The sequence below is a fragment of the Typopeltis vanoorti genome, chromosome 21 (genome assembly GCF_054136105.1).
Source record: "Typopeltis vanoorti isolate ZY-2024b chromosome 21, IOZ_Tvanoo_1.0, whole genome shotgun sequence".
In the NCBI taxonomy this organism is placed as follows: domain Eukaryota; kingdom Metazoa; phylum Arthropoda; class Arachnida; order Uropygi; family Thelyphonidae; genus Typopeltis; species Typopeltis vanoorti.
The window spans coordinates 89,904,254-90,974,742 of NC_143569.1; the positions used below are offsets into that span (position 1 = coordinate 89,904,254).

Here is a 1,070,489-nt window from a genome sequence, read left to right on the forward strand (position 1 = left end):
ATATGAACACAATCTATGTTTATAGCTTTTTGTGGGAGGTTTTTCACATAAAAAGAAATTGTAGTACCTATGACAGAAATAGAATTCAATGTTGGGTAATGAATGATAGCGATATTCGCTATATAATGATGTTATTGAGAAACTTTTTGTTCATTAGGAAATATATATGTCTAAAACAGAATGGAATTCTATCAAATAAACTGTCTCTTTCTTTTTATGCATGCCTGGCATTTATAAAGGATTAAGTTGTGTGTATAGAGGTATATGATCAGATATCTACGACATTGGAATAATGTTTTCGTGGTTATGCACTTGTGATGTTTACGAGTCCTAATGGCTGTTTACAAACTATAAGGTACTTAACCTCTGTTGTTGTCATTTTTACATTAATTATGATGTTAACAAGAGTAGAGTATGAACAGTTGGTGAAACAGTATTGTTCCTAAGTCTTGACTAGTCAACACAGCCTAGCTGAATGCATCTTTTTTTTTTTTTTTCAATAAAGGGGCTGCATAGTGATCATAATTTATAGGGAAACCCTCCTCTCCAAAGAAGCACACCTCAACAATATGAAAAGTGAAGAAGAGAACAGTAATTAGAGAGGCAGCAAATTTCTCTTTTCAGATGTCTATATTTGTTGTCATAGTTGTAAGCATTCGCATGTAAATGCTTCATCCTATTCATATGATTCTTTTCTCTGGTGTACAACAGTAATGCTGGTACGTTTTTAATAGCCATATTAATTTAATTATGAAAATTATTTCGTGATCTACTAATTTTTAATGTATTAAACATAAACCATAATACACAAAGAAGTAGAGTTTATTTATTTACTTATTTATTAAAAAAATCAGCTAATGCCTTTTATTACTGTATAGGGAATAGGCGAGGCCGTTTTGGTCCTATCTAACTTTTGGAGAATGAATGGATAGGTTAATCTCCGCTGATAGCCAATCAGAGATAGATGACCGAAGATTATCACTAATTTTAAGGAGCAACCAGTGAAGAGACTGAAAAACAAGTGCTTCCATCTTCTGGTTCCAAACACGATATATCATTGTCAGTTTTGTATCATGTGGGTTTTAGGGTCGATTTTCTTTAGTTTCTGGGAAGGAAAAACCCGTCTGCCTATGTCAGAGATCGACTAACCCGGTAAACAGAAAATAATAATAATAATAATAATAATAATAATAATAATAATAATAATAATAATAATATTTAACACCTTTTATTCCCTTATAGGGAATAAAAGGTGTTAAATACTCCTGTATTTAACACCTCAGTCTCCAAAAGCTATATAGCTTTTGGAGACTGATCTCCTCATATCTAATCCTAACAGGATATGTTACTGTCTGAAATAAAATGGATTGCACTGTCGATTTTCTTAAGAATTTATGGGACAAAAACCCGAGACTTAGAAAAAGTTCCTTGAGCCACTGACTAGACTTGAACTTAAGTCTATCTTTGGGAGGTCTAGCGCATAAGAGTCAAGTGCCCCTTCCACTGAACTACACAGGCCTCTTATTTATTTATTTTTAAATATCAACCTGGTCCACCAAAGGGGTTAAACATATAATGTGCATACAGTGAGTTAGGTCAAGAATAATATAAAACAAAAACCCTTGTGGTGAGAAAAAAAATTCCACTTAATTCCTGCAATAAGTAAACGTAACATCTGATTAATGTAATGAAAATCATCTCTCCACAGAGATAATTATATAATGCATTTATTATTAACAATTTCCGAAATAATTGATAAAACCTAACATTTTCCCAATAGATGGAAATAAATTAGAATTAAAAAAATAAAAAAAACTTAAAATGCTCACTCACTCTGCAGTTCACTTTACATTTTCTAAAGAACCAACACCTACGAAGTGTATTCTGTCTGCATTAGCCAGAAAAAAACTGTCAGAACGTAATTAAAAATAAAATAAAATATATATACCATAATTATTTAGTTTACTTTTTATTTTATTTATCCGCTTATTATGAAGTCGAAAAGACTTCCATCTTTTGGACTTTTCAGAAATCGACTGAAAGTAGTGAACAATTTCTGGATGTCTACTAGAATCAAACCTTATAGAAATACAGGAGTATTAATATTTGCCTCAATTGGTCACAGCTATTACGAGCTCATGTCCATAATAAATAGCATTAAGAAATTGAAACATCTGTATCCATAAAGCAGGGTTTTGAATAACTGAAATAAACCATTAGACTTAGAATGCAGAAAGCGTTTTTTAATAATTAATTTTTTGTTGTTTGAAAAGTGAGCACTAGATCGAAATATCGTACAAATTAGGGACTCTGGTTAATTCGTGATGAATTAACCCTGCAAGATCTCAGCAAGCTGAAATCTTCCAAGGCTAATTTATCACGAAATTCAGGAATATACCTACGCAGTTACTCACACTGCGAGAGTAGGTGGCGTGGCAGTTAGAATGTTTATCAGTTGATAGCACTGCATGCGGAAATGAAAGTCGTTTATATCTTCTGCTCGTCGTACATTCGTAACTAACTTGTTTTTTTGGACAGTTTTTTTTGTTACCTAAGGGGGAAAAACAGCATTTTTAAATATAGTGCATTACTATATTAAAATTAAAAATTTACTCTTGTAGAGTAAATTTTTATATATAAAACAATAATCAATATGCGAATAGAATTAAAGTATGAAGTTTTAGTAGAACTTTTATTGACATATGTACAATATACTGAAAGCATATGAAACATACTTAAGAGAGTCAAAGTATCATGATACAATCAACTAAATAGTTTCTAAAAAGTGTCCAAGAAGGAGAATGAAGAATATATGCAATCGTAATTTTTGTGGAGGCCTACGAAATCTTTCGCAAGCCTATAACTACCGTATACCATAACATGTTTACACGTTACGTGGGTGCAAGTATTCATTGCAATAACGAATGCGAAGCATAAATCATTTAATATATTTCATCCATAAGGCCTATTGTATTGGTATGCATTTACAGGAATAGCTTTCCAGTTCCAACTATTAATGTACTTTCCAAGGTAAGTAATTTAATACTTTAGTTACTTACTTTAAAAAAAGCATGTTTAAACTGATTCGTCCAAGTATGATAGGAATGGTTAGATGATTAAAGTCAGTTTTTTTTCTTCCATTTTAAAGAAAAGAAAGAGGGAAGAACATTACTTCTTTAGGATACGATGATAATAGAACGGTCGTGAGGTCCATACGGATGAATGATACCGGAGAGAAAAAAATAAAAAAAGGGCTCGTCCGGGATTTGAACCCGGGACTTCTCGCACCCTAAGCGAGAATCATACCCCTACACCCCCTCCATATGGGACACCTGTTCGTGGTGGAGGGAACCTCCCAGTGATGGTACTGTCCCTTTTCATTCTTCCTCTTTTTCTTTGCTTTTCTTCCCGTATTCTTTGCTCTACTTCTCCTGAGTCTGTTTCACTGTCCTTTTTTCCAAACCACCATTACTAGGATCCAACGCCCTGCCACCGTGTTTGCCGTGCGGTGCGACCCGTGAACATCCGGAAAGGGGGATCCTGGTAGTCTTGCACTACTTTGGCCCTTGCTTCGGCAAGACGGGTGGTCCTGGATAGCTCAGCCAGGATCAATCGGCTAGTGGGCTTGCCTGCAAGGGTCAACGGTGTTGCAGTTATCTTTCACCCCATGGTCCGGGGTCGAGATCCTAGACCTACTGCAGTGCCAGTATAGCGTCCAGAGTAGCCCTGGTGTTCCACTCCTGAGCGCAATCTTTGCTTGCCGGGTAGTGGGCGTCCATGTGTGACTCCGTGGTGGGTGGGGAGCTCTGGGGCCGAATTAAAAATTCCTTAAATATGAATTCTTCATCCTCAAATGTTTCAGGGACCCTAACAAAGTCCCAACCAAGTACTGATAATATAGACACAGCAATGGAAACGGAAGTAAGAAACAAAAGATATCGGATACTAACATAAACGTACCAACCTTTTTAATCATTCATGCAACAGGTGAAAAACCAATTGGGAAAATGTCACCTTTCTTTATTCAAAATGGTTTAAAAGGACTGGCAGGACCTCCCAAAACTGTCAATAAATTGCGTTCTGGTGATATCCTTGTGGAAACAATGTGGAAACGACATTTCGAGAAACTACCGAGAGCAACGACAATGGGTGGAATACAAATTGCAATAACACCTCACAGAACATTCAATTCCAGTAGAGGAGTGATATTAGAATGGGATCTCCTTGATGTTCCTGATGAGGCAATATGTTCAGAGACGGGTGTGAGGCGCATCCTGATACGCAGGGATGGTCGCCTGGTCTCAACCAAGAACATCATCCTTACGTTTGATACACCTAGGCCTCCGACATCTGTAAAAGCAAGATATCGTAGCTGTCCTGTTAGAATATACATCCCTAACCCACTGAGATGCTTTACATCTCAAAGATATGGACATGCCCAAACTGCCTGTCGTGGTTCTACTACCTGTGCCCGATGTGGTAGTAAAGAACATGAAAATAAATCTTGCTGTGAAAAAAAAGCTAAATGTGTCAACTGTCAGGGAGATCATCCAGCATACTCTCGTGCATGTCAGAAATGGAAAGATGAAAAAGAGATACAGAAAATTAAAACATAACAAAACATAACATATCAGGATGCAAAAAGAAAGCTAGCCACCATTACACCTATTCTACAACCCACTTATGATGAAAAAGTAACAATTAAAAAAGTGCCAACAGCAACTCAAACATGTATGTCTATTCCACCATTTGATAATTTCACCATATCTGAATTTATGATCACAAGTGCTTCTCTGTTGAGCGCATTAATCACAAGACCTATGGCCTTACTCCAGAGACAACTTCAAAAATGGTCCCATTCAATGAAAACTCATCTGTCAAAAAAATTATGGTGGAGACTTCACTCAAAGATAAACCACCAGACACTCGCACAGAAAAAATGGATACCTCGATACCCACTGAAAGCAAACTAAGTATACCAGCTGACCATAACACATTTGATGTTCTGAACACTCTACCAGAGGAAGAGATGGACACTGGCCGTCCATACTTCCCTAAAACAGTGGATAAATATAAATCTGACAAAGGTAAGCCCTCAACCTCTCGAAAACCAGACAAGTCAATAAAATGAAAACAATTGGAAAATTTTTGCGATGGAACTGTCGTGGGATCCGCCAGAATATTAATGATATCAATATGTTGTTGCAGAAACACAAACCTTTCTGTTTCTGTCTACAGGAAACTTACTTAAGACCCAATGAGGACTATACCTTTAGGAATTTCTGTTGTACGTAAGGATAGAATTGGAGATAGTCCTGCTCAAGGAGGAGTAGCTATCCTAGTGGGCAGTCATACTCCTTTCCATCAGGTCCAACGTAATACTTCTCTGGAAGCGGTAGCGATTCGACCTCGTCTATTACTTTATTACAGTAATTTCAATTTATTTACCACCAAATGCTGAGTTAAATGAAATTGATCTTGATAACCTTATCTCGCAACTGTCTGAACCCATACTTTTGATGGGTGACTTTAATGGTCACAATACTATGGGTTAGTGCCAATAGACTAATAGACGAGGTCGAATCATTGAAAGAGTCCTTGATAATAATAACCTTTCCCTTCTAAATAATAAACTCAATACTTTCTTCCATATGTCCACCCGCTCATATTCTGCAATTGATCTTACAATCTGTTCCCCTTCCATTCTTCCACTGCTCATGTGGGACATCGAAGAGAACATATATGGAAGTAATCACTTTCCTGTTCTTTGTACAATGCCTTCACAGGAAGCATGTTCACCCATACGTATACCTATATAGAAAATGGACCAGACTGACTGGAACACTTTCTCTCATCTTGCAAAATGTAATGCTGATGCAATCAGTCAAACACCTATCAATGAAGATGTAAAATATATAACAGAATGCATTGTCCAGGCAACGACAACCTCTGTCCCAAAAACATCATCTCGATTTCCAGTCTATCCAAAGCCTTGGTGGAACCCAGAATGTCAGGCAGCCAAAAAAGATCAACACAGAGCATGGAGCATATTTCGTAAATACCCACCACATCAAATTTAATAACTTTCAAGCGTGCTCGAGCCAAAGCACGCTTTGTATGACGTCAGAGTCAAAAACAATCATGGATCCAATTTACTACATCTATTAATCAAATGACCAGTCCAAAAATTGTATGGGATAAAATCCGGAAAATGAAAGGCAGATATAGTACACATTGTTTGTCCACCTTAGACTATAATGGAAGTGTTCTTGCTGATCCCAAAGCTATTGCAGATACTTTGGGAGAAACGTTTGCTAAAATCTCAGCAACAGCTTCATATTCTCGGGAATTTTTAATACTGAAAGAGCAGCAAGAGAAACAAAGGTTTAATGTTTCTTCCAACATTTGTCAAAGAGGAACTAAAAAGAGCTCTCCTACAATCTCACCCTAGTGCAGTAGGACCTGATGGCATCCATTATGAAATGATAAAACATCTACCATCTATGGATCTTCTTCTCTTATTATACAATAGAATACTTGCAGAGGAAGAGTTTCCAAATTCTTGCCATAAGTCAATTGTCATTGCTATCCCAAAACAGGAAAAGATCCAACAGAAGCAAATAATTATCGACCCCATTGCTCTGACCAGTTGTTTTTGTAAGATACTAGAGAAAATGTTTAATGCCAGACTTCTCTGGTATTTAGAAAGCAACAGTCTTCTTTCCAACACACAATGTGGTTTCCGTAGACATCGATCAACTTTAGACCATTTAGTTCGGTTAGAAACTTGTATAAGAGATGCATTTCTGAAGCAAGAACATCTTGTTTCGTTTTTTTTTTTGACATGAAAAAAGCTTATGACACAACCTGGAGATATTGACATATTAAAATACCTCTATAACCTAGGTCTCAAAGGACACCTCCCTATATTTATTAAAAACTTTCTGTCCAGGCGAACTTTCCAAATCAAAGTGGGAAGTACGCTATCTCGACTATATCTTCAAGAACAAGGTGTTCCCCAAGGCTGTGTCTTAAGTGTAACCCTTTTTGCTATTAAAATCAACTCAATCATTGAACAACTTTCTCCCACTGTAGACAATGTTTTATATGTTGATGACTTCACAATTTACTGTCACTTACGTAACATGAGGGTAATTGAAAGACAACTTCAGCAAGCAACTGATCATGTCTCTCTTGTGGGCTCTTAATAATGGGTTTATTTTTTCAACAGAAAAATGTGTCTGTGTACACTTCTGTCGAAAACGCAATCATCACCCAGATCCTGAACTAAGAATAGGACCTACTGTTATTCCAGTTACTGCAGAAACCAAAACGAGTCCCAAGTTCTTGGGACTCATTTTTGACAGAAAACTCACATTTCTAGCACACATTCTTCAACTAAGGGAAAAGTGCAAAAGAACTTTGAACCTCCTTCGCACTCTATCCTCTACTGGGTGGGGTGCTGATCGAGCTTCATTGCTCCATCTTTATCGTGCACTTATACCTTCAAAGCTGGATTATGGGTCCCAAGTCTATGGTTCTGCAAGACAGAGCAACCTACGATGATTAGATTCCATCCATCATCAGGGTATACGGATAGCTACTGGTGCCTTTCGCACCTCACCCACTCCAAGTCTCTATGTAGAAGCAAATGAACCGGCTCTATCACTTCGACGGAAACAGTTGTCTTTTAATTACGCCCTGAAAATAAAATCTCTCCCAGATCACCTACATGGAATAGTATCTTTTCTCTGCATTGGGAAGCTCAATATCAAACACACATCAAACTGCTATACATCCTTTTGGTATGCGTATTAAAGAAACTGTGCAAGCTGTTAGTATAATTGTTGACAACATTAGCTACACTAAGCATAACAACATTCCTCCATGGCAGGTTTGCACACCATCCTGCAACTTCTCACTTTGTCAGCTACAGAAATCTTATACCCCATCATCCATTTACCTGTAATTGTTTAATGCACACAGAGCAGCACACGCTGATTTCTTACCCATCTATATTGATGGTTCAAGAACTAACACCCCTATTGGCTGTGCTGCTGTGTTTCCTGACATTATTATCTCAAATCAGATCCCCCCCGACTGAAGTAATTATACTGCAGAGTTACATGTCATTCAGCTTGCACTTATGCATATAAAAGAAAACTGCTACCAAAAGTTTATAATTTATACAGACTCATTGAGCTCTTTACAGGCTATCTCCTCTCCTATGCATAATCCTCATCCAGTACTTTATGAAGTTCTACACCTGCTTCACAAAATGAAAATCCTTAATTTCGATGTTCAGTTCTGCTGGATTCCCAGCCACATCGGAATCAAAGGAAATGAAGCTGCAGACAAAGCTGCTAAATCAGCCCATACCTTCTCCACATACTATTTGACAGTTCCATATACAGACTACAGACAACTTATAAGATCAAAGATAATTTCTCAGTGGGAGTTAACATGGCAAGAAACATCAACAAACAAATTATATAACATTAAACCTGAAATTAAACACTTGCATTCTAGTCGATGTACAAATAGAAGGGAGGAGTTTGTCCTTACTAGGCTCCGCATAGATCACAGTCACCTTACGCATTCTCATTTACTGAGAGCTGATGACCCTCCCATATGTGAAAAATGCAACACACATCTCACTATTCATCATATTCTGGTAGATTATCAAAAATTTACACGAGAGAGGAATAAAAATTTCACCTATCTAACCAAGTCATATACACTCAGGGAAATGCTAGCAGACCTAGGCAAATTGCACGAGATTTTTAATTTTTTAGAAAGAATTAATTTGTACAAACACATTTGACCATAAATTTGTTTATATGTAAATACTTTTTTTTTTTTTGCTTAACTTAACTTTTATACCTATGTATTATTCATTAGGTTAAATCTGACCGATTATGTATTACCATCGGCCTTGATCTTGTATATTTCTATCACCCTGCTGTAATTTTGTTAATATATAAATACCATAATGCTAAACTTAAATTTCATGCATCATTGCTGTATAATAATTCCTTTCTGACTCTTTAAGTATTAGTATAATAATTTTTTTTGTAATCTTACTAGATGTAGACACTGCTTTCCTTGACTTGTTTTGTATATACATATGTTAACCTATAGTTATCTATTTATGTACTGTTGAAACCTCTGCAGTAATTTTATTTTTATGTAGATACTGCATCACTTAACATACATTTTGTGTATGCATCTTATTTACTACTTTATCTTTCGAATAAGCATGTAGTGCTGCAGGACATCTTACCTATTTGTGTACTTTCTAGTAATTCTATTTATATGTATTCTAAATTCTGTTTCTACTGCATTGCTAAATTTAAATTCCATCCATGCATATTGTATAATAATCCCTTTTTGCCTTTTTTTGTACTGCTATAAAGGCATCTATTATAATTTTACATATATGTAGATACTTCATTCCTTGGCTTAGTGTTTCATATATTATGTATTAACTTATATTGTTACCTATTTTTGCACTACTGTAATAACCTCTGACCTTGTGTGTTGCTGTGCCCTCTGCACCAGTTTTGTTTTCCTAGAGATGTTGCTTTGTGAAACTAGATTCTTGTACAGACATATTGTTTTTAAATTTTCTGTAAATGCTAATGTTGTAACCTTTAGTATGGTACAGTATGCCCTATGTAGTTTTTGTGCCAAATAAACTATAAACCAACCAACCAACCAACCAACCAACCAACCAACCAACCAACCAACCAACCAACCAACCAACCAACCCCTAGACCAACGAGCCATGTCTCAAACGTTACATCAAAGTCCTTATACCTATAGTCATAAACAACACATTCGTCATTGAATAATTCTATATTATAATTATATGTTAATATAAAATGTTTAATATATATAATAAATAGATTATTCTATGCAAGCACAATTTAAGTTATTGTCCGCGCGGTTAGCCTAGTGGCTTTGCGCTTCGTGACCATGTGCCTGGGGAAGGAGTGTCCTAGGTTCGATTCCCGTCAACGACGTGAGGAGTTCAAGGATCTTCCATAGCCAAGTTAGCCGGTCTTGGGCGTGGACAGCAGGTTTTTTTCCGCCAGTTTATCTGGTGTTTTTCATCCCGCAAACCGGTCTGAGGACACACGGATTACAGTCAGGAATACTAACCCAGCCATAGGTCTGATTCGTCAGCCTGTGCCGGTTCAGAGCCCGGATAAAATTTGGGGGGACTAGATGGTACTGTAAGCTCCCGTAAAAAGGGGGAATGCAGTATCATCACACGAAATTTATTTGTTTATTAAGTTATTTAGGTAATCCCAATTTGTCACGAGTTTGAACGTCTTATTCAAATTTATTCCTTTTTTTTTTTTTTTTTTTTTTTAAGATTATTGAAGCTGGGTTGAGTAGTCTGGAATTATGGCCGAACAATTGTAAAGCAAATGTGTATGCTTATTAATTGTGCATGTTCTGTTTTTTGGGATGAAAATCCGAGATTCTGAGAGAAAAACTCTGCCACTTCACAAGATCAGTTAACTTCCCTTCAGTGACAAGGCCATATAAAGCTTCTTGGAGCCGTGGACAGGATCCGATTCCTGATGTTTCCACTGGATCAGCAGATATATATTTAATAAGAAGTATTATGCTATTAGAAGGATAATAATGCTGATGCCCAGAAGTAGATTTGTTATGTTCAAGTACAGGAACAGTACAAAGCAAATGATAAGATGAAATGGTTCCCCTTCCATTACTCTTTTCGAAGTTAGTTTAGGCTTTCCCCTTTTCGCTCTCTTTCACAATCGATGTCAAGGCTTCACTTGGAATCTCTCCTCTCCATTTCTTGGTACATGCCCAATTCATTTCCATCTGCTCTTTATATTTCACCAATAATAACTTTTTATTAATCTGTTTACATAACTCATATTTGTTATAAGTTGCAGCCCAAAATGTTCAATATTTAAATTAACGATACCAAGAAATTATATACTTGGTTTAATCCTTTATTCAAGTGTAAGCAAACAAAGTTTGTGCCCGAAGAATTTTCAGGACTGGGGAAACTCGTATAAGGAAGCTAAGACTTCATATCACTTGCCTTAATAAAATGTTTAATATTTTACACAAAAAAAACTTCTTTTTTTTTAATTAATTTGGGCTTCCCATTCCTTTGTCATTTTTCACGTCTCTGATTATATTTGGATGATTGTCATATGTTATTCAATCTCATGAAAGCCGCATTTGCTTTTGTGTTATACCCTTGATATATCTTCGTTTCCATCTTTATGACTTTCATTATTCTCAATATTTATAAAAAAAAGTCCTTAATTTCTAGTAATTATCTATAATCTTTCTCTATAAATACAGTCAAAAGCTTTGAAAAAATCTATTAAACTTAGGTATAAGGAGGTTTTCTAAATTTTATTCTTCGTTTCAACGATATTCGTTAACGTGATGTATAGTATACAGTACTTTTCGAAGTTAGTTTAGGCTTTCCCCTTTTCCTAGCTTTCAGCTGTACTATGGCGTGAGAATTTCAAGGGGAGAGATGTTCATGGTGCGTGGGAGATTGTCAAGGAGTATTTGAAGAAAGCTGTATCAGACCGTATTCCCAGAGTCAGAAGGAGAAATCAAGTAGGAGTAAAATGGATGGATAATACTATTAAACAGGAGTTGCAGATAAAGAAAAGGTTGTGGAGGACGTATAAAGAAAAAGGTGATGAGCGATCCAATGAGCAATACAAGGTACAGGCAAAGAGAGGAACCTGTATGGTAAGGAAAGCCAAAGCTAATTATGAGAGGAAGCTAGCTGATGAATCCAAAAGAAACCCTAAAGAGTTCTTTGCTGTGTGGCTAGTAAAAGGAAGAATATCCATGTAAAGATTACTTTAAAAAGTATTGATGGTAGGGAAATTACTGAAGCTAATCAAATAGTTGAGTTGCTTAGTGATCATTTCGCAAAAGTGTACCATATTGGTAGTGATAGTGCAATGTCAAATGTGCCATTGACTGATGAGAGTCTATAGATAGACGAAATTGAGGTGCTTAAAGAACCTTAATGCAGAGTGTATTTTCCTCGTCACCTCATGAAATTTTTCAATAAGTTCTAACACCGAAGTCTTCTGTACTTCTTTTGCCACTACCCACATAATTTCTTCCATTTTTTCTCTTGACGATTGTTTAAGTAACTGCTTTTTCTTTTTGTAATTTCTCACATTAATTACTTTAATTCTCTGAGACTTGACATTTTCAAAGAGAAATTTAATTACATTCTCTGAATTTTCAAGTCTTCTTTGATAACCAGCCAATAATATTTTTCTTTCCATTCTTACTTATAAGTACTTAATAAAGTATCTTAGTGTCTCATTATATACTGTTCTGAATTATCAAAGGAAGAGCCATACTGTTCTAAAAATTTCCCATCTCCATTCTATTTTCTGGACTTCCTTCTTTCTTGGTTTCTAGTTTCTCATTCGTCAAAATTTGGAAACTGTTTCTTTATCGCAACGGAAAATTTTTTCTTCATTTCATTCTTAACAGAAACTACTGATATGAATTTAAGCGCTAAGTGCCAAGATAGAGCTTCTGAAATTTCTAGAAGTGGCATTCTTTATACTACACGATTTGTTTGGAACTATCCAGGCAGTCAAGTTCACGAAGCGAATGTATTATGTCTGTTAACTACTTATCTTCAATGGCCTAAGCGCTTTCGTAGTGCAAAGTAGAACAACGGTACATTACGTCCTTCGATGGGAAAACAGCTGAGTTTCGATTTTGATCATGACAAATGGAATCTTTATATGAGATTTTTCAATTGAATTTGTACACGATCTCACTTGCGTAGACGTAGCGGAGTTTTTCTCCCAGAAACTCCGAATTTTCATCCCGCCTACAGAAAAATCCGCCATGAAATATACGCAATTAACAGACAAAAATACTGTTATTAGCATAGTGGCATAAATGAGTCCTTGAACCTCTTCGAAGTCATCATCATCATCATCATGCGTATCAAGGATTTAGGCCTAGCGTGGCCTGTTCCGGCTTTAGACGTCATCGTTGAATCGTTTAAAAGGACGTCCTGGTTTTCTTTTTCCTAATGGCTTGTACTTTAAGGATTTGCGTCGCACTTCCGTATTATTATTGCGTCGTAATAATAATAAATAAATGTCATCCTAACCTAAGCCCTTATACACTGCTGGATGTTTTTAAAGTTTTTATTCGAAATTCTAAGTTGCTGATATGAATTTCATATCAGTAATTCAGAAGCCAATACTCAATAATTTTATTTTATTGAACTTGGTATTCTTTATACGATACGCTTTAGTTTATTTGTTTATATCTTAATTGGTTTGGTTTGTTTGATATCTGCATAACATGTCGTTTGTATTTTTGAATGCCCGATTTCGCAACTTAAAAGGAAAGATTGCCTCTATAGCGCAATATGTAAGAATGCCTGGGTTAAGATGTGAAATTTTGAGTACGAAATATAGTCTTGCTTTGTTTGTACTGTTTTAAATTCGATTTGTAGTATCACTGTATTATACGTTTCCAAAGTATGCCCCTCCCCGCTTTTTTTTTTAAATGCTTAATAGTTTGCAGTATGTATTTTGTCATCAAATGCCTACAAGGTCAGTGGCCCTCATAGACTCGACCTGCACGAATCAGCCAACCAATGAAAAGGTTGTAAAAGATTACGTGCACTATACAAGCATTTAATGATAGTATTACCTAGTCAGGACCTTGGAACTTAATCTTCATAGATAGCTGTCTTCGGAGACTACAAAATTGACCAAAACCGGTTGCAATTATGTGCATATTCTACAGGTATATCAAAGTGTATAATTTATTCCATATATTTAAATTCCTCGGCTTCGAAGATTTCTTGGAAGTAAACGTGTGGAAATCATTAAGGAAGCTGCACACTTATTTATAATCATTTAAAGCTTTCAAAAGTTTGTTGAATTTTGTTGTCTTCTGTCCTGGTATTTCTTCAGCCTGTGGAAGACGAAGACGTTCTCGGAGCAGAAGTGTAGCTAGAGCCACGCCTTTGTCTCGGAGTGGGGTGAAAAATCAGGACTCTGATGAGTAAAGCGGGTGTAAAATACGATGATTGCAGGTTAAGCTAAAATTTCGCGGATACTCAGAGTCGCATGGTATGATGTAACATATTAGTCGCAAGATAGAAACCGTTTATTTGTGATGCTTTTTATGAAGTCATTGACAAATGAAGTCATCTCAGAGGTATTGAAAAATTGTAGTCTAATTCATTGTCTGGCTTTGCCGAAGGAACCTCGATACCGCTAGTATTTTTCAAATTTTTATGAACAGAGGAAACGATAACAACAGATATTTTTCTGTTTCTTCAATTACTGTTAATTGTAATTGAAGAAACAGATTATCTACTAGTACAAACAATTTTTCTCTCTACTTTCCATGGTCTTGCAGTTAAATTATTTTCTAAAAGGACATTTAGAGTTTGATTTTATCCTTTTTTTGGCCCAATAAATTAATGATCACCCCATGACTAAGACTGATTATGGCAAAAGGAATAAATAACGTTGATCTCCTTTAAAAAAATGTCATATGTAATAGAAGTGAGCCAAATATTGAAAATTGAGATTCGCTGAAGTTTTGAAGCGGGTACTCAAGTACCAAAGTGATTTTAATCTAATTAATTGTATTGTTGTCGCTGGCGTTGTGCTATAGAAATTTAAGGAAAATTTACATTGTCAACGATTAAAACATTAGTGCTAGCAAAGTAGCAGCTTCTAAATTTGTTTTGAATTTTTTAAATATATATGGCCTGTTTTTAGAAGATATTATTTGTTTTTAAAGGAAAGGGGTAAATCCTCGATGAACGGCTCGAAATCGGTCTGCGGTATGACATAATTTAAACGGGAATGCTTCTTTTCAAATTTAAAGAATTGCCTTTAACTTGCTGATCCTAGAGATAAGGTCCTAACAAAGATTTGAAGCAAACTTATTTGGCCTTAGTACATTAGCAGGTCTAATAACTTTTCAGTCGAACTTGTGGAAGGAGTTGCTCTTGGAGTTGAACTAGACAATAATATAAAGAAAATTAGACACACTTTTGGAGAACTTTTGTGAGGAATCGTTCCTAACATCAGGTGGTATGTTGCTAAAAACAGTGTGGAAATGCCAATCATGAAAGCAGTTTTCATCCTTCTGAAGAAATCGCAGAGAAAAGAAAATGGAAATTTTCAGTTATAAAAAAAATAAAAAATATAAAGCTTCAGGAACTAAGAGATGGCGGCACTTGTTAGCCATTTCTTCACTGGATGCCGTTTAAAATTATTGATAATGTTGGACAAGCTATCACTGATTGGCTACCAGTGGAGATTGAACAGCTCAATCGGTTTCCAAAATTTAGATAGGCTAAAACGGCTTTACCTACTCCCTATAAGGAAATAAAAGGCATTAACTAATTTTTTTAAAGGGGTGGAAGGGGGTGGTGAAGCGCAATACATAGCCTCTCCCACTCAAATGTCATTCTCACCTTCCCGTGGTCCATCCTGTTCTAAATGTACAAAAGGCACTGGCGACCGAGTATGGGCGGTATAACCTTAACACCCTAACAGAGTAAATGCTGTTAGATCTGCCTGTCCAGAGGCGTTAGGTAACAGCCCTACCATTGGACTTATCCAGCGACAGGTTAGTAACCTGCCCTGGGGAAATTCAAAATACTTTCAAGTTTCATGCAAAGAAAAGCCGGACGGACTGTCAGGGAAAAGACCACAACCTAGGAAACAGTAAACGAAATTGGAAAAAGGAACACATAATGAAGACTGCAACATGTTATGTGAGAAGCATTGCACACAAAGAAGAAGAACTTGATTAACAACTAAACCAAGCTAACATAAAGATATGCATAGTAACAGAAACAAAGAAAAAACAAAAAGGTACAAAAGAAACAAACAACTATATACAAATCTACAGTGGGGTAAAAAAAAAGAAGAAAGAGCAAAAGCAGGTATAATGATTATGGTACATAAATCCCTAAAGAACAATATAGTATATTACAACTATTTGAATGAAAGACTAATAGAAATTAGACTCAAGACATTAAGAGGCCACATAACAATAATTAGAGCATATGCACCAGAAGAGGGAAAAGAAGAAAACAGTAATATATTTTATAAAGAATTACAGATTGCCATAGATAAAACAAACAAAACTGACTATTTACAGCTAGCAGGAGATTTAAATGCCAGAACAGGAAACAAAAAATACAAAACAAACATAGGCAAATTTGGCGAAGATACATGTAATCAAAATGGTCGCAGATTGCGCGATTTTGTCATTTATAATAATATGAGAATAATGAATTCAATGTTTAAACGCAAGGAAATACATAAATATACTTGGTCAGCCAGAAGATACAAATCAGTAATTGACTACGTTATCACAAATTTTAAATTAGCGGAGTTAATTTTAGACGTAAGAGCATATCGAGGCTTTGAATTAAACTCTGATCATCATATGGTATCAGCAAAAATCCGCTTTAAACCAAAGTGGTTAAAAACACATAGAATTGAAAATTCTTACCAGTCAAGCTACAAAATTTCTTCATTACACGATCCTCAAGTTAGACAACAATATCAAAAATGCACAAACTTAAAAACAGAAACCACACATGAATCAAGTGACATAAAAGATGAATGGGAAAGTTTGAAACAAATTCTCACAAAAGCAGCAACAGAAACCTTAGGAATAAAGCACAAATGGATTAGAAAAAGAGGACTACGAGACTGGAACAAAGAAATAGAAAATATAATAAAAACCAAAAAGGACAGTTACCAGAAATGGCTAAGTGACAAAAGTTAATGTTAGTTTCTCATAGAGTTGTTAAGAAGTTCAATTCTTTCCAAAATAACAGTCGAATAAAATCTACGACTTTCATTACTGGAAAAGGCGTATTATCCCCTAAAATCTCAATCCATTAGGACAGTTTTGCTTTTTTTAATAATGTAGTTTGAGAAATAATTATTAGATTTCTTTTATTAACGTTTTAATTTATTATTTTTATTTAAAAAAATATATTGTTTAATTTAATTTAATTATTTAATTTAATTTTTAATTTATGAGAAATGCATGTGTTCTCATAACGCAGATACGCAGATAGCAGTCTAAAATTTTTCTTCCAGTAACTCGGATTTTGCAACTGCCAGTAGAAACTCAAATTTTTCATTGGCAAAACTTGCCAGAGAACACACTTAACAGATAAAAGTACTAAAATTAAGAACTTTTATTGCTAAAAGACCATACAATTTAATGATAAAAAATACAAAGAGGCAACAAGTTTCACTGGCCACTGTCTAGCGTTTTCAAGGCTGTACTGGTGTGAAAACAAATGCATCAAGTTACATGAAAAACATACACTTTAGTAACTGCTAGGCCGTTACATTTGATCATTCGTATTTGATGGCGTGCATGCGTTCGAATGCTTCAGTCAGAATCAGGTACATGACCGTGTTGTGTAGTTTTTCGCACATTGTAGTTCTGTTAAACTGAGAAAATTGAGATTTTTCCATATGTCTTTAAGAATAGCACCTTGATTTCTATTTAAATTATTGCCTGTGCGTAGCACCACAGCTGCTTCTTTGAAAGTTCTGTGTCTGTAGTCATTCTCCATGTAAGGCATAGAACTCTTTTTCCAATCTATAACGTGATTTGACGTTGTGAAATGATGAGCTAAACCAGATGTGATGATTCTATTGTGATTGATATCCCCCACATGTTCCTTCTGTCTTATTTCAAAACTTCTAGAGGTCTGTCTAATGTAAGAAAGGCCACACGTGCATGGAATTTCATATACTCCAGGAAATTTGAAGAGTTGTTAAGACGTTCACGTGTGGACTTTCTTACATTAGACAGACCTCTAGAAGTTTTGAAATAAGACACAAGGAACATTTGGGGGATGTCAATCACAATAGAATCATCACATCTGGTTTAGCTCATCATTTCGCAACATCAAATCAAGTTATAGATTGGAAAAACAGTTCTATGCCTTACATGGAGAATGACTACAGACACAGAATTTTCAAAGAAGCAGCTGTGGTGCTACGCACAGGCAATAATTTAAATAGAAATCAAGGTGCTATTCTTAAAGACATATGGAAAAATCTCAGTTCTCTCAGTTTAACAGAACTACAATGTGCGAAAAACTACACAACACGTGGTCGTGTACCGGATTTTGACTGAAGCATTCGAACGCATGCACGCCATCAAACACGAATGATCAAATGTAACGGCCCAGCAGTTACTAAAGTGCATGTTTCTCATGTAACTTGATGCATTTGTTTTCACACCAGTATAACCTTGAAAATGCTAGACAATGGCTGGTGAAACTTGTTGGCTCTTTGTATTTTTTATCATTAAATCATAAGCTCTTTTAGCAATAAAAGTTCTTAATTTTAATACATTAGACCAAATATGAATAATTTAAGACAAAAGTACTGTATATGTCTGGTGGTGTAATGTAGACAGGGGATTATATCGTGTGAATTGGTGTAGGTAGTTTATATAATGACGGCAGTGGATCATGTAACGTTGTGTGTGGAGTGGCTTCTCACTCTACACACAATAATAATTTTTGAATAAGTTTTTTGTGATTAAAATATTTGTACATTTCTGTGAATAGACTGCTTTTAACTTCGGAACTTCGGAACAAAATTAAATATGGCGACTGCCATCTTCATCTGGCTCCTCCATCGATTTTCGAAGAAGTAGTGCAAATTCTATATTACCAGTGTGGTCTATCAAACACAATGACAATTTTAATGTCGAATAAATCCAGTATGATTACAAATAAGTAAAAATAATGATTTATTCTTCTAGTTTTTACCCTCTATGACGAAATAAATCAAGAATATAATTATTCATAAATTAAAAACATATATATTAATTTGATTTAAATCTATTTTTTTTTATTTAAAAAATATTTCATTCTACACAGGAATTTTCCGATTTCAAAAAAATTCCAAAAATTATATTTTTCAAAAATATTAAAATTATGATAAGGAGGCCCGATTTTACAAGCCACTGACCTATACAAGTTAATAATTTTGCAATTTTTATAAAGAATTTTGATTATTTAATAATTATTTCATATACATAATGTTTATAAATAACATAAAACTCAAAGTTATAAATTAAAGTAAAAATATTATAATTGTATTATAGAAAGACACTCACCTAATTCGATGCGTCGAATTACCTCCATTTTCCCCTCGATGTAAGACAAAATAAACAGTGGATTATATCGTGTGGATTGGTGAGGTTTAGATGACGTTTTTAATTTATTATTTAAATACTAATATTACTAAATCTTGCATTTTTAGCAGACGAAAACGTAACTTTTCTGTAATGTCTACCGACGTATAATACAAAAAAAAAAAAAAAAAAAAGAGAACGTTGCCCACATACTGCGTTTTTATGCTTATTTTGTTTGTTGTTTACATTTTTATTTATTTATTTATTTATTTATTTATTTATTTATTGTTGTTGACTTTAAAATGGCCGTTAATTGAATCTTTGTAAAATGAAGCCTTCCATGGTCTTTTAACCATGTATTTTATGGAATTCTCCGACAGCGTTTAGAAAGAGAAAAATTTTTGCGATATAACAACAACAATAATAATAAACCATATACCACTACTTATCAGATAATCAGATTTATCCGATTGAACAAAAAGGCAATTTTCAAAAATCCTGAGAAACAAAAAACCAGATCCTTATTAATAGATTCTCAGAAACTCAAAAAGACGAAAAACTAATTTAAACATGGCACGGATAGACTACAAGACAAGCATTCGATTCCCTCCTACACTCCTGGATCCAAAAATCACTAAAAATATTTGGCAAAACATATGTTCGTTTCTGGCTACTGCTATGAAATCGTGGAAAACACCATTACTAGTGAATAATGAACGATTTGGAGATATCAGTATTAAACGTGGAAATTTCCAAGGTGATTCCTTGTCACCATTGCTCTTCAACAAGAAAGCAAAACTTGGATATGAAATTCCTAAATGTAATATTAAAATTGCCCATCTGTTGTATATGGATGACTTGAAGCTATATGAAAAATCGGCCCAGCAAATAGATTCTTTATTGAATACAGTTCGTATTTTCAGTCAGGACATCAAAATGGAATTTGATTTAGATAAATGCGCAATTTTATCTATTAAACGAGGAAAAATTAATGACACTAGCAATTTTAATTTTGATCAAGAGAAATATATAAAAGCAATTTCAGCTGACGAACACTATAAATATCTAGGAATATTAGCCAATGGTATTCTGCACTCGACAGTTAAACACCAAGCAACATTAGAATACATTAAAAGAGTTGGAAATATTTTGAAAACAAAACTAAATGGATTAAACACACTTAGAGCAATGAATTCTTGGGCTATACCAGTGATCGGATACACAGCTGGCATAATAAAGTGGACAAAAGAAGACCTGGACAAACTAGACCGCAAAACTAGAAAACTAATGACTAAGCATCATGCATCACATCCACGAAATGATGTTGACCGGTTGTACCTACCGAGGAGAATAGGTGGAAGGGGTCTGCTGCAAGTGAGATAGACTGTGGAAGAAGAAGAAGAAATTGGTTTAAGAAATTACATCGAATTGCTTGAAGCTCTGAGCCAGTGCTTCAAGCAATTACACAAGAGAGCCTTCTAAAAGCAACAGGAAACAAATCCGATTACAAAAAGGAACAATAAAATATCCGATATGTGCGCTGGAAAAATAAACCCTTGCATGGCCAATTTCTTCGAAATACTGAGGACAAAATTGACGTGAACAAGACATGGCAATGGCTTCAACACGGATACATTAAAAAAGAAACAGAAGGATTTATCCTAGCAACTCAAGAACAGGCATTACAAACTAATGCAATCAAAGGAAAAATTTTGAACATCAATAATAACAGCAAATGCAGATTATGCGATCAGAAAGATGAGACTGTAGAACATCTAATCAGTGCCTGCAGCAAAATAGCTCAAACTAATTATAAAAACCGCCATGATCAAAATAGTTCATTGGCATGTATGCAAAAAATATGGCTTTCCTACTTCTGATAACTGGTGGCAGCATAAAATAGAAAAGCACAAACTGATCGGCATTTGGAACACAATAGACCTGTTATCGAACATCAACAGGTTTGGATTATTGATATCGCAGCACCCAGTGATAACAACATTAACAGCAAAGAACTGGAAAAAATGACCTAAATATCGAGATCTGGCAATCAAAGTTGGCCGACTGTGGCTTAAATACACCAAAGTCATCCCAAGTTATCGGTGCACTTGGTGCAACTTCAAAGAAGCTATCCAACTATCTACAGCAATTAAACATCACGAAGTGACCCCATATGACCTACAAAAAACAGCATTACTTGGAACAGTCCATATTTTACGACGCTACCTGACGGACTATTCTTAGATTCTTGGGTAGAATCTGAATTGTTCTGAATCACCAGTCATATTTTTATTTATATGATATCTTGTTTTGACTGTGTATCAATTATGTGAATAAAATAATCATCATCATCATAATAATAATAATAATTGTACTTCTTTTAGACACCCATTCATCAAGTGCATGTCTTTTAACCTATGGTTAAAATATAATTATGAAACACCAACAGTTCTTTTTATATAATGAAACCTGTGGTGAATTCATCACTAAAAATATTTACGTATTAAAACTAATTATATTCTTGCATTATCAGTAATCCTATTGTGCCTTCCTATACTTTCCATGTTGAAAGTATAGTTGAATGTTTACTGAAAGATTAATGACTTCAGGAAATTACTTTGGTCAAGAGGGCTCACTTCCTGCTGGCAGTGCATTTAAAGCAACTCGCTAGATCAGTGTTTCTCAAAGTGTGGTACGTGTACCCCTGGGGGTACGCGAAAGGTCGTTAGGGGTTACGTGTCAATTTTCGGCTATGCATAATTAAAGGTGTCATTATATTTTTCAATCAACATAGAGACAACCAGGATAAAACAGCACTAACTAATGAATCACATCCCCTCTCCAACAGAAAATGCTATATAGACCAAGCAAAACCATATGTTGTCGGTGGAACATATGGTTTTGCTTGACACCACCCACGTCGTTAACGTGTTAAAACTAAGAAATATATATGGTGAATGTATTTCAGATATTATGGAATTCGGTTGAAGGGAATTAGAATTTCCACTCAAATGTTGAAATGCTAATTTGTCTTTGGTTCGCGCGATCTTTTGTTAATACCGCACCAATCATATGCAGTTCTTCGCTGCTCAACGTATCTCAAGTCTTGTAAATTACTGGTAATTTTTGCTTGAAATAATGGGAAAGAAGATGACGCTATTTGGATAGATGACTTTGACGATGCACACAAAGAAACTGTTCTCGATGCCAAAAGTAGTGATAGCGAGTAGGAGCTTTTTGGTAAGTCGCACCATTTTCAGTTTTTTTCTGAAAACTTTAGTTTCCGAAAATTCCAGCACGTATCACGCAACACGATTTTTTAGCTTTAATTTTGCGAAAAAAGTTAGAGTTATATTCGAGTAAATACAGTATTTTTTTTTTTTTTTTAGCTTTCAAATTCTTACGTATGTATCATTAGTTAAAGATTGGATTTATAAAACGCACAAAAGAGAGCAATATAGCAAATACAAGTAGCTGTAAGCAACAAGAAAACGTTGATATTGCATCTGGATCAAATGAAATTGATAAGAGTGTGTCGTCTGACATCTCTAGAGAACCAAAATTTAAAAATAAATCATATTTTTTGTTTACATGAACATATAAATTCAAATAAAATAGATATTTAATTTTAATTCATATTTTAAATTAATTTATTAATTTTAATTAATTAAATTGTTTATTTATTTCTAATTAATTAGTGAATTTTTTTTAAATTAATTAATTAGGGGGTACTTGGTAATAATGAAAATTTATGAAAGCGTACAGGGATATCTGAAGTTAGAGAAACACTGCTCTAGATGAATGCCATAACATCAAAAACATGTTTGACAAACAACTAACATGTCCCGCCATCTAACGAAGACTGTTGTAACTACAAAATTATAATACAGTATAGTATGAACAATACAAAGCAATTAAACTAAAACATTTTAATTTTTATTTATTTCATTTATTTTTTATTATTTTTCTAATATTGATCCCCCCGCCAAAAAAAAAAAGCTCACGCTAAAAAGGTTCTAAAAGTAAAAAATATATCAACATATACTTGATATATGGCTAATGCTGATGTTCCACTAACAAAATATTTTATCAACATTGTTAATACGATGAAGATACAGAAAATAATTTCACATATGAAAATTCTTGGTTAACCCAGATTATTAGACAATCATCATCATCATCATGCGTATCAAGGATTCGGGCCTAGCATGGCCTGTTCCGGCCTCAGAAGTCATCGATGAATCGTTTGAGAGAACGTCCTGGTTTTCTTTTTCCTAATGGCTTGTACTTTAAGGCTTGTTTTGGTAATCTTTCTGTTTTCATTCTTTGAACGTGTTTATATTTTTTTTATTTTTTTTATTACTGGTTCTTGGTTTAATTCTTTCATAATTTCTTCGTTTCTTTTGTGATTGAATAGGGAATACTTTGCAGATTTTCTCATAAACTTCATTTCTGCCGGGGGCCTGTGTAGCTCAGTGGATGTGGCGTTTGCATACCACGGCGCTTTGCATACCACGGCGCTTTGCCGCACAAAGGAAGACTTGGTTTCGAGTCTAGTCGGCGACTAGAGGAAATTTTTCTAAGCCTTTTTTCGACCGGTTCCCGAGTTAGTCGATCTCTGGCATGGGCAAGCGGGTTTTTCCTCCCGGAAACTCGGGTTTTTCGTCCTGTAAACTCAAGAAAATCAACCGTAGAACCTACATTATTTCGGACATTAAATATATTGTGTTAGGGACCACGAGATGGCGGCATATTTGAGCCGTCTTTCTTCACTGTGTACCGCTTAATTAGTGATAGCCTTGGGCCATCTATCTCTGATTGGTACCAGTGGAGATTGACTGCCCACTCAGTCTCCAAAGTTAGATAGGGCTAAATGGCCTCGCCTACTCCCCGTATACGGGAATAAAAGGCGTTAGCTGATTTTTTTTTTTTTTTCATTTCTGCCGTTATTAATCTTTGTCTTTTTGTTTTATTGTCCAGATTTCGCTTCCATACATTAAGACCGGTAGGGCTAATGTATTGTATACTTTTAGTCTGGTTTGTTTTTGAACTAGGTTTGGTTTAAATATAGAGTTAATTACACCTGTTATTTTTAAATATTTTGCAATTTTTACGTTTATATCTTTTTAATTTTCATATGTGATCATACATCCTAGGTAGTTAAATGAATTCACCTGTTCTAAGATCATTTATCTATTACTATTTTAGTTCTTACTGGATCTTGTCCTTTAAAGGCCATAGTTTTTGATTTTTCCGTTGATATTATCATACCATAATCTTTGGCTATCTCATTTAGATCTAAAATAGCTTTCTGTAAGTTATCTTCAGAATTTGTAATTATTATTTGGTCGTCGGCAAAAAGGAGAGTGTTTAAGTACGCTGTAGGAGAAAGTTTAATTCCTTGATGTAAATTTTTATTCCATTTTATTATTATTTCATTTAAGTAAATATTAAATAGAGTTGCTGAGAGGGGACATCGCTGTTGGACTCCTTGGTTTATCTCTCTCGTATATGATAGCTCGTGATTTAATCTTATTTGTATTTGATTATTTTCATATATACTTGTGATAGCTTTTAGGATATTATTTGGTATTTGTCTTTCTTTTAATTTGTTAAATAGTATGTTTCTTTTAATTTTGTCGAATGCTTTTTCAAAGTCAATAAATGCAATTTGTGTTTCTATTACACAATTGACGCGGAAATTAGAAGTTGAGAAATGCCTAGAAAATCTCGGGATAAGAAAAATGAAGCGAAAAATAAGAGATCGAAAATCACGGAAGTTAGCAATATTTCATTGAATAATAATATTATTATCTCTTTATTACTTTTCCCTTATCGTACTTGCAAGCAGTTGAGATCTCTTGGTAGCAATGTGCACCTTATAACCAGTGCTTGCATTGCATGGTTAGCCGCGTACTATTTGGTAGTTGTTTCATGTGGGTTATGGCTAATGTAAAACTATGAGGAAGGAATATTATACTATGACCATTATTAAACGTGTGTTCTTTTGGCCATTTTTCCGTTTTGCACTATGAACAACCCCATATAAGACTGGCTAATTCGCCATTATTTGTAAGTCCTTGTAGAGGTGCTTTAATTCGCGCTGAAATCTTTCTGCCACATGTAATGGCTTGTTTCAGAGTTTAGACATATGTCGGTGTTTTGCAATGGAGGGAAAGGTAATGTTTCTGAACTGGATGATGTACACTTTTATTATGGACTTGCCAACGTAAATGCATATGAAACAGGTAGGTTGGTCAGAAGGCTTTCTCCTGTCGACGAATTCAATACTCTAGAACATTTACTTATCTTTATCCCATCTTTTTTAACGTGACTGTTTTTCTGCACCACAAAAAGGAGGGTGACGAAATGTGAGGGTACCTGATGATACTGAGGAAAAGATATCACGTCTAACGATACAAAACAAAATTCACCCAGTTACCTTACCGTTTCCAACAGTTTCAAGCACTTCTACCAGTCGGTCATCATCGGCGATTGATATTTTGTTATGGTGAGTTTTTCCAGATCCTGTTGACTTCATTCCAGATGGAAGTTTCAGTTATCACAACAATCACACGTAGTCCAATCAAAATCAAATCAGCACGCAACTATTTAGCAACACATCATTGGCAACTTTCGATAAGTGTATGAACTCTATTTAGCAACACATCATCGGCAACGATAAGTGTATGAACTAGTATCTTTGTGGTTGGATTAATAGGATTAAATATGTTGCCGGACAAACTTACAAGACCTTAGTTACGTGACTTCTAAAACCTGAGAAAAAATGAAGTTATTTTCAGAAGTTAACTTCACGGATACTGATTTTTTTTTTACTTAAAAAAGATCAGGAGATTGCCATGTGCTGAATGCACCACAAGTTTTTGTCCGTTGCAAATTAGTCACATCTTTTTATGGCATTAAATTCTCCATGGCAGCATTAGCTTATTAATAAGAACTGCTGATGTAACTGACACGAAAAAGGTTAACTTGGTTTACGAGAGCTAGTGATGTGTCTAGCTTCGATCAAGCCCCACCCCCACAAAGACTATTGTTTTAATTAGAAAGTACTTTATGATAACTGCACCTACAACGTGATAGATGATTTTGCTACAGGTATTTTCTTTTCTATCAATTTTAATTTTGTTTTACTGTTTCTATAATCTCAATAAGGGACGTGTAAGCATTTTGTTATACTTTTCGGTTCGAATGTCATTCCATCTCACCAAAATATTCTGGAATTCTGCTGATTGTCGTTCATATATAAATCATTCTTCATTGATATTTTCCTTCTTTAAGAGGCTTATTAATGATAAAGAATTTCATAGTTAATTTTAATTACATTAAATATGTTAACAATTTATAATAATTTATGCTAAAATAAATATAATCAAAATAAATGACTAAATCTTCTGACTCCTTTTGTTTCCCAAAGGGAATTAGCGAGACCATTTAGGCATGAATTTTAAGATAATAATAATAATAATAAGAATCGACAGTCTAGCTGGCTGAATGGTTTCTCCCAAAAACAAAATGATAAAACAGAAACACAAAATTTATTAAAAACCTTACCGAGATTATCAAAGTCCGCTAAAAAAAAAAAAAAAAAAAAAAAAAAAAAAAAAAAAAACCTTTTTATTCCCGTATATACGGGAGTAGGCGAGGCCATTTAGCCCTATCTAACTTTTGGAGACTGAGTGGGCAGTTCAATCTCCACTGGTACCCAATCAGAGACAAATGGCCCAAGGCTATCACTAATTAAGCGGTACGCAGTGAAGAGAGACGGCTCAAATGTGCCGCCATCTCGTGGTCTCTAACCCTAACACAATATATTTAATGTCTGAAATAATGTGGGTTCTACGGTCGATTTTCTTGAGTTTACAGGACGAAAAACCCGAGTTTCCGGGAGGAAAAACCTGCTTGCCCGTGCCAGAGATCGCTGAAAAGAGATTATCAAAGTCAGAAGCTGAAATTATAGATTCCCCCATTACAAAAACTGAATGCAAAAATACTATAAAGTCCCTGTCACTACACAAATCTCCAGGACCTGACGGTCTCACGGCGGAATTTTATAAAGCTTACTACCCCCTGTTTGAGACACTATTTGTGAAAATGCTGAACGAAATACAGAATTCCGAAAGCATCCCAGAATATTTCAACCTCGGTTACATAACACTCATACCAAAAAATAAAGACACCACAAACAACGCAAACTCACAATGGAGAGGCATTACACTCCTGAATACAGACTATAAAATCTTATCCAAAATCATATCACAACGAATTCAAATACACATACAAAAAATAATATCAGGATTCCAAACCTGCGGCGTTAAAAACAGAAAAATAGAAGATAATATTCTGACAGTTAGATGTATATATGAACACTACCAGGCAACACAACAACCATGCCTGTTGGTAAGTCTGGACATAGAAAAGGCCTTCGATTCGGTTAGTCAGCAGTACCTGAAAGAAGTCATTAAAGCTGCAGGTTTCGGGAAGAAATTTCAAAACTTAATGTCAAACATATATAACACTGCACAGTCACGACTCATAATCAACAAGAAACTGTCGGCACCTGTTAAAATTGACTGCTCGGTCAGACAGGGAGACAGCCTATCTATGATCCTATTTGCTCTTGCTTTAGACCCGGTGATACGAGCGATATCGGGACATCCCGGCATAGCGGGTACTCATATAGGAGAAGAAGGTAAAACAAAAGTACTAGCCTATGCCGACGATGTTACGTTAACGCTAACCACAGCCGAGTCCTTCACGATTGCTTGTAATGTATTTAAATCTTTTGAAAAGGCATCCGCATTAAAACTCAACTTTCATAAATGCCACGCGATGTTCGTCGGCAGGTGGGCAAATAAGCCAACCGTGCCAAACGAAATTAAAATTAATGAACACCTCCCTCTTTTAGGAATCACCATAGGGGACCAAACCCATCATAACAAGCAATGGGAAGTAGCTCATAACAAAATTACTAAAAAAATTTCACAAATGAGACCCAGACAACTATCAATTAGAAGCAGGGCAAAAATATGTAACCAGCTCTTACTATCAAAAATATGGTACCTTGTAGCCAACATTAATTACAATGGCAACGAAGTTGACAAAATTCACAGAGAATGTGCAAAATTTATTTGGGATTCGAAATACGAACCCATACGAAGGTGTACAATATTTCATGATATAGAAGCTGGAGGACTTGGTTTAATAAATGTACATTTAAAAACTATAAGTGCAAGAGCAAAAATCATAGAGAGAGCTTACTCGGAACACAAAGCATGGAGTGCATATATCATACACTACATGCAAAGAATAATGCCCCACCAAATAATTTGTTCTCTTCCACAATCGAATGGCAAAATACCAAAAATGTTCATTGAAGTTGCGGAGGGATACAAATTCATTAATAATCATATAGCAATAAAAGATTTCCTCAAAATGAAACCAAAAATTGCACTTATCACTCTCACGCGAGCAGTTATACCACCACCACAACACCGAGAGTTTGAAAAAGGTAAAATTAAATTATCCAATGTACTCAAAAAGGCATTCAGATTATCCGAAACTAAAAACATTTTATTACAAGGTTCACCACGCTTTCCTACCCACCAGAATGTGGTGCGCATTCAAAGGTATTCCACTTCAAGCCGCAGCCAAATGCTACTTCTGCCCTGAACCAGAAACACTATATCACATAATGTTATACTGCCCCCACACCTCTCCAATATGGGACACTGTTCAGAAATTTATAAAACACAAAGAACCGGTCACAGAACACACACTATTCTGGCTAAAGGACGGAAACATAACAATAACCGAAGCAACTGTAATTATAACAACAACGTACTCTATCTGGACATACAGATGTGACAGAATTTATGGAAGAGATACAGGCCCAGATATAATGCAAAAACTTAACAAACAACTAAATGAAATCATAACAGACACAATAAACAGAAAAAAGATAACCAAACACCAATGGCGGAAGACAGGCCTTATCTCTGATGAATATGAAGAAAACATACAAATAATAGAAATAAAAGACCCACCATAAAGAAAAAATGAAAACAAGCCAATACAATTCACTCTGAAAGAAAAAATAATGGAATAGAAAACTAAACATATAATGTAAATATGTATATATAAGCGTAGAAATATTGTATAGTAATGAACAGATCTATTTGCATAAGAGGAAGTATATGTCTTATAATTTTCAGATGGTAAAAATATGTTAATATTTCAATGGATGTTAAATAACAAAATAACTGCCCAAAAGATTGCACAGGACTCTAGGTGAAAATAGATATTGGGCATGTTATCATGTTGTAAAAAAAAAAAAAAAAAAAAAAATGTAAATAATAATAAATAAATAAATACATAAATCAAAAATGTTAACTGAAATAAGCATGCCATGTACTTATTGCACATATGTTATTGTATATTGTATTATTTTATTGTATTCATTATCATGCTGTAAATGAAAATTGTTAACTGAAATAAGCATGCGATGTACTTATTGTATATATGTAAATAGTTCATCCGAATGTACATAGATGCTTTTAAGAAAAAAAAAAAAAAAAACTAGTGGTTAGCGCATCCGATATCTAGCTAAATAACTGCAGGTTCGATTCTCGCCTGCAGAGAAAAAAAAACGAAATTGGTAAAGAAAAATAAAAAAAAATTACAACGCAGTTGAACAAAAATTTGAAAACCTTTGGAAGGGTTAACGTAAAATTACCTCAATATTTTTCTTGCAATTTGATATGTTAAACTTTTAAGAATCTCATAGTCGGATCTAAGTCATATATTTTTGAAGGACTAGTTATAATTTTTTCTGGTATCATTTACAAAAGGGAATTTATTACAAATAGCGCATTTCGTATATAAGCGAAATGCGCCATTTGTAATAAATTCGGAATATAGTGGCGCCATCTATCGACTGATTTAGGAAAACTACATTTGGATAACAACGAAGATATCACATTTATTATGCTTTGCCCGTTGAGATAATTTTCTTTTTAATAATACACTACTAAACAGCCTGCGAATCACAGAAGAAAGGAAACAATGTTAGGTAAGCAAAATAAAAAAAAATCACATCAAGGTAAATCTAATGACAATTGGAAGATTATGAATGAACACTGCTATTAATTTCTAATATTAAAAACAAACCATTAAAGCCTATTAATCACCGAGGGTTGTAGGCTTGGTCATTTTAACTGTAAATGTTTTGAAGATTGAAAGCTAGTCAATCTTCCCTTAGCCATTACTGATAGTTAGTCCATGACTATTCATGATTCAGATGATCGGGAAGATGATTACAATATTAAAATAAAATCAGTTCAAATAATTTAAATTGCATTAATGCAGTACCGCATAAATAGCCATTGGATGAATGCTTGACGTCTTTAAGTTATCATGTAATAACAGAAACAACAACAACAATAATAATAATAATAATTTTTTTTCACAAAGTTTATTATCCTCTTCATATATACAAAATAATTACAAATATACAATTGAAGTATTACTGTTACATTTTTGTGCAAATATTCAGTATTTAATGTAAAGCGGATATCTTATTTAAATACATAAATAATAATAACTAACAATATATTTTCCATTTTTCCATACATATTTACAATTATTCATTTCATGTGTTGAGAGGGAGATATTTTTCATATTAACGATATTGGTTGTGGAATAATTTTTTAGATAAATATACATAATTTTTTCCGCATTTTGTCATTAACAATTATATTTTCATCTGCAGTTCAATTAATTCTCAAATTATATTCATAGTTTCTTTTTTGGTATCAGCAGGGAATGCTGAATGGATTCATTTCACTTTTTCACAATGCTATTTTTACATTTAAAATAATATTAATAATAACACTGTATTTTACGTTTTTTCACATACATATTTACAATGATTAGTATAATATGCTAAGAGTAATCTCTTCAAAAAAAAAAAAAATCAGCTAACACCTTTTTATTCCCGTATATATAGGGAGCATGCGAGGCCGATTTTTAGCCCTGTCTAACTTTTGGAGACTAAGTGGGCAGTTCAATCTCCATTGGTACCTAATCAGAGGTAGCTGGCCCAAGGCTATCGCTAATTAAGCGGCACACAGTGAAGAGTGATGACTCAACAAGTGTCTCCATCTCGTGGTCCCTAATCCTAACACTCGTATTTAATGTGTGAAATAATGTGGGTTCTACGGTCGATTTTCTTGAGTTCATGGGACGAAAAACCCGGGTTTCCGGGAGAAAAAACCCACTTGCCCGTGCAAGAGATCGACTAACTCGGGAACTGGTCGAAAAAAGGCTTAGGAAAATTTCCTCTAGTCGCCGACTAGACTCGAAATCAAGTCTTCCTTCGTGCGGCGAAGCGCCATGGTGTGCAAACGTCACATCCACTGAGCTACATCTCTTCCATTTTCATAATGTTGGTTATGGATTAAATTTGTATGAATATACTAGTTTTTTTTCTACATTTTTTCTATTACACTTTTATTTCAAAATTAACAACAACAAATAATAATAATAATAATAATAATAATAATAATAATAATAATAATAATAATAATTTTTTTAACATTTTTTAAATTTTTATTATTACCTTACATACATTTGTTAGTTATTACATACATTACTTACATTTGTTAACATATGAGACTTACATTATGTACATTTGTTTACATATAAAACATACATTACATACATTGGTTTTCTTGTGATACATACTTTACATGCATTTGGTTACATATGATGCATACTTTTTTTTTGGATGAGATGTAATTTCTCAGATTTCATCCTCGAAGCTTATTTGTTAAGCTTATCTGAGGATGACACCAGTTGGTTATTATTTACTGGTTTGTTTACTGTGTTGGGAAGCTGCGAAATCTATGATTGAGAAATTCGCACGCACGCACGCACACACACACACACACTCACACACACGCACGATAGCTTGGAATGTATTGATGCTTCATTGAACTGGAAGCCTGAATGAATATATTGTGTTTCATTAAGTTTTCATGGTATTTTGGGTGCGTGTTTCTTGTTCATAGTGTCCCTAGAGCACCTTTCAGACTATTGTAGTTTGTAAGGTTTCTCTTCAAAAGGTAATTTGTTTATCATGTCTGGGATGTAGAAGTTTCGTGTGACCTTTCCGTACTGATTATTGTATATATATGTGATATAATTAGTTGTCTGATTATAGGTTATAGGGTATGTATTTCTTGTTATAGGGTATGTATTTCTGACTGTCCTGTAGTTGGCATCGAAATAATGTTTTAGCAAAACTGCATAGTGACATATATAAATGTTTTGCTGTCAGTATTTTGTGTTCTAACATTGCAGTGTATATAAAGTCGAGATCAGTTTTATCATTTTATACTGTAACGACATTAATCTATTTAGTTTGCAGGGTGCACAGAAAGCATATGTTGTTATAGCGTATCTTAGTATATTTTGGTATAGTGCTTTGTATATTAGTGTTTTTAGGCGTGTGGGAACTATGTCTTTTAACCTGTAGAGTTTGACAGTTATTATTCGGAGTTTGTTGTGTAGATGGTTTATGTGGCTATTGCAGTTCATATCTGCATCGCAGTAAATTCCAAGGTATCGTATGGTTTCAATCTGAGTGATTGTAGTAGTTTTCTGTGTGTTTTTTATGTTGGAGAGTGGATGTTGGATGGTTATATATTTGTTATCAATTGGTTGAGTCAGTAGATTTCTAAATATCATTAATTTTGTCTTATCTGAGTTTAGGTGTATGGAGTTTTTTGTGAGCCAGTCTGTGATCAGATTTATGTCATGTTGCATATCTGTTTGGGCTAAGATTGCGTTATTATGGATGAATATTATAGCTGTATCATCTGTGTGTTGGAGTATCTTACATTTGAGGGGTAGTTGATTAATATCGTGTGTGTAAATGTTGTATAGAGTTGGGGAGAGTACAGCTCCCTGTGGTACTCCACAGGTTACTGGTAGCTCTCTACTTCGGTTTGACCCGATACGTGTGATATGCTTTCTATTTTGGAGGTAGTTTTTAAACCACCTGTGCAGAGGCTAGTGTATTCCAAAATGCCTCAGCTTTTCTAACAACGTTTGATGTGTGAGTGTATCAAATGCTTTAGTTAGATCAATAAAGACTACCATATCAATTTTGTTTTTGCTAAAGGCGCTATTAATTACGTCTGTAAAGTCTTCCAAGAGAGAGATGTTGTTCCCTTATTTTTCTGAAAACCATATTGTGTTTTGGAGATAATATGAAAGGTCTCTGTATATGCTGTGAATTTCTTCAGTACGATCCTCTCTATAATTTGATTGATAATTGGTAATGGTGCTATGGGTCTGTAATTTCTGATTAAATTTCTTTTCCACGTTTGTATATGGGTGTGATTATGGCAGTCTTTAGCATACTTGGTATCTGTCCTGTTTTAAATGTTTTATTTATTAATTTTAGAATGATAGGACCTAAACTAGTTGCATGTTGCTTGATATCCTTAGGACTTATACCATCAATTCCTAGGCCTTTTTTTGGTTTGATTTGATGTATTACAGAGAGAAGTTCTGCTTCTTTTATGGTTGGGAACCATAATGTCTGTTTGATCGTGGTCCAAGTGGAGGATCATGTTTTTTGATTGGGGGAATATTTCTGTGTAGTTCTTGTATGGAGTCTGCAAAGTATTGGTTAAAGTCATTTGCTAGTTGTTGGGTAGGTTTTGCGTCTTTTTTGTGTTTCATGGTTTCGGAGGCGGTGATGTTGGGAGCACAATCTAGCATCTAGTTGATCAGATGCTAGGTTTGTTCTTGTTGTTTTGTGCAGAGGTTAATTTGTCTCTGTAGTAGTTTCTTTACGCATTTCTTATTTGTGTTGTAAGACGATCCTTGTTATCTTATATTCAGTTTTTAAAGCTATGTTATTTGGATATCCCTTTAATTCTTTCCATAGAGTGTCCTTTCTGTGTATTTCTAGGATTAAGTTTTGTGTTATCCATAGATTTTGGGTTGTTTTTGAGCAAATTCTGATTTTTTTTGCAGCTTTCTTATATATTTCCTCAACTATGAGTTTAATGTTGTTGCATAAGATATCTGCTGAATCTGATGCCATGTGTTCCCAGTTGGTTTTTCTTATTTCGTGGTTGACTACTTCTTCGTCTATTATCGTTTTGTGCTGCTTTTCTTCTGTGGGACATTGCATGGATATTGTCTTAGTGTGCAGGTTTAGAGCCGTGAAGTAATGATCTTCTACTTTGCATTTTATGATTGATGCAGTGTAATTGTTTGGCGGTGCTCGGACGTTTATATGATCTAGGCAGGAAGCAGTGATAGTATTTCCGAATATTTCTTCTCTAGTACATGATGTTATTGTTGGCATTAGATGATTCATGGATAGCGTATCTAGGTATTGTACAGTGTTGTTCTGGTTTTCGTTTGCAATATTTATGTTTATGTCGCCGATTATCATTAAGTATTCGGTTGATTATCATTAGGTATTCATTAGGTATTTCATGGTGTGAAAGCCAGCAATTGTTCATGCAAGAATTTTATCATGTTTAAGTTTGGTGGCCTGTAAATTGTATATAGTATTATGGGATGCTGTCTATTTGTGGTATTAGTGATTTGGAGGCAAATGGTTTCAGCATGCTCAAATTGATAGGCAGTTTCTTTTGCTATTAATTTATGTTCGATAAATACTAATATTCCCCCCCCTCCCTTTTTGTTTGGCGGCATGATTTAGGTTGTTGGAAGCCTGGAATTTGGTGGAAAGCAGTCGCTTCGTGATTAGTTATGGATACTTCTGTTAGGACCAGTATATCAATAATGCCGGTGCAATTCCTCAGATAAGCCTGTAACTGTGACCAGTGTTTTCAAATACTTCTGATGTTAATATGCAAGATTGAGAGTCCTCTCGCTTGTACTGTGTGTTGTTTTGATGCATCAAGCTATTCGAAAGTACAATTGCTGATGTATTCTGATGTAATTACATCTATCTGATGGTTCACATTTATTTTTGTTGTGTTGAGGTCGTCTTTGTGAACTAAATTGGAGACTTTTGTATCATTCTGACAGCCTATCTATGTCTTCCGAGCTTTTTATTTGTATAGACTTTGAAGTTTGTGACTTTCTCAAGAGTATCTTGCCGTCTTTGATCCACAAAAATTGATAATTTTTATCTGTTTTTGCTTTTATTGCTTGGTACGACAGATTCTGACTGAAAAGTGTTAAATACTCAGATAGAAGGGGTGGTGTATTATCTTGCGTAGCGTTTAAGTCCTTGACAACTGGTTGTTTCAGTCTGCTGGCTTTTATGAGCTTGTCTCTTGTAGCCTTGCTTGTCAGACGAACTATGACTGGTGCGAGCCTTGTTTTTTGTTCTTCCGATTTATGGTCTGAATATCATTATGCTGTAGGGAGATAATAATAATAATAATAATAATAATAATAATAATAATAATAATAATAATAATAATAATATTAGTCCAAGTGGCTGTAGCCTTCGATATCTGACTGTATAGTCTAGATGAGCTTTCATTAGAGTTTTATGTTTTTGCGCCACCAAAATCTGTTTTAGAGACAACACATGGATCCCTGATTGGAACAAAAAATTGTGAAGTCATTAAAATAAATTAAAAATCATTTTATTCATTAACAGAAATAATCGTACAGACAGAAGAGTATTAAAATATACAAAAACTAATATGAAACATGACACGAACTCATGGCTTCTCAAATTGTGGGTGAGTCTTTGCGAGAGCACCCAAATGTTGAGGTACTTTGATGTTATGTAAAGAGCGCAAATGGATACATCAGCCTTTCTGTGTGTGTGAGCGTGTGTGTGTGTGTATATACATTCGACGTATCGCACCAAGGTTCTACAAATTGTTGAAGACGTCTTTGGCTTCTTGTATTTCATCGAAAGTGGAATCCTCGGAACTGAATTTGCAAGAAAGTGGATTTATCACGAAATCCATTGTTACCTCTTAATATCACGGAATTATCTATGATATTCTTTATCAAAACATATCAGATATTCTATTATTTCTTCTTCCTGTTTGCTGAAAAGTTTATCAACATTTGGAAACATACAGACCATTAATCGAACCACAGATTTTTTTATAATGAATTGTAGAGAACACTTCTAATATAGTCTGCGACTTTAAGTACGTTAGCGTCTTTTCAATGTATCTACGATTTAGATCATTCAAGACCACATAAATACCAGATATTCTAATCGCATTTCAATATTTTCTGTCACCATTGTTGCTTAAAATTTATCTCCATTTTGTGGTTTTCACGTTTTTTTTTTTTAACATTAATAGAGCTGTTAGAAATTTTCCTCATGATAACCACCTTACTGATGTGTAAATTCACTCAAATGAAAAAAAACTATTAAAAATCTCTCAAATCACCCCAAATCATTCTCATCATTCGAAGTCATTAAGACAGATATCCAGCTCTGTGCAATCGAATGAAAGCTTTTCTGTTCACTCGCTCCACGCCATAATTATTGAAGTAGGTAATCAGAGCCTCCTACATAAGAAGGTAAAACAAGTTGCATGCAGGTTGCTAGATAGTGCACAGGAGCTGACCTGTAGATAAGTATTCGGGAGGCTTCTAGATCAACTGGGAAATAATTCTGCTGTTGCTTTCTTTGCCAAGTTCTGCCTGGAGGAAATCCAAGGCTACATTTGGACTGGAGTCTGGGCACTCACTGTGTGGAGTAGTGACTACAAGTTAATCTCGGTTGAATGTCCTAGTTTTTTAAATTTTCCTGTCATTTTATTTTCAACTCTGATAGACAGTATTAAATTTTTCACTCACTGTGGTTAAAACAAAAACGCTATTAAAAATTCCAAAAAATCTCTGAAAATATCCAAATACTCCAAAAATTGTAAAAAAAATCTTTCATAACTTTACTAACATGTGAGGTCTTTTCTTCTCCAACTTCATAGAAAACTGGAAGAGAAGCTGAACTGTTTTCTATCAGTAATAATTAAACAGAAATGTTCACCAACACTAGAATTCCAGATAAGCCTCACTATTCTCCCAACACCACGGACATTTTTGTAACCAGCACCCCCACCAAGTGCACTGCTGATGTTAGCTCTCCTCTTGGCAAGTATGATTATAAACTTGTCCATGTCTGTTTTCTGTGAATTGTTCTTCTCCCAGTAATTCTCAGCCCCATATCATGTGGCACTACAACGGTGCCAAATGGGATAACCTTTGAAGCCTCTGTGCATAGTTTAGATAGCCGGATTATGACTTTCGCTCTTTTAATTCTAGAATCTGCTTTGATCGTGTAACATAAATTATTCGTGCTCGGACGATTGCTTTAATTCTCCATTCTATGTAATCCGTCTTGACTCTTATCCAAACTAGGGTTCTACAACAAGTTTGTCAAAAATTCGTCATATACTCAGTGGCTTAAGTCAGAAATTTCAGCCTCTCACTCAGTTTACAGTACACATCGTCACAAATAAAAAACAAATCAACAAATCCAAAGCAGACTTTGTAAGGGCTAAATATACTAAACTTATCTACTGGACTAATTGCAGTCAAACCTTCTGGTCCCTTCCCAATGTTATGGGACTCAACTTCCGTTTCCACCTCAGTCATATTCCGATGGTATGATAGTAACATCTAAAGATAATGCAGTCCTTTGGGCATCAGTTATTTTCCTCCAACTTTTGCACTGACGACCAAAGCATATCTTTTCTACAGACTATCTATACTATGTCTTCCTGAAAATTTGCAAGGAGACATCAAAAAAAAACTTCATATTTTTGATACGTCTCCTGGCTATAATGCTACGAAAGCTTGTGTTCCAGACTAACGCCCATCTTGTATTGTCTTTGCAAATTCTCATACTCATCTGTCATCTATCCAACAGCTTGGAAGGAAGTTGTTATATCCATGTTACACCTTGTACTTTAAAAGGAATAAAAAAGTCAGCCATTAAACTATTGCAAATTACTCATCTGAAATCGTCATTAACTGCTGATTGTTTCACTATCTGGAGATCCATGAATTACCTAGTGATGACCAGTATTGATTCTGCTATTATCATTTCACAGCAGATCTCTTAGTCAACCTCACTCACCTTTGGAAGTAAACTATGGGAAAGTTCGATGAAACTGAAACAGTTGGTCTTGATATTTCTTCATATTCACGTTTGACAATGTGGTCTTCGTATCCTTGGTATTTCTCCTATCTTCTTTGAATGGATTGTCAGTTTTCTCTCTCATCACCCATCATGATAAATGATTTCCTTTCATCAGAATTTTCAATCACTGCTGATATATGTCCCCAGGACTTTCACCTACGCTCTTCTTTGTATAGATCATTAATATTTTCTCTCTGTCTGTCTGTCTGTCAAATTCAATCCTGTTCATAGCTCTGCTGATGAGAGTACTCTATATTCTTCTTTTTACTTCAAAAAACCTTATAGTGCTCAGGTAGTTCACTTTTAAATATCTTTGACCAATGCCTTAAACACTGATCTCTTTACCATTCTCAAGTGGGGTGATTATAACCTGCTGAATTTTAATGCACCAAAACACAATTTAGTGCGATTTCAAGGAAATAAACTATATATCGTTCACTCTTGTTTTTGAAAATATTTGGTTCTCTAACCAGGATCAGTTTCTCTTTTCGAGTTAACTCTCCAACCTAACCTATCTTGACATAACCATATCAGGTCAATAGCCTTGCCAACCTCCACAAAAGATTGATGATCTTTTTCGTTCCAAATCGTACTTCTCTATTGCTCTACTCCTGACACTATATAAAGTTTAAATCCGCTCGACTTTAGAATAATAAACTCACACACGAATCATTTGGGGATGGTGTGCCAAAGACATGGTTGATTGTATTCAGAAGACAGAGGTTTGCTTAATTAATGATCCTCTCTCACTGGCTCCCTCCAGTCACTTTCTGATAGGTGTTCTGTCGTTGAATTGCCTATTCCATAAGTATTTCCATGGGCACTGCTTCACTGAACTGGCTACTGCCATCCTTATTCTGTTCTAACAAAAACGAGAGCAGCTGGCGCTGAACACCAATAAACAATTTAATAATAAACTCATCTAACCAAGTTCTCATCCTTGTCCTTCATTCCGCAAGCCACTGTTCTTTGGAAATCTTCCTTCACACTCTTTTCCTCACCAATACAACTCTCATGTCTTCAAGAAACACACTAGGGGCGAATTCGTCGTGCTTAATTGAGAAAGAAGTAATATTTATTTGTTAATAAATTCATGCATTTATAAGCATTCCATTTAGGTTTTTATTTTTATAGACAGAAGACGTCTTAAGCTTGCGTGGCAATAATTGAGTTTTGCGTTGTATATCGAAGGCCGATGCTTGCTCGTCTAGTCAAAGCTACCTTGTCTTGCTCGGTTGTTGGAGCTTCCAGGTCCTCGCTGAAGCACTGTGATTTCATGCAGTCGCATAGTCATTTCTGTTCCCTTCACGCCGTCTTAAACACAAGGCCATACGCAGTCAAACTAGCTCTAGCCTGTGAGCGTCAGCAGCCTTTACAAGTGTGCGAGTTGCTTGGGAAAATTAAGTTACAACCAACTTTTTATGACTCTGTTATTGATCAGTTCATAAAGAAGAACTGTAGGGTAAAATTGTATTCAAATAGCTAAATTGAAAAAGATAGAAATATCATTTGTAAAATAATGTATTTGTATGATTAAATGTACATAAATTTCTAAATATATAGTTTTAAATGATCAGTAATTCGTTATTCCGCTAATCAGACTTCAATCACACCTCTCACTCCCTGAATGATAACGAGAGCAAGTGTGAATTTCAAGACCAGCATTCACCCCTGAAAACAGACCAACAAATACCTTTCTTCTTTCTAATCACTTGATAACATACAGCACGTGTCATCGTTCTTGGGGCCTATCGTGTGCAGAATTGATAAAAAGGAAATGCATAATCCATGTATTATCTTATGCTCACATCTTATCACTCGACGTTTCAAGCAAGGCATACTTGCTTGAAACGTCGAGTGATAAGATGTGAGCATTTCGCATAATTAACAATTTTAAAATAGAGATTCCAACATTCGTAGAACGTTGGGATTTATTACGTAAAAGTAATAAAAAAAGAGCCTGTTCAGTTCAGTTCATGTGGTATGTGCATGCATGGCAAGCTGTTTTTTTTTTTTTTTTTTTTTTTTTTTGAAATGGATATTTCATCCCATAAACTCAAGAACATTAAACCTAGAATCCACACTATTTGAGATTGCAAAATAAAGTGTTAGTTTAGGGTACTAGATGGCGGTGCTTTTCAACGTCTTTCTTTATTGGATGCCGTGTATAATTAGTGATGGTATTGGGCCAGCTATCTCTGATTGGCTACTGGTGCAGAATGACTTCATGCTCAGTCTCCAAAAGTTAGAGAGAGCTAAACGGCTTTGTCTACTCCACATGGAATATCAGGTTAGCCGATTATTTTCATTTATTATATTATTTATAAAAATAAATAAATAAAAATCTTGCTGTAACGAACAGAATAGAATTGTCTCATGGTAGGCATAGTTGTTTTGGCTAATCCCAAACAAGTCAATTCCAGTCAACATATAGTATATTCAGTATAGTTCTACATTTCTCTTTAGTTTGTTTCTGGAATCTGTGATAATTATTCTTATTTAAACTCAGATCTTAAACAAATGGATATTCAGTACAAAAAGATAGAGCAAGTAGGTAATCTTACAATTATATCATTGTTTGAAAAATCATATGGAATATATTGACTTTAGAATTGCAGGAGACCTTAATTAGTGATATGTATATAATTCTCATTTTGAATTATCTTGTAGTGTGTGTATTAGTTTCATTGACATTTAACCAACGAATAGAAAGGTCATGTGTCTTTTGATTTTAGAGATGTTCTTGAGTACCTCTCTAGGATCTTATAATTATGTCCTTGGCCTTATCATTGAGTAAGCGATGGTCTTTCCGACCTAAACTTGATATCACAAAGGTTTTCAGAACTTTAATGGATCCATCCTTTTTCCCTTTTTCATGGTGAACGCAAATGTGAGGATGCTGGTCGTCGAGTTGATCAAAAATTGTAATATTTTTATAACTATGTGTTCTAAATAAGAAATGCATTGACAGATTCACCCATTAATATTTGGAAAGTGTTGATGGGTGAATCTTTGATGGATTAAACATCAACTCTTTCCCCCACCCCACATGTTTGCTTTGCATAGAGCAGTGATTGGTTATGAATTTATCACTAAATGCTTCTGTATAAAGATTTACACCAACTGGACTTCCGTTTGTAAATCTCATTCATGTAAATAATGTATGCTATGTTGGAATAATGTCTGTACTTTTTATTTTTTGGGAATTTTCTCCTTGAGGAGATTATCCATTAATTTGGGGTGATTTTTTCTATTAAACATCCAGTGTCATTAAACGTCTGCGATCCTATATAACTTAGTTAATATCGAATGATCTTCCGTTAGAATGACCTGGGTGTTTGAATCTTCTTTATCACTCAAAGAACCTTAATAGTTTTTTTTTAATAAAGTACAAACTGATATTGAAGGCCTCTGGATCTCATACAGAGTGAAAGGTTTTCTTCCCTGAAAATCAATTGATATCAAGGCCTATGTAGGGCTGTGAAAATAGTGTTTCCATTCATAGCACTAATCTTACCGTGCCAAGAAAAACCGTTCTAGGTTTGATACTAGTCCGTTACTACACGAACTTTTACAAAGTCATACGTCGACCAGTTTCTGCGTGAATATACGCTAAAATAATTCAAAAATCTACATGCAGATATTCTCCTCTGAAAGCCTTAGTTGTTTCTTTCTAAATTCCTAAGCAGTAACAAGAACATCCTCTCAGCGCAGAGAACATTCCAAAAGAGCCTTCCTTTGTATCTTTATGGTGCATATGTAGTTTTAAAAAAATAAATCCACTAATGCCTTTCATTGCCATAAAGGGAGTGCTCAAGATCATTTTGGATATATTATATCTTATGTTGGAGAATGAGGGGCAGTCAAACTCCACCGTTAATCCATCAGAGATTGGTTGGCTCAAACTATCAATTATTTTAAACTGCATTAGATGAAGAGTATGGCAGACGATCTCCACCGCCTCATGATTCTTAACACTAACGCAATATATTATTTCTGAAATAGTGTGACTTCTACAGTGCAGAGTTTCCGGGAGCAAAATCCCTACTTACCGTTTCAGAGATCGACTAACGCAGAAACTGGTCGACGTATGACTTTGTAAAAGTTCGTGTAGTAACGGACTAGTATCAAACCTAGAACGGTTTTTCTTGGCACGGTAAGATTAGTGCTATGAATGGAAACACTATTTTCACAGCCCTACATAGGCCTTGATGCAAAGTTTTCATTTTTAATTTCTGTAGGTATCAATTTCAATTCTGTTAGGAATTATGTGAATTTCTTGTGCGGTCAACACTGTAAGGTGATGTAATTGACAAATGTAATGGTACGATCAAAGCAATGCTGTAACAACGAGTTTTCTCTAAACTGCCATAAACCTTCAGTTGCCTCTTTAAAGTTTTTAATAGACCCTTTAATTTATTATTACAGGTATGCCACTAGATCGAATGTAATAAATAAATAAATTAGCTAACGCCTTTTATTCCCTTATAGGGAGTAGGCGAGGCCTTTTAAGTCTATCTAGCTTTTGGAGACTGAATGGGTAGTTCAATCTCCACCGGTAGCCAATCAACAATAGCTGGGCCAAGACTATCACTAATTATAAGTGGCAACCGATAAACAGACTGAAAAACATGTGCTGCCATCTCTTGGTACCAAACAGGATATGTTGTCGTTGTCTAAGTGAGGTTCTACGGTCGATTTTCTTCAGTTTAGGAGACGAAAAACCCTAGTTTCCGATGGAAGAACCCTTGGGCCTGCCAGAGAAAGTTTTTTATAAGATAGTCTTAGAAAAAAGCTCCTCCAGTCGCCGACTAGACTTGCACTTGAATCTATCTTCCGGCAGCCTAACGCAGAAGATGTAATCAGTACTTCCAATGAACTGCACAGGCCTCCAGATCGAATATTCATGTCGTAATTATCATATGCAGCAACTGAAGTGGCAGGAAAAAGTTTAGTGCACTTAATAAAGCGCTAGGGTATATATGAAACCTTTCAAAGAACTCGGAAGCGTTTTGAGAAGTAAAAATAAAAAAAAATCAGCTAACGCCTTTTTATTCCCGTATACGGGAGTAGGCGAGGCCTTTTAGCCCTATCTAACTTTTGGAGACTGATTGGGCAGTTCAGTCTTCACTGGTACCAATCAGAGATAGATGGCCCAAGGCTAACACTAATTAAGCGGTACACAGTGAAGAGAGACGGCTCAAATGTGCCGCCATCTCGTGGTCCTTAACCCTAACACAATATATTTAATGTCTGAAATAATCTGGGTTTTACGGTCGATTTTCTTGAGTTTACGGGACGAAAAACCCGCATGCCTGTGCCAGAAATCGACTAACTCGGGAAACGGTCGAAAAAAGGCTTAGAAAAATTTCCTCTAGTCGTAGACTAGACTCGAAACCAAGTCTTCCTTCGTGTTGACAAGCGCTGTGGTGTGTAAACGCCACATCCACTGAGTTACACAGGCTTATATAATAATAATAAATCATAGTTAACTAAATTACTGATCATTGTATTTCTTTTAGCTTCCCTGCTGAAACTTATAATGCCTTGTTTCAATTAACATTCAGTGGGGGGGGGGGGGACGAAGAAATCATTGAACGTGTTTTCTGTTTCCATATGACTCTTTAAACGCCAAGTGTCTTTGTTGTCGTCCTATAGGGGGCCAGAGGAATGAAAGTTTTCGTCTTTTATTGGCTTCATGTTATCGGTTTATGTTTGTTTATATTAATATTAACATGTTGCTAATTTTATAACAGAATCAGAAAGTTATGTTTGTACCGGCTGGAAAATGGAATTACCTTTTTTTAGTGATGTTTGTCTGACATACTATAGAATTAATGTGTAAATAAGCTCGTACAATCTTATCGACCTACTCAGTTTTCCATTCCTATTTTATCTATTAGCCCGTTTGACGTTTGATTCTGGTAAGTGCCCCAAAATTTGTGTTGTTCGTCATTTTCAGTTTAATTCTTTGTAATTTATTCTGCCTTCCTTATTCGTGTCATCGGGGAAGAGGGTTTGTACGGGACTCTGGGGATCTTAAAATAGTGTAACATGTCTACGTATTCCCTCCGGCTTTAATAACCTGACCTAGGTTAAATGTAACGAGAACATCCGCAAGACTTCATAATAATTCAGTTTCTAGAGCATCTTATAACAGTTGTGTAGATGCAGAACGCTTAAATTTGATTAAATTTTTTTTTTTTTTTTTTAGGGTACTTATTTCTCTCTCCATTCTCAGGGTGCTCCTTTTATAAGTTGCTGATAGAATATTTGAGAAGGTTTATTTATAAATTAACATTATAAATTAACAAGCATTTTGCAGACTTGCAGACGATTTTCTCCAAGTATATGTGTAAACAAACAAACACACGCACACAATCAGTAGGTTCTAGTTGTTTTGCAGCAACTCAATTTAAAATTATGTGCTTCCATAGATTAACTATTTTAATACGGTTATTATTTTTCTCTTTTATTTTTTCCCATTTTTGCATGGAATTACTTTAAATTAATGAAAATATTCACTTTACTAAACATTATTAAGCATAACTTTTAAGAAGTTCCTTAAAAGAGGTGCTAAGAGTGTTTTTAAAATACACACAGTGCATTTTTTAAAGAACCATAGCTCCTAGTAATAAATTATTTGTTAATATAGTTGTTTATTTTCACCATTACTGTCATATGTAAACTGCCTAAACAGGCCACTTTTTTCCCCCTTGAAGTGCATATTCCAGATTACTGTGGGTCACTTAAGTAATATGTATTATAAAAACTTTTGACGATATCTACTTAAAAGGGAATGTTATTTATATTTCCATTAAACACTTTAATTTTTTTTTTTTAAATCGATAGCTTAGCTTTGATCCTCAAGTGAGGCTTTTATTTTTAATGGTGTCATTATATAATATTTTAATCATATATATATATATATATATATATATATATATATATATTTTTTTTTTTTTTTTTGCTGATGCAAAATTATGAAGAGCAATAGTCAATTCAGATTATGTAGATATCTTGCAGGATGACTTAAATAAGCTGATGGTATGGGCTAAGGTAAATGGCTGTCAGTTTAATGTGGCTAAGTGTAAGGTGATGCATTTCGTGAGGATGAGATCACATGCTGTTTACTATATTAATGGAACTGAACTGCAAGAAGTTGACTAGGCGAGACTTGGGAGTTATTGTGGACAGAGAATTTAAGTTTCAAGGGCATATTGCAAAGGTTGCCAAAACATCACATCACATCACATCAAATTACATGGTTGTTGACACTGACAAGCAGGGATAAGGAAGTTATTGTTCCACCTTATAAGTCATTAATAAGACCATATTTGGACTATTGCACACAGATCTGGTCACCTGGATTTATTGGTGAAGAAGAAATGGTGGAGAGGATTCAGAGGCGAGTTACAAAGATTGTTGCAGGTCTGTGGGATGTTCCCTACGAGGATAGATTGAGGATCTGTTGGCTCCAAAAATTGGCTGATAGACGTAGGAGAGGAGATATGATAGAGTCATATAAATTATTAAAGGGATTTTATTGGATTGATACTGATGACTTTTTTAAGACCAATGCAGGAAGGGAGAGAACAAGGGGTCATTGCTGGAGATTGTGTAAGAGTGTGGTTAACAAGGTTAATGAATTTAAGGAGAAGTATGATAGGTATTGTGTGAATAATGGTTAGTGTGTCGTAGGGTCTCCTGCTATGAGTCTTTGGACTCCATGAGACACCGGTATAATAATAATAATATATGCTTAAAATAATGACATCTTGTGCAAACCGCTTCAGAAAGTTTCTGATTAGAATGCAAGAATTGTTATTTGTTTAAGTTCATAATTTCCCTCCAATTATTCTGTATCTTGCTGAAAATGATAATATAAACGTAAACTAATAATAATAAAAAACTTAATTATGTAGTACTATCATAATATTCTGTACCAAATTTAGAGATAGATGTTGAAGGTTTTTTCACTTGGTTATACTATAAATTAAAGATGCCAAGAAATTATATTCTTGGTTTCATCCTTTATTCAAGTGTAAACAAAGTTTGCACGTGAAGTCACATCATAACTGGGCTACTTGTATATAGAAGCCAATGATGTCACCTCAATTGCCTTAGTATTCCATAATGCAATGCACATATCTTAAACAGACATATATACCCAGACCGGTTTCTCTTTATAAGTGAATGGAAGTCTCTAAACACTTGGGCGATCCCCAGATCACTCTAAACTCAGCAAGTGAGAGTGACCCAAAGGATCAATTTACTCAGCAGTAGTTCCACTCAGTGACAAGCTCACTGCCATGGAGAAGAACCATTGGCAGTGGCTCTGCCCAATGGCAGGGTCACCCCCCCACCACACAGCAGAGCCATGAGCTCAGTGGTGGTCCCACTCAGAGACAGACAAAGACCTCCCCTCCGAGCAGAGCCACTCATATCTCAACACAGCAACTACTTTTGCACAAAAGCACATCAATGGGAGCTCCCCAGATTGGTTTTGACCTTTTTTTTGAGTTCTCATTAGTGGGAGCCCGAGCCAGAAGTGATGCCAAGGTTGAAGTAATGTATAAGTCATATTTCCATATACAACTAGTCAAAAGGTGTCTACCTTATTACTAAAATACTCTGGATTAGAGATAGATGTTGAAACTTTTTTCACTTGGTTATACTATAAATTAAAGATTCCAAGAAATTGTATTCTTGGTTTCATCCTTTATCCCGGTTGTAAGCACTTGAATAAAGAACTACATTCTTGGCATCATAGTATAAGCATCTTTTCTGTTTAATACACTAGTCACCCTATTATAAAATCATCAATCCAGGTTTGAATTCTGTCTCTAACCAGCCTTCACCATTACACTTGATATATATACTGGCCTATAGTTTGACACTAGTGACATGGATCTCCCTTATGCAAAGGCTTTATTTTTTCTTCTTTCCACTACTCTGGAACTGTTTTTTTAATGTTGAGCCCATACACAGGAGGTTGGTTGGTCAACCTATAGTACCATGTATGGGTGGTGGGTTGGGAAAGGAGGAATTTGTTTACATTTGATTTGAATGACTTTAAATTGTATTCCTTGGGAAATGCAGCAGGTGGAAGACTGTTCCACAGTGCAGCAGTTGCAGGGATGAAGGAAGAGGAAAAGCAACTTGTTCTGTTTTGAACTGTGAACGGATGTTGTGCAGCAGCTGTACGTGTTCCAATGAATTTAGTACTAAGCGGAGGAATTATTGATGATATTTCAGATGAGCATTTCCAATGGAAATATTTGTAGAATATACATACCACAGAGACCATATGTCTGTATGAAAGAGGGGAGAGGGAGTTGGTAAGGGATGGATCATTGATAAGTCTAATTGCTTTCCTCTGTATTGAGTTGAGCATTTTGAGAGAGAGAGCTTTTTGGGGCCCCACCCCATATGTGAAAGCAGTATTCAATAGTTGGGCGGATTTGTGACTTGTATAATGTTAATAGCTGTTCACGGGTGAAGTAACATCTTGAGTGAAAGAGAAATCCTTGTTTTTTTGAGGCTGAGGATGCAATGTTTGAGATATGTTTATTCCAGGAGAGGTTTGATGTGAGGGTGATTCCAAGGAGTGAGATCTCAAACTGTCTGGAGATTTGGGTATCATTAAAAAGGATATTGGGAAAAAATGGTTCTTTTTTATGGGAAATAGTACAGAACTGGGTTTTATTGGCATTGAAATTTATGAGGTTATCTGAACCCCATTGGAGGATGGCTTTGAGATGGGAGTTGAGGGTTGCAGTGGCTGATGTTCTGTAGGTTGAGGTGAGTTGTGTAGGGTAAGGCTTATCAAATGCAAGCGAAGAGTGTACTGTTGTCTGCGAAACTGTGTATTGGGTTGGAGGTCAATTGCAGTAGGTCGTTGATATATAGCAGGAAGAAGGTTGATGAGAGGACAGGCCCTTGTGGGATCCTGGCATTAATTGAATGGTGAGAGGATAGGGAGCTTCCCACCCTCACACAGTGTGTGTGTCCAGACAGAAAACTGGCGATCCACCTAAAGAAGCCCTGGGTCAGACCGAATGATGGTAGTTTGCCTAGTAGGCCTTTGTGCCAGGCCCAGTCAAAGGCTTTGGGGATATCTAGTGCAACCATTTGAGATTCGCCAAACCTCTCCATAGCCTTCATCCAGAGATGGGTGATGTATGTGAATAGATCTCCTGTTGATCGGCAGTGGCAAAATCCATACTGGCTGTTATTTATTTGGTGAGTATCTTCAAGGTAGTGTAGGAGTTGGGAATTGATGATTTTTTCCATTACCTCTGACAGGACTGAGGTAAACGAGATGGCAGTGATTTGTCACCCTTCTTGGGGATGGGCTGAATATAGGCAAATTTCCAGTTTGTGGGATAGATTCCAGTGGAGTAGGAGAGTATATATAGGTGACATAGGATAGGGGTCAGTTCAGGAGCACAAACTTTCAGAACAATTGGAGGAATGCCATCGGGGCCAGGAGACTTTTTTGTGTCTAATTTGGACAGTATTTTTTGGATCTCATCCTGGCAAAAGGATATGGGGTGCATTGTATGTTGGGTGTCTGGAATGGTTGGGGGACATTTACCATTGTCTGTTATGCATGCATTTGAAGCAAAGTATGAGGCCATAACATTGGCTTTTTCTTCTCCTGTTGCCATACTTTTGTTGATCAACTAAGTCCAGGCCACTGCCAGCTCTTTTGCACATTCCCGTAACATATGTGGGCATATTCAACGAATAAATTCAATGAGTACAAGAAAAAAGCAGAAATTCCTGTGAAACAAAAGAAAAGAGAACAACCCTCACCTCAAACTATAGAACTACTGAAAAAGAGAAAAGAACTGAAGAAATCTGAAGAAATTTTCCTGAATACAAAATTATCTGTAAGTTACTGGAAAAGAATTCCAGAAGACTGCAAAGCTTTCAAGATACAAAAACTAAGAGAAGCAATGCAGGCAAAAACCAGCCTGGGAAAAAATAGAGAAAGACTTCAATTTTAAACAGTCAATTCCACCTGCTTTACAGGATCAAAATGGAGAAAAACATACTAATAGAAAAAGGACAGAAGAAATTGTGCCAAATTTTTATAATGATCTTTATACAACTAAGTGCCAAATCTCAGAACCTATCATTCCAAAATCAAGCAATATATCTGATGTACTTCCAGTAGAAATAGAACATGCCCTTAAGAAAATGAGTAAAGGGGTAAAGTCTCAGGACTTGATCATGTTAAGGCTGAAGAAATCCAACAAGGTGGACCAATTATTTTCAAAGCCTTGGCTGCCAGATTCACGTAGCACTTCAAAGGAAAAAAGATTCCAGAGAAATGGAAGACCTCAAAAACCATACTTCTATTCAAAAAAGGGAACAAGGAAGACATAAAAACTATTGTCCAATCTGTCTACTCTCTCACATATATAAAATCATGAACAGAGTAATACAGAATCCAAAACACTCTCGAAGACAACTCCAGTATAGAGCAGGCAGGATCAGGGGTGGCTTCTCCCAACTAACAGAAAATGCAGAGAATACTGAATCCCTGTTTCCTCTTTATTGATTTTAAAAAAGTGTTTGATACCATAGAACACAATGCAGTCATCAGTGTCTTACTGGAAATAATTGTGGACCCTACTTTCATCCACATGATAAAAGAAATTAACAAAAATCAGACCACACAGAAACCCTATTTGATCGACCTATAAATATAGATATAAATAAAGAGAGGGGTCCGCCAAGGCGATGTGATTTCTCCCAATCTATTTACCAGCACTTTAGAATACATTCTGAAAAAAATAGACCTAAATGGAGGAATAAACATAGATGGTGAAAATCTACAAATTCTTATGTTTACCGATGATCTAGTACTGATATCCCGCAACTCAAAAGACCTAGAAGAAATGGGTGAAAAAAATATACACAAACAGCAGTAAGATAAGCTTGAAATGAATCTAGAAAAAACAAAATGGAACAAAAACATCTTCACAAGTGACAGTCACCTATGTATTAATAACATCCTTATAGAACAAGTTGACTCCTACAATTACTTAGGACAAACAATAAAAATGAATAACGATTTATCTGAAGAACTAGCAAAATGAAAGCTGCATGACTGTCATTCAACAGACTAAAAGAAACACTTACTGATCCAGATTTTGACATCTCTGCGAAGGCAAAACTATTTAATAGTGACATTCTTCCATCACTCGCATATGGATCAGAAATATGGAACACAACAAGAAAAGAAGAGACTCTCAGAATAACTCAGCATGCAATAGAACGTAGAATTTATAATAACATCAGCAAAATGGAACATGTTTGAAACACGGAACTAAGCAAGAGATCAGGCATAAAAGATGTGGTAACTGCAGTATATGAAAGCAAGATGAAATGGGCAGGTCACATAGCCAGATAGAATATTCAACTGGCAACCAAGAATAAAGAGAAAACCAGGAAGACAACCTACAAGATGGGAAGATCCGCTAGTGAAATCTCTGGGTATAACATGGAAGAGAGAGGCTCAAGATCGAGATCTTGAGCCTCTCTCTTGATGGACCTGTGAAACACAGGTCCATCAAGGTAATGCGGGCATATTCCATCCAATCCCACACTCACATTAACATCTAGGTTATTTAATATTTTAAACACTTCTAATTTTTGAACTGCCAGTCTTCTATTGTTCCTATTGCTATTCAGCACTGGTCTTTAGCCCTTATATATATATATGGGGCTAAAGATATTATATTATGAATACATTTTTTAAGAAAGCCCTCAAAAGAAAATGGACATGGAGAAATAAAAAATGAAATAGATTATATACTGTGTAATAATAAAGAAATAGTACAAGATACCGCAGTACTAATCAAGTAAAAACAGGAAGTGACCACAGACTGGTCAGAGCCAAAATTAAAATAAACCCCAAATTGGAAAAAATAAAATCGCTAAACAACAAAAAATCAAGAAGTTTTGACTTAAAACCTATCGAAAAAAAGAAGGATTATGAAGAAAAACTCGATCAAAAAAACTAGACTTAATAAATATATTTGAAGAAGAAGACATAAATAAAATAAGCAAAAACCTAACAGAAGTAATAATCTCAACAGCCAGTGAATTCAAAAGTAACAAACAACAAAAAGACTATATAACTTTCAGAGGAAACCTTACAACTACTAAAAAAAGAAACAAAATATGAAACAAGACAAAAACTTAATTTCTAAAATAGAATATGTAGAACTATGCAAAATAATAAGGAAAAAGATGAGAAATGAAATAAGATCTTATAACACTAAAAAAATAAAAGAAACAATTGAAAACAATAAAAATATGAAAATACTAAAAAATGGTTACAGCAAAACACTATTAACAAAATTCTCTAGAAAACTTCAATAAAAAACAAAGATAAACCAGATGACAATAAAAGTATAACTATTCCTTACATTAAAGGGACATCAGACAAAATAAACAGAATACTACAGAAATACAACCTTAAAGCCACCTTTAAACACTCCTGCAAAATTAAAAAGCTTACGCAACTCATCCAAAGACTCACTCCCTCCGCTGGTCCACCCTGGAGTATACCGTATTTATTGCACCTGTAATCTACCATATATAGGGGAAACAGGATTCACAATTCCTATCAGACAAAAGGAACATAAACGACACATTAAATATAATAACTATGGTGAAGCTGTCCTTTCTGATCATGCTCTGAACACTTTATGTAGAATTGACTGGAAAAGCACCAGTTGTTTACATCACACCAAAACATGGTATGAATGCAAATTTAAGGAAGCCTGTGACATTCTTATCAACCACCCTAATCTGAACAATAATGATGGCCTAAAAATCCCACGCATATGGAAGGTACATATTCTACCCATGGAACCTTTCTCCCCAAGAGTTAACTATAAACAAGACTGAAATCTAATATAACAATTATAATGTTAAAAATAAGACATCATTGTTACTGTAAGAAAACTATCTGTAATAAAGAATGTTTCTCTCATGTTATCTTAAATAGAATTTAGCTTTGATGTAGTTTCTAAATAATTAATTAATTTGTAATTTTATCTGTATTTTTTATTTTTTTTCATTAGAGGTCATGCCAATAGAATAACCGGTGATCAAATTATTATTTCTTTAGCTTACTGTGTGAAATGTAACTCAGCTTGTCCTTGTATATTTGTATATACTCCAGATGATGACCTTAATATGAAGGTCGAAACGTCGGGAAATTAAAATAGTTATTTATAACACGGTTGTAAAGTCCATAATTTCTAAAATGAATGCTGATCACTGTGCAACATTAAAAGAAAGGATGAAAATACTCAGAAAACATTTATCAGTTGGCAAAAGGCAAATAACTGCAATAAAAGATAAGAATGGAACTACAATAAGGAACCAAGAACAAATCCTAAGCAGGCTAGAAGAATTTTATAAAGAACTCTATAGTGATCCTTCAATAGATAAATCAAATATAAATAACTCTTCTCCATCGCATATGGAATTCATCTCCCCATTCATTTCAGATGAAATAAAACAAGCATTAAAACAAAGGAAAATGTCCTAGTGAAGACCTAATTCACATAGAATTAATTAAATCAATATAATTCACCATGTCACAAATTTACTAAATGTATGCCTAGAAGAGAGGAAGATACCAGAAAATTGGAAAAATGTTACTCTGATACTGTTATTTAAAAAAGGGAACAAAGAGGAAGTAAAGAATTATAGACCAATTAGTATTCTCTCTAATCTGTATACCAAGTTCTCACAAAAGTAATAACAAACAGGTTAACATAGAATTAATTAAATGGGGGAGGAAACAATATAATTCACCATGTCACAAATTTACTAAATCTATGCCTAGAAGAGGGGAAGATACCAGAAAATTGGAAAAATGTTACTCTGATACTGTTATTTAAAAAATTTAAATAACCACTGTTATTTAAAAAAGGGGACAAAGAAGAAGTAAAAAACTATAGACCAATTAGTATTCTCTCTAATCTGTACAAAGTTCTCACAAAAGTAATAACAAACAGGTTAACCCCTCTTCTAGACTCAAATCAACCAGTAGAACAAGCAGGATTCTGTAAAGGCTTTAACACAATTGATCATATTCATGAAGTAAAACAAATAATAGAAAAAGCAGAAGAAAACCAATTGCCTCTCTGTTTAGTCTTCGTTGATTATGAAAAAGCAATCGATTCCATCAAAACTAATGCAATAATCAAAGCACTCCAGAATCAGGGAGTTCCTGGAGAATTTATGGACCTCCTCCAGGCAATATACCATACTGCAACAGCAACAATCCAACTTCACACGAGTAGCAATAAAATATCAATTGAAAAAGGTGTCCAACAAGGAGACTCTCTGTCACCTAAAATCTTTACAGCAGTCTTTCAAGAAATACTTAATAATATAAACTGGACAAACCTTAGTGTAAAAATTAATAACAGAAACTTAACACACCTAAGATATGCAGATAATATCATAATTTTTGCAAACACTCCAGAAGATCTTAACATAATGATAGAAGACCTATCATGAAAGCAGAAAAGTCGGTCTAAAAATAAACAGAGAAAAAACTAAAATCATGTTTAATCATTTTGTAACACCAAAAAACATAATAGAAAACAATTTCTTGGAAGGATCTCTTCATATACATACTTAGGTCATCTCATTGATATAAACTGTGGACTCCAAAAAGAAATAAATAGGAGAGTTCAACTTGCCTTTCAGAAGCATTCAAAAATGCTTTTGAAAAAAGCATTTTTCAAAACAATGATGCCCCACTGTTTATAAAGGAAGACATTTAACCAGTGTATACTTCCAGTCATCTCATATGGTTGTGAAACTTGGTCGCTAACAAAAGCACTGGCAAATAAATTAACAACAACTCAAAGAAAAATGGAGAGGTTGATGCTAGGCATCACATTAAAGGATAAGAAGCGAAACACCTGAATAAGAAGCCAGACTCACATCACTGACATCATTCTTCACCATTTTAATCAAATGGGCCGGACATCTCTCCAGAAGAGTGATGTACCACCATACTTATGAACTGGATTCCAAAAGAAGGGAAACGAGGCTGAGGACGTCCTAAAAGAAGGTGGAGCGATGAATTGTCAATTTTTGTTGGGGAAAATTGGCCAACCATTGCCAAGGACAGAGAAAGGTGGAAAGAACTGGAGGAGGCCTTCATCCAGCAGTGGACAGAAAATGGCTGAAAAGAAGAAGACACACACACTCTCTCTCTCTCTCTCTCTAACAAAATACTCATTTAACACTTATTATTTTTAATATCTGATCTCCATGGAGACTTATCTTGGGGGGGGGGTATACACTATCACACACAACTGTGCCTTAAACCGATTCAATGTGTCTACATTCACAACACGCTCAGGCAATGCATTCTACTCACCAACCACTCTCCATTTTATTTTTATTTATTTTTTTTTTATGTTGTGCTTATACACAAGTGGTTGGTTGATCAACCTATAGTACATTAGTACCATGTATGGGTAGTGGGTTGGGAAAGGAGGAACTTGTTTACATTTGATTTACCTTACCTATCCTCTTCACTCCCTGCAGAGATAGGGCCTCAACCATCGACTTCCATCTGACTCTATTCAATGCTTCTTTTTTTGATCTCTTTCCAGGATCATCCCAGCCATCTTGCCTCTTTTAGGCAAGACGGCTGGGATGTTCCTGCTGTCTCTAAGAATTGTTATTTGTTTAACAATGCCAGAGAATACATTTGATTTAAATGACTGTAAATTGTATTCCTTGGGAAACACACAGGATGCGGGGACTGTTCCACAGTGCAGCAGTTGCAGGGATGAAGGAGGAGGAAAAGAAACTCGTTCGGTTTGTTTCTAGGTGTACTGTTAAGAGATGTTGAGCAGCAGCTGCACGTGTTCCAACGAGCTTAGTACTGAGTGGAGGAATTATTGATGTTATTTCAGATGAACATTTCCCATGGAAATATTTGTAGAATATACATATTGCAGAAACCAAATGTCTGTGTGAAAGTGCGGGAGGGGGAGTGAGTTGGTAAGAGATGGGTCATGGTCATTAATAAGTAATTGCTCTCCTCTGTATTGAGTCAGGCATTTTGAGGGAGCTTTTAGGGTGTCCCCACTCCATTTGTGGAAGCAGTATTCAGTAGCTGGGTGGATTTGTGATTTGTATAATGTTAACAGCTGTTCAGGGGTGAAGTAACATCTTGAGCAAAAGAGAAATCCTAGTTTTTTTGAAGCTGAGGATGCAATGGTTGTGATGTATTTATGCCAGGAGAGGTTTGATGTGAGGGTAATTGATCAACCTATAGTAGTACATTAGTACCATGTATGGATAGTGGGTTGGGAAAGGGGGAACTTGTTTTCAGACAGTCTGAGAAGAGAAATTTCAGACTGTCTGGAAATTTGGGTATTGTCAAAAAAGAATACTGGGAAAAAATGTTTCTTTTTTTTATGGGAAATAGGACAGAACTGGGTTTTATTAGCATTGAAATTAATGAGGTTATCTGAACCCCATTGGAGGATGGCTTAGAGATCAGAATTGAGGGTGGTGGTGGTGGATGTTCTGTAGGATGAGGTGAGTTATGTAGAGTAAGGTTTATTAAATGAAAGGGAGGAATGTAATGTGCTGTTGTCTGCAAAGCTGTGTATTGGGTTTAGAGGTCAACTGAAGTAGGTCATTGATATATAGCAAGAAGAGGGTTGGTGAGAGGACAGAACCTTGTGGAACCCCAGCATTAGTTGAATGTGAGAGGATAGGGAACCATCCACCATCACACACAGTGTGTATCCAGACAGAAAGCTTACAATCCAACTACAGAAGTCCTGGGACAGACCTAGTCAAAGGCTTTGGAGATATCAGGTGCAACCACTTGAGATTTGCCAAATTTCTCCATTGCATTTGTCCAGAGATGGGTAACATATGTGAGCAGATCTCCTGTTGATCGACATTGACAGAATCCATACTGGTAGTTGTTTATTAAGTGGGTGTTTTCAAGATAGTGTAGGAGTTGGGAATTGTTTTCTTGGGAATGGGGTTGAATATAGGCCAATTTCCAGTTTGTGGGATAGATTCCAGTGGAGTAAGAGAGTATACAGGGTGTTCGGGATAAATTTGACATATTTATAATTAATTATATTTTTCCGTAAGTTACATGTATTAACACACACTTCTCTTCATTTAAAAGTTTGGACCCTTCTTCATTCATATACAAGATGTCAGAAAGGATGGATAGCTGGAACCCACCTGAATCATGGAAGAGAATAACTTGTATCATGATGATTCGTGCCCGCCATCAAAATAAGGATATTACGACTGCTGCCCAATGCTCCCTGAATACAGTAAAAACAATCAGGCATGAACTAGAGACTTGCAATGGTGACTACGAGGATGTAGCAAGAAGAAAGATCCCTAGCAGACGATCTGATTGCGTTCGTACAGCAGAATTCCTCGCAAATCTGCAGGAACAGGTGTTGAAGAACCCTGGCATTGGAATTCGGGCTTTGTTCGTGGAGTTGCTAACTGTAGTCAAGCCCTGGATAACAAGGGTAGCCAATGGTAGGCCGTATGTATGGCAGCAGGATTCGGCCCCTTGCCACACCTCTGGGAAAAGTCAAAAATGGTTGTCTGAAAATTTCTACGACTTCACCAGTCCAAATGTTTGGCCTCCAAACTCCCCAGACCTTAACCCCATGGATTATTTTGTATGGGGCGCAGTTGAAAAAGACACCAATCGCACTTCCAGTAATACAAAAGCCCAGTTAATGGATAAAATTAAAACAGTTTTTGCGGCCCTTCCCAGGGAGACTGTAGCATCAGCTTGTTCGAGGTTCCGAAGCAGAATTGAAGCTGTGATCGATGCTAATGGTGGTTATTTTGAGTAAATCTTGTTGATAGTATTGTAATTAACTCTGCCTGTAATGTTTTTTTGTCAATTCATTAAATTTAATAGATACAAAGAAGATTTTCTTTTTCCTTACGAAACTGTCAAATTTATCCCGAACACCCTGTATATATAGGCGACATAGGATAGAAGTCAGTTCTGATGCACAAACTTTCAGGACAATTGGGGGCATGCCATCAGGGCCAGGAAACTTTTTTTGTGTCTAATTTGGACAGTATTTTTCTAATCTCATCCTGGCAAAAGGATATAGGGACATTGTGTGTTGGGCATCTGGAATGGTTGGGGGACATTTACCATCATCAGTTATTCATGCATTGGAAGCAAAGTGCGAAGCCAGAAGATTGGCTTTTTTGTGGATGATGATGCAATAGAGCCATCTGGGTATGATAAGGGTGGGAATAGTTTTGGGCAGAAGTTACAGCCATTTGCTCTGCCGAGAGACCAAAAGTTCTTCATTCAAAGAACCTACTCCTCTGCTCACACCCTCGTTATACAGGTGCCAGCAATGGCCTCTTGTTCTATCCCCTCTCCCATTCTATGACAGATCTCTTCCATGTCAATCTGATAACAACCTCTGATTAGTTATATGTCTCAATCATATCTCCCCTCCTCCTCTTAATGAGGCTTGCAATTTACATTCTCTCAATCTATCCTTTTACTTTTCATTCCAAAGACCACTGACCACCTTTGTGAATCTCCTCTGGACCTTTTCTAACATATCCTCATCACCATGAAAACCTGGTGATCAAATCTGTGCACAGTAATCCATATGAGGCCTGATCAAGATCCTCCATATCATTGCCATTATCTGTTGTGACATCTTCACAATTTGTGCAATGTGGCCTCTGAATTTAAGGTGCTTGGCTACCACCACTCCCAGATCTCACATCTCCTGTACCTCCTTTTAAGTTTCTCCAAGTGCATACTTTGCATTCCATTGTTGTTTACCAAATTTCAGAACCTTATGTTTTGCAACATTGAACTGACAATTCCCCTTACATGCCCATTCATGCAAGCTATTCAAGTCCTCCTGTAAGGACATTACATTTGTTTGAGTCTGCATTGCTCTCCCCAAAATTGCATCATCCGGAAACAGCTGCATATTACTAGTTAAACTCATCCCAATATCATTAATATACATATTGAACCAATAGCCACTCAGGATTTCATCTTGGGGGGGCCCGAGTTGAGTAGACAATTTGAGAATACACACTGCAAATCCATACGACCTATGACAGCATCTGCAATGATTGCTAATTCATAAGTAGTATAGAAATAGAAGACACGACACAACATAGATAACAAAAAAAATGAATTGTAATTAGGAAAAGATTTTTGGAAAATTTTCTAGTGTTTTTTTTTTCCCTTTTTCTTTGGGGGTGCCAGGTCCCCTCGGTCCCCCCCCCGGGTGCACTGTTGAATTGAACAACAGTGGTCCCGTGCAGCACACCACTAGTGACCTTCCTCTTTTGGGATACTTCACCTCCACATACAACTTTCTGATATCTATATGGCAGCCAGTCACTGATCCAACTCAGAAGTCTGTTATCCAATCCCATCTCTTTCATTTTATTTAATAGCTTGTTGTGTGGTAGTCTATCAAAAGCTTTTGCAAAATCCAAGTACTGTACACCACTGTATATGCATCTGCCTGGTCCAAGGTATTTGTCACCTTGTTATAGTACATAAGTAAGTTGGTAAAACATCATCTCCCTTTAACAAACTAACACTCATAACTACAGAGAATACTGCTGTTATCAACCCATTTCTGTATCCTACTTCTCACCAATCTCTCTAGTACCTTCACCACAACTCCAGATATACAGATTGGCCTATAATTTGTAGCCACAACCTTATCACCACCTTTATGCATTGGAACAATGTTATCTTCTTTCCACTCCCTTGGAACCTGTGCTGTTGTAAGACTCTTATTCAAGGCATGCCAATGCTACTGCCATTTGTCTGGAACATTCCCTTAAGACACATGGTAATATCTCATCAAGTCCTGTTGCCTTATTGAGATCAAGATTATGTCCTCGAATACCTTCTCCTCACTTACAATTAAGAGATCCTCTCCAATGTCCTCTACACTTAAGTTCCTCATGATTCCACCCTAATGATGATGAAACACCCTTATAAATTGATCACTGAATACTTCAGCAATGTCTTCTGCAGCAGTCATTATTCTACCATTTTCATCCATTAACGTCATGTTACCACAATAATTATTTTTCCTTCTGCTTGCCACATATAAGGGAAAAAAACCTCTAGATTTTTTCTTTGCCTGATTTACCAATTTCTGCTCATACTGCACTTTTGTTTTCCTTACTGAGTTACTTTCCTGGCTTGTTCTTTATACTTTTCATGTAACTGATTATAACCATTATTCACCTTGTACTGCCTCCAAAGTACCTTCTTCTTCCAGATTTCATGCTTAAGTCCCTCATTCATCCCATTTTCACCTACCTTATTCAACTTTGGCCTTCGGAATACATTCACACATTGATGCTGTTATGTATTTCTTTCTCAGTTCTCAAGCAACATCTATTTCCTTACTGCTCAATTCCTGATTTGATTCTATAGCTTCAAGCTGTTTCCTAAGCTTGCAGCCTTGTGCTTTCACATATATCCTTTCCTCACAGAATTCTGCATATGACTAGCCACAACCCAAATGATCACGATCATTCTGACCAACAGCAGGAAAATGCAAAATCCCATTCACAATTACATCCTCTGATGAAGTGATCAGATCTGAAACTCTTGATCCTTGCTTGCCCTCCTTGACAGGCTGTCTGGGCTAGTTATCTCTCAAGAACTTAAAAGTTCCATTTCCAGCAACCACATTCAGTCTTCTGTATTCATGCTTTCTTCTACTAGCAACATAACTGTAGAATTTTACTTTACTGCTTCAGCTAATCTCTTTTCATATTATTATTATTATTATTATTCAGGCCTCCATGGAGTCAAAAGACTCATCGTGGGAGGTCCTTCCTAAGAACATAACGTCTGTCAAGACTCATCGAGGGGGAGGTCCCCCCCCCTAAGAAACACAAAGTCTATCATACCACTCCTTAAACTCACTGACCGTTCTCGCTCTCACCACTCCATCAGGCAATGCATTCCACGGTTCAACCACCCTCCATGCAAAGAAACCACTCCTCACCCTCTTGCTCACAGTTTCCTTTCGTAACTTCCAGGGATGGCCTCTTGTCATCACTCCTTCCCGCTGTTCAACCAAGCGAAAGAACTCCCCAGTGTCAACCCTGTAACCACCTCTCAACAGTTTAAAAGTCTCAATCATATCACCTCCCCTTCTTCTATCCACCAAACTCTGCAGTCCACATTCCCTCAGCCGATCCTCATAACTAACATTGTACAGTCCTGAAACCATCTTTGTCATCCGTCTTTATACCCTTTCCACAGTTAATTTATCCCCTTCAAATCCCGGGGACCAAATCTGAGAACAGTAGTCTAAGTGTGGTCTGATCAGAGACTTATACAACGGAATGATAACCCTTTTATCTCTGCAAGTCAGTATCTTTCTCATAATTGCAGCAATCCTCTGTGTTACCTTCACCACCTTTGCAATATATCTCCTAAATTTCAGGTTTCTATCAAGCCAATTTCTCTTTTCTCACTGCACTTGTCACCTTCCTAGTATGCACCTCTTACTTCTCATGCTGCTGAGTGTAACTTGTTCCTAATGTCTCTTCAGTATCTTTCTCATAATCTCCTGCATAATTCCATGATTCATTCTTAATAATACCATCTGGCATTGCCATGAGTAATTGATTCCAATCAAGTCAATGCTGATTTTTCTATGCTTCAATTGATTAAATCACTGCACATTACCAATCTGTTTCTTTAATTTATCATAGTCTCTTGCTCTGTAATTTCACACCTCTCTTACTCCATGAAGCTTGTACCTGCCTAGTCACTCCCTAGGTCAGTACTGTATGATTGTGCTCCCCAATTGGTGGCATTGTGGTGACATCTTCTATTATCACTGTGTGAGACAATATTATTACATCTAACACTTGAATCCCAAGTGTTGCTTGAACTTTGAGCAGGCCTAGTTGGCCAAGTGATTAGCATATTTGCTCTCCAACCAGCATGTTGCAGGTTCAAATCCCACTGTGGGCATGAATTTTTGTGATTATCTTTAGGTGGAAGATGAATTTCATCACTCAGTGTGAGACCACTGCCTAATTGCTTATTGGAGGACTGAAGTGGCTTGAAAAAGTTCCATCTTTAGATTCTACTGCAGAGTTTCTGGACTGTAAAAAAAAAAAAAAAAAAAAATATATATATATATATATATATATATATATATATATATATATAAAATCAACAAAAAAAAAAACAAGAAGGAAATCCTTGTCCTGTCCATAATAAATGTACTAGGATTACAAATAAACCTTTAATGTGTGGAAGCCACAGGGAAAAACCCAAACAAAACTACATGGTGCATAAGGTAGTTGTTTCTAAGTAGCTCAGGGAATTAAGGCTCCCTTATTCACAAGTGATATTTCATGTTTCTATAGTCCAGGTTGCTCACTAGTTTCATTTGTCTGAGCATATCAGAATCATCTCCCTCTGCATTCTCTAGCACGTAGCAACATTCTACTGAATACATAAAATTTGTGCTAACCTCAGCCTTACACCAGATGGCCTCAAAGGCATTATCGTTATTGCTTTCTTGAAGTTCCACATTGAGAGGACACTACTCTTCTAAAACCATCAATAATATCCTACCTTTTATTTTTTATCCTTTCTGTTTTTTGACAGATGCTATAACCATTGCATTCTATTCCAGTGTACATCATCCTTAGTTAACCACCTCTCACTGATGCCACTGATTTGTGGACTAACTGTATCAAGGTCACAAACTCTGCATCTTTAGTCTTAATATTCCTTGCATTAGTGTATAAGCACAGTAGCTTTCTCCTGTTTCCCATTTCCTTTCCACAATTCCTTACAGCATCATTCCAGTCCTTTGATTCTGTTACATCCATCGAGGTCATGCCTGCATTCCTGTCTTGCCTTCCTTTGTCCATTATCTCACACCAGTTCTGATATCTTTCATTCATAGTCCTACCATCTAGTTTTCATTTCCCTGACTGGCTACACACCCCTTTTCTCATCAACAATTTATCCAGCTTCACACTACCATAGGATAGTACTGCAGATGGTCTGCACTCCAGTATAGGCCATCTGCAGCAAACAGCTCTCTCCTACCTTTAAATTTATCCCATATATCTTACAAACTCAAGCCTTCTCTTTCTAAGTTTTAGCTATTATGTCATTGATAATCATTGCTGTTCTCAGCTTTCTACTATCATATCTTGGCAACACACTTGCAATTCTCTCTCTCACACTCTTCCACTTCACTGTCTCTAGCAACACTCATAAATCTCGTGCTGCCTCATTCCCACACTTTCTTGCAAATCATTTGTTCCAACCAGCACAGTCAGCTCCTCTAGAGCCTCAGGCACTCTTCTTATTGTTGCTCCTCACAGACATACTTTCTGCTATTCTGCTGCAGTCGTTCATCTTTGATTAATCTGCCACTGGCACCTTCCTTCTTACACCTCTAGCTATCAGTTTCTTCTTTGCATGTCTTATATCACAGATAGGAGAATTATTGAGACTTAAGCTGGTGAAAGGAGTTTATGAATGTAGGGAGAGTTTTTTGAGCAGTTAGTAAATGGAAAAGAAGGCATTCTGGAGCCATAAGGAAGGAGAGGATGAGTAGATTCTCAGTATGTAGTGTGGTGTATAAGTGGAATGTATTGTCATGGTGAGAATGGGTAGTGAATATGCTTATATTGAGCACTGTTGTGTGTGTGTGTGTGTGTGTGTGTGTGTGTGGAATGAAATGACCATTAGAAATAAGTTTAATGACCTCATGGAAGCTGGAAATAACAATTGCACACTGTATACTATGGTAACATGGATTGAAAAGAGGAATTCATGTTAATAAGGAATATGAATTTCAGGAATTCTTGACAGTTATTTTCAGTAGTGCATAGTGAGAGATTATCAGAATTAAAAGTTTTGAATTTAGTCAGCAAAGATATGACCAGGGCTGGCAGAAGCAGGCATGCAGAGCATGAGGGCGCTGCTACGAAGGGGGCGCCAGGGCACGGGTCATAAGTTCATTTTTAAGAAACAAAATTTTTATCATAAAAACAAAAAAATTCTTAGAATGATCAATATTAAAATAAATAAGGTCAGATACACCAAATAAAAATTTTTAAAAAATTGTATATTGTGGCTGTTTACAATTTTGCAGCAAGAGCAGGCTAAATGCTTGCCTCCAGAATCTAAAGTGAAATGGTGAACGGTTTTTATGCGCAGAAATGAATTTTCGTACAAAACATTTGTTGCTACGTAACCAGTCATATGGTACTGTAAAAACTCGATTGTAGCATAAATATTCCAAAGCACATTACATTCGATTGTTTACTTAGGTTAAGTCCCATGTGAATATTGTAAAAATAAACTTTGTTTGTCTCTGTATAGTTTGTTTTAGATGTTATTGTAAATAACACTCTGGAAGTTAACTGTATATACTGCTTTAATAAGAATATGTTACAGTGTTAAAAACAAATTCAAATATCGCTGAAGCTGCATGTAATAGATCTACATGGTGGCATTAGAAAGATTGTTATTAAAATTTGTTTGTATGAGAAAGGCTTGCAGGCTCTAAGTGTAAGCATCTGCTAAGTCAGTCAGAAAGGTTCAAACAACTTTCCGATGGCCGGCAACTTACAATTAAAAGCAAGCGGAGGAGAACAAAAGGCATGCCGAACTTGAAACTTAAGATGAAAGAATCATACTGATTCTTTGGGGATTGCCAAACTTCATACAAGGTCTCAGAGGAGGTATAATAAAAAGGGACTGAAGCAAACAGAAGGGGCTGCATGGATCCAGAGATTGCTGCAGAAGTAGGGGGGGGGGCTTGGTTCCAGAGACGTCCACAGAGAGACAGGAGAGGCTGCCCAGTTCCAGACGCTGTCAAAGAGGATGCAACTTGGTTCCAGACATTGCTAAAGCTGCCCGGTCCCAGACGTTGCCGAAGAGAGACAGAGTTGCTCGGTTCCAGACATTGTCAGAGAGCATCCCAGATCCAGACGTTGGTTGAGAGAGGAGTTTTCCCTTCCAGAAAGGAGCTTCTCGGTTCGAGACGTCGCTAGAGTCTCGAACCAACTTCTAGGCCACAGACAGGGCTTTCAAATTGCCGAAAGGAGAAGTCCCAAATGCCGTAGAAGAGAAAAGTTTCCAGTCCAGAGGGATCCTGATTGACAGTTGACAACAGTTTCATTTTTCTTGGAGGTGGCAATTCAAGCTACTTGAGACGCCAGTCGTCCAGGCATTTTCGGCGAGCCCAAGTAGAGAAGAAACAACGAGGCAAATTTCCCGAAGTACCTTTGCTCGTAAGTTTTTCTTTTCGCCGTGGGAGAATAACATTTTTCCAGAACTGTACGAGTCCCGCTACATTCCCAATTGATATAGCCGAAGCCAAAATTCCAGATGAAGATCTGAGATGAAAGAATTGCCATAGAACTTTTGGTGAAAGACTTTTGACTAATTGTGAGATACAGAGCCTTTGTAAGTTCAAAACTTTTATATAATTCCTCTTATAGTTGTATTAGAAAGACTTTTAAGATATATGTTTAATGTTTAATAAGGTTAAGAAGTGTCCTTAAGAGAATCAATTGGCATGTTAGAAGTTGATATCAAATTTGTAAAGATAACAGAGAGATTTAGGTAACCTCTTTGCGAGTAAGCTTGGAGTTTAATAAGTAAAATTTGTAAACTGAGAGTAGATAACGTTTTGTGTTAAAGAAAGTATTTTAAAGTTGAAGAAAAAAGTTCTAAATTTTGCTAAGAGTTTTTATAGAAGGATAGAAAAAGCAATCTCCCTAATGTTTAAATTCGTGTACATTTCATAGTAATGTAAATAAATGTTATTTGACTTTCTTGTAAAAATAGCACGTAATAATATAAACAAGAGAAATTCTGAGAGAGAGAAAGCGTGCACGGCTACATTAGAATAATGGAGAATAAAGTATAAAGTAAAGAAAAAAGACATCACAAGTAATTAATAGAAATTACAAGTATACAAAGTTAAAATAATAATAAAATTTTACAATGTCGCAGTAATGACAGGATAGCAACAGTAGATTTATAACAGTACGCATCTCAGTGCGGACTATTGTTTCGTCTCTGTGTCGTGTTGTGTAATAATTTCTTGTGGGTATAAAATAGAAATGGAATCAAAAATTAAAAAAAAGTTATGTGGTGCACAAAATCGCAAGCATCATGCTGCGAAAGAAGCAGATATTAAACAAACTGGGGCTCTTAATAAATTTGTTAAAATATTCTGATGCAGATTATAACCAACTCAATACATCAGAAATCAGAGTTGACGAACCGTGCACATCATCCAGTTTGAATGAAAGTATTATTACAACTGTTGAACAAGATAACAAGATGCAGGATTTAAGTGAAAAACAGTTAGGAGAAGATTTAGTTGTAGTTGACCACGAAACTAACACATTGTTAGTCTTTGTAAATTTAGAAGATCCAGGTGAATGGGGAAATATTGATGAAAAATTTCGAGTTGTTTTAATTGAAATGGGGCCTGTTCAAAAGAAAAATATAATATATCCCAGAGATACATATGGTTGTTAATTTGGCGACACGTATTATAATAGAAAAATGGAAAACAGGGAGCTCGTGCCAAGAACATGGCTCATTTATTCCGAAACTTTAAATTCTGTTTTTTGCTTTTGTTGCAAACTTTTCGCACCTACTGAATCAAGTAGTCTTGTAGAAGGTTATAACGATTGGAAAAATGTAAGTACAACTTTGCATAGACATAAGACAAGTTTAGCTCACATGAAAAATTTCTTAAAATGGAAGGAACTTGATAAAAATTTAAAAAACAAAACTACTATCGATTGCCAGACTCAAAGCATGTATGAAATGGAAAAGAAACATTGGACGAGTGTTTTAGAACGCTTGATTGAAATTATAAAATTCCTTGGTAGCCAAAATTTAGCTTTTCACGGATCATCTGATAAATTATATGAAAGGAATAATGGCAATTTTTTAAAATTAGTCGACTGTTTGCTATGTTTGATCCCGTTATGGAAAATTATGTTGAAAGGGCCCTACAAGGAAACAATAGAGTACACTATTTGAGTAAAGACAGTCAAAATGAAATATTGGAAACTTTAAGTAATGCAATCAGGGATACAATTTTATTATAAATTCGAAAATCTAAATATTATTCCAGACTGCATACCTGATGCAAGTAAAACAGAACAAATGACCATTATTATTTGATTTGTTTCCTGTGACAACGGAATTGTCAAGATCAGGGAAAACGTTTTAGGTTTTGCAGATATATCAGATTCCACAGGACGTGGTTTATGTGCAACAATAGTGGAACAACTGGAAAAATGGAATATTCCCATTGAAGACATGCGAGGTCAAGGGTATGACAATGGGGCAAATATGAAAGGGAAAATATATGGGCTCCAAAATTTGCTTTTGAACAAGAATCCTCGAGCTTTTTACATGCCGTGTGCTGCTCATACTCTAAATTTAATCATTAACAATGCAGCCAAAGTGAATGCAGATACAATTAGTTTCTTTGCAATTATTCAAGAAATATATAATTTCTTTTCATTCTCTTACAAACGTTGGGCAATCCTTTTAAAGTTCGTAAAAAATTTCACATTGAAACAGCCATCAGAAACGCGATGGGAAAGTAAAATTAATGCAATTTGCCCTCTACGATATCAGTTAGGAGAAATTTACGATGCACTTTTTGAAATTTTAAATAATGAAAATTTTAATAAAGAAACTCAGCATGAAGCACAAACATTATGTTCTAAAATGAAGGACTACAAATTTATTTGTTCTCTTATAATTTGGCATGATTTACTTAACAGAATAAAGCCTGTGAGTAAAATGCTTCAAGACAAAAATATGAACGTTACACTTGCTTTAGAATCTATCAAAAACTTAAAAATATTCTTACCAGAGTATCGATCACATACAAATTTTAAAGACGTTCTAAAAACCGCAAAAGAACTGAGTGAAGAGGTGGATGGAGAACAAGAATTTAAAACTGGTACGGAAGTTCGACAATGAAAGAAGACATGACAATTTGACTAGGAGCATCATGACGAAACGCCACAATCGCCAGAAGATAAATTTAGAGTGAATGTGTTTTATACACTTCTAGACATTGCAATGTGTTCGTTAATAGAACGTTTTGAACAACTTAAAACATATTATGATAATGTCAATTTATTGTATAGATTGCTACAAATTAATAACGAAGATTTACGAAAAAGTTGTGACGATTTAGAGATTCTCTTGATGGACGGCGACAATAAAGACGTAAATGCAATAGAACTATATGACAAATTATGCGGGATATTTTTCGAAAGGATAATTTAAATATTCAAAACCCTTTTGATATTCTTAATTTTATTGTGTCCAATAATTTATCTTTCCCTAACTTTTCAATTGCTTTAAGAATACTATTAACCTTACCTGTTAGTGTAGCGAGCGGTGAACGTTCCTTTTCCAAGTTGAAATTGATTAAAACCTACTTAAGAACAAGTATGTCACAAAAAAAGCTTGTTAGTTTGGTGTTAATAGCTATTAAAAATGATGTATGTGCGAATTAGATGTTAAGACCATTATTTCTAATTTGGTGAATATGAAATCAAGCACCCTAAAATTTTAATAAAAAAATTTCAAGTATATTTATGTAATTTAATTTATTTTATGTTATTCTGTAAAGATTTTATTTTTTGAATACTTTTATTAATACTAATAAAATCTTCTAATTATTATTTCTGAATTCTTTTCTTATTTTCTCATCTATCTTGAGTTTCTTTTATTTTCCTAAAAGATAGTTCCACTTATAAAAATTATTAAAAATTTTTTACAACTTACTAAGAATTTAGTAAAATGCAAGAATTTTTAAACTTTAGTTTAAATAAATTTTAACTTTAATTAAAATTTATTTTAATTTTGTTAGCGATTCAGGTCGGTGAGAAGGCTATAATCCCTGTATCATTATATTCAATGATCAAAGTGAAGTGGCTTTATCAAAATTTGCTTTAACTTTTGAGAATAACTTTTGAGAATTTTTTGAATATTCGGGTTTTTAATGATTATCCTGCCTAGTCAACACCCCCGGTTCATTACGTTTAGCGAACCAACGTGTGGCTGTTCTGTCAAAATTTATTTAAGAAATTTCAAATAATTTAAATTTTTATTATCATAAAAGAACCACACATGCCTGGATCGTTACAGGGGTGCTTAAATAGACATTGCATGTGGGCGGCAAAGACCCTAGCACCGGCTCTGGATATGACTGTGAATTTACATCCAGTTAGGGTGATTATTTGGTCTTGACTTGATGGAGGGAGTCGATTATAATCACTTGCCTTAAGGAATTACAAAGCAAGTGATTATGATAGACTTAGGAGCAAGCTTGCACTAACCACAGATGGAAAAACTTGAAGAGAGATCACTTAATCAAAAAGCCGAGATTCATTTTCCTAAAAGGTACTAAAATATAACTTTTTATAATCAAGTGACAATGGAGTGGATAAGGGAAATGGTTACTCAGCGATACTGCTGGACTTTGCAAAAGCATTTGACAAGATTCCATATAGAACTCTATTGTAAATTGGAGTAAATGGGGATAAATATAAATCTGGTGGTTTGGATTGAAGGGTGGCTGATGGACAGATATCAAAGAGTAGATTATGGAGGAGTTGAGTCTAGGAGAAGGCAGGTGACTGGTGGTGTACCACAGAAGTGAAAGAAAGTGGGGAGAGAGAGAAAGCATGAAAATAAGGATCGGATTTTGTATATGGCAATTCATTGATACGAGAAGCCCTTGAGGAGAGTGTGATGAAATTGTGTTTTCCTGGAGCTAAGATTAAGGTGAAAGATGTATATTTTGGCTGGTACAAATGATTTATCAGGTGACAACTGTGGTATGCAAGAAGACATGAAAGAGTTTGCCAGTGCATGCGAAAAAGAAGGATGAGAATGTAAAAGTTGTGAGTCTGTTTCCACGGAATGATAGAGGCAAGCTAAGATGGAGCTATGATTGCGAATGAGTGTGCAGATTGTGCAGAAGGAATAGTGTAAAGTTTGACAGAAGGATTTATGTGAGGTAGATTGCTTGCATCTAAATTGATTTGGTGTCAGCAGTCTTGAGGAAGTGTTGTTCAATGAGTGTTTGGAAGTAAAAAGTCAGGAAATCTAGAATGTTTAGGAGGGGAGGGGATGCAGGTGAGCATAGATTCAGGCAACCTAGAGGTTAGTAAGCAGGATCACATGATGCAAAATGTAGCTCTCCAGGTTAACTTTAGTCGGCTTAGTAACACAAGGTGTAAGGGAGGTTGTGGGATGAAGGGGGAGGGTATTGCAATTTATGTATACTAATGCTAGAAGTATTCGAAATCAGGTTGAGGAGTTTTTGGCATTGATTAGCACAATGTGGCCTAACGTTAGGCATTAGTAAGATGTGATTGACCGAGGATGATATGGTCAAAGGAATAGAATGTAAGGGATATGGTATCTTCAGAGCAGAGAGGACAGAAGGAAGAGGATTAGGGGTGGGGGCGGGTGTTTTGCTAATGATAGCTGAGGAATTAAAGCCAAAAAGAGTAGCAGTACATGAGGAGGGCAGGCAGGGATTCAGAGGGCAGTTCATTTGAGGCTATCTGGTGATAGAGGACAACATGGGTAAATATGTAATTGGCTGCTGTTATAATCTAGAGGGGTATATGGGAGAATGTAGATAACATACACTCTCAAATTAGCATGAGTACAGGTCAAGTAATTATTATGGAGGGTTTCAATTATAGGGACATAGATTGGGAGAAGGAATGGTCACAGGCATGGAAGGAAATGGAATTTATACAGCTGCTGAGAGATAATTACCTGGGGCAACCTGTAATGGAGGGGATACAAGGTTTAAGAGTGCTGGATCAGATCATTACATCAAAAAACTTAACACTAGCCAATCTAGCTACACTTCCTCTGCTTGGAGAAAGGGATCATGTACTCTGCACCTGGGAGATTGCCAGACATGCAGAATTTTCTATTAAGAAGGAATATATGCAGAATTACAAAGCAGGTGATTATGACAAGCTGAGGAGACTGCTTTCAGCAGAACAATTGCATAAGAATTTGGAAGAAAGAGATGCTTTGGAGGTGGTCAAGGGGCATTTCAAGAAAGCAGTATCTGAATGTACCTAGAGTCAGAAAGATAAATCAGATAGGAGTTAGATGGATGAATAGCTTCATTAAGCAGGAGTTGCACACAAAGAAAATGTGGAGGGATTATAAAGAAAAAGGTGATCAACATGCTCATTAGTAGTATAAGGTGCAGGCAAGAAGGGTGACTGGTATGGTAAAGAAGGCTCAAGCCAATTCTACGAGAAAGTTAGCTGATGAGGCCAAAAGAAACCCTAAAGAGTTTGTTTGTTATGTGGCAAGTGACAGGAGGAATGACTATGGGAGGATGACTTTAAAAAGTGCTGACAGTGGGGAGGTAACAGAACCAAACTAGATAGTTGAATTACTGAGTGAGTATTTCACAAGAGTTGTGAAATACTCACTCTCCTATCAGTCAATGTCACCACCATTTAGGTGGTGACATTGGCTGATAGGAGAATAGAGGTTAAGAAACGGAGGTGTTTAAAAACTGTGGAACCTCAATACAGACACAGCCACGGGATTACATGGCATATTGGCCTGTATGTCATGAGAATGTGTAAAGGAATTATCAGCTCCTCTGACCAAGCCTCAGTAGTGGAAGATGCCACTGGAGTGAATGAGAGCAAAATAGTCCCATTGCATAAAGGAGGCTTCAAGACAGAAGTAGCAATAGGCCAATCAAGATCTCAGATGTGGGTTAAGATATTGGAGAAATTGGTGAAAGACGAAATTTGCTTACTTTTTATAATCAAGTGACAAAGGACTTGGATAAGGGAAATGACTACTCAGTAATATTGCTGGACTTTGCAAAGGCATTTGATGGGATTTCACATAGATCTATGTTGCATACATTTCAGCAAATGGGGGATGGATATAAATCTCGTGACTTGGATTAGATGGTGGCTGATAGTCAGATGTCAAAGAGTGGTTTATGGAGGAGTGGAGTCCAGGTGAAGGCAGGTGACTAGTAGTGTACCACAGGGCACAATACTTGGTCCTGTGTTGTTTAATTTGTATATCCTTTGACAGGAAATATTCAGTTATTTGCTGATGATGCTAAACTGGGAAGAGCAATGGTAAATGAAGGTGATGCAGAGATTCTGCAAGAAGAATTAAAGGGACTAGCAGTATGTGAAAAGGTAAATGGCTTCCAGTTTAAGGGCTAAGTGTAAAGGAATGCACTTTGGGAAGATATCAGAAGCGGTGTACTATATTGATGGAACTGAACTACAGGAAACTGCTGAGGCCAGGGACATGGGTGTGATTGTGGACAGGGAGTTGAAGTTTAGAGGGCATATTGTAAAGGTAACCAAAACAGCACATCAGATTACATGATTGTTGAAGAACACACTAAGAATCATGGATAAAGAGGGTATATAAAGCTTTAATATGGCCACATCTGGACTCCTGGATTCTGTGGTGATGAAGTTGTGGAGAGGATCTACAACTTCATCTGTGGAATGCTCCCTATGAGAATAGGTTGACAGTCTGTAGGTTTCAAAAATTAACTAATAGATGAAAAAGAGGAGACATGATAGAAGTATTTAAGTTATTAAAGGGGGTTTTATAGGATTGACACTGAAGACTTTTCAGTACATGGCAGGAAGGAAGAAAACAAGTCACCAGTGGAAGTTGTATAAGATTGTGGTTAGCCAAGGGTGTTGGACTAGGTTTTTTGCTTAGAGAGTGGTGAATGGGTTGCCAGAGGTGGTTATGGGTGCTTCATCAGTGAATGAGTTTAAGGAGAAGTATGATAGGTATTGTGTAAATGATGGCTCATGTGTGAATAAATGGATGCCCCATGATGAGACTTCTGACTCCATGTAGATACCTGTATAATAATATATGAGGACTAGCATTGTTATCAAAGCATTTCATTATGGTAAAACAGGATTTATTCGTAGATAGAAGAGATGTTGTGAAATTGAATGAAATGGAGGTACTTTTTATTCCTCGATTATCCAGGCACTCGTGTCAAATCATTTAATGCTCATCCGACTCTTGGGTAGGCTTACAGATACAACAATAAAATATTTGTTTTAAAGCATAGTGCTATCAAGCCAGTCTCTCTCTCTCTCTCTCTCTCTCTCTCTCTCTCTCAGGGCTTAATATTGAGCAGCTAATTGGGATTAGCTGCTCAGTAACTGTATTTGGAATATTAAGTACTCAGGATTCAGTATGGCTGTGTTGGGTTTTAAGTTGTAAGTGAATGTCTACAGAATTGAAATTTTCATTATTCTAGTTCAGGGATGCACAAACTTGTTAAGGCCGAGGGCCGCATAGTTCCACTGTTACTTATGGGAGGGCCACAAAAAAAAAAAAAAACTTGAAAATTATCTAGCATATAAGACTATTACACTTTTTTTATATAATGTTCGTCAAGTAGCTTTATTTTATTATCCTACATGTTTCGCCAATTTTTTTCTGTCGGCATCTTCAGGGAATACAAACTAGTAAGCTATATGAAGGTAACCGACTAGGTTATAACTGATGGTTCTAATTCATACAAAAAATTAGTATTGAACGAGGCAATGCGCATGTCTCGGGAACATGATTTATTCGTTATGGCTCATGAGTAATTGTCATGAAAGTTCATTTCTTTGATGTTTATTGATCTGATTAAAGCTTTCCAAATTTCTGGTAAGGTTAGACCTTGATTCTTGTTTAGGTTTTCAGTTTATGTAGCTGCTTCCTTGAAGGTTCTTGAATGGTAGTTATCTTCTATATAGGGCATAAGGCTCTTATCCCACTCAATGTGATCGTTAGTAGAGGCAAAGTTGCAAGAAAGGCCTGAAATGTCTTGTCTGTTGTTTCTGACATATCCTATGTGTTCTTTCTTTCTCGTTTCAAATTTTTTGTATGAATTAGAACCATCAGTTATAACCTAGTCTGTTACCTTCATATAGCTTACTAGTTTGTATTCCCTGAAGATGCCGATAGAAAAAAATTGGCGAAATATGTAGGATAATGAAATAAAGCTACTTGACAAACATTATATAAAAAAAAAGTGTAATAGTCTTATAAATAATAGTCAAGAAAAAATTCAACATTATATACTATATATTGTTTATTTTATTTATACCTATCATAATTGTTACAAAAAAGGTAATAAAAAGTAAGTGAAGTTAATTTGGTGCGTGACATTGCATTGATTTGACAATTGTTTTGATATTTGGTTCGGGTTTTGTAGTAGCCAACTGCAAAATTGATTCTCAGTTTTCATCAGTCAAGTGGTTCCAATTTTTCGATTTGTTAATATTCATGACAGAAAAGTTTGTTCACAAATATATGTTGAGCCAAAGAGGCTTGCACATTTTAATGCATTATCTAGCAATCGTTTATAATTGTTTTTATCGACACAACGATAGAAGTTTAATAAATCGCCTTCATTAAATTTATTTCACAGGCTTTCATAGTTTTGAATGTTGATGAGTTCAAGCTGTGCTGATTCAGGTGCATTTTCGGGCAAGATGGCAAAAGGATTGCTAAATGAATCTAGCAATGGTTTCACTTTTTTAAAATCAGAAAACCGATCCTTAAAGGCTGATTATAATTCCTAATTATAAGAAAGTATCAAGTTATCAATCTTTTCAACATACACAATTTTGAAGTTGACATTGAACTTTTCAGAAACTTTCTTATAATTAGGAAAATGGATGTAATTCCCTGACTTCAGTTGGATTTGAAATAGATTTAACTTGCACTGAAAAGACAAAATGTGGCCGTAAAGTTGAGTAACAATTGCTTTTGCCCTGAAGTCGCGTATTTAACATATTTAAATGATTAGTAATGTCAACCAGAAAGGCTAAGTCACATAACCAATCCAGATTTTTTATGTCAGGGACGTTTTTGTTTTTTTTGTCATGAAGATTTCAATTTCATCAATTAAATTTAGGAACTGCTCCAATGTTTGTCCACAACTTAGCCACCTCACTTCTGTGTAAAAAATTAAGTCACCATATTCACTTTCAATGTCTTCAAGAAACTTTTTAAATTGTTGGTGATTAAGGCCACAGGATTTTATAAAATTAATTGTTTAAACCACAACTTTCATGACATGTTCAAATCCAAGTTTCTTAGGGCAAAAGTTCTCCTGGTGGATTATACAGTGGAATTGTATCAACTCATCATCGTACCATCCCAAATGCTGTTTCAATAATGTTACCAATCCAGAATTAGCTCCTATCATGGAAGGAGCTACATCAGTCGTGATACCTGATAATTTTGTCAGATCTAAATCAATTTTGAAACACTGTTCCAAAAGCCCAGTGATCATGTCATTACCTTTCGTTTGATCTGACAATGAACTCATTCCAATCAACTCCTCACTTACCTCAAACTCTTGCGTTATTCCATGTGCAGATATTAACAACTGGGCTGTGGAAGTAATGTCAGTTGATTCATCAATAGCTAATGAAAAATAGACAAATTTCTTTGAATAAGATGTTAATTGGCCTTTACATTTTCCGACATTGCAGTAATTCTTTGCACAGTCATCCTGTTTAACTGAATTTTCTCAACATTTTTGGCTGATTCAGGACAAATTTTTTTAGCAGCTATCTCAAGGCAATCTTTCACGAACTCTCCGTCTGTAAATGGTCGGCACTTTTTTGGTATAAGGCAAGTTATTTCAAAACTTATTTCTGTTGCGATTTCCGAATCTTGAATAGGTTTTGTAAACATCACTTGCTGACCTGTCAATTCTTGTTTCAAAAATGAAATCTTTTGTTTACGTAGTTCTTCGGATAGATTTGAAAATGTAGAATGCAGACTTTCATAGTGTCTCCTTATATTGTATTCTTTTGGTATGGCTACAGCACTTTTGCAAATCAAGCACACGATATTATTAAACAACCACAAAACCATATTTTTCTGTCCAGCTATCCTGAAACTGCCGTTTTTCATCCTGTAGTTTGCGTTTCCTACTTGGCCCTGCTTTATCCATTGTAGAATTTATTTTTTACCGTTTCCTAGGGGTGATAATTAATTATAGCAACCGCACCTACGAAAACAAAATACTCATATGACAAATAGACGAATTATAAAATTTGTTAACATTATTACTAACTGATTATCGTAAGTAGACAGGCAATCATGACGTCACAGCTACTTTGCTTTGTGCATGTACCCTTTTTAAAAATTACCTATCATGTAACTTGTTAAAGTTAAAATAATACACGGTGAGGCGGGCCACCAGCAAATCAATGGAGGGCCGCATGCGGGCTGTGGTCTGTGCATCCCTATTCTAGTTGTTTGAGACTTGCAACTGATAGTCCCTGAGGAGTAGAACAAGGGTAATTTCATTGGGATGTCAAAATAGAAGAACAATCAAATACTACTATTTGCATTTCATTTTGGTTAAATTAATAGAGCTCACATATGGAATTGGGAAAATGAGCATTTAATTCTTTATAGAGGCTTATGCTAATTTATTAAGTTGTGCTTAACCATATTTTTTTCTCTGCTGGTCAACAGCCTTCTATATCAACTTGTCACGTGACAGTGCCTGTCAAATGCTTTTGCCAAATTCAGAATACACACTGTTGATATAGAAGGCTATTGATGGGTCCATGTTAGATTATGATGAGACCACATATGAACTGTTATGCACAGGTCTGGTCACACCAGGATTTTGAGAAGATGAAGGAACATTAGAAAAGACATCAAGGAAGATAACAAATATCAAGACAGTAATGTTTCCTATGAAAACAGATTGAAAGATTGTAAATTTTTTTTAATCCCTCCTATATGCCAAAACACTGTAGAGAGAAGGAGAAGGCATGATATGATTGAGATAAGTTATTTCAAAGCACTTACTGAATGGACACTGGGGAGATTGTTAAAATGATAAACAAGAACCATCCCTAGAAATATAAGGAAGTGAGCAGATTTTTTGTTTGCAGAGTCATGAAAGCATATGGTAAAAGAATTTAAGGTGCATTATGATGAATTTTATGTCACCTAGAACATTGCTTCCCAAACTTCTGGATGTCAGGGTCCCCCTTTGCAAAAATTAAAATATTTCACGGCCCCCTTCGAAAAAAAATTGTAATAGAGAGATATATTATTATAATATTTATTGTATTTATATTCGATACAAAACATACACAGCGAATATTGCAAAAATCAAATGCATATATTACATTTTTTGCCTCTTACCGTTTGGTTCTGAAGACGATGTGGGCTGTTCTGGTAAAATATGAAATACTGTCCTTTTTTATGAGTCTGTTTCTGCTTCTTCTGATTGTTTGCAGGATTTTTTAAAAATTTTTTATCAGCCACTTATCCATCTCAGGGTTAAATTTTTTAACGTAGAATAGATCAAATAACATCACCACTTACCGATACTGGCACACCACAGACTGATAACATGAAATTAGTGAATATTACCTCAATAAGGGAATCCCCGGACCAGGAACATTTTTCTCTTTTGTGACTTTTCTCCCTTTACGGTAATTAAGCCTAACGCGAAACAGACAGCAAAGGCAGGTTATTAAAACGTGCATATGATTGGTGCGGTATTAACAAAAGATCGTACAGCCGAAAGATAAAAGCATAGCTGACAATTGAGTTGAAATGCTAACTCTCTTCAACCGAATTCCATATGTGAAATTGCCATAACATTCATTATATATATAATGTGATTCATTAATTAGTGTGTTTTTATCCCAGTTGTCTCTAATTGCACTATTTGTTGAGAAATATATTACACAGACTCCTCATACCTTATTCACTGGCATAATAAAAGTACTTGTTTTTATTGCCTCTGCAGTATAGTGGCTGTTAGGGAGGGCGTGTTGTTTACCACTGCAAGCAGTTACTATCTCCCCACATGAACTTGTTTAAGCTTTTTTCATGTGTGAAGTATATGCGAAACTTTTATTGGTAACAGAAAACTAGCTCGGATGACAGTGATAATATAAAACGAGTTTTGATATGTATATAAAGTCAATATCAACAGTCCCTGATTACGAACACGTGATGAAAGGGACAGGAAGATTTGGAGCTTCCCTGGAGAGCATTCGAAGTAAATACAATTAACCACTGCTTTGAAATGAAACATATGAATAAGCAATGTTTACTAATATTCATTAAGCGCCGAAATACGCAGGAAGCAAAGTTTGTGAACCAACACCAATGTGCGAATTTTTCCATTAAAATATAAAAAATAACAAAAAAGAAATAATAAATAATAAAAGTTAAATACGTTTCTTTTAAAATAAAAAAAATTTACTTAGTCTTAAAACATTTTAAATTTGTTTTCATTATTTCACGTCCCCCCCCCCCTCTACAAAACCTACAGCCCTAAGGGGGCCACGGCCCACAGTTTGGGAAGCGCTGACGTAGAACATCCTTAAATTCTCGACTCTTAATAATATGGCGTTCTCTAATAATATGTATTAGCTAGCCTAGTTGGCTGAGTGGTTAGTGTATCCACTCCCAACTGACTGTGTGTTTGAATTCTGCTGATAGGCATGGATTATTTTTGGGTAAATATCCTCAGGTGGTAGGTAGATGAATAATGTTGTCAGCATGAGACAATGATCCTGCTTATTTGAAACCTGAAAAAGCTCTGAAAATTGCTTGAAGTTCCGTGTTGGGTCTCTAACACAGGGTTTCCAGATCATCTTAGCCAGTGGTGAGCTATGGAAATTTTAACAAAGGGCTCGCATCGTCGAGGAAAAAAAAAAAAAAAAAAAAGAGCCATATTTCACACAAAAACTTTTATTAATACAGCTTGTGTACAAATTCCAATCAAAAGGTATGAGAGGACAATCAATGTCTAAAGGCTATCATTTTTAAACAAATATTTCATGATCTAAACATGAAATATTTGCACACAATCAACTGTGTTAATTTCTCTTACATAAGAAAAACATTTTTTAACTATAAAAATATAATAAGAATGAAATCTTTTATAATCTTTATAAAACATTTGATTGGCTACTGTTTTTACCATATGATTGGCTACTAGAAGAGAGAAAGGTAAAGATAGCGCATGTGCTTATTTTATTTTCAAACGTGGGCGCATTCGTTATAGAGGAGTTGAAACAATAATTCCAAATAATCTATACACTGCTAAATAAACTAATTTTTGTTAGGTTACCTTATGAGTTTGTCACTTAATATGTTTGGAAAAATAAAAAAGTAAACAAGAAGAACAAGGGGTTCACAAATTTCAGAAAAATTTAACAAGGGGCTCGCGTGAGCCCTTTATAGCTCACCACTACCCTTAGTTTATTCACAGTACTAATTCAAATACACTATAGGTATAATAGCATTTTGTTTGTAAGATTCACATAATGTAATAAATTAATATTGTATCTTTTGCTATACTTGCAGCATAGCGAAAGACTTTTTGGATTTCCTTTGGCCTTCTTGACTAGTTTCTTCTTGTAATCTGATTTTGCCTACCTTTACCATGCTGATCACCTTTCTTGCCTGACCCTTGTACTGTTCATGAGCTTGCTTGTCTCTATATTTTCTTTTCTTGCACCTGATGCTTAATGATACTACTCATCCATCTAACTCCTACCTGATTAACCCTCCTGACCTTGGGTATACAATTTGATATTGCTTCCTCCAGATGCCCTTTAAGTATCTTTGATGCACTACTAACATCCTTCCCTTGCCAATTTTTATGTTATGACACTGCTTCGAGCTTCCTCCTAAGCTTGTCATGATCACCTGCTTTGTAATTTTATGTATACCTCTTCTTGCTAGACTATTCTTCATGTTTTACAATCTTCCAAGTCAAGACTACATGGTCAATCTCTCCATTTGGAGGCAATGTTGGCCACCTTGGTTATGGATAGCTTTTCTGATCCTACCAGATCCAGTGTTCTTTCTCCCTGAGTCCTCTTCATCACATGCTGCCTTCAGTAATTATCTCTTAGTAGGTGTATAAATTCCATTTCCTTCCTGCCATGTGATCTTTCTTCTTTCCAGTCTAGCTCCATAATTGAAGTTCTCCATAATAATTACTCGGTCTGCATTCATTGTATTAATTTGCTGATGCATTTCTTTCAGATCATTCCTGAAACCTCACCTATAGCTGCAATCAACCAGCAGTACCCCCCCCACCCCAATCTCATTTTCTCTATCATCCCTGAAAATACTAAACCCTTCACATTCTATCCTTGTAATTACATCATCTACTGTTAGCCAAGTCTCACTAATGCCTATAACTTTTGGTGAGGTTGCACTACCCAATGCCAAAAACTCCACCCTCTTGTTCATTATACTTCTGACATTAGTATATAGAAATAGTAGCATGTCTTTAGACTGCCAACCACCTTTACATCCTCAGTATTTTTGCTAGAGAGACTAGAGGAGTCTGCACTTTGTCATTATCACACTCAGTCGCCTCATGGGTGCCTTTACTCCTTACATCAGGGTACATTATGCTAATAATATACCCTGACATTATCAGATCTTATATTTCTATCTTCTGAGGCACTTTTTACTGTATCAATCCACTTATCTTATCTTCCTTTGGTTTTTTTTCCTACCAACCTGGCAGAGAGAACACTTGTTTTGCTAATCTTTCCTCTCCCATTCTGTTTAAGTGACCATACCACAAGAATGCATAACATTATACATATCTGCAAGGAGATGTGTTTTGCATTATGGGCGATACTGAGATAAGAGTGATGTAAGCTTGCTCCACCTTTGCAACGAGTTGCCTGGTGTTGTACTACCTGTTGTACTACCCAATATCCTCATTTTTAATATGATATTGCCATTAGAGTTGCTGGAGAACGTGGTGGAGAATTTGAGCTGTGCTGAAAAAAGTGCTTTTTTAATTGGTGAATAGTTTGTTTTTCTACGTTTTTGTAGTGCTACGTTGTTTTCTGGAATATGAGTGTCCTTCACTGGTTATTTCTGAAGTTGTCGCTATATTGTGTATTTTGGTTACCAAGAAGACTGGGTCGGAATCGGATGCATAATGGTGGAAGACAAGACGAGGATAGCATAAGTTTTCATTATTTTGTTTTATTTTATTTATATTTAGTATACTTAAATGTTTTGTTTGTAATTGTTTGTACTTTTACTTATATAGTTATACCCCCCTTATACTTAATTAGTGTTTAGTTGTGACACTATTTTTGACACTAATTAGCAATACTATTTTGAATAATGACGGCAGCAGCAGTTGAAATTGCAAATGGTCTATCACCAAGTCCTCCTCCATTTAAGGACTCCATTTTGTGGGATATCATATGGGATTTTGTAGCATGCGGGACTTGCAGAATGTATGCGTCCGGCAGTTGTATATGTGGCAGGTGAGAGAATGGGGAATAAGTATATGTGCAAAATGCAGGCAATGGGAGGAACTTGGTGAGTTAGAAATGACTACAACTGACCTTGTTGAGTCAGAGATGGGAGATTCTCCACATAGAGAGATGAGTGGTATGATAGAGGGCGAGAGAAATATGAATAAAATAATAAGAGTGGGGAGTATGGAAAGGTTGAATGATCTCAATTGGGAGGATGAATGACAAATAAGAGTGGCTGACTTGCAGAGAGAAATAGATGAGCTGAAAGAGTAGGGTGGAATGTCTAGGGCAGTGTTTCTCAAACTTCAGATATCTGTGTATCCCTTCTTAAATTTTCATTATTACCAAGTACCCCCTAATTAATTAATTAAAAGAAATAAATTAATTTGAAATAAATTCATTCATTAAAATAAATAAATTAATTAAAAAATGAATTAAAAAATTAATTAAAAATTAATTAATTAAAAGAAATGAATTAATTTAAAATATTAATTAAAACTAAATATCTATTTTACTTGAATTTATATGTTCATGTAAACAAAAAATGATTTATTTTTAAATTTTAGTTCTCTAGAGATGTCAGGCGACACACTCTTATCAATTTCGTTTGATCCAGATGCAATATCAACATTTTCTTGTTGCTTACAGCTACTTGTACTTGCTCTCTTTTGGGGGTTTTATAAATAATCCAATCTTTAACCAATGATCCATACATAAGAATTTGAAAGCTAAAAAAAAATACTGTATTTACTCGAATATAACTCTAACTTTTTTTACCAAAATTAAAGCTAAAAAAATTGTGTTGCGAGATACGTGCGGGAATTTTCGGAAACTAAAGTTTTCAGAAAAAAACTGAAAATGGTGCGACTTACCAAGAAGCTCCTACTCGCTATCACTACTTTTGGCATCGAGAACAGTTTCTTTGTGGGCATCGTCAAAGTCATCTACCCAAATAGTGTCATCTTCTTTCCCATTATTTCAAGCAAAAATTACTAGTCATTTACAAGACTTGAGATACGTAGAGCAGCGAAGAACTGCATATTATTGGTGCGGGTATTAACAGAAGATCACGCGAACCAAAGACAAATTAGCATTTCAACAGTTGAGTTGAAATGCTAATTCCCTTCAACTGAATTCCATAATATCTGAAACACATTCACTATGTATTTCTTAGTTTTAATACGTTAACAACTGGGGTGGTGTCAAGTAAAACCATATGTTCCAACGGCAACATATGGTTTTGCTTGGCAGTTTCTGTTGGAGAGGGGATGTGATTCATTAGTTAGTGCCATTTTATCTCGGTTGTCTCTAATTGCACTGTTTGTTGAAAAATATAATAACTCCTTTAATTATGCATAGCCGAAAACTTCCACTACCCCCCCCCCCCCCCCCAATGACCTTTTGCATACCCCCGGGAGTAAGCGTACCACACTTTGAGAAACACTGGTCTAGAGAATAAGATGAGAAGTGTGAAAGATGAGATTAGGCAGATGGAAGAGACAAATCAGAGTAGGAGTGAGAGAGAGTTGTGGGAATGATAGAAGAGGAGAGAATAGGAACAGTAGAAGAGTGGGAATGAGAGAGAGTTATGAGAATGTTAGAAGAGGAGAGAATAGGAACAGTAGAAGAGAGGGAATGAGAGAGAGTTATGGGAATGATAGAAGAGGAGAGAATAGGAACAGCAGAAGAGAGGGAATAAGAGAGAGTTATGTGAATGATAGAAGAAGAGAGAATAGGATAAATGGAAGAGAGGGAATGAGAGAAAGGGAGATGTCAATGATAGAGGAGAAGAGAAGGGAAACAGTAGGAGAGAGGGATTGTGAGGAATGCAAGGGAGCACAGGAACCAGGGATAGAGTGATGTCGGGGGAAGGCAGGTAAGTAGGGGAGCACAGAGAGAAAGTGTTAGATGAGAGAGAGTGAAGGATGCATGTGAGCAATCGAGGAACAGGGTGGTAAGAGGTGTAATGTATGAGCACTCAATGATACTTGGTGTTCAAGATAGGATGCGTGAGAAGCATTTGCCTGGAGGAATGATAGAAAGTGTGGCTGTGGCAATTAAGAGGGATGAAAGGGTGGATGAGATGATTGTGATAGTAGGAACAAATGACTTGTGAGGTAATGTAAATTGGGCAGCGAGAGATACGAAATTCTTGCTTGAGGTTGTATGAAAGAAGATGCATAGGAACAAATGACTTGTGAGGTAATGTAAATTGGGCAGCGAGAGATACGAAATTCTTGCTTGAGGTTGTATGAAAGAAGATGCAGAGAGGAAAGATAGTGTGCATGTTGCATAGGTATGATTGTGACGAGCTGAGCAGAAGAACAGTAATATCGAATAACAAGAATGTGTCAGAAGAGAGGATTGGAATATGTGGATGCTTGGAGGGCGTTTGAAGACAGAGAGAAATTGTATATGAGTGACCACTTGCATTTGAATGAGGAACGACGTAGGCATCTGGCAAGATTGCTGTTCTGAACAAGTCAGCGTGTTCCAGGGTGGATGGTAGCAGGGGTTGCCTCTTGTGGGAATGGGTACTTGGGAGAAAGGGGACAACATCAGGTAACACTAAGCCCAGTGGAGTTTAGAGGGAATAATGCTAGGTATAGAAATAGTGGCATTTTATGCTTTATACTAATGCCAGGAGTATCCAGAATAAAGGAGAGGAATTGGTGGTGCTGATACCATTAGCCTGGCCAAAGATTATTGGGATCAGTAAGATGTGGTTGACAGAAGAGGATATAATAACAGGAATAGAAGTAGCAGGGTACAGCATTTTTTGTCAGGATAGGAGGGGAAAGAGTGGTGGTGGAGTACTGCTTATGATAAGTGACGACTTATGTCCTGTAATAGTGGAGGCTTTGGAAGGCAGTCACACTAATGATTTTGTAAGCATATGCTGTGCGGTGGAGGTGGGCAAGGCCGGATATTTAGTGGGGTGTTGCTACAGACCAAGAAGCACAGAGAATGGGGGACCAGGAGATGTTTAGACAGTTGAGCTTGGCAAGTGCAAGAAGAATGATTATTATGGGAGATTTTAACTACAGCAGTATAAATTGGGTAGAGGAAGATGCATGTAGCAATAAGGGAATGGAATTTCTAGAATTCTTGAGGGACAAATGTCATAGGCAACATTTGTAATAGAGGGAACAAGAGGTTCAAGAGTTTTGGATTTGGTCATAGCATCAGAAAAGTTGATAATAACTGAGATGACATCTCTCCCACCAGTCGGAGAGAGTGACCATATGGTTTTGACTTGGAAGATGAATAGACATGCAGGAGTATCAAAGAGATGGGAACGTATGTGGAATTATGAGGTAGGTGATTATAATAGTCTTAGACATCAACTTCGGGAAGTTTCATGGAGGGAGGAATTGGAAGGACAGGATATCATTAGTGTTGGGAAATTGTGAAGGAATATTTGTTAGCAGCAATAGTATCTGTATTCCACAAGTGAAGAAGAGGACACAATTTGGAGTAAAATGGATGAAGAACAATATTAAATAGGAACTGCATGCGAAAAGAGGCTATGGAAGAGATATAAAGAGACAGGTGAAGAGAAGATGCATGAAGAATATAAGACACAGGCTAGGAGAGAGTGACTAGTATGGTAAGGAATGGGAAACTGGAATATGAGAAGAGATTGGCCCTAAGATCCATAGAAAATCCTAGAGAATTTTTTATCTGTGTGGCAGGAATAAAAACGATTGTGGAAGAATGACATTGTGGGATAAAAATGGGAATAGAGTGACTGATGCAGAGGACATAGTGGAATTGTTCAATGAACACTTTATTGGAGTATTTCATCCTGGAGGAGAAAATTTTAAAACTAGAGGCATAGGGAAGGTTCAAGGTTTAGAGGTGCAGGAGGAGAGTGTGTTCCAAATACTGAGTATTCTGGATGTCAGTAAAGCTGTGAGACCGGATGGTATTTCACCATGAGTTTTGAGAGAATGTGCTAAAGAACTGAGAGCTCCTTTGACCTGGCTTTTCAATGAAAGTCTGACAACGGGAAAGGTGGCCAGGGAATGGAAGGAAGGTAAGATAGTGCTATTACATAAGAGCAGTAGCAGACAGGATGTCTAATTGTAGGCCAGTTTGTGTGTCATCAGTAATTCTCAAGATCTTGGAGAAATTAGTGAGGGACCACCGTATACAGCATTGGGCAGATGAGGGTAATGTTATCTGTGAGATTCAACATGGATTTGTGAAGGGGCATTCTTGTTTTAGTAATATTCTAGCCTTTTATAATAAAGTTACAAGAGCAGTAGATGAGGGAAAAGCATATACTGCCATTTTCTTGGATTTAGCAAAGGCAATTGACAGGGTGCCACATGATAAGCTGATATTTAAGTTGCAGCACATGGGTCTGGATGTAAGGTTGGTCAACTGGATTCAGGATTGGCTGTCCGATAGGTATCAGAGAGTTGTGTATGGTGGGCCAGTTTCAAGGAGGCAGAGGGTGACAAGTGGGGTCCCACAAGGCTCAGTACTGGAACCTATACTGTTTAACCTTTATATCAATGACATTGTCAGTGGATTGCAAAAGGATAGTCTGTTGTTTGCGGATGATGTGAAGCTGGGAAGGGTTATTAGTAATAGTGCAGATGTGGTAGCCCTGCAAGAGGATTTGAATAAGCTAGACAAATGGACAAATGAATGGGGTGACGATTTAATGCAACAAAATGTAAGGTCTTGAGGTTTGGGACACATCGATGGGACTCTGCATACTCTGCTGGAGGAGCTATACTGGAGGAAGTAGGGCAGACAAGAGATCTGGGGTTGATATGATTGATAGAAACCTGAATTTTAGGGGACATATTGCAAAGGTGGTGAAGGTAACACAGAGGATTGCTGCAATAATGAAAAGGACACTGACCAGCAGAGATAAGAGAGTTATCATTCCGTTGTATAAGACTGATCAGACCACACTTAGACTATTGTTCTCAGATTTGGTCCCCAGGATTTGAAGGGGATAAATTAACTGTGGAAAGGGTACAAAGCAGATAACAAAGATGGTTTCAGGACTGTACAATGTTAGTTATGAGGATCGGCTGAGGAAATGTGGACTGCAGAGTTTAGTGGATAGAAGAAGGAGAGGTAATATGATTGAGACTTTTAACTTGTTGAGAGGTGGTTACAGGGTTGACACTGGGGAGTTCTTTCGCTTGGTTGAACAGCGGGAAGGAGTGATGACAAGAGGCCATCCCTGGAAGTTACGAAAGGAAACTGTGAGCAAGAGGGTGAGGAGTGGTTTCTTTGCGTGGAGGGTGGTTGAACCATGGAATGCATTGGCTGATAGTGTGGTGAGAGCGAGAACGGTCAATGAGTTTAAGGAGTGGTATGATAGACATTGTGTTTCCTAGGAGGGACCTCCCACAATGAGTCTTGAATGACTTTGTGTTTCTTAGGAAGGACATCCCACAATAAGTCTTTTGACTCCATGGAGGCCTGAATAATAATAATAATAATTGATGCCATGAGTTCATGCCCCCACTCTTTCTCAGGACTCTCATATCTGTGATCTCTAGTCGTGGGTCAAGTGTTTTACTTAAGTTAAAATTGGCTTGAATACTGTCTTGTATACAGCTAATTTAGTGTTTTAGCTAATTTCTCTCTTATTCCATATAAATTTATTCAATTGACTTCCTATCATACAACTTTGTTGAATCTGTTGTCTATTTCCATTTTTAATTTACCATTTTCATTAAAAATCGTGCCTAAGTAGTTGGAATGTTTTACTTGTTCTATAAGTTCTACATTCACAATGCAGTTGATATTTTCAATGTTTCTGACTATTTACATCATCTTTGTCTTTTTAATGCTGACCTTCTTACCATATCTACTACAACAGTTATTCAGTTTAGTCAGGGAATCTTTTGCAGACTTGTAGCGGATTTATTTAGAAGTATAACATCGTCCACATAAAGCAAAGAACTGAGATTAACAATTTTGATATCAGGTTTAATACCACTTTCCTTCATAATCTGATACATATAGATAATGAATAACCGAGGGAATAATGTATATCCTTGTCTGACACTAGATTTAACATTAAACCATCTTCCTGTACGTCAATTCCAACTGCTGACTTACAACTCAAATGAAGACTAAGTATGGCATGATATAATGCTCCCATTGACATCATATAAGGGGTGCTTAAGGATCAAGCTATATAACTGAGAGAAGACTTCCACGTAGCCTTAAAAGGAATGCAGAGAACTGACCTGGGCTTCTGACCTAATGTCCATTCCTCACCTTCTCGTGGTACACCATGTTGGGTATCTTCGTGGATACTGAACGAACGAGGATGGGCTGGCAATTTGGGATTTTTCCGACCAAATTGTATTCTTATTGGCTTAAACCAATATACAAAATGATGGTACAACATGACAAAATTTCATGCCTGCTGGGGCGTTGCCTGGATAAACAAGGCTCCCGTAGTTTTTGTCAGGGAACCAGGGCGAACAGCGAAAAGTCAGCTACTAGAACAAATCTGAAAGCTCACCCCAACTCAACATCACCAGAGTTAAAGATTGGTACTATCAACATAAGAAGCCTGAATGGCAAAGAAATGGAGCTAGCTGAGGAATTAGATAAGTACCAGATCGACATAAAAGGAATGACTGAAACAAAAAAGACAAAAACTGGTGAAATCTTTCTGAGCCATAAATACAAAATGTTATATTCAGGCAATGACAATCAAGGAAAAGAAGGAGTAGCCATAGTATTCAACACAAAATACGAGGGTAATCTTCTTGAATGGCAGGCAGTTTCAAGTAAAGTGATGTGGGCTAATATCAGAATGGGGAATTGGACAATGAGACTTATTTGTGCCTAAGATCCCACAGAAGGTTCTACTAAGGTAGAAGTGGAGGATATTTTTGATGCTTTAGAAAAAGCAACTGACACAATGAAAAAGGAAAAGTTGGTTGTTGTTGGGGATCTAACTAGCAGAGTAGGAAATGATTGTCAGACATACAAAAATATTTTGGGAAAATTTGGAGAAAAGAGCAAAGCTAATAATAATGGCAAATACCTCTTGGATTTCTGCTCACGACATGGACTGGTTAATACTAACACCATGTTCCAACATAAAAATGTGCACAAATTCACATGGAGAGAAGAGGCAAGAAATAAGAAAAGTATCATTGACTATGTTATTGTTGAGTGATATTTTCTCCTTGGTACAGGACACCAGAGTGTACAGATGATTTGAAATTGGAAGTGATCACTATTTAGTCTTAAGCAGGATAAAATTATATTTCATATTGAAAAGAATAACATGTAAGAAAGTTTTAAAGCGAATAAAAGTTGAGCAGCTCTCAGATGTGAACTGTAGACTAAAATACACAAAGATTATTGAAGGAAAAATGAAAGAATTTGAGAACAGGAACCAAACCTTGGAGATTCAGTGGAAAGCCTTGAAGAAAACCTTGATTGATTCAGCCAGAGAGGCATGTGGTGAGGTTGTCTGTATGGAGAGAAAAATCAGAACTCCATGGTGGAGACAAGAAGTTAGAGGCAGTGAAGGAAAAGAAGAAAGCATATCAAAAGTTCCTGGGAAATAAGTCAGCTTGTGCTCTTAGAGAATACAGAGACAAATGTAAGAAAGCTAAACACTGTGTGAAACTAGCTAAACAAAAGTCATGGGAGGACTTTGGGAAGAATATAGAAAATAAATATCAAGAAGGTGGCAAAATATTCTGGAGGTTGTTGAAGAAGCTTAGAAATGCAGGAAAGAGTGCTGTAAAAGGAGTTAGAGATGATAAAGGTGACATGAAAACAGGAGAAAAAGATATCCTTGAAGTATGGAGTAATTACTTCGAAAAATTGCTAAATGAAACAAGCAGTGATAGCTCAGTGGTAAAAAAACACTCAACTATAGAATTATAAGAGCTGATAATGTTGGAGTTTTGACAAGTAACAGACTAATTTGGAGGAAAATTGTAGATAGGAAGTTAGTAATAAATGTTAATTTTTGATGTAGTACTATCATATCCTGTACACCCCTTGAGGGTACATGTCAGGAATTTGATGATGATGACATCATATAACTGTAGCATTTCGAATAGCTTCTCTCTTGGCACCTTGTCATATGCCTTTTCCAGATCTACAAAACTTAAATACAGATCTTTGTTATATTCCCATGATTTCTCAACTATCTGTCGTAAAGTGAAAATCTGATCCTGACAACCTCTATTTGTCCTGAATCCAGCTTCTTCTTCACCAAGCTTCTCTCCCACAATCCTTCTCAGCCATTTCTCAAATATACTGGCATATATCTTTCCAGGAACACTCAGTAGAAAAATAACTCTGTAATTCTCACATTCAGTTTTATTTCCCTTTTTATATATGGGTACTATGAGAGTTCTACTCCTTTCTATCTGGTAATCATCCCTCTGTCCAGGCCTTCTGAACTATGCAGTGCAGCCACTGTAAGACTTTTATACCTCCATGCTTGAGCATTTCTGGTTGAATATCATCTACTCCTGCTACCTTTTCATAGTTAGGCTTTTGATGGCTTTTTCTACTTCAAGTATGGATATGTATTCCTGACTACATGCCTGGTCCGTGTTTTTTACCACTGCTGTCTTCACTGTTTGTGCCATTTAGCAATTTTTTGAAGGAATCATTTCATATATCAAGGATATCTTTTTCTCCAGTTTTCATGTCACCTTTATCATCTCTAATTCCTTTTACAGCACTCTTTCCTTCATTTCTGAGCTCAACAGCCTCCAGAATATCTTGGCACCTTTCTTTTATTTATTTCAATATTCTTACCAAAGTCCTCCCATGACTTTTGTTTAGCTAGTTTTACACCAGTGTTTTGCTTTCTTACATTTTGTGTCTATATTCTCTCTGAGAACATGCCGACTTATTTGCCAGGAACTTTTGATATGCTTTCTTCATTTCTTTCACTGCCTTTTTAACTTCCTGTGTCCACCATGGAGTTCTGATTTTGATATCCTTACAGACAAATGCCTTTCTGCCTGAATCAATCAATATTTTCTTCAGGGAATGCCACTGAATCTCCAAGGGTTGATTCCTGTTCTCAAACTCTTTCATTTTTCCTTCAATAATCTTTGTGTATTTTAGTCTACAGTTCACATCTGAGAGCTGCTCAACTTTTATTAGCTTTAAAACTTTCAATATGAAATTCAATTTTATCCTGCTCAAGAATAAATGGTGATCACTTCGAATTTCAGATCTTCTGTACACTCTGGTGTCGTGCACCAGGGAGAAAACATCACTATCAACAATAACATAGTCAGTGAGACTTTTCTTATTCCTTGCCTCTTCTCTCCATCTGAATTTGTGCACATTTTTATGTTGGAACATTGTGTTAATAATAACCAGTCCATGTCCTGAGCAGAAATCCAACAGGTATTTGCTGTTATTAATAGCTTTGCTCTTTTCTCCAAATTTTCCCAATATTTTTTTGTATGTCTGACAATCTTTTCCTACTCTGCTAGTTAGATTCCCAACAAGACCAACTTTGCCTTTTTCGTTGTGTTAGTTACTTTCTCTAAAACCTCAAAAAATTCCTCCACTTCTACTGTAGTAGAACTTCTGTGGGATCTTAGGCACAAATAAGTCTCATTGTACAGTTCCCCATTCTGATATTTGCTCACATCACTCTACTTGAAACTGCCTGCCATTCAAGAAGATTAGCCTTGTATTTAGTGTTGAATACTATGGCTACTCCTTCTTTTCCTTGATTGTCATTGCCTGAATATAACATTTTGTATTTATTGCTCAGAAAGATCTACCAGTTTTTGTCTTTTTTGTTTCAGTCACCTCTGTTATGTCGATCTAGTAGTTATGCAATACCTCAGCTAGTTCCATTTCTTTGCCATTCAGGCTTCTTATGCTGTTCGTACTGATCTTGAACTCCTGTGTTGGGGTTGGTTTTTAGATTTGTTCCATTTGCTGACTTTTTGCTGTTTGCCCTGGTTCCCTGACAAAAATGACAAAGGCCTTGTTTAAACCGTCGAAGCCCCAGCCTGCGTGATATTCTGTCATGTTGTACCATCATTTTTTATTTTTGTTTAAGCCAAGAAGAATATAATTTGGTTGGCTAAATCCCAAATTGCCAGCCCATCCTCATCCATTCAGTATCTAGGTAGATACCTAACAGGGTACACGACGAGAAGATGAGGATTGGATATTAGGTCAGAAGCCGTGATTGGTTCTCTGCATTCCTTTAAAGGCTATGTGGAGGTCTCCTCTCAGTTATATAGCGTTGATCTTAAGCACCCCGAGATGGGATACTAAGGTATTTAATATGAAGTCATTAGCTTCTATGTTCAAGTAGCCGAGTCATGAAGATACTTCACATGCAAACTTTGTTTGCTTACACTTCTTTGCAAGTTTAATTTATTTTATAACCAAGTGAAATAACTTTCTGCAAATAGTAATCCTTATTTATGATTGGGAATCTTGTACTCTCTTTGAACTTGTTTTCTTCCTTGAATTTGATGTAATTCACTAAATTTATTTTACCCTTTAATTCATTCAAAGTGGTAAGTATAATTGAACGCTATTTAGAGGACAGTATCAATGTTATATACAGATATAATGGATGAGACTTCTCTTTATTTTTAGTTAATTAATCAGTAATTTGTTCCACTATGACATTAGTTACATTTATATTACATTAATTTTATAAGCTAGAAAATTATTCTGTGTAGTAAAAAGAAGGGGGGGGGTCATTTTAAAATTTTTGAATAACTACTGTATTGAAATAAAATGTTGTGTCTAATAAAATAAAGCATGTTGCAGTGGGGAAGAACATGTGTTAGGAAAGACATGCTTGGTTAAGTGGATGATGCACTTCAGTAACTATGTGGCTCTTTCAACAACACATATGGTGTACATTAAGTGAATGGGTGCTTATACATGATTTGTATTTTTGAAAGCCAGGCATTGCTACATACTTTTTTGAAGCTTTATTTATTTTGTTAATCTTTATCTCTGAAACTTAATTGCATTAAGAAATAAATCAAAACTTAATATTACACGATATTTATATTTCAAATATACATAATTTGTGTATAATTTCAGGTTCTCAAGAGTTTTATCTTTAGAAAGCTACTTTCTTTCTTCTTTTTAAAAATTATTTTTGTATGTCACAGCTTAATTATATACAGTAATTGATCAAATAAGTTGCATTATTTTTACTCCAGTATTTTTCTGTCCCTTCCTCTTTCAAAGCAATGTATATTTAAGTTATACCACTAAGCAAAGGAAGAATGGTTTTAGAAACATTCTTCTATAAACCCTGAGCAGCTGAAGTCAAACATGTAATCATTAGGTTTGTTGGTATCCAGTTTCCATGTAAATGAAATCCTGCATATAGCCATTCATCTTACTATTTGTAACACTCCTGTTTTTTTTCAAATTATCCCCTTCTTTTTCTTAAGAGGTTTTTTGATTAGTGCAATTTTTATAATATTCAATGTTTTTTGAAGTTTAAAATGCAGTGTTCTGATTTAGGTGTTAACAGAATAAAGGAAAAGAAATTATTTCAGGTTTCTAATTAAAATAACTAATTCCCAAAATAAAAAGAAATTGCAAACCCTTAGAAAGAGATGAATATATTTCACAGTAGTGTATTTTATAGTTGATATTATTATTATAATACTGATATCTCCATGGAGTTAGAAGACTCATTGTGGGAGATCCATCATTCACACAATACCTCTCGTACCTCTCCTTAAACACATTCACTGATGAAGCACCCACAACCATCTCTGGTAATCCATTCCCCACCCTAAAAGCAAAAAGTCTAGTCCTAACACACACTTATTATTATTATTATTATTAAACAAGACCTCATGGAGTCAAAGACTCATCTAGGAGGTCCTTTTATCTTACACACACATCTCATCATACCGTGTCTTAAACACATTCAAACTACTTGCAGACACCACGCTCTCAGGCAAGGCATTCCAATCACTCACAACTCTGCACGAAAAAAACCTGCCTCTCACTCCCTTACTCACATCCTCCTTATACAGTTTCCAGGGATGACCTCTGGTTCTCCCCTGATCTCCCACTATTCTCTGTAGAACTTCTCCACCATTGATCCTATAACAACCCCTTACCAACTTGTAGGTCTCTATCATATCTCCCCTCTTCCTTCTCTCCACGAGACTCTGCAAATTACATCTTTTCAATCTTTCCTCATACTCAACATTCCAGAGGTCAGAAACTACCTTAGTCAGTCGCCTTTGGACCCTTTCCAACATCTCTTCATCCTTCTGAAAACCCGGTGACCAAATCTGGGCACAATAGTCCAAGTGTGGCCTAATCAAAGCCTTATACATTGGAACAAGTATCTCCCTACTTCTACATGTCAGTGTCCTCCGCATCATTCCCAGAAGTCTTTGTGTTGTCTTCACAATTTTGGCGATGTGTCCCCTAAATTTTAGATCCTTATCCACTATCACCCCCAGATCTCTTATTTCCTCTACTTCCAACAATATATTCTCACCAAGCATAAATTCTGCATCCCATCTTTGTTTTCCAAATTTTAAAACTTTGCATTTTGCAACATTGAACTCACATCCCCATTTGCTTGCCCAATCACTCAATTTATTCAAGTCTTCTTGCAAGGCCACAACATCTTCACTACTCTTTATGGTTCGTCCCAACTTTGCATCATCTGCAAACAACTGAATATCTCCATCCAAATCTTCACCAATATCATTAATATATTAGTTAAATAGTAATGGCCCTAAAACAGACCCCTGAGGCACTCCACTAGTGACTTTCCTTTTCCTGGATATTGCACCCCCATACACAACTTGTTGATACCTATCAGATAGCCAGTCTCCAATCCAATGCACTAATCTAATATCCAACCCCATCTGCTCTAGTTTGACTGTCAACTTATCATGAGGTACTCTATCAAAAGCCTTTGCGAAATCCAAGTATATTACTGTGTATCCTTCTCCTCTGTCCAAGGAAGCAGTCACTTTATTGTAATAAGTAAGTAGATTACTAAAACATGACCTCCCTTTAGCAAATCCATGCTGTCCATCAAAGATTATACCATTGTTGTCAACCCAACTCTGGATCCTAGTTCTCACAAGCTTCTCCAACAACTTAACCACAACACCTGACACACAGATAGGCCTATAGTTTGATGCTTGAGTTCGATCACCTCCTTTATGAAGTGGCACAATCTTGCCCTCCTTCCACTCTTTAGGAACTTGACCAAGTGCAAGACTCGTATTAAAAAAATATGTCAAGGCAGGTGTCAACTCTCTGGCACACTCCTTCAGAATACGTGGTGATATATTATCAAGTCCCACAGCCTTATTTACATCTAGTTTACTCAACTCCCCAAACACCTCTTGCTCACTTACAGTCAGTCTCTCCTCCCCATCATCAACTGCTCTTAATCTCTCCATGAAGTCACATTCACAAGATTGAAAGATCTTTATGAATTGCTCATTAAGTATCTCCACAACACATTCTGCAACAGCTGTCTTTATACCATTTCCTCCAATCAATGTCATCCTTCCATAATCATTCTTTCTTTTGCTGGCTACATATCGAAAGAACTCCCTAGGATTCTTTTTGGCTTCATTAGCTAACTGCTGTTCATACCTCTCTTTAGCTACTCTCACCAACCAAGTCACCCTCCTTGCCTGGTCTTTGTAGACCTCATGAAATTGGTTACTTCCACTTCTCTTATGCTGTCTCCACAATGCCTTTTTTTTCTGTATTGCATGCTTAATCTCTTGCTGCCCACACTCTTCCACAACTTCTACTAGTGACTCCTTGTTATTTGTCTTCTTGCCATGTACTCAAAAGTCTTCAGTGTTAATCTTATAAAACCCCTTTAATAACTTAAATGCTTCTATTATGTCTCCTCTTTTTTGCCTATCAGCTAATATTTGAGGCCTACAGACCATTGATATGTTCTCATAGGATCATTCCACCCACCTGCCACAATCTTTGTCCCTTGTCTCTTGATCCTCTCTGCAACTTCTTCCCCACGGAATCCAGGAGTCCAGATCTGTGCGCAGTAATCTAGATGTAACCTTATACCACTTTATTCCTATCTCTATTCTATTCTCATTGTCAGATGATGTTAATGGATGAAAGTGTGAGATTGGTAACTGCTACAGCAGTTATAGTCAAGGTATTCAAGTTCTCAAGCAGCATCAGAGTGTTTCATCCTCAATGTGAAATCAGAAGCTCAAGTGTAAAGAATGTAATGAGAGAAGACTTAATGGGGAGCGAGCAAGAGGTATATGAGGAGTTAAGTAAGCTAGATGTCAATAAAGTAATAGAGCTTGATTTCCTTAAGACACCATTTGTCTTAAGGAAATGTTCCAAGTGATTAGCATCAGCCTTAGACATGAGTTTTGCGACAGCACAAGTCCCAAAGGAGTGGAAGAAAGTTAAAATTGTTCAACTTCACTAAGATAGCTCTAAGGTTACAAATTATAGATCAAACTTGTATATAGAGTTGTCATTAAGGTATTGGAGAGATTGGTGAGAGCGGGGATACAAAAGTGGGTTAGTAACGTGGTATTTTTTGTGCTTGTCAGCATGGATTTGTTAAAGGAAGATTGTGATTTACCAACTTGCTTATTTACTATAACAAGGTGAAAAATGTATTGGACAAGAGGGGATGCATATATAGTGGTATACTTTAATTTTGCAAGGGCTTGATAGATTTTCACACCACAAGTTGGAAAGTAAACTGAAGCAGATGGAATTGGATGATAGATTAGCAAGTTGGATAGGCAACTGGCTATCAGATAATTATCGGCAAGTTGTGTATGGAGGTGCAGTATCCCAGAAGAAGTAAGTCACTAGTGGTGTGCCACAGGGATCTGTTATGGGACTATTGTTATTTCATTTGTGTATTAATGATATTGGGATGAGTTTAACTGGTGATATACAACTATTTACAGATGATGCAGAGTGATGAGGAATCAAGCAGATGTAACTTTACAGGAGGACTTGAATAGATTGTATGAGTGTGCAACAGTATGGAACTGTCGGTTCAATGTCGCAAAGTGTAAGGTCCTGAAATTTGATAGGCAGCAATGGGATGCAAAGTATACACTTAAATTGGATCTCTAGTTGAATAAGTGTGTTGAGCATGCCTAGTAAGGCCATCACCTACACTGCATGTGGGATCTTACTCAGGAGATGAAACATGACAGAAGTTACTTCCCACCTCCAAAAAGCAGGGTAGTGGTGTTTCACCAGGTAATCAAAGGCATCTACTGCCTAGAGGTCTAGTTTGCATTTCCTCATCCTTCCAGAGTCCCCATTTGTGGAAATAGGTGATGATTTGACTAGGAGAGGTTTTATATTGTGCAATCACCAGCCCATAATGGCCAGTGGATTACTACATAATATATTACTAATTATTAAATGTTCATAATTTTTTATATTTTATTTTTATTTTATAAATCTGTGCAAACATTTTATAATTGTTCCTTTGAACTCTCATAGTGTAATCCTGTTAAACTAAGACCAAGACACCAGCTAGTAAGCATATGCTACATGACTCATTCTTATGATTCATGTTTTCAATGTATAAGTTTTTAATAACACTTGTGGCATAATAAAGTTTATTAGACATATGTATTCACAAAATATAATTTTTTATTACTGCAAATATTTTGACCTGAAACTAACTGGTCATCAGTGCATCAGCTCACAAGGTGAAGCTAGAACAAAGAATTTTTAATTTTTAGCTTTTAAGTTAATAAGTAGTTATTTTCTTATCAATCTGTGTTCACATCAATACCGTTTAAATCCAATTCAACATAGAACAAAGAATGTTAGAACAAAGTCACATGAATAGGATTAACATGCTAAATTTTGTGGTCATCGTCTGTGCCATTGTAATATTTTATTTATTTATTCCTGTATCTTAAGTTCAACTGCACCTTTGTTAACGTTATACGTGCTGCTCTCCCAGCACACCTTATGTCCTAACTAACTCTATGCTGCTTTACTCTTAAATTAACTTTAATCTGCTTAACATATATCTCACTGTTAATCCCACTTAATTTTGATTCCTGTTCCCACTGCTAGTAAACAGACTTTAAGCAAATCTCCATACATCAGCCTATCTACGATGTGCAGGTTACCAATTCTCACACCAATCAATCAGAAAAATTTATTTTTTTAATGACTATGCCATTCTAATTGAACTAATGTAGTTTGAGGATTAAGGTAAGGAACACAGGCAAGATCTTAGTTAATGCATATACCTTCCTATAGCAAGTCATGGCAATTCTTAATCAATAGAGCACACAAGTTTGTTAGTTTTTTAGAGATAGTACATTGGCAATAGATCAGGCAAGGTTATTAAACAAATCATTTTATTTAAACCTAGAAAGAATGTACAATATACACGTCAAAGAGAAAATGATATCTCTCTCTCTCAGCCTATCAAAATACAATAGGGGCAACATACAACTGACTATGTTAACTAATCTAAATTAAACATGTAGCTATTCCCTAAGTTATATCTTAGCTTAATTTTTTCCATTATACGTAAAAAGTTACAATCAATCTACTCCTTTGTAGCCAAAACTCATTACTTAACACTTTTCTAACAAATATCTGTAAGCACACTCATTTATAATAATAATTCCAGTTTCACCTTTACAAAGCATTAACAAAATTTGTGCCTACTTACAATAGCCCTTTACATACATTTCGGTCAATTGCACAATACTTCAGTCTGTCTTCACCATACAGGGTGTTCGGGATAAATTTGACAGTTTCGTAAGGAAAAAGAAAATCTTCTTTGTATCTATTAAATTTAATGAATTGACAAAAAAACATTACAGGCAGAGTTAATTACAATACTATCAACAAGATTTACTCAAAATAACCACCATTAGCATCGATCACAGCTTCAATTCTGCTTCGGAACCTCGAACAAGCTGATGCTACAGTCTCCCTGGGAAGGGCCGCAAAAACTGTTTTAATTTTATCCATTAACTGGGCTTTTGTATTACTGGAAGTGCGATTGGTGTCTTTTTCAACTGCGCCCCATACAAAATAATCCATGGGGTTAAGGTCTGGGGAGTTTGGAGGCCAAACATTTGGACTGGTGAAGTCGTAGAAATTTTCAGACAACCATTTTTGACTTTTCCCAGAGGTGTGGCAAGGGGCCGAATCCTGCTGCCATACATACGGCCTACCATTGGCTACCCTTGTTATCCAGGGCTTGACTACAGTTAGCAACTCCACGAACAAAGCCCGAATTCCAATGCCAGGGTTCTTCAACACCTGTTCCTGCAGATTTGCGAGGAATTCTGCTGTACGAACGCAATCAGATCGTCTGCTAGGGATCTTTCTTCTTGCTACATCCTCGTAGTCACCATTGCAAGTCTCTAGTTCATGCCTGATTGTTTTTACTGTATTCAGGGAGCATTGGGCAGCAGTCGTAATATCCTTATTTTGATGGCGGGCACGAATCATCATGATACAAGTTATTCTCTTCCATGATTCAGGTGGGTTCCAGCTATCCATCCTTTCTGACATCTTGTATATGAATGAAGAAGGGTCCAAACTTTTAAATGAAGAGAAGTGTGTGTTAATACATGTAACTTACGGAAAAATATAATTAATTATAAATATGTCAAATTTATCCCGAACACCCTGTAGGTTATGATTGTTGCTTGGACAATGTAGCTGTTCTTGCTCTTGGAATTGCCGGTCACTGCGATTCTTCCATTGGTAACTGGAAAAGAACTGCCGAACTCTGTTACGACTGTGGGTGGTAGCACTCTCCTAGCATATCCATACATTCAAACAGGAGCTCCATCGAAAACGGCCTCACCTCCATGCATCTGGAACTCCGTTCTCCGAGAAAGGGCAAAACTTTGAATCTAAAAATGGAGAACCTTGCTGGTTCGTCTCAGTCCTCTTTTATATCATCACTAATCCTTTGTTACTACGATTTTAGTTTCCAGGATTACCCACCAGCATGATGACATCACTTCAGCCCCCCCCCCTCCATTTGTGAGCACATATTTTTATGTTTGCAAGACCTTGCGAACTTTTGTATTTTCTTAGTTATCGTTCTAATCTGGGTTAAACCCCCTCTTTCTGTTTTACATACAATTCAATGGGCATTAAATAAATGCATTTTTTTACAGCAAAATTATTACATTATTTTATCACAACAAAATTTCTATTTTATAGCCTCTGTAAAATCGAACTCGAAAAATTAATTAACTTTATTTATCGTGAGAGATTTTACAAACACATTCCTAGTTTGTTAATCCTATTCATATTTACAAATTCGTATTTTGTTAATCCTGTTTATGTGACTGCTCTAGCTTTTGTGATTATGCTGATGCAATGATGACCAGTTAGTTTAGGATCAAAATATTTGCAGTAATAAACTATAATTTTGTGAAAATGTTTGAATGTAGTTACCAGTTTTTCTTCCTGATGATGTCCATGTTACACTGGATGAAATATATTGGACCTTTTAAATAAAATATTTTTTCTGCATGAGTAAACCATATATACTGCTTGGAAAGAAGTCACCTTACACTATGGTGTCTGTTGGACAAACACGTAGGACTTCTTTTCACTGCGATGACTTCAGCAATATAAAAGGCATACTTTCCATAAGTGTACAATAGTACCAGTGAAAATTTTCGCCCATTCTTCCTGTAGGCATATAATGAGGTTCTGGACTGTTGTGGGACAGACTCGATGCTCCAGTTTGTCTCACAGATGTTCAGTAGGGTTGGGATCAGGGTTCTGTAGAGGCCAGTCAAGTATGGTGATGTTTGTGTCTACAAACTACGCAGTTACAGCAATAGCCTTATGACATTGTCTTGCTGAAAGAGACTAGAGTAATTCCCATAGAAACACCATAAAGTAGGAAGCATTGCATTGTCTAGAATGTTCAGATACTTCTCAGAGTTCAATGTTTGTGGCACTACAAACAGAGGTCCAAGGCCAAACCAGGAACATACCATCACACTACCACCTCTAAATTTCATAGTTGGGATTACGCACTCTGGTGGAGACGATCATCAGGCATCCACTACACCCACACCTGTCCATCTGCTCGGTAGTGGGTATAGCATGATTTGTTTATAACAGCTTTCCAACCTTCCACATTCCATTGTACACACTCTTTCACTGAAGACAACACTGCATGTTGGTTCAGATAATGTAGGGCTTGCATATTGCAGTCCTACCATGGAAACCCATGTGAGCCTTTGTTTTAATATTTTTGTGCAGATTCATGTTTCCGTTGATGTCCAGAACTCCATATTCAACATGTTGGCTGATGAATGGCAGTTTTTACATGCTCTCCTTCATAGCACTTGGTCACATTAGGTGAGTCGTCTACTGCAGGTAGCACTCACAGTTGATTCCCTGCACTTCCATCTCAGTATGGTATCACCGATTGTTGACCTGGGATGGCCAAATCTGTCATCAAATATGGCATCCTCTCACAATGCCTCTTTCAAACTCAGTCAGTTCCCTTCTCAGACACAGTTGCACTGACTTGGGAGCATCATATTCTTCCGATTTATACTGGCTACAAACACGTGACTCATTACATGGCACGATGCACTCTGCCCATGGTGGTGTCCATTGACTTCTTTTGCAGTAGTGTATGTATAAAAGTAGTTCAACTCCAAATTGACAGAACAGAATTTTTCTTTGTTCCAGCCCTTTACTGCTCTCCTTTTTTATGTATTCCTTAAGAGGATTACAAAAAAAAAAAAAAAAAATCTTGGAGTGATGTTGGATGGACTGAGGTTAAATGAACTAGGCATCTGTTTTATAGACAACGTGTGCTTTTCTGTGTCATGCTGCCAGAGCCTTCGCCAGATAGATTGTGCCCTGAGGCAAACAATTAAATACCACCCCTGATTGATTATAAGACAGAAATATAAGAAAATCTCCAATTGCTATTTTGTTTTTATTACAAGAGAAACATTAATACAAAACGATTACATAATAATATTAATTAAATGTTTGCTCTACGGGAATATTGCACAATAAAACTTTATAAGCTCTTCTAAATTTAAATTATAAGCTATATCCGCCTCTATTGATATTGCTAGACCAGCCAATCTTTCTTGGGTCATTACTGTTCGCAAATAATTTTTAATCAGTTTATGCTTGAAAATACTTCTTTCCACACTTGCTACGCTAACAGTAATTGTTAGCATAACGACGGCACCTACCGCAATATGGCTGAATGAGTGCCCTTATTAAACTGCACCATGAGGCAGGCTGCCTGTATGCTATACCCTGTCGATGGTACTGCATACTGCTTAAGTTTCATTAAGCTGGAGAGTGTTGCACTCTGATTAAATTCAAGGCCAGCAAGACAAACTACTAAATTTTGATTTAGTAGTAATTTGTCAGGCATACATTATTTTATAGTATTACTTGGTTTTTGCAACATCGTGCCATGTTTTAAGTAATCAGTTTTTGGTGTGCCACTTGACTCTGATTTGACAAATGTGGAATAGCTATTATCTGATCCTACTAGGAACAGATCTAGGTCTTTTCTGTAACTGATCTGCTTTGAATTTTCTGACTCAGTGTTAACATGCCATTTTATATTTCCACCCTTGTGCTGTAATTTGCCAGCTTTACCGTTATTTAATACATGAGTATACTATTACAGTGGACAGTTTTAATAGGATTTTACATGATGAATATCAAAACAATTTTTCAGTTCCATTTATTAAGAGTTATTGTTTTTTTAATGTTTGCAATTCTTTTCAATTTTTATAGTCTGTCTTCAAAATGATGGAACTTTCCCATAGTCTCACTTTGAATGAAGAAGCTCTTGCACAGATTCCAGAACCCAAAAGACCAGTTTTTGTTTTTGAGTGGTTGAGATTTCTAGACAAAGTGCTAATAGCTGCTCAAAAGGTATTATAATAGTTTTTAAATTGTTATAGTTACTCAGTATTTCTTTAAGTTATTATAAACTACTGTTGCCTGGAAATTGATAAGACAGGATGAAGAATAGTTATTTCATGTACATTTCTTGTGCTTTTTTTTTTGAAGCTTGCCATATTTAACATAATGATGTATAAAAGAGGTTACTTCTTTTCTTTCACTTTACTCTAGAATATAAAATGATAAGCCTTTTTTTGTAACGTTTTTGTGTCATGTTTTTTGTCAAGTTATTTGAAACGTTTTGTAACTCAGGGCTACCCTGAGTGTCGAGTCTTCAAAATTCAAGGAGAACAGACCTACCAGTCCAGAACTCAGGGGTTGGGTGGCGTATGTGCTGGGGGGGGGGGAACCCCCTTCGAGTCATCTGAATTCAAGGAGAACTGGCCTACCAGTCCGGAACTTGGGGGGGGGGGTGCTGTAGGCACCAGGTAAATAAATAAATAAATAAAAATAAAAAACATCATGACATTAAATGGTGTTTGGTTTGTACTTACTTGCATTTACGTGCTTGTACTTTGCATTTTGAAATTGATTTATACTGTGTATTACTGAGATAGGAAAAGGTAATGCCTTTTAAAGAAGATTGTATTAAATATAAAAAATGATCTAATCTAAGAGAATCATATAAAGCTACTTTATTATAACAATTCATGTATAAAGACATTGCTTATTATTATAGTAGTTGAACTCAGTTGTTTCTGGCATACATAAATACAGTTTGTCATTTGTAACATATACATTTCATTGTTTTGAATGTTTTCTGAATTTGGTACTAAAATTACTCAACTTAAACTGAAATTAAGAAGACTTGACAAATTGTAGTAAATATCCAAAATAATAGAATTTTGTTAAAATCCAACTAGTGCAACTTTATTATGTATATGGATGGAAGAAATTAATTTAAGGTGCTTGTTCATTGTTGCAAAATGCATCTAAAATAGTTATTAATATAAGTTTTTATAATGTTTTATGAAAATTTTTTAAAATTATTTCTGTATGTATAAATATTTCCCAATTTCAGGAAACCATACTTCTAAAACAGCTGTTACATGCTTATTTATTATTATTATTATTATACACACCTCCAGGGAGTCCATAGAATCATCGAGGGAGGGCACCTGCTCTACAACTCTGTCTCCACCACTCAATCCACCAACTGACCGCAACTACACCAATGCCATCTGCCGCCGACCACCACCACCACCACCACCACTAGTTTTTCCACAGACAAACACAAACATCCATGCCCATGGCGGGAACAAAGACTGATTTAAGTTCACGTATAAAAATTATTTTCTGTGAAGGCACCTTTTTATGTTCATTTTAAAGGTCAAAGCCAGATAACTAGGATGAGATCACTAAGCAGGATGAAATAATGCAGGGAGCTGACCAGTGTTTCTAATGTGATGATTCTTCACCTTTTCATGGTGCCTCCAAATTTTGCAAAATATATTCTGCATTGGATTAAACCAAAAATAAAAATGATAGTATAATATGATGAAATAGTATACTCAGTTTGGTGCGACCAAGTTAAACGAGGTCAATGCAGTTTTTATTAAGAAACTAAAACAAAAAAAGCAGTTACTTTTTTTAATGTTACTCTCATCCATGAAAACTATAAACCTGTAGTCCATTAGTACTATGGTTGTCTGTCTATTTTTTTAATTTATTTATTTTCTTTTGTTGTATAAATTGGAAACTGCTCTTTAGACCAAAAATAGAGATTTTCAAAAAGTCAGTCTATAATTCTTATAAGCAAGACACTGGTCTCACATACAAGATGATAAAACCCACTTCTAACCTAAAAAGGAAAAAAATAATAATATTCAGATGACATTATGCTCACAAGAGGATTTGAACCTTCAGCAAATATGGAGATCAAACCTACTAAGACAGGCTGGCAGGTTTAAACTCTTTGTTCTTCTTCCCATAGTCTACACAAGATTGTAAAGTAGATATTAGGAATCACAAAAATCTTAAACTCAGTCCTTGATTGATACTTTCCTTTCAGCTTTGTAAGTGAAGAACCTATCCAATTTTTTATATTGTCTATCCAGTTTATCAGGGCCATTTCTACATTTTGTGGGGCCCTGGGCGAAATGGAAAAACAGGCCCCTGAAAGTTAGTAACATTTATGGAAATTTTAAATGGAAGAATATCTTGTTAATTAAATCAAATATGAAAAACATTTATCCAATAAACAAGTATGCTCTTTAGCATCAATTTAAGTAAAGGGAAAAAATTAATTAAAAAATAAATGTGTTTGTATGTACATGATATATTATTTTATTATGTAAGTACACATTATCATATAAATACGCCAGAACAATGATTTATTTAATAATATAAATAATAATATAAAAATATTAAAAAAAATCCATTTTTACTATAAAGAATGAAATACATATATTTCATTCTTTATAGTAAAAATAAGATTTAAAAGAAATCTTAATATATTAAATTTTATTTAACCTAATGCACTTATCAATAAAATCATTTATAACACTATCAAAATTCAAATTTTTTGCAATTTCATGCTCTATAGATATTATTGCCAGGGACGACAAACGTTCTTGAGAAATAGAAGATCGCAAATAGGTTTTTATGAATTTTAATTTTGAAAATGACCTTTCTGCTGATGTGACCGTAACTGGACTGGTCAATAATATTTTAAATGTCGTATTAATATTTGGGATAAATATCCAACAAATTATTTGCAATTATGAATTTTAAAATATTAATGGGTGCATCTTCTGGAACAATATTTCTAAAAATAATTAATTCATTGAAAAATTCAGATTATCAATATCTGTATTTAATTTTTGATACAGCTGTTTGCAGCAGAATTTTAATTCATTTTCTCTCATTTTTCTTATTAATTTCATATCATAAAGAAATCCAAATGATTTTTTGTGAATTTCATACAATTGAAATCTTTTTTTTACAGATTGTAGAGCAGTATCTAAAATTATCTTTCTTATTTTTTGATGAAAAGCCTGATGAATCAAAAAAATTCTGGAATTTTTTTGATTCATCAGGCTTTTCATAATCAAAAAATACTTTTCTTCGACGTACTCGACTTTCTTTAAATTTAATTTCTATTTCTAATAGATTTGACAGTTCTTTAGCAATCTCAAAACAGCTATCAAATCCTGATATTCTCTACTCTTCAAAGTACTGCACTAACTCTTTAATATGCTTAGTTGCTACTTCTATGGGAATTTTTGCATTTTCAACTCAAATGAATCTATTTGTTCATATATTGAAACCACTTCTACCTTGATAGTATTATCTGATGCAGTTTTAGATAATTCTTTTAGTGCATTTAAAAATTCTGGAATTTGAAAACGTACAGCTCTAACTGATTCTATTGTATATTCCCATCTTGTATCACATAACAGTTTTGGAGTTAATTGTTTAACAAATTTCTTTAATATGTCCCAATGTTGAAGTTGAGCCAACAAATAATGTATATATTTTTTGTATAACATAAAAAAATTTATTGCTATAATTGATTTTGCGACATCCCCTAAAATCAAAATTAAATTATGACAGGCACAAGGAGTATAAAATGTCTTTTTGTTTTAATTTAAAATGTAAGCATGGACCCCCTTATATACTCCTTTCATATTCTCTCCGTTATCATACCCTTGCCCTCTACAATCTGACAATTTAAGATTTAATTTATTCAAAAGTGATTTTATATTTTCATATATACCTTTACCAGTAGTGTCATAAGTTGTTAAAAATGTCAAAAAGTGTTCACAAATTTCAATATCTGCTTCAAATATATGTAAAATCTAAATATTAATAAAATTTGCCGTGATGACTAACATCAGGAGTACAATCGAGAATTATTGAATAGTACTTTGCCTATCGTATCATATTTACGATATCTTGTCCAATTTTGGTTACCATATCAACAATTAGTTCATTTTGCACAATGGGTGATAGATACAAATTTTGTTTCTTACTTTTTTTCCCGAACACTGCATTAAATTATCTTTTAAAAGTTGATCAAATTCTGCAATTAATTCTATGATTCCTAAAAAAATTACCATTATGGGCTGTGTACAAAGTAACAAAATTACCTCTAAAAGCTAAATTATGTTCAGATAAATAAAGAATTGTTGCTACTATTCGTCTTAAAACATTTCTTAACCCTTCTGCTTCAAATTTTATGACATTTTGATTTGCCTGATCAATTGTATTGTGATTTTTTAAATTACATTCCATTTGTTTCCATGAATACGTGCATTTCATGTGCACTGGATTTCATTCATGTGACTTTAATCTTTCACTTACATGTCGCCAGTCAGAAAAGCCATTATTAGATAAAAAAGTATCATCAGAAGAAAATAATTTGCAACAAAACAAAAAATAGAGTTGGAAGAGTTTGAATATACAAGCCATCTTCTGTTTTATTTCTCTCCATTTGCAATTGTCCTAACATAGTGAGCTGCGGAAAAACACCTCTAGTTGTCATCTTTTGGAAAATCATTTTCAGTGGACCATGTTGTACAATTTGTGTTAGTGTTGCGTTGTATTTTGGGCTATGTTGCTGGATCGTCATTAGTAAATAGTTCACCTTCCTCTGGTGTCTCAGTTTTAGGCTCTTCAATACTCATTGTTTGACCAAACGCGTCATGTTCTCCGCTTCCTTTGAGTATTTCAGAACTCATTAATTAATGTTGAAGCCGAAGAACTCTTTGTAGTTATTTCAGAACTCTCATTATCAACTGATATATCTGAACAAATATATGAGTTCAACTTCATAAATTTAAATAGTGAATTTTTTTAACGTTCCTCAGCCGCTTCTTTTTCTTGTTTACGCTTTCGTTTTTCATGCCTACTTGGGTATTTTCTTCCATAACATTCTCTTTCACGATCATACTCTAGAATTAAATATGATAGATTTAATATAAAATAAGTTAATAAATTAAAACAAAATTACTTACCTGATAAATAAAATATATCTAACATAGATAATATTAGAAAATAAATAAATCTAATATAGATTGAAAACTGCTATTGAAGAAAAATTCTGATGTCAGATAACCTAAAATCAGTTTACAAAATATATTTTTTAAGATGATTATTGAAATTAAGGGGATATTAAATCCCACATTGTTTTAAAACCGAATAAGAAACTCAAAGATCGTAATCAAAGAGTTTCATGCCGAATATAGTAATTATAAAAGTATCTGCAATTACTATCTTTGAATTTCTTATTCAGTTTTAAAACAATGTGGGATTTAATATCCCCTTAATTTAAATAATGTTTACATTGCCGAAATGAAGTCTATTGGCTCTTTATTTTAAATGATTTTTTAAGATGTTTTGCGAGTAATGTCACATAAAAAAATTGCCATGACAGTACGTGTATATACTTGTTCATAAAATCATAAACTAATTCATTAAACTCCTTAAAATTGTTAAAAACACCTGTTTTAAAATGCACTTTTCCCTATTTTAACACTATATTGTATGATATTGTTATATATCTTAGAGAAGTTTCAAATACTACCGCTACTATCTTAAAATTTATTCCCTATACCAATTACTGTTTATCCTAATGTTATTTCATCGAACAATAGAGCCAGACTGCCAGTCTGGCTCCAGCCATGAGATACTGGGCGAGCAGTAACACAGTGCCAATGAAAGAATGACGTTCTGTTATCAGTATAATTTTAATGTGTTTTCATGAAAAATTCGGTTTATTTTACCTAAAAAATACATAAAAACTGTGCGGTGGCGTGGGACCCTGTGCCACCGCACAGTTCGCACACGCATAAATACGGCTCTGCAGTTTATTCTAGGTTTGCCTCTTTTTCAAGTTCCTGGAATGAATCCTTCAAGAACTTGCATTGGTAAACCATTTACTGTACTGATATGACTAAGCCACATTAGTTGTTTTCTTTGAATCTTAGTTATGATGTACTGAATTAACTAGTGCTAGTAAGCCGTAATCTCTTTGGAATTGTAAGCTTGTTATCTATCCATAGTGGTTTTAGTTTTAGGAGTGCTGTTGTTGCTTTTGCAATTTTTGTTATAATATTCTGCTTGATCTGCCATCTTTATTAAAGATTTTGCCTAGATTAGGGTGACCAGATTTTCAAAAAAAAAAAAAAAACGGGAGACTTCTGGTACGCTCTACATAAAAATGGAATAACATACGATTATAATTACAGTACACAGGACTGACATGTGCATTATAATTATGGGGTATCAGCATTATTATTATATTTATATGAAGACATTATTTCTTCCAAAAGTGTTGGTTCTTTCAAGATGCACTCATAAAATTCATTACATGAAATGTCAAAGTGTGTCTTGATCACAATTATTGCTTTCACAGTCTTGGTGTTGAAGCGGCTCTTTTCATCAGACCACAAAGAACTCATGAGAGAAAAAAATTCTCTCTACAGGTGTTTTTGTTCCTGAGATTGTGAAAACAAATGCGACAGCTGGCACAATGTTTTTGTAGTGGATGTTTTTTTCTTAAACACATCACACCACTTTTTGTCCACTTCAGCATTTGTGTCCTTCCATTCTTCCATCTTGGAGTTCACAACATTATTTATATGGCTGACTTCATCAAATAATCCATCTTCATCAACAATATTGAATATTTTGCTGTCAACATCACTGTTGCGTTTAGGCTGCTTGCAACTTCAGCCCAAGTTAGTGGAGTTTGCAACTTAATCCAATGAAATGATTTCAATGGCTGGAAATGATTAGTCCATTTGCTTACATATTTAAGGAAAGTATCATAAAATAAAATTGCAGTGTCTAAAAATTCTTTTTCATCAAAGATGCCCTCATCTTTGAACTTGGAAATAATTGATGACATTTTAAATGTTTGAAAGTTCTCAGCTTTCCTATTTGTAATTTTTGGTCTGAGCAATTCCAATTCTTCTACCACTTCAATTGCTGAAATATTTTCCCTTTCTATTTTTGTTATTGTTGCTGAGAATGTTTTCAGCTGACTATGCATGAAATGGAGCCAAGTATTGATTGTTGGTTACTGAAAAATGATTTCAACAATGTAGGGCATTTATCTTGTGATAAAAAGTAAGATCTGAGTCCAAGATACATGTCAATAATACTATTCACAGCTGGTAGTAATGATAACCATCTTGCTTGTATGCTACCTAGAACACACTTGTATTCAATTTCTGTAAATGCGCAGAAATTCTTCATTTCCTCTACTCACGGTGTAAATACTGAAATATTTTATTTACAGTTGTTTCGATATCAATAGGCAAAATATCAGCACTTGTCTGTAAACCATTATGAACAACATGAGCAGCACAGCCAATAGCATGAATGTTCATTTTTAACCCTTTGTTGAGTCTTGAAAATACATTGTTGGAACCTGGTGAATGCAATAATTTTCTAAGTAAGCTGCTGTTTCTACAAAATATCCAATATATAATTTGCAAGTAGTTCTCCTGTTTTTCCTATTATGTTCTGAAAATCCATTAGTTTAACTTGAATAACTTTATTCGGGATGAAGTACCTAACAAGGACAGGCACCAACTTCAAATCTCTGTGGTTTGATGTGTCTACCATAACTGATTTTTCTATCCTTGCAGACAACCTCACCACATGCCTCTCTGCCTGAATCAATCAAGGTTTTCTTCAAGGCTTTCCACTGAATCTCCAAGGTTTGGTTCCTGTTCTCAAATTCTTTCATTTTTCCTTCAATAATCTTTGTGTATTTTAGTCTACAGTTCACATCTGAGAGCTGCTAAACTTTTATTCGCTTTAAAACTTTCTTACATGTTATTCTTTTCAATATGAAATATAATTTTATCCTGCTTAAGACTAAATAGTGATCACTTCCAATTTCAAATCATCTGTACACTCTGGTGTCCTGTACCAAGGAGAAAATATCACTCAACAATAACATAGTCAATGATACTTTTCTTATTTCTTGCCTCTTCTCTCCATCTGAATTTGTGCACATTTTTATGTTGGAACATGGTGTTAGTATTAACCAGTCCATGTCGTGAGCAGAAATCCAAGAGGTATTTGCCATTATTATTAGCTTTGCTCTTTTCTCCAAATTTTCCCAATATATTTTTGTATGTCTGACAGTCATTTCCTACTCTGCTAGTTAGATCCCCAACAAGACCAACTTTTCCTTTTTCATTGTGTTAGTTACTTTCTCTAAAGCCTCAAAAAATTCCTCCACTTCTACTGTAGTAGAACCTTCTGTGGGATCTTAGGCACAAATAAGTCTCATTGTACAGTTCCCCATTCTGATATTTGCCCACATCACTCTACTTGAAACTGCCTGCCACTCAACAAGATTAGCCTCGTATTTAGTGTTGAATACAATGGCTACCCCTTCTTTCCCTTGATTGTCATTGCCTGAATATAACATTTTGTATTTATTACTCAGAAAGATCTCACCAATTTTTGACTTTTTTGTTTCAGTCATTCCTTTTATGTCGATCTGGTACTTATCTAATTCCTCAGCTAGCTCCATTTCTTTGCCATTCAGGCTTCTTATGTTGATAGTACCGATCTTTAACTCTGGTGATGTTGAGTTGAGGTGTTTTTTCAGATTTGTTCCAGTAGCTGACTTTTCGCTGTTCACCCTGGTTTCCTAGTGAAAACAACGGGTGGCCTTGTTTAACTGGGTATCCCCAACCGGCTTGAAATTTTGTCATGTTGTACCATCATTTTGTATTTTGGTTTAAGCCAATAAGAATACAATTTGGTCAGCTAAATCCCAAATTGCCAGCCCATCCTTGTTCGTTCAGTATCCAGTTAGATACCCAACAGGGTGCACCACGAGAAGGTGAGGATTGGTCATTAGGTCAGAAGCCCTGGTCAGTTCTCTGCATTCCTTTAAAGGCTATGTGGAGGTCTCCTCTCAGTTATACAGTTGAACATTTAAGAATGAAGTCATGCCACGAATTCAAAAAAGGGATAAAAATTGACAATTAGCATCCCATTAAGGTTTTGTTTGGATAATGGGACTAGAGTCTAAAAAAAAGGACGTCTGGTTACCCTAGCCTAGGTATTAAAACTGATCAAATTCTTCTATGGATGCATCCTTGTAAGGTTTTTTCAGTTTCTACCACAGCACGTCCTTCTTGGTCAGAAGGTCACAAGTTTGCTGATGATATTGATCTTTTAGTAGAAAATAAATCAGATCTTCAGAAAATTGCCACAAAATTATCCTATACTCCAAAAATATATGGCTTAACCATAAGTACTTCCAAATAAAAAATGAGGACAAATATCTATGAGTGTAGGATAATTTTGTGGCAATTTTCTGAAGATCTGATTTGTTTTCTTCTAAAAGCAAATATCATCAGCAAATTTTATATGGTGTATTATTTTTCCTCCTACCATCACTCCAATATCACAGTTCTCCAAGGCTTTTTTTACAATATGTTTGAGGAAGCAGTTAAATAACACTGGTGATAATTGCACCTGTCTCACTCCACACTCCATTGGAAAGGAAGTGCTATAATTCCCCATGATTTTAACCATCATTTCAGATAATGAGTAAAATGAGTCAATCAGTCATATTATTTTGCTGTCTATTCTGTAATGTTGCAGAATTTTCCAAAGGGCACCATGCCAAATAGAATAAAAAGCTTTCTGTAAGTCAATAAAATTATGGCACATTACTTTATTATATTCTACATATTTTTCTTCAGTAATATATGGAGAGTAGATATTGTTATTAGTAGTAGTAAGAGAGACCTCCAGAGAGTCAGGGTCTCATCAAGCAAGGCCACATACTACAAACACCAGCTATCATACCTTCTTGAATTCATTCACTCGGCTTGCACACAACATCCAATGACAATCCATTAACCATGCACCATCCAAAGAAAAAAAAATCTAGACCCCATCCCCTTTTTAGCAACATTCATTTTCAGCTTCCAAGGATATCCCCCTTGTCTTTTCCCTGCCCTTCATAAAAAGAAAAATTCCATCAACTGAAATCCTGTATGATTTTCAGAAGTTTGTAAATCTCAATCATATCACCTCTCTTTCTCTGGTTTGCTAGTGCCTGCAGTCTACAAATTCTCAATCTGTCTTCATAATCAGTATCTCACAATCCTGATATCATTTTTAACACTCCCCTTTTCACTCTCTCCACTGTATCAAAGTCACAACAGAAACCAGGATGCCAGACCTGTGCACAGTAATCCAAGTGAGGACTTATCAAGACCTTGTAAAGAGGCAAAATGACCTCTATCTTTAGATATGAAAGTTTGTTTCATCATTGCAATTATCTTTTGAGTGGTATTTGCAATCTTTGCTACATGGCACCTGAAACCATAACTTCAGCTTGCTGTCTACAAACACTCCAAGATTCCTAGCATAATTTCACCAATATAATATGACATTGGTTATCTAATCAAGCCAAAGTGTGACTTTGCATTTATTGACATCTATTTTCCCATGCCCACAATTCCAGCCTATTCAAATCATTCTGCAAATATTGCATATCAGCATCATTCCTGATTACCCTACCTATCTTTGTATCATCATCATGCAAATAGCAGTATGTTGCCTGTCAAATCCTTCCTGATATCATTAATGTATAGATTGAATAACAGTGGACCACGGACTGATCCTTGTGGTACACCATTAGTTACCTTAAATCTTTATACCACTTTTTTGATTTGTCAGTCAGCCTCTTAACCATGCTAATATTTTATAATTCAAACCTATATTCTCCAATTCATGCAACAGTCTTTGATGCTGTATTCTGTCAAAGCCTTAGCAAAATCCAAAAGTATCATGGTGTATCCATTTCCCTTGTCTAGTTCAATGGTAACATTATTATAGAATGTGAGCAAGTTGCTAAAACATGACCTTCCCTTAGTACACCCATGTTGCTCATTGCAAAGTAGAGATTCACTGTCAACCCATTTCTGAATGCAAGCCCTGACCAGTTTTTCCAAAAACTTCACCACCACTCTTGAGATACATTGGTCTTTGCACCACCTTTGTGCAATGGAATTACCATACATTCTTATCATTCCTGCAGAATCTTCCCTGTTCTGAGGCTCGTATTATATAGCCTGGTCAAAGGAATAGTCAGTTCATCTGAACACTCTTTCGGTACCCATGCTGATATCCTATCAGTCTTTATTGCTGAATTCTTATTCAGTTTATGCAACAGCTCTAATACGTCATCCTCATACAACTGAATTTCTTAATCCAGTGAAGAGGTAGAAGTGAGTTGAATGTCACGTACACCAGATTGATAGCTTTTAACAAAATAGTACTCGTTTGTTGAACAACCTCTTCTGCATCTGTAACCCTCATGCCATCTGCATTTAGAAGAGTTATTCTTTCATATTCATTCTTTCTTGTACTTGCAGCATATCAACAGAATTCTTTTCATACTCAGACTTTGCTTTCCATACAACAGATGTGACTATTCTAGCCTGCTGCTTATAATTTTCATAACTGATATCATCCTTATGCACACGGTATTCCTTCCACATCATCTGTTTTTTAGGAATCTCTTGCTTAATAAGATTACACATCCATTTGACTCTTAACCTCTTTATTCTGTTCTGTTATATTCTTCCAATCCAGCAACTGATACCATTCTGCTGAACTCGGTATTCTCCTCAGTTGGTCATAATTTCCTGCTCTGTAGTTCAGCATGAAACCTATTCTGAATGGAACATTCATAAACTTAGTCACTTTCGAAATGACTACTGCATGATCATTGTTACCAACCAGAGGCAGAATAGTTACATCTTTAACTGAAACACCATCTGACACTATAATCAAATCGAACACTCTTTGACCTCGAGTTCCTTCTGTCCCATGCTGTTGGAGGAAGTTGTCTTGCAATAGCTCAATAAATTCAGTTTCATTCTTCTCATTAGATTTTACTGCTACCTACCCAATCAATATTTGGATAATTAAAGTCTCCCATTATGATTACTCTTTTCACACCCTTTGTGCCTATTTGGTGATGCATTTCTTTATCATTATCAACTGATCCACCAGGTTTGTAACAACACCCCATTATGTGATTGATCTTGTTAGATTCCACCTCACACCAGATGGCTTCAAATTCACAACTACATGAAATACTGTTCTAGTATGAAAATTATAGGTTTCAACACTAACTGGATTCAAGTCATCTGATATCATTAGCATCATGCCCACTTCTCTCCTATCCTGCTATCCTTCCTAAAAATACTGTATCCTTTGCACCTAATACGTTAGTATGTCTGATCTGATAGCCAGGTCTCAGTAATACATACTATCTGAATTCCTAACATATTAACCAAGGCAACAAACTACTCCTTTCTTTCTGATACTCCTAGCATTCCTGTATAGACAAAATAATCAACCTGTATTTAAATATAAAGAGCTAATAAGCTTCATTTCGGCGATATAAACAATATTTTAAATTAAGGGGATATAAAATCCACATTGTTTTAAAACTGAATTAGAAACTCAAGGATTGGAATCAGAGAGTTTCATGCCAAATATAGTAAACTATAAAGTATCGGTGACCACTAGCGTGAGCTAATGCAAGTGACCCTAGTACGTTGTACAATACTGGACAACTCATTGCAAAGGTGGGGAAAGTTCAGATTGCTATTCTTAGGTATTTTCCATAATGTAAAAACACATTTCCTAGGGAATGTATGCTGTTATTACATTATGGAGGGAGGTCACTACCCAGACCGGTTTCAGCCTTTTTTGAGGCTTCATCAGTGAGTAGCTAGACCATAATACCAAAGTGTATAGCGAAAAGAACTTTTATACTCTGCTATACGAATTTCCAAAGAGGTGCAACCATTAAGTTACTTAAATATAAAGAGCTAATAAGCTTCATTTTGGCGATATAACCAATATTTTAAATTAAGGGGATATAAAATCCACATTGTTTTAAAACAGAATTAGAAACTCAAAGATTGGAATCGGAGAGTTTCACGCCGAATATAGTAAACTATAAAGTATCAGCAACCACTAGTGTGAGCTAATGCAAGTGACCCTAGTACGTAGTTGTAACTTAATGGTTGCACCTCTTTGGAAACTCATATAGGAGTATAAAAGTTCTTTTCGCTATACACTTTGGTATTATGGTCTAGCTACTCACTGATGAAGCCTCAAAAAAGGCTGAAACCGGTCTGGGTAGTGACCTCCCTCCATAATGTAATAACAGCATACATTTCCTAGGAAATGTGTTTTTACATTATGGAAAATACCTAAGAATAGTGATCTGAACTTTCCCCACCTTTGCAACGAGTTGTCCGGTATTGTACTACGTACTAGGGTCACTTGCATTAGCTCACGCTAGTGGTCGCCGATACTTTATAGTTTACTATATACTATATAGTATACTATATTCTTTCTTGTACTTGCAGCATATCAACAGAATTCTTTTCATACTCAGAATTAGAAACTCAAAGATTGGAATCAGAGAAACTCTCTGATTCCAATCTTTGAGTTTCTAATTCGGTTTTAAAACAATGTGGATTTTATATCCCCTTAATTTGAAGACTCCTGGTACCAAATGCATTCAGGTGTAGGTATGTTCTTTTGTATAGTCTTGTCTGCAGTCTGCATGACACAGTTGGACAGCTTGCAGATCTCTATTCTCTAGCTTATACATGTAGACATCTTTTCACATGCTTGATAAGTCTGAACCAGATGAACACTAAGTCAAAATTGTTCTCTCCTTGTAATCATTTTCATGATAATGCTCATTCCTGCCATTAGCACAATTATATAATATTGTCGCTCTTACACTCATATTCTCACCATTCGTCATATGATAATTTAGTTTCCCTGACTCTATGTGTTAGGTTTCATACTAGTAATTAGTTTTTGAAGACTCCTGGTACCAAATGCATTCAGGTGTAGGTCGTCCTTCTGATACAAATCTAATCTTCCCTCAAACTCGCTCCACATCCCAAAACTTGCATCCATTCCTTCTACACAGCCTATGCATTGAATCTTTTCCTATCATAGCCCTTCTTTTTAATTCATTTTTATCATATCTAGAAAGCATACTTACTATTTTCACTTTCTCACTCTTCACTCTCACCTCTTCCAACAACCCTTTCATGTCCTCTCTCATCTCAATGAACTTATCACTAGTTAAGTCGATAGTATCTACTAAAATTACGATCTCATTTTCTTTTCTCTTTCGAATTTGAACTGCTTTCGTTATATTTTTAATTTTTGCTCCTGGAAAACCTGAAGTTATAACCCGCTAATCGGCATCATATTTTATGATTGCTACCATACCAAATAACATCCTTCTTTTTACAAACAACATTACTTACCTGATTTTCGTCACTTACTAACTTACCTGATTCCATGCTTTGTTGTTTCTTATTTTATTACTTAATTTTCTTTTCCTCCCTATGTTCATTCAAAATCCTCTTGAGTTTCTGTAATTCCCCCATCATCTCTCTGATAATCTGCTTTAAATATATGGTAATTGTACTCTTGTTTTTTCTAAATCCAGCCTAGAAGTCTGAAAAATTGAATTCCATTTTTGCTTCAATACATGAGAGTAAAAGTCCAGAAATATTTTGCTTGGGTGGCTCATGAGGCTAATTGTACTAAAATTATTGCACTTTTTGCTGTTTCATTTCATTAAGTAGTTCTGTTAGAATATTGTCAATTCCTGCTATTTTTCCTGATTTTGATTTTAAGATTGTTCTTTCTACTTCGTCTGTACAGAATAATCACTGTTATCATTGGGACGTTTCCCTCTGAATTTTGTTGGTCGAAGCTATCCTCACATTTGAGTAGTTTACTTGAATAATCATACTATTGTAAAAATAATCATAATTTAAAATTCTGAATAGTTTTATGTATTGTTTATGATAGTAGTATGTTTATTAGTTTTAGTTTCATAACACGCATTGTCAGCACTTGCGCTGTGCCTGTTACTGAAATTGTTTTGTCAAAGTGATATGTAAAGCATTTAAAAAATTTATGTATTTACCGGATTTGGATATTTCTATTACTTACAGAAATTTTATTGTAATTTAAAATATTAAGTTTTGTGTTTTATGAAGACATTATTTTGTCGCTAACGGAGACAACGTGTCAGCCATTATACCTAGTTTCTCGCTTGCCACTTTCATGGAGTGCGCATGGAGTTGATGTGTGACACTGACAGCTGACAAGTTCAGTATCAAAGCAACGGGAGAGTAAACAAGAAGAGCGTTTGGAAGGAAATTAGAACACAGGCCAGCAGACATTTAGATTTCGAAGAATTTGAGTTTTTTTAAGTGACAGTCGGAGGAAAATCAATAGCATATTCTGAAAAAGGAATCGTCGAACTATGAAGTTTCAAAGTGGAATAAGTATTGATAATTAAAATAAAATATTGCTATAGTTGTTTTAAAAGGAATATTCGAGGAAACGCTAATTGGAAAATTAGTAGTAGATTCCGAAAAGGGAATCATAGAACTGTGAGTTTGTAAAGTGGAAGAGTGTTAAGACTGTCAATAAACATTAGTGAATAAAAGAAGTTGCCATTTATGTTCTAAAGGAATGTTCAAGAAAGCTCTGATTAGAAAGTTTCATCTGTATTAAGGACGCCAAATCTAACTGTTATTTCTACTAAAAAGAAGACAGAATTGAGTCAGGAAGAATTATTGTGTGCTACATGAGTATGAGAAAAGATCCTATGAAAATGAAGAATAAAGTCATATATCTTTGGAAAAGGGGCCTTTACAGAGAAAGAAACTGGCTATGAACATTTTGTCATTGTGCAAACAAAGTGTTTAGGATAGTCTTAAGTGTAAGTTTATTTTTAAAAGGCCTTGGATCCAATTAGATGTGTAGTTAGTTATGTAATATTGTTTGAAGTGTATATATATTGTTTTTATTATATTAAATGTATTTATTTTGTATTTTGGTCTTGAGTCAGTGATTTTTGGATTATGATTCATTGCACCAATCGGAGTGAACCCTTGCGCATATAATATATAGGTACACTCGAAAATAAAAAAAAAAATTGTTGAACACAGATCACCTCTATAGACATAATAATATTAAATTAATAAAAATTCTATATTTAAATAATGGCGCAGCTGGTAGGATTAATATTATGATAATATCATCTATATAAATAATATAATCTCTTTTTCTAACAATGACGTAGTCGATTGACAGAATTGGTTGTGACTTAACTTATTTTTAGAATCCAGAAAGTAAATCTTGACTCAAGTAAAATGGCTACAGGAGATAGCAATTTTGGTAGTGAAGTTTCTTTAATTAAAGATGAGGAATTTTTTAGGTTAATTAATCCAACTTTAGTAATACCTTCTTTCTCAGGAGATAGTAGTGAAAGCATAGAAACATTTTTTAAATATGCAGAAAAAATTAGAGATTTGGGAAAATGGTCAGATTTCCATTTATTAATTATACTTCGTAGTAAATTATTGGGCAAAGCCAAAACATTCTTAAACACATCTCCTTTACTGAGAGACACTGACAGCTATGCAACTTTTAAAAGTTTACTAACATCAGAATTTTCAAGTGTAAGAGAATTAGGGCCTAACATTTGGAAAATTCATCAGTGCATTCAAGGTAGTAGGAAGTCTGTTTCAGAGTATTACCATAGACTTTGGAGCATTGCTCATAAATTTAATGTTTCATCTGAAGAGAGATCCTCTTTTTTTATTATTATTATTATTATTGTTGTTGTTCCGGGCAACTCCAAGGAGTCAACAGACTCATCGAGGGAGGCCCTAACATCATGTCAAGAACAACTATTCGACATTCACACAGTATCTATCATACCTTGCCTTGAACTCATTCACGGTCGTAGCACCCACAACAGACTCTGGAAGCTTATTCCACTCATTCACTACTCTCCGAGTAAAAAACCTAGCTCTAACACCCTTGTCAACCACGCTCTTGCCCAGCTTCCATTCATGGCCCCTAGTCCTCCCACCACCAATCATATTTTCAAAAATATCTTCTGAATCAATCTTATAGAAACCCTTCAGTAATTTGAATGTCTCAATCATATCACCCCTCCTTCGCCTATCGACCAATTTCTGCAACCCACAAATCTTCAACCTATTCTCATAAGGTTCATTCCACAGACCTGCTATCATCTTGGTCACTTATCTCTGGATCCTCTCCACTTTCTCCTCATCACGAAGAAACCCTGGTGCCCATAACTGGGCACAGTAGTCCAGATGGGATCTTATCAAGGCTCGATACAGAGGAACAACAACTTGTTTGTCTCTGCATGTTAAAGTATTTTTCAGAAGCCAAGTGATTTGGTGAGCTGTTTTAGTCACTTTTGCAATGTGCCCCCTAAACTTCAATTCCCTATCCACCAACACTCCCAAATCCCTGGCCTCATCAATCTCCTGGAGTACGGTTCCACCAATGCGATATACTGCTGCTATTCTTTTCACCCCAAAGTGCATAACCTTACACTTTGGCACATTAAATTGACATCCATTTTTCCTAGTTCAGCCCTTCAAACTATCCAAATCATCCTGTAAAATTTTGACATCCTGCGCACTCATAATTGCTCTACCCAACTTTGCATCATCAGCAAACAAGTGAACACCTCCTCTCAAATTCTTTCCTATATCATTGATGAACAAATTGAAAAGCAGTGGTCCAAGAACAGAGCCCTGTGGCACTCCACTAGTCACAAGCCATCTTTTAGACTCCACTCCTGAATAAACCACTCTCTGGTATCTCTCCTTCAACCACCCTCCTATCCATCTCACCAATCCTATATCTATCCCCATCTGCTCCAGTTTACTGATTAGGGTTCTATGTGGTATCCTATCAAAAGCCTTGGCAAGGTCCAGTAGTATTACTGTAAACCCATTACCCCTGTCCAGTTCAGCCGTCACTGTGTTATAAAACGTGAGCAAGTTACTGAGGCATGATCTACCCTTCACAAAACCATGTTTTCCCCCATACAATATCCCATTTTCATCTATCCAATCCTGTATTCTTTTCTTGACTAATTTCTCTAAGACCTTGACAATGATTCCTGATATGCTAATTGGTCAGTACAACAGCAGTCTTGGAACCACCTTTATGCAGTGGAACTATTTTCCCCTCTTTCCACCCACTCAGGACTAACCCAGACCCGAGACTCAAATTAAACAAAACGGTCAAGGGTACTGACAATTCTTTAGCTGCTTCTCGTACAACATGAGCTGGTATACCATCCAATCCCACAGATGTATTGACATTGAGATTATGCAATAGACTACTCACCTCCACTTCATTCACCACAATTCCCGTATAATCTACTGGTACATTCGTTTCTGCAATGTCACCACCTGGATGATATATTCTTGCAAAGTGCTCACTCAGTAACTCAACTATATCAACTGATTCAGTTACCTCCCTACCATTGGCATTCTTTAAAATCATTCTGCCATGTACATTTTTCCTTTTACTTGCTACATATCTAAAAAACTGCTTAGGATTCTCTTTAGCCTGCATGGGCCAATGTTCTTTTGTAATCCTTTTTTGCTTTTCTTACCACACTCGTTACCCTTCTGGCCTGTGCTTTATACTGATCATGTGCCTGCCGGTCATCTTTCTCCTTAAATTCCCTCCATAGTCGTTTCTTTTTTTGCAGCTCAAGCTTAATGGTGTTATTCATCTTTTAACCCCTAGTTGATTAATTATTCGGACTCTAGGTATACAGTCAGCCATTGCTTCATGCAAACACTTAACTACCTCCCATGCACTATCGACTTCTAGTCCTTGCAGTTGTACATGCCATGGCACTGAACCAATCAAACTCCTAAGCTTGTCATACTTTCCAGCCCGATAATTCCACATGTACCCTGTCTTAATTCAAAATTCTACACCTTTAGCCACCTCTCAAGTCAAGACCCTATGATCACTCTCACCGATTGGTGGCAATGTGGTCATATTTGTTACAGCCAAATCCTCAGATGTAATTACTAGGTCAAGCACTCTCTGACCCCTAGTATTTTCCATTACATGCTGTCGCAGATAGTTATCCCTTAATAACCGCATAAAATCCAGTTCCTTCCTCCTGTGTGTCCTGTCCTCACTCCAATCAATGTTACCATAGTTGAAATCTCCCATAATAATAATCACCCTCCTTCCACTCATTTCTTCTATTTGCTTGTGCATACTGTCACCACCATCTTTTCCATCACCTGGTATATAGCAGCACCCAATTGTATGTTTCGTTCTGCTAGCCACAATCTTACACCAAATGGCCTCAAATGTGCTCTTTTCTCTATCCTACAATTCAACTTCTATTCTCCTTGGCTGCAGCTCATCAGCTATCATCAACAATACTCCTCCCCCCATTTTATTCTCCCTATCATTCCTGAACACACTATACCCATCACATTCAATTCCACTAGCTATATCATCTACAGTCAGCCATGTTTCACTAATACCAATAACCATGGCCAAAAACTCTTCCTTCTTGTTCCTAATACTCCTAGCATTAGTGTACATGAATTTAAGACCCCCATTAGCCCCAACCCTACCTTGATGCCTTATATTAACTATCCCACTCTGATTTGTTGTCCTTATTTGCTCAGGCATATTATATTCATTCTTACATTCAACTGCCTCCCTAAGGACTGTATATCTACTCCCCCCCCCCCTTAATAAATCTAGTTTCCCTGAATTTGCACATCCACCACATTCAGCAACACTTTCTCAAGTCTTCTTACACCGTAATTCAAATGCAAGCCATCCATCTTATATAGATCCTTTTGCCCATCGAACTCACTCCAAACGTCCACAAATTCCACACCACTCATCATGCATAACCCACGCATAAAGTCATTCGCAATTATGGCCCTCCTTTTAAACATTTCACTGTCATACCGTGGCAAAAGACTAATCATTCTAACTCTCTCACTCTTTTCTTTTGCTACCTCAAACAATTCATTCAGGTCTTCTATCATTTCCATTTTGTCTCCTTTCAAATCATTCGTACCTGCCACAACAATCATTGCTTTCACCCTTTCCTTTTGCTCTCTAATAGACTAAGTCACATCCTTTATGGTCGCACCAGGTCTGTACGATTTTGTCAAATCCTCTACTATCACACCTCGTACTAACGAGTCTCCATACAGCACTCTATCCTTCATTTTGTTCATGTTCACACTCATACGTCTATTTTTCCTGTCATACTTTTTATTATTGGCTGGTTCATTCAGTCGACGCTCTAGCTGCTGTTTTGCTCTTTGTATCGCACCATTCAACAACGCGATCTCACTCATTGCGTCTATCTCATCTTTCTTATTCTTAGTAAAACCATTAATACTATCATTCACACTTTCTACATTCACACTCTCACAATTCTCTGGTACAACCTCGCCGTTTCTTGTCATATCCCTATTTTCTTCATTCTGAAGTTTGACAAAAATATCGCACTCACGATCCGAAATACTCTTCAATTTCTCATTCTCCCTACATTTTCTACACACATTCTCTCCTTTATTATCATCTAACCACATTCTGACCGCACTCCGCAAAGCGTACATTTCGCAGCTAGTACACTGACTCATCTCTTTTATACTACCGTTCTTTGATAAAGATGGCGAACCATCATTACTGGCCGCCATTTTCCTTCGTACTGGAGCCATACTTACTTGCAACGTATTTTATCAAATTATAAATTATAACACACCAAAAACACACAAAAAGATGCACTAAGAGATGCATGGCAAACAAAATTACGCAATATTAAATAAATTTATCAACGATAACTGAAAATAATACTTATCTTATCCAGAGCTTTCACGAACACTACACACTACGAATCCCTCTAGTGGTGACAGCCCCAATAAAATATGTTATAAAGACACACAAAATACTCTAAAAACACGAAAATCATTCTAATATACTATAAAACCAATTTTCTAAGGAAAAACACACAAAAAACACCAAAAAATCACCAATTTTACACGAGCGCTAAATTACCGACCACTCACCATATAACCCCTAATCTCTTTGGAATAGTTGCTGTTTAATCAATTTAGGCATGGCCTTAAAGATAATTTGAAAGAAACAGCATACAAGAAAAAGGTTAAAAATCTTGAACAGTGTTTTGAAATTGTTAAGGAAAAGGAAGAGAGACTTAGAGATATATTTCATTCCTCAAATAATAAACAGGTGAACTTTTTTTCAGTATAATGAAACTCATTCTCTTAGCATTGTGGCTACAGATAAAGTAAGAGAAGGAAATAATGAAGGTTTATTTTCTTGATCCTGATAATTAGTAATAATATTTTTGGTTTACAGATCAAGTGTCGATTAATTTTATTAACTTAACCAACTAGTTTTGCCAAACTTTAACTGTTGGCGTCTTCAGGGCACTTACATATAGGCTGAAACAATCTCACAATTATGTGTAACAATAAAACTCACAAGAATAACTGTAAAAAACTGACTGGAATAATTACAAATAAGATAGTATCGAACGTCCGTGCAACACGTATCGCGTGTACAAGATTAGCTAGCCGTTGCTAAGGAACTTTCTGTAGTTTGTATTAAAGTTCATTTCTTTTGTTTTTAAAGATTTGATTAGGGTTTTCAATATCTCTGGGAGTATTAGGCCTTGATTTCTGTTAAGGTTGACAGTAGAACGGGCGACTGTGGCTGCTGCTTTGAAAATTCTTTTTATTCATTTCTTTAAAAACAAAAGAAATGAATTTTAATACAAACTACAGAAAGTTCCTTAGCAACAGCTAGCTAATCTTGTACACACAATACGTGTTCCCCTTACTTAGAGGAAGATTACCATTCAAGAATTTTCAAAGAAGCAGCCACAGTCGCCCGTTCTACTGTCAACCTTAACAGAAATCAAGGCCTAATACTCCCAGAGATATGGAAAACCCTAATCAAATCTTTAAAAACAAAAGAAATGAACTTTAATACAAACTACAGAAAGTTTCTTAGCAACAGCTAGCTAATCTTGTACACGTGATACGTGTTTCACGCACGTTCGATACTATTTTATTTGTAATTATTCTAGTCAGTTTTTTACAGTTATTTTTGTCAGTTTTATAGTTACACATAATTGTGAGATTGTTTCAGCCTATATGTAAGTGCCCTGATGATGCCAACAGTTAAAGTTTGGCAAAACTAGTTGGTTAAGTTAATAAAATTGATCAACACTTGATCTGTAAACCAAAAATATTATTACTGAGAGAAGGAAAGTTTCAAAAATTAAAAGGTACTAAGAAAAAGAAACAGGCTAAAGATATTTCTGTGAATTTCACTGATGCAGATCCAGAATCTGATTCCAGGGTACAATCTCATGATTTGGTAAAATTAGAGTATCTGAAAACATTTCTTAGTGAAGAAATAGAAAGACAACAAAGACCAATAGTTAAAGGACAGGAACTTCTATTTAAGATGATATCTGATTTAACAATATCCAAGAATCTTACAGATAATCAATCTTTCTCTTGTAAATCTAATGGTATTGACAGGAATAAAAGACCTCAAAGGAGATATATTCCAAAATGCTTTAGATGCAATAAACCTGGTCATTTTGCTAAAGACTGTTATGTTAGAGAAAAATCTTGTTTTCAACATGAGAAATCAAAAAATAAAGAAAAATCTGGGAATAATTATTATTCTAATGTCATACTGGCAAGGGCAGAAATGTCAAACTACTCATTGGACATGGGTAAAGCTAAAGACAGCTCCAACCGTAAAAGAGAGTTTGATGTAGCATTAGCTCCTTATGCTAATGGAGATAATACTTTGAACAGTTCTACAAGGATTTATTGAAGATGTGCCTTGTGAAATCTTACTTGACACTGGTGCACATATTTCACTCATTTCTTAGAGTGAACACTGTTTAACAAAATTAAATCTCTAATCCCAAATGATATTTCAGTTTTAAGTTGTCCAATTAAATTAAAGGGTATATTTGAATCAGAAATTTCTGCTGATAAGCAAATCAATGTTTTTATTTCAATTCCTTGTTTTTCCATTGAAAGTTTGTCATCCATTAATAGTTCTTCCAGAATCATCTAATCCAAATGTACAAGTAATATTCGAAATTGATTTTCTGAAACATCATGGTTTTGCATGTAATTTTGTTGATAATACAGTGTCCTTGTGTGGACTAGAATGCCATTTAGACAGGAAATCAGGTGACAATGGAAAATTAGAGCAATCTCTTGAAGTTTTTAAACGCCTTGATGATAATGATCAAGTGTTTAATATTGTGACTCTAAAGAAAGATGAGAGGGAAAATATTGAGGAATTAAAAGAGAATTTGGTGCAGAATTCAATGAAATCAGCAAATACCAGTGGAGAAGGGAATAGAATTCTGAAATTCTTTAAATCTGCCTTTGAATTTTTCTCTGGTGTTTTCACAGAGAATATTGTTTCAATGTCTTGCACTAATGCAGTAGAACACTCAGTGCAGATTTGTACTCAATCTCCTATTTATATTAGGCAATATCAGACTCCACTGAAATATATGGAGCATGGTCAGAAACTACTGCAGGAATATGAAAGGGCAGGAATAATTGAGAAGTCAAATTCTCAGTGGAACAGTCCATTCATCTTAATTGAAAAGCCAAATGGAAGCCTGAGGTTTGTTTTAGACTTAGAGCTATCAATAAGGTTACAAAGCCTATTGATTTCCCTCTGTGTAAAATTGAGGAATTATTGATCTGTTTGGACAGAGCACAATATTTTACAAAACTGGATTTCAATTCTGGCTACTTTCAGATTCCTTTGAGGAAGGAAGACAGAAAATACTTTGCATTTATTACTCTAGATGGCTGAAATATCAACTATGTCGATTACCACAAGGTGCAAGAAATTCTGCTATGTCATTCCAGTCTTTAATGAATTCTGTCTTATCAGATATGTTTGGAAATGGAGTCATCTGTTTTCAGGATGATCTATTAATCTATTCAAGGGATATAGATAGCCATTGTAAAATCCTATGGAATGTCTTAAAGAGATTAGATGAAGCAAATCTATCTTTAAAGTGCTCTAAATGCCAATTTTTCTTAAAAGCAGTTGAGTTTAGGTCATAAAATCAGTAGTAAGGGAATTATGCCAACTCAGTCAAATGTAGAAGGCATATTATCAGCTAAACCTCCTAAAACAGTTAGGCAAGTTCGCATATTTATTGGCATGTTAAATTTCTATAGGAAATGTATTCCTAATTGTTCACAGCTATTGAGACCCATAGTGTGCTTGACAAGGAAAGGTGTTAAATTCAATTGGGATGAAGCTCAACAAGAAGCATTTGACAAACTAAAACTGGCATTGACTAAAGCTCCGGTTCTCATTTATCCTAAGTCTGGTGAAGTATTTTATTTTTCTGCTGATGCTTCAAATGATTGCATTGCTGCTGTATTGGAATAAAAAAAGAAGATTTTAAGCCAGTAGCTTTTATTAGGAGAAATTATCAGGTCCAGAATTGAATTACTCAACCATAGAGAAGGAAGTACTACCGATAATTTTTCCATTGAGAAAATTTAGATACTTATTGTTAGGACAACCTATTAAAATAAGATCTGATCACCAACCTCTGTCATTCCTAAGTACTATGAAGGATAAAAATTAACATATAATTAGGTGGCCACTGGAACTGCAGGAATATGATATTGATGTGGCTTATATTCCAGGAAAAAGAAGTATAGTAGCTGATTACTTATCTAGATCTCTAGGATCTGATGAGGATGAATCGTCTAGGAATAACCATTTTAATCAAGATGAAGAAAAATCTAAAATTCATGTTATTCACAAGATGAATAAAGAATCTAGTTCTCAGAAAACTAGGCAGTATATAAATCATTTCAGGAAGTATAAGTCATTTGCATTAGGAGATTTAGTATTGTCAGATGATAAATCTAGTATAAAAAGAGTTGGAAAATTAGGAAGGAAAACTTTAGGTCCATATAGAATTTTAGAGAAATTTTCTCCTGTGAATTTTAGGATTCAAGATGTCAAAAATCCTAGTAAAATTATAAATGTACACTCTGATAGGTTAAAAAAATACTTTTTGGGAAGTAAAAATTTAGTTATATTAGGAGACAATATGAATAGAATATTGAAAGATGAGCGTTGTTTTCCTAGTACTAATTGTGCATCTCATTCACAATCAATTAGTAGGAATGGGAATAGTTTTAAAGCTCGTAATTCAAATACACAGCAAAGGAGAAAATTAAATTTAGTTGAAACGAAACCTAATCCAGGAAAGTTTAGAAATCCCAAGATAAATAATTCAGATAATGTACAATGTAAGAGTGAAGATAATCAAACTGACTCTAACATGAATGAAATAGTAGCAGAATATCATAGGTTAGTTAACTTAGAGCTTAATAAACCAGAAAAATGTGAAAATACCTCTAAGTTAGTTAGTAATGATAAAGAATCTCAACCTCTAGAATTTGATTCTGATAGTGATGATTCTGTACATTTAGAAAATAATTCAAATAGCTTAAATGAATTATTTCAAAAGTATATAGAAATGAAATTTGTAAGTATAGTAAATTAGAAGATGTAAATTCTGAATCATCTCTAGCATCAGATGATTCTGAAACCAGTGATTCCGAGAGTGTAAATAATGATCAGCAAGAATCACGTTATTTTTTAAGATCTAGGAATAAGCATTAACAGTTTTATTAGATATAGGTTAAATATTTAAAAAAATTTTTTGCAGAGAAAGATAAAACTGATGTAAAAATAATCATAATTTAAAATTCTGAATAGTTTTATGTGTTGTTTATGTTAGTATGTTTATTAGTTTTAGTTTCATAACACTCATTGTCGGCACTTGTGATGTGCCCGTTATTGAAATTGTTTTGTCAAAGTGATATGTAAACCATTTAAAAAATTTATGTACTTACCGGATTTGGATATTTGTATTACTTACAGAAATTTTATTGTAATTTAAAATATTAAGTTTTGTGTTTTATGAAGACATTCTCTTGTCACTAACGGAGACAATGTGTCAGCCATTATACCTAGTTTCTCTTTTGCCACTTTCACGGAGTGCGCATGGAGAAGTTTGATGTGTGATTGACAGCTGACAAGTTCGGTATCAAAGCAACAGCAGAGTAAACAAGAAGAGTGTTCGGAAGGAAATTAGAACACAGGCTGGCAGACATTTAGATTTGGAGAAATTTGAGTTTTTTTATGTGACAGTCGGAGGAAAATCAATAGTACAGGTAGCCCTCATGTAACGTGGTACTTACACAATGCGGTTTTGATATAACGCTATCTACAAATTGTAGTAACCCTTATTCAACGCGGTTTCAATATAACGAGGTCTACATTTCTAGTAATCTTTTATTTATTTTTTTCATATATTTTTCACTGCGCCACTTAAAAATCAAAATTTATCTTCGTTAAATTGGTGTCTGCCAATATAGCAAGTAGTTATAAGTATCGAATTTAGTTTTATTGTATCTCTGAATAAGACACTGTACAGAGGCTTTTGCAATCTGTGTAATTCTCAACAAATAGTGCAATTCTAGACAGCTGAAATAAAAACGTCGCTAACTAATGAATCACGTTCTCTCTCACAGAAACTATGCTGTATACACTCAAGCAAAACCATATGTTGCACTGAAACACAGTATCTAACTAAAAACTCCTGTCCAATTTTTCAATTATAAAATAAGTGTTTGTTGCATTTGAAATTCTTGATGTTATTATGACAGATCACAAAGGCTAACTTCAAATAAAATTCTACCAAGAATTGAAACATGCCATATAATGAGTGTGTAAGTTCGTCTGCCACCTCAAACGCAAACAAGCAGCCATAATATTCAACCAAGGGTTGAAACTTTGTGAGAGTTGAGCCAGCCGGTAATGAGAAGTTACGTCGGAATGATAAATGACACCCTGTTGTGAATGTGTTGAAACTAATAGTGAATGTTGTTATGACAGTTTCAGATGTTATGGAATTCGACTGAAGAGAATTAGCATTTCAACTCGACACTTGTTGGGTTGCCTTTGTCTTGCGCGATCTTTTGTTAATACCGCACATCTTCATAGCTGCCCTCTCGTGTAAAACAAAATTCAACTTGTACGTATTGTAATAATTAAAAAAAAGTTGAGTACTTTATAAGCATATAAAGGATTTCACCTGTAAATCGTTGACATGCCACTAAAATTCGCAGATGCGCCACCCCCTGACACGAGTGTCATAGGTTCGCCATCTAGGGTTTACTCTATAAAGTGTTTATTGTTGTTTATTGTTGAAACAACAATATACAATTTTTCAACAATTGTTTATTGTTGAAACAACAATATACAATTTTTCAACAATTGTTTATTGTTGAAAACAGGAAAGCGCATCAAAAATCATAAGTGTGTTATTCTCAAGCTGAACAGTTTATTTTCTGGTGTGTTACATACAATATGTAGTGCTTCTTTTTATCTAAAAGTTTATTTTTATTGTAATGGCTACTAAAACTGCAACGAAAGGGAAAAAACCAACATTGAAGAGGAAATTCATTTCTCGCAAAGAAAAAATTAAAATCTAGGATTGGTTGAAAATTTGAGAAAAACCAGGACTCTGCAAGGACTCTGAATTTAAATGAATCAACAATTCGAACAATCAAACAAAATGAACATATAATCCGAGAAAGTGTTTTTGCTGGGTCAATGGTAAGTGCAAAGCGCATTGCTCGTTTATGCGATATTCTAATAGAAAAAAGTGCAATCTTCTATCCAAATCATTAGAGAAATCTCTAATGATTTGAATAGAAGATTGCACTCAAAAGAAAATTCCTTTGGATGGACATCTTATTAGGCAAAAGTTTACAAACATTTAAAAGAACTTGATCAAGATTCTTCAGAAGAAATCTCTCAGCATGGATTTTGTGCCAGTAAGGGTTGGTTCGAAAACTTCAAAAAAGCAGTTTTCTTTGTATAATCTTAGAATCAGGGAGAATCAGCATCAGCATACGTTGAAGCTGCCCGGAAATACCCAGCAGAACTTTTAAAAATTATTGAAGAAGGTGGTTATAGTGCAGGTTCGATGCAGATGAATCTGGGTTATATTGGAAAAAAATGCCAAAATGCACCTATATTTCGAAAAATGAAAGATCAGCTCCTGGATTCAAAGTTACCAAAGAGAGAATTACTCTACTATTTTGTAGTAATACATCAGATGATTACATGACAAAACCAATGTTTATTAACCGATCCGCAAATCCCGTGTGATGAAAGAGCTCGACAAGTCCACCCAACTGTTTATTGGCTGGCCAACAAAAAGGCATGGGTTACAGCTAGCATGTTTGAAAATTTGTTTTTCAAGTGTTTTGTACCCGATGCAGAAAGTTACACAAAGAAAAAGAATATGGACTTCAAAATTCTACTAATTTTAGATAACGCACCAGGCCACCCAACAAATCTAAGCTGTTCGAATATTAAAATAACTTTTTTGCCGCCTAATACTACTTCACTTATTCAACCACTCGACCAAGGAATAATATCAACATTTAAGTCATATTATATTCGTTGAACATTCCAATTAATTTTGGAAAAAATGGAATCTAATCCAAACATGACACTGCCTCAAGCATGGAAAGAGTTTTCAATATTGAATTGTGTGACAATTATTTTTCTGTCCATTTAGGAATTACAACCCTCTACGCTGAATGCTTGCTGGAAAAAAATATGGTTTGAAGCCGTTCTGGAACAAAATTTCGTACTTCCAGTGGATGCCAAGCTAAGTCGTATAATAAATGCACACCTTTTTGGTGGAGAGGGCTTTTGTGATATGGCTGAAAATGAAATTAGTGAATTAATTGATGGGGAAACAGATTTAAATGAGGAGGAACTGGTACAATTAATAGATGACGTTGAACGAGATTGGTGGGGAAAGTTCTGCCGAAGATTCTGATTGTGATGAATCCATTAAAGAATTCAGTTTAAAGAAATTAGCAGAAGGATTGGACTTGGCAGGAAGGTTAGGAAGTTATTTTACGGATCCCTCAAATTATCTAGTGAATTATCCAGATTGCACTAAACAAATATCCTGTTGTCTAGTGAATTATCCAGAGTGCTCGTTTGAGGGATCAAACGAGACTAGACAATTGGATATTTGTTTAGTGCAATATTATGAACTTAATAAAAAATTGCAGCATAGTGGTAAGCAAGGTCTTATTACTGCCTTCTTGATAACTAAACCAGCTGAAGTATGTAATGAGAATTATACAAATGATGTCCAAGAGATTTCAAGTGTTGACGACGTCCGGCCACTTGTAAATAAAGAACATCTACGAAATGTTATTTCTGAAGACAGTAATGAGGATTAAAATATACACTTTATTTTTTTGTGTCTAAAACATTTGTGCATTGTGCAATGAAGTTAATGTAGAATTTGTAATTTTTATAATTTTACACTGTATTTGTCTCATAGTTTATGTTTTCTTAACTTACATGAATTACCTGAATTAAATAAAAATATTGTTTTTGTTGGATATGTCATTGTTGTTTATATAATAAAAAAATAACGATTTCGGAACCTAACCCTACTTTTTCTATGTTATCTAAGTCTCGCATAACGCGATTTATATAATGTGGCATTTCTATGGAACCTAACATTTGCGTTATATGAGGGTTACCTATATATTCCGAAAAAGGAATCGTCAAACTATGAAGTTTCAAAGTGGAATAAGTATTGATAATTAAAATAAATTTTGCTATAGATGTTTTAAAAGGAATATTCGAGGAAACGCTAATTGGAAAATTAGTAGTAGATTCAGAAAAGGGAATCGTAAAACTGCGAGTTTGTAAAGTGGAAGAGTTAAGACTGTCAATAAACATTAGTGAATAAAAGAAGAAGTTGCCATTTATGTTCTAAAGGAATGTTCGAGAAAACTCTGATTGGGAAGTTTCATCTGTATTAAGGACGCCGAATCTAACTGTTATTTCTACTAAAAAGAAGACAAAATTGAGTCAGGAAGAATTATTGTGCTACATGAGTGATGAGAAAAGATCCTATGAAAATGAAGAATAAAGTCATATATCTTCGGAAAAGGGCCTTGACAGAGAAAGAAACTGGCTATGAACATTTTGTCATTGTGCAAACAAAGTGTTTAGTCTAGTCTTAAGTGTAAGTTTATTTTTAAAAGGCCTTGGATCCAATTAGATGTGTAGTTAGTTATGTAATATTGTTTGAAGTGTATATGTATTGTTTTTATTATATTAAATGTATTTATTTTGTAATTTTGCCTTGAGTCAGTGATTTTTGGATTATGATTCATTGCACCAATCGGAGTGAACCCTTGTGCATATAATATATAGGTACACTCGAAAATAAAAAAAAAAATTGTTGAACAGAGATCATCTCTATAGACAGGATAATATTAAATTAATAAAATTTCTATATTTAAATAATGGCGCAGCCAGTAGGATTAATATTATGATAATATCATCTATATAAATAAAAGTAAATCTCTTCAATTAACACTATCTTTTCAATCTTTTTTCATGATCAGTAATAATTGTTCCATCCTCCTCAATCGAGCTCTTACAAATGAAAGGCTTTGTTAATTTTTTAATTATTTGGTATGCTGTTATATGGTTATTCTTATGAAGATTATCCTCAATTTCTTTGCATTCTTTGGATAACCATTTATTTTTTGCAAACTTTGCCTCCTTTTTAATCTGTTTGTTCAGATAATTATACTGTTCATTGTTGTTCCCATTGTACCAAATTGGTCATAATCTACAAACTACCAATAGGTAAAAATTGTCTCATCAGGATTAGAAATAAACACCACCAACCCAGGAAGTATCAGTGGAAAAAAAAGTGGAACTAGCAAAAGAATTAGAGAAGTACCATGTCAAAACGAGTAGCGTTACTCAGACGAAGAAGACAGACGAGATACTGCACTCTCAACATCAGAGGTATCAATTGGAAAGAAGCAGAACTAGAGAAGAATTATAGATGTCCACATAATTGGTCAGAGGAAGAAGACCGAAACAAATGAGATACTGCTAAATAATAGAATTATAAGTTGCTATATTTGGACAATAGTAATTTGGAAAAAGGAAGGGAAAGAGTAGTTGTATATATATATATAAAAAGGGAAATAAAACTGAATGTGAGAATTACAGAGGTATTTCCCTACTGAGTGTTCCTGGCAAGATCTATGCAAGTATACTTGAGAAACGGTTGAGAAGAATTGTGGAAGAAAAGCTTGGTGAAGAACAAGCTGGATTCAGGCCAAATAGAGGCTGTCAGGATCAGATCTTCACTTTACGACAAATAGTCGAGAAAGCATGGGAATATAACAAAGATCTGTATTTAAGTTTTGTTGATCTGGAAAAGGCATATGACAAGGTGCCAACAGAGAAGCTATTCAATACGCTACAGTTATATGGTGTCAATGGGGCATTATATCAAGCAATACTTAGTCTTTATTTGAGTTCTAAGTCAGCAGTTAGAATTGAAAGAAGTACAGGAAGATGGTTTAATGTTAAATCTGGTGTGAGACAAGGATGTACATTATCCCCTCTGTTATTCATTATCTATATGGATCACATTATGAAGGAAAGTGGTATTAAACATGATATCAAAATTGGAGATGTTAATGTCAGCTCTTTGCTTTATGTGGATGATGTTATACTTCTAAATAAATCCGCTACAAGTCTGCAAGATTCTCTGACTAAATTGAATAGCTGTTGTAATAGATATGGTATGAAGGTCAGCAATAAAAAGACAAAGACAATGAAAATAGGCAGAATCATTGAAAATGTCAACTGTGTTGTGAATGGAGAACCTGTGGAACAAGTAAAACATTTCAGCTATTTAGGCACGATTTTTAGTGAAGATGGTAAATTAAATATAGAAATAGACAACAGAATCAGCAAAGCTGGTATGGTGGGAAGTCAATTGAATAAATTCATATGGAATAAGAGAGAAATTAGTCGGAACACGAAATTAGCTGTATACAAGACAGTGTTCAAACCAGTTTTAACTTATGGATCCGAGAGCTGGGTCAGAAGTAAAACACTTGACCAAAGACTAGAGACCACAGATATGAGAGTCCTGAGAAAGATTATAGGCGTGAACAGATGGCATCAATGGCAGTATCATATTAAAAACGAGGATATTAGGAAAGAACTTGGCATTGTCAGCATCCAGGAATGCGTTAGCAGAGCTAATCTCAGGTGGTATGGTCACTTAAACAGAATGAGCGAGGAAAGATTAGCAAAACAAGTGTTCTCTGCCAGGTTTGCAGCAAAACGACCCAGAGGAAGACCAAGATATAGGTGGATTGATACGGTACAAAGTGCCTTAGACGATAGAAATATAAGATCTGATAATGTTGGAGTGATGACAAGTAACAGGCTGATTTGGAGGAAAATTGTAGATAGGAAATTAATAATGATGTAATTTTTTTTTTTTCCTGTAGTACTATCATATCCTGTACACCCCTTGAGGGTACATGGCAGGAATTTGATGATGATGATGAGAATTTCTGTATAGGACATGGAATAGTTAGTTTATATCTTCCAGTATAAAAATATGTATAAATTCACATAGATAAATAAAACAGTTCTTAACTATGGAGCAGCTTTCACAAATAAACTAAATACTTGGAAAGATTGTTAAATCAGATAAGCAATAAACAAAAGAGGTCACAAAACCTATAATAGAGCATTGCTGTGGGTGGACATAACAGTATTTGAGATAGAAAAGCTATCAGAAACTAGAAATCTGGAAAGCAGTTTGAGATAGATGATATTTGACCAAAAATGTTTTTGGTCAAAACATATGATAATATTTAACCAAAAATAAAATTTATTAGTGGTTACACTGCATTATTCAGAATTTGTGCCTAATTAGCAAGTTGAATTAGAGATGATTGGAGTAGAGTTTTCTCTTATTTACCGATCTATAAAAACTGAAGTAGAACATTGTCAGAATTATAGAGGAATATTCCCTGCTGGGTATTCCAGGTAACTTTTATGCAACATACTTGAGGCTTAAAATAATTGCAGGAGAGCATTTTAGGAAAGAATGAGCTGAATTCAGGTAAGAGTTTCAGGATCAGATTTTTATTTTAAGACAAATAGTCAAGAAATCATGGGAATATAAGGATTTAAGCTTTATACTTCTTAAAAGTATATCATGAGGTATCCAGAGTAAAGCTACTCAAAATGAAATGTGGCATAAATGGGACATACAGAGCAATATATAGCCAGTATGTATTGTTCTGTATGTCCAGAGCAATATATAGCAATATTTGATTTATAAGTCAGCAATTACAGTCTTGCCATAAATACCATTACAACTTCTGCACACCCCAATGCTACCTACAGAATTGTTCAAGCCCAGTTCCCTTTGTGGTACTGTGCACAATCAACATTTGCATATTTATCAGTAGAGAGAGAAAGAAAGTTGTCTAGCTGTATGGGTTAACATGCAGTGGAGAGATTATGAGAACTGTAATAGCACTTCACTAGGTTGGAATGCACCCACCTGTTATTTTCAATACACTAAAAACACTCAGGATCAGTAGGATGGTTGTGTATTGGACTGGTAACTGTTATAATGATACAGAAGAAAGATCTGTTCTCCAAAGAACAGATTGACTACACTATGTTAGGATGTGGAAGCTTGTGAAGGCTGTAAAGGCATGCATCTGCTGCATTCCTGTGAAAATGCAGAAAGTGATGTCACAGGAGGTGAAAGTTTTGCAGAGAACGATGTCACATGTACTAACTGATGACCTAAGATGAGAGCCTATCATCATTCTACAACTTATGTGGCACAGGGTGATAAAATCAAAAAGACACAGAGATATCCTCTTCACAGATGAGAAGATTTCCACTGTTGAAGAAATGATCGGGTATATTCCTTGGATTGTCATACAGCACATGCCATAGCACCTAGGATTCATTGAGTTCATCATCCCGCTTCAGTAATGGTTTGGTGGGGGATGACATATCAGGGGTATCCAATTCTGTGAAAAAGGGGTAAAAACTTCTGCCAGAGTGTATCAAGACACTATGCTGGAACCTGTGGTACAGCGCCTCTGAACAACACCTTGTTTAACAATAGGCAGTGGACTCAGTCCCTGCACACATGGTGAGGACCACACAGCAGTGGTTGGAGGTGGATGACTGGCATCCAGTCAGACTGGCAAAGTGTCATTTCTCTCTCAAGCTTCGACCACAATTTGAAGGTGAATTTGGAGCAAGCAGTGGTAGCATTTCTGTTAGATGTTGTGTGTGTGTGTGTGTGCTGCAATTGATATGTTGTCTCACAGACTTCAGGTGCATGTCTGAAGGCAAAAGGGGAACATTTCGACATCGAGTGCTGAAAGCTGTAAATGATTTACTGATAGATTAAAGGTTTATACAAGAGATTTTAAATTCCTCTTGTAAATTTTTCTTGTGAGTTCTATTCCTCTTGTTCAGGTTATGAGTTTATATCTACCAATGTTGTTCTATCAAAATTGTCCCAAAATTTTAAAATCAACAAGTCAAGAGCACAAAGATCTTCATTAAGGTATGTCTAAAAAACATCTTTCATGTTATCACTTTTTAATATATGGCTGAATATGTATCATTTATGTTTCAGTATTTAATCACAGGAATAACCAGTGATTCTATGCCAGGCTTACTCCTTTAGAATGTAGGCAAATTTGCTATATTGTATTGATTTGTAATTTCTATGCATTTCATTATTTTAAATGTTCAGCCTGTTTTCATTCAGCAAAATTAGAATAGCCTGAATTAAGTTACTTACAAAAAGCAGTTTTTTTTTAAAAAAAATCTGTTCTAATTTTAATGTTTGTTTTAGTCTGATATTAAGGGATGCCAAAAAAAACTAGTGGAACAGCTTATCAAGCAAATTCATGAATCTCCTGGTCCTCCAACTAGAAAATTGATTGGCCGTTGTCTTTCCACATTGTTTAATATCGGTGATACTTCTCTCTTGTTTGATACAATCAATAAATGTAATGATATTCTTAAAAATAAAGATGATTCTCCTAGCTATTTACCAACAAAGCTGTAAGTATATATCCTAAATATCTTTGGATTTTCTACGCTTTGATATTTGGAATTGCCATTTTTTATATTAAAAGAAGGTGAATTTTAAATTGTTTCATAGTAAAGAATTTAAGGAGACACAACACACACAGACACATGCGTGTGCACACACACATGTACATGTTAGAATAATTACTTATAATTAAGAAAATAATATTCCATTAGGAAAACATGTGTATGTACAAGACACATGACACTACACAAAAGTAAGATGAATCTAAATGCTTTGTTAATCATTTACCCTGGCCTATAATAAACATATTACTAAATAAAATATATACAAAATTAAAAGTTAATTCACAAAATAAAATAAACTTTTCATGCATATCATCAGTATAATAATATATAGATGATAAATTTTATTTATCATCTGTATATTTCTAGTCTGGCCACGTGATCACTGATGTGATTAATTCTGTTATTTTCTTTTTGATGCAGTTTGTAGGGTTTGTAGTTAACGATTTGGTACATATTGTGGTCAAATACTGATTGGTTCATTTTTTTCCTGGTATACTGTACTGTTGTGCTTGATTGGATAGATTACCTGGAAAAAATGAACCAATTGGTATCTGACACATACCAAATGGTTAACTACAACTCTACAAACCGCTTCCAAAAGAAAACAGAATTAATCAAATCAGTGATTATGTAGCCAGAGGAAACAATTAAAAAACTAAAACTGCATTATGCCCTTGCTCCCAGAAAATATTTATGGCCTGCGAAAATACACAAAACAAACACACCACTATGACCAATAGTTGAAGGAATCAACAGTCCCAATTATCACTTACCCAGGAAACTAGCGGCCATACTCAAGGAGTTGGTAGTTCATTCCCCTTCCTACATAAAAAATGCATAACACTTTATAAACTAAATTAGAAACATCATACTTAATGATGAAGATTTATCAGTCAACTTTGGATAAAGGATTAAACTAAATTTATTATAGTCAGCTTTAATATAACCCCATTTCACTAATGTCTCGATCAATGATACTATACTTCTCATACAGAACATATTTCCACCCGATATCACGGTCCTCTTTGCCCACATATTTTGCTCTGGGTATTTCGTGTGGCAAAATAATTTTTACATATGAAAAGAAGGTACAGCCATGCCCCCCCCCCCTCCAGCTAACTTTTACATGGAAGACTTCAAGCAATGAGCTCTAGATTCAGCAAGCCCAAAGTCTGGCTCAGATATGTTGATGATAATTTCACCAGTTGGCCCCACTATCATGAAACATTAAATACATTCCTAAGCTATATCTGAACAAACAACACAAATGTATTTAATTCTCCATCGAGATTGCAAAACTAACTCTCTTCCTTCGTGGTCTACTGCAAACCTACACACGAGCTAATACATACATAAAAATCCAACTCAAAAACTAAGTCATCAGCACTCTACACAGAATCCTCACAATTTACTCCAATGAGCAAGCTCTGAACAAAGAATATGAAATTATTAGCTAAAGGTTTATAAAAAAAAATGGCTACAATAAAAATACAGTTCACAAGATTCTGCATAAAAATATCATTGAAAGCAAAAAAGATTACAAGAATGCCATAGCCATACCATGCATTAGGGCATATCAGAAAAAATAGGTAGAACACTACTCATAAATACAATATTAAGACAACCTTCACAACCTCCTACAAAATTAAGAAATTTACCAGCTCATCCAAAGATCCTCTTCCATACTTTGCCCACCTAGGAGTTTACAAAATTCGCTGCACCTGCAACCTACCTTGCATAGGAGGAAACAGGGAGAACCATCCCAATAAGAAAAGATAAACACAAACGGTACATTAAATTCCTCCACTATGGTAAAACAGACCTGTCAGGCCATGCACTTCAAGCAAGTCATAGAATTGACTGGAAAGGCACTAAATTCTCACACTGCACAAAACCTGGTTTGAAATATGTTTCAGCCATTTTTTCACAGTCTTCTTTGAACTATCATCCATATCTAAACAAGAATGATGGATTAATAACTCCAAGAATTTGGAGGACCCATCTTCAACCCATATAGCATCCAGAAACCCCAAACAGAAGAAAACTCCAATATGAGAGGACTATAGAAATTTTTTCATGTAGTTCCACTGTAAAACGTTTTATTTATCATCTGTATATTATTATACTGATATATATCAAAACTTTATTTTATTTTATGAATTAATTTTTAATTTTGTATATATTTTATTTAGTAATAGTTTTATTTATTTCTTTTTTCTTTTTATTTTCCACCAAAGATCTGGCTAGGGTAAATGATTAAAAAAAGCATTTAGATTAATCTTACTTTTGTGTAGTGTCCTGTACATATGTATGTTTTCCTGATGATGACCTCAATACAGAGGTCTAAATGTTGAATATTATTTTCTTAATCATAAGTAAATTAATTATTCTAACAAGTGTGTTGTGTCTCCTTAAATTTTTCACTATAAATGCTGACCACCCTGTAACCTTAAAAGAAAGAATTAAATTGTTTCAGTTATTTTAGAAGCATTTTTTAAAGTTTATAGAAAATGCTTCATTTTTGTCTTTTATTTAATTTTTTTCCCATCTAAAATGTTTCAATAAGAGACAATGCAAAATGCTGTCTTATATTGTCTGATTTGCTTAGTTCTCTTAGTTATTAGAGATAATTGAAACTACTTTGTGCATCATGGCTTTTTTGTTTGTGTGTGTGTATGGTGTTTTAAGAAACTGTATAGTAAAATCTGGTTAATCTGGTATTGGTATTAGTTATTAATTTGAATACAAAATGCTGCCTTATTTAACTGCTTACTTCAGATTAATTCAAAAATGTATCATTCTGGATTGTTAGTGTTTGATGCTGTGCTAGTAAATACATTTAGACATAATCATATATTCATTTATACAAGTTAGTATAAAAAAAGTAAATATAATTTAGTGAGTACAACCAGACTTTTTTTTTTTTTTCTTGAATGTGTTCAAGTATACCAGCACCTTCTTTCTTAAAATTGGATTTAACATAAAAATATTGAAAATATTTCTACTTAAATGTGTAGCAAATCTGTATACCAGTGACAAAAATTATACCAGCTCCTGAGTTGTAGCAAGGTTTTTTTAACTCTAGGTCAGAAATACATTATACTTGACAAGAAATTATATTCTTGTTTTCATCTTTTATCCAAATGTGAGCAAATAAAAGTTTTCATATGAAACATCTTAATGACTAGTCTAGAGGCAGTTGCTTTCATCCCACCGGCCCCATACTACCCAACACAACTTCCTTTCAGACACGTATGGTGTCTGTAGAGGTGAGATTAGTGTATTATGGGAAGGAGTACTACCTAGATCAGATTTGACCTTAATTGAAATCATATGTTAGCTACATCCATTGGAGATACCAAGAGTAAATCTGCGTAAATCATTTCCATACACAGCTAGCAAAATGATTTATCACCATATTATTATATCACCATACAGTACTCTGGATGATAGTTGTAGCAAGTTTTCAGAAAGAAAACATAATTACAAGAAATTATATTCTTGTTTTCATCCTTTAACTCAAGCACGAGCAAACAAAAGGTTGTAGTATGAAGATATTTCAAACTTTTGCTCGTTCTTGGATAAAGGATGTAAACAAGACTATAATTTTTTGTCAAGTGTAAGACATTGAGTGTTTCGCAGATCATTTTTCGCAAATCTCAAACATCTTTAGTTGTGATTTGACATCACTGCACTTGAGTGGAGATCTTTTGTTAAATGTTGATAAATGACAGATATTTTTTGCCAATTCCTCTATCAGAATGTCAGTCATTTGTAGTGAAGTTGGATATATTCTTCTTGTCCTTAACTGATACTCCTGAGTCTTTCCAAAGGTGCTTTGTAGAGGTGAGATTAGGATTCTGTGCTTAATCGTAATCTCACCATGTACACAGAATCCTGAGAACACAAAGGTTACACTATATCATGCTGGTAAGGAATCCTTTCTAGTGTGATATTAACTGACTAACATTTATCTTCTTGATACACACTTGGGTCATTTCCATAGAACTACCATAGCAGCAGCAACAGAATTTCACCAAAAACTTTTGACGTTCATTTTGGTAAAGCTTTTGGGAACACTATAACAAGGAGACCTATTCCAAATCTAGAAAATTGAATTCTGATCTAACAATACAAAGTTTAACAATTAGACAGTTTGTTTTTTAATTGAAATATAAGTTGTCATGTTACAAATTAATAATCATGAATTGCTTATGTAAAATAACCTTTATTATTATTACATGATGCCTCCATCGAAGGAGGGTACCTACTCTACAACTCTCTGTCTGCACCACTCAATCCAACTACAATGAACTGCAACTACACCAACGGCATCTACTGCCAACCACCAGCACTAGTATTTTTACAGACAATCACAAACATCCATGCCCACGGAGGGATTCAAACCTGCAGCCTTTTGGCTGGAGAGCAGATATGCCAGCCACTCAACCAACCAGACATTTTTTATTTGTAAAATTTTTCCCCAGTGTATTGTGGGCATTTTCAATATGAAAAAATGGAGCAGAAGTATACAAGCATGTTACAAAAGGATTAATTAACATACATATATGAAATTGAGTTGCATTAGTTGAATTATTGCTTATCATGCCATTTAATATTTGGTAAAAGGTATTAAAACAATCATTCAACTAATGCAACTCAATTTGTTATTCCATAACACAGCTTTTGGATAGGTTGATGCTAGGCATCACATTAAAAGATAAGAAGCAAAACACCTGGATAAGAAGCCAGACTCACATCACTGACATCATTCTTCACCATAAGTGACTAAAATGGTGGGCCAGACATCTATCCAGGAGAGAAGATGAGCGATGGACCACTATACTAATGAACTGGATTCCAAAAGAAGGGAAATGAGGCCGAGGATGTCCTAAAAGAAGGTGGAGTGATGAACTGTCAAAATTTGTTGGGAAAAATTGGTCAACCATTGCCAAGAACAGAGAAAGTTGGAAAGACCTGGAGGAAGAGGCCTTCATCCAGCAGTGGACAGAAAATGGCTGAAAAGAAGAAGAACAATAACAAATTAGTGTTCTCTTCAAAGGATTGACATGTTTGAGCTTTTTCAGTATCTACCTGGATACTGAACGAATGAAGATGGGCTGGCAGTTTGGGATTTAGCTGATCAAATTGTATTCTTATTTGCTTAAACCATAATGCAAATGATGGTACAACAAAGCAATTTCATGCTAGCTGGAGCATTGCTCAGTTAAACAAGTCACCACCCACCAAATTATTTTTGTCAGAGAACCAAGACGAACAGCAAAAAGTCTGCCACTGGAACAAATCTACACTCAACAACAGCAGAGCTGAAGACTAGCACATTCAATATAAGAAGTATCAATGGAAAAGAAATGGAACTAGCAGTACCAGATCGACATATTTGTTACCAGAACAAAGAAGACAAAAAGAGGTAACATCTTTCTAAGCAACAAATACAAGATGTTATATTCAGGCAATAACAATCAGGAAAAGGAATAACCATAGTATTCAACATTAAATATCAAGGTAATCTTTTTAAATGGCAGGGGATATCAAGTAGAGTGATGTGTGCAAATATCAGAATGAGGAACTGGACAATGAGACTTATTTGTGCCTGTGGTCCCACAGAAAGTTCTACTAATGAAGAAGTTGAGAAATTTTTTGAGGCATTGGAGAAGGTAGCAGACACAATGAAAAAGGAAAAGTTAGTTCTTGTTAGAGATCAGAGTAGGAAATGATTAACGGACATATAGAATTCAGGAAAATTTTTGAGAAAAGAGCAAAAGCTAATAATGGTGGCAGATACCTAGTGGATTTTTGTTCAGGACATGGATTACTTTTTACTAACAACATGAAAATGTGCACAAATTTACATGGATCGAAGATGCAAGAAATAAGAAAAGTCTTATTGACTGTGTGATGTTTTCCTGCTGGTTCAGTAGGACACAACAGCATGCAGAGGATTTGAAACCAGATGACCCCCATTTAGTGTTGAGCAGTATAAAGTTGAATTTCAAATTGAAAAGAAGAGTGTGTAAGAAAGATTTAAATTGAATCAAAGTTGAGCAGCTTTCAGAGATGAACTGTAGACTCAAATACATAAACATTATTCAAGAAAAAAGTGAAAGAGACTGAAAACAAGAACCACACTGTTGAGATTCCTGAAGAAAATATTGATTAATTCAGCCAGAGAAGCATGTGGTGAAGTTTTCTGCAAGGATTGAAAAATCAGAAGCTGTTGTCATGAACATTTTTTATTTATCACTAGGTTAGACTATAATAGATTTAGTTTAATCCTTTATCCCAGTGAGAGCAAACAAAGTTTGCGCCTGAAAATATCTTCAGGACTAAATATAGTGTTGTACTATCTTATCCAGTAAGTAGTGCAACTTTGTTTGCTCTCACTGGGATAAAGGATTAAACTAAATCTATTATAGTCTAACCTAGTGATAAATAAATTTTCAACATCTTTCTCTAAATCCAGAGTAATTTTTAAAAAAGGTGATAAACCTTTTGGCAACTCCCATAGGCACAGATGACTTGCTACTGCTTCTGCCTGGTATCTCCAGCTCTGGGCCTGGCTCCCACTGAAGAGACCTCAATAAAGGTCGAAACTAGTCTGGGTAGATGGCCAATCCCTTTAATGCATAACAGTATACATATCCACATAGGAAATGTGTTTTGCATTATGGGAGATACTGGGTTAGAAGTGCCTGGTAGCTTGCTCCACCTTTGCCACGAGTTGCCTTGGTGTTGCACTACTTACTGGATAAGATAGTACAACACTATATTTAGTCCTGAAGATATTTTCAGGCGCAAACTTTGTTTGCTCTCACTGGGATAAAGGATTAAACTAAATCTATTATTGTTGTCATGAACATTGACAACATTGCCTGTACCAAACGTAACGCACTCTTCTTTTCAATTCGAAATTCAATTTTACGGTGATGTATGTGTATTTGAATCTAAGTTCACCCATGAAAGTTGCGAACCTTTTAATTAATTTTAAAACTTTCTTACACACTTTTCTTTTCAGTATGAAATTCAATTTTATCCTGCTCAAAAACTAAATAGTGATCACTTCATATTTCATATCCTCTGTATATATTGTATCCTAAACGAGTGATAAAACATTGCTATTAACTATAACATAGTTAATGAGACTTTTTTATTTCTGCACTATTTGGGCATTTTTATGTTGGAACATGCTGTTAGTAATAACTAATCCATGTTCTGAACAGAAATCCAGCAGGCATTTACCATTATTTATTAGCTTTGTACTTTTCTCCAAATTTTACCCAAACTTTTCTATATTTCCTACTCTGCTATTTAGATCTCCAACAAGGATCAATTTTTCCTTTTTCATTCTGCCAGCTGCCTTCTCTAATGCCTCAAAAAATTCCTGCATGTCTCACAAATTCACAAATAAGTCTTATTGTCCAGTTTTCCATTCTGATATTTGCCCACATCACTCCATTTGATATTGCCTGCTATTCAAGAAGATTATCGTCATATTTAGTATTGAATACTATAGCTGCTCTCTCTTTTCCCTGATTGTTATTGCCCAAATATAACATTTTGGATTTGTTGCTTAGAAAGAGATCACCTGTTTTTGTCTTTTGTTTTAGTCATGCCTATTATGTCGATCTGGTACTTATCCAATTCTTTTGCTATTTCCATTTCTTTTCCATTGATGCTTCTTATGTTGATAGTACCACTCTTGAACTCTGCTGATATTGAGTGGGGAAGTGTTCTGGAATTTGTTCAAATCACTGACTTTGCAATATTTGTCCTGGTTCTGTGATGAAAACAACAGGGGGGGCCCTTGTGTAACCGAGTGATGCTCCAGCCAGCATGAGATTCTGTAATGTTGTACCATCATTTTACATTGTTGTTTAAGTCAATAAGAATACAAGTTTGTCAGGTAATTCCTCAACTTCCAGCTTTTCCTCATTCGTTTGGTAACTAGATAGATACCTAACAGGGTGAACCACGAGAAGGTAAGGATTGGGCATTAGGTCAGAAGCCCTGGTCGGTTCTCCGTATTCCTTAAAAAAGGCTATCTAAGATCTCCTCCCAATTATACAGCTTTGATCTTTAAGCACCCTGTGTGTGTGTGTGTGTGTGTGTGTGTGTGTGTGTGTGTGTGTGTGAAAAATAGAAAAAAAATACATGATTAAATAAATTTAATGACTAGAATTTATTTTTCACTTGGTTAGACTATAATAAGTTTAGTTTAATCCTTTATCTAAGTGTGAGCAAACAAAGTTTGCTCCTCAAAGTATCTTTAGGACTGAGCTAAGATGGTGCAACACCAAGGCAACTTGTGGCAAAGGTGGAGAACGCTATCATCTATCTCAGTATCTCCCATAATGCAAAGCACATCTCCTTGCGGATATGTGTAATGCTATGCATTAAGGCAAGGGCCACTACCCAGACCAGTTTCGACCTTTATTAAGGTCTCGTCAGTGGGAGCCAGGTGCAGTAGTGGAGACACCATGGCAGAAGCTATGAGAGGTCATTCCCACCTATAGGTAGCTCAGTCCAGAAGATACTTTCAGATGCAAACTTTGTTTGCTCACACTTAGATAAAGGATTAAACTAAACTTATTATAGTCTAACCAAGTGAAAAATAAATTCTAGTCATTAAATTTATTTAATCATGTATTTTTTTTCTATTTCTAAACTCGCAACATCTTCCTCTGAATCTGGAGTAATTTAATAATAAGGTTGTACACCTTTTGGCAACTCCTATAGGTGGGGATGACCTCTCATTGCTTCTGCCTTGGTGTCTCCACTACTGGGCCTGGCTCCCACTGACGAGACCTCAATAAAGGTCGAAACTGGTGCGGATGAGACTTGGATTCTGAGAGGCTCTGCTTGGGAATAGGTTTTTATAATAAATAAATTCGCAACATCTTCCTCTGAATCTGGAGTAATTTAATAATAAGTTTGTACACCTTTTGGCAACTCCTATAGGTGGGGATGACCTCTCATTGCTTCTGCCTTGGTGTCTCCACTACTGGGCCTGGCTCCCACTGACGAGACCTCAATAAAGGTCGAAACCAGGGCGGGTGAGAATTGGGTTCTGAGAGGCTCTGCTTGGGAACAGGTTTTTGCCTGTCTCTGAGTGGGGCCACCGCTGAGATTATAGCTCTGCTTGATGGTGGGGTGAGCCCGCCACTGAGTAGAGCCAATGCTGAGAAGTTCTTCTCAGTAATGGGGTGAGCCTGTCATTAAGTGGAACAACGCGGAGTTGGGTGATCTCTCGAGATTGTCTTATTTTTAGAGCCCGTTTCACTTATTCATAAAGTCGAAACCGGTCTGGGTAGTGGCCCTTGCCTTAATGCATAGCATTACACATATCTGCAAGGAGATGCACTTTGCATTATGGGAGATACTGAGATAGGACTGATGATAGCTTTCTCCACCTTTGCTACGAGTTGCCTTGGTGTTGCACCACCTTAGCTCAGTCCTGAAGATACTTTCAGGCGCAAACTTTGTTTGCTCACACTTGGATAAAGGATTAAACTAAACTTATTAATGACTAGAAGCTGAGAGATACCAAAATAGAAAAAATACTATTTATTATTTATTTATATATATTTAAGTATAAAGAGCTAATAAGCTTCATTTCGGCAATGAAAATTTAAGTTTTAAATTTTTAATTTTTAAATTCGGCAATGAAAAGTAATGTTTTCATTGCCGAAATAAAGCTTATTAGCTCTTTATACTTAAGTAACTTAATGGTTGCACCTGTTTGGAAAACTCGTTCGCAGAGTACATAAGTTCTTTTCGCTATACACTTTGGTATTAGGTCTAGCTACTCACTGATGAAGCCTCAAAAATGGCTGAAACCGGTCTGGGTAGTGACCTCCCTCCATAATGTAATAACAGCATACATTTCCTAGGAAATGTGTTTTTACATTATGGAAAATACCTAAGAATAGCGATCTGAACTTCCCCACCTTTGCAACGAGCTGCCCTGGTATTGAACTACGTACTAGGATCACTTGCATTGGCTAACGCTAGTGTCGCCGATACTTTATAGTTTACTATATTCGGCAAGAAACTCTCTGATTCCAATCTTTGAGTTTCTTATTCGGTTTTAAAACTATGTGGGATTTAATATCCCCTTAATTTAAGTATATATATATATATATATATATATAAAATGCTATTTATTAACTTGCAAGCATATTTCTGACATTGAAGCTATTCTGGATGACAGAATGGCTTCAAATGTCAGCAATACATTTGCAAGTTAATTTATAGCTGCCTCTTATAATGTATATTTTTGTATTTCTCTTTTTATATTATGCACCCATGATGAAGTTTTCAGAGAAAAGGAAACTAGTTGTGCACTCAACTAATAAATATTATATTTTCTATTTTGATATCTCTCTCAGCTTCTAGTCATTAAATTTATTTAATCATGCCATTTAACTGAGTAAATCTGTTGTAGCAAATATATATATATATATATATATATATATATATATGTGTGTGTATATATATGTAGAAAGTTTTTTACCTTGCGTATGTATTATGTTAAAGATATACCAAGCAATTTTATAGCTAGGTTTTTAATCCTTTTTCCCAAGTAAGCAAACAGATAAGTAAGTCAAGTTTGCAGCTGCACGTAGTGCAACTCGTAAAGGTGGCGTAAGCTCTGATCACTTTCCTTAGAATTTCCCCCTAATGCAAAGCACATTTCCTTGTGGAGATGTATGATGCTATGCATTAAGGTAAATAGTCACTACCCCATACCGGTTTCGACCTTTATTGAGGTCTCATCAGTGGAAGCCAGACCTAAAAAATGCCAAGGGTGAAGTAATACAGAGCTTATAAATATTTTCCTAAAAAAGTTGCCATAAGGTGCTTTTACTTGGGAAAAAGGATTAAAAACCAAGCTTATAAAATTGCTTGGTATCTTTAACATAATACATACCCAAGGTAAAAAACTTCTACATCTTACTCTCATCCTGAGATTTTTATTTAATGAGGTCAAAGTACCTTATGGCAACTTGTTCAGGGAAAATATTTATAAGCTCTGTATTACTTCACCCTTGGCATTTTTTAGGTCTGGCTCTCATTGACGTGACCTCAATAAAGGTCGAAACCGGTATGGGTAGTGACCATTACCTTAATGAATAGCATCATACATCTCCACAAGGAAATGTGCTTTGTATTAGGGGAAAATTGTAAGGAAAGTGATCAGAGCTTACTCCACCTTTACAACGAGTTGCCTAGTGTTGCACTACGTGCAGCCGCAAGCTTGACTTACTTGTCTGTTTGCTTACTTGGGAAAAAGGATTAAAACCTAGCTTATAAAATTGCTTGGTATCTTTAACATATATATAAAAGTGAAAGCTGATAATAGTTAAGCTTATTTGTCAATGGAGTTACCCCTATATTCCTGCCTAAGGCTAAATTTAGTTCATATTAAAATGAAATCTTTTACAAATTATATTAAAAGTGTTTAAATAACATACCTGAGTATGTACTTTTAGGAAGGTAGGAATGATACAATGTTCGTTACTGATCTTAATTGAGCGAAAAAACATTTGGTAAGAAAAAGAATTAAGAATGCAGAACAAATATGTCAATGGAGAGAGAGAGTTATATGTGCACGCATGCACACACATACTCACTCACTTGACAGCCGGGGGGGGGGCATGAATGGAGTTAATGGTGGAGAGATGAATATTGTGAGTTTGAATGAATTTATAATTTTATACAAATACCACAGCTGTCCCCTTATCAAAGTTATCTTACAGTTTCTAAAACATTTAAAATTTATAATAAAAAATACTGATGAATTTTTTAAGCACATTAAACAAACCACCATGTCACTTTATTCCTTTGACACTTCTTCTCTATACACCTGTGTCGAGGTACCCAGAACTCTGCACATCATTCATGCACTTCTTATAAATGAGCATAGCATAGTAGAACATCCCCTTCAGATATCATTTTACTGATTAAAGTAATAATCTCAGCAAATTTCTTTAAATATAACAGCAATATTTATGAAACAGATTTTTTGTCTTCCCATGGGCCAAAATGTTAGTCACTCGCTAAACTTTTCCTCGCCCATATGAAAACACGATTCTTATTCCTTTCCCCACTCTCAGACATCTTTAACAATGGTAGATATGTGGATGATTTTTTATGTATCAATAATGAAATGCCATACATAAACTAGTTGTTTCTCTGAATGTTAGCCATAGGTTAAAATTCTGTATTGAATATGAAGAAGATTTAATCTGTGAACTTCTTAAATTTGATCCTAACCAGATCAGGCCATCATATCAGTACTAAGGTATACCACAAACCCACTATCATTTAGAATAACTTACATTTCTCCTCCTATTACCCTTACTGTATCAAGAGATCAATTATATTAACACTGTTCATTAATTCTTACAAATCTCATCCTCAATTATCTTAAACTGAGAAATCCTGTGCCTAAAGATATCCTTTGTTCTCACCAATACCCTTAACAAGTAATAGATAATGCTATTCCCCCTCCTCCCAAAATCGTGTGCCTTCTTCCTTGAGGAACTTTTCTAAATCCTACACCATCTTAAAATTCTCATACATTCATATCTACAGAGCCATCAAATGCATCTTTAAGTATTATAATTACTAGTTGTCATTGCTGCCAACACCAACAAAACTACAAAATGTACTAAAACTTAAAACAGAATATCTCGCACCAGTGTATCACTATGGCATAATGTTGTTTAATCATCAGTCAGGGTGAAGTACCTGGTATGTTGGATCTACTATCCATCTTTAAAATTACTTGTAATTGAACATTATTGAGATTGTAATATTCCCATACCAGACTACTTATGTACTATAACAAAGAAAAAATGCAAACAAAAACATACTACCACTATCAACAAAATTCTCACCACCAAAATATCATTATATGCAATACAGTCCAAACACATTCCTGAAATTGAGAAGGTTATCATTATTGATTTCCAAGAAAACAAAACTATGTTGTTCTAAATCTCTAGTGATAACCAACTGGTATGCAGTAAATACAAAAAACACTATATATATTCTCACCCTCTTGGCAGTTAAAACAAAATAAATTACTCCCAATTACTCTTAAACCAACCAGACTCCTCTTAATAGATAATTTTGTACTACCACATGGTAAGCATTTTTGTTTTAGCAACTGGAGAAAATTTCCATGAAATAGCCAGCACTTCATCATGCTGCTAACTTTGTATATATTTTATTTATATGTATTGTTCCTTTTTATTCCTTTTTAATCTTTTAATTTATTTATTACTACCTTTTAGGTTCCAAATTTTTAAAATTCTTAATTTTTCAAAACCCATTGTTGAATTTATTCATTATCTCTTCACTGTTTGTTTCATGCATGTTTTTTGACTGTTGACTATACATTCTCTATGTTCACATATTTGCTCTTCATTCTCAACTTTTTTCTTACCATATGTTTTTTGGGACTGAACATCATATCATCCGTACTGTCTTAAAAGTACATGCTGAGGTATGTGATTTAAATACTTTAAGATAATTTGTAACGATTGTCATTTCAATTAGAATTAAATTTAGCCCTTAAGTAATATAGAGGCAACTCCGTTAACAAATAAGCTTGACTATTTTCCACTTTCTCATTTTGTAGTTCAAATATACAAAATATTTAAAACTGTTAAGCTAACTTTAATAATATTAATGATATCATTTTAATCCAAATATAAGGTTTGTATAAAGAGAGATTTGTGAGAATTTTAACCCCTCCTCCCATAGGTAATCATGAAAGGTTGGAAATGTACAGCATGTTTAGTTCCATGAGTGGGCTAAGGGTTATCTTATTTGCAAACTTTTCCAGAGACCAAACAATTTCATAACTTCATCAGGGAAGGTGGTGGTCTCATAGGTGACAAACTCAAAAAAAAAAAAAAAATTATGAATGAAAAATGAAGAGGAAAAAAAACAAACTCTGACACCTAAAATACGAACTTTTGTAAGCATCCATGCCACAGTGGAATTAATATCTGCAGTTGCAATACTGAGATCATGTCCTGCAGATGACATCATAGTTAAGGAGTAAAATCACTAATGATTTTGAAAGCATATGGTGTGAGGTGGAGGTGGGCAAGACTGGATATTTAGTGGAGTGTTGCTACAGACCAAGAAGCACAGAGAGTGGGGACCAGGAGATGTTTAGACAGTTGAGCTTGGCAAGTGCAAGAAGAATGATTATTATGGGAGATTTTAACTACAGCAGTATAAATTGGGTAGAGGAAGATGCATGTAGCAATAAGGGAATGGAATTTCTAGAATTCTTGAGGGACAAATGTCATAGGCAGCATTTATAATAGAAGGAACAAGAGGTTCAAGAGTTTTGGATTTGGTCATAGCATCAGAAAAGTTGATAATAACTGAGATGACATCTCTCCCACCAGTCGGAGAGAGTGACCATATGGTTTTGACTTGGAAGATGAATAGACATGCAGGAGTATCAAAGAGATGGGAACATATGTGGAATTATGAGGTAGGTGATTATAATAGTCTTAGACGTCAACTTGGGGAAGTTTCATGGAGGGAGGAATTGGAAGGCCGGGATATCATTAGTGCTTGGGAAATTGTGAAGGTATATTTGTTAGCAGCAATGGTAAGCTGTATTCTTCAAGTGAAGAAGAGGACACAATTTGGAGTAAAGTGGATGACGAACAATATTAAACAGGAACTGCATGTGAAAAGAGGCTATGGAAGAGATATAAGGAGACAGGTGAAGAGAAGATGCATGAAGAATATAAGACACAGGCTAGAAGAGTGACTAGTATGGTAAGGTAGGCGAAACTGGAATATGAGAAAAGATTGGCCCTTAGATCCAAAGAAAATCCTAGGGACTTTTTTAGCTATGTGGCCAGTAGGAGGAGAAATGACTGTGGAAGAATGATATTGTGGGATAAAAATGGGAATAGAGTGACTGATGCAGAGGACATAGTGGAATTGTTCAATGAACACTTTATTGGAGTATTTCATCCTGGAGGAGTCAATTTGAATACTAGAGGGATAAGCAGGTTCGAGGTTTAGAGGTGCAGGAGGAGAGTGTATTCCACATACTGAGTACTCTGGATGTTAGTAAAGCGGTGGGACTGGATGGTATTTCATCGTGAGTTTTGAGAGAATGTGCTAAAGAACTGACAGTGCCCTTGACCTGGCTTTTCAGTGAAAGTCTGGCTGTGGGAAAGGTGCCCATGGAATGGAAGGAAGGTAAGATAGTACCATTGCATAAGGGCGGTAGCAGACTGGAAGTGTCTAATTATAGGCCAGTTTGTGTGTCATCAGTAGTTAGTAAGATCTTGGAGAAAGTAGTGAGGGACCATATATAGCATTGGGCAGATGACGGTAATGTTATCAATGAGAGTCAGTATGGATTTGTGAAAGGGCGCTCTTGTTTTAGCAATATGCTAGCCTTTTATGATAACGTTACAAGAGCATTAGATGAGGAAAAGGCATATACTGCCATTTTCTTGGATTTAGCAAAGGCAATTGACAGGGTGCCACATGATAAGCTGATATTCAAGTTGCAGCACATGGGTCTGGATGTCAGATTGGTCAGCTGGATTCAGGATTGGCTGTCCGATAGGTATCGAAGAGTTGTGTATGGTGGAGCAATATCAAAGAGGCAGAAGGTTACAAGTGGAGTTCCACAGGGCTCAGTATACTGGGACCTATATTGTTTAACCTTTACATCAATGACATTGTCAGTGGATTGCATGGAAATATTTGGTTGTTTGCAGATGATGCGAAGCTGGGAAGGGTTATTAGAAATAGTGCAGATGTGGTAGCCCTGCAAGAGGATTTGAATGAGCTAGATAGATGGGCAAATGAATCGGGGTGTCAGTTTAATGCAGCAAAATGTAAGGTCTTGAGGTTTGGGACAGATCAATGGGAGGAGTTAAACCGGAGGAAGTAGGAGAGACGAGAGATCTGGGTTTGAAGATTGATAGAAACCTGAAATTTAAGGGACATATTGCAAAGGTAGTGAAGATAACGCAGAGGATTACTGCAATAATGAGATGGACACTGACCTGCAGAGATAAAATGGTTATCATTCCATTGTATAAGACTCTGATCAGATCACATTTAGACTATTGTTCTCAGATCTGGTCCCTAGGATTTGAAGGGGATAAATTAACTGTGGAAAGGGTACAAAGATGGTGTCGGGACTGTACAATGTTAGTTATGAGGATTGGCTGAGGGAGTGTAGACTGCAGAGTTTGGTGGATAGAAGAATAAGGGTGATATGATTGAGACTTTTAAACTGTTGAGAGGTAGTTACAGGGTTGACACTGGGGAGTTCTTTCACTTAGTTGAACAGCGGGTGGGAGTCATGACAAGGAGCCATCCCTGGAAGTTACGAAAGGAAACTGTGAGAAAGAGGGTGAGGAGTGGTTTCTTTGCATGGAGGGTGGTTGAACCATGGAATTTATTGCCTGATGGAGTGGTGGGCACGAGAACAGTCAATGCATTTAAGGAGTGGTATGATATACTTTGTGTTTCCTAGGGGGGACCTCCCTTGGTGAGTCTTGATAGACTTGTGTTTCTTAGATAGGACCGCCCACGATGAGTCTTATGACTCCATAGAGGCCTGAATAATAATTGTATTAATAATTTTACACATTTTACATCTTACACATTTTAAATCAATCTTCTGTCCACTCCACTTCCCAGTAAAGTGGTCTTATACCAACCTACCATAGTGTGAGAGATTTCTCTTCCCACTTTTGAAGAGTTCTGATATCACATCATATCATTGATGAAGCTATCAATGTGTGTGTGTGTGTGTGTGTGTGTGTGTGTGTGTGTGTGTGTGTGTGTGTGTGTGTGTGTGTGTGTGTGTGCACGCGTGCATGTTGTACACTGTCTACTTGGTTTTATAGCATATATACTGCATGAGTTTCAATTTTAATTTTTATACTATAAAAGATCCATAACACAGTTACCTTGAAGTCATTAAAAGTTGTGAAAAAATGATTCCTGTGTATGTTTGTTTTGCACACTTAGCTTATCAAGTATTTTCATTAGCTTTTTTTTTTTTTTAGCCACACAGAAAGAAATTTAACTTTTATAATTATTCTACCAAGCAAAAATAAAAATAAAGACACTTCTGAAAAAATATAATTATTATCTTTAAGGTCATTAATGATTATTATGAATGTAATTGTAAATAACTTAATTTTTCTCTCAGGGCAGCTATCAGTTGCATTGGAACGATGTATGAACAACTTGGCAGAATGACTGGGAGATCATATGAAGAAACAGTACACATCCTATTAAAATCGTTAAAAAATGCAGAGGTATATATTTTGAAATCTTAGGTTTTTTATCAGGAGCAGAGTACAGCAATGCCTTGTATAGCTTGGTTTTGAATAGCATAGGTTTTGCTATAGCACAGTTCATAATTTGTAATAAATTTTACTACTGTTAAAATTTTTTTTAACAGTAGTACAGTACTGTATTGTGTTACCGCAATGCAGTACTGTACTAAAATTCTGACTATACTAAAATGTAGTGATTTAGCATACCATAATGACAGCTGTATCAATGCATACTTGAGAGCTTTATTTCAGCTGAAGTATGCATTGTGTGCAGCAAAGTCGTGGTCACTCTACAATTTTTTAAATATTTTTTATTACATATGAATATCCTTTTATATACAATTATGAATGAAAAAGAGGAAATGCAATGAAGCGTGTGAACTTAATAGACATAAATGGTTAACACTATAACAAAAACTTGAAATTATAAAGTATCATAAAGAAGAAGAGATCATCATGTGCTAAACAGCATGTGACAAAGGAATGAAAGAGTCATTAGTACAAATGCTAATTAAGAAGAAAGATCAAATAAAAAAACACAGCATAGCCACAGCATCTTATGACAAAAGTGATTGTTAAATATAGAAACTCTGCAGCAGATAATATGGAATGTCTTTTAATGATATGGATTGACGACTGCAATCAGAAAAAAAAAAATGCTGCTAAGTCAGATGATAATTCAAGCTAAAGCAACAAGTCTCTATAAAGCAGTAAAAGAAAATGGAGATGCAGTGGAAACTATTTCAGCAAATTGTGGCTGGTTTTATAACTTTAAAAAACACATGGGGCTCCATAACATTTGAATTATAGGTGCAAGTGCTAGTGCTGATAATGATGCAGCTGCAAAATTTCCCACCAAGTTAAAAGAAGTGATTGAAAAAGGAGGCTACAAGGATTAACACATTTTTAATGTCAATTAATTTATTTCAGAAGAGGATGCCTCACACTTATTAAGCAGAAAAGGAAAATTCGCAATCAGGATGTAAAATTTCAAATGACTGACACTTTCATGAAAGTTTTTTCCACGTGGTTAGAATATAATAAATTTAGTTTAATCCTTTATCCAAGTGTAAGCAAACAAAGTTATCGCCTGAAGTATCTTCAGGACTGAGGCAACTCGTGGTAAAGGTGGACCAAACTCTCATCACTCCACGTCATATTTACCTATACGAGTTGCCAAATGTTGGAAGTTTTTTCCCACTTGGTAGTGGCCCTTCCCTTAATGCATAGCATTATACATGTCTGCAAGGAAATGTGCTTTGCATTATGGGAGATACTAAGCCAAGTGATGAGAGCTTAGTCCACCTTTACCACAAGTTGCCTCAGTCCTGAAGATGCTTCAGGTGCAAACTTTGTTTGCTTACACTTGGATAAAGGATTAAACTAAATTTATTATAGAATGATATAATCACGTAATCACAAGAAAGATATTTATTTAACCAAATATTTCGGTCTGGAAATAGCAGACCATCGTCGGTGGTATTACAAGAACAGTTTAAAAAAAAAAAAATATATACAAGCTAGAATACTAACAATAGATCGTTGAAATTAGAACATGCCGCGTGATGTTATATCACTAAGTATGAAACGAAATATTTTGAAGTAGAAACATGATTGAATTTGCTATAAAAAAAAAAAAAAAAAAAAAAAAAAAAAAAAAAAAAAAAAAAAATTAATGAGTAATCTTGATTAGGCTTTCCCAGATTTTTGATATAGATATGCAGTCATTACGATTCAGGTTGGGATGATGGAGCAAGGCCTCCACGCTTTCCTTGAACAAACGTTCGAACCTATAACGGGATCTATGTAAGAGGCGCGTTTTGGACCAAAGGATGCTGTGGTCAGTTTCAATCCCGTGTTGAGCTAAACCAGACTTTTCAGGTTTATTGTGAAGAATGGATGATTGATGTTCTTGGATTCTTTTTTCAAGAGAACGTCCAGTCTGTCCAAAGTAAGAGAGATCACAGTTGCAAGGAATTTGATAAACTCCAGGAAGAGATAAAGTTGAGCGTTTGTCTTTAGGAGAAGGAAAATGAGAAGACAATTTGTTAATAGGAGAATACGTAGCTGTTAAATCATATTTCTTCAAAATTCTTGCGATAGGTTCTGAAATACCGGAGATATAAGGAATAGGTACTCGACGTATTGAATCTTTGTTGTTTTGTGGAGGATTATAAGATGTAAGAAGACGTTGAATACTTTTTTCAGAAAAGCCATTGAGTTTCATGTGTTGCTGGATAGTAGAAAGTTCTTTCTGTAGATAATCAAAAGTAGAACAATTAGTTTTGGCTCTTTTGATGAGACATTTTATAATTCCTGTTTTTTGACATGGATGATGGGCTGATTCTTTCAGAATATAACGACCTGTGAATGTTGGTTTCCTGTATACTGTAGTTGTAAGAATATTTGAAGATGATCGGATGAGGAGAACGTCTAAAAAAGATAACTGGTTGTTTTCTTCTAATTCCATAGTAAACTTTATGCGATGATGTAAGGAATTAATACTGTTTAAAAAGGAAGATAAAGTGTTTTTACTGTGAGGCCAAATAGCAAATATGTCATCTATATATCTTACCCAAAAAGATGGTAGAGGGAAACTAGATGTGAAGAGGACTTTTTCTAAATGTTCTAAATAAAAGTTGGCTAAAGCTGGAGAAAGAGGACTTCCCATGGCTGTTCCTTCTACTTGGCTATAAAATTTGTTTTGACATATGAAATAACCAGAATGTATAACGAAATCGAATAGTTTTATAATATCTTGAGGAAAGATGTCAGCAAGTAGTTTTAAAGTTTCCTTTAAAAATAGTCAATCTTATGGATTTTAAAAAATCCATAAGATTGACTATCCTCTTCGTCCAATAGTAGATTGCATTGATTCTCCTACTTACCGTATAGCCAAATATCTAGCTAAATTACTGAAATCTTACATTGGCAACTCGAGTTCTTTTTTAAAAAACTCCTCAGATTTCTTAGAAAAATTAAAAGTTGTCTCATTACAACCTACAGATCTTATGGTTAGTTTTGATATAGAATCTTTATACACCAATGTACCTCTTAAGGAAACTTTAAAACTACTTGCTGACATCTTTCCTCAAGATATTATAAAACTATTCGATTTCGTTATACATTCTGGTTATTTCATATGTCAAAACAAATTTTATAGCCAAGTAGAAGGAACAGCCATGGGAAGTCCTCTTTCTCCAGCTTTAGCCAACTTTTATTTAGAACATTTAGAAAAAGTCCTCTTCACATCTAGTTTCCCTCTACCATCTTTTTGGGTAAGATATATAGATGACATATTTGCTATTTGGCCTCACAGTAAAAACACTTTATCTTCCTTTTTAAACAGTATTAATTCCTTACATCATCGCATAAAGTTTACTATGGAATTAGAAGAAAACAACCAGTTATCTTTTTTAGACGTTCTCCTCATCCGATCATCTTCAAATATTCTTACAACTACAGTATACAGGAAACCAACATTCACAGGTCGTTATATTCTGAAAGAATCAGCCCATCATCCATGTCAAAAAACAGGAATTATAAAATGTCTCATCAAAAGAGCCAAAACTAATTGTTCTACTTTTGATTATCTACAGAAAGAACTTTCTACTATCCAGCAACACATGAAACTCAATGGCTTTTCTGAAAAAAGTATTCAACGTCTTCTTACATCTTATAATCCTCCACAAAACAACAAAGATTCAATACGTCGAGTACCTATTCCTTATATCTCCGGTATTTCAGAACCTATCGCAAGAATTTTGAAGAAATATGATTTAACAGCTACGTATTCTCCTATTAACAAATTGTCTTCTCATTTTCCTTCTCCTAAAGACAAACGCTCAACTTTATCTCTTCCTGGAGTTTATCAAATTCCTTGCAACTGTGATCTCTCTTACTTTGGACAGACTGGACGTTCTCTTGAAAAAAGAATCCAAGAACATCAATCATCCATTCTTCACAATAAACCTGAAAAGTCTGGTTTAGCTCAACACGGGATTGAAACTGACCACAGCATCCTTTGGTCCAAAACGCGCCTCTTACATAGATCCCGTTATAGGTTCGAACGTTTGTTCAAGGAAAGCGTGGAGGCCTTGCTCCATCATCCCAACCTGAATCGTAATGACTGCATATCTATATCAAAAATCTGGGAAAGCCTAATCAAGATTACTCATTAATTTTTTTTTTTTTTTTTTTTTTTTTTTTTTTTTTTTTTATAGCAAATTCAATCATGTTTCTACTTCAAAATATTTCGTTTCATACTTAGTGATATAACATCACGCGGCATGTTCTAATTTCAACGATCTATTGTTAGTATTCTAGCTTGTATATATATATATTTTTTTAAACTGTTCTTGTAATACCACCGACGATGGTCTGCTATTTCCAGACCGAAATATTTGGTTAAATAAATATCTTTCTTGTGATTACGTGATTATATCATTCAGTCTTATGTCGCAAGTATCCTTAAAACAATAAATTTATTATAGTCTAATCAAGTGGAAAAAACTTCCAACATCTTTCTCTAAATCCAGAGTAATTTAATAATAAGGTAAGACACCTTTTGGCAACTCGTATAGGTAAATATGACTTCTCCATTACTTCCACCTTAGTATTACCACCTCTGGGTCTGGCTCCTACTGACGAGACCTCAATAAAGATTGAAACCGGTCTGGGTAGTGGCCCTTCCCTTAATGCATAGTATTATACATGTCTGCAAGGAGATGTGCTTTGCATTATGAGAACTTAGTCCACCTTTACCATGAGTTGCTTCAGTCCTGAAAATACTTCAGGCACAGACTTTGTTTGCTTACACTTGTATAAAGGATTAAACTAAATTTATGACTGACACTTTATTAGGTGGAAATGCAGCTGGTGTCTTTAAATTAAAGCCTTTGCTTGTTTACTGAGTTAAAAATCCACAGGCTATACTAAAAGTGTCTTCCTGTAATACAGTGATCAAATAAACAGTGAGTGAGACAACAAATGTTTGAAGAATGGTTTACAACTTCATTTATTTCCTGTATTCAGGTGTTACTGCACAGATAATGATATTTACTGCACAGATAATGATATGGATTTTAAAATTCTATTGTTAATAAATTAGCATCCTACTGTTATTTCTGACTTGCAGAAAATCTGTTGTCTGTCACCCAATACATCATTCTTGCAGCCAGTAGATCAGGGTATCATTTCTCAAGCAATAAAAAATAACAATGAGAGGGGGGGGACATAACCTTGACAGATTTTTGGAAATTTTTTTAATATCAGAAATGCTGTTAAAAACATTGGTGAATCATGGCTTAAAGTAACTGATAGCAACATGACAACTTGACGATGTGTTACTACATTGCAGGAATGATTTCACTAGTTTTGAATCATAAATTAAAATGTTCTGAAGACGTGAAGATTGAGAAAGATCCCAGATTCGAAACTTTGGATTCTGACAGTATGCAAGAATGCACTGACTTGATGACGATGAAACTTTTCTCTTGGAGATGGATCGACAACGTTTATATGAAGAAGAGGAAGGTGAATTAGATAAAACTGTCACTGAAGTGCCTGCAAAACAGTTCTAAGTAAATAAGCTTTTCAAAAAAATAGACAATGCTTCTGAGTTTCTTATGGATGCCAATCATAACATTGAATGAAGTATTATAGTTCAGCAAGCACCGCAACATGCTACTATTCGATGCTACATATAAATTGTGTGCAGTGAAAATGAAGAAAAAAAACTTATGCAAATTATATTGTTTAAATACAGTTTTTCCAAATAAAAACTCTTGTTCAGTTATCAATAATAAAAGCTTTATTATTTTGTTTTATTTTAATTCTTTTTAATTTTTCTGTGCGCATTAATTAGTATTTCTAGTGTGTTTGCTGTAAACAACAAATGATGCATAACTATTTTTTTTACCAATACTGTAATTAACTGTTTTGAATGCATTATGCTATAACACAATAATGTTTTAGGCAGTGCTGTTTTGTATTCTGCACTGAACGTTTTGTGCACCTATTAACCACACTATGCAAGGTATTACTCTATATTATAATAATAATTTTGTAAAAATTTATCTGTTACTGTTATGTAAATCATGTACAGCAGTGTTGCATTCTTGAGTAACATTTCTTTATTTAAAAAAAAAAAACAAACAAAAAAAATTTGAAGACTTACGAATTTAAATTCTCTAGTCTGCAAATTTAAAGACAATAAGACTTCCAGCCTTTCACTGTGCTGTCTCCAAGAGCTAAATCATAGAAATATTAATTTGCCTTTATCAAGTCTCCCTATGAATTTTAACATTATCGTAGAGCACCACTGTTCTTTTTCCTCGTATTCTAATGTATAAATTTACACACCAGTAATCAGTCAGTGATGTAGCAGATAAATCAAAGGCTCTCCATCTGCAAGTATTGATGGGATCCACCTACAAGAATGTGTTGGTGGGGATGGTTCTAAATATACTATGATTGAAAGAAGATGAAAGGATTTTTTTATTGTTATAATTATTAATTAAAACTGTAAAAGGTACACTTTGATAGGTGGATCTAATCTGCCATCAAGCTATCAGAATTGCAACTGGAGCATTTTAAACATCACCTATTCCTAGTTTTTTGTCAAGAAAATGAACTACCTCTGTCACTTTGATGTCAACATTACATGCAACCAAAATAAAATCTCTTCCAGACCTTCTGACATGGCCAATTATTTTTAGTCCATGGTGGAAAATTTGTTCAGTTGTCACTGTCATACGTCCTTTTGGTCTTTGAATAAAAGCATTACTGCTGCAAGCTCTAGTAGTACATTGGTCTAGCCAATGCTGCATGGACATCGCTAAATTTGTTTCCATCATGGCATAATTGCATTCAGTCATGAAGTTTCTCCTTGTGTAGATTAGTGAAACATTCCATCCCTCCCTCTGTCTACCAGCAGCTCTTTCTAACACACAGAGCAGAGTACTGTTTTGTACCAGTCTACACAGATGGTTCAAAACTAGTATTTGCAGCTATCTTCCCATATATAGCCATATATAGTATAGTATCTAATCAGATCCCACCAAAATGAATACTAACTATACTGTCAAGTTGCATGCAGTAGATCTTGTATTAAATTATATGAAACTTAAATTTTACCAAAGGTGCAGTATTTATATTTATTCAGTGGAATAAATATAAATATAAATATTGATCAGTGGAACTGGAGAAGGGAAGCTAACTTGAGTTGCAGACCTTGAAGCCCCAAAGAAGAAGAAGAATGAACTCACAATTAGGATATTTGATTGTAGAACATCAGGCTTTAGAGATATTTGAAGAGGTCAGAGTTGTTATTGGAGTTTGGAGAGCAATAGAGACAGCAAATAATGTGACAAGATGGTTTGGTAAAGAAATTTTGAGCTAAAATAGATGGGGGGGGGGGAATTCAAGGTTTTATAATCTCTGACATGGGGCATTAGTTCTGATGAATACACAAGTGCCACCCTTGGGACAGAAGGGACTGTGTAATGTATAGTTTGGACAGTAGTTGTTGAGGCTGCCAGTGGTTCTGTTAGGAATAATAATTCCAATTTAGATGACTGGGTGGTTATGCACATCATTTATATTGCTGTTTAGGCCATGAATATTGGTGAAGTAGATATAGAAAAGTTTTTTTTTTTGGTGTGTGTGTGGGGGGAGGGGTAAAATTAACGTTTGTGGTTTTTGTTACTTATTTTTGATTGGATTTTTGTTGTATTTTTGTGCTCTTTTTGGAATTGTTTTTGTGGGGAGTTTTTTATGATTTGCTGTAAAAACAGTCTCATTAAATTCATTATATGTGGGAAGGAAGAGATAAGGAATACGGACGTGCAACAGGAGATGGGACTTATGTGGCTTCCATCGCCGAAAGGTTTATTTGCAAACCTGTAGTATATTTGTGCTATGGGTGGGCTAAGGATTTGATTTCCTATTTATATTGACACTTTATATATATTTTTTGTATTTTTTGCACATGTGAAATGTCTTTGAGCTACTTGTATAATGACAGCAGTTTATCAGCATATCATTCAACTTTTCACTTACTTGATTATTCATTGACTAAATCACATTTCTGTATCTCATTTTTAGGAATGAGTTTCCAGTTATGTTGCAGAGATTTATAGTATTACTGTTTTGAAAACTTACAAAGATGTTGTGTTTACTGTATTTACTCAAATATAACTCGCACTTTTTTCCTCAAAATTAAAGTTAAAAAATAGTGCTGCAAGATATATGTGGAAATTTTCAGAAAGTAAAGTTTTTCAGGAAAAAACTAAATTGTTGTTAATAATTAAATCCTCAATATTCATGATAATTTATAATTGCTCGCATTATTTATAAAATGAATTCATTTAAATTTTAATTATCAACATTATTTATGTGATCGCTGACTCACCTTCATCACCCGATATATTTGAATCATTGGCAACAATGCTTCCGTAATTAAATTAAAACAAACAGTTTCATTATTGCTTGTCCTTTTATCATTTTGGAATCATATGATCTTTGAATTTATCATAACTTTGAGTTTAAAACCAGCACTGTCACCTGAACGTTTCTCCATATTTCAAGCAAAAATTACCAGTAATTTACAAGACTTGAGATACGTTATGAACAATCCTTCACGAATGATTAATGAGAAGTGAAAGTGGAGTGCAAAATGGACAGCAAAAGTAGGCCGGTAGAAATAGTGCAGCTATGAAGATGTGCATATGATTGATGTGATATTAATAAAATCTCGCACGACTCAATGACAAAGGCAAGCTGATGATTGTTGAGTTGAAATGCTGATTCTCTTTAACCAAATTCCAAAATATCTGAAACTGTTTTAATATTCACTATATATTTCTTAAAATTAAAAAAATTTTTTTTGTGTACAAGGTATATGCAAAACTTTTTATTTTTTTGTAAAGTAAAATCATTCGAGTTATGCACAAGGGTGAGTTATATTCGAGTAAATACAGTAATTTATATTGGATAGCAATAAAAAATATAATTGAAGGGAGTGAATAATGAAAAGGTTAGTAAATCAGTAATAATGTGAGTTCATTGATAACCAGGGCTTGGCAATTATGCTTGTCCACTCACCGGTGTTGAATAGATTTAGAAAGCTGCCAAGTAACTGCAGACTGGACAAAATAGTATATATTTTTTTTATTTAATAATAATATAAAAAACACTTTCTAATGCATTTTTGTAATGTTAAGAAAATGCAGAATAATATGCATAATATGGCGATTCTAGTAACAAAAATTAATGTAACAAATTATATATTTCACCCCCCCCCCAAACAATGTTGTTTTTGCTGTTGTTATTTATTGACTTCTTGGAATGATTTTCATACATTGGAAATGTTTAAAAACCATTCCAAGAAGGTTTCAACCATTCCAAACAACAATACAACATCATTAATCACTTGGAACTCTTGTCTTACTAAGTCATATTATTAAAAATGGGGGGAGAGGGGAATCTTGGGTAAATACATTTTTTTTTCTTTTTTTTCCTGGCAAGTAGGTTTTTGCATAATTTTCCAATTATGCAAAAATATATACTGAAATGCAATTAAAGTTTCATTGCGTTTCAGTGATTTTGTCTGTAATTAAAAATAATTGAGAAATGTGCTAAAGATGTAAAATGGCAAAATGTAAAATTAGAGATGCTTTGAAAAAGTACCAGATTTAGTGCAATTAACTTTGTCATTATTTGAGTAGAGTCATGTAGACAACTAACCATTTGAGTTGCTTGTATTGCTTATCTGTAGGAGAGTTTTCCCAAGTTTTGGAAAATGTCTCTACCCACAGGCAGAGACATTTTCCAAAACATTTTCCTTTATTCTATCAGTAATTTTCAAATCAATTATAAACAAACCTCTGGTAAGGAATAAGAACTTTTAACTATTCACATTATTTAATAATAATTATAATCTCAACCTTTGCACTTTATTTAACTTTTGCAGTCACAGACAAGATGTGAAGTGATGCTGTCCATGGAGAAGATTGTAGCAGGAATGGGAGCAGCAGCTACAGCAGTACATAAAGATATCTTCAAGGCCATTCGCCATTGTTTAACTGATAGGGTCATGACTGTTAGATGTGCAGCTGCTAAAGTAAGTTTAATCTCAGCTATTAAGATTTTTGTCATTTACTGTATGTAGATTTTTTCCATACTCAAAATGCGTCAGTAGTTCACAGTCAGAACAGCATGCACACTTTTGTTGCAGTCAATAAATTGAAGAGATAATAGATGAAGATCAGTAAACTTTTTTTGTTTACTGCTTCATTTTATTTATATGCCCACACCTTTAAAAAAAAAAAATGACATATAGGATATTTCCAGGTTAGGTTCATACCACAAGTATCATTTAAGTATTTCAGGTTTTTTTCCCAGTATATTCATCAATCTTGAAAACAATTCTAGTTTTCCCCAAACTGTCGAAACTTATACATTATATTCACTTATCTCTACCTCTAAAATAAGACAAGAGAAATTGTAATAGAAAAGAAACAATGTTGAATTAAATAACTATAAAAACATACTTATTTATTATTTAAATTAAGGGGATATTAAATCCCACATTGTTTTAAATAATGTTTATATCGCCGAAATGAAGCTTATTAGCTCTTTATATTTAAGATACTTATTTATGTTAAGAAAATTGTAAGAGAATACTTTTTCTCTCAGACTCAACTGCTTTAAATTTAAATTCAGTCATTAAAAAAATTTCCACAACAAACAAAACAAAGGAAACAAGTTCCTTTAATAATCCTCTTTAGTTTCAATAACAAATAATTTCACTCTAGTTCAAAGTTAACACTCAGTACAAAATAAGGAACACATTTTACCTCTGTAATTTGAGTAGAAAATATTCTCAGGAATTCACAGTCAGAACACTTTTGTTCCAGTTAATAAATTGAAGAGATAATAGATGAAGATCAGTAAACTTTTGTGACAGTGTCTGTAATACACAGTCACGAAGAACACTGCTTAGAAGAAACACACAAACTTTCTGCTTGAGATAAAATGTTCTGTCTTCATTCCATTCATTGTCAGGAACAAATGCAGGATTTATAATAAACAGTAGATATACCTCCTGCTGAAACTTGCTTTCTCTAAATTTGAGCTACTGTTTGAGCTACTATATTTGAGACTCCTTCTTTATCTTCTGGTGGTTGCACACCAGTTGAAAGAAATGACTACTTTCAGATAAATGCATAGGTCTCCAAATATGTTACTGTAACTCTTTCTTCTGTCAATATGGCATCCTGTAACCGCGTTATCTTACCATGTTTCTCTCCCCCTCCCAATCTCTCTTCTCGATCTCCATATGCATGTGCCAGCTTCTAACTCGCTGGTATTGGTTGAAAAAAACAGTGCAGCACTTGGACTATGTATATTTTCGAGTTCATGTGTTTGTCTTTGCCACCATTACATAATGTTGCCAAAGTTGGTAGTACATTATAACATAAATTAAAGTTACAGTCCATTTTAACAACATTATTTTAGCACAACTAAGAAAAATGAATTATATAATTTTAATTCTCTATGTGGTCACAAGTGATTTAATTACAATGCTAAATAAAATTTCACCACAGTATTAAAGGAACTATTACATATGCAAATGGGTTCTAAAGGGTGACAATTGTGTAATATTATGAAGTCCTTGACTTCATGGTATATAACATATAGCCTCCCCCACTCAAATACCTCCCTTACCTTCTCGTGGTAGAACCTGTTATCACAAAACGAGGCTCTGGTGACCGGGTATCGGCGGTATAACTGAAACATCTACGTGAGAGTAAATGCTTGTGTATAAAATGCATGTCGGGATGCTGAGTTAGCCCTACCATCAGAATAGGAACTTTGTGGGCTAACAACCTGCAAGTCTGAAAATTTAAATATTGTTTTCAAGTCAGATAAATGCAGAAATCAGACAGACTCCTTGGTATCAACTAAAGCTTGGAAAATTAGGACACGAATTAGCCAGTGGAATGTTAAAATGCTCTATCAAAAAGGAAAACTAGCACAACTAAGAAAGGAGATGGAAAAATATAAAACCGAGTTATTGGGTGTTAGCAAAATAAGATGGAATGGTATTGGTAGAATAAATTTTCCCAGTGGGAATGTGGTTCTTTATTCAGGGATGCCTAATATAACTGATATACATCAATATAGATTTGGAATCGTCATGAGCAAAAGATTTAGTCAAGCAATGATTAGGTGGGAACCAGTTTCAGAACGAATAATAACAGTAAATCTTAAATTTGGAAGAAAAAGTAAAAAACTAAATTTGGAAGATTAAGAACTGTTCATTGCTATGCCCCAACTGAGAATGCATCCTTTGAAGAAAAAGAAAGGTTTTACAGTCTGATTGATAAGACTTGATGATGACACATGGTAATGAGAGCATACTTCTCATAGGTGACTTCATCTATGAGAAGTATAGTTTGGTATGGTTTGGGGGAGAGAAATGTAAATGGTGAACTGTTGGTGGATCTGTGTGGCAAATATAACTTAGTAATAAGTGGCACAATCTTCCAGCATAAGAAAATACTTAAAGTAACCTGGGTATAACCAGATAGCAAATCACAGAATCAAATAGATCATATCACCATCAGCCAAAGGTGCAGAAAAATGTTACTAGATGTCTGAAATAAAAGAAGTGCTGATGTTGGCTTAGATCATCACCTGATAATAGGATCTATACAAGTATATATTCAAAAAAATCATCAGGGAGAAGACACATAATAGATGGAAATTTGATATTGCTAAATTACAAAATGAAGTCTGCAATGAGTTTAAAATAAAGTTAGGGGAAAATATGGATATTAATTTTGAAGGAGGAGAAGATATAAGGAATGATGATATAGAGGTTAAATGGAAAATGGTAAAATAAAAGTCCTTGATGATACAGCAGAACATGTTTTAGGATATGCTAAAAGAAAGAAAGAAAGAAGAAGAATGGCTATCGATGGTAACTTGGAGACTAGTGGATGAAAGGAAAAAAATAAAGCTGAAATTATGTGCAAGAAATACTCTCCAAAAGGATGATCCTCTCATATATTGAATATTCATATATCTCATATATTGAATATCTCATATCGAATACTCTCCAAAAGGAGATCCAAAAAGATCTCCAAATGAACTTAAAGACAAATATACGACTTATATATATATTTAAAGTTAAAAGAAGTGCTAGAAAAGATAAATGGCAATGGTTTGAAAAACTGGCATCGAGGGCACTACAAGCTGCAGACAAGTATAACAGTAGCGAGTTACACAGTATTATAAGAAGACTTTCTGGAGAAGCCATGCGAAAGAATGTCCCAGTGAAGGATTTCAGTGGAAAAATTCTAGTGCCAACAGAAGAACAATTGGAAAGGTGGAGACAACATTTTAGTCAAATCTTGTACAATAGCAGTGATAGAATACAAACAGAAATAAAAAAAGGAGTAGATAATTAAAAATTGATACCAGCCCACTATCTAAATTGGAGATTAAAAAAAAAAAAGCTATTAAAGAAATGAAAATGGGAAAGTGGCAGAACATGATGATATCATGGTCTAGGTTCTAAAATCTGACACAACAACAATCACAGATATGCTCTACCCACTATTCCAAGATATCTGGGAAAAAGAGACATTCCCTAGGATTGGAATACAGGAATAATAATAAAAATACCAAAGAAAGGAGATTTGGGAAACTGTAATAATTGGAGGGGCATAAACCTGCTATGTGTCATTAGCAAAATTTTCTGAAAAATTATTCTTTCCAGAATCTTTAATATTTTAGATGAGGGCATGAGAAGAGAGCAGTCTGGTTTTAGGCCAAATAGATCATGTATAGATCACATTAACACCTTAAGAATAATAATCGAACATTCAGGTGAATTTAACTCTCCTTTATATCTGCTGTTTGTGGATTATGAAAGCCTTCGATTCCATTTCTAGAAATTGTGTGTGTGATGTACTTCAAAACAAAGGAATGCCACAGAAGATAATCATCCTCATACAGGATGGATATAACAAATTCCAATGCCAGGTGCTGCATGATGGCACAACCCTTTCAAACATCTGGAGTGTGACAAGGATGTCTGCTATCTCCCTTATTATTTATACTGGCACTAGATCAAGTTGTAGAACAGAGAGCAATAAAATATGCCAAAGGAATATCATGGAAAATAAACAAAACTTTGGGTGATCTAAACTATGCAGATATCCAAAACAAACTAACCACATTACAAGAAGAATCACTGAAAGTCGGTTTGAAAATAAATACAAACAAAAGAAATGAGAATCAATGTGAACAACAAGGCACCAAGTGTGATTGAAAATGGAAAAATCGAAACCATTTTGCATTTAACATACCTCGGCAGTATTTTATCTGCAGATGGAGGAGCAACTAGAGATGTTGACATAAGGATTCAAAAGGCAAGAAGTGCATATGCTAAACTCAGTAGAGTGTGGAAAATAAAAATATTCACACAGATACAAAATTAAAAATATTTAATGCATGTATTAAATCAGTTCTTTTATATGAGTGCGAAATGTGGCTGGTTTCAAAGGAAATACAAAAAAAACTACATACATTCATAAACTGATGTCTGTGGAGCATACTTCGAATTTGGTCGGCTCAAATTATTACAAACTATTACTACTATTTAACCTCTGGAAAAGAACAAATCAGCAAAAAGTCGACCTTGAAATCAGAAAACGAAAATTTAGATGGATTGGACATACACTTAGAAAGAAATCTGTCATGATCATGAAGGAATCTGTCATGCAGCCCTGGAGTGGAATCCACAAGGAAAGAGAAAGCATGGCCATCCTAAAAATACATGGAGGAGATCAAGTTTAGTAGAATGCAAGAAGAAGAGTTTTGCTGAACTAAGACCAATAGCAAGGATTAGAAACCGATGGCAAGCATTTACAGACTCCTGATGTTTCTGATGGAATCTGGGAAAGAAAAAGATAACACATATGGTAAATGGGAGGGGGGGGGCATACATTTAATTACCCCCAGTTCTTTTATTAAGGTTACTTAATACATAAGTCACTTAATACAAAGAAAAAAAAAAGTGTATCTGAATGAAACTCATCAGATACTCCACACAGTGACCAGATGTCCGTACCCTGTCCGAGATGTGAGGAAGCTTTAGAAGAATTTTTCAAATTATCAAGGTAGAGAGTCCTTCTGTAAATTCTAGTTCTACCCTTACAAAATTCTTGTTTTTTTTTTTTTTTTTTTTTTACCTTCACCTACTTTATGTACTAGCATGCATTTCTGATATGAGTTTTAGGCTACTTGTACCTGGCTTAATTTCTTTTTTGCCCCATAATACATTTCTTTGATGGTTTTGAACAATAAAGTGCACTGATAATTGAAAAATAATGCAGTGTTAAACAGGATTGCTGTTTACTGTGTAAACTAGGACATTTAAAAGCACACCAACTTTCTATTTAAGACTATAAATAAATAACACTGATGTCTTATTATTTCTAGTGCTTAAAAGAGATGCTAAAACATTCAGCTTTTTTGTATACAACTGATTTGGAAACAGTAGCTTCTCTTTGTTTTCGGGCCTTTGAAGGATCTAATTATGAAGTCCGATGTGCTGTTGCTAATCTCTTAGGTATATTAATAGCTATCACTCAGCAAGCTTCTCAGCCAGCAGGTAAGTGCCAACAACTGTTTTAAGATTTTAGCATGCAAAAAACAAAATGATCATAATTGAGAAATCAGATGCTTATCCACTTCAAATAAAAACAAGTTTCTGATCCAATACATTAATTAAATGATATATAATACCTTCTCTCTACTAAATTATTCCATTGGTTAGCATTTATTGTAGTTTTCACTGCTGAATATAGAGGAAGTCACAACAAAAAAAGTAGAATTACTTTTATTTTACAAAATAGTGCAGTCATTGGAGGAACCAGCCAACAAGTCTGAAACAAATTCTCTCTCTCAAATTTGGATTTTGTAAAGCTAATTCGAATACTTTAATTTCAAATGAATTTTAAAAGTAAATGTTTAAATATAATCTCTAGTAAATAAAGAGGCATCTCCCTTAACCAGTGAACTTAAACTCAAATTAACCTTAACCTGTTAGTCTGAGACGCTTCTTACTCTGCTCCCCAGTTGGTGCAGACCATGGAGTGTTGGGATAAGAAGAAGATAAAGAATCATCATAATAATAATTCTGATGTATTTTTGGTTTGAATTGAAACATTATGGAACTTGATTCTTGCCATGTGATATTAAGCATCTCTTGAAGTACACTGTTCATACGGACGTTATACCCCTGATGGAAGGTTTCTTTGGTTGTATTCATGGCGTTTATGTTAGATTTTTTCTTTTTTTTATTAAGATGTTGGAAATAAATTTCCAACATCTTACTAAGACAAGGGAGATACTAAGACAACGAGTGATGAGAGCTTGGTCCACCTTTACCATGAGTTGCCTCAGTCCTGAAGATACTTCAGGCACGAACTTTTTTTTTTTTTTTTTTTTTTTGCTTACACTTGGATAAAGGATTAAACTAAATTTATTATATTTTTATTAAGATACATTATATATAAATATATATATATATATATATTTATATAGTATTTTATTCCTGGATAATTCATAATGAGTTTTAGCTTTAAGATCAGTTGTTTATTAACTTACATGAACTATGATTATGCAAAATTAATGTTAACAGCATAAAACTAGCAGCTGCAAACAGAATCCTTCTTTTTCTCATCAAGGATAAGGCATTTGCCTGGTCTTATCTTGTCAGATGTCATCTCCTTCCAGGAGGTTGACTGCTATGAGCTTCCACCATGTACGGTTTTGTGCTTCTCTTTTGCATTCTTCATAGGACAAAAAGGTCCAGTTGTAAAATTCAATGCAGTAGGCGCGGTTAGCCTAGTGGCTGTGCACTTCGCAACCATATGCCTGGGGAAGGAGTATCCTAGGGTCGATTCCTGTCGGAGACGTGAGGAGCTGAAGGATCTTCCTCAGCAATAGCCAAGTTAGCCGGTCTTGGGTGTGGACAGTAGGGTTTTTCTCCCCAGTTATCTGGGGTTTTTCATCATGCCTTTCATGCTGGTTTGCTGCAAAGCAGGCAAACCGGCCTTGAGAACTCAACACCACTGCAGACATAGGATACACCTGGGCATAGGGCTGACCACCTTATCCTGTGAACAGTTGAGATCCGATGATTAATAAACCCTCGACACTGCAAGGTAAAAGAGGGGATGAGGAAAATGAGAATGAGAGGATTTTTCCTCTTCTTTGCTAGACTTTTACAGAGGTCACAACTTGTAAACAAGGTAAATAATTCTGTATTAACATTGTAAATTTTGTGAAAACCCATGTAGCTAACTCTAAGAAAATTAACATGCAAGTCTGTGCAGAAACTGTAAATATCAGATAAATGATTAAGTTGTATGATTCAAGGACAAATCCATAGAACTTGGCACAGTATTGATGTAGTTCAGTTTTGAAAGAAACAGCATAGGAATTGTATATACAAAGTAAGTGCTTTTAATTGTGATCCAGCCAGATGCAAGCTTCAAGGACAGTATCATAAAAGGCAGTTTAGATCATAAGCAGTTTTGCTTTTTGTAAACAAGATTATGTGTGTGTTCTGTGAGAATAGAAGTGAACGTTAATGTTGAAGGTCAAGACCGTTTTTTTGTGGGGAATATTCGGGGGCCTCGATCCTTAGTCCAGGGACCGGAGGAGCCATATATAGGAGGTTCTCTAAGTTACAATGTAAGGTAGAGAACTCTGTATCCAGTCCTTTCGCTGTGCATCGTGTTCTTCGGCCCGTTTGAAGTCGGGAGAACATGGTCATGGGTGCTGTGAAGCCATCGAAGGAGCAAGAAAGACTGGTCAGCATGCCTTGCCAGTGAGAGAGCCTGCAACGTGCATCAGATATTGGACGCCTTTGGCCTACCCAGAAACATCGGTAAAAGGTGCTTCGAGTCCTGGGAGTCATCTACATGAGACGACGATAAAGACAATCCCTGTGTGGAAGTCAAAACCTGAAATGGATAGGCAACCAACGGAACCTGCGAAGGAACTAGGAACTGGTATAGTGAATTGTGTGTTAACAAAGATCTGTGAGTACATATTGTTGTGTCTATCTAAGATATGGAATATTGACTGCAAGTCCACAGGACATTTTTTTTTGTCTAAACATAGTTCATTGTTCCGGACTGAGAAGTAAAACTAAGGATTAATTGTAAAAAAAAAATTTCACATTTGACGTCCGTAGATGCCGTATACCTCACATAGTTTTGGCAATGATGCCTTCTGCTAGAATAAGTGGTAGGGTCACAGATTCCCTTTCCACACAAAGTTTGTCGGCAATCACAAACATCCATGCCCATGGCAGGATTCGAACCCGCAACCTCTTGGCTGGAGAGCGGACATGCTAACCACTCAGCCAACCAGACTGGCGATTAATTGTACACACACACAAAAAAAATAGAATTGGAGATAGTTTACCATAGAATTTATTGAGCATGATAATCTTAGTATTGAGAAGGGCTGACAGTTTTTTTTATGTGTCATAATGATGTTGCATGACTCAGTGTATATACAAATGTTAAATTGCTAAAATTATATGCTTAGAGTAGAGTTAAGAGGGAGCCCTTTAATAGTGTATGATCTTGTAGATTTGCCTTTTAATTTGAAATAAACATGTCTGTTTTGTTAAAGAAGTATACCTCCTGATCTTTATGCAATGCACTGTTTCCAAAAAAAAAATACAGACCTGTGAATGAAAGTATTAAAGATTAGCCATGACTGATAAATAAGCCTTTTTAAATTAAAAGTTTTAAATTTAAATAAGCTTTTTTTTTTTTTTGGAAAATCTCAGAATAAACTCTACAGGAAGTTTTGAATATATCTGATACCACAAAGAGAATCCTGGTGGCGCAGGCGTTAACTCTAAATAAATTCCCCAGCGTTCTCCTGGTAACAGAAATAGCTGACCTGTAGAGATGATCAAAGAAAAAATTAAACACATAAGGGGGAATATTACACGGTCCTTAATATTTCTCATCCAATCTCTTCTTTGTCTTCCTCTTCTTCTTTTTCCTTCTAGAAGTGTTTTTTGTAGGGATTCATGCCTTAGTATGTATGTGACCAAGGTAGGTGGTTTTCCTTTTCTTAATGGTTTTCAACAGATTCCTATCTTCTCCAATCATCTCTAATATTTCTAAATTAGTTTTTTTGGCAGTCCATGGGACTCTAAGAATTCTTCTGAGGACCCACATCTCAAAGGCTTTTAGTTTATTTTTGCAATATTTTGATATTATCTAGGTTTCTGCTTCATATAGCAGTGTTGACCATACATAGCATTTGGACTGCCTAATTCTCATTTTTGTGTGAATTTCCCTTGAGATTAGAATGTTTTTCATGCTAATGAAGGTTGATCTAGCAATTTCTATTCTTCTTAATATTTCCTTGTCACACTTTCCATTCTCTGTAATTAGTTGACCCAAATATATATAACTCTCTATTTGATCTAAAGTATTTCCTCTGATCTTAATATTTATATCAGATATTTTCCCTTTTTCTCTTGTTACCAGCATGGCTTTAGTTTTTTTGAAGTTGAAATTATTTCCATATTTTTCACTTAGCTTCAGCATCTCTTCTAGTAGGTTTGAAGATCTTTTTGATTTTCAGCTAGCAGTAGTGTATCATCTGCATATCTTAAGTTGTTTTATATTCCTGCCTCCTATGCTGACTCTTTTAAATTCTTCTAATTGCTGGAAGATATTTTCAGTATAGAGGGTAAACAATATAGGAGAAAAAAATAGCCTTCTCTGACACCCTTCTTTACTTGGAATTCCTCCGATATTTCTCCTGATATTTTTATTGAGGCAGGTTGCTCCCAACATAGATTTGTCAGTAATCTGGTATCTTTACCATCTACTCCTGAATTAGTTGTTCATGTTGTATATTGTCAAAGACCTTTGACAATATACAACATTTGCCTGGTACAACTTCATTATACTCTCCATCTTGCTTTAGTTCTTCTTTTCTCTCTTTTCTTCTTTTCCCGATATTTACTTTGTATTTCCTTTGTCAATATCTTTCTATCCTGTATAATCCTGTATAATTATTCCTTCCATTTTTCCCTGATTATATTATTTAAACTATAAATTATGTATGATATCCTCATTTCTTTAAAATCCTAGACTTCTGTTACTGAGCTTCTGTGTAATATACTTTATGAAATAAAATTTTTTAAAGTTTTTGAAATTTTAAAGTTTTTTAAACTTAAAAAAAATTTGAAATTTTTAAGAAATATGATGATTTGCCACAATGACATGGAAAACCATCATATTTCTTAAAACAGTGGCTTAAATGCTTATCATATCATTATTTGAAAACATTCACTAAACATGCAATCAAAACCTTGTTACATCTTTACCTTTAAAACTAAGAGCTCTGAAAAGAATGTTGATTTAGTATGGAGGCATGTGGTGATGTTGACTGCAAAAAAAAAAAAAAAAAAAAAAAATCAGAATTCCATTGTGAACTCAGGAAGTTCATGAAAAAGAAGAAAGCATATTATTATTAACTTATTCCGCTCATTCACTACTCTCCAAGCAAAAAACCTAGTTCTAACTACTCTTGCTAACTACACTCTTACTCAGTTTCCATGGATGCCCTCTAGTTCTCCCACCACCAGACTTGTTCTGAAAAATTTCTCTGAATTAATCTTGTAAAAACTCTTCAGTAATTGGTATGTCTCAATCATATCACCCCTTTTCTGCCTATCAACCAGTTTCTGTAACCTACAAATCTTCAACCTGTTCTCATAAGGTTCATTCCATAGACCTGCTACCATCTTGATCACTCGCCTTTGGATCATCTCCACCTCTTCCTCATCACCAAGAAACCCTGACAACCAGATCTGCGTACAGAAGTCAAGATGGGGTTTTATCAAGGCTCGATAAAGAGGAACAACAATCTGCTTGTCTCTGCTCGTCAAAGCGTTCTTCAGTAACCAGTTGATCTGATGAGCTACTTTAGCCACTTTTGCTATGTGTCCCCTAAACTTTAATGTTATCCCTATCCAGTAACACTTCCAAGTCTTTGGCTTTGTCAGTTTCCTAGAGTACAGTTCCACTAATGTGGTATACAGTTGGTGATCTTTTCACCCCAAAATGCATAACTTTACACTTTGCCACATTAAACTGACATCCATTCTCCTTTGCCCAGTCTGCTAAATCATCCTGCAAAATTTTGACGTCTGTATTAACTATTGCTCTACCCAACCTTGTATTATCAGAAACAACTGAACAGTTCCTCTCAGATCCCTTCTTATCATTGATGTAAAAATTGAACAGTAGCAACCCAAGAACAGAGCCCTGTGGCATGCCACTAGTCACTGGCTTTCTTCTGGATTCTACTCCTAAATAAACTACTCTCTGATATCTCTCCATCAACCACCCTCTTATCCTACTCACCAAACCCTATATCCATCCCCATGTGTTGCAGTTTACTGATTAGAATTCCATGTGGTATCCTCTCAAAGGCTTTTGCAAAGTCCAGCAGTATCACTGTAAACCATTACCTTTATCCAGCTCAAATGTCACTATATTATAAAACAGGAGAAGTTACTGAGGCAGGACCTATCCTTCACAAAACCATGTTGCTTTCTATACAGTATTCCATTTCTGTCTATCCATGCCTATATTTTCCTGTTGACCAACTTCTTCAGTACCTCGACAACAACAACTCTTGATATACTGATCAGTTGGTAATTTGCTAAACCTCCTTTATGCAATGGAACTATTTTCCCCTCTTTCCACCCCCTTAGGCCAACCCAGAGCTGAGACTTAGATTAAACAATGTGGTCAAAGGCACCTACAATTTCCTAGCACCTTTACTTAAAACTTGAGTGCCAGTATGCCATCTAATCCCATATCTGTATTCACATCAAGGTTCTATAATATTATGCACTTCCATTTCAATTACCTCAGTTCCCATATAAGTCTTGCTTCTCTCGTTACTGCAATATCCTCACCTGGATGATATGCTCTTGCAAAGTGTTCACTTAGTAATTCTATTATTTCAACTGATTCAGTTATCTCCCTACCATAGGCATTCATTAAAATCATTCTTATAAATATTCTTCCTTTTACTTGCAACACGTTGAAAGAACTGTTTGGGATTATCTTTTGCCTGCACTTCTAATTTCATTTCATTCTCTGCTTTTACCTTTCTTACCACACTTGATTACCCTTCTGACCTGTACTTTGTACTGCTCATGTGCTTGCTGGTCACCTTTCTCTTTGAATTCCTTCCATAACTTCTTTTTTTGTAGCTCCAGCTTAATGGTGATATTCATCCATTTAACTCCCACTTGATTTACTCTCCCGACTCTAGGTATAACTGAAAATTCCACACATTTAGCTACCTCTGCATAACTGCATATAATTCCATTTCCTTCCTTCCATGTGTCATCTCCTCCTCCCAAATTTGTGTTCCCATAGTTGAAATCACCTATAATAATTACCTGTCCTCCACTCATTGAATCTATTTACCGATGTACGTGGGCTGTTCAATAAGTAATAAGACTAATTTTACTGTGGCGAAATCACTCATCACAATATTAATTTCTGTGGAATAAAGAAATGTTGCTATATGTATTAACAAAAAAGGTTGATAGATGTTGTATACGGGCTGATGTGCCAGAGTGTCATGTGACTAAACGCAAGCTTGTTTTGGAGCGCCTACAACGCACGACCAGTCTTTGAAATTGAAGTGTCCTTGGAACAGCGTTATGCGATTAAATTTTGTGTGCGTTTGCAAAAATCGGCATCGGACGCTTTTAACATGATACGCAAAGCTTTCCACGATGAAGCAGTGTCGAGAGCAAGTGTTTTTCGCTGGCATAAAACTTTTAAGGAAGGAAGGCAAAATGCGGAAGACCTTCAACGTCCATCACAGAGACAATGATCAACACAGCAGCGATTATCATCAAGCACGTCAAAAGGAAGCGTCCATTGCTGAAAAATGCTTCTTATTGCACCACGATAATGCAAGGCGACATATTGCTGGTTGTGTAGTGGACGTTTTGCAGAAGAACAACACAGATATTCTACCACACCCTCCATACACTCCTGATCTTGCACCGTGCGATTTCTGGCTGTTTGCTCAGCTCAAGAAACCACTAAGAAGCCTTCATTTCGAAAGCAACAAAAGCATGTATAAAAGCTGCGGAGGCAGTTTTGAAAGAACTCTCAAAAAATGGACTTTCACATGTGTTTAAGAAGTGGACGCAACGTTGGGACAAATGCATAGCGTCTCATGGTAGTTGCTTCGAAAAAGACCATGTAAATTATGACGATTAAAGGTAATCTGTTTTCTGTATAAATATAGTCTTATTACTTATTGAACAGTCTACATATATTATCTCCATCATCTTTTCCATTTCCTGGTCTATAGCAGCATCCAACTGTATATTTTGTTCTGCTGGCCTCAATCTCACATCAGATAGCATCAAATGTGCTATTTTCTCTAGCCTACAGTTAAACATCTACTCTCTTTGGTTGTAGTTCATCAGCTGTTCATTCAGGACTGAGGCAACTCGTGGTAAAGGCGGACCAAGCTCTCATTACTTCCATCTTAGTATCACCACTTCTGGATCTGGCTCCCACTGACGAAACCTCAATAAAGGTCGAAACTGGTCTGTGTAGTGACCCTTCCCTTAATGTATAGCATTATACATCTCCGCAAGGAGTTGTGCTTTGCATTATGGGAGATACTAAGACAAGGAGTGATGAGAGCTTGGTCCACCTTTACCATGAGTTGCCTCAGTCCTGAAGATACTTCAGGCACAAACTTTGTTTGCTTACACTTGGATAAAGGATTAAACTAAATTTATTATTGTTTAACCAAATGGAAGAAAACTTCCAACATTTTTCTCTAAATCCAGAGTAATTTTAATAATAAGGTGAGACACCTTTTGGCAACTCATATAGGTATCTATACGAGTTGCCAAAAGGTCTGGGACATGGAGTATTATTCTTCTCTCCATGTGCACAAATTCACATGGAGAGAAGAGCCTAGGAATAAGAAAAGTCTCATTGACTATGTTATTGTTGATAGTGATGTTTTCTCCCTGGTGCAGGACACCAGAGTGTACAGAGGATTTGAAATTGGAAGTGATCACTATTTAGTCTTGAGCAGGATAAAATTGAATTTCATATTGAAAAGAATAACATGTAAGAAAGTTTTAAAGCGAATAAAACTTGAACAGCTCTCAGATGTGAACTGTAGACTAAAATACACAAAGATTATTGAAGAAAAAATGGAATGAGTTTGAGAACAGGAACCGAACCTTGGAGATTCAGTGGCAAGCCTTGAAGAAAACACTGATTGATTCAGCCAGAGAGGCATGTGGTGAGGTTGTCTGCAGGGATAGAAAAATCAGAACTCCCTGGTGGACACAGGAAGTTAAAGAGGCAGTGAAAGAAAAGAAGAAAGCATATCAAAAGTTCCTGTCAAATAAGTCGGCTTGTGCTCTTAGAGAATATAGAGACAAATGCAAGAATGCTAAATACTGTATAAAACTAGCTAAACAAAAGTCATAAGAGGACTTTGGCAAGAATATAGAAAATAAATATCAAGAAGGTGCAAAATATTCTGGAGGTTGTTGAAGAAGATTAGGAATGGAGGAAAGAGTGCTGTAAAAGGAGTTAGAGATGATAAAGGTGACATGAAAACTGGAATAAAAGATATCCTTGAAGTATGGAGTAAATACTTTGAAAAACTGCTAAATGAAACAAGCAGTGATGACAGCACAGTGGTAAAAAACACTGACCAGGCATGCAGGCAGGAATACATATCCATACTTGAAGTAGAAAAAGCCATCAAAGGCTTGAAATGTGGAAAGGCAGCTGGAGTAGATGATATTCGACCAGAAATGCTGAAGTATGGTGGTATAAAAGTCTTACAGTGGCTGCACTGCATAGTTCAGAAAGCCTGGATAGAGGAACAAATTCCAGATGTTTGGAGTTGAGCTCTCCTAGTACCCATATATAAAAAGGGAAATAAAACTGAATGTGAGAATTACAGAGGCATTTCATTACTGAGTGTTCCTGGTAAGATATATGCAAGTATACTTGAGAAACGGTTGGGAAGGATTGTGGAGGAGAAGCTTTGTGAAGAACAAGCTGGATTCAGTACAAATAGAGGTTGTCAGGATCAGATTTTCACTTTATGACAAATAGTCGAGAAAGCATGGGAATATAACAAAGATCTGTATTTAAGTTTTGCCGATTTGGAAAAGGCATATGATAAGGTGCCAAGAGAGAAGCTATTCAATACGCTGCAGTTATATGGTGTGTCAATGGGACATTATATCAAGCAATACTTAGTCTTTATTTGAGTTGCAAGTCAGCAGTTAGAATTGAAGGAAGTACAGGAAGATGGTTTAATGTTAAATCTTGTGTGAGACAAGGATGTACATTATCCCCGCTGTTATTCATTATCTATATGGATCACATTATGAAGGAAAGTGGTATTAAACATGATATCAAAATTGGAGATGTTAATGTCAGCTCTTTGCTTTATGTGGATGATGTTATACTTCTAAATAAATCCGCTACAAGTCTGCAAGATTCTCTGACTAAATTGAATAGCTGTTGTAATAGATATGGTATGAAGGTCAGCAATAAAAAGACAACGACAATGAAAATAGGCAGAATCGTTGAAAATGTCAATTGTGTTGTGAATGGAGAACCTGTGGAACAAGTAAAACATTTCAGCTACTTAGGCATAATTTTTAGTGAAGATGGTAAATTAAATATAGAAATAGACAACAGAATCAGCAAAGCTGGTATGGTGGGAAGTCCATTGAATAAATTCATATGGAATAAGAGAGAAATTAGTCGCAACACTAAATTAGCTGTATACAAGACAGTGTTCAAACCAGTTTTAACTTATAGGTCTGAGAGCTGGGTCAGAAATAAAACACTTGACCAAAGATTAGAGACTGCAGATATGAGACTCCTGAGAAAGATTATAGGTGTGAACAGATGGCATCAATGGCAATATCATATTAAAAACGAGGATATTAGGAAAGAACTTGACATTGTCTGCATCCAGGAATGCGTTAGCAGAGCTAATCTCAGGTGGTATGGTCACCTAAACAGAATGGGTGAGTAAAGATTAGCAAAACAAGTGTTCGCTGCCAGGTTGGCAGCAAAATGACCCAGAAGAAGACCAAGATATAGGTGGATTGATACGGTACAAAGTACCTTAGACGATAGAAATATAAGATCTGATAATGTTGGAGTCTTGACAAGTAACAGACTGATTTGGAGGAAAATTGTAGATAGGAAGTTGGTAATGATGTAATTTTTTCATGTAGTACTATCATATCCTGTACACCCCTTGTGGGTACATGGCAGCAATTTGATGATGATGATGACCTTTTGGCAACTCATATAGGTATCTATATGAGTTGCCAAAAGGTCTGGGACATGGGGTATTATGAAAGGAATGAGATGATAATGGTAATATAAAAACTGAAAATATAGATATTTTGGATGTTAGAGTATGTTGAAAGAATGTTAAATGAAAGGGTGATGATGGAATAGTTTTTGCTGATGTTCAAGTGGAATGTACTATTTGATGTACATATGAGTACTACTTGAGACAAAAAGGCTTTAAGCTTTTCCACATTCTGGCTGATGGCAGAATATGGAAAAGCACCTAGAGGAGGTGATATTCACCCAGAAATGCTTAAATATGGAGGTATTAAAATTTTGCTGTGGCTACATTGCACAATTCACAAGGCTCTGAAGGAAAGTTGAATTCTGGATGATAGAAGCAGTGCTCTTGTGGTACACATCTGTGAAAAGGAAAATAAAACTGAATGTAAGAATTGTAGAGGAGTTTTCCTATCTATTGTTTGAAGTAAAATTTATGCATATACACTCAAGAAAAGGATAAGAAACTTTGGGAAAGAACAAGCTTGGTTTTGGCCAAACAAGCAATACCAAGATCAGATTTTGACTTTAAGACAGATAGTTGAGAAATTGTGAATATAACAAGAATCTGTATTTATGTTGTGTACATCTGTAAAAGGTGTATGAAAAAAGTGCTAGGAGAAAAGCTTTTCAAATCACTACAATTATATGAGGTAAATGGAACATTGTACAGACCAATACATAATCTATATTTAAGTTTGTAAGTCAGTTGTTTGAATTGAAGGAGATACAACAAGATGGTTTGATGAAAATTAGGTGTAAGACAAGGATGCACCCTATCTTTGCTTTTATTCATCATCTGTATGGACCACATTATGAAGGAATGTGGTATCAAATCCAGTGCAAGCATTCTGGATTCCTTGACTAAGTTACTGCTGCAACAAATTTGGCATGAAAATCTGCAATAAAAAGATTATGAATATAGGTAGGAACATGGAAAGCATTTGCTGCATCCTCATTGGAGAACCTATAGTAATAGCAAAATGTTTCAGCTATAAAAAAAAATTAAAAAATCAGCTAAACGACTTTTCTTCCTGTATAGGAAATAGGCATGGCCATTTTAGCCCTATCTAACTTTTGGAGACTGAGTGGGCAGTTCAATCTCCACTGGTAGCCAATTAGAGCTGGTCCAAGGCTATCACTAATTTAAGCAGCCTGCAGTAAAGAGACGGCTCAATAAGTGCTGCCATTTCATCATCCCTAACAGAATATTTTTAATGTCTGAAATAGTATGGGTTCAGTCACTTTTCTTGAGTTTAAGAGACAAAAAAAACCCAAGTTTCCAGGAGAAAAAACCTGCTTGTCCATTCCAGAGATCGATAACTCAGGAACTGGTCAAAAAAAGACTTAGAAAAAGTTCCTCTAGTCAGTGACTAGACTTAAACTTAATTCTATCTTTGGGCACTTTAGTGCAGAGGAGTGCAAACACCACTTCCACTGAGCTACACAGGCTCATGCCAACTGAACAGCAGAGATTGTTTAGATTGACACCATCAACATAAGAAGCATTAGCTTCTTATGCTGATGGTGAAAAGAAATGGTGTTCTTTGTGCGAAAAGAAATGGTGTTTGATGTTTGATCACATGTGGGACATGGATGCATATTATCTCCATGGCTATTCATCATCTGTGTGGATCACATTATGCAGAAAAATGGCATTTAAACCTGATATCAAGATTAGACATTTCAGCTCTTTACCTTATGCTGATGATGTTATCCTCCTAAATAAATCCCATACAAATCTTTGAGTTTCTTGAACTAAATTGAAGAACTGCTGTAATAAATTTGGTATGAAAATTAGCAATAAAAAGACAAGCTGTGCAAGGCAGAAATGGGTAAACATCAGCTGCATCTTGAATGGGGAACCTATAGCACAAGCAAAACATTTCAGCTATTTAGGAACAATTTTTAGTGAAGACTGCATATTAAATATGGAAATAAATGACATAATTAGCAAAGCAGGTATGATATGAAGTCAGTCAAATAAATTTATATGGAATAAGAGAGAAATTAGTCAAAACAGTATACTATCTGTATGTGAGGAATTGATTTGATGATACATGGTGGTTGGTCGGTAAATTTGGTGCTTGTGTGAAATTGGTGATTTTTTTGTCTGTTTTTATTGTGTTTTTCCCTTAGAAAATTAATGTTTTATAGTATATTAGTGTTTTCAGTGTATTTAGCATTTTATAAGATATTTATATTAAGCTGTTTCAGTAATAAGTTTAAATGGTGCCAAAAATTCACAAGAAAAGTAGTGCTAAAAAGAGCACAGCAGGCGAGAACAGGAAGGCTAGCCCCGCTAACATGGTTATTGGAGATATGGAGGAGGTTAATGAAAATGATTTTCAGTAAGGAAATACCATGAGTAGACATATTACTAACTATTATAATAACAGAATTAACTCACATAAATTATTCTTTATTCGTAGAATTTTCTTTATTTGTAGAACCTGAGTATCACAGGCATCATCAGTACAGGTACAAGGCTAATTAAACAATAACTGTTATATTCACAAAGCGCCACCTAAGTAGCTAAGGTTAAATTTCCTAAATTTATTTAATTATTATTATTATTTATTTATTTATTTTATTTATTTTTAATAATTTAAATTTAATTATTAAATAATAATTATTTAATTATTCAATTATAATAATTAAAAAATAAATATAAAATAAAAATTAAAAAAATGTTTTTAAAATTTTTTATTATTTTTTTTATAAATATATATGTGTATATGTTTATTATATGTTAGGAAAGATTTGCTGCTTTATAAAGTACTATCTCCCACAAGGGGTAAAGACATAGACCATTGGATCTGTTTAGATTAGGGGAGTGAAGTAATGTTTCACATGTTTCTTTGTATAGCCATTCCATTAGGAACCGACTTTTGTGAATGACTTTTGTCTTGTTCCACTTAACTCTATGTCTGGTGTTGATTGCATGTTCTGCAATTCCAGATTGTTCGGGTTCAAGGTGCTGGATGTACGACTGGTGTTCTTCTAACCGGACCTGAGCAGATCTTCCTGTTTGTCCGAAATATGATAATCCACACGAGCAGGGAATCTGGTAGACACTTGGATAGCTGAGATGTGGGAGCTTGTCCTTTGGAGACATTAGGAATGTGGAGGTTATGGTGTCAATGGGGCATTATATCAAGCAATACTTAGTCTTTATTTGAGTTGTAAGTCAGCAGTTAGAATTGAAGGAAGTACAGGAAGATGGTTTAATGTTAAATCTGGTGTGAGACAAGGATGTACATTATCCCCTATGTTATTCATTATCTATATGGATCACATTATGAAGAAAAGTGGTATTAAACCTGATATCAAAATTGGAGATGTTAATGTCAGCTCTTTGCTTTATGCAGATGATGTTATACTTCTAAATAAATCCGCTACAAGTCTGCAAGATTCTCTGACTAAATTGAATAGCTGTTGTAATAGATATGGTATGAAGGTCAGCAATAAAAAGACAAAGACAATGAAAATAGGCAGAATCATTGAAAATGTCAACTGTGTTGTGAATTGAGAACCTGTGGAATAAGTAAAACATTTCAGCTACTTAGGCACGATTTTTACTGAAGATGGTAAATTAAATATAGAAATAGACAACAGAATCAGCAAAGCTGGTATGGTGGGAAGTCAATTGAATAAATTCATATGGAATAAGAGAGAAATTAGTCGGAACACTAAATTAGCTGTATACAAGACAGTATTCAAACCAGTTTTAACTTATGGATCTGAGAGCTGGGTCAGAAGTAAAACACTTGATCAAAGACTAGAGACCGCAGATATGAGAGTCCTGAGAAAGTTATAGGTGTGAACAGATGGCATCAATGGCAATATCATATTAAAAACGAGGATATTAGGAAAGAACTTGACATTGTCAGCATCCAGGAATGCCTTAGCAGAGCTAATCTCAGGTGGTATGGTCACTTAAATAGAATGGGAGACAAAAGATTAGCAAAACAAGTGTTCTCTGCCAGGTTGGCAGGAAAACGACCCAGAGGAAGACCAAGATATAGGTGGATTGATATGGTACAAAGTGCCTTATACGATAGAAATATAAGATCTGATAATGTTGGAGTCTTGACAAGTATCAGACTGATTTGGAGGAAAATTGTAGATAGGAAGTTAGTAATGATGTAAATTTTTCATGTAGTACTGTCATATCCTGCACACCCCTTGAGGGTACATGGCAGGAATTTGATGATGATGATGAGCTATGTGTTCACTAACCCTGTGTACGGATAGATATACACGTAGGTTCTTCTGTACTTGAAGAGGATGCTGGAGTATGACTACTTAAAGCTCTTTTTATAAAGGACTTCTTATAGCTATTGGATATGATGGAGGAATTAATATACTGTAATTCTTTTTGTAAAAGTTCTTCTGAAGAACAAAAGGAGTTGTCTAATTAGTCCCTTTTACTGTCACAATCTAACTTTCTTTGTATATCATCTGGTCCCTTTTCGACGAGGTTACTTGGCTGATACGTTCCTTCGGTTTTTGCTTCTGGAAGGTAGATATGCGAATACAATCACGATTCATTACCTACGATATTCACGACGCACTGCTGCTGATGTTGGTCCACGAGGTTCCGCATTTCCTTCTTGGCCTATGCTGACCTTCTGCTATGCCGAAACCTATACTCACGTTGGCATTCTACTTGGCCGCATAGCCACTCTCATTGATCTCACCCTGACCTCACTGGAACTTCCTTTCTTTGGGAACGACTGGAACAGATCTGAGGCAATACCAAAAGGCAAAAGCCTCGTTTTTGTGTCGCTAAAAACTATATACTCCCTCGATGACCTTCACACGGCACCTCAATTTCTCTGCACTTCATTCCAACGCTTCTCGATCTCATCCACGGGAGACCCCCACACGCAACGTAGACCTTTGCGTATGTGATGGCCTCAGGTCATGATTTAATCTTCTTATCTTGTCTGGGATTTTAGCCTAATGTTCGCATACTAACATAATTCACCCATTCCTAAATTACTTTCCCCCCTTTTTTCTTTTTCATAAGACGTTTGACAATACAATATTCAGCAAATTTCAAATCAAGGGTGTTATTATCATTTCATTTACATTCAATTTCTTTGTATTAATATACAAGTATTACATCGAGAATTTAGATACTTGTTAAATCTGAATGAAAGGTAATACATTATAAATTCTCTTTCATTCAAGATTTAACAGTAGGTTGAATAAATTCATAATTGCTTATGGATATATTGATTATTTTTTAAGCATGGAAAATAACTACAGTATAGAAGCTAACAGATACATTTATTGTTGAGTATAATGTAATTTAAATTTATCTATAATTCATTTATATTTGTAGTAGGAAAGAATAGGTTGGCTTCACTAGAAGAGGTACTTACTTTAATGGCTTCAGGTTTTCTTAGAGGAGGCATTGGCTTTTTGAAGAGTGGTGCTGGAGAAATGATTAAAGGAGGATCAACTGTCAGTAGAGAGATACGTGTGGGAGTCACTCATGTATGTAAATATTGTATTTAATAACCTTATTGTGTTATAAAGTCAAACCTTGTTATTTTGGTATTGGAAAACTCTGTGTATCTTATAATCCCAAGTAGTCCGATTTCTCTGTTTATAATGATATAATTCAACAGTTTATAATGATGTAGTCATTTAGAGAAAAAAAATACTATTGTCACCTAACATTAAGCTTCTGCAGTTGGAATCTATGGTATTATTACTTCTGGTTTGAACTAACAAGTTTTCTACACTGTACTTCATTAGTAATAAAATATTTTAATTTGAAAAACTTATATTAACAGATTGAGTCATAAAACATAAACTGTCATAGAGTTGCTGTTAAATTGATGATGTGCATCATGCTGAGATGTTTTACATCTTTTGCAATATGTTACATTGGGCAGACGACATTAATGATTCATATGAAAGTGCATATTAAAAATTTGGAAAAAGGCATGTGCACAAACCTGGCTTAGCTTTTCATACTATCAACGAAAAGCATCAAATGCATCGACAACTCACAAGAATACTATGTTAAAGATACCAAAAAATTATATACTTGGTTTTAATCCTTTTTCCCAAGGAAGCAAAACAAATTCACATCTGAGTTATTTGTATATAGAGGCTGATGATTTCATATCACTTGCCTTAGTATGTATCCCATAATGCAAAACACACTCCCTTTCAGGCATGTATAATGCTATGCATAATGAGAAGGGCCACCACCCAGACTGGTTTCAATCTTTATTGAGGTCTCTTCAGTGGGAGCTAGACCTGGGAGAGATACCAAGGTTGAAGTAATGCAGAAGTCATGTATATCTCATATACACGTAGCCAAAAGGTGCTCAATATGACTTCTGCATTACTTCAACCTTGGTATCTCTCCCAGATCTAGCTCCCACTGATGAGACCTCAATAAAGATTGAAACCAGTCTGGGTGGTGGCCCTTCCCATTATGCATAGCATTATACACGCCTGAAAGGGAGTGTGCTTTGCATTATGGGATACATACTAAGGCAAGTGATATGAAATCATCAGCCTCTATATACAAGTAACCCAGATGTGAATATATTTTAAGCACAAAACATTGTTTTGCTTCCTTAGGAAAAAGGATTAAAACCAAGTGTATAATTTTTTGGTATCTTTAATGTATAATAAGCCCAAGGTAAAAAACTTTCAACATGAGAATACTACATATTGAATCCAACAGTTATATTCCCAAATTCAAAGAAGCGCTAAAATAAGATGTTTAACACAGTGTAGCACAACCTATGACTTTATTTTAATTGGCTATAGTCAAGCATATACAAAAGACCAAAGAGGCTGGGAACTAAGTTATTATAAATTCCATGGTGCAGCTCAATAATAGGCCACATATCTGAAATCTCAGCATGGTGCATACCATGCTAAGATTTCAGATATGTATTTCTTCTTCTTCTTCTTCAACCGTTTTGTTCTGTCCACTGCTGGACGAAGGTCTCCCCCATGGTTTTCCAGACCACTTCATTTTCTGCCTCTCCCATCCATCTCACTCCTGCAATTTGTTCCATTTCATTTCTCCACCTTCTTCTCAGTCTTCCTCTTTGTCTTGCTCCATCCGTTGAGCTCCACTCTGTTGTTTTTCTAGTCCATCTCCCGTCACTGCATCTGGCAATATGGCCAGCCCATCTCCACTTAGCCTGTTTAATGTATTTTACAATATCCATCACACCTGTTTGAGATCTTATCCAGGTATTTGTCTTCCTATCTCTTAATTTTATTTTTTGCATACTTCTCTCCATGCGATGTTGTGTTGTTCTCAGTTTTTTGTTTAGGGCTTCTGTTAAAGTCCATGTTTCTCCTCCGTATGATAGGACAGGAAGTATGCACTGGTTGAAAGCTTTCCTTTTTTAGGACTCATAGGGATCTAACTTCTGAATATGTCTCTCATTTTCCCATAAACCATCCATCCAAGTTGACTTCTTCATTCAATCTCTTTTCTTTGGCACTTCTCAAAGGATAACAATTGGCCCAAGTATACATATGAAGTAACTTGTTCTATTTCATGGTTTTCGACTTTGACAGTTCTTTGGTTTATGTATTTATTCATCATTGTTTTTGTTTTTTCTCTATTTATTTTTAATCCGATTACTCTGGTGGCTTCATTTAGCTGATTTAGCCTTTCTTCCAGATCTTCAAGATTATCTGCTATTAGGACATCATCTGCAAATTTCAGATGATGCAGCCTTTCTCCATTTATGTTTATTCCTTTTGTTTCTCAATCAAGGCTTCTAAAGACTTCCTCTAGTGCAACTGTACATATGTCAATGACATATTAATAACAAATCTACATATGGTAGTTCATGTTTTAGGGATCAATTTGTTAAGGTGATCAAATTAAAGTATTTTATTCCTGATGGTATGCCATAGAGTGTAGGAAACAATTCAATAATTTCTAATTTTTTGTGTTCTCATTGTGGTACTGAAAGCAGTGCTATTGCTACCTGTTCCGTTTTGCTCTCTAACACTTCAAACTTTTAAAATTCTTGGACTGGTACTTTTTAATATGCAGGTTTATTTCAATGTGTTTTTCAGTATACTAATCAAACAAACATTGCAACTGGACAGGTTTATGTCATTGCTTAAACAATTTGATTCCTTAAGAGCCACCAAAAAGAATTCGTACCTTGGAATTAATTTTGTGGGTTTTAAATATTTAATGTTTATAGAGCTAAAAAGAAAAATAATTAGTTTAGCTAAAATATTTTGTGCATTTTGCTTTTACAGTTATATTCTTTGAGCGTAATAAAGTCTTATGTATATCACTTGCTGTAACATTACTAAGGTGCAGTACATTCACAGTGATAGTGAGCAAATGTCATCACTTGCATTAACTAGTAGTGATTCTTATAAAAGAATATCTGGTATGAAGGAGACTTCAGCCTTGAGTATGATAAAATTTAGATTTAAGCAGAGCATCGTCTTACTAGGTGAACTTTGTCTGTGGTTTTAAAGCAACCATATGCCTGTTTTTCTGATATCAAGGCTGCTGTTACTTTTGGTGTGGTATTGTCGTTTAGTTTTTTTTTTTTAGCTTGTGAATATTTAATCTTCTGCAGCTATTCATTAAGCTTATTTCAGTGGACAAAATGTAAAAGCTGCTACTGTTCATCAGACTAAAGCAGTTTTGACATACTACAATGACAAGAGTGCTACCATGTCTATGGGAGGTGACAAGTAGACATATGAAGATGCTCACCTATACTGTTTCACAGATCTGAAAGTGGTTAACAGTTATGATAAGAGTAAGTTATGTAATAACAGTTCCTCAAGGGTAGGAAGTCTTATAATATAATTTACTCTTATCACATAACTTACTTTGAAATATGTACTTAACTTCTGAAATAATGAGATTTGAAAGGCTTTTGTGAGTGAAAAAAAATTTTTTTAACTGATTTTTGCAGCATTTAGCTCCAACAAACTTACACTCTGTATTTTCACAAACTTCAATATACCTTTGACTGCACTTAGGGTTGTGACTTTCCTGAATACTGTTATCTGTCAATATTCCAATATTATCAGATCTAATATTTCTGTCTTCTAAGGTTTTTTTTACTATATCGATCCACCTACATCTTAATGTCTTCTTCTGTCAACTTGACAAAGAACACTTGTTTGCTAAATCTTTCCTCGCCCATTCTGTTTAAGGGACATTAGTTCAACTAACACATTCCTGAATATTAACAATGGCAAGTTCTTTTATAATTTTTAATGTGATACTGCCATCTGTTTACTAATCTTTCTCAGAACTCTCTTATCTGAGTTCTCCAGTCTTTGATCAGGTGTTTTATTTCTCACCCAGCTCTCAAATCTATAAGTTAAAATTGGTTTAAATATGGTCTTGTATACAGCTAATTTAGTTTTTTGAGTAATTTTTTTTTTCATTTGATTTTCATTTGACTTCCTACCATACAGCTTTAAAAATTCTGTTGTCTATATTTAATTTGCCATCTTCACTAATAATTGTGCCTAAATAGCTGAAAGGTTTTACTTGTTATATGGGATTGCCAATCAGTTGATTTCAATATTTCTGCCATTTTCTTTGTCTTTGCCCTTTTGTTGCTGATTTTCACATCAAATTTATTACGACAGTTCAATTTAGACAGAGAATCTTGCATACTTGTACTGGATCGTGAAAATTTGATCCTGAGAACCTCTGGCCCAAATAAAGCTTGTTTTTCACCAAGCTTCTCTTTCACAATTTTTCTTCACTGTTTCTCAAGCATACTTGCATAAATCTATCAGGAACACTCAGTAAGGAAATAATTCTGTAATTCTCATTCAGTTTTATTTCCCTTTTTATCGATGGTACTATGAGCGCTGTACTCCATCTGGAATTCAACCTTCTGACAGGGCTTCTGAATTATGCAGTGCAGCTACTGTAAAATTTTTATATTTCCACATTGGAGTTTTGGTTGAATTTCATCTACTTAAGCTGCCTTTTCACATTTCAGTTTTTTTATTGCTTTTCTACTTGAAGTATGAATATGTATTTCTTGCTGTATTCCAGTTGGGAAATTTCTACAACAGTAGTGATACTGCTTGTTTCATTTAGCAATCTTTCAAAGTAATTACTCCAGATAACTAGCATATCTTCAGTTTTCATGACAAAAAAATAAGTATAAAGAATACTCGGCATGCTGCCATGTTGTTTTTTAAGCAGATATGTTTATAGACATAGCATGATAAAACAACCCAAAATCATTGTGTCTCCTTGTCTCCTCAGTGACCCTGCAGTTCTTTGATGAATGAACACAAGCTTTTTGAGTGTTCTGGCATCAGGAATTAATGAATAATGCATGTGCATAGTTTTACATTAAACTTGGGAGGGAAAAACCTTATCTAATTCTTAAAACATTAAGAATTAGATTTGTGGTTTAAAGGCATTACCACTTTTAGGGGTAATGCCTTTAAACCACTCAGTCATCTGAGTGGTTAAAAGGTTTAAAGATTGTCAGACTTTGATTGAAGATGATCCTTATGCTGGACAACCATTGACATCTCAAACTCACAATTTGGTGGTCTGTGTTTGCAAAAACATCACCAAGAAATTGGCAAATTACTCTTCAAGAGCTAGTTTGTGAAACAAGAATCTTAGTTGGAGCTTGCCACCAAATTCTGACAGAAGATGTGGAAATGAGGAGAATCACTGCAAAGTTTGTGCTGAGATTTCAGCTCATTCATTCTTTTATCTTGTAAGTTTCTGATTCAAAAGAACATTACAGTTATACCTCACCCACCCTGTTCACAAGATTTTGTCTCCTGTGACTTTTTTTTTTGTATTCCCTAAGCTAAAATTTGTATGTAAAGAATGAAGGTTTCAAGATGTACTCGTAAATGAAATTAAACAGAATGCAATGGAGCAACTCAAAGCTGTTTGTTTAGAACAGTTCCAGAAATACTTCCATAAGTGGGGGAAAATGCTGGGAATGTTGTATTGCATAGAATATTTCAAAGAGGATATTACTATAGTTCATAAGCTTTTGTATGTATTTGAAATAAATTAAGTCCTGTAACTTTTCGAACAGACCTGATATAATACTTAGCTCACCTACTTACTGTACTGATTGCGCAACAGGGCTGTTGCCTTTCATAAATAGAATTCATTCAGAAATAACCCAAAAATCATTATCTCAATTCTTGAAAAAACATAATTAGATATTTAAAAAAATGAATTTGATTTGTTTATAGAAACTGTTACAGTAGTGGTAATGTAAAACAAAGTATATGAAATTTTACAAGATATATTGTAAAATTTTGGCTAGTTGATCAGAAGATAAAGAGGAAGAGTTCATATATATATATATATATATATATATATATATATATATATATGAATATATATGTTAAAGAGATACGAAGCTATTTTAAACCTGGTTTTACTCCATTTCCCAAGTAAGCAAACAGACAAACAAGTCAAGTTTGCGCCCGCAAGTGTTGCAAGTCTAGCCGATCCTACACGTAGTGCAAGACCAAGACAACTCATGGTAAAAGTAGAATAAGCTCTGATCACTAATCTTAATATTTACCCTTAATGCAAAACACATCTCCTGGAGGAGATGTATGATGTTTTGTATTAAAGGCAAGGGGGGGCCACTACCCAGACCGGTTTCGACCTTTATTGAGGTCTCATCAGTGGGAGCCAAGCTAGAAATACCAAGATTTTAGTAATACAGAGCTTATAAGTATTTTACTAGAACAAGTTACCATAATAAATATGGGTAGAACAAGTTACCATAATAAATATGGGTATAATAAATGTTAACATTTATTATACCCAAGGTAAAATACTTTCTACATATATATATACAGGGTGTTCGGGATAAATTTGACAGTTTCGTAAGGAAAAAGAAAATCTTCTTTGTATCTATTAAATTTAATGAATTGACAAAAAAACATTACAGGCAGAGTTAATTACAATACTATCAACAAGATTTACTCAAAATAACCACCATTAGCATCGATCACAGCTTCAATTCTGCTTCGGAACCTCGAACAAGCTGATGCTACAGTCTCCCTGGGAAGGGCCGCAAAAACTGTTTTAATTTTATCCATTAACTGGGCTTTTGTATTACTGGAAGTGCGATTGGTGTCTTTTTCAACTGCGCCCCATACAAAATAATCCATGGGGTTAAGGTCTGGGGAGTTTGGAGGCCAAACATTTGGACTGGTGAAGTCGTAGAAATTTTCAGACAACCATTTTTGACTTTTCCCAGAGGTGTGGCAAGGTGCCGAATCCTGCTGCCATACATACGGCCTACCATTGGCTACCCTTGTTATCCAGGGCTTGACTACAGTTAGCAACTCCACGAACAAAGCCCGAATTCCAATGCCAGGGTTCTTCAACACCTGTTCCTGCAGATTTGCGAGGAATTCTGCTGTACGAACGCAATCAGATCGTCTGCTAGGGATCTTTCTTCTTGCTACATCCTCGTAGTCACCATTGCAAGTCTCTAGTTCATGCCTGATTGTTTTTACTGTATTCAGGGAGCATTGGGCAGCAGTCGTAATATCCTTATTTTGATGGCGGGCACGAATCATCATGATACAAGTTATTCTCTTCCATGATTCAGGTGGGTTCCAGCTATCCATCCTTTCTGACATCTTGTATATGAATGAAGAAGGGTCCAAACTTTTAAATGAAGAGAAGTGTGTGTTAATACATGTAACTTACGGAAAAATATAATTAATTATAAATATGTCAAATTTATCCCGAACACCCTGTATATATATATATATATATATATAAGTTGATTAAGGGGGTTTATAGGATTGATGTGGATAAAATTCAGTATTTGTTCAGATTGAGTAAGAGTGTGGTTAGCAAGGGAGTGAGGACTAAATTTTTTGCTTAGAGAGTTTTGAATGAGCAGAATGTCAGTTGCATGTGCTTTGATGGTGAATGATTTCAAGGTAAAATATGACAGGTATTGATAATTAATATTTTGGAAATGGACCTCGTGATGAGTCTATGGACTCCTTGGAGATGCCAGTATATAATAATAGTATTTTCTCTGTAATTATCATATTACAGAGAATTAATGTTCCTAAAAAATTTCTTTTACAGAGAAATAATCCAGTATTAAATAATGAAGGTGTAATCATCCTTTTCACTATTTTTATGACATTGAATAACTCATAAGTTAGTTATACTTTTACAGTCACAGCTCTAAATTAAATCATTTAAGAAATTCTTTTTAAAATACTGTTTATATTTTTTCCTCCCAAAATTGTGAGGATTTATTTATATATTTTAAGGCATATGTTGTTCTTGTTCAACAACTGGGAGGTCTTTGGTTGGAAAGCAATCTAAATGTCCTTTTAACTCATCTTCTGGAATTGGTGGCCAGCCCTCGTGCATCATCTACTCATGTTGATGCAGTTTATAGCCGTAAATGTATTACATTTATTCTTCATTCTGTGTTGGGTAAATTATTAGGAGAAAAGGCCCAAGCAGCAGCTTGCAAAGAATTAATTCGCATTATCATTAAGCATGTTAACGAAGGTAAGTTTTTGAAGAATTTCTGTTTTTTGCAATAAATATATTTTTATAATTCTATTATGATTTTAATTTGTTTATAACTAAACTCATAAAATTGTAAATTAAAAGAATGCCATCGATTTCTTCCTTTTATTGGTTTGGTAACCTTGCTTCATCTTTTACAGATTGGTTTTTATAAACCTTTGTTTCTTTGGTTTATTTTATTTATTTATTCTACAACTGCTTTCAAGTTTATTACCAATCTTTTAAAGCTCTTTTTAAATCTTAACCTTACTTGAGATACATGGTCAATGTATCCCATGAAAATGTATTAATAGAATATAATAAGCAGTAAAAAAAATAATATCATCCATGGGCTTTCAAAATCTTTACTACATTTTTTTAAATACAATTGTTTTTGCTGTCAAATATAATTATAAAGGATAATAAAATGTTTGGAGCAGTTTAAAGTTTATTAGAAACTGCATAATATCTATTTATAATTATACATAAGGATATTTAAAAGAAAATTATTTTCTTGAGATATATTTGGACAAGGTAGTTTGCACTGACTTTTGTTTCTTTTTCTGCATGTACATATTGTGGTAACAGCTCATGGCTTTGTCTACATTTTGTTGGATGTGCATCACTGTGATCAAGATTACAAAGTTGCCTTGTTCAGTCTAAAATCACATGCGATTTTTGTTTTCTTATCACCACACTCATATCTTTTAACTCAAGGTTTTAATCTAAATTGGTAACTTTTCAATTCTTTTTATCATTGGCACTTTCACTCTCGTTTTTCATAGTCAGTGTTGAAGGATAATTTTTTAATGCACAAATATATATATAGAGCAGTCCTTCCCCCTTCCAGACACACTTATTTAATGGTGGCTTGAATTTAATGCTTAGTATGCTCACAATATATAACTTCCTTACTGTCCTCTTCCGTCGGGGACTGGTCGAGTCTTCCGTGTTTCCACAACAGCCTCCAGGAGTCTCAGTTTCTTGTGTGGCTGGTGAGCTGTCTATATGTTTATAATCCGAAATTGACTTTTATTGATGTTATCAGTTTAGTTCTTGGTCTTCCTTTTTTTCTTTTAATCTTGCACAGAGCAAGATTGGGTAACCTTTTTGATGGCATTCTCTTGACATCTTGAAGTCCATTGAAGTTGTCTTCTTTTGATCTTTTCTATTAATGAGTCTGTATATTTTAAGTCTTGTCTTACAGTTTCATTTGTTTTCTTTTCTGTCCATTTTGTTTTATTTATTTTTCTGAGACATTTCTTCTCGAAAGCCTCCAGCTTTCATATCTCTGTCTTCTTGAGTTTCCAATTTCAAATTTCTGAAGCCTATAGCACAGTGGGTATTATACTTGCATTATATAATTTTATTTTTAGAGGTTTGGAAATTTTATTATTTTTTCCAGATTTTACCTATCTTATTAAATGATGACCATGCAGTTGATATTCTATGTTTAATAATGGTCATGGTATCTAAGTGTTCTGTTATTACTGTTCCTAAATAGTTGAATTGTTTTACCTTTCAATTGTTGATCCATTCAAGGAGAAGTTTACTTTTTCTTAATTTTTTTCCAATTATCAAGATTTTTGTTTAATCTGTATTTATGGTCAGTCATGCTGTATTCTTTAGCTGTATTGTTTAGTTTGGTTATTAGGTTCGTCATTTTTTCCTTTTGTGTCTGCTATCATTACAATGTCATCTGCATATTTTATGTTATTAAGGTTATAACCATTTAGATTGACACCTTTTTCTCCTCCAAGGCTTGGTTAACCATATCATCTAGTCAGTGGTTCTTAACCTGGGGGGGGTGCAAGAAAGCATTTCCAGGGGTGCGAGAGAAGTTTCTAAATTTTGACCCAGATTCGATGGACGACAGCTATTTAATAATCTTATTGAAATACGAGCCAATGTACGTATTCAAATGGAATTTGAAAAACTGGACTTAGAACAATTCTGGTGTACACAGTTAGAACCTTATCCACATCTGGCAAAAGCAGCATCGCAGACAGTTTTACTACTTGCCACCACCTACCTGTGTGAAATGGGATTTTCATCAATTTTGCACATAAAAACAAAAGCCAGAAATCGCTTAAAATGCAGGTGATGACTTACGCGTGGCTCTTTCAAAAAAGGAGCCTCGCTTCAAAAGTATTATTATGAATAAACAACAACAACATAGCCATTAAAAATTGAGATATTGTTTTGTATGTATATGTAAATGTATGTGTTTATTTTTCAGTAAATAAATTATCTTTCAATAGATGTAATTTCTTAAATAAAGAAATAGAAACACATTTTTCAAGGGGGGGGGGTGCGAGAACTTATTTTTAGATTCAAGGGGGTGCCGATCGCTAAAAAGGTTAAGACCCATTGCTCTAGGTAGATGTTAAAAAGGTATGGGGAGATGGGACAATGGGACATCCTTGGGCTACTCCTTTACTGATGTTTATTTTATCTGTTGTTATACTGTTGAATTTAATTATTGCTTCTGTGAAACTATAATATTTTTCTAAGAAGTCTAGGGTATCTTCATCAATTTGTTTCTGTTTTAATATTCTTAATAAAGTGTTTATTGAGTCAGATGCCTGTTTAAAATCTATAAAACACTAATAGATATTTTTATTATATTCCCAGTATAATTCTGCTAGTCTTTGTATTATGAAGATCTAATCCAATGTGGAGCAATTCTTTCTGAAGCCTGCCTGTTCTTCACTAAGAATGATCTCATATGTGCTTTTTATTCTGTTCTGTAATACTCTTGTAAATATTTTATAAGCATGGTTAAGTAATGTGATTGGTCTGTAATTTTTACAATTTTTCCTATCATGTTTCTTGTAAATCGGTATGATAATTCCTGTTCTCCAATCTTATGGTATTTCTCCTGATTTAATGATTTTGTTGAAAAGTGTGATAAAGAATTTTAAAGTTGTTTGCTTTCTTTCTTTCCAGAGTTCTGATGGAATTTAGTCTATCCCTGGTGCTTTGTCAGATTTCATTTGCTTTAAAGCATTCTCCATTTCCAATGGAAGGATCATTAAGGCATCATGTCTTGAGTTAGTGTGGGGCTTTGTTATTAGATAGTTATTGCTTTCATACTTAAAGGTTTCTTGGTAGTGTTCCATCCATATTGCTTTTATCGCATTTGGATTTCCTGTTTCCTTGCCCTGATGGTTAATCATTGTTAAAGGTGGTGGTGAAAAGTTTTTTGTAATTTCTTTAATTGAGTTATGCTGTTTATATGCCTCATTGCATTTTTTGCTTTTTTGTTTAGCCAATTTTCTTTAGCCTGTCTGCAGAGTTTATCAATTTCATTTTTGAGTTGTTTGTATTTCTTCTTATTTTCTTCCGAGGTATGTCTGTTTATTTTTGTTTTTAGTTTTCTTTTTTCTTAATATTTTCCTAAAATTTCAGATGTTATCCATTTATTATTGGGTCGCTTATAAATTCTTAAAGTTTCCCTTGCTGAGTTAATTAATATATCTTTTCCTGATTTCCAAAGGATTTTGGTTTCATCTGTTTGAGTCCTATTTATTTCTTCAGTTTTCCTAATGTAGTCTAATCTTATTTGGTTATTTTTTAACTTTTCCATGTGGAGTTTATCAATTCTCTTTCTTTTATAGTTGACTTTGAATTTTATCCACATTGTTGCAGAGAGGAGTTCATGGTCTGTATCCAGCTCTAGGCTTTTGAGTGTTCTTATGTTTTTGATTGAGATTTTCCATTTATTTCTAATTAGGATACAATTAGGATACAATATTTCTAATTAGGATACAATCTATATAATTTCGTATTTCTCTATCTGGTGAGGTCCAGGTATATTTAAAACTAGGTCTATGGTAAAACATTGTGTTTGAGATGACAATGTTGTTTTCTTTGCAGAAATTGAGCATAGTTCCCCCCCCCCCTTCATTTTTGGTTCCAATTCCAAATTTCCCCATTACATCTTTTAGCTCTTCTCTGAAAGCTCCGATCTTAGTGTTGAAATCTCCGCTTATGAATAAGATGTCTCTGTTTGTATTATATATACGAACAGAGATAGTTAGTATTATCTATTTCTTTTTTGAGATTGTTGTAGAATAGTTCGATGTCTTCTTCATCGTGACTTGCATCTGCTGCATAAATCTGAATAACCTTTATGTGTAGTCCTTTTTCTTTGGCTTTTAGTCTAAATTCCTGTTATTCTGGATGAGATAGGCTTAATATCTATTATACTTGCAGTAAGATTTTATTTCATTAGAATTGCAACTCCTTCTCTATGTACATTGTCTCTTCTTCCCGAATAGAATAATTTACCCTCTGGTATGTTTAGGCATCCTTCTCTTGTCCAGTGAGTTTCTGAGATTCCTGTAATATCCCACTTTATCCTTTTTCAGATTCTCTTGTAGAATTTGGAGTTTTCCTGCTTTGTATAGAGATCTGATATTTACAGTAGCTATATACTTATCACATTTTGCTGATCACATAGAAGATTTCTCACCAACACATGTGAGGCTCGTGTTGGCACGTTGGCTGCTCCGTACGCGGCAGTGTGAGATGTATTCCTGGTAATCATGTAATCCATGGAAGTTTTTGACACTTTAGTGTGGCCGGCTTGTCAGTCCTCTGCCACACCGTTTGGTCTGTGGCTTATTCTTTATTCAGAGCAACCTGTTGGGGCTTCTCTCTGTTGGATCATACATCCTGGCTTTGAATCCGCCATCTTGTTGGAACGTTATTTTTATTTAAATTATCCGTTTTTATTTGTTTGATGCTGATCTGAATATAGAGAAATTTATATTATCCTGCACCACCATATATTCAGACTAGTCTATATAATATAGAGGAATCAATCATCAACTAACTTTTGCAATCTCATTTTATACAGGCTGAGGTTAATATTATCATTTAAGGCTTCCGCAAGGTCCGATAAACTTTGAGCAGTGCAATGAAAGAAAATCAGGCAAACACCAAATTGAAATCAATAAAGCAAAACATTTAATGCAATTATATAACATGTACATTAAGTATAACTTTGAAAACAAGATAATGCAAATCAACTTAGTTCAAGTATTCATAATAAACATAAAACATTAGGCATCAGACATCCAGCTATCAATTCTACATTCTTCCGAATAATTAAAATGGTTTTCACAGTTCAATGTTACAGAATCTTACAGTAAATACTCCTATAGTAGAACTCCCTAATTCTCTCATAGTCAACAAGCACTTAATTTGATTATGAGGCAGTTATCACTTCAAGGGGGGAAACACTTTTAAGTTCCATACTTCGGCTATTTTTAGTAGAACGCCACATTTAAAGTTAAGATATATCAGGCGGAGCTAACTCTTATTTCTTCACGCTGGAATATAAAAAAATTGGACTGCTGTTACCGGGTTATATCCTTTACACATTAGATTCACTATAGGCACATTTAAAACTGAAGTTAACTATCACTTTGAAGTAACACTATTCAAATGGAATCTTCACTATATAACTGAAATATTAAACATAGAGCTTCACAAGTCTTGAAGCACTCTTTTTAGGTAATCTACTTAATCCTTGTTTTCTTCTTTGCATTAAATTCAGCTTTGCACTATTCTTCATCAAAACAATTGGAATTTGTTGTAATTTTAGAATTCCGTATAAATATGCCTAATTGCCTATTAATTTCCTGGTTCCTTGCTAATCTATTTACGGCATATCCAAATCCCTTTACTGCCACCCGTTACTTTACTCCTTGCTGTCCTGAATGCTTCCTCCCTTGTTTACCTTCGTTCTCCAATTAAATACGTTCATTCTTCCTGTCAAAATCTGGTTCTAGCTAGTTCAGCTTATATCAGTTTCTTCTCCCTTTGAATACTGTAGCTCACGCTCCAGGTATGCGCTATCTAAAATTAACTCTGTTTCCTTGACAACAGCCAATCAAATCCAATCAGAAGAATTACATAAAATTACCATCTCTTTCAGAAATACAAATAATGAAATAATCCATAGTTCATATAAATCACATTCAATCATAATAAACACAAATTCTATAACATACATGCACAGCTTCTTATAATATTATTATATAATAAAGTAAATTAAAAGAATATTTTTATACAGAGCCTTTTTATTACCATTACATTACTTAAGATTATATTATTAAATAATAATAAACAGAATTCAAGACAATTATATATTAATAACACACTATAAGCAAGAGACAAATAATAAACAATATTTACAAGTCTTGCCTTTGACAGAGAGGATTATGTTGGATTCTGAAAGAAGTATTAACAAATTTTATTTCTCTTCATTTAGAATCCAACACCTCATCTGCCATCCAAGGGACATGCCTGGTAGGAGTCTGGTCTCCTTCCAAGGTATATACACTATCTATCAATAATTGCCCAGACACTTTAGCAATTTAGAATTCATACCAGCAGGCAAACCCTAATATTGGGTATGCCCTTCACCCTTTGAGGGAAGCTTTCCACCAATGTGCAACAGACATCAGGTGGAATTTGTCTCCATTCCTTCATCAAAGCAGCACTGAGTTCAGCGAAAGATTGAGGATGTGCTGCTCAATCGCCTCTCCAATTCGTCCTACGGGTATTCAGTGAAGTTGAGGTCAGGACTCTGCACAGGCCAGGGCAGTCATTTAACACCGATCTCTTGATATCATTCCATAACAACTTCAGCTTTGTGGTATGGGGCATTGCTGTCTTGATATTAACACAAGTGTTCCATAAAAACTCCACAGCGTAGACAGCACCTGATTATCCAGAATATCAAGCTACTAAACTGCCTTCATGGAACCAAGTCAAAGACAAGTGGTCCCACTCTAAACCAGCTGAGTGCACCCCCACACCATTGCTCCTCCACCACCAAACTCTACTGTCGGTACAACACACTGTGGTAACAAGCATTCACCAGGCTGCCTCCACACCTATCTCTGCCATCAGACTGGAAACAGGTGAACCTTGATTCATCGCTCCAGAGTACCTTTTTCCACTGGTCAGTTTTGTCCAGTTTACATGTTCTTTGCACCAAGTCAGATGAGCCACCTTGTTCATGTTGTGATGTTTACATGTTTGCTTGTGTGCCACTGCTTTTCCATAAAAACCCAGTAAATGAAGTTCTTTTTTTTTTTTTTTTTGTACAGTATTAGTGCTCACCATGGTGTTACTGGCACTCTGCAACTCATAACAGATTGTTATGAGTTGCATTATAGTCATAACTGGCTATAATTGTCTGTGCCAATTATAGCCGGTTTTTGCATGCCACTCATTTTAACACCCTCTTGTCCCTGTCATTCATTTTCGGCAGCCGCTCTGGGTGTTTTCTGTACTAGTGATGCCAGAATGTCTCCATTTGTTGATCACATTGCCAACTGTTGATTTTGGATGCTCCAGTTGACTAGCAATGGCACATATGGACATGCCACCAATGTGATGACTGACGATGATACCTCTCGAAGTCACTGAGTTCACATAGTGTTGCTATACCATCTGTATTCTACTACTATGATGAAATACTGCTTTCTACTATCTGTACATTGGTTTTTATGTTATTACCAAACCTGGAATGTTCTATAACTTCAAATGACAGTGGTGTCCAGACAATTATTGGTAGATAGTGTATGCATGCATGTTCATCTTTTGCCACAATAACTGGAGTTTATGTTGCTTATGAAGTTGTGTGCATCATTTATTATAAAAATTATAAAATGTTTATAATTATGAAATTGTAAACAGCTCTCAGTTGCTTTTTTCAGCATGTTATTAGAAACCATGTAAAGTGAAAAATTCCTGTATTCTTTGTTTCTTTAAATGTATTACAAATACACCACCATTGTTGTTTGTTTGGAGTCATTAAACTTCACTTTAAGTTTAAAAAAAAAAGCCATGCTTACTTAACTGAAATAGAAATTACAAAGAAATTTGAGATTTCCAAAACTAGCAAGTTCTTCTTTTATTTTATTTATTTATTTTTACTTTTTGCAAGTTCCCTCTTAGTTTATTATTTTAAGTTTTATTTAATACTTATTTTAGGCAGTTAGATTCCCAGCAAATTGATATACTTCTATATATATATAAAGTAAAAATATTTGTTAGACCTATAAGTACTTATCAGTGTTACTAATTGAGATACTCTAAATTTTTTAAAGCATTGCTAATTTTTCTTTATGAAAAACATTAACCTGTATCAAAAAATAATACCGCAGCATAACTGTTAAATTCCTGATATTGCAGTATGGAGGATGAGATTTACATTTATGATCCAGAGATATTATATCATAATCTTCATCCTCAAACATGGCAAGTTTCGATGGAATTTCAATTTTTCTCAACCAACCAGATCAAAAGCATTGAGAGTTCTTTTGATCTAGTTGTTTCAGCCATAGGCATGATCAAGAATATAATAAATTTAGTTTAATCCTTTATTGATCAAGAAAGAGTGGAAATAGGGCAGAGATAGATACAAGAGTAGTGTTAAGACTAATGCAGTGAATTATAGACCAGTATTTCTGGAAAAAAAAAATGGTGATTAAGATTTTGGGAAAAGTGGTCTGAATTCAAGATTGAATGGTAAGGAATAATTGATGTACTAGCTTTGTTAAGGAAAAGACTTGATCATAAAATATGAGAATTGGATAAGGGAAATGGATACCATATAAGTCATTGCTTTTTAATTTATCATTTGCAGTAATGAAAGATATTGAAGCATGATATCCAGTTGATTGCCTCTGATGAATCTATGTACAGAATATGAAGAGATTGAGATATGGAGTCCTTTGTAAGAGGAATGTGAATAGACGGATGCTGTAGGCAAACGATGTCCACAGCTCTAGTGAATTTTGCCAAATGTGGGGTTATGCATTTTGAATTGGAATAAATTCCAAGTTGTGTATATTATATTCATTGACTTATGCTTCACAAAACTGATGAAGCCAGAGATCTGGGAAGTGATGAGCAGGGAAAGTTTGAAGTTCTAGGACCCTTTTGCAATTGTGATTTCAAAAGAAACACACAGGGTTGCCATAATGCCAAGGACACTAGTGGTAGGTATAAGAAAGTTGCTGCATTTCATTATAATAGGCCATGATATCACTGTATATGATTGATTCTGTGGAGAAGAGAAAAGTGGGGATAGTATTAAAATATGTAATTAAGATTTGCAACTGTGGAATATTGACTATGATGGGATGGTCTACAAACATTGGTGAATAGGTGAAGGAGGGAGGAGAATATAATAGGGACATACAAATTATTAAAAGGATTTTATTGGATGGATGTAAATAAAAATTTTCAGTAAATAAGCAGGAAGCAAAAGGACAAGTGGGAGTATTCTAGAAGTTGAGGTGTGGTATGGTCCTGTTTGGGTTGAGTGAGTCCTATGAGGAATCCATTATCTCCATGGAGGCACCTGTTTAACAAAACAATGAAATATAACATTTCAAATTTGTATGATATATATTGATAAATAGAAAGTATCCTAATACAGATAATATTTGGAAATCCTGGATATAAATATTTCTCTGTAGCACCTTTTATTATAGTCATATCATCTTCATCTCTTACTGTAGCAAGCTCGTTGTGCAAAGAAATAATTTGTTAGTGGAAGGTTTACTTACTGCTTTTAAAATTTTATATCATTGTTGCTATGGAAAGGGTTGGGTGGGGACCTTGGTAGAGACATTTGAATAGTTTGTTATAGTGAGTTTGCTATTATTATTGTTCCGGGAAACTCCAAGGAGTCGACAGACTCATCGAGGGAGGCCCTAACATCATGTCTGGAACAACTATTCAACATTCACACAGTATCTATCATATCTTGCCTTGAACTCATTCACGGTCGTAGCACCCACAACAGACTCTGGAAGCTTATTCCACTCATTCACCACTCTCCAAGTAAAAAACCTAGCTCTAACACCCTTGTCAACCATGCTCTTGCCCAGCTTCCATGCATGGCCCCTAGTCCTCCCACCACCAGTCATATTTTCAAAAATATCTTCTGGATCAATCTTATAAAAACCCTTCAGTAATTTGAATGTCTCAATCATATCACCCCTCCTTCGCCTATCGTCCAATTTCTGCAACCCACAAATCCTCAACCTATTCTCATAAGGTTCGTCTCAATCATATCACCCCTCCTTCGCCTATCGTCCAATTTCTGCAACCCACAAATCCTCAACCTATTCTCATAAGGTTCATTCCACAGTCCTGCTATCATCTTGGTCACTCGTCTCTGGACCCTCTCCACTTCATCCCCATCACGAAGAAACCCTGGTGCCCATAACTGGGCACAGAAGTCCAGATGGGGTCTTATCAAGGCTCGATACAGAGGAACAACAACTTGTTTGTCTCTGCATGTTAAAGTATTTTTCATAAGCCAAGTGATTTGGTGAGCTGTTTTAGTCACTTTTGCAATGTGCCCGCTAAACTTCAACTCCCTATCCACCAGCACTCCCAAATCCCTGGCCTCATCAATCTCCTGGAGTATGGTTCCACCAATGCGATATACTGCTGCTGTTCTTTTCACCCCAAAGTGCATAACCTTACACTTTGCCACATTAAACTGACATTCATTTTTCCTAGCCCAGTCCTCCAAACTATCCAAATCATCCTGTAAAATTTTGACATCCTGTGCACTCACAATTGCTCTACCCAACTTTGCATCATCAGCAAACAAGTGAACACTTCCTCTCAAATCCTTTCCTATATCATTGATGAACAAATTGAAAAGCAGTGGTCCAAGAACAGAGCCCTGAGGCACTCCACTAGTCACAAGACGTCTTTTTGACTCCACTCCTGAATAAACCACTCTCTGGTATCTCTCCTTCAACCACCCTCCTATCCATCTTACCAACCCTATATATCTATCCCCATCTGCTCCAGTTTACTGATTAGGGTTCCATGTGGTATCCTATCAAAGGCCTTGGCAAGGTCCAGTAGTATCACTGTAAACCCATTACCCCTATCCAGTTCAGCCGTCACTGTGTTATAAAACGTGAGCAAGTTACTGAGGCATGATCTACCCTTCACAAAACCATGTTGTCCCCCATACAATATCCCATTTTCATCTATCCAATCCTGTATTCTTTTCTTGACTAATTTCTCTAAGACCTTGACAATGATTCCTGATATGCTAATCGGCCGGTAATTTACAACAGCAGTCTTGGAACCACCTTTATGCAGTGGAACTATTTTCCCCTCCTTCCACCGGCTCAGGACTAACACGGACCCTAGACTCAAATTAAACAAAATGGTCAAGGGTACTGACAATTCTTTAGCTGCTTCTCGTACTACACGAGCTGGTATACCATCCAATCCCACAGATGTATTGACATTGAGGTTATGCAATAGACTACTCACCTCCACTTCATTCACCACAATTCCCATATAATCTACTGGTTTATTCGTTTCTGCAATGTCACCACCTGGATGATATATTCTTGCAAAGTGCTCACTCAATAATTCAGCTATCTCAACTGATTCAGTTACCTCCCTACCATCGGCATTCTTTAAAATCATTCTGCCATGTACATTTTTCGTTTTACTTGCTACATATCTAAAAAAACTGTTTAGGATTCTCTTTAGCCTGCATGGCCAATGTTCTTTCGTAATCCTTTTTTGCTTTTCTTACCACACTCGTCACCCTTCTGGCCTGCGCTTTATACCGTTCATGTGCCTGCCGGTCATCTTTCTCCGTAAATTCCCTCCATAGTTGTTTCTTTTTTTGCAGCTCAAGCTTAATGGTGTTATTCATCCATTTAACCCCTACTTGATTTATTATTCAGACTCTAGGTATACAGTCAGCCATTGCTTCATGCAAGCACTTCCTAACTACCTCCCATGCACTATCATCTTCTAGTCCTTGCAGTTGTACATGCCATGGCACTGAGCCAATCAAACTCCTAAGCTTGTCATACTTTCCCGCCCGATAATTCCACATGTACCCTGTCTTAATTGAAAATTCTACACCTTTAGCCACCAGCAAAAGTTGAGCTGTATCAAACTTAATGTTTCATGTTCTCTTTCAGATTTGTCCTTTTTATCCTCATTATGTAGTCACCAAATTACTTCAAATTATCAAATTTCTACACTGAACTGGATGTGGAATTCAACATTTGTTCAATCAGCTTAGTATGAGAATATGATATAGAAGGTTCATAATTTTTTTTTTCTTTGGGGCACTTAAGGATCAGAGCTGAACAACTGGGAGGTACTTCTACAACCTTTTAACAAATGGGGAGAACTACCTCTGCGAACAAACTAAGCAGTAGTGTTCCACAGGGTTCTCCGTACCACACCACTGTAGGATCCAGTTGTTCAATTTATTTGTTAATGAGATGTCACAAGGATTGATAAGGATCTTCAGTTATTTGCTGTTTATAACGTTGGTAAGAGTTATAAGGAGTGAGCTGATCAACTTTTTAGCATGGATAAATGAGTAGGTTTAATGTTAACATGTGTAAGGTGTATCATCTTTGGAGTGCAGAGGCTTTGGTGGAACTGTGCTCCAGGACTTGAACAAGTTTCAAGATCAGAGGTGATCACTGATAGTGTCCTGAATTTCAGAGAGCACATTACAAGTGTTGCAAAGCTACTTGTCATCATGTTCCTTATCATAGCAGAATTGCTGATAAGTAGGGGTAAGGACATGGCTGTGCTACTACATGAAATGTAAGCACACAAGGACTGTTGTACTCATATTTGGTCATGTTATTTCCAATCTGATGTGGAAACTATGGAGAGTGCCCAGAGATGAGCAACTAAGACAATATTAGGAACTTGATATTGGTTATAGGGAGAAGTTTAGGAAATGTAAATTGCAGAGTACATTGGATAGATGGAAAAGGGGTGATATGATAGGGCATTTCAGTTAGTGAGGGAATATTACTTGATTAATACCATACAGATTAAACATAGTGTGAAAGACAAGAGGAGTGAGACTATCCCTAACAGCGGTGAAGAGTGAGGTAAGAAGTAATTATTTTTAATGGAAAGTTGTGTGTTGAATGCTAGGAGCATAAAGAAATTGAAGATTCAACATAATATTGCTTGCTGAGTGAAACTTTCCACAATGGACATGTTCACTTCATAGAAGTTTATCTCCTACATCTTAAATTCACACTGGGCTGTTAACTCCCATCTGTCAACTTGTTGGTGAACCATTGCAGTGGACTAGAACTGTGCAACTCATTAATGAACCATTGAAATCTAGTGCTACCATCACCAAGTTTCTCCATCTGTCTCAATCATAGGCTTCACCTAGAGTAAAGTGTTTATCCAATTGTTCTAGTTCTTTCATCACCACATCCATCTAGCTTTCTTGTTGTCTTCTATCAGGTCTTTTCAAGTCAGTTTTATTTGTATACCCTATTGGTTCAACTGGTCTGGTCTTCTACCTCCTGAATATAGTCAAATTACTTGTTTATCTTACTTCTTATAAATGATAGAATGTTAGGCCTTTAAAACAAGTTTCCTAATATCTCATAGTCTTCCTTCATATAATTCAGTATTTTGATTTTAAAATGATCCATAAATCTTTCTCACTACCTTTCTTTCAAATGTCTCTGTTTTGAAAGTTTATCTGCTTTGTTGTTGACCATGATTCACAACTGTAGGTTAATATCCGGTATAGATGACTTAGTTTTTCTTTCGATTTTAGGAATTGTAAGATTGCAAAATATCCACAATTGGTATTCTCAGCTCTCTCTTGATGCATGTCATGTTAATGTTGACTGCTGGATATTTAAAATTATCCGCTTGATCCAAAGATAGTTTTCAACAATATAGTTGGATTGGTCTTGTTAGATCCATGACATGTACATATATCTAGCTTTCATGGTTTATGACAAGATCCATATACTTACTTGTCTTAAATTAGATGTAGTTTGTATAACATTCTGATGAAAGTTTCCAAGGATAATGCTGTCATCATCATGAGTCGGTAGAATGTTCTTCCCATTCATTTCCATCATTCTTCTTTGTTCATTTATGTCTCCAATTACTTTTCCAGTGCTGAGTTGAATAGGGCTAGTGAGTGAGCATCTTTTTGGTGAAGACCAGATTTTATTTCTAAAATTTGTTAAATATTCCATGTAGAAAACATACTTTGCAGAGGGTATAATGATTACATTTGTGTATCATATTTTTATACTTTTTATTTTTACATATTTATATATATATAAATAAAAGTATAGAAATCCTGCCGTGGGCATGGATGTTTGTGATTGTCTGTGAAAGTGGTAAATGGCGTTGGTGTTAGGTGATGAAGGTTGGTGGAGTAGTGAGATGAAGAGTTGTAGAGTAGATGCCCTCCCTCGATGAGTCTTTGGACTCCCTAGAGGTGTAATGTAATAATAATATATATATATATATATATATAAAAGCATATTTATATACTTTATATAGTTCATACTGATATATGTCAAATTCGTAATCTACAAATACCAGATGCAATTCTTTATTAAATTTCTTTTTCTGTCTAATACCAGAATGTGCAAATATGACCATTTGTCAATTTTCCCTTGCAGAAGCCACAGCAATAGTCTTCAATGGTGTTTGAAGCATATTCATTATTTTCCAGATCAGTGTACATAGTATCTTGTAGCAAGTGCCCAAGAGGGATATATCTGCACAATTACTAGTAATCATGAGACCTCCTTTTTAAAAAATGGGGCAAAACATGGGGCTATATTTCAGTTGTCTGGGATTTCTTCTTTTTATTGCAATATTAGCTTAAATTCATATATTTAAGCTAAGGGTAATTCTCAGATTTGCAGTTTTATTTTCACTACCTGACATGTTCTTTTTTAATATTTTAATAGTATTCTGAATTTCAGTCAGAGATGGTTCCTCAATTGTGAGTTCAACATTTTATTCTGAACATTGTACCTCAGGTGTAAGGTTTCCATCTGCTGATGATGATTTATTTAGTAGTTTTAATGTATTGTTTGAATCCCTCAACAATTTCTCTTTCTTGGGTAATTAAGTTTCCTTGGTTGTTTGTATTTGAGTTAGTGGTTTATATCCTCCTAAGTATCCTGCTGCATCTGAAGAACCTCTTTGAGTTATTTGTATTATTTTTTAAATTTCTGCATTAATTTTTTTTCTCTGTCAGCCTTTTTTCTCAACCTGACAGTTTTACTAGTTATATTTCTGCAGCTAACATAGTTCTCACTCTTCTTTGGTGATGGGTCCTCTTTTGAACATCATCTCATTGCTGTTTTACATGCATTATTTAGCTGTTTTTCTCTCTGTTTGTGAACTAAAGAGTTTCTTCTGCATGGTGAGTAATATTTTTGATTCTGATCAGAAAATTTTCTTATAATTTCAAATAGGAAATAGTGAAGATAATAATTATTTTTCTCTTAAAGTTATATATTATGGTAAGGTGCAATTTGCAGGTTACCTCTGCAAATTGCACCAGATTCTATTCCACAAAATAGAATTTCACTTTCTCTTCCTCTATTAATGAATTTCCTGGATTTAAGTTTGATAATTTTTATGTTGTTTTTTTAATAAAGTCATCAAAAACCATTCAGAATAATTTTAATTTTCATAAAGTTTGACACAAATTGCTTTATATTTTATCAGATTCAGCAACAGAAGCTGCAGGTAGTGGTAAAGATAGTCAACAAGAAGCTGCCCTTAGTCAACATGTCCTGGTTTGTGCATTGCAAGAATTGGGATCGTTAGTTGAAGTTTTGGATACTACTGCGACATTAGTGATCTGTGATCCTTCTGTTGGTAGGTGTGGAAATTTAGTTCTGTATCATTCAGCAGACTAATTTTTAAACAGTAATTTCAATTTTATATTACATTACTGTTATGACCTCGGCAACTCAAACCTAATAGCTTGGCATCATTTCAAATCTCTGTGTTTTCTCTCTTTCTTTTTTTTTTTTTTCCTTTTTTTTTTCTTTTTCTTTTTTTTTTTTTCAAATGCCAGAACCTTACCACTATAGTCCAAAGCCTTTATGAGATCCCCTTTCCCACTGTCATCTGCAACCTGCAGGAAAGTGCTGACTTTTATGAAACTATGTATTTTTTGTATGAATGAAGTATTTTTGTATTTCCTAGCATGAATGAAGGGACAGATAATTTAACTCAATCTGTATGAGTCATGAAAATTGCTACATGTAGCACAAACAGATAGTGCAGAATAGATTATTTCTCTTTAAATTTCAAATTTTCACACCAAGCAATTCCTCACCTCTGCATTATGAAGATATTTTGGCATTCTGGAGCTGGCTCATGAGCTGATTTTTTAAATTTTCAAGAATTTTTCAAACTGGTTGTTAAACTGACAATGGCTATAAGCCATAGAGTGGCATACACTTCAATCTACAATGGCTACTGGCATTTGAGTGATAAGATTGTATATGGTGATGCAGAAAATTCAGACTGAGAAAGTGCATATCCAGACATCTCTTGTGCTTTCTTTCCCTCTTCCCCATAGAATTGAGCAGGTTTGTTGAAAAATAATATTCCTGTAAAATTGCTTTCTCCACTAGCAGTTTTACAGGAATATTATTTTTCAACAAACCCACTCGTTTCTAGAAACTCAAAGATTTTGCATTTCTCTAGAATTATCGTGAGGCAAAATTAAGTTGATGTTTGCTTCATTTAAATCTTTTTAAGATATCAAATTTTGAAAATTGAACTCATTTAGGTGTTTATGTCCATGCGATTAGCCTAGTGGTATGCGCTTCGCAACCATATGCCTGGGGGAGGAGTGTCCTAGGTTTGATTCCTGTCGATGACATGAGGAGCTTAAGGATCTTCCTCAGCCAAGTTAGCTGGTCTTGGGCGTGGACAGCAGGGTTTTTTCCACCATTTTTTCTGGGGTTTTTCATCCTGCAAGCAGGCAAACCGGCCCCATGAACACACAGGCTACAGTCATAGGATATAGTATGACAAGGAAGACGATGGGAAACCACCTTGCTCATAATCATTTCCCTAGTATGGTAGTATATAGCTACTCCCACCAGCCATATGGCTGAGGGAATAGAATAGGTGTTTATTTTCCATGGATGGCAAGGACACCCTCTGCTCACACAGCATTGCATAAAGTGGAGTAAAGTTTGCTATTCTGCTCCATGTCAAATGTGAGGATTAATTCTATATATATATATATATATATATATATATATATAATAAATTTAGTTTAATCCTTTATCCAAGTGTGAAAGGAAAAGGAGATTTTAGAACAGAGGATGGAATAAGAATAATTTACTCAGGAGGGGAAGAGCAACATCAAGCAGGTGTTGGAATAATATTGAATAAATGAGTGGCAGGATGTGTGGAAGGCTACTGGCAAATCTCAGACAGAGTTTTAGTGGTAAAGTTGAAAGCAAAACCAAGAAATATTCTACTTATCCAGATATATTTACCTACTTGTGATTATGAGGATGAGAAGGTAGAGAGAGTTTATGGCGATATAGAACAGAGCTTGAAATGTAAAGAAACAAAAGATATAATTATAATACAAGGCGATATGAATGCAAAAATCGGAAGAGGAAGGGAGGAAGATATTGTTGGGATATTTGGATTGGGAGTGAGAAATGAAAGAGGAGATATGTTGTTGAATTTCTGTAGAAAGCATGATTTAGCAATTATGAACACTTGGTTTAAGAAACATCCAAGAAGACTGTACACATAGAAAGCCCCACGGGAGGATATAAATAGTAGAAGAAATCAGATCGATTATATTTTGATAAACGAAAGATATCGAAACATTATAAAAGATGTGACAACATATCCAGGAGCAGACTGTGATACAGATCACATATTGTTGTCAACTAAGATAAGGATTAATCTAAAAAAGGTAACTACAGGGAAATGGAACAAATCATGGAACATGGAGCGGCTGAAGATACCAAGTACGGCGAATGAATTCTCAAAGAAAGTAGAGGAAGAAATGAACGAGAGAAATATACAAGAAAATGATGATGCAAGTGAAAAATGGAAGATTCTGAAGGAAAGCATAATTACTGCTACAGAATTACATTTAGCTAAAAAAGAGGAGGAAAGAGAGAAAAGAAAGAAACCATGGATGACGGAAAATATTTTGAGGAAAATAACACAAAGAAGAATGTTAGTTAATAGTAAAACAGAGGAGAAAAAAAAGCAGTATAAAGACTTGAGTAGGGAGATACAAAGAGAGATAAGAAGGAAAAAGGAAGAGTGGTTAGATGAAATAAGTAAAGATACAACAGCAAAGGCAGAAAGAAAGGACAAAAAGGTGTTTATAAAAACATTAATATGATGTCAGGAAGGAGAAAGATGCTAAGGACTGGAGCAATCAAGAATGAAAGAGGTGAAATTCTGATAGAAAAAGAGAAGATATTACAGAGATGGGAAGAATATGTAAATAAACTTTACGAAGACAGGGAAAGAGGAGAAAATCAAAGGAAAGAACATAGTGGGCAGAGACTGTGCATCATGAGGGAGGAATTGAATATAGCAATTCAAAAGATGAAAGAAGGAAAATCCCCTGGAATAGATGGTATACAGATAGAACTTATAAGGAATATAGGTGAAAAAGGTATGGAAGTGTTATGGCAAATTATTAACGGAATTTATGAAGGACAAGAATTACCGGAGGAGTTTAGAAGATCAATTTTTATCCCCATTCCAAAAAAGACGGGAGTTTTAGACTGTAACAATTTTAGAACGATAAGTCTTATAACTCACACAGCAAAAATTCTGGTGCAAATAATTTTAGAGAGAATTAGGAATAAAATAGAAAAAGAAGAAATGAATGAGGAACAGTTTGGATTCAGAACCAACAGAGGAACTAGAGAAGCTATAACTTGTCTAAGAATTATTGGGGAGAAAACACTAAACCATGGTGGAAAGTTGTTTTTGGAATTTCTAGATTTTGAAAAGGCATTTTATACAGTGAAACATGAAAGGCTTTTTGACATTCTAGAAAATACTGATATTGACTCTTATGATTTGGAAATTTTAAAGAGATTATATTGGTCACAAATAGCGTCAGTGTGTGTAAATGGAGAGGAAACAGGAGAATTCCCGGTGGAGAGAGGAGTCAGACAAGGATGCAAGTTATCGCCATTATTGTTTAACTTTTATAGTGAACAAATGTTTAGAGAGGCACTTGAGGATGTAGAAGAAGGAATAAAAATAAACGGAAGAATCATTAATAACTTAAGATATGCGGACGATGTAGTAGTGATGGCAGAAAGTGAAAATGGGTTACAACAAATTATTCAAAGAATTGAAAACTCTTGTAAAGAGTATGGACTAAGAATTAACACAAAAAAGACCAAGATAATGATAATGGGTAGAAAAATAGGAGATAATGTAAAAATAAGATGTGGAGGAAAGATTTTAGAAGAAGTGGAAAGATTTTTATATTTAGGTAGCTGGATCTCAGAGAAAGGAACTTCAGAGTTGGACATTAGAAATAGAATAGGCAAAGCTAAATCAGCATTTATGGAAATGAAGAGAATTTTAATAAACAAGAACACTAAAATAGGTGTTAGAATTGGAATAGTTAAAGCAACAGTTTGGAGTATTGCAAGTTATGGAAGTGAGTCATGGACACTAAGAAAGAGAGATAAGGAAAGAATTAATGCATTGGAAATATGATGTTATAGAAAGATGGAAAAGATTAGCTATACAGAAAGAATATCAAATCAAGAAGTAAAGACGAGTTGGGATGGAAAGAACACTGTTAAAGAATATTATGCAAAGAAAGACTAGATTTGCAGGACATCTTCTGAGAGGTTCTTCAGGACACCTGACAAGAACTATATTACAAGGGATATTTGAGGGGAAGAGAAGACATGGAAGACCAACTAGAGAGTAGTTTAATGACATCGTGGAATGAACTGGTTTAAGAATGATGGAAGCAACAGACAGAGAGAAATGGAGAAAAGCTTCTCATCTGCTGCAACCCTCTTGCTAGAGGATGCTACCGGATGATGACGACCAAGTGTGAGCAAACAAAAGTTTGTGTCTGAAAATAACTTCAGGACTGGGGTAAGGTAGTACAACACTGGACAACTTGTAGCAAAGGTAGACCAAGCTAACATCACTCCTATCTCAGTATCTCCCATAATACAAAACACATCTCTTTGTGGATATGTATAATGTTATGCGTTAAGGGAAGTGCGACTACCCTGACTAGTTTCGACCTTTACTGAGATCTTTTCAGTGGGAGCCAGGCCCAGAAGTGGAGATACCAGGCAGAAGCAATAGCGAGATCATCTTTACCTATAAGAGTTGCCAAAAGGTGTGCCACCTATTTATTAAATTACTTTGGATATAGAGAAAGATGTTGAAAGTTTATTTTTCACTTGGTTAGACTATATAAATTTAGTTTAATCCTTCATGTGTGAGGAAACAAAGTTTGCGCCTGAAAATATCTTCAGGACTTGGGTAAGGTAGTACAACACCGGGCAACTCGTAGCAAAGGTGGACCAAGCTAACATCACTCCTATCTCAGTATCTCCCATAATTCAAAACACATCTCCTTGCGGATATGTATAATGTTATGCATTAAGGGAAGGGGCACTACTCAGACTAGTTTCGACCTTTATTGAGGTCTCTTCAGTGGGAGCTTGGTTAGCTTGGTCCACCTTTGCTACGAGTTGCAAGGTGTTGTACTACCTTACCCCAGTCCTGAAGATATTTTCAGGCACAAACTTTGTTTGCTCACACTTGAATAAAGGATTAAACTAAATTTATTATAGTCTAACCAAGTGAAAAATAAACTTTCAACATCTTTCTCTAAATCCAGAGTAATTTAATAAAAAGGTGGCACACCTTTTGGCAACTCCTATAGATAAAGATAACCTCGCTATTGCTTCTGCCTGGGATCTCCACTTCTGGGCCTGGTTCCCACTGAAGAGACCTCAATAAAGGTCGAAACTAGTCTGGGTAGTGGCCCTTCCTTTAATGCATAACATTATACATATCCGCAAGGAGATGTGTTTTGCATTATGGGAGATACTGAGATAAGAGTGATGTTAGCTTGGTCCACCTTTGCTGCAAGTTGCCTGGTGTTGTACTACCTTGCCCCAGTCCTGAAGATATTTTCAGGCGCAAACTTTGTTTGCTCACACTTGGATAAAGGATTAAACTAAATTTATTTTAGTCTAACCAAGTGAAAAATAAACTTTCTATATATATATATATATACAGGGTGTTCGGGATAAATTTGACAGTTTCGTAAGGAAAAAGAAAATCTTCTTTGTATCTATTAAATTTAATGAATTGACAAAAAAACATTACAGGCAGAGTTAATTACAATACTATCAACAAGATTTACTCAAAATAACCACCATTAGCATCGATCACAGCTTCAATTCTGCTTCGGAACCTCGAACAAGCTGATGCTACAGTCTCCCTGGGAAGGGCCGCAAAAACTGTTTTAATTTTATCCATTAACTGGGCTTTTGTATTACTGGAAGTGCGATTGGTGTCTTTTTCAACTGCGCCCCATACAAAATAATCCATGGGGTTAAGGTCTGGGGAGTTTGGAGGCCAAACATTTGGACTGGTGAAGTCGTAGAAATTTTCAGACAACCATTTTTGACTTTTCCCAGAGGTGTGGCAAGGGGCCAAATCCTGCTGCCATACATACGGCCTACCATTGGCTACCCTTGTTATCCAGGGCTTGACTACAGTTAGCAACTCCACGAACAAAGCCCGAATTCCAATGCCAGGGTTCTTCAACACCTATTCCTGCAGATTTGCGAGGAATTCTGCTGTACGAACGGAATCAGATCGTCTGCTAGGGATCTTTCTTCTTGCTACATCCTCGTAGTCACCATTGCAAGTCTCTAGTTCATGCCTGATTGTTTTTACTGTATTCAGGGAGCATTGGGCAGCAGTCGTAATATCCTTATTTTGATGGCGGGCACGAATCATCATGATACAAGTTATTCTCTTCCATGATTCAGGTGGGTTCCAGCTATCCATCCTTTCTGACATCTTGTATATGAATGAAGAAGGGTCCAAACTTTTAAATGAAGAGAAGTGTGTGTTAATACATGTAACTTACGGAAAAATATAATTAATTATAAATATGTCAAATTTATCCCGAACACCCTGTATATATTTTTTTTTTTTTTAACTAGAGAGCATTCTAAAATATGCTATTTGAAAGCATGAATTTTTTTTTTTTTTTTTTTTTACAAGGTGATATGGATAGGCATTTAGAAAAAAAATGCAACTAGAAAATATAAATAAGCTGGGTAGCAAACCTCAACATGTGTACTACGTGACTCTGCCTGAGTAGAGGAAGTCATAACCATCTAGAGGATATGTTGTTTATTATTTTAACGGACTTTAGTCTTTGTGTTGCTGCTACAATTTTGTTTAAGTACACCATGTTGTTTTAGTCTCGCGTATTGTGACAAACAGTGTTTTTGTGCTCTGAAGATGCTGGTTATAATACCAGCGAAATATCAGCATCAAGTTAATAAATTAATTATTTACTTAGTTTCTGTGTTCTATTATACTGTTAAAATAATAAACAACATGTTCGAAGAACACATAAGTCTGTCCACACATCTAGAGGATAACAATGGTGATCAACACTAGAAATGTGCAGTTTTCACAGTTTGATATCTTTGCAAAACCTGCTGAGCATCAAAAATTTTTTTTGTTGTTCTTTCATTGTTTTCAGAGTACAGGAATTGCTTCTTATGAAAATTTAGAAATTTCCAGTGAAATTATCTGTTGCTGCACTAATGCCTCAGTTGCAACTGTTGCATCGTCATCATTCTTTGAATAACATGTAAAATGTTTTAATTATCTGATAAAAAAAAACAAAAAAAACAGTGACAATATTACATTCAAAAGCATTATGAAGACCTTTCTAAAATGCTCTGGGAAGCATTTTGCAATATTTTCTTTCTAAAAAAGAAAAAAAACTTAAATGTGATGATTCCAGTTTATGTCATTGTTGAGAATGTGAAGGCTTTCTGTGGCACTCATGCTGGAGTCATTGTATAGGAGGAGGAGTTAATAATAAAATTTCTTCAGTTTTCTTTTAGAAGAATAGAAATGTCAGTGTTATGCAGTACTCATCTATGTATGTAGTTATTCTTAGAAATATCATGTCAGCTTCACTGTTCTCTTAGTGATAATAGAATTAACTGTGTAATAGTGAAGTTCACACATAGCAATGACATTTACACAATAGTACTGCTAAAATGCAAAGTAACATTATGTACCAAAGGTATGATTTTTATTTTAACACAATTCATGTAGTATATTTTGCTGTAAAAAAAAATGCATTTCTGTTCTCCTTACCATGATATCCAGAATCTGGATGTTGCATGGCATGGAGATTCACTGATTATATCATGTGCTAGACAACTGGATGATAGAAACATGTTTTCTTTTTCAAATCTGTGATGTGACTGAGGTTGTGAGATTACAAGCTGTTTGTAGGTATAAACTGAGGTGGGGGGGGAGATACATGAGGGATGATGTGAAAATTTCACTGAAAGTAGTGACAAAGACATGTAAGAGTTAGGTTATATGTTTATAGCACACTATGACAGAAGCAAGTTGACAAGAAAGACTGAGATAAAAAATGAGTCATTGTGGAGGTCGTGCATGAAGAATGGCATGCAGTATATAAATGTGTAGAGCAAGATTTGAGAAAAAGTAATTGCATCATGGAATAAATTGTATCTAAATGGGCTTGGTGACATTTGGAGAGATGGCTGATCTGTGGCTGCTTGAATGAGAAATATTAGGGTGAGATCTTGAACGGTTGAATACAGATACATTTATGCTGATGTGATCTATAGGACATTGAGAGTAATTAGAAGAAAAAAAGAAAATGATATGAATGTAGTATCTCAAGTCACTGACCAGAATGGAATAATCATTAAAGGATGCATTAAGATATTGCAGTACTGTTTACTAATGCCAAGAGCATCAGGAATAAGGGGAGAAAAGTTTCTAATATAAGGCAGTTTGAACTTTTTTTTTTATGTTGAGCCCATACACAAGAGGTTGGCTAATCAACCTATAGTACATTAGTACCATGTATAGGGGTAGTGGGTTGGGAATGGAGAAGCTGTTTACATTTTATTTAAAAGCCTGTAATATTCCTTGGGCAATACATAAGGGGGAAGATTGTTCCACAATATAGCAGATAGAATGAATTTCCTCCTGCTTCATTCCTGAAGGAGGAGGAAAAGAAACTTGTTCTGTGGGTTTCAAGGTGTGCTGTGAAGGGATGTTTGGTGGCAGCTGCATGTATTCCAATGGACTTAGCATCAATAATTCCCCACTCAGTACTATTTCATATGAACATTTGCAATTGAAATATTTATAGAATACACATTATAGAAACCAAATGCCTATGCAAAAGTGGAAGGAGTGAGTTGGTTAGAGATGTTATATTAATCAATCTAATTGCCCTCCTCTGTATTGAGTTGAGCATTTCGAGGGAGCTCTTAGGGCCTCACACTAAATATGAAAGCAGTATTCCAATAGCTTGGCAGATTTGTAATTTCTATAAGGTTAACAGCTTTTCAAATGTGAAGTAATGTCTTGAGCAAAAGAGAAATCCTAGTTTTTTAGAAGCTGAGGAGGCAATTGTTGTGACATGTTTATGCCAGGAAAGGTTTGATGTCAGGGTGATTCCAAGAAGAAATATCTCATCTTGCCTGGAAATTTGAGTGAACTTGTTCCTTGTTCTAAAATTGAATGTAGTAGTATTATGCAGAGTTGGTTGACGTAACAAGGATGGAATGTGTGGTATACTGTATTTTCATGGAAAGGAAGAGAAGATTATTGCTGATGATAGCAGAAGAACTTCAAGGAACAAGAATGTAAGTTTAACAGAAAGGCAATAGTGAGAGGCTGCCTACGTTAATATAGAGATCATCATCATCAAATTCCTGCCATTCCTCAAGGGGTGTATAGGATATGATAGTACTACATGAAAAATTTACATCATCACTAACTTCATATCTACAATTTTCCTCCAAATCAGTCTGTTACTTGCCAAGACTCCAACATTATCAGATCTTATATTTCTATCGTCTAAGGCACTTTGTACCATATCAATCCACATATATCTTCGTCTTCCTCTGGGTCGTTTTCCTGCCAACTTGGCAGAGAACACTTGTTTTGCTAATCTTTCCTCGCCCATTCTGTTTAAGTGACCATACCACCTGAGATTAGCTCTGCTAACGCATTCCTGGATGCTGACAATGTCAAGTTCTTTCCTAATATTCTCATTTTTAATATGATATTGCCATTGATGCCATCTGTTCATGCCCCTAATCTTTCTCAGGACTCTCATATCTGCAGTCTCTAGTCTTTGGTAAAGTGTTTTACTTCTGACCCAGCTCTCAGATCCATAAATTAAAACTGGTTTGAACACTGTCTTGTATACAGCTAATTTAGTGTTCCGACTAATTTCTCTCTTATTCCATATGAATTTATTCAGTAGACTTCCTACCATCCCAGCTTTGTTGATTCGGTTGTCTATTTCCATATTTAATTTACTATCTTCACTAAAAATTATGCCTAAGCGGCTGAAATGTTTTACTTGTTCTATAGGTTCTCCATTCACAATGAAGTTGATATTTTCAATGTTTCTGCCAATTTTCATTGTCTTTGACTTTTTATTGCTGACCTTCATACCATATATATTACAGCAGTTATTCAATTTAGTCAGAGAATCTTGCAGACTTGTAGCGGATTTATTTAGAAGTATAACATTGTCCGCCTAAAGCAAAGAGCTGACATTAACATCTCCAATTTTGATATCATGTTTAATACCACATTCCTTCATAATGTGATCCATATAGATAATGAATAACAGAGGGGATAATGTACATCCTTGTCTCACACCAGATTTAACATTAAACCATCTTCCTGTACTTCCTTCAATATTAACTGCTGACTTACAACTCAAATAAAGACTAAGTATTGCTTGATATAATGCCCCATTGACACCATATAACTTGTAGCGTATTGAATAGCTTCTCTCTTGGCACCTTGTTATATGCCTTTTCCAAATCGACAAAACTTAAATACAGATCTTTCTTATATTCCCATGCTTTCTCGACTATTTGTCGTAAAGTGAAGATCTGATCCTGACAGCCTCTATTTGATATGAATCCAGCTTGTTCTTCACCAAGCTTTTCTTCCACAATTCTTCTCAACCGTTTCTCAAATATACTTGCATATATCTTACCAGGAACACTCAGTAGGGAAATACCTCTGTAATTCTCACATTCACTTTTATTTCCCTTTTTATATATGGGTACTATGAGAGCTGTACTCCAATCATCGGGAATTCGTCCCTGTGTCCAGTCATTCTGAACTATGCAGTGCAGCCACTGTAAGACTTTTATACCACCATACTCAGCATTTCTGGTCGAATATCATCTACTCCTGCTGCATTTCCATATTTCAAGCCTTTGATGGCTTTTTCTACTTCAAGTATGGATATGTATTCCTGACTGCATGCATGGTCAGTGTTTTTTTATCACTGTGCTGTCATCACTGCTTGTTTCATTTAGCAAATTTTCAAAGTAATTACTCCATACTTCAAGGATATCTTTTTCTCCCATTTTCATTTCACCTTTATCATCTCTAACTCCTTTTACAGCACTCTTTCCTCCATTCCTCAGCTTCTTCAACAACTTCGAGAATGTTTTGCCACCTTCTTGATATTTATTTTCTATGTTCTTGCCAAAGTCCTGCCATGATTTTTTTGTTTAGCTAGTTTTACACAGTGTTTAGCTTTCTTACATTTGTCTCTGTATTCTCTAGGAGCACAAGCTGACTAATTTGCCAGGAACTTTTGATATGCTTTCTTCTTTTCCTTCACTGCCTCTTTAACTTCCTTTGTCCACTACAGAGTTCTGATTTTGCTATCCTTGCAGACTACCTCACCACATGCCTCTCTGCCTGAATGAATCAATGTTTTCTTCAGAGTTTGCCACTGAATCTCCAAGGTTTGATTCTTGTCCTCAAACTCTTTCATTTTTTCTTCAATAATCTTTGTGTATTTTAGTCTACAGTTCACATTTGAGAGCTGCTCAAATTTTATTCACTTTAAAACTTTCTTACATGTTATTCTTTTCAATATGAAATTCAATTTTATCCTGCTCAAGACTAAATAGTGATCACTTCTAATTTCAAATCCTCTGTACACTCTGGTGTCTTGCACCAGGGAGAAAACATTCCTATCAACAATAACATAGTCAATGAGACTTTTCTTATTCCTTGCCTCTTCTCTCCATGTGAATTTGTGCACATTTTTATGTTGGAACATGGTGTTAGTAATAACCAGTCTATGACCTGAGCAGAAATCCAACAGGTATTTGCCATTATTATTAGCTTTTGCTCTTTTCTCCAAATTTTCCCAAAACATTTTTGTATGTCTGACAATCACTTCCTACTCTGCTATTTAGATCCCCAACAAGGACCAACTTTTCCTTTTTCATTTTGTCAGTAGCTTTCTCTAGAGTCTCAAAAAATTCCTCCACTTCTACCTTAGTAGAACATTCTGTGGGACCATAGGCACAAATAAGTCTCATTGTTCAATTCCCCATTCTGATACTTGCCCAAATCACTCTACCTGACACTGCCTGCCGTTCAAGAAAATGAGCATCGTATTTTGTGTTGAATACTATGGCTGCACTCCTTTTCCTTGATTGTCATTGCCTGAATATAACATTTTGTATTTATTGCTCAGAAAGATCTCACCAGTTTTTGTCTTTTTTGTTTCAGTCACCCCTATTATGTCGATCTGGTACTTATCTAATTCCTCTGCTAGCTCGATTTCTTTGCCATTCAGGCTTCTTATGTTGATAGTACCGATCTTTAACTCTAGTGATGTTGAGTTGGGGTGTGTTTTCAGATTTGTTCCAGTAGCTGACTTTTCGCTCACCCTGGTTCCCTGGCTTATATTCCCATGCTTTCTCAACTATTTGTTGTAAAGCAAAAATCTGAGCCTGACAGCCTTTATTTGGCCTGAATCCAGCTTGTTCTTCCCAAGCTTCCCTTCCACAATCCTTCTCAACTGTTTCTTAAGTAATCTTGCATAAATCTTACCAGGAACACTCAGTAGGGAAATACTTCTGTAATTGTCACATCCGTTTTATTTACCTTTTTATATATGGGTACTATGAGAGCTCTACTTCAATCATCTGGAATTCGTTTCTCTCTCTCTCTCTGTCCAGGCCTTCTGAACTATGCAGTGCAGCCACTGTAAGACTTTTATACCTCCATACTTGTACATTTCTGATTAAATATCATCTACTCCAGCTGCATTTCCATATTTCGGGCTTTTGATGGCTTTTTCCACTTCAAGTATGGTTATTGTATTCCTGATTGCATGTCTGGTAAGTGTTTTTTTACCACTGTGCTATCACTGCTTATTTCATTTAGCAATTTTTTGAAGTAATTACTCCATATATCAAGGATATCTTTTTCTCCAGTTTTCATATTACCTTTATTACCTTTATCATCTCTAATTCTTTTTACATCACTCTTTCCTCTATTTTGGAGCTTTTTCAACAGCCTCCAGTATATCTTGCCACCTTCTTGATGTTTATTTTCTATGTTCTTACCAAAGTCTTCCCATTACTTTTGTGTAGCTAGTTTTACACAGCCTTTAGGTTTCTTATATTTGTCTCTGTATTCTCTGAGCACAAGCTGACTTATTTGTTAGAACGTTTGATATTCCCTCTACTTTTCCTTCATTCCTTCCTATGTTTACCATGGAGTTCTGATTTTTCTATCCTTGCATACAACCTCACTACAGCCTCTCTGGCTCACTACATGCCCCTCTAGGTTTCTTACATTTGTCTCTGTATTCTCTGAGCACAAGCTGACTTATTTGTTAGAATGTTTGATATTCCCTCTTCTTTTCCTTCATTCCTTCCTATGTTCACCATGGAGTTCTGATTTTTTCTATCCTTACATACAACCTCACTACATGCCTCTCTGGCTGAATCACTCACTGTTTTTTTCAGGATTTGCCATTTAATCTCCAAGGTTTGACCATGGAAATATGGAAGCTTGAAATCACATCTGTCTCAATCAAAAACTGACTAAACAGTTTATTATATTATCTGATAAAACTATCTATACATTCCATATTAGTGGACATGTCTGTGTACAGTACAGCCACATTCCATGCTGGTATAAAAGGAAGCACCTGAGTCTTCCAGTCTTCATAGACAAACATTAACATTAAAATGGGTCTTACAGAGGAGCTCAGCGACTTTCGATGTAGGATGCCACCTTTTCAACAACTCATTTTGTCATATTTCTGCCTTGCTGCAGGCTACTCTGATTATCTATGTGATGTTATGATGTGAAATGGAAACATCTAGTAGCAACAACAGCACAATCACAACCTGGTAGGCCACATAAAATCACAGAGCAGGATCACCAAGTGCTGATGTATGTAGTGTGAAAATAATCACCTGTCCTCAGTTAAAACACTTCCTACCATGTTCCGAAATACCTTTGCAAACAGTGCTAGCACTTCAACTGTTTATCGGGAAGCTGAATAACATGGGTTTATATGGCTGTGCATCCACACACAAACCTAATATCAGCAAGGGCAACGTTAAACTTCGAATGGAGTGGTGTGAAGCTTGCTGCCATTGGATTCTGGTGCAGTGCAAATGCATTCTCTGAAGTAACTAATCATGCTTCACAATTTGGCAGTGTGATGGACAAGTCTAGGTATAGTGGATGGCTGGAGAATGCTACCTGCCCGACTGTATTGTGCCATCTGTGAAGTTTGGTGGAAGAGCATCATGGCTGTGGCTATATTTTATGACATTTCTGTGTTTCTGACTTTATCGCCAGCAGTTCCATGAAGATCCTTATCTGTATTAACATTGCAATACCCCATCCACAATGCAAGATCTGTGCAGGAATGGTTTGATGAGATCAGTGTTGAAGAACTTGACTGCCAGCACAGAGCTCTAATCTCAATCCTATTAAATATCTGTGGAATGAATTAGAATATCTATTTCAGACCAGGCTGAATTGCCCATCAGTGACCAACCTCACTAATGCTCGTCTGGAAGAATAGAAGGGAATCTCTCAAAATCTATTAGAAAGCTTTCCCTGAAGATTGAATGCCTTTCATAATTAGAGTGAGAGTTGGGGTGAGCTGTTGTCTGGATATTTTTGATCAGATAATGTATATAGAAAGACAGTTACAGAAAAAGCAGTATGGGTTTTTATATTTATATTTGTTTAGTATCTTTGTAATGATTTCCGTGTTATTTGAGTTTTGTCCCCTCTCCTAAAATATGTGCTGTTATACAAAGAGAAAGTATTTGCTTTATTTAACTAGTTTAGACATCAGAAGCTGTTTTATTTTATATATGGTACTTTTTTTTTTAATAATTTAAATATTTGTATTATAGGTTTGGTAGAAACGGTGGTGTCTGTTTTAGTCCATAGCAGTTCAGCTGCTCGTTTGTCTGCAGCTTGGTGTCTTGGTTGTGTTACAAAAGCTGTGCCATCTCAGTTAACACCATTATTAGAACGTTGTATGGATCGCCTTGATACACTGAAGGCCTCACCAGAAGCAATTGCAGGCTATTCAGCAGCATTAGCTGCACTCTTGGGTGCAGCTTGCCAAACACCACTTGGAATTCCTCATAACAGAGGAAAGGTATTACACTTAGTATTTTAATCTGAAAATGATCAGTATCATTTGTTTCAGCATGCTTTGTTCAAGAAATGAATCAATTAATAATATATTAAAATTTTCCTAAACTCTTTATATTGTACATAATGGTTCTGTTTTTGTTAGATTATTTTACATTTTTTAAAATTATACTGAACATAATGGATAAAACTATTCTTTTTGCTATTTTATTATTATGCAGATGATATTTAATCTAGCAGAAGACTTGTTACGTAGTGCTTCCCAGAATAGTAGACTCTCTCAGCAACGCACACAAGCAGGATGGCTAATGATTGGTGCGGTTATGACTCTTGGTAAGTATTATTATTATTGTGCCCTGCTCACTACCATAGCTAATCACAAATCAGTTTTCCTCCATTGCTCAGAAAATACTGCAGACCCTTTATGTTTATTACATGCATCTCCTGGGTTTTAGAAAAATCTTCAGTAGTTTTTCCTAAAACTTTTCTTTTAAGCCATATTATAACCCACTATTTTTACATCTACTTTTGCATTTTTTTTTTTTTGTAAACATTTTTACACATGTGGAGACCACATTGATTGAAGAGTAAATTGCATCATCTAATTCACTGATTCTGTGATCCCTTAGGGGGGTCGGTCACAGCCCCCAGTTAAGAATCACTATCCTAGGTGATGGCACTTATTGGTTTCATTTTGTTATACTCTTGAAGTTCATAATATTCTGCAATTATATTTTCTAGTTTTTTAATCTGTTAATGTAACACTTTTCTCCCGATGATGTAAATCCTATGATTTACAAAAGTAGTTTTTTGTTCTAAATAAAGTAATTTACTCTTCAAACAAAGTGGTCTGCATACTATTATTTAGACGAACAGCTACCAAACCACAGAAATATAAGACTGTTGCATGGAGATGTTAGATAAGAAAGGATTATCAAAAGGGGTATTTTTTTTTTTTCATTTCAATAAAAATATTTTGAAATTAATTATATAATGAAAGGAACAATTATCTGCATTTAAATTTTGTAGATCTGAAAAGGCATATGACAGTACCTAGAGTAAAGCTTTTCAAAATACTACAAACAATTATATGGGATAAATGGAACATTATACAAAGCAATACGTATCTATATTTAAGTTGTAAGTCAGTAGTTAGAATTGAAGGAGATACAGGAAGATGACTTGTAAAGTCAGGTGTAAAGACATCTGTATGGATTAATTATGAAAGAAAGTGGTATTAAACCTGATATTAGAATAGGAGATATCAAACCTAGCTCTTTGCTTTATGCAGATGATGTTGTACTTAGTAAATATGTCCAGTGCAAGTCTCCAGAATTCTCTAAATTGCATGCAAATTTGGCATAAAAATGAACAATAAAAAGAGCAAAACTATGAAAATAGGCAGGGGCATTGAAAACCTCAACTGCATTCGTAATGGGGGACCTATTGAATAAGTAAAATGTTTGGCTATTTAGGCACAGTTTTAGTGAAAATAGCAAATTCGTCACTGGGCCTAAATCAGGGATTTAGGCCCAGTGGCTTGTTCTGGTCTCTTTCCATCTTTTCCTTGTTTGTCCCTGACTTTTATATCCTCCAATTGGGTGGTATTGGAGTATTTATGTATTTATTTTATTTATTTTTTTTGGGGGGGAGGGAGGGGATAATCTTGAACTGTTCATTCTTTTGATATGTTCATTCCATTTCTTTTGGTATTCGTATACTTTGTCCAATACTGAGTCTATTTTTAGTTCTTTATATTTTTCCATGGTTCTTCTTTTGTCCCAGAGAGTATAGCCTGCTGTTCTTTGCAGGCATTTCATTTCTCTAGTTTCTATTCTTTTTTCTTTTGAAGTTTTTATAGTCCATAATTCAGTTCTGTACAGTAGAGAAGGTCTTGCCAAAACTTTATAAACTCTTATTCTTGTATGCTTTTGAACTTGGTTAGGTTTGAAAATATTATTGACTGTACCTGTTATCTTTAGAAAATTTGAAATTTTGATGTCAATGCCAGGTTCTTTTGTATATGATACAGCACATCCAAGGTATTTGAAGCAGTTAGTTTGCTCTAAAATTTTATTTTCAATCATGATTTTACTTCTGGTATGATGGCGAGCTAGTTGAATAAATTTATATGGAATAAGAGAGAAATTTGCCAAAACACCAAACTAGCAGTATACAATACAGTGTTCAAACCAGTTTTGAGTTATGGATCTGAAAGTTGGGTTAGAAATAAAGCACATGATCAAATACTAGAGAACAGAGATATTAAGGTTCTGAGAAAAATTAGGAGAGTGAACAGATGGCATCATTGTCAAAATCATATTAAAAATGAAGATATTAGAAACGAAATGAGTTAAACAATAAGCAAATTAACAAACAGTGAAAAGAATATATGAAAAAAGACTAACAATGATGGGCCTGTCTCAGATTCAAGTTGTATTATGATGGCTAGCAATGTGATGAGAAAAATGTTAGAGATATGCAGCACCAAGAATATAATTTCCTGGCATCTTTAATTTATATATAGTATAACCAAGTGAAAAAACTTGTAGATTCAAAGAGGATTCACAAAGGTGGTCAGTGGTCTTTGGAATGTGGAGTACGAGGACAGATTGAGAGAATGTAAGTTGCAAAGCCTTGTGAATAGGAGAAAGAGGAGGGAGATATGATTGAGACATATAAGCTAGTCAGGGGTTGTTATCAGGTTGACATGGAAGAGATTTTTCATAGAATGGGAGAGGGGGGGATAGAACAAGAGACGATTGCTGGAAACTGTATAAGGAGGGTGTGAGCAGAGGAGTGAGGAGAAGGTTCTTTGCATGGAGAGTGGTTCGTGAGTGGAATGCATTGCCTGAGTGTGTTGTGAATGTAGACACATTGAAGCAGTTTTTTATACTGACTCCATGGAGGTCAGATGTTAATAATAATAATTTAACAAAGCTCTACTGCATCCACATTAATTTAAAAGTTTGCATCATAACACTTCCTTTTAGACTATTCATGAAAATTTGCAATTTACGTCTTCAATCTCTCTCTCTCTCTCTCTCTTCATGAATAGCATACCAGAGCTTTTATACTGCCTTAATTACTTATCTTTGGATTTGCCTTCCCTCCTCTCAGGGTTTTCTCATCAGAGGTTAATTGAAAACCAGCTGAATAAATTTATGTACATGTAGGCTTTACAGTGGCACAAAGTGATACAATCAGCACTACATAGAGACAATACTAATTATATATTGGGTTTTATCCTTTATCCAAGTGTTAGCAAACAAAGTTTGCACCTGAAGTACTTTCAGGCTGGAGCAATTGTGGTAAAGGTAGTATAAGTTCTCATCACTTGCCTTAGTATCTCCAATAATGCAAAGCACATCTCCTTGTGCAGATGTATAATGCTATGCATTAAGGGAAGGGCCACAGACCTACCCAGACCGGTTTCGACCTTTATCGAGGTCTCATCAGTGGGAACCAGACCGAGAGGTGGTGATACTAAGGTGGAAGTAATGGAGAAGTCATATTTACCAGTTGCCAAAGGGTATCACGCCCTATTATTAAAATTCTCTGTATTAGAGATAAGTTTATGGAATTTTTTTCACTTTTCTATGCTACTAATTATATATTTGGTTTTATCCTTTATCCAAGTGTTAGCCAACAAAGTTTGCACCTGAAGTACTTTCAGGATGGGGGCAACTTGTGGTAAAGGTGATATAAGTTCTCATCACTTGCCTTAGTATCTCCCATAATGCAAAGTACATCTCTTTGCAGACATGTATAATGCTATGCATTACAGGAAGGACTACTACCCAGACCGGTTTAGACTTTTATTGAGGTCTCGTCAGTGGGAGCCAGACCCAGAGTAGGTGATCCCAAGGTGGAAGCAATGGAGAAGTCATCTTTACCTATACGAGTTACCAAAAGGTGTCTCACCTTATTATTAAATTACTCCAGATTTAGAGAAAGATGTTGGAAGTTTTTTCACACTTGGTTAGACTATAATAAATTTAGTTTAATCCTTTATCCAAGTGTAAGGAAACAAAGTTTGCACCTGAAGTATCTTCAGGACTGAGGCAACTTGTGGTAAAAGTGGACCAAGCTCCTTGCTGACATTATACATGTTCGCAAGGAGATGTGCTTTGCATTATGGGAGATACTAAGACAAGGAGAGACGAGAGCTTGATCCATCTTTACCATGAGTTGCCTCAGTCCTGAAGATATTTCAGGTGCAAACTTTGTTTGCTTACACTTGGATAAAGGATTAAACTAAATTTATTATAGTCTAACCAAGTGGGAAAAAACTTCCAAGATGTCTTTCCATAGGTCAAGATCCTTTTCACTACTTTCTCTGATGAACCCAGATGACCAGATCTGTGTGCAGTAACCTAGATTAGATGTGGCCATACCAAAACCAAGAGGAATAATAAACTCCTTGTTGGTGTATGTTAAAAATACCAAGCAATTCTAACTTTCTACATCCTTGTTGGTGTGTTCTGCCACAACAGATAGTCTGATTAGCTATTTTGATCACTTCTGCAACATGTCCTTAAATTTCCTTTCAATTGCCATCAAATCCATTCTTAACTTTATCAGTTTCCTACAGCTCATTTCCATCAAAGTAATAAACAGCTTGTAATCTTTTCTTTCCAAAGTGCAAAGTTTGCACTTTGCCACATTAAGCTGCCAAATGTCATCTATTTGGCCTACGCTGTCAGTCCATTTAAATCATCTTGCAATATCACCACATCACTTTTATTGACTGTTGCTCTGCTGAATTTTTCCATCATCAGCAAACAACTTTGTATTCCTCTTCAAATTATTTTCTATATCTTTGATGTACAAATTAAATGGTGTGAACGAAGTACAAGTCCGAAACAAAGATTAGTAATACATATACCATAAAGATTGCATAAATGAATCTGAAAAGACTTTGCCCTACAGCACATCATTAGTCACCTGTCATTTTATGAATTTAGCTCCTCACCATATTACCCTTTGTTGCCCGGCCACCCCCTTATCCATGTTACCAGATTTGTATAACATTTGTGTGTTATATGGGAATCATGGGAATATGACAAGGATCTGTACTTCAGTTTTGTAGATCTGGAAAAGGCATATGACAAGGTGTCCAGAGAAAAGCTTTTCAAAACACTAAAATTATATGGGGTGAATGGAACATTATATAGAACAATACATAGTCTATATATGAATTGTCAGTCAGCAGTTAGAATTGAAGGAAATATTATCTCAATATCTGTTATTCATCACCTGTATAGATTACATTATGAAAGAAAGTGGCATCAGTATTGGAGATGTCAAACTTAGATCTTTGCTTTATGCAGATGATGTACTCCTTTATATAAATTTATATGGAATAAAAGACAAATTAGCCAAAACGCCAGACTAGCAGTATACAAACAGTGTTTAAACCAGTTTGAAGTTATGGATCTGAGAGATGGGTTAGAAATAAAGCATTTGATCAAAGACTAGAGACCATAGCTATGAGGGGTCTGAGAAAAATTGAACTGATGGTATCAATGGCAGAATCCTATTAAAAATGAAGATATTTGAAAGGAACTTGACATTGTTAGCATTCAAGAATATGCCAGCAAAAGTAATCTAAGGTGGTATGTCCACTTAAATAGAATGGGTGAAGGAAGGTTTGTAAAACAGGTGTTTGATACCAAGATGGCTGGAAAAAGACCCAGAGGAAGATCAAGGTCTATGTGGATTGATTTGGTCAGAAGTGTCATGCTCACAAGTAATAGATTGATAAATTAATCATGTAGTGCTGTCATAGTAACCTGAACTCTCCTTGGGGGGTACATATCAGGACATTGATGATGATGGCTCTTTATCCACCTAAACTGTTACTTTATTATAAAGTGAATAAATTACTAAAAGAAAACCTATTCTTCTCGGAACTGTATCTCCATATATAATCCTGTCCACCCATTCCTGAATGATGCTTTTGGACAACTTTTCCAACATCACTGTTGAGATACTGATTGGTCAATAATGTGCTTCTACTGTCTTGGAGTCTCATTTATATACTGGAACGGTGGTGTCCTCTTTTAACTCTCTTGGGACCTTACCACATTAACTTTGAGGTTAGAGAGGCATTGTTAATTCCCATGCAGCCAGTTAAAGTAGTTTTATTTAGAAGAAATTCGTAATCTCAGAAGAGGTTAACTAGAAGCCTCTTGCCAAGGAAGGCCAAAAAGTCATAATTATCCATTTTGAATCTGATGCTTTTAAGGGTATTTATCCTTGAGAAATAATCCTAGAAGAGAGGACTTTCTCCACCACTATTTTGCTATAACAAATCATTTCTTTATTTCTTATAGATCAACCCTAGATAGTATCTGCTATATAAAGCTGGATTCTCTAGATTTCTAATCTTTTTTGTTATGTTAAGTGTTTAACATAAAATGTTTATTTTTTCTCTAATAAAATTTATAACAAAACAGCTGCTTTCCAAAGAAGAAACATGGGTTTAATGATATCTGTAGAGAAAGCAGTGTCAGAAATAGCTATATTCCAAATTTAATTGAAATCAGTTTGACTGATGTAACTTTTAATTCTGCAAAGAATGCACTCACCCACCCACTCCTTTCATTTTTTGTCCACTTCAGCTCAAATTCTCAGGAGAGAATGTAAGCATGAAGGAATAAGAAATTGTAGGATATTCCTTCCTCTTTCATTTTAGTCCAATTGGGCTAAATTTTCAGAGGATCTTAAGCAATGCTAGAAATGGTTTATTTCAAATTTGATAAAAAAAAAAAAAAAAAAAAATCGCTTGAACAGTGTGGCTTGTAAATGTGTCTGCAAAGGACTCCCCCAATTTTTGCCTATTGTACTGAAATTCTCTGAAGAGAATTTGAGTAGTTAAATAGAATAAAATAATAAAAAGAGAAATAAAGTAAGAAATACTCGTATTCCAAAATTAATTGATCAGTGGAATGTGTGGAGGTGTTTGCAGGGGAGGGGAACTACATTTTCAGTAACTGTATCTTTTAAGGAAATTACACCATAGACTAATATTAACTAAATTAAATTTAATTAATATTTCCAGTTGTCCATCAAAATCAAATTGTCATCATCAGAACAAAATATAATAAGATATGTGCATGCAGGCACTACACCAAGTAATGAAGATGAATCTATCAAAGCTTAAAGTAGGCTAGAGTAGTAGAGCAGGCCTACACTTTAGGCTACTCTCGGTGCTTGGTGGCCTGAGTCCTGTTGGATACTTTTGTTTAAAAAAAAAGAAAAAAGTGGTGAACTGATAATATTCAACTTAAAACTGGAACTGTCACAAGTCAAATTCACTTGCGGCTTAAATCAGTGACTTAAGTATTTGGTTATTGGATTAAATACTGTTAGTAAGTTAAGTGTCTTGTGTTCTCATCATTTTAGTAAGATTGATTAATGCAGTAACCAAGACTCTGTAATGTACATTTTCTGTTATTTCTAATGAGGTCCTCCTGTTGTGCGTGGACTTCTTCCTAGAATGATGCTTCTGTGGAAAAACTCTTTCCCTCGATCTACAAAAGAATTAGAATCAGAGAAAAGTCGAGGAGATGCTTTTACATGGCAGGTGACATTGGAGGGAAGAGCAGGTGCTTTAGCTGGTATGTTAGCCATAATTAAATGTCTTTAGTGGTATTATGTATAAATTTCAAGATTTTAGTAATGACTCAAACATAATCATTTAACACTATAATATTACTGTAAAATACATTTAAAAAGAATTGTAATCCAAATGAAACAATATTGGTAACGATTATAGATGTTGGAAAAGGGTATCTATTATACTCCTTGCATTAATGTACATGATGAATGCTTGTTTTGTTTATAGGAGATATTTTAAAGTGCTTTAAAAAAATGCAAACATCACAGTAATAATCTTGCAACTGACAAAAAAATTTACTAGATCAGTGTGTGCTGGTGCTTTATCAACGATGACATGCACATACATACAGCTGCATGTTTGTTCACACAGCTAGCACAATGCGTTCACAGGAAACAGACTAGATGCATGACTGCAAGCCAGATCCCGAGCAGACCTGCACAGGTGGTGGGGGCTTTCACAAAGTGAGAGACCCCCAAAAAACAAGGCATCACTGTATTTTAATGTGAATCCCACTCATAAAAAGTTTTTAAATTTTATAATTCAATGATTACCATTAGGTAATCTGGAAATCTTACCCTAGAGATCAGGCATGGAACTGTTTCAAGCCACTTCAGACCTCCAAACATTCATGTTCACAGTGGGGTGTGAACCCTCAGTCTGGAGCAGGTATGCTATCCACTTGGCCAACCAAGCCAGCTGTATTCTTCTTCTCATAAACGTAAAACAAACTGGATGGCTTTTAGTCAGCACCAGTCCCTTTCAGGAGTGTTTCCCATTTCAACAAGCCTCACAATGTCCATTCTCAAGCTTCAAGATTATCTGCAGTGAATGCTTTAAACTCTCAGAGTTTAGAGCATTGATTGTAGGGATCGTGTGTCCCTATCTCATTTCATAAGGAAGGTTTTGAGTTTATATATTCAACCAAAAAGAAAATCCTGATATATAAAACACAATACACACAAAAACTTAGCTACAGTAATCTACTGTTTATCTGATCTCTGGAATAGCAATCCTTCAACGATTTGAACCCTAGGTCAACCGACCTCTGAAAGTTCACTTTCCTATGATACGTTAGTGTTCTTGTACAGTCAGTCAAATTTAATTGCATTTTGGTTTTTCATTAACACTAGATATCACTCTTTATAGATATGTAGAAGCATGATAAACTGCAAATATAACATTAAATGGGTAATATAACAGAAAAAATTCATAACATTGTCGGTTAAAAAAAAGTATGGCACCTTAAATGAATTTATCACTTTCTTTAGAATGCCATTCAAATGGATGCAGTCATGATTTATATATGTGGTCTCTTGTTTATATTTACTTAGCTGTTGTCATATCGATGTTTGTTCTTCTTTTTGTCAATTTATTATTTTACAGTGTAGACTCTCACATTTCCTTTTAGCTGGCTAAGAATAACATTGTTCATTCTGACTTCCTAAATTTAGTAAAAACAAAGATTACAAGCATTTATTTGTATGGTCTATTTTTTTCCATTCCTGCACTATCTACCATGGAGCATTTTCCATTTTGAAAAATCCCTTAATGTCCATTCTCCAGCTTCAAGATTATCTACAATCAGTAGATAATCTACTGCTTGCTGAATGTTAAAATCTGGTTGTTATTCTTTTCACAGCATGCCTAGAACAAATATTCTTACTTCTTGATTGGAAAGAAACAGGTCTGAAGATAAATGGAAGATATTTAAGCTATTTACACTTTGCAGATGACATAGTTATCTTTACTTCAACTGTGCATGAATTAATTATAGACTCATATCTATGAACTCCAAATTGCTAGCCAAAATAGCTGGCCTAAAGATAAACCTAAAGAAGATCCAAGTTATGTTCAATAGCTATGTCCAAACCAGAAATAATAAAAATCATTAATGATGACATTAAACAAGTAGATCATTACATATACTTAGGACAACAGATATCAATGGAATAAAATATGAATGAAATTAAAAGATGCACAATGAGTGGATGGAAAGAATTTGGAAAATTACAGTCAATATTCAAAAGCCAACTACCATTATGACTGAAGAGAAAAGTTTTTAACCAATGTATTCTTCCTGTATTGACATATATGGCTGGGAAACATGCACACATTAAATGAAAGGAAATTCAAAAATGAAGAACAACACAATTTAGCATGCTTGGTATCACAAGAACAGAGCACGAAAGGAATATGTGGATAAGAAATCAAACCAAAGTCTCAGACATCATAAGATTAAGAGTGAAACATTTAAAGTGGCAATGGGGTGGGGCATATTGCTCATTTAATCAAAGATCAATGATGGACAAAAGAAATACTCAATTGGATTCCTCAAGAGGAAAGATGACCACGATGCCAACCTACATCACAGTGGATTGATGATATCTTCAGATTTAATTAATTAGAAGAAACACACTTATAAACCACAGTGAAAATTATTTAATTGTAAATATTTTTATGCTATCAGATTTGCAGGAGTGATACAGGAAAGGAGAGCCATAGACAGATGGTTTTGGAGTAATCTTGGAAAGGTCTTCATCAAGCAGTTAACTGACAATGGCTGGTGGTGATGATGTTTCATTCCTGTTAACTGTCTACAGGAAATTTGTATCTACAATTACTTCATAAATCCATAGGATGCATATTTTTTTAAATGCTTAGAAACACAACATTTTTTCCAGGAATGATTTACTTATCATTTGCTGTCACAAGTAAAAACACATGTAGAGAGCAATTAACTTCTGGTTTTGGAATTGTTTTGCTAGAATCTATACAATACTAAGTGACTGATGTTAATCATATACATTGATGTTAGTCATATACATTGCTATAAATAATGAAATTCATTTCCTGGTCACCTTTATGCTATCAGGTATTTGTACATTCAAATTATTTCATTTAAGAATTAGTTTATTATTATTAATAATTCAAGCATGGACAGCTAGAATTATTAAACAATAGGTTCAGCAGAGTTATGTAATTTTACTTAATAGCTGGATAATATAAATTAGATTTTATAAAAAAATTAAGACAATATGTATTTTACTTGTACAAATATTCAAGAAATACACACCACCCAGAAGAGAGGTGTCTGTTTTTACAAATATGACAGAATAGCAGGAAACCATTTTGCTGACTGCAGATAAATACAGGTATCCCTTGCTTAATGCGGGATTTGATTAATGCAGCAAAATTAATTGCGACAATCCTTTTATATACATGGCAAGAGTTTTAATTAACGTGCCTTTAAATTTACCACGCAAAAACATGCAAGCCTTGAGGAGTGTTTCCTGGCTGAGAGAAAGAAAGTCGTGAGCATGATGACGTCATTCCTCACATTAAGCATTAAGAGTGGGTGTATTACAAGCTCCAGTTGCTCTACTATATTTACAAATTACATTCCTCGTAAATTTTACAGCCCATTAATCATGTCAATGAATAATTTAGAAATAACTTAGCTTTCAAAGCTCTTTTACTTTTAGATAATGCACCTGGCATCCAAATTCTCTTAATGATCTGTGTGAGAATGTGAAAGTTTTATTTTTTCCACCAAATATGACATCATTGCTACAATCCACGGACATGGGCATCATTGCAACTTTCAAAGCCTGTTTTCTTAAAAAGACATTCTCAAACGCAGTAGAAACAACGGGAGAAAATGTGATTATGCTCCAAGAATTTTGGAAAAATTTTAACATTAAGCACGCAATTGAAAACGTTCATGACTCATGGGAGCAAGTGTCTTCAAGTTCATGAGAGCTGTTTGGAAAAACCTTTTGCCAGAATGCGCTAGTGACTTAGGTGGTTTTCAAAATCCTGTGAACAACGTGGTTGAAGAAATCATTGCAATTGGTGAAGAAATTGAGCCATTTTGCTTGTTATCATAGAATTTATGCTGATAAGAAAAAAACTAAAACTGTTCAAACGACTCTTGATAATTTTTTGATAAAAAAATTGCAGTAATAACTAATGTAGGTAAAAGCAATTATTAAACATTTACTTTGCATTTTTTTTTTTATCTTTCCTAAAAGAGTACCATATAAAACAAATTATTAATACAATAATTAATCATAGACAAATTGTAATTTTTACCATTGATTATTATATTTGATTAACGTGATTTTGTTATACATGGTAACATTGAGGATTAATTAATCGTGTTAATCAAGGGATACCTGTATGTACTTCTGCCTTTTTAATAATAATCAAGTTAGTACTATTTGCTTAAATTAGAAAAATAAAACTACCAATTAAAGCATTCAAGATTCATTTTGGGGGTGCTTAAGGGTCAAAGCTGTATAACTAAGAGGAGACCTCCACATAGCCTTTAAAGGAATGCGGAGAACCGACCAGGGCTTATGACCTAATGTCCAATCCTCACCTTCTCGTGGTGCACCCTGTTGGATATCTACTTGGATACTGAACGAACGAGGATTGGCTGGCAATTTGGGATTTAGCCGACCAAATTGTATTATTGGTTAAACCAAAATAAAAAAATGATGGTACAACATGACAGAATTTCATGCCGGCTGGGGCGTTGCCCGGTTAAACAAGGCCCCCGTTGTTTTCGCCAGGGAACCAGGGCGAACATCGAAAAGTCGGCTACCGGAACAGATCTGAAAACAAACCCCAACTCAACATCACCAGAGTTAAGGATCGGTACTATTAACATAAAAAGCCTGAATGGCAAAGAAATTGAGCTAGCTGAGGAATTAGATAAGTACCAGATTGACATAATAGGGGTGACTGAAACAAAAAAGACAAAAACTGGTGAGATCTTTCTGAGCAATAAATACAAAATGTTATATTCAGGCAATGACAATCAAGGAAAAGAAGGAGTAGCCATAGTTTTCAACACAAAATACAAGGCTAATCTTCTTGAATGGCAGTCATTCTCAAGTAGAGTAATGCGAGAACAAATATCAGAATGGGTAACTGGACAATGATACTTATTTGTTCCTATGGTCCCACAGAAGGTTCTACTAAGGTACAAGTGGAGGAATTTTTTGGATGCTTTAGAAAAAGCAACTGACTACAATGAAGAAGGAAAAGTTGGTCCTTGTTGGGGATCTAAATAGCAGAGTAAGAAATGATTGTGAGACATACAAAAATATTTTGGGAGAATTTGGAGAAAAGAGCAAAGCTAATAATAATGGAAATATCTGTTGGATTTCTGCTCAGGACATGGACTGGTTACTACTAACACCATGTTCCAACATAAAAATGTGCACAAATTCACATGGAAAGAACAGGCAAGGAATAAGAAAAGTCTCATTGACTATGTTATTGTTGATAGTGATGTTTTCTCCCTGGTGCAGGACACCAGAGTGTACAGAGGATTTGAAATTGGAAGTGATCACTATTTAGTCTTGAGCAGGATAAAATTGAATTTCATATTGAAAAGAGTGACATGTAAGAAAGTTTTAAAGCGAATAAAACTTGAACAGCTCTCAGATGTGAACTGTAGACTAAAATACACAAAGATTAATGAAGGAAAAATGAAAGAGTTTGAGAATAGGAACCAAACCTTGGAGATTCAGTGGCAAGCCTTGAAGAAAACCCCGATTGATTCAGCTAAAGAGGCATGTGGTGAAGTTGTCTGCAAGGATGGAAAAATCAGAACTCTAGTGGACACAGGAAGTTAAAGTGGCAGTAAAGGAAAAGAAGAAAGCATATCAAAAGTTCCTGGCAAATTAGTCAGCTTGTGCTCCTAGAGAATACAGAGACAAATGTAAGAAAGCTAAACACTGTGTAAAACTAGCTAAACAAAAAAATCCTGGCAGGACTTTGGCAAGAATATAGAAAATAAATATCAAGAAGGTGGCAAAATATTCTGGAGGTAGTGGAAGAAACTAAGGAATGGAGGAAAAAGTGCTGTAAAAGGAGTTAGAGATGATTAAGGTGACATGAAAACGAGAAAAAGATATTCTTGAAGTATGGAGTAATTACTTTGAAAAACTGCTAAATGAAACACTGACCAGGCATGCAGTCAGGAATACATATCCATACTTGAAGTAGCCATCAAAGATTCAAATGTGGAAAGGCAGCAGGAGTAGATGATATTTGACCAGAAATGCTGAAGTATGGTGGTATAAGAGTCTTACAAAGCCTGGGCAGAGGGACGAATTCCCGATGATTGGAGTAGAGCTCTCATAGTACCCATATATAAAAAGGGAAATAAAACTGAATGTGAGAATTACAGATTATTTTCCATACTGAATGTTCCTGGCAAGATCTCTGCAAATACACTTGAGAAGAGGTTGAGAAGAATTGTTGAAGAAAAGCTTGGTGATGAATAAGCTGGATTCAGTCCAAATAGAGGCTGTAAGAATCAGATCTTCACTTTATGGCAAATAGTCGAGAAAGCATGGGAATATAACAAAGATCTGTATTTAAGTTTTGTCGATTTGGAAAAGGCATATGACCAGGTGCCAAGAGAAGCTCTTCAATGCGCTACGGTTATATGGTGTCAATGGGGCATTATATCAAGCAATGCTAGTCTTTATTTGAGTTGCAAGTCAGCAGTTAGAAATGAAGGAAGTACAGGAAGATGGTTTAATGTTAAATCTGGTGTGAGACAAGGATGTACATTATCACCTCTGTTATTCATTATCTATATGGATCACATAATGAAGGAAAGTGGTATTAAACATGATATCAGAATTGGAGATGTTAATGTCAGCTCTTTGCTTTATGCAGACGATGTTATACTTCTCAATAAATCCACTACGAGTCTGCAAGATTCTCTGACTAAATTGAATAATTGTTATAATAGATATGGTATGAAGGTCAGCAATAAAAAGACAAAGACAATGAAAATAGGCAGAATCATTGAAAATGTCAACTGTGTTGTAAATGGAGAACCTATGGAACAAATAAAACATTTCAGCTACTTAGGCATGATTTTTAGTGAATATGGTAAATTAAATATAGAAATAGACAACAGAATCAGCAAAGCTGGTGTGGTGAGAAGTCAATTGAATAAATTCATGTGGAATAAGAGAGAAATTAGTCAGAATACTAAACTAGCTGTATACAAGACAGTGTTCAAACCAGTTTTAAGTTATGGATCTGAGAGTTGGGTCATAAGTAAAACACTTGACCAAAGACTAGAGACTTCAGATATGAGAGTCTTGAGAAAGATTATAGGCCTGAACAGATGGCATCAATGGCAATATCATATTAAAAACGAGGATATTAGGAAAGAACTTGACATTGTCAGCATCCAGGAATGGGTTAGCAGAGCTAATCTGAGGTGGTATGGTCACTTAAAAATAATCTTGGTCTTCCTCTGGGTCGTTCTCTGCCAGGTTGGCAGCAAAACGACCCAGAGGAAGACCAAGGTATAGGTGGATTGATACGGTACAAAGTGCCTTAGACGATAGAAATATAAGATCTGATAATGTTGGAGTCTTGACAAGTAACAGACTGATTTGGAGGAAAATTGTAGATAGGAAGTTAGTGATGATGTAATTTTTTTCATGTAGTACTATCATATCCTGTACATCCCTTGAGGGTACATCGCAGGAATTTGATGATGATGATGAGATTCATTTTGTGAATGTTTAGAAATATGCGCTAACAGAATCAGAGGATTTCCATCATAATTAATTTAACCCATGACAGTGTTCTAGTACCTTCCCTTTCACCAATAACAATTATGTTGAAATTCACACATTTCATATCAGAAATGGTGTTTAAGTATGACATATAAACAAGTGAAAGTGAAATCTTTCTTAAGACATATGAAATGAACTCCTCTAATTCTGTTTGCACAAATAAAACAAAATTTCAAAATTTCTGCAATACAGAAGGAATACAGAAGAATAAAACATGAGTGATACATTTCAGAAAAATAATGATATTTCTACTAGTTGTCATTTATTGGTAAATTAACACCAGCCAAATTCATAATATGTTAGTGTAATTGATTAATTTAAGAACTTTTGAAACTTTAGAAAAATTGACCATGTTTGATATAGCTGCTCTGGCTAAATAAATATTTATACACTTGTGAACGTGTCTTATTTTATTTGTGTTGTTTTGGTCTCTGAAAAAATGTGCTTAAGTTAGTTAATATTTAAGTTATTTTTTAATAGCAAGCACAAAATTATTTTGGAAATTTTCCAATTAGTTTGGCTGTCCGATACAATAGAGGGGCAGACACAAATTTCTTTATTTTTCTACAAATACTTTTGGAGTCAAATACTAATTATTTGTAATGCTGCACTGCATGGTTCAGAAGGCCTGGACAGAGGACAAATTCCAGATGATTCGAATAGAGCTCTCATAGTACCCATATACTAAAAGGGAAATAAAATTGAATGTGAGAATGAATTGCAGATTATTTTCCCCACTGAGTGTTCCTGGTAAGATTTATGCAAGTATACTTGAGAAACTGTTGAGAAGGATTCTGGAAGGAAGCTTGGTGAAGAACAAGCTGGATTCAGGCCAAATAGAGGCTGTCAGGATCAGATTTTCACTTTATGACAGATAGTTGAGAAATAATGAGAATATAACAAAGATCTATATTTAAGTTTTGTCGATCTGGAAAAGGCATATGACAAGGTTCCAAGAGAGAGAAGCTATTCAGTACGCTGCAGTTATATGGTGTCAATGGGGCATATATCAAGCGATACTTAGTCTGTATTTGAGTTGTCATAGAATTGAAGGAAGTACAGGAAGATGGTTTAATGTTAAATCTGGTGTGAGACAAGGATGTACGTTATCCCTTCTGTTATTCATTATCTATATGGATCACATTATGAAGGGAAGTGGTATTAAACATGATATCAAAATTGGAGATGTTAATGTCAGCTCTTTGCTTTATGCAGATGTTGTTATACTTCTAAATAAATCTGCTACAAGTCTGCAAGATTCCCTGACTAAATTGAATAACTGTTGTAATAAATTTGGTATGAAAATCAGCAATAACAAGACAAAGACAATGAAAATAGGCAGAAGCATTGAAAATAACAACTGCATTGTGAATGGAGAACCTGTAGAACAATTTCAATTAAATATGGAAATAGACAACAGAATCAACAAAGCTGGTATAGTAGGAAGTCAACTGAATAAATTTATATGGAATAAGAGAGAAATTAGTCATAATACTGAATTAACTATATATAAGACAGTGTTCAAACTAATTTTAACTTATGGATCTGAGGGCTGGGTTAGAAATAAAACACTTGACCAAAGACTAGAGACCACAGATATGAGACTCCTGAGAATGGCCTCAGTGGCAATATCATATTAAAATGAGGGTATTAGGAAAGAACTTGACATTGTTAGCATCTAGGAATGTGTTAGCAGAGCTAATCTCAGGTGCTCTGGCCACACAGAATGGGAGAGGAAAGATTAGCTAAACAAGTGTTCTCTCCCAAGTTGGCCAGAAAAAGACCCAGAGGAAGACCAAGATGTAGGTAGATTTATTCTGTAAAAAGTGCCTTAGAAGATAGAAATATAAGATTAATAATGTTGGAGTCTTGAGAGGTTATCAGATTTATTTGGCAAAAAATTGTAGATAGGAAGTTAAAAGTGATGCAAGTTTTTCATTTGTACTGTCATATCCTGTACACCCCTTTTGAGTACATTGTCAGGAAATTGATGATGATGATTAAGCATTGATGACAAAGGCATACTAGAATTTTGTAAGGAAATAAAAAAATAGTTCACATTTTTCAAAACCATCATGTTCTTCATATATATTTAATGTAATTATTATCTGCAAGTATTTTGCAGGAACATTTCTGCAATTTTTTTAGCAAAATGAAATAATCTGAATAAAATACCTTGTTTATTACACTAATTGGAAGAATAAATAATAATAATATAAAAAGATTTCAGGGCAAATATTGTCAGTAGTAAATAAATGTATTGCTAAGATTGATCTCATATTTCAAAATAGATGTAATTTATTTTATTTTTGCACTTGAAATTTTTTTATCTCTTGTGAACAAATGAATTAAAATGTGAAGTGGAATGTTTTTATCCTTGAAATATTGCGCAGTATTTCTTCTACACAGTGTGCCCGTTAAATAATGAGAAAACAATTATTATATCAAAACAAATAACTATATTTGGAATTGTCAATTACACAGATTCAAAATAATCTCCCTCCAACTCCACACAGCGTTTAAATCTATTGTACAGGTGTTCGAAGGTACAGTGGAAATCCTGAATGGGAACCTCCTTCATTGTCTGGAGTATCACTGCACTGGATGTCCTCAATGTCATGAATCAATCCCCCTTTCAAGGCAGATTTCATTTTTGGGAAGAGAAAAAAGGCTTAGGGAGCCAAATCTGGCAAATAGGCAGGATGTTTGATCTCATACATATCAATTTTGAAGCCAGAAACTGCTTCACAGGCAGCGACAGCATCAGTGTGGTTGCGGCACAAACCATGAATAAATCTTCCTCTTCTACAAACCTAAATTCCTTACCAACATCAAGCTTTACAGCGAGTAGCCTGGTGGTTATTTGCCTGTCATGGGCAACAATTTCCATAGCTTTCATCACATTTTCATTTGTCTGTGCAGAAACTGGCTATTTATAGCAAGTTTCATCCTCCATGGTCTCCTTCCCCTCTTTAAATGTTGTAAACTAGCAGAAAAACTGTGCACAGCTCAGAGAGTCATTGGCATAAATTTTTATTAGGTCTTGGTATAATTCTGTAGCAGTTTTTTTCCTAATATACAGTAAAATTTTAGCACTGATTTTTACTCCATTATGCAACTTCTGATATGCTCTGCCCACACACTTTTACCTGCCACAAGAAAACAGCTGCGTCACCTAACTGAAAAGTTGCAAATGCAATTACAACACACTCCATCAGTTAAAACTATAAATATTTGTTATTTTTATTCAAAGGGCTGTCCTGTAAAAATCAATCTCATTACTTAATGGGCACACTGTGTATTTGATGCACTTGGGAGATTAATGGTCAGACATATGATGGGCTCATTGGACATGCTTCATAGAACCATTGTATGTTCCAAGAACTCAGATAGACAGTACTGTAGTATATTTTCATAGCAAACATTGAAACAGTCACATATCTGAAGGCACTGGTTAGAAAGTAGTATACCAGTATATAAGGTATTGAATTTTCTCTGCAACATAGTATTCTTCTCCTTGTAAGTTCTGGTTTTATTGAAAGTAATAGTGGAATGCTATCTAAATCATCACCTAGCAAGAAGGGAATAAAACGGATGATATTAAACATTCAACACAAAATTGAAATTATAAGAACGATTGAAGGGGGGGGGGGGGCAGATCTCTGATTTTGATACTGTGGTACATGTTTTTGCAATAAAGGAAAAGGGTTTTTTTGTTTTGTTTCTTCTGCATAGAATTTTCTAAGATGCTGAGTAAGCAGAAAACATTGAAACCAAGAAACAGATTGTTGAAGTGGGGTGCTAATGGTGTCAGAAGTAATGAGAAAAGAAGATTCCTTTGCCAGGTTGACTAATTAGAGAAAAGACACTTCCATTAAAAAAATGAACATGCGTTCAAATTGCATGAAGAGTAAGGGACGGTTATACAGCTTTAAGTAGGATCATTGGAATCAGTTGCATAGTAATTTGCTTGAGGGGGGGGGAAGAAGCAATTGTTGGAATTTGAGGCTTCAGAAGACTTTGTAAAATCTTTTCAAAAAAAATTGTTCATGATAACAAGTGTATAATATAAATGAGATCAGCACGTTTTGGCAGATGTTGTCCACATCAGCTATGATGCATGGCAGCGAACATGACTTATCATTTGGATATAAACAAAGTTAAGAGCAGATTACTATTTAATGCTGTGCCAATTCTGCTGAAACCCACAGATGGAAACCTCTTGTGATTTCCAGAGCAATCTATGGCTGTTTCAACTGCAATGAAAAAAATGAAATTTCTATTTTTCTATAGTGATCATTGTAAATAATTGTGTGGTTCTCCTGATTAATTTGCTGCATTGATTTGTTTGCCAAATAACTTTTGTTTGCAGTTACTTGGCTGAACAGGTATACATAATTAATAGCATTATTGTTGTTAAACTAGCACTGTTTGTAAAAAAAAAAGAAATCAGCAAAGAACATTGCCTTAAATGAGCATGGTGAAGATATTGCAGTGAAATGAATAACTAGTTTGAAGGAAGTTTGGTTTTTCCTATTTGAAGTGACATGGTACTTTTATAAAAGTGGAATGCTCAACAAAAAAATATTTGCTTACACAGACAGCTTGAAGAGGAGAGAGAGAGAGAGAACCACAACTGCATGATGTGATAGCAAAAACAAGAAAATACCACAAAAATAAAGTGAACAAGAAGAACTCTAACCTAACAACTTGCCGATACTCCTGCAATTCATTCACTGTAATTTATTATTTTAGTTAACTTTAAAATTATCAGCAATATTTTATTTTGCCCTCTCTAACTCTTTGGAAGCTAGTAGATGAGTTTAGTGATGAGTTTTCATAGCAGAGCAGACACACTATCTGCTTACTGTAATTTTAAAAAAATTTTTTTTTGGATGGGAAGGAAATTAGAATTCTTCATTTGATTGAAATGAAGTAAGTTACAAACTGTTCAGCAAAACGCTTTTTCATTAGAAACTAAATATAGCAAGTGAAACTACTAATTTTTGTTTACAGTTTATGCCCACTTCAGGAATTTTCTAATTGCTACCTTCTTTGGTTTGTTTGTGATAAAACCATTATGCCAAAAATATTATTTACTACTTTTTTTTTCTTTCAAATTGATGAAACCAAAAAGCATCAGTGATTATATTTTAATTTAGCAATAATGTGAAAAGCATACATTAGCCTTGCAGTGCATGATGACAGATAAAAGTAATCAGAATGAATCTATGGAAAATGACCCTGGAACGGAAAAGGTAAAATGAAAATAGAAACAACAAAATATAATACATATAGCAAACTGGAACATAAGAGGAATAGCATATAAAGAAATGGAATTAGACCAAATATTAAATGAAAGTAATTTTCAAATAGCAGTAATCACTGAAACAAAAAAGAAATTAAAAGGAACCATGAGAACTGAATGTAACATGAGAAAATTTAATGTAATATATAGTGGAATTGACAGAGACCAAAGAGCACAAGCAGGTATTATGATTTGGATTCATTGTTCCCTTTCAAAACAGTTAAAACATTGTAAATTATGGAATGAAAGAATAATAGAAGCTAGAATAAAAATAGAGGTTATTTAACAATAATTGGTTTATATGCCACAGAAAAGGAAGAGAACAGAATAATATTGAATTTTATAATCAGTTACAAAATATATATCATAAAATAAATAAAAATGATTAATATTAGCAGGAGACTTAAATGCAAGAATTGGAAACACAAAAATTAATAATATAGGAATATATGGAGAACATACTCTAAACAGGAATGATAAAAAATTGATTGACTTTGTAGTTTATAATAACCTTAAAATAATGAATTCTTTCTATAAACATAAAGGCATACATAATTATACTTGGGCAGCAAGAGGATGGAAATCGATATTAGATTAATTTATTTGATCAATATTAGATTATCTTAAATGAAAAGACATCAAAGTATTCTTTAGATGTTAGAGTTCACAGAGGATATGAAATAAGTACTGACCACTTCCTCTTTAAAATAAAATTAAGATTACCACTTAAATGGCTACAAATAACAAGAACAGAAAGAAAATTTAAAACATCATCATCATCATCATCATCATCAAATTCCTGCCATGTACCCTCAAGGGGTGTACAGGAAATGATAGTACTGCATGAAAAAAATTACATCATTATTAATTTCCTATCTACAATTTTCCTCCAAATCAGTCTGTTACTTGTCAACACTCCAATATTATCAGATCTTATATTTCTATCGTCTAAAGCACTTTGTACCGTATCAATCCACCTATATCTTGGTCTTCCTCTCGGTCGTTTTCCTGCCAACCTGGCAGAGAACACTTGTTTTGCTAATCTTTCCTCGCCCATTCTGTTTAAGTGACCATACCACCTGAGATTAGCTCTGCTAACGCATTCCTGGATGCTGACAATGTCAAGTTCTTTTATAATATCCTCGTTTTTAATATGATACTGCCATTGATGCCATCTGTTCACGCCTATAATCTTTCTCAGGACTCTCATATCTGCAGTCTCTAGTCTTTGGTCAAGTGTTTTACTTCTGACCCAGCTCTCAGATCCATAAGTTAAAACTGGTTTGAACACTGTCTTGTATACAGCTAATTTAGTGTTCCGACTAATTTCTCTCTTATTCCATATGAATTTATTCAATTGACTTCCCACCATACCAGCTTTGCTGATTCTGCTGTCTATTTCTATATTTAATTTACCATCTTCACTAAAAATCGTGCCTAAATAGCTGAAATGTTTTACTTGTTCCACAGGTTCTCCATTCACAACACAGTTGACATTTTCAATGATTCTGCCTATTTTCATTGTCTTTGTCTTTTTATTGCTGACCTTCATACCATATCTATTACAAGAGCTATTCAATTTAGTCAGAGAATCTTGCAGACTTGTAGCGGATTTATTTAGAAGTATAACATCATCCGCATAAAGCAAAGAGCTGGCATTAACATCTCCAATTTTGATATCATGTTTAATACCACTTTCCTTCATAATGTGATCCATATAGATAATGAATAACAGAGGGGATAATGTACATCCTTGTCTCACACCAGATTTAACATTAAACCATCTTCCTGTACTTCCTTCAATTCTAACTGCTGACTTGCAACTCAAATAAAGACTAAGTATTGCTTGATATAATGTTCCATTGACACCATATAACTGCAGCGTATTGAATAGCTTCTCTCTTGGCACCTTGTCATATGCCTTTTCCAGATCGACAAAACTTAAATACAGATCTTTGTTATATTCCCATGCTTTCTCGACTATTTGTCGTAAAGTGAAGATCTGATCCTGACAGCCTCTATTTGGCCTGAATCCAGCTTGTTCTTCACCAAGCTTTTCTTCCACAATTCTTCTCAACCGTTTCTCAAGTATACTTGCATAGATCTTGCCAGGAACACTAAGTAGGGAAATACCTCTGTAATTCTCACATGCAGTTTTATTTCCCTTTTTATATATGGGTACTATAAGAGCTCTACTCCAATCATCGGGAATTCGTCCCTCTGTCCAGGCTTTCTGAACTATGCAGTGCAGCCACTGTAAGACTCTTATACCACCATACTTCAGCATTTCTGGTCGAATATCATCTACTCCTGCTGCCTTTCCACATTTCAAGCCTTTGATGGCTTTTTCTACTTCAAGTATGGATATGTATTCCTGACTGCATGCCTGGTCAGTGTTTTTTACCACTGTGCTGTTATCACTGCTTGTTTCATTTAGCAGTTTTTCAAAGTAATTACTCCATACTTCAAGGATATCTTTTTCTCCCGTTTTCATGTCACCTTTATCATCTCTAATTCCTTTTACAGCACTCTTTCCTCCATTCTTAAGCTTCTTCAACAACCTCCAGAATATTTTGCCACCTTCTTGATATTTATTTTCTATATTCTTGCCAAAGTCCTCCCATGACTTTTGTTTAGCTAGTTTTACAGAGTGTTTAGCATTCTTGGATTTGTCTCTATATATTATCTAAGAGTACAAGCTGACTTATTTGACAGGAACTTTTGGTATGCTTTCTTCTTTTCCTTCACTGCCTCTTTAACCTCCTGTGTCCACCAAGGAGTTCTGATTTTTTTATCCTTACAAACAACCTCACCACATGCCTCTCTGGCAGAATCAATCAATGTTTTCTTCAGAGTTTGCCACTGAATCTCCAAAGTTTGATTCCTGTTCCCAAACTCTTTCATTTTTCCTTCAATAATCTTTGTGTATTTTAGTCTACAGCTCACATCTGAGAGCTGCTCAACTTTTATTCGCTTTAAAACTTTCTTACATGTTATTCTTTTCAATATGAAATTCAATTTTATCCTGCTCAAGACTAAATAGTGATCACTTCCAATTTCAAATCCTCTGTACACTCTGGTGTCCTGCACCAGGGAGAAAACATCACTATCAACAATAACATAGTCAATAAGACTTTTCTTATTCCTTGCCTCTTCTCTCCATGTGAATTTGTGCACATTTTTATGTTGGAACATGGTGTTAGTAATAACCAGTCCATGTCCTGAGCAGAAATCCAACAGATACTTGCCATTATTATTAGCTTTGCTCTTTTCTCCAAATTTTCCCAAAATATTTTTGTTTGTCTCACAATCATTTCCTACTCTGCTATTTAGATCCCCAACAAGGACCAACTTTTCATTTTTCATTGTGTCAGTTGCTTTTTCTAAAGCCTCAAAAAATTCCTCCACTTCTACCTTAGTAGAACCTTCTGTGGGACCATAGGCACAAATAAGTCTCATTGTCCAGTTCCCCATTCTCATATTTGCCCACATTACTCTACTTGAGACTGACTGCCATTCAAGAAGATTAGCCTCGTATTTTGTGTTGAATACTATGGCTACTCCTTCTTTTCCTTGATTGTCATTGCCTGAATATAACATTTTGTATTTATTGCTCAGAAAGATCTCACCAGTTTTGGTCTTTTTTGTTTCAGTCACCCCTATTATATCGATCTGGTACTTATCTAATTCCTCAGCTAGCTCCATTTCTTTGCCATTCAGGCTTCTTACATTGATTGTACCGATCTTTAACTCTGGTGATGTTGAGTTGGGGTTTATTTTCAGATTTGTTCCAGTAGCTGACTTTTCACTGTTCGCCCTGGTTCCCTGGCGAAAAAAAGAAAAAGACAGAATATCATGGAACAAATTTGTTTCTAATTTAGAACATGATTTACATAAAATAAGACCCAATGTATACAACATTTTGAAACACAGATACTAAAGAAAACATAAAATTAAACACCAAATTGAAATTAGAAGAATTTCTATGCAGAATTGTGGACAGATAAATATTTTAAAAAAGATAACTTGCAAACATTTAATGAAAATTAAAAGGAAATAACTAATGAAGAATTAGAAATCAGCCTGAAAGAAACGAGAAACTGAAAATCACCTGGAGAAGATAAGTTAGTTTAGAATTATATAAATATGCAGGAACAAGGTTCAAAGAAAGGTGCTTATTATTTTTAAATAAAATCTGTTCAACTAGTTTTTACCCCAATAGAATGGGGGAAAAAAAGCAATTGTAATCCTTATCTTTAAAAAAGGTAGTAGAGATGACCCTAAAAATTATAGAGGTATAAGTATACTAAATTCCTGTTACAAAATATATAGCAGAATTTTAAATAACAAACTAATAAAATATTTTGAAAACTTTATTTTAGAAGTACAGAATGGATTTAGAAAAGGACGATCATGTATAGACCCAGCCTTCTGCCTAAAATTAATAATAGAGAAAAGAAGAAAATACATTTTAGAAACACATATTATATTTATTGACTTTGAAAAAGTATTTGACAAAGTTAAAAGAAGCATTTTATTTAACATATTAAAAGAAAGACAAATACTAAATAATATTCTGAAAGCTATCATAAGTATATATGAAAATAATCAAATACAAATAAGATTAAATCATGAGCTATCATATACAAGAGAGATAAACCAAGGAGTCTGACAGGGATGTCCCCTTTCAGCAACTTTTTTTAATATTTATCTAAATGAAATAATAAAATGGAATAAAAATTTTCAAGGTATTAAACTTTCTCCTACTGTGAACTTAAACACTCTCCTTTTTGCCAATGACCAAATAATAATTACAAATTCTGTAGATAACTTACAGAAATGTATTTTAAATTTAAATGAGATGGCCGTCCGCACAGTTAGCTTAGTGGTGATGCGCTTCGCAACCATATGCCTGGGGAAGGAGTGTCCTAGGTTCGATTCCTGTCGGTGATGTGAGGAGCTGAAGGATCTTCCTCAGCCATAGCCAAGTTAGCCAGTCTTGGGCGTGGACAGCAGGGTTTTTTCCCCAGTTTATTCTGGGGTTTTTCATCCCACAAAGCAGGCAAACTGGCCTTGAGAACTTAACACTACAGGCCATAGGATATACCGGGGCATAGGGCTGACCACCTTATCCTCTAAACGATTGAGGTCCGATGATCAATGGACCCTTGACACCGGAAGGAAAAGAGGGTATAAAGAAGATGAGTTGAGATGAGATAGCCAAAGATTATATAATGATAATATCAACAGAAAAATCAAAATGATGGCCTTTAAAGGATCCAGTAAGAACTAAAATAGTAATAGATAACAAGATTTTAGAACAGCTGAATTCATTTAACTACCTGGGATGTATGATTACATATGAAAAAGATATAAACCTAAAAATTGCAAAATATTTAAAAATAACATGTCATTAACTCTATATTTAAACCAAATCTAGTACAAAAACAAACCAGACTAAAAGTATATAATACATTGGCCCTACCAGTCCTGTTGTATGGAAGTGAAATCTGGACAATAAAACAAAAGATTAATAACAGCTGAAATGAAGTTTATGAGAAAAACTGCCAAAATATACCCAATTTGATCACAGAAGAAATTAAGAAATTATTGAAGAATTAAACCAAGAACCAGTAATAGAAAAAATTAAAAAATATAAACATAAATGGATGGAACACGTTCAGAGAATGAAAACAGAAAGATTACCTAAACAAGCCTTAAATTACAAACCACTAGGAAAAAGAAAACCAGGACGTCCTCTTAAGAGATTCAACACTGACTTCTAAGGGAACAGGCCACTCTAGGTCTAAATCCTTGATAGCCATGATGATGGTGTTGTGAGTTAATATAATTCTGGTCAACTATCAGCTAACGCCTTTTTATTCCAGGGAGTAGGCGAGGCCGTTTTTTAGCCCTATCTAACTTTTTGGAGACTGAGTGGGCAGTTCAGTCCCCATGCTGGTACCCAATCAGAAATATCTGCCCAAGGCTATTGGCTATCACTAATTAAGCAGCACGCAGTGAAGAGAGATGGCTCAACAAGTGCTACCATCTTGTGGTCCCTAACACAATATATTTAATGTCTGAAATAGTGTGGGTTCTATGGTCGATTTTCTTGAGTTTACGGGACGAAAATCCAGAGTTTCCGGAAGAAAAAACCCGCATGCCCATGCCAGAGATCAACTAACTTGGGAACCGATTGAAAAAAGGCTTAAGAAAAATTTTCTCTTGTCGCCGACTAGATTTGAAACCAAGAAGTCTTCTTTCATGCAGTCAAGCCCCATGATGTGCAAATGCCACATCCACTGAGCTACACAGGCTCTAAACATAATTCTGGTGATATGAGTTAATAATTTCATTTATTTGTTAGGTTATTAACATATTAAGTTAATTATTAAAAACATCCATAGCTCAGTGGGTAATAATGCCCTTTGGTTGGAAAAAAATGGGTATGGATATTGTCTGAGATGCTGAGAACCTTAATGAAGAAACTTAGGGTGTTGAGGGCTTTTAAAACTAAAGATGAGTTGTGCAGTCTCGTATATAAATGGCTGAGTTTTCCTCCTGAAAACTTAGGTTTTTCATCTCAAACAACACACTAGCTAGAGGATGGATGCAGTTGTTCAGGTAGGATTAACCACCTTGTCAGAATTAATTAGGGTTTTATGAAACCAAGTTACTTAGCTGTGACAGTCCTTTCCTATTAAGCTTGAAAAACCGCTTGATAAACAAGATAATAAATAAACAACACAGTTTAAACAATTTACACATTTACTTTACTGTAATACTTGTGTTTTGTGGTAAGTGCTTTTGTGTTCCAAAGATGCCAATTCGAAAGATGTTGCTCTTAAACATCTCCTCCTCAGTTACAAAATGCTTAGTTACTGAAGCAAATTTGGACTACTTGAAACCATATTGCCTGACATTGGACTAAGTGTTGTCTGATCTTGAATATTGTCTTAATATGTGCTGTATGACAAATGGCTCCCATGTTGAAAACCTCCTGATAAACACAACGTAAATTCAAAGTGTACCTTTGAGTTGTGTTAATTACTACGTTTGTCTATAATTATAGGTACACCTCCAAGGAGTCAAGACCTCACTAAGAGAGGGTCTTTGTAGGTCAGGCAGTGCATAAATACCTGTCATATCTCTCTTAAAGCATTCACCAAAAACATACAGTCCCCACTGACATCTTATTCCATTCACGTACAACATATGGTGAAAAGAACCTGGATCCCACATGCTTCCTGTCCACATCCTTATTCAACTTCCAGGGATGATCCCAAGTTCTTCCTCTCCTGCCATGAGCTGAAAAGTATCTGTACTAAAAATATTTCTCATATCCCACTCTTTTTCAAATTCCAGTCCACAGTCCACCCTCTTACTGAGCTTCCTGGGATGATCCCTAAGTACTGTGTCCCCACCTGCCATGAGTTGCAAAATTATATATTTGCAGCAAAAATTATATATTATAGTATGCATACTGTAAAATCACCTTACCAATTTCTATTTCTGTCATATCCCTTCTCTTCCTTCTGTTTCTCAAACTTTGAGGGCCACGCTTCTTCATATGCAAAATTCCACAGGCTAGATATTTTCTTGGTTACCTGGTTGCTGATTTTTTTCTATATCTTTGTCTCCATGGAATCCAGGTGACCATCTCCTATCACAGTAGTTCAGATGGGCTTTCATCAAAGCTTTATAAAGTTAGAGAATAATTTCCTTATTCCTACAAGTTAGTATTCCCTTGAACATTATCTGATCTAATAGCTTAACCACTTAGGCATGTGGCTTCTAAACGTATAAGTGACACTTTACTATCATCCCTAGGTCCATACATCATCAACCACTGCAGCAAATTTCCATTAATAATAGTCTGTCTTTAGTCCAAAATGCATAATCTTATACTTGGCAACATTAAACTTACACTTGTTAACACTGACTCTTAGGATCAGGATCAGTCTATTCAAGTTTGCCTGCAAGGATTTAGTACCAGATATATCCATCTTGTTACCTGATTCAACTTTGCATCATCATCAGCATATAATTGAATGTTCTCCATATCTCCAGTGTTCTTAATATACAAATTTAACATGGATTCTCTGGTCCAAGCACAGACCCCCCCCCCCCCTACAGTACACAACTTGTCAACCTCATTTTCTTAGACTCAGCTCCACCATGTCACCCAGTCAGCCATACACCCATCTGTGTCACATGCTCTTTTGTATACCCTCCCCTTGAGTCTGTATAATAGCTTCCCATTTGGAATCCCTTTAGATGTCTTGACAAAATCCATAAGTATTATGGTATTACAATTTCTCTGATCCAACTCTTCTTCATTCTCATAAAATATGAGCAGATTACATAAACAAAACTTACCTTTTAACAAATCCCAGCAGTCCTCTGTATAGGATTCAAGTTGCTGTCTTTCTCTTCTAAATGTGGTTTCTGACCAGTCTCTGCAATATCTTAATCATGCTTTTGTTGAGACCTATCAGGTTAGATTCAATACTAACTTTCTCTAGCATGTTTGTTTAGCAACTGTGTTGATATCCCATCCATTCTCACTATCATGTTTGCATGAAGCTCTTGTGCTATCTTTAATAACGCTACTTCATCTACCTCTATATTTTCATGTATTTCCACCTTGCCTTCCAGAGAATTAATGTTTTGTCTGGAATGTATACCTTACCGAAGTGATTATTTAATAACTTGACTATTTCCTGTGTATTTGACAATTTGTTATTGCTTTTCTTATTGCAAAATCCAGCAGCAAGTCAGCTGCTTATCATATTATAAAAACATTGTGCCCATACTTTGTTCTATAGATCACTTACTACATAAAGAATTACATTACATTAAATCAATGTTCTTGTCATATGGTTTCAGTGATGCCTTTATTAACAGAGTTTTCAACAGCTATAGAATTCCTGCCTCTTCTGTTCAAGAATTACTCATATTCCACTGCCTTATGCAGAGGAAATATCAGAACATATTGCAGAAATTTAAATCCACTCAACCAACATCTGTGGCATTTTATCCTGTCAGAAAAATCTCCTGTTTTCTCTCATCATCATAGGACAAGCTTCCTCCACTCAGTTTTCCAGGTTGTGTGATTATGAACAACTGGAAGGTCAGCTTTCTCCATCATGAAGGGCATAAGTCTTGCATCAAATATTTTTACCTGAACAATCTGGCTTTGCTGAACGATGATGATGGTATTGGTAGTTTGGTGTAGTTGATGGATTAAGTGGTGGAGACAGAAAGTTGTTGAATAGGTACCCTCCAATAATAATAAATTCTCTTCCCCATAGTTGTTGTCAATATTCTCTTTAACTAGTTATACTGTTTTTAGGCTTCTATTGTACCTCTCACTCTTTTTTTTGTCATCACAGTGTCTATCCCAACTTTCCTGGAAAGTGTCTATCCACCACTCCAACAAATCTAGTTTCCCTGACTGTCTATATTTAATTTTTTCACCAAACAATTTTCCCAAACTCGTGACATCATATCCATTCAAGTGCTATCTATCTGACAAGTACAATCCTCCTTGCCATCAAAATCACTCCACACATCAACATACTGCATACCATTTTTCCTACAGTCTGCTGTCAAATCGTTCATCACAGCTCTTTCTACATTGGCAATGGACTCACAACCTTGACTCTTTTATTCTTATTTGTTTCTTCCAAGAACTCTTTCATATATTCTTTCATTTCATACTTATCTCATTTTAAGTCATTCATTTCAACCAGCCAATATACACTTGCTCTTCCTGCTTACATATGGCCTCAATTATCATTGCTCACATCTTCACACCCAGAAAACATCCTTTCATTGTATTACATTATGGAAAATTATGGAGACAACTACCATGGTAGAGTAAAACTTTAGTTTAATATAAACCAAAATGAACATTCAAATAAAAATGTGGCAAAATAAATTTTACATACTAAAAGAAGGTACGGCCATGGGCTCACCATTATCTTCCCCAATTGCTAACTTTTATATGGAAGCTTTGAGCAAAGTGCTCTTGATTCCTTTACTCTAAAACCTACAGTGTGGGTTAGATACGATGACGATGTTTTCGTCATCTGGCCACATGGTCTGCAAAACATTAAACACATTCCTTAGTCACCTGAACAAACAACATGAACGCATACAATTTACTATTGAAATTGAAAATCAGAACTTGCTCCCGTTCCTGGATACACTGGTCACACATCTTCCCTCAGGCAGTCTATCCTTCATGGTTTACCGCAAACCGACACATACTGGCCAATATATACATGATAACTCATATCACCACCCATCTCAAAAAATTGGAACAAGAATTAAAGATTATTAGCAACACATTTATAAATAATGGCTATAACAAAAATACTATTAATAAAGTTCTTCATAAAACTTCATCAAAAAAGAATATAGATTACAGTAAAACTATAGCCATCCTATACATTAAAGGGTTATCAGAAAAATCAATAGAATCCTACACCATTATAATCTCAATGCCACTTTTAAACCACCTATAAAATTAAAAAACTTATTCAACTCCTCTAAGGTTCCTTTCCTCCTATTGACACATCCTGAAGTTTATTGCATCTACTGCACCTGTAACTTTCACCTTATATTGGTGAAACTGGACGTACAATCCCTATATGTCAAAAAAAATAACACAAAAGACACATTAAATATAACAATTTTGATGAAGCAAGCCTCTCAGATCATGCTCTCAACACCCTACACCAAATTGATTGGAAAAGTACCTGCTCTTCACATCATACAAAAACCTGGTATGAGAGAAAATTTAAAGAAGCCTGTGAAATTCTGATTAACCACTCTAATCTCAACAATAATGGTGGCATAACAATTCCAAGAATTTGGATGGCACATATTCAGCCTACTTAGTATCTAGCATACTTTAGGACTTTAAGCAATTTTCAGCTTTTACTGGATGTATAATGACAGTTTTTTTTTTTTTAAATATATATAAACATGTTGCTCTCTTCCCAATTTAATTCTGTAACCTAATAGATAATAATAGGACTCTAGCTTTGATGTAAAGGTTTTTTTTTTCCCACCAGAGGTCAGGCCAGTAATTGTTGTAATGGTTGGTCAGTAACTTTAGCAAACCATGTAGATTGTAGTGCAGCTTGTTTCTTTGTATATATGTGTATGCTCCAGATGATGACCGAAATTTCGAGTATTCATTTTGGTTTATATTAAACTAAAATTTTACTCTAACACATAGTTGTCTCCATAATTTTCCATAATGTATTCTGATCACCGTGTAAGCATGAAAGAAAGGACACTTTCATTGCTCATTTAGCATGTTCCTGATTATGGAATTTCTGTGCACCACAATATTCATTTTGGATTTTTCACCCTTTTCTGTCCATTGCCATTTATGCTTACCATGTGGTTGTTTTGCAATCAGTACTAGCCATTTTCAGTTTCTACTGAAACTGAAAATGGCTGGTACAAACATGTGGGAAGGCTTATGCTATGTTGATAATGTGCTTGCTATTTGACCACATGGCCCAGACACATTGAATACATTCTTAGTGCATTTAAATAGTCAACACCCAAAAATCCTTTTTGCAATGGAACTGGAAGCTAATGACTGTCTGCCCTCCCTGGATACACTAAACACACATCTTCCAGATGGCTCCTTATCATTCTCAGTTTATAGAAAACCCACACATACAGGGAGATATTTACACAATTACACCATCATCCATCTCAACAATATGCTATCCTAAAAAACACTAACCCACAGAGGTTAGTGTTAGCTAGAGCGATTTGTTCCAATAACATTGCTCTCACTGCTGAACTCACTCACGTGCGTCACACTTTCTTGGCTAGTGGCTATAATCCCCATGAGATAGACAAAATACTAAATGCTCCCCAAAATTCCCCCCCCCCCTCACTGTCTGCCACAGAAGACTACAACAAAACTGTCTCCATCCCCTACATTAAAGGCACATCTAAAAAGAAATCTAGAATGCTTAACAAACATCAACTATGCACTGTATTTACACAGTATGTGAAATTGGCAACTCTCATCCGTTTATCCAAGGACAGAATCTCTCCTTTATCACATCCAGGAATCTATGAAGTGCCCTGTTTTTGTAATCATGCTTACTGTGGACGCCTGCCTCAGTGAACATAAAAAATACATCCAGCACTATCGATATGGCAAGTCAGGTCTAGCAGACCATGCTTTAGATACCCTGGCACACAAGATCAATTGGAAAAAAACAAAAGTGCTGCACAGAAGCTTCTATAAGTCAGAGAGGTTGTTCCTGGAATCAACACAAGCCTTGAAACATACTCCAAACTTCAACAAGTATGGCTGTATAAATTTGCTAACGATTTGGGGGGGAAGTCATCCTAAGACCAAATTAATACCTATTTTTTTATTGATATTTATTTAATTTTTCCCTCAACATAGATGGTGCCTAGGACTTTAGTTTTTGTGTTGTATGTTACAATTGTTCAAACTAGTCTCATTGTTATACCAAATTGTTGTTGTCTCACGTACTGTGACAAACTAGTTTTTTGCTCTGAAGATGCTGGATAGAATACCAGCAAAATATTAAAAATAAGTTAATAGTTATTTTCTTATCAGTCTGTGTTCTCATCTATACCGCTAAAATCAATCAACATGTTTTTATATTGCCTTTCATATTTCACACCACTGTTACTGTCATTTGCCATAACTCATACTCGCTTCCTTCTTGCATGTCACAACTTGCCACATCTCTTACTTTGTTTTCTTCATTTGTAATTTCACTAGCATTTGGGATTTCCATTTCCTCTTCCTGTCTGATCAAATTCATTTTTGACAGCTTCTCACACCATCAAACACTTTCTTCATTTGAAATTTCACTGGCATTCAGTAATTCCTGTCTAATCCAAATGTATTTTTCACAGCTTCTCACTCCATCAAGCCTTTTCTTTAACAAATTGCGTATGTTTGGCAATGTATGCTTCTTGCATATTAAAACATGTAAAATTGTTAAGGTCCTAGTTGAACAAACATTTCTGGAAAAAAGCACAGATGTGTCAAATTAATAATCCTTCTTTAATATAATCCCATTTTAGTATCTCTGTAAGCTAGTTGGATAAAAAAAAGGATGGGTAGGGGACTTCTCCATTAAAACAGCTTCCTTTTTTGAGTTTAATATCAAATATAGGAGCATCATTAAATATTTATCATCTCTCTCTCCTTGAACTCATCAGCAGACAAAGCACTCCAATAGACTGTCAGTTCATTCCACTCATTCACCACTCTCCAACCAAAAATAGTTTGTATACCCTTGCTAACCACACTCTTACTCAACTCAGAGGTAGAATAAGGGATCATCCCTTATTCTACCTCTAGCCAAGTGCTGAAATATTTCTTCTGTCAATTCCCTAAAATCCTTTTAATAGCTTAAACATTTCTATCATATCCACTCTTTTCAACCTATCAACCAATTTGCAACCCATAAGCCCTCAATTTGTTATCATAGGAAACATTCCACACATCACTCAACATCTTGGTCACTTAGCTCTGGATCCTGTCCACCACTTCTTCCCCAAGAAATCCACGTGACTGGACCTGAGCACAATAATCCAGATGTAGTTATATCAAGGCTTTATAAAGAGGAATAACTTCCTTATCTCTGCTTGTTTGTGAGTTCTTCAATAATCAAGTAATCCCATGAGATACTTTGACCATTTTAGCAGTATGCCCTCTGAACTTCAGCCTTATCTACCACCACTACCATCATATTTTGGCATGCTTGGCTAATTTCTTTTCATAATCTGATTTTGCCTTCTTTACCATGTCACCTTTCATGCTTTGTACTATTCATGAGCTTACTGATCGCTTTTCTCCTTATATACCCTCAATATTTTCTTTCTTTTTTTTTATTTTATTTTTATTTTGGAGCTCCTGTTTAATTATGTTACTCATCCTTCCAAATTCTACTTAATTTATTCTCTGTCTTTAGGTTTGCAGTCTGATATTGCTTCTTTCAGATACTCATGTCTATCTCCTATGCACTGCCAATATCTTTATACATTACATTTATACTGTATCAGCTTTATACCATTGCATACTTTATGCAGTGAAATACAGTTGACATTTGAACAAAGCAGGTTTGAACTGTGCAGGTCCACTTATGCGGATTTTTTTCAATAAATATATTGGAAAATTTTTTTGAGATTTGTGATAATTTGAAAAACTATCAGACAAACCGCATAGCCTAGAAATATCAAAAAAATTAAGAAAGAGTTAAGTATGTTATGAATTCATAAAATATATGTAGATACTAGTGTATTTTATCATTTACTACCATAAAATATACACAGATCTATTAGTTAAGATTTATCAACTTATGCATACAAACACTTACGACCATACATGGCCATTTGCAGTTTAAAAAAATGTAAACAAATGTAAAGATGCAGTATTAAATCTTAACTGCATAAAATTAATTGTTATTAATTAATTATTAAATTTATTTAATTAATTATAATAAAATAAAAATTTTATATCGATTCATTCATTAGTGTATAGGCTAGGCTCCCATGAAGCAATCATATCGATTACACCAGGCTACCATGAAGATCACATTGCTACTTCTTTGTGATCAGTGCATGAATCGTTATACCTGTAAATAAATATGAATTTATTTTTCACATTATCTTTTCATTTTTGATGTCTAGTGTTAGTAATATGTAAAACATCTACAGTGTTTTGTATCATATAAAACAATTTTGATGTAGGTACTGTAAATGCATTTTCTCTTCCTTGTAATTTTCTTGATAAGATTTTCTTTTCTCTAGCTTATTTTATTGTAAGAATACAGTATATAATACATATAACATCCAAAATATGTGTTAATTGACTGTTCATGTTATTGATAAGGCTTCAACATAGGCTATTAGTAGTTAAGTTTTGGAGAGTCAGAAGTTATACATGGATTTTCAAACAATGCAGGGAAGTCGGCATCCCTAACACCCCCGCGTTGTTCAAGGGTCAACTGAAATATACCCCGTCTTAACTGAAAATTCCATGTGTTTTTGCAATCCCACAAAAACTACAGTTACATAAACAGTACAATTATGAAAAAATTACTTATCATTTCATTATGAAAATAATCATTTTATAATAAACCATAAATGTTAGGAGGTAAATTATATATGTATGTTCAGTGATAAATTCATAAGTATTGAAGAAATACAGTATGAAGTTTGCTTTTGGGAATTACTTTTTAGAATAACAGTAATGGTGAATAAGGCTTTGGTTTGAAATTTTTGGTAGCTTGTTATAGTGAATTCACTGCACCAATATTTGCTGTAGTTCAATGTATAACATTTGTATATTTATTCAGATATGTATAAACATTGTATACAGATTCAAATTTGTAGGAAACCTGTGAGTTTATTTGAAAAGTAATGCCAGAAGATAACAATAATGACAACACTTAAATTTATTATTTTATATATGTGTTTTTATGCTAGCATTTTTGTCTTGTGCCTTATGCTACACTTAATACTAGAAACTAAGATTTGCCAGTATTTTCAAAATAAAGCTGAGCGTAATTTGAAAAACTGGCATTTCCACTATTCACAATTTTATGCTTTTTACTTATTTCTCTTAGCAATGGCAAGTTTTTTAATACATTGCAAAGAACTGATAGCAGAGGATGTAATTCGTCGTCTTCTTCCACCACTGGAATCTGCACTGATTATGCTTATCAAGTAAGCTTTTTGTTATATTATTAAAATAGAAAGTTTATTTATAGGGAAACATTTATAAATACATAAAAGATGGAATTTGATTTCTTAAAGATTAACCTGTATTAATTTGGTGATTTATTGGCCATGTGGTACTGTAACTATGCCTTAATCCATAGTGATTTAGTTTCCAGAAAATTTGTAATAGCTTTAAACAGTTTTTTTTTTTTTTCTTGTGTGTTAACACGATACAGTCAATTCACACTATGTAAACCGATATAAAAAAAAACTCAGTGTAAACAAATTATCTGGTTCAAAAAATTTAAACTAGAATCCTACAGGCCACTATTATTCAAACCTGTATTTATAATCCGTATGAGTTCTTCTGTAGTGAGTCAACTGTATAAGAGTAACATTTACAACGTCTTTTCTAATGACATATAATTTCATGTATTGTTTGACTTTTTTCATTATTATTATCTGAGACCTCCAGGGAGTCGAGGACTCATTGAGGGACTCTATACAAACCATCTGTCATACCTTCCCTTAAATTCATTCACACTAGATGCACTCACTGCTCTGTGAGGAAAAAAAAAAAAAAAAATCTAAATCTTACCCATTTCTTAACCACGAACAAAGTTAACTCCACTGGATGTCCCAATGTTTTCTCCCCACTTTCCATATAACGAAAAATTTCAACAGATGATATACTATAATACACATTTAGAAGTTTATAGACCTCTATCATATCATCCTCTTTCTCCTGCTAATCAGTCTGTAGTCCACATACTCACAATCTCTCCTCATAATCTAAATTCCGTAATCCTGATGTAATCTTTGTAACTCTTCTTTGCATCCTTTCCACAGCTTCTTTATCCCCTTTGAACTCGGACACCACATCTGCACATAACAGGGCGTAGTCTTATCAAGGCCTTGTAAAGTTGCAAAATGATTTTCTTCTTATCCTTACATATCAAGATTTACTTCAGCATTGCAATTATCTTCTGAGTTGTATTTGCAATTTTTGCTGTGTGACCTTTGGACTTCAAATTCCTATCCACCATTTTGCCAAGATCCCTAGTCTCATCAATAACCCTGCTAATATAATATTCCATTGGAAATCTCATCACTTAAAGTGATAGCGATTTTTCATTTGCCCAAATTTCCAGCCTCCTCAAATCATTCTGTAAGTGCTCAATATCAGTAACATCCCTGATTGCCCTGTCTATCTTTGCATCATCAGCATACAGTTGAACATCACCTGTTTGATCTTTTCTAATGTCATTAGTAGAGATTGTGAACAACAGTGGCCCAAGGACTAAATTATGGGGTATGCCACCGGTCACTTTAAATCTGGCAGATTTACACCCACTATATACCATATTTTGATATGTTTGTCAACCATTCATTATCCAGGTTAAGAGTTTATATTCCAAACCCATATTCTTCAATTTATGCAACAGTCTTTCATGTGGTATATCCTTCTAAAAAGCTTAGCAAAATCCACCAGTATCATAATGTGTCCATTTCTTTTATCCAACTTGGCTGTAATATTGTTATAAAATGCAAACAAATTGCTAAAACATAATCTCCCTTTAGTAAACCCATGCTGTTCCTTGCAGAGTATACTATTTCTATATGCAAGTTCTTACCAACTTCTCTAATATCTTCACTACATTTTTTCTATTCCTGTGATATCTTTCCTGAGCTGAGACCCAGATTATACAAACACATCAAAGGTCTAACCATTTCAGCTGAACATGCCTTTAGAATACATGCTGATATCCCATCTGATCCTATTGCTGAATTATTATCCAAGTTATTCAGTAGCTCTTTAACTTCATTCTCATGCACCTCTAACTCTTCATCAAACATAGTAGTAGCACTGTGCACCATGTGACATATTTGCATGATATATCTTAGCAAAGTGAACACTAATTTATTGAACAATCTCATTAGCTTCTGATACTAGAGTACCATCTGCATTCATTCTTTTTGTTGTCGAAAGCGGCAACCTTCATTAGTGTTGTGTCAACTGTTTATGACATTTGTTTCATTAGAAGTCGAGTTATGGTGCCAAGAGTGACAATGTGTTTTGACGAACGGTCGGAAAATGAGTTACAAACAGAGCTGTGATTGACTTTTGTGCTAAACTTGGTAAAAGTTTTACCAAAACACATGAAATGCTTCAAAAAGCATACAGTGATGAATGCTTATCCCGTATTCAAGTTTCCCCCCCCCCCCCCCACCCCCCCCCCCCCCCACCCCCCCCCCCCCCCACCCCCCCCCCCCCCCACCCCCCCCCCCCCCCACCCCCCCCCCCCCCCACCCCCCCCCCCCCCCACCCCCCCCCCCCCCCACCCCCCCCCCCCCCCACCCCCCCCCCCCCCCACCCCCCCCCCCCCCCACCCCCCCCCCCCCCCACCCCCCCCCCCCCCCACCCCCCCCCCCCCCCACCCCCCCCCCCCCCCACCCCCCCCCCCCCCCACCCCCCCCCCCCCCCACCCCCCCCCCCCCCCACCCCCCCCCCCCCCCACCCCCCCCCCCCCCCACCCCCCCCCCCCCCCACCCCCCCCCCCCCCCACCCCCCCCCCCCCCCACCCCCCCCCCCCCCCACCCCCCCCCCCCCCCACCCCCCCCCCCCCCCACCCCCCCCCCCCCCCACCCCCCCCCCCCCCCACCCCCCCCCCCCCCCACCCCCCCCCCCCCCCACCCCCCCCCCCCCCCACCCAGCTTTTGGTGGTTTAGCTTTGGTCAGAACACAAGCCACATCCAGTCTAATATCGTTGGCGACGTGGTTTGGAAGGTGTCGTATCCTGCGTTCAATTCTTATCAAATGATAAGAATTGAACGCGGGATATGACATCTTCCAAACCACGTCGCCAACGATATTAAACAATCAAAACCTCAACAAATTTGGCTGCATGAGATTGCCTCAAATTTGGGAACCTACATAAGAAGACCTTCAGCCCAATCGCCCAAGAATACCAACATTGCTTGCTATGGGGCACCATTAGGACTTTAGGAGAAATAATAGCTTCCTGCTTCTTCCTCACTTACTGTTTGTTGTGCCTGCATGCAGGTGTCTTGTTCTTAAGTTTCTTGAAAATGGCAACGTGACGTTGCCGAAATATTGAAGTATATTAAATTTATTTTAATGTATATCCTAGTTGACGTTGTAATTTCCTTAAATCATTTAGTAAAAAATGCATAACCAACATCTAAGCCTTTCCACGAGAACCAAATGTATATTTTGTCTTACTGGCCTAGATCTCATGCCAGATTGCTTCAAATGAACAGCCATCCTTCTGCCTATCTCCTGGTCATTTTTGGCAATAATTCATCTGCTATCTTCAGTAGTATCCCCCCCCCCCATCATATCTTCTCTGAAAATAGTAAACACTTCACATTCTATCCCTGTAACTACATCATTTGCTGTTAGCCAAGTGTCACTAATTATAACTTTTGGTGAGGTTGCACTAATCAGTACCCAAACTCCTCACTCTTGTTCTTGATACTTCTGGCATTAGTATGTAATTACTGAAGCATCCCTTTAGGTCCCCACTCACCTTTTCTTCCCGAATCGACTATCCTATTCAATATTTTTTCTTGAGAGACTAGATTCTGCACTTGGTCATTCTCACACTTGCTCACCTCATGGGTGCCTTCACACAAACTCACCTGCTTCCACCCTAATTGTTTAAGTTTTCCTGAACTTTGTTCACTGAATATGCCAAAAATTGTTCACTGAAAAACACTTTGTTCACTAAAATTTGTTCACTGAACAAATCTCTCTAGACAACTAAAACCATTTAGATGCAGTCCATCAGCATTGTACAAATCTTTCTTTCCATCAAACCCAGACCACAAATCCTACATCATTCTCATCCCTTCTGCACAACCTCCAAATTGACTCATTTGCTACCAATGCCCTCCTCTTCAGTTCACCTCAGTGATAGCATGGCAGGAGACTTGCAATCTTCACCTTCTCACTCTTCAGTTTTGTTTCTTCTAACAACTCCTTTACATCCTCTTTCATAGAATACTTCTTGCCTCTCAGATCGTTTGTGCCAACCAAGACAGGTAATTCTTTCTTATCATGAATTTTTGCACCAGGAAAATGCAATTTTGTTACACCTTCATTAAGCACTCCTCTGAACATTGAGTCTCCATACACAATTTTCTCCTTGTTTTTCTCATTTGTTCACTTGGTGTTTATTATTACTTTGGACCACCTGCTTCTTTCTCTTCTCAACCCTGCTAATCTCTTGTCACTTCTGCAACTTTTCAATTTCACATTTTGTTCTATAAAGGATAACATTCAAGCACACTATTTCTTTATTTATGTCCATTTTGTTCTCCTGTATTTTCATTGCTGCACGTTCAACATTACTTCTGATGTTTTTCATCCTATTGTCAATACTGTCCACTCTACTAACATTTACTCCGTTCTTATTACCCAATAGGCACTCACTTTTGAAATATTTAATACACATTCTCTCTCTCTCCAGTTTGTTTCCTTCCACATATCCTTTAATTTTTGACGAATACATCACACACATGCACACATGTGCACTGCATTGCACGAAATCCTGCAATTTCATATCGCCTGACAACGTGGTCTTTGCTGCAATTGTTCTACCATGCATTGGCACTATACCGACAATATCATATTTAAACAAAAAAGAATACAAGGTTTTCTTATGAACTAAATAACTCAGCAATCATACACCTGTTTAAAACAAAAACTATAGTAAGTTAATCTAATATTATCAACTAAAATATCAAAAAATTACTTATCTTTCAGGAGCACTTAATAACCATGCAACACAGACAATACCATGAAAGCAGTATTTTATTGCTGTCTTTGCCATCACTGTCATAACAAAGTATTTTAATTAACAAATTGCTAAAAATCCAAAACAAAGTCCTGTAAGCACAATGATATTTAAATTATGAAAGTTAAAGGAAATTCACTCAAGTTAACTTTAGTGAATTTCCTTTATCTGCTATACCATTTCTATATCCTATCTGCTATACCATTTCTGTAATCCTAAACTGAATAACTGCTGTAATTTGGTATGCAAATCAGCAATAAAATGAAAAAGGCAATGCAAATAGGCAGAAGCATTGAAACATTGACTGCATTCTGAATGGAGAACTAGAACAAGTAAAACATTTCAGCTATTTGTAGAAAGTTTTTTGCTGTTTGCCATGATTTTTAGTGAAGATGGCAAATTAAATATGGAAATACACAACAGAATTATCAGAGCTAGTATGGTAGGAAATCAACTGAATAAATTTTTATGGAATATGAGAGAAATTAGTCAAAACACTAGCTATATGCAAGTCAGTATTCAAATCAGTTTTAATTTATGGACACAAGAGCCGGGTTAGAAATAAAACACTTAATCAGAGACAGGAGATGACAAATATGAGAATTTTGTTAAAGATTGGAGGAGTGAACAGATGGTATCAATGGCAGCATTATATTAAAAATGAGGATATTAGGAATGAACTTGACACTGTAATTATTCAGGCATGTATTAGGAGAGTTAATCTCAGGTGGTATGGTCACCAAACTGGAAAGATTAGTAAAATCCTGTTTGCCAGAATGGTACGAAAAACACCCAGAGGAAGAAACTTGAATTATTGACAGTAATGAGTGTCTTAAAAGGCTGAAGTATATGATGTGATAATACTGGAGTCATGACAGATGTTCTTCCAGGGCTCACTTTAATGAGTATGGGTGTGGCAAATATTAGGTGTACCTAATGCTGGACCATGCCTTACTTCATGTAATATACATCTGTTATATTATCTGTAGACTGGTCCTCTCCCTTTTTTTTTATTCTTTCTTTTCTTCTTGCTCCTTCTACCTGAATGTTATTAGAGTATTTGAGTGCTAGTGATGTGTCGTTCCTATTTTTGCTATTTCATTTAGTCTTATGCAGTGAGAGTCTGCCTCACTTAGTAGGCAGAAGTCCCAACCCACCTGGCCAACTTAGGATGAATTGGGGAGCAAAACTTCCCCAGATATGTTGAAAGGGCCTCTACAACTTTACCACTTTTTTTTTCCCTTGCAGTGACTTCACTCAAAAATGCTAATATGGCTGTGCCTTATAATACATCTCATGCTGCATCGGTTGTCGTGCAGAATAATCAGAGCCACGTCAGGGCATAAGCAGAAGGTCCTGTTCGAGAAGTATATTACAGTCTTCCACAAAAATCAGTGATATTGTGAATGAGGAACACAGAAGATATAGGATTAATCTTAGAAGGGAATTTTACATAGACACATGGAATGTTTGGAGTTTACAGATGGGTGCTCTTGAGATTGTTTGTAAAGAGATGGAGAGAGATAAAATTGACATCCTGGGAATTACAGAGACCAGATGGAATGGAGAAGATCACTTCAAAATACAGGATGGTAAGCTAATTGCTTACTCAGGAAGTAATTCAAAGAATCATGGGATAGATGTGATACTGAAGACAGTTCAGGCAAGAGCCCTTCTTGGGTATAATCCTGTTAAAGACAGGATATTTTGTATTAGACTTAAGGCTCATCCTACCAATGTATCAATTGTGGTATTATGCACTCCATACAGATAGGCCTGATGAAGAGAGTGAGGAATTCTATGAAAACTTAGACCCTTTTGGACTGCCTACCAAGGAGAGATGTACTTTACATCTTAGGGGACTTTAATGCAAAAGTGGGAAAGAGTATGAGAGTTAAGCCTGAGTATGGCATATTTGGTAGTTTGGTCTGGGTGAATATAACACCTGTAGTGAAAGACTGTTGGGATTTTCCCATGCTAACAGATTAGTTATTACCAAATACCTGCTTCCAGAAACACCCATGATGGACCTATACTTGGATAACATTGATAGGTCAAGGCATCAGATCAATTACATCCTGACTCTCTAGCAGTAGAAGACAAGCTTCTCTGATGTGCATACTTCTCTTGGAGCAGGCTGTGGTACAGATCATTAGCTAGTAAGAGCCAAAGTAAGACTAAGACTCTGAAAACTTCCTAGTGAGTTCACAGAAGAAACATCAACTCTGTTGGATGATTTTTTGCAGACCAGTGAGGAGGACTCACCAGAAATACTTTGGGAAGGAGTCATGGTTATCATATAAAGTATCTTGGCCTAATAAGAAGACCAAGAAATTCATGGATATCAGATTCAACAAGAACTAATTGAAAGAAGGTGGTTGGAAAAACAGAGACACAGGGACTGGAGAATATAACAGATTACATAAAGAAGTCGGCCATCAAGCAGGACAAGGAAAAGTTTTATACTAATAAACGAGAAGAGATAGAGTTCCAGATGTAGGAGGCACAATCATAAAAGGATGTTTCATTTAGTCTGTCACCTAAATCACAATTTTAAGCCCAAATCGAATGTCATCAAAGACACGAATGGAGCACTACTAACAGAAGAAATGGAAATCAAAAACAGATGGAAAGAATACTGAGGAACTGTACAACAGAGTGGATAAAGAAAATTTGGAGGAGCCCTCTCACCATGGAAATTTAGATTTGGAACCTACTCACCTTGCTCATGAAGTTGAAAGAGCAGTTAAGCAGCTTTACAGCAATAAGGCCCCAGGTGCAGATGGAATCCCAGTAAAATTAATTAAGGCCACAAGAGTGTTTCATAGATTAATTACATGGATATGGGAGACAGAATCATGTCCTAGAGCCTGGAAGATGTTGGTTTTCATACCATTAATAAGAAGGGAGATATGAAGGATTGCAAGAATTATACAACTATTAGTTTAATATCTCATGCAAGCATGATTTTATTGAAGATCATGCTAAATAGGATTGAGGCCAATGTTGAGGCAGAGATGCCTGAGGAACAAGCAGGTTTTAGGAAAGGTAAGGGTACCAGAGATCAGATCCTTTGCTTTAGTCAGATCATAAAAAAGTATAAAGAATTTGGACTTCCAATGGTAATGTGTTTCTTAGACTGCTCTAAAGCTTTTGTCTGTGTTCAGCATGCGAAACTCTGGGAAGTAATGAAAAGAATGGGTTTTCTTCAACACGCTCTCAGGTTGATAACTAACTTGTACAGGGAGCAAGAAGCCACAGAAGAACAGATTAGCTTCAGATTGGAAAAGGAGTTAGGCAAGGATGTTTACTTTCTCCTCACTTGTTTAGTATTCATACTGAGGACATCATGCATGAAGCTTTGGATGAGTTCAAGACAGGAATTAGGATTGGTGGTAGATTGATCAGTAATTTGAAATATCCTGATGATACCATACTCCTTTGTAATGACAGGGAAGAACTAGGATAAATTCTTGATAAAGTTAATGAGATCAGTAATAACAGAAGACTTCAGCTCAATCCTAGCAAGACAGAGATTATGGTTCTTAAAGGAAATACAGACAGAAGAGAAACAAGTGTACCTTAATGGAGAAAGAATTGAGGAAGTCAGCAAGTTTGAGTACGTGGGATCCATTATTAATGTGAAGAATTGCTGTTCAGAAGACGTCAGAAGAAAATTAGGAATGGCTAAAATAAAGTCAGAGATTTAGATCCATCTTTCCAGATTTTAGATATCTCCATGGGAACAAAGTTGAGGATTTTGGATGCAGATGTTTTTCCAACAGCAACTTATGGATCTGAGACTTGGAACTTAAAAAGCCAGATAAGAAAGGATAGCTGCTTTTCAGATGTGGTGTTACAGAAGGCTGATGAGGATATGCAGTCATTCCTCGACTTGCGTCCGTTCAAGTTATGTCCTCTCGAAGATATGTCCGTGATCCCATTAGGAAATAAATAACATTTTCGGCTATACTTTCGAACAAGACGCAAGCGAGCGTAAAGTAAAGCATGCACAGTGGCAACAGCACTTTCAGCAGCAACCTCCCTTAGCGGTCAGCACGTCTTCAACAGTTATTCTGTTGATTTTGTGTTTGAGAAATTGGTTATTTGTGTATTTATCATTAATATTTCACGATGTTTTATGCAACATAGCCCTACATGCACAATCAAAAAACCTAGTGAAGAATCACAGAAAAAGAGGTGAGTAATTGATCTTGAAACGAAGTTGCAAGTTATAAAGCAGCATGAAGTTGGTAAGCCCATTGCACATGACTTCAGATGTCTCATTCTACAGTGACAACCATTTTGAAAAATAAGGATAAAATCGTACAGGGTGTGAAAGGATTTGCTTCTATTAAATCGACGATAGTGACGAAGCAACGACAGTGTCCTATCGGTGATATGCAAAATTTACTTGCATCATGGATAGAGGAATTGAACCAAAAGCACATATCCCCTTGGCACTGTGACCATAACCGCTAAGGCACTGTCTGTTTGACATGTCGAAGGAGAAAGTAGAATCTGATTATGACTACGAATTCGACGCTTCTTCTGATTGGTTCATGAGATTTAAGCATCGTTTTGCACTGCATAATGTGAAAATGTATGGGAATCTGCAAGTGCTGAGAAGGCTGCCAAGGAGTTTATGGAAAAATTGGATAAAATTATTATGGAGGAAAATTATTTGCCACAGCAAATATTTAATATGCATGAGATGTCCTTGTTTTGGAAAAAAAATGCACGAGTGGACATTCATCCACAAAAAGCTAAAATCTATACCTAGTTTTGAAGCTCTTAATGCCCATATTATGATTCTGTTACGGGTAATGTGGCTGGACATAAACTGAAACCATTTTATATGGCACAGTGAGAATCCACGAATCTTCAAAAACATTAGGAATCATACTCCCAGTTCATTATCCCAGCAATAAGAAGTCGTGAATGACTCAAAAATTGTTTCAGGATGCCTTAATCAACTGTTATGCGAGTGAAATAAAAAAAAAGCTATTGTGTGAAAGAAAATGTAGAATTTAAAATTTCATTAATTCTAGATAATGCTCCAGGTCATCTATCTTATACATCTTATAGTGATGATCTTTACCAAGTTCAAGGTCATTTTTCTCCCTCCAAACACAACTTCATTGATCCAACTGGTGGATCAGGGAGTTCTTGCAGTGTTTAAGGCTTATTATCTACAGAGAACTTTTTCACAAGCCATTTCTGCTACAGAAAGAAATGACCAGACTCCCATGCAATTCTGGAAACATTCGATATTTATCATGCTATTAAAAATATTGCTGTGGCTTGGGATGAAGTGACCTCTCACTGTATGGTTGGCATATGGGAAAAGACATTAAAAAGGTTTTTGCATGATTTTTGGAAGTTTGTAATAGTGAGCCTAGCAAACAATCTGAATCTCGAAGCGAATGACGATGACATAATTCAACTCATTCTGAGCAATAAATACAAAATATTATATTCAGACAATGACAATCAAGGTAAAGAAGGAATAGCCATAGTATTCAACACAAAATACGAGGCTAATCTTCTTGAATGGTAGGCAGTCTCAAGTGAAGTAATGGGACAAATATGAGAATGGGGAACTGGACAATGAGACTTATTTGTGCCTATGGTCCCACAGAAGGTTCTACTAATGAAGAAGCATAGGAACTTTTTGAGGCTTTAGAAAAAGAAACTGACACAATGAAAAAGGAAAAGTTGGTCCTTGTTGGGAATCTAAATAGCAGAGTAGGAAATGATTGTCAGACATACAAAAATATTTTGGGAAAATTTGGAGAAAAGAGCAAAGCTAATAATAATGGCAAATACCTGTTGGATTTCTGCTCAGGACATGGATTGGTTATTACTAACACCATATTCCAACATAAAAATGTGCACAAATTCACATGGAGAGAAGAGGCAAGGAATAAGACAAGTCTCATTAACCATGTTATTGTTGATAGTGATGTTTTCTCCCTGGTGCAGGACACGAGAATGTGCAGAGGATTTGAAATTGGAAGTGATCACTATTTAGTCCTGAGCAGGATAAAATTGAATTTCATATTGAAAAGAATAACATGCAAGAAAGTTTTAAAGTGAATAAAAGTTGAGCATCTCTCAGATGTGAAATGTAGACTAAAATACACAAACATTATTGAAGAAAAAATGAAAGATTTTGAGAACAGGAACCAAACCTTGGAGATTCAGTGAAGAATTTGAAGAAAACCCTGATTGATTTAGCTAGAGAGGCATGTGGTGAAGTTGTCTGCAAGGATAGAAAAATTAGAACTCTATGATGGACACAGGAAGTTAAAGAGGCAGTGAAGGAAAAGAAGAAAGCATATCAAACGTTCCTGGCAAATTAGTCAGCTTGTGCACCTAGAGAATACAGAGACAAATGTAAGAAAGCTAAACACTGTAAAACTAGCTAAACAAAAGTTATGGGAGGACTTTGGCAAGAACATAGAAAATAAATATCAAGAAGGTAGCAAAATATTCTGGGGGTTGTTGAAGAAGCTTAGGAATGGAGGAAAGAGTGCTGTAAAAGGAGTTAGAGATGATAAAGGTGAAATGAAAACAGGAGAAAAAGATATCCTTGAAGTATGTAGTAATTACTTTGAAAAACTGCTAAACGAAACAAGCAGTGATGACAGCACAGTGATAAAAAAACACTGACCAGGCATGCAGTCAGGAATACATATGCATACTTGAAGTAGAAAAAGCCATCAAAGGCTTGAAATGTGGAAAGGCAGCAGGAGTAGATGATATTCGACCAGAAATGCTGAAGTATGGTGGTATAAGAGTCTTACAGTGGCTGCACTGCATAGTTCAGAAAGCCTGGACAGAGGGACGAATTCCCGATGATTGGAGTAGAGCTCTCATAGTACCCATATATAAAAAGGAAAATAAAACTGAATGTGAGAATTGCAGAGGTATATCCCTACTGAGTGTTCTTGGTAAGATATTATTATTATCATTATTATTATTATTTGACACCTCCAGGAAGTCCAAGGACTCATCGAGGGAGAGTGTGCCAACAGCATCGAACGATTGGTCCCCTTCCAACTACTAACAGTGCTCAAACTTACTTAACTGAGCCATTAGTAGCAGAGGCTCTACTAATGGCTGAGTTAAGTAAGTTTGATATGTGCAAGTATACTTGAGAAACGGTTCAGAAGAATTGTGGAAGAAAAGCTTGGTGAAGAACAAGCTGGATTCAGGTCAAATAGAGGCTGTCAGGATCAGATCTTCACTTTACGACAAATAGTTGAGATAGCATGGGAATATAACAAAGATCTGTATTTAAGTTTTGTCAATTTGGAAAAGTCATATGACAAGGTGCCAACAGAAAAGCTATTCAATACGTTACAGTTATATGGTGTCAATGGGGCATTATATCAAGCAATACTTAGTCTTTATTTGAGTTGTGAGTCAGCAGTTAGAATTGAAGGAAGTACAGGAAGATGGTTTAATGTTAAATCTGGTGTGAGACAAGGATGTACATTATTCCCTCTGTTATTCATTATCTATATGGATCACATTATGAAGGAAAGTGGTATTAAACCTGATATCAAAATTGTTAATCTCAGCTCTTTGCTTTATGTGGATGATGTTATACTTCTAAATAAATCTGCTACAAATCTGCGAGATTCTCTGACTAAATTGAATAACAGTTGTAATAGATATGGTATGAAGGTCAGCAATAAAAAGACAAAGACAATGAAAATAGGCAGAATCATTGAAAATGTGAACTGTGTTGTGAACGGAGAACCTGTGGAACAAGTAAAACATTTAAGCTTCTTAGGCACAATTTTTACTGAAGATGGTAAATTAAATATAGAAATAGACAACAGAATCAACAAAACTGGTTTGGTGGGAAGTCAATTGAATAAATTCATATGGAATAAGAGAGAAATTAGTTGGAACACTAAATTAGCTGTATACAAGACAGTGTTCAAACCAGTTTTAAGTTATGGACCTGAGAGCTGGGTCAGAAGTAAAACACTAGACCAAAGACCAGAGACCGCAGATATGAGAATCCTGAGAAAGATTAGAGGAATGAACAGATGGCAATATCATATTAAAAATTAGGATATTATGAAATAACTTGACATTGTCAGCATCCAGGAGTGCGTTAGCAGAGCTAATCTCAGGTGTTATGGTCACTTAAACAGAATGGGCAAGGAAAGTTTAGCAAAACAAGTGTTCTTTGCCAGGTTGGCAGGAAAACGACCTAGAGGAAGACCAAGATATAGGTGGATTGATACGGTAAAAAGTGCCTTAGACGATAGAAATATAAGATCTGATAATGTTGGAGTCTTGACAAGTAACAGACTGATTTGGAGAAAATTGTAGATAGGAAGTTAGTAATGATGTAAATTTTTCATGTAGTACTATCATATCCTGTACAACCCTTGAGGGTACATGGCAGGAAATAGATGATTATGGAAATGAAAATTTCCCTGAACAGTTGACCAACAATGAATTGGTCGAACTGAGGAACAACTGTTGCAGAAGAGATTAAACAAAAAAAGGAAAAGAGGAATAGGAAGAGGTAGTTAAACAATTTACGGTGAAGGGTCTTGCAGAAATGTTTTTTGCAGTTAGCGATGTTCTTAAAATGGCTGAAGACATGGACCCCAATATTGAACGCTACAATAATAGAAATAAAATAATAAAAAAGATCAGTAGAACTTTAAAGCTCCTTAAGGATATTGACATGATGCATTTGCTTGCTAGGAACAAATTTATGATGATAAGAAGAATAGGAATAAGCAAAGCACATTGGACATTTTCATCAAAAAAACATAGGTTACACCAGAAGAGCCACAGACTGATTGTTCATAAAGGGGAAGGTAATGAAGAGGTGATTGTGGAGGAAAATTCGGTGATTATTCTCCTGTTTTATAGTGGCAGTAACACACAGTACAGTTTTATAATACTGTTTAAAAATTAAAATGATGGTATACTTATTACAGTTAAGTCCCTAACCCCTGTAACTCTGTTGATTTAATGTATCCACTTACGTCCTGCTGGATGGAATGGAACTTGGACGTAAGTTGAGGAATGACTGTATACTGAAAGGCATACAAATGAATGGGTGTTAGAAAAGATCAGTAGAACTTTAAAGCTCCTTAAGGATATTGACAGAAAAAGTTAAAATACTTTGGACACAATGAAAGAATAGGAGGAGGACTTCTCAGAACAGTAATAGCAGGTAAAGTTCCTGGAAAAGAGGAAAGAGTAGACGAATGATATGGATGGAAGTTGTGTGTGGAGTGACTGATCTTCAGAGAGTTGAAGCCTTCAAAAAAAGCATACAACAGTGCTACATGGTGAGGACTGGTGTGGATGTCCAGTGAACAGATGATGATGATTGACAGATTACAGGATAATTAGCAATGATGTCACCTTTTCATGTACTATTATCATAATTTCCTGTATGCTCCATCCCTCAAATACACATCAGGAATTTCATGATTATATGCAGACACTATTATTCTTAGTACCTAATTCAGCATAATTAAATTACATTGCTGAAATGCATTGCAAAAATTCATTTTAGTTATGCAAGTAATAAAATGTTTTCCTTTTTGGCTATCATTATTTGTTAATGATTATTAGCAATAAATAATAATAATAATAAGGCAGTAATATTGTGTACATATTATTTTGCACAAAACTTGATTTACCTTGAAGCTAAATGAGGTTGATGGTCATTAGATGTAACTGGAGTGAGAAAATAAAACATATAGGGTGTTGATTTAAATAATTTAAGTCAATAATTTGTATTATATATGCAAATACGATACAAATTATAATATATTTTTAATGCAACTTCCATCCTTGAAAGGTTTACATAACCTGTAATTATCCTAATTAAATTAGGATAATCACAGACTGTTCATCATTCATTGATTAGAGATTACTTTCTAATATATATATATACTCCTCCTATCCCTCTCGTCTGTCCTAGGACGGGTTGAGCCCCCCTCCTAATGAGGGATTACTGGCATATTAATGCAGCTGGCTCGCCATTCTTCTGCTGCATCCCCTAAGGGTGATATTCATGACTGTAATCCGTGTGTGTTCACGTGGCCGGTTTGCCTGCTTTCGGGATCAAAAACCCCAGATAAACTGGGGAGAAAAACCCTGCTGTTCACGCCCAAGACCAGCTAACTTGGCTATGGCTGAGGAAGATCCTTGAGCTCCTCACGTCGTCGACGGGAATCGAACCTAGGACACTCCTTCCCCAGGCTATGGTTGCGAAGCGCATAGTCACTAGGCTAACCTCATGGATAATATATATAGATTAAATTTTTTTTTATTTGAGAAGTCCATGTTTTTTACCTTGTTATTTTTTCAGTTTTTTGTTATTATTTACACACCTGAAGAAGTCGGCATTCCGACGAAACTAGTCGTGTTTTATTAAAAGTTTCTTACCTTTCTTGGTGTTCTTAGTCAGTATAATTATTAATTTTTAAAAATTGTGTATATATATATATATATATATATATATATATATATATAATTAAAGAAATTTAATTATTAGAAGCCAAGAGATACCAGAATAGAAAAAAAACTATTTATTATTTATTGAACATACAGAAATACAAAAATATACATTACAACAGCAGCTATAAATTAACTTGCAAATGTATTACTGGCATTTGAAGTTATTCTGTATGCCATGGTACTGTTGGGCACATTCACGAGTGGTATGATCTTATGTATTCCAGAGTTGGATAGCTGAAGAGTAACTATCAGATAGGTTATAGCTAAGGTTAGTATTAAGATGGATTGAGGACAATCTTTATTGATTCCACAATTCTCCCCAGCTCATTGTAATATCTAAAATGTTTTCTGATTTGTTTCAGATCACTGGATAAATGACAGAATCTTCATCATTAGGGTGAGCAAAATTAGGCTCTATTTCTGCCATATGTGATGTATCTCACATGTTTTTCCATATGCAACTCAATGGATTTCTCTGTCTGACCAAAATAGGTCAAGTTGCAGTTATGCTAAAGATGATAAACTCCTGGATACTTTAGGCTGTCATATTATGGTTTAGGTGTATCAAGTAAGGAATGGAGTTTGGATAGAGGAGTAAAAGAAGTGTGGATTTTAAATTTCTTGAGAATTTTAGCTAACTTTGGTGAAACAAAGCTGATATACGATAGAGATATAAAGTCTTTTACTTAACACTATCTTCCATACAGTGAGCAAGTAGATTCAATTGTTGCTTAAAAACAGAGTGTTTAGGATAACCTTTTCCTGAAAGGTTATAAGAAGAAACTAGTTCTTTGCTAATCTCTTCTTCACTGACGAGGGAGTGAACATGTTTTCTTAATATAGAAATTATGCCAAGCTTTCAGGCAGATAATGATGAGATTGTGAATGAAGGTATCTATTGGTATGTGTGTGTTTTCTATAAATAGAGATCTTCAGATTTGGAGGCACATGAGTGACATGCTGTTGTTCTCTTGTAATGCATATTTTTGTATTTTTCTTTTCATGTTATATACCCAATGAAGTATTCTAAGAAGACAAAAATAGTTGTGCATTCAAATAATAAATAGTATCTCTTGACTTCTAGTCATTAAATTTCTTTAGTTATGTCATATAGCCAAGTAAATCCATTGCATCATATACTGCTTGGAAAGAAGTCAAGAGAGACTACAGTGTGAGAAACAACCATGTTGCCCACCCTAATAAGATGCAGGACCTCCTTTCACTGCAATGACTGCAGCAATTCCACAGGAGGAATATGTGTATTCCACAAATGCATATAATAGTATGAGAATTTCGGACCAGTCTTCCTGTAAGCATGTAATGAGGTCCTGGACTGTTGTGGTATAGATGTCCCTTGACATCTGAAGCTCCAGTTCATCCCACAGATGTTCGGTAGAGTTTAGATTAGTTACTACACTTGTCTGGCCTTCAGTCAAGTGTGATGTTCATATCCACAAACCATGCAGTTAAAGCAGCAGCCTTGTGACATGGTGCATTGTCTTGCTGAAAGAGGCAATGATAAGTTTTGTAGGAAGCATTGCATTGTTCAGAATGTTCAGATACCTCTCAGAGTTGTCTCTTTATTCAAGGCATAGTGCATTGTCTGTTTGCTGAAAGAGACAATGGTCAATTCTGTAGGAACACCACAAAGTAGAAAGCAGTGCATTGTCCAAAATGTTCAGATACCTCTCAGAGTTCAGTGTTCGCTGCACCACAAACAAAGGTCTGAGGACAAACCAAGAAAAACATTATCATACCATCACACTCCCACTTCCGAATTTCATAGTTGGGGTTAACACACTCTGGTAAGAGACATTCACTGGGCATCCGCCATGCCTGTCTGTCAGCTTGGTAAAGGGTGTCACGTGATTCGTCATTACTTAACACAACTTTGAAAGCTTCCACATCCCACTATACATGCTCTTTGTGCCACTGAAAACAATACTACATGTTGGTTCAGGTAATGTGGAGCTTGCATGTTGCAATCCTACCATGGAAACCCATGTTGTGAGCTTCAGTTCTGAATGTATTTGTGCAGATTTGTGTTCCAGTTGATGTCTGTAACTCTGCATTCAATGTGTTGACTGACAAATGTTGAGAAGTTTTACATATTATCCTTTGTAACACCCTACAGTCACATTTGGTTGAGTGTGTTGGGTTGTCCACTGTGGGTACTTGCAGTTAACTCCCAGTGCTTTCATCTAAGTCTGGTATCACTGATTATTGATCTGGGATGGCCCAATTTGTCAACAATTTGCTGAACAGATAGACATGCAAGATGACATCCTACTTGCAGCCATTTCACCCAGACACAGTTGTATTGACTTGGGAGTATCATATTTCTCCAGTTTATACTGGCTCCAAACATGTCACTCATTACATTGCATGATTCACCTTGCCCATGGGGGTATCTCTTAACTGCTTTCCAAGCAGTGCGTATATATGTATATAGATAGATTTTTTCCTCTTACACATTACTCTCTAATATATATAATTTTATTCATTGCTTTGCAGTTTAAGCCATGTTTTCAAATCTTATGGTCAGCATCTGAAGGCTAGTGCTGCTATGGTTAGATTGCGACTTTATGAAGTCTTGAACCTTCTGCCACCTGCTGCTTTTGAAAGTATGAATTGCATCCAATTTTTTAATTAAGATAACTTACACCTTATCATCATAATTAACTTAACAACTATATTAATTCTTTTAATATTTTGTTTTTGTTGACAGTACTTGAGTAAAAAAATTACTCTTTTTGTATGTATTTGTACATGCAAAATATTATAATATTTATATTATATACAAAATATTGTCTGTATTTGCACATACTGGCCTACTCTTATACTTTTTCTAGGAAGTTTTGTTATTTGGTTTGAAATTATATTAAACTTGCTAAGAAATGATGTTCTTATTTAATCCTTTATTCAAGTGTGAGCAAACAAAGTTTGCATGGGGAGTATCTTTGTAACTAGGCTCTGGACTATTTGTAGATACATACATACATGTGTGCATGTATATATCTACACATAATCAAGTAGATGCAGTACACACACACACACACACACACACACAAAGTACATATGTATATGTGTGTGTATATATATATATATATATATATATATATATATATATATATATATAGCTAGGCTACTTGTATAGATATATGCATACACATACACAAATATGTATGCAATATAGATATTATATGCATCATATTTGTGTGTGTATCTACATCTGCACAAGTAGTCTAGTCATGAAGACACTTCACATACAGTCTTCATTTGCTTATACTTGGATAAAGGATTAAACAAGAATATACTTTCTCTGCAGTTTAATTTCATTTACTTTTTTCATATTTTTTTATAACTTCTGCATGTGTAGTGCACTAATACACAATTGTATCAGCAAAATTGTATGAATAGAATTCTGATCAATGAAAAGATTAAGAGTTGGACTTAAGAAAACTCTATTGAAGACAGCTTTAATCTCAAATTAGTATCATGCTTCCCTTTAGCAGATCGTCTAGGTCACAAAAGGTTTTGTCTAGAATTGAAGAGAGAGTTTACTGGTCATCCATCAAACAAACTGGTCAAAAAATAAATCAAGACAGTTGTTAGAGAACCCACAAGATGTAAGCTATAAACCAAAAAAAAAAAATAATTCACAAATGTTTTATTTTTGGCCCCATTCATGTGAGGTAGGTTGGTTAATCAACCTATAGTATATTAGTACTGTGTATGGGTAGTGCATTGGGAAAGGAGAAACTTGTTTACATTTGATTTAAAAGCCTGCATATTGTATTCTTTGAGAAACACATTAGGGGGGAAACTGTTCCACAATACAGAAGTAGCAGGAATGAAGAAGAAGGAAAAGAAATTTTGTTTTATTCCTAAATATTTTATCTTACTAACTATGATATTACACAAAATGAAGTACAAGAACAAGTACTAAAAGCTGGTAGAATATTTGGTTATCTCAACAGCCTGTGTTGGAAGAACAAGGACCTAAGAAACAAAAATAAAAATCTACAAAGCCATTTTTGGACTATTGCTAACATATGCTCTGGAAACGTGCAGTATACAAATGAAACCATTGAGATGAAAATATTAAGAAAATTGAAGATGTAACAATATCAATCAACATTAAGAATGCACAAATCGGAAAAAAATTTGAAAGACAGCCAATAAATGATTGGATTAAAAATGAAAAGAAGGATGGAAAAAAATCATATAGATAAATTGCAAGATAACAGATGGACAAAGAAAGTAAAGAATTGGATACCAAAGGGAAAGAGAAAGTGGGAAGACAGAAGCAAAGATGCCAGAATAGTCTTCAAAGCAACAACAGTATAGATATCTTGGCGATAATAGTGTAAGAAGAATCATCAAATGCAATAGCAGAAATTTTGTAAAATATTGTCATATTTCCTAGCTAAAGAATCCATTCAAAGAAATGCATCTTTCCAGTCTGTGAAACTCCTATATAGCTCTCCCCCCCCTCCTCCACACTCACACCCACACCCACACAGTACAAATGAAAGAAGTTAGATATATCTTTATTCTGGTTGATATGCTATCTCGCTTCCCTGGAGCATTTTCAATCCCTGACCAAAGACTTTAGCTCATTGTTTCATTGACGATATTGTCTTCATTTATAGCTGTCCTGATTCACTCTTGACTGGCAGAAGTCCTAATTTGGTGATTGAATTGTTCTTACAAGTCTGTAAGCTTTTAAGTATGAAGAAGTTCACAGTCGCTTATGAACCTCAATACTATGGTAAGGTTATTCAAATCACCAAAATTCTCTGAAGTCTGACTGAGATGAAGGATCGGGATCTTTTGCCGTCATTTCCTCAATCTGCTATATATGATGACAGTATTCAAGAAAACCCATGTTTATTATGTGGTTATGATATTCTCTTTTTCCTTCTGATTTCTTGGGTAAAGAAATATATTTAATATTTCTTTGGCAAAAATAAAAGAAACAAGTGAAGCTTCATCAGAAAAGAGTAGGTAAGCTTTAAATAAGTTCAGAGAAGAACAAAATTTAGAAATTTGATATGTTATGTACAAGATTGAGCTGATTAAAATAAAGGGGGGAGGTATAGAAAGTTTACATATGGCCTAAGAACCATACAGCATTGTGGAGAAATTATTTCCTGCGTCTTATAAATTACTAGATATTAAACATCCTAAAATTCATTATTGCATATTCATATAGAATACACAATCAGTTTTAAAAGAGGTAAACCGTGAGTAGACATATCGGTACACAATAAATAACAGAAAAAACTCACGTAGAAAGATTATTTATTGGTATAATTTTCACCTGTGTGTCACAGGCATCTTCAGTACATTGAGCTCAAAATTAAACACTAACTGACAATTCCAAAAAGCGCCACCTAAGTAGCTGGTGTAAGATAACTAAAAAATCTTTTTTACTGGTATCTTTGTGGAGGATCTTGTGAATAGATGTATATGAATACATGAATACTTTTGTATACAGTAAAAAACTATTCACAAGATCCTCCACAAAGATACCAGCAAGAACAAAAACGATTTCAGGAATGCTATTGCCATTCCTTATGTTAGAGGCATTTCTGAAAAAATAGACAGAACACTACGCAAATACAACATTAAAACTACCTTTAAACCCTCGAATAAGTTAAGACACCTACTCAGTTCTTCTAAAGATCCTCTTCCACACTTAGCCCACCCAGGGGTATACAAAATACAATGCACATGTAAGATACCATACATAGGGGAAATAGGGCAAACTATCCCAATTAGACAAGACGAACACAAACGACACATTAAATACCTCCATTTTGGAAAAACCGGGCTTTCTGATCCCGCACTCCAAACATACCACAGAATTGATTGGAAAAATACCAAATCCCTATACCACACCAAAACCTGGTTTGAGAGGAAATTTAAAGAGTTATGTGAAATGCTCAAACATAACCCAAAACTCAACAAAAATGATGGCCTAACCATTCCTAGAATGTGGAGGACCCATCTTTAACCTGTTTAACAACCTAAACAAGCCGAAGAAATAGAAAAATCGCACTACAAGAAGACAACCTGGTGAAGTGTTTGTAACATTCAACAGTAACTGAAGGAAATCATATTATAACAATCAGAAATGTACAAATTCAGAAGAATATTAATACATCAAGACTTTAGCAGTTTATTGTAGTTGTATTTTTTTTATATATATATAAATGAATTTAAATGACTCTATACCGAGAAAGAAAAGTTTAATGTTATATATATATATATGTGTGTGTGTGTGTGTGTGTATTTATTTTTATTTTATTTTATTTTTTTTTATCGCTAGAGGTCAGGCTAGGAAGAAGGAATAATTAACTACGTAGATTTAGTTCACCGGTATACAAGGCTATAGCTTGTTCCTTATATGCATGTATCCTTCTGATGATGACCTCGAGACAGGGGTTGAAACATCAAATAGTATTTTATTAATAATTAATAAAATAATCTTTTCAACACATGTGTTTTTGTGTCCCTAAATTTATAAATATAAATTTTTAATACTGATATTATAGTACAAGATATTATTGCAACACTTGTGATTTGTATGATATAAATCTTATTGTAAAAAGATGAGTTGTGGATTGTTTTTAATATTATAGTGTTAAGATCATTACAACTACTTACAGAAAACTATTTTAGATCTAAATAAGATAGCCAAAGATTATGGTATGATAATATCAACAGAAAAATAAAAAAACTATGGCGTTTAAAGTACAAGATCCAGCAAGAACTAAAATAGTAATAGATAACAAGATCTTAGTACAGGTGAATTCATTTAACTACCTAGGATGCATGATCACATATGAAAATGAAAAAGATATAAACGTAAAAATTGCAAAATATTTAAAAATAACAGATGTAATTAACTCTATATTTAAACCAAATCTAGTTAAAAAAAAAAACAGACTAAAAGTATACAATACATTAGCCCTATCAGTCTTAATGTATGGAAGCGAAATCTGGACAATAAAACAAAAAGACAAACAAAGATTAACAATAGCAGAAATGAAATTTATGAGAAAAACTGCAAAGTATACCCTATTTGATCACAAAAGAAATGAAGAAATTATGAAAGAATTAAACCAGTAATAGAACCAGTAATAGAAAAAATTAAAAAATATAAACATAAATGGATGGAACACGTTCAAAGAATGAAAACAGAAAGATTACCAAAACAAGCCTTAAAGTACAAGCCATTAGGAAAAAGAAAACCAGGACGTCCTCTTAAATGATTCAACGATGACTTCTAAGGCCGGAACAGGCCATGCTATGCCTAAATCTTTGATACGCATGATGATGATGTGTACTATAGATCATTGTACTTTAGTACAAGATTTCAAGAAAAATCAGCAAAATGTACTTATCACATCATTGGAACTTAAACATTTGTAGACATTGTCTTCAATGGTGTTGAAATTATTAAATTAATGAAAAACATTCTTTTTTGAATGTTTCATAGTTAAGTGTATGTTTCCCATCATCAGTGAAATGTTCACTGCTAGCTGTATGCAGTACCTAGCTCTAATGACAACATGCTGTGTGCACTCAATATCACTTAGATTTCACAAACAGAATGATATTCGGATATGATGAGAACAGCTACTGAACACATGAAAAGAAAACAAAGGTAACAAAAAATAATTAATACTTTTTGTTCTGGTTTCATAGAGTTGGTTTAAACTAAAGTGTTCAAATATTTCTTGAAGAGAAAAAAAATTAAACAGATCTCTTGAGACACCTGTATATTTTGCCATCCTCCTCACCCATACTCACTAATCCAATCATAAAAAGGGTGTTTCAACACCAGTCATGATGTTCTTTACATGATTGTAGTCTGTGCTGTTGATGACCATGGTTGATGTTGCTTATGTGTAGCTTATGTGTAGCTGTCTTTCTGTAGAAACTAAGACTGTTCAGTTTTTATGTGGCATCTCAGTACTAATTTGAATCCCTTTGAACTCCTTTAGGACTCGTTTCCATATTGGACCACTGAGATCTTAATACACCCATCCAAAGTGCCATTTGGTGTCCTGTGATTTTAGCTTCATTCATATGTTTTTCTTGAGCTGAGTTGGAATCCTCATTTCCTTTGGCTGACAGTGTTGTATGCAGTTTTCTGCCAGTGTTATAGACAGGTAGTCAACTGATATGACATAATTTTATAAGGATTCTTTCCAAATCCATGAGTTCTTCTCTAAGTGCTGTTGACATTATATAGATGTAGAGACTGCAGAAATATACATATATGTTTGCCTTATATGTGACAACAGGAATATACCTATCACTGTTTCATTCTGGAATATAGTCATATACAAACATTTATTTTAACATACTGTATTTATTATTTACAACAATTTGACATGCAGAAAGCTTTAGAATCTACTGTGCATGCATGAGTTAAGTTAAATTGTTTATAAAGGTTTATATATAGTGCTGATGGCAAAGATTCACATGAATTCTAGCTCTTTTCTGGTATTTTAGGCAGTTACAATAGCTTGCTGCGGCTTTTAGTTGCTGAGTTCACGTTAACAGAAAATGCTGCTAATACAACTACATCTTTACTTAGAGGTCTTTGCCACACAAATGATAGCATAATCCTTGGATTTTGGCTTCAAGAAACAGATCACAAGGCTATAGAAGATCAGGTAATTATGATATAATTTTTCAAAAATTAGTTTATTAAAATGAGAACTATAAATACCACTTGCAAAAATGTTAGAAGAAATGCATAATGATCTTCAGTAATATAAGTGACAAGGACTATTTCATTCATCAAGATGTTTAAAATGAAAAGAAATGCACATTCTGCTGTTAGTGAACACATGAAATCATTAGTATAGTTATCAATTGGTATCTGTAAATTGCAGCATCAAAATAAACAGCATAAACAGAAGATATTTTTGAGAATAGGACTGGTGGTGGGAGGACTAGGGGCCATACATGGAATCTGGGCAAGAATGTGGTTAGCAGGGGTGTTAGAGTTAGGTTTTTTTAGTTGGAGAGTGGTGAATGAGTGGAATAAGTTGCCAGAGTCTGTTGTGGGTACTATGACTGTGAATGAGTTCAAGGCGAGGTATGATAGATAGTGTGTGAATGTTGAATAGTTGTTCTTGACATGATGTTAGGGCCTCCCTCGATGAGTCTGTCGACTCCTTGGAGTTGCCCAAAATAATAATAATCAAAAATTTAACAAACAAACAACCTAACAGAGGAGGTCTATACATGTTGTAATAATTTTCAGAAATATATATGTGGTATGCTGATGAAATTTGGCATCTGTCATGATTAATAAATATCCTTCCTGTTATAGACTACCTGTTTAGTGCTTGAACATACAGGGTGTTCGGGATAAATTTGACAGTTTCGTAAGGAAAAAGAAAATCTTCTTTGTATCTATTAAATTTAATGAATTGACAAAAAACATTACAGGCAGAGTTAATTACAATACTATCAACAAGATTTACTCAAAATAACCACCATTAGCATCGATCACAGCTTCAATCCTGCTTCGGAACCTCGAACAAGCTGATGCTACAGTCTCCCTGGGAAGGGCCGCAAAAACTGTTTTAATTTTATCCATTAACTGGGCTTTTGTATTACTGGAAGTGCGATTGGTGTCTTTTTCAACTGCGCCCCATACAAAATAATCCATGGGGTTAAGGTCTGGGGAGTTTGGAGGCCAAACATTTGGACTGGTGAAGTCGTAGAAATTTTCAGACAACCATTTTTGACTTTTCCCAGAGGTGTGGCAAGGGGCCGAATCTTGCTGCCATACATACGGCCTACCATTGGCTACCCTTGTTATCCAGGGCTTGACTACAGTGTTTAGCAACTCCACGTAGCCATCTGAAGTCAACCTGAGGCCCTCTTGGAAAAAATGCGGAGGCATCACATTGCCTTCAGAGGATACACATCCGAAAACCATCAGAGTTTGGGGAAATTTAGTCTGCATTACACGAGGAATGTCCTTTGTACTGTATGCAAGCCATCTGTTATTCTGCGTGTTGTGTTTTTGATCCTGGCAAAAGTTTTTCTCATCGGAAAAGAACCAGATTGTTTGTGGTTCCGCAGGATGTTTCACTTTGCTTAGAAGTTTCTTCGCGTTTATCAAACGTTTTTCACGGGCCTTTTCTGTAAGCAGCTGACCTTTGCGGCGCTTGTATGAGTAGTAGCGGAGGTCTTCATTGAGTGCAAGCTTCATAGTAGAGGCTGCAACATTCATTTCACGTGACAAAGCCCGAATTCCAATGCCAGGGATCTTCAACACCTGTTCCTGCAGATTTGCGAGGAATTCTGCTGTACGAACGCAATCAGATCGTCTGCTAGGGATCTTTCTTCTTGCTACATCCTCGTAGTCACCATTGCAAGTCTCTAGTTCATGCCTGATTGTTTTTACTGTATTCAGGGAGCATTGGGCAGCAGTCGAAATATCCTTATTTTGATGGCCCGCACGAATCATCATGATACAAGTTATTCTCTTCCATGATTCAGGTGGGTTCCAGCTATCCATCCTTTCTGACATCTTGTATATGAATGAAGAAGGGTCCAACCTTTTAAATGAAGAGAAGTGTGTGTTAATACATGTAACTTACGGAAAAATATAATTAATTATAAATATGTCAAATTTATCCCGAACACCCTGTATATAATTAGCAGTTTGGGAAATTTTTCCTACTTTTTTCATGTGCTTATGCTTATAAATGAAATATCTATAAGGAATTTTGCATTGATTAGGGAAAACTTCAAATTTGGTGCTACTCCTCCTCCTCTTGCACATTTAACCTTTATAATAGCAAGCTTATTATGTTTAGGAATTCCCCTTTGTCAATCTCATTGTCTTAGATCTTATAGTTTAGCAATTAAAACCTAAAAATAGAATTTGTATTATATTACAATTGTTATATATTTTTATTTATATATTTTATGATTTATCTCTTCCTTTTCTATCTTTCTATCGCTATTTTACTTCTTCAGATATCGGGCCTAATATGCGTACATTTAGGATTGTTTCCTCTTTGGATACTGGCAAATTTATATTTTGCTGCGCCAGCCAGTATCCTATAGTAGAAAAGATCCTTACTCAGGGAGACAATACTAGATTATGAGCCATTCTTACACAATACTTTACTTTAATGCTGCTGTATAGATTCAGACTATTGCAGTCGTGACCTAAATCTATAATTATATACACTTCCTAATTCCTTCCCGCCAAAATAGGTTTTATTTTTATAAGTGGTAGTTTGGAATTGTGATCAGGCATGACTCAGGTTTAGGTAAATATGACATGTTTATTGGAATATCTAAACAGAATACACAAAAAATTCATACACTTAATTTGACTCAATACTAAATGAAAAGACTCGAGTTAAGAGGTTAACATGCTTTAAATTAAATCAAAGGTTAAGAAACATCGTAAAGCATGTGAAACACGATAACTGCATACTGGGATAGATAGCAAATGATATGAAGTTAAACTAAAATTCCTGTCTGTAATGTTATTCATAAGATAATATAAACAAACATTCTAATGTTACTCAGTTACTAAAATCCACAATTCTGATCTCATTAAGTTAATCCTATCACATACAATTACTAAAGATCCTTTCCAAACAATTCTTCTTACTCTCTCAAAGGAGGTTAACTTTCTAATTAGAGACTGTCCACAGAGTTCTTTAGAATACTGTTCTTAATTTCACATTCGCAAACAATCTTCTCTCTTTTCATGAATTTTATACACAAAATAGAGTAATTTCACCTTACTGAACTTTTTCTGCACCTTTCAGCACCATGTGTATGTCTGGTTACTTTTTGTCTATTGGCTGTCCATATGGCAACGTAGGGGTTACGCTATCTTCATTATTTCTGCCGAAAACGGACTTAAATCTTTGCGTTTCAGGAACAACTTGATGGGACTTCTCAGTGACGGCTTGATTCTGCTAGGACTGGAAATTTTTACCTTCAGCTCTGTGTAGAATCCTTCTCCATTTTCAAGAAAGCCTGCTGTCCGACATCTTATCTTAGCACAGATGCTTCATCCCTCCCTTTATGCGAACTCCCGCTAACTTCCGAGCCACCAAACAGGAAAACGATACAACAAGAGAGATCCCCGTTACAGCGCTCGTTCCCTTTTATTCTTCGTTAGAGTGCCCTCTTTTTCCTCAGCCCCTTTTGCACACAATCCATATCTTTTCACCCCTTGGGTTCATCCCTTGCCTTTTTCCGACGCTGTTATGCTCTTGTATTCCCAGAATTTGCGTCAATATATGTTCCGCTTAAGCAACTGCTGCCAGCGTTATGCTGTACATGTGTAGATTTATACCTTCCAAGAATTATTATTTAGTAACTATTTGATGACTCACAGTTATTTTTTCACAGCTTAAGTGAGGCTTAAATTAAATCAGATTATCCCTCTTTTAAGACATACTCTAAAAAAATCTTAATATGATCACAATAGCTTAAATATATGGTACATGAAATAAAGAATGCAAATTTTATACATAAAGTGCAGAAGTTTCACTTTTAATTTCAGCTGATGTGCAGGTATTTCTCTTTGTTAGTAAGTTTAGTATGTTGGATTCTGAATGAATGATTTCTTTGCAAGATTCCTTCAATCAGGATCTAACGCAATATTAGAATAGAAATAGCCAATTTATATATTTAGTAAAACGCAACTTGAAAATATAATGAAGGTAGAAAGTCATCCAATCTTTGTTTTTACTGTCATCACAAACATTTTTTATAAATAAGATGAAAAGCCAAACGGCTATTTTTTTCTGGCGAGGTTGATAAGGGGATAAAAATTCCTTATTGTTTTTCAGCCAGTAAGCGAAACTAAGATCAAAAACTACGATCTTAGTTTCGGCACTGGTGTGGCACTACCAAGTGGTCACTTACGCTTGGATCCGCCGACAGTTCGTCGGCATGAAACGTTCAGATTGTAGTTTTCGATCTTAGTTTCGCTTACTGGCTGAAAAACAATAAGGGATTTTTATCCCCTTATTGTTTTACTTGTTCTATAGGTTCTCCATTCACAATGCAGTTGATATTTTCAATGTTTCTGCCTATTTACATTGTCTTTGTCTTTTTAATGCTGACCTTCATACCATATCTACTACAACAGTTATTCAATTTAGTCAGAGAATCTTGCAGACTTGTAGCAGATTTATTTAGAAGTATAACATCTTCCACATAAAGCAAAGAGCTGAGATTAACAATTTTGATATCAGGTTTAATACCACTTTCCTTCATAATGTGATCCATATAGATAATGAATAACAGAGGGGATAACATACATCCTTGTCTCACACCAGATTTAACATTAAACCATCTTCCTGTACTTCCTTCAATTCTAACTGCTGACTTACAACTCAAATAAAGACTAAGTATTGCTTGATATAATGCTTCATTGACACCATATAACTGTAGTGTTTTGAATAGCTTCTCTCTTGGCACCTTGTCATATGCATTTTCCAGATCAAAAAAACTTAAATACAGATTTTTGTTATTTTCCCATGATTTCTCAATTATCTATCATAAAGTGAAAATCTGATCCTGACAACCTCTATTTGTCCTGAATCCAGCTTGTTCTTCACAAAGCTTCTCTTCCACAATCCTTCCCAACCGTTTCTCAAGTATACTTGCATATATCTTACCAGGAACACTCAGTAATGAAATGCCTCTGTAATTCTCACATTCAGTTTTATTTCCCTTTTTATATATGGGTACTAGGAGAGCTCTACTCCAAACATCTAGAATTTGTTCCTCTATCCAGGCTTTCTGAACTATGCAGTGCAGCCACTGTAAGACTTTTATACCACCATACTTTAGCATTTCTGGTCGAATATCATCTACTCTTGCTGCCTTTCCACATTTCAGGCTTTTGATGACTTTTTCTACTTCAATTATAGATATGCATTCCTGACTACATGCCTGGTCCGTGTTTTTTAAAACTGTGCTGTTATCACTGCTTATTTCATGTAGCAATTTTTCGAATAATTACTCCACACTTCAAGGATATCTTTTTCTCCTGTTTTCATTTCACCTTTATCATCTCTAATTCCTTTTACAGCACTCTTTCCTCCATTTCTGAGCTTCAACATCCTCCAGAATATCTTGCCACCTTCTTGATATTTATTTTTTATGTTCTTACCAAAGTTCTCCCATGACTTTTGTTTAGCTTTCTTACATTTGTCTCTGTATTCTCTAAGAGCACAAGCTGACTTATTTACCATTAACTTTTGATATGCTTTCTTCTTTTCTTTCGCTGCCTTTTTAACTTCTTGTGTCTACCATGGAGTTCCGATTTTTTCTATTCTTGCAGCCAACCTCACCACATGGCTTTCTGGCTGAATCAATCAGTGTTTTCTTCAGGGCTTGCCACTGAATCTGCAAGTTTTGGTTCCTGTTCTCAACCTCTTTCATTTTTTCTTCAATTATGTTTGTTATTTTAGTCTACAGTTCACATCTGAGAGCTGCCCAACTTTTATTCGCTTTAAAACTTTCTTGCATGTTATTCTTTTCAATATGAAATTCAATTTTATCATGCTCAAGACTAAATAGTGATTACTTCCAATTTCAAATCCTCTGTACACTCTGGTGTCCTGCACCAGGGAGAAAACATCACTATCAACAATAACATAGTCAATGAGGCTTTTCGTATTCCTTGCCTCTTCTCTCCATGTGAATTTGTGCAGATTTTTATGTTGGAACGTTGTGTTAGTAATATGACAGGAAAAAAATTTAATACTTCTATGTATTATAAAAAGTGGTTCGATCTTCAATAAAATACCAGCATACATTAGATATCTATTATTCAAAAAGACAGAACAGCCTCTGACAAAAAAAAAAAAAAAAAGGAATGATTGAAGGATTTGCAAAAGCGTGAATAATTCCGATAATGATCAGATATTACAGTCATACCTTGGTTAACATTACCTCTGGTAACCAAGTCTCACTATAATGAAGTCTGCAATTTTAAGGTCAACGCCCGGCAATCATCCAATTGGCGAATGACTCGTCACTTACTCCCATGCTGTGGGTGTCTCTGTTTTAACAGTTTCGTGCATCATCCGCTTACTTTAGTCGTTGCTTACACTTCGTAGGGTGTGTTGTATGGTGCATTTCAGTAAATGACGTGTTCTCTGATTATTGTAGATTTTGTAAATATTAATATTTAGTCAAAATGTCTGAATCAATCAAGGAAAAGAAAAGCAATTTCTTTAGAAACTAAATTAAATATCATACAACATGTTGAAAGGAGTGAAAGAAAATCCGATGTGGGAAATTCTTTAGGATTAGCGCTGTCAACTTGAACAACCATACTTAGTCAATAAATAAAAATAAAACAATCTGCTCAGAAATGTACAGATGTTACAGCAGCAAAATTAACTCATTTAAGGAGTCCAATTTTAGAAAAAATGGCGAAAATGTTAAATTTTTGCATAGATGATATGTCGCATTGTCATATGCCTTTAACTCAAATGGTGATTCAAGAAAAAGCATTATTTTTGTTTAATCACCTGAAATCTAAACAAACTGAAGAAATTGCGGAAAATTTTGTGGCTTCTCGTGGTTGGTTTGAGAAATTTAAAAAATAGGCCAGAATTCATAGTGTATAATTATCAGGAGAAGCTGCAAATAAGTTTCCAGAAAACTAAAGGAAATAATTGAACGGGAAAATTTTCACCAAATTTGGTGTTCAATGTTGATGAAAGCAGTTTGTTCTGGAAAGGGGTACCATCAAAAAGCTTCATTTCTATTGAAGAAAAATCAGTATCTGGGTTCAAAGCAGCCAAAGACTGTTTAACATTACTCTGTAGATCAAGTGCCTCTGGCGATTTTAAATTAAAATTGTTATTAGTTTACCATTCTGAAAATCCGAGGGTGTTAAAAGGTAACATAAAAACGAATTTACCTGTAATATGGAAAGCTAATAGAAACACATGGATTACCAAGGAGTTATTTACTGATTGGTTTGTAACCATTTTTGTCCAGAAGTGAAACGGTATTGTCAAAGAAATAATTTTGAAGAGAAAGCTCTTTTGTTGTTGGACAATGCTTTAGGACATCCTACTTATCTTAATAGTGCATCAGTCATGCATTCCTGTCAAAGTTGTCTTTCTTCCAGCAAACACAACTTCCGTGGTTCAATCGATGGATTAGGGAGTAATAGCAACATTTAAAGCTTATTATCTGCATGGTACATCAAGTAATTTAATTGAACTAGAAGATAAAGAGCAAATATAAATTAAAACTTTTTGGAAAAACTACACCATTAAAGACTCAATTGAAAACATTAATAGCTCTTGGAAAGAAGTCGCTCAGAAATGCTTAAATGGAGTTTGGTGCAAATTATGGCCAGAAGTTGTATTAGAAGAAGAAAATGACATTCAAAAGATTAGAAATGAAGTTATCCAGATGGCTCAATCAATAGGTTTCGAAAATGTCGATGAAGAGGATTTAAGAAATTTATTAAATGCAGAAGATGATGGTTTTTCAGTGGAAGATTGAGAAAAACTTGTTAGCAATGAAACCAAAGAAAATGAAGTTAAGAATTATCAACACATTACCACAAGAATATTTTAATATTTGCCAAATATTTCAGTCTGAAATTAACAGACTATCATCAGCGGCTTGATAGGAACAGTTTTTACAAGGTGGAATACAAACAATTGATCATTCAAAAATAGAATGAGCAGCGTGATGTTACATTGCTAAGCACTAAAGAGAGGTAAATTTCATCAGTGATGAATAAATTATAGGTATCAATTCACAATTTCATACAACAATCTTAATTTATAAATTCAAAAGATAACATTAGACTAATATAAGAACTAGAAGGTCTCAATTGAAAAAAAAAAAAACTTAGTGTGTTATCCGGATTAAACTTTCCCATATTTTTGACAAGGATAGGCGATCATTTTGATTCAAGTTGGAGCATTGAAGTAAGGCCTCAGCACTCTCTTTGAATAGCTGTTCAAATTTATAGTGACATCTGCGTAGAAGGTGATTCCTGGGCCAGAGAATGTGTGGCTTGTCTCTATCGCGTGTTGTGCCAATCCAGACTTATCAGATTTGTTGTGAAGAATGTACAATTGATGTTCTTGTATTCTTTTTTCTATAGAGCGTGTGATTTGTCAAAAGTATGACAGATTGCAGTCACATGAAACTTGATATACACCAGTCAGTGACATAGTTGAGCATTTATCTTTAGAAGAGGGGAAATAGGTGGATATTTTTTTAATAGGGATATAAGTGGCTGTTAAATCATATTTCTTCAGAATTTTTGAAATTGGTTCTGAAATTCCGGAAATATATGGAATTGGAACTCGACGTATTGATTCTTTGTTGTTCTAGATTGGATTGTAAGAATCGAACAGATGTTGTGTAGTCTTTTTGGAGAAGCCATTTAATTTCACATAATGTTTGATAGTAGAAAGTTCATTCTGTAATTCAGGGAGTTGAGCAATTAGTTCTAGCTCATAGAATTAAACATTTTATGATTCCTGTTTTTTGATAAGGATGATGAGCAGACTGCTTGAGAATGTAACATCCAGTAAAGATGGGTTTCTGTAAACTTGTCAGAATACCTGAAGGTGAGTGGATGAGAAGGATGTCTAAAAAAGATAACTTGTTGTCTTTTTCAATCTCCATGGTAAACTTGATACGAGGGTGTAAAGAATTGATTTTGGCTAAAAAGGAAGATAAGGAATCTGTTGTGAGACCACACTGAAAAAATGTCGTCTATATATCTAACCCAAAAGGAAGGTTGAGGGTATATAGGTGAAAAAAAGGATGTCTTCTAGATGCTCCAAAGAAAAGTTGGCTAGAGCAGGTGAAAGTGGACTTCCCATGGCCGTTCCTTCTACTTGGTTGTAAAATTTGTTTTAACACAAGAAATATCCAGAGTGCATCACGAATTTGAATAATTTTACAGTATCTTGTGGGAAGATGTCAGCAAGTAGATGTAGTCTCTTTGAGAGGTACATTTGTGAATAGAGATTCTGTATCGTTTGTTTGTTTAAGAAATCAGAAGAGTTTTTAAAAAAAATTGCATGATTTGCCTATATGTGATTTCAATAATTTCGCTAAATATTTGTCTATGCGGTAAGTAGGTGAATCAATAGAGTCAGCTACTATAGGATGGAGAGGAATGTCTGTCTTGTGAATTTTTGGTAGACCATAAAACCTAGGAGATCTTGCAAAATGAGTTTTTAACCTTTCTGTAGTGTCTGCATCTAAACTTATAACCTCATCTAGAAGGGAATTTAATTTCTTCAGTTGTCTGTTAGTGGGGTTGTGATCAAGTTCTTGGTATGTTGAGTGATCTCGAAGTAAAAGAGAAATATTTCTTCTGTAATTTGAAGAATCCATAATTACTGTCACTTTTCCCTTGTCTGCTTTAGGAAGACAAATACCTGGATAAGATCTCAAACAGGTGTGATGGATATTGTAAAATACATTAAACAGGCTAAATGGAGATGGGCTGGCCATATTGCCAGATGCAATGAATTGAGATGGACTAGAAAAACAACAGAGTGGAGACCAGTGGATGGAGCAAGACAAAGAGGAAGACCAAGAAGAAGGTGGAGGAATGAACTGGAACAAGCTGCAGGAGTGAGATGGATGGATGGAAGAGGCAGAAAACAGAGTGGTCTGGAAAGCCATGGGGGGGGTACCTTTGTCCAGCAATAGACAGAACGAAAAGGTTGAAGAAGAGGTTTCCCTTAGCAAACGTAAGGATTAATAAGAAATTTATGTTTTGATTTTCCAGAGCAAGATTGCCGAGTTTTTTGTGAATGTCTGTTCGAGTTACACATAAATAAAATATATATATAAAAAAAGAAAACTTTCATTGCATGTAAGTAGCATAGTGAAACTCAAAATACATAGACTTGGGGAAAGTACCTTAAAAGATAGGAAAAATGTATACATACGACTCCTAAATAATTAAAAACAAACTATGGATGAATTAAATATTTGTATATATAGAAATTTGTGTAGTTTACCAGTCATTTGTATTTGAGAATTTAAATGATCTAATTACTGTAACTAGAAAATATGCCTATTCTTTTCTTCCTAAGTTTTTCTGTTTAATATAAATTAGGATTATATTAGGTAAGGAGGATTAATAATGAAGATTTAAATAAATAAAAAAAGCTAATGCCTTTTTATTCCCCAAACGGAGTAAGCAGAGTTCTTTTATTCCTAACTGTGGAAATCAGCAGGTAGCAGGTCTCCATCTTTAACATCAATTCCTCTAGAAAATTGATTTTTTTGAGACACTTGGAAAAGAGTATAGCAGATGACTGCTTCTACTGTTTGGTAATCCTAACACGTTCTGAATTTCTAGGAGAGAGGGTTGGCCCTTTGCCTTTGCCAGGGATCAAGTAATGTAGTAAAATATTTTGAAAAGGTTCTTCCAGTTAGCAATTGGAATAAAACCTATAATGGTCTTTCTTCTCGCTACTAGGGTACACATGTACATATATTTGATTTAAAATATCTTTTTATATTCAATTAATAACATTAGGGATAAAATGTGTATGATTGCTTATTTTGATTTTTAAATCGTGTCATTATTTTAGCTCTTCAATTAACATCAACTGGAATTAAGAAAATTGATGTATTTATTACAATTTTCTGAATGTAACACATAGATATCCTTATTTTGTTAATATAACTAAAATGGAATTATATCTTCCAGTTTAAAACACCAGTATTACTAGTTAATCCTAGTTATTATTATAAAAGCACTTCAATTCTTATCTCTTTCTAGATATAAAAGTTTTTCAGCCTCTTTAACCTCCATTGTCATCCTATTTTAGAATATTTTTACTACAGAAATTTCTTTTATTCTGTATTCAGATGGAACCAAATAGAAGACTGGATAGGGATAATGTGAGTATACTGGCATGCATCTGCATTATTCAGCTTTCCATCCCTTCATTAATAGTGTTTTTCATCCCTAATTTGGCCTTTTTCACATAGCATGTCACATGCAATATTCTATTAACTTTCTTAATATTTTTGCATTTTTTTTTTGATGATTCAGTTTGGTTTTAAAAATTCTAATCTTAAATGTATATTTTTTTTTAATCTTTCCTGTTTTGTTATCAGAGGAATCTAGATATTATTTTTAAGCTTTGTTGCATGTTAGTCCACTCAATGCATTTAGTTCCTGTGTTTGTATTAAAATGCAATTGTAACTATTGTAGGATATTTATCTTTTCTTATTTTTTTATAAGAATTATGGTCTTAAAGGAGTGAATATTGTCAAATTATTTTTTCTCTTTTCTCAGAATATAATTCAGTCACATTTTGATATTTCTTTTAGATTTGTTTTCATTAGTAAGCACACTCGAGAATAGATTTTGTTATTTACTTAATTTGTTGTGGCACTGTCCCTCCCCCCCCCCTCTCAATTATAAGATTGTTTTATTGGTAAGCAAATTTGTTGTTATTACACAAGGTGTTACCCAAAATATCCTTGACTGGCATTACAAATTGCTGCTGATAAGTATTATTATGTTGCCTCGTTATGAGTTAATCTTCAGTGTCTCATGTAAATGGATTTAAGCACCTTACAAGATTTAACATGTTTTTCTGTCATGCAAAATGTGGATGCAAAGCATATCATTGAAATACAAACTGCAGTAGAATTGTTAAGAGATAATTACCTGAGACAGCATTAGACAGTAACCAATCTAGCTATGCTCCCTCCACTTGGAGAAAGCAATTATGTAGTTTTGAATCTAGGAGATTGCTTGACATGTAGAATTTTCTTAAGAAGGGTTATATATGCTGTTTGGAAAGAAGTCAACAGACCCTCCCCCATGAACAAGGGGCATCATGCCATTGTACCATATAATGAGTCATGTGTTTGTAGCAAGTATAAATTGGAGGAATATGATGCTTCCAAGTCAGTGCAACTGTGTCTGGGTGAAATGGCTCTGAGAAAGGAACTTATGGAGTTTGAAAGAGGCATTGTGATAGGATGTCATGTTGCAGGCCTATCTGTTCAGCAAATTGTTGACAAAGCAGGCCATCTCAGTTCAACAATCAGTGATACCATACTGAGTTGGAAATGCAGGGAGTCAGCTGCAAGTACTACCCACAGTGGACAACCTACCACACTCACCGAATGTGGCCTTAGAGTGCTACCACGGATAATATGTAAAAACTGCCATTCATCAGCTGACATGTTGAATGTGGAGTTCTGGGCATCGACTGGAACACAAATCTGCACAAAACCATTTAGTACCAAGGCTCACAACATGGGCTTCCATAGTAGGACTGCAATATGTAAGCTCCACATTACCAGAAACAATATGCAGCATCATCTTCTGGTGCAAAGAGTATGTACAGTGAGAGGCAGAAGCTTGGAAAGCTGTGTTATGGAGCAATGAATCATGCTACACTCTCTGCTGAGCACATGGAGGGGTGTGGTGAATGTGCATAACCCCAACAATGAAATTTGGAGGTGGCAGTGTGATAGTATTGTCCTGTTTTTCCTGGTTTGGCCTCGGCCCTCTGTGGTGTTACAAACATTGAGTTCTGAGGGGTATCTGAACATTCTGGACATGCTTCTTACTTTGTGATGTTTTTACGGAACTGACATTGCCTTTTTCAGCAAGATAATACACTGTGTAATAAGACTGCTGTAACTGCATGTTTTGTGGACATGAATGTCACCACACCTGACTGGCCTCCAAAGAACTGTGATCTCAACCCTATTGAACATCTGTGGGATGAACTGGAGTGGTGGGTGAGGTCAAGGGATGTCTGCCCCACAACAGTCCAGCATCTCATTACATGCCAACAGGAAGGATGGTCCAAAATTCTCATTGATAGCTGTTGTATGCTTGTGGATAATATGCCCCTGTAGGATTGCTGCAGTCATTGCAGTGAAAGGAGGTCCTAGATCTTATTAAGGTGGGCGCTATGGCCGTTTGTTCCTCACACTATGGTGTCCATTGACTTCTTTCCAAGTATATGGAATTATAAAGCAGGTGATTATATTAAGCTGAGAAGTTAGAGTAGTGCCATGTCATAAGAATTTGAATTGCCAGAGATATTGGTGGTACATGGGAGATTGAAGAAAATGGAAGGATAAATCAGGTAGGAGTTAGATGGATGAATAGCATCATTAAGTAGGAGTCGCACAAAAAGTTGTGCAGAGTGTATAAAGAAAAAAGTGATCAGCACATGATCATGAGCAGTACAATGCACAGACAAGAAGGGTTACCTATATATTAATATTATTCCTGATACCTCCAAGGAGTCCGAAGACTCATCGACGGAGGACACCTACAACTGTCTCAACCACTACACCGAACCTCTACTACGAATCATCTCCATCAATGCCATCTGCTGCCCACCTCCACAACTAGTATTTTTTGTCTGTAAATTGCTTGTGTTCTGAAGGGCCTCAAATCGGCCCTTCAGAACACACACATCGATATGAGGGATGAAAAACCCGAGTTCCCAGGAGAAAAAACCCTGCTGTATTAAAGAAGGGCAAACCTAATTATGAGAGAAAGGTAGCTGATGAGGTTGCAAGAAATTCTAAAGAGGGCTTTTGCTATGTGGAAAATAAAAGGAGGAATGATTATGGATAGTGACTTTAAAAAATGCTGATGGTAGGGTGGTAACAGGAGCAAGCCAAATAGTTGAGTTACTGAGTGATTCTTTTGCAAAGAGTGTACCATATAGGTGCAACGCCTGATGTGGCATTGACTAATGGGAGAATAGAGATTGAAGAACTGGAGGTGCTTAGGATATTGCAGAACTTTAATGCAAACACAGCAATGGTATAAAATGGCATATCAACTCGTGTATTATGAGCGTGTGCAAGGGAATTTTCAGCTCCTCTAATTGAACTGTTTAATTTAAGGCTCAGTACTGGGAAGGTGGCAGTAAAGTGAAAAGAAGGCAGACCAGTCCTAAGACAGAAGTAGCAATGTAAGCCAATCAGTATTTCATGAGTGGTAGTTAAGGTATTGGAGAAATTAGTAAAATACAGTATTCAGGACCAAATGGATATGAATATGATACTGTATAAGGGATAACATAGTTTTGTGAAGGGTAGGTCTTGCCTTAGTAATTTGCTTACTTTTTATAATTAAGTGGCAATGGAGTTTGATAAGGAAATGGCTACTCAGTGATACTGCTGAACTTTGCAAAGACATATTTTCCACATAGATTTCTGTTCATAAATTGGAGCAAATAGGGATGGATATGAATCTGGTGATTTTGATTCTTGGATGGCATTCTTGGATGATAGACAGTTATCAAAGAGGGGTTTATGGAGGATTTGAGTCCAGGAGAAGATAGGTGATGAGTGGTGTATCATAAAAGGGTATATCGCTACACTCTCTACTGAGTAGATGTATGAGTGTGGGGATGCCCAGTGAATGTCAGAGTGCATAACCTCAACAATGAAATTTGGAGGTGGCAGTGGTATTGTCCTGCTTTTCTTCGTTTGACCTCAGACCTCTGTTTCTGGTGCCACACACGTTGAATTCTGAGAGGTATCTGAACATACAGGACAGTGCAATATAAGCCAATCAGTATCTCACAAGTGGTAGTTAAGGTGTTGAAGAAATTAGTAAAAGATAGAATTCAGGACCAAATGGATATGAATATGATACTGTATAAAGGTGATTTCATCACCCATTGATGGCAAATATGCATTTGTTTGCTGATGATGCAAAACTGGGAATAGTGACAGTAAATGAAAGTGATGTAGAGATCCTACAGGATGACAGACTGGTAACAAGTGTACGGTGATGCACTTTGCGAAGAAGATATTACAAGCATCATCAGTTTCCTGCAGTTCAGTTTAGTTTCATCAATATAGTACAGCTTGTGATGGGCAGGGAGTTGACATTTAGAGGACATATTGCAAAGATAGCCAAAATTAGCATATCAGATTACATGGTTGTTGAAGAACATACTAACAAGGCTACATCTGGACTACTGCACACAGATCCAGACATCCTGATTCCTTCAGGATGAAGAGGTGGTGGTGGCAAGGATCCAGAGGTGATGAAAAAGATTGTGGCAGGTCTATGGAATACTCCCTATGAGAATGGATTGAAGATCCAGGGACTTCACAAACTTGGCTGCCACCTAATGACATACATCCGTGTTCTCAATGGAATTTGAACCCACAGCCATTAGAAAGCAGTTATACTATCTACTTGGTGAGTGATTAATCATATGTCCAAGCTGGTTTGAACATACAGTGGATTACAACAAACTTTGTTTCTGAATCTGGTCAGTGATGAACATTACAAAAATAAGTGTTTGATGTAGTTACAAAGAAGAAAAAAAATCTTCTTGTCCACAATATTAATAATAGGATTGAAAGTGAGTATGATTTTAAATTATGATTTCAGAAGAATCCACTACCACATTAGGAGAAAAAAATCTCTGAACAAAGAAGTATAATGATTTAAATTCTGTGGACACCAAACTATCACCTGTTAACCAAACTATGGCATTACTTGGGTATCCTTAGATTGATCGCCACAAACAACCAGAAAAGTGGCACATGTTAAGCTGATTTTTCCACCACATCTGCACATCCAGATGAAATTGCAGCTCAAAGAAAGAGATTTGAGGATGATACTGAGACTTAACTTGAATAAGACTCAGAATAAAAAACTTAGTGTAGCAGTAATTTGATTGCTGGAATCTGCACCTAAATTTGCAGTGAGAATATTTTGAAGGGATAGAATCAATTTCCCTCCCTCCAGCCAGTGTGGAAAGTTATGGATAATACCTTATGTACTTTTTTTTTTTTTTTTAATTTCTCTTATAATCTGTGATTTAATGTCAGTTGAATTATTTTTTTTTTAAATTTATATAATTCTTTTAATATGACCATCATTAACTTTCACTTGTACAAAAATCAATCTTAAAGATTGATTTTTGTGTAACATTAATAGGGACTTGTTGAATTAATTTTGTATATAGGTACCATTATACAACTCTGAATTTTGCCTTCAGAGAAGTCATCATCATTATCATCAATTTCCTGATATGTACCCTCAAGGAATGTTCATCCATGATTAAGTTTACATTATTATTAATCTCTATCAACAGTTTTCCTCCAAATTAGTCTATTACCTGTCAGCACTCCAATATTGTACATGTAACGTTTCTTGCTTCTAAGGTACTTCTGACTGAATCACTCCATCTAGATCTTGCATCTTGGTCTTCCTCTAGTTTCTCTTTCTACCCATCTTAGCATCAAAAATCTGTTTTACTAACCTTTCATCACACATTCTGTTTAAGTGGCCATACCACATTAAGTTAGCTCTGCTCACAAGCTCTTGAATGCTAACAATGCAAAGTTCCTACCTAAAGTCATCATTTTTAATATGATTCTGCCATTAATACCATCTATTCACTCCCCTAATTTTTCTCAGAACTCTCATTTCTCTGTGCAAGTGCTTTATTTCTAAGCCGACTCTCATATCTATAATTTAAAACTGTAAACAACAAATTGCACGATAAATACAGTAACTCTAATGAAATGAAAGTACAGATATTTTGTACTGAAAATAACAGTATGTAATCAGTGCTTAGAAATAAGCAAATCAAAGAAGTGAGAATACAAGGTACGCACAACAATCGATTTACCAATTTAAAATGGTTGCTGTGTGCTAGAAATTAAATTAATAAATAATATTAAAACTATTTTTGATGTTTGCATAGAATGAGAATCTCCCAAACTTTTGGGAGAGAGTGAGAGAATCATTCTGATTCAGGTTTGGCCGATGTAAAAGGGCTTTGCAACTTTCTTTGAATTCATATTTAAAACTGCTTCTATGGAGAAGATGAGCTTTATCCCACCAGATAATTGTGATTAGTGTCAATATCATGTTGTACCAGACCAGTCTTTTGAGGTTTTATGTATTCAATATAATATTAATGTTCATTAATTCTTTTCTCCACAGAACGGCCTGTCTGCCCCTATACCTTGTGAATGTAATTTGCCATACTTTGGGCAGACAGGCCGTTCTGTGGAAAAAAGAATTAATGAACATTAATATTATATTGAATACATAAAACCTCAAAAGTCTGGTCTTGCTTTTACTTTTACTTCGGCCAAACCTGAATCAGAACGACTCTCTCTCTCTCTTCCCCAAATATTTGGTAGATTCTCATTCTATGTAAGCATCAAAAATAGTTTTAATGTTATTTATTAATATATTAATTTCTAGCACATGGCAACCATTTTTAATTGGTAAACCTATTGTTGTATGTACCTTATATTCCCACTTCTTTGATTTGTTTATTTCTATGCACTGATGATGTACTGTTATTTTCAGTACGAAATATCTGTACTTTCATTTTATTAACGTTAATTACTGTGGTCCTTTCTTTTAAGCTTACATGGTGATCCGAATACATTTTTGAAAATTATGGAGACAACTACTGTGTTTGAATAAAAACTTTAGTTTAATATAACTAAAATCTACATTCGACGTTTCAACCTTTATGTCAAGGTCATCTTCTGGAGCATACAACTATACACAGAAAACAAGCTACACTACAATTGAACTGGTTTTTTTAAAGTTACTGACCAACTGCTACAATTGTTGGCCTGAAAAAAAAAAAAAAAAATTATACATCAACGCTAGAGTTCTATTATTAGTGTTATCTGTTGGTTGTAGAAATACATTGGGTGCAACAAGTCTATGTATCTATCTCTGTATGCATATATTAACATCATGATTATATATATGTACCTTCCAGCCATTGGAATGCAATGGTTTCTAATACTAGCTGAAGATTGACTAGAGTCCTGACTTATGCTGGATCTTATATATTAGGCTGAATGTGTGCCATCCAGATCCTTGGAATTTTCATGCTATCTTTGTTGTTGATATTTGGGTAGTTTATCAGGATTTTGCAGGCTTCCTTAAATTTCCTTTCATACCAGGTTTTTGTATAGTGTAAAAAGCGGGTGCTTTTCCAGTTGATTTTGTGTAAGGTGTTGAACGCGTGATCTGAGAGGCCTGCTTCACCATAATGGTTATATTTAATGTGTTCTTTCTTACGTATAGGGATTGTCCGTCCTGTTTCACCAATGTACAGTAAGTTACAGGTGCAGCGGATGCAATAGACTCCAGGATGTGCCAATGGGAGGAGAGGAATTTTCATCCTTAGAGGAGCTGAATATGGTTTTAGGTTTAGTGGGTGGCTTAAAGGTGGCATTGAGGTTATAATGTTGTAGGATTCTGTTGATTTTTTCTGATAACCCTTTAATGTATGGGATGGCTATGGTTTTACTGTAATCTAGATTCGTTTTTGTTGTTGTTTTATGAAGTATTTTATTAATAGTATTTTTGTTATAGCCATTATTTATGAATATTAATAAGTGTTGTTGATGATTTTTAGTTCTTGTTTCAGAGCTTGCTGGTTAGAGCAAATTGTTGTAGCTCTGTTTTTATGGGTGTTAATGACTCCATATTTTTGTGATGGGTGGTGGTATGAATTAGCATGTATGTATTGGCCCGTGTGTGTCTGTTTTCCGTAGACCATGAAGGATAGACTGCCTGAAGGAAGACGTGTGACTAGTGTGTCTAGGAACGGAAGTGAGTTTTGATTTTTGATTTCAATGGTAAATTGTATACGTTCGTGTTGTTTGTTCAGGTGGCTAACGAATGTGTTTAGCGTTTGTCGCCCATGCAGCCAGATCGCAAACACGTTGTCAACGTATCTAAGCCAGACTGTCGGTCTTAGCGTGGCGGAATCAAGAGCCCTTTGCTCAGAGGTTTCCATGTAGAAGTTAGCGATTGGGGAAGATAGTGGTGAGCCAATGGCTGTACCTTCTTTTTGTAGGTAAAATTTGTTTTGCCACACGAAGTAACCAGACTGTAGTACATGGGCAAAGAGGGCCGTAATGTTAGGCGGAAATTCGTTCTGTAGTAGAATTGTGTCATTGATGGGGACATTAGTGAAAAGGGCAGAAACGTCAAAACTGACTAATAAGTTGTCTTTGTCGAGTGTTATGTTTTTAGTTTTGTTTGTGAAGTGTTGTGTGTTTTTTATGTAGGAGGGGAATGACCTACCAACTCCTTGAGTGTTGACGCTAATTTCTTGGCTAAGTGGTAATTTGGGCTGTCTATTCCTTCCACAATTGGTCGAAGGGGCACATTTTGTTTGTGTATTTTCGGGACCCCATATATTCTGGGGGTGCAGGCATAGTGGGGTTTGAGTTTTTTAACCATGTCCGGTGGCCAAGAAGTGACTGACTTGAGTAGTTTCTCTGTTTTATCATTTATCCTGTTTGTTGGGTTATAATTTACCAGCTTATATGTGTTGTTATTGGCTACTAGTTGATTCATCGGAGTATGTATGTTGACATGTCAAGGATGACAGTGGCATTGCCTTTATCCGATTTCATTATTATTATGTCTTGGTTGGCTTTTAATGACTTAATTGCTGCTAGTTCTGTTTTTGTGAGATTGTTCTTATGGTTTTCTTAATGTTCAAGACATTACTATTTTCTAATCATATTTTATTGGCTATATTGTTAGGGGACCTGATGCCTCTTTCTATGTGGTAGATAAAATCCAATTTGTTTACCTTTTTAGATGCTATTGCATAGTTAAGTCCTTTATTCAGTAGCGTAAGTTCGCCGCTGTTCAGGGTGTGGCTTGATAGGTTGATCACATGGTTCTTGCTTGCTGGTGGTTGGTCGCTCCTTGTCTCCCTTGTTTGTAGTTCATTGTTGGTGTTTATCGGGGAGGAGGTGTCCTGATTGGATGGATTCCTGTGATTGGCCACCATATTTCTCCATTGTTTCAAACTGTGGAATTTGGTCTTGAGTTTTTCTTTATTCTTTTCCAGGATATATTTGGCCAAATTGTCAGTAATTCTTTCAAGTACTTGTAGAATGTCTGGATTAATATAGTTTGATAGTTCAGTTTGCAATTTTGAAACCAAATTTTGAGTTATTGCTAGGTTTTGGCGGGCTGTTTGGATCCGTTCTCTGAGTTTTGCTTTTTCTGTGCGGTCATAAATACAGAGTGCTTTAGTGGATGTAAATTTCTTTTTTAGCCTGATGCAGATAGGAATAAGGTTATTGTCTCTGCATCTCTATAAAAAAGGCCAGCCAATTGATCAATTTAACTTACCATACTGATTGCAGCGCTTGTGGCTATCATTTCCATGAATGATCTGAATCCTTTCTTTTAAGCTTACACGGTGATCCAAATACATTTTTGAAAATTATGGAGACAACTACAGTAAAACCATAGCCATCCCATATGTTAAAGGGTTATCAGAAAAAATCAACAGAATCCTACAACATTATAACCTCAATGCCACCTTTAAACCACCCACTAAACTTAAAACCATATTCAGCTCCTCTAAGGATCCTCTCCTCCCATTAGCACATCCTGGAGTCTATTACATCCGCTGCACCTGTAACTTACCGTACATTGGTGAAACAGGACGGACAATCCTTAACCGTAAGAAAGAGCACATTAAATATAACCATTATGGTGAAGCAGGCCTGTTTCACCAATGTACGGTGAAACAGGTGAAAATTCCAAGGATCTGGATGGGACACATTCATCCTACCTAATATATAAGATCCAGCATAAGTCAAGACTCTAGCCAATCTTCAGGCTGAAATGTACATATATAATCTTGATGTTAATATATGCATATAGATAGATACATAGACTTGTTGTTGCACCCAATGTATTTCTACAACCAACAGATAACACTAATAATAAGACTCTAGCGTTGATGTATAATTTTTTTTTTTTTTTTTTTTTTTTTTTTTTCACCAGAGTTTAGGCCAACAATTGTTGTAGCAGTTGGTCAGTAACTTTAAAAATACCAGTTCGATTGTAGTGTAGCTTGTTTTCTGTGTATAGTTGTGTGCTCCAGAAGATGACCTTGACATAAAGGTTGAAACGTCGAATGTAGATTTTAGTTACATTAAACTAAAGTTTTTATTCAAACATGGTAGTTGTCTGCATAATTTTCAAAAATGTATTCATTACTGTGGTTATCCTGTAATTTGTTGTTTTTAGTTATGCAACAGGTACCTTTAAAGATTAGACTTAATTTAAAACTGGTTTGAATACTATCTTTTATACTGCAAGTTTAGTGTTTTGCCTAACGACAATGCTGTAGCCCATGAAGTTTTAACTGAGGCTCGGCTTATTCCATACAAATTTATTCTGTTGTCTATTTCCAAATTTAATTTGCCATCTTCACTAAAAACTGAAATGTTTTACTTGTTCTATTGGTTCTCCATTGAAAATGCAGCTGAAGTTTGCTATGTTCTCACCTATTTTAATAGTTTAGCTTTGTTTATTGCTGATTTCTGTGCCAATTTGTTATAGTTGTTATACAATTTAGTAAGAGGAGTCTCTCAAGAGTAATTACTCCAGGCATCTAGGAACTCCTTCAGCTTTCTTGTCACTTTCAACATCTTTGATTCCTTTCACAGTACTCTTTCCTCCATTTCTGAGGCTTTTTCAATAGCCTCCAGAACATTTTCCCACCTTCCTGGTATTTGTTTTCTATATTCTTACTGAAGTCTTCCCATGACTCTTCTTTAATTACTTTTATACATAACTTTGGTCTCTTACCTTTTTATCTGTATTCTTTTAGGGCATCTGCTGACTTATTCACTAGGAAGGTTCAGTATGCTTTCTTCTTTTCTGCAACTGTCTCGTGAACATTTTGTATCCACCATGATGTTCTTATTTTTCTATCCTATTTTTTTTAAATTTTTTTTTTTTTAATGCTACAGACTCCAAGGTTTGGTTCTTGATTTCAAACTGTTCTATTTTTTTCTTGAATACTGTTTGTATAGTTGAGTCTATAGTTTACATATAAAAGCTACTAAACTTTAATTCTCTTTAAAACTTTCTTACATACTGTGCTTTTCAATGTTGTATTTATTTTTATTCTACTTAATGATGGTCACTTCCTATTTCAAATCCTCTATACATGCTATAATAAATTTAGTTTAATCCTTTATCCAAGTGTAAGCAAACAAAGTTTGTGCCTGAAGTATTTTCAGGACTGACGCTACTCGTGGTAAAAGTGGAACATGCTGTCATCACTCCTTGTCTTAGTATCTCCCATAATGCAAAGCACATCTCCTTGCAGACATCTATAATGCTATACATTAAGGGAAGGGCCACTACTCAGACCGGTTTCAACCTTTATTGAATGTTCAAGTACAGGTCAAACTCCAAAAACTCAGCGTTGTTTTCCTCAGTAACAGGCTCACCCTGCAACTGAGAAGAAAAGTCATTTGCAGGGTGAACAACTTGGCTCTACACTGTGGCAGGCTCACCCCGCCACCGAGTAAGAGCAACTCATTTGCTCATATCTCATCTGAGGGATAACAGCAACAGCCGTGCCTCAGTTAAGTTCACGGGCTACGGCATTGCCATTCATTACCCCCCCCCCCCCACACACACACACACAGGACCTGGGTGACAGCAACAGCAGAGCCTCAGTTAAAACTTCATGGGCTACAGCATTGTCATTCATCCCACAAGCTTCCAACCAGTTTCGACCTTTGTTGAGGTCTCGTCAGTGGGAGCAAGACCCAGAGGTGGTGATACTAAAGTGGAAGCAATGGAGAAGTCATATTTACCTATACGAGTTGCCAAAAGGTGTCTCACCTTATTATTAAAAATTACTCTGGATTTAGAGAAAGATGTTGGAAGTTTTTTTCCACTTGGTTAGACTATAATAAATTTAGTTTAATCCTTATCCAAGTGTAATCAAACAAAGTTTGCGCCTGAAGTATCTTCAGGACTGAGGCAACTCGTGGTAAAGGTGGACCAAGCTCTCATCACTCCTTGTCTTAGTATCTCCCATAATGCAAAGCACATCTTCTTGCGGACATTTATAATGCTGTGCATTAAGGGAAGGACCACTACCCAGACCGGTTTTGACCTTTATTGAGGTCTCGTCAGTGAAAGCCAGACCCATAGGTGGTGATACTAAGATGGAAGCAACGGAGAAGTCATATTTACCTATACGAGTTGCCAAAAGGTTCTCACCTTATTATTAAATGACTTCGGATTTAGAGAAGGATGTTTGAAATTTTTTCCACTTGGTTCGACTATAATAAATTTAGTTTTATCCTTTATCCAAGTGTAAGCAAACAAAGCTTTTGCCTGAAGTTTCTTCACGACTGAGGCAGCTCGTGGTAAAGGTGGACTAAGCTCTCATCACTCCTTGTCTCCCACTGATGAGACCTCAATAAAGGTCAAAACCGGTCTGGGTAGTGGCCCTTCCCTTAATGCATAGCATTATACATGTCAGCAATGCGATGTGCTTTGCATTATGGGAGATACAAAACGAGTGATGAGAGCTTGGTCCACCTCTACCACTCTCCCACTCTCTCTCTCTCTCCCATGTCAACCCAGGAACAACTCCTGACTAGCTTATTCAGTTATCTAGGTCATATTCAGTAATCATATTATTATTACGGGCAACTCCAAGGAGTCCTTAGACTCAACGAGGGATTCCCTAAACATCATGTCAAGAACAACTATTCAACATCCACACAGTATCTATCATACTTTGCCTAGAACTCATTCACAGTCATGGCACCCACAACAAACCGTGGCAGCTTATTCCACTCATTCACCACTCTCCAAGTAAAATACCTGGTTCTAACACTCTTGCCCAGTTTCCATGGATGGCCACTAATCCTCCCACCACCAGTCCTGTTCTGAAAAATATCCCCTGAATTAATCTTATAGAAACTCTTCAGTAATTTGAATGTCTCAATCATATCACCCCTTTTTCACATATCAACCAATTTCTGCAACCTAGAAATCTTCAACCTGTTCTCATAAGGTTCATTCCATAGACCTGCTATCATCTTGGTCACTCGCCTCCGGATCCTCTCCACCTACTTCCCATCAAGAAGAAACCCTGGTGCCCAGATCTGGGCACATTAGTCAAGGTGGGGTCTTATCAAGGCTCGATACAGAGGAACGATAACTTGCTTGTCTCTGCTCGTCAAAGTATTCGTCAGTAACCAAGTGATTTGATGAGCTGATTTAGCCACTTTTGCAATGTGCTCCCCCCCCCCAAACTTCAACTCCCTATCCACAACCACTCCCAAATCCCCTTCGTCAATCTCCTGGAGTACAGTGTTCCACCAATGTGGTATACTGCTACTAATCTTTTCACCCCAAAATGCATAACCTTACACTTCACCATATTAAGTTGACATCCATTCTCCTTAGCCCAGTCCTCCAATCTATCCAAATCATCCTGAAAAATTTTGACATCATGTGCATTCACTATTACTCTACCCAACTTTGCATCATCAGCAAACAAATGAACAGTTCCTCTCAGATCCTTTCCTATATCGTTAATGAACAAATTAAATAGTAGTGGTCCAAGAACAGAACCTTGTGGCACACCACTAGTCACAGGCCGTGTTTTGGACTCTACTCCTGAATAAACTACTCTCTGATATCTCTCCATCAACCACCCTCCTGTCCATCTCACCAACCCTATAATCCATCCCCATATGCTGCAGTTTAGTGATTAGAATTCCATTCTAATCACGATCTGATTAGAATTCCATTCTAATCCTGTCAAAGGCCTTGGCAAGGTCAGCAGTATCACTGTAAACCCATTTCCCTTATCCAGTTCAGCCATACATACCCCCTCCCCCCATACAGTATCCCATTTTCATTTATCCGTTCCTGTATTTTTCTCTTGACTACTTTCTCCAAAAGCCTTGACAGCGACTCCTGATATGCTGATTGGTCAGTAATTTGCAACAGCAGTCTTGGAACCTCCTTTATGCAGTGGAACTATTTTACCCTCTTTCCACCCCTTCGGGACTAACCCGGACCGGAGACTCAAATTAAACATAATGGTCAAGGGCACTGACAATTCTTTTGCCGCTTCACGTAAGACCCGAGCTGGTATACCATCCAAACCCACAGATGTATTCACATTAAGGTTTTGTAATATACTATTCACCTCCATTTCATTCACCTCAATTCCCGTATAACCTGTTGGATCTTTCATTCCTGCAATATCACCACCTGAATGATATACTCTTACAAAGTACTCGCTCACTATCCACTATATCAGCTGATTCAGTTACCTCCCTACCATTGGCATTCCTTAAAATCATTCTGCCGTATCCATTTTTTTCTTTTACTTGCAGCATATCAACAGCACAGCAACACAGACTGCTGTGCACAGACTTTAAAATAAGATCGAAGATGAGAACCTCTGGATGCCATGGGATGAAGACAATTAAGTGGTTTCGCTTAAAAGAGGAGAGTGTGAGGAATTGTTTTAGGGAGAGGGTGTTAGAGAGGATTCCGGATGGACTGGAAAATGTACAAAATTGGTGGAAACATAAATCAAAAGTAATCCTGAACTGTGCAATCGAGGGTCTTGGTGAGACATCTGGAAAGTTAGAGAGCAGAAAGAGGGTTGGTGGTGGAATAATAATGTAGAAGTGGCAGTGACAGCTGAGAGGAAGGCAAAGCAGATGAGTCAAGAGTGGAAGAGGACAAAGAGGTGTACAGAGAGAGAAAGCAAGAAGCCAAGAGAGTTGTGGCACAGGCAAAGGCCATGGCATATGCTCATCTGTATGCTCAATTAGAAACAAAGGAACGACAGAGAAAAATTTACCAACTAGCGAAATGTAGAAATAAAGCAGCAAAGGATATCTTACATGTGAGGCAGATCAAAGACGCTGAAGGAAGAGTATTATGGAGGGATGTGGACATAAGAAACAGATGGAAAATATACTTTGAGGGACTTTTGAATAAGGAAAATGCAAGGACTCACAGAGAAGATGGGCAGCCTTCTGAGGGGATGGTGCAGAACATCAGTAGAGTGGAAGTGACGGAGGCCATTAAGAGGATGAGGAATGGAAATCAGCGGGCCCTGACAGAATTCCAGTGGAGACATGGAAGGCACTGGATGAAGAGGGAATTGACCTGCTGTGGGACATGTTCATGAAAGTTTGCCAACAGGAAAATATACCCAAGGAATGGAGGGAGAGTACTCTTGTCCCCATCTACAAGGGTAAAGGGGATGCACAAGACTGTAAAAATTACAGAGGAATAAAGTTGATGTCCCACACAATGAAAATCCTAGAAAGGGTTCTTGATGGTAGATTGAGGAAGGAGGTGGAGATTGCAAAGGAACAATTTGGCTTCATGCCTGGTAGATCAACAACAGATGCTATCTTTGGGTTATGGCAGATGATGGAAAAGTATCGAGAGAAACAAAGGGAGCTACATCTGGTATTTATTGATCTGGAGAAAGCATACGAGAGAGTGCCAAGGCAAGAAGTCTGGAGGTGTCTTAGGGAGAAGAAGGTTCTGGAGAAATATGTCAGGTTGGTGAGGGAGATGTACAGAAATGTGAAGACAAGTGTTCAGACCTGTCTGGGACAGACAGAAAGTTTTTAATTAAGTAGCTTGCATCAAGGGTCAGCATTAAGTCCGTTTCTGTTTAAAATTGTGATGGAGGAGGTGAGAGAAGATGCACCTTGGACAATGTTGTATGCAGATGACATCTTGCTGTGTGCAGATTCAAGAGAAGAAGCGGGAACTAAACTGGAAAGATGGAAAAAAGTACTGGAAGAGAGAGGTATGAGACTGAGCAGAAGTAAGACAAAGTGTATGTGTTGCACAGTGGGTGGCGGACAGATTCAGATCTGGAGCTGGAAGGAAATGTCATCAGGAATGTGAGAGACTTTAGATACTTAGGTTCAACAGTGGAAGAAGATGGAGGAGCGGAGAAGGAAGTGGGATGCAGGATACAAGTAGGTTGGAGGAACTGGAGGGACATGGCTGGAGTGTTATGCGATAAGAGGGTATACTGATCAATCTTAAAGGTAAAATCTACAGGCCCTGAGGAAAAATAACATCAGCAGGATGGAAGTAGCAGAGATGAGAATGCTTAGGTGGATGTGCAGTGTGACCAGAAAGGATTGTCTGAGAAATGAATATGTCAGGGGAACAGTGAAAGTTACAAACTTAGGAGCAAAAATACAGGAGGCAAGGTTGAGATGGTTTGGTCATGTGATGAGGAGGGAGGACGAATATGTGGGAAGAAGGGTCATGCAGATGGATGTGCAAGGAAGGTGGAAGTGTGGGTGGCCAAAGAAGAGATGGAGGGAGCTGGTAGAAGAGGACTTGAGGATGAAGAACTTGGATGTGGTGACAGCCCAAGACAGGAAGGTGTGGAGGAGACTCATTATCAACAGTGACCCCACTTAAGTGGGAGAAGTTGCAGAAGAAGAAGATATCGAAAAAACTGTTTGGGATTCTCTTAGCTTGTGTGACTAGTTTTTTTTCATAATCCACTTTTGCTTTTCTTACCATACTTGTTATCCTTCTGGCCTGTGCTTTATACTGTTTGTGGGCCTGCAGGTTACCTTTGTCCTTACATTCCCTCCACAGTTGTTTCTTTTTTTGCAGCTCAAGCTTAATGGTGTTATTTATCCATTTAACCCCTACTTGATTTACTATCCAGACTCTAGGTATACAGTCAGTCATTGCCTCCTTCAAACGCTCTTTTACCACTTCCCGTGCACCATCAACCTCCAGCCCTTGCAGTTTTACAAGCCATGGCACTGAACCAAGCAATCTCCTAAGCTTGTCATACTTACAGCCTGGTAATTCCACATGTACCCTGTCTTAATTGAAAATTTCACGCATTTAGCCACCTCCCAGGTCAAGACCTTATGATCACTCTCACCAATTGGTGGCAACGTGGTCATATTTAATACAGTCAAATTTTCAGATGCAGTTACTAGGTCAAGCACTCTTGAACCCCTAGTATATTTCATTACTTGCTGTCTCAGGTAGTTATCTCTTAATAACTGCATAAAATCCAATTCCTTCCTCCCATGTGTCCTCTCCTCCTCCTCCTCCTTCCAATCACTGTTACCATAGTTGAAAACCCCCATAATAATTACCCTCCTTCCACTTGTTGCGTCTATTTGCTTATGCGTACTATCTCCACCATCAATTCCATCACCTGGTCTATAGCAGTACCCAACGGTATATTTTGTTCTGCTAGTCTCTATCTCACAGCAAATAACCTCAGATGTGCTCTTTTCACTATCCTGCAGTTCATCTTCTATTCTCCTTGGCTGCAGTTCATCAGCTATCATCTCCCCCCATTTTTTTCTCTCTATCCTTCCTGAACACGCTATGCCTTTCACATTCTATCCTACTAGCTATATCATCATCTGTCAGCCATGTCTCACTAATGCCAATAACCTGTGGCCAGGAAGAGCCAACCAAAGCCAAAAATTCTTCCTTCTTGTTCCTAATACTCTTGGCATTAGTATACATGAAGTGCAGAAGCCCATTAGTTCCACCCCTATCTTGATGCCTTATACTAACTATCCCATTCTGATATGTTGTCCTTCGTACTAGCTCTGGCATATTATACACATTCTTACACTCAACTGCTTTACTGATGTGTGCATAGGAAAATCTTTTCCTGTCATTCACTCACTCACTCTGTCACATATATGCACAGCTAAATAGAGGAAGCTATTTCATTGAAAAGCAAAACATAATTATATAATATGATGATATAATCCTTACACACTCACATAAGATTACTGAATATGACCTAGATAACTGAATAAGCTAGTCAGGGGTTTTTCTTGGATTGACATGAGAGAGAGTGGTAAAGGTGAACCAAGCTCTCATCACTCCCTGTCTTAGTATCTCCCATAATGCAAAGCACATCTTGTTGCAGATATATATAATGCTATGCATTAAGGGAAAGGCCACTACCCAGACTGGTTTCGACCTTTATTGAGTTTTCGTCAGTGAGAGACAAGGAGTGATGAGAACTTGGTCCACATTTACTATGAGTTGCCTCAGTCCTGAAGATACTTCAGGTGCAAACTTGGTTTGCTTACACTTGGATAAAGGATTAAACTAAATTTATTATAGTCTAACCAAGTGGGAAAAAACTTCCAACATCTTTCTCTAAATCCAGAGTAATTTAATAATGAGGTGAGACACCTTTTGGCAACTCATGTAGGTAAATATCACTTCTCCATTGTTTCCACTTTAGTATCACCACCTGTGGGTCTGGCTCCTACTGACCAGACCTTAACAAAGGTCGAAACCTGTTGGAAGCTTGGGTGATGAATGACAATGCTGTAGCCCATGAAGTTTTAACTGAGGCTGGGCTATTGCTGTCACCCAGGTCCTGGGTGGGGAGTAATGAATGGCAATGCTGTAGCCCGTGAAGTTGACCGCGGCACAGCTGTTGCTGTTATCCCTCGAATGAGATATGAGCAAATCAGCGGCTCTTGCTCGGTGGTGGGGGTGAGCATGTTACTGAGGGGAACAATGCTGAGTTTTTGGAGTTTGACCTGTACTTGAACATTCAGTAAAGGTCGAAACCAGCCTGGGTAGTGGGCATTCCCTTAATGCATAGTATTATACATGTCTGCAAGGAGATGTGCTTTGCATTATGGGAGATACTAAGACAAGGAGTGATGAGAGCTTGGTTCAATTTTATCACGAGTTGCCTCAGTCCTGAAGATACATCAGGCGCAAACTTTGTTTGCTTACATTGGGATAAAGGATTAAATTAAATTTATTAAAGCATGCACAGAGGATTTGAATTAGGAAGTGACGATCATTAAGTAGAATAAAAATAAATACAACATTGAAAAGAACAGTATGTAAGAAAGTTTTAAAGAGAATTAAAGTTTAGTAGCTTTTATATGTAAACTATAGATTCAACTATACAAACAGTATTCAATAAAAAAATAGAACAGTTTGAAATCAAGAACCAAACCTTGGAGTCTCAATGGCATTAAAAAAAATAAAGGATAGAAAAATTAGAACATCCTGGTGGATACAAAATGTTCACAAGACAGTTGCAGAAAAGTAGAAAGCATACTAAACCTTCCTAGTGAATAAGTCAGCAGATGCCCTAAAAGAATAGAGATAAAAATGTAAGAGACCAAAGCTATGTGTAAAATTAATTAAAGAAGAGTCATGAGAAAACTTCAATAGGTATATAGAAAACAAATACCAGGAAGGTGGCTATTTTTCACTAGCTGGAGGCTATTGATAAAGCCTTAGAAATGGAGGAAAGAGTACTGTGAAAGGAATCAAAGATGATAAAAGTGTCAAGAAAGTTGAAGAAGATCTTGAATGCCTGGAGTAATTACTTTTGAGAGACTTCTCTTACTAAATTGTATAACAACTATTACAAATTGGCACAGAAAGCAGCAATAAACAGAGCAAAATATTGCAGAAACAAGTAAAATATTTCAGTTTTTAGTGAAGATGGCAAATTAAATTTGGAAATAGACAACAGAATAAATAAGTGAATGTGGTATGGTCTGTAGCCAGCTGAATAAATTTGTATGGAATAAGAGAAAATTAGGCAAAATACTAAACTAGCAGTATAAAAGACAGTGTTCTAAACAGTTTTAAATTAAGTCTAATATTTAATGGTACCCGTTGCCTAACTAAAAACAATAAATTACAGGATAACCACAGTAATTAACGTTAATAAAATGAAAGTACAGATATTTCATACTGAAAATAACAGTACATCATCAGTGCATAGAAACAAGCAAATCAAAGAAGTGGGAATATAAGGAATAAACAACAGTAGGTTTACCAATTAAAAATGGTTGCCATGAGCTAAAAATTAATATATTAATTAATAACATTAAAACTATTTTTGATGCTTACATAGAATAAGAATCTCCCAAATGTTTGGGGAAGAGAGAGACAATCGTTCTGATTCAGGTTTGGCTGATGTAAAAGGGCTTTGCAACTTTCTATGAAAAAGCGTTCATATTTAAAATTGCTTCTATGGACAAGATGAGCTTTATCCCACCAGATACTGCGTTTAGTGTCAATACCATGTTGTGCAAGACCAGACTTTCGAGGTTTTATGTATTCAATATAACATTAATGTTCATTAATTCTTTTTTCCACAGAACGGCCTGTCTGCTCAAAGTATGTCAAATTGCATTCACAAGTTATATGGACAGACAGGCCGTTCTGTGGAAAAAAAAGTTATTGAACATTAATATTATATTGAATACATAAAACCTCAAAAGACTGGTCTGGTACAACATTGATATTGACACTAAACACAATTATCTGGTGGGATAAAGCTCATCTTCTCCATAGAAGCAGTTTTAAATATGAATTCAAAGAAAGTTGCAAAGCCCTTTTACATTGGCCAAACCCGAATCAGAATGATTCTCTCACTTCTCACTCTCTCTCCCAAAAGTTTGGGAGATTCTCATTCTATGCAAACATCAAAAATAGTTTTAATATTATTTATTAATTTAATTTCTAGCACACAACAACCATTTTAAATTGGTAAATCGATTGTTGTGCGTACCTTGTATTTCTCACTTCTTTGATTTGCTTGTTTCTAAGCACTTAATACATACTGTTATTTTCAGTACAAAATATCTCTACTTTCATTTCATTAAAGTTACTGTATTTATCGTGCAATTTGTTGTTTACAGTTTTAAATTATAGATATGAGAGTTGGCTTAGAAATAAAGCACTTGATCAGAGATATGAGAGTTCTGAGAAAAATTAGAGGAGTGAATAGATGGTATTAATGGCAGAATCATATTAAAAATGATGACTTTAGGTAGGAACTTGGCATTGTTAGCATTCAAGAGCTTGTGAGCAGAGCTAACTTAATGTGGTATGGCCACTTAAACAGAATGTGTGATGAAAGGTTAGTAAAACAGATTTTTGATGCTAAGATGGGCAGAAAGAGAAACTAGAGGAAGACCAAGATGCAAGATCTAGATGGAGTGATTCAGTCAGAAGTACCTTAGAAGCAAGAAACGTTACATGTACAATATTGGAGTGCTGACAGGTAATAGACTAATTTGGAGGAAAACTGTTGATAGAGATTAATAATAATGTAAACTTAATCATGGATGAACATTCCTTGAGGGTACATATCAGGAAATTGATGATAATGATGATGACTTCTCTGAAGGCAAAATTCAGAGTTGTATAATGGTACCTATATACAAAATTAATTCAACAAGTCCCTATTAATGTTACACAAAAATCAATCTTTAAGATTGATTTTTGTACAAGTGAAAGTTAATGATGGTCATATTAAAAGAATTATATAAATTTTAAAAAAAAATAATTCAACTGACATTAAATCACAGATTATAAGAGAAATTAAAAAAAAAAAAAAGTACATAAGGTATTATCCATAACTTTCCACACTGGCTGGAGGGAGGGAAATTGATTCTATCCCTTCAAAGTATTCTCACTGCAAATTTAGGTGCAGATTCCAGCAATCAAATTACTGCTACACTAAGTTTTTTATTCTGAGTCTTATTCAAGTTAAGTCTCAGTATCATCCTCAAATCTCTTTCTTTGAGCTGCAATTTCATCTGGATGTGCAGATGTGGTGGAAAAATCAGCTTAACATGTGCCACTTTTCTGGTTGTTTGTGGCGATCAATCTAAGGATACCCAAGTAATGCCATAGTTTGGTTAACAGGTGATAGTTTGGTGTCCACAGAATTTAAATCATTATACTTCTTTGTTCAGAGATTTTTTTCTCCTAATGTGGTAGTGGATTCTTCTGAAATCATAATTTAAAATCATACTCACTTTCAATCCTATTATTAATATTGTGGACAAGAAGATTTTTTTTCTTCTTTGTAACTACATCACAAACACTTATTTTTGTAATGTTCATCACTGACCAGATTCAGAAACATAGTTTGTTGTAATCCATTGTATGTTCAAACCAGCTTGGACATATGATTAATCATTCACCGAGTAGATAGTATATCTGCTTTCTAATGGCTGTGGGTTCAAATTCCATTGAGAACACGGATGTCATTAGGCGGCAGCCAAATTTGTGAAGTCTATGGATCTTCAATCTGTTCTCATAGGGAGTATTCCATAGACCTTCCACAATCTTTTTCATCACCTCTTCATCCCGAGGGAATTAGGATGTCCGGATCTGTGTGCAGTAGTCCAGATGTAGCCGTATTAATATGTCCATATGTAGCCTTGTTAATATGTTCTTTAACAACCACGTTATCTGATATGCTAATTTTGGCTACCTTTGCAATATGTCTAAGCGTCATGTATTCTTGAACCAGACAGTTTTAGACTTCATTTATGTGAGATCCTTATTTGATAATCCAAGCAGAGTTGGATGATCCTGAGAGATTTGACCCTTACTAAAACAAAACTTGAAATAGACTACAAGGTTTGGAACTTGTTTGAATATGGAACAGAGATCACTTAGATTGGAAAGAGCCAGTGAAATTTAAAATTATTTTTTTCACAATATTTTTACAGTGATAATGGAAACACAGAAGAGAAGATATGATTTTGATGAATGGTATTTGTTTATAGTTAATGCATCACAGTTTAATTTGAAGGCTCTGCCATTAGGATTCTCCTGGTGAAAATGACTTCACATTTTCCTTTCTTGAAAGAAAAAAATTTTTTCCCCGCATTAAACTTGGCTGGATGAAAAATATCGTTATTGCTTTCAATAAAAATTGATTTCTTGGTGATACTAAAAGGTGGTATTGAAAGACAGAGTTGAATTGACAGAACTCTCTCTTGTCAGTTTTTTAGAAACTGTTAAGTGGCATTTACAGAGATCTTGTAGAAGACTTAATAAGCATAATAAGGCATAGCTTTAAAATCCCAACTTGCATTCACCTTGTGGGTTTCTTTCCCCCTACCTTGGATATTGTCAACATGGCAATATCCAAGGTAGGGAACAAACATGGCAAACTCTTCCATCAGGATTTTTTATGTAGGGAATAACAGTATTCCAGTAATTGAGTACTGTTGTTATTTTTGCTGTTGTATTAATCAGACAAACTGTGGATGTTATCTATAAGCTGAAGACTTCAATTAAGACTTAAAGTATAAGTAAATTTGCATAAATATATAGATAGATAGATAGCATACATCCATCAAAATGCAATTAGTATGCCAGCATGTAATTTTGATGCCTGAAAAACTGACTATAGTTGACTCTTACTATAATAAACTCACAGGGACTTCAGAAATAGTTGGCTGTAGAGATTTTTATTTAGAGCAACATTGTACTTATGGGCCTTTGGTTTTTTTTTTTTTTTTTGTTAGTTTTAGTGAGTCAGTTTGTTACAATAGTGGTTACTATACTTAGTCAACCATAGGACAATTTGAAGTTCATTTGAATTCAGCACATTAAAATTAAATGGCTCATCTACACACCTCAAAGCAAATTTTCTATTTCTTTTTCAGAGAAATCATCTAGAATGATCCTTTACAAGTCTCATTCCTCGTTGGACTACACTTTAAATCTGATAATCTAGATGATAGCTTCATTTATATACATTGAGCAAGTGAAAGTTTGTGTTAGTTGCACTTTCTTAAAACACAATTAAAAATACTTAGCTCATTTTAGACTATCAGTAAGTATTTTTATAGAGGATCTTACTCATGTATTGAATATACATTGAACATTGCATGGACAAGTGATAATCAGATAGTGCCAGATCTGTACTTGATCTGTGTACTTGTTCTGATTGTTGAAGTTGATCTGCTTTTTATTGCAGTAACAACAGTTCATTTAATATAGGATTTGTCTTCAAAATTTGCAAAGTAGTTGTTGAAACACATGGGTGTGGCACTTAGTATCGTGTTGTATTTGAGTGTGTGTTACAAGTTATTTGTCATCCCTGAAGATGTCTCAGTGACTGAGATGAAATATTGGATGCATTAAAATCAGTTTTAATCCCTTCCTAGTGCTATAAATATTCCATTAAAGGTTAGCAAAACAGGTGTTTGATGGCAAGATGGCAGGAAAGAGACCTAAAGGAAGACCAAGGTCTAGGTGGATTGATTCAATCAGATGTGCCTTAAAAGCATGCAATGTTAGATAGGCAATATGGGAGTGTCCACAAGTAAGAGACTAATATGGAGGAAAATTGTAGATAGGAGATTAATAATAATGTAAACTTAATTATTCAGGGCTGTCATAGTAACCTGAACACCTGTTAAGGGTACATATCAGGAAATTGATGATGATGATGAGGCACTTTTTTACTGTATCAGTCCATATAGAGCTTGGTTTTACTCTAGGTCCTCTTTCTGCCATACTGACAAAAAAAAGTGCTTTTATTGCTAACCTTTCCTTTCTCATTCTGTTTAAGTGACCATACCACCTGAGATTAACAAATTCCTGACAGCTAACAATATTATCAAGTTCTTTCCTGATATCCTCATTTTTAATATCATGCTGTCCTTGATGTCATCTCTTTCCTCTCCCCAGTCTCTCTCTCTCTCTCAGAACTCTTATATACGGGCTCTAGTTTTTGATTAAGTATTTTATCTTATCAGATCCATAAGTTAAAATTGCTAGTTTTGTGTTTTGACTAGTTTCTCTCTTATTCCATATAAAGTTATTTGATTTCTTACCAAACTAGTTTTGCTTATTCTGATTATTTCCATATTTATTTTGTTTTTTTAATTCATTCTTCACAAAAAATTTCTGCCTAAATAGCTGAAATGTTTTATTTGTTCTATAGGTTCTCCATTCAGGATGCAATTGATGTTTTTAATGCTTCTCTATATTTGCATGTGCCAAATCTGTTCCACCAGTTATTCAATTTAAGTAGGGAATCGTGCAGAGTTGTATTGGATTTATTTAAGAGTATGACATCATCTGCATAAAGTAAATCACTGAGATTTTGATATCAGGTGTAATGCCATTTTCCTTCATAATGCGAACCATATGGATGATAAATAACAGTGTAGATAATTTATGCCCTCACATATAATTTAAAATCAAACTATCTTCCTTAACCTCTAAATTCTAACTGCTGACTTAACTCACATATAGACTATGTATTTCTCAATATAATGTACCGTTTACACCATAAAATCATAGCATTTTGAATATCTTTTCTCTTGACATTGTGAACTTAGATTCAGATCCTTGTATACTGAATTTATTTAATTTAATATATTTTTTATATAGCTTAGAATTTATAAGTGGGTATTAAGATGTTTTGTAAAAAATTTTAAATGATCTTAATTTTTGTATTTGTTTTAGCTTCAGCCCAATAGTGCTTCTGGATCTGGAGCATTGGAGCATGATCATAGTGCTCTTTACAAAAGCCTGAAGAAGGTATACCATATGATATTTAAGTTAGACGTTTTCTTTTTTTTTTTTTTTTCAATTTTTAGGAAATTTTTATTTTATTTATAAATGCAGTTTAGGTGCAAAGTATTCAAATGCAATATTTTATTTTATTTTTTTATTTGTCATGCTATTGTTTTTTGTAGTCCTCATAGCTCTCAGTATTGACAATTTCCCCTTTGTTTGGAAAGATCTGATTTCAAATCCTGATACTTTTAGGATACAAAGAATCTTTATGAAGGCTTTTCAACTGAAGGTAATTTAGTCGGTATCATAAAGAGGTTGTAGAATTTTTCATCCTGCAAAAGCATGCAGATTGGCCAAACGAACACACATCTTTGTTCTTTGGAACAGTTTTCCTCATACTTTTTTTTATTATGATTATAATCTTCAGCTCTTCAAGAAATATTTATTTCTTCTGTTCTCTCTCTCTCTCTCTCTCTCTCTCTCTCTTTCTGTTTAACCACTCTCCCCCCCCCCCCCTCACAAACACACACAGTACTGTCATGTTATTGATCTTGGTCTTGGTGGTACTTGTGTGTGCGCGTGCGGAGATAATATAAAAAAACAAAAAATTAATAGACATAATACAAGTCTTATAGTCTTAGTTGCTTTGGTCATAACGGAGCTATTATGGGCTGGTTATCATGCAATATATAGCAAGTCCCACCTTTACATGGTATGGCTATTTCTGCAAATAGGGCTCTGGTGAAGCAAATATTGCAGCCATTAAATGCATATCTTCCCTAGTTGGAAAAAATAGACCTTTTGGTTGCAATGTCTTTCATTGCTGGCTTACATAGCAGAGCTGTGCTTTTTGGTGGTGTAAAGTGGCTACTGCCATGTTTCATCTCCAGAGTAAGGCCTCCTGTTTTTGTCCCCCTCTCTTGCCCCATGCAGTACAAGTAATTGGGCATGCTCAGTACATTGCTCTATTATTGAACTAGGAAATCAGCATCTACCCCATTTGAGGGTTCAGTAGTAAATCAGCATTCTGTAAGCAGGCTGCCAGGTGGGACCAGGTGGCACATGGGACCAAACCTAATGGTCATGCATCTTTATCTATTCGAGGCTTTCCAACTTTTGAATAATCCTGCTGCCATGTACTCTGCCAGGTCATGCCTGGAGGGAGACTTAAGTTAGTTGTGCATAAGAGGGGCATTGTCCGATACCATGCTTGGACTACAGTCTGGTTGTACTAGTCTCTCACCCCAGCTGTATGTCCCTACTTTTTAAGTTTCCTGAATTCAACAACTCTTACATGAGAGGCAGTTATATAAAAAACCTCCCATAAAAAATATGAAAAATAAACAGAATTGGGAAAACAATGAAAACATACTCCCCTGCTGTGCCAAACAAAATCTTCCAATAAAAAATACTTCCAACACCATCATTTGTGGCATCATTCATGTACTTCAGCTGCAACAGAGACATAAATTAATATATGCATGATTTATGATTCATTATTATTATTATTTGACACCTTCAGGGAGTCCAAAGACTCATCGAGGAGGACACCCACTCCGCAACTCTCCGTCTCCACCACTCAACCTTATCCACCAACTGCATCATCATTATTGTCATTCATGTTTTGCATGTAGCAAGGATTGAAATGGCTTTGAACCATAATAAAATGCTCCTCTCAGAACAATTCAGTAATTTTTTTTCCTTCTAATTGCACAAATAAATAATCCTGGGTAGAAATTTTTTTATCATGAATTTTTTATCTACCTGAATTGGAACAGTTTACTTGATCCTCTGAAGATATATTTCCAGGCTGGAGCAAAAAAATTTCACACCCAGACAATGCTCCACCTGAGGGAGGGGAAAGACACATACACACATACACACATTTCTTTTTTTTATTTATTCATTTATTTATATTTAATATACATAAATTTATATTTATTTATTGACTAATCAGGATTAATGATTCTATATTATTTTCGACCATCTAATGAACGCAAGAAATTAACATAAACTGGGATGTATATTTTTTCCTGTGGAGTCTAAATCTAATGCACGATAGGTAGATGTGTCAAAGAGTAAGTCCATGATCTTTTTCATATAATCTCTGGTGTTTAAGAGAACTGTAGAGTTACCTTTATCTGCCTTTTAAGATGATAATTTCCCTATTTTTCTTCAAACTAAACATAGCTCTTTTTTCTAAAGGCGTGATATTTTGGTTTAGAGCTCTTGAAGATGAGTGAATGATGGCGCTTTTCAGTCTGAGATCATTTGCTTTGGGTTCCGGTAATGATGAAACTGCCTTTTCTATGTTACATATGATGTCCACTTTAGGAATGTGGTCTGGGGCAATAGCAAAATTGAACTCTTTCTTTAGTATACTAACTTCCGGTTTTGATAAAGCGTGGTCAGAGAAGTTAAAAATTACTTTGTTATCTGGCAGATTAGGTCTTAGGTGATTAGGCAGATTAGGTGAAAACAGTTATAAGCTCGACTTATAACTGTTTTCATAAAGACCGCTGAATTTTTCAATTTGACTTTTTTTATTGATAGAAAAGGCCTTGTTAAAGCTATTGTTTATCATTTTATCTAAAAGTGACCATAGGTTTTGGTCTATATTGTTGGAGGTGTCTTCGTATATTTGATAGCATGTCATATCTCATCATCATCATCAAATTCCTGCATGTACCCTCAAGGGGTGTACAGGATATGATAGTACTACATGAAAAAAATTACATCATTATTAATTTCCTATCTACAATTTTCCTCCAAATCAGTCTGTTACTTGTCAACACTCCAATATTATCAGATCTTATATTTCTATCGTCTAAAGCACTTTGTACCGTATCAATCCACCTATATCTTGGTCTTCCTCTCGGTCGTTTTCCTGCCAACCTGGCAGAGAACACTTGTTTTGCTAATCTTTCCTCGCCCATTCTGTTTAAGTGACCATACCACCTGAGATTAGCTCTGCTAACGCATTCCTGGATGCTGACAATGTCAAGTTCTTTCCTAATATCCTCGTTTTTAATATGATACTGCCATTGATGCCATCTGTTCACGCCTATAATCTTTCTCAGGACTCTCGTATCTGAAGTCTCTAGTCTTTGGTCAAGTGTTTTACTTCTGACCCAGCTCTCAGATCCATAAGTTAAAACTGGTTTGAACACTGTCTTGTATACAGCTAATTTAGTGTTCTGACTAATTTCTCTCTTATTCCATATGAATTTATTCAATTGACTTCCCACCATACCAGCCTTGCTGATTCTGTTGTCTATTTCTATATTTAATTTACCATCTTCAGTAAAAATCGTGCCTAAATAGCTGAAATGTTTTACTTGTTCCACAGGTTCTCCATTCACAACACAGTTGACATTTTCAATGATTCTGCCTATTTTCATTGTCTTTGTCTTTTTATTGCTGACCTTCATACCATATCTATTACAACAGCAATTCAATTTAGTCAGGGAATCTTGCAGACTTGTAGCGGATTTATTTAGAAGTATAACATCGTCTGCATAAAGCAAAGAGCTGACATTAACATCTCCAATTTTGATATCATGTTTAATACCACTTTCCTTCATAATGTGATCCATATAGATAATGAATAACAGAGGGGATAATGTACATCCTTGTCTCACACCAGATTTTACATTAAACCATCTTCCTGTACTTCCTTCAATTCTAACTGCTGACTTACAACTCAAATAAAGACTAAGTATTGCTTGATATAATGTCCCATTGACACCATATAACTGCAGCGTATTGAATAGCTTCTCTCTTGGGACCTTGTCATATGCCTTTTCCAGATCGACAAAACTTAAATACAGATCTTTGTTATATTCCCATGCTTTCTCGACTATTTGTCGTAAAGTGAAGATCTGATCCTGACATCCTCTATTTGGCCTGAATCCAGATTGTTCTTCACCAAGCTTTTCTTCCACAATTTTTCTCAACCGTTTCTCAAGTATACTTGCATAGATCTTGCCAGGAACACTCAGTAGGGAAATACCTCTGTAATTCTCACATGCAGTTTTATTTCCCTTTTTATATATGGGTACTATGAGAGCTCTACTCCAATCATCGGGAATTCGTCCCTCTGCCCAGGCTTTCTGAACTATGCAGTGCAGCCACTGTAAGACTCATATACCACCATACTTCAGCATTTCTGGTCGAATATCATCTACTCCTGCTGCCTTTCCACATTTCAAGCCTTTGATAACTTTTTCTACTTCAAGTATGGATATGTATTCCTGACTGTATGCCTGGTCAGTGTTTTTTTACCACTGTGCTGTCATCACTGCTTGTTTCATTTAGCAGTTTTTCAAAGTAATTACTCCATACATCAAGGATATCTTTTTCTCCCGTTTTCATGTCACCTTTATCATCTCTAACTCCTTTTACAGCACTCTTTCCTCCATTCTTAAGCTTCTTCAACAACCTCCAGAATAATTTGCCACCTTCTTGATATTTATTTTCTATATTCTTGCCAAAGTCCTCCCATAACTTTTGTTTAGCTAGTTTTACACAGTGTTTAGCATTCTTGCATTTGTCTCTATATTCTCTAAGAGCACAAGCTGACTTATTTGACAGGAACTTTTGGTATGCTTTCTTCTTTTCCTTCACCGCCTCTTTAACCTCCTGTGTCCACCAGGGAGTTCTGATTTTTTTATCCTTACAAACAACCTCACCACATGCCTCTGTGGCAGAATCAATCAATGTTTTCTTCAGAGTTTGCCACTGAATCTCCAAGGTTTGATTCCTGTTCTCAAACTCTTTCATTTTTCCTTCAATAATCTTTGTGTATTTTAGTCTACAGCTCACATCTGAGAGCTGCTGAACTTTTATTCGCTTTAAAACTTTCTTACATGTTATTCTTTTCAATATGAAATTCAATTTTATCCTGCTCAAGACTAAATAGTGATCACTTCCAATTTCAAATCCTCTGTACACTCTGGTGTCCTGCACCAGGGAGAAAACATCACTATCAACAATAACATAGTCGATGAGACTTTTCTTATTCCTAGCCTCTGCTCTCCATGTGAATTTGTGCACATTTTTATGTTGGAACATGGTATTTGCAATAACCAGTCCATGTCCTGAGCAGAAATCCAACAGATATTTGCCATTATTATTAGCTTTGCTCTTTTCTCCAAAATTTCCCAAAATATTTTTGTATGTCTCACAATCATTTCCTACTCTGCTATTTAGATCCCCAACGAGGACCAACTTTTCATTTTTCATTGTGTCAGTTGCTTTTTCTAAAGCATCAAAAAATTCCCCCACTTCTACCTTAGTAGAACCTTCTGTGGGAGCATAGGCATAAATAAGTCTCATTGTCCAGTTCCCCATTCTCATATTTGCCCACATTACTCTACTTGAGACTGACTGCCATTCAAGAAGATTAGCCTCGTATTTTGTGTTGAATACTATGGCTACTCCTTCTTTTCCTTGATTGTCATTGCCTGAATATAACATTTTGTATTTATTGCTCAGAAAGATCTCACCAGTTTTGGTCTTTTTTTGTTTCAGTCCCCTATTATGTCGATCTGGTACTTTTCTAATTCCTCAGCTAGCTCCATTTCTTTGCCATTCAGGCTTCTTACATTGATAGTACCGATCTTTAACTCTGGTGATGTTGAGTTGGGGTTTATTTTCTGATTTGTTCCAGTAGCTGACTTTTCGCTGTTCACCCTGGTTCCTTGGTGAAAACGACGGGGGCCTTGTTTAACCGGGCGACGCCCCAGCCAGCATGAAATTTTGTCATGTTGTACCATCATTCTATATTTTGGTTTAACCAATAAGAATACAATTTGGTCGGCTAAATCCCAAATTGCCAGCCCATCGTCGTCCGTTCAGTATCCAAGTAGATACCCAACAGGGTGCACCACGAGAAGGTGAGGATTGTATATTAGGTCAGAAGCCCTGGTCGGTTCTCCGCATTCCTTTAAAGGCTATGTGAAGGTCTCCTTTCAGTTATACAGCTTTGACCCTTAAGCACCCCCATGTCATATCTACTTTGCTTAATTCAAATCTAACATGTTGTATTCTCTCACGTAAAAGCAACAAGGATGTTTTGAAATATATTTGTTTAGCCCTTTTTGAGTGGAACTGTTCTTTCAGAATTAGAAACTTAGGAATGATGTTGTAGTTCCTGCATCTTTTTAAGAAAGTAAGGTGGTTAATAAGTCTAGCTTTTTTACATTTAAGTTGCTCAAATCTGCATACCTGATTCCTCATTTCCCCATGGAGACGAAGGATTTTAGTAATTGATACTAAGTAAAAAACACCAAGGTTCGCCAACTTAACTGTCCGGCTTTGTCAGGGTGTATAAAAGGGTGTTTTTTACTTAGTATCAATTATTAAAATCCTTTGCCCAATATACAACCCAGTTTATGTTAATTTCTTGTAATCAGGATTAATTTAAGAATACTAATAGTGAAAGAAATATTGATAATTTAAATTTATTGAAATTTATTTATTTATTTCGTATCCAAACACAAGTGGTACAGCAGTAAGTAAGTGGTACAACATTATTTACAACAAATTAGGATACATTACAAATGATAACAGCTTAAATTTGGTAGGTGAATTATACAGGGAATAATAATTAAATATGAAAAAAAGGAAATTATACATAACTTATATACAATAAATATGGTCAGATGTTTTTCCAGTATCTTGCACAATCAACTGCTCTTTCTGTGCAGGATATAAGGTCCTCTTTTGGGCAAGGTGATGGAAGAAAGGGACAAGAAAGAAGGTGTTCCTTGGACTGGGTTGTCCCACACTCACAGTTATCTGGGCCATTGAGGTAGCCCCCATTTGATGAGGTTTTGTTTGCAGCGTCCTGTCGTTCGAAGTCTGTTGAGGCTTTTTCAAGTATTCCAGTCCAAGTGGGCACCATGTAGAAGATGTTCAGCTGTTGGAATACCAGTATTATTTTCAGGATATAGTGCAAGCCATTGTTGAAGTCTTGTCTCTGGCAGGTTTTTAGGTAGTTCAACAGTTGCCAGGAAGCTATGTCGGGATCTTTGTCTTTAGGGCACTACGGTCTGGCCGAATAGTGGGCGGCATTCATCATAAAAAGTTTTATTTATAGAGAAGATATAATCTGTGTGTGTGTGTGTGTGTGTGTGTGTGTGTGTGTGTGTGTGTGTGTGTGTGTGTGTGTGTTGTTGTTGTTGTTGTTGTTGTTATTGTTGTTGTTGTTGTTGTCATGGATTGCTTCAAAAAAATTAAATATATATATATATATATATTTTAGCTATCAGCTAACATCTTTTTTCATTCCCTTATATAAAGAGTAGGTAGGGCCTTTTCTTAAACCCTATCTGTCTACCTTTTGGAGACTGAGTGGGCAGATCAATCTCTGTTGGTAGCCAATCAGAGATAGTTGGCCTAAGACTATCACTAATTATAGGTGGCCACCATAAAAGTTTTATTTATAGAGAAGATATAAGGTGTGTGTGTGTGTGGTTGTTGTTGTTGTTGTCATGGATTGCTTCAAAAAAAGTAAATATATATATATATTTTAGCTATCAGCTAACAATTTTTTTTATTTTTTATATTGTTTAAGAAAAGGCCCTACCTTATAAAGAGTAGGTAGGGCCTTTTCTTAAACCCTATCTGCCTTTTGGAGATTGAGTGGGCAGATTAATCTCTGTTGGTAGCCAATCAGAGATAGTTGGTCTAAGACTATCACTAATTATAGGTGGCCACCGATAAAGAGACAGGCAAACAAGTGCTGTCATCTCTTGGTACCTGACCTTAACAGAATATGTTTATATCTGAAATAATGTTAGTTGTATGGTCACTTTTCTTGAGTTTATGGGATGAAAAACACAAGTTTACGTGAGAAAAAACCCACTTGCCCATGCCAGAGATCAGCTAACTCAGGAGCTCCTCAAAGTTCCTCCAGTTGGCAACTAGACTTGAACCTAAGTCTATCTTTGTGCAGCTTAGTATAGAGGATGCAACTTCCACTTCCACTACACAGGCTACACAGGCCTTATAATAATTACATAATTTATTATCATTTATTTTGGGGGGGGGGGGCAAACAGAGCATTATTTTATTATCACGGAGTTAAATTTTTTGCTCCGAACTGGAACGATTTACTGAATCAAAAAAAAAAAAAAATGCTCCTCTAGATTAAATCCTTATAGATAAATATCCAAGGACTTAAACCTCAATCGTTTCAGTTTGATAAAAATATATTTACTAAAAGGAATTTTGTCCACTTCAGAATAATTGTCTGAGGATTCAAAAAGGATTTGTTCTTTGGATACTTTATTTCAACCCCTGAAATGTAGATATGGTCTCTCTCCCTGATGATCTCTGCATAATATTAGATGAAATATATTGGAGTTTTTGAATAAAATTCTATATATTTTTTGTTACGTGTGTAAGCCATGAAATTTATCTAAATATATCTAGTACATTGGGTGCTTAAGGGTCAAAGCTATATAACTCAGAGGAGACCTCCACATAGCCTTTAAAAGGAATGCGGAGAATTGATCAGGCTTCTGACCTAATGTCCAATCCCCACCTTCTCATGGTGCACCCTGTTAGGTATCTACCTGGGTATTGAACGAAAGAAGATGGGCAGACCAAATTGTATTCTTATTGGCTAAAACCAAAATAAAAAATGATGGTACTGTTGTGTCGTTTATTTATGCAAATCACCATAATACTGTGTCTATCAAACATGCTATACAATCGCACTAAGTATAAGTCTGGATTTTTGGTCATATCCCCCTTTTAGACATGAACGAATTTATATTTTTTTATTGACTGCGTCAGTCTATGCCCTATAATAATTTAATACGCTATTCAGGGAGACATTTCCAATAATCCAATACATATTTATTCCCTCACTCTTTCAGACAGTCGTGGCCATACCTCTCTACTAAACTTTATCCTCCTGCGACAAGTTCATCAATTTTTAGAGTGGAGAATTGACACTCTTAGTCAGGCAAAACTCAGTTTGAGGTAAACAATACGTGTTTATTTACAACATTAAGTACAATACACAATTATATAAAATCACACTTACTAAAGGTTAAAATCATATGTAAGGTTAAGATAGGAAACTCGATTCACACAAGCACTGCCTGATGCAGGCAAAAGTTAATATTTGGCAAAGTGCTAAATACAGACTTCATTAATACAATTCATTCATCTGAAATCACCCTTTATATTCTTGGGGACACTAAGTTAAATTAACCTCAGTATATGGTTCTTAGTTTCTCTCTTTACAATGCTATTAAAACATTTTAAGTAATCTGGGCATTTGGCTATAGCCTACTGCATTAGTCACTTAAGAGTTCACAGGTTAGAATTGTCCTGCCATTATACACTTCTCGTTTCTAAAGTTCTTCATACAAATAGGCTCCAAAATTTCAATAACAAAAGTTTACATTACCTTCAATCTCATGGAATGGGTCTACTGGTTAATACTGCTTTAGTAGTTCCCGAGGTTTGATTCCTTGCCTGGATCACGTGCGGCGTCAGATTCCTGCTATGTGGGCTATTTTCTATCTGCTCTATGGCTACCTTTGTCATCTGAGAATTTTAGGGGAACAGCCACGACATAGCACCCTCTTGCATTGAAAGCGTTAGCTGAGTCACACTGGAACTTTGTCCGTAACTTCATGTACTGCCTGATACAAATTTCCCGCTGTCACTCATCCTCGCCTGCTACATGGCCTGGAAACCACTACCTCTATTGGACCTCCTCATGACCACAAATCCCGGGGAAAAAAAAGCCTTCCTTCTCCCCCTGTAATCACTTATATTTTTCATTGCATAGCGCCCCCTATTTTCTCCTGAAATCTCCGTGTGGTGCTATGCTATTCTCGATCTCTGATGATGTCAGCATTTTTTCTGTGGTAGGATTCACGGAACTGCTATTACGCACATCTCTTTCCTTGTATTACGCAGCCTCGGGCGCTTACACCAGTATGTATCAAACCTTTGGACCCACTCTTACAATTTGTTCAATGGAATATTCAAGTTAACCTTAGCTGAATTGTATAATACAAAATTTTGATCTTCAATTCACTTAAATAAAATTTGAATAACACATTACATTACTACACTGCTATACTTATTTACCATTTTATAATCTGATATATTCTTAGTGTTACATTTCATTACCTTATATAATTTTACACATTTAATACATTCTAATTTGATTTTGACGAAATGCAAATATTTTCTTCTTTTAAATATTTAGTTTGCTGTGTTGAAATCTGAATGATTTGCTGATACCATGAGACAAGACCATTCAGAGTTCAACACTACAACATGACATAATTTCATGCCGACTGGGGCATCACCTGGTTAAACAAGGCCCTGTTGTTTTCGCCAGGGAACCAGGGCAAACATTGAAAAGTCAGCTACTGGAACAAATCCTAAACCCACCCCAACTCAGTATCACAACAGTTCAAGATTGGTACTATCAACATAAGAAACCTGAATGACAAAGAAATCGAACTAACTGAAGAATTGGATAAATACCAGATTGACATAATAGGGGTGACTGAAACAAAAAAGGCAAAAACTACTGAGATCTTTCTGAGCAATAAATACAAAATGTTATATTCTGGCAATGACAATCAAGGAAAAGAAGGAGTAGCCATACTATTCAACACTAAATACGAGGATAATCTTCTCGAAAGCCAGTATGCTCTATGCAGTATATTCATACTCTACTTGAGTATGAATCTCAAGTAGTGTGATGTCGGCAAAATTCAGAATGGGAAACTGCACAATGAGACTTATTTGTGCCTATGGTCCCAAAGAAGGTTCTACTGAGGTAGAAGTATAGGAATATTTTTAGCCTTTTGAGAAAGCAACTTACACAATGAAAAAGGAAAATCTGGTCCTTGTTGGGGATCTAAATAGCAGAGTAGGGAATGATTGTCAGACATACAAAAATATTTTGGGAAAGTTTGGAGAAAAGAGCAAAGCTAATAATAATGGCAAATACCTGTTGGATTTCTGCTCAGGACATGGACTGGTTATTACTAACACAATGTTCCAACATAATAATGTGCACAAATTCACATGGAGAAAAGAGGCAAGGAATAAGAAAAGTCTTATTGACTATGTTATTGTTGATAGTGATGTATTCTCCCCGGTGCACAACACGAGAGTGTACAGAGGATTTGAAATTGGAAGTGATCAATATTTAGTCTTGAGCAGGATAAAATTGAATTTCATATTGAAAAGAATAACATGTAAGAAAGTTTTAAAGTGAATAAAAGTTGAGCAGCTCTGAGATGTGAACTGTAGACTAATATACACAAAAATTATTAAAGAAAAAATGAAAGAATTTGAGAACAGGAACCAAACCATGGAGATTCAGTGGCAAGCCCTAAAAAAAAACACTGATTGATCAGCCAGAGAGGCATGTGGTCAGGTTGCCTGCAAGGATAGAAAAATAAGAACTCCATGGTTGACACAGGAAGTTAAAGAGGCAGTGAAAGAAAAAAAGAAAGCATATCAAAAGTTCCCGGCAAATAAGTCAGCTTTTACTCTTACAGAATACAGAGACAAATGTAAGAAAGATAAACAGTGTGTAAAACTAGCTAAACAAAAGTCATGGGAGGACTTTGGCAAGAATATAGAAAATAAGTATCAAGAAGGTGGCAAAATATTCTGGAGGTTGTTGAAGAAGCTTAGGAATGGAGGAAACAGTGCTGTAAAAGGAGTTAGAGATGATAAAGGTGTGAAAACAGGAGAAAAAATATCCTTGAAGTATGGAGTAATTACTTTGAAAAACTGCTAAATGAAACAAGCAGTGATGACAGCACAGTGATAAAAAACACTGACCAGGCATGCAGTCAGGAATACATATCCATACTTGAAGTAGAAAAAGCCATCAAAGGCTTGAAATGTGGAAAGGCAGCAGGAGTAGATGATATTCGACCAGAAATGCTGAAGTATGGTGGTATATGAGTCTTACAGTGGCTGCACTGCATAGTTCAGAAAGCCTGCACTGAGGGTCGAATTCCCGATGATTGGAGTAGAGCTCTCATAGTACCCATATATAAAAAGGGAAATAAAACTGAATGTGAGAATTACAGAGGTATTTCCCAACTGAGTGTTCCTGGCAAGATCTATGCAAGTATACTTGAGAAACGGTTGAGAAAAATTGTGGAAGAAAAGCTTGGTGAAGAACAAGCTGGATTCAGGCCAAATAGAGGCTGTCAAGATCAGATCTTCACTTTACGACAAATAGTCGAGAAAGCATGGGAATATAACAAAGATCTGTATTTAAGTTTTGTCGATTTGGAAAAGGCATATGACAAGGTGCCAAGAGAGAAGCTATTCAATACGCTGCAGTTATATGGTGTCAATGGGGCATTATATCAAGCAATACTTAGTCTTTATTTGAGTTGTGAGTCAGCAGTTAGAATTGAAGGAAGTACAGGAAGATGGTTTAATGTTAAATCCGGTGTGAGATAAGGATGTACATTATCCCCTCTGCTATTCATTATCTATATGGATCACATTATGAAGGAAAATGGTATTAAACCTGATATCAAAATTGGAGATGTTAATGTCAGCTCTTTGCTTTATGCGGATGATGTTATACTTCTAAATAAATCCGCTACAAGTCTGCAAGATTCTCTGACTAAATTGAATAGCTGTTGTAATAGATATGGTATGAAGGTCAGCAGTAAAAAGACAAAGACAATGAAAATAGGCAGAATCATTGAAAATGTCAACTGTGTTGTGAATGGAGAACCTGTGGAACAAGTAAAACATTTCAGTTACTTAGGCACGATTTTTACTGAAGATGGTAAATTAAATATAGAAATAGACAACAGAATCAGCAAAGCTGGTATGGTGGGAAGTCAATTGAATAAATTCATATGGAATAAGAGAGAAATTAGTCGGAACACTAAATTAGCTGTATACAAGACAGTGTTCAAACCAGTTTTAACTTATGGATCTGAGAGCTGGGTCAGAAGTAAAACACTTGACCAAAGACTAGTGACCGCAGATATGAGAGTCCTGAGAAAGATTATAGGCGTGAACAGATGGCATCAATGGCAATATCATATTAAAAATGAGGATATTAGGAAAGAACTTGACATTGTCAGCATCCAGGAATGCATTAGCAGAGCTAATCTCAGATGGTATGGTCACTTAAATAGAATGGGAGAGGAAAGATTAGCAAAACAAGTGTTCTCTGCCAGGTTGGCAGAAAAACGACCCAGAGGAAGACCAAGATATAGGTGGATTGATACGGTACAAAGTGCCTTAGACGATAGAAATATAAGATCTGATAATGTTGGAGTCTTGACAAGTAACAGACTGATTTGAAGGAAAATTGTAGATAAGAAGTTAGTAATGATGTAAATTTTTCATGTAGTACTGTCATATCCTGTACAACCAATGAGGGTACATGGCAGGAATTTGATGATGATGAACAAGCAGTGATGACATCAGAGTGGTAATAAACATGGACCAGGCATGTAGTCAGGAATACATATCTATACTTGAAGTAGAAAAAGCCATCAAAAGCCTGAAATGTGGAAAGGCAGCAGGAGTAGATGACATTCGACCAGAAATGCTCAAGTATGAAGGTATAACAGTCTTATAGTGGCTGCACTGGATAGTTCAGAAAGCCTGGACAGAGCGACAAATTCCAGATGATTGGAGTAGAGCTCTTATAGTGCCCATATATAAAAAGGGAAATAAAACTGAATTTTAGAATTATGGAGGTATTTCTCTACTGAGTGTTCCTCGTAAGATATATGCAAATATCCTTGAGAAACAGTTGAGAAGGATTGTGGAAAATAAGCTTTGTGATGAACAAACTGGATTCAGGACAAATAAAGTTGTCAGATCAGATTTTCACTTTACAACAGATAATTGAGGAATCATGGGAAAATAATAAGGATCTGTATTTTAGTTTTGTAGATCTGGAAAAGGCATATGACAAGGTGCCGAGAGAGAAGCTATTCAAAACACTACATTTATATGGTGTCAATGGGGCATTATATCAAGTGATACTTTGTCTTTATTTGAGTTGTAAATCAGCAGTTAGAATTGAAGGAAGTACAGGAAGGTGGTTTAATATTAAATCTGACATCAGTCAGACAAGGATGTATGTTATCCTCTCTGTTATTCATTATCTATATGGATTACATTGTGAAGGAAAGTGGTATTAAACCTGATATCAAAATTGGAGATGTTAATGTCAGCTCTGCTTTATGCAGATGATGTTATTCTTCTAAATAAATCTGCTACAAGTTTGCAAGATTCCCTGTCTAAATTGAATAACTGTTATAGTTTTATATAGTATGATGGTCAGCATTAAAAAGACAAAGACAATGAAAATAGGCAGAAACTTTGAAAATGTCAACTGCATTGTGAATGGAGAACCAATAGAACAAGTAAAACATTTCAGTTACTTAGGCATGATTTTTAGTGAAGATGGTAAATTAAGTATGGAAATAGACAACAGAATCAACAAAGCTGGTATAGCAGTCAGTGAGCTGAATAAATTTATATGGAATAAGAGAGAACTTAGGTGAAACACTAAATTAGCTGTATACAAGACAGCTAATTTAGTGTTTCGCTTTTATTTAGTTATTCAATTTAATTTAGTTATTCAATTTTAAGCCAATTTTAACTTATGGATCTGAGACCTGGGTTAGAAGTAAAACATTTGACCAAAGACTAGACTGCAGAATTGAGAGTCCTGAGAAAGATTAGGTACATGAACAGATGCATCAAAAGGCAATATCATATTAAAAACGAGGATATTAAGAAAGAACTTAATGTTGTTAGTAGATCTAATCTCAGGTGGTATGGTCACTTAAACAGAATGGGAGAATAAAGATTAGCAAAACAACTGTCTTTGCTAGATTTGCAGGAAAAAGACCCAGAGGAAAACCAAGATATAAGTGGATTGATACAGTGAAAAGTCCCTTTGAAGATAGAAATATGATCTGATAATGTTGAAGTTTTGACAGGTAACAGACTGATTTGGAGGAAAATTGTAGATAGGCAATTAGTAATGTTCTAAATTTTTCATGTAGTACTATCATAATCTGTACATACCTCGAGGGTATATATCAGGAATTTGATGATGATGATATTTAGTACATATATTCCATTGAAACTATTTAATGACAGTCTTTCTTTCTAAACTTTAGTTTTAGTCTTCCTTATTTATTGCATGTTCTCCCCATTAGAAGTTATGCACATTTTTATGTAGAAACAATGTAATGGGCTAGTTCATGTACTTGACAGAAATCCAGTAGGTATTTACTGTTATTATTTATTAGCTTTAATCTTTTTTCCAAATTTTCGCAAAGCATTTATGCATATCTGGGATTTGTTTTCTAGTCTGTTGTTTTAGTCTACAACAAGAATTGACTTTTCCTTTTTTCTTTGTGAATTACCTTCTCTAATGATTAAAAAAAAAAAGTATTTTCTTACTTAATTTAGCCATTTCTTATTTGTTTTGTTCTCCTTGTTTTATTAGCAGAATTTATGTTGAATGATACTTCTTATATACACCGTTCCTGTTTTCAGTGCTGCTGACGAGTTTCACTAACTGACTCACCATTTGGTTTCATGATGGAAACAGTGGGGACCTTGTTTAAACCTGGAAGTGTCCTAGTCAGAATGACATTTCATATTGTACCATTACATTTGTGGTTTAAGCAAATACAGAATACAATTTGCTAAGCCAACTGCTAAATTGTGCTAGTCTTCCTTTAGCCCATTACTTTAAATGTTCACTGCTAGATGAATTCTCATAGTACAGCAGGCTAATTAGACCTGCTATGCCATAAGAAGGTGAAAAGCCTTGGTTAATTCCCTCACCATAGGCTATGTGGAGATCTCCTCCCAGTTGCATAGCATTAATCCTTGAGCAATACTAGGTTCAATATTCTAACAACTTTAAAATAATAGCCATTTTTGATGTTGGTTGAAGGTTCATTCTTGAAATCTCTAAAACGTCTAACATCAAGTGCAGAGCTTGAAAGTTTTCAATGTTAGAGAGAGAGAGTTTACATATAAACAGTGAATTATAAATAAAAGCTGTTGAACTCAACAACTTTTGAATTTTTTGATGTTAGGTAAGGGTTCGGTGTGGAAATAATTGATAAGCTGCAAATATTGGACACTGGGAAAAACCCACAGATATTAATAATTTCAATGTTTAATAGGAGTTTCACAAATAAACTGTAAATAGCAATTGCTTTGGTAATTACTATTTACAGTTTGCTCAAAATGACCAACATATTGTTGGGTTGGGTTTCAAAGCATATGGTTGAAGATTCTCTTCAACCATATGCTTTGAAAATATCAATTTTCCATAACGGAAGTTTAACCCTTTATTCATTCCACCAAAAACCATTTTATCATTTTATTCTACCATGGTCATCACCATCATCATCAAATTCCTGCCATGTACCCTCAAGGGGTGTACAGGATATGATAGTACTACATGAAAAATTTACATCATTACTAACTTCCTATCTACAATTTTCCTCCAAATCAGTCTGTTACTTTTCAACTCCAACATTATTAGATCTTATATTTCTATCGTCTAAGGCACTTTGTACCGTATCAATCCACCTATATCTTGGTCTTCCTCTGGGTCGTTTTCCTGCCAACCTGGCAGAGAACACTTGTTTTGCTAATCTTTCCTCACCCATTCTGTTGAAGTGACCATGTCACCTGAGATTAGCTCTACAAATGCATTTCTAGATGCTAACAATGTCAAGTTCTTCCCTGATATCCTCATTTTTAATATGATATTGCCATTGCTGCCATCTGTTCACGCCTCTAATCTTTCTCAGGACTCTCATATCTGCGGTCTCTAGTCTTTGGTCAAGTGTTTTACTTTTGACCCAGCTCTCAGATAAGTTAAAACTGCTTTGAATACTGTCTTGTATACAGCCAATTTAGTGTTCTGACTAATTTCTCTCTTATTCCATATGAATTTATTCAGTTGACTTCCTACCATACCAGCTTTGTTGATTCTGTTGTCTATTTCCTTATTTAATTTACCATCTTCAGTAAAAATTGTGCCTAAGTAGCTGAAATGTTTTACTTGTTCCACAGGTTCTCCATTCACAACACAGTTGACATTTTCAATGATTCTGCCTATTTTCATTGTCTTCGTCTTTTTATTACTGACCTTCATACCATATCTATTACAACAGTTATTCAATTTAGTCAGGGAATGTTGCAGGCTTGTAGGGATTTATTTAGAAGTATAACATTGTCTGCATAAAGCAAAGAGCTGACATTAACATCTCCAATTTTGATATCATGTTTAATACCACTTTCCTTCATAATGTGATTCATATAGACAATGAATAACAGAGGGGATAACGTACATCCTTGTCTCACACCAGATTTAACATTGAATTTAACATCCTTTAATTCTAAGGCTTCTAAGTCAATTCTAACTGCTGATTTACAACTCAAATAAAGACTAAGTATTGCTTGATACAATGCCCCATTGACACCATATAACTGTAGTGTATTGAATAGCTTCTCTCTTGGCACCTTGTCATATGCCTTTTCCAGATCGACAAAACTTAAATACAGATCTTTGTTATATTCCCATGATTTCTCAACTATTTGTCGTAAAGTGAAGATCGGATCTTGACAGCCTCTATTTGGCCTGAATCCAGCTTGTTCTTCACCAAGCTTTTCTTCCACAATTCCTAACCGTTTCTCAAATATACTTGCATATATTTTACCAGGAACACTCAGTAGGGAAATACCTCTGTAATTCTCACATTCAGTTTTATTTCCCTTTTTACATCTGGGTACTATGAGAGCTCTCCAATCATCGGGAATTCGTCCCTCTCTCCAGGCCTTCTGAACTATGCAGTGTAGCCACTGTAAGACTTTTATACCACTGTAAAATTCAGTGCAATAAGAATTTTTTTCTTAACTTTGCATCGACTTTTACCGAGGTTACAAACATTGTGTATAGAAGGAGATTGTAATTTTAACGCTGATTGTGGAATTTTGTAATTACGAATTTTGTATGTAAGGATTATATTAACTGTAGTTATCATTTTTTTGTGATTTGAAAAACCATACAAGTATGTATTGAAATGGTAGGAATGTGAAGCTGTGTATTTCAAGGCCAATGCCTTAGAAAGCAGCCTGTCATTTTAGTGGTTCCAATTTGAAAGAAAGCTTAGAAGCCTTATTTGGAAATTGATAAGTGCTTTCAATTGTTCAAAGCTTAATCTAATGCATGTCCCAAGGACAGTGCAACAATAATATGTGCAAAAATAAGATTGTTTTTGTATGTTCTGGGGGGAAACAAGAGTAAACAACAACTCGAAGGTCACATCCCCTTTTTTGCGCAGGAATGCTTGGGGTTCTCAACCCTTATTCCAGGGCTGCAAGAGGGAGTATAAGAAAGGACCCAGAAGTATCCAGTGGTGCTCTTTATCCAGGTATCCAGATGTAGCAGGTGGAGGTAGTATGCAGCTGTACGGCCGCTGTATGCCAGTACACATAAGTAGAAACAGGGAGGGAAGCAAGTATGCAGAAACGCAGAAGAAGCAGTCTCCTCTCATAGTGTCTCGGAATCTGGCATCCCAGATCAGTTGGACGTCTGGAGAGAAGTAGGGAAATGTCGAAGGAGAAGTCAAACAGTAATAATATGCGTCAAGCTCTGGGAATTCTTCGAGATGCGACGCACTAAAGGAAAGAAGGCCACACAAATGCTAAAAGCCCAGGACGGAAAAACAGTATCGGTAAGACATGATCCAATTCCCCGAAAATCTTCTATGATGGAGCTAACGAAAATGAAACCCGTATGAATGATGAGGCCCAGGCCAGAAAAGAAGCCAGTAGAACTAGATAAGAGATGAAAGAGCCAGTTCAGATAATTGTGTCATGAGAAGAACTGTGAATACAACCTTGAAGTATTTATATATTCGGCGGGACATATATAAAGTTAAATTGTGATAATTTTTCCCGGACTATGAGGTTAAAGAAATACTGGTAGTGATTTAGATATAGCATACTTGTTGTTTGAAGCATATATATATATATATATAAGTTAAATTGTGATGATTTGTCCCAGACTAAGAGGCTAAAGAATAGTTAAGATAATTTAGATAGGTAAACTTGTTGTTTGAGATATGTGCATATTGCTTGAACAGATTAGTTCTAGAATGGTAACATAGATTCTTGTATGATAGCATTGCTGCATGTTTATTAAGCATGTATGAGGTAATAATTCTTAGCTGCAGAATGAATGAAATCATAGATTGGAATATGATAATTCTTGGCAGCAGAATGAGTGAGATTATAGATTGGTATTTGATAGTATTGCTGTACATTTTAATGTGTGTATATTGCATGAGATTATAATTCTTAGCTTTTAATTTTCTGAAGAGCCAATTCATTTAAGAAACTGTATTAATGTATCCTAGTTTAATAAATACGTTTGTTGTGTTAAAGAATGTGTATTCACTGATCCTTAATCTAATGCATTGCTCCTAAATGAAATGCGAACCTGTGTGCAAAGTTAAATAAGTGTAGCCATGACTGACAATAAAGCCTGAGATAGATTTAGAGAGATACTGCAGGTGATCTTTATTATATTTAATACCCATAAAGAAGAATCTTGGTGGTGCAGTTGTAACATTAAATAAATTTTCCAAGATTCTCAAGGTATTAGATAACCTGTGGTAACTTAAGTAAAAGTGTAATGCATAAGAAATAGATAGGAGTATAGAGTAATAAAGAGAAAGGAAAGTAAGGAATAGAATATAAAGATGAAGTAAAGTATAAAGATAGAAGATAGAATATAAAGGAAAAGTCAAAGATAAATTAACAATAATTGATAGAGACAGCAGAATAAAGAAGAATAGTAAAAAGTGTAAGATTTACAAATGGCTCAACCCCCCCCCCCCAATTTTACATCACCATACTTCAGCATTTCTGGTCGAATATCATCTACCCCTGCTGCCTTTCCACATTTCAAGCCTTTCATGGCTTTTTCTACTTCAAGTAAAGATATGTATTCCTGACTGTATGCCTGTTGAGTATTTTTTACCACTGTGCTATCACTACTTGTTTCATTTAACAAATTTTCGAAGTAATTACTCCATACTTTGCCACCCTGGCTGGCTGAGTGGTTAGCATATTCGCTCTTCAGCCAAAAGGCTGTGTGTTCAAATCTCGCCATGGGCATGGATGTTTGCTATTGTGGAAATACCAGTGGTGGTGGTTGTTGGCAGATGCCTTTGGTGTAGTTGCGGTCAGTTGGTGGAGACAGAGGTGTAGAGGAGGTGCCTTCCCTCAATGAGTCTATGGACTCCCTGGAGGTGTCAAATAATAATAATAATATTATCTTTTCCTCCCGTTTTCATGTCACCTTTATCATCTCTAACTCCTTTTACAGTACTCTTTCCTCCATTTCTAAGCTTCTTCAATAACCTCCAAAGTATAAGTATTTTGCCACCTTCTTGATATTTATTTTCCATGTTCTTGTCAAAGTCCTCCCATGACTTTTGTTTAGCTAGTTTTACACACTGTTTAGCTTTCTTACATTTGTCTGTATTCTCTAAGAGCACAAGCTGACTTATTTGCCAGGAACTTTTGATATGCTTTCTTCTTTTCTTTCACTGCCTCTTTAACTTCCTGTGTCCACCATGGAGTTCTGATTTTTCTATCCTTGCAGACAACCTCACCCCATGCTTCTCTGGCTGAATCAAAGTTTTCTTCAAGGCTTGCCACTGAATTCTCATGGTTTGGTTCCTGTTCTCAAACTCTTTCATTTTTTCTTCAATAATGTTTGTGTATTTTAGTCTACAGTTCACATCTGAGAGCTGCTCAACTTTTATTCGCTTTAAAACTTTCTTACATGTTATTCTTTTCAATATGAAATTCAATTTTATCCTGCTCAAGACTAAATAGTGATCACTTCCAATTTCAAATCCTCTGTACACTCTGGTGTCCTGCACCAGGGAGAAAACATCACTATCAACAATAACATAGTCAATGAGAGTTTTCTTATTCCTTGCCTCTTCTCTCCATGTGAATTTGTGCACATTTTTATGTTGGAACATGGTGTTAGTTATAACCAGTCCATGTCCTGAGCAGAAATCCAGCAGGTATTTGCCATTATTATTAGCTTTGCTCTTTTCTCCAAACTTTCCCAAAATATTTTTGTATGTCTGACAATCATTTCCTACTCTGCTATTTAGATCACCAACAAGGAGCAACTTTTCCTTTTTCATTGTGTCAGTTGCTTTCTCTAAAGCCTCAAAAAGTTCCTATGCTTCTTCCTTAGTAGAACCTTCTGTGGGACCATAGGCACAAACAAGTCTCATTGTCCAGTTCTCCATTCTGAATTTTGCCGACATCACTCTACTTGAGGTTGCCTGGCATTCGAGAAGATTATCCTTGTATTTAGTGTTGAATACTATGGCTACTCCTTCTTTTCCTCAATTGTCATTGCCAGAATATAACATTTTGTATTTATTGCTCAGAAAGATCTCGCCAGTTTTTGTCTTTTTTGTTTGAGTCATCCGTATTATGTCTATCTGGTTCTTATCTAATTACTCAGCTAGATCCATATGTTAGTAGTACCAATCTTTAACTCTGGTGATATTGAGTTGGAGTGTGTTTTCAGCTTTGTTCCAGTATCTGACTTTTTGCTGTTTGCCCTAGGTCCATGGCGAAAACAACGGGGGCCTTGTTTAACTGGGCGACACTCCAGCCGGCATGAAAATTTGTCATATTGTACCAACATTTTCTATTTTGCTTAAGCCAATAAGAATACAATTTGGTCGGCTAAATCCCAAATTGCCAGCCATCCTTGTTCGTTCAGTATCCAGATTGATACGAAGTCAGGTGCACCACGAAAAGGTTAGGACTGGACATTAGGTCAGAAGCCATGGTCGGTTCTTCGGCATTCCTTTAAAGACTATGTGGAGGTCTCCTCTCAATTATACATCTTTGACCCTCAAGCACCTATCTTCCATAGTCAACTTTTATAATTATACAGTATTTTTCTGCTTTACTTTGTTTATATATATATACACAAACAAGGTGTGGCGAGACTGGTTACAAAAATGTGGTTTATTATTATACTTGTACAGCTTAATTGTTATCACCTTCAGTATACTCCCCTCCACTATCTATACACCGTTTCATATCAATTTTCCATTGTTGGAAGCAGTGCTGCAAGTCATCAGGTGTTATCTGCTTATGTAATGCTGCCATTTTCTCCTTTACCTCATCCACTGACTGGAAATGGTGCCCTTCAATGTGGATTTCGACTTTGGAAAAAGGTAAAAGTCGCATGGAGTTAAGTCCAGCGAGTAAGGTGGATGGTCCAATGCTGGGATCTTCTTATTACCCAGATACTACTTTACAGACAGTGCACTGTGGGCTGGAGCGTTGTCCTGATGGCGAATCCTAGCATTGTTCTTCCACAGATTGGTTCTCTTCTTCCTCACTTGCTCTATCAGCTTGGCCAGAACTTCAAGGTAATAATGTTAGTTAACTGTCTGACCCTCTGGTGTCTATTCAACCATTACCATGCCATTGAAAAATAAAAAATGATCAGCATTGCCTTCAGTTTTGACTTGCTCATTCTTGCTTTTTTCATTCTCAGTGACGGAGTTTTCCAGTGCATCGATTGTCTCTTTGTTTCTGGATTGTACTGGAAAAATTCACATCTGTTCACATGTGATATGATCTTCAAGGAATTTGAGATTAATGCTGTGCTCGAGTTTAATGTTAGGCATTATTCCAGCAAAGCAACTTCACACGTGTGTCTTTTATAATTGCCTACAGGCTAACTACGAGCGACAGCAAACAATGCTTATCTGAACTGCTTCTAGAACCTTTAGGGTCATTCGTGGTGCAAGCGCATCCCACTGCTACGAGTACACGATTCACAGCGCACCCTGTCTCGTTTTTTAATAGCCACATCTCGTGTGTATATATATATATATATATATATATATATATATATAGTCATAAATACTGTTACAACTTGGACAGCATATAAATTTTTAATCTTTTAATCAGTAAATCATTAATAGCCTTTAGCACATACATACCACTTGATGGTAGCTTGCACAGTATCAAATGGAAACGTTGCCACTGCACATTCCAAATCCACCTTCAGGGTGGCGATGCTGAGGTGTCATTTCCTGCAGGCTTCTCTCTCAAGCTTTGACTACAATTTGAAATTTAACAGATTTAAATAAGAATTTCCAGACAGCCAATCATATCGTGATATCGTCTCCAACCACTGTTGTGTAGTACTCACCTTGTGTGCAGGGGCTGAGATCTGTTCAAAGGTTTACTGCCTACTTTGAAACAAGGTGTGGTTCAGGTACTGTACTACAGATTCCAGCACGGTGTCTTTTATTATTATTATTATTATTTTGGGCAACTCCAAGGAGTCGACAGATTCATCGAGGGAGGCCCTAACATCATGTTAAGAACAACTGTTCGACATTCACACAGTATCTATCATACCTCGCCTTGAACTCATTCATGGTCATAGCACCCACAACAGACTCTGGCAGCTTATGCCACTCATTCACCACTCTCCAAGTAAAAAACCTAGCTCTAACACCCCCTGCTAACCACATTCTTGCCCAGCTTCCATGTATGGACCCTAGTCCTCCCACCACCAGTCCTATTCTCAAAAATATCTTCTGGATTAATCTTATAGAAACCCTTCAGTAATTTGAACGTCTCAATCATATCACCCCTTTTCCGCCCATCAACCAATTTCTGCAACCCACAAATCTTCAACATGTTCTCATAAGGTTCATTCCACAGACCAGCTATCATCTTGGTCACTCGTCTCTGGATCCTCTCCACATCAAGAAGAAATCCTGGTGCCCGTATCTGGGCACAGTAGTCTAGATGGGGTCTTATCAAGGCTCGATACAGAGGAACTATAACTTATTTGTCTCTGCTTGTTAAAGTATTTTTCAGAAGCCAAGTGATTTGATGAGCTGATTTAGCCACTTTTGCGATGTGCCCCCTAAACTTGAACTCCCTATCCACCAATACTCTTAAATCCCTGGCCTCATCAATCTCCTGGAGTATGGTTCCACCATTGTGATATACTGCTGCTAATCTTTTCACTCCAAAATGTATAACCTTACATTTTGGCACATTAAATTGACATCCATTCTCCTTAGCCCAGACCTCCAATCTATCCAAATCATCTTGCAAAATTTTAACATCATCAGCATTCACTATTGCCTTACCCAACTTTGCATCATCCGCAAACAAATGAACTGTTCCTCTCAGATCCTTTCCTATATCATTAATGAACAAATTAAACAGCAGTGGTTCAAGAACAGATCCTTGTGGCAACCACTAGTCACAGGCCGTCTTGTGGGCTCTACTCCTGAATAAACCACTCTCTGATATCTCTCCGTCAACCACCCTCCTATCCATCTCACCAACCCTATATCCATCCCCATATGCGGCAATTTACTGATTAGAATTCCATGTGGTATCCTGTCAAAGGCCTTAGCAAGGTCCAGTAGAATCACTGTAAACCCATCACCCTTATCCAGTTCAGCCGTCACTGTGTTATAATATGTGAGTAAGTTACTGAGGCATGACCTACCCTTCACAAAATCATGCTGTCCCCGATACAGTATCCCATTTTCATCTATCCAATCCTGTATTCTTCTCTTGACTAGTTTCTCCAAGACCTTGACAACAATTCCTGATATGCTAATTGTTCGGTAATTTACAACAGCAGTCTTGGAACCTCCTTTATGCAGCAGAACTATTTTCCCCTCTTTCCACCCCCTCAGGACTAACCGAGACTCGAGACTCAAATTAAACAAAATGGTCAAGGGTACTGACAATTCTTTAGCCACTTCACGTAATACCCGTGCTGGTATACCATCCAATCCCACAGATGTATCGACATAGAGGTTTTGCAATAGACTACTCACCTCCACTTCATTCACCACAATTCCCATATAATTTATTGGTTCATTCATTTCTGCAATATCACCCCCTGAATGATATACTCTTGCAAAGTACTCGCTCACTATCCACTATATCAACTGATTCAGTTACCTCCCTACCATCGTCATTCTTTAAAATCATTCTGCCGTATACATTTTTTCTTTTACTTTGCAACATATCAAAAAAACTGTTTGGGATTCTCTTTAGCCTGCATGGCCAATGTTCTTTCATAATCCTTTTTTGCTTTTCTTGCCACACTAGTTACCCTTCTGGCCTGCGCTTTATATCGTTCATGTGCCTGCCGGTCACCTTTCTCCTTAAATTCTCTCCATAGTTGTTTCTTTTTTTGCAGCTCAAGCTCATCATCATCAAATTCCTGCCATGTACCCTCAAGGGGTGTACAGGATATTATGACAGTACTACATGAAAAAATTACATCATTACTAACTTCCTATCTACAATTTTCCTCCAAATCAGTCTGTTACTTGTCAAGACTCCAACATTATCAGATCTTATATTTCTATCGTCTAAGGCACTTTGTACCGTATCAATCCACCTATATCTTGGTCTTCCTCTGGGTTGTTTTCCTGCCAACCTGGCAGAGAACACTTGTTTTGCTAATCTTTCCTCTCCCATTCTATTTAAGTGACCATACCACCTGAGATTAGCTCTGCTAATGCATTCCTGGATGCTGACAATGTCAAGTTCTTTCCTAATATCCTCATTTTTAATATGATATTGCCATTGATGCCATCTGTTCACTCCTCTAATCTTTCTCAGAACTCTCATATCTGCGGTCTCTAGTCTTTGGTCAAGTGTTTTACTTCTGACCCAGCTCTCAGATCAATAAGTTAAAACTGGTTTGAACACTGTCTTGTATACAGCTAATTTAGTGTTCCGACTAATTTCTCTCTTATTCCATATGAATTTATTCAATTGACTTCTCACCATACCAGCTTTGCTGATTCTGTTGTCTATTTCTATATTTAATTTACCATCTTCAGTAAAAATCGTGCCTAAGTAGCTGAAATGTTTTACTTGTTCCACAGGTTTTCCATTCACAACACAATTGACATTTTCAATGATTCTGCTATTTTCATTGTCTTTGTCTTTTTATTGCTGACCTTCATACCATACCTATTACAACAGCTATTCAATTTAGTCAGAGAATCTTGCAGACTTGTAGCGGATTTATTTAAAAGTATAACATCGTCTGCATAAAGCAAAGAGCTGACATTAACATCTCCAATTTTGATATCATATTTAATACCACTTTTCTTCATAATGTGATCCATATAGATAATGAATAACAGAGAGGATAATGTACATCCTTGTCTCACACCAGATTGAACATTAAACCTTCTTCCTGTACTTCCTTCAATCCTAACTGGTGACTTACAACTCAAATAAAGACTAAGTATTGCTTGATATAATGCCGCATTGACACCATATAACTGCAGCGTATTGAATAGCTTCTCTCTTGGCACCTTGTCATATGCCTTTTCCAAATCGACAAAACTTAAATACAGATCTTTGTTATATTCCCATGCTTTCTCGACTGTTTGTCGTAAAGTGAAGATCTGATCCTGACAGCCTCTATTTGGCCTGAATCCAGCTTGTTCTTCACCAAGCTTTTCTTCCACAATTTTTCTCAACCGTTTTTCAAGTATACTTGCATAGATTTTGCCAGGAACACTCAGTAGGGAAATACCTCTGTAATTCTCACATTCAGTTTTATTTCCCTTTTTATATATGGGTACTATGAGAGCTCTACTCCAATCATCGGGAATTCATCCCTCTGTCCAGGCTTTCTGAACTATGTAGTGCAGGCCACTGTAAGACTTTTATACCACCATACTTCAGCATTTCTGGTCGAATATCATCTACTCCTGCTGCCTTTCCACATTTCAAGCCTTTGATGGCTTTTTCTACTTCGAGTATGGATATGTATTCCTGACTGCATGCCTGGTCAGTGTTTTTTATCACTGTGCTGTCATCACTGCTTGTTTCATTTAGCAGTTTTTCAAAGTAATTACTCCATACTTCAAGGATATCTTTTTCTCCCGTTTTCATGTCACCTTTATCATCTCTAACTCCTTTTACAGCACTCTTTCCTCCATTCCTAAGTTTCTTCAACAACCTCCAGAATATTTTGCCACCTTCTTGATATTTATTTTCTGTATTCTTGCCAAAGTCCTCCCATGACTTTTATTTAGCTAGCTCAAGCTTAATGGTGTTATTCATCCATTTAACCCTTACTTGATTTATTATTCGGACTCTAGGTATACAGTCAGCCATTGCTTCATGCAAACACTTCTTAACCACCTCCCATGCACTATCAACTTCTAGCCTTTGCAGTTGTACATGCCATGGCAGTGAACCAATCAAACTCCTAAGCTTGTGATACTTACCAGCCCGATAATTCCACATGTACCCTGTCTTAATTGTAAATTCCACACCTTGAGCCACCTCCCAAGTCAAGACTCAGTGATCCCTCTCACCAATTAGTGGCAACGTGGTCATATTCATTACAGCCAAATTCTTAGATGCAATTACTAGGTCAAGCACTCTCTGATCCCTAGTATTTTCCATTGCATGCTGTCGCAGATAGTTATCCTTTAATAACTGCATAAAATCCAATTCCTTCCTCCCATGTGTCCTCTTCTCCTTCCAATCAATGTTACCATAGTTGAAATCCCCCATAATAATTACCCTCCTTCCGCTCATTTCATCAAATTGTTTATGCATACTATCTCCACCATCTATTCCATCACCTGGTCTATATCAGCTCCCGACTGTCTATTTTGTTCTGCTAGTTTCAATCTCACACCAAATAGCCTCGGATGTGCTCGTTTCTCTATCCAGCAGTTCCACTTCTATTCTCCTTGGCTATAGCTCATCAGCTATCATTAATAACACTCCTTCCCCATTTTATTCTCCCTGTCACTCCTGAACACACCAAACCCCTCACATTCAATCCCACTAGCTGTGTCATCTTCTGTCAGCCATGTTTCACTAATGCCAATAACCTGTGGTCTGGAAGTGCCAACCAAGGCAAAAAATTCTTCCTTCTTGTTCCTAATACTTCTGGCATTAGTATACATGATTTGCAGAATCTGATTTGTCCCATCCCTATTTTCATGCCTTATACTAAATATCCCATTCTGATTCGTGGTCTTTCCTACTCACTTGGGCATATTACACACATTCACATACTCATCTGTCACCCTAAATTCTGCATATCTACTCCCCCCCCCCTTAATAACTCTAGTTTTCCTGATTCTGTACATTCATTTCCACTACATTCGACAACACCTTTTCAAGTCTCCATATACCAAATCCATTCAAATACTATCCATTTTATATAAATCCTTTCGCCCATTGAACTCGTTCCACACATCCACAAATTTAAAACCACTCATCCTGCATATTTCACGCATAAAGTCATTAGCAATTATGGCCCTCCTTCTATACTCGCCATCCTAACTCTCTCACTCTTCTCTTTTGCTACCTCAAGCAATTCCTTCACATCCTCACTCATAGCCATTTTGTTTCCTTTCAAATCATTTGTACCTGCTACCACTATCAATTCTTGCACCCACTGCTTTTGCATTCTAATTGACTCGCTTACACTCTTAATGTTCGCACCAGGTTGGTACGATTTTGTTAAACTCTCAACTAACACACCTCTTACGAAGGAATCTCCATACAACACTCGCTCTTTCATTTTGTTTTTCACTCACTATCATACCCTTATTTTTTCTATCATACTTTTGCTGATTATTAGTCGGTACGCTTGGTAAACATTTTTGCCAGTGCTTCAGCTGCCAATTTGCCCTATGTATCACTCCGTGTAATGGCGCGATCTCACTCATTGCGTCAGTGTCATCATTTTTATTCTCCGATGATTCATTCATTTGTTCTGTATGTTTACCTTCATTCTCACTTTCAACACCACTCTCACAGCTATCAGGTACTACCTCACAAATATCACCATTCATACCTCGCATATCACTGTTATCTAGATTCTCACTTTCAACAACGATGTCACTCACATGACCTGAAACACTCTTTAAATCCTCACATTCTTTACACTTTTTGCACAAATTCACTCCGCTATCGTTGTTTAACCAGACTCCAACCACTCTCCTCAATGCATACATTTCGCAAACGGTACACTGAATCAAATCCTTTAAGATAAAATTTTTATAGACAAATATGGTGACCTGGATGCCGTCTTTGTATTCCTCTTTATGGGAGCCATGTGCATAGTTAATCGTATCTATCAATTTATTAAAATATTATTAATATTTTAATAAATTGATAGATACGATTATTTATTAAAATTAATATTATTTATTAAAATACTCAAAAAAACACACAGAAATCACCCAGACACGCTAAAATACTAAAAGTAAACAATACTATGCAAATTCATCAGTTATTACTCAAAATATCACTTATCTGTTCAGGAGCTATCCACAAACACTACACACCATGTAGCCCTCTAGTGGCTGATACACTTTGGTGGATGTTTCGATCCCTTTCTCACAAAAATGCAACCCCCCTCCCCCCTTGATACACTATCCCCACCAAACCATCACTGATGCAGGGTGATGACCTCTGTATCCTGAGTACTATGGCATGTGCTGTGAGACCATCCGAGGCATATACCCAGTCATTTTGGTGGTTTATTCATTGATGAAAATTTTCTCATCTGTGAAGACGATATCTCTGCCTGTTGTTCTCATACCACTGGAGAAATGGCTTTGATTTTATAACCCTGTGTTATGGTGTTAGAAAGTAGCCAGTAAAACAATGATAGGCTCTCATCCCCAGGTCAGTTAGTACACATGACATTGTTCCCTGCTAAACATTCATCTACTATGACATCACTTTTTGTGTTCTCATAGGATTACAGCAGAGGTAGTGTACCTTCACAGCTCACACAAGCTGTTACATCCTAATGCAGTGTAATAGACCTCTTCTTTGGTGGTCAGATACATCTTCTGTATTGTTATAATAGATAATATTCCGATACACAAACATCCTTCTCATCCTGAGTGTTTTTAGCCTGTTGAAAATAACAGGCGGCTGCATTCCAATCTTGTGAAGTGCTAGTACAGCTACATGGTTCTCATAATCTCCCTGCTGCATATTAACCCATACAGTTAGACAACTCTCTCTCTCTACTCAGAAACACATGAATGTTGGCTGTACACAGCACCACTATAATGAAACTGAGCTCATTTAATTTTGTGGGCAGCATGGGGATGTGCAGAAGTTGTAATAGCATTTATGGCTAGACTGTGTATACTTCCTCTAAACAGAGGAAGTAACTAGGTTATTCAGTGTACCTACAATTTCTGAAAGTAGATCTGCTGTCCTATGCCTTATTCATGTGTATTTGGTAGTTGGCCATAAGGAAGATTACCTAGGAGTGCACAATACAATTTTAAGTTTACTATATATTCTTCTATAGAACCAATAGGAGCAATACAAACCTCATGTTCAGAAAATTCTAAATATATTTTGATGTTATATTTGAGTTTGAACAGGTTGGATTAAGGCTCTAAAGAAGGTACGCCTACTTTCTGCCATATTGGCCCCAGAGTGGCACCTCGTTCGAGCTCTTGATTTTTTCGACTTTATAGCGAAATGGGAGGTTGTTCTGCTCCAAATTGTACAAACAGGCATTCTAAAGGATTCAATCTCTATTGATGAAAATTAAGCCAGCAATAGGGAATTATTAATATTAAATAAAAAATAACTTCAATTTTGCCAAGAATTGTTTAAATAACTGTATAACCAATAATAAAGGACATGGGAAGTCTTTTCTTTACGAATTCCACGAAAAATGAATGCTTATGAACATTATACAGCTACTTCTTTTTACTGATAAATGATACAAGCTTTAACCTACAAAACTAGAAAATGCAGAAGAAAGAATGGTGCGTGTAGGCGTATCTTCTATTTAGAGCCTTAGGTTGTATATTAGGAAATAAGGATGTCATATTAACTCACTATATATTTGACATCGGACAGATCCAGACATATAGAAATTTTGCAACTCAGTAAGATTAGAATATCTCTTTTGTTTTTATTCTTTGGCTTATTAGGCTTACTGGTTTTTATCATGGAAATAATTTATCCATTACAACTACTTAAACATGTTCAAGTTTTTGAATGTTTTGGTTTTCAGACTTGTTTTTTTTTTTTTTTTTTTTTAAGGAATTGCAGTTTTCATTGATAAACTTAGTGATTATTATTAGTTCTAGATAAATCATCAGAGACAAAAATTAATAATCGATTAGAAATGGATAGAGATATTTGTTACTGTGACATGAAAATGCCTCTAATGGCAATATAAGATTCTCAGTGCAACTCATTGAATTCAGATTGACTAAAATAGTACTCAAATATTGGAATAATTTTTTAGTATTATACTTTTGAGAAAAAGGCTATACTAGAGGAATATTACGTAATGAATTTTTTTCCTAATATGAATAAAATAATTCTGAATATAATCTATACATAATTTTAAAATGTGGTTTGTATAATTAACTAACTAGTTAAATATTTGCTATTTTAGGGAGAAGCTGTTCCTGGTCCCCTTCCATTAGGAGTATCAGTTATTGATATGTCTGTGGTGTTGTATGGCTTAGTCTTTCCACATGTTGCATTTAAACATCGTCTCCAGATGCTTGAACACTTTTCTGAATGCATTCGTCACACTAAAGCTACACGTCAAGAAGCTGTTCAAATTAACATATTTACTGCTTTTCTTAATGCTCTTAAGGTTAGTAATATTATCAAATTATGAATAGACTATGCATATAAAATTGTCTAAGGGAAAAATAAATTAGTAATATGAGAACAGTTATATTTCAAGATGATTATCTCTTTTTGTCTTCAAGGTGAACATACAATATTTGGACTATTACATAAAGCAAGAATGAAAATGAAAGCAAATGTTATAATAAAGTGCAATATATTTTCTGCTCTATGGATAGTAGACTAATTATTTTAGGATGGAATTAAACTTTCCAAGAAATTATATTCTTGTTTAATCCTTTATCTAAGTGTAAGCAAATAAAGTTTGCATGTGAAGTAACTTCATGACAGGGCTACTTGTGTATAGAGGCTAATGACTTCACTTCAGTTGCAATTAGTATCCCATAATGCAAGGCACATACCCTACCAACAGTCCTTCCCCATAATGCATAGCATTATGGGGAAGGACTGTTGGTAGAGGGGGTGCAAGAAAGCCTGATAGTATTAGGAGAAAGACAAGACAGATGGATAGTATGAGAGATAGAAAAAAAAAAAAAACCTCAGCTCTTTTATATAAAAGAGCTGTGGCTATCAGTTTACCTTTTTCACTAATCTCATGCAGATGAACAACCAAAACACCAATTGAAACTAAAGCACAAAGATGACTGATACCCAGGTGGTTAGCCTTATCTGAGTTAGCCACCGTGAATTGACCTTCTCTGCCTGGGATTGCTCTCCAGTCATCCCTGTGATTAACCATAAGACCACATTAAATTAAGAGGATGGAACCATTTAAAAACCTCTCACAGCAAAAATAGACAGAATTTTATCTCCTCCTGGTAAATATTGTATTATGCTGGTGGTCTACATCATCATACGTATCAAGGATTTAAGCCTAGCATGGCCTGTTCTGGCCTTAGAAGTCATTGTTTAAGAGGACATCCTGGTTTTCTTTTTCCTAATGGCTTGTACTTTAAGGCTTGTTTTGGTAATCTTTCTGTTTTCATTCTTTGAACGTGTTCCATCCATTTATGTTTATATTTTTTTATTTTTTCTATTACTGGTTCTTGGTTTAATTCTTTCATAATATCTTCGTTTCTTTTGTGATCAAATAGGGGGTATACTTTGCAGTTTTTCTCATAAACTTCATTTCTGCTGTTGTTAATCTTTGTTTGTCTTTTTGTTTTATTGTCCAGATTTTGCTTCCATACATTAAGACTGGTAAGGCTAATGTATTGTATACTTTTAGCCTGGTTTGTTTTTGAACTAGGTTTGGTTTAAATATAGAGTTAATTACACCTGTTATTTTTAAATATTTTGCAATTTTTATGTTTATATCTTTTTCATTTTCATATGTGATCATACATCCTAGGTAGTTAAATGAATTCACCTGTTCTAAGATCTTGTTATCTATTACTATTTTAGTTCTTGCTGGATCTTGTCCTTTAAAGGCCATAGTTTTTGATTTTTCCATTGATATTATCATATCATAATCTTTGGATATCTCATTTAGATTTAAAATAGCTTTCTGTAAGTTATCTTCAGAATTTGTAATTATTATTTGGTCGTCTGCAAAGAGGAGAGTGTTTAAGTTAACTGTAGGTGAAAGTTTAATTCCTTGATGTAAATTTTTACTCCATTTTATTATTATTTCATTTAAGTAGATATTAAAAAGAGTTGCTGAGAGGGGACATCCCTGTCGGACCCCTTGGTTTATCTCTCTTGTATATGATAGCTCGTGATTTAATCTTATTTGTATTTGATTATTTTCATATATACTTGTGATAACTTTTAGGATATTATTTGGTATTTGTCTTTCTTTTAATATGTTAAATAATATGTTTCTTTTAACTTTGTCGAATGCTTTTTCAAAGTCAATAAATGCAGTATGTGTTTCTAAATTATATTCTCTTCTTTTCTCTATTATTAATTTTAGGCAAAAGGCTGGGGCTATACATGATCATCCTTTTCTAAATCCATTCTGTACGTCTAGAATAAAGTTTTCGGAATATTTCATTAGTTTGTTATTTAAGATTCTGCTATATATTTTGTAACAGGAATTTAGTATACTGATACCTCTATAGTTTTTAGGGCCATCTCTATTACCTTTCTTAAAGATAGGAATCACAATTGCTTTTTTCCATTCTATTGGGAGGATACCAGTTGAGTAAATTTTATTTAACTACATGACTTAACCAAAAATTTGATATCTCCTAGAATGCTTCCTTCTAAATACAAAAATCATCTGAGTGAACAATAAAATTTCCACAATATAATATTATAAAGCATTTGTATGCCATATTGCTGGTTTTCAAATCCATATTTCTTAATAAATGGTATTTTAATTCAGTAATTATAAAAATCAATAAAAGCTGTTATAGAGAATCACTCAAAAATGAGCTAAAAAAAGTTAAACACAGCTACTACCATTGATGATGCTAATGAAATATTAACAAAATCTATCTTGAATTGTGCACTAGAAATAGGAGGTGTAAAAAGGCACCAAGGAGAGGAAAAACTAAGACAGAAAACCTTAGATCTGATGAAGAAAAGAAGAGATTTGAATGACACCAATAAAATAGAATATACGGAAATTTGTAAAACAATATGTAAAAGGATGAAACATGAATTTAGATCGTATAATACTAGGAAAATTAAAGAAACAATAGTAATATGAAGGTCCTAAGATGAACATTATCAGTTGGAACAAAGGAAATAGCTGCTGTAAGAAAAAGTGGTGAACTGATAAAAAATAGAGATGCAATAATCAAAAGAATTCAGTAATTTTATACTGAACTCTATGAAGACAAAGACTGGGACATCCAAGAATCATCTATGGATAACTTGAGTGAGGAAGAACATGATGCCCCTGAGATCTTACAAGGTGAAGTGAAAATGGCACTGTGGGAAATGAAGAATGGAAAGGCCCCAGGAGAAGATGGAATTATGGTAGACTTCTTAAAACTAGGAGGAAACCCTGTCATCAAACAGTTGAGTAAACTCTTCAATAAATGCCTAAAACAGAGAAAAATTCCAAAAAATTGGAACAATTCACTTCTAATATTAATTTTTAAAAAGGGCAATAAGGAAGAAATTAAAAACTACAGACCTATAAGCCTACTCCCCACCATATATAAAGGTTTCACAAAAATTATAAATAATAGAATAAAATCTAAACTAGAGGGAATGCAATCCTGTGAACAAGCTGGATTTAGGAAGAATTACAATACTTTGGACCATATTCACACATTAAGACAGCTCATTGAAAAATCAATTGAATACAATAAACCCTTATGTCTGGCCTATATAGACTATGAAAAAGCATTTGATTCAGTTGAAAGATCTGCAACACTAAAAGCACTTGAAACCCAGGGAACTGAGAAACCATATATTGAAACACTAAAACATATTTTCAATAATGCAACTTCTGTAATTAAATTATATAAAAACAGTGAAAAGTTCCCAATACAAAAAGGCATCCAACAAGGTGACACCATATCTCCCAAATTATTTACAGCTGCACTAGAGGAAGTCTTTAGAAGCCTTGATTGGGAAACAAAAGGAATAAACATAAATGGAGAAAGGCTGCATCATCTGAAATTTGCAGATATTGTCCTGATAGTAGATAAACTTGAAAATCTGGAAGAAAGGCTAAATCAGCCAAATGAACCCTACAGAGAAATTGGATTAAAAATAAATAGAGAAAAAACAAAAATAATAATGAATAAATACATAAACCATAGAACTATCAAAGTTGAAAACCATGAAATAGAACAAGTTACTTCATATGTATATTTGGGCCAATTGTTATCCTTTGAGGAGTGCCAAAGAAAAGAGATTAAATGAAGAATTCACCTTGGATGGATGGCTTATGGGAAAATGAGAGACATATTCAGAAGTGACATCCCTATGAGTCTAAACAGGAAAGCTTTTGACCAGTGCATACTTCCTGTCCTGACATATGGAGGAGAAACATGGACTTTAACAGAAGCCCTAAACAAAAAGCTGAGAACAACACAACATCGCATGGAAAGAAGTATGCTAAAAATAATATTAAGAGGTAGGAAGACAAATATCTGGATAAGATCTCAAACAGATGTTATGGATATTGTAAAATACATTAAACAGGCTAAGTGGAGATGGGCTGGCCATATTGCCAGATGCAGTGACGAGAGATGGACTAGAAAAACAACAGAGTGGAGACCAATGAATGGAGCAAGACAAAGAGGAAGACCGAGAAGAAGGTGGAGCAATGAACTGGAACAAATTGCAGGAGAGATGGATGGGAGAGGCAGAAAGCCGAGTGATCTGGAAAATCATGGGGGAGACCTTTGTCCAGCAGCGGACAGAACCAGAAGGTTGAAGAAGAAGAATTATAAAAATCAAAATTCTCTTCCCATTGCTGACAGATGGTGGGTACTGCAAAAAAATAACCTGTTCAGTTGTAATGGAATGCCCAACACGTTACATAATCTGTTCTAGCTATGCAAGACAAGAGAGCAGCTGTAGAATGCATGTTATTATTATTATTATTACCTGACACCTCCAGGAAGTCCAAGGACTCATCGAGGGAGGACACTTACTCTACAAATCTCTGTCTCTACCACTCATCCACCAGTGCCATCACCACTACTATTTTCACAGACAATCACAAACATCCATGCCCACGGCAGGATCTGAACCCATAGCTTTTTGGCTGAAGAGCGGATACGCTAACCATTCGACCAACCAACCAGGCTGGCGAAAACTGTACCTGCAAGAGATCGAACCTGGGACCTTCTGCGTGTTAGACGGATGTGATAACCACTACACCACGAGCACCTTAATGTTCTTCTGTTTCCAAATGTAACAGATGTTACAAATTAAATCTCCAATGTCAAAGTACCTCCATTTGATGGTATTAACTGAATGGCGACCATATGCAATTCTCCAAGAAAGATCCCTCCTGTTCGGGTATCTTTGGAACCTCAATGAGTTATGAAACAAAGTGTTGTTGTCAGTATCCAACTGCAGAAGTTTGCAGTGAAAGAGATTAAAGATTTCTTTATACCAAATTTTACTTCTTTTAATGAAAACAATGGCAATGCCAAAATGTTGTAGCAGTCTTAGAGGCACAGAATGTTATAGTATTCAGGAACAATCTCAGCTTTTGGACCTTTATAATCATTTACCCCAAACGGGGGAAGAATGAAAACCCAGTTAGTACTGGAGAAGGTCTGCACATGTGTGATTGGTCTGCAATATATTATGGATTTTTGAAGCTGTGTTGTTTATATAGGAGACTGTTAAGACTGGATGCCCAAATCGTACATGATTTGATAGTTGAAGAAATTCTTTTTGATATCAGCTGGACCAAAAAAATTGCACAGACTTACTATATAATTGCTTTTCTTTAGCTCCTGTTATGTCTATAATATTATGTACCAACTTAAATTTTTTTTTGGGGGTGCTTAAGGGTCAAAGCTGTATAACTGAGAGGAGACCTCCACATAGCCTTTAAAGGAATACGGAGAACCGACCAGGGCTTCTGACCTAATGTCCAATCCTCACCTTCTCGTGGTGCACCCTGTTGGGTATCTACTTGGATACTGAACGGACGAGGATGGGCTGGCAATTTGGGATTTAGTCGACCAAATTGTATTATTGGTTAAACCAAAATATAGAATGATGGTACAACATGACAAAATTTCATGCTGGCTGGGGCGTCGCCCGGTTAAACAAGGCCCCCGTTGTTTTCGCCAGGGAACCAGGGCGAACAGCGAAAAGTCAGCTACTGGAACAAATCTGAAAGCACACCCCAACCCAACATCACCAGAGTTAAAGATCGGTACTATCAACATAAGAAGCCTGAATGGCAAAGAAATGGAGCTAGCTGAAGAATTAGATAAGTACCAGATCGACATAATAGGGGTGACTGAAACAAAAAAGACAAAAACTGGGGAGATCTTTCTGAGCACTAAATACAAAATGTTATATTCAGGCAATGACAATCAAGGAAAAGGAGTAGCCATAGTATTCAACACAAAATACGAGGCTAATCTTCTTGAATGGCAGTCAGTCTCAAGTAGAGTAATGTGGGCAAATATGAGAATGGGGAACTGGACAATGAGACTTATTTGTGCCTATGGTCCCACAGAAGGTTCTACTAAGGTAGAAGTGGAGGAATTTTTTGATGCTTTAGAAAAAGCAACTGACACAATGAAAAATGAAAAGTTGGTCCTTGTTGGGGATCTAAATAGCAGAGTAGGAAATGATTGTGAGACATACAAAAATATTTTGGGAAAATTTGGAGAAAAGAGCAAAGCTAATAATAATGGCAAATATCTGTTGGATTTCTGCTCAGGACATGGACTGGTTATTACTAACACCATGTTCCAACATAAAAATGTGCACAAATTCACATGGAGAGAAGAGGCTAGGAATAAGAAAAGTCTCATTGACTATGTTATTGTTGATAGTGATGTTTTCTCCCTGGTGCAGGACACCAGAGTGTACAGAGGATTTGAAATTGGAAGTGATCACTATTTAGTCTTGAGCAGGATAAAATTGAATTTCATATTGAAAAGAAAGAAAGAAAACATGTAAGAAAGTTTTAAAGCGAATAAAAGTTGAGCAGCTCTCAGATGTGAGCTGTAGACTAAAATACACAAAGATTATTGAAGGAAAAATGAAAGAGTTTGAGAACAGGAATCAAACCTTGGAGATTCATTTGCAAACTCTGAAGAAAACATTGATTGATTCTGCCAGAGAGGCATGTGGTGAGGTTGTTTGTAAGGATAAAAAAATCAGAACTCCCTGCTGGACACAGGAGGTTAAAGAGGCGGTGAAGGAAAAGAAGAAAGCATATCAAAAGTTCCTGGCAAATAAGTCAGCTTGTGCTCTTAGAGAATATAGAGACAAATGCAAGAATGCTAAACACTGTGTAAAACTAGCTAAACAAAAGTCATGGGAGGACTTTGGCAAGAATATAGAAAATAAATATCAAGAAAGTGGCAAAATATTCTGGAGGTTGTTGAAGAAGCTTAAGAATGGAGGAAAGAGTGCTATAAAAGGAATTAGAGATGATAAAGGTGACATGAAAACGGGAGAAAAAGATATCCTTGAAGTATGGAGTAATTACTTTGAAAAACTGCTAAATGAAACAAGCAGTGATAACAGCACAGTGGTAAAAAACACTGACCAGGCATGCAGTCAGGAATACATATCCATACTTGAAATAGAAAATGGCATCAAAGGCTTGAAATGTGGAAAGGCAGCAGGAGTAGATGATATTCGACCAGAAATGCTGAAGTATGGTGGTATAAGAGTCTTACAGTGGCTGCACTGCATAGTTCAGAAAGCCTGGACAGAGGGACGAATTCCCGATGATTGGAGTTGAGCTCTCATAGTACCCATATATAAAAAGGGAAATAAAACTGCATGTGAGAATTACAGAGGTATTTCCCTACTGAGTGTTCCTGGCAAGATCTATGCAAGTATACTTGAGAAACGGTTGAGAAGAATTGTGGAAGAAAAGCTTGGTGAAGAACAAGCTGGATTCAGGCCAAATTGAGGCTATCAGGATCATATCTTCACTTTACGACAAATAGTCGAGAAAGCATGGGAATATATCAAAGATCTGTATTTAAGTTTTGTCGATCTGGAAAAGGCATATGACAAGGTGCCAAGAGAGAAGTTATTCAATACGCTGCAGTTATATGGTGTCAATGGGACATTATATCAAGCAATACTTAGTCTTTATTTGAGTTGTAAGTCAGCAGTTAGAATTGAAGGAAGTACAGGAAGATGGTTTAATGTTAAATCTGGTGTGAGACAAGGATGTACATTATCCCCTCTGTTATTCATCATCTATATGGATCGCATTATGAAGGAAAGTGGTATTAAACATGATATCGAAATTGGAGATGTTAATGTCAGCTCTTTGCTTTATGCGGATGATGTTATACTTCTAAATAAATCCGCTACAAGTCTGCAAGATTCTCTGACTAAATTGAATAGCTGTTGTAATAGATATGGTATGAAGGTCAGCAGTAAAAAGACAAAGACAATGAAAATAGGCAGAATCATTGAAAATGTCAACTGTGTTGTGAATGGAGAACCTGTGGAACAAGTAAAACATTTCAGCTATTTAGGCACGATTTTTACTGAAGATGGTAAATTAAATATAGAAATAGACAACAGAATCATCAAAGCTGGTATGGTGGGAAGTCAATTGAATAAATTCATATGGAATAAGAGAGAAATTAGTCGGAACACTAAATTAGCTGTATACAAGACAGTGTTCAAACCAGTTTTAACTTATGGATCTGAGAGCTGGGTCAGAAGTAAAACACTTGACCAAAGACTAGAGACTGCAGATATGAGAGTCCTGAGAAAGATTAGAGGAGTGAACAGATGGCATCAATGGCAATATCATATTAAAAATGAGGATATTAGGAAAGAACTTGACATTGTCAGCATCCAGGAATGCATTAGCAGAGCTAATCTCAGGTGGTATGGTCACTTAAACATAATGGGCGAGGAAAGATTAGCAAAACAAGTGTTCTCTTCCAGGTTGGCAGGAAAACGACCGAGAGGAAGACCAAGATATAGGTGGATTGATACGATACAAAGTGCTTTAGACGATAGAAATATAAGAGCTGATAATTTTGGAGTGTTGACAAGTAACAGACTGATTTGGAGGAAAATTGTAGATAGGAAATTAATAATGATGTAATTTTTTTCATGTAGTACTATTATATCCTGTACACCCCTTGAGGGTACATGGCAGGAATTTGATGATGATGATGAACTTAAATTTTTATTTAATGTCTAAACATTTGATTGAGCTACTTTTTTACAAAAAAATTAAGTAAAGATGTTTGAATTGTGCTCGACTTTTTCATCTTGTCATGCAATTTGCGATAGCTGGTAATCACTTTATCAAGAATTTGGCCGACTTCAACACTTTGTTCCATATCAGGATCAGCATCAAACAAAATTTCATTAGTATACTCAATGTGATTGAAAACTAGCTCAAGTTCTTTTGTAGTTAGCTTCTTAGTCATAACATTCTCTTCTTCATAAGCACGCTGTTTTTCTAGTTGAAGGAGATCATTCTCACTTAAATATTCTAAATGGGAATCGAGCAAGTTTCTTGCATCTTCATTATCCTGTTCATTAAATCCAATTGTGCTGATTTCTTCAATAATGTTAGATCTTCGATTTTGAGCACGATAAACTAACATAGGCTTGATTTTAAAGTCTCCTTCTGCATTGCCTCCTAATAAAAGCACAAGACAATCTTTAGATACTTTGTATCCTGGTTGAGATGCTTCAGTTTTAGATAGGAAAGTTTTTGTTGGCATACACTTCCACAGAGACCAATTTCGTCAACGGTGAATATTTGTCATCATACTTCTGAATTATGTTTTGCAATTCTTCAGGAAACTTGGCCACAGAATCTCTATCAGCACTAGCAGATTCCCCAGTTATTCTTACATTATGTAGTCTGGTTCAATTTAAAACAGTGAAATGATCCTAAACTTGCAGTAAAACTTTCACATTCCTCTTGAAATTTGGTCTCTTTCAATGAGGTAAAAATCTTGAGAGCTTTTGCCTGAATATTCCCTGTGCTAAGACGTATTTTTTGTTGGTTATAATCCTCAATCCAGATTGATAGAAGATGCTCCATCTCGATCATTAACCTCCCTACCGGCCAATGTGGATGAAATAGTGACACCAAATTGCACTTCTTATCCATGTTATTCAATGGGTTTTAGAGCTTCGTATCCAGATTTAGCTTGAGTCATGGCCGGTTGGGGGGTTAAATGGGCTTCTATTTCGGGTGATCTGCATGCTTAAAGAAGCAGTAGCAACTTTTCCTTGTTCTTTGTATTCTTTGCTCTTATTTAATATAGTCCAAACTGTAGACTCACTGTATCCTAGGTCTCGCACAATCATTTTACTAGTGCTAGTTTCACGTCTCTTAATGACTTCCAGCTTTTCCGCTCTCTGCAATTTGGCGACAAAAAATTTTGCATAATGTAAAATTTCACATAACATAAAAAAAATGCGTTAAGTGATTAATCACTCGCTTAAAGCAGAAAATAGTATCATTTCACTCAATTGCACTAACTGATTATTGTGCATATCGAATTCGCGTTAAGCGAGGTTTTTTTGTAGTTAGTATTAAATAGAGAAATAAGGTCTCCAGCTGCTGATTAAGGTGTGATCTCTATTAGGTTTTGGAATGAAGATGGTATTATGGCTTGCTACAAATTCACTTGGTATGTGTCCTAAGAAGAGAAATGAATTAAACAGTATAACTGGAATGGGGAGAATAAAATCCCAGGCCTCGCAGTAAAGTTTATCCCTAGACCATCAGGTCCTGGAGATTTTCTTGTCTGGCATTCTTTATAGGTTATAGTAACTGCTGTCAATGGGTTTGTCAATCCTGTCTTGGATATGAACAGGAAAGCCATTAATGTTCCATGAGTTATAATTTCCCACAGTACTATTGTGTTCAAACAGATTTTTTGTAGTGTTTTTGAAAGGAGTCAAGGATGTCTTGAGTGGTGGACCATGTCTTCACCACCAACTAGATTTAAGTGATAGTCCTTTCTTCGCAGAATTTAGTGAATTGTCTATTAAGAATGCAGCAAGGGCTATCTGCAAAATACTGCTGCTGCATTCTTATTTAAAAATTTCTTTCTTCTACTTGTTTCTACCTTTCCACTTCTATTTCTATGTTAATGTTTCTAATAATGTTGCTACATTCTATATCATTGTGTTGGTTTGCTACGAACCAGCTTCTCTCTTTATATAGGTCTTCCAACTTTTTTCTTTTGAAATCAGTTCTGTTCCTTTCCCCATTCAATCATATTCTGTTTTACTGCTTGTTTGAATTTTAAACACATATCCTAGTTCCAGGTAAAATTATTCCAATTTGAACAGAGGGTCTGGAATTTGGTTGATAAGATCAATGGAAAATTTGGAAGGCTCCAAGGTCCAGAACTGATCTCTACTTGTTCCATGCAGCAGAATTTAAATAAACTAGATTATTTAAATTCTAGTTTATTTAAATTTATTTATTAAATTGTATGATTGACATGTTGATGTCAAGATGTTTTATCTGAATTATCCTATTTATAAGGGAAGAAGAGATATAAATATTATCAAGACTGGTACCAATACCTTGATTCATGTACATGTAAGCCTGAAGATTAGGATTGCAAATCCTCCATATGTCTACTAGTTGAGCATTGTCGAGACATGTTTTTAACTGTGCATATTCCACTTTTTCATTTCTTGGGTGTCCTTCTATTTTATCTAATTTATTTATTTGTATGGGTTCCTCCCATTCCTCATCCATCCCTAAGGACTGGTTGAGTGCTCCTAATGAGGAATTAAGTATGTATTTATGATTGTAAATCTGTGTGTGTTCACGGGCCAATTTGCCTGTTCTGAGGGAGAAAAAACCTGTTTCCAGGTAAGAAAACCTTCTGCCTCAGTTTGAGACCAGTTAACTCACCTTTAGTTGAAAGAGACCAGATAAAGGTTCCTCACATCATGGACGGGAATCAAACCCAGGTGTTTCCGACCAAAGGACTTTGTCTATACCGACTGAGCTACAGAGGCTCTATTTTGTCTAATATAGAGTTTTCTATACAATTCCAGTCCCCAACTGCTATGATGTAGTGGGCACCATATAAATATGGCTCCAATTCCTGGAAGAATTTTTGTCTGTCTATTGGATGGAGCATAAACTATAAACCTTATTATACATCCACAGTATTTCCAGTCTATTGTCAAGATTCTCCCTTCTGCATCCCTTTGGATATTACAGAATGACCCAAGGATGGGGAAAGAATAAGAATGCCTACTCCAGTCCTGTTAAATCTTCCAGAGTTCCAATAAGAAAGAAGTGGATATCTATCTGTTAAAGTTTTTATATCTTTATCTGCAGAAGTATGTTTCTTGAAGAAACAAAAACCTGGTTATTATGGTGTAGTATAAGTTTCTATATAGTTTCTTGTTTAATTTGCGTGTGGAATTCTCGTACATTTAATGAGGCCATGCAGAAAAAAGATGCTATTGATCTGTGAAGGAGCAGTTGTGTAGCCTGCTTCTTGTAAACTGTTTTCCAGTTTTTTACAGTTGCCTTTCATTATTTCAGATTCATGCCTGTCATTCTTGATCTGGAAGCTAGTTATTTTCTTTTCATGTAGATGATAATCATACTGAGAAAACTTTGTATCAGTAAACATTATTATTGTTTCTTTAATTGTATCTCTTGCTTTCCCTTTATTATTACTTCTTTTTTTTTATTTAGATTTTAGTTCCCCTTTTTAACACATCTTTTTGATTTTTTTTTGTTTATCCTCAATTTTTTTTTAATAATTCATCTTTCCTTTTTGATGATCTTGTCTGCTAAGTTCTTTCAGTTGTCTTACTTGCTTTTCTGTTTCTTCTACAGTTTCTCCTTGTACAAGAGTTTCATGTGTTTGCATTTCATCTTGTATCTGTTCAGTTGTTATACTAGGTTTCATTGTTGGTAATTTCAGCTGACATTGTTCCACCCATATTTGACCGGGAAAGTGGCTCCTGCAGTTCTGGAATTTTGGGGCTAATTTCTGGCTGATTTGGGCATGCACTTTTTTGCAATTTTACCAAGTGTAGTTTATTTACAGTTTATTTCGGAAAGAAAGCAATGACAAATTTAACCAACATCTTTAAAGATAAAGATATTAGCCTCGCAACAAAAATCAGAATCGTGAAAACAATGGTATTCCGTGTGGTACTATATGGATATGAAAGTTGGACCCTGAGAAAGAGTGAAAGAAGGAAGATAGATGCATTTGAATTATGGGTTTGGAGATGCTTGCTAAGAATACCATGGACTGCAAAGCAAACCAATAAATCAGTGATAGATAGAATAAAGCCAGTTCCTTGAAGCTATGATCATCATGCAAAAATTGTCATACTTCAGACATATTATGCAAGCAGGAGAAGAGGAAGACCAAGAATTAGATGGGTGGATGGAGTTAAAGAAGCAACTGGAGTGTGCTTGGAGGTTCTGAAAGAATGGTCAGGGATTAGATTGGAATGGAGAGTGTATGTTCGTGGAGTCACCAGGAGTCGGAAACGACTCGATGGAACATAACACACACACACACAGTTTATTTAAAAGTGTCGTCTTTACTAGACTGAAATGGAAGATCTGGGAATTCTTTATGCCTTTCTGATATATATATATATATATATATATATATATACAGTGTTCTAACTGGCTCTAAAAGTGCTTCCATTCTTTCAGAAAAAGTTCTGAAAGGGCAGTTAATGCGCTGTTTTAGAACATTTGCATTTCTGTGACAGTGCGCTGTTCAGAACTCGCATTTTTGAGACTCTGATTAACGATATGTTCGATCTCCATGTAGTTGAAGCATTTAGATTTGAGGCAGTTGCTACCCAAGTGATCATATAAACCACAATGCAGGCACTGCCTCTGTACTCTGGGATAGTTTACCATAACTCGGGTTGTACCGATGTTGACAAAATTTGGTACAGGCATCTTTTTATCCATTGTGAAGGTGACCTAACCAGAAAACCAGTTTGGATCTTCACCTGATAAACTCTGAATGTTTGTATAAGAATTTCGTTACTGTTCTCTCTATATTCCATTGGAAATCTTTCTATTTTTACTGTTTTAACCTGGCTTCCTACTATTACAGGAAACTGCTACCTTCAAAAGTAAAACTCTGTAATGGTTTATCCCTTGTTTCCACATCTTTAACTACAATTAAATATTTACCCTCTGCCAAATGACATGAAAGAATAAATCTTACTAGCACCAACTATCCCTTTTAAAACCTTAGTCACCCATCTTGCTTCTCCACATCCTGGAATTTCGATTCCTAGAGTTCGCACCCTTGGAGGAATTGGTACCATTATCTCAGGTGGGGAAAAAAACTAAAACTTTTGTGTTTGATTGTAAGAGAGAAAAAAAACCTCAGTACTAAGAATGAGAATTAAATAATCTCATGATACAGAAATAATTCTACATGACCAGCAAATGATATATTTGAGCTAATATAAAATGGCAGCCATGATATTGCCAAAAGTAATCCCTCACTAAAGATATCAAGAAATTATATATTTGGTTTAATCCTTTATCCAACTATAAGCAAACAAAGTTTGCACCTGAAGTATTTTCAGGATTGGGACAACTTGTATATACAACCTAATGACTTCACATCACTTGCTTTAGTATCCCATAATGCAAAACACATATTCTTGCAGACATGTATAATGCTATGCATTATGGGAAGGGTCACTATCCAGACTGGTTTTGATCTTTATTGAGGTCTCATTAGTGGGAGCCAGACCCAAAAGGGATATCAAGGATATCCCTTTTGGGTCTTCATTACATTCACATGAAGTAATGAAGAAGTCATATTTAAATATACAAGTAGCGAAAAGGTGTCGCACTGTCAAATTAAAATACTCTGGATTAGAGATAGTTGTTGGAAGTTTTTCCACTTGGTTATACTATAAATTAAAGATACCAAGAAATTATATGCTTTGTTTAATCCTTTATCCAAGTGTAAGCAAACAACGATTGCACCTTTTTTTTAGTATAACCAAGTGGAAAAACTTCCAACTATCTCTAATCCAGAATATTTTAATAAAAAGGTGTGACACCTTTTGGCTACTCATATATGAAAATATGACTTCTGCATTTCTTCAACCATAGTATCACCTCTGGGTCTGGCTCCCACTGATGAGACCTCAATAAAGGTTGAAACCAGTCTGGGTAGTGACTCTTCCCATAATGCATAGGATTAGACATGTCCATGAGGATATGTGAAGTCATTAGCTTCTATATATTAGTTGCCCCAGTCCTGAAAATATTTCAGGTGCAAACTTTGTTTGCTTACACTTGGATTAAGGATTAAACCAAGTATATAATTGCTTGTTTTCTTAATTTATAGTATAACCAAGTGGCAAAACTTACAACAACAAAAGTAATCACATAATGCAGGTATTAATCACATAATGTAGATATTAATCTACATTATGTGACTACATAATGTAATCACATAATGCAGATATTAACTGCACTACCATATATTAAGTAAATCTTAATATTTACTTTAAAAAAAAGCTAGTGCCAGTGGTGAAAAAATCACCACTAGCACCGCAAATTAAATATGATAAATCATATTTAATTTGTTAAAACATTTAGGCATAACTGCAAAATTTAGACCTTCGTTGAGTAGTTTTACAGGTTAACAACAACATAGTTGATTTTGTGTGTGTTGCCGATTCTCTCTCCTTCTCATCCATCTAGAATGGGTTGAGTCCCCTCCTAATGAGGGGTTTCTGGCATATAAATGCAGCCGGTTCGCCACTCCTCTGCTGCATCCCCTAAGGGGGTTATTCATGGCTAATCCATGTGTGTTCATCGGGCCAATTTGTAGGATAAAAAAACCCAGATAAACTGGGGGAAAAAACCCTGCTGTCCATGCCCAAGACTGGCTAATTTGGCTATGTTGCTGATTAGTTGCAGTAAAATAAAATCAAAGTGAAAAACAAACAAAAGAAAAACCAAAGTACATATCTTGCTGAAAACTGAGATGTCATCAGTGGGAGACAGACCCAGAAGTTATACCAAGGTTGAAGTAATGCAGAAATCATATATTTCCCATACAAGTAATCAAAAGGTGTCACACCTTATTACTAAAATACTCTGGATTAGAGATAGATGTTGAAAGTTTTATCACTGGGTTATACTATAAATTAAAGATGTCAAGAAATAATATTCTTGGTTTCATCCTTTATCCAAGTGTAAGCAAACAAAGTTTGCACATGAAGTAATTTCATGACTGGGCTACTTGTATATAGAGGCTAATAACCTCAAGTTACTAGTACTTTATTTGCTTACTATGCTAGTTGCCTTGGGCACTCCACCATACACCATCCTTTGATGTTTCTCAGCCATCTCCCTATCCATGCCGCCACCCTCATATCCATTGGCATTTGTTCCAGCTTATGTGATAATTTTCCATGTGGTATTCTATCAGATGCCTTTGCAAAGTCCAGCAGTATCATAGTGTAGCCATTTCCTTTATGCAATTCTGCTGTCACCTTAGATTTTGAATGTGTGGATTCATGAGTTTTCTGTTTGAATATTTTCATAGTGAATCCATGTTATCCCTTCTTTTTTTGAAGATAGATGCTGTTTTGACAAATGAAGTAACCAGGAGCAGAACCAGTGGCAAAGAGGGCCTTAATATTGGGCAGACATTTCCTTTACAGAACAAAAGGAGAATTGCGTCATTGATGAAGACATTCCTAAAGAAGGCAGTGCATCACAGTTTATAAAGATATCTTGGTTCTAAAACGTGATGTAATTTTCATAATAACATCAAGTTTCAAATTTTCAAATTTTATTTGAAATATCAAATTTATAATATCAAATGTTCATAAAAGGTGATGTAATAAAGTACTGACTATTTTTAATAAAGGTGGGGAAAAGACCTGCCAATTCTAGTGTTGCTGCTAATTTCTCGAGTCATATGTAGGACTCGGCCGGACTAGTTGGCTGAGTGGTTAGTGTATCTACTCTCCAGCCAAGAGGCTGCGGGTTCGAATCCCATGTAGGCATGGATGTTTGCAGTTGTCCACTCTCGCAATGTGAGACGCCTTCATCCTGCAGTGGGTAGAAATATAGGCTATTTATTTTTATTTTTTAATGTAGGACTATCAATTCCTTACACTGCTAGTCAAAGAGGTATGTTATTTTTATGGATTTTGGGGAACATATAGATTCTTGATAGTCTTGAATAATGTGGTATTAACTTTTTTCACAATCTCAGAATGCTAATAATTAACCTCTTTCAGTAATTTGTTACTTTTATTTCTGATTCCTTTTGTGGGGTTGTAGTTGACATCTCCATAAGTGTTATAATTATTATTTAGACTTCCATGGAGTCAAAAGCCTCATCGCGGGAGGTCCTTCCTAGGAAGCACGTCTATCAAGACTAATCGTGGGAGGTCCCTCCCAGGAAACGCAAAGTCTATCATACCACTCCTTAAACTCATTGACCGTTCCTGCTCTCACCACTCTACCAGGCAATGCATTCCATGGTTCAACCACCCTCCATGCAAAGAAACCACTCCTCACCCTCTTGCTCACAGTTTCCTTTCGTAATTTCCAGGGATGGCCCCTGTTCATCACTCCTTCCCAATGTTCAACCAAGCAAAAGAACTCCCCAGTGTCAACCCTGTAACCACCTCTCAACATTTTAAAAGTCTCAATCATATCACCTCTCCTTCTTCTACTATTCATCAAACTCTGCCATCCACATTCCCTCAGCCAATCCTCATAACCCACATTGTACAGTCCTGAAACTGTCTTTGTTATCTGCCTTTGTATCCTTTCCACAGTTAATTTATCCCCTTCAAATCCTGGGGACCAAATCTGAGAACAATAGTATAAGTGTGGTCTGATCAGGGTCTTATACAACAGAATGATAACTCTTTTATCTCTGCAGGTCAGCTTCCTTCTCATTATTGCAAGATTCCTCTGTGTTACCTTCACCACCTTTGCAATATGTCCCTTGAATTTCTGGTTTCTATCAATCATCAACCCCAGATCACTTCTCTCCTCTACTTTCTCCAATATATCTTCTCCAATAAAGTATGCAGCATCCCATCAATGTGTCCCAAACCTCAAGACCTTACATTTTGCTGCATTAAATTGAAACCCCCATTCATTTGCCCATCTGTCTAGCTTATTCAAATCCTCTTGCAGGGCTACCATATCTGCACGATTACTTATAACCCTTCCCAGCTTCACATCATCCGCAAACAACTGAATATTCCTCTGCAATCCACTGACAATGTCATTGATATAAAGGGTAAACAATATAGGTCCCAGTACTGAGCCCTGTGGGATCCCACTTGTAACCTTCTCCCTCCTTGAAGCCGCCCCACCATACACAACTCTATGATACCTATCGGACAGCCAATCCTGAATCCAGTTGACAAACCTGACATCCAAACCCATGTGCTGCAACTTAAATATCAGCCTATCATGTGAAACCCTGTCAAATGCCTTTGCTAAATCCAAGAAAATAGCAGTATATGCCTTTCCCTCATCTACTGCTCTTGTAACTTTATTATAAAAGGCTAGCATATTACTAAAACAAGAGCGCCCCTTCACAAATCCATGTTGACTCTCACAGATAACATTACCCTCATCTGTCCAGTGCTGTATACAGGGGTCCCTCACTAATTTCTCCAAAATCTTAACAACTACTGATGACACACAAACTGGCCTATAATTAGACACTTCCAGTCTGCTACCGCCCTTATGCAATGGCACTATCTTACCTTTCTTCCATTCCATGGGCACCTTTCCCGCAGCCAGACTTTCATTGAAAAGCCAGGTCAAGGGCACTGTCATTTCCCTATCACATTCTCTCAAAACTCATGGTGAAATACCATCCAGTCCCACAGCTTTACTGACATCCAGAATACTCAGTATTTGGAACACACTCTCCTCCTGCACCTCTAACCTGCCCTATCCCTCTAGTATTAAAATTTACTCCTCCAGGATGAAATACTCCAATAAAGTGTTCATTGAACAATTCCACTATGTCCTCTGCATCCATCACTCTATTCCCATTTTTATCCCACAACGTCATTCTTCCACAATCATTTCTCCTCCTACTGGCCACATAGCTAAAAAATTCTTTAGGTTTTTCTTTGGATCTTAGGGCCAATCTCTTCTCATATTCCAGTTTCACCTTCCTTACCATACTAGTCACTCTCCTGGCCTGTGTCTTATCTTCTTCATGCATCTTCTCTTCACCTGTCTCCTTGTATCTCTTCCATAGCCTCTTTTTCACATGCAGTTCCTTTAATATTGTTTGTCATCCACTTTACACCAATTTGTCCTCTTCTTCACTTGTGGAATACAGCTTACTATTGCTGCTAACAAATATTCCTTCACAATTTCCCAATCACTAATGATATCCCGGCCTTCCAGTTCCTCCCTCCATGAAACTTCCCCAAGTTGATGTCTAAGACTGTTATAATCATTTACCTTATAATTCCACATACTCCTGCAAGTCTATTCATCTTCCAAGTCAAAACCACATGGTCACTCTCTCTCCAACTGGTGGGAGAGTTGTCATCTCAGTTATTATCAACTTTTCTGATGCTATGACCATATCCAAAACGCTTTGAACCTCTTGTTCCCTCTATTACATCTTGCATAAGACATTTGTCCCTCAAGAATTCTAATAATTCCATTCCCTTATTGCTACATGAATCTTCCTCTCTGCAATTTATACTGCTGTAGTTAAAATCTCCCATAACAATCATTCTTCATGCACTTGCCAAGCTCAACTGTCTAAACATCTCCTGGTCCCCACCCTACATGGGCGGGGACCAGGAAACATACATGGTTTGTAGCAACATCCCACTAAATATCTCGTCTTGCCTATCTCTACCTCACACCATATGCTTTCAAAATCATTAGTGTCAGTGCCTTTCAAAGACTTATGTCCTCTTAGAGGACATAAGTCTTCACTTATCATAAGCAGTACTCCACCAATGATATTAGAGTACTAAAAAAATAACATAGTAGCTGGTAAAAAATAAAATTCTAGCAGAGCTTCTGAAACTTCAACGAACAGAATACCCTTAATAACCGAAGAAAGTATTTTTAACTTGGGTATAATTATGTTAAAGATACCAAGCAATTTTAAACCTGGTTTTACTCCATTTTTCCCAAGTAAGCAAACAGACAAAATGTCAAGTTTGCGCTTGCAATTGATGCAAGACTAGCTGATCCCACAGGTAGTGCAAGACCAAGGCAACTCGTGGTAAAGGTGGAGCAAGCTCTGATCACCAATCTTAATATTTACCCTTAATGCCAAAACACATCTCCAAGAAGGGGATGTATGATGTTTTGTATTAAAGGCACATTTTGTCTGTTTGCTTACTTGGGAAAAATGGAGTAAAACCAGGTTTAAAATTGCTTGGTATCTTTAACATAATTATACCCAAGTTAAAAATACTTTCTACATTTATATCTCCTCCTGAGATTTTTATTTAATAAGGTTATAACACCTTATGGTAACTTGTGTTGGTAAAATACTTACAAGCTCTGCATTACTAAATCTTGGTATTTCTAGCCTGGCTCCCACTGATGAGACCTCAATAAAGGTTGAAACCGGTCTGGGTAGTGGCCCCTTGCCTTTAATACAAAACATCATACATCCCCTTCTTGGAGATGTGTTTTGGCATTAAGGGTAAATATTAAGATTGGTGATCAGAGCTTGCTCCACCTTTACCATGAGTTGCCTTGGTCTTGCACTACCTGTGGGATCAGCTAGTCTTGCATCAATTGCAGGCGCAAACTTGACATTTTGTCTGTTTGCTTACTTGGGAAAAATGGAGTAAAACCAGGTTTAAAATTGCTTGGTATCTTTGACACCCTTAACAACCGATTATGACCTTATCAAGCTAACATGGCAAAAAAGAAGAAATTCCAGTAAATTGGAATACAGCTATATTATGTCCTATTTTTAAGAAAGGCAGTCTCATGATTAGGTACAGGGTGTTTAAAATTAAAGTACCCTTATTTAGAGCAATCCAAAGAGAAAGATCAAGTAGACAAAATATGGCTTAACCAAATCATGGAGGAAAAGATTTTGACAATAAAAAAAAAAGAGTTCACAAATGACCAATAGGGGGAAATAGGGTACCATGAGCAGGAGAAGATTATATTAATCTGAACCAGATGATATGTGATTGTGAAATGATTCAGGGTTGATGATAAATGAAGTTATTTGATGATGTTTATTTCACTAATTTCATGAAATATGATACAAAAAACATATCACATAGAACTGAAATGCCACAATGAGCTATCAAGGTTATCTGGATGATCACTGGTAGCACATAAGCCATCACGTTCAGTGTAATGGCTTATGTGCACAACCGGGAGTTGATATCATACAGCATTGGCTACAGCAGAATGCAGCTAATCTGTTGAAAAGTTTGTTTTGCACATGATGTGCAGTTTTATGTTTTGCATACCACTTGAGCCTTGCCATGCAAAATTCACAATATTTTCTCGCTCACAGTGCCATATTTCCCTTATCAGTCATTTTTGAAATAACTTTTTTATTTTCAAAATGTCTTCCCCATGATCTGGTGAGGATACCCACCAAGTTTGAGGGTATTTCTTGGTGCTGGTTCTCTCTACAGATTGTTCTGAATAGGGGGACTTTAATTTGAAACATCCTGTATCTTTCTCTCTCTTGGACATTTGCTACAAAATGTGCTAATCAGAAAGTAATTAAAAGTGTATATTTCAAACATCATCAGAGAGACTGAATATGCTTTTGTTTCTGTAAGCAAAAGTCAACAACTGATCATATTTTCACAATGACAATTGTAAGAAAAACATTAGGAATTTAATAAAGAATTACATCTAGTATTTGTGGAGACTTACAACAGAAGTATATAAATATGACAACTGTGTAATCACCACACCTGCTGCAGGGTATGTTTAAAACTGGAATATTCATTAATTTTTGAAATAAAATCTAGGTTTTAACAAGGAGATGATCTCTCACCAGCTCTGTTTAACCTAGTATTTGAAAAGTCTGAAGAGACTAAATGAACAAAGGAGACCTGATTGGGAAGAACATTGTATAGACTTATGTTAATAACATTATCTTTGGGGACTTATCAGGATGTTATACAAGCTACATCTAATTTAATTAAAGAATCTTGTTCATAACAAGCAAAAGATCAAATATACGTGCATTTTAAGGAACAGTTAGACACAATCTGACAATCTGTTGCTAATATCATATCTTTGAATAAATAGATAATTTTATATGTTTAGTAGTTGACATCAATAGCTAAATTGAAAATGCCATCATGGATATGTGTGATTTTGCAGTATATTATATCTGAGATTCTATTTGAATTTTCTGGATAATATCTGAGAATATTATCCAGAAAATTCAAAGAAAAGCTCCGTTTATCTTATCTATGGATATGACACATGTTCAGCAACAATGGGGAATAATAGAAAACCCCATTTGCAAGAAAAGTATTGAGAAAGATTTTGTACCATCTTACAAATCGAAATACTAATAACAGACTTTATGAATGAAAATATAACGAGCCATGTTTGGAGGGTAGATGGCCAGTTAAGTAGTTTAGTTTTCTAATAATTAATTTTTAGGTTGTGCTGTGTGAAAATTTCTTCGATCTTTGTCACAGGTAGATTTCAATTTGTCTTTATTATCAGCAATAACTGCTATATCTTCAGCAAATTATAGCTAGTTAATTTCAATTTCATTTATCTTAATTCCTGTTTCTATTAGTTCTGCTAATTTGTTTATTGCTTCTTCACTGTAGAGATTAAACAGTATTGGAGAAAAAGAACACCCTTGTCTTACACCTTTACATATCCTTGCTGTTTTTGTTTTGCTCTTTATTGTTTCTATGTGGGCTTCTTGGTGCTTATAGAGATTAAACATGAGCCTTTTATCTCTCCTATCTACCTTTTATTGTTTTTAAGATTTGAAAATTTGGTTCTAGTGAACACTCTCAAAGGTTTTCCTATAGGTCAAGGAAAACCATCAGAGTATTTTTATTCTTCTCAAATTTTCTTTCTGTAATTGTTCTAAGTGCTAGGATTACATCTCTTGTCTCCCTTGTTTCCTGAACCCAAACTGATATATTGTTTGGCCTTATTTGTTTATCTTTTTTCTATAACTTTTAGTATTATTTTTGAAGTATGTGATATTAGGCTTATTTTTGATGATTTTCACACTTGTCTGTATTATTTATTTTAAGAATGGAAATGACAGAGTGTTGTTTAAAGTCTTTAGGAATGATTCCAGTTTCATATATGCTGCTTGAAAGAAGTCAGTGGATCCTCCATGAACAAGGTGCGTTGTGCTATGTAATGAGTCACATGTTTGTAGTCAGTATAAATTGGAGGAATCTGATGCTCCCAAGTCATTGTAACTGTGTCTGTGCGAAATGGCTGCAAGAAGTGAACTGACAGAGTTTGAAAGAGACATTATGATAGAATGTCATGTTACAGGCCTATCTGTTTGGCAAATTGGACTATCCCAGGTCAACAATCAGTGAAACCACACTGAGATGGAAGAGTGGGAAGTCAACTATAAGTGCTGACCCACCACACTCACCGAACATGACCATAGAGTGTTGTGTAGGATAATATGTAAGAACCATCATTCGCTGGCCGATAATTGACTGCAGAGCTCCAGGCATCAACTGGAACACAAATCCGCACAACAACAATTAGAACTGAGACCCACTACATGGGTTTCCATGGTAGGACTGCAATATGCAAGCCTGAACATTACCAATATGCACATTACCTGAACCAACATGCAGCATCTTCAGTGGGACGTGGAAACTTGGAAAGTTAAAACAATCATTCGCCTACCAATAAATTGAATGCAGAGTTCTGGGCATTAACTGGAATACAAATCTGCACAAAAACAATCAGAACCAAGTCCCATAACATGGGGGTTTCCATGGTAGGACTGCAATATCTACGCTCCACATTACCCGAACCAACATGCAGCGTCTTCAGTGGCGCAAAGAGCATGTACATTGGAACTTCGAAAGCTGTGTTATGGAGCGATGAATCACTCTATACTCTCTACCAAGCAGATGGATGGGTATAGTAGATGCCCAGTGAATGTTTCTTACCAGAGTGCATAACTCCAACTATGAAATTCAGAGGTGGCGGTGTGATGGTATGATCCTGGTTTGGCCTCGAACCTCTGTTTGTGGTGCCATGAACCATGTACCCCAAAAGATATCTGAACATTCTGGATGATGCAATACTTCCTACTGTGTGGCATTTCTATGGAACTGACCATTGCCTCTTACAGCAGGACAACACATCATTTCATAAAGCTGCTGCTGCTGTACTGTGTGGTTTCTGGACATGAATATCACCACACCTGACTGGCCTCCACAGAGCCCTGATCTCAATTCTACTGAACATCTATGGGATGAACTGGAATCAAGAGACATCTGTCCTACAACTGTCTATGACCACCTTGCATGCCTATAGGGGGCCAAAATTCCCATTGATTGTTATTGTATGCTTGTGGAAAATATGTCCCGTGGGATTGCTGCAGTCATCACAGCAAAAGTAGGTCCTACATCTTATTAAGGTGGGCATCATTGCCGTTTGTTCCTCACACTATGGTGTCTGTTGATTTCTTTCCAAGCATTGTATATCCTTTATGATCTTGGATAAATATAATTTAGTTATATTTCTTGAATATTTTATTAATTAGGACATAATATTAACAATGCCTGGTGCCTTGCTAGAAGACAGTTCATTTAGTGCCCATTTAATTTCTCCTTCATCAAGCTTTGTTTTATCTTCTATGGGCCCCATTGTCTAGGTCTTTCCTTTTATAGAGTTCTTTTAGGTACTCCTTCTATCAGAAATTTTTTATCTATAAAAATGTTCACATGTTTATTTTTAATAACTGTACTTTTTTCCTTCTGCTAGCTCATGCCTTTTATAATTTTATATGCTCTATCAATTCTTCCAGTCTTGGATAAATTCTTCTATTTCTTTGCACTTCTCTCTATACGATTGTACTTTTGCTTCTTTTCATTTTCTATTTATCATATATTTTAGTTGTTTATATTTTTTCCTATTTTCATGTGGAGAAGTTTTTTGTATTTTCTTTTTCATCTGTTAGGTTTAGAATCTCTTCAGTGATTCAATGCTTTTTTGTTGATCTGCATGTTCTATGCAGTCTTGGCTGCCTTGATGACTGTGTCCTTAAAACGGGTCCACTTTCCTTTTGTGTTTATCTTTCTGCTTTCCCCCATTCTAGCGCTTTCATCAGTCCTCTCTTTATAGATCCTATGGTTTTCCCTCTATTTTCAGGTTATCTATATTCCATTTGAGACTTTTCCTTGATTCTGATAGCTTTTTGAATTTCAAACTACATTTCAATGAAACAAAATTGTGATCACTGTCTGCATCTGCTCCAGGGTAACATTTGCATAATTTTACTTGATTTTTATATCTCTTTCTTGTTATAATATAATCTATTTGATACCTTCCTATATCCCCTCGCATTTTTCAAACTTCTCTTTGGTACCTCAAACCAAGTGTTGGTGATTATCAGATGAAATTGGTGGCAGAATTCTAGAAGCCTATTGCTTCTCTCAATTTGAATGAGCTGCATTCTAGAATTGCTAACTCCATTGCTGAAGTTATGCCAGATATGCTCTGCAGCATGTGGCAGGAAATTGATTACAGATGTGATGTCTGCAGAATTATTGGAGGCAGTCATATCGAACTGTAACTGTCTGTGTTAAAACCTCAAGCGTTACACTTCATTTGCACAGTAATAAAAATTGTTCATCTATCACTATTTACCTTCTGTTGGTGTTCAAAGTGAAACTTTGAACACCAATACATTATATATATATACAGGGTGTTTCTTTTGAAACACTCTGTATATATAATGTGTTTAGTGATGATTAGTGTAATTAGAGACAGTTGGATCAAAATGTTGCAACGTAATGGAAAACAATTGCCTCCTACACATACTATGCTGTATGCACAGAAGCAAAATAGTTTGTAACACCAAACACTATTTAACTAAATATGTTTGTCCTAACATCCTCTTTCAAATTTTAGGTTGCCAAAAAAATGTAGTATACCCTGTTTACATTCCAGCCATTGGTTTCAGCACATGTAGGCAACTCGCAGGCCGGATCCGGCCCTAATCTATTTCTGTGAAGTTTGTCTGATTCATGGTGGGAGAAAACATGGTGTGTTCTACTAACTCACATTAAGCTGAAGTCATATGACTTGCAAAACACGCATGTTTTCTCCAACCAAGGTCTCTTTCTCACTTTGACTAGCGGCATGTGTGAACGTGTTACAACATGTCAGTTTGATACTTGCATTGGTGTTGTGCTTTGTTCAGTGCCTGCATTGATGTTCTGTTTGGTACCTGCATTGATGTTGTGTTCTGTTCAGTGCCTGCGGTGTAGAAGACAGTTTTGTTTGACAGTTCTGAATATCGCTTATAAATTTGGGACAATGTAAGGGTTATTGCAAAAAAAAAAGAAAAGTAGATGCAGAGAATCGTCAATTTCAAGACAACTGGACGGAGGATTATTATTTTATTCTGAATAATGGTTTGCTGTGCAACGAATCCGTATCAGTCAACAAAGAATACAACTTGAAGAGACACTTTACTTCGAGACATGCGGATCACCCAAAAATTGATGGACAACTATGAAAAGATGAAATACAGAAGTTGAAGAAGAACTTGGATACCCAGCAGCAAATGTTCATCAAGCAAAGAATGCAGCACCACAGCTTTGTGGTAAGCGAAAAAAATCGCTAAACATTCTAAGTCATTTGGTGAAGGAGAATTTATCAAAGAATGTCTGCTGGATGTTGCAAGTATAATATGTCCTGAAAAGAAAAAAGACTTTGAGAATATTCGTTTGTCGAGACGTACTGTTGTCTGACGGATAGAAATTTTCAAAAAAAAAATTTATCAAAAAAATCAAAAAAATTTTAAAGAGAAGATTGCTAAATTGGAAGCATTTTTAATTGCTTTGAATGACAGCACTGATGCCTTCAATACAGCACAACTAGCAATATTTATTCAAGGGGTTGATGTGGATTTCAACATCACAGAAGAATTATTGGTGCTTCGACCGTTAAAAAGAACAACTGCCAGTGAAGATATATTTGAAACAGTCAACACAGTTTTTGAGAGATTTAGGCTTAAATGGAGTTCACTATCTGGCATATGCAGTGATGGAGCCCCTGCAATGGTTGGTGCACAGAAGGGATTTATTGGAATAGTTCATGAAAGAGCAATAGAACTACAGATCCATCCAGAAAATTTAACAAATTTTCATTGCATTATCCACCAACAAAATCTGTGTTCAAAATCGATTAAATTCACAAATGTTATGGAAGTTGTAGTAGCCGGTATTAACTTTTATTAAGTCACATGCACTTAATCACTGCCAATTTAAGGAGTATTTGTCAGACCTATTTTTGGATTATGAAGATGTGTCTTATTATTGTGAAGTGAAGTGGTTGAGTAAAGGTAAAATGTTAAAACGATTTTATGATCTGAGACAAGACATTGCAGATTTTATGGACGTAAAAGGAAACACAATTAACCAAGTAAAAGATGATGAGTGAGCGTGTGATTTAGCATTCCTTGTAGATGTCACCAGATACCTAAACAAACTGAATCTTAAATTGCAAAAACAAAGATTGGTTTGTGAACTACATGGACATGTCAAAGCTTTTTGTAATAAACTAAGATTGTTGGAAAGTCAGATAAGAGCTAAAAATTGTTATCATTTTCCTACTCTAGCAATTCATAAAAATATCCCTTATAATAATGAAGGGGATACAAATCCTTTGATGTTTATCTGCCAGTAAGCGAAACTCTAAGAACTAGGACTAAGATCTATGAGTTTCATACCGAAAAACTATTGGCAAATCCAAGTGTAAGTAACCACTTGGTAGTACAACACCAAGGAAACTCGTATCAAAGGTGGAGCAAGCTCCCTCACTATCCTTGATATTTTCTCACAATGTAAAAACACAGTCCCTAGGGGATGTAATACTGTAATTACATTATGAGGAGAGGTCACTACCCAGACCAGTTTCAACCTTTTTTGAGGTCTCATCAGTGAGTAGGTAGACCTGGAAAAACACATCCCCTAGGGGCTGTGTTTTTACATTGTGAGAAAATATCAAGGATAGTGAGGGAGCTTGCTCCACCTTTGATACGAGTTGCCTTCGTGTTGTACTACCAAGTGGTTATTTACACTTGGATTTGCCGATAGTTTTTCAGTATGAAACTCATAGATCTTAGTCCTAGTTCTTAGAGTTTCGCTTACTGGCAGATAAACATCAAAGGATTTGTATCCCCTTCATTATTATTAAGGTTGCCAGAAAAATAGCCTTTTGGCTTTCATTCTATCCCTTATAATTGTTATGGAGATGAACTGAAGGCACTAATAGAGCAATTTCGATTCAAGGTTTGCCGACTTCAAAAACAGACTCCACATTCACTATATTTGCTCGTCCGATGGATGCTGATGTAAATAATGTGCCAGAAAACTTACGGATGGAACTTATTGAGTTTCAGGTGGATTTAGTGCTAAAATCACAATTTAACAACATTGCTTTGACGGATTTTTATAAATTTTATTTGGTGGAAGAAAAATATACAAATTTACGTGTCTTTTTAAGAAAGATCATTTGTCTTTTTGGCAGCACATATATGTGTGAACAGTTTTTTCGAGGATAAAATACAATAAATCAAAAATTCGGACAAGAATAACGGACAAAAACCTCGAAAATTCTATGCGATTATCCTTAAGTAATATATTAAACGTCAATATTGATAGTCTCGTAGTTGAAGTATAAGGCCAATCTTCACATTAAATTGTTATGTCATTCATTCATTATATTATAAAATTTATGTAGAGCTTTATACTAAAGCATTATATTATAAATAAATGAAATATGAAGTAGCAACTTGTTTTAATTCATTTAATATTAATTTATTTTTTTAAATAATTTGGTCTGGCCCTTGATTCGGAGACAGAATGGTAATTTTTCCCCCGAACTAGGAAAGTTGCCCATGCCTGGGTTACAGAAAGCAAATGATTTATGTAAAGCAAATTTTCTAAGAAAATATAAAGATCTCTCTCTCGATATATAAAAACTTGAAATCAGTTCAAATTGCATTTGGGATTTTCAACATCACCAAGATAGTTCTACCAAAAAAGTTACAACATGCTGTATAAACTGTTTGAAAATGCACCTATCCAACTTGGAAGTGACATACATACCTACAATAACTCCGGTTTCTGTAGGTAGCATCTGCATGAGTGGGCACTGGCTGGTGTCTGTGTTAATGCGAGAGCTGTTTGTGCAGAGAATAATGATCCTGTGCAAGATATGTAGTCATTTGTAAGTTTTGCTAAGTTTTTGCTGCACAAAAATGAATTTATATGAAATTTTATATTTGAAGAATTTTGTGCTTATAGATATGTATAAATATTTTTATTTTGTATGCAGGCATTGGTAGATACAAAGTCTGGACTTGGACTTGAAGATATTCGCAAAGCTGCTGTGAGGTTGATCTTGGTATGATTAAAATTACTATATCCTTCAAGTTTCTTTACTTATTATAGCATTCTATATTTGTTTGTGGTACTATTATAATAATAGTTATTTATATTTAATCATCTCTCCCTCTCTTTCTCTCTCTCTCTTGTTTCGGAATCTGTTAGAGACTGCTGTTTTCTGTTATATTGTATATAACTCAAAACCAGTGGAAGAATGAAAACATACATCTCATAACTATTTATGTAACTGATTATCTTCATGAATGCATGTGGTCAGTTTGAGTTTTTTTTGTTTTTTTTTTAGTTTCATTGCTGATGTTATAACATTAAATATTTTCAGAGACCTCCGGGCTATAATGTAAAACTTCATCTACCGATATCATGTAATACCCTTTCAGAAGTTCGTAGGCCTTGATCTCTTCTTATAATCTATATTTCATAATTCCAATATCATCTTTATCAGAAATAAATATATATATATATAAAAAAAATGTACTAGGCTGCACAAAAGATAGTTTATTGGAACAAGACAAGAACACTTCATAGATATTTTTTGCTTATGAAACATCTTTGTAAAGAAATGTGTGAAACTTTACTTCGTTGTCCTACTTAAACTGATCTTGATGGTCTGTCTATCCCCTTTATTGGAGATAGTACTTTTTGTCATCTGAGCAATTCAGGTATAGGTTTTTTTATGTCCTGTTCCTGGATTGTACTTTTTAAATCCTATTCTTTCCTAACTTTGTGTGTGTGCGTGTGTGTGTTATATCATTTTTTTAGTTATGAAAATTTAGTTATCTAAATTAGCTACATGGTGGTTGACATTATTCCTTTTTATTTTCAGAATTTTTCTGTTATTGTTTAATTCCTATTCTGTGTTCCTGTACTGACGATGCCTTTGACACTTAGGCAAAATTTTTACATTAAATAAGCTTTTTACATAAGTTTTCCTCCCTTTTTATATTACTTTTGATTAGGTATGACAGCTGGTGCAGATAGTATGGTCTCCTTTGAGTCCCTGACTCCCCAGAGGGACTTAATAATAGAAATGACATTATTACTTCTTTTCAGCAAAATCCAGAATATACAGCTTTGGCTCCATGATTTCACTCAGAATTACACAATCTCATTGTTCTATTTTCTGTGTTCTGTTTTTTTTTTCTATGAAAGACTATTCCTCAAATCTGCCTCATCCCTGAAAAACTTTCCAAACCTCAACAAATTTGGGTGCATAAGACTGTCCCAGATTTGGGAAGCATACATCTAAGTACATCAGTCCAACAGCCAAGATTACTCAATTTAGCCCACTAGAAGTCAGGACTCTAGGCCTGACTTCTGTTGCCTTTCTTCAGCCTCATTTGCCCAATGTTAGTGTCTGCATGGACATATCTTTTTTTTTTTTTTTTTTTTTTTTAATCTCTGTTGATGGCATGTAACATTGTCAAATTATAGGAAAGTATTAATTGGTCTTTTATAATTAATAATTAGCATACATTATTATTTCCTGAAAAATTAATAGTTTTGAGTAACCAACATATACACCTATCTACAAGAATACACTGTATTAGAGATAGATGTTGGAAGTTTTTCCACTTGGTTATATTATAAATTAAAGATGCCAAGAAATTATATTCTTGGTTTAATCCTTTATCCAAGTGTAAGCAAGCAAAGTTTGTGCCTGAAGTCATAGGACTGGATAACCAAGATTATAATTTCTTATCATCTTTAATTTATATTTTATATCTACAAGAAGTTCTGTTTTCCTGTTTTGAAATTTGTTTCTCTTCCACTCTACTTGAAATTGTCTGTTCAAGCAGTTTATCTTTAAGCTTAATATTGAATACCATTAACTGCTCCTTTCTTGATTTCAACAAATTGAAACAAACATTTCTGTCTAACTAATTCAAATAATTATTGGATTTCATTGTGCTAAATCCAAATTTGCAATAAAAAAAAATTCTACCATATACTGAATTACTATTATTTATGTAAATAACTATTTGGGAACATTGATCAAGTGTAAACGGATAAGTATTTTAATACCGACTAGTTTCACCAAACTGAAGCTGTTGGCATCGTCAGGGTACAAGCACTGTGGTTAAAACATATGACAAAATAGATCTTAACTGTACTAAAAATTATAGTTACAAACTAAAATAGCATTGAACGTGAATAATACACGTATCCCGTGTACATGATTTACTAGTTGTTGCTAAGGAACGTTCTATAGTTACCATTAAAGTTCATTTCTTGTGTGTTCAGAGATCTAATTAGGGTTTTCCAAATCTCTGGAAGTATTAAACCTTGGTTCCTGTTAAGGTTATCTGTAGTGCATGCTACTGTGACTGCTTCTTTAAACATTCGAGAGTGGTAGTCTTTTTCTATGCAAGGGGTACAACTTTTGTCCCACTCACTGATGTGGTTTGTTATGGAGAAATGTGATGACAGGCCTGATATGTCTTGTTTGTTGTTTTTAACATAACCAACGTGTTCCTTCTGTCTAATCTCGAAGTCCGGACGATATAACTTGAACCACACGAGCATGTGATAGACTCCAGCATACTTATAGAAAGGATGGGTATCTTTTGGAGATCTTAGTAGTCACTCTTATTTTGTGTTGTTAGATCTGAAATAGGCGAATTCAAATTTTACATGACGTCACCATTCCAGAATGTAACAATTAACAAAAAATATATATGCATACTTATCTTTTAGCGCAGTGTAACTATGTTTTTTTTTTTTTTTTTTTTTTTTTTTTTTTTTGTAACAACATCTTGTATGATAAACTGTGAATTATGCAAAGTTAAATTAATGTATCTATATGTCTAGCATGAATGTAAGTCAGCAAAAAAGGGCAGATATGAGAGAAATCATTAGTGAAATATTGTAAATGAAAGAATGCGTATTATTCAGCAACATATGGCAAAGATCGCCCTAATACTATCAGAGCAGCGTAAGCACCCTCGGACATCACATCTAAAAAGACATCATGACGCATACATTACCAGAAACAAGAAGTCCAGTATGTTGATCGGTGAAGTCACCAATGGGTGAGACGATAAGAAAAATTCAAACTCGGAAAGGTGGCGCTCTAGGGGAGCGAATAAAACCCATGACACGGAAGTAAATCACTCCCGTTTTTTCTTGTTCCTGCATTTCTCTTCGTGTGCTCCAAGAGCTCTTGCAATTCAGTTCTCAATTTTGAGGGCTGACTTACAATAGGATCCGGCATGACACCGCAGCAGATTTCGGCAAGATCAACCATAGGCCGTGATGAGAAGATTATCGACGTAAAAACCTTAGCAGAGAGATAGTGCCCAGCCCAGGCAAGCACGTGTAACCCACGTGGCGATAAGATCGAGACGACCAGAATCAAAACAAAGAAGGAAGGACGGAAGAAAACCGATAAAGAATAGATAAGTACTCTCACTTGTTCTAGCCCCTTTTGAGAATTGACTAACAGTGTTAAGAGAATGCAACCTAACATTTGTAATGGAAGAAAGAGTGAAGAACTGTGATTTATGTAAATGACTATGCTTTTGAAATGAACTTTAAGAACTTTCAGTTAGATAGAGATTCTGTCGTAATTAATCCGAGAGAGATTATTTATGTGCTAAAATGCCTAAATGTCCAATTGAGCTGTAATTAAGAATGTATTATATGTTGAGTTATTGAATTTGCTAACATCTTGAAGTCAGTGCATAATGGTTTTAAGAGTGAAATTAGATTTGATAACCACTTTAACTTGTATGGCATTATATAATGAGTTTAATAAATGTTTTGATTCCTTACTTGCATGTGTTTCTGATCATGATGACTGACCCTTCATAAAATTTCGAACCTGTGATTGTGTGTGGGAATACCCCAATTGAAAGTAGTAGGGCACGACGGCAAATAAAATAAAATAAGCCAGAGGACCCAAGGCTTCTAAGAATTTAATTAACATTATTAGTGGCACCTGATATTCTATGATTACCCTAAAGGCTGAGTTTATCTCTAACCTTAAGGCTCAGGCTGGCGCAGATAAAAAATAAATTTTGCCTGAGTGACCAGGGTAACTCATGAAATTCAGGGAATAGGTAATCTTTGGTGGCCCTTAAAGGTTAAATTATGTAAGAAAAGGTATGAGAGAAGCGAGACATAACGTTAAGATTAATATTAATGAAGATCACGTAACAATGGCGCAACCTACTTAACAAAGAGGTACATGCGATAGAATTTGATATAGCGGCTGAAGTAGGAAAGGATAAAGATAAATATATTGCCTCGATATATCAATATCAGAGATATATGAATGCAACAGTGTGGTTTGAGATACTGCTCACATACAGAATGATGATTGTTGTAATATATCGAGTGTCTTCTCGTTCTCTTTGTGGTGGCTCAGAGAAAAGGATTTTGTTGACGAGTCTTCGTGGGTAGCCATTCAAGGCGAGGTTATTAGATATCAATGTTAATTCATCTTGGAAGTCCTTTTCATCTGTTGTAATGCAGACAGCTCTTTTCTTTAGTATGTGTACTATGCTGAGTTTGTGAGAAATGTGGTGTGAGGAGCTGAAATGTAGATCACGTCCTGTATTCGTAGGTTTTCTGTAGACTGATAGGTAAGGTTATTATCTTGCTTCTTAATTATGATGTCTAAGAACTGTAGTTGTTTGTCTTTTTCAAGTTCTAGAGTAAATTTAATAGAATGGTGAAAGGAGTTGATTTTAATTCAGTTAGGTCATCTTTGTTGTGGTTCCATACAATTGAAGATATCATCTATATATCTCCACCAAATTATTGGTTTAGGATTTATTTGAGATAGAATTTTATTTTCGAGATCCTCCATAAATAGGTCAGCACAAGGTGAAAGGGGGCTACCCATTGCCAGGCCAGTTAATTGTTGGTAAATAGTTTTCTTCCAAGAAAAATAGTTTGAATTTAGGCAATCATTGTACAGTGAGGTTATATCTTGTGGGAATAAAGTGCCTAAGATGTTGCTTCCACCACAGGAACGTTTGTAAAAAGAGAAGTGACATCTAACCTTGCAAGTAGATCATTTTCAGATATAGTAATGTTTTTTAATTTATCCACAAAATGTTGTGAATTTTAGACATAACTCTCTGAGTTATGGATATGTTGTTATTGTAACAGTTTAGAGAGATGCTTAGACAATAAGTAGGTAGATGAGTTAATGCCATCTATAATGGGGCATAAAGGAATACCATCTTTGTGAACTTTTGGAACCCCATAAAGCCTTGGAGTTAGAGGGTGCATGGATTTTAATTTTTTAATTAGATCTGTTGTAACATATGTGTAGTTTGTGTCGGGTGCATGACATTTCCTTCTCTCCTCCACTGCCATCTTTTTTTTCCTTGTCCTTTTTTTCTGTCATCTGTTTTTCTTCCTATATGTATCCTTAGACAGTTCTTTATGCCCCCCCCCATCCCCTACACACTCCTCCTTTCTAGTTGAAAGAAGTTCGCTTGTTTCAATAATGATTTTTTTTAAGTTATCTAAATAAGGTCAATAATTTCTTATCTTACTTTAGCTACTCAGGTGCGGCTTTTTTTTAGAATTGTTGTTTATTGTTTAATTGCCATTCTATAATCCTGTACTGATAATGCCTGTGATACTTAGATGAAAATTCTACATTAAAAAAAGTTTATGTGAGTTTTCCTCCATTTTTTATTTCTTTTGATTAAAAAAAAGTTCACATTTTTGGTGTGAACTATCATAGTTGATGGAATTACACAAATATATTAATATTTCCAACATATGTTTTTGTAGGGTACTCTAAATCATTCAAATCCTATTCTGAGATGTGCAGCAGGAGAAGCACTTGGAAGAATGGCTCAAGTAGTTGGTGATGGAAGATTTGTGGCAGAGATGGCTCAGCATAGTTTTGATAGGTGAGATTTTTAAACTATGAGATTCTTTTCTCCTCATAAGATTCTGATTTTTAGTTGCGTGTCTTCCATAATACTGTCCCAAATTGAAGTGATTTCTTATAATTAGTTACTGGCATAACATCAGTTTTAAGATCTTGGTATCATATACATTCATGATTACTAAATAACTTAAGGAATTCACAACATATACTGGAATATAAATTAAAATAAACTTTAATATATACTTCCTATATTTTGGCAATGTCTAGTTGCCATCTTCATGGGAACATAAGATTAAGACATGTGCATGCAGGCACTAAAAACAGCAAATGAGGTTGAAGCGAGGAAACTACTGTTTTCTCTAAAGTTCTGATGGTGTCCCTCCCAGCGGGCTATATTAGGTATTCTTGGCCGTTGGGCTGAATTTCTCAAGATGTATGTCTCCCAAATTTGGGGAAGTTTCATGCATCCAATACACTCTGATACACTCCTCTACTTCTTAACGCACTTAAACAACCAACACCCCAGAATCAAGTTAACCCTGGAAAAAAGAGGAAAACAACAGCCTCCCTTTCCTAAACACATTAGTCACCTATCAGCCTGATGGAACCTTGGTTTTCTCAGTTTATAGAAACCCACCCATACAGGCAGGTACATTCACCAGCAATCCTCTCCCCCCCCCCCACAACAATATGGAGTTATTAAGACACTATACAAAAGAGCTAAACTAATCTGGTCAAATGACAATGCCCTAACCACTGAACTAATAAATCACATCCTTAACACTTTCTCAGCCAATGGCTACAACCCGCAAAAAATACTAAAACCAGTAAATCACAGCCCCCCCCCCCCTTCACAAAAAAAGATTACTCTACATCCATCACCATTCCCTACATCCGGGGCACCTCAGAAAAAATTACCAAAATCCTGAATAAACATGACTTGACCTCTTGTTACAGACCATATAGAAAATTGGCATCTCTTATCCGCTCCACTAAAGACCTACCTGGTGTATACCAGATCCCTTGCAGCTGTAAGCTGTCCTACTTTGGCCAAACAGACAGGACAGCGAATATCAGAATTTTGGAACACAAGGACTACATCCGGTTTCACCAGTACAGCCACTCTGGGCTTGCAGACCATGCTCTGGATACACGCCACAGAATACGGTGGAAGAAAGCCACAGTAATACACCACAGCAAGTATAAATTTATTTGAAGGACTATTTATAGAATCAGCCTCAGCCCTAAGAAACATGCCAAACCTCAATAAATTTGGATGCATGAGACTGCCCCAAATTTGGGAGATGTACATCTTGAGAACTTCGGCCCAACAGCCAAGAATATCTAATATAGCCTGCTAGGGAGCACTATCAGGACTTTAGGAAAAACAGTAGCTTCGATCTCATGTGCTGTTTTTAGTGCCTGCATGCACATGTCTTAATCTTATGTTCCCATGAAGATGGCAACGTGACTTTGCCAAAATATAGGAAGTATATATTAAAGTTTATTTTAATTTATATTCCAGTATACGTTGTTAATTCCTTAAGTTATTTAGTAATCATATGCAACCAACATATAAGCCTTTCTATGAGAATTCATATACATTCAGGAAAATTATTTTCCTGAATGTTTGATACTTGTGCATGGTTTCTCCACATTGCTTTCAGATAAGTGATTTGTAGACTGTAAGATAGGCATTTTTAGGAACATGTTAGAAGTTTAATAATTATTAAATTTCATCATTAGCTAATCTTATCCTCAATAAACAATTCCTTTTGTCTGGAAAGACCATCTAAGCACAAGAAACATTTGTGAAGACTTCAGTTAAATTATCTGCCTAATGTCAGGATTTGTTTTTCTTCCTTCTCATCTACTTGTGAAACAGACAGCAATTAAAAGAATAGTTAGACAAAACATTTCCATTGTGCCTTTAATTTTCTTGACTAATCTTAAAAATACAGCTCTGAGGATACTTAGCCACTGAATTGGAAAAACATTAAAACGCTTTGACAAGGATCAAGGTTTCGATAAACTCGTAAAAGTATTTTTTTTAGCTATAAATTACTTCAGTAATATGGTTGATATATACAGTTGTCGGATCATAACTTCTCAATCACGTTTTATCGTCTTACGATTCTCTCTCTTTAGTATTTAACTAGTTGTAAGCTGATATATCAATCGAATATGAAGAAAATTTATATTATACTGTGCCACTCCATATTTAGAAATTGCAAGAGCAACTTAGATAAATCAACCTTCAACTGTATCAGGTTATCATAAGTTGATTTTAGGCTGAGGTTTTTATTTTTATGACATAGGATTCCCGCTGAGATTTGAATTATTTTAATGAGCAGTGCAATGAAACAATCAGGCAAGTACAAGATTCAATTCAAACAAAATTATTTAATGCAGTGACACATAAATTACATCATAACACAATATTGCAACAGGGCAATTATGACTGAACGAATATAAAGCTCTCATTAAGATTCTAGTATACTACTCAGCTGAGATTAAACTTTATAATTAAAGATTATATTTAACAGATCTTATCCTTCTTATTACAAAGAACTTATATCATAACTCTGCTCTGATTAAGGTTACATTTCAAAACATTTTTAAATATCAAATCAGTTCAAGATATTCAGAAGAATACAACTCATGAACATTTAGACATTCATTTGTAATTCTCTAGGCTCAGTTAATCAATTTTAGTTCATGTAAGTTCAAGATTCCTAAATTACAACAAATAAGCTTCACAGTATTCTCATTCAGTTAATGAACACTTAATTCAATAACATAGCATTTATCATTGAAGAGGGAAAAGTCTTAGCACATCACATATTAAATCTTGACTCGCTGAATAATGCAACTAGGAACAATTTACTTTCAGAGGAATTAATTTTCATTACTTCTCGCTAAGTATAGTAAAGGTAATCTTACCAGAATATAGCTTCAACACATAACAATTTTTTTAACAACAACAATTTTTAATTCCTTGCTGACTTTTACTTTGTAATAACACCGACTTAAAAGGATCTTCCACTTCTGCAACTGATTTATAGACTCGGGAGAATATAACCTTTATGCACTTGGTTTAAATCATTTACCTATTTCTTCTTTTTCTTATACATATTATCCTATTTCCTGCACTATTCCACTGTTAGGCGTTAGAAAGTTTTGGTATAAATCCAACTCAGAAAAAGGTAAGTTAAAATACTAAGTGATTCCCGGTCCTTTAAATTCTGTTTTCGGCACGTCAAAATTCCCTTCCAGTCTCCAACTACCATTCTCTATATTTCCCTACTCGATTCTCTCTTTACTTTCGTTTTCATATCCACTCCTTCCTTTTTCCTGCCAATAACTGGTTCTCACTTTTTGGCTCACATCAAACTTGTTTTTCCCTTCGTATATAGTAGTTCATGCTCCAACACGCGCTAGGAGAAATTTGCATGTTTTCTCACAACAACCAATCAAATGATATCACAAAGAATCTTCTGGATATATTAAAATTACATACATGACAGTTTCTTATAATATTATTAAAGGAATAAAGCAAATAAATGACACTTTAATACGGAGCTTTTTCATATCTATAATATATTTTAAAATTACATAAATAAAATTAACTAACAAAGCTCAAAAGGATTACACGAATAACATTTTATAAGCAAGAGACTAACAAAATAAATTTAAATAAATCCTGCTTATGATATGCTAGGTCATGTTAATTATGAATGAAGTATTATTAATTATAAATATCTTCATTCACAATTTAACATAGGCAACTATCACTCGCAAACACTACGATAATCATCATCATCATCATCAAATTCCTGCCATGTACCCTCAAGGGGTGTACAGGATATGACAGTACTACATGAAAAAATTACATCATTACTAACTTCCTATCTACAATTTTCCTCCAAATCAGTCTGTTACTTGTCAAGACTCCAACATTATCAGATCTTATATTTCTATCGTCTAAGGCACTTTGTACCGTATCAATCCACCTATATCTTGGTCTTCCTCTGGGTCGTTTTCCTGCCAACCTGGCAGAGAACACTTGTTTTGCTAATCTTTCCTCTCCCATTCTATTTAAGTGACCATACCATCTGAGATTAGCTCTGCTAACGCATTCCTGGATGCTGACAATGTCAAGTTCTTTCCTAATATCCTCATTTTTAATATGATATTGCCATTGATGCCATCTGTTCATACCTCTAATCTTTCTCAGGACTCTCATATCTGCGGTCTCTAGTCTTTGGTCAAGTGTTTTACTTCTGACCCAGCTCTCAGATCCATAAGTTAAAATTGGTTTGAACACAGTCTTGTATACAGCTAATTTAGTGTTCCGACTAATTTCTTTCTTATTCCATATGAATTTATTCAATTGACTTCCCACGATACCAGCTTTGCTTTTTCTGTTGTCTATTTCTATATTTAGTTTACCATCTTCAGTTAAAATTGTGCCTAAGTAGCTGAAATGTTTTACTTGTTCCACAGGTTCTCCATTCACAACACAGTTGACATTTTCAATGATTCTGCCTATTTTCATTGTCTTTGTCTTTTTATTGCTGACCTTCATACCATATCTATTACAACAGCTATTCAATTTAGTCAGAGAATCTTGCAGACTTGTAGCGGATTTATTTAGAAGTATAACATCATCCGCATAAAGCACAGAGCTGACATTAACATGTCCAATTTTGATGTCAGGTTTAATACCACATTCCTTCATAATGTGATCCATATAGATAATGAATAACAGGGGGGATAATGTACATCCTTGTCTCACACCAGATTTAACATTAAACCATCTTCCTGTACTTCCTTCAATTCTAACTGCTGACTCACAACTCAAATAAAGACTAAGTATTGCTTGATATAATGCCCCATTGACACCATATAACTGCAGCGTATTGAATAGCTTCTCTCTTGGCACCTTGTCATATGCCTTTTCCAAATCGACAAAACTTAAATACAGATCTTTGTTATATTCCCATGCTTTCTCGACTATTTGTCGTAAAGTGAAGATCTGATCCTGACAGCCTCTATTTGGCCTGAATCCAGCTTGTTCTTCACCAAGCTTTTCTTCCACAATTCTTCTCAACCGTTTCTCAAGTATACTTGCATAGATCTTGCCAGGAACACTCAGTAGGGAAATACCTCTGTAATTCTCACATTCAGTTTTATTTCCCTTTTTATATATGGGTACTATGAGAGCTCTACTCCAATCATCGGGAATTCGTCCCTCTGTCCAGGCTTTCTGAACTATGCAGTGCAGCCACTGTAAGACTCTTATACCACCATACTTCAGCATTTCTGGTCGAATATCATCTACTCCTGCTGCCTTTCCACATTTCAAGCCTTTGATGGCTTTTTCTACTTCAAGTATGGATATGTATTCCTGACTGCATGCCTGGTCAGTGTTTTTTATCACTGTGCTGTCATCACTGCTTGTTTCATTTAGCAGTTTTTCAAAGTAATTACTCCATACTTCAAGGATATCTTTTTCTCCTGTTTTCATTTCACCTTTATCATCTCTAATTCCTTTTACAGCACTCTTTCCTCCATTCCTAAGCTTCTTCAACAACCTCCAGAATATTTTGCCACCTTCTTGATATTTATTTTCTATATTCTTGCCAAAGTCCTCCCATGACTTTTGTTTAGCTAGTTTTACACACTGTTTAGCTTTCTTACATTTGTCTCTGTATTCTGTAAGAGTAAAAGCTGCCTTATTTGACAGGAACTTTTGATATGCTTTCTTCTTTTCCTTCACTGCCTCTTTAACTTCCTGTGTCCACCAGGGAGTTCTGATTTTTTTATCCTTGCACACAACCTCACCACATGCCTCTCTGGCAGAATCAATCAATGTTTCCTTCAGAGTTTGCCACTGAATCTCCAAGGTTTGATTCCTGTTCTCAAACTCTTTCATTTTCTTTTCAATAATATTTCTGTATTTTAGTCTACAGTTCACATCTGAGAGCTGCTCAACTTTTATTCGCTTTAAAACTTTCTTACATGTTATTCTTTTCAATATGAAATTCAATTTTATCCTGCTCAAGACTAAATAGTGATCACTTCCAATTTCAAATCCTCTGTACACTCTGGTGTCCTGCACCAGGGAGAAAACATCACTATCAACAATAACATAGTCAATGAGACTTTTCTTATTCCTTGCCTCTTCTCTCCATGTGAATTTGTGCACATTTTTATGTTGGAACATGGTGTTAGTAATAACCAGTCCATGTCCTGAGCAGAAATCCAACAGATATTTGCCATTATTATTAGCTTTGCTCTTTTCTCCAAATTTTCCCAAAATATTTTTGTATGTCTCACAATCATTTCCTACTCTGCTATTTAGATCCCCAACAAGGACCAACTTTTCCTTTTTCATTGTGTCAGTTGCTTTTTCTAAAGCAAAAAATTCCTCCACTTCTACCTTAGTAGAACCTTCTGTGGGACCATAGGCACAAATAAGTCTCATTGTCCAGTTCCCCATTCTCATATTTGCCCACATTACTCTACTTGAGACTGACTGCCATTCAAGAAGATTAGCCTCGTATTTTGTGTTGAATACTATGGCTACTCCTTCTTTTCCTTGATTGTCATTGCCTGAATATAACATTTTGTATTTATTGCTCAGAAAGATCTCACCAGTTTTGGTCTTTTTTGTTTCAGTCACCCCTATTATGTCGATCTGGTACTTATCTAATTCCTCAGCTAGCTCCATTTCTTTGCCATTCAGGCTTCTTACATTGATAGTACCGATCTTTAACTCTGGTGATGTTGAGTTGGGGTTTGTTTTCAGATTTGTTCCAGTAGCTGACTTTTCGCTGTTCGCCCTGGTTCCCTGGCGAAAACAACGGGGGCCTTGTTTAACCGGGCGACGCCCCAGCCGGCATGAAATTTTGTCACGTTGTACCATCATTTTTTATTTTGGTTTAACCAATAAGAATACAATTTGGTCGGCTAAATCCCAAATTGCCAGCCCATCCTCGTTCGTTCAGTATCAAAGTAGATACCCAACAGGGTGCACCACGAGAAGGTGAGGATTGGACATTAGGTCAGAAGCCCTGGTCGGTTCTCCGCATTCCTTTAAAGGCTATGTGGAGGTCTCCTCTCAGTTATACAGCTTTGACCCTTTCTTACTATTACAAACTACTGAAAAGCCGTGACCAAATCCCCACATTCATAATGCTGTTCTAAAGGAAATTCATTATAGCAAACTGTCCACTGTGGCAAACTATTCCTGTTGGTTCTGTGAGTTCACCATATTTGAGTTGACTATAGTACTTATACATTTCAACTCAACTGTCTTTCTAGTTTAACTTTTTACCATGCGTCTGTCTATTTCTTCCACACATCTCTTTGTCTCTATCTGAAAAATCCTCTTCCCAGAATTTCTTTCCAGATAATGTATAACCCATCCTGTTGCTCTGTGCTCCAGTTTTTGTCAGCATCATGAATCGCTCAGTCCAAGGTAATATACTTCCATTTGTTTATTTTCCTTTAGTTATTTAATGTAGTTCTTGAACTTTCTGCATTGAAATAATTCGCCACTGCAAATCTTCAAATAAATATTTAGTATATTTTCACACATTTAAATGTCTTTCACTCATATTAATACAATGTAATGAACACCTATATAAATGTGTATAGGTGTATTAAGGGATAGTCTGCATAGGAAAAAACGGGTATTGATGAACATTTGAAATTTTTACAGATTACATCAAAAATCCACAGGAATTAGATGATGTTCTCTACTAATGTAAGGTTGCCAAAGTATTATCTAAGTATAACTTGTCAAGTCTTTCAAACTACACATATATAAAGAATTAATATGGTAGCATGAAAATGTCTTTAATTGTACCTATTCTTATCATAAGATTTTACCATCTTTCTGCAGTAGGTTTGTTGGTATTAATACTTTCTAGTTAGTTTGAATAAGTTGCTTTAATATTTTTATTATTCAGTTTAGAACAAAATTACAAATGCATCTCCTCTCTCCTATTGCGTTATTCAGAATGAAGAGTGCTAGAGATGCTGCATCTCGTACGGGACATTCTTTAGCCCTTGGCTGTCTTCATCGTTATGTCGGAGGTATGGGCACCGGACAGCATCTAAACACAAGTGTCAGCATTCTTCTAGCCTTAGCACAGGATACTAATGCTCCAGTTGTACAGGTTGGTTATCATGATAATTCAGAATTTAATTTAGTGTAAATTGGATTATTTATACAATAAGTAATCTTATTCTTAGTGATATTCTCAATTGAGAAACTGATAAAATTAAATAATTGTGCTGAATTAAACTGAAAACATCCCTTAAGTAAGTCGCATTCAAAATAATAATAAAAGAACTACCTAAAATATTACTGCAGATATTGTTTAATCCAACAGTGTAATCATACAATGTAAAATGTATAATGAATGATGTAAACTGCATAGCAATAAATATATCAGATTTTGCCCAATAACCAACCATGTTTCATTGCTTACATTATTATTAGTGATTATTAATGGACATTCTGCAGCATCATCAACTTCAGGACTACAGTCACAATATTTATGAATATATACAAAATATATATGTCTTGTTGAATGGCTAGCATACTGTCACTTTCCAACTAACAAGCTGCAGGTTTGAATCCCACCATGGGTACAGATGTTGGTTGATGTCTTTAAGTGGGAGATGAATTTCATCACCTGGTGAGAGACCATGGTCTGTTTATTTACAGGACTTAAATGACTTGAAAATTTCTATATTTAGTTTCTAGAGCAGGGTTTCCAGATTATGTAAAAAAAACAAAAAATATTTTAGTGCATCCAGTAACCTATTATATGTTTATACTCTTTCATGTAGAAGTCACATAAAAAAAAAAAAGCTTGCCATCAAATTATAGTACTAAATGGAACTTTACACCATTACGAACTTCCTGTCATTTTGCTATCATAACTATAATTTCAGCATTCTTAGGTACTTCTTACTGTGTCAATCAACCTACATCCTGGTCTTCTTCTGGCTTTTTTTCCTGCTAACCTGGAAAAAAAAAAACTTGTTTTGCTAACCTTTCCTCTCCCATTTTGTTTATGTGACCATACAACCTGAGATTAGTTCTGTTTCACACACACAGTCCCAAAAACTAGCATTATCAAATTCATTTTTTGTTGAAAGTTTATGTTTCACTTGGTTAGAGTATAATAAATTTAGTTTAATCCTTTATCCAAGTGTGAGCAAACAAAGTTTGCGCCTGAAAGTATCTTCAGGACTGGGGTAAGGTGGTACAACACCAGGGCACTCCTTGTGTTGTACCACCTTACCCCAGTCCTGAAGATACTTTCAGGCGCAAACTTTGTTTGCTCACACTTGGATAAAGGATTAAACTAAAGTTATTATACTCTAACCAAGTGAAAAATAAACTTTCAACATCTTTCTCTAAATCCAGAGTAATTTATTAAAAAAGGGTGGCACACCATTTGGCAACTCCTATAGGTAGAGATGACCTGCTAATGCTTCTGCCTGGTATCTCCACTTGGGCCTGGCTCCCACCGAGGAGACCTCAATAAAGGTCGAAACTAGTCTGGGTTGTGGCCCTTCCCTTAATGCATAACATTAGACATATCCGCAAGGAGATGTGTTTTGCATTATGGGAGATACTGAGATAGAGTGTTGGTAGCTTGCTCCACCTTTGCAAGGAGTGCCCTGGTGTTGTACCGCCTTACCCCAGTCCTGAAGATACTTTCAGCCGCAAACTTTGTTTGCTCACACTTGGATAAAGGATTAAACTAAATTTATTATTATCAAATTCCTTCATTATATTCTCATTCTTAATATGACATTGCCATATGTTCACTCTCTAATCTTTCTCAGAACTCTCATATCTATTTTCTCCAGTTTTTGATCAAATGTTTTATTTCAGATTCATAAGTTAAAATTGGTTTGAACACTGTCTCATATATAGGTAGTTGAGTGTTTTGATTTCTCTCATATTCCATATAAATTTTTTCATTTGACTTCCTACTATACTAGCTGTGCTAATTCTGTTACCATTGTTAATTTGCTATCTTCACTGAACATTGTGCATAAATAGCTGAAATGTTTCACTGGTTCTATAGTTTCTCCATTCAGAATGCAATTGAAGTTTTCACTGTTCCTGCTTGTTTTCATAGTTTTTGTGTTTTTAATGCTAATGTTCATCCATATATATTACAGTAGTTGATCAGTTTAGTTAAGGAATCATGCAGACTTGTACTGGATTGATTTTGGAATATAACCTCTATCTAAATAAAGAGCTGAAATTAACATCTCAGTTTTGATATCAGGTTTAATGGCACTTTCCTTCATAATGTGATCCATACAATAATACCACTGGAGATAATGCGCACCCTTATCTCACATCTGATTTAACATCAACCCATCTTTCTGTACTATGTTTGATTCTAAGTGCTGACTTACAACTCAGATATAGACATATGTACATATACTGACCACTGAATTAGAAAGTTTTATTTAATACCATGTTGCACCTCCTGTAGTTTGAATTACAGCACATATGCAGTTTGGCCTTGATTCCACGAGGTGTTGGATTGCATCTATGTGTTCATCAGATAGTCCTTTTACTGTCCGGTGAACATTGATTTAACAGAAGAGGATTTTGTTTCTAAATCTGTTTTTCTAATGCCCCATACATTGTGAATGGGGTTCAGATCCGGGCTTTGTAATTGCCAGGAAAGATGGTGGAAGTTGACTGTCGTGCTCACTGAACCACTGCTGAACAATACTTGCACAATGAACAGTACATTGTTGTCCATGCTGGATAAAAGTCAACATTGCAGGATGGACTTGATCAGCAACAATATTCAGGGACCTGTTCCATACCAACAGAACATACCCCACATGACACCACCTCCAGAACCTTTTGTTGTATTTAAAAGTAAGCTGAGCTCATTGCTTTGTGGGGGACTCCCATCAAACTCTCAGAGTACAGAACAAGGTGTACCATGACTTTTTCCCTCTCATCTTCCAGTGTCCAGTCATAGTGTTCCTGACACAACTGCAGATGAACTTTCCAGTTCTTTACAAAAATCAGTGAATTCTGTATAGGCATGCAACTGCCAATATTAATCCTCTTCAATTTCATGCACATAGTTTGGTGAGATATGGGTCAGGAGCTGCTTCATTAAATGTTTCAGTCAATTGCCACAGGAAGTTCTGTTTATCCTTGCAAGTCTTCTCAGATGACACCTATCTCATTCCTGACAGACTGTCATCGGACCACGATTATATATTCGGACCACGATCATCTCAAAAATAAAAAATTTGAATCTTTTAGACTCGGACAGAATGGTGAGTTTTGACATCGTATCATTGTTTACGAATGTTCCTACAGATGAAGTTCTGAGTCTTCTTAAGGACAAGGTTTCTAAAAAAGTGTTTGCTCTTCTAACTCACTGCATCAATTCCGGCTATTTCTGCTACGAAGAGAAAATATACAAACAAACTAGCGGTTTAGCTATGGGCAGCCCTCTATCTCCAGTCTTAGCTAATTTTTTTCTAGAAGATTTTGAAGAGAAAGCTATTTCCTCAGCTACTTTGAAACCTAAACTGTGGTTACGTTACATCGATGACGTCTTCCTTATTTGGGGACATAGTTTAGAGGAACTGCAAAACTTCCTAAACCATTTAAATAACCAACATCAAAACATTAAATTCACATCTGAACTAGAGGTTAACGGCGTTCTCCCCTTCTTGGATCTAAAGATCAGTAGATTTCCTGACTGTCTTAAATTTTCAATTTTTCGAAAAACCACCCACACTGATAGATATTTACATGGTTCTTCTCATCACTTCCCACCTCAGAAATTGGGCATCATCTCCACCCTCGCCCATCGAGCAAGATGTCTCATTTCCACAGAAGAAGACCTTCAAACAGAGCTTAACTTCCTGAAAAACACCTTCTTAAATAATGGATATTCGTCTCGTAACATCACTAAACGCTTGAGACCACGCCAACATCCTCGACAAGAAGATGACTCCAACCCTATCACTCATATACAGTTGCCTTTTATCAGCACTCTTACCCCAAAACTAGCTAAGATTCTGAAAAAAATTCAACATAAAGACCGACTACACTACGCTGCCAAAACTTCGTTCTTTTCTGAGTCGACCAAAACCAAAACACAACCATCTGCATTTTCCTGGTGTTTATAAAGTTTTGTGCAACTGTGGTCGACCTTATTTTGGCCAGACAGACAAATCTGTTTCACTTCGTCTTGAGGAACATAGACGTGACATCTCCTACAGTAGAGCACGAGTGCGCGCCCTTTCCAGTCATGTCCTTTTCTCGGCAAACTCTGACCTTGAAGAACAGCCACATCAAGTTGATTGGGAACGCACTACTAATTTATATATTTGCAAGGATGAATTCGAAAGAAGAATCATCGAATCAAAAGAAATAGTTCTGGACCCTTCACATTTAAACAATAATCTTAGCTACAATTTACCCGATTCCCATAGCGCAGTAATCCAGTACTGGCGCTCAAAAATTAGCTGTCGCACACATTCTACTCATGCCAACGGTAGCACGCGGTCACCTATTCAAATATGACTGTTATTATTCTGCTTTTTATTAAGCTGTAAAGTTCATTTTTTACCATGTTATTTTATGTCTTATGTTTTTATTTCTCACCTGAAGAAGTCGGATCACCGATGAAACTAGTTGTGATGTATTAAAGGTTTTTGTTATACTTTCTCGGGTTCTAGTCAGTTAAATTTATTTTTATAAATGTATACATCCCGAGTAAATCCTAATTTCAACAATATTTATCTACCTTCTGACGAGGTTAATGTACATCTTATCAAGGATTATGAAAAAACTCTGGTAAAAATTGGACTTTTTATTAATAGGTTAGTTTTTCTGAAAAGATGCAAATTTCACTCTGTCATCCCAAAGTTTTTAGACTTTAAAGAATTGATTCGCACTAAACGTGCTCATAATATCTATCACAAGGCTAAACTTGATTTATTATATGAAAGAATCGCAGATACCAAGTCCACATTAGCTTCTTTGTTCCGCAAAGGAGATTCTTTAGAAAATAACTTAAACTCATCTTTAGACAACAGGTTCTGGATTGATATTAAAAACACGAGCTCTCTCCGTGCTTCTAGATCGCAACTCTCCAACAAATTAATTCTTATCAGAAAATTCAACCAACTCAAACAGGAACAAACTCGCCAATCCAATATCAACTCACAAAATTTAAAAAATGTTGTGATTAACAAATCCTCTCACACACTTTCTCCTGCAGAACTTAGTGTGCTCTCAAAGGGCCTTAACTTCGTTCCTTCTCCGACCTTCATTCCTAAAGAACTCTTTCTTACGAAAGTTGAGAAGGCAGCTGGACAATTACCAAAACAAACTGTGAATCTACTTAGGATCGATGCCATCTTTACCATTAACAACAGTCGTCGTCCTACAGATGATCTATCGCCGACAGAAAGGAAAGCAATACACCAACTTCGTAACAACAATGACATTATTATCCTACCTGCTGATAAAGGGAATGCAACTGTAATCTTAGACAAAGCTGACTACCGTTGTAAGATGAACAACTTGTTAAGTTCTAATACGTATTCTATGCTAGAAAGTGATCCCACAAGAGAACTTCATAACCGTACAAACAATCTTCTGAAATCAACTTCTGAACTTCCTAGACATACAAGACTATCTCTCCGCTCTCTCCATCCCCTCATTCCTCGGTTGCACGGCTTGCCTAAGATCCATAAGGTTGACACCCCTTTAAGACCTATTGTGGAAGGGATTGACTCACCTACATACAATCTGTCTAAATATCTTGCAGCTTCTTTAAAACATTTAGTTGGCAATTCTTCTTCCTTCATCAAAAACTCTGAAGATTTCATCTCAGAAATAAAAAATTTGAATCTTTTAGACTCGGACAGAATGGTGAGTTTTGACATCGTATCATTGTTTACGAATGTTCCTACAGATGAAGTTCTGAGTCTTCTTAAGGACAAGGTTTCTAAACAAGTGTTCGCTCTTCTAACTCACTGCATCAATTCCGGCTATTTCTGCTACGAAGAGAAAATATACAAACAAACTAGCGGTTTAGCTATGGGCAGCCCTCTATCTCCAGTCTTAGCTAATTTTTTTCTAGAAGATTTTGAAGAGAAAGCTATTTCCTCAGCTACTTTGAAACCTAAACTGTGGTTACGTTACATCGATGACGTCTTCCTTATTTGGGGACATAGTTTAGAGGAACTGCAAAACTTCCTAAACCATTTAAATAACCAACATCAAAACATTAAATTCACATCTGAACTAGAGGTTAACGGCGTTCTCCCCTTCTTGGATCTAAAGATCAGTAGATTTCCTGACTGTCTTAAATTTTCAATTTTTCGAAAAACCACCCACACTAATAGATATTTACATGGTTCTTCTCATCACTTCCCACCTCAGAAATTGGGCATCATCTCCACCCTCGCCCATCGAGCAAGATGTCTCATTTCCACAGAAGAAGACCTTCAAACAGAGCTTAACTTCCTGAAAAACACCTTCTTAAATAATGGATATTTGTCTCGTAACATCACTAAACGCTTGAGACCACGCCAACATCCTCGACAAGAAGATGACTCCAACCCTATCACTCATATACAGTTGCCTTTTATCAGCACTCTTACCCCAAAACTAGCTAAGATTCTGAAAAAATTCAACATAAAGACCGACTATACTACGCTGCCAAAACTTCGTTCTTTTCTGAGTCGACCAAAACCAAAACACAACCATCTGCATTTTCCTGGTGTTTATAAAGTTTTGTGCAACTGTGGTCGACCTTATTTTGGCCAGACAGACAAATCTGTTTCACTTCGTCTTGAGGAACATAGACGTGACATCTCCTACAGTAGAGCACGAGCGAGCGCCCTTTCCAGTCATGTCCTTTTCTCGGCAAACTCTGACCTTGAAGAACAGCCACATCAAGTTGATTGGGAACGCACTACTAATTTATATATTTGCAAGGATGAATTCGAAAGAAGAATCATCGAATCAAAAGAAATAGTTCTGGACCCTTCACATTTAAACAATAATCTTAGCTACAATTTACCCGATTCCCATAGCGCAGTAATCCAGTACTGGCGCTCAAAAATTAGCTGTCGCACACATTCTACTCATGCCAACGGTAGCACGCGGTCACCTATTCAAATATGACTGTTATTATTCTGCTTTTTATTAAGCTGTAAAGTTCATTTTTTACCGTGTTATTTTATGTCTTATGTTTTTATTTCTCACCTGAAGAAGTCGGATCACCGATGAAACTAGTTGTGATGTATTAAAGGTTTTTGTTATACTTTCTCGGGTTCTAGTCAGTTAAATTTATTTTTATAAATATATATATATATATATATATATATATATGTCCTCAAGAAGCAATACCCAGAAGGGAACTAAGGTTGTACAATACTAGGCAACTCACGGCAAAGGTGAAACGAGCCTAAATCACTTTACTGCTATCAAAAAATAAGTTTAATATCTTGTGGCCCATATATATTAAGCTGATAAGAACAAAGCCTGGAAAGCACCTGGGGATTCAAATTATATATTGATCAAGAAAAGATACAGAAACCAAATAAAAAATTGCAAAAGCTATCCAGGTGCCGACATTAGTAGTGACCATAACTTGTCTTAATGAAAACTGAACAGAAACATAGGAAACAAATCTAAAGATACAAACCAATAAGTTGGAACCTTGAAAAATTAAAGAGTAAAGGAGTAAAGAGAGGATATCAAGAGGCAACTGATCATAACATTCCAGAAAACATAAATAACCAGAATAATATTGAAAACCAGTGGAATATGATTAAAGAGTTAATTACAAATTCATCAAATCAATTATTGAAAAATGCAGAAAAAGAAAAAAGAAAACATTGTACAATAGATGAAATACTTGGCCTTATGGATGAAAGAAGAAAATATAAAAATGCTGTTAAAGAAGAAGATGTGGCCAAATACAAATATCTTAAAAATCAAATTACAAAAAAATGTAGACAAGCCAAAAAAAAATGCCTAGAAGAACAGTGTAATAACATAGATGAATTATTTAAAAAAAGAAAACATAGAGAAAGCCTATAAAGAAATTAACAAACTGACTTTCAAATTTAATAAGAACAGCAAAAACAATGCCATCAAAGATGAAAATGGAAAATTACTAATAGAATCTGAGGATGTATCAATGGAATGGTAGAATTATCTTGAAAATCTCTATAATGGCGACGAACTTGATGTTGATATCAGCATAGAAAATCAAAATGAAGATAATCTAGGACCTCCAATAATGCGAGAAGAATTTGATAAAGTACTGTCCGAGATGAGTAAGGGAAAAAGTCCAGGAGTAGACAATATTCCTATAGAACTGCTACAAAATCTAGGTGATGAGACAAAAACCTTACTTTATCATTTAATAGCCCACGGAAAAATACCAAAGGAGTTTATGAAATCAACCGTAATACCAATACCAAAAAAAAACAATGCAAACAAATGCAGCCAATTTAGAACAATAGCTTTAATTCCACATGTTAGCAAAATTCTGCTAAAAATTATTCAAAATAGAATTTATTCAAAAATAGATTGTCTATTGGATGAAGACCAATTTGGATTTAGAAAGAATAAAGGAACAAGAGAGGCACTACTCTGTTTAAGAACAATAATAGAGAGAAGATTAGACCTTAGTCAAAATACTTACATTTGCTTCCTTGATTTAGAGAAAGCATTTGATAAAGTAAACCAGCAAATACTCCTAAATTGTCTAACTAATATTGGCATAGATTTGAGGGATGGGAAAATAATTTATCAAATTTACAAAATTCAAAATGGACGGATTAAAATCAATGATAAGGAGAAAATAATAAATATAAGGAGTGGAGTAAGACAAGGATGTATACTTTCACCACTTTTATTTAATTTATATATTGAAAAGGCCATTCTGGAAACTAAAGATAAAATAAATAGTGGCATAAAGATAAATGGTGATCAAGTCATGTGTATGAGATTTGCTGATGACATAACCCTTGTAGCAGAAAACAGAAGAATGTTAAAAACAATGCTAGAATTACTAAATAATAACCTTGAAAAATATAAAATGAAAATCAACACAGATAAGACTAAAATCATTGATACAGGCAAAATCCCTATTAATATAGAGCATATAGACATCAGCAGGAAACAAATAAAACACGTGAAAAGCTTTAAATATTTTGGAAGCCTAATAACAGAAGATGGCAGAACAAGAGAAGACAAGATCAAGAATAAACAATGCAAAAGCCCAATTCTCTAAGATGAAAAGCATTTTAACAGGAAATCTCAACCATAATCATCAAATTCCTGCCATGTACCCTCAAGGAGTGTACAGGATATGATAGTACTACATGAAAAATTTACATCATTACTAACTTCCTATCTACAATTTTCCTCCAGATCAGTCTGTTACTTGTCAAGACTCCAATATTATCAGATCTTATATTTCTGTTGTCTAAGGCACTTTGTACCATATTAATGCACCTATATCTTGATCTTCCTCTGGGTCTTTTTCCTGCCAACCTGGCAGAGAACACTTGTTTTGGTAATCTTTCCTTGCCCATTCTGTTTAAATGACCATACCACTTGAGATTAGCTCTTCTAATGCATTCCTGGATATTGACAATGCCAAGTTCTTTCGTAATATCCTCATTTTTAATATGATATTGCCATTGCTGCCGTCTGTTTACACCTCTAATCTTTCTCAAGATTCTCATATCTGCAGTCACTAGTCTTTGGTCAAGTGTTTTACTTTTGGCGCTAGCGTCGCCATAGCACGTGGCGGTGAATTTGAGCTGTGCAGAAGAAAGTGATTTTTAATCGGTGAATAGTCCGTTTTTCTACGTTTTTGAGTACTGAATTTTTTCTCTGAATACGAGTGTACTTCAGTGGTTGTTTTTCGGAAGTTAGTTGCTGTCGCGATATAATATATGTTGGTACCGTCAGAATCGAACGCGTAACGGTGGAAGACAAAACGAAGCTAAGTTACTGTATTTAGTTATATTTCATTTTATTTAATTATATTAGTACTTAAATGTTCTGATGTTTGTACTTTTTTCCCCTCTTATTTATTAATTGAATAATTATTAAGGATTACGCTACTCGGCAGTAAGGAATGATGGTGGATTCAGCAGCAGTCACAAGTGGCGTAACGCCAAGTCCTCCGCCATTTAAGAACTCAATTATTAGCAATATCATAAGGGACTTTGTGGCATGCAGTACTTGCGGTATGTATGCTTCTAGAGAATTACATATGTGGCTTGTTAAAGAGAGTGGAGAGCGTATGTGCGCAAAATGCAGGCAGTTGGAGGAAATAAGTACTTTAGATATATCGATATCCAACTTTGTTTCTCCAGGAACGGAGAATGAATGTAGGAAAACAAGTAGTATGATAGGAGAGAATGAGAAAATAATGGTTGATAGTGTGGAAGGTGTGAGTGACTGTGGAAGTTTAGGAGATGGTTTTGTTTGGGAGAGTGAATTTAGATTAAGAGTGACTGACCTGCAGAGGGAGATAGATGAGTTGAAATGTCTAGTGAATGAGAGCAGAAGTATGAAAGATAAGATTAGGAGAATGGAAGAGATGAATGCAAGGCGAATCAGAGTAGGAGAGAGAGAGAATTTAAGGAGTATGAGTGAGAGGTATGGGGGTGCTAGAAGAGGAGAGATTGGAAACAGTAGAAGAGAGGGAATGAGAGAGAGGTATGGGAATGCTAGCAGACGAGAGGATGGAAACAGTAGGAGAGACGGAATGAGAGAGAGATATGGAAGTGCTAGAAGAGGAGAGAATGGAAACGGTAGGAGAGATGGAATGAGAGAGAGGTATGGGAATGCTAGAAGACGAGCGGATGGAAACAGTAGTAGGAGAGACAGAATGAGAGAGGGATATGGAAGTGCTAGAAGTGAAGAATATGGAAACAGTAGGAGAGAGGGAATGAGAGAGATGTATGGGAGTGCTAGAAGAGGAGAGAATGGAAACAGTAGAAGAGAGAGGTATGGGAATGAAAGAAGAGGAGAGAATGGAAACAATAGGAGCGATGGAATGGTAAGAGGTATAATGTATGGTGACTCAATGATCCGTGGTGTTCAAGATAGGATGCGTGAGGAGTGTTTGCCAGGAGGAACAATAGAAAGGGTGGCTATGGCAATTAAGAGAAGTGAAAGGGTGGATGAGGTGATTGTGATGGTAGGAACGAATGACTTGAGTGGTAATGTAAGTCGGGCAGCGAGAGATATGAGATTTTTGCTTGAGACTGTACGGAAGAAGACAGAGAGAGGAAAAATAGTGTGCGTGTTGCCTAGGTATGATAATGATGAGCTGAGCAGAAGAGCGGTGATATTGAATGGCATAATAGCGAGAATGTGTGACAAGAGAGGACTGGTATATGTGGATGCTTGGAGTGCGTTTGAGGAAAGAGAGGAGTTATTTGCGAGAGACCGTTTACATTTGAATGAGGAAGGACGTAGGCATCTGGAGAGATTGCTGTTCTGAACGAGTCAGTGTGTCCCAGGGAGGATGATAGCAGGGGTGGCCTCTTGTGGGAATGGATACTTGGGAGAAGGGAGACAATGTCAGGTAACACTGAGCCCAGTGGAGTCTAGAAGGGATAATGCTGGGTATAGAAACAATGGCATTTATATGCTGTATACTAATGCCAGGAGTATCCGGAATAAGGGAGAGGGATTGGTGGCGCAGATAGCATCAGCCTGGCCAAAAATTATTGCGATCGCTGAGACGTGGTTGACAGAAGGGGATATAAAAACAGGAATAGAAGTCGCTGGGTATAGCATTTTTCACCAGGATAGCAGGGGAAAGCGTGGTGGTGGGGTGCTGCTTATGATAAGTGATGACCTATGTCCTCTAAGAGTGGAGAATTTGGAAGGAAGTGAGACAAATGATTTTGAGAGCGTATGGTGTGAGCTAGAGGTAGGCAAGACAGGATATTTAGTGGGGTGTTGCTACAGACCCAGGAGCACAGAGGATGGGGACCAGGAGATGTTTAGACAGCTAAGTTTGGCAAGTGCAAGAAGAATGATTGTTATGGGAGATTTTAACTTCAGTAGTATAAATTGGAGAGAGGAACATGCATGTAACAATAGGGGAATGGAATTTCTAGAATTCTTGAGGGACAAATGTCTTAGGCAACATGTAACAGAGGGAACAAGAGGTTCAAAAATTTTGGATTTGGTTATAGCATCAGAAGAGTTGATAATAACTGAGTTGACGTCTCTCCCACCAGTTGGAGAGAGTGACCATATGGTTTTGACTTGGAAAATGAATAGACATGCAGGAGTATCAAAGAGACGGGAACTTATGTGGAATTATAAGGCAGGTGATTATAATAGTCTTAGACGTCAACTTCGGGAAGTTTCATGGAGGGAGGAATTGGAAGGCCGGGATATCACCAGTGCGTGGGAAATTGTGAAAGAATATTTGTTATCAGCAATGGTAAGTTGTATACCACGAGTGAAGAAGAGGGCGCAATTTGGAGTAAAGTGGATGACAAACAATATTAAACAGGAATTGCATGCGAAAAAGAGGCTATGGAAGAGATATAAGGAGACAGGTGAAGAGATGCATGAGGAATATAAGACACAGGCCAGAAGAGTGACTCGTGTGGTAAGGAAAGCGAAACTGGAATATGAGAGGAGATTGGCCCTAAGATCCAAAGAAAATCCTAGGGAATTTTTTAGCTATGTGGCCAGTAGGAGGAGAAATGACTGTGGAAGAATGATATTGTGGGATAAAAATGGGAATAGAGTGACTGATGCAGAGGACATAGTGGAATTGTTCAATGAACACTTTATTGGAGTATTTCATCCTAGAGGAGTCAGTTTTAATGCTAGAGGGATAGGACTGGTACGAGGTCTGGAGGTACAGGAGGAGAGTGTGTTTCAGATACTGAGTACTCTGGATGTCAGTAAAGCTGTGGGACTGGATGGTATTTCACCACGAGTTTTGAGAGAATGTGCTAGGGAATTGACAATACCTTTAACGTGGCTTTTCAATGAAAGTTTGGCTTTGGCAAAGGTGCCCAGGGAATGGAAGGAAGGTAAGATAGTGCCATTGCATAAGGGTGGTAACAGACTGGAAGTGTCTAATTATAGGCCAGTCTGTGTGTCATCAGTAGTTGTTAAGATCTTGGAGAAAGTAGTGAGGGACCGTGTACAGCATTGGGCAGATGAGGGTAATGTTATCTGTGAGAATCAACATGGATTTGTGAAAGGACGCTCTTGTTTTAGCAATATGCTAGCCTTTTATAATAAAGTTACAAGAGCATTAGATGAGGGAAAGGCATATACTGCAATTTTCTTAGACTTGGCGAAGGCATTTGACAGGGTGCCACATGATAAGCTGATATTTAAGTTGCAGCACATGGGTCTGGATGTCAGATTGGTCAACTGGATTCAGGATTGGCTGTCTGATAGGTATCAGAGAGTTGTGTATGGTGGAGCAGTTTCCACGAGGCAGAGGGTTACAAGTGGGGTCCCACAGAGCTCAGTACTAGGACCTATATTGTTTAACCTTTATATCAATGACATAGCCAGTGGATTGCAGGGGGATATTCAGTTGTTTGCGGATGATGCGAAGCTTGGAAGGATTATTAGTAATAGTGCAGATGTGGTAGCCCTGCAAGAGGATTTAAATAAGCGATAGATGGCCAAATGAATGGGGGTGTCAGTTTAATGCAGCAAAATGTAAGGTCTTGAGGTTTGGGAAACATCGATGGGATGCTGCATACTCTATGGGAGGAGTTATACTGGAGGAAGTAGGGGAGACAAGAGATCTGGGGTTGATGATTGATAGAAACCTGAAGTTTAGGGGTCATATTGCAAAGGTGGTGAAGGTAACACAGAGGATTGCTGCTATTATGAGAAGGACGCTGACCTGCAGAGATAAGAGGGTTATCATTCCGTTGTATAAGTCTCTGATCAGACCACACTTGGACTATTGTTCTCAGATTTGGTCCCCAGGATTTGAAGGGGATAAATTAACTGTGGAAAGGATACAAAGACGGATGACAAAGATGGTTTCAGGACTGTACAAGGATAGTTATGAGGATCGGCTGAGAGAATGTGGACTGCAGAGTTTGGTGGATAGAAGAAGGAGAGGTGATATGATTGAGACTTTTAAACTGTTGAGAGGTGGTTACAGGGTTGACACTGGGGAGTTCTTTCGCTTGGTTGATCAGCGGGAAGGAGTGATGACAAGAGGCCATCCCTGGAAGTTACGAAAGGAAACTGTGAGCAAGAGGGTAAGGAGTGGTTTCTTTGTGTGGAGGGTGGTTGAGCCGTGGAATGCATTGCCTGATGGAGTAGTGGGAGCGAGAACGGTTAGTGAGTTTAAGGAGTGGTATGATAAACTTTGTGTTTCTCAGGGGGGGGCCTCCCCTCGATGAGTCTTGACAGACTTTATGTCTTAGAAAGGACCTCCCTCGATGAGTCTTTTGACTCCTTGGAGGCCTGAATAATAATAATAATAATAATAAACATGTTCAAAGAATGAAAACAGAAAGATTACCAAAACAAGCCTTAAAGTACAAGCCATTAGGAAAAAGAAAACCAGGACGTCCTCTTAAACGATTCAACGATGACTTCTAAGGCCGGAACAGGCCATTTTAGGCCTAAATCCTTGTTACGTATGATGATGATGATGATGATGATATCTTTTTCATTTTCATATGTGATCATACCTCCTAGGTAGTTAAATGAATTCACCTGTTCTAAGATCTTGTTATCTATTACTATTTTAGTTCTTGCTGGATCTTGTCCTTTAAAGGCCATAGTTTTTGATTTTTCTGTTGATATTATCATACCATAATCTTTGGCTATCTTATTTAGATCTAAAATAGCTTTAAAGCTTTCAGTAAGTTATCTTCAGAATTTGTGATTATTATTTGGTTGTCGGCAAAGAGGAGAGTATTTAAGTTTACTGTAGGAGAAAGTTTAATTCCTTGATGTAAATTTTTATTCCATTTTATTATTATTTCATTTAAGTAGATATTAAAAAGAGTTGTTCAGAGGGGACTATAAATGTGAAGATCAAATAAAAAAAGAGGAGGAGTAAAAAAAAAAAGATTGAAGTCATCAGGTAAGGGGAATGTTTAAAGAAAACCTTTAAGATGAAAAAAAAAAAGTATATAGATGAAATATGGAATGAAATGAAAAAGTCTTATGGAGAAAAGTGAAAAGGAATGACTGTCAAGTCTTGATAATGGTAGAAGGAAAAGGTACATAAAATAAGAAGGGAGAAGGGGATAGTTAAAAATTAGGGAGAAAAAGAGGAAAATTACAAAAATGTATGAGAGATATAAGCAGGTAGCAGAACATTGGAAAAAAGTTCCTTATGATAATCTCACATAATTTTTCTAAACAAACATTTGAGTGGGTAAGAAATAGGCAGTATAACATTAAAGATAAAGATGTATCTGATAGGAGAGAAAGAAATTAAGGAAAAACATATTAGTAATTTAGACTACTGGATGTAGAAATTAACAGAGTAAATTTAAATGTACTGAAGAGTGTAAAGGATCAAAAATGGGGAGTAGGAGGAATGGAAATTACAAAAAAAAAAAAAAAAATGAAAGCACCAAGGAAATAGTAATGCAGTCTAGGTTAGTAGTGAGTTCTTTACATATTATAAATGTGAAGATCAAACAAAAAAAGAAAAGGGGGTAAAAAAAAAAGATTGAAGTTATCAGGTAAGGGGAATGTTTAAATGTAAAATTGCAACAGTGAAGGATGGTAATGCAAAGCATGTTGGACTGTCTGGAATTGTAACTGAGATAAGCCTTGAGAAGGAGGGATTAGAACGAACACATTAGATCATTAGATCAGACCTCCTAGGTCACATTAGAGAATAAAGTGTGGTCTGATCAGAGTCTTATACAATGGAATGATAACTATTTTATCTCTGCAGGTCAGAGTCCTTCTCATTATTGCAGCAATCCTCTGTGTTACCTTCACTACCTTTGCAATATGTCCCCTAAATTTCAGGTTTCTATCAATCATCAAACCCAGATCTCTTGTCTCTCCTACTTCCTCAGTTTAACTCCTCCCATAGAGTATTCAGCATCCCATCGATGTGTCCCAAACCTCAAGACCTTACATTTTGCTGCAAATATTGACAAAGAAAATCAAAAGAGAAAGAAGTGTAGAAAAAAGAACTTTCTTCTGCCAATAAGCAAAAAAGGGGACTTACTGGAATATGAAATTACAGAGGCATCAAGTTAATGGATTTACTAAGATGCTGGAGACCATTACAGCTCAACGACTCTAATAAACTGCAAACATCAGTAATACAGTATATAGTTCTCATTTGAATTTATTAAGGGTTAAGACACTACTGATGCAATATACAGAGTCAAAACAAGATCCACCAAAATGTATGGCATGACAAGAAAATTGCAACAATGATAATAAAGATCAGAGTAAACAGAAAATGGCAAGTAGCGGGAGGCTGGAGATAAAGCTAATAAGGAAGCAAAATGTACTGAACAATTTAAGTACTTGGTAGTGATGGTACAGAGGGAAGGAGCAAAAGTGAAATAAGAGAATGTGTGAGGTATAGGATAGACAAAATAAGAAAACAATGTCCCAAATTATGAGAGAAGCAGCTGCCAGTTTCGATTTTATCCATTATAGAAGTTATAAAGTGATTTATGTTATCGTTAGCAGACAAGACAAGCTTGTTGTGTGGTTAATCAGGAGTTATGATACATTAGAGCTGAGCTACTCTACTAGATCAGCTCAAATGTTAACATGTACTTCCTCAAGTAAATGCATTTTAAGATTCACTGACCCTACAAGGAAATACTTGTTAACCTTCACTGACAGTCTGCAGAACAAGTAATACATTGCATAATGCAGTGGTCAAATGAACATTTTAAATATGTGAGTCAGTTTTTATATTTATTTAAATATTGAGGTGTAATGGCATGGATTGATCTGTGTCAAGCCAATTAATAACATATGATTATATATGGACAAGCATCATCAATAAAAATGCACTATTTCTATAATATTGCTCATGAAATCAAATATGTTGCCATGTTTTCGTAAGTAGTAAGTGTGTTTAATATTTATAAATAATTGCAGGTTTGGGCATTACATGCGCTTTCCATGATAGCAGACTCAGGTGGACCCATGTTTCGTAGTTATGTGGAACCAACACTGTCATTAACTTTAAAGTTACTTCTAAATATGCCTCCTGCACATGTAGATGTTCATCAATGTATTGGAAAATGTCTTTCTGCCCTCATCACAACTGTTGGTCCTGAATTGCAAGGTAAGTTGTTTATTATATGCTATTTATTTTTCTTGCAAGATTGGTTGAAAATTTATTGCTGAAGGAGAGAGAGGGAGAGGAAATGCTTATTATTTTTCAACATGCATGTTTCCCTTTTATTATTATTATTATTATACTCCTTTTTTTGAGGTCTTTGTCAGTTTTTATCTTATCCACACTAATACTTTATAATCCAGTTCCATACATATCCTCCAACTTATATAAGTCTTCCATGCTGTATCCTATCAAAAACTTTAACAAAGTCCATAAGTCATGATGCATCTTCCTTTTGTCTCACCCAACACTAACTTTATAAAACGTGAACAAGTTACTCTAACATGATCTTCCCTTAGTAAACCCATGCTGTTCATTGAAAAGTATAAATTTGCTTTCACTGTTTCTGTATGTGATCTTTTGCCAACTTTTGGAAAATTCTTCATCACGACAATCATGTGGAATCTTCCCTGTGCACACCCACATTACACAGCCAGTTCAGCTGAACATTCTACCATGATGATATCCATCAGCCACTATTGCTGAATTCATATTCTCAGGTTCGAGATACATTGTGATTAGTCAGTGAATTAGAGCTCATGTAAAAGTGGTGGTTTTTACCTTAGATAATTAGTGTTTTTTAGTATATTAGTGTAGATTTTCATGTTTTTAGTCTACTAATCTACTTACTATTTTATAACTTCTCTTTTGTTAAGATATTGCTATAATAAATATAGTTCAAAATGGCCAAAAACGCACAAGAAACATAACACTAAGAGGAGCAGTGAAGTCAAGAACAAGAAGGCTTGTCTTCTTAAGGAGATTATTGAAGATATTGAGGAGGCCACTGAAAATGAATTAACCTCCAAAATAGTGAAATTAAAGCAGATTATCAAAGAGATGATGCAAGAATTACATAAAGTTCAGAGGCATTTGAATGAACATAAGGAGGAAAAGAAGATTAAGCAGCCAAATAAGAAACAACAAAGCACGTAATCAGGTAAGTAACGTTGTTTGTAAAAAGAAGGATGTTATTTGGTATGGCGACTATATCATAAAACATGCTATTGATGAGTGGGTTATAACATCAAGTTTTCCAGGAGAAAAAATTAAAAATATAGCATATGCAATTCAAAAACAGAAAAGTATTGTAATTGTAGTAAGTACCAACGACTTAACTAGTGATAAGTTCATTGTGAAAGAGAACATGAAAGGATTGTTAGAAGAGGCAAGAGTGAGAAATTGAAAATAGTAAGTATATTACCTTGATATGATAAAAATGAATTAAGAAAAAGGGCTATAAAAGCAAACTATTCGAAGCATAGACTGTGTAGAAAGAATGGATGCGAGTTTTCGGATGTGTGAAGTGAGTTTGAGGGAAGATTAGATTTGTATAAGAGGGACAGCATACATCTGAATGCGTTTGGTATCAGTAGTCTTGAAAAATTAATAACTGTTATGAGACCTAACAGAGAAACTCTGGGAAACTAAATTATAATCGGAGGAATGGTGAGAATATGAGTGTAAGAGCGACAAGGTTATATAATTGTGCTAATGATGGGGAATGGGCATTATGAGGAGAGAACAATTTCTACTTTGCGCTTGTCTGGTTTGGACCAATCAAATATGTGCAAAGATGTCTACATGTACAAGGTGGTCTGAAAAGTTCTTGGCCTCGACCATAGATGGCAACACTATCAGCAAGTTTTTTTTTCTAAATTGGTACATCTATCATAAATATCCATGTGAAATTGCAAGTCATTCTATCAAGTAGTTTGTTTTATACAGCTGTCTGAAACAAAAGTGTTGTCTGTATCCCTTGAAATGGATAAAATTGAGTATTGTGCGGTTATAAAATTCTTTGTAAAAGAAGATTTAATGCCAAAAGAAATTCATCGAAGTTCATAAACGTTTATGGACAGTCTTCTCCTTCGTTTTTGATTATTAAGAAATGGGTTGCCGAGTTAAAAGTGGCTGTACCAGCTTTGAAGATGATCCACGTGAAGAACGTCCAAAAAGTGGAACAATGCCAGAAATCATTGATGAAGTACATGATATGGTATTGAAGGACCGGTGAGTCAAAGTGCATGAAATTGCTTGGACTATAGGCATTTCAAAAGAACATGTAGGATATATTTTGCATGAAGAATTGCAAATGAAAGAGCTTTGTGCAAGATGGGTGCTGCGCTTGCTCACAGCAGATCGAAAATGCACTTGCATGAAAAATCTCTGAACTCTGCTTAGAATGTTTCAACAAGAATAAAACTGATTTTGTGCATCTATTTATTACTATAGATAAGACTTGGATTCACCATTACACACCAGAATCCAAACAGCAGTCAAAATAGTGGACAGAAGCCAGTTGTTCAATGGCAAAGAAGACAAAGTCGGTTCCATCAGCAGGAAAGGTCATGGCATCGGTGTTTTGGAATGCTAAAGGCATTTTGTTTATTAATTATCTTGGAAAGGGTAAAACAATAACTGGGGAATATTATTCCAATCTTTTAACCAGACTAGACAAAAAAATTTGTGAGAAAAGACCCGGGTTTGCAGAAGAAAAAAATCATCTTTCATCATGACAATACACCTGCCCACAAAGGTGTTATGGCAATGGGAAAATTAAGGGATCTAAACTATGAATTGTCGGAACATCCACCCTATTCCAATATGACTCCCTCTGACTTCTGTCTCTTTCCAAAACTAAAACTCTTCCTCTCTGGTCAGTGTTTTTCTTCGAATCAAGAGATGATTGCAGCTGTAGAGGAGTATTTTGCAGATCTTACTGAGAACCAACTCAGGGATGAGATAATGGCACTGGAGCATCACTGGAATAAATGTATTAGTCTTAATGGAGATTATGTTGAAAAATAAAAATAATTTTTAAATTATTAATGCATTTTTTCATTGTTAGGCCAAGAATGTTTCAGACCACTTTCGTATAAGGCTCTAGAGAAGAATAGAGATCTGCAAGTTGTCCAAACTGTGTCATGCAGACTGCAGACAAGAGTATACAATAGAACATGCAGGTAGCTTATTATATCTCTATACGAATACTAGGAGTATCAGAAACAAACAGTTTGAGTTTGTGGCCTTAGTCAATAAGATGGGACTTCAGCTTGTAGGCATTAGTGAGACCTGGCTATCAGAATCAGACATACTGACTGGAATCGAGTGTCAAGAGTACAGTATTTTTAGGACGGATAGACATGATATGAGAGGAGGGGGGAGTACTTCTAATGATATCGGATGACTGGAATCCAGTTAGTGTTGAGAACTATGATTGTAATACTAGTAACAGTATTTCATGTGGCAGTGAATTTGAAGCCGTCTGGTGTGAGGTGGAATCTAACAAGATCAATTACATAGCGGAGGTGTTGCTACAGACCTGGTGGATTGGTTGCTAGTGATGAAGAAATGCATCACCAAATAGTGACAATGGGTGTGAAAAGAGAAAGCATAATGGGAGACTTTACTTATCCAAATATTGATTGCGTAACAGTAAAATCTCGTGAGAAGGATGAAACTGAATTTATTGAGCTGTTGTTGGACAACTTCCTCAAGCAGCATGTGACAGAAGGAACTCGAGGTCAAAGAATGTTAGATTTGCTTAATAAGATTACACATTCATTTCAGTCCTACCATATTTATTCTTTGAACTATTATTATTCAGGCCTCCATGGAGTCAAAAGACTCATCGTGGGAGGTCCTTCCTAAGAAACACAAAATCTATCAAGACTCATCGAGGGGAGGTCCTTCCCCCTAAGAAACACAAAGTCCATCATACCACTCCTTGAACAACTCACTCGCTCTCACCACTCCATCAGGCAATGCATTCCATGGTTCGACCACCCTTCATGCAAAGAAACCACTTCTCTTGCTCACAGTTTCCTTTCGTAACTTCCAGAGATGGCTTCTTGTCATTACTCCTTCCCGCTGTTCAACCAAGCGAAAGAACTCCCCAGTGTCAACCCTGTAACCACCTCTCAACAGTTGAAAAGTCTCAATCATATCACCTCTCCTTCTTCTATCCACCAAACTCTGCAGTCCACATTCCATCAGCCGATTCCCATAACTATCATTGTACAGTCCTGAAACCATCTTTGTTATCTGGCTTTGTACCCTTTCCACAGTTAATTTGTCCCCTTCAAATCCTGAGGACCAAATCTGAGAACAATAGTCCAAGTGTGGTCTGATCAGGGTCTTATACAATGGAATGATAACTATTTTATCTCTGCAGGTCAGAGTCCTTCTCATTATTACAGCAATCCTCTATGTTACCTTCACCACCTTTGCAATATGTCCCCTAAATTTCAGGTTTCTATCAATCATCAACCCCAGATCTCTTGTCTCCCCTACTTCCTCCAGTATAACTCCTCCCATAGCATATGCAGTCTATCAGGACAACTTCCTCAAGCAGCATGTGACAGAAGGAACTCAAGGTCAAAAAGTGTTAGATTTGTTTATAGTGTCAGATGGTATTTCAGTTAAAGACAACTGTGTTTCTGAATGTTCCATTCAGAAAAAGTTACATGCTGAACTACAAAGTAGGAAATTATGACCAACTGAGGAGTATACTGAGTTCAGTGGAATGGTATTGGTTGCTGGATGTGAAGAATATCAACAGTGCATGGGAAGCATTTAAGTAATACTTAAATGATGCAATATCAGAATGTGTCCCAAGGGCTCGTGTAATGTGTAATGTTATTAAGCAAGAGATTTATAAGAAACGGATGATGTGAAAGGAATACCTTGTGCATAAGGATGATGACCATTATGAAAATTATAAGCAGCACGCTCGCAACTGTTGTACAGAAAGAAACTGGCTCTGCAAGCTAAGGACAACTCACAAGAATTCTCTCGATATGCTGCAAGTAAAAGAAAGAATGTAGAATGTGGAGCGTAGTCCCCACGTTGAGAAACACTGCACTAGACTAACCATCATTTATATTTTAATGACTGCTCTCGTTTCACCAATGAGAGCATTCATAATCTGTCTGAGCGCTATATCTCAAGCATATTTTAACAGATTCATCAAGTGTCATCCCAGTTTTTAAATTATTACAGAGCATCAATTTTTACCATCTTGTATAAATTATTTACATATTAATTTAATTTAGTGTGTGTGCGTGTGTATGTATAGAACCTTTCAGAACCTTTTTTATGAATGTTTCATAAATTTTGTCACATCTTTTACATTTGTTTTTCTACACTGTTTTACCTGTTTATGCTGTTTTTTTTTAATTTATTTATTACCTTGTGTGTTTCTAAGAAATGTTTCATTTGCTTTTATATACAGATTTTTATTCCTATACATGCCACTTATTTATTACATTATGTACTGATGCAGCATGACTATAGCTGTCCTGGTCCCATTAAACCCAAAACAAACAAACCACGCCGGCCTGGTTGATTGGATGGATAGCATACTGCTCTCCCAATTAACAGGTTGTGGGTTTGAATCCCACTTTTGGTATGGATGTTCGTAAATGCTTGCTCTAGATGAGCATGATAGCTCTTTGAGCCTTATAATTCTTGTCTTGATTGTTAAAATAATAATAATAAATAAAAAATAAATAAATATCCTTACTAGTGTTCATAATTTCTTTCATACTAACTTCTTTACCATTCTTCCTTGTTTGTTCTACTGTTCCACTGTCTTTCACATCTTTGTATTTGGAATGAAAAACTTATGTGATTGATATAATTTTGAAAAAGAAAATAAAAATTAATTTAACGTACAGAATAATTTCACTTACGAGTACAAAAAATTTAACTTATAAGTATTATGCATATATTTAAATTACAGAGTTAGCAAATGTAAAATCAGTTTTACTCTTACAATTCCAAGCATTTTTATTGAATAAAAAGATAAAATGTTTTTCCTTTTTTTTTTTCAAGGAAACACAGCATCTATTTGCACTGCCAGGTCTTCCTTTTTAGTAGCTTGTGCCATCATGCAGGATCATGGAGATCCATTAGTTCAGGCCGAAGCTATTTCCTGTCTTCAGCAACTTCATATGTTTGCTCCTAGGCATGTTAACCTCTCCACTCTTGTGCCCACTCTTTGTGTAAGTTTCAGAGAATTTTTAAAGTGAATCTCATATTACTCCCAGATATAATTAACTGAAGTTAATTTTAATCTGCTGTTAACTGTAAGATAGCAATTTGAAATTGTCTTGGAATTACAGCTAAATCCAAAATTAAATCCTAAGACTATGTTTCCAGTGTATGATGTCTATTAATTGCATGTATTCTGTTTAGTGATTTGTCTGTGTTGCAGGAAGTAAAAACACTCCCACCTCCATATGAAACTGGCCAACCCACCTTCAGCTGAAACAATCCTTATACTGGTTCTTAACATCCAAGACTGAATTCAAACCTATATTTTTTCAACCAGAAAAATTTTTAAGAGAATTTTTATTCTAAGGATTTGTTGTCCATTTCTATTAATTTTATATATGAGGCGTGTTCAAAAAAAGACCGACATTTTTAAATAGCACACCAACTGGCACAGAGAGCTTTCTACAGCTACTGAGCACACTTAGCAGAAGGTTTTTGACAACACACTGCTATTTGCCCTGTTCTGCTATGAGCATTAGATGTTTAGTTACATCTGCTGAAGTGAGCACATGCACAAGCTGTTTGTCAGATTAATGACAATGAAAGAGCTCGAAGAACAACATGTGTGTAATTTTGCTGCAAACTTGATAAAAATTTTGCAGACATTTCAATTGCCAAAAGCAGTGCTGTGAGTAGTTTAAGCATTTTGAAAAGGCAGAACGTCATTCGGTGAAGATCCCAGGCCTGGACGACCTTCCACATTGACAGACGACGACCATGTCAAGAGAGTTCGTGCTGTGATTCGTGGAAATTGTCATATAACTGTCTGAGAAGTTGCTGACAAAGTGGACATCAGCATAGGATCTTGCCATCAAATTTTTACTTAAAAACTTCAGATGCATTACATCAGTGCAAAATTCATGCCACGTTTGTTGACTGACGATCAGAAAGCGAACCGTGTTGAAATCAGTCAGGATCTGCTTGCCAATGCAAATGGTAATGAAAACCCAGCCCCAGCAGACTTTTTCCTGTTTCCCAAACTTAAAACCACTTTGAAAGGACTTTGTTTCCAAACCATAGAGGAGATTCAGGAAAATGTGATACGAGAACTATGTACCATCACAGAAAGTCTGTTATAGGAATCATTCAACAATAGAAGAAACGCTGGGAACAATGTATCACCAGTAGAGAGAAATACTTTGAAGCGGACAGTGCTTAAAATGTTGTGAAATGAGCAATAAAGTCTTTATAGCAAAGATTCGGTATTTTTTTGAATACACTTGTGTGTACACACACACACACACACACACACACACACACACACACACACACACACACACACACACACACACACACACACACACAGTAGTCTCCCCTCATCTGTGGAAGATATGTTCCAAGACACCCCGCAGATAGTACCGAACCCTATATATACTATGTTTTTTCCTGTACATACCCATGATAGTTTAATTAATAAATTAGGCACAGTAAGAGATTAACAACATGCTGTTATAAAAGTTATCTGAATGTGAATGGAATCTGAGCAACCTCAGCATATGTTTTTTTTTTTTTTGTCGTTGTTGTTGTTATTTATTATTTTATACAGTTGAGAATTTTCACCTTTTTCACTTAAAAGGAAGCATTTCAGCTCCTCTTTGGCATATCTGAATTGCCAGCATCATTATTCTTGCGCTTTGGGGCCATTATTAAGTAAAACAAGGATACTTTGAACACAAGCACTGAGATACCACGACAGTCAATCTGATAACTGAGAACTACGCAGAACAGTGTACAATTTAAAACTTATGAATTGTCTATTACTAAAAGAAAGAGCCACTTGATTTCATTTCGCCGATTTAAAATTACATAGGCAAAGTGGATGTTAGATCCAACATTATTTCAAAGCCAAATGTTTGTAGAAACAATGACAGTTTCTTAAGTTGACCTGAGAGCTTACAAGAATACAATCCTCGGCATCCTCGAGTTAGTTGCCTTAGCTACATAAATCAAGTAGTGCATAAGGCAACTCGGAGATGCCAAGGATTGTATCCTCATAAGCTCTCAGGTCAACTTATGAAACTTTCATGGTTCTGCAAATGTTTGGCTTTCAAATAATGTTCGATCTAATATCCTCTTTTTATTTGCCAATGTACTTATAAATTGTTTATTTCAGGAATATTCCGTTTAATATTTTTGGGCTGGAGTTGACCATGGATAACTGAAACCGCAGATAAGGGGGACTACAGTATATATATATATTTATATATCATCAGCAGCCATTGTCAATCCATTGCTGGATGAAGGCCTTTCCAAGACTACTCCAAAACTGTCTGTCAATGGCTCTCCTTCCCTGTGTCACTCTTGCAAATTTGATATCATCAATCAACCATGTTTTTGGTCAGTGTCGTGGTCATTTTTACCTCTTGTGGAATCCACTCCAGTACTTCTTTTGTCCATGGTTGATCTTGTCTTTGAGCAATATGCCCAGACCATTGCTACTTCAGATGTTTCACTATTCTTATGATGCCAGAGACTTTGGTTTGATTTCTTATCCACATATTCCTTTTGTAATCCAGTCTTCTGTTACCAAGCATACTTCTTTCCTTATTAAATTTTATTGTTCTTAATTTTTGAATTACCTTTGCATTTAGTGTCCATGTTTCACAGCCATATGTCAATATAGGAACTATATATTGATTAAAAACTTATTTTCAGGCATAATAGTAATTGGCTTTTAAATATTGATTGTAATTTTCCAAATACTTTCCATCCAAACATCATTCATCTTTTAATTTCATCCATGATATTTTTTTCCATTGATATTCTTTGTCCTAAGTATATGTAATGATCTACTTGCTCAATTTCATCATTATTGAATTTGAGGTTATTTCTGAGTGGACATAGTTATTGAACATAATTTAGGTCTTCTTTAGACCAGCTGTTATACTAACAATTTGAAGTTCATGGATATAGGTCTGTAATTCATGCACAGTTGAAGTAAAGATAACTGTGTCAAATGGCTTCAATATCTTCCGTTTCTCTTCAGACCCTTTTCTTCCCAATCAGGAAGTTTGAATACTTCTTCCAGGCATGCTGAATAGTTTTGGAGATATTGTCTCACCCTTGTACCTCTGTATTTCCACAGTAGAGATGTTTCCATTGAAATGAATTGCTGCTGAGGCATTGGTGTATGCTGATTTCATGGTCCTGACATATGGCTTCTCCACTTGGTTTCATAATGCTCAAAGTATTGCACAAGTTTTGACTGAATCAAAGGCTTTCTCATAATCAATAAATCCCAGACATGATGGTATATTTGATATTCATTACACCATTTGATAATCTGTTCTACAACTTGAATATGGTCAATTGTACTAAAGCCACTTCAGAAGTCAGCCTGTTCTTTTGGTTGCGCTAGGTCTAGAGTTGCACAAAACCTATGAGCCAGACTTTTAGAAACACTTTGCAAACCACCAATGGCAGACTGATAGGTTGGTAGTTTGTCAGTCTTCTATTTCATTTTTTGTGTATCAGAGTAAGAGTAGCCTTTTTCAATGTTCTTTGGTACATCATTTTTCTTTAGACACAGTGTAAATAGTTTTGCCAAGATTTTGTAGATCATTTCCCTGCCTGCTTTTAGAAGTTCAGCTATAACTGCATCCTCACCTGCAGCTTTTCCATTTTGCAAGCTTTGTATACTCCACATAACTTCTTCTGGTAGAATCTGTGTCACTCGGTTATTTTGTAGTTATCTCCTTCTTCATTTGATTCATCATCCTGCTATAATATTCAATATTATTTTTCAATCCTTTATGCTATAGCATATCTATCTCTGGTTATGGTCCCATCTCATAGTTTGACTAAAACCATTTGTTTATTGCTGTTCATCGATTCTTGTTTGGCTTTTTTGAGACTACAGTTGTTGTCAATTATTTGTTGTATGAATTTACAATTGAATTTTTTTTTATTTCTTCCTTGATATGTTTTCAGATTGTTTTGCATGATTCAGTGTATTCAATTTTATTCTGTGGGTTATCTGCTTGTTTCATTTCTCTTCATTTCTTCACAAGCTTTTGGTTTCTTTAGAAATTTTGTCATGTTTCTGTTCTGTTCTGTGACACCAGCTATATCAAGTGAGCATTGTAAAAGGTTTTGGGTAATAATGTCATCATTTTCTGATGGATCAGCATTGTCATCTGCTTGCTGTTCGATCAGATATACTGTCAAATTCTAATATGTTGTTCTTCAATTTTTTGTTAATCATGAATCCAACTCCACTGATTCTTTCCTTATCTTGGCCCCATAATACATTATGTCTCAATTTTTTAATTGAAGAATTTCTTCACCATTATGTCTAACTTCACACTGTCCAAGAATGTCCCATTTTAGTATCTTTAGCTCTTTGGTTAATTCAGTTGGCATTACTTCACTGCTTAGAGTCCTACAGTTTAAAGTTCAAAAGTCTAGTTTCCAATGCCATTGAAATCTGGTTACCCAGGGATTCTTAGCACCTTCTGGGGAATGGGAGCCATTTTATTCCTGCTTGATTCATCTTGGAAGATTGGGCCATAATTCACCATGCTGACTACTGCAGATTGGTGAATTGCAATATTTTCACATGGGATCACCAGTCAAAAAAAAAAAATTGTTTCACAGTTCTTTATTCAGTATATTCAGAGCTTCCCTAATATCCAATGAATGATAGTCAGGGTTCGCTCTATCCGCCACCTGGGGGATGTGCTTGGTAGCCAGTTTATTTTTTATATAATCCATAAACCCTTCTCTAGAGACCTAACATGGAACTTTTTTTCAAGTCTTTTTTCATTCATCTTTAACTTATTGTGGGAAAAAGATTTCAGAAAGTAACAATAAATATTCTCATCATATTAAAAATGAGGATATTAGGAAAGAGCTTGACATTGTCAGCATCCAGGAATGCATTAGCAGAGCTAATCTCAGTTGGTATGGTCACTTAAACAGAATGGGAGAGAAAAGATTAGCAAAACAAGTGTTCTCTGATAGGTTGGTAGGAAAAAGACCCAGAGGAAGACCAAGATATAGAGATATTAAGAGGGGGGGGGATAGATATGAAGACTTTAGGGAGGCAGTTGAGTGTATGAATGAGTATATTATGCCCGAGCAAGTATGAAGGACAACAAATCAGAATGGGATAGTTAGTATAAGGCATCAATGTAGGGATGGGACAAATGGGCTTCTGGCTAAAGGAGTGGGATTTACAATTAAGACAGGGTACATGTGGAATTACCGGGCTAAATATGACAAGCTTAGGTGTGTGCTTGGCTCAGTGCCATGGCATGTAAAACTGCAAGGGCTGGATGTTGATAGTGCATGGGAGATGGTAAAGAAGTGTTTGCAGGAGGCAATGGTTGACTGTATACCAAGAGTCCAAATAATAAATCAAGTAGTGGTTAAATGGATGAATAACACTATTAAGCTTGAGCCGCAAAAAAAGAAACAATTGTGGAGGGAATTTAAGGAGAAAGGTGACCAGCAGGTGCAGGAACAGTATAAAGCTCAGGCCAATGATGGTAACAAGGGTGGTAAGAAAAGCAAAAGGGGATTACGAAAGAAAATTGGCCATGCAGGCTAAAGAGAATCCCAAACAGTTTTTTCAATATGTTGCAAGTAAAAGGAAAAATGTTCATGGTAGAATGATCTTAAAAAATGCTGAGGGTAGGGAGGTAACTGAATCAGTCGATATTATGGAATTACTGAGCGAGCACTTTGCAAGAGTAAATCATCCAGGTGGTGACATTGCAGGAATGGAAGAACCAACAGCTTATACTGTAATTGTGATGAATGAAGTAGAGGTAACCAGTCTATTACAGAACCTCAATGTCAATACATCTGTGGGATTGGATGGTATACCAGCTCGTGTCGTACGTGAAGCGGCTAAAGAATTGTCAGTGCCCTTAACCATTTTGTTTAATTTGAGCCTCGGGTCTGGGTCAGTCCCAAGGGGGGTGGAAAGAGGGGAAAATAGTTCTGCTGCATAAAGATGGTTCCAAGGCTGCTGTTGAAAATTACCGGAAAATCAGCATAACAGGAATCATTATCAAGGTCTTGGAGAAAATAGTCAAGAGGAAAATACAAGATTGGATAGCTGAAAATGGGATACTGTATCGGGGACAGCATGGTTTTGTGAAGGGTAGGTCATGCCTCAGTAACTTGCTCACGTATTATAACACAGTGACGGCTGAACTGGATAAGGGTGATGGGTTTACAGTGATTCTACTGGACCTTGCTAAGGCCTTTGACAGGATACCACATGGAATTCTAATCAGTAAATTGCAGCATATGGGGATGGATATAGGGTTGGTGAGATGGATAGGAGGGTGGTTGACGGAGAGATATCAGAGAGTGGTTTATTCAGGAGTAGAGCCCACAAGACGGCCTGTGACTAGTGGTGTGCCACAAGGATCTGTTCTTGGACCACTGCTGTTTAATTTTTTCATTAATGATATAGGAAAGGATCTGAGAGGAACAGTTCATTTGTTTGCGGATGATGCAAAGTTGGGTAGAGCAATAGTGAATGCTGATGACGTTAAAATTTTGCAAGATGATTTGGATAGATTGGAGTTTTGGGCTAAGGAGAATGGATGTCAATTTAATGTGGCAAAATGTAAGGTTATACATTTTGGAGTGAAAAGATTAGCAGCAGTTTACTACATTGGTGGAACTGTACTCCACGAAATTGATGAGGCATGAGATTTAGGAGGGTTGGTGGATAAGGAGTTGAAGTTTAGGGGGCACATTGCAAAAGTGGCCAAATCAGCTCATCAAATCACTTGGTTGCTGAAGAATACGTTGACAAGCAGGTTATTGTTCCTCTGTATCGAGCCTTGATAAGACCCCATCTCAACTACTGTGCCCAGATTTGGTCACCTAGGTTTCTTCTTGATGGGGAGGAGGTGGAGAGGATCCAGAGGCGAGTGACCAAGATGATAGCAGGTCTGTGGAATGAACCTTATGAGAACAGGTTGAGGATTTGTGGGTTGCAAAAATTAGTTGATAGGTGGAGGAGGGGAGATATGATTGAGACATTCAAATTACTGAAGGGTTTCTATAAAATTAATTCAGAAGATATTTTTGAGAACAGGGCTGGTTGTGGGAGGACTAGGGGACATCCATGGAAACTGGGCAAAAAAGAGTGGTTAGTAAAGGTGTTAGAGCTGGGTTCTTTACTTTTAGAGTGGTGAATGAGTGGAATGTGCTCCCAAAGTCTGTGGTGGATGCTGTGATAGTGAATGAGTTTAAGGCGAGGTATGATAGATACTGTATGAATGTCGAATAGTTGTGATGAATATGATTTGAGGCCTCCCTCGATGAGTCTAATGACTCCCTGGAGTTGCTCATAATAATAATAATATAGGTGGAGCGATACAGTAAAAAGTGCCTTAGAAGATAGAAATATAAGATCTGATAACGTTGGAGTCTTGACAGGTAACAGACTGATTTGGAGGAAAATTGTAGATAGGAAGTTAGTAATGATATACAGATATCCTTCGATTAATGCGGTTAATTAATCTCTCGATGTTACCACATATATCAAAATCGCCTTAATGGTAAAAATTACAATTCGTCCATGATCGATTACTGTATTAATAATTCGTAGGAAGAATGACGTCATGCTCACACCACGAGGCTTGCATGTTTTTGCATGGTAAATGTAACCCTGTGGAGCTTCCGGCGGTAAAAATTGCAGCGTAGGTCGCGGTATATCTGAGAGATACATTCATTACTAGTATGTGCTAAAATGCAATAAAACATAAAAAAAACACTGCAAATATAATACATGATGGTACAAATTAAGTGGATATGGAATCCAACATTATTTCATAGCCGAATATAGAAACTACAAGAGTTTCTTGAAGAATATATAGAAACTAAAAGTTTTGGCAGATGCAAGCATAAGCAACCATATGGAAAATTCATGGTAAAGGTGGAGTAAGCTCCAGATCACTTTCCTTAGTATTTTTTCATAATGTAAAGCACATCTCCTAGAAGATATGTATGATAAATAAGCCTTTGGCTCTCTATTTCAGTAATACATTATGATTTATGTATTTTCAGTTACAATCTAGAAATTATTCAACAAAGAATAAAAAACAACAACTAAACCGTATTATACTGACATCAGAGGTCACGGTATCTCTCAGATACTATTTATTGTCAAATATTACAAACACCTTTACATAGCATGTGTTAAACCAAACTGACAGCAAAAACAGTGCAGAATATTACTCTTAACATAGAATGCACAGCTACTCATAACCTCCAAGCTATACACTGAATTGTGTACGAATATTTATATTAAACATTTTGCATGTATCTGTCAGATCAGCTGCAAGCTCCGCACGGTTAAAGCGCTTAATCAAAACTCTTGCCGCATATATCAAGGAATACCTGTAATTATTCATGTAGTTACTATCATATCCTGTACACCTGTTGAGGGTATATATCAAGGAATTTGATGATGATGACAAGAAACATTCACTATGGTAAACCTGTAGGGACCAAAGAGACAGTCTTATATATTGTAATTTTCATTATCGAGCTATAAAAATTAAAATACTTCCCTAAAGGAAAGTTTTTTTTGTTGGTTCCCAGATTTTTTTCTTGGTAATAAATATGCTTAAAAGTATTAGAATTCAGCAAGGTAAATGTGGCATTTTAGCTTTGATCTCTCTTCCTTCTTTAATTGCATTCCATAAATTTTGCTGATGGGACATTGGATACGAAGCAATATACATTGCTTCGTGGCACACATACTATTTTAAATTTTGATGTGTTTTATGTTGATGTTGTAGATAGTTTATTTCAGGACACTTTTCAGAAACTTTTTATTAGACTCCTTTTTAACCATTTGTCTGTTCAAAAAAAAAAAAAAAAATTAAAATAATAATAATAATAATAATAATGTATCAGTTTGGTTGACTACATCCCAAATTGCCAACCCATCATCCTTCATTTGGCATCCAGGCTGAACAGGGAAATAAAATAACTTCTCTTCTCCAAACAATAAGCTACTGAGTTGAATGTATTTAGGTGGTTGATGAATTTTATCATGTAATGGTTAAGCTACCACCCCTATTTATTGAAGCTTAAGTGGCATGAAAAGTTTAATGTTTGGTCTGTAGATCAGGATTTAAAGTTTGTTTAACGCTTAGCCCATCCAGAATGTGTGATAGATCTACAAATTTTCATGGGTGGGATAAACTGTAATTGTAACCCTCTGCAGCTAAGTTGGTGTCATTATGCCCTTCAGATTGAATGAATAACAGGAGTTTGAATCCTGTCTAGGATGCAAGAAACTGCTATAAGTGCTTTTCATCTGATAGCAAGTTTATTAGCACACATAAAAGTTACACATTTCTTCCTACCAGAAATTCAAGTATTCATTCAAAAAAAGTTTGATTATTTCATGTTTTGTGATGCACCCCTTTCATAACTATCTTTCTGGAAACTGAATGAATGAGGATGAGTTGACAATTTGAAGTTTAGCCAACCAAATTGTATTTGTATTTGCTTAAACTAAAAGACAATAATTATACAAGAAGAACAAATGTCATATCATCTGAGCATTGATCAGTGAGTTAAACAACATCCCTTGCTATTTTCATCAGGGAACCAGGATGAACAGTGAAAAGTCAGATATTGGAACAAACTGAAACTCAACAGAGAATTCAAACTAGACACCTCAACAGGAATGAAGTGGATATGGCAAAAGAGATAGAGAGAAATACCTCATCAAAACAAAGAAGACTAAAACAGGGTATCTTCTAAATCATATGTTATATTCACGCCATAATGATCAGTGAAAGAAAGGAGTAACTATAATATTCAACACTAAACATGAAGTTATTGAATGGCAGAACTTTTAATTAGATTGATGTGGGGGTTTAAAATGGGGAGTTTAACAAGACTTATTTGTCTCCTTATAGTCCTATGGAACATTCTACTAAAGAAGAAGCACAGAAATTAAATCCATGGCCTGCTAACTTCCAAAAAAAGTTGGTATTCCAACTTTTTTTGGAATATTAAAAGAGTCCTACAGTTTAAAGTTCAAAAGTCTAGTTTCTTCCAACTTTTTGGTATTTCAACTTTTTTTGGAATACCAAAAGAGTCCTACAGTTTAAAGTTCAAAAGTCTAGTTTCCAATGCCATTGAGATCTGGTTACCCAGGGATTCTTAGCACCTTCTGGGGAATGGGAGCCCCCGGAAGGTGCTAATACTTTATAAATCCCTCTCCCTAACACTTTATAAATCCTAAATTCATTTGCCTGCTTTTTTGTATTAAAGTGAAAATTTTATCTTGACAATCACTTCTCAGCCCAAATCCAGATCATTCTTCATGTTCTCTTCAATCATTTTTCTTAGCCTCTTCTCAAGTATTCTTGCATAAATCTTACATCCAGTAGGGAAATTCCTCTGTTATTCTCATATTCAATTTTATTTGCTTTATATGACAGCTCTACTCTAATCATCCAGAATTCAACTTTCTGACTAGACCTTCTGAATTATGCAACAAAGCCATCATAAAACTTATAAAATCTCTCTCCATATTTGAACATTTCTGCTGAAATGTTATGTATTCCATCTGCTTTTCCACATTTCCAGGTTTTTCAATGGCTTTTGTCTACATCAAGTACTGATAATTATTTCTGATTACAGAAAAGAGTTCTGTGAAAGAAATCAAAGATAATAAGGCAATGTAAAAACTGAAGATATAAATATTGTGATGTCTTAAGTAATTACTTTGGAAAATTATTAAATGAGTTAAGCATTGGCATAAATTATTCTAAAAGAATTTTATACAAAAACACATATGCCACATTAAAAACTAATATGCATTAGTTACAAATATTTGTTTGTTTGTTTGTTTGTTTTTTATATCATGAAACATTACTACTGTTAACTGAAGAACATTATTCTGGAAGAGTGCAGTGAGGCTGTAAAAAAAGTCATCTGAAATATTGAAATGTGGAAAGGCAGTTGGTAGATGATATTTTGCTGGAAATATTCATATATGAAAATATAAACATTTTACAAGATTTGACTGGCCTAGAACTAGAATTTAATGCAAGAATTGTGTAAGGAATTTCTTGACTGTGTTCCAGGTAAGATTTATGAAAGCATATTGAGAAGAAGCTAAGAAAAATGGTGGAATAAAAATTTGAGGGGAAATTACCGATATTGAGAAACTTCAAAATACTAGTGCTTTGGGCACAGACTATCATCAGAGGGAAGGAGCAGTACCTCAGCCTTAAATTATTACTTAATTAAAATTGTACTTCAGGACTGTTGCCTAATGCTATGATTTCTTCTGCATAAACAAAACAATTTGAAGGTAAGTATAAAGCAGTACTGAAAATGTTAACTTGCAGTTAACATTTAACTTTTAATTACGCCGTTTACTTTTCCCTTATATTGTATGGGAAGCATTGAGTAAAAAGCATATCCTCAGCATCTGCCTTCTTTACAGAAGGGAGAAGCTGAAGATCAGGTGAGTGGGTATTGGTGAGATTTAGGAAACAGCAGATTTATATGCTTAACTATTGTTTAGGGTATTTTACAGAAATACACAATTGCAAAATGTCCTCACTCGGCAATGGTAGTGACATATGTTCTTAAACCTGGCAGAATGCTGTTCACTGCTTGTTCTGTATACACTCACACTTGGCTAATCTTGCAACTGCATTTAAATGTACCATGCACATGCAGCACTATTTTTGACATCATGCCAATAAAATGAATTTGTATAATTCATAAAGATAATACTGCATAGATAAATAAAAGACAGAGAATGAAAATACACAATGATTAAAATACATTTAGAAGGAAAGCATAGATAAAATGAACATAAGCAAAGTAAAAAAGGGATGCTTAAGAGTCAAAGCTGTATAACTGAGAGGACACCTCCACATCACCTTTAAAGGAATGCAGAGAACCAACCAGGGCTTCTGACCTCATGTCCAATCCTCACCTTCTCGTGGTGCACCCTGTTGGGTATCTACCTGGATACTGAACGAACGAGGATGGGCTGGCAATTTGGGATTTAGCCGACCAAATTGTAATTCTTATTAGCTCAAACCAAATTATAAAATGATGGTACAACATGACAAAATTTCAAGCCGGCTGAGGCGTCACCAGGTCGTTGTTTTTACCAGGGTACTAGGGTAAACAGCAAAAAGTCAGCTACTGGAACAAATCTGAAAACACACCGCAACTCAACATCACCAGAGTTAAAGATCGGTACTATCAATATAAGAAGCCTGAATGGCAAAGAAATGGAGCTAGCTGAGGAATTAGATAAGTACCAGATCGACATAATAGGGGTGATTGAAACAAAAAAGACAAAAACTGGTGAGATCTTTCTGAGGAAGAAATACAAAATGTTATATTCAGGCAATTACAATCAAGGAAAAGAAGGCATAGGCATTGTATTCATCACTAAATACAAGGCTAATCTTGAATGGCAGGCAGTCTCAAGTAGAGTGATGTGGGCAAATATGAGAATGGGGAACTGGACAATGAGACTTATTTGTGCTTATGGTCCCACACAAGGTTCTACTAAGGAAGAAGCATAGGAACTTTTTGCGGCTTTAGAGAAAGCAACTTACACAATGAAAAAGGAAAAGTTGGTCCTTGTTGGGGATCTAAATAAAAGAGTAGGAAATGATTGTCAGACATACAAAAATATATTGGGAAAATTTGGAGAAAAGAGCAAAGCTAATAATAATGGCAAATGCCTGTTGGATTTCTGCTCAGGACATGGACTGGTTATTACTAACACCATGTTCCAACATAAAAATGTGCACAAATTCACATGAAGAGAAGAGGCAAGGAATAAGAAAAGTCTCATTGACTATGTTATTGTTGATAGTGATGTTTTCTCCCTGGTGCAGGACACCAGAGTGTACAGAAGATATGAAATTGGAAATGATCACTATTTAGTCATGAGGAGGATAAAATTGAATTTCATATTGAAAAGAATAACATGTAAGAAAGTTTTAAAGCCAATGAAAGTTGAGCAGCTCTCAGATATGAGCTGTAGACTAAAATACACAAAGATTATTGAAGAAAAATGAAAGAGTTTGAGAACAGTAACCAAACCTTGGCGATTATTCAGTAGCAAGCCTTGAAGCAAACCCTGATTGATTCGGCCAGAGAAGCATGTGGTTAGGTTGTCTGCAAGGATAGAAAATCAGAACTCCATGGTGGACACAGGATGTTAAAGAGGCAGTGAAGGAAAAGAAGAAAGCATATCAAACGTTCCTGGCAAGTAAGTCAGCTTATGCTCTTAGGGAATACAGAGACAAATGTAAGAAAGCTAAACACTGTGTAAAACTAGCTAAACAAAAGTCATGGGAGGACTTTGGCAAGAACATAGAAAATAAATATCAAGAAGGTGGCAAAATATTTTGGAAGGTTATTGAAGAAGCTTAGAAATAGAGGAAATAGTGCTGTAAAAGGAGTTAGAGATGATAAAGGTGACATGAAAACTGGAGAAAAAGATATCCTTGAAGTATGGAGAATTACTTTGAAAAACTGCTAAATGAAACAAGCAGTGATAGCACAGTGGTAAAAAACATTCAACAGGCATACAGTCAGGATATACGTACCTGAAGTAGAAAAAGCCATCAAAGGCTTAAAATGTGGAAAGGCAGCAGGAGTAGATGATATTCGACCAGGAATGCTGAATTATGGTGGTATAAAAGTCTTGCAGTGGCTGCACTGCATAGTTCAGAAAGCCTGGACAGAGGGACGAATTCCCGATGATTGGAGTAGAGCTCTAATAGTACCCATATATAAAAATGGAAATAAAACTGAATGTGAGAATTACAGAAGTATTTCCCTACTGAGTGTTCCTGGTAAGATATATGCAAGTATACTTGAGAAACGGTTGAGAAGAATTGTAGAAGAAAAGCTTGGTGAAGAACAAGCTGGATTCAGGCCAAATAGATGCTGTGAGGATCATATCTTCACTTTACGACAAATAGTTGAGAAAGCATGGGAATATAACAAAGATCTATACTTAAGTTTTGTCGATCTGGAAAAGGCATATGACGAGGTGCCAAGAGAGACGCTATTCAATACGCTACAGTTATATGGTGTCAATGGGGCATTATATCAAACAATACTTAGTCTGTATTTGAGTTGTAAGTCAACAGTTAGAATTGAAGGAAGTACAGGAAGATGGTTTAATGTTAAATCTGGTGTGAGACAAGGTTGTACATTATCCCCTCTGTTATTCATTATCTATATGGATCACATTATGAAGGAAAGTGGTATTAAACATGATATCAAAATTGGAGATGTTAATGTCAGCTCTTTGCTTTATGCAGACGATGTTATACTTCTAAATAAATCCACTACAAGTCTGCAAGATTCCCAGACTAAATTGAATAACTGTTGTAATAGATATGGTATGAAGGTCAGCAATAAAAAGACAAAAACAATGGAAATAGGAAGAATCGTTGAAAATGTCAAGTAAGTTTTGAACGGAGAACCTGTGGAACAAGTAAAACATTTCAGCTACTTAGGCACGATTTTTAGTGACGATGGTAAATTAATATGGAAATAAACAACAGAATCAATAAAGCTGGTATGGTGGGAAGTCAATTGAACAAATTCATATGGAATAAGAGAGAAATTAGGCAGAACACTAAATTAGCTGTTAGTGTTCAAACCAGTTTTAACTTATGGATCTAAGAGCTGGGTCAGAAGTAAAACACTTGACAAAAAACTTGAGACTGCAGATATGAGAGTCCTGAGAAAGATTAGAGGCATGAACAGATGTCATCAATGGCAATAGCATATTAAAATCTAGAATATTAGGAAAGAACTTGACATTATCAGCATCCAGGAATGCGTTTGCAGAGCTAATCTCAGGTGGTATGGTCACTTAAATAGAATGGGCGAGGAAAGATTGGCAAAACAAGTGTTCTCTGCCAGATTGGCAGGAAAATGACCCAGAGGAAGACCAAGATATAGGTGGTTTGATAGGATACAAAGTGCCTTAGATGACAGAAATATAAGACCTGATAATGTTGGAGTCCTGACAAGTAACAGATAGATTTGGGGGAAAATTGTAGATAGGAAGTTAGTAATGATGTAAATTTTTCGTGTAGTACTATCATGTCCTGTACACCCCTTGAGGGTACATGGCAGGAATTTGATGATGATGATGGGGAAAAAAAAAATGGGGCAGGGGGAATTAGAAGTGATAATTAGAAACATATGTTTTCATATTTTTATATAACGAAACCTGTGGTGAATTTATCACTAAAAACACACGTAATAACCACAGTAATGACTATTTAATTCTTAAATATTTCATCCCAAGTATCTTGGGATGAAATATTTATGAATTAAATACTCAAGATACTTGGGATGAAAAAATTATGAATTAAATAGTCATTACTGTGGTTATTACGTGTGTTTTTAGTGATATGTTTCATAAGATTGCAGATTTCTAATTACACATTAAATCTCGAACAGGGTAGTTGATAAAAGGGGTGAGAAGAAACAGGCAAATCTGATGGGATTATTGCAAACTTAACAAATATAGTGAAAATATTAAGAAAAGGTCTTAGATCTGTCATTTTGCATTCAGTAAAGAGAGTAAATTTCTGGATATGTGTTTATCTTTTATTCAAAATAGGATTGATACAATATGGGAGAGAGAGAGAGAGAGATGGGCCAGAAATCACGGTATTTTTATTTTTCCATCTATTTAGAAATAATTGTCAAATAACATTAATATTAAATGCTAAAAGCATTTTTTTTTTCTATTTTAATTTTTATTTTCCTAAGACACCATGCAGTCAAAGACTTGTCTAGGAAGTCCCTTTGTCATACATACAGCTCATGTCTCTGCAGACACCACATTATCAGGCAATGCATTCTGATCATTCACAATTCTCCATGCAGAAAACCTATTCTCACTTCCTTGCTCACAACCTCCTTATATAGCTTCTAGGGATGGCCTCCTGTTCCCCCTCAATCTCCCACCAAAAACCTTTTCAACATTAATCCTATAACAATGCCTTACTAATTTGTCTCTATAATGTCACCCCTCTTCCTCCTATCCACTAGACTCTGCAAATTGCATTGTCTCAATGCAATTTGCATTGAGACAATAAATCTCAATTCATATTCAACATTCCAGAGATCAGAAACTACTTTTGTCAATCACCTCTGGACCCCCCCCCCTTCCAACATCTCTTCATCCTTTTGAAAACCAGGTGACCAAATCTGTTCACACTAGTTCATATGTAGCCTAATCAAGGCCTTATACAATGAAATCAATTTCCTAGCTTTAGAAGCCAGTGTCCTCTGCATCATTGCCAGAATTCATTGTGCTATCCTCACAATTTTCGCAATGTGTACTCTAAATTTTAGATGCTTATCCACTCCAAGATCTCTTATTTCCTCCACCTCCAACAATATATCCCCACTAAGCGTAAATTCTACATCCTATTTTTGTTTCCCAAAATTTAAAACGTTATATTTCCCAACATTGAACTGGTATTTTCATTCCTTTACCCATTCACTTAATCTATTCAAGTCTTCTTGTAAGGTCAGAACATCTGCTCTACTTGTCATGTTCATCCCCAGCTTTGCATCATCTGCAAATAACTATATATTCCCATTAAAAACTTCCCCAATATCATTAACATACAGGTTAATACTAGTGAACCTCCTCTTCTGGGATATTGCTCCCCATACACAACTTGCTGATGCCTATCAGGCAGCCAGTCTCCAATCCTATGCACTATAATATCCAACCCCATCCACTCTACTTTGACCATCTACTTGTCATGTGGATAATCTATCAAAAGCCTTCGCAAACTCTAAGTATATGTGTATCCATATCCCTTGTCCAATGAAGCTGTCACATTATTGTAATAAGCAAAAATATGACCTGCCTTTGACAAATCCATGCTGTCCATCAAAAAATATACTGCTGTTGTCAACCCAATTGTGGATCCTGGTTCTCAGCAGCCTCTTCAATACTCTATGTCAGGTGTTGTATCCACAACACCTGACACAGAGATTCGCCTATAATTTGATGCTTAAGTGCTGTTACCTTGCTGATGAAGCAGCACAATTTTGCCCTTCCTTTCTTCCACTCCTTTGGAACTTGACTCATTGTAAGATTCATATTAAACAAAAAATATGTCAAGGCAGATGTCAACTCCCTGACACATTCCTTCAAAATATGTGGTGATATATCAAGTCCCACAGTCTTGCTAACATCAAGTTTGCTCGATTTCCCTTATACTTTTTGCTCATTATCTGCTGCTGTCAAACTCTCCATGATGTCACATTCACAAGGATGAAAGACCTCTATGAACTACTCATTAAATAGGTCAACTATGTCCTCTGCAGAAGCTGTCCTTATATCGTTTTCTCCAATCAATGTCAGCCTACCTTAATCATTCTCTTTTTTGCTGGCTAAATATCAAAAGAACTCCCTGGGATTATTATTATTATTTGGTTTCATTAGCTAACTGCTGCTCTTATACTGTACTTTTGCTACCCTTACCAAACGAGTCACCCTCCTTGCCTTTTCTTTGTACTTCTTATGGAATTTATCACCACTCATCTTGTGTTGCCACCATAGTGCCTTCTTTCTCCGTATTGCATGCCTAATCTCTTCTTCCATCCATTTTCACCTACCTTATGTAACCTACATTTAGATATTGCTTCTACTAAAATGCATGGAAAGGCTTATGTGTTGGCAGTACATCTTAATTTATTTTCACAGTATCAATTACAACACAGAATGATAAAATAATTAATATTTATTAACTGATATTTCGCTTCTATTATATCCAGCATCTTTAGATTACAAGAACAGTTTGCCACAGTACAAAGCAACAAATGGCATAACAAGTGATATAACAACAATTTGATATAATAAATTTAGTTTAATCCTTTATCCAAGTGTAAGCAAACAAAGTTTGCACAAAGGCAGACCAAACTCTCATCACTCCTTGTCTTAGTATCTCCTATAATGCAAAGCACAGCTCCTTGCAGACATGTATACTGCTCTGCATTAAGGGAAGGACCACTCACTACCCAGACCAGTTTCAACCTTTATTGAGGTCTCGTCAGTGGCAGGCAGACCCAAATGTGGAGATACTTAGGCAGAAGCAATAGGAGAGGTCATATTTACCTATACGAGTTGCCAACAGGTGTACCACCTTATCATCGAATTACTCTGGATTTAGAGAAAGATGTTGGAAGTTTATTTTGCACTTGGTTAGACTATAATAAATTTAGTTTAATCCTTTATCCAAGTGTAAGCAAACAAAGTTTGCACCTGAAAATATCTTCAGGACTGAGGTAAGGTGGCGCAACACCAGGCAACTATGAGCAAAGGTGGACCAAGCTCTCGTCACTCCCATAATGCAAAGCACATCTCGTATAGGTAAATATGACCTCTCCTATTGCTTCTGCCTTAGTATCTCCACGTTTGGGTCTGCCTCCCATTGATGAGACCTCAATAAAGGTCGAAACCAGTCTGGGTAGTGGCCCTTCCCTTAATGCATAGCAGTATACATGTCCGCAAGGAGATGTGCTTTGCATTATGGGAGATACTCAGATAAGGAGTGATGAGAGCTTGGTCCACCTTTGCTCAGAGTTGCCTGGTGTTGCACCACCTTACCTCAGTTCTGAGATATTTTCAGGCGCAAACTTTGTTTGCTTACACTTGGATAAAGGATTAAACTAAATTTATTATAACCTAACCAAGTGCAAAATAAACTTCCAACTCGTATAGGTAAATATGACCTCTCCTATTGCTTCTGCCTTAGTATCTCCACATTTCTATCTGTCTCCCACTGACGAGACCTCAATAAAGGTCGAAACCAGTCTGGGTGGTGGCCCTTTCCATAATACATAGCAGTATATATGTCTGCAAGGAGATGTGCTTTGCATTATGGGAGATACTGAGACAGGGAGTGATGAGAGCTTGGTCCACCTTTGCTTGGAGTTGCCTGGTGTTGCACCACCTTACCTCAGTCCTGAAGTTATTTTCAGATGCAAACTTTGTTTGCATACACTTGGATAAAGGATTAAACTAAATTTATTACATTATACCAACAATTTGATATAACAGTAGGACTAGTTTTAAAAAATTATAATGGGCAACACATGAAGCTAAAGTCCTAATTAGGTACCATCTATGTTGGAAAAAGAGAAAAAGCAAGTATTGATTAGAATTTAAAATGACAGTCTCCCAGATTTTTGGTAAATTTATACAGCCATATTTGTTAAGTTTGGAGTATGTTTTAAAGCTGCTGTTGACTCCAAAAATAATCTGACTTATAACAACTTCTGTGTATTGTTTTCCTCCATTTGATCCTGTGTGAAAGAGTATTCAAGGCATGGTCTGCTAGACCATGAAAATAGATTAATATTGCTTCTGTTAGATAGTTCTTGAATATTACCCAAGCAGCATCAATCTCCTTTCCACCCAACTCCTCATTCCACGCTACAGCTGCAAGCTGTCTCCTGAGCTTCTCATAATCACCATCTTTGCAGTTCCACATATAACCTTTTCTCACAGAAGTCCTCACATGTTGGCAACCACCCAGGTAATCACTTCCTAGTCACTCTCACCAACTGGAGGGAGATTTGACACCTCATTTATAATAACATTCTTTGATGAGATGATCAAATCCAATATCCTGAATTTTTGCAAACCGTCTTACATACTGCCTGAGGTAGTTGTCCCTCAAAACTCAAGAAACTAATTTTCTTTACTTCAAGTTGCTATCTCATCATCCTTGAGATGATGAGATAGCAACTCAATCTATATTTCCATAATTAAAATCACTTATGATTACCCTTTCCCTGTTTGCTTGGTAATTTAATTATACATTTCATGGTCACTATCATACCACCTTAAAACCATTGCCACCATTTCCTTCCTTGAACTTCTCTACCTTGTATAGACCTAATTCTTTTTATGTCATCAATAGCATTCCACCTCTCATTTTACCCTTTCTATCTTTGTGAATTCCATTATACCTTTCCATCTCTATTTCAGGATGCCATCCTCGTCCAACCATGTCTTGCTTATTCCAACAATTTTGGGGTGAATGAACTCAATGGAACCATTTCGTTTCCTTTTTTTTCTGACACCTCTGATACTTCTCATCATCATCATCAAATTCCTGTGATGTACTCTCAAGGGGTGTACAGGATATGATAGTACTACATGAAAAAAATTACATCATTACTAACTTCCTATCTACAATTTTCCTCCAAATTAGTCTGTTACTTGCCAAGACTCCAACATTATTATATCTTATATTTTTATTGTCTAAGGCACTTTATAAAGTATCAATCCACCTATATCTTGGTCTTCCTCTGAGTTGTTTTCCTGTCAACCTTGCAGAGAACACTTGTTTTGCTAATCTTTCCTCACCCATTCTATTTAAGTGACCATGCCACCTGAGATTAGCTCTGCTAATGCATTCCTGGATGCTGACAATCTCAGGTTCTTTCTTAATATCCTCATTTTTAATATGATATTGCCATTGATGCCAACTGTTTATGCCTCTAATCTTTCTCAGGAGTCTTATATCTGCGGTCTCTAGTCTTTGGTCAAGTGTTTTACTTCTGACCCAGCTCTCAGATCCTTAAGTTAAGACTTGTTTGAACACAGTCTTGTATACAGCTAATTTAGTGTTCTGACAAATTTCTCTCTTATTCCATATGAATTTATTCAATTGACTGCCTACCATACTAGCTTTGCTCATTCTGTTGTCTATTTCTATATTTAATTTACCATCTTCAGTAAAAATCGGGCATAAGTAGCTGAAATGTTTTACTTGTTCCACAGGGTCAATATTCACAACACAGTTGACGTTTTCAATGATTCTGCCTATTTTCATTGTCTTTGTCTTTTTATTGCTGACCTTCATACCATATCTATTACAACAGTTATTCAATTTAGTCAGGGAATCTTGCAGACTTCTAGCAGATTTATTTAGAAGTATAACATCGTCTGCATAAAGCAAAGAGCTGACATTAACATCTCCAATTTTGATATCATGTTTAATACCACTTTCCTTCATAATGTGATCCATATAGATAATGAATAATAGAGGGGATAATGTACAACCTTGTCTCGCACCAGATTTAACATTAAACCATCTTCCTGTACTTCCTTCAATTCTAACTGCTACTTACAATTCAAATACAGACTAATACAGACTTCATATAATGCCCCATTGACACCAATATAACTGTAGTATATTGAATAGCTTCTCTCTTGGCACCTCGTCATATGCCTTTTCCAGATCGACAAAACTTAAGTATAGATCTTTGTTATATTCCCATGCTTTCTCAACTATTTGTCATAAAGTGAAGATATGATCCTCACAGCATCTATTTGGCCTGAATCCACCTTGTTCTTCACCAAGCTTTTCTTCCACAATTCTTCTCAACTGTTTCTCAAGTATACTTGCATATATCTTACCAGGAACACTCAGTAATGAAATGCCTCTGTAATTCTCACATTCAGTTTTATTTCCCTTTTTATGTATGGGTACTATGAGAGCTCTACTCCAATCATCGGGAATTCGTCCCTCTGTCCAGGCTTTCTGAACTGTGCAGTGCAGCCACTGTAACACCATCATACTTTAGCATTTCTGGCCGAATACCACATTTCAGGCCTTTGATTTCGTTTTCTACTTCAAGTATAGATATGTATTCCTGACTGTAGGCCTGTTGAGTGTTTTTTACCACTGTGCTATCACTGCATGTTTCATTTAGCAGTTTTTCGAAGTAATTACTCCATACTTCAAGGATATCTTTTACTCCCGTTTTCATGTCACCTTTATTATCTCTAACTCCTTTTACAACACTCTTTCCTCCATTTCTAAGCTTCTTCAACAACCTACAGAATATTTTGCCACCTTCTTGATATTTATTTTTTATGTTCTTGCCAAAGTCCTGCCATGACGTTTGTTTAGCTAGTTTTACACAGTGTTTAGCTTTCTTACATTTGTCTTTATATTCTCTAAGAGCACAAGCTGACTTATTTGTCAGGAACTTTTGATATGCTTTCTTCTTTTCCTTCACTGCCTCTTTAACTTCCTGTGTCCACCATGGAGTTCTGATTTTTCTATCCTTGCAGACAACCTCACCACATGCCTTTCTGGCTGAATCAATCAGTGTTTTCTCCAAGGCTTGCCACTGAATCTCCAAGGTTCGGTTCCTGTTGTCAAACTCTTTCATTTTTTCTTCAATAATTTTTGTGTATTTTAGTCTACAGTTCAAATCTAAGAGCTGCTTAACTTTTATTGGCTTTAAGACTTTCTTACATGTTATTCTTTTCAGTATTCAATTTTATCCTGCTCAAGACTAAATAGTGATCACTTCCAATTTCAAATCCTCTGTACACTCTGCTGTCCTGCACCAGGGAGAAAACATCACTCCCAACTATAACATAGTCAACGAGACTTTTCTTATTCCTTGCCTCTTCTCTCCATGTGAATTTGTGCACATTTTTATGTTGGAACATGGTGTTAGTAATAACCAGCCCATGTCCTGAGCAGAAATCCAACAGGTATTTGCCATTATTATTGGCTTTGCTCTTTTCTCCAAATTTTCCCAAAATAATTTTGTATGTCTGACAATCAAACTCTGCTATTTTGATACCCAACAAGGACCAGCTTTTCCTTTTTCATTGTGTCAGTTGCTTTCTCTAAAGCCTCAAAAAGTTCCTATGCTGCTTCCTTAGTAGAACCTTCTGTGGGACCATAGGCACAAATAAGTCTCATTGTCCAGTTCCCCATTCTGATATTTGCTCACATCACTGTATTTGAGATTGCCTGCCATTCAAGAAGATTAGCCTCGTGTTTAGTGTTGAATATTATGGCTACTCCTTCTTTTCCTTGATTATCATTGCCTGTATATAACATTTTGTATTTATTGCTCAGAAAGATCTCACCAGTTTTTGTCTTTTTTTGTTTCAGTCACCCCTATTATGTTGATCTGGTACTAATCTAATTCCTCAGCTAAATCCATTTCTTTGCCATTCAGGCTTCTTATGTTGATAGTACTGATCTTTAACTCTGGTGATGTTGAGTTGGGATGTGTTTTCAGATTTGTTCCGGTAGCTTACTTTTTGCTGTTCTCCCTGGTTCCCTGGTGAAAACAACGGGGGCCTTGTTTAACCAAGCGAAGCCCCAGCCGGCATGAAATTTTGTGATGTTGTACCATCATTTTGTATTTTGGTTTAAGCAAATAAGAATACAATTTGGTTGGCTAAATCCCAAATTGGCAGGCCATCCTCATTCGTTCAGTATCCAGGTAGATACCCAACAGGGTGCACCACGAGAAGGTGAGGATTGGACATTAGGTCAGAAGCCCTGGTCGGTTCTTTGCATTCTTTTAATGGCTATGTGGAGGTCTCCTCTCAATTATATAGCTTTGACCCTTAAGCACCCCCCCCCTGATGCTTATGATAGACAAGGGTCTAAACTTACCTTGCACTACTTTTGTTACAGTTATTAAAAACAAAGTTCTAGTAAGTGAAGTCAGAAGTGCTACACTAGTTGATACTACAGTTATCTGCAAATGTGATGGTGTTATTTCCATAATGGAAAAACCTTTAACCCCTTAACATACAAAGACGTCTGTGGCATGTCTTTTGTTTATTGCACCAAAATTGATTTTGAATTTTGGTTTCACATATAAATACAACCGAATATAGACCCTAGACAATCTTGTGCCTATTTCCTTTCAGCCGAGAAAAGTTGCCAACAGCGTGTATTGGCTATTTCGTTTGCATTTGCACAAATTCATCATTATTTTTCCAATAATGATGAATTTGATCCAGCAAATCACCCTTGCCCAAAAAATTGGCAGAAGAACGACCGCTTTCTGATTTTTAATTGGTACGTTAAGGGGTTAATGTTGAAAATTAATCAAACTGATACTTCTTAATATGTGAATTAATATATAGAAAGTCACACTGTACGTGATCACATGTCACATATGCTGTAGATTTTACAATTTTTTATTGTAGAATTAATATTGTGAATTCTGTAAAACAACAATGAAGCAATCGTACAAATTATTTATTATGCACTAAGATCCTTTCTTTTCAACATCGTATTTCATGCATAAACAAGATTCAGGGCTTTGTTTTTTTTCCCTGTTGGATTCCCAAAACATAATTATAACTGTCTGGTTTAATTAATTAGGTTTTGCTGAAATGTCCCTTGAAAAAAAAAATCCAACAAGGTTACAAGGTTTAGATATGCAAAAAATAATATATATGAGGGTCTTGAATAATCTTCTTCTGGAATGATGGGTAGATCAATCCATCCCTACCTCCAGTTTTCTGTATTCCACTTTTCCATTCAGCTGTTCTCGTCCATCGCAAAGCACTTATCACAATTTCATCTTGCCATTTCATTAGAGAAGTACCATGTTGCTGGAAATAGCATTACTGAAAAAAAAGAAGATAAACAGATGAGATTCTTCTAAATAGCTGTAAGATGTAAGAAGGCAATAAAGATCACTGAGAGGAAGAAGTAGCTATAATATTTAACACTAACATGGAGATAATCTCCTTCAATTTCAGGGTATTTCAAGCAGAAAGATGTGGACAAACATCAAAATGGGGAAATGATACTTATTTGTGCCACAGAAGATTGTACTAAGAAAGAAGTGAAAGAAGAAATGTTTTGAGAAAGTTTAGAGAAAAGTGCAGAGGTAATAATGATGGTAAGCACCTGCTGGATTTCTTTTTGGGACATGAACTAGTCATTACTAATACGTGGTTCTAACATGAAGATATGTACAAATTCGCATGGAGAGACGATTGTAAGAAATTTCCTATTTATTGTGTTATTATAGATAGTTGTATATTCATGCTAGTTTGGGGTTATACTTAGTCATAAGAAGATGCAAAGAATTTTAAATAGGAAGTGATACCATTGAATTTTGAGCAGAATAAAAATGAATTTCATATCGAAAATAAAAATATGTACATTTAATGTCTTGTCTTATGATGGTCTACTCATACGACTCTTTTCATTTATGACCAATGCCCATTTATAAGACACTGTTTTCTCATACAGTGCTTTTCACTTAAGACCAATGTCCATTTATGAGACACTACATTCACTTACACAGTGCATTTCAGTTATGAACATTGTTCATTTATACAACTCCGTATTCACTCATACGATGGTTTTAGCAACGTGACGCTGCCTTGAATCAACTGATGCACAGTATTTGTGACCTCAGTTTATTTACAACATCATTGTTCACTACTTCTCTGTGTGTTTTGGTATTTTGCTGTGAATTATGCTGAGATTAAAATTATTAAATTTAGTGACAATGTATCAAACAAACACTGAGATAGACAAGGGGCTAAACTTACCTTGCACTACTTTTGTTACATTTGTTAAAAACAAAGTTCTAGGTGAAGTCAGAAGTGCTACACTAGTTGATACTACAGTTATCTGCAAATGTGATGGTCTTATTTCCATAATGGAAAAACTTTTTATGGTGAAAATTGATCAAACTGATTGGCATGTTCCCTTAAGCCCAGCTATTCCGAATAACTTTTTCATTTGCAAAATTTTTTTTGTTTGCATATCTGATGTAACTAAATGTTTTATTTACTTCAGTTATGCATCTGTGTCACTGCTTAAAAATGTTATTACACAGAATTTTATTACATCATTACCTGCATCTAAAGAAGAAAAAAATAGACATTATAATGAAATATAGTATATTTCATTTACTATACAACAGTGGACTAGTACCCAACATGCCATATGAGCATGATATGCCTCTAAAAAAGTTTTAAAAATTATCAAAGTCAAGCAATTTTCAGAGATGAATTCTACACTTGAACAAATATAATTCAAGAAAAAATTAACATGTTTGAAAACACAAAACCATACCTTGGAACTAGCTGGCAGTCTCTGAAAATAACATTGATAGATTCAGCAAGGAAGGCACATGTTTAAGTTGTTTGCAAGGATACATAATTTCAAACTCCATGGAGAAGTTATAGGCTATTCAGGAAAAGAAGGAAATGTATCAGAAGTTCCTAACAACCCAGTATGTACTCTGAGAGAATACACTAAAAAATGTAAGAAAGCAAAGCAATGTATAAATTAGCCTAACAAAACTAGAAAGTAAAAAGATTTTGATAAGAATATAGAATATAAAATCAGAAAATTGGCAAAATGTTCTGGAGACTATTGGAAAAACTTAGAAATGGAGGAAGGAGTATTGTAAAGGGAATCACAGATGACAGGGGTGGCATAAAAATTATTCTAGATGTATGAAGTAATTACTTTGAAAGATTATTAAATGAAAGAAGTGACTGAATGCTGCTAGAATAAATTCAAGAGGAATTTAGTCAGTAGAACAAAGTACTTGAGTAGATGATATTCTACCAGAAATATTGAAATATGAAGGTATCAAAGTGTTACATACTATGTTGCATAATTCAGAAGGTTAAATTTAGGATGACCGGTTAAATTTAGTCAAGTCCTCATAATATCCATCTCTAAAAAGTGAAATAAAACAGAAGGTGAAAATTACAGTTGGATCTCCTTACTGAGTGTTCCAAGTAAAATTTATACAACTATACTTAAGAAGAGGCTAAGAAAAATTGTGAAAGAGAAACTTGGAGAACAAGCTTGGTTCAAGCCTAATAGGAGATGTTGGGAACAGATATTTTCCTTTTAAGTCAAATAGTTGAGAAACAGAAATATAACAAGAATCTGTCTGCTGACTCCATGGAGGGTGTAATAATAATAATAATACAGCATGACCCATTTACAGCATATATTCAACAATACACTGACTGTATTTTTTATTAGTATGCACCTATCTCCATGGAGTCAAAAGACTCATTGTGAGAGATCCACACTAACCATTATTCACGTAATACCTGCCAAACCTTTCCTTAAACTTATTCACTGTCGGCATTCTTACAACTACCTCTGGCAATTCATTCCACTCGTTCACCACTCTACGAGCAAATCATCTAGTCCCTACGCTTATTAACCACACTTACACAACTTCCGGGGTGATCCCTTGTTCTCTCCCTACTCATCATCTATTTGAAAAATTTCTTTTATGTCAATCTTATAGAATCCCTTCGGTAACTTAAGTTTCCATCATGTCCTCTCCTCTGCCTGTCAACTGATCCCTGCAACACACATCTTCAATCTATCTTCATAGGGAGCATCCCACTGACCTATCACCAGCTTTGTCTCTCATCTTTGGATCTTCTCTACCCCTTTCTGATTCCCCAAATGACTAAATATGTACACAGTGTGGTCAAGATATGGACAAATCATAGCCTTATAGAGAGGGATAATAATCTTCCTATTTTATTGTTAGCGTGTTTTTCAACATCTAAATAATAATCCTTTGAGCAGTTTTGCTAACTTTTGTTGTTCAGTTGTTCTCTGAACTTCAACATAATACTAGTACAATCAATATGATACAAAGTATATGTACTCTTCATGTGAAGTATATGTATGTGGAATGTGAAGTATATGTAATATTATGAATATTTGTAATATTTTCATCCCGAAGTACATTACCTTACATTCTGTAATATTAGATTGATAACCATTGTTCTTTGGTTATCAATTCAGAGGCTTAAGTGCTGTGAGGATATCAACTAAAGTCCTATCTAGGTGGAGCACCCTCTAAGGGCGGTTGTAGATGGCCTGGAATTTAAGGTGGGACCTCTGATGATAAGTGTTTCCCAAATCTTAGAAAGCTTAATGCAACCGTATTTATTAAGATTTGGTTGATTTCTGAGAGCTGCTGATGGAAAAAGAGAGACTATTCTTAGAATCAGCAGCAGCTCTCAGCCATATTTATTAACCAAATCTTAATAAATATGGTTGCATTAAGCTTCCTAAGATTTGGAAAACACTTATCATCAGAGGGCCCACCTCTGATGATAAGTGTTTCTTGGGGGGGGGACCTTCCCTCAATGAGTCTTGATAGACTTTGTGTTTCTTAGGAAGGACCTCCCACGATGAGTCTTTTGACTCCATGGAGGCCTGAATAATAATAATAATAATAATAATCATGTTCAAATGTCAATGCATGACCCTGTATGGAAGTTTTGAGAGATTGGCACATGCAAACAACAGGTGTTCAGGCCTTTATATCATATTATTTAGATATTTTAGATCATACTTTATTATCATACTTTAGATCATATTATTAAAAAAGAATGGAAATGTTAATTTATTTTTTATTAATTTTTTTATTTATTTATTATTTATTAATCTCATGTTAATTTATTTTTGCAGTACTGATGACAACAGAGAATGATAACAAAATAACTAATATTTATTAACTTATTTGCTGATATTTTGCTGGTATTATATCTATCATCTTCAGAGCACAAAAACAGTTTGTAAGAATGTAAAATCACCCATGATATGTAATATGTAAATTATCATGGTAGATTTTACTTGTTTTCTAAGTAAATTGCACTTAAAGAAACAGTGGTTTTGCCTGTAATCTTCTATTTCTAATAAATTACCATGCATCTTTGTTAAAATAATGTGGTGCATGATGTCATTATGTAACGATGTTCAATCATATTCATATATGGCAATTTCAAAAGATATGCAAAGTATGACATCATGTTCAAATTTTGCCAATGCATGACCATATATGGAAGTTTTGAGAGATTAGCACATGCAAACAACAGGTGTTCAGGCCTTTATAAGGTGAAACACTAAGAAAAACTTTGTCTTAGGGTTCTCAGTAATCTCTTACCTGGGTCCACCACCATGTGAGGTTCGCTGTCGGTAATTGAAAGAGAAGCATTTTAGTTCTTAGGGTTCTCGATCTTCTCTTACCTGGGTCTGCTGTCAGTAATCAAAAGAGAACCGTCATAGTTCTTAAGTTGCTCAATCTTCTACTACCTAGATCCACTGCCATGAGAAGTATTGTGTCAATCATCTGGATATTTCACTAGGAAGGAGTTGCACATTGCCACCATGTTAAGGCTCCTAAAGAGCATAGAATAATTGACGACTCAGAGAAAAAAGAAATTTGGTGAGAGAGATCAAGAATGAGCCAGCAAGAAGAAAGAAAGAAAGAAAGACAAAAAGGAGCACTTTCGTGTGAACAAAAGATTCATGAAAAAGGCAGTGCTGAACAAGAATTGTAAGTACTTATATATGTGATATTTCCAAGAAAGAATATACATCAAGTGTGTCTGCTTATGGATACAATAAGATTGTGTACGTTAACAATTGAAATAAGCTCACTCATGGTGTTTTAATCTCAACTGTGTATAATTAATTATTGTAAGAGCAAGAAGAGTACTGTACCATATAATGTAAATTAATATTGATTTAAGCTTACTCAAGGTATGCATTATTTTCAGTTTCCAATTCCAGATGATTTCGCTCATAGTATCCATATGTAAAAAAGGGAAATAAAACTGAATGTAAGAATTACAGAGGTATTTCCCTATTGAATGTTCCTGGTAAGATGTATGCTAGTATACTTGAGAAATGGTTGAGAAAGATTGTGGGGAAGCTTGGTGAAGAACAAGCTGGATTCAGGCCAAATAGTGACTGTCATAATCAGATTTTCACTTTACGACAAATAGTTGAGAAATCATTGTAATATATATTAATCTGTATTTAATTTTGTAGATCTGGAAAAGGCATATGACAAGATGCCAAGAGAAAAGCTATTCAAAATGCTATGGTTATATGGTGTTAATGGGGCATTATATCAAGCAATACTTTGTCTTTATTTGAGTTGTAAATCAGCAGTTAGAATTGAAAGAAGTACAGGAAGATGGTGTGATGTTAAATCTGGTGTCAGACAAAGACGAATGTTATCTCCTCTGTTATTCCTTATCTATATGGATCACATTAAGAAGAAAAGTGGTAGTAAACCTCATATCAGAATTGGAGATGTTAATCTCAGCTCTTTATACTTTTAAATAAATGATGTTATACTTTTAAATAAATCCAGTATAAGTCTGCAAGATTCTCTGACTAAACTCAATAACTGTTGTAATAAATTTGGTATGAAAATCAGCAATAACAAGATAAAGATAATGAAAATAGGCAGAAGTATTAAAAATACCAACTGCATCGTGAATGGAGAACCTATAGAACAGTAAAACATTTCAGTAGGCACAATTTTTAGTGAAGATAGTAAATTACATATGGAAATAGACAACAGAATCAACAAAGTTGGTATTGTAGGAAGTTAATTGAATAAAATTATATGGAATAAGAGAGAAATTAGTCAAAACATTAAATTAGCTGTATACAAGACAGTGTTCAAACCAATTTTAACTTATGGATCTGTGGAGCTGGATTAGAAATAAAACACTTAACCAAAGACTAGAGACCACAGGTATGAGAGTCCTGAGAAAGATTAGGGGCATGAACAGATGGCATCGTTGGCAATATCATATTAAAAACAAGGATATTAAAAAAGAACTTAACATTGTTAGCATCCAAGAATGTGTTAGTAGATCTAATCTCATTTGGTATGATCACATAAACAGAATGGGAAAGGAAAGATTAACAAAACAAGTGATCTCTGCCAGGTTGGCAGGAAAAAGACCCAGATGTAGGTTTGTGACCGAGATGTAGATGAATTGATACAGTAAAAAGTGCCTTAGAAGATAGAAATATAAGATCTGATACTGTTGGAATCTTGATAGGTAACAGATTGATTTGGAGGAAAATTGTAAATAGGAAGTTAGTGATGATGTAAGAGAGAGATGGAATAAGACAGAAATTAGCAAAACACTAAACCAGCTACCATATTTACTTGAATGTTGCTTTCATTTTTTTCCCAAAAATTAAAGCCAATAAAATCGATATATATACGGGGATTTTGCAAAACTAAAGTTTTTGGGAAGAAACTGAAAATGGATATGACTTTAATAGAAATATTTCGGTTTTGTGACCACATGTTTATTAGGAAACTGTTTTTAAAAAACTAAACAATTAATAATAATTAAGGGGATACAAATTCCTTGTTGTTCAACTGCCAGTAAGTAAAACTCTAAGATCGAGAACTATGAATCTATGAGTTTCATATATACCGAAAACTATCGGCGAATCCAAGTATAAATGACCACTTGGCAGTACAACACCAAGGCAACTTGAAGCAAAGGTGGAGCAAGCTCCCTCACTATCCTTGATATTACATCCTTGAGTATTACAGCGCCTAGGGGATGTAATACTGTAATTACATTATGAGGAGAGGTCACTACCCAGACTGGTTTCAACCTTTTTGTGGTCTCATCAGTGAGTAGGTAGACCTGGAAGATAACAAGGTTTAAGTGAAAAGAACTTACATACCTTTACTATATGAATGCCATAAAGGTGTGTTTGTATATTATAACAACAAGGTATTTATATCCCCTTAATTATTATTAAGGATGCCAGAAAAATAGCCGTTTGGCTTTCAATTTATGTTATAAACTAAACAATTACTAAAAATAACCCGACAAGTTTTATTAGTCATAAGACTAACATCTTCAGGGGTAAAGAGAACTAATAGTTTAAAGCACGAACTATGAGAAATTATGACAAACAAGTTCATTTGTTGGTATTATGAACATCAAAAAAGTTTGTTAAAAAAAACGAATAACAGATCTATACAACCTTTCATACGTGTTAGTTGGAGACAATGCTATTTGTTGTTGTGTTCTGTGGTTCACGCTCACTCTGTCCGAGGTCTGAAGCGGATAAATTTTTAATAAACAATGACCAAACATGATTTAAAATCAAACCTTGGTTTTTGTTGCATCGTGTTGGAATTTGAATCATATTTGCTGCCTCTTTGAATTTTCTTGTGAAACAGTTCTTATCAATATAGGACATGTTTGTTCTATCCCAGAGTACATCATGACCGGTAGAAACTGTGTGATATGCTAAGCCAGATTTATGTTCTCTCTTCTTTTGTATGTCCTTTTGATGTTCTCTCATGCGGATTTCCCCCAAGCTCCCTGTCTGGCCCACATAGCAGATGCCACAGGAACAATGACTATTATAAACCCCTGGTTTTTTTTATTAGGTGATGTGGGAGTTTTGGAGGATGAAGAGATCTTGATATTTTTTCTAGTGGCAGGAAAGTCACTTCATGTTGTACTCTTGTAGAGTAATTTCGCTAATTTATCTCTTACATTCTTGATATAAGGAAGGGTGACTGCGTTCTTGAAGTTTTGTTTAAGTTTTTATAGGTGCTTTATTGAGAATTTTCTTAATTATCTTAGTTGTGTAACCATTCAGGTATAGGATCTGTGTTAAAAATTGTATTTCTTCTTTCTGCTTTTCTTCTGTACTGGGGATGTTGTATGCTTTATTCCTTAAGGTTTTTATTAGGCCTATTTTTTGCTTGGAGTGGTGGTGTGAGGTAGCATTTAGAAATCTTCCAGTGTTTGTTGGTTTTCTATAGATGGAGAATGATAACCTGTTTTTTCTTTCATTTATTTCTATAAGGATGTGTAGGAAAGGAAGTTTTTTATGTTCTTCTATTTCCAGTGTGAATTTTATGTTTGGATGTAAATTATTAAGATTGTCTTTAAATGCAGTTAGTTCTAGTGCTGTTCCTGGCCAAATGATGAATTGTCCACATAGCAGATCCATATTTTTTAGTTTTATGTGCCAGTTTTGTAAAGCATTGTTTTCAAAATTTTCCATGTAGAGGTTTACTAGAGCTGGTGAGAGGGGTGAACTCATTGCTAGTCCTGTGTTCCCATAGTTTGTCTTGGTAAAGGAAGAACGTGTTTTGCAATGTTTGTAGAGCTGTACAATGTCTGGTGGAAAGAGATTCTCCGGGATGTTTACTGTTTCATTTCTTGGAATCTTTGTGAAAAGGCTGACAACATCTAAACTCGCTAATATGTCTGAAGGATCTATGTGTATATCTTTTACTTTCTCTTTGAAGTCTGTGCTGTTCTTAATGAACGATGTTGTTTTTCCTTTATGTGGTAAAATCAAGTTTGTAAGGTGTTTTGCAGATTTTTGGTTGGAGAGTCCCTTCTGCCCACTATCGGTCTTAGTGGTATATCATTTTTATGAATTTTAGGAACTTCATATATTCTAGGCACTTGTGGTTCTCATAGAAAGGCTTAACCTTTGGTTAAACATGCTTATTAAATAATTTAAGGAATTTACTACATACACATGATATAAATTAAATTAAACTTTAATCTATATTTCCAATATTTCGGCAACGTCACGTTGCCATCTTCGCAGGAACTTAAAATAAAGACACGTGCATGCAGGCACTACACACAGCAAATGAGGAGGAAGCTATTGTTTCTCCTAAAAGTCCTGATGGTGCCTCCTAGCAGGCTATGTAAGTATTCTTGTTCGTTGGGCTGAAGGTCTTCTGATGTAAGTCTCCCAAATTTGGGGCAGTCTCATGCAACCAAATTTGTTGAGGTTTGAACTTTCTTAGGGCTGAGGCTGATTCCATGAATAGCCTTTCAAATTTGAATTTACTACGGTGTATTAACATGGCTTTCTTCTACCGTATTCTGTGGCATATATCCAGAGCATGGTCTGCAAGACCAGAGTGGCTGTACTGGTTGCATGAGACTGCCAATAATTTGGGAGACTTACATCAGAAGACCTTCAGCCCAACGGCCAAAAATACCTACATAGCCCACTAGGGGGCACCATCAGGACTTTTATGAGAAACAATAGCTTCCTGCTTCGTCCTCATTTACTGTGTGTAGTGCCTGCGTGCACGTGTCTTTATTTTAAGTTCCTGTGAAGATGGCAACATGACGTTGCTGAAATATTGGAAATATAGATTAAAGTTTAATTTAATTTATATCCTGTGTACATTGTAAATTCCTATGCAATGCAACAAAAACTAAAGTTTGATTTTAAATCAAGTTTGGTCATCGTTTATTAAAATTTACCCACTTCAGACCTTGGACAGAGCGAGCGTGAACCACAGAACGTGACAACAAATAGCATTGTCTCCAACTAACATGCATTAACGGTCGTATAGATCTGTTATTTGTTGTTTTTTTTCACAAACTTTTTTGATCCCGGATCGAAATCCTAGAGTTTCATGCCGAAAAAACTATTGGCGAGCCCAAGTGTAAGTATTCACTTGGGTAGTACATATCGAGTTTCATACCCGGCTCTAGAATAATTCGGGATTTACCATCTCCCTTAAACTTTTTTGATGTTCATAATACCAACAAATGAACTTGTTTTTCATAATTTCTTATAGTTTGTGCTTTAAACTGTTAGTTCTCTTTAACCCTGAAGATGTTAGTTTTACGACTAATGAAACTTGTTGGGTTATTTTTAGTAATTGTTTAGTTTTTTAAAAACAGTTCCCTAATAAACATGTGGTCACAAAACCAGAATATTTCTATTGAACTTCTTAACCACAGAAATCTATGATGAATATGGATATGATTACAAAGAATCTCCTATTCGCTATCACTACTTCCAGCTTCAAGAGCAGCTTCCTTGTGTGCATCGTCAAAGTCATCTACCCAAATAATGTCTTATTTCCCATTATTTCAAGCAAAAATTACTAGTAATTTACAAGACTTGAGATATGTAATGAACAGTCCTTCACAATTAACTAATAAGAAATGAAAGCAGAGCATGAAACAGACAGCATTGGTAGTCCAATTGAGATAGAGCAGCCTGCTATGAAGACGCGCATGTGATTGGTGCAGTATTAACAAAAGATTGCATGACCCAACGACAAAGGTAAGCTGACAATTGTTGAGTTGAAATGTTAGTTCTCTGCAACCAAATTCCTTAATATCTGAAACTGCAATAACAACATTCACCACATATTTCTTAGTTTTAACACGTTCATGCGGGGTTGGTGTTTTGTTCATTTATCGTTCTGACAGAACTTCTCATTACCGTTTGTGTACCGCTTCCGCATTGTGTGGGCAGGCTGAACTCACACCAACTTTTAACCTTTGGTTGAATTTTATATTGCTGCTTGTTTATGTGCTGCTTCCATGTTGAGCTGGTGGGCAGACTAACACACACACACACACACACACTATATGGCATGTTAGTTCAATTCAGCGGTAGAAGTTTATTTGAAGTTAGCCTTTGTGATCTGTCTTAATGACATCAAAAATTTTAGATGCAATCAAACAAACACTTATTTCATGTAATTGAAAAATGGGACAATAGTTTTTAGTTAGATACTGTGTTTGCTGGCGCAACATATTTGCTTGAGTCTATACAGCATACTTTCTGTGGTAGTGGACATGTGATTCGTTAGTTAGTGCCATTTTATCCCAGTTGTCTCTAATTGCACTATTTGTTGAGAAATATATTACACAGACTGCAAATGTCTCTCTATACCTTATTCAGTAATACAATGAAACTACTTGTTTTTCTTACGTCTGCAGTATAGTGGCTATTGGGGAGAGCATTTACTGTGGGGAGCAAGTTACTATCACCCCGACATGAACATGTTTAAACTTCTTTTTTGTGCGTGAGGTGTATGCAAAACTTTTTAATTTATTTTTTCGTAAAGTAAAATCAGGGGTGCAAGTTATATTCGAGTAAATACGGTATGTATGAGAGTGCTGAAACTAATTTTAACTTATGGATCTGAGAGTTTTGTTTGAAATAAAATATTTGATCGAAGACTAGAGAACACAGATATGAGTTCTAGAAAAATTAGTGGGTGAACAGGTGGTATCAATTATAGAATTATATTAAAAATGAGGATATTGGGAAGGAAGTTGACATCGTTAGCATTCAGGAATGTCTGAACAGAGCTAATCTCAGCTGGCATGGTCACTTAAACAGAATGAGAGAGGAAAGGTAGCTAGAAAGATGTTTGATGCCAAGATGGTAAAAAGATCCAGAGATTGACCATGATCTGGATGGATTGATGTAGGTAGATGTGCCTTAGAAGACTGAAACATAAGATCTGATAACTGACTAATTTAGAGGAAAATAATTGATAGGAAGTTTGTAATGATGTAAACTTATCATGTACTATTATAGTGTTGTGTATAGCAGTTGAACGTTCATATTAGGAATTTGATGATGATTATATAACATTGCTGAATAATCGTCTTTATTCAACCTGGATCAGTCCAGTCTCCAAATTTTCTCCCCTCCACTCTCCTTTCAGCATTTCTCATTCATTCCATTTTGACATTCCTCTTAGTTTCATCTTAGCATCTTACCTCTGTTCTTCCTCTGTGCCATTCCGTTAATAATTTTGTTATCTTCTGAAGTGTCAAATCCATCTCCACTTGCAAGTGCATGATATATTAGATAATGTCCTCTATACCTCTTCTTAATCTCATCAAATCTTATCAAATTTTCTCTCTCTCTGAGAATCACATTATGTATATTCCTTTTCATTCATCTTTTGATAACTGTTGATTTGGGAACATACCTTTAGTTAAATTCCAAAATTATTCCTGAATAATGCAGTGTTGTAGTTATTTCTTTCTCTGTATTAAAGGCAATTCATTGTTGAAGCATCATTAGCATTTGGCTGGGAATAAGAGACTGATTCAAGAGAACAAGAGACTGAGTCCTTTATTCCCAGGCTTCTGGTAAGTTAGTAAATGTAGCCCAAACAGCAAGACTTCTAAATTTGATAACTGAACTGTATTGTGAATGGTTGTCTTTCAGCTTTTTTTTTTAATGTGACTACCACAATCTATAGTATATTTGTACTGAAGGTGGGCTAAGTATCCTCTCCCCATTTTTATTGATTATATATATATTTATTGTCATCATCATCATCATGCATATCAAGGATTTAGGCCTAGCATGGCCTGTTCCGGCCTTAGAAGTCATCGTTGAATCGTTTAAGAGGATGTCCTGGTTTTCTTTTTCCTAATGGCTTGTATTTTAAGGCTTGTTTTGGTAATCTTTCTGTTTTCATTCTTTGAACGTGTTCCATCCACTGATGTTTATATTTTTTAATTTTTTCTATATATATATATTTATTTATATATTTATATATTTTTTTTATATATATATTTATTGTATTTTTACTTATCTTTTGCATAGTCTTGGAACCCTGCTCTAGAGACCAAATGGGGGAACTTTTTCAATCCATTTCAAGTGTCCACCAAGCAGGGCAGCAGTCTCACACCAGGAGATGAAATTCATCTCCCGCCTAAAGAACGATCACAAACATCCATGCCCACAGCATGATTCAAATTCACAGCCTGTTAATTGGACATCAGACACACTAACCAGGTCAGCAACTGACTGCAAACATTAGATAGAACTACTCTCTAATTGAAGGTCTGATCAATTCCATTGATACCTGTCTCAATTTGCAATTCAGCATTGCTGTTGTGGTGGTGTAAGAAATAGTGTATGATTTAGCAAGTGAACATTACTTGATACTATCTGCTTGTAAATGCTTTTGTGAATTTTTCACCCATTATTTGCATTATTGTACATATTGTATTGAGGTAAATTTAATAATGCTACTATGGAATTTAGATATGGAATTTTTTTTAATCTGGACCTCATGTTTTCAGAATGATAAGTTCTCTGCCATAAGCTGCAAAATGACCTTTGTGTCTATACTATGTGAGATCCCCTTACTAACTTGTATGTAATCATCATCATCAATTCCTGACATGTATCCTCAAGGGGTGTATAGGATATGATAGTACCACATGAAAAATTTACATCGTTACTAACTTGTATGTTTCTATCATATATTCTTTCATCCACATAATTCCTTTTTGAATACTTCCATCTCTTCTTGTATACACAATGACATAGGTGAGATGACATTTACTGTCTGCTGGATCTTGATTTGACTATCTCTCCATCTTTACAGGCACCCAAGAACATCTGAGTTATTTATCCAGATGTGGCCTTGAAGGCCTTGTAAAGTGGGAGAATAACTTCTTTTTCCTACAATTTAGTATTCTCTTCAATGTTGCTTTGTTTTATAATATTATAATATTATTTTTCTATAGTAGTGTTTGTTATTGTAATGTGTATCTGCTTCATATTGTTTTATATTGTTGCTTATTTTAGTGTGTGTTAATGACTGTTTAATGCAGATATAATAAAATAGGATTTTGCTGTATTTGTAATTCTAATTTGAATTCATTTTAAAAATGTTTATTTTATTGAACAGATTGCTCTACATAGTTCTCACCTTCTATTAAGGCGTGCAGCTGTAGCATGTTTGCGACAACTAGCACAAAGGGAGGCACGGGAGATCTGTGAACATGCATTATCTTGGGCAAGAGAAGGTGGCTTGAACAGCAAAATTAAAGATGGGAGACCATCTTTGGGTGAAAGTGGATTAGAAGGAGTTTTGTTTGCCATGCTAGACACAGAAACTGACCAAAAGCTTGTAGCAGATACGCATGATACTTTAACTAGCATGTTACAGGCTCTAGCAGAAGATAATCTTTGCCACTGGCTTAGTCTTTGCAAAGATGTTCTTACAGCTGCTGGTAGGTACATGTTTCAGGTAATTATTTTATTAAACAATTATGTTTCTAAACAGTCAAGTATGTGTCATGTTCTGTATCACACTGCTTCCCCAGTAAGCATTAATTTCATATTAAAATCCTGAATTCAATATTAACATGGTCATGTTGGCCATGGCACAAATTGTGTCATTCAGTACTCACCCATGAGGCAGAATGCAATGAATCATATGTTCCTTTTGGAAAAACTGAAGTTATGTGAGAAGAGGGAAAAAAGACTTTGTTTTACACTTGTATAAGTCACCAATAATTAAGAGAATTTCTATAATTGTTGTGTTTTTCATCATCAAATTCCTGTCATGTACCCTCAAGGGGGTGTTCAGGACATGATAGTACTACATGAAAACTTTACATCATTACTAACTTCCTATCTACAATTTTCCCCCAAATCTATCTGTTACTTGTCAGGACTCCAACATTATCAGGTCTTATATTTCATTTGTCTAAGGCACTTTGTACTGTATCAATCCACCTATATCTTGGTCTTTCTCTGGGTCGTTTTCCTGTCAACCTTGCAGAGCACACTTGTTTTGCTAATCTTTCCTCGCCCATTCTGTTTAAGTGACCATACCACCTGAGATTAGCTCTGCTAATGTATTCCTGGATGCTGACAATGTCAAGTTCTTTCCTAATATTCATGTTTTTAATATGATATTGCCATTGATGCCATCTATTCATGCCTCTAATCTTTCTCAGGACTCTCATATCTGTAGTCTTTGGTCAAGTGTTTTACTTCTGACCCAGCTCTCAGATCCATAAGTTAAAACTGGTTTGAACACTGTCTTGTATACAGCTAATTTAGTGTTCTGACTAATTTCTCTCTTATTCCATATGAATTTATTCAATTGACTTCCTACCATACCAGCTTTGTTGATTCTGTTGTTTATTCCCATATTCAATTTACCATCTTCACTAAAAATCGTGCCTAAGTAGGTGAAATGTTTTACTTGTTCCACAGGTTCTCTTTTCACAATGCAGTTGATATTTTGTATTTTTGTGTTTGTATTTTTAAATTTATAAAAGTAGGTATAACATGACAGTTCCATAATATTAGTTTTACATGAAACTTCTACAAAAAAACAAGCAAACATGAAATTGCTGTGTCATACATATTGTCAAATGTGTAAAAACGTCCCTTCTACTTGAAACATAAGAGGCATGTTACAGAATTAAACAAGCTAATCCCTTTCCCCAATGCACAACATGTGGGAAACATATGCTGCTGTGAATGTGTTAAAGCACTCCAGAGTTTATCCCCATACTACAGTCTACTGTATTATTTTTGATGATAACTGATAAAAACAATATTAAATCATTGAAAATAATACAGTTCACTCTCATTATAGCAAACATATAAGGAAATAGTTGTTCTGGATTACTTATGTAGTGAATTTCTTTTGGCATAGCATTGTGACTATGAGACTGCTTTGGTCAGGATTTTTCAGTTGTTATAGTGAGAGAATTCCTTGTAGCAATTCAAGTTATGGGCAAGAAGATATTATTCCTGTGGATCCTGATGTTATGATTGGCACATTAATTGATAGAAAAAAATTTGTACATAGGAGACCAAAGTTTCCTTTCCATATGACTATAGTTATTGAAAAGATCTTTTAATCCTTTCCTTCATGGCATTTATAATACACTGTGATATTCTGACATAGTCGATTTCATTACTAGTTTTTGGGATATATATATATATATATATATATTAGGATTTTATATATATATATATATATAAATTATTTTTAATTTAATCTTTAGATAAATCGATACAAAATCAATATAATTTGAACTACACAAGTGCCAATGTATTCAGATCACAACAACAAATAACTATCTACTCAGCTTTCTTTCAGATACCTATGCTAACAGTTATTTTCCATAGACATAGCTTCTGGGACTTCCTAGAATTTTCTTTCCTTCTTGAATCATTCAGGGAAGAAAAAAAAAAAAAAAAAAAAAATACACACACACACACACACACACACACAGTTGACCCTTGAACAACATGGTTCCACTTATACATGGATTTTTTTTTTCAATAAATATATCAACTATAGATTAACATGTATGCCACAATAAATAACTTTTTTTATTATATAAATATTTTATCTGACATATCATAAGACATCATCTGTATTGAGCCTCTGTTGCTCAGTGTAGACAAAGCCCTTTGGTTGGAAGAACTTGGGTTCGATTCCTATCCTAGATGTGAGGAATCTTTATGTGGTCTTTTTCAACTAAAGGTGAGTTAGCCAGTCTCATATGGAGGTAGAGGGTTTTTCACCCAGAAACTCAGGTTTTTCGTCCCTCAAAACAAGCAAACTTGCCCCGTGAACACACAGATCTACAGTCATAAAATACATACTTAATCCCTCATTAGAAGGGATCAACCCATCCTAAAGGATGAGGGATGAAAGGGTGAAACCACATACAAATATTGGAAATAAATAAATCAGTACAATTATCGAATGACAACAATAGGAATTGAATTCAAAAAACAGTAGCACACATTCCATGCTTAAATTGGAATCCCACTACATATACAGTTGCGACTTCATGGATTAATGCTACTGGGCTTAAATTAAATTAAAATATAACAGCTAAATTATTTAATACAATTGATGATAACAATTTCCCAAACTTTTGGAATAGTAAAACAATCATTCCAATAAAAATTAGGTCTATGATCTGCACTTTCTTTATATAAATGTTCATGTTTACATACATGCCATGTTTATATGCATTTTGTCATTGGATCCTGTGGTTAGTGTTTTTGATTCCATGTTGTGCAAGGCCAGAATTGTGAGGTTTGATAAGATGGATGTGATCTTGATGTTCAGAGATACGTTTATTCGTAGATCTTCCTGTTTGTCCATAGTAAGACAAGTTACACGAACATGGTATTTTGTATACGCAAGGTAAATCATTGGTAAGAGTTTGTCTTTTGGAGAAGATAGCAAGTTGTGAATTTGGTTGATGGGTTTATAGGTAGCAATGAGTTGATATTTTTTCATAATATCATAATTTCATAAATATACAAAATATTTACATAAAAAAGTTATTACTGTGGCATACATGTTATTCTATAGTTATGAATACCCTGCAGGTTTCACTATATTAATAAATAAATATATCGGAAAAGTTTTTGGAGATTTGCGAATTTGAAAAAAATTTGAAAATTTGCAGATGAACCACATATTGGAAAAATTAAGAAAAAGTTAGATATGTGCGACAGCAACTCTTAATCTAAATTCACTCTCCCATACAAAACCATCTCCTAAACTTCCACAGTCACTCACACCTTCCACACTATCAACTATTATTTTCTCATTCGCTCCTATCATACTACTTGTCTTCCTATTCTCCGTTCCTGGAGCAACAAAGTCGGATATCGATATATCTAATGTATTTATTTCCTCCAACTGCCTGCATTTGGCGCACATACGCTCTCCACTCTCTTTAACAAGCCACATATGTAATTTTTGTACTTTTTCCCCTCTTATTTATTAATTGAATAATTATTAAAGATTACGCTACTCGGCAGTAAGGAATGATGGTGGATTCAGCAGCAGTCGCAAGTGGCGTAACGCCAAGTCCTCCGCCATTTAAAAACTCAATTATTAGCAATATCATAAAGGACTTTGTGGCATGCAGTACTTGCGGCATGTATGCTTCTCGGGAATTACATATGTGGCTTGTTAAAGAGAGTGGAGAGCGTATGTGCGCCAAATGCAGGCAGTTGGAGGAAATAAATACATTAGATATATCGATATCCGACTTTGTTGCTCCAGGAACGGAGAATAGGAAGACAAGTAGTATGATAGGAGCGAATGAGAAAATAATAGTTGATAGTGTGGAAGGTGTGAGTGACTGTGGAAGTTTAGGAGATGGTTTTGTATGGGAGAGCGAATTTAGATTAAGAGTGACTGACCTGCAGAGGGAGATAGATGAGTTGAAAGAGGAGGTGGAATGTCTAGTGAATGAGAGCAGAAGTATGAAAGATAAGATTAGGAGAATGGAAGAGATAAATGCAAGGCAAATCAGAGTAGGAGAGAGAGAGAATTTAAGGAGTATGAGTGAGAGGTATGGGGGTGCTAGAAGAGGAGAGAATGGAAACAGTAGAAGAGAGGGAATGAGAGAGAGGTATGGGAATGCTAGAAGACGAGCGGATGGAAACAGTAGTAGGAGAGACAGAATGAGAGAGGGATATGGAAGTGTTAGAAGTGGAGAAAATAGAAACAGTAGGAGAGAGGGAATGAGAGAGATGTGTGGGAGTGCTAGAAGAGGAGAGAATGGAAACAGTAGAAGAGAGAGGTATGGGAATGAAAGAAGAGGAGAGAATGGAAACAATAGGAGCGAGGGAATGGTAAGAGGTATAATGTATGGTGACTCAATGATCCGTGGTGTTCAAGATAGGATGCGTGAGGAGTGTTTGCCAGGAGGAACAATAGAAAGGGTGGCTATGGCAATTAAGAGAGGTGAAAGGGTGGATGAGATGATTGTGATGGTAGGAACGAATGACTTGAGTGGTAATGTAAGTCGGGCAGCGAGAGATATGAGATTTTTGCTTGAGACTGTACGGAAGAAGACAGAGAGAGGAAAAATAGTGTGCGTGTTGCCTAGGTATGATAATGATTAGCTGAGCAGAAGAGCGGTGATATTGAATGGCATAATAGCGAGAATGTGTGACAAGAGAGGACTGGTATATGTGGATGCTTGGAGTGCATTTGAGGAAAGAGAGGAGTTGTATGCGAGAGACCGTTTACATTTGAATGAGGAAGGGCGTAGGCATCTGGAGAGATTGCTGTTCTGAACGAGTCAGTGTGTCTCAGGGAGGATGATAGCAGGGGTGGCCTCTTGTGGGAATGGATACTTGGGAGAAGGGAGACAATGTCAGGTAACACTGAGCCCAGTGGAGTCTAGAAGGGATAAGGCTGGGTATAGAAACAATGGCATTTATATGCTGTATACTAATGCCAGGAGTATCCGGAATAAGGGAGAGGAATTGGTAGCGCAGATAGCATCAGCCTGGCCAAAAATTATTGCGATCACTGAGACGTGGTTGACAGAAGAGGATATAAAAACAGGAATAGAAGTCGCTGGGTATAGCATTTTTCGTCAGGATAGGAGGGGAAAGCGTGGTGGTGGGGTGCTGCTTATGATAAGTGATGACCTATGTCCTCTAAGAGTGGAGAATTTGGAAGGAAGTGAGACAAATGATTTTGAGAGCGTATGGTGTGAGCTAGAGGTAGGCAAGACAGGATATTTAGTGGGGTGTTGCTACAGACCCAGGAGCACAGAGGATGGGGACCAGGAGATGTTTAGACAGCTAAGTTTGGCAAGTGCAAGAAGAATGATTGTTATGGGAGATTTTAACTTCAGTAGTATAAATTGGAGAGAGGAACATGCATGTAACAATAGGGGAATGGAATTTCTAGAATTCTTGAGGGACAAATGTCTTAGGCAGCATGTAACAGAGGGAACAAGAGGTTCAAAAATTTTAGATTTGGTTATAGCATCAGAAGAGTTGATAATAACTGAGTTGACGTCTCTCCCACCAGTTGGAGAGAGTGACCATATGGTGTTGACATGGAAAATGAATAGACATGCAGGAGTATCAAAGAGATGGGAACTTATGTGGAATTATAAGGCAGGTGATTATAATAGTCTTAGACGTCAACTTCGGGAAGTTTCATGGAGGGAGGAATTGGACAGCTGGGATATCACCAGTGCGTGGGAAATTGTGAAAGAATATTTGTTATCAGCAATGGTAAGTTGTATACCACGAGTGAAGAAGAGGGCGCAATTTGGAGTAAAGTGGATGACAAACAATATTAAACAGGAATTGCATGCGAAAAAGAGGCTATGAAAGAGATATAAGGAGACAGGTGAAGAGATGCATGAGGAATATAAGACACAGGCCAGAAGAGTGACTCGTGTGGTAAGGAAAGCGAAACTGGAATATGAGAGGAGATTGGCCCTAAGATCCAAAGAAAATCCTAGGGAATTTTTTAGCTATGTGGCCAGTAGGAGGAGAAATGACTGTGGAAGAATGATATTGTGGGATAAAAATGGGAATAGAGTGACTGATGCAGAGGACATAGTGGAATTGTTCAATGAACACTTTATTGGAGTATTTCATCCTAGAGGAGTCAGTTTTAATGCTAGAAGGATAGGACTGGTACGAGGTCTGGAGGTACAGGAGGAGAGTGTGTTTCAGATACTGAGTACTCTGGATGTCAGTAAAGCTGTGGGACTGGATGGTATTTCGCCACGAGTTTTGAGAGAATGTGCTAGCGAATTGACAATACCTTTAACGTGGCTTTACAATGAAAGTCTGGCTTTGGCAAAGGTGCCCAGGGAATGGAAGGAAGGTAAGATAGTGCCATTGCATAAGGGTGGTAACAGACTGGAAGTGTCTAATTATAGGCCAGTCTGTGTGTCATCAGTAGTTGTTAAGATCTTGGAGAAAGTAGTGAGGGACCGTGTACAGCATTGGGCAGATGAGGGTAATGTTATCTGTGAGAATCAACATGGATTTGTGAAAGGACGCTCTTGTTTTAGCAATATGCTAGCCTTTTATAATAAAGTTACAAGAGCATTAGATGAGGGAAAGGCATATACTGCAATTTTCTTAGACTTGGCGAAGGCATTTGACAGGGTGCCACATGATAAGCTGATATTTAAGTTGCAGCACATGGGTCTGGATGTCAGATTGGTCAACTGGATTCAGGATTGGCTGTCTGATAGGTATCAGAGAGTTGTGTATGGTGGAGCAGTTTCCAGGAGGCAGAGGGTTACAAGTGGGGTCCCACAGGGCTCAGTACTAGGACCTATATTGTTTAACCTTTATATCAATGACATAGCCAGTGGATTGCAGGGGGATATTCAGTTGTTTGCGGATGATGCGAAGCTGGGAAGGATTATTAGTAATAGCGCAGATGTGGTAGCCCTGCAAGAGGATTTAAATAAGCTAGATAGATGGGCAAATGAATGGGGGTGTCAGTTTAATGCAGCAAAATGTAAGGTCTTGAGGTTTGGGAAACATCGATGGGATGCTGCATACTCTATGGGAGGAGTTATACTGGAGGAAGTAGGGGAGACAAGAGATCTGGGGTTGATGATTGATAGAAACCTGAAGTTTAGGGGACATATTGCAAAGGTGGTGAAGGTAACACAGAGGATTGCTGCTATTATGAGAAGGACACTGACCTGCAGAGATAAGAGGGTTATCATTCCGTTGTATAAGTCTCTGATCAGACCACACTTGGACTATTGTTCTCAGATTTGGTCCCCAGGATTTGAAGGGGATAAATTAACTGTGGAAAGGATAAAAAGACGGATGACAAAGATGGTTTCAGGACTGTACAATGATAGTTATGAGGATCGGCTGAGAGAATGTGGACTGCAGAGTTTGGCGGATAGAAGAAGGAGAGGTGATATGATTGAGACTTTTAAACTGTTGAGAGGTGGTTACAGGGTTGACACTGGGGAGTTCTTTCGCTTGGTTGATCAGCGGGAAGGAGTGATGACAAGAGGCCATCCCTGGAAGTTACGAAAGGAAACTGTGAGCAAGAGGGTAAGGAGTGATTTCTTTGTGTGGAGGGTGGTTGAGCCGTGGAATGCATTGCCTGATGGAGTGGTGGGAGCGAGAACGGTCAGTGACTTTAAAGAGTGGTATGATAAACTTTGTGTTTCTCAGGGGGGGACCTCCCCTCGATGAGTCTTGACAGACTTTATGTCTTAGGAAGGACCTCCCTCGATGAGTCTTTTGACTCCTTGGAGGCCTGAATAATAATAATAATAATAATAATAATAATAATAATAATAATAATGTCTTGAATGAATAAAATATATGTTAGATACTTGTCTGTTTTATCATTTACTACCATGAAATATACAAAATTTATCAAAACTTATGCGCATAATCACTTACAGACTATAGATGGCACCAGTCACAGTTGAGAGAAATGTAAACAAATGTAAAGATGCAATATTAAATCATAACTGCATAAAATTAACTTTTATTAATTAATTAGTTAAATTTAATTAGCATAAAATCAATTTTATAACGATTCATTCGTTAGTATATAGGCTAGGTACATAAAGCAATCATATTACTGCTTCATCGTTATCAGTGCATGACTTGTTATACCTGTAAATAAATATGAATTTCTTTTTTGCATTATCTTTTCATTTTTGATTTCTAGTGTTAGTTGCCAGCCTGGTTGGCCGAGTGGTTAGCGTATCTGCTCTCCAGCCAAAAGGCTGCGGGTTTGAATCCCGCCATCAGCATGGATGTTTGTGATTGTCTGTCAAAATACTAGTGGTGGTGGTCAGTGATAGATGGCATTGGTGTAGTTGCTGTCAGTTGCTGGATTGTGAGTGGTGGAGACAGAGTTGTAGAGTGGATGTCCTCCCTTGATGAGTCTTTGTATAATACGTATAATAATAATAATACATATAACATTAGTATTTTGTATCATATAAGACAGTATTAATGTAGGCACTGACAAACTGAATTCATCTTGTATACAGACAATGTAAACTTACGGTATCGATAAATACAGTAGATTACTGTAAATGTATTTTCTCTTCCTTATGATTGTCTTAATAACATTTTATTTTCTCTAGTTTACTTTATTGTAAGAATAGAGTTTTTGTTATATTATATTATATAGAGAGATATTTTATATAATATCTTCATCCAGAGTACTTCAACTTAATATTCACTTTCTGTAGGAAAATAACAGCAAATTCCACTGAATAACACATATTACTATAACAATATCAATAGTTTTCTCACTTTAGAATGAATTCACTTTCTGTATGCAAGTATCAGCATACTTCACTGAAGAAATAGCTAAAACCATATCAACAGTTTCAAATCACTTTTTTAGAGTGAGAAAATAAGACACAGACTTTACTCTGTCTATTTCTATGAAGTGAAAAGCAATTAAGTTTTTTTCAGTTTTCACTGAATAAATTCTATGTGGATTAATGACTACAATATACTTCACTTTTTTTTCGTAAAAGAATTTCCTCTCTTGAACATCCAGTTGTAATTGAAATATACATAAAGCATATATTTTGTTCTCTTTACATTAAATGGTATAATTTGATATGAGTTTAAAAATTTAAGAATAAGGAATGCTTCTTAAGTTTTTATTTCTCTTACCTTTCTTTCCAGTTTTATCTAATATAAAATTTATTTTAGAATTTTTTTTTTATAATGGCTAATTATTATTATTATTATTATTATTATTATTATTTGGTAACCTCCACGGAGTCAACAGACTCATCGTGGGAGGCCCACTCAACCAGCAATGTCTATCGTAATGAGCTTTGAAGTTATTTACACTACCTGCACTCACAATGCACTCAGGCAATATATTCCACTCACTGACAACTCTCCATGTAAAAAATCTATATATACAACTTCCAGGGATGACCTCTCATTCTTCCCATCTTAGCATCCACTCTTTTTATAATTTCCTCTCTATGAAATCTGATAAAATCCCCTACTAACTTGAAGGTCTCTATCATATCACCTCTTTTCCTCCTATCCACCAACCTCTGTAATCCACATTCTCTGAAATGCTCTTTTATAGCCAACTCTCCAGATTCTTGACATCACTTTGGTTATTTCTCTTTGGACCCTCTTTAGTGTTTCCACATCACAAAGACTAAACTAATGAAATTAGACTGACTTAAGAAGTTTTGAAAAATCTTCAGAACAAAATTTTTTTTAATTTTTTTTTATTACATCTGTAGTAATGCAGATTCTCCCTTTTCATTGACTATCCTTTGGTCATATACTTAGTTTCTACTTATTCTAGAAGTAAAATTATAACCAAAACCTAAAAGATTTGCTTACAGTTTTAGAAGGGTGAGGCAGGCTGTTGATTATGTGACATTTAAATTTCTAATGTTACGGTAATTTTCTAAGAAATTGTATATTGACCCTAACTTCTGGAAAATCACAAATCTTCTCAGCGAACAAAGGAAAACTACTTCTCAGTTTTATGATAGGCTCCCTAACACTATTTATGGATTTGATGTAAAGACTTCGTAATTATTTCATATGGGGTTTCCCCCCACCCTTCCTCCCCTGTCCCTTAGGATGGGATAAGCCCTCCTAATGAGGGATTAAGTATGTATTTTATGACTGTAGATCTGTGTGTATTCACGGGGCTGGTTTGCCTGTTCTGAGGGATGAAAAACCCGAGTTTCTGAGTGAAAAAAATCCTCCGCCTCCGAAAGAGACTGGCTAACGCACCTTTAGTCAAAAGAGACCAGATTCCTCACATCATGGATGAGAATTGAGCCCAGGTCTTTCTGACCAAAGGCTTCGTCTATACCAGGGGTGTGGCCACAACATGGCTCATGAGCTGCATGCGGCTTGCGTCCATTCTTCACGTGGCTCTTCACGATCAACCAAGAAATATAAACAAAAAGAGAAGAGGAGACAACAAAAAAGAGAAACAAAATAAAAGAAAAGAGAGAGAGAAAAAATAGGGTTAATAAAAATTACTGCAGTGAAAAAAGTTTAATTCAAAACACATTAAATGGAGTTTACTTTGAACAATTAAAATAATTTTGAACAATTAAAATAATTTTAAATTTGAAACACAATAATTTTAGCTACTTATTTACTAGTAGAGGCCTTCCTTGTATCCATTTTCTTAGTAAGCTCCTTAAAATTAGGTGTGTAATTAGTGAAAGAAGCAGTTCTTACAAGCTCGTTACAACCTCACCATGTGCACACTCAATTACTCCCATACCATTGCTTCGGTCAAAGGTTGTGGCTCTTCTAAGTCTTATCGGAATTATTTTGGCTCTAAAAGGATGCATAGTGGTCTATACTGATTGACCTATGGAGGCTCACTTCTGATAATAATTTCTTAGATAAAACATTTAATTCAAAAATGCCTTAAAATCTAAATTGAATAGAAGTGTGCATAAATAAGGTTGTTTATAGAATAAAATAAGCATTGGACATAGTATTAACTGAAGAGAATCTGATGAGGAATGTTAGCCCATGTGGTAAAGAGTTTTATCCAGGTGAAACGTTTAAATCTTCAGTAAAACTGGAAAATAGGGATATTTCTGTATTGCTTAATTAAGAAGAAAATGTCAAGTTTGAGAGAGGAATTGGAAAAAAAAAAAAAAAGATGGATGCAAAGTTTAAGTCTTGCAAACCTTCAATGGCATCTTCTGTCAATGATTGAAGATCTTAAAAACACTTAAGAGATTTTTTTTAAAAATGTGATAACTCTTTTGATAAGATCAAAAAACAAATGATGAAAAGGGAGATGCTTTTCATCATTTGTTTTGGAAAAATAAAAATAAAAATTTCACATAAAAAATGAAAATATTTGAAAATAAGAAAACTAAACCTTGGAGATTCATTGACAAAATCTGGAAAGAAAGCATGTATTGCAGTCCTGACAAATAAGATTTTTTTTTTGAGGAAAATTATTGCTAGGTAGTTATTAATGATGCAAACTAAATCATGCAGTGCTATCATAGTATCCTGTACTCCCCTTAAGATGTCAAGAATTTGATATCATACTTGAAATAAAAAACAAAACTTTTACATTTCTTTGCATACATTAATTTCCATGTTTAGCAAGGAAGAAAAAATAATCTTTACTATCTTTACACCACTACTTTTCAGAAAAAGCAACACATGGGAACTCTTTGAACATGTACCATATTAAGTAGTGAGGAGAAGAAAAAGAAAAAACAGCTGTAATAAAAAATAAATAAAAAAATAGCGAGATAAAGAAACACTATCAATAATATGTTACAGCAGGGGAATACAAGTGCTTGCCAACACAAAGTTGATGTCTGAAATTAACACAGATCTTAAAACTGCATGGTATGAAGTTGAAGAAGACAACATCTGTAAGTGATATAGTTGCTTCTGGAATTTTTTATGTAGGCCATACAGTCTTGGGAAGAGTTTGGATTGTACATAGATCAGGTTAACCTTTCACAATGACGAAATGGAATATATAGGTATCTCATCCATTCCTATAGCAATGGATAAGATACTATTACTATAGCTTTTTCAGAGATCTTTGTTACTTTCCTTTTTTCTCTCCTCTGGAGTATAGACTCCTATTGTTGTTAGAAGGTAGTTATTTATTCCTTTGTAGTGGCTGTTCTTTCTTGAAATCATTTATATGAATCATTTTTCTCTCAGAACTATTGAGTGAGCAGAATGCTTTGCTTATTGAAGTAGTAGTAGTGCATCCACTGTGAATGTGTTTAAGAGAAGGTGTGACAGCTAGTGTAGGTGATGTATAGCCCCTCTTAATGAGTCCTTGTCTCCCTGGAGATTTAATAATAGTAATTTCTATTTATATAGTTTTTATATGCATCTTTAACTACTTTCCAAAGAGGAACTGTGAATTTAATGCTAAAGGATAATATAATGTATCAAGCCTTCGTAGATTAGTAAGAATCTCATGTGCTTAACGAAAAGTAAGTGATATATGTTTCAAGGAGCAAGATGAAATATGCAGTAAAGTTCCTCTCATTGTAAGTGCCTTTAGAACTACTCAGTTAAATGTATTCTTATTGACATTGTAATTATTCTTTGTGCCTACTTCAGCAAAAATGACAAAAAGATGTGTTTAAGGAAACTTGCTTGCTAGAAGATACATGCAAGTATATTAGTCAAATGAGATCAGGAACTTCAAAGGTAAGGCAGGCTCAATGACTGAGTTTTAAATGAAATATATATAAAAAAAAGGAAATAGAAGATAAATAGGACAGGAAGTTCCTGTGTTGTCAAGAGAAACTATAGATCTCTTAGCCGAATGCTGTGTTCTTGTTTTGTATGCTATTTGATATTTATTTCTCAGAACTGAATTTAACTGTGAGTCAGAGAACAAAAGATGTGTTTTATTAAGTTCATACTCTATAATTCCTAGAATAGCCATTTAATTGTTCTTTGTATGAATTAAGAAGTCAGATATACAGCATATCCATCCATCCATCTTCAAGGCCCACCTTTCCTAATTGGGTTGTGGGGGCAGCAGCTGCAAGAGGAACTTGCAATGGTCACGATCCTCCGCCACCAAGCTCAGGTGTTCTGGTGGGACTCCCGGATATGTCCACCCAAGGTTTTGGATATAATCTATCCAGCGAGTTCTTGACTTTCCACATGGCCTCCACCCTCTGGCTTGGCAAAGAGGGCCTGCTGGGGGGAGCCTCTCTTGTGGCATTCTGACCAGGTGCCCGTACTATTGTAACTGTGATCTCTCAACAGAGAAGCAGCGGTTGAGTATTGGGGATTTCCGAATTGCAGAGCTTCTGGCCCTATTGAGTCTTGTCAGCCCTGCAACTCTCGAAGGAACCTCATTTCATGCAGACACAAAACCGCTTGGATTTGTGTCTGCATTCTTTCGGTCATTACCCATCTCTCATAACCATAGGTGAGGATGGGAACATAGACTGTATTGAAGACAGCCAGCTTTGCCTTCTGACTTAACTCCCGCTTCAATACTACCGAACGGCCAAGCTCCCACAATATTGCTGAGCAATAGCTGATAGCTGAGCAAGAATCTGCTTGCTGAGCCAATTAGAGTATCTAGCTGTACTTGCCACTTTCCATCACTCATGAATATGGATCCAAGGTATTTAAACTTCTCCACCTGCCTCAGTGGGACTCCACTCACATGTAGAGTGCACTGGGATGGTTATCTTGAGACCACAAATGTTTCCGTTTTGGCCACACTGATCTTCATCCCGGCTTCTGCACAAATAGCTACAAACCTATCCAGGGTTTGCTGGAGGTCATCTGTGACAGAGCTAAGCAGAACTAGCTCATCTACAAAAAAGCAGACGTTCAATGCTACATCTTCCAATTCTGACATACTCACTACTTTGGCTGTGCCCATCAATCCAGTCCATAAATATTATGAAAAGGAGGGGTGACAGAACACCCTTGGCAGAGACCAATGAAGACTATGAAAGGTTCAGACTTTGTGCTGTTTACCCTGACACAAAACTCCGGGCATTCATACAGGCACTTGATGGCAGCTAATAGTTGGCCATCCACTCCATACTCCTGTACTACTTGCCAAAGCTTATCCCGAGGAACTCGGTCATATGTCTTCTCCAAGTCCACAAAATATGTGTAGACATTCTTGGCATATTCCCAAGATTTCTCAAAGACTTGCCTTAAAGTGAAGATTTGGTCAGTTGTGCTTCTACCAGGACAAAAGCCACATTGTTCTTCTTCTTCTTGGAACTTTGACTCAACTATGCTCCTGCACCTTCTTTCCAAGCACCTAGCATATACTTTTCCAGGCAGGCTGAGCAGAGAGATGCCATGATAATTTCTGCAATCTCTCTGGTCTCCCTTCTTGAAGACTAGTATTATTATGCCTGTCTGCCACTGCTTTGGTGCTCGCTCAGATATGCAAGCAGCCTGACACACTCGAGTCAGCCAGAGAACACCATCTCGATTTAAGGTTTTAGCATTTCAGGCCCAATTTCATCATCACCAGCAGCCCTGTCTGATTTTAGTGATTTTATTGCTAAATGGACTTCTGTTGTGAGACTAGTCATCGCCCTGATCTGCACTTCTTGGATGTCCACAACTGCCAGGCCACCTGGGTTAAGAAGGCTCTCAAAGTATTCTCTCCATCTCTGGAGGATATCCTTCTCGGTTGTTAAAAGTGCACCATCAGAGGCCTTTGTTGCCCTTGCCATGCACGATTTCTTCCCTCGAAGGTGGCGGATGGTCTGCCAGAATACTTTGTTTGCATTTGCATAGGATGCGTCTAATCTTTCTCTAAAGGATTCCCAAGCCCTCTGCTTTGCTGTCTTTACTGCCTCAGTAGTAGCTTTTCATGCCTCAGTGTACCTGAAACGCATCTCAGGTGACCTGATCCTAAGCCATGATAGGTAGGCTTCCTTTTTTGCCTGGACAGCTTTTTGGGCCTCTTGGTTCCACCAAGGTTTCCTTTTCTCACTGCCCATCACCACACCGAGCCACTTTTTGCCACAGCATGAGAGTGCAGAGGCAGCGACAACTGTTCTGAACAGCACCCACTACTCCTCAACATCTGCAGTATGTCCGGGAATCTCTTTGAACCTGGAGGAGATGTTATCTGTAAATTTCTTCCTCACAGCCTCATTTTCCAATGCCTCCATTTCACGCAGTATGGCTGCTTAGGTCTACCAGCATTGATGGTAGTCATTTGGTTTCTGTAGCCATAGAGTACAGACAACAAGGTCGTGGTCAGTTGACAGTTCTGCCCCTCTCCTCACATGAACATCCAGAACTGAGAAAATAGGTATGCTGAGACTATAAAGAAGTCAGAGACCTTTGTCCAAGTGTTTCCCTGTACCGGGTATACTTATGGACTTCCCGGTGCTGGAAGAAGGTATTCATTATGGACAAGCTGTTTGTACAGCAGAAGTCCAATAATTTCAACCCATTCGCGTTAAGGTCAGGGTCTCCTTTCCTCCCAACCACACCCCTCCATGTCTGGTTCATCTGTTCCAACATGTGCATTGAAGTCACCCATTAGCAGGACTGATTCCATGTCTGCCATCCTGTCAAAAGCAGCATCCACTTCATCTAAGAAGGCAGAGTATTCTGACTCCAGATATTAGGTGCACAGATTTGCACCACAGCCAAGTTGTGATTTTTCATCTGGAACCTTAACACACATACCCGTCCCCTAATGGGATCCACTCAGCAACAGTCTGACAGCCGGGTGCTTGTGAGTATCCCCACACCCGCCTGAGCAGACATTTTTGGGCTCACACCAGAGTAGTAGAGATTCCACCCCTCATCCAGGTCGACAGTTCCAGAGCCTCTCCTCTTGGTCGAATAAAGCCCGACTAAATCTAATTGATAGTGCTTGGCTTCCTTGACCAGTTCCTTTTCCTTCCCTGTCAGAGAAAATATGTTCCAGTTGCCTAAAGCCATAGTCTGGTGCCGTTGTCGTTGCCATTTCCGTCTGTTTGCGGAACCATCTCTTTGTGCTGTCCCCTAAACACCTCCCCAAACAGGTAGCGGGCCCATTGATGGAGTTTCCTCTAGCAGAGTGCTGAGAATGGTGTCTAAGGGAGACTGTAACATTTTTTGAACAGGTCCCGCTGCCGAAAACCCAAATGTGTCCCTTGGTAACCCACGTGATGGACGATGCGGTATAACCATTATATGATGACCTGACCATGTTGCAGTATTTGGTAGTGCTCTGTTAACACTACTGCCTTGGTTCAGGGTTGCTCAGGTTTCCCCATCATTGCATCTAGCTTACATAACTGCAAGCTAATCGTGTGGACAGACTTATGTGTTCGTCGAACATGTTGTTTATTATTTTAACGGTATAATCGAACACAGAAACTAAGTAAATAATTAATTTATTAACTTAATGCTGATATTTCGCTGGTGATATAACCAGCATCTTCAGAGCACAAAAACACTGTTTGTCACAATACACGAGACTAAACCAACATGGTGTACTTAAACAAAATTGTAGCAGCAACACAAAGACTAGAGTCCTGATTTTGGTGCCCTCTATCTGGGGGGAAAAAAAAAAAAAAAAAAAAGCTATCATATATTACTAGAGTCCTAAAAAAGTGCTAGTTTTTTCTTTTTTCTTAATATGACTGTCTCCCAGATCTTCGGCAAGTTAATACAGCCATATTTGTTGAGATTTGTTGAAAAAAAAAAAAAAGAGCTATCATATATTACTAGAGTCCTAGAAACGTGCTAGTTTTTTCTTAATATGACTGTCTCCCAGATCTTCGGCAAGTTAATACAGCCATATTTGTTGAGATTTGGAGTGTGTTTTAGGGCTTCTGTCGCCTCCAAGAACAATCTCTCTGAAAAACTAGCACTTTTCTAGGACTCTAGTAATATATGATAGCTTTTTTTTTTTTTTTTTTTTTTTTTTCCAGATAGAGGGCACCAAAATCAGGACTCTAGTCTTTGTGTTGCTGCTACAATTTTGTTTAAGTACACCATGTTGGTTTAGTCTCGCATATTGTGACAAACAGTGTTTTTGTGCTCTCAAGATGCTGGTTATATCACCAGCAAAATATCAGCATTAAGTTAATAAATTAATTATTTACTTAGTTTCTGTGTTCGATTATACCGTTAAAATAATAAACAACATAACTGCAAGCTGTTCTGTTATCCACCATCTAAGGACTCGCCCTGAGATATACAGCATATTATAAATTAATTTATTCATTTTAATTCTATAGAGAATATGAATGTCAGATCTCCTTAGAGAGACAAAGAGAATTATTTAATATACATAATTGTATCTGATGTATATATTTAGATGTTTACAGTAACTATTTTAATTTTTTATAAACTTGAACTTCATTCTTTGGGTAAACACATGCTACTTTTGAAGTCCATGCATCACAACGGGTATAAATTTGAAACATTCTAACCAAATAAAATAAAATTACATATAAATATTGCTATCATACTCTCATTGACTTAACTATTACTAAAAGGTTGGATATATAGACAGGGTTGGGAATAACAAGATAACATAAATGGCACAGTCTCTTTGCAGGATAACATAAATGGCAGTCTATTTACAGTTTAACAGATGCAATAGATCAGTCTCTTCCCCTACCATTCTATTAATGTGGGATGTTGAACAGAACATAAAAGGAAGTGATGATTTTTTTCATTTTTTTTTTTTTTATTTGCACTATATCTTCTCAGGAACAACATTCTCTTACATGGATATCCACATGGAAAATTGACCATGCTAACTGAAATCTTTTTTACCATTTTGCAAAATTTGTTGCTGAAGCAGTCATTCTAACATCTATCAGAAGCAATGATGTATGTTACAGATTGTATCATACAGCCAGCAACAACTGCAATTCCAAAAACATTGTTTCAATTTCCCCACTGTTCAAAGCTTTGGTAGAACCCAGTACTAAGCAACCAAAAAAAAAGATCAAGATACAGCATGATGTATATTTTGCAGATATCCTACACATCAGATCTCATATTCACACATTCTTGGGCCAAATCATGTTATGTTAGATATCAGAGTCAAAAATTATCACAATCAGATTTACAACCTTCTAATTTACTTAATTTGCATAAGATCTGAAAAACGAGATATAGAACACCATTTGTCTACCCTGGAGCATAAAAGATGTGTGGTTATTGAACCCAAAGCCACTGCAGACACTTGAGGGGAAAGCTTTGGAAGAATCTCAGCAGCAGCTTCATAAGCTCCTGAATTTTTGATATTGAAAGAACAAAAAGAGAAACAGTTCAACTTTTCTTCAAATGAGTAAGATCCATGGAATCAACCATTAAGGTGGAACTAAAAAGAGCCAGATTTTCTGAAACTAACGTTTCAGAAAATCTGGCTCATACAGGGCAGTACCGATGCGACTCTTGATTTGGAAATGATGTTGGAGTTGAGAAATGAGCAAATCATTCCACCTATTACAAGAAATATTAATATCATCCAATGTAATTTAAATGGTATCGTTACTCCAGCAAGCAAAAAAATAAAGAGCACAAGGATTATTTATCCATCTATACTGACAGTTCTGAATCTGAGACCTCTGTTGGTTGTGCTACTATCTTTACTGACAATATGATCCCAAGTCTGATTTCCTTTGAATGCAGTAATTATACAGCTCAGCTGCATTCTGCTTGCCACTTTTACACATAAAAGAAAACTGCTAATAAAAATGTATGATTTTTATATACTTTTGTAGGCCATCTCTTCAGCTTTGTGTAATTCATAGTGCTGTGTGAGGTGTTACACCAGTTATACAAAATAAAGACCCTTAATTTTGATGCTTAGTTGTGCTGGATTCCCAGCTACATTGGACTTAAGGGAACTGAAATTGCAAATACAGCTGCTAGATCAGTTCAAACTTTTTCCCACTTACTGCATGTCTGTTCCATATTCAGACAACAGGTAGTTTATAAGATCAAAGCTAATTAACCACTGGCAGGAAGCATTGATAAATAAATGAGATTAATTCTGGAATTAAGCATAGGCAATCTAGTCAATGTAGAAACAGAAGAGAGGAAGTGTTCTTGCCAGGTGGCTCTGCCTAGGTCAGTTGTCTTACACGTTCTTATATATTAAGGGCTGATGACCTACCTATGTGCAAACAATGCAACATGTATATGACCATTTGCCATGTTCTGGTGGAGTGCCAGCATTCCACTTGAAAAAGGAATGAAACTTTTACTGAGCCATATGAACATATAGATCTTATCAGACTAGGACAAATTGCATGAAGTTTTTAACTTTTTACAAAGAATTAATTTATACACACACATTTGATTATAAATTCTGTTTATGTGTAGATACTGTGTTGCTTAACTTAATTTTTTTTATATGCTTCTTGTACATAACATGTTATTTGCTAATTTTTCTCTTTATTACAATTTATTATCTTGAGTACTACCATAACCTTTGGTTTAATGCAGTATGACCTTTGCTGTCCGTGCACCAATAAACCACAAGCTAGCCAACCATCTGACCAACCAACCAGCTTGGCCACTACAGGAATAATGATGATAATGCATTTGTTCCACCAGTGTGTAAACATTCTTTTCTTCTTTAATAATTTTAAATTATTATAAAACAGAGCTATAAGGTGAAATTAAACATTTCACTTCCAGATATAGTTTGACTATTTGGATCAAATAGTCATATTATTAATCACACTCTCAAAAAAGAGAATCTGATTGATAAAAAAAAAAATCTAAATTCTAGTAATGCATAATTCACACAGGCATATAATTTATTTAGCTCTTCACTTCAGAAGAAACCAGTAATGAAATCCCAGACTATTTACAAAATTAATCAGCTTGTATTACTTTATTGCTGTTTTATTGTTTACACTTTTATTGTTTCTCTATTTGTCAGACTCCCAGTCATCTGCCAATTCTCCTGATCAGAAAGATGAAGATTCTGCAGATAATGAAGCAGACGTAGATGATGAAGAACGCTTTAGGGCAGGAGAAGAACCATCTTCACATACAATGGTGGCACCTCGATGGCCAACTAGAGTATTTGCTGCAGAATCACTACAAAGAATTATTGTTGTTTGTGAAGGCAATCGTGCACACTTTGATTTGGCTCTGGCAAAGGAAAGAAAATGTTTGAAACCTAAGGGCAAGTCATTCATTTAAAGAAGAAAATATAATTTTGTAATATTTATTTATTTTTATTTCAAATTATATCAATTTAAGTGTTGGGACACCCCTGTTTTAGAACAAAATATGTTACAAAATATAGAAACATAAGAGAATACTATATTTTAAGCAAATGATCCGTTTTTCTGTTTATCAAAAAACAGTTAATTAAACATAAAGAGAATATATTATTCTCTTATTGATACATGCTCCTGATGTTAGATAACAGAAAAATAGCAAAGCTTATTAGGTAATGAAGCTATGCTGTATCTCCAACCAGAGGCTAAGTTAAAAGACTAATATAAAATTTTAATTAATACTGAAGAGTAATTTAAGACATACCTGGTTGTATATTTATGGTAGATGAGGATGGAAAAATATTTGGAGTCAAACTTGATTGAATTGAGATGTGTGGTTAGAGAATGGTGTTGATAATGATGCATGAATGAGACTAGTAAACAAGAAAAATGTCCATTTGAATAATGAATCAAATGGACCATAGATTTTGAAAAGGAAAGTTTTTCAAAACTAAAAATTAAAGACCAAAAAGCAGCAAAAAGTAGTGAAATATATATACAGGACCAGCAGCATGATGGTAATGCTTGCCATTTCTTGAAAATCATTGTCATATCATAAACAGTGCAGAACTGACTATGAACTGCCACATGGTTTAAGATTGTATGTTAATAGTTCATTTGGTTTGAGACTAAGAGGAAGTTTTGGGTAAGTTGAGATTAATGGGGAGTAATTTACTTTGTTTAATTGCTAAGAGGGTGAAATTAGGGTGTTTGTTTTGGCATCATTATTGGTTCTTATCACTAGAGATTCAGATCATTGTAATTTGGTTTAGTTTTCATTGAAATCAACGATCGTAACTCTTTCAATTTCAGGGATGCAGTACTGATTGTATTGCATGCAATCATATTTCATTGGTGGATTTTTGCTGATATTATTGGTGCATTTTTGTTTGCATTTTTTAGTGGTGAAATGTAAGTATTCTGTATGTCGAAAGAATTATAAAAATGGAGGAAAACTCACATAGAAAACTTTATTAACATAGGATTTTTGCCTAAGTATCATAGACATCATTATTACACAATCACAGAATGGCAATTAAACAATAACAGAATAAAATCCAATAAAATAAAAATCCAGTTCTGATGATGCCTATGATACTTAGGTAAAAATTCCTACATTTAAATTTTTTTACGTGGGTTTTCTTCCGTTTTTATTATTCTTTTCATTATGCCAACTCGCAATATTTCATTATTGAAACAGATGTTGGGATGGGGATATTGCAATCTTGCTATTATTCCATTAAGTGACACTTTAAACTGTGAATAGTTGATCCAATGTTACAAGTATTTCATCCTGATTGGCAGTTAAACTTATAAACAACATTGTGCCATAGTAAACCATTGGTCTGAGATATTGTGAGTTTATGCAATAATATTTTTATAGATTGCTGCTTGTAGTAAAAGTAATTCTGTAATTTGAATATTTGAAAATGTGTTTTGATCTCTTTGTAAATATTATGAAATATATGAGAATTTTAGAATTCTACAGGATTTGGATAAATTGCTTTGGGAAAAAAGCATTTGATTTCTGGATATGTAAATAGCATCTATTAGTTGTTGAGTGTTTTTGATGAGAAAGGAAAGTAATTTTTAGGCGTGTGATTTCTTGATTTACAGCAGTGGCTGAAGAAAAGTATTTGTAAGTGTTAATAAACCATGTTAAAACAACCGATCTTTCAATATAGTAAGAGCAATAGGATGAGAAATGTAAATAGTTTCCAGTGCCTAGTAGGTTTATGGTATACGTTACTACTAAGATAATGGTCAGATCTGGTTAGAGTAAATTTGGAAGGTTCACAGATTTATCTTCTTCATATTCAATAGAGAATTTTAATCTATGGCTACAGCTGTTTAAAGAAACAATAGTTTTTGTAGGATTCCTGTTCCCTATGTATATAGGACATCATCGACATATATACTGTAGTATGAAATGCTGAGAAAGAGGGATGGTGATAAGAATCATTTGGGTGAGCAAAACTTCAGCAAGTTGACTGCTAATTTTCTAGCCTATGGAAAGACCAAAAATCTGTTTGTAAATGTTATGATATTTAAAGAAATTTGTTGAAACTATAGCCATATCAGTAAAAGGATTTCAGAAGGGGATAATTTGGTATGGTCTAATAAGCTGTGTTCATGTGTAAACAGTGTACTGGTACATAAGGAAGAGAGAATACCACCAGGTGGTATTATAGTTTATGTGCTTGAAGGGGTCATCGGTATTTTTAATAATAAATTTAGAACTTTTTAGTAATGGTTAGTAATAAGTTGGGAAATTTGGATAATGGAGCTGTTGTGTGTTTGTATGAAATTATAGGGTAGGGATACCCTGGTTTTGTATTTTAGCTTCTCCAAAGATATTAGGGAGATGACTTGTATGAGGAGTAAGTTTTTTACACTGTATTTTGAGTGTATTTATCTAATTTTCTTCTTTAAATTAATGTAAACGTTTTTCAATTAGTTTTATAATAGTGGGCAGAAGATCTTCTGTAACTATTTTAGAAGTGTTAATATCGGAAAAACTGTCTTGATTTATTGTAGTAATCAGTTTTGTCAATTATAACGGTAATATCTGTTTTTTTTTTTTTTTTTGTGATAATATTAAGGTTATTTTTTAAAATTTTATATGGCTTGAAAATTGTGAGGGATAGATTTGGTTTTATTTTTGATATTAATGATAACATTTTAATTATCTTTTTAAAAAGGTATCTTTGTTTGGGTCATTGTCAAGTTTAGTTTGTGCTTCTATTATAGATTATTAACTGGGAAAACATTTAAGGGAATTGTGAAATTTAAGGCCTTTGTTTAACACTTCAATTTCATCTTGAGAAAATGGAAAGCCTGGTATATTTGTAACAGAATTATAAGCTCTATGCTTGTTCTCTTTGTGGTGATGGAAGTGGAGGTGCTGGGGCAAAATGGGGATGTATCGCTAAATTTATTAGATTATTCCATTTCTTATTAATGTGACATTGTTGTATTATGTAGATGTTGTTTGTAAGTAACTGTAATTAACTTGAAAAAATTTGCTTAGGACCTAAAAGACATTTTAAGTGATTTTTTTAAAATTTTTTATCGATATAATTATATGTTTGTATTTTAGTGAGATATCTGTTATCAGTTGCTTGTTTTATGAAACATTTTGAGGCTTGAGAGCAAATTTGTTTGTAGGAATAGACTTGTTACTATTTTTGTTATGTGAAAGGCTTTTTTTTTTTTTTTTTTTTTTTTTCAAAATTTCAATATGATATTAAAATCATGTTAGTGTACTCTTGTTTACATGTAAATGCAAGTGATTGCAGAGAGTGGCAAACTCATGGTTAATTTTTGGCTCCAGATATTTTGTCATCTTGACCTTCCATAAAAATACAAGGTATGTCTTTTAAATTACTCTTCAGTATTAATTAAAATTTTATATTAGTCTGGTTGGAGATATGGGGTAGCTCCATTATCTAATAAACTTTGTAATCTGTCTATTATCATTCGCTTATGTTTTTGTATCATCTAACATTCATAATACGTGAAATCGCATTTACATTAGGAAAAAAAAATTATTACAAGCAAAATTTTCAGTCTAGTTTCAAGGCCATTCTCACTGTGAACAGTTAAAGAGACAGAATATAATAGAATAACAATTGTAGATTAAAGTGTGTGATATTATATATGCTATTCCTTGCAACAGGAGAGCTGAATCTGTGATTGTTAGAATGAAGGAAATACATTAATATTATTACCAGTTAATAACTTGAATATAGTTATGAGGAGTATTGAGTAAGATAACTTCCCAAAACTTTGATGTTGTCTTTAACGTCTAAGTTTCTGCACCGTACAGCAGTATAGACCATACATAGAGTTAATAATCTATAATAGAAGCACAAACTAAACTTGACAATGACCCAAACAAAGATACCTTTTTAAAAAGATAATTAAAACATTATCATTAATATCAAAAATAGAACCAAATCTATCCCTCACAATTTTCAAGCAATATAAAATTTTAAAAAAATTACCTTAATATTATCACAAAAAAAAAGCAGATATTACTGTTATAATTGACAAAACTGATTACTACAATAAAATTCAAGACATTTTTTCTGATATTAACACTTCTAAAATAGTTATAGAAGATCTTCTGCCCACTATTATAAAACTAATTGAAAAACGTTTACATTAATTTAAAGAAGAAAATTAGATAAATACACTCAAAATACACTGGAAGTTAGAATTGCCATTTCAATTCTAATTTTTATTTCCATTTCTGGATTGCATTCTTCGTTAGCATCCGAGATATTTAAACTTTGTCACTCTTTCTATTCATTTCCCATTTAAAGAAATTGATGAATTAAGAATTGGTTTCTTGCTTATGACCATGAATTTAGTTTTGGTGATATTTATTTTTAATCCCATTTTTTCATTCTCTTCATTCACTAGTTCCAGAAGATTTTGAAGATCCTGAATATTGTCAGCCAGGAAAGCTGTGTCATCAGCATATTGGATGTTACTGACGATTTCACCATTTACATTAATCCCTTCCTCTCTCTCTCTCTCTCTTTTAAGATTTTTTGAAATATGGCTTCTGAGTATATGTTAAAATGAAGAGGTGACAGGACACATTACTCCTCGTTTGATGTTAATGGGGTCTGTAATAATGTCATCAACTTGAACAGATGCCTTTTGGTTCCAATATAAGTTTTGAATGATCCTGATGTCTTTATCATCTAATCCAATTCTCTTTAATGGTGCAATCATTTTAGTATGTTGGACTTTATCAAATGCTTTCTCAAAGTCAAGTCAATGAAGCAAATGAATACTTCCTTGTTTTGGTCAATACATTTTTCGAATAAGATTTGAGAGCAGAAAAGAGCCTCTCTTGTTCCCAAACCGTTTCTAAAGCCAAACTGGTTATCACTGATGGTGTCTTCACATTTTCTGTATATTCTTTTTTGAATTATTTTCAGGGACATTTTGAGAACATGGCTGATCATTCTATAGTCATTACAAGTTTTCACATTTGCTTTTTTAGGTAGCATGATGAAGGTCGACTGTAACCATTGTTGGAATATGCTTGTATCTTAGACCTTATTAAATAGCTTTACTAATATGGCATTGTTGTCACCTTCTAATAACTTTACTATTTCTGCTGGTATTCTATCGGTGCCTAAGGCTTTACCATTTTTAACTGAGTTCAGCGCACATTCTACCTCAGAAAAGAGTTCTTCTACATATTTCACCCATTCTTGTATTTTGCCATCTTTTTCTGATATTATTTCTCCCTTTTTGTTTCGAAGGACACACAGTTATTTTTTCTTAAATATACCTGGGGTCTCTTTCATCTTTTTGTGTATATTAAAACCGTCATGCTTTTCTTGTAGAATTTCAGTTTCTCTACATTTTTCATTCATCCAGATTTCTTTTGCTTCTTTGATCTTGCCTTTAATAATTTTTTGAACCTCTTTATATTTTGTTGGACTGTGATTTTTATATGATCTGCGTTGATCCATGAGAGAAAGAATTTCGTCAGTTATCCAATCTTTCCTCCTTACTGCTCTATCAGGACACAAGGTATTGGTACATTTCTCTATGAAGACAGATTTTCATTTGTCCCATGATTCATCAACCCTCATGATGTCATCATTCTTGATAAGTGCTATCTCTTGATTCAGATTTTGACTCAATTTATTTCTTATCTCTGGGGTTTTTAACTTTCCTAAATTAAATATTTTTTGTTGATGTTTCTGAAGTATAGCTTTCAGTCTAATTTTAACACTGTCACCAATAGATTATGATCAGAAGCAATATCCTCACTAGGATAGGTTTTTGTGCTCTTTATGGAACTTCAAAATTGTTGATTAATTAGCAAGTAATCAATTTGGTTTCTGACTATATTTGTATTATTATCTTGTGGTGATCACCAAGTATATAGCCAGGGCCAGCCATCTCGGGGGTGCAGTGCACCTGGGCCCCATGATCGAGTGGGCACAGTCGGTACACATTCGCAGAAACGTATTTTTTATTTTTTTATTTTAATTTTGCTTATTTATAACTAAAGGGATTTCATTGACAGGATTTTAGGGCCACCGGTAATAATAATATCTCTGTGTTTCTCTATTATATTAGTGTTTTGTATTCAGTAAATGTTATGTTAACCTGTTATATTTCGAATGTGGGTTTTCCTGTGCCAAAATCATTTGCAAGTAAGAGGTTTTACAATACATTTATTTCGAATTCTTTAATTTTTACCTTTGAAAAATATTTTAGGGCCCCAAAAGGTTTCTTGCACCCAGACCCCTTTATAGAGAAGGCCGGTCCTGTATATAGCCTTCGGGATGGTAGCTTAAACTATGTGTTTGTGACTATTAGCTCCTCTTCTTGGCAGAATTGAATAAGACGGTCTCCTCTCTCATTTCTTGTTCCCAGTCCATGTTCGCCAACTATATCTCCACTTCTACCTTTCCCAACTTTAGCACTGAAATCACTCATGATGATGTTAATATCATGTTTTTTTTTGTGTTTTTCATTAGTTCTTTTAATTGGTCATAAAATTCTTCGATCTCGGTATCACTCTTGTCAGCAGTAGGGGCATAGACTTGTATAAGATTAATATCTAGTGGTTGACCATTTAGTTTTAATAACATCATCATGTCTGAGTAGGGGATGAAGCTCAACAGTGACTTATTGGCATCTTTGTTTAATATTATTCCAACTCCATTTTGATGGTTGTTTTCACTACTTCCAGAGTGGTACATCGTCATGTCATTAACTTAAGTTTTGCCTGATCCTGGCCACCTAACTTCACTCATTCTTAAAATCTCAATTTCAAGTCTTTTCATTTCCTGAATGGCATTTCTTAGCTTACCTGCTTCGTACAGGGTTCTGACATTCCAAGTTCCTAGTTTTAGTGAACGCACCATTTTGAGCCCGGAGATTCTTCGCACCCCTGGAACCGCCGGGAACTCTGGGTTGTGTAGATTTGCTCGCCATGGTGGTTAGTCTGGAAAGAATAGAGCAGTAGTTTCTCCATTTGCTTTCTGCTTTGCAGTATTACAGACGTGCACAATAAACTGTATTGCCTTCTGCAATTTTCTAATCACAAGCTTTACCATCATCATGAGACTTCCACCTTGTGCCAATGACAAAGCTGCTTCCCGTTGTCAGAGGATTGAATCCTTTAATTTTCCTTGTAACCCTAGGTAGGGGCCCTAATCAGGTACTGACAGCCGAAGCCAGCTGAGCCCGGGTTGTTTATAGAGGTCTGCTCCTCTGAAGATTCTTCCGCACATTTCACCGTTGGGATATGAATCCTCCTCCGCTGATTTGTCTGTTGTTCTTCACAGAGGTCCTACGGAAGGTCCCAGGGAGCACGACGAGGACGTGGACTTGCCTCACTCCCCTGGAAAAGTTTAAGAGAGCTATTTTTGTTCAGGATAGTGTGATGAATGTGGGCTTCACAACTTTCGTTATACAATCTTTCTAATAAAAAAAGGTGAGTAAAGAAATAAATATTTAATAATTTCTAATAAGTGAGTAAAGTCTTAGTCTTATTCCAGTGAATCTTGTTTCTAGTAGATACGGTGTGACTAGCAAGACCTGACTATTCAAATTCATGGAGCTAGATACAATCATACTGTTCTTTCAGATATATTTGAGCAGATTGGCCTGTCTTTGTATAATAAGAAAAGCTGAAAGAGCAAGTAATTCTGTAAACTGCTGCAGAGAGAGAGAGAGAAAAGGATATTTTTCCATAAGAGAGTAAGAATGAATTGAGTGTGAATTAGACAGAATGGGGCTTCAAGGCTAATTTGGTGTAAGTCAGGTCAGCTTCTCAGAATGCCTTTTATATAGGGAATGGAGACTCTAGAAACTTCCAAAGAAGAAGAAGGAACAGGAAGATGACTAAAATTATCAATTACTTTGGTGATAATGTGACACTTGTAGTCATTAGAGATGAAAGTTGCTCGAAAGAGTTCAGATTTCAGAAGAGTGTGCATGATGCACTAAGGTTTTAATGAGCCCCAACTTCTGAGATGGATAATAATCAGAAACATTAGCAACGTATCTTTCCATACTTGGTTTCTTCTTGTATATTGAAAAATTGAAGATTACCATTAGATTGTTAGTGAGCAAGAATGTTCAAGATGGCAATCCTGGAATGGACTGAATTAATTCTGCAGTGGATTGAATTGATTTTCTGAAAAATATTCGGAACTCAGAGAACAGTTCCAGACTGCAAAAATGTTGACATATTAAAGCCTTTAATAGCAAACTCGGAGGTGAAGGTGGTAAGTATATGCTGTTTTAAATGTTCCATGTCATAATTTGCTAGAGAGAAGTAAACTCTTTGCACAGTAGCTTTGTTTATAGTGTTATTTCAGCAAAACATTATCCTACGTTTATAGCCAAGTCAAATTATTTTACAGGGAAATCATTACTTAGTAACTGAGGGATATTTGTAAAGACTGAAACTACATCAGAACTAATTAAAAGATCTGTTTGTAGTAATATAAGTCGAGAAATTGTGCTCTGAAATTCTTCTGAATTAATAAATGATGAAGAATTTCCAATAAATGAGGAGATAACTTTCAACAGATGTTTAGAATGTGCTCTAGCTTGGTGGACTTAAATCTTGATAGTATCTTCATCACAAGATTGTACTTCATTAGTTCATTTATTTTTGATTGTGCAGCATCTCTAGAGATAGAGATATGCAGAATAATTACTTATTAGAATGTTAAGCTTCCTTCCTGAAATAATATTTTTTTTTTTATCCTGGATGACTATAGCACATCCTTTATCATATTTTGTTATAATTAAATTGTTGTTACATCTAAGAGAAGATAAAGTAGAAAATTCATTTCTTAGATTGGCACAAAGATGTACAATTTAAAAAGAAAAAAAAATCACCTGTATAAAGAAGATATGAAGCTCATATTCATCATCCTAACCTGAACAAAAATGACTTAACTTCTCGAAACTGGGAAGATTTATCTTACTCATTACTCTTCATGACTGTGTTAAATAATTGATAATTTAAATGCCTTTCCTTCTGATAGCTGCATTGAGCTATTACTCTTACAATGAATATAATGTACTGCATTATGCACTTCAATTTTCAATTTTTTTTCCTGTTGTATTTTATTTTTCTCTTCTTCTGTTAAATTATTCCTTCCTATTTGGAGAAAATGCAATTTTGACCCACTATGCAGATCTAGTTGGTATCTCCTCCAAATAGGAAGATAGTAGATGAGCTTCATTACCCAATGAAACAACACTACTTTGCTTATTGGAGGCCTGAAGTAGCTGATGCCATGTTTGCTTGTTTCCAAGCGTAGGGATTTTGACTTTTGTCCCCTCCCTAAAATTCTTGAAAACATACATTGTGAGTAATACCTTCAAGGTATCACATCAGCTTCTCATTGCATTGTTGATGACACCACATTGCAAAGGCTTCTTGATCTTCAAGCACATGATTCCACTGCCATCTTGGAAGAAAGCTGAGTTGATGCTCTTTCTATGAGACATATTTGAGCATCTGACTTCTTTTGCTACATGTTCTCTTTTTTTTTTTTTTTGCTTTATCTTTGAAATGTCACTGTGATAGTCAACTCAAACTGGTTTCTCACTGCAGTTAAAATCAAAAACAAATCTCTCATAAAATTTAAAAAAAAAAAAAAAACTCGCCAAAGAGTCTCTTCCATGTCCTCTTCATGAATATTTGCAGCATAAACATCAACTAAAGTGATGTGTGCATCACCACTATCTACAGGCACCAGAATTTGACCTCCTGTTTTTAACTGAACCCCAGATCATGGTTGCAACAACTACAGGAAATTTTAACTGACCAAATCTATACGATTCCTTACATCACAGGGATGGTAAATGCTTCTGTGCAGTATGATATTCTTTACCAGAGATGCCAAATCTTAAATCATCTCTTTTTGAATTTCTTAAGATTTAATTTCCCTATTATTCATCATTCATCTGCTGTCTCTACCACTCTCCTAATTCTGAATTACCGTAACCTCTTTGACCTTAATCTTGAATTGTGATTTCTTGCAGTCCAGCTATCCTTACAGAGAAGTCATTGATGTGTGGATTTTAAAGTCACCACAAAGTGGGTGACTTTAATGTCCATGAATCTATCAGGCTTCCCTTTTCCAGTTATACTAACCAAGCTGAAAGAGCAGCAGAAAGTATTAGCTATAAGCAATCAAAAGCAAATTGTTTATCTACTAACTAGAAGAAGTGTTATCTAGCTAACTACTAACTTGAAGTATAACTAGAGGTATTAGCTGTTCATCTTCTAACTAGAATACCAGCCAATCCTCTCCATTCATCCAACAATGGATCTTTACTTGACCAGTTCTCCTTCCAGGTATGCTGCTGAGGTCACCTCTCCATTTGGTAACTCAGATCATTCCTTCCTTCCCTTCTCATCCATTCCTTAGGATGGGTAGAGCTCCCTAATGAAGGGTTTACATCAAATTAATGCAGTCTGCTCATCACTCCTCTGCTGCATCCCCCCCCCTAAGGGCAAGTATTCATGACTGTAGATCCATGTGTATGTGCATTCAATAGGGCCCAGTTTGCCTGTTCTGAGGGATGAAAAACCCGAGTTTCCAGGTAAAAAAACACTACCTCTGTATGAGACCAGCTAACTCACCTTTAGTCGAAAGAGACCAGATAAATGGTCCTTGTGTCATGGATGGAAATTGAACCCAGGTCTTTCCAACCAAAGGGCTTTGTCTATACTGACTGAACTATGAGACTCTCTTGGATCATTATCTCATACAAATTTCATCTCTAGCAGAATGCTTTCCTTATCTATTGTTACGTCTTGTTATTTTTCCCTGTTTCACTTCTGTCTCTCTCTCTTTCTTCTTATTATTATATTTTATTTTATTATACCACCTACACTTAAGTTCCCTATCTTGTATTATCTTTATTTTGCTCCTAAGTCGACTGCACTCTTGTTATATCTCTTATCTAGCCCTTATTATATCTTGTACTTTCCTTCTATTGTTTATTTACTACCATTAGTATCCTATATTCCTGCATATCAGAGATTTCATTTCCGTCATATTTATTTTTAGAACGACTGCGCCAGCCGGTAACTAATTCCTGATACTTAGTTGATTATCTTGGTAACCTTAGTTAACATAGGGATCACGTGGTGAGCAGTCATAGTCTCACCCCCCCATCTTGCATGAAATGTTTCTCCTCACTCACACAGGTCTGAAAGTTTTTTTTTAAGTGGTAGGTCAGTCTCAGAACAACAGAACTTATAAACTTTGGTTTAAAAGAATACCTTTATTATAGCACAAGGAAAGATACACATTTGATTAGACATTTTAAATATATTTGAAATAATAACTTCATTACTAAGTTACCTGCTTGTTCAGAATTGAAAGTCTGAATCCCCCCCCCTTTTTTTTAGATTAAGTGATCCAAAATTTCATTCGCTAAGCTTAAGTATTTCAACTAGATATCTCTGCATTACAATTAAGCTCAAACTCGATTCATCTTTACAGAATTAATCAATACTCATTTCTTAAGTACAATTGTAAGTAAGGTTTACACATGGCATATCAAATTCACACTATTTTAAACTCTAACATGGAAGACAAAGTTCAACTCTGTAAAGTTTCTATGCCCCACACTTTAAGTGTAAGTCAGGCTAACAATCAATACTACAGCTATTAGCTTCTTCCTAACAAACTTTTCAAGAGTTATGTTCCCTTTTCAGCACAAATTTAGAATAGCACGAATCTTCTTGACGTAGACAATTAGTCCAACACAGTCACTAAGGCACTATGAGCAAACAAATGCATGGAGCTCTTCAAATCCTTGCCCCCCCCCTTTTCTTCTTTACGTTTACAATTATATAAGATAGATAAAAAGGTTTTACTTTACCATCTTGTCTTTACTAATGGGGTTTCCATGACTTCCCCCACGCTTTCATTTCGGATATGGCAAGACTTCTGTATTCATTAGCCACTTGCTTCTATGGCTACTGCAACTTACTTATTTCTTCTTTGAAGGTTGTCCTTCGCTGACTTTACATTGCCGTGGTTTACCAATGGCTCCTTATTGAAAATCTGGCTTCATTCCACAGATAGCTTTGTTCGACTCGGTTATAACAGCAACCGCGAGATTGTTGCTGGTCACCGGCGACAAGCTTCCTCAGCTATCAGGGCTCGAACAGGAACGCAGGAACAGAAAAACAAGAGAGCGTTTGAACCATGCATTGCTCCTCATATCCTCCTCGCGAGCACCCTCTCTCGTTGTCTACATCATACACTTAGCTATAGCCGATTGGTTACTTTAACTCTGAACTGTTTAACATGGTTCTAAAACACAGATTTCCTTAGCCTATTTTACAACAATAATTTTGGTTCTAAAACACAGTTCTCCTTAGCTTATTTTACAACAATTTTAGTCGAGTTGACATACCTTTGAACAGTACTCCCTCAGCCCTGTTCTTGGAAGTACAAGCATGTCCTTTCCTTAAGTTTCTATTCTCTCTATGTTGGGTTGGAAACAAATGGCCTACGAATAGTGGGTCAGTTATTTCCGACACAACACTATTCTGAACCTTGTGTCCTTTCGCATTACGGTAACAACACTATGAGAAGACCTACTCCACCTTTCCATGGGCAGACTCCAGAATTAATACCTATTTTGTATTGTCTGTATATGCTGTTGTACTCAACTGCAATCTACCCAACAACATGAAAGCTTATCCACCGTGTTCCTAAAAAGGGAGATAAAATTCAGCCATCAAACCATGCCATTCAACCAAGCTACCTGGAGACCCCACCAGTATGAATTCTACTCTCATTCTACAGCAGACCTCATCATTCTAACCTTACCCATCTTTGAACATAGAATAGTTTGGAAAAACTCATGCGGTTGCTCTTGATGTTACAATGGCATTTGATCATATCTTCTGACAGGTCTTCTTTTCAACCTGCCATCTTAATGATACCCCTCGTGACTTTTTTGTCTCTTGCAAATACCATTGATTACAATCTCTGACCATCTTTACTCCCATCTCTCTCTCTCTCTCTCTCTAACTCAGATGACACTGTTGTGACAACATTTAAAAACAATGCTGAATACATGGTATCATTATTCTTTTCCAGCTGCTGCATAGACAACCAAGGCAGATCACTTCCAGCTATATCAGAAACAACACACAACAACTCTTCTGCGTGCCCCTTGTTGCCTTCTGTCAGAAAGAGATCAGAAAAATCGTGTACAAATATACCAAAAAAAGGCTTCTGTGGTCCTGTGCCCCCCCCCCTGCAATTGTATTCAAGAGATATGTTCATAACACCTGAATTTTATAATCTCTGAACTCTATTATACTCAGCTAACATGAAATCAAGGAGCATGAAATCAACTCATATTTAGCCCATTAAAAAAAAGAAAGAAGAGAAAAATGTCTGCCATTCAGCCATTAACCTATTTTTCTCACCTCTTTTTTCCCAAATAATGGAGAACTGCCAGCTAATCGGTGGCCACCGGTTTGGATTTTGCCACTTTAGATCCACAGTAAATTTTGACTACATCACCCATCTCTGGATATGTGTCATATGGAAGAGTTTGGAGACATCTGTGCTGATGCACTTGACATTTTTGAGGTATTTGTTAGGGTCTAGCATGAATGACATCTTGGTGTTTGTCTTCTTCTTCTTTTTGTAGGTGCATAACTAGTTTTCTCTCAGGTTGTTCTCTCTTCAGATTTCTCTACTAGGGTGAATATTCCTTAGGGCTCTGTATCACCCACCGAACTCCTCAGACACAGAGTGGCTATAATTAAACTCCTCCTATTCAGAGCTTCAGTCTCCATAGCTCAGTTAGTATAGACGAAGCCCTTTGGTCGGAAAGACCTGGGTTCGATTTCTGCCCAAGCCATGATGAACTTTTATCTGGTCTCTTTCAACTAAAGGTGAGTTAGCCGGTCTCATAGTAGGTTGATAACTAGTTTTCTCTTAGGTTGTTTGTTGTATATAGTGCTGTGGTAGATGTTCTCTCTCTGTTCAGATTTCTCTACTAGGGTGAATATTCCTTAAGGCTCTGTACAAGGCAGTTGCAGTTTCAAATCATAACAGGCCACCTAATATGAACATAACAGGCCACTAGGGCCTAATATACGTATAAGTAGGTGGAGGATTCAGAGCTTCATGTAGCTTGATCTAACAACCAGAATGTCACCAAATTTGGTTGGGAGACTAATCAAGACATGGGAAGAAGGATTCCATGAAAAAATAATTTAGTTTGAAAAGTTGCTAATATGGAGAATATGGTGCTGTTGTAGCTCAGGAAGCCAAAAATTTGCATAAAACGAAGTTGAACACCTGTTTTGCTGGCATCATAAGAGCTATAAAGTAAAGGGAAAACTTCACAAATGCATTCCTATTGATAGTCATGTTCAACATGCACCTCACTTTACCTTATTGCATGTTATTTGGAAAGTTATTTTACCTTAGCGAGTGCAATGCACCAGCCACTCTTTATGAGATTAGAACCCACTAGAACTTGTATAATGTCTTCTGTCAGCTTATGCAGTTAGATTGATGATTTGGAAATTCGACCTGGCAGAGGATGGAAACCAGTACCACCATGGGTAATTGAAGAAGTTGCCACCGTCATTGTCGACAGATCACATGAAAATGTTGCTGGTAGTAGCAGCACCTATGGAGTAGTGCTACAATTGGATATGCCTTATTCCATGGTATGGAATGCCTTGTTCAAAATTATTACATTTTATCCATACAAGATCAGCTGCGTACAGCAGCTGCTACACAATGATTATGATAAGTGACTGAGGTTTCTGATCAGATTGGAAGTCAACAATGCTTGGTTTTGGAAAATTCTGTGGGAAAATGAGGGACATTTTTATCTGATAGGATTTGTAAACATCCAAAACTGTCAAATTTGGGCTTCTGAATCACCCCATGTGCTACAGAAACTCCCATTACATTCACCAAAAATTACCATTTGTTGTGGCTTCACAGCAGATTTTATAATAGGGCCATTCTTTTTTGAGAACATCACTCTGACAGGACCAGTAACTTGTTCTATTACTGCACAGAAATATTGCGATGTGCTTAAAAGTTTCTCATTCCACAACTTCAGCAATGACGGTCTGGACGAGATCATTTTTATACAAGATAGAGCACCTCCCCACATTGCACAACTGGTAAAGCAGATTCTATAGCATCACTTCACAGAAAAAAGAGTGATTAGTTGCTTCTTTCCAGATGTATGATCACCTCACTCCCCTTGATATTACTCCATGTGATTTCTTGGTTGTGGAGTTACCTGAAGGCCAACATCTATCATGGTGTCCCAAACTTGGAAGCCTTTCAGGCATGTTGCATTCTGCTGTTAAGAATGCTATGTACAGGATGCAATTTCTGGTCCACAAGAATGGTGGCTATATTGAACCAGGTCCTCTCTTGTATGAGTGAACTCTATGTGTTCGAGTTGTGCAACAAGTTTGTGACAACACTTGTGCTCCTGTAACGAATACCTTAATTACTGTGCTAAATTCAATTGTTAGTAAATGTTTTATTGCTAAGTGCAACAACAACAACAAAGTGTTATAAGTGCAACAACACATAAAGATAATCTTTCAGTTTAGTCTTTGTTATTCATTTGTCTGTCCATTTTATTGCTTTATTTTGCATTGTACAGCACCATATTCTCTCTATTGGTGATTTTTCAGACTACCAAATTTGGGGACATTCTGGTTGTTGGATCCAGCTACATCGTCATACGTATCAAGGATTTAGGCCTAGCATGGCCTGTTCCGGCCTTAGAAGTCATCGTTGAATCGTTTAAGAGGACGTCCTGCTTTTCTTTTTCCTACTGGCATGTTTTGGTAATCTTTCTGTTTTCATTCTTTGAACATGTTCCATCCATTTATGTTTATATTTTTTAATTTTTTCTATTACTGGTTCTTGGTTTAATTCTTTCATAATTTTTTCATTTCTTTTGTGATCAAATAGGGTATACTTTGCAATTTTTCTCATAAACTTCATTTCTGCTGTTGTTAATCTTTGTTTGTGTTTTTGGTTTATTGTCCAGATTTCGCTTCCATACATTAACACCGGTAAGGCTAATATATTGTATACTTTTAGCCTGGTTTGTTTTTGAACTAGGGTTGGTTTAAATATAGAGTTGATTACACCTGTTATTTTTAAATATTTTGCAATTTTTACGTTTATATCTTTTTCATTTTCATATGTGATCATACATCCTAGGTAGTTAAATGAATTCACCTGTTCTAAGATCTTGTTACCTATTACTATTTTAGTTCTTGCTGGATCTTGTCCTTTAAAGGCCATAGTTTTTGATTTTTCTTTGATATTATCATATCATAATCTTTGGATATCTCATTTAGATTTAAAATAGCTTTCTGTAAGTTATCTTCAGAATTTGTAATTATTATTTGGTTGTCTGCAAAGAGGAGAGTGTTTCAGTTAACTGTAGGTGAAAGTTTAATTCCTTGATGTAAATTTTTACTCCATTTTATTATTATTTCATTTAAGTAGATATTAAAAAGAGTTGCTAAGAGGGGACATCCCTGTCGGATCCCTTGGTTTATCTCTCTTGTATATGATAGCTCGTGATTTAATCTTATTTGTATTTGATTATTTTCATATATACTTGTGATAGCTTTTAGGATATTATTTGGTATTTGTCTTTCTTTTAATATGTTAAATAATATGTTTCTTTTAACTTTGTCAAATGCTTTTTCAAAGTCAATAAATGCAATATGTATTTCTAAATTATATTCTCTTCTTTTCTCTATTATTAATTTTAGGCAAAAGGCTGGGTCTATGCATGATCGTCCTTTTCTAAATCCATTCTGTACGTCTAGAATAAAGTTTTCAGAATATTTCACTAGTTTGTTATTTAAGATTCTGCTATATATTTTGTAACAGGAATTTAGTATACTGATACCTCTATAGTTTTTAGGGTCATCTCTATTACCTTTCTTAAAGATAGGAATCACAATTGCTTTTTTCCATTCTATTGGGGGGATACCAGTTGAGTAAATTTTATTTAAAAATAATAAGAATCTTTCTTTGAATCTTGTTCTTGTGTATTTATATAGTTCTGAACCTAGCTTATCTTCTCCAGGTGATTTTCCGTTTCTTGTTTCTTTCAGGCTGATTTCTAATTCTTCTTCAGTTATTTCCTTTTTCATTTTCATTAATTGTTTGCCAGTTGTCTTTTTTAAAATATTTGTCTGTCCACAGTTCTTTGTAGTAATTTAGAAATTCTTCTAATTTCAATTCAGTGTTTAATTTTATGTTTTCTTTGGTATCTGCATTTAGGTGTTTTTTCAAAATCTTATATACATTGGGTCTTATTTTATATAAATCATGTTCTAAATTAGAAACAAATTTATTCCATGATTCTCTATGTCTTTTTCTGACTTCTCTTTTAGCTATGGCTCTTATTCTTTCATATTCTATTTCATCTTCTAATCTTTTACTGCTTAACCATTTGTGATAGGCTTCTTTTTTCTTTTTGATTATTTCTTTGATTGTATCATCCCAGATCTTCAGTTTTTTTCTTTTATTGAATTTTTTGGTCTTTCCTAAGTGTTCATTTGCTGCTGCATTTAGTATTGTTTTTATATCAAGCCATTCTATTTCTATTTCTTCATTTTGTTTTATTTTATCTAGATATTGGTTAATTCTTTGTTCATATAGCCATTGTACATTTGTGTCATTCAATAGTCTAGTTTTATAAACAAATGTTTCAATTTTTCTTTCTGTTCTTGTTACTTGTAGCCATTTAGGTGGTAATCTTAATTTTATTTTAACAAGGAAGTGGTCACTGCTTATTTCATGTCCTCTGTGAACTCTAACATCTAGTGAAAATTTTGATGTCTTTTCATTTAATATGAAGTAATCTAATATTGATTTCCATCCTCTTGCTGCCCAAGTATATTTATGTATGTCTTTATGTTTATAGAAGGAATTCATTATTTTTAGGTTATTATAAACTACAAAGTCAATCAATTTTTTACCATTTCTGTTTAGAGTGTGTTCTCCATGTATTCCTATATTATTATTAATTTTTGTGTTTCCAATTCTTGCATTTAAGTCTCCTGCTAAAATTATGTAATCATTTTTATTTATTTTATTATATATGTTTAGCTGATTATAAAAATCAATATTATCCTGTTCTCTTCCTTCTTCTGGGGCATATAAACCAATTATTGTTAAATAGCCTCTATCTATTTTTATTCTAGCTTCTATTATTCTTTCATTCCATAATTTATAATGTTTTAACTGTTTTGAAAGGGATTTATGAATCCAAATCATGACTCCTGCTTGTGCTCTTTGGTCTCTGTCGACTCCACTGTATATCACATTAAAATTTTCAGTTCTCATGGTTCCTTTTAATTTCTTTTTTGTTTCAGTGATTACTGCTATTTTAAAATTTCTTTCATTTAATAACTGGTCTAATTCTATTTCTTTATATGCTATTCCTCTTACATTCCAGTTGGCTATGTGTATTATGTTTTGTCGTTTCCATTTTCGTTTTCCCTTTTCCATTCCAGGGTCGTTCCCATAGATTCAATCCGATTATCTTTTTCTGTCAGCTTACAAGTAGGATTATGTTCTCCATGTCAGGGGACTAGCCTGACGATGGAATAGTTCAGTGGTAGGGCTGCTACCTTAAGGCTTCTGTCCAGCTACATACAGCTCTGAATACAGGAAGTTTAATTATGGCCACCCTGTACACAGACAACTGCTCTCTCTTACTTCAGACCTTGTCCATGGTTTTTTTAATCTCCATTCTTCCTGTTCATATGACAAATCTTATGCTGCTCAAGCAGCTCAGGCTTCTAGTTCTTCTGTGACTGGTGCCCTAGATGTTCTGCTCCCAAAACATAATTTTGTCTTTTTTTTTTTTTTTTTTCTCTCAGGAAAAAGACCTTAGTTCTTCTCTTGTTGTTTTTGATAACGCTCATCTGAACAGTCAAGATCTTTTCTTCTTTCTTGGGCTAACATTTACCCCTAGCCTTTCCTGCCAAGAGCATTTTGCTTTTAGCAACCTCTGCCTGCATGAAATTTACTACCTGTCCATCTGCTAACTCTGCAGGTCCTGGATCTCTCCAGTCTTGGAATACAACTTTCATCTTTTGGAGATGGTAGTACATGAGCTACTTCTAGAAGTTCTTGGTACTATCCACAAGGAGAGAGTTCATCTAATTGACAATGTTCTGCTCACAGACTTTCCAACCACTGTCTTATAGGTGATCATGTTTAGTACAGATATTTCCATGGGTACTATTCTGCAGACTGGTATTCAGTCCATCATTCCCCCATCTCTTCTAAATCTACAATAACATGGTCATCAAGTGCCCAGCACTTATTTGCAGTTCACTTGTTCTGTAGAACAGTCTTCCCCATGAAGTATTCCCAAAAGACTATAATCTCTAGTTTTTCAGAAAACACATCAACAGTTTCTTTCTCTCTTAATCCCTGTTCACACTCAGCAACAATTCACTATAGATATTGTGTAACTTATGTATGAGATTGGTATTTGGATGACATACTTATGTGACATTGGTAAGGACTACCTTTCTAAGTACCTTTTGTTCTTCTGATGTTAATTCCTGAATTTTCCTCTATATTTCTAGGATGAGTAGCACCAAAACATTACCAGAATCAATGGTAAGCAATTATTAACTGATGGAAATGTGAGGTTGCTTCCTCATCCAAGAACTGCAAAGGGACACCTAGAAAATTAACATCAAAGGACCAATGAGTACTTGGAAAAGTAGTGTGAATCTTTTCAGTACATGTAGTTTTCATGGAAGTTAGTAAGATACTTTTCTAAATTTCTGTATAAATGGAAGGAGGAATTGGAAGGTCAGGATACCATTAGTGCTTGAGAAATTGTGAAGGAATATTTGTTAGCAGCAATAGTAAGCTGTATTCCACAAGTGAAGAAGAGGACACAATTCGGTGTAAAGTGGATGACAAACAATAATAAACAGGAGCTGCATGTGAAAAAGAGGCTGTGGAAGAGATATAAGGAGATAGGTGAAGAGCAGATGCATGAAGAAGAGAGTGACTAGTATGGTAAGGAAGACAAAACTGGAATATGAGAAGAGATCGACCCTGAGATCCAAAGAAAATCCTAGGGAATTTTTTAGCTATGTAGCCAGTAGGAGGAGAAATGATTGTGAGATAAAAATGAGAATAGAGTGACTGATGCAGGGGACATAGTGGAATTGTTCAATGAACACTTTATTGGTGTATTTCATCCTGGAGGATTAAATTTTAATACTAGAGGGATAGGGCAGGTTCGAGGTTTAGAGGTGCAGGAGGAGAACGTGTTCCAAATACTGAGTACTCTGGATGTCAGTAAAGCTGTGGGACTGGATGGTATTTCACCACGAGTTTTGAGAGAATATGCTAAGGAACTGACAGCTCCTTTGACCTGGCTATTCAATGAAAGTCCGGCTATGGGAAAGGTGCCCAGGGAATGGAAAGAAGGTAAGATAGTGCCATTGCATAAGGGTGGTAGCAGACTGGAAGTGTCTAATTATAGGCCAGTTTGTGTGTTATCAGTAGTTGTTAAGATCTTGGAGAAATTAGTTAGGGACCGTATATAACATTAGGCAGATGAGGGTAATGTTATCTATGAGTGTCAACATGGATTTGTGAGGGGGTGCTCTTGTTTTAGTAATATGCTAGCCTTTTATAATAAAGTTACAAGAGCAGTAGATGAGGGGAAAGGCATATACTGCCGTTTTCTTGGATTTAGCGAAGGCATTTGACAGGGTGCCACATGATAAGCTGATATTTAAGTTGCAGCACATGGATTTGGATGTCAGATTGGTCAACTGTATTCAGGATTGGCTGTCCGATAGGTATCAGAGAGTTGTGTATGATGGGGCAGTTTCAGGGAGGCAGAGGGTTACAAGTGGGGTCCCACAGGGCTCAGTACTGGGACCTATATTGTTTAACCTTTATATCAATGACATTGTTAGTGGATTGCAGGGGGATATTCAGTTGTTTGCAGATGTGAAGCTGGGAAGGGTTATTAGCAATAGTGCAGATGTGGTAGTCATGCAAGAGGTTTTGAATAAGCTAGACAGATGGGAAAATAAATGGAGGGGTTGTCAGTTCAATGCAGCAAAATGTAAGGTCTTGAGGTTTGGGACACATCGATGGGATGCTGCATACTTTATTGGAGAAGATATACTGGAGAAAGTAGAGGAGAGAAGTGATCTTGATGATTGATAGAAACCTGAAATTCAAAGGACATATTGCAAAGGTGGTGAAGGTAACACAGAGGAATCCTGCAATAATGAGAAGGACGCTGACCTACAGAGATAAGAGTTATCATTCCATTGTATAAGACCCTGATCAGACCACGCTTAGACTATTGTTCTCACATTTGGTCCACAGGATTTGAAGGGGATAAATTAATTGCGGAAAGGGTACAGAGGCAGATAACAAAGACAGTTTCAGGACTGTACAATTTTGGTTATGAGGATCGGCTGAGGGAATGTGGACTGCAGTGTTTGGTGGATAGAAGAAGGAGAGGTGATATGATTGAGACTTTTAAATTGTTGAGAGGTGGTTATAGAGTTTACAGGTAGGGAGTTCTTTTGCTTGGTTGAACATTGGGAAGGAGTGATGACTACGGGCCATCCCTGGAAGTTACGAAAGGAAACTGTGAGCAAGAGGGTGAGGAGTGGTTTCTTTTCATGGAGGGTGGTTGAACCTTGGAATGCATTGCCTGATAGAGTGGTGAGAGCGAGAATGGTCAATGGGTTTAAGGAGTGGTATGATAGACTTTGTGTTTCCTAGGCGAGACCTACCACGATGAGTCTTGACAGACCTGTGTTTCCTAGGAAGGACCTCCTGCGATGAGTCTTTTGACTCTTTGGAGGCCTAAATAATAATAAAAAGATACACAAGGTAGGTTTGTTTCTCAGTTTGTTCTTGGTTTCTGCACATGAATTGAATGCAGAAAGTAAAAAAAACGAAAGGATTAAATATAGACAAAACAAAACTAATGTATAATAAATACATCACCAAAAAGCCAGTACAAATGGAACACCAAGAACTCGATATGGTAACCTCCTATGTTTACCTAGGACAAAAGATCACAGTAGAGGCAGACTGTGAAGAAGAAATTATGTGTAGAATTCAACTTGGTCAGGTAGCCTTTAAAAACACCACAAAGCACTCAAAGGAGACATCACAATTTGCTTTAAAAGAAAAATATTCTATAACTGTATAATTCTAGTCATGACATGTGGAAGTGAAATGTGGACTTTGGCTAAAAAATTAATCAAATTGAGGGTTACCCAGAATAAAATGGAAAGATCATTACTTGGTATTACTATTCTAGGTGGAAAGCACAATACTTGAGTCAGAGCTTAGACTAGGTTTTTGGATCCATTAAAAGATCCAAATGGCAGTGGCAAGTCATAATGTAAGAAGTAGTACTCAAAAACAGGCAGGTTGATATCTGAATGGTATCTCAGAGATAGAAAGAGAGCTACAGAAAGACCAAAGAGGTGGTAAAAAAGATGGCTGAAACTCAGTGGCATAAAAAAGCACAAGATAGGACTGAATGGAGGATGCTTTCATCTAGCAGGGGACAGAAAATGGCTGATGAAGTATGCACAAGAGCTAAATATCACCCAACATCAAGGCTATCAACAACACAATCTTCACTAATAAATCATGAGTCCATAGGGCATTGGAAGTTATTGATGAATCATGCTACACTCACTTTTCAATCAGAACTGCAACTTTAGGTGTGGCAAAAGGCTTATGCTTGTGCATTATTCCAATTGGTAAATCTGACAGCAGAGGTGTAAGGTTCTAAGCAATTCGAATGATGTAGATTGAATATGTTACATATCTGTATAATCCATTACTTTCCTACATTGCGGCAGTTTAATGGAACCAACCCATTTTTTTCGGCATGACAGTGCACCACCATATCATAATTTATTTGTTATTTCAATATGGTTTGGAAAAAACACTGTGGAAAAAGCTTGACTTACCACAGAATCCCAGTCTCAGTCCAGTTTGGGATGAATTGGGATATCTGTTGCAGGACAGACTACTGTATCCAGCAAAGTACATGGGACAGCAGAACAAAATACCTGGTTCATATGATCGTAAAGTATGCCTCTAAGGATGGAAAGTGTAATCAAAGCCAAAGTGGAAACCCAAACACCATTGAAGTATGTTCACTTTAGGTTTTGCTGGAATGAGTGCCATTCCCAATACTTTTATTAACATTCCTTTATTTGTTTATGCTTTGATAAAGGATTAAAAGAAGAATATAATTTCTTATATATTCTTAAAAAGAAAAAATTAAAAAATATAAACATAAATGGATGGAACACGTTCAAAGAATGAAAACAGAAAGATTACCAAAACAAGCCTTAAAGTACAAGCCATTAGGAAAAAGAAAACCAGGACGTCCTCTTAAATGATTCAACGATGACTTCTAAGGCCGGAACAGGTCATGCTATGCCTAAATCCTTGATACGCATGATGATGATGATGAAGTATAATATACTTTATAACTCAGCAGAAAAATTTTCTTTAAGAGTATAGTGATGTAAATATATAAAGCTATGTTGGATGTTTAACAGGATTAAGTCCAGAGTTAGCTTCTCATTCCTAATTACATTAAATTTGTGTAATAGAGAGCTTCACAATTTTATTCACACTGTGTTTATATAGAAAGTGGCTTATATGAGGACTTAAGTTTTTTCAGTAAATGAACACTGCAACTGGAAGTAATCCACAAACAAGCAAACCCTGATATTCAGGTTTATGATCTTTTATGTAATCTAGAGATGCTAAGGTAAAGTTGCTGACTTTCCTGCAGGATGAAAGTTTTTTTACATAGTTACAAAGTAAATTATACCTACCAAGAAATTTTATTCTTGTGCATGAAGTATTTTCACAACCAGGTTGTTTGTATAAAGAGGCTGTTAACTTCATCAGTCGCCTTATTATTCCATAATGCAAAGTACACTTACTTTCAGACATGTAGGTTGCTATTCATCATGAGAAGGGCCACTACCCAGACCTATCTGGGTAGTGGCTTTCTTGGGATACTAAGGCAATTAATGTGAAGTCAACGGTTTCTATATATAAGTAGCCTAGTTATTGAAGATACTTTACTTGCAAACTTTGTTTGCTTAGACTTGAGTAAAGTATTAAACAGAAGTAAAAGTTCTTGACAAGTATAATTTTCCTGCATGATAATAATATGATAGACCAAATGTAAAAGCTACCTGATAGACTTTTGGAGGGGAGAATAATTCAGATGAGTCTTAAGGAGAATGCAAGAAGGAAGCAGTCTTTAAACTTGGACAGAAGTTGATCTATAAGTTTAAAGATTGGAGGAACTAGGATAGTTTTTTAAATAATCCTAGAATGGAGACCTGTCAGTGTATTCTTGAGAAAATAGAGAATGAAGGCTATATTATCATTATTACCAGAGACCACCAATCTGTCCTCATCTGCCTTCCACAGTCCTTATCTTTAACACTTGGCTTCATCTTCTTAACTGCATCTGCATTACTTTGGAAACTAGGATACTAGATCTGCACACAGTAGTCTGAGGTTATATCAAGGCCTTCTAAAGAGGGAAAATTACCTTATCGTTGCATATCAGTACAGTCATCCCTCAACTTATGTCAGGGTTCTCCATCTGGCAGGACGTAAGTCAATACATTAAACCAACAGAGTTACATTAGTTAGGGACTTAACCGTAATAAGTATACTGTCATTTTAATTTTTAAATCTTATAAAAAAGTTATAATACTAGCCACAGCCTGGTCCTTGACCAGAAGGACCAGGCTGTGGCTCTTCTGGTGTAACCTTTGTTTTTTTGATAAAAATGTCCAATGTGCTATGCTTATTCCTCTTCTTCTTTTCATTATAAATTTGTTTATAGCAAGCAAACGCATTATGTACTTTCCTTTCTACTAATAAGTACCGTTCAACATTGGGGTCCATGTCTTCAGCCATTTTGAGAACATCGCTAACTGCAAAGAACATTTCTGCAAGACCCTTCAGAATTATAGAATTATAAATTGTTTAACTACCTCTTCTTGTTTCTCTTTTTCCTCTTCCTTTTCTCATTCTTCCTCTTCTGCAATACACTGTTCCTCCAGTTCGACCAATTCTTCGTTGGTCAACTCTTCAGGGCCACTTATTATGAGTTGAATTATGTCGTCATCATTCACTTTGAGATTCAGATTGTTTGCTAGTCCCACTATTTCTCCACTCAATTTACAAAGGTCTTCATTTTTTACAAAACTTCCAAAGTCTTGCACAGACCTTTTTAATGTCTTATTCCATATGCCACTCATACATTGAGAGGTCGCTTCATCCCAAGCCAAAGCAATATTTTTAATGGCATGATAAATATTGAATGCTTTCCAGAATTGCATGAGAGTCTAGTTATTTCCTTCAGTGGCAGAAATGGCTTGTGAAAATGTCCTCCGTAGATAATAAGCCTTAAACACTGCAAGATCGACAAGCTTACTAGCTTCATGTTGCTTTATAACTTGCAACGTTGTTTCAAGATCAATTGCTAGTCTCTTTTTCTGTGATTCTTCACTAGGTTTTTTGATTTAATGATAAATACACAATATTTAATGATAAATACACAAATAACCTATTTCTCAAACACAAAATCAACAGAGGAACTGTTAAAGACATATGCTGACTACCGAGGGAGGTTGCCGCTGAATGCATAGTTGCTAAATAGACACTTTTTTACTTTACTCTTGCTTGCATCTTGTTCGAAAGTATAGTTGAAAATGTTATTTATTCCCTTATGGGATCAATGCATCTTTGTACGGACGCAAGTCGAGGGATGACTGTATTTGTTTCAGTATTTTGATTATCCTGTGAGTAGTATATGGCCCTTGAACTTCAACTTCCTAAATACTAAACCTCTGAGATCCCTAGGCTGATCAGTTTCTTCTAGCATAATCCCACCAATATTGCCATTGGATATCTCATTACACTAAAGTGCATAATATGTCCAAAGTACATCAACTTCAGTTTAGCGATCATCACCTCCAAGGAGCATTCTGAAACCTTCTTATTGGTCATTCTTGCAGTCCATGGGATTCTTAAAAGTGTTCTCCATGCTCATAATTCAAGTGAATCAATTTCACTTTCTGTTTTTCTTCTTAATTATCCATAAGCTTTCACATCCATATACTGGAAATACCATTGCTTTCACAATTCTAACTTTCGTGGTCTTACTCACATCCCTGTCTTTCATAGTTTTTTCAGGTTTAACATACCTTTCCCCCCCCCTCCCCATGACTGTCCTTTTAATTTCATCTTCACATTTACCATCATTTCTGATTCTGGACCCCAGTAAATCATAACTTTCAGTGATTTATATTTTATCTCTCTCGATTATAAATTCATTTAAATTTCCAGAAGCCATCGCATTTGTTTTGCTGAAGTTTAAATTAAGCCTATCTTTGTTACTTTCCCTCTTAACCGACAGAACCAATTGCTCCAGATCTTCCTTAGTTTCTGCTATGAGGGTTGTATTGTCTGCTTATATTAAATTATTTATTTTTCTGCCACCAATCTAAATCCTAGCTAGATCTTTGTCTAAGGTAGCCATTCTCATAATATATTCACTACAAATATTAAAAAGATAGGCCGACAGTATACAACCCCTGCCAAACTCCTGTTTCCACTCAAACACTGTTTTTACTGAAGCTTGTTAGTCATATAGCTCTCTTATCAAGAGAATTAGATGCTGAGGTATTCTCATTGATCTCATTACAATCCACAGTCTGTTGTGATCCACACAATCAGAAGCTTTCTTATAATCAATAAAACAGATAGTGTTTCCTTTGGAAATTCTCTTGTTCTTGCCATAATCCATCTCATGTTTGCTATTTGGCGTCTCTAGTTCTAGTCTATCTCTCCTAAAGTTTGTTTGTTCTTGTGGCATTTCTCTATTCATATTTGGCTCCATCCTTTGTTGGATCACTTTCAGCATAACTTTAGTTGCATGTGAAATTAAAGTGATGATTCTGTAATTCTCACAATCTATGGGATTTGAATTTATTTTTTTTATTTTTTGGAATTGGGATAAATACTTTTTCCAATCTCTAGGCCAGTATATTTTCTTCCAAACCTGTTGACAAATTTCAGTCAATATATTCACTACTTCATCCCATCATGTCCAGGAGCTTTTCCTTTTGGCAGCTGTTCCATTGCTATCACTTCACTTTTCATTGTCATGGGTTCCTCAACAAATTCTCTCCTTTCAAATTCTCCTTCAATATTATTGCTTCTATGACTGTGCATTTTGTTTCTTCCCACAGTTCTTCTAATTTTCTTCCTGTCTTCTACAAGCTTTTTAATTTTTTTCAGATTTCTACTTTACATGCTTCATTTATATGATTTAAATCAAATCTGATACTGTCCTTTTGTTTCTTCTTAGCACTTAATTTCAATTTAGCATCAGCTATCAATAATTCATGATCTGTCCTATGGTCTGCACCAGGTAGTATTTTTGCTGCTTAGATAGCCTGCCTTCTGCTGGAAACAATATAATCTATCTTATTTCTATATTCACCATTATATGAAGTCCATGTGTACAATCTACTTTTATGTTGTTGAAAGTTTTCGACACAAAATTCCAACATCCTTTCTCCTGCATCATTCCTCAATACATAAATAAATTTTAAAAAAGAAGAAAAAATTTGATGTCCGTAGACACCATATAGTCACCCCCATACCTCATCGGGTTTTGGGAGTGAAGCCTTCTGCTAGAAGATGTGGTAGGGTCACAGAAGCCCTTTCCACACAGAGTTAGTAGGACAATCACAAGCATTCATGCTCACGATGGAATTTGAACCCACAGCCTCTTGGCTGGAGAGTGGATATGCAAACCACTCAGCCAACCAGACTGGCTCATTCCTCAATCCTAAACCAAATTTTCCAGTAATGCCTCATTCTTCTTTTTCTCCTACTTTTCCAATCACCTAATATCAAACGAAAATATTATCATTATTATTATTACAGGTGACTCCAGGGTGTCCTTAGACTCATCGAGGGAGGCCCTAAACATCATGTCCACACAACTATACGACATTCTCACAGTATCTATCATACCTTGCCTTGAACTCACTCATGGTCATAGCAACCACAACAGACTCTGGCAGCTTATTCCACTCATTTACCACTCTAAAAGTAAAGAACCCAGCTCTAACATCCTTGCTAACATCACTCTTGCCCAGCTTCCATAGATGTCCCCTAGTTCTCCCACCACCAGTCCTGTTCTCAAAAATATCCTCTGAATTAATCCTATAGAAACCCTTTAGCAATTTGAATGTCTCAATCATATCTCCCCTTTTCCGCCTATCAACTAATTTCTGCAACCCACAAATCTTCAACCTGTTCTAATAAGGTTCATTCCATAGACCTGCTATTATCTTGGTCACTCGCCTCTGGATCCTCTCCATCAAGAAGAAACCTCGGTGATCAAATCTGGGCACAGTAGTCAAGATGAGGTCTTATCAAGGCTCACTACAGAGGAACAATAACTTGCGTGTCTCTGCTCCTCAAAGTATTTTTCAACAACCGAGTGAGTTGATGAGCTGATTTAGCCACTTTTGCAATGTGCCTCCTAAACTTCATCTCCCTATCCACCAACTCCCAAGTCCCTGGCCTCATCAATTTCCTGGAGTACAGTTCCACCAATGTGGTATACTGCTGCTAATGTTTTCACCCCAAGATGCATAACCTTACATTTTGTCACATTAAATTGACATCCATTCTCCTTAGCCCAGAACTGCAATCTATCCAAATTGTCCTGCAAGATTTTGACATCTTCTGCATTCACTATTGCCCTACCCAACTTTGCATCATCAGCGAATAAATGAAGTGTTCCTCTTAGATCCTTCCCTATATCGTTAATGAACATGCATAGCAGCACCCAACTGTATATTTTGTTCTGCCAGTCTCAATCTCACACCAAATAGCCTCAAATGAGCTCTTTTCACTATCCTGCAATACATCTTCAATTCTCCTTGGCTGCAGTTCATCAGCTATCATCAATAACACTCCTCCCACCATTTTATTCTCTCTGTCCCTTCTAAACACACTATAACCTACGCATCCCACTAACTATATCATCTTCTGTCAGCCATGTTTCAATAATGCCAATAACCTGTGACCAGGAAGAGCCCACCATGGCCAAAAATTCTTCCTTCTTGTTCTTAATACTCCTGGCATTAGTATACATGAAATGCAGAGGTCCCTTTGTCTCACCCCTATCTTAATGCATTATTCTAACTAGCCCATTCCGATTTTTTGTCTTCAGTACTGGCTTGGGTACATTATATACATTCTTACACTCAACTGTTACACTGATGTCCGCATATCCACCCCCCCCCCCTTGGTAGTTCTAGTTTCCCTGGTTCTGCACATCCATTTTCACTTCATTCAGCAACACTTTTTCCGGTCTCTGCACATCAAATCCATTCAAATGCAGGCCATCCATCATGTATAAATCCTTTCACCCATCAAACTCATTCCACACCACACTGTCTGCATAACCTGCGCATAAAGTCATTTGCGATTATGGCCCTCCTCCTAAACTCCTCTCTGTCGTACTGCGGCAACAGACTCACCATCCTAACTCTGTCGCTCTTTTCTTTTGCTACCTTTAACAATACTTTCAAATTCTCTCTCATAAGAAATTTATCTCCTTTCCATTCATTTGTACCTGCCACAACTATGAATTCTTTCACCCTCTGTTTTTGCACTCTAATACTCTCACCTACATCCTTAAATTTCGCACCCAGTGAGTACGATTTAGTGAAACTCCCATCTATTCACTCCTCTTAATAACGAGTCACCATACGACACTCTTTCCTTCATTTCAGAAACTCTCCCACTCTTACGCTTATTTTTCCTTTCAAACACTTGTTTATTTCTGTTAGCTGAGGCACTCTGGAAAGAGTTTTGGAGGTGCTCCAACTGGCACTGCGCACTGTGTATTACTCTGAGTAACCTAGCAATCTCACTCCTTACAAAAATTCCTCATTTTTTTCATCATTTAAACCATTTTCTCTCTCTGTATAGTTGCTTTCACTTTCTCTTTGATCACTGCTCTCATTGCCATCTTGTACAACATCGCAATTCTCTATCAAGCCACTATTTTCACTTGCATTCTGGCTTTCTTCAACCACAACAATCTCATGACCTGACACATACTTCAATTCCTCACTTTGCTTACACTTTCTGCACATTCTCCCACCACTATCATTTTCCATCCAAACTTCAGCCTCTTTCAGGAAAGCATACATCCCACACATATCACACTGGACAAACTCCCTCACATTACAGTTTTTGATCAAAGGTGTCGTATTTTTGGACGCCATCATTTTTCGTCACATTGGAGCCATGTGCTATTCTGTGAACCGTATCATTAAAATACTAAGTTAAATAAAACTGAATTCACACCAAAATCACACAGACACAACAAGCTACCAAAAATAAACAATACTACGTTAAGATTTAAACCAATATTCCAATTTTCACTCAAAATTATACTTAGCTTTCGGGAACTCTCTGAAAACACTACACACCATGTAGCCCTCTAGCTGCCACTCCTCGATATATTTTATTAAAAACTAAAATTTATGTTTTAAACTAAAATTATTAAAAAAATATGTTTTATCAATACTGTATATTACTTGTTGCAAGCTGCTGTAAAATTCTTTGACATGAATTTGAATCTGTAGTGGGTGCATACACTTGTATGAGTATAATAACATTCACCAGATATGTATTTATTCTGATTAGAATTATTCTATCTGATACTGGATTATAATCTCAAATGCATTTTCTGTATTCTCTTCTAACTATGAATGTTACTCCATTCCTTCAAAGGTTTTAATGTTTTTTAATACATCATGAAATCAGAGGTATCAAAGTGACTCATTCCTATCCATCTTCATTCACTGATTATTAAAATTTTAACTCAAGTTCTTCTTATTTCTTTCTTTACCAGTCCCAATTTTCCTTGATACATGCCTCTTACATTCCATGTTCCTGTTTTATGTAAATCAGTAAAGTGGAGGCTTCTTCTGAGATTAACTCTATCAGAAGTTGAAGAAGGCTTTGATCCAGCTTCATCATTCTCATTAACTTCATTGGATGTTCCTTTATGCTCTTCTCCAATAGCCATTTCAGTACCTTCCACTTCCAGCAATATATCAATACTTAAGCTTCTGTTCATAAGATTTTCTTGGCAAAGTATATATATATATATACATAAGAAGTTTGCCATTGTCTTCTGCTGTGTTTGTTTAGCCTGCTAGGTAGGTGAAGTGCAATAGATGAAGAAAAGTAAAATAGGAACACTGGGGGTGGGGGAGTGAAGCTATAAGGAAAGAAAGAAAGAAGAGTAGGGACCAGTCTACAGATCGTTATTATTATTATACCGGTACCTCCATAGAGTCTGAAGACTTATCATGAGAGGCCCAATCTATCTACACAATGCATCATACCTTTCCTTGAACCCATTAACAGACAAAGCACTCATAACTGACTCTGGCAACTCATTTCACTCATCCACAACTCTCCAAGCAAAAATTCTAGTCCTCGCACCCCTACTAACCACACCTTTATTCAACTTCCAGGAATGACCCCTTGTTATGGTCCATCTAGCCAAGTGCTGAAACATTTCCCCTGCATCAATCCTATAAAACCCTTTAAGCAATTTAAATGTTTCTATCATATCCCCTCTTTTTCTTCCATCAACCAACCGACTTCTGAATCCACACACCCTCATTGTATCCTCATGGGGAACATTTCACAGGCCACTCACCATCTTGGTCACTTGCCTCTGAATCCTTCCACTGCTTCTTCATCCCCAAGAAACCCAGTGGACCAGGCTTAAACACAGTAATCCATCCAGATGTGGGCATCAAGGCCTTATAAAGAGGAATAACAACTTCCTTATCCCTACATGTTGATGTGTTCTTCAATAGCCAAGTAATCTTATGGGTTACCTTAGCAATATGTCCTCTAAATGTTAACTCTGTCTATCCCTCCCCCCAAATCTCTAGCCTCATCTATTTCCTGACATACAGTGCCACCAATATCATACATTGCTTGTAATCTATTTTTCCCAAATTGCATAACTTTACATTTCTCCACTTCAAATTGATACCCATTATGTTGAATTTTTTCTTGACAATTATTCATAAGACTATTACACTTTTTTTATAAAATCTTTATCAAGTAGCTTTATTTTTATCCTCCTACATGTTTCGCCAATCCGTTTCTATTGGCATCCTCAGGGAATACAAATCAGTAAGCAAAAATGAAGGTTACAGACTAGGTTATAACCGATGGTTCTAAATCATACAAAAAATTGGTATTGTGCGTGACAATGTGCGTGTCTCGTTAACGTGATTTATTCGTAATGACTCATGACGTAATTGTTATGAAAGTTCATTTCTTTGATATTTAATGATCTGATAAAAGTTTTCCAAATTTCTGGTAAAATTAGACCTTGATTCTTGTTTAGGTTTTCAGTTTTACGGACGACTGTAGCTGCTTCTTTAAAGGTTCTTGAATGGTAGTTATCTTCTATGTATGGCATAAGGCTCTTATCCCACTCAATGTGATGGTTAGTAGAGGCAAAGTGGCATGAAAGGCCTGAAATGTCTTGTCTGTTATTTCTGACATATCCTATGTGTTCTTTCTTTCTCGTTTCGAAGCTTCTAGATGTCTGACCTACGTAACTAATACCACATGAACAAGGAATATTATATACTCCAGAGTATTTGTAGAATGGGTGAGGATCTTTCGGTGATCTTAAAAATCTTAAAAATAATTGGCCTATAGAAATTATAAAAAAATTAAAATCTATGCACCCAATTACTCCTAGATTGTATGGCCTTCCAAAAATTCACAAAGAAGGTATACCATTACGTCCAATAGTTGATGGAATCTATTCTCCCACTTACCAACTATCCAAGCATCTTGCGAAGATTTTACAACAACACATTCACGTCTCGGATACCTATATTAAAAACTCAAAACATTTTATAGATAAAATAAAAAATATCCCTATTTTTGAAGAGGATATACTAGCAAGCCTGGACATCACATCTCTGTTTACTAACATTCCAGTGGTTGAAGTCATCAACATCTTAGAGAAATTGTTCCCAAGAAACATCACTACTTTGTTCAATCACTGTTTAACTTCTAACTATTTCATTTGGCAAGAAACGATCTACAAACAACTAACTGGATTAGCTATGGGTAGCCCCCTCTCACCTCCAGTTGCTGACTTATTCATGGAAGATCTAGAGAAAAAAATCTTAACCCAAATCGTTCCAAAACCGAAAATTTGGTACAGATATGTAGATGACATCTTTATCATTTGGGATCATACAAAAGAAGAACTAATGAATTACCTCAACCAAATCAATAGTTTCCACAATACCATCAAATTCACATTAGAAATGGAAAAAGATAAAAAACTGCCATTCCTTGACGTTTTAATAAAGAAACAATCCAATAATAGTATCAACCTATCTGTATACAGAAAACCTACAAATACTGGATGTCACCTCCATTTCAACTCAGCTCATCACATAGCTCAGAAAATTAGCATTATCCATAGTCTCAAGAAAAGAGCTATACAGTATACGACAGACAAGGATGACCTACTCACGGAATTAACCACAATATCCAGAGAACTTTCTTTAAATGGTTACCCTAAAAGACTCTATAACAAGATTCTATTTACTGATATACCACATCGACAACGTGATGACGTCCAATACATCAGTACAATTACGATTCCTTTTGTCAACAACCTTTCCAAAAAATTAGCTAACCTTTTAAAACCACATAAGATCAGAGTGGCATTCAAACCAATCAACACTATTCGGAAATTTTTAAGATCACCGAAAGATCCTCACCCATTCTACAAATACTCTGGAGTATATAATATTCCTTGTTCATGTGGTATTAGTTACGTAGGTCAGACATCTAGAAGCTTCGAAACGAGAAAGAAAGAACACATAGGATATGTCAGAAATAACAGACAAGACATTTCAGGCCTTTCATGCCACTTTGCCTCTACTAACCATCACATTGAGTGGGATAAGAGCCTTATGCCATACATAGAAGATAACTACCATTCAAGAACCTTTAAAGAAGCAGCTACAGTCGTCCGTAAAACTGAAAACCTAAACAAGAATCAAGGTCTAATTTTACCAGAAATTTGGAAAACTTTTATCAGATCATTAAATGTCAAAGAAATGAACTTTCATAACAATTACGTCATGAGTCATTACGAATAAATCACGTTAATGAGACACGCACATTGTCACGCACAATACCAATTTTTTGTATGATTTAGAACCATCGGTTATAACCTAGTCTGTAACCTTCATTTTTGCTTACTGATTTGTATTCCCTGAGGATGCCAATAGAAACGGATTAGCGAAACATGTAGGAGGATAAAAATAAAGCTACTTGATAAAGATTTTATAAAAAAAGTGTAATAGTCTTATGATACTTGTATGGGCAAAAGATACCATTATCTTTTGCCCATACTGGCAGCCTATTTAAATCATTCTGCAAGCGCTCCACATCACCTTGATTAAAACAATTATTCTATTTAATTTCACATCATCAGCAAACAATTGAATATTTCCTTTCAGCTTATTTCCCATATCATTTATGTATAAATTAAACAGCAGTGGGTCCCAGCACTGAAACTTGTGGCACACCACTAGTCACCTGTTTTTGACTCGATTCTGCCTCTCCATATATATATATATACACACACACACACCACTTTTTGACATTTGTCCAGCAGCCACCTTTTTGTCCACTTAACCAGTGTCATGTCCATCCCCATTTGTTCTTATTTACGTAACAGAGTTCCCTGTGGTATTTTGGCAAATGTCTGCAAAATCATCATGTAGCCATTTCTTTATCTAACTTAGCTGTTACTCTATTATAAAAAGTTAATAAATTACTAAAGCATATTATTCTCACAAAACCCGAGCTGATATCCCATCTAATCCCACAGCTGTATTTATATTGAGATTCTGCAATATTCTAAGAACCCTTCTATTCATCTACCTCTGTTCCCACATCAGTGTCTGTCACATATGTTAAAGCAGTAACCTCACTAGGATGATATACCCTTGCAAGGTTGTCACTCAGTAACTGACGTATTTTATCTGCTTCTGTCTCCTCGTGGCCATCATCACTTATTAAGGTTAATCTTCCATAGTCATTCTTTAGGATTTCCTTTGGCCTGCTTGGCTGGCTAGATTATTCTCATAATGTGCTTTTGCTTGCCTTGTATTGTTCAGGAGTTTGCTGGTCACTTTTCTCTTTATATATCCTTCACAGCATTTTCTTCTTCTGCACCTCATGCTTAATGATATTATTCATCCATCTAACTCGTATCCAGTGGTGAGCTATGGAAATTTTAACAAAGGGCTCGCATCGTCAAGCAAAAAAAAAAAAAAAAAAAAAAAGAGAGAGACTACTTAGCCCTTATAATACTTATATTGCCGACTTTGTAGAGCTTCTGACAGATATGATAATTTCTGTAGGATATCAATCATTAATGCTAGATCTTTTAAAAATTTCAAATTGAGAAGTCGGTTTAAAAAGCCCTTATATTTATCGTTCGATGCAAACTGCTTGCATAAAGCTGGGTAATTTCTCCATACATCAAGAGCCATTCGCAAACTGCAAGCTGCTCATCATGGTCCAAACACACGGCCGATCTTTAAAATTTCGATACCAAGGTTTTTTGCAATTGTATTTAATTCTTGTTGATTTTTTTGTGATCGATGATAAAAAGCATATAATTTATCCATAAATATTTCAAATTGATTTATTTTATTAATGTTTTTTTATCGAATTGTCTAATGCTAATTGTAAACGATGAGCTACGCAATGCCAAATCACAATGTTGGGAAATTTTTGTAGAAGTTTGATTGCAACAACTGATTTGTTTCCTAACATTACACTAGTTCCATCAGAACAAAATGCCAAGAGGTAATTTTTTGAATAGTTATCAGAAAATCCATATGAATTCAAAATAGCAATTATAGTAGCATGTATGCATTCCGCTGTGGTATTTTCTAGTTCTACAAGATTATTAAACAAGAGGCTCGCAAATTTGAGAAAAATTTAACAAAGGGCTCGTGTGAGCCCCTTATAGCTCACCACTGCATCTAATTTACCCTCCTTACCTTTAGTATACAGTTTAATATTGCTTCCTCTAGATGGCCCTTAACTAGATGTTATGCAATACTAACATCCTTACTGTGCAGTGTTTTATGGCATGGCATAGATTTAAGCTTCTTCCTAAGCTTGTCATAATCACCTGCCTTGTAGTTCCACATATACCCCTTTTTGAGAGAATATTCCTCATATTTTACAATCTCCCAAGTCAAGACCACATGGCAATCAGAGGCAATGTGGTCACTTTGGTTATGGATAGCTCTTCTGATCCTATGACCAGGTCCAATACTCTCCCACTCTAGTCCCCACCATCACATGCTGCTTTAAGTAATTATTTCTTAGTAGGTGTTTAAATTCTATTTCCTTCCTGCCATCTGATTTTTCTTCCTTCCAATCTATGTTTCCTTAGTTGAAGTCACCCCATAATAACCACTAGACCTGTACTCATTGTACTAATTTGGCGATGCATGTCTTCCAGATCATCTGTGAAACTCCCTGGCCTATAACAACAACCAACTGTATATTTGTCTTACTGGCCTTAATCTCGCACCATAACGGAAGAACCAATTGTTTTTCATATTCAGGCTCAGTTTTCCATGCAATACCTGTAACTTTTCTGGCTTGGGCCTTATAATTTTCATAACTAACATCATTCTTATGCACACATATATTTCTTCCACATCATCTTTTTCTTAAGAATCTCTTGCTTAATAAGATTATCCGTCCATTTCACTCTTACTATATTTATTCCTTAGGGACACATTCCAGTATTACATTTTTAAGTATTTCTTTTTAGTGCTTTCCATCTTGCAACTGTGACTGAACCTAGAATTCTCCGTAGTTTCTCTTAATTTTCTGTTTTATAGTAGCTTGTAACTTTTTTTCTGAATGGAACATCCATTGCCATCACTCACTACAGGCAGAACAGTCATGTCTTTAACTGAAGTCCACCCTAACTCAGACACATTATGAGGTCTAATGCCCTTTTGCCTTGAGTTCCTTCTGTCACATGTGAGGAATTTTCTCAATCATCTTTCTCGTAAGAAAGAAAATTCAGTTCTCCTTAACTTTGATAATACTGAGATCTGCAGACAAGATTTCTCTTCTTGTACTGACCTACACAAGAATTGTGTGCATCATCCCAGGACACTACATTTCATCATAATTTTTCATATGAGATTTCATCACTATACAATTAATGTTTGATTAAAATCATTCATGATGGTTGCTCATTTAGTAGCCATGAGATTGATTTGCCATTCCATTTCATCATCACCAGCAACAGTTCCACTAGCTCTGTAACAACATTTGACCATGTATTTGATCTCATTAGATTCTGCCTCACATCAGACAGCTTCATAGGCCACTGCCACATGAAAATTGTTACTAATATTGAAATTATAGCTTTCTACTCTGTATTCATCTAATATCATTAGCACCACACACCTTCCTCTCTTGCTTATTCTTTCTAAAAAATGCTGTGCCCTTTACACTCAGTACCAGCTGGTGTATCTGCATCTGAACACCAGTTTTCACTAATGGACCACAACATATTCACGAAAGCAGCAAACTGTCCCACTTTGTTCCTTATATTTCTGGCATTCGTGTACAGACATAAGTTAGCTCTAGGCTTTTTCTCTGTTCGTATCCAGTGCCACACTTTTGCAGACGTCCTTGTGTATGCCTAATAAATTCGAACCAGATGAGCACACAATCATTTTTTCATCATAATCACTTCCAGGATTATGCACATTTATATCATTACAATTATGTAGCTTAATTGCTCTTACAGATTCTCATCATTCATGCCATCATGATCTAGTTTCTCTGACTCTCCATATTTAGGTCTCGTACCAATAAACAGTTCTTCAAACTCCTGACATGTAATGCATTCAAGTGCAGGCTAGCTTTCATATATAATTTCATTCTTCTATTTGACCTACACAACAAACTGTTTGCCACCATAGCCCTTCTCCTTTATTCAGTACTGTCATATCTTGGTAATAGACCAACAATTTTAACTTTCTCACTCTTGCTTCTTCCAGCAAACCTTTCATATCCTTTCTCACACTGTATTTATCTTCATTCTTCATGTAAAGCATTAAATTCTCTATAAATCGAGAGTTTTGGCTATTGGAGGTAAAACTGTATTTAATGCATATTAAAGTTCATGTTCCAAAAGTCTACCTGTGAGCTTAATAATATCAACTTGAAAAAGACAGTGATGGAACATATCATTGAGATATCTCCCTATCTTAGTTTCCTGTCAATATACTGAAAGGAAGCCAACAGAAGATGAGCAGACCAGAAATGAGGGGACATTTGTTTATGTTTGTAGAGTAAACTGAGTTTTTTGATATAGTGTGTTAATCTCATGGAAGAAGACATGGCCATTATTTTCAATCTCATCAAGAGGACATTCCCATAGTTTCTATTTCATGCATCTGAAATTTTTTCAAGATAATATTGACAAGCTTCTACTCTCTAAAATCTATAGATAACCTTCTTTCTGATTCACAAGATAGCTTCTTAAATTTTTATAAAGTCCAACTTGATCCCCATCCCATGCAGGAGGTTTGTTCGTATGGTCTGCCATAGTATGGTCAGAGAGAGAGGGGGGGGGTCAGCATTTGTATGCAAAGAACATCAGTGTATGAAACCAAGAGTCTGACAAATCAGGTCTTGCCCATTATGTTTCTTCCATTCAGTTCATTGTAACAAAACTAAAGTCCTTAAAATCTGGTCTCTATCTACTAGAAAGACTGTACAAAGTTTGAAACTCCACCACGGACTACAATATTTTCAAAAAGAGCGCCACCAGATTACTTCTCTTCTTGCTGCTGCCCACAAATAGACTGACTTTTTTTTTTAGACAACGTGCACAACACTGATTTGCTATAGGCTTGCAGTCTCTCGTGGAGTAATTAAAAAAAATAAAAAATAAATTTGGTTGCCGCTACCTGACCACCAAAGTCCAGCATACATCCAGATGATGGTGGCCTTAACTTCACTGTCATCAGCATTCTACTCATAGAATGCTGATGACATTGAAGTTAGGTTAGTGAAGATTTTAATGTCACAAGTCATGCATTCTTTCTTTATGATTTCAGGAACATTTGCAGCTTTCTTTGTTTTAGACTGTCTAATAAAATCATACAAAAATTCATATACCATAATCCATAAATAAATCAAAATTCTTCTTGAGTATTGATAAACAAAAATTTATGTGCTGAATGTAAGCACAGTATTCCTACACAGGCTCGATTTCACATTGAAATATCTGATATTATACTCATCCTATTAAGGAAGAATATGTCCTTCCTTTGTGGTGGTTAGGAAACTTTTACTTCTGTAGCTATTTCATGGATTAAGTTTCTTTTGGAGAATGTGCTAGAGTAGACCAAAAATGAGGAGACAGTTGTTTGTGTCTGTAGAGTAAACTGAATTTTTTGATATAGTGTGTTAATCTCTTGGAAGAAGACATGGCCATTATTTTCAATCTCATCAAGAGGACATTCCCATAGGACGAAATCTGAAGAGTGAGTGTGTGTGTGAAATAATAATAATAAAAGCTTGTGATCTTCAAGTGGCACTTTGAAAGAAATAAGGTAATAAATCTTTTTAATAGATAGATCAAGAATAGATTAATCTTGTTTCATATTAAAATTCATTAAATTGGGCAAAAAATGGTTGATTAAATTTTATGACAGATAAGGTGGAGGAATATATGTATGTATAAATATATTTATTTTCTCACCATACAAAAATTTTGCAGATGAATTCTTAGTATTGCACTTGTCTGACTTGGTTCGGATGGCTTTTATGGCAGCGACATCTGATAGTGATCCATTAAGACTCGAGGGATTGAAAGCATTACAGGTAAGTATTGTTCTACTGTTATTTCATTTAATATTTTTTATTTATAACAGTTATAGTTCAATGCCAAATTTATGAATGTAAACGCATGCGAGTTCAAGTGCATCCCACAGCACCTGGGCCTTAAACCTAACAATTAATATATTTATGCATGTAAGTTTGACATCTATTGCAGTAGCAGGCAGCCTTTTAGCTTTTGAAGTGATCAAGTGCATCATATTAATTTTTTTTTTTTTTTTTTTTTAACATGATGCACTTGCTCTCCTTGGGACATGCTTTCCACAAGCCTACAGTAGCAATCAATGGGAATTTTGGACCATTCTTCCTGTAGGCATGTAATGAGATCTTGAACTGTTGTTGGGCAGACATCCCTTGACCTCACCTGATGTTCCAGTCAGGGCTGTTTCCAGATTAGATCACGCCCTGAGGCAAACAATTAAATATTGCCCCTAATGGATTATAAGACAAAAATATAAGAAAATCTCCAATTGCTATTTTGTTTTTATTACAAGAGAAACATTAATGCAAAACGATTACATAATAATATTAATTAAATGATTGCTCTATGGGGATATCGCACAATAAAATTATAAGCTCTTCTAAATTTAAATTATAAGGTATGTCCGCCTCTATCGATATAGTTGCTAGACCAACCAATCTTTCTTGGGTCATTGCTATTCGCAAATAATTTTTAATCAGTTTAAGCTTGGAAAAACTGCTTTCCACACTTGCTACACTAACAGGAATTGTTAGAGTACAGGCGGCACCTACTGCAATATGGCTGAATGAGCACCCTAATTAAGCCACGCCATGAAGCAGGCCTCTGTGCTGCACCCTGTTGATGGTACTGGTTTCAGTACATCCCACAGATGTTCAATAGTGTTGAGATCAAGGCTCTGTGGAGGCCAGTCAAGTGTGGTGACGTTCATGTCCATATATCATGCAGTTGCAGCAGCCTTATGACATGGTGTATTGTCTTGCTGAAAGGGACAATGGTCAGTTCCATAGAAATGCCACAAAATAGAAATATTACGAATGTTTAGATTCCTCTTGGAGTTCAACGTTCGTGGCACGACAAACAGAGGTCCGAGGCCAAACCAGGAAAAACAGTACCATACCATCACACTGCTACCTTTGAATTTCATTGTTGGAGTTACATACTCTGGTAAGAGACATCCGTCTCTTACCAGAGTATGTAACTCCAACACACCCATCCATCAACCACACCCGTCCATCTGCTTGGTAGAGGGTGTAGCATGATTCGTCGCTCCATAACACAGTTTTCCAAGCTTCCGCATCCCACTATACACACTCTTTGCACCACTGAAGATGACTCCACATGTTGGTTCGGGTAATGTGAGGCTTGCACATTACAGTGCTACCATGGAAACCCATGATGTGAGCCTTGGTTTTGAATATTCGTGTCTGTAAATCCATGTGTGTGTGTGTGTGTGTGTGTGTGTGTGTTCATAGGACTGGAGACTGGCTAACTCAGTCTCCAGTCTTTCTTTCAACTTTTAGTTGAAAGAAACCAGATAAAGGTTCTTCACTTCATAAAAAGGGAATCAAACCCCCAGGTCTCTCAAACAAGATGTATTTCGGCTGTAAATGGTACAAACTGTGATTAAATTTATTATCTTCAAAGTATTCCAAGCATATTCAATACTCCCCAAAGACTTTTCTGTGAATGCTATCATGTGATTTTCTAAATCTATAAATAAAAATATGGAGCTGCAGATTATATATATAGATAGATAGATAGATAATTTTTTTTACTAGTATCTGTCTTGGCATCAAAATCGGGTCAACTGTCATCTATTTCTTCAGAATCCTGGTTTATATTCACCTATATTTTCTTCAGTGTGAGGTAAAATTCTTTTAGTATAATATTAGATAAAATTTTGTTACTTGCTGACAGGAGTGATATCACTTTGTGATTTTCACATTCATTTTTGTTTCCTTTTTAATCTCATCTTCATTATACCCTCTTTTACCTTGCGGCATCAAGGTTTTATTAATCATCGGACCTCAAACCATTCACAGGATAAGATGGTCAGCCCTACACCCCAGTGTATTCTATGTCCTGTAGTGTTGAGTTCTCAAGGCCGGTTTGCCTGCTTTGCAGGATGAAAAACCCCAGGATAAACTGGGGAAAAAACCCTACTGTCCACGCCCAAGACTGGCTTACTTGGCTATGGCTGAGGAAGATTCTTCAGCTCCTCACGTCACCAACAGGAATCGAACCCAGGACATTCCTTCCCCAGGCATATGGTTGCTAAGCACACAGCCACTAGGCTAACCATGCAGATTTCCTTTATATATATATATATATATATATGAAGACCAATTTGGATTCAGAAAGAATAAAGGAACAAAAGAGGCAATACTCTGTTTAAGAACAATAATAGAAAGAAGATTAGACCTTAGTCAAAATACTTACATTTGCTTCCTTGATTTAGAGAAAGCATTTGATAAAGTAAACCAGCAAATACTCCTAAATTGTCTAACTAATATCGGCATAGATTTGAGGGATAGGAAAATAATTTATCAAATTTACAAAAATCAAAATGGACAGATTAAAATCAATGTAAAGGAGAAAATAATAAATATCAGGAGTGGAGTAAGACAAGGATGTATACTTTCACCACTTTTATTTAATTTATGTATTGAAAAGGTCATTCAGGAAACTAAAGATAAAATAAATAGTGGCATAAAGATAAATGGTGAGCAAGTCATGTGTATAAGATTTGCTGATGACATAACCCTTGTAGCAGAAAACAGAAGAATGTTAAAAACAATGTTAGAATTATTAAATAATAACCTTGAAAAATATAAAATGAAAATCAACACAGATAAGACTAAAATAATTGTTACAGGCAAAATCCCTATCAATACAGCGCATATAGACATCAGCAGGGAACAAATAAAACAAATGAAAAGCTTTAAATATTTAGATAGCCTAATAACAGAAGATGGCAGAACAAGAGAAGACATAAGATCAAGAATAAACAACGCAAAAGCCCAATTATCTAAGATGAAAAGCGTTTTAACAGGAAACCTCAACCTACAATTGAAAAAAAAATTAGTAAAGACATTGATATGGAGCATTGCACTGTATGGATGTGAAACCTGGATTCTATGCAGAGAAGATGTAAGAAGATTGGAGGCTTTTGAAATGTGGTGCTGGCATCGCATGAACAAAATAAAATGGACAGAAAAAAAAAAATCAAACCAACAAGTCCTGAGAGAGATAAACGAAACAAGAACTCTAATAAAATCGATCAAAATTAGAAGGGGTAGGTGGTTTGGACATATACTTCGGCATGATGGACTTGTGAAAAGAATAACTGAAGGCAAAATAGAGGGGAAAAGAAGAAGAGGTAGACCAAAGAAAAGCTTTCTTCACCAAGTCAAACACAGCATGGGTTTGAGGAGTTACCAGGAGGTTAAGAAGAAAGCCAATGACAGAGCAGAATGGAGGAAATTGCTGCTGAGCTACCAGTCCCAAGACTGATGCAACTGATGATATATATATATATATATATATATATATATATATATATATATATATAAATTGGAATGATTTAGTAATTCTTTCCATTCTGAGGGTGTCTTCATTTCCTGATATTAAATTTAACAATTTATATATATATATATATATATATATATGTGTGTGTAGTTAATTCGCCTCCACCATAACTGATGAATTTGGCTACTTTTCCATCGACACCTGTGCTATGCTGTCTACAAACTACTTTATACTTCTACTTTGTGTTACTGAAGGTTTAAATATTTTTAATCTGTTCAAAAGTTTCAGCAAGTTCATCACTGTTTGTGAATTTTTTAAAGTACTCTCTCCACTTTCTTGCTATTCATCTCTAGTGGCTATTTTTCCATTATTATTGTTGATTATTCCTGTTTTCATATGTCGGTTTTGGTTTCATAATTTCAGAGCTATTTGTCTAGGGTTATTTAACGTAAAGTATTTCTGTACTTCTTCAATATGATTATTTTATTTGCTCCCATGCAGCTCTTTGTATTTCTGACCAGTGTAATTATCAGATGGGTTATTAAGGCAATTGATTCTTTTTCTTTACTGCCAGTTTATAAGGTAGAAGATGAATTTCATCTTCTACCTTATAAACTTACATTTATTTATTATTATTATTAAAAATAATAATAATAAATAAATAAATTTTGAGGTAGCGGTCATTAGTGCACCCATGGTACAAAAGTATTATAAGTTTACAAATAAAACTTTTGGGAGTGGGAATCAAAAATAAAAAAAGTTCATATTCTTCATTAAACCATTTTTTATGCTGTATTAAAAATCACCTAGATAAAGCTGAATTCCAATTGAGTTTTCTGCTGCTACTTTTATGCTATCCTTGATATGATTCCAGATATTTTCAATATTTTCATTCTTTACTATCTGCTTATGCTTATTTTTCAATTTTTGCTTTAATTCACACTTATATTTTCTTCTCTCTTCTGTTTTATCTGGTATGTTAATACTGTATTTCAGATAGTTCTCATATGCTGTGAAAAATATTTACTGTTTATTTTGACCCTAAGAATAGCATCAATTAGGAAATGGTCACTATCACACTTGGTTCTTCTGAAGTTCCAGATATTCTGGATGCAGTTCTTATGTCTTTCTCTGATTATGATATTGTCTGTTTGATTAAATGTATATCCATCAGGAGATTTTCTTTACCATAAACATAGTAATTCCAATAATTCATAATCTTCTTCTTTTCCAATTTTTGCATTGAAATCTCTTAATAAGATAATTATATCCTGTCATGGATTTTATTCAAGGATTAGTTCAGTTGTGCATATCATTTTTCATATTTTATTTCCTTTTCCGCAGCTTTTGTGGGTGTATGTGAATTAATAAAAGTTACCTTAAACCATTTTGCTTGTACTCTTAGCTTGTTTATTCTTTCATAAAAATCTTTAAATTCAATCACCTGACCATGTTTTTTTTTTTCCTAATGATGAAACTTGTTCCAAATTCATGTTATTCAGAGTTGTTTCCACCATAAAGTTGCAAAACGTTGTCTTTATTCAAAATGCCTTCCCTCTATGTGTCTCTTGTACTGCTGCTGTATCCATTGTATATATCTATTTTCGTGTGTAATTTCTTGAAATGCTCTGACTTTATATAAGCATCTCACATTCCGTTGATCCTATTCAGATTCCATTATTCTAAGGTTTGGTTGAATAAGCTGCACTAAACTTATGCTCCTGCATTTTATTATTATTGTAAGTGTTTTTCATTGAAATTAATCATTAAATGGAAATCTTAACAGCAGGTACTAAGGAGCAGATGACTTCAGCACAACCTGTAAGTACTTATAGCACATTAAATCAGCTATTTATCAGGTTCTAAATCAGCCACTTGTAAGCACCCACTATTATTACTGTATGAAGTAAAGATGGTGGCAACAAAAGCCAACGATGAACTAGCACCCTGTGTCTCGCCAACACAGTGAAATCGATCACCACCAACAAATCCACAACATGCCACAGCTTAAAACTGGTGTCGTAGATTAAAAAAAGTTTATATTCTGCGAGTTCAGTTGTCACTGACTGCATGCTTCCTGCGCAAAAATATGTCAATTGCTGCACAAGCTATTTATCAGCCTCAAGAAGTCCTTTTTCTGTTTGCTGTGCCTCTCTTCTGTAAAACAACTCCTGAACATAGGTAAATGAGATGAAACCTCGAACAGTACATCAATGCTATGAATGAAGCGTTTTCCTCCAAAATATGAGCAGTGGAAGTTAAGCTCGAACTAACTGATGGCCAACGCTGCAACACAAGTTCACCCTTGCCTGCAAATGAACTCCGTGACCTAATTGCATCAACAATATATGACTCGATGGAGGCCATAAACAAAAAAAATTCAACACCATTATTTTGAACTTTCCGATGGAAAATGGAAAATCATTAAAAGAAGACATCGTCATATTAGCAGAAGAATGCAACATCAATTCTAAAAATACCATCATTTCGGGCCCATAAATAAAAGAAAGGACTGAATGAACTTTCCATGCCTCATAAAAGTGATTATGACACGCTGACAAGCACATCTAAATTAATAACAGTGATCGACAACAAGTTCAAAGACACTTGCCCCCAATTGTGCATACATGCTCAACCAGACCTAACATTTGCCCAGAGGGAACAAGGATTCCATCTTTGAAGAGAACTTGAAGAAAAATGCCAAAATGGAAACACCAGATGGATCATCGACTACAAACAAGTTAAATTAGAGCAAAAATCAAGTGATGCCACTAGTAGTCACCATGGAAACCAGTATGTAGGTACTGCACAGGAAATGTGCAAGACCCTTGTAGTCAAATATAGGTATTCCTTGCTTAATGTGGGATTTGATTAATGCGATGAAATTAATTGTGACAATCCCTTTATTTACGTGGCAAGAGTTTTAATTAACGTGCCTTTAAATTACCAAAATTCCATACCAAAATACGACAACATTGCTACAAACCATGGACTGCAACAACATTCAAAGCCTATTTTCTTAAAAAGACATTCTCAAAGGCAGTAGAAACAACAACGGGAGAAAATACGATTAGGCTTCAAGAATTTTGAAAAAATTTTAATAATATTATTATTATTATTATTATTATTATTACGGGTGACTCCAGGGAGTCCTTAGACTCATCGAGGGAGGCCCTAAACATCATGTCCACACAACTATATGACATTCTCACAGTATCTATCATACCTTGCCTTGAACTTACTCACGGTCATAGCAACCACAACAGACTCTGGCAGCTTATTCCACTCATTTGCTACTCTAAAAGTAAAGAACCCAGCTCTAACACCCTTGCTAACCACACTCTTGCCCAGCTTCCATAGATGTCCCCTAGTTCTCCCACCACCAGTCCTGATCTCAAAAATATCCTCTGAATTAATCCTATAGAAACCCTTTAGCAATTTGAATGTCTCAATCATATCTCCCCTTTTCCGCCTATCAACTAATTTCTGCAACCCACAAATCTTCAACCTGTTCTCATAAGGTTCATTCCATAGACCTGCTATCATCTTGGTCACTTGCCTCTGGATCCTCTCCATCAAGAAGAAACCTTGGTGACCAAATCTGGGCACAGTAGTCGAGATGAGGTCTTATCAAGGCTAGGTACAGAGGTACAATAACTTGCTTGTCTCTGCTCGTCAAAGTATTTTTCAACAACCGAGTGAGTTGATGAGCTGATTTAGCCACTTTTGCAATGTGCCCCCTAAACATCATCTCCCTATCCACCAACACTCCCAAGTCCCTGGCCTCATCAATCTCATGGAGTACAGTTCCACCAATGTGGTATACTGCTGCTAATCTTTTCACCCCGAAATGCATAACCTTACATTTTCTCACATTAAATTGACATCCATTCTCCTTAGCCCAGAAGTCTAATCTATCCAAATTGTCCTACAAGATTTTGACATCTTCTGCATTCACTATTGCCCTACCTAACTTTGCATCATCAACGAACATATGAACTGTTCCTCTTAGATCCTTCACTATGTCGCTAATGAACAAATTAAACAGCAGTGGTCCAAGAACAGAACCCTGCGGCACACCACTAGTCACAGGCCGTCTTTTGGACTCTACTCCTGAATAAAGTACTCTCTGATATCTCTCCATCAACTACCCACCTATCCATCTCACCAACCCTATATCCATTCCCATATGTTGTAGTTTATGGATTAGAATTCCATATGGTATCCTGTCAAATGCCTTAGCCAGGTCCAGCAGTATCACTGTAAACCCATTACCCTTATCCAGGTCAGCTGTCACTGTGTTATAAAACTTGAACAAGTTACTGAGGCATGATCTACCTTCACAAAGCCATGCTGTCCCCTGTACAGTATCTCATTTTCATCAATCCATTTCTGTATTTTTCCCTTGACTACTTTCTCTAAGACCTTGACAACAACTCCTGATATGCTGATCAGTCGGTAATTTGCAACAGTAGTCTTGGATCCTCCTTTATGCAGTGGAACTATTTTCCTCTCTTTCCACACCTTCGGGACTAAACCAGACCCAAGACTCAGATTAAACAACATGGTCAAGGGCACTGATAATTCTTTAGCCGCTTCACGTAAGACCCGTGCTGGTATACCATCCAATCCCACAGATGTATTCACGTTAAGATTCTGTAATAGACTATTCACCTCCACTTCATTCATCACAATTCCCATATAAACTAATGGTTCCTTCATTTTTTCAATGTCACCACCTGGATGATATACTCTTGCAAAGTGCTCGCTCAGTAATTCCACTATATCGACTGATTAAGATTCTGTAATAGACTATTCACCTCCACTTCATTCATCACAATTCCCATATAAACTAATGGTTCCTTCATTTTTTCAATGTCACCACCTGGATGATATACTCTTGCAAAGTGCTCGCTCAGTAATTCCACTATATCGACTGATTAAGATTCTGTAATAGACTATTCACCTCCACTTCATTCATCACAATTCCCGTATAAACTAATGGTTCCTTCATTTTTTCAATGTCACCACCTGGATGATATACTCTTCCAAAGTGGTCACTCAGTAATTCCACTATATCGACTGATTCAGTGACCTCCTAACCATCGTCATTCCTTAAAATCATTCTGCCATGTACATATTTTTCTTTTTGCTTGCAGCATAATGAAAGAACTGTTTGGGATTCTCTTTAGCTTGCATAGCTAGCTTCCTTTCATAATCCGCTTTTGCTTTTTTTACCACACTCGTTACCCTTCTTTCCTTCGCTTTATACCGTTCGTGTGCCTGCAGGTCACCTTTCTCTTTAAATTCCCTCCACGGTTGTTTCTTTTTTTGCAGCTCAAGCTTAATGATGTTATTTCCATTTAACCCCTACCTTGTTTTACTATTCAGACCCTAGGTATACAATCAGCCATAACCTCCTGTAAATGCTCCTTGACCACTTCCCATGCGCTATCGATATCCAGCCCTTGCAGTTTTACATTTCATGGCACTGATCCAAGCAATCTCCTAAGCTTGTCATACTTGCCGGCACGGTAATTCCACCTATACCCTGGCTTAATCGAAAATTCCACACCTTTAGCCACCTTATGATCACTCTCACCAATAGGTGGCAATATGATCGTATTCATTACAGTCAAATTCTCAGATGCTATTACCAGGTCAAGCACTCTCAAACCCCTAGTATTTTCACTTACATGCTGTCTCAGAGAGTTATTCCTTAATAATTGAATAAAATCCATTTCAACTGTTTCACTGATGTCCTGAAATTTTAACGGAACACCTTGGTTAAAGTCGAGTGTCATCAGTCTTGTATTCAATGTAAAGCTAAGTGCACACTATCACTGCAGCAGGCTGTATCGCCAGTGCGATACAGCCAAAAAATGCGACAGTGCACACTATAGCCATGCCGGGCCGCAGTGCATTGAATTGACCTTGCTTATGACTTCATGTTTCCTAGAATAGATACCTCTGTACTTCACTCACGCTCGGAGGTGTTGACTACCGTACGTAGCCGAGTCAAGGCCAGCGCACGCTGGCCTTAATAGCACAGTCCACACGCAAAGAGAGGAGCGCCTGATTTTCAAATATGTTTGAACTTGTCATAGCATTTAAAATCATTCCAGGCTCATATTAATTTTGATAATTTTTCACAGAACACTTATTCACTGTCCGCAAAACATAGTTTGGGAAACGCTGCTGTACACAACTCACCTCAACCAACAGAACATCGACGCCACTGCCCTCATTTCTGATCTCCAAGCTATCCTCCAATGGGGTTCCAATAACCTCAGCAATTTCAATGGTAATAAAACCCAGTTCTGTCTTATTTCTCATAAAAAAAATAAACATTTTTTTCCCAGTATTATTTTTGATGATACCAAATTTCCAGACAATTTGAGATTTCTCTTCTTGGAATTATCCTGACATCAAGCCTCTCCTGGCATAAACACATCAAAACCTTCGCATCCTCAGCTTCAAAAAAAACTAGGATTTCTCTTTTACTCAAGACGTTACTTCACCCCTGAACAGCTGTTAACATTGCACAAATCACAAATCCACCCAGCTATTGAATACTGCTCTCATGTATGTGGTGGTGCCCCTAAAGGCTCCCTCAAAATTCTTGACTCAATACAGAGGAGATCAATTGCTTATTAAATACCTAACTCTTACCAACTCACCCCCCCCCCACACACACACACACACTTTTGCACAGACATTTAGTTTCTGCAGATGTATATATTTCAAATATTTCCATGGGAAATATTCATCTGAAATAATATCAATAATTCCCTCACCTAGTACTAAGCTCATTGGAACACATGCAGCTGCTGCTCAGCATCCTTTCACAATGCACTTTGAAACAAACAAAACAATTTTCTTTTCCTCTTCATCCCTGCAACTGCTGTATTGTGGAACAGTCCTCTCCCTGTTGTGTTTTCCAAGGAATACAATATACAGACTTTTAAATCAAATGTAAACAAGTTCCTTCTTTCCTAACCAACCTCTCATGTATGGGCCTGACATTGGAAAAAAAAAATCTTTAATCCTATTCAGCAAAGATTACTTGGTAATTGTTTCATGACCACTAGACTTCTTATGAGATAGGGTTGTCAGCCCCATGCCCAACTGCCAACCTTGATGACTGGATGACTCTTCGTCTGACCCATCCATCTTAAGAGACCGTGCTGATAGCAGTGCTGTATTGGGCAATACATAGTCTATATTTGAGTTGTAAGTAAGCAGTCAGAATTCAAGGAGGTACAGGAAGATTGTTTGATGTTAAATCTGGTGTGGGACAAGTGTGCACATTATCTCCAATCTTATCCATCTTCTATAATAGATCACATTATGAAGGAAAGTGGTATTTAACTTAATATAAAAATTGGAGAGGTAAATCTCAGATCTTTATGCAGATGATGTTATACTCCTAAATACAAATGCATTAAAAGTCTGCAGGGTTCCCTGACTAAATTGAATAACTGCTGAAATAAATTTGATATGAAAATCAGCAATAAAAAGATCAAAATTATGAAAATATTGGCAGGAACATTGAAAAATTCAACTGCATTCTGAATATAGAATTTATAGAATAGGTAAATATTTCATCCATTCAGGCACAATTTTTTTTAACAAACATGAAAAATTAAATGTGGAAATAGAATTTGCAAAGTTGGTATGGTAGGAAGTCAGCTGAATAAATTTATATGGAATAAGAGAAATTAGTCAAAACACCAAACTAGCTGTATACTAGACAGTGTTTAAACAATTTTAACTTATGGATCTGAGAGCCAAATTTGAAATAAATCATTTGATTAAGGAGTGGAGACCATGGTTATGAGGGTTCTTAGAAAGATTAGGGAAGTGAATAGATGGCATCATATTAAAAACAAGTTTTAGAAGGGAACTTGACATTGTTAACATTCAGGAATGCATATGATGCATTAGCAGGGCTCATTTCAGATATGATCACTTAAATAGTGACCATATCAACTGATGTGTTTCCTCTCTGGGAGAGGAAAGGTTAGCAAAAGAAGTGGTTTGTCAGAATGGTAGGAAAAAGACCCAGAGGAAGACCAATTTCTATGTGGATTGATACTGTAAAATGTGCTTTTAAACACAGAAATAACATTTGGAGTCTTGACAGGTAACATTTATTTGGAGGAAAATTGTTAATAGGAAATTAATAATGATCTAACTTTTACATGACATGTAGTACTGTTGTAATAACCTGTACACCCCTGATGGTACATATCAAGAATTTGATGATGATGAGTTAGGCATGAAGTAAAATAGTGATCACAGACTAGGGTCCACAGATAAGGGAGTTTTAAGAAAAAGTAGGAGAGTGAACACCAGTAGAATCATATTAAACATGAAGATATTAGCAAGGAACCTGACCTTATTAGCATTCAAGAATATGTGAGCAAATCCAAGGTAATAATGGTCACTTAAAAAGAATATGTGAGAAATGTTATCAGAATACTTGCTTTAACTGCTCAGATGGTTCCCTGTACTATACCCTCAGCCATATGGTTGGTGGGGGTAGCTATATGCAACCATACTAGGGAGATGATTATGAGCAAGGTCGTTTCCCGTTGCTTTCCTTGCCGTAGTATATTTGAATCATATGAGAACTCACCTTTAGTTGAAAGAGACCAGATAAAGGTTGCTCACATCAGTGACAGGAATCGAACCCAGGTCTTTCTGACCAGTGGGCTTCATCTATACTGACTGAGCTATGGAAGCTCAGATGGTTATATGGATGAAATATACCAATTAATTTATGTGTTATGTCTGTTATTTCAATCGCAGTGGGCACTTCCCATCCATGTGATTTTTTACTGCAAATATCAAGGCTTTTAAGGATTAATGTCAGGATAAAGACTCGCAGAAAAACTGAGATCTAAGTGTGTTGATTCAGTTTTTTATGTAGTATCATAGAAGACAAATGTAAGCTTTTACAGTATTGGAGATTTTGAAGAAAATTGTTGATAGAAATCTAGTAATGATGTAAACTTAATTATATAGTACTGTGATTGTGTCTTTATACATCCCTTGAAGGTATATCATGAATTTGATGATATCTCACTAGACTTTTTATTTATTAATAGGATTTTTTTTTTTTTTTGCAGATTATTATTGATAAATTTTCTAAAGTTCCTGAACCAGAATTTCCTGGACACCTTATTCTTGAACAATATCAAGCTCAGGTAAGTATGGTTTAATCGGTATCTTTTTTTTTTTTTTTTTAATTCATGCGATAATATTGAGAAGAACAAAAATTATTTAGGATCTATACAAGATACCCATGTGTTTAGGCAACACATTTCTATTAGCAAAATGTGGAAGAACTCTTTAAATTTATATTAATAATTCTGTACCAGTTAATTGGAATTAGAAGGGCTTTTTTCTGCCTGCTTTATATCTAGTGTGGAAAACCTCATATACCACTGTTTACATAGTCAGTTTTGGCATCTCCTCTTTGTTCCAACATTCCACCCAAAGATACCTTTACTTGATTTAAGTTGAATGTCCTCACAGTATCTCAGCCTTGTTTCAGTTTACTATGAACTCTGGCTATTTTGTTTTGAAAGATATATTCTACAAACAGAGATAGGGGAAGATAACTTTATGCTGTCTACTTTATCTTCCCCTTGCTAAGTGTTAATGGAGATCTTTAAAGAGAAAGCTTTAATCAGAACCATATGGCTCTAATGATTTGAATGTCTTTCTTACACATCTAATCAACTAACATCTCAGGATTCAGTTCAGTTTTAGAAAAAATAAGTTGAACTTTGAAATTAATTGCTTAAACATCAATCCAGTGGATCCTTGGAATTTACTGTTTACAGAAAACCCACACATGCTCACCTAGATACATCCATCCACAAACAGTCATACTATTACAATTGGTATCATTTATAAAATTCTTTGTCAGCAGGACCAATTTGATTTAATAATACCCTCACTGTTGAACACAACGCTTTCTTAACCAGTGGTTATAATCCCCACCAGATCCGAAAATATTAACATCCTAAACCTGCACACCTCCTCCTCTCCAAGACATAAACTTCAGTAAATCTATGTTTGATATATACTTGGATCATATATCCAGGAATATTTGAAAAGTTTGTGGGGGTAAGCCATTTCGTATGACCATCTTTAGATCATATAAAAACATTGGCATTCCTTCTCTGATCATTATGGGAGGGACCACTACTCAGATTAGTTTATATAAATAAAGTTCATATATATAATAAAGTTTATATAAATAAAGTTCTGAGGATATAAATAAAGTTCATAACTGGTCTGGTAGTTGCCCTTCCCATTGAAAGGATGTGTTTTGCATTATGGGATACTAAGACAATTAATGTGAAGTTATTAGCCTCTACATCAGTGGTCGATATCGACCCCCAGGAGTCGATATAACATTGTTAGGGGTCGATTCGGGCTCAGGGGTCAACATAAAAATATAAGACATCATTGTATGGGTAATAGTTAATTCGGTTAACTTGGATTACCTCCATCCTGAATGACAACGCAATTAAGAGTGAATCATGGGAACAGTGACATGAATAGGACCTGTAAGATGGAGCAAGGTCATGAAAATAGTTACGGAGGCCAATCATGTAGGCCAAAATGACGTATTTACCAATAAACGGATGTCCGTGGTTCCCACCCGTGGTATATATAGGATGTATACCTATAGGAAGATTGTATTATTATTATTTTGTTATCTAAATTAAATTTTATATTTTATAAATTATTTATTCCTCCTATCAAATATGTAATGTTAATAAGGCCATCAAAAACAAAAACGTATCCCTTTGATGTTAAGCCAATATAATAATATATACTATATTATACATACAAGAAACACTGTAACTATAAAATAAACAATCTAAAAACTCACATGAGCATTTTTTTTTGCTTGTTCTGTCATAATTACATAATAGTAAAATAGAGAGGGTCGATGAAAAGTCAAGAAACTCTTGAAGGGGTCGACGGTCAAAGAAGTTTGGCGACCCCTTGCTCTACATACAAGTAGCTAGTAGAGAAGATACTTCACTCAAACTTTGTTTGCTTACACTTGGATAAAGGATTAAACAAGAATATAATTTCTTGGCATCTTTAATTTAACCTTCTCCATGGTTATCAAGAGAAGTGAGATGAGGACAGTGGAACAATATTTTGTTTGTTGACTTTTATTTCCTTTTTTTCTGTATAGGCTTGAATATAGACTTGCCTCCATGCTAGAGGATAGATGCTGAACAATTATGAATTATTATAAAGAGTACAAAATTGTATGTTATTCTAGAGATTTCAAAGTACAATTTTCAGGATACTACTTTCAGAACCAGATGACTCGGTATCTTATTCAGAATTCTGACCTTTTTTTATGGAAAGACCAGAGCTTTCTAGGTATAGTGGAAAGTAATTCAAAAATTAGAGGAGAAGAACGATATCTAGAGGTTGTCTTTATCTTTGGGTGATGTTACCATCTAGAGGTGGGTGAGAGAGAGAGGGGTGAAAGAATTTAAGGGCTGAAATTATGCTTTAATGGCCTTAGTGAGTGACAAAGGTACATCTGCTATTTTGAGCATTTTCTACACACACTCGGCCCTAAAGGCCATCTCCACAGTTTGGCTCTAAAGCATGGTTTGTATAACTTTTGGTTGGCCATGTTTTCAAAATGCTTTCACTAGTTAAGTTTCTCATTCCATACTTTAAACTTCATCTTATGCTAGTGCATGAATTTAGAAAGTATTATCTTAAATTACTTTTAATGGTTATCATTATAGGATATATTCTGCACATGTTTAGTTCACAAATGTAAAGCAAAATCAACTAAGTTAATAAATATATGTTCAAATATATACTTATTATATAATCTTAATTTTTTAGGTTGGTGCTGCTTTAAGACCTGCGTTTTCTCCTGAAACACCTTCTCATATAACTGCTATGGCTTGTCAAGTAAGAAAATATGAGTCCTTATCCTGCAAAATATTGTTATAGTCCTGATATTTTCCTATAATTCTATTTGTTATTAAATAAGTTTTTTCATATTATAAACATGAAACAAGCAATTAATCCATTTTTGATTGATGGTTATTTAGTTTTTTCAGACATAAAGAGAGGGGAGAGTTCAAATTTAATTCTAGTGCTGTTTGCAACTCTGTAAATTTGAATACCATTCATGTTCATCATATAAAACTATATTGTTACACCTTCCAGCCCTTTCTTTTGATATATACGTCCATATATATATATACGTCTTGCCACCCAACCAGCCAAGACATATATATACATCCAGGTTACCATGGATGTGAAGTTCATATTAAAATTGCAATACCATCGATATTACATTAAATTTATGATGGATACAAAGTGTAGAGGAGTGGTGTATTTTATCCATATTGATGGCAACGTGGTTAAATGCCATGATGTGTTACAAAATGTTACACAGAGATGCTAGCCCATAAGGATTAAATTTTATCCTGTTGATCCCTATTCACAACAGATTGTATTGTGAACAGCTTTCTTTGTTTTATCACATAGATGCTCATTTGGATTGTGATCTGATGACTAGTAAAGCATCGTATATTACCTAACTTTGCAATATTCACTGAGTCACCTTCTGCTTCTGGAACCACTTCTGAACATACTTGCTTGGTGAATAGAGAACATTAGCCTGAAGAAACAATTTCTAGATGATTCATTATAAGTATGAACAGACACAACTTATATGTAGCGGCATCTTAATAAGCTGTGGAAGCAAGTCATCACAGTTCTGATATGAGGACACCAGACATGCAAAGAAACCATCAACACACCAAATCCTCATTGCAGAGTTATGTTCTGTAAAATCTGAGCCAGTAAGTTTGGTGAATGCCTGATATTATTATTATTATGTGACACCTCCAGGGAGTCCAAGGACTCATCATGGGAGGACACACTACTCTACTTCACTAAATACATCTGATATGTTGTAGATATAGTAATCCAACACCTTGTGGAATCTATGCCAAAACACACATGTGCTGTAATTTGGGCTACGACTAGACTACATTTGTTGTCTAGTCATAGATCAATTGCTTTATTTCTAATCCCCTTCTCAGATCGATAAGTTAAAATTGATGTGGACACTTTCTTGTATACTGCTAGTTTGTGTTTAGATTAACTTCTCTTATTTTATATTTATTTATTCACCTGGCTCCCCCACCATATCAGCTTTGCTTATTATATTGCCAATTTCTGTATTAAATTTGTCATTCCATTGAATACAGCTGAAGTTTTCCACGTTGCTACCTGTTTTCATTATTTTGGTCATTTTGTTGATAATTTTCATACCAAATGTGTAACAGATGTTACTAAATTTTGTTAAGAATCCTGGAAAGTTACACTGAATTTATTTAGGAGTTCATCATCTGCAGAAAACAGCTAAGTTTGATATCTCTGATTCTAATATCAGGTTTAATGCTACCTTTTTTCGTAATGTGAGCCATATGGATTATAAATAAGAGTGAAGACGGAGTGCACTGCACCCTTGTCTCACACCTGATTTTACATTTCACCACCATTCTATACTTCCTTCAGTTATAAATGCTGCCTTACAACTTATATGTAGATTATGTATTGCTGCAGTTACAGGAGTAAATGTTTTTTTTTTTTTACTCCGTAAAACTCTGTAGTATTTTGAATAGCTTTTTGCTTGGCTGCATTTTGTATGCTTTTGAAGAGCTCCTTGTTATACGCTCAAGATTACTCAACTTTGTTGTAAAGTGGAAATTTGATCTTGACAACTTCTATTTACCCAGCTTGTTCTCCTCCAAATTAGTTTCTTTTCCATAATTTTTCTTAGCCTCTTCTCAAGTTTTTGTTTTGTTTCCTTTAACCTAATAGTTGGTGAGGTAACAATGCTCTTTTAATTAAAATTTTCACATTTGGCATCCTTAGACGCCATATGGTCACTGCTGTACGTCACACAGTTTTGGCAATGATGTCTTCTGTTAGAGTAAGTGGTAGGGTCGCAGATTCCCTTTCCACACAAAGTTTGTAGGACAGTCACAAACATCCATGCCCATGGTGGGATTCAAACCTGCAGCCTCTTGGCTGGAGAGTGGACACACTAACCACTCGGCCAACTAACAGAAATTGGCAGACACGCTAACCACTCAGCCAACCAATGCTTTTTTACTAGGGAATAATAATAATAGAACCGATGGTTTCCAATTGTCCATATAAGTATTTTTACTGTAGATATGTGTGTTTGTGGGACCAGTTTGTCTGGAGGGAAGAAAAAAAAAAAAAAAGAGAGAGAAAAAACCCCACTTCCATATGAGACCGGCTAACTCACCTTTGATTGAAAAGCCCTGATAAATGTTCCTTGTGTCCCAGATGGAATTTAAATCCAATTTTTTCCATCCAAAGGGCACCATGAAAATCAGCTGACTATGAAGGCTCTTCCTTTCAAGTATGCTTGTGTAAATCTTCCCCTGAAACACTTAATAAAGAAATTCCATAATTCTCGCATTTGATTTTATTTCTCTTTTTATAGATGGGCAGTATGAGAGCTCTAATCATCTGGAATTTGACTTTCTAACTAGGCCTTCTGAATTGTGCAGTGTAGCCATTCTGAAACTTTTCATATTTCTTATTTGAGCATTCTGAATGAATATCAACAACTCCAGTTCCACATTTCAGGCATTTGAGAGCTTTATCTATCTTGATTTATATGTACTCTGGATTACATTCTGCTTGATTATTTTCTACCACTGCTCTGCCTGTACATATTTCATATCGGTTTTTCAAAGTAATTACTCCAAATATTCAGAATATTTTTAATTTCAGTTTTCATGTTGCATTTATCATCTGGTTTCTTTTACTGTATTCTTTCCTCCATTTTACATTTTCAATAACCTTCAGAACATTTTGCTGTCTTCTTGATATTTATCTTCTATATTCTTAAGTCTTTCAGTAACCTTTATTTAGCTGCTTTTACACATTGCTTCTCTTTCTTTCTTTCATTTTTATGGGTATTCTACCCAACCATCTGCCAACTTATTTATTTCATATGGAGTTCCCCCCCCTTCTCTCTCTCTTCCCCCCATCCTTTAGGACAGATTGAACCCTCCTAATGAGGGATTAAGTATGTATTTTATAACTGTAGATCCATGTGTGCATGGGACCAGTTTGCCTGTTCTGAGGGACAAAAAAAACAGAGTTTCTGGGTGAAAAACCCCTCCACCTCTATATGAGACCTGCTAATTCACCTTTAGTAGAAAGAGACCAGATAGAGGTTCCTCACTTCTTGGATGGAAATCAAACCCAGGTCTTTCTGACCAAAGGGCTTCATCTGTACCGGCTGAGCTACAGAGCTTCAATCTGCCAACTTATTTCCTAATACCTTTCAATATGTTTTCTTCTTCTCCAAGACCATCTCTTTAATATCTTACATCCACCATGGAATTCTGATTTTACTATCCTTGATGACAACTTCACCATATGCCTCCCTAACTGAATCAGTCAATATTTTCTTCAGTCTACCACTAACTCTGAGGTTTGGATTTTGTTTGGAATTCTTTCAGTTCTCCTTGAATGATATTTCTTTTATAGATGATCTGCAGTTCATCTATAAAAGCTTCTTCATATTTTACATATCTTACATATTTTTCTTTTCAGCATGATATTCATTTTTATCATGCTCAAAACTAAATTGTTATCACTTCCTATTTCAAATCCCCTATTCTAGAGAGTCAAGGACTCATCAAGGGAGGCAAGGCCATCCATCACCCACAACAGCTGTCATACTGTCTCTTAGACTCATGTACAGTAGATGCATTCATCATTTCCATCAGTAAATTGTTCCATTCACTTACTGCTCTGTGAAAGAAAAACCAAGTTCTCACCCCTTTCTTAGCCATACACAAACTGAACTTCCATACATTCCCTTTGTCCTCTTTCCACCTCCCATATAAAACAAAAAAATTTCATCAACTGATATTCGTAACCCCCCCCCCTTGAGAAGTTTATAGACCTATCATATCACCCTCTCCTCTTCTGTCGTTTCTAAACTGTACCTTTTATACTTGATTCCAGTTACTAAACATAGAACTAGAATATATCCTGACTTTTTCATATACTAACATCTGAAGCCATTTGGGCAACTTTCTTTATTTCTGTCTTCAGAAATCTACCCTCAAAAAGATTGAATCTAAAGAGCACAGGTCCACACCTTAACCAGATTCATAAGCATGCTAATTGGCATCCACATATTTACATACCTTAGCTGAACTTACACACAAATTCTCAGCATTCCTCCCAAGATGAACTAGTTTCCTTGAGTTGCTGCATTAAATCTCACCTCATTAAATAATTTCTCAAAGCTGCTGTTGCCAAATTCATTCAGGTGTAGACCATCCCTTTCATACAAGTCTTTTTACCATCAAAATTACTCCAAACATCCAAAAACGTGCATCTGTTTCTTATACACAATAATACAAATAACTTTTTAGCTTCCAAGCTTTTTCTCCTTTATTTTTGTTATCCTGTCTCAATTTTTATGATTTTTTTTTTTTTTTTTAAATGTAGACTTTCAATGAGACTTTCTTATTTCTTCTCTCCATATTCATTTGTGCACATCTTTATGATGGAACATGGTGCTAGTAATGACTTGTCCATGCCTGAAAAGAAATCCAGCAAGTACTTACCATTATTATTTTTAAAAAATTGTGAAATCAAAATGTCCACTTGTGTAATTGAATGTAGATTTTGTTGGTATGCAGATATGAAGAATAGTTTGTGACAAAGTTGGGAGGAAACTTCACTTTTTTCTATTGATTTGCCATGTCTTCTTGTCTTTAGGTATGTAGTGCATGGATTGGCAGTGGAGTAGCAAGGGATTTGAATGACTTACGTAGGGTGCATCAGTTATTAGTATCATCACTAGCCAAGTTGCATAAAGGATCAAATTCACAACTCTATAATGAAAGTGCTTCTACTCTAGAGAAACTTGCAATTTTGAAAGCATGGGCTGAGGTAAGAATCTTCAGTCAATAATTTGGAGAGAGTCAATTATATGTGCAATTTCACGCTATGTTTAGTTTTTTATACTGAAATTATATGTTTTATTCACAATCTTCATTTGTATGTGGAAAACTTATAAATGAAGATTTTAAGAAAGTTTCAAAAAGAGCATACCACTTTTTTTTTTCACCCAGAAATTACAAGTAAATATTTTTCTTTTCTGTAGTCACTTTTTAAGAGATTTTCTGCTACTACTAATTTCCTTTGTTGACTTTATAAATACGGTTAAATATTGAATATTGGTGACTGCTTTATATTGATGTTGTTCCATGTTTGGTCTCTCTAGAACACGGTTTCCAGACCAGGTAAAAAATGAATTTAAAAGGTACAAAAAATGCATCCTGTTATTCATGGAGTGGTTTGGAAAAAAAAAAAAAATCTTTCATTATCAAGGAACACACATATCCTAAAATTTGGCAAAGATATGTCAATGATATTTTCATCACCAATCTCAACAGCCTTCATCCATGAATTCAATTTATTGTTGAATTAGAACAAACTTTACTGTTTTGGGATACACTAGTTGAAATATCCAAACAAAATGCACTCAACTTATCAGTCTATAGGAAGCCAGCAAACACAGGAGCAAATATCTGCATCCCATCACTGCCCAGTGCAAAAAAAAAAAAAAAAAAAAAAAAGAATAGGCATCATCCATTCTTTACACAATAGGACTTACAGAATTTCCACTAACATAGAAAAAAAGGAACCAAGAGCTAAAGTACCAGAGTTCAATTCCTACCAAAAAATGGTTACAATAGAACATTAATCAAAAAACTCTTTTTCAACCTCCAAAAAAAAAAGATGAACAGGAACAAATGATGATTTTACATCAAGTTTGGTCTTCACTAATTCATTATGACACACTCATATCTACCAGTAGTATGTTACAGCAACCCAGCAGCCAGCTTAATAGCAAATGTATGCTTTCCATTGTTATTCATATTCAAAAATTTTCACTAAAGTTATCAACTGTTATTACTTTGTTTTCTAGCATTTAGGTTTATTAGGTTAATCATCCTGAAGAAGTGAAACAAAAGAATTTCACAAAACTAGTACAGTGGTACCTTGGATTGTGAGTAACTTGGTCTGCGAGTGTTTTGCAAGACGAGCAAAAATTTTTAATAAATTTTAACTTGATAAACGAGCGAGGTCTTGCAATACGAGTACAGTATTACCTATATGCTTTGTGTGCCAAGCATCACGTGATCACAAGCCGCTCGGGATTGTGGATAATCGTCTCGCATGCTCGGTCTCAGTCGGCAAACCTTGTTCGTATAGTCAACATTCGTGCTGGCGTTGTGACCACGTGTGTGTGTAAAGCATTTTTTTATTTTGTGTCCAAATGTAGTGACTGTTTTTTATTAACGACAATGGCCCCAATAAAGAAAAAGGTTGAAAAGGAAGGCGGTAAGAAGAAGGAGATGATTACGGTGGAAGTTAAGAAGGAAATCATCAGGAAGCATGAACAAGGTATGCAAGTGGCTGCCATTGCAAGATTTTATAAGAAGTCTCGTCAACGATTTGCACAGTATTAAAGAAGAAAGAAGAACTAAGGGGGGCTAGATGTAGCAAAAGGAGTCATGAGAGCATCAAGGCAACGGCCACATGTTCTGGAAGATGTAGAAAAGTTTCTTTTGGCGTGGATAAATGAGAAGCAACTAGCAGGTGATACTGTGACTGAGAACTTGATCTGTGAGAAGGCAAAGGCCTTGTATATCGACCTTGTAAGTAAACTGCCAGGTATGTCTACAGAAAACGAAGAAGGCTTCAAGGTGAGCAGGGGATGGTTTTCATAACTTTAAGAGAAGTGGCATCCATAGTGTTGTGAGGCATGGAGAGGCTGCGAGTTCAGATGCAAAGGCAGCTGAGGTGTTCATTGCCGAGTTCCAGAAGCTCGTGGTTTCTGAGTGTTACCTGCCGCAGCAAATGAGATTAGGGAGGTGTGTAAAATGTGGGAAACAGTGCAAAATTTTGTGGAAAAGCACCATCCGAGTGAGGCTGTGGCAGTGCGAGCGATGAATCTGTTTAACGACAAAGCAATGTCATATTTTCGTGAAATCCTCAAAAGGAGGCAAAAGCAAGTTGTTCCGTTAGTGACAATGAAAGTCGTCCTACCCAATACAATTACTCTAATATGTAATTGTAATGTAATTAATAAATTCGATTACTGTATGTATATTACATTTAAATAATAAAAATATAAAAAGGTATACATATATAAGGTATACGAAGGTATATGTATTTTGTATTAATCATTTTTATATTAATATTTTTGAGTTTTGGAACAAATCATCTGAGTTTCCATTATTTCTTATGGGGAAATTTGCTTTGATATACGAGTGCTTTGGATTACAAGCACGTTTCCAGAATGAATTATGCTCGCAAACCAAGGCACCATTGTATCTATTTTATTTTTGTGGAAAAATACTGGAAAACATATTCCTAACATGTCCTCTCTCCACAGAAGCCAGTGCAATAAAGTATAAAAACTTTATCAAAAGTTATAAAAATAGAAAAAAAAATCCTTGGCCCACCCATTTCACTAGTGTACTGTAAATTTACAACCATTTCTCAGTGGAAATCACAAAAAAAAAAAAAAAAAAAAAAAAAAAAATCCTGTAGCTTTGGAGAAATATAGAAACACGAGCAAAAGAGCATTTAGTAATGATATATTCAGTGAAGATGAGAGAAAAAAATATGATCAGCCATTCCGAAGAAATATTCTCTTTCAAACCAGGATCTATGCTTTTTCGATGTCCATGGGTTGCACCGTATGGTGCAACCCATGGACATCCAGGAGGGTGGGGGATCCTAATAGTCTTGCACTATTTTGGTCTCTTCTTCGGCAAGACAGGCAGTCCTGGATGGCCCAGCCAAGATCAATCTGCTAATGGGCTTGCCTGCAAGAGTCAGTGGTGTTGCTGTAGTGACAGTATAGCATCTAGGGTAGCCTTGACTTTCCACTCCCGAGTGCAGTCATTTCTTGCCTGTCAGTGGGTGTCCATGTGTGACTTGTGGTGGGTGAGGAGCTCTGGTGCTAAACTAGAAACTCCTTGAGCATGAATTCTTCATCCTCAAACATTTCAGGGGACTCTAACAAAGTCCCAACTAAGTACTGATACCATCGATACAGCATTTGGCAACAGAAGTAAGAAATAAGACCACATAACAATAATTGGTGCATATGAACCAGAAGAGGGAAAAGAAGAAGATAGTAATATATTTTATAAAGAATTACAGAATGCCATAGATAAAACAAAACTGACTATTTACTACTAGCAGGAAATTTAAATGCCAGAATAGGAAACAAAAAAATACAAAACAAACATAGATAAATTTGTCGAAGATACATGTAATCAAAATGGTCACAGACTGCGAGATTTTGTCATTTATAATAATATGAGAATAATGAATTCGGTGTTTAAGCACAAGGAAATACATAAATATATTTGGTCAGCCAGAGGATGCAAATCGGTAATTGATTATATTATCGCAAATTTGAAATTAGTGGAGTTAATTTTAGACGTAAGATCATATTGAGGCATTAAATTAAACTTGGATCATTATATGATATCACCAAAAGTTTGATTTAAACTTTTGCTAAACCACCTTTAGCAAAGTTGCTAAAAATACATAAAATTGAAAATTCTTCTCAACCGAGTTACAAAATTTCTTCATTACAGGATCCCCATGTTAGATAACAATATCAAAAATGCACAAACTTAAAAACAGAAACTAACATGAATAACATGTACAGTTCTTATTTTTCAAATTTTAATTTGTTAGTAGTTCATGAATTTCCAATAGAAGAGGAATAGGAAAATTTGAAACAAATTCTCACAAAAACAGCAACAGGAAGCAGAAACTAACATCCACAGTTCTTATTTTTCAAATTTGAATTTGTTAGTACTTCATGAATTTCCAATAGAAGAGGAATGGGAAAATTTGAAACAAATTCTCACAAAAACAGCAACAGGAATCTTAGGAATAAAGTGCAAATGGATTAGAAAAAGAGGACTATGACACTGGAACAAAGAAATAGAAAATGTAATAAAATCAAAAAAAGGACAGTTACCATAAATGACTAAATTTTTAAAAAAATTTGTTTTTGTTGTTGTTGAGTCCATTGAAAAGCTTCTAGATATGACCGTGGATCTGTAGAACTGCTTTGGCAGTCTGTTGAATTTTGATGGAGTAGAACTTTTCTCTAGGGTTATTGTCAATTTTCTGTAGAGCAGCAGCAATTGCTGGACAAGAATTGATATGGGCAATTGTTAGTTCAACTGCTAGACAGTTCTTTCATTTTCATAGCTCCTACTACCGTCTGGCTGTATTTTCATTAAACCATTATAAACCATTCTGTTCTTCTAGTAGTTTGTCCTCTACAACACTGTTTAGCTTCTCTTTTAATATTCCTGCATATATCTTGTATTTAGCAGACTAATTCGCCTATAGTTATTGCAATCGTCTTTATTTCCTTTTTATATATTGGGATAACCAGTGTTTTTTTCAAACAGTTAGGAGTTTTTCCAGACATCCACACCATGTTAAAAAATTTCAGAAGTCTTTCATTAAATTTTTCACCTGCATTTTTGTATAGTTCTATATTTATATTGTCTTCTCCTCATGTTTTTCTATTTTTCATCTTCTTTATTGTATTTTTCAGTTCTAACATTATGATATTTTCTTTAGGTCATTCTTCGTTTTATAAAATTTTATTTCATTGTTTTCATCTGTCCAGAGATTCTGGAAATAGGTCATCCATTTTTCTATATCTATTACTTGTACTTTTATCTTTTCTTTTATTTCTCTGTTCATGTATTTTATTACTTTATGGGTTTTGGCTTGTGGCTTAAATATATCCTTTTCTAGTTCTGTTAAGAAATTGTTCCATCTTTCTCTATGTTTTTCCTTACTTCTTGTTTTGCAATTGCGCTGTTTCTTTTATACTCTATTTCTGCTTCTATTGTTTTGGAATTTAGGTATTGGAAATTGATGAACTACTAACAAATTTAAATTTGAAAAATAAGAACTGTACACTGCAATGATACCAGCTGATGTAAGCATTGAAGGCAGTGAAAGAGAAGAAGATCATATGTGATCATACATCCTAGGTAGTTAAATGAATTCACCTGTTCTAAGATCTTGTTATCTATTACTATTTTAGTTCTCCCCCCCCCTCGCATATATGGGCTCCCCAAAATACATAAAGAAAATGTGCCATTATGTCCCATAGTGGATGGCATTGATTCTCCCACTTACAAACTAGCCAAGCATTTAGCCAAAGCGCTCTCACACTATACTGGCAACACACACCATCACACATAAAAAACTCAGCCCATTTCAAAGCCAGCATAGAAAACCTTAAACTCCAACATAATGGTCAGTTTTGACGTCTCCTCCTTATTCATGAATGTCCCCCCTCAAAGAAACCTTAGAGCTAATCCAAGCTAAATTTCCTCCCGATATCTCAGCCCTATTTCAGTTTACAATGAACTCAGGCTATTGCTTTTGGCAGGAAAAATTCTACAAACAGATAGAGGGGACCATGGGTTCACCACTTTCCCCACCCTTGGCTGACTTCTTTATGGAGACTTTTGAAGAGAAAGCCTTAAACTCAGCCCCACAAAAACCTACCATATGGCTTCGCTACGTTGATGATGTGTTCGCTATTTGGCCACATGGCCCAGATTCACTCCTCTCCTTCCTAACACACTTAAACAACCAACACCCTAGAATCAAGTTCACCCTGGAAAAAGAAGAAAACAATAACCTCTCCTTCATAGACACACTAGTCACCAGCCAACCTGATGGAACCTTGGTTTTCTCAGTTTATAGAAAACCCCACCCATACAGGCAGATACATTCAGCAACAATCCCATCACCCCCCCCCCCTTCACAACAATATGGAGTTATTAAGACACTATTCAACAGGGCAAAAATAATATGTTCAAATGATCAAGCCCTAACCACTGAACTAAATCACATCCGTGACACTTTCTCAGCCAATGGCTACCCCCCCCCAAAAAAAAAGAATCCAAAAAATACTTAACCCAGTTATCCACAACCAACCACCCCCTCCCCTTCACAAAAAAGATTACTCTAAATCCATCACCATTCCCTACATCCGAGGCACCTCGGAAAAAATCAACAAAATTTTAAAAAAATATGACTTGACCACCTGTTACAGACCACATAGAAAATTGGCATCCCTTATCCGCTCCACTAAAGACCAACCACTTCCCCTAGACCTACCTGGTGTATACCAGGTCCCTTGCAGCTGTAAACTGTCCTACTTTGGCCAAACAGGCAGGACAGCAAATATCAGAATCTCAGAATACAAGGATTACATCCGATTTCACAAGTACAGCCACTCTGGGCTTGCAGACCACACTCTGGATACTCGCCACAGAATAAGATGGAAGAAAGCCACAGTAATACACCATAGCAAGTTCAAATATGAAAGACTATTCATGGAATCAGCCTCAGCCCTTAGGAACATGCCAAACCTCAACAAATTTGGATGCATGAGACTTCCCCAGATTTGGGAAACATTTATCAGAACTTCAGCCCAAAGGCCAAGAACTACCAATATAGCCCGCCAGTGGGCACCATCAGGACTTTAGGAAAATGTTAGCTTCCTGGCTTCTGTTCTCATTTGCTGTTATATACTACTTGTGTGCACTTGTCTTTGTAATAAGTTCCCAAGAAGATGACAACGTGACGTTTGCCGAAATATCGGAAAGTATATATTAAAGTTTATTTAATTTATATTTCTAGTGTATGCTGTCAATTCCTTAATTACTAGTTATCATGTATAACCAGCATATAAGCCTCTCAACAAGTATAATGTTTTAATGGTTTTGAAAGGGAGTTATGAATCCAAATCATGACTCCTGCTTGTGCTCTTTGATCTCTGTCGACTCCACTGTATATCACATTAAAATTTTCAGTTCTCATGGTTCCTTTTAATTTCTTTTTTGTTTCAGTTATTACTGCTATTTTAAAATTTCTTTCATTTAATAATTGGTCTAATTCTATTTCTTTATATGCTATTCCTCTTACATTCCAGTTTGCTATGTGTATTATATTTTGTCGTTTCCATTTTTGTTTTACCTTTTCCATTCCGGGGTCATTTCCTAGAGATTCAATCCGATTATCTTTTTCTGTCAGCTTACTAGTAGAATTATGTTCTCCATGTCAGGGGACTAGCCTGATGATGGAATAGTTCAGTGGTAGGGCTGCTACCTTAAGGCTTCTGAACTAGCCTTCTTCCGAATTTAAACCCATAGGAGGAATAGGGTATATTGAAGGGGGAAAGAGTAGATTATAGAAGAATTACAGTAAGGTTTATAGAGAGGGCATAGTTGTAATGCCAGAAATGAAAAGACCCCATGGCCCTTGAGTACTCTAATAGCATAGGGGTCATAAAATAAGAAGAGTTGCCTAATAAGGCCTTATGGGAAAGATTAAAGTAAGTGGATCTTCCTCAAAGTAGTAGCAGGAGAGGAGATAGATCCAGCTAGGGGTCCATAATAAAACTAATAAAACTTGTTCTAATAAAATATTAGAACAAGTAAATACTTTCAGATGGGATGTGATTTATCATACGAAGAAGAAAAAGACATAGACACTAAAATATCAAACTTTGTCAAAGTAAATGGCATAACAAAGCCATCCCTAGTGCAAAAACACACTAGAATCAGATTATATAATGTCTTGTCAAAACCAGCTTTATTATACAGAAGTGAAATATGCACCATAAAAAGGAAAGATGAAAAACGAATTCAAACAGCAGAAATAAAATTTCTCAGAAAAACAGCTGGATATACCAAGTTGGACCATAAAATGAATGAAGAAATTTTACAATCCCTGAGGATAAAGCTGAAAAAAGATCAGACAGCTAAAAAAAGATCAACACAGCGCTTAGGGTACTTGGACCAATTAATTACTACATAAGACAGTAGAAACAAAAATGGATAGAACATTTAAATTGACTGGACAACAGCAGACTACCGAAAATATTATACAGATATAAAATAAGTGGAAAAAGAAGAATTGGAAGACCAAGAAAGAGTTAGCATGAGACCAGAACAGGCCAGCCTAAAATCCATGTTAGGAGGAAGAAGAAGAGGAGGAGGAGGAGGAGGAGTAAGAAATAAAAGATATATGATATATAAATGTAGCAGTGTTTTGATCATTCATGCAACAGGTGAAAAGCCTATGTCTTCACAGGAACTATGTTCACCCACACTGATGCCCATATGGAAAATAGATCAAGCTGACTGGAACTCTTTTTCTCATCTTGCAAAATTTAATGCCGATACCATCAGTCAAACACCTATCAATGAAGCAGTAAAGTATATAGCAGAATACATTGTCCAGGCAACAACAACAGCCTCCATCCCAAAAACATCATCTCAATTTCCACTCTATCCAAAGCCTTGGTGGAACCCAGAATGCCAGACAGCTAAAAAAGATCAACACAGAGCATGGGGAACTTGGGCTAAAGCTCGTTATGCATCTTGACATCAGAGTCAAAAACAATCATGGATCCAATTTACCACATCAATTAATCAAATGACCGGTCCAAAAATGGTATGGGATAAAATCTAGAAAATCAAAAATGGATACAGAACACACCGTTTGTCTACCTTAGACCATAATTGATGTGTTATTGCTGATCCCAAAGCTACTGCAGACACTTTGGGAGAAAATTTTGCCAGAATCTCAGCAACAACTTCATATCCTTCTGAATTTTTAATACTGAAAGAGCAGCAAGAGAAACAAAGGCTACATTTTTCTACCAATGGGCTTGAGCCATACAATCAGCCATTTGTTAAGGAGGAACTAAAAAGAGCTCTTCTACTGTCTCACCCTAGTGCAGCAGGGCCTGATGACATCCATTATGAAATGATAAAACATCTACCATCATCTTCTATGGATCTCCTTCTCTTAATATACAACAGAATACTTGCAGCGGAAGAGTTTCAGGATTTTTGGCATAAGTCAGTTGGCATTGCTATCCCAAAACCAGGAAAGGATCCAACACAAGCAAATAATTATTGATCTATTGCTCTGACCAGCTGTCTATGTAAGATACTAGAGAAAATGGTTAATGCCAGACTTCTCTGGTATTTAGAAAGCAACAATCTTCTCTCCAGTACACAATGTGGGTTCTGTAGACATCGTTCAACTTTAGATCATTTGGTTGGTTTAGAAACTTGTATAAGAGATGCATTTCTGAAGCAAGAACATTTTGTTTAAGTTTTATTTAACATGGAAAAAGTTTGACACAGCCTGGAGATATGGCATATTAAAAGACTTCTATAACCTGGGTCTCAAAGGATACCTTCCTGTATTTATTAAAAACTTTCCAAGTCAGAGGGGGAAGTACGCTAGACAATCATATCATCAAGAACAGGGTGTTCCCCAAGGCTTTATCTTTAAGTGTGACACTTAAAGTTAACTCAATCGCCGAACAGATTCCTCCCACTTTAGACAACTTCACAGTTTACTGTCACTCTCATAACATGAGGGTAATTGAAAGACAACTTCAGCAAACAATTTCTCTGTGGGCTCTTAGAATAGGTTCAGGTTTTCAACAGAAAAAATTGTCTTGTACACTTCTGTCAAAAATGCACTCTTCACCCAGATACTGAATTAATAATAGGACAAACTGTTATTCCAGTAGCTACAGAAGCCAAGTTCTTGAGACTCATCTTTGACAGAAAACTTACATTTCTAGCACACATTTGTCAACTAAGAGAAAAGTGCAAGAGCACTTTAAATGTGAGAATCCTTTAGCAAAAAAATAAATAATCAGAATAATGAGCAAGGAATACAAGACAATGTCTCTATGCCCACTAATAGATGAAATTAGATATCTTTATGTCCACAGAAGAATGCAAAACTATTAAAATGCCCAGTCCATATACTGAATTGATTTTGATGACATCTTGGATATGTGTCCTAAGTTGGAACAGATGGATGCTGGCTGTCCACAATTCTCCAGTAAGGAACAAAGCAAGACTGAAAAAAGGAAAATTTCACAAAACTGAAAGCTGGATGGATCTACCATACATAAATACCTTCTTAGAATGGAATTGTTGTGGATTCTGCCAAAACATTGTTGACAGCAAAGAGCCATCTTGCAGAAACATAAGACAAGTTGCCTTTATCTGCAAGTATTTGAATCCTGGTGAGGATTCTATGTGTATATCTACCATCTGTAAGTTTATAATAATTTTGGTTTACTTCCTTTATCCAAGTGTGTGCAAACAAAGTTTGCGCCTGAAAGTATCGTCAGGACTGGGGTCGGGGGGAAAAAAAAAAATTTCACCATCTGTAAGGACAGAATAGAGAAGGAATTGCTATTCTTGTGTTTATCATTATCCAATTCTGACAAGTCCCACTCAATACTAACATAAAAGAAGTTGCCATTCTCCTCTGACAGTACCTTGATAATCTCATGTTGCAGTTGCTATCCCACTATACTCATAATGTTTTAAATGGTCACAATACTTTGGGGGGGGGGGGGGTAGTACACGAATTAACACCAATAGAGGGTCTGTGGGCTGCTTGCTTGGTAGAAATAATTTTCCATCCTAAACACCAGAAGTAACACCTTCTCTACATACTTATTTACACATTCACTGCTATCAATTTGACAGTTTTTATTCTACACACACAAGAGGTACAAGAAAACCTATAACACATCAGTGCCGTATGTGAGATGCAGTGAGGGTTGAGAAAGAAGGAACCTATTGACATTCTTCTTAAAGAGCTGTAGGTTGAGGAACAGCCTTCCTCATGGTAAACACATCATGAGAAAGGCAGTTCCAGAAGACAGAGGTAGATGGAATAAATGAAGAAGAGGAGAAACAGGTTCAGGGAGTTTACATTGTACTGTAAAGGGATGTTGCACAGCAGCTGCTCTTGTTTTAACAGGCCTAACAGCAAGTGGAGGAATAATATTTGCCACTTCGCTGAAGCAGTGACCATGGAAGTACCTGTAGAAGAGACACAGCTGAAACACTGCATCTGTGAGATAACTGTGAGGTTGAAGTGAACCTGTGAGGGGGAAGGGCCATCTATAAGCCAGATTGCTCTCTTCTGAACAAATCAGGAATTTTTAAGGAGATTTTAGGTGCACCATCCCAAATGTATATAGAGTGTTTTAAGCATGAGTGGATTTGGGATTTACATAGGGTTAGTAGCTGGGTGAGTGGAAAATAGTTTCTTGAGCGGAAAAGAATGCCCAGTTTTTTAGAAGCTGATGAAGATATTGATGTGATGTTTGTGCCAAGAGAAGTTGGAGATAAATATTAGTCCAAGGAGAGATATTTCATCTTGTTTAGTGATGCGTGTATTACTGAGGATGAGGGAATGTGAGCTGAGATCCCTTTTGTGAGAGAAAAGGCAGGACTGCATTTTGATGGCATTTGAAGGTGAATAGGTTATCCTCACCCCACTAAAGAATGGTATGGAGATCAGTGTTTAAGGCACTGGTTGCAGATGATCTAGATATAAGGGATATCTGGGAACTACTTGGTTTGTCAGAGGAGTAGGATGAGTGGAAGCACTATTGTCGGCAAGCTATGGATAGGATTTGTAGTGATTAAGAGTAGGTCATTTATGTATAAGAGAAAGAGGGTAGATGAGGATGTTTCTGGTCTTCTGATTCAAACATTTGCACCAGATAAATAATAGAAACAGTTTTCATAGTTATGGCAACATCCATTCCCTATTATCCTATTTAAATCCTCATCATGAACGTATCTAGGCCTTTATCCTACAAGAATTGGTGGAAAGCCTGTTCAGAAGTAGAATAGTTTTAAACAAATTATCAACATATCCAAAACACATTTTGAAAGAATCAAATAAATGAAATCTGCATCATGTTCAAATGAACAGCCATATGTTCTGGTGCTTTGCAAAAGTTGTTTATAACTTTAATCTACCCCTGCCTCTACTATCATTTGCACTTAGATGGTTCCATTACATTATTACCCACAGAAAAAACCAATCTTTTGACTTCTCACTTTCCTCCAGTTCTTGTAGTGATGATCTTAGTAAATGTTCTTGTACCATTCCATGCTTATTTTGTGCTTTATGTGGTTTTTGCCAGAGATTAGAAAAATTTTGTCTATTCTGGATACCAAAAGATCCCCCATTACAGATAGCATTCTCCTGTTCTGAAGGTTTGTGTTGTCACGTTATATTGTCTTTTTTTTTTGTCACTTTTTCCTGCTCTCCTTTTTTACTTGTATATGCATTGCAGATTGAAAATGAACTTATGTTGAATATGTTTCCAAGAAAAGCAACACATCTTTTCTCATTCGTTTTTGCCACAGTTCTCTCTAAAATAATGTTAGGATCCTTTAACATTCTACTCCTACATTACCTGGAAATCTCACAACAAATACAGTAGTTAGCATAGATTCTGCCAATGTTGGTCAATATGGGTTTGCTTGCTTATTTCATCCACCTTTTAACAAAATGCCACAGAAAATTTCAGAGAAACTTAAACAGCTGTATAATTATTCTCTCATCTTATGATCCATCTGCTTCATCTGAGTTGCTAACTTTTCTCTCATCGCATTTTACATGTAATGGTAGATGGAACTTTATACTTTAGTTTTGCAACCTAATGCCAGAGTACCACATTGTTCCATTAGTTTATCTGTTCTCTTCCTTTTGTTTATCAGTAACTACTCTAGATGATTGCAATTTAAATCTGTTATTTTATTGATAACAGTGTGTTGCATGCCTCTTCATTTGAGAAGCTTGCAGTATGCAAATCATCAAAACTTTTAGAAAATCTACATCTCTAAATTCCATCTCTAAAGATTCTTCAGTGGTGTTTCAATAGCTTTGTTAACTTCAGTGCTAGCAAATAAATAAGTAAATAAATTATTTCTCAATGTAAATGTCTTATTTTCATTGTAAATAAACAACAAAAAAGTTTATTTGCAGTCTTACTTTTAACAATATCCAAATCTCTAGTTGAGATGCAGTTTCCTCTTCTTGAGATAGCTAATTTCCAGTCTTTTGTGGCATAATTATATCACAAATATCACCTTAACGTCCAAGAAATTGTTTTCTCCTTTACTTCAGGCCTTACTTTTTCTCTGAAACTACACATTAACTCTGTGCAATCACAAATTGTCTAACTCTCAAATTCTGGTATCCCTGAAAACTCACTGAAAATGATTGATTAAGTACATATGGAGGAGTACTGATTGATTAATATTCTACTACACTATACTATCAAAATGAGTATGATGTAGAAAATTTGTGTCCTATATTCACTGTTCATCAGAGATTATATCAATTTCTGTACACTAAATCTGCTGAACATTTATAGTAGTTATTCACATGTTTTCATAGTTCATATCCATGAACTATGAACCATATTCACAGAACAAAATTTTTCTTCCTCTTTTTGTTCTGTCTGTTCTGTGTTTTGGAATAGCTTTCTTTGATTTCTTATAAATTTTCTGAAGGGAATCATCTAAGAGGCTGATGAAAAAAGATGTTACTTTGTCTCCATCCATGGTATCAGTACTGTATTGAAGTTTTCGTGTGGGATTACCATAAAAAAATAAGCAACCATGAAACATTCACTAAAAATGGTCAGATGCAACCACTGAAGCAGCAAATTAAGAATGAAAGAACTATAAGGGATTTTAACATCAGATGTGTGCCAAATGCCTGAGCAATTGTGGAATTTAGCTCAAAATTTTATAATCCATTACCATCTTTAATAATAAAAATTAACTGAAGATGTGGAGAACATTATTTGAGCATTATTAACCAAGATCTTGGTTACCAGCAGGAAATGAATATTGCAGTAATCTCAGGAATGCAAAAAATCAACAGTTTTTTATATGAATCAAGTGGATATTAAATCCAGCACTATTTCAAAGCTGAATGCAGAAACTATGAAAGTTTCATGCGAAATTTGACCAGAGAGCTTACGGGAATACACTCACTATCATTTACTAGTTGCTCTAGCACAGATTTTATAGAAGACATGATCGCTTTCCTAAGCGTCCATATATTTACCTTCTATTGGTCCATTTTGATAAGGTTTCACTGATCTGACAGCTGTTTTGAACTGGTTGGTTCTCCTCAGAGACCAGGCAAAAACCTCAAGAGTGCAAAAACTCGTTCACTAAGGAACTCGAAGTGTTAGAGAGGTGTATTTTTCTTAAGCGAACTCGTGGTCAAAGCCTTTTGGTTCTTTATTTTAGTAAACAGTTTGTGTTAAAAGAAGGATTTTTGTGATCACTTGCCATTATTTTCTGAAGAAATGGAGGAGTTATGTAATTTAGTATATTATCATCAACAGACCTCCATGGAAGGTCCCACTCTCGCATACACAGCTCATCATACCTTGACTTAACTGCATTCACTGTCCCTGCACCCCTTGTTCACACCCACCACTTATACAGCTTCCAGGGATGACCTCTCATTCTTCTCTGTCTCCAGATATTCTATGAAAAATCTCATCCACATTAATCTAGTAATTACCCCTTACCAACTTATACATCTCAATCATGTTTCTTCTTTCTATCTAGTAGGTTCTGCAATTTGCATTCTCTCAATCTGCCTAACATTCCAGAGACCAGAAACCAACTTACTCAATTGTCTCTGAATCCTCTCCAGCATCTCTTTTAAAACCTTACACCTTGCAACATTAAACTGATATTTCCACACCCATTGTAACGGTCTATCATTGCGCTCCCTAACTTTGCATCATCCACAAACAAATGTATATCATCATTTAAGTCCTTTCCAATGTCATTTACAAAAATTAAACAACAATAGCCCCAAAACAGACCCCTGGGGCACACCACTATTGACTTTCCTTTTCTGGGATATCACTCCCCCATATACAACCTGCTGATACCTCAGACAGCCAGTCTTCATTCCAATGCACTAATCTACTATCCAACCCCATCTATTCCAATTTAACTACTAATTTGCCATGTGGAAATCTATTGAAAGCCTTTGTAGAATCTAAATATACTATTGTATATCCATCCCCTTGTCCAATGTATTTGTCACCTTGTTATAATAAGTAAGCAGATTGCTAAAACATGATCTGCCTTTAGCATACCCATGCTGTCCATTAAGGAGAATTATACTGCTGTCAACCCAGTTCTGAATCCTTGTCCTCACTAGCTTCTCCAACACCTTGATTACATCTCCAGACAAGCAGATTGGCCTGTAATTCAAAGACTTAGTCTTATAATCTCTTTATGAAGCAGAACATTTTGTCATCTTTCCACTCGTTTAGAACCTGATCTAATCTAAGACTCATGTTTAAAAATGTGAGTTAAAGCTGTTGATAACTCCCTGTAACATTCCTTCAAGACACATGGTGATATACCATCAAATCCCATGTCCTTGTTGATATCAAGTTTACTCAATTCCTCATATACCTCCTCTCACTCATCATCATTGGTTCCTCTCCCCTTCCCACTATTAAACCATTATATAAATAATGGTTTACTCAAAACCTTTATAGGTGTGACAGAGGAAGGGTGAATATACAACTACAACCATTGCATGTATGATTTGTGAACTCCTACTGGTGATTGACTGACTAGAACAGTATTCCTTGTGAATATACTGCTTCATTCACTTTACTGCATCTTAAGTATTATCAGCTTCAAAGTATGTAAACAGAAACCTGGTAATAAACATTTCATTAAGCATTTTTTTTTTTTTTTTGTGGGGTGGGGATGGAAGTTGGTATATGAAAGAAAACATACTCTGAAAGTTCATTACTTAGTTTTTTTATATATATAATGTATATAATTGACTGAATAATAAGTTAATATCTTTGCATTTCTGTTATGAAAAAGGTTAATTATTCTCTTGATTTCAGGTATATGTGGTAGCAATGGCACAAGACAGAAAAGAAAAAGAAGAATTTAAGAATGTAGATGATGAATCTGAATTATCTTCTAGTCATGAAAGTTTACTTAGGTTAGTTTCGCCTGAATTAATGTCTCTGAGCAAGTACTGGTTGGCTGCACTCAAGGACCATGCACTTTTGTCACTTCCTCCAGGTATAATTATATAATTAAATTTTGTTATATATTTATGAAACTATTAAAAGTTATTACTTTAAGTGTAAAAAATATTCTCAGAAAGTGCTTAATTTAACATTTGGTGTATAAATTATTTTGATCCATTTTCTGATATTGAAAATATGCTATATCTAATAGCCACTTGGTCTACTTTTGTTATGTGATTGTTTTTTATTCGTTATCGTGATAGATTAGAGTGATTAGAAATGGAAGCAAGAGTTGAGACCATAGTAGAAGAGCATAGGCACGAGTTGATGCAAATGAAAAGTGAAATGAAACGTCTGGAAGAGGATATTAAACATATAAAGAAGAGATTGGCTGATGAGAATGAGAAGGAGGAAGTTAGTATTATGAAGAAAGAGTCCAAGGTTAGTCATATATCATTGTGTAGGGGGACTCGATCATTAGAGGTGTGATGACTAATAAAGTGCACAAAACATGCTTTTCTGGTGAGCCAATGAAACAAATAACTGAGGTGTTGCAGAAAAGGAAAGAGCAGGCATCAAAATTAGTGGTAATCATTGGCACAAATGACTTAGTTGGGGAAAAAAAAATGTCAATAGAGACTTGAAGAAATTGTTGCAGCAGGTAAAGGAGAATAGTGTCATTGGAAAAGTCATTAGCGTGTTGACCAGATATGACAATAGTGAATTGAGAACGAGAGCAGAGATAATGAATAGTAAGATGTCTGAGTTGTGTGTCACAAAGCGGGTTCAGTTTGTAAATCTGTGGAATGAATTGAACAAAAGTTGGAATAGTTTAAAGTTGATGGATTGCATTTGAATGGGTTTGGTGTTGAGCATTTAGAAAGGCTATTGTTTTCTGAGAAGGCACAGAGTCAAGAAGTTAATGCAGTAAATCATAATCTACTTATGAAGCAGAATAGCACAACTAAATGGTTGTACGGCAGGAAGAAGATGAATATGAGGTTGATAATGGGGTTGCTGCAGCAGAAGATGATGGAATGTGTAAAGGTGAGGATGAGACAGGTAGGAATGGAAATCAGAGTCAGGATACAGGGAAATGGGAGTGGTCAGACTGAAGAGAGGTATGGTATACCAGCTAGAATAGGGAATGATGTTGGTGCTGGTAGAATGGCCTAAAAGACACAGGGATTGTTATGTTTGTACACAAATGTAAGGAGTATTCAAATGAAGAGAACTAAGTTTGTTGCATTGATTGAGTCAATATGCCCAAAGATAATTGGAATAAGTGAAACTTGGTTGTCTGAGGAGGGTGTGATGTCAGGAATAGAAAATGAAAGATATATAATTTTCTGGAAGGATGTTTTGTTGTTATGTTTCATTGAGTCGTTTTCGACAGGTGATTCTATTAACATACATTCTCCATTCAGATCTGTCCCTGACCATATCTTTCAGAATTCCCAAGTGCATTCCAGTTGCTTCTTTAACTCCATCCACCCATCTCATTCTTCGTCTTTCTCTTCTCCTGCTTCCATCAACTTTAGCAAGCATCATCAACTTCTCCAGACTGTCATTTGCTCGCATAATATGTCCGAAGTATGACAATTTTTACTTGATGATCATAGCTTTGAGGGAGCAATCTGGCTTTGTTCTATCTATCACGGATTTATTGATTTGCTTTGCAGTCCAATGTGTTCTTAGTAAGCATCTCCAAACCCATAATTCAAATGCATCTATCTTCCTTTTTTCACTCTTTCTCAGGGTCCAACTTTCACATCCATACAGTACCACAGGAAATACCATTGCTTTCACGATTCTGATTTTTGTTGCAAGGCTAATATCTTTAAAGATCCGTGCGTAGTTCTTAACATCATGTTGGAGGCTTAATGGATTTTATACAGCAATCAGAAAGGATTAAAACAGAATTTAATACTTCCTATATTTTGTCTTAGTCAATGAGACATCTTCAGGGATTAAAAAAAACTAATGTAACATCTACACAAATACTACACAATATGAAGCCCAACCACGTGGGTGACTCTAAAGTGCTATCTAGGTGGAGCACCCTCTAAAGGCGGTTGTAGGTGGCCTGGAATGTCAGGTGGTATCTCTGATGATAAGTGTTTCCCAAATCTTAGGAAGCTTAATGCAACTGTATTTATTAAGATTTGGTTGATTTCTGAGAGCTGCTGCTGATTCTAAAAATAGCCTCTCTTTTTTGAATTTGCTGTGGTGGAGCATGGTGGTTTTTTTCCCATGAGATCCTGTTGGTTGTATCCAAGACATGGTCAGCCAAGCCTGACTGACCATAGTCGTGGTTGCAGGTGTATGACTTGTGTTCCTTCATGAGGATGGTTGCTGATCTGCCTCTCTGTCCAAAGTATGCCAGCTTGCAGGTACAGGGTACTTTATAAACTCCAGGCACCGAGAGAGGAGGGAACTGATCTTTTGTAGAACTGATAAGGGTAGCAAGTTTGCGGTGGGGCTTAAATGCTGTGTGTAGGTTGTACTTTTTTAAACTGTTGGCTATTTTTCTGATGTGCCACAGATGTAGGGTATGGTGATGGCATTTCTAAACGCTTTCTGAAGAGAAGACCGGGGAATAGGGGAGGACTGATTATTTTTTAATACTGTGGTCAAGCTCAGTTGTAAGGGTGGTTCCACTGGAACAAAGATTGTGGACTCTCTTGGTTAGAATTTTAATAATGCCATATTGTTGAGAGGGGTGGTGGTGGGAGAGTTTGTGAATGTATCTGCCTATGTGCATAGGTTTTCTATATACAATGCAGGAAAGTTGCCCTGCATTCCAAAATACAACTCGTTGCATTTTGGAATGCAGAAATATAAGGCTGTGCCATACCGCAGTAAGTGGATGAGATTCGAGATCTGGGAGTGATAGTTGACAGTAGACTAGTGAAGTTTAGAGGGCATATTGCAAGTGTTGCAATGACTGCATATCATAGTGCTGCTATGATAAGAGGTACTTTAACATGTAGGAATAAGGAAGTGGTTGTGCCGCTGTATAAAGCACTGGTCAGACCACACTTGGACTATTGTGCTCAAATTTGGTCACCTGGTTTTCAGTGTGATGTGGAAACATTGGAGACAGTCCAGAGACAAGTGATTAAGACAATGTCAGAACTTTGGAATGCTAGCTATGGAGAGAGGTTGAAGAAATATGAATTGCAGAGTTTGGTGGATAGGAGGAAAGAAGTGATATGATAGTGACATTTAAGTTAGTGAAAGGATTTTATCAAATTAATCTAGATGAGATTATAAAAAGAGTAGAAGACAAGAAGGGAAAAACCAGAGGCTATCTCTGGAATTTATGTAAGAATGTGGTGAAAGGGAAGGAGGAGTAGATTTTTTTACATGGAGAATTGTCAGTAAATGGAACGCATTACCAGAATGTGTTGTTAAATCAAGAAGTGTTAAGGATTTTAAGATTCAGTATGATAAATATGTTTCAGTTGAATGAATCTCCAACGATGAGCACAGTCTTTGCTTGCTGGGTAGTGGGCATCCCCGTGTGGCTCCGTGGTGGGTGGGTGGGGAGCTCTGGTGCCGAACTAAAAACTCCTTGAGCATAAATCCTTCATCCTCAAATGTTTCAGGGACCCTAACAAAGTCCCAACCAAGTACTGATACCATAGATACAGCATATGGAAACAGAAGCAAGAAGCAAAAGATATCAGATACTAACATAAATGTGCCAAACTTTTTAATCATTCATGCAACAGGTGAAAAACCAGTTGGGAAAATGTCACCCTTCTTTATTCAAAAGGGTTTAGAAGGACTAGCAGGACCTCCCAAAACTGTTAAGAAATGCATTCTGGTGATATCCTCGTGGAAACATTGTGTCAGCAACATTCCGAGAAACTGCTGAGAGCAACAATAGTTGGAATACAAATCGCAGTAACACCTCATAGAACACTCAATTCCAGTAGAGAAGTGATAACAGAACGGGATCTCCTTGATTGATGAGGAGATATGTTCAGAGCTTAAAGATCAAGGAGTGACGGGTGTGAGGCGCATCCTGCTCAGGGATGGTCGCATGGTTTCAACCAAGAACATCATCCTTACTTTTTAATACACCTAGGCCTCCAACATCTGTAAAAGCAGGGTATCTCAGCTGTCCTGTTAGAATGTACATCCCTAACCTACTGAGATGCTTTAAATATCATAGATATGGACATGCCCAAACTGCCTGTCATGGTTCTACTACCTGTGCCTGATGTGGTAGTAAAGAACATGATAACAAATCTTGCTCTGCAAAAAAGCTAAATGTGCCAACTGTCAGGGAGATCATCCAGCTTACTCTCATGCATGTCAGAATTGGAAAGATGAAAAAGATACAAAAAATTAAAACAGAACAAAACATAACATATCAGATGCAAAAAAGAAAGCTGGCCACCATTACACCTGTTCTAAGATCCTCTTATGCTGAAAAAGTAACAATTAAAAAAGTGCCAACAGCAACTCAAACATGTACGTATGTCTGTTCCACCATCTGATAATTTCACCATACCTGAACTTTATGATCACAAGTGCTTCTCTGTTGAGCACATTAATCACAAGACCTATGGCCTTACTCCAGAGACAACTTCAAAAATGGTCCAAGTCGATGAAAACTCACCTGTCCAAAAAATTATGGCAAAGATATCACTCAAAGATAAACTACCAGACACTTGCACAGAAAAAATGGATACCTCGGTACCCACTGAAAGTAAACTAAACCTACCAACTGACCCTAACACATTTGATGTTTTGAACACTCTACAAGAGGAAGAGATGGACACTGGCCGTCCATACTTCCCTAAAACAATGGATAAATATAAATCTGACAAAGGTAAGTCCTCAACCTCCCGAAAACCAGACAAGTCAATAAAATCAAGACAATAGGAAAATTTTTACAATGGAACTGTCATGGGATTCGCCAGAATATCGATGATATCAAGATGTTGTTGCAGAAACACAAACCTTTCTGTTTCTGTTTACAGGAAACGTACTTAAGACCCAATGAGGACTGTACCTTTAGGAATTTCACTGTTGTATGTGAGGACAGAACTGGAGGTGGTCCTGCTCATGGAGGAGTAGCTATCCTAGTGGGCAGTCATATTCCTTTCCACCATGTCCAGCTTAATACTACTCTGGAAGCAGTAGTATTAAGCTGGAGGTGGTCCTGTTCATGGAGGAGTAGCTATCCTAGTGGGCAGTCATATTCCTTTCCACCATGTCCAGCTTAATACTACTCTGGAAGCAGTAGCGATTCAGCTCTGTGTGGGATTTCTTGTTACAGTATGGTCAATTTATTTACTACCGAGTGCTGAGTTAAATGAAATTGATCTCGACAATCTTATCTTGCAACTGCCTGAACCCATACTTTTGATGGCTGACTTTAATGGCCACAATACTCTGTGGGATACTGCCAACACTAACAGACAAGGTCAAATCATTGAAAGAGTCCTTGATAATAATAACCGCTCCCTTTTAAATAATAAAGTTAATACTTTCTTTCATATGCCTACCCATTCATATTCTGCAACTGATCTTATAATCTGTTCCCCTTCCATTCTTCCACTGCTCACATGGGACGTTGAAGAGAACATATGTGGAAGCAATCACTTCCCTGTTCTATGCACAATGTTCTCACAAGAACCATGTTCACCCACACGAATACCTATGATAAATGGACCAGGCTGATTGCAATAGTTTTTCTCATCTTGCAAAATTTAATGCTGATACTATCAGTCAAACACCTATCAACGAAGCGGTAAAGTATATAACAGAGTGCATTGTCCAGGCAGCAGCAGCAGCCTCCATCCCGAAAAAATCATCCATAATCTCAGTTTCCATTCTATCCAAAGCCTTGGTGAAACCCAGAATGCCTGACAGCCAAAGAAGATCAACACAGAGCATGGGGCATATTTCGTAGATACCCCACTACATCAAACTTAATACCTTTTAAGCGTATCCGAACCAAAGCACGTTATGTGAGATGTCAGAGTCAAAAAAAATCATGGATTCAATTAATCAAATGACCAGTCCAAAAATTGTGTGGGATACAATCCGGAAAATGAAAGGCAGATATAGTACACATTGTTTGTCTACCTTAGACCATAATGGAAGTGTTATTGCTGATCCCAAAGCTATTGCAGACACTTTGGGAGAAATTTGTGCTAGAATCTCAGCAACAGCTTCATATTCTCCTGAATTTTTAATACTGAAAGAGCAGCAAGAGAAACAAAGCTAAATTTTTCTACCAATGGACTTGTCCATACAATCAGCCATTTGTTAAGAAGGAACTAAAAAGAGCTCTGCTACATTCTCACCCTAGTGCAGTAGGGCCTGATGGCCTGATGATGGTAGATGTTTTATCATTATGAAATGATAAAACATCTACCATCACCTTCTATGGATCTTCTTCTCTTGCTTGCAGAGTTTCCAAATTCTTGGCATAAGTCAAGTGTCATTGCTATCCCAAAACCAGGAAAAGATCCAACACAAGCAAATAATTATCAACCGATTGCTCTGACCAGCTGTCTTTGTAAGGTACTAGAGAAAATGGTTAATGCCAGACTTCTCTGGTATTTAGAATGCAACAGTCTTCTCTCCAGTACACAATGTGGTTTCCATAGACATCGTTCAACTTTAGACTATTTGGTTCATTTAGAAACTTGTATAAGAGATGCATTTCTGAAGCAAGAACATGTCGTTTCAGTTTTCTTTGACGTGGAAAAAGCTTATGACACAGCCTGGATATATGGCATATTAAAAGACCTCTATAACCTAGGTCTCAAAAGACACCTCCCTGTATTTATAAAAAACTTTCTGTCCAGGCGAACTTTCCAAGTCAGAGTGAGAAGTATGCTATCTCGACCATATCATCAAGAACATGTTCCTCAAGGCTCTGTCTTAAGTGTGACCCTTTTTGTTATTCAAATTAACTCAATCATTGAACAGCTTCCTCCCACTGTAGACAATGTTCTATATGTTGATGACTTCACAATTTACTGTCACTCACGTAACATGACGGTAATTGAAAGACAACTTCAGCAACCGAAAAAAGTGTCTGTGTTGACTTCTGTCGAAAATGCACTTATTACCAGATCCTGAAGTAAGAATGGATATGCTGTTATTCATGATCTGGTAATAAGTGCATTTTCGACCAAGTTCTTGGGACTCATCTTTGACAGAAAACTTACATTTCTAGCACACATTTGTCAACTATGAGAAAAGTGCAAAAAAACTTTGAACCTCCTTCGCACTCTATCCTCTACTGAGTGGGATGCTGATCGAGCTTCATTGCTCCATCTTTATCTTGCACTTTTATACGTTCAAAGCTGGATTATGGGTCTCAAGTCTCTGGTTTTGCAAGACAGAGTAATCTACAATGGTTGGATTCCATCCTTCGTCAAGATATACGGATAGCTGCTGGTGCCTTTTGCACATCACCCACTCAAAGTCTTAATGTTGAAGCAAATGAACTGGCTCTATCACTTCAATGGAAACAGTTATCTCTAAATTAATTATGCTCTAAAAATAAAATCTCTACCAGATCATCTATATTGACTAGTATCTTATCTCTGCACTAGGAAGCTCAATATCACACACATCAAACTGTTATACATCCTTTTGGTATGCGTGTTAAAGAAACTGTGCAAGCTGTTGGTATAAATGTTGACAACATTAGCTACACTAAACATAACAGCATCCCTCCATGGCAAGTTTGCACACCATCCTGCAACCTCTCACTTTGTCAGCTACAGAAATCTTATACTCTATCATCCATCTACCTGCATTTGTTTAATGCACACAGAGCAGCACATGCTGATTTCTTACCCATCTATACTGATGGTTCAAGAACTAATACCTCTGTTGGCTGTGCTTCCTGACATTATCTCAGATCAGATCCCACCAGACTGCAATAATTATACAGCAGAGTTACATGCCATTCAGCTTGTACTTATGCATATAAAAGAAAACTGCTACCAAAAGTGTATAATTTACAAGACTCATTGAGCTCTTTACAGGCTATCTCCTCTCCTATGTATAATCCACATCCAGTACTTCATGAGGTGCTACACCTGTTTCACAAAATGAAAATCCTTAATTTAGATGTTCAGTTCTGCTGGATTCGGATTCCCAGCCACATCGGAATAAGGGAATTGAGGCTGCAGATGCAGCTGCTAAATCAGCTCATTCCTTCTGTACATACTGTTTGACTCTGAATTAATCCTATAAAAACCCTTTAGCAATTTGTATGTCTCAATCATATCTCCCCTTTTCCTCCTATCAACTAATTTCTGCAACCCACAAATCTTCAACCTGTTCTCATAAGGTTCATTCCATAGACCTGCTATCATCTTGGTCACTCGCCTCTGGATCTTCTCCACCTCCTTCCCATCAAGAAGAAACCTAGGTGACCAAATCTGGGCACAGTAGTCGAGATGAGGTCTTATCAAGGCTTGGTACAGAGGTACAATAACTTGCTTGTCTCTGCTCGTCAAAGTATTTTTCAACAACAAAGTGAGTCGATGAGCTGATTTAGCCACTTTTGCAATGTGCCCCCAAACTTCATCTCCCTATCCACCAACACTCCCAAGTCCCTGGCCTCATCAACCTCCTGGAGTACAATTCCACCAATGTGGTATACTGCTGCTAATCTTTTCACCCTAAAATGCATAACCTTACATTTTGTCACTTAAATTGACATCCATTCTCCTTAGCCCAGAACTCCAATCTATCCAAGTCGTCCTGCAAGATTTTGACATCTTCTGCATTCACTATTGCCCTACCCAACTTTGCATCATCAGCAAACAAATGAACTGTTCCTCTTAGATCCTTCCCTATATCGTTAATGAACAAATTAAACAGCAGTGGTCCAAGAACAGAACCCTGTGGCACACCACTAGTCACAGGCCATCTTTTGGACTCTACTCCTGAATAAACTACTCTCTGATATCCCTCCATCAACTACCCACCTATCCATCTCACCAACCCTATATCCATTTCCATATGTTGTAGTTTATGGATTAGAATTCCATGTGGTATCCTGTCAAATGCCTTAGCCAGGTCCAGCAGTATCACTGTAAACCCATTACCCTTACCAGTTCAGCTGTCACTGTGTTATAAAACTTGTGCAAGTTACTGAGGCATGATCTACCCTTCACAAAGCCATGCTGTCCCCCGTACAGTATCTCATTTTCATCAATCCATTCCTGTATTTTTCCCTTGACTACTTTCTCCAAGACCTTGACAACGACTACTGATATGCTGATCGGTCGGTAATTTGCAACAGTAGTCTTGGATCCTCCTTGCAGTGGAACTATTTTCCCCTCTTTCCACACCTTCAGGACTAAACCAGACCCAAGACTCAGATTAAACAACATGGTCAAGGGCACTGATAATTCTTTAGCCGCTTCACGTAAGACCCGTGCTGGTATACCATCCAATCCCACAGATGTATTCACATTAATGTTCTGTAATAGACTATTCACCTCCACTTCATCAAAATTCCCGTATAAACTAATGGTTCCTTCATTTTCTCATTGTCGCCACCTGGATGATATACTCTTGCAAAGTGCTCGCTCAGTAATTCCACTATATCAACTGATTCAGTCACCTCCTTACCATCGGCATTCCTTAAAATCATTCTGCCGTATATAGTTTTTTTTTTTGCTTGCAGCATATTGAAAGAACTGTTTGGGATTCTCTTTAGCTTGCATAGCTAGTTTCCTTTCATAATCTGCTTTTGCTTTTTTTACCACACTCGTTACCCTTCTGGCCTGCACTTTATACCGTCCGTGTGCCTGCAGGTCACCTTTCTCTTTAAATTCCCTCCACAGTTGTTTCTTTTTTTGCAGCCCAAGCTTAATGGTGTTATTCATCCATTTAACCCCTACTTGTTTTACTATTCGGACCCTAGGTATACAATCAGCCATAACCTCCTGTAAATGCTCCTTGATCACTTCCCATGCTCTATCGACATCCAGCCCTTGCAGTTGTACATGCCATAGCACTGATCCAAGCAATCCCCTAAGCTTGTCATAGTTGCCAGTGTTGGATCCTACTTCTTATCAATCAATACATGGATCCGACATTTAGTTATCACGATGTTCTCAACCTAAAAAATAGTTGCTAGTTGATTTCTAATACAAATATAGAGAAAATTTATATTTATAGACTGCGCCACTATATATCTGAATTAGTTCAAGAATTGAAGATAAATCAACCCTCAACTATTTCTCCTTAATATATATACTGGCCGAGTATATTTGACTTACTTAATTTACCCGCTTTGGTTTGAATATTTTATGAATAGTGCAGTAAAAGAGATTCAGGCAAAATACAACTTTAGATAAACAAAAACAAACATTTAATTTTAAAATCACAAATTTTACACTTAAGTTTAAATCAGTAATTAAGATATCACAAACATTTTAACTCCTCAGGTAAATTCAATCATTCAAGTCATACAATGGTAAATCTGTTGTCTCTATAATACAGTCTTCTCACAGTTCCTCAATAGTTACTGTTAGTATAAGGAAATTCTAGAATGAAACTCTCACACTTCTCTGTATAGGAATATTAATGGTTGGAATAATCTTACCGATAATCTTCTATCTTCATCGACTTATACATTTACACTTTTTACAACTGTAAACACTTTAAACAGTAAACGGCACTCATTAAATAAATTCTTCTAAGCAATAACTGAATTAATCATCCATCACAATACACATAAACAAACGTTGTTGCATAAAGTACTACTGATCACTCACGAAATAAGGCAATACACAATAATTCCTTAACTTTAGGTTTTATATGCACAGTTGTTCATTCCTCCGGCATTCGATTAATTCTTTAGGCACTATAATTCCAAGCACAGCTAACGGTAAACCTCAATTTTACAGCCTCTACTATTCAAGTAACTCCGTGCTTTATTTCAAGATTCTGTGTGTCCTTGACAGGTCGACCCTGAAATTGAATCTCAACTCAAATATCGCTAGTCTATTTAGTAGTCACTCAGCTGTCTTCCGTAGCTATAATTGTTATTCTACAACTTATTAGCTAACTGCTTCTCAACTAGTAGACTTTATTAGCTGCTTGAGTGACTTGCTGACTCGCTATTATCGCACTGTGATTCCCGAATGTCCAATTCCAACCTAATGCCAATCTCTCTCTAATCTCCTAATTTCTGCGTTCATTGCTTTTTATATTCATTCTTCTCGCCTAAATTCTTCTCGTGATTTCTTTCTAAACTCTTTTCAATAAACCTCACGTGGTGTTCCAAAACGTGCTCGCTCACTTACATATGTTTCCATGACAACAAAACAAAATATAATAAAATTGAGCTATTACATAACGTTAAACATTACAAACAGGAATAAATAGAGAATATTTACATTTCAAATAATGTGCAGTTAAATTATCAAATACAAGTTCTTATAATATTAACATAATAATTAAAATAGCTTAATAATATTATTAAGCTATTTTATAAAATAGCTTAATAATACAGTCTTTTCATTATTAATACATATATCTTTGATTAAATAATTAAATATTAGACAAAATTAAGGTAGTTATATGAATATTAAATTGTAAAATAAGTTGTTTACATTAAATAATATTTACAAGTCTAGCCTTTGTGATGGAAGATTATGTTGGATTCTGAAGCAAATAATTACTCTAATCTCTACATAATCAGAATCCAACACCAGCACGGTAATTCCACATATACCCTGTCTTAATCGAAAATTCCACACCTTTAGCTACCTCGCAGGTCAAGACCTCTCACCAATAGGTGGCAGCATGGTCATATTCGTTACAGTCAAATTCTCAGATGCTTTTACCAGGTCAAGCACTCTCACACCCTTAGTATTTTCAGTTACATGCTGTCTCAGATTATTATCCCTTAATAATTGAATAAAATTCATTTCCTTCCTCATATGTGTGTCCTCTCCTCCTTCCAATCAATGTTACCATAGTTGAAATCCCCCATAATAATTACCCTTCTTCCGCTCATTTCATCAAATTGTTTATGCATACTATCTCCACCATCTATTCCATCACCTGGTCTATAGCAACACCCAAATGTATATTTTGTTCTGCCAGTCTCAATCTCACACCAAATAGCCTCAAATGAGCTCTTTTCACTATCCTGTGATACAACTTCTCTCCTTGGCTGCAGTTCATCAGCTATCATTAATAACACTCCTTCCCCCATTTTACACTCTCTCTGTCCCTCCTAAACACACTATAACCTACACATTCTATCCCACTAACTATGTCATCTTCTGTCAGCCATGTTTCACTAATGCCAGTAACCTGTGGCCAGGAAGAGCCAATCAAGGCCAAAAATTCTTCCTTCTTGTTCCTAATACTCCTGGCATTAGTATACACGAAATGCAGAGGTCCCTTTCTCCTTCCCCTATCTTGGTGCGTTATTCTAACTATCCCATTCCGATTTCTTGTCCTGAGTACTGGCTCGGGTACATATATACAGTTGTTAAACTTTTGGCTTTCTCTTTTTTTGTTAGTTTATCAGTTTAATCTTATCATACAATAATTTACTTTCTTGATTCTATCCTTTTGCTTACTTAAAACCTTATATAATCAGATTCTTACCAGCTGCGCCATTGTCGTGTTGTCCCTTCTTCTAAATAATGTGTGTCTAGTATCTTTCTCATTGATATCTCAGGACAACGTATTCAAGTTTAGTGTTTATTATTACAGTCGCGAAATCAATTCTATCGCGTATGTCTCTATGTTAAATAGATTGCATCATTGTTATGCGATCCACATTAGTAATAAGCTTAGCCTTACGTCTCGTTTCTTTTATGTTCCTTCTTACGTAGCTTAACCTTTAAGGGCCACCAGAAGATTACCCGTTCCCTGAATTCTATATATTATCCTGATCACTCAAGCAAATTTATTTTTTCACTGCGCCAGCCTGAGCCTTAAAGTTAGAGATAGACACACTGCCTTTAGGTTAATTATAGAATATCATGTGTTACTGGTAATATAATTAAATTCCTAGAAACTTGGGCTCTCTGGCATAATTTTACGCTTGTTTGCAGTTGTGCCCTTACTTTCAATTGGTGTATTCCCGCACACTCACACGTACTCAGGTTCGATTTTTTATGAAGGGTCAGAGTCAGTCAACATGATCAGAAACACACATAATTAAAGAATTAAACATTTATTAAGTTCAACTAGTGATGCTATACAAGTTAAATTGATCATAAAATCTAAAGTTAAATCACTTCCTTTCATTCACTCTCTCTGTCTTAAATTAATTTTAGTATTCTACTTCAAAGTATCAGCAATTCAATGTCTCCATAACTCAATACATGTTACATTTATGGTTACAATTCATTTTTAACAGTAAGTTCAGAGCATTAGCAAAATTCAATATTTCAATAACTCAATACACATTACATTTAAGATTACAATTCATTTTAATATTAAGGCACTTTAACACACTTTATAACATCTCTCAGAATAAGCATGACAGAATCTCTATCTGATTGAAAGTTCCTAAGGTTTGCTTCAAGAAAACATAGTCATTTTCACAGATCTAAACTTTTCACTCTTTCTTCTAATACAAATTTCAAATTTCGCTCTCTTAAATGTTAGTCAATCTCAAAAGGGCTAGAATAAGTGAGAGTACTTATCTATTCTTATCTTCAGTTTCCTGCCGTCCTTCGTCCTTTGTTTCGAATCTGGTTGTCTCGAGTTTAACGCCACGTGGGTTGCACACGCTCTCTTGGGCTTGACGCTATACTTCTGCTTAGGTTTTTACGTAGATGATTCTTCTCATCACGGCCTGCGATTAATCTTGCTGAAACTCAACTACGGTGTCATACTGAACTCTATTGTAAGTCAGCCCTCAAATATGAGAGCTGAACCGTGAAGAACTCTCGGAGCACACGTAAAAAAAACTCAGGAACAAGAAAAAACGGGGATCATTTACTTCCGTATCGCGGGTTTTATTCGCTCTCCTAGAGCGCCACCTTTCCGAGTTTGAAATTTCTCATCATTTCACCCATTGGTCTCTGTTCGGGTGACTTCATCGATTAACATACAGGACTTCTTGGTTCGGGGAACGTATGCGTCATTGTGCCTTCTAAGATGTAATGCCCGCGGGTATTTCTCTGATCTTAGTGTATTTAGGGTGATCTTTGCCCTATGTCGTTGAATAGTTCGCATTCTTTCACTTGCATTATTTCATTAATAATTCCTCTCTTATTTTGCCCTTTTTTCTGACTTACATTTATGCTAGACACTTAGGTATAAAGTTTTAAAATTCACAAAATTCACAAATTATTATATAGGAAGTTGTTATAAACAAAAAACACATTTTTACTGCTAAACGATAAGTATGCAAGTGTGATTTTATGTAAATTGTTAGATTCTGGAATGGTGGCATCAGGTAAATTCTGAAGTCGCCTATTTCAGATCTAACACAGTCTTACACTCAACTTTCTCACTGATGTCTGCATATCCACTCCCCCCCCCCCTTGGTAGTTCTAGTTTCCCTGGTTCTGCACATCCATTTTCACTTCATTCAGCAACACTTTTTCCAGTCTCCGCACACCAAATCCATTCAAATGCAGGCCATCCATCTTGTATAAATCCATTCGCCCATCAAATTCATTCCACACGTCCAGGAATTTTGCACCACACCGTCTGCATAACCTGCGCATAAAGTCATTTGTGATTATGGCCCTCCTCCTAAACTCCTCTCTGTCATACCGTGGCAACAGACTCACCATCCTAACTCTGTCACTCTTTCGCTACCTTTAACAATACTTTCAAGTCCTCTCTCATAAAAAATTTATCTCCTTTCAATTCATTCATACCCGCCACAACTATCAATTCTTTCACCCTCTGTTTTTGCACTCTAATACTCTTGCTTACATCCTTAAACTTTGCACCCGGCAAGTGCGATTTAGTTAAACTCCCATCTATCACTCCTCTTAATAACGAGTCACCATACAACATTCTTTCCTTCATTTCAGAAACTCTCCCACTCTTACACTTATTTTTCCTTTCAAACACTTGTTTATTTCCATTAGCTGAGGCACTCTGGATAGAGTTTTGCAGGTGCTCTAATTGCCGCTGCGCATTTTGTATCACTGCTTACAACCTAGTGATCTCACTCCCTACAAATAATTCCTCATTTTTTTCATCGTTTAAACCATTTTCTCTTTCTGTATAGTTGCTTTCACTCAATCTTTGATCACCGCTCTCATTGCCATCTTGTACAACATCGCAATTCCCTATCAAGCCACTATTTTCACTCACATTCTGGCTTTCTTCAACCATAACTATCTCATGACCTGACACATACTTCAGTTCCTCACTTTGCTTACACTTCCTGTACATTCTCCCACCACTATCACTTTCCATCCAAACTCCAGCCTCATTCGGGAATGCATACATCCCATTGGACAAACTCCCTCACATTACAGTTTTTGAACAAAGATGTCGTATTTTTGGACACCATTATCTTATGTTGCATTGCCACCATGTGCTATTCCATGAAACGTATCATTAAAATACTAAATTAAATAAAACGGGATTCACACCAAAATCACACAGACTCAACAAGCTACCAAAATTAGACAATATTATGTTATGATTTAAACCAATATTCCAATTTTCACTCAAAATTATACTTATCTTTTGGGAGCTCTCTGAAAATACTACGCATTGTGTAGTCCTCTAGTGGCAAAATTATGACATGATTATATGACATTAAACCTAAAATGAAGCACTGGCATTCTAGTCAACGTACAAAGAGAAGGGAGGAGGTTGTTCTTGCTAGGCTCCGCAAAGGTCACTGTCACCTTATTCTTATTTACTGAGAGCTGATGATCCTCTCATATGTGAAAAATGCAATATACATCTCACTATTTATCATATTCTGGTAGGGTGTCAACAATTTACACGAGAGAGGAATGAAATTTTCACCTATCTAACCAAGCCATATACAGTCAGAGAAATGCTAGCAGAAGCAGGCAGATTGAATGATGTCTTTAATTTTTAGAAAGAATTAATTTGTACAAACACATTTGTACAAATTAATTAAAACACAAACACACTGTATTCCTTAACTTAACTTTTATACATACATATTATTCATTAGTTTAAATTTTGACCATTTATGTATTACTGTAGGCCTTGATCTTGTATATTTGTGTCGCCCTGTTGTAATTTTGTTAATATGTAAATACCACAATGCTAAACTTAATTTTTAAGCTTATATGCTGTATAATAATTCCTTTCTGACTCTTTATGTATTAGTATAATAACATTTGTTGTAATCTTACTATATGTAGATACTACTTTCCTTGACTTGTTTTGTATATGCATATGTTAATTATTATTATTGACACCTCCAAGTAGTCCGAAGACTCATTGCAGGAGGACACATTCCCTGCCTATAGCAGCATCCAACTAAATATCTCTTCCTGTCGATGACACCACTTCACACCATACTTACTCAGAACCATTGCCACTGTTTACATCTTGCATCTTCACTTTGCATGTACATAATTTGCCTTCTATCCTCAACAGAATCCCCCCCCCTCCCTTCTTGTCCTTTCTATCCTCATGGAAAACATCATATCCTTCCATTTCTATTCCCATCATGATATCATGTTCCAACCATGTTTCACTTATTCCAACAACTTTGGGGCAAGTAAACTCAATTAATGAAACCATTTTATCTCCCTTATTTCTGATGCTCCTGGCATTTGTACAGCAATTCACTTTTATGTGTATAACCAGTCCTGCCCATTCCACTTGTAGGTTGTGATTTCCCCACACCTGTATCTCAAATTCCTGTATCACTGCATAACTTGTATATCTCTTCAGACTCAACTAAAACATTCCAAGACCATCTCATTACCATACTGACCATCCTTATACACATGCACTACTACTTTCATCATCTACTGTCTCCCTATCTACCCTGATCCCCACTTCCATGTCCTCTTGCATTCTTGTTCTATCATTATCACTCACATTACTACTATTTTCATTTACAAAATTTCAGTCTCACCAGTGCTGCTCTATCTCTTGTTTCACTTCTGCTCTCTTGCTCACATCACTCATTCATCCTTGTAGGAATAGTCTCTCTGACTCACACCAAATCCATTCAAATGCATTCTACACATTCACAAACTCTACTCCCTTCTCACACAGCTCTGCCAACATGTTATTCATGATCCCTGCTCTTCGCCCCCAACTCACCACTATCATATCTAGGCAACAAACCAACCACTCTTTATAACATACTGTTATCTTTCCCTGTACTCAATAATCTACTGCTCTCCATTCTTACATGCTCTTTATCTCCAAACAAGTTTGTTCCAACAACCACCTCCAGCTCACTTGCTTGTCTACTTCTCTTATTTAACACATCAATTTTCCTGTTAATTCTTCCACCTGGAAACACACCTTATGGATTCTCTCATTTACCACACCTGTAATAATGGAATCTCCATACATCATTATTCTCAAGTCATTTGTCACCTCTTTTTCTCTGCTTTCCTCCGTTTTAATTTTTTGTACTTATCCATTCTTATCAACCAAACTTCTCATCTCACTACGCATGTTTTTCATTTCACTTCTCTTTCTGATCAAGTCATTTTTCAAGTCTTGCATCCTGGCAATTACACTATCTGTCAATCTTTCATTTCCTCATTCTGACATTCCTTCGCTTCCACAGTGTCGCTATACTTTCTTTCACTTATGTAGTTCTGCTCATTTCAGTTCCATGATTTATACAATCATTTGCTCCCACAGTTATGCACTCCTTCATTCCATCATCAGTCAGTTTCGTATTTACCGATAACTTATAGTAACTTGGTCACTGCTGCAGGCCAAGAGGTCATTTTAAGCAGCCTGTGAAGTATGTTATGAAATGGCATATTCCATAACTACTTCACAATTTGAAGTAATTGTGGAATAGTGGTTTAGCAGAAGGGGGGGGGGGGAAATCTAGTATCCCTATTAGCAAACAATTGCATGTCTACGTAGCATCTTTGTATATACGCATTATCACATGATAGCAGAATTTTTATGCTTTTGTGTTATTTTTTATCTTTTTTTAAGCATCTAGTGATATGTTTCATAAATATCATTTTGTTTTATAAAATTTAATTTTGCATAAATGTTTTAAAAATTATTTTAACAGAATTTGGCACTCAGTTACCACATGAAGGAGGAGCCTTTTATACATCTGATACTATGGATTCTGTACATCTGTATTATAGAGATGCGTGGCCACCTATATTGCATGCTGCAGCACTTTGGCTTTGCACTGGAGGTTTTGAAAATCAGTCCATCACAGTTACTAGTCCCACACAGAGGGGTCTTGATTCCTATGTTATTCAAGTAAATAAAAGTTTGGATGATGTCAATACTGATCACTTTCATCTTCTGTTTGGTGGGTACATTATTTTACATCTTTAATAGCATCATGATTACTCATTATAAAATAGCTATTGTTTGATGTGCCTTTTGTTCTTGTCTGTTAAAATAATATTCAGTTTTATGCACAGTTATAGTATTTGTTATGTATGACACTAATAAACGACCTCATGTTTGGGGGTGGGGAGTGATGATAAATGTCTTATTTCATCTTTTACCTTCACATGTTAGGCTTATGTCCTACCACAGTCAAGTATCTTAGCTTCATCTTAGAAACCTAAATAATGCTCTGATAGGATAATTAATCCTATCAGCATAATCTGCTTTGTGTATCAATTGCATGTATTTTCTGGCTGGGTGGTTTCATCTAGCCAGGTGACTTTCATCAGACTAGATGAAAGTCAAAGTTCCAGTAAGAACTCTTCCTTTCCATATGAGACTGACTAATTCACCTTAAGTTGAAAAGATTTTCTCAAGGTTCTTTACATCTGAGATGAGATTTGTGCCAAGGTGTTTCCAACCAAAAATCATTTTATACTTTGAAAATGTGGCAAAAATAGTATGAGAAAGGATATTGAAAGGCTTGATGGAACAAGTGAGAAAGTAAAAATGGTTAGTTTATTACGGAGATACAACAGCAGTGAGCTAAGAAGGAAAGCAATAATAGCAAATGGTTCAAATCACTGATATATAGAAAAAGCGAGTGAGCATTTTTGGATGTGTGGCATGAGTTTGATCATAGAAAAGATTTGTATAAGAGGGAGAGATGACCAGCACTTTAATAGATTTGGCATCAGGTGCCTAGAGAAACTATTTATTGGAATGAGACATTTGAAGAATACATTGTGGCCTAAAATTGTTGGCATTAGTGAAACATGGCTTTCAAAGTTGAATGTTGTAACTAGAATAGAGTTAAAAGAATACTCTTAAAAGAATATTTTTAAGAATAACAGAAGAGATGGGAGAGGAGGAGTGCTATAAATGTTATATGACTTGAACCAGGTTAAAATAAAAACACTTGCAAGCAATAATGGTAATATATTCTGTAGCACTGAGTTTGAGGCTGTATTGTTGGAAGTGGAGGCTATTAGCCTCCAGGGTTGGATGTTGCTGCAGACCTGGAAGTTCACTTGCTTGGGGATGAAGACATGCACCACCAAATTACACTGAGTACTAAACAAGTAATAACTATGGGTGACTTAAATTATCTGTATATTGATTAGGTAGCTGAGAAAACTCATAAGAATACAGAATTTATTCAGCTGTGGCGTGACAACTTTCTCAAGCAGCATGTGAAAGAAGCAACTCTAGGACAAAGAGTATTAGTTTTGATCATAGCATCAAAAGGTGTCTCAGTGAAAGTACTGAGTGCATCTAGTGTGAATAAGCTTGAGAGAAACTATGATGGCTGGTGTGTGTGTGTGTGTGTGTGTGTGTGTGTGTGTGTGTGTGTGTGTGTGTGTGTGTGTGTGTGTGTGTGATGTATTGCCTCCCTCAATCAGTGTTTGATTCTCTGGAGATTTAATAATAGTAATAATTCTCATGTGTCTTTTTTTTGTCTAATAATTCCCAATAATTCTCATCTTCTTTTGGAATTTGATCTCTGAATTATAGTGGAGCCACTGCAAAACATTTATACTTTCATATTTGAGCATTTCTGGTCAAATAGTATCTTATTTCAAGTTTTTATGGCTCCACTTTCCACAATACAGCCTTATTTCCACATTTCAAGTTTTTATGGCTTTTTCTACCTCAGGTATTGATATGTACTCCTGTTTTCATTCCTCTTGAAAATTTTCTACTAGTGTTTCATTAACAGTCTTGCAAAGTAATTACTCTAGACACCTAGGATGTTATTTTCAGTTGCAGTCACTTTTATCATCAATTCCTTTTACAGTACTCTTTCCTCCATTTCTAAGCTTTTAATAGCCTCCAGAACATTTTGCTACCTTCCAGATATTTACCTTCTGTATTCTTACCGAAGTCTTCCCATGACTTCTGTTTAGTTACTTTTACATGTAGCTTAGCTATTACATTTTTCTCTGTATTCTTTTAGGACACCTACTTATTTTCTAAGAGCTTTTGTTACACTTTCTTCTTTTCCAGAACATCTTCTGTAACTTCTTGTGTCCACTATGGTGTTCTTATTTTTCTATACGTGCAGACAACTTCAAGACATCTCTCTAGTTAATGCCGGCCTGGTTGGCCGAGTGGTTAACGTATCCACTTTCCAGCCAAAAGGCTGTGGGTTCGAATCCTGCTGTGGGCATGGATGTTTGTGATTGTCTGTGAAAATACTAGTGGTGGTGGACAGTAGGTGATGCGGTTTGTGGATGATGGATGGATGAGGTTGAGTGGTGGAGACGGAGAGTTGTAGAGTAGGTGCTCTCCCTTGACGAGTCTTTGGACTCCCCGGAGGTGTCTAATAATAATAATAATAATCAATGCTTTCTTCAGAGTTTGCCACTGAGACTCCAAGGTTTGGTTCTTGTTTTTGTACTGTTTCATTTTTTCTTGAACTGTAGACTCAACTGTATAGTTGAGTCTACCATTTATCTGTGAAAGCTGCTATACTTTAATTCTTTTTAAAACTTCCTTACATCTTTTCATTTTTATCCTACTTAAAACTAAGTTATGATCAATTCCAGATCCTCTGTACACTCTTGTATCCTGAATCAGTATAAAGATATCATTATCCACAATGACATGATCAGTGAAAAATTTTTCTTATTGCTTGTGTCTTCTCTCCATGTGAACTTGTTCACATCTTTATTTTGGAACAGTGTTAGTAATTTCTGTTCAGTCCATGTCCTTAGCAAAAATCTAGCAAATACTTACTCATATTATTAGCCTTGCTCTTTTCTCCAAACTTTCCAAAAATGTTTCTGTATGCTTGGTGTGGATTCATTTCTTACTCTGATGTTTAGATCTTCAACAAGAGCCACTTTTTACATTTTCTTTGTCAGCTGCCTACTCTAATCACAAGAAAAATTCTTCTACTTCTTTAGGACAACCTTCTGTGAGATTATAGGCACAAATAAGTTTCATTGTTCATTTCTCCATTTTGAAATTTGTCTACATAACTCTGCTTGAAAGTGCCTTCCAATCTAGAAGATAACTTCTAGATTGGAAGACACTTCATTCTTCATTTTAGTATGAATGCTATTGCTACTCCCTTTCTTTGATCATTATTACCTAAATATAACATCCTATACTTATTATTTATAAAATCTTACCTGTTTTTGTCTTCTTTGTTTCAGTAATTCCAATTATGTCCACATGGAACTTTCCTAGTTTTTTTGCAAGTTCAATTTCCTTTCCATTGATATTTTTTATATTGATGGTTCCTATCTTCAGTTCTTCGGACATTGTTTATTCTTCCTGTACTGGATGTTGAGTTTGAATATACATACTAACCAATACATTCATTTTGCAAAATAATTTACCTACAAAAAAAGAAGGTACAGCCATGGTCTCACCAGTATCCCTTCTCCCCATATTTTTAGTTTAGATATATTGAGGATGCTTTCGTTATCTGGCACACAGCTGCCAAACTTTTAAATGACTTCCTCAGCTATATGAACACCTACAATTTACCATTGAAATGGAAAATCTTTCTTCGATACACTTTTGAGTGTTAATAACTTAAAGTTATTAACACTTTTGAGTGTTAATAACTTTGAGTCATTAACACTCAAAAACAGTGTTGCAATAATGATAATGAGTAAGCTCTTCAGCAAGAGTTAGAAATTATTAGCAATATGTTTAAACAATGATATTGCAAAAATACCATCAATAAAGTAGGATAAAAAAAGCTACACTGTTTTTCTGATTTTTTAAAAATTTCTCATTATTATTACCACCAATAAAATTCTTCATCCATTTATTATACCAAATTCTTTGTGCCCAGAACTAATCTTATATTGGTGAAACTGGATGCATAATTCCGATCCATTAAAAAAAAAAAAGTATATATATATATATATACCAAGTGATTATAAAATAATGTCAAGTGTTCAGAGCCCTCTAGCGAGTAATGTATTGGACGAAATACACCAATATTCAGTAGACGTACACAGTGGAACATGGGGATTCGATTTAACGGGAAAAAAAAAAAAGTACCAAAAGTCGCCAACAGGGGAAATTTTGGCGCTGTTTACCGAGTAAAATGCATTAATTTGCATTATCGCATTTCTTGTGAGTGATCATGCAATAAAAGGTAAGCCTGTGAGATTTCTTATCATTTGTAGACGAACTGCTTTTCGATGCCTCTTACCTTACGTGAGCGTGCTTTGTTTCAAACTCTGTTATCAATGGAACAATAATGCCAGTGCTTGTCTTCGTGATTTTCAGCATATGAAAAAGTTACAAAAAGGACCGATTAGCGTAACAAACTTACAAAAACTGATTCGGCAATTTCAAACTACTGCAACTCTAGCAGTGCAAGTAGGCAGGGGAACCAAACCAATCAATCACCAACAAGTTGAACAAATGGCAGCTGCTATTGTGGAACAGGAGATGACAAATGTGCAGGGTACCAGCAGTACACTAGCAATATCCCAGCAAACGGATATCGCATACACAATGGTGTAGAAAATCCTACATCAGATGTTGAAGTTTTACCCCTATAAAATTAATCATGTTCAAGAATTGGGCCCTGGTGATGCAACCACATGAATCGACTTATCTTTGAGATTGTGGAATCGACTTATGTTTGAGCGTGCATGGAAGTGGATGATGCATGGCCGTGGCAGATTTTATGGAGTGACGGAGCGCACTTTTATTTGAACGGCGATATTAACACACGCAACTGTCGCATTTGGGCTGCAACTAATCCACACGTGTATCTGCAGATGCCTATCCACTCGCCCAAAGTCACAGTGTGGTGCAGATTTACAGCATCTTTTATCATTGGTCCATACTTTTATGAGGAAAATCACCAAAATGCACCAGTGACCTGTTCCTTAATGCTAACAGGTATGCCAATATGCTACAGAAATTTGTGGTTCCACAACTGCAGCAAAGAGGATGTCTTGATTCGACCATCTTCATGCAGGATGGTGCACCACCCCACATCGGACTTCAGGTAAGCATGTTTTGCAACAACATTTCTCTGACACAAGAATTATTAGTCGTGCATTTCCTACGTCATGGCCACCGAGATCGCCTGATCTCATTCCTTGTCACTTTTGGCTGTGGGGATTTCTTAAAAGCATTGTATCAAGGAAATGTACCCGATATTCCAACTTTGAAGAATTGAATAACATTACACGTGAGACAAATCAATTCCTATATGTTGCGAGCCACTGTGGAAAATGTCGTGCACCATATGCAGTTCCTGGAACATCAGAATGGTGGTCATATTGAACCTCATTTGTAATTAACAATAAACGTCATGAAATTGATATGCGCTGTTGTTGGATTCTGATTATGTAGAGATTAGAGTAATTATTATTTGCTTCAGAATCCAACATGATCTTCCATCACAAACGCTATACTTGTAAATAATATTTAATGTAAACAACTTATTTTACAATTTAATATTCATATAACTTTAATTTAATTTTTTTAATTATTTTAAATACTTTAATTTTGTCTAATATCTAATTATTTAATCAAAGATATATGTATTAATAGTGATAAGACTGTATTAAATATTATTAAGCTATTTTAATTATTACTATGTTAATATTATAAGAACTTGTATTTGATAATTTAACTGCGCATTATTTGAAATGTAAATATTCTCTATTTATTCCTGTTTGTGAAAGTTTAACGTTATGTAATAGCTCAATTTTATTTATGTTTTGTTTTGTTGTCATGGAGACGCATGTAAGTAAGCGAGCGCGAGAATTGGAACAGAACGTGAAGAGGAGGTTTATTGAAAATGCTGAAAGTTTACTGGAAAGTTAAAGAGATCTCGAGAAGAATTTAGGCGGGAAAAATGGATATAAAAAGGAGGAACACTGGAAAAAAAGAGCATTAGGAGATTAGAGCATTAGAGATTTATTAGAGAGAGAAGGATTGGCATTAGGTTGGAATCGGGCATTCAGCAATCACAGTGCGATAATAGCGAGTCGGCAAGTCACTCAAGCAACTAAATAAAGTCTACAAGTTGAGAAGCAGTTAGCTAATAAGTTTGTGAATAACAAATAAAGCAACGGAAGATAGCTGAGTGACTACTGAATGACTAGCGATATTTTAGTTGAGATTTATTTTCAGGGCCGACCTTTCAAGGACACACTGAAACGTGAAGCATAGTAAGAAGTAACTAGAGAATAAATAGAGGCAACAGGGTTGTGTTTAATGATAGCGGTGTTTAGAATTATAGTGCCTAAAAAATTATTTGAATGCCGGAGGAATGAACATCTGTACATATAAAACCCCAAGTTAAAGAATTATTGTGTATTGCCCTAATTCAAGAGTAATCAGTAGTGCTTCATAGAAGAACATCTGATTATATGTATTGTGCCCATAAATTAATTCAGTTAATGCTAGAAGATTTATTTTAATGAGTGCTGTTTATTGTTAAAAGTGTTTGTGTGTATGTTGATGAAGGAAGAAGATTAACGGTAAGATTATTCCAACTTTAATATTTCTGTTCAGAGAAGTGTGTGAGTTTCATCTTAGATTTCCCTGATGTTAACAGTAACTATCGTGGAGAATTAAAAGAAGCGTAAAATTAAAAGTGTCTGTTTATGAAGAGGTATTACTGCAATTTTTATTGTATTTGGAACTTAAGGAACTATGAAAATACTGTGATATAGAGATAACAGATTTATCTTGTCAGAGTTTGATTGTACTTATCGGAGAAGCTGAAGTGATTGTGATATCTTAATTACTGATTTGAAGTTAAGTGTGAAATTTATGATTTTAAAATTAAATGTTTGTTTTTGTTAATCAAAAGTTGTATTTTGCCTGAATCTCTTTTACTGCACCATTCATAAAATATTCGAACCAAAGCGGGTAAATTTAATATTAAATAAATATTAAATTAAAAATTAAAATATCAGCTAACGCCTTTTTATTCCCGTATACGGGAGTAGGCGAGGCCATTTAGCCCTATCTAACTTTTGGAGACTGAGTGGACAGTTCAATCTCCACTGGTACCCAATCAGAGACAGATGGCCCAAGGCTATCACTAATTAAGCGGTACGCAGTGAAGAGAGACGGCTCAAACGTGCCGCCATCTCGTGGTCCCTAACCCTAACACAATATATTTAATGTCTGAAATAATGTGGGTTCTACGGTCGATTTTCTTGAGTTTACAGGACGAAAAACCTGAGTTTCCGGGAGGAAAAACCTGCTTGCCCGTGCCAGAGATCGACTAACTCGGGAACCGGTCGAAAAAAGGCTTAGAAAAATTTCCTCTAGTCGCCGACTAGACTCAAAACCAAGTCTTCCTTCGTGCGGCCAAGCGCGGTGGTGTGCAAACGCCACATCCACCGAGCTACACAGGCTCTCCTGTGTAGCTCGGTGGATGTGGCGTTTGCGGGTAAATTAAGTAAGTTAAATATACTCGGCCAGTATATATATTAAGTAGAAATAGTTGAGGGTTGATTTATCTTCAATTCTTGAACTAATTCAGATATAGAGTTGTGCAGTCTATAAATATAAATTTTCTCTATATTTGAATTAGAAATCAACCTGTAACTTATCAATTGTTTAAGAACATCATAGTGACTAACATGTCGGATCCAAAGTATAAATTAAGAAGTAGGATCCAACACTGTCTCTCATTTGCCATTTAGTCATTCATTAGTCACAACTACTAAAATTAATTTGGCAGCACCAAAATTTCCCCTGTTGGCAACTTTTGGTACTTTTTTTTTTTTCATTAAATCGAATCCCCCATGTTCCACTGTGTACGTCTACCAAATATTGGTGTGTTTCGTCCAATACATTACTCGCTAGAGGGCTCTGAACACTTGACGATAATTTATAATCACCCGGTATATAAAATTTCACAAATTTGATAAATTGGGCTTCTTGGATCATGCTCTTAACACTTACACAAAATTGATTGGAAAAAGTACCTGTTCCTTATATCACATTAAAAACCTGGTATGAACACAAATTTAAGCAAGGTTGTGAAATTTTGACCAGTCATCCTTATCTGAACAGTAATGGTGGCATAAAAATCCCAAGAATATGGAGGTCACTCATTCAACCCATATAACTTCTTTTCAAGTTCTCTAGCAAATCCTCACTTTTGGATAAGAAATAATTTCAGCTCTTAGTTCATATATTGACCACCATCAATACTGTTTTTGTTCTAATTTATATTACACGTTAATATTGGAAGTAATCTCTGGAAGAAATTAATTAAAAAAGAGATCACTGGAAGTAATCTTTATTTTGTTAATTACTTTTGTTAAAAACTTTTGTTAATTTATCTGTTGGTAATACCTAACCAAATAGATAACTAACTTTGATGTAATAAGGTTTTCACCCACCAGAGGTCAGGCCAGTTGCATTAATTGTTGACAAAATTAATGTTACTTTAGCATACTATGTGTATTGCAACATAACCTGTTTCTTTGTATATGTTTGTATACTCCTGAGGACAATGTTGATATGAAGAGCAAAACATCAAGTGATTATTTTTGTTTATATTGAAATGAATGCTGATCTGTATGTAACTATGAAAGAAAGGATACTTTCTATATATTTTAAGAACTAATTTGTTTTGATAGTAAAAGAAAAGTATGAGCATGGGGCAAAAAATATTAGGTTTTGGTTACGTACATCTTTATTTCTTATGGAATATATAGAAAGTATCTTTTAAGAAAATATTCTTTTAAGAACATGCTTTACATATTTATCCTTTTACAATATTTGTTTGAATATCATATTGAAAAGGAAAATATGTAAAGCATGTTCTTAAAAGAATCAAAGTTGACTGGCTTTCAAAGGTGAACTGTAGACTCAAATATACAAATATGTTATTGGAGAAAAAAATGAATCTTAGAACAAGAACCAAACTTTGCAATGTCAGCAGCAGACCCTGAAGAAAACTGATTGATTTTTCCAGGGAGCCGTGTGGTGAGGGAAAGTGATTCAGCAGTTGCCCTGCAGGAACAGAGAAAAATGTAAGAAATCTAAACTGTGCATAAAAGTAGCTTCATAAAAGTCATGGAAAGACTTTGGCAAGAATATAGGAGAAAAATATAACAGATATGGAAAAATGTTCTGAAGATTGTTGAAAACGCTTTGAATCAGAGGAAAGATTATAAAGCATATCAAAATTGATAAAGATGATATAAAAACTGAAGATATTCTGGATGTCTGGAGTAATTGCTATGAAATTGTTAAATGAACCAAGTAAAGACAGAATTGTAATAGGAAATATTCAGGAAGAATGCAATCAGGAATACATATTAATACTTCAATAGGGAAAAAACTATCAGTTACCTAAAATGTAGAAAAGAGTTGGGAGTAGATGATATTCAAACAGAAATGCTCAAATATAGAGGTGTAAAAGTTTAATGGAGTGGCTGCACTGCATAATTTAGGATGTAGTTAGAGGGTCTGATTTTGGATGATTAGAGTAGAGCTCCTAGAACTAACTTATCTATGAAAAGAGAAATAATACTGAATTTAAGAATTATAGAGGGATTTCTCTACTGATGTTACAGTTAAGATTTATGCCAGCATATTTGAGAAGAGGCTCAGAAAAATCGAGATAGAGAGATCCGAAAAGAAGCTGGGTTCAGGCCATATTGATGTTATCAGAATCAAATTTCCAGTTTAACAATGATAGTTGAGAAATTATGGGAATATAATAAGTATTTGTATTTTAAGTTTGGCAGATCTTGAAAAGACATATGGTAAGGTCAAGAGAAATGCGTGATTAATGCTACAACTATATGGGGTAAATAGAATAATTTACAGAACAATACATTGTCTATATTTAAGTTGTAAGCCAGCAATTAGAAATGAAGGAGATACAGAAAGATGGTTTGATGTAAATCAGGTGTAAGAGGATGCACATTATCTCTACTCTTTATCATCATCTATATGGATTATATGAAACACAATGACATTAAACCTGACATCAGAATTGGAGATATTCAGTTTAGCTCTTTATTTATGCAGATAATGTTATAAATCCACTGTAAGTCTTCACTATTTTTTAAACTACATTGAATAACTGTTATAATAAATTTGGTATGAAAATCAGCAACAAAAAGACACTGGAAAAACTAAATAAGAATACAAAGCATCATATTCGTTCTCAGTGAAGAACCTATAGAACAAGTATTGCCAACCTAGCTAGTTGAGTGGTCAGCATGCCAACTCTCAAGTCAACAGTCACTGGTTCAAATCCCACCATTGAACATAGATGTTTGTGATTGCCTTTAGATAGGAGATAATTTTCATTGCTTGGTATGAAACTACGACCCCTCTCTTATTGGATGCCTGAAATGGCTTGAAAAAGCTCCTTATTTAGTCTCTAGAACAGAATTTCTGGCCTGTGTAAAAAAACAAATACAGAAATATATATAAAAATTAATAAAAACTGATCTCTAAAGAAATTCCTAGCCTACCTATGGTGCTAATGTACTGTATGTTTACAAACTTTTGTAGGTGGAGTCACATAAAAAAATCCACTATTTGGGCACAGTTTTTACTAAAGTGCAAATTAAATTTTGAAAATAGAACAGAATAAACAAAGCTAGTATGTAGAAGCCAGCTGAGTAAATTTATATGTAATAAGAGAGAAATTAGCCAAAACAGTAAACTAGCAATATACAAGACAGTATTCAAACCAATTTTAAGTTATGGATCTGAGACCTTGTTCAGAACTAACGCAGTTGATCGAACTCTAGAGACAATGGATATGAGAATTTTGAGAAAAATTAATAGAGTGAACAGATAGTATCACTAGTAGAATCATTAAGAATGAAGATATAAGGAAGGAACTTGACATTATTAACATGCTGGAATATGTGAAAAGAAGAAAAAAGGCCTAGAGAGTGTTAATGCCTCAGAAGACTAATCTGATATGAATACTTGGACATTGGTTATTTTCACTCATGCGGTTTAGTGGAAAAAAACAGACATCTAAAGCTGATAATTAGTTAACTAAATTTATTTATCTAATTAGATTGACAAGGCATCTTCATTGGCACAAAGAAATATATTGAACACAAGCATACTATTACAAAGACTGATTGTAAATTCTATGTTCCTAATTGTCACTCTCTTTTGGTGAAGTGATAGACACTTGCTGAAAGTCTCAAAATGGTGGTCTCTCAGATTTTTGGCAATGTGGTGCAGCTGAATTTATTTAACTTTGTGGAATATTATAGTGTTGTGACAGATTCCAGAAGTTTCTGTATAGGAGGGATCTCCCCCCCCCCCCATTGGATATTTATCTTTCTGCACAATGCTCATTACTTTTCTGGCCTGAACTTTATATATTTCATAATCCTCTCACTCTTATTCTCACGATATTCTTTCCACATCATCTTCTTCTTGTGGATCTCTTGCTTAATAAGGTTGCACATTCATTTCACTCCCAACCTATTCTTCACTCCCAACTTATTCTTCGAACACTCGAACACTAGGGATACATTCAGATACCGCCTCTTTTAAGCACTTTTCCAAAGATTCCCATGCATCGCTGACATTTATCTCATTTAGTAACTGATACCATGGGACCAAAGATAGTATTCTTCTCAGTTGATCATAATTTCCAACTTTGTAGTTCATCATGTAACTTATTTTAATTGGAGCATCAATACACTTAGATACTTCCCAAGAAAGCACAGCATGATCAATGTCACCAACTAGTGGTAAAACAGTCATATTCATAACAGAAACCCCTTCTGATGCTATGAACAAATTTAACACTCTTTGACCTAGCGGTCCTTCTTTCACATACTGCTTGAGAAAGTTGTCTCACAAAAATTCAATAAATTCCTCTTCTTTCTTATCATGAGATTTCTCATCTACCCAATCAATGTTTGGAAAATTAAAGTCACCCATAAGGCTAAATTTGCATTTCTTCATCCCCTGTAACTGAGCCATCAGGTTTGTAGCAATGCCCCACCATATATTCATTTTGTTAGCCTCCACTTCACACCAGATAGATTCAAACTCACTGCATGGGCCATTGTTACCATCTTTGTTTTCTTGTACTACTACTGATGCCAGATGTAATGCAAGAAAATGCCAGATGTAATGTAATAAATAGTATACCCATTACACTCGATCCCAGTTACCATATCTGAATCTGATAGCCAGGTTTCACTAATGCCAACAATCTTAAGCCACATTATATTTGTTAAAGCAATGAACTCAACCCCTTTGTTTCTGATGCTCCTGGCATTTGTGTATATACATAATAAATTACCTAGCCTATTCTTATAAATAGATATACAATCTATTTGGTCTTGCTTTAGAACTTTCTCTTTTCCCTCCCTAGACATACTCAAATGGTCCGAACCCAAAACATATATTTTCATCCCTTCACCAGATACGTAACCATGTTCAGAGCCATTCATATCTTTATCACGTTTGCATTCCATAGCTGAACTTTCACACACATTTTTCCCCATCCCTCCCTTGATTATCTAGTTTCTCTGACTCTCTGCATTAGGTCTAAGAAGTAATTTTTCCAGGTCCCTGATGCCAAATGAATTCAAGCAGGCCATCCCTCTTAAACAAGTCTTTTCTGCCATCAAACTCACTCCACACATCTAAAAAACTCGTATCCATTTCTTCTACGCAGCCTACATGTGAAATCATTTGCTATCATCACCCTTCTTCTTAACTCAGTACTAGCAAACCTACAAATTTTGCTCTCTCACATTTCTTTCTCACTTCTACCAACAGACCGTTCATATCTTTCCTTATACTATATTTGTTGCTACTTAAATTATTAGTACCTACCAGAACTACTATCTGTTTTACTTTTTTTTTTTTTTTTTTTGGTTTTTCAGTATTACACTTGTCTATCTTTAATTTTTGCTCCCAGAAAACTAGAACTGGTGACTTCCTCAGCAAGCACAAATTTTAAGATTGAATCACCATACCATGTCACCCTCTTTTTTCTTAGATTTTAACTGACTTACCTTGTTATTAATATTATGATTACCAAGGTCAATACTTTCCCTGCATGTTCTGATCCTTTTTCTTATCCTGTCTAAGTTTAGTTAAATGTTTTTCCACTTTTTCTAATTCTCTGGTCGATTTTCTAATAATTTCTTTTAATTGAGGTATTCTAATGTCATCTTAACCTCAGATAAATTATCATCATCACTGTAGCAACAATATTTGTTCATCAGGACAATGCTTTCTTCAGTAGGTATTAAGAACTTGAGCTTAAGACACTACCCTGTTGTGATGAGTTTTTGATGCCATTCTTAAGAGTAGTAAAAACTAATAATATTTCTGCAATTATGTTATGAAATGCTGTAGTACAATAATTACATTAAAAATTACAATAATATGCCAAAAATACACCATTAAATCTAAGATAACAGTCAATAGTGTTAGTACTCATGCAGATGAGAAAAGGATCCACCGAGTTGTTCTAGAGGCTAAAGAAACACATCACATCCATTGATTCCTTAGCTTCTAGAACAACTTCCAGAAGAAAACATCAGACATTATAAGGCATTGCAAGAAGACAATTCTTGATTTCTCTTGACTGGAAATCTGGATATTATCAAAGACAAGCTTGAGTAAAATGAAATTTTCCATTTGAGAAATAAGACATGACTGTGTTTTGGTAGTAAAGTTCACCAGAATGTTTCCACCAATGACATTGTGACATCTCTCCTTTAGCTGGAAAGCTCTTGGTTCAAATCCTTATGTGGGATGCAAACTGGCTGAAAACACTCAATTAAGAGAGAGAGTGTACTAGCTTCATAGTTTCAGTTGCCCCTTGCTATAATTACAATGAAATTTTGCATGGTTTTTATGTGATTTTTGTGATTCCTGTAGTTGATGTAACACTGTAAGAGAGCAAGTGTACTAACTTCATGACTCTAGAGTTTAATTAATTAAGCTCTAGACTCTACTAATTTTCATTAATTAAAATTATAAATTTTAATTGATGAAAATAGTAGAAAGGTGAAAAAAGCAGAAGAAAATAGTAGCTCGAATTTGGGGATAATGTAGTAACTGATGGTGACAGATTAGTATAAGAATGAGACATGAGCTGGCAATTCCCAGGATATTACTGTCTGTGATAACTTGCTTGCCAGAGATGTATTATTCATTTATTTAAAAATTACTGTTACCTAATGGCAGTTTTCAATAATCTTTTTTTGTAACTTTATGGCTAGGAAACTCTTTCATATTAAACCTTATTTAAGTGCATAACAATAGATAAAATTATAGAATAAGTTCAAGGAGAGTACCAAAGTGTGATTAATGAAATCTTAGCATTAATCTCTTATTCAATTCTATGTGAAATTTCAGTTTTTCTTTAGAGATATAAATTTTGTGGAAAAATGCTAGATTCAACGAAAAATGCTTAGAATATCCAAAGCAATTGCCATAAAATGAATCAAAACTCAATCAAATCCGCCAACCCTACCTAATTTCCAAATGTTGGACGATCCACAACTTACGAATCAGGCCACGCCTCTGGCCATTTAGCGACAACAAATGCCCCTTATTTGGTAGATTCAACTTGCAGTCATGACATAGCCCTACACTCATTTCGAAAATGTTCCAATGATGGTCAGTCGACCGAAACGGTTCACACCCCATTAACGTTCTCCCCTGCCTCAGTTTCCCATAAGTAAACCCTCCCCCGAAAAAAAAAAGCACCCTTAAACACAATAATATATATATTATTAAAATAAACCCTGGTTTCCAATTTATTCTTCCCGCGTCAGAACATCCCCATACACACATGCTCCCTTCCCCCCTTGTTATAAACAACCTTCAGCAGGAACATGGAATTTGAAGACATCCTAGTATCAAAACAAGGTATGTACAAATTTTTCCTCCTCATTTATTCTTCTATAATTGCCTTCAATACTCACCCATAATGCCCTAAAATATATATATAAATATTTTTGAGTAAAAATAGCCAATGTATTTAAAATAAGGGACACTCCTGAACAAAAACAATCTATAATAGCCATAATCAGCGGTGAGCTATAAGGAGCTCGTGCGAGCCCTTTGTTAAATTTTTCTCAAATTTGCGAGACCCTTGTTCTTCTTGTTTAATAATCTTGTAGAACTAGAAAATACTACAGTGGAATGTATACATGCTACTACAATTGCTACTTTAAATTCATATGGATTTTCTGATAACTATAAAAAAATCATTTCGTTGCATTTTGTTCTGATGGAGCTAGTGTAATGTTAGGAAACAAATCAGGTGTTGCAATCAAACTTCTACAAAAATTTCCCAACATTGTGATTTGGCATTGCATAGCTCATCGATTACAATTAGCATTAGACAATTGGATAAAAAAAACATTAAGGAAATAAATCATTTTTAAATATTTATGGATAAATTATATGCCTTTTATCATCAATCATCAAAAAATCAACGAGAATTAAATATGATTGCAAAAGATCTTGGTATTGAAATTTTAAAGATCGGCCGTGTGTTTGGACCATGATGGGCCGCTTGCAGTTTACGAATGGCTCTTGCTTTGTGGAGAAATTACCCAGCTTTATGCAAGCATTTTGCGTCGAATGATAAATATAAGGGCTTTTTAAACCGACTTCTCAATTTGGAATTTTTAAAACATCTAGCATTAATGATTGATATCTTACAGGAATTATCATATTTGTCAGAAGTTCTATAAAGTCTCAATATAAGTATTATAAGGACTAAGTTAGGCTTTTTTGTTGTTGTTTTTTTGCTCAATGATACGAGCCCTTTGTTAAAATTTCCATTGCTCACCACTGGCTATAATAATGATAATTATAGTGTTTAAGAGGAGTAGCATGGGAATTTTCCCAGAAACAATACCTGCATATAAATATTTCCTACTTACACAGAATTACTATTTTGCTGCTAACACAAAATAATAATTTTCTGTAAGTAGAAAATAATTTTGTGATGCTTTTCTCCAAGTTTCCATGTACTTCTGGAGTGTCTATAATCCATGAGCTCATAAATGTGGGAATCTGCTCTGAATTGTTTTGTGTGCCATTTTAAACTTATTTGCAAGTATTTCAGCCATTCCAAATAATAAGTCATTGTTTTACATATGTCACATTAATGATAAAATTTCTATTATTACCATTCATGAAAAATTGACAAGGAAAATGTGAAATTAATATGTGAAGAACTGTTATATACAAAAAGATTTAGATTTCTTTGAAATGCTTTTATAGGGGTCTGTCTAGAAGCTCTGTGTAGCCCTCATTCATCTGCACCTTTGGAATGTGTTCTGGTTTGTCTTCAATCACTTCATCTTTTAATGAGCCATTCTTGGCCACAGACGATCTTAGCCCAGGACACGCAACTTACTATAGAGCTTTGTAATGTTTTACACAGGTAAGGTGCCAGTCTAAGATTAGTTTTCTAAAATAAATAAGATGTTTATAGGTCAAATAAAATAAAAGGAACTTTTTTACTGCTGTTTCCATTTGATTCAGTAATATTCCTATAAAAAAAAATTGGAAATATGTGTATTATAGTAACACAACCAATCTTTTGACTTAGCCATTAACATTTGGTGATATATACAGAAGATTTTTTTTTTTTCCTCTCTCTCTCTCTTTTGTGGGGGGAAAAATAAATAAATCCATTCTAGATTCCCTATTGCTATATCACTCTTACACACAAGTGCACACAAGGCCTATAGCAAATAAAGGGCTGGGGATGGTAGTTCTTGAAGAATACTTCATGGGGAAGGCTGTTCCATAGAATTGGGGTCAGCAATTCAGCTCTAAAAGGATGTTGGATAACTATTGCTCAAGCTGTTGCTGCAGGTTTAGCAGAAATGGGTGGACACAATAATGCTAGTTTTGCTGAACTGAACTTATGGAAATATCTGTAGAAGAGCCACGATGCAGAAACTATGAGAAAGTGGGGGCAGAGAGTCTGTGAGAGAGATAGTTATCAGTCAACCTAACTGCTCTCTTCTGAACAGTATAAAGAATTTTTAGATAGGTTTTAGGTGTCCCACTCAAATCTGAAAGCAGATTTCCAAGACTAGGGGTGAATTGATCTTGATTGTTAAGTTGAGCATTATCAAAGGTATGGTGAGAAGAACTGAAGTCTCTGTAGCAAGAAAAAAAGAGAGAACTTGGTTTTATTATCCCACTGAAGGATGATGTGGAGATCAGTGTTTAGGTTACTTATTGGATGATCTTGAAGCTTGAGTTGTTTGAGCACTGCAAGGTTTATTGTTTAACTAGGATGAGTGAAAAGTGTTATTATCAGCACTCTCCACTTTATAGAGACTATCTTACATGCAGCTACTTTCAGTATATAGTAGCTCACATTGAAATATGAGCTTTTGATATATTCTGTGTCCTTCATTATTATTTTCACTGTTTTCTAGCTGCTACTGTTCCTAAATTTATATCACTACACATGGTTATTAATGACATTCAAAGCAAAGCAAAGCTAAATTGACAACACAGCTGCATTTTGCACAGAAAAACATGCTACGATGATGTGTGAGACATAAGATTAAGAAAATTACCATCTTATCATGGTAATTTTCTTAATCTTATGTCTCACACATCATCGTAACATGTTTTTCTATGCAAAATGCAGCTGTGTTGTCAATTTAGCTTAGCTTTGCTTTGAATGTCGGTTTGCTTATCTTGATTATATTATCAAGGTAAGCAAATTGTCTGTTTTAAATATATTTACTTCCTTATATATCATTATCTCTTATCTACATGCAGGCAATCAACTTATGCCTTTGCAAAATCTAACTATATTACTATGTGTATGCATCTGCCTTTTTCAGTACACCTGCCACTTTATTGTAATAAGTAGGCAGATTGCTAAAACATGATCTTCCTTTAGCAAACTCATACTATCCATCAAAGAGAATGCCACTGTTGTCAACTAAATTCTGGATCTTTGTCTTCACTAACCTCTCCAACAATTAACTACAACAATACCTGATACACAGATTGGCCTATAATTTGAAGCTTGAGTCTTATCACATTCCTTATGAAGCAGTACAATCTTTCCTTCTTTTCATCCTTTGGAGATTGACCCATTGTAAGACTCATGTTAAACAAGTATGTCAAAACAGATGTCAATTCCCTGGCACAATTCTTCCCTCAACATCTCTCCTCAGCATTATTAACATCAAGTTTATTCAATTCTCCATATAATTCCTACTCAATTGCAGTCAGTCTCTCCTCTTTTCCACTGCACTCAAACTCTGCATGATGTCACATTCATGAGGATTTATTTAGAATATGGAGGAAAATACAAGAAACTGAGAAAAACTATATACAGACTGACAGTTTGGTTAAACAGTTGATGGTACTATCTGGGAGTAAATGCAAATTCCTGAGGCCACCAGGAAAGGAGTGTATGAACAGTCATCAGTGAACACAAGTGGCCTTGTCCAGTCCTAAATCTTTTTACTGATTCCAGAGGTGTCGAGGTTGGTTGGATCTGTGATCAGGTACTTGTTTGTAGTTCATTCCAGTAATTCCACATTCTTTTATCAAGAGATATCTTGATAAAAGAAAGATATATGTTATTTCTGATTTTCTTTAATGATAGCTTCTTTTCTTTTGAAGCATGGAAGAGTAATGTGGGAAAGAACAGGTAACCATGGGAGAGGAGCAGATCATAAGATACCAGAAATGGTTCTCAGTGTTATGTTAAGCTATGTTTCTACAACAAGAGTCATGTGGTTTCTTCGGGTCCGAACTGCAAACAATGCTCTGCAACAGAGAAGACTAGAGCCAGGACTACTGTTCTAAGAATCAAGGTATTACAACCCCAAGTTGTGCCTTTCAACTTGTTTATGAAGTTATATAAGTTAAAGATGCCAAGAAATATATCCTTGGTTTCATCCTTTATCGAAACGAAAGCAAACAAAGTTTGTGCATGAAGTGACTTCACAAGCGGGCTATTTATATAGAGTTAATGACTTCACATCAATTACCTTAGTATTCCATAATGCAAGGTATGTATCCTTACAGACATGTATAATGCTATGTATTATGAGAAGGGTCACTACCAAGACTGGTTTCAACTTTTATCAAGGTCTCATCAGTGGGAATCAGACCCAGAAAAGATACCAAGATTGATGTAATGCGGAAGTTGTATATTTCCTATATACAAGTAGTCAAAAGGTGTCACACCTTATGTGAAGTCATGAGCCTCTATATACAAGTAGCCCATCATGAAGTCACTTCATGTGCAAACTTTGTTTGCTACGCTTGGATAAAGGATGAAACCAAGAATATAATTTCTTGGCATCTTTAACTTATAGCATAACCAAGTAAAAAAAACTTTCAGTAATTGTTTATGGTGTTGTTCCTGGCAGATATCTTTAACTTAGATTTTTCCAAATGTTTTCGGTAAGTTAGACTATGGTCAAGTGTGACACCAAGGTAACAAAGGTTACTTTCTTGGATTGAGTCCTGCTGCAGAAGTTTGTTTTTAGTTTTCTATGAGCTTTGTGATTATTTAGGTGGAAAGCAGTGAGAATCAGACCCAGAAAAGATACCAAGATTGAAGTAATGCAGAAGTTGTATATTTCCTATATACAAGTAGTCTACCTTGTATATAGGAAATATAGAGTGATTATCTCTTAATTCCAGTTTTGCTGGGATTAAGAGATAGTCCCTGGCATTCAAAGTAATTTTGTAGTGAGCTCAGATCTTTGCCCAGTGTTTCCTCAAGACCTTGGAAGGTACTGTCTTGGATGGTGATGGCTATGTCATAGGCATAGATAAAATTTAGACTAGCTGTTGGAGGGTATCACTTCACTTGTGTACATGTTGACCTGTGGATCTCTCTGGTTGCAGAGTTCACTGCAGTTGGACAAGTCGATTACTCCTGCCCCCAGGGCCAACAGCAGCACTGCAATCAGGGGTGGTGAAGTAGTCTTTGGCAAGGCCTCTCAAACTAAAATCCCACAGAATCCTAGACAATGTGATATGCTGCACTCTGCTACCATTAAATAAACATTCCCCCTGAGGAGGTACCTGAAGCTAAAACACAGCAACTGTCCACCACATAAGGTGCTGTTGCACAAGTATGTGCCCCATGTCAGGAATGGGCTCTGTTTCAGGGATTGATGGTGGTCTGCACCAACACCTGGCTAGGAAGTAGAAACTTCTAATATCTCACATTTTGAGTCCAAATACCAACTATGGTATCTTGGACACTACAAGATATTAGCATACAGTATTCAAGAGGATCAGATACTTTTATGAACTGCTCATTTAATATCTCAACTGTAGCCTGATTTTGTTCACTTTTTACTGTTTTCCCAAAACAATATCATCCTTCTGTAGTCATTTACTTTCTTCTGATGGTTACATATTAAATAAACATACTAGATTTTGCTTTATTAACTAACTGCTGCTCATACTGCAAAGTCTAGCCTTACTGAGTCACTTTCCTTGCCTGTTCTTTGTACTCTTCATGCAGCTGATTGTTGCCATTCATCTTATGCAGCCTCCAGAATGCATGCTTAATCTCTTCATCCATTTTGCACCTCCCTTATTTAACCATCTCTTCCTTATAGTACATGTGGATTTTGCCTCTGCCAGATAGTTCCTGAATAGCCTCCCAAGCAGCATTAATCTACTTTCCACCCAACTCCTCATTCCATGATATAGCTGCAAGTTATCTCCTGAGATTTCCATGGCCTTTTAGTTACACATGTATCCCTTTCTCACAGAAGTCACATAAGCTGGCATCTACCTTGGTAATTACTTCATGGTCACTCACGCTAACCTGATAGAGATTCAACACTTCCTTTATAATGACATCCTCTGATGAGATAATCAAATCCAAGAGCCTTAATCTTCGTATACCTTCTGTTACATACTACTTAAAGTAGTTGTCCTTCAAAAATTCTTCATTCCTCCTCTTTTTCATTGGAAAAATAGGAGAAATTAAGAATTTAAAAATTGTGCCCAAATCTGGGCACAATGGACTATTGTGCTCATATTTGGTCACCTAGTTTTCAGAAGGATGAAGAGATGTTGGAAAGGGTCCAAAGGCGACTGACTAAGGTAGTTTCTAACCTTTGGAATGTCGAGTATGAGGAAAGATTGAGAAGATGTAACTTGCAGAGTCTGGTGGACAGGAGGAAGAGGGGACATATGATAGAGACCTACAAGTTAGTAAGGGGTTGTTATAGGATCAATGCTGGAGAAGTTCTACAGAAAAAAGTGGAAGATCGGGGGAGAACCAGAGGTCATCCCTGGAAACTGTATAAAGAGGGTGTGAGTAGGGGTGTGAGAAGCAGGTTTTTTTTCATGCAGAGCTGTAAATGATTGGAATGCCTTGCCTGAGAGTGTGGTGTCTGCATGGAGTTTGAGTGTGTTTAAGACATGGTATGATGAGCTGTGTGTGTGTGTGTGATAAAAGGACCTCCCAGATGAGTCTTTGACTCTATGAGGTCGTGGGGTAATAATAATAATAATTTGAAGTGCTTTTCTTCCTATGTTCTTCTCTCTCCTTCTCCTGAGTCTTTTTTGCTGCCCTATCTTCCAGACTACCATCACTGGGATCCAATACCTTAACTGCATGTTTGCTGTGTGATGCAGCCTGTGGACATCTGGAGGTCGGGGGGGGGGGGGGGTCCTCTTAGTCTTGCACTACTTTGGTCTCTGCTTTAGCAAGATTGGTAGTCATGGATGGCCCAGCTGGGATCAGTCAGCTAGTGGACTTGCCTGCAAGTGTCAAAGTTGTTGCACTAGGTCTCCTTCCCTATAGTCTGGAATCATGGCCCAAGGCTTGCTGTGGTGCTTGGATAGCATAGCTCTGGCATTCCACTTCAGAGTGCACTCATTGCTTGCTGGCCAGTTGGTATCCACATGTGACTCCATGGTGGATGGGGAGCTCTGGTGACAAACAAAATTCCTCCTGAGAATGAATACTTCTTCTTCCTCTTGTTTATCAGATACCCTAAACAAGCTCCAACCAAGTTCAGAGGCTATATTATCAACAGAAACCAAGTAAGAAAAAAAGAAGAAGGGAAAAAAAAATAAGCCTGCAACAAATACAATAGGAAAATGTCACCCTTCTTCATTCAGAATGGTTTGGCAAGGTTGATAGGATCTACTTAAACTTTTCTAGAGGTGTAATATCCAGTGGTACCTCTTTGATTTCCTGATGAAGAGAGAGAGATTCTGAACTCAAGGACCAGGGAGTGACAGCCATAAGAAGAATCCTGATATTTAGAGATGGTCATCTGGTTCTCACCAGAAACATCATCTTTACCTTCAACAAATCAAAACCACCATCTGTCAAAGCAGGATATCTCAATTGTCTAGGAAGGCTGTATATTCCAACCCCCCCCCCTTATGGTGCCTTAAATGTCAAAAATACAATTGTTCTCAAACTGGCTGTTGTGGCTCGACCATCTGTGCCCAGTGTGGTAGTAAAGATCATGAGAATAAAGCCTATAAGAACAAAACACCAAAATGTTCTAACTGTGAGGTAGATCACTTGGCATACTCTCAATCATGCCAAAGGTGGAGGGATGATAAAAATAATTGAATGTGCACCACAGAAGATCAAAAATATTCTTCCAGACTCTTTATCCATGACCCATCAACAGGTAGTAAAGTCCACAGATAACTGTGGATTTATTTATTCATATGGAGTTTCCTCCCTTTTCTCCCCCGTCCCTATTGGGGCGAGTTGAGTCCCCTCATAGAGGGTTAAGTGTGTTCATGGGGCTGGTTTGCCTGCTTGTGGGATGAAAAACCCCAGATAAACTGGGGGGGAACCCTTCTGTCCACGCCCAAGACCGGCTAATTGGCTATGGCTAAGGAAGATCCTTAAGCTCCTCACGCCGGCGACGGGAATCGAACCCAGGACACTCCTTCCCCAGGAATGTGGTTGCGAAGCACATAGCCACTAGGCTAACCACGCAGACAGCTGTGGATTAATGCTGTCTTAATCCACAGCATTAATCCCATCAGGAAAATAAAATAATTAATATGCCAAATGCTCTAGAGGGAGTGGAATTTGATGACATCTTGGATATTTTTCCAGAAGAAAAAAAAAATGGTGGATAATGACTGTCCATAATCCCCCCCCACAAAAAAAAAAAAAAAAAAAACTAGACTAATGATACAAAAACAACACTCATCATAGGAGGTCAGGTGATGGTCCCAAAAAAAATGATAGAAAAGATTCCTACAATGGAATTGCCATGCATTCGGACAAAACATAGACGACATCAAGGCTCTCTTGCAAAAGTATAAACCAACATGGTTCTACCTGCAGGAAACATACCTGAAGCCAAGTGATGATCCGACTTTCCATAATGTTACTATTATTCATAAAAACAGGATAGGAGATGGACCTGCCCATGGAAGAGTTGCTATCCTTGTAGCCAACCATATCTTCTTCCAACAAATTTAAATTAACACCAGCATAGAAGTTACTATAAGACTTATTCAGAAATATAATAATAGTATGCTGTGGGTTGTATCCAAAACATGATCTGCAAGGTCAGATTGACCATAGTTGTGATTGCAGATGTATGATTTGTGTTCTTCTAACCGGTTGGTAGCTGATCTGCCTGTCTGTCTGAAATAAGCCGGCTTGCAGGAACAGGGTACTCTATATACTCCAGGAGGTACAGAGAGAGGAGGGAGCTAATCTTTGGTGGAATGGATAAGGATAGTAAGTTTATGGCAGAGCTTAAACACTGTGTGGAGGTTGTACTTTTTTTAAGAACCTGGCTAATTTTTCTGATGTGCCATGGATGTAGGGTATGGTGATAGCATTTCTGAAGTCCTTCTGAAGAGATGGCTGGGGGATGGACTGATTATTTTTTAAATTCTGTAATTGCTGTAGCCATTGGAAAGGAAGGTGTGTGTGTGTGTGGTTGAGTTCATTTGAAAGGGTGGTTTCACTGAAACAAAGCTTGTGGGTTCTATTAGTTAGAGTTTTAATAATGTCATATTGTTGAGAGGGATGGTGGTGGGAGAGATTGTGAATGTGTCTGCCTGTGTGAGTAGGTTTTCTATATACAGAGAATGAAATTAGGAAGTTGTGTTACTGAGGTGTCTAGGAAGGATAAACTATTGTTATTTCCCTTTTCCATTGTAAACTGGATTCTTGGATGTAGGCTATTGGGGTGACTGAGGAAGGAGTCTAATGTGTCTGGGCATGAGGCCAAATTAGGGAACACTTCATCTACATATCTTAGCCAGATAGAAGGTTTGAAAGGGGATGAGTCTATGGCTTGTTTTTCAAAATTTTCCATGTAAAAATTGGCAAGAGGGGAAAACCCATAGCGGTTCCTTCTATCTGTTTGTAGATTTCATTCTTCCAAGAAAAATAACCAGAATTGATGGCAAAGGAAAAGAGCTCTAAGATATGAAAAGGAAAAATGTTTTTTAAGATTGTTAAGGTGTCATTTAGGGAAATATTGGTAAACAATGAGGTGATGTCAAAGCTTACCAATTGTCTGTATTATTTAAAATTAAATTTTCAATTAAGTTTTTAAAGTGGGTAGAGTTTTTTACATAGGATGTGGTAAGACCAGTGAGTGGGTGGGGATTAAAGAGTTAGCTAGCTGCTTTGACAGTTTGTAGCAAGGTGTCATTGGCATCTACAATAGGTGTTAGGGGGAGAATTAGGTTTGTGAATTTTTGGTAAACCGTATATCCTTATCCTATAGTCCTACAGAAGTTCTTCTAATGAAGAAGTGAAGAATTTTTTCAGGCACAATGCAGCTATCTGACACAAAGAAAAAGTAAAAGTAGGTCCTTGTGATAGATCTAAACAGCAGAGTAAGAAATGATTACCAGACATAGAAATGTATTGGGGAAAAAATGGGGAAATAGTGCAAAGCTAAAAATAATGGTAAGCGCTAGATTTCTGTTCAGGATATGGATTAGTTATTACTAATATCATGTTCCAATGTAAAAATATACACAAATTCACATGGAGAGAAGATGCAAGAAAACAAGAAATAGGGAAAGTCTCATTGAACTGATATCATTGATAATGATGTTTTCCCGCTACTTCGGGACACAAGCCTATACAGAAAATTTGAAATGGGAAGTACTCACCACTGAGGTCTTGAGCAGAATAAAATTGAATTTCTTATTGAAAAGAAGAGTGTTAAAAGATTTAAAATGAATCATAGTTGAGAAGCTTTCAGAAGTGAAGCGTAGACTAAACATTATTCACGAAAAATTGAAAGCATTTGAAAACAAGAACCTTGCTTTCAAATGCTTTCCTTGGAGATTCAATGGCAAATCCAAGAAAATAAAACAGTGATTCAACCTAGAAGCATAAGGTGAGGTTGTCTGCAAGGATAGAAAATTCAGAACTTCATGATGGACTCCGAAAGTTAAACAGGCAGTCAAGAAAAAAGAGAAACTGTATTGAAAGTACCTAGCATAAGTCAGCTTATGCTATTAGAGATACAGAGAGAAATAATATAACAAAGCAGCCTGCTGTGTAAAACTAGCTAAACAAAAGTAATGTGAAAGCTTTGGTAATAACATAGAAAATAAATAATGAAGGTTTATTTTCTTGATCATATGAATTAGTAAAATAATATTTGGTTTACAGATCAAGTATTGATAAAATTTTTAACTCTACCAAGTTTCGCCACACTGTAACTGTTGGCATCTTCAGGGCACTGACATATAGGCTTAAAGCAATCTCACAATTATGAGTAACTGTAAAACTGACAAGAATAATTACAAAATTATTTGTAATTATTCTTGTCAGTTTTACAGTTACTCCAGTTACTCATAATTGCGAGATTGTTTTAAGCCTATATGTCAGTGCCCTGAAGATTCCAACAGTTAAAGTGTGGCGAAACTAGTTGGTAGAGTTAATAAATTTTATCAATACTTGATCTGTAAACCAAATATTATTTTACTAATAGAAAATAAATATAAGCAAGGTGGTAAAATATTCTAGAGGCTATTGAAAAAAAGTCAGTAATGGAGGAAATAGTACTGTAAAAGGAATCAGAGATGATAAAGGTGACATGAAAACTGAAGATAGATATTCTAGTTGTCTGGAGTAATCACTTTAAAAGATTGCTAAATAAAACAAGCAGTGACAGCATGCTGGTAGAAACATTCAACAGGAATACATATCAGTACTTGAAATAGAAAAATCAATCAAAAACCTGGATTGTGGAAGGGCAGGTGGAGCAGATGATATTCAATCAGAATCTTTTTTTTTTTTTTTTTATGTATATTGATCCCATACATGAGAGGTCGAGGGGCCTATAGGCACATCAGTGCTGATGAGGACTGAGAAGTTTTTAGAAGAGTTGCAGGTTGTAGTTGTTTGGAAATACTTCTAGAGGACAGAGGTGGACAGAATTAAAAAGGATGAATAGAATCAGGTTTGGTGTTGGAACATCCCACCTAACTGACTGTTCCAATTATGTTGGTTTGTTAAACTTATTCTTCGTTAGTTGTTGATTGATGCTCATCTGAATATAAAGAAATTTATATTATACTGCGCCACCCTATATTCATATTAATCTAGATAATATAGAAGAATCAATCATCAACCATATTTATATTATCACTTTATTTTCAGGCCGAGGTTGTTAATAGCATTTAAGGCTTCCGCAAAGGTCCGATTCATTTTATGAGCAGTGCAATGAAAGGAAAGCAGACAAACACCAAGTTTAACTCAACAAAAGAAAACATTTAATGTGGAATAGTACAACATATACATTTGAATATAGCTATTTGCAAAAGGTTATCAAATTGAACAATTACAAAAATTCATATTCAGATATTAGTAACTTCTTATTTAGGTTTGAGGATTATGGCTAATGTTGACACTTCGTAATTCTTAAAGCATCAGTAATTCTTTCACATAGTTCTCTCTACCCAATTAGATGAATTAAATCATAAATATATTAGCTAAGTTTAAAGTATTCAGAATAATTACAATCCATTAACTATCACACATTAATTTTTCAGTTCTTTATGCTCAGTCAATCAAGTTGAGAATAGTTCTTAAAAGTTTAACCTTCCAAATGTTACAATAATTAATCTTATGACAGGCTACACTATATTCTTTCTCAGTCAGCTAACACTTAATAGATCAACATAACACTTATTATTTCGAGGGGAAAATACTTCAGTACATCTAACATCTGACCATTAATTGACATAACATCACAGCTAAGGTCAAAATATATCTGACAGAATTAACTGTTATAGCTTCACAGGTTATAAAAAGGCCAGCTCTTACTGCTTCTACACACATCGAATTCGCATAGGCACATTTGAAATTCTGGTTGACTTTTACTTTATGGCAACACAATTCAAAGAAATTTTCCACTATAATAACTGAATTATAGCCACAGAAATACACAAGTCTTGATGCACTTGGTTTAAGTTATCTATTAATTCCTTATTTTCTTCTATGTATTAACTTCAGTTCTGCACTATTCTTCCACTAACCATTTGGAATTTATCGTGGTATCAGAACTCCCATAGAAGTAATTCGAAATGCCTATTAATTCCTTGTCCTTTCCTAGTCGATTTACGGCACATATCAATTCCCCTTCTGCCACTCGCTGCTGTCTCTAAGGCTTCTTCTTACTTTTTACTTTTGTTTTCCAATCAACTACGTTCTCTTTTTCCCGCCAAAATCTGGTTCTAACCAGTTCAGCTTATATCCTGACTTTTCTCATCATACACAGTAGCTCACGCTCTCCACACGAGCTAACTAAAAATAAACTCTGTTTCTCCATTATTAGCTAATCAAATCCCATCAGTAGAATTCCATAAATTTACTTTCACTTACAGAGATAATAAAAAATATTTTTTTTAAATATATCGCAGTTCATATAAAGTACATTTAAATTTATATACACGCAGTTTCTTATAATAAATTTTACAGAATAAAGTAATTAAAATGAATGACATTTTTATATAGAGTCTTTTTATTACTATTACATATCCTAAGATTATATAATTAATTAATAACAAACAAAACTCAAAGCATTTATATGAATAACATATTACAAGCAAGAGACTAACGACAAATAATATTTACAAGTCTTGCTTATGACATGGTGGATTATGTTAAATATGAATGAAGTATTATAACTTAAATATAAAGAGCCAACAGGCTTCATTTCAGCGATATAAACATTAATTAAATTAAGGGGATATTAGATCCCAAATTGTTTTAAAACCGAATAAGAAACTCAAAGATTGGAATCCGAGAGTTTCATGCCGAATATAGTATAAAAAACTATAAAAGTATCGGCGAATACTAGCATGAGCTAAATGCAAGTAGTCCTAGAACATAGTACAAGCACGGGCAACTCGTTGCAAAGGTGGGGAAAGTTCTGATCGCTATTCTTGATATTTTCCGTAATGTAAAAACACATTTCCTAGGAAATGTATGCTGTTATTACATTATGGTGGGAGGTCACTACCCTGACCGGTTTCAGCCTTTTTTGAGGCTTCATCAGTGAGTAGCTAGACCAAATTAATACCAAAGGGTATAGCGAAAAGAACTTATATACTCTGCTATACGAGTTGTCCGAAAAGGTGCACCCATTAAGTTACTTATAATAAGAAACTCAAAGATTGGAATCCGAGAGTTTCAACCCAAGAATAGTGATCAGAACTTTCGCCACCTTTGCAACGAGTTGCCCGTGCTTGTACTACGTTCTAGGACTACTTGTATTTAGCTCACACTAGTATTCGCCGATACTTTTATAGTTTTTTATACTATGTTCGGCATGAAACTCTCGGATTCCAATCTTTGAGTTTCTTATTCAGTTTTAAAACAATTAAGTATTATAATATACAGAATATCTTTATTCACAATTTAACAAAAGCCTACTCTTTCTCTGAAAAATTTTTCTTTAAAGAAAAATTTTTCACATAAGATTCATTGGTGGAGGAATCAGACTTTCATTTTTTTTTTTTTTTGGTCTGAGATTATATCTAGTTTGGATAAAACTTGGTTCCTTATTATGATTTGTGCATTTATTCTCGTTCACTTTATCATTAAATTCTTATTACCTTGATTATCAAAGTCAGCATGTCTTCTATGCCTGTAGTATGGGACTGTCTCTTCAGAAATAAATTCATGTTCTCCGTTGATATTATTGTGTTTTGGTTGTTTTGTATTATTTGTGTTCTTTCTGTAATTACTTTTTCTATGGTAATTCTTTCTTTTTCCCCATATTGCCTCTAGTGAATCCTCTAGGCAGACTAATTGGTCAGGTCTCTTCTTGAACAATTTTAATCAGTCCTAGTGGATGATTAGAGTTCTTTTTAATTCTGTTGATTCTCTTATCCGAAAGTTGACAGGATCTTTTCAACAATTTCATAAGGTCCCGTTGCACATTTTCCAAACTTCCCTGTTTTCTTGTTACTAGGCTGTTGTCATAAAAGTACTAAGTTTCCAGGTTTTAATTCTTTGTAAATTCTCAATTTATTTGCATAGGCTCTAACCCTTTGTGAGCTGTTTTGACTGGCTTCTGCTACTAGGTCATGTGCAACTTTGTTTTCAGTGATCATATTGTTAAGGTACTCATCAATGTCTGGAAATCCAGAGTTTGCATGTGAGTCCTTGAAATCACTGGGAAACAGTGGTTCAAAACCATATAAAACCACAGCGGGGGCTTCTTTTATAGCAGCATGCAAGGCTGTCCTACAGGCAGAAAGGGTGTGTGAAAGGAAATTATCCCAATTAGACAAATGATTATCAACAAATTTGGATAGGGTTTGTTTCAGGGTACGATTCATCCTCTCACACATTACGTTTCCCTGGGGGTGATAGGGAGTAGTGAAAAGCTTTCTTATCTACAATAATTTACATAACTGAAGCATGACTTCAGCTGTAAAGTTTGAGCCTTGATCAGTGAGGAGTGTTTGGGGGGGTTCCATATCTTGAAATTATCATTTTAAATAATTTGTTAGCCACTGTTTGTGCAGTTTGATTCTTCATAGCTGTGGCTTCTGGAAACCTAGAAAAACATATCTATCACAAGAAGTATATACTTGTTTCCTTTAGAACTAATAGGGAGCAGACCTATGATGTCCATGGCTATAGCTTGAAAAGGGCGACTAGGGAAGGGAAAGGTTGAAGAGGAGCCTTTCCTCCATAATTTGATTTTCTTTGACATAGATGGCATGAAGACGCATAACTTTCAACGTTTCGTCTCATTCCCTTCCACACGTCTCTTATTCTCCCCCATATCCGAAAGAAACCTTGGTGTCCTGCTAGATCAGCATCATGAAAGGTATACAATACCCAAGGAATCATGACAGCAGGAGCTACTATTTTGTCCTTCCAATTTCTGGTGATATCTTGTTTTGCTAACAGGAGGCCATCATCATCATCCAAGAATAAAGAATGCAGAAAGGAGTGTTCCTCCAAGATTCTCTCCCCTTTCTTGATTCGTTGATATATCCCCCCCCCCCATGTCAGGTCTTGTTTTTGTGCATCTATTATGGAGAATTTGCTCCAATTCTGAAGGTGTGGGGGTTTTCCTTTGTTTTCTTCTCCCTCGTTTGTTTTGGCTATCAAGTTCATTATCTTTTTCTTTGCACTGGTACTTTCATCTACTTTATCATCTGAGGCCCTCGATAGGTAGTCAGCAACTACATTAAGTTTTCCAGGAATATAGCATATCTGTATTTGGAATTCTTGGAATTCTAAGGCCCATCAAATAATCCTTTGGTTTTTATCCTTCATTGTGGATAAGAAAGTTAGGAGTTTATGGTCAGATCTTAAAAAAATTTCTTGTCCTAGTAACATATATCCGAATTTCCTTAAGGCATGCACAATAGCTAGTGTTTCTTTTTCAATAACTGAGTAATTTTTTCTGGTGCAGATAGTTTTCTACTCAAGAATGCAATGGGTCTAATTTCTTCTTCTTTCTTTTGTTCTATTGCAGCTGCAATGGTGTCATCTGAGGCATCTGCTGCAAGACAGAAAGGTTTTTCAAGTGTGGGATGAGCGAGGACAGGAGATCTGGTTAATGCTAAATTGAGGGATTTATGGGCAGATTCCTGTTCCTTTCTCCAAAAGAACCTTCCCCCCTTTTTAGTTAATTTGATTATGGGTTCCATTATTTGAGAACAATTGGGAATGAATTTTTTATAGAAGTTTACCATTCCTAAGTACCTTCGTACTTGTCTCACAGAGGTGGGAATTTTTGCCCTTAGAATGGCAGAGATGTTTTCTTGAGTGGGGATTATTCCAGTTCACTGACAACATGTCCTAGGTATTCAACCTTCTTCATGAAGAGTTTACAGTTTGAGAACTTCAATGATAGATGTGACGAGTTCAGTCTGTTTAATACATTATCTAAGATTTCTTTATGTGATGTTAGGTCTGGTGTGTAAATTAATAGGTCATCTTGGAAACATATGACTTCCTTTCCCAACATGTCTGAGAGTACAGTGTTCATCAGACACTGAAAACTCATAGCTGAGTTTCTGGCCCCTTGAGGAAGCCGACAGAGTTGGTATTTTTGCCATCGAGTGGTGAAGGCAAAAAACTGTCTGTCCTCTTTTATAAGAGGTATCTGAAAATAGCCAGAGTTCAGGTCCAATTTCGAAAAGTACTTTGCTTCTTCTAGACTAGTCAGAAGTTCTTCTATGTTACATAGAGGAAAATCAATGGGCTTTGTGACTTTATTAATCTCACTCAGATCTAATATAAATCTCAGATTTCCATCAGGCTTTTCCACCAACAAAAAGGGCTATTCCATCTGGAATTAGACTTTTCTATGATCCCAGCTCTTTCATAATTATTTAGAAGGATTTGAAGCTATCTAGATATTTAAGGGGGGGTTTTGTACTGCTTAGTGTACACAGGCGATTCTGCAGTGATTTGAATGAAATGTTCTATCTTGTCTGTACAGGATAACGAGCTAATATCTTCATTGAATGTTTGGGGATACTTTTGGGAAATTGATAGAATGAATTTCCTTATTTCTACTCTATCGGTCTTTGACTCTGCCAAATTGGTGGTGAGGCTCGAACAGAGGGAGCTAGCAACACAATCACAGAGGGTGGCAGAAAAACTGAAGGATGGCCATTTGTTCAGTATACCTTGATGCCACACGCAGTCAGAAGCTTTGGAAATGCCAAGGATAACAGCATAAGGTTCTCTGAACCTTTCCATGGTACATGTCCAGTAGTGGTGTGATATATGCTACAAGGTCAGCTAGATCTTGAATGGCAGAATCCGCACTGCCGGTTGCTGATTAATTTGTGGACCTGTACGTAGTGGAGTAATTGACTGTTGATGACTTTCTCCATTATTTTAAAGAAAACTGAGGTGATGGCAATTGGTCGGTAGTTTGACAGACTTTTTTGAAATAGGATGGATATAAGATTGCGTCAATGCATTGGGATAAGCACCAGATATGTATAAAAAAATCATAGAGATGATTGCAGGAAGAAATGCTCAGAAATGGAGGTATACAAGTTTTACAGTGCCTACACTACAATAATTGAGAAGGCCTGATCAGAAGGTCATAGGGTCAAATTCCAGATGATTAAAGTAGAGCTCTCATAGTACCTATCTATAAAAGGGGAAATAAATGTGAATTAGAGAAATTTCCCTGTTGAGTGTTCCTGGTTAATTTATGCAAGAATAATTGAGCAAAGACTAAGAAAAATTGTGTATTGAAAGCTTGAAGAAAAAGAAGCTGGGTTCAGGCCAAATGAAGGTTGTGAGGATCACATCTTCTCCTTAAGAGTTGGGAAATCATGGGAATATAACAAAAATCTGTATTCAAGTTGTTTAGATCCAGAAAAGGTACGTGACATGGTGCTAAGAGAAAAGCTATTCAGAATGCTACAGTTATATCGTGTAAATGGGACATTATATCAAGCGATACATAGTCTATATATAAGTTGTTAGTCAGCAGTTGGAATTTGAAAGAGACATGGGAAGATGGTTTGATGTTAAATCAGGTGTGAGACAAGGGTGCACATTATCTCCACTGTTATTCGTCATCTATATGGATCACATTATGAAGAAAGTGGTATTAAGTCTGATATCAAAATTGGAGATGTTAATCAAATCTCTTTACTTTATGTAGATGATGTTGTACTTCTGAATAAATCCAGTACAAGTCTGCAGGATTCCTTGACTTAATTCAATAACTGTTCTAGTTAATTTGATATGGAAATCAACAATACAAAGATAATCAAAATTTGGCAGAAACATTTAAAATATCAACTGCATCCTGAATGGAGAAGCTATAGAACAAGAAAACATTTCAGCTGTGTAGGCACAATCTTTTTTTTTTTTTTTTGATGCTTTTAGAATTGGTTCCGCAGTCTGTAAATCATGGAATGGCTCACATGTAAAGCCTCTAGTCTTACAATGGTAAACCATTGTAAGACTAGATACCACTCAAATTCATTGGTTAAATGACTTGCAGCCAAGAATTTTGCTATCATGAAATGTCTTGTTCTCAATCCAGACATTATATGGAAAACCACTTCAAAATGCTCAATTTATGCTGAGTTTATTTGCATGTACAGCACCACCACTCATTTGTATAAGCTCATTTGTAATGGCTCTACATCACTTTTTACATAATGTACCTGACTTTCGTGTGGTTTCCCCTCCCCCACTCCTGAGTTGTTGCAATTTTTCTCTTGGTTTAATTTATTGAAACTGGTGTGGTCTTGTCATAAGATACTTATTTTGGAATGTGTGTGTGGAACTTCACAGAGTCAGCATCCTTGCATATTGAGGATGTTCTGAAGACTAACTGGTTCTTCATCATGGTATTCAGCAGGCATCTCTGTTAACCACTTAGTGGATTGTGTAAATTTAATATATTACATATGCAATAAAAGACATAACAAAAGACTACAATAAAATTCCAGTATAGCATAATAGAAACAACCAAACATGCACTAAATTCAAAAAATTCAAAAGACTACAATAAAATTTCAGTATAGCATAATACTGGAAACAACCAAACATGCACTAAATATTACTGCAGATTAACTGAAACAGTCACGTGTAACCAAAATAGAAATGCAGAATACTAATCAACTAAATTAGTTCACTGATATTTTGATTTAAGTATCACAAAACATCCTTCCATACAACTAAGATAACAACATATGTTTCTTATTTCTCTAAAGCACTTCTAACAAAAAATTAATTATTAAACATTGTTCTTAGATGTCTATAATCCAAATACAACTCAAAAAATTGATCTATATGCATCTCTCAAAGATGAAATCTATGTGCTAAATTCCTATTTCATATGTGAGCAGTACTTCTGAATGTCAAGTCCATGCTCTTGTAACTTATCTTGTTTCAAACAGACAATAAGTCTGGAATTGGCCCAGCATGGAGTTGACACTAGCTATACAGCCCTTAGAGATAATACCAGATTTCTTTTGTCAGAGTATCTTTAAATATGAACATTTGTTTTAAAGAAAACTCTGAAGGGTATGTCTTATTGCACTCAAATCTTAATCACAGTGATCAACTTGCCATTCCCACTTGGGAAACTTTGAGGCAGGGAATAAAATTGGTAAAATAATTCCACTCTCCTTAAATTCTTAATAGTGTTTTAGTTTGATCTTAGTACATATGTGGTTACATTAAACAAAGGATAACTATTATTAAAGCATGTACTTATAATCATGTGAATTTGAATTTCCTTGAGTATAACAATGTTTTGTTGTACTGAGCATGTCTGTTAAAATAGTTCAGCTAAATTAAATATGCTACTTTTTCACTGTGATCACATAATCTTTCTTCATCTTCTTGTTAGGTGGTAATGATTTTCATTGCTTAGTGTGAGACTAACACCTTGCTCGCTAAATTTGCTAGATGTGATTTTAAAAAAAGTTCCATGTTTGGATTCTACAGCAGGTTTCTAGACCGTTTCTAGTTTCTAGTTCCTAACCCTTAGCCTAACATGGTACAGTGTGTTAGAGGTTTACAGTCTAATAAGTCTGGAATTAGAGATGTGATTCTGTGGGTAAGATTCGTATAATTTTTTTTTTTTTTTTTGCAATAATAGAATTGCAAATTAGCAAGATAAAAGGAATAAATTGTTTTTTATATTTATACATATAAAAGCATATTTATACAGTAAACAACGGATTTCTACCAGCACTTCATTTTGAATCTTTTTGCAGAATTCTATTCTCAGCAGCTATTAGCCTCTTCACATTAAATTATTTGGTACTCCTATTTGACTCATTTGTATTTATAACTTTCACTCACAGATAAGAATTTGACAAAGCTTGAATTAAATACTGAAAAACATAAATAATTTTTAAAAATTTAAGTCAAAGTAAAATCAGCTTTAATTTCTTCTTCCTTATCCCAACAGACTTCTTCTTACTAGAGAATCTTCTCAGTGCCAACTATTAGTAATGGAAGTAGCTAAACTTGTAGTTCATGCTCATAAAGAGGCCCGTGAAGCAGAAAGAAAGAAAAGATTAAGAGGTAAATTATTTGAGATATTTATCTCTGAAGGTTTTCTGTAATTTCACAATGCTTTAAAACTTTATTTAAATTTTTTTACAAACTTAACTTTGCTAAATGTTTAACTACATTTATTTACTATATATTAAGTTGGATAACTGAAATTTTTATGTTAATAGCACTTATGTTCAACAGCCCTACATGTACCATTTGAACATATATATATATACTTTCTTTTAGGGTTACATGGTGATCAGCATTCATTTTAAAAATTTTTATGGAATTTACAACCATGTTAAAAAAAACTTTTTTTATTATCCCGACATTTCGATCTTCACATCAAGATCATCATCTGGAGCATACATAAATATACAGGACAAGCTGAGTACATCATTGACTGTAAGCTAGAGAAACAATGATTTGATCACATGTTATTCTACTGGCGTGACCTCTGGTGGGGAAAAAAAAAATTATATCAAGCTAAATTCTATTTTACAGTGACAGGAATAAACATTCTTCTAGATGGTTTTCTTTCAGAAACAATTGGTGTCCTATTTTTAGAATTACAATTCTTATTTTTGATTTACAATACTGGATTTTCTACAGTCCTGTTTATAGTTGTTATTAGTGAGGAAGGTCGAATATATATACCTTCCATATGTTTGGGATTTTTAGACCATCATTATTGTTCAGGTTGATGTGGTTGATAATAATCTCACAGGCTTTCTTGAATTTCCGTTCATACCATGTTTTAGTGTGATGTAGACAGCTGGTGGTTTTCCAGACAGTTCTGTGTAAGGTATTCAGGGCATGATCAGAAAGGCCAGCTTCACCATAATTATTATATTTAATGTGTCGTTTATGTTCCTTTTGTCTAATAGGAATTGTGCATCCTGTTTCTCCTATATATGGTATGTTGCTAGTACAATAAATCTGGTATACTCCAGGGTGTGCTTTGATTTGAGTAAGCTTTTTAATTTTGCAGGAGGTTTAAAGGTGGCTTTGAGGTTGTACTTTTGTAGTACTCTGTTTATTTTGTCTGATTTCCTTTAATGTAGGGAATGGTTATAGTTTTACTATAGTCTGGTTTGTCTTTGTTTTTTATTGTGGTTTTGTAGAGAATTTTGTTAATAGTATTTTGGCTATATCCGTTTTTTTGTAAGTTATTACTGATAATTTTAAATTCGTCTTTCAGTGCCTGTTCACTGGAACAGATCGTCTGAACTCTGCTTTTTAGCATGTTGATTACACCTAGTTTTTGTGTTAGGTGATGGTAGGAGTTTATGTGTATATATTGTCCCATATGTGTCGGTTTTCGGTAAACAGTGAAGGAAAGATTGCCCGAGGGAAGACGTGTGACAAGTGTATCTAGAAAAGTAAGTGTGTTGTGTTTTTCATTTTCAATTGTGAACTGTATGCATATGTGTTGTTTGTTTAGGTGGCTAAGGAATGTGCCTAATGTCTGGTGGCCATGGGACCAGATCGCGAAAACATCGTCAACGTATCTAAGCCAGACTTTGGGTTTTAGAGGGGAGGAATCTAGGACTAGTTGCTCAAAATGTTCCATGTAAAAGTTAGCTTAGCAATAGGGGGAGATAATGGCAAGCCCATGCCTGTGCCTTCTTTTTGTAAGTAGAAGGCGTTTTGCCATACAAAATAACCCAACCGTAATACATGCGCAAAGAGCACCGTGATATCTGGAGGGAATTTGTTCTGTAGGAGAAGGATTGTGTCATTGATTGGGACATTTGTAAACAGGGCAGAGACATCAAAACTGACTAATAAATCATGTTTTTCTAATGTAATGTCTTTGATGTTTATGAAGTGTTGTGTGTTTTTGATATAGGAGGGTAAATGACCTACCAACTCCTTGAGTCTTCCGCTAATTTTTTGGCTAAGTGATACATTGGGCTATCAATTCCTTCAACGATAGGTCTTAGCGGGGTGTTTTCTTTGTGAATTTTCGGTAGCCCGTAAATTCTTTGGGAGCGCGTAGTGAGGACAGTTTTTTGACCGTATCTTCGGGCCATGTGGTAATTGACTTAAGTAGTTTCTCTGTTTTGTTTTTTGTTCTGTTAGTTGGGTTGTAGTTAACTAATTTGTATGTGTTATTGTCAGAGACCAGCAGATTCATTTTTTCTATATAAGTGGTACGGTTTAAAATGACAGTGGCATTTCCTTTATCGGCTCTATTATCAACCACCCCAACCTGAACAATAATGATGGTCTAAAAATCCCAAACATATGGAAGGTATATATTCAACTTTCCTCACTAATAACAACTATAAACAGGACTGTAGAAAATCCAGTATTGTAAATCAAAAATAAGAATTGTAATTCTAAAAATAGGACACCAATTGTTTCTTAAAGAAAACCATCTAAAAGAATGTTTATTCCTGTCATTGTAAAATAGAATTTAGCTTGATATAATTTTTTTTTTTCCACCAGAGGTCACGCCAGTAGAATAACATGTGATCAAATCATTGTTTCTCTAGCTTACAGTCAATGATGTACTCAGCTTGTCCTGTATATTTATGTATGCTCCAGATGATGATCTTGATGTGAAGATCGAAATGTCGAGATAATAAAAAAAGTTTTTTTTAACACGGTTGTAAATTCCATAAAAATTTTTTAAATGAATTGAACATATATACAATTAAAAAACAAACATAATCATTACTGACAGAAGGAGAGAGAATAACTAGGGACAGGAGATTCTTAATTTTTCATTTGCTAATCTTCAGAATTTGGAGAGACTGCTGCTGGAAGGAGAGTAATGAGTTCAGAGAATGATTAGAGCAAGTAAGAAGCAATATGAAAGAATGGGAAAGTAAGGAATGAGAGATTTGAAGTGGTGCTTATGAATGAAGAAATGGGTAGCATGAGTTTAGAGAATAAGAGAACAAGTGTGCAAGACAAACAGAAAGACTCAGGGTGGACAGGGGAACACAGCGTGAGAAATTGATGCTCCAAGAGGATGTGAATGCATGTATAGACAAAAAGGGAAGGGGATGACCTGAGATGTAGGGAAAAACAATTGGATTTGAAGGTCTGGAATGAGTAAGGAAAAAAAGAAATGGCTCAAGGAAAGTAGTATGGCGAAGTGACATCTAATAAGTGGTATCAGTGAAACTTGTTATAGATTCAGGAATGAGCTGTTATGTTTGTATACCATTACTAGAAGTATCAGAAACAAGGGGAAATTAAATGGTTGCATTAATTGAGTTCATTCACCCAAAAATTGTTGGAATAATTGAGACATGACCGGATGAGGATGAAATCCTGACTGGAAAGAGTTGGAAGGGCTACTGATGATAGAAAAAGAGTCATGTCCATATGAGGTAGATGCAAGGGGGAAATAGTGGTAGTGGTTTTGAGACAGTATGGTTTGAGATAGAGGTGAATAGAAAGAAATACTTCATTGTATGTTGCTATAGACCTGATAATATGGAGAGTAGTTACCAGGAAATGTTTAAGCAAATTACCCAAGTAAATAGGAAAAGGGTGAACATTATGGATGATTTTAATTAGAGTAGCCTAGATTAGGATGAAAAGATAGCAACTGAAAGTAAAGAAAATGACTTATTGAGGTTTTTTGAGAGACCTCTACCTCAGGCAGTATTTAACAGAGGGCACATGAGGATTTGAGAGTCTTGGATTTGATCCTCTCATCAGAGGATGATATCATAAATGAGGTGTCAAATCTTCCTCCAGTTGGTGAGAGTGACCGTGAAGTGGTTACATGGGTGGTTGCCAGCCATGTGAAGACTTCCATGAGTAAAGGGTATATATGGAACTACAAGGCTGGTGATTATGGGGTGCTCGAGAGACAGCTTGCAACTGTAGCATGGAGTGAGGAGTTGGGTAATATTCAAGAACTGTCTAGTAGAAGCAACATCTAAATGTATTCCAAAGATCAGAAGATTGAATAAGGTAGGTGTGAAATGGATGAATAAAGAGATTAAGCATGCAATACAGACAAAAATAGCATTATGAAGGCAACATAAGAGGAGTGGTAATAATCAGTTCCATGAGGAATACAAAGAACAGGCAATGAGAATAACTCAGTTGGTAAGAGTACCAAAAGTTCAGTATGAGCAGCAATTAGCTAATGATGCCAAAAAAAAAAAAAATCCTAGGGAGCTTGTTCGATTTGTAGCCAGCAAAAAAATAAAAATAAAATAAAATAACAATAATAACAAACTTTTTCTAAAATAAAGAGCCAAAAGACTTCACTTCAGCAATGTAAAATTATAAAAATCATGTGGATATTAAATCCATCATTATTTCAAAGCTGAATATAGAAACTATAAAAGTTTCATATGAAATTTGACCAGAGAGCTTACGGGAATACACTTGCCGGTATTTGCGAGTTACTAGCCAGACCTTAAAGGAGACATGCACGCTATGACAGCATCCATATATTCGCCTCCTATGGACGCTGTCATAGCATGCATGTCTCCTATAAGGTCCGGCTAGGGCAACTCGTAAATACCAGCGAGTGTATTCCCGTAAGCTCTCTGATCAAATTTCATATGATACTTTTATAGTTTCTATATTCAGCTTTGAAATAATGCTGGATTTTAATATCCACTTGATTTTTATAATAAAAAAAAAAGATTATGGTAGAATGGCATTGATTGGAGAAAATGGCATAAGGACAACTGCAGCATAGGATAAAGTTGAGATATTTAATGAGCAGTTCAGTCTTTTATCCTTCTAAATGTGACATAATGGAGAGTTTGATAGCAGTAGATGATAAGAAGGAGAGACTGACTGTCAGTGAAGAAGAGGTATATAGGGAATTAAGCAAACTTGATATTAATAATGCTGTGGGACTTGATGATATATCACTACTTATTTTGAAGGAATGTGCCAGGGAGTTGACATCTTCCTTTACATATTTGTTTAATATGAGTTTTACATTTGGTCAGGTTACAAAGGAGTGGAAGGAAGGCAAGATTGTACCACTTCATAAAAGAGGTGACAGAATTGAAGCATCAAATTATAGGCCAATCTGTGTGTCAAATGTTGTGCTTAAAGTGTTGGAAAGACTGATGAAAATCAGGATCCAGACGTGTTGACAACAATGGCATCATCTTTGATGGGCAGTCTACTTAATTATTATAATAAGGTGACAGTGTCATTGGATGTGGGAGATGGATACACAGTAGTACACTTAGACTTTGCAAAGACTTCCCATTATTATTATTATTACAGGCTACTCCAAAGAGTCCTTAGACTCATCGAGGGAAGCCCTAAACATCATGCCAAGTACTATTCAACATTTGCGCAGTATCTATCATACTTTGTTTTGAACTCATTCACAGTCATGGCACCCACAACAGACTGGCAACCTATTCCATTCATTTGCCACTCTCCAACAAAAAAATCTGGTTTTAACTCTTGCTCTGTTTCCAAGGTGGCTCCCAATTCTCCCACCATCATGCCTGTTCTGAAAAATTTCCTCTGAATTAATCTTGTAAAAATCATCAGTAATTTGTATGTCTCAATCATGTCACCCCTTTTCTGCCTATCAACCAGTTTCTGTAAATCACAAATCTTCAACCTGTTCACATAAGGTTCATTCCATAAACCTGTTACCATCTTGATCACTCGCCTTTGGATCATCTCCACCTCCTCCTCATCACCAAGAAACCCTGACAACCAGATCTGCATACAGAAGTCAAGATGGGGTCTTATCAAGGCTCAATAAAGAGTAACAATAACCTGCTTGTCTCTGCTCGTCAAAGTGTTCTTCAGTAACAAAGTAATCCGGTGAGCTGTTTTAGCCACTTTTGGTATGTGCCCCTAAACTTTAACTCCCTATCCAGTAACACTCCCAAGTCTCTGGCTTCATCAATTTCCTGTAGTATAGTTCCACCAATGTGGTATACAGCTGGTAATCTTTCCACCCCAAAATGCATAATCTTACATTTTGCCACATTAAACTGACATCAATTTTGCATCATGGGCAAACAAGTGAACTGTTCCTTTCAGATCGTCTCCTATATCATTAATGTACAAATTAAACAACAGCAGTTGAAGAACAGAGTCCTATGGCACGCCACTAGTCACAGGCCTTCTTCTGGACTCTGCTCCTGAATAAACTACTCCCTGACATCTCACCATCAACCACCTTATTATCCACCTCACCAACCCTGTATACAAAGATGGTCTGAAAAGTTCTCGGCCTAATAATGGAAAAACTAATTTATAATTTCAAAATTATTTTTATTTTTCAACATGATTTCCCTTAAGACTAATATGTTTATTCCAGTGATGCTCCAGCTCCATTCTCCCATCCCTATATTAGTTCTCAGTAAGATCTGCAAAATACTCCTCTGCAGCTGCAATCACCTCTTGATTTGAAGAAAAACACTGACCAGAGAGGAAGAGTTTTAATTTTGGGAAGAGATAGAAGTCAGAGGGAGCCAAATCTGTGGAATAGGGTGGATGTTCCAACAATTCATAGTGCAGATCCCTTAATTTTCCCATTGTCAAAACACCTTTGTGGGCAGGTGATTGTCCTGATGAAAGATGATTTTTTTCTTCTGCAAATCCGGGTCTTTTCTCACGAATTTTTTCGTCTAGTCTGGTTAAAAGATTGGAATAATATTCTCCAGTTATTGTTTTACCCTTTCCAAGATAATTAATAAACATTCCAAAACACCGATGCCATGACCTTTCCTGCTGATGGAACCGACTTTGTCTTCTTTGCCACCGAACAACAGGCTTCTGTCCACTGTTTTGACTGTTGTTTGGATTCTAGTGTGTAATGGTGAATCCAAGTCTCATCTATAGTAATAAATAGATGCACAAAATCAGTTTTATTCTGGTTGAAACATTCTAAGCAGAGTTCAGAGATTTTTCATGCGAGTGCATTTTCGATCTGCTGTGAGCAAGCGCGGCACCCATCTTGTGCAAAGCTCTTTCATTTGCAATTCTTCATGCAATATATATCCTACATGTTCTTTTGAAATGCCTATAGTCCCAGTAATTTCATGCACTTTGACTCACCGGTCCTCCAATATCATGTGCACTTCATCAATGATTTCTGGCATTGTTCCACTTTTTGGACGTTCTTCACGTGGATCATCTTCAAAGCTGGTACGGCCACTTTTAACTCGGCAACCCATTTCTTAATAGTCAAAAATGAAGGAGAAGACTGTCCATAAACGTTTATGAACTTCGATGAATTTCTTTTGGCATTAAATCTTCTTTTACAAAGAATTTTATAACTGCACAATACTCAATTTTATCCATTTCAAGGGATACAGACAACACTTTTGCTTCATGAAGCTGTATAAAACAAACTACTTGATAGAATGAGTTGCAATTTCCATGGATGCTTATGACAGATGTATCAACTTAGAAAAAAAAAATCTTGCCGATAGTGTTGCCATCTATGGTCGAGGGTGAGAACTTTTCAGACCACCCTAGTATCTATCCCCATATTTTTTTTTTTTTTTTATGTTGAGCACATGCACAGGAGGTTGGTTGGTCAACTTATAGTACATTAGTACCTTGTATGGGTAGTGGGTTGGGAAGGGATGAATTTGTTTACATTTGATTTGAATGAGTTTAAATTGTATTCCTTGGGAAACACAGCAGGTGTAGAAACTATGAAAGTTTTTTAAGTTGACCAGAGAGCTTGCGAGAATGCATTCCTCAGCATTCCCGAGTTGCCTTAGTGTGGACTACTTAAAAGACAGGATCATAGACATCTGCCTTTTATTATTCCATTTTGATAAGGTTTCACTGGCTTGACAGCTGTTTTAAACTGGTTGGAACTTTTCCAGACTTTTTTTTTTTTATGAACTTTTACGCACCAATCGAGAGTTTGCTTACGAAAAATACATTTCTCTGACCTTTCAAGTTCGTTAGTACTGAATGAGAGTTTTTGCTCTCTTATAGTTTCTGCCTGGTCTCTGAAGAGAACCAACCAATTCGAAATAGCTATCAGGCTAGTGAAACCTTATCAAAATGCACTAATAAAAGGCGAATATATAGACTCTTGAGCAGCGCCTATGTCTTTTAAGTAGTCCACACTAAGGCAACTCAGGAATGCTGAGGAATGCATTCCCAGAAGCACTCTGGTCAACTTATGAAACTTTCATAGTTTCTACATTTGGCTCTGAAATAATGCCAGATTTAATATCCACTTTGCTTATGTAATTTTGCATTGCCAAACTGATGCCTTTTGGCTCTTTATTTTATTAACACGTTCGCTGCCAACTACGAGTATACTCGTATGTCGATTACTGACCTATGCCAGCATGAGTTAACCCATAATATAAGCACATTAATTTGGACCCTTGGCTTTGAATAAAACGGAGAACACGTCTGGGGGCTTGGTAGAAGGAAAATAATTTCAGCAAAAGTATACTATATTATAAGAGGTATTGTTGCATAAACTTTATATTTATTAATGCAAATAAAACAATTTTTTGAAGTTTTTTCAGCGTATACATATATTTATATACAATATATCATCATCTGAGTCATCGCTAGAGTTGTCTGTAGGATTATAATCATCTTCGGAATCGGAACCAAATAATTCATTTCATTCATCATCGCTCATATTAGCGTAAGCTTCTAATTCTTCATCAGTAAGCTTTCTTTTACTGGCCATGGCGTAATTGAAGGTTTTTATTTAGATAATTTTAAATAATTGTAAGACTAGACGCAATAAACCTGAATGGCACTGAATGTCACTGACTCTGAACTCAAGTTATACAGTCGTCAGTGCATATAAGACATAGGTGGGGGTGATACAAGATTACTCGTAGTTGGCATATGAAACAAAATTCTGTCTCATAAGCCAGCTACGAGATAACTCGTACTGACCTTGTAGAAGTGAAAGTGCTTGGTGTGCGGTAACAAACTATTGCCCGAGGAGCGTGGCAGCAAACGTGTTAAATACTGTATGTATTTTATGGTAAACCCATACAAAAGAGGTTATTTAATCTATAATATATTAGTACTGTGGGTGGGTTCCAAAGCTTATGTGTATGACATGAGGAACCTTTATCAGACATTTTCAATCAAATGGTGAGTTAGCTGATCTCATATAGAGGATTTTTTTCTTCGAGAAACTTCAGTTTTTCTTCTCTCAAAAAAAAGGGCAAACCAGCCAGGAGAACACACAGACAAAAATACATTACATGCTTAGTATTGGTTTCATGAGAATAATGCTTTACTTCCTGGAAGGCCTCACTCACAGCCATTCCATCATCGTATGCTGACATACTAACTGTGGATGGGCAGAAAGCTGAGGAGAACAAAAACTTTAATTGGATATGAAGATGTGTAGATTGTATCCTATCCTTTGGGAAACACTATGGGAAGGGAATGTTCCAAATGACATCAGTAGAAGGGGATAATAAATGTCTTCGGCATTTGCAGTTGAATTGTGAAGGAGTATTGAATAGCTACTGAAATTTTTTTTTAAATATTTCAAGGTAGGTGAAGGAATTAATAGTACTAATTCTGATTAACTGTTATTATGGAAATGGTTGTAAAAAATGCAAGGAGCAGAATGTACGTGCGTGTGTGTGTGTGTGTGTGAAAGAATGAATTAATAAGAGATCACTTATTAATCAATTTAAGTGCTCTCTTTGTACTGAGTCAGATTATAACTTGGAGTTTTATATGATGTTACATAGTTCTAAAATACATGACAAGATTGAAAAATACAGCTTTGCTTTATTTGTATGAGAAGACCTCGACAGTTAGTTTTTTATAAAAATACATTACATAAATCTGCTAATGTTTTTTCATTACCTAAAGGAGAGTAGTGGTACTCTTTTAGCCGTAACATGTCAAATTAGTAGGAATAAAGTCTCCACCTCTTACCATATTGAGGTTGAGTGCATTTTCATATCATGCTAGATAAAGCCTATCAATTTTAACTAAATCTTGAAATCAATTCAATAAATCAATAGGCTTTATCTAGCATACTATTTCATGAGTATTTTCTTTCAGTAAAAGTGTAAATATATCTCGCACTGAGTTAAATCCATTATTCTAACAGATAAGCTTAGGCGTTGATGGTTATTCATGACTTATATTTCACGGTATTAACAACACCACAAACACTTTTATCAACAAAGATGTTTTATTAACGCTAATATTTCGCTGATTTTCAACTCAGCATTATCAGAGCACAACACACATGTAAACGCGACAGTGAGTGAGTGAAACAATATAATTGCAAAAGACAAAAGATCTAAAGTCCTATTTTTGGCACCCTCTAATGAAAAAAAAAAAAAAAAAAACAGCAGTTATCCAGGAGTTTTTCTTAGGATAACCGTCTCCCAAATTTTTGGCAAATTAATGCAACCATATTTGTTAAGGTTGGGAGAATTCTTCAAAGTCATTGCTGACTCAAAAAATAATCTTTCAGATCTATAACGACTCCTAAATAGCACATTCGTTTTCCTCCATCTAATCCTGTGTGAAGGAGTGTCCAAAGCATGGTCTGCCAGTCCCGACTTGCCATAGTAATAGTAGCGAAGGTATCATTCATGTTCTTCCAGGCGGATGTTCACTGATCTTCCTGTTTGCCCATAATAGGCCAAGTCACAGTCACATGGAACTTCATACTCATACATGGAACTCCTGGGTGTGCTAAAGGGTGAAGTTTATCCTTTGGCGAGCAGATCAGAGTTGCCAGCTTGACATGTGGTTTGAAGGTGGTGCGAAGGCCATGTTTCAACAATACTTTGGCTATCTTTTCCGATGTACCTCTGATATAGGGAATAGAAATGGTCATGTTGTATTCTTGTGTATTAGGGGAGGGCAGAGTGATGGGCCTATGTAGTATTTTATCTATTTTGTAGGGATTGTAGCCGTTGGCTAAGAACGTATGGCGCAGGTACTGGAGTTCAGTGGTCAGAGCTGTATCGTTAGAACAAATGGCTCTGGCTCTGTGTGTAAGTGTTTTTAAAATGCCGTACTGTTGGACTGGATGATGATGTGATTGTTTATGTAGGTATCTTCCTGTGTGTGTGGGCTTTCTGTAAATAAAAAAAGATAGTGATCCATCTGAAAGGCGGGTGACTAATGTGTCAAGAAATGGTAAACAGTTATTTGATTCTTTTTCTACTGTGAAGTGAATTTTGGGGTGTTGGCTGTTTAGGTAGGTGACAAAAGCATGGGGCCAGATGGCAAACACATCATCTACATAGCGCAACCACACTTGTGGCTTGTATGTAGCTGTGGCAAGTACTTTGTTTTCAAAATGTTCCATGTAAAAATTTGCTAATGGGGGGGAGAGAGGGGGGGAACCCATAGCAGTACCATTAATCTGTTTGTAGAACTCCCCACCCCCCATGTAAAGTAACCTGCATTCATGGTAAATTGAAATAATTCAAAAATATCTGGGGGAAATTTAGACTTGATTAAATCAAGTGTGTCTATAAGTGGTACATTGGTAAATAGGGAGGTGACATCGAAACTAACCATTATGTCTGAATTTTTTAGGATTAGATTTTTAACCGGTGTTTTGAAATGAATTGAATTTTTTACAAAAGTAGAGGAGTTGCCAGTAAGAGGGTTAAGCGACTTAGCTAAATGCCGGGCCAGTTTATATGTGGGACTATCTATGCTATCAACTATGGGGCGAAGGGGAATATTGGTTTTGTGGATTTTTGGTAATCCATAAATACGGGGTGTTTTAACATGAATTGGTTTTATTTTCCTGATGATTTCTTTGGGCCATGATGTCACTCTTTTCAGTAATTTTCGAACTTTTTTTCTTTTGCGACATCGAAGGGTCTCGATGTATAATTTGATATGTGGAACTGTCACATATGAGATCTTGCATTTTTCTGTTATACTCGTCTTTATTCATGATAACTGTTGCATTTCCTTAATCGGCTTTTGTAATAATAATATTTTTATTATTATATAACTTTTTTAGGGCAGTTATTTGCTTACGTGGCATATTGCTTTTTGGAGGCTTAGCCTAGTTTATAATACTTGCTATGTCTAGTCACACGTTATTGGCCATTGCTGGTGGAAGATCGTGGATACCCCGTTCTACTTTCATCATAATTTCGTCATAACATATGAAGTCCCGGCCGCAACTTCGATGAGACTACGTGGTCGTAAACCTATCGTCGGAAACACTCACTGAAGAAGCCAAGAACGCTCTCAGTTTAGGACATAACTTTGCCGTCGCGCCCAAACAAATTCCTAAACTCGAAATTATGATGAAAGTAGAACGGGGTATCCACGATCTTTCGCCAGCAATGGCCAATAACGTGCGACTAGACATAACAAGTATTATAAACAAGGCTAAGCCTCCAAAAAGCAATATGCCACGTAAGCAAATAACTGCCTAAAAAAGTTATATAATAATAAAAATATTATTATTACAAAAGCCGATAAAGGAAATGCAACAGTTATCATGAATAAATAAGAGTATAACAGAAAAATGCAAGATCTCATATGTGACAGTTCCACATATCAAATTATACATCGAGACCCTACGATGTCGCAAAAGAAAAAAAGTCCGAAAATTACTGAAAAAAGTGACATCATGGCCCAAAGAAATCATCAGGAAAATAAAACCAATTCATGTTAAAACACCCCGTATTTATGGATTACCAAAAATCCACAAAACTAATATTCCCCTTCGCCCCATAGTTGATAGCATAGATAGTCCCACATATAAACTGGCCCGGCATTTAGCTAAGTCGCTTGCCCCTCTTACTGGCAACTCCTCTACTTTTGTAAAAAATTCAATCCATTTCAAAAAACTGGTTAAAAATCTAATCCTAAAAAATTCAGACATAATGGTTAGTTTCGATGTCACCTCCCTATTTACCAATGTACCACTTATAGACACTCTTGATTTAATCAAGTCTAAATTTCCCCCAGATATTTTTGAATTATTTCAATTTACCATGAATGCAGGTTACTTTACATGGGGGGGGGGGAATTCTACAAACAGATTAATGGTACAGCTATGGGTTCCCCCCTCTCTCCCCCGTTAGCAAATTTTTACATGGAATACTTTGAAAACAAAGTACTTACCACAGCTACATACAAGCCACAAGTGTGGTTGCGCTATGTAGATGATGTGTTTGCCATCTGGCCCCATGGACAAGACACTTTGGATGCTTTTGTCACCTACCTAAACAGCCAACACCCCAAAATTCACTTCACAGTAGAAAAAGAATCAAATAACTGTTTACCATTTCTTGACACATTAGTCACCCGCCTTTCAGATGGATCACTATCTTTTTTTATTTACAGAAAGCCCACACACACAGGAAGATACCTACATAAACAATCACATCATCATCCAGTCCAACAGTACGGCATTTTAAAAACACTTACACACAGAGCCAGAGCCATTTGTTCTAATGATACAGCTCTGACCACTGAACTCCAGTACCTGCGCCATACGTTCTTAGCCAACGGCTACAATCCCTACAAAATAGATAAAATACTACATAGGCCCATCACTCTGTCCTCCCCTAATACACAAGAATACAACATGACCATTTCTATTCCCTATATCAGAGGTACATCGGAAAAGATAGCCAAAGTATTGTTGAAACATGGCCTTCGCACCACCTTCAAACCTCATGTCAAGCTGGCAACTCTGATCTGCTCGCCAAAGGATAAACTTCACCCTTTAGCACACCCAGGAGTTCCATGTATGAGTATGAAGTTCCATGTGACTGTGACTTGGCCTATTATGGGCAAACAGGAAGATCAGTGAACATCCGCCTGGAAGAACATGAAAGATACCTTCGCTACTATTACTATGGCAAGTCGGGACTGGCAGACCACGCTTTGGACACTCCTTCACACAGGATTAGATGGAGGAAAACGAATGTGCTATTTAGGAATCGTTATAGATCTGAAAGATTATTTTTTGAGTCAGCAATCAAAATCAGTCAAAAAACTCCTGGATAACTGCTGTTTTTTTTTTTTTTTTTTTTTTCCATTAGAGGGTGCCAAAAATAGGACTTTAGATCTTTTGTCTTTTGCAATTATATTGTTTCACTCACTCACTGTCGCGTTTACATGTGTGTTGTGCTCTGATGATGCTGAGTTGAAAATCAGCGAAATATTAGCGTTAATAAAACATCTTTGTTGATAAAAGTGTTTGTGGTGTTGTTAATACCGTGAAAAATAAGTCATGAGTAAATCCAATATTTTTTGCATGCATGGCATTTATAATCAGAAATATCTTCCGTTATAGCGAATTTTTGAACAATATGATATTGTTGTGTCCCAATCTCTTAGACTGTTAATTTTGTGTTCTATACTTCCGATCTTCCCTACAGAGTCACAAAGGCACAAAGGGATTGCCTCAGGAGCGAGCCAAAACCTAAGTGGCAAAGGTCTTGAAATCCATCTTCTCATAGAGCTCTAGGAATATTTATTTTTTTTGCTGCACCACCTAAAACAGTTAGATCAAGTAAAGCTATCTTAACCAAGAATTGATTTCAAGATGTACACAAGTGACTATTGATTTGCAGTCAAGACCTGCAATATAACCTATTCTTCCCACCCGCTCAGATTCAAACCTTTTACAAGTGGTGCATCGGATTCTAGAATTCAGACACTTAGGTTTAAAAATTGCAAAGTTTATTAAGCATATTAACACATTTACAATACAATTAACATTCATACTAAATTCCAATACTAATCAGTTAAGATTGCATGTATCCTTAATGAAACAAGAGTATCAAAAACAGCATTCCTAATAAATCATTCGCAAAGATGGTTATTCTAGAGTAATATTTTTTTCATTAAACATTCGTTATATATCTCATTACTCAGACTAATTCATCTCAGCTTTCTCTGAAGCATACACATTAAATTAACCTGTATATGAGCTAACTCACTGTTCGTTCTAGTGTTAACATGCTACAGTCCTGCTCTAAATAAATCTATGTCCTCGATCCTTAATGTCTCTTAATTTCACTTTACTTAACACCATTGTAAGTTACACACATAGCATAGACAAAGGAAATTTTAACGTTATCATACACTAAGGCTTTTCATACTTGTTCCTTCAATTTGGACTGCCTTCCTTCGGTTGATCCTCCTTCTTGTTCACTTAGACGATGAGGTACCTTGGATTCTCCGATCATTCTGTGATTTCACACGATTCTGGCATGACTGACTTGTTCCAGGCATAGCTGTGGCATTGGGCGATTTCTCCTTCACGATTCTGCTACCTAGACGCTGAGTTTTTCCAAGGACTGTGGATACACAAGGGGAGATATACTTCTTCATCATACGATCAAGAGCTTATAACATCGCCAGCACTTGGATGGCATTTCCTGCTATCGCTCACCGGACTCTGAAAATAGCTTACCGCTGTTCCTTGTCCGAGCACTTTGGGACAGAGCCGCTCCTTCGTGCAACTTCCTATCTGCCAGACGACCTCCAACCACCAGCCAAGGGAAGAAAAAATTTACCCGAGAGAGGGGGGGGGGGGGTTCCTAACCCTTTTATTTCTATCTCCCGTACCGGTAATCACTGTAACCTTCGTAACTCACCCAATACGTAGCACTTCACCCACGTGGGTCTCGCTTCATACTGTTTGTTTCCGATTTTCTTCTGCCCACGCTCTGCCACGTGCTATGAGCATGCGACTGCCTGAGACCACCTCTCCTTCTTTGAACTTTTGTTCACAATATTTTATGTAAGTCATTCCTCAGACAAGTATTACAAATTTTAGTAAATTTTTGTTCAATTTATACATTATTAAAGGCCTTGCACAATCAAAAAATTATTATTTCCTCTAACAACTTACAGTCTCTTTTCTTTATGCTAACATAATTTTATATTATATCACATGTATATAGCACAATACTTAGAAGCAAGCATTTTCCTACATAAAATTTTGTATCTTATTTTTCTATCTGTTAAACGATGATAGATGTGGAATTCTTTAGGATTCCCACTTATCAAGGTTTAACAATATGTTGAAAATGTTTTCACTTGGTTATAAATTAAAGATGCCAAGAAATTATATTCTTGGTTTAATCCTTTATCCAAGTGTAAGCAAACAAAGTTTGCACATGAAGTATCTGCACAACTGGGTTACTTGTATATAGGGGCTAATGACCTCACATCAGTTGCCTTAGTATCCCATAATGCAAGGTACATATCCTTATGGACATCTATGATACTATGCATTATGGCAAAGGCCATTACCCAGACCGGTTTCGACCTTTATTGAGGTCCAAGGTTGAGGTAATGCAGGTCATATATTTCCAATATACAAGTTATTAAGAGGTCGCACCTTATTACTAAAATACTCTGGATTGAAGATAGATGTTTAAAGTTTTTTCACTAAAGCAATTGATGTGAGGTTATTAGCCCATATATACAACTAACCCAGTCATTAAGATACTTCACGTGCAAACTTTGTTTGCTTACACTTGGATAAAGAATGTAACCAAGAATATAATTTCTTGGCATCTTTAATTTATAGTATAACCAAGTGAAAAAACTTTCAACATCTTTCTCCAATCCAGAGTATTTTAGTAATAAGTTACGACACCTTTTGGCTATTTGTATATGGAAATATGACTTCTGCATTACTCCAGTAGGTGAAAAGTTCAAAAAACCCTGGGAGGGTAATCGATGGCAATGCTGTAGCCAATGAAGCTCTAACTGAGGCTCGGCTATTGCTGTTACCCTCCTGCCATGATCAGACCTTTATGAATCAATAGCACCTTATCCTTACACTGTCCTCTACAGATAACGGGGAAGATAAAAAGCATTCTTTCTTCGCCCCTTTAAGCCAGTCCTTATATGCTTCCCAAACTTCTGGATGTCAGGGCCCCCTTTGCAAAAATTAAAATATTTCACGGCCCTCCCTCGAAAAAAAATCGTAATAGAGAGATATATTATTATAATATTTATTGTATTTATATTCAATACAAAACATACACAGCGAATATTGCAAAAATCAAATGCATATATTACATTTTTTGCCTCTTACCATTTGGTTCTGATGACGATGCGGGCTGTTCTGGTAAAATATGAAATACTGTCCCTTTTTTTTTTTTTTTTTTTTTTTTTGAGTCTGTTTCTGATTGTTCGCGGGAATTTGTTTTTATTTTTTATCAGCCACTTATCCATCTCAGGGTTAAATTTTTTAACGTAGAATAGATCAAATAATATCACCACTTACTAATACTGGCACACCACAGACTGATAACACATGAAATTAGTGAATATTACCTGAATAAGGGAATCCCAGGACAAGGAACATTTTTCTCTTTTGTGACTTTTCTCCCTTTACAGTAATTAAGCCTAACGCGAAACAGACAACAAAGGCAGGTTATTAAAACGTGCATATGATTGGTGCGGTATTAACAAAAGATCGCGCAACCGAAAGATAAAAGCATAGCTGACAATTGAGTTGAAATGCTAACTTTCTTCAACCGAATTCCATATGTGAAACTGCCATAACATTCATTATATATATATATATATTACTTAGTTTTAACACTTTTACGAATTTTAACACGTTCGGTTGAATTTTATTGCTGCCTTGGGAAATCGAACTCGCACACGTCTAATTAATAACAATAGTTTTTAGTTAGATACTGTGTTTGCCCATGCAACATATGGTTTTGTTTCAGTCTATATAGCATAGTTTCTGTATGAGAGGACATATGATTCATTAATTAGTGTGTTTTTATCCCATTTGTCTCTAATTGCACTATTTGTTGAGAAATATATTACACAGACTCCTCATACCTTATTCACTGGCATAATAAAAGTACTTGTTTTTATTGCCTCTGCAGTATAGTGGCTGTTAAGGAGGGTGTTGTTTACCACTGCAAGAGAATTACTATCTCCCCACATGAACTTGTTTAAGCTTTTTTTTCATCTGTGAAGTATATGTGAAACTTTTATTGGTAACAGAAAACTAGCTCGGATGACAGTGATAATATAAAACGAGTTTTGATATGTATATAAAGTCAATATCAACAGTCCCTGATTACAAACGCATGATGAAAGGGACAGGAAGATTTGGAGCTTCCCTGGAGAGCATTCAAAGTAAATACAATTAACCACTGCTTTGAAATGAAACATATGAATAAGCAATATTTACTAACATTCATTAAGCACCGAAATACGCAGGAAGCAAAGTTTGTGAACCAACACCAATGTGTGAATTTTTCCATTAAAATATAAAAAATAACAAAAAAGAAATAATAAATAATAAAAGTTAAATACCTTTCTTTTAAAATAAAAAAAATCTACTTAGTCTTAAAACATTTTAAATTTGTTTTCATTATTTCACGGCCCCCCTAAACAAAACCTACGTCCCCCAAGGGGGCCGCGGCCCACAGTTTGGGAAGCGCTGCTTATAACGACTTGGTATCTCTTCTGGGTAGTGGCCCTTCCCATCATAAGGATTTGTACCTTGCATTACAAGATACTAAGGCAATTGATTCGGGGTCATTAGCTCCTATATTCAAGCAGCCCAATCATGAAGATACTTCATGAGCAAACTTCGCTTACACTTGGATCAAGGATGAAAACCAAGAATATAATTTTTTGGCATCTTTAATTTATAATATATGCTTTTAGAAATTTATTAATGATTTTAAGGTAATCAAATTTTTATAGAATTTTAGTCCAGATAAAAGCTTCTATTTTAAAAATTAGTGTATTTTTGAGTACTTTTATAATTTTCATTTTCTATATTTTTCACAAAAATAACTTTAATTTTGTAGAACTTGCACCAGCTAATCAGGAACCTAAAGATGTTGATAAGGAACTTGCTTCTTTAGGAGAAGGAGGAGAAAGTGGAGTAATCACTCCAGAGAAATCAGTAGTGTTTGCTCTTCTGGAAGATTGCTTATGCTTGCTTGTTCGCCAGTTGCCTCAGCTTAGTCCTACTCTTGCCACCACTACAGGAGCCATAATGACCCAAGGTTCCCCTTGTTCAAAACGAGTAACAGAAAAATCTGCTCATATGATAGCTGCTGCCCTTGAAGTTTTAGTTGAACTGCCTGGTCTTTGTTCTCCAGCAGGTAATTTTAAGATTTATTTCGCTTTTATTTTGGATTTTGTGTTTTAAAAAAAAAATATATATATATATATATTACTTATGTCTTTGTTATATTTTAGAAAGAAACATTTTTGATTCTTGAAAGAATCAAAAATGTTTACAGGATGGAAGCTGACATACATATTATTATTAAGAGAAAGACAGGTAGTAAGTGGACTTTCTCGATGAGTCAGGGACTCATCGAGGAAGTCCACATACTACCTGTCATACTTGTTCTTGAATTTTTTCATGCTACTTGCACATACAACATCCAGTGGCATTGCACTCCCTTCTTGATAGCATTCATTTCTCAACTACCAAGGATGCCCTCTTGTCCTTTCTCCAGCTTCCATAAAATGAAAAATTTCATCTATTGATATTTCAGATATAAAGTTCTATATTTCATGTCTAATTTTTGTATCATATCTAAAGATTTATTATAATATCTAAGGAGCTTGAGAAAAATGATGTTTGGATCATTAGTTATATCACACATCAGTGTTGCAGGAAAGTGCTGTATATCAGCACTTTCTCAATATACAACTGGGTGTACTCTCAGTGTGTTGCCTCTATCATTCATGAATTGCCTTCAGAAAAATTTGCAGTATATATATATATATATATATATATATATATATATATTATACTAATGTCTGTTTTTTTTTTTTATTATAGAAATGTGCTGAACTGTAATGCACCATCAGCAAGCGTATATCGAAATATATCAACAAACAAACAAAAAATAATAATTCCTGATTTATCTTGTTAAACATTTGGAAAATGGTTTATTCACTTTTCATTGGAATTATATTAAGTGCTCAACAGCAAAATAAATTTCTCCAATCAGCCTTTGTGGATTTTGCATACAGTGCCTGTTTTTTGCCATTAGAATTTGTATAGTATTATGGTCAAATTTTGATTTACTACTACTTCGTTAAAAATATCTGCTTATTATTATTAAACTTAATAATTTGTATAATTACACTACTAATATTGACACTAATACAGCTAGTGGGCAAATATTAACCAATAGAAATAGTTGGCTAAAGTGATTTACATTCTAACAAATTTGTTTAACGATAAACTTATGTCTTTTTATTTTGTACAAATAAGTATTTCTGTTTGCAGTTTTTCTGCCTCCGATTCCTCAAAAAATGAATATTTTGATAAATTAATGAATACAGTTAGCATTTTTCATTAACATAAAAAATGTTTCAGCTATTTGCAGAAATTGGTTGATAGGTGGAAGAGGGTTGATATAATTGAGACATTCAAATTACTGAAGGGTTTTTGCAGGATTAATTCAGAGGAAATTTTTCAGAACAGGTCTGGGTGGTGAGAGAACTAGGGACCATCCATGGAAACCGGACAAGAGTGTGGTTAGCAAGGGTGTTAGAACTAGATTTTTTGCTTGGAGAGTGGTGAATGAGTGGAATGAGCTGCCAGAGTCTGTTGTGGGTGCCATGATTGGATTGTGAGTGAGTTCAAAGCAAAGTATGATAGATACTGTGTGGATGCTGAATAGTTGTTCTGGACATGATTAGGGCCTCCCTCGATGAGTCTAAGGACTCTTTGGAGTTGCCCGTAACAATAATAATATTCAGGTTCCAGTTTTTAGTGAATGTAGTAAATTAAAGATGTAAGTAGATAAAAGAATATGTGAAAATGATATGATTAAATTCATTTAAATATATTTATAACAGGTGAATTAGCCTGAACACTAAATTTGCACATTATACATTAAGTTACTGATCTTATGATTTAGTTAGAAATAAAATTGAGCAAAGACAAGAAACCATATATGAGACTGAAAAAAAATTATGAGTAATTTTTTTTCAGATGGCAGTTTTACATGGTTTAATTACAGATGGCATCAGTGGCAGAATCATGTGAAAAATGAAAATATTAGAAAAGAACTCACTTTGTTTGTCTATCACAATGTGTCAGCACAACAATTATGGTGGAATTGTCACTTAAACGGAATGGGAGAAGAAAGGTTGAGAAAAAGGTGTTTGCCTCATGAATGGAAGAAAAAAAATCAGAGGAAGATCAAGATATATGTGGATTTGATGCAGTTTGATTTAGTGATGCCTTAGAAGACAGAAACGTAAGATCTGCCAGTAGTGTAATCTTCACAAATAACAGATTGTTTTAGAAGAAAATTGTTGATAAGAAACTAGTAATGATGTAAACTAAATCACAGTTCTGTCATGGTATTCTGTATCCTCCTTGGGATACATATCAGGAATGTCATGATGATATCAGTTGCTTTTGTCAGGTCTTTAATATTTTTACTTAAAGATAGCAAATTAAATGTAGAAATACAGAGGATTCCAGTTAACTGGGCTACATTGGGAATATAATATCATGTTGGAGGCTTAATGAATTGTACACAGTACTCAGAAAGGATTAAAACAGAATTTAATACCTCCTATATTTTGTCTCAGTCACTGAGACTTCAGCGATTACAAAAAAACTAATGTAACATATACACAAATACCACACAATACTAAGCCAACCATGTGGGTGACTCTAAAGTCTTATCTAGCTGGCCTGGAATGTAATGTGGGATCTCTGATGATTAATGTTTCCCAAATCTTCAGAAGTTTAATGCAACCGTATTTATTTAGATTTGGTTGATTTCTGAGAGCTGCTGCAGATTCGAAAAATAGTCTCCCTTTTTTGAATTTACTGTAGTGGAGCATGGTGGTTTTTTCCCGAGAGGTCCTGTGGGTTGTATCCAAGACATGGTCAGCCAGGCCTGACTGACCATAGTCATGGTTGCAGATGTATGACTTGTGTTCTTCTAGGTGGATGATTGCTGATCTACTTGTCTGTCCAAAGTATGCTAGCTTACAAGAACAGGGTACTTTATAAACTCCAGGAGGCACTGAAAGAGGAGGGAGCTCATTTTTGGTGGAATGGATAAGGAAAGTAAGTTCATGTTGGGGCTTATATGCTGTGTGGAGGCTGTAGTTTTTTTTAAGGACCTGGCTATTTTTTCTGATGTGCCACGGATGTAGGGTATGGTGATGGCATTTCTAAAGTCCTTCTGAAGAGATGGCTGGGGAATGGGGGAGGGACTGATTATTCTTTTAATTCTGTAATTGCTGTAGCCATTGGAAAGGAAGGTGTGTGTGTGTGTGTGTGTGTGTGTGTGTGTGTGTGTGGTTGAGCCCATTTGAAAGGGCGGTTCTACTGGAACAAAGATTGTGGGCTCTTTTGGTTAGAGTTTTAATAATGCCATATTGTTGAGAGGGATGGTGGTGGGAGAGTTTGTGAATGTATCTGCCTGTGTGCATAAGCTTTCTGTATACAGTGAAAGAACGTGTACCATTAGGAAGGCATGTAACTAAGATGTCTAGGAAGGGTAAACTATTCTTCTTTTTCCTTTCCATCGTAAACTGAATTCTTGAATGTAGGCTGTTGAGGTGACTGAGGAAGGAGTCTAATGTGTTTGGGCCATGAGGCCAAATAGAGAACACATCATCTACATATCTTAGCCAGATAAGGTTTGAGAAGGACTGAGTCTATGACTTGTTTTTCAAAATTTTCCATATAAAAATATGGCAAGAGGGGGTGAGGAGGGAAACCCATGGCGGTTCCCTTTATAAGCATGTAAATTTTGTTCTTCCAAGAAAAATAACCAGAATTGATGGCAAAGGAAAAACGTTTTCTAAGAGTGTTAAGGTAACAATTAAGGGAATGTTGGCAAACAGTGAGAAGATGTCAAAGCTTACCAATATGTCTGTGTTATTTAAGTTTAGATTTTCTATTAGGGTTTTAAAATGGGTAGAGTTTTTTATATAGGATTGGAATTCTTTCTGTGCGGAAGCTTCTGAAGATGAGATGCCATAGAAAGAATTCCAAAAAATAAAAAATAAACATATCAAAAAGTATAACAACCTGTGCAAATTCAATCACTCCAAACAGTGGTTAATTGATCTTCCAAAAGGCTCAACGATGATGCCCTAAGCCTTGGCCACAATTTCGGCATTGCACCGAAAGAAGTGCTGATGCTAGATGTAATGTATAATATTGAATGTGGTGTCTGTCGCTTAGCGCGTGAGATAGCAAATAACATCAGACTTGCCGTCGCCAATATCCTCGCCCAGTCGTCATTTGAAAAAGTAATTCATCATCCAGCCAACGCGCTGATCTCAGGAAATTACAAAAAGACAAAAGTATCGTCATCACCAGAGCGGATAAGAGTAATGCCATGGAATACAATCAAAAAATGGAGAGTTTATCCTCTGAGATCGCTCTATCTACGTCCCACTAGAACACGATCCCACAAAAACACAAGTTAAAAAATTAAAAAAGTTACTCAAAAAAAGTATCTTCCTGGCCTTCGGATATTATGAAAAACTCAAACCTTTCTGTTCCCGTTCCCCCCCAAATATATGGTTTACCAAAAATCCACAAACCTAATTCCCCACTAAGACCTATAGTAGATGCCACTAACGCACCTTGCTACAAACTGTCAAAACAGCTGGCTAACTCTTTGAACCCCCCTGCCCTTCACTGGACTTACCACATCCTATATAAAAAACTTCCCATTTTAAAACCCTAATAGAAAATCTCACCTTAAATAACACAGGCATATTGTTAAGCTTTGACATCTCCTCACTGTTTACCAATATTCCCTTAATTGATACCTTAACACTCTTCGAAAACGTTTTTCCTTCTGACATCTTAGATCTCTTTTCCTTTTCCCTCAGTTTTGGTTATTTTTCTTGGAAGAACAAAATTTACAAGCAGTTAGGGAACTGCCATAGGTTCCTCCCTCTCAAACCTTCTATCTAGCTAAGATATGTAGATGATGTGTTCTCTGTTTGGCCTCATGGCCCAGACACATTAGACTCCTTCCTCAGTCACCCCATCAGCCTACATCCAAGAATCCAGTTTACGATGGAACGGGATTAAACTGGATTTACCCTTCCTGTACACCTTAGTTGCATGCCTTCCTAATGCTGCACTTTCCTTCGCTGTATATAGAAAAAACTACGCACACAGGCAGATATATTCACCTACTCTCCCACCACCACCCCGCTCAACATATGGCATTATTAAAACTCTAACCAAGAGATTCCACAATCTTTGTTCCAGTAGAACCACCCTTTCAACTGAGCTCAACCACATACACAACAGCTTCCTCTCCAATGGTGGTTACAGCGATCATAGTATTAAAAAAATAATCAGTTCCTCCCCCATTCCCCGGCCATCTCTTCAAAAAGAGTTTAGAAATACGATCATCATACCCTACATCCGTGGCACATTGGAAAAAAATGGCCCAGATTTTAAAGTACAACCTTCACACAATTTAAGCCCATTTCAAACTTGCTACCTTTATCTGTTCTACAAAAGATCAGTCCCCTCCTCTCTCCGTGCCTGGAGTTTATAAAGTACCCTGTTCCTGCTGGCATACTTTGGACAAACAGGTAGATCAGCAACCATCTGCCTAGAAGAACACAAGTCATACATCTGCAACCAACACTATGGTCAGTCAGGCCTGGCTGACCATGTCTTGGATACAACCCACAGCATCTCTTGGGAAAAAACCACCATGCTCCACCACAGTAAATTCAAAAATTAGAGACTATTTTTCGAATATACGCAGCAGCTGTCAGAAATCAACCAAAATCTAAATAAATATGGTTGCATTAAACTTCCGAAGATTTGGGAAACATAATCATCAGAGATCCCACCTTACATTCCAGGCCACCTACAACTGCTCATAGAGGGCACACCACCTAGATAGGACTTTAGAGTCACCCACGTGGTTGGCTTAGTATTGTGTGGTATTTGTATATATATATGTTACATTAGTTTTTTTGTAATTCCTGAAGTCTCAATGACTGAGACGAAATATAGGAAGTATTAAATTCTGTTTTAATCCTTTCTGAGTACTGTATACAATCCATTAAGCCTCCAACATGATATCCTCACAGCACTTAAGCTTCAACACACGGAATAGAAAAATTTGGCCCAATTAAGCAGCTGTCCCAATATAAGGCAAAATACAAGTTTTTCATTAATTGTGTAGCAAAATTACTGTTTTTTACTTTATTATTGTTTACTTTAATTACAGTTGGCTTTAATTAAAGTAAAATAGTGCTATAAAAATAATTTCAGGTATATACATATTAAATACACAAGCTGCTCTTAGCAGTTAATGATATTGTTGGCATTGGTCATAGCCTGTCTTTTTTTGACTGCAATTAAACAAAATCTGCACTAGATACCTGTGCTGATTTCATTTAATCTTTGCATTCCTACCTGAAATAGAGTTGCAATCTAGTAATAAATTTTCTAGCATCCAGAGTAGTCAGTCATTCAAACACACAGTCATTATCCTCATCACTTTCTTGTTCTTCTAATGTCTGCTGATGTTTTACTGCAATTTCTTCCTCAAAATCTTCATTTTCATTATAGTAATGAAGACTACCATCAATGGATGCAAATGCTTAGTTTCTGATGTGGTTTGTGTCTAATGGGACGTCATTTTCACTATTGTCTATATCCAGTATAACGATGATTGAATGCTTAAAACCATAGTGAGCGAAACAGTTTGGGATGGTCTTGTTATTTCTCACTATTATCAGCCGTAAACTGTATGTTTTGTAAAACATTAACTTTTCACTTGCCTCCTTAGCAATTGTTAAGAACCAGTAAATTTTTTCTTTATTTCTGTTTTAATTCCATGTTCTAACTCATAAGCCAATTCTTAAAATATTCAGATGTTATCCATGCATTTTTGTTTGCATGGTACTGATCTGGTGAACGCTCTATTCTAATCCCTTTAAAGCATCGAGGTTGATCCCTCCCTCCAATAACTAACTGGTTTTGTTTATCAGTTCCTAACCTATTTGAACAGCATAACACTGTACATGAATCATTAATCCAAATCATGTAGCATGTTTATAACACAGGGAACCTGATGTGGCACAATAAAATAGCCCTGTGTTATTAGTGTTAATGGTATTGAAAATACCATTAACAAGTGTCATTCCAGTTCTCTAATTACACTAATTGTTGCTAAACATAATACATAGACTGTAAATGTCTCTATACTGTATTTAGTGATACAATAAAACTACTTGTTTTTCTTGCTTCTGCAGTATAGTACCTATTGAGGATAATGTTTTTCATGCTATAGGAACCTTTTCATTCCAGTTTTTAAAATTTTGAAAGAATAAATGTAAGTAAAAATTCATCTATTACTGAATAAAAATTAATCTTCTGTGTATTATAAGAAGTGGATTATTTCTGGTAATCTACAACAGAATATTAGAATGTGCGAAATATATATTGTTAAGACAAGAGTCCCTGACAAAAAGAAAAAAAAGTTATGTAATGAACTTAGGACATAATTCCAGTGATGATCAGAAATTATTTATGTATACATATAACTATGTAAAATGTTGATGCTGATCATCAGTGAATAAAAAAAAAAATTCATAGACTGAGTGAAATATAAAAAATATAGAAATAAATACACCTGACAAGTACAGTGAATTTTACATGATGATTTGTTGCTCCATCAACTCACATGTATTCCTGTCATGTGTCAGTTCAAACTAGTCCCATTGTTACCATATTGTTATAGTCTGTGTGACAAACTGTTTTTTGTGCTCTGATGATGCTAGTTATAATACCAGTGAAATATCAGCAATAAGTCAATACATTATTTACTTATTAGTCTGTGTTCCAATATATACCGTCAAAATTAATCAACATGTACAATGAACACATAAGCCTTTCTACATGCCTGTCATGCCTAGATGAACCACCATTATTAGTTCATTGGTTTAGCTACTCCCTATATTTGTTTTCTGAGCTACCAATTGTATACGGCTGCTGTTTATTATTGGTTAGTTATTTATATTTGGTGTTACTTAAGGGTCAAAGCCAAATAATTGGGAGGAAACCTCCACATGGCCTTTAAGGCATGCGGTGAACTGACTGGGGCTTATGACCTAATGTCCAGTCATCACGTTCACATGGTGCTCCTCCATTAGTAAGCATCCACTGGATACTGAACAAGCAAGGATGGGCTGGTAATTTGGGACTTAGCCGACCAATTATTGGCTTAAACCACAAATAAACATGTGGAAAGGCTTATGTGTTCATCGTACGTGTTGATTAATTTTAGCAGTATAGATGAGAACACAGACTGATAAAAAAAAAATAATAATAACTATTTATTAACTTATTGCTGGTATTTTATCCAGCATCTTCAGAACACAAAAAACAGTTTGTCACAGTACTCGAGACAACAACAATGCGGTATAATAATGGCACTAGTTTGAACAATTGTAACGTACAACACAAAGACTAAAGTCCTAATTAGATGCCATCTATGTTGAGAGGGGAAAAGAACAAAAGAGAGAGAGAGAGAGAAAGCAGATATTAATTTGGTCTTAAGGTGACTGTCTCCCAAATCTTTGGCAAATTTATACAGTCATATGTGTCAATGCTTTGACTGTAAAGAAAAAACACGATTGTTATTTGATGCCTATAGGATCAACAGGTAAAACATGCCGGCTCGGATGTTGCCCTGATCAATAAGACCCGCGATACCAATTGAGCGATTGGGGTTGGATTGAAAAGTGGGATACCAAAAGGAAATAGAAACTGAAAACAGAACTGTTATCAGTAGGAATGTGCAGACACTGGAGATGTCAGGAAAATTAGACTTACTTCATGAGGTAATGAAGAGATATCGGTGTGATATACTAGGATTGGCAGAGATGCGATGGACATCATCTGGAGAGATCAATGGATGCGAAGTAATATGGTCAGGAGTAAGAAGGAAGCCAACTCCTGCTTCATGACACCAACACGAAGCAGGAGTTGGCTTCCTTCTTAACTAGGCTACAAACCAGTCAATGAACGAATCATAGTAGCAAGATTTCAGGCAAAACCATTTAACATATCAATAGTTCAGATATATGCACCCACATCTGACAGCACAGATGAGGATATTGACTTATTTTACAAAGATTTGACAGAGACAATAGAAACAATACCAAAGCAAGATGTGATAATTATTAAAGGAGATTGGAATGCCAAAGTTGGAATAGATAATGATGATTGGGTATGGGTCATGGGAAAATATGGTTTCGGAGAAAGAAATGAACTAGCTGAAAAATTGTTAGAATTTACTGTGGATCACAAGATGATGATCTGTAACACAAGATTCCAACAAAAGGAGTGTAGAAAATGGATGTGGCGATTAAATGATGAGAAAACCAAGAACATGATTGATATGATTACGATTAAAAGAAGATGGATAACAGCAGTGTTGAACTTTTCAAGGAGCGGATATAGACTCGGACCATAGTTTAGTGATTGCAAACATCAAGTTGAAATTAAAAAAGAAAAATTATTTTTGCAGGCGTAGACTTCTGTGGCAATTTGGTTCAAAAGATATATTTTGGTGATTACACCACATTTTTTATTATTCAGTTATACAAAATACTGAAATAATAGTTCCCGACAAGTTTCATAAATCATAGGATTTACAAAACTTGTCGGGAACTATTATTTCAGTATTTTGTATAACTGAATAATAAAAAATATGGTGTAATCACCAAAATATATATCTTTTAAATATTATTTTATTATTATTATTATTATTATTATTATTATTATTATTATGGGCAACTACAGGGAGTCCTTAGACTCATGGAGGGAGGCCCTAAACGTCATGTCCACACAACTATACGACATTCTCACAGTATCTATCATACCTTTCCTTGAACTCACTCACCATCATTGCACCCACAACAAACTCGGGCAGCTTATTCCACTCATTTACAACTCTAAAAGTAAAGAACCCAGCTCTAACACCCTTGCTAACCACACTCTTTCCCAGCTTCCATAGGTGTCCCCTAGTTCTCCCACCACCAGTCCTGATCTCAAAAATATCCTCTGAATTAATCCTATAGAAACCCTTTAGCAATTTGAATGTCTCAATCATATGTCCCCTTTTCCGCCTATCAACTAATTTCTGCAACCCACAAATCTTCAACCTGTTCTCATAAGGTTCATTCCATAGACCTCTCCACCTCCTCCCCATCAAGAAAAAACCTAGGTGACCAAATCTGGGCACAGTAGTCTAGATGATGTCTTATCAAAGCTCTGTATAGAGATACAATAACTTGCTTGTCTCTGCTCGTCAAAGTATTTTTCAACAACCAAGTGAGTCAATGAGCTGATTTAGCCACTTTTGCAATGTGCCCCCTAAACATCATCTCCCTATCCACCAACACTCCCAAGTCCCTGGCCTCATCAATCTCCTGGAGTACAGTTCCACCAATGTGGTATACTGCTGCTAATCTTTTCACCCTAAAATGCATAACCTTACATTTTGTCACATTAAATTGACATCCATTCTCCTTAGCCCAGAACTCCAATCTATCCAAGTCGTCCTGCAAGATTTTGACATCTTCTGCATTCTCTATTGCCCTACCCAACTTTGCATCATCAGCAAACAAATGAACTGTGCCTCTTAGATCCTTCCCTATATCATTAATGAACAAATTAAGCAGCAGTGGTCCAAGAACAAAACCCTGCGGCACACCACTAGTCACAGGCCATCTTTTGGACTCTACTCCTCAATAAACTGCTCTCTGATATCTCTCCATCAACCACCCACCTATCCATCTCACCAACCCTATATCCATTCCCATATGTTGTAGTTTACGGATTAGAATTCCATGTGGAATCCTGTCAAATGCCTTAGCCAGGTCCAGCAGTATCACTGTAAACCCATTACCCTTATCCAGTTCAGCCGTCACTGTGTTGTAAAACTTGAGCAAGTTACTGAGGCATGATCTACCCTTCACAAAGCCATGCTGTCCCCCGTACAGTATCTCATTTTCATCAATCCATTCCTGTATTTTTCCCTTGACTACTTTCTCCAAGACCTTGACAACGACTACTGATATGCTGATCGGTCGGTAATTTGCAACAGTATTCTTGGATCCTCCTTGCAGTGGAACTATTTTCCCCTCTTTCCACACCTTTGGGACTAAACCAGATCTGAGACTCAGATTAAACAACATGGTCAAGGGCACTGATAATTCTTTAGCCACTTCACATAAGACCATTGCCAGTATACCATCCAATCCCACAGATTTATTCATATTAAGGTTCTGTAATAGACTATTCGCCTCCACTTCATTCATCACAATTCCCGTATAAACTAACGGTTCCTTCATTTTTTCAATGTCGCCACCTGGATGATATACTCTTGCAAAGTGCTTGCTCAGTAATTCCACTATATCAACTGATTCAGTGACCTCCTTACCATCGGCATTCCTTAAAATCATTTTGCCGCGTACAGTTTTTTTTTTTTTTCTTTGCAGTATTTTGAAAGAACTGTTTGGTATTCTCTTTAGCTCGCATAGCTAGTTTCCTTTCATAATCACTTTTGCTTTTTTTACCACACTCGTTACCCTTCTACCCTGCACTTTATACCGTTTGTGTGCCTACAGGTCACCGCTTTCTTTAAATTCCCTCCACAGTTGTTTCTTTGTTTGCAGCTCAAGCTTAATTGTGTTATTCATCCATTTAACCCCTACTTGTTTTACTACTCGGACCCTAGGTATACAATCAGCCATAACCTCCTGTAAATGCTCCTTGACCACTTCCCATGCTCTATCGACATCCAACCCTTGCAGTTTTACATGCCATGGCACTGATACAAGCAATCTCCTAAGCTTGCCAGCACGGTAATTCCACTTATACCCTGTCTTAATCGAAAATTCCACACCTTTAGCCACCTCCCAGGTCAAGACCTTATGATCACTCTCACCAATAGGTGGCAACATGATCGTATTCATTACAGTCAAATTCTCAGATGCTATTACCAGGTCAAGCACTCTGAAACTTCTAGTATTTTCACTTACATTCTGTCTCAGATAGTTATTCCTTAATAATTGAATAAAATCCATTTCCTTCCTCACATGTGTCCTCTCCTCCTTCCAATCAGTGTTACCATAGTTTAAATCCCCCACAGTGGCACACCCAGGGAGGGGGACCCTGGCCCCCTCCAAATGAAAAAGGAAAAAAACACTAGAAAATTTTCCAAAAATCTTTTTCTAATTAAAATTCTTTTTTTTTTTATTTATGTTGTGTCGTGTCTTCTATTTCTATACTACTTATGAATTAGCGATCATTGCAGATGCTCAGTAATAGGTCGTATGCAATGCGTAGTGTGTATTCTCAAATCGTCTACTCAACTCCCCCTCCCCAAGATTAAATCTTGAGTGCGCCACTGATCCCCCATGATAATTACCCTCCTTCCACTCATTTCATCAATTTGTTTATGCATACTATCTTCGCCATCTATTCCATCACTTGGTCTATAGCAACACCCAGCCGTATATTTTGTTCTGCCAGTCTCAATCTCACACCAAATACCCTCAAATGAGCTCTTTTCACTATCCTGCGATACAACTTCAATTCTCCTTGGTTGCAGTTCATCAGCTATCATCACTAACACTCCTCCTTCCATTTTATTCTCTCTGTCCCTCCTAAACACACTATAACCTATACATTCTATCCCACTAACTATATCATCTTCTATCAGCCATGTTTCACTAATGCCAATAACCTGTGGCCAGGAAGAGCCAATCAAGGCCAAAAATTCTTTCTTCTTGTTCCTAATACTCCTGGCATTAGTATACATGAAATGCAGAGGTCCCTTTGTCCCACTCCTATCTTGATGCGCTATTCTAACTATCCCATTTCGATTTCTTGTCCTTAGTACTAGCTTGGGTACATTATATACATTCTTACACTCAACTGTCTCACTGATGTCTGCATATCCACTTCCCCCCCCCCCTCCTTGGTAGTTCTAGTTTCCCTGGTTCTGCACATCCATTTTCACTTCCTTCAGCAACACTTTTTCCAGTCTCTGCACATCAAATCCATTCAAATTCAAAAATCCAAACAAGCCATTAGGAAAAAGAAAACCAGGACGTCCTCTTAAACGATTCAACGATGACTTCTAAGGCCGGAACAGGCCATACTAGGCCTAAATCCTTGATACGTATGATGATGATGAAGTATGAAGAAATGCACCAACTGTGTAATATGGTATAGAAAGAAGGGAAAATGCCAGAGGAGTGAGTGAAATCAATATTAGTGACATTATACAAGAAAGGAAATAAGCTAGAATGTAAAAATTATAGAACAATTGCCTTGACAAGTCACCTTGGTAAAGTGATGATGATGATATTGACAGAAAGATTGAGAACACAATTGGAAGCCTACCTTGCAGATGAGCAAGCAGGATTTAGGAAGGTTAGAACTACAATTCAACAGATTTCGACAATGAGGTTAATAGCAGAGAAAGCTAGGAAAAAAAAAAAAACATACATACTTGCTTTGTTGATTTTCAAAAAGCATTTGACAGTATTGACCAGAAAGTGACATTAGCAGTTCTAGAATCCTATAGAATTGATAAAAAACGAATAGCTATATTAAAAGATGTTTATCAGAATGCAGTTGCAGCAGTTAGAATAGTTGATGATTTGTGGAAACGGTTTAGAACAAGCAGAGGTACTAGACAAGTACCTCTGCTTGTACAAATATCACCAAAATCACCAATCATTTTCATCGCACATTTAGAAAGAGCAATGGACAAACTGAAGGAAGATGAAAAAGGAATATCTGTACACAGAATGAGAATTAACAATCTGAGATTTGCAGATGACATTGTTATAATTGAAGAAGACGAAAGAGAACTACAAAAACATTGAAGCTGTTAAATGAGGAAGGGAATAGATTTGGACTTGTTATGAACTTGCAAAAAACAAAGACAATGGTATTTGGTGAGAAGAACAAGAAACAAAAGATACTAGTGAATGGAATTTATATAGAAAATGTAGACCAATTCACATATTTGGGAAGTAATTTTGACATATGATTTGGACTGTAAAAAAGAAAGGATTTCAAAGGGAAGAACAAATCTGAAGGCCATGGATAACATCTGGAAAAGTAAAGTGATCAGCATGCAAACAAAACTAAAAGTACTGGAAACATGGGTAATAAATAAGGAATCAAGAAAAAGAATTTTGGCATTTGAAAGAACTTGTTACAGGAAGATTCTAAGAATAGGATGGGTACAGAAAATCACAAATGAAGAGCTCTATTGGAAGATACAACCAAAAGAGAATCTAATGCAGAAGATTATAAAATGGAAGTTGCAATTATTTGGACACATCTGTAGAATGAGTAAGAACCAGAAGATAAAGACATTTATGTTTGGTATTTTGGATGGTTTAAACAGAAGAGGTAGACCATACAGAGAATGGATAGACGATATAAAGGACTGGTGTGGAATGGGTGTACAGGAACTGCGACACTGTGCACTGGACAAAGAAAAGTGGAAGAAGATAGTGAAGGAGGCATCGGACACCAACGGGCAGTGAGCCCATGGTTCGTGATGATGATGATGATACTTTTTAAGGTTTGGAGTATGTTTCAAGGTGTCTGTTGATTCATTCCAAGAACATCCTTTCTGACTTATATAAACAAAAGTGCTGCACCTTCTGTGCAGCACTTTTGTTTTTTTTCCAATTGATCCTGTGTGCAGGGGTATCTAAAGTATGGTCTGCTAGACTTGACTTGCCATATCGAGTGCCAGATGTATTTATTATGTTCACTGAGGCACCAAATATATGGAGCACCAAAAATTCACAAACAAGTTACACCCTATTATGGATAGTATAAACAGTCCCACATATAAACTTGCTAGACATTTAGCCAAGCTACTAGCCAATCTCACAAACATTGTTAAAAATTCTACCCACCTAAAAAATATTTTAGAAAACCATACCTTAAAAAGTTTAGACATAATGGTGAGTTTTGATATCACCTCACTATTCACAAATGTGCTGTTAATTGAAACCCTCGATTTACTAAAGTCACACTTCCTCCCCTGATATATTTCAACTATTTAAATTCACAGTACATGAAGGTTATTTTACATAGAAAGGGAAAATATGCAAACAATTAGATGGGGCAGCAATGGGCTCCTCCCTTAGCCAACTTCTACATAAAATCCTTCGAAAAGCAACATAGCGTAGCCAAGGTTTTGGCTACGCTATGTTGATAATGTGCTTGCTATTTGGTCACATGGCCCAAACACATTGGGTGCATTCTTAGTCCATTTAAATAGACAAAACCCAAAAATCCACTTTACAATGGAACTGGAAGCTAATGACTGTCTGCTCTTCCTAGATACATTAATCACACATCTTCCAGATGGTTCCTTATCATTCCCAGTTTATAGAAAACCCACACATACAGGGAGATATTTACACAAACAATCGCACCATGACCCATCTCAACAGTATGGCATCCTAAAAACACTAACCAACAGAGTTAGAGCAATTTGTTCCAATGACATTGCTCTCACTGCTGAACTTTCCCACCTACGTCACACCTTCTTAACCAATGGCTATAATCCCCATAAGATAGATAAAATACTAAATGCTCCCCAGAAATCCCCTACTGTCTACCACAGAAAACTACAACAAAACTGTCACCATCCCATACATTAAAGCACATCTGAAGAGATATCTAGAGTGCTTAATAAACATCAACTACGCACCATATGTGAAATTGGCAACTCTCATCCATGGACATAATCTCTCCTGTATCACATCCAGGAGTCTATGAAGTGCCCTGTTCAAGCTTACTATTGACAGATAGGAAGAACTGTGGACATCTGCCTCAGTGAACATAATAAATACATCCGGCACTATCGCTATGGCACGTCAGGTCTAGCAGACCATGCTTTAGATACCCCCTGCACACAAGATCAATTGGAAAAAAAACAAAAGAAGCTTTTATAAGTCAGAGAGGTTGTTCTTGGAATCAACAGAAGCCTCGAAACATACTCCAATCCCCAACAAGTATGGCTGTATAAATTTGCCAAAGATTTGGGAGACAGTCATCTTAAGACCAAATTAATACCTGCTTTCTCTCTCTCTCTCTCTGTTTTTTTTTTTTTTTTTTTTTTTTTTTTTTTTTTCAATGTAGATGGCACCTAATTAGGACTTCAATCTTTGTGTTATATGTTACAATTGTTCAAACTAGTCCCGTTGTTATACTGCATTGTTGTTGTCTCGCATACTGTGGCAAACTGTTTTTTGGGCTCTGAAGATGCTGGATGGAACCGCAAAATATCAGCAATAAGTTAATACATAGTTATTTTCTAATAAGTCTGTATTCTCATCTATACCGTTAAAATTAATCAATATAAACCACAAATAATATGATGATATAACATGATGAGATTTCATGCATGCTGGGGCATCATCTGGTTAAACAAGGATCCCTGCTGTTTTCGTCAGGGAGCTGGGGAACGAGCAGTGAAAAGTAATCTACTGGAACAGACTCAAGCTTTTCTAGAAGAAGAAAAACAAACCTGACATCAGAAGAACTGAAAATAGCAATCGTCAGTATAAGGAGTATTAATGGAATGGAAATCAAGCTTGCAGAAGAACTGGAAAAGTACATTGCATATATAATTGGCATCATTGAAATTGAAACAAAAAAACAAGTAAGGTCTTACTAAATAAATGTAACATGTTGCATTCAGGCAATGAATAAAGAAAGCAAGGAGTACCGATAGCATTCAACACAAAACATGAAGATAAACGACACTCAGTCAAAACGGCTCACACCCTGTTACTCCCACCCCTAATCTTGATTCATCATATTCTATATCCTTCTCCTTTCCCCTAGAAATATTCTATCTTTCACCTTCTTCCTGAAGAATTCACAGCCGACCATCGAAACTCAGGTTTTAAATTCGCATACCTTTGTTTATCCGCAAGTCTCCCACATCTTTCTATTTCCATATTTCTGCTCCCCCCTCCCTCCTTTCTGTCATACTTCAGCAGTGGCATATTAAATGTTTATCACTATATGCCTCATGCTGCTCCAAAAGAAGACAACTAAGTACATCCTACAAAGGTATGTCCAAAATTATTCCTTCTTATATTCTTCATGTATGTATGTCTTTAAAATAGCAATAATGCCCTAAAATATTGAGTGAAAACCAATGACATCATAAAAGGGGCACTCTTAAAGAAAATAGGCAAAATAGCCATAAAAATTAATTTTAATTTAGAGGAGTAATGTGGAAAATTTTCCAGAAATAATATCTTTGAAGATGAACTTCTTGATTGGAAGGCACTTTTAAGTAGAGTTATGGGGGCAGACTTCAAAATGGAGAAATGGACAATGAAACTTATTTGTGCCTATGACCCCACAGAAGGTTCTTCCAAAAAAGAAGTGGAGGAATTTTACAAGTCACTAGAGTGGGCAGCTCACATAAAGAAAATGTAAAAAGTGGTTCTTCTTGAAGATCTACACAGCAGAGTAGGAAGTGAATCCTACCACGCATATAGAAATGTTTTGCGGAAATTGAGAGAAAAGGGCAATTCCTTTTCTCCCTGCTGGATTTTTGCTCAGGATACAGACTAGTTATTACTACCATATTCCAACATAAAGGCATTCAACAGTTCACATGGAGAGAAAAGACAAGAAATAAGAAAAGCCTCATTGACTATATTATTGCTGATAGTGATATCTTAATGCTGATTCAGGATACCAGAGTATACAGAGGATTTGAAATTGGAAGAAGAATAAAACTGAGTATCACATTAAAATAATGGTATGTAAAAAAGTTTAAAAAAATAATTAAAGTTGAACAGCTTTTACAGGCAAACTGTAGACTCAACTATACAAACATCATTGAAGAAAGAATGAAATGTTAAAAGAAGAAGAACCGAACCTTGGACTCACATTGGCAAACTCTAAAGAAAACATTGATTGATTCAGCTGGAGAGGCATGTGGTGAAGTTGTCTTCAAGAAGAAGAAGACAAAGAAACAATCCTGAAAAAGAGAAAGCATACCAAAAGTTTCTAGTAGTTAAGTTGGCAGATCTAAAAGAATACATGGAAAAATGTAAGAGCTGAACTGCATGTGAAAGTAGCTAAACAAAAGTCATGGGAAGACTATAGGATGAATACAGAAGGTAAATATCAGAATGATAGGAAAATGTTCTGCAGGCTATGAGAAAGTCGATAAATGGTGGAAAGGGTACTGTAAATGGAATCAAAGATGATAAAGGTGCCATGAAAAGTGAAGATAATGATATCCTAGATGTCTGAAAATTATCTTGAAAGACTGTTAAATGAAGTGACAGAACCACACTAGAACATTTTCAAGAGGAAAACAAGCATATCAATGCTTGAGGTAGAAAAAAAGTTATCAAAAACTTGAAAATGTGGAAATGCAGCTAGATTAGATGATATTTGATCAGAAACACTGAAACATGGAGGTATAAAAATTTTGCAGTGGCTACACTGCATAATTTAGAGCAGCACTTCCCAAACTGTGGGCCGTGCCCCCCCCCTTGGGGGCTGTTAGTTTGTTGAGGGGGGGCATGAAATAATGAAAACAAATTTAAAATGTTTTAAGTGTGCCATGTCTTAAGTGTGTATGTAAGATGCTAAAAATGTAATATTTGCATTTGATTTTTTGCATTTAATATTTGCAATATTCGCTGTCTATGTTTTGTATTGAATATAAATACAATAAATATTATAATAATAAATGTCTGTATTACGATTTTTTTTCGATGGGGGCCCGTGAAATATTTTAATTTTTCCAAGGGGGGGCCTTAGATCCATACGTTTGGAAAGCACTGAATTAGAGGACCTGGTGAGAAGGTCCAGATGATTGAAGTAGAGCTCTCATCTATAATAAAAGGGAATTAAGCTGAATGTGAGAATTGCAGAGTAATTTCTCTACTAAGTGTTCCAGGTATTATGCAAGTACACTTGAAAAGAGTCTGAGAAAAATGTGGAAGAGAAACTGGAAGAAGAAAAAAAAGAAAACTGGATTCAGACCAAATAGAAGTTATGAGGATCAGATTGTCACTTTACAACAAATAGTTGAAAAATCGGTGGAATACGACAAAGATCCATATATGTTTTGCAGATCTAGAAAAGACATATGACAAGGGAAAAGCTTCTTAGAACACTACAGTTATATGGGGTAAATGGAACATCATGCAGAGCAATAGTCTATATTTAAGTTATAGGTCAGCAATTAGAATTGAAGGGAATACAGGAAGATGGCTGGATGTACAATCAGGTGTAGGACAAGGGTGCACATTATCTTCACTATTATTCATCACCTGTATGGATCACATTATAAAAGAAAGTGTCATTGAATCTGATATATTAGAACTGATACCAGTATTTTCTTTATAAATTGTGTAATAGCTATAACAAATTTGGCATGAAAATCGGCAATAAAAAGGCCAAAATTATGAAAATATGCAGAAATACTGAACACATCAACTACATTCTGAATGGAGAGGCCAGAGCTATTTCAGCTATTTAGACACAATTTTTTAGTGAAGATGTATTATTAAATTTGGAAACAAACAACAGAATAATCACAGCTGGTATTATGGAGAGACAGTTGAATAAATTTATATGGAATAAGATAGCAAGGTTTTTTAGTAATTAAAGATGCTGAACTAGCAGTATATAAGACAGTGTTTAAACCAGTTTAAAGTTATGGGTCTGAGAGTTGGGTTTGATCCTTGATCAGAGATCACTGATATGAGAATTCTTAAAAAATTAGGGGCTTGAACAGATAGTATCAGTGGTAGAATCTTATTAAAATTGAATACATTAAGAAGGAACTTGACATTGTTTGCATTCAAGAATGTGTGATCTGGTAATATGGTCACTTAAACAGAATGGGAGACGAGAAGTTAGCAAAACAGTTGTTGGATGGCAGGAAAAAAGACCAAGGTCTGAGTAGATTGATTCAATTAGAAGTGCCGTAGAAGAAAGAAATGTTAGATACATCAGTGTTGGAGGACTGACATTAATTGGAATAATTTGGAGGAAAACTGTTGATAGGATACTATTAATGATGTAAACACTTAATCATGTAATTTTGGTATAGTATCCTGAACACCCTTTGAGATACATATCAGGAAATTGATGATGATAATGATTATTTATATTTGGCAAACAAATCTCTTTTACTCTCATATGTTTTTATAATTATGACATCATTATGTCTAGAGTTTATGGGATTCTATGTTATTCACTTCACCCAAAAATTTACAGGACACATATATAATATCACAAAAATTAATTATTATTAATTCATTTACCAGTAAAGAAAGTATTTCTATTCATACTCATTCTTTCTCTCCCTTATATTTCCCATTCTCACATGGCTCATTTATTTATTCGTATGAGGTTTCCCCCTTTCTCTCCCATCCCTTTGGTGGTGGTGGGGTGGAGCAGGTTGAGTCCTCCTAATAAGGGATTAGATACATATATTTTATGACTGCAAATCTGTGTGTGTGTGTGTTCATAAGACTGGTTTGTCTGTTCTGAAGGACGAAAAACCCAAGTTTCTGGGCGAAAAAACCCTCTATCTCCATATGAGACCAGCTGACTCACCTTTGTTGTTTCTCATGTCATGCCATAAAGATTCCTCATGTCATGGATGGGAATCAAACTCAGGTCTTTCCAACCAAAAGGCTTCGTCTATATCAGGGGTTGGGAACTGGTGGCTCTTGGCTGAACAAAGTGCGGCTCTTTTATATTTAATTAAAAGATACATAATTAATACAAACAACTAAATATTGTTTTTTGATATGGCCTGTTCATGGCACTAGATTCTATGCATGTGATGTGTGTTACGCATACCTAAAGTAACTAGTGCCATGCCGAAAATTTGAACTAATTGATCAGCTGTCCTGTCGTACGGATTTTAACTGTCAAAATAAATATTCTGTTAACTTATTTATTGTGGTACTAAACTGGTGTTTAATTTAGTATCAGATAATGTTATGCACAAATTAATTTTTATTATGTTATGTTGGCTTTATGTTTTTACTTGCAGGTAAATTTGTGATAATAACTCCTAATATGAGTTCAAGAAAAAGAAAAATGATCGAAGAAAACAGAGAATTCAATAAAATGTGTATAGAGAAATTTGCATTTATAGAAGTAAATGGAAATCCACAATGTTTAATTTGCCATCTACAACTTCTGTTGAACGACATTTTTGAGGAAAACATTTAAACTTCAGTAAAAAATATCCTGAGGGTGATAATAGAAAAAAAACTATTGAAGAATTACAAAAGAAAACATTGCTTCAGCAAAGAAATTTGTCAGCTTGGACAAAATCTTCATCGAATACTACTGAAGCGAGTTTTTTTGTTATCCCTTGAAATAGCAAAAGCAGGAAAACCTTTTACTGATGGTGAATTTCTAAAAAATTGCATGTATGTCTCTGAAATTCTATTTAAGTGTTTGAAAAATAAGGATGAGATATGTAAAAAAATTAAAGATTTACCTCTTTCGGCTAGAACTGTCAAGGAACAGATTGTAACAATTTCTGCAGAAGTTTCAAATATGCAAATTATGGATATGAATTTTGCCGATTTTATATCTATTGCGGTTAATGAATCAAATGATATTTCCGATATGGCACAATGCTGCGTGATGGTTAAATATATCACATCTTCCGGTATTTGAGAACTTCTTGATCTGCTAACATTTAAAGGACACACTACAGGTCAAGATATTTCAGAAAACCTTCTAACAAGTTTACAGAATAAAAAAATATATATTAATAATATAGTATGTATTGCGACTGATGGTGCGCCTTCTATAATTGCAAAAAAATAAGGGGTTTGTTAAATTATTCTCCACTCATATTCCACATGGAGTTATTTCATTTCATTGCATTTTGCATCAAAAAGCTTTTAGTTGCAAATTCTTTGGGATTATTACCACAACTAAAGAGAGTGATGGATGTTGTTGTGCCAGTGATCAATTTCAGGCGTCGAATCACAGACTTTTTGACACATTTTTAGAGGAACTAGATCAGTGATGGCGAACCTTTTTACCCAGGAGTGTCAAACATCTTTTTTTTTTTTTTAAATATTGACGTTGTTGATGTGCCACTTGCATACATGCATTATAAATTTAATTACATAATCATAGATGGTGACTTATACATATCATATTAGGCTGTTTATTTAATAGGACATTGATATAAAATTATGAATTCATATTATAAAATTAATTTAAAAAAGTGAAATTACAAACTTACATTACATTTAATGACTTTTCTGTTTGCTGAGTACTGGTAGAAAACTGCTTTATAGAAGGGCTATAGCGTGTATACCAATGGCGGCCCGTGAAGATTTAAGTGGTGGTGCTGCCTATACAAAATAATTTTAAAAAATTCTTTTTTTCCTAATCAGTAACCAATTTATTAATAAATAAATCTGAAGATTTATTTATTTACTTACTTGATTTATTTATTTACTAATAAATAAATCTGTAGATTTATTTATTAGTAAATTGGTTACTGATTAGGAAGAAAATAATTTTCTTAAAATTATTTTGTATATTCAGCACCCCCACTTAAAACTTCATGGGCCGCCACTGGTGTGTACATTTTAATGCCACACTGGCAGCACCGAAATCATTGCTCAATCTATTTCTCCCTTTTGATTTGATATTATTTAAGGCAGAAAATAGAGTTTCACAAGAGTATGTAAAAGTGAAAATTGTTAGAAGAGCTTTAGCAAAGATAAGAGCATGAAAGTTTTCGGGAAGGCTATTCCGCAAGCTTAGACTATCACTCTGAATTTTTACATGCAGTATCATGCAGACGTTCCTGCTCAAGTTCTTCTAATTAATTTCTAAGAGCAATAAACTTTCTTTTCCAGATAGGATTACACTGGAAGTCGGCTAGTTGCATTTCTAGATCTTTTAAATCCAACTACTCAAAGCCATCTAATTTAAGATCCATGAATTCTGTTTCATCAGGATACTTTATGAATTGGATTGTTTGTTCCAACATTCGAAATTGCTCATATCTAGAAGAAAACTGCTCAGTTACTGACTTTAGAACTGCGATAGATTGGTTGATATGTTGTTGACGATTTTTGGGGCTGGTTTCGTTAAAAAAAATTTTCACTCTTGGGAAATACTTAAAATTGTTACTTTCTAAATCACGTTGAAATATTTTGAGTTTATTCTCAAAGCTCTTGATCGTGCCAAACACCACATTGACAGATTTTCCGAAATCTTGCAATTGTATATTAAGTTCATTCAGGTGCAGTGAAAAATCTGTGAAAAACATCAGCTTACTGAGCCGAGCAGAATCGTTAAACTGAGAAAATTCGTGCTCCATGCCCTTCGTATTTAAATATAATTTAATTTCATTTAAATATTCAACAAACCGTTCAAGTACTTGGCCATGACTCAACCATCAAATATTATTGTACATTAATAGACCATTGCACACTGATTCAACTTCACTTAAAAGTGAATTAAATTCTCGTTTGTTTAAAACCCTGGCAGCAATCAAATTAGTTGCCTTTGTCACAATTCTCATCACATCATCCAAATCCTTTAAGCCTGATTTCGCACACAGTGTCTCCTGATGTATAATACAATGGAAACAAACCAGGGGATGACCAACATATTCTGTAAATTGTTTGATAAAACCGACATTACGACCAACCATATTAGCTTCGCCACCAGTTGTAATCGAAAATATTTTCGATAAATCTATCTGTTTCTCACGGAACACTTTAACAACACAGTCACATATGTCTTTACCTGTCATGTTTTCAGGTAAATTTTCTAACTTTATCAATTCCTTGTGCCTAGAATCACTGTGAACATACCTTGCAATAATAGCCAATCGAGCTGATGACGTAATATCTGTAGTTTCGTTGAGACAAATGGAAAAACAATGCCATGAGTTCAAGTCTTGTTGTATTTGATTTTCTATACTAGCATTCATTGATATAACTCTGTCTTTAAGAGTATTCCTGCTTAATGGTAACTCTTTCATGCGCTTTACAATAGCTTCCTTATTGTAAAAGTCCTGAAATAAAAATGGTGCACACTTTACGAACACTTCTTTAATATAATCACCATCACTAAGTGGTTTCTCATGTTTAACAATAGTATGTGAAATACTGTAACTTGTGGCTACTAAATTTGAAGGTCCTGAAACAAATTTAATTAAAGTCTCTGATTGTGATTCTGCCAGTTTTAGATGAAGTGATATGTATTCTTTGCGTTCTTCAAATTTTTTTTCTAGGAGCCATTTGTGCTTAGTTTCAAAATGTCTTCTTACATTCCAAGTTCTACTCACATATAGCTTTACAGAGAACTTTCTCGCCTGTATCAATAACACGATATTGTTCAGTCCAGGCATCTTGGAAATTTCTTCCACTTCCTTTCTGTGGTAATTTTAGTTTTTTATTAGTGCTAGCTGCCATTTGTAAAAGGGTTCACAAATTAAAAAGGAGCACAATTATATACAGCAGTAATGATTAATAAGAACTAACAATTACTGGAAATGAATTATACACCAGCAACTCAAATTACGTAAGTGGGAGACAATGCAAGACTACCACTACTTCTTTCAGCAGGGTTGCTAGATTTATTACCAGTACGTTCGCAGCAACCTTGTTACGTTTTACTCTCTATCATGCTACTAAATAACAGCTATTTAGTAGGTTTTGTTACGACGTCATCATATGTTGTTACTGTTTGCATTATTTAACAAAATTTACTGAATATATTGCAACTATAAAAATGTTTTCATTATTTACTCAGATAAATTTAATATTTAATGCCGCGAATTATATTTTCTGTTAAAGTGGTTTTAAATATGTTGAGAACTTGTATTACTCAGTCGAGAGACTCGGAAAGCATGCATGAACGAATTTCACACAGAAGTCAAATGAAAACTGTAAGTTTATAATATATAAAGCATGTATTTATAAGTTTGTATCATATAATATTGATAATAATTTTTATAAGTTTTTTAATATCGTATGACTATGCAAAAATTATAATAATTAAGAAAGAAAACATAAACTTAAAACGTACATTGTTTATAGGCTAGTTACAATAAAATAGAAATAGGCTAACTACAAAATAAAATAGAAATAGGCTAACTATAAAACATAATTCTTTCAATGAACCAAAACCTACCTTCGCCTTAACTGAGAGCACGATTGCACGATTTATCGCAATTTTTTCATCAGAATACAAATATCTTTCAACATCCAAGGTGTGTTACCTGGAATCCTGAAGTGTGTCAGTGCTGACACGTGTGTCATAGGTTCACCATCACTGATCTAGGTGATGATATTGCAAAGCCAGATGTGACAATGACTGATGGGAGAACAGAGGCTGAAGAGTTGCAGGTGCTTACGACATTACAGAGCCTTAATACAGCATGGCAATGGGATTAGATTTGCAATGGAATTATAAGCTCCTCTGACCAAGTTGTTCAATTTATGCCTGTGATGGGAAGGTGCTAATGAAATGGAAAGAGAGAAAAATAGCCCCACTGCATAAAGAAGATTCCAAAACAGAAGTAGCAAATTATAGGTCTAACAGTATCTTAAGAGTGGCGATAAAGGTATTGGAAAAATTTGTGAAAGACAAAATTCGGGATTTGGTTGGGAGGAATGTGATACTTAATAATGGGCAACATGGTTTCGGGAAGTGTAAGTCTTGCCTCAGTAATTTGCTTACATTTTATAATAAAGTGACAAAGGAGTTGGATAAAGGAAATGGCTAATCAGTGACACTGCTAGAATCCTGTCAAATGTTTTTTCAAAAGTATTTGACAGGATTCCCCATAGAACTATATTGAATAAATTGGAGCAAGTAGGAATGGATATGAGTTTGGTGATTTGGATTTCAAGGTTACTGATGGACAGATATCAAAAATTGGCTGATATGCCACATATCATGACAATTTTTCAATAATGACAAAATCTGCATAGAGGTTGGGCTTGGAGCGGAGGGGGGAAGGACGTTTGGTTTGTTTTAGGATATATTAGAAAACAATAATTAAGGAAAATACTATATATGGTATATCTGCATTACTAAAAGATATAAATATGTGAGCCTCCACAGCTCAGTTGATATAGACCAGGGGTCAGGAACCTTTTTGAACCAAAGAGCCATTTCACCAAAACAATAATTGAAAGAAAAGTATTGTTTTCCTGGTCACTCAAAGTTGCAGTTAGTTCAAACTTATGTAAATTTGTTTTTAATTCAGTACTTCCAGATATCAAATACCAGTTTTATGTTTGCATATTAATTTTTTATATGTTCAATAAATAAAACATTAAGTTTGATTAATCTTTTAATCAAAAAACATGTTTAAGTAAATATAATATTGCAAAAAAGTCAGAATTTGTATTGCAAAAATAATTACTCCAAACAAAAATACAATATTATGTATTTTAATAGATATTTCATCATCATCATCATCATCAAATTCCTGCCATGTACCCTCAAGGGGTATACAGGATTATGATAGTACTACATGAAAAATTTACATCATTACTAACTTCCTATCTACAATTTTCCTCCAGATCAGTTTGTTACTTGTCAAGACTCCAATATTATCAGATCTTATATTTCTGTCGTCTAAGGCACTTTTTACTGTATCAATCCACCTATATCTTGGTCTTCCTCTGGGTCGTTTTCCTGCCAGCCTGCGAGAGAACACTTGTTTTGCTAATCTTTCCTCGCCCATTCTATTTAAGTGACCATGCCACCTGAGATTAGCTCTGCTAATGCATTCCTGGATTCTGACAATGTCAGGTTCTTTCCTAATATCCTAGTTTTTAATATGATATTGCCATTGATGCCATCTGTTCACGCCTCTAATTTTTCTCAGGACTCTCATATCTGTGGTCTCTAGTCTTTGGTCAAGTGTTTTACTTCTGACCCAGCACTCAGATAAATACGTTAAAACTGGTTTGAACACGGTCTAGTATAGAGCTAATCTAGTGTTCCGACTAATTTCTCTCTTATTCCATATGAATTTATTCAGTTGACTTCCTACCATACCAGCTTTCTTGATTCTGTTGTCTATTTCTATATTTAATTTACCATCTTCACTAAAAATCTTGCCTAAGCAGCCAAAATGTTTTACTTCTTCTACGTTCACAACACAGTTGACATTTTCAACGAGTCTACCTATTTTCATTGTCTTCGTCTTTTTATTGCTGACCTTCATGCCATATCTATTGCAACAGTTATTCAATTTAGTCAGGGATTCTTGCAAACTTGTAATGGATTTATTTAGGAGTATAATCATCTGCATAAAGCAAAGAGCTGACATTAACATCTCCAATTCTGATATCATGTTTAATACCACTTTCCTTCATAATGTGATCCATATAGACAATGAATAACAGAAGGGATAATGTACATTCTTTTCTCACACCAGATTTGACATTAAACCATCTTCCTGTACTTCCTTCAATTCTAACTGCTGACTTACAACTCAAATAAAGACTAAGTATTGATTGATATAATGCCCATCGACACCATATAACTGTAGCGTATTAAATAGCTTCTCTCTTGGAACCTTGTCATATGCCTTTTCCAAATCGACAAAACTTAAATACAGATCTTTATTATATTCCCATGATTTCTGCACTATTTATCGTAAAGTGAAGATCTGATTATGACAGCCGCTATTTGGTCTGAATCCAGCTTGTTCTTCACCAAGCTTTTCTTCCACACTCAACCATTTCTCAAGTATACTGGCATAAATCTTGCCAGGAACACTCAATAGGGAAATACCTCTGTAATTCTCACATTCAATTTTATTTCCCTTTTCATATATGGGTACTATTAGAACTCTACTCCAATCATCAGGAATTCATCCCTCTGTCCAGGCCTTCTGAACTATGCATTGCAGCCACTGTAAGACTTTTATACCACCATACTTCAGCATTTCTGGTCGAATATCATCTACTCCTGCTGCCTTTCCACATTTCAAGCCTTTGATGGCTTTTTCCACTTCAAGTATGGATATCTATTCCTGACTGTATGCCTGTTGAGTGTTTTTTTACCACTGTGCTATCACTGCTTGTTTCATTTAGCAATTTCTCGAAGTAATTACTCCATACTTCAAGGATATCTTTTTCTCCTGTTTTCATGTCACCTATATCATCTCTAACTCGTTTTACAGCACTCTTTCCTCTATTTCTAAGCTTCTTCAACAACCTCCAGAATATCTTACCACCTTCTTGATATTTATTTACTATGTTCTTGCCAAAGTCCTCCCATGACTTTTGTTTGGCATAAATCTACCTAGTTTTACACAGTGTTTCACTTTCTTACATTTGTCTCTGTATTATAAAATTATAGTTTGTTATAATTCAAAATTGCTTAAAAAAATGAAATATATTCTTCTTGTTTTGTTTCATGAAAAAATATTGTTTATTATCAATAAAATTATACAGAGTAAACATGATAAGCACTATGAACACTCTGCTACTTGCGCAAACTGCATATAAACAACAGTGGGACTGCACAATGGACAGTGCCGCTTTACGTTAATAGCTCGCATCTCCCTATTACTTGCATATGTTTGCACACATAGCAATATGACACTGTGATAAACACAGTGCTGCTACAAGATGGATTTTTATTATTTTTTATACAAAATAAGAGAATTGTATAGGATTGTTGATGATAAAATTAAATATTACAAACAAATATAAATAAATTATGCATGAGCCGACCCTGCTTATGTCTATTCTTGTATATAAAAGTTCTAAATCTGTAGTTTTACATTTACCCTATTTCAATAATTTCAGGAAGTGTTGCAGTGGTGCCAATTGTTCTTTATTTAATAATTGGTGTTCTAAAAGAAACAGCAGTTATATCTCCTGAAAGGATACCTTCAGTAACTGTACCACCTCTTAGTACTGCACTGCAATGCCTCCGTATTCTTGTTTCCTCTCCTTTTGCACACAGCACTGTGTGTGGAAAAGAGTGGGTAGGATTGTTACAGAGTGCCTTGACACGAATTTTGGACTTTGGTAAAACAAGTAAGTATATATATATATATGTGTGTGTAAGTAATATAATATAAATGTAAGTTGATAAATTAAAAGCTCAACATATAATAGAATTCTACAGTAAAATATTTGGGAAGCACAGAAATGTTCCTCCTATTAATACTGTCATGTATAGTTGCCTATGCATGACATGTATACAGTTGCCTATACATGACATGTAATACTGTCATGTATACAGGCAACTATACATGACAGTTTTTTCTAGGCTTTCAACTAATTTCCAGGTTAATTGATTTTTGATGCAAATGAAATGAATGTTTTTTCCCTCCTGGAAACTCAGGTTTTTATTCATACATCTCATAAAAATCAGTCACAGAACTTGCACTGTTTCAGACAATAATGCTTATGGCTAAGAACTTGAGATAGCAGTTTTCTGCCATACTCTGTCACTTGTAATTCAAAATATTGGTAACTATGAACCCTACTATTAGTGACAAGGAAGGGCAAAGACCAACTACCTACTGATTTTCAAAAATCAGGGCCAAAAGAGTTTGCCTTTCAGAAATAAAAGGCATTAGAAGATTTATCATCATCAAACAGATGTCCAGAGACTCATCATGAGAGGTTTCACTGTCCATGCACTCACCACACTCTCAGGCAATGCATTCCAACCAATTTAAAAAAATAATTTTAGGGTGTGTTTTTTTCTGTTATTCACACTCTTGCTGCTTAGATAATTTGCCAGATGCTTTCAGTTTAGTCCAGTTGAAATGAGACATGGGATTGTAAGTGTTTCTTATGTTGATCATATGGTTTTTCTGCAATTAAGTTGAAGAGCATTCCACTCAAGATCCTACAGGACATGCTAAATCTTCTCTTGTTTATTTATCATATTTCTCCATTGCTTAAAAAGTCGAGGACTATTTTCATCCCTAAAAAATCGAATGCTAATCATCTTTCTCAATAGAGACATATTACTACAGTCTGTTCCACAAAAATATTAATAAAGCATTTCCAGAAGATATTTCCTCATGTTAAGCAAAGAACCTTCATTCTTGTTGATGAATGTGCCAAAAATATCATCATATTAACCTCCTTAATTTTTGAAGCTCTTCGATTGCAAGTTCCACTTATAATTGCTTCACTGGATTTACAGAAAGTTCTTGACAGTATCTCCCATACTGCTATTCTTGAAGCACTTTCAAGGATTGGTTGTCCTATTCTTTTTAAAGATTATATTTCTGAGTTATGTAGTAAGTTGTCTATTACAATTAGTATTAGAAATAAAACATTGTCTATTCCTTCTATATGTGGCAGTAGACAAGGAGATCCTTTATCATTCATATTTAATATTATTGATGGATTTCTTTCATCTATGGTGTTTTGAATGGATGTAAAATAAATGTGATGGTGTTTGCAGATGATTTGATACTTGTTGCTGAAACTAAAATGGGAGGAGTAGTTAGACCCCGCTGCTCAGTATTTTCCTCCCAGAGGTCTTGCTATCAATGAAGACAAGTCTTTTACCATTCCCCTAATACCATCAGGTCATGATAGGAAAGTGAAAGTCCAGGATTATATCTTTAATGTTTCTAACTGCTCTCTTAAACTTATCAGTATTTTGATAAGTTTAAGAGAGCATGTCTTGGGATGTTGCTGCTGGATGATGACCTTGGTTGAGTCAACTTTCACTATTTCTGGATGACCTTCATAAAGCTGCATTGAAGTCTCAGCAACGTGTTGCATTATGAAATCAGTTTGTGCTACCTAAATTATTCCGTTCTTTAATATTAGGGAAACCAACTTTAACCATCCTGAATAGACTATATAACCAAGTACATCAAGCAATCAGATCTTGGCTTAGACTACCATGTTGATATTCCAGTTGCTTATCTTCATGTGGCCATTAAATCTGGTGGATTAGGAATTCCTGCATTAAGATGGATGGTTCCTTGCTTTAAATATCTAAGGTTAAATGAACTCCTTTGATTCAATGAGAATTAACTAAAACACTGCATTGGACTTTTAATAGAATTAATACTGATTTAACTTTCTTGCAAGGAAGAGATGAAAAAACTTATATCTTGCAGTTGATGGGAATCCCTTCAGTGGCTCAGAGAGGTTCCTTTTCAACATCTTTGGGTATATGAAAGAACAAAAATGTTACCTGGATGGATAGACCTGATCAGGGCTAGGATAAATGCCCTTCCCACCAGCTATATTATGCCTAGCCTGCAGTGAGCATAATATAGCTACTGCATGTAGGGCTGGGTGTGAGTTCAGAGAGACTATGACACACACATCTCAATCTCAATGTTGTTTTTGAACCCACACCATTAGAGTTAAAAGACATGATGCAATATACATCATAAAGAACTAACTAGAATGGAAAGGATGAGTAATGAGAAAAGAGCCAAATATCAGGACTGTGGTAGGCATAAGAAGGCCTGACTTTTGGCATTAAAAGATGATAGTGTTAAGAGAATTGTCTCTATAAAAGAATATTTTTATACTCAGAGTGTTAGTATTTACACAAGGGTTCAATTCCAATTAGTGTAATGACTTTTAACTGTTTCTTTTAGAATCTGGAAAATCACTGACTCAAGGCCAAATACAAAAAATATACATTTAATAAAACTAAAATAATATATGTACTTTAATTAAAATACATAACTAACTACAAAATTAACTGGATCCAAGGCCTTTTAAATTAAATCTACACCTTAAAGATTTTCTTATCCAAAATATTAAAATCAAATCAAATCTGACTCATTCTATTATTGGATTGCTTGATATATACTTAATATATTATTCCTCCTGTCTCACTGAAGTATAAATATCTCTTACCTCTTGCAGTTCAGCCTATTTGATGCACAATTTACTAATTTTTGTACCAGAGGAAAAAAAGTAACATACCTAAGTTGAGCTAATTTTGTTGCCTTTTCCAATAGAAATAACAAATAGATCCAGCATCCTTAAAACAGATAAAACTTTCCAATCAGCTTTTCCTCCAACATTCAAATAGAACATCGACTGCAATATCTTCTTTTATTTACTAAATATTTGTTGACAATCTCAACTCCTCTTGTTTAAAGACTCGCAGTTCTACGATTCCTTTTCAGAATCTTCTATTAATATTCTTCTGACTGTCATGTAAAACTTAAAAACTTCCTAAGAACAAAATTTCTCTGGTCTGCGTTCTTAAACTTTCATTAGCTCTCTATTGTTTTTCTGATTACTCTGATACCCAATACTCTCTCTGTCAGCCCTCAATCACCCATCAAACTTCTCGACAAGCATGCGCACTCCATGTAAATGGCAAGCGAGAAGTTAGGCATAATGGTTGACATGTCTCTGTGAGCATAACAAGAATGTCAAAAAGACATTCTTGTTATTCAAGTTTTGAAAAGCACAACACTTGATAATTTAAAATTATCAAGTGTTGTGCTTTTCAAAACACAACACTTGATAATTTTAAATTACAATAACAGGATTGAAAGTAACACAATTATCAGAATCTAGTAAGTATATTAATTTCAAATGGTTTGCATTTCATTTTGACAATAATATCAAAATAGTACATTGTAAGTGACGATATATGTGTTATGAAACTAAAACTAATAATATATTAGCATAAACAATTTGTAAAAATATTCATAATTTTAAATTATGATTATTTTTATAATTGTGTTGTTGTCATCCTGCCTATCCAAGTCTGTGGATTGAACTAAGACCTAGATCAGGGGAATGAAGATAAATTATTATGTCTAATCCAGGTATCAAAAAGACATTGAATAGAAGAGTATGGCTTACTGCTGGCCTTTTTTGTTATAACTGTCTGAAATGGAGGTGTGTAGAGTCCTATAAGGATGCACAGGTGTTATGTCATAGTGCACATGACATCAAAAATACATTCCCTCTGAGCATTTCAAGGAACATTGATCGCATGAAGGATGATAAACAGGATACTTGGGAAAGGCATTGGTTAGGCTTCAACATATAATTGTAAAACATGCATCAATGGTGTGTCGGTGTGGGTGTATCAGTTACTGCCTTAACATTAGGGTACTGTAATACTAAAAATAAACTCTTGCAGTCTTAAGTTGTACAGTTCACATAGCATGTAAACCTGGAGAACATGCAGCTTTACAACTACATATGCCTAATAGCCTTAGTTGCTTTGGCTGATCTGAATAATCATTAATCAGTATTCTTGTACAGAAATAATTTTCTTCAAAATTTAATAAAAAAATAACTTGTCAAATAGTTCTTATGTCTTTTTCAGTTCTGATCAAGTCAATTTATTTTTTATTTATAAAATAAATAGCACCATATGTTAGCAAAATAGTAAGAACAAACATTTACATTAAGGACCTATTTATGGCAGTATGATATTTTATCAGTTATTTTATTAAAATATTGTTTTTTTTTTTTTATTTCTATCTTAGATCACACTCTAAGTTATTTGAGGGATATCATAAGTACAATTAATGTTTGTTAATTTAATTATTATTATTATTATTACGGGCAACTCCAGGAAGTCCTTAGAGTCATCGAGGGAAGCCTTAAACATCATGTCAACAACTATTCAGCTTCCACACAGTATCTATCATACCTTGCCTTGAACCCATTCACAGTCATGGCATCCACAACTTATTCCACTCATTCACCACTCTCTATGCAAAAAACCTAGTTCTAACACCTTGGTTAACCACACTCTTGCCCGGTTTCCATGTATGGCCCCTAGTCCTCCCACCACCAGACCTGTTCTGAAAAATATCCTCTGAATTAATCTTATAGAAACCCTTCAGTAATTTGAATGTCTCAATCATATCACCCCTTTTCCGTCTATCAACCAATGTCTGCAACCTGCAAATCTTCAACCTGTTCTCATAAGGTTCATTCCATAGACCTGCTATCATCTTGGTCATTCACCTTTGGATCCTCTCTACCTCCTCCTCATCAAGAAGAAACGCTGGCGCCCAGATCTGGGCACAGTAGTCAAGATGGGGGTCTTATCAAGGGTTGATACAGAGGAACGATAACCTGCTTGTCTCTGCTCGTCCAAGTATTCTTCAGTAACCAAGTGATTTGATGAGCTAATTTAGCCACTTTTGCAATGTACCCCCCTAAACTTCAACCCCTTATCCACCAACACTCCCAAATCCCTGTCTTCGGTCAATCTCCTGGAGTACAGTTCCACCAATGTGGTGGAACTGCTGCTAATCTTTTCACCCCAAAATGCATAACCTTACACTTTGCCACATTAAATTGACATCCATTCTCCTTAGCTCAGTCCCCCCCCCCCAATCTATCCAAATCATCTTGCAAAATTTTGACATCATGTGCATTTACTATTGCTCTACCCAACTTTGCATAATCAGCAAATAAATGAATAGTTCCTCTCAGATCCTTTCTGATATCATTAATGAACAAATTAAATAGTAGTGGTCCAAGAACAGAACCCTGCGGCACACCACTAGTCACAGGCCATCTTTTGGACTCTACTCCTGAATAAACTACTCTCTGATATCTCTCCGTCAACCACCCTCCTATCCATTTCACCAACCCTATATCCATCCCCATATGCTGCAGTTTGCTGATTAGAATTCCATGTGGTATCCTGTCAAAGGCCTTAGCAAGGTCCAGCAGTATGACTGTAAACCCATTACCTTTATCCAGCTCAGCCATCACTGTGTTATAAAATGTGAGCAAGTTAGTGAGGCATGATCTATCCTTCACAAAACTATGTTGTCCCCCATACAGTATCCCGTTATCTTCTATCCATTCCTGTATTTTTGACAATGACTCCTGATATGCTGATCGGTTGATAATTTGCAACAGCAGTCTTGGAACCTCCCTTATGCAGTGGTACTATTTTCCCCACTTTCCTCGGGACTAACCCAGACCCGAGACTCAAATGAAAGAAAATAGTCAAGGGCACTGACAATTCTTTTGCCGCTTCATGTAAGACCCGAGCTGGTATACCATCCAAACCAACAGATGTATTCACATTAAGGTTTTGTAATGTACTATTCACCTCCATTTCATTCACCTCAATTCCTGTATAACCTGTTGAATCTTTCATTCCTGAATTATCAGCACCTGAATGATATACTCTTGCAAAGTACTCGCTCAGTAATTCCTATATCAACTAATTCAGTTACCTCCCTACCATCGGCATTCCTTAAAATCATTCTGCCGTATACATTTTTTCTTTTACTTGCAGCATATTGAAAAAATTGTTTGGAATTCTCTTAAGCTTGCGTGGCTAATTTCCTTTCATAATCAGCTTTTGCTTTCCTTGCCACAGTCATTACCTTTCTGGCCTGTGCTTTATACTGTTCGTGTGCTTGCAGGTCACCTTTCTTCTTAAATTTCCTCCACAGTTGTTTCTCTTTTTTTTTGCAGCTCAATCTTAATGCTGTTATTCATCCATTTAACCCCTACTTGATTTACTATCCGGACTCTAGGTATACAGTCAGCCATTACCTCCTTCAGACACTCCTTTACCACTTCCCATGCACTATCAACCTCCAGGCCTTGCAGTTTTACATGCCATGGCACTGAACCAAGCAATCCTCTGAGCTTGTCATACTCACCAACCCAGTACTTCCATATGTACCCTTTCTTAATTGAAAATTCCACACATTTGGCCACCTTCCAGGTCAAAACCTTATGGTCACTCTCACCAATTGGTGGTAAAGTGGTCATATTCATTACAGTCAAATTCTCAGATGCAATTACTAGATCAAGCACTCTTGAACCCCTAGTATATTCCATTACATGCTGTCTCAGGTAGTTATCCCTTAATAACTGCATAAAATCCAATTCCTTCCTCCCATGTGTCCTCTCCTCCTTCTCCTTCCAATCAATGTTACCATAGTTGAAAACCCCCATAATAATTACCCTCTTTCCACTTGTTGCATCTATTTGTTTATGCATACTATCTCCACCATCTATTCCATCACCTGGTCTATAGCAGCACCCAACTGTATATTTTGTTCTTCTTGTCTCAATCTCACACCAAATAGCCTCAAATGTGCTCTCTTCACTACCCTGCAGTTCATCAGCTATCATCAGTAACACTCCTCCCCCCATTTTTTCTCTCTGTCCCTCCTGAACACACTATACCTTTCATATTCTATCCCACTAGCTATATCATCTTCTGTCAGCCATGTCTCACTAATGCCAATAACCTGTGGCCAGGAAGAGCCAACCAAGCCCAAAAAGTCTTCCTTCTTGTTCCTAATTCTGCTGACATGAGTATACATGAAGTGCAGAAGCCTGTTAATTGAAATTCATTATTATAAATGTGTCTTTATGTAATAATACTTTGATTTATTCAGATAAAGTAGTAACAGCACATTTCCTTTCTTGCACGTATATTCCTTCAAAACAAACAAAAAAAAAAAGGTAATCAACTAGCCATCTGAATAGCTGTATAGAATAACCTAGAATAAGCAGGTTGTGTTATTGGGGGGGGGGGGCTGAAAAGTTCTGATAAATACCTAGAACAAAAATTATATTAATTATTGTAGAAAAATATAAAACTACTGATGATGTGTTCGCTATTTGGCCACATGACTTAGGTACACTCCACAATTTCTTAACACACTTAAACAATCAAAATCCCTGAATCCAGTTCACCTTGGAGAAGGCAAACAACAACAGTCTCCCTTTCCTTGACACTTTGATTACATGACAGCCTGATGGATCTTGGCTTTCTATGTTTACAGAAAACCAACCCAGACATGTAGATACATTCAACAGCAATCACACTCTCCCCCCTCACAGCAATATGGAATTTTAAGAAACCTATATAACAGGGCTAAATTAATCTGTTCAGATAAGAATGCCCTAACTACTGAACTTACCATATCCTTAACACCTTCTTAGCCAATGGCTACAACCCCCAAAAAATCCAGAAAATATTAAAACCAGTTAACCACAACACAAAATGCCTATATGCTTTGATCTCGAACTCACATAGATAATACTATTATTTAACTTTAATCCTTTAGTAATCCACTTAGCTGTAACCCCCCCCCCCCGTCTTATTGCCCTAAAGTATACTCTCACGTGCTAGTATCATAGACTGAGGAAAAACCTCTGGCTGGGGTGAAATCCTTAATCTACGTTGCTGTATTTCAAATGTATTAATCCTTAAAAATTTATTTTTGTTAACAACTGTGCCATTAAGGATTGTGTAAAAGAATTTTCTATCTTTCCTTTACATACAAGAGAATAATTTAGCTAAGCACGTATAATAACCCTTAAATCAGTTTTATCTCAAGCAACTCCGAATTATTCAGTCATGGCAGTTACTTCACTTAGGGCACACAGGTTCGAATAGTTTTTATGAGATAGTGCATTGGTTAACATAGATCGGGCAAGCTATTTAACAGAACCAAACATGTTTATTTTAACTTAGACAATTTATATACAAAAGTAATGGGGCATTTCACGTGCCTGATTCTTCACACATTCACTAAAACAATTCACTTAAATCATTAGACAAAGAAATTATTTACACTCAACTTATTAGACACGTGGATGGATTTTAGCACACGTAACCTTACTCTCGTTACAAATAATAATCTGCATCATTTCCAGAATTCATTGTGTTGTCCTGACAGTTTTGCCAATGTGTCCTCTAAATTTTAGATCTTTATCCACCATCATCCTAAAATCTCTTATTTCTTCCATCTCCGAACAATATATCCCCACCAACCATAAATTCTATACTAAATCTTTGTTTCCTAAATTTTAAAACCTTTCATTTTGCAACATTGACTGGCATTCTCACTCCTTTGTCAGTTCACTCAATCTATTCAAGTCTTCTGGTAAAGTCAGAACATCTATTCTACTACTCATAGTTGATCACAACTTTGCATCATCTGCAAGCAACTGAATATCCAAATCTTCCCCAATATTATTAACATATAGGTTAAACAACAATTGTCCTAAAACAGACCCCTTGAGACACACCACTAGTGACTTTCCTGTTTCTGGATATTGATCCCCCCATATACAACTTGCTGATACCTCTCAGATAGCCAGTCTAATATCCAACCACATCCACTCTAATTTGACTATCAACTTGTCATGCAGTAATCTATCAAAAGCCTTTGCAGAATCTAAGCATACTGCTGTATATCCATCTCCTTTGCCCAATGAAGCTGTCACCTTATTGTAATCAGTAAGTAGATTACTAAAACATGACCTCCCTTTAGCACATTCATGCTGTCCATCAAAGATAATACTCACTTGTTTTCAACCCAATTCTGGGTTGACAAAGTATACGAATGTATACAAGTAGTCTTGTCATGAAGATACTTTATGTGCAAACTTTGTTTGCTGTAATAACACAAGCTGCAAAAACAAAGGGATTCTATCAACTCCAGGATAAGAGAGAGAGAGGAGAATGCATATCTTTTGGAAGGAAGGCATTTAGTTTATGAACTGAATGGAAAGAGACTTATAGATCAATCTGGTGAAGAAGTGTTGCAGTTTTTCTGATAGTCCTTTAACATATGGAAGGGAGAAATTCTAGGAACTGCTTCTCAAGGAAGATTAAGATGAAGACCATAATTATTTATTTTATCAATTTTTTTGCATTATAACCATTGGAGATGAAGATAGCTCTGATAATAGACAGTTTATTGTTTAAAAGAGAATCAGTTTAACAAATTTTGAGCTCTGTCAACTAAAGATTTAACCAGATTGTATTTCTGACAGGGGTGATGACATGAAGGAACATTATTATATTTGCCAGTATGAGTTAGTTTTTTGTATACAGAGAACTGGAGACTGCCATTAGGTTGACACAGAATGAGAACATCTAGAAAAGGAAGACAGTTGTTATCTTCTACTTCAAGTGTAAATTTGATTCTTGAGTTTACTGAATTAATTTTCCCAAGAAATTTATAGAGATCAGACAAAGAAGAGTTCCATGTGGCAAAAATATCATCAACATATTTGTACCAAATGGATAACTTAGGTGAAAAAAGTGTTGTACAACACATTCTCAGCATGAAATAGACTCCATCCAAATTAAGTAACATATTAGAAAGTGAGATTTGCTTTGTTTTTTGAAATTCTCTTATCAGACATACCTGGACTATTGAAGAAACTTTTTCCCCATTATATTCTAAACTAGTTTGAATTTTCAATCAACTCTGGATATTTTACATGCCAAAATAAAATATTTAAATAGTTAAATGGCACATCTATTCCATGCAAAATGAATCAGATGATTTTCCAATTATTCATGAAAACTGGCATAGCATTTCCCCCCCCCCTCAATTAAATCTCAAAATATTTAGTCAAGAATGGGGGTGAACATATGCAGTAGCAATTTGATGCTCTTTCACTCAGGGAACAAATTTTTCTTCCTCTTGGTTCATTCTTTCACCTCTTCTCTTCTGAAAGTCTCCTACCTTATGTATTTCCTGAAGATGAAATGAATAAGAGATTCCAGACAGCAAAAATATCATCAGCAGTGAAGATGAGGTGATGGAAATTGAACAATGTCTATTTCCATTTGAATTTTGTTCATGCAAAGTTTGTTTTTTTAAATTGTTGTGTTTTCTCTGCTTGTCTTAGTTCCCAGATGAAAGCAACAGGTACCATTAAGCATGATATTTTATCTTGTTATACCATTGTTGTCATTTGCTTATTATCCTGCTATACCTATCAATGGGGTGCATCATGAGAAGTTCAGGACTGGACATTAATATAGAAGTCACCATTTCTCTGCATTTCTTGAAAGGTAAAGAAATGCATAAGTTTACTTATCTAGTTTTAACCTTCAAGCAGATCCCAATTATATTTTATTATTTGTTTTCTTATTATCATGGTTACTCCAGTTAATCAATGGACTCATCAAGAGAGAGAACTCTATTTAGCCCCATGCCTAAAATAGCTATCATATCTCTCTCTCTTTGAAATACATGAATCAAAGATTCACTCACAATATCTAACAGTAATCCTTTCCACACAGACTCACAACATGCCATGAGATCAGCTGTTTAAATTAGAGTAGGCACAAAAAAAAAAAAAAAAAAAAAACTTGGAATGTGGTTGGTATTAGGAGTCTGGAGAAATTATTAATTGATATGAGAACCTAACAAATATAGCCAGGAAAACAAGATTGTGATGGGAGGAATGGTAAGAATCAGTGCATAAGAGCAACTGTGTTATGCAATTATGTTCATGATGGGAATGTGCATTCTCATGGGTTTAGACTTATTAAGCATATGTAGAGGGATGTTTGCATAAGCAAGGAATTATATGAGAAGAGAGTTCTGCAAGTTGTATCGAACTGGGTCACACAGACTACAAAATTGAAAATTCAAAGTATGTAGGTAATGTATGTTTGCACATGAATGTCAGGAGTATCAGAAACAAAGGAGAAGAGTTTGTTGCCTTAGTAAATATGTTGGAGCCTCAGACTGAAGGCATTATTGAGACATGGCTATCAGAGGCAAATATTCGAGTGTAAAGGATACAGTATTTTTAGGAGAGATAGACAAGAGAAGAGAGGTATGCTGCTAATGATATTTAATGATTTGAGTTCAGTCAGAGTAGAAAGCTATAACTGCATACCAGTAACAATATGCCATGAAGTATTGGAGTGTTGTTACGGACCTGGTGTATTGGTTGCTAGTAATGACAAACTTCATTACAAATAAACATAATGTGTTCAAAATGAGTAATCATCATCGGTGACTTTAATTGTCTGAATATTGATTGGGTAGTGGTGAAATCTCATAAAAAGAATGAAAACAAATTTATTGAGCTGTTGTGAAACAACTTCCTCAAACAATATAACTGCAAGAACTCATTCTCAATTCTGATAATGAGTCCATGAGTGGATTCATGGAGTTCTGAGTTAAACAGAAAGGACGGTTAAAGAGAAAGTCAAGGGAAATAAGAAAGCATATTGAAAGTTCTTGGCAAGTAAGTCAGGACTTTTGATAGTTATAAAGTGAGTTGTATTTGCAAAGATTGCACATACAACTCGGAAGATGATTGCTATGCTGAAATGAACTGATATGTAAGGATAAGGAAATCATTTTTGCTTCTTTACAAGGCCTTGATATAACCTCACTTGGAATATTGTGTGCAGGCCTGGTTTTCATGTTGATACTGATACACTGTGAGAAGAGAGTACAAAGGAAAGTGTTAAAGATCATATTGAGATTGTAGAAACACTAGCAAACAGGAGAAAGAGGAGTGATATGATTGAGACTTATAAATGTTTGAAAGGGTCATACAGGATGCTGGTAGATGGAATTTTTCATTTTATGGAGGGTGGGGAGAGGACATCCATGGAAGTTGAGAATGAATGTAGTCAAGAAGGGGATGAATGCTAGATTTTACTCTCATACAGGAGGTGGGATTGGAATGGATTGTCTTTGTAGGTAGTGAGTGCTGATAGTGTGAATGAATTCAAAAACAGTTATGACAACTGGTATGGATGATATGTGTCCTCCCTCAATGAGTCCCTGATTCCCTGGAGGTCTCTCTTAATAATTATAATATTTTTGAAAAAAGTTTAAATCATTTCATTACTTTGCGTATCCCTATTTAATTTTCTTTTATTTGATTTTATTACATACAAACCAGATTAATGAAATTATGCATTAAAATACATTTATATTACTTTCAGTAATGCTATTAGAATAATTAATTATTCATTATTTTATAAAATAACTTTTTTTTTTCACAGATTCTACTTTCAAGCCTGATGAAGTTGTAATGTTGCTTTCAATTGCTGTGTTTATCCTAGCCGCTCCTCGTGAAGTTGTAGGTATTCCCAATATTCAGAGTCCATGTATCAGTCTTCTCAAGCTAGCTTTGGATAAGGATGGAACAGTTGTAAGTTGCTGTTGACTTTGACATAATAATTGAGCTTTGATTAAGTTTTGGAAAGGTGAGATTTTTTCAACAAGTAATGAACATCTCTGCACTCATCAGATCAGCCTTCTCATTATGCAGATGTTATAAATTATATACATGCAGAATGCTGAGATGAACAATAGTTAGATGAAAAGTGTTCCCTGTATTAGAGAGTGGATGTATTTGACGAGGGTGAGAGACAAAAAGATTTAGATATCCATCAGATAGTTGTCACTCCGTTTACTCAGGATTGAGTAGAAGACATAAAATCCCCTTGTCATGGTTTATGACAATGTGCATCCCAAAATATTGTGAGAAAACTGTTCACAAATTAAAGATAGCACAAGGAAAAGAGTGAATAAATAACACATGGCTATTAAAATGTATTACTTTTTCCCTTGTATTATCATGTTAATTTTTGAAACCTAACAACACAAGGATCACTGAAACAACTAGGAAACTTTGCTACAAATGATTGATCCTATCCAGAATGTGAGGAACCTTTGTAAAAGCATTTGAGGCAGGTTTCCTGGTTCTCCTGCAGGAAACTAATTTTTTTTATTCTGAAAAATAGACAAACCAATTGAAAAACGATGGAACCTGCAGACGTAATTCCTCATAGATTTAATTGCTTCAACAATACCAACCACTGAAGAATTCAAAGAAAGTATTTGGAAAGCCATTTTAAGCTTCTGTGGAAGGATGGCAAGAGCACTATAAAGCACCGTTAGTACCTCCATAGCAGAGTTGAAAGAATGACCACACTTTTTTTTTAAAATAAAAACAAAATAAGAGAGAGAGAAGCTAGCCAGAAAACACATATAATAAATATACCATCCTGAAATGACCTAACCATAATTCTAACAAATTAAATCGATCTAAAGTCTTCAGGGAAATATCTTTGTCTGTTTTTTTTTTTTTTTTTTTAAACAGTAAATATAATCTAGTTAGCTACCATCAGACAAGCATGTGAAAAAAAAATTTAATGTGATTTCTTCAGATGAAAAAATATATTTACATCCTTCATATGAAACACTTTAGATTTAATTATTATATAAAGTATAGTTTATGCAGAAGTCTTAGTTTGTATACCTCAGACATAAATGTAGATTGCAACTGAGGTTTATTATTTATTTATATTTTATAACTCTTACATGAAAAGTTGGAAGCATTAGTATACAATGAGTGTTAGGAAGTCTGGGAATTCTCCTCTAGAGGCTAAATGTGTGATCTATACAACATATCTTTAGTTTAAAACCAAATTGTTGTTTTCTTATCTTATCATCTAAAATATTAAAGAATCTTGATCAGAATAATAATAATAATTATTATTATTAATTCCTCCATGGAGTTGACAGACTCATCGTGAGAGATTCATTCAGCTGACAACATATAAATCTTAAAATTCTTAACACTCCCTGCATTAGCAACATATTTTTTTAATGTGTTCCATTCACTGGCAATTCTCCATATGAAAAATCTACTTTTCACCCTTGTCACTATACTCTTGCATAACTTCAAGGAATGGCCTCTGGTTTTTCTCCCTCTCGCCTTCTACTCTTTTTATAATCCCTCCCCCTGGATTAATCTGATCCCCTCACTAACTTAAACATTTCTGTGATATCACATTTTTTCCTCATATCCACCGAACTCTGAAATCCACATTTCTTCAACCTCTATTCCCATAACTAGCATTCCAGAGCCCTCATATTATTTTAGCACTTGTCTCTGGACCTTCCAATATTTCTACATCAGTGAAAACCAGGTGATTAAATCTGAGCATAATAATCCAAGTGTGGTCTGACCAGTGCTTTATGCAGTGGCACAATCACCTCCTTAAGAAGTACATTATGCAGTACTTCTTATCATAATGGCACTACAATATGCAGTCTTTGCAACATTTGCAATATGCCCTCTAAACTTTACTCTCAACCACCACTCCCAGATCTTGAATCTCATCCACTTCCTGCAGTTACAGTACCATCAATATAGTGCACAGCCTTGCATTTCTGCAATCCAAAATGCAACACCTTGCACTTATTGATATTAAAATTACAATCTACTCCTTTGTCCGAGTCAAAAGTATATTCAAATTTTCCTGAAGGGAATTAACATCCTCAGTGCTATTTATAATTTCCCTAGCTTTGCATCATCAGCAATTAGCTGAAGATTCCCAGTCAGTCAAACATGATGATATATCATTTGCAAACAAGCTAAACAACAGGGCCTCCCCCCCCCCCCCTTTACCCATTGCTGGTATCATTCAGAGAGCTAATCACCAATCCATCTAACCAATATACTATCTATTCCCATTCTCTACTGCTTATACACTAACTTATCATGTGACAATCCATCAAACACTTTTGTAAAATCCAAGAAATAACTGTTTATAATTCTCCCTTATCTAACACACTTGTCACCTTATCATAAAATGCAAGTAAATTGCTAAAATAAGATCTACCCTTTACAGATGTCTCCAACACCTTGACTACAACTGCAGTTATACAGATTTTACAGACTGGTCTATAATTGGAAACTTCTGTCCTAGAACCATGCTTGTGGAGTGGTACTATTTTGTCTTCTTTCCACTCAGGAACCCTACCCACTTCAAGACTTTCATTAAATAACCAGGTCAAGGGCATAGCTAACTGTTGTGCACATTTCTTAAGAATATGTGGTGATATGTCGTCCATTCCCACAGCCCTATTAACATCCAATCAGTACCTGCTTTCACTTCCAATTCTTACCTACCTTCTATATATTGCATGCCATCATTTACATCAGTATGATATGCACTGATGAAATAGTGTTTATTCAATAATTGAGAGTAATGGATTATAAAGATATTAGGCTCTAGAAAATTATCGAAGTAGTACAAAAATGAAAAATTTGCAACAAATCAACTGGAATAGTTTTTGGTTGTTCCTGTAAAGGTGGCAAAACTGGGCATGTTCCCTTTCTGCAGTTAGTGATTTATATATAAAATGATTTTCATATATACTTACCAACAGATTATTCTTAAAGCTACAAAATGCACATAAATTAGTACAAAATTTTATCATGACTCTATTTACTCCTAGAATGCTTAACTCATAAAGGTTAAGACCTAATGTATCTTATGTTTTCAGTTTGTCCATCAGTTTTTTATAATTAAAACTTCTGCACCTTTGAATTTATCATTCATTATAAATTTTATGAAAAATTAACATTATCACAAATTTATAAGTGTTATTTTCTTGTTTTGCTGATGTTTTATATCTGAATGCTATATTGGTTGCAGATGGGTTTTCCAGACTCTTGTAATTGATAATCCATCATTTGTGTTAAAATTGGGATGATGAATGATGTATTAGCAATACCGAGAGTATGGAAGACCCATCTTGCAACACATATAGCATTCAGATATAGAACATCAGAAAAACAAGATGGCAAAACCTTAGCACAAGAAAACTGAATCAGTGGATAAAACCTAAAGATAATAGGACTGTAGAGTAGCAATAGATAGTTTTTATTTTTTTTATTATACACTTTTTTATTATAATTTTTGTATTGTAAACTTTTTATTTAATATTTTTTTAAATTTAATTTTAAAAACCACACCAGAGTGAGGCTAGTGTAAATGGTAACCAAAGCAGTTTATATCCAGTAGATTCTGGTTAATTTGTCCACCAGTTAATCAGGGCAGCTGTTTTATTGGGACAAGTTGGAAGAACAAAAACAATATAAGAATATAACGAGAATTATTTGCCTTATTTATTTGGACACAATGCCATTTAATTGGACCAGCCAGTAACCTCCAACACATGGAGCATTGGAAAAATTACATAATCTTGATTCAAAAATTTAATGCTGGTGACATTTGCATTGCTCATTGAAGTAGGTCTATTTTATCTTGCCACATCATATGGTTCCCTGTGTTATAAATAGACTACACTGTTTAGAGCATTGAAAACAAAGATCATATAACAGTGTTATGATGATGCTCAAATTTATCAAGAACTATTAAATGAAAGCTCTTAATTGTTGGAAAAAGGGCATGTCTCAAGAGTTTAATGGGATTAGAATGGAGAGTTTACCAGATCAGTACTATGGGAACAAAAAATATGTGAATGTTATCTGAATATTTTAAGAATTAGCTTGAGTGGTGACATGGAATTGTGACAATTCCATGAACAGAAATCAAGAAAAATTTTACTGGTTCTTGACAGTTGCTAAGGAGGTCAGTACACAAGTTAATCTTTTATAAATAATGCAGTTTATGGCCAATAGTTGGCAAGGAATAAGCAACAAAAGACCATTCAAAACTATTTTGATCACTGGTTTTAGCATTCAACCAAATATTGCCAGTAGTGAAAATGATGTCCCATCAGACATGAACTACATTGGAAAATATGAAGAGTTTGTCTCCATTGACAGTAGTCTTCAATACTATAATGAAAAGGAAATTGCAGCAAAACATTAGAGGGCATTAGAAGAGCAAGAAAGTGATAGAATGACACTCCTGTGTCATTCTCATCACTTTCTTTGTTTGAATGAGTGACTACCCAGAACACTGGAAAATTTTTTGCTGGATTATGACTATTTTTTGCAGGAAGGCAAGGCAATATCTTTACTAAATACCTGCATTGATTTTGTTTACTTGCAGTTAATGTAAAAAAAAAAAAAAATGAAAACTACTCTCAATCAGTTCCCAGAATGCCACTAACTGCTGGATTTGTTTAATTTGTATATAAATGAAATTATGAGAAATATTTTATTAATTTAAAAGCTAATTGTTTAAGTTCATCTAGAAGTTAGTAAGTTTGCTATTGAATAAACAAAAAACTTAACTTGTATTTTACCTTATGTACACCAAAAAAAAACTGAACTTTTCAAAAATAGAAGAAACCAGTAGCGCCACCTGTTGTATCTTTTTGTTGTCGAAAGCGGCAAACTTCATTAGTGTTGTTTCAACTGTTTATGACATTTGTTTCATTAGAAGCCGAGTTATAGTACCAAGAGAGTGTGGTTTGACAAACGGTTGGAAAATGAGTTTCAAACAGAGAACTGTGATTGACTTTTGCGTTAAACTTGGTAAAAGTTTTATTTTAGCGAAATGCATCGAATGCTTCAAAAAGCATACGATGATGAATGCTTATCCCATACTCAAGTTTACGAGTGGTTTAAGCGATTTCAAAGTGGTCGTGAGACCTGAGGAAGATGAAAAGCCGGCCATCCAAAATCTGGACTGAGCGAAGTTAACATCCAAAAAGTGCATGATGTCATCAAAGAAAACCCAAAATCGTCTGTGAGATTGATTGAAAATGAATTGGGGATTCCAAAATCAACCGTGCACAACATTTTGACCGAGAGTTTGGGCCTTCGTAAATTGAATTTGCAATTTGTTCGCTACAAGTTGACCGACGACCAAAAAAGTATCGAATTCAACACTGCAAGAACCTCATTAAAATCACTCGTAAGATCTCAAACTTCCTTGAAACAATCATTACTGGTGACAGAACTTGGTGTTTTGAGTATGAGTCCGAAACAAAGTGCCCAAAGAGGAGCATCCAGAAAAAATTCGCTTGGAGAAGTCAAAAGTAAAGACAATGCTGTTTTGTTTCTACAATTCCAAGGTCATTATCCACAAGGAATTCATTCCGCCTGGCCAAACGGTCAATGGTGAGTTTATCTCAAAGTTTTGAAGTGATTGATAGCAAGACTTCGTCCCGTATGGCATGAATATCGTGACAATGACTGTTCGTCAAAACACACTGTTACTCTTGGCATTATAACTTGGCTTCTAATGAAACAAATGTCATAAATAGTTGACACAACACTAATGAAGGTTGCCACTTTCAACAACAAAAAGATACAACAGGTGGTGCCACTAGTTTCTTCTATTTTCCAAAAGTTCGGTTTCTTTTTGGACAGTGGATGTATATACACCTTTTAAACTCTTCACATACAGCTTTGTTTAACAGGGGCAGCTGCTTAACTGGGCCAAATTAACCAGAATCCACGTATATGTATTCCTGATGATGAATTTGATATAGAGGTTGATATGTGAAGTGTTATTTTTCTTAGTTGTAAGTAAAGTTGTTGTATCCATAAATGCTACACAATGAATGCTGACCACTGTATAACCATGAAAGAAAAAATATTTCAGCCTGTACCTAAAAACAAAGATAAAAGTCAGCCATCAAACTATCATCCCATTGCTCTTGCCTTAGTACTCTCAAAAGTGATAGAGAAGGTCATCAACAATCAGCTTCTCCACTACCTGGAGACTCACTCATTAGTGATCGCCAATATGGAATTTACCATTCTTGTTCTACAGCAGACCTCCTCACCAACCTTACCTTTAGGCACTGGCCATGTCAAGATTCAGAGAAATGTAGTGATTCTCAACATTTCCAACACAATTGATCATGTCTGGCATTGAGGTCTCCTGAACAAGTTATCATCATATGGTCTCTCTCTCTCTCTCATGTGCTTTGTGATTGGATTACCATCTTTCTCACTGGTCGCTCGTTGTGTGTGTCTTGGTGGATGGCTTCCTCTCATTCAGATTTGTCTATCATTGCTGGAATATCCCAGGGTTCTCAACTCTCACCCACATCCCTCTTCAAATCCTGTTCCCAGTGTTTCTGATGACAGTACTCTTCATTCCTCATTCGAGAAACCATGTAGTACTCAAACCATTGTTCCACCACAGCCCAATGGCTTAAATGCCAGTCTTCTCACCATCCTCAAATGTTGTGAAGACAACTTACTCAATTTCCATACAATAAAACCCAGGTCTGTCTTATCACATACAAGAAAGATCCCACTTCAAGACCAGCTTTCTATTCTTGAACTGACTGTCACATCCAACTTATCCTGGCACAAACATATTACATCCTTAGCTTCCTCTACCTCTAAAAAAAACTTTTCCTTTTAATCCAAAACATTACTTCTCTTCATCTCAATTCCTAACACTTTATAAGTCTCAGATCTGGCCACCTTGGAATATTGTTTGCACATTTGGGGTGGTGCACCCAAAAACCTCCCTAAGGATTCTTAATGATATACAAAAGAGGGCAGTCTGCTTAATAGGTGACCCCTCTCTCACTGACTTCAGTCCTTCAGTTACTTTCCCATAGACACTCCATTTCTGCACTATGCCTTTTATATAGGCACTTTCACTGCTCTGCTGAACTGGTCATCTACCAACCATGTAAGAACTTCAGCATCTATTGTGCAACACATGCATGCCCACTGTCCAACTCCAAATGTACTGAACAAACTTCTCATCATCTTCCTTCATTCCATCCACCTCTGTTCTTTGGGACAGTCTCCCCCATTCTCAATGTAACCTCCAATTCTTTAAAAAACATATCAATACATTACTACTTTCTCCTTAACTTAATCACTTATCCACAAATGACACTGTTGTGGTATAGGTCTTGGGATCTTTCATGTGTGGGGTCATTATTTAAAAAAAAGGGGGGGGGGAAAGATGGTGTTTGCTGGCAACGATATGTTGATTAAGAAGTTGCATCATTGAATCCTTATATTTCTAGTTTATTTATTTATTTACACATATGACTTTGTGAAACTGACAAGTGAAATGTATAATCACAATCTCCAGAAACAAATGATGAAAATCTTAACATGTAAAAGTTCATTACATAAAAGGCACGAACTGCATTCCAAGTCTTTTTTAAAAAAAGTAATGTGTTATAATCAAGTCAGGGAAAATTATCATCCTATTGCACCAAATATGACAAGACTGCATGCTCTTTCAATGCATCACAACACAAATGTAGCTGTATCCAAGGTTTTATTAGAGAGCAGTTGTAACTTTTGTGAAATCTTGATCCATTAGAGAAAACTCATTTCACTTTGCATCATCATCTTCTAGCACAAGGAGGAGTTCTGCTGATACTTCAATGAGGACTATGAGAGTGGCTATGAGAATAACATCCTCATGGTGAATGGGACCTTGAATTTTCTATTTCCTCCATAACCACCGCCACCATACTAACTACAGGTCAATGTCCAGAATGGAAAGCCAAGGCCTCATCCATCACCTTGTAGATGTCCAGTAGGTCACCACTGTGAAATTGGCACCTTGGGCAATCGTTTGCAATATGAGTAATTGTCTGAGCCACGGGAGAACAATCGCAATAAGGGTGGTCGCACAATCCCCATTTATGTAGTAGGTAGCCACATATGCCCTGGTTAGTTCTGATCCTGTTGATTGATGACCAAATGTTCCTAGGAAGAGCAAAACCAGGCTGCAGAGCACAGGGATCTTCTACCAGGAAGCTGTTTGTTGGGAGATTGTTGGACCAGTATTCTCTCCGCATGGCAGGGTAGCTGAAGAGAGTTCGTTCATGGCCCAGAGAGGCTTTCTAGATTTTAGGCGAAGACCAGGTGGATTTATATGAGTGGTGCAGGGGCAGTAGTGGATTGCTCATTGCTTTATTAAATTCTTTAAGCAAGGCTTGTCTTCTCCATATGTTTGGTGGAGCAATGTTAGATAGGACAGGCAGCCAGGAGAGAGGGGTGCTTCTCACTGTCCCACTAATTGTGTGCATGGTAGAGTTTAGCTGAGTGTCTATAATGTTAGTATGAGCACTTCTTTCCCAGACAGGGACACAATATTCTGCTGCAGAGAATGTGAGGGTTAGAGCAGACGACCTTAGGACTTCTGCACCACAACCCCCAGGTTGTTCCAGCTAGTCTTGAAATGATATTGTTTCTCATTTTAATTTTGTTGGACAGGTTAGTGATATGTCTTTTATAGATTAGACTTCTGTGCAGGCTCACTCCAAGATATTTCAGGTGGGGCTCGTGCTCTACCATTTTTTCCACAGAAAGAAAGGTTGAGGTGTCGGTTTGCCTCTGCATTGTTCAGGTGAAATACTATGGACACAGTTTTTGTTGGATTTGGCTTCAAGTACCACTGCTTGAAGTACTCTCTTCCAGGATGTTCAGGTCTGTGTTGAAGGTTGATTACAGGTTGGCAAAGGAGGTAGATTGATGTAGGATCGCTAGGTCATGAGCATACATATACTTGCTTGAGCTAGTGTGTGGTAAGTCATACACGTAGATGTTAAAAAGTAAAGGAGATAACACAGCGCCCTGAGGGAGACCATTGTGAAGGAATCTGGGCCTTCTCTTTTTTCTGTCAATATGGACCCTGATCTTTCTGTTGGAGAGAATGGATTCAAAAAGCTGGAAAGTTTTTTTGCACCTTATTGTATTTCCTAGCTTTAGGAGGCCCCTGATCCAGACTGTCATAAGCTGATGTTAGGTCAATGAAAGTGGCTTCAGATTTCAGTTTCTTCTGGAAGCCTGCTTCCATCTGTGTTGTCAGGGCAAGGCTTCAGCCTGTTCACAGCAACTTCTTCCTGGCCTGAAGCCAGCTTGTTCAATTGGGAGTGCTCTTTCGATGAGTGGTGAAATTCCTTTAAGAAGAATTCTTTCAAAGAGCTTAAAGGCGGAGCAAAGCAAGGAGATAGGTCGTAGATTTTTCACATCATTTGGATCTTTCCCTGGTTTGGGCACTGCAATTGTTTTGGCTTCCCGCCACAGATTTGGTAGTTTACCAGTCATTATAATTTCTGAGAAAAGGACAGCCAACCATGTTGACCAAGATGTTTTAAAAACTCAGGAAGGATACCATCCACTCCTGCAGCCTTGCCATTCTTGGTGAGTTTTAAGGCTACCTGTATCTCTTCCCAAGATACTGGATGTACAGGTTCAGGAAGCTCGGGTCCAGTCTTCAGGATTCGTCTGATGGAAGATTGTACAGCAATTTTCCTGATAGAGCTGGGATGTATCTTGGAAGTTTTCAATAAATTAGCCATTTGATCAGGAATTATCTCTGTTGTTTTGTGTTTGTGTGATGTTGGTTCTGCTCCACCTAATTTTCTTAGAAGTGATGCTTTTCCAGCTAGATGTGGTGAAATAGAGTTCATGGATGGTTGAGATCCATTTTTCCTTTCTGTTTTTATCCAGGGTTGCTATGAGCTCCTTAGCAACATTTAGATCTTTTGTTTCCTTGTATTTGGTTAAAAGTTCCTCCGTTTCTCTACTCCAGCATGGAATATATTGTTTTCTGTAGACTCTAGGAATAGAGGCTTTGACTGCAGTTTTGATTAGTTTAACAAATCTAGGATAGCAATTAGGAGTGGGTAATTATTTTAGTAATTTTTCCCCTGAGAGTTTACGAAGTCATAATCTAAAAGTTTGTAAGTAATATAGCCTGTGAAGATGATGTTCATTTTACAGTGTATTCACAACGACATTGGCTTTATCCTTATCTGGTTTAGCAATGACTACTTTTTTTTTTTTTTTAAATGTTCATAAAGAATGGAGAGTTGAGTGTTAGAGAGATTTCTTTTAGGAGTCAATGTTTGCTAAGAATGTTAGAAATACCAAACCTGATGCTGTTGCCTATATTTGGAGGCAAGTTGCCAATGTTCTTTATGTATTATGAGGTTTATTGCAAGTACTTGATGGAGCACTCTTGCAAAGTTGCAGCCAGGGGTAAGGACACTGGCAGCTGCTTCATCAAAGAGTTAAAAGGATGTTAAAGAGTATGAATCCAGCTGTGAATTAGAACTGGAAATCTTTTTATATTTTTTGAGTTGAATAATTATTTATTCACCTCCACTATATCTGACTTCCTTATTCTGTTATCTATTCCCATATTTAATTTACCATCTTTCTCAAAATTGTGCCTATATATAGCTGAAATGTTTTACTTTTTTTATAGTTTTTTTTAATTGAGAATTCAGTTATTGTACATGTTCTTTGCTGCTTTCATGGTGTGTTTTCATTACTGATTTGCATACCAAATTTGTTGTAGAATTTATTCTGTTTAGTGTATCATGAACACTTTTAGTGAATTCATTTTGAAATACATCTTTATCTATGTGAAGTGAAGATTTTTGTTTGGCAGCCATCACAATTAAGCTGAGACCAGTGTGTGATGTCTGTTGGTTAACACATTCATGATTGGAAATCTCTCATTGCCCCCACCTTTACCTTCTGGTGGTGCTAGACAAAAACCCTGCCCTGCCACAATTTCCTGTTTGCATATTGGCAGACATGGCACAATATTGTGACAGGTCCTTCATTTGCAACCAAATCTGTTTGTTAGTGGGGTAAATGTATTTATTTTAGAATATATTTGAAAACAATAATTAAGGAGAATGCTATATTTGGTCGATATATTTGAATTACTAACAGCTGTGAATATGTGAACCATCATTAATGAGTTGTGAGAGAATGGTAAATATAAAGGAGAGAAAAAACAGGCATTTTTTCTCTGGTATATACATTTGGTAGCTTAATAAATAGCTATAGGGAGGGGCTAATCCAATGAACTAATAATGTTGCTCAGGTGATTGATTTGCCTAGGCATGGCAGGAATGCTTGTGGGTTGATAGAGCAGCAAATCATCTTGTATAAATTTGCTGTGCTTATTTATGTGTATTTATTTCTGTATTCTATTTATATTGAACTTGGCTTGCTAAGAATTTTCTTTTACTCGCTGATTCAGTATCAACTTTTGACATGTTAATACGAGGGGGGGGGGGGAGTTCTGAAAAGTTCTCAGCCTCGACCATAGATGGCAACACTATCAGCAAGATTTTTTTTTTTCGAAGTTGATACATTGGTCATAAGCATCAATGTGAAATTGCAAGTCATTCTATCAAGTAGAATTTACACAGCTGTCTGAAGCAAAAATGTTGTCTGTATCCCTTGAAATGGATAAAAATTCAGTATCGTGTGGTTATAAAATTCTTTGTAAAAGAAAATTTAAAGAAAAGGCAAAAGAAATTCATTCAAAGTTCATAAAAGTTTACGGGCGCTCTTCTCCTTCGTTTTCGACAAGAAATGGGCTGTCGAGTTTAAATGTGGCGGTACCAGCCTTGAAGATGATCCACGTAAAGGACATCCAAAAAACGTAACAACACCAGAAATCATTGATCAAGTGCATGATATGGTATTGGATGACTTGCAAATCAAGGTGCATGAAATTGCTGAGACTGTAGGCATTTCAGAAGAACGTGTAGGATATATTTGCATGAAGAATTGCAAATGAAAAAGCTTTGCGCAAGATGGCTGCTGTGCTTGTTCACAGCAGATCAAAAACGCACTCGCATGAAAATCTCTGAATAGTGCTTGAAGCATTTTAACAAGAATAAAACTGATTTCATGCATTGATTTAATACAATGAATGAGACTTGGATTCACCATTACACACCAGAATCCAAACAGGTCAAAATAGTGGACAGAAGCCGGTTATTCAGCGCCAAAGAAGACAAAGTCAGTTCCATCAGCAGGAAAGGTCATGGCATCGGTGTTTTGGGATGATAAAGGCATTTTGTTTATTAATTATCTTGAAAAGGGTAAAACAATAACTGGGGAATATTATTCCAATCTTTTAACCAAACTAAACGAAAAAATGCATGAGAAAAGACCTGGTCTGCAGAAGAAAAAAAATCATCTTTCATCAGGACAATGCACCTACCCACAAAGGTGTTTTAGCAATGAGAAAATTAAGGAATCTGCACTATGAATTATTGGAACATCCACCCTATTCCCCAGATTTGGCTCCCTCTGACTTCTGTCTCTTCCCAAAACTAAAACTCTTCCTCGCTGGTCACCTTTTTTCTTCGAATCAAGAGGCGATTACAGTTGTAGAGGGGTATTTTGCAGATCTTACGGAGAACCACTACAGTGATTGGATAATGGTATGCTGGGGCATCGCTGGAATAAATGTATTAGTCTTAAGGGAGATTATGTTAAAAAATAAAAATAATTTTGAAATTATAAGTTCGTTTTTTTCATTGTTAGGCCAAGAACTTTCCAGATCACCTTCGTATATAATTGATTTCTGATCATCATTGGAATTATTCACCCTTTGCAAATCGTGAGTTCATTATATAACTTTTTGTTTCTTTTTGTCAGCCCTTATCATGTCTTATCAATTATGGATATCTTCATGTGCTAGTATTTTGTTGGAGATCAACAGATGCATTCCACTTCTTATAATACATAGAAAGACTCATTTTTATTCAGAAATAGATGAATTTTTACTCCTGCATCTGTTCTTTCTTGAGACTCTATTTAAATATTTCTATAGCGTGATAAACATTACATCCCCAACAGACACTATAAATTAAAGATGCCAAGAAATTATATTTTTGATTTCATCCTTTATCCTAGTGTAAGCAAACAAAGTTTGCATGTGAAGTGACTTCACAACTGGGTTACTTGCATTTAGAGGGTAATGACTTCACATCAATTGCTTTAGTATCCCATAATGCAACACACAGCACATCTTTACAGACATGTATAATGCTATGCATTGTGAAACCACTACCCAGATTAGTTTTGACCTTTATTGAAGTCTCATCAGTGGGAGCCAGACCCAGAAGTGATACCAAGGTTAAAGTAATTCCGAAGTCATGTATACAAGTAGCCAAAAGGTGTCACATCTCTTATTACTAAAATACTCTGGATTAGAGATAGATGGGAAAAGTTTTTTCACTTGGTTACACTATAAATTAAAGATGCCAAGAAGTTATATTCTTGGTTTCATCCTTTATCCAAGTGTAAGCAAACAAAGTTTGGGTGCGAAGTCACGTCCGTAAAGATGTGTGTTGCATTATGGGATACTAAAGCAGTTGATGTGAAGTCATTAGCCTCTATACACAACTAGCCCAGTCATGAAGTGATTTCACATGCAAACTTTGTTTGCTTACACTTTGTTAAATGATGAAACCAAGAATATAATTTCTTGGCATCTTTAATGTGCAGTATAAGTAAGTGAAAAAAACTTTAAATGTCTATCCCTAATCCAGAGTATTTTAGTAATAAAGCGTGACACTGTTTGGTTATTTGCATATGAAAATATGACTTTTTTGTTACTTTAACCTCTGGATCCCACTGATGACATTTAATAATGTCGTGGGCTTGATTCCAGGGAGTACAGTGGTTCTGCTTGGTGGCAGGTTTTTGCCTGTCACCCATTGAGATTTAGAGTGATTTTGTAGATCATTCAGAGTTTTTGGAGAGGTATCCCCACACTTAAGCATATCTCAATAAAAGTCAAAATTGGTCTGGATAGTGGCCCCTCCCATAATGCATATCATTATACATGTCCTTAAGAATATGTGCATTGCATTATAGGATACTGAGGCAGTTGATGTGAAGTGATTTCACACAAAACGTTGTTTGCTTACACTTTGATAAATGATGAAACCAAGAATATAATTTCTTGGCATATTTAATTTATAGTATAACTGAGTGAAAAAACTTGCAGCAACAGACACTATACTGCAGAAGCAAGAAAAACAAGTAGTTTTAATATATATCGCTAAATACAGTACAGAGACTTACAGTCTATGCGCTTTATTTAATGAAAAACACATTCACTTTCACAGACATTATGCATGCAAGCAGAACATGTTTATTGTAGTACCAAACATACTAACTAAATACATTTGTACTAACATCTTTCAAATTTTCAGTTACAGAAAATATGTAGATAATGCAGTCATTGTGCACAGAAAACAAATGATTTATGTAAAGCAAATAAAGATGTGCGTGCATGCATGCACGCACGCACGCACATCTTTTTCCTGCCAACCTGTCACAGAACACTTGTTTTGCTAATCTTTCCTCTCCCATTCTATTTAGGTGACCATACCACTTGCAATTAGCTCTGTTAACACATTCCTGGATGCTAAGAATGTCAACTTAAGCATAGGCTATATAGATATTGCTCTCTTTTTTGTGTGTGCATCAGCTTTGTGTGAGCTTTTCTTTTTTGTGTATGTGTCAGCTTATTATATGCCTTTTCCAGATCTACAAAACTAGAGTAAAGAGTTGTTATAATATTCCTATGATTCTCAGTTATTTGTTATGAATTCAGAAATCTGGTCCTGTTGGAGGCTTAATGGATTTTTTACAACACTCAAAAAGAATTAAAATAGAATTTAATACTTCCTATATTTCGTCCTAGTCACTAGGACATCTACGGGGATTACAAAAACAATTAATGTAACATGCACACAAATATCATACAATACTAAACCCAACCACGTGGGTGACACCAAAGTCCTATCTAGGCGGAGCGCCCTCTAATGGCGGTAGTAGGTGGCCTGGAATGTAAGGTGGGACCTCTGGTGATGAGTGTTTCCCAAATCTTCGAAAGTTTAATGCAACCATGTTTATTAAAATTTGGTTGGTTTTTGAGAGCTGCTGCTGCTTCTAAGAAAAGTCTCTCTTTCTTGAATTTGCTGTGGTGGAGCATGATGGTTTTCTTCCATGATACCCTGTGGGTGGTGTCCAAAACATGGTCTGCCAAGCCTGAATGGCCATAGTTGTGTTTACAGATGTAAGACTTATGTTCCTCCAGGTGGATGGATGCTGATCTGCCTGTCTGTCCAAAGTACACCAGCTTACAGGAACAGGGTACTTTGTAAACTCCAGGCAGAGAGAGAGGAGGGACCTGATCTTTCGTAGAACGGATAAGGGTAGCAAGTTTGCGGTGGGGCTTATATGCTGTGTGTAGGTTGTACTTTTTTAGTATCTTGGCTATTTTTTCGGATGTGCCACGGATATAAGGTATGGTGATGGCATTTTTAAAATCTTGTTGACGAGAAGGACGGGGAATGGGGAGGAACTGATTCTTTTTTTGTTCCAGTTTCCACTGGAACAAAGATTGTGGGCTCTCTTGGTAAGAGTTTTAATAATGCCATATTGTTGAGAGGGGTGGTGGTGGTGGGAGAGTTTGTGAATGTATCTGCTTGTGTGTGTGTGGGTTTTCTGTATACAGTGAAGGCAAGTGTATCATTAGGCAGGCGTGTGACTAAGGTGTCTAGGAAGGGTAAACAATTGCTCTTTTCCTTTTCAATAGTAAACTGGATTCTTGGATGTACGCTATTGAGATGACTGAGGAAGGAGTGTAACGTGTCTGGGCCATGAGGCCAAATAGAGAACACATCATCTACATATCTTAGCCAGATAGAAGGTTTGAGTGGGGTTGAGTCTATGGCTCATTTTTCGAAATCTTCCATATAGAAATTGGCAAGGGGGGGGGTGAGAGGGGTTACCCTTGGCAGTTCCCTCTATCTGCTTGTAGATTTTGTTCTTCCAAGAGAAATACCCAGAGTTAATGGCAAAGGAAAAGAGATCTAAGATGTCAGAGGGAAAAACCTTTTCTAAGAGAGAGATAAGGTGTCAGTTAAGGAAATATTGGTAAACAAAGAAGAGATATCAGAGCTTACCAATATGTCTGCATTATTTAGGGTTAAATTTTCTGTGAGGGCTTTAAAGTGGGTCGAGTTTTTTATACAGGAAGTGGACCTTCCGGTGAGGGGGGGTCAGAGAGTTGGCCAGCTATTCAGACAGTCTGTAGCAAGGTGCATTGGTGGCATCTACTATAGGCCTGAGTGGGGAATTGGGTTTGTGGATTTTTGGTAAACTGTATATTCGGGGGGGGGGGGGGAGTGGAAAGGTTTAAGTTTTTTCGTGATGTCAGGGGGCCAGGAGGTTACTTTTTTAAGTAAGATTTTTAATTTCTTAACTTGTGTTTTTGTGGGGTCGTGTTCTAGCGGGATGCAGGTAGTGGGATCGCGGAGGATAATGTTAAGAAAACAAAAACACAAGTTAAGAAATTAAAAATCTTACTTAAAAAAGTAACCTCCTGGCCTCCTGACGTCCGCTCCCCCCCCCCCCCACGAATATACAGTCTACCAAAAATCCACAAACCCAATTCCCCACTCAGGCCTATAGTAGATGCCACTAACGCACCTTGCTACAGACTGTCTGAACAGCTGGCCAATTCTCTGACCCCCCCCCCTCACTGGAAGGTCCACTTCCTATATAAAAAACTCGACCCACTTTAAAGCCCTCACAGAAAATTTAACCCTAAATAATGCAGACATATTGGTAAGCTTTGATATCTCCTCTTTGTTTACCAATATTCTCTTAACTGACACCTTATCTCTCTTAGAAAACGTTTTCCCTCTGACATCTTAGATCTCTTTTCCTTTGCCATTAACTCTGGGTATTTCTCTTGGAAGAACAAAATCTACAAGCAGATAGAGGGAACTGCAATGGGTACCCCCCCCCCTTGCCAATTTCTATATGGAAGATTTCGAAAAACGAGCCATAGACTCAGCCCCACTCAAACCTTCTATCTGGCTAAGATATGTAGATGATGTGTTCTCTATTTGGCCTCATGGCCCAGAGAACACATCATCTACATATCTTAGCCAGATAGAAGGTTTGAGTGGGGCTAGACTCCTTCCTCAGTCATCTCAATAGCCTACATCCAAGAATCCAGTTTACTATGGAAAAGGAAAAGAACAATTGTTTACCCTTCCTAGACACCTTAGTCATACGCCTGCCTAATGATACACTTGCCTTCACTGTATACAGAAAACCCCCCCACACACACACAGGCAGATACATTCACTAAACATTAAAACTCTTACCAAGAGAGCTCACAATCTTTGTTCCAGTGGTACCGCCCTCACTACTGAGCTTAACCACATACACAGCACTTTCCTCTCCAATGGCTACAGCGAACACAGTATCAAAAAAATAATCAGTTCCTTCCCCATTCCCCATCCTTCTCGTCAACAAGATTTTAAAAATGCTATCACCATACCTTATATCCATGGCACATCCGAAAAAATAGCTAAGATACTAAAAAAGTACAACCTACACACAGCATATAAGCCCCACCGCAAACTTGCTACCCTTATCCATTCTACGAAAGATCAGCTCCCTCCTCTCTCTCTCTCTCTGCCTGGAGTTTACAGAGTACCCTGTTCCTGTAAGCTGGCGTACTTTGGACAGACAGGCAGATCAGCATCCATCCACCTGGAGGAACATAAGTCTTACATCTGTAAACACAACTATGGCCATTCAGGCTTGGCAGACCATGTTTTGGACACCACCCACAGGGTATCATGGAAGAAAACCATCATGCTTCACCACAGCAAATTCAAGAAAGAGAGACTTTTCTTAGAAGTAGCAGCAGCTCTCAAAAACCAACCAAATCTTAATAAATATGGTTACATTAAGCTTCCGAAGATTTGGGAAACACTCATCACCTAAGCGGTGCCACCTTACATTCCAGGCCACCCCCTACCGCCCTTAGAGGGCGCTCCACCTAAATAGGACTTTAGTGTCACCCACGTAGTTGGGCTTATTATTGTATGATATTTGTGTGCATGTTACATTAATTGTTTTTGTAATCCCCGTAGATGTCCTAGTGACTAGGATGAAATATAGGAAGTATTAAATTCTATTTAATTCTTTTTGAGCGTTGTAAAAAATCCATTAAGCCTGCAACATGATGTTCTCACAGCACGCACTTAAGCCTCTACACACGAAATCTGGTCCTGAAAGCTGCTATAAATTTCAGATGATTGGAATAGAGCTCTCATGGTATCCACTTATAAAAAAGGAAATAGTATTGAATGTAAAAATTAAAATTACAGAAGATTTTCTTTAATCGGTGTTTCTGGTAAGATTTTTGCAGGCATACTTGAGGCTAAGAAAAATTGTGGAAGATAAACTCGAAGAGAACATTAGAATAAGAGCACAATTTACAGTAAAGAATTTATTTAAAGTAAAAATTAAATGTAAATATTTTGGTGGGTATTGAGTGAATGGAAAATTGGAAAATCTGCATAATCACAAGAGTACTAAATTAAAAACTATTGTACTACTAAATGGTCTGCCCAAACTACATAAATCTGGATATATACCATCTTAGACCAATCGCTGACACTCAAAAAAAAGTCTTACATGCAAAATTTCTATATTCCTTTCCACCCTCCTGACACCACTTGCCAGCCATTCATCTTTTAAAAAAAAAAAAATACTGCCAACTTCATCTTAAGAATTAAAGAATTAAAACTCAATTGAAATGATCTAATTGTTGGTTTTGACATTAAACAATGTTGTTCTTAAGAGAACCACCTTGAACTTCTGTCCTCTAAATTCCATCAGACATTTTTTTTTTTTTAATTTGTTATGAATTCTGGATATTTTAGTAGGAATGGGAACTCATTATACAAATGGAGAGAATTGTGATTGGTCTTACATTGTCTCTAAATCTGGCCATCTTTTTATTAAGATCTGTGTTTAATATATATTGACAATTTAGGTTCAAATATCAAGGTTAAAATCTTTGTTGATATTATAATTATTATTATTATTATTATCCAAGACCACATGAAGTCAAAGATTCATCTAGGAGGTCCTTTTATCAAACACATAGCTCATCATACCGTGCTTTAAACACACTCAAATTCTCTGCAGACACCACACTCTCAGGCAAGGCATTCCAATCATTCACAACTCTGCATGAAAAAAACCTGCTTCTCACTTCCCTACTCACACCTTCCTTATACAGCTTCCAGGGATGACCTCTGGTTCTCCCATGATCTCCCACCATTTTCTGTAGAACCTCTCCAGCATTGATCCTATAACAACCCCTTACCAACTTGTTGGCCTCTATCTTATCTCCCCTCTTCCTCCTGTCCACCAGACTCTGCAAATTACATCTTCTCAATCTTTCCTCATACTCGACATTCCAGAGGTCAGAAACTACCTTAGTCAGTCGCCTCTGGACCTTCTCCAACATCTCTTCGTCCTTCTGAAAACCAGGTGACCAAATCTGGGCACAATAGTCCATGTGTGGCCTAATCAAAGCCTTATACAATGGAACAAGAATCTCCCTACTTTTACAAGTCAGTGTCCTCCACATCATTCCCACAACACAAGCCTTTGTGTTGTCTTCACAATTTTGGCTGTGTCCCCTAAATTTCAGATCCTTATCCACTGTTACCCCGAGATCTCTTATTTCCTCCACCTCCGACAATATAACCTCACCAAGCATAAATTCTGCATCCCATTTTTGTTTTCCAAATTTTAAAACCTTGCATTTTGAAACGTTGAACTCGCATCCCTATTCCCATGCCCAATCACTCAATTTATTCAAGTCTTCTTGTAAGACCACAGCATCCTCTCTACTCTTCATGGTTCGTCCAAACTTTGTATCATCTGTAAACAACTGAATATCTCCATCCAAATCTTCACCAATATCATTAATATACAAGTTAAACAGCAATGGCCCTAAAACAGATCCCTGAGGCACACCACTAGTAACTTTCCTTTTCCTGGATATCACTCCCCCATACACAACTTGTTGATACCTATCAGATAGCCAGTCTCCAATCCAACACCAATCTAATATCCAACCCCATCCACTCCAGTTTGACTATCAACTTATCATGGTAATCTATCAAAAGCCTTTGCAAAATCTAAGTATATAACTGTGTATCCTTCTCCTCTGTCCATGGAAACAGTCACTTTATTGTAATAAGTAAGTAGATTACTAAAACATGACCTCCCTTTACAAATCCATGCTCTCCATCAAAGATAATACCATTGTTGTCAACCCAAGTCTGGATCCTAGTTCTCACATGCTTCTCCAACAACTTAACTATAACACCTGACACACAGATAGGCCTATAGTTTGATGCTTGAGTTCTATCACCTCCTTTATGAAGTGGCACAATCTTGCTCTCCTTCCACTCCTTAGGAACTTGACCGAGTGCAAGACATGTATTAAAAAAAATACATCAAGGCCGGCATCAACTCTCTGGCACATTCCTTCAGTATACGTGGTGATATATTATCAAGCCCCACAGCCTTATTTACATCTAGTTTGCTCAACTCCCCCATACACCTCTTGCTCACTTACAGTCAGTCTCTCTTTCCCATCATCAACTGCTCTCAATCTCTCCATGAAGTCACATTCACAAGATTGAAAGACCTTTATGAACATTAAGTATCTCCACCACACCTTCTGCAATAGCTGTCTTTATACCATTTTCTCCAATCAATGTCATCCTTCCATAATCATTCTTTCTTTTGCTGGCTACATATTGAAAGAACTCTTTAGGATTCTGTTTGGCTTTATTAGCTAACTGCTGTTCATACCTCTCTTTAGCTACCCTCACCAATCAAGTCACCCACCTTGCCTGGTCTTTGTAGTCTTCATGGAGTTGGTTATTTCCACTTCTCTTATGCTGCCTCCATAATGCCCTTTTTCTCTGTATCGCATGCTTAATCTCTTTATTCATCCATTTCACACCTACCTTATTTAATCTTGGAATACATTTAGACATTGCATCTACTAGGTAGTTTTTGAAAATCCCCCAAGCTGCATTGATCTCTTTTCCAGCTAACTCCTCATTCCATGCTACACCTGCAAGCTGTCTCCTAAGCTCTTCATAATCCCCCCCCCCTTGTAGTTCCACATATACCCTTTTCTTACAGAGGTCCTCACACTGCTAGCAACCACCCAGGTAATCACCTCATGGTCACTCTCACCACTTGGTGAGTGATTTGACACCTCATTTATAATTACATCCTCTGATGAGATGACCAAATCCAAGACCCTCAATCCTCGTGTGCTCTCTGTTACATACTGTCTGAGGTAGTTATCCCTCAAAAACTCAAGAAATCCATTTTCTTTACTTCCAGTTGCTATCTCATTATTCCAGTCTATATTGCCATAATTAAAATTGCCCATTATGATCACCCTTTTCTTATTTGCTTGGCTAATTTGATTATACATTTCATTATCACTGCCATCCACATTACCTGGTCTGTAACAACATCCAACCAAGTATTTGATTCCATTCACCTCTATCTCACACCATACTGCCTCAAAACCACTGGCACTATTTCCGTCTTGCATCTCTACTTTGTATGGACATAACGCTTTCTCTGTCATCACGAAACACATCATACCCTTCCATCTCTATTCCTGTCAGAATGTTGTCCTCATTTAACCATGTCTCACTTATTCCAACAATTTTTGAGTGAACAGACTCAATTAGTGCAACCATTTCATTTGCCTTGTTTCTTACACTTCTAGAATTTGTATATAAACACAACAGCTCATTCCTGGATCTATAGCTAGTTCCACTGATAACACTCATTCGATGTGATCTCTCCATGCTCAACTGGGGCCATTTCGCTTTCCGCTTATTCATTTTAGAACCCTTTTTAATTCCAACTGTTTCCTCTTGATCCCAGGTCATCCCACTGTCTTGGACATTTCTGTACTCTATTGTTTCTTCCTCCACTGGTGGCTACTCTTTGACCAGGCATCTAGCCTTTCGCAGGGATCGGGGTCAGCTACACTGTTGGACACGTTGTCAGACGTGCCTTGAAATTCTTTCTGGAACATTTGAAGAGGAAGGCTTGTCACCCATCGACGTAGTTCCGACGATGGGTGACAAACTTCCAGTCACATGCCCCGAGTCATCGCCTCATCTCCTCTCTTTCCATACAGCCGATAAGGGAACCAAAACACCAGCAGTAGTAGTTGTAGTAACCCCTCTTTTCTCTTCTCCTTTCAGCCTCTTAAATAAGCTCCTTGCTCTTTGTTCCCACTCCAGAGTGTTTGTGATTACCCATCGGTGCAGTGACGTCACTCCGGTCTTCTCACCAAAAGTCTTTGTTTCAGGCACTCAACTTATTCGCAAGTTGTTGTGAACCTTTCGGATACACTATTCTTTTTTGCTGACTCACTGTGTTAATATCACTTAATCCATTTTCTCTAATTTTAAGTACAATATTCAAACAGGAAATATCTAACACATTTCACAAGGCAGTTAGTTTATATTCAGACAAAAAAATCTTACATAATTTTTCTATATTATTTACATTTGAAGCCCTTGTAAAATTGAGCTCGACAAATTAAGTATATTAACTTATCGAGCGAGACTTTACACTATCCATAACCAAGGTGACAACATTCTTGCCTCCAATTGGCAAAAGTGACCATGCAGTCTTGACTTGGGAGATTGTAAAACATGAGGAATATCCTATCAAGAAGGGGTATTTGTGGAACTACAAGGCAGATGATTATGACATACTTAGGAAAAACCTTAAATCTGTACCTTGGCATAAAGCACTGCAGAAAATAAGGATGTTAATAATGCATGGAATACAGTTAAGAGTCATCCAGAGGAGTTAGATGGATGAGTAATATCATTAAGCTCGAGCTGCAGAAGAAGAAAATGCTACGGAAGGTATATATAAAGAGAAAGGTGACCAGCAAACTCATGAACAGTACAAGGCTCGACAAGAAAGGTGACCAGAATTGCAAGGAAGGCAAAATCAGATTATGAGAAGAATCTAACCGAGAAGACCAAAGGAAATCATATAGAGTTCTTTCGTTATGTGGCAAGTGGGAGGAAGAATGACTATGGAAGATTAACCTTAGTGAGTGATGATGGTCACAAGGGGACAGAAGCGGATAAAATAGTTGAGTTACTGATTGACCACTTTGCAAGGATATATCATCCTAGTGAGGGTATTGCTTTACCCTATGTGACAGACACTAATGTGGGAACAGAGGTGGATGAATTGGAGGTTCTTATGATAGTGCAGAATCTCAGTGTAAATATAGCTGTGAGATTAGATGGAATATCAGCTCGGGTTTTGCGAGAATGTGCAATGGAACTGGTAATGCCTCTGACTAGGCTCTTTAATTTAAGTCTCAGCTCTAATAGAGTTCCAAAGAAGTGGAAAGAGGACAAAATAATTCCCTTCCATAAGGGAGGTTCTAAGACTGCAGTAGGAAATTCTTAACCAATCAGTATCTCAGGTGTGGTGGTAAAAGTACTAGAAAAATTGGTCAAAAAGAGAATTCAAGAATGGGTAGATAAAAATATGATACTGTATGAGGGTCAACATGGCTTTGTGAATGATCAGTCATGCCTTAGTAATTTACTAACTTTTTATAATAGAGTAACAGCTGAGTTGGATAAAGGAAATGGCTACACGATGATTTTGCAAAGACATCTGACAGGATACCACGTGGAACTCTGTTACACAAATTAGAACAAAGGGGATGCATATGATACTGGTTAAGTGGGTAAAAGGGCAGTCTTATGGGCAGGTTTCAAAAAGTGGCATATGGAGGGGCAGAATCAAGGTGAAAACAGGTTACTAGTGGTGTGCTGCAAGGTTCAGTGCTGGGACACAGATTACAAGCTGTGTATCACATTGATGGCACTGTACTCCTGAAAATAGATGAAGCTAGAGATTTAGGAGTCGTGGTGCTAGACAGAGAGTTTAGAGGACATGTTGCTAAGGTAGCCCATAAGATTACTTGGCTATTGAAGAACCCATTAACAAGTAGAGATAAGGAAGTTGTCATTCCTCTTTATAAGGCCTGGATATACCCACATCTGGATTTACTGTGCTGAAGTCTTGTCTCCTGGGTTTCTTGGGAATGAGGAAGCAGCGAGGAGTATTCAGAGGCTAGTGACCGAGATGGTGAGTGGTCTGTGGAATGTTCCCTATCAGGAGATTGATGGTGTGTGGATTGCAGAAGTTGGTTTATAGGAGAAAAAAAGGGGATATGATAGAAACATTTAAGTTGCTTAAAGGTTTTATAGGATAGATGCAAGGGAAATGTTTCAACACTTGGCTAGAAGGACCAGAACAATGGGTCATCCCTGGAAGTTGAATAAAGATGTGATTAGTAGGGGTGTGAGGACTAGATTTTTTGCTTGGAGGGTTGTGTGAGTGGAATGGGTTACCAGGCATAATATTATAAGACAACTAGTAAGATGAAGAATATTTTGATATGCTTATATATCATTTTTGAGGCCAATATTGGATGATGGCTCTCTATGTTAGTCTTGGAAATTCTTAATAGATGCTGACAGAATCAGGTGTTTTCAGAGTAAATTCCCTATGTGTATTTTCTCTCCAAAACTTGAGTAGTTTCTGTTGTAGTTTAAATTAAGTAACAAGAGGAGAGGAGTTGGCTGAGCTAGACCCTATTAAAGAGTGCAGTAAGAAGTTAATGAAGTGAAAAATTTAAACTTAATACAAGGATTCGTTTTTCCATCCATTTTACAAAATATATTAGCACCTGGTTTGTGTTGTCTGTATGAGTACTTCTGGCTGAGTACATTTTACTGAATCTGATATGTGGTATAATTACAAAAATCTGTCAGTCCATTCTGAATTTTGTTTTAATTGGACAATTTGTAAGAGTTATATCTGTATTGCAGTAACTCTTTGTTAGCTTGATGAAATGTAATAAAATTGTGCATCTAGGATATCCACAAGTAGATCCAAAGAGGATCAGTTTTGGTTTCAGTCAGATCAGTCATTTAATGATTCATTTGAAAAATTCTGCCAAAATTGGCAAAATTTTTCAAAATGGTTCAAACTGATAATAATAACCCAGACTGGCTACAGAATTTAATGAAATGTCATATTCAGGATATCAGTAAGTTAAGAAAATGACTTAATGAATAAACACACTATAACCTTTAACAACCTTTGAGAATTTGACCTCATGAGTTCAAGCTGTTCTGGTGACTAAAGTAGGTGCCTCACTTGGCAGAGACATTTAATAAACTGGCCACTTATTGTACATGGAGATTGTATATTTGTGTTTTCAGAGTAAATATTGTATATTACTCTGAATAATTTGTGTATATTGTATGTTTGTGTTGTGATGATAATAATTCAATACTTTTGGACTTATTTTTATAATAACATTTTTTTTCCAGTTGCAAATAAAGTGTATTCAAACTCTTCAGTCCATTTTTCAACACAAAGACCGTGCCATTGCCACAATATACATCCATAATTTGGCTCCACGAGTGGTGGAACTTATAGGAAAGATTGCCACTCAGTTATCCTCCCGGAATTCCTTGCTGGATGATAACTTGATTATTATTCTTGAATGTCTACAAACATTGGAAATATTAGTTACAGTAGCTCCTTCTGATAACAGTAAGAATATTAACAGTATACCAATAATTAATATTTGACTAATATAACTAATTTTATCATCTATTTCTTAAACTTTTTTTATTCATAAAATTTATAGCTATTCTTTTTTTAAATTTCCAAGAAAAGTTATATCTTCATAAGACAAAGATATGATGTGCTTAGGGATTGAAGCAAAAGATACCATAATGCAACTGTTGTAATTTTTTTTTTTTTTGATTTATTGTCATAACTCTAACGAACTTCAAAGACACAAATTTAAATTGCGAGATAATGTCCCTGCTCTAATAAAGTTTGATTGACCAGCACAAATAGATGCTTGACAAATGGTTCCAAAAATATTTCTTAATATTTCCATGAAACTATTTGCAAAAGAAAGGCCATTTTGTGAAATAAACTCCATCCATAGCCTAGTTCATTATTTTTGAATATAACTAAAACATGAATATCCATTTTCAAATACAGTGTATTTGAAAATGGATATTCAGTGTTTCAAAAGGCTATCTAGAATCAGCTTTGTTCTAGAAGAAAAGGGTGGAAGTATATTTTAATAAAGTTATCACCCTTTCTTCAAGTTTTTCCACAGTTTGATGATGTTTTATGATGTCTCACATATTCAGAACTGATTCATATTAGGATCCAAATATGAATTATGTGCTCATCTCAAGTAGAGTGATGTGGGCAAATATCAGAATGGGGAATTGGACAATGAGACTTATTTGTGCCTATGGTCCCACAGAAGGTTCTACTAAGGTAGAAGGGGAGGAATTTTTTGATGCTTTAGAAAAAGGAAAAGTTGGTCCTTGTTGGGGATCTAAATAGCAGAGTAGGAAATGATTGTCAGATGTACAAAAATATTTTGAGAAAAGAGCAAAGCTAATAATAATCGCAAATACCTGTTGGATTTCTGCTCAGGACATGGACTGGTTATTACTAACACCATGTTCCAACATAAAAATGTGCACAAATTCACATGGAGAGAAGAGTCAAGGAACAAGAAAATTCTCATTGACTATGTTATCGTTGATAGTGATGTTTTCTCTCTGGTGCAGGACACCAGAGTGTACAGAGGATTTGAAATTGGAAATGATCACTATTTAGTCTTGAGCAGGATAAAACTGAATTTCATATTGAAAACAATAACACGTAAGAAAGTTTTAAAGCGAATAAAAGTTGAGCAACTCTGGGATGTGAACTGTAGACTAAAATACATAAAGCTTATTGAAGAAAAAATGAAAGAGTTTGAGAACAGGAACCAAACCTTGGAGATTTAGTGGCATGCCTTGAAGAAAACCCTGATTGATTCAGCCAGCATGTGGTGAGGTTGTCTGCAAGAATAGAAAATCAGATCGCCATGGTGGACACAGGAAGTTAAAAAGGCAGTGAAGGACAAGAAGAAAGCATATCAAAAGTTCCTGGCAAATAAGTCAGCTTGTGCTCTTAGAGAATACAGAGACAAATGTAAGAAACTTAAACACTGTGTAAAACTAGCTAAACAAAAGTCATGGGAGGACTTTGGCAAGAACATAGAAAATAAATATCAAAAAGGTGGCAAAATAAGCTGGAGGTTGTTGAAGAAGCTTAGAAATGGAGGAAAGAGTGCTGTAAAAGGAATTAGAGATGATAAAGGTGACATGAAAACGGAAGAAAAAGATATCCTTGAAGTATGGAGTAACTACTTCGAAAAAGTGCTAAATGAAACAAGCAGTGATGGCACAGGGGTGAAAAACACTCAACAGGCACACAGTCAGGAATATATATCCATAGTTGAAGTGGAAAAAGCCATCAAAGACTTGAAATGTGGAAAGGCAGCAGGAGTAGATGATATTCAACCAGAAATGCTGAAGTATGGTGGTATAAAAGTCTTACAGTGGCTGCACTGCATAGTTCAAAAGGCTTGGACAGAGGGGCAAATTCCCGATGATTGCAGTAGAGCTCTCATAGTACCCATGTATAAAAAGGGAAATAAAACTGAATGTGAGAATTACAGAGGTATTTCCCTACTGAGTGTTCCTGGCAAGATTTATGCAAGTATACTTGAGTAAACGGTTGAAAAGAATTGTGGAAGAAAAGCATGGTGAAAAACAAGCTGGATTCAGGCCAAATAGAGGCTGTCGGGATCAGATCTTCACTTTACAACAAATAGTGGAGAAATCATGGGAAATCAAGAAAGATCTGTATTTAAGGTTTGTCGATCTGGAAAAGGCATATGACAAGGTGTCAAGAGAGAAGTTATTCAATTCTCTACAGTTATATGATGTCAATGGAGCATTATATCAAGCAATACTTAGTCTTTATTTGAGTTATAAGTCAGCAGTTAGAATTGAAGGAAGTATAGGAAGATGGTTTAATGTTAAATCTGGTGTGAGACAAGGATGTGCATTATCCCCTCTGTTATTTATTATTTATATGGATCACATTATGAAGGAAAGTGGTATTAAAAATGATATCAGTATTGGAGATGTTAATGTCAGCTCTTTGCTTTATGTGGACAATGTTATACTTCTAAATAAATCCGCTACAAGTTTGCAAGATTCCTTGACTAAATTGAATAAATGTTGTAATAGATATGGTCAGCAATAAAAAGACAATGCCAATGAAAATAGGTAGAATCGTTGAAAATGTCAACTGCGTTGTGAACGAAGAACCTGTGGAACGAGTAAAACATTTCAACTACTTAGGCACGATTTTTAGTGAAGATGGTAAATTAAATATGGAAATAGATAACAGAATCATCAAAGCTGGTATGGTAGGAAGTCAATTGAATAAATTCATATGGAATAAGAGAGAAATTAGTCAGAACACTAAATTAGCTGTATACAAGACAGTATTCAAACCAGAGAGCTTGGTCAGAAGTAAAACACTTGACCAAAGACTAGAGAACGCAGATATGAGAGTACTGAGAAAGATTGGAGGCATGAACAGATGGCATCAATGGCAATATCATGTAAAAAACGAGGATATTAGGAAAGAACTTTACATTGTCAGCATCCAGGAATGCGTTAGCAGAGCTAATCTCAGGTGGTATGGTCACTTAAACAGAATGGGCAAGGAAAGATTAGCAAAACAAGTGTTCTCTGCCAGGTTGGCAGGAAAACGACCCAGAGGAAGACGAAGATATATGTGGATTGATTCAGTACAAAGTGCCTTAGACGATAGAAATATAAGATCTGATAATGTTGGAGTCTTGACAAGTAACAGACTGATTTGGAGGAAAATTGTAGATAGGAAGCTAGTAATGATGTAAATTTTTCGTGTAGTACTATTATATCCTATACACCCCCTTGAGGGTACCTGTCAGGAATTTGATGATGATGATGATTGTACTTACCAGCAGAGAGTAGTAATAGCTTGCCATATGGTTTAAATATTATTATATGAGCAATATTTGAATCACATTCTTCACAGTGATTTGAATCACAGTGGATAAGACAAAATTCAACTTAGTATGATATACTCTCATTTGCAAATTGCCATTCTGTAAAAGTATTTGTACATTATTAATGAAAGTTACCTACTGTTTTGGATAGTATGATATCCATAGCTCAGTCAATGTCAACAATGCCTTTGATTTGATTCAAATCCAGCTAAGATGTAAAGACCCTTTAAAAAGACTTTTCAACTGAAGGTGAATCATCCGGTCTCATATGGAAATAGCAGGATCTTCTCTCCTGGAAACCCTAGTTTTTCATCCCACAAGACACAAACCAGCCAGTGAATGCACACAGTTACATAACATACATACATAGTTACATACATAACAGACAATGTTGAGAGGATAGCACCTTATTATAAAATGAATTAGGTGATGGTCAAGTAACTCGGCTATGAGAGTCCATTAAATCCGATATTTTAAGAAGAAAATGAAGGTATTTAAATATATGTTATTTGGTTGTATTTAAATTTCAGATACTGTATATTGGTTATTATAAATTATTTGGCTGACTGATGATGATTATTTTTTTTTTTTTTTTTAGATACATACATGAAACAAAAGCAAACAAGATGACTCATCACGTTTTATCTTATAACCCTGAACTGAACATATTGAACATGAGTCCCAAAAGCAAATGGCAATGTTATTTGTAGTCTTATGGACACGGTGTATGATAACAATACTCTCCAGAAGAAAGTATGGGATGGAATCCTAAATCTGTCTGATTCAGAAGTTGTTGCAACATCCCTTTATGAACCCTTTGTAAATAAGGGGTTCGTAAAAGACTCTCCTTATCTTTCAGTTTTCATGTTGCTTTTATCATCTATGATTCCTTTTACAAAACTCTTTCTCCATTTCTAAGCTTTCAATAGCCTCCAGAACAATTTGCTGCCATCCATTTTTCTCCCTGATACCTTCTCTTCCCATGACTTTTGTTTAGCTACTTTTACACATAGCTTGGCTCTCTTACATTTTTCTCTGTATGCTTTTATTGCATCTGCTGACTTATTTGCTAGGAACTTTTGAGTTCTTATTTCTCTGGAATTCTAGCTGAATCAATCGATTCTTTCTTTACAGTTTGCCACTGAGACTCCAAGATTTGGTTCTTGTTTTTGAATTGTTTTATTTTTTCTTCAATAATGTTTGTATGGTTGAGTCTACAGTTTACCTGTAAAAGCTGCTCAACTTTAATTCTTTCTAAAACTTTCTTACATTCTGTTCTTTTTCACTGTGATATTCATTTTAATGCTACTTAAAACTAAGGGGTGGTCACTTTCTATTTCAGATTCTTTTATACATTCTTCAATCCTTAACCAACATAAAGATATCACTGTCAACAATGATATAGTCAATGGGGCTTTTCTTATTTCTTATATGTTCTCTTCAAGTTTCAGATCCTTTGTACATTCTTCTATCCTGAACAAGCATAAAGATATCACTTTTATGTTGTCAGCTGTCACCTCTAGTGACTTGAAAAATTCCTCCGCCTCTTCCTTAGGAGAACCTTCTTTGGGACTAACATCCATTTCTCCATTGTGAAGTTCACCCACATAACTCTACTTGAAATTGCCTTCTAATCAAGAAGTTCATTTTCATCTTTGGTGTTGAATGCTATTGCTACTCCTTCCTTTCCTATATCATTATTGCTCAAATATAACAACCTATATTTATTATTTAGCAAGAGCTCACCTGTTTTTGTCTTCTTTGTCTCAGTAATGCCAGTTATGTCCAAGTGATACTTTTCCAGTTCTTCTACAAGTTCAATTTCCTTTCCATTAATACTCCTTACATTAACAATTCCTATCTTGAATACTTCTGATACTTAGATTGTTCCTTCTTCTTCCATGTGTCGAGTTTGAGTTTGTTGCAGTAGCTGACTTTTCACTGCTCTATCTGGTTCCCTGTTGCCGACCTGGTTGGCCAAGCAGTTAGCATATCTGCTCTCCAGCCAAAAGGCTGCAGGTTCGTATCCCACTGTGGGCATGAATGTTTGTCTGTGAAAATACTAGTGGTGGTAGATGGCATTGGTGTAGGATTATTATTATTACAGGTATCTCCATGGAGTCAGTAGACTCATCGCAGGAGACTCAAACTATCAAAACAATATATGTCATTCATTTACAGACGAAGAACTCACAACTGAGTCAGGCAATGTATTCCACTCATTCACCACCCTCCAGGTGAAAAACCTCGTTCTCACGCCCTTGTTAACCACACTTTTCCTTAATTTTCAGGGATGACCTCTTGTTCTTCCATCACTATCACACAGCTGAAACATTACCCTTGTATCAATCTTATAAAAACCTTTTAGTAATTTAAACGTTTCTATCATATCCCCTCTTCTCTGCCTATCAACCAACCTCTGCAATCCACAAGCTCTCAATCTAGGGAGCATTTTTTACAACACTCACCAACTTCACTCTCTTCTGAACCCTTTCCACAGTCTCCTCATCTCCAAGGAATCCAGGTGACCAGACCTGAGCACAGTAATCCAAATGTGGAAGTATCAAGGCTTTATAAAGGGGAATAATAACCTCTTTATCTCTGGATGTTAGTGTGTTCCTCAATAACCAAGTAATCCTATATGCAATCTTAGATACCTTAGCAATGTGTCCTCTGAACTTCATCTCCCTATCTACCAACACCCCTAAGTCCCTAGCCTCATCAATCTCTTGGAGTACCATTCCATCAATGTAGTACACAGCTGGTAATCTTTTAATCCCAAAATGCATAATTTTCCACTTTTCCACATTGAACTGACATCCATTTCCTTTTGCCCATTTTACCAGCTTATTTAAATCATCCTGCAAACTCTCAACATCAGCTTGATTTTTTATTGCGCTACCCAACTTTGCATCATCAGCAAACAACTGAACATCTCCCTTTAAGCCATTTCCTATATCATTTATGTACAAATTAAACAACAAAGACCCGAGCACAGAGCCCTGAGGCACACCACTGGTCACCTGCCTCATCCTGGACTCTTCTCCTCCATACACCACCTTCTGGTATCTTTCCCTAAGCCATTCTCTTATTCATATCACCAGTTTAGTATCCATCCCCATCTGCTCCAATTTGCACAGCAGTATTCCATTGGGTATTCTGTCAAAAGCCTTATCAAAATCCAGAAGTACCACTGTGTAGCCATTTTGTTTGTCCAACTCAGATGTCATTCTATTATAAAAAGCTAATAAATTGCTAAGGCAGGATCGACCTTTAACAAAACCATGTTGGACCCTATAGTGTATCATATCCTGATCCACCCATACTTGAATTTTATCTTTAACCAACTTTTCCAATACTTTTATCACCACTCCTGAGATAGCGATTGGTCTGTAATTAACTACCCCAGTTTTAGAGCCATCTTTATGCAAAGGAACTACTTTGCCTTCCTTCCACTCCTTAGGGACCATACCACAGTTCAAACTTAAGTTAATAACCAAGTAAGATGCGTTGAAAATTCCTTTGCACATTCACGCGACACCCGAGCTGATATTCCATCTAAACCTACAGCAGTGTTCGCATTTAAATTTTGCAATATACTAAGTACCTTTGATTTCTTAACTTCAATTTTCACATTAGTTATTGCTGCAGGCACAGAGATATTCTCACTTGGGTGATAGACTTTTGAAAAGTGATCACTCTGTAACTCTACTATTACATCTGAATTGGTCACCTCAATACCATCAGCACCCACTAAGGTTATCCTTCTGAAGTCATTCTTCCTTTTACTTGCTACATAGTGGAAGAACTCTTTGGGATTACCCTAGATCTCCTTGGCTAAGGTCTTCTCATAATCTGATTTAGCTTTTCTTACTATGCTGGTAACCTTCCTAGCTTGAGTCTAGTACTGCTCATGGGTGTACTGATCACCTTTCTCGTTGTAAATTCTCCATAACATTTTTCTTTTTTTGCAGATCAAGCTTGATACTATTACTCATCGATCTAACACCTACCTTGTTTGTCTTCCTGACCATGGGGACACAATCTGATATTGCCTTCCTCAGATACCTGCTGATTTTATCCCATGCACTGCTAACATCTTTCCCCTGCAATATGTTCTGCCATGGAACTGCTGCAAGCTCACTCCGAAGCTTGTTATAATTGCCTAACCTGTAGTTCCCTATATACCCGTTCTTAAGAGAGAAATCCACAAATTTTGCAACCTCCCAAGTCAATACCACATGATCGCTCTCACCAATTGGAGGTAACGAGGACGCCTTACTTATGCATATATCCTCTGAACCAATGACCAGGTCCAACACTCTCACATCATGTCCCTTCAGTTATGTGCTGTTTCATGTAATTATCTCATAGAAGATATATGAATTCAATTTCTTTTTAGCCACATGAATTTCCTCCTTCCAGCTGATATCACCATAATTAAAATCCCCCATAATAATCACTAACCCTGCATTCATTGCACTAATTTGCTGATGCGTGAATTCAATATCACCCCCTATACCCCCTGGCTTATAGCAGCAACCAACTGTATATTTAGTTGCGTTCGTCACTATTTCACACCAGACCGCCTCAAATGTACTATCATTCACATGTCTGTCATCTTGATATACTACTTTCTTTGGCTGCAACTCATCAGCTATCATCAACAGTACTCCCCCCCCCGTTCTTTCTTCTCTATCCTCCCTGAAAATACTGTACCCATCACATTCAATTCCAATGACCACATCTTCTGCAACTTTTGGTGAGATTGCACTGACTAATGCCAAAAATTCTTCCCTCTTATTTCGAATGCTTCTTGCATTTGTATACAAAAATTACAGATTCCCTTTAGTTCTTGTACCAGCTTTAGAACTGATATACATGTCACTAATTTCAGTAGTCCCTTGTTGATTTTTATCCCCTCTATTCTGTAATTTATTCTGCAAATAAGGATCAACAATTATACAATCACCACTTAAGTTTTTCCTTCTTACACTCAACCTTTTCACTTTTAGTTTCCCTGCCCAATTACTTCAACTTGTTCAGAAAACAGTAACTTCTTCAATCGCTTATGACCTTCCATGTTTAGATGCAACCCATCTCTTGCATACAGCTGTCTTTTTCCTTCAAACATACTCCAGACATCAACAAATTCCAGATCTCTTTTTTTGCACATTCTTACAATCACATCATTCATTATCATCGCTCGTCTACTTAACTCATAATTGTCAAAATGAGGTAACGCGCACACATTCTCATCCCATTGACACCTTTCTTTTTCACGATATCTAACAATGTTCTTAAATCTTTTGCTACCTGATTTATACTACCACTCAGGTCATTTATATCCACCATAACTATCATCTTTTCTGCATCATGCCCTCTCTTTATTGTTAAGCCACTCTCTCTGTTGTACCACCAGCCAAGCACCGCTATCCATACCATTAATCATAGAATCACCATATATTTTACCACTCATAACTTCATTCAAGTCCAAACAAGAATCACTCACAGCCTCATTTTCTATGCTATTCAGCGTGACTCTCCCAGTTTCATTACTCAACGCTCTTTTACTTATTCCCTCACTCTCACAACATCTTATTTCTTCTAGACCTCTTGTGCTTTCATTCTGTTGACTTCCAATCACTCCCATACTATTTATTTCTTCATCAATCATCAAAGACTCTCCCATATTTAATCCTGTTCTAGTTACTTTAGCTAGAGTAATCTCCATAGTCCTAATTACTCTATTTAACTCAGATTTAATTTCCAGAATCCCCTTACTGAGCAATTCCAATTCCTATTGGAATCAACTACCATCATCCTATTGGGTGATGGTAGTTGCAGTTCGTTGTAGTTGATGGATTTAATGGTGGAGACAGAGAGCTGTAGAGTAGGTATCCTCCCTCGATGAGTCTTTGGACTCCCTGGAGAGATCATGTAATAATAATAATAATAATAGATGGAGTTCATTTTTAAGATTTTAAGGCTTTCCCTTTGAAGATATCCATGAAGTAGTTGGCCTTGGGGAATGAAACACAGAGCTAACAGCTGTGCCCTCTATCTGTTTGTAGAATTTTCCTTGCCAAATGAAATAGCCAGTTTCTTGGTGAACTGAAACAGGGCTATGATATCAGAGGAAAATAAAGCTCAGATAAAGTATAAGGTGTCTTTAAGTGGAATGTTAGTGAACAGAGAGGATACTTCAGAAAACTGACCATTATGTCCATGTGCTGGGGTGTAAGGTTTTTCTATATAGATTTTAAAGTGGACTGAGTTTTTTATGTGTAGAGTGTTGCCAGTATATTGTAAGAGCACTTTGGCTAAATGTTTGGCTAATTTGTATGCAAGTGAATCAATGCCATCCACGATGGTTATAATGCCACATTTTGTTTGTGCATTTTTGATAGCCCATATATCTAAAGGGTGGGAGTCTAGAATTGTGTAGTTTTAGTTGGTGATCTCCAAGTGCCGTGCCAGGAGGTGACATTTTAAAGTTGCCTGTGAATTGGTCTGATCTGTGTATTGTTGGGATTATAATCTAAAAGAAAGATTAAAGTAATCTCTAAGCAAAGAGGCAAGTTCGCGTGTGTAATTTTAGTGGTTTAAAACTATGATGGCATTCATCTTATCAGCTCTCTTAACATCATTCAGTCTAATGTTGTTATCAGTATGGGAGGAAGGGTAAGAATAGCTCATTCTATTTAGATCATAATTTCTTCTGTAGAAATTATTTAGGTACTATTGCATAGTTGTGGCCACAAGCATGCTAATTGCTTCACGGTGAAGGATAATAGGTTTACATTGTTTTCATGAAGTTGTTAAGAGACTTGTAAGGTAAGTTTCCTATTGTGCTGTTTAGGTCTCCAACAAGAACTATTTATACATATATATCATCATCATCTAGTATGAAATGTTGCAAATCCTATACTATATCATGCCATCCCACCCTTTTCACTCCTTAATAGATCTTTAGTTCTTGTATTGTATTGTACAATAAGGTTTTTTTTATAATTTAAATTAGATTTTAGTAAAATTTTTAGTCTAAATTAGAAAATATTTAATGAGTAATCTTTAAATACTCCCCAAATAAATTTACTTACTTTTAATTGACTTCCCTTTCAGAATTACCTATGATAGGACTTTATGTGCCAATACTAGTAAGTTTTCTTCTTGAACCTGATTCTCAGCAAGGTGCTTCAACATTAAGATGTACTGTCCATGACCAAGCACTTCAGAGATTAATGCAAGTTGGACCTCAGTACCCACAGGAATTCCGCACTATAGTTAGCAGAAACAGTCAATTAAAAGATCACCTCGAAATGTGTATACGAACTGGACGTCTAGCAGTTAATTCTGGAAGAAGAGTAATTGAGGGAACGCCTCAGCAATCATCTAAATCTTCCTCCACACCCTCCCCTGCCATTAAATTAAAAACAGATTTTAGTAATTTCACTGGATGAATATAAGTATTTGTTTTGCTTCATTAAAAAAAATTAAAAAGAAAGAAAGTATGATAATGAACCAAAAACAGTAATACTTATGGGACTATATATAGGACATGTAACAGATACTGATGGAATCAGCAGTATTGATACTCTTTTTAATAAAACAAAAGAACAAAAAAAAAAGTTTCAATATAGCAAGTTTGAAATATAGATATATTAAAATTATTTAAGTATTTGCAAAAGAATTAAGATTTTACCACTCTTTTAGAACAACAGTTACAAAAAATTAAACCACTAACCTGATATAATTTTCACTAGAGTATATTTTAAAAAAATAAAATTTTGTATATTTTCACTTGTTATATGAAATGAAAAAAATTCATTGTGTGTATGTGTATGTATGTGTAAATGTTGCTTCCTTTATTTGAAGTGTGAACAAGTTTTATACATAATGAAAAAAAAAAATTATTGATTTTTAATGGAATCACTGCATTAAGTTTAAACTTGTTTATAGGAGTTTTACGAAATTATGAACCAATTTCTTGTTAATATTTGATACACACAAACATAAATATATTTCAACCATTCCAGTATCGAAAAAGCTTCTGTGAGATCTATGTTTATGGTTGGCTTTTAACTGATTAAAAGATATTCCATATATATTTGATTTAATAAGTATGTTAGTTTATGCCTATGAATATACAAATGCTGGTCTCTTTACAAAAATTAGTGATCATATTTATAAATCCCCATGAAGTAAGTTTCCATTTTGGGTGCAGTGCAGTAACAGTGCTAAAAATTAAGAGTAGCTACTTCCTCCTCTTTTTAACTGTATAAAACAGTATAAGTGGATTAATTGTGAATTACAAATAAACTTGAAATGAACAGGATTCTGTAGTACTTAGTATAGTATCTGTTATACTACAGCTAAATTTTTGAAATTATTGAAATTATCTTTTCTTTCCTTTGAATTGATATGTTCCAAGTGTTTCAGGAGAACATAACAAGTAATCAGTTTATGTATTTTCTGCATTATTTGATTATTCAGTTTAATGCTCATTCGTGCAGTTAAGTTCATTTAATAAGTACAAGAGAAAAACAGTATAATATAAATGTGCAAATAAGTTTGGACAACAATCTTTATTTTGACCAAGTGATAGTCCAGAGGCTTTACCAAGGTAAAGCCTCTAGTACATAAATTCAGAAACTTAAGCTGATATGCTTACTGCTTCTTTAGCTCTTTGAGCAACGAGTTGAAAATATATATCTCAATTTCTGTGGCACATAAATCTATTCTATATATATAAAAAGATAAGCCGAAATTTGAAAAGTTTTATGTCACATTTTTTGTCTTACCAGCCCGGAACTCGGGGGGGAGGGGGGAGGGGAAGGGAGCTCCCCCTAGTATATATATAGGGAAGATTGATAAAAGATGGAAGAGCCTCTTTTTGTAAATTTGCAGCTTTCTTATAGTTAAAATTTGAATGCATGTACATATTGATACTGTTTTTCATGTGTTTTACAGATGAAGCATAGTGTCATATTCATATATATATATATATATATATATATTGCTTTACTACTCAAAGGGTTAAAAAACAATCTGAGGACTACTCTGATATTTGAATAAATATAAAATTTATTTATATATCAGATTTTGTAAATTACTCCAGAATATCTTCAAACACTGCAAATTCCTAAAATTATCCTGAATGGAATGCTCTCTTTTGATAAATTGTCAATGTATGATCAACTACAAACATATACCAGCAGTACATGTGTATTTAATTTTTTATGTAATATTTATATAGGAGAATTTTTTAATTATTAAAAAAACAGAACCTTGAGGCAAAAAAACGTTTGTATCAGTTTTGTTCTCAAGGATGATTGTAAAAGTGGTATATATTATATTATATTACAGTGTACTTTTTAAAATGGTGCTTTAATATTTTAAGCAAATTTATAAGATTGTTTATTTGTATATTTCTTATATGCTTAGTGATTGTACATACAAATATAATACAGTTTACTTTGCTAGTAAAACTTCTGGATTGCTATATCTTCTATGATTATGAATTCGTCTTTTAGAGAAGTAAAGCAATTGCCAAAAGTATTTTTGTGCTATAACCTACATTTTGATGTGTATTCCTTTCCTTTACGTCTAAACAACAGCAATAATGTTTTTTGGAGGGAACTCGACATAAGTTTTAAAATATATTGGTACATAAATAAGTTGAATAAATAATTCAAATGTTGTTTTAAGCTCCATTTGGTCTTTTTTTTCTTTTCTTTTTTTATTTTTTATTTAAGACACCTTATAAACTCAAGGAGCTAAACTAGTTCATCCAGAGCAGGGTTTTACAAGCATCAACCCATGATGGGGTTCAAACCCCACAACCTGTTGGTTGGAGAGTAAGTATACTATCCACTCAGCCAACCAGATTGGCCTTTCTAAAAACAAGTGTTTCTTTGAGAAAATGTTATTTAACAAAGAGAAAGTATGTTCAAACAGTATTTGAAACGTAGTGAGACTACTCACATTATTTGGTATCTGAGGTATCTTCAGAGTTGAACATTTAGATTAGATTTGTTTTCTTTTTCAAAGTAATATCTTTCACATGTTATACAACATTTTTTTGTTTTATCACTCCATCTATTTCTCAAACATGTGCCATGGGTTGTTTTCAAGACATCTAGCATTGGGTAGTGGCAGTGATTTGCTTCACTTTGGAAACAAAGCAAACTTTGGAAATGCCCAAAAATCACAGAGATCATACAATGCAGCTATGGTCTTGACATAAAACTACTGTTACATCACTGGTATTTTGTTTCCCTGAATTGCATACTACAAATGAATCCTATGTCTTTGCATAAATATAACATTCATCAGACATGGTTTCCTTCTGAGATACCCAGTACTGAAAAATCATTTCTTTAGAGTACAAAAACTATCAACATTGCTTTCACAGAAGGTGCTTTACAAATTTCTTTGATAAAAGCAAGTTTTTGCTTTATCAAACACTTGACTGCTGTTTCAGTTTTGGGTTGTAGTATTTAATTCAAGACTTGTCATGATGATGAAGCATTAAAAAAGTTTTGTTCATTGAGTGAAATTTCACTGATAGGCTTCCAGTGCATTTGTTTTTCATTAGTCATTAAGATGACAAGGAACCAATACTGCACGTTGCTCATGTTTAATCTTGATGATTCTCATAATGAGAATCTTCCAACGGTCAGCCAGCTTTCTCGAGTCCAGTCTGTAATGGCAATGCAAATGTCAACCAACATTTTATTTTCTCCCCTTTAAAAAGTTTTTCCCATCTGTTGCTATTGCTCTGCTCATTGTCTTCAGTTCTTGGGTATTTCATAACATTTCTTTTGTCCCACAGCCACATTTTCTTATAAATTAAAGATGCCAAGAAATTATATTCTTGGTTTCATCCTTTATCTAAGTGTAAGCAAACAAAGTTTGCACATGAAGTCACTTCACAACTGGGCTACTTGTATACTAAGGCAATTGATGTGAAGTCATTAGCATCTATATACAAGTAGTCCAGTCATGAAGTAACTTCACGCACAAGCTCTTTGTTTGCTTACAATTGGATAAAGGATGAAACCAAGAATATAATTTCTTGGCATCTTTAATCAACACATTTTCTTAGTTTTAAACAGAATTTTGAAGATCATGTTTGTCACATTCATGTGAATTATTGTTCCCCACTGCTATTGAATATCACTTTGAAAGTTGATATATGAGCCTTTTCGATCAAGGCTAGTACAGCTGAGCATTGTTACCAGTCTCACTGCTTCTTAAATTCAAACGGCACATAAATATAGCGGTTTTTTTGCACTTAATACATTTTCAAATAATTTCATGTTGATTCAGTTCAGTTTTCCTATAAATTATTGATAAGCTATAAATAATATGTGCCTCATTTTTCACACATTTCCACAAAATGGCAACAACTAAGTCTTTTTTTATTCTCTCGCTCTCTCTCTCTCTCTCTCTCACACACACACACACACTCAATTAGTGATGTAATAAAATGCCTGCATCGTATGTAAAGTAATAAATTCATTGATTCTTAACTACTTATGTCCAGCATATTTCACTAAAATTAGATTTACTGTACATATAAAACAATAGCTGCTTTGACTTTGTGTTTTGATGATATTCCAAACACAAATTGGGTCCAAGTTAGTCAATGTATGTATATCAATAATTACATGGACTTAAAGTGTCTACTAAAATTAACCCTGGATATTATTGAAAAAACATGGATATGAATACAAATTATTTGATATACAAAGGGCTTCTATATTTACATGAATGCATTTACATGTTAATAAGTATATCAAATAATTTGTATTCATATCCATGTTTTTTCAATAGTATCCAGGGTTAATTTCAGTAGACACTTCAAATCCATGTAATGATTGATGTGTACGTACATTGACTAACTTGGACCCAATTTAGCCTCATAGAAGGAAAGACATGCAAATGCAGATTGATAGGAATTCTCCAGAGTAAAGTAAAGAATAAAAAGGTGATAGTAATTCAGTAAATAATTAGATTAAACATGTCAAGACCAGAATCTTGACATGTTGTAATGTGACCAATTTTTTTACAATGAAAAGGAGGACGAAAAAATTTAAGAAAAAAGTACAACGTAAATAAATGAAACATTTTCTTAATTTAAACAAAAATACACTAATTATGCTTACATCCCTTTTAATTATTTAATTAAACGAGTATTTTTCCATTGAATGAATATTTTTTGTCAATATATCATTTTCTAACAATATATTGGAAATTTCGGAGCAAGAAATATCCTTCATATTGAATTTTACGGTAAATGCTGCAGTTAGAGTATCAACATTCAATCTTGATTTCTCACTTGTCCAAAAATCATTACCAATTGAAAACACTCTTTCAACTGCTGCATTAGTTCTAGGGCAGCACAGCGTAAATTCAACAAGAATAACTAAATTTTCATATGGAATGTGTTTGTTTTTGAAATGGTTAAATATTTCCACCCATCTTTTATCAATTTCAACATGTTGATTTTCCCATTGTTCTAATTTATCAGAATTTAAATATACATTCAGTCTTCTAATTTCTTCAAACAGACAATTGTCATCAATTTTAATATCAGGCATTTCTTTCGATAAAAACTCAACACAATTTTCAATATCTGCCCAATTTACTTGTGATGAAGTCAAAAAACACCATTGAAAACTGTTATTTCCTGTGATATTTGTTTCAGACCATTCTTTGACATATTGGAAACATGTTTGGTAAAAATTCTGCACTTCTTTGGTAAACTTTTCCGTTATGCCAGGATTTGATTCCTCTAAGTTTGACAATTTTCTTTTTATTATTAAAGGAATAAATTTTTCTTCAAATCGTGATTATATTGAAGGTCAAAATCGTTCAAAATAAGACTAACTTCTGTAGCTGAAATATGTTCACCTTCAATCTTTTGAATCGTTTTGTGGAAAATAGATGCCTGATTATGTACAAAATACATTAATATCTCCAATAATTCATAATTGAAAAAAGATTCCAGAATTTTTGGACATTTGTCTAAACTTAAAAAATATGAACAGAGAGGCTCAAATAATTGTAAAACATGCTCTATAGCAGGTGTTAGAGCGAGTCCTCTAACTTTTGAATATCCTAAAAGTTTTTTGTCTTCATTATTTGCGTCTTCACAAAATTGTTTTAAAGTAGCCACACGAACAGTAAAACGACTAAAATACAAATAAATTGTCGTTATTATTATTTCTACATCAATTGGCATGGCACATGACGCTGTGTTGATTGCATTTTACAAAATATATGCATTACAACCTATTCCTAGTGTTTTCTTTTGGAGTAAATCTTGTAATTTTACATAGACATTATTCACTCCTTTGCGTCTTCGCCCACCAAACTTTGTGTTTGTATTATCAGCTGTTAGTGCAACAACTTTAGATTTCAAATTGTTTTCATTTATTACTCTGCATAGGTGGTTTGACAAAATTTCAGCAGTTTCGCCCTCAGTGGATTCTAAATTTAAAATTTTTACTTGAATGCCCTTGGTAACATTATAATACCTTACAAGTATTGGATACAATTTGGTTTCATTATGATTTGATGCATCAGATAAAACTGTTACAAATGCTGCATTTTCCAAGTCTTCTGCAAGTATTTTATCACAGTAATTTTTAAATACTGATTTAATAATAGCCTCACATTTTGTCCTGGCACATGAAAATTTAGCATTGTGAAACTTTTTCAATAATTTAGTTGTACAATCCATACTGCGAAAACTTTGATTGTGAATTATGGTATGAAATGCAAATGTTCCCTCCATTATAGCTAACTGTTTTTCATCTTCAGAATAATTAGAAGTTTTAAAAAAATAGGTTACTTTACTACTGGAAGCTGATGCATCTAATGATTGCTTATGTTTGTTGGTGTTCAAGTGTTTCGTTATAGCTGCTCTGCCTCCAACTGCAATACAAAATTCTCCTCTGCAAATATTGCAGAAAACAATGTCTCTCTTTGATATGAGGAGTGGAAATTCCTTTTTCAATTGATCATTGAAATGGCATTTCCTCTTTCTTGATTTTTCCATCCCTTAAATGAAATTAAAAATTAAAAATAAAATATAGAGCCACACGAACGATGCAAGCACATTATGAATAAATAAAATTAACAGTTCGGCGCGGCATCTCTGAATACAGAGATTAACAGATTAGTTTTAAAATATCAAAAAGGAGGACAGGTAGGAGGACACTTTTCGAGAAAGGACAGAACCTACAAAAGAAGGACTGTCCTCCCTAAAGGAGGACGATTGGTCACCTTATTATTCATCTAGTTATTTAATGAATTAGTATTACATTCTTCCTCTACTCCTCTATTTTACTCTGGAGAATTCCTATCACAGAATTCCTCTTTCTGTGAGGCTTTATTACTAAATTGGGTCCAACTTAGTTAATGTATATGTATAAAAAGGGGAAAAAAAAAACATTTCATTTTTATATCTGGTGGTTTCATTATATTCATAATTTTTTTTCCTTTCAATTTCTTATTACTTTTCAAAAGAGTGTTACCTTTTTGTTAGAAAAAAAATGGCTGATGTTTTCTATATGTTTCTAATGCTGGAGTAGATGAGTTTACACATTTATTTCTCTAAACTTACATATATAGTAAATTGTGTATTTAATGTGTTTCATAACCAATAATTTTGAATAAACACAGTAATTAAAAACATAGCTTCTCTAGTAATAACAACAAGAAAAAAAAATTATAATATTACAATAGATTATTTGGATTTGTCTCCTTTGTTGAAATAAACATAAATTAAATATAGATATTATACATTTTGATGTGTGTGTGTGTGAGAGAGAGAGAGAGAGAAAGAGTTTAAAACATGGTATGATGGGCTTTGTTGTTACAGTGTTTGCCTCCTGTGATGAGTTTTTGACTCCATGGAGGTCTGCTGTTAATAATTATAACAATATATAATAGTATAAGTGTTTTCTTAATTGTTTTTCATTATGCTGGTTGTTGCTGTTATGCAGTATTAATATTACACAGTAAGCTATTTCATAATAGTAGTGATTCTCACCAAAATCATCTTGTATGGTAAATGTGCATAATTTCAAGAATAGTTTATCTCTGTAGACTTAATATTATTATTAATGGTCAACTATACATTCTTTGCAGAACTGTCCTATTCATACATTTTTAGAAGTCCATGTTGTATTCATTTTCTTACCACCATTACTAACAAAATATTTTTCAGCTTACAGCAGTTTAATGACAGTCATGCCAAGAAGTAAAGTGATTTTCAAAACACAAACTGTACTGTAATACTGATTATTAGGAAGTATATGATGTAATGATTACTTCTCATGTAACAATAAATTAATAACTATTATTTTTCAGGAAATAATAATGTATACAAAAATATTAATTATAACTTTAATTTCCTATATTTCGGCAACGTTATGTTGCCATCATCAAAGATCACAAAAACAATTACATGTGCAACCAGGCACTTTTTTTTTTTTTTTTGATTGATCACATTGTTTTTGTGATCTCTAATGATCGCAGTGTAACACTGCCAAAATATTGGAAAGTTTTAGTTATTATAATTAATATTTTAGTATACATTATTACTTCCTGAAAAAGAATAGTTAGGCATATATGTTGGTTACTCATATCTACCAGAATTAACATTAAATGAAATTGGATGAGTAAGGTAGACCAGCATCCCATTTTGCATGAAAATATTATCAGTCTCTGAAATAACTGAATATGCAGTTAAGAAGGTTGTTGTTATCCTAATCCTATTTCATGGATGTTTATATCACATCTGAAAATTCTTTGTATATTTTAAAAATCTCCATCTATGGAATTTCCAATTAAACTGCCATGCAGTATAAGTAAATACAACTGTATTGAGTAAAATATATTTCAGGGACAGAACATTTTCATGCATTATAAATATATTCTAAATGTAACACTGAGCATTTTTGCAAATGTTGAATAGTATGAAGCATTTATTTCAGAATTTTTTAAGTATCATTCAAAAAAATAAGATCAAGATTATCTACAAAGTCAGTTTATTTTTAAAAAAAAAAATTGCAGGAGAAAATTGTTTCAAGTTTACTCTTCCATTTTGCGTTGACATTTGCTGGCCTTAGTCTGCCTATTAATTTCATTAGCAGTATGTGATTTATGTAGACAGCAGCATTTCATGATCTGATGCAGATATTGTCAGTGCCTTGGAATGTTGCTCATATCCAGCTGGCATGGAGCAAAAGAGCAACCAATAATAAACTTGCTCAAATTGTCTAAGTACAAACAGAAGTGCTCATATGAAAAGATCTTTCAGAACTAAGCTGAATCCAAAAAAATGGTTTGACCATTAAATTGATACTCAGTGTGTTATTGGTATAATATATTTTTTTGTTTAGTTTTTGCAAAAATCCACACAAAAATGTAGGTTATCAGTACTAAATTTGTTTCGGTCAATTAAATATTGCAAAATATTACTGGTAAATATTGCATAGTTCAGCATAACTTGATGATTGAGTAAATTTTCAGGTGTACAATTTATTTATTAGAGCTTCACTTCTTAATGATATCATTTAAATTAGCAGTAATTTAATCATATAGAAAATCAGTATAATAATGGTCAACAACGAGAACACTGAAAGGTGCACCCAAAGGAATAATGTTGCTCTACTTTCCAGCAACATTTTTTTTTATTCTTTTTGTAGCTATATTAATTCATAAAATATTTTTATAACTTAAGTATTCTTATCCTCTTTAATTTATGAAGTCTTCCATTATGTATTTAGGCATGAGTGAATGAATGCATGAGATGCAGGAATAAATGCCGAACTGTTGTATACTTAAATAAAGAATACCAAACACTTTGCCTTTTCTTATTTCAAGACTGGTAACAGTTATTTAAACTGTTTTGCACAGAATTTCATGAAAACACTTCCTATGCAAAAGCAGACTAATCATAGTTTGTTGCTCCACTCATAAACCATAATGAAAATTAAAAATGCATTCAGATCCCAAAAGAGTTTAAAAATAAACAATTCATTAATATTCAATATAAAAATCTTAGAACCCTTTACACCAAAATAAAGTATCATTAAAAAGAATGAAAATACAATAAGGCCTGGGGGAAAGTGGCATTTGTGTCCTTAGCGCTAGGTTGCCTGAAAACTCAGTTCGAATCTAGTCGTTGACTATAGGAACTTTTTCTAACTCTTTCTTTGACCACTTATTGAGTTATTTGATCTTAGGCATGGACAAGTGGGTTTTTTACTCCCAGAAACTCAGATTCTTTATCCCGTAAACTCAAGAAAATTGACCATAGAACCCAGAATATCCTGGCCATTAATATACTATGTTGGGGACCATGACATGGTGACACTTATCTGTTTGCTTTTCTTCACTGGATTCTGTTTATAATTAGTAATAATCTTGGGCCAACCATCTCTGATTGGCTAGTGATGGAAATTGAACTGCTCCCCTCAGTCTCCAAAATTTACATTGGTCTACAACATCGTATTCCCTACAATGGAATAAAAGGTATTAGCGGATAATTATTATTTATTTTTAAATACAATGAAAGGAGATGAAATGCTCTGTAGATTCAGTAATGGAAAAATGTTCTTAGACATCCAAGATGTTACTCCAAATTCTCTTGAAGGATAGTTGGTAAATGTCCAAAGACTAGAAATTGTTTTTTATTATTATTAAGAGAGACCCCCCCCCCATGGAGTCAGAGACTCATTGAAGGAGGCCACATACTACACACACACCAACTATCACACTTATTTTTGAATTCATTCACACTACTTGCACTCACAATATCCAAAGGCAATCCATTCCAATCACGCACTAACCTCTGAGAGAAAAATCTAGCCCTCACACCCTTCTCAGCTTCCAAGGATGCCCCCTCCTCCTTTCCCCACCCTCCATCAATTGCAATCCTGTATGACTCAGAAGTTTGTAAGTCTCAATCATATCACCCTTGTTTCTCCTGTTTGCTAGTGTCTGCAGTCTACAAATTCTCAATCTGTCTTCATAATCAGTATTCCACAATCCTGATATCATTTTTAACACTCTCCTTTGTACTCTCTCCAATATATCAGAATCACACAACAGAAAGCAGGAGACCAGACCTGTGCACAATAGTCCAAGTGAGGTCTTATCAAGGCCTTGTAACGAGGCAAAATAACATCCTTATCTTTACATGTGAAATTTTATTTCAGCATTGCAATTATTTTTCGAGTTGTATTTGCAATCTTTGCCACATGACCCCTGAACTTCAATTTCCTATCTAGCAGCGTTCCTGATTACCCAAGATCCCTAGCCTCATCAGTTTCTTCTAGCATAATCCCACCAATATAATATGACATTGGATATGTAATCTGGCTGAAGTGAATGACTTTACATTTACTAACATTGAACTGGTACCCATTTTTTTGCCCACAATACCAGCCTATTCAAATCATTCTGCAAAGACTGCATATCAGCAGCATTCCTGATTACCCTACCTATCTTTGCATCACAGCAAATAGCTGTATGTCGCTTGTCAAATCCTTAACAATATCATTCATGTACAGATTGAATAACAGTGGACTAAGCACTGATCCTGTGGTACACCACTTTTTTTTTTTTACTAGTTATGGGCAGTACTACCTATACGTCTTGTCCAAACTTGATATAGGCCTAAGCCTTTACAAGTGTTTTACCCTATGCCTGTTCTAGTTATCATTGTAGTCATTCTCTGGTGGCAACACCATGTCACCAGTGTGCCCTGTATGGCCCTCAAGGAAAGAACTTTTATATCCTGCACAATCCCAAGCTGTTTTAAGTCCTTATAGCTGTCTGTGCTCCATACGCCATGTAAAGAGATGGTGTTGCTGGTAAACCTCAGAGTTGCCCCGTGCTCCTCCCATATCTTACTAACTAGATCTTGGTTATTCTTATAATAGTTAAACCTTGCAGACTCAGATCCCCTATATACCACTTTTTGGTATCTGTTAGTCAGCCATTCTCTTATCCATGCTAATATTGTATAACCCAAACCCATTTTCTCCAATTTATGCAACAGTCTACCATGCTGTATTCTGTCAAAAGCCTTAGTAAAATCCAAAAGTATCATAGTGTGTACATTCCCTTGTCTAGTTCAGTGGTAACATTGTTATAGAATGTGAGCAATATACATAAATGAAGTAAATTATATACATGGAGTCAAAATTAAAGTATCCATGTTACGGCCTTGTGAATTGTCACCTAACTTGATATAATACAATGTGCATCATATGGAGCGATATCTGATAGAGACAAAAAAATTCCAAACCAGGGGTGCTGTAGCATGTACTGAATGTAGATGTAATTTTTTTGTGTGTGTGTAAGAAGGAAAAGTAAGTTTTATTAGCACTATTATGCAATCATGGGCTGTACTGTTCAACATGCTGCCCTCCCTGGTATGCTGCAAACTGCATCCTTTACACAGTGTGTTCAATGGCAGAATGTAGTTGGTTGGGACTGATGTTTCACATGTGTGTTTTGCTGTCTTTCAGCACTGGCAAGTTATCAGGGTGATCCCAATAAACTGTTTTTCAGAAATCCCTAGAGCTAGAAGTCAAGGGTTAGATCAGGTGAATGGGGAAGCCATGCAGTAGGAAATGCTTGGCGAAGTTGTCCTTTGGAAATACTTCATGGGGAAATCTGTTCCACAGGTGGATGGAATGAAAGATGACTGGAAGTAGCAAGTTTGTTCAGTATGCAGTTCAACTATAAAGGGATGATGAGCACTTGTAGATCTTGAAGAAATGGGAGACATGAATAGCAGTTCTGGTAAAAGGCAGACATGGAAATATGTGTGGAAGGACTGAAAAGAATCTGCAAGAGGTGTCATTAATCAACAGAACTACCACTCCAAACGAGAACAGTATTCCAAGGTTGGCTTAGGATTGGGATTTATACAGAGTAACTCGAGAGTGAAAGAGGATGCCAGTTTTTTTTTGGTAACTGAGGCTGCTATAGGAGTGATGTGATTATTCAGAAAGGTTTAGAGCAAGTCATTTTGAAAGGAGAGATCTGGTCTCGACTTGAGCTGAGTATTATCAAAAGTAAGTGGAGAATATCAGGTCTTTTCTATGAGAAAACAAGTAAAACTGTTTTGGAAGCATTTTCACCCAAATAAAGGAAATTGCAGAGATGTTCTGGGGATTTACAGATTTATTCTTATGAGGTTCCCAATCCCTTTGTGGGGGAGGGGCATGTTGAACCCTCCTAATGAAGGATTAAGTATATTACTGCAAATCCATGTGTATTAATGGGGCCTGCTTATCTGTTCTAAGGACAAAAAACCCTCTATCCCGTATAAGACTGGCTAGCTCACCTTTAGTTGAAAGAGACCATATAAAGCTTCCTCCCTTCGTAGACGGGAATCGAAACCAGGTCTTTCCAACAAAAGTGCTTCGTCTATACCAACTGGCTCCAATTCGTGAAGCTTGAGATGTTTAAGCACTTCAAGGCTGGTATGAGTGGAGACTCCATTATTGCACATAGGGATCGATCTGAGAGCAAAGTGGTAATCCAGTTACAAAGGGAGAAAGGTAGTTCATATGATGGTAATTTCATTGTTATTTCGGGCAACTCCAACGAGTCGGCAGGCTCATCGAGGGAGGCCCTAACATCATGTCAAGAACAACTATTCAACATTCACACAGAATCATACCTCGCCTTCAACTCATTCATGGTCATCGCACCCACAACAGACTCCGGCAGCTTATTCCACTCATTCACCACTCCAAGTAAAAAAATTTGCTCTAACACCCCTGCTAACCACATTCTTGCCCAGCTTCCATGTATGGCCCCTAGTCCTCCCACCAGCAATCCTATTCTCAAAAATATCTTCTGGATTAATCCTATAGAAACCCTTCAGTAATTTGAATGTCTCAATCATATCACCCCTCCTTCGCCTATTGTCCAATCTCTGCAACCCACAAATCTTCAACCTGTTCTCATAAGGTTCATTCCACAGACCTGCTATCATCTTGGTCACTCATCTCTGGATTCTCTCCACCTCCTCCCCATCAAGAAGAAATCCTGGTGCCCATATCTGGGCATAGCAGTCTAGATGGGATCTTATCAAGGCTCGATATAGTGGAACTATAACTTGTTTGTCTCTGCTTGTTAAAGTATTTTTCAGCAACCAAGTGATTTGATGAGCTGATTTAGCCACTTTTGCAATGTGCCCCCCCCCCCCCCAAACTTCAACTCTCTATCCACCAACACTCCCAAATCCCTGGCCTCATCAATCTTCTGGAGTACAGTTCTACCAATGTGATATACTGCTGCTAATCTTTTCACTCCAAAATGCATAACCTTACACTTTTCCACATTAAATTGACATCCATTTTCTCTAACCCAGTTCTCCAAACTATCCAAATCATCCTGCAAAATTTTGACATCCTGTGCACTCACAATTGCTCTATCCACCAAAGTTGGATAGAGCAATTGTGAGTGCACAGGATGTCAAAATTTTCATCATCAGCAAACAAGTGACCACTTCCTCTCAGATCCTTTTCTATATCATTAATGAACAAATTGAAAAGCAGTGGTCCAAGAACAGAGCCCTGCGGCACACCACTAGTCACAAGCCGTCTTTTAGACTTCACTTCTCCATAAACCACGCTCTGGTATCTCTCCTTCAACCACCCTCCTATCCATCTCACCAACCCTATATCTATCCCCATCTGCTCCAGTTTACTGATTAGGTTTCCATGTGGTATCCTGTCAAAGGCCTTGGCAAAGTCCAGTAGTATCACTGTAAACCCATTACCCTTATTCAGTTCAGCCATCACTGTGTTATAAAACGTGAGCAAGTTACTGAGGTATGATCTACCCTTCACAAAACCATGTTGTCCCCCATTTTCATTTATCCAATCCTGTATTCTCGACTAATTTCTCCAAGACCTTGATAATTCTTTATCTTAATTGTCAGTACTATAATAGTACTGATTATTCTTTAGCCGCTTCACGTACGACACAGGCTGGTATACCATCCAATCCCACAGATGTATTGACATTGAGGTTTTGCAATAGACTACTCATCTCCACTTCATTCACCACAATTCCCGTATAATTATTGGTTCATTCATTTCTGCAATGTCACCACCTGGAAGATTTATTCTTGCAAAGTGCTCGCTCAGTAATTCAACTATATCAACTGATTCGGTTACTTCCCTATCATCGGCATTCTTTAAAATCATTCTGCCATATACATTTTTTCTTTAACTTGCAACATATTGAAAAAATTGTTTAGGATTCTCTTTAGCCTGCATGACCAATGTTCTTTCGTAATCCTTTTTTGCTTTTCTTGCCACACTCGTTACCCTTCTGGCCTGCGCTTTATACCATTCATGTGCCTGTTGAATCACCTTTCTCCTTAAATTCTTTTTTTTGCACCTCAAGCTTAATGGTGTTATTCATTTATTTAACCCCTACTTGATTTATTATTCGGACTCTAGCTATACAGTCAGCCATTGCTTCATGCCAACACTTCTTAACTACCTCCCATGCACTATCAACTTCTAGCCCTTGCAGTTGTACATGCCATGGCACTGAACCAATCAATCTCCTAAGCTTGTCATACTTACCAGCCCGAAAATTCCATATGTACCCTGTCTTAATTGTAAATTCCACACCTTTAGCCACCTCCCAAATCAAGACCCTATGATCACTCTCACCAATTTGTAGCAACGTGGTCATATTCGTTACTGCCAAATTCTCAGATGCAATTACCAGGTCAAGCACTCTGGTATTTTCCATTACATGCCATTAAGGGATAACTATCACAGATAGTTATTCCTTAATAACCGCATTTACGAATTTAGGGACACAAAACACGTGTTGAAATGATTATATTACTTATTATTAATAAAATAACAATTGACGTCTTGACCCTCGTATGGAGGTCATCATCAGAAAAACACGCGTATATATATTAAAACAAGCTACATGCTTTTGCATTCCACAAAGGTAAATTGATCTTTAATTAGCCTGACCTCTGGTGGTAAAAAAACACAATAAACCTTGCTAAAGTCCTCTGGTACTAAGATTTTCTTTTGGGCTTGTACAGTTCAGGTTGCTATTAAATATTAAAAAAAAAAAAAACTTGTATTGAGATTTTTCTTTGGATTTTTCTGGTTGCAAATGGGTTCTATGCATTCTTGGAATGGTTAAGCCATTTTTTTTTTTTGTGCAAGTTAGGATTGTGTTTGAGCATATCACATTTTGCTTTAAATTTCCTCTTGTACCAGGTTTTGATGCGTAAGACGAAAGACCAACTTTTGTCCTCTGGATATTTTTCCTTACAACCTGGCAAAGATCACTTGTTTCGCTATCCGCTATATTACTCAAAAACAAGGAAAAATTAATAATGAAGTTCCAAGCACAAACAGCAAGAACGCACAAGACAATCAGTACGCCATAACCAAAAAGCGGCCATTTACAAACCGACATCCCAAGGAGCAGCCAATCGCCCACAAGCGAAGTTAGGAACACCCAACCACCATCGGACTACGGCCTGGTTATCAACAAATCAAACTACAACCTCACCCAAGGTGAACTCTCGCTGTTGGAAAAAGGCCTAAAATTGTGCAAAGGTCAGTAAACAAACTGGATACCATATCAGATCTAAGATCCCTCACCGCCTATCTAGCTGACAAAATGCGTATGCAAACATCTTGCATACTAAAATCAAACAAAAAACTAAGCAGCAACTTAAACAAAACAGAAAAACTGGCCGTCAAATCCCTAAAAAATAACGGTATTATAAGTACAAAATCAGATAAAGGGAATGCTACTGTTGTTTTAGATCGGACAACCTACATAGAAAAAATGAACCATTTGGTATCCGGCCACAACACCTGCCAAATGGCAAACTACTACCCCCCACGAAATGCATAAAGAAAACAACTGAATTAATTAAATCCGTTAACACATGGCCAGAAGAAACTACTAAAAAACTAATACCTCATTATGCCTACGCTCCCAGAATTTACTGCCTGCCAAAAATACACAAAACAAACACCACTACGATTGTCGAAGGAATCGACAACCCGAATTACCACTTAGCCAAAAAATTAGCAGCCACATTCAAGGAAGTGGTAGGTCATTCCCCTTCCTGCATTAAAAATACACATTTCATAAACAAATTTAAAAACATTACACTCAGCGACCAAGATTTATTAGTCAGCTTTGACATAACTGCCCTTTTCACCAATTTCCCGATTAATGATACTATTATGCTCCTACAGAACATTTCCACAGGACATCACGGCCCTCTTTGCCCAGGTACTCCGCTCCGGATATTTCATGTGGCAAAACAATTTTTACCTTCAAAAAGAAGGTACAGCCATGAGCTCACAACTCCCCCCCCCCCAATAGCTAACTTTTATATGGAAGACTTTGAGCGCAACGAGCTCTAGAGTCAGTTTGCCTGAAGCCCAAAATTTGGCTCAGTTACGTGGATGATATTTTCGGATTTGACCCCATCACCGCGAAGGAATGTAGCCACCTGAACAAACAATACAAGCGTATCCAATTCACCATTGCAATTGAAAAAAACCTACTCTCTTCCTTTCCTAGACACACATCTTCCCTCAAGCAGTCTCTCCTCAGTCTAATGCAGACCTACACACTCAGGCCTGTACATACACAAAAATTCTTACAACCACCCAACACAAAAACTAGGTGTCATAAGTTCCCTTAAACATAGAGCTCAAACTATTTGTTCAAATGAGCAAGCTCTAAACCACGAATAAGATCATCAACCATATATTTATAAAAAAATGGATAGAGTAAAAAAAAACTATTCACAAGGTCCTCCAAAGAGACACCACTAAAAACAAAAACGATTTCAAGAATGCCATTGCCATACCTTATGTTAGGGGCTTTTCAGAAAAAATAGAACACTACACAAATACAACATCAAAACCACCTTTAAAGCCCTGACAAAATTAAGACACCTACTCAGATCTTCCAAAGATCCTCTTCCACACCTAGCCTACCCAGTGGTTTACAAAATACAATGCACATGTAACTTACCATACATAGGGAAAAAAGGGCGAACCATTCCAATTAGGAAGAACGAACACGAACGACATTAAATGCCTCCGTTTTGGAAAAATCAGCCTTTCAGACTATGCATTCTAGACATACCACAGAATTGATTGGGAAGGTTACTAGTCCCTACACCGCACCAAAACCTGTTTCGAGAGGACCACGATTTTTTACCATTAGAGGTAAGACTAAATAAAACCAATTAACAGCATAGATTCGATTTACTTTTGTGGAGTGCAAGAGCACGTAGCTTGTTTTCATATACACGTGTCTGATGATGACTTAATTTATAAGGGTCGAAATGTCAATTGTTACTTAATTAATAATAAGTAAAATAATCATTTCAACATGTCTGCTTTGTGTCCCTAAATTCGTAAATATGAATGCTGATCACTGTATAACCTTAAAAAAAATGATGGTAATTTGTTCAGAAGTCCTCGATGTAGGCCAGAAGATATGTAGATCTAGAATCGCGAAAGCCATGTTTGTGGTGAACCAATTAGATGACAGTTCTCCAGCTGTCAAAAAAGGTGACTGTTGAACAACCTCTAGAGTCTAGACAACTGAAGTGAGAGCAGCAGCTTGATGGTAGACATTTTTTGGCAATTGGCTGTATATGTATATATGGGTCCATTCTATAGGCTGGATGGAAGTTGAGTATAAATATAGTATATTGATGATTTAAAAAAAAAATGTTCGTTCAGGAGCACGACCCTTGAGTACAATAGATGTTATTCTGTATTCTGTTAGGAACAGCTGCTTTATATATATATATATATATTGGTGGGAGGGCACAAGAGGCATGAGATATAATTTTCTAGTAGAGTGGGAGTGATTTGCATTAGTATATATCTATGGAGGAGTGAAGAGAATAATGAAAAGAACGTGTCTTTGGATAATGATACAATGCTACCATTAGGGTGATAAAGAGGAGGTAGCACAGATGGACAAATTATTCCTCTTAATGAGGTGTTTATAAGTGTATGGCTATGCATGAAGTACGGGTTTTGATATCAAGCCACTTCATATTGTTTCCTAATTGCTGGCCTGATTGGCCAAGTGGTCAGCATTGCTCTTCAGCCAAAAGGCTGCGGGTTCGAATTCCGTCATGGGCATGAATGTTAGTGATTGTCCATGAAAATACTAGTGGTGGTGATGTAATAATGGTAGTTGTGGTACGCTGCAGTTGGTGAATTGAGTGGTGGAGACAGCTGTAGAGTAGGTGCCCTCCCTCGGAGTCTTTGGACTCCCTGGAGGTGTTACATAATAAAAATAATTTTGGACCACTCTGGCATACTTCTTGGAAACCCATGGTTTAGATATAGGGTGAGAATTTTAAACAAAGAGGAATGAATGCTTTTATTCTAATATGGATTTTTTGTAACAAGATCACAAGTATCTCAATCTGGAAACAGTAGTCTAGTGTTTCTCAATGTGTGGTACGCTTACCCCAGGGTATGCAAAAAGTCTTCAGGGTGCATGGCTATTTTCGGCTATGCATCACTAATGCATGGATGCATTAATGAATCTGATATGGATGCACTAATGAATAAGGAAAATGAATGATTCCATCCATGCATCATCAATGCATGGATGGAATCATTATTAAGAAGAAAAATAATTATTATAAACGTATATATTTCTCAGCTATCTCTGATTGGCTCCTGGTGGAGATTGAACTGCCCACTCAGTCTCCAAAAGCTAGATAGGGTATAAAGGCCTCGCCTACTCTTATTAAGGAATAAAAGGCGTTAGTTGATATTTAAAAATGAAGGCCTGTGTAGCTCAGTGGAAGTGATGCTTGCGTCCTCTGCGCTTGGCCACTTGAAGTTAGATCTAGGTTCTAGTCTAGTCGCTGACCGGAGGAACTTTTTCTACGCCTATCTTCGATCGGTTCCCGAGTTAGTCGATCTCTGGCACAGACAAGCAGGTGTTTTCTCCTGTAAACTCGGGTTTTTCGTCCCGTAAACTCAACAAAATCGACCGTAGTACCCACATTATTTCAGACAGTGACCTATCTTGTTAGGGTTAGGTACCAAGAGATGGCAGCACTTGTTTGCCAGCCTCTTCATCGGTGGCTGCTATAATTAGTAATTGACATGGACCAGCTATCTCTGATTGGCTACCGGTGGAGATTGAACTAGCCACTCAGTCTCCAAAAGCTAGATAGGGTATAAAGGCCTTGCCTACTCCTATTAAGGAATAAAGGCATTAGTTGATTTTTGATTTTTTTTTAATTTATATATTTCTCAATAAATTATATATTATGTATGAATTCTCCTAATCAAATTGCGAGTTACTATCGCCACGACGTTCACGTCCTGGCGATAGTAACTTGCTCCCTGTGGTTAACAACACGCCCTCCCCAACAGTATCACTCTACTGAAGATGCAAGAAAAAGAAGTAGTTTTATTGTGCCACTGAAGAGGGTACAGAGACATTTGCAGTCTGTGTAATATATTTCTCAACAATTAGTGCAATTAGAGATAACTGTGATAAAAACGGACTAACTAATGAATCATATCTCCCCTCCAACAGCAATTGATGTATTCTCTCAAGCAAAACCATACACCATACGTTGCAATGACAACATATAGTTTTGCTTGACACCACCCCATTGAACGTGTTAAAACTAAGAAATATATAGTGAGTGTGTTTCAATTATTATGGAATTCAGTTGAAGAGAATTAGCATTTCAACTCAACTGTTGGCTTGCCTTTGTCTTTGGTTCGATGGATCTTTTGTTAATATTGCACCAATCATATGCACTTCGTCATAGCTGCTTTGTCTCTACTGGCCTACCATTGCTGTCTGTTTCAAGCTCTGCATTTACTTCTCATTAGTCATTTGTGAAGGATTGTTCATTAGATATCTTAAGTCTTGTAAATTACTGGTAATTTTTGCTTGAAATAATGGGAAAGAAGATAAAGCTATTTGGGTTGATGACGTTGATAATTCACACAGGGAAACTGTTCTCGATGCCAAAAGTAGTGATAGCTAATAGGAACTTCTTGGTAAGTCACATCATTTTCAGTTTTTTTCTGAAAACTTTAGTTTCCGAAAATCCCCGCATATATCTTGCACCACCATTTTTTAGCTTTGATTTTGGGAAAAAAATGCAAGTTATATTCGAGTAAATACGGTATTTTTAGCTTTCAAATTCTTAAGTATGGATCATTGGTTAAATATTGGATTTATAAAACGCACAAAAGAGAGCAATATAACAAATAAAAGTAGTATAAGCAACATGAAAACGTTGATATTGTATCTAGATCAAATGAAATTGATAAGGGTGTGTCGATTGACATCTTTAGAGAACCAACTAGGAAGAAGATGAAAAATCTTCGTGAGTATGATATGAATTACTTGAAATGTGGATTTTCATGGATGGGAAATGAAGAGGAGCCTATTCCAAATTTTGTTCTATTAAAAATAAATCATATTTTTTGTTTACATGAACATATAAATTCAAATAAAATAGACATTTACAATGAAATATACTTTATTTATTTATGATTTTGATAAGGGGATACTTGGTAATAAAAATTTAAGAAGAGGTATGCGGATATCTGAAGTTTGAGAAACACTGCAGTAGTCTGACTATGTAAAGGAGGAATAAAAGTCACAGAAGGCCTCCCACTTTCGCATTATTGTAGTGCCAGAGTATATAAAGTAAATGTTAAGGGAAGGACATTCCACCGGGGATAAAACTTGAGAGTCTCTTCCTGCTTGGTCAGTGAAATTAGAGGTAGAAAAGGTGTTTGGGAATTCATCCAAATTCCCAAACACCTTTTCTACAATGATATACCATGAAATCAAGCTTCAAAGAGATCAGGATAATTTTCAAAATTTGGGTCACAGTAATAACGGCAAATGAATTATACAAAATGTAGCAAAATAATCTTAATTCACAGAAGGTCAAAAAAGATGAGATTCTAGACTAGACATCCTTTGACAAGAAATAGATGAAAAAAAAAGCACAACCTTCTATTAAAAAGAATTTTAGCATGAGTTTTTGTTTTTTTCCCCTCCCTGAAATCTGTTTCATCCTGCACTCAGAAAAATCATAATAGAACTCACAGTATTTCATAAAAAAAAATCTGTATCATTTTTTGAAATACAAGATGGTAATTTTCTGCAGTACTCGGCAAATTTCCGTAAATTTACCACTTTAGATATCATCAAATTCAATATCAAAAATCAGTTGTCATATTGAATTGTAGAATATAGAATTGTAGTTAGTTACCATTAAAGATCACATAGAAACCTGGTGCCTTCTTCTGTTTATCCCTTCTAAGTAGGCAGAATAAAAGCCATTGGAGTATGATTTTATCATATCTTTATGATATTACAGTTTCACATAACAATTGAATATGTGAAACGTGTTTCTACTATATTGATATTTTGCAAACAAATTCTCTCTTGAATTATTCAAGAAAAAAATAATAATAAAAATAAAAAACGTATCGTCCTCAACCACTTTACATTATAGAAGAGCTCTTAACATACTGCTTGAATGGTGTAATATGTCATTAATGAAATATTATTGATGAAACATAATCTTGAAAAGAAGCATCCTATTCAATTCCTAGATCAGCATTGAGTTGGTATCAATAAATAAATTAAGAGGGATGTGATTACACTAGATATATCCCATAACCTCATTTTCAAATGTACTAATTAAAAATGAACAATAAATGATCTTGCTAAAGAGATAGTTATAATGGTTAGAAAACTAACGATCTAGCTACTTGAGTATAGACCTGCATTCTGAATGAGTTACGAAAATATCTGGCATGTTAAGATTAACGCCAAGTAATTATTAATGATCTTGAAATTTTCAAAAATTATCGACATACTTGACATAGTTATAACTATTATCATACTGGCTTCTTGACAACACACTAATTTATGTATTCAAGATACCAAGTAATTTTATATAAACTTGGTTTTTAATCCTATTTCCCAAGTAAGCAAACAGACAAGTATGTCAAGTTTGCGCCTGCACGTAGTGCAAGTCTAGGCGACTCATGGTAGTGCCACTCCAGGCAACTCATGGTGAAGGTGGATTAAGCTCTGATCACTTTCCTTAGTATTTTTCCCTTAATGTAAAGCACATCCCCTTGCGGAGATGTATGATGCAATGCATTAAAGGCAATGGTCCTTTATTGGTTTCGACTTTTATTGAGGTCTCATCTTTGAAGGTGTGCAGAGCTTATACGAATTTTACCTTTAGGTAAAATTCATATAAGCTCTGCATCACGTAAACCTACGTATTTCAGGTCTGGCTCCCACTGATGAGACCTCAATAAAGGTCGATACCGGTCTGGGTAGTGACCATTGACTTTAATGCATAGCATCATACATCTCCGCAAGAAAGATGTATGATGTAAGGGAAAAATCCTTAGTATTTTTCCCTTAATGTAAAGCACATCCCTTTGTGGGGATGTATGATGCTATGCATTAAAGGCAATGGTCACTACCCAGACCGGTTTCGAACTTTATTGAGGTCTCATTGAAGTGATGCAGAGCTTATACGAATTTTACTTTTAGGTAAAATTCATATAAGCTCTGCATCACGTAACCTACGTATTTCAGGTCTGGCTCCCACTGATGAGACCTCAATAAAGGTCGAAACCGGTCTGGGTAGTGACCATTGACTTTAATGTATAGCATCATACATCTCCGCAAGGGGATGTGCTTTACATTAAGGGAAAAATACTATGGCAAGTGATCAGATCTTAATCCACCTTTACCATGAGTTGCCTAGACTTGCATTATCTGCATGCGCAAACTTGACATACTTGTCTGTTTGCTTACTTGGGAAATAGGATTAAAAACCAAGTTTATATAAAATTACTTGGTATCTTGAATACATAATATACCCAAGTTAAAAACTTTCAACACACTAGTTTATCGAGTGAGTAATTCGCAGAAAATGAACTGCCAGCAAAGGTTGGTCGATTGGTAGAGCCTCTGCTACTAATGGCTCAAGCAAAAAGTTATGCAAGTTTGAACGCGGTTAGTAGTTGAAAAAACAATCGTTCGATGCTGTAGGCACACTCTCCCTCGATGAGTCTTTGGGCTCCCTGCGGGTGTTACATAATAATAATAATAACTTCGTTATTGCACATATGGCTGAATGATGCTTATAACTTAAAAGTAACCAATTTATCTACTAGATAACATTAAACTGAATCACTGGATTTAACGAAGAAACAAAATTACTAAATATTTTCTCTCGACATTGTGGAATATACTGCAGGTGGTAAGCATACATAGCCGCCACTGTCGGTGCCAGATTATTTTGCGCTCCCTAGGCAAAGTTTACAACTGCGCCCCTTATTTCATAAACTAAAATGTTTCTAATTGACATTAAACAAAATAAAATTGTCTTTCAGGTTAAATTAATGGGTAAATTAATAGGGCTTTTTTTATTTTCTTTTTTAATTAATTTGAAAATTTTCTGTTATAATTCATTTACAAAAAAAAGTTATAAAACACCAAAATTTAATATTTTAAAATGTTAACGTTTTAAAATATATATCTTAACTGAATTTTAAATAGCGGTAAGTTCAAATCATTTAGGCATGGAACAAAAAAGAACCAAGAGATAAATAGTAAAATAGTGTGATGTGTGAGGGAATGAAAAAGAATGGATGCCTAAATCATATATCACTATCTAATTTTGATATTTTAGTAAAGTATGAATAAAGAATAGCTTGAAGTTTTGCGCCACTTCATGGCTTGCGCCCTATGCGGTTGCCTAGTTTGCCTAAATGGTAGCGCAGGTCCTGTGCACAGATATAATTAAATAAATTATTGAACACACTTAAATTAAAAATATATTAATTTCAAACTCAAGGGAATTTCGCATTTTATTTACTTGTCACATCTGTCACAGATCTCAAAATTAAAAAAATAAACAACATGCTACACTTTTTCTTTGGGCTCCTGGTCCCCCTAAAAAAAAGAAAAAGAAAGAAAACACCACAAAAATTTCCAAAAAATCTTTTCCTAATTAAAATTCATTTTTTAAATTTATGTTGTGTTGTGTCTTCTATTTCTATACTACTTATGAATTAGCGATCATTGCTCATTGCAGATGCTCAGTCATAGGTCGTATGCGATGCGTAGTGTGTATTCTCAAATGGTCTACTCAGCTCGGGCGCCCCCCCCCCCCAAGATGCGCTACTGACTGACACTGTATAAATTGGGGACATGCTTCTAAACTCTTAACAAGTAACTAATTACTGTTTTTAGACAGCAAACATTAACATATATACATTTTTATTAACATATATACATTTTTGATAGTCTTGGGCCATCTATCTCTGATTCGATACCGATGAAGACTGAATCAACCCCCACAGTCTCCCAAAAAGTTAGATATGTCTAAAATGACCTCGCCTACTCCCAATTGAGGTATAAAAGGCAGGAGTTGATTTTTTTTTTTTATTAAACAATTTCTCCGTGGGGTAAGAAGAATCATCGCGAGAGATCAGTTATTAGCAAACTAGCCATTATTCACACAATAACTGTGAATCCAACTCAATAAACCAGTATCTAATGCAATTCATTTCAGTTTAGCAACTTTCAAAGTTATTAATTTTGCTAACTTTCAATTCCAGTCTTCAATTAGAGAAACTTTTACTAAACCATTTTTCAACTTGTTCTCGAATTAGTCGATCCCTGGCATGGACAAGCGGATTTTTTCTCCCAGAAACTCGGGTTTTTCGTACCGTAAACTCAAGAATTCGGTCTGAGGGCGTTCCCCCAGAGGCAAAGCTACATGCCACTGGACAGGTCCCCTGGTTGCGGATCGGAGAATGGCCACCAGAGACGGTGGCTAACTGCGAATAGCCAATAAGCAGTCCCGGACAAGAAGCGGCAATACTAACAGGACGTGGTTGGTTAGTGGAGAACTCCAGTATCTCTATAAAATGCCACAGAAGTCCAATGACGGTATTGTGTCATGGCGAGCTTAGGCCGCCCTAAGCCTAAATCAATATACTCCTTTATCTTCTAATTCTCTCCCAAGCTCTTCAAGGAAGACTAAGGGTTTATCAGATAAGTGTCGATGTGCTGACAGTAAAAAGAAAACACGATTGATATCTGATGCCAATGTACAAGAAAAAACTCATGCCGGCTCGGGCGTCACCCGGTCAAACAAGGTCCGCATCCCCAATCGAGTAATCAGGATTGGATCGAAAAATCAGTTACTGAAAACAAAGATAGAAAAAATCAAACTCAGGTCTGTAAAGGATGGAATATCAATTAGCACATGGAATGTCGGTACACTCTGGCCAACTGGAAAATTGCAGTTGCTTCAAGAAGAAATGAAGAAATACAAATGTGATATATTGGGTATTTCAGAAATGAGATGGACATTGTCAGGAGAATCAAATGGTGGAAAAGTTCTCTGGTCAGGAAATGAAAGCAAGCATGAAGAAGGTGTAGGTTTACTGCTAAGTAACAAGGCCTGTCAGGCAATGATAGGATACAAACCAGTTAGTGAAAGAATAATAGTTGCAAGATTCAGTGCCCAACCATTTAATATTACAACTATTCAAATATATGCTCCCACTGCAGAGAGTGCAGATAAAAACATTGAGAGATTTTACAAGGATCTACAACTAGTAATTGATAAGGTGCCGAAGCAGGATATACTCATCATGGGAGGAGACTGGAATGCAAAGATTGGCAAAAATAACACAGGATGGGAAAAGGTAATGGGAAATTTTGAATATGGAGAAAGAAATGAACGTGGAGAGATGCTTCTGGAATTTGCCACGGATAACAACCTGATGATTTGCAATATCAAATTACAACAAAAAGATTGTCGTAAATGGACGTGGCGCTCCTTCGATGGCAAACCCAGGAATATGATCGACCTGATATTAATAGACCATAAATGGAGGACCTCAGTTCAATGCAGATCATTTCAAGGAGCTAATATTGATTATTCAGACCACAGCTTAGTGATTCCGAATATAAGACTAAAACTGAAACAGAGGTACAAAGGAAAGTTCCAAAAAGCTAGAGACATCTGAAAACTAAATGAAGACAGGCTAAGAACAGTATATCAGAACATATTGGAAACTAAGCTGAAGACCCCAAGTGAAAAACAAAATATAAATACAAGAGCAGAATGACTGACTACAGTGCTAAAAAAAAGCAGTAGAGGAAGTAATTCCTGAAAGAGAAAAGATCAACAAGAAATGGATAACCCAGGAAACTCTAAAATTGGTACAAGAGAAAAGAGAACTGAAACTTAAAAGAGTAATTCAGAGGCAGCAGATGAGTTATACCGCCCAAAATGTAATGAAGTATGGAAAGCAACAAGATCTGATAAAGCCAAATGGTTGGAGGACCAGTGCAAAGACATTGAACAGTACTACGGAGAACACAAAACTAGAGAGGTCTACAAACTTATAAGAAATGTCAATAGGAAGTAGCAAACAAGATCAGTAGCAGTCAAAGATGAAGATGGTAAAGTATAGATGGACAAGACAGAATACATACACAGATGGACAAGATATTGCAGCGAACTATATAAAAATCAACTAAATGATACTACAACAGAAGTAATCAAAGAACTAAAAGCAATCTCTCCACCAGCAGAGATCTTTGAAAATGACATCTTGGAAGAGGTGAATAAGGCTATAAAACATCTCAAGAACAACAAGAGTCCTGGAGATGACAACATAAAAGGCGAGATGCTAAAATATGAGGGAGAATCAGTTGTAAAAGAAATGCATAAGCTGTATAATGAAATGTGGAGATCAGGGTATGCCCCCGAAGAGTGGAAAAAATCGGTCTTGGTTGTTCTTCATAAGAAAGGCAGCGCTTTAGAATGCACCAATTACAGAACTATTGCATTAATGAGTCATCATGGCAAAGTGCTGATAAAAAATACTAACAGAACGCCTGAAGGGCATATGGAGGCACATATTCCGGATGAGCAAGCCGGATTTCGACAAGATCGAAGTACAGTGCAACAAATACTCGCACTAAGACTAATAGCAGAGAAATCTCGATGAAAGAACAAAAAGATATATTGCTGTTTCATGGACTTCCAAAAAGCATTTGATAATATTAACCAAAATATAAGATGTGTTGTTTTTGGAATTCTACGGCGTGGACAATAAACCAAGCACAGGCAAAAATCAGAATAGCAGGTGAATAGACTGGAGATTAGTTTGCCAGAAGTCAAGGCACAAGACAAGGGAACCCAATATCACCAATCATCTTCATCATACATCTGGGAAGAACACTAGATAAGATTAAAGAAGAAGGTGGAGTCATTGCAATAAATGCCATGAGAATAAACTACCTCTACTTTGCAAATGACATCGTCCTGCCTGAAGACGATGCAGCAAGGCTGGAACAGACATTGCAAACACTATACACAGAAGGAAAGATATGGACTAAATGTCAACTTTGAAAAAACTAAAACAATGATATTCAGATAGCAGGAGTTAGTAAACAGAGTTACGATAGACAGATTTCAACTGGAACATGTGGAACACTTCACATACATTGGATGCCACATCACGCATGACTTGGACCCCAAAAAAGAGATAAATATTAGAATAGCCAGAGCAACAACTATTTTAAAAGCCATGGACAAAATATGAAAGAGCCGAGCTATAAAGATGCAAACTAAACTGCGCATTGTAGAAACCTCTATCTTCAGCAGCATGCTCTATGGATGTGAGACCTGGGTACTCCTGAGAGAATCTGAAAGGAGGATATTAGCATTTGAAAGGAAGTACTGTAGAAAGATCTTGAGAATAAGCTGGATAAAGAAAGTGAATAATAAGGGAAATCTACAGACGAATACAACCAAAAGAAAACCTGATCCAGAAAATAATCAAAAGGAAACTACGTCTATTTGGCCATATATGTAGAATGACTGATGAGAGAAAATTAAAAACGTTGCTGTTTGTAATGATTGAAGGAAAGAACAAAAGAGGAAGTCCAAACAGAATGGGGCGGTGACATCGTCAAATGATGCGGAAACACTATGCACAAACTGAGTCATCTTGCACAAAATAGAATGCAATGGAAGAATCATATCAAGACGGCAGCAGGCACCTACGGGCACTGACCCATGGTTGTTGATGATGATGATGATGAAACTCAAGAAAATCAACCGTAGAACCCATACTATTTTCAGACAGTAAACATAGTGTTAGGTTTAATAACCACAAGATGGCGGCACTTGTCAGTCACCTCGATTAACCGACGCATTGGATAATTAGTCATTGTTTTGGACCTGCTATCTATGACTGGCTACCGGTGGAGATTGAGCTGCCAAACCATCTCCCCTCAGTCTCCAAAAAGTTAAATAGCACTAAACCAGCCTCGCCTACTCCCTAAGTAAGAATAAAAGGTGTTACCTGATTTATTATTATTATTGACAAAAGAGCCTGTGTAGCTCAATGGATGTGGCATTAACGTTTTTCATTAACATTTCTTTTTCATTTACAATATGTTCAGTGTCTATTTCAACCTAGAGTCTTTACAATCTTTTGACCATATAGCATAAGTTACATATTGAATTAATACAATGTTATTACCATATCTTAATAGATAAGTTGTTGTTTACACACATGCAAATAGATATACATATATGTTGGCAGTATATCATAAGTTACATATTGGTTTAGTCTTAGATTAGTAATTTATCTTAAAAGATAACTTACTATCGAGATATTTCCAATGGCTGTTTTCATATATACATATAGTTATACATGTATTTTTCAGTATATTATAGGTTACATATTAAATTATTACAATATTGTTAACACATATTTAGGAAGAATTTATTATTAACATATATACATTGTTTGCTTCCATATATATATATATATATATATATACAAGTAGATATACATTTTTGGAAGTATACCGGGCAGGCTCTACCGACGCTGCAAGACGTGCACTTGCACGAGGCGACAAGTTTTTTTGGGGCGGCAAAGTGGGCATAAACTATACGAAAAATAAGGGAGAAGGAGCATATATATATTAGGATAACCAAGTTATTTAATAAACTTGGTTATTTTAACTCCTAATCCCAAGTATGCAAACAATTAAGTTTGAGCCCGAAACAAAGTTCAAGTCTAAAGATGATACAACACCAGGGCAACTCACTGTAAAGGTGGGTAAAGCTCTGATCACTATTCTTAGTATTTTCCCATAATGTAAAGCACATCTCACTAGAAGATGTATACTGCAATGCATTAAGGGTGGGGTCACTACCCAGACCGGTTTCAACCTTTTTTGAGGTCTCCTCAATGAGTAGCTAGACCCTAAATACCAATATTATAGTAATACGCAGCTTTATCGACTTTACCTATAGAAGTTGCAACAAGATGTTTTTAATACAAATCTCTAGATGAAATAAACTTTTTACCTTGGGGATATTGTATATTAGAATAAAATTTATTTCATCTATATCTCCTCCAGAGATTTTTATTAAAAACACCTTGTTGCAACTTCTATAGGTAAAGTTGATAAAGCTCCGTGTTACTATAACCTTGGTATTTAGGGTCTAGCTACTCACTGAGGAGACCTCAAAAAAGGTTGAAACCGGTCTGGGTAGTGACCCCACCCATAATGCATTGCAGTATACATCTTCTAGTGAGATGTGCTTTACATTATGGGAAAATACTAAGAATAGTGATCAGAGCTTTACCCACCTTTACAATGAGTTGCCCTGGTGTTGTATCATCTTTAGACTTGAACTTTGTTTCAGGCGCAAACGTAATTGTTTACATACTTGGGATTAGGAGTTAAAATAACCAAGTTTATTAAATAACTTGGTTATCCTAATATACAATATCCCCAAGGTAAAAAATTTATTTCATATATATATATATATATATATATATATATACAGTACATTGTTTGCTTCCATATATCAAAAAAAATCAGCTAACGCCTTTTTGTTCCCGTATAGGGAGTAGGCGAGGTCGTTTTTAGCCCTACTTAACTTTTGGAGACTGAGTGTGCAGTTCAATCTCCACTGGTAGCCAATCAGAGATAGCTTACCCAAGGTTATTACTAATTAATCGGCATGCAGTGAAGAGGGCGGCTAGTAAGTGCCGCCATCTGGTGGTCCCTGACCGTAACACAATATTTTTAATATCTGAAAATAGTGTGGGTTCGACAGCCGATTTGCTCGAGTTTACCGGACGAAAATCCCGAGTTTCCGGGAGGAAAAACCCGCTAGCCCATGCCAGAGATCGACTAACTCTGGAACCGGTCGAGAAAAGGTTTAGAAAAAGTTCCTCTAGTCTAGATTCGAACGCCTCTCATCGTGCGGTTAAGTGCTGTAGAGTGCAACGCTACTTCTATTGATGAAATGTTTACCTTCAAATAAATGTTTATGATCACAGCAAACAAGAAATTCATTAGCTTTTCAAAGTTTTGACATTCGCACTCGTACAGTTTTCATCATTTGGAATCCTGCAATCTTGCACGTAGTGCAAGTCTGAAGCAACCCGTGGTAAAGGTGGGGTAAGCTCCAATCACTTTCCTTAATATTTTCCCCTAATGCAAAGCACATCCCCTTGCAGAGATGCATGATGCTATGCATTAAAGGCAAGGTCCTCTATCCAGACCGGTTTCGACCTTTATTGAGGTCTCATCAGTGGGAGCCAGACCATAAAAACCCCAAGGATGAAGTAATGCAGAGCTTATAAATTTTTCCTAAACAAGTTGCCACAAGGTACTTTGACCTTATTAAATAAAAATCACCGGATGAGAGTAAGATGTAGAAAGTTTTTTTAACTTGGGTATACTATGTTGATGATACCAAGCAATTTTATAAGCTAGATTTTAATTATTTTTTCCCAAGTAAGCAAACAGACAAGTAAGTCAAGTTTGCGCCTGCACATAGTGCAAGTCTGAGGCAACTCGTGGTAAACTCGTGATTCTACATTTTACTCTCATCCGGAGATTTTTATTTATTAAGGTCATAGCACCTTGTTTAGACAAAATTTATAAGCTCTGCGTTACTTCACCCTTGGCATTATTATTATTATTATTATTATTATTATTATTATTATTATTATTATTATTATTATTATTATTATTGTTATTATTATTATTATTATTATTCTTGACACCTCCAAGGATTCCGAAGACTCATCGCGGGAGGACACCTACAACTGTCTCAACCACTACACCGAACCTCTACTACGAATCATCTTTAACGCCATCTACCGCCGAACTCCACTACCATTTATGTATGTGTGTGTATATATATCTATATATATTACATGGATGGATATTACAGCTATATCGTCTGCATAGTAGATCTTGCTTTTGAGAAGAAACTGGTTAATATCGTGCATAGATGTTGAATAGAGATGGGGAGAGAACAGCTCCCTGTGGCACTTCACAGGTTACTGGCAACTCTCAACCACTAATTGACCGATGGTGTGATTTATTTTCTATTCTGAAGATCGTTTCTTAACCACCTATACAGAGGTCCAGCTATTCCAATGTGTCTTATATTTTCTAATGAGATTTCGTGTATAAGTGTGTCGAATGCTTTAGTCAAGTCGATAAATACAACCATGACCGTTTTGTTTTATCTAAAGCATCATTAATTACGTCTGTCAAATCTATACATGTTCAGAGTTTGCTAAGCACGATCCTCTCCATTATTTGGTTGATAATTGGTAGTGTTAAAATGGGTCTGTAATTATTGATTAATTTTTTTCCATGTTTATATATAGGTCTGATTATGACAGTTTTTAACATAATGGATATTTGCTAGGTTTTAAATATTTTATTTATTAATTTCAGAAAGATCGAACCTAGATAGCTGCCTGTTGCTTGATATTTTTAGGTCTAATGCCGCCGATTCCTGGGACTTTGTATGGTTTGGTTTGATAGATTACAGAGAGACGTTCTGCTTCTCTTGTGATTAGAACCATAATGTCCGTTTTGCTTGTTGCCCTCGAGTGGAGGATCGCGTTTTTGTGATTGGAGGGATCTTTCTCTGTAGTTTTGGATAGAATCTACAAAGTATTGGTTAAAATTATTTGCTAATTGTTGAAAAGATTAGCGTCTTTCATGTAACTGTGTTTTATGGTTTTAGAGGCAGTGGTATTAGTAGCACAATCTAGCATCTCGTTGGTCAGATGCCAAGTTTACTTTGTGTCATTTTGTAAGGAGGTTAATTTCTCACTGCAGTAGTTCCTTTTTGCATTTCCTTATCTGAATTGTAAGGCGATTTCTGGTTATCTTATATTCGGTTTTAAAAGCTGCGTTATTTGGATATCGCTTTTATTGTTTCCATAGAATATTCGTTCTGTGTATATCAGAGATTATGTGTTATTAATGGATTTTGGCTTGTTTTTGAATGAATTCTGATTTTCTTTGTAGCTTTCTTATATATTTCCTTCAGAGTGAGCACACATGAAATCCGATGATGCCATGTGTTTTCTGCCGATTTTTCGTATTTCATGGTTGACTATTTATTCGTCTATTATTGTTTTGTGTTGTTTTTCATATGTGGAGCATTGCATGAATATTGCCTTAGTGCGCAGGTTAAGACCCGCGAAGTAATGGTCTACTTCTTTGCACTTTATGTCTACTGCGGTGTAACTATATGGTGGAGCCCGAATGTTTATTTGATCTAAGCATGAAGCAGTGATAGCATTTCCGAATAATTCTTCTTTAGTACATGATGTTTTCGTTGGTATTAGTTTATACTTTGATTGCATATATATATATATATATATATATATTGTATAATTGTTATGATTTGCATTTGCAATATTTATGTTTATGTCAGCAATTATCAGAAGGCCTGTGTAGCTTAGTGGAAGTGCCGATTGCGTGCTCTGCGCTTGGTTGCTCGAAGTCAGACTTAAGTTCAAGTCTGGTAAAGCTAGCCTTAGTTTACTAAGTTCTTTGAGAGCATCATACATAAGGTCCAAATCATTTGGAAACTTGCATGACGTTATTTTTCTTTAAAGGCCCTGATAAAGAAAGCGATCTGTTTTGCTTCTTCTTCTGCTGTCTTCTTTTGCCTCCAGAAAGTGATGGACGAGGACTTCAAAGTCTTGCCACACTGCAGAAAGAGTGCAAAAGCTAGATGCAACCCAGCGAGTGCTTAATATTCTGCCAATTTTAAGACGTTGAAGTTCTAGTGTCGTGCACATTCCTGTAGCTCCCTAGCATTCTTAGGTGAAGCATGATAAATCATATAAAATTTGTCCACGAAACTCTTAAAGCGATTCACTCCTGCCGCATTGTTCACAGTGTCACTAACAGCCAATTCAAGGCGATGACTAGCACAATGCTAGAAAATAACACTAGGAAACTTCACTTGCATTAGCCTCCTTACACTGTTATGCATACCAAACAACACGGCTGCACCATCACAAGTACAGACAACAAATACTCCTTTAAGTAATCTTCAGATAATCCTAAACACTCAAGATGATTAATTAAAGATTTTAGAATTCCTCTAGCAGTCATCATCATCATCATCATCAAATTCCTGCCATGTACCCTCAAGGGGTGTACAGGATATGACAGTACTACATGAAAAAATTACATCATTACTAACTTCCTATCTACAATTTTCCTCCAAATCAGTCTGTTACTTGTCAAGACTCCAACATTATCAGATCTTATATTTCTATCGTCTAAGGCACTTTGTACCGTATCAATACACCTATATCTTGGTCTTCCTCTGGGTCGTTTACCTGCCAACCTGGCAGAGAACACTTGTTTTGCTAATCTTTCCTCTCCCATTCTATTTAAGTGACCATACCATCTGAGATTAGCTGTGCTAACGCATTCCTGGATGCTGACAATGTCAAGTTCTTTCCTAATATCCTCATTTTTAATATGATATTGCCATTGATGCCATCTGTTCACGCCTCTAATCTTTCTCAGGACTCTCATATCTGCGGTCTCTAGTCTTTGGTCAAGTGTTTTACTTCTGATCCAGCTCTCAGATCCATAAGTTAAAATTGGTTTGAACACAGTCTTGTATACAGCTAATTTAGTGTTCCGACTAATTTCTTTCTTATTCCATATGAATTTATTCAATTGACTTCCCACGATACCAGCTTTGCTGATTCTGTTGTCTATTTCTATATTTAGTTTACCATCTTCAGTAAAAATTGTGCCTAAGTAGCTGAAATGTTTTACTTGTTCCACAGGTTCTCCATTCACAACACAGTTGACATTTTCAATGATTCTGCCTATTTTCATTGTCTTTGTCTTTTTATTGCTGACCTTCATACCATATCTATTACAACAGCTATTCAATTTAGTCAGAGAATCTTGCAGACTTGTAGCGGATTTATTTAGAAGTATAACATCATCCGCATAAAGCAAAGAGCTGACATTAACATCTCCAATTTTGATATCAGGTTTAATACCACATTCCTTCATAATGTGATCCATATAGATAATGAATAACAGAGGGGATAATGTACATCCTTGTCTCACACCAGATTTAACATTAAACCATCTTCCTGTACTTCCTTCAATTCTAACTGCTGACTCACAACTCAAATAAAGACTAAGTATTGCTTGATATAATGCCCCATTGACACCATATAACTGCAGCGTATTGAATAGCTTCTCTCTTGGCACCTTGTCATATGCCTTTTCCAAATCGACAAAACTTAAATACAGATCTTTGTTATATTCCCATGCTTTCTCGACTATTTGTCGTAAAGTGAAGATCTGATCCTGACAGCCTCTATTTGGCCTGAATCCAGCTTGTTCTTCACCAAGCTTTTCTTCCGCAATTCTTCTCAACCGTTTCTCAAGTATACTTGCATAGATCTTGCCAGGAACACTCAGTAGGGAAATACCTCTGTAATTCTCACATTCAGTTTTATTTCCCTTTTTATATATGGGTACTATGAGAGCTCTACTCCAATCATCGGGAATTCGTCCCTCTGTCCAGGCTTTCTGAAATATGCAGTGCAGCCACTGTAAGACTCTTATACCACCATACTTCAGCATTTCTGGTCGAATATCATCTACTCCTGCTGCCTTTCCACATTTCAAGCCTTTGATGGCTTTTTCTACTTCAAGTATGGATATGTATTCATGACTGCATGCCTGGTCAGTGTTTTTTATCACTGTGCTGTCATCACTGCTTGTTTCATTTAGCAGTTTTTCAAAGTAATTACTCCATACTTCAAGGATATCTTTTTCTCCTGTTTTCATTTCACCTTTATCATCTCTAATTCCTTTTACAGCACTCTTTCCTCCATTCCTAAGCTTCTTCAACAACCTCCAGAATATTTTGCAACCTTCTTGATATTTATTTTCTATATTCTTGCCAAAGTCCTCCCATGACTTTTGTTTAGCTAGTTTTACACACTGTTTAGCTTTCTTACATTTGTCTCTGTATTCTGTAAGAGTAAAAGCTGACTTATTTGCCAGGAACTTTTGATATGCTTTCTTCTTTTCCTTCACTGCCTCTTTAACTTCCTGTGTCCACCAGGGAGTTCTGATTTTTTTATCTTTGCACACAACCTCACCACATGCCTCTCTGGCAGAATCAATCAGTGTTTCCTTCAGAGTTTGCCACTGAATCTCCAAGGTTTGATTCCTGTTCTCAAACTCTTTCATTTTCTTTTCAATAATATTTCTGTATTTTAGTCTACAGTTTACATCTGAGAGCTGCTCAACTTTTATTCGCTTTAAAACTTTCTTACATGTTATTCTTTTCAATATGAAATTCAATTTTATCCTGCTCAAGACTAAATAGTGATCACTTCCAATTTCAAATCCTCTGTACACTCTGGTGTCCTGCACCAGGGAGAAAACATCACTATCAACAATAACATAGTCAATGAGACTTTTCTTATTCCTAGCCTCTTCTCTCCATGTGAATTTGTGCACATTTTTATGTTGGAACATGGTGTTAGTAGTAACCAGTCCATGTCCTGAGCAGAAATCCAACAGATATTTGCCATTATTATTAGCTTTGCTCTTTTCTCCAAATTTTCCCAAAATATTTTTGTATGTCTCACAATCATTTCCTACTCTACTATTTAGATCCCCAACAAGGACCAACTTTTCCTTTTTCATTGTGTCAGTTGCTTTTTCTAAAGCCTCAAAAAATTCCTCCACTTCTACCTTAGTAGAACCTTCTGTGGGACCATAGGCACAAATAAGTCTCATTGTCCAGTTCCCCATTCTCATATTTGCCCACATTACTCTACTTGAGACTGACTGCCATTCAAGAAGATTAGCCTCGTATTTTGTGTTGAATACTATGGCTACTCCTTCTTTTCCTTGATTGTTATTGCCTGAATATAACATTTTGTATTTATTGCTCAGAAAGATCTCCCCAGTTTTTGTCTTTTTTGTTTCAGTCACCCCTATTATGTCGATCTGGTACTTATCTAATTCCTCAGCTAGCTCCGTTTCTTTGCCATTCAGGCTTCTTACGTTGATAGTTCCGATCTTTAACTCTGGTGATGTTGAGTTGGGGTTTGTTTTCAGATTTGTTCCAGTAGCTGACTTTTCGCTGTTCGCCCTGGTTCCCTGGCGAAAACAACGGGGGCCTTGTTTAACCGGGCGACGCCCCAGCCGGCATGAAATTTTGTCCTATCTAACTTTTGGAGACTGAGATAGGATATAAACGCCTCGCATACTCCCTATTAGGAAATAAAAGGCGTTAGCTGATTAATTCATTTTTTTATTTATAATGCGAGAAATGGAGGTACCTATACTTCATAAAATAGAAGGAAATGTAGTCTTTCATAACAGGATATAAATTAACAACGTAGCAGATTTTACCAGTGGCAGAATCAGACGGGGAGCTGAACAGCGAGGGGGGATGAAAAATTCAGGTGAGTCCTATACATTGAATTCTTTAAATATACTACTAGTCAGTGCTTTTTTTTGGCGGTATGCAACGGTACGTACCTTTTTTCTTAAGTTTTTAAAAATTTGCGATTTGTTGACAGCAAAATGTGTTATATAATTCAGGTAGAATTTTCAGTTTTGATTACTCATAAGTTGGTACGCTGCAACACAATATATTTAATGTCTGAAATAATGTGGGTTCTACGGTCGATTTTCTTCAGTTTACAGGACGAAAAACCCGAGTTTCCGGAAGGAAAAACTCGCTTTCCCATGCCAGAGATCGACTAACTCGGGAACCAGTCGAAAAAAGGCTAAGAAAAATTTACTCTAGTCGCCGACTCGACTATACCCGAAACCAAGTCTTCCTTCATGCGGCTAAGCGCCGTGGTATGTAAACGATACATCCACTGAACTACACAGGCTCTATTATTATTATTATTATTATTATTAATAAACCTCCATGAAGTCAAAATACTCATCGCTGGTGGTCCCACTGTCAAACACGCACACACACAGTTTATCATACACAGTCAGCAACAACAATAATAATAATACTAATAATAATAATTATTATTATTATTATGTGACACCTTCAGGAAGTCCAAAGACTCATCGAGGGAGAGTTTGTCGACAGCATCATACGATTTCACCCCTTCCAACTACTAACAGCGCTCAAACTAGCTTACCTTTTTGCGAGCCATTAGTAGCAAAGGCTTTACCAATCGACCAACCTTTGCTGGCAATCATGGATAATCACAGACAATCACAAACATCCATGCTTACAGCGGAATAATAAAAATAATCATCATTTCTGGCTGCTGCTGCTGCTATTAAATCATGGGGGAAAAAAACGATTCGGAATTGTTAACATTAAACACGGATTTTTCCAAGGTGATTCATTGCCACCATTACTTCTCAACATTTTTTTGATACTTTTTCTTTGATTTTAGTCCCGAAGGTGTGGAAAGAGGGGAAAATAGTTCCACTGCATAAAGGAGGATCCAAGACTACTGTTGCAAATTTCCGACTCATCAGCATATCAGTAGTCGTTGTCAAGGTATTGGAGAAAGCAGTCAAGGGAAAAATACAGGAATGGTTTGAAGAAAATGAGATACTGTATGGGGGACAGCATAGCTTCGTGAAGGGTAGATCATGCCTCAGTAACTTGCTCAAGTTTTATAAAACAGTGACGGCTGAACTGGATAAGGGTAATGGGTTTACAGTGATACTGCTGGACCTGGCTAAGGCCTTTGACAGGACACCACATGGAATTCTAATCCGTAAACTGCAACGTATGGGAATAGATATAGGGTTGGTGAGATGGATAGGTGGGTAGTTGATGGAGAGATATCAGAGAGAGTAGTTTATGCAGGAATAGAATCCAAAAGACGGCCTGTGACTAGTGTTGTGCCACAGGGTTCTGTTCTTGGACCACTGCTGTTTAATTTGTTCATTAACGATATAGGGAAGGATCTAAAAGGAACGGTTCATTTGTTAGCTGATGATGCAAAGTTGGGTAGGGCAATAGTAATGCAGAAGATGTCAAAATCTTGCAGAATGATTTGGATAGATTGAAGTTCTGGGCTAAGGAGAATGGATGTCAATTTAATGTGACAAAAAGTAAGATTATGCATCTTGGGGTGAAACGATTAGCAGCAGTATACGACATTGGTGGAACTGTACTCCAGGTGATTGATGAGGCCGGGGACTTAGGAGTGTTGGTGGATATGGAGATGACGTTTACGGGCCACATTGAAAAAGTGGCTAAATCAGCTCATCAAAACACTTCGTTGATGAAAACTACTTGAGGAGCAGAGACAAGCAAGTTATTGTTCCTCTGAACCGATCCTTGATAAGACTTCATCTCGACTACTGTGCCCAGATTTAATTACATAGGTTTTTTCTTGATGGGGAGGAGGTGGAGAGGATCTAGAGGCGAGTGACCAAGATGATAGCAGGTCTATGGAATGAACCTTATGAGAACAGGTTGAAGATTTGTGGGTTGCAGAAATTGGTTGATAGGCAGAAAAGGGGTGATATGATTGAGACATTCAAATTACTGAAGGGTTTCTATAGGATTAATTCAAATGATATTTTTGAGATCTGGACTGTTGGTGGGAGAACTAGGGGACATCTATGGAAGCTGGGCAAGAGTGTGGTTAGCTTGGGTGTTAGAGCTGGGTTCTTTACTTTTAAAGTGGTAAATTAGTGTAATAATGAGCCGTCTCTCTTCACTGCGTACCGCTTAATTAGTGATAGCCTTGGGCCATCTGTCTCTGATTGGGTACCAGTGGAGATTGAACTGCCCACTCAGTCTCCAAAAGTTAGATAGGGCTAAATGGCCTCGCCTACTCCCGTATATATGGGAATAAAAAGGCGTTAGCTGATTTTTTTTTTTTTTTTGAATTAGTGGAATAAGCTGCCAAAGGCTGTTGTGGGTGCTATGACAGTGAATGAGTTCAAGGCAAGTTATGATAGATACTATGAGAATTTCGAATATTTGTGTGGACATGATGTTTATGGCCTCCCTCGATGAGTCTAAGGACTCCCTTGATTGGTGCGTAATAATAATAATAATAATAATAATAATAATTTTAAAGAAAACTAAACTAATATGAAATTCCTAAATATAATACTAAAATTTCCCATCTGCTGTAATGGATAACTAAGTTATATAGGAAATCCTCACAGCAAATAGACTCAATACTGAGCAAGGTCTGTATTTTTAGTAAAGACATGGAATTCAGTTTAGAATAATGTGCAATTTTATTTATTAAATGAAGAAAAATAAATAACTCTTGACAATTTTAATTTTGATCAGGAAAAATATATCAAAGAAATTTCAGATCTCCAACGCTATAAAAAAAATAAAACTCAGCTAATGCCTGTATTCTCTATATGGAGTAGGCAAGGCCGTTTTAGCTCTATTTAACGTTTGGAGATTGAGGGGAAGTTCAGTCACCACCGGTATTCAATTACAGATAACTGGCCCAAGCTACTACTAATTATACTGGATATGAAAAATAAACCCTTGCATGGCCAATTTCTTTGAGATACTGAGGAAAATATTATTATGTTTATTATTATTCCGGGAAACTGCAGGAGTCGTCAGACTCATCGAGGGAGGCCCTAACATCATGTCAAGAACAACTATTTGATATTCACACTGTATCTATCATACCGCGCCTTGAACTCATTCACGGTCACAGCATCCACAACAGATTCTGGCAGCTGATTCCACTCATTCACCACTCTCCAAGTAAAAAACATAGCTCTAACATCCCTGCTAACCACATTCTTCCCCAGCTTCCATGTATGACCCCTAGTCCTTCCACCACTTGTCCTCTACTCAAAAATATCTTCTGGATTAATCTTATAGAAACCCTTTAATAATTTAAACGTCTCAATCATATTACCCCTTTTCCGGCTATCGACCAATTTTTGCAACCCACAAATCTTCAACCTGTTCTCATAAAGTTCATTCCACAGACCTGCTATCATGTTGTTGGTCACTCGCCTCTGGATCATCCCCACCTCCTTCCCATCAAGAAGAAACCCTTGCGCCTATATCTGGGCACAGTAGTCTAGATGGGGGTCTTATCAGGCTCGATACAGAGGAACTATAGCTTGTTTTTCTCTACTTGTTAAAGTATTTTTCAGAAGCCAAGTGATTTGATGAGCTGATTTAGCCACTTTTGCAATGTTCCCCTCTAAACTTCAATTCCCTATCCACCACCACTACCAAATCCCTGGCCTCATCAATCTCCTGGAGTATGGTTCCACCAATATGATATACTACTGCTAATCGTTTTACCCCAAAATGCATAACCTTACTCTTTGCCACATTAAATTGACATCCATTTTCCTCCAAACTATCCAAATCATCCTGCAAACTTTACATCCTGTGCACTCACAATTGCTCAACCCAACTTTGCATCATCATCAGCAAACAAGTGAACCCTTCCTCTCAGATCCTTTCCTATATCATTGATGAACAAATTGAAAAGTAGTGGTCCATGAACGGAACCCTGTGGCACACCACTAGTCACAGGCCGTCTTTTGGATTCTATTCCTAAATAAACCAATCTATGATATCTCTCCATCAACCACCCTTTAACCACCTCACCAACCCTATATCCATCCTCATCTGCTCCCGTTTACTGATTAGAGTTCCATGTGGTATCCAGACAAAGTCCAGTAGAATCACTGTAAACCCATTACCCCTATCCAGTTCATCCGTCACTGTGTTATAAAACGTGAGCAAGTTACTGAGGCATGATCTACCCTTCACAAAACCATGTTGTCCCGCATACAATATCCCATTTTCATCTATCCAATCCTGTATTCTTTTCTTGACTAATTTCTTCAAGACCTTGACAATAATTCCTGATATGCTAATCGGTCGGTAATTTTCAACAGCAGCCTTGGAACCTCCTTTATGCAGTGGAACTATTTTCCCCTCTTTCCACCCTCTCGGGACTAACCCAGACCCGAGAATCAAATTAAACAATATGGTCAAGGGTACTGACCATTCTTTTGCCGATTGACGTACGATATGTCTGGTATACCATCCAATCCCACAGATGTATTGACATTGAGGTTTTTTAATAGACTACTCACCTCCGCTTCATTCACCACAATTCCCATATAATCTATTGGTTAATTCATTTCTGCAATGTCTCCACCTGGATGATATACTCTTGCAAAGTGCTCGTTCAGTCACTCAAATATATCAACTTATTCGGTTACCTTCCTACCATCGGCATTCTTTAAAATCATTCTGCCATGTACATTTTTCTTTTACTTGCAGCATATCGAAAAAACTGTTTAGGATTTTCTTTAGCCTGCATGGCTAATGTTCTTTCATAATCCGTTTTTGCTTTACCACACTCGTTTCCCTTCTGGCCTGCGCTTTATACCGTTCATGCGCCTGACGGTCACGTTTCTCCTTAAATTCCCTCCATAATTGTTTCTTTTTTTGCAGCTCAAGCTTAATAGTGTTATTCGTCCATTTAACCCCCTACTTCATTTATTATTCGGACTCTAGGTATACAGTCAGCCATTGCTTCATGCAAACACTTCTTAACCGCCTCCCATGCACTATCAACTTCTAGCCCTTGCAGTTGTACATGCCATGGCACTGAACCAATCAAACTCCTAAGCTTGTCATACTTACCAGCTCGATAATTCCACATTTACCCTGTATTAATTGTAAATTCCACACCTTTAGCCACCTCCCAAGTTAAGACTCTATGATCACTCTCACCAATTGGTGGCAAACGTGGTCATATTCATTACAGCCAAATTCTCAGATGCAATTACTAGGTCAAGCACTCTCTGACCACTAGTATTTTCCATTACATGCTGTCGCAGATAGTTATCCCTTAATAACTGCATAAAATCCAATTCCTTTCTCCCATGTGTCCTCTCCTCATTCCAATCAGTGCTATCATAGTTGAAAACTCCCATAATAATTACCCTCCTTCCACTCATTTCTTTTATTTGCTTGTGCATACTATCTCCACATCTTTTCCATCACCTGGTCTATACACCACCCAATTGTATATTTTGTTCTGCTAGCCACAGTCTCACACCAAATGGCCTCAAATGTGTGCTCTTTTCTTTATCCTGCAATTCAACTTCTATTCTCCTTGGCTGCAGCTCATCAGCTATCATCAACAATACTCCTCTCCCCATTTTATTCTCCCTGTCATTCCTGAACACACTATACCCATCACATCCAATCCCACTAGTTATATCATCTACAGTCAGCCATGTTTCACTAATGCCAATAACCTGTGGTCTGGAAGTGCCAACCAAGGCCTAAAAATCTTGCTTCTTGTTCCTAATACTCCTAGCAATAGTGTAAATGAATTGCAGACCCCCCCCGTTAGCTCTATCCCTACCTTGATGCCTTATATTAACTATCCCATTCTGATTTGTTGTCCTTATTCGCTCGTGCATATTACACTCATTGATACACTCAACTGCCTCCCTAAGGTCTGCATATCTACTCCCCCCTCCCCTTAATAAATCTAGTTTCCCTGATTCTGCACATCCACTTCATTCAACATCACTTTTCAAGTCTCCTTACACCGAATCCATTCAAATGCAAACCATCCGTCTTATATAGATCCTTTCGCCCAACGAACTCACTCCACACGTCCACAAATTCCACACCACTCGTCATGCATAAAATCATTTGCAATTATTGCCTTCCTAAACACTTCACTGTCATACTGCGGAAAAAGACTAATGATCCTAACTCTCTCTCTCTCTCTTTTCTTTTGCTACCTCAAACACTTTCCATTTTATCTTCTTTCAAATCATTTGTACCTGCACACAACTATCATTTCTTTCACCCTTTCCTTTTGCTCTGTAATAGACTGACTTACGTCCTTGATGGTCGCACCAGGTTGGTACGATTTTGTCAAATCCTCTATTTACGAGGTGTGTTAGTAGAGGATTTGACAAAATCGTAAGGTAAAGTGATGAGGTAAAGTGATCCGATACACAGCTGGCATAATATATTGGAAAAAAATCTGGGAAAACTCAAAATTTAATGACTATTCATGATGCATTACATCCACGAAGTGAGGTTGACTGGCTGTATCTACCAAGAAGAATAGGCGGACGAGTTCTTCTGTAAATAAGACAGACTGTCGAAGAAGAAAGTAGTTTAAAAATGACATCGACAAAAGCATTGAACGAATGCTTCAAGAAAGCGTTCTAAAAACAATAGGAAATAAATCCGATTACAAAAAAGGAAAGCAAAATAACTGATATGTGCTCTGTAAAACCTTGCATTGCCAATTTCTTCAAAATATAGAAGAAAAAATTGCAGTGACCAAGACATGGCAATTGCTGAAATATTATTATTATTTGTGAAATCTCCAAGGAGGCCGAAGACTCATCACGGGAGGACACCTACAACTGTCTCAACTACTTCACCGAACCTCTACTACGAATCACCGCCAAACGCCATCTACCGCCCACCTCCACCACTATCACAACTAGTATTTTTTGTCTGTAAATTGCGAGTGTTCTGAAGGACCGATTTGTCTGTATTCGGGATGAAAAAAACCCGAGTTTCCGGGAGAAAAAACCCTGCTATCTTCGTATGAGATCGGCTAACTCACCTTCGATTGAAATTCCCGATAAAGATTCCTTTCGTCGCGACGAGAATCGAACTTAGGCTTATTCCAATCAAGGGGGCGTACCGCCGTCCTTCCAATTGCGCTACGGAGGCGCTTGAATGAATACATTAAAAATGAATCAAAAGGATTTATTCTAGCACTCAAGAATTGGTGTTACAGATGCAATCAAAGAAAAAATTGAGAATAACCGTAATAACAGAAAATGTAGATTGTGCGATCAGAAAGAAGAGACCGTAGAATAGAACATCTGATCAGTGCCTGCTGCAAGATAGCCCAAACTGATGGCAACATAAAATAGAGACAGTATTAGAAAACGAAACTGTAAAAATTCTCTGGGACTATAGAATACAAACTGATCGGCGTTTGGAACACATTACAACATTACAATTATTGAATATCGACAAGTTTGGATTATTGCATCGCAGTACCCGGCGATAACAACATCAATGACAAAGAATTGGTGGGAAAAATCACTAAATACCGAGAGCTGGCAATCAAATGTTAGTCGACTGTGGCTAAAACATACAAGATCATCCTTGGTACAATTTCGAAGAAACTATCCGACTATTTACAATAATTTAACATCCATGAAGTGACCACATTTGATCTACAAACTCCTGCATTACTTGGAACATTTGGGAATAGTGTGGGTTTTACAGTCGATTTTCTTAAGTTTTCGAGATAATAATAATAATAATAATAATAATAATAATAATAATAATAATAATAATAATAATAATAATAATAATAAATAAGTTTCTTGGAGAAAAACCGGCGCCATTGCCAGAGATCGATTTTAGGGCGCTATCTCACAGACTGTTCTTAGATTCTTGGGTGGAATCTATACTGCTCTGTACTACCAGTCAAATTGTTGTTTGAATGATATCTTGTTTTGTCTGTGTTTCAATTTCAATAGAAAAGAAATAAACAAAAGAACTGTATTTGAGATGTTTTATACTTGAAGTGTTTTACTTTGACTTTTATTAATACTTTGAAATTGCAATTTCACATTGAAATTTCATGGCAACTTTGCAAACTTTTGAAACTTTGTATATTTGAGAAGTTTTTAATATTTTGGTCGAGAGATGGCACTGTATTTGTGATAGCAGAATCAAAACTGTAAGGGAGTGTATGACATAGAGGTGGACGATGTTTTTATATTGGTTATTGCAATAATATGTTCAGTGTTTTTGTTTATTACTGTTGCTATCCATCTTTTTTAAAAATAAGAACAAATGATCCCTAAATTGAGCAAGACTTTTCAAACTAGACACCGTTCTGTGATTTGTATTACAGTTATTCCGTTATGTAAGAGAATATTTATTAACAAAAAGTCTTGTTTTAAATCCATTTAACTTGGATTTAACCGTCTTTTGAAAAGCTGGAAAACAAGGTACTTGTCTATAAAACAGAAATACATAAATACTAAAAATGCATGATGCTTATGAAGTTAGGCCCGTTATTCAGAAGTTACCTCCTGGATTACAGATTGAATCTATGGCTTCATATGGTGAGTTTGTTGATATCGAGCTTGTCATTAATATTGGAATTCCGTACTCATTAAACTTAATGAAACATTTTTATAAACATCATCATCATTATAACGTTAATTATGGATGAAGACCGTATTAGCCTGTTCCAGGCTCATTATCTATCTAATAACCTCTTTTGAAGTCTACCCAGCCTTCTCTTAACAAATAATTTAAACTACTGTTTACAATTCAAAAAAAAAGAAAAGAAAGGTATGAAATTTATGTGATAAAATGCAAATTTCTTAACAGATATTAAGCCAGGCGGCCTGTGGCAATACCAAAACTACCTGAGGTGGTTAAACTTTTCCGAAGAAATGAGATGATCATAGCTTTAAGTGTGTCTCTTACCATTTGTATATATATATATATATATATATATATATATATATCAGTATTCTTATTCCTACCTTTCATCCAAGAAAAGGTAGCGATTTCCAGTTCGCCACACAATGCTGTTGCTGATTTTAAAACCATGCAGTTATGAGATTGACAATACTTTCTACACATTTTGCAATGCTCGTACGTGTGCTAAATCAGGAGAACTGCATTCCCAATACAAAAATGTAGCAATTATAAATGATTTAACATTAAAAATTAAGATCAGGCAAGAAAATAGTACTATCGAAATAGTGATATGTTTAGATCAGAAGAATGGAAATGGCAATTATAGATGAGGACACACAGCTAAGAATCTTAGGGTAAGGGTGTTCCAGAAAAAGATGATAAATAATATTTTGATCTGCCAGAAGGAGAGCTATCTTTCATGGTATACTTGAAAAAAGAAAAAAAAGCTGGTTATGGAAAGCCCAAGGATGTTTGGACAGGTGGTGAGGATTATCTAGTATGCTGGCAGACAGATGGTGGATGCTTTGCATTAGGTCATTGCTAACAGCCTTCTGCATGTAATAAGAGAAGAGAGACAAACTAGATGCCCTACTCTGGAGAGAAAACACAATAATACCCATTTCAAGCCCATAAACTGAGCAGTAGTATTTCACAGGGCAGTGGAAATTATCTGGAACTCTAGTTATATTTCTTCTAACTTAGGAAGTTATGCTTATTTGGCAAGTAATGGAGTTTGCTAATGTCTGCTTTGTGGAAAGGGTCTTCCTTGTATAAATAAAATTATCTAGAGCCTTTGACCAATCTGTAGCACGTTTTTATTAATTTATCTGATTTTTTTTTTAATTTTTATTTATTTATTTTTAATATCACTGCCACACATGAGAGGCCACAAGGTCTGTAACAAATAAATGCTGTGTATGTGTACTGGGGCAAAGAGCAAAATAATCTGTAGATATTCCTCTTGAAGAGCTGAAGGTTGTAGTTCTTTTAAAATATTTCCTTGGTAAGGATGTTCCACAAATGAGCAGGAATAGAATAAAAAATTATGGGGAGTAACAAGTTGAATGGGACAGCAGTTGAACTGTAAAAGGATGTTGGTCAGCTCTTGTTAATGTTGATGTAGCTTTAGCAGAAATGGGAAAATACTGCTAATTCAGCTAATCAGTGTCCATGTAAATATCTGTAGAAAAACAATGTGGAAATTGACTAGCTGTGATACAGTGACTGAAAACATTCTGTGAGAGTGGGGAGAGGAATCATCAATCAATGAAACTGCTCTTATCTGAACAGCAGGAAGAATTTGTAGAGAGGTTTTATGTGTATCACCCCAAATCTGAGCAATTCCAAAGTAAAGAAGATTTGAGATTAGTAGAGAGTAATAACTGGACAGATGAAAAGTGACATCTTGAGCAATGTTATAGGAGTGAATATGCTTGTAACAATCAGTCTGAGAAGAACGATCTGGTCTTGAACTTAACAAGTTCAAGACCAGATCTTTTTGTTGAGCATTGTCAAGGTTAGTGGGAGAAGAACCAAGGTGTTTTTGCGAGAATAAAAAGATAGAACCGTGTTTCAGAAGCAATGAAAATGACTAGATTTTCACATGAAATGCAGAGCTACAAGTAGTTTTCCCATTTCAAAAATGGAGGTACATCAGTTGAAGACCAACCGTGATCTGGCCAATCTTCAGCAAGCATAAATGATGAAAACATAGAATAGGTTTTCCAGGCACTCAATGAAGATCGTCGAAAGACCATTGAGCAAGTTTCTGAAGAGACAAATTTGTCATTGAGTTCATGCCACTGAATTTTAACAGAAGATTTCCTTAGAAAAGAATTAGAAATACATTGCTGCTCAAAAGCCAAGCATGAGCTATGTTTTTACCTGTATATAAAAAAATTTCATGACTAAAGCAAATTAAACGTGTCTACTAAATTGTGCTTCTTTTGCTCACAGAGAATAAAAAGAAATCGTCTGAATGTTCCCTGCTTGCCATCTCTCTCTCTCTCCATGTGACTTTTTTTTTATTCCCATGGATAAAGAAATCTGTGACGAGGCTGTGATTCATTGATGTGGATGAAGTGAAAGAAAAGTTGCTGGAGGCCATAAACACTATTCCAGTTGAGCAGTTCCAGAACTTTTTCCAGCAGTGGAAAAATCATTGGGACAAGTGCATTGACTCACATGGAGAGTACTTTGAAGGAGACTAGAATATGGTATTATAAAATTTAAAAAAAATAATAATTCTGGTTATTTTTGGGTACCCCTCTTGTTCATCTTTTCCCACAAAACATTTTTCCCCCACCCCAAACACAAATATACCTGTCCCACCTGAAACACACCAACATACAACACCACATTATTCATAAAAAATGAACTCAATTTAATTAGAAAATTTCCTTATATAAGCTTATTTCCTTATACATTGGTGGCCAAAAGCTATATGTCGCTAAAGCAAAATGTCGACATAAATTTATTGCTGGCATGCTAATAAATTATATTACACAAAAAAAATTTATAAATTTTGTACAAATTAAATTGCAATACATTTTTGGAAAAAGTTACAAATTTCCTAAGGATGTAGTTAAGGAATTATTGTACAGTGCTCACAGAAAACTATGTGGAGAGATATTTCAATATAGAATATGTCCTTTCCGAACTTGATGCAGCTCTCTCAATGTCATACCATGCTTAGCACTAAGTGATTCAGGAGTTCTTGAGGCAAACTGGCCCACTCCTTCTCCAGAGCAAGGATAAGGCCTTGTTTGTTTTCTGGAGTGGTTTCGAGTAGCAATGCATCTACCTATTGCATCTCAAACATGTTCTGTGGGGTTGAGATTTGGGGAGTATGCTAACAAGATTCAATTAATATCCTCAGTCTCCAGAATTATCTCCACTGCTCATGTACAATGCAGTGTGGCATTGTCATCCATAAACATGAATTCTTCAACTACGGCACCACAGAATAATTGAACATGACATTGAAGAACTTCATTGCGGTATCGTTCACCAGTCATACTCCCTTTATCCAGCACTTGTAGCTTGATGCATCCATTAAGCATAATACTTCCCCACACCATGATCCCAGCATTGCAGTATCTGTCCTCTTCAATAACATGCTCACAATGGTAAGCAGTGCCACTTTCACGCCAGATCAAGTGTTGTCTAGAATCAGAGGAAAGACTAAAATGACTCTCATTTGTAAAGAGTACATTAGCTCATTGGTGTCTTGTCCAATTTTTATGGCAATCCCCACTAAAAATGTGCTCTATGATGAGCTGTGGATAAAGGGACACAGACTTCAGGCATATAGGCCTACTTGTTGCACGTGTTGCCACAGTTTGTTGAGATATCTGCATATCTTTGCTTGAATGGAGCCGATTTGCAAGCTGACCTGCTGTGGTGCGTCGATTACTTTGCTGTTATAACTAAATATCTGTTTTCATGTTCCATGGTAGAGTGAGAGCGATCTCTTAGCAAACGTCCTGAACACATTCTGTTGGTTTGAAATGTTGCCCAGAACCTGGATACAATGCTATGTGAGATTCCAAACTCTCTGGCAATATCACTAATTCTGAGGCTTTCTTCAAGCTTTCCAATAATTTTTCCCTGTGTGAAATCATCTTTACGATGTCTTTGAGACATTACAAGACATCCAAGTTTGCAACTTTATTCCTTCATGAAAAGAACTTCCTTCAAACACAGTTTACTTAGCAGCCTTTTATCCTGTTGAGTGCTACCATGTGATCCCTTTGCACATGATTCAAAAATTTAAATGTGTACCTGCTCTTGAAATCATCAGTTATACAAATTGTCACAAGCTGATTCTTCTGAATTTGCAGTTGAAATCTTCAGATAGTGTCTGTCCTTAGATTTTGGACACTGAGTGTTGGACCACATAAGCTGTAGAAAAAAAAAAAAATCATGAAAATAAATATACCACAACAGCAAACAAAAACACAAAAATATTACAACAAACTCATCAAGAAACTCTACTAAGAAAAAGGAAATAAAAAATAACCTGAAGTAACTTACATGGATAAAAGAAGATGGGGAAGGCCAAGAGAAACATGGAAAAGAACAATACTGAAAGAAATTGCAAATATTAATAAAAACTGGAACCAAATAAAAGCAGAAGCAAAAAACAAGAGTCCAATGGAAAATAGTGGTGGATGACCTATGCTCCAAGGTGGAGTGAAGAGGATTAAGTAAGTAACTTACACACAGACAAATCAGCCTTCAGAACATATGCAATTTACAGACAAGAAATATTAATGGTAGTAGAAAGTAGATGGCATTGGTGTAGATGATGATAGTGGCAGTTCGGTGTAGTTGGTGAATTAAGTGGTGGAGACGGAGAGTTGTAGAGTAGGTGCCCTCCCTCAATGAGTTTTGGACTCCTTGGAGGTGTCACACAATAATAATAATAACTTCATTAAAAAAAATCCATATATAATGGTTTGTGTTCTTCTGTGTAATGGCGCATTGATGTATACATTTGTCAACTGCCAGAGTGAAGTTTCTCCAGTGATTCCACTAATATACTGCCCACTGGGTCTTGTTGTTTTGCTTATGTCTCGGCTAGTGAAAAGCAGGCTATGCTATTGTTGTATACTTTTACCAGATAGCCTGCAATCAGTGTTTAGGGCACTTGTGTCCTAGAAGCTTGAAAAAAATTTTTGAACAGTGCAAGAATGATTAGAGAGTGCTGTCATCAGCAAAACTGTGAATAGAGTTCAGTCAGTGAGAGTAGGTCATTTATGTATATTAGGATTAGGTGGGTGAGTGAAATAACAGACTTTGAGGGACATATGCATTAATAGGAAAATCTGATTGACAAACAACTTTATGTTTAACCGAGTTACACCCCAGCTAGCATGAAATTCTGTCAAGTTGTACCATCATTTTGCATTTATGGTTTAAATTAAAGATGTTAAGGAATTATATTCTTGGTTTAAGCCATTAGGAAAACCAGGACATCCTCTTAAATGATTCAACAATGACTTCTGTAGGGCAGAACAGGCCACGCTAGGCGCCTAAATCCTTAATACGCATGATGATGATGATGTTTAATCCTTTATTCAAGTGTAAGTAAACAAAGTTTGCTCCTGAACTTTTTTCAGTGACTGGGCAATTTGTATATAAAGGCTAATGACTCCACATCGCTTGTCTTAGTATCCCATAATGCAAAGCACATATCCTTACGGACATGTATAATGCTATGCATTATGCGAAGGTTCACTACATGTATAATGCATAGAATTATACATGTCCGTAAGGATATGTGCTTTGCATTATGGGATAATAAGGCAAGTGATGTGAAGTCATTAGCCTCTATGAGTTTTTCCAGTCATGAAAATAGTTCAGGTACAAACTTTGTTTGCTTACACTTGGATAAAGGATTAAACCAAGAATATAATTTCTTGGCATCTTTAATTTATAGTATAATCAAGTGGGAAAAACTTCCAGCATTTATGGTTTAAGCCAATAAGCTTAAATAATTTAAAATACAATTTGATTGTTTATTTTCAAATTGAGCCCATTCTCGTTCAGTATCCAGGTAGATACCTAACAGGGTGCACCATGAGAATGTGAAGATTGGTCATTAGGCTAGAAGCCCAGGTCGGTTCTCTGCATTCCTTTGCATGCTATGTGGAGGTTGTCTCCCAGTTATCCAGCTTTGATCCTTAAGCACTCCAGTATAGGTATATTAACATTTTTAACCAATAGAGCCAATCAATCTTTGTTCCATTAAGGCTGAACAACCATATATTCCACACCTTCCTATTCCAATTCTTATAGAATCAACAAAATACTTAATCCTTTTATGCAATCTTCTTTTTAGAAAGATTATAGTAATGTTTTCATTATTCCCTTTATTTAGGGTATGTCTGGAAAAAAATAGCCAGAATTTTTAAAAAATACAATCAGCACACTTTTTCTTTCTTTCTATTTTCTATGTGCTCTAGTTTTTCGTTAATTAAAATTTAATGCTTCATATTTTGCTGTGTTCTTTTATACATCCTTCAAATAAAATTATTGAATCAGTAATTTAATAACTAATCATTCTTGTAATGAAATAATAGTTACTGTCTGCAGTACTGATTGCAGACAGTAACTATTATTTGCATATTCCTTTACATTAGATTGCATATTCCTTTTCGCTGAAAGAGTTATGAGAATGTTGATAAATTTTCCAAGCCCTTAAACAGGTGTTACTCATTATTAGTAAGTAATCTCCATAATCCAAAACATCACAACTTCTGGTTATGAGAAGTTAATAAATCTTTAGAGCTTACTTATTGATATTAGATGGCTTTTCTTTATTGCTTTCAGAATTTTGCCTTTCAGTCTGTAAGATTTCCATTAATGAAAGTCGGATAATTCAGAATACTGTTCATATTGTGTTCTATGTATTACTTATGTTTTTTAAGACATATGTTAATAGTTCTTCCTGTCTGTCCAGAATAAGCCAACTTGCAGCCACATGGAACTTTGTACACTTCTTGATGTGTCAGAGGAAGGATTTTGTCCTAAGAAGAAAAGATAAGTTATTAGTTTGGTGCAAGGTTTAAAAGTGGTGCAAAGATTATATTTATATAGCACTTTGGCTATCTTTTGAGATGCACTCTAAATACAAAGGATAGGAATAGTTTTGCTATGATCTCTTTTGTTGACAGAATGTAGCATTTTATCAGTTTTAAAGGGTTTTAGTTATAGGCTAGGAAAAACTATAAAGCAGATCATTGGATTGTGTCAAGTACTGAATCATTTAGAAGAAATAGCTTTGACCCTATGTTGAACTGTGTACTAACAGTTTTAAGAATATTGTATTGTTGGTCTATGTCATGTTGAGTGCTTGTACATCTTCCTGTGTGTGTGTGTACATTTTCTGTAAACAGATGTAAACCATTTGAAAGATGTTAACTTTCAATAACTTTTAACTTTTATTGGAAGTGTGTATGGAATGTAAGGAACATGGTAGACCTTGTTTAACACAAATATCCTTATAAGAAAAGATCTCCAAATTGCCCAGTTGGAAACATTGACAACCCAGGACAGAATATCTATATCTTGGCGATTACGGATTAGAAGAGCTGATCCCAAGTGAAATGGGATAATGGCAAGGACAAAGAAGAAGAAGAAAATTTGAAAGATGCTAACTGTCTTGAAAGGGGAGATGGCTGTTAGATTTCTTTTCTATATTGAAATGCATTTTTGGATGCTGGCTTTGTCTACTAAAAATGTATTTTGTGTAGGTCATAAAATGAAAAGCAAATACATTTTCAACATGGCACGTTATATACCTAAACCAGACTTCAAGTTTGAGCACAGGTAACCTTCATATATTATAGTAGTTGAACCTAACTATAAAATCTTATGTAGTGTGAAACCATATTATACAGGACTAAGAACCAGTACTAGAGGGGGGAAGGGTTATATTTCAAAAGCTAAAAAAATATTATTATTATTATTATTCAGGCATCCATGGATTCAAGAGACTCATCGTGGGAGGTCCTTCCTTGGAAACACAAAGTCTATCATACCACTCCTTGAACTCATTGACCGTTCTTGCTTTCACCACTATAATAAATTTAGTTTAATCTTTTATCCAAGTGTAAGCAAACGAAGTTTCGCCTGAAAATATCTTCAGGACTGGAGTAAGGTAGTGCAACACTAGGCAACTCCAAGCAAAGGTGGACCAAGTTCTCATCACTCCTTGTCTCAGTATCTCCCATAATGCAAAGCACATCTCCTTGCGGACATATATATACTGCTATGCATTAAGGGAAGGGCCACTACCCATACCGGTTTCAACCTTTATTGAGGTGTATTTAAGTAAAGACCTCTCTAAAAATTAGACGATCCCGAAAGATCGCCCAACTCAGCTTTGTTCCACTCAGTGACAGGCTCATCCCATCACCAAGAAGAACTTCTCAGCATTGGCTCTACCCTGTGGCAGGCTCACCCCACCACCAGACAGAGCCATAATCTCAGTGGTGGCTCTACTCAGAGACAAGCAAAAATCTACCCCAAGCAGAGGAGGCTCGTCAGTGGGAGGCAGACCCAAACATGGAGATACTAAGGCAGAAGCAATAGGAGAGGTCATATTTACCTATAGGAGTTGCCAACAGGTGTGCCACCTTATTATTGAATTACTGTGGATTTAAAGAAAGATGTTGGAAGTTTATTGTTCACTTGGTTAGACTATAATAAATTTAGTTTAATCCTTTATCCAAGTGTAAGCAAACAAAGTTTGCACTTGAAAATATCTTCAGGACTGGGGTAAGGTAGTGCAACACCACTCACCACACTCTCACCACTGTATCAGGCAATACAGTCCACAGTTCCACCATCCTCCATGCAAAGAAACTATTCTTCACCCTCTTGCTCACAGCTTCCTTTCGTACTTTTCAGGGATGGCCCCTTGTCATTGCTCCTTCCCACTGCTCCACCAAGTGAAAGAACTTCCCAGTGTCCATCCTGTAACTGCCTCTCAACAGTTTAAAAGTCTCGATCATCTCACACCTTCTTCTATCCACCAAACTCTGCGGTCCACATTCCCTCAGCCGATCCTCATAATTAACATTGTACAGTTCTGAAACAATCTTTGTTATCTGCCTCTGCACCCTCTCCACAGTTAATTTATCCCCTTCAAATCCTGGGGACCAAATTTGAGATCAATAGTCTAAGTGTGGTCTGATCAGGTTCTTATACAACGAATGATAACTCTTCTATCTCTGTAGGTCAGTGTCCTTCTCAGTATTGCAGCAATCCTCTGGGTCATCTTTGCCACCTTTGCAATATATGCCCCGGAATTTCAGTTTTCTATAGATCATCACCCCCCAGGTCTCTTGTCTCCCTACTTCCTCCAGTACAGCTCCTTCAATCGAGTATGCAGCCTCCAATCGATGTATCCCAAACTTCAAGACTTTAAATTTGCTGCATTAAATCGACCCTCCCCCCCCATTAATTTGCTCGTCTGTCAAGTTTATTCAAATCCTCTTGCAGGGCCACCACATCTATTCTATTACTAATAACCCCAGCTTCACATCATCTACAGACAACTGAATATCTCCTTGTAAACTATTGACAATTGATATAAAGGTTAAACAATATAGATCCCAGTACTGAGCCCTGTAGAATCCCACTTGTAAACTTCTGCTTCCTTGATATTGTCCTACCATATACAACTCTCTGTGTCATTTTATATTTGTGACTATTGGAAACTTAATTTTTATTAAATGTAGAAATAGCAGTAACAGCAGTTCTAATTTTCTGTTCATTTTTCATTATGGCTAGAGTGTTTGCATTGAAATTTAAATTTTTACAATGTATGATGCCATTCTTCTCCCCCCCCCCTCCCTTTTTTTTTTAAGACCATCCAAAATTTGTATCTCTGATTCTAGAGAAATAATTTCTTTTGAGATGTGCTACTTTATGTTCATTTGGCATGATTTAGGGTTGGAATTTTAATTCACAACAAAGAAATTATTCCAATATGGTTCTTAAGAATAAAATTGAGTAATACAGTTTTATAATGCAACAATTTGAAACTGCACTAATAACCCAAAAGAATGAGAAAGCACCTGGATTAGATAGTCTAACAGCAGAAGCTATTAAATATGGAGAAAATGAGCTTTGGACATAACTGTTAAATATCTGTAATACATCTTTAGTTACATCCAGCATTCCATCACAGTGAAGAGAAGGCCTAAAAACAACAATACCCAAGAAATTCATTCTTTCAGAGAAACTTAGGCCATAGTTATATTATTTATTTACACGAAAACACAAGGCATAGGTAATAATATTTATTTCTTTAGAGATATTTTGATCTGAAAATTACAATCACTTCAGTGGCAGTGACAGTTGATTATAAAGTAATTCAAACAGTGAATTGATTTGAAACAGAACAAGCCATGTGATGTTATATTACAACATTGTAATGTGATAACCGAGGAAACAGGTTAATCATAACTGTGTGTGTGTGTGTGTGTGTGTGTGTGTGTGTGTGTGTGTGTGTGTGTGTGTGTGTGTGTGTGTACACACACATCATCATCATAATGCTAATTACAGATATAAACCATATTGGTTTGTTCTGGTCTCATTGTCCGTCTAATATCCTTTTTTGAGGTCTACTCGGCCTTCTCTTTCCAGTTGGATTATATTTTGTTATTTGTTTAGGATATCGGGTGTTGGTCATTCAGTTTACATGTTCTATTTTTGTTTATAATTGCTTAGTTTTTCTTCTATTGATTTTATTTTTAGTTCTTTTAAAATATCTTTGTTCATTTTTTGGTCTAATAATGTGTATTTTGCAGTTCTTCTCATAAATCTCATTTCACTTGTTTCTATTCTTTGTTTATTGCCCAAATTTCACTGCCATATAATAATGTGAGCACTGCTAAAGTATTGTATATTTTCAAGCGTGTTTCTTTTTTGTACTATATTTGGATTGAGTGTTTTATTTATCAGGCCTTATGTATATACATATAAAAATTTAATGTGTGTTATTCCAATATGGGAAAGTCTTATTAGAATAACATCATTAAATTTATTTATTATTATTATTTTATATATTTACAGTTATGATTAACCTATGTTTCCTCAGTTATCACATTACGCTGTTATAAGTATAACATCACGTGGCTCTTTCTGTTTCAAATCAATCCATTGTTTGCATCCTACCTTGTAATCAACTCTCACTGCCACCAAAGATTGTCTGTAAGTTTCAGGCCGAAATATCTCTAAAGAAATAAATATTATTACTTATGCCTCGTGTTTTTGTGTAAATAAGTAATACAATACCCAAGAAAGCTATAACACTTCTTCTACTCAAAAATCAAGCAAGTTTCTTGAAAAACAGAAGCACTATTGAACACATCCACTGTCTTGGAAGGTTGCTAGAAGGAGCAAGAGATAAACCTTCCCTTGATCTAAACTTCATAGATTTCTCAAGATGGTTAATGGAGGAGATGACTGAGAGCTTTTCTATTTCCACTGTAGTTCTTCAGGAGACTCTTTAGCACCATATCTTTTCATTATTACCCTTGATTGTGTATTCAGACTCACAGAAAATGAGTACGAAAAAACTCAAAGATTTGGTAGGACAAACACATAAGCAGTCTCTGTTTTGCAGAGACTGCTTATGTGTTTTATATGATGATGTATTGATTGATTGTAACATTCACACTGCTCAAAACTATTTAGACAATTTATATGAAAATGCAATACTGATCACGTTTGTATTCAGTGGCAGTAAAACTAAAATCCTAACAGGAGAAAATATTAGACTAAATTACCCATATTCTTTAAGAGGTAAATGATTTTTGGTACCTTGGCGTCTACATCAATACTCTGATAGTGAAAAGAAAACACCCAGGTCTTCAATTTGTTTCCTCAGTTATCACATCGAATATCATAAAACTGTAATATCTGGAAACCCAATTTCATCACCATACATACCAAACTTGTCTGTACAAACCAACAGTCGAGCCATATTTACATATGGTGTCCAGACATGAAACATCACTACTCAATGAGCAGTTAGTATCATCAATAGCTTTGGGATAACATGCCTTCAAACAGTATTAGGATACATGTGGCAAGATCACATTCCTAATACTGTCATTCTTGAAGAAAGCTAGCAAAGTCACCTAACAGAAACAATTAAAAAAAATCAATTGAGATCATTGGGACACCAACTTAGACACCCACCTTCATCTACATTCAGTGTTCTTGCTCTCAGTAGGCTAACTAATGGATGCAGAGGAAGACCATGGAAACAGTTTTGGCAATATATAAGCAAACCTTTTTTTGAAGATGGGGCTCATAAACCATCTGACATTTACAATTTGGCACAAAACAGATCAACTTGGCTCACTTTCATCTAATAGACTTTAACTCCACAAGTTTTTGTTATATGAATATTTCTGTATATAATTCCCTATTTGCAGATGAATAAACGATGATGAATACCTACCTGGGGAAAATTTATAAATGATCAAATAAAAATCAAATTAACTTTACAAAAACCTTAAGTCACAAACTGCACTTTTCAAAGTCACAATCGAAGTTCAATTGCACAGACTCAGCAGAGTTGGTCGATTGGTAGAGCCTCTGCTATAGTTCACCCACCGATTAGAGGTCCCTCGACACTTCTGCGCATGTCAGAAAAAGGAGAATCCATTCCGATAATTGGGTAATCAATCTGTCTTCTGGGTTGTGTTTGTTTATTATTACAGGTCGGAAAATTTAGCTTTTCTTTTACGAACATTGTTGTTTTTAAAGTGTAATTATTTTGCTATTATAACAGTTGGAAAAATGTACGTAGAGTATTAACAAAATTAAAAAATATTGCATAAAACAAAAATTTAACTAAGTTTATTTTTAAGAAAGTTTTCTATAAAATAAAAATAATTATACAGAAAAACAAATTTTTTTCAAATGAACTTAGTCATCATCATGTTCACATCATGTTCGCCATCATGTTCACTTAAACTGATCACCAAAGGTTCGCATAATTCTTCGATAATTCTGTCTCTGTCCCAATACATATTTTCCAATGAGGTGACATGAAAGCAATATTTTCCCCAGTTTTGAACTGTAATACTTTCAAACGCCTGTTCTGAAAGCTTAAAAAGTTTTGACATGTCAATATCTCCAGTTACGTTGCGATGGCGAATGAAACTTTTCACTTCTGCCCAAACATACTCAATAGCATTAATATCGCATTAATATGGTGATAGTCTCAAAGCTAGAAATCCATGCTCTTTGAGCATCTTGTCGAATTTAAATAGTTTAGTTGTGGGCGAGTTTCTTTTGACCAAATTAAGCAATTCAATTTTTCGCATATATGGGGAATGAGAAATGTTATTTGCAGAGAGCCAAATCCATAAGAATTTGCTTCTTATTAGACCAATTTGGAACTTTGTTTAATCGAATAGAGTGATATGACGTGTTATCAATTATAACAACAGCATTTTTAGGAAGGTTTGGAATCAGTTTTTCTTCTGCCCACTTTTCGAAGATCGTAAAATTCATTTGCCTATGGTAATTGGCTTTGTATAGTAAGTTTGAATTCGATAAAAAAACCCATTCCTCCACCCGCACACAAGATTATTATGCGCCGCGAGGCATTTCCGGTTTGTAGCACTCCACATTCTTCTTTAGACTGCCAACATTTTCCATAAGTTAAATTACTATCAATCCAAGTTTCATCTAGATACAATAGGTCTTTTCTCCTCCCTGAAACGACTTATTGCTCTCAAATACTGCGTTTTAGATAAAACAATGTCACTTCACTCCATGATAAGTTTCCTTTTATTCTGGTACTTTTTAAAACAAAATCTGATTTCATGAAGTATTTTCCTTAAAGTTTCTCTTTTCCGACAAAAATTAATTTTTTTCTTTAAGCACAGGAATCAATTTCGGAACAGTTGGCACGCTTTTCTTGACCACGTAAAATTCGTGACTAGTTCTTATAACGTCTACATCAAAATCATTCAAAGCTACAGTTTCGATGGTTTTCTTTACTCTGGCACTTTTTTTTAGGAGATTTAAATTTTGGCTTACCTTCACCTTTTGATTCCCTACAAATTCTTTTAACAGTCGACCCCGATACACCCACAATTGCACTTGCACGTTTTATGACTTGAGAAAGGGGAACAAGGAGACGATTCTTTTTTCACAGAATGTCAGCACATTATTGAATATTCTTTTGCAAGAGCTACTGAAACGTTTAACAACAGAACTTTTTGACTGTACTGGATCCATCATACAAATTAATAATAAAAAATAATGCAAAAAAGCAACAAAAATTAAGCTAGTACTAGTACAGTGACAGACAAGAAAGCATTCTTGTCTGTCACTGTACTAGTCATGAAGGATGTACATTGGTCAGCAACTTGCGAAATGATTTCGCAAGTTGCTGACCAATTCGTACATCCTTCATTTCTTTCTCCCCTTCAGCATGAATCGAGTATTCTTGGCAAAATGCCAAGGAGAGATCTACAAACGTTGGGCGAACTATACTAACGGCTCAAAAAAAGTTTAGCAAGTTTAAGCACAGTTAGTAGTTGGAAGGGGATCAATCATTCGATGTTCGGTTATTATTATTATTATTATGTAACACTTCTAAGGAGTCCAAAGACTCATAGAGGGAGAGTGTGTGCCAACTGCATCGAGGAATTGAGAGAGAGAAATTGGGTTCCCCAATTTATCTCTTTTTCTCTGTCTCTTCTCCATAATAGATAGCAAGTCAACAGTGGGGATTTGCAAAAATTGGAAATGTTGAAAAATTACAAACATAATATAGTCCGACCACAGAAGCGAGAACTCTCGTTGGCAGACTGCCAAGAAGAGCCAATTCATATTGAAGGTGAGAAAGAAATAAGGCGATGTAAAAATTGGTCACCAACACCCGAAATGACATGCTTTATACGTAAAATTTTCCAGCTGTTATACAAGCAAAATAGTTCCTATCCTATCCTTCTCATCCGTCTAGGATAGGTTGAGTCCCCTCCTAATGAGGGGCTACTGGCGTATTAATGTAGCCGGTTCACCATTCCTCTGCTTTATCCCCCAAGAGCGATATTCATGACTGTATATGTGTGTGTTCACGGGGCTGGTTTGCCTGCTTGCGGGATGAAAAACCCCAGATAAACTGGGGGAAAAAACCTTGCTGTCCATGCCCAAGACCGGCTAACTTGGCTATGGCTGAGGAAGATCCTTAACTCCTCACGTCGTCAATGGGAATCGAACCTAGGACACTCCTTCCCCAGGCATATGGTTGCAAAGTGCATAGCCACTAGGCTAATCATGCAAAGAAACCACTCCTCACCTTCTTGCTCAGTTTCCTTTCGTAACTTCCAGGGATGGTCCCTTGTCATCACTCCTTCCTGCTGTTCAACAAAGCAAAAGAACTCCCCAGTGTCAACCATGTACACCTCTTAACAGTTTAAAAGTCTCAATCATATCACCTCTCCTTCTTCTATCCACCAAACTCTGCAGTCCACATTCCCTCAGCTGATCCTTATAACTAACATTACAGTCCTGAAACTGTCTTTGTTATCCACCTTTGTACCCTTTCCACAGTTAATTTATCCCCTTCGAATCCTGTGGACCAAATCTGAGAACAATAGTCTAAGTGTGGTCTGATCAGGGTCTTATACAACGGAATGATAATTCTTTTATCTCTGCAGGTCAGAGTCCTTCTCATTATTGCAGCAATCCTCTGTGTTACCTTCACCACCTTTACAATATGTCCCTTGAATTTCAGGTTTCTATCAATCATCAGCCCCAGATCTCTTGTCTCCCCCTACTTCCTCCAGTAGAGTATATGCAGCGTCCCATCAATGTGTCCCAAACCTAAAGACTTTACATTTTGCTGCATTGAACTGACAACTCCTCCATTTATTTGCCCATCTGTCTAGCTTATTCAGATCCTCTTGCAGGGCTACCACATCTGCACTATTACTAATAACCCTTCCCAGCTTCACATCATCTGCAAACAACTGAATATCTCCCTGCAATCTACTGACAATGTCATTGATATAAAGGCTAAACGATATAGGTCCCGGTACTGACTCCTGTGGTACTCCACTTGTAATCCTTTGCCTCCTTGAAACTGCCTCACCATACACAACTCTCTGATACCTATCGGAAAGTCAATCCTGAATCCAGTTGACCAACCTGACATCCAGACCCATGTGCTGCAACTTAAATATCAGCTTATCATGTGGCACCCTGTCAAATTCCTTTGCTAAGTCCAAGAAAATGGCAGTATATGCCTTTCCTCCATCTATTGCTCTTGTAACTTTATTATAAAACGCTAGCATATACCTAAAACAAGATCGCCCCTTAACAAATTCATGTCGACTCTCACAGATAACATTACCCTCATCTGTCCAATGTTCTATATTGTCCTTAACTAATTTCTCCAAGATCTTAACAACCACTGATGACACACAAACTGGCCTATAATTAGACACTTCCAGTCTGCTACCACCCTTATGCAATGGCACTATCTTACCTTCCTTCCATTCCCTGGGCACCTCTCCCATAGCCAGACTTTTATTGAAGAGCCAGGTCAAAGGAGCTCTCAGTTCTTTAGCACATTCTCTCAAAACTCGTGGTGAAATACCATTCAGTCCCACAGCTTTACTGACATCCAGAGCACTCAGTATTTGGAACACATTCTCCTCCTCCTGCACCTCTAAACCTCGAACCTGCCTTATCCCTCTAGTATTAAAATTTACTCCTCCAGGATGAAATACACCAATAAAGTGTTCATTGAACAATTCCACAATGTCCTCCGCATCAGTCACTCTATTCCCATTTTTATCCTACAATGTCATTCTTCCACAATCATTTCTCCTTCTACTGGCCACATAGCTAAAAAATTCCCTAGGATTTTCTTTGGATCTTAGGGCCAATCTCTTTTCATTTTTTAGTTTCACGTTCCTTACCATACTAGTCACTCTCCTGGCCTGTGTCTTATATTCTTCATGCATCTTCTCTTCACCTGTCTCCTTATATCTCTTCCATAACATCTTTTTCACATGTAGTTCCTGTTTAATATTGTTTTGTCATCCACTTTACACCAAATTGTGTCCTCTTCTTCACTTATGGACTACAGCTTACTATTGCTGCTAACAAATATTCTTTCACAATTTCCCAAGCACTAATGATATAACCCGGCCTTCCAATTTCTCCCTCCATGAAACTTTCCCAAGTTGATGTCTAAGACTATTGTAATCACCTGCCTTATAATTCCACATATGTTCCCGTTTCTTTGATACTCCTGCATGTCTATTCATCTTCCAAGTCAAAACCACATGGTCACTCTCTCCAACTGGTGGGAGAGATGTCATCTCAGTTATTATCAACTGTTCTGATGCTATGACCAAATCCAAAACTGTTGATCCTCTTGTTCCCTCTACTACATGTTGCCTAAGACATTTGTCCCTCAAGAATTCTAGAAATTTCATTCCCTTATTGCTGCATGCATCTTCCTCTCCCCAATTTATACTGCTGTAGTTAAAATCTCCCATAACAATCATTCTTCTTGCCAAGCTCAACTGTCTAAACATCTCCTGGTCCCCACTCTCTGTGCTCCTTGGTTTGTAGCAACACCCCACTAAATATCTCGTCTTGCCTATCTCTACCTCACACCATATGCTTTCAAAATCATTATTGTCACTGCCTTCCAAAGCCTCCACTCTTAGAGGACATAAGTCATCACTTATCATAAACAGTACTCCACCACCACGCTTTCCCTTCCTATCCTGCCAAAAAATGCTGTATCCTGCTACTGCTATTCCTGTTATTATATCCTCTTCTCTCAACCACGTCTCAGTGATCCCAATAATCTTTGACTAGGCTGATGCTATTGACGCCACCAATTCCTCTCCTTTATTCCGGATACTCCTGGGATTAGTATAAAGCATAAAAATGCCACTATTTCTATACCCAGCATTATCCCCTCTAGACTCCACTGGGCTCAGCGTTACCTGATGTTGTCCCCCTTCTCCCAATTACCCTTTCCCACAAGAGGCCACTTCTGCTACCATTCACCTTGGGCATTTTAGTTTTCCTGCATTGACACACTGACTCATTCAGAACAGCAATCTCTCCAGATGCCTAAGTCCTTCCTCATTCAAATGCAAGTGGTCTCTCATATACAATTCCTCTCTGTCCTCAAATGCCCTCCAAGCATCCACATATTCCAATCCTCTTTTCTGACACATTTTAGCTATTATGCTATTCAATATTACTGCTCTTCTGCTCAGCTCATCACTATCATACCTAGGCAACATGCACTATCTTTTCTCTCTGCGTCTTCTTTTGTACTACCTCAAGCAAGAACCTCATATCTCTCACTGCCCAGTTTACATTATCTCTCAAGTCATTTGTTCTTACCATCACAATCATCTCATCTACCCTTTCACCCCTCTTAATTGCCATAGCCACACTTTCTATCGTTCCTCAAGGCAAAAATTCCTCACACATCCTATCTTGCACATCACGGATCATTGAGTCACCATACATTACACCTCTTACCATTCCTTCTTTCCTACTGTTTCCATTCTCTCCTATCATTCCCATACCTCTCTCTCATTCCTTCTCTTTCACTTATCCTATTCTCTCCTCTTCTATCGTTCACATAACTCTCTCTCATTTCCCTCTCTCTCATTTCCCTCTCTTCTACTGTTCCCATTCTCTTCTCTTCTATCATTCCCACACCTGTCTTCTACTGTTTCTGTGCTCTCCTCTTCTATCATTCTCAAACCTCTCTCTCATTCCCTCTCTTCTGCTGTTTCTGTACTCTCCTCTTCTATCATTCCCAAGCCTCTCTCATTCTTCCCTCTCTTCTACTGCTTCTATTCTCTCCTCTTCTATCATTCCCAAAACTTTCTCTCAATCCTACTCTGATTCGCCTTGCATACATCTCTTCCATTCTCCTAATCTAACTTTTCATACTTCTCATCTTGTTCACAAGACATTCCACCTCCTCTTTCAGCTCATCTATCCATCTCTGCAAGTTAGCCACTCTTACTCAGCATCATTTATCCAATCAAAACCATCTCCATGAACTTCAGTCATTCATGCCTTCCACATTCCCGAACCTTATTTTCTCATTCATACTTCGCTCATCATTCTCTCCTGTCACACTACTCGTCTCCTGACATTCATTTCCCATCCGTGAAGCAACTAGGTCGGTTATCAAAATATCTAATTCATTGATATTATAAATTATAAAATATAAATTACATAAAACCAGAATATATGACTATGTTTTACATAGTCATATATACATGTGCTTATAGGGATAGCTCATATTACCAGTGACAAGCCTTACTGACTACTAATGCTGCCATCCTGTTCGTTTGCTAGTGTGTCATTGTTAATCTAATTGATCATTACAGTCTTTGATTCAATAGCAAAAAATGCTGCATCATTCTTGTACAGTGATATTTGTTATTGCATCAGATGGAGAACTGGTATTACCTGTATACAGTAATCTGTTTATTCATTGTTATTTGTGAACATAATTGTGTATTTTTACAACTAAAAATGGTCTGATTTAAATCAAAGTTGTGAGATGGCAGAAATTCTAGTAACAATCCCAAAATACTGGGATTTTTACTAAAATTTGTTACTAAAATATCATATATTAAAATCCTTCAAACTTGTTATTGTGTATACAGACAGATGGACAAAAGATATTTAACAGGTACTTATGCATTGTTGCAAAATGCACTGAAAATAGATCTGTGCTGTTCCTAGCTTAGACTAAGCTTAATATCAGAATATCCCTATTTTCATGGTAGTGCTAAAAACTGTAATTGCATATTTTTCAACATTTAGAACTCTATTTTTCTAACATAACTTGTGTATAATTTGAAAGATTCCATTTATAACATTTGAAATAAATTTATTATTGACAGTTTTAATGTTTTGTGGATGAAAGTCGCATAAATTTTTTTAAAAAAAATGTTAAGTCTTAGTTTTCTACTCTTGTCTCTGGCATTTTTCCACAGATGATATTCTTTTTTTGGGAACCAAAAGTGGAAATTTACTGATGTATCAAGTGTTGCAGAAGACTGCCACAAACACAGGTAGAAAAGGCAAGTATTAAGTAACTTTCTTTAATGAATAAATTTGGGAAAGAGTTAGAACAAAATTTATAATTTTTTTTATTAACTAACTCTGCTAACTTGAAAAACTTGGTGCATTTTGTAGATAAACTTTCAAACATTCAAATTTCCCCATGAGATATATTAACTAGTTTAGATGTAGTTCTGTTATTTACTTATTCTGTTGAAGAATCAATAGATATATTTGAAAATCTATTTCCTCCGGACATCACACATCTCTTTCGTGCCTAAAATCTTTATTCTTCACTTGAAAAGGAAAATTGTACTACTAAATTTGCTGTAAGCTCATTTGCTAATCATGCTATAAGCTCACCTGCAATCACTGACTTATACATGGAAAAATTTAAACATGGAAAGAATTAGCTATAGCTCAGGTGATGTTAAAACCACATGCATGGTGGATATATGTACGAGGATGACATCTTTATCATTTGGAAATACACAAAAACGTTGAAGATTTTGTACTCTCTGGCAAATTAACTTTCACAGATTCTGCAAACATTTGGCTTTGAAATAATGTTGGATCTTTAACATCCACTATTTCTTTGTAGACGCTTTCTTTTAAGGTTACACAGTGATCAGCATTCATATTTCCGAATTTAGGGATACAAAACACACGTGCTGAAATGATTATTTTACTTATTATTAATAAAATAACAATTTGACGTTTCGACCCCTGTATTGAGGTAATCATCAGAAGGATACTTGTGTATAATATGTGTATAGGGAACCAAGCTACATGCTCTTGCACACTATGTACTGGTAAATTAAATCTACACTGTTAATTAATCTTTTTCTTAGCCTGACCTATAGCGATAATTAAATAAATAACATAAAAGTTGAGAAAAAAAATTAATAAATAAATAAATATATATATATAAAAATATATAGGTAAATTTGGCGACGATACATGCAATCAAAATGGTCGCAGATTGCGCGATTTTGTCATTTATAATAACATGAGAATAATGAATTCAATGTTTAAACACAAGGAAATACATAAATATACTTGGTCAGCCAGAGGATACAAATCAGTAATTGACTACGTTATCACAAATTTTAAATTAGCGGAGTTAATTTTAGATGTAAGAGCATATCGAGGCTTTGAATTAAACCCTGATCATTATATGGTATCAGCAAAAATTCGTTTTAAACCAAAGTGGCTAAAAACACATAGAATTGAAAATTCTTACCAGCCAAGCTACAAAATTTCTTCATTACAGGATCCTCAAGTTAGACTATAATATCAAAAATGCACAAACTTAAAAACAGAAACCACACATGAATCAAGTGACATAGAAGATGAATGGGAAAATTTGAAACAAATTCTCACAAAAGCAGTAACAGAAACCTTAGGAATAAAGCACAAATGGATTAGAAAAAGAGGACTACGAGACTGGAACAAAGAAATAGAAAATATAATAACAACCAAAAAGGACAGTTACCAGAAATGGCTAAATTCCAAAACAGTAGAAGCAGAAATAGAGTATAAAAGAAATAATGCAATTGCTAAACGAGAAGTAAGGAAAAAACATAGAGAAAGATGGAACAATTTCGTAACAGAACTAGAAAAGGATTTATTTAAGCCACAACCCAAAACCTATAAAGTAATAAAATACATGAATAAAGAAATAAAAGAAAAGATACAAATACAAACAATAGATTTAGAAAAATGGGTGACCTATTTACAAAATCTCTGGACAGATAAGAACAATGAATTAAAATTTTATAAGACAAAGAATGACCTAATAGAAAATATCACAATGTTAGAACTGAAAAATATAATATCTGAAAAATATGATATAATATGCAGGAATATTAAAAGAGAAACTAAGCAGCATTGTAGAAAACAAATTACTAGAAGAACAAAATGGCTTCCGAAAAGGCCGATCCTGCATAGATCCAATTTTTACTTTAAAATTATTAATAGAAAAGAGAAGAGAATTTCAAAAAGAAACACATGTGGCGTTTATTGATTATGAAAAAGCGTTTGACAAAATTAGTAGACAAAAATTGTTTAAAATATTAACCAATTTAAACATACCAGACCAACTTTTACAATCTATTCAAGAAATATATACAGGAAATAAAATAGCAGTTAGAACACACCTCAGAATGGAAAGATATATCAAGAGGAGTACGACAAGGATGTACCCTCTCACCACTGCTTTTCAATATATATATAAATGAAATATTAACAATCTGGAAACAGCATAACCCATTTGGTATACAAATGACCCCGCAAATGAAGATAGATACACTACTATTTGCAGATGATCAAATAGTATTAGCTACATCAGAAGATGAATTACAAAGATCATTAAAATCATTAAATGATATCTCAAAGCAATATAATATGACAATATCCAAAGAAAAAACAAAAATAATGACATTCAAAGGAGAAAACCCAATAAGAAGTAAAATAGTAATAGATAATAAAATACTAGAACAAGTAAACACTTTCAGATACTTGGGATGTGATATATCATACGAAACAGAAAAAAACATAGACACTAAAATATCAAACTTTGTCAAAGTAAATGGCATAATAAATAATATATTTAAGCCATCCCTGGTACAAAAACACACTAGAATCAGACTATATAATGTCTTGTCAAAATCAACTCTACTATACGGAAGCGAAACATGGACCATGAAAAGGAAAGATGAAAAACTAATTCAAACAGCAGAAATGAAGTTCCTCAGAAAAACAGCTGGATATACCAAGTGGGACCACAAAACAAATGAAGAAATCTTACAATCCCTAAAAATGAAACCAATTAATTACTACATAAGACAGTATAAACAAAAATGGCTAGAACATTTAAATCGAATGAACAACAGCAGACTACCAAAAATATTATACAGATACAAAATAAGTGGAAAAAGAAGAATCGGAAGACCAAGAAAGAGATGGCATGAGACCGGAACAGGCCACATGGCCTAAATTCCATGTTAGGAAGAAGATAAAAATATATAATTAATAAATAAAAAACTACAATAAACTCTGCTAAAGTACTCATGTACTAAGATTCTTCTGGATTTATACAGTTCTGATTGCTATACTATGATTTTCTTTGGGCCTTGGACAATTCAAGTTGCTATGAAATGTTAAGGGGGGGGAAACACTTCACCAAGTCTTCTTGTATTGGGATTTTTCTTTGGCTTATTCTGGTTGCTATAAAGGTTGTAGATGGGTCCTCCACATTCTTGGAAAGGTTAGGCCATCATTTTTTTCAGATTTGGGTTATGTTTGAGCATTTCACATGCTTCTTTGAATTTGCTCTCGAACCAGGTTTTGGTGCAGTGTAGGGACTTGGTATTTTTCCAATCAATTCTGTGGTATGTTTGGAGTGCGTGGTCAGAAAGGCCGGTTTTTCCTAAATGGAGGTATTTAATGTGTCGTTTGTGTTCGTCCTTCCTAATTGGGATGGTTCGCCCTGTTTCCCCATGTATGATAGGTTACATGTGCATTGTATTTTATATACCCCTGGGTGGGCTAGGTGTGGAAGAGGATCTTTGGAAGAACTGAGGAAGTGTCTTAATTTTGTTGGGGGTTTAAAGGTGGTTTTGAGGTTGTATTTGTGTAGTGTTCTGTCTATTTTTTCGGAGATGCCTCTAACATAAGGTATGGCAATAGCATTGTTGAAATCTTTTTTATTTTTACTAGTATTTCTGTGGAGGATCTTGTGAATAATTTTTTTACTGTATCCATTTTTTATAAATGTATGGTTGATGATCTTGTATTCCAGGTTTAGAGCTTGTTCATTTGAACAGGTAGTTTGAGCTCTGTGTTTAAGGATGCTTATGACACCTAGTTTTTGTGTTGGGTGGTGATAAGAATTTTTGTGTATGTATTGGCCTGTGTGTGTAGGTTTGCGGTAGACTGAGGAGAGACAGCCTGAGGGAAGACGCGTGACGAGTGTGTCTAGGAACGGAAGAGAGTTGTTTTTTTCCATTTCAATGGTGAATTGGATACGTTTGTGTTGTTTGTTTAGGTGGCTAAGGAGTGTATTTAGTGCTTCGCGGCCGTGGGAGCCAAATGGCGAAAATATCATCGACGTATCTGAGCCAAATTTTGGACACTCTAGGCATGCTGACTCTAGAGCTTGTTGCTCAAAGTCTTCCATATAAAAGTTAGTAATTGGGGGGGGAAGTAGTGAGCTCATGGCTGTACCCTCTTTTTGAAGGTAAAAATTGTTTTGCCACGCGAAATATCCAGAGCAGAGTACGTGGACAAAGAGGGCCGTGATGTCGTGTGGAAATATGTTCTGTAGGAGTAAGATAGTATCATTGATCGGGACATTGGTGAAAACGGAAGTTATGTCAAAGCTGACTAATAAATCTTGGTCATGGAGTGTAATGTTTTTAATTTTGTTTATGAAATGTTGTGTATTTTTTATGTAGGAAGGGGACTGACCTACCAATTCCTTAAGTGTGGCCGCTAATTTTTTGGCTAAGTGGTAATTTGGGCTGTCGATTCCTTCAACAATCGGACATAGTAGTGTGTTTGTTTTGTGTATTTTTGGCAGGCCATAAATTCTGGGTGCACAGGTATAATGAGATATTAGTTTTTTTGTTGTTTCTTCCGGCCATGTGTTAACGAATTTAATTAATTCAGTTGTTTTCTTTTTGATACATTTCGTGGGGTTGTAGTTTACCATTTGGTAAATGTTGTAGTCCGATACCAAATGGTTCATTTTCTCTATGTGGGTAGTCCGGTCTAAAACGATAGTGGCATTCCCTTATATCTGCTTTTGTGGTAATAATGTCCTGGTTATTTTTTAAGCATTTAAGGGCCTGTTTTTCCGCTTTTGTTTATGTTGCTGCTTAGTTTTTTGTTTGAATTTAGAATACAGGATGTTTCCATGCGTATTTATCAGCTAAATTGGCAGGGAGGGATCTTAAACCTCTCTCGATATGATAAATGATATCAAGTTTGTTTACTGACCTGGGTGCAATGGCGTAGTTTAGACCTTTCTCAAGCAGTGAGAGTTCACCTTTGGTGAGATTGTACTTTGATTGGTTGATAACCAAGCCATGGTCCGATGGTGGTTGGTCTCCTAGCTTTAGTCCTTTCATTATGGCGTCATCCCGATTGTCTTGTGCTTTCTTGTTGTTGTAGTGCTTGAAACTTCTTTATTCTTTTTTCCTTGTTTTTCAGTAATAGGTGTTTGGCCGAGATGTCTGTGATCCTGTCTAAAATATCCCAAATTTCTGGTACATACACAAAAATTCTTATCTAATTTTTTGGAGATGCCTCTAACATAAGGTATAGCAATAGCCATACCTTATGTTAGAGGCTTCCAGCATACCCAACACAAAAACTAGGTGTCATAAGCACCCTTAATGCTACCCTGGAACTAAAAATACTAATAGAAAGATCACTTGAAAGAAATAGGAACATTTACATATGCTTCAGATGTAAATGTTCTTTTGAACAGAAGGCTTTTGACCAGATAAAGCATAATAAAATATTCAGTATATTAGATAAATTAGACATAGAAGATCATGTACTTAAAATTATAAAAATGATTTACACAAAACAGAAAATGTAGCTGTTTAACTCTGAGACTTCAGAAGTGAAAATAAAAAGAGGAGTTAGACAAGTTGTATCCTTTCACCAAATCTTAATAAATTCAGTTTAATCCTTTATCCAAGTGTGAGCAAACAAAGTTTGCATCTGAAAGTATCTTCAGGACTTGGGTAAGGTAGTACAACACCAGGCAATTCGTTGCAAAGGTGGAGCAAGCTAACATCACTCCTATCTCAATATCTCCCATAATGCAAAACACATCTCCTTGCAGATATGTATAATGTTATGCATTAAGGGAAGAGCCACTACCCAGACTAGTTTCGATCTTTATTGAGGTCTCTTCAGTGGGAGCCAGGCCCAAGTGGAGATACCAGGCAGAAGCATTAGCAAGTCATCTCTACCTATAGGAGTTGCGAACAGTGTGCCACCTTTTTATTAAATTACTCTGGATTTAGAGAAAGATTTTGAAAGTTTATTTTTCACTTGGTTAGACAATAAATTTAGTTTAATCCTTTATCCAAATATCAGCAAACAAAGTTTGCGCCTGAAAGTATCTTCAGGACTTGGGTAAGGTAGTACAACACCAGGCAACTCGTTGCAAAGGAAAAATACCAAGTCCCTACACTGCACCAAAACCTGGTTCGAGAGCAAATTCAAAGAAGCATGTGAAATGCTCAAACATAACCCAAATCTGAAAAAAATGATGGCCTAACCTTTCCAAGAATGTGGAGGACCCATCTACAACCTTTATAGCAACCAGAACAAGCCAAAGAAAAATCCCAATACAAGAAGACTTGGTGAAGTGTTTTTTTTTTTTTCCCCCTTAACATTCCATAGCAACTTGAACTGTCCAAGGCCTGAAGAAGATCATAGTATAACAATCGGAACTGTACAAATCCAGAAGAATCTTAGTACATGAGTACTTTAGCAGAGTTTATTGTAGTTTTTTATTTATTAATTATATATTTTTATATATATATTTATTTATATATTAATTTTTTTTCTCAACTTTTGTTATTTTATTTAATTATTGCTATAGGTCAGGCTAAGAAAAAGATTAATTAACAGTGTAGATTTAATTTACCAGTACATAGTGTGCAAGAGCATGTAGCTTGGTTCCCTATACACACACATATTATACACAAGTATCCTTCTGATGATTACCTCAATACAGGGGTCAAAACGTAAAATTGTTATTTTATTAATAATAAGTAAAATAATCATTTCAGCACGTGTTTTGTGTCCCTAAAATCGAAAATATGAACACTTTCTATGTAATTTATGTTGCCGAAATGAAGCCATATGGCTCTTTCTCTATTAATTGCTTTTATGCCCATTATTCTAGTCTTTGGTTGGTAGGTATGTTTTAACCCTATAAGAGAGAAAGGTCAAAGTTAATTAATCAAATCATTAATCAAATTTTGATTGAAAAAAAATCTTTTTATAGAGCTTTGATTTCTAATAAAACAATAGCATTGTATCATTTTTTTTTGTTTTTTTTTAATCCTGTAAAATCAGTCTACAAGATTTATTTACAAATAGGCATATCCCAGTGAATTTTTAAATCTATCAGTTGATAAACTGTGACTTAGTTTCCCCCATATTTGTAGATTTAGGGACTCAAAAACACATGTGTTGAACAGATTATTTTATTAATTACAAATAAAATAAAACTTGACGTTTCGACCTCTATATCGAGGTCATCATCGGAAGAATACAATTATATACAGAACCAAGCTACATGCTTATGCTTTCTATATCAGTAAACTAAATCTACGTAGTTAATAAATCTTTTTTCTAGCCTGACCTCTAGTGATAGAAAGGAAAAACAAAAATAAATAAAGAAAGAAATAAAATTATATATAAAAAAATGTGACTTAGTTTATCAATTGATAGATTTAAAAATTGACTGGGATATGTAAATTATAATAAGTTATAACTTATGGGGAACTTTTTCCTTATAAATTGTGAACTATGGAAATTGTGACTTGCAAATTTCTCATGAAACCATTGTGAAATATATATATTTATCATTAAGACAATACCATTTAGTTTTGTATAGTTAAAAGATATACAATAACATATTTGCAAAACAAAGTTTCAATTGTCAATCATTAGCTTATTTATAAAATAACAATACTTGCTAATTTTTGATAACTAACAATTACATTTATAAGCATTTCTTTGTTTTTCAACTGCAGATAATACAGAATGTGTCATACTATTATCTTCTGGAAAAGGATTTGCAAAAAAACCTATTGTCCAGGTAAAATTTAGAAGCATGTTAATGTGAAATTTTTTACTTTATAATCATCATGTCCTCAGTTATCTAGGATTCTGTTGTTTGAAATTGTAATTTTAGAATTTTTGCTAAGCCACCATGTTTATTTCTACTGATTGAGATGTTTTATTTCAGCTAGAAGCTATTCCTGAGTTAAAAATATTAATCAGTCTATCAGGTAAGTCATATTTTAATAAATAATTATAAATCACATTTTCTTGCTGAATTAGTTAAGTTTTTTAGATTTGATTTCTAGTAAATAACTAATCCTTTTCAGTAAATATAATCAAGCTTATATTCAACTAAAGATTTTTAACTAATTTGATGTACTTGTAAATTTGTGTGCATCTAACCCCAAATTTGATGCACATTAACATTGATAACTAGATGAACTGGTAAGATTTTTCACTGAAATAGTAGGATTTTCTACTTTAAATAACTTTACATTATTCTAGTTTAGATTCATAGTTCTCTGCATCACTCTAGTTTCATAATGCCACTTGCATGTAATCCTCTGATTCTCTACATTTCTATGATAGAGACTGCTTCATTTTTTCACTGACATGAAATTTAATAAGTGTACTTAAATAATGGCATTTATTAAGTTAGATTGTTCATTAACTTCTGTCATTCAGAATTCTCTTACAAAGCAGAAGTAGGTTTACAGTTGACTTTTACTATAGCGTACACTGTTGTAACAAACGCTCTAACAGAGTAACACAAAATTAGCCAAAATATTAAAAGCATTCAACCTTAAGAAGCTTTCTACACTCCCCTGAAAACATTGTTCCATTTTATAAACATCCAGATCTATACAAGATTCTGTGCTCTTGTGGGAAGATATACATGGGTCATACTGGGAGGAGTTTTAAAATCTGCAATAAAGAACATATGGGTGATGTTGAAAACAAATACAAAGAAAAAAAGCAGACTCGTAGCGCACATCCTCGAAGAACATCAAACATTAAATTGGCAAGCATCTCCGTCCATACTTCGAAGAGAATTACTTTGATGGTTGTTCAAGAAGTCCTCCAAGGTCATTCTCTCAAAAGGCACACTAAATTGAAATCAAGGAATGATCCTTAATGACATCTGGAAATCATTAATTAACATATGTAAAATTAAAGACCTGTCATATACCAGCAATCACATACAGAGTTTACACAACAATGGAGAATTAATTAATTAGCATACAATGATAGAGTGGCCATGAGTCCCATATGGATAGTATGGCACCATCTTACGAAACCAACACAAAACTATTGGTTATAATGTATTTTTTGTCTGTCAATTGCATGTGCCTTTCAGAACATGCCAGTTTGCTTGTTCTGAGAGACAAAAAAAAAAAACCCAAGTTTCTGGGAGGAAAAACCCTCTACCTTCATATGAGACTGGCTAACTCACCTTTAGTTGAAAGAGACCAGATAAAAGTTCCTCATATCATGGACAGGAATTGAACCCAGGTCTTTCTGACCAAAGGGCCTATACCGACTGAGCTATGGAGGCTCTAACAATGGAGAGACTGCATGTAACATGCCTAATGATACTTGTGCTTAGACACGTTCCAGTATTTTCAGCTAAAGATGTTAACTGCTATTTGAAAACATTTAATTTTTTGCTGCTTTTTATTTATTTATGTTGAATAACTTCCTGATTATGCTGTTAGTCATATAAACAATGTAACATGTTGTTATGTTGTCTATATGACATATCTAGTATAAATAAACAATTTCATATGAGTTAAAAAACCTGGTTATTATCAGTCAAGCAAATCTACTCGTAGTGAATTGCAAAAAGTACCACAAAGTCCTGGCAAAAAGCAAAGTTCATAGGTACAATGCTATTTTATAAAATTCTCTATAGTAAACAGTATAACAAACTATTCTTGAGAAGTTTATTTTAAGAGATGTCTATATAATTCTAAAGCTAGTAATAATAATGGTAAGAAGCAGTAATGTCAGGACGTAATCACTTATTCACTTACATTGAAAAGAAAATTATGCACAATAGAGCACCATAAAGTTTTAAAAACAATCAGTTGAGTAACTTTCAGAGATAAATTGTAGTCAAATATGTAATTCTTATTGCATAAAAAATGAAAAAGTTTGCAAACAATAATTAAACCTCGTAGACCCAAAGCAAACTATTGAGTCATCTAGAGAAATGTGGTGAAATTGCTTGCCGGGATCAGAACTTTATGATGGGATCATAGAAAAGAATAAAGCATAATAAAAGTTCCTAGTAAGAAAGCCAGTATTGTACTCAGAAATAATACAAATAAAAATGTAAGAAGTGAAGTAATGTATAAAAGTTGATAAAAGGAAGACATGGAAAGACTTTTTTAAAAGTATACAAGATAAATATCAGGAGGGTGGTAGAATGTTTCTGAAGGGATAGAGAACGGCTTAGCTTAGAAATGGAACAAGAATACTGTAAAAGGAAATAATAAAGATGATAAAACTAACACATAAGCTTAGGTGTTGATGGTTATTCATGACTTATTTTTTAATGGTATTAACAACACCAAGCAAACTATTTTTTAAAAAACGATGTTTTATTAACTGCTTATATTTTGCTAAATTTCAAATCAGCAACATCTGAGAACAACATGGCATGTATACACGACAATGAATAAGTGAAACAATACAATTGTAATGGACAAATGATCTAAAAAATTACAGCTATGTGGGAGTTGCTCTTAAGATAACGGTCTCTGAAATTTTTGATAAATTAGCGCAACCATATTTCTACAGGTTAGGAGAATTCATAGCCATGGCTGACTCAAATAATCTTTCGGATCTGTAACAACTTCTAAATAGCACATCATCATCCAGTCCAACAGTATGGCATTTTAAACATGCACACGGAGCCATTTGTTCTAATGATACAGCTCTGTCCATAGAACTCAAATATCTGTGCCACACATTCGTGGCCAATGGCTACAATTCCTACAAAATAGATAAAATACTACATAGCCCAATTACTCCTCCCTCTCCTAATACACAGAAACACAATATTACTATTTCTGTTCCCTATGGCAGAAGTGCCTCAGAAAAGATAGCCAAAGTACTGATGAAACATGGCCTTCATCAGTACTTTGGCTATGTTTCATCAGTACTGATGAAACATGGCCTTCACACCACATTCAAATTTCATGTTAAATTAGCAACTCTGATCCACCTGTCTAAGGATAAACTTCACCCTCTAGCACACTGGAGTTTGTGTGACGTTCCCTGTGACTGTGAATTGGCCTACTATGAGCATACAGGATCTGTTAACATCTGCTTGGAAGAACATAAAAAATACATTTGTTACCATTATTATGGCAAGTCAGGACTTGCAAACCATGCTTTGGACACTCCCTTCACACAGGATTAGATGGAAGAAAACTAATGTGCTATTTCATCATCATCATCATGGGCTCACTGCCCGTTGATGTCTGATGCCTGTTTCACTATCTTCTTCCACCTTTCTTTGCCCAGTGCACAGTGTCGCAGTTTTTGTACACCCATTCCACACCAGTCTTTTATATCGTCTATCCATTCTCTGTATGGTCTACCTCTTCTGTTTAAACCATCCAAAATACCAAACATACAGGGTGTTCGGGATAAATTTGACATATTTATAATTAATTATATTTTTCCGTAAGTTACATGTATTAACACACACTTCTCTTCATTTAAAAGTTTGGACCCTTCTTCATTCATATACAAGATGTCTGAAAGGATGGATAGCTGGAACCCACCTGAATCATGGAAGAGAATAACTTGTATCATGATGATTCGTGCCCGCCATCAAAATAAGGATATTACGACTGCTGCCCAATGCTCCCTGAATACAGTAAAAACAATCAGGCATGAACTAGAGACTTGCAATGGTGACTACGAGGATGTAGCAAGAAGAAAGATCCCTAGCAGACGATCTGATTGCGTTCGTACAGCAGAATTCCTCGCAAATCTGCAGGAACAGGTGTTGAAGAACCCTGGCATTGGAATTCGGGCTTTGTTCGTGGAGTTGCTAACTGTAGTCAAGCCCTGGATAACAAGGGTAGCCAATGGTAGGCCGTATGTATGGCAGCAGGATTCGGCCCCTTGCCACACCTCTGGGAAAAGTCAAAAATGGTTGTCTGAAAATTTCTACGACTTCACCAGTCCAAATGTTTGGCCTCCAAACTCCCCAGACCTTAACCCCATGGATTATTTTGTATGGGGCGCAGTTGAAAAAGACACCAATCGCACTTCCAGTAATACAAAAGCCCAGTTAATGGATAAAATTAAAACAGTTTTTGCGGCCCTTCCCAGGGAGACTGTAGCATCAGCTTGTTCGAGGTTCCGAAGCAGAATTGAAGCTGTGATCGATGCTAATGGTGGTTATTTTGAGTAAATCTTGTTGATAGTATTGTAATTAACTCTGCCTGTAATGTTTTTTTGTCAATTCATTAAATTTAATAGATACAAAGAAGATTTTCTTTTTCCTTACGAAACTGTCAAATTTATCCCGAACACCCTGTAAATGTCTATCTTCCGGTCCTCACTCATTCTACAGATGTGTCCAAATAATTGCAGCTTCCATTTTATAATCTTCTGCATTAGATTCTGTTTTGGTTGTATCTTCTGATAGAGCTCTTCATTGGTGATTTTCTGTACCCATCCTATTCTTAGAATCTTCCTGTAACAAGTTCTTTCAAATGACAAAATTCTTTTTCTTGATTCCTTATTTATTACCCACATTTCAGATCCGTTCAGTACACCGCTGAAGATGCATGTTTCCAATACACTTAGTTTTGTTTGCAGACTGATCACTTTACTTTTCCAGATGTTATCCATGGCCTTCAGATTTGTTCTTCCCTTTGCAATCCTGATCTTTATTTCTTTTTTACAGTCCAAGTCATATGTCAGGTTACTTCCCAAATATGTGAATTGTTCTACATTTTCTATATCAGTTCCATCCACTTGTATCTTTTGTTTCATGTTCTTCTCATCAAATACCATTGTCTTTGTTTTTTCAAAGTTCATAACAAGTCCAAATCTCTTCCCTTCCTCATTTAACAGTTTCAGCGTTTTTTGTAGTTCTCTTTCGTCTTCTTCAATAATAACAATGTCATCTGCAAATCTCAGATTGTTAATTCTCATTACGTGTACAGATATTCCTTTGGTATCTTCTTTCATTTTATCCATTGCTCTTTCTAAATGTGCGATGAAAATGCTTGGTGATATTGGGTCTCCCTGTCTATTTGAAAGATTATTTTTTGAGTCAGTCATGGCTATGAAGAATTCTCCCTGAGAAATATGATTGCATTAATTTGCCAAAAATTTGGGAGACTGTTATCTTAAGAGCAACTCCCACATAGATGTAATTTTTTTTTTCAACATTAGAGGGTGCCAAAAGAGGACTTTAGATCTTTTGTCCATTACAATATTTCACTTACTTATTGTCGTATATACATGCTGTGTATAATAAGTTAATAAAATATTGTTTTTTAAAAAACAGTTTGTTTGGTGTTGTTAATACTGTTAAAAAATGAGTCATGAAAGATGATAAAGGTCACATGAAACTGAAAATATTCTTGACTGGAATAATTGTTTTGGAAGATTACTAAATGAAACAAATTTTGACATATGATAATAAAAAAATATTCAAGAGGAATGCAATCAGGAATACAAATCTGTACCATTAAAAACATAAATATGTAAAAGTAGCTGAATAGATGATATTCAACCAGAAATGCTCACATATGTAAGTATAGTGGCTGTGTAATGTAGAATTCAATTCTACATGATTAGAGTACTCATTTAAAAAAAAAAAAAAGGAGAGAGAAAGGAAACGTGAAAATTAAATAGGAATTTCACTATTGAATGTTCCAGCTAAGATTTAAGCAAGCATACTAGAGACTTAAAAAAAAATTGTGGAAAGGAAACGTGGACAAGAGCAAAAGCTGGTTCAGGACAGATAGGGCTTGTCTATCTGGAAAAGATAGGTGGTAGTATCTGCCCAAAGGAAAGCTGTTCAAAATGCTGCAATGATCTCATGTAAATGGGAAAAATATATCAATCAATACATAGTATATATTTAAGTTGTAAATCAGCAGTCAGAATTGAAGGTGGTTTGGGAAGATGGTTTGTAAAATCAGAGGTAAAACAAGGATGAACACTACCTCCATTTCATTATGCAGATGATATCATCATCAAATTCCTGATACGTACCCTCAAAGAGTGTACAGAATATTATGATAGTACTACATGAAACAGTTACATAATTACTAACTTCCTATTGACAATTTTCCTCCAAATTGATCTGTTATCTCTCAAGACTCCAATATTATCAGATCTTATATTTCTGTCTTCTAAGTTAATTTTTACTGTATCATTCCACCTAATTCTTGATCTTCCTCTGGGTCTTTTTCCTACCATTTGGCAAAAAAACACTTCTTTTACTAACCTTTCCTCTCATTCTGTTTGTGACCTTACTACCCAAGATTAGCTCCACTAAGACATTCCTGGATGCTAATAATCTCAAGTTCTTTGCTAATATCCTCATTTTAAATATGATACTTCCATTGATGGCATCTGTTCACTCCCCTAATCTTTCTTAGACCTTTCATATTTGTGGTCTCCAGTCTTTGATTAGTGTGTTATGAGGGTGGTCAGGAAGGTTCTTGGCCTAACAATGAAAAAACGAATTTATAATTTCAAAATTATTTTTATTTTTCAACATAATATCCCTTAAGACTAATACATTTATTCCAGCACCATTATCCCATCCCTGTAGTGGTTCTCAGTAAGATCTGCAAAATACCCTTCTACAGCTGCAACACCTCTTGATTCGAAGAAAAACGCTGTGGGGAAGAGTTTTAGTTTTGGGAAGAGATAGAAGTCATATGGAGCCAAATCTGGGGAATAGGTGGATATTCCAACAATTCATAGTGCAGATCCCTTAATTTTCCCATTGCCAAAACACCTTTGAGGGCAGGTGCATTGTCCTGATGAAAGATGATTTTTTTTTTCCCTTCTGCAAACTGGGTCTTTTCTCACAAATTTTTTCGTCTAGTCTGGTTTAAAAGATTGGAATAATATTTCCTGTTACAATTACTAACTTCCTATTGACAATTTTCCTCCAAATTGATCTGTTATCTCTCAATACTCCAATATTATCAGATCTTATATTTCTGTCTTATAGTTAATTTTTACTGTATCATTCCACCTAATTCTTGATCTTCCTCTGGGTCTTTTTCCTACCATTTGGCAAAAAACACTTCTTTTACTAACCTTTCCTCTCCTATTCTGTTTGTGATCATACTATCCAAGATTAGCTCCACTAAGACATTCCCGGATGCTAACAATCTCAAGTTCTTTGCTAATATCTTCATTTTAAATATGATACTCCCATTGATGCCATCTGTTCACTCCCCTAATCTTTCTTAGAACGTTCATATCCGTGGTCTCCAGTCTTTGATTAGTGTGTTATGAGGGTGGTCTGAAAAGTTCTCAACCTAACAATGAAAAAAAACGAATTTATAATTTCAAAATTATTTTTATTTTTCAATATAATCTCCCTTAAGACTAATATACATTTTTTCCAGCACCATTATCCCATCCCTGTAGTGGTTATCAGTAAGATCTGCAAAATACCCCTCTACAGCTGTAATCATCTCTTGATTCAAAGAAAAAATGCTATGGGGAAGAGTTTTCAAGATAATTAATAAACAAAATGCCTTTAGTATCCTAAAACACTGATGCCATGACCTTTCCTGCTGATGGAACCAACTTTGTCTTCTTTGGCGCTGAATAACCAGCTTCTGTCCACTGTTTTGACTGCTGTTTGGATTCTGGTGTGTAATGGAGAATGCAAGTCTCGTTTATTGTATTAAATCGATGCACAAAATCAGTTTTATTCTTGTTAAAATGCTCTAAGCACTATTCAGAGATTTTCATGCGAGTACATTTTTGATCTGCTGTGAGCAAGCACAGCAGCCATCTTGCACAAAGCTTTTTCATTTGCAATTCTTCATGCAAAATATATCCTACACGTTCTTTTGAAATGCCTATAGTCTCAGCAATTTCATGCACCTTGATTTGCAAGTCATCCAATACCATATCGTGCACTTGATCAATGATTTCTGGTGTTGTTACGCTTTTTGGATGTCCTTTACGTGGATCATCTTCAAGGCTGGTATGAGCACATTTAAACTCAACAGCCCATTTCTTAATTGTCGAAAATGAAGGAGAAGAGTGCCCATAAACTTTTATGAGCTTCTTATGAATTTCTTTTGTTGTTAAACTTTCTTTTACAAAGAATTTATGACCACACGATACTCAATTTTATCCATTTCAAGGGATACAGACAACACTTTTGCTTCAAATAGCTGTATAAAACAAACTACTTGGTAGAATTACTTGCAGTTTCACATTGATGCTTATGATATCAATACCAACTTAGAAAAAAAAAATCTTGCTGATAGTGTTGCCATCTATAGTCAAGGCTGAAAACTTTTCGACCACCCTCGTATTTCTAAACAACTGTTAGATCCATAAGTTAAAATTGGTTTGAACACTGTCTTGTATAAAGCAAGTTTAGTGTTTTGACTACTTTCTCTTATTCCATATAAATTTATTCAGTTGACTTTCTACAATACCAGCTTTGCTCATTCTGCTGCCTATTTCCATATTTAATTTGCCATCTTCACTTAAAATTGTGCCTAAATAGTTGAAATCTTTTACTTGGTTTTACAAGTTCATCATTCAGGATACAGTGGATGTTTTTAATGTTTCTGCATATTTTCATTGTCTTTTTATTGCTGATTTTCATACCAAATTTATTACTGATGTTATTAAGTTTAATTAGAAAATCATGGAGAGTTGCACTGGATTTGTTTAGGAATATAACATCATATGAATAAAGCAAAGAGTTAAGTTTGATATATATATATCTGATTTTAACATCGGGTTTAATACTATTTTCCTTCATAACATGATCCATATAGAATCCATATGAATAACAATCGAGATCATTTATGCCCTTGTTTCACAACTGATTTAATGTCAAATCATATTCCTGTACTCCCTTCAATTCTAACTGCTGACTCACAATTCAAATATAGACTAAAAATATATGCACAAAACTTAAATGTAGATCCTAGTTATATTCTCATGATTTATCAACTATTTGTCTTAAAGTGAAAATCTGATCCTGACAGCCACTATTTGGCTTGAATCCAGCATGCTCTTCTCCAAGCTTCCCTTCCACAATATTTCTCAGTTGTTTCTCTGGTATACTTGCATAAACGTTAACAGAAACACTCAGTAGGGACACATCTGTGTAATTCTCACATTCAGTTTTATTCCCTTTTTATAGAAGGATACTATAAAAGCTCTATTCTAATCACCTGAAATTCGACCCTCTGGTCAGGTCTTCTGAATTATGCAGTGCAGCCACTGTGAAACTTTCACACCTCCATATTTGAGCATTTCTGGTTGAATTTCATCTACTCCAGCTGCCTTTCCACATTTCGGATTCTTATTAGCATTTCTCCTTTAAGTATTGATATTTATTCCTGATTGCATTCCTGCTTTGTGTGTGTGTGTGTGTGTGTGTGTGTGTGTGTGCGTGTGTGTGTGTGCGTGCGTGTCAGTGCTCTTTTCATTTAGCAGTCTTTCCAAGTAATTACTCAAGACATCTAGAATATCTTCATCTTCATTTTTCATGTTACCTAGAACATCTCTGATTCCTCTTATAATATTTTCCCACCTTCATGATATTTATTTTCTTTGTTCTTACCAAAGTCTTCCTTTGACTTTTGTTTAGCCAATTTTACATTGTGGTTAGCTCTCTTACATTTTTCTCTGTATGTGCCAAGAGTACGAGCTAGCTTACTCATCAGGCTTTCAATATTCTTTCTTCTTTTCCTTGACTCCTTCTGTAGATAATGTTATACTTTAAATGAATGCAGTTTGTGGATTTCTTAACTAAATTCAATATCTCTCTAACAAATTTTGTATGAAAATCAACAATAAAAAAAAAATAAAGACAGTGAAAATAGGCAGAAGATTGAAAACATCAACTGCATCCATCCTGAATGGAAAACTAAGTAAAACGTTTCAGCTGTTTAGACATAACTTTTATTGAAGATGATAAATTCACTATTAAAATGAACAATGGAATAAACAAAGGTAGTATGGTAGTGTGGAAATGAATAAATTTATATGGAATAAGAGAAAATTAGGTAATGCTAAACTATCTGTTTACAAGGCAGTGTTCAAACCAATTTTAACTTGTCAGTCTGAATGCCAAGTTCAAAATAAAACTGGATAGATTATTCTCAAAACATCTTAGATGTGCAAGTTTTGAGAAAAAATTGGGTAGTAAACAAATAGCATCAGTGACAGATTCATTCAGGAATGTGCATGCAGACCAATCTCAGGTGGTGTGGTTATTTAAACTAAGTGGAAACAGAAAGATTAGCAAAACAGGTGTTGACATCGGAATAGCAGGGAAAAAACCCAGATGATTTGACTCATTGAGGGTGAGGCTCTCCCCTTTTGTTTCACTCATTACCTATATATCTTCTCTGACACATTTATTGAAGATGCAGTCACAATGCCTAAGAGGAACCCATTCCACACAATCATCACATGCCACCAGAAAAACCTGGACCACATATTTCCTAGCTACATCATTCTTAGCCTGTGTCTCATCTCCTTGGATTCAGGTGACCACCATGTCACAGTATTCTGGGTATGGCCTAATCAAAGGTATGTAAAGTGGTAGAATAACTTCCTTATTCCTAGAAATCAGTGTTCCTTCAACATTGTAATTTCTTTATATCAGCATCACACACATTGGGAATAGGGTGGACAAAAGCTTGCTTCCTGGCTGAGAGATACATGCCAGATGAGTATGACAGCTTGAAGTGCAATGCAGAACAGGTGTGGGTTCTGGAGCACAAGTTTTTTTTGGTACAACAGGAGACTTATTGGTGTCAAGGCTACTAAGGATTTTTCTGATCTCCTTATTTCAGTGGAGGCATACTGTGGATAGTTTGTGGAATGGTAGGTGGAGTTCTGCCATGGTTGTCTTTGTGAGAGTTGGAGAGAAAAAATGATGCCAAGAAGTCTCCTTTTCTTTGGGAAATGTTGACATTGTACTATCAGGATATGAGAGAGGTAGAAATATGGAAAGATAGAAGTGGCACAATTACAGGATAGAAAAGAAGCTTAGTGCATTTGGCTCTTACAAAGTCTGCTTTGGATTTGTTGATGATTTTTTTTTGCAATCGTTATAAAATTGTAACGTAAGCTGAGTAAGAGGCTGAAGTTTTTGTCTGGAGCCAGTGGACATATGTTGAATTTTTGGTTTGAACTGCTTTGGCACAATTGTTCAAGAGCCAAGGTTTGGATAAAGGTTGAGTATTTTGAATAGAGTAGGGGGAATTAAAAATACTCATCCCAATGAGAATAATTTCTGTTATGAGATCAGAGCAGACACTAGGATAGGAAGCAATAATCAGACCATGAAAATGATGCACAACAGTCCCAATGGTCATCTCTGTTGGCATTGTTGTAGTGTCACAGGATATGAGGCTGTGAATGACTGGGTGAAGGTCAATCTGTAACAAAGGAAACATGAACAAGGTTATTTGTTCATGTTTCCTTTTATTTGGAGGGAGAGCTAGTTAAGAAAAGGTCCAAGGTGTTGGGAGAATGAAGACGATTATCTAGAATTTTAGTAGGTTAATGTAAATTGGTGTTAAATCATTGCTGATAGCAGTTTGGTTTCTTTATCAGTTTGGTCTGTGAAGTTGAAGGGAAATCATGTGGATATCGAAATTGCTGAGGAGGATTATCTTACTCGGGGGTAGTTTGATTGTATGTAATCAACTTTCAGAGATATAGTCAAGGAGGTCAGCAGTCATTGAAGTTTAGGGAATGGTAGAGGGCAGCAAATGAAGGCCATAAAATGAGGTAGAGATATCTTGAGCCAGAGCAAATAATATAAAGGGGATTCCAGGTCTTTGGCATGGGATATCAGACCTGACAAAAGCAAGATGTCTTTCATGCAAAAGGCATCTTTGGAAATAAAATGAAGAGATTGAAAGTTTATTTTTCACTTGGTTAGACTATAATAAATTTAGTTTAATCCTTTATCCAAGTGTGAGCAAACAAAGTTTGCGCCTGAAAATATCTTCAGGACTGGAGTAAGATAATACAACACCGGGCAACTCGTAGCAAGCTACCATCACTCCTATCCCAGTATCTCCCATAATGCAAAACACATCTTCTTGCGGATATGTATGATGTTATGCATTAAGGGAAGGGCCACTACCCAGACTAGTTTCAACCTTTATTGAGGTCTCCTCTAGGTCTAGGGAGATACTGGGATAGGAGTGATGGTAGCTTGCTATGATTTGCCCAGTGTTGTATTATCTTACCCCAGTCCTGAAGATATTTTCAGGCGCAAACTTTGTTTGCTCACACTTGGATAAAGGATTAAACTAAATTTATTATATAACGAAGAGAGTTGAGGGGAGAAATTGTTATAGAGTGCCGGTTGTGGTTCAGTGATAAATGGTTTATTGGAATTGGATGACTGTATGTGGTGGTGCACTTAATTGATATTGGAATTAAGGTCCCTGATAGTGAAGCCAATAGAGGTTTTTTTTTTTTGCAATTTTATCAGTGTTTTTTTGAGATTTTTTTTTCCACTGTGACTGGGATTTTTTGTATTATTGATCATGGTCAGAAAAAACGGAATGGGAAAATTGAAGAGTAAGGGACATGCAGTGGGGTTATGGACTCGGGTTATTTCTCTCTCACATGGAATAACAAGACTTCAATCGAAGCATGGCCTTGAGCAGTGCCCCCTTGTAAGCTGCTTACTTGGATACCTTCTAGGCACAAAGTAAGCTGCAGCAGGGAAGTTTCCTGAAGGGTTACCATTGGGAAGCAGGAACTGGGAGGCCTTTACCCATACTGCATGCAGGAAAAGAAAATGGGTGGGGGGATAACAAAACCAGAAATCCTACTCTGCAGACAAAGTATGGCAAGCATTACTTCATGCCTCTGAAAAAGTGTAGCAGTAGTGTTTCGGGCATGGTGAAACACCACTGCCTGACTTCATACAAATTTCCATTACCCTCATCTCTCTCTCACTATAGTAAATTTGTAGACACGAAATTAGTTTGCTAGATGGAATAGTTCATCATCAATTTCCTGATATCTACTCCCAAGGGGTGCTCAGGTTACTCTGACAGCACTACATGATATCAATGTAGTGCTGTCAGATTTTCCTGCAAATCAATCTGTTACTTGTGAGAACTCCAATATTGACATATCTAACATAATTCTAACATTATTCTGACATATCTAACAATCTTCATTTTTAATATGATTCTGTCATTGATTTCATCAGTTCACTCCCCTAATTTTTCTCAGAATTCTCATATCTGTGGTTTCTAGTCTTTGATCAAGTGCTTTATTTCTAACCCAAATATCTCAGATTCTTAACTGAAAACTGGTTTGAACACTGTCTTGTATACTGCTAGGTTGGTGTTTTGGCTAATATCTCTTATTCCATATAAATTTATTCAGCTGGCTACCCACCATACCAGCTTTGCTTATTCCGTTGTCTATTTCCAGTTTAACCTGTCATCTTCACTAAAAACTGTGCCTAAATAGCCGAAATATTTTACTTGTTCTATTGGATCTCCATCCAGAATGCAGCTGATGTTTTCTATCTTCCTGCCTATTTTCACAGTTGTGGTCTTTTTATTGCTAATTTTCATGCTAACTTTGTTACAGCTGTTATTCAATTTAGTGAATCCTGGAGACTTGCACTAGATATATTTAGGAGTACAACATCATCTGCATGAAGCAAAGAGATAAGTTTACATTTCCAATTCTAATATCAGGCCTGATGCCACTTTCTTTCATAATGAAAGCAATCCCCATATAGAGGTGAATAAGAATTGAGATAAAGTGCATTCTTGTCTTACTCCTGATTATTACTCATTGTTTTTCCATAAAACTGGTCTGCTAAAATCAGCTTACAGAGATTATTACTTATGATCTTGGACAACTATTGAAGAGGCAATGAAGGTGCATTTTTGCTCCTCCCCCCAAAAAGGAGAGAACTCTCAGTAGTCATCTCCAAACACCAGTCCTGTGATCATTGTAGAAACCACTCAGGAACAAATATTGATTCAGCATCACATTATTTAAACATTGAAAATGGGAGGAGGAGGGTGAGAGAAGCATATTGGATTTTTATTTTGAGTTTTTTTTGCATAGCATAATTCTTTTTTGTACACAGAATTTCATATTTCAAAATTTTTCATATATTTCAGTGATATATTTATATTTTTTTACAGATAATGTTGTCAGTGTTCATGACATAAGTCAGAACAAATTTAGCATTGTTTCTAGTCTTTATAAAACCAAAGGAGCCCATTTATTTGCTGTGGATGTAAAAGTAAGAAAAGTTAACTTTGTTATTAGGGATAAATTTCATTTTGTTATTATATCTAACATCTCAGAGTGTAGAGAGCTTTAAATTTTATTATATTATTATTATTATGAATGCTTCTCTAATCAGAGTCCAAGAACTTGTTGAGGGAGGACTAATTTAGATACTCATACTAAAACATCTTTTATGTCCCACCTCAATTGCCTGAACTGAAGATACCACACGTTAGATGGTAGCCCATTTCACACACTCACCACATGCCACCAGAAGCCTGGACCTTGAATGCTTCCTAACAACACAAATAGTTTCAGGGATGACCATAAATTCTACCTCTGCCAGCCATAACTGCAAAACCTCACATGTGTGTCAGTGATGTCGCATGCTTATTTAGGTTAGGTATGTTGTTGTGATGTAACCTGTCCTACAAAATTCATGTGAATTTGTCTATATGATTGCATTTTTCTTGATGTATGAAAGTTTTAAGAATGCATAGCACGTCAGTGCTTATCCTTATTGGTCCAGTGCAATTAATTGTAGGATAACTTTAAATACTTTAAATTATCAATTAATATAATTTTAAATATGGAAAGCATAAAGGTCAAATGAACAATAACTATGCTTAATGCATGCTATTTTTATCAGAAGCACAAAGGATTTATGCTTCGTGGTGAGATTAGATTAGCAAAAACTAGAGTGAGACAGATAATTTGAACTTTGATACAATTTTTAAATATACCCATATAATACACAGAGAAATTGGTAAAAGTAATCACTTGGGAATTTATTATTTTTCTAGAATGAACCAAAGCAAGGTTGAAATAACTTGTATTATTTATTTATACATAAGTTTTACTATAATCATACAATCTTCAAAAGCTCTGGCAGAAAATGGGACACTCAGTATATTCAACACTGTTTCCCATTGTAAATATGGGCAAAAAAGTTACAAATTATTTATAGAAAATTATATATTAAAAACGTGTCTATATTGATGTCCTAAACATGCCAATTCGCACTTCACACACAAACAGATGAAACTCAGAAAACAAAAATAGCATTTCATGACAAATGACAATGTTCAGTTGGATTGGTTGATACAATAACCAATCACAGCCACTGATTTCTGGGTGCTATTGTCTCAGCGCACACCCTGCGTTGCCTTCTGAGTGGTTTAAAACTACTGGAATGCTAAGAATTTGACCCGCTGTGCCTTTTGTCCATATCTGTGACCACACTCAGGCTATTAATGCAAATGTGATGCAATATTTACACGTCAAAGCATCCTCTTCATGAAGCATTTATATATTGTGTTTAAATACCTAGCACACCTAGAATATATGCCTTTCCCCCTTGTCTGGAATATATATACACTGCTTGGAAAGAAGTCAAGGGAACCATAATATGAGGAACAAACAGCCCATAGTAATAAGTTGTAGGACTTCCTTTTGCTGCGATAACTGCAGCAATCCTACAGAGCATATTTTCCACAAGTGTACAATAGCAATCAATGGGAATTTTGGATTATTCTTTCTGTAGGCATGTAATGAGATCCTAGACTTGTGGAGTAGACGTTCCTTGACCTCACAGATGCTCAGAATGGTTGAGATTAGGCTCTCTGAAGACCAGTCAAGTGTGGCAACATTCACATCCTCAAACTAAGCAGTTACAACAGCAGCCTTATGATATGGCACATTATCTTGCTGAAAGAGACAGTGGTAATTTCTGTAGAAATGCCACATAGTAGGAAGCATTGCATTGTCCAGAATGTTCAGATATCTCTCAGAGTTTATTGTTTGTAACACCACAAACTGAGTTCGAAGTCCAAACCAGGAAAAACAGGATCACACCGCCACCTCTTTCTGGTAATTTCTGTAGAAATGCCACATAGTAGAAAGCATTGCATTGTCCAGAATGTTCAGATATCTCTCAGAGTTTATTGTTTGTGACACCACAAACTGAGTTCGAAGTCCAAACCAGGAAAAACAGGATCACACCGCCACCTCTGCATTTTATAGTTGGGATTATGGACCCTTGTAAGATGTTCGCTGGGCATACACCACACCCACACCTGTCCATCTGCTTGGTAGAGGGTGTGGTCATGATTTTTCACTCCATAACACAGCTTTCCAAGGTTCTATGTCCCACTGTACATACTCTTTACACCACTGAAGATGATGCTGCATATTGGTTCAGGTAATGTGGGACTTGCATATTGCAGTCCTACCATGAAACTCATGTTGTGAGTCTTGGTTCTGAATTTTATGGTGCATATTCATGTTCCAGTTGATGCCTGGAACTCTACATTTGATGTATTGACTGATGAATTGAGGTTTTTACATATGTTTCTTCAGCCAGTAAGCACCCTACAGTCATGTTCAGCGAATGTGGTGGATCATCCACTGTGGGTATCACTTGCAGTTGACTCTTTGCACTTTCATCTCAGTATGATATCACTGATTGTTGACCTAGGATGGCCCAATTTGTCAACAATTTGCCAAACAGATAGGCTTGCAACATGTGCATCCTATCACAATCCTATCACAACTTCTCTGTCAGTTCCCTTCTTGCAGACTTGGTTGCACTGACTTTCATATTCCTCTAATTTATACTGGCTAGAAACGTGATGTTATATGGTGCAGTGCACCTTGTTTGTTGGGGTGTCTCTTGGATGTCTCTTGATTTCTTTCCAAGTAGTGTATATACTATAGGATTCCTTTACTAACTTGTTTGTTTCCATATATTTCCTCTGCTCCATCTATCCCTCAAAATCTGAAGACCATATTCCCTCAATCTGTCTTCATATACCATTTATCAACTCAATTACTTACTAGTGAATCTTCTCAACTGTCTCCCAATCTGCTTGGAAAGCAGGTGTCCATATCTGTGCACAATAATCTAGATGTTTTCTTATAAAGCCTTGTAAAGTTAGAGATTAACTTCCTTAATCCTACAAGTTAGTGTTCTCTTTAACCATCTGATGAACTCGCAGTAACAATAAGATCGAAGTCTGCTTTTTATGTGGTTCTGATAGATTATTTGTATTCAGTCATTTATTTTAATTACTGAAAATGCCAGCCAGGTTTGTCTACTGTGGAAACACTATTAGTGATCTCAGACTTAAGTATTAACTCAATTTCAAATTAACTAATTATTGACTGTTATAGCTTAGGTCATTGATTGATTATCCCAAGAATGTCCAAAAAAATTTAATAAGTCTAATATTCTTTACAGTAATTATACTCTTACACACTTGTTCTCAAATTAAATTATAAAAAATTAAAAATGAATGTACATTGAATTTAACTAAATTTAACACATTCATAATAACAAACATATGTAGACCAAGACACAGCGTCATACTAATCCATCAATTGCACTTTAAACAAATTCAAAGAAACCTTCAGTTAATTCCCCAAGTGTACTGAGCATAGCAGATAAATTATATCAACTGCCTGTTCTGCATCCAGAGTTCAAAGTTTGTTAGTATTCATCCATTACACCTTCAAAATGCGACAGGAGAATTTTACTGAAGAAACAAAATAGTCCTGTCTTCCAGTAGTTGAGAGGATATTCAAACACTGCTTCTGTTCCAATCACCAATGACAATAGGAATTATCAACTGTTCCTTCGCTTTATCAGTTGTGAACAGATTCCTATAAGAAGTACATTGAAAATATCAGCATATATCATTTGCCATTGACAGACTATATGTCCATGAACTTCTTAAATAAAACCTTCATTTTATTCTTCAAATTTATGGAAATTATGCATCCATATTATGACATAATTGTTTTTTTTTTTTTTAGTATAAGGTACCTGAGGCAAATAAGGCCCACCTTATTTAAAATTTGAATAAGTTAGACAATTGTTTAGATTAATTGAAACAACAGTGTTAATATTAAAGTTTGTATTATCACTAATAAAAAAAAAAACACAAATAAGAACAATTCTTGCAGTAATTTATATTTTAACCAAGTCTTTAAAAAACACCTTGAGTGGGCTTTATTAAACATAGTAGTTTAATAAAGCCCTTGAACAAAATCAAATATTTAAAAAAGAATATAACAATTATTTTAAATTATTATTAATTTTAATCATAATTATTAGCTTAAGAACAGTCATAAGGGCATACAAATACGCCACATTCTTCTTTGGTGAGACCAACATACTCTTCATGGTACCATTTAAGACACCATGTGCATTGCCTCATATCAGCAACCTTTTCTTCTCTGCATCCATGGCAACACCACCCCTCTTTTGACACTCTTCGTTCCTTTATTTTATTTTTTATTTTTTGGTTCTTCCTGTTTTTTAGTGGCAGCCTTCTCTTTCTTACTATCCCTTTCTTTGAAAAGATCTTTGGTCACTCTTTGGCCCTTATAATTTAAAAGCTTTTCTTCGTGCCGTTGCCTTTACAACTGTATAATTTGGCGTTGGCATTAACTCCTGAAACAATGACTTCAAAGTTTTTAGATTTGCCAATGGAATCTCATCATCGGAGTTATCTGAATCACAAGATGGAGGATTAGGACATGGTCTTGCAGCTCTCAAGCAGGATTCAAAAATTGAGCTTTACATTTAGAAAGTGTTGGGTTTCTCTTTAAAAATAACTTCAACCAATCTTTTCCTGCAAGGCAACTTTATTTATTGAAGTTATTCCTAATTTCATTTTATTCACAAAATATAAAAGTTTGCCTGCGTATAGATTTTGAAGTTAAAGGGACGCTAATTGAAGCAAACTTTACTATTCTTTCTACCAAGTTCTTCTCTTGTTTTTTTGTTAGCACAGTATTTCTTCCTTTCCAACTTTATTTATTGAAGTTATTCCTAATTTCATTTTGTTCACAAAATATAAAAGTTTGCCTGCGTATAGATTTTGAAGTTAAAGGGATGCTAATTGAAGCAAACTTTACTATTCTTTCTACTAAGTTCTTCTCTTGTTTTTTTGTTAGCACAGTATTTCTTCCTAATCTTTTCGTCATCTTCTCTATCTTTAAATGGTTCCTTGATGTTCTTCTAGGTACTCCATAGCGTTCTGATGCTGCACGTTGTGATAGTTGTCCTCTTTGCACAGCTTTCATAGCTGTTTTTAGTCTTTCATCAGTCCAAAGACCCCATTTCTTCTTAACTTCTGACATTTTCAGAGGCCTTTAGCAATAAAATAAGTAACTATTTTGACCAATCACCAAAAAATAAAATCATAAATTATAGCAGTTTAATAAGGCCCATCAACAAATTTACTGGGCCTTATTAACCACCGCGAACTAGATTTGATCACATCTATTTTCTCGTAAAATATGAATTCAAATCAAAACATTTTTTATCATAAAACTGAATGTTGAAAGAACAATTTAAATATAAAAACAATGCTAAAAGAACAATATTTTTAATTAAAACTTATTAATTAAACGGGAAGACACAACCACCTCCCACAAAGGTCTAGGTCAAACTGACACAACACAGTCGCTAGATAATATGCCACCACCGATTTGCCATTGTATTGCGTCCTCTGTGTGTTTGTAAGAAACCAAACCGGCGCAACTTACTGTAAAAGTGATTTTTCTTAAACGGGCCTTCTTAGACTCTGGGCCTCATTTACCTCAGATACCTTACTCTATTGCTAACCCAAGGAATGCTGCATGATGTCATATATATTGCATCAGTCACATCTGAGTTCCTCACTATTGATGATATGACTATCAGATATTACTTTGTCCAGAGGTAAAGGTCTTCTAAAAACTTTACTGAAGTAATATTACTCCACATTTTTTTTCTTCAGCATTTTCTTTTTCTCTATGCATTTAAAATTCCTCCACATACGTACTGAAGAAATTTGTTTTAATTTTGTAATTGCTCTGCCATGATATTGTTGGATTCTGATTATGTAGAGATTAAAGTAATTATTATTTGCTTCAGAATCCAACATGATCTTCCATCACAAAGGCTAGACTTGTAAATATTATTCAATATAAACAACTTATTTTACAAATTAATATTCATATAACTACCTTTAATATTATCTAATATTTAATTATTTAATCAAATATATATGTATTAATAGTGATAAGACTGTATTAAATATTATTAAGCTATTTTAATTATTACTATGTTAATATTATAAGAACTTGTAATTGATAATTTAACTGCACATTATTTGAAATGTAAATATTCCTTATTTATTCCTATTTGTAGAAGTTTAGCATTATGAAATACCTCAATTTTATTATATTTTGTTTGGTTGTCATGGAAACGTATGTAAGTGAACGAGCGCATTTTTGGAACAGAACGTGGGGAGAAAGCTGAAAGTTTACTAAAAAGGAATTAGTTAAAGAGATCACGAGAAGAATTTAGGGGGGAAAAACTGATATAAAAAGGAAAAATGCTGATAATAAGACCTAATAAGGAAACAGAGAGAGAGAGAGAGGATTAGCATTAGGTTGGAATCGGAGCATTCTGCATTCGGAACTCACAGTGCGATAATAGCGAGTCGGCAAGTCACTCAAGCAGCTAAATAAGGCCTACTAGTCGAGAGGCGGTTAGCTAATAAGTTGTAGAATAACAATTATAGCTACGGAAGACAGCTGAGTGACTACTAAATAGACTAGCAATATTTGAGTTGAGATTTAATTCTGGGCCGACCTGTCAAGGACACACAGAATCTTGAAATAAAGCACGAAGTTACTCGAGTAGTAGAGGCTGTAAAATTGAAGTTTACCGTTAGCTGTGCTTAGAAATATATTGCCTAAAGAATTAAATGAATGCAGGAAGAATGAACAGCTGTGCATATAAAACCTCAAGTTAAGGAATTATTGTGTATTGTCTTAATTCATAAGTGATCAGTGGTATTTCATGCAAGAACGTTTGTTTATGTGTATAGTGACCGACGATTAATTCAGTTATTGCTTAGAAGATTTAATTAATGAGTGCCGTATACTATTTAAAGTGTTTACGTATAAGTAGATGAAGAAAAAAGATTATCGGTAAGATTATTCCGACCATTAAGATTTCTAAACAGAGAAGTGTGCGAGTTTCATCCTAGAATTTCCTTATATTAACAGTAATTATTGGTGCGAATTAACTGAAGTGTAAAATTAAAAGTGTTTGTTTGTGAAGAGGTGTTGCTGCATTTTTATTGTATTTGAAACTTAAGAAACTGTGAGATATTTATGCAATCGGTTACTGAGGAACCTTGTGACTTTGAGTTTTACCAAGCAGTTAATTGAATTTTGTGAGAGCTATAATGTTTATAATATCTTACTTAGTGATTTGAACTTAAGTGTAATTTGTGATTACTAAATTAAATTTTTGTTTTTGTTTATCTAAAGTTGTATTTTGCCTGAATCTCTTTTACTGCACCATTCATAAAATATTCGAACCAAAGCAGGAGAGATGAGTAAGTTAAATATACTCGGCCAGTATATATAATAACATCATATAAAGGAGAGATAGTTGTGAGTTGGTTTATCTTCAATTCTTGAACTAATTCAGATATAAAGTGGTGCAGTCTTTAAATATAAATTTTCTTTATATTTGAATTAGAAATCAACTTACTACTTATCAATTAGTTAAGAACATCATAATAATAATCATGTCAGATCCAAAGTACAGATTAAGAACAAGTAGGATCCAACAATATCAACATTAGCTTAGGGTCAATTACATAATGCTCTAAATATTTCTGTATACATCTTAGCCACTTTTACATTATCACTATTTTACATCACGTGTGTGCACACACACACACATATATATCACAAAAATATAATTAGTAATATTTATTTTACTTGAATAATTATTCAAGCAATACCCCATCCAAAATGCATAACTTTACACTTAGCAGTGTTGAATTGATGTTCATTACCATTTGCCCATATAGCCAATATGTTCACATGAGGCTGTGGGAATTCTTTATCAGCTACATTCCTTATAACTCTCCCTATTCTTGCTTCATCATTTTCAGCAGCAATCATCCCTCAATATCATTAGCATTCTAAATAACATTAGTCTAATTACAGAATCCTATGATACACCACTGGTCATCCTCCTCCTCCTCATTGACTCAGCACTCAATACATCACTTTGATATCTGTCAGTCGGCCACTTTTATCCATGGCACAATTTATTTATTTATTTTTTTTTTTGCAAACTCATCCATATCAGTTTATATAAATATTCTTCAGTGTGAAATCCTGTCAAAGACCGTCAAATTCCAGAAGTATTGTAGTATACATCCATTCCACTTATCCAACACTGCTGTCAATCTGTTGTAGAACACAGTCAGATTGCATAACACGTTCACTGCAACTTGCTTATGACAGAATGTCCCTAGGCCATTCAGAATAACCTTGCTGCAGTGCCTATGCATCCACACGATTTGACCATCCAGTCCAGACTGAGTTATACAGCCTAGAAACGTGAGTTTTACAACACTTAGAAGAGGCAGTGGCACATATGCAAATACTAGTTTTTGCATATGTGCAAAATCTACAGTATCTTCTTTATAATATTTTTTTTATGCAGCTCTTGCTTTAAAGTGTTATTTATGTAGCTATTGAAATTGAATCAGTATAACCTTATTTTAAGCACCCTTTGACTAATTCCATGCACTGTTGATTCCTCTCCCTCACACAGTTTATGCCAAGGTTTGTTACTGCCTCAAGCTGCCTTCTCAGTTTGTAATAATGACTTGCATTATAGTTGAACATTTGCCCCTTCTTAGTCAGTGCTTTTACATAATATTGTCACCTACCAAATCAAAACTTCATGATCATTATGACCACTTGGAGGCATAATAGTCAGCTCATTTATATATATATGTCTCGGGTACTATTACCAAATCCAATGTTCTTGTTCTCTGAGTCCCTTTTGTCATGTGCTACTTCTGGTAGTTACTTCTAAGTCTCCTCTTCTCCCAGAATCTTCTCTGGAAGGAGACCTATATATTTTAAGAAATGCAGAGGATCAACCAGATCTGACCTAATGTCATTCCTCACTTTCTCATGGTGCACTCTCTTACTAGGTATCTACTTGGATACTGAATGAATGAGGATATTAGACTGGTATTTTGGGATTTATCCAAGTTGTATTCTGATCAGCTTAAATCAGTATAACGTGACAGAATTTTGGGAACGTTGCCTGGTAAACAAGTTATTGGTTCAGCCAGAGAGACTGAATCAATCAGTGGTGCAGTTAGGTGGATGTATGAGGATATCTGTTGGTTTTGTTAAAATATGTCCTGAATATGATTGATTTCAGTGGATATGGTCTGAGCAGGTGATTATAATTCTGTTGCTAAGGTTTTGATAAAAGCATACTGCTGGGACTGGTGGCGTGATAGGTGATGTAGGTTTTCTGTATACCAAAAAAGGACAAGGATCTGTGTGGTAGCCTGGTAACTAGAGTGTCAAGGAAGAGCAGACAGTTATTTTCCTTTTCAGTGGTGAAACCGATCCTCGGGTGTTGGCTGTCGAGGCATACTAAAAATGTTTCTAGCATGTTCTGGCCATATGGTCAAATGGAGAATACACGAATAGTGTAAAATAGCTGTATTGTAAGTTTGAGAGTGGCAGAATTTAGGGCCGTGTTTTCAAAATATCCAAGTAGAGATTGAAAGGTGGGGAAGGTCTAGCCCATAGCTATGCCTTCAGTTCTACTTATAGATTTTTCTTTGATAGGTTAAATATCCAGAGTGCATGGTGAATGTAAATAAAGCTGATATGTCTGGAGGACAGAGAGTCTGAATGAGTTCTGATATTTCTTTTAGGGTTACATTAGCAAATAGGGATACATTATTACACCACCACCCCTGCCAGCAGTATGGTGTTATCAAAACCTTAGCAAACAGAACTAGAAATATCTGCTCAGACCGTAACAGCCTCTCCTCTGAAATTAGTCACAATTAGGACATTTTAGCCAATGGCTTCCCTGTAACAAAATCAACAGAGCTCTTCACTTATCTACCCAACTAAACCTCCTCCAAAATCCAGAACACAAAAAATCCATTGCCATTCCCTTCATCCTGGGCACTTCAGAAAAAATTTGCATACATTCTTAAAAAAAAAAGTATAACATACAGGGTGTTCGGGATAAATTTGACAGTTTCGTAAGGAAAAAGAAAATCTTCTTTGTATCTATTAAATTTAATGAATTGACAAAAAAACATTACAGGCAGAGTTAATTACAATACTATCAACAAGATTTACTCAAAATAACCACCATTAGCATCGATCACAGCTTCAATTCTGCTTCGGAAGCTCGAACAAGCTGATGCTACAGTCTCCCTGGGAAGGGCCGCAAAAACTGTTTTAATTTTATCCATTAACTGGGCTTTTGTATTACTGGAAGTGCGATTGGTGTCTTTTTCAACTGCGCCCCATACAAAATAATCCATGGGGTTAAGGTCTGGGGAGTTTGGAGGCCAAACATTTGGACTGGTGAAGTCGTAGAAATTTTCAGACAACCATTTTTGACTTTTCCCAGAGGTGTGGCAAGGGGCCGAATCCTGCTGCCATACATACGGCCTACCATTGGCTACCCTTGTTATCCAGGGCTTGACTACAGTTAGCAACTCCACGAACAAAGCCCGAATTCCAATGCCAGGGTTCTTCAACACCTGTTCCTGCAGATTTGCGAGGAATTCTGCTGTACGAACGCAATCAGATCGTCTGCTAGGGATCTTTCTTCTTGCTACATCCTCGTAGTCACCATTGCAAGTCTCTAGTTCATGCCTGATTGTTTTTACTGTATTCAGGGAGCATTGGGCAGCAGTCGTAATATCCTTATTTTGATGGCGGGCACGAATCATCATGATACAAGTTATTCTCTTCCATGATTCAGGTGGGTTCCAGCTATCCATCCTTTCTGACATCTTGTATATGAATGATGAAGGGTCCAAACTTTTAAATGAAGAGAAGTGTGTGTTAATACATGTAACTTACGGAAAAATATAATTAATTATAAATATGTCAAATTTATCCCGAACACCCTGTAGATGCATGCTTCAAACCTTACCAAAAACTAGCTACCTGTATCCACTTGCCTAGAGATCCTCTTTACCATCTAGACCATCTCTTGCTCCTGCAAGCTTAAATACTTTGGTCAAACAGGAAGAACACAGAAAATACGTCCTTCATCTGCACTACATTCGTTCCAGGGTTGCAGATCATGCCATGGATCAAAGGATCCAGTGGGGTGAGGTGGAGGAACTCTCTCTCCTATGCAAAAACAGATTCAAATTAGAAAGACTATTTCTGGAATCTGCTACAGGCAGTATGGTTCACCCAAATTTGGGTGCATTATGCTGCCAAAAATCTGGGAGACCATCACTGTTAGACCCTTGGCAAGTGCAAATCACCATACTGATAGACGGTGCTAGTTAGAACTGTAGGAGTTCACCATTACAATCAATCTGTGTTTGACTTCCATACTGGTGTGCCTACGTGCATGTGTGCAATATATCTCTTTGTGCCTTCGAAGATGCCTTTGTCACCAAGGCAAAATATCGGCTGAGTAATGTAATTGGCTTAAGTAAGTTCTGGAACAAAAAAACTACGTAAATTATTTATTTGCATTCCTGTTTCTACATAGTTTCTTGTTTCAGCACTTTTGACATGAATCATAACAATAGCTACGGAAATGTGAACATAGAATTTCAGTACAAGTCTGCAGCATTCCCTCACTAAATTGAATAACTGCTGTAATAATTTTGGCGTTAAAATCAGCAATAAAAAGACATACAATGAAAATAAGCAAAAACATTGAAAACATCAGCTGTGTCCTGAATTAATAACTGCTAATTTTAATAATTTTGGGGTTAAAATCAGCAATAAAAAGACATACAATGAAAATAAGCAAAAACATTGAAAACATCAGCTGTGTCCAGAATAGAGAATCTTTAGAACAAGTAAAACATTTCAGCTATAGTTCGCCCACAGATTACAGACCCTTCGACACTTCTGCGAATGTCCCAAAAAAGAGAATCCATTCCATTAATAGAGTCATCCACAATCTGCATTGTGGGATGAGTTGTTTATTATTACACGTCGGAAAATTAACTTCTGTTTTATGATCATTGTAGTTAACTATGCTACTTGTATAACAGTTGGAAAATTTTACCTATAAAGCATGTGATTTTGCATGTTGGCGACCAATTCGTATGTCCTTCATTTCTTTCTACCCTTCAGCATGAATCGACTATTCTTGGCAAGTTTCCAAGTGGAGATCTCTAAAGCGTGGGCATACTATATTTAGACACAATTTTTAGTGAAGATGGAAAATTAAATATAGAAATAGGCAACAGAATAAGTTGGTATGGTAAGAGCCAAGTGAATAAATTTTTATGGAATATGAAAGAAATCAGTTAAAACACTAACTGTATATTGTTATAACAAAGTAAGTTATAAGACATAACTTACTTTGTTCAAACAAAGTAAGTTATGGATATCAGAGCTAGGTTGGAAATAAAACACTTAAAGATGGAGACAATGGATATAGAGAGCTCTGCAAAAGATGAAGGGATGAACAGATGGCACCGATAGCAATATTATATTAAAAATGAGAATATTATGAAAGAACTTGACATTGTTAACATTCAGGAATGTATTAGCTGAAGCAGTTTCTGGTGGTATGGTCACTTAAACAGAATGGGAGAGGAAAGATTATCAGAACAACTGTTTTGTGTCAGGATGGCAAGAAAAGACCCAGAGGAAGGCAAAGATCTTTGCAGATTGATGCAATAAGAAGTGCCTTAAGAAACCAAAAAATATCATCATCATCATCATCAAATTCCTGCCATGTACCCACAAGGGGTGTATACAGGATATGATAGTACTACATGAAAAAATTATATCGTTACTAACTTCCTATCTACAATTTTCCTCCAAATCAGTCTGTTACTTGTCAAGACTCCAACATTATCAGATCTTATATTTCTATCGTCTAAGGCACTTTGTACCGTATCAATCCACCTATATCTTGGTCTTCCTCTAAGTCGTTTTCCTGCTGACCTGGCAGAGAACACTTGTTTTGCTAATCTTTCCTCGCCCATTCTGTTTAGGTGACCATACCACCTGAGATTAGCTCTGCTTACGCATTCCTGGATGCTGACAATGTCAAGTTCTTTCCTAATATCCTCATTTTTAATATGATATTGCCATTGATGCTATCTGTTCACGCCTCTAATCTTTCTCAGGACTCTCATATCTGCGGTCTCTAGTCTTTGGTCAAGTGTTTTACTTCTGACCCAGCTCTCAGATCCATAAGTTAAAACTGGTTTGAACACTGTCTTGTATACAGCTAATTTAGTGTTCCGACTAATTTCTCTCTTATTCCATATGAATTTATTCAGTTGACTTCCCACCATACCAGCTTTGTTGATTCTGTTGTCTATTTCTATATTTAATTTACCATCTTCAGTAAAAATCGTGCCTAAGTAGCTGAAATGTTTTACTTGTTCCACAGGTTCTCCATTCACAACACAGTTGACATTTTCAATGATTCTGCCTATTTTCATTGTCTTTGTCTTTTTATTGCTGACCTTCATACCATATCTATTACAACAGCTATTCAATTTAGTCAGAGAATCTTGCAGACTTGTAGCGGATTTATTTAGAAGTATAACATCATCTGCATAAAGCAAAGAGCTGACATTAACATCTCCAATTTTGATATCAGGTTTAATACCACATTCCTTCATAATGTGATCCATATAGATAATGAATAACAGAGGGGATAATGTACATCCTTGTCTCACCAGATTTAACATTAAACCATCTTCCTGTACTTCCTTCAATTCTAACTGCTGACTTACAACTCAAATAAAGACTAAATATTGCTTGATATAATGCCCCATTGACACCATATAACTGCAGCGTATTGAATAGCTTCTCTCTTGGCACCTTATCATATGCCTTTTCCAAATCGACAAAACTTAAATACAGATCTTTGTTATATTCCCATGCTTTCTCGACTATTTGTCGTAAAGTGATCTGATCCTGACAGCCTCTATTTGGCCTGAATCCAGCTTGTTCTTCACCAAGCTTTTCTTCCACAATTCCTCTCAACCGTTTCTCAAGTATACTTGCATAGATCTTGCCAGGAACACTCAGTAGGGAAATACCTCTGTAATTCTCACATGCAGTTTTATTTCCCTTTTTATATATGGGTACTATGAGAGCTCTACTCCAATCATCGGGAATTCGTCCCTCTGTCGAGGCTTTCTGAACTATGCAGTGCAGCCACTGTAAGACTTATACCACCATACTTCAGCATTTCTGGTCGAATATCATCTACTCCTGCTGCCTTTCCACATTTCAAGCCTTTGATGGCTTTTTCTACTTCAAGTATGGATATGTATTCCTGCCTGCATGCCTGGTCAGTGTTTTTTACCACTGTGCTGTCATCACTGCTTGCTTCATTTAGCAGTAGTTTTTCAAAGTAATTACTCCATACTTCAAGGATATCTTTTATTCCAGTTTTCATGTCACCTTTATCATCTCTAACTCCTTTTACAGCACTCTTTCCTCCATTCCTAAGCTTCTTCAACAACCTCCAGAATATTTTGCCACCTTCTTGATATTTATTTTCTATATTCTTGCCAAAGTCCTCCTATGACTTTTGTTTAGCTAGTTTTACACAGTGTTTTGCATTCTTGCATTTGTCTCTATATTCTCTAAGAGCACAAGCTGACTTATTTGACAGGAACTTTTGATATGCTTTCTTCTTTTCCTTCACTGCCTCTTTAACTTCCTGTGTCCACCAGGGAGTTCTGATTTTTCTATCCTTGCAGACAACCTCACCACATGCCTCTCTGGCTGAATCAATCAGTTTTCTTGAAGGCTTGCCACTGAATCTCCAAGGTTTGGTTCGTGTTCTCAAACTCTTTCATTTTTTCTTCAATAATCTTTGTGTATTTTAGTCTACAGTTCACATCTGAGAGCTGCTCAACTTTTATTCGCTTTAAAACTTTCTTACATGTTATTCTTTTCAATATGAAATTCAATTTTATCCTGCTCAAGATTAAATAGTGATCACTTCCAATTTCAAATCCTCTGTACACTCTGGTGTCCTGCACCAGGGAGAAAACATCACTATCAACAATAACATAGTCAATGAGACTTCTTATTCCTTGCCTCTTCTCTCCATGTTAATTTGTGCACATTTTTATGTTGGAACATGGTGTTAGTATTAACCAGTCCATGTCCTGAGCAAAAATCCAACAGATATTTGCCATTATTATTAGCTTTGTTTTTTTTTTCCAAACTTTCCCAAAATATTTTTGTATGTCTCACAGTCATTTCCTACTCTGCTATTTAGATCTCCAACAAGATTCAATTTTTCATTCTGTCAGTTGCTTTTTCTAAAGCATCAAAAAATTCCTCCACTTCTACCTTAGTAGAACCTTCTGTGGGACCATAGGCACAAATAAGTCTCATTGTCCAGTTCCCCATTCTCATATTTGCCCACATTACTCTACTTGAGACTGACTGCCATTCAAGAAGATTATCCTCGTATTTTGTGTTGAATACTATGGCTACTCCTTCTTTTCCTTGATTGTCATTGCCTGAATATAACATTTTGTATATATTGCTCAGAAAGATCTCACCAGTTTTTGTCTTTTTTGTTTCAGTCACCCCTATTATGTCGAGCTGGTACTTATCTAAATCCTCAGCTAGCTCCATTTCTTTGACATTCAGGTTTCTTACTTTGATAGTACCGATCTTTAACTCTGGTGATGTTGGGTTGGGGTTTATCACCACAAGGATGTACATTAGATTTGTTCCAGTAGCTGACTTTTCGCTGTTCGCCCTGGTTCCCTGGCGAAAACAACGGGGCCTTGTTTAACCGGGCGACGCCCCATCCGGCATGAAATTTTGTCATGTCGTACCATCATTTTTAATTTTGGTTTAACCAATAAGAATACAATTTGGTCGGCTAAATCCCAAATTGCCAGCCCATCCTCGTTCATTCAGTATCCAAGTAGATACCCAACAGGGTGCGCCACGAGAAGGTGAGGATTGGACATTAGGTCAGAAGCCCTGGTTGGTTCTCCTCATTCCTTTAAAGGCTATGTGGAGGTCTCCTCTCAGTTATACAACTTCCTCTCAAACCAAAAAATAAGATATGATAATATTGGGGTCTTGATGGATAACAGATTAATTTTGAGAAAAATTGTCTGTTGGAAGTTAGTAATGATGATATGTTTCATCTGGTACTATCATAATATCCTGTACACTCTATGAGGATACATATTAGGAATTTGATGATGAAATCTGTGGATGGTGTTAGATATGTAGCTTACTTTAGAGGCACCCTTTGACCAAGTTCCATGCACTCTTGATTTCTCTGTCTGCCTTGGCATGACAACACAGGTTGTCATGCCAAGGCACTGCCTCAAGCTGCCTTTTCAGTTTATAGTAATCATTTGCTTTAGTTCCACATATACCTCTTCTTAATCAAAGTTTTTAAATACATTGTCACCTCCCAAGTCAAAACTTCATGATGATTTACTCTCACCATTTGGAAGTCTAATAGTCCCCTCATTTATAGACATTCTCAGGTGCTATTAGTAGACCCAGCGTTCTTGTTCCATGAGTCCTTCTGCCATGTGCTACTTCTGAGTAATGGTATAAATTCATTTTCCCTCATCTTGCATGCTCTCTCCTCCCTGTACTCTATATCCTCATAGTTAAAATCCCATAATGATAGTCAGTTCTCTTTGTATTCATGAGATTTGTCTGTGCATTTAAAGTTCTCCTCAGATGATTGTGGTCTGTAGCAGTACCTAATGGGTATTTTGACCTATTAATCTCTTTCCCACAACCAGATAACTTCAAACCCATTTCTTGTATTACTCACATCACTATCACCACCATCACCAGTGAAGATGTCTACTCTTGTTAGATTTAATTTCTCTGTGGTCAACAGTAGTACTCCTCTGATCCTCTAGTCACCCCCCCTGAATAAACTGAACACACTACATTCTCTTGTTACAATATCATCCTCTATCAGCCAAGTCTCACTGATACCTATAATTTTTGGTTGCATTACATCTACCAATGCTAAGAACTTGTTTTTGTTCATGATGCCTCTAACATTGGTGTATACACGTGTGATATCTGACTCATAGGGGGCTAACTTTAATCTTGAACCAAATCCTCCCTTCTTATTTCCATAGTTTACAAAAACTAGTCTATCATTCCCTGGAGTAATCTGTAACAAGCTGTCATTTGTTCTTGCCCTGTTTGTCATTACGCTTACAACTTCTACTACTTAATTCATGCAACCACCCAGACGTATCTAGTTTCCCTAACAGTTCACATTTACTCTTTCACCAAACAGTACCCCTCCATGTGGGCATCCGGAAAGGGGAATCCTGGTAGTCTTGCATACTTTGGCCCCTGCTTTGGCAAGATGGGTGGTCCTGGATTGCCCAGCCAGGATCAATTGGCTAGTGGGCTTGCCTGCAAAGGTCAACGGTGTTGCAGTAAGTCTCTCATCCCATGGTCCGGGGTCGGGATCCTAGATCTGCTGCAGTGCCGGTATGGCATCCAGGGTAGCCCTGGTATTCCACTCCTGAGCGGAGTCTTTGCTTGCCGGGTAGTGGGCTTCCATATGTGGCTGCATGGTGGGTGGGGAGCTCTGGTGCCGAATTAAAAATTCCTTAAATATGAATTCTTCATCCTCAAATGTTTCAGGGACCCTAACAAAATCCCAACCAAGTACTGATAATATAGACACAGCATATGGAAACAGAAGCAAGAAACAAAAGATATCGGATACCAACATAAATGTGCACCTTTTTAATCATTCATGCAACAGGTGAAAAACCAATTGGGAAAACGTCACTCTTCTTTATCCAAAAAAGTTTAGAAGGACTGGCAGGAACTCCCAAAACTGTCAAGAAATTGCATTCTGGTGATATCCTCGTGGAAGCAATGTGCAAACAACATTCTGAGAAACTACCGAGGGCAACGACAATGGGTGGAATACAAATTGCAGTAACACCTCACAGAACACTCAATTCCAGTAGAGGAGTGATATCAGAATGGGATCTCCTTGATGTTCCTGATGAGGAGATATGTTCAGAGCTTAAAGATCAAGGAATGACGGGTGTGAGGCGTATCCTGATACGCAGGGATGGTCACCTGGCCTCAACCAAGAACATCATCCTTACTTTTGATACACCTAGGCCTCCGACATCTGTAAAAGCAGGGTATCTCAGCTGTCCTGTTAGAATGTACATCCCTAACCTGCTGAGATGCTTTAAATGTCAAAGATATGGACATGCCCAAACTACCTGTCATGGTTCTACTACCTGTGCCCAATGTGGTAGTAAAGAACATGAAAATAAATCTTGCTGTAAAAAAAAAAAAGCTAAATGTGTCAACTGTCAGGGAGATCATCCAGCCTACTCTCGTGCATGTCAGCAATGTAAAGAAGAAAAAGAGATACAAAAAATTAAAACAGAACAAAACATAACATATCAGGATGCAAAAAGAAAACTAGCCACCATTACACCTGTTCTATGATCCTCTTATGCTGAACAAGTAACAATTAAAAACGTGCCAACAGCAACTCAAACATGTATATCTATTCCACCATTTGATAATTTCACCATATCCGAACTTTACGATCGCAAGTGCTTCTCTGTTGAGTGCATTAATCAAGACCTATGGCCTTACTCCAGAGACAACTTCAAAAATGGTTCCATTCAATGAAAACTCATCTGTTAAAAAAATTATGGTGGAGACTTCACTCAAAGATAAACCACCAGACACTCGCACAGAAAAAATGGATACCTCGATACCTACTGAAAGCAAACTAAACATACCAACTGACCCTAACACGTTTGATGTTTTGAACACTCTGCCAGAGGAAGAGATGGACACTGGCCATCCATACGTACTTCCCTAAAACAGTGAATAAATATAAATCTTACAATGGAACTGTCGTGGGATTCCCCAGAATATTGATGATATCAAGATGTTGTTGCAGAAACACAACCTTTCTGTTTCTGTCTACAGGAAACTTACTTAAGACCCAATATGAGGACCGTATACCTTTAGGAATTTCACTATTTTACGTAAGGATAGAACTGGAGATGGTCCTGCTCATGGAGGAGTAGCTATCCTAGTGGGCAGTCATACTCCTTTCCATTAGGTCCAACTTAATACTTCTCTGGAAGCGGTAGCGACTTGCTTCTCTGTGGGATTCCTTATTACAGTATGTTCAATTTATTTTCCACCAAATGCTGAGTTAAATGAAATTGATCTTGATAACCCTATCTCGCAACTGCCTGAACCCATCTATGGGGTAGTGCCAACACTAATAGACGAGGTCAAATCATTGAAAAAATTCTTGATAATAATAACCTTTCCCTTCTAAATAATAACCTCAATACTTTCTTCCATATCCCTACCAGCTCATATTCTGCAATTGTTCAAGGATTATCCAAAGCCTTGGTGGAACCCAGAATGTCAGGCAGCCAAAAAAGATCAACACAGAGCATGGAGTATATTTCTTAGATACCCCACCACATCAAATTTAATAACTTTCAAGCGTGCTTGAGCCAAAGCACGTTTCGTGAGATGTCAGAGTCAAAAACAATCATGGATCCAATTTACTACATCAATTAATCAAATGACCAGTCCAAAAATTGTATGGGATAAAATCCGGAAATTGAAAGGCAGATTTAGTACACATTGTTTGTCCACCTTAGACTATAATGGAAGTGTTCTTGCTGATCCCAAAGCTATTGCAGATACTTTGGGAGAAACTTTTGCTAAAATCTCAGCAACGGCTTCATATTCTCCGGAATTTTTAATACTGAAAGAGCAACAAGAGAAACAAAGGCTTAATTTTTCTACCAACATTCTTCAGCCATTTGTCAAGGAGGAACTAAAAAGAGCTGTCCTACAATCTCACTCTGGTGCAGTAGGACATGATGACATCCATTATGAAATGATAAAACATCCACCATCATCTTCTATGGATCTTCTTCTCTTATTATACAATAGAATACTTGCAGAGGAAGAGTTTCCAAATTCTTGGCATAAGTCAATTGTCATTGCTATCCCAAAACCAGGAAAAGATCCAACACAAGCAAATAATTATTGACCCATTTCTCTGACCAGCTGTCTTTGTAAGATACTAGAGAAAATGGTTAATGCCAGACTTCTCTGATATTTAGAAAGCAACAGTCTTCTTTCCAACATGCAATGTGGTTTCCGTAGACATCGATCAACTTTAGACCATTTAGTTCGGTTAGAAACTTGTATAAGAGATGCATTTCTGAAACGAGAACATCTTGTCTGGTTTTTTTGACATGGAAAAAGCTTATGACACAACCTGGAGATATGGCATATTAAAGGACCTCTATAACCTAGGTCTCAAAGGACACCTCCCTATATTTATTAAAAACTTTCTGTCCAGGTGAACTTTCCAAGTCAGAGTGGGAAGTATGCTATCTCGACCATATCTTCAAAAACAAAGGTGTTCCCCAAGGCTCTGTCTTAAGTGTAACCCTTTTTGCTATTAAAATCAACTCAATCATTGAACAGTTTCCTCCCACTGTAGACAATGCTCTATATGTTGATGACTTCACAATTTACTGTCACTTATGTAACATGAGGGTAATTGAAAGACAACCTCAGCAAGTAATTGGTCATGTCTCTCTGTGGGGTCTTAATAATGGGTTTCGGTTTTCAACAGAAAAAAGTGTCTGTATACACTTCTGTCGAAAATGCACTCATCACCCAGATCCTGAACTAAGAATGGGACCTCCTTTTATTCCAGTAACCACAGAAACTAAGTTCTTGGGACTCATTTTTGACAGAAAACTCGCATTTCTAGCACACATTCTTCAACTAAGAGAAAAGTGCAAAAGAACTTTGAACCTCCTTCGCACTCTATCCTCTACTGGGTGGGATGCTGATCGAGCTTCATTGCTCCATCTTTATCGTGCACTCATACGTTCAAAGCTGGATTATGGGTCCCAAGTCTATGGTTCGGCAAGACAGAGTAACCTACAATGTGTGGATTTCATCCATCATCAGGGTATATGGATAGCTACTGGTGCCTTTCGCACCTCACCCACTCCTAGTCTCTATGTAGAAGCAAATAAACCGGCTCTATCACTTCGACGGAAAGAGTTGTCTCTTAATTACGCCCGAAAAATAAAATCTCTCCCAGATCACCCTACATGGAATAGTATCTTCTCTCTGCATTGGGAATCTCAATATCACACACATCAAACTGCTATACATCCTTTTGGTATGAGTATTGAAGAAACTGTGCAAGCTGTTAGTATATATGTTGACATTAGCTACACTAAACATAACAGGGGTGCTTAAGGATCAGGGGTGCTTAAGGGTCAAAGCTGTATAACTGAGAGGAGACCTCCGCATAGCCTTTAAAGGAATGCGGAGAACTGACCAGGGCTTCTGACCTAATGTCCAATCCTCACCTTCTCGTGGTGCACCCTGTTGGGTATCTACTTTGATACTGAACGAACGAGGATGGGCTGGCAATTTGGGATTTAGCCGACCAAATTGTATTCTTATTGGTTAAACCAAAATAAAAAATGATGGTACAACATGACAAAATTTCATGCCGGCTGGGGCGTCGCCCGGTTAAACAAGACCCCCGTTGTTTTCGCCAGGGAACCAGGGCGAACAGCGAAAAGTCAGCTACTGGAACAAATCTGAAAACAAACCCCAACTCAACATCACGAGAGTTAAAGATCGGTACTATCAACGTAAGAAGCCTGAATGGCAAAGAAATGGAGCTAGCTGAAGAATTAGATAAGTACCAGATCGACATAATAGGGGTGACTGAAACAAAAAAGACCTGGTGAGATCTTTCTGAGCAATAAATACAAAATGTTATATTCAGGCAATGACAATCAAGGAAAAGGAGTAGCAGCCATAATATTCAACACAAAATACGAGGCTAATCTTCTTGAATGGCAGTCAGTCTCAAGTAGAGTAATGTGGGCAAATATGAGAATGGGGAACTGGACAATGAGACTTATTTGTGCCTATGGTCCCACAGAACGTTCTACTAAGGTAGAAGTGGAGGAATTTTTTGAGGCTTTAGAAAAAGCAACTGACACGATGAATAAGGAAAAGTTGGTCCTTGTTGGGGATCTAAATAGTAGAGTAGGAAATGATTGTGAGACATACAAAAATATTTTGGGAAAATTTGGAGAAAAGAGCAAAGCTAATAATAATGGCAAATATCTGTTGGATTTCTGCTCAGGACATGGACTGGTTATTACTAACACCATGTTCCAACATAAAAATGTGCACAAATTCACATGGAGAGAAGAGGCTAGGAATAAGAAAAGTCTCATTGACTATGTTATTGTTGATAGTGATGTTTTCTCCCTGGTGCAGGACACCAGAGTGTACAGAGGATTTGAAATTGGAAGTGATCACTATTTAGTCTTGAGCAGGATAAAATTGAATTTCATATTGAAAAGAATAACATGTAAGAAAGTTTTAAAGCGAATAAAAGTTGAGCAGCTCTCAGATGTGAACTGTAGACTAAAATACACAAAGATTATTGAAGAAAAAATGAAACAGTTTGAGAACAGGAATCAAACCTAGGAGATTCAGTGGCAAACTCTGAAGAAAACATTGATTGATTCTGCCAGAGAGCCATGTGGTGAGGTTATCTGCAAGGATAAAAAAATCAGAACTCCCTGGTGGACACAGGAAGTTAGAGGCAGTGAAGGAAAAGAAGAAAGCATATCAAAAGTTCCTGGCAAATAAGTCAGCTTTTACTCTTACAGAATACAGAGACAAATGTAAGAAAGCTAAACAGTGTGTAAAACTAGCTAAACAAAAGTCATGGGAGGACTTTGGCAAGAATATAGAAAATAAATATTAAGAAGGTGGCAAAATATTCTGGAGGTTGTTGAAGAAGCTTAGGAATGGAGGAAAGAGTGCTGTAAAAGGAATTAGAGATGATAAAGGTGACATGAAAACTGGAATAAAAGATATCCTTGAAGTATGGAGTAATTACTTTGAAAAACTGCTAAATGAAACAAGCAGTGATGACAGCACAGTGATAAAAAACACTGACCAGGCATGCAGTCAGGAATACATATCCATACTTGAAGTAGAAAAAGCCATCAAAGGCTTGAAATGTTGAAAGGCAGCAGGAGTAGATGATATTCGACCAGAAATGCTGAAGTATGGTGGTATAAGAGTCTTACAGTGGCTGCACTGCATAGTTCAGAAAGCCTGAACAGAGGGACGAATTCCCGATGATTGGAGTAGAGCTCTCATAGTACCCATATATAAAAAGGGAAATAAAACTGAATGTGAGAATTACAGAGGTATTTCCCTACTGAGTGTTCCTGGCAAGATCTATGCAAGTATACTTGAGAAACGGTTGAGAGGAATTGTGGAAGAAAAGCTTGGTGAAGAACAAGCTGGATTCAGGCCAAATAGAGGCTGTCAGGATCAGATCTTCACTTTACGACAAATAGTCGAGAAAGCATGGGAATATAACAAAGATCTGTATTTAAGTTTTGTCGATTTGGAAAAGGCATATGACAAGGTGCCAAGAGAGAAGCTATTCAATACGCTGCAGTTATATGGTGTCAATGGGGCATTATATCAAGCAATACTTAGTCTTTATTTGAGTTGTGAGTCAGCAGTTAGAATTGAAGGAAGTACAGGAAGATGGTTTAATGTTAAATCTGGTGTGAGACAAGGATGTACATTATCCCCTCTGTTATTCATTATCTATATGGATCACATTATGAAGGAATGTGGTATTAAACCTGATATCAAAATTGGAGATGTTAATGTCAGCTCTTTGCTTTATGCGGATGATGTTATACTTCTAAATAAATCCGCTACAAGTCTGCAAGATTCTCTGACTAAATTGAATAGCTGTTGTAATAGATATGGTATGAAGGTCAGCAATAAAAAGACAAAGACAATGAAAATAGGCAGAATCATTGAAAATGTCAACTGTGTTGTGAATGGAGAACCTGTGGAACAAGTAAAACATTTCAGCTACTTAGGCACAATTTTTACTGAAGATGGTAAACTAAATATAGAAATAGACGCAGAGCTGGTATCGTGGGAAGTCAATTGAATAAATTCATATGGAATAAGAAAGAAATTAGTCGGAACACTAAATTAGCTGTAACAAGACTGTGTTCACACCAATTTTAACTTATGGATCTGAAAGCTGGGTCAGAAGTAAAACACTTGACCAAAGACTAGAGACCGCAGATATGAGAGTCCTGAGAAAGATTATAGGCGTGAAGAGATGGCATCAATGGCAATATCATATTAAAAATGAGGATATTAGGAAAGAACTTGACATTGTCAGCATCCACGAATACGTTAGCAGAGCTAATCTCAGGTGGTTGGTCACTTAAATAGAATGGGAGAGGAAAGATTAGCAAAACAAGTGTTCTTTGCCAGGTTGGCAGGAAAACGACCCAGAGGAAGATCAAGATATAGGTGGATTGATACGGCACAAAGTGCCTTAGACGATAGAAATATAAGATCTGATAATGTTGGAGTCTTGACAAGTAACAGACTGATTTGGAGGAAAATTGTAGATAGGAAGTTAGTAATGATGTAATTCTTTCATGTAGTACTGTCATATCTTGTACACCCCTTGAGGGTACATGGCAGGAATTTGATGATGATGATGATGATAAACATAACAGCATTCCTCCATGGCAGGTTTGCACACCATCCTGCAACCTCTCACTTTGTCAGCTACGGAAATCTTATACCCCATCATCTGTTTACCTGCAATAGTTTAATGCACACAGAGCAGCACAAGCTAATTTCTTACACATCTATACTCATGGTTCCAGAACTAACATCTCTGTTGGCTGTGCTGTTGTGTTTCCTGACATTATTATCTCAAATCAGATCGCACCAGACTGCAGTAATTATACAGCAGAGTTACATGCTATTCAGCTTGCACTTGTGCATATAAAAGAAAACTGCTACGAAAAAGTTTATAATTTATACAGACTCATTGAGCTCTTTACAGGCTATCTCCTCTCCTATGTATAATCCTCATCCAGTACTTTATAAAGTGCTACACCTGCTTCACAAAATGAAAATCTTTAATTTCGGTGTTCAGTTCTGCTGGATTCCCAGCCACATCGGAATCAAAGGAAATTAGGCTGCAGATGCAGCTGCTAAATCAGCCCATACCTTCTCCACATACTATTTGACAGTTCCATATACAGACTACAGACAACTTATAAGATCAAAGCTAATTGCTCAGTGGGAGTTAACATGGCAAGAAACATCAACAAACAAATTATATAACATTAAACCTGAAATTAAACACTGGCATTCTAGTCAACGTACAAAGAGAAGGGAGGAGGTTGTCCTTGCTAGGCTCCCCATAGGTCACAGTCACCTTACGCATTCTCATTTACTGAGAGCTGATGACCCTCCCATATGTGAAAAATGCAACACACACACATCTCACTATTCATCATATTCTGGTAGATTGTCAAAAATTTACACGAGAGGAATGAAATTTTCACCTATCTAACCAAGCCATATACACTCAGGGAAATGCTAGCAGACTCAGGCAAATTGCATGATGTTGGTAATTTTTTAGAAAGAATTAATTTGCACAAACACATTTGACCATAAATTTGTTTATATGTAAATACTTTTTTTTTTGCTTAACTTAACTTTTATACATATATATATTATTCATTAGGTTAAATCTGACCAATTATGTATTACCATGGGCCTTGATTTTGTATATTTGTATCACCCTGCTGTAATTTTGTTAATATGTAAATACCATAATGCTAAACTTAAATTTTATGCATATTTTATGCTATATAATAATTCCTTTCTGACTCTTTAAGTATTAGTATAATAATGTTTGTTGTAATCTTGCTAGATGTAGACACTGCTTTCCTTGACTTGTTTTCTATATACATATGTTAACCTATAGTTATCTATTTATACTGCTGAAACCTCTGCAGTAATTTTGTTTATATGTAGATACTGCATCACTTAACATACATTTTGTGTATGCATCTTATTTACTACTTTATTTTTCGAATAAGCATGTAGTGCTGCAGGACATCTTACCTATTTGTGTACTTTCTAGTAATTCTGTTTATATGTATTCTAAATTCTGTTTCTACTGCATTGCTAAATTTAAATTCCATCCATGCATATTGTATAATAATCCCTTTTTGCCTTTTTTTGTACTGCTATAAAGGCATCTATTATAATTTTACATATACAGGGTGTTCGGGATAAATTTGACAGTTTCGTAAGGAAAAAGAAAATCTTCTTTGTATCTATTAAATTTAATGAATTGACAAAAAAACATTACAGGCAGAGTTAATTACAATACTATCAACAAGATTTACTCAAAATAACCACCATTAGCATCGATCACAGCTTCAATTCTGCTTCGGAACCTCGAACAAGCTGATGCTACAGTCTCCCTGGGAAGGGCCGCAAAAACTGTTTTAATTTTATCCATTAAAGGCTTTTGTATTACTGGAAGTGCGATTGGTGTCTTTTTCAACTGCGGCCCATACTAAATAATCCATGGGGGTTAAGGTCTGGGGAGTTTGGAGGCCAAACATTTGGACTGGTGAAGTCGTAGAAATTTTCAGACAACCATTTTTGACTTTTCCCAGAGGTGTGGCAAGGGGCCGAATCCTGCTGCCATACATACGGCCTACCATTGGCTACCCTTGTTATCCAGGGCTTGACTACAGTTAGCAACTCCACGAACAAAGCCCGAATTCCAATGCCAGGGTTCTTCAACACCTGTTCCTGCAGATTTGCGAGGAATTCTGCTGTACGAACGCAATCAGATCGTCTGCTAGGGATCTTTCTTCTTGCTACATCCTCGTAGTCACCATTGCAAGTCTCTAGTTCATGCCTGATTGTTTTTACTGTATTCAGGGAGCATTGGGCAGCAGTCGTAATATCCTTATTTTAATGGCGGGCACGAATCATCATGATACAAGTTATTCTCTTCCATGATTCAGGTGGGTTCCAGCTATCCATCCTTTCTGACATCTTGTATATGAATGAAGAAGGGTCCAAACTTTTAAATGAAGAGAAGTGTGTGTTAATACATGTAACTTACGGAAAAATATAATTAATTATAAATATGTCAAATTTATCCCGAACACCCTGTATGTAGATACTCCATTCCTTGGCTTAGTGTTTCATATATTATGTATTAACTTATATTGTTAATAACTATTTTTGCACTACTATAATAACCTCTGACCTTGTGTGTTGCTGTGCCCTCTGCAGCAGTTCTGTTTACCTAGAGATGCTGCTTTGTGAAACTAGATTCTTGTACAGACATATTGTTTACAATTTTCTGTAAATGCTAATGTTGTAACTTTTAGAATGGCACAGTATGACCTTTGTAGTTTTTGTGCCAAATAAACTATAAACCAACCAAACAATAATTATTTTCAGGCAGCTGATTCTAGAATCATTCAATCCATTTTGTAAGTGCAAATCATTTCTCCTACAAAATCTACTTGCTGGCTCATTCGTAATCACATCTCTCTTTTTCAACTCACTCATGTCATACCTTCTCAATAGATGCAACTTTTGCTTTTTTCCCTTTGTTTCATAGTTACATAGTAATCAGCATTAATTATAATGAAATTATGGAGACAGCTGCCATGTTTGAATAATAACTTGAATTTAATATAAATGAAAATAACTTGATGTTTTGCCTTCATATCAAGGTCATCATTTGGAGTACATATACAGGCAGTCCTCGAGTTATGTAAATTTGAACTTGCATGCAAATTATCCTCAAAGGGCTATGAAAAAATTTGACTTATAAAAATTTTACTTACTATATATATGTTATTCGCATGCCAACCAACAGTAGTTGTCTACAAGGTAGGCAGCCTATGTTATGCATGCACGTACCTTCCTTACTATTGAACATGAACCGTGTATTTGTATTTATACACTTTCAAAATTTTTAACTTAATATGCTGGAATAGAGTATACAATCATGACTAGAAAAGGAAGAAATGAACCGATGCATAAATGCACAAAATTGATCTAGAGATGAAAATTAAAGACAAAAATAATTTCCTGGTATTTATCTCATAACTATCTATAAAAAAAATTGTGCTGGGTAAATAATGTCTTGCCACATATTTAGAAGTTTTCAGCATTGAAAACATCTTTTGAACATAAGTTCCCCTTCCTATGTGCTCATGCAATACTCTTGAGTGTGATGGATGCTTCTATAATGTAACGTAATAATTTCATAATATAATATTTTTTTCCACAATTTCTGGATAATGCTGGTAGAAATGTTTTTAATGTCAATATGAAGATGAAAAGCAATTGCAGGATGAATAAAGTCCAAACAGAAAGTGATGCTTTTAGCATATAGTTGAGAGCTTTATGAAGAGAAGTGACTGTTCAGTCATCTCTTGATAATTTCATATAGAAAGTTGAACAGCCAATTGAACATTTTTTTTTCCCTATTTTCACATGTATTTATACTTGATCATATTAATCTGTGTTAATAATTACTTACTGAAGTCCCTGTGAAGTACCCTGTGAATGAAACTAACAAAAATAATCTTTAAAACATGTTGATACACTACCATATACATGTACTGTAAAAATGCAGCTTGTCTTTGTATGTGTCTGTGCATGTGCGTGAGCACACACAAGCTGTATTTTTACAGTACATATATATGGTAGTGTAGTAACATGTTTTAAAGATTATTTCTGTTAGTTTCATTCACAGAGTACACATAGAAAATTGGACTTCAGTAATTATTAACACAGTAATATGATCACGTTTAAATGGCATGAGAAAATTGGGAAAAAAATGTTCAACATTTTGATGTTTGCTCACATAGCCATGCTTAATATTGGCTACCATTTTAACATTATAGTATCTAATGTTAAGCACCATGACTGCTCCTTTCTTTCTCTGATCATTATTGCCTGAATGCAACATCTTGTATTTGTTATATCACCTATTCTTTTCTAACTTGAACAAACTAACTCGACATGTTGATGCTGAGTTAGTTTGTTCTAATAGCTGTCTTTTCACTGTTCACCAATTCTCCAGTTAAAACAACTGGTTTTTAGTTAACTGAGCAACACCAAGCCAGTGTATACATTTCTCTTTTGCTATCATTCTTTTGTTTCAAACCAATACGGATTACAATTTGGTTAGCTAAATTTCCAACCTATCGTCATTCTTTCAATATCTAAATAGATACCTTCCAATAAGATGCATTACAAGATGGTGGGAATTGGATATTAGGTAAGAAACCCATTCAATTCTTCACTTTCCTTAAAATGCTGCAGTCTCCTTCCAACTAGCTAGCTTTGATCCTTAAGCAACCCCTGAAAATTTTTAATACATAGTTTTCTTTAGCATTTTTTTTAAATTTTGTGTTGTTTCTCTTTTCAAGGTGAGCAGCCATCAGACACACTTTGCTTTTCTGTTACATTAATATAGTAAGACCCTCTATGCTTAATCGTCTTCTTCTGGTGTATACCCTTAAGGGCTGTACTACATGTTATATCCCTAACAGAATTAAAGTTTTACAGCTGGTTTCTATCAGCTACTTTCTTCCAAATTGAAAGACATCAAATTTTGCTATTACATTTTGATCTGCTAAATACTGTGACTACATGCCTTGGTCTTCCTATGTACCTTCAGACATTTCTTTTGCTAATCGGTCAACTCATATTCTCCATATCATCCTAGATTAACTCTGCTTACACATTCTTGAATACTGATAATGTTCTTTATCAGTATTCAAGAATGTGTAATGTCATGATCTTTCCTGATATCTTCATTTTCAGTGCTTTTTTTAGGGATGGTACTCAATGGTATGGTATGGCATACTGGCACCTATTCTACAAAATAAGCATTATTTATTTTTAATATGATTCTTCTATTGATGCCATATGTTTAGAGGCCTAATTTATCTTGGACCATCCATATCTTTGATCTCCTGTCTATGATGAACTATTTCATTTTTATCAGACTTGATTTACACATTACAAATATGTGGTTTTAGAGGTTTACTACAAATTTACAAATTCATTTATGTTTTCTGTTTTTTGTCCACTCTTCATAGTTCTTTGTATTGCAGATTTTCATACCAAATTGTCAAGTAATTGTTTTAATTTGGTTTCAGGCTCTGTCCTTGACTGTAAGAATCATAGTAGATGATAGAGCTAGTGTATACTCTTGCTCACTATTCCCACTTACACCCAATTTAATATTTTACCACCTTCTTGTTCATCCTTTAATTGTTACATTGTTTTATTTTCCTTTTTTTTTTTTATAAATTGGTAGAATGAGAACTCTACTCCAGTGGAGTTAGAGACTGAAGTAGAATTTTTTAATGTAAAAGTTTTGCAATGATTACACTGCAGTGTATCTTCTTAGTTTATTAAAATTTTGCGTACATAATTGGTTCAGACTTATCTTCTCAATCTAGACCATTTGCCCATAATGTTACTGCTAAAATTAGTAGCGTTTAAAAATGGTGACACTAATTATTAATGAATAAAATTATTCATATGCATCATAGTAATTTCAGATGGAGTTTTTAATTAATGGGTATTATTAATATGTAGTATAGACAACTAATAGATGCTATAAACTATAATAATGACCACAAAGTGAAAGTAAAAAAAATTATAAAAATATGCAGTCAGTGATTGCTATCATGGAATAATGATAAAATCAGTATTTAAAAATTCAGTGCTCTTTTTTTGCTCCACTCTTCTATTACCATTAAAATGCATATTTCTTTTATCAGTGAACCAATTATTTTAACATACATTTTCACCATCCTTAGCCATCTACTCTATATCTAGGATTATCCATAAATTCTGCATTTCCACTATAATTTACAGTTAAGTCATGGGAGAATGCTTGGTAAGGAGATAACATGCTTACACTACTTTCTTCAGATTTTTAAACACATTTGTACATAATGCAAAATGCTGGAATTCTTTGATACTGGAATCATATTTTGCCGACTGCAATTTTATGAGTTATAAAATAATAAAATGAAATGAAGATTTAGATTTCATGTGTTGATTACTGCAATTTATTTACAGAGAGATGAAACACCATGCCAAGTGAGATTGTGTGTTGCATTGAAAAGAAAACTACAGGTAGTGTTTCAGTTATTTTCCTCTGTTTCATAATTTTTTAAATTATTGCAACATCATTTTTTAGGAGATGAAAAATTAATATTTTTAAAAAATTACTGAACTGCAAGAATGTGTAATGCTTTTAGAATTTTTATTAATATCATGAAATAAAGTTAAAATCACATTTAGTTTTTATTATTATTATTTTTTTTATGAAAGTAAAAATATCATAGTACTTAGAAGAAAACTTGTGTTTTGGTAGCCAAAACAGACCATCTTTGTTAGAGAGGGAATAAAAGAAACTGAATGTGAAATAGGTATAAAAGTGTATTAAATTCATAGCTATCCAGTAAAAAGGTAATTAAAGTTTTCAGGATAATTGCTCATTTTTTTTTAAAGTTATAACATCTGAACATTGTTGTCTATTGTATACCTCATTCATTCTTGCTTTATGTGAAAGGCAAGTCTTGTTAAGTTACTGTATGGAAAAAAAATAATAATATCATGTGAGATCAGATAAATGATGAAATTCTGCTAAGCATAAGATTGTTATGATTAAGCATTTTATAATGTTTTCTCACAATATTACTCTCCCTTGAAAAGCAGTTCACATTTGGCTTTTTTTTTTCTACATTCATTATTATGAATGTAGAAAGGCTGCTCCTTGAAACATTGTAGTGTCTAATTCAGATGTGAAATTGTAAAATCTTGTTCAAGTGCCCCTTTGACATAGACAGTTGGGTAGGAGTTGTTTGGAAAGAATGAAACTTAGGACTTGCCTGCCGTCACTTTATGGATGTCATTGACATAACATGTCGGTATCATAGATTTCTGTAGCTAATCATTTAACACTTGAAATTCCAAAAAGAAATCCAGGAGATCAGTTTTACTGCTATTTGTAAGATGGGTATCCATAAAGATTTCTAAGATATCTTCCAAGATGCCAGCCTGGTTGACCGAGTGGTTAGCGTATCCGCTCTCCACCCAAAAGGCTGTGGGTTTGAATCCCGCCATGGGTATGGATGTTTGTGATTGTCTGTGAAAATAATGGTGGTGGTAGTCAGTAGATGGCACTTGTGTTGATGATGATGGTTGCTGTTCGTTGTAGTTAGCAGATTGAATTATGGAGACAGAGTTGCAGAGTAGGTGCCCTCCCTCGATGAGTCTTTGGACTCCCTGGAGGTATCATGTAATAATAATAATAATATCTTACAGAATTATATTAAAGTAATGTTCAAATCTATAAATCAAATTACAAGTCTCTCAATTTCCCTGTGCTTCTACATCCTTGATACAAAGATTAGGCATGTATGAGATAACTTGTCCATGGCATATGAATTCCAGTCCATTTTCAGGAACATGCAAGGATAGATCACTTTTGTCTCATGATGTAAAATACTTGCTATGTTCTTTCTTTCTCACCTCAAAATCTTAGAACATATCCATAGCACAATCATGTCACAGCATCAGCATTTGTCCTTCAGTTGAAAGGATCTGGATTCATTGTATAGGACACAAGCAGCCATTATCAGAGCTTTTTACTTGATGATGAGTTAATGGTGGTAGGTTTTGGTGATAGTGTGTTTTTCATCCTCCAGAAACAGACAAACCAGCTGCAACACACAGCAGACAATAATACACTGGTCTCATAACTTAAGTTCCTTTGGCTATAATTCCAACAAATCTATCTAGCCTCAAAATCTTCACATGTCTGACCAAAATATGATTGCAGTATAAGTTATTTCTTACAAGGTATAAGTTGTACCTTATATAACTTGTAAGAAATACTTATAACTTACAACTTAAGTGACTTATACCTTGTAAGTTATACCTTGATACTTAGACCAAGGATGTTGATACTGCTTAAGGAATCACAGGATTGTTCTAATTGGATTTATCAGTTTAAATGCAACTTCTATATTACAGCTCTTTATGTCGTGGAAATCTTTATGGATACTGCTCTACAAATGGTACGACTGAGTGGAATGAGCTAAAACTTGTATTATCTATCTGTGATATCAAATGGGAGAAAAGACTCAAAGGTAAATGCAATATTTTCTTTTATTGCTCATAACTGTTCCTGAAGAGTGCAACTTTGTCTAAGAGTCCTTATTCTAGTCCTTCAGGCTCCTTTACTGTTATGATATAACGTAGTTCTTTAATGTTTTAACTATTTCCCATTTAGTCCAAGAGTGGCTTGACATGATGTGTAACTATATAATTATCTCTGTGTATTCAGTGATTTTTGCATTGCAAAAAACTGAGAATGCTAAATGTTTTGATATTCTCTAATTATGATCTCCAAGGAAGGAAGTGTCTTCTTGCAAGCTCTTTTGATGGATAATTGAGTAGCACTTGTTCAGAAAGTCTACAAAATCTAGAAGGGCTTGTTATCTGTGTTTACTTGTCATTGATGACTGTCATCAGAAATTTGAAATCTTCCATAAAGAGATGCAGTGGAATGGTCATCTTGTTATTATTTGTAAAAGTGGCATCCATAATGATTTGATGATGTATGTTGGTGTACATAGTAGTAGGAGATAGTGAGAGGTAGTGAGCTGTGTTCCATGGAGTACAGTGTCTTCCTGCAATGAGTCCTTGGATTCTTTGGTGTCAATTAATAATAATAATGTTAGGGTAGACATATATGAACCCAATTGAACAGTTCTTAAGTTTTTTTTTTTTTTTTTTTTTTTTTTTCATTCTTGCCAAAAGCTTTGGGGAGAGAAAGGGGGAGGTGATAATGATAACTTGTCAGTGTCACACTGCATATTTTGAGAAAGCAGGAATGAGCTTTTGAGGTAAGGGAAAAAATAAAACAATACAAAGAATTCACCAATATCCCTTTTCCTTATCATTAATTAAAAATGGTCCACTTACTTCCCCATTGGGTGTCACTGATATGTTTAATTTTGCCATTTGTTTTGGTTATTTCACTTGGAAAGAGAGATGGACAGAAGGTACTACTCTGTGTTTTTCACTAGACAATTTCTGTGTGAAATACTATGAAAAACATGCCAACCTGTCTGGATGAGTGCATAATATTTTTGCTCTCCAACCCACAGTGCAAGTTCAAATCCCACTGCAGGCATGAATGTTTGCAAATGTCTTTAAATGGGAGATGATTTCATCACCTGTTTCATATTATTGTGCTTCTGCTTACTGGAAACCTGAAGTAACTTGGAAAAAAAAAGAACCATGTTTGGTCTTCAGAGTAGGATTTTTAAATTACATGAAAAAAAAAAGTGTCCTATGAAGATAGATCGAGGGTGTGTGGATTGCAGAAGTTGGTTGATAGGAAAAAAAAAAGAGGAGATATATGATAGAAACATTTAAGTTACTTATTCAGGGAAAATGTTTCAGCACTTGGCTGGAGGTTCCAGAACAAGGTGGTCATCCCTGGAAGTTGAATAAAGGTGTGGTTAGTAGAGGTGTGAGGACTGGTTTTTTGCTTGGAGAGTTGTGAATGAGTGGAATGGGTTGCCAGAGTCAGTTGTAAGTGCTTTGTCTGTTAATGGGTTCAAGGAGAGGTATGATAGATCGTGTGGATAATTTGGAGTCTCCTGCGATGAGTTTTTGGACTCCATAGAGGTGCCTGTGCAATAATGATAACAATATACATGTCCTAAAGGAAATGTGTTGTGCATTATGAGATACTAAACAATTTCATGTGAGATTGTCTATACAAATAGCTTAGTCACAAAATTAATTTATGTGTGAACTTTTGCTTGTTCCCACTTTGGTAAAAGATAAAAGCAAGAATATAATACCCTGTTAGATATAATTTATCTAACCCAGCAGTAACAACAAAATAAATAAATAAAATTTGCTCTGTGATTACATTGCTTTCATCTTCTTAGAAATCGATCTGTCAGGACTCCGATATCTTCATATATATTGATATTGTCAAGCACTTAACTGCATCAGTCCACTTAGAACATAGTCTAGTTCTTGAGATTGAACACCTGTTTTGATAATCTTTCATTCTGTTTTTAAGTGACCCTGTCACCCAAGATTAGTTCTGCAAACACATTCTTGAATGCAAATAATGTTGTTCCTTCCAACATCTTTATTTTTCATGTGATTTTTCCATTGATGCCATCTGTTTATTCCCTGATTTTTTTCCAGAACTTTTATGTCTGGTCTCTAGTCTTTGATCAGCTGTCTTATATCTAATCTCACTCTCGGAATTATAAATTAAAACTTGTTTGAATGCTGTCTTTCATACTATTAGTTTAGTGTTTTGGTTACTATCTCTTGTTCCATGTAAATTTATTCATTTGCACACCACAATACTAGTTGCCAAAGCTTTATCTATTTCCAAATTACATTTGCCATCTTTACTAAAGCATTGCACCTAAATAGCTGAAATTTTACTAAAATATTAATAGTTGATACAAGATAATTATGCCAAAAAAAAAGCATAAAAGTTTACTTTGTTTATATAATTATTTTTTGTTTGGCCTTTAATTTCATATTAGAAAGTTATAGTACTGATGGGTAGCATATTTCTTCCTTAGAGCAGGAACAATTCATAGTTGTGCATCATAACTCTGAAACTGAAATCCATTTTAAAAATGGGTCAATCCATGCTCTCGTTGGAATTTTTTCCACTTGGTTATACTATAAATTAAAGATACCAAGAAATGATATACTTGGTTGAATCCATTATCCAAGTGTAAGCAAACAAAGTTTGCACCTGAAATATAATCAGGACTATGGCAACTCCTATATAGAAGCTAATGACTTCACATCACTTGCCTTAGTATCCCATAATGCAAAGCACATATCCTTACAGGTATGTATAATGCTATGCATTATGAGAAGGGTCACTACCCAGACCACTTCCAACCTCTATCAAGGTCTCGTCAGTGGGTGCCAGACCCAGAGGTGATACTAAGGGTGAAGTATCGCAGAAGTCATATTTTCATATTCGAGTTGCCAAAAGGTGTCACACCTTATTATTAAAATACTCTGGATTAGAGATAGTTGTTAGAAGTTTTTCCACTTGATTATACATAAATTAAAGATACCAAGAAATTATATACTTGGTTTAATCCTTTATCCAAGTGTAAGCAAGCAAAGTTTGCACCTGAAATATAATCAGGACTATGGACCATAAGGATATGTGCTTTGCATTATGGGATACTAAGGCAAGTGATGTGAAGTCATTAGTTTCTTTATATGAGTTGCCCTAGTCCTGATTATATTTCAGGCACAAACTTTGTTTGCTTTACACTTGAATAAAGGAATAAACCAAGTATATAATTTCTTGGTATCTTTAATTTATGATGCATGTTACATAATTTTAAAGTTGAATTTAGAGTACCTTCTTAGAATTACAAATTATGTATTGCTAATTTTATTACTTTTTTAAGAATTTGTTACAGCATGTGTTGCTATGTACAAAAATGTGATTCATTCTCATATATTAAGTATGCATTTTACATTTTATTTCAGTTATTTTCCTGGAAAAAGAAGGAATTTGTGGAATATAGTGTAAGTTATATATCTTTTCCTTGGGAGGTTAAAAAATGCTGTAGAAAAACAGTTTATTTTCATTTCATTGGTGATCTAATGTAATGCATTTCTTTTCAGTCAGATTTAGCACTTTATGACACACCTAGAAGTATGGCATGGTGTAAAGATGCAATTATCATTGGCTTCGCTTCAGAATATATATGGATAAAGGTATGGTATCTGTATGCTTTCATTAATTAGGAATAATTTTAAGTTAAGTTTGCATGATTAAAAGCTTCAAATTATGCTTCTAATTTATCTTTGCATGTAAAGTATTATACAGTCAGCTCTTACTTCAGCAGACACTATTATAACATACTTGCCTACTATAGCTATTATGACTTGAGAGATGAAAAATATTGTGTAAAAGAAGGTATGAAAGAGTTATTGGAAGAAGTGAATGAAATTTGTAAGTGCTTGCTGCCACACAATGATAGAGGCAAACTGAGGAGGAAGAAGACAATGATCACAAATGAATAAATGAGGAATATTGTGCAGAAGGAGTGGTGTAGAATTTGTAGACCTATGAATTGAATTTGATGGACAGAAGGACTTGTATAATGTTGATTTTGCAGTACCAGCTTAATGATGATAATTATCCATTTAACTCCCACTTGCTTTACTCTCCTGACTCTAGGTATACAGTCTGCCATTACCTCCCTTAAACACTCCTTTGCCACTTCCCATGCACTATCAACATTCAGCCATTGCACTTTTATATGCCATGGCACTGATCTAAGCAATCTCCTAAGCTTGTCATACTTACCAGCCCTGTAATTCCATATATATACTCTGTCTTAACTGATAATTCCACACATTTAGCCACCTCCCAGACAATATTAATGCTCTGACCAATTGGTGGCAATGTGGTCATATTCATTATAGGCAAATTCTCAGATACAATTACTAAATCGAGCACTCTCGAACCCTCCCCCCCCTCATATATTCCATCACATGCTGTCTCAGTTAATTATCCTTTAATAATTGCATAAATTCCATTTCCTTCCTCCAGTGTGTCCTCTCCTCCTTCCAATCTAAGTTCCCATTGTTGAAATTCTCCATATTAATTACCTGTCCTCCACTCATTGAGTTCTATTTGCTGATGCATACTATCTCCATCATCTTTTCCATCCCCTGGTCTATGGCAGCATCCAACTTTATATTTTTTCTGCTGTCCTCTATCTCACACCAGATAGCCTAAGTTAGTAACAGCATCCCCCCCCCCAAAGCTCTAGTTTCCCTGATTCTGCACATCCACCTTCACTTCATTCAACAATACCTTTTCTAGTTTCTGAACACAAATCTATTCAGATGCAAACCATCCTTATAAGTCCTTTCACCCGTCAAACTCACTCCACACCATTCCTCCTGCATAACCTCCACATCGAGTCATTTGCTATTATGGCCCTACTTCTCAGCTCTATTCTGCCATACCGTGGCAACAGATTCACTATCTTAACTCTTTTGCTACTTCCAGTAATTCTTTCATATCCTTTCTCATGCCATACTTTTTCTCCTTTCAAATCACCAGCCAATACAATCATCTTTCACCCTACCCTTTTGTGCTCCAAAAGCCTCACTAACATCATTAATTTTCATGCCTAAAAGGCATGATTTTGTCAATCTCTCGTTGATCACACCTTTTATGATTGAATCACTGCACATATATAACCTTTCTTAAAAATTAAGATCGCTTCTTAATTTCTCTCTCTCTCTCTCTCTTTCTCTTGGTCAAGCCCTTATTTCTCTTATCTTGCACTTCTTTCTTTCTGTTATTAGCTGACCCACTTTGCCAGACATGTCTGCATTCGCTCCAGCTCCCGCTTTGTCCTGTGTATCACTCCACATAACCGAATATCTCCCTCATTACAGCCAACTCTTCATTCTTTACATCAGTCATACTATTTCGTTCAACACTTTTATTCTCTCTCTCAATCATGTCACAATCTCTCTTTCAATCCTATCTGACATTACATCACACACAGTTTCTAGAGTGTTCTGAGTTCCATCCACTACTTCAATCTTGCAACCCAAGAAACACTTTTGATGCTCACTCTCATAGCATTTTCGGCACACTTTCCCACCACTATCGCTTTCAAACCAAATTCCATTTGCCTTCGGTAATGCATACACTGTGCAGACATTGCACTGCATGAAGTCCGTTGGCTAAATTCTTTAAACAACGATGCCTTGGATGCCACTGTATAGTATGTTGAAATGCATGTACACAAATGGCAGAAGTATCAGAAATAAAGGAGAAGAATTTTTGGCATTGGTCAGCTCAATTTGACCAAATATTATAGACATTAGTAAGACCTGGGTGACAGAAAATGATATAGGTACAGGGATAGAATGTAATTGGTATTGCATTTTCATCCAGGATAGAAGGAATAGGACAGAAGATGGGATATTGCTGATAAACTTTATTAAACTGAAAAATTAGAAGAAAGAAGATTTTTAGTTCTATCAAGATGGTTCATTTGAAGCTATCTGGTGTGACATAGAGGCCAGTTGATCAAAATATATTCTTGGTTGCTGCAATAGACCAGGGGATCCACAGGAAGATGTGGATGCCATTAATTGACAGATTAACACAATTAGTGCAAGCAAAGAAATTATTGAAATCTTCAACTATGGGGGCATACTCATAGATTGGAGGGAGGAAGAAAGGGGGTATGGAAAAATGGAAATGGAGTTTATACAGTTGCCAAGGTATAATTATCTGAAACAGCATGTCTTGTGTGGTACCAGAGGTTTGAGAGTGCTGGATCTGGCAATCCCATCCATAACGAATTTAGACAGTCTGCCTCCAGCTGGGGGGGAGAGTAACCATGCAGTCTTGTTCTGGGAAGTTGCTAAACATGTGAAATTTTCTGTCAAGAGAGGTGTTTATATTGAACTAAAAAGCTGATAATTATGGCAGCCTTAGATGCATCTTGGATACTGCTGTGGCTTGAGAAGCTACAAGGAAAGAATGTCAGTAGCAATATCAGCTGCATATTCACAATTATGAGAATAAACCAAGTGGAAGACAAGTGGATGGATGAATGGAGATATAAAGCAATAGCTGAAAAAAAAAAAAAAAAAAAAAAAAAAACTGGAGAGAATATAAAGAAAAAGGTAATCAGCATACTTATGAGCAGTAAAAAGTACATGTAAGAAGGGTGATTAGCATAGTAAGAAAGATCAAATCAGAATATGAAAGAAAATTAGCTAAGCAGACTAGTGTAAATCTAAACAAGTCTTTTTCATCCCTTGTGAGTAAGAGGAAGAATTATGACGGAAGTTTCATTTTAGTGAACACTGATGGTAGGTTCCAGATGGTTGGCCGAGTGGTTAGTGTATCCACTCTCCAGCCAAGAGGCTGCAGGTTCAAATCCCACAAGTGCACCGTTATTTGTGATTGTCCCACTAACTCTTTGTGGAATAGGCGTCTGTCACCCTACTACTTCTAGCAAAGGCATCACTCCTGAAACATAGTGAGGCACAGGAGTGACCATACAGCATCAAAATGAATAACTAACTAACTAACTGATAGTAATAGGGTGACCAAAGCAAAAAAAATAGTTGAGTTGCTGAGCGATCACTTTGCAAAGGTGTATCATCCAGGTGGCACTTTTGTGGTTACTGATGTGAACAGGAGTTGCTCACATATTGAAAAATATCAATTTGAATACAGCAGTGAGACTGAATGCAGGCAAATGCATGTTGGCGTGTGAGCTGTGTGAGTGTGCAGGAGAATTGGCATTGCCTCTGATGAAATTGTTCATTCTGAGTCTCAGCTCTGGCAAGGTCCTAATGAAGTGGAAAGAGGGCAAGATAGTGTCATTATATAAAGATGACTCCAAGACAGAAGTAGCAAATTACAGACAGTATCTCAGGTGTGGTGGTTAAAGTATTTAAAAAGTTGGGTGAAGGTAAAATATAGCAGTGGGTGGATAGAAATAAGATCAATAAGAGAAATAAGATCCTGTATGGTGGACAGCAGGATTTTATGAAGTAGGTCTTGCCTTAGTAATTTACTTACATTTTTATAATACAAATTCAGCAGAATAAGATAAGGGAAATGGTTATACCATGATATCACTGGACTTTGCAAAGGCATTTGACAGACTACAGCGTAAGAATGAATGTGAAGTTGGTAGCATGGATGGGAGGGTAGGGATGGCTGAGAGAGACAGACACCTGAGAGTTCTATATGATGGAGTGGAATCTAGAGGATGTCATCACTAGATGACTAGTGAAATGCCTCAGGAGTCTGGACTAGGGCCACCACTCTTTAATTTGTATATTAATGATATAAGGAAAGGTTTAAGGAGGGTATTCAGTTATTTGCTAATGATGCAAAAACTGGGGAGAGCAATGGTTGATTAAGGTGATGTAAATATTCTGCAAAGATAATGATTGACATTTTGATGTTGCAGTATTAAGGTTATGCACTTCAGGTCAAAAATGTTAAATATCCTATCACATTGATGGTACAGTATTGCAGTAAATTGATGAGGATAATCAATTTCCATCAACCTTGGTATCACTTCTGGATCTGATTCCCACTGATGAGAGCTCAATAAAGGTCGAAACCAGTCTGAGTAGTATCCCTTCCCATAATGCATAGCATTACATATGTCCATAAGGATGTGTGCATTGCATTATGGAATACTAAGGCAATTGATGTCAAGTCATTAGCTATATAGAAGTAGCCCAGTCGTGAAGTGACTTCATATGCAAGGTAAAGAATGAAACCGAGAATATAACTTCTTGGCAGCTTTAATTTATACTATAACCAAATAAAAAAACTTTCAATATCATTAAAAGAATTTCAGAATGTCTTATCTTAATTGTGTCATGCTTTGGGATTTCTACTTATATAAACAATATTTATGTGAAGATAAACTCTTTGAAGCAGCGATTGAAAGAAGTTATATATTTGTGTTTTGTGTGCATTTCTTTATACAGAATGTAAGAAAAGCCATTTACGATGGGTATCAACACCTTACCATTTACGGTAAGGTGTTGGTACCACCTTACCCCAGTCCTGAAGATACTTTCAGGCGCAAACTTTGTTTGCTCACACTTGGATAAAGGATTAAACTAAATTTATTATATTCTAACCAAGTGAAAAATAAACTTTCAACGTCTTTCTCTAAATCCAGAGTAATTTATTAAAAAGGTTGCACACCAATTGGCAACTCCTATAGGTAGAGATGACCTGTTAATGCTTCTGGCTGGTATCTGCACTTGGGCCTGGCTCCCATTGAAGAGACCTCAATAAAGGTCAAAACTAGTCTGGGTAGTGGCCCTTCCCTTAATGAATAACATCAGACATATCCGCAAGGAGATGTGTTTTGCATTATGAGAGATACTGAGATAGGAGTGTTGGTAGCTTGCTCCACCTTTGCAAGGAGTCATCCTGGTGTTGTTACCACCTTACCCCAGTCCTGAAGATACTTTCAGGTGCAAACTTTGTTTGCTCACACTTGGATAAAGGATTAAACTCAATTTATTATATTCTAACCAAGTGAAAAATAAACTTTCAACATCTTTCTCTAAATCTGGAGTAATTTATTAAAAAGGTCGCACACCAATTGGCAACTCCTATAGGTAGAGATGACCTGCTAATGCTTCTGGCTGGTATCTGCACTTGGGCCTGGCTCCCACGGAAGAGACCTCAATAAAGGTTGAAACTAGTCTGGGTAGTGGCCCTTCCCTTAATGCAAAACATTAGGCATATCTGCAAGGAGATGTTGGTAGCTTGCTCCACCTTTGCAAGGAATCGTCCTGGTGTTGTTACCACCTTACCCCAGTCCTGAAGATACTTTCCGGCGCAAACTTTGTTTGCTCGTACTTGGATTAAGGATTAAACGAAATTTATTATATTCTAACCAAGTGAAAAATAAACTTTCAAAGCATGATGTGTCTAATGTGCTCTTCAGTGACCTCCATAGTAATAAAGGGTTATTTAAACTATAACTTATGTATGATGTTCTTTCAAGGTGGAATTCCTTAGAATGAGGCTGCCTCAGCTTATCAGTACTTATAAAACTTTAAAAATTGATGTTTAGACAAGCTGAGACATGCTTGAATAAGTGCAGTATAAAAAATGACATTACTTTTATGATGACCTGATATTATAATGTAGCATACCATACTGTCACTGTCATTTTTGTTACTATTTAATCACGTTTGTAATATTATATTTTTATAATGGCTATTTAATGGTTACCTTCATCTATCTTATTGTCTTAAGATAGAACTGAAGGTAACTGTTAAATGGCTGAGGGTCGGAAAGTTGGATGATGGTATGTGCATAGGAATATAATTTAAACATTACATTCCTGTAATGTTTAAATTACAAATGATAGCACAAGGAATGATGTAATTTAAACATTTATTTAAGCTATTAGTATTTTTGTAACTAGATTTAAATAAATTGTATTATTTTTGTGATAAAAGGACTTTGGTTGCACTCAGTGTGTACAGGCTTTAGGAAAATGAAAGAATGTTAATTATGTGTGTTTTATAAGTAATACTATAAAACCTTATATACAGTAACGAACAAATTAATCTGAACACTCACATTTTAAAGAAAAATTTTAATTTATCAAGAAAATAAGCTAAAATTAAACTCCAGCATTACCTAATACTTTATATGTGTTGCTCTGTTCCTAAGTTCATTAATTCGCTTAGGCATGGACTCTACTTGTAGAACATTTTTCTTATTTCTGCATCTTAAAACCATACTTTTATAATGGATTGTATTAAGTTATCCTTTGTATCACAGTTTAATTTTCCAGTCTCTTTTTACACAATGGCTCTCAAATTTTCTGTTGGGTTAATGTCAGGAGAGTTACCTGGCCACTGAAGCAATTGGAAATTGTGATTTTTGCAGAATGTCTTTTACTTTTTTTGAAGTGTGGCATGGAGCAAGATCCTGTTGGAAGATGAGTTCTTTGTGTTTCTGGATCTGTGGGACCACTCTTTTCTCTAATATTTTTACGTATTGGTCACTTTTCATCATGTCGTCAACTGGTATAAGTGATCCTAGACCAGCATGTGTAAAACAACCCCAGAACATCTTTTTAACTGGGTGTTAAAAAAGGAGCTTGTTGAAGGTTTGCAGGAGAAGTCTTCCCACATGCTGTTATGTTGGAGGTTTAATGGATTTTTTTTACAACACGTTTATATATACGGAGTGCTTTATTGGAATGGAAATTGGTCTTCATTTTAACGCATTTCGGTATCACTCTTGTATCCCGACATCTTTTTCTAAAAAGCGAATGCCCACAGTTTCTAAAAAGCTGGCCTTTCTAAAAAGATGTCGGGATACAGGAGTGATACCGAAATGCGTTAAAATGAAGACCAATTTCCATTCCAAAAAAGCACTCCGTATATATAAACATGCCAGCCTAGCATTACTATGCGAGCAAATCGCCTCTACTCGTGCCGCCCTCGCAGTGACGAACGCCGTCATTGGCTCCCTACATACAGAGCTCTCCGCCGTTCTTAACCTTGAACTTTGGTCGATTCTCTCTGACATTTCGGAAACTTCCGCACAGAGAGAATTTCAAAAAATAAAAAACAAACACGTCAAGAAATACAGCAACCTGGTTAAAGACAAACCACAACCACAAATTCAACCGCTCCAGACAGTAATTAACCTCTCTTCGAAAAGGCTCAACGAGGATGCCGTCAACGCCCTTGGCCTCGGCCGTAATTTTGCCATCGCCTCGAAAGAAGTGCCGGTGCTCGATGTAATGGTTAACGTCGAACGGGGGATCGGTCGCTCACCGTCGGAGGTAGCCAACAACATCAGACTCGACATAGCCAACATCCTCGCTCACTCTTCGCCTCCAAAAAGTAACTTATCTTATGCCCAACGCATGGCTCTCCAGAAACTACGCAAAGAAAAAAGTATCGTCATCTCCAGAGCGGATAAGGGTAATGCCACGGTTGCTCTTAATACCAGCGAATACAAACGTAAAATGAACACTATCCTCCGCAATCGCGCTACCTACATCCCGCTAGAACACGACCCCACAAAAACACAAGTTAAGAAATTAAAAATGTTACTTAAAAAAGTAACCTCCTGGCCCCCTGACGTCACGAAAAAACTTAAACCTTTCCGCTCCCGTCCCCCCCGAATATACGGTTTACCAAAAATCCACAAACCCAATTCCCCACTCAGACCTATAGTAGATGCCACCAATGCACCTTGTTACAGACTGTCTAAACAGCTGGCCAACTCTCTGTCCCCCCTCACCGGAAATTCAGCTTCCTATATAAAAAACTCGACCCACTTTAAAGCCCTCACAGAAAATTTAACCTTGAACAATACAGACATATTGGTAAGCTTTGATATCTCCTCTTTGTTTACCAATATTCCCTTAACTGACACTTTATCTCTCTTAGAAAACGTTTTCCCCTCTGACATCTTAGATCTCTTTTCCTTTGCCATCAACTCAGGATATTTCTCTTGGAATAACAAAATCTACAAGCAGATAGAAGGAACCGCCATGGGTTCCGCCCTCTCACCCCCCCCTTGCCAATTTCTATATGGAAGATTTCGAAAAACGAGCCATAGACTCAGCCCCACTCAAACCTTCTATCTGGCTAAGATATGTAGATGATGTGTTCTCCATTTGGCCTCATGGCCCAGACACGTTAGACTCCTTCCTCAGTCATCTCAATAGCCTACATCCAAGAATCCAGTTTACTATGGAAAAGGAAAAGAACAATTGTTTACCCTTCCTAGACACCTTAGTCACGTGCCTGCCCAATGATACACTTGCCTTCACTGTATACAGAAAACCCACACACACAGGCAGATACATTCACAAACTCTCCCACCACCACCCATCACAACAATATGGCATCATTAAAACCCTTACCAAGAGAGCCCACAATCTTTGTTCCAGTGGAACTGCCCTCACTACTGAGCTTAACCACATACACAGAACTTTCCTCTCCAATGGCTACAGTGAACACAGTATCAAAAAAATAATCAATTCCCATTCCCCGTCCCTCTCGTCAACAAGAATTTAAAAATGCCATCACCATACCCTATATCCGAGGCACTTCGGAAAAAATAGCCAAGATACTTAAAAAGTATAACCTACACACAGCATACAAGCCCTACCGCAAACTTGCTACCCTTATCCGTTCTACGAAAGATCAGCTCCCCCCCTCTCTCTCTGCCTGGAGTTTACAAAGTACCTTGTTCCTGTAAGCTTGCGTACTTTGGACAGACAGGCAGATCAGCATCCATCCGCCTGGAGGAACACAAGTCGTACATCGTTAAACACAACTATGGCCATTCAGGCTTGGCTGACCATGTTTTGGACACCACCCACAGAGTATCATGGAAGAAAACCACCATGCTCCACCACAGCAAATTCAAGAAAGAGAGACTTTTCTTAGAAGCAGCAGCAACTCTCAGAAACCAACCAAATCTTAACAAATACGGTTGCATTAAGCTTCCGAAGATTTGGGAAACACTCATCACCAGAGGTCCCACCTTACATTCCAGGCCACCTACTACCGCCCTTAGAGGGCGCTCCACCTAGATAGGACTTTAGTGTCACCCACGTGGTTGGGCTTAGTATTCTAAGTTTTTGTGTGCATGTTACATTAATTGTTTTTGTAATCCCCGTAGATGTCCTAGTGACTAGGACGAAATATAGGAGTATTAAATTCTAATTTAATTCATTCTGAGTGTTGTAAAAAAAATCCATTAAACCTCCAACATAATGTCCTCACAGCACTTAAGCCTCTACACAAGAATCCCACATGCTGATTTGCAAACATAGGGCACTCACTGTCCTTGGACAAAGAAATGGCTCTCATCTGAGAATATGACTTTCTTCCACTTCTCAACAGTCCAATCTTTGTGCACTTTTGTCCACTGGAGCCTCTTTTTCTACATAGTCTTCATCAACAGTTGTTTCTTTTTTGGTCTGTGGGCAGTCCTCCCTGCTTCCAACAATCTTCGAAGGACTGTCATGTCAGAAACATTAATCCCACTAACTGCCAAGTCTCTAAGTCTACAGCAGACAATCTTGGATTCATTTTACTTTTCTAACTAGTAAATGATCTTGAGTAAGTGTAGTTTTCCTTTCCTTTTTTGCCCACATTTCCTTTTCTCTCAGGAGAAAAGGTACCTGTCTCCCAAAACCTCTTTAAAATTGCATTAACAGTACCCAAACCAACACTACACTCCTTGGCAAGTTGTCTTCGTGACATGGATGTGTGCTGAGAAAGAGTACATATCTTTGAAAGCTGTCTTGGAGATGTATCCATTTTATAGCTACACAAAATATTACACATAGTTTACACTGTTAAAAATGCACAAAACTATTAATAAACATTGTAGAGACAGTTAAAACATGCAGCACTCAACCAAAATAGTGAAATAAAACCAAAATCGAAATTATTGTTTACGGAAACGAAAACCAAAAACATCACTAAATTTGACTTATTCGTATTAATTTGTTCACTATTGTATATGCAGCAAATTTGTAATAATAGATAAAAATTACAAATTGTAAAAATGAAATTTTTTAGTTAAGCATAATTTCTGTTTCATTTTTTCAACATTACATGTAACTAAACAGCATTGTCTTAATTATTAACAAATTAAGTGAAATTTTATAGTTACTAAAAATTATGTTCATGAATATTTACAACTTTTTTTAGGTCACAGGAGAAAGCAAAGAATTATTCCCAACAGGGAGGCAGTTGGAACCGTTGGTTACTAAGTTACATGGTGATAAATTGGCCCTTGGCAGAAATAAACAGTCCATCTGTGTTGATTCAGAGGGCAATCCCACTTTTAAGTTTGCCATTACATGGACGGATTTACCCATAACTTTAGGTATATTTATATATAATTAGTATTTTGTCATATACATTATAGCTGATATATTTGCTAATCCTTAGTTCATTATCAGAACTAACACTAGTATTTCTATTTTTAGTGCATGGCTAGTTGAAGAATCAGTCATGCATTACGGTTTTTGTAGAAAGTTTTTTCACTTAGTAATCGAGTAAATTATAATGGACAAGAAATTATGTTCTTGTTTTAATCCAATACTGAAGTTTAAACAAAGTTTGTGCATGAAGTATCTTTATAGCTAGGCTGCCTGTACCTGTAGGATGCTGACTTTGCATCAGTTGCCTTAATATTCCATAATGCAAAGCACACTTCCTTTCAGATGTTCATATTGCTATGCATTGTGGAAAGGATCACCACCCATTTCTGGTTTCAATCTTTACTGAAGTCTTCTCAGCGAGAGCTAGACTCAGGAAGATACTTAGGTTAAATCAACATAAACTCATGTAAAGCAGAAAAAATGGTATATCACCATATATTTAAAATATTCTGCATCAGATATAGTGGTGGTTCTTTTCACTTTACAACCAAGTGGATTGTAACAGACAAGAAAAATGACTGGGCTACTCGGGCTATACAAAGGACTACCACTATATCTGACTTTGCGTCACTTGCATTAGTATCCCATAATGTAAAGCACACTTCTTCCTTAAAGATGTGTACATTGCTATATTTCATGTTGTAGGCTTAATGGAGTATTGACAGTGTTGGGAAAGGATTAAAAACTATTTTTAATTCTCTCAGTATTTTGTCTTATTCACTAAGACATCTTCAGGGAGTAAAACTAATAACACTTGTAACACACACACACACACACACACACAAGCACAGTGCTAAATGAAATGCATAGATATAACACTCCAGTCCTAACTAGATGGGGATGGCCTCTATGGGTAGGACGCCTAGGTGTAAATAGAAGTTTTTTGCATCCATATTTATTTAAATTTAGTTGATTTCTGAGGGCAGCTGCAGATTTCAAAAGCAGTTTTTCTTTTCTAAATTTAATGTGATGGAACATGGTGGTTCTTTTTTCCAGAAGATATGAGTGGTATCCAATGCATGGTCTGCAATGGATGGTTCGTCTATGTGGATGGTGGCTGATCTACCTGTGTGCCCAGAAACATATACATATACGTATATGCTTCAGGAATTGAGGGAGGAGGAGAGAGCTGATCTTAAATGAAATGGATAAAGGTAGCTAGTTTCAGGTGGGGCTTAAATCAACCAAATTTAAATAAAGATGGATTCATGAAACTTCCCAAAATTTTGGAAACATTAATCCTCAGAGATCTCAATTTACAACATAAGTCTCCTATAAAATGCCCATAGAAGACACCTCACCTAGATAGGACTTCAGTGTTATATCCACATGCTTAATTTAGTATTTACAGAGCTGGGAAAGGACTAAAAATTATTTTTAATTCTTTCAATATTTTGTCTCATTTACTGAGACATCTTCAGGAAGTACAAACTACCACACACAATACTCATTAGCAATATACACATCCTTTCAGATGTGTATATTGCTAATGAGGAGACTTCAATAAAGGTCAAAATGTCTGGGTTGTGACCTTTCCATAATGCATAGCAATATACACATCTGAAAGGAAGGAAGTCTACTTTTGATGCACAGTTCACAGGCTGTGAACTGTGCATCAAAAGTAGACCTCCCCAAGTGTAAGCAAGCAAAAACTGCTTGCTTACACTTGGGTATTGGATTAAAGCAAGACTTTTTCCTTCTCTACTTGCTGATCAAATGAATTATAAATTCATTGTATCAATCATAATTGATGACAAAAAATGAGCCAAAAACATAATGTGACAATAAGCTTTTTTTTCATTAATACCAGCACAACCACAAATAACTGCAGATAGTGTCCCTACTCTTTCCAATCATGAGGCTGTAGATCAGATCCCACTATTGACATTTTATTTATTTAAATGTCTAAGTCATCAACGGTTTCCATTATCCTGTGTGAGACTACCATCCTGCTTATTGATGGCCTGGAACTGGCTTGAAAAAAGTTCCATTTTTGGTCTCTAGAGTTTGGTTCCAGATTAACTAATTCTTAGTCCATCTACAGTATTAATGTGCTATAGGTTTACCAGTTTCACACCCCAAAATACTTAAGAGTTTCATCCTAGTCTCTGAGAACCAAGACCACAACAACTGTCAGGATGGCGAAACCTTACTGAAAAGCATTAATAAAAAATATATATGCTCTTTTAGACTGAATTTTTTTTTTTGAAATAATGATAATTACTATTATTAGCTTTTGCCCATACTGACAGCCTATTTAAATCATCCGGCAAGCTCTCTGCATCACTTTAATTAACTATTACTCTACCTAATTTTGTATCGTCAGCAAACAACTGAATATTTCCTTTCAGGTTATTTCGTATATCATTTATATACAAATTAAGTGGCAATGGCCCCATCACTGAACCTTGTGGCACACCACTAGTCACCTGTTTTCGCCTCAATTCTGTCCCTCCACATACCTCTTTTTGATATCTGTCCAGCAGTTCTCCCCCCCCCCCCCTTTATTCATTTAAGAGTTGTGACATTCATCCCCATTTGTTCTAATTTCGCAAAAATGTCTTTGCAAAATCATTGTGTTGCCATTTCCTTTATCCAACTCAACTCTATTATAAAAAGTTAGTAATATACTAAGGCGTAACCTACCCTTCACAAAGTCATGTTGACCCTCATACAGTATCATATTTTTATCTACCCATTCTCTTTTTGACCAATTTTTTGTAGTACTTTTACCACCATGCCTGAGATACTAATTGGTCTGTAATTTGCTATGCAGTCTTAGAACCTCCCTTATGCAAGGGAATTATTTTTTCCTCTTTCCCTACTCCCTTGGAACTCTACCAGGGGTGAGACTTAAAGCACCTAATTAAAGGAATTGCCAGTTCCTTTTCACATTCATGCAAAACCCTAGCTGATATCCCATCTAATCCCACAACTGTATTTACATTGAGATCCTGCAGTATCCTAAGAACCTCCAATTCATCCACCTCTGTTCCCACATTAGTGTCTGTCACATAGATTGAAGCAGTAACCTCACTAGGATGATATATCCTTGCAAAGTGTTCACTTAGTAACTTAACTATTTTATCCACTTCTGTCTCCTCGTGATCATCATCACTCATTAAGATTAATTTTCCACAGTTATTCTTCCTCTTACTTGCCACATAATGAAAAAACTATTTGGAATTTCCTTTGGCCTGCTTGGCTAGATTCTACAATTGTACTTCTGCAACCTGTGCTTAATGATATTACTCATCCATCTTATTCCTACCTGATTGACCATCTGTTACCCTAGGTATACAATTTAATACTGCTTCCTCTAGAGGCCTCCTCAGTTATATCCCATGCACTACTAGCATCCTTACCCTGCAGTGTTTTTTGCCATGGTATAGGTTTTAAGCTTCTTCCTAAGCATGTCGTAATCATCTGCCTTGTAGTTCCACAAATACCCCTTCTTTATAAAATATTCTCTGTGTTCCCAAGTTAAGACTGCATGGTCACTTTTGCCAATTGGAGACAATGTTGTCACCTTGGTTATGGATAGCTCTTCTGATCCTATGACCAGGTCCAATACTCTCCCACCTCTAGTCTCCACCATCACATGCTGCATTAAGTAATTATTTCTCAGCATGCATATAAATTCTATTTCTTTCCTGCCATGTGATCTTTCTTCCTTCCAGTCTATATCTCCATAGTTGAAGTCCTTCATAATAATCACTTGATCTGTACTCATTGTACTAATTTGGCATGTCTTCCAGATCATCTGTGGAACTCTCTCTGGCCTGTAGTAACAACCAACTATATATTTTGTCTTATTGGACTTAATCTCACACCAGATTGCTTCAAATGAACAGCCATCCTCCCACTAGTCTCCTATTCTTTTTTGGCTCCAATTCATCTGATATCATCATCATCAGCAGTACTCCTCCCCCTCATCCTATCTTCTCTATTATCCTCGAAAATACTAAATCCTTCACATTCGATCTGCGTAACTACATCATCTGCTGTTAGCCAAGACTCACTAATGCCCATAAATTTTGGTGAGGTTGCACTAACCATGCCCAAAACTCCTCCCTCTCGTTCCTGATACTTCTGCCATTAATATATAGAAACTACAGTATCAGTTTAGTCCCCCACCCACCTTTACTTTCTGAATTGACTACCCTGTTCAATATTTTTGCTTGAGAGACTAGATTCCTCACTTGGTCATTCTCACACTCACTCTCTTCATGGCGCCTTCACACAAACTTACTTGTTTCCACTCCAATTGCTTACATCTCTCTGAATTTGCACTTCAGCATGCTTGGTGAACAACGCTTTCTCTCAACACCTAATGCCAAAACCATTTAGATGCAGTCCATCAGTATTGCACATATTCTTCTTTCTCTAAAACAGAGATCACAGATCCAGAAATTCTACATCATTCCTTTTGCACAATCTACTTATAGACTCATTGAACTTCTATCAATGACCTCCATCTCAGTTTGCCTCTATCATAGCATGGTAGGAGACTTACAATCTTCGCCTTCTAGCTCTTCAGTTTTGCCTCTTCTAACAACTCCTTTACATTCTCCCTCATAGAATACTTCTCACCTCTCAAATCATTTGTACCAAACAAGACAATTGTTTCCTTTGACTTACCTTTTTGCATCCAGATGGCATGGCTAATATTGTGAATTTTTGCATTTGGGAAACACAATTTTGTCATACTTTTGTTGAGTATTCCCCTCATCATTGAGTCTGCTTAACTTGTTTTTCTTGTTTGTTCTGTCGGTCTTTATTACTCCTTCGGATCACCTGCTTCTTTCCTTTTTCAGCCCTGATTAACTCGTCGTTTCTGCAATTTTTTTAATTTCGCTCTTTATCATATTAATCACCTTAATATCCCATTTAGAACATTTTGCCTTCTTGATGTTGAAAGTTTTTCACTTGGTTATAAATTAAATTAAACATGCCAAGAAATTATATTCTTGTTTGATCTTTTATCCAAGTGTAAGCAAACAAAGTTTGCATGTGAAGTATTTTCACAACTAGCTACCATGCAGGATAATAACATTTAAGTGCGATATTTCTTTATTAATATCCATTTCATTCTCCTCTATTTCTACGGCCACACATTCAACATGAATAACATCATTTTCCATTTTACCATCGGTATTTGTTCCGTTCTCTTCACCTAACAGACGCTCACTTTTGAAACACTTAATACATGCTCTCTCTCCAGTTTCAGTTTTCTTCCACATGTTCTTTAATTTTTTTGATGAATGAATGATTTCTTTCCTCCATTTCCAAGTATTTTTAATAGCATTTAGAACATTTTGCCTTCTTGATGTTGAAAGTTTTTCACTTGGTTATAAATTAAATTAAACATGCCAAGAAATTATATTCTTGTTTGATCTTTTATCCAAGTGTAAGCAAACAAAGTTTGCATGTGAAGTATTTTCACAACTAGCTACTTGTAGATAGAAGCATATTAATCACCTTACTATCCCATAATGCAAAACACACATTCTTCTGGGTATGGGTAATGCTATGCATTATGGGAAGAGCCACTATCCAGACCAATTTCAAACTTAATTGGGTCCCATCAGTGGGAGCCAGACTGGAAGAGATACCAAGGTTGAAGTAATGAAGTCATATATTTATAACTAAGTGAAAATACTTTCAACAACTAGTTCTGATCCAGTGTATTTTAATAATAAAGTGTTACACCTTCTCACTACTTGTATGTGAGAAATATTTGACTTCTTCATTTCTTGAGCCATAGTATCTGTTATAGGTCTGGCTCCCCACTGATGAGATCTTAATAAAGGCCAAAACCAGTTTTCTGGGTAGTGACACTTTCCATAATGCATAGCATAATACACACCCAAAATGATATGTGCTATGGGATACTAATAGAATGTGAAATCATTAGTCTCTATATAAAATTAGCCTAGAGCATAGATGGCAAACCTATGGCACGTCCGAGAATTTTACTGGCACGTCAACTATTTACAGGTGACATTCTTTTATACGCTTATAAATTATTCAACCATTTTATTTTGAATTGTTACAATACATACAAGTTAAATTTTGTTTTACACCAGAGAGCAGCCATGAAGATGTGCATATGATTGGTGCAGTGTTAACAAAAGATCGCGCGATCCAAAGACAAAGGCAACCTACAATCGTTGAGTTGAAAATATTCACTATATATTTCTTAATTCATATTTATGAATTTAGGGACACAAAACACACATGTTGAAAAGATTATTTTACTGATTAATCATCATCATCATCATCATCAAATTCCTGCCATGTACCCTCAAGGAGTGTACAGGATATGATAGTACTACATGAAAAAAATTACATCATTATTAATTTCCTATCTACAATTTTCCTCCAAATCAGTCTGTTACTTGTCAAGACTCCAACATTATCAGATCTTATATTTCTATCATCTAAGGCATTTTGTACTGTATCAATCCACCTATATCTTGGTCTTCCTCTGGGTCGTTTTCCTGCCAACCTGGCAGAGAACACTTGTTTTGCTAATCTTTCCTTGCCCATTCTGCTTAAGTGACCATACCACCTGAGATTAGCTCTGCTAATGCATTCCTGGATGCTGACTGTCAAGTTCTTTCCTAATATCCTTTCACGCCTATAATCTTTCTCAGGACTCTCATATCTGAGAATCAATCAATGTTTTCTTCAGAGTTTGCCACTGAATCTCCAAGGTTTGATTCCTGTTCTCAAACCCTTTCATTTTTTCTTCAATAATCTTTGTGTATTTTAGTCTACAGTTCACATCTGAGAGCTGCTTAACTTTTATTCGCTTTAAAACTTTCTTACATGTTATTCTTTTCAATATGAAATTCAATTTTATCCTGCTCAAGATTAAATAGTGATCGCTTCCAATTTCAAATCCTCTGTACACTCTGGTGTCCTGCACCAGGGAGAAAACGTCACTATCAACAATAACATAGTCAATGAGACTTTTCTTATTCCTAGCCTCTGCTCTCCATGTGAATTTGTGCACATTTTTATGTTGGAACATGGTGTTAGTAATAATCAGTCCATGTCCTGAGCAGAAATCCAACAGATATTTGCCATTATTATTAGCTTTGCTCTTCTCTCCAAATTTTCCCAAAATATTTTTGTATGTCTCACAATCATTTCCTACTCTGCTATTTAGATCCCCAACTAGGACCAACTTTTCCTTTTTCATTGTGTCAGTTGCTTTTTCTAAAGCATCAAAAAATTCCTCCACTCCTACCTTAGTAGAACCTTCTGTCGGCCCATAGGCACAAATAAGTCTCATTGTCCAGTTCCCCATTCTCATATTTGCCCACATTACTCGACTTGAGACTGACTGCCATTCAAGAAGATTAGCCTCGTATTTTGTGTTGAATACTATGGCTACTCCTTTTCCTTGATTGTCATTGCCTGAATATAACATTTTGTATTTATTGCTCAGAAAGATCTCCCCAGTTTTTGTCTTTTTTGTTTCAGTCACCCCTATTATGTCGATCTGGTACTTATCTAATTCTTCAGCTAGCTCCATTTCTTTGCCATTCAGGCTTCTTATGTTGATAGTACCGATCTTTAACTCTGGTGATGTTGGGTTGGGGTGTGCTTTCAGATTTGTTCCAGTAGCTGACTTTTCGCTGTTCGCCCAGGTTCCCTGGCAAAAACAACGGGGGCCTTGTTTAACAGAGCGAAGCCCCAGCCGGCATGAAATTTTGACATGTTGTACCATCATTTTGTATTTTGGTTTAAGCCAATAAGAATACAATTTGGTTAGCTATATCCCAAATTGCCAGCTCGTTCGTTCGGTATCCAGGTAGATACCCAACAGGGTGCACCACGAGAAGGTGTGGATTGGACATTAGGTTAGAAGCCCTGTTCGGTTCTCTGCATTCCTTTAAAGGCTATGTGGAGGTCTCCTCTCAGTTATACAGCTTTGACCCTTAAGTTTTTATTCCAGCTGTCTCTAATTGCACTATTTGTTGAGAAATATATTGCACAGGCTGCAAAAGGCTCTGTACCTTATTCAGGGACACAATAAAACTACTTGTTTTTCTTGCATCTGCTGTATAATGGCTGTTGCAGAGGGCATTACTCCCGCAGGGGTGGGGGGGGGAGTTACTATCGTCGCAACATGAACATGTTTTAAAATTTTCATGTGTAAGGCATATGCAATACTTTTTTAATGTTTTTTTTCGTAAAGTAAAATCAGGGTTGCGAATTATACGCTAGGGCGAGTTATTTTCGAGTAAATATGGTAAGTGTTTCACCGACAAGTTGACATCCTTCTGATGCTTCTCCTGCTCAGCTAACTTTATAGTGAGTTATGACGCATAAATATTTTTCTCACTACCGTTTTTTTTTTCAAGCCAACATCATTAAAATCAATTTAATACAATAATCTATTTTGCACTGAATAATATAAATTTATATATAAATAAATATTATAAATAATATAAAATTTATTTATGAAATAAATAATTATAAAGTATTATAAATTAATATACATATTATAAATTTATAAATAAATAAATTAAGTTAGATTAATTATCTATTAATTTTTCCCCTTTTAAAAACTGCCCATCGCGTCAGCAACTTGATTTGTAAATTTTTGGCATGCGCACATAAAAAGGTTTGCCACCACTGGCCTAGAGAAAAGTCTTCACATCCAATTTTTGTTTGCGGATACTTGAATAAAGGGTTAAACAAGAATATAATTTCTTCACATCTTTAATTTGCTTTCTTGATATTTATCTTCTATATTCTCACCAAGGTCTTTTTGAGACTTTTGATTGGTTTTTACTCACTGTTTGCTTACCTACATTTATGCTGTATTTTCTCAAAGCACATATTGATATACTTGCTAGGAGCTTTCACTATGCTTTTGTTTTTTCATGATGGCCTCTAACTTCTTGGCTTTGCCACAGAGTTCTGAATTTTATATCCTTGCAGATAACTTCACTATATACTTCTGTCTCTGTGTGGTCTTCAGAGTCTGCCACTCCAGAGCTGTTACTCTATTAAATGAAAAGAGTAACAGTTCTGAAAACAATAATCAAACCTTGGAGTGGCAGACTCTGAAAACCACACTGAGACAGAGGCATGTAATGAAGTTATCTGCAATGATATTAAATTCAGAACTCTGTGGCAAAGCCAAGAAGTTAGAGGCTGTCATGAAAAAACAAAAGCACAGTGAAAGCTCCTATTTTTTATAATATAAATAGATTCCAAATAAAAGCAAACTTTCAGAGGTTTTTTTTTTTTTTTTTTCATTTTTATCTGTGCTGGAATTTATTGCAAACTGTCTGCTATCAAAACTATTCTCTTTTTGTACAGATTGCTGTAGTAAAAGTTTCATTTGATTAACACTACCCATTAATTATACAAAGAGAAATAATGAATTTAATATAAGACATATATTTTGTGATGAGTATCTCATCACATCATCAAAGTAAATGCACAAAAAAAGAACAGACAGTCATATAAAACTAGAATGGAATGACAAAAGACATTAGAGTCAGTTGTCATCCATTCTGCTACTCTCCAGCCACTCACATGAAACTATCAGGAACCTGTGGAAAATTGAAAATATAGGCATTATTATTATATGGGTATACGTGGAGTGAGAAGACTTATTGCAGATCATACTGTTATAAACAAACATGGCCAAAGGACAAAGAAGCAAAGCTGATTACAAAGATATAAAAGTGTATTGTGCAGAGAAGGTTTCAGAAAAGAAAATTTAATAAATTAAAAATGAAAATTGAATTATGAATTTGCATGTAAAATGGCATATAGGGACATATACAATAAAAAGATTATTTGATTACATTGAATCAAAATTATGTGTAAGATGTGATGAATAAATTAAGAATGCATGTGTGTCATTAAAAGAATATACAATAATCTTCTGTCGATCTGACTGTCATAACAATGACCATTCAGTTAACTGATCCTTGTATGCCAACTGACTTCTGTGTAGAGCACCATGTAATATTACTTTAGTTATCCGAGTTCACTGTTTTGATAATTGAAGGGTCGAATAAATGGTAGATTACTGTATATCTATTTCACATTGTAAAAAGAATATATAAATATATTCCCATGTAACAGAGCATATATAGATATATCACAAAAAAATGTGTCAACTTTGCAAGTGCATATTAACTAACTAATGGATGTTGGGTTATTAATGAGAGTTCAAAGTCACTATTTCCTGGAATTTTGAAATTTTTAAAGCATTATTCCAATTATGATTGAATTGATTGCAAAGAGCTTCATAGCATTCTTTGGAGAGTCTCTCAAATATTTGAAAATTTGATGAATTTTTTGTTATCTTATAGTATCTTGTGGTTAGCAGAAACTCCGTGTTCTGCACAACCAGACTTCTTACTAGGAAATGGATGTAATCCATAAGTTCTAATTAATGGATGTCTCCAGTAAAACCAGCAGGCCAAAATAGGTGAGATTGCAGGAATGAGGAATTTGGTATACTCTCATGTGAGCCAAATGAGGAAGTCTGTGTTTGGCGGAAGGAAGGATCAAGGAAATCTTGTTTACTGACTTGAAAGTTATCTGAATAATAATTTTTTATAATTTTCAAGATGTATTCAGAAATGTCTTTCGTATAAAAAATGGAAATTCTCTTATAATTGGACACTGAACTATTAGTAGGTTAATAAATATTCAAGATGTGGTATTATTTGGATGAAAGGTATCCATTGAGAATCATGTTGACCTTTATAGATTGTAATTCTAGTCTCCAATAGAACAGAAAACATCACTACGTAAAATCTCTAAAGTGAAAGATTTACTGCTCTGACATTATGATGATCTTTGACATTGACATTTCCCTCTTCAACATTTCATTATATATATAACTATTCAACTGCTTTTTAAGAACTTTCCAGCTGACATCCTTAAATTATTTAACATTGCTGTACACTCCATATACTTTTCCTGGCAAGGTAATCTCTACAAGCAGGTGGAAGATTGTGTCATTAGCTCTCCATTATCAAATTATTTCATGGAATATTTGGAAGAATGTCTCTTCACTACTAACATCCCTTGTCCCACTACTTGGTTTCATTATGTTTTCTGTTTCACCATATTTAGGTGAAGAATTAAACAGACTTTTAGATAAATTAACAACCTTTTCCCTGGAATAAAGTTTTGCATCATTAGAAAAAGAAAATGGAGTCCTTCCTTTCTTGAATTCACTATTAACCCCTTAACATACCAATTAAAAATCAGAAAGCGGTCGTTTTTCTGCCAATTTTTTGGGCGAGGGTGATTTGCTGGATCAAATTCATCATTATTTGAAAAATAATGATGAATTTGTGCAAACGAAATAGCCGATACATGCTGTTGGCAACTTTTCTCGGCTGAAAGGAAATAGGCACAAGATTGTCTACTGTCTATATTCAGTTGTATTTATATGTGAAACCAAAATTCAAAATCAATTTTGGTGCAATAAACAAAAGACGTGTCACAGACATCTTTGTATGTTAAGGGGTTAAAGTGAAAACTGGATGGCTCACTCAGCTTTTCCATTTATAACAAGCTGACATTTGAAAGATACATACTCCAGGACACTATACATCACTCAGAATTGTCAAAACTTTTGCCTGCAAGGCACATGTTATCTGCTCTTCTAAGGATACTCTCAGACTAGAATTACAATCTATGAAAGACATTTCTCAGTGGCTTTGTTCGTTCCAAGTTAAAACACATCTTGGAATAATTAGACTCCTACTACTAGCTTATTAACTAATGCCTTTTAAGGTATTTCTGTATGCATCTCAAAAGTTTTAAAATGTGATTTTAAAATTTGAATTCCAGATGACTTTCAAGCCAGTAAACAAGATTTTTTCAATCCTGCATAAGAGTGTACCAGATTCTTTGTTCCTGCAATTTGTCTTATTTTGGACAAACTGGTCTTGCTATAGACAACTGACAATCAGAACATATGAATCCATTTTTCTCCAAGCTAGAAATCTGGTCTTGCAAACGTGGAGTTTCTACTTACCACAAAATCCTGTGGGACAACACAAAAATTCTTCACACACAAACTCTTTCAAATTTTAGACTCTTCAAAGAATGTCATGAATCTCTTCAGTCAACCCAATCTTAATCAGAATGAAGGTCAAAAAATTTCAAAATTCTGAGAAATAGTGACTAAACTCTCACTAATAATGCAATGTTCATTTGTAATATGTGTCTATAATGCATATGCAAAGAGGTTTTTGTGATTATTGTTATTATTATTATTATTTGGCAACATTCATGGAGTCAACAGATTCATTGTAGGGGGGCCCACTCAACTAATAGCATGTCTATCATAATGAACTTTGAAGTTATTTACACTACCTGCACTTGTAACACACTTAGGCAATGCATTCCACTCACTAATAACTCTCCATATAAAAAATCTACTCCTCACTCCCTTCTTCACATTTTATACAACTTCCAGGGATGGCTCCCCTCATTCTTCCCATCTTAGCATCCACTTTTTATAATTTCTTCTGTATTTATCTGATAGAATCCCTTAACTGACTTCAAGATCTCTATCATCTCCCCTCTTTTCTTCCTATCCACCAACCTCTGTAATCCACATTCTCTCAAATGCTCTTCATAACGAGCACCCTGAGTCCTGATATCACTTTGGTTATTCATCTTTGGACCCTCTAATGTTTCCACATCACAATAAAAACTTGGTGACCAAATCTGAGCAATAGTCCATTTGTGGTCTGACTAATGCTTTATATAGATGCATCACCACCTGCTTTTCCCTACATGCCAACATACTTATTATCATGTGCAGTCTTTGCAGCACGTGCAATGTGCCTTCAGAACTTAGTCTGCTGTCCACCATCACTCCAAGATCCCGAATCTCATCCACTTCTTGAAGTACAGCTCCACCAACACAGTATGTAGCCTTATGCTCTATATCCCAAAGTGTAACACCTTGCATTTATTAACATTAAAACTGCAACCCCACTCATTTGTCCAAGCTAAAAGCATATTCAAATCTTCTATAGAAAATTAACATCAGCACTACTCCTGATAATTCTATCTAACTTTGCATCATCGGCAAACATTTGAAGATCCCCAGTCAAGCCACAAGAAATATCATTAACAAACAAGTTAAACAGTAGGGGGGCCTAAGAACACGACCCCAAGGCATGCCACTGGTCACCTTCCTTTTCTGAGACACAGCTACATCATACACAACTTGCTGGAATTGTTCAGAGCCAATCTTCGATCCATCTAACCAATATACTATCCATCCCTATCCTCTGTAGCTTGTACACCAATTTATCATGTGGTGATCTATCGCATGCCTTTGCAAAGTCCAAGAATATTACTATATGATTCTCTTTTATCCAACATATTCATCACCTTATCATAAAACATAAGCAGATTGCTAAAACAAGACTTCCCCTTCACAAACCCCATGCTGACCATCTAGATAATCTTATGTTCGTCAACCCAGTCCTGTATTCTATATTTAGCCAATTTTTCCGACACTTTGATCACAATTGCAGACAAACAGACAGATGTATATTGGAAACTTCTGTTCTTGAACCATGCTTGTGTAGAGTATTATTTTGCTTTCTTTCCACTCCTTAGGAACTTTACCCACTGCAAGACTTTTATTAAATAACCAGGATAAGAGCATGGATCACTCTTTTGCACATTCTTTAAAAATGCATGGTGATATGTCATCCATTCCTACAGCCTTATTAACATCTAACTTGAGCAACACTTCATACACCTCCAATTCTTTCACTTTTAATTCTCCTAATTCTTGCCTCCTTTCTACATGTTTCACAGCATCATTCACGCCACTATGACATACACTGATGAAGTGTTCGTTAAATAATTCCACTATATGATTTGCTATGGTTACTCTGCTACCATAAATATCCATGAGCATCAACCTGCCATAATTATTTTTCCTCTTGCTTGTCACATAGCAGAAAAAATTCCTCAGATTAGTTTTGACCTGATTGGCTAGTCTCCTCTCATATATTCTACTTTTTATTTTCTAACTGTGCTTGTCACTTTTCTGGCCTACACTTTATATTCTTCATGCATCTTTTCACTGCAAACTGCCTTCTACTTCCTTCATAATAACTTCTTTTGTAACACTGTTTGCTTGATTTCACTTCTATTCTATTTATTCACTCAACTCTTGGTATACAGTTATGCATTCCTTGTGTTAGATACTGCCTATCATTTCATATGCACTGTCAACATCTTTTCCATACAATTCATCAACCCAATGTATTGCTGCTAATTGACTGTGGAACTTCTGATAATCACCGACCTTATAGTTCCACATATAGACCTTCTTGATAACTTTTTTCTGTTTTGACTACCTTCCAAACCAATACCTCATGATCACTTTTGCCAACAGGTGGCAGTGTTTGATACCTCATTCACAACCACGTCTGTGAGGATATCACCAAATCTAACACCAATAAACCTCATGTTGCTTCCATCACATGCTGCTTCAGATAGTTATCCCATAGAAACTCAATACATTCACTTTCCTTGTTACTATACACTATCTGTTCTTTCCAATTCACATTCCTATAATTAAAATCTCCCATTAGGATCATCTTTCTTTTACTTGCCCAACCAATTTGTTTAAACCTTTCACAATCGATACTCTCCACATTCCGTAGCCTATAACAGCATCCTATTATTTATACTATTCTATTGATCTCACCTTCACACCAAACAGCTTCAAGTTCTTCAAGTACTACCATTTTCAACTTCAACTCTTGAAGGACATAATTTCTCTGCTACCAATAACAATACTCTCCCCCTCCCCCCTCTTCATCTTGTAAAAATATTAAACCAGTTAACTACAACCCCCCCCCCCTTCACAACAAAGATTGAAATAAATCTATCACCATTCCATATATCCAGGGTAAATCCAAAAAACTTAATAAAAATCCTTAGAAAATATGGCCTCACAACTAGTTACAAACCACATAAGAAATTGGCATCTCTTATCTGCTCCACCAAAAACCAGCCATTTCTCCTAGACCTACGTGGAGTATACCAGGTCAAACTGTACTATGACCAAACAGGCAGGACAGCCAATATCAGGATATCTGAACACAAGGACTACATCTGGTTTCACTCAGAACTTGCTGACCATGCATTGGACACCTACCACAGAATTTGCTGGAAGAAGGCCACTTTATTACATTGCATCAAGTACAAGTATGAAAGATTATTCCTTGAATCAGCCTCAGCTCTGAAAAACTTCCCAAATCTCAAAAAATTTGAGTGCATGAGACTGTCCCCAAAATTTGGGAAGCTTGCATTCTAAGTACATCAGCCTAGGGAGACACCTTTAGGCCTCTAGGACCAACTTCAGTAGCCTTTTTTCAGACTCATTTGCTTAGTGTGTTAGTGCCTGTGGGCACATATCATTGTTTTGTGATCCCTGAAGATGGCAATTATCATTGTTGAAATATTGGTAGTTATTAAAGTTTTTATAATTAATGATAGGTTATGTTGTCATTTCCTAAAAAAATAGAAGTATGGAAGTGCACTAGTTCTCCAGTGACGTTTTTTTTTTCATTGAATAATTAACTGCTGTCATGTTTTCATGAGCTCCCCCCCCCCCAATAATAACAATTACAGTAATATACAGTTTATCTGACCACATTTGGAAGGCAGTTTGTCTTTCTGATAATTGAGGGGTCAGATAATTGAAGTACAATATGGCATGGTGCTCTACCAGAAGTCAGTTACAATCTCTCAATATAAACTAACTACTATATAAGTTAATTAGTTTTATAGGCATTGTCATAGTTATAGTCATTGTTTTGAAGGTCAGATAAATGGTAGATTACTACTGTATTTAATAAATTCCAACTTTTGAGAGTCCTTGCATAAAAATTATCTGTAATTTTTATGCAATTAAAATATAAATTGTTATTGTTTATTTTTCATTTTATGCTGTACGACTGAATTTTTAGGCCCAAGTATTTCTTCTTAGGAGAGGATCAGCCATATTTGATAGCACTATTACCATCCTATGTGGAAGTGCGTGCACCAGAGCAAAGACTTTTGATTCAGAATGTGGAATTACCCAAGGCTCGTTTAATAGCATGTGGAAAAAGGTAATTTTCATGTTCTGTGCAATTATTTCATTTATTAAATTGTAATAAAGATATTATAGCAACAATATTAATTTCTAAGCATTTTTTTTCTTTAAGTGTGTGGCGTTCTTTATTAAGAAAAAAACTGTTTGAATAATTGACACTTATTAAAAATAAATTACCTTAATTAAAATTAACCATTCATTTTGCATTTTTATGGAATAGACAATTGTTTCTTTTTGATGATTTTATACAGTTAACAATGGACATAAAGTAGCCCGTGTAGCTCAGCAGAAATAGCGCTTGCACTTCTGAGCACTAGGTCCCCCAAAGAATGTAATGACATATGTTCGATTTTAGTCGCAGGCTGGAGTAATTTTTCTAAGCTAGTTAGTCTATCGCTGGAATGGCCAAGCAAATTTTTTTCCTCCCGTTTGGCATGCAAAACTCAGGTTTTTCATCTCATAAACTCAAGAAAATCAACTGTAGAACCCAAGCTATTTCAGACATTAAAAAATATTGTGTTAAGGACTACAAGATGGTTGCACTTGTTAGTCATCTCTTCAGTGGACGCTGCTTAAAATTAGTAATGATCTTGGACCAGCTATCTCTGATTGGCTACCAGTGGAGATTGAACTGCCCAATCAGTCTCCAAAAGTTCAGGCTAAAAAGGCCTCATATATTCCCTATAAGGGAATTAAAGATGTTAGCTGAGCTAACAATGGAAATCAAAAAACAGTTTCCTTCCATTTTTTAGATACATGCATGAATTACTTTCCATTGAACTATCGTTCAATGTTTAATACAAACTGACATGCACACCTCAGCTAATATGCTCATCATCTTCAAATTCCTGATATGTAACTTCAGGAAGTGTACAGGATATTATGATAGTACTACATGAAAATGAAAAAATTACATCATTACTAACTTCCTATCTACAATTTTTTTCCAAATTAATCTGTTACCTGTCAAGACTCCAGTATTATCAGATCTTATAATTCTCTCTTGTAAAGCACTTTTTACTAGGTGTATCATCCACCTAGATCTTGGTTATCCTCTGTGTCTTTTTCCTGGCAAAGAAGACTTGTTTTGTTAACCTTTCCTCTCCCATTTTGTTTAAGTGGCCATAGCACCTGATATTAGCTCTGATAACACGTGAATGAATGCTAACCATATCAGATTACTTCCTAATATTCTCATTTTTCATATGATACTATCATTGCTATCTGTTTATTCCCAGCTTTTCTCAGAAATCTCATATATATATATATGTAGTTTCCAGCTTTGATCAAGTGTTTTATTCCTAACCCAGCATTCAGATCCATAAGTTAAATTTGGTTTGAACACTGTCTTGTATATAGCTAGTTTAGTGTTTTGTAAATAGTATTAAAAGTTGTGTAGAAAAGAGACTAGAAACAATGAATTACACATATTAGATGTTATGAGAACGTCATAATTCATACATATAAATAAATAACCAGAATAAAAACCTTAAATTAATTATTGTATATGTGTTAGAACAATGCTAGTTGCTGCTGTTACCTTCTTTAGCATCATGTGCATTGTATCCTAGGTCTGCAGTAGTTAGATTTTTAATGAAAGCAGACCAAACTTGGTGTAGGATTAAGCCTTGATTTTTGTTACATTGTGTGGGGATCTGCAGCATTTCAGAGGCTTCCTTGAACTTTCTTTTAAAAACAATTACGATCAATATAAGGCATTTTTCTTTATTTCCAAACTACTTGAAGGCCAATGGCAGTTGTATGGGATGCCAAACATGATTTATTTATTTTATTTTTTTTATGTGGTTACCATGTACTGTAGGCGGATGAAGGATTTGGATTTTTTTCTTTCTATTTTTATTAATTTTATATGGTAGTTGTATGGGATGTGATTTATTTATTTTCATTTATTTATTTTATTTTTTTTTATGTGGTTCCCACCCACGAGAGGTTATTGGTAAACCTATAGTACATTTGTACTGTAGTCGGATGAAGGATTTAGGTTTTTTTCTTTTTATTAATTTCATATTTTTATCATTTTTTTTTTATTTTTACATAATCCAGAAATCCTGCTCTAGAGACCAAACATGGAACTTCCTCAAGCCAATTCAGGCCTCTAATAAACAGGGCAATGGTCTCACACTGGCCAATGAAATTCATCTCTCACCTAAAGACAGTCACAAAATACCCACAGCAGGATTCAAACCTGCAGCCTGTTAGTTGGAAAATGAATACAGTAACCACTCAGCCAACCAGGCTTTTTCCTTTTTCAGCATCTCTTATTCTCGTAGATGAAGTAAATTCGAAAAATTAAAAAAGAATTCTACCGTCAATCCAAAACTTGCTACCAACACTGTAATCAACCTTTCTTCAGTCACCCTGAAGCCTGAAGCACTCAATGCACTTTCACGTGGCCTCAACTTCGCCATTGCTCCCAGAAAAATACTTAGTGAGGATATTATGATCCAGATCGAACGCGGAATCTGCCACCACCTTCTACATCAAATCGCCAACAGTGTAAGACTGGATGTAGCTTGTGTTCTCTCCAAAGCAAGGCCACCAAAAACCAACATATTCAACAAGGAATTTAAAGCTCTACAGGAAATGAGGAATAATAAAGAATTAGTTATCACCAAAGCGGATAAGGGAAATGCACTGTAGTACTTAACCAAAAGGACTACAAAGGTAAGCTTAATGCTCTTCTATTAGATCGGGCTACTTACCTCCCTATCGAATACAAACCTACCAACTCACAAATTAGAAAACTTCACAGGCTCCTTAAGAAAGTCACTTCTTAGCCTGTAGAAGTTACCAACAGATTAAAGCCGTTTAACTCTATGACCCCCCCCCCCCATATTTACGGACTCCCAAAAATACATAAAGAAAATGTGCCATAGTGGATGGCATTGATTCCCCCACATACACATTAGCTAAACATTTGGCCAAAGAGCTCACACACTATGCTGGCAACACAACACACCATCACACATAAAAAACTCAGCCCACTTCAAAGCCAGCATAGAAAAACCTTACACTCCAACATACTGACATAATGGTCAGCTTTGACGTCTCCTCCTTATTCACAAATGTCCCACTCAAGGAAACTTTCGAGCTAATCCAAGCTAAATTTTCTCACGATATCCTCAGCCCTATTTCAGTTCACAATGAACTCAGGCTATTTCGTTTGGGCAGGGAAAATTCTACAAACAAATAGAGGGGACAGCGATGGGTTCACCACTCTCCCCACCCTTGGCCAATTTCTTTATGGAGACCTTTGAGCCTTAGCCTCTGCACCACAAAAACCAACCATATGGCTTGGTTATGTTGATGATGTGTTCACTATTTGGCCACATGGCTCTGAAACACTCCTCTCCTTCTTAACACACTTAAATAACCAACACTCCAGAATCAAGTTCACCCTGGAAAAAGAGGAAAACAACAGCCTCCCTTTCCTAGACACACTAGTCACCTGCCAGCCTGATGGAACCTTGGTTTTCTCAGTTTATAAAAACCCACCCATACAGGCAGATACATTCACCAACAATCCCCCCCCCTCACAACAATATGGAGTAGTGAAAACACTATACAACAGGGCTAAACTAATCTGTTCTAACGACATGACCTTAAACACTGAACTAAATCACATCCTCAACACTTTCTCAGCCAATGGCTACCCCCCCCCCCCAAAAAAAAAAAAAAAAAAAAATCCGAAAAATATTAAAACCTACAAACCACAACCCCCCTCCTCCCCCTTCCACAACAAAGATTACTCTAAATCCATCACCATTCCCTACATCTGAGGCACCTCGGAAAAAATTACCAAAATTTTAAAAAAAACATGACCTCACCTCCTGTTACACACCTTACAGAAAATTGGCATCCCTTATCCGCTCCGCCAAAGACCAACCACTTCCCCTAGCCCTACCTGGTGTATACCAGGTCCCTTGCAGTTGTAAACTGTCATACTTTGGCCAAACAGACAGGACAGTGAATATCAAAATTTCTGAACACAACGACTACATCCGGTTTCACAAGTACAGCCATTCTGGTCTTGCAGACCATGCTCTGGATACACGCCACAGAATACGGTGGAAGAAAGCTACAGTAATACACTGTAGCAAATACAAATTCGAAAGACCATTTATGGAATCAGCCTTGGCTCTAAGAAACTCTCCAAACCTCAACAAATTTAGTTGTATGCGACTGCCCCAAATTAGGGAGGCATAAATCAGCAGACCTTCAGCCCAACGGCCAAGAACACCTACTTAGATCACTAGAGGGCACCATCAGGACTTCTAGGAGAATGATAGCTTCATATCTTCATTTTCAGTTACTGTGTTGTAGTGTCTGCATGCACGTGCCTTTTTGTAAGTTCCTTTTGAAAATGGCAACGTGACGTTGCCAAAATATCGGAAACATTTATTAAAGTGTAATTTAATTTATATTTGGATCTACGTTGTTCAATTCCCTAAGCGGTTTAGAAAAGAAAAAGCATCTCTTATGTTCAGACATACAGATTCTCAACAACTTTCCTGTTTGGCTTATATATCATATGCCACAAGAGCAATGAATCTCATAAATTCCTGGTTTTTTTTCATTGGATGAAGTGGAGGTCACAGTGGATGTAAGAATCTGGAGATTTTATGTAATGATAAAGAAAACCACTTTAATGTTGTACTCATGGAGCAACTTTTCCACTTTTTCTGTAACATTCTTGATAGAAGGTAGCATGTTGCATTCTTAAAATCTTGTTTTAAGTGCAGTAGTTGTAGGAGGTATATTAAGAATTTTGTTGATTGCCTTGGGTATATAACTATTGAGGGTGTGGTTATGCCACAGATAGTGTAATATAAATAGAATAATATAAATATTCATTCCTATTAATTGACCTACTGGACATCTTATATGCTTTTCTCATAATGTTTTATGCCTATATTTTGAAATGATTCTTAATAATTTCCTGAAGATGCTGTTATCCATATAGACAGCGAAACATACTGAGGAAATACATCTAGTATAAATTTATTTATTTAGCATATGGCTCACACATGAAAAGTTACATTTCATTAATCCTTAATATATATGTACAATAAGAAGATAATACAGTCATAAAAGAGATGTCTGAATGTCTAGGTTGATTAATTATCCAGTCGACTGCACTTGGTGTAGCATGGATGAAGTCTGACAGGTTTCCACTGTATGCACGTAGGACACATTCTGCTATAATATGATTAATTGTCTGGCAGGGTGATCCACAGTCGCACCTGGGTGAGGCAATCATGCCCCATTTGTAAAGGTGGTCTGCACATCTGCCATGGTTGGTGCAGATTCAGTTAAGGGCAGACCAAGTTTTCCGAGGTAGGTCAAAACCCGAAGTTATCTGTGTTGGGTCCACTAATTCATGGAAGATCCCTGTTGAAGTGTTACACCAGGACTCTTTCCACTTCTCCTTCATGTTGAAGCTTGTCTCTGCAAGATATTTTGCTGTTAAGATTGGAGAGTGTCTTGACTTTAGCCTGTTTATTTCTAGGGGTTCATAGATTGGAAGATTTTGGATTTCCATGATTTTGCTGTATTCATGTAGAAGAAAGTTGGGTCTGTGGATGTATGGAGGTGGGTTGTTGCTTAGCACTGGGAGCCAGTAGGTTGGGGTTGATTTTAGTTCCAGAAATAACCTCTGATGTTAGTATAGTATGGTTTAGTTGTTTGTTTTTTATTCTTTGTTCAATAATTTCTAGTATAAATAAAAGAAAAACATACAGCTTAAACCCTAGTTATCTATTATTTAATAATTTTTTTCATCATCATGAATTTCCTGATATATATATATATATATATATATTCATTTTTAATATAAACTGACTATAAACCCGAGTATTATAACAAATGGAGATTTATTTGAAAACGCAACATGTTTCGTTGAGATTGACTTTATCAGGCGTTAAGAACATAGAAAGATATTAAAAGACACTGAAATAAATATTGAGACACTCTAAAGCTATACAATTATAAAGTTATGATATTCGACTGTAAATTACAGTTATTATGAACTTGAGCTATAGTCCGTGTTAAAGTTCTGTTGTTGTACACTTGTGCGTTTGTGGAACCACGCGATCTCCAGTATCTGATAGTAGAGCTGAAAGAGTCAGGCAAATTATAGCTGAGATTATTGTTCATATGAAGAGGGGCCGGGGTGATTTCTTTTGACTCTACAATGCGGTGTTCTACCTCATCATGGCAGATGTATAGGTTTGAAGTTGTTGTCCAATTTACTTCATGTTGGCGGCTTTCGTTGTTCATGTTTATTGAAAACAGTACGTGGCCTGACAGGGCAGTTGCTCTGGTTCTCTTATAAGCAATGTCTCTCTGGTGCTCCTCGAGACGTAGGAGAATAGATTTCTCCATTTGGCCATAGTAAGGTTTTCCGCACTCACATGTGACTTTGTATACACCTGGAAATTGTAGAAGGTAGTGAGATTGTTTATAGTTGTGAATCTTGATCTTATTTTTGGAAGAGTCGAGAAGCACGTTTGTATGTGTTGAATTTCTTTAAGATTCTACTCAGTTTTTTGGATAGTGTGCTGATATATGGCAAGGAGATATAACCTTTGGAGTCATTCTGTGTCTCTACATTGACGGTGGGATAATTGTTTATTGATACTTTTTTAAAGAGTAGCCATTGCTTTTAAAGGTCCATTTAAGATGTTGTAGTTCTTTTTTTAGTTCTTCATCTGACAGTACAGATCTTGCACGATTCGCAAGAGTTGATATAATACCCAACTTTTGCGCTGGATGGTGATGTGAGGACGCATGCAAATATCTGTCCGTGTGTGTTGGCTTTCTAAATATAGAGACTTTTATTGATTCAGGCATCTTGGTGAGTTTAACATCAAGGAAACAGAGGGAACTATTTTCTTCAATCTCCATGGTCAATTTTTATATCCTGATGGAGGTTGTTTAAATGGTTGAGAAACCTGTGAAGATTCTCAATACCATACTCCCATATGAGGAATATATCGTCCACATATCTAAGCCAAATTCTTGGTTTTAAACTAAAAGAGGAGATTTCCTTTTGTTCAAAATCCTCGAAAAAAATGTTGGCTAATGTAGGAGAGAGAGGGGGGCTTCCCATAGCTAATCCTTTGACCTGTTTATGTAGTTTACCTTCGAATTCAAAATAGCCAGAATTTACACAGTGAGATAATAGAGAGAACATTTTATTTGAAATCTTGTTCTTTAAAATATGGAGAACTTCTTGTGTCGGAATATTGGTTAATAGTAGTAGTCATACATATATATATATACACATACAGGTATCCATTGCTTAACGCGCCGAAGTTAATTATAAATATTTTTACACAATTCAGTGTATAGCTTGGAGGTCATGAATAGCTGTGCATTCATATGTTACGAGTGATATTCCACACTGTTTTTTTGCTGTCAGTTTGGTTTAACACATGTTATGTAAAGGTTTGTGATATTTATGTTTTGTGACAGTAAATTGTATCTGAGAGATACTGCGACCTCCAATGTTAGTATAGTATGGTTTAGTTGTTTGTTTTTTATTCTTTGTTCAATAATTTCTAGATTGTAACTGAAAATAAATAAACCATCATGTATTACTGAAATAAAGAGCTTATTTATCATATATGTCCTCTAGGACAGCGCTTCCCAAACTGTGGGCCGCAGCCCCCTTGGGGGCCGCAAGTTTTGTTGAGGGGGGCCGTGAAATAATGAAAATAAATTGAAAATGTTTTAAGACTTAAGTAGATTTTTTTAATCTTAAAAGAATCTATTTAATTTTAATTTTTATTTTTTTCTTATTTTTTATATTTTAATTGAAAAAAAATCACACATTGGTGCGGGTTCACAAATTTTGCTTCCTGTGTATTTCGCCGCTTAATGAATATTAGTAAATATATGAGTATTCATATAAGTTTCATTTCAAAGCAGAAATCTAAGAATTGCAGTTTGAAATATTTCACCTGATATTGGTGTAGCAGTATTGAAACACATCCATCACATTAAATTGTTATTAAACTTCTTTTATGTTTTTAATTCTTTCTTTATTACTAATCGTTTTACGTTTCATGTGCTTGTACTGCAAATGTACAATAACAATATATCTATCTATATAAAAATATGAGATAATATGCCATGTTAATTGTGTATGTAAGATGCTAGAAATGTAATATTTGCATTTGATTTTTGCAATATTCGCTGTGCATGTTTTGTATTGAATATAAATACAATAAATATTATAATATGTGTCTATATTACGATTTTTTTCGAAGGGGGCCATGAAATATTTTAATTTTTCCAAAGGGAGCCCTGACATCCAGAAGTTTGGGAAGCACTGCTCTAGGAGATGTGCTTTATGTTATGGAAAATACTAAGGAAAGTGACCTGGAGCTTACTCCACCTTTACTATGAGTTGCCCATAAGGTTGCTTATGCTTGCATCTGCCGAAACTTTTAGTTTCTATATATTCGGCACGAAACTCTTGTAGTTTCTATATATTCGGCACGAAACTCTTGTAGTTTCTATATTCGGCTATGAAATAATGTTGGATTCAATATCCACTTAATTTGTACCATCATGTATTATATTTGCAGTGTCTTTTCTTTATGTTTTATTGCTTGTTTGCTGAGGTCTGGAGAGTCATTTGGCTTGTTATCATAGAATTTATGCTGATAAGAAAAAACCAAAACTGTTCAAACGACTCTTGATAACTTCTTTTGATAAAAAAATTGCAGTTAATAATGTAGGTAAAGTATTTATTAAACATTTACTTTGCATTCATTTTTTATCTTTCCTAAAAGAGTACCATATAAAATGAATTATTAATACAGTAATCGATCATGGACGAATGGTAATTTTTACCATTGATTATTAGATTTGATTAACTCGATTTTGATATATATACGGTAACATCAAGGGATTAATTAACCGTGTTAATCGAGGGATACCTGTGTATATATATATATATACATACAGGAGTGTTCAGGCTAATATGAGAGCACTAAAAGATTAAATTTACATTATTAATAATCTCCTATCAATAATTTTCCTCCAAATTAGTCTATTACTTGTCAGCACTTCATTATTCTCATATCTAATATTTCATTTTTCTAAGGCTCTTTGGACTGAATCAATCCATCTACACCTTGGTCTTCCTCTGGGTCTTGATTCTGCCATCTTGGCATCAAACACCTGTTTTGTTTACCTTTCCTCTTGCATTATATTTAAGTGACCATACCACCTTAAATTAGCCCTGCTCACTTATTCTTGAATACAGACAATGTCAAGTTCCTTCCTAATGTCTTCATTTTTCATATGATTCTGCCATTGATGCCACCTGTTCAGACTCCTAATTTTTCTAAGAACTCTGACATCTTTAGTTTCAAATCTATGATTGAGTGCTTTATTTCTAATCCAACTCTCAGATCCATAGCTTAAAACTGTGAACACTTTCTTGTATACTGCTAGTTTGGTGTTGGCTAATTTCTCTCTTATTCCGTATAAATTTATTTAACTGTCTCCTCACCACATCAGTTTTGCTTATTCTGTTGTCTATTTCCAGATTTAACTTGCCATCTTCACTAAACATTGAGCCTAAATAGCAATATTTTACTTATTCAATAGGTTCTCCATTCAGAATGCAGCTCAAGTTTTCTGTGTTTGTGCCTATTTGCATAGTTTTGGTCTTTTTATTGTTGGGTTTCATGCCAAATTTGTTATAGCTACTTTGTAATTTAGTTCAAGAATCCTGGAGACTTACACTGACTGGATGTGTTTAGGAGTGCAGTATCATCTGCATAAAGTAAAGAGCTAAATTTGATATCTTCAATTTTAATATTAGTTTTAATACTTCTATCTTTCATAATGTGATCCAGATCTTGTACAAGAGTGGAAATAAAGTGCATTCTTTCTTGTCTTACACCTGATTTTACATCAAATTATCTATCTGTATGCCTTCAATTCTAACCGCTTACAACATAAATATAGACATGTATTACCTGGTATTATGTTCCATTTACTCCATAAAACTGTAGTATTTTGAAAAACTTTTCCCTGATCACCTTGTAATTGCCTTTTTCAGATCTACAGAACTAAAGTAGCGATCCTTGTCATATTACCATGATATATCAACAAATTTGGTCCTTTCAACCTCTATTTGGCCTGAATGCAGCTTGTTCTTCTCCAAGTTTTTCATCCACAATTTTTCTCAACCTCTTTTCAAGTATACTTGCATAAATCTTATTATGTTCTATTTATGTTCCGTTTACTCCATAAAACTGTAGTATTTTGAAAAACTTTTCCCTGGGCACCTTGTAATATGCCTTTTTCAGATCTACAAAACTTAAGTTGAGATCCTTGTCTTATTCTTGGTCTTAGTAGAGAAATTCTGTATAATTTTCACATTCAGCTTTATTCCCTTTTTTATACATGGGAAATCATGGAAACTCTGCTCCAATTATCTTGAATTTGATATCCTGACCAGATCTCATATGGTGGTAGCAGGATTTTTTCTCCTGGAAACTGGTTTTTCATCCTGCATACAGACAAATCGACCTTCAGGACACATGCAATTACAGATAAAAAATACTGTTAGTGATGATGGTTGTAGAGGGCATTGATGGTAGTAGTGTCGTAGCTGGAGAATTAAGTAGTGGTGGAGAGGATGAGATGTATTTAGCAAAGTAGAGTAGTGTGCCCTCTCACGATGAGTCCTTGGACTCCCTAGAGGTGTTACATAATAATTATTATGCAGTCTATAGCCACTGCAAAACTTTTATACCTCCATATTTGAGCATTTCTGGTAGAATATTCTACTCCAGCTGCCTTTCCACATTTCAGATTTTTGATAGCTTCCACCTCAAGTACTGATGATATTCCCTTTGCATTCCCCTTGAAAATTGTGTGTTACGTTTCTGTCACTGTTTCATTTAAGTCTTTCAAAGTAATTACTTGCATATAGAAAGATACAATTGCAGTTAATGTGAAGTCATTAGCCTCTATATACAGGTAGCCTAGTCATGAAGATACTTCCTGTGCAATTTTCTGCTTACACTTGGATAAAGGATTACATAATAATATGATAATTTATAACCAAGTGAAAAAACTTTCTTTAATCTTATGTAATTTTTATTATAAAAATTATGGAAACAACTACCATGTTAGAGTATAACTTCAGTTTAATATGAACCAAAATGTTTAATATAAACAAAATTTTGGTTTATATTAAACTGAAGTTTTATTCTAACATGTTGGTTGTTTCCATAATTTTTTATAATGAATTCTGATCACTGTGTAACCATGAAGGAAAGGATTTTCATGTAATTTTCCTTTATTAACATTATCATATGCTTGTTGGAAATGAAAAATTTGATGAACTTTTATATCGCATTCCCCAAAATTTCTCACATAATTGTTTAATTATATGTATCTGATCAATTTCCTGAAACCTCTAGTAGACACCAATTATTATTATTTACATCTCCATGGAGACCAGACTCATCATGGGAGACCAAAATGGCTCTTGGTTCTCTGTCATATATTGAAAAATTTCACTTGCATCGATTTTATAAAATCCCTTTAATATCTTAAAAGTTTCTATCATGTCCCCCTCTTTTCCACTAAACTTTATAATCTACAAACCTTCATCTGTCCTCATAGGCAATATTCCACAGACCTGTTAACATCTTTGTTGCTCGTCTCTGAATCTTTTAGACCACTTCTGGTCCCCAAAAAACCCAGGTGACCAAATCTGTGTCATGGCCTTATTAAGAGGGATAATAACTTCCTTATTTTTACTTGTTAGCATGTTTTTCAACATTCTAGTAATTCGTTGAGCTATTTTACCAACTTTTGCAATATGCCCTCTGAACTTTAACTCTTTGTCCACCATTATCCCCAGGTCCCTAGCCTCATCAATTTCCTGCAAACCAGTACCAAAAGCAACCTTTTCAACCCAAATTGCCTAACCTTACATTTTGCAACATTAAATTGACAATCATTATCCTTTGCCCATAATGCCAATTTATTTATAGCATCCTGCAGCATATCTATGTCATCTTTATTGACTATTGTTCTCTCCAGCTTTGCATCATCAGCAAACAACTGAATATCCCCTCTTAAATCTTTCCCTATGTCATTTATGTACAAATTAAAGAGTAGTGGCCCTAGTACCAAATCCTGAGGTACTCCAATAGTCACCTTCACTCTCCTAGACTCCACTCTGCCATGTACTACTCTCGGGTGTGTGTGTGTGTGTCCATCAGCCATCTCCCTATCCATACTATTAGTCTCATAATCTTTATCTTCATTATCCTCATTATCTTCTCCCTAAATGGATTTTATCAATTTGTCAAAATAGAGGTAAATATTTTGTATCCCGTACATAACAGAAGAGCCTCTGTAGCTCAATCGGTATAGATGAAGCCCTTTGGTCATAAAGACCTCAGTTAGATTCCCGTCCATGATGTGAGGAACCTTTATCTGGTCTCTTATGACTAAAGGTGAGTTAGCCAGTCTGATATGGAGGTAGAGGTTTTTTTCCCAGAAACTTCGGTTTAAACCAGCCAGTAGAACACACGCAATTTACAGACAAGAATACTTAGAGGCATAGGTGTAAAATCCTTATCATTGTATTATGGTTAGGAAATTCTAGGATACTTGGAAGGCCGTGGGCACTTAAGTTCCTATTAGAACCACTGATGGATGGGTGGATGCACATAACAGAAATACCTCTATAAATTTCACAAACTGTTTTGTCATTCTTATGTATTGGGCAGATCAGATTCTTTCTCCTTCTTTTGGCATTTCTTCTTTCTACCATACAGTTAAAATCAATTCATATATTTTGTCTTCCAGGTTCTTTCCTCCTACTTTTAGTAACTCTGCAACTTTATCTATTCCTGGGGATTTGTTGTTTCTGAGTGAGTGTATTATATTGTTAAGCTCTTACTTTGATGGTAACTCTACCAAATCATCTTCAGTTTGCTGTTGTGTGGGATTCCTCCAATTTTCTCTCATCTGTCTCTCTTAGGACCAGTTGAGCCCTCCAATGAGGGATTTTTTAATGTATTTTTGACTGTAGATCCATGTGTGTTCAATGGCCAGTTTGCCTGTTCTGAGAGACGAAAAACCCAAGTTTATGGGAGGAAAAAAAATTCCTCTACCTCCGTACAAGACTAGCTAACTCACCTTTAGTCACCTTAATCTTAAAGTCACCTTAATTGGTTTTAATATTTTTTGGATTTTATGGGGGTTGTAGTCTCATGTAGCCATAAGACTGCCCCAAATATGGGAAGCTTGCATTCTTGAACATCAGCCCAATAGCCAAGACTACTACCCAGTTTAGCCCACTAGGTGACATCTTTTAGGACTCTAGGACTGACTTCAGTTGTTTTCTTCAGCCATGGCTACAACCCCCCCCCAAATATTAAACCAATTAACCTCCCCCCCCCATAACAGGGACTACTCTAAATCTATCACCATTCCTTATATTCTGGGTAGTTTTGAAAAGCTAACAAAAATCCTAAAAAAATATGACTTGACAACTTGTTATAAACCATATAAAAAATTGGCATCTCTTATCCGCTCCCCCAAGGACCAGCCACTTCCCCTAGACCTACCTGGAGTATACCAGGTCCCTTGTAGTTGCAAACTGTCTTACTATGGCCAAACAGGCAGGACAGCTAAGCTAATATCAGGATATCTGAACATAGGATTATATCTGTTTCCACCAATACAGCCACTCAGGACTTGCTGACCATGTTTTGGAACACCTGCCACAAAATACGCTGGAAGAAAGCTACCTTACTACACCGCAGCAAGTATAAATATGAGGGATCATTCCTGGAATCAGCCTCAGCTCTAAAAAAAAAAAAAAACTCCCCCAAACCTTAACAAATTTGGATGCATGAGAACTGCCCCAAATATGGGAAGCTTGCATTTCACATTCTAGAACATCAACCCAACAGCCAAGACTACTACCCAATTTAGCCACTAGTAGCATCTTTTAGGACTCTAGGACCGACTTCAGCGATATTTGTTCAATGTTAGTGCCTGCGTGCACATATCATTAATTTTATGTTCCATGAAGATGGTAATGTAACATTACTGAAAAATAGGAAGTATTAATTAAAGTTTTTTAATTAACATAACAGTATACGTTGTCTTTCTCTAAAAATTGATAGTTATTCTTTAATCCTAGTGTCTTGCAGTGAATTCTCTGTATACATTCTTTTTATTACTGCACACATTTTTATCAAGCCAATCTCTCTTTATTTTTGTATCTCAGAGTTTTTTCTACAGTATTCAGAATTGTTTGTTTAATATATGTCTAGCATATATTTTTCACCTCTGTTTATTCTTTAATTTTGCTATGGAAATTGATTTTAACTTCAATTTCATTTAACTTCTGCTAGTTAAACATGAGTGCTTTTTTATGTCTGTCTTGTTTCTTTACTGAGATTCTGCATCTATATTTAATTATGACCAGATACATCCATAATACTTGATACTAATCTTGTATTTATATCCACATGATCAATTTGACTAAATATTGTACCATCTGGGGATATTCATGTCCTTTTATGGATGAGGAAAGCATGTAGAGAATATAACCATGTTTTTCCTTATAGCAAAATCTGTCAGTTTCTCTCCATTATCATTAGAGTACGTATGTACTGTTTTCCAGTTGTTCCTTTATAAATATCTTCCTGTCTAACCTTGGCATTTGAAATCCCCAATAATAATTTTTGTCATTAGGTGTTAAAATTATACCACCTCTTTGTTTTTTAGAACTCCTTTTTCCATATCTTCCTTTTCTTCAGTTGGTGCATGAGCATTTATAATCCATATATTTAAAAAAAAAAAAAAAAAATGTTTTGATTCTTATTGCATAATCATTTGCAGGTCTAAAATCAAAAACATTGTCTATTTCTGTCTAATATAAATGCTACTTCAAATCCATATTTCCCTGCTTTTTCACTTGAAAGAGTTGTAAATTTTCCAAAAGAAGTACATAAATACAGACTGAAAGGAAAAAGCTATAACCAGTTGTAAGATGGAAAGATCAGTGAAGCCAAAACATACATATTCTCAATGAAAAGAAGAAAAACCATATGAAGGATTCTATGCAGTATGTAGAAACACTGCCTTCAAACTTTGAGGCATCTCTAAATAATGCCATTTGATGGGATTGTGCTTTCTCTCCAGTGTTTTCATTAGAATAAACACAAAAAATGTTACCACTTGTGGAAAGATCATCAAAATGAGAGGATCTTCATATCCTTTTTCAAAAGGTTTCCATTTTTTACTCCCGATCCTAAGATTCCATTTTGTTTTTAGTAAGATTCAAATTTTACAAGATCAACTATCAAATGAAGTGTCTACATAACTGGTAGCTGAAAAATATGGATTCATGTCTGTCAGTGGAATTGTTTTCATCCGCAGTTCATCTCTTTCAAGTTGTTTACTGGTCTGATGGCTAATGACAAGTTTAGATTTTGACTCAGGAAAATGAAAATGTTTGATAGATGTAGCAGTCACTTATGTAGTCTCTAAGATTTTTCCATACTAAGAAATGATATTGACAAATGTGAAACTTTTAACCCTTAAATACATATACACCTAGCTACATAATGTGTGAGGAATCTGGGTTCTGATTACATCCAAGTACAACTCATGCTGTCATGTTCAGCAGAATGAGTGCTTTTTTTTTCCTTTTAATTTTAATGCCATTTTATACACATACACAATAAAATGAGTCCTCATTCATCATGAGACTGCACAACTTGAGATAGTGATCAAAATAATGTAGTTTGCCCTTTGTGCAAAAAATGAGCAACTAAACCAAAATGCACCCCATAAAGTCACTTTAAATATACATCACCAGCTAAGAGAAAGCGAATTCTGAATTATATGGGTGCAAAACCTAAACATGGTGCTCAAAGGCGATGGAATAGTATGGATGTTTTAGTATTCAGTATGCACACTTGTTATACTTCCCTACAGAGAAAGTTCATATTGTACAGTAATTAACAGCAAAACACTGGTTACAGTGAGTCTTTAATTACTTAAAAAATGTTTGTCTGAAAAAATAGCACCATGTTACATAAATCTAAAATTAACTTATGAGTCTTCCTTGAAATTGAGACAGCAGTAATTTATTCACATTGTAAAGTAGACCTTTTTTGATTTTGCTATGAAGATATACTTTTCATGAAAAACTCTGATTCCAATCTTTGAGTTTCTTATTCGGTTTTAAAACAATGTGGGATTTAATATCCCCTTAATTTAAATAATGTTTATATCGCCGAAATGAAGCTTTTTAGCTCCTCTTTATATTTAAGTAACTTAATGGTTGCACCTATTTGGAAACTCATACTGCAAAGTATATAAGTTCTTTTCACTATACACTTTGGTATCAATATGGTCTAGCTACTCACTGATGAAGCCTCAAAAAAGGCTGAAACTGGTCTGGGTAGTGACCTCCCTCCATAATGTAATAACAGCATACATTTCCTAGGAAATGTGTTTTTACATTATGGAAAATACCTAAGAATAGCGATCAGAACTTCACCTACTTTGCTACGAGTTGTCCGGTATTGTACTACGTACTAGGATCACTTGCATTGGCTAACGCTAGTGTCGCCGATACTTTATAGTTTTCTATATCGGCATGAAACTCTGATTCCAATCTTTTAGTTTCTTATTTAGTTTTAAAACAATGTGGGATTTAATATCCCCTTAATTTAAATAATATACTTTTCAGTTAATTCATCTTGTGAAATTGATTAGTTGGACTAAATAACATTAGAACATGGTATGGTAGAAAAGTTCATGAGATTTGAGAGGCTCTCAATGAACTCATCCTAAACGGAAATAGAACTAGTTTTAAACTTTTTAAAACTTAGTGAGCTAAGATTTCCCCCTACGATGCCAATTATCCTTAATAAATGCTAGATGCCATTGATTCTTTCTCCAGGTAAAACTAAGTTGTCTTTTAGTAGTTTACAACTGCTAATAGGAGACTTGGATCCTAAACCTTTTCTACTGATCCTTCATCTATTTGGCATCAGTAGAATGTTAGGTTGCCACCTAAAATTCTTTTCTGTTTTGAATGTTGCATGATTTTGACATCATGCAACATCTCCAGATAATAAGTAATGAATATGTAACTAATATCTACCAAGAACATTGTAGTTAACCCGGTATTAACATCATATTTTCTAATTTTATACTTCTCATCCAATGATCATACTGTGAAAGCAAAAATGTTCATTTTGCAGTAAATTAAGAATTAAAAAATCCTGAAGAGTAATTTCTAGAAAGTTTTTTTTTTTGAGAGGAATTCTGTAATATCTGTAATTTGATCAGTAACTTTAACTACTCTTGCATCATTCAGTTAGTTATATTCTATTCAATAAAAGAAATGTCATTTATTGTAATTATTATATCTTAATTATTAATTAGTAATAATTTGATATCAGTATTATTTTGTACAAATAAACTGATTTGCATTTTAGGGGAAATGTTTTTGTTGCATCAACCAGTGATGTGTGGCAACTTTGTGCTATAGATCAGCAGAAGCAAATTGGACAGCTCTTGCAGGAAAAACAGTTTGAATTGGCAATTCGTTTAGCGGTGAGAATTGATTTGCATCATAATGTAGTTAAAAAGTATGCTGCACTTTGCACTTATTTTTGTCTAATAGAATTTGAAATTCCTTTGCCTGTAAGAGTGAAAATTGACTTACATTTAGAATGAAATGCATTCATATAAATGGAACATTATTTTGAACCTATGTGCATTAGTACATTAAATTATTGGTAGTATAATGGATTTGTACATGTAAACAAACAAAAAACTTAGAGAAATGCTCATGTCAATCTTTAAAGACTGACATGAGCTGCTCTTTTTGCATTAATTAATACTTGCATATTAATAGGTAGTTGTTGGCTCTTGCCACCAGCATGATTGAACATAATTACAACAAGCAAACGGTTTCATTTGCTTGTTGTGTGCATGTTTCACATTAACAGCTGTTATTATCTGAGTGCCTCCATAGAGCCTCAAAATTCACTGTGATACTGATTGATGCACTTACCATCTACCTGTATGACCTTTTTTTCCTACTCTGTGACCACTTCTATGAGAAAAATCATTACACACTTTTAATGCAAATCATCTTAATTTCTGTAGATGATCCCTTGTTCATTTCTCCTCTTGCCATATATTGAAGAATTTCTCATATATTTTTTATAGAATTGCTTCACTGACTTATATTGCCTTCTCATATCTGCTCTTTTCTGCCTGTTTTTCAAGCTAATCTGCATCCTACAATCCATCCTTGTAATCAACATTCCACTTTGACTTTTTGTGGAGTTGGTTATTGGAGCAGTATCCTTCTTATTTACATTTAGCATATTCTTTCTCACTTACTCTTAATGCCATCTTTGGTTATATTTTCCCTAAACTTCAACTTCTACAAGAAGTTGAAGTTTAGGGAAATGAGCAACCAACTGGATATTTCCTTTCATGCCATCCAAAATAGCATTAATATTGAAATTAAGCAACAGGTAAGAACAAAGATCAGATCTGGATCCTGGTTCAGCCCCCCCCCCTCTCTCTCTCTCTCTCAACTGACAACGTATTTATTATACCAAATCTTAAAATCCTTAATACCCTTGCATTGACAACATACATATTCCAGTAATGCACTCCATTCATCCACAATTCTCCATGTAAAAAATCTACTCCACACCCTCCTCACCACACTTTTACATAACTTCCAGGAATGGCTTCTGGTGCTTCCCCTCTCACCTTCTGCTCTTTTTATAATCCCCTCTGAATTAATCCAATAAAATCCCTCACTAACTTAAATGTTTCTATCATATCACCTCTTTATCCTATCCAACAAACTCTGCAATTCACATTTGTTCAGCCTCTCTCCATAGCCAACATTCCAGAGTCCTGATAGAACTTCAGTCACTTATCACTGAACCCTCTCCAATGTTTCTGCATCACACTGAAAAACAGGTGACCAATTCTGAGCACAGAATTGGTCCATAGCAGTACTACAATGTGCAGTCTTTGCAACACTTGCAGTATGCCCTCTAAACTTCAGTTTGTTGTCAGCCATCATTCCCATATCTTTACTCTCATGCACTTCCTGCAGTACCTAGTGCCATCAGTATAATACATAGCTTTATATTTCTGCATTCCAAAATACACTATTCACTTATAATATTAAACTACAGCCCCATTCCTTTGTCCAAATCAAATGATGTTTTTTGATTTGGAGCTATGGTCTAGATATAATTCAAGAGTTCTTGAACCATCTGAACAGCTAACATCTGAGAATAAAATCTGCTGCAGAGTTAGGAGTCAATGGTTCTCTTCATCTTCTAGATGTCAAACTTATTCTTGTTAGTAGGAAAAACTCAGGATCTCTATATAGATCTATATATAGCCGACAAAGGTTGGTCAATTGGTAGAGAGCCTCTGCTACTAATGGCTCAGTTAAGTAAGTTTGAGCGCGGTTAGTAGTTGGAAGGGGACCAATCGTTCGATGCTGTTGGCACACTCTCCCTCAATGAGTCTTTGGACTCCCTGGAGGTGTCAAAATAATAATAATAAATAATAATAATAATAATACAGAAAACATACCCACTCTCATTATTACCAGCCCCAAAAATTAGTTATCATTTCAGCATTGGAAACTTGTGTCTGTACTCATCAGTAACAAAGAAATTTCCAATGAACTAGTTACTTACCAACTTTTCAGAAAAATGGCTGTCATGAAAAGACTGTTTCTAAACTCCTGTTCAGTCCACTTTGCACACACCATGTTGAAGATTAATGATATGAAAGGTTACATTTCTCTCTCTTACATTAGCTTCATTACAACCAAGTTAGCAAAAATTCTGAAGAAATACAAGATCCAAACCACAATTATACCTCTAACAAACTTTTGTTCCTTGCTTCTGGTAAAACCAAAATATGACAGCTTAAAGTACCCACTTGTGTACTGTTTTTGGTGCAATGTTAGAGACATTGCACCAAAACTTGGATCTTCCACATGTCCTTAATTGATCCAGACAACAACTAAACCACCATACATCACCTGAATTGGGATAGATAGGAAATCATATATATATAAAAGATGCTCTGATAGAGTCAAAAGAAAAATATTGGAATCAAAAGTGTTACTCCTCTACCATTCAACTATGGTGTGAACACAAAATCATCACCATGCTCACATGCTCAAAAATAGTTAGATTTGGAATTATTTCAGATGGCAGTAATCCATTTTTAATATAATGAAAGTTATATTCTTTTAATGTTTAATATATATATATATATATATATATATATATATATATTTTTTTTTTTTCCTTTCTATGTTTATGCACCTGATGAAGTATTCTAGGAAAATGAAACTAGTTGTGCAATTTAAAGAATAAAGAAAAGAGTACAATGAACACTATTTTTATCCCCCCCCCCTTGGCATTTATAGTTATTTTATTATTTGTATTAACATATTAGTAAAGCTATTTAATAAGATCTACGATACAGGCATAATCCCTCAAGACTGGTTACAGTTGACCTTCATCATGCTACCTAAAAAAGTAAATGCGAAAACTTGTAATGACTATAGAATGATCAGCGTAATGAGTCACGTTCTCAAAATGTTTCTGAAAATAATTTAAAAAAGAATATACAGAAAATGTGAAGACACCATCAGTGATACCCAATTCGGCTTTAGAAACGGCTTGGGAACAAGAGAGACTCTTTTCTGTTCTCAGATCTTATTTCAAAAATGTATTGACCAAAACAAGGTAATATTCATTTGCTTCATCGACTTCGAGAAAGCATTTGACAAAGTCCAACATGCTAAAATGATTGTACTATTAAAAAGAATTGGATTAGATGGTAAAGACATCAGGATCATTGAAAACTTATATTGGAACCAAAAGGCATCTGTTCAAGTTGATGACATTATTACAGACTCCATTAACATCAAACGAGGAGTAAGGCAAGGATGTGTGCTGTCACCTCTTCTTTTTAACATCTACTCAGAAGCCATATTTCAAAAAGTCTTGGAAGGAAGAAAGGAAGGGATTAGTGTAAATGGTGAAATCATCAGTAACATCCAATATACAGCTCTTCTGGCTGACAACATTCAGGATCTTCAAAATCTTTTGGAGCTAATAAATGCAGAGAGTGAAAAAATGGGATTAAAAATAAATATCACCAAAACTAAATTCATGGTCATAAGTAGGAAACCAATTCTTAATTTAGCACTTTCTTTAAATAGGAAACAAATAGAAAGAGTGGCAAAGTTTAAATATCTCGGATGCTGGTTAAATGAAGATTGCAATCCAGAAATGGAAATAAAAGTTAGAATTGAAATGGCAAGAAAAAATTTTCTCTTGATGAAATCAACACTGTGTAACCGCAGTTTAAACTTAGAGCTTAGAGTACGCATGGTTAAATGCTGTGTATGGTCTGTACTGCTGTACGGTGCAGAAACTTGGACCTTGAAGACAACATCAATAAAAAGACTTGAAGCCTTTGAGATGTGGTTATACAGACGAATGTTAAAAATCCCATGGACAGCAAAAACGTCCAATCAGGAAGTACTGAAACAAATGGGGAAATCACGTGAACTTTTAGATACCATAAAAAGAAGGAAAACTGCATATCTTGGTCACCTACTTCGTAATGAAAAATATAAGATACTTCAATTGATTATAAAAGGGAAGATAAATGGAAGAAGAGGACAAGGAAAACGAAGAAAATCTTGGCTGGCAGATATCAGACAGTGGACTGGTATGAACTCTGAGAGACTGCTCAGAATAGCTGAGAATCGCTCAAAATTTGCCAAGGTGGTCGCCGACCTCTGATAGGAGATGGCACTCAAAGAAGAAGATTATTATTATTAATATTATTAATGTCGGACCTCCATGCAGTCAGAGACTCATCATGGGAGGTACACACTATTGCACACAATGCTCATCCAACTGTGCCTTTAAACTGATTCAACGTGTCCACACTCACAACATACTCAGGCAATTTATTCAACTCACGCCACTCCATACAAAGAAGCTGTTCTTTACTCCTCTGTTCACACCCTCCTTATACAGTTTCCTGCAATGGCCTCTTGTTTTACCCCCCCCCCTCCCATTCTACGAAAAATCTCTTCCATATCAACCTGATAACAACCCCCTGACTAGCTTATATATTTCAATCATACTTCCCTCTTCCTCCTATTCACAAGGTCCTGCAATTTACATTCTCTCAATCTGTCCTTGTACTCCACATTCCAGAGCCCACCGATCACCTTTGTGAATCTTCTCTGAATCCTTTCCAGCATATTCTGATCAGTATGAAAATCTGGTGACCAAATCTGTGCACAATAATCCATATGAGGCCTGATCAAGACCTTATCACTTATACAATGGCATCGTAACCTCTTTATTTCTGCATGTCAGGGTCCTCTGCATCATCGTCATTATCTGGTGTAACATCATTTTTAGGTCTATAACCAGCTTTTCGTGTGCATCATTGCCATTATGCCAGTCCTATCCAAGTCACTTGTTGGTTGTGATTTCCCCACCACACCTGCCCTTATACAATCACCTTTATCATCACTTACATCTGCTCAGTCTCAGCTTCCCTAATCACATTGCAATATACTCCATCTTCATTCACACATTCATTTCCACTTTCAACATCCACTCTCCCTGTCCACCTGGGCTCCCCCGTTTCCCTGTTCCTCTTGCATTCCCATTCTATCTTCATCTCTCACACTACTCCTATTTCCATTACCAAGCACTTCTGTATCTATCCCTTTCCTGATTTTTTACTTCATCTCTTACTTCTGATCTCTTGCACACACTGTATTTCCATCTAGCAACTGTTTCTCTAGTGCACTCAGTCCAAAACCATTCAAATGCAACCCATCATGCCTGTTTAATTCCATTCATCCTTCAGACATATGCCATACATCTACAAACTGTATTCCCTTCTCCTCACCAGCTCTGCTAGCATACCATTCCTGATTTTGGCTCTCCATCTCAACTCATTGTCATACCTCAGCAACACACTGACAACCTTTCCCACTATACTATTATCTTTCAGTCTTCTCAATGACCTGATATTCACCCTCACATGCTGCTTATGTCCACTTAGATCATTTGTTCCCATAACCACCACTAATTCTCTTTTGCACAGTTCTTCCTCATGTCTAATGCCTGAATTATCCTACTCATTCTCCCTCTCTCATTAACTAATCTTCTAACTATGGAATCTCCATAAACTGGTATCCTGGAATCACTCATCACCTCTTTTCTCTTTCATTCTATTCTTTTGCACACTTTCATTAGTTTCCATTATATGCCTAATATCATAGACTGATATAGACTTTTTGAAAAGTCTATGTTAGTAATGCCACTTGATTTTCGTGGCGCTCACCTAGTTGCACTGGTCAATGCCCTCGCGGCTGACCTTCTGAGTACCATCATTGTGTTATATTTAAAGAAGGCAATTTCAACTAATAAATTACACAGAAATCATGCAGACACGCTTTCTTATCAAAAATAAGTAGTACTACACTAAAATTCATGAAATACTGCCAGTTATTACTAAAATAGCACTTCTCTTTTCTGGAGCTGTTTTCAACACTACATACCTTATGGTCCTCTAGCAGCAAGCCTTTCATATTTAAATCTTCTTCTTCTGCAGCTTCTCCCACTTAAGTGGGGTCACTGTTTCTTATGAGTCTCCTCCACACCTTCCTGTCTTGGGCTGTCACCACATCCAAGTTCTTCATCTTCAAGTCCTCTTCTACCAGCTCCCTCCATCTCTTCTTTGGCCGCCCACGCTTCCGCCTTCCTTGCACATCCATCTGCATGACCCTTCTTCCCACATATTCGTCCTCCCTCCTCATCACATGACCAAACCATCTCAACCTTGCCTCCTGTACTTTCGCTCCTAAGTTCGTAACTTTCACTGTTCCCCTGACATAGTCATTTCTCAGATGATCCTTTCTGGTCACACCGCACATCCACCTAAGCATTCTCATCTCTGCTACTTCCATCCTGCTAATGTTATTTTTCCTCAGGGCCACAGTTTCTATAGCATATGTCATATGTCAGCCTTTCATATTTAAATAATAACTATATTTATAATATATTTATAATAAATTACAAAAAAAAATATAAGTTATAATAAATACTTCCTTGGAAAAAAGTGGTCCTTGTTGGAGATTCAACAGCAGGATAGGAAATGAATTTTAGCAGGTATATAGGAACATTTTGGTAAAATTTGGAGAAAAAGGGCAAAGCTGATGATAATAGTATTTACTGGACTGATAGGCCATGGTCTAATCATTACTAACACCATGTTTCAACGTAAAGATGTGCACAAGTTCACATGGAGAGAAGACACAAGAACACTATTTTGTTCTACCTTGGCATTTATAGTTATAATAAATGCTTCCTGGGAAAAATTGGTTCTTGTTGGAGATCTGAACAGCAGAGTAGGAAATGAATCCCTCCAGGTATATAGTTACATTTTGAGAAAAGGGCAAAGCTAATAATAATAGTAAGTATTTACTGGACTGCTCAAGACATGGACTAGTCATTACTAACACCATGTTTCAATGTAAAGATGTGCACAAGTTCGCATGGAAAGAAGAAAAAGAAAAGCCTCATTGACATCATTGTTGATAGCGATATCATCATGCTGGTTCAACATACAATAGTACACAGAATTTGAAATTAGAAGTGACTATTACTTAGTACTAAGCAGGATAAAAATAGATATCACATTGAAAAGAAGAGTATGTAAGAAAGTTTTAAAAAGAATTAAAGTTGAGCAGCTTTTACAAGTAAATTGTAGACTCAACTATGCAAACATTATCAAAGAAAAAATGAAACAAACTGAAAACAAGAACCAAACCTTGGAGTCTCAGTGGCAAACTGAAGAAGACCTTGATTGATTCAGCTAGGGAGGTATGTGGCGAGGATAGGGAAATAAGAACACCATGGACACAAGAAGTTAAACAAGCAGTCTTGGAAAAGAAGTAAGCATACCATAAGTTCCTAGCAAATAAGTCAGCAGAGATAAGCTTTGTGTGAAAGTGGCTAAACAAAGTCATGGGAAGACTTTGGTAAGAATATGGAAAATAAATATCAAGAAGATGACAAAATATTATGGAGGCTATTAAAGAAGCTTAAGAATGGAGGAAAGAGTACTGTAAAAGGAATCAAAGATGATAAAGGTTACTTGAAAATTTGAAGATAAGGATATCCTAGATGTCCTGAGTAATTACACTGTTAAATGAACCAAGCAGTGACAGAACTGGACTAGAATTTTCAAGAGGAATGCAAAAAAGTAGTACATGTCAATACTTCAGATAGAAAAAGATGTCAAATACTTGAAATTTGAAAAGGCTGCTGGAGTAGATGATACTTAACTAGAAATGCTTATGTATGGATATAAAAGTTTGGCAGTGGCTATACTGCATAATTCAGAGGGCCTGATCAGAAGTTCGAATTTCCAAGGATTGGAATAGAGCTCTCATAGTATCCATCTATAAAAAAGGGAATGTGAAAATTAAAGAGAAATTTCTTTTTATCATGGTGGTCTGAAAAGTTCTCGGCCTAATAGTGAAAAAACGAATTACAAAAAAAAATCAGCTAATGCCTTTCTTTTATTCTGTTATAGGGAGTAGGCGAGGCCTTTATACCCTATCTAGCTTTTGGAGACTGAGGACAGTTCAATCTCCACTGGTAGCCAATCATAGATAGCTGGCCTGTGCCTATCAATAATTATAACGGCCACCGATGAAGAGGCTGGCAAACAAGTGCTGCCATCTCTTGGTACCTAACCCTAACAGGATATGTTACTGTCTGAAATAATGTGGGTACTACGGTCGATTTTCTTGAATTTATGGGATGAAAAACCCGAGTTTCCGGGAGGAAAAACCCGCTTGCTTGTGCCACAGATTTTAAAATTTCAAAATTATTTTTATTTTTCATCATAATTTCCCGTAAGACTAATGCATTTATTCCAGCGGTGCTCCAGCGCCATTATCCCCTCCCTGTAATGGTTCTCAGTAAGATCTGCGAAATACCATTCTACAGCTGCAATCACCTCTTGATTTGAAGAAAAACACTGACCAGCGAGGAAGAGTTAGAAGTCAGAGGGAACCAAATCTGGGAAATAGAGTTGATGTTCCGACAATTCATATTGCAGATTCCTTAATTTTCCCATTGCTAAAACACCTTCATGGGTAGGTGCATTGTCCATGAAAGATGATTTTTTTCTTTTGCAAACAAAGTCTTTTCTCATGAATTTTTTCGTTCAGTCTGGTTAAAAGATCAGAATAATATTCCCCTGGTTATTTTTTTCCCTTTTCAAGATAATTAATAAACAAAATGCCTATAGCATCCCAAAACACCAATGCCATGACCTTTCCTGCTGATGGAACTGGTCTTCTTTGGTGCTGAACAACCAGCTTCTGTCCACTGTTTTGACTGATGTTTGGATTTTTTGGTGGTGTGTAATGGTGAATCCATGTCTCATCCATAGTAATATATCGATGCACAAAATCAGTTTTATTCTTGTTAAAATGCTCCAAGCACTGTTCAGAGATTTTCATGGGAGTGTGTTTTTGATCTGCTATGAGCAAGCGAGGCACCCATCTTGTGCAAAGCTTTTTCATTTGTAATTCTTCATGCAAAATATATCCTACACATTCTTTTGAAATGCCTATAGTCTCAGCAATTTCACACACTTTGACTCGCCAGTCATCCAATACCATGTCGTGCACTTGATCAATGATTTCTGGTGTTGTTACACTTTTTGGATGTCCTTAACATGGATCATCTTCAAGGTTGGTACGGCCATGTTTAAATCGGCAGCCCATTTCTTAATTGTCGAAAATGGAGGAGAAGAGTGCTCATAAACTTTTATGAACTTCGAATGAATTTCTTTTGCTGTTAAATCTTCTTTTACAAAGAATTTTATAACTGCACAATACTCAATTTTATCCATTTCTTGGGATACAGACAACACTTTTGCTTCAGACAGCTGTATAAAACAAACTACTTGATAGAATGACTTGCAGTTTCACATGGATGCTTATGACAGATGTACCAACTTAGAAAAAAAATCTTGCTGATAGTGTTGCCATCTTTGGTTGAGCTGAGAACTTTTCAGACCACCCTCGTATACACACACATACATCAGCAGCCATTGTCAATCCATTGCTGGATGAATGCCTTTCCAAGATTACTCCAAAACTGTCTGTCAGTGGCTCTCCTTCCCCATGTCACTCTTGCAAATTTCATGTCATCAATCAACCATGTTTTGGGTTAGTGTTGTGGTCATTTTCCCTCTTGTGGAATCCAGTCCAGTACTTCTTTTGTCCATTGTTGATCTTGTCTTTGAGCAATATGCCCAGAAAATTGCTACTTCAAATGTTTCATTATACCTGTGATGCCAGAGACTTCAATTTGATTTCTTATCCATATTCCTTGCAGGCCAAATAGAGGTTGTCAAGATTAGATTTTTACTTTAAGACAAATAGTTTAGAAATTGTGGATACATGACAAGGATTTGTTTGGACTTAAGTTTTATAGGTCTGGAAAAGACACATACGACAAGGTGCCCAGAGAAAAGCTTTTCAAAACACTACAATTATATGGATTGAATGAAACATTATAATGAGCAATAGTCTAATTTGATTAGAATTTGCATGAAAATAGGATGATGGTTTGATGTGAAATTAGGAGTTAGACAAGGATGTACATTATCTCCACTCTTATTCATTATCTATATGAATCACATTATGAAAAAAGTGGCATTAGGCCTGATATTAAAATTGGAAATGTCAAACTTAGCTCTTTGCTTTATGCAGATGATGATGTACTTCCAAACACATCTAATGCATCTCCCAGATTTTCTAACTAAATTGAACTAAACAGCTGGTATGGTGGGTAGCCAGCTGAATTTATATGGAATAAGAGAGAAATTAGCCAAAACACATACTAGCAGTATATGAGACAGTGTTCAAACTAGTTTTCAGTTAAGGATCTGAGATTTGGGTTAGAAATAAAGCACTTGATCAAAGACTAGAGGCAACAGATATGAGGGTTCTGAGAAAAATTAGGGGAATGAACTGATGACATCAATGGCAGAATCATATTAAAAATGACGACATATGAAGGAACTTGACATTATTGGCATTCAAGAATGTGTCAGCAGAGGTAATCTAAGGTGGTGTATTGGCCACTTAAATAGAATGAGTGAAGGAAGGTTAGTGAAACAGGTGTTCGATGCCAAGATGACAGGAAAGAGACCTAGAAGAAAAATACCAAGGTCTAGGTGGATTGATTCAGTCAGTAGTGGATTAGCACAAAATGTTAGATAATAACAATATTGGAGTGCTCACAAGTAATAGATAGACTTGGAGGGAAATTGTTGATAGGAGATTAATAATAATGTAAACTTAGTTCTGTCATGTAATAATCTGAACAACTCTCTCTGGTACATATCAGAAAATTTATGATGATAAATCCTTTCTTTTAGGGTTACACGGTGATCAGCATTCATTTTAAAAATTTTTTATGGAATTTACAACCGTGTTAAAAAAAGCTTTTTTTATTATCACGATGTTTCGATCTTCACATCAAGATCATCATCTGGAGCGTACATAAATATACAGGACAAGCTGAGTTACATCATTAACTGTAAGCTAGAGAAACAATGATTTGATCACGTTATTCTACTGGCGTGACCTCTGGTGGAAAAATATATATATATATTAAAAAAATATAAATAAATAAAATAAATAAAAAAAAAATTAAATTAAATTAAAAAATAAAATAAAATAAAAATTTTTACATCGAGCTAAATTCTATTTTTACAATGACAGGAATAAACATTCTTTTAGATGGTTTTCTTTCAGAAACAACTGGTGTCCTATTTTTAGTATTACAATTCTTATTTTTGATTTACAATACTGGATTTTCTACAGTCCTGTTTATAGTTGTTCTTGGTGAGGAAGGTCGAATATATACCTTCCATATGTTTGGGATTTTTAAACCATCATTGTTGTTCAGATTGGGGTGGTTGCTGATAATCTCACAGGCTTCTTTGAATTTCCGTTCATACCATGTTCTAGTGTGATGTAGACAGCTGGTGGTTTTCCAGTCAATTCTGTGTAAGGTATTCAGGGCATGATCAGAAAGGCCAGCTTCACCATAATTATTATATTTAATGTGTCGTTTATGTTCTTTTTGTCTAATAGGAATAGTGCGTCCTGTTTCTCCTATGTATGTTGCAAGTACAATAAATCCGGTATACTCCAGGGTGAGCTAGTGGAGGGAGTGGGTCTTTGGATGAGTTGAGTAAGCTTTTTAATTTTGCAGGAGGTTTCAAGGTGGCTTTGAGGTTGTACTTTTGTAGTACTCTGTTTATTTTGTCTGATATTCCTTTAATGTAGGGAATGGTTATAGTTTTACTGTAGTCTGGTTTGTCTTTGTTTTTTATTGTAGTTTTGTAAAGAATTTTGTTTATAGTGTTTTGGCTATATCCGTTTTTTTGTAAGTTATTACTGATAATTTTAAATTCGTTTTTCAGTGCCTGTTCATTGGAACAAATCGTTTGAGCTGTTTTTTTAGCGTGTTGATGACACCTAGTTTTTGTGTTGGGTGATGGTATGAGTTTATGTGCATATATTGTCCTGTATGTGTCGGTTTTCGGTAAACAGTGAAGGAAAGATTGCCCGAGGGAAGACGTGCGACAAGTGTAACTAGAAACAGAAGTGTGTTGTGTTTTTTTCAATTTCAATTGTGAACTGTATGCGTTTGTGTTGTTTGTTTAGGTGGCTAAGGAATGTGTCTAATGTCTGGCGGCCATGGGACCAGATCGCGAAAACATCGTCGACATATCTAAGCCAGACTTTGGGTTTTAGAGGGGAGGAATCTAGAGCAAGTTGCTCAAAATGTTCAGTGTAAACGTTAGCAATAGGGGGGATAATGGCGAGCCCATGGATGTGCCTTCTTTTTGTAAGTAGAAGGCGTTTTGCCATACAAAATAACCCGACCGTAATACATGCAAAAAGCGGCATGATATCTGGAGGGAATTTGTTCTGTAGGAGAAGTAGTGTGTCATTGATTGGGACATTCGTAAAGAGGGCAGAGACATCAAAACTGACTAATAAATCATCTTTTTCTAATGTAGTGTCTTTGATGATGTTTATGAAGTGTTGTGTGTTTTTGATATGGGAAGGGGAATGACCTACCAACTCCTTGAGTGTTGCCGCTAATTTTTTGGCTAGGTGATACGTCGGGCTATCAATTCCTTCAACGATAGGTTTTAGCGGGGTGTTTTCTTTGTGAATTTTTGGTAGCCCGTAAATTCTAGGGGAGCGCGCGTAATGAGGGGAACAGTTTTTTGACTGTATCTTCGGGCCATGTGGTAATTGATTTAAGTAGTTTCTCTGTTTTGTTCTGTTAGTTGGGTTGTAGTTAATTAATTTGTATGTGTTATTATCAGAGACTAGCAGATTAATTTTTGTCATATAAGTGGTACGGTTTAAAATGACAGTGGCATTTCCTTTATCGGCTCTGGTTATTACAATGTTCGGATTTGTTTTAAGTGATTTTATCGCTGTTAATTTGTGTTTAGTTATGTTGCTTGTTATTGTTTTGTTATGGTTTAAAATGTTGGCAGTTTCTATACGTATTTTGTCTGCTATGTTATTAGGTATGAATCTTAGGCCCTTTCCATATTACAAATAACTTCAAGTTCGTCTATCGATTTCGGTGCTATAGCAGAATTTAAACCTTTGTTAAGTATAGAGATTTCGTCTTTGTTTAGAGCATGGTTAGATAGGTTGACTATATTATTGATACCTGTGGGTGATTGGTGGCTCCTGTTGTTTCTTGCTTCTGGTTGGTTGTTGTTGTTCACTGTGGCGAACTTTGAATATGGCGGCTGGTTTTGTCGTTCTTTGAAATTTGGAAATTAGGTTTTCTTTCGTTGTTTGTTGGATGTGGTTTGCTGTGTTGTCCGTAATCCTTTCTAGGATTATCCAGATAACGTCGGGATAATAAAAAAAGTTTTTTTAACACGGTTGTAAATTCCATAAAATTTTTTAAATGAATTATGATGATAAATACTTCCATATGTCTAATAGCTGAGAAAGTCTTCTTTATCAAATTAACATGTGAATGTTAATCCCACACAGCATCATAAAACATCTTTTATCATGTGTACACAAATAATTTTTTTTAAAAAAATGGACAAAGCTTATCCCACACTCATCGTTATACACAGAATTTTGAGGGGAAAGTGGCTGAAAACTGGGATGCTAGATAAAATGTGGAACATGATCACCTTCCTGCTCGAATAGTACAAAGTGAGCAACAATTCTTTATACATTTGGGTGTATGAATCCATGCCTTATTCCTGCTTATTGCTATTACCATTAAAACTATAGTTTCTTGATTCATGTATTTCAGTAAATTATCTTTCTAACAGGTTAGTTGCCTGTTTCCCACAGCATCACACTTAATTCAAGATATTGCTTAACCATTTTCCATTTTTCCATTACTGTGTAAAATGCATTCATAAAATTCAAAATATCTGTCCTGTATATTATGAATATATCAAATTCTATGTGGGAGTTGCTCTTAAGATAAGTCTCCCAAATTTTTGACAAATTAATGCAACCATATTTGTTCAGGTTAGGAGAATTGTTCATAGCCATGGCTGATTCAAAAAATAATCTTTCGGATCTGTAATAACTTCTAAGTAGCACATTAGTTTTCTTCCATCCAACCCTATGTGAAGGGGTGTCCAAAGCATGGTCTGCCAGTATTGACTTGCCATAATACTGTAGCAAATGTATTTTTTATGTTCTTCCAGGCAGATGTTAACTGATCTTCCTTTCTGCCCATAGTAAGCCAAGTCACAGAGAACTTCATACACTCCAGGGTGTGCTAGGGAGGTGAAGTTTATCCTTAGGTGAGCAGATCAGAGTTACTAATTTAATATGAGGTTTGAATGTGGTTCCATTTAGAAGTGCTATTTAGAAGTCATTACAGATGTGCTAATGCTAAATGTGCTAAAGTCATTACAGGTCAGATTATTTTTTAAGTCAGCCATGGCTATGAAGAATTCCCCTAACCTGAACAAATATGGTCATTAATTTGCCAAAAATTTGCATGACTGTTATCTTAAGAGCAACTCTCACATAGCTTTTTTTTTTTTTTTTTTTTTTTTTTTTTTTTTTTTTTTTTTTTAATAGATAGTGCCAATATAGGACTTGAGATCTTTTGTCTGTTACAATCGTATCATTTCACTTACTCAATGTTGTGTGTACATGCTTTGTTGTGCTCCGATGATGCTGATTTGAAATTCAGTGAAATATAGGCAGTTAATAAAACATCTTTTTATGAAATAGTTCATTTGGTTGTTAATAATAATAAGTCATGAATAACTGTCAATGCCTAAGCATGTCTGTTAGATTGCAATAAACTTATTCTTATTATAAAAATATATAATTAACAAAAAAAAAAAAATACTAGTCATGTACTAACAGTTGTTTTGTAGAATTATTATGTACTTTATTTTGATGAAGGAGCCAAAAAAAAAAAAAAAACCATTGTATTTGATTAATTAATCTCCTTGCTGGCCTGGCTGAGTAGTTAGCATACCCACTTTCCAGCCAACAGGCTGCAGATTCGAATCCCACCATGGGCATGGATCTTTGTTTTTGTCTTTAGGTGGAAGATGAATTTCATCTGGTGTGAGACCACTTCCCTTATTGGATGATTAAAGTGGCTTAAAAAAGTTCCCCATATGGTCTCTAGAGCTGGGTTTCTGGAAAATAAATTGAAAATACAATATATATATGTAAATTGATAAAAATGGAAAAAAATCCTTAGCTCATCCATAGTACAAAATATAGTATACTCCTTAAGAAAGAAAGGAAAAAATATACTTGATCCTATTGGTTTGCAAATTTATTGCATTATTTTTGTAACTTGAGATTTGCCTGTGTTCTTAATTTGCATTTATGAAGCCACCTTTTACTCTGTATTATATTTCATTTTTTTGCAGTTAATGGAGATCAATTTAATAGCATCAATTATAGGATATGGGCTTATTTGTCCCTACCCCCCACTTTTGAATTTTTATATTTTTTATGTTATGTTTCCATCTGATTGTTTTGATCTTGCATATATATTTTAAAATGTTCAAACCTTTACTTATGATTATGATGGATTTAACCAGTACTTTCAATCTAAACTAATCACTTGCTTGCTGTAAAAAGATAAATTTCCATGGAATTCTATATAAAAACCTTGGGCAAATCCATCATCATAATTTCATTATTATCATAATGAAATTACTGATATGTAACCTCAGGGGATGTACAGGATACTATGATTGTATTACATGAAGAATTTGCATTATTACCAACTTCCTTTTGACAGTTTTTATCCAAATTAGTCTGTTAACTGTCAGGACTCCAATATTGTCAATTTTTTTATTTTGGTCTTCGAAGGCACTTCTAAACCCATCATTCTGCTTACATCTTGATCTTCCCTGGGTCTTTTTCAAAACTTATTTCATTAGATGATACAAACCAATTTAGTAATTATTCGCTACACAGAAGCAAAAACAAAACAAACAAACAAAAAAAAAAAAAAAAGAATAATTTTATTTCAGTATTTTGCCAAAGAGTAACTGAGGCATTCTCATGGAAAAAAATAACATGGAAAACAAAGTAATTTGAATAAGAACACAAAACATCCAGCGAGCATTCAGCTATTTTGAGTGTATTCTGGCACAGTTTGAGGTGACCTTTGTTGATTTAAGTGCAGAATTGCATTCTTCCAGGTATTTGGATGTTTATTGCGCCTCTACTTATTTAGGTTATGAATATTCTGAAAGCATAAGCAGATTTCCAGAATAATCTGTCTCTTTTGAACCAGTCTTTTTAAAGTAATAATTCTCTGTCTGACTGCATGTTCTGTTAATTCACTTTGTACAAGTTGGTTTGACAAAGTATTTCACTAACAGTAACTGAGACATTGTCAATGAAAGGATAACATGAAAGAAAGAACAAGTAATGGGAACAAGGACATAGTACATCAAGTGACCATAATTATCTCCTTTTAACTGCATATCTTAAGGGGTGCTTAAGGGTTAAAGCTGCATAACTGGGAGGGGACCTCCACATAGCCTTTTAAGTAATGCGGAGAACCAATCAGGTCTTCTGGCTAATGACCAATCCTCACCTTCTCGTGGTGCACCCTGTTAGATATCTACCTGGATACTGAATGAACAAGGATTGACTGGCAGTTTTGGATTTAGCCAACCAAATTGTATTCTTTTTGGCTTAAACCACAATGTACGATGATGGTACAACAAGATAAAATTTCATGCTAGCTGATGCTTTGTCTGGTTAAACAAGGCCCCATTGTTTTCGTCAGGGAACCACATGAACAGTGCAAAATCAGTTACTGAAACAAATCCCAGAACACATCCCAACTCGATATCAACGACATTCAAGATTGGTACCTGCTTGTGGAATGAAAAACCCCAGATAAACTGGGGGAAAAATCATGCTGTCCATGCCCAAGACTAGCTAACTTGGCTATTACCAGACATATAGAAATGTTGTGAGAAAATTTGGAGAAAAGCACATTGCTAATAATAATGGTAAGTATCTGCTGGATTTCTCTTCAGTACATGAACTACATATTACTAACACAATGTTCTGACATAAAAATGTGCACAAATTCATGAAGAGAAGACTCAAGCAAGAAATAAGAAAACTCTCATTGTGACTGTGTTATAGTCACATTGGTTCTCATAGGTTTCCCATTGGTTCATGATATGAGAGTATATAGAACATTTAAAATAGGAAATGGAAATTATCACTATTTAGTTTTATTATTATTATTATTATTATTATTTGACACCTCCAGGGAGTACAAAGACTCATCGAGGGAGAGTGTGCCAACAGTATCGAATGACTGGTCCCCTTCCAACTACTAACCATGCTCAGACTTACTTAATTGAGCCATTAGTAGCAGAGGTTCAGCAGGATAAAATTGAATTTCTTATTGAAAAGAAGAGAAGAGCATGCAAGAAAGTTTTAAAGTGAATCACAGTTGAACAGCTTTCAGAGATGAACTGTACATTCAAATACATATCCATCATTCAGGGAAAAAAATTAGAGTTTGAAAACAAGAACCAAATCTTCAAGATTCATTGGCAAACCCTCAAGGAAACATTGATTGATTCAGCTAGATAGGCATATGGTGAGGTTATCTGTAAGAATAGAAAAATTATAACTCTATGGTGGACTCAGGAAATGAAGAAAAGAGTACTGTAAAAGGAATCAGAGATGATAAAGGCAACATGAAAACTGAAGATAAAGATATTCTAGATGACTGAAGTAATTGCTTTGAAAAATTGCCAAATGAAACAAACAGTGTCAGCATAGTGGTAGAAAACTTCCAGGAATACATATCCATACTTGAAGTTAAAGTAGAAAAAGCCATCGAAAACCTAAAATATGGATAGGCAGTTGGAGTAGATGAAATTTGACCAGAAATGTTCAAGTATGGAGGTATAAAAGTTTTACAGTGGCTGCACTCCATAATTCAGAAGAAGAAGACCTGGTTAGTGGGTCATATGCCAGATGATTAAAGTAGTGCTCTTAGGGCCCATCTATGAAAATAGAAATAAAACTGAATGTGAGAATTAAAGAGGTACTAGCTGTATACAAGACAGTGTTCAAACCAATTTTAACTTATGGATCTGAGAGCTGGGTTAGAAATTAAATACTTGATAAAAGACTGGAGACCTCTGACATGAGAGTTCTGAGAAAGATTAGTGGAGTGAACAGATGACTTCGATGGCACTATCACATTAAAAATGAGGATATTAGGAATGACCTTGCCATTGTTAGTAGAGCTAACCTCAGGTGGTATGATCACTTAAACAGAATGTAAGAGGAAAGGTTAACAAAACAAGTCTTCTTTGCCAGGAAAAAGACCCAGAGTAAAACTAAGATGTGGATGGATTGATATAGTAAAGTGCCTTAAAAGACAAATTTAAGATCTGATAATGTTGGAGTTTTGACAGATAATAGATTAATTTGGAGGAAATTTGTTGATTGGAAGTTAGCGATGGTGTACTATCATAATATCCTGTACACCTGCTGAGGGTACATATCAAGAATTCGATGACGATAGCTGCAGATTTGCCTGAGTGTCCATAATATTAGAGTTCACATCTTCTTCTTCTTTGGCACTATAGCTTCCCATGTAGGGCCTTGGCCTCCCATTTTTGGGTTTCATAACTCACTACAAGGTGGGGTTATTTAACTCATGCTCAACCATGTGTAATTGTCTGTGAAGTGTTGTGTTCTTAATAGTCTTAATAATTTAGAACATGATTTATATAAAATAAGACCCACTGTATATAAGATTTTGAAACACCTAAATGCAGATACCAAAGAAAACATAAAATTAAACACTGAATTGAAATTAGAAGAATTTCTAAATTACTACACAGAACTGTGGACAGACAAATATTTTAAAAAAGACAACTGGCAAACAATTAACGAAAATGAAAAGGAAATAACTGAAGAAGAATTAGAAATCGGCCTGAAAGAAACAAGAAACGGAAAATCACCTGGAGAAGATAAGCTAGGTTCAGAACTATATAAATACGCAGGAACAAGATTCAAAGGAAGACTCTTATTATTTTTAAATAAAATTTACTCAACTGGTATCCCCCCAATAGAATGGAAAAAAGCAATTGTGATTCCTATCTTTAAGAAAGGTAATAGAGATGACCCTAAAAACTATAGAGGTATCAGTATACTAAATTCATGTTACAAAATATACAGCAGAATCTTAAATAACAAACTAATGAAATATTCCGAAAACTTTATTCTAGAGGTGCAAAATGGATTTAGAAAAGGACGATCATGTATAGACCCAGCCTTCTGCCTAAAATTAATAATAGAGAAAAGAAGAGAATATAATTTAGAAACACATATTGCATTTATTGACTTTGAAAAAGCATTTGACAAAGTTAAAAGAAACATATTATTTAACATATTAAAAGAAAGACAAATACCAAATAATATCCTAAAAGTCACAAGTATATATGAAAATAATCAAATACAAATAAGATTAAATCATGAGCTATCATATACAAGAGAGATAAACCAAGGGGTCCGACAGGGATGTCCCCTCTCAGCAACTCTTTTTAATATCTACTTAAATGAAATAATAATAAAATGAAGTAAAAATTTACATCAAGGAATTAAACTTTCACCTACAGTTAACTTAAACACTCTCCTCTTTGCAGACGACCAAATAATAATTACAAATTCTGAAGATAACTTACAGAAAGCTATTTTAAATCTAAATGAGATATCCAAAGATTATGGTATGATAATATTAATGGAAAAATCAAAAACTATGGCCTTTAAAGGACAAGATCCAGCAAGAACTAAAATAGTATTAGATAACAAGATCTTAGAACAGGTGAATTCATTTAACTACCTAGGATGTATGATCACTTATGAAAATGAAAAAGATATAAACATAAAAATTGCAAAATATTTAAAAATAACAGGAAGTAATTAACTCTATATTTAAACCAAACCTAGTTCAAAAACAAACCAGGCTAAAAGTATACAATACATTAGCCCTACCGGTCTTAATGTATGGAAGCGAAATCTGGACAATAAAACAAAAAGACAAACAAAGATTAACAACAGCAGAAATGAAGTTTATGAGAAAAACTGCAAAGTATACCCTATTTGATCACAAAAGAAACGAAGATATTATGAAAGAATTAAACCAAGAACCAGTAATTGAAAAAATTAAAAAATATAAACATAGATGGATGGAATACGTTCAAAGAATGAAAACAGAAAGATTACCAAAACAAGCCTTAAAGTACAAGCCATTAGGAAAAAGAAAACCAGGACGTCCTCTTAAATGATTCAACGATGACTTCTAAGGCCGGAACAGGCCATACTAGGCCTAAATCCTTGATACGTATGATGATGATGATAATAACTCACTACAAGGTGGGGTTATTTAACTCATGCTCAACCATGTGTAATTGTCTGTGAAGTGTTGTGTTCTTAAGACTGGTTTTCCTGCTTTGCAGGAGAAAAAACCCTGCAGTCCATGCCCAAGACTGACTAACTTGGCTATGTCTGAGAAAGATCCTTAAGCTCCTCACATCACCGACGAGAATCGAGCATGGGACACTCCTTTCCCAGGCATACGGTTGCAGAGTGCATAACCACTTGGCTAACTGCACAGACATTAGAGTTCACATGGCACTTGCAAATTTTTTATGGAAACTTTTGAAGATTGAGCACTAAACACCTCCCTGCTAAAACCCTCCTTCTGGTTGTGCTATGTTCATGACATGTTTGCTATTATCTGGCATCTTATATTATAAGTTCATCTTATATCCTGATGTTTTTCTTCATTGGAGCAAGCCTTCTTGTTCTCAATCTCACTATACATACATATTGTTGCTGCTCTATTCTTATTCCTTTTTTGGTGCCATTTTATTGCACTACTTAATATTGCCATATCGAATGTTATGAAATACACCTATGTACAATAAAAACAAGAAAATCATCATTAACAGCAGATGTGAATTTTTCTAAGAAAATATACAGTAAAACAGATAAAGATCACCATGATGTACATAGGAATTAACATAGATGTATTAGGAACAGGGGTGCTTAAGGGTCAAAGCTGTATAACTGAGAGGAGACCTCCACATATCCTTTAAAGGAATGTGGAGAACTGACAAAAATTCTGACCTAATGTCCAATCATCACTTTCTCATGGTGCACCCTGTTGGGTATCTACCTGGATACTGAACGAATGAGATTGGGCTGGCAATTTGGGATTTAGCCTACCAAATGGTATTCTTATTGGCTTAAACCAAAATACAAAATGATGGTACAACATGACAAAATTTCATGCCGGCTGGGGCATTGCCCGGTTAAACAAGGCCCCTATTGTTTTCCCAGGAAACCAGGGCGAAAAGTCAGCTACTGGAACAAATCTGAAAACACACCCCAACTCAATATAACCAGAATTAAAGATCGGTACTATCAACATAAGAAGCCTGAATGGCAAAGACATGGAGCTAACTGAGAAATTAGATATGTACCAGATCAAAATAATAGGGAGGGACTGAAACAAAAAAAGACAAAAGCTGGTGAGATCTTTCTGAGCAATAAATACAAAATGTTATATTCAGGCAATGACAATCAAGGAAAAGAAGAAGAAGCCATAGTAATCAACACTAAATACGAGGATGATCTTCTTGAATGGCAGGTAGTCTCAAGTAGAGTGATGTGAGCAAATATCAGAATGGAGAACTGGACAACGAGACTTATTTGTGCCTATGGTGCCACAGAAGGTTCTACTAAGGTAGGAGTGGAGGAATTTTTTGATGCTTTAGAGAAAGCAACTGACACAATGAAAATGCAAAAGTTGGTTCTGGTTGGGGATCTAAATAGCAGAGTAGGAAATGATTGTCAGACATACAAAAATATTTGGGGAAAATTTGAAAAAAGAGTAAAGCTAATAATAATGGCAAATACCTGTTGGATTTCTACTTGGGACATGGACTGGTTATTACTAACACCATGTTCCAACATAAAAATGTGCACAAATTCATATGGAGAGAAGAGGCAAGGAATAAGAAAAGTCTTATTGACTATGTTATTGTTGATAGTGATGTTTTCTCCCTGGTGCAGGACACCAGAGTGTACAGAGGATTTGAGATTGGAAGTGATCACTATTTAGTCTTGAACAGGATAAAATTGAATTTCATATTGAAAACATTAACATGTAAGAAAGTTTTAAAGTGAATAAAAGTTGAGCAGCTCTCAGATGTGAAGTGTAGACTAATATACACAAAGATTATTGAAGAAAAAATGAAAGAGTTTGAGAACAGGAACCAAACCTTGGAGATTCAGTGGCAAGCCTTGAAGAAAACCATGATTGATTCAGGCAGAAAGGCATGTGGTCAGGTTGTCTGCAAGGATAACTAAATTAGAACTCCATGGTAGACACAGGAAGTTAAACAGGCAGTGAAGGAAAAGAAGAAAGCATATCAAAAGTTCCTGGCAAATAAGTTAGCTTGTGCTCTTAGAGAATACAGAGACAAATGTAAGAAAGTTAAACACTGTGTAAAACTAGCTAAACAAAAGTCATGGGAGGACTTTGGCAAGAACATAGAAAATAAATATCAAGAAGGGGTGGCAAAATATTCTGGAGGTTGTTGAAGAAGCCTAGAAATGGAGGACAGAGTGCTGTAAAAGGAGTTAGAGATGATAAAGGTGACATGAAAACGGGAGAAAAAGATATCCTTGAAGTATGGAGTAATTACTTTGAAAAATTACTAAATGAAACAAGCAGTGATAGTACAGTGGTAAAAACACTGACCAGACAGTCAGGAATACATATCCATACTTGAAGTAGAAAAAGCCATCAAAGGCTTGAAATGTGAAAAGGTAGCAGGAGTAGATGATATTCAACCAGAAATGCTGAAGTATGGTGGTATAAAAGTATTACAGTGGCTGCACTGCATAGTTCAGAAGGCCTGGACAGAGGGAATAATTTCCGATGATTGTAGTAGAGCTCTAATAGTACCCGTATATAAAAAGGGAAATAAAACTGAATGTGAGAATTACAGAGATATTTCCTTACTGAGTGTTACTGGTAAGATTTATACTATATACTTGAGAAACGGTTGAGAAGAATTGTAGAAGAAAAGCTTGGTGAAAAACAAGTTGGATTCAGGCCAAATAGAGGCTGTCAGGATCAGATCTTCACTTTACAACAAATAGTTGAGAAATTATGTAGCAATATAACAAAGTCTGTATTTAAGTTTTGTCGATCTGGAAAAGGCATACGACAAGGTGCCAAGAGAGAAGCTATTCAATACGTTACAGTTATATGGTGCCAATGGGGCATTATATCAAGCAATACTTAGTCTTTATTTGAGTTGTAAGTCAGCAGTTAGAATTGAAGGAAGTACAGGAAGATGGTTTAATGTTAAATCTAGTGTGAGACAAGGATGTACATTATCCTCTCTGTTATTCAATAGTTGAGAAATTATGTAGCAATATAACAAAGTCTGTATTTAAGTTTTGTCGATCTGGAAAAGGCATACGACAAGGTGCCAAGAGAGAAGCTATTCAATACGTTACAGTTATATGGTGCCAATGGGGCATTATATCAAGCAATACTTAGTCTTTATTTGAGTTGTAAGTCAGCAGTTAGAATTGAAGGAAGTACAGGAAGATGGTTTAATGTTAAATCTAGTGTGAGACAAGGATGTACATTATCCTCTCTGTTATTCATTATCTATATGAATCACATTATGAAGGAAAGTGGTATTAAACCTGATATCAAAATTGGAGATGTTAATGTCAGCTCTTTGCTTTAAGACGATATTATACTTCTAAATCAATCCACTACAAGTCTGCAAGATTCCCTCACTGAATGTTATAACTGTTGTAATAGATATGGTATGAAGGTCAGCAATAACAAGACAAAGACAGTGAAAATAGGTAGAAGCATTGAAATTGTCATCATCATCAAATTCCTGCCATGTACATTCAAGGGGGTGTACAGGATGTGATAGTACCACATGAAAAAAATTACATCATTACTAACTTCCTATCTACAATTTTCCTCCAAATCAGTCTGTTACTTGTCAAGACTCCAACATTATCAGATCTTATATTTCTATCGTCTAAGGCACTTTGTGCCGTATCAATCCACCTATATCTTGGTCTTCCTCTGGGTCGTTTTCCTGCCAACCTGGCAAAGAACACTTGTTTTGCTAATCTTTCCTCTCCCATTCTATTTAAGTGACCAACCACCTGAGATTAGCTCTGCTAACGTATTCGTGGATGCTGACAATGTCAAGTTCTTTCCTAATATCCTCGTTTTTAATATGATATTGCCATTGATGCCATCTGTTCACGCCTATAATCTTTCTCAGGACTCTCATATCTGTGGTCTCTAGTCTTTGGTCAAGTGTTTTACTTCTGACCCAGCTCTCAGATCGATAAGTTAAAACTGGTTTGAACACTGTCTTGTATACAGCTAATTTAGTGTTCTGACTAATTTCTCTCTTATTCCATATGAATTTATTCAATTGACTTCCCACAATACCAGCTTTGTTGATTCTGTTGTCTATTTCTATATTTAATTTACCATCTTCACTAAAAATCGTGCCTAAGTAGCTGAAATGTTTTTACTTGTTCCACAGGTTCTCCATTCACAACACAGCTGACATTTTCAATGATTCTGCCTATTTTCATTGTCTTTGTCTTTTTATTGCTGACCTTCATACCATATTGAAATTTTCAACTGTGTTTAATAAATTTAGTTTAATCCTTTATCCAAGTGTGAGCAAACAAAGTTTATGCCTGAAAGTATCTTCAGGAGTGGGGTAAGGTAGTGCAACACCAGGACGACTCCTTGCAAAGGTGGAGCAAGCTATTAACACTCCTATCTCAGTATCTCTCATAATGCAAAACACATCTCTTTGCGGATATATTATGCATTAAGGGAAGGGCCACTACCCAGACTAGTTTCGACTTTTATTGAGGTCTCTTCAGCGGGAGCCAGGCCCAAGTTGAGATACCAGCCAGAAGCGTTAGGAAGGTCATCTCTACCATCTCTACCTATAGGAGTTGCCAAATGGTGTGCCACCTTTCTAACCAAGTGAAAAATAAACTTTCAACATCTTTCTCTAAATGCAGAGTAATTTATTAAAAAGGTGGCACACCATTTGGCAACTCCTATAGGTAGAGCTGACTTTGCTAATGCTTCTGGCTGGTATCTCAACTTGGGCCTGGCTCCCACGGAAGAGACCTCAATTAAGGTCGAAACTAGTCAGGGTAGTGGCCCTTCCCTTAATGCATAACATTAGACATATCTGCAAGGAGATGTGTTTTGCATTATGAGAGATACTGAGATAGGAGTGTTTGTAGCTTGCTCCACCTTTGCAAGGAGTCGTCCTGGTGTTGCACTACCTTACCCCAGTCCTGTAGATACTTTCAGGTGCAAAATTTGTTTGCTCACACTTGGATAAAGGATTAAACTAAATTTATTATATTCTAACCAAGTGAAAAATAAACTGTCAACTGTGTTGTGAATGGAAAACCTGTGGAACAAGTAAAACATTTCAGCTACTTAGGAACGATTTTTAGTGAAGATGGTAAATTAAATATGGAAATAGACAACAGAATCAACGAAGCTGGTATAGTAGGAAGTCAATTGAATAAATTTATATGGAATAAGAGAGAAATTAGCCAAAACATTAAATTATCTGTACAAGACAGTGTTTAAACCAATTTTAACTTATGGATCTGAGAGCTGGGTTAGAAGTAAAACACTTGACCAAAGACTAGAGACCACAGATATGAGAGTCCTGAGAAAGATTAGAGGCATTAACAGATGGCATCAATGGCAATATCATATTAAAAACGAGGATATTAGGAAAGAACTTGACATTGTCAGCATCCACGAATACGTTAGCAGAGCTAACGTATTCGTGGATATTAGGATATTAGGAAAGAACTTTGTCAGCATCCAGGAATGCATTAACAGAGCTAATCTCAGATAGTATGGTCACTTAAACAGAATGGGCGAGGAAAGATTAGCAAAACAAGTGCTACCAGGTTGGCAGGAAAACGATCCAGAGGAAGATCAAGATATAGGTGGATTGATACGGTACAAAGTGCCTTAGACGGTAGAAATATAAGATCCGATAATGTTGGAGTCTTGACAAGTAACAGACTGATTTGGAGGAAAATTGTAGATAGGAAGTTAGTAATGATGTAAATTTTTTAAGTAGTACTATCATGTCCTGTACACCCCTTGAGGGTATATGACAGGAATTTGATGATGATGATGATGTATTATGGACAATCTGGCAGATCCACAGCTAAAAGGAGAACACTGGAATTATGTAGTTTTGAACAAATATGGACAAAATAGATTAGCCGGCCATGTACTTAATATCCTACTTGAAATTAAATGGAGAACAACAATTACTTGAGAAAAAACTGATTCAGAAGTGACAGGTTATTCTAGGAATCTGCTTATGCTTTGCAGAATACTCTTAACCTAAATAGGTATGGTTGTTGACAATGCACAAGCATCTGGGAGAATGTAAGTTGATTCTGTTTAAATCAACAAAGAAACCAGCCACCTTTAACTACCAAAGGTATATAGTCAAAATAATTGAATACTTGCTGTGTGTTCTGTTTCTTATTACTTTTCTTTCATGTTATCTTTTTCCTTGAAGTTTCAGTTACTCTTGGGCAAAATGTTGGAATAAATTTGTTCAATTTTTTTTTCTTTTTCCTACTTCAGCATTGTGAATAGCCAGTAAATTCCCTTTTATCAGATATCATATATCATTTTTTTAAATGTTATCCTATAAACACTTGTTTTTCTAACCTTTCCTTCCCATTTTGTTTAAGTGACCATACTACTTGAGATTATTTCTTCTCACACATTCATGAATGCTAACAGTGTCAGATTTCTTTGTTTTCCCTTAATTTCATTTCATTATCTGTCTTTGATCAGCTGTTTTATTTCTGTCCAAGCTCTCCATAAATAAAATTGGTTTTAACACTGTCTTGTACTCTACTGATTTCTGACATATACCATACAAATTTATTCAGTTGACTCTCATCTGCTCGCAGATGAGATCATTGCAAAGTGCATAGCCTAGTGGCTATGCTCTTTGCAACCATGTGCCAGGGGAAGGAGTGGCCTAGGTTTGCTTCCCGTTGACGACGTGAGGAGCTTAAGGATCTTTCTTAGCCATAGCCAAGTTAGCCAGACATGGACAGCAGGACCCCCCCTCCAAGTTTTTCTTGGGTTTTTTCATCCTGCAAGCAGGCAAACCAGCCCCGTTAGCACATAGGCTACGGTCAAAAATACATTCGTAATCCTTCATTAGAGCTCAACCAGTCCTAAGGGGGTGGTCGAGGAACGGGAGGAACCCCACATGAATATAAATAAATAAAAGTTGACTCTCCACTGTACCAGCTTTGCTTATCTCTTTTATTTCCATATTTAATTTCCAGTCTTCACTGAAACTTTTGCCTAAAGAGGTGAAATATTTTAATTGTTCTGTAGATTTTTCATTTGAGATTTGGTATTGCCATTGTTACTGCTTTTTTTTTTCTTCCATAATCATTGTTTTTTTGCTGAGTTTTAGTTTTTTTTATTGATTTCTGTTTGGTAAATATTAATGATTTTTCTTTAATTATAGCTTACATAAAGTATTTTAATATCATGAATTTCTTTAAATAGAATATGATTGAAGATGGAAAGCAGAAATATATTGAACATATTGAAAATCTTTACGCATTTCATTTATTTTCCATCAAAAATTTTAAAGATGCAATGGATATATTTATAAAGCTTAACACGGGTAAGTTTAATTCTGATTAGAAATTTTAGAATTAATGTACATATTTAAAATTGTTTAAAAGTTGTTCCTTGTTTGTGATGAATATAAAACTGAAATAATTTAGCAAACTTGAACTGTTTCTTTAAATAGAAAGCATCAGAAATTGGGGAGCTCAGTATTTGCTTTAACACACCTATACCACTTATTTGAATTGTTTTATTGAAAATTTATACCATAAGTTGGACACTGTTGGAAATTTTTACTATGTCTTAAATCATGAAAGATTATCATCACATTCCTGATATGTTCAATGTTCTGAGTACTACATGAAAATTTTACATCACTATTAACTTTCCTTCATAAGTTTCTTAATTTTTAATATGATTCTGCCACTGATGCCATCTATTCACTCCTTTAATCTTTCTTAAAACAGTTATCTATAGTCTCTGGTATTTGATCAGCTGCTTTATTTCTGACTGACATTTCAGATCCATAAGTTAAAATGAGTTTGAACAGTCTTGTATATTAATACTGTGGTTTTGATTAATTTCTCTTATTCCATATGAACTGATTCATTTGACTATCTACCATATTAATGTTAATTGCATACTGTAATATTCTCTGTCTTTTATTTCTGATTTTCATACAAATTATTACAGCAGTTATTCAATTTAGTTAGAGAATCCTGCAGACATGCTGAATTTATTTAAGAGTATGGTCAGTTCTCACTTTAGCTATACCACTATAACAAACCTGCTCGCTATAGCTAATTATTGGAAAGTCATGTCCAAAGTCTTACAGGTACATGATATGCTAAAAGAATTTCACTCTAGCAAAATATGCAAAATAACAAGCCATACCTTTGGTCCTCACAGAAGTTTGCTGTTGTGAGAGTCACCTGTATAACACCTGCATAAAGAGAGCTGAGTTGAATATCTTCAATATTCATATTATGCCTAATGCCACTTTTCTTCATAATGTAATCAATATAGGCAATGAATAATACTGGAGATAATGTGCACCCTTGTCTCATGCTTGATATAACATCAAGCCATCTTCCTTTACCTCATTCAGTTTTGGCTACTGTCTTAAAACTCTAATATAGACTATGTATTGCTCAATATAATATCCTATTTACACCATATAATTGTAGTGTTTTCAACAGCTTTTTTCTTGATATGTTGTGATATGCTTTTTCTGGATCCAGAAAACTTAAATGTAGATCCATATTATATTCTCATGATTTCCTAGCTGTTTGTCTTAAATTGGAAATCTTATCTTGAAAACTTTTATTTGACCTGAACCAGCATGTTCTTCTCCATGTGTCCGCTTCCATAATTTCTCTTAGCCTCTTCTGCTTGCATAAAGCTTAGTTTGAACACTCAGTATGGAAATTCTTTTGTAGTTCTCACATTCATTTTATATCCCCTTTTTTTTTATAGATGGGTACTATGTTATAACATAAAGGACTTTAATCATCTGAAATTGAATTCCTGTTTCCAGGATATCTGAATTACACAGTGTGGCCACTATAAAACTTTTATACGTCCATGTTTGAGATGGATGGCATGTTGGTCCGTGTGCTATGAGAATGTGCAACAGATTTGGCAGTGACAAAGTTGTGTAATCTAAGTCTCAGCTCTCGCAAGTTCTAAGGTAGTAGAAAGAGAATAAGATAGTTCCATTTTATAAAGGTGGCTCTAAAAGAGAAGTAGCAAATTACAGACCAGTTAGTATTTCAGGAATGATAGTTAAAGTATTGGAAAAGTTGGTAAAGGTAAAATCCAGGAATGGGTGGATAGGAATATGATACTCTATGTGAGGAGAGGTAGCTAGTATGGCTTTATAAAAAGGTGGGTCCTAAACTTTGCAAAGGCATTTGACAGAATACCACATGGAAAACTGTTACATAAGTTGGAGCAGATGTTGAATGGATGTGATGCAACTGGCATGGATGGGGGGGGGGGGTTTGATAGACACCAGAGAGCTAGTATGTGATGGAGTGGAATCATGGAAAATGAGGGTGACCAGTGGAGTGCCTCAAGGCTTTGTACTAGGACCGCTACTGTTTAATTTGTATATTAATGATATAGGGAATGAGTTAAAGGTAATCCCCAGATTATGCTAAAAAGCGTTTAATCCCCAGATTATTCAGTCGTTTGTTGATGCACAACTAAGGAGAGCAATAGTTGATAAAGGTGTTGTAGATATCCTCCAGGATGATTTAAATAAATTGGCATTATTCACAAAAGTTAATGGTTGTGAATTTAATACTACAAAATGCAAGATTATGCAACTTTGGGATAAAAAGATTACAAACTGTGTATTACATTGTTGGTACTGGGTTGAAGGAAATTGATGAGCATAGTGATTTTGCTCAACAGATTGCTTGGATGCTTAAAAACACCTAACAAGTGATGATAGGAAAGTTATTATCCTTCTTTATAAGGCTATGATTTAGCCACATCTTTATTCCTGTGCACAGATTTAGTCACCTAGGTTTATTTGGGATTAGGAGCTGGTGGAGAGGATTCAGAAATGAATGACCAAACTGGTTACAGGTCTATGGAATGCTCTGTATGAGGATAGTTTTAAATGTGTGAGTTGTGAAGTTTTGTTGATAGGTAGAAAAGAGAAGACATAATAGAAACTTATTAGTTACTAAAAGGATTCTATAAGATTGATCCAAAGATGATGAACCGAGAGAGCTAGATGTCACCCTTGGAAGTTGTGTATAGAGAGGTTATCATGGGTCTTCTGTACTCAGTCTTCTGACTCCATGGAGATATCTCGTATAATAATAACATTTGAAAATTACTGATTGAATATCATCTTCTGCAGCTGACTTTCAACATTTCAGGTTTTGATAACTTTTTCTACCTCATAACGATACAGTAGTGAACAAATTAATTCAAACAAGCCAAATTTTCATAAAGTTTTTGGTTTGATTTTTGTTTCAGTTCACAATACAGCCCCTCGACTTACGTCGGGGTTCCATTCCATTAGGAAGGATGTAAGTTGGTTCGGACATAAGTCGATACATTAAATCAACAGAGTTATAGGGGTTAGGGACTTAACAGTAATAAGTATACTGTCATTTTAATTTTTTAACCTTATTATAAAACTGTACTGTGCATTACTGCCACTATAAAACAGGAGAATAATTACCCAAATCTTCCTCCACAATCACATCTTCATTACTTTCCCTATGTGAAGATGTGAAGGACCAGGCTGCGGTGTAACTTTTGTTTTTTTGATGAAAATATCGATGTGCTTTGCTTATACCTTTTCTTTTCATCATAAATGTGTTTATAGCAAGCAAACATATCATGTACTTTCCTTTCTACTAATAAGTAGCGTTCAACATTTGGGTCCGTCTTCAGCCATTTTGAGAACATTGCTAACTGCAGAGAACATTTCTGCAAGGCCCTTCACTGTGCATTATTTAACTACTTGTTTCTGTTTTTCCTCTTCTTTTTCTCGTTCTTCCTCTTCTGCAACATGTTGTTCCTCCAATTCTACCAATTCTTCATTGGTCAACTCTTCAGGGGCACTTCCTATGAGTTGAATTATGTCGTCATCATTCACTTCACGATTCAGGTTGTTTGCTAGGTGCACTATTTCTTCACTCAATTTATAAAGGTCTTCATTTTTTTCAAAACTTCCAAAATCGTGCACTAACCTTTTTAATGTCTTTTTCCATATGCCACTGATACATTGAGAGATCACTTTGTCCCAAACTACAGCAATACTTTTAATAGCATGATAAATATTGAATGCTTTCCAGATTTGCATGAGAGTCTGGTCATTTCCTTCATTAGCAGAAATGGCTTGTGAAAAAGTTCTCCATAGATAATAAATCTTATTAGGATAATAAACCACATGACCTTGAACTTGGTGAAGATCACTGATATAAGATGGATGCCCTTAAGCATTATCTAGAATTAATAGAATTTTAAATTCTACATTTTCTTTCATACAATAGCTTTCCATTTCACTCACATAACAGTTGATTAAAGCATCCGCAAACAATTTTTGAGTCATCCAACTTCTTATATCTCCACTAATGAACTGGAAGAGTATGCTTCCTAATGTGTTTGAAGGCTCGTAGATTCTCGCTGTGCCAGATCACAAATGGTTTCAGTTTACATCCAGCCCCATTATCCCCCCCCCCCCCCCCCCCCCAACAGAATCATAATACGGTCTTTAAGAGCTTTGAAATCAGGCACAGATTTTAGCTTTTTGTGGAGCTGGGACATTTTTTTTCTGAAACAAGAAGGTCTCATCCATATTAATTTTATCCAATTTCTCCACAAACTCCTTGGCAGCCTTCTCATTGGAACTTGCGGATTCACCATATATTTTCACATTATGCAGTGCAAAACGCTGCTTGAATCTCTTGAACCAACCAGAAGAAGTGTTGAATTCATAGTCATAATTGGGCCATGCTTTCTCCTTCAACATGTTGATGAGACTTAGTGCCTTAGCAGTTATGGTCATAGTGCTAAGGGGAATGCACTTTTGGTTCAGATCCTCTGTGTATGATTGAAATAGCTTTTCCAATCACTGATAGGACCTTGTCGTTGTTTTGTCACTATCGTTGATTTAATGGAAGCAGATCTTTTCACAGGCGCTACGATTTTATCCTTAATTTTCAAAATGGCCATCACTGTAGAATGAGACCATTTGAAGTCATGTGCAATCACACTGACTGGCTTACCAGCTTCATGTTGCTTTATAACTTGCAACTTCGTTTCAAGATCAATTGCTAGCCTCTTTTTCTGTGATTCTTCACTAGGTTTTTTAATTGGGCGTGTAGGGTCCATGTTTCACAAAATATCAAGAAATAATTAACGATAAATACACAAATAACATTTTTCAAACACAAAATCAACAGAGGAACTGTTGAAGCCAAGTGCCGACTGCCCAGGGAGGTAGCCACTGCATTGTTGCTAAATAAAAACCTTAATAAAAGCCAATGAGCATGGTGTTGGTTTGGGTATTGTTAATGCGATTTTAAAGAGGTTTAGGGAGAATGATACATTTTCTCCTGACAGAAAAGGAAATGTGGACAAAAAAAAGGAAAACTACACTTACGCAGGATTGTTTACTAGTTAGGAAAAGCGAAATGAATCCAAGATTGTCTGCTGTAGAATTAAATAGAGACTTGGCAGCTGGGATTAATGTTTCTGACATGACAGTCCATCAAAGATTGTTGGAGAAAGGTCTGCCCACAGACCAAAAAAGAAACAACTGTATGATGAAGGCTATGCAGAAAAAGAGGCTCCAGCGGGCAAAAGTGTACAAAGATTAGATGGTCGAGAAGTGGAAGAGGGTCATAATTCTCTGATGCATGCCATTTCTTTGTCCATGCAGAGCAAGTACCAAATCAGTGGCTGAAAAAGCTTCTCCTGCCCACCTTCAACAAGCTCCTAAACACGCAGCTAAAAGATGTTTTGGAGTTGTTTTACACATGATGGTCCAGAATCACTTGTGCCTGTTGACTGTATGATGAAAAGTGATCAATACATAAAAATATTGGAGAAATGAGTGGTCCCAGAAAGAAAAAAACTCCTCTTCCAACAGGATCTCACTCCATGCTACACTTCAAAAAAAAAAAAAAAAAGTGAGAGTTCCTCAAAAATCACAACATCCATTTTCTTCAGTGGCCAGATAACTCTCCTGAAATTAACCCAATAAAAAAAATTTGCGACTTGGAAAATTAAATTGCGATACAAAGAATAACTTAATAAAATCCATTATAAAAATATGGTTTCGAGATGCAGAAATAAGAAAAATTTGTTCTACATTGGTAGAATCCATCCCTAAGCAAATTAACGAACTTATTAGGAGCAGATATAAACTATTAGGTAAAGTTAGAGTTTAATTTTAGGAATTATTTTCTTGCAAAGTTAAAATTTTCTTTAAAATGTGAGCGTTTGGATTAATTTATTCGCTGCTGTATATATTCCTGCTTGCATTGCTCTTGACTATTTTCTACCACTGTCGCTTCTTGTTTCATTCAGTAAATCTTACAAAGTAATTAATCATGAATAATTTTAGAATGACATCTCTTGAATCACATCACATTTAGAATAATTATCTTTAATGTTCATATCATTAGCCTCCATCACATTTTGCCACCTTCTGAAATTTGTCTTTTATATTTTTATCCAAATCTTCCCATGACTTGTTTAACTGCTTTTATACATTGCTTTGCTTTGTTGTTTTTCTCTATATGCTCTCAAAGGACGTGCTCTCTTTAACTAACTTCTTGAGTCTACCATGGAGTTCTAATTTTTTGATTTCCTTGTCTTGTATTCATTTCCTTGCAGACAGCTTTGCCATGCTTTCCTGATTGAATCAATCATTCTTCAGGTTTTGTTTTTGGTACTAAGTCTTTAAGGTTTTATTCGCCGGCTTGGTTGTCCACGTAGTTAGCATATCTGCACTCCAACAAAAAGGCTGCAGGGTTGAATCCTGCCGTCGGCATGGATCTTTGTGGTCTGTCGTGGTGGTTGGCAGTAGAAGGCATTGGTGTAGATGATGATGGTAGTTGCGGTTTGTTTTAGTTGGTGGAGACAGAGCTGTTGAGCAGGTGTCCTCCCTCAATGAGTCTTTGGACTCCCTGGAGGTGTCGCATAATCTTCAAACTCTTTCATGTTTTTTGAGTAATATCTGTATATTTGACTCTTCAGTGTTCACCTCTAAAACCAACTAGACTGATTCTTTTTAAAAACTTTACACATTTCTTTTCAATATGATATTCAATTGTATCGTAATCAATACTAAATGGTCACTTCATGTTTCAAATGCTTTGTATACTCTTGTGTCTTGAACCAGTGTGAAGATATCACTAGTAACAATAACATTAGATTTATTTCTTTTGTCTTCTTTCCATGTGAATTTGTGCATCGTTGTTGGAACATGGTAGTAGTTAGTAGTGAATAGTCCATGTCCTGAACAAAAATCCAGCACACATTTACCATTATTATTTGCTTTCCTCTTTTCATCAGATTTTTTCAAAAAGATTTCTCTATGGCTGGTATTCATTTTCTATTGTACTTTAATTCTTCATCATGGACTAACTTTCTCCTTTCCTTTGTCAGTTGCCTACAGTAGTTGAGAAATCATGAGAATATAATAAGTATGTGTATTTAAGTTTTGTAGATCTGGAAAAAGCACAACAAGATTCCAAAAGAAAAGCATTTCCTGATGCTCCAGTTATATGGAGTGAATGAACCATTATATGGAGTAGTATTTAAGTTATTTATATTTATATATAATATAAATATATTTATATTTAAAATTAGTTATATTTCAAATATTTGTATATTCAAATATTGTTATTATTACCCAAGACCTCCAGACAGTCAAGGACTCATCAAGAGAGGACATACATCACCCACACCAGCTGTTAGTTATACTTTCTCTTAAACTCATTCAAATTGAATGCACTCACTACCTCTCATCCCTTTCTTAACCGGACACAAACTTAACTTCTATGGATGCCACCTTGTCCTCTCTACACCTTTCACATAACTTTCACTTTCCACATTTCACTTTTTTTGGGGGGGGGTTTCCTTTAGCCTATATAATCAGTTTCTTTTCATACTATAATTTAGCCTTCAAACAAAACTACTACTGTACCAAAATTAGTTGTATTTGTTTATATTTTAAGTTGTCTTTTGAAGTTATAAGGCAGCAGTTAGAATTAAAGAAAGTGCACTTGAAGGTAGTTGTCTATAAAATAAGGTGTAAGACGTGTGCATATTGTCTCTCTTTTATTCATCTTCTATTTCTTTCATATATATGGATCACATTATGAAAGAAAGTGGCATTAAATTGCATATCAAAATTCAAGATATCCAACTTAGCTCTTTGTTTTATGCAGATGATGATGTACTCCTAAAGAAATCTGGTGCAAGTTTCCAGGATACTGAATAAATGCTGTAACAAATTTGGCATTAAAATGAGCAATACGAAAAACTAAACTATGAAAATTAGCAAGAACATGGTAAACTTCAACTGCATTCTCAATGGAGAATCTAATGAACAAGTAAAATATTTCAGCTAATAGGCATAGTTTTTAGTGAAAATGGGGATAATGGTGGACAAAGAGTTAAAGTTCAGAGGGTATATATTGCAAAAGTTGGTAAAATAGCTCAACGAATTACTTGGATGTTGAAAAACATGCTAACAAGTAAAGATAAGGAAGTTATTATAAGGCTATGATTCAGCCATACCTTGGCTACTGCACACAGATTTGATTACCAAGATTTCTTGGGGACCAGGAGGTGGTTGAAAAGATTCAGAGAAGAGTGACCAAGATGGTGATAGGCCTGTGGAATATTCCCTACGAAGGCTGAAGGTTTGTGGGTTACAAAGCTTAGTTGATAAGCAGAAAAGAGGGGACATGATAGTAAATTTTAGATATTAAGGGATTTTATGAAATTGATGCAAGTGAAATTTTTCAGTATATGGCAAATAGTGAGAGAACTGGGAGCCATCCATGGAAGTGGTATTCCTAAAAAAAAAACTGGTGCAAGTTTCCAGGATACCGAATAAATGCTGTAACAAATTTGGCATTAAAATGAGCAAGAGATAAATTGTGGATAAAAGTTGAAAAAGTTGATAAATGTGTAAAAGCGTGGTTAGTAGGGGTGTGCGTACCAGATTTTTTGCATGGAGAGTGGGAGTGAGTGGAATGGATTGCCAGAATTGGTTGTGAGTTTCCTGACGTTGAATGGATTCAAGGAGAGGTATGATAGGATTTGTGTGTATAATGGTTGATTTGAATCTCCTGCAATAGTCTCTGGACTCCATGGAGATGCTGTAAATAATTTACTTTGGCTTTCAGAATATTATTTCTTTTTTATGTAAGCATAAATAAGAAATAAAACTTATAAAACTTATTGAGGTATTTATTTAATATTTGGGGCATATATTATTGATAATCATCGGTTGGTAATAGCCATACTTTATATTCAGTAAGAAATGAGAATTTAGTAGCTTTTGTCATAATTTGAAATGAAATGATCTGTGTTACAAGCATATTTAATCTTGTAACAAGGCTCATTCAAATGTCTTCTTTATGCATATCTTTTCTGTTAGTTGTGTACCTCTTACAAATAATAAATTATCATCCTTTCAGATGTACCATACGTAATTGGACTCTTTCATGGTCTTTTGCCCGAATACTGCCGTAGCAAGTTTGATTACCCTTACAAATTACCAGAATTCCAAGGTGATGATTTGGAGAATGGTTTATTTGCTTTGACTGAATATTTAGTTCAGGTTAGTTTATTGTGTGTTGAGAATAAATATTATGATATCCTATTACCTAATTTTTGATGCTAATGGATTTGGTCATATATTGCAAATACATAGAACCCTCATTATTGCTGCCAGTGAATTTAGAAAATCTCTTGCACACTGTCTATAAAACAGTATGGTTTTAAATTAAACTTGCTAAGAAATTATCTTTTTAAATCTTTTATCCAAGAGTAATCAAATAAGGTTTGCATGTGAAGTATCTTTTTACAAGTATGATTTTAAGACCTAGATTCAGATGTATATGTATGTTATAATTCATCTTAATGGTAAAAAAGCATGGGTGGAGTAAATTAGATTTGCCTACCAGTATTTGCTATCAAAAAGATGGTTGCTCAAGAATTAAAGCTAGATAACTAAGAGGAGACCTTCACATATATATGGAATGTAAAGAACTGACTGGGGATTCTGAGTCAGTGTCCACTTATCAGTTTCTCATGGTGCATCTCCATTAATGCTGTTCATTGGACTGCCAATATAGAGACTAGATCTTTAATAACAAGAGCTTATTTCATTAAAATAATGATAAAACCAGACCAGTTTTATAAATTATCAGACTTACATTATCTTGAGCAAAGGCCTTGTATTAATTAATTACAAAAAGCTAGAAAGAATAATTGATTACACATTAAAAAATGTATGAACTTCAACAGTCTAGTACATTGAAAATCCATGGAATCACACAATATGCATGTGACAGAACAAGAGCTATTTCTCACTGTCACTTTTTTTGTGGCAAGATGTGTTTCATATCTCAGGTTCACGGATCTCGGATTTTTAAAGGCACTTAATGCTAAACTTGGTATAGCATTAAGCCTTGGTTTTTGTTACATTCTGTTGGGATGTTGAGCATTTCTGAAGCTTCATTAAATTTTCTTATGTAACAGCTGCAATCAATGTACAGCATTTCTGATTTTTGTTATAATACTAGGTAGCCCGTGTTGGTTGTTTGAAAGGCTAAGGCCAATGTATGTGTTCTTTTCTTTTCAACATTTTTTGTATGTTCAGACATATGGATCTCTCCAGAATATCCTGCCTGGCCTACATAGCAAATCCCACAAGAGCACTGAATTTTATACTCCAGTTTTTTTTTAATTTTTATTTATTTATTTATTTTAATATATATAAGTGAATATGGAGGCTTCATTGGATGCAAGAATCTAGAAGTCTTTGTACATTACATTGGGATAGAAGCTATTTTAATATCATAATTACATGGCATTGCTGTAATTTTGTTTGTTACATTCTATCTTAAAGCTGAAAAATGTGTATGGGCTTGCTTACCAAGTTATATTCTCTGTTGGGTGAAACTTCACATTCCTTATGAAAGTACAACATGTACTTGTGGGTGGTATCATCTGATTATACAATCCTCCCTGTTTTTATTGAAAAACAGGGATAGATGGGTGGTGTAAGTCAGCTGAATCTAAAAGATATGCACAGTAATTCTGTAAGTTTTATTGAGCATTGGTGAAAAAGAAGTGGTGCTATTAGAGAAATATTCTGTTGTCATATTTGGCATTACTAAGAAAGCCAAAACAGTTCAGATCCCTACAAATAATAAAATTTAGATTATCTATTCAGGCATCAGTGATCACTGAACATTGCAACTAGCGCTATAGTGTGCAACATTAACCATAGCTGAACTTCTTGAATTGAAGAGGGTTTTGAGTAGTATTCGTTAAGTTGTTCATTTAGTTTTGAAGACTTACCAAGGTTGTATGGTTTTGAATGCATGAGATTTCTAGTATAAGAACCACATAACTGATTCCGAGATTTTTTTTTAAAGTCATTTTACAATTTGTAACTAGTTGCATATTTTTTTTATGAGGACTCCACACATGAAAGGTCACAGGACACACTACAGTGCCATGTGTATAGGTGATTAAGGAGAAAGAAGTAGCTATTAATATTTCTTAAAGTGTTGGAGGTTGTCCTCAAACAGTGTATAGGTCTTGGCTAGTGGATACTCTAGTTCTTACACGATTAGAAGATAGTGGATGCATGGTAGCAGCCAATTCAGAGGAAAAATGTCCATGAAAGTACCAATAGAAAAGGTACAGTATAGCAACAGACCACCTATGGAAAAGTGAATGGAGTCTGTGAAGGAAGAGTGACCTATTAAGCAGTTTGTCCTCTTCTGTATATTACCAAGAATTTTTAGAGAGGTTCTGGGTACCACCTCAAAACCTGGGTGTGTGGCAACAGTATCCCAAGGCTGGTTGGTTCTCACACTTATAAAATGTTAGGAGTTGAGAGGAAGAGAAATGATATTTTGAATGAAAAAACTACAAATGCCAAATTTTTACCTTTGTCTCTGGCTGGTGTTTTAATCATATTCCTTGTGAATGTAATCTAACATACATTGAAGACAGGCCATTCCATGAAAAAAAGCATTGGCAAACACCATTGCTACACTTGAATACCTTAAACCTCAAAAGTTTGATCTTGCACAACATCAGATTGAAATCAAACACAGTATTCTTTGGAGCAATTCTTGTCTTCTCCATAGAAACAGTTTCAAATGTGTACTTCTCTTCAAGAAAGTTTTGAAGTTCTGTTACACTAACCTAGTTCGAATTGGAATGGTTGTCTCTCTCTCTCTGTATCTCCCCCACCCAAATTTCCTCCCATGTAAATATCAGAAATGATTTATTATATATTTGATACAATCCTTCAATCATGCAGCCCTTAATATTATTGGGTAACAAATTATTGTATTTGTTACCCAATAATTTGCCTTCTATTCTCTCTCTCTCTCTCTTTGAATTACTTGTTTCTTCCACACTGATGATGTACTACCATTAGTTTCAGCATGAAATCTTTGTGCTAATTTCATTAAAGTTATTTTCTGTGTCTAACATGTTTTCTCATGTTAGACACTTATCTCTTCAATGATAAGTTTGCGAGATTGTCGCATGGACTATGATATTGGATATTTTGTTAGCCATCGCCAGAAAGATTAACATATATACTCTTCGACCACCAGGCTGGAGAGTATATATGTTAAAATCCCACCATGCACGTGAATGTTTTATGAATGTCTTATGAAATTAGTCGGGAGATGAATTTCACAGCCCCATGTAAAACCACCACCACTATTTACTTGGAGACCTTAAAGGGGTTTGAAAACATTTTGTTTTATAGGCAAAGTTTCGTTTTTTTTTTGTTTTGTTTTTTTCATTTTTATAATAAAAATCAATAAATTGGATTCAAGTGGCAGTGTGCATTATAAAACTGTAACAGTCAGCATTTTCTATGCCATTGCATGAATTTTTTTAATTGAAATAATACAGTACTAAATATGAATCTGCTGCATAAAGTGAAAAAAAAAATCTAGTTTCATTCTTTTTCTTTTATATTCTAGTTTTAAAGTTTTAATATAAAACACAGATTGCATGGACTAATTTCCACAGCATTTCTCTAGACTGTTGTATTTTGATTGGATGGTTTTTATCTGCCAGTTAGTTTAAAAACATTACACTGAGCTACTCTTTCCTCTAAAGCATGGTGACTCCTTTCACATGTATTGCCATTCCCACACGGATAATAAATATTACCGTTATGCTTAGTAGATTAAGTTAAAAATATATGCCTCTACATTCAAAACTGAAAATTTTGGGACATGAATTATAATATGATTTTCCAGTAAATTCTTTGAACTTGTACTGTCTGTTATAATGAGCTTAAATAGCATTGGATCTATGGAAAAGTCCATAGAATCAGTGCTGTTTTTCTATAATTCGTTATAGTGCATCATTTCATTGCTGCATCTACTGCATGTTGAATTGGTGAATGATTGCAAGCTACTTTGAATTATTGGATACAGTGAATTATTCAGATTTTTATTATGTGGGATTTTTGCATTTGAATGCATATATTATTCAAAATATGTTAGCCATGAGGGTAAACAAGTACTGACCGTGTCAAGGTTTTTTAATCAGGCTGGCCATAAAAATGAAGTCCATTTGATAGTTCATTATATCATAGCAAACATATCTTTAACAGACTATATAAGATCCATAATACAGCTAATCATTTCTCGATTTGGTGTGTCCTGTCTGTTTATCATTTATTCTTATAAATGTTTAAGTTTTTTTTTCATAGATTTATTTTGAACAGTTACTAAAACTGGTACAAAAATGACTTTGTATTATCATTAGGTCAGACACGAAGTCATAAAAAGTACAGAGAATCCAGTATGCAAAATAGCCAATACCAAAAAAGAGTTATTGAGGATCATCGATACCACTCTTCTGAAATGTTATCTACAGGTTTGTGAAATGTTTTTATTATTCATGATTTATTTTCTTTAATTGTGAATTATAAAGCAGGTTTTAGGAAGGTAAGGGTACCAGAGATCAGATCCTTTGCCTTAGACAAATCATAGAAAAGTATAAAAAAATTTAGACTCCCTATGGTAATGTATTTCATAGACTACTCTAAAGCTTTTGACTGTGTTCAGCATGTGAAACTGTGTGAAGTAATGAAAAGAATGGGTTTTCCCTCCACACATTATTAGACTGATAGCTAACTTGAACAAGGAGAAAGAAGCCATGATAAGAATAGGTGTTGGATTAACTGATTGGCTTCAGGTTGGAAAGGGAGTTAGGGAAGGATGTCTACTTTCTCCTCAGTTGTTTAATATCTATGCTGAGGACATCATGTGTGTAGCATTGGATGAGATGAAGACAGGAATTACAATAGGTGGTAGATTGATCGGTAATCTGAAATATTCTGATGATACAGTACTCTTCTGTAATGACAAGGAAGAACCAGGATAAATTTTTGACAAAGTTAATGAAATCAATAAGAATAGAGGACTTCAGCTCAATCCTAACAAGATAAAGATTATGGTTCTCAAAAGAAATATAGACAGGGATGTTCCTGAGAAACAAGTGTACCTTAATGGAGAAAGAATAGAGGAAGTATGCAATTTCGAGTACCTGGGATCCATTATTAATGTGAAGAATTGCTGTTCAGAAGACATCAGAAGACGATTAGGAATGGCTAAAACAACTTGTCTAAAACCTGGAAGGATGGATCTATCTCCACGGGAACAAAGTTGAGGATTTTGGATGCAGCTGTTTTTCCAACAGCAACTTATGGATGCGAGACTTGGAACCTAAAAAAGTCTGATAGAAAAAGGATAGCTGCTTTTGAGATGTGGTGTTAGAAGGCTGTTGAGGATATCATATACTAAAAGGCAGACAAATGGATGGATACTAGAAAGGATCAATAGAACTTTAAGGATATTGATGGTAGAAAGTTGAAATACTTTTGACACGTTGAAAGGACTTCTCAGAACAGTAATAGAAGGTAAAGTTTCTGAAAAATAGATGGATGGAGGGTGTGTCTGGAGTGACTAATCTTCAACTTTCTGATATCTTCAGAGTTGAAACCTCCAGAAAAGCATACAATAAAATCACATGAGAAAACTGGTGCAGTACATCATCAAGCATCTGAGTGATCATATGGTATCTGTTGATGTCCAATGAACAGATGGATGGATGGATGAAGTTTTGCATCAGTTTATGTAGGTAATGAGTATGTTGCAGATAAAGTTCCAAGGGCATTTTTATTATGAGATTAATTATTGATTTATTCAATGAAAAAGTTTTTATATAAAAGAATTTATGAATTAAAACAGATATCTTTGAAAATACAGAGATAAATGTAAGAACGCTAAGTTAGTGTAATACTAGCTAAAGTCATGGAAGATTTAGGAAAGAATGTAGAAGATAAATATAATGAAGGTGTCAAAATGTTCTTGAAGCTGTGGAAAAATCTTAGAAATGGAGCGGAAAAATACTGTAAAGGAATTGGAGTTAAGTAACATAAAAACTAAAGATAAGGATACGAGGGTATGCTAAAAAGTTGGGATAATCATTATGAAGAAATTGAGGTAGAACCATGTAACTTACACATTATTCTACATATCCCCCATGAACTGTTATACACTTGTTACAACGCTGCTGCATCATTTGCAATCCTCTGAGAAAAAAGCCTTTCCCTTGTTGCACAAACCAGTCCTCAGCTGCAGATATGATTTCATCATCTGTGGTAAATTTTGCTCCTTTCAAGTGTTTCTTTAAATTTGAAAATAGGAAATAGTCAGATGGGGTTGGGCGAGGCAGACATTGAAAGCCCAACTCAGTTGCCTGTGGCATTTTTCCTTCAGTACCTCCTTCACTTCTTTCAGAGCTGTTGAATAAAGTGCTACTGTAACAGTTACACCTTTTTTGAGGTACTTGGTAAGGATTAAATCATCCATATCCCAAATGACAATGGCAAGAACCTTCCTTGCTGACTTTTGGATTTGGAACTTCTTTGGCTATGGAGAACTTTAGTGGAGTGGAGTGTCTCCACTCCAATCAATGGAGTGGAGACACTCCACTCCACTCCAAACAACAATCAGTGGAGTGGAGTGGAGTGTCTCCACTCCATTGATTGTTGTTTGGTCTCTGGGTCATAGTGATGAAGCCATGTTGCATTCAAACCTTTGGGGATCAACTTTGCTAAGAGCTTCTGCATGTCGAGATGTTGCTGGATAATGACCCCACTTCCTTCCCTGGATATCCCCAGAGTCTTTGCAGTGTTTTTTGGCTGGTATCCGTCTATCATCAAGGATCATGGCATGCACTGCATTGATGTTTTAGGTGTGATTGTCCTCAAGTCAGGAAGGTCTTCCTGCCTTGAGAACATCTGTTGTCTCAGGATGTCCAGTTTTAAACTTGGCTATAGTCCCCCAAAGTCTCACACAAAGTTTGGTGAATCTCAGTTGTGGACTTTTCTTGCAGCACAAAAAACTTGATGACAGCTTGCACCTCTGTGTCTTCAAATTTCTTCAAACCTCTGACCTGTCTTCTTATATATCCTAAAAGAAAAAGAACAAATTATTACAATTTGATGAAACATGAGGGATAGAGTTTTAAGATATGTTCTTTCTTATGGTATCAGTTGCTTTAATATGATTTTCGTTCTAGGTGTTTATCAGAACTTTTCAGGAACCATTAATCTCAGATGGAAGTAACAGTTGTTTTTTTCCTTGCAAATCATAAACTAACTTTTGAAAACATTCAGTTGACAGACAATATATTCGACATTAACTGCACAGGCATTAACTCAAAATAATTAATAAATATTAATTTTTTGTATCATACTCCTCTGTTATTCTCCAAGATGTTTTCTGTGATAAATACTATTATTGATTTATTCAGACTTTTTTCCAGTTAAACTAGGTGCTATTTGGAATCCTCACAATTGATTTCAAATTATAGTTTGAGAATATAATTTAGATGTTAATCTCAGCTCTTAGGAGATGTTATCCCAGCTCTTTAATTTATGCTAATGATGGTATACTCCTAAATAAATCCAGGACAAACCTGCAGGATTTCCTGACCAAATTGAATAACTATTGTAATAAATTTGGTATGAAAATCAGCAATAACATGGCAAAGACAATGAAAATATGCAGAAAAATTAAAAACATCAACTGCATCCTGAATCGAGAACCTATAGAACAAGTAAAACATTTCAACTGTTGAGGCACAATTTGTAATTAAGGTGGCAAATTAAATTTGGAAATAGACAGCAGAATTAGCAAAGCAGGTATGGTGGAAGTCAATTGAATAAATTTATATGGAATAAGAGAGAGAGATTAGTCATAACACTAAACTAGCTGTACACAAGACAGTGTTCAAACCAGTTTTAACTTATGGGTCTCAGAGCTGGGTTAGAAATAAAACTCTTATTCAAAGACTGGAGAACCACAGATATGAGAGTCCTGAGAAAGTTATGGTGACTGAAAAAATGGCATCAATGGCAGTATCATATTAAAAATGAAGATATTAGGAAAGAACTTGACATTTTTAGCATTCAGGATTGTGTTAGCAAAGCTAATCTTAGGTGGTATGGTCACTTAAACAGAATGGAAGGGTTAAGATTAGCTAAACCAGGATGGCAGGAAAAAGACCCAGAGGAAGACCAAGATGTAGGTGGATTGATACAGTAAAAAGTGCCTTAGAAAACAGAAATGTAAAATCTGATAATGTTGACAATTAATAGGTTAATCTGGAGGAAAATTGTTGATAGGAAGTTAGTAATGATGTAACTGTTCATGTCTATCATAAGATCTTGTACACTCCATGAGGGTATATGTCAGGAATTTGATGATGATGATGAATATAATTTCGTCAGTTATAATATATATATTTTTATCTCTTTACTTCATCTAGACAAATGATGCCCTTGTAGCTTCTTTGCTCCGTATGAAAGACAATCATTGTCATCTTGAGGAATCAGAAAAAGTTCTGAAAAGGCACCACAAGTATAGTGAGTTAATAATCCTCTACAATACCAAAGGCTTTCATAGAAAAGGTGGGCTGATTAATTATTTTTAATGATGTTCTAGATAAAACACTTTAGATTTTAACAATATTGGACATTAATATTTAGTTGAAATATTTTCCTCTCTATTCACCTCAGATCCCAAACATTAGTCAGAAATTTCTGACTTGCACACTAAATTGAACACAATGTTCTGGGAAGTTTTTACCAGGAGCATTGTGTGGTATGTATTTAATAAAAGAAAAAAAAAATCATTAACAAGGATTAACCATCATACTGGCATTGACATGTTTACACATTAACCCATTCATGTTAGGCAGGCACATTTTTACAAAGTTTTCCATATATGTGCATGCTATTTGCAATTTTTTCTGTAGAATTTTATTTGTAAAATTAGCATTTGTGAACTGAATTCAAGTCACATATGCATCTTTATTTACTTTTGAAATTTGCTTTATATAAATTGTTTATTTTCTATATCCACTGACTGCATTATATACAGCTTTTACCACATACTTTCTCAACGATTGAAAATTTGAAGGAGAATGTTAGAACAATTGTATTTATTATAATATATAGACACATTTACACAAGAATATTATATTTTGATTTGTCAAATATTTCAGTCTGAAAATAACAGACTATCTTCAGTGACTACATAGGAACAGTTTTTAAAAAGGTGGAATACCAACAATTGATCATTCACAAGTAGAACGAGTTAATCATTACTCTGATAAAAAATGTTTTTCTCTCTTTAATACTTAGCGATATAACATCACACGGCTCGTTCTACTTTTGAATGATCAAGTGTTGGTATTCCATCTTGTTAAAAAACTGTTTTCCTATGTAGCCACTGAAAATAGTCTGTTATTTTCAGACTGAAATATTTGGCAAATTAAAATATAATATTCTTGTGTAAACATATCTATATATTATAATCTTAATGTCACAAGTTTCTCTAAAGAATCAAAATATATTTAGTTCGATACTGTGTTTGGTACTATAATAAAGCTTTGTTACTTGCATCTATACAGTATAGTGTGTGGGGGGGAGGTGATTTTCATTCCAGTTGTCACTAAATATGATAGGTAGACTGTAAATGTCTGTGGTTGTATTTAGTGATACATAAAACTTGTTTTTCTTGCATCTGCAGTATGGTGTCTGTTGAGGAGGGGATGCTTTTCACTATGTAGAGATGCATTTCATATTCCATTCTTCAAAACGAATAGACATAGTGATTATAAGAGGATAATGTCTAGTGATTTTCAGCAAAATGCTAGCACATATGAGATATCTGTGATGGATAATTCCAATGATGATTCTCAGAAATCATTTATGTACTACATTTTATGTACTTTATTTATGTAGAAATAAAGTGTACACTGATCATTAACAAATAAAAGTTCACAAGTAAAATTATTAGAAAACAAAGTGATAAATAAAAAATTGAAATAAATACACATAACAAGCACAAGAAATTGTATAAAATGATTTACTGCTCCATCATCCCATACATATTCCTGCCATGTCTAGATGATCAACATTATTGGTTCATTGGATAAGCTCCTCCCTATAAATATCTATTAAGCTACCAATGTATACAGGCAATGTCTATTATTGGTTAGTTATTTATATTTCACAAACAAATCTCTTTCCCTCTCCTCATAAGTGTTTAATTATGTTCATCATAAATGCACATGCATATCTAGAGGTTATAAGGTAATTCACTTCATATTATATGTGTCCAACATATTGGACACATATAATACCACAAATGTGGTATTATATGTGTGAATTATTAGTAATTCATTTGCCTCTGATGAAAGTATTTCTATTCACTCATGTTCTTTTTCTCCTTTATATTTGCCAATCATTCTGTTGATATGCTTAAGTAGCCTTTCAGTAATTTAAATATATTAACAAAATATAGAATTCTCCTCATTTATTGGTTACTGATTTATCCTGAAACAAACATGTTCCTTTCTCCCCACGCGCTCATGCAGATTTGATAATAATTGAGGAATCCATTGATATGCAATGCATCTGTCAATATGAGAGAAAACATCTTGTTGACAGTCAAGGACATTGGAGAAGTTTCTTTTTGTCTTCAGTGAACATGTTTAATACATAAATACAAAGCATAAATTATTTGATATATTTCATTCATATGGCCATTTGGATGGTTAAATATATTAATTTAACAAAGGTCTTGCTTTTCTATCATGATTGCAGAAGATATTTTTAGTGTGTTTGCAAAAATACTGTTTCTTTCATTGTGCTTGATGCAATGTTGTTTGAAATGTGTTTTTTGTGTGTGGGGGGGGGGGGGATATTCTAATTTGAGTTTAGGAAGAAATAGTTTGGGTAAAATGTATTTAGCTATTGCTATTCTGGCTTGGGTGAGATTCTAATGCCATGGTGTATGATTTAGTAACAAATCTCATTTCAAATAAGGAACCAGATTATTGCAATCAGCATTAGTTTTATCCTGGGAGATATTGGACAAACATAATAGTGAATTCACAAGAGCCAAAAGAATAATTGGTTCTTGTGAATCTTGAATATTTTCCAGAAAAAGAAAAAATGATGGATACTTGCCATCGACAGTTCGCAAAAAAGAAAAAATCCAATTCTAATGAAAACAGAATAATTCATCATAGGAAGCCCAATGATACCACCAAAAAAGAAATAATGGAATTATTGTGGATTCCAAGACAGCATTGAGGCTCTCTTACAGAAGTATAAACCAATATGCTTCTGCTTGCAGGAAACATACCTGAAGCCAAATGGTGATCCAACTCTTCATAATGTTACCATTATTCATAAGGACAGGACAGGGGATGGACCTGCTCATGAAGGAGTCTCCATCCTTGTGGGAAACCACATATCCCTTCCAACAAATCCAAATTAACACCAGCATAGAAGTTACTATAAGACTCTCGTCAGAAATATAACAGCATGCTGCATCTACTTCCCTCCTGTCAAAGATATTTCTCAAGATGACCTTGATAATGTCATACTGTAATTACCATTCCCCTTACTTTTAATGGGGGATTTAAATGGACAACACATTCTGTGGTGTAGTCCCCAAACAGCCATCAGAGGAAGAGTTGTTAAGCGTATGTTCAACAACAACAATCTCTCCCCTTCCTAAACAGGAAGCAACATCTTCCATATGCCTACCTGAACATCCACTGTCATTGACTTAAACTATCTGCTCACCCTCCCTTTTCTCACCGTTTAACATGTTCATTTCCAATCGCGCGATGCGAGTTCTCACCAAACGACCGATCACACGTTATCGCGTGGACGTCGTTAACTAAATAAAAAAAAAGTTGGCCACCACACGAAATTCCAATTTTCAGCTTGGCAATGAACAATATCACGCGATGCGAGTTCTCACCAAATGGTCGATCACGCGTTATCGCGTGGATGTCGCTAACTAAATTAAAAAATAAAAAAAATTTGGCCGCCACACGAAATTCCAATTTTCAGCTTGGCAATGAAAGTGTTAAGTGAGAAATGGATGACAACATATTTCTGAGCCAAAGAAGCCCAGAAGAGAGCTTGGGGTATGTTTTCTAGGTACCCCTCAACAGCAAACCTAATTGTTTACAAATGTGCCTAGTAGAGCTAGATGTCCTTTGCCAGAAGGAATACTGCATCCAATTTACTTTTTCTATATCAATATCCACCAACAGCAAAGAAGTATGGGAAAATGAAAGGCAGCATATACCACCCACTGGCTCTCTATCCTCAAGCACAGGTGGTTGCTAATCCAACAGAAATTGCCAACACACTCAGTGAGACTTTTGCAAAAAAACATCAGCAACATCTTCTTGTCCCCCCCGATTTCTTTACCAAAAAAGCAAAGCAGAAAAACAACAAATCCAGTTTTCTTCAAATAGCACCGAAAAATACAACAGGCTGTACACTAAAGAAGAAATCAAAGCTGCTTTTCTTAAATGCCATCTGACTGCTGTTGGACAAGACAGTATTTATTATGATAAAACAACTTCACCATCATTCATGGATCAACTGTTGCACCTTTACAATAGAATTTTTGTGAGAGCATATTTCTGCATATCTAGCAAAAGGCAATTATAATTGCCATTCCTAAGCCAGCTAAGGATTCAAAATTCCCAAATAACCACTGTCCAGTTGCTCTGATCAGCTGCTTGTGTACAAGATTCTGGAAAAAATGATAAACAGTATTTTTATCGTTTCTTTCCAGAACACAGCCTGCTGTCCAAAAATATCATACTACTACTACTGATCATCTTATCCATCTGGAGGCTGACTTTAGAAAACACACCAAAAATGATATCATTGAGCAAGAATTCCTGTCACATCCAAGCAATTTGGTATCTTAGAAACCTAAGTACTGCGTTTATGAGGCAGTTAATCCTACTTCATTATGTAGAATTAACTCTATCTGCAAATTGCAGGTCTACCTATTTTTGTGAGATGAAAATTCCTGCCACATCTGACTACCTTGCCTTCACTTGAAAAGCCATGTGATAAAGGTTCTTTGTAACCTAGATGGAATCCAAACCAAGGTCTTTCCAACTGAAAGGCATTGTTTAGTCTGGACATTGCAGCAGAAAAAAAATGGATCTCTCTATCAAACTATTGAAATACCTAGAATCATGGATGGAGTTGAATGAGATGACATCTTGGATGTTTTTCCTGAGGAGAAAGGCATGGACACTGGCAATCCATAGTTCCCCATCAAGGAAATTCCAAGAAAATCAAAGCCAAAAGCCAGATGAATCTACAAAACATAAATAAGAAACATTCCTACATTGAAATTGTTGGTTCTGCCAAGATATTGATGATGTCAGTTATCTTGCAGAAGCTGAAGCCATTGTGCATGTTGCATGCAAGAGTCATAATGGAAACCTGTTGAAGATTGCATTACAGCATGTAACTATATCCTTAAGGATAGGATAGGAGATGGACTGACCCACAGAGAAGCCACCATTCTTGTGGGCAACCATACATCCTTTCTAACCTGTTCAACTTAATAACAACATACAGACATTTGCAATCTGTCTCTCAGTAATATATATTTTTTAACAGTATGCTACATCTATTTACCAGTGGTGTAGACATATCCCAGAAAACCTTTGATATCACCTTACTGTTGACATCCCTCATTCTTATTATGGGTGATTTAAGATAAGTATTAGCGCCGGTAGTGCAAACAGTAATATTAGGAGGAGGGTTGTCAAACATACGATTGACAACAGCAACCTCTTTTCCTAAACACAGAATAGTGCCTTCTTTGGCATTCCTACTGAATATTCACTGCTATCAACCTAACACTGTTCTTTATCTCTCTTCTCATTGTAAGAAGTAAGAGGCTAAACAATGTATATGGGAGTAATAATTTTCCTGTGATATCCACTGTGAACATAATGTTCCCTGTGAACATAATTTATTTTCCATCAATATAAATATACTGATGGAAAATAAATTATGTTCACAGGAACATATTCCCTTTATTAGCAGAATTTGATTCTTCAACAATCAGCAACAAAGTCAATGCTGTTACAGGATACATAATACAAGCTGATATGACTGCAATATCCAAACTTGGTTTCTACCTTCCCCAAACCTGCTGGAACACAGCATGTAGATGAGCCAAGAAAGCTCATAACAAAGCTTTGGTTGTCTTCAGCAGATAACCTTCTCTCTCTCTTCCTGCCCCTCCCCATCCCTTTTGTCAAGAGGAGCAAGTCCCACAAGGTTCTATTTTCAATGTTATGCCTTTTCATTCTTGATATGATGGGATCATAGAATTGCAACAAACCACTAAACAGCTTTCCATCTGGGGTTTGCAAATGGACTTAAATTTACCACTGAAGACTATTTAGTTTATATGCACTTTTGTCAGAAATGTACCATTCATCCTGACCCAGACTAGAACAAATGATAATCCTGGTTGTGACAGAGGAAAAGTTATTGTGGCTCATATTTCAGTAAAAAAAAATAATAAAATACCCTACATGTGTTTAGAGATAAGTGCTGGAGTGCAGTGAACATCCTTTACACATTACCTTCCACTTTGCAGGCGTGGCCCCATGTTCTTTGTTCGTACTTAACGGATCAAGATATATTGGTTTCAAGTATATGCTTCTGCTAGAGACATTGCACTTTGATGGTGCATCCTGTCCATTATCAAGGTGTTGTTTGTATTGGCCAACACAAATAGCACCAATAGATACAGAGAGCTTTTAGAGACTTAAACTTAGGCTCAATTTTAATAAGAATTGGGCAAAGAATAATGCCTTACAACAGCATTTGAGGAAAGTGTCTGTTCAGTGATCTTGATAATCCGAGTTTACACTTATCAAAGTAGCATGCTTTATGACTTCCATGTAAGATCACTAATCTGGTGTGAATGCTTGCTGTTGATTATCACGCTTCAATAGCCTTATACAAGTATACATATATATATATCACCATTGAAAAGGAACATAATAATTGTCTACCCTTCCTTAACACTCCTTTTCTCTCTACAGAAAACCTAGAACTGGTTGTAGCAGCAGTGTATTACTTGCTAGTAATACACTACTGTCCAAAACCTAAAAACCACATATTCAGACAAATTAACTTGTGGCAATTTGTATAACTGACGATTTTGAGTAGAAAGCGGGCACACATTCAGATTTTCGAATCACATGCAAAGGAGTCGTGTATCAACAGGATAAAAGGCAAAGGTTGCACGAAGTGAATTGTGTTTGACAGAAGCTCTTTTCATGAAAGAATTAAGTTGCAAACTTGGATGTCTTGTAATGTCTCAAATACATTATCCAGATCGTTTCACACAGGGAAGAATTATTGGAAAGCAAGAAGAAGGCTGCAGAATTACTGATATTGCCAGAAAGTTTGGAATCTCACATAGCATTGTATCCAGGCTCTGGGCAGCATTTCAAACCAATGGAATGTGTTCCAGGAATTTGCTAACAGGTTGCTCTTGCTCTACCACGGAGCACAAAGACAGATTTTTGGTTCTAAAAGTAAAATATAATCAACACACCATGACAGGTCACTTTGCAAGTCAGCTCCACTCAAACACAGGTACACAAATATCTTGACGAACTGTGGCAAGACATCTGTGACAAGTAGGTCTGTAGTCTATTTCCCTTTATCCATAGTTGATCATAGAGCATGTTTTCAGTGGTGTTGTATCCTTAAAAATTGGACAAGATGCCAATGGGCTAATGTACTCTTTACAGATGAGTCATTTTAATCTTTCCTCCAATTTTAGATGACACTTGATTTTTGGTTCTAAAAGTAAAATATAATCAACACACCATGACAGGTCACTTTGCAAGTCAGCTCCACTCAAACACAGGTACACAAATATCTTGACAAACTGTGGCAAGACATCTGTGACAAGTAGGCCTGTAGTTTATTTCCCTTTATCCATAGTTGATCATAGAGCATGTTTTCAGTGGTGTTGTATCCTTAAAAATTGGACAAGATGCCAATGGGCTAATGTACTCTTTACAGATGAGTCATTTTAATCTTTCCTCCAATTTTAGATGACACTTGCAATCATGAGAATGTTCTTGGAAGGGATAGATATGATGGTGCTGGGGTCATGATGTCAAGAGGCATTATGCTTAATGAATGCACCGAGCTGCAAGTGCTGGAAAAAGGGACTATGACTGGTGAACGATATTACAATGAATTTCTTCAACTTCATGTTCAATTGTTTCATGATGCTGTAGGTAAAGAATTTATTTTTATGGATGACAATGCCACACCACATCGTACACAAGCAGTGAAGATAGTTCTGAATACCAAGAATATTAATCGAATTGAGTGTTCAGCACTCTCCCTAGGGCTCAATCCCAGAGAGTGTGCTGACCATGAAGAACATGGAGCTGCATTACAGTTCAGGGTGGACATATTGCATACTGAAATGTCTCTCTACATAGTTTTCTATAAGCACTGTACATTAATTCCTTAATGTACAGTGCTTACATCTGACTCTTATATCCTTAGCAAATTTGAAACTTTTGCCAAAAACGTATTGTAATTTAATTTGTATGACATTTATAAACACATTTTTTGTGTAATATAATTTATTATTATGCAAGCAATAAATTTATGTCCACATTTCGCTTTAGTCATTAAGATTTTTTCATATACAATTAAAAATGTAGTTCATCCTTAGCTTTTGGGCACCTGTGCATCATGTTATCAAAACCTTTGCAAATTAAGCTTGGCTCACTGTATTCTCGCCACAGAAATTAATTACATCCAGGACTTTTTTTTAGTCAGTGACTTTCCCCTTCACAACAGTGTCCATTCCCCTTCCCTTCAAAAAAAATAAAATAAAATAAAAAATCCAGAACATAAAAAATCCATTTACTTTCCCTACATCTGCCTCACCAAAAATTCATTATCATCATCATCAGTTTCATGATATTTACTCTTAAGGGGGTGTTCAGGCTATTGTGACAGCAGTACATGAATTAGTTTAATTAATAATCTCTTATGACCAATTTTCCTCCAAATGAAATCGGTCTATTGTCAGCACTTTAATATTGTCATATCTAAGATTTTGTTCTTCTAAGATGCTTCTGACTGAATCAATCCACCTAGACCTTGTCTTCCTCTTGGTCTTTTTCCTGCCATCTTGGCAACAGACACCTCTTTTGCTATCCTCTCTCATTCTGATTAACCAACCTTATCATCTTACATTAGCCCTGATCACAAAGTTTTAAATGCAAACAATGTCAAGTTCCTACCTAAGGTCTTCATTTTTAATGATTCTCCCATTGATGGCATCTGTTCACTTAATCTTTCTCAGAAACTGTCATATTTGTGATGTCTAATCTAGAACCCAACTGACAGATCCATAAATTAAAGATGCCAAGAAATTATGGTTTTGATTTAATTCTTTATTCAAGTATAAGCAAATAAAAATTTGCGCATTAAGTAATATCACGACCAGACTACTTGTATATAGAGGTTGACTTCACATTAATTGTCATAGTTTCCCATAATGCAATGCACATATCCTTATGGACATGTATAATGCTATGCATTATGGGAAGGGCCACTACCCAAACTGGTTTTGACCTTTATTGAGGTGAAAAATTAAAGGGGTGCTCATCATAGAGTAGTTAGTACAGGGATGCAAGAGAGCCTGATAGCATTAGGAGAAAGAAAACACTGAGAGATAGGAAAAACAGCCTCAGCTCTTTTATATCATATAGCCAAAGTCTTTATCAGTTTTATTTTTCGCCAATCTCATGCAGATGAACAACCAAAAGACCAATTGAAACTAAACACAATGATGACTGATATCCAGGTGGTTAACCTTATCTGAGTTAACCACGTTGAATTGGCCTTCTCTGCCTGGAGTTGCTCTCCAGCCATTTCTGCAATTGACTATAAGACCACATTGAATTAAGAGGGTGGAACCATTAAAAAAAAAAAACCTCTCTTAGCAAACATATACAGAATTTTATCTTCTCCTGGTGAATATTGCACGTAGTCTACATCATAATGCAGGTGATCTACACCATCTAGTCAAAAATTTCATATCTCCTAGAATGCTTCTTTCTAAATGCAAAAATCATCTAATTGAACAATAACATTTCCACATTACAATATTATAAAGCATTTGGATGTCATATTGTTGGTTTTCATATCTATGTTTCTTTCTAACCTTCCATAAATGATATTTTAATTCATTAATTACAAAAATCAGAATTCTCTTCCCATTGCTGACAAGTGGTGGGTACTGCAAAAAAAAAAATAACCTGTTCAATTGTAAGTAATGGAATGCCAACACATTACATTATCTGTTACAAATATGCAGGGCAAGAGGGCAGCTGTAGAATGCATGTTCTACTTTCCAATCGGTAACAGGTGTCACAGATTGGATCGTCAAAAAGTTATGAAACAAAGTATTGTTGTCAATATCAAACTATGGAAGTTCATGGTGAAAGAGATTAAAGATTTTTTTTATACCAAATTTTACTTTTTTTTAATGGAAAGAATGTTCCAGAGTGTTGTAGCAGTCTTAGAGTTAATGTTGTAGTATTCAGGAACAATCTCAGCTTTTGGACCTTTATAATCATTAACTCCAAACAGAGGGAGATGAAAACCCAGGTAGTACAGGAGAAGGGTCTGCACATGTGTGATTGATCTGCAACATTTTATGGATTTTTGAAGCTGTATTGCTTAAATAGCAGAATTTTAAGACTGGAAGCCCAAGTCTTGAAAGTTTTTTCACTTGGTTATACTATAAATTAAAGATGCCAGGAAATTATAATCTTGGTTTAATCAAGTAAGCAAATAAAAATTTGCACGTGAAGTAACATCACAACTGAGCTACTTGGATATAGAGGCTAATGACTTCAATAACTTGAAAATGGTTTGAACACCACCTTGTTTATTTAGTATTTTGGCTAATTTCTCTCTAAGTCCATATAAAGTTATTCAGCTGGCTCCAACCATACCAGGTTTGCTTATTCTTTTGTCTATTTCCAAATTTAATTTGCATCTTCACTAAAAATTGCACCTAAATAGCTGAAGTATTTTGCTTGTTCTATAGGTTCTCCATTCAGAATGCAGCTGAAATTTTCCATGTTTCCTGCCTGTTTTGATAGTTTTTGTCATTTTATTGATGATTTTCACGTCATATTTGTAACAGCTATTATTCGATTTATTTAGAGAATCCAACAAATGTTTAGTCTCCAACAAAATAATCTCTCCCCCTCTTCCTAATGACTTAAAGAATTCCTTTACTTTCCAGAATAAGGTATCATCTGTTATCTCCATATAGCCTGATCTGGAGCCATATAAAAGAGATCTGGACAAAATAATTAACTTTAATCATGTAAGAGTGGAACTGTTCACATTCCATTTTTAATCATTAAAGTTAATTACTTTTTTTGCTGTATTGTATGTTTTCATACTTCACAATGTGATGTCATAAAGTTATGCTTCTGTTATGCACTGTCTATATAGTTCTTAAGGTTCCAAGAAATGATGGTAATTTTTCTGTTATGATTCTGTTTGTATAAGGTACTTATCAATTGCTTATGTTTTCATAAGTTTATTAATGAGGGCAGAAAAGTGAGTTTCATGTAATTGGGGTTGCTTGAAAGGGCTAGAAAATGCGTCTCATTCATGACTAGATACAAATCTTGCAGTAAGGACAGTTATGCCTGTTTTTAATTAAATGTGAAGGTTATTCTCTTTTTTTTTTCTTTTTTTTTTTTGTCATCTTTTATGTACTCGGGTTACTCACTCTAGATCCCACAGTATAATATCTACAGCTAATCTCTTCATATTTCTTAAAACTGAAAGTTAACATATAGAACTTTAAGTGTGCTGACTTTACATGTATTGCCCACTTCTTGCACTGGTTGACCAAATGATAGCACTTCTGTTTCCAACCAGTAGATCTTGGTTAAAATCTTACTACTTGCATGGAAATTTGTGAGTCTTTAGATGGCCATTTTTAGGTGTAGATAAATTTCATTTCGGATGTCAAACCACCATTGTACTTATTAGAGGCTTGATATCTCTTGAAAAAAAAAAGTTCTATGTTTGGTTTCCAGAATAAGGCTTCTTGATTAATTGATCCTCAGCATATGATAACATTATTATACTCTCATAATAAACTCACTTACTATGACAAACTACTGAAAAAGGCCTGAGAAAAGTTCCACAGGCAAAATTCTGATTCCTATGGTTCTTACAAGTTTACTTTAATAAGAGTCAACTGTAATGATCTATTAGGTTAACAACTTTTTTTAGGTGGGATTTACATAAAAAAAAATAACTTATTTTAAGGGTGGTGGTTTAAGATAAACGATTTGATGATGATGTATATTTATTTATTTATTTATTTTAACTAGCTTTAGAATTGCTGAAGGAGCATGCATCAAAACCTGATTCACCTTTAAAGGGGAATGAAAAAACAGTAATTTACTTGCAACATCTTGGTGAGTACTTCATGAAAATAATAAATTTTGGTCATTTAAATAGCTAATATTTATAACAGAAAGGGAGTGTTGTCTTTTAATGCATAAATTTGTCAAGAGCTTGTAAAATCATGTTCTGATAGACTAGAGTTAATGTTTGATTAACATTATCATTAATACAACATACGTGAATTAATTTAACTATAAATAAAAACTGAGATAACTTGACGAATTGGAATGTAAGACCTACTAGTTAAACATAATACGAATTTTACTTATGTAAATTTTAATTTGCATAAAATTTTTGCACAGTATCAAGGGCATCTTCAGTATGACTTTTCAGATTAAACAACTAGAACAGAAACTGGTAGATTCAACAAAAACATATGAACTGCATGGACCAGAAGGCTTGACTACCATTTGGACAGGAGGAAAGTTTGCAGCATTTGGCCCATTAAAATTTTATTTTAATGGGCCTCTCATATTTGTATTTCTGTGGTGTAAGAGACTGATCTTATTCCATTGTATCCTGTGATGAGTGTCCAAAGCATGATCAGCAAGTCCTGAGTGGTTGTGATAGTGGAACCAGATGCAGTCCTTATGTTCAGAAATTTTGATATTGGCTGTCTGGCCTGTTTGGCTGTGGTACGTCAGTTTGTATCTGCAAGGACCTGGTGGACACCTGTTAGGTTAAGGGAATGTGGCTGGTCTTTGGTGGAGTAGATAAGGATGCCAATTTTTTTTGGACTCCCACCACTGGATATGCATGGCACTATATTACACTACAAATACAAATATGAGAGACAATTTATCAAATCTGCCTCAGTGTATCCTGAAACACTTTCCTAACCTCAACACATTTGGGTACATGAGACGCCCCCAAATTTGGAAAGCACTCAGCCTAATTGCCCAGTATTAGTGTCTCTGAGCATATCATTGTTTTTTGTGATCCTGATAATGGTAATGTAACATTGCCAAAATATAGGAAAGTATTTAAGTTATTATTATTATATAGGCATCTCCATGGAGTCTGAGGACTCATCACAGGAGATCCAATCTATCCATACAATCCATCATACCTCTCCTTGAACCCATTAACAGACAAAGCACTCAACTGATTCTGGCAACTCATTCCACTCATTCACAACTCTCCAAGCAAACATTTTAGTCCTTACACTCCTACCAACTACACCTTTATTCAACTTACAGGGATGACCCCCTTATTTTGAACCCTCTAGTCAAGAGCTGAAACATTTCCCCTTCATCTATCCTATAAAACCCTTTAAACAACTTAAATGTTTCTATCATATCCCCTCTTTTTCTCCTAACAGCCAACTTCTGCAATCCACACACCCTCAATCTATCCTCATAAGGAACATTCCACAGGCCACTCACCATCTTGGTCACTTGCCTCTGAATCCTCTCCACTGCTTCCTTGTCCCCAAGAAACCCAGGGGAGCAGACTTGAGCACAGTAATCCAGATGTGGATTACAAATTTTGGTAATTTCTTCTTGAGGCAGGTTCAGACAATGGCCATAATTATTGATTTTTTATTTTTTTTTTGATAGGTTTTGCATTATAATCATTGGAGATAAAGGTAGTTCTGACAATAAACAGTTGTTTGTTTAAGAGAGAATCTGTGGAACATATTTTTTGAGCTCTGTAAACTAAAGATTTGATTACACCATACTGTATTTCTGACAAGTGATGATGTGAATTAGAATCAATATATTACCAGTATGAGTTGGCTTTCTATATACTGAAAACTGTAGATTACCAGAATTTGTATTCCATATGTTTAAACGACTTTCAGAAAAAATAGCAAGACTACTTCTACAGATTAACTTACAAGTCTCTTTCTGTCCAGTTCGCTAACTTCCTATCTTCCTTATCTCACCTAAAGACAAGTATCCTCCTCCTTATCCTGGAGTTTGCAGAATCCCCTGCTCTTGTGGCTTATGTTATTATGAACAACTGGTCATTCTGCACAAATTCGTCTTGGAAAAAAATCAGGGATACATTTCGCTTAAAGAAGAACCCAATAAATCAAGTTTTGTTAGGCTCTACAAAACACAGGATTCAGTAGAATAAAACCAAAGTGTTACACAAAAATTATTTTCTTGTGGAAAGACTGTATGAGGAAACTGTGCAGCACACATTCACAACCCAAACCTGAACAAAAATAATTGCCTAAAACTTTATTTTGGGAAGTGGTTCTGACTAATACTTGCCATTCGTGTCTTCCTTAATTTGTAATTAATTTTTTGTTTCTATTTAAAAATTATTTTATTGTAATTTATTTTGCATATCTATTAATGCAGATGGAGCTATTATCCTGCAACCAGTAGTTACATAGTATCACACGCTTTCATTTGAATTGTTCTTTTTGTGTGTGTGTGTGTGTGTGTGTGTGTGTGTGTGTGTGTGTGTGTGTGTGTGTGTGTGTGTGTTCCTCTAATTGTATTGACAATGGCTATGACACTTAGCTGAAAATTTTACAAATAAAGATATTTAAATCAAACATGATTCCGGTAATAATATTTTATGAATTCCTCCTTAATTTCTATTTTTGTTAGTCGCAGTTATTAAGCTATCATTAGCAATACTACTCCTGTCCATTAGCATTGCTAGGTTTAGGGCACGCTTGGAATATTCATAGATGGAAACCACTCCTCATCCTCTTGCTCACAGTTTCCTTTCGTAACTTGTCATTACTCCTTCTCACTGTTCAACCAAGCGAAAGAACTCCCCAGTGTCAACCCTGTAACCACCTCTCAACAATTTAAAAGTCTCGATTATATCACCTCTCCTTCTTCTATCCATCTGCAGTCTACATTCACTCAGCCGACCCTCATAACTAATATTGTACAGTCCTGAAATTATCTTTGTTATCCGCCTTTATACTCTTTCCACGGTTAATTAATCCCCTTCAAATCCTCGGGACCAAATCTGTGAACAGTAGTCTAAGTGCGGTCTGATCAGAGTCTTATACAATGGAATGATAACTCTTTTATCTCTGCTGGTCAGTGTCCTTCTCATTATTGCAGCAACCCTCTGTGTTAATGTCCCCTAAATTTCAGGTTTCTATCAATCATCAACCCCAGATCTCGTCTCCCCTACTTCCTCCAGTATAGCTCTTCCAATAGAGTATGCAGCATCCCATCGATGTGTCCCAAACCTCAAGACCTTACATTTTGTTGCATTAAATCGTCACCCCATTCATTTGTCCATTTGTCTAGCTTATTCAAATCCTCTTGCAGGGCTACCACATCTGCACTATTACTAATAACCCTTCCCAGCTTCACATCATAAATTTAGTTTAATCCTTTATCCAAGTGTGAGCAAACAAAGTTTGCGCCTGAAAGTATCTTCAGGACTGGGTTAAGGTGGTACACACCAGGGCAACTCGTTGCAAAGGTGGAGCAAGCTACCAACACTCCTATCCTAGTATCTCCTATAATGCAAAACACATCTCCTTGCGGATATGTCTATTGTTATGCATTAAGGGAAGGGCCACTACCCAGACCGGTTTCGACCTTTATTGAGGTCTCTTCAGTGGGAGCCAGGCCCAAGTCGAGATATCAGGCAGAAGCATTAGCAGGTCATCTCCACCTATAGGAATTGCCAATTGGTGTGCCACCCTTTTTTAATAAATTACTCTGGATTTAGAGAAAGATGTTGAAAGTTTATTTTCCACTTGGTTAGACAATAAATTTAGTTTAATCCTTTATCCAAATATCAGCAAACAAAGTTTGCGCCTGAAAGTATCTTCAGGACTTCATTAATAAGTTATTAATTCATTAATAACAGAGTAATTTATTAAAAAAGGGTGGCACACCAATTGGCAATTCCTATAGGTGGAGATGACCTGCTAATGCTTCTGCCTGATATCTCGACTTGGGCCTGGCTCCCACTGAAGAGACCTCAATAAAGGTCGAAACCGGTCTGGGTAGTGGCCCTTCCCTTAATGCATAACAATAGACATATCCGCAAGGAGATGTGTTTTGCATTATAGGAGATACTAGGATAGGAGTGTTGGTAGCTTGCTCCACCTTTGCAACGAGTTGCCCTGGTGTGTACCACCTTAACCCAGTCCTGAAGATACTTTCAGGCGCAAACTTTGTTTGCTCACACTTGGATAAAGGATTAAACTAAATTTATTATACTCTAACCAAGTGGAAAATAAACTTTCAACAGCTTCACATCATCCGCAAACAACAGACTATCCTTTTGCAATCCACTGACAATGTCATTGATATAAAGGTTAAACAGTATAGGTTCCAGTACTGAGCCTTGTGGGACCCCACTTGTCACCCTCTGCCTCCTTGAAACTGGCCCACCATACACAACTCTCTGATACCTATCGGACAGCCAATCCTGAATCCAGTTGACCAACCTTACATCCAGACCCATGTGCTGCAACTTAAATATCAGCTTATCATGTGGCACCCTGTCGAATGCCTTCGCTGAATCCAAGAAAATGGCAGTATATGCCTTTCCCTCATCTACTGTTCTTATAACTTTATTATAAAAGGCTAGCATATTACTAAAACAAGAGCACCCTTTCACAAATCAATGTTGACTCTCACAAATAACATTACCCTTATCTGTCCAATGTTCTATATTGTCCCTAACTAATTTCTCCAAGATCTTAACAACTACTGATGACACACAAACTGGCCTATAATTAGACACTTCCAGTCTGCTACCACCCTTATGCAATGGCATTATTTTACCTTCCTTCTATTCCCTGGCCACCTTTCCCATAGCCAAACTTTCATTGAAAAGCCAGATCAAAGGAGCTGTCAGTTCTTGAGCACATTCTCTCAAAACTCGTGGTGAAATACCATCCAGTCTCTCGGCATTTGGAACACACTCCCCTCCTGCACTTCTAAGCCTCAAACCTACCCTATCCCTCTAGTATTAAAATTTACTCCTCCAGGATGAAATACTCCAATAAAGTGTTCATTGAACAATTCCACTATGTCCTCTGCATCAGGCACTCTATCCCCGTTTTTTTATCCCACAATGTCAATCTTCCACAGTCATTACTTCTCCTACTGGCCACATAGCTAAAAAAAAATCCCTAGGATTTTCATTGAATCTTAGGGCCAATCTCTTCTCATGTTCCAGTTTTGCCTTCCTTACCATACTAGTACCTCTCCTGGCCTGTGTCTTATATTCTTCATGCATCTGCTCTTCACCTCTCTCCTTATATCTCTTCCATAGCCTCTTTTTCTCATGCAGTTTCTGTTTAATATTGTTTGTCATCCACTTTACCCCAAATTGTGTCCTCCTTCACTCGTGGAATACAGCTTACTATTGCTGCTAACAAATATTCCTTCACAAGTTTCCAAGCACTAATGATATCCCGTCCCTCCAATTCCTCCCTCCATGAAACTTCCCCAGTTTGGCTTCTAAGACTATTGTAATCACCTGCCTTATAATTCCACATACGTTCCCGTCTCTTTGATACTCCCGCATGTCTATTCATCCTCCAAGTCAAAACCACATGGTCACTCTCTCCAACTGGTGGGAGAGATGTCATCTCAGTTATTATCAACTCTTCTGATACTGTGACCAAATCCAAAACTATTGAACCTCTTGTTCCCTCTATTAAATGTTGCCTAAAACATTTGTCCCTCAAGAATTCTAGAAATTCCATTCCCTTATTGCTACATGCATCTTCCTCTCCCCAATTTATACTGCTGTAGTTAAAATATATCTGATATATATATGTCTGATAAGTTGATGGAAGAACAAATTTATCTCCACCTAAGATTGGATAACTTAGCTTTTACTGAAAGATTTAATAAAATTTTTAGAACTATTTTTTCTGGTATAAAACCACAAACAAGGATGTCAAATAGAAATTGTTTTTATTTTGACTAGTTTCACAAAATACTTCATTTCGCTTCTTTAGAAATAACATGGATAAACTAAGAACTAGAAAGCAGGTAATAACATTTAACATCTCTAGTGAGAAATATTTTCAAAATGTTTTTCACTAGAAAACAGTGGAAAGTGTGCATTGATAAAGTTTTACATCATCACTATGATTTAAACTGAAATCTATAAATTTATGATGCCAGGAAATTATATTCTTGGTTTAATCTTTTATCCAAGTGTAAGCAAACAAAGTTTGTATGTGAAGTATCTTCATGACTGGGCTACTTATGTGTGTATAGAGAGAGGCTAAATGACATCACGTCAATTAACTTTTCACTTTTGTATATGAGAAATATATGACTTCTGTATTACCTCAATCTTGGTATCCCTTCTGGATCCCACTGATGAGACCTCAATAAAGGTCAAAACTAGTCTGGGTAGTGACCTTCCCATAATGCATAGCATTATACACATCCAAAAGGGTGTGTGTGCTTGGCATTATGGGATACTAAGCAATTGATGTCAAGTCATTAGCCTCTGTATACAAGGAATTCATTTGTTTGCTTACACTTGGGTAAAGGATTAAAGCAAGAATATAATTTCTTAGCATTGTTAATTTATAGTATAACCAAGTAGAAAAACTTTCAACATGAACTCAAATCTCTTTTCCCAACAATTGTTGCATGCTAACCCTACTCAGCCACAGAAAATCAATTTACATTTGTTCAGCTGATACATGAAGTAGGAATTTATCTGAGTGATTGCTATTAAGATTCTGTGTATAAATATATTTACATTCCAGGTAAAGATAATCTGAACCTCATATTGGAATTCGCTGAATGGGTTTTAAAAGAGAATCTTGATGATGGTTTAAAGGTAAGAATATTTTCGTTTTAGATGTATAGATTTTTATTTTCATTTCTTTAATAAAGTACAGTGCAGGGGGTCCTTGAGTTACGTCAGAGATCTGTTCCTACGGACCAACGTAAGGCGATTTTCAGTGCAAGTCGGAATTACCATAGCCTAAGTTACTTACCTAACTTAAAACAACCTAAAGTCTTACGTATATATCAAGAAACAGAACTAAGCCATAGGAAAATGAAAGGGAGAACATAATTACTGTATAGTACAGAAAAATGACAAAAATGAAACTGTAATAAAATAACAAACATAAAACAATCTTTTTGCCTTTTCTTGAATTAACGTGATGCTAATTGGGATATAGCATTGGTGCTGGTCTTTCAGCCAAAGAACAAGAAGCCTTTCCATCTCAGTCATGAGCCTACTAGATTTTTTGTAATCGCAGTCAATTTCATCGGCGCCAATCCTTTCACATGTTCAAGGATGCAAACTTTATCCTTGATAATAGTCCCAACTGTGGTACGACTTAAGTTCAACGCGTGGCTGATGTTCGTCGGCGTTTCTCCCTTTTAATAATGTCTAATTTCACTTCTAATGTAATGGCTTTCCTTTTCTTCGACACACACTGCCATCGGAAGAGTCTGCCTTATGTTTGGGAGCCATATTGAAGGGTAAAAAGTCACAAAAAACACAAACACAAAAGTGAGAGAGCGGATATAAACAAAGCACACAGTACCCAAAGAGTGTATGCTGCGATCCAAGCGACGCCACCTCTCCCAAACAAACGGCGCGTAACAGCGTATTCTTCTGCCATGTTCACGAACAAGTTCGCCTGCGACGTTTGAATTTTACGTCGTGCTACTTCAAGTCAAAATTTATTTTTTCAATTATTTATGGGATTACGACCGTAAAGTCAAAACTACGCATGTCGAAGACGACATAGGTTGAGGATCCCCCCCCCCCCTGTATTAACAAAAAGGAGCTTGCCAATTTTTAGAGACAGCATTTTTGAAAAGGTCTGATTATTCTTTATATTCCATAAGAACTTGATTTATATATGTGTATAATTTGTTAATGAAAAATTAGGCCATATATTAAATGCATTATTCTTCACAGGGTATGAATACGAAAATCATTAGTCTTTAGCAGCTATTGTAAAATTTCGATGCAGCGTTATAATTCTTACAATGTTTAGTTGCATCGATTTTACAGGAGTCACATCAGAAATTCAAGGAATTGTAAAATTGTATATAATAGATGTAAATAATAATATCAGCCCATATAAAATTAGCCCAGAAAAATTTACATGATACTGTAGATAGAAAATATATGAGTGTATATTTCAAAAGAAAATCCCTTAGAAGAGCAGAAGTATGTTAGAATTACCTATATAAGTAATACAAAATGCCCATCTGTAGAGACCCCAAGGAATTAAACATGTTAAAATAAAGTAAACAAGTATCTAAAAATAGAAGTTTAGGGGCAATTACCTTAGAGTTCGAAATATATTTGATGTATCACTTGGTATTGGGTAGAATGGAAACCCATTGTAACCAAAGCAGTCCGACACCGCTTTCAAGGTCGATAGCAAAAGGGGCGGTATACATCAGAAGCTGTTACGCTATGCTGAAAAGGGGATTAAACTATGCTTCAGGGAGATAGAAGTTGGAACTTTCTAGAAGGAAAGGAGTTAGCACGTGATAGGTAAGGGGATCTTGGACCGTAATTCAAAGTTTGCGCGGAAATATCTGGGATCTAAAAACTTTGCGCAGGGTCCCGCGAGAGGCGAAATAAAAAGGTCAGCAATGGACTGACAAGGATCAACTAGCGTGCACCAGCAGACATGACGCCAGGAGAAGAGGGGAAGGTCGATCCATGGAATCCCAGATGAGTTTGTGGAGGGTAACCGGAGGCAAAACCTTATAGAGCAAGTAGCGGCTCAGGAACCGGATGACAAGGCTTTGACTGTCAGACCGTACGTCCTAGCGCCTATAACGCCGAAAGATCGAGCTCCATCCCCACAAAAAATTCCAGAGGAGAACACGGTTTCCATGACGCATCTGAAGCAATAGAGCAAGCCTTAACAATAGAGTGGGATCCAGAATAAGCCAGAAAGAGAAGATATGACTAAGTGCAATTGTGCCTATGAAAGAATTAATGCGAGTTGAATTTTTTTGTTAAAAACTTTCTCTTATTTATGATGTGATGGACTGTTTTGGATGGACTGAATTCTTAGAACTGAAAGATGTAATAGATTGAAAACTAATTTGCATGAAGTGAATCTGCTTTTAGAATAATTGAAAAGATATTAATGAAAGTTTAAGCTTACGTTGTATTGCATTAAAATGGTTTAAAAGAACTGATAAGAAAATTATAGAATTTAGAATTATATTGGTGTGAAAAATTGGTTGCTAAGTGAGTGTTAGTTTTTTTTTTGAGAAAGTTAGAATTGGAGATTTTATTAGTAAAAGCATGGTAATTCCTAGATTGTAAATGGGCTGATAGTTATTTGATATATAGAATTAATTGTTTGATGATTTACGCCCTTGATGTTTATAACATGCCTAAGAGTTGTCCTATATGATGTTTTAATTTTGATACCTAGCCCTGAGAGGAAATGATAGTAACATCATTTAAGTGTATACATTGTATTACTGTCTTAGTGTAAATAAATATGTTTGTTTTATTTATAAGAAGTGCTGTCTGATCTTTTAGCAACTGCACTGTTCTCAAATAAAATCCGATCCTGTGAGCGGAAAAGAAATTAAACCTTTATACGAATTTTAAGTTAGGAGTTAACCACGACTGTAATTAATTGTATAGAGGTGCTTTACTGGAGGTATAATAAGTTTCTTATGCCAATTAGAGATTTTTAGTGGCGCAGTCTGGAATAATCAAATAAATTTCTAGAAATCTCAAGTATAAGTATAATATACTGAAAGTAGAGAAAAGGAATTAAGATTAACTGACTATATAGAAAGGTAACGGACAAGAATAAAGTATAATAAAGTTAACAAATAAAAATATAGAAGACAACCAAAAGAAATAGATAGATATATTACAACATCGAATAGACAGATTAAAGAAACATAGAAATTTTACAATGGTGCAGTAACCAGGAAATATTACACTATATACTTGATAGTTTCTCTAATGGCGGAAGACATGAGTTCCATCAAAAGTAATGTTTTGCTATTTTGCTTATATTTCACTAATAATTTTAATTAACATCATCTGAAAACTTTCTGGAATAAACTACATAGACAACAGGAATCAAATAACTAAATTAAGTATTTATAACCTGACATTTGCCAACTCAAGTTAACATTATGAAAGGCATTTTTAAGATATGCACTCAACTGAATTACAAAATTATAATGGCTTCAGAACAAGAACAACACATACATGGAAGGTGACTGCAGCCCTCTCTAGTGATGTGTCATAGTTATTACTGATGGACAGATAGAGCAGTGTGCCAAAATTTATGCAGAATTACACCATCATTTCTGTTCTGGTTCAAAGGGTTTTGTAACACAAGCCATGTCTAGGAACATTCTTTGTGATTTAAGTTAAGATCTGTATAGTAGCTTTGCTTTGTTTCACCTGATGAAATAGTCTTTATCTAAGGCATGTTGGGCTATTCCACTTTTTGGTTGTCCATGGTGAATATATTTTTTATGTTCTTTTCTTCTGGTAATCATGGTCTGCCCTGTTCGTCCAAAATACTTTATCCCACATTGACAGGTAGATGCTATAGACACCTGGGAAAGGGAGAAAGGATCCTGATAGTCCATAATTTGTCTGAGGAAATTGGAGACTTTATCTAGAGGTTTGTAAACTGTTCTTTTGTGTTGTTTCAAGAGTGAGCCCAGTTTATCTGTTGATATAAGTAAGGATTACGTATGTAGTTTATTCCCCCTCCTCCTCAAACTTGGGGAGGAGGGGGAATGTTTTTAGAAAGTTTAGTGAGGATATTTTTGTTGTAACTAATTTTTTTTTCAAAAAGTGTAAGTAGAGTTTGTTCCAGATGCAATGCCTATCTTGAGGATGAAAGTTGGTGTGTTAAGGCTTAAGCACTAGGAAAAACTCATGATAAAAGTTTAATGGAGTGAAACAGCACTAGGAAACAATTAAAATAAGTATTTAATGCTTCCAGTATTTCGTCTCAGTTACAGAGACATTGTCAGGGAGTACAAAATGAGACGTAACACACACAAACACAATACAAAACTAGCTGAAATGCGTGGAATTTCACTTGAGTCCTAATTAGGAAGAGCTCTATGGACACTAGTCTGCAGACTAGGATGTAAACTGGGATCTTGAAGTATTAGAGTTTCCCATATTTTGGGAAGCTTTATGTAACCATATTTATTTAAATTAAACTGATTTTTAAGAGCAGCAGCAGCAGATTCTAAAACCAGTCTTTCTCTTCTAAATTTACTGTGGTTGAGCATGATGGGCTTTTTTCAGTTGATTCTGTGAGCTGAATTAGTGATATCTACTATGGGTCATAGGGAAGAATTCGGTTTATGAATCTTGGCAAGCCATATATCTGTAGGGTATGGCAACTGAAGGGTTTGAGTTTTTTTGTAAGATATCAGGAGGCCAGGAAGAAACTTTTTAGTTTCTTGATTTGTGATACCACTGATTCTCCCTGCTATAAATTATCCAAACAGTTAGTAAAACCTCTTGTCCCATTTACTGGTCATACCACTACATCATACATAAAAAATTCTTTCCATTTAAAAATCTCTATTGAAAATATAATTGTTCATGAGACCTAGTGATATCCTGGTGAGTTTTGACATCACCTCATTGTTCACTAACATTCCTTTAAATGATACCTTATTACTGTTAAAAAAAAAGTTTTCCTCCTTGATACCATTGACCTCTTTTCCTTCGCTATCCATTCTGGTTATTTCTCTTGGAAGAACAAAATTTATAAACAGATAGCAGTAACTCTATAGGGTCTTGCTCTCCCCTCCCCTGTCAATTTGTTTATGGAAGATTTTGAAAAACAAGCTCTTGACTCAGTCCCTCTTGAGGCTTCTATCTCGTTGAGATATATAGATACTGACTTTTCTATGTCACCTCAATAGCCTTCACTCTAGAATCCAATTTACTGTGGAATAGGAAACAAATAATAGTCTAGCCTTTCTAGATACCTTGGTCACCTGCCTACCTAATGGTAACCTATCCTTTTAAGTATATAGGAAATCCATTCACACAGGCAGATACATTCACAAACTTTCCGATCATCCCCCCCATCTCAACCATGTGGTGTCATAAAAATACTTACCCATAGAGCTTTATAACCTTCGTTCCAATGAAACCTCTCTTGCAGTAGAACTCAGTCATACTTTTCTATCTAATGGTTACAGTTCTTTCCACAATATCAAAAAAAAATCAATCATTCCCTCAATCCATGACCTTTTCTTCAGAAAGATTTTAGTAATGCTGTCATCATCCCTTATGTTCGAGGCACATCATAAAAAATATTCAGAATCTAAAGAAATACAATCTTTGCACCACTTTAAAGCCCCACTTAAAACTAGCTACCCTTATCTGCTCCACTTTTCAGTTCCTGGTGTATATAGAATTCCTTATTCCTGCAAGTTGGCCTACTATGGACAGACAGGATGATTAGCTACCATCCAGTTGGAAGAACATAAAAAATACATCTGCAGTCGTGACTATGGTCAATCTGGCCTTGCAGACCATGCTTTGGATACAACTCACAGAATCAGTTGGATAAAGATCATCATGCTCCATCACAATAAATTTAGAAGAGAAAGACTGTTTTTAGAATCTTCTGTTGCTCTTAAAAATCGGCCTAATTTAAATAAATATAGTTGCATAAAACTTCCCAAAATATGAGAAACTTATACTTTGAGATCCCAGTTTACATTCTAGGTTACTGTTATTTTTAGAGGGACCTGTGGCATAGTATAATTATTAAAAACAACATGTAAGTCCACAGTAATAACTTTAATTAATAAATAAGGTAGATATTTCGTACTAAAAATAATAGTACATCTTCAGTGTTACAGATAAATAGAATACAAGTAACGAATGTTACTTGTATTCTATTTCTATCTATTTGTATTCTATTTATTAATTAAAGTTATTACTGTGGACTTACGTGTTGTTTTTAATAATTCTAGGCTGCTGACTAGTGTCCATAGAGGTGCTCCACCTAATTAGGACTCTAGTCTTTCTTCGACGCATTTCGGTTAGTTTTGTATTGTATTTGTGTGCATGTGTGTTACATGCCTCATTTTGTACTCCTTGACAATGTAAAAAAAAAATGCAAAAACAGTAGTAAGAAAGACATTTAAAAGTTTTTTAGGTGTTGCGATATGAGCATAATTAGAAATAACAGTTGTAAAAGAAATTAAAGGAACTTTGAAACTTGTGTGTGTGTGTGTGTGTGTGCAGTTTTTTCATATAGAAGAAAGAATATTCCATTAGAACAGTAACCACTTTATTGCTGTTATTGGAGAACAGATATGATTGATTGATTTTAGATGAGTGATTGTTTTTCCTCTGAAATCCTTCATATAAGAAGAGGAAAAATGTGCATTTTGAAAGAAGAAATGTTTGTGACTTTATAGAAGTCATATAAGGAAGAACACAGGAGTATTCATGTTAAAGATTTCATTATGTCTGAACATTATTTCATTATCTCTTGCTGTGAATAGGAAATCGACAGTTATTTTCAAGACTTTCATAAGAGAAAAGTGGTTTTCAGGATTAAGAAATGTTTCCACTGAAGAGATAAAGGAACAGTTTCTTTCAGCTTTTATTAGAGAAGTCCAGATGTAGTTAAGAAATATAGATGTATTTTTAACTGACATATTTTGGGCCCAGATAAAGTGTGATTTATTTATTTTTTTAAATCTTGAGATGATTTTTTCTTAAGTTTGCTTCATAATGTTGTATATTCGTTTTTATTTATGTATCTTAGAATTATTAAACTGTTTTTCTTTTTTGTATATTTATTTATTTATTTATTCATATAGAGTTTCCTCCCTTTTCTCCCCCGTCCCTATTGGGGCGAGTTGAGCCCCCTCCTGGTGGATTAAGTATTTATGGCTGTAGATCCATGTGTTCACGGGGCGATTTGCCTGCTTGCGGGATGAAAAACCCCAGATAAACTGGGGGGAAAAAACCCTGCTGTCGACGCCCAAGACCGGCTAACTTGGCTATGGCTGAGGAAGATCCTTAAGCTCCTCGTGTCAGCAACAAGAATCGAACCCAGGACACTCCTTCCCCAGGCATATGGTTGCAAAGCACATGGCCACTAGGCTAACTGCGTGGACTTTTCTATATTGAAGTGTGAAGACTCAGTTTTGTTGAAGTTAATGTTAAGATTGAATTTTAAGGATAGAAGGGAATCATTATAGCCATATGCATATATATATTAACCTAACTAATAACCTTTCTACAATTTCATCCACTCTCTTATATATAAATAAATTACCTGTGCTCACTGACCTCAAACCTCATCCTACTCATACAACAAGCTGCAGTGCTGAAACATCTCAGGCTTCAAGATTTTCAATGAAAAGCCCTAAACACTAATCTCCACACCATCCTTTATTGTGGTAGCCACCTTCACTCCTTCCAAAACAGTTTTGTCTGTTTTCTTCCAAAAAAAAACTAGTTCTTTCCCATAATAATGCTGAACCCTGCAGTCAAGAACAGATTTCTCTTCTTGGACTGACTCTTACTCTTAGTTAACACATCAGTTCTTTAGCATCTTCAGCTATCAAAATACTTTGCATCCTTTTCTCTCTCAACATGTTACTTCTCTGCCTAGTTGCTCTGTACAAATCTCAAATCAACCCAACTTGGAATACTGTTCTCACATTTGGAGTGTTGCACCCAAGACTTCTCTAAAAATTCTTCATGCAATTCAGCAGAGAGAGATTTTGGAAGTTTTTTTTTTTTTTCCCCCACTTGGTTAGACTATAAACTTTTAACATAGATGGTCGCCTTCTGCATTGTGTTTCTTGCAGATATTGCTTGGGCATTGTTCGGTAGAACTGCATCCATTATACATCTCCATTTCTACTGAACTTACAAGAATGCAAACAATAGATGCCCAGCATTATTTTACAGTTGAACTGCTAACTCACCAAGCCTGCTCCTCCTTGTCATCTTTTATTCAGTCTACCTCAGTTTTGTGGAACAGCTTTCTCCATGAATTATTCTCCAGGGTATAACCTCCAATTCTTTTAGAATGTCAACATATTACTTTGCTATTGACCATAGTCCATGCATAGCATGCATTTGCTATAGGCCTTGTAGCCTCTGATGGGTGGAAGTGACATTAAAAAAAATAAAAAAGAGGAGAGGTCTTTAATTTGATCAAGTAAAAATCTGGACTTACAACTGTTATTTTGGTTTCTGTTTAGGATGCATGCAAGCTTTCTGGATGTGAACAGTCATTGAATATGCATTGCATCCATGCAGAACTTTTTACCACATATTTCAGATTAAATATTATCTATTCCAGTTGTCTCTCCACATTTCTGGTTTCTAATTTTTTTTTTTTTAATCTGAAATGTTGATATGTATTTCTGACTGCATTCCTTTTGTATATTTTATGTCACCTTTCTGTTGTTTGCTACAGCCTTTAATAATCTTTCAAAGTAATTTTGAAAGATTAATTAAATAAGTATATCTTTAAAAAAAAGCTTCTTTACAAACCACATCTTCCTTGGTTGGAAGAAATACCAACTAGACTTCTAGGTAATAATGACATTCGTCATCTGACTTATTGGAGGCATGAAGTGGATATTGTTAGGTTTTGTATTCAGAGTAGTCTCCATTTTCTATCCTTTCTATCCTCCCTCATTTTTGCACGTACAGTACCGTTTGGCCTTGATGTTCATGCTCAATGCATTTTAATTAACTAGGAGGCAGTACAACTACATTCTGTTCTGAAGCTGACTTCTACATAGTGCATGGGGACTGAACATAATGTAATGCTGAATATGTAGATTTTCAACCAGTAAAATCAAATTATAAGAAGGAATACATTGGGTTTATTTGCCATATTAATACAAATAAATGAAACTGACTAGTTTTGTCTCATATACTTGTGGCTTCTTTTGGGTTAGGATTAAGATGAACAAAAATTATAATAAAAGGCTAACATGAACCATTACATTACCAAAATATAGAAACATGTAGGAACTGTTACAATATAAGTTAAAAACAGAAAACACGCAGAGCATGGAAGCTGGCATGGGTCAGCTATTGTTCAGTGATGTGTGCATGATAATTGACTGAAAAGTTAAAGTTTGATATGCAAAAAGATTTAATGAGTGATTTCCAAATATCACATAGGACCATTCTATGGTTTCTATTGAATGTGCTTTGTGAGCAGATGACCATTGTAGATTCTTTTATGTTGTTGCAGGCAGCGAAGTTGTCCACTATGTAAGGCATGGTATGATGTGTGTAGGAGAAATGAAAAGCTTCGCCTGAGCTGTCTTCTCTCTTATTATTGACTCCAATATGCTCTTTTTTTTTGTCTGATTTCCAAACTTCTAGATGTCTGCCCTATGTAAGAAAGGCCATAAGAGCATGGAATATTATAAATCCCCAGGATTTTGTTGCAAGGATTGTAGTCTTTAGATGAATGCAATAAACCTCATATAGTCAAAATGGGCTTGAAAGCCACTGTTATGTCATGAGTTGAGGAGGGTGGCAATTTTGGGAGAAAGTCTACCAATATAAGAGATGGAAACAGAAGCTCTGTAGAATGGCACAAAGAATACTATTCTCTACTTCTGCTCCACAACAAAAAATCTTGGGATTTTTGAGGAGGCTGGCAATTTTGCAGAACTAGTCAGTTTCATTTATTTCTTTAATACGACCAAATAAACCCAATGTGTTCCTTCTTATAATTTAATGGTAATGTATCAGGAGGCTTCCCAACTGGCTGCTGAATAACTTGCTTCTGCTTACTCTATCAGATCATGACTAGAGAGAATTAGATAATAGTAGTATGCAGGGTGGACTTGCATGTGAACGCTCCCCACCACAGAGTTTATGTTGAACTACAAAGCTGGTAATTATAACAGACTTAGGAGGCATCTTGGAACAGTGCTATGGCTAGAGAAGCTACAAGGAAAGAATGTAAGTAGTGCATGGAATGTGGTCACGGATTGTTTGAGAGAAGTAGCATCAGACTCCATACCTAAGGTAAGAAGGATAAACCAAGCAGGGGCTAAGTGGATGAGTAGAGATATAAAGCAAGAGCTGTAAAAAGAAAGAAAAAAAAAACATTGTGGAGGAAATATAAAGAAAAAGGTGATCAGCATACTCACAAAGAGTACAAAGAGCAGACAAGAAGAGTGACTAGTATTGTAAGAAAGGCCAAATTAGATTATAAGAGAAAATTATTTAATCAGGCCAAAGTAAATCCAAAAAAAATGAGTTTTCATTATGTATGAAGTAAGCAGAAGAATAACTTTAATCAGTGCTATGAATTAAAGATACCAAGAAATTATATACTTGATTTAATCCTTTATCCAAGTGTAAGCAAACAAAGTGTGCTCCTGAAGTATTTTCAGGATTGGGGCAACTCATATATAGAATCTAATGACTTCACATCACTTGCCTCAGTATCCCATAATGCAAAGCACATATCCTTACGGGTATGTATAATAGTATGCATTATAGAAAGGGTCACTACCCATATTATTATACGTACGTACCATAACATCATACATACCCGTAAGGATATGTATCACTTTCCCTAAGGTAAGTGATATATAGAAGTCATTAGCTTCTATATATGAGTTGCCACAGTCCTGAAAATACTTCAGGTGCAAATTTGTTTGCTTACACTTGGATAAAGGATTAAACCAAGTATATAATTTCTTGGTATCTTTAATTCATAGTATAACCAAGTGGATAAACTTCCAACAACTTTAATCAGTACTGATAGGAATGGCTTTTGTCCTTCCATCTTTGATTTTTTACTTTCTATATATTAGTCTAGACATTTCTAGCTCAAAAAAGAAGAAAATATTTTTAAACCAAATCAAACATTGCTGTATTTATTTAATAAACGAATGTGTGTATTTTGTAACAAATCCATCAAATTACTGAGGGAATCAGTGTGTTCAGTGTTATTATTGAAGCTAGAGAATTAGTTAAATTATGTGTCATCAGCAGGGGCATAGAAATGCTTCAACATTTAGCAGTTGCCAAGATCATCATTGTCAGAAGGGCACCAATGGCAGAATATTTTACTGGTTATCAACTATAAAAGATTCTTAGCTACAAATTTGTAAGGGCACTAAAAACCTAGCTACACTGCTGACTGTCAAAAAATTCAGGAATTATATACTGTTATCATGTGTTATCACTTTAAGGCAGGGAATTGAGGAAATTATCAATTCACCATGCTTTTGTAAAAGCACTTTGAGTAATGTTTAACTCTGTTTATAGTGAAATAATACAATATACAATTTCTTTCTACAAAATAATAACTTTGGATTCACTCATGTTTATGAATAGTGTACTTGTACAAAAATGTTATTACTAAATTCATTTCTTATGATTATCTTCAATTATCTCTAGAATAATAATTGTGTTAAGTGTCTATTTATATAAATTCTTGACACCTATGAAAATACATTTGAAAGTTCTTCAGCTTATCACCTGGCATTGTCAGTTCTAGAGAATTCTTTTTACAGGCATCATTTCATTTTAAATTGCCTGTATAGGAGAAAAATTGAGTAATATTTGTTATTAACATCTTTCATGATTTAATCAACACAATTACTTTATATCACCAAATCAGATCAAAAATGGATCACTATTGTTTTAAAAATTTATTCATAAGCTAAAACTGACATTATGCTGATAAACTTCATAAATGCATGCCTGAAAGAAACAAAATAATAAAAACTAATCGAGTATTAATCCTAAATATGTTTTTATTGAAGCGTATGACATAACCACAAGATGTGATATACATCAAAAATTCTCGGTATTTTTATGGCAGTTATTTTGTTTATGGGCATGTCAGATTTCAGCTAATTTTTATGAACAGTTAGCACCTCTTGTCTTACTTGAATAACTGATTTCCCTTCCTCCAACCCACACACACACACACACACACATCTTAAATCCCAGATCTTTTTAGCAGTTGAATGTCACTTTTGGAACAGGATGCCTTCAGGACCTTAATTGTAAAACTGTTTCAATGAAAGCAGTTGATTCATCTCTTACTGACTTACTGCACTCCTTTTTTTATGGATGCTTGATATCTTCTATCTCTTCTTGTAGCTATGTCCATGGTCATTGTTCAACTGAATTGGCATTATAAGTCTGTCATTCTTTTCAGCACCTATCACAATTATCCATCTAACCATGAACAAACTAACAATTAACCTTACAAAGAGTGACAATGTGAGAAAAAGGAATTTCTCTCATAAACTAATTCCAATCAAATATACACAACACAGTTACTACATGCAAATCATGCCAGAATCTCCTCATTAAAAACTTGCTTTCATGTCCACTTCACTAATATCTGTGGTGTTAACACCAACATAAATGGCATTTACCACACTTAGTCATCTTATGCATTTACCATTCTCTATACTCTGATAATTACTCAGATCTCTTCACATTCCTCTCCACGAAACTCGAACAGCTGCAATCTAGCCATCCAAATAGTGAGGTCATCTTCCTAGGCAACCTCAGCATCCATAATTCCAACTGGCTCCCCTTTACCAACACCATCAACCAAGCTGGATGAGAAGCAGAAATCTTTGCCATAAGCAATAATGTAATGCAAATCATTCATCTACACAGATTCCTGAGAACCCTCTTCATTCATCCAATATCTTGGATTTCTTTTTAACCAGTGCTCCCTCCAAATACATCATAAAGGTCATCTTCCCTCTTGACAACTCAGACCACAATCTTGTACAAATCTCCTCCCTCCCAGAATGCCCTACCTCAATCCACTCTCAACCTTGCATCCTGTGGCACTACAAAGGCACTAAATGGAATGACCTCTGGAACTTCTACTCCTCTTTTCCATGGTCTGACTATTGTTTCAGATCATCTGATCCTACCACCTGCTCTAAACAAGTCAGAGAAATTATCCTCACTAACGTGAAGGCCTTCACCCCCAATTCTATTCAGAATCCTTGTCTGCTTTTCATGCCCTGGTCTACAGAGTATATCAGAGCAGTTGAAGAAAAAAATTCAGCCTACTACAGGTGGCTCACATCAAGAACTAGTGCATCATACTTTACCTATACCAAAGCACGCAAATGCAAAGCAGTCATCAGCAGATTCAAATCCAATTTCATAAAGGTCAACAGCAGAAAACTTGCCTCCTGTCCAAGTGGAAGTCATCCTTTCTGGTCTCTTGCTAAGGCTGTTGGATGCAACTTCTGCTCATCTGCACCTCCACCTCTCTCATCCTGATGGCACTACTATTACTTCACCCAAAGATAAAGCAGACCCCTTAGCATTACTCTTTTTCTCAAACTCCTGCATTAATGACCAAGTGAAATCACCTCTTACCATACTGAAATCCAAGCACCATATGCTACCTGTAGTTTTTCGACAAAAAGACGTAAAATTACTACAGAAAAAAGCTTACACACTAAAAAGTGTCCTTGTCCTGATTTCATCTTTCCATTTGTTTTTAAAATTCATACTCCAGAGCTAACACCTGTCCTGTATCATCTTTACAATCTATTATACATAGCTGGTCCTTATTCCAACATGCAGGAGCAATCACATATTCAGCCTGTTCCAAGAAAGGGAGATAGAGGTTTACTGTCAAACTACTGACAAATTGTCATCACCTTAGTTCTCTCCAAAATAGCAAAGAAATCATCAGTAGCCAACTTCTATATTACCCAGAGGACCATCAATTAATCAGCAACCATGAGTATAGATTACACCATTCAAGATCCACTGCTGACCTTTTTTTTCTTACATCACTCACCACTGGACATGTGCAACGGAAAGGATTAGTGAATCTTGTGCTGTCACTCTTGACATTTCCAGAGTTTTTGATTGTGTCTAGCACTGAGGTCTGCTAAACAAACTGCCATCCTTTGATCTACCCACTTCTTCTTCTGCAGCTTCTCCCACTTAAGTGGGGTCACTGTTTGTTATGAGTCTCCTCCACACCTTCCTGTCTTGTGCTGTCACCACATCCAAGTTCTTCATCTTCAAGTCCTCTTCTACCAGCTCTGCCCACGCTTCCTCCTTCCTTGCACATCCATCTGCATGACCCTTCTTCCCACATATTCGTCCTCCCTCCTCATCACATGACCAAACCATCTCAACCTTGCCTCCTGTATTTTCGCTCCTAAGTTCGTAACTTTCACTATTCCCCTGACATAGTCATTTCTCAGATGATCCTTTCTGGTCACACCGCACATCCACCTAAGCATTCTCATCTCTGCTACTTCCATCCTGCTAATGTTATTTTTCCTCAGGGCCACAGTTTCTATAGCATATGTCATAGCTGGCCTCACTACTGTCCTATAAATTTTGCCTTTCAGATTGATCGGCACCCTCTTATCGCATAACACTCCAGCCATCTCCCTCCAGTTCCTCCAACCTGCTTGTATCCTGCATCCCACTTCCTTCTCCGCTCCTCCATCTTCTTCCACTGTTGAACCTAAGTATCTAAAGTCTCTCACCTTCCTGATGACATTTTCTTCCAGCTCCAGATCTGTCTCCTGGCCGCTGCGCAATACATATACTCTGTCTTACTTCTGCTCAGTCTCATACCTCTCTCTTCCAGTACTTTTCTCCATCTTTCCAGTTTAGTTTCCGCTTCTTCTCTTCAATCTACACAAAGCAAGGTGTCATCTGCATACAACATTGTCCAAGGTGCATCTTCTCTCACCTCCTCTGTTACCACCTCCATCACAATATTAAACAGAAACGGACTTAATGCTGACCCTTGATGCAAGCCAACTCTTGCTTGAAAACTTTCTGTCTGTCCCAAACAGATCCGAACACTTGTCTTCACATTTCTGTACATTTCCTGCACCAACCTGACATATTTCTCGGGCACCTTCTTCTCCCTCAGACACCTCCAGACTTCTTGCCTTGGCACTCTATCGTATGCTTTCTCCAGATCAATAAATACCAGATGTAGCTCCCTTTGTTTCTCTCGATATTTTTCCATCATCTGTCGTAACCCAAAGATAGCATCTGTTGTTGATCTACCAGGCATGAAGCCAAATTGTTCCTTTGCAATCTCCACCTCCTCCCTCAATCTACCATCAAAAACCCTTTCTAGGATCTTCATTGTGTGGGATATCAACTTTATTCCTCTGTAATTTTTACAGTCTTGTGCATCCCCTTTACCCTTGTAGATGGGAACAAGAGTACTCTCCCTCCATTCCTCGGGTATATTTTCCTGTTGGCAAACTTTCATGAACAGGTCCCACAGCAGGTCAATTCCCTCTTCCCCCAGTGCCTTCCATGCCTCCACTGGAATTCTGTCAGGCCCACCGCTTTTCCATTCCTCATCCTCCTCATCCTTTGATCTACCCACTACCCTCTGTAATTGGGTTGCTAGCTTCCTCTCTGGTCATTCACTATGTGTCATGGGTTGATGGCTCCCTCTCTTTGAGCTTCACAACCCCATTATAGGAGTACCTCTGGGCTCTGTTCTATCACCTACTCTCTTTCTCATATACATAAATGTGCTACTCTCAATCACTACTAATCATATCCACAGCTTTGCAGATGATAGGACTTTCCTTTCATCCTACTCATTTGACAAATCATGCAGTACAGATATCTCAAGTATCAAGATCGTCTACAACTAGAGTTTTAAACATTGATCTATGTACTATCATTCAATCAGCGTGAGGACAGTCTGGTCATGTACGTTGACACCAAAATAGAGTCTTGCCTCTTCTCTCACAGAAAAAATCTCAGCTCACTTACCCTCAGTAATAATGCACAAATCACCAGACAAGATCAGATCTCTTTGCTTGGACTAACATTCACCTCCCGTCTCCCTTGGCACAAAGACATCATGTCAGTAGCTTTCTTAGCATCCAAAAAAAGTAGGCGCTTTCTTTCATTCAAGATGCTGTGTAACACCCAACCAACTCTTAGCAATATATAAATCAGCCCATGCAGATTATGGGTATGAGTATGAAACATATCCATACTCTAAAAATGCATGAAGCTGTTCAGAGGAGAGCAATGTGACTCATAGATGATTCCTCTTTTACAGATTTACTTCACCCTCTATCTCACAGATGCAGTATTTGAGCTCTATGTTTGTTCTATAGGTGCTCCAATGGTCATTGCTCCACTGAACTGGCAACTGTTATTCCTCCACTTACTGCTGAACCTACTTTTATTCCATCTCCCTTCATGAACAGCCTACCATAAGAAGTATTTGAAAACAACTACAACTTACAACTCTTCAAAAAACATAGCAGTAAACTTCTGAGTCCTCGCATACACCTCAGACATGCCACTGATGTGCTTATAGGCCCTTCAGCTTCTCATGTATAGGATAAAAAAAAAAAAGATATGATTTGTATAGTGTTAGTTGTTGTGAGGTAAAGTAAATGCTTGGAGCAAAAGAGAATATTTTCTTGGATGCTGAGATGATATTAGTTCATATGTTTATGCTAATAGACCTACTTGTCCAGCCAAGCTTTTTTCCTCACAACCATTCTGCACAGTTGTGTAGATATTGGTATTTAGGACTGTAGAAGTTGATTAGAGCCGTGAGCAGATGACATCAATGGCAATATTGTATTAAAAACGAGGATATTAGGAAAGAACTTGACATTGTCAGCATCCAGAATGCGTTAACAGAGCTAATCTCAGATGGTATGGTCACTTAAACAGAATGGGTGAGGAAAGATTAACAAAACAAGTGTTCTCTGCCAGGTTGGCAGGAAAACAACCCAGAGGAAGACCAAGATATAGGTGGATTGATACGGTAAAAAGTGCCTTAGACGATAGAAATATAAGATCTGATAATGTTGGAGTCTTGACAGGTAACAGACTGATTTGGAGGAAAATTGTAGATAGGAAGTTAGTAATGATGTAAATTTTTCATGTGGTACTATCATATCCTGTATACCCCTTGAGGGTACGTGTCAGGAATTTGATGATGATGATGATGAAGCTGATATTCCTGAAGTTTTTTTTATTTGTACAGTGCAATGTTTGTCAAATGTGAAAGAGGGGAACCTGTTATCCAGTTGATTTCTAGTTCATTCCACAACATAACTACAAATTAAAATTCCAGTCATCTGAAGAAGATCATTGATATATATCGAAAGAGCAGAGTTGGCGAAATAGATCTTTTATTATTTTTATTTATTTATTATTACTCCATGGCATCTCCATGGAGATTGATCATGAGAGATCCAAATTTACCATCATACACACAAATCCTATCATACCTCTCCTTGAATCCATTCACCATCAGGGAACTCACAACCAATTCTGGCAATCCATCCCACTCACCACTCTCCATAGAAAAAATCAAACCATGTTCATTGACACCAAATGAACGCACACATCCCTAACTAACCACACTCTTACACAACTTCCATGGATGGCCCCTAGTTCTCTATTTGTCATATATTGAAAAATTCCACTTGTATCAATTTTATAAAACCCCTTTAATGTCTTAAAAGTTTCTGTCATGTCCTCCCTTTTCTCCTTATCAACTAAACTTGAAATTTAGTTGATAAGGAGAAAAATTTCAACTTTCAACCCACAAACCTTCAACCTATCTTCGTAGGGAATATTCCACACACCCGTCACCAGCTTGGTCTCTTCTCTGAATCTTTTCAACCATCTCCTGGTCCCCAAGAAACCTTGACCAAATCTGTGTGCAGTAGCCAAGATATGGCTGAATCATAGCCTTATAAAGAGGGATAATAACTTCCTTATCTTTATTTGTTAGCATGTTTTTCAACATCCAAGTAATTCGTTGAGCTATTTTACCAACTTTTTCAATATGCCCTCTGAACTTCAACTCTTTGTCTACCATATCCTCAAGTCCCTAGCCTCATCAATTTCCTGCAAACCAATACCATTTATGTGATACACCATATGTAACATTTTCAACTCGAAGTGCATAAACTAACATTTTGCAACATTAAATTGACAATCATTATCCTTTGCCCACAATGCCAATTTATTTAAATCAGGGTCTTCAACCCATGGGCCACCTGTGGCCTGCAGAGCTCTTTGCCGTGGCCCTCTGGACATTTTGAAAAAATAACTATTTAACATTAAAATGCGATTAAATAAAAAATAATTTCAATGAAGCCCCCAGGCCACTAAGCTATACTGCAGTATTTAGAATTGTAAGATGCTTTCCAGATTCACAAAGAACCCAATGCATTTGATACTTTACATAAAAGCCTATAAAAATAAATATTAAATAGACATGTTTCTTCAGCCATCTACCAGCAACAATGGTACTTAAGTACTAGTACTAACATCGCAGGTAGATGGCTGAAGCAGTAGTTCGTTCGAGTGTGCTGTCTAGTGCCTTCCAGATACATCTCGAAGGTTCTCGATACCTCATTATTATCATATAAATACAAGAGGATCTCATCCACAGTCAGTCGGTTGTGAACAGTGTGATATTCGTGTATAAGCGCACACAGGTTTGTTGTGTCAGCCATAGCCTATTGTGGTTTTATATTGCCAGACTTTGTTCGTTGGTGTGAGACATATTCAGTGGATAATAACCATTACACGGCCATTTTGGATCATTTTTTGGGTTCACCTTCCATCACTATGGTGTCTACGAGTAAAAAGCGTAAATTGAGTGATTCTTGTCGGGTTTTTAATGAAAAGTGGACCAATTTGTACTTTTTTTGTGCCGATCGACGATAAGCCAGTGTGTTTAATTCGTCATGAGTCAGTGTCAGTATCAAAAGAATACAATATAAGACACTATGAGACACTTCATGTGTCCAATTTCGATCTCCTTTAAGGCGGCTTCATGTGGACAAAGTGAACTGTCTCCAAATTGATTTAAAATGCCAGCAGGGTACGTTTAAAAGGCAGAGGGAAGAGAGAGAGCGAAGCGTTTATCAAAGTAATAGCTGAAAAAATTGCTAAAAAATCAAAAGCCTTCTTGGATGGTGAGTTTGTGAAAGAGTATCTCATCACTGCTGGAGAAATTCTGTACCCAAATAATAAGGAAGTGTTTAAAAAACTGAGTTTCTCTGGGGTAACTGTAGCACGACGTGTTGAAGAACTTGCGAATGACATTGAAGGAACTTTAAAAAAAAAAACGGTTGTCTAAATTTACGTCATATTCAGTTGCTTTAGATGAGAGCACAGATGTGAAGATTACAGCACAACTGGCTATCTTTGTCTGTGGCATTGAACAACAGTTCACTGTGACAGAAGAACTGCTAGTGCTCGTACCTATGAAGGAAACGATGAAAGGCACTGATATTCTTGAAGCCGCCAAGAAAATGCTCCAGCGTTTCAACCTTAGCTTAACCAACCTTAAGGGTGTGGTAACTGATGATGCCCCCTGCTATGGTGGGAAAGAACGAAGGATTTGTTGTGCTACTATGGAAAGAACCGGAACTAGAAGGAAAAGATTTCGTCCATTACCACTGTTTAATCCACCAGGAGAATTTGTGTGCAAAAACTATTGGATTTGAGAATGTCATGAAAGTTATTGTGACTATTGTCAACATTAATAGGGCAAGAGGATTGAATCATCGTCAATTCCAAGAGTTTTTGACCCAGGAGTGTGAAGCGGATCATGGCGATGTGGTTTATTATAGTGATGTGTGTTGGTTGAGCAGAGGGAAGGTTCTTAAAAGAGTCTTTGACTTAAGCAGCGAAATACAGCAGTTCATGCAAACCAAGGGGAAGCTGATTATGAATTCAACGATCTGAAGTGGATGACAGACTTTGCTTTTTTGACTGACATCTTGTATGAATGACCTAAATATGTGGCTGCAATCCAAAGATCAACTGGTGCACACTCTGTTTGATCACATCAAAGCTTTTGTGGCCAAGCTCAAACTTTGGGAGGTACAACTCGCAAAAAAAGACTTCACTCATTTTCAGCTTCTTACTGAGTCCAACTGTTCATCTCTAGATGAATACGCTACAAAATTAGCCATGTTGTGAAGTGAGTTCTAAGAGAGATTTAGTGATTTTCATAACCAACAATCTTTTTTCAAGTATTGATTGTATTTACTTATCATGAACCCGATTCCTACCTGCGCTCTTAAAGCTGAGTTTGTTTATTTTTATAGGGATTTTATGTAAAGTATCAAATGCACAGTATTCCTTGTGAATCTGGAAAGCATCTTACAATTCTAAATACTGCACTATAGCTTAGTGGCTCGCAGGCTTCATTGAAATTTTTAATGTGGCACTGTCTGAAAGGTTGAAGACCCCTGATTTAAATCATCCTGCAAGATCAACATCACCTTTATCAACTATTGCTCTCCCTAGTTTTGCATCATCATCAAACAACTCAATATCCCTCTTAAATCTTTTCCTATGTCATTAATATACAAATTAAAGAGTAGTGACCCTAGTGCCGATTCCTGAGGTACTCCACTTGTCACCATCATTCTCCTAGACTCCACCCCACCATATACTACTCTGGTGTATGTCCATCTGCCATCCCCGTATCTATGCTACTAGCCTCATATCCATTCCCATCCTCTTCACTTTTTGTAATAGTTTTTCATGTGGTATTTTGTCAAATGCCTTGGCATAGTCGGGTAGTTTCATGGTGTAGCCATTACCTTTATCCAATTCTGTTGTCACTTTATTATAAAATGTGAATAAGTTACAAAGCCATGTTGCCCACTATAGAGTATTGCATTCATATCCACCACTATTGTATTTTATCCTGCACCATCTTTTCTAATACTTTAACAGTCATTCTCAATATATTAATTGTTCTATAGTTTGCTACCTCTGTTTTACTATAAATAAATAAAAGTATAAATCTTACTGTCTTACCCTCTTTCCGCTTTCTTGGAACCCTGCCAGAGATGAGTAGATTTAATCTAATTGTTGTTCAATCTAATTAGATTGCACAACTTCATCAGAGAAAATGCCAGTTCTCTTGCACATTCACATAGTACAGAGGCTATGTCATCCAGTCCCATTGCTGCATTTACATTCATATTTTTTAATATGTTGAACATACCAAACTAATGACATCTTCTCCGAAGAATTTACACTAAGTGAACTAAATTCATCAATCAAGAAAACTGCACCTAATAAATCTCCTGGTAATGATCTTATCTTTGGTCATATGGTCAAACACCTTGGCAAAAATTCCAAAGAATAACTTCTGGACATTCTCAATACCTCTTGGCAAACAGGCAAACTTCCAAAAGAATGGAAAAAATCGGTTATTGTACCCATCCTGCAACCTGACAAAAATGCGAATGTCAAAGCTATAAACCTATCGCATCAACTAGCATACTCTGTAAAATTACTGAAAGAATCATACACTCCAGGCTCATGCACTGGCTGACAAAAAAATAAGAAAATTAACTACTACCAAACTGCTTATAGAGCCCGTCATTCGACAGCAGATCAATTATTCCACTTCTGCCAAACAATAATAGACTCATTTCAGGAAAAGACAACTGCCATATTCCTTGATATGACTGCTGCTTTCGATTGTGTTTGGTTCAAAAAATTAATACAAACAGTACATGATATTGGAATTAGAGGAAACGCTTTAATCTGGATTGATGATTTCATTACAGGAAGAAAGATCAAGGTTAGAATCGATGCAGCAATATCAAGAGAGTGGAGAACCTGGGTTGGTGTTCCACAGGACTCAGTACTCAGTCCCTAACTATTCCTGCTATATGTCAATAACATTCATCCCTACCTTACAGAAGACACAAAAGTAACTTGCTGTGCAGATGATATAGCCATCTGGCACACTAGTGCTAAAATCAAAGAATCAGAGGAGATTCTAAACAAATCCATGAGAGGATTAGAAAAATGGTCAGATGAACTTAAATTCAAAATCAACCCAGACAAAACAAAACTAAGCACCTTTAGTACAGACAGGAAAAATAGACATTCCTACAATCCTAGAGTCATGATCAACAACAAGCTAATTGAAAAAGTCACAAATCCAAAAATACCTTGGTATTACGCTTGATCAGAAATTATGTTTTACACAACACATCTAACACTTCTAACAGAGCTCTAAAAAAATTAAATATACTGAAAGGCTTTGTGGAACAAATTGGAGTGCAAAGCCAAAAATCCCCAAAACTACTTACACTACACTAATAAGGCATAATGGAATATGCAGCACCTATCTGGTCACCTTCGGCCTCATCGGTAAAGGAAAAATTAGACAAAATACAAGCAAAAGCATCCAAGATTATCATTGGTGCAGTCTCATCCACTAACAACATCAGAGCCCTGTTGGGCTCTGATGTTGTTAGTGGATGAGATGTGTGGTCTCACATCTCATCCATTGTCACCATAAAATTCATAAATAATATCAGAAGCTACCAAAGCGATCATATCTCCCTAAAAACTTATGACCATTGGAATCAAAAATGCAAACTTCAAAAATCATCAACTTTACAATATGATGACGCTATCAGGAAGGAAATAGGTCTTGATGAGCTAAATGCTCACATAAACAAAGAACCTCTATTTTGCAGTCCTTTACTTCCAAATACCTCCATAAATCTAAACCTTACCAAACTCTGTACAAAAAAAGAATCAAAAGAAATGCTCAAAGAAAAAGGCCTGAATACTATCAACCTTCTTTCATCCTCCAAACAGGTTATTTGTTATACCGATGGATCGTCAGACACCAATATGATTAATGGAGGCGCTGATATTCTCCTTCTACTCTCAAAAGGTGAAAACTTTCAATAAAAGTTGAATCTGGGAGAATTGCTTTCAATTTTACCAGCGAACTTTACGCAACAAATAAAGCACTCAAAGCCTACTTAAAATTTTCATCATCTCAACAATCTGAGGGAATTATAATTTACAGTGACTCAAGATCAGTTATGGAAGCAATCAAAAATGGCAATACCAAGCTCACACAAGACACCCATAAACTCTTAAATCAACTCAAGTATTTAGAAAAAATTTGTTTTATAATGGATTCCTGCTCATGTAGGTATTGATTACAATGAAACAGCTGATAAATTAGCAAAAGAGACCAGAGAACTCAACCAAGAAACTCGCATAACTCTTGCTGATGCTAATGCACTAGCTAAACTAATTCCACTGAAATGAATGATAACATCACATTCCCGAAATCAATGCTGACAGAAAGACCACCACCACAATAGCAAGACTATAAACAGGACATTATAGAGGATGATACAAGAACATATAGAAACTGCAACAACTGCCCCAGTACTGAACTTGCACCCACTCACATCTTTACCTGTCCAGCAATTACAGCAGCCTTGCAAGAAATAGATCATCCTAATCCTGAACAACAGCTCTATACAAACAAAATCATCGACATAGCCAAAGCAGTTCAAGGAGCACATGGCAACATCTAAGACTGCTTTGGCTATGATACTTTGCCTCCAATTGGAGAGGGTAACTGCTGTCTTGTTCTGGGAAATTGCCAAACACATGGGGTTCTCTGTCAAGAAGGGGTTTATGTTCAACTATAAGGCTGGTGATTATGAAGAACTTAGGAGTCATCATGGAACAGTGCTATGGTTTGAGAAGCTACAGGGAAAGAATGTCAGTAGTGCATGGCAAGTGGTCAGAGATTACTCGGGGTTAGTAGTATCAGACTGCATACCAAAAGTCTGGAGAATAAACCAAGTCGGAATTAAGTGGATGAGTAGGGATATAAAGCAAGAACTGAAAAAAAAAAAAACATTGTGGAGGAAATATCAAGGAAAAAGTGATCAGCATACTCATGAGCATTATAAAGTGCAAGCCAGAAGGATGACTAGTATGTTAAGGAAGGCCAAATCAGACTATGAGAGAGAAATAGCCAAACAGGGCAAAGTAAACATGAAAGAGTTTTTTTGCTATGTAGCAAGTAAGAGGGAAAATGACTATGGCAGAATGACTTTAAACAATGCTCAAGGTAGGAAGATGACTGATACAACAACCTTCTATTCATCTGCCTCAATTTTGTTACGTGTGTCTCATCCAGCTGTAAAATCTCCACCTGGATGCTACACCCTTGCAAAATGATCATTCAGCAACTATTTCTTTTGACTCAGTCATCTTCCTACCTTGAGCATTGTTTAAAGTCATTCTGCCATAGTCATTTTCCCTCTTACTTGCTACATAGCAAAAAAACTCTTTCATGTTTACTTTGGCCTGTTTGGCTAGTTCTCTCTCATAGTTTGATTTGGCCTTCCTTAACATACTAGTCATCCTTCTGGCTTGCACTTTATACTGCTCATGAGTATGCTGATCACTTTTTTCTTGATATTTCCTCCACAATGTTTTCTTTTTTGCAGTTCTTGCTTTATATCCCTACTCATCCACTTAATTCCGACTTGGTTTATCCTCCTGACTTTTGGTATGCAGTCTGATACTGCTACCCCCGAGTAATCTCTGACCACTTGCCATGCACTACTGACATTCTTTCCCTGTAGCTTCTCAAACCATAGAACTGTTCCATGATGACTCCTAAGTTCCTCATAATCACCAGCCTTATAGTTGAACATAAACCCCTTCTTGACAGAGAACCCCCATGTGTTTGGCAATTTCCCAGAACAAGACAGCAGTCACCCTCTCCAATTGGAGGCAAAGTATCTACCTTGGTTATGGATACATCTTCGAATGCTGTTATCAGATCCAACACCCTCAAACTACTCGTCTCCTCTATAACATGTTGTTTCATGTAATTATTCCTTAACAATTGTATAAATCCCACTTCCATCTTGCTGTGTCCCCTTGCCTCCGTCCAATCGATGTCACTATAGTTAAAATCTCCCATAATAATTGTTCAGCCTACACTGATTATGTTGATTTGCTGATACATGGCATGTACATCTTCTTGTGTTACCTTCTGGTCTATAGCAGCACCCAACAACATACTTTGTCCTATTTGCCCTTCTAATTTCGTTGGTTGTAATTCTGCAGTAATATCCCATCTCCTGTTCCTTCTATTCTCCCTGAAAATACATTACCCTTTATATTCTGTCCCTGTAACTATATCATTCTCAGTCAACCAAGTCTCAGTGATGCCTATAATTTTTTTGAACAAGTTGAGTTTATCAATGCCAAAAAACCTCTCATCCTTATTCCTGATACGTCTTGCATCCATGTGCATGCATTTAAATGTCCCTTTGTACCCATTGTGTGATGTCATTACCAATCCATTTAAATAGAAAACATTTTGCACCACATCCTTATTAGATAGTTTGAGGTTAAAGATTATTTACTGTCAGACACATGACTGGCTCTCTCTCTATATGATCACACGTGATGGTAAAAAAGATTTTTATCTTCAAACTGTAATAAGATTGTGGTATTATAATACTTCATTCTTTTTGTTTATCAGTAACTTTCTTCAGTTGATCAGTTTCAGTTTGTGCAAAATCCAATTAAATGGGGAAACTCAACTTGTTGAGTTTCTCCATTCTTTTCTGAATTTGTCATAAGCAAGATCCTTTGTTGATTGATGAACAATAGCAGAATCCAGTCCATACTAATGATAATTTCGTAGGTAAAAAATTTCCAGATAAGAGTCTAGAAGTTGACTGTTAATGAACTTCTCCAGTACTTTACACAGAATTAATAATAATTTCTCACACTTCTTGAGAACAACTTGAGTTGTGGGCTAATTTTCACCACAGGATAAATTCCAGTGAAAATAAGAGAGTATCAGAAAATTATACAGAACATGAGTCACTCTGGAACGGGGCTTTCTGAACAAGCACTCAGAGTCTTTTTGGAATTCATATTGGACAAGATTCTTTGATCTTTTCTGTTGAAAAATCAAGAAAGAGAGAGAAAGAAAGCGTGAGTTTAGAATGGTAGAAGACATTTGCCTGCTAAATGAAACAAACAGTGATGACAGCACAGTAGTAAAAAACACTGACCAGGCATGCAGTCAGGAATACATATCTATACTTGAAGTAGAAAAAGCCATCAAAGGCTTGAAATGTGGAAAGGCAGCAGGAGTAGATGATATTCGAACAGAAATGCTGAAGCATGGTGGTATAAAAGTCTTACAGTTGTTGCACTGCATAGTTCAGAATGCCTGGACAGAGGGAAGAATTCCCGATGATTGGAGTAGAGCTCTCATAGTACCCATATAAAAAAAGGGAAATAAAACTGAATGTGAGAATTACAGAGATATTTCCCTACTGAGTGTTCCTGGCAAGATCTATGCAAGTATACTTGAGAAACCGTTGAGAAGAATTGTGGAAGAAAATCTTGGTGAAGAACAAGCTGGATTCAGACCAGATAGAGGCTGTCAGGATCAGATCTTCACTTTACTACAAATAGTTGAGAAAGCACGGGAATATAACAAAGCTCTATACTTAAGTTTTGTCAATCTGGAAAAGGCATATGACGAGGTGCCAAGAGAGAAGCTATTCAGTATGCTACGGTTATATGGTGTCAATGGGACATCATATCAAGCAATACTTAGTCTTTATTTGCGTTGTAAGTCAGCAGTTAGAATTGAAGGAAGTACAGGAAGATGGTTTAATGTTAAATCTGGTGTGAGACAAGGATGTACATTATCCCCTATGTTATTCATTATCTATATGGATCACATTATGAAGGAAAGTGGTATTAAACATGATATCAAAATTGGAGATGTTAATGTCAGCTCTTTGCTTTATGCAGATGATGTTATACTTCTAAATAAATCCGCTACAAGTCTGCAAGATTATCTGACTAAATTGAATAGCTGTTGTAATAGATATGGTATGAAGGTCAGCAATAAAAAGACAAAGACAATGAAAATAGGCAGAATCGTTGAAAATGTCAACTGTGTTGTGAATGGAGAACCTGTGGAACAAGTAAAACATTTCAGCTACTTAGGCACGATTTTTAGTGAAGATGGTAAATTAAAAATAGAAATAGACAACAGAATCAACAAAGCTGGTATGGTAGGAAGTCAATTGAATAAATTCATATGGAGTAAAGAGAGAAATTAGTCGGAACGCTAAATTAGCTGTATACAAGACAGTGTTCAAACCAGTTTTAACTTGTGGATCTGAGAGCTGGGTCAGAAGTAAAACGCTTGACCAAAGACTAGAGACCGCAGATATGAGAGTCCTGAGAAAGATTATAGGCGTGAACAGATGGCATCAATGGCAATATCATATTAAAAACGAGGATATTAGGAAGGAACTTGACATTGTCAGCATCCTGGAAAGTGTTAGCAGAGCTAATCTCAGGTATGGTCACTTAAACAGAATGGACGAGGAAAGGTTGTCAAAACAAGTGTTCTCTGCTAGGTTAGCAGGAAAATGACCCAGAGGAAGACCAAGATATAGGTGGATTGATACGGTACAAAGTGCCTTAGATGATTGAAATATAAGATCTGATAATGTTGGAGTCTTGACAAGTAACAGACTGATTTGGAGGAAAATTGTAGATAGGAAGTTAGTAATGAGGTAAATTTTTCATGTGGTACTATCATATCCTGTACACCCCTTGAGGATACATGGCAGGAATTTGATGATGATGATTTACCAAGCATCAAATTAGAAGAAAATTGGCTTTTTCTTTCAGTGCAAATAAAGTTAAAATAAGATTATATGGAAGTGCACCATTTATTTTGGCAAGGAATCAGCAAATATGAATAACATTTGAACAAAATCTAAGCATTTGGCCCTTTCAAAATAAGTTTTGAATGGTAGGATTTTTTCCTCCTTTCAAAAAACACTCGCCATTCTGAAAATACATGACTCAACAGCTGCATGATTCATGGTCTAATTCGTGTAACCAGTACTTCTAACCATCTGCTCTAGTTCATTCTGTAATATACTGGATGGCTATGTACTAGAAATTTTCATTCTTCCATGGGTTGATTGCTGTGAATATAATAAATGGCATCAAGTAATATTTGAGATAATTATGGTAGTGTTCTAATTTGAAATTATATTTTGATAGTAATATTTGTATTTATGCTTTTGATATTACTATTTTTCAGATATTTACTGAAGATATACCTGAAATTCAAGAACTTCCTAGAACAAAAGTGAAAGAGTTTCTGAAAGAAAAATGTCCTGATCTGTTGATACCTTATTTAGTGAGTATATATACATACATACATCTTCAAGGCCCACCTTTCCTAATTGGGTTGTGGTGGCAACAGCTGCAAGAGGAACTTCCAATGGTCACGATCCTCTGCCACCAAGCTCAGGTGTTCTGGTGGGGTTCCCGAACGTGTCCACCCAAGGTTTTTGATATAATCTATCCAGCGAGTCCTTGACCTTCCACGTGGCCTCCCACCCTCTGGCTTGGCAAAGAGGGCCTGCTGAGGGAGCCTCTCTTGTGGCATTCTTACCAGGTGGCCATACCAACGTAACTGTGATTTCTCAACACAGAGAAGCAGTGGTTGAGTATTGAGGGTTTCCTGAATTGCAGAGCTTCTGACTCTGTCGAGTCTTGTCAGCCCCACAACCCCTCGAAGGAATCCCATTTCAGCCGCTTGGATTCGTGTCCGCATTCTTTCGGTCATTACCCAACTCTCATGATTATAGGTGAGGATGGGGATATAGACTGTATTGAAGACAGCCAGCTTTGCCTTCTGGCTTAACTCCTGCTTCAATACTACCGAACGGCCAAGCTCCCACAATATTGAGCTTGCTAAGCCAATTCGAGTATCTAGCTCTACATCCCATTTTCCATCATTCGTGAATATGGACCCAAGGTATTTAAACTTCTCCACCTGCCTCATTGGGACCCCACTTACATGTACAGTGCACTGGCATGGTTGTCTTGAGACCACAAATGTTTCAGTTTTGGCCACACTGATCTTCATTCTGGCATTTGCACAAACAGCTACAAACCTATCCAGGGTCTGCTGGAGATCATCTATGGAAGAGCTAAGCAGAACTAGGTCATCTGCAAAAAGCAGACGTCCAATGCTACCTCTTCCAATTCTGACACACTCACTGCCTTGGCTGTGCCTACCAATCCTGTCCATAAATATTATGAAAAGGAGGGGTGACAGAACACACCAATGGCGGAGGCCAATGGAGACTGTTAAAGGTTCAGACTTTGTGCTGTTTACCCTGACACAACACAAAACTCTGGGCATTCATACAGGCACTTGATGGCAGCTAATAGTTGGCCATCCATTCCATACTCCTGTACTACTTGCCAAAGCTTATCCCGAGGCACCCGGTTATATGCCTTCTCCAAGTCCACAAAACGTGTAGACATTCTTAGCATATTCCCAAGATTTCTCAAAGACTTGCCTTAAAGTGAAGATTTGGTCAGTTGTGCTTCTACGACGAAAGCCACATTGTTCTTCCTGGAACTTTGACTCAGCTATGCTCCTGCACTGTCTTTCCAAGCACCTAGCATACACTTTCCCAGGCAGGCTGAGCAGAGAGATGCCACGATAGTTAGTGCAATCCTTCTGGTCTCCCTTCTTGAAGACTAGTATTATTATGCCTGTCTGCCATTGCTTTGGTGCTCGCCCAAATATCCAAGCAGCCTGACACACTCGAGTCAGCCAGAGAACAGTCTCGATTTAAGGCTTTTAGCATTTAGGGCCGAATTTCATCATCGCCAGCAGCCTTGCCTGATTTTAGCGATTTTATTGCTAAATGGACTTCTTCTGCTGTGAGACTAGTCATTGCCCTGATCTGCACCTCTTGGATGTCCACAACTGCTGGGCCACCCGGGTTAAGAAGGCTCAAAGTATTCCCTCCATCTGTGGAGGATATCTTCGGTTGTTAAAAGTGCACCATCAGAGGCCTTAATTGCCCTTGCTGTGCACAATTTCCTCCCTCGAAGGTGACGGATGGTCTGCCAGAATACTTTGTTTGCATTTGCATAGGATGAGTCTAATCTTTCTCCAAAGGATTCCCAAGCCTTTACTGCCTCAGCATACCACAAATGCATCTCAGGTGACCTGACCCTAAGCCATGTTAAGTAGGACTGCTTTTTTTGCCAGGACAGTTTTTTGGACTTCTTGGTTCCACCAAGGTGTCCTTTTCTCACTGCCCGTTGCCACGCCGAGCCGCTTTCTGCCACAGCATGAGAGTGCAGAGGCAGTGACAGCTGTTCCGAACAGCTTCCACTCCTCCTCAACATCTGCAGTATGCTTGGGAATCTCTTTGAACCTAGAGGAAATGTCATCTGCAAAATTCTTCCTCACAGCCTCATTTTCCAATGCCTCCCATTTCACGCAGTATAATAAAATTAGTTTAATCCTTTATCCAAGTGTGAGCAAACAAAGTATGTGCCCGAAAGTATCTTCAGGACTGGGGTAAGGTGGTACAACACCAGGGCAACTCGGGAAGGGCCACTATCCAGACTAGTTTCGACCCTAGGTAGTGGCCCTTCCCTTAATGCATAACATTAGACATATCCGCAAGGAGATGTGTTTTGCATTATAGGAGATACCGAGATAGGAGTGTTGGTAGCTTGCTCCACCTTTGCAACGAGTTGCCCTGGTTTTGTACCAGCTTACCCCAGTCCTGAAGATACTTTCAGGTGCAAACTTTGTTTGCTCACACTTGGATAAAGGATTAAACTAATTTTATTATACTCTAACCAAGTGAAAAATAAACTTTCAACATCTTTCAACATTTCACGCAGTATAGCTGCTTAGGCCTACCAGTGTTGATGGTAGCATCTGGTTTCTGAAGCCGTTTGACAGTTCTGCCCCTCTTCTCACACGAATGTCCAACACTGAGGAAAACAGGTCTGCTGAGACTATAAAGAAGTCAATCAGAGACCTTTGTTCTAGTGTATCCCTGTACCAGGTATTACTTATAGACTTCTCGGTGCTGGAAGAAGGTATTCATTATGGACAAGCTGTTAGTACAGCAGAAGTCCAATAATTTCAACCCATTCGCATTAAGGTCAGGGTTGCCGTTCCTCCCAACCACACCCCCCCTCCATGTCTGGTCATCTGTTCCAACTGTTCATGTGCATTGAAGTCATCCATTAGCAGGACTGATTCCATTTCTGCCACCCTGTCAAAAGCAGCATCCACTTCCTCTAGGAAGGCAGAGTATTCTGACTCCAGATTAGGTGCATAGGCTTGCACCACAGCCAAATCATGGTTTTTCATCTCACTCAGCAACACAGTCTGACAGCTGGGGGCTTGTGAGTATCCCCACACCCACCTGAGCAGACATTGTCGGGCTCACACCAGAGTAGTTGAGCTTCCACCTCTTATTCAGGTCGACAGTTCCAGAGCCTCTCCTCTTGGTCGAAGAAAGCCCGATTAAGTCTAGCCGGTAGCGCTTGGCTTCCTCGACCAGTTCCAACTCCTTCCCTGTCAGAGAAAAGATGTTCCAGTTGCCTAAAGACATAGTCTGGTGCCGTTGTTGTTGCCATTTCTGTCCTTTTGCAGAACCATTTCTTTGCGCTGCCCCTAAACACCTCCCAAAACGAGTAACAGGCCCATTGATGGAGTTTCCTCAAGCATAGTGGTGTCTAAGGGAGACTGTAACACATTTTTTGAACGGGTCCCTCTGCCTAAAACCCAAACGCATCCCTTGGTAACCCGCTTGACGGACGATGCGGTATGAACATTTTTTGATGGTCAGATCATGTTACAGTGTTTGATAATGTCTTGTTAGCACGACGAAATGACACAGCAAAATAGGAAAGATTGACCTCGAATACTCTAATAGCATTCGGGGGAAGTAAGGCATGGTCCAGCATCAGGTACCTCGGGTTTGCTACACACCCGTACTCACTAAAGTGAGCCTCTGAGGCTCACTTTAGTGAGTATAACAAAAAATAAATAAAAATAAAATGCATATATATACTGTCCATGATACAATATTAATGGCTTTCAGGGATTTCATGATACAATATTAATAATTGTGGGCCTCACATTGTAGGCATTAGTGAGAACTATCTATCAGAGGCAGGTATACTAACTAGTATTGTGCGTAAAGATTACAACTTTTTGGATAGGATAGGAGAGTTGAAAGTTTTTTTTTTTGTTTTTTTTTTAACTTGGTTATACTATAAATTAAAAATGGAAAACCAAAAATATAATTTCTTGGCATCCTTAATTTTATTGGATAGAAGAGTAGCAGGGGTGCTGCTAATGATATTGAATGATTCGAGTCCATTTAGGGTACCAAGCTGTAACTGCGATACTAATTTTCCATATGTTAGTGAGTTTGAAGGCATCTCATGCGAGGTGGAGTCTAACATGATCAAATGCATAGTGGGGGTGTTGTTACAGACCTAGTGGATCGGTTGCTAGTGACAAAATGCATTACAAATAATATTATAATTTGCTTGTACTGCTTTGACTGCCATAGAGAACTGAATACAGTGTAAATGTACTGGAATGCAGTTTCAGAATACTGATATCATCATGGTCTTTTTGTTTTCTCATTTTGAGATTATTCCATTATTTTATTATATTGAACTCAACATATTTTCACAACACCTAAATTGAAAATGTGTTATGTATTATGCAACTTCATCATCATCAAATTCCTGCCATGTACCCTCAAGAGGTGTACAGGATATGATAGTACTACATGAAAAAAAATTACATCATTACTAACTTCCTATCTACAATTTTCATCCAAATCAGTCTGTTACTTGTAAAGACTCTATAAATAAAAATTTATGGCGTAAAATCACAATAAAGCATTTTACCGTATCAATCCACCTATATCTTGGTCTTCCTCTGGGTCGTTTTCCTGCCATCTTGGCAGAGAACACCTGTTTTGCTAATCTTTCCTCGCCCATTCTGTTTAAGTGACCATACCACCTGAGATTAGCTCTGCTAATGCATTCCTGGATGCTGACAATGTCAAGTTCTTTCCTAATATCCCCGTTTTTAATATGATATTGCCATTGATACATTGATACCATCTGTTCATGCCTCTAATCTTTCTTAGGACTCTCTTATCTGCGGTCTCTAGTCTTTGGTCAAGTGTTTTACTTCTGACCAAGCTTTCAGATCCATAAGTTAAAACTGGTTTGAACACTGTCTTGTATACAGCTAATTTAGTGTTCCAACTAATTTCTCTCTTATTCCATATGAATTTATTCAGTTGACTTCCCACCATACCAGCTTTGCTGATTCTGTTGTCTATTTCTATGTTTAATTTACCATCTTCAGTAAAAATCGTGCCTAAGTAGCTGAAATGTTTTACTTGTTCCACAGGTTCTCCATTCACACATAGGCAGAATCATTGACATTTTCAATGATTCTGCCTATTTTCATTGTCTTTGTCTTTTTATTGCTGACCTTCATGCCATATCTATTACAACAGCTATTCAATTTAGTCAGATAATCTTGCAGACTTGTAGCGGATTTATTTAGAAGTATATCATCATCCACATAAAGCAAAGAGCTGACATTACCATCTCCAATTCTGATATCATGTTTACCACTTTCCTTCATAATGTGATCCATATAGATAATGAATAACATAGGGGATAATGTACATCCTTGTCTCACACCAGATTTAACATTAAACCATCTTCCTGTACTTCCTTCAATTCTAACTGCTGACTTACAACGCAAATAAAGACTAAGTATTGCTTGATATAATGTCCCATTGACACCATATAACCGTAGCATATTGAATAGCTTCTCTCTTGGCACCTCGTCATATGCCTTTTCCAGATTGACAAAACTTAAGTATAGAGCTTTGTTATATTCCCATGCTTTCTCGACTATTTGTCGTAAAGTGAAGATCTGATCCTGACAGCCTCTATTTGGCCTGAATCCAGCTTGTTCTTCACCAAGCTGTTCTTCCATAATTCTTCTTGACCGTTTCTCAAATATTTTCTATTCCAATCATCCATTCTCTATTCCAATCTACTCCAATCATCGGGAATTCGTCCCTCTGTCCAGGCTTTCTGGACTATGCAGTGCAGCCACTGTAAGACTTTTATACCACCATACTTCAGCATTTCTGGTCGAATATCATCTACTCCTGCTGCCTTTCCACATTTCAAGCCTTTGATAGCTTTTTCTACTTCAAGTATGGATATGTATTCCTGCCTGCATGTCTGGTTAGTGTTTTTTACCACTGTGCTGTCATCACTGCTTGTTTCATTAAGCTGTTTTTCAAAGTAATTACTCCATACTTCAAGGATATCTTTTTCTCCTGTTTTCATGTCACCTTTATCATCTCTAACTCCTTTTACAGCACTCTTTCCTCCATTTTTAAGCTTCTTCAACAACCTCCAGAATATCTTACCACCTTCTTGATATTTATTTTCTATATTCTTGCCAAAGTCCTCCCATGACTTTTGTTTAGCTATTTTTACACAGTGTTTAGCATTCTTGCATTTGTCTCCATATTCTGTAAGAGCAAAAGTGACTTATTTGCCAGGAACTTTTGATATTCTGTCTTCTTTTCCTTCACTGCCTCTTTAACTTCCTGTGTCCACCATGGAGTTCTGATTTTTTTATCCTTGCAGATAACCTCACCACATGGCTCTCTGGCAGAATCAGTCGATGTTTTCTTCAGAGTTTGCCACTGAATCTCCAAGGTTTGATTCCTGTTCTCAAACTCTTTCATTTTTTCTTCAATAATCTTTGTGTATTTTAGTCTACAGTTCACATCTGAGAGCTGCTAAACTTTTATTCGCTTTAAAACTTTCTTACATGTTATTCTTTTCAATATTGAATTCAATTTTATCCTGCTCAAGACTAAATAGTGATCATTTCCAATTTCAAATCCTCTGTACACTCTGGTGTCCTGCACCATGGAGAAAACATCACTATCAACAATAACATAGTCAGTGAGACTTTTCTTATTCCTAGCCTCTTCTCTCCATGTGAATTTGTGCTCATTTTTATGTTGGAATATGGTGTTAGTAATAACCAGTCCATGTCCTGAGCAGAATCCAACAGATATTTGCCATTATTATTAGCTTTGCTCTTTTCTCCAAATTTTCCCAAAATATTTTTGTATGTCTCACAATCATTTCCTACTCTGCTATTTAGATCCCCAACAAGGACCAACTTTTCCTTTTTCATTGTGTCAGTTGCTTTTTCTAAAGCCTCAAAAAATTCCTCACTTCTACCTTAGTAGAACCTTCTGTGGGACCATAGGCACAAATAAGTCTCATTGTCCAGTTCCCCATTCTCATATTTGCCCACATTACTCGACTTGAGACTGACTGCCATTCAAGAAGATTAGCCTCGTATTTTGTGTTGAATACTATGGCTACTCCTTTTCCTTGATTGTCATTGCCTGAATATAACATTTTGCATTTATTGCTGAGAAAGATCTCACCAGTTTTGGTCTTTTTTTGTTTCAGTCACCCCTATTATGTCAATCTGGTACTTATCTATTTCCTCAGCTAGCTCCATTTCTTTGCCATTCAGGCTTCTTATTCTTATGTATTATGCAACTTATATATCAGAAAGATTCAGTAATAACAGTACTTGTGCCTGCATATAAATCTGTGTACATATTATATATGTACATATTTAAGGCAAGTGATGTGAGAAAGGAGGGAGTAGCTTTTTTGTCTACTACTCATGAAATATTGGAAACCTATATAGTACATTGGCACCATGGATGAGCTAAAGTTTTTTTTTTTTTTTATCTTTTTTGTAGATTAGAAAAAAATGCTCTCTAGAGCAGATTCAACAACTTCAGAACAATCTAAGAGACAAACTAAGGACAATCACAAATCCATTCCTACAGTGGAATTTGAACCACAGCCTTTTGGTTGGAGAGTGGATACGTTAACAACCTTGGCCAACCAGCTTGCCAGCTATGGTATTCATTACTTAACATAAAAATAAACTTGTTGAATGGTAGGTAATTTTAAGGAGAATGATATGTCCAATTTCACAGGGGAAATTGAAAAATAAGACTTAGTTTGGGCTGTGATCCCAGAAGGTTCTAGTAGAAAAGTAGTAGAGGACTTATTCAACTCTTTGGAGAAGGCAGCTTACATTCAAAAAAAAAAAAAAACTAGTTCTTGCTGGAGAGTAAGAAATGAATCTGAAACAGAAATTTTTTTGGAAAATTTGGATTAACAAAAAGCATAGCTAATAATAATGGTCAATGCCTGCTTAACTTCTGTTTGGGAATTAGACCAGTCATCATTAACACCATGTTCCAGCATAGAGATGTGTGTGTAAATTCACTGTGGAAACACAAATGGATACTGTGGTATCCTGTCAAATGAAAGCTTTTGACATAAATTGGAGGAGATGGGATTTACATGTAAACTATTTAACCTTGGATAGGTAGGTGGCTAATAGACAGGTATATGGGGAGGGATGAATCTTTCAGATTTAAGGTGACCAGTAGTATATTCTGAGTATCAGTCCTTAGACCATTGTTCAATCTGTACATCAATGATATTGAGAAGGACATGGTGGAGAACAGTTGTTTGCTGATGATGCAAAGTTAGGGAATAGCAATCAGGGATGCTAGTGACATCACTTAGAGATTTATTTGCATAAGCTATAACTTTGGCCAAATGATAATAGCAGTCACTTCAGTGTTAGTAATGGTAAAGTAATGCATCATGGCATTATAAGATTCTGAATGGCATATTGGCAGGGATTATGCTTAGAAAAACTGATGAGGCTAAGGATCTTCGAGTTATGGTGGATAGGAAGTTGAAGTTCACATAACAAAAATTGCAAATACAACTCGGAGGATAATTGCAATACTGAAATGAACATCAACTTGTAAGAATAAAAAAGCCATTTTGCCACTTTATGTTGCTTTCATACAACTTCACTGATTGCTACCCATATTTGGTCTCTCGGTTAACTACTGCAGCAATAAAAAGACAGAAACTGTGAAAATAGGCAGATAAACATCAACTGCATTCTCAGTAAACAGATAGAACAAGTAAATTTTAATGAAACATGGAAAATTAAAAGCAAAGTTGTATGATTGAGAGCCAATTAAATAAATGTTTATAGAATAAGAAAGAGCTTAGCTGAAATGCTAAATTTCATATAAGACAGTTTTCAAACGTGTTTTAACTTATGGATTTGAAAGTTGGGTTTAGAAAAAGAAAAAACAGAGACTATAGATATTAATGAGTTGCAAAAAGAATTAAGAGTGAATGGATTAAACACTGAATCATATTAAAATGCATATATAAGAATGAATCTTGACATCGCTAGTATTCAAGAATGTATGAGTAGATTGATGTCTAGATGAAATGGTCATGTAAACAGAATCAAAGGGTAAAGCCTAGCTAAACAGGGCTTTCATATCAGTGGTAGAAGACATTAAATGCATTAAAAGACATTAAAAGCACCATTCCACCACGATTAGGGTGGATTGATGCATTTAATGTCTTTGAAGACCAAACTCTGTGAACTGACAACATTGAAGACCAAACAATTTATTATTATTTTTTTTTTAATCTCTCTCCCACACATACTAGATGCTGTAAAGCCTATAAGATTAGTGCTCTGTGTAGACAGGACCAAAGAGAAAGTATTCTGTTGATATTTTTTTTGAAGGGTTAGAGGTCGTAATCTTTGGGGAATATTTCATGGAGAAGGCTGTTCCACACAACCAAGGTAGATGGAATGAAAGATCAGTGGGAATAGCAAGTTCAGAGAGGATGTTAGGCAGTTGTTTGTTATTATTGTAGGTTTACCAGAAAAAAAAAGTGTCAAGTACATCTTTGACGATAGGTATCGAGACAGCAATGATAATTATTAATTGTTACTTATTTTATTTGTACAGTATGAAATCATTTTATATTGAAGATGAATCTTGTTGCCCGTACAGATAAAATCAGTTCAGTAGTCAAAACTAATATCCTGTTGACATTATGTTATCACAAAGTTTGGTAAAGAATTATTTTCTTGCTAATATCTACATTTTTATATTTTTAAAAAATATTGTTATGGTGATCCTATCTACAAAAAGTTAGAAAGCAATAGCTCTTTATTATTGATGAGCTAAGGGGTAAGATAATCCAGGAACTCTGCTGTTGAGCCTGAACACGGTTTTAAAACAACTGGAAGCCTTCAGTAAAGAGGCTCATAATGGGCATTGAAAATTTGTCACCTTAAGACTTTCACTAGCATCTATACAATACAGATGCCATCCACCACCTAGACTGGTTAAAAATAAAAATACAAACTTCTAAAAGGTATAATCAAAAGATTTTATTATGCTGTTTTCAGAATCATTTCATATGCATATAATATTTTTTAAAAATGCAATAACAGATGCCTCTGATAAACAATCATTTAAATGCTTGATAATTTGAAGTATTTCAGTTAGAACTTAATTCTGATCCATTAATATCTAATAAAAATTATGTATGGTTTTAGTTTGTTATCTGTTTTAATTGGTTTTCAATAAACTAAACTTTTTTATACAAACTTTCATTTCATACACATTAAAAAGATAGAATTTTATTTATTTATTTATTCATAAACTTTTTAATATATTTCATCCAATGTAAAATGGGAAACAGACCAAAACCTACATTAAAAATTAGTATTTAGGCTTAAGTGCTGGTTAACATTCATGTTACACTTTAATGGAATAATAATAACAGCACAGAGAAATAATTAAATAACATTTAATCATTTCGATATTTCATCTTAGTCACAGAAACATCTTCAAGAATACAATGTTAAAATTTTAATAACACGCAAGAAACAATAAGTAGAAGAAATTGTAATAAATTAAGACTGAAGTCCTATGAGGGATGCCCTCTTTGGGTGCTGTTGGCTAGCCTTAGATATTGAGCAGAAAGCCTAAGAATTATAGTTTCCCTACCCAACATCTAAGGCTAGCAAACAGCACCCATAGAGGGTGCCCCTCATAGGATTTTGGTCTTAATTTACAATCTCATTTCTTCCACTTATTGTTTATTGTGTGTGTTATTACAATTTTAACATTGCATTCTTGAAAATGTGACCGACATGAAATGATTAAACCTGTTGTTTAATTATTCTCTATGCTGTTATTATTCCATTAAAGTGTAACATGTACTGTATATTCAAAACATGAATCATAAAAATATCACAAAGCATGTGCCTACATGCTTCATGATATATAGCTCATATCTCAGGCACAGCTGAAGTGATAGGATTACACTATGAGATTTTGAAGGAACAATTAATACTAATCACTTCCCAAAGAACTATAATAATGTAATCCTATCATTTCAGCTGTGATTGAGCATGAGCTAGTAGATACAGGCTTCATGATTTATGTTTTGAATGTAGTTACCGGTCTGTTGCCCCAATGATGTCCATGTTACATTGGATGATCTATATCAGAGTTTTTGAATAAAATTCTGATATAGATCATCCCCCCCCATTCCTCGACCGTCCCTTAGGACTGGTGGAGCCCTCCTGGTGAGGGATTAAGTATGTATTTTATGATTGTGGATCCATGTGTATGTTCCCGGGCCATTTTGCCTGTTCTGAAGGATGAAAAACTGGATGTAGTAGATTTCTGAACACAGTTCAGAAATCTACTACATCCAGTTCCATCTTTACAATTCCAGTTACTTTGAACTTGCTGACCATGCTTTGGACACCTATCACAGAATACAGTGGAAGAAAGCTGCTCTACTGCACCACAGAAAATACAAATATGAGAGGCTATTCCTGGAATCTGTTCAGCCCTGCTCCAAACCTACAAACTTTGGTGCATGAAACAGTCCCAGATTTGAGAAGCACTCATCCTCAGATCTTCAGCCTAACGATCAAGACCACCCAATTTAGCTCAACTTTGGTTGCCTTTCTTCAGCCTCATTTACCAATGTTTAGTGCCTGTGTACATGAAATTGTTCCATGATCCCTGATGATGCCAATGTAACGTTACCAAAATATAGGAAGTACTGATTAAAGTTATTATAATTAATATTCAGTATGCATTATAATTTTCTGAAAAATTTCTTACTTTTTGACAATTATTTTTGACATATGGTGCTAATGATTGCCGAGCATTTAATACTGTGGATAGGATATTGAAAAGTGGGGGGAATAGAATATTGTTGGCATCAGAAATATCGCAAAGTTTATAATATGAGTTTAAGAAAGATTTATCCAAATTGAGGAAGTAATGATGAGGAAAAAACATTAGTTAGGTGTTTTGTAATTTAACTGTTATATGGATGCTAGAAGTTGTGTATTTGTAACTGATTAAAATTTTTGTTGGGAGCCTTACTGGCTTTTTGTTTGGCTAACATGTGTCAAGAACAAACATTTTCATATCCTAAGATTTTTTTTTGAAATCTCAAGATTCTCTTTTACATATTGTATATGTTGTACAACAATTAATATCATAATCATTATAGCAAGTGAAGGAAATATATTGTTATCCTCATACACAATTTGAATACTTAAGATATTCAAATTATGTATGTTATCAACATATATATATATATAAAACTTTATGCTTAGTAATTGAATTTAAATTATATGCAGTATTACTTGATCACAGATTTATGCTATAGAATTTATATCGTTCCAGTTTATTTCCCATGTTTTAATAATGACTATTCTTTTCTTTATTTTTATGTTTTTCTCCCATTGTAGGATCATGTTATTCATAAATGGAAGGAAAGAGATCCAGAACTTCATAATTCATTAATTAGAAAATATTGTGAAACAATTTGTACACTTATGCCAAAATATATTTCTTTACCTGGAGGTAAATGTCTATGATTTGATAGAAATATTAGTATATAATTTTGAACTTTAATCTTTGATTTTTTTTTTAATTATAGTAAATTAATTATATAAATTTTAATTGTTTTTAAGGGGGGGGGAACATTCAAGACTGATTACGTTGAATAGCTAATATTAAAATAAAATTCACTGAAATAGACTAACAGCATGCTTTGAGTTTCTTCAGATTTCATTATAAATCATTAATGTCTATGTTAGTGTGAAGAGATTATTATTATCTGAGACCTCCAAGGAGTCAAAGACTCATTGAGAGAGGCTATAAATCACCCAAACTAGCCCTCATACTTTTCCTTAAATTCATTCACACTAGATGCACTCACTACCCCTAAAGGCAAACTATTCCGCTCACTCCCTGCTCTGTGAGAGGAAAACCTAGCTCCTACCCCTTTCTTAATTTAGATTCCATTGACTGAATTTTGAAAGAATTTTAACATTAGACAAGCTATTGAAAATATTTATGAATCACAGCAAGAAATTACAGCTGGTACAATGAGGGCTGTGTGGAAATATCTTTTGCCTTACTGCACAAATGATTTTTCTTGCTTCAAAAATTGAGTTGATCTTATTGAAGAAATTAACATAACAAAAAGAATCTTGGCTTTGAAGATGTTGTCCCCCATTCTAAGAGGATGTCTGGATTTGCATTTACAGGCACTACTGATATGGATTTTATAGAATTGGAGCAACATCAGTCCCACAACTAGAAAGAAGAAATTGTGATCAAAGGAGAGGAGTGTGTCTCAAAGGAAATTTTGTTAAAGGAACTCGAGCAGATGTTTTGAAGTTTGGAAACTGTTAAACAACAAATTATGGATTTTGATCCAAATATGAAAAAAGCACGTCGGTTTGCTGAACCCTAGAAATTGGAATTGGCTGTTATCGTAAATTTTATGAAGAGAAAAAGTAGGCTACAACAAATGACACTTGACAAATATGTTTTGTAAAAAGTAGCATATCCATTTTTCACTCGTTTTGTAGTACATTTCTTTGATACATAAACGTTTTTAGCTTACTTGCTTTTCATTATTCTTTATATATCTATCATGCACAGTAAAATATTTTAAAAGCCTAAATTAAGTCTTCTGATGTTCCAAAACATCATGGATGGATTAGAATTTTTCCCATTGGTTTTCACTTTGATATATATGGTTTCGATAATATACAGTATACTTGTTACATGAATTAACCACATATATTGAGGTTTACCTGTTGTTTATATGACAATGTAATAGTCCATTTTGTGATGTGAGAAATTGTTTCATACAGGAATTTAAAAAAAATTACTAAATTAAGGAATTGAACAACGTAGTTATGAATATAAATTAAATTACACTTTAATAAATATTTCTGATATTTTGGCAATATCACGTTGCTGTTAAAAAAGTTAAAAAAGTCATGTTAAAAAAAGAACTTTACCATCAATCCAAAACTTGCTACCAACACCGTAATCAACCTTTCTTCAGTCACCCTGAAGCACTCAACGTGCTTTCACATGGCCACAACTTCGCCATTGCTCCCAGAAAAATACCTAGTGAGGATATTATGATCCAGATCGAATGCGGAATCCACCACCTTCCACATCAAATCGCCAACAGTGTAAGACTGGATGTAGCTTGTGTCCTCTCCAAAGCAAGACCACCAAAAATCAACATATCCAACAAGGAATATAAAGCTCTACAGGAAATGAGGAATAATACAGAATTAGTTATCACCAAAGCAGATAAGGGAAATGCAACTGTAGTACTTAACCAAAACGACTACACAGGTAAGCTTAATGCTCTTCTATTAGATTGGGCTACTTATCTCCTTATCGAATACAAACCTACCAACTAACAAATTAGAAAACTTCACAGGCTCCTTAAGAAAGTCACTTCTTGGCCTGTAGATGTTACCAACAGATTAATTCATATACCCCCCCGTATTTATGGACTCCCAAAAATACATAAAGAAAATGTGCCATTACGTCCCATAGTGGATGGCAATGATTCCCCCACATACAAATTAGCTAAACATTTGGCCAAAGAGCTCTCACACTATACTGGCAACACACCATCACACATAAAAAAACTCAGTCCACTTCAAAGCCAGCATAGAAAACCTTACACTCCAACATACTGATATAATGGTCAGCTTTGACGTCTCTTCCTTATTCACAAATGTCCCACTCAAGGAAACTTTCGAGCTAATCCAAGCTAAATTTTCTCCTGATATCCTCAGCCCTATTTCAGTTCACAATGAACTCAGGCTATTTCGTTTGGCAGGGAAAATTCTACAAACAAATAGAGGGGACAGCCATGGGTTCATCACTCTCCCCACCCTTGGCCAATTTCTTTATGGAGATCTTTGAAGAAAAAGCTTTAGCCTCTGCTCCACAAAAACCAACCATATGGCTTTGCTACGTTGATGATGTGTTCGCTATTTGGCCACATGGCTCTGAAACACTCCTCTCCTTCTTAACACACTTAAACAACCAACACCCCAGAATTAAGTTCACCCTGGAAAAAGAGGAAAACAACAGCCTCCCTTTCCTAGACACACTAGTCACCTGCCAGCCTGGTGGAACCTTGGTTTTCTCAGTTTATAGAAAACCCACCCATACAGGCAGATACATTCACCAACAATCCCACCATCCCCCCCCCCCTCACAACAATATGGAGTGGTAAAAACATTATACAACAGGGCTAAACTAATCTGTTCTAACGACATGACCTTAGACACTGAACTAAATCATATCCTCAACACTTTCTCGGCCAATGGCTACTCCCCCCAAAAAATCCAAAAAATATTAAAACCTACAAACCACATCCCCCCCCTCCCCTCCACAACAAGGATTACTCTAAATCCATCACCATTCCCTACATCCGAGGCACCTCAGAAAAAATTACCAAAATCTTAAAAAAAAACATGACCTGACCTCCTGTTACAGGCCTTACAGAAAATTGGCATCCCTTATCTGCTCCACTAAAGACCAACCACTTCCCCTAGACCTACCTGGTGTATACCAGGTCCCTTGCAGTTGTAAACCGTCTTACTTTGGCCAAACAGGCAGGACAGCGAATATCAGAATTTCCGAACACAAGTACTACATCCGTTTTCACAAGTACAGCCATTCTGGTCTTGCAGACCATGCTGTGGATACACACCACAGAATACGGTAGGATAAAGCTACAGTAATACACCGTAGCAAATACAAATTAGAAAGACTATTTATGGAATCAGCCTCAGCCCTAAGAAATTCTCCAAACATTCACAAATTTGGTTGTATGCGACTGCCACAAATTTGGGAGGCTTACATCAGCAGACCTTCAGCCCAATGCCCAGGAATACCTACTTAGCCCGCTAGAGGATACCATCAGGACTTTTAGGAGAACAATAGCTTCATCTCTTCATTCTCAATTATTGTATTGCCTACATGCATGTGCCTTTTTTTGTAAGTTCCTTTTGAAGATGGCACCGTGACATTGCCGAAATATCGGAAATATTTATTAAAGTGTAATTTAATTTATATTCGTAGCTACGTTGTTCAATTCCTTAAGTAATTTAGTAATGCAGAACCAACGTATAAGCCTTGTCTATGAGAATTTAAAAAAATTAATTACTGTTTAAGGAAGTAATGATGAGGAAATAATTTACATCTTTACTACCTTCCTATCTACAATTTTTCTCCAAGTCAGTCTGTTAGAGGTCAAGATTCCAAAGGTCTTATATTTCTGTCTTCTAAGGCACTTTTTACTGTATCAATCCACCTATATCTTAGTCATCCTCTGGGTCTTTTTCCTGCCAGCCTGGCTGAGAACACTTGTTTTGCTAATCTTTTCTCTCTCTCATTCTGCTTAAGTGACAATACCACCTTAGATTAGCTCTGCTAATGCATTCCTGGATGCTGACAACGTTCTTTCCTAATATGCTCGTTTTTAATATGATATTGCCATTGATGCCATCTGTTAATGCCTCTAATCTTTCTCAGGACTGTCATATCTGTGGTCTCTAGTCTTTAGTCAAGTGTTTTACTTCTAACCCAGCTCTCAGATCCATAAGTTAAATTTGGTTTAAACACTGTCTTGTATACAGCTAATTTAGTGTTTTGGCTAATTTCTCTCTTATTCCATATAAATTTATTCAATTGACTTCCTACCATACCAGCTTCGTTGATTCTGTTGTCTATTTCCATATTTAACTTACCATCTTCACTAAAAATCGTGCCTACGTAGATGAAATGTTTTACTTGTTCTATAAGTTCTCCATTCACAATGCAGTTGATATTTTCAATGTTTCTGCCTATTTTCATTATCTTTGTCTTTTTAATGCTGCCCTTCATACCATATCTATTACAACAGTTATTCAATTTAGTCAGAGAATCTTGCAGACTTGTAGCAGATTTATTTAGATGTTTAACATCATCTGCATAAAGCAATGAGCTGAGATTTAACACCTCCAATTTTGATATCAGGTTTAATACCACTTTCCTTCATAATGTAATCCATATAGATAAGGAATAAGAGAGGGAATAATGTACGTCCTTGTCTGACACCAGATTTAACATTAAACCATCTTCCTGTACTTCCTTCAGTTCTAACTGCTGACTTACAACGCAAATAGAGACTAAGTATTGCTTGATATAATCCCCCATTACCACCATATAACTGTAGCGTTTGGAATAGCCTCTCTCTTGGCACCTTCTCATATGCCTTTTCCAGATCTACAAAACTTAAATACAGATCTTTGTTATATTCCCATGATTTCTCAACTATCTGTTGTAAAGTGTACCTTACATAAAAGAGTACCATATAAACCGAATTATTAATACAGTAATCGATCATGGACGAATTGTACTTTTTACCATTGATTATTATATTTGATTAATGCAATTTTGATATACGCTGTAACATCGAGGGATTAATTAACTATGTTAATCGAGGGATATCTGTATTTGCATCCCATTGTTTCAGAACCTTGCACTTTGCAACACTAAACTGACAGTTAAAAAAAAAACACTTGCCCACTTATACAATCTATTCAAGTTCTCCTCTAAGACAACATCTTGAATTCTCATCACCCTCCTCAATTTGGCATCATCTGCAAACAGTTGTATATCCCAGTTAAACCCATCCCAATATCATTTTATATACATGTTAAATAACAATGGCCTCAAAATAGACTCATGCAGCACACTATTAGTAACTTTCCTCTTCCAGGATACTGCACCTTCATATACAACTTGCTGGTATCTGCCTGACAGCCAGTTACCTATCAAACTCACTAATATAGTATCCAATCCCATCTGCTCCAATTTAGTTATCAACTTGTGTTTGGCAGTTAGTCGACTAAATAAGTTTGTAAAACATCAGCTTCCTTTAACAGACTCATGCTGGCAAGCACAGTTGATACCATTAGTATCAATATAACTGGTTAATACCACTAGTATCAATATAACACAGTTGATACCACTACTATCAATATAACTGGTTATATTAGCTCATCACTAGCAGGTCGATCACCTTAGTTTTAGTGTCCTGTTATGTAACACATGCATTTTTATGAGTTTCTAGATGGACTAACTAGAGATTGACTTTTCATTAGCAAACAACGAAATGTTAAAATATTCTCATTTGAAAGCAGTCAGTAGATGATTTCATTTGTCAATATGAGCATTAAGAGTGAATGTTTAGAATATAAGTATATGTCTATGATGCAGTTGCATTTGTAAGAGCTTATTAACTAGTGATGAGTTTTTTTGTTTTTTTTTTCTGGCATATATATTCCATTCCACAAAGAAATTAAAAAAAGTGGTTTGAAAAAGTGGATAAAAGTTAGGTAATCCTAAAATTCTGTTCTAGAAAGACATTATTTTTTAAGCCTCGATTAGCATAATGGTAGTCTCACACCAAGTACTGAACGTCATCTACCACCTAAAAGTCAGTCTCATGCACAAGTAGCAGGATTTAATCCCAGAAACTCAACAATTTTCTTCTGTTAGACAGATAAACTGTCTGGAGTTAACAAACATAATACACTTGCCTCACATCCTTAATTATTCCAGTGGAAGCACTCAGTCAGAAAATGTAACTATTTTTATATACATACAATTCAGAAAAAAAGTCAATATTTCATTATGATAGATGCTGACTGTAGAAATCAAATGCATTTATATACTTACTACTTTTATTATTAGGTGATACTTCTGTTCTTCCACTTTATACTATCTTTATAATACTTCGCATCATCTTTAGCTTTTGTCCATTTTGTTGGTTCAGCCTGTTCTGTGCTTTCTAATAATGGATTCATTTGATACCTCTCCCTGCTAATTTTTTGACATCAGTGGTGAAGCTGTGATTCTGACATGTTATTTTTAGATTCCATTATTCTCATTCAGGAAATGTTAATCCCTTGTGAAGATTATACACCCTTCCCCCTTTCTCTCTCTCTCTCTCTCATGTAATGTTAGAAAGCACCAAGGTTATGTTATGAAAGTTCAGCACTCACTGAGAAAAAACTCATGCAGGCTGTTCCTGTGTTTTTGCAAACATAGTAGTCTCCATGAGTTTTTTTCTCAGTGAGTGCTAAACTTTCATAATATAATCTTGGTGGTTCTTAACATGACATGAGCGACATGTACCAAAACTGGCATTCCACTTAATAGCATAAAGTAATAACTGAAAATAATTTGTTTATTGTTCAAAGTTATAGGTGTTTTTTAATTTTATTTTTTCCAAGATGGTCAAGGTCCGGAACCAGCTGGCTCAGAACCTGAAGAGCTAGGAACACTTCGGAAAAAACTCATGCAATTTTTAAAAACTTCAGAGTACTACAATCTGGAATCCTTTCCTAAAACTTTAGAAAGCTGCGGTAAGTATAGATTTATATAATGAAAATGTAGTTTATCAGCTATTAAGTAGTGCTACACATAATAGTTTTTTTTTTTATTTGTTTTATCTGTAAAATCATTTAATATTTAGTTTCCATTGGAAAGGAAGGTTTGTGTTTCAGATGTAGGTTTTAGAATGGTTGGGAAAGGTTGTTATAAATGTTGATTTTCATATTAAAATCCATCTCCAAGTCACAAAACCTCCTCTCTTAGTAGAAGAAAATTTTGTGATTTCAGGTTGAATTTTAGTATGCATAGAAAGGGAAGGGTTTTAATTGTAAAATGATAAATGTAGGATGTTGATTGGATTTTAACGGTATAGATGCAAACACAGAGTGATAAGAAAATAACTATTTATTGACTTAATTGCTAATATTTTGCTAGTATTCTATCTAGCATCTTCAGAGCACAAACAAAAAGTTTGTTACAGTAGTGAGACAACCACAATCTGGTATAACAATGGGACTAGTATGAGCAATTCTAGCATGCAACACAAAGACTAAAGTCCTAATTAGGTGCAATCTAAGTTGGGGGGGGGGGGGATGAGATAGAAAGCTGATATTAATTTCTCCCAAATCTTTGGTAGATTTATACAGCCATACTAAATTGAGGTTTGGGGTATGTTTTGAGGCTTCTGTTGATTCCAGGAACAACCTCTCTGACTTGTAAAAGCTTCTGTGCAGCACCTTTGTTTTTTTCCAATCGATCCTGTGTGCGGGGCTATCAAAAGTATGGTCTGCTAGACCCGATATGCCATAGTGAAAGTGCCAGATATATTTTTTGTGTTCACTGAGGTGGATGTCCACAATTCTTCCTGTCTGTTCATAGTGGGCTCGATGGCATGAACAGGGCACTTTATAGACTCCTGGATGTCGTACAGGAGAGATTCTGTCCTTGGGTGAACGGACGAGAGTTGCCAATTTCACATATGGTGCATAGCTGATGTTTGTTAAGTACTCTAGATATCTTTTCAGATGTGCTTTAATGTATGGGATGGTGACAGTTTTGTTGTAGTTTTCTGTGGTAGACAGTAGGGGGATTTCTGGGGAGCATTTAGTATTTTATCTATCTTAAGGGGATTATAGCCATTGGCTAGGAAGGTGTGACGTAGGTGGGAAAGTTCAACAGTGAGAGCAGTGTCATTAGAACAAATTGCTCTAGCTCTGTTGTTTAGTGTTTTTAGAATACCGTATTGTTGAGATGGGTGATGGTATGATTGCTTGTGTAAATATCTCCCTGTATGTGTGGGTTTTCTATAACCCAAGAATGAAAAGGAACCTCCTGGAAGACGTCTGATTAGTGTATCCAGGAAGGGCAGACAGTCATTGGCTTCTAGTTCCATTGTAAAGTGGATTTTCGGGTGCTGGCTATTTAAATACATTTTTAGTGTATCAATCTGTGTTTGCATCTATACCATTAAAATCCAATCAACATGTACGACGAACACATAAGCCTTTCCAAATGTTTGATAAATGTGGGATATTTCATACTGAAATGTATCCCTAAAGCACAAACTCTTCCCAACCTTTCTCCTACTCTGACTTACTTTAAAGTTATAGGGAGCGACTGCCAAAGAAAGTCAGCAATCTTGTCACATAAAAAAAAAATTAATAAATAAAATAAAATAAAAATGATTACATTTGGCATACTATGCATTGTATTACTTAAGGTATTCTGACTATGTATTATTATTACCTGACACCTCCAGGGAATCCAAAGACTCATCGAGGGAGGACACCCACTCTACAACTCTGTCTCACTCCACCAACTACAACGAACTGCAACTACACCAATGCCATCTACCGCCCACGACCACTACTAGTATTTTCACAGACAATCACAAACATCTATGCCCACAGTGGGATTCGAACCTGCAGCCTTTTGCTGAAGAACAGATATGCTAACCACTTGGCCAACTAGGCCAGCAATTATTATAGTTAATATGATTGAAAAGTCACTAAATGTTACCATTATTACTGCTACTGTTATTTTAAATTTTTAACATTTCTTACGTTATTATGTGGTGATATATTATCATGATGGATATTTGAGATTTCAAACGTCTTACCAAAAAATTATATTCAGAAATTCTTGTATCAAATTCCTCCATATTGTGAATCCACATAAATGTTCTGATATAGAAGACAACTAGGCAAACTACTCATTGTAGAAAACACGAAGTGACTTTTCATGTCTTGTTTTATGCAGTGTTTCTGTTCCAATTTTTTTTTGCCAGATTTTTGTGTTATTAGACAGTACTGGAAATTATCATAGCAACAACCTTGGGCCTTTGAGTAATAATTAATGATATTGGTTTACTTTCAGAGAGTAAGGTTATATTTAAATAACATTTAGACATAAAGTTTAAGAGTGAACATAGTTACTAATAGCAGAAATAAGTAAAACAGATACTATATTTCATTTTCTTTGTATTTAAATCTTTCCTCTGTTACCTACAGATCTGTATGAAGAGGCAGCAATCGTGATGGGAAGACTTGGGAAACATGAGAAAGCTCTTGCAATTTATACTCACATGTTGCAAAATCATTCCAAAGCAGAAGAGTAAGTACATATATCTCATCTTAAATAAAATAGATATATGTGTGTGTGTGTGTGTGTGTGTGTGTGTGTGTGTGTGTGTGTGTAAAAAATGTGAACTCGGTACTGAGAAAGTGGTAAGTTGGCTTTAATTTAGAAGGGTGCTACTTTACGTTGTTGCATCTCTTATATTATTGCTCAAAATTCAGAGGGAATTTGCATTCAAAAGCAATTTAAACTTTAATGTTAGTTAATAAGCTACTTGGTTGACATCATGTAGCCTGTTGAAGAGAGTTTCTTTTTGGCAGTTATCATATACTTTTCCAGATCTACAAATCTGATCTTTGAATATGAATCTTTTTTAATGTTCCATGAATTCTTGACCTTTTCCATTCCAGGGTTGTTTTCCATAGATTCATTCTGATTAACTTTTTGTGTCAGCTTAAAAGTAGAATAATGTTCTCCATGTCAGGTGACTAGCCTGGCGATAGATAGTTCAGTGGCAGGGCTGCTACCGTAAGACATCTGAACTAGCCTTCTTCCAAATGTAAACCCATAGGAGGAATAGGCTATATTGAAGGGGAAAGAGTAGATTATAGTAGAATAGAGTAGTTTATAGAGGGGGACATAGATATAGACCAGAAATGAAAAGACCCCCATGGCCCTCGAGTGATCTAATAGCATAAGGGACATAAAATAAGAAGAGTTGGCTAATAAGGCCTTATTAGAAAGATTAAAGTGAGTTGATCTTCCTCAAAGCAGAGGAAGAAGAGGATAGATCCAGCTAGGGGACCATGGGAATGCCATTTCCTTTACAATCAAGATGATTGCCTCTTATGGCCCTGTTGGTCCATAAGTCCTTATTCAATATATTTGGACCACTCCACCATATATATATATATATATATATATATATATATATATATATATATATTCTATAATACTAAATGACTTGAACCAAGGTTAAAATAAAAACTTTATTTGCATGACTAGTTTCTTCTAAGACTAGACTTCTTCAGGTGTACAATTTTAAAAAACAAAACTAAGAGACATATCAAACAAACTGTAGAGATTACAGCTTACAGTTTCAAAAAGAAAACAAACTCTGGTTTTATTTTGCACATGCATGCGTATGAGATCTCGAGCATGCCAATATTGATTAGTAGAGCTGTGAGAGTCTGGTAGGCTATAGGTTAGATTGTTGTTAATATGGATGGGGTTGAGTATTATTTCCTTAGATTCTCATCACAACAGTGGTGAATATTGTCAGTTCTATCCCAGAGTACCTGATGTTGAAGGTTTTCTGCATTCAGATTAGCTGAAAATAGCACATGGCTAAACAAGGCACTGGCATGAGTTCTGCTGTAGTTGTCTTGTTGATGTTCTTCTAAACGTAGTTCAAATGATTTCTCCATCTGTCCGAAGTACGGTTTACTGCAGTCACAAAGAATCTTATAAACACCAGGATATTTGAGATTTTTGTGTTTAGTTTTAGGACGACTTAAAGTAGAACATAGTTTCAGAAGGTGTGAAGACGTTCTATCTTAAGCTGTCCTAAAACTAAACACAGTAATTGCAAATATCCTGGTGTTTATAAGATTCTTTGTGACTGCAGTAAACCATACTTCGGACAGATGGAGAAATCATTCGAACTGCGTTTAGAAGAACATCAACGAGACATCAACTACAGCAGAACTCGTGCCAGTGCCTTGTTTAGCCATGTGCTATTTTCAGCTAATCTGAATGCAGAAAACCTTCAACATCAGATACTCTGGGATAGAACTGACAATATTCACCACTGTTGTGACGAGATAGAGAAAAATTATAGAATCTAAGGAAATAATACTCAACCCATCCTTATTAACAACAATCTAAGCTATAACCTTCCGGACTCTCACAGCTCTACTATTCAATATTGGCATATTAGAGATCTCATACGCATGCATCTGCAAAATAATACAACCAGAGTTTGTTCTTCTTTTTGAAACTGTAAGCTGTAATCCCTTCAGTTTGTTTGATATGTCTCTTAGTTTTGTTTTTAAAACACTGGTTCCTTTCCAGTTTTGATGGTATTTATTGATTGTGCAGCTGAAGAAGTCTAGTCTTAGATGAAACTAGTCATGCGAATAAAGTTTTTATTTTAACTTCGGTTCAAGTCATTCAGTATTATAGAATATGTTATCAAACTGAGTAAATCTTTCAATTAACACACACACACACACATATATATATATTGCCTTTTCTTGGTGTCAAACTGACTCGCTCTTCTGGTAAACTCAAAATATCAATATATAGAAAGCCCACACATACCAACATATCTACACAGTCAGTCCCATCATTTCCCTCCTCATAAGCTTGGAATAATTTCCACATTGGGACATAGAGCCCGTTCTCTTCTTGATGACCCAAATGAACTTCTTACAGAAATAAACCATCTGAAAACTTCTTTCGAAGTTAATGGATATTCCAAGAAAATCATTGAAAAATTCCTTCTTAATCCTCTAGACATCACTCAGAAGAAACAAATAGATTCAAAGGCAATATATCTATTCCTTACATAAGTACTGTTTCACATAAATTAGCAAAAGTTCTAAGAAAATACAATATCAGAACAATGTTCACTCCACTTCCAAAGATCCGTTTCTTAATTAGCTACCCAAAACCTTGTCATCATCAACTCAAATACCCTGGTGTATATAAAATATTGTGTGAGTGTGATATTCCTTATTTTGGGCAGACAGACAAATCTGTCGAATTGCATATGGAAGAACACACGAGGGACATTACTTACAAGAGACAGCGAGCAAGTGCATTATCAAGTCATATCCTTTTCTCGGCTAATCCTAATGATGAAAACCAAAGTCACAAAGTCTGCTGGGAAAAATCTGCTAACATCTTCCGTTGCAGTGACGAACTAGAGAGAAAAATCATGGAATCTAGAGAAATCATCTTCAATCCTGTTCATCTAAATAACAACTTGAGCTACTACCTCCCAGATAGTCATTCAGCTGTAATCATGTACTGCTATTCACGTGAGGCTGCAAGCACACGCTCTCCCAACAATGCAACAAACGAAAGAACAGCTTCAAATACAACTACAACGTTTTCATGCTAATTATGTATAGAGACTGTCTATGTTGTTCATAGTCTTTTAACCTTAAATGTTTAGTATTTTTTCTTTCTTTTATAATGTCACTTGAAGAAGGCTGTTACAGGCCGAAACTAGTAGTGTTTTTATATTAAAACCTTTTTACTTAAATCTCGGTTCTAGTCATTCAATTTTTTTCATAAAACTATGTATGTTAACCGAGTTAATGATCATTCTGTCATATATATATATATATATATATATAAAATAAGTTTAATGACTATTACCGAGAGAAAAGATGGCAAGATATATTTAACAAGATACTACTAGTTTACTAGTTTCGTTACAAGAACATCATCAGGTATCATACTCAAAGAAGTATATAAAAAACTACAGAGACTTAACATTGTACTAACAGAACAAGTGAAAAACAGTAGCATGTTTGAAAAAATGCAAGTATGAGTTCCATACGAACGAATACTACGCGCTGTCGTGAGTGCGCCAGTACTGAACAGAAGCAACGTGTGCGTCCGAGAGATTGTAACTTAGGCTGTTGTTGATATGAGAGGAATCTAGAGAAATTTCTCTTGATTCAACAATCTTTCTTTCCAGTTCATCGTAGCACACATGGATATTAGCAGTTTGAGTCCAGTTTACAATGTGCTGGCGGCCTTCGTCTGAGTTAGCAGAAAAGAGAATGTGGCTAGAGAGAGCGCTAGCTCTAGTCCTGTTATAGGAGATATCTCTACGGTGTTCATCCAAACGTAGAAGGATGGATTTAGCAGTCTGTCCATAATATGGCTTTCCGCAATCACATAAAATCTTGTAGACTCCTGGAAACTGAGTAGGAAGATGTTTCTGTTTATATTTGCAAAGTAATGAACGAAGTTTTGGAAGCGTAGTGTAGCACGTTTTGAAGTTAAATTTCTTGAGAATCTTTGCCAGTTTTGGTGAAAGAGAGCTGATATAAGGTAAGGAGATGAAGGCTCTTGGGGGAGGGGGATCTTCAGCAGTAGTTGAGTGCCTGGGGGAAAGAAATTTGTCGTTCTTCTTTGGAGAGAAGCCATTGTTGATAAACGTTTTTTTAAGAAAACTGAGTTCATTTATAATTTCTGTTTCTTCTGTAAGTAATGATTTGGCTCGGTGGGCTAAAGTGGAAATAATACCACATTTTTGTAGGGGATAATGATGGGAGGAAGCATGAAGGTATCTGTCAGTATGAGTAGGCTTTCTAAAAATTGAGATTTTAATGTTCTCAGCACATCTGGTAAGTTTGAGGTCTAAAAAGGGAAGACAGTCATCCGATTCCAGTTCGAGGGTGAAAGAGATTTTTTCGTGGGATTTGTTTAGGTGGTCTAAAAATAAATGGAGGTTATTGACGCCGTCTTCCCAGATGAGGAAAATATCATCAATATATCGGAACCAGACTTTTGGTTTAAAGTGAAAGGAGTTAATAGCTTTTCCTTCAAATTCGTTGAGAAATATATCTGCAAGAATCGGAGAGAGTGGGCTGCCCATAGCCAGACCTGAGTTTTGTAAGTAGATCTTGTTGTCATATTTGAAGTATCCTGACTTTATGCAATGGGAGAGAAGAGCAAAACTCAGGTCTGGCTATGGGCAGCCCACTCTCTCCGATTCTTGCGGATATATTTCTCAACGAATTTGAAGGAAAAGCTATTAACTCCTTTCACTTTAAACCAAAAGTCTGGTTCCGATATATTGATGATATTTTCCTCATCTGGGAAGACGGCGTCAATAACCTCTATTTATTTTTAGACCACCTAAACAAATGCCACGAAAAAATCTCTTTCACCCTCGAACTGGAATCGGATGACTGTCTTCCCTTTTTAGACCTCAAACTTACCAGATGTGCTGAGAACATTAAAATCTCAATTTTTAGAAAGCCTACTCATACTGACAGATACCTTCATGCTTCCTCCCATCATTATCCCCCACAAAAATGTGGTATTATTTCCACTTTAGCCCACCGAGCCAAATCATTACTTACAGAAGAAACAGAAATTATAAATGAACTCAGTTTTCTTAAAAAAACGTTTATCAACAATGGCTTCTCTCCAAAGAAGATTGACAAATTTCTTTCCCCCAGGCACTCAACTACTGCTGAAGATCCCCCCTCCCCCAAGAGCCTTCATCTCCTTACCTTACATCAGCTCTCTTTTACCAAAACTGGCAAAGATTCTCAAGAAATTTAACTTCAAAACGTGCTACACTACGCTTCCAAAACTTCGTTCATTACTTTGCAAATATAAACAGAAACATCTTCCTACTCAGTTTCCAGGAGTCTACAAGATTTTATGTGATTGCGGAAAGCCATATTATGGACAGACTGCTAAATCCATCCTTCTACGTTTGGATGAACACCATAGAGATATCTCCTATAACAGGACTAGAGCTAGCGCTCTCTCTAGCCACGTTCTCTTTTCTGCTAACTCAGACGAAGGCCGCCAGCACATTGTAAACTGGACTCAAACTGCTAATATCCATGTGTGCTACGATGAACTGGAAAGAAAGATTGTTGAATCAAGAGAAATTTCTCTAGATTCCTCTCATATCAACAACAGCCTAAGTTACAATCTCTCGGACGCACACGTTGCTTCTGTTCAGTAACGGCGCACTCGCGACAGCGCGTAGTATTCGTTTGTATGGAACTCATACTTGCATTTTTTCAAACATGCTACTGTTTTTCACTTGTTCTGTTTGTACAATGTTAAGTCTCTGTAGTTTTTTATATACTTCTTTGAGTATGATACCTGATGATGATGTTCTTGTAACGAAACTAGTAAACTAGTAGTATCTTGTTAAATATATCTTGCCATCTTTTCTCTCTGTAATAGTCATTAAACTTATTTTATAATATTCCAACCGAGTTAAAATGAATTGTCAAAATATATATATATATATACATACATACATATATATGTATGTATGTATATATATATATATATATACAGGGTGATTTAAAACTCTTGGGCCAAACTTTAAGGGGTGATAGAACACACCTAAACAAGCACTTTTCATCATACAATGCATAGTCTGAACTCAAGCGGTGAAGCGCTAGGGGTTAGCAACTACTGTGTCAGGAAATGAAGAAACACAAGAATGACAGAGGATATTTGAAATAATTGCAGAAATTACAGAACATAAATTAAAGAATTTTATTGAACAAATTACAGAAACTGCTCAAAAGAGCGACCGCCAACATTAATGCAGGCTTCACACCTTCAACGTAGTGATTGGTGAAAACACTAGGCATTTCTCATACAGCGGCAATAGAAATCCTGGCAATAAGGTCCTCATTGGAATCGATGGGACTATCGTAGATCATTCTTTTCATATGGTCCCATAGGAAAAAGTCCAGACATGAGAGATTGGGTGATTGTGGCAACCAAGCGATGAGATCACCCCGACCAATCCATCGTCCTGGAAGTGTTTCATCCAAGGCGTTCTGCACATCCACGCTGAAATGGGATGGCGTTCCGTCATGTTGGAACCACGTACATGTTTGAATGTTTGCTGGAACAGGGTTCAGTAATTCTGGCAAGACCTCTTTTAAAAATACGAGGTGCGTTCTCCCATTCAGTCATGCTGGCAGAAGGTATGGGCCAATCAAATGGTCATGTAGGATTCCAGCCCAAACATTTATGGAGATACGCCACTAGTACGAATGTGGATGTGTGGCGTGCGGATTTCTGCTCACCCACACATGATAATTGTGGGTATTAAAAATGCCCTCACGTGTAAAGGTGTATTTGTCAGGGAATAAGACGTGCATCAAATTCCGGCTGCACTGCAGTCTGCTGCAGGAACCACTGTGCAAAATCCACACGAAGCCGGTAATCTGCAGGTGTTAAGGCGTGCACCCTCTGTGCATGGTAGGGGTGTAATCGTTCGTCTCGTAGAACTCGCCACACCATCGATTGGGGCACGTATGGCATGGAAAATTGCTCGCGTGCTACATTCTGGATGATCTGCAACCCTATGTAGAATTTCCTCTGACAGGTGGTGTCCTCGCACTCCTTGCATGCCCTGTATTGATCGTAACAAGGTTTTACGATCAGGCACCTGTCTGGTCGGAAAGCGCTCTAGGTACAGTCTTTGTGCTTCCCTCGCATTCCCGTCCGCAGCTCCATAAATGAAATGCATGTCAGCCTTCTCCTGATTTGTGAAAGATTCCATCCTTTTTTGCACTTCATGGTAGAAATAACGACAACTGTAAAACCAGCGCTTATAAGTGTTCACTGGAAAGCATCCTCTAGTTCACCGCTTGAGTTTGGACCATGCATTGTATGACAAAAAGTGCTTGTTTTGGTGTGTTCTATCACCCCTTAAATTTTGGCCCAAGAGTTCACCCTATATATATATATATATATATATATATATATATATGATGGGCTTCCCTATCCATCACCCAAGGGACGCACTCTCTAGAGGTTACAAAGTCTCCCGAAAGGGGGACTTGTAACCTCTAGAGAGGGCATAGAGAACAAAAGAAATGAAGAAATTATAAAAGAATTAAACCAAGAATCAGTAATAGAAAAAAATTAAATTAAGAACAGGCCACTCAAGGCCTAAATCCTTGATGAGCATGATGATGATGATGAAGAATTCTTGACTATTTGTCTAAAAGTAAAAACTAGTTCTTACATCCTCTGTTTGTTCAGAATTGAGCTCATTCTTTCCCAAGTTACTCTTAAAATTTTTTGTTAGCCTTGTCCAAGTATTCTTGCACACCTTGTAAACACCTTAAACAGAGAGAGAAAGAGAGAGGGGAGCAGATGATGGGGAGCTATATAATTAGTTCTAGCTCGTCGAATTAAACATTTTATGATTCCTGTCTTTTGAGAAGGATGATGTGTCATCCAGTAAAAGTGGGTTTTCTGTAAACTGATGTTGTTAAATTACCTGATGGTGAGCGGATGAGAATAATGTCTAAAAAGGATCATTTGTTGTCTCTTTCAGTTTCCATAGTGAATTTGATATGAGGGTGTAATGTATTGATTTTAGCTAAAAAAAAAAAAAGTAGGTAAGGAATCTATATTGTGAGCCACACAAGAATCATAAAATGTTTAATTAGATGAGCTAGAACTAATTGTTCATATTCCCATCATTTACAGGAAGAATTCTCTACTATTAAACAATATATGAAAGTAAATGGCTTCTCCAAAAGAACTGAACATCTGCTTGACGCCTACAAACCCATCCAAAACAACAAAGAATCAATATACTGAGTTCCAATCCCATCCATCTCCAGCATTTCAGATCTTATTTCAAGAATTCTGAGGAAATATGATTTAGTAGTTACTTATATTCCCATTAATAAACTATCCATGTATTTCCCATTGTCTAAATATAAAAACTCAACTATGTATCTTCCTGGTGTATATCAAGTTCCATATGTCTGCCAGCTTTCCTACTTTGAACAAACCAGATGTTCAATAGAAAAAAAGAATACAAGAACATCAATCTTATATTTGTCATAACAAATCAGATAAGTCTAGATTGGCGCAACGCGGAAGACAGAATGTTGAGGCAGACCACAACATTCTCTGTTCTAAAACTCACCTTCTACACAGATGTCAGTATAAATTCGAATGCCTATTTAAAGAGAGTGCTGAGGCCTTACTTCACCGCCCTAACTTGAATTGGAATGACTCCTATCCTTGTCAAAAAAAATGGGAAAGTTTGATCCAAATAACGTGTTGATTTTTTTTTTTTTCCTTCTATATTTACAAAGATAGAAGGTCCTAAGAAACCATCTGAATACTACTATCTAATGATCTGTTTAGTATGATATTATAATTTAAATTTTTTTTGTATGATAATATAAATTATATAATTATTTATGCAATTTATTTTACACTTTTATGATTAACCTTTTCTTCAGTGAAAGCATAATGCTATTAGCAATTTAACATCATGTGGCTCCTACTATTTTAAATAAATTAATTGTGTGTGCATTCTACCTTGTAAAAAATTTTGTTCATGCCACTGATGATAGTTTGTTAATTTCAAACTGAAATATTTGGCAGTGTATTTAGTAAATAATGCTTTTCCTTGTGTTTATGTGTAGATAATTTATAATGCTATGGCACAAATGTCCCCTCAAAACTAGAATCAGCAGCAGATTTTAAAAAAAAAAAAAAAAAACATAATCTAAATAAATATGGTTGTTGTTATTATTATTATTGTGTGGCACCTCCAGGGAGTCTAAAGACTCATCGAGGGAAGACACCTACTCCACCACTCAATCCACCAACTACACCAATGCCATCTACCGCCTGCCACCACCACTAGTATTTCCACAGACAATCACAAACATCCGTACCTACAATGGGATTCAAACCCGCAGCCTTTTGGCTGGAGAGCAGATACACTAACTGCTCGGCCAACCAGACTGGCTGAATTACTGTTATGTTAAACTTTCCAAGATTTAGGAAGCATTAGCACACAGAGCACATCTGTGGAGTGGGAGGGGAGTGACTGAAATGAATAAGAGAGAGAGAGAGAGACTATTAATGATTTAATTGGGTGCATGTTAGGAGTTGTAGAAGTGAGAAGTAATGTCTTAAGCAGAAAAGTATACACCTAATCTAATTTTTTGGAGGATGACGAAGTTATGGCTCAACTGTATTTTGAGATTAAGGGCAAGTGAAATAAGATGTAAGATTGGACCATGATTTGGTAGCATTATAGTCCATAATGATTCTTGTTCCACTGATAGTTTGGCAAATGGACAAAAGGAATGAAGTGCACTGTTGTCATCATGAAATCTGTGGATAAGATTACAGGTTAGTGTGAAGACAATTTGTGTACAGGACAAAGAGTGGATGAAAGTACATAGTCTTGTGAGGACTCAAGCATTGGTGAGGAAACCTGAGACAAGAAAGTCAACCATGCCATGTATTGAATGGCTAGAGATGAAGCGCACAGCCCAATTGCAGAGAGTAAAGGTTGACCATAAGATGATAGGGTACTGAGCAAGCCTCTGTACTAGAATCTGATCAGATGCCCTAGAAATATAAAGAGTAACCACATGGTTGTCTATAGCATGTGTCCAAATTTGAGTGGTGATGGCAAAGGGATCATCTGTGGATCAAGAGTGCCAAATTCCATATTACAGGTTGCTGATTAGTTGTTAAGCCTACAAGTGGTGAAGAAGCTGACTGTTGATAACCTTATCCATGACAAAAAACTAAGAACAGCTGGATAGCAGTTTGTTGTGACATTATTTTTTGGAATGCACTTAATATAAGCTTGTTTCTGCTGTAGGTAAATGTCAGTTGAGTAGGAAAAATTGCAAAGACAATATATTATATATAGGTTTAATGTTAAATGACTAGTGGATGCATGCTTGCATTGAATACAGTAATCTACCATTGAACAATTCTTGGTAAAATGAAGGATGCTTTGCCCAGGTCATCAGTGCAGGAGTTGGAGAGGAAGAATGATACATTAGGATAATTTTTTTCTCTCTTATTTTTGGGTGGGTAGGCATATCTGCTCTCCAGCCAAGAGGCTGAGGGTTCGAATCCTGCCAGGGGCACAGATGTTTGTGATTGTGCTACTCTGTGTGGAAAAAAAGAGAGTCTGCAACACTACCGCTTCTTCTAGCAGAAGACTTCACTCCCAAAACCTGGTGAGGTACAGGAATTATCATATGGTGTCACGTATGAATAACTGATTAATGGTCTTAGTGAGGGACCAGAAAGCTTGACTGTCATTTGCTTAGGAGGTAAGTTTTCTGTATTTGAACCTTTCAAAATCTGATTGAGATTTGAGATTTTTTTTTGACCTGTTGGAAGCTGCAGGTTGACTAAGTATAGAGCCAGGGCTTTGGTCTTGAGTCACTTATATGCCCCCCCCCCCCAAAAAAAAAAAAAAAAAAAAAAAACTGTTTTGACTATCAACTTATCATTCTTATTGAAGAACCAAGATTTGAATAGTGGTTGAGAATTTTGGTGGAATTTGGGGATGACAGTCTTTATTCATGAATTATTTCTGTTATAATAAAAATGTTTCTTTTTTGTTTGTTTGGTTTTTTTTGATGAAAAAATTGTGGCATTAATGTTTGTTTGAATTTAATTACACAGCAGTATTTTAATGCCATTTCCCTTCTGCTCTCTATAAATAATTGGTGCATAAAATAGACAATGTTTTTATTGCTTCATAATAAATTTACTACCTTCATGTTAATGAAACATCATTCTGAGATTATTTATATTATTGCATTATATTCTTGTTTTGGAAAGTGATTTTTTGTCTGTTTCAGATATTGTGCACAGTATTATAACAGAGATAAATCTGGTGACAAAGATGTAAGTTCATGACTTTGATTTCATTTTTTTAAAAAAATAATTTTTAATAAAATAAGTGCATATTTTGATAATCTAGTTAGCTCTAGCATTTCAAATAACTGAATTCAAACAGTCATAAACCAGTTCACTTTTTAAAGAAGCTTAGTGTCACGTGATTTCAGTACATTGTCCAGTTCTAAGTCATTTAACACTCCCTTCCTTTCCCTAATAACATAAAACACAGCATCAGCTTTATTTTGGCTGTTATTCAAACAAGTTTAAATTGCTGTTAAACAGATTTGATTTTGAGTTAAATAATGTTTAAGTAATGGTTGTCTTTCCAGTTTGAATATACAGTAAACTAGCATTTATCCAACCACACCGGAAAGACAGTTTGCCATTTTGATAATTGAACTGTTTAATAACTGAAGTACAATTCCATGGTGCTGTACCAGAAGTCATTCAATATGCAAGGGTCAGGTAATTGAAGGTCAGATAAATGGTAAATTACTGTACTATTCAGCTAGTTATTCATTATCCTGCATCAAGTTATGTTTATCTTATCTGCACATGCAAGGAAACTGTCTTTTAAATATTTGGAAGTGATTCCAAAAAGAAAGTAAAATTTCTTTGATCTTCCATTATATTTCTTATTAAATTAGAAAAATTAATGTTTCGGTGGTTATCAGAACTGAGGAAAAAACATTCTGGCATAAATTAAGTTTTCATAAATAACAAGCTTTTCTATAACTGCAACTGGCAGAAGAATTACCAATCTTGGTCCACCTAATTCGTGTCATTGAAAACAAAGAAGACAGAAGAAATTGAAAATGTTATATTCAGATGATAATGATCAAGGAAAAGGAATAGCTATAGTATTCAACACTAAACACAAGGATAATCTTGACTGGTGGACAATATGAACTAGAATGACATGGGCAAACATCAAAATGGGGAAGTGGACTATGAGACTTAATTGTGCCTGTGGTCCTACAAAAGACTCTACTGATGAGCTGGAAGAGTTTTTTAGTTCATTAGAGAAGGCAGCTAACACAAAGAAAAAGGAAAAGGAAAAGTTGATCCATGTAGGAGATCTCAATAGTAGAGTGGGAAATGAATATCAGATGTATAGAAATGATTTGGGAAAATTTAGAGAGAAGTGCAAGCTAATAATAAAGTTAAGTACCTACTGGATTTGTGTTCAGGACATGAATTAATCATTGGTAACACCATGCTCCAGTATAAAAATCTATACAAATTCACATGAAAAGAATTTGCAAAAAATAAGAAAAGCCTCATTGACTAAGTTATTGTTGATAGTGATATCTTCATCTTACTTCAGGAATCAAGGGTATACAGGGGGTTTAAAATAGGAAGTGATCACCATTTGGTTTTGAGCAGGAGTATATGAAGTATATATATATATGAAACTTTTAAAAAGAATTAGTCAACAGCTTTCAGAAATGAACTGTAGACTCAAATATAGAAATATTATTCAAGAAAAAAATAGCTCATAAACAAGAACCAAACCTTGGAGAATCAGCTGCAGACTGAAGAAAATGTTAATTCTTTCTATCAGAAAGATGCAATGAGGTTGCCTACAAGATGGAAAAATCTGAGTGGACTTGGGAAGTTAGAGAAAATTATGGAAAAGAAAGTGTATATTGAAAATTCCTGTCAAGTAAGTCAGCATGTGCTCTAAGAGAATGCAGAGAAAAATGTAGGAAAGTGAAGCAGTGTCTAAAGGTAGTTAAATAAAAGTTAAACTGGAAAGACTTTGGTAATTATATAGAAGATAAATATTAGGAAGGTGGTAGGATGTTCTGGTGGACATTGAAAAAGATTAAAACTGGAATCAGAATTGATGTTGGCATGAAAACCGAAACTAAAGATATTCTGGATGTCTGGAGTAAGTACTTTGAATGAATGGTAAATGAACATGCAGTGACAGAGCAGCAAAAGAAAATATTCAAGAAAAAAAAATGCAGTCAGGAGTACATATTGAGGTAGAAAAATCTTGAAATGTGGAAGGGCGGCTGCAATGGATGATATTCAACCAGAAATGTTCAAATAGGGAAGCATAAAAGTTTCACAGTGGCTGCACTGCTAAATAAAAAGGTCAGGTCAGAAGGTGAAATTCCAGAGGATTGCAGTTAGAGCCTTCAACATACCCATCTATAATCAACTAATTCTTGATACTATAATGGTACTACTTGAAAAGTTTACATTATTACTAATTTCCTATTGCCAATTTTTCTCCAAATTAGCCTGTTATCTGTCAGCTCTTTTGGTCTTCTAAAGGCACTTCTTGCTGCATTAATCCACTTAGATCTTGGTCTTCCTCTGAGTCTTTTTTCCTGCCATCTTGATATCAAACACCTGCTTTGCTAAACTTTCTTCTCCCATTCTATTTAAGTAACCAATACCACTTGAGATGAGGCTCTGCTCACACATTTCTGAATGCTAATAATGTCAAGTTCCTTCCTAATATCATCATTTTTAATATTTTGCCATTGATGCTATCTCTGTGGTCTCTGATCTATGACCAACTGTTTTACTTTCGACCTAGCTCTCAGATTCACAAGGTAAAATTGGCTTAAACACTGTCTTGTATACAGCTAGTTTAATATTCTAATTTTGCTCTTATTTCATATAAATTTATTCATTTGACTTGAGAAGAGACTAAGGAAAATTGTGCAATGGAAATCTGAAGAACAATAAGCTGGGTTCAGCCAAAAAGAGTTTGTGAGGATCACATCCTCTATTCAACCTGAATCCAGCTCTGATCTAACAGTTGAGAAATCATGGGAATATAATAATGATCTGTATTTTTAATATAATAATGATCTAAGTTTTGTAGATCAGGAAAAGGCATGTGACAAGGTGCCAAGAGAAAAGCTGTTCAAAATGCTACAATTATTATATAAATGGAACTTTATATCCCACAGTTCCTAGTCTATAAATCTAGATGTAAGTCAGCATTTAGAATTGAAGGAGGTATAGGAAGGTGGAGACAACAGTGCACATATCCATTGTTATTCATCATCTGTAAAGATTATGAGGGAAAGTTCCTGATATCAAAATTGAGGATGTTAATCTCAGCTCTTTACTTTATTCCTCCTATCAAAAAGACATTCAGAGCTAACACCTGTCCTTTATCATCCTGCAATCTTAGTTGGCACTTATCCCAACAAGTGAAAGCAATCATATATCCAACCTATTCCATGGTGGATGACTTCTATTCCACAAAAGGGAGACAGAAGTCTACTATCATAGGTATGTACGTATAGGAAAAAACATAGTGTGTGGGGGGGTTGGTACTATCTGTAGGGGGGGAGTGGTCTTGGAATGTATTCCAAGACTACCCACCAATTGCTGTCACCTGAATCCTCTCCAAATTAATGGAGAAAGTCAAACTTCCAGTATGAATTCTTGCTAAGCAAATTGCCATCATTTGGTCAACCTGCTACCCTCTATAATTGGGTAGCCAGCTTCCTCTCTGGTTGTTCATTGTGTATCATGATGGATGACTTCCTCACCACTGCAGGTGCCTTAGGACTCTGTTCTCTCACCTACCCTCTTTCTGTTATACATAAATGCTTTACTCTCATTTACCATTAATCCTATTTGCAGCTTTTCTGATGATAGTAATCCCCATTTATCATACTCATTTGACAAACCATGCAGTTCAAACTTATCTTCACCCAGTGGCTTAAACATTGATCTCCATACCATCCTTCAATGGGGCATGGACAATTTGGTCATCTTCAGTAGATCCAAAATGCATTCTTATCCAAAAAAGATCTCACCTCACTTACCGTTATCCTCAGTAATACACAAATCATGACTGGATTAACATTTACCTCCAACCTCTCCTTGGATTAACACATCAGATAAATCACTTCTTCAGCATCGAAAAAACTAGGTATTCTCTTCCACTCAAGATGCTATTTTTCACCCATCCAGCTACTAACGCTATATAAATACTAAATCTGTTCATCCTTAGAATACTGCTGACATGTCTGGGGTAGTGCACCTGAAATCTGCTTTAAAAAAAATCTTGTCCCAGTATTAAGAATTTTAGGAAGGTTTTATGATCACTGCTTCACTGAACTGGCAGCCATCATGCTTCTCCTTTTTGTTGGTCCTGTTAAAACTGTAGCAGTAGTCCAGCATTCCTGCTTCTGTCTCTGGAATAGCTTTCCTCATGAAGTATTAATACTGTATTCCCCCTCCCCGCTTTATCTGTGGGGAATGCATTCCAAGACCACTCCCCTCCCTGCAGGTAGTACCAAACCCTATACACACACACACACACACTATTTTTCCTATACATACATACCTATGATAAAGTTTAATTTATAAATTAGGCATAATAAGAGATTAACAACAATAACTAATAATAAAATAGAACAATTATAACAATATATACTGCAATAAAAGTTATATGAATGTGGTCTCTCTCTCAAAATACAGTATCTTATTGTATTGTACTCGCCCTTTTTTTCTTGTAATGATGTGAGATGATACAATGCCTACGTGTTAGGTATTGTGATGTAGGGCTATTGTTGACCGTCTGGCAATACATACCATGATGATGTCGATGGATGGATGTCGGAAGTAGATGATATTGATGGTTGGAGATCCTTGATAGTTGAAAGTTTTTTTGCTGAAACCTTTTGGAAAAACATTGTAATCGGAAGTTGTCTCTTTCTTTTTAACCATCCAAGTGTTGTTGCAAAGGATGTAATCCTTCAGTGATCATACTGGAAATTTTAATGCTGCATTCCATCTGAGGATCGTATTCTATAATTTTGTCCTTGAATGTCTGTGCAATTTGAAACACTTCAGCAAATTTCGGTAATGTCCACATTGCTGGTTCTGCTTCAGTTTCTTCTTCTTCCTCTGTAGATGACTGAACAAGTTCTTCCAATTCCTCATTTGTTAACACTTCTCGGTGGCCTTAAATATGTTTTTCCACTTCATCATCAAGTATGTCGGCAGATCTTTCTCCACTAATTTGTCTTACTGTGTGAATGATTTTCCTAACCTCTTCATCAATCCCCAGGAATCTTTTAGAATCATTCACAATTTCACTCCATAAATTCTTCCAGCAGGCATTTACAATTTCTGCCTTTAATTCATCAATTGCAGCTTTGATGAGTGTTATTGCATCAGCAATAGTGAGTGAGTTCATGAACTGCATTGTGTCTATATTAAAATCTGCAACAATTGCTGTTTGGATGCAATTAAATACAAGGTGGATGTATGTGGCCTTGACAAACCGAATGATGCCCTGCTCAAGGGGTTGAAGCAATGAGGTTGTACTTGGAGGTAAAAATACAACCTCGACATTTTCGTTTTTATAACAAACATAATCAGGATGGCCAGATGCATTGTCTTTATTAATAGGACATTAAATTTCAACCCTTCTTCTTACAAGTATTTTTTTCACTTTTGGGATGAAGCATTGGTGAAACCATTCCATAAAGAAGGTGGCTGTCATCCATGCATTCTGATTATGTTGACAGAACACAGGCGGATAGTTTTTGTTTTAGAGAGCATGTGGACTCTTTGCTCTGTATACTATACCTGGCTTTATCATATGCCCTGCAGCATTGCCACATAGTACCAGAGTTAATATGTTCTTCCATGTTTTATGCCCTGATGCCTTTGCACTTTTGTGAATGTAAGTTCCATTGGGCATCTTCTTCTAGAAGAGCCTGGTTTCATCACATTTTAAGACTTGTTTTGGATGGTATCCTTTCTCTTTAATCAACTCTTTCAACTCTACTGGAAATGTGGTGGCTCTTCTTCATTGGCAGATGTAGACTCTCCAGTAGCTTTTATATTTTTCAGTCCAAACCTATTCCTGAACCTGTGTAGCAGCAAATGGCTTGGTGTCACTTGTGTCAGGGGGTTCCCTTGCTGAATTCTTCGTCTAGGCTCAATGCTTTCTGGCACAACATTTTGCCATCACTTTGAACACATTTTTGGTTCATATCACTGTGGCCATAACTTTTACAGTTTAAGGTGAGACAACAAAACTTGCCCCAATTTCTTTTTCTTTCTTCACAATTTCATGAACAGAAGATTTGCACTCTTACACTGGGGCCGTTAAGTAGTAAAATACTCTAAAGGCTGAACATAAGCACTGCGATACCATGACAGTCAATCTGATAACCAAGACAGCTACTAAGTGACTAGCAGGTAGGTAGCATATATAGGGTAGATATGCTGGCCAAAGGGATGATTCACGTCATGGGCGGGACAGCATAGATTTCATCACGCTACTCAAAATGACACACAATTTAAAACATACGAATAGTTATTTATGGAATTTTTCATTTAATATTTTCAGATTGTAGTTGACTGCAGATGGGGAGGGGGAGGGGATTACCGTATTGCCAAAGAACAACCTGCAGCTCTTCAAAAAAAATGTCAACAAACTTCTCCTTTCTCAGTCCTTATCTGCACCCTACACATTGCACTGATTTGCTTATAGATTCTTTAACCTTAAGATTCTTGTATGGGATTGGTATAAAATAAAAAGAAAATACAAGACATTGTTCAAACCAATTTTAATTTGTGGATCTGAGAGCTGGGTTACAAACAAAACAGTTAATCAAAGACATGAGAATTCTGAAAAAAAAAATTTAGCAGAATGAACAGATGGAATTTAAAAATGAAGATATTAGGAAGGAACCTAACATTGATGTCAGGAAAAAGACCCAGAGGGAAACCAAGATCTATGTAACTGATGCAGTATGAAGTGTCTTAGGAGAATGAAATATAAGCTCTGCCAACACTGGAGGCCAGACAGATAACAGGCTAATTTGGGGGAAAATTGTTGATAAGAAGCTAGTAATATCATAAGCTTTTCATGTAGCACTATCGTAGTACCCTGTACACCCATTGAGGGCACACATCAGGAATTCTATGATGATGATAATTAGCCAATTTCAGCATCTAAATTTATGTAAGATTTTTCTCGTGTAGAAATTATTTTCTCCTCCGTGCATAAAACAGAAAAAACAATTTTGATAACAGACACATCATAACCTCACCTGCTTATTTTCACTCATCAACGTTATAAATTAGGATATAAATCATATTTGTTTTATATAACAAACATCTCTTTATATTCATTTCTTTATGATATGAATGTGGTTTTGTATAGGTGTATTACATGTGGCTAAAAACAAGTCTCACATCAGATGTAGAAAATTTAAATCTCCGAGTAAGCTTGAACTGTGTCAGACCAAATATTGAGATTGCAGTTTATATTCTTAGTCGATATCCTTCTAAAATTGATCCTCGAAAGGCAAGTATTTATTTATTTATTTATTATATATATCATCTTTTCCTTATCATGTTAGACTAAGTGATATGTCTTGGCCAAGTAACTAGGCTTCATGTAAACTGAATTAATCCTCTCTGCTAAGTTTATCAGATTCATATGTTCTCTGAATACTTTGATGATGTGTTGGATAAAAGAATCAACTTACCAGGAAGAATATGCTTGTTATAACATTATGAAACAGAGATGGATTATATATAATAAGAACAAAAAGTAAGGCTTGAGGATAAGCTTAAAATGCAGGATTAAGATAACAAAAAGTATCTTTTCCAAAGAAAGGATTAGTTCTTATTCATATAATAGATTTAGTTTAATCCTTTATCCAAGTGTAAGCAAACAAAGTTTGCACCTGAAGTATCTTCAGAACTGAAGCGACTCGTGGTAAAGGTGGACCAAGCTGTCATCACTCCTTGTCTTAGTATCTCCACAATGCAAAGCACATCTCCTTGCAGACATGTATAATGCTATGCATTAAGGGAAGGGCCACTACTCAGACTGGTTTTGACCTTTATTGAATGTTCAAGTGCAGGTCAAACTCAAAAAAAACTCAGCATTGTTCCACTCAGTAACGACTCACCCTGCCACCGAGCAGAGCCGCTCATTTGCTCATATCTCATCCGAGGGGTAACAGCAACAGCTGTGCCTCACTTAACTTCATGGATTGCAGCATTGCCATTCATTACCCCCCCCACACACACACACCCAGGACCTGGGTGACAGCAACAGCCGAGCCTCAGTTAAAACTTCATGGGCTACAGCATTGCCATTCGTCACCAAAGCTTCCAACCTGTTTTGACCTTTATTGAGGTCTCGTCAGTGGGAGCCAGACCCAGAGGTGGTGATAAGGTAGAAGCAATGGAGAAGTCATATTTACCTATACGAGTTGCCAAAAGGTGTCTCACCTTATTATTAAATTACCCTGGATTTAGAGAAAGATGTTGGAAGTTTTTTTCCCATTTGGTTAGACTATAATAAATTTAGTTTAATCCTTTATCCAAGTGTAAGCAAACAAAGTTTGCACTTGAAGTATCTTCAGGACTATAGGTAAATATGGTCAACATTATAAATTAGGATATAAATCATATTTGTTTTATATAACAAATATCTCTTTATATTAATTTCTTTATGATAGGAATGTGTTTTTGTATAGGTATATTACATGTGGCTAAAACCATTGCTTTCACCTTAGTGTCACCACCTCTGGGTCTGGCTCCCACTGACAAGACCTCAATAAAGGTCAAAACTGGTCTGGGTAGTGGCCCTTCCCTTAATGCATAGCATTATACATGTCAGCAAGGAAATGTGCTTTGCATTATAGGAGATATTAAGACAAGGAGTGATGACAGCTTGGTCCACCTTTACTACAAGTTGCCTCAGTCCTGAAGATACTTCAGGCACAAACTTTGTTTGTTTTACACTTGGATAAAGGATTAAACTAAATTTATTATAGTCTAACCAAGTGGGGAAAAACTTCCAACATCTTATTCATATGGTTTCTTTTCTTCTTCACTTATGCTGCCACCTGCATGCCAGATTTACTTTTCTCTATTGTTGATTTTCCAGTACATCTTGGGAAGAAGAAAGTCGAGCATTATTTTTAATACAGCAGTAATTTGGTAACAGAAGATAACACTGCTTCTTTGCACTTTGAAATAATCAGAAGTTAAGTGTTTATTCTTCAGGTGTTTGTTTCTTATGAATTTTATATTCTGTTCTAGATTTCTTATAAAAACAAATATTTCTTTTGCTATTTTGTGATCTCTTTAAATATTTTATTATCATAAACTGAATAAGAATTTGTACATAAATGATATAGGAAATGGCTTAAAGGGAGATATTCAGTTGTTTGCTGATGATGCAAAGTTGAGTAGCACAATAAAAAATCAAGCTGATGTTGAGAGTTTGCAGGATGATTTAAATAAGCTGGCAAAATGGGCTAAAGGTAATGGATATCATTTCAATGTGGAAGAGTGTAAAGTTATGCATTTTGGGATTAAAAGATTACCAGCTGTGTACTACATTGATTGAATGGTACTCCAAGAGATTGATGAGGATAGGGAGTTGAAGTTCAGAGGACACATTGCATACAATTTCATTAGGTGGAATTTTTCATTTTATGGAGTGTGGGGAAAGGATGCGTTGGCATCCATGGAAGTTGAGAATGAATGCTGTCAAGAAGGGGGGTTAGGACTAGATTTTTCTCTTATAGAGTAGTGCGTGATTGGAATGGATTGCCGTTGGATGTTGTGTGTGCAAGTAGCATGAATAAATTCAAGAACAGATATGACAGCTGGTGCAAATAGTATTGTTGAATTTTGAATGAAAATATTTTTTCTAAGAAATATCTCATTCAGAATTTAACAAAAAAAAAACTAAAAGGGGTAATGCTTGTAAATAAGTGAAGATACCAATTCTGTTTAAAGAATTGTACTAATACAAACTTTGTAATATTAATTAAAGGTGAAAGATGTAATTTTTCTGTAAAAAGATTATAATGTAAGACGTTTCTCTATAAAGATATATGTTAGAGTATAATAACGAAGGATCAAAGTCCATTAATGACAACCTCAGATAAATTGTAGCCCATGGCAATTTGCTTACGTGCGAACGGCATGCGCACAGTGTTTTTTTTTTCTGGGAAGATGCAGCAATCGTATGGAAGATTCCAGGAAGATAGGAATGAAACAGGAGTCGAGCAGAAAGTTTGAGTGAAAGAGGGCGCTACAGATACGAAGTATAAAACTTTGTCCACCTCCCCGTTCAGGTTTTTTGAGGATTTTTCATCTGGAGTTGCTGGAGAAGTTCCAGTGGAGTCGGGAAGGATTCCAGTTCGAGGTCTAGTCGATAGCAGGCAGCTATTCTCTGCTGTCGTTTCGCGATGTCAGGCGGAAGGAATAGACGAAGAACTATTAGGTACTTTTCTGAGTAAGCCTGAAGAAACTGGCCGCCACATACGTCCACATGGATCGATTCAATCCATGCTGTTTCCAGTCGAGAAAGCAATGAAAGGACAGAACAAAGAAGGCCAAGCCTAGCCGTGAGTTATAATCACCAAGGACGAGATCGAACATTCAGAGGGAAATTATAAAGAAAGGATAGACGGAATAAGTTACAGGAACGTGGTAATGTAAAACCCTTTATAATTCCTTTGTTAACAAAGAATGGAATAATGTGTCATGGAAGAAACTAGATGTTAGGTTATATAATCTAAACTTGTATGAAGGACTATAGTGAGATCTTTGTTTAGAACCAAATAGCTGTTTCTTTAAGATTTGTCTGAATGAGTAGTAGTTAATTAGCCATAAAAAATGATCTATAGAATTATCGATGTGAATGTTTTAAGAATATGTGTAAGATAGTAAAGATGTTTAAGGGATGCTAGCTAGAAATGAGCCTATTCTGAGATGTGATATGTGAATTACAGTTGATATCCTATTGAGTGTTTTATTGTAATATGTAATCTTTTGACTCTAATAAATGTATCTTGATTATATTAACCTGTTTTGTGCCTTGATTTGAATCCAATGTACCGCTTGCTAACATTTGAATCTGAGCAGGAGAGAAATATATGACAGAGACCACAACTGCAATCTAAAAGTGTTTTAAGAGAGATAGGTAAAATTAATATAAGGAATAATTAATAGATTGATTTACTTTGTATATTTTCTGAGGGTTACTTCTTGGTTAAAAGGAATTTCTAACCTAGGGATCTGGCTGGTGCAGCTTGAACAAATAAATATTGCCAGAACCTGATTAGGAGGTAACTCCAGACCGTTATTGCTGAGGATCAGACTCTATTTATTCAGAAGTCAATCCTTTGTCAATTTAGTTAATATACATAATCATTCTAAGTATCGGCCAAATTGTATGGATAGATATAACTGTGAAAAGGATAAAATAAGATAAATGATAAAAAAAGATATAAGCAGAAGAACACACAATAAAATATAGATTAAAGAAAAGTAAAAAGAAATGTCAGACAAATATATAACAATGACATATATAACAGTATGGCTCCCCCCAACAAGTTCCTGGCTCCCTGGAGGTCTCTCTTAATAATAATAATAATTACTAATTTAATAAGCCGAAAGGCTATTTTACTGGCGAATATGTTAATAGAAGGGGGGGGGGGTAAATCCCTTTATGTTTTTATAGCCGGGTACAGCATGAAACTCTATGGATTTCGATCTAAGTTTCGTACCCGGCTATAAAAACATAAAGGAATTTACTATTCCCCTTTCTATTAATATATTCACCGGTAAAATAGCCTTTCGGCTTATTAAATTAGTAATTAACAATAAATATAGGAGTACACCACTTTGGCAATTTGATAGCAGAGGTATGTAAGTTCATGTTCACTTAAAACCTTGATATTCCAAGTCTGCCTACTCACCGATGAGACCTAAAAAAAGGTTGAAACCGGTCTGGGTAGTGACTTCTTCTCATAATGTAAAACAGTATATATATACATCTCTTAGGAGCTGGGTTTTACATTATGAGAGAATATTAAAGTTAGTGACGGAGCTTGCTCCACCTTTGCATGGAGTTGCCCTGGTGTTGTACGACCCAAGTGATCATTTACACTTGGGCTCGCTGATAGTTTTTTCGGCATGAAACTCTATGGATTTCGATCAGAGTTTCGTACCTGGCTATAAAAAACATAAAAGGATTTACCATCCCCCTTTCTATTAATAATAATAATTGTTATTATTAGTTAAGGGGATAAAAATCTCTTATTGTTTTTCAGCCAGTAAGCGAAACTAAGATTGAAAACTACGATCTGAATGTTTCAAGCCGACAAACTGTCAGCGTATCCAAGCGTAAGTGACCACTTGGTAGTGCCACACCACGGCAACTCGTTGCAAAGGTGGAGCAAGATCCCCTCACTGTTCTTGATATTTTCTCATAATGTAAAAACACACAGCTCTTAGGAGATGTAGTACTGTTTTACATTATAAGAAGAGGTCACTACCCAGACCGGTTTCAACCTTTTTTGAGGTCTCATCAGTGAGTAGCTAGACCTAGAATATCAGAGTTTAAGTGAAAAGAACTTGCATACTTTTGCTATTCACTAGAACTTGCTACAACTTTCATATAGAAAGTAAGGTTATAGTGTGTTGGATGAAAACAAGATATGTTGTCTTCAGTGTTCTGTGATTTTAAGGTACAAGAAGAGTTTTCACTTATGAAAGCATTCAGTTTTCACATATAGAAAGCATTTCGTTTTATGTTAGTCTTTCTCCTTTGTGAACTGAGGAAAGAATAAAAGTTCTATAAGAGACAAGAGACTAAGGTTCCAGAAGTTTTGTCCATATAGGATAATAACTGTTGGCTTGTGTAATTAAAGAAAAGCTGTGTAGAAAGTGTTTTTCATGTTGCTTGAAACTCTAATTTGAAGAATACATTGATGCTTGCACAGTTAAGTATATTTGATGTTGTATGTATTTTTTTTAATTAAAGATTTAATCAGAATTAAAGTTTTTTATTTTGGTTACAAGAGACTGAAGACTCTTAATGCCTTGAAGTGAGTTAAATAGGAATTTATTATTAGACCTCGAGTTCGCAACACTAGCTTGTCGCCTTCTTCACTGCATACCGTTGAATCAGTGATAGCCTTGGGCCAGCTATTTCTCTGATTGGCTACCAGTGGAGATTGAACTGCCCACTCAGTCTCCAAAGTTAGATAGGGTAAACGGCCCTGCCTACTCCCTATACGGGAACAAATAGGCATTAGCTAATTTGATTTTGATTTGATTTGATATTATTATTAAGAGAGACCTCCAGGGAGTCTGGAACTCATCAAGGTTAAGAGGTTAAGTTATATGTGAGATATCCTGGGATATGAATCTGTGTGCAAGCTAGATTTGGAGTTCTGATCATGTTCTAGGATGCATATTCTACACAGAATTAACTTGGAAATGTAAAAAATCCTGTGAAATTCTAATCAATCACTGTAATCTTAACATCGATGATGTTCTAAAAATCTCAAGAATACAGATGACACATATTCAACTCACATAACCTTTTGTTTCTAACAGGTCATAATAGTTATGATTGTAGTACTCTTAGCCATAATATCTTAATAACAAACCACATCACTTAATTTTAAATACTGATTAGGCTATCACTATTGCTGTTTAGTATGTGAGTGTGTGGTGGGGAAAGGTATATATTTTTACTTTTGCTTTCTCCCTCACACACTCTAAGTGGTTTAAAACTCTTAAATTCAAAATAAAAAGAAAACACATGATACTGAACTCCAAATCTAGCTTGCACACAAGTTTGTATTCCAGGATATCTCACATGAAACTTAACCTCTTAAATTGTGGAACACACTTCTCCATCAGTCATTGAATTCTTTAAAAGACAATTAAGGTTTGCCATAAAAGTAATTATCTCATAGAACACTTATATAAAGAAAGTTGTGAAAAGCCTCCAAAGTTAAATGGAAGCGATGGACTAAAATTATCCCATCTATGAGAAGTAGTTCAAGTTCTAGAATTTTTTTTTTTTTTTATTTTTTAATTAGTGATCTCTTGTTAAAGTTATTTTATTAGAACCTTATTGTATTTTGACCATGCCACACTATATCATACACATGTAGTTCATGCTTTTTCATTGTTGGATCTACTGGTTTCTGTTCTGTTCTGGTTGTTTATTTTGAAAATCATACTGAAGATGCCCTTGATATGGGGCAAAAATTCTATGCTAATAAAAATTACATAAATAAAATCTGTAGTATATTTAATTAGTTGTCATGGCTATGTTCTAATTTGTCAAGTTATTTTGTAAAAATAACTTGACAAAAAGTACATTATTTTGTCTTTAGAGAAAATAACAATTATCTAATCTTTAGTTCATCCATAATACTAATTACAATAGGTTTACTGTCTTCATTGGATGGAATTCATATGGGAGGGGGGGGGGGTTTATAGATACACTATGATCTCTCAGTTATCCAATCACTTTGGAAAATCAATATGCTAATCATATTAAATATGCATTTGCAGAAAGCTGTTCCAAAAGTCAGTTAATATGCTGATCCATGCAGTGACCTGTGTATGTGTGTGCATGCACATGCACTTCCTTGACACACACACATGGAATCTCCATAGCTCAGTCATTTACGATGTGAAGAACCTTTATCAGGCATTTTCAATTGAAAGTGATGTTATATTAGTCTTTCTCATAGAGGTAGCCAAGTTTATTTCTTTCTCTCTCTCTATGAGAGAGACTATATATATATATATATGGGGTGCTTAAGGGTCAAAGCTGTATAACTGAGAGGAGACCTCCACATAGCCTTTAAAGGAATGCGGAGAACCGACCAGGGCTTCTGACCTAATGTCCAATCCTCACCTTCTCATGGCGCACCCTGTTGGGTATCTACTTGGATACTGAACGGACGAGGATGGGCTGGCAATTTGGGATTTAGCCGACCAAATTGTATTCTTATTGGTTAAACCAAAATATAGAAAGTACCAGATCGACATAATAGGGGTGACTGAAACAAAAAAGACCAAAACTGGTGAGATCTTTCTGAGCAATAAATGCAAAATGTTATATTCAGGCAATGACAATCAAGGAAAAGAAGGAGTAGCCATAGTATTCAACACAAAATACGAGGCTAATCTTCTTGAATGGCAGTCAGTCTCAAGTAGAGTAATGTGGGCAAATATGAGAATGGGGAACTGGACAATGAGACTTATTTGTGCCTATGGTCCCACAGAAGGTTCTATTAAGGTAGAAGTGGAGGAATTTTTTGAGGCTTTAGAAAAAGCAACTGACACAATGAAAAATGAAAAGTTGGTCCTTGTTGGGGATCTAAATAGCAGAGTAGGAAATGATTGTGAGACATACAAAAATATTTTGGGAAAATTTGGAGAAAAGAGCAAAGCTAATAATAATGGCAAATATCTATTGGATTTCTGCTCAAGACATGGACGGGTTATTACTAACACCATGTTCCAACATAAAAATGTGCACAAATTCACATGGAGAGAAGAGGCAAGGAATAAAAAAAGTCTCATTGACTATGTTATTGTTGATAGTGATGTTTTCTCCCTGGTGCAGGACACCAGAGTGTACAGAGGATTTGAAATTGGAAGTGATCACTATTTAGTCTTGAGCAGGATAAAATTGAATTTCATATTGAAAAGAATAAAGTTTTAAAGCGAATAAAAGTTGAGCAGCTCTCAGATGTGAACTGTAGGTTAAAGTACACAAAGATTATTGAAGAAAAAATGAAAGAGTTTGAGAACAGGAATCAAACCTTGGAGATTCGGTGGAAAACTCTGAAGAAAACATTGATTGATTCTGCCAGAGAGGCATGTGGTGAGGTTATCTGTAAGGATAAAAAAATCAGAACTCCCTGGTGGACACAGGAAGTTAAAGAGGCAGTGAAGGAAAAGAAGAAAGCATACCAAAAGTTCCTGTCAAATAAGTCAGCTTGTGCTCTTAGAGAATATAGAGACAAATGCAAGAATGCTAAACACTGTGTAAAACTAGCTAAACAAAATTCATGGGAGGACTTTGGCAAGAATATAGAAAATAAATATCAAGAAGGTGGCAAAATATTCTGGAGGTTGTTGAAGAAGCCTAGGAATAGAGGAAAGAATGCTGTAAAAGGAGTTAGAGATGATAAAGGTGACATGAAAACTGGAATAAAAGATATCCTTGAAGTATGGAGTAATTACTTTGAAAAACTGCTAAATGAAGCAAGCTATGATGACAGCACAGTGGTGAAAAACACTGACCAGGCATGCAGGCAGGAATACATATCCATACTTCAAGTAGAAAAAGCCATCAAAAGCTTGAAATGTGGAAAGGCAGCAGGAGTAGATGATATTTGACCAGAAATGCTAAAGTATGGTGGTATAAGAGTTTTACAGTGGCTGCACTGCATAGTTCAGAAAGCCTGGACAGAGGGACGAATTCCCGATGTTGGAGTAGAGCTCTCATAGTACCCATATATAAAAAGGGAAATAAAATTGCATGTGAGAATTACAGAGGTATTTCCCTACTGAGTGTTCCTGGCAAGATCTATGCAAGTATACTTGAGAAACGGTCGAGCAGAATTATGGAAGAAAAGCTTGGTGAAGAACAAGCTGGATTCAGGCTAAATAGAGGCTGTCAGGATCAGATCTTCATTTTATGACAAATAGTCGAGAAAGCATGGGAATATAACAAAGATCTGTATTTAAGTTTTGTCGATCTGGAAAAGGCATATGACAAGGTGCCAAGAGAGAAGCTATTCAATACGCTGCAGTTATATGGTGTCAATGGGGCATTATATCAACCAATACTTAGTCTTTATTTGAGTTGTAAGTCAGCAGTTAGAATTGAAGGAAGTACAGGAAGATGGTTTAATGTTAAATCTGGTGTGAGACAAGGATGTACATTATCCCCTCTGTTATTCATTATTTATATGGATCACATTATGAAGAAAACTGGTATTAAACATGATATCAGAATTGGAGATGTTAATGTCAGCTCTTTGCTTTATGCGGATGATGTTATACTTCTAAATAAATCAGCTACAAGTCTGCAAGATTCTCTGACTAAATTGAATAGCAGTTGTAATAGATATGGTATGAAGGTCAGCAATAAAAAGACAAAGACAATGAAAATAGGCAGAATCATTGAAAATATCAACTGTGTTGTGAATGGAGAACCTGTGGAACAAGTAAAACATTTCAGCTATTTAGGCACGATTTTTACTGAAGACGGTAAATTAAATATAGAAATAGACAACAGAATCAGCAAAGCTGGTATGGTGGGAAGTCAAGTGAATAAATTCGTATGGAATAAGAGAGAAATTAGTCGGAACACTAAATTAGCTGTATACAAGACAGTGTTCAAACCAGTTTTAACTTATGGATCTGAGATCTGGGTCAGAAGTAAAACACTTGACCAAAGACTAGAGACCACAGATATGATAGTCCTGAGAAAGATTATAGGCGTGAACAGATGGCATCAATGGCAATATCATATTAAAAACGAGGATATTAGGAAAGAACTTGACATTGTCAGCATCCAGGAATGCGTTAGCAGAGCTAATCTCAGGTGGTATGGTCACTTAAACAGAATGGGTGAGGAAAGATTAGCAAAACAAGTGTTCTCTGCCAGGTTGGCAGCAAAACGACCCAGAGGAAGACCAAGATATAGGTGGATTGATACAGTACAAAGTGCTTTAGACGATAGAAATATAAGATCTGATAATGTTGGAGTCTTGACAAGTAACAGACTGATTTGGAGGAAATTCATCATCATCATCAAATTCCTGCCATGTACCCTCAAGGGGTGTACAGGATATGACAGTACTACATGAAAAAATTACATCATTACTAACTTCCTATCTACAATTTTCCTCCAAATCATTCTGTTACTTGTCAAGACTCCAACATTATCAGATCTTATATTTCTATCGTCTAAGGCACTTTGTACCGTAATAATCCACCTATATCTTGGTCTTCCTCTGGGTCGTTTTCCTGCCAACCTGGCAGAGAACACTTGTTTTGCTAATCTTTCCTCTCCCATTCTATTTAATTGACCATACCATCTGAGATTAGCTCTGCTAACGCATTCCTGGATGCTGACAATGTCAAGTTCTTTCATAATATCCTCATTTTTAATATGATATTGCCATTGATGCCATCTGTTCAAGCCTCTAATCTTTCTCAGGACTCTCATATCTGCGGTCTCTAGTCTTTGGTCAAGTGTTTTACTTCTGACCCAGTTCTCAGATCCATAAGTTAAAATTGGTTTGAACACAGTCTTGTATACAGCTAATTTAGTGTTCCCACAAATTTCTTTCTTATTCCATATGAATTTATTCAATTGACTTCCCACGATACCAGCTTTGCTGATTCTGTTGTGTATTTCTATATTTAGTTTACCATCTTCAGTAAAAATTGTGCCTAAGTAGCTGAAATGTTTTACTTGTTCCACAGGTTCTCCATTCACAACAGTTGACATTTTCAATGATTCTGCCTATTTTCATTGTCTTTCTCTTTTTATTGCTGACCTTCATACCATATCTATTACAACAGCTATTCAATTTAGTCAGAGAATCTTGCAGACTTGTAGCAGATTTATTTAGAAGTATAACATCATCCGCATAAAGCAAAGAGCTGACATTAACATCTCCAATTTTGTTATCAGGTTTAATACCACATTCCTTCATAATGTGATCCATATAGATAATGAATAACAGAGGGGATAATGTACATCCTTGTCTCACACCACATTTAACATTAAACCATCTTCCTGTACTTCCTTCAATTCTAACTGCTGACTCACAACTCAAATAAAGACTAAGTATTGCTTGATATAATGTCCCATTGACACCATATAACTGCAGCGTATTGAATAGCTTCTCTCTTGGCACCTTGTCATATGCCTTTTCCAAATCGACAAAACTTAAATACAGATCTTTGTTATATTCCCATGCTTTCTCGACTATTTGTCGTAAAGTGAAGATCTGATCCTGACAGCCTCTATTTGGCCTGAATCCAGCTAGTTCTTCACCAAGCTTTTCTTCCACAATTCTTCTCAACCGTTTCTCAAGTATACTTGCATAGATCTTGCCAGGAACACTCAGTAGGGAAATACCTCTGTAATTCTCACATTCAGTTTTATTTCCCTTTTTATATATGGGTACTATGAGAGCTCTACTCCACTCATCGGGAATTCGTCCCTCTGTTCAGGCTTTCTGAACTATGCAGTGCAGCCACTGTAAGACTCTTATACCACCATACTTCAGCATTTCTAGTCGAATATCATCTACTCCTGCTGCCTTTCCACATTTCAAGCCTTTGATGGCTTTTTCTACTTCAAGTATAGATATGTATTCCTGACTGCATGCCTGGTCAGTGTTTTTTATCACTGTGCTGTCATCACTGCTTGTTTCATTTAGCAGTTTTTCAAAGTAATTACTCCATACTTCAAGGATATCTTTTTCTCCTGTTTTCATTTCACCTTTATCATCTCTAATTCCTTTTACAGCACTCTTTCCTCCATTCCTAAGCTTCTTCAACAACCTCCAGAATATTTTGCCACCTTCTTGATATTTATTTTCTATATTCTTGCCAAAGTCCTCCCATGACTTTTGTTTAGCTTTTTTTACACACTGTTTAGCTTTCTTACATTTGTCTCTGTATTCTGTAAGAGTAAAAGCTGACTTATTTGCCAGGAACTTTTGATATGCTTTCTTCTTTTCCTTCACTGCCTCTTTAACTTCCTGTGACCACCAGGGAGTTCTGATTTTTTTATCCTTGCACACAACCTCACCACATGCCTCTCTGGCAGAATCAATCAATGTTTCCTTCAGAGTTTACCACTGAATCTCCAAGGTTTGATTCCTGTTCTCGAACTCTTTCATTTTCTTTTCAATAATATTTCTGTATTTTAGTCTACAGTTCACATCTGAGAGCTGCTCAACTTTTATTCGCTTTAAAACTTTCTTACATGTTATTCTTTTCAATATGAAATTCAATTTTATCCTGCTCAAGACTAAATAGTGATCAATTCCAATTTCAAATCCTCTGTACACTCTGGTGTCCTGCACCAGGGAGAAAACATCACTATCAACAATAACATAGTCAATGAGACTTTTCTTATTCCTAGCCTCTTCTCTCCATGTGAATTTGTGCACATTTTTATGTTGGAACATGGTGTTAGTAATAACCAGTCCATGTCCTGAGCAGAAATCCAACAGATATTTGCCATTATTATTAGCTTTGCTCTTTTCTCCAAATTTTCCCAAAATATTTTTGTATGTCTCACAGTCATTTCCTACTGTACTATTTAGATCCCCGACAAGGACCAACTTTTCCTTTTTCATTGTGTCAGTTGCTTTTTCTAAAGCCTTAAAAAAATTCCTCCACTTCTACCTTAGTAGAACCTTCTGTGGGACCATAGGCACAATTAAGTCTCATTGTCCAGTTCCCCATTCTCATATTTGCCCACATTACTCTACTTGAGACTGACTGCCATTCAAGAAGATTAGCCTCGTATTTTGTGTTGAATACTATGGCTACTCCTTCTTTTCCTTGATTGTCATTGCCTGAATATAACATTTTGTATTTATTGCTCAGAAAGATCTCACCAGTTTTGGTCTTTTTTGTTTCAGTCACCCCTATTATGTCGATCTGGTACTTATCTAATTCCTCAGCTAGCTCCATTTCTTTGTCATTCAGGCTTCTTACGTTGATAGTACCGATCTTTAATAATGATGTAATTTTTTTCATGTAGTACTATCATATCCTGTACACCACTTGAGGGTACATGGCAGGAATTTGATGATGGTGATGATATATATATATATATATGTTAAAGATACCAAGCTATTTTAAACCTTGTTTTACTCCATTTCCCAAGTAAGCAAACAGACAAGTAAGTCAAGTTTGCGCCTGCAAGTATTGCAAGTCTAGGTGATCTCACACGTAGTGCAAGACCAAGGCAACTCATGGTAAAAGTCTTGCACTACGTGTGGGATCACCTAGACTTGGAATACTTTCAGGTGCAAACTTGACTTACTTGTCTGTTTGCTTACTTGGGAAATGGAGTAAAACCAGGTTTAAAATAGCTTGGTATCTTTAACATTTATTATACCGAAGGTAAAATACTTACTACATATATATATATATATATATATATATATATAAAGAGAGAGAGAGAGAGATGGCTTGTGTACATTTGTATGGCGCATATATATTCACACTCACCATCTTAATTTCCTTTTTTTATATATATAGCAATCCCTTGATGCATTCTTTAAAACAGGCACATTGTTATCATCGAAAATACACTAATCAAATATATAACCTATGATGAAAAGTATAATTCGTTCCTCAAATTTCTTTTTTGACCCTTAATTTTTTTTATAAAAGGATTAGGGTATGTCTCAGCACCTAGTTAAAGAAAAACCATGAACCATGAAAGACAATAAAACATACTCAGAATATAAATTTATTATTTTAATTTTTAACCAAGAATTGTTTCTTTTTTTCATACAACTGACAGTATGGTTCTATTGCCACTTCTACTCTTCTGCAAATTTTACTGCTTCTCTCTTCATCAGAGTCAGCCTCTGAGCATTGCTGCTTAAAAATTTCGATTGTACAAAAAATATTTTCAAATTGTTTCTGTGAAATCTCTTTTGGCTGACTGTCAGTGGTTAAATTTTCTTCATGTTCTTCAGGATCTTCCAGTTGTGCATCTAAATTTAGCAGTTTGGAATCACTCAATTCCTCAGAATGAGATTTAATTAATCTTGGATGTTATCATTGTCAATCTCATCAAACCCAGTTCATGCCCAATGTTGGCAATTTCCTCAACAACATTATCCATTTCATTTGAAAAGCTTCTAAAATTATTTGCGCAATGTGTAAGAAAATGTGCTTCCAAACGGCTTGCTTATTGCTAGCAGCAATTTCATTCAACTTTGCGACTTTATAACAGGCTGATATTTCTCTGATTTGGTCAGAAAAACCTTGGAAGGCATTTGCTTCCAAAAAAAAAAATGCCAGTTTCATCAACATTAAATATTTGTTGGTCACAATAGCCTCTTTCTTCCACAATTTTATTCAAAATCTCTGAATAATTTGCAGCCACCTCCTTATCTGCACTTGCAGCTTTGCCTGTGATTCGAACATTATGTAGACTATTTCTCCTTTTGACTCAAACCACCCAGCACTATCATGGAATTCTTCTTTTCCATCATTGATAGCCCTTTCTTTCAAGACTGCAAAGAGACTTAAAGCTTTTGATTTAATAAGGTCAGTGCTTAGTGGGATCTGTTTTTGGTTACAATCTTCAATCCATGTAGAAAGACATCTTTCTAATTCAATCATTATAATACTTTGATTTTGAGGTCTGCATGCATGATGAACTTGAAGCAGCCTTACCGTTCTCTTTGTATTCAACAACTTTGCTTAAAATTGCTCTTATAGTTGATTCACATTTTGAGTTCTTGTCCTGTCTTTGCTCTGGACTCGCCTTGTTCATTTTTCTTTATTATTTCAAGTTTTTCTTCCAATGAGATTACTTTTCGAATCTTTTTCACACTTTCACTTTTTTGATCACTAATTCTTTTACTCATGATTAAAGATTGGGAAAATAGGGAAAATACTTTAAAATAAAAAAAGTAAGGAAAACAATTGCAAAGGAGGCATGAGATATGATCAGCAAAATGCTATGTAATTAGCAGACGACATAAATTTGGGTGGGAAATTTGTAACAGTGTACATGGAAATAGTGTGGTATGCCATTAAAAATAACTTTGTAAAAGTTATGTTTTAAATTGGTAACTAAATTATTTCATCCTGGTGAGTTATTTTTTAAAAAGTTAGTTATAAAAAAATGTATAGATAGAAAATTTTTAAAATCTGTAACATTTATTTTTAAGATGTATATAGGCACACTAATCGAATTTCAGAGGCACATTAATTGCATTTGGGTATAGAAACAAAAATGACACACTAATTGGAGATGCATTAATCGAGGGATTGCTGTACATATTTAAACACAAATGCATGACAGGGCCACATGTTCGACACTGCTGATTAGATAATCATTACACATCACTTTAATTAACTTATCCTTAAGCCATAACAACTGCAATTCTTTCTTAAACCTACTTAAATTCATTGCTGAAAGCTATTTCACATATTTTTACAGAAAGTAAAAAATTAACTTCTTATATTTGTTCTCTCTCTCTCTCTCTCTACTCCACTTCACAAACTTTTTATTATGCTCTCTTGTAGAGTCATCTGTTCAGCCAAGTATCACAGACAGAATGTATTCGTGGTTCTTGGCTGAGCCAGTTGTTTATCCAAATGCCACAAATTCATGCTGTCTGCTCTGAACTAACTTATATGACTGAAAATGAAGTTCAGTTATGTAAACCTAAACATGTATATTCAATAGTCAAAAATAAAACATAAGCAAAACCAGTAAACAAGGAAGATGATGAATCAGATGAACTATAGATTTTGAAAGATAATTTTGTGGTTCCCATCCACGAAAGGTTATTACTAAACCTATAGTACATTTGTTACCATGCATGGGCAAAGGATTTTTTTTTTTTTTTTTTTTTTTTTTCATTTTTATCAGTTTTGCATTTTTTTTTTCTTTGTTTTTATTTATTTTTACATAGTCCAGAAACCCTGCTCTACAGACCAAACATAGAACTTTTTCAAGCCACTTCAGGCTTCCAATTAGTAAGACAGGAGCTCACACTGGGTGATGAAATTCATCTCCCACCTAAAAATTAAAAATATGAAACTAAAAAAAATTTGAAAACTAAAAATTAAACTGAAGCCTTTTGGCTCTTTATTTTAGTAATTACTAAAAATTAAAGACCAAAATGGAACAAAAACTAATAAAGTATATACAGGACCAGCAACATGAGTGTGCTGACTGTTTCGTGGAGGTGTATTACAGTAGATGATAAACATGCAAAACTGACTATGAGCTTATCACGTGGTTTAAGATTATGCATTAAGAGAAGTTCAGTTGATTTGAGAGTAACAGGAAATTTGAGTAGGCTGAGATTAATGAGAAATAATTTATTTTGATTAATTGCCAAGAGGGCAAGATTAAATAGTCTTTTTGTGTTTATAGATCCTGGTTGGTTCTTATCACTAGAGATTTGGAGTAATATAATTTGATTTCATTTTCTTGGAAATCAATGATTATAACTTTTTTTATTTTGAGGAGTGTTTAGATTGTGTGGCATACAATAATATTTCAATAGTGAGATTTTTGTTGATATTATTGGGTGTGTTTTTGTTTGCATTTCTTTTTTACTGGTGGAATGCAATTGTTCTGATATGGGGATATTGGAATCTCAGTAATGTTCTAATAAATAAGACTAAAGAATAAATATGGCATCATGATTGGTAGTTAAACTTATAAACGACATTATGCCATAGTAATACATCAGTCTGAGATATTGTGGTTTTGTTTCAGTAAATTTTGTAGTCTGGTGCTTGTGATGAAGACATTTCAGTAATTAGAATATTTGAAGATGTGTTGGATGGCTTTGTAAATAGTGTGGATATATGGGAATTTTAGAATAGTGCAGAAGTTGAATAAGTTGCTTTCAGAGAGGGACATATAATGTTTGCCTGGGTGAATGGCATGGCATAATCTATTAATTGTTGAGAGTATTAGTAAAAATACATGTCTTTTAGGTATGTGATTTCTTGGTTTAAAACAGTGTTTGATGAATAATATTTGTGAGCATTAATAAACTGTATTGAAATAACCAATCTTTTGATACAGTAAGGGTGATTGAAAATACTACTCAAAATTATACAAAAAAGACTAACAAAGAAGGTTGAAAAATATGTTAGCAATGACCAGTTTGGATTCAGGAAACAGAAGGGGACAAGAGAAGCAATCCTAGCTCTAAGAACAGTTACTGAAAGAAGATTGGAGAAGAATCAAAATACTCTGATAGTCTTTCTTGACTTGGAGAAAGCCTTCGATAGTACTGACTGGAATCAAATGTTTCACCTCCTAAAAACAATAAAGGTAGATTGGAGAGATAGAAGGCTCATATTTAATCTTTACAAGCATCAAGAAGCCCTAATAGAAGCCACCAGCAATACAACAAAAACTGCAATAGCAAAAATACATAGAGGTGTAAGACAGGGGTGCTCTCTTTCACCCATATTGTTTAATCTGTACATTGAAGATGCAATAAATAAACTGAAAGAACTAATAGAAACCGGAACTAAGATAAATGGAATTGATATTAACTGGCTACAGTTTGCGGATGATATAGCAGTTTTAGCTGATAACGAAAACAAACCGAAAGCCACCCTAACAAAGATTGAAGAAATCTTCACACAGTACAGCCTAAAAATTAATTATAAGAAAACAAAATTATTAATTACAAGTAAAGCAAATCCAATGAAAATAAACCTGGAAATAAATAATAACCTACTACAACAGGTTTCCTCTTTTAAATATCTTGGAAGTCTTATCATAGAAGATGGAAGAACCCAATCAGATATTAAAGCACGAATAATCCTAACCAAAAAAGCATTCTATAACAGAAGAAACATTTTTACCAGTAAAAGACTCAGCATCCAGCTCAAAAAAAGGCTAGTGAAAACATACATGTGGAGCATTGCATTATATGGTTGTGAGGCCTGGACTCTAACAAAACATGACATGAAAAAGTTGGAGGCATTTGAAATTTGGTGCTGGAGAAAGATGATGAAAATTAGTTGGACAGAAAAGAAAAGTAATGAAGTTCTGAATATAGTTCATGAAGAGCAGTCATTAATGAAACACATCAGTAAGAGAAGAAAAAGCCTAATTGGACACCATTTGAAGCATGGGGGACTGATTACAGAAATAATGGAGGGGACTGTAGAAGGAAAGAGGCCACGAGGCAGACCAAGAATTTCATATATAAATAACATAATGATGCTAACTGGCGCTAAGAGTTATGAAGAGATAAAAAGGAAGTCACAAGACAGGATGTTGTGATGTGCTGCTATATTTACCAATTTTTGGATTGATGCACCAAAGAAGAAGAAGAGAAGGGTGATTAGAGGAGAAACATAAGTAGTTTGCAGTGTTGATAGGTTTATGGTGTACCTTAGTACCAATATAAAGGATAGATCTGATGAGAGTCAAATTTAAGAATTTTATAGATTTATCCTCTTCATATTCAATAGAAAATTTTAGTCTGTGGCTAAAGATGTTTAAAGGACCAGTTAGCTTGCATATATCAATCTTGTTACTGATATACAGGACCACTGCCTCCCTTAGAGGGGCACCTGCTATGGGTCCCATACTTTAAAGGGCCTCACGTATCACAAACACACACAAAAAAAACTTTAATTAAATAAGAGGTAAAAAATAAAATATTCAGAATCATTCTTATGAAAAATAAGATGTTAGAATAAATATATAATTTATGAATTACATATGTCTATTTTATTACTCATCCAAACATTCCATCAATCAACACCCAGGCATGTGCAATAATAAAGTCAGACATCATTGATATTTTGCCAGATTAAAGAAACCATAACTTAACATACATTTTTCAGTTTATATCATTATGAAGGTCTATTTGTCAAGGCAGGAGGATAGAACATATTTTGTTTCACAGTTTATTAGCTTCATTTATAAGTTTTTAATATTTATGATGATATATTTCGAAGGTATTATGAAGGTATATTTGTCAAGATAGATAAATTAAACTTAGATGAGAAAAAAAAATTTAGATGAGAAATAATTTTTATATTTATGAAATTAGCAATTATTGCCTAACACACACACACATTTATGGGAAAAGGTAATATCAGTATAAAGAAATGTGTAGATATTGAAATTTGTTATTTTATTATATTTCTTAATTCATTATAGATAATATAGTATTAGCCTTTTATTGTGAAAATGTGTGTAGTCATGCCTTGATATTACTATGTTTATCATATATAGTTCCTGATTAGAACATCTCATTATTTAATTATGATTATATTTTGAAAACTAGACATTTTGGTTTTTTAGGTCATGGATATTCTTCCTGATGACATTCATGTAGAGCAATTAAGAGACTTTTTAAGCAATGTTTTAAGAAATACTGTGATAAAAAGGCATAGCTCTCAATTAAACAGAGGTCTTCTTCTAGCTGAGTTGCTTCAGGTTTGTTTCAGAATTAAAATTTGTTATCAATGTACATGTTACATTTGTTATTAAACTTAGACATAAAAATCATTTTTTGGAAACAAAGCAAAACCTATACATCAGACCTATACATTTCACATTGCAAAAAGAGTGATTTAGCCTATCATTTAATAACAGTATATGGAATAACTGACAACCTTCCTTACCCTTCTGAGAAGGTACCAGTTAGTGATGGAACATATCAAAATCTAAAGCAAAAGTGTTTAGCTTCTGTTTTGGATCTAACTTATGATTTAGATAAATGGCCTGAGCACTAACTTGAACCTTTTCAGAGGGATAAGAAAGGTTGTTATAGTTAATTCACATTTGACTTGATTGTATTTTCATATGTGTCCATTTGGGGTTAGTTGAGAAATTGGCTTGTTGAGTCATAGTAGCTCAGTGAGCAATGTTTTTGCATATGGAGCAGATAGCTCAGATCTGCATCATGTTGAAGTCAGTTGTTTTAAAATCATTATCTTCTATACTGGCTTGCCAGAGAAAGGGGAGTTGTATAATTTTATATTGTGAACTCTGCTTAAAAAAAAAAAAAGTCATTCTTTTATAACAGTCAAAATGTTACAAACTGTCACAAATAGTATTAAATACATCAGGCTAGGATTTGTTTGCAGAATTCAAATAGCACAAATTAAACACAAAAACCTGCTTACACCAGGAACATTAAACAAATTTTATAGCTGCTTGCATTTATACCCTCCACCACAATTGGGAATATGATTTGGTTTTATTATTGAAACTATCACAATTGTTAGATTGTAGTTAGTTTGGCAGTAATATGAATTCTTTGTCATAATTATGTAAGGTGTTTATACTATGTAAGTTATGTATTTTTGTATAATCTTATATACTATGTAATTTCTGAAATTTTGCAATATAGTTTTTCACTTGTCTAGCTTGACATAATAGCATGCATTCCGGCCGGCAGTATTATTTTAAAATAGAATGAAAATCATCTTTGAATTTTTGATACGTACCATCAAGGAGTGTATAACCAACTACGATGGCACTACATAGTTAAATTTACATTATTATTAATCTCTTATCAACAATTTTCTTCCAAATTAGTCTATTACTTATCAACTCCAAGTAATAAACTGATTCTAGAATAGTAAGAAAAAGACCCAGAGGAAGAAGACCTAGTTGGATTGATTCAGTCAGAAGTGCCGTAGAAAACTTAAATGTATATTCACTAATACTCACAAGTATTAAAACCTGTTTTACTATCCTTTTTATCCCATTCTGTTTAAGTGACCATATCACTTTAGATTATCCCTTCTCACACACATGCTTGAATGCAAACAATGTCAAGTTTCTTCCTAATGTCTTCATTTTAATATACTCCTGCTGCTGATACCATCTTTCGGGCCTCTAATTTTTCTCAGAACTCTCATACCTGTGGTCTCTAATCTTTGATCAAGTACTTTATTTTTAACCCAACTCTCTGATCCATAACTTAAAACTAGTTTGAACACTTACTGCTAGTGTAGTGTTTTTGCTAATTTCTCTCTTATTCCATATAAATTTATTCAACTGGCTCCCTACCATGACAGTTTGGCTTTCCAAATTTAATTTGCTATCTTCACTAAAAACTGTGACTAAATAATTGAACTATATTAACTTGTTCTATGTGTTCTCCATTGAGAATGCAGCTGAAGTTTTCTATATTCCTGCCTGTTTTCATAGTTTTGGTCTTTTATTGCTGATTTTCATGTCATATTTGTTACAGCTGTTATTCAGTTTAGAGAATCCTGAAGACTTGTACTAGATGTGTTTAGGAGTACATCATCTGCATAAAGCAAAGAGCTAAATTTGATATCTCCAATTCTGATATCAAGTTTAACACACTTTCTTTCATAATGCGGTCTATATAGATGATGAATAAGAGTGGGGTAACATGCATTCTTGTCTTACACCTGATTTTACATCAAACCATCTTTCTCTACTTCCTTGAATTCTAATTTCTGATTTATAACTTAAATATAAAGTGTGTTGCTCACATAATGTCCCATACACACCACATAACTGTAACACTTTGAACAGCTTATTTCTGGGCACCTTTTTTATGCCTTTTTTCAGATATATAAAATTTAAATACAGATCCTTGATATATTCCCCATGGTTTCTCAACTACTTGTCTTGAAATGAAAATCTGATCTTGATAACCTTGTGTTTCTCTAAGCTTCCCTTCCACAATTTTTCTTAACCTTTTCTCAAGTATGTTTGCATAGATCTTAGCAGGAACACTCAGTAGAGAAATTCTTCTGTAATTCTCACATTCCATTTTATTTCATTTTTTATAAATGGGTACTATGAAAGCTTTACTCCGGTCATCTGGAATTTGATCCTGTGATAATTATGCAGTATAGCCACTCCAAAACTTTTATACCTCCATATTTGAGCACTTCTCTTGAAAATTTTCTACTACTGTTCTGTTAGTGCCAGAAATATGTATAATGGTACAATATGATAAGAATGAAAATAAGTAAATGAAAAAAAAAAAAAAGTAATTGCAAACATACAATTACTCGGCTGTCTTCTCTGTAGACAAGAATGCTGCCATTTGAGCTATCAGAGTTCATCTTGCCAGTATATTAATTACCTCAGTTGATGCAACTGTAGAAAATAAACTTGTGCTATAATGGTAGAAGCTTATACTTGCAATTCTGACCACAAATTTCAGAGGTGGTTCCACTGAAACATGCCGATTTGGAAGGTTACAATTAAGTAGGTTTTCTACAAGGTTATTTAAAAGAGGGGGAGATAAAGCATAATTCTGTATGAAAATATTTTCAGATAACAGCCAACAATTTGTGAATTCCAGTTTGCCATTGTGGCCTAGGTGTATTTTCATTGTTTGTATCTTTTAGTATATGTCCATACTTGAAAAAGTAATTTCATTTGGTTGTTGTTAACTGCTTGTTGTAATCTAGTATTCATTGTTTTTTTCCAGTTTTATTGTTATTCTTGCAGTGAATATTTGGGTCAACAATGATTGAAAAATAACACATGCATGCAAACTGAGCCACAGAGACTAGTTGGAATCCTGTCATCCAAAAGTGTTTGTTTTGGACATTCTATGATAACTTTTTGTTATACTGAAGTAATTTGCTATTAAAGTAAACAAACATAACTGCTTTTTCTGCCTAAGACATGCTTATTCATGTTTGTGAGTAATTACTTTTAATTATTAATAATAGACATTTTTTTTGTCTTCTATTATATCTATAGAATTAACTGTTATATTTGCATTGTTTTTGTAAATTATATGCATGAAGACAGTGTTGGACTCTAATAATTTAATTTTTGTTTCTGTTTCTTTAGGTTCAGAGTCAAAGAATACAGCATCAATCTTTTAAAGTATTAATATCTGAACTAGATGTTTGTAGGGTATGCCAAAAGAGGATTGGGAGAAGGTAACTTAGTTTTTGCATTAGAATAATAAGATTAGCTATTTTTAATGTGCATAATGTTACACATACTGACCACTAAATTAGAAACTTATTTAATACCATGTTAGACCTCCTTTAGCATGAATTATAGCACATATGCAGTTTGGCATAGATTTTGCAAAGTACTGAATTGCATCCATCCAATGCCAACAGGCATTCACCAGAGTCCTTTAACTGGTTCAGATTTGATAGAAGAGGATTTTGCTCTCAGATCTGTTTTTTTTTAACATATCCCATACATTCTCATTAGGGTTCAGATGTAAGGGCTTTGTGGTGGCCAGAGATGGTGGATTGTTCAGCAAGCACTGCCATGCTTGCTGAACAATTCTTGCATGATGGACAGTACCATTGTCATCCATGAAACAACCATCACCTGCTGGATAAAAAGTCAACATTGCAGAATGGGCTTGATTGACAACAGTGTTCAGATATTCCTTGGAGGACACCCAACCTTTCAGTAGTGCCGTGCTGTGGGTAGGAGGCACCCTTGTGCAAAACCTTTTCACCGCCCCCATAAAATAAGTTTCCATGAAAAATTTTTGCGAAAAATTTTATTTTGTTAAAAGTACAAAACAGTTTATATGCAAACATAAAAATAAATTTTATTTAACAATAGTAGAACATTGTAATCACTAAAATTCATTAATAAGGAATTTTTAATAATAAAAATTCTCAAAAATGTTTATTTCGTTAATATATAAATACAACAGAATATATATATAAACAAAAATTACTTTTATTTTGATATAAAAAGAAATATTATTACATAACAAAGATAATTTGGAGATATGCTTTTAACTATTTAACAATTAGGATAAATATAGATTTATTTTACATATTTATCCATCTTGCTTTTGCTGCCACAAAATTTTTAATAATATCTTTAATGTCTAATGAATCCACAATATTATTTTCAATTGATATAATTGATAAATCATTTAAACGCTCTCTAGAAATTGTTGACCGCAAATAATTTTTTATTAGTTTCAGTTTTGAAAAACTTCTTTTCCCTGATGCTTCGGATATTGGTAATGTTAAATAAATACGCATTACAATCACAGTATTCGGGAACGTGTCGGTTAATTTATTTTCGTATACATAATTTAAAACATCCTGAGGAGCCGACTCTTTTTTTAATAAAACATTACAAAGTTTTTAATTCCTCAAATAAAGTCATACCATCAATATCGTGATTGTCGCTCAGTTTTAAATGCAAATCTTTACAATGTTTCATTAAATCTTCATTGCTCCAATCTTTTAATTTACCAATGTCTCTTATAACTTCAAAGTCCTCGTTGTTTTAAGAGTATGAATCTTCCCATGACTGAACTTATTGTCATGTCTAAAATCACAAAGAAAAAATTTATTTTAAAATTTTGTTTAGGATCATGCGTTGTCTCATCTGATGCTTCGTAGCCAAGCATTTTTGTTTTTGTTATTTTGCGAATGTCTTCAAAAATTGGATCAATATTAAGATCGTTTGCTACTTCTTTTACGGTTCTAATAATATTTTCAAAATATTGGTCTGTTCGACGAGTATTTAATTCTTGTATAACATAATCAAGATTTTCTGTAATTTTCCTGTATGTCGGATTCTGCATTCAAATCAAATGTCAGATTCTGCATTATTTTGCTTGCAACATTTACGAGATGTAAGATTTCGTACCAAGCATGAACAGACCAAATAAATATAAATAAATAAATCTTTTAAATTAAGTTGTCTGCCTGATATCAAAAAGAGCCTGGTAAATTTCCTTGATATTATTTTTAAGTGGCTTTATTGCTTCTATTCTACTTTCCCACCTAGTAGCAGAAAGTTTAAAACATATTCGTGTTTTAAATTTAAAACACGAATATGTTTTTTAATATAGCCCAACACTTTCCAGATATTTAAAAATAATTATATAATTCCTATATTACCCAAAAAAAATTTACAGTTTCACAGGATATCTTAGCTGCATCATTAACTACCAAATTTAATGAATGAGCAGCACATGGAATAAAAAAAAGCCCTTGAATTTATTTCAAGGATTTTTTTCTGCAGTCCATTATACTTGCCTCATCTATTTGAACCGTTATCATAAGCTTGGCTGCGTAAATCCAAAATGTTATATTCAAAAATTTTAAATAACATTTTATAAATTCAAATAGTCCTTGCCCAGTGCTATCTTCTACAGATTGAAAACCCAAAAAATGTTCATGAATTTCTGCTATATTTGTATCTTAATTTTGATTAACTATTAAATTATTTAAGGAATTTACAACGTATACTGGAATATTAATTGAAAGAAACTTTAATAAATACTTCCTATATTTCAGCAATGCCACATTGCCATCTTCATGGGAACATACAAATATGACATGTGCACACAGGCAGTACAAAAAGCAAATGAGGCAGAAGATAAGAAACTACTGTTGTTTCTAAAGTCCTAATGATGCCCCCTAGCGGGCGATATTGGGTTGTCTTGGCCATTGGGCTGATGTTCTCATGATGTAAGTCTCCCAAATTTGGAACAGCCTCATGCACCCAAATTTGTTGAGGTTTGGAACGTTTTTTTAGAGCTGAGGCTGATTCTATGAATAATCTATGAATAATCTTTCGTACTTAAACTTGCTACGGTGTATTACTTTGGCTTTCTTCCAATGTATTCTGTGGCGGGTATCTAGAGCATGGTCTGCAAGCCCAGAGTGGCTGTACTGGTGAAACCAGATGTAGTCCTTGTGTTCTGTGATATTCACTGTCCTGTCTGTTTGGCCATAGTAGGACAGTTTACAAGGGACCTGGCATACCCCAGGTAGGTCTAGGGGAAGTGGTTGGTCTTTGATAGAGCAGATAAGGGATGCCAACCTTTTATATGGTCTGTAGCAGGAAGTCAGGTCATATTTTTTAAGGATTTTGGTTATTTTTTCAGAGGTGCCCCAGATGTAGGGAATGGTGATAGATTTAGTGTAATCTTTATTGTGAAGGGGAGGAGGGGGTTGTGGTTTACTGGTTTTAATATTTTTTGAGGGTTATAGCCATTGGCTAAGAAAGTATTAAGGATGTGGTTTAGTTCCGTGGTTAAGGCATTGTCATCTGAACAGATTAATTTTGCCCTGTTATATAGTGTTTTAATAACCCCATATTGTTGTGAAGGGAGTAGGATTGCTGGTGAATGTATCTGCCTGTATAAACAAGAGAAAACTTGTTTATACAGGCAAATCCATCCATCTGGAGAGTGATTAGAGTGTCTAGGAAAAGGGAGGCTGTTGTTTTCCTCTTTTTTCCAAGGTGAACAGGACTCTGGGGTGTTGGTTGTTTAAGTGTGTTAAGAAGGAGTGGAGTGTATCTGAGCCATGTGGCAAATAGCGAACACATCATCCATGTAACGAAGCCAAATAGTGGGTTTTTGTGGGGCAGAGTTTAAGTCTTTCTCTTCAAAAGTCTCCATAAAGAAGTTGGCCAAGGGTGGGGAAAGTGGTGAACCCATGGCTGTCCCCTCTATCTGTTTGTAGAATTTTCCTTGCCAAACGAAATAGCCTGAGTTCATTGTGAACTGAGATATCGGGAGGAAATTTGGCTTGGATGAGCTCTAAGGTTTCCTTGTTTGGGACATTTGTGAATAGGAAGGAGATGTCCAAGCCAAATTTCCTCCCAATATCCCATATATATATATATGGGATAATCTGTTAAGGAGTTAAGAAGAAAATAATAGGTAAATTTATAAAAAAAAAAATGAAAATTATTCAACTGTACAACAAAACAGTCATTTATAATTTATTTTTTTAAAAAAATGTTCTAAATGTTTTTTGTGAAAACTAGAGGTTCGATTAAAATCAAAATTTATTTTGGCTGGTAAATTTTACCACCCTTTTTATTTTAAAGTTTCACCAAATGCTTACTGTCGAAAAAAAATCGATTATGTTATAGTTTCTTACCTTCCAAATTTGCAGAACAATGTCACTGTTTCAGTCACAATCACACATCCACAAAGGGCAAAGCACAGTGTAAGAATGAATTCACTCTCTGTCTTAAACTAATAATTTCCAATAAAAATATAATAAACAATCGAGAATATTTATACAATTTTTGCTGAGTCGATGCTTACTCTGTGAAATAAAAGCTGTGGTAATATTGATAACATTTCACACTTCAAACAAATTATAATAAAACTGGTGATGTATTAAGTTAAAAATATTGTTAGATTATTAAGAATTCATAATAATTTGACTGATTTTAAATTTCATTTTTATTGCATTAACTATAATTTCTAATTGTGTAATTTATATAGTACAATATAATTCAGGAATAAGAAAATTTATATATTTTTTTTTTATTATTTCCCGTGGTGAAATGGCGCCCCTCATCTTCAAGTGCCCTTGTGCAGGGCACAATGCCATGGCCCAGCTTTCAGCAACATCAGGGGATCCATTCTGTACCAACAGAAACATGCTCCACGTATGACACTACCTCCAGAACCTTGAGCTGTGTTTACAAGGCAAGCTGAGTTCATTACTTTATGGGGCTCCTGCCACACTGTACCTTGAATTCGGACCACATGACTTTTTTTTCCAGTCTTCGAATGTCTAGTCATTCAGAGCTTGATAAAGAGCTTATTGTGGGTGCCCATCTTGCTGGAACTATGATTTTGAAAACAGCAGAGCTAATTGGTTTCTCAAAAGTTGAGATATCCCGGGTGTTTAATCAGTGGAAAAATAATCCACGATAAACCTTACTGAGCATTAAATAGTTGTCTAAAACTTGATGCACATGACCAAGTATTTTGAATATATGCTTCATAAGGGACATTTACATACATCTGCATAAAGGTTTCTAATTCAGTGGTCAATATTTGTATGTTTGAATAAGTCATCATTCACTTATAGCATCCTATAAGCAAAATAGATTTTTGCAGTTGTCTACTTTTCCATATTTTTAGTATACTTGATTTATCTTCATAAGCCATAGTACTTATACTCCTAATCAGGGCCTATCCTTTTATTCTATTGATGTCAAAAGTGCCATTTGTCTTAATATTCCATGTCAGAGTATATAACTTGGAATCCCATGTCTTTTGATCATTTCCTCTGGCTAACATCTCTTGAATCTGTTAAATTCATAATGCATAAATTCACTCTCCTAATGCAATCAGTTCTGAATTTTTTGAGTTTCTTTCTTTAAAACTTGGTTTTCTTCAAGTCTAGCTTTCCTGATAATGGAATCATCTTTGTCATTAAAAATCTCCTGATACTTGTGGAATTTGTCCAGTTCTAACATTTGTACCCCAGAGCTGACACTTATTTAATGTTGCCTTTTCACACAATCCTATTCCACTGATGTTTACCCTGCAAGTTGGAAATTGCATATGTTAAATGCATTCTTAAGGGTAACAAAAATTACCATTAATTCCCCTCCCCACTTCTCTCTAACACACACACACACACATCATTTCTTTCTAAAGTATTTGTATTTCCTATTAGAGCAAATGTGTGATGCTAGAATAAAAAGTATAAAATATTTGATGGAATCCTTTGATGAAATCAAAAATTTCCAGCTTTTTGCTTTAAGCACAAAATGTAAAGTAAAAAATATATATTAGCTCTGCAACCTTATATGAATAAACTCTTAGAAATGCAAAGATGTGGTAATAAACCAATAGAAAACATAATCTCTGAAGAATCCATCTTATCATTTTTGAGATTCTACTATGATAAAGTACTAGTTTCAGCTTTTGGTTCCACCATAGACACGAACCTACTGATATCAATGACCATGGGTTAAAAGTCACTGGTAACAGACTAAAAGAGAGTGTCACTCTAGTCAGAGTTTTAGAATACAATGCAAAATGCATTGTTAATTGTATTCCTACTTGGGGCTTTTAACCCATAATTTGAAGGTTGTTGAGTATCAATAGCTTTCTGCCTGTCACTCAGAAGAACCAAAAATTTGAAACAGTGCTATCTGGTAATAGAATCTTTAAAATGCAATAAAAATATTAATTTACAGATCTTTGGAGATCCTATATGAGTTTAGTATTATGAAATATTTTGGTAGTAATAGAGAAATTATCCAGTAAGGATTCCATCTGTGTCATCATGTCACCCAATTTAGATAATGTCCTGAAAGTTTGGAGAAAAGCAGGTGGTTGCTCTTTGTCTCTAAGATATTTTATCAAATTTGACACAAAGGTTTATTAAGAAAGCACTAGCAGGGTCACCAGTAGCATATATATTCTTAAATGCCACCTACTCTCTTCCTTTCTACTTATCAGTAATTTTCTTCATTTGATAACAAATCTAATACACATCACGTTATTTAAGGAAATTAACAACATGAATAATATAATAGCTAAATAAATTTATTTCCAATATTTTGATAAAGTTAAATTAGCATCATTAGGGGAATAATACACTTGTATTAACACAAACATACAGGCACTATCAGTAACTGAGAACAAACAAGAAAAATATGGGGAGATCCATGATTCAGCATCACCTGTTGGCTTTGGGTGAGTGTTCTAAGTGTTGGACTGATTTTCTGCAGATGAGAATCTTCCACATGAGAGATAGTTTGATGGAACCATATTTGTTAGAATGGTTCATGAGGGCAGAAGCAGATTCAAGACAAAGCCTCTCAAATTTAAATTTACTTACACAGAGTAAAGTGGGTTTTTTCCCCATTGGATCCTGTGGCAGGTATCTAGGGCATGATTTTCTAAACCTGAGCAGCCATAAATGGTGCTCTGATATCCTAATGTTAACTGTTCTGGCTGTTTGGCTGTAATAGGAAAAGTTGCAGCTGCAGAGTATTCTAACTTTGGATAATTTGTAAGTGGTCACAAGATTGTATTTTTTAGGAGCTTGGCCACCTTTTTAGAAGTGCCCCCAGATATATGGAACAGTGAATGGTGTACAAACATAGATTACAAAAAATCCAAAAAATGCGTTATCAAATATTGCTAAACTTCAGTAATGTTTTGTAATGGCAACAGACAACTCGCAGAGTTCAGCCAACAGATATCAAGAAATGATCATTCTTCTTTTACCTTAATAGACTGTAAATTGTATAATAAAACTTTTCTTTACCTGAAATGTATTTTGCACATTGTTCATCCTGCTCATACAGCACGAGAGAGCCTAAGTTTGAAGTGAGTGTGCATACGTGTTGACATCCATGAATCAGTGCAAATCATAGTGACAGCTGGAAAGTTGTTTTCCTGTTGTGAATGTGGAATAAAATATTAGTTCCTTTTAGAGAGGGCAAAAAGTTAAAGAACAGAATTGGAGACCAATAGATTTATCTGAAAGAGTGTTTCAAACAGTTAGGAATAACCATAGTCTAAAAGAAATATTATTTTATATTTTCTCTTAGTAATTGGACTACTATTACTGTATAGTATTTTGTTGCTAGCACATATTTTGAAATGAAGATAGAACAATATAAATTGTTCTGAATGAGAAAATTTATACAGCCTTTGTATAGTTTTTTCATGTGGTATGCAATTATTTTAAGATTCTCTTGAATAAACTGTTACTTGGAGGCAAGTAATAGTTTATTACTTATTAGAAAAAATAAGTATTCTGAGAATTAACTTAGGAACAGTTCATCTAAATAGGAAAAGTTATGTACAAACTATCAAGTCAGAATTATGTGTTAAGATTGCTTTTTTTTTAAATTTGTGGTGAAACTTTCATACTGAAGGCTGAGTTATGACATGAAGAGCACCTCCTTTTAGAAGATGGATGCTGGTTTTGAATTCATAGGTGATCCTCCTCCCTCACTGACACACTTAAGCCTCTTTCTCACAGATGCATTGTTTCAGCACTGTCTTTTCTACAGTTACTTCCATGGATTGTGCTTTACTGAACTGGCAGCCATTGTCTACTTTCTGTTAGGTCTGTTAATACAAGAGTAGCAACCAATTCTGCAAACATAGTGAATCTGCTTCTCCTCTTCCTCTTTTTTTTCCATCTACTCCTGTCCTCTATGACAATTTTCCACATTAATGTTTCCCAACAATTGCAACTGCCATCTATGCAAAAAAAAAATATCAATAAATCTTTCCTAATCATCACCAGGATGGTTAGGAAAGAAGTTTCAGGTTCATCCTGTTCATTATTAGCATTCAACAATGTGTGAATGGAGCAAATATAAGGTGGTGTGGCCACTTAAATAGAATGGATGAGGAAATGTTAGCGAAAAAGGTGTCTGACGCCAAGATGGCAGAGCAAAGACCCAGCGAATGACCAAGGTGTAGTTGAATTGATTCAGTCAAAAGTGTCTTGGAAAAACGAAATGTTAGATACGAGAATACTGGAGTACTGACAAGTAATAGACTACTTTGGAGGAAAATTGTTGATAGGTGATTAATAATAATGCAGTGCTGTCATAGTAACCTGAATAACCCTTGGGGATACATATCAGGAAATTGATGACTTACAATTCAAATATAGATTATGTTGCACAATGTTATGTCTGTTTACCATGTAATTGTAGCATTTTGAACAGCTTACCTATTGGAAACTGGTCATATGCCTTGCAGATCTACAAAATTTAAATACAGATCTTTGTTATATTTCCATGATTTTTCAACTGTTTGTCTTAAAGTAGAAATCTGATCCTTACAATTATTTAGTCTGAACCCAGTTTGTTTTTCTGAAGTTTCTCTTCTACAATTTTTCTTAACTTTTTCTGGAGTATACTTGCATAAATCTATCTGGAACACTTGGTAGGGAAATTCCAATTTTCATATTTTGTAAGTGAGTCCCTGACTCCCTGGAGGTCTCTTGTAATAATAATATGAGAGCTCTATAACAATCATCTGGAATTTGACCATTTCACAGACCTTTTTAATTATGCAGTGCAATCACTGCAAACCTTTTATACTCCATATTATTATTATTACAAGAGACCTCCAGGGAGTCAGGGACTCACTGAGGAAGGCCACACATCATTCCAGTCATGCACTGTTTTATGAGAGAAAACCCTAGTTCTCACAACTGCATTCATTCATTCTCAACTTCCATGGATGCCTTTCATCCACTTGTCACCTTCTATTTTATTCTATTCTATAAAATGAAAAATTCCATCTACTGATATCTTGTATGATCCTTCCCGAAGTTTATAGATCTCTATCATATCAGATCTCTTTCTTGTGTCTGCTAGCATCTGTAATCTGCAAATTCTCAGTCTCCCCTCATAATCTACATTCCACACTCCCATTATCTTTAACACTCTTTGGTGAACCTACTCCACCATATCTGCATCACCTCAGAAACCAGGAGATGAAACCTGTGCACAATAGTCCAGATGAAGTCATATCAGAGTCATGTAAAAATAAGGTCATTTTTCCTCTTGACAAGACTCTGATATGATCTCATCTGAATTATTATCCACAGGTCTAATCGCCTGGTTTCTGAGGCAGCTCCACTGGAGGGTGCAGAGGAGAGTGTTAAAGATAATGGGATTGTGGGATGTAGACAAACATAATCTTGCCAATATAATATGTCATTGGATATCTCATTACATCAAACTGCATAATTTTACTAACATTAAACTGATAGCCATATGCCTTCAGTTCATTCCAGCTTATTCATATCATTGTACAAGCACTGCATGTCAGTTGCATCATCAGCAAATAGCTGTATGTTTCTTGTCAAATCCTTCCCATTGTCATTAATGTTAAGATTGAATAACAATGGACCAAAGACTAATTCCTGAGGTACCATTAGTCACCTTAAATCTTGCAGACTCACATCCCCTATATACCACTTACCACATTTCCAACTAGTAATTTATAATCTAATCCCATATTTTCCAACTTAAGGAACAGCCTTCCATGCTGAATCCTGTCAGAAACTTCAGCAAAAGTATGTATGTATCATGGTGTATCCATTTCCCTTGTTTAACTCAGTAGTCACATTATAAAATGCAAGCGGCTCAAACATGACCTTCCCTTAGTAAACTTTTGCTTTTACAAAGTGTGTATGCAACCTCTTACCAACTTTTCCAAAATCTTCACCAATGATTCTTATCCATATTTCAGGTTTCTGATGGCTTTTTCTATCTCAAGCAATTGATATGTGCACCTAAATTGGATTCCTCCAGAACGTCTTCAGTTTCTGTCATTTTTATCTTCTCTGGTTGCTTTAACATTTAATTTTCTCTCCATTTCAAAGTTTTTCAATAACTTCCAAAGCACATTGCTGCCTCTATTGATATTCATCTTCTATATTCTTCCCACAATTTTTGTTTAGTTACTTTGGCTTTCTTTACATTTTTTCTGTATTTTCTTAGAGTATCTGTTAACACTTGCTAGGAACTTCCCATATGCTGTCTTCTTTTCCAGGACTGTCTCTTTAACTTGAGTTCACCATGAAGTTAGTATTTTTCTGTCATTGAGAACTTCACTACTTGCTTCTCTTACTTGAATCACTGACTATGATTTCGTCAGAGTTTGCCAGTGATTTTCCAAGGTGTGGTTCTTGTTTTGAAATTTTTTTTGAATGGTATATGTATATTTAAGTCTATAATTCAAATCTGAAAACTGTGCAACTTCATTTCAAAACTTTTATATGCATTTTTACTTTCAATTATATTCCTTTTCATCCTGCTCAGAACTAAATAGGGATCACTTTCTATATCAAATTGCCTATTTATCCTTGTTTCCTGAACCAAGATATCACTCTCAACAATCACATAGTGAAACTTTTCTTGTTTTTTTCTCTCCATGTGAATTTGTGCATGTCTTTATTTTGGAACATGGTATTAGTACTAACTAGTTCATGTCCAGAATAGAATCCTGGCAGATACTTACCATTATTATTAGCTTTGTTCTTTTTTCCAAAACATTTCTGTGTGTCTAGTATTTATTTCCTCATCTGTTGTTTAGATCTGAGAAAAAGATTAGCCTGTCATTTTTTTCATGTCTCTTTAAAAAACCTTCCTTGGGACCATAAGTTCAAATAAGTCCCATTGCACAATTATGCAGTGTTTGATGTTTGCCCATATCTCTCTACTTGATATTGCCTGTTATTCAAAAAAATTATCTATGTTTAATGCTGAAAACCATAAACTACTACTACTACTTTTCCATAATCATTATTTCTTGAATATAACATCTTATTGTTTAGAAGAATCTCATCTATTTGTGTCTTGTTTTAACACTGATTACGATACTGATACTTCTGCAAGTTCCACTTCTTATGTTGATGGTATCTATCTTGATTTCTGCACATTTTAAGTTAGTTTTTTTTTTTTTTTCTCCAGTAAATGTTTGCCCTGTGGTGAAAACAGGAGCTATGTTTAATTGTGCAGCTGTCGTGCCATGATTAGAAGATAAAAATTGTCAACCAACTGTCTGTTCTGAAACCACAGTTGGTTCTCATATACCTTAAATGCCATGTGGAAATCTCCTTCCAGTTTTCTAGCTTTGAACCTTAAGTGACCTTGTATTAATTATGCTGATGTTCGATAATTTCACTTGAAAAGTATTAAATTTGAATAGTTCACATGAAATAACTCAGGATATTGTATACTCCTAGTGATTCTAAGAAAGTATGAAAAAATACAGCAAAGTTGGTAAGCAGCAAAGTGATCTTTTGCTGATAGTCAAATCTTCAGAAACACATAAAATGGGAAAATTTTCCCTTTTCAGTTATGTGACCAGAGATGATTGCATATGGCAATCATCTCTAGTCACATATGTATGACAAATGCTGGAAATCTGGTCACACATGTATGGCAAATGCTGGAAATTGAACACTTTCATGTTAATCATTTTACTGCTCATCTTTTTAAATCATACAGTTGACTCACTATAGAATATCCATAAGGACCACAAGAATATTCTATAATGAATAGTTTGTTATAGTGAATTTCTTTATTTCCATCTAAGCAGTATGCATATATGGCTCTGGTTGGAACTTTTTTTATTGGTTTGTCATGAGCATTTATAAGTGCTTACTGTAGTTAGAGTTGACTGTACTTATTAAATAGGTAACCTTTAAAATATTTAATTGAAAGGGAGATAGTAAATCCCGTTTTATTTTATAGCTGGGTACGAAACTCGGGTCGAAATCCATTGACATCCATAGCGTTTCACTGCCGAAAAAACTATCAGCAGAACCAAGTGTAAATGATCACTTGGGTAGTACCACACCAGGGCAACTCCATGCAAAGGGGGAGCAAGCTCTGTCACTAACTTTAATATTCTCTCATAATGTAAAACCCAGCTCCTAAGAGATGTATATATACTGTTTTACATTATGAGAAGAGGTCACTATCCAGACCAGTTTCAACCTTTTTAGAGGTCTCATCAGTGAGTAGGTAGACCTGGAATATCAAGGTTTTAAGTGAACCGAAACTTACATACCTCTACTATCGAATTGCCGAAGTGGTGTACTGTATATTGTTAAATATTGTTAATACAAAGATAAAGACTTTAAAATATTTATTTCACTCATTCATAAAAAAAAATGAAAAAATTTTAAAAATTACAAACATTGAAGTATATCTTAAAAGAAGAAATAAAAAAATTTAAATGCAGTTTTTTTCTTATTTGAAATATGTTCAGATATATTTTAATTAAAAACTTTCTGGTAATCTGCACTCTTTATTTTAAATTTATTTGCAAAAGTATATAAAAGAGTACAGTGGGTGTCTGCATACTGTAATATCACTTTCCATGGTTTACTTTTTGAACATTTTAAAAAAATCTCAGTCAAATCTGCTCGACTGTGATTTTCTGAGGTACCTGAAGCCCCCCCCCCCATTATAAATGAATGAAACTTTGTACCACCTATTAAGCAACAAGTTTGTACTCGAGAGTAAGTATTGTCATTCTGCAAAATAGATATTAAATAGATTGTGCACTTGATGTTATTTTCAAGCAGACTAAATTTGATTTTTTTTTTTTTTCATGTTTAAGTTTTAGTTAGGTTTTTTTTCCAGTTACTCGGGAAAAAAAAGAAAAATAAATAAGTATTACCTGAGAACTCCAGGAAGTCGAGGACTCTTCAGGGGAGGCCCTAGATCATCCACATCAACTGTCATACTTTCTCTTAAACTCATTAACACTGAATGCACTCACTGCTCTTTCAGAGAAAATCTTGTCCCCTTTTTTAACTGCACACACACACACTTAACTTCCATGGATTCCCCCATAAAATGAAAATTTTCATCAGTCAAACCCTTTAGAGAAGTTTATATCTTTTCTTGTTTACCAGTGTCTGCAGTCCACATACTTTCAATTCTTTATGGAATGTAGATTTCATAATCTACATTCCATAATCCCAGTATCACTTTGTTACTCTTCTTTGCATGCTTTCCACATCTTTATCCCCCCCCCCCCAAACATAGGAGACCAAATCTGTATACAGTAAAGTAGGTACTGTCTTCTCAAGGCCTTGTAAAGAGGCTAAATGATTTCCTTATTCTTACATGTGTATTATTTGTATCAACATTTATCCTCTGAGTTGTATTGAGTTGTATTTGAAGGATTTGCAATGTTACTTTTGAACTTTAATTTCCTATCCACCATAATGCCAAGCTCCCTATCCTTGTCAGTTTCTTGACAAGGATAGGGAGCTTGGCATTATGGTGCCAAGTGCATAACTTGACACTTCTTAAGATTCAGTTGAGAGTCATTATCATTTGCCCACTCTTCCACCTTACTCAAATCATTCTGTAAGTTCTCTATATCATTAGCAGCCATAATTTCCTTGTCCATCTTTGAATCATCAGCTAACATTTGAGGACCTCCTGTCAGGTCCTTCCCAGTATCATTAATGTATAATCTTTGGTTTTTCATCCCATCTTGTGAGTAGCACTACAGTGAAAAACGAGATTCAAGGTAACTTTCTGTGGTTAGGCTTCAAGAGCTTAGAGTACATGCATGATTTGGGATTTTGTAACATTTGAGCAAAATTTTAATGATTCACTACAATTTTATGAATTCTTTATTTGTATGGGATTCCTTGACTGCCCCTTAGAACTGGTTGAGCCCTTCTAATGAGGGATTAAGTACTATATCCTATGACTGTAACCTGTGTGTGTGTGTGTTCACGGGGCCGGTTTGCCTGCTTGTGGGATGAAAAATCCCAGATAAACTATGGGGGGGGGATCCCTGCTGTCCATGGCCAAGACTGGCTAACTTGGCTATGGCTGAGAAAGATCCTTAAGCTCCTCACATCGTTAACGGGAATTAAACCTAGGACACTCCTTTCCCAGGCATGCGGTTGCGAAGCACATAGCCACTAGGCTACTAGGCTATGCGCTTTTTTATGAATTGATGAATCATTTACTAAGTTATGATGCACCCACAAAAATAGAAAAGGAATCCTAGTGAATTTGTTCCAAACAAAAGCAAAACTTGCAATGCATATCATATCATTGAAAGTGTTTACATGCATATTTTCTTGAAAAGGAAAGGTTATGAACACTTTTTTTTACATCATCTTTAATAAAAGTAGCATGCACATACATATATATATATATAATCAAGACATTACTTTTCTTCTATCTGACTGCTTACTCTGTACAAATCTCTAATTCAACTATGAATGATTAAGTAGGTTTGACTCATAGACTTTTTTATCCATTAAAACTCAATGTTACTCTGACATGTTTCACTGTGAAATTCACACAACCTTGGAATATTTAGGCTATGGAAATTTAAACATGGAAAAGATGGGGGTGGGGTCTCCTCTGCTTTTTAATCATGAAATTCCCTTCCCAATTTATCTGTTTTTGTCCCAGTTAATCACAGTATGTGGACACTCATTATAATTGAATTGGTATCCATCATATAACTCACTGATTTTCTTTTCAGTGCCTTTGCAAGATTTCCTAATGGTGTTATTGTTCACTATTCGTGTAAAGACAGATATAGTGAGAGGAGTTAGCGTAGCCAGATGTATATGCTATGTACTTTTTTAAATGTTTATTGTAAAAAAAAGAAATGATAAAACATTTACATATGTGCTTTATGAAGTAAATGAAGATATGTTTGCATATACCTTTCACAGAAGATGGTACTCTACAGCCAACCAAAACCAAAAAAAAAAAAATATGAATTGTAAGTGAATGGTCTGTATGATTAACTCTTCAATTTCTTCAGAATGCATAAAGAATCATTTAATATATTTATACATATTCATATTGAATTGTAAAAGAGGAATCCAACCAACAAAGCTTTGTAATCTGTACTTAAAGACCTTGATTTTGGAACTTTATTACTAAATATATTTCATAAGAATTTACTATGGTTTTAGAAACTTAAATATTTAAGATTAATTTCTTTAAACTTTTAAAAAAGATTCATCTTCAGATAAATGGAATTAAAGGACATGATAGCTCTCTGATTTAAAAAATTAAATTAAATTAAACATGATTTTAATTTTTTATGGAAAACCATAGATCTGTTTTCTAAGTTTGATATTATGAAATATATGATAGTTTTTTATTATGTCTTTGTAAAATGTCAAACCTCAATATATACTGCTGTCAGAAATTAGAAAAGTTGTTTATATATCCAAGACATGCATTTCAGTAAGTAAAACTGTTATGACAAGATATATTTTTATATGTTTTAATTGCAACACTTATTTATGTTTTCAGATTGGAATAGCTATAGATTTGTAGAGATACAAGAAAAATTATGATAGTTTTTGATGTCTTAAGGAAAATGCCTTTGATTCATTTATTACTAAGATAAAGTATACCTCTACATGTCATTGCAAGTTATTTTACAAATTTGTTTTGATTCATATTGTATTAAGTTGCATTTAACATCACATATCAATGAAACATGCTTGTGAGAGATTTCTGTTATTGTAAAATATGTACATAAGATGTTCTTATTTGAGATTAATGAAACTGATTATATATTATGTAATATATGGATGTATGTTGTGTTTAATTAATAATTAATTTTAAATGTTTTTGTTGATCTTTAAGTCAAATACTATTGCCATTTAAATTTTCTAAAAAGAACAGCTTACTAGTGAGCTAATTCCTATTTAATGTATGAATTAATGCTTTTGAAATAACCACAACCACTCTGCATACATACATTTTTCTTAATATTTTTGTTTATGATGTCCAGCTATTTGTAAAATATGCACAGTTACTTCATGGAATTCACTATTGCAACAACAACAAAAAGAAATGCTGTTTAGAAATTACTAGTTTTCTAAACAGCCTTAGGATTCATGAGAGCCAACACTAGTCCTTAGGAAAGTAGACGTATGATAGTAGAACTAAATTATTACCTATTTGGGTACCTCTAAGGAGTCTTAAGACTTGTCTTACCTCATCTTTGGAAACTTTATTGTAACTCACACAATTTTAATACCTAGACCTGAATTCTTTCACTGTTAATGCACCCATTACTGCTGTCTTTAGCAATCCATTCACTATGAGAAGGAAAAAAAAACTCTAATCCTCACATCCTTTCTGACCATACTCTTATTCAACTTCTTACTCATCTTCTCAGTATCATAATCTTTTGTTCTCTCTGCTTCAGCCATGTATTTGAAAAATCTATCCTGTAAAGTTCTTTGAAAAACTAATTTACATAAGTTTGTCATATCATATCTTTTTGATACCGATTAATTTAACTCATGTTCAAGTAATACATGTTCCCTTAATCTGTCCTCACAGTCAACATTCCATAGTTTCATATATTTTAACTGCTCCTTTCCTTTCCATACTTTATCATTCCTTCTGAAAAGAGAAAAAAAGGAAACCAAATCTGAATACTGTTTCAGGTGTACAGTAGTAAGTGACACCACCAACAATATCAACAAACTTTTCTTGAAGTAAAAGGATACAATCCACTAGTTTCAAAATATATAGCCATGAGACAATGTATTATCACTTCGAAATGACTGGTTCCAGTCACATACCACATGTTTTGCATAGTGCAAAGCATATCAATGACTTATTGAGAAAAGAAAATAAATGGTCAAATGTGTTATCAGTATTTGCATTGTTGCACCAAGGCATGCATGAGAAAACAAGCTTTTGGACCCTTCGATTGATGACATTCAGCACTTCCAGAATGCTTGCCATATAAATTCTATCCTACTTAAGAGGTACAAAATTTCTGTGGAAAATGTTTCAAGAAATGTAGAATAGTGGTGCTTGTTTTCATGTTATAACTCATGTTAAAAGGAATTCAACATTCTATCAGATCAGTATTGATAACGATCACATTGTTTTTTATAAACATGGTTAAATGTTTAAAGTTTCATAGCATATTTGTATCATTTTGTTTCAACGACTCTCATATATAACATAAAACAGTCCACTGGTTGGTAGTTACATTAAAGCCTTTATTCATAAACAGTGTGTGATTGCATGGAAATGATCTAGAACTGAAACTGAACTCCTTAGTGTTTATTTAAGATATTACACTGTGAGAATCTATTATTTGTTTATCATTAAACCTGGGAATACAATATTGATTAAATGTTGTCTATAAATCGCTAGAAGATAATTTATCTATTTACAAATTTTGATGCATTCTTATTGAAGCATCACTTATCAACTTTAACTTCGCCTATTTTGTTTATTTCTTGTAACATTTACAACAACAAAGTGGATAATAATTATAAATATAACGGGGGTTTTTTTTAAAATAGCTATTTGTTATTGATATCAATTCTTAATATGAAGTATGCGTTTAATTTGTTAAGAAACATGTAGGAAAGCTAATGCCAAATAGTATTTACTCTAAATAAGGTAAATTCTTTTCAATAGTTTAGTCTCTTCTTTTGTATCTAATGCACATGTTGTCAACTATCAAAAAATCAACTAACGCCTTTTATTCCATAATAGGGAGTAGGCAAGGCCTTTATACCCTATCTAGCTTTTTGGAGACCGAGTGGGCAGTTCATTCTCCACCGGTAACCAATCGGAGATAGCTGGCCAATGTCTATCGCTAATTATAGCAGCCACCGATGAAGAGCTGGCAAACAAGTGCTGCCATCTCTTGGTACCTAACTCTAACAAGATATGTCACTGTCTGAAATAATGTGGGTACTACGGTCGATTTTCTTCAGTTTGTGGGGCGAAAACCAGAGTTTTCAGGAGAAAAAACCTGTGCCAGAGATCAACTAACTCGGGAACCGGTCAAAGATAGGCTTAGAAAAAGTTCCTCCAGTCAGCAACTAGACTAGAACCTAGGTCTAACTTCAAGTGCAGAGGACACAAGCACCACTTCCACTGAGCTACACAGGCCTTTGCACATATTGTAATTTTTTTTATTTTTAAATCTTCATGATGCTAATGAATTTATTACTTCTCAATGGTTATGTTCAGTCATTCACATTACATTCTTCTTGTCAGAATATTACTGGCAGCAGAAATGTGTCTGACATCTTCTCTTAAATTCCTTTATTGTCACTGTGCCTGTCATTCCATTCTCCATGCAAAGTGAATTTATTCTTATATCCTTCTTCCCATGGCCTCTTATTATTATAACACAAATACATACTATTCAAATACCTGTTATGTTGATACATGGTTTTTGTTTAACCATGCACAGAACCAGTCAACCATACCAGACAGAATTGAATAATAAACTTCATCGAGCTGACATTTAGTGAAATGTGTACTCAGAGAAATATCCTTAATTCAGCTTTGTTTCAGGAGAAGCATTTAGAGAAGGTACTTTGATTACAGTATTAAGTATGAGGCTGCTGAAACCTGTAATCTACAACTGTGTTACACATATCCCCAGAATGACAGAAGACATTTTCAAAAAATATATTGATAGACTTAAAGGATCCTACTACTGTTATTTATTTTGCACTTGTATCACAGTTCATTCAATTTTTATTGCTGTCATCATCAAATTCCTGTTATTTACCCTCAAGGGATGTACAAGATGCTATGTTAGTACTACATGAAAACTACATTAACTTCCCATTGACAGTTTTCATCCAAATTTGTCATTATTTTTGGAACTCTGATATTATCAGATCTTATATTTTGGTCTTCAAAGACACTTCTTACTGCATCAATCCACCTAGATCTTGGTCTTCCCCTAGGTCTTTTACATGCCATCATATCACAAAACACTTATTTTGCTAACATTTCCTCTCCCATCCTGCTTAAGTGACTATCCCATTTGAAATTAGCTCTGCTCACACAAATACTAACATTATCAAATTCCTTCCTAATTTTAATTGCCACCTGTTCACTCCTAATTTTTCTGACACCTCTCATATCTGTGGTCTCCAGTTATGATCAAGTGTTTTATTTTCTAACCCAGCATCCAGATAAGCTAAAATTATTATTTTGGCACACACACTCTCCACACCTCTGTGGAGTCTGAAGACTCATCATGAGAGACTCAAAACTATCCACACAATATCTATCATAAATCTTGAATTCATTGAGGGAGTACTCACAAGTGACTGCACTCATTCATCACTCACTGAGCAAAAATCTAGTCCTCACACCATTGCTTAACCACACTTTTACTCAAGTTTTAGTGATGACCTCTTGTTCTATCCCCTGGCCAAGTGCTGAAATATTTCCTCTGCATCAGTCCTATGAAACCCTTTAGTAACATATTTCTGTCATATTCCTTTTTTCACCTATCAATAAAAACTTTTTCACCACACAATCTCAAATTATGCTGATGAACATTCTACAGAACACTCATCATCTTGGTCACTTGCCTCTGAATCCTCTCCACCACTTTCTCATCCCCAAAAATTCCAGATAACCTGGACTATGTACAGTATTCCAAATTTGGCTGTATCAAAGCCCTAAATAGAAGAGTGATAACTTAATTATCTCTATTTGTTAGTATGTTCTTCAATAACAGACATCCTATGAGCTACCTTCACAAATTTTGCAGTATGCCTTCTGAACTGGCACTTCCTGTCTGCCAACAGCACCATATCCCTAGTTTCATCAATTTCCTGGACTTCATGCCATTAGTATTGCCTGGTTGGCAGAGCGGTTAGCATACTGCTCTCCAACCAAGAAGCTGCAGGTTTAAATCCTGCCTGGGGTGCGGATGTGTTGTCTTCAAGTGGAAGATGAATTTCACCTGATGTGAGTTATTGGATACCTGAAATGGCTTGAAAATTTCCATGTTTGGTCTCTAGAGCAGGGTTTCCAGATTATGTAAAAAATAAATTGAAAATGCAAAAAATATATGAAATTGATAAAAATAGAAAAAGGGAAAAAAAATCCTTAGTCCATCCACAGTATAAAATCTACTATAGGTTTGCAAATAACCTTCGTGGGTGGAAGTAACATAAAAGTGCACAGCTTGTAATTTTTTTTACCATACCATAAAATGCATAACTTGACACTTTTCCCACATGAAACTGACATTCATTATCTTTGCCTGTACTGTCAACCTATCCAATATTGCATCACAAAAACTGATGAGTATTTCTCTTCAAATCATTCCATATACCATTTATATACAAATTAAACAGTAATATTATAAGCACAGAGCCTTGCACCACACAGTTGTCACTTGCTTTCTCCTGGATTCTGCTCCACCATACTACTTTTTGGTATCTATCCATCAGTTACTCTCGTATCCATATCACTAGTTGCATATTTCTTGCAATTTGCGTAGCAGAGTTCCATTGGTATCCTATCAAATGCCTTTTTAAAATCCAGCAGTATTATTGTGTAGCTATTTCCTTGATCCAACTTGACTGTCAATCTATTAAAAACAGTTAGTAAATTATTGAGGCATGACTGACCCTTCAAAAGCCATTCTGCCCCCAATAGAGTGTCATTCTTATCCACCATTTCTTGAATTCTTTGACCTTTCTTTGAAAAGTATTTTTACAATACTTTTACCACTATTCCCGAGTTACTAATTGGTCTATAATTTTCTACCACAATCTTAGTGCATCCTTTATGCAAATGAATTATTTTGTCATCCTTTCACTCCCTTGGGACTTTATCAAAGCTGAGACTGAAGTTAAACAGCCTAATCAGAGGCATTGCCAGTTTTTCTGCACATTTTCATAAAATGCCAGCTGATATTCCATCTAATCCAGTGGTCATATTTTCATTGAGATTCTGCACTATTCTAAGTACATCAAATTCATAAACTTCTATTCCCACATCCCCACATCAGTTCTGTCACAGCATTATCCTCACTTGCATTATAGACCCTTGCAAACTGGTTACTCAGTACCCAGCATCAGCACTTGTTAAGGTTATCCTTCCATAGTCATTCTTCTTTTTGCTTTCCTTACCTTGCTGGGGAGCCTTGTACTGCTTATGAGTTTGCTTATCACCTTTCTCCTTATATATCTACCATAACATTTTCTCTTTTGCATATCTTGCTTAATGATACTACTCATCCATCTAACTACTAACTGATTTATCTTCCTGATGTATGGTATTCAGTTTGATATTGCTTCCTTAAGATACCTTTGATTCTCTCCCATGCAGTTAACATCCTTCCTTTGCAGATCCTTATATCATCATGGCATTGCTTCAAGCTGCCTCCTAAACTTGTCATCAGGGCCCTGCTTATACACAGGTGCACGAGGCTCTAACTGGTGGCCCGGAGCACTAGAGCTTCAGGGCCGTCCCACCTCAGGAAAAAGTGTAAGTGCAGCCCTGCCTGTCATAATTATTTGCCATGTAGTTTTACATATATCCCTTCCTAACTGAAAATTCCACATGTTTTACAATCTACCAAGTCAACACCACGCTTCCCAATTGGAAGCAGTCTTGGCCACCTTCGTTATGAACAGATTTTCGTATTCTGTGACCAGATCCAATACTTCATACCATCTGAATTCCTTCCATTACATGCTGCTTCAAGTAATTCTCTTAGCAAGTGTATAAATTTCATTTTCTTCCTGCCATGTGCTCCTCCTTCCAACCTGTCTCTCTAGTTGAAGTCATTCATAATAATTACTCAACATGCACTCATGCAAATTTGCTGTTGCATGTTTTCTGCATCATCCCTGGCCTATAGCAGTAGCTAATTGTATATTATGTCCTATTGGCCCAATCTTACACCAGATTGCCTCTGTCAAACTAATTCCTACTCTTTTTTTGGCTGCAATTTATCTGCTATTATTAGTTGCACCCTTCCCTCTGTCCTATCTTCTCTATCCTCCCTGAACATAATCAAACCCCCTCATATTATATCCCTGAGTCTACATCATCTGTCAAGGCTCACTAATGCCTGTAACTTTTATAAGATTGCACTGTTTTGTATTGAATACTATAGCTGCTCCTTCCTTTCTCTGTTCATTCACTGTTGTCTGAATATAACATCCTGTATTTGTTATTTACAAGTATCTCTTTTTTTTTTGTTCCACCAACAGCGGTTATGTCAATCTCGTACTACTCTAATTCTTCTGCCAGTTCCACTTCTCTTCTCTTGATACTGATTACATATTGATAGTGCCTGTCTGCACTTCAGCTGATATTGAAATGGAGTTTTTCTTAGTAGTAGCTGACTTATCACTGTTCTGGTTTCGCAGACAAAAAAAAACCAGCTGGCATGAAATTCAGTCATGTTGTATCATTAATTTGTTTTTGTTTAAATTAATAAGCATATTGTCTGGTAAGCTAAATTCCAAATTGCTAGCCCATCCTCATTCATTCAGGATCCAAGCAGATGTCTACTCACAGGGTGCACCATGAGAATGTGAGGATTAGGCATTAAATCAGATGCCTTGGTTGGTTCTTCACATTCCTTAAAAGGTTATATCAAGGTATCTTAAATGACCTAGCTTATCTTTTCTCATTCATCCTGTGTAACTTGAATCATTTTCCCATGATTGATATTTACAGATGTGAAGGCAAATTTTTTATTTATGTGTTTGTGTGTGTATATATATATTTTGTGTGTTTGATTATATAGTTTATACATTCAACATTTTTTTTTTATTATTACAGAACATAATCTGCTTGTTCTGGTTACTGCTACAAAAAATTATAATGCTGATTTTTTTATATTTTTTATCATTTTTTTATGCTTATAGTAAATTAACTTGGTGTATTTGTGTGCAGAATTTTTTAGAGAATATTTTGTAAACTATTCAACTTCACCTGCTGACTGATGTGTTTTGTAATATGCATAGGATATTACAAAGATTTTGATGCAAATGCATTCTCCCTTGATAGACATTTCATGATGAAAAGAATGGACATCTGTTTGTACATGAAAATTTCTCCATTTTACAAAACAGATACAACTTGAAGTACAGTTGGTAGGAAGACATCCTTTAGTGTTGAAAATATCTGAATTTGCTTCTCAGCTAGGAGATGAGGAACATTGGGCTTAATGCTATCATATAAAATTGGCAAGGGTTTCTTACAAAGCAAACTGGCCTAAGAATATGTGCTATTTATAGACATAAATGCACTTGTCTCATAGCCTTAATTTTTTTGTGTAATCCAAAATAACCAACAATCTAAAATTGGGACAAAATTATGCATGGTAGTCATTTCAAATAATTAGCATGCATAATTTTCTCCCAAAACTTTCATTCTAATTTATAATTATACATGTCAACTGGAGCTAACAGTTTGACTCTTCTATTTTCAGTGCATCTGAAATATCAGCAGTTTTGTGATACGAATTGAAAAGAATAGTCTTAAGGTGGTTAGCAGGAATAAAAAAATTGTTCTATTAACATTCTGAAATTAAATTTTATTAAAGTGCAGTTACTTACTTGCAGATAACTTGAAATATTTCATCATCAGACTATTTGAAAGTGCTATCCCAGAGTTCTCATTGTAGGGGTGGGGGTCAACACACACGCACATTTTTTTTTTCTTTCAAGGTACTTAATATATGTATATATGGGGAAAAAAATGTTTATGAATTTCTGTCCTTTATTCCATTTTTTCTGAAACTGAATGTCTTTTAATAAATGTACAGATTCATTAAAGATTTTGCTTTTTCATACAGCAGAAAAAATCATGCCATATTTTTCAATCACTTACCAGTCTGTTCTGCCATGTATAAATACATATAAATATTATATGATCATGTAAAGTTATGTACATAGAATAAAATATAATTGATTATAATGCCTGTTGTTCTTACATCTGACAGAAATCTGAAACATGAATAATAGAGGAAAATGTTACAAATGGAAAGAAAAATTGTTTTGCAGTTAGTGTTTAGTGATAGTTTGGAAGTGCAAAACCAGGGAAACTAGCAATATATGGAAGATGCAATCAAGCATATGTCTGGCCACCCCCTGTGATGAACGAGTGTGTATACAGAAATGATTATGCAGTGCTGAATGCTATTCCACAGGTTTCTGATTAAAATCGGTTGGTAATGACATTACACAAGAATCATTGTGGGTACAAGGGGGCGTTGAAATGCATGTACACAAATAGGCGTCAATGAGATTTGGGTTGATCGAAAATGATACAGTTACAGCAATAGAATGCAAAGGATATTGTATTTTCAGGGAGGATAGAAGGAAGAGAACAGGTAGCAAGGTATTGCTGTTGATAGTTAAAGAATTACAACCAACACAATTAGAAGTTAAAGGATTTTAGGTCTGATAAAGATGGTTCATTTGATGCAGTATGAGATAGTAGCAAATAGACAAAATATGTTGTTGGGTGCTGCTATAGATCAAGGGGTAAGATGTACATGCCGCAGTAAGATGTACATGCCATGCATCAGAACATTAGCACAATCAATGTAGGCCATACAATTATTATGGAAGACTTTAACAGGAGATATCGATTGGAGGGAGAAAAGAGGGCATGACAAGTTGGAAGTGGGATTTATACAGTGTTTAAGGGATAATTACCATGAATCAACATGTCATACAGGAGACAAGGGTTTGAGAGTTGGATCTGATAATACCATCAGGAGATGTATTCGTAACCAAGGTAGGCACTCTGCAAATTGTTTGCAGAGTATATATACAGAAATGAAACAACATTGCATTACTTCGACCTTGGAATCACCTCTGGGTCTGGCTCCTATTGATGAGACCTTAATAAAGGTCGAAACTAGTCTGGATAGTGACCTTCCCATAATGCATAGCATTATACATACCCATAAGGATATGTGCTTTGCATTATGGGATGCTAAGGCAAGTGATGTAAAGTCATAAGCTTCTATATATGAGAAGCTTTTAATAGTTCAGACACAAACTTGTTTGCTTACACTTGGATAAAGGATTAAACCAAGTATATAATTTCTTGGTATCTTTAATTTATAGTGTAACAAGTAGGAAAACTTTCAATGTAGGCACTCTGCCTCCAAATGGGGAGAGTGACCATGCGGCTTTGTTCTGGAAAGTTGCCAAACGTGAGGTTCTCTGTCAAGAAGGGGTTTATGTTCAACTATAAGGCTGGTGATTATGAAAGACTCAGTAGTCATCATGGAAGTACCATATGTTTAAAAGCTACAAGGAAAGAATGTCATAAGTGCATTTCAAGAAGTCAGATTGCTTGAGAGTAGTAGTAGACTGCATACCCAAGGTGAGAAGGATAAAGCAAGTTGGAATGAAGTGGATGTAAATTAAGTAGGGATATAAAGTAACAGCAGAAAAAGAAGAAAACATTGGGGTAGGAAATATAAAGAAAACGTGATCAACATATTCATGAGCAGTACAAAGTGCAAGGAAGAAGGGTGACTGGTATGGTAAGGAAGGCCAAATCAGACTAAGAGAGAGAGAGAGAATTGGCCAAAGTAAACCTAAAAGAGTTTTTGTTATGTTGCAAGTAAGAGGGGGAAATGACTATGGTAGAATGACTTTAAACAATGCTCATGGTAGGAACCAAAAGAAATAGTTGAGCTGCTGAGTGATCATTTTGCAGAGTTGTATCATCCAGGGGACTGGATGGCATATAAGCCCATGTACTACATAAATGTGCAAAAGGATTGGTATTTCCTCTGATGAATTGCTCAGTGTACTTAAATTGAACAACAATTAGATTAAATCTCGTTTCTGGTAGGGTTCCAAGAGAGTGGAAAGAGGGTAAGATTGCACCATTGCATAAAGGTAGCTCCAAGTAGCAAACTGCAGACCATTTAATATATCAGGAGTGGTTGTTAAAGTTGATGAAATACAACAGTAAGTGGATATGGATGCGATACTTTATTGTGGACAGCATTTGTAAAGAGTAGGTCCTGTTTTAGTAACTTATTCACATTTTATAATACAGTGACAGCAGAATTTGTGTAAAGGTAATGGCTATATCATGATACTGCTAGTCTTTGCCAGGCCATTTGAGAAAACCGCACAAAAAGCTATTACAAAAACGGGAATGGATGGGGGATGTACAGACAATAGTATATGGAGAAGTGTTATCTAAGATAATGATGGTGACTAGTGGAGTACCTCAGGGTTCGGTACTAGGGCCACTATTTAATATGTATATCTCTGACGTAAAGAAAGATTTCGTCTCATCTTCCTTTTTACCTTATGGTGTCAAAGGCTTTGTTAATCATTGGACCTCAAGCCGTTCACAGGATAAGGTGGTCAGCACTACGCCCCTATTTGTCCTATGTCCTGTAGTGTTGAGTTCTCAAGGCCAGTTTGCCTGTTTTGTGGGATGAAAAATCCCAGGATGAACTCGGGAAAAATCCCTACTGTCCACTCCCAAGACCGGCTAACTTTGCTATGGCTGAGGAAGATCCTGCAGCTCCTCACGTCACCAACAGGAATTGAACCTAGGACACTCCTTCCCCAGGCATATGGTTGTAAAGCACACAGCCACTAGGCTAACCGTGCAGACATTGGGGAAAGATTTAAGAGGGGATATTCAGTTGTTGCTGATGATGCAAAACTGGGGAGAGCAATAGTTGATAAAGTTAATGTAGATATTCTGCAGGATGATTTAAATAAATTGGCATTGAATCAAAGGATAATGATTGTCAATTTAATGTTGCAAAATGTATGTTTGTGCACTTTGGGTTGAAAAGGTTGCATATGATGTATCATATTGGTTTGCAGGAAATTGATGAAGCTAGGGACGTGATGATAATGGTAGACAAAGAGTTAAAGTTCACAAGGCATATTGCAAAAGTTGGTAAAATAGCTCAACAAATTACTTGGATATTGAAAAATATGCTAACAAGTAAAGATAAGTTGGAAGTTTTCCCCCACTTGGTTGGACTATAATAAATTTAGTTTAATCCTTTATCCAAGTATAAGCAAACTTTGTTTGCTTACACTTGCCTAAATCCACAGTAATTTAATAATAAGGTGAAACGCTTTTTGGCAACTTGTATAGGTAAACATGACTTCTCCATTGCTTTCACCTCTGGGCCTGGCTCCCACTGACGAGTCCTCAATAAAGGTTGAAACCAGTCTGGGTAGTGGCCGTTCCCTTAATGCATAGCATTATACATGTCTGCAAGGAGATGTGCTTTGCATTATGGGAGATACTAAGACAAGAAGTGATGAGAGCTAGTGATCCACCTTTACCACGAGCTGAGTCAGTCCTGAAGATAAAGGATTAAACTAAATTAAAGATAAGTTATTATCTCTCTTTATAAGGCTATGATTCAGCCATATCTTGACTACTGCCCACAGATTTGTTCGCCAGGGTTTCCTGCGGATCAGGAGGTGGTCAAAAAGATTCAGAGAAAAGTGACCAAGATGGTGACAGGTCTGTGGAATACTCGCTATGAGGATAGGTTGAAGGTTTGTGGGTTACAAAAATTTAGTTGATAGGCAGAAATGGGAGGTGGGGGGGAACATGATAGAACCTTTTAAGATATTAAAAGGGTTTTATAAAATTTATGCAAGTGCAATTTTTCAATATATGACAAATAGAGAACTAGGGGCCATTCATAGAAGTTGTGTAAGAGTGATTAGTAGGGGGGGTAGCAGATTTTTTGTGTGGAGAGTGGTGAGTAAGTGGAATAGATTACCAGAATTGGTTGTGAGGTTCCTGATGGTGAATGGATTCAAGGAGAGGTATTATAGGATTTGTGTGTATAATGGTTAATTAGGATCTCCCATGGTCAGTCTCTGGACTCCCGGGAGATGCCTTAAAATAATAAAAATAAGATTATTATTATTATTTTATGTACAATTATGCACAAAATTAGATCACATAAAAAATGAAGACATCAGATGAGAGCTGATATATGTTGTTTAAATGAAAAAGAATATAGAGAGAACAATGGAAAGAGCATTGATATAGAAGATAAGAAATCTACTTGAAAAATGAAAAGACATCGGTGAAGCTAGAACAGACATTTGCCTAATCTGTCATGGGAAGAAGAGCAAGAGCACAGTTGCTAGTGTAAATAAGCTGAGAGCCATGCTGATAACTGTCAGTTTCAACTGAGTTGTGGTAATTAAATTACAAAATGAGACTGGAAATAGCTGAAATAATCTTGGGAACCTAAATCCTAACTTTCATACGGCTGAAATAGGGTCCTGCTGTAGATTTTTCTGAAAGGTGATGTAAAAAATCAAATTTTCTGGGATGGAGGGGAAAAAAAACATCCAGCTACTTGACCTCTTGCCAGTGCCAGAGATCAACTTTTAAACTATATATAATATCCAACTAATTAATAATCAATTATTTTTCATAACCAGGATTTTCTCCATAGAAACCTTAATGCTTTGATATGATTGTTAATCTTATAGCCTACTGGCCAGAAAATACATCCAAATTGCATGTATTTTCTGGTCAGTCTTTAGTAATGACAAAGTTTCCAAGAGGGGAAACCTTCAGTATTAAATTGACTAACTCACTATCTTCACTTGAAAATTGCTCATTAATGGCTTTCCCGTAATTCGAACCCCCCCCCCCCTTTTTTTTTTCGGAACAAAAACGTTAATGTTCGATGAGCCACGGAGTCGCTGCACATACACTTATAAAACACAAATGAGTATGTTAGGCTTCTAGGCACTGAATTAAAAGTTGCTGTGATAATCACTGAACAATTGCGAGTCAAAAGAAGCAGAATTATGGTGGTAAAAAAATAAAAATAAAAAATCTCTTAACGCTCATCGATCCCAAGGAGGATAGACAGAGCTTTATTTCTAACTTTCTGAAAATGCAGCTGGATTTCGCTTTTCAGTAATGCCAGGTTTTCAGAGTATGGTAAAAAACGTTCCATCATCACATGCTTCTAACTTCTATTATTTTGTCTGAAATGTGATTCTACATTTCAGACATACATGGAAGTTAGGTTTCTTTGTGGTTAAGAAAGACGTAACAGCTATGTTTTCCTCCAGATGATGTATATAGCTTGAATGTGATTCAAAGTGGCTGATAATATGGGCAAAACATAATGAATTTAATTTAGTGTTGAAAATTGTAAAGGTATGTATTTTGAGATAAGTCGATTACAATTGTGTATTGCATTGATGGAATTTACTCAAGAAATACATAACAGGAATTTGGAGCTAGTACTAGACAGAGAGTTAAACTTTAAAAAGACAGATTGCTAAGGTAGTCAGTGTTACTCACAGGATTACTAGGTTATTGAAAAACACACAAACAAGCAAAGATATGAGAACTGTCATTCTTTATGAAGCCCTGGTACGACACTCCTCGATTGCTGTGCTCAGGTCTGGCCACCAAGGTTTTTTAATGATGAGAAAGTGATAGACAGGATTCAGAAGCAACTAACCAAGATGGTGGCTGGTAACTAAATGCTTCCTGTGAGAAAAGATTTTGCAGGGATACTATAGAAACACAGCAAAAATTAGGGGTACTATAAAAATATTTACGTTATTTAAAGGGGTGTATACTTATTAAGAGGAAATGTTTCAGCACTTCGCTAGAGAGAAGAGAACAAGAGGTTATCCCTGGAAGCTGATAAGAGTATAGGTATCGGGATTAGATTTTTCGCTTGAAAAGTGATGAATGAATGGCATTGGTTTGCCTGTTAATGGATTCAAGAGGAAATAAGAAAGGTGTTGTGTAGATAGTTTGGATATCCCACCATGAATCTTCGGACTTCATGATGGTGCTCTTGGAATAATAATAAAATCTTTCTAGTTACCTGGAGCCTGTGTAGCTCAGTGGATGTGGCGTTTGCACACCACCGCGCTAGGCCGCACGAAGGAAGTCTTGGTTTCGAGTCTAGTCGGCGACTAGAGGAAATTTTTCTAAGCCTTTTTTCGACCGGTTCCCGAGTTAGTCGATCTCTGGCACGGGCAAGCAGGTTTTTCCTCCCGGAAACTCGGGTTTTTCGTCCTGTAAACTCAAGAAAATCGACCGTAGAACCCACATTATTTCAGACATTAAATATATTGTGTTAGGGTTAGAGATCACGAGATGGCGGCACATTTGAGCCGTCTCTCTTCACTGAGTACCGCTTAATTAGTGATGGCCTTGGGCCATCTGTCTCTGATTGGGTACCAGTGGAGATTGAACTGCCCACTCAGCCTCCAAAAGTTAGATAGGGCTAAATGGCCTCGCCTACTCCCGTATATACGGGAATAAAAAAGGCGTTAGCTGATTTTTTTTTTGATTCTAGTTACCTATTAACCAACAAAAATAATAAACCGTAAATATTGAGTCTGTGTAGCTCAGTAGAAGTGACGTTTGCACTCTACGACGCTTGTTCGTACGACGAAAGACTTGTGACCAAATATAGTCATGACTAGAGGACCATTTTCTAAGCCTTTCCTCAACCAGATCCCCCAGTTAATCGATTTCTGGCATGGGGTGTTTTTTTCCCCTCTGGAAACTCGGGTTTTTCGTCCCGTAAACTCAAGAAAAATTTGCCGTCGAACCCATACTATTTTCAGTCATCAAAAATATTGTGTTAGGATTAGGGACCACAAGATGGCGGCACTTATTAGCAGTTTTTCTTCTTCACTACATACCAATTAATTAGTGATGGCCTTGAGCCAGCTATCTCTGATTGGCTACAGTTGAGATTGAACTTCCCACTCTCAGTTTCCAAAAGTTAGATAGGGCTAAAGCAGCCTCGCCTACTCCCTATGCGGGAACAAAAAGACATTAGCTCATTTTTTGGGGGGGGGGGGAGGAAGCTGTCTTTGATTAGCTACCAATGGAGATTGAACTGCCCACTCAGAGTCCTAAAGTTAGGTAGGGCTAAAACGGCCTCGACTATTCGCTATAACAAAAAGGCATTAGCTGTTTTTTTTTTAAATCGTAAATATCAAATGAAGAAAAAGTGCTAAATTTTTTTATAAACAAACATTATATATTGAATATCAGCTAATCGCTTTTATTCCCTTATTGGGTGTAGGCGAAGCCATTTCAGCCCTATCTAACTTTTCTTTGGAGACTTCTCTCGTCTGATATAAAATGGAATATATATATATATTCAGCACTTCATTCCCCATTTTTGTGAATGAAAGTACAGTATATTAGAATGTGAGCCTAGATCTTCTTATGTTAATTGATGTTCACTGTACATATGTAAATATTTCTGTCTATTTATTATTATTATTATTATTACACCTCCGTGGAGTAGGTAGACTCATACTGGAAAGTTCCTTCAACTACCAACAAATCATTCATACTGAATCTTAAAGTCCTTAAAACTCCCTACATTAACAACATATTCTGGTAATGCATTCATGCATTCCATTCACCAACAATTCTCCATGTAAAATATCTACTCCTTACATTCCTCTTCACCATACTCTTACACAACTTCCAGAGGGAAGATGGAAGTTGTGTAAGAGTATGCAAGAAGGGAAGATCCAGAGATGGCCTCTGGATCTTCCCTTCTTGCATTCTACTGGTCTCTTGTCTGTAAGTCCTCTCAATGTTTCCACATCATATTGAAAAACAGGTGACCAAATGGAGTTTCTTCTTCTTCTTAAGTATTCTGCAAATGAACAGGTTCTTCTCTTATTAGCAAAAACTTTCCATCCACTATCTTCTGTTCTGAGTCGTCTCTTTCAAGGTTGTGTACCTGTCTCCAATCAGCATGTCATCTAGCATTGCTTTCCTTACTCTTCCTCTGGGTCTTTTTCCATCTATTTTTCCTTCAATGGCAACTCTGATGATTCCATTTCCTCTCTGTTATCCTCTTTAATAGACATCTTTCTTCTACTCTTTTTAATTGCAAGACCCCTCCGTTAGTTATTTTATCTGTCCATTTGATTTTTTTCCATCATTCTCCAAATCCACATCTCAAAGTTTTCCAAAATCTTAATTTATTCTTTCTTCAATGTCCAAGTTTCAGCTGCATAGAGGGCAACACTTCACACATAACATTTTATTAGTCTTTTCTTTAGGTTTCTGTCCATTTTACTTCTGAATAAATTCCATTTTCTATTAAAGGCATCTCTTCCCATTGCTATTCTTGCTTTTATATCACTTTTACTTCTTCCATCACTGCTAATAACACTTCCCAGATATTTAAATGTCTTTACTTGATTCAATTTTCCCCCATTTATTCTGATATCCATATTTGTTTCTTTCCTTGCTGTTTTCATTACCTTTGTTTTTCTTATGTTAATTTTCATTCCATAATTGATACAAGACTCCAGTAATCTGTTTAACAGATGTTGTAGTCATGTTTCAGTATTTGATAATAATGCCTTGTCATCTGCATATCATTTTTCAAATATCTGTCTACCTCTAGTCTCTATTCCTTCTTCTGAATTCTCCAGTTATTCTTTTAACATTGCTTTGGAATACATGTTAAACAAAATTGGTGACAGAGAACAGCCTTGTCTTGCTCCTCATTCAATGATACTGGTTCTGTTCTACCATATATGTCTCTCCTCATGGCAGTTTGTCCCATGTATAGTAAAATAATTAGCCTTCTGTCTTTCCAATCCATACCAATATTTTCCATTACTTCCACCATCTTATCCCATTTTACAAAGTCAAAACCTTTCTCAAATCTATATAACAGATATTAACTTCTTTATTCACTTCCAGACTACTTTCGCTTATTATTCTTAACAGTCCCATCGCATCGCTTGTTCCCCTACCCTTCCTGAAACCGAACTGATCATCTCCAAGAAATTCTTCCATCTTATATGCAATTCATGTTAGAATTCTCATAAGCAATTTTGATGTGTGGGAAATGATGAGGCTTATTGTTCTAAAATCCTTGCTGTTCACTGAATTACTTTTCTTAGGTATAGGTATAAATATTAAGGTTTAATATTTATACCTTTAATAATAAGGTTTAATATTTATATTAAGGTATAAATATTAATTATCATAAAATCTTTTGGTAATTCTCCTTTGTTATAAATTAAATTTATTATTTTGATTATTTTTTCAGTTCCTTTCTTCTGAAGTTGTTTCAGAAATTTTGCAGGTATTTCATCTATTCCTTCTGCCTTTTCACATTTTAGTTCTTTAATGGCCATTTCTATTTCTGTCTTCAAAATCTCTGGGCCTAGATCATCTTCAATTTACCTTCTTTATATCTTCTAATGGCAACTCATTTGGTCTATTTTCCTTGTCATATAGATCTTCAATGTATTCTTTACATCTCATTAGGATTTTATCTTCTTCAGTTATGATTTTCCCATTCTTATTTTCTATGCTCGAATTCCATTTTTCTTGTGATTCTTCGTTGATTTTTCGTACAAAAGATCATACCTTCCCACTCTCTCATAATTTTCCATTTCTTCACATTGTTTTTTAAGCCAATCCTCTCCACTTCTTTTTGCTTCCCTTCTCAAATTGTCATTCAGGTTTCTATATTGTATTTTCTCTTCTGGGGTGTCTTTATTTTTCCGTTTTCTTCTTTCTTCCATTAGAGATATCATCTCATTAGTTATCCAAGGTTTTTTTATTTATTTTTTTGCTCTTACATATCCAATTTGTCCGCGTGGTTAGCCGAGTGGCAATGCGCTTTAGCAACCATATGCCTAGGAAAGGAGTGTCCTGGGTTCAATTCCCGTCACCGACGTGAGGAGTCAAGTTAGCCGGTCTTGGGCGTGAATAGCAGGGTTTTTCTCCCCCAGTTTATCTGCAGGCTTTCCTCCCGCAATCAGGCAAACCGGACCATGAATGTATGCAGCTACAGGCATAGGACACACCGGGAGGCATAGGGCTAGCCAATTTATCCTCGGGACGGTTACGGCTTAGAAGGGCTAAAGATAGCTCCGTAACAGGCCATCCACTAGGCCTAATAGCTAAAGGGAAAAAGAAGACATATCCACTTTCTCCTTCTGAAATCTTCTTTATTTTCTATTTAACTTGTTCCCTTTATTTTCTCGATCTTCAGTTTTGAAAAAACTTGTTTCCTCTAATTCTTTCTCCAATCTATTTCCAAATTCCTGGAACTTAGAGAAATTTTTAATTTCTTTAAGTTCCATTTTTTCCTTTTCATAGCTTCTTTTACTTCTTTAGTTTCACATTTATTTGTATGAATAATAGGGTGTGGTGAGAGGAAATATCAGCTCCAGGATAGGTGCATGCATTTTTTACACTATTCTTGTGTCGTTGCTTTACTCTAATGTAATCAATTTGATACCTTTCTATCTCCTTTTTTTTTCCCATGTGTATAGTCTTCTTTAGATTTTTTAAACCAAGTATTCGTAATTATTAGCTTATTTTCTTTACATAATTCTACTAACCTTTCCACTCTCTCATTTCTATTACCCAGCCAGTATCTTCTTACTACACTTCCATCCTCTTCTTCTCCCACAACTCCATTCCAGTCTCCTATTATAATCATATAGTCTTTACTTTCTTCTTCCTTAATTAGGAAGATTTCTTCCTTAAATGAAGTTTATGGATCCAAAAAAATTACCAGACTGCATGGCGTCATAAGATATAATAACTGTAATCATTTTAAAAAATGGAATGAAGTATTTTTTCGTAAGGCTATCTCTGTAGAATTAGTAAAGGACTTATAGCCATATAAAAAAATGAATTTATTATATAGGTATTATTTCTAGGAAAATTCCCATGTTACTCCTCTTAAAAATTATTATTTAGCTATTATTAAAAAACCACTGAAACTATTATTACTTAATCAAACTAATAATCTCAGCTAACTTCTTTCCTACTCCACCATCTCCTCCATTCATCACCCTTTATGGAAGATACGTGTTCGATATTCTATGCATTGGAGAACCAATACACATCACTACCTTACAAGCGTCCCTTAACAATTACAGCAACAGACTAAAATTCACCATAGAAACCAAACAGAACAAATCCATCAATTTCTTAATCCTGACATTAATCAGAACAAACAACAATATAGCCACGAAACTATACCATAATCCCACGCATATCAGAAATTACCTCCATTTGAACTCATACCCAGGATCGGCCTTCTCTATAAAGGGGGCCGGGTGCAAGAAACCTTTTGGGGCCCTAAAATATTTTTCGAAGGTAAAAATTAAAGGATTCGAAATAAACGTATTGTAAAACCTCTTACCTGCAAATGATTTTGGCACAGGAAAACAAAAATAAACAAACAAAAAAAACACATTCGAAATATAATACGATTCCGCAAATGTGTACAGACTTTGCCTACTCGATCGTGGGGCCCAAGTGCATTGCACCCACTGCACTCCCGAGATGGCCGGCCCTGCTCATACCATCCATATTCAGTTAAAAAATCGGTCATCCTATCACAATTTATAAAAGCTTACAAGTTTCAACTAATCATAATTATCTCAACACAGAAATAAAGAAATTAACACAGATTTTTAAAAATCGCAATTATCTTACACAACTAATAAATTAAGCAAACAGGACCACAAAAACCTGCCAAAACAACCAAAACAAACTTCCCAACACAAAAAAGTTATCAAACTGCCATACATTCAGAACACATATAAAGCCTACAATACATTTTCAAGCATACTGACTATAAGCTTGTATTTACCACAAACCAAAATTTGGCAACACTTCTAAAACCCACTAAATCTCTCTCTCTCTCTCTCTCACACACACACAAAGAAATATTAGAACATCACAACGTAGGCTACAAATTTCTTTGCCTAAAAGACTGTGATATCACTTGCACAGGTTCTACTATGAAGTCTTTATGGGCAAGACTACAAGAACACTTCCATGACTGTAACATCCCTGCTCCAGAACATTTAAACACTAAAAAACGCAGCATCAAAAAGAAAAATAGAATACAATGTACAGGGAAAACAGAAATAGCAGTTCACATCCTGGAACAGAAACATACCCCGCACATCGGCAAGGCCATAATAATAGACATACAAGACAACGAAACAATGCTGAGAATATCGGAAACGATAGCCATAAAATGTGACGAAAACTCAATCAACGTCCACCGACCCTACATAATCTCCGAATGTTGGATCCTCCATAAGCCCGCAAAGGTTGGTCGATTGGTAGAGCCTCTGCTACTAATGGCTCAGTTAAGTAAGTTTGAGCGCGTTTAGTAGTTGGAAGGGGACCAATTGTTCGATGCTGTCGGCACACTCTCCCTCGATGAGTCTTTGGACTCCCTGGAGGTGTCATAATAATAATAATAATAATAATAATAACATAAAAATTAGGTCACAACTCCGACCAATAGGCGATAACATAAGCACTTCAAAGTCCCAAGTCCCAAAGCCGACATGACATAGCATCCACTTCCCCCATGAATTTCCGACAACAACGCATAGTCGAAACAGCTCGCACTCGTTAATTAACCTTCTTCCCGGCTCCCCTTTTCCCATAAACCCCTCCCCTTCTTCAAAAAAAAAAATCTATTTTCAGCGCCCTCTTTCATCTCTCCCCCAAAAAAGCTCCCTTAAAGTAATAATATATGTATATATTATATAAAAAATGTTTT

At 35.7% G+C, this 1,070,489-nt stretch overlaps 3 protein-coding genes across 7 annotated transcripts; 2 read left to right on the plus strand and 1 right to left on the minus strand.

The window, feature by feature from the left end:
• The first annotated feature begins 44,181 nt into the window (after window positions 1-44,181).
• On the plus strand, window positions 44,182-709,697 carry LOC150095098 (HEAT repeat-containing protein 5B). Of its 4 annotated transcripts, XM_090410861.1 has the most exons (38): window positions 44,182-44,340; window positions 101,690-101,830; window positions 136,647-136,858; window positions 154,164-154,272; window positions 164,267-164,416; window positions 169,810-169,981; window positions 186,175-186,329; window positions 194,127-194,373; window positions 209,944-210,096; window positions 224,760-225,010; window positions 225,228-225,339; window positions 232,479-232,631; window positions 261,220-261,319; window positions 279,163-279,272; window positions 285,181-285,344; window positions 296,566-296,598; window positions 321,828-321,902; window positions 353,464-353,670; window positions 382,816-382,884; window positions 388,638-388,759; window positions 396,770-396,929; window positions 413,930-414,119; window positions 420,012-420,181; window positions 458,361-458,685; window positions 478,638-478,886; window positions 519,079-519,182; window positions 531,843-531,920; window positions 534,616-534,684; window positions 539,575-539,748; window positions 555,701-555,884; window positions 574,044-574,295; window positions 590,600-590,762; window positions 609,742-609,857; window positions 628,574-628,873; window positions 657,642-657,875; window positions 670,582-670,730; window positions 696,380-696,605; window positions 707,107-709,697. In XM_090410861.1, the coding sequence occupies exons 2-38, from the start codon at window positions 101,702-101,704 to the stop codon at window positions 707,442-707,444; spliced, it is 6,204 nt and encodes a 2,067-aa protein (XP_090266987.1). In that variant the 5' UTR covers window positions 44,182-44,340; window positions 101,690-101,701; the 3' UTR covers window positions 707,445-709,697. The 4 variants fall into 4 exon arrangements, with proteins under 4 accessions (XP_090266987.1, XP_090266989.1, XP_090266988.1 ...); XM_090410863.1 differs by lacking the exon at window positions 574,044-574,295; XM_090410862.1 differs by lacking the exon at window positions 296,566-296,598.
• A 2,011-nt stretch (window positions 709,698-711,708) lies between these two features.
• Window positions 711,709-716,858, minus strand: LOC150095099 (uncharacterized). The gene has a single exon (XM_090410865.1). The coding sequence runs from the start codon at window positions 714,050-714,052 to the stop codon at window positions 713,261-713,263; it is 792 nt and encodes a 263-aa protein (XP_090266991.1). The 5' UTR covers window positions 714,053-716,858; the 3' UTR covers window positions 711,709-713,260.
• Window positions 716,859-753,267: 36,409 nt separating this feature from the next.
• Vps39 (vacuolar protein sorting 39) lies at window positions 753,268-1,049,693 on the plus strand. 2 transcript variants are annotated; one of them, XM_090410885.1, is made up of 26 exons: window positions 753,268-753,636; window positions 773,551-773,637; window positions 781,405-781,469; window positions 781,620-781,662; window positions 795,847-795,947; window positions 827,069-827,125; window positions 832,565-832,603; window positions 832,703-832,795; window positions 843,317-843,494; window positions 859,586-859,709; window positions 877,234-877,351; window positions 905,158-905,278; window positions 914,412-914,554; window positions 918,754-918,864; window positions 922,828-922,969; window positions 934,837-934,923; window positions 941,595-941,668; window positions 969,810-969,908; window positions 982,335-982,449; window positions 989,202-989,333; window positions 991,812-991,914; window positions 1,003,269-1,003,314; window positions 1,010,474-1,010,617; window positions 1,030,193-1,030,327; window positions 1,033,691-1,033,782; window positions 1,048,629-1,049,693. In XM_090410885.1, exons 1-26 carry the CDS (start codon window positions 753,558-753,560, stop codon window positions 1,048,699-1,048,701), a joined length of 2,601 nt encoding a protein of 866 aa, XP_090267011.1. In that variant the 5' UTR covers window positions 753,268-753,557; the 3' UTR covers window positions 1,048,702-1,049,693. The 2 variants fall into 2 exon arrangements, with proteins under 2 accessions (XP_090267011.1, XP_090267012.1); XM_090410886.1 differs by having other exon boundaries at window positions 753,553-753,636; window positions 773,579-773,637.
• The last annotated feature ends 20,796 nt before the right edge of the window (window positions 1,049,694-1,070,489 follow it).

Excerpts from the sequence above, each read along its gene's own strand:
- LOC150095099 (XM_090410865.1), bottom strand. The coding sequence starts at position 714,052 with ATGGAAAAATCAAGAAAGAGGAAATGCCATTTCAATGATCAATTGAAA.
- Vps39 (XM_090410885.1), top strand. The coding sequence starts at position 753,558 with ATGCATGATGCTTATGAAGTTAGGCCCGTTATTCAGAAGTTACCTCCT. Across the intron at positions 922,970-934,836 it reads CAAAGGCTTTCATAGAAAAG|CTTTAGAATTGCTGAAGGAG; the intron begins GTGGGCTGATTA and ends TATTTTAACTAG. Across the intron at positions 982,450-989,201 it reads ATATATTTCTTTACCTGGAG|ATGGTCAAGGTCCGGAACCA; the intron begins GTAAATGTCTAT and ends ATTTTTTCCAAG.
- LOC150095098 (XM_090410861.1), top strand. The coding sequence starts at position 101,702 with ATGATGGAACTTTCCCATAGTCTCACTTTGAATGAAGAAGCTCTTGCA. Across the intron at positions 531,921-534,615 it reads TTGAACAATATCAAGCTCAG|GTTGGTGCTGCTTTAAGACC; the intron begins GTAAGTATGGTT and ends TTAATTTTTTAG. Across the intron at positions 539,749-555,700 it reads TTTTGAAAGCATGGGCTGAG|GTATATGTGGTAGCAATGGC; the intron begins GTAAGAATCTTC and ends TCTTGATTTCAG.